Here is an 862,972-nt window from a genome sequence, read left to right on the forward strand (position 1 = left end):
AGGGAGGGAAAACTGAATGGATAGTAATCAGAGAGGGGGACAAACTGTGAAAGACTCCTAACTCTGGGAAAGAAACTGAAGATTGCTGGAGGGGAGATGGGCGGTGGGGATGGGGTAACTGGGTGAGAGGCATTAAGAAGGGTACGTGATGTGATGAGCACTGCATCACCGAACTCTATATCTGAAACTAATGACATACTGTATTCTGGCTAATTGAATTAAAAAAAAAAAAAAGAGGGGCATCTGAGTGGCTCAGTGGTTGAGCGTCTGCCTTTGGCTCAGATTGTGATCTTGGGGTCCTGGGATCAAGTCCCATGTCAGGCTCCCTGCAGGGAACCTCCTGCTCCCTCTGTCTATGTTTCTGCCTCTCTCTGTATGTCTCAAGAATAAATAAATAAAATCTAAAAGTAAATAAATAAAAATGTTTTAGAAAGCATGTCCCTACCCTGGCTCCCACCATCTGTGACCATGGACGTCGTGTTTCAATTCCAGGCAAGGCTCCAACACATTACAATGACTGAGCCCTCAGCCCAGGGGACACTCTGTCATCTGGACTAAGGGGCTCATGTGCAGGTTCTTTGCTCCCTTTTCAAATTGTTCAAACTCCCTCACATCCCTACCTTCCTGTTTTCTCTCTTCGGGGATATGGGGTCACACTTCCTTGGAGCAGTGGATGGAATGATGTCACCCTGTGCCCCGTCATGGACCCCAGACTCCTAGATGACATTCTCTGCCTGCATGAAGGTGCTGTCGCTCTGGGGTACAGTTTACTGAGCTGTGACAACACAGCAGTGTGGTGTGGCCGCCCTCACGGTGCCGTATAGGAGAGTGACATCACCACAAATACAGTCACCTCACACACACCCACCCTCCTCCTTCCTCCACCTGCTGTCAATCACATGCCTGCTTACCACCTCTAGATTCCCCCCTCTTCCAAAATACAGTGAGATTCCAATGATGTGAAATGTAGCCTTAATATATTTTTCTTCCCTATGAAATGTGCATTTAAAACTCATGTATATTTTTGGACTTGAGAGCTTATTTCCTTAAAATTTGACTAATATCCCTCTCTCTAAATATACATCATATTGGAGGATATCTTCTTTACCTAAATTGCCAGTCATTTTATAATAAGCTGGTATAAAAATAAAATAAAATAAAATAAGATAAAATAATAAAAATAAAATAAAATAAAATAAAATAAAATAAAATAAAATAAAATAAAATAAAATAAAATAAAAAGCATGTCCCTGCCATCAACATGTTTGCACTCTGGTTAGAGCACTGGTCAACAGGTACACACATGGCCTTCCTCCCTCCCCTCGGCCTCCTTGCCATGTCCCTTCTCTGGCTCCCTCCTTTCTCTGCTGCCCACCACTCGACTGTGCTAGTCTCCATCCGTGGGACTCTGCCTTTCCCTGACTGATCTCTTCCACCCCTGTGGCAATGGAGCCAATGAGGCTATCGACTTAACTCTGGAACAGGCCCACTAGGTAAGCACACTGGAGTTTCCCCACCATCCAGCTCTACAGCTCTACAGACTTTGGCAAAGAAACACAGCCTTTGGAAACCTGCCTCTTCAGGTGTAAAATGAGAATAATCATTTCCACCTCCTGAAATCTTTAAGACATCTGCATGAGATTAGGCAGTGAAGTGCCTCTACCTGTGTTTGACCCAGGATATGCACTGAAAACCAAATGTTTTTCAATTATCAAACGTCTGCCAATGAGTTCTAGATCTGTGTTTAAGACTCCAACCTTACTCCTGCATTCCATACCCTGTTCCAACAGCCTTTGGGGCATCTCTACCAGGCTCTCTGGCAGACATGTCAAGTGCAGCATATGCAAAACTGAACACATTATCTACCCTAACAGACTTGTTCCTTTTCCTGTATTCCTGGTTTTGGTCAGTGGTTCCACCCTCACCAAAGTCTACCAAGCCTGAAAACTCAGTCACACTCCACTCGTCCCTCTGAATTACCTCACATCCCATCATCTGAGTCCTCTGATTCTATCTCGGACAAATTCTTGAGAGTATTTCTTCTACTCCATAAAAGTACTATTAAAACATAGAGGTGAATACCTATTCAATATTATTGTGGGCAAAGGATTTTTAAGCATTATGCAAAAGGCAGAAATCATAAAAGGAAAAACATCTTAAATGCATATATATTAAAAATTACCAGAGGCAAGATGAATGGTAAATGCAAAGTGAGGAAGAATTTGCAGCTTTTAAGACAGGCAAAAAAGGAATATACTTTACATATACAAAGGTCTTGTAAATTATTTTTAAAACTCCAAATAGGTAAAGGGACAGAGATATAAATAAACCACCACCACACAAGAAAAATGAAAAGCCAGTAGTAATAGAAGTAGGAAAATTGAACAATGAGATACCATTTCCACTTTTCAAATAGACCAGTATGTTTTAATATTAGAAATATCCAATATTGAAGAAGATGCAAAGAAATTGAAATGATCATATGATCGTGGCGGGACTATAATTTGAAAAAAAGCTGTTGGAGGGAAATGTGGTTATATGTACCAAAAACCTTAAAAATGTATGTGTCCTTTGACCAAATGATGCCATTTGTATGAATTTGTGATAATGAAATCATTAGAGGTTTGTACACATTTAATTTCATGGATGCATATTACAGTGTTGTTTATCATAGAACAAAATGGGAACTTCCTAAATATGCATCAGGTTAAATATAATAATGGCATAAATATGTAATGGCACATTATATAGCCTTTATAAATGAGATAAAAGAAAAATACTGAATGACTTGGCAAGGTATTCATAATATTTTTCACAATATTTTAAAATTGGAAAAAAATAAAAACATTTAATATTAAAAATATAAAATATTAAAACACCCCATTTGGCATATCTATCTAATTTCCATTTTACATATATACATAAATACACATACCAGAAAGGTGTCTAAAATTATCTATTTGTTCAGAGATTATCTCTAGATGATGAGGTTACTACTTTGCTGTATTGTATTTTTTCTATTTATATATATTTTTATTTCTTTTTAAAACAAAAACATTATTGATTTCAAAGGAAGAAAAAAATATCTTTAAATGAATGTACACTGTGCAGGTTTTGGGGCAGGATGGCCAACAGCCCCAGTTCCAGGCTTCAGGGGTCATTGTGTAACAGCATTTTCTAGGCCTCTCCACCAGTTGCTTAGAATCAGTGTTTTAGGTTTGTCTTTTTCCAGCCAATCTTTCTCATCCTGATTCCACTGATCTTATCAGTGCTGAGATGTTTGTCCTGCCAAGGGTACCAAAGAACCATTTCACGGGAGGCACAAGCAGGCCCAGGCTCCAGAATGTCAGGCGAGGTCCCCACGCGGTCCTGGAGCCCCCACCACAGAAGCCCAGGCTCAGCTCACGAGGCGCTGATGGAAGCTGTCCCCACAGGCTCCACGTGCCCGAAAGGAAACATCATCTTTCCCCTAAAGAGATGGCCCTCTCAAACCTTGATATCATCTTTGTCTCCTTCCTGCTTGTTGTGTCCTGTTTTTCCACTTGGACACCAATTTGCTGATCCTTCCTTCCAATATCCCTCTGATTCGCCCTGTGCCTTTCATTTCAGCCCCTCTTAGACATCTCATCCAGCGGCCACTTCCTAAGGAAATCTCCCTGCCTCTGTTTCCCCTTCTTAGGCCTGTCTGTTACCACTCTGAGATCAATTTTCTTCAAAATAATTTCTTTCAGTAGGGCACTCCTCTACTCACAACCTCTGAACTTATTTTATGCTTGAGAGGAACAAATTCGGTCTTATTTAGCACTTCTTGAGTTGTTCTCTGTTGTATGCAACCAAACCGAATCCTAAATGATAAAGCTCCTGGAGTCCAACAAGGTCGTCTCCTTCCGTAGCACACCTGTGTAACAGCAGGTTCTATGGATGCCTTTCCCTGCCCTGCGTCCTACCAGAATGACTTTTGTGGATTTCCTCCCAGTCTATCCTACTGATCGTGTACCTTACCAGCACCTGCCACAGTACCTGCCATGTCACACCCATGGACTTAAGACAAGGTCTGTCTTCTTCAGACCAGGCTGCATTTAGTGTCCTGACTTGTGTAGACAGTAAATGTTTTAAAGACAATGGAAAATATAAACCATGTGAGACCATGTCTTATGTTACTGCCAACCACTTCGAGCCCTGGATGCAATAAGCTGCTTGTTTTTCTCTACAAGGGACTTGGGCATTGCTGCTGGCTTCCAGAGAAAGCAAAGGGAAGGGAGGGGGAGAGTCCCATGACTGCTAGACTAGAAGTTTAAGGGCTCTGTTCCATTTTTAACTCTGGCACTAACTCCCAGGGCAGCCCAGTCACTTCGCCCTACACCATCAGACCCCCTTTGAATACCTTCTCTAAATTGATAAGAACTTCTCTAAGACTATCTGGCCCTATACATTATTAAAAGTCTTGAAAACAGGCATGATTATGCAACAAATAGTAGCCTTTTAACTAGTCGTTCCTTTTTTAAGAATCCATCCAAAAATATAATCAGTCTTTCAAAGATTTATGCACAAGATTTTTAGTAGTGACCCAAGTACAATCAATAGAAAATTGGTTAAAACGACAATGCCAGGGGCACCTGGATGGCTCAGTGGCTGACCATCTCCCTTTGGCTCAGGGCATGATCCCCCAGGTCCTGGGATCGAGTCCCACATCGGGGTCCCTATAGGGAGCCTGCTTCTCCCTCTGCCTATGTCTCAGCCTCACTGTGTCTCTCAAATGAATAAATAAAATCTTTAAAAAAAAGACAATGTCATAGCCACAAAATTTAATATTTTGTAGCTATTAAATATCACATTTGTAAAAAATAGTGCCATATAATGTTTAGGATATTATTTGGGAAAAAAAGCAAACTATGAAATTACACTTGAAACACATCCATGTTGGGGATCCCTGGGTGGCGCAGTGGTTTGGCGCCTGCCTTTGGCCCAGAGCGCTATCCTGGAGACCTGGGATCGAATCCCACGTCGGGCTCCCGGTGCATGGAGCCTGCTTCTCCCTCTGCCTGTGTCTCTGCCTCTCTCTCTCTCTCTCTCTGTATGACTATCATAAATAAATTTTAAAAAAATATTAAAAAAAAAGAAACACATCCATGTTATCATTTGTCTATTCACAACACTCCTGGGAGCTTCCCAGGCATAATCTGAAACCAACCCCCATACTTGGAGGGCAGGAAGAGGAATAGAGCCTGCCACTCCAGGTTGGTAGGTGGCAGTTCTAAAAAGCAAAGGGAACTTACATATAAGGCTTGTCTTGAGCAGCAGCAAGACAAATGGATCCCCACAGCCACCCTCCAAATCTTAGAATTTTAAGAAGAGGTTCTAATTAGAGCCCTTCAGGTATACTGTGCAGTTGTTTTCAACACCTTACTAAAACCCTTTTTATTTTATTTACTCTTGGTATTTTGAAATTTTACAGTAATATATCTTTGTTTAAGTGACTATGTGATCTCCTGCCCTTCGTTTTGGCAGCAGCATTCTTGCATTATTTCTTTGATAATTTGGTCTTCTTTTCTGTTTTGCAGTATCTTAAATTGTTTTAATCTAATTTTAAGCCACTATTATTATGGCTTTTTTTTTCTTTTTAGTGTTTTATTCTTTTTATTTCTGTATCTTACTTTCTGGAAGACTTGCTCAACTTGCTTTTCCTTTTCCAAGTATTCCACTGAAAGTTTTTTTATTAGCTACTACTTTTTTAAAATGTGATGGCTTCCAAAAACATAAATACAAACCTTGATCAATAAGCTCTCTCTGCTGATTTTTGCAAAGAATTTCCTAGCAGCTCCCTAAACATTATTAGAGAATTCACCAGCTCTCCCCATCCCTACCCCACTACAGTGGAAGTGTTTAAATAACACTGGAATTGTATGATGCCTACAGATCTACAAGCTCTGACAATCCCTAGCCTCAGCCATAACCTAGGAGTTTTGTGAAGGAGGTAATAGATGGATGGCCACTGGGGAGCAGGAATTCTTCAATTGCCTTGATTGATATTGGAAGACCATTTCATTGAACTCAGCTCACTTTGGGGCAAGGTAGAAGGCAGGGAAAACTGACTAGTTTTTGCTGTTTTTCCTCCCACCTACCAAATGGCCCTCTTTGTTTCAGAAGTTTGAATTAGGAATAATTCAAAGGAAAGAGAAAATGTGGACACAGAGGAAGGATGGGAGTTTGTTTTTGTCATCATTCTAAAAAAATAAATAAACCTCTTAGCTCGAGTCTGTTTAGACTCCAGTATGCCCCTTAAAGGGGTTTGGAAATATGTTGTTGATCAGGGTCTGGATCCCAGATTTTTGTCAGCAGCTGGGTACCCGGGTCAGATTTTTGTCAGCAGCTGCCAGCCTCCCTCGGCCAGTTCCCCTCAGAGAAGAGCTACTTAGCATGACAGCTGGGATCACCTTCCCCAGGAAGACACACTCTTACACAAACTGGCCTATGTTATAAGGAAGAGAGCCAAAAAGAGGACCAGAGGTCTCCCAGACATGTCCGTTGGGCTTCTTGAGCCTGGTAATTCCATGATAAATTTTTTAAAAAGGAAGAAAAGAAAGAAAAAAAAAAAGGCTCAGGTTCCTTAGGTTGTTGGGTACCAGAAGGCAGGAAGATCAGGGCTACAGGCATTTAAAACTCTGGGACCCATGGGCAAAGTAAGGAAGAGGGACTCCGCCACTGAGTTTAAGAGTTTCTGGTGACAGCCATTGCTAAGTGTTTTTGGCTGCTACTTCCTTCATTCAATGAAATAATTCTTCAACCAAGCCTTTACTACTGATTCATTAAAGTCAAGGTACCCTAAGGTAATACAATCCAGGCATTCAACTTGGATGAGCACATCTTCCAACACTCTCAACTGTTCTGGGATAAAATTTGTGCATCTCCAATGAGCATATCTTGGCTGTGCTGACACGGGATCCTTTTGGAGTGCAACAGTTCAGTCAGCTGCATCATTTCTGAGTCGTAGTACCTCATTCTACTCAATGTTACATAGTGTGGTTTTAATAAAAGGTTTTATGGTTTGTTAATTCTCTTCCCCTTATGAAAACTTTACATTGCGAGGAACTTTTCTTGAGCCCTTTTCAAAGCAGTCCCCTTGGAGAATAACCATCAGAAAGCAAGCTCCTGCTGCAGCCCCATCTCCACCCCCGTCAGGGTCATGTCCTCCCCAATCCATGGTCCAGTCTTCCAGCTCCTGGTATGCAAGGCTGGCATTCTTTTCTACTGATACAGACTCCCGAGGCTCAGCCTGGGGGATTAGACAGCCCCTTGCCCTCCAGAGAAAAGGGCCAAATAAATAATAATTGAAGATGAAAGGGATTTTCACAGTTTCAACTAAGGCTAAGAAGATTACATGTATTCTAACCCTAATCACAGTGGTAGCTTTATTGCCACCAGGGTTCACAGTGAGGTCACAAGTCACTGGCAGTAAATAGTGGCCTTGGAAGAGTAAGTTATGTATCAACGTGCATTGTCTGCTCTTTGCTAATTAGCTAGTGCCGCCTGGCATTTATTATACAGAAAAGTTAGCAGAACTAAGAAAAACAAGATTTGGGACACTGGGCTGACAGGCATTACTGAAAAGCCTGTAATTATGGGTCCCAGCAAGAGAAGTGACGGCCATCTTGGCTGAGAGGAGGAAACATCTATAGCAGATCCCTGGTACACACAAGCAGGGAGGCCAGTGGATACTCTTAACTTTTCATTCGTGCCTTTTCAGGTTCCACTGAAAAAGACAAATTATTTGCTCTAGTCTCAGCTCTACAATTCACTTGCAGTTTGACCTTGGGAAGTCCCTGGATCTCTCTCAGCCTCAGATTCTTGAACAGTAAAATGTGATGAATATTATCTGTCTTCCCTCACTGTAAAAACCAAATTGGATAAATGACTGAGCAATTATTTAGGAAATTAAGGAGATTACTATACAAAGGTGAGTTATGATTTCTCAGTACTCCTGTTGCCCACACTATAAAACCAAAGGAACTCTGCTATATGACTAAGTACTAATACTCTACTAAGGCCTTTATTATAAGGCTAAGAGAACTTTATTGCCCAGGCTATAAAACTAAAAAACCAAAAGAATTCAACCTCTTCTAAGAAAGTGTCACTGAACATTGCCGGCTAGAGTGATTCTCTAGCCCCTCTAAAAGTCTGTGACACATGCTACTGATGGATCATCGAGCCAGACCTGAGTTCAAATTGTGGTTTTCCCACTCACTATCTGTATAATCTTGGAGAAGTCACTTAGCCATGGGTCTTGGAGTTTTCATGTCTGTATCCAGTAGGTATCGCAAGCCCCATTCTTTTTTTATAGCTGAATCTTACCATTATCCCCTTTCATTTATGAAGGAACTCAGACTGGGAAGCTATGTTCCTGCTCCAAAGTCACACTACATAGAAATACTTGCATTGGAATTTAAACCTAGAACTGTCCAGGTCTGAGATATTCGCGCTTACTGTCAAGCAATCATGCATAATCAAAAGTTCAGAACACATAGTAGATATTTGGCAAGTGCAAGCATAGTATGCTGGTTAAGAGTGAGGGTCTCTCTGTGCCTCAATCTCTTCCCCTGTAAAATGGAGATAAAAATAGCGCAACTTTGTCAGGTTGTTCTGAGTACTGAGTTAATGCATATAAATGCTTAGAATAAGTACATAAAAAATATGATCATTGCTTGCGGAGCCTGGGTGGCTCAGTCCATTAAGCATCTGACTCTCCATTTCAGCATTTCAGCTCAGGTCTTGATCTCACAGTCCTGGGATCCAGCCTAGAGACCCGCCCCCAGCCCCACCCTTTGTGGAGCCCAGTGTGGGACTCCGCCCTCAGCAGAGTCTGAGGATTCTCTCCCTCTCCCTCCCTCTGTCTCCACTCGCTCAAATAAATAAGTAAATATTTTAAAAACTATATAATCATTGCTTAATAGCAATGATTTCTGAACTTTTTCTCACCAGTCTGTTCTATACATGCATCATTATCTAATTTATGAAGGAGCAAAACGTAGTCAGTAAAAAAGAAATAATTTGTTTTCTTTCTTTTATTCATCACATTGAGACAAACAGATTATGTTTAATTTTTAAAAATTATACATTCATGTAAGCACATTTTCAGGAAGTGTGGCAAATACAGAAAGTACAAAAAATAAATCATTCATAATTTCATTGGCTAATAATCACTGCCAACATTTTACTGCATTGTATTTTATTACTTATTTCTATGTTTATTCCTCTGAAGTGTATATACGCATAGATATGTAAATACAGTTAAAACAATACCATATAGGTATCTTGATTTCTTAAATCTAATTGTTTACATAATGGGGATTTCCTTTGTTTCAAGCATTATGAAATGTATTTTTTCCAAACAGTCATCTTCCATTGTCCCTTAAAAGTGTATTTAAGATAATGCTCAGGCAATTATTAGTTTTGAACCCAAATAGAGCTTTTTAGGTATAACATCACTACAGTTAATGAGTTTTTTCTATTTTTAACCCCATATGTATGAAGTGATATATCACAGGAAATGGCATGTTAAGGAAATATCATTTCCTTTTTCAAAAGATAATAAAACATCTGTGGGGCTTTTTTTCCAAACTGAAATAGGGAGTAATAAAAATAGTCTTCTTGAGCTATATAAATTATCCTTCATATATTTTGGGAGTTCATCCAAAATGCAAATTTCACAAAAAAATCAATGTGGTCTTTGAACACAATTTTTAGCATGTGCAAATTTGCTAAATCTAATTATACTTCGCACTTAGCACTTCTTATCTTAAGAGCATCAAAGCATTTCACACATCTTAATAAAGACTCAAAGTTTTTTTAATTAAAGATTTAATCCAGAGTGATATTCAACAAAGAAAAATCTATAAAAATATCCTTTATATGATGCTACATGTAATATATGGTAAGATTCAATTTATCGAGCACTAAAATAAATGCTCTATTTCAAGATGAATATTATAGCAAATGGAATCAAATAAACCCATTTATTCTCATTTTTACCTATGATAATTATATTAAAATAGATGCAAATAGTAACCTTTTTTTTTTTAAAGATTTACTTATTTATTTATTCATGAGAGTCACACAGAGAGAGGCAGAGACATAGGTAGAAGGAGAAGCAAGCTCTCGCCCAGTCCTGGGAACCCAATACAGGACTTGATCCCAGGACCCCGGCCGGGGTCATGCCCTAAGCCGAAGGCAGAAGCTCAACCACTGAGTTACCTGGGCGTCCCGCAAATAGTAACTTTTTATCAAATATAGTAAATTAGATAACTGAATAGTTTTTAAAATTTTACAAAATTCTCATGCTTTTCTATCTCTCATTTAAAATTAAAATTTGTGCAACCCCTAAGAAAGGTTTACTCCCCAAACCTAACTTCCTGAAAGATAGTGGAGGATAATTAATAGGGAGGCACCTCCCAGGGGAAGAGTCGGGACATGCAAAAAATAAAAGATGAAATGTTTTCAGAAAGTAAAATAAACGTCTAATTGAGGAATCTTCTCCATTTGTTAGGGAAGAGGGCAGGCACAAAGCCTGCCTGCCAGAATGTTCAACATTGCCAAGGACCACACACTGCAGTAGAATCCTACTCTTTTCTTTGAATGGAAGTTTTCATTGCAATTATCTTATCCCTGGTCCAGTACTACTTACTGGGTGAGCATGGAAGAGCAAAAAACTTGCTTTTTGCTTTATATGCTGCAAAATGATTCAAACTTAATGTAGAGGAAAAAAAGCATCACCTGAAGATCATAAATACCCGGATGGTAGTCTCTCTTGACATGAAATAACTGTCTTCTACTATGTGGCAGGAAGAGTTAAATAGGTATGTGATGCCCACAAAGGTGCAAGTAGCAGAAATTGGCCAGCCATTCACCGAAACCATTTCCTGTGTTTCCCTGAGATTATAGCTTGACTACTTCCCACTGAACTTTCAGTCAGATATAACTATGTGACCTATGTCTGGCCAGGGGAATGTCACAGATATGAGCAACAACTTTTAGACTTGACTCATAAAATTACCTATGCATAATCCTTCATGTTCTTTCTCTTTCCACAGCTTGATGGAAAAGAACACAGAGATCTTGCAAGCTGTATGTTGAAAATGAAGATGTCATAGGATCTAAGGAGCTCAGGCACTTCGACTTCTCTGTGGAATGAAGTAAAGGGATCAGATTTTCCTTCCTTCCTGAAACAATTCATAAACTGGACAAAATATTTAAAACAATGATTTACAAGGCAATGAATATCAGGCAGCGAAGGACAGTGATCCCCGAGAGACAGTCAACAAGGTAAGCTCTACAACTGTCTCAAAAGCTTCCAGGACGTGGTTGAGGGAGTGGGAACCCAGAGAGGACCCAGCACACCTGTCTGAACTGAGAAGTCAGAGATGGTAATCTGGGGACACGCAGGCAGCCAGAGTTTACAGGATAGAGTACTCGAAAGGAAACAGCAAGAGAGAACATAAGAGAAATGCAGAGGGTATCCCCTTTAGTGTTCAGCAAAATACTCATCAGCAAATGTGTGTGAGGAAACTACCTAAGGCTGGAAAAAGAATGTTCTAGAGGAAACAGTTCCTGGAGATCACACAGGGCTAGAAACATCTTATCAGCTAAGCTGGAAGACCTCATAGTTTATGAAATACTGGGGAAAGGTTTTAGAAGGGTCTTGTCTCAGTAGTGGGACAAAATTAGCCTAAGACTAAATGCTTCTCTAGTCCTGCCCAACAAATATTAAAAGCAAGTTCTAAAAGGATAAAACTGTTTCTAACTAACATAACGGTATCGCAGAACAAAGTTCAAGAATGTTTATAGGAATACAAAAACCAGCCGCCAACGAGGTAAAATCTACCTTGTCTGACATCCGATCAAAAATTGCTAGGCATGCAAAGAAGCAGGAAGATACTACCCATAATGAAGAAGAAAACCAATCAATCGAAAATCGACCCAGAACTAACACAGATAATAGAATGAACAGACAAAGGCATTAAAACAGTAATTGTACTAGCTATACTTCATATGTTCAGAAATTTATTAAATTAATAAAACCAGCTATAAGATAATATAATATATTATCTTAATATAATATATTATATATTAATTTATAATAATATAATTAATATAATTATTAATTATAATTAATAATATATACATATATATTTATTTTTTATTTATATATAAATAAAAATATATATTTTATATAAAATATATAAATGTAACACTGTATTAGTTTGTATACATTTGTATACATTTACATTTATAAATGTAACACATATATTTATAATATATAAATATATTTTTTATTTATATATATATATATCATACCATTCTGTTGTATACAAACTAATACAGTGTTACATTTCAATTGTATCTCAATAAAACTGGTGGAGAAGAGACTAAAAAGATCAGAGCTTTTAGGTGAAAGTTACAATGGTTGAAATGAAAACCACACTAGATGATATTAACCAAATGCAGGAGACTTATTAGTGAATTTGAGGCCATGGCAACAAAAACTAACCTACATAAACACACAGGGGTAAAAGAATTGAAAAAAAAATAGGTAAAACAGAGCAACTGCTTTGGAAATAGTTTAATAGCTTCTAAAAATGTTGAACATACACCAACCATACGATCCAGCTGCTCCTAGGTCTTTACCCCCGAGAAATGAAAGCATATGCCCATCAAAGACGTGTATGTGGATGTACATTTATATGTAATAGCTCAAAACTGGAAACAATCCAAATGTCCATCAACCACTGAACAGGGGAACTGTGTCATATATCCCTACAGTAGTACATTACCTAACCATAAGAATGAGTTAAGTATGGATACATGCAATAATGTGGATGAATGTCAAAATAATTATGCTGGGTGCAAAAGGCCAGAAAAATTAAGTGTACACATTGTATGATATATATATTTCCCTCACCCCCTTCAAAATACAAACTAATGCATAGTAACCAAAGGCAGAATAGTGGTTGCCTAGGGAGAGGATGAGGATAAGAATGGCTTGTTGGGAAGAATTACAAAGGAGCACAAGGAATCTTCTAGGGTGACAAATATGTTAATTTTCTTGACTCTGGTGATAGTTTTATAAATGTATACATATGTCAAACTTATCTAATTGTATACTTCAAATATATGCAGTTCATCACATGTCAATTATTCCTCCATAAATCTGTTAAGAACAATGTTAAAGATCTTAATCCCTAAAAGTATGGAAAGCAATGAAAAAATTTAGTCTTGATGTAAGTTATAAACAAACCTGTATTGTATTGAGCCATTTCTGCCTGTTTGTATGTTATATACTTACCACTATAGCTTTTTACTAGGGCTTGTCCCAAGATATTAACCTGGTCCCATGATATTAACTTGTAGTAACTAAGACTGTATGCTTTCTAATTCATGTCCAGTTGGACATAGAGTCTTTTTTAGTAGCTTCCATAGGAGAAAGAGCTTTTATTTTCAAAAGCCTCCATGTATGTATCCTCGTATCTTATTAGTCTAAATTGATTTATGCTACAATGTCAGCACCACCATAGATAATTACATAGGCGATGCCTTGAACAAGGGCATCCAACCAAGGGGGAAAAAATGAGGACTCAAACCCAGCATGCGCTCTGCTTACTAAACTTGTACAAATCTGATGCTGGACTGCATTCACCTGCAAGAAAGGTACATCTTTCTCTAATTGCACAGAGTTGACATACAACCTTATGTAGGTCTGGATCCTAGTGGTCAGGCAGATAGACTCTAGTAGGAAAAGGAAAGGAACAGAATGGTAGCTAAGGGTGAAGTGAACCAGAAAATGACCACTACAATGCTCGTGGTGTTACGATTGTTGGTATGGCTATCATGCATTTACTATATTCCTATGTCTTTTCTGATATTCTAGATAAAAGCAATCTCACTTATCTGAAATCTTATACAGTTTTATCTTATAAAAAATCTCTTACAGGGGCACCTGGGTGGCTCAGTGGTGAGCATCTGCCTTTGGATCAGGTCACAATCCCAGGGTCCTGGGATGGAGTCCCACATCAGGCTCCCCTGCAGGGAGCCTACTTCTCCCTCTGCCCATATCTCTGCCTCTCTCTCTCTGTGTCTCTCATGAATAAATAAATAAAATCTTTGAAAACATAAAAAATAAAATAAAATAAATAAATAAATAAATAAATAAATAAATAAATAAATCTCTTAAAGAGGCATCTGGGTGGCTCAGTTGATTGAGCATCCAATTGATTTCGGCTCAGGTGGTGAAATGGAGCCCCACATCCAGCCCTGCTGCACTTAAGACTCACTTAAGATTCTCTCTGCCCCTTCCTTTGTCCCTCCCCCTGCTCACACTCTCACACCCTCTAAGTAAATTTTTTAAAAATATTTTTAAAAATCTCTTACAGTGATTGTAACTTTCTACCTTTAATTATAATTAATTGCATGCATTTAATAAGTTAGGAATACAACCACAGAGACAGCCTAGGATTGGAAGACTGTGAATCAAAATTCCTGTAGGGGGAATCCCTGGGTGGTGCAGCGGTTTGGCGCCTGCCTTTGGCCCAGGGTGCGATCCTGGAGACCCGGGATCAAATCCCACGTCGGGCTCCCGGTGCATGGAGCCTGCTTCTCCCTCTGCCTGTGTCTCTGCCTCTCTCTCTCTCTCTCTCTCTCTGATTATCATGAATAAATAAGTAAATAAATAAAATCTTAAAACAAACAAACAAAATTCCTGTAGGACTTAATGGAGACAGAAATTTTTTGGTCAAGGGACACCTGGGTGGCTCAGTGGTTAAGTGTCTGCCTTTGGCTCAGGGCGTGATCCCGGAGTCCTGGGATCGAGTTCCACATCAGGCTTCCTGCATTGAGCCTGCTTCTCCCTCTGCCTATGTCTCTGCCTTTTTTTCTCTCTCTCTCTCTGCCTCTCATGAAAAAATAAGTAAAATCTTTAAAAAAGTTTTTTTTGGTCAACAAAGGAAAAGCTGGTCTAATTACAAAGAGTTCCACCAATACCTCTATTTTGAGTGGAAAGTACTTAGGTGCCAAATGTAACTATGCCACCTCCCATTTTCTCAAGACAAGAAATGACAGGAATTCTTGAGCATATAGTGTGTTATATCCAACAATGACCAAGAGTGCAAAATGTTTTGATGGATGCAGTACCCAAGAAGGAAAGTTTCCTAGACACTTTCAAGATGTAGCAGTGAATCTGGGAGATCAAACATAGGAGTAAATGAATCATCTAGAGAACCAAATTAAACATCAATTCTGCCACTAATTCCAGTGCCAGGTTTACTTTTGGATTTCTACCAGTTTGGTGCTATGTGATGGCTGAAAGTTGTCAAAACATCATGTTAGTAAGTCATGGTGAACTCATACCGAGCTGGTAGCAGAACAGTCAGTGCAGGTTGCAAGCACATATGCTGGGCGGGTCACTTGTTTGCTCCTACCAATTTTACAAGTTCACTGGCAGTATATACAGCAGTAAATACAAAGTGAAGGAATTTTTATTAAATGATCCTTTAAATTTTTCAATGTTGAATTTTATAATGCACCACTAATCAAATTAGCCTGCCAAAATAATGTTTCGGTAGTGACAAAAATGTTTCTACTAAAAATGACATTAAAATGATAGTGATAGTGAAAAATAACCAAAGAATAGTCTGGGCATCTCAAAAGAACAAATCAAAGTACACAAAATGTAAAATACAGAATAAGCCAATGCTTATTTGTACTATTAAATTCTAAACTGGTATTGAAAAAAATAAAAAAATAAAAAATAAACTGGTATTGAAATTTCAGTGATATATTATAATTTATATACTATGCTAGGTGCTGTGGATGTACAAATGAAAATGATATGATTTATCCCCATGAATAATCACTGTGAGATAGACATAGAAACTATAAAACAGTATGGTAAAAACAGTATGGTAAAAATAAGACAATTATTATAATTTATATATTTATTTTTATATAAAATATGTATTATATATTAAAAAATATATATATATCCAGAAATTGTTTAGATGATGGAATAAGTCACTCAGAATGGTAGCAATAGAGGGAGGAGGGTCAGGGAAACAGGTACAGAGGAGATGTTGGGATTCAGTTTTAAATAAATGGTACAGAGTATGAAGACCATTCTAGGCGGAGGCAGAGTACATGCCCTGGAAACACAAGGGTCAAATTTTTTAAAAGATCTAACTGTATGGAGTGGTGAATTCTGTGACAAAATAAACTACCCAGAAAAGTAATATGCTATGTTTACTCAGACTGAATAGTATATTTGAATTTACCTAGTTGAACATACTATACTTATTTAACTAATTTCTTCCTAAAGCCAAAGAAGATAAAATTATATTTTACAATGTTTGGGGCAGCCCCAGTGGCTTAGTGGTTTAGTGCTGCCTTCAGCCCAGTGTGTGATCCTGGAGTCCCAGGATCGAGTCCCATGTCGGGCTCCCTGCATGGAGCCTGCTTCTCTCTCTCTCTCTCTCTAACAAATAAATAAAATCTTAAAAAAATAAAATGTTTGCATATGGGCTACAAACATTAAGATCTTACACTTCATCTAGCATATTAGTTAGGGTACTCCAGGGAACCAGTAGGAGATAATCAGTTGGACAGACAGATAGAAAGATAGATACACAGGTATTATAGGAATAGGCCACATGATTATGGAGGCTGAGAAGCCCCACAGTCCATTGTCTGCAAGCTGGAGACCCAGGAAAGCTGATTGTAGAATTCAATCTGAGTCTGAAAGCATGAGAACCAGGGAAGCTGATGGTATAAAACACTATTAGTGATTGGATCTAAGCTAACTTTTCAATCATTGAATCATTGAGTGCCCTCGAAATTACTTGGTAAAGCTTTAAACTGACTGCGCTAAAGCTGGGATGACTATTTTAATAGACACCTGGTAAGGAAAAATAGTCTTACTAAAAAGGAATACCTGAGAAATACAGGGTTTTATTCATCATGACAGTCAGTGATATTCTTTCAGCTCTAAAAACTGGAACTGTGAGCTTGAAAATTTGCAAATGTAAGAACTTGTAAGTGATCATCAAAAGAGATCGTGGCTGAAGAAGTGGAGCATGGCTCATTCAGCTTCTTCCAGGAGTTCTTGCCCTCGCTGGGCCTGGCTTCCTACCCTTCTGTGATTTGCGTGTTGCCCTAATGGCTTCCCCACAGAAAGACCCACTCTGTTTGTCTTAGTTCCAATTCTCACTCTTCTCTCTACCCAACTTCACAGCCCCGCTGTGCCATCTGCCTTGAAGCCCTTCAGAACTAATTCCATTGTGTCTTTATTCCTGTTCCAATCAGTCACCTCCCAAAGTTCAGGACTCTTGGATCATTCACTGTCTCCTGCTTGTGGCTCTGAATCCCCTACTGTCATTTCGATTCTTATCTAGGTTCAGCATTTGAAATCATTCCACTGTGTCCTCAGGAACTCATCCATTATGTCATCCACAAAGTCCTCTACTTCAAAACAGTGTCTCTCAACAGTCTCTCCACCTTCTGGAAACTGACTTTTGCTAAGGATCCTGTCTTCCCTGTGGCTGTCTAACATGCCAACGTAGTCATAAGACATTAATATATGGTTAGTAGTTGGAAGAAAAGATTGGTCCACAGGAAGACTTCCAGGATGGTTTCCTTCAACCTCCAGGTAAATGAGCTTCGGTGACCCTAGAATTATCATAGGAGACACTATTTAACTTTCTTATGTATTTTATGCTGCAACTGTAACAGAACAGAACTACAGAGAATCTTTGAGTTATAACCTCATTTCACATTTTTATGTGACTAGGAGTCTAGGTTTGTACTTACTTCCAGGGGTCTGAATGCTGGCCCTTCAGTCTCCTGCTTGTGTGATTCTATGTAAGATTCCTAACCCTTTGCAGCCCGAATTGTCTTATTTTTACAATGTAAAATTTACATGAAAATAGCTGAATAAAAACTGAATGCTCAAAAATGACATTTGTTCTCTTTTGGATTTATATGTCTGAGAAGCCTTTGTTTAGGAGAAGACTGTCTATGACTTTACTTTGGATGTAATATCTCTATAGTGCTTACAAAAATAAATAATATAAAAGGAAATATCCTACTTTTGTTGTTCCACATTATAATAAAAAAAAAACCTTTGTATTTGTATATCCAAAGCCTATTCATACATATTAGTTTCACAACTCTGCAAATATCAACTCATGTTTCCAGATAGAGACTGAATTTCAAAGAAATCCTTTTATATTGCTCCTCAATGAAAATGATCTATTTCAATAAACTGGTGACTGTATCTCTAAATACAAGAAGTTCCCAAAAGCAAGAGAAGATTCATAAAATTAGGATAAACTTAACATAATGAAAGGTAGTCTACCTTCCAAAAATTAATAAAGAAAAGGATCTCTACTTTCAAATGTAGTAGGCTGGGTCACACTTACACTCCCACTGGACTCAAAAAAACTAAGCCTAGAAAAAGTCAGATAAATTACAGAAATCCAATTTTGAAGACATCAAGATGCTGTGGGAACAAGGATTAGATTAAAATTTCTGAAAAGCTTATGTCCTGGGTGAGTGAGCTAATGATCTTCAGTCATTGTTCCCCACGAAGGGCTTTGCTCATTCTGACCCCAGGCTGAGAACTAGGAGTGGCCCAGGCCTAGGACCTCTCCTGGGGAAAGAGAAAAGAGAAATTAAAAGTTGGTCACAACCATATTGGGCTGGTATAAAACGAGTTGGAGATTTGAAGGACCTCAAAGGCTTCAATGATTCTGCTCCCAATTTCCAGTGTGTTGTGGGGGATGGATTTCCACGCCACCATCAATTCTTTATAAAGCCCTAGCTGGGTGGCCTACAATTCAACTCAATTCTGATACTATCTACTGGGGGATAGCATCAGATTCCACAGGGTAAGGGTTCAGTTCTACAAGACTCTTCATCCTGCTGGTTGAAGGCCCCAGTTGTTACCTATGGCTGTGACCAACTGGCTATATAGAGCCTAGAGGTTTCTACCACTCCCTCCATGGATTCAATTAATTTGCTAGAATGGCTCACAGAACTTGGAGAAACATTTTACTTATCAGACCATTGGTTTACTATAAAAGGATGTAACTCAAGAACAGCCAGATAGAACAGATGCACAGGAAAGATACGAGGAAAAGACCTGGCTTCCATGCCCCCTCCAAGCACACCACTCCCTCCACATCTCCATGTGTCTACCAAGGGAACCTCTCCAAACCCCATCCCTTTGGGGTTTTTTTTATGGAGGCTATTTTACATAGGTATGATTAAATCTTTGGCCATTGGTGGTGACTGAATTCAATCTCCAACCCTCCTCCCATCACCAGGAGATTGGGATAGGACTGGACGTTTCAACCCTCAAATCAGAGAACCAGCCCCTCTCTTCCACCCTCATCTTTGGGTGCTTCCTAAGTTGTTTTATTAACATAACAGAATACTTTTATATCTCTGGGCATTTAGGAAAGTCTAAGGATTTTAGGAGTTCTGTGCCTGAAACTGGGCCAAAGACTCAGTACATATATCTTATTATAAATCACAATATCACAAAGTCCTCATAAAATATTTCTTAAATTCTGGGGCACACAGAGACTGAAAGTTAAGCAAAAGATTCTATGAGGGGATGGTAAAACTCCCTTAGTCTCAGGGTGATGAAAATACAAAGACCAGTGGGAGGAAGTTGGATGTAACCACACAGCCAACCTCTCTCTAGAGACATTTTACCAGATTTTGAAGTTGCATGACATAGGAGGCTCAAAAGTTATGTGGAAACCTCTGAAGAACATAGTCGGATCCCCCACGGTTTTTTAATACCAAAGAGACAAAGGTTTGCCAATCTCTCAGTTTAAACCCCAGGATTTAGGATTGTTACGCTTTCTTGGTGAATTGTCCTCTTTGTTGTCATGTGATGGGACTCTTTTCTCTATGGTAATATTTCACCTTCTAAAGTCTACTTTGACATGACTATAGTAACACAAGTTCTTTTGATTAGTTTTAGGTACAAATGTACACATCTCCTTCTCCCACAGCAGTTTCTCTCATATTTTAATAATCTGGTATGGTACCTTCAATTTATTGAGTGATCAGAAAGGCTTCACATTGCATGCCGAATATCCAGCATGGTTATGTTTGCGGGCCACACCATGAAAGGCATGAAGTCGGGTGTGACTCTCACATCCCTTCCACATAATGCTTTCAACATGCACTTTGCAGAGACACATATGAGCAATGAGCTTCCCACACTCAGCAATCTCTTGAGCACACTTAAGATGATGCCCAGAAATTCTCAGCGTGCGAAGTTCTAATTCTTTCTGTTTCTCTCCCAGTCAGAATGCAAAAGAGTGTGACATGACATTTAGTCGATCCATTCTAATTTATTTTTTAAAGTAAATCACAGCTTGGAAGTTTTACTTAATATTAACCTAAAAAGCATGCTAAATTGGTCATTTTCTCAGTACTAGTTGAGGGCAAACCTAAAGCTGAAATCAAACAATGTATGTCAATACCCACTCCCCCAAAATTCCACAAGGATGCTAAACTGCAAGGCAGATTCTTCACAGAATCTGTGGCCTAAAGAGACACCTCCTGAGTTGAGGTTAAAGGATGACAGAAATTTGAGAGGAAAGCAGTTGAAGATGTAATGATACTTTCTCCCCACTACTTGCTCTCAGACAAAAAGTAAAGGCCTATTGAGAAAGGGCGCAAGAAGACCACGTAGACAATTTGATAGACGTCCCTTGGAGTTTTGGAACTAATGCCTGAGAACTCTGAACCTGGTAGGCTGTGACTACTGTCATAGTGCCAGAGAGAAAAGTGGTATCCACGGTGGGGAGCAGCTGAGTTTCCAGTGATGATAGGGAAAGATATATACATCAAAGACCCAACAAGGATTGAATAGTAGGGAGCCAGCATGGAGAAACAGACTTGAAATAGACTGCCCAAGAGTCAGCCTCATTATAAATGTGTTTATTAGATTCATAAAGAAAAGGGTAGAAGTCATGAGTGGACAGCCAACAGGAAGACATTGCCAACATCAAGGGTGTGAAAATCAGATGTTTCCAACTGAGAAATCTCCAAGGAAGCCACAAATGTGCCTCATGATGTGGGGAGGAACCACTGACCATCTAGCATGCCCAGACCAGAGATCACTAGCTCCAGGTCACAAGCATGCAATTAAAGCATGGCATTTCCTGAATCTGATCTCTTTGTTCTTTCCCTACACCAATCCCAGAGAATTCAAGAATCTCATCTGGTGAAAAGAAGCTTGTCATGGGTTCCTACCCCAGAACAGGCTTATCCTAACATGATGTTCATGCAAGTTGAAGAAAAGGAAAATTTCAGTTTCAAAGGGATTTCATAGTCTTCTTTTTTCAGGTTGGACATTTCAATGACTAGACTGAGATTTTTCTTGGACTTGAAGTGATGTTTCATTATCTGGGAGTGACTGGAATTGTCTTAATATATGATCTATTTTTCACAGGTAGCAAAGGAAGAAACGGCTTCATGGTTGTTACATGAATTGGTATTGGTGGTAAGGAGACAGTTGTTTCTTCAGCCTCCTACCACAGACTAACTAGATGCAGATCAATTCCATTTTCTCTTCCAGGGAAACACAAGAAAAGTAATTTCCCAGCTTTCACTGTTGTTGGGTTAAGGTCGTGTGACTGGAATCTGGGCAGTAGCTGCCCAGTAAAAAGTGACTGGGGATGTACTACTATATAGGTCTGGCTACTAACCATCCCAATGATTCTTATCCTAATTTTCTCTAACCTTATGCCTAGAAGGGTGAGGTCTGGGACCACGGATGATGCAAATCATGCTGCATGATGAAAATCAGTATCCCCAAGTCACTGCTTGGAAGCCAGTAATACCCAAAAATCCCCAGCAAATCATCTGACACCTGCAGACTGTAACATAAGCAAAAAATAAACCTCTGTTATTTTTATCTACTGCGATTTGTTTTCCTCAGCAGCTAGAGATAATTATCCCGGCGAACACACAGCCTAGCTCTCTTTCTACAATATTAGCAATTATATGCATCATACTCACAACCGATTGTGATTAATCAGTGAATGGTAATACTAAGTAGAGAGTGATTTCCTTGGAGAACCAAAGGTCTCTTCCTAAAGCCAGATGAGAACACAGAATCACAGAACTCTGTCCTTTAGTGGACAGCCACCAGCACTGCACCGCAAGGCTGCTGTATGGAGAGAAGAGTAGGGTATGTCTATGTGAGGTCCATAGGAAAGGCTGAGGTCTGTTGGGAATTAAACCCTATCCACATTTATTTATTTTTTTTAAAGATTTTATTTATTTATTCATGAGAGACACAGAGAAAGAGAGAGAGAGAGAGAGAGGCAGAGACACAGGCAGGGGGAGAAGTAGGCTCCATGCAGGGAGCCCAATATGGGACTCGATCCCAGGTCTCCAGGATCATGCCTTGAAGGCGGCACTAAACCGCTGAGCCACCCAGGCTGCCCAAACCCTATCCAAATTTCAAACAAGATCAACTCCTGGTTTCTCAGTGGGAAGATGAAATTATGACTTTTGGTTGCATTAGTCAGAGAAAAATTTGGTTAAGCATAAATTTGAGCTTGGCCTGGAGAGGTAGATGGGATACAATCAGACAGAAAAGAACAGAGAGGGTGTCTGTGGAAGGAAGCACAGCACAAAAAGGATGCAGGGTCTCTGGGTGGCTCAGTCGGTTAAGCATCTGACTCTTGATTTCAGCTCAGGTCATGATCTCAGGGTCGTGGGATGAAGCCCTGCATTGGGCTCTGTGTTCAGCAGGGAGTTTGCTTGAGATTCTTTCTCCTCCCCCCTACCCCTCCCCATGCTGTCTCTCTCTCCCTATAAATAAATAAATAAAATATTTTTTAAAAGACTGAAAATAAATAAATAAATAAATAAATAAATAAATAAATAAATAAATGACTGAAAAGATGAAAAGAGACAGAGGAGAATTTTAAATAATGGGTTGATAACATAGCATAACTATTAGATGATTCCCAGGAATGATATATTGAGAGCTTACAATGTGCCAGTTACTGTACTAGGCTTTGTATTTCTTTTTTTTTTTTTTTAAGATTTATTTATTTATTCATGAGAGACACAGAAAGAGAGAGAGAGAGAGAGAGGCAGAGACACAGGCAGAGGGAGAAGCAGGCTCCCTGCAGGGAGCCTGACGTGAGACTCGATCCCAGGAGTCCAGAATCACGCCCTGGGCTGAAGGCAGGCGCTAAGCCGCTGAGCCACCCAGGGATCCCCCTATGCTTTGTATTTCATTTAATTCTTACAATCCAGTGAGATATGTATTTTATAGACCCATTTTATAGATGAGAACAAAGAGGCATAGGAAAATAACTTGACCTCAGATTAAGACTTCTCAAGGAGTCTGACTCTAGTAAATGTTCTTAACCACTATGTTGTATTTTAATAAGACAATGAAGATTGGAGGCAGTGAGGAGAAGCAGAAAGACCTCTAATTTCGGAATAAACTTGACTTGAATCCCCTCTCTGTCATATGAAATCTCGGGCACGTGAAACTTTCTGAGTCTAAATATTTTTTTGAAAGATGAAAATAATACCACCTACCTACATTTATTCATTCATTCATTTATTTTTAGTTAAAGAGATCTCCAGTGTAAGCGGTAACTTGCACATGTACATAGGGCACAGTTAGGTGGCTGAGTACACAGTAGCTCCTATGATAGTGAAACACTGTATGCGGTGGGGAGAAGATTTGGTATTTAAATTTTAGGTATTTTCATTTTGCAATTAGATGATAGAGATTGGCCTGCCTAGAAAATGCCCACGAGATAGTTGGCATTCAAGTGGCACCGCCTGATGACATTTACAGACACAGGACTGGAGCTTGGGGTACATGTGAGCTTTGAAACAATAGCCACATGGATAATGTGCTAATTGAGTTCTTAACAGTGAATGAGATTTGTGAGAAAGAAGTGTAAAGTGGGAACTGTAGCTGTTAGGTTGTGGGAGATGAAATGAATCCAGGAAGGAATGACTAGAGAAATAGTAACGGTTTTGTTTTTTTTTTAGATTTTTACTTATTTATTCATGAGAGACACAGAGAGAAAGAGAGAGAGAGAGAGAGGAAGGGGAAGAAGCAGGTTCCATGCAGGGAGCCCCATGTGGGATTCGATCCTGGGTCTCCAGGATCATGCCCTGGGCCGAAGTTGGCGCTAAACCGCTGAGCCACCAGGGCTGCCCAGTAACTGTTTTGTTAAGCTTAACTAAGAAAGAGCTTGCATGTTTTAAAGGTAATGGGGCTGACTAACAGAATTCTCTCTTACTTGGAATATCTAAATGTCACAGATAAAAAGATTGCTGAAGATGAAGTATTTGTCACAATCCACAATGTGTATTCACATATGGATAGCATTTTTAATTGCATTTTTTTAATTTAAAAAAATGCCTATTTCCCTAAAAATAATTAATGAATTAGTAGTGTTATTATTCTTATATGTTATCATACATGCATCTTAAACTGCTTCTTCTATTTCTACTGGAATATCTTTTTCAAAATAAGAAAAAGAAAAATATTTCTTTCCCACGGAGAGTTTAAGACCTAATCTTTTCAATTCCTAATCTCTACTTCACTTTTTTCAAAGGAATCTTTCTGTTCTTTATCCAACAACCAAACATTTGTGGAGCACCTACCACATGCAGTGCGTTGCACTAGGCTCCCTAGGGCTTACAAAAAATAAATTTTAAAATAGTCAACTGTCTTTAAGGACTGTATATTTCAGAGAGAAAAAAAGATATTTACAGGGAAATGATGTGTAAAAACCACCACAAAACACGGCTTAATGTTCATGCCATGGGGGAAAAAATCTTCCAGAGCTAAGCAGTGCAGAGATACAGGATCAGGGTAAGTAGAAATGAGATATGAGGAAAGAGAATACTTCCTGAAAATTTGAGTAAATATAAAGAATTAAATTTCTAGATTCTATTTTTCTGGCTTATACAAAGCTAATATACAATTTTGATGTGTTGCATTAACAAATATCAAACAACTTACATATTTCCTCTTCCTTTTGACTTGAAACATTTTTTATTTAGCTATTGAGCACTCTTATAGAAAAAATTTAAGACAACTGGCAATTTTCCATAATCCTCTTCCTGTTTAGAATATACCTACTCAGGTGTAATTCTAAAGTTCACGCAAATATGAAAAGGAAATTATCTTTGATCTGCCCAATCTGCCACCTACTCAGAAGGCAGAAAAAGAGTCCTTTTCTGCAACTCTATCGACCACCTGAATCTAACCCAATCAAGATGGAAGAACTAATTTAGTTCCTAGTAGTATATTTATGGTGCTTTCAGGATTGCTATCTATTAAATAAATTAAGATTTCATCAAAAGTCATCAAATGACTTATACACTGCAAAGACAAAACAATCCTCAGAGTTTTAGAGCAAAACATCCTTCTCTTTGAAAAGTGTCATGGGTTTTTAAGAGTTTATTAGGATGGGAATATAGTAGAGGGAAAAATAGCCTGCCACCTAGAATTTGCTAAATCCTACCTGAAATTTCAAAGGTATCAAATTGCCACCATAAGTGTCACTTAAGAGAAAAGGTTAAAGAAATTTATCTCTACCATGTTTTGCATTATCATTCCTACAAAATTTCATAATATGTATTATGAACAAGAAACAATCATTTGTTAGAAAAGAGATGCAGGCTCTACATCATTGGAGGAAAAAGTAGCCTCCTCTTGAAGCTCAGTCATATTTAAACAATAATAATAGAACTTGTGATGCATCAGATACTGAGCTGAATGGTTTATCACCAAATTCAAGCTTGTAGGCATCATGGTGTAATGAAAAGAGCTAATGTTTCAGAGTCAGGTAAGTTTGAGCTCAAAACTGACCCTTAACCATCTGAGCACCTTGAATAAGTTGCATATGCTTTTTGAATCTCATTTCCTTATCTTTAAGAAAGAGACAATAATATCTAACAGATATTACACTATGTAAAACTTCTATAGCACTTGGTACGTAATAGGTGCTCAATAAATTCACAGGCCTCACAGTTCACACAGAAAATTTGTCCACACTTGAAGAGCATTGTCCTGGTGTTTCTTGCCTCATGGTCTTAGTATTTCACCAATAAATCCAATTAGACAGAGGAGCAACTATAGATGATTCTTAGTAACAAAAAGCCAGATTTGGGCACACATTAATGCTGAGTCAAAAGGCTGAAACAACTCTTAAGACAATGTCTTCATTAGAGCAGAAAAATCAAGTCAGGTGACCTATACTTTGTCTTCAGATCCTGATGATCACTTTATACACAGAAATTAATTTATTCCAACAACCCTGTCCATCTTCCTGACCTTTCCCTCATTTGTAGTTTGAAGGTCACTATTAACATTATCTTCTTTATCTCCTCTGATGTCCCAGACATTCACAAGACGTACCACAATGTTTCCTGCCAGACGTGATCAAAGCTTTGAGGTCAATGACACTTTTCATGGAAGTTTGTCAACAGCTGTTCTATGATGAGCAGCTAATAGGTTGTCTTCTTCTTACTGGGGCTCCTGTACAATTAGTGCTAATGGGTTATAGGGTATCTCTGAATATTTGTGCTTTTGATCTGGATTCTGACTGAATGTTTTCAATCTTTCAATCAAATTTTATAGTGTTCTGTGTAGATAGAGACCTTGCACATCATTCATTAGCTATGTAGTTTTTAAATTTTTTCTACTTACTTTTTGCTGATATATAAAAAGGCAAATTGATACTTGTATGCTGAATTTATTATATTCACTTGCTAATTCTCAGAGTTTATCTGGAGACTCTTTGGGATTTTCCACATCTATAAGCATGTTATCCACAAATAATGGCATTTCTTCCGTTCCAAAACTCAGGCCATTTTCTTCTAACTAGGAGCCCCAGTACAATTTACATAGAAAAGATGTAGGTGGGCATCTTACTTTCATTCCCTATCTCATGGTGCAAATTTCAAAGATTTTACCATTAATCAGTGGAGGGTTTGCAGATGTTCTTCATGAGGCTAAAGTAGTTTTTTTCTAGTATGCTAGAATTTTATCATGTGACTTCAGGTTAAGTGGTATCAAATGTTTTCTGCAATGACTGACATAATCATATAATTTTCTGCTTAATTTTCTCATATTGATTTTGAATATTGAAACAATCTGATATAAACCCACTCTGATCTCACTTGATTCTGTTATCAGCCAGTATAATTTGGGATTTTGGCATATGTTTGTGACAGATATTAACCTGTAATATTTCTTTCTTAATATGTCTTTATCAGGTTTTGTTATCAAGATTATACTGGCCTAATAAAATCTGAAGTGTTCCCTCTTTTTCTATTCTGAATTTAGATATGATTGGTGCTATCTTTTTCCTTCAATGTTTGGAATAATTTACCAATAAAGTCATCTGTGCTTGGAGTTTACTTTGTGGGAAGGTTTTTATTTTCTGTCATGTTTCTTTAGTAGATAAAGAACTAGACAATTTTTATAACACATCTTGTGTCTATTTTTAATAAGTTGCATTTTAAAGTAATTTGCTCCTTTTATCAAAATTGTCATTTGATGGCAAATGTTTTTCATTATCTCTATTTTAATTTATTTTTTTTAAGATTTATGTATTTATTCATGAGACACACAGACTGAAAGAGAGAGGCAGAGACACAGGCAGAGGGAGAAGCAGGCTCCTCGCAGGGAGCCTGATGTGGGACTCGACCCCAGATCCTGGGTTCACGACCCGAGCCGAAGGCAGGCACCCAAACACTGAGCCACCCAGGCATCCCTCTATTTTAATGTCTTTAGACTCTCATAAGAATGCCCTCATTTTCATTCCTGATATTATTTGTGCACACACTTACTTTTTTTTTTTTAAATTTTTTTTTAATTTTTATTTATTTATGATAGTCACACAGAGAGAAAGAGAGAGAGGCAGAGACACAGGCAGAGGGAGAAGCAGGCTCCATGCACCGGGAGCCCGACGTGGGATTCGATCCCGGGTCTCCAGGATCACGCCCTGGGCCAAAGGCAGGCGCCAAACCGCTGCGCCACCCAGGGATCCCCCACACTTACTTTTTTAAAAAATTTTATTTATTTATTCATGAGAGACACAGAGAGAGGCAGAAACACAGGCAGAGGGAGAAGCCGGCTCCCTGCGGGGAGCCTGATGCAGGACTGGATCCCAGGACCCCCGGATCACGCCCTGAGCCAAAAGCAGCTGTTCAACCACTGAGTCACCCAGGTGCCCCCCACATTTACTCTTCATAACAACCCTATGGAGTCGCTATTAGAATTTTCTCAGTCTCCAGAGGAGGAGATGAACCTCAAGGAGCTAAGAAGCTGCCCACACTCACTTCTCCAGGAAGCACAGAGCCAGGACTCAAAGCAAGGACTGTCACCTCAAAAGTACCTCAAAGCAAGGTACTTTTCACAACGGCACCATACTCACTTCAAACATAAATGGCAGTCATGGCCATATGCTGAGTCTAGTCCTTTTGGGGCTGGGGGAACATAGGGAGCGGGGCTTTTGTCCAAGAAAAAGAGCAATGCGACTAGGAACAAGATAAATGAACTTCTGCAGGTCTCTAAACACTTCCACACTTGACCGCAGTACTGTGGGGCTCTTGTCCCACTAACCTGTGCCTTTATGTGCTGGGCAGCTTCTCTGAAGAGCTCCTCCTCCTCCCCTTAGAAAACTTTGATCCTGGAGAAAACTACCAGCTTCTGTTCTGTGAAGGCTTCCTTCTATTCTGTTCTTCTAGTCTGCGTCTCCGATCCCAAGAATTCCTAAACTCTCCCAACAAAATAGGCCTCTCTGTTATATTACCACTATAGTTATTTTTTAAACCTCTATTACAGCTCATCTGCTGACATACAGCATTGCGACTGTGTTTATAAACATGTGCTCTCCCACTGAATTATCAGTCTCTTGAGGGTAATAGGAACTGTCTCCTGCATTCTGCGATCCCTTGTGTTGAACATAACCATAAAGGAGGTACAGAGTGAAAACACGGTAAGTATTTTATAGGGCTAATTATTTTTATACAGCCTCTGACCTCCCCTAAGGCCCTTTCCCTCAAGGAATCTATCGCAACCAAACACTGCTTGGCGTATATACCAACTGTGCTGTCTACGTACGGACTTTCTCAAAAGAAAACATAGTCTAAACTATTTTCATCATTTGAAGCTCCAAATGTAATTATTTTAAATAGAAATGCTGACACATAGCTGCAAAAACTGAAGCCTATTTCAAATGTTTACCTTTAACTAGTTAATGCTTAAGTACACAGCCACAGACTTAATTGTCTGGATTATCTCAATGAGACGCAACATCTAAATTTGGTCTAAATTTGAGGCTTTTACTAAATGTGAGACTCAGAATAAATATTTGTCCTGGTCCCCTTCTTCTCCCCACCCCACTCCATTCTCTCTTGTTTACTAATTATGAATGTCGTGGGATGGACAGACCAAAACCCATCCAGGGCCCCACTCAAAGAAGGCCTGGGAAAATCTAGTAGAACTTAGAGCTGCGATATGGGGCAAAGCCACTAGGTGGAACCTCATAAAATCTGTGTTTGCCTCGGGTCTATTATTAATCACTTTAGCCTGAGGAATGCAGAGGCTGAAAAGGGCCAAGGAAAGCAACAAATCAACTCCTTAATTTTCATAGAGGAGGAATGTGAGGGCCAGTTGAAGAAAGGACCAGCCTAGGCCACTCGCTGAATCAGTAGGAGACCCCAAATCAAGAGTCTCCCTGCTGTAGGTCTCTGGATTTGCTACAGTGAGTATTTTGCCTCTAGGGTTATGAAACAGGTAAATAAAAACAGGTGACAGGGATGATCAGTCACCTCTCCAGTGAGACAAAGCAGTATTGGCACAACATTAATTAGCTTGTGTTCTGGAGTAGTTAGCAGAGTTCAGGATCCCCGGAAGAAGAAAGACAAGACACAGCTTTCATGACACAGGACAAATCATTTTAAGCCCCTAGCGATTTTTCCTGATCTGCGTCCTACTTGCCCAAACAGACTTTTTGTAGAACTTCCTAGAAGGTATCAGAATTACAAAGAAATGCAGAAATGTAGTTAAGGATTTTAAGGGAACAAAGGGAATGCAAAACCTAACAGTCTCTAGCAGGCCGGGGAAACAGTCTTGCCCTCTCAGAGACCCTAAGCCAGTGCTAGAAATTCCCAGTGCTGGTGCAAAAGTAAGCAAGACCCTGCCTTTCTGAATCTGAGATCTGGAGCCCAGGATCCCATCCAGTTCACACTCTCTCTGGGAGCCTGCCCAGAGCCTCTCCCCCTCGTCTGACAGTTACCTCTGCTTCCTTAGGATGGTAAAGACGCCACCCCAGGAGGAGCACAGCTTCGTCAACATAACCCAGGATGCGGAGTAGGCTGGTCTTCTAAATGCCTCGGCCACCTTCCGCCCGCCTTCATCGGCGATGACTAAAACTCCCCTTCCTGAATATTCATCCTAATCCTAAATTCCGGGCCCTCACTTACCCCTGCTCAGGGAGTCCTGGCTTGCAAAGTCGTGCCCCGCGGTTTCCTTACTTGCTGCAAAGAACCTTTCCTTTGTGTGACACTCCACCCGGTGTGGTCTCATCGGTGACCCAGCGACAGGTGCTCGCGCTAGCGGGCTGCAGCGCTAGCATACTTGGGCCAGGGGGAAGTGGGCTCCGGGGTGAGGGTGCCACGGGGCATCAGAACCAAAGGATCTAGACCTCTCACTGGAGCAGCTGAGACCTTACACAGCCGGTCTGTTTCGACGGCTGGAAGGGCCTTGCACGGCCGAGGGGAGAGGCCCGAAGGGACGGAGGCCAGCACCAGCGGCTGAGCAATGCGCGCGAGGCGGAGGTGCCAGGACTTGGGGCCTTAGGAGCGACACGTGGCCCGTCTGGCACGAGCGCTGGCGTGTGCACGGCGACGTGCGAAGATGGGTGCGATTTCTAGGCTGCTTCACTCCCCCCAAATATATTTATCTTTAAAGGAAAACTAAAGGGGAGCCTGGGTGCCGCCGTCGGGTACGCATCTGCCTTCAGCTCAGGTCCTGACCTCAGGGCGCTGGGATTGAGCCCCTCCCCCCCAGCTGCCTGCGGGCGGGAGTCCGCTGCTCCCTCTCCTCCTGCCCGTCCCCCACCCTCCCAGCCCCCACTCGTGCTCAGCATCTTGCTCTCAAAATAAATAATAAAATCTTTTTTAAAAAATAAAGGACAACTGGGCAGCCCCGGTGGTGCAGTGGTTTGGTGCCGCCTGCAGCCTGGGGTGTGATCCTGGGGACCCGGGATCGAGTCCCGCATCGGGCTCCCTGCATGGGGCCTGCTTCTCCCTCTGCCTGTGTCTCTGCCTCCCTCTCGCTCTCTCTGAATGAATAAATAAATAAATCTTAAAAAAAAATAAAATAAAGGACAACTAAAGTGAGAATACGTTTTCATCTCTCTAGGTGAAGAGAGCTGGTCTGCTGGACAGCCTTCCTGTCATTGACACATTTATATATAATTGCTAGGAGCCACTCCAAATAGAGATGCTCCATATAGAAGGATTAATTAGGCTTCTGGTCGCTTCACTTTTATTTTATTTATTTTATTTTATTTTATTTTATTTTATTTTATTTTATTTTATTTTATTTTATTTATTTTTACTGAAGGTAAAAAGTAGGGCAGTTAGAAAATATTTTATCCCATAAGATTTACAGAAAGGGTAATATCCAAAGCCGGTCGCCCTCTCACACTTTTTAGTGCCATTCTGTGTTGTTAAACTTCTGTAATCTAGTAAAATTAAGATGTAGGCAATTACAAAGCATTTACTTATTCCAGGCAGTGTTTAAATTGCCATGTATAAAGATTATTTTACCTATTTATTACAATCAGGTCTGTGTGTTAGGTAATATTACCACAGCATTTCAGAAGAAAATGTCAAGAACAACAACAGAACAAACTGTGTCACAGGTAAATGTTGATGTTGAGATTTTGCATGGGGTCTATTTGGCTCTAAGACCTGTGCTCCTAACCATGCATACTTAGGTTCATTATTCATTTTCTTGGACTAAAAGCTGGGAAAATAAACTATGAAAAAAGCTACTTGCATATAGAGGTCTATTTATAATAGTGAAAAACTGGAAGCCAAATAAAGATCATACAATGGAGAACAATGAATGAATTCTAAAACATATATTACATATATGTATATATATGTAATAAATATAAACATGTAAAAGACTTATGGTATAATAACTTTTTAAAATGTGATATAGGAATGCCTATATGGTTAAATGGTTGAGCCTTTGCCTTTGGCTCAGGTCGTGATCCTGGAGTCCTGGGATCAAGTTCCACATCGGGGTCCCCTTGAGAAGCCTGCTTCTCCCCCTGCCTATGTATCTGCATCTCTCATGAATAAATAATTTAAAAATCCTTAATTTAAAAATCCTTAAAAAAATAAAATGTGATATAAATTTATGTTAATTCTCTTTGAAAGCTTTTTAATATATGCATAAAAACTTCCTTTCAGGAGATAAAGGGACAAATGTCAAGTTTTCCATGCATGGTATATACTAGAATAAGGAAAGCAAACCTAACAAGCTCACTGGGGTCAGCAAATTCTAAACATGAGAATGTTCTAGTTCCTAGTGTCACTAAGCTTTGTCTCACCAAACAAGAACAAGCCTTTGAGACAATAACAATTATGTCCCTGGTTTTGCTAAGTAGATTTCAGAAGTAACGAAGCCAGTAAGAACAAAACCTCAGTTTCTGATGTCCTGATCTGGGAACCTTCGTGGAGAAGCACCCCCTTCCTGTGATGCCAACGTGGAAGGTGAGCCCCTAAAATGCAGTGTTGCTTCAGAGCACAGCCTGCTGTTCACAAGGATGCACTGGAAACCAACCCTTTAGCTTCTCTAAGAACACCAAGTAAAGAAGGGAGTTCCTTGTGGTGAAATTACTGACAAAATATTAACTACCACAAATATCGCACCCCTCCCAAGTCATACATCACCGGGCAGTCCTGTGAGAAGACCCGTGCTGGGCGGGAGATCGGACAAATATAGGGATGAGCAGGTGATGCCACAGATTTCTTTTGGGTCCTCTGTACCCTTCCTCTTTCCTTTTTATTTCTTTTAAGAAACAAGGGATAAACTGCTGTCATAATAGATTATGGGGGACTCCTTTCTCTCTCCTTCAATTTTCTATGAAGATATATAAGAACAAGATAGGGGAAAAAAATTTCTTACTGCAACAGTGCATGGGATCAGAGGTTTTATATATATATATATATCTTTCTCTTGTTTTCTACATGTATTTATATTACTTTAAAACTGTCTCTAGAAGAAAAAAAAATAAAAGATCACTAAGAATACTGAAAAGCAACTAATGTAAAACGACCTAAGAATCTTGAAAGAGCCAGCAATTTGTCTTTCAATTTCCGAATAGGTCTGAGACCCTCTTGATTCCCCCTAGATATTCATTCTCAGTGTTCTCAAGCTTTGGCACTACACACGCATGCACACACACACACACACACACACACTGCCACATTCCCTACTTTCTATAAATGATGCACATTTAAACTCTGCACGTCTAGAATCAGCTCTCCTCCTGGCTTCCCTCTTGCTGGGAGATCTGTTCTGGCCCAATACTATTTCTGTCTCCCAACTTCTACACTTCTTTCCTCATACTTTACAAGCCAGTAATTTAGAAGCACATGCGTTTGTCCAAACATATCAGTGTGTTCAGTAACTCGGTGCCTCAGTACAAACCTCATCTTTGCAAAGCCCCTTCTACTTCCTCACCAAAAACTATTCATTCTTCGGGTCACTCTTCCTGCATGGAGCCTTCCCTACATCGCATTCTCCCTCCCTGTTAGTTGCTTGTTCCTTCTTGAAGGTTCGGCAATCCTTCTGCCACTGTTTTAGACTGTCCATTTTATAAGATAATTATTTTCATATATCTATCTCTTCCTTCATAATGGAAGATCCTTAAAAGCACAGAACCAGTCTTATTTGGCTTTATGACTTCATATCTTACCACAGAATCTTCACAAAGCAACTTTCAATATTAGTAGTGATGATGGTAATGATGATGAATGGTTGAATGCGTTGAGAATGAAAGACTATACACTGACAAGAGTCAAGATATCTGACTTGACCAACCCAAACCACATGTGGGGCCCAGTGTGGCTCCTATGCTGGCCCTCTGTCTTGCTATCCTTGGCTGCAGAGTCCATCTGGGGCAGTTGCCCCCACAAGGCCTGAGGCTGGCCTTCTACTGAACTACCAGCCTGCTGGATGTTGCCTAGGGTACAGGAACACCACACAGTGTCACAGAATATGGGAGGGGGGGGGGAGAGGGTGTTTCTCAGAAGGATCCTGCCTTAAATGCTTAATCAGAAATCTGCTTTAAATTAGCCTATAACCTTGGGCAAGCCTGTAGTTTCCCTGGAGATTTTTGCTTCTTGGTCTACACTGTGAATAGAAAGCCTGGTCTCTATTTCTTCCACGTCATGTGGTTGTATTAAGAAGGTGCTCTATTTGAGACTCCTTGTAACCAATGAGGTATGATGCCATTTCAAAGACTGTTACTGGGGTTCCTGGGTGGCTCGGTTAAGCATATACCTTTGGCTCATGATATGATCGCAGGGTCCCAGATCAAGCCCCATGTTGGGCTCCCTGCTCAACATGAACATGAAAGACAACAATCCAATGATAAAGCATATAAATGCCTTGTACAGTGAGGTAGGTACTCAGTAGAGCAGAGCATGGACGAGGGAGGAGATACACACCCAGATCCAACGGGTGAAAACTCCAATTGCCTAAGGTAGATAATAATAATAAAACAATTACTATTATAATTAAAAAACAAATTAACTTTGACTCTGCAGAAAACTGATTGCAATTTACTAAGAAATACAGGAAGTGGGGATCCCTGGGTGGCTCAGCGGTTAAAAGTGCCTGCCTTTGGCCCAGGGTGTGATCCTGGAGACCTGGGATCAAGTTCCATGTCGGGCTTCCTGCATGGAGCCTGCTTCTCCCTCTGCCTGTGTCTCTGCCTCTCTCTCTCTCTCTCTCATGAATAAATAAATAAAATCTTTTAAAAAAATAAAAATAAAAACTAAAGATTTTTTAAAAAAAGAAATACGGGAAGTATCAGTTCTACGGCTTGCATTTGAGAACTGCTTGTTTCCTGACATTCATGCAGCACATCCATAATCTCTATCTGCACTATTATTTTCTTCATTCACTAAGTTGGTTTCTACTTAGCCATATCACCTGTGCAATCACAATTTGATATGCTGGCTAAATTTACTCCAATACATGTGAATATATATATATATATCCCGTCTAAAACACACAATAATAAAGAGCAACCAGCAAACAAGGGAGTGCACCACCTAAATGGTTTAGAGAATTTTGCGCTGCAAGCTTCTTCCTGCAAATGCCTGTGCCTTGAGGCCCTGCTCACAATTCCCTCATTAACTGGATTTAAAATAAGCACAGGGAGTGACAGGACCTTATGGCTTGAAATGTTTTAAATCGGTTTTAAAATCTCTACTACACCAAGAGTTTTTTGCTTGCTTAGAATATCCAAATTCTACTGTATAGTCCGAAGTTGTTTCTAGATCAAGGAAGGACCAGACATAACTCAAATCGATGGGAATCTATTAAAGTAGATGCCTGGAGGACAGAAATGTATCGTATGTAGATGTGTATTTAAAGTTGCAAACACACAAAAAATAAATAAATAAATAAATAAATAAAAATAAAGTCGCAAACACTCTGCATGTTAATTTAATCACGGATTCACCGAAGAGTCCATTGAACCAAAAGTTTCAATTCAGTCTCAGAGGCCAGGTAGCAGGGCGATGCAGAGTAACAGGGGAAGCACGCAGGGGATCCTCCCCACCGGGCAAGGGCACAGCACTGGGTGAGAGAAAGGAGCCTCGTCTCCCCTCCCTAGAACCGACTCTGTCCCCGTTATCTCCATTTCTAGAACCTTAGTTCGGACCTTGAGTAACTCCTAATGGGCTTCCCTGCCTCTCCCTGGTAGCCTCCCAACTTCAACACAGCAGCCACCGTGTCTCCCCTGGATGCACTCAGTAAGAAGAGCCAGGCCCTGTTCTACAGCTCCCAGCCCCTTACGAGCCCCAACCTGGGCTCCTCCCCCAGCCTCCCTGTGACAGTCCACATCCCTTAGCTTGGCACGCAGGGCTCACCTCCTGACCAGTCCTTTTCCAGCATCTCAAACTCCAGCCCTGTGCACTCCTTGATTTTTCCTTGGTACCCTGTGATCACACTCCTCACAGCCTTCGCATGTATGCTTGTCTTCCTTTAGCTGGCTGTCTCCTCCTGGCCTGTCTAAACTCACCCCTTCTGGGAAAGAGAGATTATGAAATAGATGGAATCTCCAAAGGGCATCTACACCGATATTTTTAAAAACAAACAGGGGAGCCCGTGTGGCCCAGTCGGTTAAGTGTCTGCCTTCAGTTCAGGTCATGATCCCCAGGTCCTAGGATTGAGCCCCATGTTGGGCTCCCTGCTCAGTGGGGAGTCTGCTTCTCCCTCTGCTCCTCTCCCCACTCATTTTCTCTCTTTCTCTCTCAAATAAATAAATTTTAAAAGATAAAATACAATAAAACAAACAAAAAATGGTTTCTGTTACACATGCACACATACACAAAAAGGAAAGGCACATTTTCAAGATTGTGGTCATTTCTAAAGAGTGAAACAACGGATTATTTTTTTATCTTCCCATTTTCCTGTATTTTTGAAAACTTTCTCTGATGATCATCTAGTTAATTTCATAGCTGACAAACATTTTTAAATTAGGATGGAGTGGAGGAGTAAAAGGCAGAAGCAAGGAAGACAAAAAGAAAGCTATAGAAGCAAGGAACAAATTTCAGAATATTAGGTAAGTTACCCATCAGCTAACTGAGCTTGTCTTTCTTCTTGGCTAAGAAAAATCACCCACATGGTTCCCATTGATAGCCAGACTTGGTTAATTACAGCATTGTTTGTGGTTGCTTCTGGGCAGGGTCAATACATGTAATTAGATCTTCTACAATCTTTAGAAAGTTATTCCCATTCCCGGTGAAATGTCAATTATCAGACGCAAGGAGACATTGGTGAGCCTCGTGAATGAGTAACATGATCCTAAGGTTGGTGAACTGAAAGACTGAGGCAATTAGAAAGATAACTCAGACATGGTTTCTTGTCTCTGAACAATCAAGAGCAAAAGGTCTCAATTCTGAATTTTCGGAAAGAAGCTTTCTTGTGAGTAAAGACAGTAGCATCTACTTCAAAGATTAGCTGGGGAGGCCAAATGAAATGCAGCCTGGATATGGCAGGTAGTATTAGTAAATGGGCACCGAAGTTTGTCAGCTCTCTTCAACTACATACTAGGGAAATGAGTTTGCCCCTTGGAAATTAAAATTAAGGCTGACATATGCAAAAATCACTGAACAAGTCTGAATAATTTACAGCCTAGCAGAACTGGTTTGTATCTGATTGAATTTATTAACATTTAAAGAAAGAATGCAGAAATCAGGAGAGGTTGGGAATCTCAGAGGCATTCCACATGTAAGCATTTTCTGGAGGATTTTTACATTTAGCCAATAATCTGTAAGTGTTATTCATGAGGGGGTGCACAGTGCAGAATGGTTGGAGGGATTTCCTGCCAAGGATTTTTAGATTCCTGTTTTCATAAGCACCACTGCCCTACTCGCTGGCATGGCTATCAGGGTGTCTGAGTCTAATGCCATTAGACCTCGGGTGCCTCTGGCTTCCCTTGGCCTGATTCCATGCTTTTCATGCAACCTCTGCTGCTTATTTGGAATCGCGTGTACATCAGCCCCTAGCCACAGTACAGACTGGCCACTTAGAGGTCGGGTATTCTATTCCCTGTGGCCTTATTTCCTATGGTAAATTCATAAATTGGTATTTGAGTTTTGTCTCTCAGTTCTGTGAGCTCGCTTGCTATGATCTTGTCCAACAGATGAATCCACTCTATGTGCTGACAGCATCAGCAGGGCCTCAGATCGGCGGGGTGGGGTGGGGTGGGGAGGTGGAATTCGGCAAGGCAATACATGTCCCCTAGTGAGAGAGGGTAACTGGCAGCCTCCTTTCCCAGGATGGCCCAGTATCACTTTATGACTAGGTTAAGTCTTTTTTTTAGTTTCCAACCTAGTCACCTGTAAAATATTCATTACATCTCTTTTCTATCCCAAGGAGGAGTCTTTGGTTAAATGTTACCTGAAGACTTGGGGAGATGATCCTGGGAGGCACCAGTAGAAAAGTGGGAGAAGCAGGGAGGAAATGCAAGAAAGCTAGAAATGTTTAGGGACGCTTGGGTGGCTCAGTGGTTGAGTGTCTGCCTTCGACTCAGGACGTGATCCCGGGGTCCGGGATGGAGTGCACACCAGGCTCCACACGGGGAGCCTGCTTCTCCCTCTGCCTCAGTCTCTGCCTCTCCTCTCTCTGTGTCTCTCATGAATAATTAAATAAATAAAATCTAAAAAAAAAAAAAAAAAAGCCAGAAAAGTTTACAATGTCAAGCAAGCTAATGTTAGGGGCAATTAGGACTCAATCTCAACAGGAACTCAGGGAGGCCATATAGAACATGGCACAGAGTTATTTGCCTCCCCGCCCCATAGGCAAGTAAGATGTACATTTATCTGCTAAATTCCATCTCTTTTTGGTTCAGGGCTATTTCCTGGTGCATCATATCTTGGCACTTCTGGCCTACTAGTGCCTAGGGCCTGGAGGATGCCTTCCTGGGTGAGAATCACAGCAGTCTGCAGAACTATGTAGGCCTGTACTAGAAAGGGAGTGCCAAGGCAGGGGCAGGGCCAATGATGGGGTACCCAATAGCATCTGCTATAGGAGGTAGCTCATGAAAGAATGAAAAGCAATTGATACTCTCAAGTGCTTATAATGACTCGACATCGTACTAAGTGAAAATCCAATTCACTGACAGTGATAAAAACAGTAGAAAATTCTCTGTGTTTCTGGATTTGGCTCCATAAAGGGCACAGAAGGAAGGAAGGCAAATCTGAGATTGATTCCCACTTCTCCACATTCCCTGCGACTGAGGAAGTGATGACGATAGGAACTTATTCCCCCAAGTCAATGCTGAAACAGAATGCTACGGCTTTGCCTTATATTTTCATTCTGTTTCAATGTCTGGCAGAAATCAAAGCTTGGGGTTGTCTGCCAGCTGACCCCAGTTTAACTCAGGTAAGTGCGATGAGATCAGAACATAAGTTCAGAGGTCTCCCTCCTCAGCACTCAAAGTGCAAATAATGTCACATTTTTAAAATTTTCTCAGTTGTAATCAGAATTCACTGAAGACTCTCCTGTCCATCCAACTTTTGCAGAAATCTAATATCAATTATTTGAAGGACTGTGGGATGGGTTCTTTTCTCTCTTCCCTTTTATGACACAAAAACACTGGCAGGACAGGAGGGAGTGGAGGCTTATACAGACCTGAAATGGTGCCCACCAGGCATCAAAACCGTGAGCAGGGGAGAAGTGAGATCAGTGTGCACGTGTCTCTACTGCCCTTTAGGGTTCCTTGTAGTTGTATGGGGGCCTGAAGAGGTAGCGGTCTCCTTAGCTCTCCTGCTCGAAGCTATAGTAAAGTCTCTTGGCCCACCTCTCTGCCTGGGAAGGCAGCTCTTCAGGAGGACTGCAAAACCTCAGAGCTAAACTCAGCTCCTGTTCTTCTTTATACCTTGGTCTTAGGCCAGAACCGCCAGCCCTGACCCGTGTCCCCCCACTGCGCTCTTCTCCAGAACCCTACTGAGGATGGATCCTCCCACAAAACTAAAAATCAAAAGTACTTTCTTATTGCTTGTTCTTGAATAAGAAAGCCTAATCGCTTCACTGGGACTAGAGTCGGCTTTGATTACTTTTGATTACTTTTGATTACTTTCAACTTTTCTTTTTTGGTCTGTAAATTCTAAGGCATATGTAAACACAACTTCAGGAAGAGAGGAGAAATAGAGAAGAGTAACACAGTAATATAGGGGGTGGGGAGTGACACACAGCTCAGAAGTCACTCAACAGGACCCAAAGGAACCAGCAGGCATCAAAGGCATTTCTATCGATAAAAGCAACAAAAATATAATTTCTGGCCTAGAATTCCACCAGAAAATTTCAGGAGTTATAATTGTTTACTCATATGAATTTTTTGATGGAAGTGTCCTTGACTTGACCTTCCCAGCTATCATCCAGCACCTGTTTTCCAGTCCCAGACCACCCTGCACCATTCTCATCAGTGATCTTCACTGATCTTAGTCATGGGATAGAGACACAAAGAAATGACAAAGATTTTTCTTTTAGATGTTATTGCTTTGAAGTAGGTATTGCATTCCCCGAAGTCCTCTGTTAAGCCCACTTTGATGCATCTACAATGCAGTGGATGATACTTTTGTTGATGGTTCTTTTATTTTTTTCAAGATTTTATTTATTTATTCATGAGAGATACAGAGAGAGAGAGGCAGAGACATAGGCAGAGGGAGAAGCAGGCTCCCTGCGGGGCAGGATTTAATCCCAGGACCCCGGGATCATGACCTGCGCCAAAGGCAGATGCTCAACCACTGAGCCACCCAGGTGTCCCTTCTGTTGATGGTTCTAAGATCATTTCAAGAACCTCACTGAAGGCTTTTCGGCTGACGTGTGTGTGTGTGTGTGTGTGTGTGTGTGTGTGTGTGCGTGTGTGTGTGTGTGATGGAAATATTTAATATTTGCTTAGTATAATAATTTTGAAATCTCAGTGAGGAACTGCTAAAGGGATTTGTTAAAAATGCAGATCACTTCCTAAGACTAATTCAATAGGTCTGTGTTTTTAATAATGATTTTCAGATGCAGGGGGTGGAGTGGGGAACAAGTTTGCCAAAACAGGGGGCTCTAGAAAGGCATCCCCTGGTGCCAAGGGGGTCTCCTTTTATGGATAGAAGATGAAATAGACTCTGGAGAAGGGAGGAAAAAAACTACATTTTTGTGACCCTGAGGAACTGGGTAAATCATCACCTAAAATGAGCCCTACTTCTGGACTTGAAGTTTTGCATGTTCCCAGATTCCATAGGTCCACTTGGGTATGGTTCCCTGCTCTTATCTATAAACTCACAGTCCTGCTGTGCAGAGAAAACCACTGTTGACATTATAGGTTCATTCTTCTTGTACATTTTTAAAAAGATGTTATTTGAGAAAGGGAGAGAGAGCACGAGTGGGAATGAGGGGCAGAGGGAGAGGGAGAAGCAGACTCCCGGCTGAGGAGCCTGCTGTGGGGCTCAATCCCAGGACCCTGAGATCATGACCTGAGCTGAAGGCAGATGCTCAACCAACAGTCACCCTCTTTTTATATATTTTAATGCATCTTTTTGATAGAATTAATATTCTTTTTTACTTTTACAAAATTGAGAATATATATATGCACACATACATTCTTCTGAAATATTTCAGTTGATAATACTGTTTACCTTTTTTTTTAATGTCAACCAAATCTATCATTATCCTTTGAAATTACTTCATAATAGTCCATTCTGGAACATGCCATAATTTAACAAATTTCCTACTAAGGAACATTTGCATTTTCTTCATTTTTCATATTATAAATGTGCCATCCTCATACACTATTTCTGTTATTTATCTTGGTCCTAGAATCATGGAGTGATTCAGGTGCCAGATCATAGAGTATTATATACATTCTTAAGGCTTTGATGTATTTTACCAGCTTGTCTGCCAGAGGGAACATATAATTTATATTCCCATCAGCATGGAGATTGGTATGTTTGGTGGTTCAAAGTAGGTGACTAATGGTAAAATGCTGGCTAAAAAGAAAATATTTGTTACTGAACATTTATTGTCTCTTATCTGTATACCACTTTGACAGGTGCTGGGGATATAGTGGTGACCAAGGATTCCTCAACTTGTTTCTTTGTATTCTTTCTTCTACAGTTACTGCAGATTTGAAAAAAGGTCTAGCTTTGTGAATGAATTAACTAACATCACACATCATGATGTTACATAAATGTGTTACATAAATGACATCAGAGAGAGCAGCTTGTAGACAGTGGAGGTGCATTTTGGCAACCACCACATATATGTGACGTCCCTATGGAATAATGTTCACCCACACCTTCCTTCCTTTGCTCTCTCCTATATAAATGTGTCTAGAAGCCTGGCAATTTTATTTCCCAAACTCCCTTGCTAGCAGGGTTGAACAGATTATTTCCATTTTTTTTTTGTTTAAGATGTATTAATAGAGAATTTCCATATTTGCTAAAATAGAAATGTCCTTAATACTAAAATTTATTTTATAATGTAATGTAATTGAAAGACTTTGGGTTTTGCAATCATGTAAATATAATTTGAATCTCTGATCTATCACATACTTATTTAATGACCTTGAGTTTTAACTTCTCTCTCAGCTCCCATTTACTCATCTATAAAATGAGGCTGATAATATTTGTGTTATAGCACTGATGTGATGGTTTGATAAAATAAAGCCTGTAAAGCTTTTAGCAAATTGCCTGACACACAGATGATATCAAATAACTGTTTCACAGAAAGTGGTCCTCTCATCCCCTGCATCTCCCCATACCTCTTGCTTAAGTCCTGGGTTTTGCTGTTAGTGCCAAGTTAGGCTTGTGCCCAGTTCTGAACCATCCCTGTAGTTAGGGAGAGAGGACTGGTTTCAACTAGTCTGGGCTTCTCTCTGGAGCCAAGCCTTAGTTCAGCATCCCTTAGGCGGCTGAGAAGGTAAATACCCCAGTGCGAAGTCAAGGCCCCATTATCGGAAGAGGTGAATGGACTCTGAGAAAGCAACCCACACGTGTGCATGGCAGTGCATAATTACCTGTGCCATGCATTTGACTCAATACACTTATGTACTTTGTAAAAAAATATCTGTCATTTAGTCATAAATCATGTTTAATAATATTAGGTTATGCTGTGATAATACACAATGCCTGGAGAGTAGTGACCTTAAACAGCTCAGATTCCCTTTCACTCCTGTTCCACGCCCATCCTGAGCTGTGCTGGGGATTCTTTTTCATGTTGTCTTCACTCTGGGACATGACTGACAGAGCCACTACCACCTGGAAGGTCTTTGTGGCACCAGAGGAAAAGAAAGCAAAAGGCTATTGGCTCTTCGCTCCCATTTCCTCAGCTGAAACACAGGGCATGACCATGCTTCACAACAGGATGGTAGGGAAGTGCCACTGTGCCCTGTGCTCAGAAGGCAGAAGGCTGGAGATATGTGCGAGCAGCACAAAGGTTCCAGGCAAACTGGAAACAAGTAGACTTGGAGAAAGACAGCCTGGGTCAAAATCTGACTTCACCAGATGCTAACGCTACAGTGTCTTGAGCAGGTATAATAATGCTTACACCATAGGGTTGTAATAAGGCTATATTTGTAATTTCCAACAGTCAGGTGCCTGAAAACATAATAGATGCTGTCACGAAAACTAGTTGAGTGAAAATCACTTCGCTGACTACAGTTACCTATCTACATACCAATGCTGTTTCAGAGTCACAGAGTTGTTATTTTATTTTCACATTTAAATTCAGAGATGGTGTCTAATGAAACCTGGGAAATCACTATGTAGGGAGGATTGAAGGAAGTCAACTCTCAAGGTGAGAAGCTGTCACAGTCTGGGTTCCCCAGTAAACAGATTCTGGGATAAACATTTGTTTGCAGGAACAGTATCTGCAAAGGGATGAGGAAAGTAGGACTGGATAAGAAGAAAAGCTGGCTTGCCAGGTGGTATCACAGAACCAACCTGCCTGGGAGCTCTGGAGCTGGGGTGGCCCTTCTGGGACGTGCTGGATGGTGGCCAGGGAGCCAGGCCTACCCTTGGGCCAGGTGATGCCTGTAGAGGGCAATTTCTGGAGAGGGACTTAGCTGAGAGCCCTAACCAAGCAGCACTCACTGCAGATATGGAAGATGAGGGAGGTACTGAGGGATTCAGATCCAGGCACCAGATCTACTTTAAAAGTAAACCAGGAGGGGCACCTGGCTGCTCAGTTGGTAAAGCATGTGACTCTTGATTTAAGGGTTACAGGTTTGAGCCCCACATTGGGTGTAAGGATTACTTTAAAAAAATAATAAGGGGCAGCCTGTGTGGCTCAGCGGTTTAGCGCCACCTTCAGCCCAGGGCCAGATCCTGGAGACCTGGGATCAAGTCCAATGTCAGGAATGCATGGAGCCTGCTTCTCCCTCTGCCTGTGTCTCTGCCTCTCTCTCTCTCTCTCTCTGTGTGTCTCTCATGAATAAATAAAATATTAAAAAAAATAATAATAAAAATAAAAGTAAACCAGAAAATGGCATACATAAGCTATAATACTGGAAGAACCCAGACTACGACTTGTCATTACTCTCACTGAATTGTACTTCCATTTGAATAGTAAATGAGGTATTTAAGTTTAATATTCTAATATATAAACAGTGACATTCATTTTAAAAATTCAGAGTTGGCATAGAACCTACATTATTTGTCTCTTGCCTCTCTTCAGTCCTCATGTAGGAATAATTGTCCTATGTCAAGTCTAATGCCAAAATGCAACCTATTTTCATGGCAATCATCTCAGAAATAATTCCTGGAAGGCAAAAATCATTATTTGGCTTATTTCTACATTGGCTGAAACACTTTCTAAGCCACCAATTCTTAGGCTGGAGTATGGAATTTCTCCAGGACTCCTTAGGGATGTCTCCATGAAGCACGAAGAGGCCCAAGATAACGGCATGTCTTCTGGAGCACGGATGTGATTAAATGACTTGAAAGGCAGGGAGGAGGGTTTTCAGTGAATGGTAATCAGTTTACTGGTTTTCTTTTTTTTTTTTTTTAATTTTTTTTTAATTTTTTTATTTATTTATGATAGTCACAGAGAGAGAAAGAGAGGCAGAGACACAGGCAGAGAGAAGCAGGCTCCATGCACCGGGAGCCCGACGTGGGAATCGATCCTGGGTCTCCAGGATCGCGCCCTAGGCCAAAGGCAGGCGCCAAACCGCTGCGCCACCCAGGGATCCCAGTTTACTGGTTTTCAATTTAAAAAGCACATATATTAAGGAGTATAAAGCTGCATCATTTTAAAGATACAACTATAATCTTTAAATAAATCTCAGGTTCATTGTAGAGCATTCAAACTTCATGAAGACACAAGTGGGTTCTGCTGTGCCTTTAAGGGGACTTCACTGGAAAAGTCTGCAAAGCCTATTCCAAACAGCGACAGCTTTCTCATTACTGGCTGATCAGAGCTTCTTTCCAATTTCACCATTTTTATACCAAAGAGTCACACTTCCAGCAATTGTTTCCTTGGGAAACAGAACATATAAAGCTCATATTTCTGTTAAGAGTATTAAGGGTGAACATCAGTATATCTTATCCTCCAAAGGGGCTCTATGTTAGCAAGTCAATGACACTCCAAAGAGATATGAAGAAACTACCACTTCAAAGCATCTTTCAAAATAGGTTCACGGTGGAAAAATCAGTGAGAAATAGAACGCGCAATCATGGTTGTTAAACATTTTCCATGGGCCAAAATCTTCTCACAAAGTTTATCTCATATAATCCAGTTTTGGGGAAGTATTTATTATCCTGATTTGGTGAGCGAGGAAAGGGTTTAAACTCAATTTTGTTGGTCTTCAAAAATTATGGCTCCTCTATGTTAACAAGTTGTTGGCCAAAATCCTAAATTATTTTGACTACTATATAGAGAAGCCCTATAGTACAGAGAAAGGAATCTGGCCTTTGGAATCACACAGAACTTTATTTTTTTAAAAGATTTTATTTATTTATTCATGAGAGACACACACAGAGAGAGAGAGAGAGAGAGAGAGGCAGAGACACAGGCAGAGGGAGAAGCAGGCTCCATGAAGGGAGCCTGATGTGGGACTTGATCCCGGGTCTCCAGGATCACGCCCTGGGCTGAAGGCAGGCGCTCAACCGCTGAGCCACCCAGGCATTCCCACACAGAAGTTTAGATACTGATTCTAGGGGCGCCGGGGTGGCTCAGTGGTTTGGTGCCTGCCTTTGGCCCAGAGCATGATCCTGGAGTCCCAGGATCAAGTCCTACATCAAGCTCCCTGCATGGAGCCTGCTTCTCCCTCTGCCTATGTCTCTGCCTCTCTCTCTGTGTGTCTCTCATGAATAAATAAATAAAATCTTTAAAAAAAAAATAGATCCTGGTTCTATCATGTACTAACACTGTGACAATTTATAAAGGACTTAATTTTTTTTTGAGCCTAGGATATTTAATCTGGAAAATGCCAAGACCCAGTGTTGAGTTGTGAGGATAAGAATAATATATAAAAGCACAGCAGAAATTGAAATAAATAATAGTAATTTGTTAGATACTGTATTTAAGATGCATGGAATAACTTTCTAAGAGTTCCAGATCTAGCTTTATATATTATTCATTGAATGTTCAATTCAATGAAAATGACAAGATGAAGGTGCTACTTCTTCCCAGTCTAGTTAGGAATGAAACACTGAGTCACTCAAGAGCCTTGGGCAGAAGAGGAAAATGTTCTGACTCAGGGCCTCCCCTACCTGTATAATTCAGCCCAGCCCTGAATTTCTTGTGCTTCTCTCAGGCAGTTGATGACAATCACATCATTAAATACCCTCCTCCAGTTTTCCCAAAGAAGCCTTGGTAATATTCTCAGTATGCTGTGGCTACTGCTTTTTTTTTTTTTTTTTTTTAACCTTCCTCTTTTACCTGACCCACTTTTGTGTGGGATATTTTCTCCACCATTTGAGCCAGTTTTAATTAAAACTGATAATTCTGGGGTGCTTTCTACATGCTCCCTGATGAGTGTGATATAAATGGACACAATAAACAGACCATCTAATATTGATAGAGTCTACAGCTGCCATCTGCTAATTAGAGCCAGTAAAGGCTTTTGGGGCAAGAGTTCCCATGTGACATTTGTTTAATTAAAGCCTTTGTCTGCCCTGCTCGGAAGGGTGAAAAATATCCCACTTAAAAAGGACTGAAAACAAACATAGCTTTTAGAATGAAGAACATTTCGTAACAGACATTCCTGGGGTTCCAGGAGGAAACTTTTAGTCTAAAGTAATACTTTTTCTTGATAATATTTACAATGTTGTACTTTTAATGGAACCAGATAATTTATTCTATTTCTCAAGCCACCTGTATACATGGAAGTAGGTCTGATATATACGTTTGAAGGGGAGAGTAGGTTCAGAGATAAGTCAGGGAGGATTGGGGCAGGGATCATGGAGCCAACTGGCAGATTGGATCCTTCCTATATTATCCTATGCATGATGAACTTGCTTTAACCAATTCTGTAATGTTTGCCCTCAATCATGAGTTACTTACTGTAGACCTTTAGTTACCTGTTATAACAGAGACAGGAAGTGTGGAGTTCATCCCTAATTTTGCCATGAATTGAGAAAATTATTCTTTAAGTCTCTGTTGCTCTACCTTAAAAAATGGAAGTATGGACATTTAGAAAGGGCTTTCACTTGCTTGATTTCAAGACTCTCCTGCTTTAATTATTCTGATTACACTTTGAGGGGATTTTTCCAAATGTGGTTCATATAAATGACCAACTTCCAAGTAATTAAAACACAAAAGCATATATTAACAAATTGGTAAATTATTCTTTCATGATACATCGTATACAGTTTTTACTTTTTTATTTTCTTTTTTAATTTTTTTTATTGGAGTTCAATTTGCTAACATAATAGCATATCACCCAGTGTTCATCCCGACAAGTGCCCCCCTCAGTGCCCGTCACCCAGTCACCCAAGCCCCCACCCACCTCCCCTTAAAACTACCCCTTGTTCATTTCCCAGAGTTAGGAGTCTCTCATGTCCTGTCATCCTCACTGATATTTTCACTCATTTTCTCTCCTTTCCCTTTATTCCCTTTCACTATTTTTTATATTCCCCAAATGAATGAGACCATATAATGTTTGTCCTTTTCCGACTGACTTACTTCACTCAGCGTAATACCCTCCAGTTCTATCCACATTGAAGCAAATGGTGGGTATTTGTCATTTCTAATGGCTGAGGAATATTCCATTGTATACATAGACCACAGCTTCTTTATCCATTCATCTTTTGATGGGCACCGAGGCTCCTTCCACAGTTTGGCTATCGTGGACGTTGCTGCTGTGAACATTGGGGTGCAGGTGTTCTGGCATTTCACTGCATCTGTATCTTTGGGGTAAATCCCCAGCAGTGCAATTGCTGGGTTGTAGGGTAGTTCTATTTTTAATTCTTTGAGGAACCTCCACAGTTTTCCAGAGTGGCTGCACCACAGTTTTTACTTTTTGATGAAATATGTTGTAAGGTTGCTTTTAATTCACTGTGAAGAATTCCAATTATCAATGAATTATAGATATAGAGAATGAATGGCTAATGAATAGGAAGTATTGACTCTTAGAAACCTAGATAAAATGATGTTTTGTGGCATAAGTGGAGAAATCTGATCTATATGGCTGTCCTTGGTTCATGATTTAGCCTTATGTTTTGCTAAAAATGATAAATAGCACAATGTCTTAATTCTAAGATGCTCTCCCTCTCCATATTTTAATGTTTCTGAAATCAAGATGCTTCTCAAAATCAAAGCCAAAACAGACTAGCCTTAGTTGTAAAATAGCTGTCATTCCTCCAGATATGCAAATTTATGTGTGTGTGTGTGTGTGTGTGTGTGTTAGAGAGACAGAAACAGAGAGACAAAGACAAAGAGAGACAGAGGAGATAATTTTTTATTTGCCACTCCCTAAGTTTAGTCATTTGCACTATACTGGGGGCTAAATTTCAATTCTTGTATTTGGAATCCTAATTGTTACTAAATATGCCTTCAAAAATACTACACTAGGAGGCAGTATTGGAATAAAGCAATTATTATGAATGTTGACACTTTCCTGTCAACCATAGATCAGTAAATAAAAAGATTTCTCAACTCTCTCAGGACAGGTCATAAAATAGAGCTAGGAGATTGACCTGATCAGGTCACCTGTGTGAAAGACTGAATTTCAGTTCCAGAATTCTCTCTTTGTAAACTTCTTTTCCTCTTTCCTTCCTTCCGTTTTTAAATAAGTGACTTTATTCTTGGTATCTTCACATTATTAAAAATTCAATGCAAATATAAGTTCAATGCATAAATAAATTATCTATCAATTGAACAGATTAGAATAGACAAATTTCCTCTGCAAAAGAATTGCAAATAATTTATGCAAATACCTCACCCTCAAAAAAGTGAAGCCTAATTTCTGACTATGTAAGTGTGGGCTGTGTATAGTAATTTTCCTCAAAGAGTAAAGTTTGAAAAATGGTACAAAGAATAACTTGACAGTGGAAATCCAGACAGCCACTACCTCAGCCAGGTAAGGAAATCCAGACAGCACTACCTCAGCCAGGTAAGGTTGACAGTGATGATACATCATGTTGACATTTTGGGCCTTTGATATGATGTGATGGAAATGACACTTTACCTCCAGGATCTTCTTCCCCGAAATCTGTAACTCCATCCTCACCATAAAAATACATCAAATAAATCCCAACTGGGGGACATTCTATGAATACCTGACTTGTATTCATCAAAACTGCCAAGGTCATCAAAAATAAGGAAAGTCTGAGAAATTGTCATGGCCAAGGGGAGCCTTAGGACACATGATCACTAAATGTAATATGATATGCTATAGATGGCATCCTTAGAAATGAAAAAAATAGATAAAAATTAAAGTACTTTAATAAAGGAATTAAACTATGAACTTAGTTTGCATCAATGCATCAATGTTGACAAATGGACCATACTTATGTAAGAGGTTAATAATAGGGAAACTGGCTGTGGAGGTAGATGGGAATTCTCTGTACCATCTTCACTCTTTTTCTGTAAATCTCAAACTATTCTAAAGTAAAAAGTTTATTTTTAAAAAGTAAGTACTGCAGGGGAAGTACTGTATTTTTAAATTCTTTGTATATCACAAGAGCTATCTCCTAGAATATATTTCTATTTACTACATGTGCCTTTAAAGTTGAGATACTAGAGTTATATATTTTAGGTATTTTTTTAACTTCAGAATTTCTGATGACTACCATCTATGAGAGGTAAGAAATTAGTATACTTATATATTATTTCTTCTTTCCTTCTACTGCATTCTTTTGATATATCGTTATATATCATATTGTTATATTTAAAATATACAATTCCTCCAAAAGATGTTTACCTCTATTCCTATATTTAAATAATTGAGTGCTAGCATTTTTAACCCCATTTTTTCTATTGATGAAATTTGTATTTAAAATACATCAGTTAGGGATCCCTGGGTGGCTCAGTGATTTAGTGCCTGCCTTCAGCCCGGGGTGTGATCCTGGAGTCCCAGGATGGAGTCCCATATCAGGCTCCCTGCATGGAGCCTGCTTCTCCCTCTGCCTGTGTCTCTGCCTCTCTCTGTGTGTCTCTCGTGAATAAAGAAATAAAATCTTAAAAAAAAAATACATCAGTTATCCTCTAGATCTCATTATCAAGTAGAATTTTGTTTTACAAAACTAACTCCAAGACTTTATCTTTCCTGAGATGTGGGATACCTGTGAACAACAATACAGTGTTATACTTGAAAGAAATACAACCAGGGAAATACAGCCAATGTTTTCTTAACTGATTCTCCCAGCCTATTGTTCTGTATAATGAAGCAGTCCCCTCTTTTTCAGTATCACAGAGTTTAAGCCAGAGATTTTTCACATTCAGTATTGAAAAATTACATTGAACCAATTTCTTTCATTTGGAGTCTTAGGATATATATGAAACTAGAATAATAGAAGAGAAAATGGGGGACTTGGGAAAAAGGAACAAAACAGTACAGCTTAGTTCTAAGCCACCAATAGTTCTGAAATGGGTATCTGGTTTTACAATAGGATTTTCCATATGGAGTTTAGGCCTTAACTCTTCCGATGTAATGTTTGAAAACATTTTGTATGGGACCGAGCACAGCAAAGGTTTGTAATGGGAACTGGTGTAAGAGGCATGAATATGAGTGTGGCAATACTAACAGCACTCATCTCTGGTTACAATGTCCATCATCCTTGCCAACCACAAGAAAGGCCTTAGTGCCTTGGGGACAATGGGCAAGTTCTAGCATTATTGTGTTTCTCTCTGAGCCTTTGTCAATTCGGAGCTTCTGTCTCACATTTATCTCATTGGCAGCCCGCTACACACCTGCTAGGCATGCGAATTTGTCACAAAGCTCAATGTCCGGGGAGTCAGAAATAAAAATTCATGTCTAGAAGTAGAGGCTGCAGGTCCACTTTGAGCAAATATTCACTATTATGGGTAGAGTTCCCTTCAGTAGCAACTTTGAGATGTGCAAATATAGTGAGACATTTATTGAATTAAGGGAAGGAAGAATAGGATCTCCTGAGGTTCAAAATAGGCTATCTCTTTAATTACCTGCTGGCATACAGAGCTGGCATCTCTTTCTCCTGTGCTTTCTCCAGCAAACCTAATACCTGGTTCAAAGCCTATCTATCATGCCATCTCTGAGACTTTAATCCTCTGTATTCTCCTACACAGTAGCAGTCAGGACTTCTTAATTTTCAAGGAAAAAGTAGCTTTGGCCAAAACAAGGATTTCAATATAAGGATAAAGGGCAAATTCAGAGAAATGTCAGTGCTGCTGTATCTCAAGAAGATACCAATGCCAGGAGGAGAAAATCGAATGACCTGTTTCTTTATCTCTGCTCTTGCTAACATGTCTGTCTGTCTCTCTTTTTCCACATTGATGTACTATGTTTCAATTATTCAAGTCCATATGAAGGGATTCCTTTCTCTATAAAGTTGGAATGATAATACATGATGAAGACAACTGTGATTATGATAATGCTGCTGCTGCTGATAAAATACCTATTTTCTGGGCCTAAATACAAGGGTAATACATATCCAATATGACTGTTGTAAATACTGGACAAAATCGTCTATGGAGAAATTTAGCCAATTTCTGACCCACAGTAATTTAAAAGCCAAGTAAGGGTTTGATCACAGAGGGCTTTGCATCCTGTGTCAACAGTGGCATTAATGAGAATTTGTTAAACACTTACTGTGTGCCAGGCAATTTTTGAATGGCTCTTGGTAAATTATCTTCTTTAATACTTTAATACTCTGCATAACTGTATGAGTTGGGTGCTATCTGTGGGACCCAGGAAATTTAACAAAAATCCCCTACCCCTGGACAAGCAGAGCAGGACTAACTCCATTTTGTGCTGCACCCGCCACCTCCTGTGTGACCCCCACATAACCTGCTTATTGCTTAAGGTGCTCCCTACCCTAGTCAAGCCGCTGGGCACACCCTAATCGGAAATCGGCTCATAACAACGTAACCCTGCCTTGTGCCCACCAAAACTGCGTGCTGATTCTGACCAAAGTAATAGGCCAGCTTAAGTGGATACTATAGGGTACTGTGCAACTTTCTGTGTATCCCATTGGCCACTGGCCCCTATAAAGCTGCTACGCCTCTTAGCCTCGGGGTCCAAGTCCCTGCTCCGTTGTGTGGGGTACACTTGGACCCAAGCTCGAGCATGTAAATAAACCCTCGTGTGTTTGCATCGGTGTCGGCTCCTTGGTGGTTTCTCGGATTCGCAATCTTGTGCACAACACTATCATTATCCTCATTGTCCAGATGAGGAATCAAAAATATAGAGATGTAAGTAGGTAGATAGTAGAATCTGGAACTGAAGCCTATCAGTCTGACTCAAGGGGTTGTATTCTTAACCTCTATGTCACACTGACTCTCAAATGGAATTTGAACCCAAAGATAGTGGTGATCTTTTTTTTTTTAAACCTGAGCAGGGAGCCCAAAATGGGGCTCAATCCCAGGACCCTGAGATCACGACCAGAGCCAAAGGCAGACGCTTAACAGACTGAGCCACCCAGGTGTTCCAACAGTGTGATCTTGGGTGTTTTAACCAATGAAATTTTAGAAACAACTTGAAACAGATTTGGTTTTTATAAAGATCACTTAGATGATAAAATTGAGAATACCTGAGGATACAAAGGTCAGCTCTCAGCATTGCTAGTAAAACTAAGCATAAAAATAATTCTGTGCCAAGAAATTTGAAATATATGTGCCTCAAAATAACCTAGATAAATATATCACAGCCCTGAAACCATTTGATGATTTTAAAGGGTTCAGACCAAGGTTACCCTACATGTTGGTTCTTTAGAAAGCATTAGTTCTCCCTCTTTTCTCCTGTGAGGCAAAATCTAGCTTAATGGCAGGACTAAGGACTTTTGAATTACTGACAGCATGCCAAGCCTTGAGATAAAACATTCTTGGATTCCTGAAGAGATCAGTCAGATATTCAGCATTTCCAGGATCAGATTGAGAGTGAGCTCCAGAGGGATACATGAGGCCTGAGTTTAAATATCTCTGAAGCACAAGCATGCAAAGCAAATGTCTGTGTGCTGCAAATTCTATGTCCTAACAACTGCAACTCAAAGAAAGTCGAATGGACTCAAAATATTTCATCTTCATACCAGGCACAGTCCCAATTTCTATTTGTAAATTGATAAAAACCAGATTTCTCTCAGTACTTGGCCTTCACTTCTCAATTTCTCTTCTTCCTCTCTCTCTCCTACACATACGCCCACATAAACACATGTGTATACATGCATACATACAAAAACACATATACAGGTATATGCCTGCATACTTTAGTGATTAATTTTCCTTCAATAATATTGAATTTAAACTGAACTGGATCTGGACTGGAAATTCAGCTCCAGACAATATGGATATGAAATTGTTCCCTTTCATTAAACTCAGAATATTCTTTGGTTCCTCATACTTTTTAATGATTTATTTTTATGTTTTAGATTCCTTCAAAGTCTGCATAGGGTCTCCCTCTATAAGTAAGTAATAGACTCAGGACAACCAAAAACAGCTTTTTTATTTCTTGTAACCAAGTCTGTTTCATTATAGTTTAGTCTATCTTTGCTTTTATAAGGATGAAGTCTTGCTGTTCTGGTTACAAAAAGAAAGAAGTCCATCTTTTCTCTCCTTGGCAATCAGCCTATTTTTCAGAGGTGAGGCTGTTGACCTAGATACTCTGCGGTGATCTGGTCACTTCCCCTAACTATACTTCAAGATGTTACTAAATGGAATATTACTCCATTATATAACCGCTGGATGATCTCTAAGTATATTCCCATCCTTCACAATTCAGAATGTCTGTGCAGTTATCAGAGATCAACATGATGCTTACATAATGAGTATTCCCCATGGATTCACTCAAGACCCAGAAATAAAGTCTGACGAATAAGGCACTTACGGCATTTTATATAAGTGCATGAGGTAAGGATGGTATGCAAAAGGCAGAGAGGTTTCGAATCCACCACAAAAGAACTACAGAGATACTAGCATTTTTGTTAATAGATTTTGTAATCATATTTAGAATAGGTTATCCCAGAATATTTATAATGATCACAAAGTCTTGCTGAGCAGGTTTCCTCCTTCTTTGCCCTGATTTGCTATTATCCAGCACAAGAGAAGAATTATTTTTCCTCTTTATCTACATATCCACACATGACATGCTGGAGTGATTATTTTAGAGTTTATGTTATTGCTTCTCTCCAAAACAATCTTAGAATTTTAGCAGAGATTAAATCAAACAATTATTTAAAGATATCTAAATAGTAGATGGGGCTATTCGTATCGTTCAACCAACAAATATTTTTTTTTGAGCAGCAATTAGGTATTAGGAATTGTGCTAAGTGTGGAAAATGTATCATCTAAGTTCTACATTTCCTCAGGATAGAGAGAGTCAAAGGACAATGCTGTTTCCACTCTAATAATGAGAATAAGCTGGATACTATACAAAACCATAGAAGTTTTAAAATTTATTAGAGAATGGAGGCCATGAACTGAAATGCACAAGGTGATGAGCCTCTCTGATGAGAGAGCAGACCCACCTTCAACAGAGCGGTGAGAGGGAGAGGGAGCTACCATAAATGTGGATAAAAATAAAGTAGATGGAATTTTAATTAACTTTTAAATGCTGGGGCATGGAGATCTCTGCATCCCCTCACTGACTCTTGCCCTGGGCCTTCACAGAGTGCTCACAAGAAAGGCTGAGGACAGAGAAGAGGAAATAAAAGAGAAGCTCTCAGTGGTGCCATGCAAATGGCTATCTAAGTGAGGGGAGGAGAGGTAGCCTAGAGGGGGGCCTGCTGCATCCCAGGCCCAAGCTGTGGGGAAGGCAGTCATGGCTGGAGGAAGGGCAGGAGTACTGCAAGAGATCACTCCTCCTGAGAGGCAGGCACAGGACCCACCTGGTCTAGAGAACTGCAAGGAGCCTGCCAGTGCTCAGGTCTCTTACCAATTACAACAAAGCATCACTGCTATGGGGAATTTGAGGACTGCCACGCACAGAGGATAACTACATAGGTGGGTACACAGTAGATGGGACAAACAGAAAGTAAACACCAAGATGCCAGACTCAAATCCAGCCATTTCAGTACCTATACTAAGTATAAATGGATTCAACACTCTAGCAAAATTCAAGGATTGCCAGGCAGGATTAAAAAAAAAGATCCACCTATATACTGTTTACAAGTAACACATAAAAACACAAACAAGTTGAGTGACAAATAAATAAAATAATACACTTTTGAACCTTAAATATAAGTAAGATGATGTAACTTGTGATACAAGAAGTTGCCCACGTGATAACACCCTGCCTTTGGAATCAATCAACCTTTCACTTTTAACACATTGATATCCTTAAATACAATGTATCTCCATTTCTCTGCCATACTTTGTCATGCTTTGTCATTTTCACTGCAAAGCATCCATGTATTTTTCCAATTGTTGATCATTAGCCTGATATAAGCAACCGAAATTAAGTGCATCAAATTCATCAAAGTTTACAATCTCATTAGGGAAGCATGATATGGAAACAGATAATGAATGTTCAAAGATTTGGTAAGAGGGACTGTTAAAGGTTTATGGAAAAAAAAAGTCTGATAAGGATGAAGGTGAGGCAGACAATACTTTGAAGAAACCAACAGTCTCCTAATCAATTTCACGATTTCCAGTCATCCCTTCCTCTTAAATTTTCGATAACAACAGATAAAAATATTAGCAAAATAACAATTTTATTATATTATTTCCCTGTACAAAACTGTTCTCCTTGCTGACCTATCTTCACCAGCAGAGGTGTCTGTTTAGTATAGTTAAAATACAATGTATGTGGGGTGAAACTCAGGCCCAAACTGCAGCCTTTCTTCCTCTCCAGAGGCTTCAATACTCACTCTTCTGGACTGTATCCCTCAGAGCCCTGACTCAATTCCCTGGGTCCAGATACCATACTTACCCATTATTCTGCTGGGTCATGACATTATACCTACCTACTTAATCCGGACACTAACTAGAAATCGTTTGCCAAAATTGAGAACCATGTTACTGCCCACATTCGTGCCATGTTCTGTCAATTACAGAAGATGTCCCCTTAGATATCAATGGTGCCTAGATCACATGACCATGTTTCCTTGTAGTCCATATACTGGATTGATGCTTCCCTTTATCCCACACCAACCCACCTTCAAGACCTTAGACTGTTTCCCAAGAATAAGTTTATATAATATCGTTCCATTTGCCTCTTTCTTTGCCTGCTTCTAATCTCCCTTCTTCAAGAAAAAGAACCAGGGATGATGGGAAGCAATATGCACAGAATTGAATTTAGCCAGAATCATCATCAAACTGAAAGACAGTGAGTTAATGCTATAGGCTTTTAACATAGAGGATAAGTATGTCCTCATCTCAATACAAAGAACCCATTTAGAGATCTCAAAGCACTAAATGATATGAGGTCATGGTTTAGAGGGCAGTGAATTAGAGGCAGGAGATCCTGGTTAAAACGAATTTTCTAGAAAAAAGGAATGTGGGTATCAACATATTTATGACACTAAGATATACTTACTTATGGGCATATAGGTAGACACTCAAGTCCACACTTGTTTTAAGATAACAGATCAGTCATGAGTAGGATGATTACCTTCAAAAATAGTTCATGTACTAATGCCAGGAAAGGTATAAATAATTATCCAAGTCATTATTGGCTAAGAGGAGTATATTTTCTATCAAGTACAGTTAAAGGAAGAATTACTACCTCACTGTCCACTACACTGCATTTCAGATAATAAACACTGAAAATAATGTAGCAAAGTGGAGAGAAAATAGGCTCAAATCTAAAGCCCTGGGTTCAAGCACTGATTCTTCCAAATACCCTGAGTCAGGCTTTTGGTCTCAAGGAATCTCAGTTTTTGTATCTGTAGAGTGGGCTGTTAAAATTTGTCCTATCCCATAGGTTGTTTGGAAGAATAACATAAATGTTACACTAACATGCAAAACATAATTAATTTGTTTATTGTTACTGCCATTTGGACAGGCACGGTATCTCATAATGAGGTTAATATAATGTCTTATTTTTAACATGTAAATGACCACTGATGTTTTACATCCTTCCTTAACACAGGAGATTTGAAGACCAGGTTTTGAAGCCAGGGTTTTGGGCAGAGTCCAAGATAATTCAGCTGCCAGCTACAAAACTACAGCAAGTGCCAGAAACACTATTCATTTTTGAGTTGGGAAAGTATCTTTGCCAAAACATGTCTTAAGGGTTTTTATAGTTCTTTTCCACGTGTCACTATGAAAATGTTATTTTTCATATCTCATGTTTGAATGGGGCTGTCAGGATAACAAGTATCAACTCTTTTCCAGGCCTGGGAAATTGATCCAGTTAAACTGAAGCTACGGAGGAGGAGTAGTTTAGGGAATCCAGTGATTTCTTACTTAAGCCATGGGCAATGCAGACTGAAATTAGCACAGGCATCAGGTTTCTAGTTGATAGCTGGTATTCCCAAGTCAGCTTCCTCAAAGGTGGCTCCCAGACAAACATCCCAGAAACTGGCATCAACACTTGGGAAGACACGGCAGTTGGGGAAATGTTTGAAATATGTGACATTAATATTTCAAACATAATTAATTAACATAATTAATCATGTTATAACTACTTAGAAAATGCCATTGTTACTCTCAGCCATCTTCATCTCATGGCCACATGAGAAAAAGGAGATTCGTTCAAAGCAGACCACAACATCTAAATTCTAAATGACTAGAACTGAAGATGGTTTGGGGAGGAATTAGAGCTCTGAACTGATGTGCACAGGCCCCTGTCACTTCCAGGACCTGCACAGCAATGCCTTCCTGACCTTACACTGCCATCCTGTGCATAAGCAGGGACCTTAAAAGGTTGAAATGGTAGAATCAATAGGTCTGAGTTTCTTAGGACTGGTGTGAAACTTTAATAAATGAAAATACCTGGAAAGCTGTAGGACAGGACTGAAACATTTTCAAGGGATTCAATCCTCCAAGATCATATTTTAAAGAACAACTGATAGATATTACTGCAAATACAACTGTTTTGAGTTTACATCCTACATACTTGCATACCACAATAAACCACTTACATCCTATTAAGAACTTTTGATATTAGTCAGATACGAAGCTATGCCCTTCCTAATATTTGTCATTCAAATTTGTGTATCCCTACTGGCCAAGAAGATTTTGCTGAGTTTAAATTTCTGCAGCCTTGCATTCTGAAAACCACAGTTTACTGAAGGTGCATTTTCATACTCTAGCCTTGTCTGCCATTAAATACTCCTGAGCTATGGGAAGTCAGCTGACGACTAAGCAGGGGTGTGGCATAGTCACCACTGCTATGGTAAGGACTGGAAGAGGTAAAGGTGGGAGTAGAAGGGGATTCAGGAGGCTGGAGCAGTGATGCAAGTTATATAACTCATGAGAACATAAGGCCACACATGTGGACAGACAGATATAATCAGTCTTCAGAAGTGAGAACTAGTAGGAAGTCATGACTAATTGAACATTGGGGGTGGGAAAGAAGAAGGAATCAATAACAATATCATTTCTGATTTTGGAACTTGGTGAATGGTGGTGCCCTTCAACAATGGAGAAAAGCTTATTTGTATGATGATGTATTCAGATTTGTGCATTTTACACTTGCTGATGTATCTTTGTACAAGTGGGAAGTGAGATAATCTGGTTTAGAGTTATGTCAGGCATTTTTACGTTGGCCTCAAAGAGCCCCACCTCCTGGCCTCCAGGCTTTCTGTATAACTCACCTTGAGGAATCTGCTTCTGCCAGAAGAATAGGGGAACATTGAGGAGATATCTCTTCCATGATTAGATTACAAAGACTGGCTCCTATCTTGGTCTCTCCATTGCCTTCATAGCTTGCGCACTTAGAGGAAGTCAGCTGCCATACTGGAGAGGCCCATGTAGCAAGGCACTCAGGAGGGTCTCTGGCCAACAACCAGTAAGCAACTGAAGCTTTTAATCCAAAAACATACAAGGAACTGAATACTCCCTACAGTTACTGCATGAGCCTTCCCCAGATGAGTCTTCAGATGAGAATGCAGACCATCAACTAACTCTCTGAGGAGAGCTCTATGAGAAGCCATGAAGCAGAAAACCCAGTGAAACTGAACCCAGATTCCGGCCCCACAGCAATTATAAGACAATAAATGTGTGTCAGTTTCAGCCATTAAGCTTCTGGGTAATTTATTTTACCACAACAGATAACTATACAGGAGGGACACCTGGGTGGCTCAGCGGTTGTGCATCTGCCTTTGGCTCAGGGAGTGATCCCAGAGTCCCAGGACTTTAAAAAAAAAAAAGATTAATTAATTAATGTATTTATTTATTCATTCATTCATTCATTCATTCATTCATGAGAGACACAGAGAGAGGGAGAGAGGTAGAGGCACAGGTACAGGGAGAAAGAAGCAGGCTCCATGCAGGGACCCCAATGCGGGACTCGATCCCAGGACTCCAGGATCATGCCCTGGGCCAAAGGCAGGCGCTAAACCGCTGAGCCACCCAGGGATCCCCAAATAAATAAATAAAATCTTAAAAGAAAGATAAGTATACATGAGCTCTGTAGATGGAGGCTAGATTGGAGACTTATCAGCATATCGATGGTTTATGCTGACAGTGAACAGCTCAACAAAAGATAATGTGTAGTGATGGGGAAAAGGAGATTGTATAAAAGCTGGAGGAATAGCAAATTTTTTAAGATTTTATTTATTTATTTGAGAGAGAGAGTATGTGTAAGAGCAAGAACACAAGCAGAGGGAGTGGCAAGCAGAGGAAGTGGGAGAAGCAAACACCCCACTGAGCAGGGAGCCCAATGTGCTGGCTTCATCCCAGGACACCCCAACCCCTCCCGCCGCATCGTGACCTGAACCAAAGGCAAACACTTAACCAACTGAGCCCCCCAGAGGCCCCTGGAGGAAATGTAAAATTAAGGAAAGACAGGAGACCAGGAACCAAGGAGAACTGCATAGAAAGGGAGATCTGAAAGATGGGAATTGCAAGGTTAGGAAAAGCATGACCCAGTATCAAATGCTGAGATACAGACTGAAAACAGCTTTTAGCAGTCAGGTGTTTTTTGCTTACTTTGATGTGAACAATTTCAAAGAAGTGACCTGGCAGAAGGAAGATTTCAACAGACTGAGGAGAAAACACAAAGTGAGAAGAGAAAAGGACCTTCTTTGAAGAAGCATAGCTGTTAAGAGAAGGAAAGAATAATGTGCTATTTGCAGTAAGATGAAAAATGGGTGGCTTTTTTATGAGGGGAGAAAGACTTGAGCGTGTGAGGGCTTCTTGGTCATGCAAATTTTGATTACATTTTCTGGTATTTATAATTAAGCTGTTAGAACAAAAACGATAAAAAAAAATAACGTTCACTCATAATCTTCCTGCCCTTTTGAAGGTACTTATTGTCCATTTGCATTTTATAGAACAAAACATTGTTTTTGTATATAGTATAAATATTTGTTAATGTTGTGTATCAGCAGCAGTTGTTTTTAATACTGCATAATGTTGTCAAGCCTGCATACTATAAACGATCTGTTTCCTATTTGTTGGACCTCTAGGTTGTTTCCAACTTTTCATGACTGTAAATAACGCTGTGATTAATTGTGCAAAGTTGCTCCAAAACAAAAACAGAGAGGTTCCTCCCAAAAGATGTTTTCTGGATGCCTGCCAAAGCAAGCACTCCTCCAGCTTCACAGGGCTCTGGGCTGAATTCAATAAAAATTCATGCAAAAACTGCAGGGGCTCTTTCTTTTTGCTTCTTTCATTATCCCAAACTTCAGAAGCCCAACAGGTGGCTAGTTCAGATATACAGAAAGAAATCACTGAGGGCCCAGATTGATGTTAAACTTTCAGTGAACCCAGTGTGTTCTCTGAACCCACCTTGAGTTGATGTCTTTCTACCAAAATTTGGAGGTATAGGAAATAGAGCAGAGGGCTTCAACCACCTTTCTTTTTTCACTTTTCTATTTTATATATATATATATATATTTGAAGAAACGCTGCTGCCCTTAATGCCTTTCTTGCCATTGCACTCCCAATAAAATAATCTACTCTCCCTTGGAGGGCCAAGTGTGCTACCAGAAAATATGTCATTCCAGCCTATAGCAATTGTTGCAAATCTGCTAAACATTAGGTTTGCCAAATCCTTTCTAACAATCGCTACCACATTTCTGGCAAGATGCTTTTTGAAAGGAGAAAGCTTTTACTGCTTTTACAGTGGTCAGCTGAAGTTCACCAGGTTTAAAATAGAGTATGTCGTACCTTTTTCCTGTTCATCTCCTGATTAACCTCTCTGTCTCTGAGATCACCCTTCTTTTATTCATCCTGGTTTAAGATGATGAAGGAATCTTCTCATCTCTCAGGGCTAGTGCAACTATGATAGTTACCTACAAAAACATAAGGAAGAAGTAAGTAAGCCCTTTACATACAATGTCTCATTCCATTCCTTGTAAGGACTGTTTTACAGATAAGGAATCAGAGAGGTTACGTACCTTGCCCTAAATCACAGAGCTCCATCTACTTGGGATTATAACCTGGGTCTCTATGTTTTAGAAGCACAGCTTTATACTTCCTCCCTCAAGATGTCCTTCCTCTGTCATCCCCAGTTCCCTTGGGGAACTTCCCTGTTGTTCTGTTGAGCAAAATTTTTGGATCAATAATTGATGGTGTTGGTTTTTCTGGAAATTGTTCCTATTATTCCCCTTATCTTTTTGTTACAGGTCATATCACATCACCTGGCATAAAATAAAGACTTTGATAAATGGTAGCTATTATTATCAATAAAAATAACTAAGTGGATGCAAAAAGTCAAATACATCTGGCAGTTGAAGTTGGTAGAGATAATGGAGAGATGGTGACCACTGGTTGACCTTCAAGCTCGATCTGGACAATCCAAATCTCACCTCCCCCCGCCTCCCTTGGAATGTGCGACCTGCCTGTTCCCACAGTGGGAGCTCTTCCAATGACATAGGCTGGAGTAAGGTGTCGTTGAGACCACCTGGATGGTACACGACTGAATCCAGGTAAGTCTTCTTAAGATGCTGGCAGGCAAGTGTAGTGACCTGCTCATCTTGTGGCTGCCCAAGATAAGCCTTGTAAGTTCTCTTGCTTATGAAATGTTCCACCTAGAGATCCAGAGTGACTTCCTTTCCTCAGTCCCTCCTTGCCCTCTGTGTACATGGGGACCAGTCTGTGAACCATCAAGGTATCTACTAGATGAAACTACTGCAGGGGGCAGGGGGCAGCAGTGCGTTCTAGGGAAGAGGAAGTCATGGTGCTGCTCCTGTGGATGGTACGAGCACAGACATGTGGAATCCTGTGCTGCACAAAATGAAGCATTCTTGAAAGCAGGCAGTGAGGAACAGAAGAGTCTCCCCACTGGTGGAAGGACTGTAGTTGTCAGATGGGGTTTTGCTGCTCTAAGACCACGATTGTAGGAATAAGACTAGCTCCCAACTCCACAGAAACCAAGACAAGCCATGAGGGCTCAGAGAGCAAATGGGGAGCTCGGTGTCCACACAGGATGGGACCAAGAGTGGGGTTATGACTAGAAGTGGAATTATCCACCTGATACAGGCCCTGGGAACCCCACTTGCCAAGCCTTTTAGACAGTTCCTCCCAGCCTATGGCTGAAAGAAAACGGCTAATATCGGCACTGTGGAATGACTACTTGCTGGGAGAAAAAGCACCTACACACACAAAAGTACACTTCACTATGCTGGGACTTGTACATCTCCAAGAGGCTGCTGATATTTTATGCAAAATTTAGAATGAGTGTGTGCTGTTTGAAATGGGAAAGAATCCATCATTTTATCAGTCTCAGAAGAGTCCGTGGTCCATGACCTTGTAAGGGCAAAGGATCAATGCTTTAAAGAAATGCTCTCTTTAAGCACAAATATTACAATCTACCTATTTTCTTGGTCAAAAGTCTGGTGAGTTGGGAACATGTGTTCACCCTCTATGGCAGAATTTTCTCGTACACCTGAGCCTCCAATCATCATTCTATCTTCCCATTTGCTTCCCTCCTGTTACAAAATACGGATTCACCAATTGCTGGCCCACCGATGAGCTCCATTCTTACTACATGGGTATGTGTCTAATAAGTTTAACATCTTTTTCAAATCATATCTGTGGGTTCCAATAGGGTGGAGGCCACTTAAAAGTGGGCTCAGTCTGTGTCCTGAAACTGAGGAGTCCAATCTCATCCCATTACTTCAATCTTCCCCACTGCCTGGGCCTTGCATGTCTTTTTCTCCCCCTCTAGATTCTTCACAGCTCAACTCACATTTCCTAAACTCTCTGGAAGCTTCTGGGATAACATTAACCCCTGGAATTTTCTTTCTCCAAAGTCTATACTACCATTAGGCGCTGGGGAAAACGTATCAGGTGGTGAGCATGCTATAGAGCAGGCTTTCTCCACCATGTCACTACTCACATCTGGGCCTGGATGATTCTTCATTGCTGACTGCAAACATGACTCCAAACATGACAACCCCAACGTCTGCTAACATTGCCAAAAGTCCCCTATGGGATAAAATCATTTCTGGTTGAGAACCATGGTGGAAGCATGATCCTCATGTATCATGTAATGTGTTAGACTCTGTACAGACTTTATTCATGGTCCTACCCTACTTTCCTACCTTTATCTTCCTTTACTTTCATTCACCCATCTAATTTGAACTTATTTTGTACTGTACCTTTACCTTTACAAAGCACTTGAAACTGTTTCCAGGGCAGATAATATATAAACAAACACTTATTGCTTCCTTTAAACTGAGCCACACAGCCCACAGAAGTAAATATTACTATTGCCTTTTAGCAGACAAACACTGAAGACTAGAAATCTCTGTTCAGTAACTAAACTAAGGTCTAAATAACAAATGCTAAAGGAGCAAAGACTCAAAGTCAGGATTGCCTGCTTCCAGGGCCCATGGTATTTTCAGAGCACAATGCTACTTTGTTTACTTTCTCTCCATAGACTCATTCTTCTTACTACTCAACTGTATTTTAGCCTGCAAAACTGAGACCTTGTTTACTATCTCTTGGGAATACTGTGAATTTCTTAAGATGACATAGGAAGAGTTAATTTAGAGGAAAATTTTTAAAGCTCTTTAAAAACCCACAAAAGAGAATGAAGGTATAAAAATCTGATATTAAAAGCATTCATTTTCTATCACTTAAACTATTCAATACTTTTGAAGGACCATAAAATACATTTTAGGAAAAATATAAAACATCTCAATGATTACTTTAAAGCACAAGAATAGCTTCATGGCATTTCCCTCATTTCTGCAGGGGAAGGCTATTTCTCCAGCTTAATTCTTTTTAATTGATTGCTAAGATTTCAATCTCTTCAGACCTTTTGCATAAGAGGAAGGAGCAAATCTGCTTTTCATTTCTCACAACTTGAGGGGTTTGGAGTTTATCATATTCTTTCCACTTTAATGATCTGTTAGAAAGGAATTTCAAAAAATAAACACTCTTTTAGGACAGAAAGCTCAAACTCAATGCTATGGATACGTATCGCATCCTCAAATTTGGAAAAGTAGAGGTTAAATTTCTCACTTCTGCCCACTTTTAAAAAGCATTTGAAGAAAAGCAATCTTGATAAATGGACTTCTGAAAGGAAAAGGGAGGACTCCAGCAAAGGGACGTGTTGCATTTTCTGTCTGAAGGTTGGTATCTCTCCTGAGATTTTGGTAGGCTGTCATCACAAGGACATTGTATGGCACAAGAGGAAGGTCTGCTGAGGTTTCAATTATTTTACAGTCCAGGCGATTTCACAGTTTCAATCACAGCAACGGTTCAATGAGGCCAGTGTTTCACAGCTAATGAAACTAAGGCCCAGTGGCTAACTGACCCACTACCAACATTCAATTTCAAGGCCATGCAATTCCTGTTAGAGCAGAAGTTTGATACATCTAAAGTTTTCTAGTTGCGGTCAGGAAGTTTCCACTTAACTTTAGGCCAAAAATAAATATTTATTACAGTTAAGAAGTAGAAATGTTAATATCACTATATTTCGAGGAGAACTGTTAAATTAAGCCTTCCAAACCACCACACATGGATTGAAGCTTAGCGCACTTGCCCCTGAGAGATAATAGGATTTCTGAAAGCTAGAAAATAACTTAGAAATGATTTTATGGAACAAGTGAGTTTATGTGTCTCACAACATGTAGATTTCTTTATCCTTTTGTAATTGGGAGGCAGCAGGAACGGTAGAAAGTTCTGGATACAGTGGAATCTAGATTTAGCTTTATTAACTAGAGCCCCAGGTATGCTACTTCACTTCTGTAAGCCCATTTTTATTTTTTTAAAGATTTTATTTATTTATTTGAGAGTGTGGGAGTGAGGTGAGAGAGAGAGAGAGCATGAGCAGGGGGGAGGGGTACAGGGAGAAGCAGACTGCCCACAGAGCAGGGAGCCCGATGTGATCTCATTCCCAGGACCCTGAGATCATGACCTGAGCTGAAGACTGATGCTTAACCAACTGAGTGACCCTTGTGCCCCTATTTTTATTTTAATGAGCAGTGAACCAGATGATCTTCCAGCACTCATGTTTTGTGACTCTGTTATGCTTATCTTATTTTTATAGGAAAATTCCAAATAGGAAAATAAATGTATTACAACCTTAGTGTTTTTGGCTTAAAGATTGCAATGATTTTTCTCTCAGTCGAAGCCTTCCAAATTTGATGTCCTCTCACATTATTCCTCTCTCCACAGAGCTGGCAACAGAGGAAATTATATGGTGAAGATGTAGAAACCTCTGTACCAAGGGGTGCCTGGGTGGTGCAGTCAGTTAAGCAACCAACTGTTGGTTTAGGCTCGGTTGCCATCTCAGGGTCATGAGATCCAGTCCCACTGAGCACTGAATCTGCCTGGTTTCTCTCCCCCTATCCTGACCCCCACTACCCCCTGACATATGTACAGACTCTCACTCAAATAAATACATCTTTAAAACAAACAAAAACAACTCGGGGTGCTTGGTGGCTCAGCTGGTTAAGCATCTGCCTTCAGCTCAGGTCATGATCCCAGGGTCCTGGAATCAGAGCCCTGCATTGGGTTCCCTGCTCCATGGGGAGCCTGTTTCTCCCTCTCCTCTCCGTGCTCTCTATCTCTGTGTCTTTCTCTCAAATAAATAAAATCTTAAAAAAAAAAAAAAAGCCAAAAAAACCTTCTGTACCAAAAAAAAATAAAAATTGCCTCCCTCAAGTTTTTGGAGGTTTTTCTGTTTCTTTGTGCCAGTGTTCTTCTGTAGATTCTTTTCTTCCTTAAAAGAAAAATCTCCTAAGCCCCTCCTCAAGTCTCATTGCAGGGCAGAGTTTGCTTATTTTTTTTTTAAAGATTTTATTTATTTATTGATAGAGACAGACAGAGAGAGAGAGAGGCAGAGACACAGGCAGAGGGAGAAGAAGCAGGCTCCACGCAGGGAGCCCGACATGGGACTCGATCCCTGGTCTCTAGGATCACACCCCAGGCTGCAGGCGGTGCCAAACCGCTGTGCCACCGGAGCTGCCCCAGAGTTTGTTTATTAATAGAACATGTCTTAGCTGCCTCCTCCTAGCAAACAACTATTTTACTATTTGAATTCAGAAAAATAAGACTTGAGTAATAACTAATATTTACACACTCCTTTCTAGGTTCCACGCACTGTTTACATGCTCTACATAATAGGGAGGCATTTAACCCTCAGAGAACTCTGTGAAGTAGGTGCATGTATCCCTTACTATTCAAACCTAACCACTTTCTGGCTTCAGTGGTTAGAGGTCAAATGGAGGTCAGTGAGCAAATCTGGGTGGCAGGGAAACTGCATTATCTGAATCTACTTCACTTTCCCTACTGGGGATGGTGAAAGGCCTGAGCTTGAAGAAAGCAAACAATGGTGTCCAAAAGTGCCAATCTATTAGTTCCTTCATTGCAACAATAAGAGTTTAGAGGGAGAGTTCACACAGGGAGGGTTAACTACCCTGTTATCTCTAGTTTACAGTCCAGGAATCTGAAGCACAGGTTGGGTAAGGAAACTGCCTCAGGCTTTCATGAGGCAGAGGCAGAATGAGGCAGAGCCAGAATGCTGACCCAGGCCACAGTCACCCAAGTCAATGCCAACCTTGCACTTGACTACCCAGCTAACCTTTATTTCCTTTTGTGGACAATGGTGTCTCCACACACACACAACTGTTGTTCTTCTGAATACGTCTTCGGGGAGGTTAGCCAGAGTTCCCATCCCATTTTTTGCAGAGCTCAGTCTGTCAACAGACTTTGATTACATGCTCTATTAGCACCAATATAAACAACTTTTAGATTACAAATCTTGTTTTTTTGTACAGCTTAAGAGTTTAATCATGTGTTTTGAGGAACCATGATGTTTACTTAGTCACCGTCTTTGGTGAGTTCGGCCACTAGGGATAAAGTAAAGTAGTGATCAGTCATCTAGAAATGGGAGAAGCAAACTCTCATAGCAGATAAATGCAGGTTGAAGCACAGTGGAACCTGAGTTCTCATTCTGGGCAATCCCTCTTGTAAAGTCAGAAAATTTAGGGCCTCTTCAAACCATTGTTTTCAACTAATCATGCTTATGAGAATTGCTTCCCATTGCCAGTTAGGTTCACACCTATATTTAGTCTTTCAATATTTCCTAAAGTATTTTATGAATGATACCAGCAATGATTCTCCTTTATAGCCCAGCTGGGGCCTCATGGAATTGTGCTAAAGCACAGCTGCCCTACCTCTTCATGACTTATGTGTATGTGTCAGCTGACAGTCATGCAGGTGGAAAACCAGAGAATAAGCTCACATTTCATGTTAAATAATATTTCATCTGTTAAGCTAACAGGTCATATCTCTGTAAGTTTTAGTGAAAAAGAAATTCGTGTTTGATTTCAAAGTCTATTTACACTTTCCCAATAGCAACAAGGCCAGGTTAATAAAGTAAGACTAAGACTGCATTCATACCTCCTTGGAGGTCTTCCACATGACAAGGGCCCTGGCTATGTCTGCTATTCAGAGTGTCTGCTTCTGAGTTACCATGTGGTGAAAAAGTCAAAGGTATGTGGCAGTGGGCCAGGACACCCAAGAAGCCACATCTTAATCATAGGGCATATTCCTTCCATGTCACTTCAGTTCAAGGAGAGAAAAAGACATCACTGTAGTGAACTGCAATACAAAAAAAAAAAAAAAACATGAAGTTTCAGACAAAACTTTAACACTTGAACATGTCAAAGTGTATACCTAGCATCTGGTCGCTTTGGATTTTCTGACGAAAAGTCCTGAGACTCAGTGTCTAAGGCACTCAAGGAGAACTGGACTTAGAAGATCTCAGTTCTAATCTGACCCTGTCATTTACCACCTCTGTCACCTGACATGAGCCACTTGCCCTTCCCTAACCCTGTCACTCTTTCTGTGCAAAGACATGAACAGATCACGTGAGCTCTATAGTCCCTTCTGGCTCCAAGAGGGTTGTGGATTTTGCTTATGTTTTAGAACTCTGATGGCCCAATCTGCCTGATTGTCACATCATTTCTAAGAGAGGCCATCTGTTTACTCAGGATAGAGATTTTGTATCACTGTGAAATATCCCCTGGAGATCTCATAGATCTGTCCAAATCTAAACTGTTAACATCCCACTAATTAAGCTATAAACACTCACCCAATGAAGGTGGACCAATACTTCCAAATGCAAAATACACCAAAAGATACTTTAACCAATATCCAGATCTTTATCAAAACTCATTTCTGTTCTTGGACTCTGGCTCATCAAATATCCAGGGGATAATTTTAGGGTTAACTAGTCATTATTTGAGTATAACCCTTGTAAAGGTTCATAGTTTTTTAAATTGAAATACACTCAATTTCTTTCTGTTTTCAAAGTACTTACATAAGTAATACCTGTAAATCTAACTGAAGGGGTCAGTGGTGAAACCTGTTACAATTATGTATAAATTCTGTAATATATATCACCTGAACACTTACAAAAACATTAAAAAAAATTTAATAATCATTGCCATTTTTTCTTGTGACTTTTATATTTTAAAAATGTCTGTTCTCCCAAAGACTTTAAAAAATATACTATATTTGAATCAAAATAATGAACAGAATCCTGCATTTTATTACTACATAGCTATAAAGTAGGCCAGTGGTTAATGGAAAGGTATATTTAAATCAAAGACAATTTTAATTTTAAAGGCAAAAATCTTCATAGGAATCTATCTGTAATCTGAAATTGCTGCTATAAAAGTTTTCGGTCTGAATAAATTGATCCCCTTTCGTGACTAATGGTGGTCAACAGGAAATGCCAGGACCCATATCCTACAATTTAGGAATTGGTGTGGCTGCCACTGCTATGCTTTCAATTGCACATTCATCCGTTCCTCTGCGGATCCGGAAGTAACCATCTTCACCCCACCTAGAGCCCCAGCTGTTTTTCACAATCCAGTAATCCATCCCAGAGGCTGAGTCAGTACCATAGCCCACCAGCAAAACAGCATGATTAGTCAGTTCAAAGGGGTTGAAAGGGTCTCTCAGGCCAGTGTGGTAATAGATTCCCTTCTGGTAGTGGAAGAAGTCATCATAGACTTCAAAAGCAACTGCCATGGGCCCGTGACGGACCAGCTCAAGCTTCATCAGGGCTTCATTGCAGGCCCCATAGAAACCTCCCACATAGTAGTACTCAGAGGAGTAGTAACGGAAGCAGTCATTTGGTTTGCATGGAGAATCAGAGCCTGCGTAGGGGAAGCAGGCCTCTTCCACCAGCCCAAAATCTTGGGCATATTTTCCTGCGATGAGGTACGGGAAGCCACCTTCACAGCCTGAGGATGAATAACACACACAATTATTACCCCCCTATTAGAAAAGGGGTGGACACAGAAGAAATGGTCCCATTTCCTTTTTTTTTTTTTCTCTCTCTCTCTCTTTCTTCTACTCCAATAGTTCTTTGTTATATACAGGAGTTGTTCTTAGCTGAAATGCTACTTCCTTCATTCATCCATTAGCCATCTAGCTAAGAATCCTCTCCTCCTCATCTAATTAACAGTAGTTATTTGGCACCTGATGTGGAAGGTACCTACAGCATAACGGTTAAGTGGGGAGGCTCTGAAGACTGACCATGTAGGTTCAAATCCAAAATTGTGTAAAGAATTAAACTTCTCTATACCTCTGTTCACTTATTTATAAATTATAGATAGGAATAGGACTTTCCTTACAGGATTAAATTAGTTACTTCCTGTAAAAGCAATAAAAGTTGGCTACTATTGTCATTATTAAATAGACACCATAACATGGCTTTTCCTGAAGAAAGACTTCTCTGACCACCTCCTGCAAAAAAAAAGTCTAAATCAGGTCTATATCACCCTCCTCCAGTCCTTGCTGTATTATACACATCCGTAATCCTGTGGGGGTTTTTTTCTTCATTGTTCTTTTAAATACTTGACCTCTACTTTCCTCACTTAAGTGTGAGCTTCATGAAGGTAAGGACTGTCTTGATACTTAGTTCCACAGGGCCTAGAAGTCACATTGTTGATGTTTAATAAGTATTTCAGAAAGACCAAGAGGCCCAACGACAAAATAATCATTCCTAAGCAGTTTCATTTTCTAGTGGCCAAATCTGGGGTTGACAGCAGAAAACTTTAAAATGAGAATATTTCATTCTAAATCAATTGCAGCTGGGCTTTCTACATCATTACACACTCCCTGTTCTGAAAGCCCAAGCACAGAATTGTAACATTCTCCTAGAGAGAAACCAGGGTTAATGCGGTTTTAATGTGAGTTATGTTTTGAAGTGAAACTTTAGCTGGAACTGAAACTCTAAATATATGGCCTTCAAAATATTATAGAATAACTTCATGTCTGTCCCCTCTATAAATAGGGATATCTACTTCTCAGGGTTTTGAGCATTGTTGGATAATGTACATAAAAGGCTCCAAAGAGCTCATGTTCATTCAGTGTATACTAACTATTGGCATTTTGCTGAATGGTGCAGTGAATTACTTGAGAACCACTCATTAATAAGTGATTAGGCCAGAACTTGCACCTTGGTGCTCTGACTACAGACACTGTGGTCTCTACTACACCATCCTTTTTCCTTTGCCCACAATGGCCAACTACACCCAAGTAAACAGTGCCTGAAATACAGCACTCACCTTGAGCATACTGGCTGCAAGAGACAATCTCCTGAGGACTCAAAATTGGAGTCTGAGTATTGTTGGTTAGTATACGGATTCTTGCTTCCAACATAGCTGTAGACGCAAATGCGTAGCAGCTTCCACAAGATGCTGGTGATGGAAAAGAAAGATATGTAACCTAAGAGAACTTTGAAGCACTTACAAAGAAACACAGAAAAATCTGAGTGGAGAGACACAATAATATATTTATTTGAGTTCCGCTGTTGTTCATAAGGATCAGCCCAATATAGAAGATTCGATCAACAACACAACCTTATAGGCAAACAAGATTTCAGTATTTCCACCAAAAGGCAAATGTTACTATATGGGGCTTTCCTTGAGACTATTTTAGGAGGCAAAACAAAATAAGATGAAACTCAAAACACTCCTCTATTCTGCAAAGCATGTGATAGTATTCTTGATAATGAAAAAATAATATAGGTCTACAGCATGCTGAGCCATTCAGTTGAGAGACAGCTATGGAAAGACACACGTGAGCTGAGCTTTTCAGTATCTCAAGAGCAGCATTTTCTTTTTCTTTCTTTTTAAAAAGATTTATTTATTTGATTAAGAGAGAGGGAGAGAGAGAGAGAGATCGAGCACGAGGGGGAGGGGCAGAAGGAGAGGGAGAGAAAGAATCCCAAGCAGATTCCTCACTGAGCATGGAGCCAGACTTGGGACTCTATCCCAGGACCCTGAGATCACAACCTGAGCTGCAATGGAGAGTCAGATATTCAACCTAGTCACCCAGGTGCCCCTCAGGAGCAGCATTTTCTAAAGTTACTTGTTGGGTGGAACTAAGCCTAAGAGTGGCTCAGGTGTGGATGTATTATAAAAGTTCAATTTGACCATAGTCAAGGAGGCAAAGTACAACACAGTCCAAGAAAGATAAGAGAGTAACTGTAATGATGAATATGGTATCTAAGGTGGCCAATGAGGAAGTAAAGTTAGAAGGCAGATGGAGGTAGTGAAATTGAAAACAACATGGTTCTAAGGGAAAAAGAAGAGCAGCAGAGCCATGGCTCCCAAAACGTGTCACCCAGAGGAAAGAAGAACACAAAAAGTAGCTTGGATAGAGGTCAGAGAAAAAAAGGAAAAAGGAACCGCTTTATTTAATACCTGGATGCTCTGGTGAGGACAAAATATATGTACTTAAGAAGCATATGCTAGAAATATAGTTGCTATTTTAAGAGAAGAAAAATGTGTGTGTGTTTTTTTTTTAATTTATTCATGAAAGACACAGAGAGAGAGAGAGAGACAGAGACACAGACAGAGGGAGAAGCAGGCTCCATGCAGGGAGCCTGACGTGGGACTCGATTCTGGGTCTCCAGGATCACGCCCTGGGTTGAAGGCGGCGCTGAACCGCTGGGCCACTGGGGCTATCCTGGAAAAATGTTTTACTTTGAAGTAATTTATATGAATATTATTTTTCTATGTTTCCTCAAAAGATGTGGGTAAATACATAAATACATTTAAGAAGAAAATATGGGATGTATATAACAAAACTGGGATTTCAACTTGTCATAATTCTAGAAAAAATGAACATAGATTTTAATGTCTATATTACTATAGAGTCTTTTTTACCACTACCACTGATACAAATTGGAGATTTGGAGATATGCTTGTACCAAATCCAAAACATTGATATATAAATATAGTTACATACAAAAGAGGTTATTTAATGTACTAATAAATTATTCACCAAATTATCTGAATGGTGAGCACTCCCTTACACATCATAAGATTATATAATAATAATCATATATAATAAAATTAATGAATAGACATTAAATTCAAAAAATTCATTCTAAAAAAAAAATTCATTCTACATAAAGTGTGTGTCGCCTTTGTTCTCTTTAATAAATCAGAATTTAGTAATTTACTACTTAGAGAGAAGAGTATCCAAAAGAACACTATGCATTAGAATACTATCAGGGTACTACCTTCCCTAGGTAATGTCGATTCATGTTCCTCCCTGAGTGCAAAAGAAAGCCAGACCACTGTTTGCTCAGCCTCCAAAATTCTAAACTCTACCTGAATTACTTATATTGTTTTCCTCAAACTAAACTGTGAATCTCCTTGAGTGTACACAGGAAATGTGCCTTCTTCATATAGGTGCCTGATGCAATGAAGAAACTCAATGTATATTTATAGCAGGAAGACCCAAGTTATGAACAAGTAGACATATATTTACATCCATAAAAAAAAAAAAGGTGACTTTATTGGAAGCCATCAACCTTTACTTGTTTCTAAGCTATAAAGGGGGCCCCCTTATAGTTAGGGCTTCTCACCTGAAGTGAGAGCTCTCTCAAGTGACTCAATACCACTTCAGGTCCTGGACTGAGCCTGTTAGAGCTCAAACCACTCTACCATTTCACGTGTTCCCCAAACTTCTCCCTATAAATATCTCAGATTTATCCATACCATATACTGCTTTTGCTGCCAAGAGATCACCTGAACTATGAAGATTAGGATAAACTCTTGGAAGAAGATCTTGAATTCATTTAGTGTACTACTCACTTGATGATGTGTACATTGAGACTCAGAAAGAAACAATGACCTGTCCAAAGTCACAAAACTAACAGCTGGGAGGCGCTAGCAGCTAGGTGTCTCCCAAGGCAGCTTATAGTCTTTTCAGTGTATAGATCTGTAACTACTTAAATGAGTTTTCAAATTTTCTTCCCTATCATCTAGTTACTAACTAAGCCAAAATTAACTTGCACATCTTGTTTTTGAAACCATCCAAATAACACTATCCCTGGGACCCATCTTTCAAATGACTGAGTGACAAAGAACCAGATCAGAGACAGTTAACAGACAAAGCCAGTGTTCCTTTCATGAGACACCAGAGTCATGAAATAACTAACATCCTGAGAATATGGAAATGGCCCCATTTTGGTCATCCAGCATTCCTGGGCCATGGCAGCAGGGTCAGTAAGCACATTTCCACAATTTCAACTAGGTAACATGATTTTCACAGCTGAACTGTGTTCAGCTGCGCCTTCCCATGGTGGAGAACACTGTGAGCTAAGAATAAGGAATTAGGAATCTTCTCCACCCCTACCCTGTCATTCAGCTGTGTGACCCTGGGCAAATCACTGGAACTTTCTGGCATTTATTTTTATCTTGTACATAAAGTGAACAGCATGGAAGACAATTTAATAAGGTCTCTCTGTTCTAGCTCTAATAGTACAGATGGTATTCAGAACAAGATTTAAACAAACTAGATTTTAGACAGTAGGAAAACACTGCATTTACGATAACTGACGTGACCTGAGAAACACACCCCCTCTCTCTTGAAGATACAATAATAAATAACAACAGTATAGCAGAGAGAAGACAGAAAGTCCAAGTCTTCCAATTGCCTAGCTTCTCTTCCCTCTCACACTTGAATATAAATCTAGCTATATGGCTGGTGCTTAAAGCTGCTTTCAGGTTTAACAGTAAAACCTCATTTTGTCTTCCCAATATTTCTTTTTTCGTTAATCTTCATTTGCTCTCTGAATACAGAGAAGTTGTGAATTCCCTTAACTTGGGTCATTCTGAATTCTGGGTTTTCTAGAATGCGGTGTTCCTAAAGTTAGTGGAAATTTCCAAGGAGCCCAGTTTTCAAGAAGAGAAAATAATTTTTCCCCAACCTAAAGTGAAGAAAACCAAAAGGAAGTCAAAAGAGGAACCTTTAAAAATTGCCCATGTCTGTACAAATCATATTTATAGCACTCAAACAAGATGAAACATCAGAGAACAATAGTTTTTGCCAAGCTACAAGAAAACCAATGTCTGAGAATTTGGTTTTAAAAGGTCTAATTTCCGTCCCCTGGATTATTGTCTCGTCACCAGTCAACTGTATCTTTCGGGAAATGAGTGGAACTAAACTTCTCTTTTGACCTTCTCCCATGCTCCCAATGAATTTAAAAAAAACACTTTCTTAAAGTAGTTACCATACTGTATTTTTATATTTTGCTCGCAGATCTTGCTAAACTGCAAGTCTCTAGGACAAGAGCCATGCCCGCAGTAATCTTTATATCCTCAGTCATCAAAAATCCTAACACATGGTACTCTATAAACACTGTATTACAGAGAAAGCAACCATGTGTCAGGTTCTCAATAATCGACACTTGACAAGCATTATTTACTTAATCTTGTCAGATAGATATAAGGAATCTGATGACAGAGTACATTTTAATCCTCTCTTAACACCAACCCTTTAATTTCACTTCCCATTCATTTCTCAATTACCTTAAAAGTTCTCATAAAAAAATTAAAAAAAAATTGTCTTTAAAAAAAAAAAAAAAAGGATCCCTGGGTGGCGCAGCAGTTTAGCGCCTGCCTTTGGCCCAGGGCGTGATCCTGGAGACCCGGGATCGAATCCTACGTCGGGCTCCGGGTGCATGGAGCCTGCTTCTCCCTCTGCCTGTGTCTCTGCCTCTCTCTCTCTCTCTCTCTATCATAAATAAATAAAAAAATTAAAAAAAAATTGTCTTTAAAAAAAAAAAGTTCTCTCACTTCCTAAGCCTCCTTTCCAAAGAAGCCCTACCCAGGAAAGAAAAGGTAGGGGAGACATTTCAGGATCCACACTTTCTCTAGAGCTGAAGAGTTCCAGAAGAACTTGTAAAAGCAAAGACAAAGAGATGAGATCTCTGATGTCAACTGCAGGACAGAAGCCTTGCCGGCTGGCAGCTATAAAACCTGCTCCAAGCTCTGTACACTCGGAATACTTGGCAAGAATTCAGTAAGCATGGAACTGGAGGGCTGGTGGTGAACACTGAGAAGTGAGAGGAGTTGATTATCACAGAGTTTCTAGGAAAAGGGAAGAACAATTTATCTTTGGGTGTTATTAATTTATAATCCTCAGGAGACACTAATCAGAATGTTTCCAGACAGCAAATACTACACCTATTTTATAGTAACAAATCAGTCATGTGTGCTATAATTATCTTCAAAATGAGTTTAGAAATAATAAACCTGAGTATGGTATAAATGATTCTCCAAGTCATTGTTGGCTAAAATTTAATATAACAAGATAATTTGCTATCAAGTACTATTAGAGGAAGAGTTATTAAATCTACTCATATTGTATGAAATTTCTGAAAATAATGGGTAAAATGCAATTAGAGTGATGCTTTTGGTAAATCTGGGCTCTGCAAGGCCACCACTCAGGAAGCTGGGTTAAATTGTACCATCGTATGTCATGTTCTGACATAAAGTGAATTAAAAAGGTCCTTACACAGCTCAAAAAATCTACCAGAAAAAAAATTTAAGGATCCGTTTTTCTGGGCTCTTATGGTAATTAGAAACTAAATGATGGTGGACAGGGGGAGGTAGAGAGTGGGAGGACAAATAGCATAGAAGGATTCCTCCAAACCACTTGCAGAAGGAAGATCAATTTTAATTCTATGCCATTCTTTGTTTCTACATGAGTCTCTCCTACTGGGGAGGGCAGATGAGTTTCTTCCCATTACTTATTAATTTCATTAGCTAGCTAGAATGTATTTCGAGAAGGATACTCAAAAAATGCTGGGCTCAACGAGAGATTATCTATTATCAAAGTCTGTCATGGATATAAAAGGAAGAACTGTGATCCCTGGGTGGCGCAGCGGTTTAGCGCCTGCCTTTGGCCCAGGGCGCCATCCTGGAGACCAGGGATCGAATCCCACGTCGGGCTTCCGGTGCATGGAGCCTGCTTCTCCCTCTGCCTATGTCTCTGTCTCTCTCTCTCTCTCTCTCTGTGACTATCATAAATAAATAAAAATTAAAAATTAAAAAAAAATAAAAGGAAGAAATGACCACTGGACATATCTATTCCATTTCTTTACTAAAGTGGATCAGGCCTGTTGAATCTCTGTACCCCCAGAATCTACCTGAGAGCTTGACACATAGTAAATGTTCAATAAATATTTCAGAACAAATGCATGAAAAAAATCAGACTTTTTTTTTTACCTTGGTTTCGAACAGGACTAACAAAATTGGTACCACGAACATTTCTCCAGTCCCATGATGTTGGCAAACGTGAAATCTCTTCATGTATTTCAGCAGTCAGTGGTGTGGGTTTAGGCCTAGGATGAAAATATACATTTGACTTCAATATATAGTCTTTCCCTTGAGAACGATTTCCTAATCTTTAATTACATGATTTTAATTACCTGGCTGCCTAGAATCTTGATTCAAGCCCAAAAAGCCCTTGTCCCATCATTGTTTCAAACATACAACATGTCCATTATACAATGTTTCTTTTTTTTTAAGATTTTATTTGCTTACTCATGAGAGACACAGAGAGAGGCAGAGATAGGAGAAGCAGGTTCCATGCAAGGAGCCGGATATAGGACTTGATCCCGGTACTCCAGGATCATGCCCTGAACCGAAAGCAGACGCTCAACTGCTGAGCCATCCAGACATCCCATACACAATGTTTCAATTACACAACTAAGTGTGTCAATGGCTTTCATTATCTGTTTCTTTTTCAGGATCTAGTAAATTTCTTCTATGAAATGACACTGGGTCTGTATATCACTGTATATCTTAGTATGCTTAGATAGCTACATTTTCTTAAACAGATTTTGACCAAGAAAGTAAACACATGGGAATTTAAAATGGCCTATGAAGGACACAAGAGGAAAGAGAGGAACCACCAAGGTTTGACTCAGGAGATGGCTGGTGGTGACAGTGAATTAGTTGTAAAAGAAGTGAAGCAAGCACAGAAATTTGAAGTCTACGTATAAAGTAGACTGACTAGCTCCATAAACAACAGATGAAAATACTTAATCATTATCAAACTGCGTCCTATATGAGATGGTTAGAAAGGAAGACAGGGGGCAGCCCGGGTGGCTCAGTGGTTTAGCACCTGCCTTCAGCTCAGGGCCTGATCCTGGAGACCCGGGATGGAGTCCCATGTCAGGTTCCATGCATAGAGCTTGCTTCTCTCTCTCTGTCTCTCTCTCTCTCTCTCTCTCTCTCTCTGTCTCTCATGAATAAATAAATAAAATCTTAAAAAAAAAAAAAAGAAAGGAAGACAGGAAAAGAAGAGTTGCTTGGAACGATGAATAAGACAGTCTGGAAATGAGAAAATTGTTCTACAAGCTTCTCTGTATTAGCTATTTAAAACAAACAGCATTCCAGCTCTAGACACTAGATTTCTTGGGAGCTTTCCAAGTCTGCTAAATGAATTCAGTGTTCCACGTCTTTGCGCTGCTGCTCCTTTTATCTAACGTGCCTATTGCCCACTGCTTAGAAGAAATTCTTTTAGGAGTTTCTCCCTAACTTCTAATGTAAGGACTGCTCACAGAGCAGCCCTTACCCACCACTCCACAAGGAAAATCTCAGTTCTATGCTCTATCAACTCCTGAGTTATGGCACTACTGTTACACCAGGATAACATGTATCTTTCCGATACTATAACTACTTGAATATCTCATTCAACTTGGCATTGCCAGACTGTACTCTTCAAACTTTTCAGTGATTATCCAGTGCTCTCTACCAGGTTCCAATTTAGTCACTGGCAAAGATAATTTCTGCACTTCTTCACGTCCTCTGCAACTACTCCCAAGGAGTTCCCTATCTCACACACTTCTTTTAGAGGGGATGTAAGTCAATGTTAAGACACAATGGAAGTGAGATAAAATGGAGAGAGAAAAAAAGAATCACTCAATAGCAATCATATCTTGAGAATTATAAAAATAGACACAATTCCTTACAGAAATGTCAATTTTTCATTAAAATATTAGCTAAACCAGGGACATTGCTGGAAGCTGTCTATGACAGAGAGATGAACATGAGGTAGTCTTTGACCATATGAGGTACAGCATTAAGAGACATGAAACGGAGCAATTACAATCACAAATACAAAGAAGTTTAATGTTATACATACAACTTGGATAATGTCCATGGAATAACCAAGGTACTTAAAAAGCTATGCACCATGAAAACTGTGTATATAGGGCAAGAGAGAAAACAAACCAAGCAACAAATCGTGAATATTTTCCTTAAGATTTTTAAGTAAAAATTAGGGTACAAACAATTTTTGGAAGGAAATAAACAGTTTCTGTGATTTCACACTAAGAGGCCAACAGATTTAATCAATCAAATATTAACTAATTGTCCTGTATATACTTAAGAATACATTAAGTAATTTAAAAGATAAAGAATTGAAGTTTGACAGCAAAACGTAATTTAATAGTAGGCTTAGGGTCATACTGACCTCCAACAAATGGTTTCACTACTCACCAGCTATGTGACATTACTCACAGGGCTTAACATCACAAAACTCCAAATGACTCCTATTAAAATGGATAGAATCATACATACCTTAAAAATTATAAAAATTCAATGTAGTGGGGCACCCGGGTGGCTCAGTGGTTGAGCGTCTGCCTTTGGCTTGCATCGTGATCCCGGGGTCCAGGGATCAAGTCCCGTATCAGGCTCCCCACAGGGAGCCTCCTCCTCTCTCTGCCCATGTTTCTGCCTGTCTTTATGTATCTCTCATGAATAAATAAATAAAATATTTGTAAAAAAATCAATGTAGTAAAGATTACTATAGTTCCTGTTTCTGCAAATCCTTAGATTAAGCTCCTATGATGATAACTACCATTATCATCATCATCATCCATGTCATTAAGAGGACTAAATATGTGCAGATACATTTATTTAAGTGATCATCTGGCACACAGCAGGCACTCAAATGTTAACTTCCTTCCCCCTACCATCCTATAAGGCAGGGTATTTGCCTGTCAATGCACAGACAAACCAATCAAACACTGTGACAATCGAAGTTCAATGACGTAAAAATGAAGCTTGAAAGATGAATTTGTAAGATAGAGAACAACCGCAAAGATTACAGGTTCACTACACATTAAAAGCTCTTAATCATTTGGGTCTAGATTATTTCAGAGTCTGGTAAAAGCTCTGAACTTAGGCAGATGACCATAACCAATACATTTTTCTATACTTTTGGCAGTTTCAATGACTCTTTAAACCTCAAGTTAAGAATCTCTGAGGGTGGGTTTCTATTATGTCACTGAATTCTATGAGACCTAATTTATATACAAAAATGCTACTGAAAACTAGGCAGCCAGACCACAATGTCTGTTTTAGTATTTCCTGTTTCATTCAATTTTCTCTCCTATCTTTAACTTCTATGGAGCTTTGCCTTAAAAGCAGCCCTTCATAAAGCCAGCCCTTCTCTAACACAAAGGTGCTTGGGTGGAGGGAAGAAGCGTCAAAAGTAAAAGAATTCCTCAGAAGCATGGCCAATGACACAGGGAAAAGCAACTGTGTCTGAGGCTCAAATCTTTCAGGCAGGAGCTCCAGGACCTTAGGCTCAGATGTTGATATGCCTTCCTCTCATGCTGCTGTGGATTTTTACTTAACAGTTCTCGACTTCCTGTCTCATATACACAGTGTAACTCCCTCACTTTAGCGAACCTGAGAAGGGTTACAACATGTTCCCTTTCCTAACTGCCATTAACCTGGGTCTCACAGACTAGAAATGTCTTAGAATACACTTTGAGAAATACTATACGAGATTCTCTTTAGAATGGGGCAGAATTATGAGAGAGTGCTATTAGATGAGATAGGAAAAATCTCCAGACAGCCTCATAGTTGAAAAAATGTCAGAGTGTTAGGATTATTAGTCTGCAAATGAAAAAATTAGAAATGCATTTTAGTTAATTAACCAATCAGTGGCCCGTTCAAACAAATTTTGAACCAGAAACTCTATAGATATTAAGGAAATAATGTATTCTCTGAAAATTGAGTCTCACTACACTCCCTATTGGTTTCCAGTTCTCTGCCCTTTGGTTATACCAATTTCTCCTGAAACACGGAATCATAGGAATATCTTTGGCCATTTAACAAATGTTAAGGGTCTATATATTTTGAGTGATCCAGCTATAGTTTGGAGGAAATTTTTTAAAAATTGCCAAATTCTTGACTATATAAATTCAAAGTATTTGTGACCCGATCTCCTAAATAAGAAATATGTGATGGGGTGGTATGTAAGCTAATGATGGGAAGTGTCACTTCTGGCTGTAGGTAGTAGAGGTACATTGATAAATATGCAGCAATTTTTTGCTGGATGTTGCAAGAGAGAGGCTTTTAAGATTTTTACAGGTGACAAATTGGACAGTTTTTGTAGACAAGTTGAGGGATATCTGAAGTAAAGGGAGCAGCCTGAATGGAGGTACCTGAAAGTAAAGATTTTGGTGATTATGTGTCATTTTGTTCAAAAATGGGTCATGGTACTAAATTGAAGCATAGTCAAATTTAGATGGCTTTGGTTACCACGTTAATTTATTCATAAGATAATAGGTAGTAGGGACACCTGGGTGGATCAGTGTTTGAGCATCTGCCTTTGGCTCAGGGTGGGATCCTGGAGTCCAGGATTGAGTCCCGCATCAGGCTCCCTGCGAGGAGCCTGCTTCTCCCTCTGCCTAGGTCTGTGCCTCTCTCTGTGTATCTCTCATGAATAAATAAAATATTTTTTAAAAAGATAGGTAGTAACACAACCATATCTGGATACAGGAAGATGAAAGTGGCATTTTAGAGAATGGCTGAGAGGAAAAGAGACCAAAGAGGTAGGACTAGAAGACAGGAGGTGTGAGGCTGACCCACAACGCAGCAGAGAAATGACAAAACCCTACACCAGTGTGTAGAAAATGGCAGGAGAATGATGGAAGTGGCAGATGCTGTGAAAGCAGAACCCATCAATAGGACTCAGAGCACCAGAAGATCCAAGGAAAGGATAGGGAGACGGTCGGGAAAAAAAAAATAACATAAAAAGTTTAGGTTGCAATGGCCAATAAAATTGTGGGCAAACTAGGGAGAGCAGAATAGAAGGGAGTATGACATTCAACACAAATACCTTTATTAGTGATAAAGGGATATGTTTTATTACCTTGGGATTTTCCGGCCACCACCTCTCGTCATCATGTCTCTCAAGGTGAGAGTCTCATATTCTATGTATCTGGTTGCAGTCCAAGACTTCTGAATGGTATTGATCGCTTTCACAAACTCATAGTTGTATTTGTAGAGCCTATTAGAATTGCTGCCAACAAAAATAAGATAGCCTCAGTTATCCTCTTTATTGATGTAATTAGACTCCATTAAAAGAAGCATCCTTATACTGAGCCTAAGTAGAAAGTGGAATAATCTTCTAAGAAGGCAAATTTATTTATTTTTGGCAATACAACTTCAAATATTCAAATCTTCAAAATAATCTTTATTTTACAGTTTAATAAGCTAAGTACACCACAGTGCAGTGTCATATAATACTGAATTTCCATAATAGTCAATGGTATAGTTAAACATTACATGTACAGAACACAAAATTTAGATAAGCTGAAATTATCAGGTAAAATAAAATCCAACTTCAGAAAATAAAAACCAAACTATTAAGGATGCCTGAAGTATTCTTAACCCCAATAAAAGTTCACTGGACTCAAGTCCTTTTATAGTGAGGCATTCAGAGTACAACTCCATTAACTTAGCTCAAAAATTCTTGGGAGCCATGAGTAACTGCATCAGACACTAGTAATAAATGTAATCAATTTTTGATCTGAAAAATCCCCTGGCTCTAAAGTTATCAGGCTTCTGAAATGCATCCTTTTCCTTACTCATCTTATTTTAAACAAACTGATGTTTATAGCAGTTTCTGTTGATATCATTTGCTCAAACAAAGCTCAGTTTTTCTGGCATCAACGCAAATCTGGGTTTGGTTCATACACGAAGAGACAATCTATGAGGAGGGTCCAAAAAGCACCCTTCAGCGCTTTTGGTGGAAGAGATGCACATGTATACTAACAGCCTGGAATTGGTATGTCTCCTATAAAAATAAAAGTTCAAGTTAACTAAGTTGTATATATAAGGATGTTCAATGAAACACTCATAATAGTGATAAACTGTAAACAACCTAAATAAATGTTCTCAGATAAGGGATGATAAAAGTAAATAGTTTATTCAGTAAAAATGTACAGATTATTTAGTGTGTAAATGTTAATTAAGGGAAACCTCACTAAAATGGAGTAAGAAGGTTTGGCGGGGGAGCTCTCATGTCCTATCACTCTTCATCAATTGTAAATCTAGCAGGAAGATAGGGACCTTGCATGTGGATACTATTTCACTATCCCAGCAAGAGGAAGAAGGGCTTACTTTTTTCCCTGGCAACAGCCCAGACAATTAATTGAGAGACAGCCACAACTCAGCCAATGAGAAGCCACTAGACTTTCAACTCCCAGTTTCATCCAACGAACTTTGTTTATAACAGCCCTCCCAGGTCCATCCTTTCCTCTATACAAGAGCATGCTTCTTTTTTGTTCTGTAGCATTGCCTACAGTTTTTGCCTGAACTTGCTTGTCTCAATGACAGCTCTCTGCTATTCCCATATAAAACCAACTTTTGTTGGTAAAATAATCAGCAGTACAGAAGAGTGTTCACACTATATTAAATAAGACAGTCTATCAAAGAAGTTTATACAGAATTAACCAATTTTTGTAAAAATATATTATAAATCCACTTTTTAAATGCCAAAAATGGTTATCTCTGAGTGACAACCCAGGATCACCACTTTTTCCCACCCTCTACAATTTCTACAATGCACTTTTATAACTTTGTAATAATAATAAAAAAGGAGAGAACAGGAGGAACTATATATCACGTGCATATAGCATGGCAAACATTACCACGTGATACAAAAAAATTATTAAACTGGACCTGGGTTTATATCCGTTACTCGAATTCGGTTCTTGAATCCAGTGTTAGCAGCAGCACCTGGAAGCCTTCGAAATATCCAATCCAAATCACCCAAATCAAAATCTGCATTTTTAACAAGATTCCCAGTTGACTCACAATAACATTAACATTTGAGAAGCACTGGTTTCCCTGATAGTAAATGCTTGGATATGGATATAAATAAATCTAACACATAGAGCATGTTTACAAAGCAAAAGGATTGGGGGAGCTGATTAGTCATATAATTCAAACATGTATCAAACCTATGTGCCAGGTGTTAGGAATTATAGAATACACCCTATTATTTCTACTAAAGAAGAGTCTGTCACTTAAGTGTGACTCATTGTCCAAGACTTCCCAATTATGCAAAGCAAGATACACCTAATCTGAGTAGCATCTACACATACTGTAAACTTCTCTTTCTCTTTTTATTTATAATATGTTCATTGAGGAAGTATTTTGATATAGTCAAAAAATCTGAGAGCACTGAAAATAATAAGAAAGATGTGCAGTTATAGTGATTCTATTTACATGGTTTTATCAAAGTTCTTTCCTTCTTGTTGCAAAGTGTGAAACCAGAGAGCTACCTTTACTAGATTTTATAACTGCCTGTATCATATTTCTGATACACTAATATAACAAAAACAAGTGACAGCAGTTTGTCTCTTTAGACAGGAGGGTAAATTTTAAATTGTAAATGTATATTTTGAAGTATTTTCTAGTGATGAGTCACTATTGACTTTTGAGAAGCAGTAACTCAGCCCTACTTCCTTTGCTTTATCATTGACACCTAGTAAACATCACACACTGACATGTGCTTACAGTAACGACAAGGTAGGTCTTAAATACTCACTTTTAGTGTTTAAGATCCAAGGAAATTAAAGTAATGTACTTTACTATGGGATAATAGATCATTAAGAGCTGAAAGGGACCTTGAAGATAATTTAGTCCCCAGTGCTGATTTTATAGATGAAACAACACAGGTTCTGAGCACTCCCATTAATAGCTTCTTCATTAAATAAAGCAATGTCTGACGTATCAAAAACAGCACATTAGTACATAGTACATCCTAAATGGTAAGTGAAAGTAAACAGGTGAACAGGAGATATATTGTTCAAGGATCAAGTCAAGCAAAGCAATTTAAAAGGTAAATTCAAAATGGAAGGGATGTATTAGTTTAGATCTTGGTGAGTACTTTCCCAGACAAGTACAATTTGTCCCCTTTAAACTAATGTCCCCAGTCTCACTACTACAGAATCATTCATTGCCAGCATGGCCTGGTTTGGGGTGATTTATTCATGTGTATTTCCAGTGGATTTCACAAACTAAATGAAACAGAAAAAGTTGCTGTCATTAATATCTATTTATCTTTTCCTTCCGAAGGAATAAAATCTGAAATCTCTTGTTTGTGTGGTTCAGTTACTTAAAGTGGACCTTACTTAACAAAAACACTTAACTGCATGTTATAAGTTGAATGTTGTCCTTCCAAAATCCACAGGTTTAAGTCTTAATTTCCAGAATCTCAGAAAATAACTGCATTTGGAGAGAAGACCTTTCATAGGGTAATTACGGTAAAATGAGATCACATGGGTGGTCCCAACCCTGATAGGACTTGGTGCACTTGTTTGGATAAAAGAAGAATGACATGTAAGGACACAGAGAGAAGGTGGCCATGTCAAGCCAGGGAGAGAGGCTTTACAAGAAACCAAACCTGCTGACACTGATCTTGGGCTACTAGCCTCCAGAATTATGAAAAAATAAATTTCTGTTGCTTAAGCCACTCAGTCTGGGGTACTTAGTTATGGCAGCCCTAGCAAACTAATACACTACATAAATACTGAGAATTTTTATTTCAGTTATTCACTACTTTGTGTAAAATGTATTCAATTAGTATCAACTACATTTGTTGTAACATAAACATGTATCTATGAGTGTCATACATGTTTATTATAGGCAATAATAAAATGATTTTTGTCACTGCAATTCTCTAGTCTTTCATATCAATTTCCTTTAAAGCCATCATTGGGCCATTACTTTTAGAGTGCTGTGAAAAAAAAAAAAAAAAAAAAACAACTTTCTTCTCTCAGTTCCATTAATCAACACAAGTTTTAAAGAATATGGGTTACGTTTCTAGGTCAAATAAATTTTATAGAATCACAATAAAACTTACCAAGAACTAACCCAGACACATATTTCTACATACTATAAAACAAAACTAAATGTATCTTCCTCTTGTGACAACTCACTTTTCCTGGAGCCTCTCAATGTGTTTTGTGTTCACCTTCGCTTTTTCAGAGGTAGTTCCCATCTTGGTTCCAGTGAAACAAGCCCAGTTGCGGCCCAGCACATCGTGCACCCATCCAGTCATGGTCTCGTTGCAGTAACTGGTGACCTTGTGACCCTCTTCTTTATACTGCAACAAAATTGGGGAAGGAAATGTCAAGTGAATCTGTGTTCATCTCTCAGGTCCATTTCCCTGGCTCCCATTCACAGTCAAGATGCTTCTTCTTCATTTCATCTTGGGAATGAGCCTCTGCCAACCAAAATAAAAACTTCACCCTGAGAGGTTACATTCTGAGAATTAGTCTAGAAAAAGATGAGAAATAAACTTTTCTAAGACTACCATCACTGAGTGCCAAACAAAATTTACATAAGAAAACACTTCTGGGAATCAAAAGCAGGAAAAGAAACATTTTTAGAGCATCTGCCACATTCCAGGCATTTTACAAAAGTCCCTCTTTCAGTCCTCACAGAAGCTTATGAGGAAAGAAGCTTCGATAACTCCATTTTACCAGCAAGAGTGGAGGCCCACCCAGCTCTGCGAGGCTACCGAGCTCGTAAGTTAACAGAGCTGTCAAGTGGCACAAACAAAATTCTGCTCAGGCTTGTCAGACTATACTTTTCTACTCTGAGAATATGGACTCCAACAAACTACGAAACAAAGAGGGAAACATTTCCATGCAACCAAACAGAATTCTTTCCTCTGTCAACCTCACAATTTAGTAGGAAATTCTGATTAGGGAAGCGCTAAGAGGGACCTGATTATTAAATATTGTCCTCGTTTAATTTCACTCATATGGCCCTTTGTCTCACTGCAATGTTAATATTGAAAAACACTTATAATGTGATAGATCTGCAATTTCAACTCATACTTTGGCTCCAGAGTTTACAAACCCTCATGTTGTAACATCTCCTCTTGGAGGAGGGACACATAATCCAGAACGACAGCACAGGGTATAGGAGGAAGAAAGGAAAAAAAGTCATGCTAAATTCCAGTGAGGAGGGACTTGGGCTGGTTTCAAGGCATTGACTTAATCTAATGGCACAGAAGCCCAAAAGCAGTCAGATAAAACAGAAACAAATTGGCACCGAAGTGAGCTGTGTTGCAATACTTTCCTTAAATACACAGGTTATTTTTGGTGCATGGGTCATCCTTTGCGAACTTCTAATTAATATGATGGATATTACTTTACCTGTGTGTAGGGGTTAGCAAGCTGTTTTTTTAAAAGCCAGAAAATTAATATTTTAAGGCTTGCCAACTATAAGGCCTCTGTCAAAACCACTCAACTCCATCACTGCATTATGAAAGATGTATAGGGAACACAGACATGAATGAACTAGGCTGTGTGCCAATAAAACTTTATTTATAAAAAACAGTCCTGTGGTTTGCAAACCCTGAGTTTAGAGGAATCTATGGGCAAAACTATACTTAAAGTAAAATTACCTTATTGCATCTGACACTCTCCGAATTTATTTCGGAACGGTGTTAAAAATGTCTGGCTTTAGAATCCCAAAGCAATCTTGGGCTTCACCATCCACTAAGCTACCTAGCACAGGATAAGTTACTATGGAGTACTCATAGATTCTTAAAATTTGCATCAGTATTGGTGGTTCATGATATTGTGAAACTTGTTTATCCACCTCTGGCTAAGAATATCTTCACTTGCATGAGTTCAGCTCACCACTCCTTATGTCCCTGCCAAAGACCCAACTCAGGGTGAGGAACACTGAATAGAAGCCTACGATAAGACTGAGCTGCAACAGTAAAGGATATGTCCTGTGAAAAGGTCAATAAAATGTATATTTATTATGTCAAAACTACACACAACTGCTATTTGTATAGCTCAAAACTGCACTAATAGTGGTAACCTCAAATGATGTAACCTAAACCCCTCAGTACTCTATTTAGCTGCTCTCTGGCACAGGCTCATGATCATGTTCCCTTCTCTGGGGCATGCTTTTCAGACCAGGCCAGGTGGGGTGAAGCTAAGGCTTCCCAACCCCTGCGGTTCTAAAGAGCAATCTGACAGGACTTTCAAGAGTTCTTGAAATGTACCTTATTGAAATTGTCTGATACACATAAATGAAAAAAAGAAGCTAACTGTAGGAAGACACTCATTGCAAGAGAACGGAAAAGTTAAGAACAAAACAGTGTCCTAAATGTTCATGTATAAAAAAAATTAAGTAAATTAAAAATTCACATGGGATTCCACAGCATTTGAGCTCTGTAGGAGAGAGGTGAGCAAAGCAAAGCTAGAGAAGGCTGCCTGCTTTTTTTTTTTTTTTTTTTTTAAGATTTTATCCATTTATTCACAAGAGACACAGAGGGAGAGGCAGAGACATAGGCAGAGGGAGAAGCAGGCTCCCTGCAGGAACCCGACGTGGGACTCGATCTTGGATCCCAGGATCACACCCTGAACAGAAGGCAGACGCTCAATCACTGAGCCACCCAGGTGCCCCAAGGCTGCCTGCTTCTATGAATATAGTTTTACTGAGCACAAGCGGGCCCACTTCTGTCTACATTGTCTAGGCCTACGTTCACGCTACAGTAGCAGGACTGAGCAGTTGCCTCAGAAAACACAAAGGCCCACGAAGCCTGGAACATTTACTATCTGGCCTTACAAGAAAAAAAAATACATCAACCCCTCTTCCAAAACCATAAAAAAGAAAACCCATGTTGAGAAGAAAAAATTACAAAACAGTGCTTAAGTTGAATACAAATATATATATATCATTTTCTGAAATGTGGAAATAAAAGGTGAAATGGCTCTCTGGGTGGAATTTTCTTATTTATAAAATGAAGATTGTTACATAAACTTTGTCAAATCAATCACTTTAAAAAATACCCTTATTTCCTAAGACTCACAGCCTACAAAGTCCTAGAAAAGGACATCCCTGAGGGATGGTCCAGGTGTTGTTAGTGGCTGCTAACTCTCATCTCTTTGGAATTAGGATTGCATTTTCTGAAAAAAAAAAAAAAAAAAAAAAAAGTTATTTATACAACCTATCTTGTATTTTGCTGAGTTCCTTCATTTATTTGTCAAGTATTTATTATCACATTTTCTCCAGGCACCATGCATGTTCTAGGCATGAACACAAATATGTACTAAGGTGGCTCCAGCCCTTAAGAGGCTCACAATTCAATCAAAGAAACAGATGTAAGTAACTCTTACAACATCCTGTGGTTCAACAAGCTAACCATGCTGAAGAAGCCCAGGAAACTTCCCCATCTAGACAGAAATTTAGATCACAGATGAAATAACTTTCCAAACATACCAAAAGAGTTAGGGGCATTCAAATTGGAAGAACTGGGCCCCATGTTTTTCATCAGTGTGGTTTTGCACACCTGGTTGACATAACGGAGTCATAGTTACAAGCACCACATCTAACCCCAAACTTTCCCTGTGATAGAAACGCCAACTTGTTATTTTGAAAGGGGTAAAAAATTCACCAAAGCATGACTAATTTTGCTGCACTCTCTTACCGTATCTGTTTAAGGACTTTAGATTCTTCATCGACAGCACAGCACTATAGCACTTACCTATCAGTTCACACTTTATAAATAATTTATAGGTCACTCATAAATCTTAGAGGTTCAAGGGAACAGAGCGATAATATAGTCTTAGGGAACAAAAAAGAGTCCTAAAAAAAGGTGGTCAAACTAGAATTTATAACCAAGGGCTCCTAGAACCAAGGGTTCTTCCCAATACTACAAACCACATCTTCATACCCTTTGTCTTTGCACGAAGAGCTGGAGAAGTAAACACACTGGTCAATTACCAAAAACAGAGAGGAGATACCTAGAAACCAACAAAGCAAAGGTTTAAATCCCAATTTGCAAAGAGTTTCTGTCGTAACATTTGAGCCTCACAATGATTCCCTGGGATAACAGCCAATACTCTTCTCATGAAAAAAAAAAAAAAAAAAAAGTGGCTTTGCAAAGTAAATGGAAAAGAGAGAATTCAAATATGGGCTCACAGGCTATAGGATCATTGCTCTACCACTGTGTTTCAAAAAAAAAAAAGTTGGAGAAGATTAATGGACTCCCATGAGTCGAGTCCAAATTGTTGTCCACAGCCCTTTAAAAGCACCTATATTCTCCAGCCGCCCTAACGGGTAATGGTCCTTCCTCGCAGTTCAGATATCTATCTTGCCTTGGCTAGTTCAATCTTTTTACTATTTTCTGCCAAGGGTTTTTGATGGGGGTGGGGGGGGTGGACGTCACAGACATGGTCTTCAGGCTGGACTGCCTAGACTGTATCCAGCTCTGCCACTTATTGGCCATGTGATCCTAAGCAGGTTACTTACCCTTTCTGTGTCCCCATCCATAAAATCAAGAAAATTATAATAGACCCTACCTCATAGATTCTGCTTTATATATACTAACCCATTTAATTTTCATAGCAGCTTATTAGGTGGTTCTGTCCTTGAAAAAAGTACTGGAAGAGCATGATTTTTTGTTTATTCAGAACTAGGAAACTGGCAGTAGGAAGCAATTAGTTACAGAATGAGTGAATAAATGAATGAAGACAAAGAACAACAAATGCCAAATCCTATTTAGCAATAATACAGAAATTCAGGAAAGATAATGAAGTTTGTAACAGATGGGCAGTGCTTCTTAGATATCACAGAGACCCTGAAATTACCTTATAAAAGGTAGGCCAGGGTTAATATCACTGTGCAGGACTGAGTAGAAAAGAATTTACCACCTCAGAAGCCAAGTGCTCAGGACCTTACAAACTGAGATGGCCACACACTGTGCCATGGAACGTTCTCATGGTATGTCATTTTTGCTGCTATCATTAAATACTTTTTATGTGATTTCTGACATTATTACCAATTAAGAAGTTGAAGTTCTGGCTACACTATCCAGCTCAGAATGTGCCCAAAAAATTTTTAAGAGTTTTTATTTATTTCATTTATGTAAACATCAGTGTCTGAACAGAGTCTTGCACAGATGGTATAATTTAAGATTCTATTCATTTATGCCAATTTCAACAAACAGATCATTGCATAAAACATAAAGACATTCCACACGCCAGCCCTTAAGCTCAGGAAGCTACTAGGGTTCCATTGCTATCCATTTGCTTCTTCATGATGACCACTGGATTTCCAAACATTCTCAATGCCCTCTTCAAATTTCCACTCATTTTATCCAGTCTCCAATTACATTTACCTAGTAATATCAACTAACTGAAAAACAACAGATTGGGAATTTTAGAAGTGAAGTTATTTATACTGGATCTCTCTTCACCTGCTTTTTGACACTGAGAGGTTTAAAACCAACTTGTTCCATTGTTTCCTTGATCAATAACATACTTGGCAAATATTTGCATATTTGATGCAATGCACCAGCTAGGGGAAAAAAGCAGTTTCCTAAAAAGGACTCTGTATTTTAAAATCTTGTTCTGCCACTTGTAATTTATGTAAACTTGAGCAAGCCAAACTAAGAAGCCCTAATTTCTTCATCCCTGCACTTCACTGGATTCCTTTGAAGGATCAAGAGGACCCTGTAGTATGAAGAATTTAAAAAGTTATGAAATACGCAAAATGCAACAATATAAGTACTACTCTCTGTTACCATGGGGGATACAAAGTTGTCTTCAGACGTCATCTGTATATGGAAGAATTAAACACTTAAGCCCAACCTGTCACCTGAACGGCTGATATGGGTCCCTATCCTGTCAACCAGTGGCTTTCAAACTGAGATGAAAAGATGACCCACTGGAATATTGGGGAAAAATAGAATATCTATTTACATTTGTAAATTTTATATAAATAAAATTGAAAGCCAACTTCCACTGTTATTTAATATACAAAGCAACACTGACACCAACACTCATTTTCAGGGTCTGATGTTCACCTGCCAGGCACAGTATGCTTACCTACGCGATGGTGAGGACACAGCATCTTCCTTTTCACATGTACCTGTCTAAACTAATTTATTTAATTAACCTAATTCTCAAAAAATGAATAAGCAGCTTAAAATACTTGCAGAGAAACCAAAATTTTCAAATAAATATAAGCAGACATTAAAAAAAAAGGGCAAAGCTTACATTTGTCCTATTCCTAATATGAGTGTGGTCAGCCACATAAAAATATTGTTTTTGAAATCAGGTGTTTTGAAATGGTTCCATCACTGCAGTATTCAGCTTTTACTCTTATTTATCAATAAAGCAAATGTTTCCATTAAAATTCATCCAGTCACACTTGTGGTGAGCATAGCCTAACACAGAGTTATTGAATCACTGTATTTTACACTTGATACTAGCATAATGTTGTGTGAACTATACATCAATTTAAAAGATTGTCCATTAAGTTATTATTAACCCTAACACCAAACAGTAATCTTTCTAAACTTTATTAAACCTGTGACACTTTCATACTTTTAATAAAATGCTGAAATCTTTTAAAGATTTTAAGCAGAAAACTGCTTCCAAATGTTGAAAATTTTCAGTAATGAAAATTATAGTTAACATTCTTATGATAATGAAGCATATTTTTATATTACTTTCAAAGGATGTCATCATGAAAAATATTTTGGCAGGACCCATATTTGTGACAGTAAGTGAATCAAATATTTAAACATTTAATATTATACCATGTGTTTGATAGAAACATCAGTACAGTAGTACATGTATATAATTTTTAAAATGTACCTATACACATTGTGGAATACATAATACATCTGGTGAACCAGGTCTCATCCATCAAGATCATTCACCATTTCTGAAAAGAACACCTGAAGTTTAAGGATTTAATGGTAAAGCATGTAAGTAGAGATATTATATTCCAGCAACAGTGAATAACAAAAAATATACTCAAGTTTTGCCCTTTGTTTCCTGTATATGTCTACATAAATGTAGATTAACTGTTTTCATTTGCTGTCAGGTCTGGAGTGTGAGTAAATAAAGCGAAACAAATGAGAACAAGGTACATTTTACTAAATCGATACTTTGCCAAACTTATCCAAGAGTACTACACTTTTCCTCAGAAAGAAACAAACTTCCTTCTGTCAATTTCTAGGATTAAGCTCTAGTTTTCTAACTAGATTTAACCATTTGTTTAAAAAGTTGAATTTCTAAGAATTTTGAAACTGCCAGCAAATCATTATAGTGGTTGCAACCAAATACCTTCCAGCATTTTACTGAAGGAACTGTGGAAATGGAGGGTCATAAATTTACTTATTTCCAGTGCTTAAAAGACATTCCATTTCAACCAAAATATATATCCCAGAACTAGTTAAAACAGCAGTTTAGCTCTTAACAAAGTAGTCAAAATCCTTTGGCTCATTCCTCATTTCCTTGCTCATAAACTGTGAGACTGGAAGCAATCTCAGTTGGCTTAATCTCACCTTTGGCTAGGGTGCTTCTCACTGTCCCCAAAGCAGAGTAAGAAGGACAGAACCTACAGCACTCCAGGGTAGTTCTAGTGGTTGCTTCTCCAGGCTGTGGAAACCCCTGCAATCATAAAGCTCACTCTTTACCCCGAGAGCTAACTCAGTTTTGAGTAATTCTGAAAGTTAGAACTTTATTATTTTTAACTTTGAGCCCCATCTTGGCCTCTACAGTAGTATTAAATACAGTAGTATTAATACTTGGCCTCTATACAAGTATTAAAATGTAAATAAACAAAATTTAAGTCTTGTTTCCTACCATGTAATTCAACACCTATGGTCTGAGGATCTGCGATACTCTGTACATACAGGTAACAATACTCCCAGAAACACATCAATGAAACAACAGGACAACACAACGAGCATTATTCAATTCCTTTCTTCAACAAATATTTATTGAAAGCCTATTTATCATGTATCACACTATACATAGGGAATAAAATGGTTAGTAATACAGAGTTGATCCCTGTGCTCAGAATTTAAAGACCAGAGAAGACAAACAAGCAATTATGACCAAGAATGCTACAGTATTATATATATTATGGCACCTCCTAACACAAATATCCGTAATTCTGTACCCACCAAGTCTTCTTCCCCATAATCCAAAAATTTACATGCAAAGTTGCTCAGAGAAATGGAAAAAAACACTTTGGTAGAGATGACTTTAAATTTCATATGAAATATATTCTTAATACACATTAGCTGCTTTATCAATATTCACATCCTGGAAATTAGGTTGAAAATACACAAGTCTTTTAGAACTTGGGAGGCAGATAATCTGATATTTTTTTAGAACATAGACCCAAAAATATAAATGTATCATCATTCCTGATTTGTGCTTCTAGAATCCTGTAGAACCAATTCTTTGTAAACTGAATACTTGTGAAAATCTTTTGAAGAGATAAGAGAAGTGTGGTAAATTTTCCAAACACTTATAAAGTCCTGTGTAATAGGATTTTGAAGACACACAGGGAGATTACAGATTTTCAGTCTGAAAGAACATCAAAACATGCTATCCAATCACTCCACTACACCAATTAACGTAATACAACCTGAGCAGAGGTGATCATAAAGCACAACATGAACCAAAATAATGGAATTTCTCCCACTAATGGAGAGATCTGGACAGGGTTTCACAGAGGTGGCATCAAGGTCCTGAGTGATGAATTATCATGTCCAGAGGTAGGATGGAAGAAAGTATCCAGGTATAAGTAGTCAGGTATGCATTTAATTCACTTTTATAAGACATAACCTTCCCAGAATAGCAGTGCAGGGCCTTTCGGATTTCATAAAACGTTATCTGAACCAATAAAATCGTGACAAAAATTTGGTATCTAGAAATTCCTCCATTCATGTAAAGATACAGGAGAAAAACCCAGAAAAATAGGGACTAGGTGTAGCCCCACATTTTCAGTTTACCAAGGGTGATATTAATCAATTCTGAACTAAGCAGGAAACTAGTACATTGTTTAGTAGGAACAAGTTAAAAGATAGCGATCAGTGTGAACAATAGTGTAATTGAAAGAAGTTAACTTGGCAAGAGCACTTAATTTGTAATTAATTTGAAGCTTACAAAGCTCTCCTTCCAATTTGGAGGACTACAAAAGAAAGTAAGTTTTCCTCTTGAAAATGAAAGAAGGGATATAGTCTAATTTGGTAAGGAAATGTAAGTTTTAAGCCAATTCTCCTAAAATTTCAAAAGGAGTCAGTGCAATGCAATCATTCCATTAAACTAACATTCGTGATGTTTCTGAACTGGGATTCACCAGAAAATCTACTGAAATGTCACTCTGAGGACCATTACTTCCTTGTGAAATGGCTTTTCTTTTACTCTTAAGCCTTAGGGAGGTCCTTAAGCTTGAGAGACTAAGCCCTTGTCATTTTACAAGTAGACACTGCATGAGCTTAAGCACTGTAAGAGAATAATTTTCTCTACCTATAAAAATAAAGCCAGTAACATCTACTTCATAAGCTTTTTGTAAGATAAGCATGTCAAGACCTTAGTACAAAGCTGTCATCTAATAAAAAAAAAAAAAAGGCAGAAAAAAGTATTAATCACTCCATCTTTCTGGCCAGGGTTATGCAGGCCTAGGAGCTGCAAAGATACCTTTCAGCAGTTTGACTTATCTCAGAAGGCCTGTTTCCCGCACCACCCCCCCCCCCGCCAAAACAAGTCCTCTGTAGAACCATCTTTCCACCAATAATGTATCTGTCCATCTCAAGATATCATGAAGCATTTTCTCCTTATAATAAGTGCTGGGGTTCCTGAAGGTAATTAGAGAAAGAAGGCATACACAAAGATAATTTAACTGGGAATAAAATCTGTACTATGAACAAAACTGAACACAAAATTCAAATCCTAATCGGTTTGGAAAAAATTATTTCAATAGAGTAATATTCAAAGGGGATAAACTTGAGCTGTATATCGTTCCTTTGATTCAAAGGCTGAATGGCGAAGCCTCCTAAGACTTCCAGATTTTTCTTTCCTTTTCCTGTGTAGTCTCTGCTTGTTTCCATTTCAAAATGGCGGTTGCTGCTTTCCAAGGAAATGTTCAGGAGGGCAGCTGCCTTGGAGGTAGGTCACCAGGACTCCTCAGCATTTTACATGCAGAGAAAGACTCCAGAAGGGAATGTAGCTGCCAGAGGCCTCTGCTAGATGTTAGAGTTAGGCAGGTCCACGGCTGCATGCTGCTCTGCCTCTCAGCCCCACAGTCTGTTTTTTGGCTGTTGGTTTAAAAGAGCCCCTCAACAGATGCTCTATTTAACAACTAAAAGACAATAAAAACTAGAGTTACAAGCCAACAAGAATCATACTGTCTCTTAAAAATGTTTAATCATATTAAGTAAAACAAAAAGAATTTTAAAAAGTTATAGTATTTGAAATACTGGTAAATTTTTAATGCTATTTAAGACATTCACAAATTTGCCATTCTCAAAAGCTGAATGCTTAAGCCACATGTATCATGCACACAGCCAACATGCTCAAGAAGCACATGCAGATGCATTTGAAATTAATTATCATTGTATAAATCTAATATAATTTTGAAATGCACTTGGAAGGCTAATCTAGCAACTTTTGATCCTTATTTGCAGGTAAAAGGCTATTTATCCCATTAACAGAGCAAATACTGGAGGATGGGAAGGGCTTATCTTCTAATAGAGGTATCACCCTAATTAGAAGGAAGAGTGAGAGTTTTAAGACAGAATTTTGTAAACTACACTGAGAATACCTTATTTTTTTGTGAGGAAAAAATGGTGAACTTATTTTGGGAAAGTTTCCTATTTTATCTTCTTCCTAAGCTACCACCATCCAATATATTAAAGATTCTGAGAAGTTCTGAAATAAAGGAAATAATTCAACACAATCTATACTTACTCAACTATCAGGAATTCAGAAAAAAAAAGCTTATTAATTTCAGCTCTAATTTCCACTTTAATCTGTCAATAGTGGCCGCCTGGAACCACCTCACAAGATGAGGTGAAGAGAATCGATGAGCAATTCCTACCAGTAGATGTGTGGGCCACTGTCTGTTGGGCCATTAACAGTTTGGAAAATGCTCATATGGGAAAAGCTATGAACTTTCGATACTTGGCTCCGTTCCCTTTTTCACATCTCCCTTCTCTACTTAGGAGCTAGTAAAGGAGGTAAGGAAAGGGGAAGTAATATTGTATTAAAATGCAAGGAATGGTTAAGTCCCTGTCAACTTTACTCTCTAACCACCCTTTTCCCATAAAAATATTAAGACCTTTAACTTCGTGGATCCGGAGACAGCAATGATTTAAACATCTCGTCTAAGTGTGAAGAGAATGTAAAGAGTGAAAAAGATCCTCTTCCTCCTACTCAGTAGTCTATGTTCTGAGCAGGAACCAGTTTGAAAAAGATGGGTGACTCTCCCAGGGATGAGTGGCAGGTATGTCCATTTCTCTGGAAGAGCCACCCTCTCTACTAGAGGACAAACCTAAAATGTCAGAGCCTCACATGGTTCCCTCTTGAGTCCTTTTAGGAAAAAAATTAGCAATGTGAGGAATAGCACAGCTACTTCAAGGAAGTGAAACAATCTTCAGCTGACCTTTTCTTAACTGGGTCTTAACTTATTTGAGTTCAGATCTGCTTAGGTTATGAGCATAAGACTTGGGAGAACCAATTCAATGTGTGCAAATATAATAAAGAGAAAGATCACTTATATAAAATAGTGCAGGCAGGTAAGAATAGCAAATAAGCAGGCTCAAGCAAGAAATGTGTACTAACACCCTAGTCTCTCCAGTATCCATCTCCGTCTCCCAGATCAGTCAACAAACATTGCTGGCCTTTAAGAAGTTAAAAATTTCAACACAGCTCACCCAGTTTGTTCCTCAGATGTCTCAAATCATGTACCCTCACAGTTCCCAGCTGCATGAACAACTGACTGATAAAATCAGTGACATCCTATGAAGAGTTCACAATGGGAAACTAAGTCATTATGTTAAGATTAAGCATCATCATGAAAGAAAACAAAATTAGGCATGGATTATTAACCTTTGGATCCTTTCTCTAAATTGAAACATTCTTAACAGTAAAGCCCAAGTTGTTAAAATTTCAAAAAATACAAAATCTGGATCTCAGTATACCGAATTTATTTTAAAACAAGTAAATTACCCCAAAAAAACAAATATTATAAAAGCTGAACTGTTAGATCTTAAAAATGAACCCAGAAAGCAGAGTGAAAAAAATGTGACAAGATTCCCAAATCTTTACTTGTAGAAACAGGATGGGCATTTCTGGCTGTTGCAACAAGCTTGAAATTTACATGTCACTAGCACACAAAATGTGCTATAAATCCTCTGGTATGGCTTTCCCAACATACAGCTCATTTCCAATACCAACTTGCTTAAGAAACACCCACGGAAACGTTTTTTCAGTTTAGAGTTCTACTAAGACTGGTGGGCCCCAAATAAAAATCAATGAAATCTGCTTGATGGCCATAAAATAAAATTTTTAGCCACGAGTCTGGTTTCCCTTGAACACATCTTCTTTATCCCTTGAGTCGCTTAATCTTTAAAATGAAATCTTGAGTTCCTGCTCTACTGCTTCTTTTTACAGCCTCTGAGAAAATGAAATGAAAAGCGGGAAAAGGCTAGAAAGTCTATTCAACTTGAGGGTGTTCTTTGGGATTTAGTTTCTTTCATGACATCCTTTCCAATTAGACTGGATATGTACAGAGGAGCTTTATACATGTTCATTTTAAAAAATGAATATACATAAAAGCATAAAAAATCATTTATCCACCCAACACCAAGTCAGCCATAATTAAATATTGTTTCATTATGTTCTGTTTTCATTTAAGAGGTTGGCTGCTTTTAATCTGCAGGTGCTCTCAAGGGGTGCCAATCTGTTGGGTTTGCTGATGATAACCAAACAGTAAAGCAATTAAATTTGAGAACTCTAGGAACTAGCATGCAGATAGTACGGTCATTTATTTTGGCCAATACATTATTTTAAAAGAAAACTGAATATGAATGTTTCTAAGAACGTTTCCATTTTGCCATAGATTTCACTACTTCCTTACTCTTTTACATTAAGGTCATTTCAAATGCTTAGGTATGTGGGCCCTAAATGCATCTGAGTTCATAACCCCCTATAAAGGGTTCATATATTGGAATGTATGTGGGAAGTTGAATAGAAAAACATATCTTTAAGAATATATATCTAGTGCTTCCTGTCAAAATCAAACTATCCAAAAACTTTCAGTGTCAAGATTTATCTCCTTCCAAGCTTTTACCTAGCTTGAAGTCCTACACAAAAAAGATTATACCCACTTCACTCTCAATTTCTCAAGCAGGTAAACCTCACACACACATACACACACACATGCACACACACAAAGAGCTTACAAACCTCAAATTATGAAAAATGCCCATTTTCCAGGTAAGGCCTGAGAACTTAATAAAGCAAATTCCTAGCAATGGTAGTGGTGTCACAACTGCTTCAAAGTTGGAATGCAGGGAGAATGATGTGGAAGCTATCTGCTCTGTTGAGCTGCAGAAGAGTCTGGGGAAAAGGTTGACCAGCAGTCTAACAAAATGCCCTGCATGGATTACCTGCTCAGCAAACTCAAGCAGCAACAGTAACAAGCAATGGAATGCAAATATGCCATCTTATGAAAGCATATCTGAAGAAGGCAAAAGGAAACAAGTGGTAGGGTCTGGTATGAGTCAATGGACAGAAGTGGAAATCCAATTGATTTATAGACTAACAACATACAAAATAAAGACAATATACATGGCAAAAATGGCAGATGTTTCTTTGACACTGGTAGGTTGAATAGATTATGGCATAGTTTACAGAAGATATTTTAAATAAATACTGCTTATGCTTTGGCAAATTTTCATTTCTAAAAATAATTTTCATTTAAAAGAGATCTTCTAAGTCTGTAGAAAAAGCCACATGTGCTTTTGCTCATTTAAATAGGTTTGCATTTTTCTTGAATTAGAACCCAGTTGGTCTCCCCAGCACCAATGCAGGAAATGCCCTGAGGTGTGAGGTAAAAGACAGCAAGCCTTTCTGGCCAGCCAGTATCACCAAAACTGCTTGCCTCTCCTATGACCTACAGTTATCCCAGTCTATCGTTTTTCTCAAATTTTTAAAAATTCAGTTCCCCATTACTCTGTCAGTTGGGATTTGCCAAAGGCACATAGATTTTATCACTCTGCAAAACATTTTACCTAGAACTACTTGATTATATTAAGAGAATTTTAAAGCCAAGTATCTTACATATCCTACTCTTTTTTTTTTTTTAAGATTTTATTTATTTATTCATGAGAATACACAGAGAGGAGAGAGAGGCAGAGACACAGGCAGAGGGAGAAGCAGGCTCCATGCAGGGAGCCCGACGTGGGACTCGATCCTGGGTCTCCAGGATCATGCCCCGGGCTGAAGGCAACGCTAAACCACTGAGCCACCCAGGCTGCCCTCTCCTACTCTGCTTATTGAAAGTATGATCCTATCACAAGGTCTGACTATTGATCAGTCAGAGTGATGGATTTCTCAGCACGAGAACAGCCCTGATAATGGTTCTGGTCAAATTAGGCACTTAAAAATATATACTGAAATCAGTTAATGGAAGAACACTCTTCCTATTTTTATTCCTATTCAGTGAATGCCTTCCAGGAGCCTAGGATTAGGTAGGCTTCTATCCTACAACACTATATATATTGATTCTCCCGACATGTGGCTGAATACACTTGTAACCTAATTTGGCTTTACAAAGTGGCTCTCTATTGACCTATGACTTATGTTCTGAAGCTATGGAAAAATACTGAATCTGCTTATACCGTGATTTAAAGAGAAATACAAAGAGGTATTCTGATTCCCCCTTCAGCCACAAGCTGTTCCCGCTGTCCCTACCAGCTTTGGATTCCTATTTAAGCTGAGAGCAGAAAAACTGATGGAAAAGTATTAATATAGGGAAACTGCCAATATCTATTTCTGGTTATGGCTCAGAGAATTAAATGGTGACTTTAGAAGTAGGCCCAACAGTTTTCCCATTCTATAGAAGGGAAGAATGAAAAAATTTTCTAAGCCAAAAGTGTAAAACTATTTTATTTACTCATCTATACTTACATATAACTAACACTTAGTTTTATTTTACTCATCTATACTTATATACACTTAAATAATTTACTCATCTATACTTATAAATAGTCTAATACTTAAGTTTTTATTCAACCTCTTTTTAAACAAATGATCAACTAAGTACCTAGTATGTGTCAAGCAAAAAAGGACAAGGGGGAGGGAAGGTAGAGTACACAGTGAACAACTGTCTTGAATAGCTCTCTGCTTGTACATCAATTCCATAGGCAAGCGGTTCTCAACCTGCAAAGAACTTCTGAAGCGTTATCGTGGAGTACCTACAACAGGTCTGTAGAGTCCTAGGCTCATCGATATACAGACCAACAATTATATTCAGATTGAATTATTCTTATCTACGTATTATGATTAAAAAAATTTGTATAGATATGTTCATGTTTTTTTTTTTAAATAAATAGTATCCTGGGGTGATAGTAAAATGTTTCATAAATGGTTAAGCATGGGCTCCAATTAATAAAATGAATAGCCAGCCCTCAACTGGATCCTCAAAATGGATAGATCAGCTCCCACCAGCTGATTATCAGACCAGCCAATCCAGGCAAGAGGGGATAACTTTTTCCTCTTGTTCTCGCCTTCTTTTTCCTCCATATTAAAGAGGGATTCTCAGGAGAAATAAGCTATTATTCCAAGAAAAATAGTTGGCTTAGATGTTATCACGTAACACCATATCCTAATGATTAGATCATGAGAAATCACAATAAATTTAGAGGTTACTCTCTTGTTGGTGCTTTTTTGGTGCTTTCATCATCTTTAACAGATTTATTCTCCACTTTCCCATGAATCCCTATAATTGGCCAACTCTTACCAGATGTTCCAAAGGCTATAAAACCTTCCTCCATGAAAAAGTCTGTTTGTTTATACTTTATTTATAGTAAGCAACAGTGAGTCTCAGGCTTGTGTCCTCAATCTACTTAAACCAGTGAACACTCTGCTAAGAGGAAAAGTTCCAACTTCAGAAGGATATCTGGGATGGACTGCAATGTGTGTAAACCATTTCATCCTAGAATGTATCTGCAATTGGAAGCATTGTGTTAGAACGGAAGAATGGACAACACTTTGTCCTCCCCAGTGAAAGAAGAAAACAAGCTAGATGGACAGGGCTACCTTTGACTTTAGCCCAAGGAGTAACTCAAGTTCTCCATCTCTTTGTCACAGCTTCATAAAGTGAGTCATTCACATTTATATATCTAGCACACTATAGCACAGATGGTCCCCAATTTTATAACGGTCCAACTTACCATCTTTGACATTACAATGGTATGAAAGCTACACACATTGAGTACAAACCAGACTTTGATTATTGATCTTTTCCCAGGCTAGCACTATGCAGTAGTGATGCTGGGCAGCAGCACCATATCAGCCAGCCCAGTGATCACAAGCCCCACCGCAGGGCTCTAACTCAGGACCCCGAGATCAAGTGGGGACACTTAACTGACTGAGCCAGCCAGGTGCCCGGTGGTGTCACTTCTGGTTATCTTCTTGATCTAAAATCAAAATTCTGAGGGTCTGATCAGAAGCAGCTTCAGATATCAAATCATTGAAAATACAAACACACTTCCAACGAAACTGACCTTAAAAAAGGCAAACCACTTGTAGTCGTTCAACACAATCTCAAAGCCTTGATTGTAAATGATGGTAAAATGGCCCGTATTGCCAAAATTATCATACGCCGTGTCCAACTTCTCAAGATGCACCACTACTTTTTTTTCTGGTGGTCCTAAAAAAAATGCACAACAAAGGAAAATTATTTTGACTTCAAATGGGAGGGGAAATCTCTATAATTTCCATTATTTAAAAATGCTTTCCTTTCATGCTACTGGATTTGGACCAGTCTGGCTTGTGAGGAGATCAGTCTCCACCCTGTTGCCTCCATCTGTACAGTCCCACAGGGGTCTCAGATCTGTGAAGTGAGGGCTCAACAGATACAGATATGGCAAGTAGCCCAGCAGGAAGACAGGCCCCAAAAAAGTACAGCCCCTATCTTCTTAGAGCATCCAAACACTGAAGAAATTTGTCCACTGAGGAAAAGGAGAAATAAGGGATGTTTAAAGTGACAGGCAGAAATGGGTAGAATACAAAATGGTAGTGGAAAAAAAAATGCAAACATAAACTACAAAAGGATCTGCTATCAGATCACAAGGACAAAGGAAACTATCTCTTCAGAGAAGAAAAGAGGTATCTCTCTCTTCAATGGCTCTACATTTCAAAACCTCAGAATCTGAATCCTTCCACAGCATTCAGCAAACTCAGTTTCTATCCTATAAAGCTAATTTGTGCTGACAGAAACTAAGCTTTCAACTTTCAGAATATGGGGGTGTAGATCTGTGTGTTTTTCCACTAGATTAAAGTCCAAGATAGAGGCTCACAGGCAGAGGCTGCCTGAGAGTTCTGCTGTGTCCATCTGGAGATTTCACACTCTGGGCGGGTTTTCCAGGTTTCAGATTAATGCTCTGAAACAGAAGATTGCATGTGACAGAAGAGCACAAATTCTGATCTCCCTTTGCTTTGGATATCCTAATTCAACGTTTAAAACTGAAGATGTTTATAATGCCCAGGATTACGAAATGCCACATAGTCATCTGGAGTGGAATTGGACAGTTGAATAGGTCTGTTTTAGTATCAAATGACCTGGCAATCTTCGTTCTGCTGACAAGGAGACTGCAGCAGGGTGTTTCACTCATTCTGCACATGCCACAGGGTGGTAAGGGTTTGGGCAGAACAAGAGTGCTTCTTTTGACCTGAGGTTGCTTTTTTCTCTTCTCCCTTCACTAAATTATTTGTCCTCAGTGTAGATGTGGTATCTGGGGGCATATGGAATATGCCAGTGGTGTTAGCACTAGATACTTACTGACAGCCTTCCATGAGCCAGATGCTATGCTTGGCTCTGGGCATCCCAAAGTATAATTACTGGTTGAAGAGTCATTTTTAAAAAATAACAATAAAAGAAGGAGAAAGAAAAGGAGGAGCAGAAGGAGGAGGAGGAAAGAGAAGGGAAGAGAAGGGAAGAGAAGAGGAGAAAGCGGGAGACTTTTATATCTCTCTGCAGCACAGGAAACCTTGTGGAGCCATCCCCGAAGTTTTCTTGGACTAGTAGCACACGTGTAAACCAAAAACGCGAGGCATAAGGGCTCTTTTCCCACAAACTAACAAAAGGAAAAGTTTTTCCCGTTATATTCTCCACTGTTTGAGCTCATATTCCATGGGCACAGTTTTTTTTTTTTTAATGCAGACTGGACAGGGAGCTGGGAAGACTGTCCGGTCTCCACTCTCTTCCAAACTAAACCAAAACACTAAAACCCAGGAAAAGAAAAGTTCCTGAAAAAAAAAGTCTTTAGGTACTGTAATAAGCAAACGAGAATCGAGAAGTCCCCAGCTGCTGAACTTTGCCTTCTCGGCCCTGGAGCGGGAAGGGGCGCCCCAAAGGGCCCCAAGGGCCCGGCTTCCCCTGGCAGCGGGCGCCGCGGGGGAGGTCGGCACAGCTCGGAAGGGGTCCGGGGTGGGGGGGGGGCGGCGACTCACCCATCACCGAGCAGTTGACGCTGCGGGACCCCGCGGGGCCCACCTGGAAGACCCACGTGCCCAGCAGCTCCGGGTGGGTGCAGTTGGCAGGCGTGTCGCCGAGCGCGGCGCGGAAGCCGGAGAGCAGCAGGAGCGCGGCGGACAGCAGCGGGCCGGGCCGGGGACCCATGCCGGGAGGTCCGCGGGGGAGCAGAGGCCGAGCGCCAGGCCCGCCGCACCGCGCGAGCCTTGAAATAGCCGGAGCTGCCGGAAACCCGCGGCCCGCGGGGCTGGGGGCGGGGCGGGGCGGGGGCGGAGGGGGCGGGGCCGGGGAGGAGGGGGCGGGGCGGGGGCGGGGCGGGGCGCGGGCCGGCAGGTGAGCTCCGGGAGCCGCTGCTCCGCCCCCGCCTGCGCCCGCCCTGCGCCCGCCCTGCGCCCGCCCTGCGCCCGCACAGCCGCGGCGGCGGCGTCAAGCCGTGGGGCGTCTCCGAGCGCTTTGACTTTGCTCCCTGCAGAGTAACGGGCAGGAGGTGGGGGAGCGTGGGGGGGAAAGAAAGAGGGTGTGGGCTGGGAGGCGACCGAAGACGAGAGGGGGCGGGGCCGCAGCCTCGGGGAGGGAGACTGGCCGAAGAGCCGAGGCGAGGGCGGAGGGGGCACTGGGAGGCGGTGAAAGGGCCCGGAGAGGGAGCCCGACGAGCGCGGTCCTCCCGCCGGCGTTTCTGCCCCACCGAGTCCTCACCCTCCCCTTGCAAGGACCGTACTTGCTGCCCCCGCCGCCCCAGCTGCTTCAGAACTGCGCTTCCTTCCGTTTTCCAAAACCTTCACAGCCTTTTTTTTTTTTTTTTTTTTGCTTGATTTGTTCTGGTTTCCTGTTAATGGTGTTTGCTTATTATCCACAAGAGAATTCAGTCGTAAAAAAAAAAAAAAATTCAGTTGCAATGCAAATTCGCGGGGTTTGTGTGGGGGTTGTTTTTCTTCCCCCTGCAAACTGGACGGGGTTTAGGTAACACCTGTCGGCGCACACACGCACCCTCCTTGTACAGGTGAAAGCGGGAGGCGCAGGGGAAGGAAGTAACGTGCCCAGAGTGAGGAAGGAAGCTGCCGGGAGAAAGTTGGTCTTAGGAGCGGTCCGGCGTGCCAGTCGGCCTGTCGGGAATTACAAGGTAGCACTCTCTCAAGTGCCTCTTCGCTTAGTTTAAATATCGCCCTTTTCTGTGACTGCTCCTCCGACTCGCCTGGCTGTTGGTGTGAAGTTGGGGCTCCTGTCGCGCGCAGAGGAAAAGGAGCGTGTCCGGCCTTGAGTCAGCATCAAGGGCAAGTGATGAACAAAATAGCCTTTTATGTGTCCCTGCGTCGTGGGGCTTGCCCTCATCACGCTGGTTACAAGTCAATAGGCACATTATTCACAATCTTGTTCTCCCCAGCTTCTGACTTAACAGCACTCAGATTGCCCTGGGGTGTTAAAATAAATGCATAAGTGAAGGGGTTCAGACCAAGTCTCCTCAAAATGTGCCACTTACACATGGGGACTATACTGAGCTGAAGGCACTCAAGACTACAGGGCCAAGAGAAATGTTTTGCTTCTCAGCTACCTAGAAGAATCTAAATTAGGGATCTTTCCTGGAATTAAGAGTCATTACCAGAGATACATTTTATCTGACCCATCTGTATGGCAGTGCAAACATTTAATTACCAAATATCTGTTCTTCTTGACTGCCCTGTGAGTCATATCCCTCCCTTTTGAGGCACCAGGCCCCCTATCCCTTCCTTAGCTCAGGTTGGCATATACACCCCGTTTTACCTTTCTGGCTTTGAACTGCTCACATAAGTGGGACTCCTGTATAGACAAAATTACATTGTATTTCCTTCTGTTAATCTGTTTCGTATCAATTTAATTCTTAGCCTAGCCAAGAAGGTAGAAGAAGACTTTTTTCTCCCCTATATAATCTTATCTTGGTTTCTAAGCCTGAAAGCCAATTTGTTTGGCAAGGAGTTACTAAAAAAAAAAAAAAAAAAAAAAAGATTTTATTTATTCATTCATGAGAGACACACACAGAGAGAGAGATAGAGAGAGGCAGAGACACAGGCAGAGGGAGAAGCAGGTTCCATGCAGGGAGCCCGACCTCTTACTGGATCCCAGGTGTCCAGGATCACGCCCTGGGCTGAAGGCCGGGCTAAACCATTGAGCCCCCCCGCCCCCCCCCACACACACACCCAGGCTGCCCAAGGAGTTACTCTTGAAAGCTCAGAAGTGAATATACTCTGTACTGTAGGCACAAACTGCAAAGGCAAGGGTGGGGCCTTTTAGATTTTATAGCCCCATACTTAAGATTAAAAGTTGACATCATAAAAAAAAAAAAGTTGAAATCATGTAATAAACTAACACACTTAGAGATATGCTGGCCGGGTAGTATTGCTTTTTTAAGTCCCTGGGAAAGCATATTATTTGTTGTTAGAACATTAAAACTTTTACTCAGTTGTCAATATTGCAGGGTTGAACAGTCCCGTTAGAAATTTCTTTGATAGGTATAATCAAAGTAGCATACTTAATAGAGAGTTTAAATAGTCTTTTAAACTCTTTTATCATTCTTTAAAGAATGATAACTAAAAAGGTATCTTGGAGAACATTTAGCCTAATGGGTTCATTTTAATATTAGAAAATGTAAATCCAGAGGTTATAGTAACTTGCTCAATGTCACACTGCTAGTTACTGAGATTCAAAAATAAACCTTAAGTACCTTGATTTTAAATTTAGTTTATCTCCAATTATCTACTAATTCCCAAACTATTCCCCCTCAAAACAAAATATTTGTCCTGTCTCCATTAGCAGGGAGGAAAATGAGTGATTCTCAAACTGATCAGTCCCTAAGTTTTATTTTCATAACAAATATTTTATAGAGACCTTTACTATTCTGAAATGAAATGTACATATAAGCTAGTTACATGCTTAATAAAAAAAGAAAAAGAAAATACCAAATTTAATATAAAGAACAAATTAAAAAGATATTTTAAATAAATTTCTAATGCAAAGACATATTTCATCATCTAAAATACCCATGGATCAATGTACTGGAAAACAGAATAAGACATTCAGATACTTTTATGCCTGTATGTAAAATTGTAGAATCAGGATAAAAGTGGCAGGTGCCTTTTCTCTGAAGACAGAAATCATTTCAGTAAGTTAGAACACAAATATAGGGGCGTCTAGCTTAGTCAGTTTATCCCCCGACCCTTGGTTTTGGCTCAGGTCATGACTTCAGGGCTGTGATATCGAGTTTGGCCTTCAGAGTCTGCACTGGATATGGAGCCCGCTTAAGCTTCTTTCTCTCTCTCTCTCCCTCTGCCTACCACTTTCAAAAAGAACACAAATATCAGATGGTCGTTGAACCAATATACCTTGGTGTTGATGCTAGATAACTCTTGGTCATGTGTCAATACTAGATAATCTTGGCCAAGTGCTGATGCTAGATAACTCTTGGTCAAGTTTCAGTGATCAAAGTATAATCCTCTGTTGATTTACCTGGAAGTTCCATTCCTAAAATGATATGAAACAATTTTCTATGCAAACCAAAATTTGGTGCTCAGATCATTATAACAGGTAGGTTTATAAAGAGGCAGTGTTGCTTAGCAGTAATTCCCAAAGCGTGGTCCCAGAACCAACAGGACCAGCAGCAGCCACATCTTGGAATTTGTAAAAGAACAAAGTCCTGACCCCTACCTCATAACTTACTGAATCAGAAAATGTCTGGGTCAGTCCCAACAATCTGTGCTTTAACAATCCCCTTTCTGGAGTTTCTGATATAGTTACAGTTTAAGAATATCTGATTTAAATATTGGCAAGGATTCAATTCACACTGCTTGAGAGGGAAGCCTGGTCTCTGCCTCTCACTAGCTCTTTGATCTTGAATAAGTTATTTTATTTCTTTTTGTGCCTTGGTTTTCTCATCTATAAAATATGCATAGTTGTATTCCCTATCTGCTTCATCTGGTTTTGAGAAGACTAAATGAGTTAATACAGATCTCTTGGGAGATATGACTGTATTTATTATTGTGCTTATTTCTATTAAAAAGCTTATTCCTCTTAATTAACAATAGGTTCCAAATCTTGTTCCCTATTGTAACCTTGGCACCCTGAGCAGTTTCTGACACACAATAAAATCTCAAATATTTGTTGAATGAATTAATAATATGATGGACATGAATATATCTATATCTCATGGTAAAGAGCAAAGAGCATCATGATCTCCAAGTTTGCTGCCTTGAGCATAAGTTTGAGAGCCACTGTTCTAGAATGCATATTAAAACAATGAAAGATCTAGCTTTGCGCAGTAACAGTATCGTAGCCAATGAGGTTTATCCGAGGCGCGATTATTGCTAATTGAAACAATGAAAGATCTAAGAAATGGAGAAAAAAAAGAACTTGACATATCATTATAGCATGTTATTTGGTTTTGTGTACACCTCTGTCATTGGTAGTCATAATAATCATCATAGTAATTTTATTTAGGACTTTACATTATACCGAGATAATTCACCTATATTAGGTCATTTAATTATCACATAATTGTATGAGGAGGATATTATCTATTTTATCGGAAATAAAACTCAGACTCAGAGAACTTATTAGGAACTAATGCCCATTAAAGAGTAAGTGGAGACAGAAGAGGAACAGGAGGGGAAAGCCTCAGATTACAATGTAGTTCTGGCACGTGTGCAAGGAAGGAAGGAAGAAGGGTTGAAGAGAGACTCGGGAATACAACTCTGAGAGTTTCAGCCAGCCTAGCAGAGAACTCTTTTGTCATGACACCCAAAGATGAGCTTGACTTGGGCAGAAATGGCCAGGCCATAGTACCCATGCTGCTTTTAGTCATCCACCTTGACTGGAAAGCCAAGGTGGTTCCTGAAGTCATTCCAGATGGAGGCGATCAGTAAACTGCACCCCTATATAGGTTCTCTCTTAAAGAGAAATGAGAGCAGTGCAGCGCTGTGGGAGCTACAGTGGGGAATTTCTGTTCGGAGGTATGGATGGATCCTCAAGCGTAAAAAGGACTCCAGACCATTTGTTGAGGTCTTGTGATGTTCCAAGTATTGGTTCTTTTTCTGTCCTTCTGATCTCCTAGGCAGATGGCAAAATGCCTTCTTGTGTCACCTCCTGTTCCTCTGTTCATGATTCATTGTCATTATCTACCTGACTGCTTTTTCCACTAGGACCCATGCTCCTTGATGGCAGGACAGTATTATTTTTGTACCTCAGAGTTTTTGGCCAATGTACACTCATTCATCCTCTCCATAATATTTATGAGAGAAAGGGAGGATCCTATGCAGGAAGATAAGCAGGAAGGCAGGCAGAAGAAGTAATTAATTAATTACCTTTCTGTACATGAAAACAAGCTAATTAGAGCTTACCCTGCCCCAAATAACAGGGTTGTTTATTAATGCTGCCCAGGTTGGCTGATTGCATTATACCAGTGTTTCTCAGACTTATTGTTCTTAGGACCCCTTTGCATCCTTAAAGATAATGAAGACCCCAAAGAGCGTTTGTGTATATGGGTTATATCTGCAGTATTTACCCTATTAGAAATTAAAAGTAAAAAGTAAGTATTGACTTATTTAGTAATGACAATAAAGTAAAAGTAACACACTTCTAAAAATATAGATATATTTTCAAAAACAAAAAATAGAAGAGTAATGTTGTTTTACCATTTTGCAAACTGAAATGCCTGGGTTAATGGAAAAGTGCTGTATTATCTGCTGCCACACTGCAAATGTTGTGATATGTCACTTTGGTTGAAGAGTATGAAGAAAACTCAGCATTATACAGATATGTAGTTGAAAAAAGAACTTATGAACTTCTGAACAAGTCCTGTGGGTCCCCATGGGTTCTTGACCACATGCTGAGAACTTCTTCGCTAGAATAATTGTATACCGTGATAGTCTCTCAAAAATGTCTGTCCTTGGTCACAAGGTGAATAGGGGTGAGCAGAAAGTGTGGTTTTCCAACCACAAACAAAACTGCAAGAATAGAAAAATCGCTCAAACCATATTCCCTACTGATTGGGGGTCACTAGTGTCATTTTTGTATATGAGGGGCAGTAATATTCTAGACTTACTCAGTTAAGATATAAAAATAGGAGGAGGACATCCCTGTGTTTGATGCAATATGGGCTGATGAAGTTAGAAAAAGAATTATGCTTTCTATTTGAATAGCTTATCATAACTTGTACAACACACTCACATGTTATGTAAATCTCATAGCAATCTTCTAGATATCATTACTCCTACTTTACAGATAAGGAAAATGGGGCTCTAGAAAACATAAGTCACTTTTCTGTGGTCACACTGCTAGTGAGTATAGGTCTGATAACCAACCGAAGTTTTAGCTAGACTGCTGGAATGCAATTTTAAAAAAAGAAGCTTGGTCTGCTTATTGATTCAGTCAGATATAAAAGAGAAAGAAAGGTTCTACAAGCAAATTGGACAGAAGATGCATGCTGAGGCAGCTGTGGAACTCTAAGTTACGGAGATCCTCTCTACTATTTAATCCTAGTCTCACTTCACTATTTCCTTCTGTGAAATAAAACAAGTTTGGGAAATGAAATTTTTAAGATGCATTATTCTTACTGATAGACCAGACTTATCCTGTAGGTGATACAGAGGCAGAGGCAACAGACATAAGAATGTGTCCACTTTGCTCCCTTTCCACCAACATACTCTGCTCCAATATGCCATCGTTTATTCCTGAACAACTGTGGTTAACTTCTAATTTCATCCACTTTTTTCGTGAATTTAATGTACAAGCCAGGAACCTAAGTGTCATCCTTGACTCTTCCTTTTCCCACACCTTCCATCTGATCAGCCAACGTATCACAATGAGTCTACCCCCAATACTGTGATTTTTAACATTTAAATGTAAATCATATCAAGTTACTCCCAGTATTAGAAAGCTGAATCCTTCCCAATAGGTTACCTTTTTATCATCTTTGAGTAAAATTCTGCAGGAAAGATCTGCATGAACTGCTACCTATTTCTTTGTTCCTCCAATTGCTCACTGTACTGGGAGCTCTCACCTTCTGTTTGATCCTCAGACACTCTAGATTTCTTCTCTCTTCTTTACCTTTGTACTTTGCCATCCTGTCTGAAATCATTTGCGTACTTTTTTCACGTGGCTGCTCATTCTCACTGTTTATGAAATTGTCACTGATAAATATTTCACCTTCTCAGGAAGGCCTCCTCTACCTATGCTATCTGAAGCTGCCTTCTCCAGCTATTTAATTTTATTACTCTGTTTATTTCTATATAACATCTAAAACTACTTATAATTACTGAATTTTCTTGTTTATTATGTTTCTGCCTCACTGGAACATAAGCTCTGTGAGGCCTGGGACTTCTCTGTCTTGTTCACTGTATTTCCAAGACATAGTAGGAGGTTTGGACTTTAAAAAAAATAATAAAACTGCCAGTTATTTTATCAGCAAAAGATGGGCTTATTCGGGAATAGCAGAGAACTGTAATCCAAGATAAGCAAGCTATGGCAGAATCATAACTGAGGCAGCAAAGGAGAGAAATGCTCTTTCATAGAGGAAAGGGGAAGGTTGGAGAGGCTGTTAGAAACACAAAGTCCACTGGGGTAAACTGGGAATTAGAAGTATAGTGGCTTCTCAATGGCTGAATTGTGAATGTCTCTCGTTGGTTGAACTACTGCAGGGTAGAGGGAGACTTTCTTCCTTCTACTGGAGTAGTAAAGTAGTAGCTAAAGCAGTAACCACGTGCAACATCTGTCTTCCTGTTGGATTGGCAACTGATGACTAGTGGTAGGGCATGAGAGACCCTACTGCCAAATCTCTAGACTCCATCTTAGTGATGTTTCCCTTAATTAATTTTCAGTGTTTAATAAATACTTATTAAATGTTGGGGCACCTTGGTGGCTCAGTTGGTTAAGCGACTGCCTTCAGCTCAGGTCATGATCTTGAGGTCCTGGTAGAGAGCCCCACCTGGGACTCCCTGCTCAGCTCTGCAGGGAATCTGCTTCTCCCTTTCCTTCTGCCCCATCCATCCCCTACCCCCACTCCCACCCCTGGCTCCTATGCATGCACTCACCCCCCTCTTTCTCTCAAATAAATAGATATATGAAATCTTTAAGAAAGTACTTATTAAATGTTGATTGAAATTCTTTACTCTCCAGCTTTAAGAATCAGGTTGATTGGAAGCAGAGTTTCATTTATGTCTGTAGCAAATGTTTGTGCCATGAGATGATACATTTTGTATATCTCACTTCATATACTATTCACTTTCAGAGAAATTCAAGTAGTATAAAGGACCAACCTGAAAGCCTCAGCAACATCTGGCATTTTAAATCAATATACCTGTGTGGATTAGTTTGGAAGTTGACCATGGACTGCCCCACAAATGTTTGGCTTGCTATCCTGAAGTGAAGTTATAAACATGTGTTGGGGAATAGGAAGACTAACCCCTATCTCAGCATTTATTTTCAAATTTTTGTATCTTGATTTGCATTCCCATCTTTTTATACGTTATCATTGACAAGGAAACATGATATCAACCAAGGTGAATTCTAAAATAGCAAAACTAGAGTTTTGGCATGAAGAACAAAACCAGACCAGGATGACAGGTTTCAAGGTCAAGACTATCCATTTCTGCAAATAAAGAAAGAATATCACTTTTCCAAGAATCAGATAACTCACCCAACTAATGATATGGGAATATTACAATATTTCATTTTAATAAGTTGAAAATAAATTGACTTATTATTTTTTGTTACTTTTTATTATTTAAGTTGACAAGATTAAGCTGATTTATACATTCCTCTTTTTAAACATTTAATACCCTTAGAATTTAAATATATATGTATATATAAATAATAGATACAGTTAAATATATAAATAACTTTAATGTGGATATAATTAATGTAACAACTCTGAAGAAAAAGGATCTCAAATTTATCATTATTTTTATTTGTTCTGTAGGGGCAGAAAACTTCTCCCTTCTTCCCTTCTATGTTCTTTGGATAGTTTAATAATTAAATTGATATAACACAGATTAACGGGAGAAAAACAGAAGTTTCATAACATGTATCTCTGCTGGATAAATGGGAGAGACCCAGTGAGGCACCTGGTTCCTGGGCCTGCTATGAACACATAAGCAGAATTATAGTTGTAGTAGTTGCATTATTACCTTAGCTCCAGGGGAACCTGGGTGGCTCAATTGTTAGGCGACTGTCTTCAGCTCAGGTCATGATCTCAGGGCCACCGGATCAAGCCCCACATTGGGCTCTCTACCAGCAGGGAGTTTGCTTCTCCCTCTCCCTCTCCTGCTGTGCTCTCTCCCCTCCTCTCTCAAATAAATGACTAAAATCTTTAAAAACAACAACAACAACAAAAAAAAACCCTTAGCTCCACATTTTGTTTTGTTCCCTACTTAATTATGTTTTATGCACCTCTTATCAATCATTAATTTTGCCTTTTCCACTCCTACTCTGTGTTTACCCACTGATTGTAGAAACATGATGGGGATCTGACGGTGACATTTGTTTTGAAATTATGTGATGTACTTGGTGTACCAGGTCCCAAAAGTTACCTCATTGTCTGGAAGAATGTATACCTCCAGATTGTTTCAAGCTCCCCCATTCCTCCTCCAGGTTTCAAGAAACCCCTCACCCTCTTCTCATGTATTCACTTCCTTTGCAAACGTATATAAGCTGTCCCTAGGCTCAACAGGACAGGCAGCTTTGGGAATGAGCCTCTGCCTGCTTCTTGAGCTGCCCCGATAGTAAAGCTTTCTTTGCTTCAAGACTGTTGTCTCAGTAAGCCTACTGCGCAAGCCTACTGTGCAGACAAGTTTGAGTTCCGTAACACCAGGAAAACTGAGTAACTCTCCAAAAATGGTCAAGACATCACTTTAAATACCATCTTCATTCAGCTAAAGACAAAAGATATTCATGGTGGGGAGTCAATGAAATGAGGTTACCAGGAAAAGCATAGTAAATATGAGTAAGGTGGTTATGCGGAGTTAAGTCTATGCCTTCTCCACTGATAACAGTTTTCAGAGATTTAGAGTTATTCTCATCGTGCAGATACAGTGAGGGTGACACCCTGACAAATGGATATTTCCCTTGCTAATGTCTCTTCTGACTTCCAATAGGTTTTCAGAGCTTCACCTGTTGTCTGCTGTTTCTTAAAAATGACTGGCTTAAAATAATCGAGATGCCAAAGAGGCATATTTTGAGGAGGTATATTTTGTTCTCCTTCAGTTAATACTGCTGATTTTTGTCCCTTATACTTAACTATATTTATGCTAGTATATGATGAGACATAAAATTCAATAAATTTTATTTAAACTTATGCCAACTACATTTGCCATTGTGCTACAACGTTTTTTTCCTCCTTCCCACCCCTCTTCCTTTTCCTTCCCATTCTCACCCTGCTAAGCAAGGTAATCTGTGTTCATATCCTGGTGCATATCCTTCCAGATCTTTTACTAAACTTACTAGCCATTTACAAACATGCACATAATGCAGGACACATAATGTATAAGGGCACGGATTCTAGATCGTGGATGCCATGGTTTGAATCCTGGTACCACTTCTAATTATCTGTGTGACTTTCAAGAAGCTATTTATCTTCTCTGATTCAGTTTCCAAATTAGTAAAACTTAGGTAGTAATAGTACCTACATCATAGGGTTGTAGTAAAGTTTTGAGTGAACATGTGAAATGCTTTTAATAATGCTATCACGGAATAAGCACTATAGAAGTACTATGTGAGTATGGATCATTTCTCCTTGATCTAATTTCACTTTTAATAAAATATTTTCATTCTTGAGCCCTTGAGTTGGCCTCAGTGTGCTCACGATCTGTCTCAATTTTTTTTCATTCTTAAAAATAAACTACAGATATCTCTTCACATCAAAAATTTGAATTTGTTTAAGGAAAATAGATGCATGGTACTTAAGGCATTTAACAAATCTATGTAGCTGTTATTTAATGGGCATTTTAGTTGTTTCTAGGTATTTTAACACTATTACTTTTTTGCCAGCCAAAAAAGGTTTTTAAAAAAGATTTTACTTATTTATTCATGAGAGACACAGGGAGAGAGAGGCAGAGACACAGCAGAGGGAGAAGCAGGCTCCACAGAGGGAGCACCATGCGAGACTCAATCCTGGGACTCCAGGCCAAGGGCAGGTGCTAAACTGCTGAGCCACCCGGGCTGCCCGCAATAAGAAGTTTTTGAACATATATCCTTCCTACAGCTGCTAATTGCTAGGTCAAATAGATATTGCAAGATTAAGAGTCCAAAACAGCGCTGCATATAGCACTTCTCCCAGTGTCATCAGTTAGACTCTAAGATCTGAACTTCACTGCCCATCTGCTTGTACACACTGACCCTGTCCCACATTTTTCCTTAAGCTCTTTTTGCAGCTTATCTCTTAACTCAGACAATAAACCTGATAGGCATAGCATCCCATGATGGAAACCAAAACTACCCCTCAAGCAATAATGACCACCCTTATGAAGAGCTCTGGAGGCCCCAACCACCCAGAGCAGTTTGAGTTCAACCCTCAACTTACACCTGCTCAGAAGGACGATGAAGTGACCTATGGCATGCCCAGCAGTTACCTTTACCTCATTATAATACTAAAATATCCACCCAAGGAGGAACACAAGTCTCACTCTCATAACACACAATGTATGTGTAGGCACGTTTCCTTAAGACATATGCAGCACTTTATGCATACCTGTACGTAAGATGACAAGGCTCCTTGTTTTAACTATCCATCCTAATCCTAAGTAAAAGGAACCCATTCATGTGGTGTCATGGTATTGGAAGTTATTCCCTGTGATCTCCTTATTTGCTACAAATAAAGTTTCCTTTGTGTGGCAATCCCACCTGGCTTAGTTTCTGTGACTCCTCAAGGAGCAGACTCATGTTAATTCAGTTGCATCAGCAACATCAGAGAATTCTTCCTCACTTCTGCCTTGCCTGCTTCTTGCAAATCTCCTCTCCTCAATGAGTTATTATAAATCTTTTAAATTGTTTTAAATTTATATATTTTAAGCTGTCTTAAATTGGCTGAAATATTTAAAATCATTATTTAAATTTAACTTTGTATCTCTGAAGCACCTATGTCCATTTTCATTTTTGTATATTGTGTGATACATGGGTTCAATTGTCTTTTCATTCAAGTAATGGTACCAACACCATTTATTAAACCTTATTTCCCTCTAAATTTATTTTTTAAGACTTTATTTATTAATTGAGAGACACAGAGAGAGAGAGAGAGAGAGAAGCAGAGACACAGGTAGAGGGAGAAGCAGGCTCCATGCAGGGAGCCCAATGCAGGACTCCATCCCGGGACTCCAGGACAGGGCTAAACCGCTGAGCTATCCAGGGATCCCATTTCCCTCTAAATTTAAACACCAAGTTTGAATATATTCAATTGCCATAAATATTGGAATCCTTTGTTTTATGTTGTTTTGTCTTACTGATTGACTTTAAAGCAAGTTAGATCCTTATTTTTCTTTTTCATATTTTTCTCAGCTTTCTCGGGTATTTCCCTCCTCCATAATGAATTTTAAGAGCACTCTATTTGTTTTAAAATTTTTTACCACCTTCAAAATTGTATGTTTTGCTTCCCATCACCTTTGGTTTGTTTTCTTAATGAAGCATTCAATGGATATTATTTTATTTTTTAAGTTTTCGTTTTAATTCCAGTTAGCTAACATACAGTATTTTTTTTTAAGATTTTATTTATTTATTCATGAGAGACACACACACAGAGAGAGACAGAGACACAGGCAGAGGGAGAAGCAGGCTCCATGCAGGGAGCCTGACGTGGGACTCAATCCCGGGCCCTGGGCTGAAGGCGGCACTAAACCGCTAAGCCACCCGGGGCTGCCCAAATGGAAGGTTTTTATAAAGGAGGGTGGGTCAAGAAAATTATTAGCAAAAGAAAAAGATTGTTCCAGGCAAGGTTTTTATTTGCTTTTGTTAACCTTCAAAATAAAACTCAGTTACTTTACCAACAAAAGATGAGTTTATTTGGGAATAACAGAGAACTGCAATCTGAGACAAGCAAGCTATGGCAAAACCCAAAGTCAAATCTGCAGAACAAAGGAGAGGTATGCTCTTCTACAGGGAGAAGCAGGAAGTTGAGAAAGCGGTGATAAATAAAAAGTCCACTGGAGTAAACTGGGAACTGGAAGTCTAGTAGATTCTCATTGGCTGAATTGGGGCTGTGTCTCATTGGCTGAGATGTTGCCAGGAGAGTAGGTAAGACTTACTTCTTCCTGCTGCGATAGTAAAGTAGTATCCATGAACAAGGTCCCTATCTTCCTGTTGAATTTACAATTGATGAAGAGTGGCAGGGTGAGAGCTCCTCTGCCAAACCTCCCTACTCTATTTTGATGAGGCTTCCCTGAATTATTTTTCACATTTCCCCCTTTTGATCAAGATCTTCCTTTGAAAGCATTGCTGATTAATAGTTAGGTTCTTATATTTAATGAGTTTGCCCTTCAGTGCCAGGAAGGACCTTTTCTAGTTGTCATGCTCTCTGTGAGAGGGAAAGTGCTTAGTAACTGGAAACCACTTAAGGCCTCATTTGAGTAACCAGAAAGGTTAGGAGGGAGAAACTCTGAAGCACTTCCAATCTAAAGTCTGCATCTTCTCAAGGTTGTAGGTATTGGAGATTATATTGAAGCCTTGATGTAGCCCCACCTTATTACTCCTTCCTTCCTTCCTTCCTTCCTTCCTTCCTTCCTTCCTTCCTTCCTTCCTTCCTCCTTCCTTCCTTCTTTCCTTCCTTCCAAAGGAAGTTCAGAAGTCAACAAAATACAAAACTTACACTCATTATACAAAACAGAAGTAAGATAATTCCAAATGGTATGATGGTTCTAAATCAGCATTCTAGGTCTGCAAGTAGCCAGCTCAAATATCTATTGGCACATATTCAAATTTTGAGGATAAAGTTTCTCCTTATGAAGGCAAATCTGGGGTCTCTTTTTCTGGAAGACTGTTTAAAGCAACCACGAAAGCAGATGAGTGGGTACAGTAGGAGCACACCGAAATAATTAACGTAGTGCATTTGGTAAGATACAGTGTAGATATAAACATAAAGCAGTAGCTGATAAACCTTTCTGCAAAAAAGCAAAACTTCAAAGAATCTTTTTAAACGGTATTGTTATCTCAGGGGTGCCTAGATGGCTCAGTCAATTAAGCATCTGAATCTTGATTTGGGCTCAGGTCATATTCTCAGGGTTGTGAGGTCAAGCCGGGTGTCCAGCTCTGCACAGAATCTGCTTGAGTTCTCTCTTTCCCTCTGCCCCTCCCCACGCTCATGCTCTTATATGCATGTATGCACAGTCTCACTCTAAATAAATAAATCTTTACAAAAAGTCAAATGGTATTGTTTTCTCAGAACAAGGACTATTTGGAACCAAAGGTGTTATTGACAATACAGCATGTAAGGTTGCAAATTCAGAGACCGTGAATTTGGGTAAGAATCCAAAGTCAGTTAATATTTCAGATAAAAGAAGGCTTTTGTGAGTTCTGAACATTTTAACCCTTCATAAAAAGCAAGTAAAAATTTAGCTTATCTCGGGATCATGACTGAGGCTATTTCAAAAGAAGAGGTTTCCCCCTTTCATAAGGGTTTGAGAAACACAGACAAGGGTCTTATCTTTCAAACAAACAGAATCAGTCACGGTGATAAAAAGGTATACAGGCCTGGTATGGACATTTTGGGAAAGCTCTCTCGTCGGATGTCAACTGCTTCAATTCCAGGAAATCTCTACTTTCAGGTCACCAGCTAGTGTGCAGCTCTAGTCAGGGTTTGGTGCTTTCTTTAGATGTGTCACATGAACCCAAGAGTCTATTTCCTGGAGTTTAGAGGCACAAGGGTTGGTTAGCAGTTCCTCAGAAGGGTGTTTTTCAAAGAGGTTGAAGACAATCTTTCTGGAGGTGTCTATTCCAATAGATGATACTTCAGGTTGCCAGGTATGATACTTAAGGACATTGTCTCTTGGCACTGTGAAAAGATTGCTCTACCAAAGCATGGTTATTTTTAATAGAAAGAATGAGGCCTTTGCACTGTTGAAGTGTATCTCCTTTTATCAACTGTGGGCCAAAGGAGGCAGGGGCCAAATGCATTGGATGCCCGGTGACTATCTCAAAGGGTGAGAGTCTATGGGTTCCCAAGGGCATGGATCTGAAATTAAGGACTAATGGCAACACTTTTGGCCAAGGTATCTGGACAGTCTCTACAAATTTTGCCAGTTGAGTCTTAATAGTGTCGTTAATGAGTGCAACCAACTCTAAGGATTAAGGATGTTATGCATGATGGAAGTATTCTAAAAACTGGCCAAATAGCACAGATTTCTTGAAGAACTTGTCTGGTAAAATGAGTTCCCCACTCACTATTCTTTGAGAGGCATTTCTTGGGTGAGAATAATTTTTTCAAACAGAACTTTAGCCACAGGAAGTGTTGATCTGTCTACAGGGGGAAGCTTTGGTCCAGTGAAGAAACATAAACCATACCTAAAACATATTTAAATCCATGATATTGGGAGAGGTGTATGAAATCCATTTACCAAACTTCAAATGATCCATTAATTAATTTAAAATGTCCACAAGTGGTACAGATAGGTTTCCCAAGTTTATATTCTGATTAAGTGGGACAAGCCGGATAGGCACTTTTTGTGGTCTTAATATTTCTCCACCAATATTGATTCATAAGCACTATAATTTTTCAGTAGAACAATGGTTTAATGTATGTACAGTGGAAAGCAGTGTGAATTTTAGAATTCCTGATAGGTCTGGATTGTTATTTGGTCCAAACCCAAATTCCCTCTTTTTATTGAGCCAACAGTCACTAGATTGCCAATACTGTTTCTCTCTCTCTGGGGCCTATTGTTCAATGTCTCTTGTCAATTTTTCCAAATTCTCATTTGGGAAAGATCTATTTGGGCCATGACAGAAGTTTGGCTACTGGTTTCCTTGACAGGAGCATTTTTGGTGAAAATATCAGTGAGATGGATTAGGTCTCCAAGGAAGGCCTGAGAACCTTAATAACTAGAGAAGCCAATAAGAATATGGCATCGAATGTATTTTGGTTATAGAAGCCATTTTGAATTTTATCCTCCTTGGAGGTGAGGGCATCTTGCTGTTTCCCTAATACTCCAATGTCAGGAGCTACCCCAAAGGCATACCAACGACCAGTATAAATGTTTGTTATTTTACCCTTGGATGTATAGTTCAGCTTTTTGGGCTAAAGTGCCAAAGGTAAAGGAGCTACCCCAATGACTTCAAAAGAGTTGCAGTAGCACACTCAGTACAATTTTTACCATTTTTGCTCTTTAAATAAGAAGCATCAGTAAAGCATGAAAAATCTGCATCAGTTAGAGGAGTTTCCCTGTAAATTGTCAAAGGGAGTCAAAAAGTAATGTCTATTAAGCAGTCATGAGGGTTTTTGTCTGGGTCCAAATGTAGTCCTTATTTTGAGTTCAGACACCTTAAGTATCTATGCTGAGTTTGAGCAAACTGTAATTTTTCTTTGGAGACTTTATGTCCCTTTAAGGCCAAACAGTACATGCTGTCTTCCTTGAAGAGGTTTGAAAAAGAGGGGAGGGGAGCAAATCATCTATATATTAAAGCAAGGTAGAGTCTATAGAAAACTATGTATCATCCAAATCAGTTTTTAAGGTTTGTGAAAAGTAAGAAGGACTCTGTCTGTAACCGTAGGCCATTACTTACTGTCCAGGTGTATTTCTGTTCTTCTCAGGTGAAAGCAGAAAGATATCCTTCTCAACTGGAATACTAAAAATGCACTGCCTAGATCAATTACAGTGACAAATCTGCTTTCAGTGGGAATGGATGTTAGTAGGAGGTGGGGGTTAGGAACAACAGGGTGCCTAGGGATAACAGGGTCATTTATTGCTCAGAGGTCCTGCACAAACCTTTATCTTCAGTCATTTGGTTTTTCTCACAGGTAAAATAAGGGTGTTAGACGGGCTAGTGCAAGGGATATTGAGGTCCTGGATCTTATAATCTTCTGTTATGGGCTTGATGCTCTGGAGGGCCTCTTTATTTACATGGTATTGATTAATTATGGAAAGAGATTTTGGAGGATCTATTTGAATATTGATGGGAGGTGCACTGTGCTTTCTGCCAACATCAATCGAAGATTTTGCCCTTAATTGATTATTGTCCTCAGATTCAACTATAGCATCTCAGAGACCGAGCATAGAAAGATGTCAAATGATCATTTAATTTCCCTAGTTGAAAAAAAATAAAAATAATAAAATAAAAAAATAATTAAAAAAATAATTCCCCTCGTTGGCTATTTTGATGACTACTCTCAAATTATATAATTATTTCCCCCTTTTGGGAGAAATTCTGACATGATACTCTTCTAAGAAATCTCACATCAATAAATAGACAGGGGTGGAGGAACTTAGGAGAAAAAGGATGGGTAGCTCTCAAAAGGCCTAGACAAAGGAAATAGATTCAGAGACAAGGGTCTGTTGAAGTTGATTAGATTCCCACTATTTGAACTGTTTTAGTACTCCAAGACAGGGGTCGCATTATAGCTATGGGGTTAAGCACTGACAGTGTAGCTCCAGTGTCAATATGGACAGAGACTCATTCCCAATCTAAGGAGTGGTTTCTCTCCAAGCTCATTAAGAGAGAGAATTGGGAAACGTTTCTCAGTTCCCAGTGGAGTTCCTGAGAGCAGTTCCTCAAAGCCCCACCATTAGAAATTAGGAGAACCCTAGAAAGGCTGGTTAGAAGGTACCTGGAACACTTAAATTTGTAACAATCCTTTTTTCAATGCCCTGCCTCTTTGGAATAATAGCAGAAACTAGAAGATTTGGAGGTTTATTTAGGTGGCTCATCTAGGATTCAAGTAACAGGTTTGCCATATTAAATCTGGAGTGGGCAATTTCCCATTGCATCCTGGTCCTTCTGACTAAGAGGGAACAATTCTAGCTCAGCTCATTAATAAACAGAATTATACACTAGCAGGTAAATTCAATATCCAAAAGAAGATCAGATATTCTTAAAAGACAATTTGAAGTTGACTGTAATAGTCATGAATAAGTTTCACAAGCTTCAGTATGTAAGCCTGAATTTTGTTCCTATCAACAGGTTTAGAAAAACCTGTTGAGGGATCCCTGGGTGGCGCAGCGGTTTGGTGCCTGCCTTTGGCCCAGGGCACAATCCTGGAGACCCGGGATCGAATCCCACGTCAGGCTCCCGGTGCATGGAGCCTGCTTCTCCCTCTGCCTACGTCTCTGCCTCTCTCTCTCTCTCTCTCTGTGTGTGACTATCATAAATAAATAAAAATTAAAAAAAAAAGAGAAATAAAAACCTGTTGATAATAGCTCAGTGGAGATTTCCATTGAGTTTTCCAGCATGTTGCCTTAAACTTAAGAGTTTGTTTCTTTAAACCCCTTTCAGGATGGTCCCTTCTGGATAGTTTCATATAATGTTCAGCTTGATCCTCACCAAAGGGTCTATGCAGACTAACTGATATAAACCAATAGCCAAACTGTGGAAGGAGCCATGATGTCCTTCGATAGATGAATGGATAAAGAAAATGTGGTATATATACAAAGAATATTACTCAACCATCAGAAAGGATGAATACACACCATTTGCTTTGATGTGGTTGGAACTGGAGGATATTATGCTGAGTGAAATAGGCTAATTGGAGAAGGACAATCATCATATGGTTTCACTCCTACGTGAAATATAAGAAAAAGTGAAAAGGATTTTAAGGGAAAGGAAGGAAACTGAGTGGGGAAAAATTAGAGAGGGAGACAAACCATGAGAGACTCCTAACTCTGGGAAACAAACAACGGGTTGGGGAAAGGGAAGTGAGTGAGGGGATGGGGTAACTGAGTGATGGGCACTAAGGAGGGCACTTGGGATGATCACTGGGTTTTATACTATATGTTGACAAATTGAATTTAAACAAAAAATTAAAGATTTTCTCATTAAAAAAATAATTTATATAAATCTGAGAAACTAGATTGGTAAATTTCAATAACTATGCTAAATCCTTCAGCAAACTTATATGAGTTCCCAGTCATTTAAAGGAACTCTAACTGTGATTTGCAATTTAGCTTTAATCTAGGGAACATAAGAAACTTAGGTTTATTTAGATCTTCAGAAGACTTAAAGAGGCAAGTTTCAGTAGATTCAAAAGAGGAATGAGTGGGAGAGATTCAGAAGAAAAGAGAAGTTCAGTGAAGAGAATAGAGAAAAGTGGTGCTGGTTGTGGAGCTTGAGGACAAGATGACTGCCATGTGCCTACAGACAGAGAAGATGGTGGTGGTGGAAAAAGAGGCCCCAGAAATCATTTTGACTTACTCCAATGGTTTGCCTCAGTTAATATACAAATATTATTTTGCAAAGATGCAACTAGAATCCTGAAACCATTGGGAAGTATCAAGGTACCATTTAAAAACAGGCATTCCATTCAGTTGTATTTTCTCCAAGCCTCCCCCCGCCCCACCCCACTCCCCAGGAACCACAGCTTTCTAATTTAATTTTGAATAGAATAAGTTTGGGGAGGTCTAAAGTTCCCCATAATGGCTGCTAAAGTTCTAAATTGCTCTAGGCTAAGTCAGTCCACGTAGTGAGAAATTCACATGAGGAGGGACCATAGTTTTAGACATGAAACCAGCCCATGTCTGAGTTGGGGGGGGCACCCTCAAAGCACTTGGTGACTGGGATCCCATTTTTTAGAAGTTTTTCTGAAGAAAAGACAAAAATTCCTAAATACTAGTTTCAATAGGAACAGCCTGGTTCCAGAAGGAATCAGACCAAATGCCATAACAGTTCCAATAGGAATGAATAGCCCAGTTCCAAAGAAAGTGGACCAAAGACTGGCATAATTCCAACCGAAACAGTCTGGTTCCAAAAAGGAGTCAGACTGAATGCTAGCACAGTTTCAGTAGGAACGGTCTGTTCCCAAACTGAAATTGGACTGGAGGCTAGCACAGTTCCAATAAGCCCAGTCCCGACCAGAAGAGTCTGATCCCAAACAGTGGGAGTGAAGGCTTATACATTTCCCACCTGATAGTTCTATCAGGAACAGTCTGATTCTTAAAACAAGACAGACCAAAGGCCAGCATGGTTCCATCAGGAACAATCTGATTCTGAAAAGGAGTTAGACCAAAGGCCAAACGATTACTCTGAGATAAAAACAGAAACAAAAACCAAGACCTTAAAAATAGACCCAAACAAAGCCTGAAGAGCTCAAACAAAAAGCATGGAGCTCTAAACTCAGGAGAAAACTTACCCTCCAACTCCAAGGTCAGTGAGAAAGCAGTAAGCGCACCGTCACCTGTTTGCTGTCTAGCCTTGGAGTTGTCGGAGGTCTTCTACGGATCCCACTTCGGATCACCAAGTAATATTAACCTTACAAGTAAAACTGCCAGTTATTTTACTGTCAAAAATTGTCATTCTGGGGAATAGCAGCCTGGGTGGCTCAGTGGTTGAGCATCTGCCTTTGGCTCAGGGCATAATCCCCAGGTCCTGGGATTGAGTCCTGCATCAGGCTCCCCATGGGAGCTCTCATGAATATATAAATAAAATATATTTTTTTAAAAAGTAAATTTCACATATGAACTTATTTATCATTAGCCTCTTCTTATAAAATAGGATACAGATACATTACCACAATTTGAATTTTCTAGTTGTTTAGAACCTGAATAAATAAGAATAAATAAGAATTCTTGGGATATGTTTGAATTTCCTTATTGATATATTTTTAAATACTTAAGTTTAGTCAATAGGCCTATTGCATAATTGCAAGAGGTAACGAAGAAATTCATCTGCACATGACTCACATGACATGTCTGAAAGTTAAAACAAAACTATTTAATTTTCTGTACAATATGAAGCTCAACATGGCTCCCTAAAGATTAGAGAAACAACTTCATATCATTTCTGATTCAGTTCAACTGAATCCATTAATAGGAATTAAGTGATTTAGGGGTATTATATCTCTAGAGAGAGAAAATAATATATTTAGAGAATTGCTATAATTATTCCTAATGAAGAAACCAATTTGAATGAATGTTATTTTTAATAATAAAAATAACCAAGGGATCCCTGGGTGGCGCAGTGGTTTAGCGCCTGCCTTTGGCCCAGGGCACGATCCTGGAGACCCGGGATCGAATCCCACGTTGGGCTCCCGGTGCATGGAGCCTGCTTCTCCCTCTGCCTATGTCTCTGCCTCTCTCTCTCTCTGTGTGACTATCATAAATAAATAAAAATTAAAAAAATAAATAAAATAATCAAAATTTTACCAATGCATTGGCTGTATTAAAAAAAAAAAAAAGTATCTTCTAAGGGCCAGGAAAGCTGGGTTATAATTATATCACTGCCACTAACTCACTTGGGGAGTTTGAGGAGATCAATTCAAACTATCCCTGTGATTCTTCCTTTGTCAAATTAGGAACAGCTGCCCTACCAATCTTACTTTGTTGTTATGAATTTTGAAAAATATTTTTAAAAAGATGAATTCATTCAAGTAGTACTTATTGTTTACTGGGTCAAGCTCTGTTCTAGCACCAGAGGTTCAGTGAGGAACATACCAAATGAGATCCCTGCTTTTACAGAGCTTAAATTTAAGCCAGGAATAAAATAATGACACATGAGGATGAGTACCACAAAGGTAAGTATTTAGAGGTAATGGCAATATATGGTAGTTTGGGAAGTCAGGGAAGAATTCTCTGAGGAAAATGAGATTTAAACTGAAGTCTGCAGAGCAAGGGTTTTATATGTTAATAGCATTCTAAGTAGAGGGAAGAACATATGTAAAGGCTGGGGGAATTTGAGGAAGTGCGCAAAGTTCAGAACAGCAAACACAAAGGGGGAGAAAGTGAAAAATAGTAATTATGAAAACACACTGTGACATGACTAGTGAGAACATAAATTGGTTTAACTCTTTAGAAGGCATTTTAGTAATGTGATATAAGAATGTCAAAAAAAATTTCTAGCCTTTGACTCAACAATCTCACATCTGGCTATCTATCTTATTAAAAATCATATGAAATACATAAAAAATAAGGAAAAAGATATTCACTAAAGTAATAGAGAATTTGTAATTAAGAAAAATCATAAATAACTAACTCTAAACTATCTAATGCTAAAGGAATGAGCAAAAGTATGGTGTGTGCATATTAGGAAATATACGTAGCTAAAAAAAGTCTGCTTATGAAGATTTCATAATAATATGAGAAAATATTTGTTATAATTTATTTAATAATACTAAAAGAAGAAGGGGGCAATAAAGGGGTGGGCCCAGATAAATACTGTTCACACCTGGATCTATATCACAGTTGAGGAACTCTCAGAAGAAGTATATAAGTGTTGTCAATATATATAAGGATTGGGTATATAACGGTTCTTATATAAGGGTTACTGTCAAATCAGCCTCATGCCCCTCCTCTCCAGAGAAAGATACTATCTTCATTACTCTAGAATGTCTCTAGGAAGAAGGAAAGGTCTCATCTTTCTTATTCTGATCAGCGAACAGATCTTTCCTTTTACCTGTAGGGAAACCCAATTTCTGACTTCTGAAGCTTTCTGCTATGGGAACAACCTTGCAAAGATAGTCCACAACAAATGCATAGAAATACCATGGAGGGTAGGGGACCTCTGGGTGGCTCAGTGGTTGAGCATCTGCCTTCCGCTCGGGGTGTCATCCCGGGATCCAGGATCGGGTCCCAGTTCAGACTCCCTCTGGAGAACCTGCTTCTCCCTCTGCCTATGTCTCTGCCTCTCTCTCTCTCTCTCTCTCTCTCTCCTGAAAAAATAAATAAAAAAAGAAAAAATACCATGGGGTGGGGTGTCTCACTGGTTCAGTTGGTGGAGCTTGTGACTCTTGATATCCAGTTGTGAGTTTGAGCTCCACGTTTGGTGTAGAAATTATTTTAAAAAAGTAAGAATCTTAGGGTGCCTGGTGGCTCAGTCCTTTAAGTGTGTGCCTTCAGCTCAGGCCATGATCTCAGAATCATGGGATGGAGCCCTGCATTGGGCTCTCCACTCAGCAGGAAGTTGGCTTCTCTCTCTCCACCTCCCCCTCTTCCACCCCATGCAAGTACAAGTTCTCTTTCTCTCAAATAAATAAAATCTTTAAAAAATGAAGAAAGAAATACCATGGAGAACTGTCTCCCCAAACCCCAATTGTTATTATTTTTTATTATTTTACTGCTAATATTTTTTACAATGTTTACTTATTTTATTTAGTAATGTCTATACCCAACTTGTAGTTCCAAGATCAAGAGTTCCATGCTCTTCAGACTGAGCAAGCCTAGCACCCCATTGCTAATAATTCTTTTTTTTTTTTAAGGGGAAGAGGGGCAGAGGGAGATAGACAATCATTTTTCTTTTAAAGATTATTTATGTATTTATTGTGTGAGTGGGGGGCAGGCAGAGGGAGAAGGAGTGGAGAATTTTTTTTTTTAAGATTTTATTTATTCATGAGAGACACACAGAGAAAGGCAGAGTCATAGACAGAGGGAGAAGCAGGCTCCCTGTGGGGATCCTGATGTAGGACTCGATTCCAGGATCCCAGAAGCACATCCTGAGCCAAAGGCAGATGCTCAGCCACTGAGGCACCCAGGTGCCCCAAGAAAGAAAATCTTAAGCAGGCTCCATACCCAGTGTGGAGTCCGATCTGGGGCTTGATCGCACACTGAGATCCTGACCTAAGTCAAAGTCAAGTGTCAAGCACTTAACTGAGCCACCGAGGCACACTGAATAATAATTCTTAATGCTGTTTTAGCAAGAATTATTTTTTTTTCTTTTAATATTTTATTTATTTACGACAGATACAGAGAGAGAGAGGCAGAGACACAGGCAGAGGGAGAAGCAGGCTCCATGCACCGGGAGCCCGACGTGGGATTCGATCCCGTGTCTCCAGGATCACGCCCAGCGGCCAAACCGCTGCGCCACCCAGGGATCCCTAGCAAGAATTATTATAATGAGTATGTGATAGTCATAGTTGTGTGGAAAATGGAAAGTTGGCTATATAAAGACATTCCTTCCATAATTATTAGCCAATCTAGGGAAGTTTCTGCCACTAATTAGCTTTCATAATTTCTCTGGGTTCCATTTTCGATTAAATGATTTTTTAAGACTAGTTGGCCATCTAAATTCTAATCTACTTTAAATTCTATGATTTCATTATTCCATATAGAGGCAAAAGAAAAAAAAACACTCTATACCCTAATGAATGAAAACATATTCAAACAACTTTATTGAAGGAAATTGTCTAGTTATAATCTCAGTAGTATAAAGTCAAGTTAATCAAGACACGTGATCTAGCACACTACCTGTATGCAGAAAGAACCTCTATGAATAGATTTTAAACAAAATTCAAGTAGTTTTTTTCTATGCAGAAATTAACTTCACAAATTATTTCTAGAATAAAACAGAGATATAGTATTGGAGACAGATGTTAACAAGACATGTTAAAGATTAGGAGAAATTTTAAACTATAAGAACAAGAAAGGAAACTAGAGAGTTGAAAATACGCAGCTTATTATTTTCTCCATTTAGACTCAGTACAATTTTCCTCAATCTGTAAGATGCTATATAAAGAATTTGGGCTCATCATTCTATTACAGAAAGAATATTAGTGTTAGAAGACCAAACTTTGGCATCTGCTTACTATTAAACAGTGTATATTATCTTGGGAAATTTCTCTAAGCTTTAGATATACTCATTATAAAACAAAGACGATTTCTACCTTAAAGAGCTGCTATTAGGATCACATGTGATGGTATATGTGACAGTGCTTTGTATATTGTAAGATCTATATAGAATGTAAATAAAGGTTTATTACTATTAAAGTAGGTGGTAATGGTGCTCATACAAAGTTCTCTGATAAGGGAGGTATGCAAAGAGCCTAAAGGGGGGGACCATCAGTTCTCCTAGGGGCAAGGAAGGGACCTGAATCAGAGGAGGTGAGGTTCTAGCTAATCCTTGATGGTGGCAGGCTCTATGTAAGGAAAGACTTAGGGGGAGACTGAGACTCACTGCTTTAAGTAGCATACCTTAAGCAAAAGGAAAACTTAGGTGGACAAAAGAGGCATGAACGTCCTCATTTTGTTGGCAAAATGTTTTGATGTGGCAATAAAATAGAGTTTAACTTGGTAACAATTTCCCATCACTGATGTCTGGAATTTTACTCACGTGATTAATTCTAAGCCCTCTCTATGATACCAACTATATTTAATTACTCCTTCTTCTGCACAACTAACAGCTTTATAATGTAGCTGCTTCTACCACCATGCCAATCACAGGATTCATTTAATTCATTCATTTTTTTTAATTTTTATTTATTTATGATAGTCACAGAGAGAGAGAGAGGCAGAGACACAGGCAGAGGGAGAAGCAGGCTCCATGCACCGGGAGCCCGACGTGGGATTCCATCCAGGGTCTCCAGGATCGCGCCCTGGGCCAAAGGCAGGCGCCAAACCGCTGCGCCACCCAGGGATCCCTTGTCTGTGTTCCTAAGCATTTCCTAGGGGTTGGGCATGGTATGGGGAAGGCTGTAACAGTACTATACAGGCTAGGAATAGGTTTCAATAAAGGGTTATTGAATTGAATTGCCCTAGTTAAGATGTAAACATCTCTGAGAATTATAACAAAATATGCCTAAATCATGGTACCTCCACTAATAAAATTTTAGAACATCACTTCTCACTTCCCAGTGGTTAGGATTATATGTTCTACACAACCTCTTTAGCAATAATAGTAGAAAAAGAGGTAAAAAGAGGATTCACATTTGGATAAAGCCCAGAGAGAACATCACAGCAGAGGGGACCCTCATGTACAGGAGGTTTCCTGAGAGCTAAAGAGAAGGAGAGGGGAAAGCAACATGAACAACACTGGTATTCATATTTTTTCCCAAGAATCTGCCCTACCTGCCTTCAAGAAACTCAAGATTTTTTTGAGAAGAAAACAGTGACCTGAAAAATGACGAAATGAAGAACTGAATACATATAGGAGTCCAAATACAGATCATATGAAGTTGTTTTATGGGTTGTAGGGAGCAAAATGCAACAAAACACATGTAAATGGGCACTAGGTCTCATACCCATGTGCATGGCTCTTTTTCACATGCACGTATTAATAGGTCCTGTTGTTATTAAGCTACAAATTTATGTAAGGTCATTATATAGATATATTTAGTCGAACTGTATAGTAGCAACTAACTCTAAAGGTAGTGCTAGTGAGATGGAGGTGAAATAGAGATTGTCAAGGACATTAAGAAAAATCATTTGAACGGGTTATTTTCATTAGAAACAGTGGAAAGGACTATTACACACCACCTTTGAGAAGCAGCTATTGGTATTCTCTGCACAAAAGGCAGGAAAGTTTTCAGGCCAAACTTAACTATTATCTAGCTGGTGATATTGGGCAAGTCATTCTGCTTCACTGGGTGTGCTTTGGTTTGACTGACTGCTCTGTGTTAATCAAGTGGCCTAGAATAATCAAGATAGATTATTTTATGATCATGAAAGTCTCTGAATTAGATTTAGGAAGATGAATTTTTATAAAGACATCCATTTTATAAAGACATCAAAATTCCATCCATTTGAAACTTGGTTATTTGAATTTTACTAAGAGAGGAGCACCTATTATTTCATATATTTTTCATTAATTTTTAAAAGATACAATCCTCATAAAAATCTGAGATAGGTATAACACTGTGCACATTATCACCTTGTAGACAAACCACAGCTTCTAAGTAGCAATGTCAGCATCTGACCTAAGTCAACGTCCAATCTCTATGTTCTTTCATTATAACACATGCCTTATGTACCCAATTTTTTATCATATAAAAACAAAAGGAAAGTTTGCTAATCTCCATGGCCTGAAAAATCTAACATTACCACAAGCCTCCACTTCTCTCTGCAATTTATCCTTTGAGAAACTATAACAGTTCAAGAAGCATCGATATTAAACAAATACCTCTTTCATTAGAGAAAGCTTCAGAGTCAAAAAGCTAAACAGTTTGGCAGAGGTCACAAAACCACAAGTCAAGATCTCTCACTTTTGGTGTGTAGTGTTGTTTTTAACTTCCTTTATTTTAAAATCAGAGCAACTACCACCCAAATAGATCCTGTAGCTCATCAGGGTCTACTGTGGGATGTGAGAGGAGCTGAGTCACTCTGGAAGTAGTGGAGTAGTGATTCAAAGGAAGAGTAAACAGACACTGGGATGGCCCTAAAAAAGAGAAAATGGTTTCTGTAGCTTCTGATAAAATTCTCACATGCTCAGCCAGAATACATATGACATCAAGGTACCCAGGCTCAGTGGATTAAGCATCTGACTCTTGATTTTGACTCAGGTTATGATCTCAGGGTCATGAGTTCTACATCAGGCTGTGCTTGTGCTTGGCCTGGAGCCTGCCTGCTTAAGATTCTCTCTCCCTCTGCCTCTACCCTTTCCCGGCTCTCTCTCTCTTTCTTAAAACAAAACAAAACAAAACAAAAAAAACAAAAAAAAACAACAAAAAAAAACACGAATATATATGATATCAAAACTCTGTACCAATTTCCCCTTTACTTATATTTGTTCCTTGCTTCATTTTTTATCTTATTCAAAGAAAAGTTTTGAAAGAAAGGCAGTAGAATGTTTTCAATGGAAAAATCTTAAATTTTTTGAGTCTTGCTTTCTTCTGTCTAAAAGTAGAGGATTAGACTAAGTTTATTCTTTTAGTTTTGACATGCTGAAATCACAGTTTTAAAATAAGAAATTTATTTTAGGTGGGAATTTATAAAACATTTTAAAACATTTCACATTTTTAGGGATAGAAATAGGCTTAATTCTTTAAACATGGAAAGCACCAAGGATCTATTCATTTTTCTGACAAGTTAATACAGCTAAATAGATGAATACTGCTATAAGAACTGTCTATTCCTTGAATGCAAACATCAACCTCTCTGGAATGGGGTGAGGAGAGCTAGGGAGGCTTAAGCCACAGGAACTATTTTCAGTTAGCTTTGCTAAATCATTAATAATAAATACTTAATTTGGTAAATGAATAATATGTTGGAGTTTTTCATTGTTATATTTGAAAAATAATAACCCAAATCCATGTTTACCAGCCCTGAATCTTTTGTCCCTCCCCATTCTGACAAGTTTCCCAAAATTTATTAATCTGTATAGTTATCTCTATCCACCTTTGCCCCCCATTCATCCCCCTGTCCTTATTCCTCAGCCTCCACTGAAGAAAAGGAAGAAGAATGAGTTGTTTTTCTCTCCAGGTTTACCATCAGCTCAGTGAAGGCAGTGACCATGTCTATTTTATCCTGCTGTATCCCCATTAGCTAGCAATTACCTGTTGAATGGATGAACTGATAGTCCTTCAAGCTGAAGTCTGTGAAGCACTGGAAGAAGTTTCCTTCCCCAGTGGAAAACTGAGAGCCCGGTCTAATCCTTCACTTCTTGCTTTTGGGCTTCATGAATAGAAAGTTTCCTTTGCTTATGGGGAAGGAATAAGGGCAAAGCTAGCTCTCACTATAACTGTCAAGTCTGAATTCTCATTCTTTCTGCTCCCCTCAGGATTTTTCTTCTCTGCACAGATGTAAATGATTCATTTCTCCCAGGGAAAAGACATAAATTTAACAAGGCTCTTTGGTGATTGCATTTCAATCCTCCTTTTGAACAAATATACATTCTTCATTAATAATGAAAGAAAATCCAATAGAAAGATGAACCAGGGATATGAATTAGCAGTTTAAGTGAAATAAAAATATTTAGATTCTTATCAATTAATTCAAGATGCAAATTAAAATGAGATATTTTTGCCTAGAAGAGTGATAAAATTGAGCAGAGATTGAGCATATTCATTTTGGGTAAAGATGTGAGGAAATAGGTACTTTGCTCTATTATTGATGGGCGAAACAATGGAAATAGCCCTTCTCAAAAGCAATTTGGCAATATCAATAAAATGTAGTGCTTTAACTGCAATTCCATGGGTTATGGGTTCATTATAGCATTGATTATAAATATGAAATCACCATAATAGGAGGGTGGTTAAGTAAATTATGGACAATCCATAGTATGGACTATTTTTGGAACTGTTAAAAAAAGAATAAGATAGAGCTTTAAATACAGGCATGGAAAGATGGCCATACTACATGTTATTAAAACAAGTTATGTGGTAAAAGACTATGTGTATCTTCATGTTTGTATTTATAAAGAAATAAATTGTGTGAGATAATCATAAAATTCTTGGCAATAGTTACTTTGAGGTAGAGAGGTGTGTGTATGGCGAGGGGTGGGGGAGGACTGAGATATGTACTGCAGTGATCCAAATGAGGACTATTTCTAGTATTCTAGGAGGCTATGATTTTTATCACCTAAATTTTTCATTGTAAACTAATAGAGAAAAATCTCAAAGAAAATTTCAACCTTAATTCATTGAAGACAATTGTTTTTATGTTTCTTTGTTCCTTTTTACCTCCCTCCGTACTTGAGTACTTGTGCCATATGCTTTGATGGACAACTCTAGTGAATATGCTAGCACACTTCCCTATACTTACACATATGCATGCATACACACACACACACACACACTCAGGTTCCTGCTCTTACAGAGCTAACAGACTTTATCTGTGTGCATACATGTTTTTCTTCACTGTAGTACAGAGCTTTTATCCACTGTTATTTTGCTTAACATTATATTTTATAGTTATTATTCTGAATGTTCTATCAAAGACAAGCCCTGAAATTTATATAATTACTCCCCTATAGTTAGACATTTAGGAGATATATATATATATATATATATATATATATATATATATACACACACACACACTTTCTCAGTTAAGGGATCTACCATCTAATATGTTGTTAGAACCTACATATAAACTTTTGAGGGTGCTAAGAAGAAAATTACAGATGACGTCCAAGAAATGTTGCCCAGTATTGCTTTTATTGCGCAGGGTGATCCTACAACAGAAACCATTACATTGATGCCTTTTACTTCTTATGTGCCTCCTATAACCCAAGCACTTTCCTATATATCTCATAATTCTCACAATAAGACTATCGTATTAGTATCTTTATTTTACCAATGAGAAAATTGAGTTCAGAGACATTTCATGAAGAAGGTATGATTTACCACTACTTTATTTATTTGTTTATTTTTAAAGATTTATTAATTTATTTGAAAGAGAGAGAGAGAGTGGGGAGGAGGCGCAGAAGGAGAGGGAGAGAGAGCCTGATGGGGGGCTCGATCCCATGACCCTGAGAACATGGCCTGAGTCAAAAATCAACAGCTGGATGCTTAACTGACTGAACCACCCAGGTGCCCCTACCACCACTTTATTTTTTTTTTAAGATTTTATTTATTTATTCATGAGAGACAGAGAGAGAGAGAGAGAGAGAGGCAGAGACACAGGCAGAGAGAGAAGCAGGCTCCACACAGGGAGGCCAATGTGGGACTCGATCCTGGGACTCCAGGATCATGTCCTGGGCAGAAGGGAGGCATTCAACCTACCACCACTTAAAAAAAAAAAAAAAAAAAAACACTTTTTACATTGCTTCTTTCGAATGAGGAACTTGATAAATGCTTACATAATCATGTTTAATCCTCCAAACGCTCCAGCAAAATATGTATCTTTATCTCAAATTTACATTTGAGGAAATCCAGAAAAAATAAAGCCTAGGTTTGGCAGGGACTAAATTAGCACACTGCTAGCAAGGGTGTCAAGCAACACCAGCAAGGGATGGCATCTCACAGTGAGAGTTGTTTCCCCTATTCACACCCCAAGCATGGAGTGGGGGAGGGAGACTCTATCGTAAGTTTTTCTCAATTGTTGTTACCTCAACATGGCTATCTCAGTTCTCCTTAGGTAGACTCAAATTATTATTCCTCCTCAAAATGTCCCCAGGGTTCCCTTTCCATTTTGGTTGAAACCAGCAGGATGAAAAGAAAGCAGGACCAGGCACTGCTGAGGTACTTGTTGCACAGGGAGCAAAGGCAATGGCAAGGTGAATATAATGGAAAGGCTGAAAATAAACTTATCTTTGACATTGCACAGTGATAAGATCACCTCTAAATAAAAGCCTCTGCTATTACTTACACAAAACAGCACATATTCCGCCTCTGAAAAACTCCCTAAATAAAGAATAGGGTTTCTCCCTGCCGGAATCCATAGCCTAGAATGTGTAGTCTTTCTCTTCTTCTGCAGAACCCCTGTGTTTTCCAGTCACCAAAGAGAGTTCAGACTGCTTCTCCGCAGTGTCTGGAATCTGGGCGATCAAACTGCACCTACTCCCTTATTTTTTTTTTTTTAAGATTTTATTTATTTATTCATGAGAGATAGGTAGAGAGAGAGACAGAGACAGAGACATAGGCAGAGGAAGAAGCAGGCTCCACGCAGGGAGCCTGACACGGGACTCAACCCTGGGACTCTAGGATCACGCTCTGGGCCAAAGGCAGGCGCCAAACCACCGAGTCACCCAGGGATTCCCTGCACCTACTCCCTTATTAAGGGATGGTCCTATTAATCATTTCAGTTGTGCCTAAGGATATAGACAGGTCCCTTGGCTATTTTACTCCTCAAGAGCAAGAAAGTAGTGGTTATGAGTATAAAACTTCAAGTTAAAAGATTTTAACTAGAATCACCAATCTCTTCCTGTATAGATTTTGGCTGCTGGTTTTTGTAAAATGACAAAGCCAATATTATGTTTTTCATAAAATTATTGTGGAAAGTAAGTGTGGCTACCTAGCATAGAGGACCAGCATCATCATCACTGTCATCATCGTTACTATCATGATTTTATAGTTCTAAAAACCTTTATGGATTCCATGTTGGGTAATACTGTCCATTCTTTCTGATCCCTAGGCTCAGACTTCTCCCAAACCTTGACTCACTTCTCACCTCTCTGACTTCCTTGGGTGTATGCCGGGTCTCTGGTCTTTTTCTAGCCTTCAGACCACATTGTTTTCTCACTGCCCTTTGACACCTGGATGGCAGTGCCTCTGCTGAGTCCCATCTGGACCAATGAGAACAAGCCTCTGTTTCTTGCACATTGGCCAGGATAAGTTTTCAACTAACCTTTTTCTATTTCCTATGTGCTAAACTTTCAACCTTCTAACTCTATACTTTCAAGCTTCCTCCAAACTTTTAACTGTTGTCTTTAGTAAATTCTGGCTTAGAAGTGATTTATGTGAAAATTCTTTGGAAATAATAAAGTGCTATAGAAATTTTGAAGATGTTATTGTCTTCTGGCCAGCTGTTGGTAATTCTAGCACAAAATTCTAATCATTAAAACTAAAGCAATAAAAATCTCATTCATATTTTGATTTCTCCTATATTTTTACATCTAACGCAGAGATACATTTTTTGCTTACATTTTGAGGAAGAAGATTTTACATCATCTTTAGTGTAGGTTCCTTTTCCAGACATTTGAGGAGTTATGCAATCTTTCAATTCAGTAAAGCCTCCTCAGCTGTGCAGACCTAGGAATAAAGTTGGTCTTATGCAAAATAAACCAGATACACTTAATTCTTTATCAAGAAAATCAGTTTAATTAGTTTCTATTCTTAATTCCAAGCTTATTAGTCAAGTGTTGGCAATCTAGGATCTTTAGAAAATTATTTTGATGAATAAATAATTTATAATTTATTATAGAGTACTATTTTATTTTATTTTATTTTATTTTATTTTATTTTATTTTACTTTCATGACAAGTATACTCTTTAATCCCCAACACCTATTTCATCCATCCCCCACTGGCCTCCCTCCACACCAACCATCAGTATGTTTTCTGTAGTTAAGAGTTTGTTTCTTGGTTGATATCTCTCTTGCTCTTTTATTCTCTTTACTCACTTGTTTTGTTTCTTAAACTCAACATATGAGTGAGATCATATGGTATTTTTCTTTCTCTGACTGACTTATTTCTCTTAGCATTCTACTCTCTAGCTCCAGCCATGTTGTTGCAACTGGCAAAGATTCATTCTTTTTATGGCTAAATAATATTCCTCTGTGTGCGCGCGTGTGTGTGTGTGTGTGTGTACACAACCTCTTTATCCATTCATCTATCAGAGGACACAGGCTGTTTCCATAATTTAGCTATTATAAATAACGTTTCAATAATAATAGGTATGCATGAATCGCTTTGAATTTTACTGTTTTAGTGTTTTTGTATTTGGGGGGTAAATACCAAGTAGTGTGATTATTAGAACATAGGGTAGCTCTATTTTTAACTTTAGGAGGAAACTCCATACTGTTTTCCACAGTGGCTGCATCAGTTTGCATTCCCACCAGCAGGGCAAGTGGGTTCATTTTTCTCAACATCTTTGCCAACACTTATTTCTTGTTGATTTTAGCCATTCTGACGAGTGTGAGGTGATAGCTCATTATGGTTTTGATTTGCATTTCCCAGATTAGTGATGTTGTGCATCTTTTCATATGTCTGTTGGCCATCTGGATGTCTTCTCTGAGATATATCTGTTCATATATTTTTAATTGGATTATTTTTGGGTGTTGAATTGCGTAAGTTCTTTATATAGTTTGGATATTAACCCTTTATTGGATATGTCATTTGCAAGTATCTCCTCCCATTTAGTTTTGCTGATTGCTTCCTTCCCTGAATGGAAACTTACTTTGATGCAGTAGCAATAGCTTATTTCTGCTTTTATTTCTCTTGCTTAGGAGAAATATCTAGAAAAATGTTGCTATGGTAGATGTAAGAGAAATTACTGCCTATTCTTTTCAAGGAATTTTATTACTTCAGGTATCATACTTAAGTCTTTAATACACTTAGAGTTTATTTTTGTGTATGCAGTAAGAAAGTGGTCCAGTTTCATTCTTTTGCATGCTGCTATCCAGTTTCCCCAACACCATTTGTTGAAGAGACTCCTTTTCCTATTGTATATTTATTTCTCCTCTGTCAAAGATAATTGACCAAATAATTGTGGGTTTACTTCTGGGTTTTCTATTCTATTCCATTGATCTGTGTGTCTATTTTTATTCCAGTACCATATTGATTACTACTGCTTTGGAATATAACTTGAAGTCTGGAATTGTAATACCTCCAGTTTTGTTTTCCTTTTTCAAGATTGCCCTGGCTATTCAAAGTCTTTGTGGTTCCACACACATTTTAGGATTGTTTGTTCTAGTTCTGTGAAAAATGCTGTTGGTATTTTGATAGGGATTGCATTAAATATGTACATTGCTTTGGGTAGTATAGATATTTTAACAATATTTGTTCTTCCAACCCATGAGCATGGAATATCCTTCCAGTTCTTTGTGCCATCTTGAATTTCTTTCATCAGTGTTTTATAGTTTTCAGAGTACAGGTCTTTCACCTCTTTGGTTAAGTTTATTCCTACATAATTTATTGTTTCTGGTGCAATTGTAAGTAGGATTATTTTCTTAATTTCACTTCCTGCCGTTTCATTATTAGTGTATAAGAATGCAACTGATTTCTGTACATTGATTTTGTGTCCTGCAACTTTATTGAAGTCAAATTCAGTAAAATTCTATTGAATTCATCAGTTCTAGTAGTTTCTTGGTGGAATCTTTAGGGTTTACTTTATATAGTATCATGTCATCTGTAGATAGAGTTTTACTTCATCCTTATCAATTTGGATGCCTTTTATTTCTTTATGCTGTCTGATTGCTGTAGCTAGGACTTTCAGTACTATGTTGGATGGTATTATAAGTATTTTCTGCAATAAATTACTATTACCAGTTCAAAACGTTTTTTATCCATCAAATAATGTCACCATTATATTATTTAAATTATATTTTGCTCTGCCAGCTCATAGATATAGTAATTTAATAACTACCTCACATATTAATAAAAAAAGTCAAATAATACTATAGAAAATTAAAAGTATAATAAATATCCACTTAACATTAAAAGAAATATAAATAATAATGCTTAGAAAATACTTATAATTTGAATAAAATATAAAAATTAAAATGAGACCTTGAAAAATTATTATGTTAATCAAAACATAAAAGATTCATAATATCCAATGTTGACTGTATTTTGAAGTGGCACTGTCCAGTAGAGTTTTGTGTAATGATAGAAATGTTCTATATCTGTGGTATCCCATATGGTAGGCACTAACCACAAGTAGTTATTGATCACTTAAAATATAGCCAATGTAACTGATAATTGAATTTTTAATTATATTTAATTTAAATTTAAGCAAATATATGTAGGTAGTGGGTTCCTGTATTGAAAAGCACAAATTTGAGAACATGGGCAGTTCATTAAATCTTTTGTGGTAGTATAAATTCATATACCTTTTTTGGTGAATGATTTGGAAAAATCAAAATTTAAAAGGCAGGTACATTTTGAATTAGCAGTACTGACAGTAGTGATTATGAGCACTTTATACTTGAAAATATACAAAAAAATCAAATGATATTTATTGCAGTATAATTTCTAAGAGTTAATAATTAGAAATTCAGTTAAATATACATTAGAGGGCAGCCTGGGTGGCTCAGCGGTTTAGCGCCGCCTTCAGCACGGGTCGTGTGTGATCCTGGAGACCCAGGATCGAGTCCCACATCGGGCTCCCGGCATGAGCCTGCTTCTCCCTCTGTCTGTGTCTCTGCCTCTCTCTCTTTCTCTGTGTCTCTTATGAATAAATAGATGAAATCTTTAAAAAAATATATATCCATTAGAAAAAAATTGCTTAAATAAGTTCTGATAGGTATGCAGTATGCAATTTTATAATTGTTTATAAAAGTATCTGTTAGATTTGAAATATTGACTTGAAAAGCTATCCATGATAGTTTGTTAGATTAAAAAATAATTACATGGATAAAAATATACATAGTATGGCAAGTTCATTTCCCAAAGAAAAAAATGCATGTATATGTTTGTCTATACATATAAAATGCATGATAATACATTAAACCAAGTGCCATTTGTGGTTTTCAATGGAAGATGGGTTCATATAATTATGTGCTACTTAAATATTTTAAAAGCATTCTTTCTTTTTGAAATAAAAAGAAATCCATAGGAAAAAAAAGTCTTCTGATGTACTCAGTAGAATTCAAATTATGTGAAATTTGTATTCTATCTTTTAAGATTTTATAATTCCAGACATGAAAGAAGTGCAATTATTAACAGTTGTGAACACTGGGATGTTGACTACACTAACATACAAAAGGGAGAGCATATATGATGATATATTTATTCTTGATGTGTGCAGTTGTTATTACTGAGGGTAGTTGCAATCTTTGTGCAGAAATGTGGCTGAAAGATCACTGTGGAATCAGCCATGTTTGAATGCCAAAATCATGTGGTATTTGTCCTACATATAAGGTTGCTAACCAAGCCTAGACTTTTGCTGATTGATATCTCTTCTTTTTAGCTTCTGAGTATCACAAAGTCTTGGATCAAAGGGAAGCCTTCTTTTTAAATATAAATTTGATCTCAGTCTGTCACATAAAAATCTTTAGAAGTCTCCACACGTTACAGAATATTTAAGTCCAAACTTCTTAGCATCATATGCCAAGACTTCTACAGTCTCTTCCCAATCTTATTTTTCCTCCTCTATCTTGCACCGCTTGCCCATTCTCTTCCCTTTTGCAACAGACTGCTCATTCATTCTTGAAACGTGCCAACCAAATCTACATGCCCCCTTTCAGGCAGTTTCTCTCAGGAATACTCTTAATTACACCCTTCTGTTCTTATCTACCTACTAAACTCAAGACCCGCTTTAATGTCACCCCTTTGAGTCTCTCCTTGATGCCCCTAAGCAGAACTAATCTCTCTCATGCTCTCTGTTTTCTGAAACTCTCTGTAATTACCTCTATCCTAAATTAGAGATGTTTACATATTAAATTAGAGATAATTATTTGCATTACTCATTACTATTTTCCATGATGAGTTCCTCAGGCTGCTATCACGTCTTATTCATCTCTGTAGGAGTTAACGCATACATAACTTGGCAAAGTGTAAGCCCTTGATATATGGAGCTATTATTTTGTTGTGTATATTCTTAGTGCCTCCACAAATGTATACTACAGATTTCATTTTTAATTGGTTTTGCTTGAACTAGTGAATTCCTCATAGCACATACCTGAATGACTTGTATATCATCCAAACCCTGGCTGAAATAGTAGTGTCACATTGCTTACCTACACTTCTGTGAATCCTAAAAGTTTCTCATCTTCCCTGGTGTTAGATTACCATATTGCTCCTTGTTTTTATATCTTCATTTAATTTGTTCATTCCTTATAGAAACATTTATTGAACACTATTTGAACTATAGAGTTTACTAGGCACTGGGAACATAGAAGTAGATGCAATGAAAATTATTCCTGCTCTCATGAAACTTAAGAATCTAGCAGAAAACAAAAACATTAAACAAAAGGTTATATATTAGAACTTGACACCTGCAATGTAGGAAAACAAGAGGATATCAGGAATGCTTATTTAAAAAAGACTAATTTCATCAGATGAGTTAAGAAATACTTCGTTGAGGAAGTGATATTTAAGTTGATATCCAAAGATAAGAGGAGAATTACATAAAAAAAGGAGATTCAGAAAATGGGGGAGAAAAAAAGAAAGAAAATGGGGGAGAATTTCAGACAAGGAAAACTAAACTCAGAAAAATAGATTCTGAGTGAGAAGAAGACAGTAGGCTTTATAGAACCAAGTTGTTCAATAATAAATATGACTTACATTGCTGGGGCTTTTATGTATATATAATCATGCATGATATTAATGAAACAGTCAAGATGGAGCATTGAAGGTCACAGAGTTTAAAAGCAAAATTATTTCATAAAACTTTTGTTTAGTCAGGAGTTTTTATAGTCATATGTTTTTATCACATTTATCATGCTTAGTTGTGATCTCCCCAAGCAAAGAATCATGAGGAAATCCATCCATTTCCCATGAGCACTCTGAGAGATGAAGAGAATAGATCTTATAGCCTAGTATTTCAGTGTTTCCCTACCACTATGCATACACATCATGATAAAGATGTATCTATCAGCTTTTAAATTTAAATCCTAAAATTGAAAAATAAATAAATAAATAAATAAATAAATAAATAAATAAATAAATCCTAAAATTGAGTGCTAAGTTCTTCCCCACAGAACTGTTTTGTTGAAGGTATAACCACTGTTTTCTGGTATAAAACTCATTTAATTGAACAATAAATAGAGTCTTCTCCTTTTCCAGGCCCAGGGAGGCATGTATGATCCCACCCTGGGTCATGGGACCTACCTATTTCTTCTCAGTCTAAAAGAAAAGAAGTTTTAAAAGAGCTTATTCAATCGTGATCTTCCCTCTTAAAGCATCAGTCAGTACCTTCCCTCCAACCCAATGCTTTATTTTTCTTTGGGCAAATTGAGGCACTCACATCTCTCCTAATTCAGAGCTTGTGAAGACGAAATATGTGATTAATAGGTCTGGGAGGTTAGTGATGATCCTGGTGAGTAAAGACATGATAGTTCCAAGATTTGGTGTCTGCAGAAGTTCTTTTGCTATGCATATAGAGAAATCATTCTGTGGTCACAGAATGAACTGCTAACCTTCATTGGCCACCTTATAAATGTGGACCTATGGTCATAAGATTGCACAACAGAAAAATCATTGATAGTGGATCAAAAGTCTCATCTTTATATGGGGAAGAGGTAAAATATTTAAAACAAGGAAGAGCCCTCTCCAACCTCACTTCCCACTCCCGATAAGAAATTATGTGTCAAGATATTTCCATCTTTCTTTGAATACAGTGCAATCAACAAAGTGAAATGAAAAGAGTGTGGCCAGGGCAGGGATGACTAAAGTAATTCCACTGAACTCATTCAAATTATTCTAACAGCCACTGGGTAAACAGCCCAACTGATTAGTGTTGATTCCTTTGTGATTCAGTTTGCTGAATCACTGGAGTATCCAAAAAAGGATATTGTCTTTTCTAAGAATCATACTTCATATGACCATGAGAACAGTAAATGCATTGGCTCAAGGTACAGATTACATCAAATGGTGTCTACTGAGATCTAAACTGATTCAGAACTACTCAGCTTTGCTCACCTGCCTCCAAATTCTGTCTCTTCCTTGCAGGATTAGGCATAGTTCACTTTTCCAATTCTGCAGCTTTTTCTTGAACCAGAACCAGGGATATCCTATTGCCAGATAAGGGAGATATAATTTCACTGTCACTCTGCCCTATTTTTAAAAAAATGTCCAAGAATTTTACATGTATTAGATATGACTGAAATGTGAGTCTTGCTCATGTTTTACTGGTATTTGTTTAGAGATGGAAACCTGGAAGGACAAGACCGTAGAATACATAGCATTTTGAGAGAACCTCTATTCACTTGTCTGTCTTCATTTTAGCCTGTATGCTTCTCCAGAGCATGATATGTAATCACATTTGCTACTGAATTCCCAATGCCTTCCTTAGTGCCTGCTACAGCAGTGAACATTTCAGGGTGCCTGTGTCGCTCAGTCGGTTAAGTGTCTGCCTTTGTCTCAGGTCATAATCCTGGGGTCCTGGGATTGAGCTCCACATCAGGCTCTCTGCTCCAGGAGGAGCCTGCTTCCCCCTCTCCCTCTGCCTGCCGCTCCCCTTGCTTGTGATCTCTGTCAAATGGATAAAATAAAATCTTAAAAAAAAAACAGTGAATGTTTCTAGAATACATAAGATTTGTAGAATAGGAAGAATAGTTAAAAGACCTAGAGATGTTTTGCAGGACAAGAAAAGACCTAAAGGGGACATAAATCTCAATTAGTTTCTTAAGAGTGGATAACTGGAAGAACAATGTTTTGTTTGTGTTACTATAAATAACAGAGTCCAGAATCAGGACCAAGAGTTTGTTCATGGAAAAATATTTCTGTTCCAAGGGTCTAATGCTTTTTAAAACTGTCATCAGGGCAGCCCGGGTGGCTCAACGGTTTAGTGCAGCCTTCAGTCCAGGGTGTGATCCTGGAGACCCGGAATCGAGTCCCACGTCAGGCTTACTTCATGGAGCCTGCTTCTCCCTCTCTGCCTGTGTCTCTACCTCTGTGTGTGTGTCTCTCATAAGTAAATAAATAAAATATTTTTTAAAAAACTGTCATCAAGATCCATACATCAGCTAATGCAAATAGAGTATTTTGAGAAAATGGAAAGGCAGTCAGCATTAGAATGTGATTATTATCACTCATTTCAAATAGATCAGGCCATGCATCTTATAGCACTGCAGATTCATTTGCCCTGTGTAGCTTTCTTTAACCTCCTTCCCAATTGAGAATAAGTAATCTCTGTGTTATGACAGTACTTTTATATCTCTTGCCATAGCACTACCACACTTACATACACTTCGCTTACAATAATTCCAGACCCTTGTTGGAAGGGGGGATGAAAAGGAAACTAAGGGTTAATTGGAGTTGTTACTGTCAGGCATAATACTAGATTTTATTCTTTTTATAGTCTATACTTTCATTTAATTATTATAATAGCTTAATGACATAGGTATTATGTCTCCCAATTTGCAGATGAAAAACTAAAGAGAGGTTAATAGAACCTGACCAGTGCCACTTATATCGAAAGTGCTATTTCCAAGAATCTCAGATCTTCCTGATGGTAGAGTCCAAGCCCTTTTCCACTGCCACACCCAGAGGAATTGGTTCTACAGTAAGACTGACTGGGGTAGATCCCAACCCTTCCACAAGCTGCGTAACTTTTATTCATCTCCACCACAGTTAACTGAATTGTGAATGAAAATATAATAATGGTACATTCTTCATAGGATTGCTGTGAGGACTGAATAAAATAATACTTATTAATCATTTAGGAGAGTTCCTGGGACATGGTAAAAGTTGAGTGAAGGTTAACTGTTTTGGAGGATGGATAAAAAGTTTTCTTTTTTTTTTAAAGATTGATTGATTCATTCATTCATTCATGCATGCATTAGTGACAGACAGACACAGAGAGAGGCAGAAACATAGGCAGAGGGAGAAGCAGGCCCCATGGAGGGAGCCTGATGCAGGACTGGATCCCAGATCCCGGGATCATGCCCTGAGCAGAAGGCAGATGCTCAACTTCTGAGCCACCCAGGCGTCCCAGTTCTTTTCTTTTCTAACAACAGAACTTAGCATGGTGCCTAAATCCATGCCTACCACTTAGCAAACCCTCAAAAAAAAATGATTGCAGATACTGAGAGCATAAATAGAATTTTCTGGAAGCTATTTCCCTAGTATTCTCTCAAATGTAAGTGGTTTTGTTTTTGTTTTTGTTTTTGTTTTGCTTCATAGTTCATATGGCTCAGGAAATACAATGTGGGTCCCCTACTTCTTGTTATTTGTTGACACTCTCAGTCTTTTCCACCTGTTTGTTTTTTACCATAAGCTTTCGAATGTCAATTAATAAATGTGGAAAGGATGATGAAATTAGAAAAATTTGTGAGCATGATAGTAATAACTATTTCAGGCAAGAATCATCAATAGATTCTACAACTAGTCAATAAGGATTTCCATTTCTGCTTAGGATGTAGAAAGTGGCAAGCAAATGTCACTCTCATAGCAATGAGGAAGGTTAGATAATCTACAAAATCATAAATTTTCTTGAAATCATAAGAGAGCTGAAGTTGCAAGGCAAAATTCTATTCCAATTAATGGCATGCCCCTCTGAGAAGAGATAGTACTAAAGAACTATTTCATTTTTGACAGAACATGAGGAAAATACTGCTGTCAGCAAATCAGGTAAGAGGCAATCAGCTACAAATGTTACACATTCTTAAAGTCAATGAGTAGGATAGCTTATTATTTTAGAGTGATGTGAGAACCTTGACACAAGTAGAATTCACCCTAAACTACAGTTTCTTTTTCACAGGCCTCCAAAGGTGTTCCTACTGAAGACTGGGTACAGGGCTTCAAGCAGCATGGAAACTGCTGGTGACACCCATGTCCAGGTGTTTAGGTAATAATTAGTTACCACTGAAAGGGAACTGCAAATCACCCCTCGCTTCCTCAGATCTATGTCTCATATACAATAAATTCTTAAGCCACTAAGAGAGGGGCAGCAACCCCTCCAACACCTTGAGGCCAGGAAAGGGCCCTCCACTTATGTGAAAGTGATGTAAATGTAACTGTTGCTGAGGAAGGAGAAACCCTCCCATCCCCACAGCCAGAGAAAAATCTACTCCTTCTGGAAGAAAGGTAGAATTAAAAGGTGAAAGAAAGCTCCTAGACTGATGGTCCAGGACTGATACAAAGTAGAGGTCAGCTACTACTGAGAGATGGGCCAGAATGAGTTTCCTGGCCAAGACCTGACATGGATAGCAAAGGACCCATGGGGAAGCAGCGAGCAGGAACACTGAAAAGTTATTTCAAGGCCAGGCATATAGTGCCTGCTTAAGACTGAAACATGAAACTTATTCATAATAGTTAATCATGTAGTGACACTCTAATGCTGTGATCTTTTTTCATATCACTTAATTCACATTGTGACACATTGCCAAGTTTTGAGCCTTCATTCTGACTTTCAAAATTAGACTTACAGAAGTCATACCCAAGGTCTATAATCACACTGACCCACCCTCAATCATCTTATTTACATTGCATTCTATCCCAACCAACTCCAACTCTAACAAGCCTTCTAGATATCCAACATCACATCTTTTGTGATGTCTTTTCTTACCACTCTGGGCTGAATTAGTTTCTCCCTTTACTTTAGAAAATGACAGTGCCTATCACATTGCAGTATGATGTCATTAATTTTGTAAAGCTAAGGCTGATCTCAAGCCTAGGATTCTACAGAATTTAAAAACTATCTCATCATCAAAATCCTCAGAGTTCTTTCTTACTCGTAAATTCTTACCCCCACTGAAGTCATTTAGATCCACAAAGAAACTGGGAAATAAAGTAAAAATATATTTATCTTCTTAGTGTTTTCACTTCAATTTCACATCTGGTTTTCATTACTGCATCCAAACAGAAATGAAATTACTTTGTCCATATAAATAATGCCACCACCTTACAGGAGTATGTACTTTTTATATTGGTTGGCTATTGATATTCTATCCAGAAAACTGCCTACTATAGCATGAAAACAAGATATATGGCTGGAAAGAAGAGTCTAAATGAGTCTAAATAGATTACTTGGAACAAATACACTTGAACAAAAAGCAAAAGTTGTTTGCTCAGACTGCTGGGTATTTTATTTAGACGAATGCTTCACAAACTGTCTCTGTTTTGCAAGCTGATAATAGATTTCCCTTGAAATGAATTATCAATTTCCTGAAATGTGTTGGCAAAATGCTGCACAGTGTGATTTATAACACAAATTAACTAAAGTTTTTCAGAAGCCCTACTGAAAAAAAATCCATTATACTTAAATACCCATTTAAACATACCTCAGATCACTAATAATTTCAGATCTGTCTGGGAAATTCAAATTTTCACAACTCTTCCCAGGTATGTTTTCCCTTTTGTTAATCATTTCTGTCAGTCAGCATTTGCTTGCAGAGTACTAAAGTAGAAAGAAATTTATTGAAGTGTGTTAAATGACCTATAGAATTTGGAGGAAAAATTAAGTAACAAGACATTAGGCTGAATTTCCAACAAAGACGCTGAAGCTACACCACAAAACTGTGTCTCTAAGGGTACCTCTGTTTTTATCATGATAAGGAATACAGCTCCTAAGTCACAAAGCTGCTGCTCCAGAAATCCCATGACCACTCTACTCTGCTGTGATCAATAGCAGCAAAATAAATGCCTCACACCTGGCCTCTTCCCGCCCCCGCCCCCCCCCCCACTTAACATAATTTAATTTAAATTCAGTTTTACACTTGTGCATCTGATTGGTGAAATATAAACATATCCAGAGTCTTAGATTCAAGGATATCTGAAAAATGTGATTTTCAACTTTCCAGACTGTACAATATTTGAAGATGATTAGAAGAGATGTTGAGAGAATCAATCCACAGTATCCTATTCACCATTTCTGTTTTCTCCTAGCATATATTAATTACATTGAAAGGTAATGAGATTTCCAATTATGCAATGATGAAATAATTAAAAATATATAAATAGAACTATTTTTATGAAGATTCATGATGGCAGGAACTACCTACCTCAATGCCTGTAATAGAATAGCAATCCAAAAAAAAAGTGTCATTTTAATGAATGAATAAGATTATAGGATTATTTTGACTAATCTCGTTTTCCTGAGGACAAAACTGAGCTCCAAAGAGGTGAAACAATTAGTTCATGCTCTCCAAAATGGAATCCAACCAAAGTTTTCTAGCATTAGTCTGTGGTTATTTTATAAATAAAGTAATTCACTTTTTTTAAAGGGTTAGAGGGAGGCAGCAATGTGTAATCAAAAGGAAACAAAGAAATTGGATCAACAAATATTACTAAGCTATTAAAATATACATATTTTACTATGCTAGGTACTGCAGGAGAACATAAATAACATAATATCCTGCCCTTCAAAAATATCAACAAAATGAAGTTCTCATGTCAGACTTTCTCTCTGTATATTGTCATACACAGCGGGTTAGAACAAAATTACACATGCAATCCCCAGAGCCACTTTTATACATACTCCAAGCTGGAAGGCCTAGGAATGAAACAAACAGAAATATAGTACATTTAAACCTAAATATATTGATAATTACATTAATTATAAATGGTTCAAACATCTCAACTAAAAGAGATCCCAGTCAGAGATTTTTAGACTTGATAAAGAAAACAAGAATCAATTACATATCATCTATAGGAACTCAAATTTAAATATAAAGATAGAATTAGATTAAATGAACAAGGATGAAAAAATATATACCATGGAAACACTAATCAAGAGAAAACCAGAATGGCTATGTTAATATCAGACAAAGCAGATATTAGAATGAGCAATATTACTAGGGATAAATAGAAACATTTCATAATGAAAAATGGATCAATTCATGAAGATGCATTATAATCCTAATGTGTAAACACATTACAAAGCAAAAACTGATAGAACTGAAAGGAAAAACACGCATATCCATAATTATAATGTAGACTTGAACTCTTAGTGATTGACAGGACAAGTAAACTGAGAATCAGTAAGAGTATAGAAGATTAGAATGACGTTATTGATCAACACAACATAACTGACATTTATAAACAATACACTCCCATAAAGCAAAATATACATTTTTCCCAAGTACACATGAAAGAATCATCAAGCTATAGCATGTGCTAAACCAAAACAAATCTTAGCAAATTTTAAAAGATTCCAATTATTCCTAATGTGTTCTGGGAACACAAAGAATTAAACCAGAATTAACAAAATGTTATCTAGAAAATTCAGAAATATTTGAAAATTAAATAATATACTTCTAAATAATCTATGGGTTAAAGAGGTATTTCCAGAAGGAGATTATGAGATATTTTAAAATAGATTTTAAAAATAACAATATAACATGTCATTGTTAATGTGAAGGTGCTCAAATAGTGCTTCAATGAAAATCTATATCATAAGTGCTTATATTAAGAACAGTTGTCTCATATTAATGGTCTAAATTTCAGCCTTAAAATTTTTTAGACAAGAAGAGCAGATTAAATCCAAAGTGAAGCATGGAAACAAATTACGGGAACAAGTAGAAATCATTATATTGAAATAGAGAAAACAGTAGAGAAAACCAGTGAAACTAACAGCCGCTTCTTGTCAAAGTTTCAATCAATTTGATAAAACTCTAGCCAGACTGTGCAAAAACAAGAAACAGCACAATTTACCAATATCAGAAAGGAAAGAAGAGCCATAACTACAGATTATTGACATTAAAAGATAATAAGGGACTATTTTGAACAGTTTCATGCCATAAATTCAAAAACATAGATTAAATGAACAAATCCCTTGAGAGAAAAAAGTAACAAAGTTAACTCACAAAGAAATAAATAACCTAGATAGTCATATATCTAGTTCAGTCTTTATCTTAAGCCTATTGAATTTTGTCAAATATCTTTTCTGCATTTAATGAAATGACCATATAGCTTTTATTGTTTTAGTCTGTTGAGACTATAAAAATGCATATTGTTTTTGAAATGATGAACCAATCTTGAATTACTAAAGTAAATCCCACTTGGTCATGAAATAGTGTTCTCTTAAAAACTACAATTCTGATTTGATTTGTCAGATTTTTTACATTCTTTTTCTTCTTATGTTTATGATGGATATTAGCATACAGTTTGGGGGAGTTTTAAGTGTATTTCGATTTGCTACCAATGGATAATCCTAGCTTCATAAAATCACTTGGGAAGTGTTATCTTCTGTATTAACTTTGGAATTTCAAGATAAATATGAAGAAAACCCACTGTCACAATTTATAGCTAAATTGCCAAAAAACAAAGAGAAAGGGAAAATCTTGAAGCCAGAGTAAAAAGAAGCATTATACAAATGTGAATAGACTTCTCTTCCAAAACTCTGCCAACCATTAGAGAATGATATGCTTATCTAACATACAGAAAGAAAACAAACCCCACCCAGAATTATGCCCGGTGAAAACATTTTACAAATAGGAAAGCAAGGTACTTTTTCAGACAACAAAAGCTAAATTACTTCCAGCCGATTTGCATGAAAATACATATTAAAGACAGTTCTTTTGATAGAGGAAGTATGATGCCAAGTAGACTTTTGAATCAACACACACACACACACACACACACACACACACACACACATACACACACACCACAAAAGAAGGAGGAAGAGGAGGAAGGAGGAAGAGGCAGCAGCAGCAGCTGGACATGGTAACAATGTGGGTGAATATAACAGACTTTAATTTTTTAATCCCTTTAAAATAAAATAAATTTGACTATATTTATCCTGCTTCATGAGTATCTCTGAGGCTTCTGGAAATGTGACTTATTGTATTTCCTTATATTTGAAAAAGTCTTGGCCCTTAGCTCTTCAAATATTTCTTCTGCTACATTGTTTTTCTTCTTCCTAAAATTCTAATTATGGTATATTAAGCCATGTGGTTTTGTTTTACAACTTAGATGCTTGTTTGCTTTTTGACTCTTTTTACCTCTTTGTGCTTTAGTTTGTATAATTTTTATCGAACTATCTTCAAATTTACTGATTCTTTCCACTGCTGTGTCGCTTCTGCTGAAGCGAAGTTTGAAGTGTTGAATGTTGAAGTAATTTCTAATGTTGAAGTAATTTCTTCCTATATTTTTTCTAACATTTCCATTTGAATCTTTTTGTATTTTACTTATTTATCCTAAAATCCCCCCATCTTTTCATGCATGCTGCCATACTTTTCACTACTAAATTTCTTTAACAGATTAATTGCAGTTATTTTAAGCTCCCTGCCTGAAAGTCAGTATCTGGGCCATCTCCAATTTTGGTTCTATTCATGTTTTTATTTCTTGAAATAGGTCCTTTTCTCTTGTTTGTGTGTCTTATAATGTTTAAATAAATGCCAGACACTCCGAGTGGACTGTCAATTAAAGCTAAGTAAATAAAATTTATGCCTGTCGATGGGCAGGCTTTTCTTCTGTCAGACAATTTGAGGGGAAAAGTTGAGTAAATCTAATCTGTAGCTGAGCTGGGTTTGAGTTTCCTCTAGTGGTGTGGCAGTATTACCTTAAAGTTAACGTAAATTCCAGAGTGCTAGAGTTCTTCCTGTTCCACCCCTGGCTTTCTGTGAGCTTGCACGCCTATGACACGTGGGTGGTTTCTCTCTGTGCTTTTGCCCCCCCACCCCCTTGATAAAAGATTGCTAATGTTGCTACTTATGGTAAGAGCAGTGCTTTTTTGGTTCTCCTGCTTTAACCTCAACCTTAGGTAGACCCACACACAAGGGCCCCAGTGGTACGATTTTTCAGTGCTCATTGCTCTTCCCAAGTGGTTGCCAATCATCACCTTGTGTACGTACAGAACCTATAATATACACAGGGGAATTCTCAAAGTTCTCCTCCACCCATACACCTAGGAAGATCCAGCATGTCTATGCCACTAACAGGTCTCTTTCAGGTCCTGCTCTGTCCCCAGTCTTCCTCATGACTACCTGGTAGATGTACAGAGAAAAGAGCTGATGAGAGAATGGATTTTCTTGCCTGAGACTCCCAGGAATAATAAACTGTCATGGTTGTCCACACCCAGTCTTTAAGAACTTATTAAAGTATCTGTTATATTCTTATACCCACTTTTATTGTAATTATGTTGTCATCTTTTTTTGGGGGGGGAATTCATTATTTCAAAATAATGAAAGCATATGGTTTAACATCTATGAAATGCATTAAACATAACAAAGATACAATCTTATATTGTTTAATTCATGACATTTAAATATCAAGAAAGATGTATTTATACCAATTTTCTAAATGAAGCAGCTGTAAAAAACTGACAAAAATTATCACCATATAACTAACAAATGGTGAATCCAGTTCTCACTATTCAGACTTGCTTTGAACTTTATGTACCTATTGTCACAGAAGGCTTCTTCCCAAATATTTACAGAAAGTGGACATTTGAAAAAATAAAAAAACAAAACCATTAATGCTCATTACATGAGGTGTGGAAGGAGTGAATGATGTCATGTTTCAGAACCTGCCTACTCAAATTATCTAAATAAAGCATAGAGATTATTAGATGATCTTGCATTAGTATCAATGCAACATATGGGCTTCATATGCTGAAGCTCACCCTGGCCACATTTAAGGATATTTTTGAAATAATCAGCAGGAATAAGCTTTGCTTAAGCTTAGCTTAACCTTAACCTTCTATAGAAAGTCTTTTCTAAAACTCCTAGACTGCCCTCTACACCCTTTTCCAGCCTTCACAGTTCTCTCTCCCTTTTATCTTTATACTTATACTGGTAGTGCTTCATTATTTTTGTTGTTGTTGTTTTTTACTATCTCTCCAGATAAAGTATGAATTTCTCTCTTAGAAGTGAACTACTTTTTATTTTTTTCATAGTACTGAACATAAAGAACATGACAAATATTTATTAAATTACTTTAATATCCTTGTGATGTGAAAAGATATGTGTTACTACTATACTTCATCTTCTTAATGGTAAAAAAATAGCAATAGCTATAATATTTGTCATGATTTAGATAATACATCATTTTCTAAACATCAATATTCCTAAAATATCAGGTTCGTTTTAGAAAGAATGAGTTTTTAAAACTTACCCTTTGTATGAAAGAATGAAGCTTATTAAACTATGTACAAAACATAATGAAACAGCATGTGTTACTAGATATAATATTAAAGAGACTGGCAAGTTGGAGTAATTTTTGTTGCACTGAAGAATGCTGATGTTTCTAAGAGAATACTTGAGTATTTCCAGAATTTGCCTTGATTATAGTAAAGGCCAAATGCTATAATTTAGAGAAGCAAAATACTATAATACAAGATGCAGTGAAACGTCGGAACACCTGCACCCCAATGTTTATAGTAGAAATGTCCACAATAGCCAAACTGTGGAAAGCCTCGGTGTCCATCGACAGATGAATGGATAAAGATGCTGTGGTCTATGTATACATGAAATATTACTCAGCCATTAGAAATGACAAATACCCACCATTTGCTCCAATGTGGATGGAACTGGAGGGTATTATGCTGAGTGAAATAAGTCAATCGGAGAAGGACAAGCATTGTATGGTCTCATTCATTTGAGGAATATAAAAAATAGTGAAAGGGAATAAAGGGGAAAGGAGAGAAAATGAGTGGGAAATACCAGTGAAGGTGACAGAACATGAGAAACACCTAACTCTGGGAAATGAAGAAGGGGTACTAGAAAGGGAGGTGACTGGGTGACGGAATGGGGTGACTGGGTGACGGGCACTGAGGAGGGCACTTGATAGGATGAGCACTGGGTGATATGCTATATGTTGGGAAATTGAACTCCAATAAAAGAAAACAAAAAAACAATGCTTTCTCATAATTTTTATTTATTATTATTATTTTTTAAGATTTATTTATTCATGAGAGAGAGAGAGGCAGAGACATAGGCAAAGGGAGAAGCAGACTCCATGCAGGGAGCCTGATGTGGGACTCAATCCCAGGACTCCAGGATCAGCCCTGGTCTGAAGGCAGGAGCTAAACTGCTGAGCCACCCAGGGATCCCCCTCATAATTTTTTTTAAAGATTTTATTTATTTATTTGTTTATTTATTTATTTATTTATTTATTTATTTATTTATTTATGAGACACACACAGAGAGAGAGGCAGAGACAGACACAAGCAGAGGGAGAAGCAGGCTCCATGCAGGGAGCCCGACGTGGGACTCGATCCCGGGTCTCCAAGATCAGGCCCTAGGCAGAAAGGTGGAGCTAAACTGCTGAGCCACCCAGGCTGCCCCCCGCCCCTCATAATTTTTAAACAGAGAAAAGCCTTTTAATGGAATACTACATGGCGGCCAAATACAGAAGACACATTTAGAGTTTTATTCTCCACTGGTTGCAATGGAAGTGGGAGTGATCACTAGGTATTCGATTCCTCTTTTCCACCTACGCACATATATACATAATCCCTCTAAACTTGAGAAAAAAAGCACAGACTTGAAAACACCAGTATACTAGAATGAGCCATTAATACGGCATTAGGAGACCTGGTTAAATAACAGCCTTTTCACCAAGACATTCAGTATCTTAGTTTTTAAAAGTTCTTTAAGTGATTCCAATATTTAGCCAGACATCAGGATCACTAGATATGTACTCTTATGGTCTTTTTGAAATTTATGACTTCATTATTTTTCCTCTAAAACTTAGCTTTTGTCTTTTTTTTCCTTATTAGTTTTTTTACTCTTCATTTGACTTCCTTTCTCTTTTATTTTCTTTTCTATTTCCTTTCTGAATAATTCAGTCCAAAAAACATGAGGTAGTAGGTGTCTGTGATGGGAGGAGGGCCAGTGTGGCAGACTGGGGAGTGTGAACTCAAGAGGGTTAGGAAGGGTGTCTTTTTTATAATGGGGTTACAATGATAGCATCAGAACCCAAGAGTTGGGAGAAATGGCCCTGAACATTGTATAGGAGCCAGATAAGGGTGAAGAAGGCATGTGTATGATGGGGGTTGGAATTAAGAGTTTTCAGAACAATCTGAGAACCCTAGCTCCCCTGCACCCCCTTCCTTGCCAGACAGGTTGTCTAATCCCAATCTCTGTACAATATAGCACAGTCTGAGTCGAATTAGGAGGGCAGTAATCAGGGTGTCCAAATGGGTAGTGGAGGTGGCTTAGGGAGTGTGTCAGAGCCCAAGCAGGGAGAAGAGGGCATCTGTAAAAGGGCAAAGTAGGCATTAGCACTAGAAGATTGTTGACCTTCCTGGGGCATGGATAAATAAGTAGATAAAGGATAATGTAAACCAGGTTTGTTGCTTTTAGAAAAGGAAGTTATTAATATGAAAAGAGAAAACTAGAATGAGCCTGTGGTGTTGGACTGGACTTGGGATATCAGTGTGACCTTATGATATTCAATGAATAGGCAGATATAAATATAGATGCAATTGTGAGTATATATGTATATATCAGATTTATTATTTTGAGAGAGAGAGATTTGGGGGGTGGGGAGAGGCAGAGAGAGAGGGAGAGGGAAAGACTCTCAAGCACATACCCCACTGAGCACAGAGCCAGACATGGGGCTCAATCTCATGATCTTGAAATCATGACTTGAGCCAAAATCAAGAGTTGGATGCTCAGCCGAATGAGGCATCCAGGCACCCCTCTATATCTATAGCTAAATCTTTATATCTACCCCTTTCCAATGAGGGGTCCCGGAGTCAGCAACAACTCAATAGAAGTGAATACATCTAGCACCCAGATTTTATTTTGTCACTATCATTATATTTACAATTTAAAAAACAAAGAACTTTATAGAGAAATAACTGCTTCCAGGTCTGGGGAAGGGAAAATACAAAATGAGTCTGGAATATCCTGTTCTGCCAAAAAGAAAGAGGTGCCCAAGAAATGATGAAGACATGTTAAAATGATACAGAAGCCAGCTAAAATGGGTTCCCACAGGCTTAATGTGGGACAGCATGAGTGTTAGAAAAAAATATCAGTGGATGGGAACTCATTGAATTAAATAGAAATCTATAAGCCTGCACTGACACACATACATATATTCATGCATAAATTAAAAGTTTCATAAGGAATGAGATGCTAAAAGATCCAAAGTATCTCCCCAGAAAATATTAAAATGTATAAATTTACAGTGGAGAAGCTTGACAGACACCACCCTAATCAAGTGATTAAAGTGCACATTAACAATAATGGGACAAATCAAAATTATTTGCCGATTGATAGGATGCACTATTACTGCTATGTTATTCCTGCAAAAAATAAATGTGAATTATTCCTTCAAAATGAATTTGAAGCCAATTATGAGGGAATGTCAGATGAACCCAAATCACTGGAAGTCCTATAGAATAACTAGTCTGAAATTGTCAAAATTATCAAGTTCATGAAAGTCAAGGAAAAACTAGAGAACTATTGGGGATTGAAGAAGACTGAAATGAATACTAAACAGGGAATATAATTATGAGCTGAATATTTTTGCTATTAGAGATAGTATTGGTAAAATTAGTAAAACTTTAATGGGATCTGAAGATTCATTAATGGTGATATTCCAATACTTAGTTTTCTGATTTTAATCATTTTATTATAATTATACAGAACAATGTCTTTGTTTGTAGGAAATACATGAAAAGTATTCAGAGGTTAAAAAAATTTTTTAACAAAAAAATAAAATAAAGTATTCAGAGGTAACGGAGCATCATGTCAACAACTTACTTTCAAAAATCCGGGAAACCAATAAAATCTTAATAAAAAAAAAGCTCTATTGTCACCAATAAAATCTTAATAAACAACAACAACAAAAAAAGCTCTATTGTCACCAATAAAATCTTAATAAACAAAAAAAGCTCTATTGTCACCAATAAAATCTTAATAAACAAAAACAAAAACAAAAACAAAAGCTCTATTGTCACCAATAAAATCTTAATAAAAAAAAATCCGGAAAAAACTATTCCTACCATACTTACAACTTTCCTGTAATTTGAGCTTATTTCAAAATAAAAATGCATAATTAAAATGTATATATTTCTAGATTTTAAGTTCTTAAAATGACAGAAAATGCTTTATTTTCTTTTAATCCCATCCAAGCATCTAGCACAGCTCCAAGAAGTACTTTTTAAAGGTGTTTATCAAACAAATAAATCTAGAGGACTGGATAGAAAGTAATGATAATTAAAGTGATTGCTATTCGCACTTCAGAGAACTCAATGATTGATACTGATTGTGTTCACTAGTGTCTATATACTAAAACAATAACCAATAATATATTTTAAAGGGCTGAAACAAAAATAGTTGTTGATAAATCCTAAAACAAAGAATTAAATTAAACAACCTCCCAGTTCGTTATTTCATTTATTTAAGATTTTACTGCATACAAATAATTCAAAGAATAGCTTTAATGTTATGGATTGTGGATAAGATATGAATATTTAAACACAACTTGCATTTTGGGGATGTAATATATAGTATGGTGACTAAAGTGAACAATACAGTATCACATATTTGACAGTTGCTAAGAGAGTAGGTCTTTTTTTTTTAATTTATTTTTTATTGGTGTTCAATTTACTAACATACAGAATAACCCCCAGTGCCCGTCACCCATTCACTCCCACCCCCCGCCTTCTCCCCTTCCACCACCCCTAGTTCGTTTCCCAGAGTTAGCAGTCTTTACGTCCTGTCTCCCTTTCTGATATTTCCCACACATTTCTTCTCCCTTCCCTTATATTCCCTTTCACTATTATTTATATTCCCCAAATGAATGAGAACATATAATGTTTGTCCTTCACCGACTGACTTACTTCACTCAGCATAATACCCTCCAGTTCCATCCACGTTGAAGCAAATGGTGGGTATTTGTCATTTCTAATAGCTGAGTAATATTCCATTGTATACATAAACCACATCTTCTTTATCCATTCATCTTTCGTTGGACACCGAGGCTCCTTCCACAGTTTGGCTATCGTGGCCATTGCTGCTAGAAACATCGGGGTGCAGGTGTCCCGGCGTTTCATTGCATCTGTATCTTTGGGGTAAATCCCCAACAGTGCAATTGCTGGGTCGTAGGGCAGGTCTATTTTTAACTGTTTGAGGAACCTCCACACAGTGTTCCAGAGTGGCTGCACCAGTTCACATTCCCACCAACAGTGTAAGAGGGTTCCCTTTTCTCCGCATCCTCTCCAACATTTGTTGTTTCCTGCCTTGTTAATTTTCCCCATTCTCACTGGAGTGAGGTGGTATCTCATTGTGGTTTTGATTTGTATTTCCCTGATGGCAAGTGATGCGGAGCATTTTCTCATGTGCATGTTGGCCATGTCTATGTCTTCCTCTGTGAGATTTCTGTTCATGTCTTTTGCCCATTTCATGATTGGATTGTTTGTTTCTTTGGTGTTGAGTTTAATAAGTTCTTTATAGATCTTGGAAACTAGCCCTTTATCTGATATGTCATTTGCAAATATCTTCTCCCATTCTGTAGGTTGTCTTTTAGTTTTGTTGACTGTATCCTTTGCTGTGCAAAAGCTTCTTATCTTGATGAAGTCCCAATAGTTCATTTTTGCTTTTGTTTCTTTTGCCTTCGTGGATGTATCTTGCAAGAAGTTACTATGGCCGAGTTCAAAAAGGGTGTTGAGTAGGTCTTAAAACTTCTCATCACAGGAAAAAAATATAAACACAAGAAGTGATAGATGTGAACTAAATTCCCATAGCAATCATTTCACAATATATACACACATCAAATCATCATGTTGTATCCCTAAAACTAATATCACTATAAATTATATCTTAATAAAATTGGAGAAAAACACAATTTGCAGATATTTTTGACAGAGATAATTATATTCCTATCTCTACATCCATTTTCACTTTCTTCCTTACTAACAGAGCTCTGCTTTTTGAGCTGAGCACACCGCCACCTAGAAGAAACACTGCATTTTCCATCCTCCTTTATAGTTAAGAATAGTTACCAAGTTTGTGGCGATGAGCTGTTAGTGGCTGTTGCCAAGAACTTCAAAAAAGGCTTAGAAAAGCTATACCAACTCTAGACTACCTCCTGCTGGAGTTCTTTACCTAAAAGCATTGGGTTTCCATTGTATTTAGGTTTTGGAATTTTTCTATTAGATGCACCTGAATATACTCCATATGTCTACAAAAATTCTCAGAACTGATCCAAACATCTGTCAAACATGTTGAAGAGCATGGTTCAAATGTTACCTCCATTATTTTCTAGTTCCATAACCTTGAGAAGGATATTTAGTGTCTCTTAGCTTCAGATTCCTCATTTGTAAAAAGGAAATAATAATATCTACCTCATAGTGGTTGAATGAATATTCAGTTAGATAATTGTTACTTTGGAATGTCTGAAACATAATAAAGATGCAATAAATGCTCATAGACCATAACAGCTTTTCTTTTAATACACATTGTTTTCTTCCCATTTTGTAAACTATAAGATTATTAAAGCTTTACGTTCTCATCATGGATTTTATTTCTTCTTAAAAATTTTCACTGTAGGTGTCCATGGGTGGCTCAGTGGTTGAGCATCTGCCTTTGGCTCAGGTTGTGATCATGGGGCCCTGGGGCGAGTCTCGCATCACTCACTGCAGATGCACATCGGCATCTCTCTCTGTCTATGTCTCTGCTTCTTTCTTTGGGTCTCTCATGAATAAATAAAATCTTTAAAAAACTTTTTTCACTGTAGTTCGTAAAATATCTAACTACAAAATTCTAATTTACAAAATCTACAAAATTCAAAAATTCTTTCCCTAAATTCTGATCAGTTTAGTGCTGATTTTCTGTTCTATACTTACCTTTTTCTATCTAAAACCTGAATCATCAATGTACTTTATATGTAAACCATTTGTCTTGAGAAACAGGTGTTACTGAGCTGGAGTCCATTAAATCAAACAAGGTCAGAGCAGAGGTGTGTTTTGGTGTTGGCCAATGCATCAACATAGCTCTTGGGTTATCCCCCCTTCTAAAGACCTTCAGGCTGCATTACCATTCAAGATCTTGATATGGTTTAATTCTATAAACAAAGTTTGTGTGTCTCTATTCCACTAGTGTTCCTGGTACTCAATTATCATTCTTACTTCTCAGTGAGACCTTGGTTTCTATTTCCTTCTCAAACCTAGGTGACACATGCTGGAATCACAAAGAGGATTGAAGACTCCTAACAAATACAGTAGACCGGGTCACATATGTTACATATTATTCTCAAATGGCAAATCCCACTGAAAGTGAGCTGTCGCTCCCACTTTCCTGCTTTCCCTGCTTTCTGAGTAGATCCTGATTTTCTGGGAAGACTCAACCAGAACTCAACTCCTAGGAAGACTACCCCCAAAATCCTGGCAGCAATTTAACTTAATCACAATCAAACCAAGCACACTTTTATTCTATTGTACATAAGGTACTCTGGTAGATTGTAAAGATGAAAAAGACAAGATCTCCTTTCCTTAAAACACTTATAATTGACTGAAGTCCATGGCTGCTGCAACAGAGCCTGGCCAGACTACTAAGGGGAAGCCTTTTAAGCCTCTAGTAATTTAAGATATTGAAAACATTCCATAAGATTCAGTATTATATGGTTCATTAGGATCTGTTGTGGCTAGCCTTCAACATTTTTGGATAACTAGTAGAATTAGAAGATCATGTGATGGAGGTGCCTGGGTGGCTCAGGGTCAAGCATCTGCCTTCATTTTTTTTTTTTTTTTTTTTGTTTAGCATCTGCCTTCAACTAGGGTTATGATCTCAGGGTCCTGGGATGGAGCCCCACAGCTGGCTCCCTGCTCAGTGGGGAGTCTGTTTCTCCCTCTCCCATACCCTCTCCCATTCCCACTCCTGCTCCCCCTGCTTGTACACTCTCTGCCAAATAAATAAATAAAAATCTTTTAAAAAAAAGATCATGTTATGTTGGAGTAGGAGAATTTATCTTGATGACTTTATACCTACAAAGGAACCAGCATCCTAATTTTGCAAAGTAAAGAATCTAGGAAATAAGTGCCAGAGGAGGAATTAAAAATAAGATTCTATATGAAAGTACTTACCTTGATCCTGAAAGAAAACAAACCAGCAACAATAGCAGCAATTGAGCAGAGAATCAAGCATAGAAAGTCCAAATACTACCCACTGGAGTCCATGTGAATAAAGCTGAGGTCAACTACATTAAACATCATATATGCCATAAGGCTTTCAATCAAGTAAATAAAGTATGTGTAAGTTGTAAAAAAACATACAGAAAATCCTTACAATTGGAGATCTTATTCCTTTTTGTATTTTCCATTCCTAGTCTGGTAAATGGCAGGACATTAAGTAAGTGTTTAATTAATTTTTTAAAAAACCCACAAACACATTAAGCTATAGTAAAAGACAGAGCTCTTACTGAAATCTATTCCTTAAGAAATGGGGCTTGGATCGACAGATGATGGATAAAGAACATGTGATATATATATATATATATATATATATATATATATATATATATATAATGGAATACAACTCAGCCACCAACAAAATGAAGTACTGCCATTTGCAACGATGTGGATGGAAATAGAGGGTATTATGCTAAGTGGAATAAATCCATCAGAGAAAGACAATTACCATACAGTCTCACCCAAATGTGGAATTTAAGAAACAAAAAAGGATAATGGGGGAAGGGAAGGGAAAATAAAACAAGACAAAATCAGAGAGGGAGACCATAGAGACTCTTAGCTATAGGAAATAAACTGAGGGTCACTGGAGGGGAGGGGTTGAGGGGATGGGGTAACTGGGTGATGGACCTTAAGAAAGGCATGTGGTGTAATGAGCATTGGGTATTATATAAGACTGATGAATCATTGAACTCTACCTATGAAACTAATAATACACTATATGTTACTTAATTTAATTTAAATTTAAAAATGAGGCTAAGTTATTTACAATTCTTTTTTAAAAGATGGGATAAAAATTCCAAGACACAAAAGAAAAACAAGTTCAAGAAAATGCTTATCAGTGTTCAAATGTCATGTACATTCCTTTAAGTTCTCTGCTAAGAGAAGTTTTATTTTGCACACTCGAGCCATCTAGACATTTGAGCTGGCACATTTCCTTTGGAAAAGGAAAAATTAAAAGTTTGCCTACAAGTCAAAGTCCACAGGCAAGACTGCAGGATGCTTTAAAGTGAAGTATTCAAATCCTTTTTAATCACCTCCCCTAAAGCAGGTATGTTGATATTTAATCCAAACTCTTTTAGATTATTCAGGATGATAAGCAGCATGTCATTCTATATTCTTTAAAGAAATAATTCAAAAGCAACTTAAGACAATTCTTGGCAAGACAAGGTTTCCCCTTAGAATTTTGGAAACACATAAAAATTTTATAAGGGGTGCTGAGAATGGAGATGATTTTCAGGACCATAAAGTGGAGTATGTCACAAAGTGTTCATCATGTCCATTTCACTAGATCTCTAGCTGCTTCCTTTGCTGTTTCCTGAGAGAAATACAAACCTCCCAACTATTTTTCAGATCAGGAAAATTTTCAATTCCTAAATCTTCCTAAATTCTTCTAAATAGGTGTTCAAACTTATGATACTAGAATAACAACTTTACAAAATTTTATATGTCTTCATAAGACTATTCAGTTTCCCATAAGGTATGAGTCAATTTTTATAATGGTAGGTATAATCTTCATGGCTTCTCAGGGAATTTCATTACTATACATTAATTAAGTGGTCTGGGAAGACAGATATATAGAGAAATAGCAAGATACACAAACACACACAGAAAATGGAGTAAGATCAACAGTGAGAGAAAGAGAAATTTGAAAGCAATCTGCTCTACTTACTGAGTGAGCAAGAGGATTTCTGCACCCCGTATATAGTCTCTTTCCATACAGCTAGCATAGGATGATCATCTTAGTAAATTGGTATCATTTCAGGATTTAAAAACTTGTATGTTTTTGATACAGCATGGTCTCAAATGTAAACCAATTATTGCGCTGAATCATATAAAATCATATTTATAGGACAAAAACTCAAATTGTAGAGATTTCCTATTGTTCAACTGTTTATAGCATCTCTTATTCACTCTGTTGGAGAGAGAGGAACCCTCACCCTAAGTAATACAAGATGATCAATCATACGACACTCAGCGCTGGCAAGAAAGATTGCTTGACATGTAAGGCCACAAGGAGTTGTACTTGGGAGCAGAGTGAACAAGCAGGGGCCATAGAAGGTAGGCTTTAGAGTAACATGGTGATGAGGTGTCCTTGGTTCCTACAGGAGAATATAACTGGCTTGTTTGAATAATCCACAGGCTGGCAGGAAACTGAAGCAGCCAGGCTGAGGTACAGTGCAGTGGATCCAGCTGGTAGGAGTCTGAGTGAGTCTGCTGACCTGGAAGCATATCTGATGAAAGGAGAGGAACTCACAGTTAAACAACTCTTGGGACCCTGTGGGGACCCAGGGACCCATGTCAAAGTAGCACATGCAATTTTAGATATTACAGTACATCAACCTAACTTCAACTGATATTCAACTGGAAAAAAAAAGTTAACATGTTCCATTGTTGGAGAAAATTTAGTTGTGTTGTATTTATATTTTCAATATGGAGCCTTCCCAATTGTAATTTTCAGTATATATGATTTCCCAATTAAGTGCTAAGATGCTGCTAGTTGTCTACTCAATATTGGTTCTTTCCTTCTTCCTTACTAACTTCAACTTTATTCAGGCAACAATGTACTTAGTTAAGAAATGTGAGGTCACAGGTTCCATTATATTTGTAGTGGCCATGTGACATAGTTTTGGCCAGGAAGATATCACCAGGAGGCTAATGGATGGGACTTTCAGAAAAGTAATGCTTCCCTGATAAAATGTAACACACTCATCTAGCACACATCTTATGTACATCTTTGTCTTTTCCTTTCTTGTTCCTTCTTATGAGGATGTAATATCTAGAAATGGAGATTATGACCATAAGAAGGATATAACTTCATAAGTATTATGAAGTATAAGGTATAACTGACAAATAGGAAGACAAGTGTTATTAAGGGAGACAAAATGAGACAGTTAAGAAAACTGTGCTTTTTTCCTTCATTGTCAAATTTTCCAAAATAGTTATTCACACTTGTCTCCATTCTGTGCCTTCCCACTCCCTTCACAATCTACTCTCGTCTGTCTTCTTCCATCTCTACTTCATCACTGCCTGGAAATAGCTATTAAAGTCACCAGGGACCTCCATGTCACTAAAAACAATGTATGTCTTTTAGTACCTTGTCTTAATTGTTTTTTCAATGTGGTTTGACACAACTAAATTCTCCTCTTTTCTTGAAACAAACAAAACCCTTACCCTTTAGTTTTTCTACTTACCAGCTCATCTTTTTTCTTCCATTCCATGTGAAAATTCCTCAGAGCTGGACCTGAGGTCTCTTTCTTTTTTCTTTTTATATTCTTGATGATGTTATCCATGCCCATGAGGTCAATTAATGGTTATATGGTACTAATTCCAACTTTATATCTCTAGCCCAGATTTCTCCTTTGAGTTACAAACTCAAATCCTGACACCATTCATTACAACTGCCTGACGATTTGTAGTCAAAATCTGACATTGCTTTTAACTCCCCAGCATCTGATTCCCTTTATCTTATTTGAGAAGATTAAGAGGCATAATCCTTGTTACACAATGGAATTTCAAATTCCAACTCCTTGATTTCCCACAATTCCTTATATTTAGAGCCTGGGGACATGATCTAGAATCCATCAATCATATGTACCTGTCACTGTTAATGGAGAACTAGTGGCATGATGAAGTGAAATTTTTGAGACTTCTCCACAGGTCATGGTGTTTAGGGAAAAGTGATCAAATCCCTGACCAGTACCTGCTGTGCAGCCAGTGAAGGGATTCAGCGTTCAGTGCTCACAGGGTCAGGGGACCAGCTACAGTGTTTACAGCTGGAGTCTCATCGGACTAGTTCTATGGCATAATTTTCAGCATTGTCCTTGAATCTATATTCATGTACCTGGCTCTGTACAGATAATTCTGTGAGCTACTAGATTTTTTTTCTTTTAAACCCTTTCCTGAAATACAACCCTTATACAGAAAAGTGAATAAATCCTAAGTAATCAGACTTAGTGAATGATGGCAAACTGAGACCAGCATGTAATCAGCACCCTCTGTTACCTCCTTTATGCTCACTTCCTACCACAGCTCTCTTACAAAGATAACCATAATGCTGACTTCTAAAACTAATTTTGAACTTTATATAAATGGTTTTATACAATATACACTCCATTGTGTCTAGAAGGCTTCTTTTGCTTAACATTATGCTCTCAGGGCTCATCTACATTTTGCATATAGCAGTAGACTTATTCATTCTTATTGGTTTGTATTTACCACCAGGTGAATACATACAATTTATTAATCCATTCTCTTACATACAAGCATTTGCTCAAATGGGGGGAAAATACTTCCATTATTTGCAATATATTTTTATGAGAACTCTTTTATTTGTCTTTTGGTGAATGTACATATGCAATTCAATTAGATGCATATCTAAGAGTGGAATTGCTGGGGCTTAGGGTTTGTGAATGTTCAATTTTACTGGATACCCTCACACAGTTCTCTAAAGTGTAGCAATTACTCCTCTTGTAAGAATTTATTCTTCTATTACAGGGTATAAAAACCTCAGTTCTTCCATATTCTCATTAATGCTTGGTGTTCTCTGGAATTTTCATTTTAGTCACTTAGGTAAATATGTAGTACAAAACTAGTTATAATTTGCCTTTCTTTGATAAGTAATTGTTCAGGCTGCTATAACAAAAATACCATAGACTGGGTGTCATTTATTTCTCACAGTTCTGGAGGCTGAGAAGTCCAAGATCAAGTGTTTGGGGAGGGTCTGCTACTTGGCTTATGAATAGCCACCTTCTGTCTGTGTTCTGACATAGCTGAGAGAGAGGAAGCATACTCTTTTTTGTCTCTTCTTATATAGGTACTATGATCTTGAGTGCTCTAACCTAAATACCTAATTAACTCCCAAAGGCCCAATATTCAAATATCATCACATTTAGGGTTAGGGTTTCAACATATAAATTTGGGGGGAACATATATAGTCCATTGCAACAATGAAATTGAGCACTTTTCCACGTGTGTATTTTTGATTTTTGATTTGGATAGCTTCTCTGTCTATTCAATCCTGTGGCCATTTATCTTTTGAGATCTCTGGTTTTTTCCCTTAATTTATAGGTCTTCTTCGCATATTCTGGATATACTGCTTTGTTAATACATGTATTACAAATATTTTATATATTCTGAATATGACTCCTTTTTAAAAATAGAATACATTTTATTCATAAATAAGTCTCCATAAATTTAAAAGCAGGGCAACCCCTTTTTGAAAAAGAGGATATAAGAAGGCAACAGAATAAAATAACAAAATAACAGAATCTGTTCTACCCTCAAAAACTAGGTAACTACCTGTATTCTCTGTAAAAGCATGTCAAAGTAGCTATGAAAGCCAGAAATCTAGGAATTATCTCTGATATCTTCTCTTTCACTTACCACATTCAATCTCTTTCCCTATTAATACCACTACTGTATAATACATCAGTAGCTTAAAGCAGTAAAAACTGTTTGTTATCTCTCACATTTTTTTATGGTTCAAAATTTCAGATGTGACTTGGCTGGGCAATCTGACGTGTGGCATCTCTTAAGCAGGAATGTAGTCAGGTGTCAGCTGACACTGCAGTGCTCTGAAAGCTTGACAGAGGCAGGAAGATCTATTTTGTAGCTGGCTCATATACACGGTTGGCAAGTTGGTTCTGATTGTTGGTATAAAGCCTCAATTCTCCTCTACATAGACCTCTCCAAAGGGCTGCTTGAGTATCCTCATGGCATGGCTGCTTGCTTTCCCCAGAATGAGTATCTAAGACACCAAGGCAGAAGTTGCAATGCCTCGTATGATCTAACCTTAGGAGTAATTGTAACATCTGTAAATATTTTATTGGTCACATAGGTCAGTCCAATTCCATGTGGAAGTTGCTTATACAAGAGCATGAATAACAGGAAGTGAGGATCATTGGGTACCATTTTGGAGGCTGGCTACAACAATCACTGGGTTTTGTCCATTTTATATGAGAAATATCTCTCAGCTGTGCCACTGCTGTGGTCTAATGGACAATCATTTATCTCTTGTCCAATATCCCATATCTTTTCTAAACCCCCTCACAAATCTCACCAGGAGCCAGAGAGATTCTTTCAAACGATAAATCTGATCATGTTAGTCTTCTGATTTAAATCCCCAGTAGTAAAAACACTTATAATGTTTAATATTACAAAGATTATAAAATATAAAGATTAAATAATATAATCAGTGTTATAAATACTTCTAATAATTTTAAGAAAATATCTAAAGCCACTGAAAGACATACTGGGTCCCCCATGATTTGCCTCTGCTTCCTTGTACTTCTATTTACTGTACTATTGCCTCATTAGTCCTTTCTATACTCCAAGGTTTATTATTCAACTCTAATGCTTCTTCTTGGAATACTTTTCCCTCTCACCCCATTTCTCATTGGACCAACTCCTAATCATTCTTAGATGCCCATTTAAATACTATTTCCTAACTTATTTTTCTAAGCTCTCAAACTAAATTAGACCTTACTGCTATCTTGGCGCCTGGGTGGTTTGGTCAGTTGAGCATCTGATTCTTGGTTTTGGCTCAGGTCGTGATCTCAGGGTCCAGGGATGGAGCCCCATGTGAGGCACCATGCTCAGTGAAGAATCTGCTTGAGGATTTTTCTCTCTCCCTCTGCCCCTCCCCACTCTCTAAAATAAAATAAATATTTAAAAAAATGCCTTACTGCTATTCTTTATCACATCATATAGTCCTTTCTACTGTAGCTCTTAGTTTAGTATATTTAACAATTTAGGTAACTACTTGATTAGTGTCTATCTCTTCTACTAAAGTTCTGTAGGAATTGGAACCATATCTGCTTTGCATTCCATAAGGAAGTGCCTAACTCAGAGTAAGCCAATGTAGACTCCTGAATAGCTCTGAATAAATGGATGGATAGATACATGGATGAATTGATGGATGAGAGGGACTGAGTACCTAAATGGGTAGCTGAATAGAGAGCTTTAAATCTGGGAACATGATGAAGAAAAACTGGGTCGTAGATTTAGTTTGCCATATCTTTCCCCCAAGATAAATGGTTCCAGAATTTCTTCTATGGGTATGTGTGTCTGGTAAATGGTGAAGGGGTGATGGAACAGGTGGAATCTGTAAAGTAACTTATACTTTATATCATGGTTGTTACTGAAGGAATGCCAGTTGGTACGTGCAAAAAGAGTGACCACTTTGCAAACATATTTTGTCCTGTATATGTTATTATCAGAAGCTATTTTAATTTAATAAAAGAAATGAACAGTTTTGATACTCTTGCACTGCGCTTAAGTACAGAAGTCCCTACAAGAATTCTCTAGAAGACCTCCCTAGAAGTCTTTAAAACTGAAAGGGCTTCTGTCTCTTACGATCTTTATATAATCAGAAGCAACCTAGATTCCATGTTAGTTTAATGCTCTACAGAATAAAATGTCAATGATAGAAGTATTTTCAACTAGGGCCATAACGTTTATTCTTTTAAAAAAAATCAGTTTAGGGCTTCAAACAAACGAGGGCATGAAATATTTTTAGTTGTCTTTATTTTTTATTTTAGCCCCAGTTCTTAATTCCACATACTGTCTCAGTAACTTTGTTTCCTAGAAACACTAAGAAAAGGCAACTCAAAGTTATAAAACAGCTTCCTGAAAAGTAATCTTGGAAACTAGATCTTAATACTAATACAAAGATGAAAATTACATACAATCAATGAGTTTGCTCTATCTTTGTCAGTTTTCGTGTAATAGAAAAAAAATTTGTATTTGAAATACACAGTATGTGTTAAAGACCTCTCCTTTTGCTGCAGACACTCAATTTTTCAACCTTTCATCTAATTTCTCTCCAGTATTATGCATAATTGATCATATGCTGAAGCTTTTCTCTATTTGCTTAAACCAGATATCCATGGGGCCTTCCTGAAGTATTTAGAAAGAAGAGCTGCTACAGAACTGTATTCGGCTCTATCAAGCAATTTCTTGATGGAAAATGACCAATGAGTTTAATTTCTCTCAACAGGGAATCATTCTGCCTTATTTCCTGGGGAAGAAAAGCAATGAAATAAGGAGTTATAAATTGGAGAACACATAAAATTTTAACTTCAATTTCATTCTATTTTGTAATAATCATTTTTTACATTTGTGTAATATGCTACATACAATACTTTCATGTTTACTAAGATACATTTTGTGCTTCCTTATACAAGATTTTTTCTTGTTAATAGTCTGTGTGTTTCTTATACTAACAAATTAGCTTAAATCTTTTCCTTATCTACTTGTTTTGATGAGAATTTCAGCACACATTTATTGGATCTGTGCCATAAGTAAATGTGTTCAGTACTATTAAGAATTCACATATACACACACACGCTTAAGAAAGAATTCAAAATCCAATGACAAGAAGAGGACAAGTGCACAGACAACAATAATACCAGGAAAAATATGGTAATGTGTGAAAGGATTCATAAAATGAAAGTGCCAGAGAGGTTCTGAGTAGAATAGAAATTATCATTAGGATTCTTGAATGCTTATTATACACTAGATACTTTGTACTTTATACACTAGGTTGAAAGTTTACCATTATTCTGTGAGACAACTATTATTTCCATTTTACAGAGGAAAGAAAGAGCTTGTCAAAGTTTTTGAGTTCCCAATCCCAAATCAAAATAAATAAAAGGAAGATCTAGAATCAAAAAGCATGTCACAAGCCTAAGTATTTGGCTATTATGAAAAAGCTTCACATGGAAGTGTCATTTGACTTAAGCCAAGCTTTGAAGAAATCAATAGAATTTGAATAGACAGAGAAAGGGACAGAGAAAACCAACCACCTGAGTGCAAGCATGAATCAGACCCCTGGGAGTTGGAATGGGTATCTGGAGGAATAAGCTCAAGCACAATGCTGAGTTCTCAGCACAGATCTGAGAGTTAACAGAGAAATATGAACTCCAACGTACAACTGAGAATAATGCTAAGAATTAGGTAAAAATGAAGACTGGGCACTAAGTACTAAAGATATTAAGGAGCTGGGGGGCATGAACTAGTTTTCAAAGGGAGAAATGAAAGATGGGAATGTGCAATACATCATGCTACTATATAAAGTAAACTGGAGAAATTCCTATGTCCCGGTTTTTGACCCCATACTGAAAATATGTGGTGTATGATTTTGCCTTGTATGTCAGAGATGGAAAGTGATCACCAGTATCTTCATCTTCCTTATCTTCATCTTCCAGGACAGATGATTTCTTTATCCATTTCCCTAGCAATTAGATAATGACAATGACTAAGTTCTGGTCAGTGACATATGAGTGGAGTGATGAGCAGAACTTCCAGGCTTTGTCTACAAAAGCCCTCCTGCATCCTGTGGATGAATGATGGTGTGGAGTAGATATCATCCACTAACATATATTTCTTTTCAAGTGGGAAACACTTTACCACCACTCTGCCTTTTTTGTGGTAGTAAACCAGTGGAACTATGGGGTTATTTGTATCTGCAGTTATCTCACCCTGATATTCTTTGCTGAGTAATTTGTTGTGATAACTACTATCTCCGACTTGGTCCCTAATTCTCTCCTGCTGGCTATGCCTGAGACTGAATAGTGCTGCAGTAGTTACGTGACTCTACTGGATAGGGCCTCAAGTGGGCTCCCAGTTTTGCTGTGCAATCCTTCTGTGTGCTGCTGGTCATCAACTGGTCTCATTCCTTTCATGGCCTATTTTGAAGATTACTTCTTTCCTTAAGATTCCTCTGCTCTCGGGATCCCTGGGTGGCACAGCGGTTTGGCGCCTGCCTTTGGCGCAGGGCGCGATCCTGGAGACCCGGGATCGAGTCCCACGTCGGGCTCCCGGTGCATGGAGCCTGCTTCTCTCTGCCTGTGTCTCTGCCTCTCTCTCTCTCTCTGTGACTATCATAAATAAATAAAAATTAAAAAAAGAAAGATTCTTCTGCTCTCTCTTTCAGCAGATAAATGAAGCCTTCTCTTTAGTTAAGTGCTTATTCAGGAATTGTGTCCATGTTTTTGTTGTCCTTTTCTTATTGATTTAAGTAGTCCTTTATGTATTATGGATATAAAACCATTATGGGTATAAGATAAAAAATGGCTAAAATTAAAGACTGACTTTTTAGTTGGCACTGATGTGGAAACATTGGAACTCTTGTACACTCTTGATGGAAATGTAAATGGTACAATCACTTTGTAAGACTTTTGGTAGTTTTTTAAAAAGTTAAGCATTTATCTATTATATAATCTAGACAACCTACTCCTAAGTAGTTACCCAAGGGTCACAGAGGAGCCCCTGTAATAGTATGGCTGAGAAGATTTTCTGCACTTTTGTAGCAGGGAGTGAGATGTAAATACTTTTCTTTATTTTCCTTATGAAATCTTCACTAAGGTTTATGCCAGCTTACTCTATGTAAGCTTTTATGAAAAGACTACTGATAATTGGGTTACATAAGCAACAACTATTGATTACTTACCTTGGTCTAAGTACTATGCCATCCACATATATATTATCTTTTTCAAATTTCACAATTACCTTGATGAATGAGAGTCAGAATAGAGAAAAGGTGTTAGTTGAGACAATATTCCATCTAGACTGGGGTAAGGATAGAAAACCATTGAAATTGCCCTAGTAGGGACTGATCATGTCTGTATAACTTGATGTAGCAGACTGAACAGTTTATACTATCAGTTTTTGCTTTTATTATGTCTTATTAGTCACAAAGAGTTCCTGTCACCATCTTTATTCACTGTAGGGGGTATACAGTATAATTTTCAGTTTATATGTCTCTCTTTTTCCTCAGGAGAGATTTTAGGGATGACAAAGAAACAAATTATCTCCAACTTGAGCAAAAACTTAATTACTTTTTGATATATCGTAGAGAAATCTTTCTTTACTAATGGTAGTATATCTGTTTAACGTCCTGATCAGTGAAACTATAATTTAGCCTAAAAAATGAATATATGTGTGATAGTTTTACAAACCTAAAAACTTTAAGCAGTCTTGTGACTAGATCAATAAACTTAAACAGATATCCTTCCTAGCATCTAGACTAACAATCTTATGAAGACAGTGCTTTTTGTGTTTGTGGCATTTTTTCCTATAAAGGCTTCTTGCAGGAGCAAGATTTGAACTAGCTTTCTTTGAAGTTAAGTACCCTTCTGGCAAGTTTGAAATAAACCTAGACCTCTGCTAAAAATCAATACATCTGAGAAACTTCCTGCAACATTCTTTTGTCTCTTGAATTGAACTCCTTGAGAAAGTTTTGTTTATTTTCACTGTAGCTCAATTATCTGGTAAGATGTTTGGTACAAGTAAACATGTTTTTTAAATGTTAGTTGAACAAATGAATATTTGAATGAATTTACCAACTACCGACTTGGCTTAATTTTTACAATGTTTATTTTTTGGAAAGATATCTCTGATAAGGGAAATTCACATACAGAGACCCACAAAATGGAAGCTGCTCCAGTGGCCCAGAAAACACCCCAAATCTAAACCAAAGTTAGCACACACTTAGGGGAAACATTTCACTGTCTAGGAAACATGACTTATACCAATCACAATCCTCCAACTCAGCTTTAGTGAGCTCACCTTACTATAGAAAACAGAACCTCCTAGGCAATCTTGCCTTCTTGTCATACTGCCTAACATTCTATAAAACTTGCTCTTGCCCAAAATCTCTCAGGAAGAGGGCTTCACTATTTGTGAAGCACTATACTCCCCCAGTCCATGGATTCTTTTCCCTTACATAAAGATAAATAAATTTTAATATATAAATATATATAATAATAATTATTATAATTTCTCAGGTGTGTCCTATCTTATCTGGCTTGGAATTTTCTAGGCCCTGGTATTTCCTCACTAATCTGGGACAATTCCCTCTCCCTCCACCCAATTAATTCACATCACATTCAAGGATAGTTTCCTAACCCTCTTCTATGCACAAGGTTTTAATGTTTTTTGTTCTTCTTCTTAAATTTGAAAAGGATGATGGACATTTATTTAGGCAATTTAGAAAATATTTAAAACAAAAGAGAAAAAAATAAAAGAGAAATAGGTGGAAAGTTAAGGAAAGGTCACTATAGTTAGTAAGAAGAGTCTGACTCACTGAAAAAAAAAATAACTGATGAAAAACAAATCAGAAGAAAAATAATGAGAATATTTTGGGTGTCTGGCCAAACCAATTCCAAAACTGCAAGTAATGAGAATGGGAAATTAGTCAGAAAAGACTACAGACACACCTCTGAGATACTGCTGGTTCAGTTCCAGATCACCACAATAAACTGAGTATTGCAGTGAAGTAAGTCATGAATTTTCTGGCTTCCTAGTATATATAAAAGTTATGTTTATACTATACGGTAGTCTAGTAAGTGTATAATAGCATTATATCTAAAAAAATAATGTACATACCTTAATTAAAACATATTTTATTGCAAAGCCTGGGTGGCTCAGCTGTTTAGTATCTGCCTTCAGCCCAGGGTGTGATCCTGGAGACCAGGGATCGAGTCCCACATCAGGCTCACTGCATGGAGTCTGCTTCTCCCTCTGCCTATGTCTCTGCCTCTCTCTTTCTGTGTCTCTCATGAATAAATAAATTTAAAAATAATTTTAAAAAACATATTTTATTGATAAAAAATGCTAACCATCATCTAAGCTTTCAGTGAGCCACTGACCCTTTTTGCTGGTGGAGGATTTTGCCTGGATGGCTTTTGTTGATGGCTACTGACTGACCAAGGTAGTAGTTGCTAAAGGTTAGGGTGGTTTTGGCAATTTCCTAAAATAAGAGAGCAATGAAGTTTGCTGCATCATTCAACTCCTTACATGAATGATTGCTCTGTAATATGCCATGCTGCTTTATAGCATTTTACCCTAGTAGAACTTCTTTCAAAATTGAGTCAATCTGCTCAAACTCTGCCACTGCTTTATCAACTAAATTTATGTATATTCTAAATCCTTTGTTGTCACTTCAACAATTTTTACAGCAACTTTACCAGGAGTAGATTCCAACTCAAGGAACCACTTTCTTGTTTATCCATTAAAAGTAACTCATCTGTTCAAGTTTTATCATGAAGTTGCAGGAATTCAGCTACATCTTCAGGCTCTACTTCTAATTCCAGTTTTCTTGCTGTTTCCACCATATCTGCAGTTACTTCTTCCACTCAAGTCTTGAACCTTCAATTTGTAACAAAACAAAAGAAAAAAAACCCGCAGTATCTGTGTAGTGCAATGAAGTGAAGTGCAATAAAACAAGGTGCGTTTACACTCATGAGGTAAAGAAATTTGCATGGCTCCTGAAGGGAGGTCTGTATGTAGCTTTGCCCTGGCTGGCTATGAGACTTTTCTACCTCCTCATTTTTCTTAGATTTATTTATTCATTTGGGGGAAGGCAGTGGGAGAGGAAGAAAGAGCCTCAAGCAGACTCTGTGCTGAACGTGGAGCTCCATGAGGGCTCCATCTCACAACTCTGAGTTCATGACCTGAGCTGAAACCAAAAGTCAGATGCTTAACCGACTGCACCACCCAGGCATCCCACTGCACCCTCACTTTTCAAAGGAGGAGCTTGGATTAAATGATACACAAGATCCTTTCCAATTCTAATATTTTATAGAGGACTAAATTTTCTAGCAGATTAAATAGATTCTTATGTTTTAAATCATATATTCATATTTAGTCTCATATAATTTGGTCATTATATTTTCTTCATTATTTCAGTCATAATTATTGAGTGGTTGCCTGGTGTTTGAACATTGTGTTAGGCAGTGAACATACAAGATGGGTAAGATAAAATAACTGCCATCTACTGCCTCACAGCTTTATAAACCACAACAGAGCAATTGGAGCAGAGAAGATAGCTGGGGCAGGGAAGCCTGGCTGGAGATAGAGTAAGGATAAGAGCAAGAAAAAGTATTTTGTAATTTCCAAAGGCATAAGTAAGGCCACTGCTTTCAAGTAAAAACTAGTTAGGATTTTCATTTTCATTTTGGTTTTATGAGTATGGTTAGTGCTATATGACTTTAGCCACATAGCAGGTTAACAAGGGATTCACTGGATTTTCCACACCTTCCAAAACAGAGGACAGTTGATTCTTAGTTTTGTTGATCTGGTTACTACCTAGTCTGGCCTTTGGCTTTGTGTTCAATGCACAATAGCTGCTTGGAGATCTAGGAGGTTGTTCATTGGCTCTCACAGAGCTTGATACTAACATGAAAAACTAAATTCCAGATAGAAATCCTGAGAACAGAAAAGCCTAGACCTGGTTGAGAACTTAGCCACCCTCTGAGGCCCTGTAGGTAGAAATAAATGTGTGAAGCAGGTAAGCGCAAAAGAATAGAAAGTGATGGGATTAGCAATTAACCAGAAAGCTACTTCACCTAAAAATCTTCAAGTTCTTCATCCTCTACCTCTCTCCTTTGAACGCAATGCCTGAAAACTGCACAGGCAGTCCCAAGTCTCAGTTTGAGATCTCTGGTGACCAATAAACCTCTCCCCCACATGATGGCTTTCGATCTCAGATGCTTGGTCCAGTGCCTGGCACACCATAGTACTTAACTGGGGAATCTATTTTTGTTATTGCTTCCTTGTTTTTATTGCATCTCATTTGAAAAGGTACTTAAACTGGTCAAATGTTAAATATTACTAGGATGATTATTATAAGCAATGCTGGAGATTAAGAACCAAACATATATAATTAGTTGAGAGGTTTATAAACATTCGTTAAGTTAAAATGGTACATATAGAATACAAAAATACATAAAAGATTATATAGAAAATGCACAAAGATACACAAACTGAGCATGCCTACATCAAGAAACATATCATCATCAGCTTCACGGAAGCACCAAGCCACCTCCTGCTCATTTCTAAGGATGATGCTTAACACCAGTTAACAGTGTCTGTCTTCTAGAATGATCAGTATAGAATCAAATTATTTTACTTTATCTCCTCCACCAGGCTGTGAAAAAACTTTAGTCAGGGACTGAGCCTTTCTTTCCTTTGTACCCACATTATCATTTCCATGGCTTGTAGGGTCATCTTAAAGTACGCAGGACCCCGACATCTATCTAATGAGAAGCCACAGAAAAATCCCATTTCCAGGTCACATCTCGGTTTCTGATTTTATATATCAGATTTAGCTCTTCAGATGTACTTAGAGCTCTCAAAAAAGAGGCATAGTCTAAATATAACCTCTCTGGTTGAACATTAAAAACTGGAGTAGGAGGTGATGATAGCAAAAGGAGTTAATTAGCATTTTGTGTACATTAGCTAACACAGCCACTTCCAGTTCGATGACCAACATTAGATGTTCTCTAGAAATGTGTTTGATGGAAATCCCCACTTACGCTTGCTTAAGTGGGTTGATAAAGCTTAGGTGAACAAGTTGCAACACTGAGGGGAAGAAAGGGAGACAAGTACCAACAAAGAAATCAAACTCAAGAGCTTTCTGGTACACTAAATAGCCATGGGAAAATCAGGGCAGGATTGGAGATTTCTGACAGGCAGCACCTCTATTTATTTTCCTGTCTTCAACTAGATTAAAGCACAAATTTTGTTACATGGCTATTTCCTTTGCAGACCATTGTCTTAGTTTAGGTTTACCTCTAATCAATTCAAATCATCCTCATGCTAGTCTTGTGTTGAAATGAAAGCTCCAACTGAAAGAGACCATACTTTATTACAACTGAAAGCACCAACTGAAAGAGACCATACTTTATTACAAGACAGGGATCAGTCTGGAAACATCTGTGGGAGTAACCAGATGTTTTATTTAGAGGAGAAACACAGGCTGAGTGAATGTCAGAAAAAGTAAGAGTAGATGACTCATCTCTGAGCAGATGAGAACACAAATGCTCACGGATTTTCTCTTTTTTTTTTAAAGCACTGTAGTTGGATTATGTGTCTGAAATCATCCCCCCTCATGCCCTATATTTGAAACTGTTGAATTAAGTTTCTTGATTCATGGCTCTTACTCAAGGATGACCGCCTTTGCATAGCAGATTTCTGATGCCTGGTTTAGAGGAATTAGAGCAAAGCCATCCCTGTTCAGAAGCTGCTGCTGTGAAAAGCCTTCACTCATGTTTCTCTCTCCCTGAAGTTCATAATCCAACCAAAAAGGATTCCTTCTTTCAGCAAAACAGTATCCCAAACTTAGTTTTAAAATGTAAATCCTGATACAAGAATTAACAAGTAAAATTCTATCTGAATCTCTTACAAAGCAAACTAAGGGCTTGGGGAAAAGCTAGAGCAGTGTGTGTATGTGTGTCACTGTTTCTTAAGAATGTAGGCCATCAGGCACCTCTCTGATCCTGGATTTTGAAATTCTAGCAGCAAGTAGATAAAAGAAGGCATTTGAGGAAGAAGCAAAAGGGAAGACAAGGGCTCAGAAAATGAGGAGAGAAGACCATTTATGGGTTTTGAACTGATGATTTCAGTTTTGAGTCTCTATTGTCTCATCTGTGAATGGAACCTATAATATTTTTTCCCAGCTATTTTTGGTCAGTGACCAGAAGAGATTCTCCTTCCTTTGCCAGACTAATTAACTAATTATTTTGTTCTTTCTACACAACAAATACTGCAAGATATGGAATTTAAAGAGATGTATATAATCAAAAGAGTCTTTTCTTGTCTCCTATATCTGTTTCTCAGCCTTTCTCTGGTGAGAATTCTTTATTATTTTCCAAAAGCATACTGGAAGGATAATCTTCCTACTTTAGATTAGAGACTAGGGACTGAAAGAAGTCTGCCCAAGTTCATAGTTCATGAACATTATTCGATCAATGATTTGAAAAGGCAAGATGATTGGTGTTTTTCCTTGTTATTTATCTAAGCAATGTTTTGGAAGGCTTTTTTTTTTTATACTATACTCTAGATTACTCTCACTACTGACAGTTGGCCAAATCCAAGCTTTCTCAGGAATTTGGAAAGATGATTTCATGTCAAATATCCATCCGTTTGGGCCCTACAAGTTTCTAGAGACAGCTCAAGATCACTGCAAATTATCTCTAGGTTGAGAAGGGTAAACATGATACTAAATGTAAAGTACCTAGCAGAGAGCCTACACGCAGTATGTATTCTTAGCAATTTACTACTGACGATTTTGAAAGTAGCTTTCCCGGATTTTTTACAGCCACTCTATTATATGCTACAGAAATGTTTATCCTTTTTCACTGATTAAATAGGCAAAAACACACAAGTTGACAGAAAATCAAATTTTAAGACACATGTTACTTATTTCTATGGGCACCCAGAAGTATTGTTACTACTGAATTATTAGTGCATTGGCTATTAGTGTATTAATGCCCAGGTTACCTGTTTAAAGATTTTATTTATTTTTATGTATTTGACAGAGAGCTTGAGCACAAGCAGGAGAAGTGGCAGGAAGAGAAAGAAGGAGAAGCAGGCTCCCCACTGAGCAGGGAGTCCAACGCCCTGCTTGATCCCAGGTCTGGGATCATGATCTGAATGGAAGTCAGACGCTTAACTGACTGAGCCAGCCAGATGCCCCCAAGTTACCTGTTTAAAACAAAACATTGTTTTGTTTGGCCTCATTGACTGGGGCCTTAGGACACCAGAATTTAGGTTCTAAGTCCTAAATTCTTTCCAGGGACACCTGGGTGGCTCAGCGGTTTGGCACCTACCTTCAGCCCAGGGTGTGATCCTGGAATCCCAAGATCAAGCCCCACATTGGGCTACCTGCAGGGAGCCTGCTTCTCTCTCTGCCTATGTCTCTGCTTCTGTGTGTGTGTGCGTGCGTGTGTGTGTGTGTGTGTGTGTGTGTGTCTCATGAATAAATAAAATCTTTAAAAAAATAAATTCCTTTCATTACTAGTTGGTATGTAATCAATGCCATCACTAATTTAGACTTCTTCTGAAGCAATTTTAAGTCTCTACCACCTCTTAAAGTAATGAGTTTCAGAAGCTTGCTTCAATAATATATGTGATAAGTCTTCTCCTCCAAAGTCTTCCCCCTCTTCCTCCTCCTTTTCTTCTTCTTCCTCTGCTGCCTCTTTGTCCTTTTTCTTCTTCTTGAGGTCAAATTAACTCTCAAGCTTAAAGGAGAGTTTTCTAGCTATGATAGACTAGAATATCCAAAATATGTTTACCCTTGAAAAAAAATCAGATTTAGGGAATATTTTTAACCATTTGGTTGTCAACATCTTCAGACTACTGACAAATATTGTATTTCTTGTCACATAGAAAAATTGTACTGCTCATCTACTTTAATACGAGGCATACTCAATTGATTTATTTTTCCCAATGAAATCTGAATGAAAGTGGCATTTGGCCACTTCTGAGCAGAAGTGTTAAGAGCCATGCTCAACTTGTCCCATCTCTTTCCCTGACAAAATAATTGTTGACAATTAAGCCCTTACCAGCACAGGTCTCTGAGTGACTAGTATAAGCAGTGCTGACCTGCAGTGGAAATGTACAGTGAAGAGATAAATAAATCAGCTGTTAAGCTGCTGAGATTTGGAGGATGGTTGTTACTGTAGCATAATCTAACCTGTTGTAATAAAATACAGTTGCATAATAGATTCTTAGCCTTTATTTTCTCAGACTGAAAAGTTACGTGGTTTTTTTTTTAAGATTTTGTTTATTTTGAGAGAGTGTGTGTGTATGAGCAGGGGGGAGGGGCAGAGGAAGAAAGAATTTCAAACAGACTCTAGGCTGAGTGCCGAGCCCTATGCAGGGCTTGATCTCATCACCCTGAGATCATGACCTTAACCAAAATCAACAGCCAGACACTTAAGCAACTGAACCACCCAGGAGCCCCTGAAAAGTTAATTTCTAATTATAGTCTTCAAGTCAATACAAACACATGTCATATATTAATAAGAAGATCTCCTAATATTCATGGCTGGTGAAATCCTGGCTTAAATCCCTTCACTTGTCGTCATCATCATTATAAGCAGCATTATCACTGATGTACTTAATAGCAAATTACAGACTCTGAAAGTTAAGAAATAAGAGGAGTTATCTTGCTAACTGTCTTATTCCAGAAATGAGAAAGCTCAGATTGCCCAGAGATAAGGGATTTATCTAGGACGATATAGGTAAATTTCTTTTTAATTTTAATTTTCTTTTAATTGTAATGTTCTTCTAGCGGTCATAACAAAGTACCACAAGACTCAGTGGCTTAACAGAAATGTACTCTCTCACGGTTCTGGAAACTGGAAGTCCACAAGGTGTTGGCAGGGTTTCTCAGGTTTCTTCTGTGGTCTCTCTCATCAATGTGAAGATGCTCCTTATTTTGTGTCCTTACTATGATCTTCCCTCTGTGCATATGTACCCCAGGTGTCTCTGTGTCCAAGTTTTCTTTTCTTATTTTTTTTTTCCAAGTTTTCTTTTCTTAAAAGACTATGAGTCAGACTGGATTAAGGCCCAACCTTACAGGCTTATTTTACCTTAATCAGCTATTTAAGGTCCTATTTCCAAATACGCTTACCTTTTGAGGTACTGGGAGTAAGAGATTCAACATACTAATTTGGAGGAGGGGGAACTAGATTCAGGCCCTAACATTACAATGACAAACTGATAGCATTTTATGTTAAAATTAAAACAAAGTTATGGTTGGAATTTTCACTAGCAGTGATATTTACAGAGTTTCAGGTAGAGGAGTTTGACATAAAATATCTGTAAGACTTTAACATTTTTGCCCATGTTACAAAAGGCATACTATCCCAGTGCTGAGACTATTCCCCACTTCGGTGCAACTGATGGCTGAGTCATCTTCAAGCTGTGTAAGATTGACCACACCTCTGAAGGGAAATTCTCCAGACACCAAATGGAAGCAATCTCACTCCCACTAATGAAAGTCATAATACTTCTCTCCTCTCTCTCGTGGTCCCTCCCTTTTCTTTCCCTCTTGCTTGTTTCCCCATATGTACAATGCCAGTTTCAAGAACTATGCTAGGAATCAGGTTTGGATAAACCATAACCCCACCCTCCAGGGGCTCATATCTAGGACATAAGACAAAAAAAATGATCATACAATTACAAATAATGTAACATATGCAATGCTCTAGGCTATATGAAAGCATGGATGATGATTTTCTAAGTCACAATTGAGGAGGTAGGGAAAGAGTCATTCATTTCTACAGCTCTTACTTTTCAGAAGATATTCCTAAGAGATAGAGCATGTAGTATGAGACACATTTGCAAAGCATGGCACTAAATTTCCAACTAATGAACTGGGAAATATGCTACAAAAGAAGCTGGCCTGTTTAAAGCCACTCCCTTGAGAGGTTACTGCATATTTGCAAAGATGCAGCCTTTCCTTAACATATTTGGAATTTATATTTGGTCGGACTGAGAACTCTTAAGAACACAACAAAAATTAATTTATGGTGCATGATTAAAGTATATAAAACAAGTAAATAAATCCAGATACAGTGGAACATTTTTAATATTATGTTTGGTGGATAATACCTGTTCCTGCACGTTTTGGGTTTCTAGAGAGTTAAGACATCCAGAGTAAACAAAATCATGATCAGAGTTCACAGTCAAGCGTGACTCTACTGTAATGGAACTGGATTCCTTTCAAACCAGCTCTGAAGAAAACCAGAACAAAAGTAGGAAGACAAGAAAATAGAGTTCGATGAATAGCAATGTCATCCTCAAATATGAAGAGTGCTAGGTGTGATGGAGGAGACTGCTATATAAAAACATAAATGCTTTCTAAGAAAAGCAGATTGTATTAGAGGTGTAACTTTTTCTGAGAACAAAAGCACCATTCCAGGGTTACGTAAACCCTGGATGATTTTGAATAAACAAGTATCCTAGAGTTGGATTTTTGGATTGGAGCTGGAGAGTGCTGTTAATACAGCATGGTGTAAAAAGAATTTGAAGTTCCTAGAAGCAAGCCAGGGGAAACCCACCAAGAGGAAGAGAGTGGGAAAAAGAGAGAGACACCACCAAGATGAAGAAAGAACAAGTGACACCACTGTGCCTAGGTGGCTAGGGTACAAACATAGATTGGTTCACACGGAGATATGTTTCTTTGATGCTTATAATATTGTTGCCAGCATAAGCACCATACCTGCATGATTTTATTGTTGGTGTTTTTTAAAATCAAAGAAAAGATCTGAAATTCTATACTTGAGTCAAAGTGCTCCAAATCAAAGACACCATGCAGAGAAGATAAAAGAATACACAAAACTGATTTGTGGGAATATGAGTTCAGAGCTGGAAGTGGCAATGGAAACCTAAATCCTCCAGGGAATCACAGAACTCTCAGAAAAGACGTCTTGTGGCATGAGACGTCTGAGAATTGTGGCATGAGAGGTCTGAGAATTCTTAGCTTAATGAAGGAGTAGGGTTACTCCAGCTGGCATGTGGGTTTCATGTAAAAGATAGTGCTAGACAGACCATTTTTAAAAGGAGAATATTTGATTTGAACAAATAGAATGGTATACTCTTCCTTAAGTCCTTCTGTTTATTTTGTACATTTTGTTTTCAAGGATCTGTGGTATAATCTGATCCTGATGAGGGAAGTGATGTCACGTGCAGAAAAAAAATGGGATGAACTAGACATAAAATCTGACCACCTCAATTTGGTTATAGAAAAATGATCCCAAAGTTCTTCCCCTGTCCCCCCAGAAATTTCCTCCTTTTTCTTCCTTTGCTTTAAGAAAAGTTTCCATCCAGCTACTGCCACTGTTACAGAGTTAAACATGTCTGCTGGCATCCTATTGTATTCTCTGGGAATTTCTATTTTAGCACCTGTACAATTTTAGAGCACTTATATCTTTATGTATATGCTTTTCTTGCCCTTCAGAATGTGAGCTACTTGAGGGCAGGGAACATGTCTTATTTATGTTTACCCTGAACCTGTTATTTTTATCAATCATCTAGTAAATGTTTATTGAATAAATGAGTGAACCAAGTGGTTAAATGTATGCATGCATAAATAAATGAGAGTTAGTATTTATATTCCTAGAATTTATAATCTAAATATAGAAAAACATGAATAACAAAGTAGGAATTAGAACCCAAATCAAGTCAAAGCTTTTCAAAAGTCAAAAGGAATTTTGCTTGACCTTCTTCTTAGAGATGGTCTGTTTGCTTATTTTAAACATATTTCATCTCCGGGACACCTGGGTGGCTCAGCGGTTGAGTGTCTGCCTTTGGCTCAGGGTGTGACCCTGGGGTCCTGGGATCAAGTCCCATATCAGGCTCCTTGCATGAAGCCTGCTTCTCCTCCCTCTGCCTATGTCTATGCCTCTTTTTGTTTATCTCATGAATAAATAAAATCTTTAAAAAAATATTTCATCTCCATGTCCTTTCTCCTAGAATTTTTGTAAGCTACCGCTCTCACAAAGCAAATCCTTCTCTGAGAACAAAAGAGGAAATAAGTGAAATTGGTTTGCATGTCTTACTGAATTCTCACAATGAAAGAATAGCCTGGAAACACTTTCTCTTACTCCCAACTGAATATTCTTCAGTCTACACAACCCACTCTCTAATCATAAGCTTGAAATACTGTTAAGAATGGAGCAAAATCCAAAAAAAACAATTACATCCCAATCAGGATTACTGGCAACATGCTCAGCAGCTGGTGAAAACAAAGAGGAAGTGGCTAAACCCGAAGATCTCATCAGCCTGTTGATCACGTGAAGGGAAGCTCATAAGCTTTCTTATTGTTGTTCTCAAAAACACTCTGTATCACCCAAACGGAAACAAGGGACTTTAAAGAGATGACATAGAGCTCATAATAAGAGTGCATTTATAAATATGAACCTTGGGGAGAGATTATTGACAGAAAACTAGAAGCATCAATTTGCCCTGTTCCTGGTCTTCTTCAAAGACCTGTTTTGAAAGCCAGCCAACATGAGCTACTGTTGCTCTGCAGTCAACCAGAACATAGCCTATTGCTGGAGAAAAAGCAGTTCACAACGGCAGGAGCTTGTACTTTTCTGTGGGCGGTAGCTTGTGACTGCACAGCAGAGACCCAGACAAAAGGAAACTAGCTTGCTTCAGTGGGCTTTGTTTTTTGTTTTTTGTTAAGAAGAACTGATTTGAACATACAGAAGTAAGTATCCTCCCTTACGTCCTTCTGCTGATTTTGTACAATGTGCTTCCAAGGATCTATGGTATAATTTGATCCTGGTGAGGGATGTGATGTCATTTGAGCAAAAAAAAAAAAAAAAAAAAAAGAAAAAAGAAAAAAAGAAAGAAAGAAAGAAAAGAAAGGCTTATATTAAAAATTATTTTAAGATTGGGAATAAACATGGGCTAGGAGAAGGAAAGGATGTGGCTTAGTGGCTAGAAGGAAAGAGGGTATGTTATGTGGAGAGTACATAATATGTGAAATCCTAGAAGTTAGAGGATCTAGTGTTTAGGGTGGGCAAGTACCATTTGGGTAGAAAGCAAAGCCAGTAAACCACTGTGGGGGAGAGGGGCAAGTATACCCCTAGACAAGAGATGGTTAGAGTCTCTAAAATCCAAGGTCTGATCCACAGACATTTGTTTCAATTTTGGTTTTGATTATATATTGGGATCAGTTTTAAATGACCAATGCCCTGATATTGTAGGAAGCTCTCTCAGAGATTTTAGTATACCACATGGTAGAAGAAGCACCCTCACTTGGCCCTGGGTCGCTTCTATCTTGCAATACCCCTGACAGAATTTCTTGACTTCTTTTGCTTTAATGACCATCTGTAGTGCAGTCACTTGCTGATGTATCTGCCCCTCTAAACCTGTGGTTTTCAAATTTAAGATGCAGAGGCATTTCCAGGGTATCTTGTAAATTAATTTTTAAAAGACAGATTTTGATTTAGTAAATCTGGGGTGAAGTGAGAGTCTTAACATTCTAACAAGTTCTTTGCCAGCCCTTTGAACACACCGAGTAGCAAGACCTTAAATTACACATACTCACAGCTTTAATTTTGAGAAGCTTTTAAGAGTCTAGGCTTTGGTTTGTGACCACATTGACTTCTACCTTCTACTCGCTGGTCAAGTCTGGACACATTTATTAACCTACTAACCTGGTTTCCTCATCTATGAAATGAGGATAAATGAGGGTTTTGTGAGGATTATCAAAGATTGTTAAAGTAGACTTACATGCATGGCCTAGCACAAAGTTATTGTCTAATATATATTAAATACTGTTATCTTTAACTCCTGTAATATTTTCTCTCATCAGGGCTCCTTTAATTGTTTTTCTCTCCTCTACTTACTTCTACTGAATCTTAGAGAAAATTTCAGTTCACCTACTTGATCTCTAGTCCCCTGATTTCTCCCAACTTCCCTAATCCACTGCTTCTTCCCTGGCCTCTCTTCCCTTTTCACACACATGTGTTCTCTGGTCAATCATGAAGACCACGTCTTCCATCCATTCACTCATTAGTATTTTCTGAGCACCTGTTACGTATCAGCATTGTGGTAAGCTCTAGGAGTATATTCGGTGGCTAATTGGTAAATTTTAATGTACATAAGCATGTATGTGTACATATGCATAGATTTTTTATATTAAACACTGATACAAAGAATGGTAGCACACAATGCTCATACTCTTTATTGTAAATTTCACAGAGCCAATTTATTCCCAAAGAATTTTATTTTTTGGCAAACATTCTTCAGCCAACTTATGGCTGTAACTGATGAACAAACATAGTTCACATAGGAATGTCACTTGATTTTTTTAATATATACTAATAAGATAAAAGGAAAATGTAATTTTATCTGTTTACTAACAACATGCTTCCTTGCTAATCTCAGTTTTTGAATACCAGAAGAATCACATTTCCTAGTTTTTGTGTAACAGCTATAAGCACAGTCCATTTTTAAGCTTAATCTGTGTTATTGACATTTTCACCATTTTTTAAAGTATAGACAAGAAAATAAATGATAAATCAAGTCATAAACTAGTGTTTGTTAATTTCTGTAGTATAGATACTTCTACTACGACTGATTTCAAGTTCCTAATGTGACATCATTGAACAGGTATTTGGGAAGAGATATGCAGTAGCATATCAATAAACAGTGTTTGTACTGTACAGATACAATCAATGAAAATAACCTCAAGAGAATAGATAAGACGATACAGGGTATGATAAATAGGAAGTGATCAGTTCTGATTATTTACTAACTTTTGAAAATATAGTTCAGGGGGCATTTTTGGTGGCAGAGCCAGTTAAGCATCTGACTCTTAGTTTCAGCTCAGGGCAAGATCTCAGGGTTGTGAGATTGAGCCCCCTCTCAGGCTTCATGCTCAGTACAGTGTCTATTTGAGTTTCTATCTCTCTGCTCCTGCACCTCCCAAGTAAACAAATAAATATCTTCACTTTTAAAAAGAAAATACAGTTTGATTATAAATTTAAAATTTGTAATATCTATGTTTAACAGATTGCAAATTTTCTGAATAATTAATCATAGGCACTTGCTAGTTGGTACAAGCTGGCTCCAACACACCACTTGTGAACACTTGTGAAACTGTCTCTTCATTGCTTTCATGAAGCTTGAAGTCTAGAAATGGAGATGGAGGCAGAGAAATAAGTGGGCATGGGTCCTGGAAGGACACCTAAACCAAACTTGGAAAGATCAGTGGATACGAAGAACCCTGACCCCCATTATCTTTGATCTCTGGTGTTATGCCCAGGAACACGTTATGTTACATAAAGAGACTTTGCAGATTTAATTGAGTTTATAAAGTAGTTGGCCTTAGGATAGAGAGGTTATCTTGGATTATCTTAGCATGCCTAATGTAATCATATGAACCCTTAAAATCTAAGAAGGGGGCAGAGGCAGAAATCAGAAAGTTTTAAGTATTAGAAGGCTCTGATGCCCCACTGTTTGCTTGAAGAGGAAGGGAATCATGGAACAAGGAAAAAAGGGATAATGGTCCTAAAATCTTGAAAAATGAATTCTGCCAATGACCATTAAGTTTAGAAAAGAAACCTCAACTCCAGATGAGAACCAGAGCTCTGGCCGATATCTTGATTTTAACCCAGTGATGAGAACCTAAGAAGATAATTGTGTCATACCATGCCAGACAGCTGACCTAAAGAAATGGTGAGGTAACAAGTTTGTGCTGTGTAAATCTGCTCCATAAGTGGTAATTTGTTATATACTGATAGAAAAGTGATACAATCAGTGAAGAAAGTATCAACATAATAGTTTTGGAGGAAGAGCAGAGGAAGAATAAATTATGTTAACAAATAATTCTTGAGAGCCTATTATATACTATCCACTCATCTGAATTTCTCTCATATTCAATATGTGTTTTGCATGCACACACACACACACACACACACACTCATAAATACAATTCCTGTCCTTCATGGAGTTTCCTTTCTGAACATTTAAGTATATATAACAAAGCTCATAATGTATTTTTAAGTGGAAAAGAAAAGTGATTACAAAATATGTTGGATTGGGTAAGCATGTTTGTGTGTATATGTGTGTGGTGTGTGAAAGGAAACAGGTGAGAAAAAATACGAATTTATACATAGAACCAAACATTGGAAAAATATACTTCAAACATTAGATTTTATCTCTAGATGATTTTATTTAACTTTCTTTTCATATTTCCCAAATTTCCTGTAATAAATATATTTATAAGATGAATTTCATTCAAAATTTATAAATACATTTATAAAATTTTTCATTCAGAATGAATTGATTTTGAATTTATAAAATTCAAAAATATCTCCACATATTTTAGTTAGACTATAAAGTGCAAAGTGCTATGAATCACTTATACACAAGATGTTATGGGAATGGATATTTCTTTTTTCTTTTCTTTTTTTGCAGGGGTGGGGGAGGGGAGTAGATATTTCTAAATTAAATGATGCCTGAGTGGAATCTCTATGCTCAGCTTTGAGAGATAAAAAGATTTTTAGGAGAGAACCTAGAGAATGACATTTCAGAAAGAAGACCCAGGGGGAAGAGAGGCTGAGTATGGAGTGCTCAAAGACAATATTACGTGTGTAGTTCTAAAGTGTGCCTTGGGGTAGAGCAGGAAATGGGAATTGAAAGCCATGCTATGGAACTTAGGTTTTATCCTTTAAGGGCTAAGGCACTTAAGCAGAGAATTCACTTATGGTCAGACTTTCACTTTTGGTAGATTATAGTGATAGCAGTATGAAACATGTAGAATAGAAAGGTTAGAGGCAGAGGCAGACAGGAAACATGGAGACTTGTCAGGAAGTTAATGTCCAGGTTTAAAAAAAAAAAAAATGACCGGTCTGGACCAGGGCATATAGTGAGAATGAATGAAGAGAAACATTTTATAGATAATTAAGACATATTTAGGGCTTATATCCTACTCTGCCAACGTCATACTACAGAGCTAAATTAACACCACAACTCATTAAAGACTGCACTTAGTCCCTACATAAAATGCCTACATGATTTTCCAACTGGAAGAAGAATGTCAAAGGGGATGGGAAGGCCAAGACTCAAAGGCTTTAGAAGAGCTCGTTATTTGGCTTAGACCTAACTTCTGAATGCACAAAGGAGATAGGGATAGAAATCGCCATGCTCTGATCCAGGACAAGGCCGTGGAAAGATGGGAAACAGCACTGAGCCTGAGAGACTCCTGAGGAAGACACAATAGGCCTCAACAACAGACAAACACCAGAGGAGCCCCAATCCTGTGGGCTATTGAAGGACAGGCTGTGCAGAGATGGGACTTGGATAGGAAGAGAGGGAGTTTTGTTTTTGAATCATATTCAATTTTTGTGGCAGCATAGATTTCCAATTGGCATAAAGTGAGTCAGGAATTAACAGAGAAAGCAAAGAACTTGAGTATGTCATGAGAACAGGATGTCAGGACATGTTTGCTGGCAGTGAGAAATAACTTGGCTGTCCATGCTAAGGGGGGGCATAAGGCACAAGGAGGAATAAATTCTCAAACTCTCTTTGTCCCATGCTTTCCCTCATTCAAGTTCTGCTCTATGTTTGTGCCATGAGAGCAAGGGTTTCCTAGTATGATTTTGAGGCTTTCTCTTATCATCTCTCCCTGACTATACATTTGGGAAGTCTCTAAAAACCCTCCAATTGGGATCCCTGGGTGGCTCAGCGGTTTAGCGCCTGCCTTTGGCCCAGGGCGCGATCCTGGAGACCAGGGATCGAGTCCCACGTCGGCTTCTGGTGCATGGAGCATGCTTTTCCCTCTGCCTGTGTCTCTGCCTCTCTCTCTCTCTCTCTCTCTCTGTGACTATCATAAATAAATAAAAAATTTAAAAAAAACCCTCCAATTAAGAGACAAATCTTCCTTTTTCATATACGACGAGTGACTGTTGGTACTGAAATCCAAACCAAGTTGTGACTGATCTCTGCCTTCCTGCTGGCAGCCCTTGATGAGTGTGAAGACCAGGATGCTAGAGGGGACAAGAGAAGCCCCCAAACAAGGTCATAATGAGGCTTTGCAGTGGAATGCAAAGAGCCTGAGATCAGAAATCAGTAGCACCTATGACACATGCCTTCTGAAATGATGCCCAGGGCAGCCCGGGTGGCTCAGCAGTTTAGCGCCGCCTTCAGCCCAGGGCCTGATCCTGAAAACCCGGAATCGAGTCCCACATCAGGCTCCCTGCATGGAGCCTGCTTCTCCCTCTGCCTCTGCCTCTGCCTTTCTCTCTCTCTGTGTCTCTCAGGAATAAATAAATAAAATCTTAAAAAAAAAAATGAAATGATGCCCAGAGAGGGCCACAATACCATTTCTCTGAAGAGCCCTCTGAATTCTGCTCTTTGGGGAAGTCAAACCTTTAGTGAGGTCTGAGGGGGTTAGACCATCCCAGATAATCCCTAAGATTCTTTTCTTTCTTTCTTTTTTTATTTTTTTTATTTTTTTATTTTTTTTAATTTTTTATTTATTTATGATAGTCACAGAGATTGAGAGAGAGAGAGGCAGAGACATAGGCAGAGGGAGAAGCAGGCTCCATGCACCAGGAGCCTGATGTGGGATTCGATCCCAGGTCTCCAGGATCACGCCCTGGGCCAAAGGCAGGCGCCAAACCACTGCGCCACCCAGGGATCCCTTTCTTTCTTTTTTTAAAGATTTTATTTATTCATGAGAGACACACAGGGAGTGGCAGAGACACCCGAAGAGGGAGAAGCAGGCTCACTGCAGGGAGTCTGATGTGGGACTTGATCCCAGAACCCTGGGATCATGACCCAAGCCAAAGGCAGATGCTCAACTGCTGAGCCACCCAGGCGCCCCCCACCCTAATATTCATTTCATTTTCACACTTAGATTCCATGGACAAGGAGAATTGAAAATAACATTTGGAGCTTTTGTAGAAAATTAGAGGAATCTACAAAAGTGAGATTTCCACAATAGAATAACAGAGGATTTAAACTGAACCAACATAAAAGGCCACAGGTAAAAATCAGAGGGATGCACTTTTTAGTGAGGCCTATTTTGAGTTTCAAAGGGATGTGCCTCACACTAGGCCCACATTAAAATATATTTGGGATATGGCAGGAGCGGTGTCTGTGTGTGTTTATTTCCTTGTACTCAAGTGAAAATTCTTCCTTCAGCAAAAAGCCCCAAGGTACAGGAAATACAATGAGGAGGCAGTGGGTGATGGGGTGGGGTGGCAGAGAGCTGCTGTGCGCCCCAAAGTCTTCAGATTGGATACCAGGAAATGATCTGTCACATGACCTCCAGGAACCTGAAGGCTTGAGGCACTGCTTTTCTGAGAAGACTAGTCTGGCAAACACCCGCCCACAGCTTCCTCTTGCTAGCTAGTCCGAAAGGAGTTCACTGTTAGCAAGGCAAGAGCAGCTCCCCTGATGCTCCTCTTCCCACCCTCCAGTGTGGCTTGGAGAAGCCTGCACATTTCCTTTACTCCTCAGAGGGCTGCTCTCTCCTGTGGTAAAGTTCTCCCCTGGGAACTTTTTTTTCTGTTTATTACCATGTTCCTAATCATTTACCTTCAACAGATTTTCTTTTTTATATGAAAACTATTGTTAGGGCACTGTTTGGCTCAGTTGGTAGAGCAGATGACTCTTGATCTCAGGATTCTGAGTTCAAGTCTCACCTCGAGGATGGAGCCTACTTAATTAAAAAAAAAAAGAGTCTGTAAAATGCAATTGTTGCCAATGAGATAGAATAAAGCTTACTTCACAATTTTATCACTGGTTAGGCCCATGGAGATGCACAGTAACATTTCTGAGGCCTTTTATTTCTTTCATTTTTTAAAAAAAGGACTTATTTGGGCTACGCTTCCATCAGCTAGGTCTTTTTTTCTGGGACAGGCTGAAATTGTCCACAGAGGGATGTGGGTGAAATAAAGTCAGAAAGGCAGAGAAGGGATGCCTGGATGGCTCCGTGGTTGAGCGCCTTCCTCTGGCTTAAAGCATGATCTCGGGTCTGGGAATCGAGTCCCACATTGGGCTCCCCTCGAGGAGACTGCTTTTCCCTCTGCCTATGTATCTGCCTCTCTTTCTGTGTCTCTCATGAATAAATAAATACAATCAGAAAGAAAAGAAAGAAAAGAAAGAAAGAAAGAAAGAAAGAAAGAAAGAAAGAAAGAAAGAAAGAAAGAAAGAAAAGAAAGAAAGAAAGAAAGAAAGAAAGAAAGAAAGAAAGAAAGAAAGAAAGAAAAGAAAAGAAAGAAAGAAAAAGAAAAAAGAAAGGCAGAGTGGAATTCCTGCATCGAATTACAAGAAAAACCGTACCTGTGTATGTATGATCTTGGTTTGGAAAAGGTTAATTATCATATTTCTAAGAGTAAAAAGCAGAGCAAATGATTCAGTGAACAATTTTAAAACTGAATTTTGATCCTCTGTTTGAAATTTCCCTGGAAGATAAGTTTGTGGTCAGTCCAATTCCTACATTGACTCTAAGGGTCCCAGTCTGTGAAATGTTGAGTGCTAGATGGACTAGAACTCTTCAGATTACCTTCCTTTGCCTTCCTCCCCCAATTGTCTCTTTCCCACTGAATTCTATAGTAAAAGATGATAACGTCCTAACTTTTCTAGGACAGCCAGCTGGCAGAGTGTGCCTTTTCTTGGGTAGAAGGAAATTCTAAGATCTTTCTTTTTGTCTATGTTCATGTATCCTTCAAAACAAGACAACAGGCTTTTCGCGCGCTATTCGTACCCTTGTTGTCCTTGTGACCACTCAGGTCGGCGCTCACTTTCGGTTGTATCTGTATGTGGCGAGGAGTTTCCTTACTTGGGACGCCTGGGTGCTTGAGCGGTGACCGGGTCTCTCAGCAATGAAGAAATAATATCCTTTAGGAAAAAGAATTCCTTTCTTTCAGGGAAAAAAAAAAAAAAAAAAAAAAAAAAGAAAAAAAAAAAAACAAAACAAGACAACAAACTTCCTTCATCATGAAGTCTCCTTTAATTCTTCCAAACCAATAACTAAATAAATTTTGAGAATTATAATAAAAGATTTCCCTCTCGTACACTTTCAAAGAGCACAAAGCAGTGTTTTGTTAATCTATAATTAGAATTTAGGGATTCCAAGTTATGGATTAAGCACCTTACAAGTACTAACATTGTAGACAAATATAACTTTTGTCTCCCTTTTGCAATGAATAATGAGATGAAAAGATGATTAGGTGACTTGCCCAAGGCCACTGGTAAATGGTGGAGCCATTTATTTGAGGTATTGATACACATACTCTTTAACTTTACTGATGTTTATACTACGTATGTCTTATCTTCATTTTTCCTTGCAACAATTAACATTTAACAATTAACATTAACAATTAACATTTCTAAAGGGCTTTACATTTTATCCATTCATGAGCTTATTAACAGCAAGAACACTTGTGATGTGGCTATTATTATCTCCCCCATTTTTGTCAATGAGTAGGGCTCCCCACATTTCATGGGAAGTATGTGGTAGCACCTAAACTGAGTCATGTGCTTTGATTATAAATTCCACTCTTCCTGAGACCACTGAACTCTCTCACCTAGCTTCATTCAAGGTCAGCATGGTGTTTTTAGTGCCTTTGTATGGCCAGGCCTTTCTCTTCATCATAGCCATCTAGCAGTCTAAGTTGTGCAGACAAGGAAGAGGCATTCCCATACTGTGTCAAGGCTCAGAGAAGCCTGTATAATCCCTTTACTCCTAAGAGCTACCTTAGGGAGACAGTATTCAGATCTTTCTAAAGTTGTATTACTTCCAAAGGATTGAGGGGTATCACTTTACATTGGGCCATTATAGGAGGTCATAGAATGTAAGGAGCCAAGTCAATATGACCAGTGGTTTTATATGACCTGGTCAATATATCAAGTAGCTTTCACCAGCCCAAGTCTGGATATTGGTTCATAGAATCGTTCCTTTTCTTCTCTGAGGATAAAGGTCCAGTTCCATTTGGCCAACACACATTAGGAAAAACTAACGTGGAGTATAGTTACTTAAATGAATCCCTAAAATAGTTCAAGGACATGTTATAGTTAATTTATCCTGAGTCACTTTCTTGAGCACTATGTGCCAGATTCTATGTGTATATTAGAGCTTAAACGGGCAAAACAGTGAACAAGAATTTGTCCACACCCTCAAGGATTTCATAACCTTGTGAGAGAGAGATGCAAGACTGTTATGCTGCAGGCTAGTTGCTCACAATGACAAAAGCAGGGTGCTTTGCAATCAGCGAAGAGGATCACTTATACTGCACAGAGATGGGTAAAGCAGAAGGTGGCAATGGAGGGGAGGAGAGTGATTGAAGAAATAAGATACAGGGGAGTGTATTCCTGGCAAATGGAATAGCATGCACACAAGTGAGAGATAAAAGAGGACCCAGCAAAGGGCAGCCCTGGTGGCTCAGCAGTATAGCACCGCCTTCGGCCCCGGAGCCTGATCCTGGAGACCCAGGACTGAGTCCCACATTGGGCTCCCTGCATGGATCCTGCTTCTCCTTCTGCCCGTGTCTCTGCCTCTCTCTCTCTGTCTCTCTCATGAATAAATAAATAAAATCTTAAAAAAAAAAATCACGGCTGGAGTTTAGCACTCCTGGAATGTACTTGTACAGTAGGACTGGAAAGTCTTTTGCCTCTTGGGAGATTAGAGCAACTGCTGGTCTCTGAAAGTTATATTGTTTCACAATTCACTCATCTAATAATGTCATTACACATTAAAAGAATTATCTAGGCTTTTGGACAAAGAAGTTTCAACTGTTAAAAACAACTTATGCTCACAGTGCCTAGTATCTTGCTTCAGAAATAAGTAGATGGAGGATAGCGTTTTCTGGTTACTTTACTGTGTAGTAAACTGTCCCAAATGTAGTGGCTTCAAACAACAAGAATTTTATTATGTTTAGATTGGGTAGGTCAGAAGCTTATAGAGGACCAATGAAGAAACATGTTACACATGTATGGCCTAAGGCTACCTCTTATAATAAAGTATAAGAACACATCTTGTGATGGACCACTGGAACTGTGTAGTATTGGAGGGCAAGCCAGAGCATCTGAGAGGCTTCTTGGAGGCAGACTTCTTCCTCTGGTTTCCTCGGTCCAGCATTCAACCAAGCCTTGAGTGGCTTTCCATGCCTGGACTCCTGCTTAGCACCAGGTGACTTGCGTGGAATCTTTATTCTCATTCTACACAAGATTTTACAAATGTACTTACATGAATGGATGATCTGCTGAGGCCACAACGGCCTCTCGTGACTACCCTTTTATCCTGTTTGGCCTCATCCTTTTTCTCTTTAGTTCAGAACTAAGCTTGAGTTGAGATGTCCAGATTCTCTCAGAAGGACTAGAGTCTATACCCCTGTTAGACTCCTGAGAGTACTCAAACCTCTCAGTTTTGTTTTGTTTCTCTTCTTCCACCCCCAGTATAATTTGAAAAAACTTACGAAGCTAAGAGTAAGAACCATATTTCATTGGTTTCTTTTTAAAATTTTATTTTAAAATGATTTTTTGAATAGGCAATGCATTCACATAGATCAAAATTCTATGATGAATAGATAAATAGATTGCCTTCTACACCATCATGTGCCTCATAAATCTTTCCAATTTTTTTTAGTATAGGACCTCAAAATACTCACTGAATTTTAACAACCAAGTACACACAGTACATGAGATGATTTACTATGAAGCTAATGAGTCTTAAACTTTGAGGCACCTCACTTGCCTAGTCCCTATCCTAGTTTGTTTGGGTTGCTATTTCAAACTACTGTAGACTGGGTGGCTTATACATAACAGAAATTTATTTTTCACAGTTCTGGATGCTAGGCAGTCCAAGATCAAGGTGCCAGCAGATTTGGTGTCTGCTGAGGACCTGCTGCCTAGTTCATAGTTATCTTTTTGCTGTGTCCTCACATAGTCTAGAGGAGCTCTCTGTGGTCTCTTTTGTAAGAGCACTGATCCCACTCATGAAGGCTTCACCCTCATGACCTAAGCACCTCCCAAAGGTCCTACCTCCTAATACCAACAGAATGAGAGTTAGGATTTAATCTAATAATTTGGGGGACACACAGTGTCTATAGCAGGCCCCTTCCAAGTCCCCTTCCAGGAGCACTATCAAATTGCTTTGCAAAATTGGCAATCATAATGTTTTAACCACATTAGTTGAGTCTGTGGACTCTCTTCACTCAAACTCCCCTTGCCAAACTCTCCTTCCTGAAAAGTATTGGGAGAGTACCTGTGGGCAATTTTACGATCTGGCCAAAGAGAAATTGAAGTGGGAATACATTTTGTTTGTGTTTAGGGAGAGATGTTTACGAGCTTTACAGTCTCTTCTGTGAATGGCTAAGATATTGTAAAGCATAGTGTTGATTTTCCATTATATTGCTACTGCTCACTCACCTACTGTCATCATGTGGCAACTCACCTACTGTCATAATGTGAATCTGCAAGGGCAGAGTTATTTGCTATATAAAAATGTGTTTTGGCACCTGGAGTTGGAAGTATGTGTGAGAAAAAAAAAAAGTATTATAGTGCTGGAAGAGACTGTTTATTAAGGAGAATATTGTGTTATTTTTCTAGACTTTGTGATGTTTGTACTCTGTCAGCACTATTATATTTGTAACTTTTCCCCAAGTCTTTTGTCAATTTTAAAACAGGTTTTTACATAATTTTGTGTTACTTTGTGTTCTTTTCTTTAAGTACCCAAAATTGTAAGAACTTTTGACCCCACAGAATATCGATCCTCTCCTAAATAGCCCAGCAGGTGCTTCACTACTTTCTGTTACTTCTTTGCCCATCTGTCTCCCAGGAATGACCCAAACAAACAATAGAAGCATTGGCTGTGTTTCCCACAATACAGTCTTGGTACTTTCTTGGTCCTTGCCAAAGTCACCAGATCATAACTCCATCATTATTGTTCATATTAAAATTCAGTCTTTACAAGTCATCTTGGTTATGCCAATGCCAAGTTAATGAGTTGAGGAAAGGACAAAAAATGAGAAACTTAAAGGCAAACTAAGGTAGAGATGAGAGAGCATCTCCTCTGCTGCCTTTCTCCACAAACTTTCCTAGTTTTATTTCCAATTTGCTCAGCAGTGTGTGCTCACTTTTTCTCTGACCTTGAAAGGGCACCGTTAGATATGCACAAGCGAGGAACATGAAGAATTCCAGATAAACTAGACACTGACACAACACGCAGAGTCTGAGTCATTTGTTTTCTTTGACAGTACTTTACCATGCTGGATGGAAGGAGAAAAGACCATCAGTAAAGCAAATTGCTCAAATGGAGTTATAAATCAAGCTCTGTACTCTTCAGAGGATTTATTCAGTGAAGACATGTCCAATCCAGCCCCTCATAGCTTTATTATTACTATTATTATTTTGCTTATGTAGAGAAATAACAGTTAATACAGTTAACTAACTCAAGGTAGAGGAGTATTATTAAAAAAGAGTACTGTAAAATGTTATTCATTTCTCAAGACATCATCAAATATTTTAAGGTTTGGATTTAATAACATATAATATAATTTCTTTTATGGGATTTTTATGTTTTCCCAATATTTATTACACAGTGCATTTCATATTTCAAAATCCTAATAAGATCAGTTGAATGTGTCCTGATCCAAGTTACAAAAAACCGTGGCTTTTACAGCCACATTGTCGCATTCCCCCAGTTATGTCTTTCTCCGTGACTGAATCTACTTTATATTTATTCATATTTTTCTATTTATTAAATATACAAGTCTAGTATGATATGTTCTGTAAGAGGAAAGACTGGGGTCACAAGGATTTCCCAAGCTGGTTTGGAGAGATGAGTGAGGGAGAGATGAGGAAAACAGAAAGTCTTCTAAACTGAATTTAAAGCTTTTTTTAAAAGAAAGACCACATCTGTTTTGTTCTCCATTCTTTGCCCACTACATATGAGTTCCTGGCATTTGAGAGTTGTTCTGGTACTGGGAAGCGATGTGGGAGAAGAAAAAAGGAGTTGTTTTACATAGAGATAACAGACATTTTCAAAAGAGGAGGGAATAAAGAGATTAACATTAATAATTTATTAGGGCCTAAAATGTGCTAAAATTGCTACGTGGCTATGGTGAAAGATACACTTGAAGAGTGGTGATCATTTAGTAAGTACATCCATACCAGAGAGCCTCACAATTTTCAGCAATATTTAAAAGAGGTCATTTACTTGGAAAGAACCAGGTAGTTGGCAACATAATTGGGCTACAGCTGAAACCATCAAACCTCTGAACCACAATTTGTATGAGGAGATAAATTCTCTTTGTTATTTAAGCCAGTTTCTGTTATTTGCAATTGAAAGTAGCTGAGCTTTATGTCAGATAAGATAAAGGGTAATAGCAGAAAAAGTGATGGTGCTCTCACCAGGCTGCTCTAAATGTGTTCTGTAGAACAATTGCAGTAGTAGCATCACCCTGTGTGGAGGCCGAGAAAAATTAAGGCCATTCCACCTCAAGTTTAGCATTAGCACAAGTACAGCCATCTTAGGTCCCTGGGAATAAGGGCTGAACTTTACAGGAAAATCTGCAGATTGTCCTAGACTGGGAATCCCATATCGGAAAGACAATAAAGCTCAGAACGTCCTCGGCAGAGAATCCCGTGTCAGATCTTAAGAAACTCCCCCACCCTTTCCCCCATATTGGAATGGAAAAAATTCCTCCACCCCTTCGGAAGATCCCCTAGACCAGCCCCATAAAAAACCCAGCTGTAACCCACTTCGGGGTCCAAGTCCCTGCTCCGCTGTATGGAGTACACTTGGACCCAAGCTCGAGCTTGCTAATAAACCCTCGTGTACTTGCATCGGTGTCGGCTCCTTGGTGGTTTCTCGGATTCGCAATCTTGGGCACAACACTGGAACTCAGAAAAGCAAATACTTGGGCCCCACCCCAGACCTTCTGAATCTCTAGGCCAGAGCCAGGGATCCCTTTGAACAAGCTTTCTAGGTGACTTTTATGCTTACTGAAATTTGAAACCCACGGCAGTCCTGAGAGGTCCCACCTAAGTCACAGGCACTGATTACACCACTGAAAGGAAGACCAGCCTTTGAGTGGCACAGTTGCAAAATATTCTTTCCTAAGTGTATGTTGAGGTAAACACTTCATAGTTTCAAGGGATACAAAGATTTGGTTCTTACCAGAGGTATGCCCCAACTAATTATGAATCAATTCTAGCTGGTTTCTTCCCAAAAGGAGAGGTGAAGCAGCTGGAAGAATATTTCTTCTTTATTTCAATATTTCTTCTTTATATAAAGAAAAGTGTATCCTACAGGTTCTTTGGCTGCTAGAAACAGTATAGGTGAAGGGAGAGCAGAAGGCTAGCTGAGGACAAAGCACAAGCTGACACCCCGCAACCATCCCCAGGTGAGATATGTGTGACATTCCTCCGAAACTCCTGGCTTTCCTAAGCATCTTTATCAATAACCAAGTTTCCAGAAGGAAATGTAGATACAATTAAATGTCCTTATAACCTGCACCCCTTTGACAGATACTTGAAGTGGGCAGAGCATAATATTCCTCCAGGAAGTTCCCAACTGTCTTAATGTTAATGCCTTGCTAGAGGGCAAAGGCTTAACTTGACAATGGCAAGGGCTCCAGTATCTCATCGGTCCTATTTAGCATATGAAAGTTCTTTTGGAAAAAAATCTCCCTTTTCCTTATTTCCTCCAGCTCCCAAGTATATAATCAGCTACCCTTCACAACCCAGGGGCAGCAACTCTTTCTGCCCATAGGTCCTGTTCCAGTGCTTTGATAAAACCACTAATATGGGGGATCCCTGGGTGGCTCAGTGGTTTAGCGCCTGCCTTGCCTGCCTTCGGTCCAGGGCATGATCCTGGAGCCCGGGGATGGAGTCCTACGTCAGGCTCCCAGCATGGAGCCTGCTTCTCCCCCTGCCTGTGTCTCTGCCTCTCTCTCTCTCTCTCTCTCTCTCTCTGTGTATATCTCTCATGAGTAAATAAATAAAAAATCTTTAAAAAAAAAAAACCCACCATTTTGCACCAAAGACATCTCAAGAATTTTCTTGATTGTCAGCTCCAGACCTCACCCCACCAAACCTCACCTATATATCAAAACTACATCATAGGTCTCTAATGATTTTATTATTTATTAAAGATTTTATTTTATTCATTGGAGAGAGAGAGAAAGCACGAGCAGTGGGAGAGAAGGGAGAGAGAGAGGCAGACTCCCCGCTGGGCAGGGAGCCCAATGTGGGGCTCTATCCCAGGATTCAGGCATAAGACATGAGCCAAAGGTAGGCACTTAACCAATTAAGCCACCCAGGCACCCCTCTATGATTTTACATAAGGAAAAGATGTTTAGTGGAAGGACTCTGCCTAATTCACAGGAATCAGTGAAGCTTGTAGCAGCAGAAACACGGGATTGTTCTCCTTTGAGGGCTTCACTGGATGAGTCAGTTACAATAATCTTATACTCTTGCATATCTCCACTCAAGTGTGTACATGTGTCATTACCACTATAAAAAGGCAGACTGGCCTACCTTTGGGCCCCATGATCACACATGTGTCCTGTTCATGATTGGCAGACTCATAGACTCACATGGATGGAGCTGGTGAAGTTGCTGTACCCTCAAAGGAAAAGCTGCTGGACATACAAAAACACAGATACCTGTGATGATGCTTCTAATTCAGAAAAATGAAGAAGAAATAAAAGATTGTGAAAAAAGCCGAACATGAGTAATGAGAATGAAGTTATGACAGTTATGAGAATGAAGTTTGAAAAGTTATGACATTGACTTAATGGGATATATATATTTAATAAGCAACAAAAATCATTAAAGAACATATGCTACTTATTGTGCATTCATGACAAGTATGAGCCTTGTTTTATATACAGCAGAGCCTCTCAATATCTGCACAATTTATAATTATTCTTTGTTGGGGTTGGGGATATGTGAACCTGTGCATTGTAAGATGTTTAGCAACGTCCCTGGCTCTACTTACCTAGTTAGTACTGGTAGCTTCTCCCCACCTCACGACAATCACCGATTAACTCCAGACATTGCCAAACGTCCTCTGGGTCAAAACCGCACCTGGTTTAGAACCACTGATTTAGAGGTTTCAGAGCTTCTGGAAAAGACACAACCCAGGAAGGATGATTTTCAAGCACTGTTGGGAAAAGGAAAGCTTGCCATTGATCATAGGAGGCAGGGATAAATTGGCATGGCTGTTGTACTTTCTACTGATTCAATTAGATATGGGTGAATGTAAACATCCCTATCAATCAGAGATGCCTTATTCTTCCAAAGCATCTATCATGTAAGGGAAGGAAAGCTTCAGCAACCATCTCTCACTCCTGCTGACTTCTATCAGGATTAAAGACATTTAAAAATAGGATTCTAAATGTTGAGTAGGAAGTTAAAGTGAAGGGACAACAGATCCCAGGTGGTATTTTTGACATATCTTCCTAACCATGAGACTTTAGAAGAGAAAAATGGTCTCAGAATTGAACATTTGGCTACCCAGATGGTACTGGCAATCATTTGGACTTCTGAACAATAGCCTAAGACACTGGAATGATGGGCTCTTGGATGACATAGTCTATTTCACTAAGGCAGGAACATTTGTTCATTAGGAATAGTGACAGAGGGTGGTCTGCATCAGAGTTATTACCTAGAATACCACTTTCTGGGCCCTAACAAAGACCCACTGAGCTCACTGGGAAAAGGAGATTGGAAGTTAGGGAATTTGCAACTCACAATTAGTGCTATCGGTGTTCCTTATGCACTGTGAGCTTTGAGAATGTATGGTCTACTAGGTAGTTTATCTGTCAATTACACAGCATCAAACCAGGTAAAGAGTGAGTGAAAAATATGTTAAGAAAGTTCAAATGTGAAGAAAGGACCATATATAAAGTATCTGGTAATTCTAAAGACAAAAACAAAACAGAACTAAAAACAGTAATAAAGAGGACAAGAAAATATATACCTACATATTAACTTGTAAAATTGAAATTTTTACCTCAGATAATAAACATTAATCTTATAAGGATAACTGAGACTTGCTGGATTTAAGTGTGAGCCCTATTTAAGAAACAATACATCTCTTTTAGGCTAGAATTTGGAGATCTACTCTATATCAAGAAATATAGAAATCTGCAAATTAGATTTTAGAGTCTATTTTCATGAGGACAGAGGGAGGGAAATAGAGGTAGTATCACAGTGGATATACACAGTGGATATAGAAGCAGCAGAGATCAGTTACAGAAATGAATAATATATCCTAAGAAAGGACACAAAGTCAATCCTGCAATATCTGCCAAAACACTTCTCCGGCTCAAAGAAGAATTTCTGACAAATTCTTTACTATCTTTTGGATAATTTCATTCCTGAGAAGAAGATAAAGTAGCTAGGGTAACTGATATATGGGGCCTAAAGACAGTGAAATGAAAGAGATTTGCCTTCGGGTAGAAAGCTGCCATGTTTGTTAGTTTATATAGCCAGGAAAGGAAAAGACCAAGCATAGTCTGAAGTTAGCTTTGCAAAGCAGATTTCAAATTCTGAGAGAAAAAAAAAGTACAAAACAGCCATGACACAGCATTATGGAACATCTGCAAGGGAAGTTTTACTAGAGAGATTGCAAAACACTAAAAATAAATAAATAAATAAAGCAATTGGCATTGTACAGTTGCAAGTGGCCTTAACAAAGAACAAAAGGACATAATTTAAAGAATCAGTGACATTGTATAGAGAGCCTGAAGTGACCAGATTTTCAAAAAATTACTATGTGTGTGGAAGGATAATATATCAAACTATCAAAACGGTTACTCTTTCTCAGTTCTCATATTAAAAAAAAAAAGATCAGCCTAATTCACTTCCTCATAAATTTTTCTAGAGTGTGAAACAGAAGCTTTTTTGGTCTATGGCTCTTCTTTATTTTTCTGTAAGAGTCCCTTAAGTTTATTACAGAGATTATACTAATGAATGTCCCTGAATGGTAGACACGAGTGTTGTAAAAACACTTCTAAGAGATTTCCTTAGCCTGAGAAAGGGATAGAGGTCAGTGGGTTCTGAAAACAGCTAAGTCTCACATTCAACAAAAGACCACCCTTCAGTAAGTTCCCTAGACCACAGAAAGAATGCCTGTGTAGTACAGCTAAAGACCATGGATAGCAACCACTGTCATTGCACACATTAGAAAAGATGCCTATGCCCTAGAGAATCATCAAGGTGGAGTCCTGTGTTTCAGGAAAAGCAGTGTCTAAGAAGTCATTAACATGAACTGATGAACAAAGACCAGAGAGGCATTCCTAACTCTCTGGTGCCCCATGTGGAATCTTTGCACAAAATTTGATGGAAGAGTAACATTAACTTTCCCAACATGTACTCGCTGTGTGATACTGGGAAACTTACTCAGCCTCTTTGTGCTTCAGCTTCTTCTTCTGTGAAGTAATGATAATATAGCACCAAGTGTAAAGAGTCAATAAGACAATGTAAATACAGTGGCAACACAGTGTCAGAGATGTACTAGGGACTGGGTCAATAATTTCATTGTTCTTTTTTCTTTTCCAAGTTAAGAAATATAAATTTTTTTTGAGATTTCTGACTGGGTTGTCAGTAGCAGAACTATTTGGAAGTCTGCAAAGGAGGGCTCAGTCCACCTAGGTCCTTTCTTGCACCAATGAAGGGCATTGGAGGTATACATTCTTGAAAAATTAAAGCAGAGAGGCTATGGATTTGCGGACACCCAGCAAAGAGGTGAAACTCTGTACTTAAAACAGAGTCATGGGATCCCTGGGTGGCGCAGCGGTTTAGAGCCTGCCTTTGGCCCAGGGCGCGATCCTGGAGACCCGGGATTGAATCCCACGTCGGGCTTCCGGTGCATGGAGCCTGCTTCTCCCTCTGCCTGTGTCTCTGCCTCTCTCTCTCTGTGTGTGACTATCATAAATAAATAAAAATTAAAAAAAAAAACAGAGTCATTGTTGAAAGTCTTATATATTGAAGGTAAGATTTCTCATCCTAGACACCTTTGTCCATCAAGCTACAAAGTGTCAGTAGCTAGGCTTATAGATTCCTGATAGAAGCTTGGAGGATTATTCTCTAGAGTATGCATATCAGTCAAGAAGCCCTGAATATGTACAATATGTACTTCCAATCAGCTCTTTGGGATCCCACTTTTAAATAGGAAAGGGAAAGAAAGTGTAAATATTTTCAGAAATATCTAAAATGAGAGAAAATCGGGGATCCCTGGGTGGCTCAGCAGTTTGGTGCCTGCCTTCAGCCTGAGGCATGATCCTGGAGACCAGGGATCGAGTCCCACATCAGGCTCCCTGTGTGGAGCCTGCCCCTCCCTTTGCCTGTGTCTCTGCCTCTCTCTCTCTCTCTCTCTCTGTCTCTCGTGAATGAATAAATTAAATCTTTTTAAAAAATAAAATAAAATGAGAGAAAATCAAAACAAAAAATATACTTAGAAAAATAACAAAAGAAGAAAATTTGCAAGAGATCAAAAATTAATACCTTAATCATTATTATTAATTATTAATTATTAATCATTTCCTTAACAGAGATAAGGAAAGCTATTTCAGCCATGAGTAGTGAACAGGCAGCTTTAACAAATGAACACTCAGAAAGTAAGAAAGAGTTACCAGAAATTAAAATATGAAATCTAAAGTAAAAGAAAAATATTTGGAAGATACAGTTAACGAAATCATCCACAAAGTACAACAAAAAGGTAGAGATAAAAATGGAAGAAATAAAATTTAGGAAATTAATCTAGAAGGTATTATTTAAACAATAGAAATTTGGGGGAAAAAGAAACAGGAAATGAAGAAAAGAAAATTATCAAAGAAATAATATAAGAAAATTTATTAGGATATGGATTTCTAGTTGAAAAGGCCCCCTAAGAATTCACCAAACACCAACGATAAATAAAATGTTAATTTAAAATTGATCCAGACAGTAAAAGCCGTGTATATAAAGATATTATGTTAAGAATGGTAGTTTGTAGATAATGGACTAATGTCTCCTAAATACTGAGAGGAAATGTTTTTCAACATAGAATCATTAAGTCCAACTCAATATTCAATCAGGTGTGAAGGTAAAGGAAAGGCAGTTTCAGTCATATACTCAATCTGCACGGACTTCTTCTCAAGAAGCTACTGGAAGATGCGTACCACAAAAAAAGGGGGAGTATATCAAGACATAGAACACAGGTTTGTGGGAGTAGGTAACCCAGAGCAGAAGAAAGAGGAGGTAAATTCCTAAAACGGTGATAGAATCTCCAGGACTTCAGCTGTGTGGCAGGACTTACATAGACCAGCCTCCAGAGTGAAATACAGGACAGAGAGTCTCAGGAAAGACTTCAAGGAAAAAATGGAGAAAGAAATGGATTTGGTTGAACGATAGGCTTTATGTGTGCAATATTGTAATACATCTGTTAAAAGGGTAGGAAGAAGGCTTAGACATATATTCATGTAAGCAAATGAAAAAAAAAAGAGGCAGATTTTAACTCAGTAAAATAAGAAACCTGTATATGAGACATTTATTATTATGATGGCATTAATATTACTCCTGAACCAAATAGTCTATCATCATTATTAAACACCTGTATTAAGGTGTTTTTATACCCTAAACACCCAATAATAATGATGGTAACTATAATGGGGATAATGTAGGATAAAGGAGAGGGAGAATGAAAGAAAGCTAATATCTTCATTTTCTGTAATAGGAAGTCAGTTGAGAATGTATAACCATGATAACATAAAGGTAATAGTAAATACATATTTTTTAATGTTTTTGTTTTGGAATAATAAATCCACAGAAAACTGCCCAAATATGTCCAGAGAAGTCTCATGTACTCTTCACCCAGTTTTGTAAGTAATTACCTTACTCATTTTCCAGATCAGCTGTACTGCTTTATATTCCCACCAGCACTGTATGTGATCCAGGTTTTCTGCACCCTGGTCAGCATTTGTTGTGACCATTCTTTTAATTTTAGTCATTCTGACAGGTGTGTGGTAGCAATTCATTGAGGTGGGGTTTTTTAAAGATTTTTTTTTAAGTAATCTCACACCCAACATGAGCCTGGAACCCACAACCCCAAAATCAAGAGTTCATGCTCTACTGACTGAGCCATCCAGGGAACCCTCATTGGTTTTTGTCTTCTTTTAATGGCTAAAGATGTTGACCATCTTTGCATGTGCCTATTCACCATGTGTATATCCTGTTCAGTAAAATGTCTGTTCATGTCCATTGCCTATATTCTAATTGGACTCTGATTTTTTTTAGAGTTTTGAGAGTTCTTTATGCATTCTAGATATTGGTCTTTTATTGGATATGTGGTTTATAGGTATTTTCTCTCAGCCTGCACCTAATTATCTTTTCATCCTTTTAAAAAGGTCTTGCAGAGAAGTTTTTACTTTTAAAGAAATATAATTGAAATATAATTGATCCATTTTCCACTGGAACATGTTCTTCATGTCAAGAACAAAAAGTCTTAACATAGCCGTAGTTCCTGAAGATTTCTTTTCCTATGTTTGCTTTCTTCCTTAAATTGAGAGGTTTACATGTTTGTTTGCCTATATATGTCTGATTGCTCTGGCACTATTTATTGAAAAGACTATCATTCCTCCATTAAATTGACTTTCAGATCTTTGTCAAAGTCGGTTGGCCATACTTGTGTAGGGGTTATTTCTGAATTCTCTGTCTTAATCCATTAAATTGTCTATCCCTTTGCCAATATCATTGTCTTTGTTACTATAGCTATATAATGCTTTAACCTCAAGTTGAGTTATTCCTCCAACCTTATTCTTTTTCAAAATTGTTTTAGCTATTGATAGGTCCTTTAACTTTCATAGAAATTTTGGAATAATATTGTCTATATCTATAAAAAAACTTTTTGGTGGGATTTTGATGGGAATTTTGTTAAACTTATAGATCAATTTGGGGAGAATGGATATCTTCACTCTCTGGAGTCTTCCAGTCAATGAACACATGTGTCTCTTCATTTACCTAGGCCATCTTTGATCTATTTCATTAACATGTTAAGCTTTTGTTAGATTTATACTTAAATATTTTATTTTCTTTAGAAAGATTATAAAAAGTATTGTGTTGTTTTTTAAATTGGGGGTTCATAACATGTTTACTGATAGCATAAAGAAATACAATAGATTTTTCATGTTGATTTTGTATACTACAACCTTACTGAACTTGCTTCTTAGTTCTAGGAGGGTTGATTCTGGTTTTGCTTTTTTTTTTTTTTGTATATTCCTTGGTATTTTCTATGTAGACAATCACGTCATCTGCAAATAGGGACAGTTTTATTTATTCCTTTCCAATCTGTATGCTTTTTCTTTCTTTCGCTAGCCTTATTGTGCTGGCTGAATTTCTAATACTAAATAAGATTGGTGAAGGTTTAGGTACTGTATTTTTCAGTAACTAACTGTAACTTTTGTTTCTTTTTTATATCTTTTATTCATTTGGTAGAATTTCTTTTTCTTAAAATTTTCCAAGAGCCTTTATAAAATTCTTATTTTTTTATTCTGGCTGTTTTAAATCTGTGCCAAGTAATTGCAGTATTTGATTCATCTCAGTGCCTTTTGATTGTCTTCTCTTTCAAGTCGAGATATTTTTCTGTTTTTTGGCATGGCAGGTAATTTTTGGTTAGATTATCAAAATTTGAAATACAGGAGATTCTAAATTCTGTTTTTTTTTATTTTAGGTAATAACCTTTTTAGGCCTAGCCTACAGGTCCTAGTCTACTTTTGTGGGCTGTGTTTCCAATGACAATTGAGTTTTTGGAGCCCATTCAGTGTGATTCTGGTCTGTTTCCTTTACTTGGTGCCGTGGGTCTTTTGTTTCATTTCTACTTCTACCATTTGGCAAGAGGGAGGTGTGCTTCCTGGACCTGCTAACTCCATGTGGGGAGTGGGAGAGATTGGGCCTAGACCTTCAGGCGCCAGCAAAGCCTCTTTCAGTCCCTCCTGGTGTTGCCTCTGTAGTCAGAATGTGCTGCCCTGGCCTCCTTCTGGGACTCTGTTCATGGGGGTGATAGGGGATGCCAGGCCATTGTCTTTTCCTCAAGTCCTGTGGTCTCTAACTGCTCTGCTCTCTTTCCACATTTCAGAATCCTTCTAAAATGACTGCTTCCTCTATTATTTCCAGGTTTCTTAGTTCTGCTTACTGGGGAGGAACAAGGAGAAATGAGTCTATTCCATTTTGCCCCCAGCTAGAAGTGAAACTATCCGTAAATGTATTTTTTTAAAAATATGGAAGCAAATCTTAGAACAAATAGCAAAATAATGGAAAATAGTTGAACTGGAAGAACACATGGCAGAGGAGACAGTCTTTGAGAGAGAATGTAGGACTTCTTTTTTTTTTTTCCATTCTAAGTCTTTTGGCACTACATGACTTTTAAAACTATTTAAACTACTATCCGGCATGGTAGACAGACTACTGGCCTCCAAAGATGTCCTGCCCTAACTCCTGGAAACTGTGAATGGGATGAGATATCCTTCTGTGAATCTATTAGTTTACATGGCAACAGGGACTTTACAGATTTAATTGAAGTTACTAATCAACTGACCTTAAAATGGGGAGTTTATCTTGGATTACCCACATGGGTCCAACATAATCACACAAACCTTTGAAAAGAGAGTTGCTGTAATGCTAACTTAAAAAAAGTCAGTTACCTTGAAAACATGGCCACTTAGCAATGATAACATTCCCTTGAGGCTGTTCCAATGCATAAGGAAATTTAATTTTTGGAGTTTTTTAAAGTTTGATTCACTGAAGCCTTAATAAATTAGCCAATGCCTATCCTTTAAGATGATGCTAATATCAATGACAGTGCTCATGCATGACTACTGAGACAACAAATTCTAATGTAGAATAATAATAAGAGCTACTAATTATTGAATGGCTATTCTGGAACACAGTGTGATATGTATCTTACACATATTAACTCATTTTGTCCTATTAGTCACTATTTTACCTTTTTTACAGATGAGGAAAATGAGGTTTGGAGAAGTTCACTAACTAGCCCAAGTTAATGTATTTTCTAAATGCTAATATGGGATTCAAAGACTCTAAAGTTACTAAACCAAACTTATCTCTCTTATAAAAAAGCAATTGATATTTGGTTTCTAAATATTCTTTCTTGAATTTGGCTAAAAGTATTTTCCTCTTAGGAATATGGGCTTTTTATGAGCTTTTTATATATAAGGAGTAGATTTATAGAAGTCTGTGTTAAGGGCAGTTTGTAAAAATCTCCAAAGGCGTTTGTTTGGTTTCATGAAAATTTCAACTTTGTCTTAGTGCTTCCTAAGAGAAACTGATTATTAAAGGACATTCTTCTCTCTCCCTGGGAAGATGTTGTAAGAATTGATTTTTCAATTCAAACTGCCTAACATGCACTCTTGGCACTACCATTTACTAGTTGTGTGACACTGAGTAATTTTCATTTGCTATCTCAAGTTTCTCATCTGTTGAATGGGAACATTAATTGTATTGCCTATACATGGCGTTTATTAAAATAAAATTAGGAAACATGCAAAAATCTATCACAGTGGCTAAAACACAGATTACAAAATACATATTAGCTAGCTGTTATTTTGGTATAAACTTTCATTCTGCTTAGAGGTACATAAAATGTCAACATAAAAGGAAGTTGAGTCTTTAAGTTTAAAAGCCGTTTTCAGCGAAGTCTTTTATTTTCTACGGCAAGATGGCACTGGCTGCCTATCTAACAGCTATGTTTCTGTCCCTTTTTCTTCGAAAGCACTGTGTGCCTTCTATGACAGAGATTTCACATCCAGACATCCATGTGGCCACCCATGTTTACACACAGCTTAAGGATATATAACCCACAACTAACCAACAGGACCTGATGATCTTTTTGGGGACTTAACCCTAAGTTTTTGTGCTGGAAAAAGAAGTTTTTTTTTTTTTTTTTTCTTAAAAAAGAGGTATACCAGGAGAAATTGTCCTCTTTTCTCTTTTTGATGTGGCAGGATAGGGTGCTTATGACTTTAATAATCATTTTGTGATTATGCAAAGGAATTCCATAAAGAAGAAAGTTGAGGATGGCAGAGCTAAAACAACTTGTAGTAGTTTCCTAGACATGGGCTGCCATGGCAAAGTACCATAAACTGTGATGCTTACAACACAAACCTACTGCCTCACAATTCTAGATACCACAAGTCTGACATCAAGGCATCAGTAGACCAATGCTCTCTCCAAAACTTGTAGGGGAATCCTTCCTTGCCTGTCTCTAGCTTCTGATGATTTGTTGGCAACCTTTAAAGTGAGTCCCTTGGCTTATAGATATATCTCTCCAATCCTCTCTCTTGACATAATGGTATCCTTGTATTTATGTTTACCCTTTCGATACGTCCATCTCTCATCCAAAGTTCCCCTTTATAAGGACATAAGTCATATTGTATTAAGGCCACCTTACTTTAACTGGATTACCTCTATTAAGATCCTATTTCCAGGGCAGTCCGGGTGGCTCAGCGGTTCAGCGCCTGCCTTCGGCCCAGGGCGTGATCCTGGAGTCCCGGGATCGAGTCCCACGTCGGGTTCCCTGCATGGAGCCTGCTTCTTCCTCTGCCTGTGTCTCTGCCCCACCCCACCTATTTATTTATGAATAAATAAATAAAAAATCTTAAAAAAAAGATCTTATTTCCAAATAAGGCCACATTATCAGGCACTGAAGAATAGGGCTTCAACCTATCTTTCGGGATGACACAATTCGACCCACAACACAGTGGAAAAGGCATGGTCCTTACTGATACAAACGGGACATACAGCTCTAACGTAATACTACATTGTCTCTTGATTTCTCTGTTATAGAGACATTTTGTTATCATACGGCTAAAGCCACTTTTAGATGGGTATTCTGTTACTTTAAGTTGGATTCATCTTAACTGAGCCACACACTTTAGTCTTTTAATTTTTTTTAAGATTTTATTTATTTATTCACGAGAGACACACACACACACACAGAGAGAGAGAGAGAGAGAGAGAGAGAGAGAGGCAGAGACACAGGCAGAGGGAGAAGCAGGCTCCATGCAGGGAACCCAACATGGGACTCGATCCCGGGTCTCCAGGATCATGCCCTGGGCCGAAGGCAGGCATTAAACCGCTGAGCCACCCAGGGATCCCCTAGTCTTTTAATTTTTATAGTAACACTAAAATATGTTATGCAGAATAACAGAAAATTCAAGTTGTGAATCCAGTTCTATCTGGCTCCAAAGCTAAAGCATTTAGTTATCCTATATTGCCTTTTGTTTATTCATATATGACTTTATCTTTCCTTTATAATTCCAACTTAGCACAGTAGCTTTTATACCAGTAAACACTTAATAAACAAGGCACCTGGGTGGCTCAGTGGTTGAGCCTCCGCCCTTGGCTCAGGTTGTGATCCTGGGGTCCTGGGATTAAGTTCTGCATCAGGCTCCCTGCAGGAAGCCTGCAAAACTGAATTTTCTTAAATTGAATCCTTCATAGTGAAATGTTCTCCTCAACCCAGAAAAATAAGGGAGAAATAAAAAACAACCATCAACTTAAGACTTTTAATTTTCATGTCTTTTGGGGTGCATTCTTCCCCCAAATCTAGCTTTCTAGATGTGTAGTCTCTCATCCAAAGTGAAGTACTGTTGTGATATAAGCAGTGCTAGATCAAATCCAGCTCCCTTTACTGTTTACAGTTCCCACAAAGCAGGCTAAGTCATCTTTCTCTGGGAGGCAACTTAAACCATTTCTTTAACTCCGTGTGGTACCAGAAGCAAGTTGCTACCTATCCCACATCTCTAGCATTTTGAACTAAAGCTTGCTAATCCTTTTCTTCAATGCAGGTGTCCCTCTTAATGGGTAGGTAAAAAGAACATTTTTGGTATAGCTGTTTTAATCAGAAGAAAACATTTCCAGAGGTTATTTAAAGTAAAACAAAACAAAACTTAATATAGAGCTCTATTTTAGTACTTTGGACTCAACCTATGAGAAAGGAGAGTATCTTTAATGAGTCTTGATCTCTCCCTCAATCTCTTTCTCATAGTATTGAGTAAGTGTACATCCCTAACCTCCCAGGATATCTAGTAAGGCACAACTCTAGCCTCCAGGAACTCACATTCTAGTGTGGAGACAGCCACATTAACAAATAATAATGGTATGTGATATTTCTTAGATACGTATAAGGTCCTATAGAGACACAGAAAAGGAACAATTAACTGCTCTAGGGCCCATAGAAGGGCCCATTCAGTTTTTGACTGATGTTATGCCTCAAAGGTTGAAAAAGAGTGTGTCAGGCAAGAGAAGAGAAAGTCTATTCCAGAGTGGGTACAGTGTGAGCAAAGTCATGTGAAATGACATAGAGTATTTTTCAGTATTCCTTTTCCTGAAAGAGGATAGCATAGTGGAGGGCAAGTCACAGGGGCTGAGGCTGGGAAGGGAGGCAATGTGGAGCCCTTCTCACCAACCTTACATTCTCACTCTGTCTCACCACAGAGCTCTGCTCTCACTTTACACAACCGTCCTCCTAAAGCTTCCTATCAGTTCTATGTTCTGCTTCAGATCTTTCTCATTTGTTTCTGGGCCTCCTACTTTTTTCCTCAATCTTTACTATTTGATGCTAGGCATTTCTGCTAGTTTCTATGCACATCCTGTTTATGTGGCTCCTGTTCTCACTCCCAAGAACATTTCTGAGAGTATATCAGATAAATACAATTCCCAGTCTTTGTAGGCTTTCTCTTTAGAACTGCCACTGGTAACACTCCCTCAAGCCATATGGAAAAAGGCTTTGTGCAACATGATAAAGTGTTTGGATTTTATTTAACAGTGAGCAAATGATGATGTATAAACAGAGGAGTGACACAAGCAGATTTCCATTTGGGGAAACATCTCTCTAGTTGAAATGTAAAAATGAATTGGAAAATGATAAAAATAGAGGCAGGGAAATCCATGGAGAGGATCATAATGATTGAGATATGAATAGTGACAGGCAGCTTATGGAAGAAGACAAGAAGGTGGATTCAACAGTCAGTCAGTAGGTACAATGTCATGTCACTATAATAAACTTAGGTCAATTTTCTTTTATTTCTTAAAAATACCTGTCAATGTCTATGTACTTACTTTTGTTTTATCCCTTAAATCCATCTCTCCAACTAAAATAACAATTATTAATCCATAGAAATAAACTTAGAGCTGACTTTGACATCACCTAAGGCAACTGATGACAGAATGGAGGTACCCACTATAAGAGGCCACATGTAAGGCTGTTCTCCTGCTTTTTTTTTCCCCCCTTTTAAAAAAGATTTTATTTATTTATTCATGAGAGACACAGAGGCAGAGAGAGAGAGAGGCAGAGACACAGGCAGAGGGAGAACAGGCTCCATGCAGGGAGCCTGATGTGGGACTCGATCCCAGGTCTCCAGGATCATGCCCTGGGCTGAAGGCGGCGCTAAACCACTGGGCCACCCAGGCTGTCCTGTTCTCCTGCTTTTTAACCAAATTTTCATGCTGTTACACAAGGACTTTTGTTTTCCGTTCCACTCCTTATTTTCATTCAGTTACATTTTCAATCAAATAGGAGTATATATTGCTTCAATATTCTGCATTCTGTCTCCAGGGAGTATGCAGGGACTTAGAGGGGTGTTGGGAGAGAGCCACAAAATCCATGTGCATGCAGCAATGACACTACTTACCCACTGAACCCCATCCCCAAGTCACTGGGCTAGAGAACTCTGTATTGTTAGGTTCTGCACTATAATCCTGCCTGATTCCAGTCCAGTGGTTATGCCTCCCCTTAGAAAGTTCACATTATCTATTCGGGGGTGACTTTAAATAGAATGTCACCCCAGTGACACCTTTGTGGCTTGCCATCAGCATCTTCCATTAAGGACAGCCATGAGAGTGTCTGATGGACTGTGTGAAAGAGGCAATTTCCCAATTTTAAGGAACTTCAATTGTTTTAATAGCCCCAAGCTCTGTCACATACTTCTAATGAAGGAAGATACTGTTTTTCAGTTTGTCACAGAGTGTGATTCCCTTATATAAAAGCTTTCTGTACCTCAGTGTTTACCTTTAAAAGCCCACCCGCTACTTCATGTCATTGACAGCTACTGTTAAATTTCAAAGTAAAACAATTATTTGGGGGGAAGATTCAGGACTGAAGAGTTTTGTGAATGTCAAATTATTTTGGGGGTTCACTTCAGGAACCATTCATTTCTTTTTATCCACTATCTATAACTAATTCCAGACTATGAAGATGTCTCAAAAATCTGTAATGAATCTATATTGTCTACATTCTTCCATTGTCCTTAATGCACTTTAGCATTTCTTTAATCTCTCCCACAGAGAAGAAATTGCACCCAGTCTTTTTTTTTTTTTTCTTTCTTTCTTTCAGTGGGATCTCTCCTTTGTATGGACTAAGACACTTTTGAAAGGTCTCAGCAAATAGCATTTCTCTTTCACAGTTAAATACATTTACAGCTTGGGAAAAAAGTAAACATTGTCAAATGCAGCACTTTAGTAAACTTTATAATCTGGAATGGACTTTAGAGGTCTTGCCTTCTGATATTTTGTAAACCAAATCATACTACAGACTCAGTGGTAACCGTCTACCAGGTGAAATACAGAATGTGAGAAAGGAAGAAGGATGAATCTGAGCCTCACTCTCAGAGGGGAATGGTGAAAGGAATAGTCACAAAAGGGTAAACAATTTGCCATGCTGATCAGTAAATCAGTGAATAGGAAATACAAATCTAATTTGCAGATGAGGAAAATGGAACATAGAGGGAATAAAGATTTGCTGAAGGTCACACACTAGCCAATGGCTGTTTGAAGATGCACCCCTGAGGCTCTTGACTGTGTTCCTTGCACATTATACCATAGCTGCTATTTGGCCCATTACTTACACTAAGTACATTGTCAGTAAAGAGAGATTTTTCCTTAAGAGAACAGTTATTACAGTCTGAGAGGTTTAAGTTTGAATTCTTCACCACTATATGACTTGGGATAAGTAAGATGTTTTAGCTTTCTAAGCTTCAATTACTTTAACTTTAATATTGTCATACTGATAGTATATATATTATCATTCCAGGTATACATGGACATTAAATGATAAAAGGCAAGGAGGACAGATTCTCTCCTAGAGTATCCAGAAATATGGCTCTGCCAACACCATGATTTTAGTCAGTTGGAAGCTATTTTAGATTCCTTGCCTCCATAGGACATCTCGGTGGCTCAACAAACAGTTAAGCATCTACCTTTGGCTCAGGGAGTGATCCTGTGGTCCTGGGATCGAGTCCCCTCATGGGGCTCTCTGCATGGAACCTGCTTCTCCCTCTGCCTCTGTCTCCTCCTCTCTCTCTCTCTGTGTTTCAAATAAATAAATAAATAAATAAATAAATAAATAAATAAATAAATAAAATCTTAAAAAAAAAATCCCTGGCCTCCAGAACTATACCAGATTTGTATTGCTTTTTTTTTTTTTAAGATTTTATTTATTTATTCATGAAAGACAGAGGGAAAGAGAGGCAGAGGGAGAAGCAGGCTCGATCCCAAGAACCCGGGATCACAACCTGAACTGAAAGCAAACACTCAACTGACTGAGCCCCCCAGTGCCCCAATTTGTATTAAGTCAGTAAGTTTGTATCACTTTGTTATAGCAGCAGTAGGAAACTAATACAAATTTTGGTACCTAGAAGTGGGATGGTGCTATGTGAATATCTAAAATATGGAAGCAGTTTAGGAATTGAGCAATGAGCAGAAGATGAAAGAATTCTGAAGAGCATGACAGAAAAAGTCTAGATGGTATTTAATAGAGTATTAATATAAATGTGGACATTAACAACTCTGCTAGTGAAAACTCAGAATGAAATGAAAATATATGACCAAACATATAACAAAATATATGAAAATGAAGATAATGGAAGATAAAGAACTTGGAAGAAAAACCCAGGAGATTTTATTTGCTAACAATGGGACTTTTGGAAGAGAGAGGAGCTAGCGTAAAAGAGGCAATGGTTAACAAATGACAGAAGAAAATCTTCGTGAATTTAAAAACATTTATACCTTTTAATTTAAAGTCCTCACCATGTTCAGGCAAGATGGAGAAAACAAAGATATAGACATACACATCTCCTGATAAAATACCTGAACAGTAAAGATAAAGACTATTTTTGTCTTTCAGCTAAAGACTTTCAAAGATTAAAACATAAAGATTAAAATTTGAAAGTTTCCTGACAGAAAAAATAAGTTTTTAAAATAAAATGTTAAAGTGAAATCAGACATTTAATTAAAAATAATAGAATCTAGAAGATGAAGAATAACTGCTACTGGTGATGGGGAAAAGGACTACTATATTAGACTCTTTTTATTTTTATTTTTTTAAGATTTTATTTTTAAGTAATCCCTCCACCCAACATGTGGCTCAAACTCACAATCCCGAGATCAAGAGTCACATGTTCTACTGACTGAGCCAAGCCAGGTTCCCCAGAGCTACTGCACCAGACTCTTATATCCAATCAGATATCACTTATCTGTCAAGATAAAAGGAAATAATTTGCAGATATTCAAATATCTAGAGAATATATCTATTTGAGAAAAATATTCCTGAAAGGATTCTAACAAATCAAGAAATGAAACCCATCAGAGAATCAAGGTGGGAGAAAGTGGTTAACAATGACTCAAACTCCTTCTTAATCTCTATGTGCATGTGAGTATAGATGGATAATTATAGTGTGTGAATGTGTACAATTCTAAACAAGAACTCTTGGGACACCTGGGTGGCTCAGCGGTTGAGCGTCTGCCTTTGGCTCAGGGCGTGATCCCAGGATCCAAGATTGAGTCCCACATCAGGCTTTCTGTATGGAGCCTCCTTCTCCCTCTGCCTAGGTCTCTGCCTCTCTTTTTCTGTGTCTCTCATGATAAATAAATCTTAAATATAAATTAACAAGAACTCTTAAACTAATAGAGTCATATTGCAAGGGAAAACTTGATAATCACCTGTGATTAAAGTTTCTAAGTTATCTTAACAAATATAGGTATTCAGGAAGTAGGAGAATAGAGAGAAATCTTAAAACTTTCAAACTTCTTATCCGGAGTAAGCTATGGGTTAAGGAAGTAAAATACACTAAAATGTTTATCATAATACAGTGTAAAATAAACAGATATAGGAAATACAGAGATGGAAAATATATGGTATCTTGTTTTCATATAATACTGAATACATAGATTTATAAATATAGATAGGTATAGGTCTGAGTTTCAGGAAATTAAGAGTAAACATATTGGTTTGGAAGAATACAAATATTCCCTAATAAAAAGGATGAAATGTTGAATGAAACCCAATTAAAATAAAAATAAAATGAAGAAAATGAATAAGAAGAAAAACTAATATGATGAACATGAAAAATGGAAAGAATAAAACCAAGTATATCAGTTGTTACAGCAAATGTGAGATAACATTAAAATAAAAACCAATGGAGAAAAGATATATTCTTCAAAAAAGGCTTTGGCCAGTTGGGTGTTCATAGGGAAATAAATAAAAGTGGATGCTTCCCACACATAGAACAAAAACAAAAGCATTAACTTCAGGTAGTTTGTAGACCAAAAAAAAAAAAAAATACAAGGCTTTCAGAAGATTCCCATAAGAAAATATCATTTAATATTATGGAAAAACTGCTTAGGAAAAAAAATTAGCTATTTGCTAATAGATCAACATTTTAAGGAAAGTGATAAAAAGAAAAATATATCTGTAACACATATACCTAGCAAAGGGATGGCACCAAAATATATAAAGACAACCAAAAAAGCAATAAAAGAGGAAACAAAAAGAATATTGGGCAGATCTGAACTATTACTTAAATGTACAACATCAGGGCTGCCCTGGTGGCGCAGTGGTTTAGCGCCGTCTGCAGCCCGGGGTGTGATCCTGGAGACACAGATCCTGTTGTGATCCGTGCATGGAGCCTGCTTCTCCCTCTGCCTGTGTCTCTGCCTCTCTCTTTCTCTCTCTCTTTCTCTCTCTCCCTGAATGAATAAAAAAATATATTTAAAAAAATGTACAATATCATTAGTAATCAGGAAAAAAAATTAAACCACACCACTATATCCGAGTGGCAGATAGACAAAAAAGTTAAGTCTGACAATACTAAGTGTTATCAAGGATGTCCACCTAAAGATATTCATATTTACTTTTGGTAGTATTGAGATTAATTCAGTTACACTGGAAAATGGTTTGGCATTATCAAGTAAAGGTGAAGATGCACATGATCTATGATGCAGTTGATCTACTCATGATATATATCCTAGAAAATCCATGCATGTGGGCACTAGTATATATGTTCAAGAATATTTAGGGAAGCATTGTTCACAATAGCCAAAACTAGAAAAAAAGTCCCTCAAGGGGAGAATCAATAAATTGTGGTGCATTCATAAAACAGAATCCTATACAGTGATGAAAATGAACTTGAGCAACAACATGGATGAATCTCACAAATATACTGCTGAAAATAGGAGCAAGACATGAAATAATGAATATAGTATAATTCAAATCCAGGTATGACATTTCAAACTTAAGTGGTAGCAGTGCCCTGCCTCAAAATTTTCCTACACCCTGCTCACACATTCAAAGTCTTGTAAACTCTTTAAAATGTATAATTTATGTATGCCATCTCTTTCTGATGGATTCCTATCTGACTCGACTGTCAAAATTACGGAAATTTGGTTTTGAAACACTATTATTATTGATTGTATTTTCCAAAGTCAGCCATAAAATCATTTCCCACCATGCATGCTCTTCCTATTTGACATTCTTTCCATAGACAGGTGAGATTTATGTTCTCTCCTAAAACTGGTTGGGTATGTGTTAGCTAAGTGGTATTGTTTGACCTCTGAAGGTAGGTCTAAAAAGGTGATACAGCTTCCTCCTTATTTTCTTGGGACTCTTACTCCTAGAACTCAGTCACTATGCATGAAAAAACATAATCAGCCATATCTAGTGGTGATTTTTAGGGGTTCATACGTGGGTATGAGGTCCCAGCTGACAGCCAGCAAAATCCACTATGCATGTGAGTGAGCAAACATTCAAATAACTCCAGATCTTAGTTACTACATCATTTCTAGCCATTGAATCTACCCACCTGAGGCCCCAGACACCCAGAAGAGAAACAATCTTAACCCTTATAATATTTATGACTTGCTAACCTACAGAATCCATGAGTATAATAAAACAGTGGTTGCTTTATGCCACTAGGATGGGGTTGTTAGGAATCAGAGGAGTAACCAGAAGAGATTCTGATACCATATGTTGTGTGTTACCATCACAAAAACCTAAAGCAGCTATCACTGACTTTGAGACTATGCAGTGTGTGAAAGCCAGAGGCCCTCAAAAAAGTATTAGTGAAACCAGCAGAATTTTGAAGAGGCCATAAGTAAAGGCTTGAAGAAAATAAGTAACATGTTATTAGTAGTTGGAGCAAAAGGGACCCTTGTTATTTTTAGTAAAAAGTTTGGCAACACTGTCACCTGCAGTGTAGAAAACAAGATACATACCTAAGAAACTTGATGACATAACTTAGATTTCCAGGAAGACTATGGAAAGTGCCACCTGGCTTCCACTCACTGCATAATGTATGTGAGAGGAGAGAGATGAGCTTTAAAAATATTAAATTTAAAAAAACCAGGACTCGTTAGCTTCAAAAATATAACTATCCATTCCCACCTTTTCCAGGTGTCAAATTATTCTGAATTTAAGAAATGAGCTTCAGTCAAAAATCAAAATTAAGGTACAGTTGTCAGATCCTTTGTTAAGACATCAAAAATATGTAAATCAATGTGTATAAGAACCTCTCAGACAGACAAAAATCATCTGGAAGGGGATGCCTTGAAGATCTTCTCCAATAAGTTTTATAGACATTCTGTGATTAAGAATCTTTTCCAGTTTTCATTTTTTGATTGCTTTATTCATGAAATTAATTCATATTCTTTTAAAGAAATTTTCCTCATTAATAATTGCACATATTCTTTATTTGAACCACATATTTTAGACAAAACATAATCACCATTCTCACAGAAATAGTAAATGCTTAGCACTTTCAGTTATTAATGATAAAACGTTGGAGTGTCATTTGTATACAACCTTTATGTTACTAGTAATAATAAGTCACTTGTAAAAAAAATAAGTCATTTGTATTTTTTGTTGAAATAATCAGTTTTACTTTCCTCAAATATTAGCTATTTATTTTGTACTCTCTTTTATATCATCAGACAGGCTAGGCTTTTCAGACTTTTACGCAGTATCAGAAAAATGTCTAGACTATCTAGTTCATTGTTAATGTCATTTTTTCTCCCCTATAGATTCAGAAGAATCAATCTAAACTAAGAGTTATTAGTCACAACATAATTCAAGGATAATGATGAACTAATGCTTCATCTAAAGAACAATATGTTTCATAAATAATCCTTAGAGCAGCCTTGCAACTAATCATGACTTAGACCATCTGGAAAACAGTACTGAGTGTTTTGCAGATGCTACCATGATGAGAATCCAATTTCCCAGTGGTCTCTGTGGCATCCTTTATGCAATCAGCATAAACCAATAAAATTGTAACTTTCTTATTAATTAATATTGCTGCTTACCATAATTACTATGACTATTACAATTACTACCACATGAAAGAATCTCAAGAAAAAAAAAGCAGTGTAGCCATTTTAGTACTAAAATACTAAAATGAATTTTTGAGAACTTAAGAACCAAGATAGTACAAGGGTAAAAGTAGGTAGACTTAGGTGGCTATGTTGAGTCCAGGCAAAAAAGAAAGGAAATACATTCTATGTTAGATGGTGAAAAGTTTTATAGAGAAATAAGGAAGTAGGAGTGCTTCCTGAGACTGAAATTTCTATTTAATATGGAATAGGAAGGAAAGGCTTTCAAAAGTATTGGGGTTCTTGGGTGGCTCAGTCAGTTAAGCATCTGCCTTTGGCTCAGGTCATGGTCCAGGGTTCTGGGATGGAGCCCAGTGGGTTCTGCTCAGTGTGGAGCCTGCTTCTCCCTCTCCCTGGGCTTGCCTCTCCCCCTGCTCATGCTCTCAATCTCTCTCAAATAAATAAAATTAAATATATATATATAATATATATAATTAACAGGCATTCTTCTGTGATAATTTATAGAGCTATAATCTATGCACCTTTCTGCATTTATTATACTTCAAAAATGTTTTTAAAAATTCAGTCATCATCAGCAATGTTTAAACTGCTTCACTTATTTTTAAAATATACTTAAAATGTAAAATTCATAACTTTGAAGTTCTTTTATGGCTTAAGTTGATCCTCTGAACTGAAAGGGACATTATCTAAAATAATATTATTATTTATGGCTGAGAAAAGTGGGGTTCTTGAGAACTTTGAAAACTGCATTAAATCTTTGTGCAGATGGTACAGTGTAATACTAAAGAGACAGACGAGTTTCAGCCAAGATTTTGAATATTTCCAGATGTTTTAATTGGTACTACGTCCAAATAAAAGTATCTCTAAATGATGCAATCATTGGTAAATTATTCTAGTCACCTTTTTTCAATAAACTTTAAATTTGTTTCTAGTCAACACATAAAATATCAAAGAGGATTAAATAATACATCTGAAGATCTAGAAATCAGCGTTTAGAAAAATATATGTATAAGCAAATTGGCAGCAACTTGTTTTCTAGCTGCCAAAGTGGTTTGGAAATTTTGTAAGACCTTGGATATTCACTTTGATGGAAATTATGAAATGAAAGTCACTAAAATTTTTTTAAATAAATTTTAAATTAAACTTGACTTTTCTAAATGACATTTTAACAGACATGCTAGTATTTTCTTTCTCTTACATGAAGGAAATATATTAGTTGTAAAGTTGATAGATTAATTCAATAAACAGGGTGATTGAATGTATAAATCAAAGCAAAGAATGCATGAAAGAGGAGTGAAACTCTAGAGATGAAGAAATATGACATACCATTGGAAATAAAACAAAGCAACAATTGCTAGAGGCTTAAATTGCCTAATAAATTATATGAAAATGTTTGTAAGATGACAAACATGAAGGCATAATAAAATTTTGTATTTCTTTTAATTTATTGAGTCCTGAAAGTTGGTCTAATGATGTCTGCAAAGTTCTATGACTAAGAAATAAAAAGTAATTTAGTGAAATTGGAATAACTAATTAAATATAGTATAATAACCATCCCTTAATATAATAAATTATTTTCTTCACTTTGTCCAAAGTAGAGAGATTAATATTACCTGAGATTTTAATATACCTGAAGGTAGTCAAAAAATCATTTTTTTAAAAGATTTTATTTATTTATTCATGAGAGACACAGAGAGAGAGAGAGAGAGGCAGAGACGCAGGCAGAGGGAGAAGCAGGCTCCATACAGGGAGCCTGACGTGGGACTCAATCGTGGGTCTCCAGGATCACGCCCTGGACTGAAGGCAGCACTAAACCACTGAGCCACAGAGGCTGCCCCAAAAAATAATTTTGAAAGCAACTTGTTCTACTCATCTTGGGTCTAGTGTTATTTTAAATATTATCTTTCCATTCTCTTTTTGATAATTGGTTGATTCAAGTTACAGGTTTTTTTGCTTATTTTTATAACATATTTCTTAGGAAATTATCGATTTTTGAGATTCAAAAAAAATTTTTTTTGCCAAGGAGTTCCACATAATACTCTTATATACATTTTCCTCATTTTCATACCTCTAGATATTTTTTCTTATTTGTAATTTCAACTGTTTTTGCTCTTTCACTGTTTTGCTTAGTTAAATATTATTATCAAATAATAACCCAGGAATTCATTTTTCTAATGTATTTTCTATTTCATTAGTTTTAAAAGTTATTAGTTCTCTTGCTCTATTTACATTTTGCATAATTTTAATTATTTTATCTTCTAAATTAGTGACATAAATATTAAATTTATTTTTGTCTTTTGTTCTCTAATAATAAAGACATTTAAGGTATAGATATACACATATATATTTTTACATATTCACATATCTAACACAAATAGTCATGTACTTGGTTACAAAGTACATCTTCACAGCTTTTCCAAAAGTAAAGATTTTATAAGTATTCTCTGATAATAAGCCAACATATTAAAAATAAATAAAATAATAAAAAAATAAAAATAAAAAAAAATAAAAATAAATAAAATAGGGATTCCCTGGGTGGCGCAGCGGTTTGGCGCCTGCCTTTGGCCCAGGGTGCGATCCTGGAGACCCGGGATCGAATCCCACGTCGGGCTCCCGGTGCATGGAGCCTGCTTCTCCCTCTGCCTGTGTCTCTGCCTCTGTCTCTCTCTCTCTCTGTGACTATCATAAATAAATAAAAATTTTAAAAAAATAAAAAAATAAAAATAAATAAAAATAAAATCACATAAAAACTTATAATTATTTAACATACATTTAGATAACCTTTAGATCATAATCAAAATAAAACCTAAAATTACCTAATTCCTAAAAAAGACAAAATGTGACCACTTCAAACCCAACCTATAAGAAATGAAAATAATTCAGAAAACAATACATATCTTAAATGTCTTCACATATATATTGAGTCAAGTTAAATATATATCAATCACCAAAAAGAGAAAAGAAAGGTAACGTTTATTTTTTTTTTAAGATTTATTTATTTATTCATGAGACACACACACACAGAGAGAGAGAGAGAGAGAGAGAGAGAGAGGCAGAGACACAGGCAGAGGGAGAAGCAGGCTTCCCGCAGGGAGCCCAATGCGGCACTTGATCTCAGATCCTGGGATCATGACCTGAGCCGAAGGCAGGTGCCCAACTGCTGAGCCACCCAGGTGTCCTGAAAGGTAATGTTTAAAAAGACAATAGGCCCAAGGTGAGTAGAAGAAAGAAAATAGTAAAGATCAGAGCAAAATTAAATGACATACATGTAAAATAACAATAGGAAAAAAAGTAATGAAACTAAGAGCTGGTTCTTTAAAAAGATAAACAAAATTGATAAACTCTTAACCAGATTAATAAAAAAAAAGAAAAACTAACTAAATAAAATCAGAAACAAGTTAGAAGTAACAACTGACACCACAGAAATACAAAAGATTATAAGAGAATACTATTAAAAAACTATTTGCTACCAAATTGGGCAAACTAAAAGAAAATAGATAGCTTTCTACACACACACACACACACACAAGGTTTCAAAACTGAACCAGGAAGAAATAGAAAATTTTAGCAGACTGATTATAAATTGTAAAATTGAATTGGTAATCAAAAAGCTAAGAAAAAACAACAGGGCACCTAGTTAGCTCAGTCAGTTAGGTATCCAACTCTTGATTTAGGCTCAGGTCACAATTTTGGGGTCATGAGATCAAGCCCTGTGTCATGTTCCTGTTTAGTGAGAAGTCTGCTTGAGATTGTTTCCCACTGCCCCTCCTTCCACTCATGCTTTCTAAAATAAATAAATCTTTTTTAAAAAAAAAAGCTATGAGAAAAATAAAAGTCTAGGACAGATGGATTCAGAGGTGAATTCTACCAAACATTTGAAGAGTTAATACCTATTCTCCTAAAACCATTCCAAAAAAATAGAAGAGGAAGGAAAGCTTCCAAATACATTCTACAAGGTCAGCATTATCCTGATACAAAAACCAAAGGCACCACAAAAAAAGAAAACTATAGGCCAATCAGTATCCCTGATGAACACAGATACAAAAACCATTAACAAAATATTAGCAAAACAATAATACATTGGAAAGATCAAGTGAGATTTATTGTGGGAATGCAGGATGGTTCAATATTTGTGAACAACCAATGTGATACATCAGATCAACAGAACAATATGAACATCTCAATGGATGCAGAGAAAGCGCTTGACAAAATTCAACAATTCATGATAAAAACTCTCAACAAATTGGGGTTAGAGGGAACATACCTCAACATACCTCTTCCATAGTTCCATATATGAAAAACCCACAGCTAAACAACATATTCAATGGTGAAAAATTGAGAGCATTTACTCCATCAGGAACAAGAGAAAGATGTCTACTTTTACCTCTTTTATTTATCATAATACTGAAAGTTCTAGCCAAGCAACATGACAAGAAAAAGAAATAAGAGGAATCCATATTGGTAAAGAAGAAGTTAAGCTGTTATTTTTTATAGACAACAGGATACTATACATAGAAAATCCTAAAGACTCCACTAAAACACTACGAGAAGTAATAAATGAATTCAGTAAAGTTCTCAGATCCAAAATCAATAGTAGTGAAATTGGTAGTATTTCTATGTATTGATAATGAAGTAGCAGAAAGAGAAACTGAGAAAACAACAGTATTGGGGTGCCTGCATGTCTCGGTTAAGCATCTGATTTTCAATCTCAGCTGAGATCTTGACCTCAGGGCCATGAGTTCAAGCCCTGCATTTGGCTCAATGACAGATGTGTAGCCCACTTAAAAAAAGAAAAAGAAAAAGAAAACAACACTATTTACAATTGCACAAAAGATAATAAAATACCTAGGAATAAACATAACCAAAGAGGTGAAAGACCTATACTCTAAAAACTAAAACGCTGGATGTGGAGAAAGGGGAACCCTCTTGCACTGTTGGTGGGAATGTGAACTGGTGCAGCCACTCTGGAAAACTGTGTGGAGGTTCCTCAAAGAGTTAAAAATAGATCTGCCCTACGACCCAGCAATTGCATGTCTGGGGATTAACCCCAAAGATACAGATGCAGTGAAACGCCGGGACACCTGCACCCCGATGTTTATAGCAGCAATGTCCACAATAGCCACACTGTGGAAGGAGCCTCGGTGTCTGTCGAAAGATGAATGGATAAAGAAGATGTGGTCTATGTATACAATGGAATATTCCTCAGCCATTAGAAATGACAAATACCCACCATTTGCTTTGACATGGATGGAACTGGAGGGTATTATGCTGAGTGAAATAAGTCAATCAGAGAAGGACAAACATTATATGGTCTCATTCATTTGGGGAATATAAAAAATAGTGAAAGGGAATAAAGGGGAAAGGAGAGAAAATGAGTGGGAAATATCAGAGAGGGAAACAGAATATGAGAGACTCATAACTCTGGATTGTGGAAAGGGAGGTGGGCGGGGGGTTGGGGTGACTGGGTGACGGGCACTGAGGGGAGCACTTGATGGGATGAGCACTGGGTGTTATGCTATATGTTGGCAAATTGAACTCCAATAAATAAATAAATAAATAAATAAATAAATAAATACTAAAACGCTGATGAAAGAGATTGAAGATAACACAAATGGAAAGAAGGTCCATGCTCATGGAGTAGAAGAATTAATATTGTTAGAATATCCATGTTACCTAAAGGAATCTATAGATTCAATGTAACCCCTATAAAAATATAAATATAGCATTTTTCATAAAACTAGAACAAATAACCCTAAAATTTGTACAGAACCACAAAAGACCCAGAATAGCCAAAGCAATCTTGAGAGAGATAAATAAAGGTGGAAGCATCACAGTTCTAGATTTCAAGATGTACTACAAAGCTTTAGTATTCAAAACAGTATGGTACTGGCACAAAATAGACACATAGATCAGTGAGACAGAATATAGAGCCCAGAAATAAGTCCATGGATATATGGCCAGTTAATCTATGACAAAGAAGACAAGAATATAAAATGGGAAAAATACAGTTTCTTCAATAAATGGTGCTGGGAAAACTGGACAATTACATGTAAAAGAATGAAACTGGACTATCTTTTAACACCATACATAAGAATAAACTTAAATGGATTAAAGATCTAAGTGTAAAACCTGGAACCATAAAAATCCTAGAAGAGAACACAGGTAGTAATTTCTCTGATGCTGGGTGTTGCAGTATTTTTCTAGATATGTCTCCCAAGGCAAGGAAAACAAAAAGCAAAAATAAATTACTGGGACTACATCAAAATAAAAACTTTTGCACAGTGAAGGAAACCATCAACAATATGAAAAGGCAACCTACTAAATGGGAGAAGATATTTCCAAATGATATATCTGATAAGGGGTTAATATCCAAAATATATAAAGAACTTACACAATTCAACACCAAAACACAAACGATCCAATTTAAAAAATGGGCAAAGGACCTAGATAGCCATTTTTCCAAAGACATAGAGATGTCCAAGAGACACATGAAACATGATCAACATCATTTATCATCAGAAAAATGCAAATCAAAACCACAATGAGATCTCACTGTATATTTGTCCGAATAGCTAAAATAAAAAAACAAGAAATAACAAGTGTTGGTGAAAATGTGGAGGAAAAAGAACCCTCTTGCACTGTTTTGGTGGGAATGCAAACTAGTGCAAGCCACTGTGGAAAACAGTATGGAGGTTCCTTAAAAAACTAAAACTAAAAATACCATATGATATCACTATTGGGTATTTACCCAAAGAAAGTGAAAACATTAACTCAACAAGATATAAGCACCACTATGTTTATTGCATCCTTATTTACAATAGCCAAGATATGGAAGCAACCTTGGTATCCATCAGTAGACAAATGGGTAAGATGTCATAGACACACACACACACACACACACACACAATTTCCCTTCTACACAAATAGAAGCTGAAAATCAGAACAGCTAAGTTATTTGTCCAAAGCTAAATAGGGAAAAGATCAAGGGCAGGATTAGGCTTCTCTGTTCTAAATTCACTAGCTTTTCTTAAAAAGTTTCCAAAGCTGGTTGTATGTCTGAAATCTTTTCTCTAAAGCACAAATGCTTGGGACCTACTCACTTTTGTGATTCAGTGAGTTTGGGAACTACTATTCTACCTTTAATGTTCAACATGGTAGCCACTAGCCACATGTGGCTATTTATATTTAAATTAAATTAAAATAAAATGGAATTTAAATTCAGCCTCTCAGTCACATTCGCTACATTTAACTACATTTGAAGTGCTCAATAGTTACATATGGCTAATGGCTACTGTAGCACACAGATTATTACCATCATTGCAGAAAGCTCTATTGGAAAACACTGTAGTCTACCTCATTCGGCTTCCTATGATTTCATAATCAGTCTCACTGGGTATAAACAAACATTTTTTGCTAAGATATCCTGATGCAAGGGAGAGAGTAGGATGCGGTAGTGATAGAACACAATGAGTTGCTCCTCAAAAAAATTGGAAATAAGGGGATGCCTGGGTGGCTCAGCGGTTGAGCATCTGCCTTTGGCTTATGTCATGTTCCGGAGTCCTGGGATCGAGTCCCACAGTCAGGCTTCCTGCATGGAGCCTGCTTCTCCCTCTGCCTATGTCTCTGCCTCTCTCTCTGTGTGTCTCTCATAAATAAATAAATAAATAAAATATTTAACAGAAAAAAATTGGAAACAAGTGTTCCTTTGAGAAAGAAACCTGTAGAATCAATGCCATCTTGCTCATATCAGAGAAATGAAAGTTCTAGTGGTGATGGTTCACCAGCCAATGGATTTAACTATAACTTGTTTGATTATAGTAACATAGTAAAGATGGACTTTTAGGAAGGTATTTAATCAGTCACTAAATATTAGAAAAAAATAATCATAGAGGTCAGTTTTGGGCCACGACCACGTAAGTACCATCCAAGGAGTAGGAATTTTCATCAAGAAAAGACAAGACCTTCTCTAGATGTTTGTGGCAGGTCAATGTATCATGCTGTATAGTTACATGTCTAATTCTATGTAATTCTTGTTTTTAATTTCATACTTGTAAATGGCATTATTAATATATGTCTCATGAAGGAAAGAGAATATAATGGAATTTCTACTTCATATTCAATTCTCACTGATTACTATAATAAATTAGAATATTGGAGTTGTTTTCTTTCCTGTTTTATTCACTTGTATATATAAGTCTACCACTGAGAAATGGATTTGTCCCCTCTGTGCTGAGCCTACAAGGCTAAGGTCCAGACTTTGACACACAGTAAATTAAACACACCAAAGTGGTGGTGAACTGTGATACAGTTTTTTGGCACTGGGCCCACTTTCTTTGCCACAGACACCAATGACCCACTCTACCTGGTCCCTGCATGTGCTAGCACAACTAATAATCAGACAATGAAATCATCTCTACCTGTGATGTCTCACTTTCATCACAGGATCACAAAAGTTATTGTTAGTGTAATTTGACAAGAAAATTGAGGTTCAAGGAAGTATAATGATTTGACCAGTCATGAAATTAGTTGAAGAGCTCAAACACCTAATTTTTCTAAATCCCAGCTAATTACTTTTTCCCATTATTTCCCTCTCATTTTGTCAGAATGTAACAACTAACCTACAACCATGTCATACCAACGTTCTGTAGCCTTCAAAATCTGTTCTGGAAATTAACTTATAATTGATTTATCAAGTTCATTTACTCATCACAGTGTATTTTTGTTTATTATTTCTCCGATGATTAAGTGCAAAAGAAGTCTCTGATGTGTATGTTTTAACTGCTTTGAGGCTCATTAAGTATAATAGAAATTATACTATAGGCTAGTTGAGTATCAGAAACAATATCATCAAGGTCCTGGAGGTAATAACAGACCATTTTAAGTTGTGTGTCAAAGGAATCCTTGTTAATCTAGACCAATGTTAAAATCATATTCTGCCATGCACATATTAGATACCTCCAACATATATTTATCAGATGGATGCATGCCCTCTATCTCTTTAAGCCTAGAATTTTCACCCAATCATATCCAAATTTCACCCAATCAAATCAAATCCAAAAATCACTCCTGATAATATAGGAAGTTCATGACTCTAAAATTGATACCTCTCCTTGGGTTCCTAAGTACAAGATTGTTTTAAATCTCACACTATATATTTTATATATATACATTAAAATCCACCTAGCATAAATCAGATATGATTTCCCTCTGCAAACCTGCTTGCCACTTATTCCTGAACTCACTTCCCAATATCTTCTCTGTAACCTGAATTAGAAATGTTGGAGTCATCTTTCCTTTATCCTACGGCATCAAATCTTTTCCCCTAAATGTCCAACTAACTCTATTTCTGAAATATCTTTTTCATTCACATCTTTATACAACTTCTGCCCAAAAGGTGGTGCCTCCTATATGCAATATAAATATATACATTTATATACATAGATGTATACATTTAATTCTCATAATATCCCCCATGCAAGTAGTCAATAGCATTATTTTCATTTTTCAGATCAAGACACTGAAACAAAGTTTAACTCCCTGAACTCACATACTTAGTAAACCCTGGAGAAAAGATTGGAACCAGTCAGGTCCTAGAAGCCAGGCTCTTAGAGACTGTCTGCATGGTGCTGTGGCCCTGCTGCCTGCCCATCCCACTACTACTAATAAGATTCAGGTCCTGCAACCTCCCAACTGGTCTTTCTGATCTAGCAAACTCTCCTCTTATGAACCTCTCAAACACAGCAAGAAGACAGAGGTGAGAGAAATCCTTTTGCCCTTATTATCTTCCTCCCACTGAAAGCATTTAAAAACTCTTATCACCTGAGCCTCTCCTTCCCAACCTCACAATTGCCACAAATTTCTTCCATAACATGATCCTAACTCCTTATTATCACTTCCCTCTAAATAGCCTTCTGTCAGTCCCACCTCACTGTTGGCTCCAGCCTACTTCAGTGCTCATATTTATGCCGTTCCTGCTTTTTGAGTACCCTTTCCCACATCGTGTCACATGTTCAGTACTACCAGTTCTTCAAAGTCAAGGTCATCTTTTAAAGCTCTCCTCCAGGGGATCCCTGGGTGGCTCAGCATTTGAGCGTCTGCCTTCGGCCCAGGGTATGATCCTGGAATCCTGGAATCCTGGAATCTTGGGATCGAGTCCCACATCGGGCTCCCTGCATGAAGCCTGCTTCTCCCTCTGCCTGTGTCTCTGCCTTTCTCTCTCTCTCTCACGAATAAATAAAATCTTTGAAAAAAAAAAAGTTCTCCTCCAAAAAACCTCACTCAATTCCCAGATGAAGTAATCTACTCCCCACCCTGCCACTTTTCCCTCTTCCCCTCCATCTCCCTTTCCTTTGTGTGTTCTCGAGGTACCTCATTCTGGGAGGTGAGGAAAGACAGGGACACACAAAACTCGAAAGAACGATTTAAGGTAGGACATTGAAGAAGTATGGAACACCAGTGTTAGGTAAGTCACCTACTTCAAACACCTCATTTTATAAGCAAGAACCTTAATAACTATGGAAGCAAGGGATTTTCCTTTGACAGAAACTGCTGACTTATTTCAGTATGTAATCAGTACTATTAATATACCTCATTAATTCATATGATGAAAATACTAAGCAGCCAATACAAATGAGAATAGAAAACTTGGAAAGATATCCATGGAAACTTGCAAAAAAGATTAATAAAGTGTTACATATGTTTGATTCCATTTGTATAGGATGATGTGTGAATATGTGCCTGCGCATGTGTGCGTGCATGAGAAAGAGACACAGAGGAGCTGTGTGCAGAAGAATGTCCATCAAAGCACAAACAATGTTTATATTTAGATGATGACAGGGATGCCTGGGTGTCTCAGTCAGGCGTCTGCCTTCAGCTCCAGTCATGATCTCAGGGTGCTCGGACAGAGCCCCGAGTTGAGCTCCCTGCTCAGTGGAGAGTCTGCTTCTCCCTCTGCCTATAATTGCCCCTCCCTCTGTGCTCATGAGCTCGCTCTTTCTGTCAAATAAATATTTTTTTAAAAGATGACATTTGTTCTATATAATTTCGATATCACCTGAAGTATTTACAAGAATGCATTACTTTTATGATCAATAAAAACACAAAAGGGCTGAATGAGTCCTCAGAACAGAAAAGGGAATGAGCTCCTCCAAATATTTGCGTGGGAAATAAAACACAGATTTTACTAAAGGATCCCTATCATTTTGTTTCCTTTTACAGTTTCCATTTTGAAATTTTTCCAGAACTTTATAACTAGGTAGTATAGACAAAACCACCTAGTTTTTCTGCTCCTTTGAAATTCAACTTTAGTTAAATTAACAAAGTTGCTGTAGTTCTACTCAATAAAAAAGAAAGGACATCATTTCCCATTAAAATATGTTTTCCCTCCCTGAGGTGTTCTATGACCATATTAGCAGAAAGGGCTGAAAAAATCCTACACGTTTCCTTTAACAAGCATGTAACATTTTTATAAGCAATTTAAGAATACTGCCAAAAGGGGCATTAATGGACTAAAGGGTCATATTTTAAACGAGGCCCACTTAAAGTTCACCCTATACTTACGGATCTTCCTAAGACCAGGCACACTGTAACTTTTAACAGCATTTCTGATTGCCTCACTAATCATATTTCACTGAATCTCTGATTCTCGTTATTACAGGAAAATGAGGATCCTACTTAAACAAAATGTCTTAACATTTTGAGAGCAACAGACTTCTTTTTTCATGAGCACAGTGTCTTTGATTGTTTGTCCTAGTTCCCTTCAGACAGTATGCATACTTCTGCCTAGTTTCAGCATCTGTCCCACCCACTTCACACGGCCTATGCCAGTCTGCCTACCACAACTCCATGTAATGTTAATTTGGGCAGCATCTGTTATTTCACATAGCTGAGGCAGTGCCACGTGGTGCAAAGAGCATGAGCCTTGCAGCCAGGCAGACCTGGGCTTGTGCCTTGGTCCTATTCATTGCCAACTGGCCTTCACTAAGATACTTAATTTCTGTGAATCTCAATTTCCTCATGTGAAAATGTAATTCTAACTCCTGATTTTTGTGAGAGTTTAGTGAGTCAGTGAATGTGTTTGTAAAGTGCTTAGCAGTGACTAGCATATTGTAGATCCTCCACAATGTGTAGCTATTAAGAATCAAATTAAAACCACTCTGTTTTCTCTCCTTAGTGATGCCATAATGCTTTTCCATAGTCTTTTCTATAGTAAAACTAATCATTTGGATTTTAAAAGTATTTTATTTTACAAAGTACCTCTGCATGCAGGATGCTAGTACAACAATCCTATAAGATATAGATATATACAAACAACACAAAATATCCCCATTTAATAGTTAAGAACATTGAGGCTCAAAATGTTAAGTCTTTCTTAGATAGGACAAGGGGAGGGTAGTAATAGAACCCAGGTGTTCAGAAATGAAGGCAAGTTTTCTTTATAGCACATCCATGCTGCTTCCCTGATTTTAATTGACAATTTACAGTAATAGCCACTTGCTTGAGCCACAAGCACAACAATCTACTCATATTTAAAATATATACAAACTTGAGCTGCTACTATTTGTCAAGTATACTACTTGGAATTTTCAGAAACATCATACCACATAATCTGGGTAGTAGATCTGATGAGAGAGCAGAAGCCTAGCTGAGGACAAAGCACAAGCTGACATCTCCCAACCTCCCTCTCCCCCGCCCTCACTCTTAGGTGGGATGTGTGTAACACTCTTCCAGGAAGCTCCCAACTGTCTTAATATTAATGCCTTGTTAGAGGGAAAAATGCCTTGCCTTGTCAACCTTAAATTGACAATGGCAAGGTCTCCCCTACTTTGTATCCTTAGCATATGAAAGTTTTTTTGAAAACCTCCCTTTTCCTTACCGCCCCTCCCCCAACTTCCAAATATATAATCAGTCACCCCTCACAACCTAGGTGCAGCAGCTCTTTCTGCCCATGCGTCCTGTCCCTGTGCTTTTAATAAAATCACTTTTTTGCACCAAAGACATCTCAAGAATTCTTTCTTAAGCATTGGCTCTAGACCTCACCTACATTCAAAACTACACCAGGACTATCTAGGGTAGGAGTAATCTCCACTTTACTCAGTGGAGGTCAGTGGACTTGCCTATGGTCACACAATCACTAAGTGTCAGTTGGATGAACAAATGTTTGAAAAACATTGGATTAGATGGTCTGTAAGTCCTAACTAGCTCTAAACTTTAAAACTTCTCCCTTAAGAGATTCCCTCTTATTTTTAATTTCAGTATTTTTATTCACATGGCAAGGTTGGAAATATTTTAAATGTACTATATAAAAGACTAATCAAGGAATTAATTTGGGTTAATGGAATTAATTGTTAAGAGTAATTTCTCATCAATAGTTTATTGGTACTAGTATAATTCTGATTTAAATGTTTATATTCATTAACACAGAATCAGAGTGCTTCCAAAGCCAAAATAGTAATGGTAAAACAACTATAGGATTAAATATATATCTACTGTTTCTCTAGCACAGAGTAAGCTTTTGATTAATGATCTCTGAACAAGCAAGTGAATAAACTGTAATTTTGTTCATCACTTTTTAACTATAACTCATAATGAAAATGTAAAATATAAGGAAATAATATTCAGCCTTTAAAAAAGGGAAATTCTGACATTTGCAACAATATGGATGAAGTTGGAGGATATTATTCTAAGTGAAATAAGCCAAATACTGTATGATCTCACTTAATATGTGGAATCTAAAAGACTTAAACTTATAAAAGCAAACAGTATATAGTGGTTGCCAGCAGCTGAGGGGAAGGGTAATGGGAGATATTGGTCAAAGAGTACAAAGGTTGAATTATGTGGAATGAATAAGTTCTGGAGATCTAATGTACAGCATGATGACTGCAGTTAATACAGCACTCTACATTTGAAATTTGTTAAAATAATTGATGTTTGCTAAGAAAGTTGATAGTTTGTGTGTTATGTGAGATGATGAATGTTAATTACCTTGATTTTGACAATCATTTTATAACATATATGTATATCAAAACATCATGTTATAGCTTAAATATATATAATTTTTACTTGTCAAGGAAATCTCAATGAAGCTGGAAAAAGGTATAATATTAAAAATTTAAAATATCTATATAATCATATATCAAATACTGCACATTTGATAAGTAAGCATTTCTAATTTTTGGAAGTAAAATATTTTCATAATTTCCAAGAACAGAAAGCTAAGCAATCAAAATTGTGCTAAGCTAATAGCAATAAGAATGATCCATCTACAAGTGCTCGAGCAGGGGCACCTGGGTGGCTCAGTGGGTTAAGTATCTTCCTTAGGCTCAGGTCATGATCTCAGGGATGGAGCCTCAGGAAGGCTCCCCGCTCATCAGGGAACCTGCTTCTCCCTCTCCCTCTGCCCTTCCCTCTTGCTCATTCTTTCTCCTCTCAGATAAACTACATCTTAAAAAAAAAAATTCTAGAAACCTACGTTCCTGACAAAGCTGACGCTCATTAACTTTTTCAAATATGATTAGATGCGTTTTAGTTTGGGGTGCACCTTAAGTTGATCTACCCCAGGGAACAGTAAGAATGAAATCATTTGGGTGCCTGTGGATAGTGATAGGAAAGAGAGGGTCCTGGAACATAAGGAAAAAAGGAGTTGTTGGTGGGGAGTCAGCACAGTGGTGAGGAGGAAAGGGAGGGTACAATCAGCCTCCAAGAGGGCCAGAGAAGAAGGCCCACTGTTGCTAGGCATAGACTAATAAAAGTCAAAGAAGTAGCATCAATGAGAGCTCAAACTCTGCACAAATTGGTAATGAATCTTAGCTGCGATCTCAGGAAAAAGTTACTTTACTTCATTTACCTCTTTTCTCAATTGAGAATAATAAAACCAGCATTGTGATGTTGGGAGGATTAAATGAGATAATTATATAAAGTGCATAGCAGCAGTGCCTCAAGGGTAGCAAATGCTGACTCTTCCCATTCTCCCCATCTGCATACTTTAAATTTCAAAATAAAGATTGAATGTAAACATCTGGAATCAAGAGGCAAGGGTTTCTAGATAACAGAGAGAACGTGAGGATGTACAGAAAGGTGGTGGGACACTGAGGAAGTCAGGTATATGAGGAGAAAAGATTTATTAAGTTGGGATCAGGTTGTGGAAGGTCTCAAGTGGCAAAGTCAGGCCTGCCTGACCTGTCAGGCATAGATGCAGTTAATGGTGCACTGGAGCTAGTTTTGGATGGGGAAAGACCTGAAGGTGGAGATCCACCATAGACAGAGATACTGATTTCACTTTAAAAACGAGGTTGATTTACTGTAAGGATTTACTGTAAAATGAAAAATATAATCATATCTAAAGCTACCTTGAATTTTTGGACCCAAAATCACTGCTTGAGAAAAATCACCCAGAAACTTGACAACAGCAAAATTGAATTTTGCATCTTTCAACCATATTTGAGCGACAGCCACAGCCTGGCTGTTATTGTTTCTCAGTTCTCTTTGGTTTAAAATTATTTGGTTCAAAAGGTAAAATCCTACTAACAGAGAACTACAGAGGGACCTTGACACAAAGCCCTTATTTTCCATAGACACTGCCTCTGGGGCAGATTTTTCTGGGTTAAGCTCTCTGTGAAGATAGTCCACTTACTTCCAGTGGAAAACAAGAGTTTTGCAACAAGAATCAAAAGGAACATGTATTAGTCTTTTGCTTTGGCCAAAGAAAGAGGCTTAAGAGTTGGAAATATTTCTTGGTAGAGAAAGGTAGTGTCTTGGCAGTAAGTAATATACTTTATTTCTTAGAGTAAGTCAGCTAAAATGACCTTCTCTGCTATATTCTAGATATATGTCATTGGTGCTATACTTTCAGAGTACACTTTCTCTGTGGGTGAATAACAAATGTTTCTCTTGGGTGGGGTGAAATGAGGCTGGCATTTATCCTAGGTAACTGGGCATTTGTTCTCCATCACTCTCACCTGCTCAGCCAGGGCCATTAATTCAGTATGCCAGCCTCTGTTGGGAGGAGCCCCAGTTAGTAAATCAATGTACAATAAAAGAATCATGTATTCTAAGGGAAACAGACAACTGTTCCATGCCACACAGGAGCACTTTCAATTTTGAGAAAGTCAAGATTTCACTCACTAAGGATGTGATAAAGCCTGCTGTTAGACCTGTTTATCTATATCCATTGGAAACCAGGTGCCAGGGGAGTTAGAAAAAAATACAAAAGAACAAGAAAAGAAATGCCCTGACCATGTCATTAACAGGGTTATAATCAGGGCTGTAAATTTTCAGTATGTTCTATCATGATATCACATTCAGAAAGTTACTCAAACACCTTTTTCCCTCTCAACCAACAGTTCCTAACCTATCACTTCTACTTATAGTACAAAGACCTCATAAGTATCACTGATTTATCGTCTCTTGTCTTCATCCTTTAGAATATCATTCATGGTAGTCTTTTTCTCTCTATGCCCTACCAACAATCTGGACCTGGTCCTCAATAATTCCCACCTAGTGTGAATTTTCTTCTGGCTGGTATCTCTGTCTCCTGGCTACACTTCTCTGAGGCTCAATTCAACTTCTTTCACTGCCAATTTCGTCATGACATTTGTTTATGCATCTTTAGTAGTTTTCTGTTTCCTAAAAGTCCATTGCCTGGCTTTCGGGCCTATCCATATTATGGTCTCATCTCAATTTTGCCTCTTCTATTGTTCTCTAACACATCTCTCCATCCATCCATCCATCCATCCATCCATCCATCATGAACCTATGCAGTGCCCATTCACACCTGCATGACCAGCATAGGGTCTTCTATATGAGAGAAATTCAATTTCTTTTGGCTACATAAATGAGTCTATGAATCACAGAATCCTTTTTACCCATCCCTATCCAAACCCAGTGATCCTTCCCTGCCCAGGTTGGTCCATAGCTTTCCTAGGAAATTTTTCCTACAACTATGGTCATGTAGCTTTATTTTTCTGAGTTCTCATGGCATCTGCTGCTTTATTGTATCACAAAGTACTCCCTTAGTCCCCAATTTCTTTTAACTCTATTTTATTTGTGGTTTGTTTGTTTTTGTTGGGTTTTTTTTTTTTTTTTGGTAGTCTGATCTTTCAAAAGAAAGGTGAAGTTTTGTAAAAAAAAAAAATATATATATATATATATATATATTTGCCTTGTGTTATTTTGCTTCCCTTTCATAAACACACAATGAATCAGGACTAGTGAATGGTACTCTATAGGTTAGTGTGGTGTGTCTACTCAGATACAATCTCTTCTAACAGAATATTTTTTTGTCCACAGTTTTGACAGAATGAACAATGTATACAACTTGAATATATCCTTGGGAAACAACTTATTAGCCCAGGTGAACACCTGAATCAAATTTTGGCCATCCAAACCACTGCAGAAAGATAAGCTATAGTTTAACTTTGGTTCACATACATTGTTAAACTAAATTAGCTGAAAGCATAAAAGAAAAGAAAATTTGTTGCACAACATAATCACTAAGTCACGTTAATGGAGGGGCTTTCGGTAAAGACTCTCTCTTGCCCTCTAAGACCTCTAGCCCCAGCTTCCAGGCTGCCCAGCTATACCACAGATCCTATACTTCATTATGGACACTCCACCATATCCTGACACCACCTCCCTCCTTTTTCCTCTAAGTTAGATTAGTAATGTTCCTAAGAATAAAAGAGTCTTGATTAGTCTTTTCTGAGAAAACATGCTCCTTTGGGAAGTGACCAAGATTTTCCTCTCCTCCCTGGCTCTCTGCCAGGGTCCTTGGGCTCTTTGTTCCTTGACACAGTCCCTCTCACCATTTTTCTCACGCTTTCCTTTTCTTTTGACTTGGAACCTTACTCTGGAATTAGAACTGATTGAAACTGAGGTCCCAAAGTGGCAATAAATTATAGAACACATTTTATGAGTCATGACAATGAATGGACCCAAACAAAATATGAATTTCTGATGAAGGCATCAAAATATTTGCCACAAAAGCCAAAACAAAATGTTTCCAAAAGACTCATGGAAAAATTTGAGCCAGAATTGAATACATAACTTTCCTACAACTACTGAAGTAAGACACAACTAGAGTTCCAAAATCTGATATAAACAAAGATCCAAATGCTCAATCACATTTCATTTGTTTAATCCTCTGACCCAATACTGTTTTCTGGTATTAAAATGGAGTGCTTAACAGTAATAACAATATCTTATGTTTGAACAGTGCTTTGTAGATTACTGTTTTCAAATCCATGTAGAAGTTGTTGAGAACATGGACTCAAAAGCTGTGTCCCTGATCCACTGGTGATAGCTGTGTGAGCTTGGGCAAGTTTTTCTTATCTTTCCTGTTTTTCAGTTTCTCCATTTGTGAAATAGGAATAAATCAGCATCCTTCTCATAGGGTCAATGAGAGAGTTAATGTCAATAATATGCAAAGCCTTTAAAATAGTGATTATGCATGATAAGCACCTTATTAGTCTTAGCTATACTAGGAAGAAAAGGAAGAGTTATTCTATTTGGTCTCCACAATCCCCCTGCAAGGTAGGCTGAACAAGGATAATTATAGATACTTTATTTTTGAGGAAATCAACACCCTGAAAGAACTAATGACTTGTTAATGGTAGTTGTATAACAGAAATCTAAATTCAGGCCTTTTAAACTTCAAGTCCAAGGATGTTTGATAATAGAAAATATTGGAACTGTCTATATAATTCATAGTGACTGTCAAGGAATGTTTCTTACATACAGAGATGTCCCTCAAGCAGCTGTGTTAGTAGGCACTTGACCCCCATGACTAGGCCAGAGTTGGGTATGTAATAGTTTTGCCAGAATTCCTTTGCTAGGAATTTGGAATCTAGAAGAGAAAAAGTAAAAATAAAAATAACATTGAGAGAGAAAGAGTGAAAGATCTACTGTGGCTTGAGCTCAATCATGTAAATTTGGGAACTATAAGTAGCCATGTTCCTCCAGCATCACCATATTCCCCCAGGTGGCTAATGAAGCAGAGATCAGAGATAAGAGGTGAATACTACTTTATTTGCCAACAGTCTTCCCATTTCTATTTTTAGCCCTTCCTGAGAGCTGGCTATATTCCTTTGGAGAGGGGGAGTATTCTGTGAGACAAAACTTAGTCATGGCAAGGAAATGTTGACCAGTGAGTTAACAGCACAGATTCTGGACTACACTGTTGAACTCAACTCCTACTACTACCACTTACTTGCTATGTGGCCTTGGTTAACAGCTTTGATGTCATCTGTAAAATGGAGATAACAAAAAAAAAATGGAGATAACAATAGTATCTACATCATCAGTATTACTATGATGAAAAAAAATGAGATAACTATAATGCTTTTTAGAATAGTGCCTGGGCCTGTAAATGCTCAATAACTATTAGCTCCTACTCTGCTTATAATAAATTCCCTTTGGGGTTAAGCCAGGTCAAAATAGTTGGCATTATATTGTTTTAGCACATCATTATCTTCCAAGCAATCCAACTTGAAAATTGTAGTCATACGACTTCTTTTTCCTTAATTTTGCAAATTTAATCAGTCACTAAGTTCTATTAAGTCTAGCATTCTGATTCTTTCTGCTGCAGCCCTATTCCTTACATCCTCAGTTTATCTTATTTAGCTTCCTGGATTGCTGATGTGTTTATCTGTCTTTTACATTGATTCCAGTGTAGATGATTGCTGGTACAGAACAGCATTGTAGAATGGGTTTGATTTGCCATATCTGAGTAGCAACTGCTCATTTTAGATATGAAATGTGCTCTCCTATTCCCTTCAATCTCCACTTGGAGAATAGTGTCCAATATCAATAATCTAGAATTCAAAATCCTTTATTATCTGACCCCTATATAGCATTCAGTTCTCAATGTTCAATTCATGCTTGACATCACTTACACTCTATCTTCACTGAACTGATTATTCATTTTACTTAAATTTATGTAGTCCTTCCATATCTTGATAACCTGTTTCCTCTGGAATCTTTCATGCCTATTGAAATTTTCATTCCACAGCCTAAATCAAGGACTTTGTTTTCCAAGAAACCTTTCAGAAGGTCCCAGAATATTGCCCCTCTCTCTTTACTGATTTAACCGAACTTAGAGGTGAGACCTTCTCTTGGTAAACTAGGCTGCTCTTTACCGAGCTGCAATGAACATTTTTAAGTTTCTTAGAGCAGTGGTTCTCAAAGTTCCCTCGAAATCAGTAAAAATTAGATGAGCAAAAAGACTGTGTGTGGGGGAAGTAAAGAGTGTGGAAGGTGATTCTTCATATGCCAGTTTCAGTATTATCCAAAAAGACAATGATATAGGTGGAATATATGAAGAGAAGAATCAGTCCCTAGCATGTTCCATTCTTTTGCTGGTCTTATTTGCTTTTTGGTAGGCTGTCAACTTGTAGACATTAGGTAGGTAGACATCACTCAGGTAGTGTGAACTGACATGTTGCTAAAAGGCTACAACTAAGGGATTTGTGTTTGTTTTTTTTTTTAATCCCAAAACAAATCACAAAAGAAAGCTGCAAAGAGGTAAACACTGGACAGTTTAAACTATGTTATTTTCTACTTAATAAAAGGAGAAGGCCTGTTCATGTTATCTTCAAGTCAAATGCTAGTTGTCTGAAAAGAAATTATAACTCCTACATGTTGAACAAAATAGATTTGAGGGGAAAGTGCTCTTCTCCCTAAGATATGAAGTGTATCATGTGTGAACCATTACCCACATCCCTTCCAAGGATCTGGGTCTCATTCTATTATTTGTGTATGCCTTGGGGATAAACCATTTTCTCTATCTACTCTTTATTTTGTGCCATGCAAACATTCTTTCTGCACTATTAATTCTCACTATAGCCTAGTAAGGAAGGCTTATTATTATTATTCCATTTTGTAGTTGATGAAACTGAATATTAAAGAGGTGAAGTAACTGGCTCAAAATCACAGTTTAAGTAATTTGTCTAAGACACAGTACTATATTAAGTGGAAGATCAAGGATTTAAATGTAGGTCTGTCTGACTCCAAAGGCTATCTCTCATAAAGGTCCACCGCATCTCATCCATCCTTGACTTCTATAGTCTACTTATACTTAATAGTTAGTCATATGGGGAGAGACCACATAATTATCATCTAAACTGGGATATTTTTTGAGACTCAAAGTACATAAAACCAGCACTTATTTGGGACAATAGGCATAAATTGGAACTGCCCCCAAGGAAAACCAGGGTGTGTCATCCTGGTTCTACATCTATTTGAGGAAAGAGCACAGACTTAGGAATGAAATAGTCCTTGGATCAAATTCAATTTTAAAGCCTCAGTTTTCTCATATCTAGGATGACTATAATCAAATCCTTAAATGATATATTTTTAGACTACCTGGCATCATCAAAGTTCATTTTAACTATCGCACAAAGAATGTAGGACCTTTTTACTGTCCCCTTTCCATTCACATATTATTTTCTCAATCTTGCATTTGCATAAATATTCACATCTCCATTTACATGCCCACAGAGTTCAAGGTGCAAACCTTATAAAATCACATTGCCAAAAAGCAATAAAAAATAAAAAGATAAAAAATAAATAAATAAAATCACATTGCCCACTTTCAGAATAAGTAGGAAGCTCACCGGCACTCAATATATACTTGATGATTTGACTACCAGGAAAATAAATTGCGTGTAGATTTTGATAATAATTATCTTTCCTTTTTTGAAAAATGAGTTATATCTAGACTTTCTTGTAAACAAATAGATTCTTCTCTTTTTCTATATACTTTTGAGCATTCATATGGGGGCACTTTTCTGATTTTTTTTTTTTTTTTTTTTTTTTTTTTTTACTTTTCTGATTTGTTATATCATTAGTATCCCTGTAATTTCCTCATTACTAAGGTCAGTTTAAAAAAAGAAACTGAGAAAAATGCAGTAATTCTAAAATGGCCCAAAATGTTCTTTTATACATATTTTGAATAGATGGCATCAAAATCACCTAGGTTCTATAATAAATATAGATTCTTTAAGCTCCACCCCTGAAGATTTTGCTTCCATAGGTGTAATACACAAGATTTCTTTCTTTCTTTAAGCCCCCTAGCTGATTCTAACAAGCAGTCATGGTTGTAAGCCAATTTTTATTTTTCTTTATTTTTTTAAAGATTTTATTATTCATGAGAGACACACAGAGACAGAGGCAGAGACACAGGTGAGGGAGAAGCAGGCTCCATGCAGAAGGCCCGATGTGGGACTGACAATATGATTCTAAGGCCAATGTTCCTGAATCTGTGCTATAAGATCTCAAAAAAAGAAGAAAAAAGTACTTTGCTTTTATATTTGGTATAGACCAGGCAAACTTGAATCTATGAACACTTTTTATATGTCAGGCATTGTGCTAGATATTGTCACATATACTGTATTAGCTCATTAATCCTTTATGCTTGGGTTTTTCTATTTCTAAAACCTAGGTGACTTAAGCAAATTCTGTCTTCCTTCCATCTCTATGAACCAAAACCAAAGACCTTTTCCTATAGTGTAGCAGGAAACACTTGCTAATCTATAGACAGGGGTTGACTGAGGTCTTTTCTGCAAGTCAGGCACCTCCACAGGAGAAAATGATCTCTTCATCTCTGATAAATACTCATACATGAGATTTAAACAAGCAACACTTACCCTTGTCCTTTGCTTCCCTTTCAAAGTCACTGATGTATTGGGGAAACCTTAAGACCCATTAGAAACAGGGTAAAACAAAATAGAAGTAGCTCTCCTGCCAGAGGAAAGAGATGAAAAAAGAGAAAAGCCTATGCCGAAGGTAGACGCTCAACCGCTGAGCCACCCGGGTGTCCCATAAGTCACTTTTCTAAGCTTTCTCATGGCTTTTCTAAACCAGTCATCATAGTAATGCAATTAATAAAGAACTATGTATTAGGCATCTATTATATGGTAGGCACTAGGTACTGATAAAATAGTTATGAATAATATAGATCCTGATTTCATAGCAATTAAAGACAGTATATTCTTTAAAGCCTAAATTTTCAGAGTTCTATCCTGGGAGAAATACTAACTGTAGGAAAGAACCTTATGATTCATAAGGCATGAATTCAGAGATTTTCACAAATTCCCAAAAATTTGGAAAGAGAACAACAAAGCCACAGTGAGGAGGGCTCATTCATTAGTTAAATATCAGAGGCCTTCAAGTACATCATGGAATAGCTGAAATCAAGACTATAAAATTTGTAAATGAAAAGTTTCTATTATATATAAAATTTCAAGAGTTTGTCATCACCTCATTTTTCCCTTGTCTATTTTCTGAGTACCATATAACCTCATTCAAAGCATGTATTTCTACAGTTGCAACTTTCCTATTAGTTTGTGTAATTGTTGATTAATTTATCAACTGGACTAGATGACCCATGAGAGTGGCTACCGATCCATGTTTTCTGTTCACTATTGCATACCTAGTGCCCAGCACTGTGCTTCATATGCAATTGATAATCAAAAGCCATTTCTTTAAAAAAAAATTTCTTGAATAGGTAAGTGAATGAATGCATGAGACTCTTCGCCTTGCCATACTAGAACATTCCTCTTCTAAAGGATTTTTACAGTACTTCAAGGTAGTGTCCTTGGGGAACTTCATGCTTTTCTGGTAAATCTAGCATTACCAAATCTTTCCTGGAAGTCTAGAGAGCCAATCGTGCACTTTGTTAAATAAATATCTCCAGTGGAAATAAATATTCATAATTTAAGAGTAGCTTTTATTTAAAAAAAGAGTCAAAGGTCACACTTGGTAAAATATTTGAAAAAATGACAATACTTGCATATAAATTTTGTTCTGAATTCTTGGGTAAATAGTCATTGCCAAACTTTTCAGAGAAGCTGTATATTTTATCTTCCCACCATCAGTGTACAAAGATGCTTAATTGTTTATCTCCTAGTATTGTTATCATTTCAATATATTGCTAATGTGTTAGAAATAATTATCATTGAAATATGTAATTCTTTCACTTCTCATAAAATTCAACTCCTATTGTCATTTGAATTTTTCTTTTTTTTTTAAATTTTATTTATTTATTCATGACAGACACAGAGAGAGAGAGAGAGGCAGAGACACAGGCAGAGAGAGAAGCAGGCTCCACGCAGGGAGCCCTACGCAGGATTCCATCCGCAGGACTCGATCCCCAGTCTCCAGGATCACACCCTGGGCCCAAGGCAGCGTTAAACTGCTGGGCCACTGGGGCTGCCCGAATTTAATTTTTCTTAATAATCAAATCTATTGATTTTTTACCCTTCAATCTCCATTGTTTCTATGCTTAGAAAATCTTTTTTTTTTAATCCTAAATTTAAGTAATCATTTTTCCTCTGTTTTTAAGACTTCACTTTTTCTTTTTCACACTCAACATTTTTTTTTAAGATTTTATTTATTTATTCATGAGAGACACAGAGAGAGAGAGGCAGAGACATAGGCAGAGGGAGGAGCAGGCTCCATGCAGGAAGCCCAACGCGGGACTTGATTCCGGGTCTCCAGGATCGCGCCCTGGGCTGAAGGCAGACACAACCGCTGAGCCACCCAGGCATCCCCACACTCAACAGTTTAATTGTACTTTAAAATATAGAGTGGTATATGGTGTTTTCCAAATTCTCTAATTTTGGTTTTTACATGCTCTATTTTATGTGGGGAGTGTTGTGTATTTCTTCTTTATTTAAGCTTTATTTAATTATTAAAACACAGAGTTGCCACTTTGTATAACAAGCTTTTCTCTTTTTTCATCTCTTTCCTCTGGCAGGAGAGCTACTTCTATTTTGTTTTACCCTGTTTCTAATGGGTCTTAAGGTTTCCCCAATACATCAGTGACTTTGAAAGGGAAGCAAAGGACAAGGGTAAGTGTTGCTTGTTTAAATCTCATGTATGAGTATTTATCAGAGATGAAGAGATCATTTTCTCCTGTGGAGGTGCCTGACTTGCAGAAAAGACCTCAGTCAACCCCTGTCTATAGATTAGCAAGTGTTTCCTGCTACACTATAGGAAAAGGTCTTTGGTTTTGGTTCATAGAGATGGAAGGAAGACAGAATTTGCTTAAGTCACCTAGGTTTTAGAAATAGAAAAACCCAAGCATAAAGGATTAATGAGCTAATACAGTATATGTGACAATATCTAGCACAATGCCTGACATATAAAAAGTGTTCATAGATTCAAGTTTGCCTGGTCTATACCAAATATAAAAGCAAAGTACTTTTTTCTTCTTTTTTTGAGATCTTATAGCACAGATTCAAGAACATTGGCCTTAGAATCATATTGTCAGGTAAAGAATATCTGCTCACTACTTGGCTGTAAAATCTCAGGTAACTTATTCAATCTCTTTGTACTTGGTTTCCTCAATCTAAAATGAAAATCTGGTTCTGTAATACTTTGGATTATGGTTAGCAGCATATAGTTATAGAATACTTATTATGTTAAAGAATCACAGAAGGAAACCATCCATGGAACATATAGTGCCTTGTAATATCTTCAGAAACCCAGGCCATTTCTATTTGGCATCCTTAACAAGTGGCTTCTATCCTTAGAGTCACTCTAGAGTTCAAGATAGTTGTCAGAACTCTAGTCATTTTGTATATATTATGCATCAAGAACCTGAAATCAAATTGGGGCTCTCTTTACAAGGACAAAGGAAAGAATTACTAACATGTAAGAATTTAGTAGTATCTGCCACATAATAATAACTCTTGCAGGGTCAGTGACATATTAAATAGGGTGAGGTATACCTGTAAAATGTCAAGGACAATGCCTGTGGTATAGGAGTAGAGTATATAAGTGGTTTTTGCTATTGATCAATATTACAAAGGAAATCAGAGTCAAGACCTGTGTCTAGGCCCCTAGCTCTTTCCTATTAAGTATATATTGTATACTATTAAATATATATATAAATATATATTCCTATTAAATATATATGTATTTCCTGTATTAAGTATATATTGATGAGTAAAATGTAATGGGATATTTAGAGGTTTTCACCAGCTACTAATGCATGTGTTTTCAATGGGGTAAACTTCTACTTGGTCCTTTCTTCCATGGCCTAGAAGTCTGCTGATTCAGAAACCTGATTGTTGACATAATGATAATAGATATGTCTTAGAATGGATTCACAGTAAACAAGCCTACATAAACTAATGTATAGTTACAAGGATATCAACTTATTAATTTACACTGAGAAATATAATTTCCAAAGGAAAGGAAACCATAATCTTTGGCCTACATATTCATTCCCTGAAAGTGACCTAAGCCTAAAGCAAAATTTTATTTGAGAATTATTACTGAAAATAATGACAAGACAAAAACAAAATGAGCTTAAATTGGAAAATTGTATCCTCTAGCTAAGGTCACCTTCTTTCTGGTACTATGGTGGGGTCATATTGATGACTTTCCACATTTGCTTTTTTTTCCCCCTATCATCTATATAGTTCCCATATTCTCTTAAGAACTTATTAAAATTAGCCATCTAAATCAGTTATCACCAAACTTTGCTGATTATTTGATGCTAAATCTTATACCTAGGTCCTGGCATAGATCTACTTAACCTGAATTTCTAGGGACTTCAAGAGAAGCAGCCCAGGAATCCGTGTATTTAAAACTGCTTCCAAATCATTCTGCTGAATGACACTCCCTGGCCTGCATCTAGGAATCACTGGTCTAATCTACAACTTTCCTAAAATAGCTCCTAACTGAACAGAGAGGCAGAAGGAGGGAGCTGGGGAAGGGAAAAAACAGACATTTTACCCTGCAGGTAAGTGCAATCTTCTCCCATCCCCATTTAATTCTCACTCTGAAATTCTCAAGGACTTTCTTCCTACCTGCCTTGAGAATTCCATTATAATGAGCCACTGTGACTCATTCTGTTATCAAGGAAGGGACAATCTATCGATACTTAGCAGACATATTTTGTGGATTAAAATGCAGAAAATGATTCACAGGCTAAACTAGGAGAAATTTCCATGGGGCAGAAGAAGGAACAATCACTCTTGACTGGATGGATTAGGTAAGGACCTAGGAAGGCAGTGATATCTAAGTTCAGCCTTGACCGGTGGTTGAGATTTCAACAAGTGACAAATGAGATATCAATCAGTCCAGGCAAAGGGAATATTGTGTGCAGAGGCATAGAGATCTGACACCATAGTATCATCTCTGATACCTCCCTTCACTTACCTGTAAGATAATTCTCCTGAACTTTGGAAAATTCCTGTGGGTCCGTGATGTTGCCCATGTGAAACGATCAGTTTCTAGAGCTTTAAGAGCCTGATCCAGAGCTGTCTTATAAACTAACAGGGAAATAATAACAGAGTAAATCAAGCTAAGCCCTGTGGAAGGTTAAAACTGGAAGTAAATGGTTTCATTGTTGCTTAGGTAGTCTTCAGAGATCAAGAATTGTGCTGACAAAAAAAAAAAAAGAATTGTGCTGACATAGATATTCTGATCCATTAGTAATATATCCTTAAAGGAATGAAAAGACCTTGAAGGCTATTGTGAAGACTTAGCTTTTTTTCTCAGTAATACCAGAGGGTCTTGGAAGGTTTTAAGTAAAGGAGTCAGAATCCAATATATATATATATGTTATATATAAAGATTTTATTTATTTATTCATGAGAGACAGAGACGGAAACAGAGAGAGAGAGAGAAAGAGAGAGAGAGACAGAGGCCTCAGAGGCACAGGCAGAGGGAGAAGCAGGCTCCATGCAGGGAGCCCAACACAGGACTCTATCCTGGGTCCCCAGCACCATGCTCTGGGACGAAGGCTGCGCTAAACCGCTGAGCCACCTGGGCTGCCCTGAATCCAACTTATATTTTAAAGGAATCACTCTGGCTATTGTGTTGAAATATGCTGGGGTGACTGGAAAGGACATAAGGTGTTAGGAGAGACCAGTTAGAAGGCTACTGCTGAAATCTAGGCAAGAGACAATGGTATCTTAAACCAGGTAGATTGCTATTAAGTGTCCCAATTCTCTATATATTTTGAATGTATATCAAATGATAATCTTGAAGGTATGAAAGAGGAAAGAAGAAAGAAAGAAAGAAAGAAAGAAAGAAAGAAAGAAAGAAAGAAAGAAAGAAAGAAAGAAAGAAAGAAAGAAAGAAAGAAAGAAAGAAAAAAGAAAGAAGAAAGAAAGAAAGAAAGAAAGAAAGAAAGAAAGAAAGAAAGAAAGAAAGAAAGAAGAAACAAGTGTGTAGTTTTTGAGCAATGAGAAGAATGGAGTTGACAACAGATTTTGCAGAAACATTTTAGTATTTTAATGCCTAGTATAACAGCACATAGCTAATCATCTTATAGTTCTCTGTAATTACAAGGGAATTTGTAATGTTATGACATTACTTTATCAGCAGAACCACCTCGAGACAGGCTTATCCCTATTTTCAACTCTATTTTACAAAAAATAAAACTATGGCTCAAAGACTCCTCTGGCACCCCCCTGGTGCCAGGTCTTGTGTCTGAACCTTTTCCCCTGCAGCCAGTAGGCAGCTTTTTAACCATCCTGGAGCTCTTTCCCAAAACGTGGACCAAATAGAGGCAATAAAGCTTTTTGCAGCAGAAAACCCACTATGGCTCAAAGAAATAAAATGACTTGGCCTAAAATCTCACAGCTAGTTGGTGATGGGACTAAAATTTTAACCCAGGTCTGGGAGATCCATCTAAGTCACTGTTTATCCAGTATTTTAATTTACTGTTTATCCAGTATTTACTCAGACTGAGAGCTTCTGTTTTAACATTGATTTCTTATACTCCAATCTATATAACCAAAGCAGCTACAGCTTATGCCATTCTCAGGAGATGCAGCCACAAGGGGAAAGGTGGGAGAAATGCTTAACTGTGTAACTAACTGTGCTTCTCTAACAAACAGACACACTTCGCTATGCACACTTGCAACCTGAAATGGCAACTTCTTTTGCAAATTGCTGAGATATAGAAGAGTTCAAATAAAGGGAGGCAACAGGGTGTCACGAAGGGAACCCTTATATCAGAGCCTGACAGAAGACCTAGTTCAAGTTTTAGCATTCCAGAATATTAGCTGTCTGATTATGTCCCTGTCAAAAAGCTAATACAAATCCTATTTAGGATGAAACATTATTATTAAAGCTAATAATAATAATTAGCAACTCATGAATGGCATTGGTCACAAACATTATTTTGCTTTAGCCACCATTAATCCTGCAAAGGAGAATGCCTTACCGATGAGAATTCTGACATTGTTAGTAAACAGAGCTGGGAGTGTTAGTAAACGTAACTGAGGACATGTTAATGCCATTGCTTTTTTTTTTTTTTTTCCAAAGGATTTATTTATTCATGAGAGACACAGAGAGAGAGAGGGGTGCAGAGACACAAGCAGAGAGAGAGAGAGAGAGAGAGAGAAGCGGGCTCTATGCAGGGAGTCTGATGCGGGACTCGATCCTGGGACTCGATCCCAGGACTCCAGGATCATGCCCTGGGTCAAAGGCAGGTGCTAAACTGCTGAACCACCCAGGGATCCCTTCCATTGCTCTTTATAAAAACCTTGCCATTACTGAGTCCTCTGAAACACGTAGGCTAATCCTCTATTTCTTTCATTTGCCAGGAATTTTGTCTTGAATTCATGAACCCTTGATCTAAAACCCTAAATTAAAAATGTTAAAAACTTGCTAAGCTTTCTCCTTAGCTCCTCTTCCTCTCTGCCCATTTGCTATCCAAACACAATTTTTCACTTCAGTCAAGGCCAGATGCATGGCAAAGTGAATTTTTATATTCAGCCTTTTGCCTCAGATAGTTATATGTTTCTTAGCACTCTTAATGTCCCTCTGGATGCTCTCAATGTGCTTCCTGAACAACAGAGGGATGTGTTGGTTAAAAATTAGCTAAAAACAAAGTAATCAAAATGGTTCCTGGTAGGGCAAGAAGGGCTATAGTGGAATAATCTTGAAAGAGGATCACTTCCCTGAGTGTAGAGATGCTATCATATGCAGCCTTGCCCATCTGTTGGCAGAATGGATTTTTAGCATATTGTCCACAGATGGATGATGTTAGAAGTGGCTACAATCCTTTGCCCAGGGCTTCTGAGCCAGAAGTGTGTCAGACTCATCTCTAGAGAATGCTGAGGGAAATGCTGCTATATAACATGTCTCACTCCTTTGCTGCTAGTGTTTTCCAAGTTGGCAACTGCATAAGCATATGATATTTGTTATTTAAAAAAAAAAAGTGAGAAGTCATTTGGGACCTTCCTAAATTATTCTCTCTAGGAAAGAAGCTGGGAGAAAGAAAGATTTTCAAATCTGATTCCAATCTTCCAAATCATTTGAACCCGGGTGTCTTCCTGACCTTGGCCTACCAGCTGCTCTGTTTTGTCTCTCTGAATCCCATCCATTTATGATTTCTGAGCCACCTGTCAGTATGGTAAGCAGGAGAAAGACCACAGCAAGAGGGCAAATTAGATGTGAATGTCTCTGTGGGCTTCTCTGTCATTGGAAGCTAATGCAATTGCATGTTGAACAAGCAGAGGATCCAAACCAAAGAGAAGCTGCATGCTGTAGCAGAAAGCCACTGGAATAGGAGCTAGGAAATGAGTTCTAGTCTAATTCACAAGGGCTTCTGCATGGATTAAATGACATTACATATGTTCTACGGCCAGGTTAGACACATAGCAGATGCTTAATCCCTCTCTTTCCTGGCCTTGACTCTTTCATGAACTAATTGTGGCACTGGACAAATCAGCCATACTCTCTGCAATCTCATCTCTAGTGGAAGAAGAGCTGAGAATGAAGAATGTATATTTAGAGACTATATTGCCAAGAACTGTGCTAGGTGTTTAACATAAATTATTCTCTTTAATCCTCATAACAACCCTATTGGTAGGTATTATCATCATGAGTCAAATGATACCTTCAATAGTCATTGTTTTAATAATTTGCCCAAGGTCATGCAAATTTTAAGTTATTATTTTAATTCCAGTTAACATACAATATTAGTTTGTGGTGTATAATACAGTGATTCAACCAATCTATACATTACCCAAAGCTCCTTTTGATGAGTGTACCCCTTAATCCCATCACCTATTTAAACTGTTCCCCCATAATCATCAGTGTGCTATCATTAAGAGTCTATTTATTGATTTGTCTGCTTTCCCCTTTGCTAGTTTTGTATGTTCAATTCCATGAGTGAAATCATATAGTATTTGTTTTCCTCTGACTTATTTCACTTGGCATCTTACTCTCTAGGTCTATCCTTGTCATTGCAAATGGCAAGATTTTATTTTTTTATGGCTGAATAATATTCCAGTGTGTGTGTACCACCTCTTCTTTATCCATTGTCAATCGATGGACACTTGGGCTGCTTCCATATTTTCTTGGCCATTGTAAGAGGGGGTATAACTCAGTGGTAGAGCATTTGACTGCATATCCGGGCTATTGTAAATAATGTATACATCCTTTTGAATTAGTGTTTTTGTATTCTTTGGGTAAATACCCAAGTGTGATTGCTGGGTGACAGGATAGTTCCATTTTTAACTTTTTGAGGGATTTCCATACTGTTTTCCAGAGTGGCTACATTGGTTTGCATTTCCATCACAGTGCACAAGTGTTCCTCTATCTCCACACATCCTTGCCAACTTCTGTTGTTTCTTGTGTTGTTGGTTTTAACCACTCTTACAGTTATATAAAGTGAAAATATCAGTCTCTAATAGTTGTATCAAAGACTAGAATATTGTAGTTAAAACATGATGATCAGGTCCAGCATGTAGTTCTTGGTGTGATACATATTCACTATGAGAGTTTAAGGCACAAATCTACATCTCCTGTCTCAATCTTTTTTGCAGTGGGGGGAGGCTCTAGTACTACATTTTCAGTGGTTCAGTATTTCTTTCTCTTCCTCATTCTAGTTTTGATTTGCATTTCCCTCATGGTAAGTAATGATGATCTTTTCATATGTTTATTGGCCATCTGTATGTCCTCTTAGAAAAAATGTCTGTTTATGTTTTCTGCCCATTTTTTCCATTGGATTGTTTTTTAGTGTTGTTTTAGCAGTTCTTTATATATTTTGAATACTAACCTCTTATTGGACATTTCATTTGCAAATCCCCCCCCCCCATTCAGTAGGTTACCATTTAGTTTTGTTGATGATTTCCTTTGCAGTGCAGAAGCTTTTTATTTTGATGCAGTTCCAATAGTTTGTTCTTCTTTCCCTTTACTAAAGGGACCTATCTAGAAAAATGTTGCTATGGCCAATGTCAGAGAAGTTACTGCCCACGTTCTTTTCTAGAATTTTTATGGATCCTTACATGTAGGTCTTCAATACATTTTGAATTTATTTTTGTGTATGGTATAAAAAAGTGGCCCCATTTTCCCACCACCATTTGTTGAAGAGACTTTTTCCTGTTGGATATTTTTTCCTGCTTTGTCAAAGGCTAACTGACCATATAGTTGTGGGTTTATTTATGGGTTTTCTATTCTGTTCCACTGATCTATTTTTGTGCCAGTACCACTGTTTTGATCACTACAGCTTTGCCCAAAACTGTGACACTTCCATCCAGCTTTGCTTTTCCTTTTCAAGGGTGTTTTGGCTATTTAGGGTCTTTCGTGGTTCCATACAAATTTTAGAATTGTTTGTTCTAGTTCTATGAAAAATACTGTTGGTACTTTGATAAGGATTGCATTAAATATGTAGATTGTTTTGGGTAGTATAGACATTTTAACAATATTTGTTCTTTTGACCTGTAAGTATGGAATGTCTTTGCATATCTTTGTGTCGTCTTCAATTCCTTTCATCAGTGTGTTATATTTTTCAGTGTATAGGTCTCCCACCTCTTTGATTAGGTTTATTCCTAGGCATCTTATTATTTTGGGTGCCAATGTAAATGGGATTGTTTTCTTAATTTCTCTTTCTGCTGCTTCATTCTTGTATAGAAATGCAGATTTCTGTCAATTGATTCTATATCCTGAGACTTTACTGAATTTTTATTAGTTCCAGAATTTTTTTGGTGGAATATTTCAGGTTTTCTACATATACTATCATGTAATCTGCAAATAGTGAAAGCTTGACTTATTCTGTACTGATTTGAATACCTTTTATTTCTTTTTGTTCTCTGATTGCTGTGGCGAGGACTTCCAGGGCTATGTTAAATAAAAGTGATGAGAATAGATATCCTTGTCTTGTTCCTGACCTTTGGGGATAAGCTCTCAGTTTTTCCCCATTAAGGATGATGTTAGCTGTTTTTCATATAAGGGCCATGCAAACTTTAAATGACATTTTGGGTTTGTGGACTCCAATATCAAGCCCAATGAGAGACTTAGAAGTAATGCTTCTCAAAATTTTCCTTATGGCAGGGAATGTGAACACATGAACTTACTTCACATCTTCTGTTTTATCTTTAAAATTCACATGAGTTTATTTGCATTCTATCCCATAATGCATGTGTGATTGTATTAATACAAAATGAATGCCTTATAATTGTGTTTATTCTCTGGTTCCATGTGTTCCCTTCACAGTGTTAGTTCTTAGAGACATGCACATCCAGAGATGTGGTAATGACCAACTTTAGTAGGTAATCTCTACGGTTTCTTCTAATTTTAATGATTTACAGGTTTAGCTAACTGCCCTAGTATAAGGCAATAGTATAAGTATACTAGGCTGATGCAAGGGACAAGCTATTAGAGTTGACTACTCTCTCCTAAGTTAGGTATATCTTACACAGTCAACTGCCATAGGTGTAGACAGCCCATGTGAGATGTGTAGGCAGCTTTAAAGAAAGGGAATATGCCATTTCTCAGCTCCCAAAGACTATGGTGCCCTCAGGGGGCTGCCTCACACAACTGCAGCTCTTACCCATTCAGGACTCCCTTTCTCCTTAGCCCTTTCCATCCTAAGGGTCATGGCCACTTCCTACTATGGCTAGGTCCTGCCAATACCTAGTTCATGGCCTAACCTTGCTCATACCTTTGCAAATAGTTCCTTCATTAACACCTCTTCAATTACCTTTTTGGGAAGGCCACCTGTTTCCTGCTGAGATTCTACTTCTTTTTTCTGAGTTCTGCCCCCATTATCCACTACTTACTGGACTTGTTAACTATAGTTTTGCAGTCTTCTCAACTCCCAAACAGAACTCATCACAAACCTGCGCCTCCTAAATGTTTCACCTGCCTATGTTTCAGACATCCCAATCCTCTCCATCTTACTACAGCCAGCCAATTGCTAATTTATATCAATTTTCCTTCATGTTTCCTGAATTTACCACTTCCTCACCATCTGCACAGTTTCTGCTATCATTATTTGTCAAGTAGATTGCCTCCTTATGGATCCATCTGCCTCTAGCTTGCCTTCCCCATTCCTTTTCCATTTCCTCTTCTATCACAATCCTATTTTACAAACAAAAATCTGTTCAGGACAATCTACTCTATGATAAGCCCTTTCAATGGTTCCTTATCACCTTAAAGGTAAAGTTTAAACTCCTTAGCAAAGCCTAGAAGCCTTTCTTTCTTTCTTTTTTTTTTAACCTTCTTAGTTACTTTCTTGATACTTCATAAGAACTCTACACTTGAGTACTGTCAAATCCTCTCATGTTTATCACAGATGGCTGAACTTCACACTTGTGTGTTTGTACATGCTATTTTCTTTGCCAAGAATATCCTGCGTGTCATAGACTGACCTCCAACATCACATGCTCTAGAAAACTTTCCCAGATAACCACAACCCTCACAACTGGTTTGGGTATATCTTAAGGGTTCTAATGGTGCCTATCCTTCAGGTGATGGCATGCCCTAGGCAAGGTGCTCTGTTATGCTGGATGAAATACCAGCACTGTATCCTGCTCTCTGCCAAGTGAACACCAGAAGCCTTATGCTTGCTTTTCTCCTTAAGATACTGTCTCTTGACTGGGCCTGGAACTCAAGTGTGGGCTGTTCTGAAGGGAAGCACCTGGGTGAAGTCTCATGAGATAAGATGTGTGAGAATCACTGATAGACCTTTGGAGCTAGAGGTGGTTTTAAATGCCAAGTCTCCTGTTGACCAGCTGCACATCTTTTAAGGAGGAAAATTCCAGAGAGTGTTACACCAATGAATAACATGCTTAATAGTTATGCAAAGGTCTCAAGTTACAGAGGGCAGTTTGAAGCAATAATGTAAGTGAAACTGGCTCATGATTTTGCCTTTGAGTCAGAGCTAGTATTGAAGTATTAATTAGATCCATCTCACTTTATAACACACTAAGGAGTTACCTTTGTTACTTGTAAAATATTAAAGGCTAGAGAAATGTAATTTAAAGTTTCCATCTATATCGTAAAGTTCATTGATTTTTAAGTGAAATAAAACTAATCATAGGAATAATTTAGAAATATACTAGGGAAATACAATATTTTTCAATCTTTGATTTGTAAAGTGATATATAAACTTACAATGCCCCCTAGTAATTAATGAATCAAAATTTTTAGGTAGCAAATAAGGAGTTTTTAATTAAATAATTTATTTTTTCCCTTATATATTATGTAATAATTACATATTACATACAGTTGCCCTGAACAGTGTGGTGGGCATTGACCCCACATAGTCAAAAATCTGTTTATAACTTTTTTTTTTTAAGATGTTATTTTTTTTTATTCATGAGAAACACACACACACAGAGGCAGAGACACAGGCAGAGGGAGAAGCAGGCTCCATGCAGGGAGCCAGATATGGGACTTAATCCCGGGACTCCAGGATCAGGCCCTGAGCCAAAGGCAGACGTTCAACCACTGAGCCACCCAGGTGTCCCTGTTTATAACTTTTGATCTCAAAAAACTTAACTACAAATAGCCTACTACTGACTAGAAGCCTTACCAATAACAGTCAATTAACACATCCTTTGTATGCTATATATTATACACTATTTCTTACAATAAGGTAAGCTACAATGTTATTAAGGAAAACATTAGGAAGAAAAAATATATTTATAGTACTGTAAAAAATCTGTGCATAAGTGGACCTATAGTTCAAACATGTGCTGTTCAAAGGTCAACTGTAATAGGATTTGCCCTTATATTATCTTCTATAATTGGTATGTTTTACAGCTCTAGCCCAGACTTATTCCCTGAGCTCTAAACCCTAATACCAATCTACCTTCCCTAAGAGACATCTCAAATTCAACATGTCCTGATTCTCCTTCCAAAATCTATTCCATCGGCAGTTTTTCCCAACTCAGAGGCTACTCAATTCTGATAAAAAACCCCTGGATCCATTACCATTCTTATTTTTTTTTTAAAGATTTTATTTATTTATTCATGAGACACACAAACACACAGAGGCAGAGACAGAGACACAGGCAGTGGGAGAAGCAAGCCCCATGCAGGGAGCCCAACGTGGGACTCGATCCCAGGTCTCCAGGATCAGGCCCTGGGCTGAAGGTGGCGCTAAACCGTTGAGCCATCTGGGTTGCCCCTCAACCATTCTTTCTTTAGTAGCCCACTTTGAGTCCATCAACAAATCTTGATGAGTCCATCCTAGACGTATATAGAAATTATGACCCCTTCTCGAGATCTCCACTGCTACCCCCACAGTCTACAAGTCACTATCAGTTTCTTGTCTGTCAATTGCAATAGCTTTACAGCCTCTCTGCTTTCTAACTCTGCCTCCTAAAAATTTATTTCAGGGCTTCCAGACCAATCCTCTTAAAATAAACTATATAAGTTATTCTTCTGCTAAAAACCCTAAGAGCAAAAGCCAACCTCCTTATTATGGCATGCAAGGCTCTATAGGAGTTGACTCCAGGCTTACTGACATCAGCAGCTACTCCAGATCAGTCCCTCCACTACATTTGAGTTGCAGTTCCTAAAATTTTCAGACTTGTTCCTTCTGCAGGATCTTTGCATTTATCATTTCTTCTGCCTGTTGTATTCTTCCCCAGATATGTTCTGATTTGCTTCTGAACCTTCAAGTCTTTGCTCAGATATTACCTAGAAGTATAATCTTTCCTGATGAACTTATTTAAAATTACTCCCCTGTCCTGCATTTTTCTCCTTCAATTTTTTTTCTCCACAGCACTTATTACTAATATATGCTAGACTTTGCTTTAAATTTTTTGTCTCTTCCACCAACACACACATTTATATAAATAAGAAAAAGTAAGGCCCGTGTAAACACAACTTGTTTTGTTCATCGCTGGACCTCTCAGAATATAGAAAAGTGCCCTAACACGTAGCAGGCACCCATTAAGTATCTGTTGTTTGAATGAATTACATATATAAAGACAAATTTCAACTCTTTACCATTTATCAAAAACACTTAAAATTTACTCTAAATTATATTTGGAAGATAAATCCATGTTTTGATGACAAAATAGGATGAGACTTCACGTTTAGCTTAGGTATCAAATGTAACATAAAGGTAGGTTGAGGGACGCCTGGGTGGCTCAGCGGTTGGGCAGCCGCCTTCGGCTCAGGTCGTGACCCAGGGATCGAGTCCCACATCGGGCTCCCTGCGTGGAACCTGCTTCTCCCTCTGCCTGTGTCTCTGCCCCTCTCTCTGTATCTCTCAAAAAATAAAGGTAGGTTGAAATACACTACATATTATGACAAAAACAACCTGCTTTTATGACCTGTGTTAAGAAGTATCTGTGGAATTTAAATAATCAAATTGCCGGGGCGCCTGGGTGGCTCAGTCAGTAAGGGTGTGCCTTCAGCTCAGGTGACAATCCCGGGGTTCTGGGATCCAGCCCAATGTCGGGCTCCCTGCTTCTCCCTCTCCCCCCAACTTGTGCGCTCGCGCACTCTCAAATTCAATCTTTTTAAAAATAATCAAATTGCTTACATTTCTCATGTGCATGATTTGTTTCTCAGTTAACCAAACCAGTCATGTTCATACTGAAACCAAAAGCGACTGGATGCCTCGACTTAAGGTCCTATCAGCTGCTCCTCCGCTCCTCGCTTTTCTCAGGGCGCCTGGCGTCTCCGTGACTTCCCCACACCAGGGTAAGGTGCTCTGCCACCGTGCCCGAGGCTCGTGGTGCGCTCTAGAGGTCTCCACCCAGGCAGGGCCGCACAACAGTCCACTAGGCTGCCATCCTCCGCCCAAGGCCAGTCACTCTGCGCGTGACACAAGCGTCCAGGAAAGCCTCGGCGGGCGGCCTGTGTCCTCGCCTGCGCGCTGAGGGCCTCGGCTGAGGGCCGGAGGCCGTGAGGCCGCCCGCCCAGGCCCGCGTTCCGTGCCCTCGGGCGCCGGGCTGGTGGGAACCTGGACCGGGCAACGCCGTCCTCCCCCCTTCCCCTCCTCCCTCCTCCCCGGCGCTGCTCCTTTGCTGTGAAACTGGCAGGAAACACGTGCCGTTTGGAACTGGCTCTGAGGAAATGTGGCAGGAGCGGCGTGAGCAGGGCAGAGGGCCAGAACCACGCGACAGCTCACCACGAATTCCTTTCTAGACATTACACGTCGCTGACCTACCGCTGACCTACCGCACGTGCACCCAGCGTCGCGGACGCCGCCGGCCGCGGGGCAGGGCCTAGGCAACCTGAGGCGGCGGCCGCGGACCCGCCCGAACCGGAAGCGGAAGCGGAAGCGGAGGGCCTGCTGCGGCGCCTGCGCAGAGCGCACCAGGAGGCGCCGCCCGGCACGAGGCCGGGCGCTGAAGACGCGGCGCCTGTGGGGCTACCTGGTCTGCGGTCGTCGTCCTACCGCCCCAGGTGGGCTTCTGCGGGGGCCTGGCCTTCAACCAGGTGGAAAACAAGCCTGGGTTGATTGGCCTCTACCCGGGAGAGTTCATCACCTTCAAGGCTGTGGAGCTCGGCTGGCCCGACATCCCGGCCGCTGACTGCGGGGGCTTTGTAGCCTGTTTGCCAATAAAGGCGCAGACTTCTCTTAAAAGGAAGGAAGAAAAGAGGGGAGGTGGGAAGGAGAAAGCAAGCCTCTAGAAGGGTGTTGGATAACACGGGCTTAAGTATTTAATTTCTTTTTAGTTATTTACAATAGCCAGGATGTGGAAACAACCTAAATGTCAGTCAACAGATGAATGGACAAAGAAAATGTTTATAAATACAGTGGGATGTTATCCAGCGGAAGAAGGAAGGAAATGCTTCCTTGTATAACAAACGGGGTAAACTCTGAGGACCTCCTGCCAATTGAGGTAATCTAGTCACAAATGGACAGACACCGTAAGATTCCACTTATCTGAGGTATCTTAAATAGTCAAACTCAGTAGATTGGTGGTTGCCAGGGGCAGGGATTGGGAGAAGTGAGGCGTTGCTATCCATTGGGTATAAAGTTTTAGTAATGCAAGATGAAAATTTCTAGAGATCTGCTGTACAACATTGTGCCTATAATTAACAAAACCATATGATACACTTAATTTTTTTTTTTTGAGAGGGTGGATCTTGTGTTATTGCTGCGATAAAAAAGGACAGAGAAGTTAAAACGGATGTATCTACTGTGTTAAAGACACGAAGGCCCTTGCATAACCTTAAAAACCTTACAAACATTGATTTAAGACAACTGTTTCAGCTTCCAGGAGAAAAAGAAGGTCTAGGGAAGGGGAATTGTCGTAATGAAGGAAGCTGCAGAACAGGAGGCTCTTGACCCAAGTCATATACAATGTAGTTTGTATTCTTCTAAAGGCTGTCTTTTTTGCCCTCCCCAGTGTTAAATTTTCTTTTTTTTTTTTTTAAGATTTCATTTATTTATTTGAGAGCGAGAGAGAGCGTCCATGTGCAGGAGTTGGAGGGAGGGGCAAAAGGAGAGGGAGAAGCCTACTCCTTGCTGAGCAGGAAGCTCTCCATATGGGGCTCAATCCTAGGACCCTGAGATCCTGACCTGAGACAAAGGCAGGCACCACCAGTTTTGAATATCCTGATTTGAATGCCATGCCTTTGTTACATTTTCTCTCTCTTTTTTTTTTGTTCTTGTTGAATATTTTTTATTTTTATTAGTTACAAACCAAAGGTGATCTACTTTTCATTTAATTTGGTTGTAAATATTTATATCAACTTCTTTCTCACATTTAGTTCTGATATTTGCTATAGTAAATAGTTGTAAGCTTGTGCATGAAAGAGAACCGCGAGTGAGTAGGATCCTTCTGAATTCTGATTGTTTGAATTTATGTACCATCTTACCACCTGTTAGATGCATAAATGCTCAGGAATAAAAGTAACAATATCTAAATTTGCATTGGTGTATTTTTATGTTCCATATTTTATGTAGTACTTTATTAAACCTTAACATCTAACACTACTATCACTATACAACTATAGCTGTTGCAGCAGCTAGCATTAAAGGAGCATACTCTGTGTGCCAAACCCTGTTTACTTCACTTCTCATTTAATTCTCCTAAGGAGTTCTAGTCAAATCAAACTAATGGTGAACACTCCTGAACACATCATGCACTTTCTTGTGTCAATGGATGTGCTCTTTCCCTACATCTTTCCCCTTCCTCTTTGTCAGGAACACTTTACTGTTTTTTTTTTCCCCCACAATTAAAAAGTTGCTGTGTTTATGTCTTTAATTTTCTCTACTAGTTTAGCAGATTTTACAGTGCTTATGAGCAATATGTGATATGAAATTGCTTGCCCCGTCATAAACTCATCACTATTTTTTCCTTTTTTTGTCTTTTCATAATATTACATTTAATATTTTATTCCTCATTTTAGATTCTATAGGTTGATGAATCTTCTAATAGTAGATGTACTTCTTTCTTTAAAGTCTACTTTCTCTTTCTTGATTTAAATTTTATCTAGCACTTCAAGTGTCATATTATTATTATTTTTTTTTAAGATTTTATTCGTGAAAGACAGAGAGAGAGAGAGAGGCAGAGACACAGCCAGAGGGAGAAGCAGGCTCCATGCAGGGAGCCTGATGCGGGACTCGATCCTGGGACTTTCCTGGGACTCCAGGATCACGCCCTGGGCCAAAGGCAGGCACTAAACCGCTGAGCCACCCAGGGATCCCTCAAGTGTCATATTAAATAGTAGTAGGCTAGAGTGAACCTGTTTTGGTTTGCCCAGAACAGTCCAGGTATAAGTAGTTGCCTCAAGTAAAACCACTCGTTTCAATAAAACTAATGCTTACACTTTAATAATAGTCACTTTAGAAATTGTGTATACATTTCTCTTTCCTGATTTAATGGGATTTCTAATATTTTTCTATCAATAGCATGTTTGCTATAGGTTTCTAATAGATTTTTTTCTCATCTGAGGAAATTTCCTTCCAGTTTTAATTGCTACTTTGTTTTATTTTAGTCAGGAATTGGTGTCAACTTATCAAGTGTTTTTATCTTATTTATTTTATAGATTATATTTTTCTCTTAATATGTTAATGTAGTAACTTATGTTAATAGATTTACTAATATTGAACAACACTTAAAATCTTAGGATAAACTATATTTAGGTATGAAGTATTACTAATTTATCAAATTTCACAACTTGATGTATAGTTTATTTGGGATTTTAAAATCTATGTTTGTAAGAATAGCCTATAACTATTTCCTTCTTTGTCTGATTTGTGTTCCAAAGTTATAAAAGCCTCATAAAATGAGTTATAGGTATTTCCATGTTCCATATTTATATTCCATAATAAAATTCACCTGTAAAATATTCAGGTATATGCTTTTTAGGGTTTGATATTTAAAAAATTTCTTTCATGATATTTTATCATTTTTGGTTTATCTGCATTTTCTACTTTTTTTTTTTTTTAAAGATTTTATTTATTTGTTCATAAGGGACACAGAGAGAGAGGCAGAGACAGAAGCAGGCTTCCTTCAGGGAGCCCAATGTGGGATCACATCCTGAGCTGAAGGCATACTGTCAACCACTGAGCCACCCAGGCATCCCTTGTTTTTGTTTCAATCGGATAATTTTATATTTTCATATTTTTAGATTAGTAAAAGGTTTTACCTAGTGTTTTCTTACATATATTCTCTGTACATGTAGCTGTGACTCCTTTCTTATTACTAATATTAATTTGATTTCTCTCTTGATTAAATTTGACATGTGTTCATCATTATATTGGTCTTTTCAAATTAGAAGACCTTGGTTTTAATGATAACTTTTAACTTTCTGTTAGATATTTGTATTCTTCTTTAAAAAAGATGTGTTTATTTAATTGAAAGAGAGAGATGGTGGGAGGAGTGGTTGAGGGAGAGATTCTTTCATGCTGACTCCCCACTGAGTGCAGAGCCAGCTGCAGGGCTCCATCTTATGACCTATCAAGATCAGGACCTGAACCAAAGTCATGGGTTGGACACTCAACCAACTGAGCCACCCAGACACCCCAGATATTTGCATTCTTGTATTAATCTTGATTTAATCAGCATTTGTATTGTCTTTATTGTTTAGTTTTCAATATGTTCAGTAGAATGTGTAATTAATTTATTCTCAGTCTACTTTTTAATGTGCACATTTAGTATAAAACATTTTCTTTGGAGTACTGTTTAATGGTTACACAGATTTTAATTTGCAGAGTTTTCACTAAAGTACATTTCAAAGTAGATTGTAATTTTAGTTTTCTTCATCCTAAAAAAGGTCTTAGAGAAGAGATCCCAAATGAACATCTCTTTTGCATATATATTTTTTAGTTTCAAAATTCATTTTTTTAGCCAGTGAATGTAGACTATATGATTTTTGCTTTTGGAGATTTGTTAAGATTTCCTTTGTGGTCAAATCCAAGGTTAATGTTTATAAATATTTCATGGATGACTAAAAGAATGTCTATTTTTTGTTAACAAGAATAAAGCTCTAAATACATTTGATATATTTTATTGTATTCATGTTACTTGATTCCTCTAAATTCGATTTCTTTTTTTTCTTTTGGCTTCTTGATGTATTTGTGAGTTAAGTATATTAAAAAGGTTCCTTGTGGAATTTTTGTGTGTGTATATTTATATCAGTTTTTGCTTTATGTGTTTGAAGTCATATTGTTAAGCACACATAAGTTCAGGACTGTTCCATTTTCCGAGTAAATTTTTATCAATTCAAAATAAACCTTTTTGCCTTTAAGTTAATTTCATTTTAAATTACTTCTTGTTAGACATTAATATTCCTATACCTACCTTTGTTTATTTAGCATCTGCCTCTATCAGTGTTTTGCATATGTGAAGATTGGATTAACTGATGGTGCTGGTTACCATCATTTAGTAACATAATTGCATTATTTTTCCTTTAATTTATGTGGACTTTTTATCTTTTGGCCTAGTCATCATTACTTGTATTTTCCTTGTGCCCCCCACTCCCACTTTGTCCACTTGGACAGCTCCTTATTTCTTAAGAACTGTGTCTCAGCTCCTTATTTCTTAAGAATTGAATTTGGGGCTCTTTGTTATTATGCAAAGAGCAAGAAAGCATTTCTACTGGCTTTTCTCTTGTGACCAGATAGAACTAACCAGGGTCTTCCCCTAATTTTGCTGCTTGATTTGTCCTAGATTATTGAGGTGGGTACTTGTCTTCCCAGAATAAGAACTTTTCTCTCTAGCCATTTAGAGTTTTTAATACATCCTTGGGAGTGTGGGGTGGTTATACTAGAGTTAATGATGTGATTTGAGCTCTTCAGAAAGAATGTGACAGAGAACCACAACATATAGGGAAGTAAAAGGTGGAAATAATCTTGAATATGTAGGAGTAGAAACACATTATTATGATAAATGTTATAGATATGTCCATGTAACTTCGCTTATTGAGGTAAATTAGAAAAATCTGAAAAAAAGTTCCTAAAATAACTTCTGGATAGCACTCTTATAGTCTTCTACTGCTCCTGGCATACAGTTCACTGGCTACTTAACATCTCCTAATGCTACGGAGTCATATATTACTTCATCCAAAGCTGTTGGAGTTAGGGGAGCCATCCAACCTGTCTGATGAAAACAAAAACAAAAACAAAAACAAAAAAAAAGAAAGAAAGAAAAAGAAAATCCTCAGCTTGACTCCTGAGACTAAAGTTGATGTTCTGGTGGAGCCCTGGGAAATCAGAAAATAGGAGGAAACTGGATAATAAAATTGAGTAAGACTTCCCGTGGCTCATTAAAATGGCTCTGAAGGTGACACTATCCATCTTTGCTCCTTTAAAAGCCTAAGGAGATCATTATGGAAATAGCAATTAATTTTCAAGACTGAAGGAAAAAATGTGTACAAATTATAAATTTTGTATCATAGCATTTTCAAAATTCATTCTATGAAGCTCTACTCAGAGGAGACCACTCATAAAAAATAAAAATAAAAAAAAAACAGATTTCTAGAGTTAATGTGCATTAGCATTTTTAAAGAGTGCCAAGTTCTGAAGCAAAAATCGTCATCTAACTTAGAGTTGTTATATTTTCCAAACTTTTAAAATTCTAATATCTTTTATGAAACATCTGTTACTATTTGGCAGTTCAGAAAGCCATTTACTACATTACATAATTTTCATGGACATATCATTCATATAATTTACTACTTAACATTAGTCCTTTTCTAGAAACACTATAGTTATGTAAAGCTTTCTTTTATGTCAACTGATTAAAATACAAGCTATATATAAATAAGCCAATGTGTCTGATACATATACCACATAACTAGCCTGTTTATATAAATGTTTATAGGGGTCATATACCTCAAGAAGACTCTATGTCACAGCAAAAATAAATACCTTTGTTCTGGACGAAAAGCTAATTTAAAAAATTCATTAAAAAAAATAAATAAAAAATTCATTCATGTGGATAAGTTTTCTTATAATACTTTTTATTCAGGACTCTAAGAATGGCCACAGAGGCTGGGTCTACAGGTTTTCTTCATAGAATTTACTAAAATCCTTTTTAAAAAATAATAGGGTGAAACATAGTAACTGATTCTGAATTTCAAAATACTCTGAGGAAAAAAAAGTAAATACTATACTGTGTTTAAGGAGACAACTTCGTTAATATAATTCTATTTACCTACCTATATATCTTGCTGACTACCATAAGAAAATAAATGTTTGAGACTTGTTTATTTTTAAAAACTGATCCAATTCATGGAGAGTATAACCAAGGAATTGGCCAGTGTTCAGCATAGATTATAACAGAAGAAAAGCATTCTTTCTGTGGTGTTTAAGATCATTTTGCTAAATCATCCTAGATGCACAGTTCCAAGGTTGCATGAGTTCAAAACTGGATAGGCTTTCCCCCAACTCATACCCAGTGATATGTGCTTTAAGTTGGACAAGAATTTGTTATAGTTCTACAAATAATATTCACATATCTAAGCTGATTTTTAATTCTATGTTGCCACAAATAATAGCTATTATCTCCTGAGCATTTGTCATGTACCAGGAGTACAGGAAATGAAAAGAATTCTCACAGGTTCTTGTAATTTATCTCTGCATTTTAAAAAAGAGGAACTGAGTTATAGAGAACTCAAGGTCATTTTTCCAAGGTCACTGGGGTCATGGCAATGGATTTTTTAATTCACTGCTCTTTCTGACTGGCCTACTGTGAGTCTACAGAGTCTTTAGAAAACTTATTTGATCTTTAGAAAATGATTTGTTCTATGTGGTCCAGATATCTCATCTCACACCCTAAGTTTAATATGCCCATTTGTATTACTTCAGAATAGAAGACACTGAAGCAGGAGAGTCTGACAAAGCACACAAAATGGTTTTCTTTTTTAAGATCAAACATATTTTGTATCAATTTCCATATGTATAAGAATATATGTATATACATATTATATGTGTATAAATAATACAATGTAGGGAAGCAGAGAGAAGCTATGTTTTAAAATCTACATTGTTTTTCTCTTCCATACATCATGCTTTTAGGTTTTTAGATAATTTGTGTTTAGGAGTGTAAATTTGCTTAAGAATCCATCAAGGTAGAAAGTGATTTGACAAGTAATTGTTTTTTTCTGGTAAAATTATACAGATATGCCCACACATGCGCACACAAACAAACACACACAGGGACACGTATACAGATGGGCTCAAAAGTAAAATATCTATATAGATGTGTGTATGTATACACATCCAGACATACACAGATATATAAACACACATAATCTATATTATTTTTATGATGTAACCTCTATCAACACAGATAATTGTGGAACTATAATTTGTATTTGTATTTCCAGGCACAAAAAACAAGGTATAATCCCTACATGCTTCATTGTCTAAAAAAAAATACTTATGTCTTAAAAGGTGTTTGTAGTTGTCTTTGAGGACAACATCTCTGGTTGGTTTGTGGTTGGTTTACATTTTTATCTATTGTCCACAGGCTACTTTGTAAATCCCATAATTCAAATGTGTAGATCATTCAGAATTTAAAGATTAATTAATAGTATGGCTCTTTGGGTCTTGGAAAACACTATTAAGACAACATTCTAAACATTTAAGGGGAAGAATCTTAAAGTCATACCATAGTTTCTGTTTTAATATTTTTCAAAAAGTAACTGACTTCACAAACACCAACTATAACATGATTCAGACAACTGAGAAACAGGCAAATGTACTTTCAAATGCTAAAATAAAACACATTTATACAAGTACAAAGCAAAACAATGCTGATAAAAATGTTAAACTTTATGAAAAAAATCATCTGCAATTCACATCAAAATAATTCAACATTCTCTATTGTTTTAATAGTACAAGCTGCAACAACAGAAAAAGAACAGGTACGCGCACACAATCTTAAAACCAAATCAGTTAAAGTGCAGAAAAAAAGTAAGTACAAGCACTTGTAGCCCACACAAATCTTTTAGGATTGGCACCGTCTCTCTAAAACATCTATATTCTATATAGATCTCTAATTACAACACCACCAGCAGCTGCCATTGAATTCTAGAAATGCACACAATATACATAGTATATTTTTTCACATTGGGAAGATCAGTGAAATTCAGCCATCTATTTTATACATGCCTCACTCTTCAACACACAGCAGAGGATCTCTCCCGCCTCAGACCCTCTTGAAAGTGAATTTCCCCTCGTCTTTATGCTTTTCACTGATCTGTATTTTTCACAGTATAAAACCGTAAATGGTTGACTACGAGATTCTGGCAGCTCAAGGGCTAGTAATAAGCTGCGGCTAAACGTGAACTCAGATGATACTTTCCAAGTCTCCAAAACATGTACATCTTGCTGGGAGACTAGCATAGGAAATGTTTGTTTCTTAAAAAGTGTTTGATTCCTGGTTTGGAAGTCACAGGATCGCAGCAGAGCCATGACACAACTCATTCACGGTCAGAAATAGCTCCTAGTCTTCCTGATAACTTGCTGGTTAACAGCCGAAGCCCGGGAAAGACCGTCACTGACAACGATTAGCACATTCGGGGGGATTTACTATTTCTCTTTGCTTCAGTCCAATCTCTAGGACGCTCCTTTGCGTGCTCCCTCTCTGTTCCCCACCCCTCACCCAAAGAGATGCTTCTCCCCAATCCACAGGGTCTTCTTGGGCTGCCCCTCCTCCTCTCCTGCAACAGGAGAGTGAGTAGACTGCCTAGGGGGTCCGCATAACTTGATCAAACCCGGTCTTCTTTTTTCATCTTGGAACCAAACTGTCCTTCAGGGTCACTTTTCTGAATCTTCGCATTTCACTGTACTTTCCCCTTCCTTCTGGTCATGCTGGTCCGACTGAATTATCACTGGGCACCAGGAACAGACTGTTTTCAAGGAAATTCAATGAAAATAGGTACCCCAATGAATTGCAAAGTTCATATCCTAGCCCTAGAATGAATATTCAGTTCTCCTTGTAGATTTATTACTTGGAACCTGGTATTAGAATTGGCAAAGAGACAGAGTTAGCATCATTCCAAAATAAAAGATCCCAAGAATGCATTACTAATAATATTACGTATTATACAATGTACTGAATGAAGTGGCAAAGGGCACAGAAACACAGAGAAAAACACATCTTGTTCTCCTCTAATTGGATAAATTATTTTTCTTATTACAGTTGACTGTACTTTCATATAGAATTATCAGATGGCAATTTGTTTGCATTAAATTTTAATTTCTGATGAATTTTCTCATAACGTAGTGTACTTTTTAAAAGAAATACGCTACTAAAAATTTAGAAGGGGAATTTGATCATTCAAAAGCAGAAAGTTTTTTAAAATGTTTTTTTAATTGGTCAGTATAATGAAACTTATACTTGAGAATAAAATGGAAATCAGCCAAAGGGTTTAAGAAACAAATTTAAAACTTAGTAGAGTATATTTGGAAAGGTTTCAATGTTTAAGATATCCAGATGGTAATCTCCAGGTGAAAGCCATCTTTTTCAAGAGAATTGAGGGGTGTTAATGCTTCAAAATATTTACAATTGTTTTTCACGTAGAGGCAGACATTCAATTTCAATGAAACCATAAAACTTAGCTGAATTCACTGTTTCAAGAGTCTCATTATAACATCTAGGTTCAGGGTGCTCTGAAGACGTTATTTTCAAATCTGGTATGGGAGGCTGATTTTTTGAAAATTTATATTTCAGTAAATTAATGTTAGCGTTTAACATTTTATATTGGGAGATTTGATTTAAAAATTTAATATAAGAACAGTTATCAGGAAAGTCAAACAGTATATTCATTACAACTTTTAAAAGTGGGGAATGAAAAATTATGCCAGTGGATATATTTCCATTTCACAAATTCTTTTTTAAAGTAGGTGTAAAATAAAAAAAAAAATACATGCCAAAGTAAGGATATTGAGCTAGAGAAAATGGTTTCATTCATTTTTCTTTCTGCTAAAAATATACTTCTGCCTCACAGCAAATCTTTTTCATAAGGCTATCTTTAGTATAAGGCTAGATCAACTAAACTCTAAACTTACAGGACACCTCCTCCTTTTATTACTATCCTTATTTAAAATTAAAAACCAAACCAAACCAAACCAAAACAACAACAACAACAACAACAAAAAACATTTGGCACCTCAGGATAGCTGTAATGGGAGGGAGGAAGAAAGAGAGGACAGTGGATGCAGGTCTTGAGCTATGATTTCTACTTATATGAGCCTAATAAAGCACATGTATTTCTATTGTATCTTTAAATCTCTTTTCTGCAGTATTTAAAAAGTGACAGTAGTAAGTGCACAAAATCATATTAATAATTATTTTAAAAAGGAAATAATCGCTTTGCCTCTTTTTGGAATGGCTAAGAAAGACTGTGTGGTTTATATCCATTAAGGTTCCTCTGTTTTAGTATTCTGTATTGCTTTGAAAAATCTACATTTGTCATAGTTCATAGCTGCCCTGTTTAAGCAGCCAAGAAAAGTTAAAATCACTGCTTACTGGCATAGCTAAATCTCTGCTAAGCCAACTTGACACAGTTTAAAATTTCCAGTGTATTAAGATTGTGTTAACTTTTTGAACAACAGTCCCTCCAATCATGACGCTGTCTTCAGAGGGTCTATAGACCATTCTTCCAGTGGTGGGACTTGAAAAGAACAGAGGGGCTCTTTGTGCATCAGGTTCTCAAAGGAAGGGGATGAAGAAGCCCAAATGCGTATTTTAATATTTTAGCTGGCAATGCTAATGGAACAGCATTCATTAGGAGGAGTGGCCACATTTCATGAACGAGATAGCCAAGCTGGAGCTCAGGAATTATTACTACTACTAATTATTATTATTATTATTATTATTATTATAAAGAGAATTTCCAGCTACACAACGTACCCCAGTGAGGGAATTACAAAACAGTATTCCAGAAAATATTTTTTTCTTTTTTTTCTTTTTTTTTTTTCTTTTTTGCTACTCCAGTATTGATTGGCAACATGGTGAAAATAGTCAAGAAATCTTCCACTGGTTTTCTTGGTTAATGGAGGTGAATTGAAATCACTAGGTGGACTCCCGGATGCAGGCTTCTGGAAGAGGATTTCAAACCAAATCGGAGAGGAATGTCTCTGGTAAAAGCCCTACACGCGTCAGGGCAGCGCTCCTTACGCAGCTGTGTGTTATGCAAGGGGCACAGTCACAGCAACGCCTCAAGGTCCTGCTTTGCAAGGTCTTTAAAAGACAGCAAAAAAGAAAGGAAAAAAAAAAAAGAGAGAGAGAGAGAGAGAAATGGTCACGTTTGGTCCCAGATTTTTAGTTTGTTAGAAAATGTACATTCATGTTGGGTGAATCAAAGAATCTTCTGGGAAAAGAAAGTAAACAGAACTTTTTACAGGTGCCCGCTAAGCACGCTCTTCCCCTCCGTTATGCTGTTTCACACTCATTGCTTCCCTAGAGCAAAGCACTTGGTACGGAACTGGTGCCACAGGCTCCTTGTCAGCCCTCGAAAAGATTCGCAGTGTTTCTGCAAAGCCCACGTTTTCTAAGGCCACTAGAAGAAAATCTGCCCAAAGATTCGTGGTTGGCGTCTTGGTGGGTGGATGCCGAACGCGCTCCAGAGCTCGCTTTCCTTCCCGGGGGCGCTTGGCCTCTCCCGCCTCGGGTCCGAGGCAGGCGCCCACGGTCACGTGCTGCGGGAACGCGGGAGGTGTCGGCTCGCGGCGAGCGCGGCGCGGGTTCCGACCACGTTCACAACGACGAGGAGCTCTGAGTGTAATCTCTGAGGATCAGGGCGTCATATTTGGGAGACGACGGGATGCAGAGCGCGGACTCCGACACCGGCGAGTTGGGGGCTGTACTCCCCGAGTCCACCGAGTCTCTAAAGGGGGACGGCGGGGTGAGCGCCACCAGCTCCTCCAGGTCCGCCTTGCCGGCCGCCGCGTCGGGCCCGGGCCCGGCCGCGGCGGGGGACTCCCGGGCAGCGCCCCCTGCCGGCGGGGCCGCCGCCGCCGCCGCCGCCGCCGCCGCCGCCACCCCCGCGGGCTGCGCGCCGCCCGAGACCTCGATGGCCGGCAGCGGCTGGATTTCGGCGAACGTCGTCATGGTCGTGGGCAGCTGGATCTCCTTGGGGATCAGGTAGGACGAGCAGAGCGGGGCGCCCACGCCGGGGCCGGGCGCCGCGGTGGACAGCATCATGGAGTTGAGCTCGCTGATGTTGGCGGTGAAGCGGGTCACCACGCTGCTGATCTGCTCCATGAGCGAGCCCTGCGACGAGCTGCTGCGCGCCGCGGGCTCCGAGTGCAGCGACGGCACGTCGTCGTCCGTGCGGCCGGCCGAGCCCGCGCGCTGGCTCAGCGTGCTGATGGGCGACGGCGAGCGCGGCCGCGCGGGCGCGGGGAAGTGCTCCTCGGCCTCCGCCACGTCGTACAGCGCCTTGGGGCCGGCGTCGGGCGGCTCCGGGCCGCCGCCGCCCCCGCCCGCGGCCCCGCCGCCGCCCCCGCCCGCGCCCGCGCCCGCGCCCGCGCCCCCGCCGCCCCCGCCCGCGCCCGCGCCCCCGCCGCCCGCGCCCCCGCCCGCGCCCAGGCCGCGGCTCTCCGGGCTCTTGGGGAAGGGCTTGATGACCGCCGTCTGGTTGGGGCTCTCCTTCTTGTTGATGTGTATGGACAGCCGCTGCCACAGGTGCTGGCCGCGGCTGCTCTTCTCGTTCTGGGCCCACGTGACGGACTTTCCGTTGGAGCTGCGGAGAGAAGGAGACCACAGGTGACTGGGAGCGCCCCGGGCGGGGTTAGGGGACCCGCGTGGGGACGACTGCGCCCGCCCCTTCAGGAGGGGAGGCGTCAGAGGCCGCCGCGGCGGAGACCTTGGAAGTGGCCGCCTTGTTGGATTGGCCTTTGGTTGATCGGTACCAGGGAGGTGTGTCTGAGGGGACAGTAGTAGGGGTGGAGGAGCCCTTACGGAGACCCCGCGGTAGTTCTGAGCCCCCCGCCCCCCCGCGGTGGCGGTGGCAGTGGCGGTGGCTGGTTATGCCCCCAGCTGGGAGCCGGGCCTCGCGCGGTGCTGACGGTGCTGACGTGCAGAAGGGCCTGGTAGGGGGCAGGGGCCGCCTGCAGCCCGCGGCCTCTGTTAGGAACCCGTACAGCCGGGACCTCAACTCACCGACCCCGTCATCAGAGGGAGGGAAGGGGTACGAGTCAAGGGTTACCAGGCAGTAGGCAGTGGTTCCAGGTCAGTTTTTATTCTGCAAGACAACGCTTGGAGTGTTTGACTAGGGGTTTCTGTCTGAGCTCCTGACTTTGAACATGGTTTTAGTTAGTCAAGCTTGTCTGCTGGAAAATAGAAATTCAGTGAACACGTGTACAGATATCTAGTTAATTAGCGTTTTTCTACTTCTCCCACATTTTCCTCACAAATGTGTTTTGGGGCCTAAAACTCGAATGACACAGTTCCATGAGGAGGCGTATTCCTTTGGCAACCTCGCATATTGCTCTCCAGGTAGAGTCTTGAGTGGTATCCGGCCCACATGACTTTTTAGGATCTTTCTCCCTCTTCCCTTTCCCCAAGCAGTCCATTTTGGTCTCCACCCTGGGGTCAGGAAGCTGCTCTGATGAAGAAGATGCAATTGGTACCTCAGCCTCAGATCCTGACCGGGTCCTCCTCACCATTAAATATGACACAACTTCTGAAACTACAGACGCTCTGTCAGGAACCTCACTAGTGGTCAGAAGACATGGCCTGATCTTCGGGATGTTCTGTGGAGAGACCCGGGGGGGGGGGGGGGCGGATTTCTCATCACAAAGGAATCCAAGGTCTCTGTAACCAGGAGGTCTCTTGTCCAGATAGCCCAGGGGCCTGGATTGTATTTGGCGCCCACCAGCCTTGGGCTGCCTGACTGCAACTGCCAGACCTACTCACGCCTGGGACACCTACGCCTTTCCTTTTTGTGGGCATCTTTTTTCTGCTTCTTCCTCTGTTTAATCTATCCAATATTTTGCAACCTGTGTCCTTCAGAATTCTGGAATGTGATATGTCCCCCACCCCTACCCCTCTTCCTGCAAAGGTTAGATCAATTCTTTCCAGGTTTGGAGGTTGCGATGCGTTCCCAATAGCAGAATGGACCCTGCCAACCTAATTTTCCTTTCCAGGAGAGTATCTGGATTTGTTTCTACATTTTGCATTAACCTGACTTGCCACCTTTTATGTTTTTAGTGCATTACTTTCTTCTTCCCAGGTATCGACTAACTTCTGGGACATGACACAAAAGAAATGGGCCAGACTATTTATGGGATTTGGTTGGGAGGATGGTTGCCAACAACCCAGCCCCTTTTCTCTCCTACCAGCAGAATAAGAAACAGGCATGTTGGGAAGGATGCTCAGTCTTTCAGGTTGCCGAGGCCACTTTTCATACAAAGCATGGGCTAGAAACTAGAAGCATAACTGGATTTACCCTACTAAGCTTTACTGTGGAAAGATTCTTGCTCCCAACATAGGTTTTGATGGAGCATTAACTCTGGATATTAATGGTGACAGTCTTTGGAATCATATGTAGAAGTACCTAAAAACGTGATAGCAGATTGAAAAACCTTTGGATAAATGTGCAAGAAGGAAACTGTTCAACCCAGTCAATCTGCACAAAGCCCTGACATGGTTTCTGGCCATGCCTTTGCTCATAGTGTCTATGGTCATGTGGGGGAGAGAGCCTCAAATATTCTGCATACCAATGGAAATGGACACAGGAGACACTGGAGAAATGGAGTCCAAATTTGATTACTTTTCATTTCTTGGTTCATGAAAAGTTTTTTCCTCCAAAATGGGAACTTTTAATAAACATTTGATGGACAAATAGGATTCTTAAGCTAACAGGACCATTGGGTGGTGTCCTGGAAACTGCAATGGAGAAAGGAGCCTAAAATCTGGGTTCTAATCCTGGATCTGCCAGCCTGGATGCTTGGAAAATAATAGTCTGTAAGCCTTAATAAAAAGTAGAGAGTAAGTATATCATTTGGCAAAGGTTGTGAGGATTCAGTGAGACAGTACAGGTGAAGTGTTCTTGTAAGGAGAAGCTATCTAAGCATGTTAGTTTTTGCATTCTGTATGGATATTGCGTTTCAGAAAATAAAACGATATACTCATGTGGTCTTGAACTCTGGCTGAGAAACAGAATTTAGTGTAAAGTGAAATATGTGGTAAAGCCATAATATATTTTTGGTTGTTCCATCAGGTTTGGTCTGTGGTCTATTTTAATGCTAGATTGTCTCCTTGGTGATCACATCCACTTCCCTAAATTCTACATTATTCCTCTTCCACAGCTTGCTTCTTCTGAAATGCTCTTCTATGGTGCTCCCTCCTCTCTCTCTCTTCCTTCCTTTTTGACTAAACTCTTCCTACCAGTTTTTTTTTTTTTTTTACCTGAATTGCTTTTTCTTGAGGGCAGCTTTTCTGACCCCCTCTTGACTAGGTTGGATTCCCAGAGTCCTGGCATTAGGCACTTAATAACTCTTTGGTGTATGTCTGCCTCATCTGCTGGATGGAGTGTTCTGAGGGTGCAGACAGAAGTGTTCTTTGTTTCCTGTTATAGCATAGTACCCAGTGCATTGTCTAGAACACAGTATGTGCTCAATATCTTTGAACCAGTAACTGAGTGATCAATGCATTTCATTTCAAGAAATTCATACGGAATTGTTTTTGTTAGAATTACATTTTAAAAATAATACAATATTCAAAAAAGTCTATATTAATGAAATTGTTTTTTTATCTTATGGATCTACTTTTTATATAACTTACTGTAAAAAATAAAATAAAAAAATAACTTACTGTAATCTTAAATAAATAAATAAAATAATAATATAAATAAATAACTTACTGAGTTGTGCTCAGTGTATGCAAATAAAGATTTTATTAAGTACAAAAATACAGATCTTCATATCTACTATGAAAATCACAAAGGGAGTATTTGTTCTTTTTTTGTAATTTATATATATGTATATATCTAATATATGTACGTGTGTGTGTGTGTGTGTGTCTGTTCTAGTGAAACTTCTTGGTGATGAAAGTTTATGGAGGCCGTATGGATAGTAGTCCCAAAATGTGGGTGTAAGATTCGACCCTGAGTGATGGTGGGCAAATCACTTAACTCCTTTGTACCTCTTTGTTCTTTGTTAAAAAAAAAAATGGAAGAAATAAACCTCCCATGCTCACCTCACATGACTGCTGGGAGGAACCCAAGTGGTGTAGTACACATAAGAGTACTTTATAAAGCATAGCACCTCTGCAAATCTCACCATCAAGTCTTCCAGCCAATTGGGGTAAAATCATGATTGTTGTTGAGATTTTTTTTTTTAACATCAGGATTATACATTTGTTCTAAGGGACCTGTGGTAAGAAGAGGGAAAGTGAACTCTTCCTCACCTGTCTATAGCACTTGACTCTCCCCACTGGATATTTTAGGCATTAGAAAGGAAGGAAGAGAGAGAAATGGAGAGAGAACAAATGGTGCTACATCTGGAAAGGACAGTTTGGCCCAAAACAACCTTGCAAAACTTCATGCTCTTTCCAGGCACCAATTAACCCTTTGCCAAATATAATTCTACGTAATATAATGTTCTTTCTACTATGACAATTTGTTCTTTCCTGTGAGGGAGAAAAAGCATTTAGATAATGTTATTTGAGGATTGCATTTTTTGTTTGTTTTTTTGTTTGTTTGTTTGTTTACAGTTTGTGTCTGCCAAAATGACACCTTCTACCTTTATGCTCAGAAGTTTATTCTTCCCTTTTGTATTCCATGCGTGACACATAAATAATTTATTCACTTCAAGCAAGCTCTGGATGTCAGCTCAATGACCTCTTCCAGGTTCTCTCTTCATCTGCCAAAACCTGTAGGAATTAGCATTATGCCATGGCTCACCATCATTAGGAGACAAATGTTAAGAAGTATTTTGACTGTCAAAAACGTCTATGGAATTTATAATTTTTGTGTTCATTTTAAATGGCTGTTGAATAAAAATAACAAATTTTAAAAAATAAATAACTGTTGAATGACCTGTGTGTTTTTATCCTGAAAAATTGGGGTTTTATTAAGGCTATATAAACAATTAAAATCCTCAGAATATTTCACTGAATTAAAAAACTATATACCCTTATCCTCTCCTTTGTGACATGGTTTATTAGTACCTTCATGAGTTGTACAGATCTAGGGCATCAAAATAATCAAATATATTCTCTGAAAATTAGCACATTCTTTTCATGAAAAAATTATCTTCATTACTAAACCTCTCCTGTTTATGATTTTGGGTTGAGAGGCAGCCAGGAGGGAGGAAGAGTAAGATTATGAGCTTTCTAATACAAAAAATACTTAAAACAAATTTTTTTTTTAATTTTAAAAAGCTTGTAATGTCACTAGCAACTATGCCTTTAGAATGACTTCAGAAAATACGAGGCTAATAAAAGAATCTCATGAATTAAGAATATTATAAGTAGAAAATTTCCAATTGCAGTTCCATTTTCTTAAACTTTTTATCAATATATTTTGCTTGCAACAATTTGCTTTGAATTACGAAGTGTGGAAATATAGTTTTTAAAAGATAAGAGGAATTTGATATTGTTTATATTCAGACACTCTAAATTAGGTGGAATAATTTCCTTCTGAGCCTTGCCTAAAATCTGACATCTTGATTTTGACGATTACACTGAGAAATACACCATGATATATAAGAAAATGACAGAATCATCTATATAAATTTACCCAATTACAGCATAATTGGATGTAAATAACTATCTTGCTGACAAAAACAAGTTAAATGGCCATGGTGAGGTATGCATTAGAAATGCACGTATAGACAAACTTGAGTAAATGGAAATGAATTACCTCCATGGACACAATAATCGAAGCAATATCACCTTATATTTGCATAGTGCTTTATAAAGTACTTTAGGAACACTGTCAAAGTTAGATGAGATTGATGTCTTAGTCCTTTCAAAAATAAGAAAACTGAGGCTCAGTGAGATAGGTGACTTGCCCAAAGTTAAAGCAGTTAGAAAATAACAGTGTGGAACAAATACCATCTCATGATTTCCAATTCATTTCTCATGACAGTACACCATATTTGTTTTTGAAGTGAGCTGTCCTTATCTAATTGAAGAGAAGCTCTCAGATGTTACCTGGTGATGATATGCATCTTTAAGTCGGTAAGTTAGTCATTTGATTTATATTCTCTTATTACCATGTCTTTGTTCTTCTTAATCATATACTTTGAAGTCTCAAGAGGCACCCTATATCACTCTTTGGTTGTTAATGCAAACAGCACAGATTGATCAAGTACCTATACTTGTCAAGGATAATGATTGGATGCCTTGATGATGAAGGCACTTAGACAACAACTGTATAAAAAAATATCATACAACAATTTTCAGCCCCTCTTTTTCTCCCCCATGCTGTGATCTAGTAAAAGACAGTTGTCCCATGTGTAGCACACTTATTAGAAAATAAGTCTCTCTGACTTATTTTGGAATACCATTAAATGAGAATGGTGTAATATAAAGGATAACTATTTTGCAAATTTTGGCATTTCAAATAATATTGGTAACAAATGAAATATGGTATCTCTGAAAATGATTGTGATTGATCAGTACTGTGGTGGAGAGTTGCTGATATGAAACTTCCCTCAAAGAGGGCAGGAGAGAAGATGCACATAGAAGGCTAGTAATATGAGTTACTCATATTATTTTGATGGAAAGGGTTTTTTCTTTTTCTTTTCTAGGTCCTTGAGAGGAGGAGGCAGATGGGCAGGTGGAAGGGTGCTGAGGACAAGGAAAATGAGAGATTGTGGAGCATGGGAACAAGGAGTCCATTGGGCAACTATAGGGTACAGATCACAAGGGATTTAAAGCTTCACAAGAGGAAAAAACCATTTCTAGCAGGAGGGGAGTGACCAGAGAATGACACTTGCCTGCAGGAGACAGATTGTATCTACTCCTTGAAAAATTAGTAGATTATGGCAAAATCCAAAAATAGCAGTAAGCATTGCCCTCCAGTAAAGATAGCAGTGACATAAGTTCAGGAAACCAGAAAGGATATTCTAAGATAACCAGTAGTCCAATTTGACTGTGTGGGAATGAATAAGAAGTTAAAGCATCAAAAGATAGAATTTGGGCCTTTTTGTCCGCTATAAAAATGCTGTGTGGCCACCTAAGATCTGAAAGGATCTTCTTTCTTTTCCTTTCTTTTGCTATTTTAATAACTCATTAGTAATTAACTTTGGACTTTTTATCAATGTCTGGAATAAACAGGTGGTCAAATATATTTGGCCAGAGAGATGGTCTAATTACATAGATAATCTACATGCTTGAGCAATAAATGAATATATAAAGAAATACTCATGGGTTCTTTTCTGTATTATTCTTCAACTGTAAGAATTCTTTTCTGTTATTTAATATTTAGGTATTCAATAATTCTGGAGCTCAACAAAAACAATTAAATGTAGGAATCATGCCAAAACCTTCTTTAAACCCTTACTGCAGATTAATCCATTGACCTTGTTCCTTGTCTGCCCCAGTCCTGGTCCTCCTTCAGGAATATGTGAAGGCCTAATTAATATCTGTTAAGTTAATTAGTCCTTCAGGCAATAAGGAACCAGAAGATTGATAGAAAAGAATGGTGTCCAGGGAGATTTAGGAAGCTGTTTTCATAGTGCAGGGACATATTGTTAAGATGCTAACAGGTGTGGAAAAAATGGAAATGGAAAGGAATATACTGATCTGAAAACTGTTGTGGAAGAAAAGACAGTCGTCCTTGCCCATTGGTATTAGAGGAATGCAGAGAAAATGTTCACTGGGGAAAAAAGTTTCAAGGAAGGATTTGCAAATAAAGTGGAGATTAACGAGGCCTTAAAGCCTAGGGAATATTAAAATAACACGGATAAACAAAATCCAATTAATATGTGTATTGCATATATGGCAAAGCAGCTAATGCCACATGCTCAATCCCATGAAACCCTTCCAACAACCTTGTGAGGTGGACTTTTGCCTCCCTTTTGAGTAGCCGGGAGCGAGCCGGGAGTGGCTGCCTGCTTCTACGATAATTCCTTCTGCCCCCTAGAACATCTCTTGTTAGGCATTTAGTCCCTAATAAAATCCTTGTAGGATGAGAACCACTTGGCCCTATTTTAACTAGTCTTTGGTTTACAGAATGCCTTTTCAACAGGTCACAATCCATCCAGGGTGGGTTATTAAAATGCCCTGTGGTTCTAGTACAGCTGCTATATCCCCTACGTCCTCATAAGGAGAAAGCATCTAACAAAGGCTATAAAGCAGGAGCATGTGCCAAGCAGAGGCATTCTGTTGGATCATCACAGAGTTTTCTTTCCCAAATTAAGCTATTTTTTGATCCAAAATTCAGTAACCCAGACTCAAGCCTCAAACTAAACTACTCCTCACACTGAGACCTAAGTTCTAGGCTTTTAGTCGAGGTGCTTCAACTAAGATGAGAGGAATTTTTTTCCTAAAATGGAAATTATTTTTTTCAGCAATTACTGCAAAGCCCAGATTATAAGTTCATAAGGAAAGAACAAAAGAAGACACAGCTATTTTGTGCCTGTTGGCTGATACCGCTAAGAAGACTCTGTGGAGGGATCCAGCTTGATTTAAAGCCTGAATAAAACATGGGATTGGCATTGATGACTAAGAAGAGGAGAGTCCTGGAATGATAATAGCTCCCCTTTGAATAGAACTTTACACCTCACAAAGTGTTTTCATCTGTTTTATTATATTTGACCTTCACAACAGCTGTCTAACATAGCACTATTGCATGGTATTATTAATCATCTATATACAAGTCTGTTTCTACACTAAACCTGGAACACTCCAAGGGCAGTGACTATGTGCATTTCCTATGCTTGGGATGGTGCTTGGTGCAGGGTAGTGGACTGGAAGTATTAGGGAAATGAAGCAAATTCTATCACCTTAAATCCCTGATATAAACAGATATTATTAACCTGTACTATAGATGCCAAACCTGAGGCTTATGAAACATGTGTCCAAGTCAAATAAAAGGCAAAAACAGTGCCCCAAATTGGACCTTATCCAGAGTCGTTGCCAACATGTGATACTGTCTGTGTGCTAAGTGCACATAAAAACTAAAGGGCTAACAGGACACATCCTTATGGAGCATCCAGGGAAATGATAATACCCAAGTGTGTACCCATAAAATGACCTGATAATAAATTCCAAAGTAACATTGACCCGAACATTGCAGTGATGAACACTGAGGGACTAGAGAATAAGAGAATGTTCCAGAATTGTTATAATGGTTCTGAAGAAATTATTTCTGCTTAGAAAAAATATTCCATTTGATCTTAAAGCAGCTCAGCTAACATATTTAACTTAACTCAAGAGGTGGGTGGGGGGATGGGGTAACTGGGTGAAGGGCATCAAGCAGAGCACCTGATGAGATGAGCACTGGGTTTTATACACAATTTGGCAAACTGAATTTATAATTTTTTTTTTTTTTTTTTTTTATTTATGATAGAGAGAGAGAGAGAGAGGCAGGCAGAGGGAGAAGCAGGCTCCATGCACCGGGAGCCCGACGTGGGATTCGATCCCGGGTCTCCAGGATCGCGCCCTGGGCCAAAGGCAGGCGCCAAACCGCTGCGCCACCCAGGGATCCCGGCAAACTGAATTTAAATAAAATAAAAAATATTTAACCTAACTCTAATGTGTGAAGAGAACTTTAGTTTTGAGGTTTCAATCTTGGTTGTTGTCTGCCACCAACATACTTGTTATCTACATAAAGCTCCTGATATAAGGTAATTTTTTAAAAGATTTTATTTATTTATTTTTTGAGAGAGAGAGAGAGAGAGAGAGAGAGAATGAGCAGGGGGGAGGGTCAGGAGGAGAAAGAGAAGCAGACTCCTCACTGAGCAGGGAACACCATGCAGGGCTCCATCCCAGGACCCTGGGATCATGACCTGAGCCAAAGGCAGACTCTTAAACTGACTGAGACACCCAGGGGCTTTGCTTAAGGTAATTTTTGATTATTTTTTCTCACTGGATGTAAATGGGTCCATGTCACAGAGGTATTAAGTAAGTTCCTGTCTCATTCCCTTTGCGATGCTTCAGATGCTTAACACACACACACTCTCTCTCTCTCTCTCTCATTGTGGTAAGGACTCTTAACATGAAATCTGCCCTCTTAACAGATTTTTTAAATGTATGATGCAATATGAGCAGTTCACACCTGTTAGGATGGCTATGATGTGGAGAAAAAGGAACCCTTGTGCACTGTTGGTGGGAATTTAGAATGGTGCAGCCACTGTGGAAAACAGTCTGGAAGTCCATCAAGAAATTAAAAATAGATTACCATATGATCCAGCAATTCCATTTCTGTGTATATATCCAAGGGAATTGGGACAGGATCTCAAAGAGGGATTAGCACTACCATGTTAACTGCAGCATTATTTGCAGGAGCAAAGATGTGGAAACAACCTAAATGTCCACTGATGGATGAATAAAGAAAATGTGTACCTTTTGAATGTTTTTTCAAAGAAAACATCTAATGTCCAACACATACATGAAAAGGGACTCATCATCACTAATCATCAGGGCAGTGCAAATCAAAGCCACAAGGAGGTATCGCCCCACACCTGTTAGAATTGCTAGTATCAAAAAGACAGGAAATAACAAGTGTTGGCAAAGATGTGGAAAAAAGAGAATTCTCATGCACTGGTGGTGGGCTTGTAAATTGATACAACCAATTTGGAAAACAATGTGAAGGTTCCTCAAAAAATTAAAAACAGAACTACCATGTGATCCAGCAATTTCACTTCTGGGTAGTTTATCCAAAGGAAATGAAATCACTGTCTTGAAAAGATATCTCAACCCTGTGTTTACTGCAGCATAATTTACAATAAGCAAGACATGGAAACAACCTTAGTGTCTATCAACAGATGAATGGATAAGGAAAATGTGATATATATTTACATACACAAACACAATGGAATATTATTCAGCCATTCCCCAAATAAGGAAACCTATTTGTCACAATATGGATGATGTGGATTAAATCTGAAGGCATTGTAAAATGTAAAATAAAAGAAAGACAAAGACTGTATGATACCATGTATACGTGGAATCTAAAAAACAAAAACAAAAACCTGAACTAATAGATACAGAGAACAGATTGGTGGTTGGATGAGGTAGGAGTAGGAGTGGGTAAAATGGGTGAAGAGAGCCAAACTTCTAGTTTTAAGATAAATATGTTCTGGGGATACCATGTACAGCATGGTGACTATAGTTAATAACACTGTATCGTATATTTGAAAATTGCTAAGAGAATAGATCTTAAAAGTTCTCATTATAAGAAAAAAAACTGTAAATGTGTGATGATGGATGTTAGCTAAATTTATTGTGATTATTTTTCTGTATATATACATATATATGTATATATCTCAAATCATTATGTTGCACACCTAAAACTAATACAACTTCATGTCAGTTATATCTCAATAAAAAAGAAAATATATCCTTTTGATATTAAAACAACTTTTATAAAAGATTATTTATTTGAGAGAGAGAGCACAGAAGAGAGGAGGGCAGAGGGAGAGGGAGAAGCAGAATCCCCCTGAGCCGAGAGCCTAATGTGGGGCTTGATCCTGGGACCCTGAGATCATGACCTGAGCCGATGGCAGACACTTAACTGACTGAGCTACGCAGGTGCCCCTAAAACAACTTTTTATTTCTATCCTATACACTATTATCTGTTGATGTCAATCTTTTTGGTTTCTACAGATGACAGGAATCTTTCTCTGGCTCCTTGAAAATTAATTAGGTAGACGCATACAAAAAATAATAGATGTTTTTGATTCATATTTGCCTTTGTCTTTTGCTTGCAATATACTGCCTTCTCTATGTATACCTAATCTCCTCATTTAAGTTCTTTTACTCCTTTAAAATATCCGTGTATAAAAAAACAAACAAACAAAAATAATAAAAAAAAATCTGTGTATGTTTTCATATACATGCTATTTTTAATTCCTCAAAAAAACGTGAGAAAGTTATCAACATTGTGTTCATTTTATAGACTATAAAGCTGATGCTTAGAGAGGTTCATGGGATTGTGTGCAAACATACTTACTGTGTAAAATCTTGCTGCGTATGACTTTCCATCGGTTACTGACTAGGAGTATGGAAGACAGCGTTATAAAGCAGGGTCTCCACTTTGAAGGCCATGTGAAGTATAATGGCAAAAAATTGTTAGGTACGTAGAAACCCTATTTCATATATCTTTTGAATTTCTGGTATGAAGCATAGGGCCTTATGCATAATAAGTGATGAATTAACATTTTTAAAAATAAATAATCCTTATGCTAAAGAATCAGTTCAAAATGATGCATGAAACAGGGTTAGATGAAATAGTGATTTAAGTTTACAGAGCATTTAGCTCTGCTGAATAGTTTGCCCTTATTTTGGTATTGTCTACCTAATGGGATTATGGCAATAAGATTAGGGCAGACATTACAAGATTTAATCCATATTTTGTGGTGGGAGTAAAAGTAGAGAGTATGCCTCTCGCCTTGACTTCTTCCTCTAGAGTACAAGAATTTGAACTGATAACTCCAAAGCCGCTCCCTTTGTGGCATTTGTTCTATCAGACTCTTCTCATTCCCTTATTCCCTTTTAGGAGAAATTATGAGATATCAATTTTTTTTGTCTCAAAATATGTACAGATCTTTATATTTATACATAACGAATAAATTATTATTTATATGGGCAAGGACAGCAGGCTTACAAATGATTGTGACTAGCTCCTCTCCTTCCCCCACAAAAAAGGATGTTACTGACAGAAATGGAGAAGAGCCAGGGAATCCAAGTAGTCCCATTACTAAATTTTGTATTATGCCACAGGCTGAAAGAAATAGAATAAGTATACTCACAGTAATTAGTGATTCTTCTGGAAAAATAAGTAAAGGAAATTGAGAATCTTGTTTATATTTTCATATTTGTGGCCCTTACTAAAGTTAATCATTTCTGGTCCAATCACAAGACATTAGCTGAACTGTGTTTTTGTCAGACTTATAAACTATTTCCCTAAGAAATTCCTTATAATAATATTCCAAGAATTATTATAGTTACTCAAAATCTGTAACTTTGTTCCTTTGTTTTCTGATCAATGTGTTTTATAAAACTGATTGGCAAACTGTATGGAAAGTAAGGATCACCCTGTAAATGGTTCATGAATAAATGGCTCTAAGGTCAACTAAGTTAAGTAAATTTAAACTGCTTTCTGTGGAACATCTCAATTTCTTTCTTTCTTTCTTTCTTTCTTTCTTTCTTTCTTTCTTTCTTTCTTTTTCTTTCTTTCTTTCTTTCTTTGCATGCATGTGCACCTGAGGGTGGGGGCAGAGGGAGAGGGAGAGAGAAAATCTTAAAACAGGCTCTATGCCCAGCATGGAGCTGACTCGGGGCTCGATATCATGACCTGAGCTGAAATCCAGAGTCAGTCCAAAACCAACTGAGCTACCCAGGCACTCCTCAAGTCTTTGTTTTGTAAGCATTCATAGAAAACCTCCAAGAAGGGCATATAGCATGTAGTGTTGGCTACATTAATTTCATCCATACTGTCACTTTTGCCTCTTCTTTTCTCCTGCTCATGGAATATCTCTTAAACTTGGTCTAACGTTCTATAGGATATAGTTTGTGAAGTTTTCTTCCAGGGATTCTAAAAACCTGAACTTGAAACTGCAGGTCATGTTGCTTTCTCCCTCCCCTATTCATATTTGGGGCTTATTATCTGGATCACTGATTTAATACCTTAATGTACCTGATTGCTCTTGTAGTTTCCATCAGAATGAATTTTATTCCTCTATAAAGATTGTCAGGGAAGTCTGGGTGGTGCAATTAGTGGAGGCATCTGACTCAAGTGGTGATTTCAGGGTTCTGAGATTGAGCCGCGGTAGTGGGCTCTGCCCTCAGCTCAGGGTCTGCTTGAGACTCTCTCCCTCTTCTGTCCATCCCCTCCATGATCTTTCTCTCAAATAAGTAAATAAATCTTTTTTTTTTTTAAAGACTGTCAGTTCTTTAGGGTGGAAATTCATATTTTCTGGAACACCACATGGTCCCTAAAACAGTGCAATCTACATACAAAAAGATTCTCCTTGCACTCTTAGTGATTGATTGATCGAATCAGCAGTCTCAGAGCACTTCTGGATACTGAGGGTGGAAAATTAAACAGGACAAGTTTAGTGGGAAGAGACAGTAACCAGAGAATATGCAATATCAGAGGTAAACTCAAAATACTTTAGAATTATGAGTTTGGGCAGATGTAAAATAGATAGTAGGAAGTTTAGAAAGTTTTCAAAGAGGAATTGCCCTTCGATTTGGGTTTTGAAAACTGAGTAAGAGGCAGAATAGGATTGGGGGTTGGAGAAAATGTATTCAAGGAGCAAGTAGGGGTAATCCAGGTAGAGATATAGTACATGTTAAGGTGTGAAATTGTAGAAAGGAGCCAGTGTGTTTGGAGAATGGTAAAAAAATTAAGGTGCCTGAAGAAGAGAACACATGTGCCAAACAGAGAGGGAATAAATGTTAAAGAATAGAGTTAATGTGTGAAGGTCCTCATATTCTGAGTGCATGGATTTGGAATTAATTCCAGATGGTGGATATCACAATGGTGAGAGCAAGAATTCCAGAATCAGAGTTTGGCTGTATTATGGACTTTATCATTTACCTTTTTAAAGATGAAATAAGAGATCACACAGGGAAAGCACTTAAGCCAGTATCTGGTATATATCTAAACACCCCAGGAGAACTATGGGAAACATGAATTTTAAAGCAGAGAAATTGTCACTGAATTGATTTCATTGATATTATTAGATTTTATTTTATTTACTTTTCCAGGATTGATTGTTGAGAAAACCACCACTGATGGCAAGAGGAGAGTGGAAGAGAAGATCAAAAAAAAAAAAAAAAAAGAAAAAAAAAAAAGGACTTTCTGAGCTTCTAAGCTGAGTAGCCTTGGGTAACTGTAACACTAAATATCTATTGAATGCTTGCTAAATGCTGTACTTGCACGATCTTACTTAATTTTCACAGCATCATATACTAAGGGAAATGCTCTATTATTATGCTCATTTTATAGACCATAGAGATTAAAGAGGTAAAATGGCACCTCAAGGTCACACTGGCTAGTGCTGAAACCAGGTTTTAAGGTCTTTGATTTCAGAATTTTCACTAAATCACTCTACTGTGTAGGTTATTTAATATTCCTGAGCTTCATTTTCCTTATCTGTATCACGGAAAGATAATTCTTAGGAGAATTTAGTGCATAACCAATGGGAAAGGACCGCTACAGTGTTTGATGCATAGTAATAACAGCAATGGCATTAACTGCTACTGTTACCTGCTTTAGAACATCTCTAAATGATCTGAAATTGACTCTAGGGAGAAATGAAGAGGACTACTGCAGAAGTCCTATCACTATGAAACTAGCTGGCTTCATACTGGAAACAGAACATTCTCTCTGTGGCTCTGGATTTTATATACCTCTGTGTGTAGCCTTTTCTGAACACTCAGTTCAGGCTAATGTTTAGTTTATATAACTCTTAATTCTATTTCCACTGGCATGTGCTATACTTTCAGATATCAAATGAGAAGTTAATTCAACACATAAATTTTCCTCTGGGACAGGGGTTTCTGTTGCATTTCAATTATCTGCTTTTCTGACTCTGTTCCTCCATGGACTATGGATTTTCAAGGGCATTAGTCAAGTCTTTGTCATTCATTTAACTCCAGAATCTTGTAAGTGCTTGGCTTGTGGTAGGTGCTTAATAAATGAGCATTGCATGAGGGAAGAAATAATTGAATCAAAGAAAGGCAAAACAATCTTAACACAGACATCACATTGTGGGATTGCTTTTCAAATCTGAGTTCCTCACAATGATGACATCACTGTTACCCGATTCTCTAAAGGCTCTATTAAATATTTATACCCACTAAAATCAGATGCTGCATCTATTAGGTGAAAATCGGTTACTCAAGTGATTGGGATTAATACCTCACCTAATTGATATCATGATATTGCAACAGTAAAAATACCTCATACCACCCTCCTTCCTGCAAGCACTGGAGGGGTACTATAGATCCCTCTATTACATTTGATTAGGGAGTGCTTTTCTAAAGAGTAACCAGACTGGGAGGCTCAGAATGTCTGTGGCTCTCCTTCATGGGGTATGACATGAGCAGTTCAGAATGCAGACTCCTATGAGCACTCCAATGGACTAGCCCTGCTGAGATAGGAGATAATAACATTCATTGTTGAGGTTTTAGCCATCTCTGAGGTGGACCATCTCAGTATGAACTCACATGATAACAGGGTTTAGAGAATTTACAGTTCTTAGAGCACCTCCCTGTTTAGGACTCTCTTTCAATTCTCCTGCAATTAGGAGGTCTCTGCTCTGAAACACACTTAGACTGTCCACTGTGGAAATGTGAAAAGATGACAAGTTATGCTAGATTCCGACAGAAGGGGGGAAAAATCATAGAAAAGGAAAACAACATAATATTTCAGAAAGCTAGATGTTACCAATACATATAATGTTCTTAATTCTTTTCCAAATGTGGGGGTGGCGGGAGAAGGGAGAAGTGAGGGAGGGTCTCTAAGACCCTGTCATTGTTTCAGGTAAGAGAATAGTGTTCAGCTCTAGGGCTACTTGGCATAAAATTCTCTCCCTGACAGGTAATTTGGCTCTGGAAAAATCACCTCAGGCATGAATTCACTGGGTCCTGTCCTTTGCATAGTTTCAACATAGAAAACATAGGCAAATGAGATGCAGGGTGATACTCCTGGTTTCTCTGATTGTTTGAGCTTCCCTTAGCTCCTCCCTGGGCCTGGTGGTGTGGTAATGGCCACAGAACCAAGCCAGATGTTTGCAGGGTAAATATGCTTAACTATGACTCTGGAAGCAAACTTGGGGGAGGAGTGGGAGCTGATAAGAAAGAGGGCCTCAACAGCTGATGCTAAAAGTATCTATAAAAGTTGAATAGGGGGATCCTTGGGTGGCGCAGCGGTTTGGTGCCTGCCTTTGGCCCAGGGCACAATCCTGGAGACCCGGGATCGAATCCCACATCGGGCTCCCAGTGCATGGAGCCTGCTTCTCCCTCTGCCTGTGTCTCTGCGCCTCTCTTTCTCTCTGTGACTATCATAAATAAATAAAAATTTAAAAAAAAAAAGTTGAATAGTTATTCTTTCCCCAGCCCTTCTCTTCAATTCCAGAAGAAGTGCACTAGGGTTAACTACTCTAACCTCTTTTTTTTTTTTTTAAGATTTATTTATTTATTTATTCAGAGAGAGAGAGAGAGAGAGAGGCAGAGACACAGGCAGAGGGAGAAGCAGGCTCCATGCAGGGAGCCTGACATGGGACTCGATCCCAGGTCTCCAGGATCACACCCCAGGCTGCAGGCGGAGCTAAACTGCTGCACCACAGGGGCTGCCCCTACTCTAACCTCTTATTTAGAAATGGGTTACATTGTAGTTGTCTCCTCTCTGATATCTTTTCTCTTAATATTCATTTTCAACTTATTTCTCCTGGATAAATGTCACTATGTGTGTTTGTGTGTGTACTTATATGAACAAATAGAAGTTGGGAAAAAAAAAAAAAAGATTTGATGGTCTTAAGACATTTTGGCCTTTCCTTTTATCTGTCTATAGGCCTTTTCTCCTCCTTAATGGAAAGCTCCTTAGAACACTGAAGGATTCCCTTTCCCTCTCGCGTAATTTTACTCCCTTCTATCAGTTTTTATTTAATGTTAAAGAAATGAGAAGGAAGAAAAACTAGGAAGGGAAGGTGGTCATTCCAACAAAGCTATTATTACTAGTGCATGCAATGGTCCTCTGTGCTTCACCAGGATTTATCAATCTAATAAGCCTTGTCACTAACTTGGCTATATCCAAACACATGAGAAAACAAAAAGTAACTATTATTTTGCTGTTGTAGAGAAGCTTGGACTATTCCCAGTGTAGGTACATTGAATTGCTATCTCTGTAGATCTGGACCTGACCCAGGCGAGCTTGGTCTGGCTGACCTGGAGTCCTGTTACCCTCTGTGTCCCACTATTTCCTGTACATTTCCTCACTCATTTTCAATCAAGACAGTCTTGAGCAAATCTAATTATGGGCTGATTGGATCTGAGATTTCCAAACATTAATTAAACGCTCCCAAGAACAATGTATGACACAATGGAGACCTAATGTTTACCACGAATAGCTCCGTGTCATCTCCTAGATGAATGGATTATTCCACAGTATCAGTTAATAGATATAAATTGGAATGACCTAGGAATCTTGTTATAGTTTAGATTTTTGTCGCAGTGCGTTTCATAGGCAACCAAGTTTGGGAAGTCCAGTTCTAGACAGTTGCTTCAAATCAGAAATCACTCTGGACAGAGCCCCTATAATTCATTTGATACAGTCATTTTCACCTTGTCCAGCCAACTCCAGTGCTGTTTGACTGATTTTCAAGGACATGATTTATGGCACTTTGTCATATCTGAATGGAAGGACACCAGTAGGTCCAATACCAGTCTGTTGAGTTACTCCCACAAAATGATCCATTGAGGCTTATCTTCTGGACACACTGAGATCCAAAGATGGCTGTATAAAGGGATCATGGACATAAGGGCATCAGATATGCTAGTGTGCACACACACATATATGCCTACAAAGGTACACATGCTCTCATCACCTTGTCTCTGGGAGCCAAACTTGGCCAAGCTCTCGGCCAGGGCTGCTTTAAATGATTGGTCAGACTGTAAGCTACACAGTTCTTGGCACCATTTTCACAGACTGCAACATGAATTCCACCACCCCCTTCTGGAAATTGTGTAATACAGTGGTCCTTGGAAAAAGTTAGATATTACTTTGAAAACCAGAAGGAGCCTACTACAGAGGAAGCAAATACAATGTTTGGGGTGAAAGTTCAACAGGATTCAATAGAATTTTCTTCTTTCTATGCAGCTGGATCTCAAGCTCTGCTCTCAGCACATGCACACACATAGGTACACACTATACTTTCTGCACTTCCCCTTTCCTTTCACCCAGGCTGATTTGTAGGAGTTTCCCTTCTACACAGATAGATGGGGAAATGCCACAACCAAGTAGAAGTGGAGAGTTAGTTCATGGTGAGTGATTCCCCAATGGAAGGCTTCTCCAGCATTCTGGAACTGTTTAATGCCAATCTTGACAGTATTTATCTCCAGAGCCCTTTTCTTGAAACACCGTCCCATGCAATAAAGCACGTTCATTTCATGCAACACAGCTAAGTTGATGCTTATAGTTCTTAATAACCCAGGTGACTGGGCACAGCTCAGTTGTAGGTGCCTGATATGAAGGAACATGCACAGCGCAGCGACAGAGGGTGTTTGCCACCAAACACAGAGAAATAAAGGAGCTGCAAAGCTATGGTAGCTAGAGGAGGACTAGCTTTCCTTATTTAGGTTCAGGAAAAGCCTCTTGCCTCTACAGCTCACTTAGTCTGGCTCAGCATTTGCCCTTGGCTGTTACATGATGTTACATTGAAAAGAAGTCAGATTAATTCCCAGGTTTGTCTGGGATCAGGGCTGGAATCTTTCCTCATTGCAGTTCTTCCCTCAGAACCAGTCCTGGGCTTTTGCATTTGTTTTGACAACTGATTAGACAGTCCTGAAATGTGAATTTCCTCCAATCTCTTCCACTTTGCAAACTCCAGAAGCATTTGACCAATAAGTTAAAATCCACGGGAGAACTGAGTGTGAATTAAGGCTTTAGACATGCAAAGCACACAACCCTGGGAACAGCAGCATCTGGGACAGGAGGCTCCCATCACTTCACATGAGGATGGCATGGGTTTTGCAGATCAAACACACACAGAAAACCAGTGGTGGCCCAGGTTGGACACACTGCATGGGGTGCACAGTGGAGTGAGGACCTAGACCAGGGAGCCACCTGTTCCTCTAGCTTGCGTACATTGAGTTCACACCACCTCAGGCCACTCACAGTTTGCTTACCTGCTCATTGTTGCTCTCCCACCATTCCCCACACTCCCTTTGGGGGTGAAACACTCTATTTCCGACTTGTGCTGGGCCAGTCTCCTGTCTTTGTACCTGGTGAGCATGAACAAGGACAGGAGCAAACAGAAAGATATGATTGTGTGCTTAACTGGCCAGGCTGAGGAAGAACTGGGGCTGCAGAGGGTTGTTCCATGATAAAACAAGCTTCTGCTTTTCACTGTAGTGGCTGACCTGTAATATGTATTAGATGCTTGTGATGGCATATGGATCACATTGGGGTTGATTTTGTTACTAATTGTTAAACCACACATGATCTACCCTTCTATATTGCCTATTAATCTGTGATTTCATCACATTTAATGGTCAATGGTAAAAGAAGTGCAATTCTTATCCTCTGAGAAAAAGATTAATATCAATAAATCAGAATTCCTTTAGCATTTACCATATACCAGACATGGTGCTAGGATTTTACATAAATTTAATCCTGGCCACAACCCTGTGGCAGAGGCTCTGTTATTTTTATATCCATTTTGCTGAAGAAAAGAAACCTAAGATTGTAAGGATTAAGTAGATTGATCAAGGATTTTTCAATACAGGGAGTCTAGTTTAGAACCCACACTTTTAGTCATTGTAATGTATTTCCTTCCATTATGTGTGTGTGTGTGTGTGTGTTTTCATTAACAAAGCTTCATTGAATGGTATTATGTTTGAGTATTTTATTGGAGACTGGTGATGCCAAAAAAGAGATGTTTCTTGGATGTAAGAGGTTTATGCAACCATTAAGTTGAGGTTGAACACTGAATATTGGACTGCCTGAATGGTGGAGAGTAGCTCAAACAGCATTTGTATCAGAACCGGCAATTTACCACACCTGGAGGGTACTAGATGTTTCGTCTAAAGTAAGTTATAAGATTCCCAACATTAGCCTGCTACATGGTGAACCAAGATGAGCCTTTATATTTGAATGACAGTTTTCAGAGCCAGCATGCTTTCACAGAAGTAATCTTATTTATCCATCAGTTTAAGACTGTGGGCAATTAAAGAGAGTACAGTTACGCTCATTTGCTGGAAGAGGACACTGAGACTTACTTAACTGACTTGACCAAGGTCACAAGCCTTATTAGTAGAGAATGACCATTAGTAGAGTTTGGGGCCCAAGATTCTTAAGGTTCATTGCCCTTTTCCCTTCTAAAACTGCAGCTTGATATGACACTTCATCCATGTCCCTGATATTCAATAGGCAGTGGTAAAAGTGACTTAGTATCAAAAGACTTGTTTACCCTTGGTATAGTCATTTTCCCCCAAGTTTCTTTTCTTGCTGCCTTAAAATTAATACTAAATAAAATGCACCAAAAGCCATATCATTATTAATTCTGGATGGAGGCCTTTCTCTTAATTTTCTTTTAAGATGTTAAAATTATTTAGTATTTGAATAAAAATGGCTCATTAAATCAAGCCAAGTGGATGGAATGGATTACCTTATTCAATAGACATCAGTTGAGCATCAGTTTATTCTAGACAATGGTCTTTGGCCTGGAGATATAGAGATAAATCATCCACAGGTCCCACCTCACAGAGTTCACAGTGTAGTGGGAAAAGGAAGGGAAGAAGGCAGGATGTTGTTTATGATCATGAGAGAGGGTCTTCTGGAGATTTCTAAGAACAGTTTCTTTTTCTTCTCTTCTCTTCTCTTCTCTTCTCTTCTCTTCTCTTCTCTTCTCTTCTCTTCTCTTCTCTTCTTTTCTCTTGGCAAAGATAACACTGGAAACCATGGTCTCTTTTTGCTCTTGGCAAAGAAAACACTGGAAACCATGGTCTCTTTTTGCTCTTGGCAAAGAAAACACTGGAAACCATGGTCTCTTTTTGCTAGGACAGCTGTCTGGTGTGGTACTTAGTAATGCTACACCCATGTTGCCAGCATGAGAGAAGGTAAGCCAATATTTTAAAAAACAGTGGCATGGAAAATTAGAAGAATGTAGGTCCTAGACAATATCTCTGAGTGACTGAATTAGCCTGTTTCATCTCAGAACTTCTTTTCATGTGAGTCTTATCATGTCAGCCACTTTGAATTAGGTTTTAGATTCTCTAATGCCAAAATCCTTCTAGCTTTTACTTTGCTTTTGTTACTTTCTCTACCATAGCCGAGTCTAAGAATTTCTAAGGCTCTTTATAGCATTAGGTTTGGGTATTTGTAAGTTCTGTGTGTATGTGTGTGTATTTATGAAGACCCTAAAGAAGCAAGTTACTAACAAATGTTTTAGTCTAACCATTTGTCTTCTTTTAAATATTGCTTCTTTTTATACATATTATTGTATATAAAAAAGTGTAAGTCTTCACAGAATTAGATTTTTGTATGGGAAGAAAAAGTGTGAGACAGACTGGGTAAAACAAAGGATTAATTTCTCAATAACTCACATTTAGAGAACACCTAAACAACTGGCCCTTATGACCATGGTACAAACACCACTGTTAATTTCCTGGAAGCCATGCTAACTATAGTCCTAACCCACATAAGATTTATAAGAAAAATATTTTTTTGGTTATTCAGATGACCCAAATATATATGAAAATGTATATATTTCTTTTCATATTTTTTTTCACTGTTCCAGGATCACAGTTCCCAAAACCGTTGGAATTTCCTAAGTGTTGTGAGTCATAAAGATGCCTCATGTTATGTTAATAAGGTGATTCCCCCAAAGCACTTAAGGAGGGGGCAGGTTGCCTGAGGAGCCAGCCCTGTGATAGGAGGGTTGGAACTTCCGGTCCCACTCCATTGTCCTCCAGGGAGGGGAGGTGGCTGGAGACTGAGTTCAGTCACCAGTGGTCAATGATGCAATCAATTATGCCATTGTAATAAAGCCTCCTTAAAGCCCCAAAAGGACAGGTTTGGAAAGTTTCTGGAGTGGTGCACATATGGAAATGCTGGGAGGGTGGCTTGCCCGGAGAGGGCACAGAAGCTCCACATGCCTTGCCCTATGCATCTCTTCCATCTGGATGTTCTGAGTTATATCCTACAATAAACCTGTGCTCTGGTAAGTACAATGTTTCTCTGAGTCCTGTGAGTCTCTCCAGAAAAGTACTCCAACCTGAGAAAGGGGTCATGAGACTCTCTGGTTTATAGCCAGTTGGTCAGAAATATAGGTAGAGCAACTGGCTCAGAAGTCCAAGGAGGGGGTCGTTGGAACCTCCAGTCTACAGCCAGTAGGTCAGAAGCACAGGTGATAGGGGTGGTGGAGGAAGGACAGTCTTTGTAGGACTCAACCCTGAACCTGTAGAATTTTCAAGTTGATAGTGCCAGAACTGAGTTGAATTATAAGACACCCAGCTGCCCAAGAGAATTGCTTGTTGGTGTAGGAAGTGCCCATCCCCACTGCCAACATACACATACCCTGGAAGTGGGTATGTGAGAAACCAAAATAACCAGTTACTACGGGTTTAGTGTTGCATTTTCAAACTGATTAATAAGAACCACTACAGGTCAGAGCCCTTATAAGTACTTCAATAAAGCTTTTGGTCATGTTTGCAGAATTGGCATCAGTCTGCAAGGATTTGCCAAAGATTTTCCTCAGTCACCTTTCCTGTCACTAGACTAAGAAAATATCAAGAAAAACAAAAGAAGGAATATGAAGCTGTGTCCCTATGTGCTCATCCCTTACCTAGTCCAGTTATAGACTGAAGTGGTCTTGGCTCTGATGATTTTGGAATTCTCTTCCAGATGCCATCATGTCTGAGCCTGACTATAGCAACTTTTGCAGCTAGATATTATTTCTTAGTTTTCCCTTTGCCTTCCCGGCTTTGGACAGAATGTTTCAGCCTTTAGTTTTCAGTTATCATTTCCCTTTCCACCTGTACCAGTATGGACCTTCGTTAAAGCTTTGGAAACATTTAACTTTGTTCCCATGTTGGCTTCTCAAACACCAGCCTAACCTCAGACATATTTCAGATCAAACACCTACCGTCGAGTAACATCTTTAGCGATCAGAAACACAATATCTAATTTTAAAATATATGAGGCAGAGTGCGACATTACATTTTATTTTCCAGATTTATTTGCTGTGTCACCTTTAGGGCTATCCTAACTTTGGATCCTGACAGTGATAAAATAAGAGAAGCTATGATATACATTTGAATAGCATTTCCAATATTGTAGAAAACTTTTCTTGTGCCATTTGATTCTCTCAACAAAGTTATTAATATCCTCATCTTTCAGGAGAACCTGTGGCTCAGAAAGCTGCACAGTCTGGCTAAGTCTCCATAATTGCCCATCACAGAAACCACATGCTTTACCTACAGACATCATGCTTTTTATTAGCACCTCGCTTCATAATGTCCTTTTACATGAAAAATAAAGAACTTTTCTGAATAATCTGATAATCCATTTGAGGGACTGAAAATGTCATACATTAAGGGAATAATGTATACTTAAGGCATCTGGGCTTGGAGCACAGTATAAACCTATTTCTTTTCCATAGGTCAAATTTCTACACAATGGCCAAGTAGAACAGAACACCCTCTGTGGCCCCTGCTAATATGGAAATAGACTGCCCTTCCTCTAGCCAGTGTTAACCTCCATGGGAGTACACAAAAATCTGAAGGTCAAAGAGGCATAGCTGAGAACAACTGTCAACCAGTGATGATGTATGAATGGGATACTGCGCGAGAGCAGAACCACACCCAGTGAGATGGTAGACTTTTTCAACAACGCTGAAGTGTTACAAAGAGAACCGAAGGAAATTCCAAGGCAATCTTTCAAGTCAAATTGCTTAGGGGAGAATTCTAGCTGAAGACAGAAGGTAAGTCCTTACAGATCTCACTTGAGAAGGAAAGAGTAAGGGCCAAATCTAGTTCATAATCACAAAGTAATTCCTTATTTCAGTCTCATCCTTCTGCCCTCTGTGTGTCTGAACACAAGTAAGTATATTCAGATGGTTTACTACCTGTTCCGGCAGATCTTGTGGTTTCTGTATCCAGAAAAAAACAACTTTTGTCCTGACTTGCAGTGTCAGGTTGATTCACTCAGAGATTGCAGGTTAAAAAAAGAATAATAATAGGCATGATTAATAGCCTGAGAAAATAATGTCAGAGATGAACATAAGTTGGGAAAGTATTTGAGAAGCTGCCAGAGAAGATACTGTTCTGTCCTCTATAAAATAAAAGGAAGGTAGAAGTTGACAGGTGGGGAAGCAATGCAAATAAGCAATTAAAATGTAAAGAATCAGCTATATTGGCCCAGTAATTCTATAAATAGGAATTTATTCTAAGGAAATAGTTCAACATAAGCTGAAAGCCTTCTGTACAAAGATTTTTCCTTTCAGTGTTGTAGAAAAATAGCAGAAACAAAACAAGAGCAAACCACTGGAGAATGATTTAATAAATTATAGCATAGCAAAATTATGGAAATGTGTTAAAAACAAAAGAAAGAATACAAAACTGTGTCCCTATGTGCTCATTCCTTACTAGTCCAGTTATAGACTAGGTAAAGCCTTTCATTTAGCTTCCAGAAAATTCTCCAAGGAAGTATTTTAATCCCTCTTATGATGAGAACTTGTTTTCAGCTATGAATCATCTGAAGTCATTGCCTTTCACCATGTACTTTCTTTTGACGCTATTTGTTTCACAATCAACAGAAGTCCATGAAGATGCAGATTTTTAAAACTAACTCTAAGGTGCTTTACAAGTTTACACAACAGGAAAAACTTTTCAGGGAGGAGCACAATGTTGATTGACCAGAAGGAGGATCTCCAGAAGAAAAGGATCAGTCTGAAGAAACGTCATGGTAAAGCGTTAATTAAAAGTTGCTGGCTTCTCTTAGGACTGAGGGGTTTTTCAGACAAAATAGTTTATTATTCTTAAAAACTGATGGGTAGTTTTTCCAACAGGAATGTTTCCTAACATTTTTTAGCATGAACAGCTAGAAAAGTTTTGAAGTCAGACCAAGCTTGGTAATGAAAAGAAGAGCCAATATTTACTGGATCCTGGGAATATACAAAACACATTCCGAGTAACCAAACTTACTGATTTGATCACTGCAATAGCTCTACAAATTAGATACTACTTCCTATTTTACAAAGGAGGAAGAGCCAGGATATAGGGAGATGAAGTGATTTACCCAAGGTTATGGGATTGGTTAACTCTGATGCATACTGTTTCTCACTAAAATGCTGGTTACAAACACTAGTAAGGCCATTTCTCGAGCCTGGTTCTGTCTCTGAATGTCTGAAGACACCCCACGAACTGTGCTATTTTTTCAAACCTTTCATCTTTTTTTCTGATCTCCTGGCTTAAGTCCCTGCCTCTGATCTTCCTTTGGCCCTTTTTACACTAGTAGATAGGAAGCCTGATCCCTCTTCCTCTCTCTGGTATTGACCTAGGTTACAGTCTGCACTTAGTAACTTCACTTTCTCCGTCTGGGGTAGGAAGCCCAAACCTCAGTGCTTCTCTGCAGAAGCAGATTTCCTCTGAAAGTACTGGAGAATCAGGGACCCTCACTTAGAGCCCTAGCAAGGCCCTGTTCCTATTTTTGTATTCACATTTTGTTATCTTTCTCTTAATAGAGTTCTTTCCCAAAATTGTATGACCTTAAGTCTCACAAAACTCGAATCTACTGGGGCACCTGGGTGGCTCAGTTGGTTAAGTGTCTGATTCTTGGTTTCAACTCAGGTTATGATCTCATTTGCTGTGAGACTGAGCCCCATGTGGACTTCTGTGCTCAGCAGGGAGTCTGCTTGAGATTCTGTCCCTCTGCCCCTCCTTCCTCCCCATCTGCTTGCTCGCTCTTTCTCTCTAAAATCAATCAATCAATCAGGACACCTGGGTGGTTCAATCTGTTAAGCATCTGCCTTTGGCTCAGGTCATGGTCCCAGGGTCCTGAGATCCAGCCCTGCATAGGGCTCCCTGCCAGGCAGGGAGTCTTCTTTTCCCTCTCCTTCTGTACCCACCCCCCACCACCCGCCACCTCATGCTCTCTCTCTCTCTTTCTCAAATAAATAAATACAATCTTCTAAAAACTTAGAAATAAAAAAAAATAATAAAAACTTAGAAATAAATAAATACAACTTAAAAAAAAAAAAAACCCACACACCCAAAACTTGAATCTACTGCTTCCCAGAGTTTGCCTCCTCTCCCACAAGGAAACCATAAACCATCTGTGTTATATTAGTGGACTTACTAATGTTTCCTGAATTAATGTTTCCCCAATGGAAATTTTGGGGATCAGGTGAGAGATAAAATTCTTAATCTTAACAGGTGCATATTAATGGTACTTGTATACATGTCATTTTTTTTCCGGTTCTAATCACTTCTCTAACTCAGCAGGTTTTCTCCAGACAATTCTGGTATACAATATTTTGTCCTGTTTTTTTTCCACATGTCCCCTAATACTTATGAAGCCATGGGTCCTCCAATGGGACAGGACCTGTATGATCCCCATTACATGTGTGGTTAATGAATCTTTGATTTTTACCACCATCCAGACTGGCTTGCAGGATCTGGGTGCTCCCACATGCCCTAATTCAGGCTGCTGGAATGTAGGCTGCATTTGAAAGTGACATGCAGGTAGAAGAGGTTCCTTTCTTTATCTCAGCCCTCCTCTCCTGTTGGTCTTTAGAAGAGTCCTTCTCTCTTCTTTCAGAACACTTATTTCAAATTCTTTTTTTTTTTAAAGATTTATTTATTTATTCATGAGAGAGAGAGAGAGAGAGAGAGGCAGAGACACAGGAGGAGGGAGAAGCAGGCTCCATGCCGGGAGCCCGACATGGGATTCGATCCCAGGACTCCAGGATCGCACCCTGGGCCAAAGGCAGGCACTAAACCGCTGAGCTACCCAGGGATCCCCTTATTTCAAATTCTAATTAGATATCAGTTTGCCTACTAGCTCACTACTTTATCCCTAAACTGTAAACTTCACCGGAGCAAGGGCATGTGTGTACCTCTTGCAAGCACCTAGCACGGGCAGGGCCTGGCATATAGCAGCAGCCAGCAAACGCTTTTTTGCATGGCTTCAGCTTTTACCATTTACCAGAAATGGTAAAAGTAAGAACGTTTATCAAAGGCAAGGTGATAGTATTGATCCAAACCTAGCTCCATCTAAACTGCCTTTCTCTTCTGTTGTTCACATGCTGCCATTTGCTGAATCTGATCACAACAGTTCTGTTGGGCACCCTTCTTCTTCTGTCCTCTTCCTTCACCTTTGTTGCTCCAGCTGCACGGCCACACAAAAAACCTTTCCTTTTCTCTACTTCTGCTTCTCTTGACTGCTGAGGGACAAATAAGAAGTGTCTCCAAGGATTGCCAAGAATCTTAGTTCCCCTTCCTCTCAGGTTTAAAACTCAGGGTTTTTGACAGAACCAAAACGAGGTAGTGGTGACAGAGGGAAATGGCCATGTTCCTGGTCCCTGCATGTATGTGAAGGCCTGAGAAATGCAGGGAGTTCATGCTTCCTGTGACAGTGACAGCTACCTGAAAGTGGTGATGACCCCCAGAGAGAGGAGAGCCTTTGTGTGAAGTCCTGGGTTGCTGAGTTGTGCCCTGACTCAATGTGAGCTTCACAAAAATCATCTCTCCTCTAGTGCACTGGACAGAATATACTAAAATCACAAGTCTGTGACAAAGGACTGCCTTACCTCCCTTTTAGTCTTTGTTTCATTGTTTTAATAGTATCATTTAAATATATGCAATTATACTTCTATTGATTTTAAGGTAATGTCTCATGGTTTATTATAATCACATATAACTACAGCAGATGGATTTACTAGTTTTGCCATTTCTGGGCAGATTCCACATTGTTCAATATCTGTCACAATAAATAGAAAGTGAGATTTTTCTAATTTCATAATGAGAGATACCTAAAGAAACATTATATGAAGATGTTGCTTCAAAGGTCTTTTCTTTAGTAAATTTACTTGTTTTTTTTTAAGTACTCATTATATACTAAGTATTCAACTAGGAGTTGCATGGTGATCTAGAATTACAGGGGTTTATTATGGCAGAGTGTGATAAACTAGTGTGTGCAGCTATATGGATCATATATACTATATATGTGCATATAAACTCATATATGGATGCATATATGCACACAGAAATGCACACATATCTCTAATCATACAAACACACACACACACATAGGTAGATATACAGTAGTTCTCCAAATTTTTCTAAACAGATTGGGTTTTAGTTTGCTCAAGATAGGCAATAAATCAAGGTAATGAAGTGTACTGGCTTTGGAGTTAGTCAACATGAGTTCGGTTCCTAGCATTACCACTTACTAGCTGTATGATTTTGGGTAACTTATATAACATTTCTTAAATTTTCTCTTTGAATAACAGGAGCAAGGTTACTTGACTCATAGTGTTGATGTTTTACATGAGGATTTTAGCATTTAATTTCACAAAGACATTACGAGGTAGGTTACATCATCGTCCTCATAAAAAGATAAAAGATAAAGAAATTGAGCCACAGAATGGTTAAGTGACTTGCTGAATGTGACACAGTAAAAGGAGGCAAAACCAGGAACATATCTGAGCTGTTGAACTCTAAAGCTTGTACTCTAGAATTCTAGAACCAAAATTAGCAAAGGGATGACTAAAAGGGAAAAGAAAACTCAATTTAGAAAAAAATCAAGGAGAAGCCAAAGATAGGGAGAGAAGGATAAGAGGCAAACATAAGTGCCAGGCACTGTGTTAGGAGTTTTTCTATATTGTCTCAAGCATCTTTACAACACTGGGAAGGGATAATGATGACTTTATGTAAAAGAGAACTGTAGTTCACACAGCTGATGAATGTTGATATTGGAATTCAATAGTAGGGGGTACTTCTTAAAAATAATATACTCAGACACATATGATGTGTCTTATACTCATCATAGTGATTGGTTCTGTAGTTGACATTAAGAAAACACATTTCACAGCCTCTGACCTCAAAGAGTTTATAATCCTGATGGGGATCACAAACATGGACTTTGTAAACAATCAGAGAACACTAAATCCATGGTGATGATAACACCACATGTGGCTGCAGACCGACTGATCATAGAACTAAAATGGCAAATGTCATGATGGAATTCTAATTTAACCTGGTCTGAGAGGCACATTGTGCTGTCATGGGTTGTTGAACACATAGGTGAAAAGACATGATGTTATTTTCTTTTTTTTAGATTTTGTTTATTTATTTTAGAGAGAGAAAGAGAGAGCTAGAGAAGGGACAGAGGGACAGAGATAATCTCCAGCAGACTCCCCTCTGAGTGCAGAGCTGGACATGGGGCTTGATCTAACTACCCTGAGATCATGACCTGAGCTGAAATCAAGAGTCAGATTCTTAACCAACTGAGTCAAAATAATGATGTTATTTTTCTATGACTCTTCTTCTCACATAGGACCTATCAGACTGAATGGCTTAGCTTTCTCTATCCCTGGAGTAAAGGTTCAGAAAGGGCAAGGAAGAGGAAAACCAAAGGGAGCAAGCTCACTGCCTGCCTGTTATTGCCATGTCAGGGCCACATCTGTATCCCTGTGCCCACATCAGTGACTGGAACCTGGGAGGCTTTAATAAAAGAAATGTGTTGACTGAAAGAATAAATGAAGGAGGAAAAAAAAAAAGATTATTTCTGGGAAGATCTAGAGAAATCACAAGGGAAAGAAAAAACACACATACAACCAGGACCCATAGTATCATGTTATCCCACCTTTGAGGCCTTTCCTGTCTGCTCTTAGATAATAACTATGTCCGTTTCTGTGCCCCTGCAGTACCCCTGACAAAGACTTGAAGCACCTACAACTCTCTACTGACATTATCTGCTTACATCTATGGCTCTGCTTTGAGGAAAGGCATTATCTAGGGGAAGGACAGTATTATATTCATCTTTATCATCTCTAGTGCCCAAAATATCATCTAGTTCATAGCAGATGAATAATAGGTTCTCAGCAAACAGTACCTGTTTATTATTACTGTCGGGATAATAAACATGCACTGAGCAGAGAACCTTGCTTTCTTGTGACTGACTTCCGCCCAACTCTATCTAGCCAACTTGTTTTTGTTGTCTGGTATACAACTGAGATCCTCCTACCTCTACTGACTTCAATTCACTAAGTTTAATTTGGATCCCATGCACCATAAAAGTGTGCATTGCCCCCTTGTGTCTCCTTTAGTGAAACACCCCACGAACCCTTCTTGGTATTTCTTCCCCTTGCTGTGAGGCTCTGCTGCCCTCTAGGGGGCCTTGTTCATCTCACACTTCTCAGGACCCAGTTTGATCAGCATCTGACAACCTGGTCCTGAGGTGGGACCACCATGTTCAGGGCTGGGCTGCCAGCTCCCAGGGTTCATCTGCTGGCTCTTGACATCCCCATCTTATAAACTTGTGGCTATATAATGTAATGGGTTTAAGGATATGGTACTTGGGCATCGGTAAGCAAGGAGGATGTCAAGAACTGAAACCCATCACAAGTGGAGGTTTTGAGAAGGCTGCCATGGGGTCTCGGTGTGCTTGGTACCAACAGGATCCTCAGTTATGGGTATTCCACTTGCATCTTGGTAGTTTACATCAAAATTTATTCTATGGAATCCAGTAGCTGACTAATCGAAGTGTTATACCTGATGAATGAACAATGATTTTTGTCTTTGTGTGGGCCTCTGGAGACAAAGAACATCCTCAAAGTGTCTGGGGCCTAAATTTCTTCTTGTGAATGGCCAAACTGTTTGCAGGACATACAGCGCTTAGCCATATCCAGTACTAATGACCCTTAGCTCTGTCTACTTTGACTTCTCTGGAGCTACTGACCACTTCTTCATTTATGAATCATTCTTTTTCCTTTTGTGTTAGCACTTGCACCTAGGTGTCAGGAGGACTTATGTCTGTTCTTTAGGAATTCTTTGTCTAGTCCTTGGACTTGCTTTCTTTATCTAGTCTCTGGTTCTGCCCTTGGCTCTCCCAAATTATACTTCAACACAAAACTCTCTTGATTTTCAGGCCAGTTTTTCCAGCAGCTTCCTGGACTTGTTCACTTAGATGTTTTCTTGGGAATCTTGAATTTAACAATTCCAAAATTAAGTTTGTGTTTTTTTCTTCAAACTTTCTCTCTTTTACTTTATCATCTCTGGTCCCAAATTTCTCATTTCATCCTATTATAATCAAATGTGGATGGTTCCCCCAGTCCTTTTATTTAATCTCTAGCCTGGACTTCTCTAAGCTTATATGACATAGTATGAATGAGTCCAAAACTGAACACTTGATTTTACTCTTCAAAACTCTCTTCCCCAAGTCTGAATTACAACAATCCCAATCCTTCCATTTACACAGGTCAAAAGCCTAGAGCTCATCTTTAAGTCCTGTCATTACACTTTCTATTTGAAATCACTGTATTCTCTTACTTATCCAGTCACAATGGATGTCTAACTGATTTCTTTTTTTCCTTCTCTTCTTTCCACTCTACATTCTATCTATAGAAACGAGACAGATTTCTTTAACATATTAATCTTATTTTTTAATTCTTTGAAACTTCCAAAATTTCCTATCACATTCAGGACAAAAAACAAAATTTGCACCTCACCTAGTCTGATCCTCAAGTGCCTGTCTGCATTTTTCTCTGTTCTCTCCCCTTCTTTTTTTACTCCAACCACAAGACAATATGGTTCCTGCCTCAAGATCTTTTTATCTGCTATTCCCTCTGCCTGAAACACTTAGTCTCCACCTCTCAGATCTTTATGCATCTTATTTTCTCACTTCATTTTGCTCTCTGTTCAGCTTATTCAGAGAGGCTATTCATGTTTTAGATATCTAAAACTATCTAAAATAACTTGCCAAAGCTCACTGTAGTTTCTTACCTCGCTTCACCTTTCTTTATTTTTTTTTATTTTTATTTATTTAGGATAGTCATACACACAGAGAGAGAGAGAGAGTGAGAGGCAGAGACATAGGCAGAGGGAGAAGCAGGCTCCATGCACTGGGAGCCCGACGTGGGATTCGATCCCGGGTCTCCAGGATCACGCCCTGGGCCAAAGGCAGGTGCCAAACCGCTGCGCCACCCAGGGATCCCTTCACCTTTCTTTATAGCAAGTATACCTATCTGGAATTATCTGATGTATTTGTTTAATATCTGGAATTATATATTGTTTATTTTTTGGTGTCATTCTCTTCAAATATAATTGAAATTCTGTGAGGGCTGAAATTTTTGTTCACCACTTTATCCTCAAAGCTTAGAGAAGTTCCTGGTGCACAGCACACTCAATTAATACTTGCTAGATGTACTCGGTTAATAATGTCAGGGCATTGAAATATAATCCTAGTCCTCATATAACTCATCTAACTTTGCTTGATTTTCAATAGGGTGATGTATATAAAATGCATTATGTATTAGTTTGAAAATATTTTAAAAATAGCATCAATTATCTCAATAGCATCCAATATCTGATTAAAAATGTTTAAGTTGAGGATAAGGAAAAATTAAACATGGCTAACATTTTGAGGCTGGGAATTAGCATTTGTTACATCTAACAGAAAGAGATAATGAAACTACTACAGAAGAATTTATTTGATATAAAAGAGTGAGTTTTGGCCGTGTTGAAGTTGAGATGATGCCAGGTATGAAGATAGTACCATCCACTTATCATTTGAAGACTAACAACTAGAGCTTAAGGAAGAACACTTGATAATTGAAAGTGCCATGATGGCTGGGTTCTCCAAAGAAAAGAACACAAGGAGAAAGGAGCCAAGGACCATGGGTCGATCTTAGAGAACATTTGCAGCTAGAAGAGGAAGTGGCCCCAAGTAGCCCTAAACTCTGTACCTTTGTGCCTGCTGTTATCTCATGCTGGAATGTCTTCCCCTACCTAAGCAACTTGAACACTTCTACTTATCTTTCTTTTCAATGCTACCTCCTATGTAAATTTCTTTAGTAAATCCCTGAGAGTTGACATTGATAACTGACCCCCCCCCTTTTCAAACCAACAGGAATATTTTTTTTCAGCTAAAGAGTAATGGAGGATATAATAAGGCACAGTATGAAGAGTATGAGGAGTAGCCTGGCAGTCATGGATTTAAGTCAGCTCAATCATAGGCTAAGTGTACAGGCTTGGAAAAAATTATTTCATCTCTCTGAGTCTCTGTTTCTTCATATATAAAAATTAGTGTATGCTTACTTTCCAAGGTTGTACAACTTAAATGACATATGTAATAGCACAGAGCACACTGAAGGAGCTTGAGAAATATTTGTTCTCTTTCTTGTGTGTGTGTATGTGTTGGGGGAATTTGGGAGGAATGCTAGAATCATCAGTGGCCAAATGGCTCAAGAAAGGTGGAAAAATTATTTTAACCAAGACTAGATAAAAGGATATTCTTATCTTTCCACTGTTTACTTCTTCCTTAACAATTTTATCTTTACCAAGGGAATGGAGTTTGAGGAAAAAGAATCATTAACTCACAGAATTATGCCTAAGGCTTACTTTCTTTTAGTATGAAATGTTATGTGTTGAAAGAGATCTGACTTGCATGTCCCAGATATGGTGTAGCTAGTTCAGTTCCAAGTAGGGCTAATGCAAATAAAAGGAACCTTTCTGAAAATAAAATTTTGAAAATGCTTAGTTTACCCCCAACCCAATTTATATCAATTAATTGAGAATATTTTAATCAAATTCAAGTAGTAACAAATGAAATCACTAACATCACATGCAAATTAAAATTCACTGTAATCACAGCATTCAAGAATATCAATTCATTATACAAAGGGAATGTTTTAGATGCAATTCATCAAAATCATCCAGACATAGTCTTTTATAGTTCCACAAATATACTTTCAATTATTGCAGAGCCAAACCATTTAATTAATCATTTCAAAGCATTTCTCTTCCCCCAAATTAAATACCTGAAACATATCATTCATTACACTACAACCAATCACATCTAAATCTTCTTAGCATTTACCTCTACATCCCAGTGAGAGACAGAAATATATTTAAATAGTATATTAACAAGCAGTGGTAGAGCAAGACTTGACAAGTTGACTTATTCTCTTGGAAAATGAACTACCGTTGAGTACTGATTCACCATTATGGAAGGGACTAGATCTTTGCCAGAAGCTAGAAAAGTGAGTCTTTACTAGTCATTCACTCACATATTTATTGGAGAACCTTTTAACACAGTCACTGTGTTAGTTGCCGATGATAGAGACATAGAAAGCAATGCCTACAAGAAACTTACAGTCTAGGGGCACGTGGGTGGCTCAGTGGTTGAGTGTCTGCCTTTGGCTTGGGTCATGGTCCCTGGGTTCTGGGATCAAGTCCTGAATCAGAGTACTTGCAGGGAGCCTGCTTCTCCCTCTGCTTATGTCTCTGCCTTTCCCTATGTGTCTCTCATGAATAAATAAAATATTTTTTAAAAAGAAAGTTATAGTCTGGCAGAGAAAAACAAATATAATACAATTTGAGGGATTCTACATGAAGGGACTCAGTAGGTCCAATGGAAACGCAATTTATGAAGAGGAATATTATTTGGATTAGGAATTGGAGGGTAAGAAGGTGTTTTCTAGGTAGAAGGAAGATAAATACAGGTATTAGTAGAGGCAAAAAGAATAGAACATACACAAGCTGGGGCATACCAAACAAAGAAATAGCTGAGGCATGGTATGTTTGGGGAACTATATGCAGTTTGGTACTGCTGGGATATGTGGTATGTGTTTGGAGAAGCACTGGTGGAAGGGCCACTGGGGAATTGATGGAGTAGATTGGTGCCTGGACCTCAGGTTGAGAAGGTCAAGTCTTGAAGGGTCAGGTCTTTAAGGGCTTTGTGAGTTTGTAAAAGAGTTTTAGATTTTTATATTTTAAGGCTTATATTCCTACTATTTGAAGGTTGGGTAATGTGATCAAATTCAATGTTTAGGAAGATGGCTCTGGCACTGGTTGGGACAGGTTGGTGTATCAATAATAGAGATTTAGGACCTTGTGTCAGTCGTTCAGACAATAGGTTATGGAGTTCTGATCCATGGCGGTATCAGTGAGAATGCAAAAGATAAGGTAATGTAAGTTGAGAATATGATTGATTGGATGTGAAGCATCAAGGAAAGTGAAGAGTCAAGATTGACACAGGTTTGGGCAATGAGGTTGAAGGTGTAACTTTTATCCAGAGAGAAAATGTAAAAATAGGAAAAGCTTTCAATGATAATGTCTAGAGAAGTGATGATGAGGTAATTTTTAAATTTCTTGGTCAAAATAATATTTTCCTCTGATGTCCTGTCTTGTATGTTATAATTATTCAGGATGTCAAAAACACTGAATTCTAAAAATTGACTTAAATATTTGCATGAAATTGGTGCTTAAAAAATGTTTGGTGGACTTCAACCATACCTGACCACTTAAAAAAAAAAAAAAGACTATTTATTTTAGAGAGAGAGCATGAGCAGGAGGATGGGGAGAAGATAAGCAGAATCTCAAACAGACTCTGTACTGAGTGTGGAGCTCCACACAGGGCTCAATCTCAGGACCCTGAGATGATGACCTGAACTGAACTCAAGAGTCAGAGGTTAACCAACTGAGCCACCCAGGTGCCCAACCTGACCACTTTTAAAAGGTATTTTTCCACCATTTCACATATTTTTAAATTGATAACTTTACAAATAGTCTTCATTTCAAGAAAGGAAATAAAAATAAATCATTAAAAAATCATAACTGGTAAAAATGTAACCATGCACTTAGTCTGATTCTGTTAGGAAACATACCCTATTCCTTGTGCTAATTTAATTTCAGTAAGTGCTATCTGCAGTATGTGGATATTTCAGCCAAAACAACAACAACAACAACAACAACAAACCCCTGGAATGTCTTTCTAGTGCATACTTGCTTTGATGACCAAACTGCACTGACTTTGGACCTTAACTAGATCATAACTCAGCAGAGTACTCTAGACAGTGGCTTTAAGTCTCACAGAAAGAGATAGTACTAAGGGTTAATAAAAGAAAATGGGGCAATGGGTAATAATTTCATTGGGCAAGGGGGTTAAACAGGAGGGTATCCAACCTAAATTAAAATACAGTAAAGATGACACTTTTACGAATGTCTTCTTTCGATCCTGACCTTTAATTGATTCCTACAAATTCTTTGTACCCTTTCAAATATAGTATTAGCATTTACAATTTCTAGTAGCTAAGGTTGTGAACTCTAAAGCCAAGCTCCTGGGATTAGAACCCTTTCTAGGTATCTGTCCTTGGGCAATTTGTTTTGCCTCACTGTGCCTTGATTCTCTCATTCATAAAATGTTACCCACCTCATGGGGTTGTCTTAAGATCTGATGAAAGTTTCTGAGGCACTGATAATAATGCCTGACACAGTATAAATGCTCAGGAACAGTTAGCCGTTAGCATCTACATCAGCATTCTGATCATCCTCATTTCACGTCTTACACTCCACCTTCTCTTCTGTAGTTTCAGCCTGTTTAAACTTTTGGCTGGAGGGTCTAAAAGCTTGATTTTAAATCTAGTAGTAGTGACTGCCTGACCCCATACTCAGTGTCCTTTCTCATCTGCCTCCTTCTGGCAGCCCCGAGCCTCATCTTACTTGCACTGAGCACTCTGGTACAAAATGGTGCAGACTCTGACTCATTAACTTTTATTGAAGTAAAAGGCTACCTACCCCTTCATCATGCTTTGATGCCCTCTGGAAATGGTGTGACCTAGCATGTGACAGGGCAGATTGGCTTCTCAGTCAGAAGGTCCAGTTTTAGAGAGAGCCTTACATTTTAGGGCTAAAGTTTCTTAACTGCAATAGTGGTGTTCAAACCCTGGTTTAGCCCCTTACCACTTTGGGCAAGTGTCTTTGTCTCTCTAATGTTTGGTGTCTTCATTGGGATAATGGGCAAAGGACATATCCACTAAGGGGCTAGTATCCAAAATATATGAAGAATTTATACAACTCAGCACCAGAAAGCCCCTAAATAATCCAATTAAAATGGGCAGAAGCTATGAACAGACATTTCTCCAAAAATGACATATAGATGGCTAGCAGACACATGAAAAGATGCTCAGCACCATTCATCATCAGGGAAATGCAAATCAAAACCACAATGAGATATCACCTCATAACTGTCAGAATGGCTAAAATCAACAACACATTTTCATACAAATGTTGGGTGAATGTGGAGAAAAAGGAACCCTTATGCACTGTTGGTGGGAATGCAAACTGGTACAGCCACTGTGGAAAAAAGTATGGAGGTTCCTCAAAAACTTAAAAATAGAACTACCATATGATCCACTTATTTCACTACTGAGTATTTACTCAAAGAATTCAAAAACAGTAATTCAAAAAGATATATGCACCCACTGTTTATTACAGCACTAAGACAATAGCCAAGATATGGAAGCAACCCAAGTGTCCATGGATAAATGAATGGATAAAGAAGATGTTATCTATCTATCTATCTATCTATCTATCTATCTATCTCATTCATGGTGGAATATTATTCAACCACAAAAAAAATGAAATCTTGCCATTTGCAACAACATGGATGGATCTAGAAGTCTTAATGCTAAGTGAAATATGTCAGAGAAAGGCAAAGACCATATGATTTCATTCACGTGGAATTTAATTAAACAAGTAAACAAAAAGAGACAAACGAACAAACACCCCCCCACCCCCAACTCTTAACTATAGAAAAAAAAAACAGTGATTACCAGATAGGGGGTGGGTGGGGGAATGGGTGAAATAGGTGAAGACGATTAAGAGTATACTTATCTGAGTAATGTACAGAATTGCTGAATCAATATCTTGTACACTTATAACTTACATAGCACTGTATATTAATTATACTAGAATTACAATTTTAAAAAAAGAAATGAATTGGATTAAATAATAGTATGCATGGGCACTTGTTGCATCCCCAATAAATCAAAGATCTTGATAGAAGTTGGTTTAATTCCTGAAGAATAGACAGTGGAAGCATGATCAACTGAATTAAAAAGGCAATTCTGGTGACAAAGTGTGTGGCAGGAGAATATTTAGGTAAGGCTCCTCTACAGCGTATGACAATAGTATGTCTGTTTTTAAAATTTAGCCATCACTATGTAGGAAGTAATGCTGATTTTTTCCTCCAGCTTTTATATGCACCGTCTGTATAGGTATGGAAATGTGTTATCAATGATGAGGGGAAAACCTACAAGTTTGTGTTAGGAATATTCTTCAGTTAGTACATCTGGGAAACTGCACATCTACTGCTCGCACTACTTTCTACAACAGTTTGCCTCCAGCTGCTTGCATCCAGCTGTCTGTACAAGCCCACGGTGACGGTCCCGCATTGTTACCGCGCAAGCTCAGGGAAATGCTCCCCACTTCTCCCCCCACCCCACCCCGCCCCACCTCCCCCAGCTGCCCAGAGAACCCCGCCTGCCACCTAGTGGCCGGAAGAAGGATCAGGCCGCTGCTGCTCGGGGTGGGCATGGAGGGTTGCTGGGGCAAGGAAAGGAAGAAAGGGGAAGGTCCGGAAACAGTTGACACTTAGAGCCCGGTTCTTCACTAGCACCACTGAGGATGGCTAGAAATGCCCTGGAGTGAAAGGCTGTCTGCTCCTTTCAGCTCGCGGCTTGCTCTCTGTCTGGCACTGTCCTCCCTGGAGATGCAGTCACAAAGCAGTGTCTGCACAGTGAATACAATTAAATGAAAGCCTCTGGAAATGTCCAAGGGGAAATTAGATAACATGTGCTTTGATGCAGGGATTTGGAGTTTGAAGGTGAAAAAGACAGGCAAGACATCAGAAGTCTGCATCTGCTTAGCTCCAGTTCAACATATTAGCATTCTGCTAATGTGTCTTTGTAAGTTCTTCTCTGAAGCCAATTTGCTCGGTTTTTCTCAAGTATCATCAGACATTTCCAATATCTTTGAGATTAAAAGGAGTCCTAAAGTTGAACTTCTGTTATGAGTGGATGCTGAGATCAATTTTTTCTTACTTATATTTTTATTAGTTAACCCAACAAACAGGAAAAGTGCTTGCTGGTCCACTTGGGCTAGGATATTTGGTTCTCATTTTGCTGTCCTAGAAGGCACTAAATCTGTGTGTGGCAGAGAAACTTCTGCCCTGGTCCATTTTTCAGCAACGGGCTGCACACTTGGCTGTACCCCATGGCTGGGTAGTCCCTGAGAGCACCAGGCACTGTTCACCCTGAATTCAAATACCCTCTTATTTCCTTCAGATGCTCCTCCTGTGCCTTTTCCCTCAGTATCATAATGTGTGTGCCTGAGTCAGAACATACTCTCTGGAGTGCCTGACTCCCACCAGAGGGTCAAGTGGACCTCGCTGTCTTCAGTTTCTGACCAAGACACTGGTGGAGGCCAGAGTGAAATGAACAGACATGGCATGAAGAATGGTTGAGATGGATGATGTAGAATAATGGGAACCTTTTATCCTTTGAGTAGCGTAAGTAGGAGGGATCAGTATGGCTAGATCTCCTTTTTACCTCCTATATTACCACGATAGCCATTTACTGAGCTCCTACCCAACCTAAGGATAAATAAGAAAATGTTCTTGCTCTCAGCGATTTCTGGTAGGATGTGTGTGCGTGTGCGTGTGATACATATGACCAAAGTAAACCCCCATAGAATGTCATGGAACCTCACCAGAATTTTGCGTGGAGAAGACCGTTATCTCCTCTCTCCCTGCCTAAGCCAAGATATCTTTTAGGGAATGTGATGGTCAGAATACAATCATTTAGTTGAGTTCCAGGTCTTCCAGAGTAACATCTTCAGTCTCTCTCTGACTCTGATACACCTGCCTTCCTCTTATAACAAACCCTGTGATTACCTTGGTTTCCCTCCAATAATTCAGGATAGTCTCTTCTCAAGATCCTTAACATAATCACACCCACAAAGTCGCTTTTGCCATGTAAGGTAACATACTCACAGGTTCCAGGAAATGGAATGTTACCATGTTTGGAGGTCACTACTCTGCCTACCACAGAGGACATACATGTTGATATTAAACTACTCTGTTACCTCCCTTGTTTCACCCATGCCATTTAAAATTGAAGAAAGTGTTTTAGCTGGTTTGATTTTGCTTTTCTTTTTATGGTAATATTATATGGTGACCATACACTGAAATTCTAGCCAATTTACATCCCAACATCTTTCCCATTCCTTAGTTAACCACGACCCCTCCCATTTCACACCAATGCTGTTGTTTGAGAAATGGCAGCTGATCTCCTGATTGGACACTGGCTCCGGTGAGGTAAAAGTGTGTATCTTTCAGTCACATAGGGAGAAAGTGGGAGAACATTTTAGAGTCTTCTCAGAGACTGCTGTGGAATTTATGAACAGAGAGTGGAAAGTATGCTTAATAACCCAACCAATAGCAAGTCTCTGGCAATAGCAGTGTTATTACCTTATGCTCAGGTGGGCAGGTGATGCCCTAGAGTTTGAGTCCACAGAGCAGAAGTCCTAGTATGGGGCAAACAGGAAGGAGGAATAATCACCCACTTAATATATCCTCTTGAAGGCTTGCCAGTCATGTTATTGTGGAAAAAAACATGTGTTTAGACTTGGGTTTGAATCCCAACTGCATCTCTTATGAGCTGTGCAATCTTAGACAAATCACTAAACCTCTCCGCACTTAAGTTTTCTCATCTTTAAAACAGAGAATAATAATAATATCTAATTCATGGGGTGTCTGGGTGGCTTATGATCTCAGGTCATGAGACTGAGGCCCATATCAAGCTCTATGCTCAGTGCAGAGTCTGCTTGTCTCTCTCCCTTTCCCTCTACCCCTCCCCCTTGCATGTGCTCTCTCTTATCTCTCTCAAATAAAATCGTAAAAAATAAAATAAATAATATTGAATTCGCATAGTTGTTGTTAGTTGAGAATATGCAGGTCTATGGTTATCAACATGTGATCCCTATGTCACCAGCATATTCATCAATATGCATCATTATTACCTGGAAGCTTGTTAGAAAGCAAACTCTCTGGCCTCACACCAGATCTACTGCATCAGAAATTCTGGGGTTGGGGAGCTTTATTCTAGAAAACACTAATGTGCAATACACATAGTATATTGTTTCACACATGACTGGCACTTGTTTAACAAATGCTGATTGTAATTATCTTTACCTTTTCTGGGAGCTTCATTAGGATTACCACACTTTGTTTTTCAGTTATTGTTTGTTTAAGAAGAGTAAGCAAGGTCATTGACAAATCTTTGTTTGCCATGTCATGGTCTCTGTCTCCCACTAAAAAAGCCACATGAATTAGAGAAAACAGTGCTATAAGTTTGCATTTTGGCCATGCCATTTTAACTCAGTAGAGGGAGAGTCATGCTTCTACCATCAGCAGTGTGTAGTTGTGAAGCCTGAGAACAAGGCCAGGCAGCAAACTTGTACACAGAAGGGATGCTGTGATTCTTTCCTTTTTTTTCTTTTCTTTTTTTTTTTTTTTTGGCTGAATGTAAGTGAACAATGTGAGCACACACCTTACCAAAGAGTGCTTCATATCATGTTATGGTATAAAATTTACCACAGTGATTATCATTTAGTTTCTAAATATTAAGTAAAATGGATCCATCTGGGCCAAGTTTAGAATCAAAATAGTAAAAATAAAATAAAATAAAATAAAATAAAATAAAATAAAATAAAAAAGTTTTTCTCATGAAGAAATATAAATGCATTGCCAAAACCACAAGGGCAATGGGAAAAGTGGCTAACACCAATTGCCTTTAAACTCTGAAGAAAGTCTGACTTCTGAAAAAACATTGTCACAGAAACTTCAAAACCAACTACCTAAGAATATAATGGGACTTTAGAAGACCATGGGCCCCCAGGACGCAGCAATGATTTACTTTGAATTGAGGCCAGATTCCCAAAGTCAAATATTTCCATTTCAGTACCTTTCCTGAAGAATGATGTCATGAAACCTCATATTATGTCACCAGAACTATATATTGGGGGACGTGAATTGAGATGACCCCATGATTAGGGTACAGGAAACTCACATCTCCTGAACCGAGGACAGTGGAACATACTCTGTATTATGCTCACAACGATCCTGTGAGCATCACACAAAGTATGATGAAAAGTTTCATTCTCATTGTCTAGAAATTCTGAGAATGAAGTGCTTGTATGTCTCAGCTTGTAAGTGGCAGGGCCAGGATTGGAATCCATATCTTTGCTAACCAGGCTCACTTCCTATACCACTCTAGTTCTGCCAGGTTAGAATAAGATTGGCTGACAGGCTACCTTGTTCCATTATGTCACCCCAATTGATTTGCCTGTATACCAAAAAAAAAAAAAAAAAAAAAAAGTTACCGTTAGGGTCATTTCTTTGGGAGTAAAAAAATAGAATCAAAATACTAATTATTTTATTTGGCAGAAATACATTCACAGTGGCTTTGTTTATCAACAGTAAAATGAGATATATATGGTTGAGAAAATGAATCCATCAGAAAGGCAATATTAAAATAAAAAGGGCTGTAAGAACATAAAGACCTGGGTTTGAATTTCAAATTTACTACTTATTAAATATGCACTAAATAAAGCTTGCTTAATCTCTATTTGTCTCAGTTATTTCTTTTCTTATCTGTGGAAGGCATAATACTTTCTATTATAAAATACTGTATAAGATCCAGTGAGATTTTATATATATGTGTGTGTGTGTGTGTGTGTACTTAGCACAGTCTCTGTAATAAAGTAGTTGCTCAAAAGTGTTTACTTTATAAAGGATGGAGCAAGTCACTAAGGATCATTATGATAAGAGCACAAACTAATCTGTCTATTCTCTAGCAGAGAGGAAGGGTGAGAACACCTAAGTTTTGGCTGGGGGTAGGTGGGGAGGCATCCCGCTGGGTTGGGAGGTTGTCAGGAGTATGAGGAATCTGATGGTAAACCGAAAAGGCTATTGAAAGGAAGGTTGCACAGGGGATCCCTGGGTGGCTCAGCGGTTTAGCGCCTGCCTTTGGCCCAGGGTGCGATCCTGGAGTCCTGGGATCTAGTCCCACGTCGGGCTCCCGGCATGGAGCCTGCTTCTCCCTCCTCCTGTGTCTCTGCCTCTCTATCTCTCTATGTCTATCATAAATAAATAAATCTTAAAAAAAAAAAAAAAAGGAAGGAAGGGTGCTGAAAGGTGGGTAGTTGACAACCCCTTGCTCAGGCTTAGCCTCTCCAGTCCATTCCCTTCACCTGCCCACACACATTTTACACACTGCAATTCCCTGCCTGCACTGTGTTGGGTCATACCTCTGGGCTGTTGTTCATATTGTTCCCCCAAACTGAAACTCCCCATGAGTTTCACCTGGTTCATATAATCTTTCATTCTTTGGGATTCAATGCAGGCATCATCACCCTTCCAGGAAACCTCCTGAAACCTCCAGATTGGGCAAAGTGTCCTTTTTAGCCTGACTTCCCTGAGCATTGTCTCCTTTACCACTTCATTCATACACTACAAAAATTAATGATTTGTATGTAATTTGACCTTCCCCACTACTCTGTGAGCTGCTCCTAAGGGCAGGGTTTGTGTCTTATTTTTCTTTATGTTCCTAGAATTCAATGGTGTATTTAGGGTACGGTGATTACTCTAAAAACACTGGTTGGCATTAAACTGGACTGGGTCAAGGTGGGAAATATTAGGATTCCTTGCCTGTTTCATGAAATTTTTATCAGAGATTAGCCATATCAAAAACAAAAAAAATTATATAGGAAATTAGTGTCAATCCTCATAATTCCTAATTATAATAAAATAACAAGTATAAAAATACTATAAATAGTAAAAACAAGTCAGTTTTTTTTCACACAAAATCTATACAGATAGTGAAAAATCACTACTAAATAGAAAAGATTCAGGCAGCCCTTCAAGTTCAAATTTTATCTCAGAGGATTCTGAGATAAAAACACAAGTCAAATCAGGCTCAGGTGAAGGAATGACCCATGGCAAGAGAGTACAGTGCCATAAAGATATAGGGAAACTCCTGGGGGAAAGTCACATTTCACACCCATTCAGTCTCAGTTTTTCTCAGTTCAGACTACAAAATACAAAGAGCTGGACCACTGTTGAATGGTTGGTTACCTGCATGGGGCCTGAAGTCAGCCTATCTTTCTTTATTCGAAGTCTGCCTCTTCTGCTTACACTCTTTATAGATTTGAGCAAGTAAATTACCCTCTGTTTACGTCAGTTGACTTATCTGTAAGATGGGGATTGTTTTGAGAATTAAAAGAGATAATACACATAAGGGGTTTCATGTGGCCGATCACCAAGTGCTCAATGAATATCAGTATTCACTATCTTCCGCCCTTCATTGTATTCACTGTCAAGTGGCAGTGTAGTTCACACTTCATTACTCGTATATCCATCCATCTTTCCATTTATTCAACAAACATTTGTGAGTGCTATGTGCCTGGCACTGTGCTGGGTACCAATGGCACAGAAAAAATGAAGACATGGATCCTGTGCTTAGTAAGTTCACATGATAGTGTGTGATTGGATATGTGTCTGCACACGTGCATGCATATGCATGTACGTGTGTAATTACAACACAGGATGATAAATGTGCTATAGGGATAAGCACATGGCTCATGTGGATCATAAAGAGTGGAACCTAATGCAGTCTCAGACGGTCAGGACAGGAATTCCAGTAGAAGCAGAATCAAAAATGAGTGTGAGTTAGTTGGGTAAGAGCTGAGGGTGGTGGGGCAAGTATATTTTATAACAAAGGAACTGCACTGCTATAGGCCTGAAAGCAAGAATACTGAGTGGGTCAGAATGGAAAGCCCAGCAGGGAGTGACTGGATGCAAGGCCGGCCGTGGGAGGAGTCATACATACCACCAGGGGCCTTTCCTGCCACTAAGTAAGGAAGTCTGGCTCTATCCTATCCTAGCTGGTGAATCTTGAGGATGTCTAAGCAGGGATAAAGTATTTAAATTGTATCTCTTGTTTGAATTGGATCCTCTGGGAGGTTTTTCTAATTCTCCACATGTAGAATTTGCTGCTTCTGCCTCTGGGCCCCTCTTTCCTCGTAGACTCCTATCACAGCACTCTATCACTTCATTGAACTTAACCAATTTCCAGGTCTGTTCTGGGAGACTGAGAGCTCCTCAAAACCTGTTTCTTACTTATCTTTGTATCCCCAGAATCTGTAACAGTGTTGGCACACAGCAGGCATTCAATTGAAGCTTGATTAAAAACAAGAAGTTGGCTTTTAGCAAAAAGAATTTTTTCTTATTTTTTTTGAACAAAGTATCATCAGATAAAAATCTGGGCAATCAAGTCAACAAAATGGTTAGTTTTGCTCCCTGTAATGGCAGTGTGAGCCCTAAGAGCTGCTGCCTACCCAAATCAGAATCTGTTGCTGAGTGCTGCTGTGTGTCAGGCACAATGATAGCCACTGAGGAAGACAGAAATGCTTTTAAGACAGCTTTAGATAGTTGTGAAAATATCACGTCTATACAAAACAATCTTCCAGCCTCTAGGGCCTACCACAGTGCCTGACAATGTTCCGTTCTGTTTGTATAAATAATAAATGAAAAAAGTGTGAGGAATGTGTGCTGAGTGTTCTAAGAGTCCAGATGAGGGAAAATCTGGGAGGCAGTTTAATCTGATAGGGTTTCAGTGGGGGAGCTGGACCCTGGAAGATAAAAACAATCTGGAAAGATAGAAGGAAGAGGAAGCCGATTCGAAAGAGGAAGAGATAACACACACACTGCTTCATACCGACTAATAACTCCTCAATGAAATCGAAGCAGATGGAAATCCTCAAAGCCCTGAGCATAGTTGGGGTGTATTGGCATTCACAGAAGAGAACCAATTTTCCAGACAAATTATAATTTGGACAATGGATGTGAAAGGTCTAGCGGTTGCTTTAGCAGATAGTCTGACTGGGCTCTCCTGACAATGTCAATGAAAGCAAAGTTAATTAGTTAATTAAAACAAAAGCGGCAAAAGATAGTTTCTAAAATTAAGGTGAAGGCTATGCTAATGTTCCTGCCGCCTGAGTAGAATCCCCAGCGAGGCTCTTACCTTCTGAGAAAACGTGTGATTTAGAGCTTCAGGCCTCTGTCATTAATCTAGCCATGAAATGCCCACTATATCCGAGAAATGCAGCCCACCACCCTGAAAATTCTGAATCTTGTAGAACCAGAACTTTAGACTCATCAAATTCAGTGCTTTATTTAGTTCAGAACTGATTTTGTCTTCATTTGTCAATTTGCAGCTGAAGTGAAGGCCTTACACGGAAGCATGGCATTATCTGCTTGACAATGATTTGATGCTGCACCATGTCGTGCTGGAAAATTAGTGTCTAGAACCAAAATGTTAATCACAGGGACCTCTATACATTGATGGCATAAATAGCATGTTTCTATATAAAAAAAATCTATAGTGACTCACTCTCGTTTAAATAAAAATCTCCCTTTGCTATTTCAGTGAATTGAATGATTCTGGGCACTCTTCTTTTTGGTGCTCTAAAGTGAGCCTGTTTCACTTCCCAGAAAACTGCTAGATCTGTTAGAATTAGCTCTAGTTTTCCTGTAGGTGCTCAGAGAACAAAAGTGATTCTCTCTCCATGACCAGAGGTGGAAATTGGCTCTTTCTGTCCCTCTTCTCATTGAAGATATATGAACGACTCTTCAGTCTCCCCAGAAACATGTCTTCTCTTTGGCTCTGACAATATTTTCCATAGTGAGTCCCCTTTGTAGTGTCAGTTCTCCAGATTGTTAAGAGAGTTACTTGAAAATAATAGTCCTGTGTTCAACAAGATCGGGGAAAATGTTGAAAAGAATGAACGAATGAATGGATTCTACACTGCAAAACTTTTCAGTGTTTATCTCTAAACACAGTCACATTATTCTAAAAGAACAGTCAGAGTTCTTTAAGACTTGTTTGACCAAACAATTTTTTTTTTTCATGCAACGATTTGTGAGACTAGCTTTCTAAAGAACACATTCTGGGGAAGGCTCAGCTCTAATATTAATGGGCAAAGGTCTGAGTTAAGAGCTGTGTGTAACTCCTGGTCACAAGATGGTAGGTGAGTGTTTTAACCACACGGGACCTCAAGGTGCCCATTTGAAAAATGGGAGTGATTATTGCTTCTACTTTCAATATTTTGTGACCACTAGGTAATTTTACCACCATTACTACTACTACCAGTACTACTACTAGGTACTGCTGCTTTCCTTGGTAGACACTACTCATGGGCTTATCCAACAAGCACTTGACACTCCCTTCTCCCTTTCAGTTTCCGTTATAGAAGACGCAAAAGCTAAATGAGCACCTTTTTCTACTCTCTTGCAGTTAGGGGTAGCTAAATGAGACAGCTTTGGCCAATGAGACAGAAAGGCAGCTACAGGATCCTCAGAGACCACTGTTTTCCCTAATAAAAGGATGCAACACATGAAGCCATTGTGCATCCATGAGTAAAGACCCAGAGAACAGAGGAGATGTTGGCTCTGGAACCACTGAGCATTGGAGGACCACCAGGAGCTGTCTGTCTACAAGTTTCCTGTAACACAAAGGAAGTAGAACCCATACAAATCATATGAGTTTCTAAAAATCAAGCTTTGTCTTACTTGCAGGTGAATACATTTCTAAAAGATTTATCTACCATTTATTATGTGCTTTCTCTGCGTGAATACTAAACATTTAACATATATCACTTCATTTACTTTCACAACAGGGATCATTATCTATCATTTTACAGTTGAAGAAAGACACGGGCATACCTTGTTCAAATTCACACAACTAGATTTGAATCCAGGCGTGGCTCCGAAGTCAGAACTATACACTAGCTTGCTATATTTACATCTATGTCTCTACATCCATTGCTGCAAGAAAGTGCCCTAACTTTTAGAAACACAGTCACTATAACCTCAGGAGGTATTATTTTTATTCTAAAGTATGCAATTACTGTCATCTTTAAAATGGATCCCTAGCTGTCTGCCATGAGATGTGGAAGGGATATGCATAAGGCCTTTTCAAACATGGCCCAGATCCAGTCTGGATTTATAGTAGCCTGCCTCTCTATGTAACAGATGGAAGAAAGCAGAATCAGGCTGGTCAGAGCATAGAAGCTGCTTCTCCCCCAAAGACCTACAGTCAGAGATTTAAGTTAACTCTTTAAGCCTCCTGTAGATTCCAATTGATGGGCTCATTGGCATATTATAGAATTCAAGCCTGAGAAACCCAACTAATAAAGGTAATTTAGAATAAAATGTGAAAATATTACAAGCATCTAAGTTCAATTTTCCCCCATTGTTTAAGTCCTAGAGATAAATAATGTGATACACACTGGAATTTATAAACTAAAAGGGAAGATAAATCCATACGTAACCAGTTAGATCTTACAATGTGATAAATATCATATCAACACTCTAAACATCTTGATGTTGGATCACAGAAATAGTGTGAGAGCTCTTGGGAGACATAGAAGAAAATAATTTTATTTGAATCTAAATTATCTTATAGGTTAATAGCTAAAAGGGGTAAGGTCTGGTAGGGGATGTGTGTGATGCAAGGATATTACAGCTTCTTCTGGCCTTTCTTCTCCATATCAAAAGCTGGTTCCAGCCTGAATGTGCTAGTTAATGGCAAAAAGAAGTCACTATATAATCAGACTATAGCCTGTCTTGCCAAAGACTATGTACAGAAAACTCAAGAAGTGTCAAAGGTCCCTTCTCACTGTTCGAAATTCTAATATCCAAAGCTACTGACTGCAAAATCTGATCATCAAGGACTACATGGCCCTTTAGGGAAAACAAGTTAAAATATTGCCAAAAATTTCTGTTTTCTATAGGCACTATCAGTAAATTGTGTTATTTCTGTTGCCCCTTATTTACTAAAGTAGAGACAAAATAGTTGAAAATAGTCACCTAATGTTACTAGAGGTATGTTAGAATCATAGCAAAACATGATATTAATGGATGGAATTAATAACCTAATTCTTGAGCAGAAACTGGAAACTGTGGGGGTGCAGGGGATATTTGTAATACAGATCACAGTAGGCTTAATGTTATGAAAGGTAGTAGAACCACTAGGGGATAGTAATATGCACACCTGAACACAAGCAAGAAATAATCACCACATTCCTATTTTCCCAAATTTATTGGATCAATAAATATAACACGGATTATTAAGCATCTTCTGTGTGTCAAGTGCCCTTCTGGATACTTCCAGGCACTGGAGGTAGAGTGATGACAGGGTAGACAAGGCTCCCACTTCTAAGGAGTTTGCCTTGCTTAAATTAGGACAGAGGGTATGCTTTACAATCTGGCAAGGAACTAGACCACGTAAAAATGGAGATGCTCTGGAAAGCTCAGGCTGCGTAATCAATATGTCTATAGACCTATATTGCCTTTTACAATGCTCTTTTTGTTATTAGGATTATCCAGGTTGCATTCCTGACAGAGACTCTCAGGTGTGGAAGAAGACTGATGATCGTTAATGTAGTTAAAAATAATAGTAAACAAACACTTAAGAAGTGCTTACTGCATGGCATATAGTTTACACGTATTTACTCATTTAGTCTCACAATCCTGTGTGAAGGCTGTGTTTCATTATCTCCATTCATCGGAGGAGGAAACCAAGGCCTAGAGAGGTTAATTGATTTGCCTATGGTTCCACAGCTGGTAAGTGATGCTGCCCGTCATTATTCATTCCCAGGGCTGCCTGGCTCTGTACTCTGATATCTTCAGTAAAGCATCTACTGTGTACCTGGCCTTTACACATATATTATTTCTTTCACTCTTTATAATCCTCTGAGGTGGGTGATAGGATTTCAATTTGGCAGATGAAGAAACTCAGGCTCAGAGAGAAGGAATGGCAGGTAGGGCCAGTGTTCAGACCTATAAAGCCAGTGCTCTTCCCCATCGCTCCACGCTGTCTGGGAAACCTGCCCTAAGTGACTTTTTGGGGTGCTTAGGCATAGGCTCACAACTCCATCCCTCTAGTAGCCTGTCTGTTTGACTTATCAAGATGCCTTGGAAAGTTTGATTTGAAGACAGAGTTTAAAGAAATACTGGTAAAATAAAAGTTTGAAAAATAAATTTCCTTAGACAAAAGGCTGATCTTGCAGAATTTCAGAAAAAGAATATTCTAGAGAGGAGTCAGGAAAGCAGATGGAAAATGTTCTGGCATGTCAGATATATGAAAGGTGTTTTGTGGATAGACCATGACATTGCCATGATTTATTAAAGAAGTAGAAGGCACAATCGTTTGCCTCAAGATTTACGATTCAGTTAAATACCTTGCTCAGAGTACATGGAAAGAGATGAGAGGCATATAGGAATTAGAAAAAAAATTAAAAGAGGCTAGGATACAAGATAATAATGCAAATGAATTAAGCTATGTGATTAAGTATCTTGTAAGTGCTTTTCAATCCTCACAAGACATGGTATCTTTACCATCACCATTATTCAGGCTTTGAAGAATTAGGGCTGATAGAAAGGTTGGACTTTCCATGCAGACTAAATTATAAGAGAATCATTCAAGCAATAATATTTAGCTATTTATCTTCCGTTCAAAAAGATGTTTATCTTCCATTTACTTGTCTAGACTTTAGGAAAACTGTACAATCTCTGTAAGTAAGCAGATAATACCCAGACTAGTTCTTCTTATATATACTTCTTAAGTGGAGGGAGTCCTTATTCCCAGTAACAATCTATGTGGCCTTTTTAATACCTCCAAATTTGTTCCCAAGCCACTGATAAGATGATCTCATTGCCTCCATGTTGTGAAGTTATTAGCTGCACTAATTTCACATTGTCCCCTCACAGAGGCCACAGTCTTCCCTTATCCAGAGAAGCAGGGAAGAAAAAAGTGATTACTAGCCAGGCTTACCATGAGCATAAATCTGAGCAGCTCTATGGGATGATAGGTTACACTTAAGGTTCTTAAAGTTTGTCATATTTAAACAGGTTTTAAGGAAACATCTATCTCTGGGATAGCATGGAATATAGCAATCTATGCTACCAGTATTCTCTAGATGTTTATTAAAAATACAGATCTCAGTTGGCTGAAAAAAAAAAAAAAAGATTTCATTACCTTTTGAAGTGCCTTATGAGGCATTTTTCACACAAGGAAGTCCCTCATGGGGGAAGCGGGGAAGCATTAGCTGTTAGTTTCAGAGTCTTTTCAGATGGGAATTGCCCAATAACTACTACCTGGGATGTTGAACTTGAAGTGTGGGATGGGACCGTGGGCAACAGAGAACATGGGAAACTGGCTAGTTGTTTATATGCAAGGTCATTTTGTCGTTTTGCCCTTTTTGAATATTTAAACATTTCCCAAAGTGTTCAAGTTGCCCATTAAGAAGTAAAACAGATTCTGCATTCACGTGTCTCTGTGGGATGGGCAGTCAAGGGCTCTTCTGGGCTTGAAAAAAGTTCAGGCACACAGCACAGTCAGATATGTAAGGCTCATGGCACTCTGTGCTCAGCAAAGTCTTCTGTGTTAACAATAACCTTCTCTACTCTGTCCTGGTAAAGTAGAACTTGGTTCCCGATGGATCTCTGTCCCCTTAGGACCTGGAGGTCCTTGCCTTGGCTTAATGACTTAACTATGCTCTCCCTGCCCTTTAGGACCTCATTTCCTTTTTGCTGAAACTGTTTTTTTTTTTTTTTTTTCTTTATTCCAACTTCTCTGTTTCTGGCTTTGGTGTAAGTAACTGGGTCCACATCCAATTAACCCCGCAAAAACCATTCAGTGAGAATGCCCAACGCCCCTTTCCCAGCACTCTGCCTCCCATAGTTTCATTCAGTCAGGTATTTCCCATTTAAAAGCCCCATGAAAAAACCGAAAAAAAATAAAAAATAAAAAAAAGTAAAAGCCCCATGAAGCAAATGCCATTGCTTCGGTTATTAGGGGCCAGTGCCTCACAATATTCCCCCACAACTTTTACCTTAGGGTTTCCCCAGAGGAGCCCCTTCTCTTCCACAGGTTGACTAGGCTGCTGGATCTGCTGGCTGCTGAGGATGACTTGCCATCCCCCACATGCATGCGCACCACGGTAGATGTGGTGAAGGCGCTGCGCACATTCCTCTCTGGTTTGGCCAGGATGATGTACACCTTCGGCACAAACATGCAGCCCAGCGCCACTGTGGCACTGAGACTGACTGAGAAACACATGGTGATGATTTTGTAGTTGCTGCCAAAGTAGATTGGCACAAAGGCCAGCCATATAATGCAGGTGGTGTACATTGTAAAGGCGATATACTTGGCCTCATTGAAGTTGGCTGGGACATTTCTGGTCTTGAAAGCATAGAAGGTACAGCTCAAAATCAGCAAGCCATTGTATCCAAGAGGAGTGACAACTCCGAGGTTGGTAGTATTACAGATCAGATAGACTTCTCGAATGCTTGGGTAGTCGTGCATTATATCAGGAGGCTCCATTATAAAGAGGGCAACGATGATGCCCAACTGAATGCATATGAGAATGAAAGCAATCACTAGCTGGGCACAGGCACTCATGAATCTGGGCTTTTTGGTACAGATCTTCTTCTTGCTGCCGGCCAGGATCCTTGCAATACGATTGGTCTTGGTTACAAGGGCCGAGTAGCTCATGGCTGGAGAAAGACCAATACCAATTCTCTGAAGGTAGCAATAGATCTGTTTGGGCTTTGCAATGAGGCAGAAGGTACATAAGTAACCCAGGCAGATGCCAGCAAGGATGATGTAGCAGAGTTCCCTGCTGGAGGACTTGACTACAGGTGTATCACGGTAAATGATGAAGACTGCAGTGACAAAGAGGGTGGCCAGCAGGCCGAGGCAGGCAAACACCACAGCTGCAATGGGCTCAGGGTCACCCCAGCGGAGATACTGTACTGGGATCAAGTCACAACCTGCAGAGACAGACACATATCGAAAAAAAGATAGAAACATTTACTTGGGTCACCTAAGAAAACTGCCTAAGTTACAAGCAGCTGCTTATGACCTTTTCACTCTGACTCCAATTTACCTTCCTAATCTCAGTATCCTACACTACTCAGTTCTTCATATATTCATTCATAATATATTTATTTTTATAGTAACACATACTCTGTCATAGGAGCTGTTCTAGGTTCTGAAAACAAAATGGTGAAGAACATATTCCCTGCTCTTCTAAGAAATAACTGGGGAGGGAGTGCTTCTAAATAATTATTAACAACTGGGATGCCTGGGTGGCTCAGTCAGTTAAGCATCTGCCTTCAGCTCAGGTCATGATCCTGGAGTCCTGGGATCGAGCCATCAGGCTCCCTGCTCAGAAGAGAGCCTGCCTCTCCCTCTCCCTCTGCTGTTTTTCTTTTCTCTGCTTGTTCTCTCTCTCTCTCTGTCAAGTAAATAAATAAAATCTTTAAAAAATAATTACTAACTACCATAAGGGCCATTAAGAAGTATAACACGGTTCCTGATATGGTCTGTGGGAGCAATCAAAGCCTCCTTCAAAAAAAAAAAAAAAAAAAAAAAAGAAAGAAAGAAAGAAAAAAAAAAGCCTCCATCAACAGGAATGAACAAATGGAAATATTGGTTTACCTGAGTTTGGGCATCTAGTAGGTTTGGTACATAGAGATTAATTGTAAGGAAAGAGCTAGGAGGCACTGAAGGTATGAAAGGAGCCACCATACAAGTGAGATGTGTGTCCTAGGTAAGACTGGGAAGTAGGCAGGAAGGGATCTTGCAGGAAAGAGAGAACTACACCAATAGGAAATCATTTGTGGGCTCTATATACAGAGAAGAATGACATTGCAGACCAGTTTTAAACATACCTTTGGTTGCTGTGTGGATTTGCGATGAGATAAAGGTGTAGACAGATTTAAAAATTATTTGAAGCAATATAGAGGTGAAATGGATGTGGGGCCACTTGAGACGTCAAGGCATCAAGGATGACCAACATTTGGACCCATCTATGTTGTCCCTGAATCCACTGTGAAGTTAGGATTTTCAGAGAATTGTATGGTTCCAATGTTATAGAAGAGAAGATACTTTAGAAAAAAGATGAATGGATAAAGATGTGGTTTATGTATACAATGGAATATTCCTCAGCCATTAGAAACGACAAATACCCACCATTTGCTTTGACGTGGATGGAACTGGAGGGTATTATGCTGAGTGAAGTAAGTCAATCGGAGAAGGACAAACATTATATGGTCTCATTCATTTGGGGAATATAAATAATAGTGAAAGGGAATAAAGGGGAAAGGAGGAAAAATAAGTGGGAAATATCAGAAAGGGAGACAGAACATGGAAGACTCCTAACTCTGGGAAACGAACTAGGGGTGGTGGAAGGGGAGGTGGGTGGGGGTGGGGGTGACTGGGTGATGGGCACTAAGGTGGGCACTTGACGGGATGAGCACTGGGTGTTATTCTGTCTGTTGGCAAATTGAACACCAATAAAAAATTTTTATTAGTAAAAAAAAGAAAATAAAAGCAAAAGGGGGGCAGTAAAGGAAAACTGACCCTAAAGGCAAACCATTGGCCTGTGTGGGAAATGCCAACACTCCAAAAATTACTCTCAACTCATGGCTTGCAGGTTTTTATATCACTTCATTACACATCAGAAAAAAATGGCAAAACTTGGCATCATTTGGGTTATGTACCTTTTTTTCATATTTCTTTAGGAACAGTGGTTCTCAAACTTGGCTACACATTGGAATCACCCAGAGACATTTTTTTAAAATATTGTGGCCTGAGTCTCACTGTCAGAGTTTCTGATCTAATCGGTCTTGTCATCAGAATTTTTAAAAGACACTGCAAGTGCATCTAAGCATGCAGCCACAGTTGAGAACCACTGCTCTAGAAGGGTCACTTCCCTGTGTGGGTATATGTATAAAGTAGCATTTATTACAGAACAGGAACATAAAGAAACCACACTGAGTGAGTAGGAAAGGAGTTTAACAATTGAGGACTGGACTTTTGAGGAATGTGGCAGAGACAACTAATTGCCTACAAATATCCATTCTCTCCTTTATACTCAGCAACAGATCTCTAATTTCATTTGGGGCTGGTAAAGGGTGCAGCTACAACACTACATATTCCAGCAACATTTGCAATCAGATTTAGGTTTTAGGTTTTAGCCAGAAAGATGTAAGCAGAGATACTCCTTATAGGAAAATGACTCATTTTTGGAGAATAGCTAAAAAGCTATTGCCCTTCCCGGTTTTCTCCTTCTCTTGCCTGGAATATAAACACGGTGGATAGAGTTCCAGGACAGAAAGTGTGTTTTGAGTTCGGAAGAGAATCCTTATTAACCATGGAACCACTGACTAGCTCTAGACTATGGATATCACATTTGCTTTGTTTAAGCTACTTTTCATCCCTGAAATATACCCTTAAAATAAAGTTTAAGCTACTTTTCATCCCTGAAATATCAAATCAAATCCTAATTGATATGGGTATAAGATTTTCCTATTAAATTACTATATTCCATGGTCAAGGGTAGTGTAGTAAGTGGCTTTGAATGCCAAAGGTTACTTGAAGCTAAGGGAGACAGCAAGTAATGATAGCAAAGAAGCATGTGGTTCTTTTCAAAATATGGCTAAATGCAGCTATGGTAAAAAGGAAAGAAAACATTCTCTGTCCCTTATTTCTGCCTTGCCAGTTCCTTTCTTCAAGATCTTGACTTCAAATAGTACCATTATTATTATTATTATTATTATTATTATTATTATTATTATTAAATTCATCATGGGTTTAATGGGATTTGTGAGTTAGCCTAGGATTTTCAGCACACTTTACAGAATTGTTTCAATGGGAAAATGCAGTCTTATTTAAAAAGTCTGTGTATTTAGGTGCCTGGGTGGCCCAGTTGGTTAAGCATCTGACTTTAGATTTTGGACTCAGGTCATGATCTCAGGGTCATGAGATGAAGCCCCTATGTTGGGCTCCAAGCTGGGTTTGGAATCTGCTTAAGATTTTCTCTCTCCCTCACTCCCTGCTCCTTTTTCCTTACTTGCTCTCTCTAACAAAACAAAACAAACAAAAAATCCTATGTATTTATTTTTTTTAAGATTTATTTATTTATTCATGAGAGACACAGAAAGAGAGAGGCAGAGACTCAGGCAGAGCGAGAAGCAGGCTCCATGTAGGGAACCTGATGTGGGACTCGATCCTGGGTCTCCAGGATCACACCCTGGGCTGAAGGCGGCGCCAAACCACTAAGCCACCCGGGCTGTCCTATGTATTTAATATTGAAACAAGATGCTTTTAAGTTAAAAAAATGTGGATGGCCCAGACTAAATATGAGACCTTTATTTCACAAAATGTTATTCATTATAAATAAACACATACCTCATTGCTAATGAGTATACCTGTATCCTTATATTTAGGCATCTGTATTCATATATGCAGTTTATATGTTGGAATTCAATCTTTAAAACTTTAGCATACCATACATAACCATAGCATTTAGCTTCATATTTATGGATTTGTTCCTTGAGAGACTATTTTACAATAGGAAAATAGGGATTAATCTATCATTCCTATCTTTATTTTTCCATAACTGTTTATTTAGAACATTGATGTGACAATGAAATTTATTATCTACTGTAGTTAATTCTAACAGGGCCTGTTTCCCCTCCTAGGTCATAAGCTGCTAACATCCACAGTAACTTACTGACATAGGAAACAGGTATGGGGCAGCCCTGGTGGCTCAGAGGTTTAGCACTGCCTTCAGCCCAGGGTGTGATCCTGGAGACCCAGGATAGAGTCCCACATCGGGCTCCCTGCATGGAGCCTGCTTCTCCCTCTGCCTGTGTCTCTGCCTCTCTGTCTCTGTGTCTCTCATGAATAAATAAATAAAATCTTAAAAAAAAAAAGAAACATGTATGTGGTGCATGAAGCAGGAATCATTAGCTAAAAAGAATTAACTGAAAAAAATGTATAAATATTTACTTTAAGGGCTTTCATTTTACTCCTTCTTTGCTGTTCTGCTAATTCTTAATTGTTTTTATCTAGATGTACTTAGTACCCTAATCCTAAATGTTTTGCATATGACAGCATTCACTACTCTTTTTATATCAAATATATTCTTGAACTCTTCCCATGTAACCCATTAACATCATTTATGAAACTAAAGAAAATCCCATTAGATATATGTGTTGGAAGAAATGTGCATAAGTCGTGGTTCTAATGTGATGTGATTATCTTCACAAATTTACCAGAATTTATAAATTCAAATGTATGTTTTTCATTTAATGTGAACCACCCAGAAGGCTTTATGTTTAGTTCAATGATGCTGCCATTGCACAAAATACTTTTGTAACTATTCTCTTGGAATAGCAAATTGGATTCTGATTAGAGTGTTATAATCACTGAATCTTATAATTGGATAAGTTCTTAGAGATTCCAAAAATGGATATGCATCACAATCACTTGAGGAGGTGTCTACAAAAATACAATTCGAGAGTCCAAAGCAGGAAATTTTGAATCAGTGCATTTTGAATCAGGACAAAGGAATCTTATTTTGAATAAGTAAGCTTAGTGACTGTACAATTGATCCTTGGCTGGCAGCTCAAGCTTAGACTGTCAGACTGACTTCTTATCCAATGGGTGAATGTCTTATGTGATAATTCCCAGGTGTGATCACCCACACTGTGCCTAAGATTTTTCATGAACTATATTGTCTCAAGGCCAAGATTAGTGGTGGGGGAAGACAGATTAGGAAGACAGGAGATCAGGATGGCAAGTGGAGACTATAGGTGAATAAACTAGTCAGAAGGCTATCACAAGAGGATAGTTCTGGGATGATAGGGCAAAAACTAAGTCATTGTACTAAAGAAAACATTGATCTGGGAAAGACATTTTGGAGCTGGAATTGAAAGAAATTACGAGGTAGAGAGAACTGTCAGGAGAGAGGCTTCTAACCAAGTCGATAGCAGAGCTATTAACTAAGATGAAGGCTGTAGGAAGAAAAGGATCACATTTTATGGGGATGATAATTAGTTCCAATTTGGACATGTTGTGTTTGATTGTCTGATGAGTTACTGAGTAAGTGGAAGCAGAGGTTTAGGAAAGATAGCAGGGTGGAAGTTATAGGTTTAGGTATCATCTATTTACAGGTGGAAATAAGAGATTTGTAAATAAATACAATAAATGAGGAAATGCACAGATACAGATTAGAGTAGAGCCCAGAGGTCTGGCATAACATCAATATTAGGGAAGGGCAGAAGGAAAGTATATGTCACAGATGTTAAGGTAACCAGCCAGAAGGAAAGAAGTGTATCAGAAGCTAAAAAGGGAAGTGATCAGTTGGATAGCTCACCATACCCTCCTCCAACAATATCATTATAGTTTTTTTTTTTTTTTTAATCCCTACCTAGAGGGCTGGCACAAAGTTTTGAGCTTCAAATTTGCAGATACCTATCTCTTCTGATGAGATCTCTTTCTCTTATTTATTTCCCCCTTACTACTATTAGATCTATTTCTTTTGAACAATGTGGCTTCCTTCCATTGCTGTATTCCTATCATGGAACATATTCTTCCAAATCTCAGAATAATGCTAATCTTATCATGACATAAATTTAAATACCTCTGCTGTGTGCATTGGTTTACAAATATCTGAATGTCCTGTTATTCTTCCTAGATCTTTCTTTATTTCTTTCTGTGAATTACTGAGCATTTTCTCCATTAATGTTTGTTTTGTAATTCCTGTTTCTTTTTTTTTTTTTTAAGATTTTATTTATTTATTCATGAAAGACAGAGAGAAAGAGAGGCAGAGACACAGGCCGGGAGAGAAGTAGGCTCCATGCAGGGAGACAGATGTGGGACTCAATCCCAGGACAGGATCACACCCTGGTCCTAAGGCAGGGGCTAAACTGCTGAGCCACCCAGGTGTCCCCTAATTCCTGTTTCCTTCTTATTGTTTTATTGTTGTTGTTTGTTTCCTTCTTATTGTAATGATAATTTACTGGAAGTACTCAGTGTACTACTCAAGTACTACATACTGGAAGGGTATATAGACATTAACTAAGAATTTATAGTAGTTTGTAGTTTTAGTATAAATTTACTCAATTTAGTATATGTTCTATTTTAAAGAATCTTGATCATGTCAATGAAGTTCCCTACTAGCAAGCATATTAGAGTTTCACAGAAGATGCACAACATTGTAATTCTTTTTAGAAATGCAGATGATCAGCAGACTAGAAAACCAAGACCTGTTTGATAACATCTATTTAAGTAGTTATCCATTTCTCATTTTCCTCCTTTTTCATGCTTGATCCTTATTGTATTGTTCTCTAGTATAAGTCTATCCTTTCATAACTTGAAGTGATATATTTTGAAAATACAAGAGTTTTTTTTTTAAGGGAAAGTGAACTGCAAAAACTATATTATCCATGTTCATTCTGTGATTCCACTAATGTGCTTTCTACACCTCTAATTAGAGAATGGATGGTCCACTGATTTCCTGGACACCTAAAAACAATATGATGCTTAGTAATAATTGGTACTCATGCTTATTGTTTGGGTATTAGTCTTAAAGGATTAATAGTCTTATAGTTAATTATTCCTAGACTATTACATTTTCAAACCCTGTTCCATTTGTCTGTGTAGGCAGAAGGAATGAGGAGTCAAGATCCTGGGATGGGGGCAGCCCGGGTGGCTCAGTGGTTTAGCATTGCCTTCAGCTCAGGGTGTGATCCTGGAGACCCGGGATCGAGTCCCATGTCAGGCTCCCTGCATGGAGCCTGCTTCTCCCTCTGCCTGTGTCTCTGCCTCTCTCTCAGTGTGCGCCTCTCATGAATAAATAAATAAAATCTTTTTTAAAAAAAATCCTGGGATGGATGTCTGATATTCTATAAGTCAGCTAGACAGGAACTCCTTAACAAGCTTCATATTTTTAGAGGAAGAGAAGTTGCTGAGAATCTCTGAGAATCAGATGCATGTGTCCTCAGCTGTTGGTCAGGCCATTTCAAGTGTGCAAAACTGATATGGGTCTGTTGTAGGACTATCCTTTGACACCTGAGCAATAGATCTGCCCAGAATACAAGGTGTTGACTGGTGACTAACATGCTTGTTTCTAGTCTGTTCCATCCATAGACCATTAGTCTACCTTTACCACTGTGTTTACTTGTCTAGATTTTGATTTCTAGGATGTTGAGCTGAGATACCTGAGGAATGCAGACTCAATTGTTTCTGCATGGTCCATATCCTTGATCCTTTGATATTTTCTCTTCATTTAGCCTGAGCTAAAAAAATTCCCATGGTTCAGAAGAATTGGAAGTGGTGTTTACGTGTGTGTGATATTTAGGTACCTTATTTTTCTTTGTAGCATTTACTATAACATCACCTATTTTGTGTGTAATGTGTGTGTGAGAAAGAGAGAAAGAGACAGAGAGAGAGAGATTTGAGAGACATTATATTACCGTCTATCCTTCCTTGACTATAACACTCGGATGTTAGGGAATTTATTTCTTTTCCTCACAAATGGATCCCTGGTACTGAGTATTGTGCCTAACTCATATTTACATAGCAATTCACAAATTAATATATTTACCACATAATCAAAGTTTATAATTTTCATCCTGATGTATGGATCAAATCATTCTCAGCAAACCATTTTTGTTGCCTTTAAGAAGTTCCAAGTTACAGAATTCTTAGTTACCATTATAGATAGATGTCTGAATTCAGTGCATTATACCTGAATTTTTAAGATTCTGGTAACCAGAGAGAGCAAAACTGAGTATGTACCTCCAAAGCTTACTTTTGCCTAGAGGTGACTTGTTTCACATTAGAAATATTCCTGGTACTAACTTGGCAATGAGGAATTTTTATGATTGACTGAATAATCTAACTCTGAGTAATTCACTGGATCTGGGAAGCATAGGTAGAGAAAAGAGAAAGGCAGTAGACAGAATGACAGAAGTCATTCTATAACACCATCTAACTATAAAATTCAGATTTACTCTTCTCAAGAAGGCTGTTAACTGCAACATGTTTTACTTCAGGTCAGAAAAAAAAGTCCTTAGTGGGGAAGGCTTAATGTTGAGTTGATTGATTTTTACAATTTTTACCATTACATTATCATGAAACAAAACATACCATGATGACTCCCTGAAATAAAAATTTAGTTTCTATCCAAAATGTTGATTAAGTTTTATCTGAACCTGCCTCAATAGGAAGCTACCTCATTCCTGCTTATTCAGGAGGAAAAAAAGGGAGGAAACTAACATTTATTGAGTGCCTACTATATGCTAGGTGTTATTCTAGATATTTTAGTAATCTTCATAATAAACAAGATAAGTATTAAATCTGTTTTACAGAGGAATAGTATAAGGTTTAATATGCTAACTTATTGAGGCTGAGATTAAAACCCTGTGGGATTTTTGATTGATTGATTGATGCCATATAAGGAGAGGCAAACTGATCAAGTGCCCCTTTGAAAGTGGTCTTGAGGCTACTTAGTAGGAAAGAGAATCATGAATAATTAACAGTGTTTGCCCGTGTGTGAGGAGGGGCCAGTGATAGCATACATATTTGACATTTGTTAGCCTAACAAAAGTCCATACCCCCCTCTGAGAATCTCATCAGTTCAAATGCATCAAGCAATGCCCTCATCCTGGCACATATGTCCTGGGTTGCTGGACCAGTGACACTGATTGTTGCTTTTGTGTCCCTAAAGTTTCCTAGTGTCGAAATTTTCTTGAATGGGCACCAGATACCCACAGGACACAAGAACAAGGATTGATTGTAGGACATTTCTAACATTGCCACACAGGGGACTCAACAGCCATCCATTTATCACTAGATCCAGCCTGTATCATGCCCTTCATGGTTTATTAAATATTTTTGTTTTAGATTCCTTAATAAAATTCCTTCAGAGATCTGAAAACTCAGGGCTGTAGCTTTTATTTAGTTTTCATTTTTGTTCTTTTTTATTGGTTACATTTTATAGGGGAGTTTGAATATGTATGCAAAGATTTATTTCATAATTAAAGCATAAAGGATGGTTTAATGGTACTGCAGGGTGCTAAGGGGAAGGATTATCACAGATGCACATTTGTAGGGAACAGCTTTGAAAAATATGACTTCTGGTCATGCTGCAGATGAAGAGCAGAGGAAAAACACAGTGTATGAATTTCAATAGTAAAATGTGTTGACTGGAATACTTTGCTTCATTTTTACTTTTCCCCTAGTCCCCTTCCCTGGCTAACTCTTCCTTACTCTTTCATTCACCAGATCCTCTGAGCATGGCTTTTCTGATCTCCTGAGCCTGAAGGACAGGTTCCTCCAGGATGGTTCGCCTCTAGGCTGGGGCCTATCACAGCACCGGCACAACACTGTTTTGCACATAATAGCACAACCATCATGCTCACAGTGAGTCTGCGTATCAGTCTTACCCGTGGACTGTGAGCAATATGAGAGCAGGAGGCTGTGTCTTTGCTTTTTGTATTGTGCTTGGCATGTAGCAAGGAGTTGAAACAGGCGAATGAATGTGTGGTTACATTAAAGAAGAGGAGGGACAACTGAAGAATCAGACAGACACTTCCATTTCAGCTGGCACACAACTATTTCCTGGGATTATGAGACTTTCCCTCTATTTGTGTCTCAATTTTTTCTACACATGAAACAGAAATAATACAGAATTCCATTCCCTTCTCTTCCTTATAATGAGAGCTTTGATATAGAGAAACCCTTGTAGAAGAATTTGCATATGAGAAAGTAAAGACATTACCTGAAAAGCCTGGGTGAAGCAATTTCTTAGGACTGAGTCTATACAATGCTTAAAAAACTATTTTTGTGTTTTACTATAATAAAACATTACAGTCATCACTTTAAAGCCAATAGACTCCAAAAAAGTGTTACGTAGATATTTTCAGCTCCAGTGAGCATTTTACAATTACTTTATATATCTTTCCATTAAAATTATGGCTTTCCAGGACCTTCTTCTGGTTCTAGTCAGACTCTTAGATTTTCTTTTTCTTTCTTTCTTTCTCTTTCTTTCTTTCTTTCTTTCTTTCTTTCTTTCTTTCTTTCTTTCTTTCTTTCTTTCTTTCTTTTCTTTCTTTCTTTCTTTCTTTCTTTCTTTCTTTCTTTCTTTCTTTCTTTCTTTCTTTCTTTCTTTCTTTCTTTCTTTCTTTTTTTTTTTCCAAATAGTCTGTATACTAAAAGGAGTTTTCCTCCTGTGTGGCTGGTCTTCCATCAGAATGTTCAGAGGCTTTCTGATTTTCTGACTCTGAGTTCTTGCAGGCCCCACAGTATTCTTTCTGTGTTCCCACAGACTATGTCACATGGTCTTGATTTTTTTTTTTTTTGTCTTGGAGACATAAGAGGAATATTCTGAAGCCTGGCCTGGGTTTATATTTCCTTACCTAAGGGGGATTACAAAATCGCATGTATATTCTGCTGTGGATTTTACCTCTCATTTCTCTTTCCAAGCCTACTGATTCCTGAATTTTAACTGTCATAATATTTAGTATTTCTTAATTCAGCCACTGGTATATATTTAATTAACTAAAATGCTCATATTTACTATTACAAGGAAATATAGGAACAAACCTCACCCATACATAAGTGGGTAGGGGGCAAGATTAATGCCTCATCCTACCATTAAAGAGATTAAAAATGTTCCCATCATACAACTAGAGTATGCCACTTATTTCTCAATTGAACACACAGTAGAAAGCACTCACTCCATTCAAAGCACTTGACCCACACCATGATGACATAAAGACAATAATTTATTCACTTAAAATGGTGTCTTGGGCAAGTACTCAGGGTCTTTGATTCTACTTTTCTAGGCACTTATATCTTCTTTAATACCTCAGTCTAGGTAGGCACCATTACTTCATGTATTTTTAATGAAGAGAACTGAGGTAAGATTGGAAGTGGAGAACATGTGAAGTGAAAGGAACCACAAGAGAAAAAGAACAGATATGGAAAACAGAAGAAATGTAAAGAAAAGGGTGAAATGCAGAAGTCAGATGTGCAGAGGCCTATCTATACAGTGTCATAAGGGAGTATTTTTTTTTAAAGATTTTATTTATTTATTCATGAGAATACACAGAGAGGAGAGAGAGAGAGAGACACAGGGACACAGGCAGAGGGAGAAGCAGGCTCCATGCAGAGAGCCTGACGTGGGACTCGATCCCGGGTCTCCAGGATCACGCCTTGGGCTGTAGGCAGTGGTAAACCGCTAAGCCACCCGGGCTGCCCTCATGAGAGAGTTATAATTTTTTTGGCAATTACTACTGAGAGTTCAAATAGGAAGTCAGTAAAAGCTTTAGGAAGAGACATAATAATACCTTCCTTCCTACATTGCAAGGATTAGACTGAGGACCATATAATATAATGTGTGACTTGAAGAGTGGCATGATAATTATGATGAGAAAAGGAGGAAAAAGAGAAGTCTATGCATAAAATAGTAGTGACTCAATATCTGCTAAATTGCCTGTGTGTTTTATTAGATTGTCCTCTGCTCTACTGGGGAAAAGCCAGGCCTATTTCATCTTTCTCGCCTGTTTATATAAATACAGCCTCAAGTAAATGGTATTATATTGTCTTAAATTGTTTGTAAGTACAAGGCAGCACATATGCTCTCTGAATTTTTCACTTGACTTAATGTGATTTTTAGGAGGTGGCAAGTAGGAGACATTTATCTGCTTCATATTGCTCATATAATATACCACTGTTTTATAAAAATTTTCCAAGTGCGTTAGATAATGTAGTGGTAGGCACTGTGTTATAATGTTTTATGTTATTGGGGGAAAATGTGATAATTTATTTTGAGTAGGCTATATTTATCAAAAGCTAAAATCAATGAAACCACATTATTTTCTTCAGTCTGGTTATATCAAAGTGGTTTTTGACCATGGTGACATTGTTTTTAGCCAGACCACAAATTTATCATTGTGAAGAAGAATACAGTGCACATTTTTCATTGCATGGTTTCTGGCAAGATGAAAACTGGCTTATGTTCTCTTTGAGACTTGTTTTGAGAAGTTCCATTGAGAGAGGACCTTTTTGCAATTTTATTTTTCTTGGCACAAATGGTGTTACATTTATAAATATATCATCTTCTTGACTTATCTGGTGGGATAAACAAATTTATCAGTTAATGAAAATTGAGAATTTGGAAGAGTAAGAAGGCAATTTTATAATTTTTGGATGTATGAGCACCAGAATTTCATTAAAAAAAAAACATTGTTCTTTTCAGCATTAACTAAAACAGCTTCATCAAGCTCATTATTTGAAAAAGACCACTGTACAAAATTTTTCATTGCATTTTAGATATCCTTTCAGAAGGAATCCAGTGATTCATGCTTATTTCCATATTGTCTACAGCATCGTATCAAGGAAAAAGCAAGAGTTTTACACAAGAGCTTTTATAGTGAGGCTTGAACCTTATTTCTTTTACTTACTGTGTGACCACAAACACAGATATTTTACATTTTTAATCTCAGTTTTCTGCAAATGAAGATAATGATTCCAATATTTTTGGAGGATAAGGAGGGTTACTTAGCAGAATGCAAAGTTCCTATTACCCAACAGGCACTCAATACTTGGGGATTTATTTCCTTCTATCCTGTAATTTATTTCTTCAACAAATATTTATTGAGTATCTATTATGTTCCAGGACCTTAATATTCAAAAGCGAACAAAACATGCAAGAAAAAAAATCCCCTACTCTACCTTATATTCCAACTAGGGATATTGACATTATGCATATAATCAGTAAAAATAAATTAATACATAAACAACATAATAGAATGAAAGGTTAGATATGAAATGGAGAAGAAAGGAAGGACAATTGGTAGTATTAAACAAGTTGCTCAGGGTAGACATTGAGCAAGGACTTGGAAGAAGGAAGGATAACAGTATGGGTGTCTGGGGTGGAGCATTCCTGGCAAACAGCTAAGGCAATGACCCGAGGATAAAAGCCTTCTCAGTGTTTTAATGGAACTAAAAAAGGACCAATGTGTTAGAGGGAGGGGAAGATGAAGTGAAGGGGAAAGTATCCTGAGACAAAACAAAGGACCAGATTTTATAGAACATGAATTTGTAAGGACTTTGACTTTGAATGAGATCAGAAACCATGGGAGGTTCTTAGACAATGCAGCAACGTGATCTGGCTTACAGAAAGGTGTTTCTGCCTGGGGTATTAAGTGGTTATAGGTAGGGGTAAGGGTACAATCAGGAAGACTACTAAGGTTATTTCAGTAGTAAAGGCAATTAATGATGATTTTACAGTGGAGGTAGGGAAGAGTGGTAGGATTCTGTTTGAAGAGTCAGTGGGATTTCCTGGTCAATTGATTAAAGGATATGAGAGGAATCAAAGGATGATTCCAAAGTTATTGATTTGAGCTACTGAAAGAATGGATTTGCCACCAGGTGAAATATAGAATGCTTGGGGATCAGGAAGATAAAGACCTGGTTTGCATCTTTGGAAATGTAGAATTTGAGATATCTTTTAGATATCCAAGTAAATATGTCAGGTAGGCAGTTGAATATTCAAGTTTGGAGATTAGATGACAAGTCTGGGCTATAGATTCAAATTTAGAAATGTCTTCAATTCATAACTGAGAATAATACCATGAGACTGGGTAAGATCACCAGTGAAGCAAATGTAGATAGAAAAGACTAAGCCCTGGGATACTCCAAAACTTTAGCCTCAGTTTTATTTAAAACATACAGCTGAATATAAATGTAAAAATACTGAGGGAAATAGATGCTAGATCCCTTTGGGGAAGATTAAAAAATATTTTCTTCCCTCTTGTGACTGAGAAAAATAGCAGAAGTAGATAATAATGCCTTCAATGAAATCAGAAAACTTTTGATTACAGAGAGTGATTTTAAAAAAGGAGGGGAGGGCACTTGGAGAGTTTGGTTGGTTGAGCATCCGCTCATGATCTTGGCTCACGTCTTGGTTTCAGGTTCCTGAACTCAAGCCCCAAATGCCTTTTAGTCTTGTTATAGTTCATGACTACTTTTCTGGGGTTTCCAGATCACCATTAACCTGTTAACCTGTCTAACCATTCATTTAGAATCGAAAGAGAATCTGAGTAACCTTAAAAGAAATGCTCACATACAAATTCATTGCCTATTCTGCACCATTCACTGGGCTAGTCATTGATTTAAAGGATCATACTTTCAAATGTGGAAGACATCAACAGAGAAAAGTTAGAACTTCTAGATTTTCTCATTCATTCATCTTCAATTAATCAATCAATCTCTATATTCATTTCTCATCACTATATATTTTTAAAATTTTATTAACACTAGACTGAAATATAATTGAATTGTTAACAGGTACTAAATTACTTGTACACTATTTAATCTCTCCAATAACTCTTTGAACTAATTACTACCATTACCTTAATTTTATGTGAGAAGTTGAAGCTCAGAGAAGGAAATTTATTTATAAAGTCACACAGTGAATCACTGGCAGGGTATAGATTTGAACATGGATATGTCTGACCCCAGAGCCTTTTGATTTAAACCATTATGCTATTGTAAGATAATAAAGATGACGTATTGCAGATATGTTGTGCACACAGCCAAAACTCTCACCTGCATTTTTTAAAACTACGTTTGTCATAAATTCACCTTCCTTAGATTGTATTGGTGTTTATGTAGCAAACTTAAGGAAAATCTAGAAAGTGCTTAGGGCCCTCGGAACTCCATTGTTAAATGAAGTCTCTTTTACACTTGATCACTATTATGATGTTTGATCTTTAGAAAAGGATCGTCCCCATCATATCGGCTTTGTCAGAAAAGTAAATGTAAAATAGTGCTTCACTTGCTCTTGAATAGCTTTGCGATATTGGAAAAATATTTTCAGGCACATAACCTTCCTTACATATGACATGTTGTAACATTCCTCAGTGCTTTCTTTCTGCTCGCAAATTCCTTTTCCTTTTACCTGGTTAACTTCATTTCACATTCACTGATTCCATTTCCTTCCAGAAGGTACCACCAAACTGCCAAGACCTGGTTGATTTTCTCTTCTCAATGTTTCTATAGTAATCACTACTTTCTCTCATCCTAACACTCTCCTTCCTCTTTTGTTCCTTTCCTTTGTTTATTTGTTCATTCTCGTATTTCCTCTTCCTCTTTTAGTCTTTCAGTTGACAAACATTAAATCAATTTTTACTATATGCTGGGTGTATTTAATATATTATATTGAAATTGCCTTTTTTTTAGTATGTCTGTCTGCCCTGGCACTGGAATCCTTGAGGGTAGGGACTATGTCTCCATGATCACTGTGTGTCCAATACCTAGCGCTATGTTTGCACCTAGTTAGAATATTTGCTCATGAGTACCATCCAGTGTGCCTCCAGTGAACCTGGCATATGGTTCATTTGTAGTATATATCATAGGTTATAGTATTTTTTGACATTTTATTCATTTATTTTTGTGTGTGTGTGAGAGAGAGAGAGAGGACGTGAGTGGGGTGAGGGGCAGAGAGAGAAGCAGAAACCCTACTGAGCAGGGAGCCCCATGTGGGGCTCCATCCTGGGACTCTGGGATCATGACCAGATGCTTAACTTACTGAGCCACACAGGTGCCCTATCATAGGTTATACTCTTAATGTAATTCCTGCTTTAAGTCAGCCCTCTTCTGTTATGGACCTTTGATTCTATATAAATGGAAAGTCAGACACCTTCCATTTACATCTCTATCTATAGAACTTAGCACAGAGTTGACAACAGTGTAGAAACTGGATAAAAGAACTTTTGCTGAATGAGTAATAGAATAACCAGCTGGTATAACATATGCTCCTATTCAAATTATTACCTAACCTAGAAGCCAAGAAATTAGAGGTCACCATAATGAAAACCTGTTCTGTTTTTAATATTAACAAGAAGTATTTAATATAATCATAGTGATAAAAATAAACATTTCTCAACTAAAATCACAACAGATCTCCCCTAAAGAATCAGAAACAAATAATATTAAATAAGTGGGAAATATCAGAAAGGGAGACAGAACATGGAAGACTCCTAACTCTGGGAAATGAACTAGGGGAGGTGGAAGGGGAGGAGGGCGGGGGGTGGGGGTGACTGGGTGGCGGGCACTGAGATGGGCACTTGACGGGATGAGCACTGGGTGTTATTCTGTATGTTGGCAAATTGAACACCAATAAAAATAAATTTATTATTAAAAAACAAAAATAAAAAAAATATTTAATACGTGGCAAGGATTTTTTTACCCCTTTCCTCATCCAAGTTGAATTGTAGTAAATAGGCAGCACATTTTAAGGACAATTGAAATGAAAATATCAGAGCAATTTGGAGATAATTAACATGTGACCAGCTTGAACGCTGAATTTTTTTCCTTTCCATGACTTCTGGATAATATGAAACAACAGAATGTGAATGGTGGAAAAAGGAAGGCGGGTAGCATAAAGCAGCGAAATCATAGTACTTGGGCTTGTTTTCCACTGGTTTTGTCAATTAATCCCTAGTTTGAACAGTTTACAGAATCTTCCTGGGTCTTAATTAATTCAATTATAAAATAGTAATATCTACCTCATAGGACCCAAAAAGCTAATGCTTAAGATAGTTACAATGATTGGTAATGAAAATCAATCCTCCCTATGTTTTTAAAATCTACTTATTTATTAAAAGGCAAAAAAAAAAAAGTCCCAAGAAAAGTGGGACAAACTGAGGAATACAAAGTAATTACCTGTAAGAAAAGAGTATCTGAAATGCTAGAGTTATAAAACTTGTGCGTGGTTAGTACCCTTGGAGCTCATCCTCCAATCCCTCCCAGGTTCCCACCAGCTCCCTTTTGTTAGACTCTCTTTTCTTTTTCTCTCTTAATGAAGATACAAAGATTTCAACTTCCAAAGCAATTAGGTAACTGGGGGAACCGAAGGAACTTCCTAGAGAATGTTCCTACTGACATTAAAATGTTGATAGCAAGCACCCTGCCTTCCTTCTATTTTACAGCTCTGCATTTAAAATAAATAAGATACATTTATAAAGTGAAAAGCAGGAAATCATTCTAACTTCCTGTCATAAAGCTTCTCATTGAGTTACTTTTTGGAAAGTCATTTTGTTTTTGCTTTTTCCTTTTCAGTTGGGTTTGTTTGAAGGTTGCCAGAGCTGGCAAGCCCACCTGAAAGGGTTTCCGTGGCTTTGGCTTTAGACAGAGGAACCACGGATCTGCTACTTTTAACCCATCCCAAATTCTTTGAGAGAAACAAATTAAAGATTCCTTCTAGGACAGTTTTTGCATTTATCTGGTGGGGAATGGTGTGTGATGAAAAAGTTGCCTTGGCAGAAGCTTTCAGGGAATTCTTTGAGTGTTGAGCTCTAAATTGTTGCTTTCCACTATTTTTTCCTCTTTCCTTTTTCAAACCAGATTAGATTGTGGTTGCATTGTTCTGTTTGGGAAACAGTTACCTTCTCCTTTCGATTTCAATTCCTAATCAGTTTGCTCCTTTGCTCTTTATTCCCACCACATCATCATAGTCCAAACCACAAATAGATTCACATTGTGATTTGCAAAATTTCATTATTGTGGTTTTCTTTTATCCTCCTTTTAACTTCTCTGTTTTAATCTTTAATTTAAAATGTTATTGTTTAGTATTCAACATTTAAATAGTCCAAAGAATATGAAATATTTTTAAGTTATAAAGATTGTAAACATGCAGGGAATTATAGAATGAACATAAAAAAATCCAGGTTTTTAAAAAAGATTTTATTTATTTATTCATGAGAGACACAGAGAGAGGCAGAGACATAGGCAGAGGGAGAAGCAGGATCCTTAGAAGGAGCCTGATGCAGGACTCCATCCCAGGAGCCCAGGATCATGTCCTGAGCTGAAGGCAGACCCTCAACCACTGAGCCACTCAGGTGTCCCTAAAAAATCCAGATTTAACAAATGGTGATATTTTGTCATAATTGTTTCAAACTACACATACACAGCTTAGAGACAAAATTGAAACCTCTTTTGTAACTCCCATCTGACTCCCTTCCTTCTCTCTCTCTAGATGAAACTAGTATTCTGAAATTAGTATCCTTCCTGTTCATGTTTTTAAATAATATTCACTCTTTACATTGCAACTATTTGAATAATATTTATAAAGCAGTCCACCATGTTTGCATTAACTTTTTTATTCATTTCTTGGACATTCCTGGAGATGATAATTGCCTTGTTCAAAACTATTCTTTCTACTCAAATGTAAACATCGTAAGGGCAGAGAATTTTATGTTTTAGTTATGGAAATATTTTTAGCTCTTAGAACATTGCCTGAGGCAGAGGAATTGCTAGGTATATATTTGTTGAACAAATTACTAAGTAATTCAATAACGATTTTTAATTTCCCTTAGAAGAAACTTAAAAAAAAAAAAAAGAAGAAACTTCAAAATATTTACCATGGCTTACAAAGCCCTTATAGAGATGGCCTCTGCCTCGCTTGCCTGTCTCATTCCCTCCACTCCAAACTCTCTGTTCCTTCTCAGTGGCTGTAGTCTAAGTCCCAAACACTCCTCTCCCATTTTAGTTTGGCCAACTACCACCTTTCCTTCCATTCTTGGATATCTGCTAGTCATCAAAGAGACAAACTTAAAACTCCTCTAACTTGCTTCCACTGATATAGGATCCTATGCTCTTGGGTGCTCTCTGTTATTAACACTCGATATCTTATTCTCTGTTAATATTTAGGATGATCATCTCTTTGAAGTAGGGATCCCATTTATCCTATTCATTGTTAACATAGATATCTGAAAGGTGTTTGACAAAAAATAACTACTTGCTGTCTCAATGAAAATAAGTTGGGTTAGGGACATTGTGTTCTGCCCTCATCCTCCATTTTTTCCTTCTTCTTTCTGATTTTCATCCAGATTCTCTTTCTCTCTCTTCCTAATTCCTGGTTCCAGGTTCCTGCCAATTTATGATAGCTAATAAGAATATGGCTAGCTTAAAATTTACTTTAATGGCCCTACTGATGAAATATAATCACAGGACGCCTGGGTGGCTCAGCAGTTGAGTGTCTGCCTTTGGCTCAAGGTGTGATCCCGGTGTCCCAGGATTGAGTCCCACCCACATCGAGCTCCCTGCATGGAGCCTGCTTCTCCCTCTGCCTATGTCTCTTCCTCTCTCTCTCTCTCATGAATAAATAAATAAAATATTTTAAAAAAGAAATATATTCTCATAGCATAATTCAATATTATATGCATATGTTTACACACTTATATATGTATGCATGTGTGTGTATGAAAAAGTCATCCACAATCCCAGCACTCACAAACATCGTTTCCTAACAGTGAGTAATCTTCATTTCAGCCATCCATCATTTGAATATATACAAATATATGGATAAATATGTAGATAGACATTAATGCCAGTTGACTGCCACCTCCACTTGTTTTTCTTTTCTTTTTTTTTTAAGATTTTATTTATTTATTCATGAGAGACATACAGAGAGAGGGAGGCAGAGAGACACAGGCAGAGGGAGAAGCAGGCTCCATGCAGGAAGCCCGATGTGGGACTTGATCCCAGGTCTCCAGGATCATGCCCTGGGCTGAAGGTGGCACTAAACCACTGAGCCACCCAGGCTGCCCCTCCACTTGTTTTTCTAAACAGTTTTCAATTGTTAGTAGGCTCAGATCTCCTAATCATGCTACCAGTCTTATAGAACTGTGTTGGGATTAGATACATTAACATTTGTAAGATGCTTCAAACAGTTCCTGACACACAGAAAGCATAATGTATATGGTAGTTGCTATCTATTATCACAATGAGGGCACTGGCCCAGTGGTGACCTGAGCTGTCATGTTATAGGCTGAAGTAGTGTAACTATAAGCCAGTTGGGTAGAAGGAAGACTTAAAATATTCCCTGGAGCTAGCCCCAAGCATCTCTGTGGTGGTTTTGGAAGAGCTGAAGCCATCAGAGCAGTCTTCTGTCTAGAGAGCAGCCCCAAGTGATCTATTTGAATCAGAGTCGGTGAGATAGGTTTGTAAACAGCTATAGGCTCCTTGGAAAAATGCCATTGATCTCAATTAAAGGTTAAACTTCACATAATATCAACGCAGAGACCTTTCCAAGTTTGGCATTTATTCCCCCCTTCTTCTTCTCCCCTACTCCCACGTATACACACACTCACATGTATGCATGTAACCAGAGGAAAAGCATTTCATTTTTCTGCTTGAAAGCCTCCACTGGCCCTATACTGTCCATTGGATAAAGTCCAAACTCCTTAGTTAAACCCTGTCTTCACAGGATGGCCCTAATATGTACTTTTGTCTTCATTTGTTACCCTCCCTATAATTTTCCTGCAGGTTGACATACATTCACTGAGTGCCTACTCTGTGCCGGGCATCACGTTAGAATCTGGGAATGAAAATATGATTGAGATATAGTTATGTCCTTGAGAAACTGATGATTCAGTACAAGAGGCAGATAAAGATAAAGGCCATTAAAATCCAATTTGAAAACTGATGTAAAGAGGGAAGTACACCAAAAAAGATTTCATAGAGAAGGTGACATCTGAACAGAGTAAGGAAGGATGAGTAGGAGTTACTCAAGTAAAGAGGAGTAAGTGCCTTCTTAGCAGAGAAGATAACACATATATGGACATGGAGGAACAAAATGTCATTGTGTCAGATAAGTATTATAAACAGCCTTTGGTGCTAGAAGGTAAAATGAGAGTTATAAAAATGGTAGTGACTGAGACTATACTATAAGAGGGCGAGAATGAGAGGGAATTCTGTATGCCATGTTGAAAAACTTGGAGTACATACAGTAGAGATACAAAAACAATGATAAATGCTGGGCAATGAAGTAAAATAGACAAATACGTATTTTGGGTACATTATCCAGCAGCAAGATGAAAAGTGGCATACATTTGATAGTAAGGAAATACACTGGGAAATTACAATGCTCGAATTACAATTGCAATGCTCGAATGTGAGATGATGAGAACCTAGTCAAGGGAAGAGTTGTACAAATGGACAGGAAAGGAGGGAATAAGGATATTTAGTGATTCAAATATCCCAGCTTGATAAGTGACTGGATATGGGTGGCCAGGCATAGAGAAGAGTCTAAGATGGCGGACTTCATTTTGATTAGGGCATCTAGGAGAATGGTGGTATCATTCAAAGCCTTGATGTTGCATACTCTTTCTAATATGAACTTCTTCAATTTTTAAAAAGTGAGCTGAAGATTGCACCTCAAGATGAAACTTACTCAATTTCTCCATGTTAAGCATGCTCTTCTTCATTCTTCCATAATACTTTGTTCATTCCTTATCTACCTGCAGCACTTTAGTACACTGTGTTGTTTACTTTTTATCTCACTAGATTATAAGTTTCTTGAAAACTTTGACTGTATTTGTATTTACAGTTCCCATTACATTTTCTGGCTCAAATTAAGGGGCTTGTTAAATTAATTATTTCATATTTCATTTGTTAAATTAATTAAAGACATGTCAAACTGATCTTGTCTTTTTTTTTTTTTTAAGATTTTATTTATTTTTCCATGAGAGACAGAGAGAGAGAGGCAGAGACACAGGCAGAGGGAGAAGCAGGCTCCAGGTAGGGAGCCTGACATGGGACTCGATCCTGGATCTCCAGGATTAGGCCCTGGGCTGAAGGCTGCAGTGGTAAACCGCTGAGCCACCCGGGCTGCCCAAACTGATCTGTCTAAAACCAAACTATTGATCTTTGTCAAAGAATGTATTTATTTTTCAGTCTTCAAGGGAGAAAATTTGGTACCCTTAATATCCACTGCAGCCAATTCACCAGTATGCCCTGGTGATTCTACTTCAAAAGTATATCTCAAATCTTTCAATGTACTGTTTAGTCCAAGACACTAAGTATTCTTACCTGCAGTAGCAACCTGTAGTAACCACCCAACCTGTGGCCCTCTTCCACTTTCCATTCCTTTCCAAATTATTGTCCTGTATAGCTACCAGAATTGTATTTTTGAAAATATACATATAATCATGTTGTGGTTTTTTTCCTACTATACTCCCTGCAATGGTTTCTCATTATACTTCATACCAAACACTCATCACTCATCCTGAACATGTTCTATAAGGATATATATATATACACAGACCTTATGTATGCCTCAGCCAGAATGCCCTTCTCACTATTCTTAGCTAGCTATTTCTATTTATCATTTAGGCCCCAACTATTTTTCACTTCTTCAAAGAGAACTTTTATAACTACAAATTTAAATTATGTTTTCCTTAATATTTTCATTTTTAAAATTCTTGTTCTTTTACTTCATATTAAACATAATGTGTGTGTGTGTGTGTGTGTGTGTGTGTGCTGTGTAGCTCATCCATTCAACTAAGTTTATTGAAGACATTATGTTCAGCACTGAGTTAGCCCTGGAGATATCAGGATGTATGGGTATCAGAAAGCTCATTGTTTGATGGTGAAAACAGGTCTCAAATGCTATCAGAAGGCACTTAGATGCTTTTTCTCTTTTTTTAAAAGAATTTTCCTTTAGTCACTTGAGAGAGAGCGACAGAGAGAGCACAAACAGGGGGAGAGGCAGAGGGAGAGGAAGAAGCAGTTTCCCTGCTGAGTAGGGAGCACTATGTGGGGCTCCATCGCGGGACCCCAGGATCATCACCTGAGCTGAGAGCAGATGCTTAACCATCTGAGCCACCCACATGCCCCAGCATTTGGATGTTTTCTTAATCTTTTTAAGAAAAGGGAAGTCTTCTCTATAAATACCAATCACAGAAGCAAAGTCTTAATGTGAGCTGGTCTCAAAAGGTCCAGGATCACAGGAGTTTTAGAACCAGGCTTTCGGAATTGTTAATACAACTACCATGGCTAATCTCTCATCCTGTGAGGGATAGAGTCTAACACTGATGATTTTATGATCTTTTAGCCTCTAGGAGTTTTATACTAGATCTATGTTCATTGTAAAACCATATCCCACATGGTGGGCCTTCTGCCTAGACTGTTTTTTCTCTTACTCTTCTTGAAAATGTAGTCTTCTAGGTTCTTTCCTCATATCCCATGTCCACAAATCTCCTCTTTAATATATTGTACTAATATTTTTACCTTTTTTCCTCCCTTATTAACTTCTTTTCCTTAAAGATTGATTTATTTATTTTAGGGGGGGTGGGGAAGAATGAGAGAATACTCAAGTAGACTTCTAGCTGAGTGTGGAGCCCACCTCAGGGTCCCATCCCAGGTCCCTGAAATCACAACCTGAGCCAAAATCAAATGATTTTGATTCTACTCAACCAGTTAAGCAGCTGACTAAGCCACTCAAGCGCCCCCTTATTCTTTAAGATAAATGTTGTATCTTTATTTTTATATCTTTATTTCAATGGTAGGCAATAAGGCATGTGATAAATGTTTACTGAATAAACTGGAAGGAAAGATGAAAGGTATTATATTCTGTGTGTGTGTGTTTTTTTAAAAGATTTTATTTATTTATTCATGATAGACAGAGAGAGAGAGAGAGGCAGAGACACAGGCAGAGGGAGAAGCAGGCTCCATGCAGGGAGCCCGACGTGGGACTCGATCCCGGGTCTCCAGGATCAGGCCCCGGACTGAAGGCGGCGCTAAACCGCTGAGCCACCAGGGCTGCCCTATTCTGTGTTTTTTAAAAAGATTTTATTTATTTATTTATGACAGACAGACAGACACACACACACACAAACACACACACACAGAGAGAGAGAGAGAGGCAGAGACACAGGCAGAGGGAGAAGCAGGCTCCAGCAGGGAACCCCACAGGGGACTTGATCCCGGGTCTACAGGATCACACCCCGGGCTGAAGGTGGCGCTAAACCGCTGGGCCACCGGAGCTGCCCATATTCTGTTTTTATACGTAAAAATTAGAAATAGCTCTGAAATATAATCTTGAGAACAATGACATATTCCTTTACATATATGGGAGAAAAAAAAACCCAAACCAAAATACAAAAGCCAAAGAAACAAAACAACACCAACAGAAACAAAACACCCAGCCAAAATGAGTTTTACCTTATGCCAGCATTATTTGAAAACTCATTATTGAGAGCTTCCTGGCTGAGACTAAGGAAAAGTACTAAGCGTAGTGAAGTTTTAGACAAATTTCTACCCAACTCTGGGAATATCCTGAGAATGGGCTGAAAAATGTCCAGCAGAAAACTTAGGAATTCTCATCTATTTTGGGGGTGAGGGCAGGAATAGTTTCTTTAAGATCTTATTTATTTATTTGGCAGAGAGAGAGAGAGAGAGAACGAGCAGGGGGAGTGGCAGAGGGAGAGGGAGAAGCAGGCCCCCCCCCCCAGCAGAGAGCCTGAAGTGGGGCTCCATCCCAGAACCCTGAGATCATGACCTGAGCTGAAGGCAGATGCTTAACCAACTGAGCCACCCAGCACCTCCCCCCCGCCCCCCCCGAGGGAATATTGACCAATCTCTCCCTGAATCATGAAAATGATTAGCTCAGGCACTGGGAAGGCTTCTGTCCCTAAAGAAATTCTTTGTCACATGAACAAGACCACCAAGATGAGAAATACTTGGAGATGTGACACCCCCTCCACCCATGTCTGCGTCCTTTTGCAGTTGATTTTTGAGGCATGTACCCAAGATGACATTGTGATACATATACCTGTAAGGTCATCAGTGGGCCACGACCCCAGCTGGCACGCCTTGCAGGTGTACTCATCGAAGACATACTCATTCTCTTTACAGGGTGTACAGGTCCAACAACAGCTGACTTCTCCCTTCCGGATCACCTAAGGTAAATATTTAAAATTTCGATTATTTTTTGTATAGATAAAAACTCAGCAATCCATTATTCAAATATGCTGTTTTGCAAAGCAGGAATGGCTTGCTTTCACATAAATTATTTCAAATGCTATCAGATAGGCAGTATAAATATTAATATTCTCATTTTATAATCAAAGAAACTGAAGCTGATTTTGAATGATCAGTCCAACATCATAAAATTAGTTGATGACAGGGTCTAGAATGAAATTAAATGCAAGTCTTTGTATACTTATTCTTAGATATCTATATTTAATTAAGTGCCTGTGTTTGTGCTCATATATAAATACACATTCATTTACATATGTATATTTATAACTGAATTTTCTTCAGAGTCTGTGTCTGTCTTTCCCTAAAATTAAAACTTTTGCTTTTTGAATTTACCTTGGTTTCCCTCCACCAGTTAAATAATTGTTAGCAAAAAACATCATATACCTGCTAAAGTTCAAAAATCTATCCATATTGATTTAAAAATCATTAGGAATTTCTATTGAATTAAGAGGTAGAACATGATTTTTTTTTTCTGGAGTTCATCTCTTTGGTCTCTGTTTCTACTCAAAATCTGGTTCAATAACTCACAGCTCATTCTTTCCTATTCAAGTAGCTTTGATTTGCTTGGGATGATGGTGAATAAGGTCATTGAAGCTATTATACACCCCTTCATCTGTTTGATTTTTTTTACGGCAATGGAAAATAATTGAAATGATTTAACAGTTGAAGGAGTTCCAGATGTTATTCTTTAGAAATAGATGTCTTTTAGTTTTTTCCACCACTGTTGCATGAATAGCCTCTGTGGAATAGAGATAGCATTCATTAAACATTCCTATAAATAATTAAAACTGTGATTAATAACCAGTACTAACCAGAAACAGCAATGATTACACTATATATTTCTCGTCCTCAGTGCTGACTCTATTACTGACCTTCGATAGTAAAATGTCTAGATACCGATAGCTATGTACGATCGTAAACTGGCACCTCTTTCATTATATTTTCTATCCCTTTTGCTGGCTCTTGATACTGCAATCACACAAGGAGAGAATGATGACAAAAAGTTCTGGATCATCCTTTCCTTAAAATAACCAGATAAGTGAGGCAGAGTTGTTAATTAGACCTTCTCAATTTACCTAAAGTATTCTTCGTAATAATACTACTTATTGGCTGTTTTCTGCCTGCCGTATGCTGTTATCTCATTAAAACAAGAAAGTAGTATAAGGTGGTGGGTTTATTTTGTTCTTTTTTTTTTTTTTTTTTTTAAGGGGTTAGGGTTAGGGTTAGAACTGAGCTTACATAACACATATGGGTAAATGAAGGATCATATAACAGCCCTTGGACTTCAGGGCTCATGCTCATAAACGCTGAGCCTTATTGGTCTGTATAAAGGTTGAATTCAGAGGTAGTTGGGGGGATGGGTGAAATAGCTGGTGTGGATTAAGGAGTACACCTATCATGGTGAGTACTGGGTAATGCATGGAAATGCTGAATTTCATACTATATTGCACAGCTGAAACTAACATAACACTGTATGTATAACTAACCGGAATTAAAATAAAACTTAAAAACAATAAAGATAGAGTTCATGATATTTTGAAAGATGTAGTAGAAAGAGTCTTGGCCTTGAGAATCAAGAGGTGCCCCTACTTGTAGCCACTAAAACAACTGTGCAGATTTGAACAGTCCCCCAGCTGATTTTGTTTCTTCAAACCAAGATCAATGCTTTTTAAACAATATCTAGCTTTATAGGATTTCCTGTTGATTAAATAAAATAGCACAGTGATTTGTAAATGGTAGGACACTCTAAAAATGTAACCTGATTTATTAGTAATATGCATATAAATATTTATATAGAGAAATACATTTGATTGTAAGGTAATTTCAACCACATTTGATAAAACTATTGTTGGATAATTACTAGATTTTGTAATGCAAGCAATCACATTTGAAATACTGCAAGATTCTCTTTCTTACTGGGGCGTGGCAAACAAAAGCAGGTACATTTTTCCTTTTAGGAATATGCTTATTTTCTGTGCTTTAGCTTGCATTGGTTTGTAAATTTCACGTTTTTTTTTTAAACCAAAATAAGATCATTTCCTTTTCCAAAAATAATTCCAATATTACAGTCTTTTTCTTTTTTTGAATCAGTGGTGACAGCTCGATATGTCTGCTTCTGATCATTTAGAATTGATTTGTATTACTTTTTACATTTGTTGTATATGTTCTGTTTCACATTCATTTTGAGTTAGAAGAGAAAGTGACAATTCCATTACATAGTGATTCTCATTCTTTTTTAAGACCCTGGAAGTAGTGGTGATTTCTTTATGAATAACAATATGTAACATATTTGAACCTTTGCTAGACCAAGTGTATTTCCATGAGCACTGAATTAACAAATCTAAACAGTGGCACGAGGTGTTGACATCTTTAATGAAATTGCTCAATGACACCCTTAAACCATATTAAGAAAATGTTGTCAATTATTTATTTAATAGAGGGAAAAATGATATATGGTTAGAAAAATAAAATTTGTGATTAAAAAAGGTAATTAAACGTTACAAATAAACTAGTACTAAAAATATGATAATAGAGAGTCATATTCTTCCATCAAGTAAGTTATTCCCAGTAGAATGGGGTAGAAAGGATATATAAAAAAATCTCCCAAATCAGCCATTCAGCATTTTGAAGCTATAGGTTTAAACTGTATTGCTGTGAAAGGTCAAAACAAATAACATCCATGTGATAATTTAAACAACCTAATCTTTCTACAGGAGGAAATGGAAATTCTGAACAATCAATATTCTGAGTGAGTCTAAAAAGAATTTCACATACAGATTCTAATTGTAAGATGACTGGGCAAGATGCAGACTGTCACTGAATATTAAGGGTTAGCAAATTTTATCTGCAAAGGACCAGACAATAAATATTTTTGGTTTTGTGGGCCATATAGTCTTTATGGCAATTCAACTCTTCAACTCTATTTATTATAGTATGAAAGCAGGCATAGACAATACATAAACAAATAAGCATTATACTTCTATAAAGCCTTATTTTTAAAAAGATTTATTTATTTATTTCAGAGACAGAGATAGAGGACACATAGTGAGGGGGCGGGGCAAAGGGAGAGGGAAAGAGAGAGTCTCAAGTAGACTCCCTACCATGCACTGAGCCCAGTGTGGGCCCGATCCCAGGACCCTGAGATCAGACCTGAGCTGAAATCAAGAGTCAGACACTTAACCAATTGAGCCACCTAGATGCCCCTCAATAAAATTTTAGTTACAGAAACAGGTAGCAGATCGGATTTGTCACGTGGACTGTTGTTTCCTAACCCTTGTATATCATAACAAAACATACAGAAATTTTTAGCTACTCTATAAGCTACTGTGCCATTTAGAAGATATTAATACATTTATATTTATCTTTATTTACCTTGGCTTCCTTCTTGTCTTATGCTTACCAAATCTTCAGAACTACCCCTTGAAGATCTTACAATTAATACTGAATTATTTCACTTTCATTTGTAATCACCAATCAATGAACACATCAAATGTTCCAAACAGAGTAAACATGAAGTAGACTGAAAAGATCAAGGCCAACTGCTCCAGGTGTATACACCGCCTGAAATGTGGTACTATCATATTTTAATAACTATTTGATGAATAAATTATTTTGATACCATTTTTCTTCCCCGAGGACATTATACCTCAATAGCTAAACTTCTTTCTATTTTTATTATTTTTTCATTCTTTCTTTCACTGATTTATTTCCTCTAAGTGTGGCCAGAATTTACTTACTCTAAAAGTAACTTTTCAATGTCCTCAAACTAGCAGGACTGCCTCTTACCTGCATGTCACCACACTTCTTATTGCTCAGTTACCATTTTATCCTGTTTAATCTACAAATCCTGCCTCAAGAAGGCCCCCGATGAAAATTGGCTAACCCCAATTTTCCTCTTTCCTTCGGTCCTTGTCTTCCTTAACTTCTCTCTTCCATTGACCACCACCTTACATGACAGTATACTCTCTAGTTATCTATCTTTCCCAGGCCCTGTTGTCCTTCACTCTATCTTTTCTTTTTTCCTTTATGCTTTCAAAGCAGATCTTCAATGTCTATTCTTGATCCACATTTATTTTCTTTGTATACTTTCAGGTTCAGTGACTGATATACTCCAACAGCTCCAACTTAAGCTCTAAATCTGTATCTTCAGCCTTATTTCTCATTGTCATAGACTGATGTTTTCTATTACTGGCTAGATATCTCAAAACTAACAGGCTTCCAAACTAACCCACTGACTTTCTTTAAAAACCATTCCCATTTTTCTATGCTCGACAATGGCACTTTCTAGTTACTAAGATTTAAAATTGCAATTGATTATCATGGGCTTTTCTTCTCCAACTCTACATCCAATTGATAGCCAGGGCTGATTGAGTATACTCTCTATATAATACTTCTCTCAAATATTGCCCCTGCTCCCATTCCATTCTCACTGTTCCTCCATAATCCAGGGTTCTTGTCACCATTATCACAGTGTCCTTCTTACTTTCTCTTCTTTCTCTACTCATGTTTTATAACAACTCATGCATCTTCACCTACTATAGTCCAGTTTATGTCAACATCTTTGCCAAGATTATTCTGACTCCCGGTTAATAAAAATTAAGTCAACCTGCTTAGTATGACATTCAAAACTCTCCACAAATATGGCTTCAAGCTATCATTTCCAATTCTCTCTTTTAAAATAACTATTTAAAGCAAGGAACCCTAGATTATTCACTGTTATTCGGGATACTACTTCTGTATCTTTCTAATTACTGTTCCTTCTACTTACATGATCATTTTTACACATCTCTCTCTGAAATTATACCCATTCTTCATGGTCCAGTGTCTGACATTTTACTCAGAAGAAATGTCTCTTTTTCTTTTCTTTTCTCCTTTTCTTTTATATGAACTTATATAGCTCTGGTTTTTTTCTTTCTTAATGAAGTCATCACATTTTATATAATGTTGCTTATTTGTGCCCAAGATATTTTTCCTCAGTTAGACTATAGATCTTTGGCAATAAATGTGTGTTACTTATTTTTCGCCCCATTGATATAAACTATTACATTAGTAGGAGTTTGATAAATATTTGTTAAGTTAATTAGAAATTAATGTGGTTTCCAGCTGTGAGCTATTTATCCCTAGGAAGCATGTCTTTGAGAGGCTTACATGAGTATAAAGGGTGTGGGTAAACATGACTCATCAACTGGTTCAATTAGTACAACTCCTAAGTCTATTGTGGGTCATACTATCAAAAGGAATTGAGAGAAAAGTTAAAAAAAAAAAAAAAGCAAAACAACCCCCCTCCAAAAACACAAAACACAATTTCTGACATTAGAAGCTTATAATGTAAAAGGTAAGACAAATATCCAAAAGTTTTAGAAATAGCCAATGATGGGCTGCCTGGGTGGCCCAGTTGTTTGAGCATCTAGCGCTTGGTTCAGCTCAGGTCATGATTTCAGTGTCATGAAACTGAATCTCATGTTAGGCTCCACGCTCAGTGCAGAGTATGCCTGGGATTCTTTCCCTTCTCTCCCTCCCATCTGCTCCTTCAACCTCCTCCCCCACTGCATGAGCACACATACATTCTCTGTCTCTCAAATAAATAAATAAATCTTTTTTAAAAAGAAATAGCCAATGATAATGAACACTTTGGAATTTACAACAAAAATTTTAAAAAATGGACTCCACTTTTACCTTTATCTGGCCTTTCTCACATGGCTCGCTGCACACAGATCTGATGATGTTGTGTTTCTTGGACCATACTTCATCATCATCCATTTTTAATTCTCCGTTGTCCCAACTTCCAACATTGATATAATCAAAATAATCCTTTCCCATTTCCTTGAAATTCATTATTTCATACCTTAGGAACAAGAATATAATGATTATTCAGCTAAGAATATGAATATTCAGCTATGAAAAAGCAAAAGATTTCATTTCCCAAAAATGTATCTATTGTCATATTACTGACACTGGAATTTTCCATGACACTATGCTGAGAATAACAAAAAAGCCTGTTGGCTTCAATTTCTCTTAAGAAACCTCTTCTTTTTTTTTTTTTTTTTTTTCATCAAACTTAAACTTGAAATAGAAGATAATCCCATGTGAGAAGGTGACTTGACCTCAGCAAGGATGAAAGACATTTTTTAAATAACTTCAAGAAGTTTAAACAAGTACTACTGTTAGGATTCTAAAAAAGATAGAAAGGGTTGTTTTTTTTATCTCTATTCAAATAAAATGACAAAATTATCCTTTACTAACCAAGTAAGAAATTTTGTAAACCTTTAATCTTATCTTCAGCTTTAGCAAATGTGGGGATAATCTGGATAGGGCCTGATCTTACCTTTCTTTTTTTACCCAGTACCAATGGCTAAACTCATTGTATAAAAGATGCCTTCAGGAATGATGTTTAAAATGTCCAAAAAGAATTTATGAGGTTGGAAGATGACAGCAGAGTAGGAGGATCCTAGGCTTGTCTCGTCCCTCAAATACAACTAGATAACTATCAAATCATCCTAAACACCCTAGAAAGCAACCTGAAGAGTGGGAGAACAAACCCTACAACTAAAGACAGAAAAGAGGCCACACTGAAAAAGGTAGGAAGTACAGAGACTCAGTTTGGGAGAAACAGGTCATGGCTGCTGTGGTGGGGAGTGAGCCACTGTTGTAGAGAAGGGTGAGAGACAGACTCACACACAGGAGAGTGCATGAGGAAAACAAATCCCCATTCCAATTGTCTTAGAAAGCAAGAGGGCCCAAATTTCATGAGTTCTTGTAATCAGTGGGATTTAAAGCCTTGAGTTCTAAAGGTCAGTGGTCTTGGCTCCAGGAGAACCTGGTGAATATTGGGGCTCCTCTTGGATAAAAGTCAAGCAAACAACCTACATACAAGCAACATGGAAACAGTGAGCTGAAGAGTGCCTGGGGTACACAGTAGAGAGGTTATCTGCTCATTTTGGAGTGTGTTCCAGAGAAACAACATTCACAGAGAGACCCCTCCAGGTATGGCAGGCACTATTTCCCTGCACTGCCCCTCAGCATAAACACAGAGGCATCTATAGTAACCAGCCCAGCACTGACAACTTGTTACCTAACTTGTTTACACTAAGCCCTGCACTCCAGTGTAACCATCCTTGTCAGTCATGTTTGCCTAAATTCCAGCATGACGGGGCCCCTCCCCAAGAAGACTGGCTCAAACCCCAGCTCACACCACATCTCCTGACACAGGAATTTGTAAGGCTTTGGTTCTGGAGGCAGTGGTAATAGGTCTCATGAGCAGGTTCGAGGACCCCTAGTCAGAAAGTTGCACATTCAGGCCAGGGACCAAACATTGCCCACAACAGACAGAAAGAACCTCTGAAGATGACTGACCTAAAGGATAAAGTGGCTAGGGAACAACAGCAAAGCACATGCAGAACATATTGGAGCCTCTCTGTGAAGTGCCAGGCCCTGGGGAACAGGTGACACTACACTGCAGAGCACTACAGGACCTCTTCTTCATAAGGCCATTATCCTTAAGAACAGGAGATGTAGCTGACTTTCTTAACACAGTCACAGAGACTTAGACAAAATGAGAAGAAAGAACAATTTGTCCCAAATGAAAGAATAGGACAAGGTCACTACTAGAGATCTAAGTAAAGCTGATATAAATAACATACTTGTTAGAGAATTTAAAGTAATAAACATAAAGATACTTACTAGTTGAGAAAAGAGCAGACAACATGAATGAGACCCTTAACGCAGAGATAAGGGATAACATAGCAGAGATATATGGCTCAGTAAACAAAATGAGCAACACACTTGATGGAATTTACAGCAGGCTAGAAGCAACAGAGGGATGAGTTAATGAGTTATAAGACAGAGCAGTGGAAAGTGATCAAGCTGAATAAAAGAGAGAATAAAGAATTATGCAAAATGAGAATATACTTAGGGAAACCAGTGACTTCATCAAATATAATAGCATTCAGAGTAGAGGGATCCCAGAAGAAGAAGAGAGAAAAGGAGGAAGAAAATTTATTTGAAGAAATAATAGGGGACACCTGGGTGGCTCAGCAGTTGAGCGTCTGCCTTCAGCTCAGGGCGTGATCCCAGAATCTGGGATTGAGTCCCACATCGGGCTCCCTGAGAGGAGCCTGCTTCTCTCTCTGCCTCTCTCATCTCTCTCTCTCTGTGTGTTTCTCATGAATAAATAAATAAAATCTTTTTTTTTTTAAAAGAAATAATAGCTGAAAATTTCCCAAATCTGGGAAAGGAAACAGATATCCAGATCCAGTAGGCACTGAGAACCCCCAACAGAATCAACAAAAGCAGATCCATACCAAAATATATTGTAAATAACATGGGAAAATGTAGTGATAAAGAAAAAAAATTAAAAGAAGCAAGACAAAAGAAGACAGATAAAAGGGAAATCCCATAAGGCTATCAGTGGATTTTTCAGCAGAAACCTTGCAAACCAGAAGAAAGTGGCATGATATATACAAATTATGAATGAGAAAAATCTATAGCCAAGGATACTCTATCCAGCAAGGCTATCATTCAGAATAGAAGGAGAGATAGTTTCCCAGACAAACAAAAACTAAAGAAGTTCATTACCACTAAACCAGAAATATTAAGAGGGACTGCAAGAAATGTTAAAGGGGATTGTTTAAGTGGAAAGCACAGACCAAAAGTCAAAGTATAATGGTAGAAAACACAAAAGCAGTAAAGACAAATATTCCTATAAAAATCATGCAAAGAACTCACAAAATAAAAAGATGTAAAAAAGAACAACATAAACCTAACATGTGGGAAGGAGAAGGAGTAAAGAATGGGTTCAAACTTAAATGACCAACAACCTGTTATTGACTACTATATGTAGAAGAGAAAGAAAGAAGGAAGGAAGGAAGGAAGGAAGGAAGGAAGGAAGGAAGGAAGGAAGGAGAGAAAGAAAGAAAGAAAGAAAGAAAGAAAGAAAGAAAGAAAGAAAGAAAGAAAGAAAAAAAGAAGAAAAAAAGAAAGAAAGAAAGAAAGAAAGAAAGAAAGAAAGAAAGAAAGAAAGAAAGGGATCAGAGAAAAATTTCCAAAACAACCACGAAACAAATAATAAAATGACAATAAGTACATATCTATCAATAATTACTTTAAATGTAAATGTTGTAAATGCTCCCATCAAAAGATACAGACTGACAGAATGGATAAAATAACAAGACCCACCTAAATGCTGCCTACAAGAGACTCTTTTTAGATCTAAAGACACCTGTAGATTGAAAGTGAGGGCACAGTGAAACATTTATCATGCAAGTAGATGCCAAAAGAAAGCTGGGATAGCTTATACTTATATCAGACAAAATAGACTTTAAAACAAAGACTGTAAAAAGAAATCAGGAGGGGGACATATAATAATAAAGGGGATATATAAGAAGATATAACAAATATAAATAATTACATACCCAAATACATAAAACAGTTAATAACAAAGATAAAGAAATAATCTATAATAAAACAATAATATTAGGGGACTTTAATACCCCTAATATCCCTCAATGGACAGATCATCTAAACAGAAAATCAACAAGGAAACAATAGTTTTAAATGACGCACTGTACTGGATGGATTTAACAGATATATTCAGAACATTCCATCCTAAAACAGCAGAATATACATTCTTTTTAAGTCCACCTGAAACATTCTGCAGCATAGACCATATATTAGCCCACAAAACAAGCCTCAACAAAATCAAGATCAAAGTTGTATCATTCCTCTTTTCTGACCACAGCACTATGAAACTAGGTGTCAATCACAAGAAATAATCTGGAAAGACCACAAATATATGGAGGTTAAATAGCATTCTACTAAAAAAAAATGGGTCAACCAGACAAAGAAAAAGAAATAAGAAATACACAGAAACCAATTAAAATGAAAACATAACAGTATAAAACCTTTGGGATGCAGCGGAAGCAGTTCTAAGAGGGAAATTTATAGCAATACAGGCTTTTCTCAAGAAGCAAGAAAAATCTCAAATAAACATTCTTACACTGAAAGGAGCCAGAAAAAGAACAACAAACAAAACCTAAAACCAGCAGAAAGAACAAAATAATAAAGATTAGAGTAGAAGTAAATGATGCAGAAACTAAAAAGAAAACCCAAAAGAACAAATCAATGAAACCAGGACCTGGTTCTTTGAAAACAATCAATAAAATTGACAAACCGCTAGCCAAACTTATCAAGGAAAAAAGAGAAAGGACTCAAATAAGTAAAATGACAACTGAGAGAAGAGAAATAACAACCAACACTACAGAAATAGAAATAATTATAAAAGAATATTATGAAAACTCTATGCCAATAAGCTGGACAACCTAGAAGAAATGGATAAATTCCTAGAAACATATAAACTATGAAAACTGAAACAGGAGGAAATAGAAAATTTGAAGAGATCGATAACCAGCATAGAAAAAGAATCAGAAATCAAAAGCTCCCAACAAAGAAAAGCAGTACCAGATGGCTTCACAGGCAAATTCTACCAAACATTTCCAGAAAACTTAATACTTATTCTTCTCGAACTACTCCAAAAAATAGAAAAGGAAGGAACACTTCCAAATTTATTCTATGAGGTCGCATTACTCTGATACCAAAACCAGATAAAGACACCACTGAAAAAGAAAATTATAGGCCAATATCCCTGATGGACATAGATGCAAAAATTCTCAACAAAACATTAGCAAACCAAATTCAACAATACATTAAGAAAATCATTAACCATGATCAAGTAGGATATATTCCTGGATTGTAAAGGTGATTCAGTATTCTCAAATCAATCAATGTGATACACCACATCAAAAAAGAGAAAGGATAAGAACCATGTAATCATTTCAATAGATGCCAAAAAAGCATTTGTCAAAAGTATAATATCCATTCATGCTAAAAACCCTTAGCAAAATAGGCTTAGAGGGCCATACCTCAGCATGATAAAGGCCATATAAAAAAAACCCACAACTAACATAATCCTTAGTGAGGAAAACTGAGAACTTTTCCCCTAAGATCAGAAACAAGACAAGGAGGGCCACTCTCACCACTTTTAAATTCTTTTGAGGGCGGGGGGATGCCTGGTGACTCAGTTAGTTGAGCACCCGACTCTTGGTTTCAGCCCAGGTCATGATCTTGTGATAGGATTGAGCCCCGACTCTGGCTCTGCACTCAACCAAGTCTTCTGGACGTTCTCTCCCTCTCCCTCCCCTTTGCACCCCCCCGCAATGGCATGCTTTCTAAATACATACATACATACATAAAATCTTTAATTAAAAACTTTATTTATCTAAGCAATCTCTTACCCCCAACATGGGACTCAAATTCATGATCTCAAGGTTAAGAGTCACATGCTCTACTAACCTAGCCAGTCAGGAGCCCCTCATTATTTTTATTTAATATAAAAGTCCTAGCCACTGCAATCAGACAACAACAACAACAAGATTCAAATCAGTAAGGAAGAAGTAAAACTTTCACTATTTGCAGATGACATCATACTATATATAGAAAACCCAAAAGAAAAAAAAAAAAAAAAGAAAACCCAAAAGACTCAACCAAGAAACAGCTAGAACTGATAAGCAAATTCAGTAGGGTCATAGGATACAAAATAAATGTACAGAAATCTACATTTCTATATACCAATAATGAAGCAGCAGAAAGATAAATTAAGAAAACAATCCCATTTACAATGGTACCAACATAATGAGATACCTAGGAATAAACCTAAACAAATAATTGAAAGAACTGTACTCTGAAGAGTAAAAAGCATTGACGAATGAAATTGAGGATGACACAAAGAAACGGAAAGACATTCCATGCTCATGGGTTGGAAGAACAAATATTGTTAAAATGTCTATATTACTGAAAGCAATGTACATATTTAATGCAATCCCTATCAAAATACCAACAGGATTTTTCACAGAACTAGAACAAAAATGCTAAAATTTTTTACCCCAAGTATCCAAAGCAACCTCAAAATAGAAAAGCAAAGCTGGAGGCATCACAATTCTCAACTTCAAGTTCTATGACAAAGCTGTAGTGATCAAAACAGTATGGTACTGGCATAAAAATAGACACAGAGATCAACAGAACAGAATAGAAAACCCAGAAATAAACCCACAACTATATGGTCAATTGATCTTCAACTAAGCAGGAAAGAATATCCAATGGGAAAAAGTCTCTTCAATAACTAGTGCTGGGATAACTGGACAGCAACATGAAAAAGAATGAAACTGGACCACTTTCTTTCACCATACACAAAAATAAACTCAAAATGGGTTAAAGACCTAAACATGAGACCTGAAACCATAAAAATTCTTCAAGGGGGCACAGGCAATAATTTCTTTGACATCAGCCATAGCAACTTTTTTTCTGGATATGTCTCCCAAGTCAAGGGAAAAAAAAGCAAAAATAAACTACTGGGACTTCATCAAAATGGAAAGCTTCCACACAATGAAGGAAACAATCAACAAAACTGAAAGGCAACCTTTGGAATGGGAGAAGATATTTGCAAATGACATATCTGATAAAGGGCTGGCATCTAAAAGATATAAAGAACTTATAAAACTCAACACAAATAATTATTTGGATAAACAAATAATCCAATGAAAAAATGGGCAGAAAACATGAAGAGACATTTCTCCAAAGAAGACATTTAGATAGCTAACAGACATCTGAAAAGATGTTCATCATCACTTACCATCAAAGAAGTATAAATTAAAACGACAACCTCATACTTGTCAGAGTGCCTAGAATCAACAACACAAGAAACAACAGGTGATGGCAAGGATATGGAGAAAGGAGAGCCCTTGAGCACTGTTGGTGGGAAGGGAAACTGGTGTAGTCACTCTGGGAAATAGTATGGGTGTTTCTCAAAAAATTATCAGTATCACTATCCTACAAGCTAGCAATCACACTACTGGGTATTTACCCAAAAAATATAAAAACACTAAATCAGAGGGCTACATGCATGCCCCTATGTTTATAGCAGCATTATTTACAATAGCCAAGATATGGAAGTAGCCCAAGTGTCTATTGATTGATGAATGGGTAAAGGAGAGGTTATATATATATATATATTATATATATTCCAATATATAGTAGAATATCATTCAGTGATAAAAATGAATGAAATCTTGCCATTTGCAATGACATGAATGGAGCTGGAATGTATTATGCTAATCAAAATAAATCAGTCAGAGAAAGACAAATACTACATGATTTCACTCAAATGTGGAATTTAAGAAACAAAACAAACTAGCAAAGGGAAAAAAGGGGAGAGGAGAGATAAATCAAGAAGTAGATTCTTAGTTACAGAGAAAAAACCGATAGTTACTCAAAATTGTTACTGCAAATAAAACACTTTAGGGTAATCCTTAAGCTACTGAACAGCTAACAAAATTTAAGAATCAATTAACATTCTGAAAAAGACACTACCACAAAAAATGAAATTTTGATGTATAGAGAACAAACTGATGGTTAGAGGGGAGGAGGGTGGAGGAATGGGTAAAATAAGTGATGGGGATTAAGGAGGGCACTTGTGATGAGGACCAGGTGATGTACGGAAGTGTTGAATCACTATATTGTACACCTGAAGCTAATATAACATGGTATGTTAACTAACTGGAATTAAAATAAACAAAGCAAGTCTGAAAATAGATGGCTTCTAAAGCACCTCGTGCAATGTAAAAATCCTGGAAGATGCTAATACCTTGTGAGTTCTCAGCCTATATTGCTATTGTTCTCATTTTGAGTATGGGGATAGATGTAAAGAGGGAAAACTAACGTACTTATTTACAAGATTTTTCTTACGTGCAAGAACATTTCCAGAGAAGCATTTTTGAAATAATTTTCCAATGTTAGGACAGTGGATAAACAATACCAGTCACTTTATCAGCTCCTGTAGACATAACTGTGGGTATATCTTAGGTGCACGATGTCTTCACATAGCACCCTATGCTTTTACCTCCTAGGACTTAGACAGTTGGCTCGTGGGTTCTTATAAATACCCCCTCCATCCTTCCATGCTCAGCATAGTTATCTGCAAATTGACATGGATGGACAACTATCTAGCATTTGGGCTCCAGTGACCAGCTTACCATATGCAGACCAATGCTCAGGAAGGAAATGTTAGGAATCAATTTGACCTCAGTCTGTTTCGATTGACACTGTAAAATGATACCATTCTGTTTTTACTCCCAATCACAGTATTTTTATGGTACTGTCTTTTTCAGAATGTTAGTTCATTCTTAAATTTTGTTAGCTGTTCAGTAGCTTAAGGATCATCCCACAGTATTTTATTTGCAGTAAGTAACAATTTTGAGTAATTGCTTAAAGTCCACTTCTAAACCCAAAGTACTAATCTGCAGGATACTGTCACAGCTATCCAATGGCTTCTATGCATACAATGAGTCGAGATACTCGAAAACAGAGCCCTTAAGGCTAAAAAAAAGAAACTCATTTATTATGTCATTGAGTATTTCAAGTATATAAGCTTCGGAGACTTCAAAAAGTATTCTGTGTGAGCAAATAAAGACTCTGAGCAAATAAGCTTTGAACATTCTAGGCTGGGAAAAAGAAAGAATTATAGGTATCAGGAAGTTTTCTTTCTTTGCTGCTGCTGATTTGAAGAGCTATGAGGGTTTCATTGCTCACTCCAAATGAGTCCTCAACCCATTTCTACTCATATTTAACTTTGATAAGGTCTCCATACTGTGAGTTTTACAGATAATGGGACTGCAGTTTGGTGAGGTTATTGAGTAATGGCAGATTGCAGAGTATGCAAGTGGCAGAGCAAACCTAAACTCAGCCTTTAGACTTCCAGTTCACTGTTCTCCATTAGACCGCTCCATATCTATTAGATAGAGCAGAGAATCAACTTTCCTTGCTCCTCGATTGCATTAATCTGCTCTATGTAGGGGAAATGGTAAAACGTGAAGAGATTCAGTTTTTGAAAAATAAATATGAAAATTCTATAGAATGGAAAATGTATTTGGCAGCGAAGTGATTTCAGAAAAAGTTAAACCTTCATTTTTGGTTCAAAACTGTCAACCTGTTTTAACTACGTTAGAGATAATGAATCCTCCTCATGGAATTAGCTTGTAGATTTCTGGTAATTATTTATCTACAAGACAAATGCAGAGATATCATCACTAGTACTGTAGTCGGTGAAAATAGAACATTGCTGTAAAAATCTTTGGTAGCAACACATTAGAAAAAGAGTTAAAAATAATTCTCCATTAAAAAAGAAAAAAAAAGGTTTGGGATGCCTGCGTGGCTCAGTGGTTGGGTGTCTGCCTTCAGCTCACAGCGTGATCCTGGAGTCTGGGGATTGAGTCCCATGTTGGGCTTCCTGCATGGAGCCTGCTTCTGCCTCTGCCTTTGTCTCTGCCTCTCTCCCTCTCTCTCTCTCTCTCCCTCTCTCATGAATAAATAAAGTCTTTTTTTTTTTTAAAGGTTTTCCCCTCGTTTGGCAATTGGTATGAATTCTTTCCATTTTCAGAGATAGGATATAGACTTTATTATCTGTCAAAAGTGAGTGTTTGAAAAGTACTCTTAGTTAGATTTGGGGTAAGAATTAAAACACATAATGGCTTCCTACAATTGTTTTCCGTTTTTAATTCCCTCCCTTTCTCACTGTCTTGCTCTTCTGCTCTCCTTCATCAAGCCTCTTTGTTTCTACATCTTTCTGCTCCTGAAACTTTTTTCTTATTACTGTGTGAGGTATGTATGATCTGTTTTCTGTAATATCTCTCCTTTCTTTCTCCTTTCTCTCTACTTCCCCTCGTCTCTCTTCCTTAATTGGTCATAATTCATAGTTGGAATATACTGAAATTTTTAAAAACTGAATTTCTTTTTTTTAAGATTTTATTTATTTATTCATGAGAGACACATAGAGAGAAAGAGAGGCAGAGACACAGGCAGAGGGAGAAGCAAGCTCCATGCAGGGAGCCTGATGTGGGACTCGACCCTGAGTCTCTAGGATCAGGCCCTGGACTGAAGGTGGGGCTAAATCGCTGAGCCACCCAGTCTGAACCTAAAAATGAATTTCATACTGCATTCAAAAACAAAATAAAATAGATAAAATGTGTTCTAATACAAAGCAAAAAAAGTTCTATTAAAGCACTAGGTAGAACCTAGAGGTAGGCAGGCTTCTGTTTATCAGAACTAAAGAACTTTTTAAGTGGTAGTAACTCTGAAAATTAGAGCAGGCTTCCTTTCTCAGAAGATAGTGAAATTTTCTTTACCCAGGGGGCTGAAGCAATGTTGTCAGGGGAACTGCAACATCTTCAGGTGGAAGGGGCTGTGTAGAATTTTAGATTCAAGTACCAACTAAAATCCTCTCAGTCTATAATTCTTTTTTTTTCAGTCTATAATTCTAATGCTTAGGTGTGTGGTTTTTAAAAGTTTGATTCTTAAATATGTGACAGATTGTCTGCCATCCAAGAAAACAGACATTTTAAGCAGCAATCCATGCAACAGAGCAATTACAATGATCTGTGTCTTGGGGGTTGGATTAAAGACCACAAGGTCCCTTTGACCAAGTCCTTTAATGGTAATTAATAATGAAATCCTTTTCCAGGATACACATAGAACCATTTCATATGTGACATAAAGAAAATGGGGAAAAGAAAAGAAAAAAAAAAAAAAAGAAGAGAAAAGAAAACTAAGTTACATTTTCTTCATTTGAATTTAATCACCATGCCTGGGAATTGCATACCGGCCTTGCTCTGTTACTGACTGTGAGAGTGGGCGCGCCTCTTCCTTTCTTTGTGACTCCACTGTGCCTCCCAAGGAAAGTTGGGAAGTTGAAATAAGTCATCTCTGGTCCTTCTGTGACATATGCAGAGCCACATACGAAGAACCCTTGTGCAAACCTGCTCAGTATCTTCAAATTTCTAGTGTTCTAACCTGATCTTCTATTTGTCACCTCTGTTTCTGCCCACCCACTCTTCTTTTCTTGTCTTTTGGATTAATCAAGATTTTAAAAGTATCCTTCTATTGGTTTTTTAGCTATTCCTTGTATTAAGGGATTAAATATGCATTCTCTAATTATCCTATTCTACCTAATGTTGTGTCACTTAATGTAAATAAGAAACTTACTGTTGTAGAATTCTATATCCCCTTTCTTTATGACACGTTGCCAAATATTTTTCATTTCCATACTTATCAATCCCACAATATAATGTTACAATTCTTGCTTTAAACAGCCAGTTGTACTTAGTCTCATGTTTTGATGTTGGCTCTCCATGTTTCCTCTGCCCAGTTATGGTCAGTCCCAGGCAGTAGTGAGGCCTCTTCAACCCTATTTCTCAACGGACTCTCTGTGAGGGATCAGAAAATTTTTACTGTAGAGGCACATTCAATATTTTGAAGCTTTGTGAGATGGTCTTGGTGAAACTAGTCAACACTGCCAGTGTAGTGTGAAAACAGCCAAAGATAGGACTTAAATGAGTGGGTGTGATTGTGTTCCAATAAAACCTGATTTATGAAAACAGACAGCAGACTCCATTTGGCCTGCAGACCACAGTTTGCTGACCTGTGGTCTATACTATTGGTGGTAAGTAGTCAAGGTCCATATTTCTTATCTGTAATTCTGAAATTCTTAGAGCTCTGAAAATTATATTTTTATAACTCACTTGGCAGAAAACATGACCCAACCTGAACTTATCTGGTGAAAGAACTTGGCCCACACTGTAATGAGGCTATTTATAGTCTATTTATCACACTTTATGTGAATATTTGTATGTTTTACTACAGAAATATTAATATGTTGATTAAAGAGTGCTGCTCCACAGCATGTTGGTGGCATCAGATGACTGTGTTACCTTTTCTAATTTAAAAATTCTGGATTCTGTAATACACTTGGTCCCAAGGATTTTATTAAAGAATTGTGGACTGATAGTTGTCTGATTAGATATGAAGTTTAAAAGAAGTGGTTAAAATGAACTCTCTAACAGTCTACAATTGTGTTTGCTAGAATAAGTTGTTACCTGTCCTTGCTTCCTTGGTTCAGGATCTTCCTCTGGCTTTTTAGGGGACTCCCTAGTCACCCCAGTCTCCTCTGGTGCATTGCCCCATTTGGAATGTCTTTGACTCAGCAGAACCATAACTTTTACTCCACAGAAATAATAATATAATGCCTACTGATAAATTTCTCAAAAAATAGTGGCTTTTTAACTTTTATCCTGGTTGATTAATTGGCAGATCATTGTATAAGGTTAGGAGTGAAGATTGAATTAGAATCTTGAGTTCTCATGTATTAGACTGTATCTTTGGAAAAGTCACTTAGTCTTTGTAAGCCTCAATTTGTGAGCCTTCAGCTGGAGAAAACAATGATAACATTTACCTCATAGGATTAAAATGTAGAGGACTTAGCTAAGTGTTTGGCTCAAAATACCTGTTCAATAAATATTAGTTTAGTTATTTTGTAAATAGAACTGGATTAATTGGAAAAATAAAAAGCTGCAAACCACCTTCCTGAATCTGGTTCATGCCCTTAGAGGCCAATTCACAGTATTTATTAATGGCTTCCTGTAACACCCAACCTTTGTTAATATGTGGAAAGTCTCTGAACAATTGTGAATTCTTGGAAATTGTCTGTAAAATTTTATATATATTGTCCTTTAGAGAATATCTATAAATTTCATCTGAAGTCTTAAAGAGATTTACATTCTAAAAAAGATTAAGAACCAATGTTCTAAATGTACCCATTACAGCATATTTGGAGGATTATGATGAATGAGACAGTGATGTTCTTTCTGATCTATCAAGGTTTCCCATTCGAATAGAGCTGAGAAATTTCTTCACTATCTGTTCTTTGTGGAACTAGCTTGGGTACATGACATGAAAACCCTTTGAATATTCGGAGCTGTAGTCATCAAAGTTTACGAACAAGTCCCAAGCTGATGTCAGTGCTATAGGCATGCTCACAGGAATAATAGATCCATGTGCGGATATCAGGGAGTAAGCCTTGACTTGAGCCTACAAACTGAGCTCATTGGCTGACCTGCCCTATGAAGCTTTATGACAAATGTGAAGCTTTCTGTGGCCCTGATAAAATGTTTGTATTCCCTATACCCCATGGGTATACCGAACAGCCAAAAAAGAAGATAACTATATATGCAAAGTCAGCTTATCTTGGCAATGAGCCTGCTGGGAGCAATATTCAAGTCTCTAGAATAGAATAAATATACAGCTTTCTTCTTGGCTGCATGACTTGGAACTAGCTGTCACTTAGCAGTTCAGCTTGTGACATGGTAACAGCTGCATCAGGGACAAGCTTCAGCTCACCTCAGTAATACGAAAACAAGTTAGAACCAAGGTGGCTGGTGCATGTGTGGGCACATGAGGTGTGAGTCATGGAGAGAGTCATGAGACCTTCTCTTGGCAAGATAGGCTACAGAGTGTAAAGACACCCTCTCCAAGCCTTCATGTCAAGGATAAACTGTTGCTGGAAGAATGCTTCGGGTTTTACAGTGGGAGACCAAAGGACCCTGATTGTGTCCATGTAAGGCAGAGTGAAGAGCCAGCCCCACTACAGCTCAGAATATCATTTTAATGACATTATCCCTCATGGATTAAAAGTCTCCTGTGTAGAGTCACTTAAGAATTTAGAGTATGAGGTAGATGTGAATTCTGATAAGTTCTAGGTACCTAATGACTTCCCTGGAGGCTGATCTATAATTATGAGTAAGTTCATATTTCTCAGGCTCCTCTATCAATAACGAAAGGTGGAGTTTGATAATAAAAGGCAATTTAGTCCTCAAGAAGGGAGAAAGACCTCCAGCTAAAGGATAATAAAATAAAAGGACTTCTAACTTACTATAGATAGAGCAAACAATGTAATAGCACCCCAGCCCTATTTCTGAATTACCAGAAATGGAATAGTTCCCATTTCTGAATAATTCTATGACCCAAGAAGAGATCAGAGTGCAGAGAATAACATGGAAAACATACAGAGAAACCACAGAGCTGGTTTTTGGTTTTTCTATTATAACATGAGGCTCCTGTCTCTGAGTGTAGGTCTCTGAAATGTGATGATTCCGAGTGTATTTTGGAAGCCAGTACACATATGGATGTGTATGTGGCTACAGAAAATGGGGCTCCCTCTATCTTTAATCCCTTTGTGATGTCAGAGCTGGCCAAATATGACCAGTAAGCCTAGATAACCACAAAAGAGAGAAATGGGCACATTGGGATCAATAGATGACTGTCCACCTACTATTGTCTAGAAGAGAATTATAACAGTACCTTCCTGGAGAGTCTCCATTCTCATCAAATAGGATCATATCTCCAGAAACCCCAGTAAAATTGGTTTTCATCAGGGAATCCAAAAGTTTCCGTCCATCAATTGGTTTCATTGCATCACAAAGGCCTGCATAGCCTGGACAGAGGGACATCTGCATGTTGTGGAGCCCATAGGCCATGGAATAGATCGCATTGATCACAAATCCCATTTTGGAATCTTGAACGTGATGTGTTCTCAGAGTCAGTGAACCTGTTGAGAAACAAATTAAGGATTAACTATGAGATTGAATTATACTACAGCTCTATCCATGGATTCTGAATAATTGGAGAATTCACAGCAGCAATTTATCAGAGTTAGAATCAGAGTAAATGCAAAGCTACGAGTGCCAGAATAGAATGGCCTCTGATTGCTTTCTATTTCCAGGCTTTTCTCCCCCTAAAACCTTGAAGAAAAATCTGAATCCCCAACACTACCAAGATTCACTTCCTCTGTTACCAATCTCTAGAGATAGATGCAGGAGAGCACTATATTTCTGTACCAAAGAATTTATCTTAAGGACAGATTAATCTCCTTAGCACTCAACTATGATAATATACTTCCTTGGTTTAGAAATGCACAACAAATCTCCTGTTGCCAAACTAGTAAGTCTTAGCTAAGCAAACTAGATTTTCTACCATCTTGCCTCAACTTACCTGTTAGGATGCACCACTTCCCACCTCAAAGCACATGCTCTCCATAAACTAGCCTACTTGGAAATTCTAAAACATAATCTAACATTTACAGTCTATTAATTAATTAATTAATTGGAGTCTGAGTATACAAAAAGCTGTGTGGTTGATGGTCTAGGGACAAAACAAAGATGAACTGGGCATGGATTTTGCACTTAAGAAGAAATTTGTTCAGTAATAGAAATAAATTATGTAGCTACAGTGAAAGATAGAATGTGATAAACTTGTAACACATATGGAGTTAAAATCTATGGAGGCCCAAGGAGGGAGAGATCTCTTCCAACGGAGGGCTTTTGGGAAAGTTTCATTAAAGAACTAACATTCGGAATGGTTTATTGATTCAACAAATATGGAATGAGTGCCTGTTACTTCTGACTGCTCAGAAGGTGCTGGGAGTGAGGGATCTAATGCTGAATAAGATAAATCTGATTCTTTCCCTAGAGTCTAGAAGGCACAGGAGCATCTAAGCAGATCATTGCAGTGTGGTTTGATAAGTGTGGAGGCAGTACCAAGTCGGGAGGGGCACCAGACCCAGAAGTTCACTGCTGCTGAGAACTATGGCTGAGTGTCAGCTGGATGAGGAGTGGAGGGAAGAGTGTTTAAGGGTTCTTGGTTGAGAGAGAGAGCATGCTCTCTGGGAGCATGCTCTCTGGTCTGGGAAACCTTAAGAAGGTTGGAATGCCCAGACCATGACATGCGAGATGGGGGAATGGGGAGTGCAAAAGGAGCAGAGGAGACAAGGGCTGCATAAGCTACATGAAGATTGCTGCACTTTATCATGAAGATCACTGGGGGCCTTTGCAGTGTTTAACTAGGAAGGGACGTGATCAGAATTCTGTTTCAGAAAGACCAGTCTGGCTATAGTGCAGAGAGAGATTGAAAGGGCTGTGGGAGGGGAGCCAGAAAGACCCATGAAGAGGAGATACAATGATCCCCATGACAGCTGAAAAGGGCTTGGTCTGGGTAGAGGCTATGGTCACGGGCAGAATCCACTGCCAGTGCTGGGGAGTGAAGAATGAGGAGTGAGACATAGAAGGAGAACAGTGGTAAGAAGCTGTAAGGAAAAGCTGAGGTAAAGACAGCTTGTCATTGGGGGAAAAGTTTTCTGTAAGAGAGATAAAAATGGATTTTCCAAAGTAGCATCGTTCTTCATGAGTTCTAAACTATGGAGGCATATTATCCCCTTCTTTTTTTTTTTAAGATTTTATTTATTTTTATTCATGAGAGACACATATAGAGAGAAAGAGAGGCACAGAGACACAGGCAAAGGGAGAAGCAGGCTCCATGCAGGGACTCAATCCCAGGTCTCCAGGATCAGGCCCTGGGCTGAAGGTGGTGCTAAACTGCTGAGCCACACAGGCTGCCCATATTATAACCTTCTTAATTGCCGGCCCAAATGCTGACTCTTTGTTTCCCTGAGCAGAAAGGGAAAGCAGCAGGGCTCATCCTGACATGAGTTTAAGATGGGGAATCCTATTTCCATCTAAGGACTAGACATTGGACCCAGGCTACTTTCCAAACTTTCTTACAACTTTCTTCTCTCCACAGGTTGTCTTTGTACTTCCACATTTTCCCACATGCCACTGGAAACTCTGTACTTCCAGGTACTAAGTCATCTTTTACTTGGGGTCACTTTTTACTCCTCTTCCTTCCTATCTTCTCAACTCTTATTTGATCTATCTTTAAAATATATCTAGAGGGGATCCCTGGGTGGCTCAGCGGTTTGGCTCCTGCCTTTGGTCCAGGGCGCAATCCTGGAGTCCCGGGATCAAGTCCCACATCAGGCTCCTGGCATGGAGCTTGCTTCTCATTCCTCTTGTGTCTCTGCCTCTCTCTCTATCATAAATAAATAAATAAATCTTTAAAAAAAATAAAATACATCTAGAATTAAACTATTTCATACTAATCTACTTCCACCAGGTTTAAGATACATCATCTCTTGTCTGGATTGCAGACATGGTCTTTTGAGTGGTCTTTTTTTTTTTTTAAGATTTTATTTATTTATTCATGAGGGTCACACAGAGAGAGAGAGGTAGAGACATAGCAGAGGGAGAAGCAGGCTTCACGCAGGGAGCCTGACGTGGGACTCAATCCTGGGACTCCAGGACCACGCCCTGGGCTGAAGGCGGCACTAAATCGCTGAGCTACCTGGGCTGCCCTGACTGGTCTTTTTTTAACCTTTGCCCACCACCACCTTCCAGCCAATTTTCAACACAATAGCTAGAAAAAATTCCCTTAAAATGTAAATCAGATGATGACATTCCTCTGATTGAACTTTTCAGTGGCTTCTTTATTACTGAAAGTAAAAGCCACAGTCCTTGCAATGACCTTAAAAGATATACAAGGACTTGACTCATGGTGTTCCATCCCTCATCTTTCTGACTCCATCTCCTTACACTCTGCATTTAAATTATTCCTCTCTAGCCACACCAATCTCCTTCCTAATCTTCAAAATATTCAGGGGGTGCCCCTGCCTCCAGACTTGCTGGTCCTTCTACCCAGACTGCTCTGCCACAGAGATCTGCAGAAACTGCTCCCTCCTAGTGCAAGTCTTTGCTCAAATATCATCCTCTCTGTGAGATCTTCTGGGGCATCCTGACTAAATCTCATCTCCACCCCACCCCCAGACACTCTATCTCCTTTCCCAAAAATATTTTTCTCTTTACCATCTTCTAAAATGCTGTATGGGGATCCCTGGGTGGTGCAGCGGTTTGGCGCCTGCCTTTGGCCCAGGGCGCGATCCTGGAGACCCGGGATCGAGTCCCATATCGGGCTCCCGGTGCATGGAGCCTGCTTCTCCCTCTGCCTGTGTCTCTGCCTCTCTCTCTCTCTCTCTGTGTGACTATAATAAATAAATAAAAGAAAAATTAAAAAAAAATAAAATGCTGTATGTTTGTCTTTTTATTGTCTGTTTCATCTACCCACTAAAATGTAAACTCTGTGAGGCCAGGGTGTTTTTTTTTTTTTTTCCTGTTTTGTTTACTACTCAGTGCCTAGGATAGTACCTAGCACATGTGAGTCCCCAATAACTATCTGGTGAATAAATTAAAGAATTACCCCTGCTAACTAGATAATCCCTTTTATTTTCTTCCCGACCTTACTAACACTAATTATCTCAATTTTTAAAGGTTATCAAGAACCTTTCTTTCATGAAGACCACCATGACTGCAGATACTAAAATTAATCTTGTTCTTCCAAACTCCCCATCACTTTCTCTATACCTCTCTTAGGCACCCTGCACACCATGCTGTAGAAATGTAGGCATACTTAGGGAAGGGAGAATTTGAAACACCTATTCCCCACCCCCCCCCCACCTCCTACCTTCCTCTAATGACTCCCTGAATGGATATGTGTCACTCACACATCACCTCAGCCTCCCAATCCACAATCAGAGGTCAGCAATAGTTGCTTCTAGGGCTACTAGACAGGGTGCTTTGACTTTCATTCTCTTCTTTTTCCTTTTATGAGAAGAGGAGGGTGATGTAGCTGTAAATTCTTGCCTTATGTCTTCCTAGCTCTGTGACTTGGGCAAGTTACTTTAATTCTCCAAGATTCAGTTTCATCATCTGTTAAGTGGTGGTAAGTTATACATACCTTGCACGGCACCTAGCACAAAGTAGATGCTTTGTAAATAGTCACTGTACCAAAATGTAAATCATAACGACCTTTAGCCACCATGTTTTGTGGTCAAGACTTTGGAGAATGAAAGCAAAGCCAAAGGTGTCTCCTGATAGGATGTGCAGTAGAGCTCTCAGGCACTCAGTTTCCTCTTCCCTTCCAGAGGTTTCTTTAGGCCTTGTTGGCAATAGATAGCAACTGGCAAGAAGGCAACATATGAGCCTATTCATGTGTAAATAAAATCACAGGACTTAGGGCATGGTTACTGCCCTGTTTGTTGAATTGAATGGGGGCAAGAATGAAAATTTGCATTTTTCTTTGGCACTTTCAAAATAATTTTTACATATATCAGTGATGTGCATCAGTAGTGTATCACACTGCATATAAACTGAGCTGTAGACAGTCTAGGTAGATTTTCCAAGGTTATGCAGATAACATCAAAAGTAGACAAGAATTTCTAACACCAGATTGGTGCCCTTTTTGCAATACTATATCATTTTCACTAGAAATACTCCCTGCACAATATTACTGTATCACCTTTTAAAAATATTCTAATTAAGAGATAAAGTGAGGGGAAAACAGACTGGTCACAAGATTGGATCTTTCCTGGAAAGTGCTATGTTTCTGTTCCCTCAAATAATGCTCATTAGACTGCCCAAAACCTGGGCCCAGGAATATATTAAGGGGCTAACCAAAAGCAAGAGCTCAAGAACCCAAGGACACACTGGTTGTGCACAGTCTGTTGTATCATTTATTGTTATTGGGCATCTGGAAACAACTGGCCTGTTTGGGCAGCATTAGGTCTTGCAGTTCCTGGTAAATGTTTCCCCTTGTCATTTGAAATACCAAAGGATTGCAAATTCAAAAACAAAGAAACAAGGCCTGCCAGAAGAAAATTAATGTAAATTTAACCTTTGTAATTTCTCCTTAAGTCCTTCTGATGCATGAATTTTTAAAGGAAAACATCTTTTTTTAAAAAAATAACCTATTTTTAAATTTTATTTATTCATGAGAGACAGACTCCATGCAGGGAGCCGGTGCAGGACTTGATCCCGGGACCTTGGGATCATGCTCTGAGCCAAAGGCAGATGCTAAACCACTGAGCCACCCAGGTGTCCTAGAGAGAAACATCTTAATCTGTTTTAGCATTCAGGATGCAACAGAGGGTCAATTAATAGAAATTCAAGTTTAAATTCTGCCGACACCAGTTCATCTAGGTATCAGCCTTTTTCCTCTATTAGAAGCAGCAGCTCAAGGCTGAATTATCACCTTTAGGTAGCTGAGAGAGCGCAGGTGAAATGTGTGACAACAAAATAAATACTTGAAAAGTGCTTTAACTTCATGAAACTCAATGAGCTTTAGGAACTCTTTCTACTACAGATGAAGAAATTAAAGAAATCAAGATGCTTATTGATAGCGGGCAAGCCTAGCTTTTTGTGCATGGGATGATGGTAGCTGTATTTAAAAGCAATTAATGCAAGAGATTCAGTATTTGTATGTGTGTGTATGTATGTATGTATGTGTGTGTGTGTGTGTGTGTGAAATTTAGTTAATTAGGGAATTTTTCTGCCTCTTATCTCTTTAGGCCTAGATCTCTGTCTATATCTACCTGTTCCCTAACTCTACACATATGAGAAGGGGGTGAATCTGCAAGATACCTTCCTTTGTGTTAGAGAGGGCACATGGCTACTCTGAGTAGTGGAGCATAGAGGATTAAGAGCACAGATTCTGGAACCAGGCAGCAGGTTAGGATCACAGCTTTGCCTGTTACTTGCTAGCTGTGTCACTTTGGCCTAGGCCATTAACCTCTCTGAACCTGAAAAAAATGGGTTTAGTCATCATGTCTAATAGATTTATACAAGGATTAACTGGGTTTATATTTATAACACACTTGATAAAATAAAAGGATTTATGTTACTAGTCCCTGATCCAAGTTGTGTTACAAATGATCCGGTTTGTTTCTTCACACTCAAGATATAAAGATCTGGAAGACGTATGTTGCCAAGCAGAGAGGCATTTGCTGGTGCAAATGTGCCTAGCTTTATCTTTGAAGAATGAAAGAAAGGCTGAACAGTGAATAAGGAGAAGACAAGCAGGATATGAGCTAAGGGAGCTAGACAGGAGCTGTACCATATAGGGCTGTGGAGCGTTTCTGTCAGAGAAATATCATGATCTCTGTTTTCTTTTAAAAATTTTACTTTGAGGATGGAAAACTGAACAAGAGTGGGAAAGCCTAGGGAGTATGGAAATAGCTAAGAGACAATGGTGCCTTAGTCTAGGATAGGATTCAAAGTATATTTTGGAAACAGGGAAAAGTGTGTTAGTCCATTGGATGTGAGCTATTAAAGAAAAAAGAAGAATCAAGGATTAGTTCAGGTTTTCATTTTAAGTAACTAGGTGGATTAGGGCACCATTGAGGTGAAAAATAGGTCGGTGGGGGTGGGGAATCCCAAGTGCTGTTCCACAAATTGAGCAGGGATAAATCAGTTAGTGGCCAATGTGACAGACCAGGCAACAGACACTGATGGCTTAGACGAGGGTGACAGCGGAAGAGATGCTGAGCAGTATTCAGATTCAGGACACATTTTAAAAATAGGACTGACATGACCAGCTGGCTGATTGGATGTATCTCATCTATCAGACCCCTTTTTGAATTCCTGGTGCTGCACAATTTTACTACCTGTATAGTGTTTCCTTGCGAGCATATAGTATGATTTTTTATTAGTTCCAGAACTAATGATATATTTAATAATTATATAATTTCTGGCTTGGATTATTATAATAGCCTCCTAACAGGTCTTACTGCTTCCCATCTTTCTCTGCTGGAATCTATATCTCCCAGTGTTGATAATATAAAGAGTGGTCTTTCAAAAGCGCAAAACTGATTTTATTAGTCTCCTTTTAAAACCATTCAGTTAATAACCAAATTATAGCCTAAATACCTTGCCCTGACTTTCAAGGCCTTTCTGTTCTGCCCTTGATTTGCTCCTCAATTCTGATCTGTGATACTGTATACACCAGATATTTGGAACTTCATATAGCCACATAACAAACTCTCTCCCTTGTATCTGGGCCTCTGTGCGTTTCACTCTATATATCCAGAGCATATGTTCCTGCAGATTTTCTACTTATTAATTTGTGTGTGTCTAAGACTCCCCTCCATGCAGAAATTGGTCACGACCCTCCTCTAGTTCAGAGTTAAGGTTTTGCTCTGTTCTCCCATGCACCAATGCTGGCTTTTATCCCACACAGAACACCCTAACACACAAATTGCCTGTTTACTTATATGTCTCTAGTCTATACTTAAGGCTCTGCTTTGTTCTCTTATAGCACTGGTGTGACCTTTGGCCGGTGTCTAGTACACTGTGGACTCCTCAACAACAAAGATTCTGTGTCATTCAAACAGGTAGCTCTTGTGCCAAGCACAGCGCCTGACACATAGTTGACATTATTAATAGATGTTAAGTACATGAATGAGGCCTGATGAATGACAGGATGTCTCATGGGCTATCACCAAATACTAGGTCCGGTCTTCAGAATGTCAGATCCATTTACTAGAGCAATCATTCCTTTGTAGAAAAGCACTAAACAAAACTAATATTGCCAGTTGACAGTAGGATCTGCCAGGCAGACCAGACAATCCCCTTAAGCAATCTCATGGGCTTTCACCACCTAATAAAACTACATGAGAAAAATTCTAGTCTGGAAAAGATGGACCTCGTGTTTCTCTCACTGAATGCAGCTAAAAGCCCTCGGCAGAATGACTGGAGCAGCTTTCAGAGGATTCTGAAAAGTCAATGGTAACAGGTGGATCGGGGAAGGAAGTCAGAATTTATTTATTTATTTAAAAGATTTCATTTATTTATTTGAGAGAGAGAGAGAGAACACAAGTGGAGAGAGGGCCAGAGGGAAAGGGAGAAGCAGACTCCCCACTGAGTAGGAAGCCCCCACATGAGGCTCAATCCCTTGGGATCAGGACCTGAACCGAAGGCAGATGCTTAACGACTAAGCCACCCAGACAACACAGGAAGCCAGAATTTAAAAAAAATCACTGAGACATGCATGAGATTCTTGGATCTTTTCCTGCCAGTAAGTATCTCCAGGCTCAGCAACAAAGGGGGCCCAAAATATGGAACTGTGCACCAGTTTGAACACAGGAAGAAAGAGCTCCAAGAGAAGCCCTCTGTTTCTGGTCTGAAGAGTGGAAAGGGGCACCTTACAAGTCAGAGAGAGTGGAGGAAATTCTATTTTTGTTTTTTATTTGTTTGTTTTCCTGTGCTGGCCTCCAGGCAGTCCTGCAGAGGTGGTGGTGGCAAAGGCAGCAGTGGCTAGGCAAGCTCCTATACCTCTTAGGGTGGGAGCCTTTCTCTATGACCAAAGGAACTGTGTCCCAAAAGGATGAACAAGTGCTCTTTTCCTGTCTCTAGCCTCTCCCCATGTGGCTCCCATGGCAATCCAGCCAAAGGAACAAGAGGTGAAGATAGAGATAGAAACTAAAGCCTAAGATTTCTACTCAAGACAACCAGGACATGATGGGAGAGGCTGGATAGTATCAGGGAGACTGGAGAGAGGGGAGATAATTGGTGTAGAAAGGTCAGTTTACAAAGCCAGACTGAACTGGCTTTGTAAGGAGTTCAAGGGGGGAGTTCAAGACGGTGATCCTACAAAGTTAAATATGAACTCTTGGGCTTCCCTCTGAATTGTGCAGGCTTAGATTTGACCCTAGTAAGCCAACCAAAATTTTGAGAAGACAGGCCACTCAGTGAGGCACACGAGCAATCAACTCTGAAAGGATGTGGAGGCTTTGAAAACTGGGCTGACTGTAGAACCCTAGCCCACAGAAGGTGGGTTTTGACTTGTAGCTTGATGCTAACCAGGCTGATTTCCTGTTTTGTTTTCTTAATCAATATTCTCAGAAGGTAACATTATAAATGAAGTGTCCAGATTCAGAAGATGATACTTGGACTATGGGAATCGTTGGTGATCACTTGGGAGATCTATAAGGGCCTCTTCACCTTTTGCTGATTTACATTTTCAAACTTCCTATTCTCTGTTGGTTGACATAGCCTTTCTTTAGCAGTCTTAATAGAATGGAGAGTTCTATTCAATTCCTTTGTTCTTGCTGCATAGGCCCTAGAGAGAAATTCTGGTTCTTAGTTAATTTATTTGTTGGCTCATTCAGAGATTAATTAAGTTATTGATTAAACAGACACTTCTTGAGTCCATGCTATATGTCAGACCCTGTGATGGATGCCAATGATACAAACATGAGTAATGATATTTTTCTCCCCAGAAACACTAAACATGTAACCTATGAGCTCAGTGATAGAAGTTTATGGAGACCCAAAGAGTTTGACTTTATTTGGAAAATATTGAGGTCTTGAGCATACATAGTATAGCAGCTTATTTTTTTAGACTTCTTTTCGTGTCCACTGAGCAGTAGAGAAGAGAGGGGGCATGTTAATTAGTTGGCATTTTGCTGCATGAAAGAACTGGACTTTATTCAACAGTACTTACTTTGAGGATTATTTTTTAGGGTCTACTATGGGCCAGCTCAATGCAACCATGAAGATTTGAGCCAACCCAAACTTGCCAGCTACTCTCAGGTTGGATCCACCTCATAGCAGCCTGCAGAGAAGAAATGGAAGCAAGGGAAGAAAGGCGGTTCCCTTTTTATTTCTTTTTTCAAAACTGGATCTCAGATTTAGAACACTTAACATTCAATCCTAATTTTACTATTGTTTAATCAAATGAGAAGACTCCAAAAGGATTAGCAGAAATTGAAATCCTCCAATCTATGATTACGATTTAATTCTACAGCATTAAAAACACGTTCTTTAATTCATCTGGGGAATTGGAACATTGAAGCTTAGTAGCTGCTAAACAAAAGGAAATCAGACTGTCTTCACAATGCAGAATCAGAGAAGATTTGACAAAGGACTTTAGAAAGCATCCAGTCTAGAAGGGACAGAGGAACCCCTTGGGCTGAATTGGACTTTAGATATGTTTTGTTTGGCTAAATGCTATTTTGTGGAAATTTTACAGGGGAATCCAGCTTAGCACACTCTCTTGAAAAAAAAAACCCAGAAAATGTCACATGCTGGCTTTACATTCTTACATGGTAACTGCTAACCTGCTATATTGTCTTCTATATTGTCTCTCTGGTTCCTATACTCCTCTGATCTTGGGAACTCCTAATTATGTCCAATAATCTCATTTTATTGATGAAGGAATAGGCCAAGGATGGGAAAAGGAGCTCCTTAAAGTCATAGCTTTGGTTAATGGCAGCTGGGCCCAGACCTCTTGTGTTTAAAATTCTGAACTAGTGCTATTTTCATATGGGAGGCAAAGGAAACCATAATTTATATTTCTTTTCAGCAAACTAACCTATGACCTAGAGTAATGAAAATGGAAACATTTATTTAAAATATTTAAGAAATCTCAAGTCAATTCTTTATGTGCCTTAAACTAGATACTGAAATACTTTTGGATTGTCCTCATTATTTCTTCTTTCCCCAGTAGGGGAAGAATAGTAAAGGGAAGGAAGATATAAGGTAAGGGATTCAAGTATTTTCTATGAAACAGATTATAAATCTGGTAGATGTAACTTGATAACATGTTGTAATATTGCACAGAAAAAGAAACAGCAGGGAAAGAAATTCTCCCTAATGTCCTTTATTTTCTGAATCTACTCATTCCTTATGCATATGGCAAATAGATTCCAGTTATACCCATGGCTGACATAATAACTGTTTTCACTATGACAGAAAGGCAGAGCATCCCCCTAGCCATAAGTAATCTTTTGCCACTACGTTCTCCCACAAAAATGTGTGTGTACCTCCATTACAACACGTAATACTTTCTGCCATGCATTAGAATTACCTATGTTCTCTTCTGTGCCCAACACAGAGTATGAACAACATGAATGCTAAAACTATCTTTTGTACATTGTATGCTCCACAGTTCGTAATGCTGTGACAGAGTTTAGCCATTTGTTCCTTCATTTAACATTTACTAAGCACCTATTTTATGCGAAAGTCTCAAAGCATACCATGAGATTCAGAGATGAGTTCATACTAGGCAAAGAGTTTTATGCAGATCTGGCCCATTGATCTTGCTTTCCAGACCCCAGAACAATGTTCAATGCTGTCAGCAATGGTGGGTCATGTGAATGATGGAGGAATATGAATAGACCTCTTATATGGACCTTCATATATAGTGGGCCAGACAGAGAAATGTATGTTATTATGAAGATGCAGCTAGCTTCTTGGGAGCATAGGATAAGATTAATAAAATAAGGGACGAGTTAAGTGATTGGGGGCTTGGACAGAGATTACTGATATCAGGAAGGAAAGAAATAGTCTATGAAGGGACTGAATTTACTACTGACATCACATAACTCATTCATACTCTTTCCTAACACTCTACTCTCTGCCTTCTCTGTGCCAGGAAGCCTGGTAACACTGGTACCCCAGAGCTGTATCCATACACCTGCAGAGACACCAATTTCCAATATCTGCCGGGGCTCCGATTTATAACTGCGTCTGAAATTCATGCAGTTGACCCCTAAATGTTCATATTGAAATGCAAATGAACGCAGCAGCTGCAGAAAGAAGACATGTCTTCAGGGAGCTACAGAAATTCAACAGGGATTGTACACTTCTATGTGCAGAACACCAAATTTTAAATTTAAATGATTCACCGTGAACAGCCGGTTGGCAGTCCTCTGATGGATGTGTTATTTCAGACAGTGTATCTCTTTCATTCACATTACAGTATTTTGAGGAACTTCCATATGGTGTATAAATGAAGGAAGACTTCCACAGGGATATGAAGGCTGGTGGTTATATTATTTAAAAGAGTACATGGCAAAGAGCCATGGCATTACATTCTCTTTACTATACTAAGACCAAACTCCTAGGTCAGAGCTTTTCACTTGGCCCTACCTATTTGTCCATCTTCGTTGCTACCATTCTCTCCCATTTTAACTATATTTCCTAAAGATGTGGCATTCTCATCTCAATCTAATATAGAAGCTTCCAATCACATTTAAAAACTCATTTTAGTGATCTCTTTACTGTGAAGCCTTGCTAAGAATTTCTCAGTAGAGGTAAATAATTCCTTTTTCCAGGGCTTCCTCATTTGGAAAACAAGAAAAATAATACTTTCTTGCTGAGTTGTGAGAATTAGAGATAGTACATATAGAACTCATAACCTCATAATAGGTACCAAATACCTGGAAGCTCTTGCTGGTGGTGTTGTATATCTAGTATAGTTTATAGACAAGAGGTCACTAGATTATTCAAAGGTATTTATAAAATTAGTGCTCCCCATCTTTGAAAATTTGACAATGATTATACTTTTTAATTTGCAAAATGTTCCAGAGTTTATACTTATGAAAGTAAGTGATGCTAAAAATTTAAGTTTCATTAAAAATTTTATGTCTAGTTAAAAATAACAAACATGCTAAATGGAAACCCCATATCCTATAATAAGCACTATGATTGAAATTAAGTAGAAAATGGAAAAAATGAATACAGTTCAGCATATAAACCTTCTGCATATAAACAAAATGCAGAGTTCACAAATTGTACATGTGGAAGATTAATTATCATGTCTAATACTAGAGATTTGATTAGAATAGAAAATTTGGTAGACATTGCATCATTTTTATGAGAAACTATGAAGCTCCCTCTTCTGAGATTGCCATTTACTGTATCACTATTACTAGCTTCTTCATTATAGATATTGCATTAAAATCACATTAATGCAACCTTCAACTGTGACAATGATTATTTTCTATAAGCCATTTTATTTCAAGATAATTTCAAAGGTAGGCATTAATGGAGAAGAGATGGGAGAAGAAAATATCCCACAGATGCTGGATACCAGGTGCTTTGTCTTCATTTACCTCATTTAACCCTCCCAACGACATATGGGCTAAACATTATTTTCTGCCTTTGTTTAGATGAGACAGTTTGGACTATGCCAATAACAGAGAGCTAAAATGTAGTAAAGTGGAATTTCAGACTCAGTTCAGTCTCAACTAGAGATCGACCTTTCTGCACCAGTGTCTCCTCTAATTTTATGAACATAAGACAGTCACTTTTGTAAATGCCATTTTTCTTCCCTTGAAAATGAGAATCACCATCCCTATTATCTTTGGAGAGTTATGACATGAGAAATGAGAGAATATATGTAAAATGTTTCAATCAATAGTAATGAGTAATATTTATTGGGAAATTCCAGTATTCTAATTTAGCCATTATGAAAGCCCTGTTGAGTAGACATTACTATTAGCCTCACTTTTTATGCAAGGAAACTGAGGTTCATTTATGTTAAACAACTTTTCTAATGACAGATTGAAAACATCAATGTGTATCGTTTGAGAAGGTACAATTCCAGTATGCCAGAAATTAGGAAATTCCTGCCTCAATAATGTGTAATTAGGAAATATCTTTTTTTTAAGATTTTATTTATTTATTCATGAGAAACACAGAGAGACAGAAAGACAGAGAGACAAAGAGAGAGGCAGAGGGAGAAGCAGGCTCCATGCAGGGAGCCTGATGTGGGACTCGATCCCAGGACTCCAGGATCACACCCTGAGCTGAAGGCAGACGCTTAACCACTGAACCACCCAGGCGTCCCTAATTAGGAAATATCTTAACAAGAAATATATTCCAAACTATATTACTATATGCTTAGTCTAAATAACAATAACAGTAATAATGAAATATAAAAGATTAAAATAAAAAAATAAAGCAAATACATGTATTCAAAATTTGGGTTGAGCCTACATATACTATCTAAAAGAGAGGGTAGAGGAGAAAAAAATGGAAGAAAAATACAAAGTTATCAAATGCCTTCATGGATCAGAATTGAGGTTTTTTGTTTTTTTTTAATATACATTGTTGACACTTTCCTCTCTCTTAGAGTACCCATATCCAAGTCCTCTCAACTCATGTCCAACCTCCATTTATGTCTCTACATCTCTAACATCACCAATTTAAATTTTTTTTAATTTTTTTGTTTATTTGAGAAATAGAGAGAGCATGAGTGAGGTTGTAGAGAAGAGAGAGAGGGAGAAGCAGACTCCCACTGTACAGGGAGCCCAACTTGGGGCTCAATCCCAGGACCCCAGGATCACAACCTGAGCCAAAGGCAGATACCTAACCAACTGAGCCACCTGATGCCCCTACCAACACCAATTTAATCCAAACGACCATCAGCCCTCGGCTTTTATTACCATAATTACCTTCCAACCAATTTAGCTTCATCTACACTGGCCACCATTTAATTTACTCTCCGTATGCATAAAGAATAAGTTTTTGAAAAACAAATCTGATCATGTCTCTATATAGTCTTCCTTGATTCTCTTCACTCATAAAAACTTTGAATGCATCCTCATTGTCTTAAAATAAAAATAAATATGTTGCTCATACTCCACCTACCTTTCCAGGCTCATCTAAGGTGACTACCTATGATAAATCACAATATTTATTAGATCCCTATAGTATATAAGATGCAACAACTGTAATTGAAAATAGTTGCCAAGTACCATCACCCATTGTTGGTGGGAATACAGATTGGTGCAGTCACTGTGGGAAACCGTATAGAGGTTCCTTAAAAAAATGAGAATTACCATATGATCCAATAATTCTACCACTGGATATTTACTCAAAGAACACAAAGACTCTAATTTGAAAAGATACATGCATCTCTATGTTTATTGAAACATTATTTATACTAGTCAAATTATGGAAGCAGCTCTCAATAGGGCTATTATTGAAGTGTCCCTCAATAGATGAATTGGTAAAGAAGGTGTGATATGTATATATAGAGAGCTATTACTCAGCCATAAAACGAATGAAATCTTGCCATTTGAAACGATATGGATAGAGCTAGACAGTATGATGCTAAACAAAATAAGCCAGAGAAAGAAAAATACCATATGATTTCACTCATCTGTGGAATTTAAGAAACAAAACAAATGAACAAAGAAAAAAAGAGACAAAACAAAACACAGACTCTTACCTATAGAGAACAAAGTGATGGTTACAGAGGGGAGGTGGGTAGGGGGATGGGTGAAACAGGTGAAGAGGATTAAGAGTACACTTAACTGCGATGAGCACTGAATAATGTATAAGACTGTTGAGTCACTATATTGTACACCTGAAACTAATATAACACTGTCTGTTAACTACACTGGAATTAAAGTTTTTAAAAAAGAGGAACATAACTAAATGGAATAAGCAACTGAAAGTAACCAAAAAATAAAAAAAGAAAACAGCAAATGGTAAAGCATTACTAGTATCTGGACTGAACATTTTTTCAAATACTCCAGCACTGTGTTAACATAGAGAATCATGGAGGGGAGTACTATAAGAAACCAGCCTTTAGAACATTTACTTTTTTTAATCTCCTGGGCTTACTCCTACCTTAACTCTGTGTCATCATGTCACCAGGCAGATAAATATCCTCAGAACACCAGATAGATACAACACACTGTAGGTCCTTTCCAGTGGACTCATACTTAATGCCACATGTTAAGGACAAAACCCAGTAACATAGAAACTATGAAGGTAAATCTTTTTGAGATGACTCAGGAAGGAACTGTTTCTTTCTGCTTTACATCATTCTGCAAAATTCCAAATTTCGTTTAACAGTGGCTTAATGTTATCAGCTGGATAACTACTTACTAGTTATTTGAGTTCTAATTCATCTATTACTTTTACAGTACTGACTGGTTTGGTTCTATCTAATGCTCCATGGGTTGGTTTTGCATTTATAGAAGGCAGTTCAATAGAATAAAAATAATGTAAATTTAAGGCTTCAAATTCAGCTCTCATTTGTCAGTCATATGTCTCTCCTGGGCAAGCCAGTAAGCTTATTTGAGCCTTAATATGCTCATCTGTAAAATAACAGCAATAATAACTTATGAAGATCAAGACAGAGCAAGTGAATGAAAGAGCAAGAGGAAACTTTTATAATTACTATAAATTAATATTATTATTTTATAATCTACAGATGTGAGAGCAGGTTACACCAGTTCTCTAAAGAAATCTGTGATCTGGTTCATTCCAGCATCGTACCTATCTGCAAATAAAAATTGAAACATTATTGTCCTTTAAAAAGAATTCCTGCTTCTTAGGTCTAATTATTATTGGAGGTCAAGGTGGGACCTGCCTTTGGGTATATTAATTGTGGCCCATCTGTAGATGTTTCTGTCCTGTGTCCAAAATACTTCTTTTTCCCTGCTCTGTGTCCAGGGCTGACCCACTAAAAAAATCAGAGTAGAAAGTGATAGAGTTAAAATATTAGGGGATCCCTGAGTGGCTCAGCGGGTTAGTGCCTGCCTTTGGCCCAGGGCGTGATCCTGGGGCCTGGGATCAAGTCCCACATTGGGGTCCCTGCATGGAGCCTGCTTCTCCCTCTGCCTGTCTCTCTCTCTCTCTCTCTCTCTGTGTGTGTTTCTCATGAATAAATAAATAAAATCTTAAAAAAAATTAAATGATTCACAAAGACATTTTAAATTACATTCAATTTCTAGTCTAAAAATAATATTTTCTAAATTCTTACCACGTTTAGAAAGAATAAAGATAAGTTACTGCTTAAATGCACAGTTTATCTAGCCATTGAGAATATGCATTGATTTCATTATAACCTGGACTTTGATCCCTTTAATTCATGGGATCACCAACTCAGCACAAAGCTCAGAGCTTCCCCAATGCTGGAGGGAACTGTGGTCATTTAATAAATAGATAACATACATTCCTTTCTTCATTTAACAAGTATTTCTTGAGCATCAATGATATCTCAGGACTGTTCTAGCCAGGGCTTTCTGCACATATTTATTAAGCACCTACTATATTTGATCATCTATGAAATTGCTTACTGGAAGCAGGGAAGTCAATCCCGTGTATGCACATATGGGTTAGCTTATTTGAAATTGTACAGCTTGAGGTTTGAGAATGCTTTGTCACTTACGAGCTGTGTGATTTTGGGCAAGTCATTTAACTTCATTAAGCATTTTCCCTTCTGTTGGTTTATAAAAGAACTCTAATGTTGGATATCTCACGAGATTGATGGGAGCATAACATGAGATAGTGTTGGGAGATTGTGGGAAAGAATAAAGCCTAGCCAGCAAGTAACTGCTTGTCATGTTAATTATGATAACACTGATGGTAATGAGGCCACTTATAGTATTCCTAATTATTGAATTAATTTGTCATAATCTCTATTATTTGGTCTCAGAATCCAAATCCCCTTCCTGATTTTGATGAACTGTACCTAGGTTATGGTAGGCTTTATACTCCTTTCATTAGGAAAGTTGAAGTAGCCTCATCCCACTGCATTTTCCCGGCTGTGGTTGCCAAGTAATGGGAATGTAACCCAGGCTCAGTAAATTGTAAGCTTCTTCTCAGGAATCTTGAGAAAGCAAAGTAAAGCAAATGGGTGGTGGGTATTTATTCATAATTAAGTGAGCTGGAAAGACCAACTGTAGTTATGCTCTGGCCAAACTACTAAAAGCAGAGCTTCTTGCTTCATGGCCTCAGGAAGCTGGTCCAAGTTTTCAAACAGTAGATCCCGAGAGGCTTCCATAGCCCTCCAAATAATAATATTTATTTATATTTATATTTATTAATTTTACCTTAGAGAGCCAAGCTAACATTGGTTTCCAGTGATTACAACCAAAACCTCTGACATGAGTCAAATTGTTTGCAAAAGCAACCTGTTATCATTGGGACAACTACTCACTAATTATATGAATTCCAATTCTCTGTTAATCTTTATAATAATTACTGGTTTGGCTCTATCCAGTATTCCATGGGTTTATGAGGGTGCCTACAGTCCAACAGAGGCAAATTATTTAATTTTAATACTGAAGTAGAGCAACAGACCAAAAGATTGCCTGAGTTGAATTATTAAACAAAGAGAATGCAGACATCACATTTGGTTCACTACTCCTGCTTTCCCTTGTCAGGGATAGCAGATGCCTTATACTCTGAAAGCTGCTTTCACAAGAAAGAACACTCTCCAATTACCTGTGACTATATGATCCAGCTGATTCAGTTCAGAGAAAGAATCACCAGATCAATTTTTTTTCTGTCTGCCTGTCTCTTTCAGAGTGAGCCTTAATTAAATATTACCTGAAAGCATAAGGGGAAACCCTGGTCCTCGTCTATTTCTTTACCTCCTCTAAAGCCTGAAAAATGTGAGAGAAAGGAGAAATGAAAAACAGAGAAACTGGAAAAAGAAACTGAAAATTTCAGGCATCAAGGGAACCCCTACTACAGAAAACATGCCATGTACTTCTGAGATAGTCAGGTCAAACACCAGTTTTGTTATCCAAATCTCCCACGTGATGACCGACAACAGCTCATTGTCCAGGATTTTTAAAATACCCCCCCACTGCCACTTTTTGAAGCAATTTACTCTATGATAGACAAGGTGTTCTAGAACCATAAAACACCCTTGGATATTGTTTTTATATTTTGCTAGAATTTCCAGATGCAGCATATGCCAATTTGAGCAGAAAATAGAAAACATCTGGACCCGGAACATCCCTTGAAGCAAGAGTTTGCACATCGTTTATAAATGCACAAATGTCTTGCCTTGCTCTCTACTGTGGCCTAAAGTGAGACTTTGAGTTGCATTTTTCATACAATGTAATTTTTGGCTAGACTCTTTCTTAGAATCATATTTTTTCTATTTGTTCTTCCATGTTGGGATTCTTAGGTCTGTGAAACTGCTAGAGAAAAATAGGGTGTGGAAGAAAAAGACTAATAATGATAGGATTTACTGAATTTCAGTAAATGCCAGAGGCTTTGTGCTATGGACTGAATTGCATCCTTTCAAAAGCCCTAACTGCTAATGTGATATTTGGGATAAGGCCTTTGGGAGATGGGCCCTTTGCAGGGTATTTGGGATAGGGCCTATGAGATCATGAGCATGGAGCCCTCATGATGGGATTAAGGTCCTCATAAGAAGAGACTCCAGAGAGCTTGTTCTCTTTCTCTTTGCCATGTGAAGAGTCATTTGTCTGCAAGCAAGGAAGAAGAGGTCCTTACCAGAACCTGATCATACTGGCAACCTGATCTTGGGCTTGCAGCTTCCAGAACTTTGAGAAAATAAATTTCTGCTACTTATACATTCCAATCAATGGCATTTTGTTATGGCAGCCTCAGCTGACTAAGACACCATGTTAAGTGCTTCATAGGTTTGATTCCATCTTCTTCTAAGATCTCTATTAGGTAGATATTTGACATCATCTCAAACTTATATCTGAAGAAAGTGAGGAAGGAGAGTTTAAGCAACTTGTCTAGTATCCCAGAGCTATTAAGTGGCAGAACCAGGATAGAAATCCAGCCTGTCAAATGCCAAAGCTGACCCATAACCACTCTACCATGATGCCTCTGATGTGTACAACTTTTTATGTAAATTTTCCACTCATCAACCAATTTAATAACATTTATCATATTTATTAATATGTGAGTTTACAACATACTTTGTAGAATATTTTTAGGTGGAATAGTCTGTGCTCTTTTTGCAGTTATTGTCTGAATGATGGGCATCAAAGACAGCTGTCAATGGCCTCTAGCCTTGAGTTCTCCATGCTTCCTTCCAGGCTTCTGGTCTTGAATTTACTGTAATTTTACACTAGGACTTCCTCATTACCACTGCATGTCACTAAGACCAGCCCTACTTCTAATCATCTTTATACCTGTGTAACATCAAACATGAAATGTTTTAAGGGAAACTCATTTTCTCTTCATAATCCATTCTCCTTTTCTATTTTTCCTATTTCTCTATTAACAAAATTTTCTCAGTCACCTATAATTGAAACCTTGAAACCGTCCTTGACTCCTCCCTTTCCTTCAGCCCCATAGTGGGTCACCAGGTTTATATCACTCTTCTGTCATCCAATAGTAACTACTGTGACATCCTCAAATTCTCAGTGGATTAAAAGAATAAAAGCTTATTTCAAGCTCACTTCCAATATTAATCCTTTCTTTATTCCATAAACTCCCAAGGATGCTGTCAGCTTAACCTTTTTAAATATGATTTTTGATTATATCATTTTCTTGCTAAAAAAACTTCCAAAAATAACTTAATATGTAGAAGAAAAATCTTCAAATCATGGCCTACTGTGCATAATCCTTAAGAAATATTTCCTCACTTTCATTTTCAGTCTTCATCTGTTACCATATATGACACTTTCAATTCAGTTGAACAAGTTCACCCCCCTATCACCTGAATGGGTCTGGTATTTTCTCAATTTCATTCTTCAGTTTCTCTAGACTTCAGTGCTTAGAATAATCTGCCTCAGACTCTCCCTCTCATAGCCCAACTGAACTTCTGGACTCAACTCAAATGCCAGCTATATCATTAAGCTCTTGTCTCTGCAGATACAAGCCATCTACATCTCTCTAAAGCTCTAAAGGCCTATTTTACTAATTTTCTACTTAACAGGTATAATTTATATTAAAAGTATCCCAGGTGAATTATAAGATACCTGAGGGAAGAGGTTAATCACTAATTTTTGCATCCTCTCATAACTTTTGAACTAGTCCAAGATCTTCATTAAAGTTCAAAAAATGATAACTTGATAAATAAAATATAATAAAAAATTTAATAAATGCCCTGAAGTTGCATCAATACTTTATTTTTTGAAAAGAAATCATGTGCCACTTAGGTCATATTCAGTATCGGCTCTGATAGTCTCAAGGCTTTGAGGTAAGGGGTAATTGGCAAAATATTTTAGAAGCAATGGCTCAGATATTCTAGATATATTTCAAAAATTGAATTGAGAGGGTCAGTGGGAATCAATACAGTAACTCTAATTCTTGCAATCACTTTGGAGTTGAATCATGACAAAAGTCAAGAGCCATTGCCCATCAGCAGCAGTAGGAGGTTATATCAAGTCAGGGTATAACAGGGTATAACAGTACCTTCTGTGACAACCCTTGAATATCTAGTAACTTAATTCAATAAGTTTACTTCTTGCTCACCAGTCTGATATGGATGGTGAAGCTGTCCTGAGTCTTCCCAGTGACTCAGAACCAAGCTCTTTCTACTCCATGAGTGAATTGGAATGCTGTCATCATCCATAAACAAATAGAAGCCCTTTTTGTAATGGACTCCTCTACTTCCAATTCGCTCAAGCTCATCTCTCTGCTTGGCCTCTCCTCTCCACTCAACCACACCAAGCCCAAGCTGTCCCTCCAATGATCCCCGCATACCCTGACTTGCACTGATTTTTCCTATCCATAGACTCCCATGACTCTTGCTAGTTGAGTCACACATTCCAGAACTGCTCTAAACCTGAGAAAACACAATAGTTATCCTACTAATACCCAACAGAATTATATGAAGAATAAGTGATACCCCTGTACTTGAGTCCCCCTTCCACTGTGCCTGGCATATAGAAGAACTCAATAAAGAGGTTCCCTCTGCTTTTCTTCCACCAGTTAAAAATACCCACTGCTTCCACTGCTACTGCCTGGATCCCAGCCATCATCTCTCGTTTTATTACTGCAAGAGCCTTCTAATTATCTCCCTGCTTTCTTTTCTGCCCACACTTACCATCTATTCTTAACACGACAGCCAAAGCGATCTTTAAAAATAACAAAACAAAACAAAAGCCAGTTCAAGTCCTTCCTTTGCCTAAATCCTTTAACAGCTTCATGTTTCAGTTGAGTAAAAGCCAAGGTCAATGCTATGCCAACAAGACCCTACAAGATCTCCCCCTCTGTTACTTCTTTGCCATCCTCTCCTCCTAGGTTCCTCTAGTTAACTGTGCTCCAGCCACACTGGTTTTCCAACTCTTGTCCCTCTCTGGACTTTTTACCTGTGATTTCCCACAGCAGTGATCATCTTCCCTCCCATCCATCTGGTGTAGGGGTGCTGCTGCTGGTGCTGCTGGTGGTGGTGGTGGTGTTACTCCCTCAACTCCCTCATTTCCTCCTGGGATTTGTACAAAGTCACTTTCGTAGTAAGGTCATCTCTGTATCCTCCCTAACATTCCAAATTATGCTTCCCAGCTTTCTTTTCCTCTTAGCAATTATCACCATCTAATATAATACATAATTTATCTATTTTGTTTTAATCTGTTTCCCTCTAATAAGTTTGTAAGCTCCATGAAGGCAGGGAATTTTGTCTGCTTCATTTACTGCTTTGGATCTAGCACCTAAAAAAAATAAAATGAGTGGCATACAATGGGCATTAAGTATTTTCTGAAGAGATAAATACCTTATTTGGTTTTAATAGAATATCTTTTATTCTTTTATGTTGATACCCTAAAGTCAAGTACCAGATCATATGCTTCCCCTGGATTCTACCCCAGTGTTACCCAATGCTGTAAGGGTACATCAAAAATCATTTTCTCAGGGATCATATCTTTGACAGAAGGCTCTCTTGTCACCTCAGTGCCACATCACAGCTGTGGGGGATAGTAGCTTCTTTATTTAGTAGCCATCTGGTCTGGGTGTTAGTTCTCTACAATTTTTAAAGGTTGTGACACTGGCAATTACCGAAATGTCAAAACACTAGGCCAGCCATGGGGGCTGTGGCAACAACCATCCCACACAGTTGCCATGGTGATGTGGGTAAACATATATAGCACCTAACACTGTGACATAAAATTAAAATTAAACTTAGCTCTATATATTGGCTCCAGGAATGGCACCTGTTACAAAGCAGGTACACTAGACTAAAGCACCTATATTAATATGAAGACTAAGGCCATCCAAAGGCAGAGGAAATGTGTGTGTGTGTGTGTGTGTGTGTGTGTGTTTTAATGTCATATGCTAATAATATGCTGTTAGTCATCACTTCTAGCCTGGAGATTATTGGAAAATATATTTACTAATACCATGTGGTGCATTTCATTTTCATTTTCAGAATAATGTAATACAAATATTTTTAAAGCAAAACCCAATTTAATAATTTGGTAAGCACAAAGCTTTAATACAGCATTTCTAGAGATCCTTTGATAGAATTTTTATATATAACATCTTATCTTCATAATGAGTCTAAAATATAAGTATTATCCAAATTGCATAAGTGAAAAGGCAAGGCTAAGGAACTGGCCCAAGGTACAGAGTGTGTGAGCGGTGGAGCTGAACAGAACACAATCCTCTGCCCACTACGGAGCTCTTCCGTCCATGCGCAGCACAGGCTACTGAGGCATCTGAGGAACTAGCATAGAACGCTGCAAAGTGGATGAGCTTAAGGATTAAAAGCAAGAGGAAAAATCCTTCCATAAAATGAATTTCTGGGGATCTCTAGGTGGCTCAGCGGTTTAGCGCCTGCCTTTGGCCCAGGGCGTGATCCTGGAGCCCGGGGATCGAGTCCCACGTTGGGTTCCCGGCATGGAGCCTGCTTCTCCTTCCACCTGTGTCTCTGCCCCCCTCTCTCTCTTTCTATGTCTATCATGAATAAATAAATAAAATCTTAAAAAAATAAAATAAAATGAATTTCTATTTGGTTATAGGCATCAAAATCATAAGAGATAGAAGAGATAAAGGATTTGGTTATTTGCTAGAATTCTTTGAAACCTGAGAGTAAGTCTGGCAGTACATATTTATCTATTTGTATTTAAAAACTTAAAGTATAATTGACATAGATTAGATTAAACTGCATATGTTAAAAGTGGGCAATTTGAGAAGTTTTCATATATGTATACTTCTATGAAACCATTACGACAACCAAGATAACGAATGTATCCATTATCTCCAAGAGTTTCCTCATGGACCTTTTAAATCTCTTCTATCACCAGGCAACCACTGCTCTGCTGTTACTGGATAGTATTTCGCATTTTCTAAAGCTTCATAGAAATTGAATCATGCAGTATGTACTCCCCCCCCCCAACCCGTCCCCAACACTGTTAGGTATACCAATAGTTCATTGCTTTCTGGTAATGAGTAATATGCCCCTGGTCCTACAGTTATCCAAGATTTCCAGTGCCATTTTTAAAAAAGCTTATCCTTTCTTCACTGAACTCCTTGTGTGTCTTTTTCAGAATTGGTTTTCCATATCAGTGGGGTCTGTGTTTGAATTCCCTACTGATCTATGTGCCTGTCTTTATGCTGACACTGCACTTTTGACTACTCTATTTTTAGACTGAGTCTTAAAATCATGTAGAATTTGGGCTCTTTCCATAATTTGGCTATTGTTGATAATGCTGCTATAAACATCGGGGTATATGCGACCCTTTGAATCAGAATTTTTGTATTCTGTGGATAAATACCTAGTAGTACAATTGCTGGGTCATAAGATAGTCCTATTTTCAACTTTTTGAGGAACTTCCATACTGTTTTCCAGAGTCACTGTACCAACAACTTCCACTTCTGCCAACAGTGTAAGAGGGTTCTCCTTTCTCAGCATCCTCACCAACATCTGTTGTTTCCCGTGCTGTTAATTTTAGTCATTCTGACAGGTGTGAGGTGGCATCTTATTGTGGTTTTGACTTGTATTTCCCTGATGATGAGTGATGTTGAGCATCTTTTCGTGCATCTTTTAGCCATCCGGATGTCTTCTTTGGAAAAATATCTATTCAAGTCTTCTGTCCATTTCTTAACTGGATTATTTTTTGGGTGTTGAGTTTGATGAGTTCTTATAGATTTTGGATACTAACCCTTTACCAGATGTGTTATTTGCAAATATCTTCTCCCATTCTGAAGGTTGCCTTTCAGTGTTGTTTTTTCCTTTGCTGTGCAGAAGCATTTCATTTTGATGAAGTCTCAATAGTTTGTTTGCTTTTGTTTCTTTGCCCCAGGAGATATATCTAGAAAAATGTTGTTAGAGCCAGTGTTAAAGAGGTTACTGCCTGTGTTCTGTTTTAGGATTTTTATGGTTTCAGATCTAATCTTTAGGTCTTCAACCCATTTTGAGTTTATTTTTGTGTATAGTGTAAGGAAGTGGTCCAGTTTCGTTCTTCTGCATGTTGCTGTCGAGTTTTCCCAACATCATTTATTTTAGACAATTTTTTTCCTCCATTGGATATTCTTCCCTGCTTTATCAAAGATTTGTTGACCATATAGTTGTGGGTCCAAGAAATACAATAGATTTTTTTGTACATTAATCTTGCATACTACAAACTTAATGAATTCACTGGAACTTTTGAAGATTCCACTGGATTTTCTAGGTAGACAATTATGTCATTTGTTAACAAAGATAGTTTTACTTCATCAATTTCAAATCTGGTGACTTTTTTTCTTTAGTTGCTATAGTCTAGTTTCATTGACTAGAACCCCTGGTGGTAAGAGTCAAACTCCTTATTGCCTGAGCATACAAGGAAATTTTACAAGGTTGAGGAGGTTTCTGTCTATTCCTAGTTTGTTGAGAATTTTATCATAAATTCCTATTAGGTTTTAATATTTAACACTTTTGTAGGTTTTTTAATACAATAAATTATACTGACCTCTTTTTGAATATTAAACGAATCTTACATTTTGGGATCTTACTTTGTCATTATATATTTTTTACATGTAGTTGGATATAGTTTGCTAAAGTTTTGTTTAGAATATTTATACCAATGTTCCTGAAGCATATAGTTCTTTTCTTGTGATATCCTGGTATGGTTTTATAACAGGGTAATGTTGGCCACATTGATTGAATGGGGAAGTATTCTTGCCTTAAGTTTTTGGTGGAGTTTATGTTAGAATTTCTATCAGTTTGTCCTTAAGTTCATAGTAGTGAAATTCAACAGTGAAACCATCTGGCCTGTAGTTTTCTTTGTGGGAGAATTTTTAACTACAAATTTAATTTCTACAATAGATGTAGGACTATTCAGTTTGTCTATTCTTCGGTGATCTTTGGTAGTTTATGCATTTCAAGGAACTTCTCCATTTTATCTAAGCTGACTAATTTATTGGATTAAATTGTTTTTTAAAATGTCTATTTTTGGGCAGCCCCAGTGGCTTAGAGGTTTAGTGCCGCCTTCAGCTCAGGGTATGATCCTGGAGACCCGGGATCGGGTCCCACATCGGGCTCCCTGCATGGATCCTGCTTCTCCCTCTGCCTGTGTCTCTGCCTCTCTCTCTCTCTCTCTTTCTGTCTCTAATAAATAAATAAATAAAATCTTTAAAATAAAATAAAATGTCTATTTTCCTTTTCATATTTGTTGACTCTGGATAATGTTTTATTTCTCTCATTCCCAATATCTACAATTTGTTTTTCTTTATTTTCCTGATAAATCTGTTTTTTTTTTTTTCCCAATTGTATTGATCTTTTAAAAAAAAACAGACTTTAGTTTCATTGATTTTCTCTATTGTATTTCTGGTTTATATTAAACTGATTTTCACTCTGATCTATTACTTCCTTCCTTCTACTTACCTTGTGTTTAATTTGCTCTTCTTTTCCAAATTTCTTAAGGTAACTCTGTGATCATTGACTAGAGATAATTTTTTTTCTGCGATAGCAAGTTAATGCTACAAAATTTCCCCTAAGTGTTGTGTTAGCCCTCTGAACTACAAGTTTTTCTAGTCTGACAGCTGTGGACAGACACTATTCCTTGTCCCATGTGGGTGCCTTCTTTCCCAGGTCTGAAGTATTATCCTCAAATGCACACAGTGATCAATACTCAGTTGGATATTCAAGAAGGAGCCTCTGCTGATCTCCAGAGTTCTCACTTCCTGGACCTCTCTACTCTTTGTTCCTGTGCTCTGAGAACTCTAGCTTCCTAGGTTTCTCTGAACTCACAATTCCATCTTCTTAACTCAGAGGGCTCACCTGTATCATTTCTTATTTATTTTATTTTTTTAAGATTTTATTTTTATTTGACAGAGAGCGCACAAGCGGGAGGAGCTGTAGACAGAGGGAGAGGGAGAAGCAGAGTCCCTGCTGAGCAAGGAGCCCAATGCCGGACTCGATCTCAGGACCCTGGGATCATGACCTGAGCCAGAGGCAGATGCCTACCCGACTGAGCCACTCAGGCACCCTTATTTCCTGTTTCTTAAGAATGACTGTCCTTCATCACTTGATATCCAATGTCTTGAAAACTGTTGTTTTATATATTTTGTCTTGTTTTGTTTATGCTGCTATTTTAAGAAGGAGAGTAAGTCCAGGCTCTTTTACTTCATCTTTGCTCAGAGAAGGCACTTTCCCATCACATCTTTAAGTGTCTTCCCATATATCATCATACTTAAGCCTCACTACAGTCTTCTGTAAATTAGGGATCAGTTTTAAAACTCATCTCATCTCACACATGAGAAAATGAGGGACCCAGAGATGCCTAATAGTGGCTACAGGTTATTTATTTATTTATTTATTTATTTATTTATTTAAGATTTTATTTATTTATTCATGAGAGACACAAAGAGAGGCAGAGACATAGGCAGAGGGAGAAGCAGGTTCCATGCAGAGAACCCAAAGTGGGACTTGATCCCGGGACTCCAGGAGCACACCCTGAGCTGAAGGCAGACACCCAACTGCTGAGCTACCCAGGCGTCCCCGATTGAGTTTTTTAATATAGATCATCTGGATATAAATCTAAGGCTTTTTACAGTGTACCTGTATGCATTAAGTGACTGATTCAGCAAGATTGTCTGGTCTCTAGTTTATTGTAAATATCTTTAATACGTTGTGCATTCCATTTCTAGTGTCTTAAGAATTTGAAAACTCTCTTTGCAGTTTCTAATGCAAGGGTTTTCTTCTGGGGATCTCTGAGTACTTTTTGATAGTAGCCATTCATTATGAAGAATTATATACACTGACACTTACTTGGATGGATAATTACTCTTATTTCTTAAACTCTGGAATTCAAATAAGAAATGTGACAGATTATATTTCTTAAAACTTTGATGTTAATATCTGGGGCCTTGATATGGCTCTATGTTCCATTTCTAAAGTAGAGTCCAAGATAGTGAAATTCTTCCCTTCTGGCAAAGAAAAGTATCAAAATGCAACAAATCCAAGAATCATACTAAGCCAAAACTGACACATCAAATTCTAATTTACTTAATTCTTTGGCTGATATAAAGACAGAAATGGGCTTCTGCTTAGCATACTTTATTACATATACTAGGATAATGTGATCAAATTTCTTTTTCAGTATATGGTTTTTAAATTGTCTTAGTGTTGTCTTTCCCAAAGTATTGTGATATTCAATGTTACATAAGATGAGTTCATAGTAAAACAAAACAACAGAGGAGATGACTAATTAAAGAAAAGTATTTGATTTTTTTTTACAATGGGATTTGTCCTTTTCCAACATGTGGATATACATTATAAATCTCTAGAAAATGGATACAGAATGTAATAACCCAATCTATGCAACCATGGGATCCTCTTTTCATATTGAATTAGTTTTCTTTCCAAATGCTATCTTGGAAATATTAATGTAGCATAAGGATGAGAAATATCTAACCTGGGGGTTAGCCGTGGCATTTCATTTATTTAGCCCTTGTGATGCTTTTACTATATAGTTCAGCTCCTCTTATCTGGACAATTATTTTTTCCTCAATGTACTGTATTGGGTTTTCCAGTCATGTTTTCAGACAGAAGTGCTGAAGTGTTTTGAGAAAGGGCTAAGCCACTAATAGGTGTGTATTTTTTTTAAGATTTATTTATTGGGGCACCTGGGTGGCTCAGTCATTTAAGTTTCTGATTCTTGATTTTGGCTTAGGTCATGATATCAGGGTTGTGAGATGGAGTCTTGTTTCTGGCTCCACACTGTATGGAGCCTGCTTGAGATTCTTTCTCTTCCTTTCCCCCTCCTCTCTCTCTTTCTCTCTCTTCCTCTCTTAAACTATTTATTTATTTATTTATTTATTTATTTATTTATTTATTTATTTATTTATTTAAAAGCTAGAGAAAGAGAGAAGCAGGGAAGGAGCAGAGGGAGAAGGAGACGGTGAGAGAGAATCCATAAGCAGATACTTTGGTGAGTGTAGAACCTAATGCAAGACTGTGACATCATGATCTGAGCCAAAATCACGAGCCAGCCACTTAACTTACCAAGCTACCCAGGCACTCCAAAATCACTAATAAGAGTTTTAAAAGCAAACAATATGGCAGAAAAAAATTTCTGATGCATAGGAAGTATCCTTTAACTAATCCACCTCAGGTACTTATGACACATATTCATCAGAGAAAATGTGGACACCTCTGGCTAGAAACTTGCTCTAACAAAAAGGGAAAAAAGCTACCTCCAAGCCAGTGTAATTAACCTTTCTGAATATAGGTAATGCTTTTAATGTTACAAAATTCCACACACTCCATCAATGCTATTTGTACTGCTAGTATCTTTTATATAGAAAACACATAATGGTAATAAGCTACCATGATTTGAGCAATTTAAATTAATTTGTAATTTGTTAACTGCAACAGCTTGTGCATAAAAATAAGGCACTTGCGTATATAAACACACACATGTTCACACAGGATATGCAAGGCACAGTTCAGTTCACTGATAATGCTGAACTACATAAAAATTCTAGATGTAGGCAACAAACCTACAGTGACCCTGAGACCTGCATCCCACAGAATGGAAGCCACTTTTTTAGGCTCTGTAGACATTATAAGTCTACTTGGGTTCAAGAGAAATGAAATCATATTAATTTAACAATATTTATCACATACTTGCTCTATAAGGCATCATGTTAAAAATTTGGAAAACACAGATGAGTAATACAGTTCTCTTTGAGAAATGTATAATTTAATGGAGACAGATAGACATAAAATGTTTACATACTGGTATAACAATGTGAAAAATCTACTTATATGTTAGTGTAATATAGTAGAAAATATCCTATTGCTGTAGCTGCTTTATATTCTATGAAGATGGCATCATATTTTCTCTGGAGCAAGTGGGTTTCTGTTTGGCAATGTAACTTCAGCAGCAGCTTTGTGCTCAAAAAGTGAGCACTTCCTTCACGAAGGATAGATTTTTGAAGGAGACAAGAAAACAGTGAAATAGCTCAACAGCTCTATCTATAAAATAGAGAGATATTTACTGTGGTATATAAAAATATTAGGAGGGAAGGAGGGAAGGGTTACAGAGAAAGAAAGGGAGAGGACTCGAGCAACATGCAGCAGAAATCTGGTGGGAGTGGGAGGTGTGGGGGAGAGTATTGTGAGCAATTTGAACTGGAAGGAATATTAGACTGGATATAGTAGCTGTAGGACTTTTATTTGGAAGTGGGGTAGTTAAGGTAAACTCATTAAATTAGAACATGAACACAGAAGCGTAAAAATCATAACTATACATTAAGTTTTTTCAAAAGAAACACATCCTAGTGATCATCACCTGATCAAGAAATAAGCACATCACTAGAGCCCCAGAAATGCCCTTCTGACCAAAGGAGTTTTATGTAGGTATGGCACTCTAAAATGGATGAGTGCAATCTGTGAAGTGATTGGAGCACAGACTTATTGGGCTTAAGGAACAGAAGATGAGATTTGAAAAACATATATAGGGAATTTAAAGAGTTTTGGCTTGGGGCAAAGAGATGGGTTTCCTCTTTGTAGACATTGGAGAATCACAGAAGATCACTAAGAATGGTAGTCACCTGATGAGATTCATTCATTTTTTTAATTTTTAAATTTTTTTTCATTCATTTTTTTAAAGATTTTATTTATTTATTTCAGAGAGAGAGAGAAAGCAATCTTGAGCAGGGGGAGGGGCAGAAGAAGAAGTGGACTCTCCACTGAGTAGGGAGCCCATGTAGGGCTTGATCCCAGGACCTTGGGATCATGACCTAGCCAAATGTAGATGCTTAACCCACTGAGTCACCCAGGCACTCTGAGATTCATTCTTTAGATGGATTCTTTGGGGCTAGTTGTCAGCATAAAATGAAAAAGGAGGAAGCTAGTATCAATGAGAAGATTAAATAGGAAGATTATTCTAATATGTGAGGTAAGAGATCATAAAGAACCAAATCACAGCAGTGGTATAATAAAGATTTGAATTCAACCATCAATGAAAAACAGAGAACTGACATGGAAGATGTTCAAACAGTGGAATTAACAGTATTTGTTCACCAGTTGGCTGTGAGGATGATAGAAAGGAATAGGAGAGGACCTATTCCTATATCTTAGGAGACAGAGTGGATGGGTGTATCATTTACTAAAACTGGAGATGCAAAAAGGAGGAACTCAAAGTTTGGGGCTATGGTTACAAAAGTTATAATGAGGTGAGTTTTAGGTATGTAAGTTTGAGGTGCCCTCAGGACATCCAGGTGAGAATGTTTGTGTATTAATGTCATAAATGACATCTCTGGAAGCTACTGGAAGTGACAGGGAGAAATCATAGAAAGGAGACAGCAAATGAATGTCAGTGGGTGACAGTATAACTGTAAAGGAAATGGGTCCTTAAATTGGCTCAAAAACAGAATAGCATACAGTTACTAGAAAATAGTTTTAATTTAATTCTCTATAGCCTTTATTACTGGGTTATTTAAATAATGAAAAAAGTTAAACTATATTCTTCATATTTTTAATTTACTATCACTATTTGTCATTTAATTGGTAAGTCAAGTCAAAAATAATTGTGCAGTTTAAGTAAAACTTACTGAAACTGGGCTCACTGTTAATAGTACATAAACCTAGATTCTGTCAAAACCACACACTCAAAACACCAAAGGGTATAGTTCTCAATCATCACTACCTGTGCAATCTCAATTTGGATATATAAATGAACCCTGCAATTTCTAATGTCCAAAATGCTTATACTTCAGTTAATTTTTGTTTTATTAATTAATTAATTAATTAATTAATTTAAATTTCTGTTTTATTTTTAAGCAAGGTTCATTTAATTCCCTCATGGCTTTGGAGGCTGGAAGTCAGAAATCAAGGTATGTCAACAGGGCTGTGCTTCCTCTGAGACTCCTGGTAAAATCTTTCCTTGCCTCTTCCTAGCCACTGGTGGTGGCCATTGATCTCTGGCATTTCTTGTCCTTGTGTTGCATCACTCAAGTTTCTGTCCTCTGCCACTTTTCTTATGTGTCTCTCTTTGTGTCTCTGTATCACTTCTCCTCTTTTGGGGGGATTAAGAGTGCAACTTTATATTACCTAATTACATCCACAATGAAGCTATTTCTTAATAAAGTCACCTTCTGAGGTGCTGGGAAAGGACATGAAGTATGGTTGGGGGAGGAGGTGTAACTTCACATAGTATATGACACTTTTGGGAAAAAGAGAAGCCAGAAGTACACTTGGATACTGAAATGACCAGGTATCTCAACTTATAAGCTGCAGGAGCCCTAAGTGCATGATAGCCAGTTTCCCTTGTGATTCATTTGCTAATTCTGGGGGCTCCACGGAGGCTCAAGATTAGGAAGAGGAAAACTGAAATTTCCCATTGTTTTATACTATTGGAAAGAAAAGCCTCACCTGAGGAATAGAAACTGCTCAAACTTCATTTAGTCCTTTTCTCATAATGCATGTCAAATTTAGAAAATTATGGCTGGAGAACAAAGATCAAAAACAGTTAAAAGAGTCATTCAGTCTTCAGTTAAAAGAGTGATTCAGTCAGCCAGGGCACAGGATATACTAGCTAGACTTTCAACTGAAATTCCATGTCAACTGTTCCTGCAAGACATTTTTAAACCAGAGATTGACGACTTCTATCTTTTGTTCCAACTTACCTCATTTCAATTTCTTTGAATCTGGAAAAGGCAAAGCATCACTGGAGGAAAAATAATATAAAATTCAATCTGTATGGTATTTTATGCTCAATGTCTAGCATAAAAGAAAACATACACTAGATGTGTCAAGAAGCACAAAATGTGACCAATATGAAAAATAAGTCAACAGAAGAAGACTGAGAGAAGATCCAGATGTTAGAATTAGAAAAAAAGGGACCTTAGAATTGCTATAATCAATATGTTGAAGGAAACAGAATAAATTATTGAAAAAAAATGGATGAGAAAGAATATTTCAACAGAAAATTGAGTACTATAAAAAGGAAAAAAGACATTCTGGGACCATAAAGCACCATATCTGAAATTAAAAATTTCTTATTTTGGTTAACAACTCACTGGACATAGATGGAGACAATGACTGGTGAAATCAAAGGCCAAATAATAGAAAAGAATCAATTTGAAGCACAGTGAGAAAAAAGATAGAAAAGAAAGCTGAGAGAAAAAGTCACCTTTATGACAAAGTCAAATAATCTAATAGGTGTATTTGGGCACAAGAAGGAGCAGAGAGAGAAAAATGGGGCAGAAGGAATGTTTCAGGAAATAATGTCTGGGAAATTTTCAGAACTGTATCAAGTTCTTTAATCCACAGATTAGATGAGTTCTTTTTAAAAAGATTTTATTAATTTATTCATGAGAGAGAGAGAGGCAGAGATACAGGCCTAGGGAGAAGAAGACTCCCTGTGGGGAGCCTGATGTGGGACTGGATCCCAGGATCCCAGGATCCCAGGATCCTGACCTTAGCCAAAGGCAGATGCTCAACCACTGAGCCATCCAGGTGCCCAGGTTTGAGAAGTTTCATTCAATCCAAAGAATGAAATGTATAAGGGAAATCTCACCTAATCTCATCATAAGCAACTAAAAACTTAAGAAAAAACTTAAAAGTCCAGAAAAAGACACATTGCCATCCAGAGAAGAATGTTAAGAATGTTGGCTAAATTCTCAATGAAATCATGGAATTCAGAAACAAATGGAATGTTGTTTTGAAAGAAAAAAATGATTGGAGAAAACCTGGCAATATAGAATGCTATACTTGTGAATATGTTTTTTTCAAAAATAAAGGTGAAATATAGATATTAGGGAAAAAAGCTGATAAAATTTGTTGACAGTAGACCTATATCCCAAGAAATACTAAAAGAAATTCTTTAGGCTGAAAAATATCATGGTTAAAAGCAAAAAAGTACAAGAGGAATGAAGAGCACTGAAGTGGGTAAATATGACCGTTGACCATTTAGAGCAACAATCCTAACAGAGCCTTGTAGGAGGGGGGGATCCCTGGGTGGCTCAGCGGTTTGGCGCCTACCTTTGGCCCAGGGCATGATCCTGGAGTCCCGGGATCGAGTCCCACATCGGGCTTTCTGCATGGAGCCTGCTTCTCCCTCTGCCTGTGTCTCTGCCTCTCTCTCTCTGTCTGTCTCTCTCACGAATAAATAAATAAAATATTTAAAAAAAGAGAATCAAAGAACAAATGAACAAATAGTAAACAAATAACAAATGAAAGAAATAGGAACTAGTAATAAACCACGCTCTAATTGGGCAATTTTCATGATACATGTATCTAACAAAGGACTCATACCACAGTATACAAGGAAGTCTTAAAACAGATGTTAAAAGATAATAAACTCAAAGAAATATGTAAAAAAACCTACACACTTTACAAAATAAGATGCCCAGATTTCCAATATAAGAAGAAATTTAACTTGGTAATATATCATTGAAAGCCAATAAAAATCACAATGTAGTACAAACACACACTGGCAGAATGTTTAAAATTAAAAAAGAATAGTATCAAGTGTTGACAAGAGTGCAGGGCAACTTGAACTCTCATACATGTCAATAAAAAGTAGAAATTAGTCTGATCACTTTGAAAAACTGCTTGGCACTATCTACTAAAGCTAAACATATGTGTAGCCTCTCATGTAGCAATTCTGTTACTAGGTATAGATCTAGCAGTAATTAGGGTATAAGTCTGCCAGAAGATATGTATATGTGTATTCATAAAATCTTCATTTAAAATACCTAAAATTCTAAATAATCCAAAGGTCCATTTATAGGAGAACTGATAGGTAAATTCTGGTAGTGTACCCAAACAAAGGGGCACTATATAGCAATAAAAAATAATAAACTACTAATACATGCAATGATGGGATGAACTCTGCTACATTACTTTGAGGAGAAAAGGGCAGACACAGAAAAGCAAATAATGTAAGATTCTATTTATATGATGTACTAGAGAATAGGCAAAACTAACAGCATTGAAAGGATTCATAGGAATGGGGCATATTCTCTATAAAGCTACTGCTAATTCTGGACTCTGATATTTAGATACTTCTCCTAACTTTTATACTTTGCCTTTCAAGAATCTCCTAAGAAAAATACGGTATCATAATTCAGCTATGAGTATTTCTATTCTTTGGGTTAAGCCATTTTTCTTACTGAACTATCCATTAGATTTAAGGTACTGTACAGTGGGTAAGGTACAGCTTCTCAACTGGCATGAATTATAAACTCTTAACACTTCTTAACACTCCAACTCAAAAGTGGTTGTCTTACGCACATTGCCTGATGAAAGGGTTTAAGTACATTATATTTAGGGAAACACTGGTGATGTTCAGTAGTGTTATAAATATGAGTAAACTATCTGGGGCCTCTTTGAATATGGGGATAAAGACACAAAAGTAAATAAGGAAATACAGTCAAAAGTAGAGAGTAGTGAACATCTGGGTGTCTCATTGCATTCCATAGTCATATGCAAATAATTTTAAGATTTTTCTATTTTGTATCTTTGACCTATATATTAATTATTATATAATGCAAATTTGATGGCAATTTTTAAAAACTGCAATATTCTCTCTCTTTAGTATATCATGTATTTGTTAAAATTTAGAAAAACCTGAGTCCAAATATAAGTTTTGATACTTAATAGTTAAGTGACCTTGAACAAGTTATTTTCTCTCTCTAAATCTTGGTTTTTGTTATTTTTAAATAAGTATAATCATAGTGCTTCTTTTTTTAGAATAAGAGAGGTATTACATATAAGTGTCTACTTTTCTGTACAAAATGACATCTGTTGTCACATAAGATTCTAGTGGAGGGGAGGTGGCTAAAAAGTGCATTCAAGTACTAGAGTAAGGAACCAACTCTGAGCAGAGAAATCATATCTGGGTAGTCATGTGAAAGAGCTATAGCAATAGGTTGGAAGAGAGGCTTTTATAGAACAATTTCCATAGAAATAATGTTCCGTGGAAATCAATTAAGTTTTTCAAGATTATATCTAAATAAGACCTCCAATGGTGGAAAAAAAATAAGAGAAACAACTATTTCAAGTAGAAAGCATTTCAGACAAAAAGGAATAGGAAAAGAACATTGGTACAAAAGAGGTAAAGACCACCTGGAAAAATCCCCTTAGGCACATTGGTTAGGGACTGTCACTAATTACTTGGGAAAAGATCTCATTGAAGACGAGATCAGATATATTGCTCACCCTTTATAACTCCCTTAATATAGTGACATATAGTACTCTGTACACAATCCTAGAACTGGAACAGAAAGAGGCATAATTTCCCAAATCTCAAGAGAGGAAAGAAGTCTGTTTCTATCAGAAAAACTGGATGGATTGGTGAAAAACATGAAATTAGCTATAAAGATTGAAATTGTGTAACAGAAGTCACAATGCTATTTATTCTTATACATTTTTTTCCTCTGAAAATAAAAATAAAAACAAAGGAAATGAACAAGCATTTGGAGATTTTGGACAAACAGCATCTGAAGTGAGAGAGAAATGAATGCAGGCTCACACCATGAGCCTTCTGTGATTTCTGGATTTCAGTGACCAGTGCAATATCCCACGCTCTGACATCTCTCCCCTCCTCACCACCCAAATAGGAACTGACATAAGGTTGCCAAGCTCTTATTTAAGCAAGTACTGACATTTGAAAACAATCACAAATCACCATTTACTCTCTTATTCATTCTACAAAAGAATGAACTGATGCCAAAAAACATAGGATGGATATGAACTGGGAGGGAAAGTGCATTTTGAAAAATTCTCTGTATCATTCCCATTATTCTCATTTTTGTGCTGGTATGTGACAACTTCTCTGTGGACAGGAATTAGGTTGTGGGCCAGGATTTCAAACCCATTGCCCCAGTACACTGCTGTGTTTCAGCATTGAGAATAAAGGCACCTATTACCATCAACCAAAACATTTTATACCTATGCAAATATGTAGGGGTTTTTGTTGTTGTTACACAATGTGGGGGATAAGGCAGTCTCAACAAATCCCTTATCAATTTTAACAAACCTTAATTTTTGCAAGCTTGGACAAATAGATCAATATTGGCCCTACCTGGATTATCAGAGTCAAGATTCCCTTTCAAAGTGCAACAAATAATAGTAACCAAACTCTGTGTTTACCCCTTATATCACTTACAACATTGAATTGCAACACTGGCTGGCATGACTTCCTTCTAGACACTAAACCTCTTGAGGGCAGGAACTACCTTTCCTCACCTTGTTATCCTTACAACCAAAGCAGTAGTTGGGACAAGGTAAGCAAGCCCTTCGAAGAACGAAGAACAGAAGAATGAAAGGCTCTGGGTAGCCCTGGTGGCTCAGCGGTTTAGCGCCACCGTCGGCCCAGGGCCTGATCCTGGAGACCCAGGATCAAGTCCCATATTGGGCTCCCTGCATGGAGCCTGCTTCTCCCTCTGCTTGTGCCTCTGCCTCCCTCTCTCTTTCTATGTCTCTCACAAATCAATCAATCTTAAAAAAAAAAAAAAGAATGAATGGCTCTACTCAGATTATGAAGAATAATAACTATACATAACAAATCCCTGCTACTATGTTATAGTTTATTGGTGCACTAGGAATTGGCTCTGTCCTTTAGTATTCCCTGATTCGTTCTTCAGAATATATGAAACCCTTACTAAGTGTTTAACGCTGTGCTAACCGCTAAAGGTAATCAAAATGAGCAGACTGTAGTTCTTGCTTTTAAGGATGGCAACGGTGGTTCCTCTCTGGATCTCACAATACCCTTTTAGCACAGGACCTATTTCTTGAATGATATAAATAGTAAAATTATTTGAAATCTCCATGGAGTAAAGATTTGCTCTGATATGCTTTTCTTAGTGACAATAAAGTTCATTTATCACTGTAAATAGCCCAATACCCACTCTGTTTGTGTAAGAGTCCTCTCCTCTAACAGGTTACAGCCACCATCCCCATGACACAGTTGACTTAAATTGGAGCCTTCGCCTTATCCTCTATAAATGAAACAAGAAATCTTCTTACTATTGCAAGTCTTGTTGTATTTGCTGTTCTCCTGTGCAAACCCTTCCAGCCTGCACTGAAAACGATGCTGCCAAAATTCTTGAAACCAAGGGTTTCGAAGGTTTGTTTCTGGCCGGAGCTTCAGATAGTAATCATCAAACCACTTGACATCGGGAGATTGCAGCTTGATTGTGATCCCACCAACAGCTTCTCGCTGATATCCATCTGTCACATCATACCTGTCAGCCCAGCCATCACTGTGGGGAGACAAAAACCAGCTCAGCTTAGAACAGATACCTTCTAAGCAAATGATTCCATATTTGCTTTCTTTTTGAACAGATCAGTCCTTACATGGCTACCCAGGCCACACAAGACTACATTATACCGACATGATTCCTGAGATACAAGCTTAGCATAGAGTATACAATACTAAGAGTGCTAAGAAGGCACCAGTTTCAATAATCCCAGACTGTGGAGAATAACCTAATGCTTTTGGCAGGATTTTACTGGTTGTAAAATACAGTACATGCATGGAAATTGCAATGAAATCACCATTCACACTATTTACTGAATGTTTAATAGCTAGGGCAAGTTAACTCTAAATTCATTCTGTTCCTTTACCTTATAATAACTACTATAATGATCATAAGGTAAAAATGAAAATATTTCTAAAACACATCTAATATTAATGTAACCATCCTATGATGTGATATTCACTTTTTTCACCTTTTACGATTAAATTATAGAGAGGTTAAAAAAACTGCTGCTTATGGTCATTCTGTTAAATATAGATTCTTCAGCACTTCAAACTGTAGTCCTATTAGTCCTATATGCTCTTTCCTGTCACAAGGTACTTCTGTATTTAAAATGCACATATGAGATCATGTTTTGCATTGGACAGATTAAGAACTTTTTAAAATAAGCCATCAAGGATAGGTGACAGGGATCATACACCTCAATATTACTATCATTCTATGCACTGATCACTCAAAATAACCTAGGGATTTTAAAAAAATATTTATTTATTTATTATTTATGATAGACATAGAGAGAAAGAGAGAGGCAGAGACACAGAGGGGGGAGAAGCAGGCTCCACGCTAGGAGCCTGACGCGGGACTCGATCCCGGGACTCCAGGATCGCGCCCCGGGCCAAAGGCAGGCTCCAAACCGCTGAGCCACCCAGGGATCCCCTAACCTAGGGATTTTAAAATAAAATAGTTTGAAAGCAGAGAGTTCATGTTACAACAGAGTAAGGGGAAAGTATTCTAAGCTTATTTGGAAAATATGTGACACATAACATGGGAAATAAAGGACATAAAAAGATGTTTATATCAAATTGGGCATACTTCGGGGCATTCAGGACAAAAGATGTCCATCCTCTCTCTCACTGGAAGATGCGCAACTTGTACTAAGTATCTGATGGAACACAGGGGTGTTGTCCTTCCTTTGAAGACATGCAAGTGTTTTTTTAGGAAAGATAAAGAAATTGAAGGGACATTTTAACATTGAGAAAAAGTAGTAAAGAGGGAAGAGAAGGAGTTTGGAGAGAGCTGAGGGGAAGAACAGAAAGGAGTCTCCTGAATGCAAAGTAAAATCTTTTGGAGGTAAGCAGGGGGGTGGGCAGGCACTGGGGGAACGAGGAGGGAAAGGATTTACATTTACAATAATTATCTCTTTCATTCATATTAAATATGTTTATCAGAATGCAAATTTCTTTTTATCTTCCTTTAAATGCTTTTTTGTCTTTATTATTATTTTTTTGTAGGTGGAGAGCATGCTCCAATATTTTGCATATAATATCAGTGCTAAGGCAGGTATTATATAAGTAATTAAAACAAGTATAAAAAATATGTACTTTTTTCAGCATGCTCTGCTATGACAACTATGACTTAAAAACTGATAATGAAAGTTTTCCCAAAGGTCACAGATTACTCATTAAGATATCATAGGGGTTTACCATAACTTCAGATGTTTCCTAAGGCATCAGTGGGTGGAAGAGGAGAAAAAAAATAAACAAATAAACTGAACCATTTCTTCATCTTAGTCGTCTCTGACAAAAGATATTTCATTAAAAATTGTGGTGAAATTTCAAAAACTTTTGTGGCAGATCAGGAAAAAAATAATAAGTCATGCAATATGTTTTGTCCCAGTGTTGAATTTGGTTACTTCACACATTCTCTTCCCTCAAATTCCTCATTTTCAGCTGCAGAAGATTTTATTTAAAGCTGACAAGTTGAAATGATGTGGGCTTGTTTGCTTCATTTTCTCCCTCTGTTGTGGAGGGTTTATTATATCACTGGTATGAGAGTGTGGGTCTCATTGGCGCTGGAGGAGATGCATGGGCGTGCTGCAAATGGGGCAGGAAGCACTGTTTGTCAAGCAGAGCCCCATTCTCAAAGAAGTGGGAATTTAAATTGCTCCTTTTGTTAATGCTAGCTCGCTCTTATGCAACACTATGATTATGAATATTACATAAGAAATGCAAGATTATAATGGGTCCAATTTACCCTTCACAATTCATTCATTGAATTTAATGGGGATTGTAAAAAGCTTGTCTTGATAAACTTTTTTGGAGGTAATATTTCCGTGAAAAAGTATCCATGCCAGAGTGTGATAATTGACTCATTTCTCATCATGTTCTTTAGCTTTTTTTTCAGGTATAAATCTCTACTCCATATTTAAGAATCTAGCAAAATGTGTTTTATTAGTAGTCTATAAGTTAGAGTTGGGAATTTAAAACAATTTAGTTCCAGATGTTTCCATTCAACAGCAAAGTAAAAATTATAATGGAGTTTGTATGTAAACAGAAAATTCCAATATCTTTTTGACAAAAGAGAGTTATTCTATTTAAACTTACTGAGGAATACCTGCTATGTAAGTTTCAAGAAACTTTATTCCATGCTGGCTAAATTAGATGGTGTTGTATTGACTTTAGGTTATTAAATATTAACATTTTCATAAAAATGTGCTTTTAAGATTTGTGTTAAGATGATAGGGTATCTCTAAGTAAGAAATAATAAATCCAAAAGCAAAATGAAATGCCAAAAAAATCTTGAGCTTACTTTTCTATGATCTAATGCTTCACATTACATTGATAGGTCAGACTGTCAAATACTACTTAAACGCTTTTGGGTGACATCTATTTTACCAAATAAGAAAAAAAAGAGTGGGAGGAAGATAAGAAAAGAAACTAAAACTACACCATATTTAAAGTACCTCTCATAGAATTAGGATCTATGTCCATCCATCCATCCATCCATCCATCCATCCATCCATCCATCCATATATCAAATTTCTCTAGCCACTGGTGGGAATTTTACCCATGTCCCCATAATCCATTTCATTATTTTCCTTCCAATTCCTTGATATACCATCAATCCTCATTATTTGCAGATTCTTTTTTTTAAAGATTTTATTTATTTACTCATGAGAGACACAGAGAGCGAGGCAGAGTCATAGGCAGAGGGAGAAGCAGGCACCCTGTGGGGAGCCCGATGCAGGACTCGATCCCAGGATCCTGGGGTCAGGACCTGAGCTGAAGGCAGACACTCAACCACTGAGCCACCCAGGTGCCCCTTATTTGCCAATTCTGTATGTGCAAATTTATATACTTGGTAAAATTTATTTGTATCCCCCAAATTAATACTCATGGCACTTTTATGATCATTTGCACATGTGCAGAGTGGCAAAAATTTTGAGTCTCTTCATGTGCTCATTCCCAGCTGAGGTTGAACAACATGATCCTCTGCATTCTTGTTTTACCTTTCATATTATAAACAAGTATCCTTTTCATGATCTATTTAATATCAGGGTTTTTGCATTTTCATGTTTTTGTTGTTATTGATTTCATTGTTTAAAATAACCCCGAAGCACAGTGCTGATGTGTTATTTAGAGTTCCCAAGTGCAAGAAGGCTGTGATATATCCTACATAGAAAATGCATTTTTAAAAAATCCATTGCATTCATGTATGAGTAAAGAGCACTATTGTGAGTTATACTAATGAATCAACAATAAATATTAAATAAGTTATCTTTATTTATTTTTTAAAGATTTTATTTATTTATTGAAACACAGAGAGAGAGAGACAGAGGCAGAGACACAGGCAGAGGGAGAAGGAGGCTCCACACAGGGACCCTGACGTGGGACTCGATCCCGGGTCTCCAGGATCACACCGCGGGCTGCAGGTAGCGCTAAACCACTGCGCCACCAAGGCTGCCCTAAATAAGTTATCTTTAGACAGGAACACACATAAAGCAAGTTTTGCATTGCCTAGTTTATGGAAAAATTGTGATGAGAGACCCACAGCAATTTAAACCTATACTTCCCCTGGGGACAATGGTCATTATTCACTAATTCTGTGTTTGGTGCATGTTTGTGGAACATAACTACTCTGAATAACAAGAATCAAGTGTACATTTACTATTCTTAATTTGAGCGCTGTTTAGTCAGACCTCTGGTTTTTCTTTGACTACAGAAACTAAGTGACTTGGACATTTGAAACAGGAAAAACATTTTTAGCTTACTTAGGTTGGCTTAACTAACAGTGGAATCTTTAATATGTACTCATTCTCAAAACACCTCTCCAGTAGATAACTTAGATTCTTAAAATTCTCCCTGAAGACATCTTAAGGACATGTGTATCTTGAAAGAATTTATCTTCATTTTCTTTTCAAATTGTATTACCAAAATATATATTCCTATTCTATGATCTACACTTCCTCCTTTCTCCTCTCAGCCCTCAATTCCCACTATTTCTCCTAATTAGCAATTCATGAAAATTCAATTTTTATCTGTTTTCATAAGAAGGTTGTTCTTGAAAAAAAAAAGAAGAAGGTTGTTGTTGAGCAAAATTGACTCTGGAATTTTCCAGCTGTAATTCATCTTCTATATCTCTATAGCCTTCCTTATTTTCATCAACATTTATTGAATATCTACACCTCTTAGACTAAATTATTTTGTGGCATAAGCAGTTCCAATATCTCAGAAGTTTAGAACAAAAGTTTATTCATTGCAGGTGGTCTTTAACTTTGCTCCATGTTGCCTTCATTCTGAGACAGAGTCTGAAAGAACACTTTCCTTCTGGGAGAACACTTTCCTTCTGGGACCTGGCCAATCTTGTAGAAGGAAAAAACATACAATGGTTCTCAAGTAGTCTATTTAGAAGTGGCACAGGTCACTTCTGCTCACATTTCATTGATGAAAGCAAGTCATATGGCCAAGCCTAATCTAAGTGGGATGGGTGTGTGTGATTTTTCCCATCTAGGGGATTAATGAATTTTGTGAAGAGAAATTCACTTTATGACATTTATTATGTATTGAAATTGTATTGAGACTGAGGAAAACATAAGTTACATAGGTTTTAGATACTATAAGAACAACAGTTTAGCACAGGAATGAAAGAGGAGGATAGACATAAAAATAATCACATACAAATAAATACTGTTGGAGGAGTGAAACATGCAATGTGAGAGAACATCAATAAATAATTCACTAGCTCTATATAAGAAGATCATGTTTGTTTGTTTATTTATAAAAGGAAACATTTATTTATTTGAGAGAGAGAAAGTGTCCACAGGGGAGGGGCAGAGGGAGAGGGAAAGAGAGCTTAAGCAGACTCCAATTCCACTGCAGAGCCCAACATGGGGCTCAATCTCATGCTCCTGAGATCATGCTGAGACATAATCAAGAGTCAGACACTTAACCAACTGAGCCACCCAGGTGCCTCCAATTTTATTTTTTAAAATATTTATTTATTAGAGGGGAGAGGGGCAGAGGGTGAGGGAAAGAATCCCAACCAGACTCCCGGCTAAGCTAGGAGCCCCATTTGGCTCCATCTCAGGACCCGAAATCATGACCTGAGCAGAAACTAAGAGATTGGAGCTTAACCAACTGCGCCACCCAGGCACCCTGGAAGATCAGTTTTATTTTTTTTTCCCAAAGATTTCATTTATTCATTCATAAGAGACACAGGGGGAGAGAGAGAGGCAGAGACACAGAGAGGGAGCAGCCTCCATGTAGGGAGCCTGACATGGGACTCCATCCCAGGACTCCAGGATCACACCCTGGGCCAAAGGCAGGTACTAAACCACTGAACCACTCAGGGATCCCCAAAGATCAGTTTTAAACTGAGTTTGATAAATATGGATAATGAGTTGATAACAGTATTTTGCAATGTTATTTTCTAGATAGGGAAAAGGTATTTGGCAATCAGGAAATAGTGATTATGAAGCATTGCAGCTACATAGATCACCTAGGATGGTGAACCAATGAGAAGTAAGCAGAGAAGGACCAGTTTTGAATGGTCTTTTGTGTTATCCCAAGGGTTTGGACTTTTTCATTCAGGCCACAGGGAGCCAGTGGTGGCTTTTAAGGTTGGAAAGGAAATGAGAAGACTGAGAACTGATGAACTTTGGTAGCAGTGTTACAGATCAGAGTGGTGATAGATGTGTGTTTAGGGAATCAAGTTAGAAAATGTGCTGCAAAAAAAAAAAAAAAACAAAAAAACAAAAAGAAAATGTGCTGCAGTGGTCACAGAACTGTTGGAGGACTGAATTTAAAGCAATAGCAGTGGTCATGCTAAGCCTAATTTATAAGGAATTCTAAGAATCCCTAGGAAGAGATGTGTAGAGAAGAGGAGTAAAGGGGGATTTTTACAGCTTATGGGAGACATTAATGATATCGTGACAATATTGCAGCGCCCATCCTAGATGTAAAGTAGAGGAAGAGAACAGGTCTGGGGTGAAAAAGAAAGAAAATGAATGCAAGTTGGGAGTCTGTGATGATCAGATTTCCATTTATATGCTCTCTAGTAGTTCTTTTCTCCTGGATTTCTATCTATTCTCTACATGTACAACTGATTCAAATGTAAAAAAAAAAATAGAAGTTAACAATTTTCTTATCTTTGGTCCAGTAACATATTAACCCACTCTGTTCTATTATGTTTAGTTTTTGTATGCTGAACAACAGCTGTCCACAATCAGAAAATGAGAAATAATGAAAATTATAGAGCTCTAAAGACTTGATACTCTATACTGTTAAGTCCTTATAAATTTTTTAACCTTAGAATTAAGATTTTTATCATTTATTTTAATAAAGCACTGATGTATAAGGCAGATCAATACTTATGGTTAAAAAACAATTACTTCAGGGTTTACAAACAATAGATTTAATATCAAAATATATTTCTGGACTGTGGAAGCCACTGAATGCTACATGCTAACAGGAAAAAAAATCTTGGAAAATTATGAAGAGAAATGGTTTATGAATTATCAAACATTAGAGGTGTTCAGTAATTTAAGAAATTATTTCTCTTATCAGAATCTAAATCTGTATAATGCAGATGATATGATCTTCCTTTCCTCATTTCCTGTTAATGTATTTTAAGTGATTGCTTGGGATAAAAAACTATAGGTAGCACAGAAAATTGCACTGGATGATCCTTTAGTTATAGTCTCCATGTTCTATTCATTCCAGTTCATTAATTCAATAAGCATTTGGAATGCCTCTTCTGTGCATTCAAACTGCACAGACACTGTGGTAGGTTCTAGTACATGCCCTTAAGGAGGCAACAGTCCATTAGGCATGACCTAGCTGAATGGGCAATGCTGACTTACAACCCATTGGAAGTTTCCTCGTTTATCCTTCAGGCTGAACATGGCCCTTCCTTTTTACTCAGTCTATCTGTGAACAGTACCATTCATTAGGTTTCCAGTCACTGCATCACTTACTGAAAATCACATTCCTGTATTGCCTCTCTGAGATTATTCCCCAATCACCTCAATTAGTATTCTGGGTGTTTCCAAACTCTTGGTTCTTAACATTTACAATCTCTTGATTTATTTACATGGAAGGCTAATCACATACAATGGGTATGGATTACATTAGTTGAACTCTGAAATGGCAAGGCAATTATTTAGTGTGACTTCACAGAGTTCTCGAGGAGGCATCTGCCATGAGCAAAACAACATTAAAAAAATCACCTCCACGTCTGTTTCCAAAGGAGCAATACCAGGCTAAAAATGTAGACATTGGAATGATGATTTCTAGAAGTTAGCAGTCATTAAATGAGTGTCAGGAGATGGGAGTGGGGGGCCATGCCAAGCACACAGAGTTATTCTTCAGTCCTGAGTGTCATGTTGATGCTGCAGAGACTAAAGCACACATGTTGTATATCGAGGATATAACACATGGATTCCTTTGTCTCAAATATGTCACATGTTCACACCTACAGCCCTTCAAAACACTATTTCCTCGGGAAAGAGTGCCACCCTTTCAACACCTCACATGTTTTATGATTTGATAAAATCCAATTCATCTGTCAAGCCAGCAGAATGGGGTAGAATGCGACCTAGCAAAACCTTCTTGAGCTCCCATGGGCTGAACAATTTCCTCCTCTCTGCTTTCAAAATACCAGGGCATTTATTCCTTTATGCATTGAACAAGTATTGGGTAACTCTAATATGCTAAATGTGGGAGTACAGTGGTGAACAAGAAGACAAGATTTCTTGTTCTCACAGGGCAATATTATGATGCTTTTAGTTTTGCATGTGTCATTGTATTTATTCCTGTTTTCTCTAAGTAGACTAGAATGTTATGTTTTGGACAATTCCTCATCTTTATGTCTATTATAAAGCCTGACATATCGTCAGCACTCAAGAATTCTTTAATATAAGATTAGAAAATTAGAGTTTAAAAGGCAAACTTCAAATTATCGAGAATTATTTTAAGATAACTGCATATATTCATTTTTAATTGAGGATGCACTACTGTCAGATACCCCTTGTAAAATGACTTTGACAGGCTGAATTGATTCCCCCTACACAATGGTCCTTTCCCTTCTCTACCTGATGCTATTAAGGTTAATGAGTACATTCATTAGGCCGCATCCCAGCATTTTTTTTCAGAATCTGTTCACAACCCACATAATTATTATGGAAACTGCTGTTCTACCCACATGTAATCATCATCCTGCCAAATCTTTTACCAATAGCATTTTCACAGATATTTCAGGATTCTTTTTCTAATAGTGGGAGTCTACTGACTGCTTGGCTGTCTTCATATATTCTTTTTTCTTCTTTTCTAGAGGAGTAGGAGGCCTTAGAATCTCTAAGTAATAGTGAAAAGCAAGGAAGGCTACTGAGCTTTTAGATAAAAGTTCTTATGAATATACAACATTCAATATTAATGAATTATTTAACTCTAAAGAGAAGCACAATGTAAAATTTTCGAGAAAATGGTTAGTTTACTTACAGAGAATCAGCTTATCTCTGGGGTTTATAAATCTGAGTTTTTCCCATTTCCAAGGCTTTATAAAGAATAAGTAGAGGTGGATTGGAGGAGCTATATTTGGCCATTCAAAAAATGGGTAAAAAGTCAGGAACCTAAAGTTTGCTATGTCTGTAGTGTAGATCAGGTTATTTCCATTGTATTACCTTCCCTAATTCTCTGTAGGCCTTGGAGGTGTCTATTTTTAGCCATAGATTTACTGCTTAGGAAACTGAGGCTTTGAGGAATTAAGGAACCTGCTCAAAATCTCACAGCAAAATATAGAGGGGATTTAAACCCAGATATTTCTAGCTGCAAAACTCCAGTGCTTTCCATACTTCATAGAGCCTCCACAGTAATGACGTACAGTGGTGAGAGCATGGAGAAGTGTTTCTTAAGGGGATCATGTTTAAGAGGCATGTAATGGAGGATGGAGAGCAGAGTGTTGTAGGGCTGGGGCTGCATAGGTAGAATTGTAACATGGTATCCAAGATTCCTGTTCTCTGGGGACACAAACCTTCTCCTTCCTTTACAGTCAAACACTAATCTATGTAGGTGCTATTGCAAAGGGATTTTCAAGATGTAAATTGACCTTAAAAAAAAACCAGAGAGATCAACCTCAGTGAATCTGACCTAATCAGGTAATCCCTGAAAAGTGGCTCTTCCTGGAGGAAGAGATTCAAACATGATTGGGATTTGAGATAAGAAAGCTGGAGAAGAAGCTCCAGTGCTGGTTTTAAAGATGAAGGAAGCTCTGTGTAAAGAACACTGGCCTCTGGGAGTTGATAGTGCCACCCAGCTAACAATCAGCAAAGAAACAGGGGCTCAGGCTTATACCCCGAAGGAACTGAATTCAGCCAAAAACTTGAATATGCTTGGAAGCAGATTCTTCCATAAAAACCTCTAGAAAGGAATGCAATTCAACCAACACTCTGATTTCATACTGTTTAACTCTGAATAGAGAACCTCCTTATGCCATGCAAGGACCACTGACTTTCAGAAAGTATGAGATAATAATGAATATTGTTTAAAGCTGCTAAATTTGTAGCAGTTTGCTACACAGTAATAGAAAGTTATTACTCATTTTCCACCTCTCTTCTACGTTTCCTCACTAGGAAGGCCAAAACCTGTTAATATTGGAAGGAATGTAATTACAGGAGGTTTGGCCAAATTCTTGGTTTGGTCACAATAGATAGACTTCCAAAGGCTTGGGATTACCAAAAATTATGGAGAGTATTAAACACACTGGAATAGTTGAAATATTGTACTTGCTTTAATTTAGACTCTAGGATGATAAGCATTCTCCCCTCTGATTTGAAGACTTGTTCCTCAGGGAATGCTTCCTTACCACACACATCCTTCACAGAGAGAATTTGAGAAAAATCTATGTGAATAGATTATTTTGTGAGTTCCACAATCTATTGTTTCTCTTGTCATAGCCATTTGGAGAAATGCAAAAATTGAGCCAATTGTGTGAAATATGCAATATGGTAAGATAATTGATTCAGTTAAATGGAGAAAGTGCATTATGAGTAGGCTATTACCCACAGCTTTCTATAACCTTTTCCATGTTTTCTCGTGAACTTTCCTTACTTAGGATAATCTTCCAGTTTTCAAACTCCCTTTCCACTGACTTGGACTAATTTTCTACTGTTATGCCGATAAACTAATGTAATTTATTGAACATCTATTAAGTTTCAAGTAATAAGGCATATTTCATGATGATACTGGTGAATATACCACCCCCCATACACAAATACCCCAATTTATTTTCTTCCCATTGTATCTTAAAACAGATCATCAGGAACTTTATAATTTCAGATCTCTTATATTTTCTTCATACTTTCCTCAAGCTTCCTGCAGTATTTGACCTACTGTTCCAGTTAGCAGCATATAATGAGCAATATGACATATGCCAAATTCTCTGTAGAGTGCTGCATATGAGGAATAAAGAGAAGAAAAAGTCATTCTTTAGTCACTCTGCAGCATTAGAGACAGGGAAATAAGAACATACAGAATAGATGGTCATCAGATATTTAGGATTTGTTTTCTGCCAGTTTACTGTTCTAAGTACTTTCTATAGGTGCTTCCTCTCTGCCAGGTAGGTATTATTTATATATTCACATTCATTGTATTATATATATATTAAAGAAGGAGGGTAATGGAGGGGCAGGGGATGAGGGAGAGAATCTTATGCAGGCTCCATGCTCAGCACAGAGCCCAGCATGGGGCTCAATCCCATGACGGTGAAATCATGATCTGAGCCGAAATCAAGTGTGGGACCCTTAACTGGACTGAGCCACCCAGGTGCCCCTTGTATGACATTTTATATTTTCACATTTAACATGAAGAAAATTCAGCTGGAAAAATAATAAACTACTCAGGGTTGTTTTTTTTTTAAGATTTTGTTTATTACTTATTTATTCATGAGAGACAGAGAGAGAGAGAGACAGGGAGAGAGAGGCAGAGACACAGGCAGAGGGAGAAGCAGGCTCCACTCAGGGAGCCTCAATCCCAGGTCTCCAGGATCACGCCCTGGACCAAAGGTGGTGCTAAACTGCTGAGCCACCCAGGCTGTCAACTACCCAGGGTTATACAGAATTCAAACTCAGTCTACCTAAATCTGGAAACCAAAACTGAATCTATACAACCTATTAATGTGGCCTTTGATATAAATCTTGTGTCTGAAGTTATCTGGTTTTGTACATGAAAATGTAGAGACAACAGTTATTTTAATTTCTGTTACACACACACACGCACACACACACACACACACACACCTTAGAATTGGTTTCTTTTTTCCTCCCTGCGACTATAAACAAAGAATTGCCTTAAACCACTGCATTCATCTTCTGAAAAAGATGCCTATCTGTGTAGTGTTAGAATACACCGGCACAGTTATTAAGAATCTTTTTACTCAAAAGGAAAAGAGCTATTAGGAGATGCTCAAGAGACCTTGATATCTGTACATAAACGCAGAATGGACTCTCTTCAGTTCACATTTCACTTTGAGGCAACATGTTTTTCCTTGACAAAATATCCCCATGACACCTACTGAAACCAAGTCTGTTGTTAACTTCTCACATCTATCAGATATGGTTTACCGGTGAACTCTTATAAGCTGTAGAAAGCCAGTAAATAATCAAAAATTGTTCTGGGTGTGAGATGAAGGTTCAGAAAGAGTCATTCCTGAGGAAACCAGACAAAAGTCAGAACCTAAAAGTCTGAAAATTTTGATGACTTTAGATGCTACAGGCCTAAAAATTAATCCAAATAGACTGAAAATGTAAGCCACATTAGAAACCTTCAGGCCTTTCAGCTACGACAGATGAGACAAACCTGCCACTGAAGACAATTAGAAAAGCTAGATAAACTTTGAAAAATGTCTACTTATGCTATAAGAAGGCTGTCAAGTCAGCCCGGTCTCAGGGACCAAGATCCTGGAGAGAAAAAAAAAGTGTAGTGAGGTATGATTTTCCCTTTGAATAGTGATAATTCATTGAAAGTCAGGGATGAGTGGGAAAGGGGTTGGAACAAGAGCAGAAGGTGAGGCTCAAAGTTTTTTAAGTTCTGGGTTAACATTACTCCAAAACATGATCAGTAAATATCTGGGAAAGAAGAGAGCACAGATGTGAAAAAGACATTTGGTACTTTCCCTTGAGCCATCTGCTTATTTGTAGGCAGTTGCTGAGAAGCTTAGAAGTTAAGCATAAAGCAATGGCTAAAAGGCTGAAAAGATGGGCAGAGCTTTGCACAGTTACAGTAGATTGAAGAAAAAAAATAACTTGAATTTTGGATCTCCAAAACGAAAAACTCCCAGTATATATACCAGGCTTTCAATGGCAATCCTTAAAGGCTCCATCCTCGTTGTCAGGCCAAACCAGAAAAAGACAAGCCCTAACAAAAATGGGACCCAACTTCAAATCACCTCAATATTAAATGAGATTTAAATGGTTGCTCTCTGTTTTTACTGCTGGAAAGCAGCAAAAGCCAATCTTTGGGGCAGCGTACTGTTAGACATCACTTCAGAAGATCTCTACAACTTTTCATATACATTATCATTCAATTAAAATACATTTAAGCAGTTTTTTTTGGTATGAACAGATTCTAAAATTTGTTTTGAAATATAAAGGACTAAGAATAGTCAGTGTTATATTGATAAAGGGAACAAAGGTAGGGAAATACACCATTAGATATCAAGCCTTATGAAAAAGTTACAACTATAGATAATTTGTAGATATGGATAACAGATCAATGGAACGGAGTCCCATACATATATAGAGATTTGACTTCTGACAAAGGCAACCACCACCACAAAGAAGTACAAATAAATTTTCTATTAAATAAATGATAAATTTATATCTATAAGGAAAGAATCTTCATATTTAATCCATGAAAATTAATTCCAGGCAGATTATAGATCTAGATGTAACTGATAAAACAATAAAGCTTCTAGATTATAATAAAAAACTTCCTGATATAACACAAGGATGATATATTCATCATCTTAGGTTAAGAAAGATATCTCAACAGCACAAAAAGGACTAACCATAAAGTCAGGATTATTACAAGTATTTATAATAAAATTGATATATATTTTCATCAAAAGATATCACTGATTGAGTGAAAAGGAGGCCACATATTAAGAGAAGATCTCTGGAGTGTGTTTGTGTGTGTGTGTGTGTGTGTGTGTGTGTGTGCAGGTAGATATACAGGCAATAGATGGATTAATAGGTAGGTAGACAGATGATAATTTCAAAAGTATTCATCTCTAGGATACATGAAAAATTAATATACTTTAATATAAAAAGAAGTCCTATAGAAAAAAAGGTCAAGAAGTTTGAACACTACACAGAACAGCTTTGAAATGGCCAATAGGTAAAAGAAGTGCTCCACTTTATTCTAAGGGCAATACAAAGTAAAACCACTATGCACAGCATTACACACCAACATAAACAGCTAAAGTTAAAAAAAGATTGACATAGTGCAGGATTATATCTGGAGTAATTTCTATTCTCAAACATTGGCAGTAAAAGTATAGCTTGGTATAAACACTTTGGAAAACTATTAGGCAATTTCTTTCTTTCTTTCTTTCTTTCTTTCTTTCTTTCTTTCTTTCTTTCTTTCTTTCTTTCTTTCTTCTCTCTTTCTCTCTCTTTCCTTCTTTCTAAAATATTTTATTTATTTATTTTAGAGAGAGAGAGAAAGCATGAGCAGAGGAGAGGGGCATGAGGAGAGGAGAGGGGAGGCAGAAACAGACTCCCCACTAAGCAGGGAGCCTGATGCAGAGCTCTGTCCCAGGACCCTGAGATCATAACCTGAGCCAAACGCAGATGCTTAACTGATTGAGCCATCTAGGTACCCCTAGGCAGTGTCTATAACAATTGAATATAAGCATACACTATGACCAAGCAATTCCACTCTTTCGTATGTCCCCAATAGAAATACTATCATATACACACCAAAAGGAATGTAGAAAAATGTTTACACGAGCACTATTTGCAATAGTACTATTATTGAAAACAACAAAAATCTTGATTGGCAGTAAAAAGGATAATAAATTGTGGTTTATTCACAAACTTAGTACAGATAGCAATGAAAATGAATAAGCTACTACTCCATGAAGCAAAACTGTATAATGTAAACATATTGAGTGAAAAAATATACACGAAAGAGAAAAACATATTCCATTCTTATTAAATTAAGACAAAGACAATGCTAACCTACAGTGTTAGAAGTTAAGGTAATAGTTCCTTTTGATGAGTGTGCTCCAGATTTTCTTCTGTTATTGATTTCTTGTTCTATTCTGTTGTGGTAGGAGAAGATATTTTTTTTAGGAGAAGATATTTGACATAATTTCTATCTTCTTGAATTTGTTGAGACTTCTTTTGTGGCCTAATATATGATCTATCTTAGAAAATGTTCTGTGTGCACTTAAGAAAAATATGTATTCTGCTTCTGTAGGAAGAAATGTTCTGTACATGTCTGTTAGGTGCATTTGATCTACAGCGCTGTTCAAATCTTCTGTTTCCTTATTGATTTCCCATGTGGTTGATATATCCATTGTTGAGAGTGGGGTATTAAAGTCCTCAATTATTAATGTTTTGATGTTTATTTCTCCTTTTAGTTCTGTTAGTATTTGATTATATATTTAGAAACTCTGATGTTGGGTGTATAAGTATTTACAACTGTTTTATCTTTTTGATGCCCCTTTATCAGTACATAATAACCTACTTTGTCTTTTTGGGCCATTTTTAACTTAAAGTCTTTTTTGTCTGATACAAGTACAGCTACCCCTGTTTTCTTTTGGTTTCCATTTGCTTAAGATATCTGTTCTATCCCTTCACTCAGTCTACGTGGGCTTAAAGCTCAAGTGAGTCTTTTGTATGCCTACTGTTGGATGCATTTTGTTGGATCTTGTTTTTTTATTCATTCAGGCATTTTATGCATTTTGATTGGATAATTTAATCAGTTTATGTTTAAAGTGATTATAGATTTGTACAGATTTACTATTGCAATTTTGCTGTTTTCTATTTTATTTTTCTGGTTTGACTCCTTGTTCCTGTGTTCTCTTGCAGTATTCATTTGTGGTTTGATGATCTTTTAGAGTATTATGCTTTGACTCCTTTACCATAATCTTTGTGCATCTACTACAAGTTTTTCCTTTGTGGTTATTTGGAGGTTTACAAAAACTCTCTTATAGCATCCTACTCTAAGCTAATAACAAATTAACTTCAATAGCATACAGAAATTTTACTTTTACTTTTCCCCTCCTCACATTTTTGGTTATTGATGTTATAATTTCCATCTTTTTAAATATTATGTATCTAATACCAAATCAACCAAATCATTGTAACTATGTTTTTTTAAAAAATATATTTATCTTTAAATCTTTAATCTAGAATTGTAAGTGAATTATGCACCAGCATTATAATATTCAAATCTAACTTTGATTATCTATTTACCATTACCACTGAGTTTTACACATTCAGGTATTTTTGTGATGTTAATTAGCATCTTTTTTACTTCTCCTTGAAGAACACCCTTTAGCATTTCTTGTAAGGCAAGTCTAGAGGTGATGAACTCCCTTAGCTTTTTGTTTGTTTTGGAAAATTTATCTTTCCTTCATTTCTGAAGGACAATTTGCCTAGTATAGTATTCTCAGTTGCCAGTTCCACCTCTGATCAGGTGAGGCTGTTGACTATGTTCTGTCAGGGCAGTGCCACTGGTTGGACTTCTTGATTGGGCTATGGGCTTGGCTCTTCAGTTGCTCCTGGTTGTGTAAAGTTTCAGGCCATGATCTGTCACTGGATGCTGCTGCTGGCTGGACTCTGTTCAGGTAGGGCTGCAGGCAGAGCTTTGTGGTCAGTCAGGGTTTCAAGCCGTGCTCTACAATCAGGTAGGGACACAGATTATGTCCTGAAGTTGGGTGGGACTACAGGCTGGGCTTCCCAATCAGGTTGGCCAATGGCTCTGTTCTGCTGTTGAGTAGGGTCATTGACCAGGCTATTTGGTTGGGAGGAGTCTTCAGCTATATTCTATAGTTGGGCAGAGCTGGAGACTGTGCTTCACATTTTGGGGGGTTAGGATTACTCTCCAGGATCCTTTGCTGGGGACAGGAGACTCTGGCTATGTTCCATGATTGGGATGGGCCACTCATGAGGCTCCCTGATGGCTGTGTTCAGCAATCAGGCAAAGCCACAGGCTGGGCTCTATTGTGGGGTGGGTCTGTAGGCTGGGCTCCATAATTAAATGGCACTGAAGACTGAGTTCCAAGACTCTCCAGGATCACTGATAGACTTCATAGCTGCCTAGGTTCTCTGGTTAGGCTTCCTGGTTGGGCAGGACTTGAGGCTATATTTAGCCAGCAAGGAGGAGTTCAGATTTCCTTCCCTGCCCAGACAGGGCCATTCAACAGGCTCCAAGGCTAGTGACCTGAAACAGTCAAAACTCTCTCACCAAGTGGCAGGCAGGGCCATAGGCTCAATTCTGTATAATGGCAGAGCCTGAGGCTCAGCTCTTTGCTCAGGTGCCACTGCAAACACAGCTGTAGGAGGTGCTATGGAGTTGCCCAGGATCTCCAGTTAGACTTCTTGGTCAGATGGGTATGGAAGCTATATTCAGCAATAAGCAAGGTTTCCAAATTGGTTCCCTGACTAGGTGGAGCTATAGAACAAGCTCCATAGGCAGCACAGCTCACTAGCTGATGATGCTAAGCAGGCAGAGGCAGAACTGCCCACTGTGCTCCCTGGCCAAACAGGGCAACTGGCTCCACTCTACAGATGGGCAGAGGCACTGGTTTGGATCTCCACTCAGGTGCAGCTTCAAGGAGGAACATGGTCTGCCAAGATCTGAGCGCTAGTTGCTAAAAACCTAACTCCATTCTCTGTTTCTGTCTGATGCTCAATGGTCAAGCCCCATAGATTCCCTAGTGATTCATGGGAAGTGAGAAGCAAATGTACTTCCTAGGAAGCATCCTGCAACATTAGGGGAGCTGGATATCCACCTTGGGTTTTTTTTCTCTCACTGGAGAAAACCTAGGCTTGGGGGTCTCTCTCACTCTGCTGCTGTGCTGGCCTGAGGCAGGGGTGATGGGGACCTCATGTAGCTATTCTTCTTGCCTTTCCATTGGGTGCAGTGCTTCTCAGTCCCTGTGCTCCAGAGGTGCTTCGGCACCATCTTTGGTTCTGGGATTTTCACAACTGTGTCTTGTCTATGTAGAATAGCTAGTTATGAGGGCAACTGAAGTCAGGAATGACCTGTGTCGCTATCTTGACATCACTATGGCCAGCAGCTTGGTTTTCATGGAAGTTTTAAATACAAATGTGACATGGTTCAATTTACAGTTTTGATGGATGACTCTTCTACATGAATGTATTTGAATTTAAAGGAATGCAAGACTTAGTAGAAGGCAAGGACTTATACATCATTTATGGACTGATGAGTGTTTGAGAAAGAGAAGAGGCCATAGGATAGAAGTAAAGGACTCAAATAGGAAATGCTACATTTAGTGGTTCACAGATTTAGGGTCTGTTGATTAATATTCTGTAGAGTGGGAGTAAGGTAAAGGAACCTAGAATGATTCTAAATTTTCTTATTTGTGTGGTTACGTACCATTTAGAAAAAAGAAATGTGTACTGGGGATTTAGTTTTAGATATGTTGACTTTGAAATGTTTGTAAGATACTCAAGTGGATTATGTAAAGAATAAAGTTACACAGAATTCTACCAAATACTATCAGTATTTATACTGATAAATCAGTATTTATAATTGTTATAATTATAGAATTGTTAGCAGGTAATGTGATCACCCAATGAAAGTGTTTTGTGTGGCACAAGCAAGAGAGAAATGTCTAAGTCCACGTGACACCTTCATTTAAGGACTACATAGAGAAGATATACTTTCAGGAATTTGATAAAGAAAAAATAAAGAGAGAAGAGAATAACAATGAGTATGGGAGTACAAACACAAAGCCAGGAAAGGCAAGAGCTTCAAAAAAAAAAAAAAAAAAAAAACAATATAGCCACCAATGGGCTCATCACAAGGCACAGGACTTAAAACTGTCCTTAGAACCTGGCAACATGATCGGGACATTCTAGTGGAGTGGTAAGGACAGAAGCCAGATTTTAGTGAAATGAGACTGAAGGAGAAGAGAGAAAAATAGGGCTGGTGTGGATCATGACAGCATAGAGTTTCATGCTTTTCTCTAGTACTTCTCAACAGTTTAGAAACAGGGCTTCAGAGGTGGATTATAGAATGGATTTTGCCACATGAGTGAAACATAAAGATCAGATTTGCATGACATTTGGGGGTTTGGTTGAGAAACTGGTTTGAATAATCAACTATGGTATGGGATTATTAAGAAACTCAGGCTGACCTGGGAGGAGCTGATATGTTGGGGGGGAAATGGAAAAATCATAAGATAAGGACCTTCTATGAGAGCAAGGGCATATGAAGAGGCATGGGAAACAGGAGATGGCAAAGGCAAAAAGTAGGTGGTAAAAGTGAAATTAAGAGATACTAAAATAAAATAAAAACAGAAAGAGAGGCAAACCATAAGAGACTCTTAAACATAGAGAACAAATTGAGAGTTGATGGAGGGGAGGTAGGTGGGGAATGGGCTAAATGGGTGATAGGAATTAAGGAGGACACTTGTTGGGAAGAGCATGGGGTGTTACATGTAAATGAGGAATCATGAAATTCTACTCCTGAAATTGATACTACACTGTATGTTAACTAACTTGAATTTAAATACAAAAAAAGATATACTTTACTGAGGGAAAAAATTGTATCACAAGGAATAACTAGACATTATGTTGGCTTCAGAAATTATAGTAGTAGGCTATGTTTCAAACAAAGGTGAACTGTATAAAAATGCTCAAATGTTGAACCTAACCCAGGCTATATAAAAACAAGAGAAAATGAATCAGTTATATTTTTATTAGGAAGCATTAGAAGACCCTAATAAATGGATTTTAAATGAAAACAACTAACAAAAAAAGAGATGATAATAGCATGTTTGTTCAGAGAGTAGGATATTGGGATATTGGATTTAGGATTTCTAGGTGATAGAAGAGCTGAAGATGTCCTATTAGCCATGTGCTAGGATAAACTGGACATTTATTTCCCTTATTCCCCATGCAACACTTCTTTTTTCTTTTTTTAACACTTTTCTTTAAAATTAAATTTCACTTCAACCAATTGTGTTTAAGCATCTGTATATTATCACGTTCAATTATAGTAAAGAAATACTACAATAGGGATGCTCTTGAGCAGGTGTTGGAAAAAATATTTTAATAATGAGGAGGTTATTTTGTTTATTATTGTTATTTGTGGGCTTTTTGTTGAGTTGTTTTAATGTAATGTGATGTTAATCTGTTGGACTGAATGTTTTTTATCTAACTGGGTACATGACCTTCCTACCAAAAGACCACTGTTAGTATCTGTTCTCTACAGCAGTTAGGGTTTTACAGACACAGTCAAACTCATGTGCACACATATCAGTACACACACTAACAAATGCAAGCACACATACATGCATGCACAGATACACAGATGCAGATACATTTGCACGGAAAAACAGAACCAGTGTTTAGTGTAAACATCACCTTATCTGAGACATTATTCCTTACAGGATGTTTTGGGAAAGGACAAACAAAAATTCATTTTGTTCCAAAGAACCGAGACAGTATGATGATCTGCTGTTGTGAAATTACTGGCAATGAGTAGTGCAAGATTTTAGTCACAATTCAATACAGAAGAGTCAACCAAAAAAGAATTCTCAGAATGTTAATTTAAGCAGTTCAATTATTCTGCTCTGGACCCATGTCTAGTTATTAGGGTCACCTTGGAGAAGCCTGGCAACTCAAGAATAATTTATTTCTGAGAAGTAGATTCATTTGTTCCTCATCTTACCAAATTCATTTATTATAGATTTTTTTTCAGGGAATAAAATTCACTTTTTTAGTTTGCTATTGCCCCTAAATGGTTTAATACTTGCTCCTCATGCTTGAATGTCCAGTTAGAACAAAAGTTATGTTTGAAAAGTAGAAAGTGAGAAAAAGGTGTTTAGGATGGTGTATTTTATTTTTAGTAGAAAATATGAACCTGGACAATGTGAGAGGAATAGAGAAGGGGCAGATAGGGTCAAATGGTTCATAGTTGAATATCTCTGTCAGGCCAGGAGATACCGCATGATTTAGGGGAAAAAGTATTATTAATAGGCATTCATGTGCTATAGGATGTGGTACTGTGTTGGTAGTGTTTGAAATAAGCAGATGTGAGGGCAAGGCATAGACTTACGGAGAGAAGCACTGATTTTCTTTGTCTTTCTTTGACTTTAAAACTCCTTAACAAAGCACACAGATCTTTCATGATATTGTCGTTGCTCAATATTATCTCTGCTCATTCTCCTGTTCTTTCTGTATGCCTTCATTAAGTTCCCAGAAGATATCATGGTTTCTTACTAATTCTCTCTACTACCGGTTTTAATAGTCACTCATTTTTGCTTAGTCATACTTTTCTTCCCTTCATTTTACTAACTCTACTTGTTTTGTGACCTCTTTTCAGATGCCTTTTCTTCTAAGCCTCTTGAGGTCTTACCAGTCTGAAAGAGATATGCTTTTATACCTTAATTCCAATTTAGTATGTATCACATTGATTTTCTTTTTTTTTTTAAGATTTTATTTATTTATTCATGAAAGATAACACACACACACAGAGGCATAGTTGTAGGCAGAGGGAGAAGTAGGCTCCAGGCAGGGAGCCTGATGTGGGACTCAATCTTGAGACCACGGATCACGCCCTGAGCACGTCGGGGGCAGGTGCTCAACCGCTGAGCCACCCAGGTGTCCCTCACATTGATTTTTATTTGTTTATATGCTTCTCTTCCTCATGAAAGGTGAATTTCTTAGGACAGGTGCTTAGGTTCCATAGCCCCAGCACTTAACTCATTGCTTGTCAATAAAACAGAGACTCCATAATATTGGATGCATGGAGGGAGTATGGCAGTGGTTAAAGAGGAACATTTTTATCAGAACAAAAAGAGATATGCTAGCAGTTTAAATGGATAAGGATTTGGGAGCTATGCTGAGGTTTTAGGCCTGTGGGGCATTTGAGAAGGGAAGTAATATTTTCTGTCTCCAAGAAGATTAAAGTCTTTTTGGTTGACAAACTTTTGGTACACAAAATAATTTAGAATAACCTAAGGCTAACTATAAGCAAAGGTGCTGTGCACCAGAAGAGAAGCACAGCAGTGGGGGATATTTACAGGAATAAGGGCAGGGTTTAAAGAAAAGAAAGGTTTTTTGTTTTTGTTTTTTTTCCAGCAACCCAAACTTTTTATTTTATTTTTTATTTTTTAAATTTTTTTAATAAATTTATTTTTTTATTGGTGTTCAATTTGCCAACATATAGAATAACACCCAGTGCTCATCCCGTCAAGTGCGCACCTCAGTGCCCGTCACCCAGTCACCCCCACCTCCCACCCACCTCCGCTTCTACTACCCCTAGTTCGTTTCCCAGAGTTAGGAGTCTACCATGTTCTCTCTCCCTTTCTGATATTTCCTACTCATTTTTTCTCCTTTCCCCTTTATTCCCTTTAACTATTTTTTATATTCCCCAAATGAATGAGACCATATAATGTTTGTCAGAAAAGAAAGGTTTTGAGCTGAGTTTTGATATACATAGGTTTTGTGTAGGTTGAGAAAAACAGGATTTTTTTTTTTTTAAGATAAAGGGGTTATCAGGCACAGGACTGGAGATTTTCATGCCATGTGTGAATGGTGGTAAGTATTCCATCTTAACTATTGCCTCCTCGAAGATCCAAATGCCCTCCAAGGATTCTGCCCCACAATCATAACTGTTTGGCAGATGTTTCTATCTAGGTGTCACAACCTCATCTGAAACTCTATACTTAAAGGCAAACTCATCTTTTTTTTCCTGCCTAGTCAGTTGACCTCTTTGAGCTTTCTCAAGTCATCCAGACTTCAAAGTTTGGACTCATTAGTTTACATCCTATATACGAAGAGTCAGGTAATGGTCTTGGCATATACTAGGCATTCTATAAATGTTTACCAAATTAACAAAAGGAAAGACTTTGGAGTCCAATGTGACCATGTGAAGGTTAAACACAAGAATGGATGGACGAGGTATGGAAAGGCAGAAAGAAAAAGTAACCATAATTGAGATTCTGGGCATCCTTACCTGTAAAAGAACCAAACATAGTGTTTGGAGAGTTAGAAACATTAGATGCTGGTAACTGCAACTTTGGTTTCATGAACCCTTGGATAAAAGCTTTGGAGTTGATTATAACAAAGAACTTAGCAACAGGGATCATTAGGAAAGTCAACGTATTTTATCTTTTAGGGAAGTTACCAGCATTCCATAAAATTCAACTTACAGTCTTGAACTTTGTTATAATACTCTCATAAAATTTAGTCTACCTAATTCAGTGTTTTATTTCCCTAATTGGTTGGGTTTATAACCATGATTGACTTGAATCCTACTCCCAACCCTTCCAGAGGAATTGAGTGAGCTATAAAATTCTCTAAAGGACATTATTAACTCAGTCTTCAATGAATTATTTGTAAACTTAAAAATGTTCATTAGCCACCTACTATATATCTATGCTATCATTTGAGTTACAACAACAAATAATATGTTCTCTATTCACTCTCATCCCCAACCCACATATTCTTAAGTTCCTTGGGGGCAGGTATTATATCTTTGTTATATTTATTTCCCAGTACCTGGAAAATAGTGAATACTGAATAAATATTTGTTGAATTAGTGGATGACAAACTACACATTGTAAGTGCTATGATTTATATATGCACAGGATGCTATAGGAAGTATAAAAAGAATAATGATTACTTATTGCCTAGAAGAGTTTATTTCAGAGAGATTTTCAATTTTGTTCATAAATTTTGGGACGAATAAGTGAATCAGACATAGTGAATCCTTCAACTCAAGTACTTTAACATTATCAAATTACTAGATAATGAGTCATTTTTTTAAAAAGAAAATTACAGACTTGATAGGTTAGTGAGTCTTTAAAACTAAAGTTAATCCATTCATCTAATCAATGTGTATTTATTTAATACCTACTATGTGCCAGGCACTTCACTTTATGCTTCTGGTCAAATGGTGACCAAGACATGGTCATTTTGTTGAAAGAACTCAGTGATTATTCATCTGAAATTATAAAAAAGCAATTTCCATTTAAAAAAATAATCTTTATGCTTAACCAACTACTTGAAAAAACACTTCAAAGTTGTTGAAATACCGTTAGAGTAATAAGATAATAACAAGTTCTATAAATTAATAACTTTGAATTCTTTTATTGGTGGACTACCTGCTATTTCACTTTTTTATGTTAATATCCAATTATGTTGATCTTACTCTATATACTAGAAGGTATATCTCTATCTCTCCCCTTCTCTATATTATGTATATATATACATATATATATATGTATATATATATATAACAGTTTTTATTCAGTTGTATATTTGCAGCATTATTCAGAAGCCCCAAGCTATCTATAGTGGGTAGGGATTTCCAGTCAATATCACTTTTGTCCTCCTCTATAGTAAGCAAATGTTTTAACTCCAGAGGTATGACCTAATAATTAGTGTCAGTCAATTGGGGTAATCTATGTTATTGCCACAGTTACTGGTTTAGGTTATTCTAGCCAATATAGTTAGAATTAATATTTTTTCTAGCCTAATCAGAACCTTTGCGGGGAATTGTATGACATAGATATTCTCTTTCTCCCTAAAGACAATGTCATATGAAGTGGTAAAGCTGCTAATTGCTATTCTTCAACCATGAGGTTGAATGAATCCAGAGTGAATCCGCTTTGGCTTCATGTTTCATGGAGAGTCACAAGGAAATGGAATCAGAGGTCTGGTCACAACATACCTAAAATTTGATCACTCTGGACTTTTTAGTTACATGAAATAATGTATTCTCTTTAGTGTGAAGTCAGTCTGCATTGCATTGTCTGTTATTTGTCTCAAAAATGAAAACATTAAAAATTATAAGTAGGTGCTAAAGTGAGATGTCTATGAATTAATCATTGATCATAAAGCTGTATCTTTGTGCTTGATTTACTACATTTAACATTTAGAAGAAAAAGACTTATTTCACTGAATATTAAAAATTGGCAAGTTTCTAGATTAATGTTGCAGACCATCAAAATACATGGAATGTTATTATTAATGCCAGATAATCTGTTACTGACAATTAAGATATTGGAATTAATATATAGTATTAATAATGAACTTGTGATCCTTAGCAAATTAAAAAATCACACTATACAGAACAATGTGGACTTAAGATTGTGAACATGATGAATTTTTCATTGGTCTAGCCCATCCTGAACCTCTCCTCACTTGTCCATTATCTGATCCACACCACAGAAATTGTTGCTTCTTAAGTCTGCTGACCATCAGTACCCATTTTCTACCTTTTAACATATTTCAGCAATTGACTTGCTCTTTCTCCTCTATCATCTTCTCATTTATTTATTAACTCATTCATTCAACACATTTATTTAGCAACTTTTACATGCCAGACAATGAACTTAGTTACAAAACACCCATACAACAACAAAAAGATATATATGATGTCATTACAGTGAATAAAAATGTTTATACCAAGACCACATAGCAATTTTAAATTACAAATTGATTACAACAAGGAAAAGAGGTACAATGATGAAAAAATATCGGATGTTGACTTGACATCATCTGGGGGCCAGGAAGACTTCCATGAAGAAGTGAATATTTAATCTGAGCTCAAAAGCTGATGATAATTAACAATGAGAGAAATATGCCAGTAATAATTGAACCAGGTAAAGCAGGATCCTGAGAAGAAGCAACCTATCTGAAGCTCCCATTTGAAGTCCCTAAGACAGATAGGAGCTTGACTCATTTAAGGAAGTGAAAGAAGACCAGAGCAGAGAACGAAAGGGAAGAGTGGTATTATGGGCCAAAAACCACCTCTCTGGAACCTCACAGTCTGATTTAAAGATTTTAGTCTTGCCCTAAGAATGACGTCACTGAAGAATTTTAAGGAAGCAATGGCAGGATCAGATTTGCATTTTATAACCATCACTCTATAAACTAGTTAGAATATGAAACATTACTGGTGAGAGCCAAAAGTAGAAGACACAGTTGCAAATTCAGATGCAATTGCTCAGACTGCATAGATTCAAGAGAAAGGACCCTGTAGCCTGGATCATGGTGGTGGAGATGATAAATAGCCACGAAATTTGAGAGACAATGAGGAATGGATAGTGGGATTTTCAGACTTAATGGCTATATGAAGAAAAATAGAGGATTATGTGATTTTCAAATCTCGTGCTTCAACAATAGGAAGGCTAGTTGCACCATTCATTGAGAGAGGGTACAGAGAGAGTAATTAGTCTTGGGGAAGAAATTATGAACTCTATTTCAAATATGGTGACTTTCTAACATACAATTAGAGATATTGGATATACCAGTTTGGGATTCTAAAAATTTGGCATTGTACATATGAATCTGATAATAAGAAGTCAGGACTCTCAGCTTATAAAAGAAGTAAAATACAAACTAGCGTATGTGTAAATATATGTATGATGTATGTAGCCACATAATTATCTATCCATCCATCCATCATCCATCCATCTGGATTCTATTGCTTTGTATTACGAGAAAGTTCACTCATACAGTTGGCTTCACATATCACTACATCCTGGAGTTCAAATAATTTTATTAGCCTCTTCCATTTAGAAGCTGGAGGGGAAGTTAGGTTAAATTAGTTTAAAAACCATGTGGAAGGCGAATAAGTTGGATATCTCTGTTGATGCCTCTTACCTTGATTTATTTTCTTTAATCAATTAATTTATTTTTAAGTTTAAATTTTAGGTAGTCAACATACAATGCAATATTGGTTTCTGGAGTAGAACTCAGCGATTCATCACTTAGATACAACATCCAATGCCCATGATAAGAAGTACCCTTCTTGATACCCATCACTCATCTAGCCTATCCCCCACTGACGTCCCTCCATCAACCCTCAGTTTGTTCTTTATCCATTAAGAATCTTTTATCACTTGTCATCCTCTCTCCTTTTTTCTTTTCCCTCTTTCCATATGTTCATCTGTTTTCTTTCTTAAATTCCACATATGAATGAAATCATATGGAATTTGTCTTTCTCTGACTTATTTCATCTAGCATAATACACTCTAGCTCCATCCATGTTGTTGTAGATGGTAAGATCTCATTCTTTTTGATGGCTGAGTAATATTTTATATCTATATCTATACCATCTATATCTATCACCTCTTCTTTATCCATTCATCAGTCAATGGACATTGGGCTCTCTGTAGTTTGATTATTGTTGATAATGCTGCTATAAACATTGGGGTATATGTAACCCTTCAAATCAGTATTTTTGTATTCTTTAGGTAAATATCTAGCAGTGCAATTGCTGAATCATAGTATAGCTCTTTTTTTTTTTTTTAATTTTGAGGAACCTCCATACAGTTCTCCAGAGTGCCTGCACCAGTTTGCATTCTTAATAAAACACAAGGTTGGCCACATATTGGACAAATCCTTTTCGAGTGAAACATTTTTCTGCTTTTGAGAATTGAATTTAGCATGCAGTCCCATAACCCTGTTTCATGAAACCTTCCTTACTCTTCATCTTTTTCATCCATTTAATAAGAAACAAAAAACTGAAGCCCCAAAAGTTGCTAAAATTTCAATGACTAAACCACTAACTTACTTACATAAACCGTGTCTAGCACCCTTCTCCTGGCTTCTCCAGAGGCTGGACTGTTATGGACAGTGGCTTCATTGACAATCATCATTAAACCAAAAATTTCACACCTTCTTGACCTTTTTTTCATGTCTATATTTTACTATTATCATATCACCCTCACCATTTTCCTCCTTGGGCCTTTCAGATGGTCTGAAAGCACTCGAAAAGAAGTCTATAAGGAATATAGTGAAGGATAAATGATGGTATCGGTTCCACTCTGGACTGTCCAAGATATAAATTTCCCACTTGAATCTTAGAAGGTCTGTGATGAGGCTACTTATTAATATATAAGATTTATTTTAAAAATCTAGAGCTTGATTGAGAGACCTCTTGAATAAAGAGCCTACATCACTTAACCAGGAGAATATGTTGTAACAAATTTGGGAATCAAAAATTCATTGTGGTATGAAAGAGTATGAGAAAAGTAGTTGAAAATTATAGATAAGAGAAATTTATAAGACTTTTGCAAAATTCTGTCTTTTGTAAGATTTTCATGACTAATTCTAAGTCTCAGATTCAATGCCGTTCATTGTGTCTAGATCTCAGACCCTCCTCTTCAAAACACTTGAGTGGACTTGCTCTCAGAATCCTTGTCAGCATTTCAATTTTTCTCTTTGCATTCTCTCATTTCCTGCATCTTCAAATTTGTACAGGCCTCAAAATTCTTAAAAATAGTCTTAACTTGCTTCTATCTCCTGATAAGTTATGTCACACTTATTCCTTTTTGTTCACTGTCAGACTTGTATTAATGGAGCACACATTTTACACTTTCATTTCTTCATCAATCCCTTCCCTTTTTAAAGTTGTTTTCCCTTCTACCATTCCTACAGAAATTACTTTGTCAAAGTAAATAAGTGCATGGAAACACACACACACACACACACACACCAATTTTTGTCCTTTTCTCCTTTGACCTATCTGGAGCCCTTTCCTGAAACTCTTTCTTTCTTCTTTGGTTTCATGATCAGGGCTATTCAGTTTGGAATTCCTTTTCTGGCTCCTTTTCTTTCTTTCCATCCTTTCATGTCTGGATTTCATTCCCCCTGTTGTCCACAAACTCCAGAGGCTAAGTTATTTTTCATATTACATGCTATTTTTTTTTTGGAAGGGGGAATCTAGCTATTTTCATGGTGATTGCTTGTCTTATTCAGATTGGAGCCACCACGTGTACTGCCACATATTTATATATGGCAAGTCTAGTGTTTACATAGAACAACAAGATTACCAATATTGTTAACACAATTTAAAATGTATGATTCCTGGTTGACTTAAATTCAATGAACTGACTTTTAAGTAAACGTGGACTTATGGCTCCAAATAGGAAACTTATTTCCTTATGTATCAATACACATCTCTGGGGCTACTGGGATGATGGCTGAAGTAAAGAGGCAGAGCCTGGAAGATGCAACTTTATGGTGAATATAAAAATTCAGCAACGATTTATCCTTGGAGAATAATGATTTTAATAAATTACTGTGTTTATTCAAATCAGAAACAAAGTCAACATTGATTATAATCAGGTATTGTGCTGGATGTAATCATGTGTAGCAATAATATACAGGACAATGGACTATCTATATATTTAGCTGTATGTATAACTACCACCAGAATATTAATTATTGACAACTGAAAAATGTTCGTGCACCACTTCTTCTTTTCTCTTTAAATCTTACTCATCCTCCAAGGACATATTCTAGCATTAATTACTTCCTGACACTGTGATCAATCCTCTGGTTTGATTCAATGTCTGGTTCATTATAGCTGCTTCATAGCTCATTGGTGTTTAAACTGAATAGTCTTTTTAATCAACTAACATTTTAAGCAACTGTTTTATATTGAGCATTTTCAATGTTGTCAATTTCATTACTACCTTAAATAGTTAATTTCTCAGCTCTTAAAAGCAAGATACTTTTCTCCCAACTCATATATAATAAAGTTTCTATCCTATTTTTAAAGTACTTTTCCTCATAACAATTTATGACAATGAGTCATAAGCTACAATGCCACCACAGGCAGGTCTCAGGGGATTATTGTCCCCACAAGGAAGTGCATTAATTTCACACTGTGGTTCATTAATGGTATTGTCAATTCCCCCATGAGGTATGGGCATTTGTGAATCCCCGATGTTTCCTGATTACTTGGCTTGAATTTTATTCCTTTACCAAAAAGACCTTCATACTAAGTTGTCACCAGGGAAAACAGTGCTAAAAGGCAACAGTGCACAAACAATGCACAAAATCATCTATTACCATAGCATTTTATACTGTACTTGTTAATCGTATGTATGTATAAATACATATGCATGTATGTACTTACCTATCTCCTGCAAGACTAAAACATGTTAATGATTTCCTGGGTACCATGTGATAAGCAATGCACGGAAGTATCAGAATGGAGGCTGTCAGTTGGCATTGTCCTCAAACTCACTAACCACTCAAAAAGAATCTGAAGTTTTATCATTTAGAAATTAGTTTTCTGAAAAAATTCATATATAGTTGGTAGTGTAAAAAGAATTCTTTATGATCTCATTCAAGATGTAACATTTACTTTGGATAAATTAAAATTGATTATACAGGGCAAAATTCTTTTTTTTTTTTTTAATTTATTTTTTATTATTGGTGTTCAATTTACTAACATACAGAATAACACCCAGTGCCCGTCACCCATTCACTCCCACCCCCCGCCCTCCTCCCCTTCTACCACCCCTAGTTCGTTTCCCAGAGTTAGCAGTCTTTATGTTCTGTCTCCCTTTCTGATATTTCCCACACATTTCTTCTCCCTTCCCTTATTTTCCCTTTCACTATTATTTATATTCCCCAAATGAATGAGAACATATAATGTTTGTCCTTCTCCGACTGACTTACTTCACTCAGCATAATACCCTCCAGTTAGAAAACACTTAATGAACTCTATTTTGTGTCGTGTACTGGTTTAGGCACTGAGAAATTAGTGGTAACAAGAGATAAAAAGAGTGCCTGCTTTTCTGGAGCTTCTTTCAGAGGGATTTCCAGAAAAATTAATAGGCACACAGATACACACACATATGCATTAACTTTAGATAGTGAATGTACTATAATAAAAGAGAGTGAAGTCTAAGAATCAATAATAATTATGGAGAGGATTGTGGTACTTAGCTAGTGCAGTCAGGAAAGAGTATGCTGAGCTGGTGACATTTGAACTGAGACCTAAATAATGAGAAGGAAGAGCTTATAGGGAGGTTTGGGAAGAGAGTATTTTGGGCAGAGAAAGCAGGAAATACAAGGGTTCTGATCATAAATAAGCACTGGTATGTTCTTAGAATGAAGAACAGTGTAGCTAACGCATAATGAACAAAAGGGAGGGTAGTAAGAGATTACTCTGTAGGGAGGGATCTGATCATGCTGTATTTGTAGGCCATTTTATTTTCAATGTGATGTGAAACCTAATATATTAGTCCAGGTAAGGGATAATGATGGCTTGGAATTGAGAGGTACAAATGTCGTTAATACCAATTACTGCACTTGGTATATATTGTGAAGCTTAAACACAGTGCAATTTGCTGTTGGTTGGACATGAAGAGTTACAGAGTAAGAGGGGAGCCCAGAGGTTTTGGCTTGAAGAACGAATGATAGAAATATAATTAAAGTGGAGATATCTGGAGGTGAGCAAGGCACAGATCAAGTTACCTATATGTATTAATATGCTATTTTAAAATGCCTATTAGATATTCTAATTGAGATGTTCATAAGGCAGCTGAATGGATGCATCTGAAGCTCAAGGAGAGAGGTCCAGCCTATTGACAATAAATTTTAGGATGAGTAGCAATGGAGGTGATCTTCAAAACCATAGGAAAAATAAGAATGTGAAACAAAGAGTATAAGACAGTATCGTGCTTTTTGCAAAGACTCTTTCCTCCTTCCTCTCTTCCCTACCATCCACACATCCTCATATCCCATATCCTCCTCCCTGATTGCTCAGCTGAAAGTGATCCTTCTCCAACTTCCCCTCAAATCATGCCTTTCCTATCTCACAGTCCTCATGGCACTGACTAGACTTGGCTTTCTATTACAGTTCCATTTTAGCTTTATCTCTTCTACTAAATCCTCAGATAACTGTCCCACCTGGAAGTTTTCTATTTGGTTTGCCTGGGAATGTTATTTCCTTGCTCTTTCCTAATATTTTATCTGGTCTATACTTATTTACTGGGCAGGACCTTTCCTCTCAAGGCTTTCCTTGCCCCTAGTCTAAATGAGGTTCTGGCACAACTCTAGATTAAGATCTTTTATGGTAAGAAGTAGCCACATCAGAAGTTCATCATTAAAAAATATGCATTCCAGGAGTGTCTGGGTGTCTTAGTTGGTTAAGTGTCCAATTCTTGGTTTCAGTTCAGGTCATGGGTCATGAGATTGAGCCCCGTGTCAGGCTTGGTGCTCAGAAGAGAGTCTGCTTAAAGATTCTATCCCTTTTCCCCTCTCCTGACTCTGCTCACACTCTCCCACCCTCTCTCTCTCAAAAATAAGTTTAAAAAATATGCATTCCATTTCTACCTACACATGATGGTGGAAAATGAATTTTACATTTTTTGCCTCTAAATTTCTATATAGCTTCAGTGAGGAAAATGGGAATTTTTGATTCAATATATATATCTTCATGGTGTTTTATGTTTAGAAAAACCCCTTCACTAACATTATTCAAATAATTCATTAGAGTTCTTATGCTTGTTAACTATTAGTATTACTATATTGTTAGTATTATTGTATATGGGAAAAGTTAGGAAACTTTAAAAACTTTATATAAGTTACAAGATAGTGATAATACTGAGAGTCAAATCCAGAACATTGCCTATCACTGCAGTATTCCTTCCAGTCTAACACAGAACTCTCAAATATTTAATTTAAGCCTTCATTTAAATTTAGCCTCTTCCTCCCATTCACTATATGTATTTACATACCCCCATTCACAGGCATTTGTACATACATACTCACTCATATTTAATGGTCAATTAGACTGTACCATTTATAAAGGTCTTGAATGAGAAATGAAAAGGGCAATGTGACAGGTATGATTATAGACTCATAAAGTGAAGCTCTATAAAGATTTGCCTTCAATACTGGACTTAAATACTAGAGACTTAAACTGTTAGAATCAGATCATGGTATTTAAACAAATTTCCTAAAATGGAAGAAATAGTGGATAAAATAAGTTTATATTTTAACATCTACTTGTTACATAATCTTTCAATTTTCTTTCATTGTTTAATTTTAAATCACTTTATTCCTAATAGCTATAATTAAGGTGCAAGTAGACAAGTTATTCTTTGATGTCCAAGATGTAGGAATCCCAGACAAGAACTAAGAATAATATTCTTCAGGGGCACCGGAGTGGTTCAGTTAGTTCAACATCTGAGTCTTAATTTCAGTTTGGATCGTGGTCTTAGGGTGGTGAGATTGAGCCCAGTGTAGACTCTGCACTCAGCAGAAAGTCGGCCTGGGATTCCCTCTCTCTTCTCCTGTCACTTACTTTCTCTCTTAGTAACGAAAATATTTCTAAAAAGAATAATATTTTCCAAATTTCAGTACAAAATTCAAAAGCATTAATAAAATATTGACCAAAAGTGGGATTTCTTATATTTGGATAAAATCTATTTGATTTTATAAACAGATATAGCCTAATAAAAATAAATTTTTAAGACATATAGAAAGATCCAAACAGAAAACTTTTTACTTATCCCATGACTATTTTTTCAATAATTTTCTAAGGAAACAAAATTGCCCAAATATTTTATTCAGTAATCCAAACCACATCAAGGAGGAACCCAATCAAATAGAAACTAGTATGACCACTGTAGAAAATTGTATGGAGTTAACTCAAGAAAATTATTTTTTAAAATATTTTATTTATTTATTAATGATAGACATGGGGGGGGGGGCAGAGACACAGGCAGAGGAAGAAGCAGGCTCCATGCTGGGAGCCCGACGCGGGACTCAATCCCGGGACTCCAGGACCGCACCCTGGGCCAAAGGCAGGCGCTAAACTGCTGAGCCACCCAGGGATTCCCTCCTCAAGAAAAATAAAAATAGAATTATCATATGATCCAGCAATTCCAGTAAATTCCATTTGCCTAAAGAATATGAAAACACTAATTTGAAAATATATATGTATCCTTATGTTTATTGCAGCATTATTTACAATGGCCAAGATATGGAAGCAACCTATGTCTATCTATAGGTGAATGGATAAGGAAGAGGTGATGTCACACACACACACACACACACACACACACACGCACACGCACACACACTGGAATATTACTCAACCATGAAAAGAATGAAATTTTGCCATTTGCAATAACATGAATGGATCTAGAGGGCATAATGCTAAATGAAATAGGTCAGTCAGAGAAAGACAACTACCCTATGATTTTACTCATATATGGAATTTAAGAAACAAAACAAGTGAACAAAGAAAAAGAGGCAAAAAAAAAAACATACCCTTAACTATAGAGAACAAACCGATGGTTACCAGAGGGGAGCTGGATAGAGGGATAGGTGAAAGAGGTGATTGGGATTAAGGAGTCATGTACATGACCAGCAGTGAGAAATGTACAGAATTGCTGAGTCACTATATTGTATACCTGAAACTAATATAACTTTGCATGTTAATTATAGAGGAATTAAAATAAAAAAGCAGAACCCAATCTCTATCCTTTATTTGCTCACCAAATGAGATAATTATATTAATTATAAGTAAATATTTATAGATAATAGTATAAAAAGAATTGTCTTTGAGTCAGACAGAACTCAGTTTTGATTCAGCCACCCTCTCAGCTTATTAGATTAGACCTTGAGCAGTTAGTGAGCTTCCATGAAACTCAGTTTCATCATCTGCAAAATGTGAGCCAAAGTACCACCTCTACACAGTTATTGTTTTAATTACTGTTAAAATATAAAATGCACTCACACAAAACAGACACTAAATTAAAGGATCACTGCAAAGATAAAAATTCATAATGTAGTGCTCACAGTATTGCGTGCAGTACCTGGTACCTACCAAGCGCATAATAAATATTTGTTGAATGAATGAATGAATACTAGAAATTACTGACATATTGAGATACTGAAAAAACAGTATTTCAATAGTTCTTGTCCATAGGTAAAACAAAATATTCCTCCTTACATTTCATTCAACAAATATTTACCAAATGCCTACTCTGTGTTAGGCACTGTGTTAGGCTTGGGGTATGGTGAATAAGTGTAACTTTGAGACAAGTGAGTAAACCAGGGCAACTTCCATATACTGAGATGAGTTTGGTTGCAAAAAAGAGCAACATGAACTTGCAGGAAGGGTACCCAACTTAGTTTTAAGGAATCTGTTAAGACTTCCCGATGACTGACAGGTAGGAGTCTGCACAAAAATAGTGGAAGAACAGAGAGGATGAAAGCATATTTTAGATGGTGGGCAGGTAGAGGGAAGGGGTGGGTAGCATAAACACTAGAGAAAACCTGGGCCCTTGTGGGCCTGCATGACTACAGTGGGAAACTTGTACCCCTAAAACATGCTTGTTGACTTTCTTCAGTTTCTAATTCACTGACCTCTCTAGATCCTGATACTAGGCAGTCCCTCAGGCATTACTGTTCTCACTTGTATCTGGACTCCCCTTTACCAGGTCACTTTCTGATCCCCAGCTCTGTTTCTCTTCTACCCTCTCAGCTTTGAGGTCATGCTTATTCTTCTTGGTGTCTGACATCAACTCATGACCCTTCCTTGGCTTTTTTCCTCTACACTGCTCCTGGCATGAAGACAGAGGCTTGGCTGTGTGGCATGGTGGTACAGATGACCACTGATACCATCCAAGAGTAAGCAAGGGAGGTCCTTAATTTAAAAAAAAACACTACTTTTTTGTTTTTTTCCTTAATGGAGGAGAAATGTTTGATTTTTTTTTTTTTTTTTTTGCCAGACACCATCATAGAAATTGAGTAATCAAAACAACCTGTCCTTCAAGAGCTCACTATCCAGCTGGGTTGAGTAACATGAAAACAAATGCACAGCACAGCAAGAGAGATGTTGATACAAATTTGTTCAAAGGCTTGACACAGACATGATTCTTACCTAGCAGTCAATTTGTTAATGTAGATAAATAAGAGTATAGTTGAGCATATATAATGCAGACACATATATCAAGCATCACAGTGTTATTTTCTTTTTATTTATGGTAAAACGAACTCTTCTATATTACAGAAATAGTTTTAGAATATGAAAAGCTTTCTTGACCCTGACTTTCAGATATATGATTCAGAATATATTATTATAACTTAATAGCTCACATTTTATTTTTGGAACAGAGCTCAATGGGTTTTTTTTTTTTTTTTTTGGGAGAAGATAAATTCCATCATTGTGGGAAGGCATATTAGAAACCTTGAACAAAGAAAGTAAAACTGTCACTATTTAACAGATGACATGATACTATATTTAGAAAACTCTAAAAACTCCACCCAAAAAGTACTAGAATAAATGAATTCAGTAAAGTCACAAGATTCAGGATTAACACAGACAAATTGGTTGTGTTCTGTACACTAATAATGAGCTATCAGAAGAAGGATTAAGAAAATGATCTTATTTATAATTGTGTCAAAAAAATAAAATACCTAGGAATAACTTTAACCAATGAGGTGAAAAACCTGTACTCTGAAAACTATAAGATATTAATGAAATAAACTGAAGATGGCACAAATAAATAGATATTCCATGCTCATGGGTTAGAAGAATTAATATTGTTAAAGTGTCCACACTACCCAAAGCAAGCTATGGATCCAGTGCATACCCCAAGAAAACACCAAGGGCATTTTTCACAGAACTAGAGAAAATAATCCTAAAATTTGCATGGAATCACAAAAGATCCTGAATAGCGAAAGCAATCTTAAGAACAGAGCCAGTCCCAGGTTTCAAATATACTACAAAGCTATAGTAATCAAAGCAGTCAACTGTTACTGGCACAAAAACAGACATGTAGATTAATGAATAGAAAAGAGCCCAGAAATAAACCCACACATATATGGTTGTTTAATCCACAACAAAAGAAGGCAAGAATATACAATAGGGAAAAAGTCTCTTCAACAAATGGTGTTGGGAACATGGATGGAATTTACATGCGAAAGAATGAAACTAGACCACTTTCTTATACCACAAGTCAAAATAAATTCAAAATGAATTGAAGAATTAAATGCAAAAAAAAAGAATTAAATGTAAGACCTGAGACCATAAAAGTCTTAGAAGAAAACAAGAACAGTAAGCTCTTTGATATCTGTCTTAGCAATATCTGTATTTTTTTAACTAGCCTCCTCAGGCAAGGATACCAAAAGCTAAAATAAAGAAATGGAATTACACCAAACTATGAAGCTTTTTCACAACAAAGGAAACAATCAACAAAATGAAAAGTCAGTGTACTGAATAGGAAATGATATTTGCAAATTATACATATGACAAGGGGCTAATATCCAAAATATATGAAGAACTTACACAACTTAATATAAAAACTACCTGATTAAAAACTGGGTAGAGGTCCTGAATATTTTTTTCCAAAGAAGACAGAGATGGCCAACAGACATAGGAAAAGATGCTTAATGTCACTAATCATCAGGGAAATACAAATCAAAATCACAGTAAGCTATCACCTCATAACTGTCACATTTACTATTATAAAAAAACAAAAAAAAAATAACAAGTGTTGGCAAGGATGTGGAGAAAAAGGAACCTTTGTATACTCAGTCAGAATTAAACTGGTGTAGCCACAGTGGAAAACAGTACAATGGTTCCTCAAAAAGTAAAATTAGAACTACCACATGATCCAGTAACTCTACTTCCGGGGATTTTACTCAAAGAAAACAAAAACACTGATTTAAAGACACATATGCACCTCTATGTTCACTGCAACATTATTTATTATTGCCAAGATATGGAAGCAACCTAAATGTCTATTAGTTGATAAATGGATGAAGAAGGTGAGGTATGCACATGCGTGTGCGCGTGCACACACACACACACAAACACACACTGGAATATTAGTCACTGTAAAAAAGAATGAAATCTTGCCATTTGGGAAAACATGGATGGACCTAAAGGATATCATACTAAATGAAATAAGTCAGCCAGAAATACAAATACCATATGATTTCACTTATAGGTGGAATCTGAAAAACAATACAGATGAGCAAGCAGAACAGAAACAAACTCTTGGGTACCAGAGCAGGAAGGAGTGAGCCAAATAAGTGAAGGAGATTAAGAGCTACAAAATCCCAGTTACAAAATAAATAAATCGGGGGACATAATGTGCAGCATAGGGATTATAATCAATGATACTATAATAACTGTTACGGTAACAGATGGTAACAAGGCTTACTGTGGGGATCATTTCATAATATATAACAACATCAAATCATTAGGATGCACACCTGAAACTCATAGGATATTGTATGTCAATTACACTTCAGTAAAAAATTTTTTAAAAAGGAAAAGTAATTAAAAACAAAGTGATATAATGAAATACATTTATTCATTAAAATAGGGTATTATATGCAATCCCCAATGACATTTTTATGCACAATGCTTTATCTTTTTAGAAATAGGAATTCCAGAGTATCCCTGGGAGGCTCAGTGGTTTAGCTGCCTGCCTTTGGCTCAGGGCAGGATCCTGGAGTCCCAGGATCGAGTCCCACATCGGGCTCCCTGCATGGAGCCTGCTTCTCCCTCTGCCTGTGTCTCTGCCTCTCTCTCCCTCTCTGTGTCTCTCATGAATAAATAAAATATTTTTAAAAAAGATGAATCCCAGAATGAATTACAATTTATTTGAAAGAAATAGCTAATAATTCATATGATTTGTCACTGTTCGGCATTGATAAATACATAACTAAATTCTTGTTTTGGATTTGATGCCATGCTAGGTGCTGAGGCAACTAAAATGAGTGGCATGTTTCCTCTCCTTGAGGAACAGTCACTCTGGTCAGAGATACAAGTGGTTCTGATGTGGTATGTGGTAAAGTGCTCTTCTCAATCAGGCTGGGGCTGGAGAGGAGAGGGGCCATGGAAAGTTTCCAAGTCTAGAGATATAACCTGAATTGAGCCTTGAAAACAAATTATATAATCACTGAATCCACGTTCTATTTTGACCTTACATCTTTATTCATCTCTCTGCTCAGTAACTTGAGTTAGCTTTGCAGCTGAGCTTGCATATGTGGAATCTGGAAGAGAACCAATTTAAAGCCAGCATATAGACAAGTTTACTTAACCCGATGCAAAGGTTTTAACACTAAGAGGACCCCGCCCTTTGGGTTCTTTAAATAAATTGCCACTGGCAGGAAGAGAGGGCTCCAGCTAGAGTGCAGTTCTGCAAATTGCATAGGGTGATGGGGTGGAAAAGGAGAGGGAAGGAAAACCCCAAAAGGTGGTGTAGGAGAAGAGAATACATTTCTAATAAAGTTAAATAGAGGCTTGAGTCGAATGCCTCTTCTACTATGACAACAGTTTTATTTTTTCCTCTATTATATTGTAGGAAGGATCACATTTAACTTATTTTAATGATTTCAATGACCCATGTAGTCATTTTTCTGTATTCTTAAGAGTAATGTGTGGATGTGTCATAATTCTGGTGTTTAGTATTTCAAAAGAATAACAGTTACTTTGCTCAGCCATGTAGGAAGATCCAAGAGTGACCTTCATGTTGGAAGTAAGAAACGTTATCTATGCAGTCAAAGCTATTAGAAATATGGTTACATGTAGAAAAAATTCTATCTACACCCATAATTTTAACCACTATCTCTGTATTGAGGATTTTTTTATGTCTACTGACTATACTCCTCAGTGGCTCTCTACTCTGTCTGCCCACTGCAACCTGGATAATCCACAAACACTCCAATCTCAGCATCCGGATTTATCATTTCTCTCTCCACACTTACTCATCACCTTGTGTTTCCTGGCAATGTTAATAGGTATTACCCTCTACCCAGGTACTTAAGCCAGACTTTAAGGAATTAGCCACAGTTCCCACCTTCTCTTACACTGTCTTTCCTAAGAACACCCAATAAACAGGCATTTAATCAGGATCAAGTTCTGTCATTCTATCATAATTATCCCTCAAACAAGACTCATCTCCAACCCATTGACTCTTCTTAGACAGGAATATTCTGTTCCTGTAATTTCACAATGAACCTTTTATGATGTAATCGATTATGGCATCCTCTTGATTGAGGCAGCTCCCTATGATCGGAAGGATAGAACCCAAATTACTTGCTTAGCATGGCTCTGGCTCTTACTTAGCCCTTACAGAAGAATACTCTGCTCTGGAAATGCTGGAAGCTCTGCACCATTTTCTTTTCTCTGGATTAACTCCTGTGAAATCCCTCAATGTTCAGCTTAAAACTGATCTCCTTTTAGGAAATTCGCCTTGATCTCAGGCTGATTAGAGCTCTCTTTTATCCTCCCATAGCTTCCTTATCTCATTGTGTATGTAATCTAATATTTCCTTTTCTGATCTGTCCTTCTCTGTGGGCCCCTTCAAGGCAGGAGTGATAATCTGTTTATCTCTGCCTCTAACATCTCCTATTGGGTTCTGCATAATTTAAATGTTTTGTAACAGCTCTCAGAATGTATTAAAGCATGGATGTAGATGAAGGAATGAGTAAATGAGTGAACTGGATTATGATTACCTACAAAATAAACTTCAAATAAAAAATAATGTTCAATGAGCAGAGCCCAACTTCCACACAAGGCCCTCATGACATTCAAAAACTGTATCCCTGATGTTCTCCATGACCTCTAATGAGTCACTTCGTTTCTCATCTGTAAAGCTTAATTAGTGTTTCAGCAATAAGTGCAAGCTCTTAAAATATTAGGTGTTAAATTCGCTGGTTTAGAAACAGTGTCAAGCTCATACTCATTTGGAATAAAACTGTAAGATATGCAACAATACTCCATTTTCAATTAAAAATGCTAGGTTCCCTCTTGCCTGAAATAGACTTAAAGGCATCTGGGAGCCAGCTGAAGATGCCTCAGCTTTAAATATGAAAGTGTCATTTCTGAGATGCAAAGTCCCTTCAGTCCAGGGTAACCTCTCATGATGGTGACACCTGCAGGCCTGTGCAGGATGAGTGATCAGAGAGAATGGAAAGAGAGGCAGACAGGCAATTCTCTTAATGGAAGCAGTTGATTGGCTCACTGTCAATCAGAAGGCCAGCAATTTTCCAGTTTTTCCACCAGGCCTGAATCACCTCACTGAGTGGTCTACTGCAGAGGAGAGGAAATGGAATTTGCATCTCCTACAGCTTTTAGCCAACTGGGGAATTAAGGAAAGTGGAAAAAGAAAGTTCAAAGCTACACACAAAGATGACATTACATGAAAGCAATTATATTTAATTTAATTCAACAAACATCTTTTTGGGATCCTACTATTTACAAAATACTGTATTAGGTTCTGTGGAAGATACATTGATAAGTGGATAAGTAACAGTTGCAAGCCTCTACAGTTTCACATGGGTAGCAATAAATGTGTCACTAATAAAAGTGAACCTGTTATAAAAGCTAGTATGGAAGTATAAAAGATTGTGGGGATAAGAAAAGGAAAAGTAATTTGTGATTTGGGTTTGGAAAAAACTTTTTAGAGGAAGTAAAATCTAGGGATCTGGGTAGGCTCCCAAACTATCCCCTCATCTCTACTCCATTCTGAGAAAGTTGAGAAATAAAGAGTAACAGAATAGGGTAAAATATCACCATTAATTACTGTTGACACTAAGCTGGGAGGCAACTCTAATGGAGAAACAAGCGGGCTTCTTAAAATGGATCCCCAGGAGTAGGGTGATTTACCCACCCACCATGGTAGCACTCGCCTGGACATATCTTTCCATATAGACAGGCTGGACACATAAGATTTAGGAACTTAGGACAGTTCTTGCTCTAAAATAAGAATCACTCCCCACAGAAGAAAGGTCAAGATGAGCTGATACTAATTATTCTTCCCACACTTACCTATCAGAGAAGTCACCTTACCTCCTCAGAGAAAAGCCCAGAGCTACACTAATTAAGCTCCCTCTGAGGAAGGAAAAATTAGGATCAGGGAAGAAATGTTCCCAACATCTGATAGGATCTGAGTGGTGAGAGAGAAGGAAGGGCATTTCAGGCAGGAGAACAGCTGAATGTGAACTTGGTAAGCAAGCTCTGAGGAGATGGAACAAAGTGATTATGATTAAGAACACTCTGTGAGTAAAATAAACATGGGTTTAATCCTAATGTTTCTTGAAGTAGATAAATCACCAAGGTTCTCGGACCCTTGGTTTCTTTATCTTTATGGGGACAGGAGTACCCACTTCACAGAACTCAATAAATAGTAGCTATGATAACTTCTACTACCAGAGTGACTGGTCAAGGGGATTTGTTGAATAATCAGACAGCTTCCTTCACAAAGTAATTTTTATTAATCAACTATTTTTCAAATTAATTTTGAGTTTTATTAATCATTCATTTCCTTCTATCAGCTTGGTGAACTAATTTCTTGGGTACTGAGTTTTCTTGAAGTGAATTGGGCCTGTTAAATACATTTAGTCCACTATATTTCTGTGGTGTATTAGCATAGAAGACTCTCATATGGATTTGTGAAGCAGGAGAGAAGCACATGACAGGCAGGTACAAAGAATGGTACAACACAGTAAGTGCAAGGATGGGACACAGTTAAGTGAAGTGGTATAAATATAAATCAAGACTGCCCAAGGTCTTTTCACAAGGGTGAAAAGAGTACCGGAAAAAAAAAAAAAGAGTACCGGGCATCATTTCATTTCCAGTTCCACACTTTTTAGAGCATCTAACTTTTTTGATGGACCAAACTAAAGAGCCTGAACAAGCTTTAAACAGAATCCTGACTGTTTCAGGGCCCTAAATACCTTTATTTATTTTATTTTATTTATTTTTATTTTTTCCCCTAAATAACCTTACTTAAATGCATAATTGAACAATCTGAAGAACATCATAACCATACAGCTGAAGATTATTCAGGAATGCATTTTCTTAATGTTGCTTTTTAGAAAGCAACATTATGGATATTTTTATTAAATAAATATGAGTGTTTATGGCTATGGAGTCATCTTAAGCTGTTGAGTACATGTGACTTAGAGGAAGATGAACTATTTCTCCTGTATATGAATGTGCTAGAATGCTAAAAGACATCCATCACATATGTTTTTTAGAAGACTACATGACAAACTGGGATCTTCAACTGGAAATGTTTTTAAGTTTCCCTATGAAGTAGCTGCTCATAAATGAGCTCTGAATTTAACCATATAAACCTTGGCTTTGTGATAGTTTAATGACTAACTTCAGAGTTATGTATCTGGATCAAAGGTTATAGAATAATTGGGAGGGCTTATTTGCAGCCATCTAGGTGTGACATCTGACAAGGAGAAAGACGACAGCAAAGAGCTTGCATGCCTCTTAATTTTCATCAAGTATATTTTCAGAAAAGAAGCCAAAAGGACTTGTCTGACTGCAATTTAACAACCTCTAGAAGCAATTATGTAACCATGTAGCAAAGAGTTTATCTTTTCAAAATGTGCAGTTCTTAGATGTTGAAAATATCACTGCTTGACCACTTAACTCCATCTTCCAAATATGGACTTCCATTATTTCTAGAGCACAGCCGTCCTACTTGCTTTTAATACCAAATGCTGAGGTTCACTAAGAAGAAATTTTTCACACAAGAGCATATTTCTACTTTGTGTGATCATATTATTGCTTCGAAAGGCCCCAGGTCATTATTATTAGGAAATAACTATGGGAGGGGTATTTTGTTTTGTTTTGTTTTGTTTTGTTTTTGAGGATTTTCTCCAGGTCCCAAGTAAGTCTACGTTTTCCAAAGCATTACCAAAGAAGCATTGATAAGATTCTTAGATTACACTTGCTTTTCATATTTGAATATTTCCTGGTGCGGTTTTCTGTGTCCTCCAATTACAATGGTCGTGAAAGAGTATTTGCAGTTTAATTTTCAAGGGCTCAACACATATTTTTGATAATTGTCTTACTATGAGGATAAGAATGACAGATGACTTGAGGAAAAAAACCCTGACAGAGGATTTGGTTATTAAACTACTCATCATAAGTTACATTTAGGTGGGATGCATGGTTTATGTGAAATGGTCGTTTATAAGATAGCACTTTGGCAGTCCAAGTCAGAGACGCCTGGATATGATTATGGCATTTGGTATTTAACAATGGAGTTCCACTGTGAGACCTATGTGACATTTCTCATCATCAGTTTAGTCCTCAGTAAAAGTGGTTTTATAATGGTGTCTACTTTACAGTATGCTTGTGAAGATTACATGGGAATGATGTATGTAAATTACTGTCACAGTATTTTGCATATTTTGCATGCAGTAAGCTCTTACTATGTATTTAGAGTTATTACCTCAGAATGAGAGAAATAGAAAAAAATCTTTGAACTTCATCAAACTCCTCTCTAAACTCTAGATTATGGTTGAATTTCATGTCAGAGGATTGTATACTTTTAAAAGACCCTCTGGGGAAAGTGATACTGTGTCTCCTTGTATTTGTTTTAATTTTTTTTCCTTCCAAGCCTGCCAGCTAAAATTTAAGCACTTATTCTCTTTTTCATTATTTCTGGATTGGCACAGGAGCTGATATAGCATATAATTTATGTCTCACGTGTATACAGCATGTAGTGTATATAATTGCTATATATAGTATGTTTATAAAATGCTCATCATGGAATCAAATCCTAAATCAGCAATTTTCTTTCAAATGCAGCTGCATCCAAATGATTCTATCCCTTGGGAAGGAACTATATTATTCCCCCCACCACCCCCCAAGGCCACATGAAGCTAGAGGAGCTGAGAGAAGGCAGTTTTTCTCTGAGGGAGAGCTGCTTTTTCCTGATGGCAATGCCAGGGCAACCCTTGTGTTTGGTTCTGTCAGTAAGGGTTGGTGTACTTTTGCATGGCTTCCTAGAAGAGCATTTTATGTTTTGTAATTCCCTGTGAGAATTAGGATAGCACTTTGCAAGGGCCCACTAGATACTCACCTGTTAGCCAACAGTAAAATACAAAATAAATGAATAATTTTAGCGGCTGTGTGAAGTTATGTTCCTTGTCTTCCAACTTTGTGTGGTTCAGTGTGCAAGCAAAATGACAGGGGATACATTAGAGAATAAAGATTTGGTAGAGCTTGTTTTGCCTTAGATCTATAGACCACATACATTCCATGTGAGCTGAAATGAACATGGATGAAATTTACCCACAATATACATGCAAAATCATAAGTTGATGGAAAAGCAACTTTTTTTTTTTTGGTCTGGACAGAAGTTTTATAACTTTAATGAATTTCTTATAGGATCCACAATGCAAAAATCAAGGACCATAGTGAAGACTAAGGCTCTAAATTCATAGAATTCTCTTTGTATGTAAGTAAACTCATAAATATTTAACCATATTCTGCCTGGAAATGTTTACATGTGTCTTTCTTGGCATTCCTTCCATTCAAGGCATCCTAGATATCTTATCTCTCATATGTAATCTAGAATATGGTATTGTCCATACTATTGACTGAATACTTTTCAACTCCATCCACTTTCTCCAACTCCACTAGCTTAGTGTAATTTATGCTATCATCATCTTTCATACAAACACCTGCAATGACCCACTAGCTCTCCATCACCATCCAGTCTTGTCCCCTGCCTATCCATTCTCCACAGGGCAGTTATGGGACCTCTTAAGATGCAAATCTAATTATCTATTATCCTGACTAAAATGATCTAGTGAGCTCTTCAGGATAAAGACAAAACTGTATGGTTTGGCCCTTGCTTACCAGTCCCACTATACTGCACACACCTGTCTGTTTTCTCTACTCCAGCCAGAATAACCTTTTAATACTTCATATGTGCTATGTCTTCTGCCAAAGGGCCTCAGCATATATGGTTCCCTCTGTCTTGCGTACTCCTTCTTATTTTCTTCATCCAGTCAATACTATTAATGTCTGGTATCTCTATGCAGTAGACTGCAAAATCTTCCATGACATCCACAATTAGGTCAATTCCACTTTTATGCACATTCACAGAACCATATTTTTCTATTTCAGGGTACTTATCACAACTGTAAGTTTTTAATTACTTTGTGATTATTGATAAATATGAATTCATCCAATTAGACTAAAGGCTGTATGAAAGCAAATACTCTTAGTTATTGAATTTCCACAGCTTGGCACTGCCTGGTACAGAGGATTTGCTGAATGACTGAATAAAATCTCTTCTAGTGAACTATAAGGTATTTAGAAGTAGAAATGATAGATGTATAATGAATTGAACAAATTGAAGGACTTCTAACCATATTCCTTAAGATCAAATGCCCTCTCCATTCACTTACTGGTTCTATGGTCTTGGGTCCTTCTGAATCTCCATGTTCTAGAAGTGGTTACAAACTATGAGTAGCAACTACAGTTATTTCAAATGTATAGATGCAGAAAACTGAGGCTTACTAAGAACAAATAGGTGAACCACTCCTCCTACGTGGTAGTGTTCCATTCTGACAAATGGAAGAGTTGCATTAGTTATTCTCTAAGGGTCATTGTTAATTATGAGGTCTGAAAGAAACTCTGGGATGGCAGTTTATACAGTTTGAGATGGTCTATTATCTATATTCAACAGGGTATTTGTGAGAGAGACTTAGACATCTAGATAGAAACAGAAGCTCTGGACCTAACTTTTCATTCAAACATTTGTTTTTTTACATATATAATAGAAAACTCATTGTGCAATCAGACCCCCAACCAAGGTTCAGAATCACCTAACCTCCCTCAATTCCTATTCCTTATCTCATTTGGTGTTATCCTTTAAAATATGCTCAGTGGTTGCTGTGGGGATGCCATGAAGACTGCTCTTCAGGACCAAGGCGTTCATTCTCTCAGCTGCCAGAAGTGTTGACTGCTGACAATGCACAACTGAGCCCCTCGCCAAGAAGCTACCTCAGCCAAAAGAGCTAGGAAACTGTCTTATCCTCGGCACTCAACATCCACGGGAGTAGTCTGTTTCTAATGACTGGTAGATGTGGAGGTATCCAAAGGCTGATCCCTTTGCTTCTGGAGGGTGAGGCAGCATTCCATTGTAAGATAAAAAAGTGGTACATTTGGATCAAGAATGAGCAAGGCCAGCAAGAGCTAGTATACCCCATAAATAGATAGTTCAGATCCCATGTCATCACTATTAAATCAGTAATTCTCCCAGAACTAACACCTATGGCTTCATGGGGAATCTCTTACGGCCCAATGATAGAAGAGAAAAAAGCTAAGCCTCATTAGTGGGTGAACTTGTATGTAGGTATAAGGCAAAAAATGGGCTGCTGCTGGGGCACTTGGGTGGCTCGGTTGGTTAAGCATCTGCTGTCGGCTGAGGTTGTGATCCAAAGATCCTGGGATTGAGCCCCGCGTCAGGCTCCCAGCTTAGCAGTGAGTCCGCTTCTTTCTCTCTCTCTGTTCCCTGCTCATGTTTTTTTTTTTTTTTTTTCTCTCTCAAATAAATAAAATCTTTAAAAAAAATAGACTGCTGCTATACCTTCTCAGGGTGGCCCTGAAAAATAATGATAAGAGAAGATCTTCCCAACGGGCAGAACTTTGGTGGATATTCACTTTATGTGAGAATAAAAGTTGCCTGACTTAGTATATATATATGGATTATTGGCTATAAGGAATTAAAAAAAATGGAAATCCATAGTAAGAAGAATATCTGGGGGAAAAGGCATATGTATGAACCTATAGGAGTGGCCAAAATGTTAAGAGCATTGTGTTGTATGTTACAGTTCATCAGAAAGTATCACCACAAAAGAGGGACCAGCCATTCTGTCACTGGCCACCCCATTGTTGGCACAATTGACTCAAGAAGATAGTATTGTCTGTGCATGGGTTTTATAGCACGGGTTTTCATTCTCCAAGACTGATTTAGCTACTGGCACTGTCAAAGTTTTAACTTCTAAGCAACAGAGACCAAGGTCAAGTCCCCAATACAGAATTATTGCTTAAGGAGACTAACCAACTACTTGGGACATGATGTCTGTGTTGCACTTCTTCTACCTTGAAAGGGGAAATAATTTATTTTCAGTGACATCAACACATTGTCCAAGTATGGATTTACCTTTATTGTCCACAGAGCCTCAGTTGGCACCTCTAAATGATGGCTCATAGCATGTTTGATCTACCAAAGTGGGATCTTGCATAATGTTGCACTAGACTAGAGAATACACTGATCAGTCAGAGGTGTGGTAGTGGTCACATATCCATGGGATTCACTGGTCCTATCACATATTGCACCTCCCAGAAGCTGCTTGCCTTACAGAGTAATGGGACAGCATCTTGAAGGCACAACTAAGTTATTAGCTTGGATACAATGGCCTCTAAGGATGGGATGACATTTTTTTTAAGATTCAGTGAACATTTTTAATCAAAGAAGTCATGCTGTGTCTTATGTAGGTAAAGTGAATTGGCTAGGCAACCAAGAGTGGAATTATGAGTTGCCCCACTTATCAGCACTCTATGTGTCTCACTTGGGGTATTTGTGTTTTCCCTCCCCACACACCTAGGTTCTGTGGTTCTAGAGGTCCTGGTTCCCAAAGAGAGATGCTTTCAGCAGGGAACATAGCAGGAATCTCAATAAACTATTAGCTTTAGTTACCACTCAGTTATTTTAGATTTCTTGAATGAAGGAAGCAGAAAGCAAGGAAAGGAACCACCGTCCTGGCCTGGATAAGTGACAAAGTCATCAAGAAGGAAGAGCTGCCAATACACAATGGCCACAATGATAGGGAATAAGATGATTTTCACTTAGGTGAATCACTGGTACGCCCCTGTCCTATCTTGACAGAAAATTAATGAGTATAATAGCCATGGACTATAAAGGACATAGTGACCAGGAGCTCAAACCCCTCAGGGATGAAGCTCTCTGGGTCACAACTAGTAGGTAAGCCATCAAAACAAGCATAAGTAAGGATGTATGCAAAAGTGAGGAAACCTAGAATGTAAATATACAAATCTAGAATGGGTAGTAGCAGAAGGAGAGAATGACAGTAGTATCAGGGAAGATTCAAGGCTAGCTATATTTCCCTAGGAAAAAAGACCAATCAATACCTTGAAGCAGATATTTCTGGTAGAGTAAACTCAGTATATGAAGCCACTAGATCCAAACAGTATAAGAAGTAGACTGCGGAAGATATAGGAAAGCTGTTTTGTCCAAGGTACATCCCATCTACAGGAGTAGTTGTGTGATTCAGGGTTACAAAGAGGGACAATTTGCTTCAAAAGGGGAAAAGCCCTGAAAGGCTATCTAGCTCAAGAATTCTAAAGGATCATAGAAAGTTCTCTGTTGCAACTGTTCTCACAGTTCAGCTTCTCCTTCTGTTCAATCCTGCTTTGTTTTGCCCTTCACAGTTGTTACCAACATCCACTCCAGTAAAGCCCCTACATGCATTTTTCAGATTTGTGGTGTCTGTTTCCTGGAGACCCAGATATTTCTTAAGTATTTGGTATTTACTTGATTTTATGGGGAGGTGATATGTACTTCAGGGTAACTTAAAAGGTGGTTTAGACAATTTTGTAGGGTCAAAACCATGTGATTCATTGAATTAAAGCTCACTGATAAGGTGTCATTGACTGAATTATGTTCTCTAGAAGCTTATATGTTCAGTGTCAACCCCGAGTGCCTAAAGAATGCCAGTAATATTTTTTCTAGATAGAGCATCAGACCTAAGATGGGATCATTATGTATTTTTCTCTCAAAGACATTCAAAGCTGCTTCTGGCAGAAAAAGAAGTCCAGTATTTAAATGGAACTGGACATTTTGAAAATTATTTTCTCATCCCTGAGACTGTTCAGAAATATTTAATGGACCTAAGAGAAAGATCAAATGTGTGACTCTCCCTGACCCTTTTGTTCTTCTTCCATCCCTTCCTTTCTTCCATTTATTTGGTCTTTAGGCATGGAACCATCTGCAAAGTGCTGCCCTTCATACTGGGAATGCAGCAGTGAAGAAGACTGACATAATCCCTTTGTTTTCATGGGATTCGTTTTTCTTATCACTGTGCTTTTTTCTGTCTCTTATAATTACCCTTTTCCAATTACCATAGGAGGAAACCGATTATATATAACTTGGTAAGCCTTATCTACTCTGGGCGGGTGGAATGCATATGTGGTTTTATTTTCTTTTGTTTGCATAAAGTTCTTCCTCTCTTTGTTTTCTTTTTTAGCAATTTTCTTTTTGTATCTTGTTCCCCACCCCTATTTATAGCATCTGCATAAACTTATTACAAAATCAGATTATATATCAAATGCCCAAGGGGTTCCAATGTTGTTATAAGCACATAAGAAACTATGTTTATATATTATAGATAAGACAGGTAACAGAATTATCACCCACATCCTAAGAAAAGCGTCTCTGGGGCTCACCTTCCATCTGTGTCCAGTGTGAGTGTTGGGTGAGGTCAGTGGTGGTTCTCTGTTCTGGCTCTTGGCCAGTATCTGATGATATTCCTCCACAAGAATATCACCTGGGGGGCTTTGAAGACACATCAGTGCTAGAGCTTCACTCCCAGATACCCTTACTTAAGTGATCAAGTGTGGGACCTGGGGATTAGTATTTTGTAGAATCATCCCAAAGAGTCTTAATTGTAGCTAGGGGAAAGAATAACTGGGCTGGATCATTTCTTTAGGTCCCTTCTAACTTTAACTTTTCAGTCACCCCTAACTGTAGCCATTATACAAATACATGCTAAAAGTATTACTGTGTTGAAGGTTCAAATTTCATCTCCACAACCCTGATGTGGTTAATTAGCTTTTGTGGTGAGGATTTCCCACCAGGATGGTGAAGATTTTGACATGGGATTAGGTGATGCTGCCACTTACCATCTACTGAAATAGCTTTTCTCTCTGCCTCCTACTCATCTCCAATCCATCCTCCACATACTTGCCAGAATGATTACTCTTTTAAAAATCTAATCTGATTATTTCATTCCTCTGTGTGCCACTCCCCTTCAATAATTGCTATTTCCCTCCACATCAGGTGCAGACTCCTTGGATCATTCACACAAGAAATTGCCCTCCTCTCTCCACTTAGGATATCCATATTATATGCTCTATGTGTTTCAATTTTATTAAACCAATAATAACCAATCTTTTTAACACTTACTCTGTCACCCACCTTTTAAAGTTTCTGACAAACATTAGCTTTTCAAAGTTTCACAACAACCCTACGATAGACATGGTTGCTCTCCATTTTATTCACCTAGAAACCAAGACTTAGGGAGGCTCAGTAACTTCCTAAGGACACACAGCTAGCCTTCTAGAGATTTTATATTCAAAATCTGACACTTTGATCCCTAATCCTGGTTTCTTGATCACTATGTTATTATCTCCCTCACATATCCCATCAAGGTTCATTTGTTATTCTTCTATGATGACTGCTTCTCTTTCACTAGATCCTTAAATATTGATTAATATCTATGATCTTTTAAGATTCAGCTGAAATGTTTTCTCTCTGAAAAGCAGTCCCTAAGCCCTTACACTGCACTTCACATTGAGTGCCTCTCTTTGTCCAGGCACCTTGTTTCAATAGCTCTATCCTGGCATTTACTACACCTTATTGTAATTTTACTTTTATGTCAAAGTAGGGTGAAATGCAACTTGTGGAATCCTTAAGGGTAGGGATTGTATCTTCTGTGGTTTGTTATCATCCACCACCGTAGATAATGAAGTCTCTCACATGGGACGTTCTCCTATAGAAAGTGGCCACATAATTTATCATCAACCCATGGGTGAAAGAGGCACTATTAACAATTGTCCAGGGATAATAGGTATAAACTTGGATGCATGGTTACCTTATTTTAAAAACTGCTTCCTAAGGTGACGTTCCCCATGTCTTAATGATCAAATTCTGACAATACAGATATTGACTTATCTTTATATAAATTTCTTTATTGTGTAAGAAAGATTATACAACTTCTCCAAGATACGAGTGCTTACAATATCACAACATCTATACTTCTGCTTACAGTTAAGTTTAAATTAAGAATTAACAACTGTATATAGAACTGGTGTTTTATCAAAGGAGATGAGATTTAGTTAGTGGTGACAAATCATTGGCATTGTTAAGAGAAGACTCATGAAATTGGTGATCTTATAGTCAAGTTAATTACTAACTGACAATGTAGACAGATTGCAGTGTGTGAAGACTAATGATGTTTCTCTCTTTCACTTATTCCTGCTTGATGAGGCCCAAGGAATAGTTCTGTATCTCTTTGTGTACCTTGTTTCTGAATCCCTCAAGGGGAAACTAGTGGATAATCTGAACAATCCTAGTCAGATCTATCATTAACAAGATGGTCACTGGTGCTTGGATGTCTAGGGTTAACTCCCAGTTCTGCCACCTGTTATCTGTGTGATCCTGGGTAAATTATTTAATGTGCCTCAATTTTCTCACTTATAAAACATTATAAATCTACCTCACATAGTTGTTATGTTGATTAAGTTAATATGTAGGAGTACTCACATCAATGTCTGGCATTTGGTTATATATAAGCGTATGGTAGATAAAGAAATGAACAATGTTATTTAGATGTAAAGGCCATGCAGACGTGGAAAGCCCTCTTCTCTTGTCTGTCACATGAGCGGGTACTAGTTGGCTGAGCCAACCAGCCTGACCATCCCCAACTCTCATATATTACTTATTATTTCCCTCCACATTTGGAAGAGAGTGTTGCTATTACTTCGGATTTCTATATCACGAGGCCTCTGGTAGGTGCTACAATCCTGATGTTTTGGTTCAAGCTGAGGAAAAAGGAGGATCTTTAGTTCTAAGCTTCAACTATATATCTGGAGTGCTATAGACCATAGCCCAGCTAATAACGTAGGGTACTGTGGTGCCACGGTGGCTTAATTGGTTAAGTGTCCAACTTTTGATTTTACTTCAGGTCATGATCTTATGGTTATGGGATTGAGGCCCACACTGGGTTCCATACTCAGCATGGAGTCTGCTTGAGAATTTCTCTTTCCTTTACCCTCTGTCCCTCCCCCCATTCACATGTGCATGCTTTCTCTCTCTTAAAATAAATAACAAATAAATTCTTTTTAAAAATATTTAATTTATTTATTCATGAGAGATACACAGAGAGAGAGAGAGAGGGGCAGAGACACAGGCAGAGGGAGAAGCAGGCTCCATGCAGGGGGCCTGACGTGGAACTCGATCCCAGGTCTCTAGGATCATGCTCTGGGCTGAAGACGGTGCTAAATCGTCGAGCCACCTGGGCTGCCCACAAATAAATTCTTAAAAAAAAAAAAAAAAAAAAGTAGGGTACTTTTATTCTGTGTGTATATTCTTCAGGATTCTTCAGAGAAGAACATTTTTCCAGTATGGGATTTCGACATTGTTTGTGCCTTTACTCAATCTCCACATAATGTCCTTCACACTGCAATCCTGTAATAGTTGTATATCAACATAGAGGAAGTAGCCTAACTGGATCTGATTGCCTGTCAACATGTTCAGCAAAGTGAGAGAGTAGATATCAGAGACAGCTTCCTAAAGAAGATGCTTGCTTATCTGGAAGGATCAGTGAGTGGACCAAGGAAGGACAGTGACAAGGAAGGGAGTGACATGTGCAAAGACACGATCAGGTAAGTGAATATGGTCAGGACTGCATGAAGCATTGTGAGGCAATAGCATGGGGGAAGGATAATGTAGAGATTGACCGTGAGGCTAAAGGGCTGGTTAGAGGTCAGGTTATGTAGAGTCAGGCTAAGGGATCTGGCCTCTTTCTGATAAGCAAAAAGGAATCTGTTAAGCAGGTTTAACAAGCCTGGATTTACAATACTGATGGATTTCCAAGGACCACTGGCATGGAAGAAAGTGGGCAATGACAGTGAGGAAATGGAATCCAAACCCAGTTGTCTTAAGGTAACCCAAGCAATGCTCTAGAGAGGAGGCTACCTGAGTGTCATCCTAACTGATCACAGTAGAAACCAGCATGAACCCACGGCTCTGGATACTGGGCTGTCTGCCCGAACTCACTCTGAGGCAACAGAGACTGTGTTTCTGTGACAATTCCCAGGCAAGCATGTGCTGCTGGCATCATCCCCATGTGCCCTGGGGGCAAATTTAGCTGGGTTTTGAATGTGTGAATGCTCCATTATATCTGAGTGTCTGAAAATCTCTCTTCACAAACATGCACTGAACAAACGGAATCTGTTCTCAATAGGAAATAACTGTGCCACTGGACTTGGCACTGCGAAATTGGAAAGCAAGCAAGGAACAGCTCTGCTGCCTACCAAACTGCCTCTTCCAGCTTCTTGCTACAGGCCCCTTTGGTTCTCTCTCCTACACAAACCGGAGGGAAAAGGCTGTGCATTCACATTAGCAACTCCAATTGTTTCAAATTAAACTGCCACAGGAGTTGAATTACCTCAACTCAGGTTTCTTAGTATTGTGGCACTCTGCAATCCAGAGGTTTCAAACAAGGTTCCCTAAAGACCGGCATTGTTCCTTCATCTGCTCAAAAATAAAGCACTTGCAATGTTGCAATTGTGTTCCCCGCAGTTTCTTTGGTTCCATAAAACTTGTGGGTGGAAGAACATATTGGCTACAAAATAGAAAAAAAAAAGTCTAGAAAAGAGTAGGTTCCAACACATCCTAAAATAGTTATATTGAAGTTCCTTTTATTCTTAGGACCTGAGAGAAACCTTTGCTAAGCAGGTGACCATGTTGGCCTGGCTTGCTAGCAAGAGCCCGAGAGAGGCAGTAATATAATAGGACATGGATTCCCACCAACCTGAGAGTAAATCAGGGCTCTGTCGCATACTACTTGTGGCAAATTAGATAAGTCACTTAAGTTCCTCAGAGTATTTTCTTCACCCTCATAGAATAAGTGTGGTTGAAAATATAACATGCTATTATAAATCGCTTTGCAAAATATAATGAGCTCCTTCACTTGAAAGGCTCAAAATTATTTAATAAAAATTTGAAGAACATATTTTTCTTTGGCTCCTGGTTCTATTGATTTATTAAAAAATAACTGAAACTTGGGGCGCCTGGGTGGCTCAGTCGGTTAAGCATCTGCCTTCTGCTCGGGTTGATGTAAGAATGAGTTAGGAGCAGATGGGGGTAGGCAGGGAAAGATAAGGGAAAGGTCCTAGAGTCAGGCTCCTAACCATCCCAAGAAAACAGAGATAAGACAGTAAAAACAGAAAAAATAAATCTGACTACCTAGCTCCAAAATGTTAAGGAGTATCCCCCCTTTAATAATCACAGAAACATGTCATTAAGGTGTTATCAATAGTCCCTGCTCAAACCAAGAAGGCATAAGAATCTCAAGGCCATAGGCTCCCTGACTAAGCTCATAGAAATCCCAGATGTAGAGAAATATTATGGAGGAGATATTAACCAGAGAGGGGAACACCTTGTTTGGGCTCATGATATTTACAAAAAAATCTTGTTTGTTATTATGATAGTTACAAGTCCATCATGTTTGTTCTAAATACCCACCCCAATAGTGACAAGAAATTTACCAAGTTCCCTGGTCAGTTTCTTATAAAAGATAGACCCTACAGCCCTCAGTGACAACCCTGTCTGACTCTTCTCACTTGTGAGAGCTTTATCTGCTCTGTTTAATAAACCTCTATCGCTTTGCTTACTCTCTATTGTCCATGAGATTCATTCTTTGATTCTGTGAGACAAGAGCCAAGCTCTCCTGTATGAAGGTCACAATCCTGGAGTTCTTAGATCGAGACCTGTGTCAGGTTCCCTGCTTAGCAGGGTGTCTACTTCTCCTTCTCCCTTTGCCATTCTCCCCACTTGTGCTCTTGCTCTGTCATATAAATAAAATCTTTAAAAAATAAAATAATTGAACATTATACGTGTCAGGTAGGTTTGTAGAAGCATGTGTGTGTGTGTGTGTGTGTGTTTTGGGTCTGTGTGTGTGTGTGTGTGGGGGGGTATTGAGAAGGGGGATTTCAGTTGAAGGAACAGGATATCCAAAGTCCCCATGACAAGAAGTCACCTGTAAGTCTGACAATTTGAAAGGTCCCTGTCACAGAAGCATTGAAAATTGAGGTAGAAAAATTACACTATTAAAGGTAAGTTGGGGCCAGGGGTACTGATTATGTAGTACCTTAAAAGCCCAGTGTATTTGTTTCCACTTCAGGAAGTAACAGATGGGACAGTCTGATTAGGATAATTAGGAAATTTTGAGAAAATAAATAAGATATTTTTGAGAAAGTAAATATGAAGGTATAGGCAGGGTGTGGTGAAATTATTTGGGATAGTGCAGTGATCTGCACTATCTGGGTAATCCTAGTAACAATGGGGACCAGTACCAGCCTTTAAAGAAGCAAAAGGAGGGAGCCATGACTTCACAGAAACCCAGAGATAGAAAGGATTGAGTAAAGATATCTGCTGAAAGGTTACCTTGGGAAAGAAGATAGCCAGTTCAACATACCCCACCCCCCAAGAAAGGGAGCCCACCAGAGGAATAAATAACCCAACCTCATGCCTTCTTCCCTTGAACTCCTTTTTTTTATTACCTTTTTTAATTTAAATTCAATTTGCCAACATACAGTATAACACCCAGTTCTCAACCCATCAAGTACCCTCCTCAGTGCCCGTCACCCCATACCCCTGTCCACCTCCCTTTTTGCAACCTTTTGTTTGTTTTCCCGTTAGGAGTCTCTCATGGTTTGTCTCCCTCTCTAATTTTTCCCACTCAGTTCCCCTCCTTTCCTTTATAAACCTTTTCACTATTTCTTATATTCCCCATATGAGTGAAATCATATGATGATTGTCCTTCTCCAATTGACTTATTTTATTTAATATAATACCCTCCAGTTCCATCCACGTTGAAGCAAATGGTGGGTATTCGTCCTTTCTGATGTCTGAGTAATATTCCATTGTATACATAGACCACAGCTTCTTTATCCATTCATCTGTCGAAGGGCATCATGGCTCCTTCCACAGTTTGGCTATTGTGGCCATTGCTGCTGTGAACATTGCCTCCCTTGAACTCCTTGCACCAGCCTCCTAGTGGCTGAATCTAAAGGCAAAAGAGCCCACTGATGAAACCCACATGTGTTAGCTCCCAGGGCCCTCAATTGGGCTGAGAAGAGATGACTGTGGTCTGTGGTTCCAGAGTGGCAACTGCAAGGCGTGTCCTAAGGTAGTATGTCTTTATTCTAAAGGAAGTGGAAGCTTCCAGCCTGAGAATCCTTTGCCTTATAGCTCCCCTGTTTCTCATGCTGATGTGCAGTTCTCCGATACATGCTTTGGATTCTGAGTCCTAGGGCTCATAACCTGCACCTACGACTTGTTAGCTATATGACAATGAGAAAATTGTTTAATCTCAGTTTCCTCATCTATAAAATGGGAATTATCAGAATAACTTTTGATTAGGACTACTGAAGGGATTAAATGCCATAATTCATTTAAAACATTTAGAACAGTGTCTGGCAATTAGGTGGTATCAGAAAAACACTTACTCTCGTAATTCATATTATTGACATTTCAAAGAATAAAGAATCAAAGTTTAGAGACTTTTCCAAAAAGCCACACAACTAGTCAATGTCAGAACTGAGGGAGAGAGATTCCATTATAACCCATCAACTCTAATAATGGTAATCCACACTTTTCCTCATTGTCCTCCCCTCACCCCTTTACCCCTGTCACTCCCAAAATTATACTTGAGGGCAAGGATTATATCTTAATCATTTTGCATTCAAGAAGCCATCATAGTACACAATTTTTGTTCAATAAATGTTCGATGAATGAATATATAAGGCACTAGTGACAGATACTGAAGTAATTACTGGAGGAGGGAAGAGAGTTTCCCTTGCAAGCCTAAAATTCTTCTCTCTTATCCTATATAAATGGTTCTATTAAAAAATGTAAGTTACCTTCTTCAAGAAGGTACTGAGATTTAGTAATGAATTGTAAGTGACTGAAATATTTTATGACTGCTCTGAGGTCCATCACTTTGGTTGAAATATCTGAGTGACCATTTCTAAAGTCCTCCCCTCCTCTATACCATATATATATATATTGGAAAGACAGATGGTCTATAGCTTCTAGGAACTCATTAGAGCTAGGATTTTTGTTATTTGGTAGAGGAATTGATGTCCTATTCAATACATTACTCAATGAGATGCTGTTAGTGGCCTCATTGGCATTTTATTCATTTCATTTGGAATTGACTACAGGGACAGCCTGGGGCTTCTCTGGGAAAATTGTGACTATAAGTGTGTAACCAGAGTTGTGATCTTAAGGTCTTACTTGCATGAAGGACAAGGTAGGAGTCTTAAATAACTGACATTAACTTAGTCATGTTAGGTTAGAATGGTCTTGGAATGACTCTTGTTCATAGTTTGATGTCAATAAATCCAAAAGGAAAAACAGACTAGGAGTCAGAAGACTTAGGTCATATTTTTGACAGTTGGTCAGGGCAATTTCACTAAATTGTAAAATGAAAATAAAAACTTGCCTTGTCACCATCTCAGGAACATCATTAGAATCAAACGCAATTTTATCCCATACATGTTGTGAATAATATAAAGACCAATACAAAACCCAAAAGTTATTATCTTTCTGTTGGTGAGAAATTGACAATTTTACGTTATTCTTCCTTTTGTTGCCTTTGGTATTCACTGAGGCTTCATTCTTCCATTTGTTCAATGTTTGCCTCTATGCCTGGATATAGAAAGACCCTGCTATAGTAAAAAGGAATGCCTGCCTTCCATTACTTTCTAGATTTGGGGGTATCTTAGCAGATTATAATAACATTTGAAACACTCACAGTTTTCAACTGTATTCCAGAAAGCATAGTGTCACACTGTACCTCTAATTTGCTTTGAGTCAAAATGAATATTTACTAAGCATGTTCTAAGAGCTAGGTTCTGTGTTAGTCAAGTGGTTTCTAAATAAATATTAATAAAAATGTCCTCTTTCCCTAGAGAGTTCATGGTTTATTACAGGAAAGTGAAGGGATTAACAGTAAGAGCTTTGGGTAAGTAACCCGATCCTCTTTCCCCAAGCCTCCATTTTGACATGTGTAAAATAGAGATAATTGCATCTACCACTTAAGGTTGCTGTGAAGATGAAAGAGTCTTGATAATTATAAAGCTTTGAGCACAGTGTCTGTCACATAAGTGTTCAGCTATTGATGGCTGTTTTTATGAGGAAAAACACGTACAGAAACAGATCTTGCTGAGCCATGTGCAGATCTTGCTGAGCCAGTGATAGAACAGAAGTGTCTATACATATCCTTTTAATGTCCAGGAGTACAGACACTTTTTGCTGTATAACCAAATACTAAAATGTCAGAGACATGAATAGGATATTGTAAATGTTCCATGGAAGGAAGAAGAGTAGTCTTTTTCTCTAGTAGAAAGTATGGAACTTCATCTCTGCAGGTATGGGCAACTTGGCTCAGGGACTCTCGGCCTTCTTTGGAGACTAAAATGTATTGTGAGGCCTGAATGTTAAAATGCTATAGGAGAAAAACATTTCCAATTTTTCCTAAAAATTCCCCCAAATTGTTGACAGTTCTCCATGAAAATTAAAAAACTTGTATTTTTTTCTGTTGAAAACAGTACATTTTCAAAGACAATAACAGAAAAAGGATTGGCACTGTGAAATTTTAAGATTTATTAATCTTATGGTCTTTAATTATCAGATACTTTTTTAGATTTCCAATAGGTGGATTTTTTTGTGCAAAGAATATAGATTTCAGTTTTTACCTCTTTCAATCATGGTGGTTAATTTGTTATGGACTTTATTTTGTAGTTTCAGGTAACCACTGAAGGAGTGGCACAGACAATAACTCTTGGAGAAATCTATAAGGTGGAGGAGCTACCATGGGCTACAGGGGGGTTTTGGAGAGTTTTATAAAGGATGCAGGCCATGAACTGGGTTTTAAGGAGGTATTAGAATACTGGTAGGTAGGAGCAGAGGGGTAGGGAGGTTTCTCAGAGAGTAGGTTAGGTGTGCCTAATGTTAGAAATGCATGGAAGTGCTGGGCTGGGAGTGTCAGCTACAAGGTCAGCTTCCAAAAAGGACAACACATGTCTTTGGGAGCACTGTATTCACTTGGGGTAAAAATGGAGGAAAGTTATTTCCATGGAGACATTTTGGGAAACAGTGATAGAAATCTAGATCATGTCTTGCAGCTCACAGGTCTGGCCATATAGAACTGAAGAGCCTGGCAGTTTTACATATCACTATGTTCCCTTCTTCAAGACAGTTGCAGCATGATCAGGTCTAAATGGTAATCACTTAATCTCTGCTGCTTGCAGGTGCATCTTACAGTCACTTCATAAAGTTCTCAAGTAATCTGTGAAATGGAGTTTCATGTGCACAAAAATGAGTCAGATGCATGTTTCCTGCTGATGTTTTATTATATATATTTTTATATTAGAACATCTATAATACAGTTGTGTCTAGAACTCTGTAAAGAATGTGACTCCTGGGGATCCCTGGGTGGCTTAGTGGTTTGGCGCCTGCCTTTGGCCCAGGGCGCGATCCTGGGGTCCCGGGATGGAGTCCCGCGTCGGGCTCCCGGCATGGAGCCTGCTTCTCCCTCTGCCTATGTCTCTGCCTCTCTCTCTCTTTCTCTGTATATCATAAATAAATAAATAAAATCTTTAAAAAAAAATGTGACTCCTAGCTTCTCCCTGGGACCAGTCATGGTGGAAAGTTCCAAATGAGATCATAAATTCCACTAGTTCTGCAGGAAAGAAAGAGCCTAAATAGAGGTTAAGGGACTTCTTTGGATCCCAGCTTCTGCCTGGTTTTTCTTCAGGATTAGGAGTGTTTTTATAAAGGGACATCTGGGAGAATTATTTTCCCAACTATATTTTGGGGTGTGTATATAACTTGAAAAGAATCAAAGATGGGGAAAGAATCAACACTTATGGAATGCCTGTAAATATACACAACCTTTATGCACATTTCACCTTCATTACAATCCTCTGAAAAGGCATAATTATGCCTTATAGAGTAAAAGCATGAGGAGGGCAGTAGTTGTCTGTTTTGTTCCTCCAAGGCTTAATATAGTACCTGTCATATCCTTGGTGCTCAATAAATATTTGTGAAATAAAAATGAATTGAGTTGAATCTTGTCATTGAAGGAATAGCAGTAAAGAGCAGTTAAGTCTATTTCCCAGAACTGCAGAGCTATTATGGGCTAAGCATGGTGCACATAGGAGGATCTGAATACAGTTTGATCTGACTGCAAGGCACAGGATTTGTCAAGTATATTGCAATGCCTCTCCGTGATGACATTAATTATGAAAGAAAAAAAAACTATGCAATTCTCAGTAAGGTGGATGTTACTAATTTAGAGTTGGAATTATCAAGGAAGCAAACATTGGTGCAGATCCTTCCTGGATTATCCTACAATTGAATCATCTCCTGATTCAGAATGGAGAAAGATTTTACATGCATAGATGAGTAAACATAAATACACACACACAAATAATGCTGAGGATACACTGTGGTTTCGTTTTCACTTCAACGGGTATTTACTAAGTGCCAACTCTGGAATTTTGCTTTAGGTATGTAGCATTAGGGATCAAAGACATAGTGGAGAAAGGATATAATTCCTGCCTGAATTAGTGCTCATCTTTATTTTAGGTGAGAAGATGAATCAAATCGGTGTTTTCTAAATGTGGTTGTATATAAGAATAACCCATGGAGCTTGTTAAAAATACAGGATTAAACTCTCTGGGGTTGGGTCTGAGAATTTCTGTTTTATCAACAGCCCCAGATCATTCTGATTCACAACCACATTTAGGAAACACTGAATTAGATGCACACTAAAATCGTTTCCAGCTTCAGAATTCTATGATTTTTCTATTATTTTACAAGTGTCCTACAAAAATAGAAAGAAAAAAAAAAGAGGTACATGTTTCTGCCAGCAGATCATTGTTCTGAGAAGGAATGCTAGGGCAAAAAGGATGATCAGAGCTGTTAGTAAGGAGGAAGTTTGGTCTGGAAAGTCATGGGCAGTGCTGGCCTTAACTCTGAGGGGCTCAAGTCAAAGGTAGATTCTCTAGGCTTTGGTTTGCCTAACTAGGCTCTTCAGGTTTGCCTAACTCGGTGTGACTAATTATGGAAAGCAAGCCAACCTACTTGCTTATATTTTTAATCTTTCCTATTTAGAAAAACAGCAAACCATCATGTATCTCTGTGCCTTACTAGCAAAGCTACACAATGCAACTGCTTCCTTTCTTCAAAGGAAAAAGAAAAAGAAAAAAAAAAAAAACCCAAAACAAAACAAAGGAAAAAGAACTCCACAAAAATGGCCTTCTGTAGACTGAGCCATTTCAATAGGAAGTTCTTTATCACAGAAAACCAGTATTAGTGACTATTGAGGATTATATATTAAAAAAAATCTGTTAGTCTTTGTGTATGTTAAGATTGCCTTATAAACACCAAAACACCAGAAACATAGTTGCCAGTATTTTACTACATACAGTAATAACATCTATTAATATTGTTAATGAGTATATCAGTTAAAATTTATTATTGAGTGTTTAATATTCCCAGGCACTATGTTTTGAAACATTTTCCACAACTGATTCAATATTTGTAACAACTTTATAAATTAGATATCTTTTCAAACTCCATTTTACTGTGAAGAAATTGAGGTTTATAGAGATTGAGTTCCTTGAAACATCCAGTTGACAAGTTCAGGGCAAAGACTCCAGCCTATTTCTGTTTGAATCCTCAGCTATCTTTTTAAATACTACACTAAATTAGCTAACTAAATAAAATGAAATTTTCTGTATCACAAAATATTATTCTCTAGCCATTAAATTGTTTTGAAGGATATTTAAAGGCATGGGAAAATGTTTATGGCATAGTAGTAGATACATATGGCACACACTAAGGAAATATATATACATATTTAGGAAAATGTTTGGAAATACATCAAAATGTTAATATTTTTCTCTAGGTGGTTAAATTACAGATGTCTTTTGGTTCTACCCAATACTTCTCTGTGTTCCATATTATATGTAATAACTATTTATAGTTAGAAGGATAATTATGTTATTAATTAAAATAAAAACCTATTAATGCATTAGAAAGATTATAAGGAAATTCATTAAAATATTGAAAAGGCTCGTATTTAAGCAAAGAGGTATGAACAAACAAAAATACCACTTTTCAAAAATGATTTCTAAAGGCTCCTCATAGAAAACATTTTAAAAATCCAAATGCTTTAGTTACTATACCAGATTTTTATAATCTAGCCCTTGGCTATCTTTCCAGATAAGATTTATCTTTCCCCATGACTTATACTCTTTCAAGACTCAATCCCTAGAATTCTCTGTAAGATATAGTCTCCTTTCTGGCTTTATCAGCCACTTGAAGATCACATGACATATTTCTTCATATGTCACTGCCTGTCCATGTGGTTCCACTTGTCTGGAATTGCTGGACTGTAGCCTTTTTGAGGACAAGGTTCAAATTGTCTTAATTTCTGTATACAGTGTACCTAACAGTGCTTACTACCCAGTAATCCTTCCATACATATTTGTTGAATAAATGGAGTGGGTAGGTCCAGACTATAGAGATAGTGCAGGGGGAGGAGTGGTGTGTAGCTTTTACATCTACTCTATGTATTTGGCTGAAAGTTTTACAGTAAAAATGTAATCACTTACTAGTTATGTAATTTGAAATACAGAGATGAGAAAACATGCTTCATGGAAATTTTCTTGACAGAAAGGATAAGGTTAGCTGTGATTATTAGCCATTATAATCTTTTAATCCTTTCTTCAAATATCGCCTTTCCTAAAGCCTTAGGCTTAGGCTATATATATATATATATATATATATATATATATATTTTTTTTTTTTTTTCCTCTTAAGCTCAGTTCCCTTCTCTATCTTCTTATTTTTCATTCTGCTTTTTATGTCTCTATACCTACATATTTCACTGCACTGGAATAATTTATGACTGTTTTCCTATTACGATGTGAGGAGGAGCAGTCTAATTCACTTTTAACAACTTAACTCATAGTATACATTAATTTAGGACTGAACATGCACAGGACTCCTTTTCTCAAATAACCCACAGACTATGTAAAAGACCTCACTGAGAAGGAAACATTTGACTGAATTCTTCCTCTGCTTCCAGTTGTTACTCCAGTGTCCCTACCCAATGAAGCATACCTAGCCAGCCTGCCTACAGTGGCCTCATCCCATCCCTGTCCAACATGCTCTATTCCACTTCCTCAGATTTTTCTCCTTAGTACTTATTACTACCTAACATGGTGTACACTTTATTTATCCCTTTACTGCTTTTCTCTCCTCACTAGAATGTGGGCTCCACAAAGACAGAGATATGTGTCTGTTTTGTTCACTGCTCTATCCCCAGAGCCTAAAATAGGCCCTGATATACAGGAGGTACCCAACTGACATTTGCTGAATAAATGACTGCCATGTACAGAATTATAGAGGCATGCACAGAAGAAATGTCTCTTCTACACAAAATCTAAGCCTTTTTCCGTGAATACTGATTTGACAACCAATGAGCAGCAATGAACTTAAGATAATACTCCAGAAATTAAGCCAACACGTTGTAAAAGAGTTACAAAGAATGTCAGAGAGGACCTTTCCAGTTAAACTCTCTGGGAAGTATTATGTGCCCTCTCCAAAGACCATTTCTTTGAACCAAGACTCATGCAAAGCTTGTAGGACAGTCGTTACCAGGAGCGTTTGTGTGTGTGGCAGAGGGGGTAGGAACTATCCATGTTCAGTTTATACTACTTAGCCTCAAATCAGATCCATGTTCAGTTTATACTATTTAGCTCCAAATCGGTTCCTATTGACAATGACAAGTATTCAGTAATGTCTACAAACCTCAGATGTTTTCCCACAAGTAGAAACAAATATACAGGGTTAATGCAGGGTAGCTATGATGTAGCATTTTGATGTGTGGGTTCAAATCCAGGAACTGCCACTTTACTACCTGTGTGACCTTAAGCACATTTCTTGACCTTTCGGAAACTTATTTCCCTCAGCTATGAATTTTGTAATAACAGAACCTCAATAGAGGAAGGTTGGTTGAAAAGGTTAAATAGGAGAATACATGTAAAACACTTAGCCTCACACCTTTGAAACAGAAACCTATTCAATAATGGCTATTTATAATAGCGAGTATTTTCATTATTCAAAGAGGGACAAAATAATTTTATTATTCAAAGAGCAACTAGCTTTCCCTCCTTCTAGAAACTGAATATTTTTGATGGGAATATGGGGCTAAGAATGTCCATGGAAGAGGTCACATCTGACCATTACAGTCACCTCAGCAACATTTGGGAATCTGAACATAAGAATGCATTGCTTCATATTTTGATTTTATTACCCAGTAACTACTCAAAAATAGGACCTTTCTTCTGAATTCAGATAAGCATGTTTAATGCATGTTAGTAACACAAACAGACTTTAAAGTTTCTGTTTGTAGCATTCTCTTTCATTGTAAGTGACATTAACCATGCATACTTTATTACTGTTATATATCAGTAATTATTCCAAACACCAATAAACCTCTGCAAAATCATACTGTTGCAAATGCACAGCCACGCCTTGATTTTGTGCCATTTAAGTAACTGACAGTTTGTTGGAAATGAGTGCAGAGCATCTATCTGTGAAGTCTCTCTCTGTAATGAAATTTTTATGCTTCTGAGGTTAATATAGAAAGAATGTCCTATTGTACCAAGATCCTCAAAGATGTGAAAAGAAATTGACAAAGAAAAAGGCAGCTTTTGTTCTCCACAATGCGGGATGCAAATTTGAAAGACTGTTCACTTTTATGAAGACACACCTCATTGCTTCCTAATTTCTTCCCAGAAAAACAGACTAGTGATGTAAGGTGTGACTGAACGACTAGTGATATCTAATTATCACAAGCTGAACACATGCCCTGTCACTGAGTATTGGGTCAATTCACATTTCCAAATTAATTAGCAAAGCAATGAGAAGAAAACATCAAATAACTGAACGTTCTTTTGGTCCACGTTAGGCAAGATTGCATGGCATTGCTGTGAATTGCCAACAATACTTGCACATTTAGTCTGTAACCATACTTGTCATTATGTTTGCACCCATTGCACCAAAGGTTTTGGCCTTTGGGGGCAATGGGGAAGATGGAAGAGCAGAATGGTATTAATGAACCTGTCTTGTAAAACTGTATGAATTTGAGTTGGTATCACTAGAGAGATGCCCTGATGACCTGATGCAATGTAACTCCAGCCATTTGTAGCTTATTGGGAAATCTGCTGAGCTTTCTGATGCAACTCCATCCTACTCCAGCGCCCTTGCTGTGACTGTTGTTTGGACACATCTCTAATCCTGAAGCAAAGGGAAAACCCAGCAACAAGAGGAATCACTTCATGGTAGCTTTTGTATTTCTCAGAGACCATAACATGCAGAACTTTCAGAGCAGCTGCTTCTACTTCCTAAATCTCTCACATTTGTTGAGAGGCAGTGACACAAAAAATTCTCCCTGCACTAAGACAAGGGAGATCCCTTGGCAGAAAGCCAGAGATATTCCCATTGTGTGCTGTGTGACAAAATTGTCTGTTTATTTGGGGCTTTCTAGTAATTCCTGGTTATGGCATGATTTATATATTTTTTAAGTTAAGAGGCTTAATTTTTTTAAAAGATGTTATTTATTTATCCATGAGAGACAGAGAGAGAGAGAGAGAGAGAGAGAGAGAGGCAAGACATATGCAGATGGAGAACTAATGTGGGACTTGATTCCAGGACCCTGGGATCATGACCTGAGCCAAACAAAGGCAGATGCTTAACCATTGAGCCACCCAGGTGCCCCTAGACTTTATTATTTTAGAGCAGTTGTAGGTTTATGGTAAAATTTATCAGAAAGAACAGGTATACCCCATTTTCTTGTACTTGGCTTTACTGTACTTTGCAGACATTGCATTTCTTATAAATTGAAAATTTGTGGCAACCATGCATTGAGCAGGTCCATTGGCACCATTTTTGCAACAGGATTTGCTCACTTCATGTCTCTGTGTCACATTTTGGTAATTCTCATAATATTTCAGACTTTTCATTATTATTATATTTATCATGGTATTCTGTGATCAGTGAGTGACCTTTGATGTCACTACTGTCATTTTGGGGTGCTATAAACTGTACCCATAAAAGACAGCAGATTCAACCAATAAATGTGTTTGTTCTGATTTTTTTCACCAGGTGGCCATTCCTCCATCTCCCTCCCTCTCCTAAGGCCTCCCTATTCCCTGAAACACAATAATCTTGAAATTAAGCCAATTAATAATTCTACAATGGCCTCTAAGTGCTTAAGTGAAAGGAAGAGCCATGCATTCTTCACTTTAAATCGAAAGCTAGAAAAGATTAAGCTTAGTGAGGAAGGTGCATCGAAAGCCAGGACACACTGAACGCTAGGCCTCTTGTGCCATATGGTTCACCAAGTTGTGAATGCAAATGAAAAGTTCTTGAAGGAAATTAAAAACGCTACTCCAGTAAACACACACATAATAAGAAAGGGAAACAGCCTTACTGCTGGTATGGAGAAAGTTTTAGTGCTCTGGAAAGAAGATCAAATCAGCCACAACATTCTCTTAAGCCTAAACCAGAGCAGGGCCCTTCTTCAATTCTATAATGTCTGAGAGAGGTGAAGAAGCTGCAGAAGAAAAGTCTGAAGCTAGCAGAGGTTGGTTCATGAGTTTTCAGGAAAGAAGCCATCTTCATACCATAAAAGTACAAGATGAAGCAGTAAGTGCTGATGTAGAAGATGCAACAAATGATCTGGAGATCTAGTTAAGATCATTAATAAAGGTGGCTACGCTGAACAACAGATTTTCAATGTTGATGAAACAGATTTCTATCGGAAGAAGATGCCATCTAAGACTTTCATAGCTAGACAGGAGAAGTCAGTGCCTGGCTTCAAAGTTTCAAAGGACAGGGTGACGCTCTTGTCAGAGGCTAATGCAGCTGGTGACTTTAAGCTAAACCCAATGCACATTTACCATCCTAAAATTTTAGAGCCCTTAAGAATTATGCTAAATCTATGCTGTCTGTGCTCTATAAGTGGGACAACAAAGCCTGGACAACATCTGTTTACAACATGGTTTACTGAATATTTTCAAGACCTATTGCACAGAAAATGATCTTCCTTTCAGAACAATACTGCTCACTGACAATGCACTAGGTCATCCAAGAACTCTTGATGGAGATATACACAATTGACATTGTTTTCATGCCTGCTAACACAATATCCATCCTGAAGCTTATGGATCAGTAAGTAATTTCAACTTTTAAGTCTTAATATTTAACAAATGTATTTTGTAAGCCACTACCTGCCATAGATAGTGATTCTGCTGATGGATCTGGGTAAAGCCAATTAAAACCTTCTGGAAAGGATTCACCATTATAGATGCCATGAAGAACATTCATGATTCATAGGAAGAGGCCAAAATATCAACACGAAGAGGAGTTTGGAAGAAGTGGATTCCAACTATCATGGATGACTGAGGGGTTCAAGACTTCAGTGGAAGAAGTCACTGCAGTTGCGGTGGAAGCAGCAAGAGAACTAGAACTAGATTACTAGCAAGAGAATAAGTGGACTCTGAAGATGTGACTGAATTGCTTCTATCTCCTCATAAAACTCGAATGGATGAGAAGTTGCTTCATATGGATGAGCAAAGAAAGTGGTTTCTTGAGATGGAATCTACTCCTGGTGAAGATGCTGTGAAGGCTGTTGACCTGACAATGAAAAATTTAGAATATTACATATATTTATCTCATAAATCAGTGGCAGGATTTGAGGGATTGACACTAATTTTGAAAGTTCTACTGTGGGTGAAATGCTATCAAACAGCTTCACATACTATCAAGAAATCATTTATGAAAGGAAGAGTCAATCAGTGCATCAAACTTCATTGTTGTCTTATTTTAACAAATTTCCACAGCCCATCAACTCTCAGCAACCACCACCCTGAGAGAGAGAGAGAGAGAGAGAGAGAGAGAGAGAGAGGCAGAGACATAGGCAGAGGGAGAAGCAGGCTCCATGCAGGGAGCCCGACATGGGACTCGATCCCAGGTCTCCAGGATCACGCCCTGGGCTAAAGGCAGATGCTTAACTGCTGAGCCACCCAGGCTGCCCTGCAGTATTCCTTTTATTGCTGTGGTCTGGAAACAAACCAGAAACATCTTTGAACATTAGTACAGAGTTTTTATCTACCCCCTCAGCTTACACCCAGTGTCCCCTATTATTAACATATTGCATTAGTGCAGTACAGATCTGCATTTGTTACAACTGATGAACTAATATTAATAAATTATTGACTAAAGTCCATATGCTACACTAGACTTCACTCTTTGTATCGTACATTCACTTCGTGTATTTTGACAAATGTGGAACATGTACACTGTGATCATGTGGTACAGAATAGTTTCTCTGCCCTAAAAATCCTGTGCTCTACCCACTCATCTTCATCCCATGCCCCTGGAAGTGCTGGCAGGCACTGATATTTCCATGGTTTCCATAGTTCTATCTTTTCCATAATGTCATGTAGTTGGACTCCTATAGGGTGTAGCCTTTCAGATTCGTTCATTTTGCTAGAAATATGCTTTCAAGGCTTCTCCCTGTCTTTTCATAGTTCATTTGTTTTCATTGCTAAATAATGTTCCATGTGCAGATGTACCTCAGTTTGTTTATCCATTCACCAACTAAAGGGCTTCTTGGTTGCCTCAAAGTTTTGGCAATTATGGTTAAAGCTTCTGTAAACATCTGGGTGCAGGTCTTTGTGTGAACTTAAGTTTTCAATTCATTTGGGTGAATACCAAGGAGTATGATTGGTGGATTATATGGTAAGACATTTTTAGCTTTTTTTTTTAATTTTTATTTATTTATGATAGTCACAGAGAGAGAGAGAGAGAGGCAGAGACACAGGCAGAGGGAGAAGCAGGCTCCATGCACCGGGAGCCCGATGTGGGATTCGATCCCAGGTCTCCAGGATCGCGCCCTGGGCCAAAGGCAGGCGCCAAACCGCTGCGCCACCCAGGGATCCCCCTCATTTTTAGCTTTTTAAGGAACTATTAAAGTGTCTTCCAAAGTGGCTATACCATCCAACACCAGCATGGAGTTGTCCTTGCTTTTTTCTTGCTTGTCTCTCCAATCAAATGGTTGTTACTGTTGAAGGGGTCATTAAGCTACAATGAATTCTAAAAAAGATGTGGGAAATACCTGAAAATTCCAACACTGAGGTAACAAACAACTGATCAGTGTAGAACATTCTTTGCCTGTTATCTTTGACATTCTGAATTGCAGGCACCATGTGTTTAGCATCTCCAGTATTCTCCAGCCTGCAATAGCAACCCTAAGCTTGGCCAACATCAAAGCATTCTACTCTAACCATGTGTCTGATCTTCTAGCACTTATTCTGACTCTTTGTTCACTTGGTGGCCAGAATGAGCTTTTTAAAATGCAAATCCTAACCTAAATACTTTCAGGACACAGTTCAGAAACTTTTTTTTTTTTTTTTTTTAGGGGTCAGGAGGGGCATAGAGAGAAAATCTTAAGCAAACACCACTCCCAGAGCAAAGCCAGACACGGGGCTTGATCTCATGAACTCGAGATCACGACCTGAGCTGAAATCAAGAGTCAGGTGCCCAACCCACTAAGCCATTCAGGTGCCCTAACAGTTCAACTTCTTCATATAACGTAGGAAGCCTTGGGTGTGCTGCTAGCCACCTATCTCTCCCCATCCATCTATGACCATTTTCTTTCTTTCTTTTTTTTTTTAACTGAAGTTCAATTTGCCAACATATAGTATAACATTCAGTGCTCATCCCATCAAGTGCCCTACTCAGTGCCTGTCACCCAGTTACCCCATCCCCCTCCCACCTTCCCTTCTGCAACCCTTTGTTCGCTTCCCAGGGCTAGGTGTTTCTCATGGTTTGTCTCCCTCTCTAATTCTCCCACTCATTTTCCTTCCTTTCCCTCATAATTCCTTTCACTATTTCTTATATTCCCCATATGAGTGAAATCATATGATTGTCCTCCAATTAACTTACTTTACTTAGCATAATACCCTCCAGTTCTATCCACGTCAAAGCAAATGGCAGATATTCGTCCCTTCTAATGGCTGAGTACTATTCCATTGTATACATTTACAACATCTACCTTATCCATTCATTTGTCAAAGGACATCAAGTCTTCTTCCACAGTTTGGCTATTGTGGACATTGCTGCTGCTATAAACATTGAGGTGCAGGTATCCTGCCCTTTCACTGTATCTGTATCTTTGGGGTAAATCCCCAGCAGTGCAATTGCTGGGTCATAGAGTAGCTCTATTTTTAACTCTTTGAGGAACCTCCACACAGTTTTCCAGAGTGGCTGCACCAGTTCACATTCCCACCAACAGTGCAAGAGGGTTCCCACTTTCTCCACATCCTCTCCAACATTTGTTGTTTCCTGTCTTGTTAATTTTCACCATTCTCACTGGTGTGAGGTGGTATCTTATTGTGGTTTTGATTATTTCCCTGATGGCAGGGGATATGGAGCATATTCTCATGTGCTTGTTGGCTGTGTGTATGTCTTCTTTGGTGAAATTTCTGTTCATGTCTTCTGCTCATTCCATGATTGGATTGTTTGTTTCTTTGCTGTTGAGTTTCATAAGTTCTTTATAGATCTTGGATACTAGCCCTTTATCTGATAGATCATTTGCAAATATCTTCTCCCATTCTGTGGGTTGTCATTTAGTTTTGTTGACTGTTTCTTTTGCTGTGCAGAAGCTTTTTATCCTGATTAAGTCCCGATAGTTCATTTTTGCTTTTGTTTCCTTTGCCTTCATAGATGTATCTTGCAAGAAGTTACTGTGGCCAAGTTCAAAAAGGATTTTGAACCTGATTTTGAACTCTAGGATTTTGATCGATTCTTGTCTCACATTTAGATCTTTCATTCATTTTGAGTTTATCTTTGTGTATTGTATAAGCCTAACCAATGAAGGAAAGGATCTATACACTAAAAACTACAGAACACTTCTGAAAGAAATTGAGGAAGACATAATGAGATAGAAAAATATTCCTAACTCATGGTTTGGAAGAATAAATACTATGAAAATGTCTATGCTACCCAGGGTAATTTACACATTCAATGTAGTCCCTATCAAAATACCATGGACTTTCTTCATAGTGTTGGAACAAATAATCTTAAGATTAGTATGGAATCAGAAAAGACTCTGAATAGCCAGGGGGATATTGAAAAAGAAAATCAGAGCTAGGGGCATCATAATGCCAGATTTCAAGCTGTACCAGAAGCTGTGATCATCAAGACCGGCACAAAAACAGACACATAGATCAATGGAACAGAATAGAGAACCCAGAAATGGACCCTCAACTATATGGTCAACTAATATTTGACAAAGCAGGAAAGACTATCCACTGGAAAAAGGACAGTCTCTTCAATAAATGGTGCTGGGAAAATTGGACAGCCACATGCAGAAAAATGAAACTGGACCATTTTCTTGACTGTTCAGTTCTGTGCATCTCTACTGGCTGTCTCCCTCTTTCATAAGAGTACTGAGTTGCTAACTCACCACAAAGTCTAAGCACATGCCATCTCTTTGTGTGGGACATCCATTCTCTCCCACTGCTCTTCACCTGTTAAAGTCATACTGGTCTCCACTGAAATGACCTTTCCTCAAGAGACCTCTGGCATTCTGCTCACATTGGGCTCTAAAGTTACTGGCTTCCCAATACCCTGTACTTTTTCTTCATATGTCTCCAATAATGGTTTATAATTAACTTAATTAATGATTTGATATTTATTTCCTTCTCTAGAGAGTATGTTTTATGAGGGTAGAATTGCATGTATTTTATCCACTTTATTCTCAGAATCTATAATAGTGATTGGGCATTGCAGGAAATCAATGAATACTTAAGTGAGTAAATGGATGGATAACAAACATATATGTTATTCTTCCAGATGGTAATTACTATGAGTTAAAAAGAAAATCTTCATCAATGTACTACTGACAAAAGAAATTTCTAGTATCCAGAAAAAGCTCCAGGTTTTTTTTTTAATGACTCCAGAAAATTGATAGAGTCCTTTATCATACAGGCTTGGCCAGAAGTATAAGATGCTTCAGAACTTCATTTCTGCCTACTTCTCCAGCCTTATCATCTGCCACTTCTCCCTTATATGTGATGTTCTAGTAATGCTGGAATGAACTGTTGCTATTCTCCACAGGTATCATATTGTTTTACAGCCCTGTGACATTGCTTTCTCTTTTTCTACTGCTGGAAATATCCTCATTGTCTGGCAAATCACCTGTGAGTCTTCTTGGTACAAATTACTCGCCGCCTCCTCGAGGAAGCCTTCCTTGAATTCTCAGCCCTAAGTGTATCTGTGTGTTGCCACCTCACTCTATGTAGTCCTAAATCATGGCTCAAATGTTCAACAAATGTTTAATGAGTATCACTTACCAAATTATATTACATGATTGGAATATGTGTTTATTTCCCCATTTTCCCTTGAGTAATGAGACTCTTTGCATTGTCTACCGTTCTACCCACAGTACCTGGCATGGAGTGACCACCTGATCTAAGTTTACTGAAACTAACAGAATGATCAAAACCAAACACTATTAAGTAGGGTCAGATTTGTGCAAGCATCCTTTTTTTGTTCATCCTTGATACCTAAGGGCTTATAAATAATCACAGCACCCTTTTTGTTCATCTTTGATAATCTAAACACTTATAAAAAATACATGAATTTGCTGACTTCCCTAACAGCTGTCAGAATTTATCTCTTTCCGACTATAAAAAAGGTGATTGTGTCTCAGCTATAAATTTCCACAGGACCACTGACTCAAGGCCCCTGTTATTATAGACACCCTGCAAAAATGAAACCAAAAGTAAGATTTGTTCAGGTTTTCTTGGGTCACATTCTAGTTTCTTCTTCAATGACAGAGACAGTAACTCTTCATTAATTTCCTCTTTGAAACATCCCTGCCTATCGCCAAATTTGAGCACTCCCTCCTCTGAGCCCTACCACACTTTGTACATGTCTTCATTAGTACTTTCCAAGTTGTGTTAAATCCATTTATTAAAATGCATGTATCTCATGTTTGATTGCAAGCTCCCTGAGGTGAGACTCTGTTCCAATTAATCTCCAGATTCTAAGAATCTAATCCAGTGGCTAGCCTGGGCACATATCAATCCATGGTTTTTGAATGAATGAACTAATGATGATATATACAATAGGAATAAGGATAGTGTCATAAATAAGTGTTATAAATACCTGAAAACCAAGAATGCCATAAGTTTTGAAAAACACAGTATAATCTTTAACATTGGCTCTTGGGAAAGAACCAATATTTACTGAATGTTTACTGTGTGCTGAACACTGTGCTCAGTTCTAAGCACTTTGTCAATGTGCTTGTTTCATCTTTATAATAACCTGTCAAAGTAAACACAATCAGCTTATTTTTTAGATGAGGAAACTTGAATTTAGAAAATAGGATTATAATAAATGTCTGACATGAAAGTTTCTTTTCCTGCTATCAAGATACTATTATTTAAAGAGAAAAGTATTCAGAATGGGAGTGAATACATAAGGGAAAGATGAAGTGATCTCTGATTAAGGGCCCAAAGTAATCCTCCCCATGCAAAATTTTGTCAGCCTCAGAACAGAGAGTCTTATTGCATCCTTTGGACTGTGTCCCTGCACATCTCTCTGTGTCTGAGCAAAGAGAACTCACTGTGCCCTAGAGACACTGGGAGGCCTGTCACTTTTCCAGGACTGGGTGGCGTCAACAGATGCCTTAAACTGAGACCCTTGTCAAAGGACACTTTCAAAGCTGTGGTTACCTACATGCATTTTCCACTTTTTTTCTGAATTTCCTCAACATTTTAATTTCACTACAATTTATTAGTCTTGGCAAGTAGATTTCATAGGGATAGTCCAATAAAACCATTTAATAGTAACAGATATAATGACAGATGAAAAAATTTTAGTTTTTATAGGTTCAAACAATACTTTGCATTATAGTGTGTTGTTTCTCTGGGTGTTTATACATTTGTTTCACTATAATTTTTTTTGACAGTAGGAACCACATTTTCCTTAGCTGTGTCTCCCCAGCATTAAGAGCAGTATCTTAAATGTAATAACTATAAATTAAAGCCTATCATTGAATATTTAAAGGATATAATATATATCATCTGTTCATGAAGGTTTGGAAAGCCTGAAGATGAGATTCAGTGAAATAAAATCCCTTCTTCAGACCATGCATTTTGAGGGCCAGAATCCAGATTTTCCTACTCAGAATCCTCTCTGTTTGCAATATAACCACCTTGGGGCCTGTGGGATGTCTTGATATGGCATATCTTGAGAGCCCAGCAAATTTCTTACTTCTTTAATTTAGAGAAAATAAGCAATGCTGCCATTTATGCTATGGTAGTTGGAGACACATTAACAAGTGAAAATTGAAAAGCTAGAAATAGAAAAGCTTTTGTGGTTCAATATTAAGATTTCTGAGAGTTGACCCCACAGGACTGCAGATGTTTTCTCCGCTTGTCTATGTTACGTAATAGCAGAGAAATTTCTCAGGAACCTGAGCGGATTTTATTCTGCAAATGTTTATAGTTCCAGAGGAGCTCAAGGGAATTAATAAGCTTTAGTTGAGGCAATCGGCTTGCATAGGAACAAAATGCTGTAGTGGATGAAAAGTGGAGAAAAAGGAGTGTGTGTGGTCCATCCCACCTTTACTGTAACAGTTCCCTGCACATTCTAAATCCCTGAGTCTCCTGATGCCCACTTGCTCTCATTTTTAAGAGAGTGGGTAAGCGGTATTTACCAAAGCATGGTGTGAGGGCCGCTGGGAATCTACAAGATGATTTTAGGTACTTATTGGTGAATAGTTTTATTTCAATACTCATGTATTTATATGGCTACTTTATATTTATTAAAATTACTCTGTTCTTCCATTTTTAGAAGTAAAGCAAATTATCCTTCTAATAAACTAATTTCATTATAGAATTGATTTTATTCAGAAATGACAAAGAAACTAGTAGTATAAGATAGTACATAGATTGAAAAATTATTTCTGAAATATGAACTATTGTGACTGACATTCAAGAAACACTATGTACAGCATAAGTTGATCCAAATAGTCCTATTTTCTAATTTATTTTGTAAAATAAAAGGGTCTAGGAATTTACTTCTCAACATGTTTATTTGTTTTTAATTTCAGAATATCTAGATCATGTTTTTTTTCTGTCACAGATGCAAAAGTTTCACGTTATTTTTTTTTACAAAAGACAATAACTAGTACAAAAGGTACTAAGTAAAGGCGCCAATCATGCATTTTTAAGGCATCTGTTACTGACAATATATATGGCAAATTTGAAATAGATTCCAGAACTGGAATTAACACTATTTAGTAACCAGATGGCTGTCATAGGTGACCAGGGAGAGACCCCTAGATGGGTTCTAGGTTCACTAAAGTAGCATTTAATCAGGTAATAATATATTAAAATAAATGAATTCTATAATCTACTCATACATTGGTCTCACTGAGACTTTACATTTGATATGCACTTTCAAAAATAAACAGTTTAAGCTATCACTGCTTTTATAACACTCGAATCACTCACTCTAAATGAAATCCTCTTATTTTATAACACCAAGAAATACATAAATTTCTTAATTTAATTTTATTTTTTAGTAATCTCTATCCCCAGTGTGGGGCTTGAATTCATAAACCCAAGATTAAGAGTCACATGCTGTTCCTACTGAGCCAGCCAGGTGCCCCATGAAATATATTAATTTTTTAATGTTGATATTTACCACATTCTCACTCTTGTCTCATGGGCTCTTCCTTCATTTCCCTAAAGATAACTGTTGCTTTGACAGTGAAATGAAATCTCCCAGCTTCCCTGGCACTCTGTGGTCAGTAAACTTAGTCTAAAATGTAGCTTCGTCAAGATTTCATTTTGCCAGAAAAATGAAATAAAAGTAGTTCTCAGGATAAACATTTTCTGTGCCCATTAACTTGTTGCTTGGTTTCACACTGGTAAACTGTTTATTTCATTCTGTGTCACTTCCTACCTGTCTCTATTCATCTCTGCCAGCTTTGTTTCCAGACAGCAGTCTGTAATAACAGCCTGGCAAGGAGTGAGCTTAGTCCTCCAGACCCTGAGCCAAGGAAAATGTGGAAGTAGGTTGGGGCCTCTTTACCTCTGAGAAGGAAACAGGGTCTGAAATGTGTGCGCTGCTCCCACACCAGACATCCTGGCTATGGAGGCAGTGCCTGAGTGCACATTGTACTGTAGTTTCACCCCACATGAACACCAGTATATATGTGCTTCTGCCTTTCCACTAGTTTATAACTGGATAACAACTCATCAGTTTTTCACACTCTTCTCAAATCTGCAGTGTCATAATGTCAAATGTCAGAGTATTTGGTGACACTGATTCAGGTAATGCCATTCTCCATACCTAAAGATGGACATAATAACATCTAGCCACAGGCTCTCCTCCACAGTCATGAAGGGGTGTACTCACACAATAGCCTGATGGCCAAATTAAAAAAAATAATTTTTAACTATTTTTATGTCTAGAGTAACCATACGGTCTCATTTCCCTGCGATATCTCCCTCTATGCATTATAATGCTCTTCAGCACTCTCAAAGTTGTACTGATTTAGACAGTCAATGGTGGTCACTCAATTTCTATCCTTTGAGGAGCCTGTTCTCTCTTAGCCTCAAAGGGACTGAACACTAGGATTTCTAAAGATCCTCCAGTTCTAACATTTTGTGAGAAATAAGGTCCACATGAAGTACATAGGAAAAACAAACAATGAATTAAAAACACACACACACACACACAACTACTTCCCTGAAATCTACTCATTCTGAGTAATAATGTGAAATGTATTTTATTTTTGGAATCACAGACTAACTTTTCCAGGGTCTTTGTGTTTTTATGTGCAAATTGATTTTATGCCTATCCAACCCTACACAGGTAAAGAAAGATAAGTTCTGATGACCATGAGGTTTATTTTCTCTGTTTCTTTCTCAGAACCTCTTTGTAAGAAGCGAGATGCACAGAGTGGAGTCAGCTAAAGACAGAATAGGCTGATTCCAGCACCTGAGTTCTGGAGGCCCCATTTCTAACAAGGTCTTCATCAACCAAGAAACCTCTGTTATTACCTAGAGGAGATGGCGTTCCCTGCTTCTCTTTCCAACTTTCTTATAATTATATGAATGTGAGGGGGACAGGGTCATGCCTTACTAGCATTTTCCATGTTGCCTTTAATGGACCTACTCAGGCCCATTTCTCTGCAGGACAAGAATGGATGGGGAAACAGTATAACATGCTGATTCTCTGTTGTTAAATCCCTTTGCATGACAACAGTATAATCCACCATGACAAAATTAGAGTTCTCCTTTCATTGTATCAGTAAGCCATTTCACCAGGGAGGCAAAATTTTATTTATCACCAATATGTGGAGAATGAGGCAATAGGTTTAGTAAAGTCATGGAAAATCTCTGACCCCTGTCCCAGCATTGCTCCCATGCTGCAGCTGTGCATCCATGTCATCTAGTCTCCAAATCTATTTATCCAGGAAATAAATGCATTGAGTATATCAAACTAAATTCTGGACCATGAAGTTACCTAAGCAAATTAATTTTCGAATCCAGGATTGAAAAAAAAAAAAAAAAAAAAAAGGCCCCTAGAGGAAAAAGAGAGAATTTGAATCCCAGATATTAAGCCTGGGTATGAACTTGCAACTTGAAATTCATATTCATGTGGTGAAAAGATTTCATGCTGGTAAAGAGTAGGAAATTCTCATAAAGAGTTGTTTCTTGGGATCCCTGAGTGGTGCAGTGGTTTGGCACCTGCCTTTGGCCCAGGGCGTGATCCTGGAGACCCGGAATTGAATCCCACATCGGGCTCCCGGTGCATGGAGCCTGCTTCTCCCTCTGCCTATGTCTCTGCCTTTCTCTCTCTCTCTCTCTCTCTCTCTCTCTCTCTCTGTGACTATCATAAATAAATAAAAATTAAAAAAGAAAAAGAAAAAGAGTTGTTTCTTATGTCCAGACAGTTTTCGTGGTTGGTGGTTGTTTCAAAAGTTATAATGCCATTACAGTACAGACCTAGGTGTCAACATTGTCAGAGGCAGGGTTGAGAGTTGAAGAGACCCTACGCCTCCAGTCCCCAGAACTAAGCTGAAGTCAGGGACAGTGTCTTTCTCTGGGAAAGTGTCTTTCTCTGGGAAAGTGTCTTTCTCAGGGAAAGTGTCTTTCTCTCTCAGGGTCTTACACATCCAGGAGGTATTCAATAAACACTTAAATGTTGATGACAGTTAATGAAATTAAGGGCATGTAAAATGCATTAAATGTCTTTTTATGAGTTACATTCTTTCACATTTTTTCTTTTTTCACATATAAAACACTAAGACTCAGATGGCTTATAATGCCTGTAAGTGGTAGAACAAGAGTTACTGATTTTCTGTACTGATCAGCTGGCACTGAGGGGATCAACAACTGGGTAGCTAAAAGACACATCTGTACAGAACAACTTGTGGTGTTTTTCTCCCTCAGATCTATGTAAAATAAAAGGTGGGTAGCGGGATCTTGTCACGATTTTAGACTCTAACCTTCATTCACATCTAGCTATGTGACAAGATATATGTTCCTTTTTAACAGATTTTAAAAGACTAGATGAAATTCAAATATTTTGAAATATTGGAAACAAGCCACAAGAGACTCTTAACAATAGAGAACAAACTGGGGGTTGATGGAGGGAGGTGGATGGGGGATAGGCTAGATGGGTGAGGGGTATTAAGGAGGGCCCTTGCTATGAGGAGCACTGGATGGTTTACATAAGTGATAAATCATTGAATTCTACTCCAGAAACCAATATTGCACGGTATGTTAACTACCTAAATTTAAATAATAAAAAAATAAGATGCTATCAGATTACATTTGAGAACTTTATAAATGGGAGCAGTAATTACATAATCCTTAAACTGCATAGTTACTAGGTCCGTGAACCTTTTAAATAAATGGAACTATGTTTATGAACGAGCTATTTTCATGGTAACCTTTCTGGTTTTCTTACATCAATAACAATATAGACCACGATTACAGTCTATACTCTAAAACTGGTGTTGCATAATTAGTGTCTCCACAGTCTTGGTTTGCCCAGGATGGCTGGATTTTAGCTGTTTTCTTGGTGTAATTAATAATAACACTTTTAGAAATGAAAGTGGTAAGGTATGCTCATTGGCTTGTCTTGAGAATACTCATTGTCTCAGCCTTGTGCTAAACATGAGCTAGAGACTTCCAGCATCCATTTATGCATTTTGTCATGCAAACATTACTGTTTTTCTCTATGTGCCATGGCATTAATATGGCTAAGACATCAACTGGGCAATGCAAAGCTAGGCAAAGAAAAACATTCTCCAATTTGAAGAGTGCACAGGAGAAATGTAATGGATTTATTACTTTCCCTGAGAGACTTTAGGGAATTAGAAATCTGTATTTCCAACTTTATTTGGGAAGTTGTAATAATCTGGCCAATACTGCTTGTTTTTCAAAGCAAGTTCATAGATACCGAGAACAGATTGGTGGTTGCCAGAGGTGGGCAGTTTGGAAAAGGATGAAGGGGGTCGAAAGGTATAAACTTTCAGCTATAAAAGAAATAAGTCATGGGCATATAACGTAGGGTATGATTACTATATTTAATGATACTGTACTTCATATTTCAAAGTTGCTAAGAAGCTAGATCTTAAACATTCACATCACAAGGAAAACAAATATTTTTCTAACCATGTACAGTGACAGATATTAACTAGGCTTATTGTGGTGATCATTTCACAATGTATACAGAATTTTTTCTTTTAATATTTTATTTATTTATTCATGAGAGACACAGAGAGAGGCAGAAACATAGGCAGAGGGAGAAGCAGGCTCCCTAAGGGGACCCTGATGTGGGACTAGATCCCTGGACTCCAGGATCACATCCTGAGCCAAAGGCAGATGCTCAACCGCTGAGCCACCCAGGTGTCCCAATGTATACAAATATTGAATCATTATGTTGTACATCTGAAACGAATACCAAATTAAAAGAAAAAAATAATACTGGTTTTTCAATAAAAATAGAAGGGAATTTGGAGTCATGAACTTAGATTTTAATCTTGCCTATGATGTGCCCTTTGGGAATTAATTTGCTTCTTTTAATTCTTATCTTCTTTATCTGTTAATGGGAATATGTTTACTTACATCTCATAAGATTATGAGGATTAAAATCACAGTGGAATCTAATATAAAATACTCAAATAGATATTTATAATTATTATTAAATGGTACTTGGGTATGTCCTTCTCATAGAACCTACTATTATAAAGATAAATGTTCTTGTCCATTTTCTTTTGTAGACTATAACCTTCTTGAGGGCCAAGACTAGGTCTTACTCAGCTTAGAACCCAAGAGACTGAAGTGATGTGGTTCATGTCAGGCACTTGAATATTTTGAAAGGAAGGTTATATAAAAAGTGTGAACCTTAGCTGACTTTCCTATCTTTTGTATGAATTTACTATGTATTTTTGGAAAATTTCCTTTAAATCTCTGGACTTTAGAGTAAACATATTCACTTTCAATAATTTCAACGATATCAACAATTTCAATTGTCAATGATGAATATCCAAAGACAAAATGCCACATATTTTTGATCAGTAAAGCTAACTTTGTTTTAGGAAATAGAATATCACTTTAGAAGTGAATGCTTCTAAATTTTTTTTATTAAAAACAAACTATTTATATGCACGAGTATTTGTTCTAGCATTGTTTATAAAAATTAGTAAAATAACCTAAATTTTCAGTGATGGTAGAATGATTGAGGTAGGTATTTTTAGTCACATGATGCAATATTTTTGTCTCAAATATAAGAAAATTACATGATATGCAGAAAAATGTTAAAGTGATTTTAAAAGGTGGGATATAAAATTGATAATCACAATATTTTTCAAGCATGTATATGAAAATGGATACACCAGAATGAAGAAAGAAGAAAGAAAGTTTTATCTGGGGGATCCCTGGGTGGCTCAGTGGTTTAGCGCCTGCCTTTGGCCCAGGGTGCGATCCTGGAGACCCGGGATCGAGTCCCACGTTGGGCTCCTGGCATGGAGCCTGCTTCTCATTCCTCCTGTGTCTCTGCCCCTCTCTCTATGTCTATCATAAATAAATCTTAAAAAAATAAAGTTTTATCTAGTGAAAGTAGATTTTTAAAAATTCAGTGATTCAGAGAATAGCTTTTAAGCAAAACATTGTGAACTAACATTTGAAATCACAGGGCATTTTTGAAATGTTTAAACTCATGTTTCTGCATTTTATAGTGTTATTTTATTATTTGTACTTTACCATAGTTATAAAATTTCTTCTGAATATAAAACATGACAGAATAGAGTATAAAAATATTTATAATGCTGGTAACCCAAATATTATGCCTCAACATTCGTGCAATAAATGAATATTTAAGAAATGCTATGGAGAAATTAATGGTCAGAACCTCAGTAAAATGATGTCTCCAAATTCCTGAATTGCACTTGACATGCTGCCTTCCTTAAATTTGCTTTAAAATAAAAGATTCATCCATTTCCAAGCCTTTATTTAAAACTGTCCCATCTATTGTTTGGAACAGCTGGTAGCAAATGTCTTAGTGATATAGCTGTTCATATGAGGGCTCGTTTGCTACCATCTGCCTTTGTGAAAGTGAAGATCTCTGAGTTCACAATTATTTATTGGTTTATTTAATCATGAACAACTATTTCATAGTTGAGAAAACAATGCTCAGAGGGATGCCTGGGTGGCTCAGTTGGTTAAGTATCTGCCTGTGCCTCACATCATGATTTCAGGATGGGAGCCCCGCGTTGGGCCCTCTCCCCTGCTTGTGCTCTCCCAAATAAATAAATAAAATCTTTTAAAAAAATAAGAAAACAATACTCATAGATGCAGACTACTTTTTCTTTTCTGAATACTGAGTGTTTTTATAATATAAAGTAGCCAATGGTTTATGCCCTGATCCTCACTTTCATCTCCTCTAACATGGTCACCCTTAATTATACTTCTCTGCTGACTGATCTTGGCATTCATTACCTTGTCCAAAATCCTTCCATGCTTCCTATGACTACTGGATGGAATCAGTACTTTTGTCATTGCATTCAAGACCCTCTTCAATGAAATCTCAACACCCATTTCCAACAACACTCCTGCAAAAATACTCCATGCTCCATAATGAAACTCTCACTGGAATTATCTGCTCTTGGCTCTTTGGTAATGCCATTCCTATACATAGACTTTCCTTCTCTCCCGTACCTTTACATATTCTGATTCCAGATGTCCTTCAAGGTGTGGCTAAAATGCTGCTTGCTCATGAGATATTTTTTTTTATACTTCCCTTTAGAAGGGATTTCTGTATTTCTAACTTTTGCATACTATTAAATATGTCATCGTGTTTAGCACTTTCTACATTGTCATTTTATACCTTTTACTAGATTATAAACTCCTAGAGCATAAACCCCTATGTTTGCTCTATATAACCATCAGAGAAGTAAAACTAGTATTCTTAGCATATGATCAATAGGTTAAGATTTACAAAAATTCTACTAATAGTACAAATAATTCTTGTGTTGCTTTCACTAAGATTCCCTAAACACTAACACAGTACAAAACCAAGTACAGGGATCCCTGGGTGGCGCTGCGGTTTAGCGCCTGCCTTTGGCCCAGGGCGCAATCCTAGAGACCCGGGATCGAATCCCACGTCAAGCTCCCAGTGCATGGAGCCTGTTTTTCCCTCTGCCTATGTCTCTGCCTCTCTCTCTCTCTCTCTCTGTGACTATCATAAATTTAAAAATAAATAAATAAAAAAAATAAAATGCTTAAAAAAAAACAAAAAAAACAAGTATAGCTTTCAAGACCAGGGAATTGACCTCAACTCTAAACTGATAACCAGTCTTCCGAGTTTTTTCATAGTGTGTCCATTTCCTCACTAACATCTTTTCTCTAGATGAGGACCCAATCTGGGATCATTTTGTTCTTATGTCACCTTACATTTTTTTCCAATTTAGGACAGATCTTGAGTCTGCCTTTATTTTTGATGACTTCCTCACTTTTGAAGAATACTGGCCAGTTATTTTGTAGAGTATTGCTCAATTTGGTTTTGTCTATGTTCCTTCCCAATTAAACTTCAATCATGTTTGGGTAAGAATATGACAGAACTTATATTGAGCCCTTTCCAGAAATCATATCAATAGGCACATGATATTGATATGTCTCATTATTACTGGAGTCCATTTTGATCACTTGGTTAAGATGATATTGGTTAGATCTCTTCAATATCCAGTTACTACTTTTCCCTTTGTAATAGCTAAGTGCATTATAGAGAGATTCTTTCAGAATATGAAAACATCCTATTTCTCATCACTTTAACACACTAATTTTAACATCCATGGATGATATTGCCTGAAATGATTGTTGCAATGATGTTTTTTCCCTTTTTTCATCACTCTATGATCACTAATTGAATTCCACCATGAGGAACAGCTTCCTACTCCATCCCTCACTTACTCTATTTAATCATTTACTTCCATTATTTACTTCTGTAATCTATTATTGACTCATTGGTATGTTTTCAGTTAATACTTTTAATATAATTACATAGATCTGGAGCAGCATATATGGTTTTTTGAGAATATCTGAGCAGGATGCAGCTGGGAACTGTTCTGAATGTTATACCTGTTTCAACTCAAGCTTCACAGTGGTTCTTTGAAGCAGGTGGCATTGCCTTACTCTTTTAGAGATGAGGAAATTGAAACATGGAGCTTAGATGACTTGCCCAAGTCATTCCACTAGTAGGTGACAGAGTTAGGATGAGAATCCTAGCAGTTTGTCTCCAGAGTCCAGGTTTTTAAGCAAAATAAAACATTTTATCCAATAAGGTTTGGTGAGAATCAGGAAGAGTTTTTCCTCTCCTGTCCTTGTCTCTAGCCAAGATGAGTAAGTGCCTAAGACATGTTAGGATCTCAGCATCATGGGACCAGAAGGCAGAGCTTGTTTATAAGAGTGAAGTTGATAATCTGGCTGCACAGGCAGGTTCTAGCAAGGATGGTAGAGCAACCAGCAATATGACAGAGGATGCTTTCATCATGTGCCAGATCTGGTTTATCGGTGGTATCTTCCTCTGCACTATCTTAACCATGCTCCTTGCTCTAACTGATTAGGAGTGTACACCATGTGTGCAGCATGGGAGAATGAATATACCTGAGGTAGTTAGTCAAATCTAGAAGGAAGACCAAACATTAGAAAATTAGGCAGCAACCTCTGTTGATGAGGAATTTAATGGTCGGTGACTGAAGTATATTTATGATGAAAAGAATTACTATCTAAGTCTAGAAATAGGGCTAGGCAGGTGACCACCAGATCAGTGGTCTGGCACCCCAGACAGGTACGGACTACAGAGCAGAGAATTGAAGCAAAAAAATTCAGTTCGGCAACTGAGCCAGCACAGGAGAAGAAAAGGGGATGTTGCAGCTTGGACACCTCAAGACCTCTGCTTTTGGTAGGCAGAGTAGCATAATAACTACACAACCGGGTTAGGTCTAGTGATTAGACTTCAGACTAAACTTTTGGTGGGGCTGAGAGTGGTGCCGTTTCTACCGTATCTGCCAGGAAATATCTCAAGAGCTGGATACAGTTGAACCGATGGGATTCTTTCTTTCATTCATTTATTATTATATCCATGCCTCAGCATTCACTCTTTACTGAGTGTCTCCAATGAGCAATGCACAAATACAGGGAATAGATCATGATCAAGACTGTGCTTCCATCATGAATACAGGTTCACATGGGCGTCATCACTCAAACTTGCAGTGGTGTGTCTGGAAGCTGTGCTTCCATCATGAATACTAGGTTCACATGGGAGTGGTCACTCAAACTTGCGGTGGTGTGTCTGGAAAGGAGGGTTAAGAGGTTTCATGGAGGAAATAGATCCAGCTGTGAGGATTAATCAAGGCAGAGAAATTGAAGCAAGTGCCCACAGAAGCACACACCTGTTATAAATGCCAACACATTAAAAGAATATGAAGTGGCTCATCTTAGTAAGAGAACATCATCAAAACTACCCCCACTACCATCTCTGATTAGCATGTTCAGTTATGGTCGAGTGTAAGGAAGGTTAGGCTGTGATGGAGATATTTATAGACTCTTAAATAGCTGTAGAGCGGCCCTGAATGACATTTGTGTGACCCCTTGCCAAATAATAGGAATTAGAGCTGTGCAAAATCTAGACGGTCATGGAGTTCAATCTCTGATTATTTCTAATTCTAGACAAAGTATAATAATCATTTACATTTGCATAATACTTATAAAATACTTTCATAACCATTATTTCATTTGGTCCTCACAATAATATAATGAGATAAGCAGGAAAAATATGATTACAATCCTTATTTCCCAGGAAAAGAAACTAAAAGAGTTAGAAATTGTAATGGCTGCAAAAGATAAATCCAGGAAGCAGAGCCAAATTGGGAATCAACGTTTCAAATTTCTTATCTAGTACTCACTCCTCCAATTTGCCAGTTAATATCAAGGGGCAGTTCATACAGATGGTCCCCTACTTATGATGGTTTGACTTATGATATTTTGACTCTACAATGGTTTGATGGTGATATGCATTCAATAGAAACTGTACTTCTAATTTTGAATTTTGATCTCATCCTAGACGAGTGATATGCAGGACAATCTTGTCTTAATGCTGGGAAGGGGCAGGGAGCTGCAGCTCCCAGTCAGCCACGTGATTGTGAGGGTAAACCAGAGCGTAAACTCTTAAAACCATTCTGCAACCTGTATAACCATTCTGCTTCTCACTTTCAGTATGGTATTCAATACTATACTAGTATTACATGAGATATTCAACACTGTATTATAAAATAGTCCTTCTGTTAGATGATTTTGCCCAACTGTAGGCTCATGTAAGTGTTCTGAGCATGTTTAAGGTAGAGTGGGCTAAATACTGCTGCTATCCAGTAGGTTGGATGCATTTCAGCTTATGATATTTTCAGCTTGTGATGCATTTATTGGGACGTAACCTCATTGCAAGTTGAAGATCTGTACTTTGAAATGGGGAGTATGATACTCTGTTTTAGTGATTCCCTATGAATGCATGTCTCCTTCCTGTGGAAAGGCTATGAGGAGGGGGAGTAATAATGTTATATAAAGTCTTTCAAAGTGTGACCTCTCTGGAATACCCATCTTAACACGTCCTCAGGAGTTTGCAGACCCAACATATTTTACCTTTAGGTCAAATATAAAAACAGGAAGCTTGTTATTCAAACACTGCTTTAAGTCTCCTAGGCTGTCCTTCCAATGAAATTGCTACCCATTAAGCCCTATTTGATATAAACTCCATATCTATCCCTGCATGGGCTATGGATATATCATAAGCAAGGTTTTCAGGGGAAAAGTTGAGGAACCGTCTCACCTTCCCTACAGAACTTCAATAGGTAAGAAAATATGCAAAACTCTGAGGAAAATCCCAATGGAAATAATCACCCAAACTGCCCTATTTGGCACAGAATCTGGGTATACAATAGGCCTCATGATTATGCTTTGCTTTTCAGTGGCACACGATTCTGGGAGTGAGGGAAGAGAAAGTGGTGGGCAGATGATATTTTGATAACCTGAGCATGTTGGATCTTTATTCTTACCTCAGTTTCTAAACATCTGGGACATACACACTTTACTTCCCATGCCATTACCTCTCCACAGTGGATATGTTCAGGATGATTAGAAATGACAGAGCCTGGGCCTTTCCCAAAATGGCCCTCAGTGGTGACCTCTTCGAGGACATTGTCTCTTATTTTGTGGGCTCAAATTGGAGTGGACTCACAGGATTCAGTGACAGTAAAGGGGATATGATTACAAAGCCTCAGGATAGGCCTTGGGCCATTTTGGCAGGATCCAAATTATCAGAGAACCCAACAGCCTGTCTAGAAGAGATGTGAGGCAAATAAAATCACCTTGCATCATATCAGAAACCTAACAACAATTTTCTACAATTAATCACTAACCCAAAATGGCAGATTGTAGCCCCAGAAGCAACAGATACTTCTAATTAGTGCTAGATGATTGACCGCACACACTGATTTGGCCACACGTGCCGGAAGGAATTACAGTTAATTGCCAGTGGTAATGAACCTCATATTGACTAGTTAGGCAAATAGCAAAAACAAAATTCAAAAGCTGTTTCAAGAAAAGATCAAAATGGTACTGAAGGTCAGTGAACAGGGCAGCTGTTTACAGGTTTGTCAAACGAACTTTAATATGAGAAACATGCTAGTAAAATTACAGGAAGGGATAAACACATACTGCCTATTTACTAAGTTCTGAATTTATAAATCTAGGATGATAGATAAATAAATTTGCACCTCAACCTGGTAGAAAGCCAAATGAGAGCAATTTGATTTACATTAAATATCTCCAAGTGAAGAATATTAATGAAAGGCCAGAGGAAAAAAAAGGCAAGACAAGAAAAAATGATAGTGAGGTTTAATAGCAATGCATTACAAACAGACAGGGAGACATTTACAGCCAGACATTCTGTGCAGCAAACCATTATTTATGACAAGGTCACCTTTGCTATAAGTAGATATTCAGCAACCCCTCAGTTATAGGCTGATGGAGACCTTAAACGTTACAAAAATCCATTCCTTTCATTTTACGGTGTCTACAACTAAGACCCAGGAGTAGGGGATGGAAGAGATCATGGAAAAGTGTCTATTTCTATGCTTTTCACAGACACCCCTACTCATTCTATCCTGTTGTAAACTTTGAAAGGCAGATGTCCTTGGTTCCAGGTCAAACAGGAAACTAAAGCTTCAGAGAAGCGGTAGAGCTTGTCTTGCCTCTCCTGCTGCCTTTATGGGAAGGAATCATGACCAGCCCATTTGGTGAGCCAGTGGAAGCTTGGGGACTAGATTCCAGTCTCAAGAGTTTATTCCTGACCCAGGGGATAATAACAATTCTATCATAGGCACTTTTTAGTATCTCAAAAATAATACTTGGAAACCATTTAAAAAAGTGCATTTAACAAACATTGGATTTTAGGACAGAAGAAGGCCTACTTATCCCAGAATAGTCATATATCTTTATACCAATTTAGGAATAAAAATGTTCCATAAAGTACACTGACTAATAATGTTGGCTTCCATTGATTAAAGGACAGCTATATGCTTGGCTTTACAGTAGACAATTTACTTTTATTCATACCTGATATTACTAGACCTTGCAGGTTAAAAAAAAGAAAGAAAGAAAGAAAGAAAAATACAAGAAAAACAATGTATCACAGAGTGGTTAAGTGACTCCCACAGTGTTATGTGGTCAAGAAGTGGCAAAGCCAGATTTTATACCCAGGTCTATGGGCCCCAACACTCCTGTTTTTGCTTCTCTGCCACTTGGATCTCTTGATATTCCCTAACTCTTCACTGGACCCCATAGCATTCTCAGTCTGAACAGTTCATTTAGACCTTGATCTTGGTACATGTCCTGTATTTCTAGTTTCCAAGGTTCTTTCTGTGTTAGTCCTGTCTCCCTAAGAAGATAGCACACTTAGGTATACCTCTCTATCCTCCCCAGCATATTCATACCCCATGAATGATGGTAGCTCACATACCTCACATACTGCTGGCACAGCATATGCCAATAATAATAGCTGTGACAAAGGGCTACTATAGGCAAGCTCTGGGGAGAGGTTCTCCAGCATCCGTCCCTCCAACCCTGGCTTATTGCTGTTATTGTTATTTCCTGTCCTTGGTGAGAACTGCCTGAGGCATTCAAGAGGAAGGTTCAGAGGAGGTGTCCATCACTAAACTGTAAGGGTTTGATAGTATATAGTTAACCTGAGACCCTTCTTTCTATGAACACCCTAATATATCTTTCTTTGTAGGATAGGTGGGAGCTGACTTCATCTGACTAGATCTTCCAAATTATTCTGTTTTAAAAGATTGGTACCCTTTATCTCATTTCCTCTTTCTCTCTTGATCATGTTAACATTTCTTTCAATTGCTTCTCTCCTTCGCAGGTACTCCACATCCCAGAAACCTGGCTAGAAGAAAATCCAGTAACAGTGAGCCCTGGTCCTCAGGGAAGCCAACAGAAATGAAGAAAACACTTCAGAATGTAGAAACAGCAGACGGATCTTCTGCTAAGGAGGCCAAAATGGAAAACCATAAGGAGACGAGTACTTAATGGCAACAATCAGTGGTCCAAGGGTAAGGACTGATAAAACTCTGGAAAAAGAGTTAAATTCAGAATAAAACTGAATTCATTTCAAAAGAAACTTCCTTGAATTAAGTGACTGCAAAGATTATCTTCTCTTTATTTTGGTTTCCCCCTAAGACAAGAAGCAGACTCTTTGAAGGAAATAATATTTTTCAAAATTTTTCCTTTTCCTCTCTAGTCTTACATATAAAAATGCTATATAATTTGATCTCAAATGTATTAAAATATCATAAAAGTATTTGTATTTTGTTTTCTAGTCTTGATAAGAATGGATATTCTTAGTTACAATATTTGATGTGCTTAATGAGCTTTAATACGTGTTAAATAAGACTTCATTTCAAGTTATCTTGCTGAATTGGAGACTGAGTTACCCAATTCAATAATCAATAAACATAAAATCTTGAAATGAATCTTCTCTTTTTAACTTTTTACTGTAGAAAATTTCGAACACATACAAAAAGAGACAGGAATAATATAATGGACCCCCATTTATCTATCATCTGGCTTCATTTCTCTTCAAAATGTTGCCAAATCATCTTGTCCCACCTAAGTTCTTCTTTCTCTCTCTCCCTATCTCTCTCTTCTTGTAAAATTTTAGAGCTAAATCTTGACATTAAGGCATTTCACCTATAAACACATTAGTATTTCTAATAGATATTTAAAATATATATGTATTTCACAATATCATAACCACACCTAATAAATTCTTAAAAATCATTTATTAATATTATTTAATACTTATTTCAACATTGAAATTTAAAAGTTGATGAAATTAGTTTTTACTATAAAATGGAGTCAGAATGTCTCTGCTATGGGAATATGAGGAATTATCAGTGTGGCCAGGGTGAGCAAGATTAGGACTCTTGGCTGAGAAGCTTTTTTGATTTTGATTCTTTTATAGAAAAGAGCTTCCTGCCTATATTTCCTAGCTGACTTAGGATCAGCTACCTTGCCTTATACTGAATTAATTTTCTGAATTAATTCTCCTAAATTCTAATTATTGTTATTTGACTCTCTACTTTGTGACATGCACTCCTATATGAACACTTATTCTAGATTTGATTCTAGCACGTTAATCTTTAATCCCCATCCTCTATGGAGACAGCATGATCCAGTGGTAAGTCCCTGTCATTAAATAGTTTATGTTAAACAAGTTTTTAACATAGCAGTTTTTCCATTTACTACCTGTGTGATTTTGGGCAAATTATTTACCTTTTCTGTGCCTCAGTGCCTTCATCTGCGAAGTGAACATAATAAGAGTACTTATCTCAAAGAGTTGTTTAAGAATTAGAAAAAATAACTCTTTGCTGAGTGCTTGGTATACATAGTAAGCATTCAATAAATGCTGACCATTATGGTACCCCTTGCTTCTAGCCTTTGCTGTGAGTTTGATAATCCTGGGGTTTCCTCTACTCCTATGACCTTTTTAGCATATCAAAACAAATACCTTAACTCAGGTGTCACCACCTTGGGGATAGCCATCCTCATTACTGTCATTCCCACCACCCTGTTTGGATTGATCATATTTTCTTTTGTGCTTTCTCTGATTTCATAGATTTCCATAATGTCTTAAAAATCATAAAAATCCCCATTTTTAATTTATGTTTTCTTATTATTGGGCAATAAACTGCTTAACAACAGGACTAGTATTTAAGGCACCTTTGTTTAGTGTGCTCCTAACATAGCATTTGTCATAAATATTTACTGAATGAATCCCTAGATATATATAAGCACACTTTTCCTTTCTTGCTGTTTCTTTTTTTTCTTTTTTTCTTTTTTCTTTCTTGCTGTTTCTAACACTAATTCTTATCTTGTCTCAGGGACCCAGTGCTTCCAGAATGCTATCCTATCTTCTTCAGTAAACTTCAAAGGTTTTCTGGTATGCTTGGGTGACTCATTTGGTTAAGTGTCTGCCTTTGGCTCAAGTCATGATTTCAGCATCCTGAGATTGAATCTTACATTGGGTTCTCCGTTCAGCTGAGAGTCTAGTCTGCTTCTCCCTTTTACTCTCCCTCTATGCTCTCTGTCTCTCTAGAATAAATAAATAAAATCTTTAAAAAAGGAATGCTATTAAAAAAAAAAAAAAGGGAAACTTCAAAGGTTTTCTATTTTTTACCACATCATGATTAAGCTGTATTTGGACTTCAAAATTCTGTATAATCCTGTCTTATTATATTGATCCAATTTTATTTTACACTACTTGACAATTATAAATCCTCAGCTGGTAGGCAGGATTCTTTCCATCCTACTCATGATGATACAATGTTTATTTCCATTCTTAAGCACTTTTCAAAACAGAACTTTTCTCATTTAAGGTCCCCAAATGAGAAAATGGTATGATTTTTTTTGTTGAAAAAAGATATCTTATTTTGATTTCATGGTATTTTATTGGCCTCTATGACTCTTAATCAAATACTCCATTATATGATGGATTATATGGCTTAGATTCAAATTTTGACTCTTTTGCTTGTTATCTGCATGGACTTGGATTAAGTATTTACCTCATTAAGCCTCAGTTTGCTCACCGGTGAAAGGACAAGGCCATTAATACTCATCTTAGTGGGTTGCTTTGAGGGTTAAATGAGAAAATGGCATGTTGCAAATGCTAAATAAATGCTAACTATGATGATGATAGTGTCAATACAGAACTTACTTTCTTGGGATGAAACTGGATTCAGTTTGCACTCATTGCATTTAGAAACAAAACAAAAAGATAAACCTACATATTTTTTCAATATATAAGTTGATTGACTTTATCTTGCCTTTTCCATGCTAATTGGTTTGAAGGTGATATATTTTCAGAATTCCTGATCTCTTGTTACGGCCAGAGTGTCTACTAATATAGCTAGAATAGCCATTTTCTATATATATACACACACACACATCAAAGCTAAACTGCAAGCAGAAAAAATATACAGCCTGTAATCATTTGAGAATGAAGAAGAATTATGGTTGCAGTTGCTGATATAAAAATTTAAAAACTATAATAATATTAAGAAATGTAGCCATAAAAATGCAAAAGCTCTCAATCATGCACTTTAGAAATTATATTTTTCCTGGAATTTTTAAGAACGGAGATTATCCAATTAAAGTAGAATTCTTAAAAGTTACACTTTTTTTTTTTTTTTTACTTAGAGAGTAAAATGTTTCAGGTAGTAAATGTAACATCAGTATAACACTGTGAATCCAAAAGTAAGAAACCTCCTTTAATATTTTTAATAGGAAAATACCATTTGTATTCATTTTCTATTCCACATTGAACACATAGGCTGCCAACTTGGCTCCTGATAGTGAGAAGCTAAGACTTCCAAATTCTTTCCAAGAGAGTAAATGCATGCTAGAGTACAGTGTCAGATGTTTTCCACACGTATATCCAAGAAGTAGTTTTAGGGAGGTTAAAAAAAAGTATTTTGAACTAAATGAAAATAAAAACAAAATTTACCAAATATTTGTAAGATTCAGGAAAAGCAGAACTTAGAGGGAAATTTATAGGATTGAATTATATACTGGAGTCGAAAAATATCTAAAATTAATAATCTAAGCTTTCATCTCAGAAAACCAAAAAAATAAGAAAATTTTAAATCTAAAAAAACAATTTGAGGAAGAAAAGAAGTAATAAAATTTCTTTTATTACTTTACTACAAGCACACACCAATGAAATTGAAAAGAGGAAATCAATAGAAAAAATAAATTAAACTAAAAGCTGGTTCTTAGAAAAGATAATTTACAATTATAACCCCCTAACTAATCTAACCAAACATAGAGAAGATACAACTTACTAATATCAATAATGAAAGAGGGATAACTCCTGACTCCATAGCTATGAAAACATAATAAGGAAATATGAATAGCTCTATGTCCAAAAATTTGATAACTTAGGTGAACTGTTGACAATTCCTTGAAAAGTGCAAACTATTAAAATTCATACAAGGGGAAGTAAATAATCTGAATAGTTTATGACTACATTACTAAAGAAACTGGATCAAGAATTAATAACCTTCGAAAAAAAATAATTACCCAGACAGATCATTTCCATGTATGCAAGGCTGGTTCAACATTTGAAAATCAAGTGCTATAATCCATCACATCAACAGACTGAGTTAGATAAATCATTCATCATATCAATGGATGCAGAAAAAGTATTTGATAGAAATCATATCCATTTATGTTTCAAAAATATAAAAAGACTGAAAAGAAACCTCTTCAACTTGATAAAGAATATCTATAAAATACCTATAGCTAATATTATATTTAATTATGGGAAACTGAGTACTTTCCACCTAAGATTAGGAACAAGGTAGGGATGCCCCTGTCTCATCACTTCCATTTAACCCCACACTGGAAGTCCTAGCTAGTGTAATAGGAAGAGAAAAGTAGACGTATATGGAAGGAAGAAATAAAACTATCTTTGCTCATAGATTACATGATTGCTTATCTAAAGAATTCCAAAGAATTAGAAAAAAGATCCTATAATCAACAAGCAATTAGAGCAAGGTCACAATATACAAGGTTGTTATGCCAAAGTCAATTGATCTCCTTATTAGCAGCAATGAACACTTGGAATTTTAAGCTAAAACTATAATATCATTTATAAGAAGAATAAAGTGCTTGGGAAATAACTGTAGCAAAATATGTTTTGGATCTGGATGTGGAAATCTATAAAATTATGATGAAAGTGATCAGAGATCTAGATAAGTGGAGAGATGTTCTGCATTCCTGGATTAAAAGAGTCGATGTTGAGGGACACCTGGGTGGCTCAGTGGTTGAGCACCTGCCTTTGTCTCAGAGGGTGATCCCGTGGTCCTGGGATTGAGTCCTACATCGGGCTCCCTGCAAGGAGCCTGCTTCTCTTTCTACCTATGTCTCTGCCTCACTCTCTGTGTCTCTCATGAATAAATAAATAAAATCTTTAAAAAAATTTTTAAAAAAGAGTCAATGTTGGGATGTCAGTTCTTCCCAAGTTGATCCACAGATTCAACTCAACTCCAATCAAAATACTTGGTATGATTTCAGTCTTCTTAAATTTGTTGAGACTTCTTTTATGACCTAATATGTGATTTGTCTTAAAGAATGCTCATATACTCTTGAGAAAGACGTGTGTCATACTGCTGTTGGGTGGAATGTTCTGTATGTGTCAGAACCATTTGCTCTAAGCATTGTTCAAATTTGTGGTTTCCTCATTAATTTTCTGTCTGGATGTTCCTTCCAATGTTGAAAGAGGGGTGTTGAAGTCTCCTGCTATTATTGTATTATTTATTGCTCCCTTTAAGTCTGTCAGTGTTTGCTTTAGATGTTTAGATATGCTGATGTTGGGTGCATGTATAATTATAATTGATTGTTATGTCTTCCTGATGAATTGAGTCTTTTATCATTATACAATGACTTTCATTGTCTACTGTGACAATTTTTGGCTGAAAGTCTATTTTATCCGACTAAGTATAGCTACCCTTGGTCACTTTTGGTTACCATTTGTATGGAATATATTTTTTCTATCCCTTCACTTTCAGCTTCTGTGTACAAGAAATTAGTGTATATTAACAAATTGATTCTAATGTTTATATGGAAAGGCACGAGATCTATAATATCCAACACAATAATGAAGAAAAGAACAAAGTTGGAGGATAGACATTACCCATCTTCAAGACTTCCTATAAAGCTATAGCATACTATGGATGAAAAATCAGACACACAGATTAGAACAGAGAGCTAGAACAGAGAGCTAGAACTAGACCCACAGAAATATATCTAATTTATCTTTGTTAAAGAACAAAGGCAATTCAGGGGAGAGAAGATAATCTTTCCAACAAATGATGCTGGAAGAATTGGACATCTATTTTTAAAAAATAAATATAGACACAGACCTTAACACCCTTCACAGAAATTAACTCAAAATGGGTCATATAAAATGCAAAGGCAAAATGCAAAACTATGTAAATGTAAAATGCAAAACTATAGAACTTTTATAAGATAACATAGGGGAAATTTAAGTAACCTTAGGTTTGGCACTGAGGTTTTAGTTATAACACTAAAAACACAATCCATGGAAACTGCTCACCCCACACTCCAACCAAAAAAGATAAATTCACTTTTATTAAAATGAAAAACTCTACTCTGAGAATAATACTAAGAGAATGAAGAGACAAACTAGGTACCAGGAAAGGAATATTTGAAAAACACAATTTGTGATAAAAGATTTCTATCCAAAATACATAAAGAACTGTAAAAGTCAACAATAAGATAATAAACAATCCAATTAAAAATTGGGCAAAAGATCTGGGCAGACATCTCACCAAAGAAGATATACAGGTGGCAAATAAGCATAAGAAAAGAGACTCAACTTCATTTGTCATCACAGAACTGTAAATTACAATAATGAGATACCAGCATATATTCTATTAGAATGGCTAAAATTTAAAAAACTGACAATACTAACTGCTGATAAGGATTTAGAGTAACGGGAACTCTTACTCATTTCTGATGGGAATGTAAAACAGTACACTTTGGAAAAAGTTTGACCAGTTTCTTACAAAGCTACTGTGTGATCCACCAGTTGTGCTCCTAGGTACACTTCTAATTGAGTTGAAGATCAGCATCCTCATAAGAACCTGCACCCAAATGTTTATAGCAAATTTATTAATAATATCCAAAAATGAGAATGATATTCTTCATTAGGAGAATGGATAAACAAACCATGGTACATCTATATAATGGAATAGTATTCAGTGATAAAAAAGAAATGAGCTATTAAACCATGGAAAGGCATAGAAGAATATTAAATGAATATTGCTAAGAATAAAGCCAGTCTGAAATACTGTGTGACTGCAGTTATATTACATTATCAAAAAGGCAATAATATAGAGACATCCCAAAGTAGAGTGCCAGGGTTTGGGAAACAAGGAGAAATGAATATATGAAGCACAGGGGAATTTTTGGGGCAGTGAAACCATTCTGTGTGATACTCTATTGGTAGACATATACCATTATGCATTTGTCAAAACCTAAACAAATTCATAACGTAAAGAATGGATGTTAATGTATACAAATTAAAAAAAAACATTTAGGATTTTGAGGATGCCAGGAAAGAATGCAGATTGTAACAAGAGTATCTTACCTTATTAAAAATGTATGAAACAACTTCACTGAAGGGGGTGCTAGCTTAAGTATCTCTGGAAATAAATGGAGTCTATAAGGCAAAATAAATTGCATATAAGTACTGTACTATAGTCAATGTTGTTTCACACAGGGATATGGCTTAACTATGATAATACTAACATATAGGTATTCCTCAATTGAATAATTAAATAAACAGATAACAACAGATGGTAGGAGCCATGTTTCTCATTGTTGGAGTGGAATTTCACAGATTAGTAAAGTGAGGAGGCTGGAATAATCCACGTGGTAATAGAATAGAATTGGAGATATCAAGAATGCTCAATTTAACAACAATGAATATTGTTACATATAGAAGTATTTATATACATGTGTATACATGGGTTAGTGTACACAGAGATCTTTCTTTGCTTGTCAGCTGAAAAGGCTCAGGAGTAGTGAGCATGTGTATTATCCAGATCTTGATTTCTATTACCATTCTCCAACAAAAGTAACCAGGACTGCTTGGAGACATGGCTGATTCTAGGTGCAGAAAATAAACAAGATGATCTTGGAGCATCTTATGGTACCGTGGTAAAGTAAGGAAGTGCTCACAAAATAGCAACAAAAAAAGACATTGATGGGGATATGTCAGATGTCCATAAGAACAAACGAATAGAATTCCCAATGGATAAAGTTGGGCAAATCAAGCAACAAAATATTTTATTGAATTATGGTCTTAAAAAAATAAATACCCACAAGACCATACTGATAAAATTAAATAATTGAATAAGTTAATAAAATAGATAAATACATAAATCTCCTCTGTAGAATTTCAAATAAGTTATGTAAGTATTCTACCTTAAAGGAGGGGGAGCAAAACTCTATACTCTTAAAGTGAGAGTCTGTGTAGTGACTTCCTTCCAGAGAGTAAAGAATGGAAGCAGGAGGGGAGAGTAGCTTTATGGTGGGGAAACTGAACGTAAACATTCTTTCAGCCACAAGGTCAACACAACAGTCATAAATCACATTGATAATATGCACCCTTAAAATGATGTGACTAATATCACCTTACCTCTGTGATCTACCTTCCAAAACCCTTTAACTCCAGTGAACCATGAGAGAAAAACATCAGACAAATCTCAAATTGGAGATACTATACAAAATACCTGACCAGTGCTCATTGCACTCCCAAGGTCATGAAAAAGAGAGAAAATATGGAAAAATGTCATAGCCCTGAGGAGCCCAAGAAGACATGATGACAATATGTAATGTTTTCTGGATGGGATCCAAGAATAGGAAAAGGACATCAGATAAAAACTAAGGAAATCTTAATAAATTATGGACTTTACTTAATGATGTATCAACATTTTTCATTAATTTAAACAAATGTACCATATTAATATGTGTAATGTATTATTTAAAATGTTAATAATAGGGAAAATGTTTATGTATGTGTTTGGGAGGTAATAGGGTACTCTGTACTATCTGCTCAAGATTTTTATAAATCTAAAACTTCTAAAAAAAGCCTATTCATAAAAAAATGTATTGAAAAAATTCCTTGCTCTTAATTACTTGATGAAGTACGCATATAGTTTCTGTTTTAATGATGTGGGTCTCAGAAATTGTGTTGGCTTGGTTATACATTTGTTTTATTACTTTGTGATTGATAGTAAGTGTCACTAAAACCAAACAGAATTTTATCACATGAAAGGCGTAACAGGAATATGCTTCCAGCAGAGAATGTATTCTTGACAGAAATTGATAAGGGTTACAACTCTGGGGTATTTAATGATTTAAATCATTTACAGCACATGTATTAGAATTTGGCAGAGTTTAATTTAAACATAATCATTTGATAATGTATTCAGTTCCAAAAAGAATAACAGAGGGACATTTGTCACTTAGCCTCAGAATGGATTCCTGGACAAATATGACCATATTGCCACTCAGCAGTTGCTAAGCAACTTAAATGTCCTTTTCTCACTTTTAACTCCGTTAAATAAGAAATTCATCCCTTACTACATGATGAACCCATGCACTCATGAAAAATAGCATTCAGTAAAAACAGAAAAACAAATGTGGAATTTAAGAAACAAAACACGAACATAGGAGAAAGAGAGACAATGAGGGAGAGAGAGGGTAAACCATAAAGTTGACTCAACTATAGAGAACAAACTGAAGGTTGCTGGAGGGGATTTTGGCAGTGGGGATGGGTTAAATGGGTGATGAATATTAAGGAGGGCACCTTGTGATTAGCACAGGTTGTTGTATGACTCGCCAAATCCTACACATAAAACTAATATTACACTTTATGTTAACTAACTGTAATTTAAATAAAAACAGTGCAATTGCTGGGTCGTAGGAAAGGGAATATAAGGGAAGGGAGAAGAAATGTGTGGGAAATATCAGAAAGGGAGACAGAACGTAAAGACTGCTAACTCTGGGAAACGAACTGGGGGGGTAGAAGGGGATGAGGGCGGGGGGTGGGAGTGAATGGGTGACGGGCACTGGAGGTTATTCTGTATGTTAGTAAATTGAACACCAATAAAAAATAAATTAAAAAAATTTAAATAAAAACTTGGGAGAAGAAAATAAAAGAAAAACAAATGGCTAAATATGTAATCAATACCACAGAATTTTAGATATGGAAAGATCTTCATAGATCATCAAGCTCCAGGCAGTCCAGGATGGTAGCCTCTAGCCCCTGGACATGTGGCTGGTCTGAATTAAGAGGTGCTAAAGTGTAAAACACACTCATGACTTTGAATACTTCACACCGAAAAAGAGAAATCAAAATAACTCAACAATTCTTATATTGGTTACATACTGAAATGGTAACACTTTAAATACATTAGATAAAATACTAAATTTCACCTGCTCCTTTTCACTTTTATAGTATTGCCGTTAGCAAATTTAAAATTATACATGTGACTCACATTCTTTTACATTATATTCTATTGGGCAATGGTGATCTCATCTAATTTGATTTTTGTATAAGGGAATGGTCAAGAGAACTCATTCTAATCAATTCAAGGTCCTGTTCTCAGTTAAGCGGGGTATTCTTAAACAAAAGTGTTTCTTTGTTAAATTAAGGAGAAAAGCTGTTTCAAATTATGTATCAGGATATCTTCACTTAGGTTTCATGAAGTTTAAATTTACTTTACATAATAATTCACTGTTCTCTACTGAAGCAAGATCTTGGCATGCTGCTCTTGTGGGTTAAATAAAATGAGCTACCATTTATTGAGTGCTTACTCTGTCTACACCAGGGCTGCACTTTGTATCATAAATAACTGGTCTCATTCATTAGTTTAATTCTCACTAAAATCCTTTATACATGGAGCATCTGATGCTCACCGAGCAATTTGCTTAGGAAACCAGATTAGTCAGAAAGTAGTAGGCATGGGATTTAAACTGAGATGTTCAATCTAAAGCCTGTGTTATCCACTGTTCTCAACTGTCTCCTGCATACATGAAGTTGTGTCTCACTAAGTGGCTGGTGCTGTAAATAGGAAACCTGTAAGGATAATTTAGCCTTTCACAGTTGTTTGGGAGTAGCAGGCAGTTGACATCCCTTCAATTCTTCATCTGGCTGAATCCAGCCATGGTGGCATTCACTCTAAAGAAAACGAGCATACCATATTTTGTTCTCTGGTATCTTGAATTTATCAGGTTCTGCTGGCTATAAAGAATCACATTGTAATAGAGCCTAAGAAAAAGGAGAACAATGTTTTGAGTTTGGATTGGGGTTCAATTTTTCTGCTATTTAGAAAACCCCCAATTATCTGAAGATCTCAACAACAGGATTTTGTTCTGTGCTTTTTCAGGAGAAAGAGGAAATGACATCAGAGATTTCTAATTTCAGAATTAAAGAAATTAATATCCTTGCACACCCACATTTATGCCCACCCACACATACAGCTCTGAAAGAGGTTCATCACCCTTGAAACTGCTCCTCCTCCTAACTTCTATACTGCAGCTAAATATCTTTCTTATTTGGGTTCTTAGTCACCAAAAAGCAAAAGCCACAGCTCATCTGCTTCAAATCAATCTTTTTTTTTTTTTTTTTTTTTACTTCACACATCAACACTATCACCAATGTCCATTAATGCCAACTCCATGATGTCTCTTGCACTATCTTCCTCTTTAGCATGATAACCAACTAGTCATGATCCTCATCACCTTTTTTGTGGAGTAGTGCTACCTTCCCTCTTGTTATCCATGTCTTAACCACTCTGGCTCCTTTCATTTTCTAGAAAATGAGGGGCCACTCCTTATGCCTGGAATGTTTTCCCACATCTCCTTTCCCAGACAAAGTATAACTCATGCTTCAATTCTCAATTTTCTGCAGAATCTCTTCCTGCAGAAATAACGGAGATGATGAAAATCATCTTTAAAAAGGCTCTTATGGCCTTGTTTGTTTTTTGGTAGCACTTATAATGATAATAATTAATTGTGTAATTATATTTTAATACTAGTCTTCTCTGCTGGATGCTCTTAAATGTTATGCCAGGCTACTTCTCCATTACACTATGCTGTTTTTTTAAATAAATGATTTCCTCCGTTAATTCTATTGAGGAATCTTCAGAAATTTTTAAAATACTAGCAAATGTATTAAGTGTTTTTTATATTTAATTTAAAAGTTTTTAACTTAATTAAAAAAATTTTAAACTACATATGGTTTTGAGCATGGTTTAGACTAGTTATGGTTTGACTCCTTTTTTGGCCTATCCTGTTAAGGTTGACCAAGCTATTTTCTAGTTGTATGATATTGGGAAAATATGTTCTCTGTGAGTCACTTTATTCATCTGGAAAATGAGGATAATCATATTACTAATCTCATAGAGTTTTTAGAGCAAAGAGAGATAATTCAGCCAATGTGTTTGAGGGCACATACATAATAGCCATGAATGCTGTCAAGTATTAGTTTGCATTTTAGAATATCCATATATTAGGAAATATATAGATATATCTCAATGATTTATTAAAGACATAAAAAAAGTGATCAAAACAACCTCTTAGAATTAAACTCCCATTACCACTGGGAGCACCTCTCAAGAGTGAGGCACATTTTTGGCATCCTTTGATCAACTCACATATTTCACTTCTGCAGCGATCAAAACATGGAGTTTCTTTTTTTTTCACTAGGAAGTCTTAAAACTTCTTGAAATCACCTCAGGCTTATTCCAATCTTTCCAAGTAGCTCTATATATCGCATTCAGAGCTGGAGAAACAAATAAATGGGACAGTAGAGAAAGAACCAAGCTACTACATTCTATATTTTCTTTTGATGTAACCTTTTGTGCAAGGCTTATTTTGCAAAGCACACAGCGTCAGGGTGGTTAAGTAAGGAAGCATGGGGCAGGAGAGAAAATCCAACATCTTTAAGATAACATTTCTCGGATTATCATCATTGCTCACATGTGACGCTAAAGAGCATCAGAATGCACTCTGAGCAGCAGCAGCAGCAGCAGCAGCAGCAAACTGAAAACACTACATAAACAGAGATGGACCTCACAAGCTACACACACACACACACATACACACCCTTTATATGTAGGCATGTATCTTTCGTTTGTTTATAGATATATGCAGAACTCAAACCAGTCTATTTTTACCACTCTGTTTCTATACTTCTGTGCATGTGTATTATATCAGATGTACAGTTAAGTTAGGCAAAGGTGTGGTGCAGCCCTTTGCTTGGCATTTCTAAGCAAGTTGGATTTTCCTGGCTGTGATTCTGGCCATCACAACTACATTTTATTCTCACAGATGGTCCCCTGGTTGCTTCCAACTAGGCCCATTTGTCAGGCAAACAGTGAGCTTGTTCTGCTGCTCAGTGACTTTCAGAAGGGTCCCTAGCTTCCTGCTAAGTGTGAACAAAGAGGGAAACCTTCAAAGTGCTGACCACAAAACAACTCAGACACAGAGTTCTGCTAGGAGAACAAGGGTTCTGTGTCTAATCGCCTCTTAGCTCCATGACACCTGTTGAAACTGACAAGCCAACAAACCTGAGATCCCATGCTGAGCCGAGGAATTAGGGACATTCCTAGCTGCCAACAATGTGGCTGCATGACAGCAGGAGACGGAGAATCACATTAACACGGTACTGGATTTATATATTTGTTTCTGAGCCTTTCTTATGTGCTATCTCTCTTGGAATAAAAATGTTGCATTTATACATTAAAAAACCATTGTGATTCACAAAATTATTTTTATCTATTTATATTTTTATAGGTTTAGTCCTTCTATCACATGTTTTTGAAAATGTTTATTATAGTATCCATTTTTTCTAAAACTACTTAAGAAAAGATAAATTTCTAATAAGAAAAATTCATTTATTCTTGTATTCTTAGTAGTAGTAGCAGTGGTAGTAGCAACACTGATGGTTAACTTTTACTAAGTATATATTATCTTGCCAGATACTTACCTGTGACTTTACATGCATTGGCCCATTTAAGATCATCTCTATTAAAAATTAAGCTGTACCTACTTATGCTCTGTATATTGGAAAATGTTAGGTTTCACCATGTTACAAGGGAAAACTTGTCTTTATTAACATAATGCCCAAATAACTAAAATGTCAATTCAAATGGCTGACCATTTGTGGCTCCAACAAGTTCCAGAAGAAATATAAACAGTGATAATGGGTGAAATCACTAATGGACCACTTCCTATGTATGCCAGACAAGGTGGTAAGCCCTATACAGATATTATTGTTGTTTGAGAGATTATGTCATTTGCCTGAGATCATCCTGTTAGACTGTGGCAAAGCCAGGGCTGAAACTAAAGTCTGCCTGAATCCAAAGGCTGGGCTCTAAATTACTATGCTAGCAAGGACCCAAATTAATTATTTTCTAAATATTGAATTTGTTTCCACACTTCCAAAATGGAGTGAAGGCATCGTTACATATAGTTAGAGACATAGATGCTGTTAGAATTAGTAAGGTCTAACCATCCCCCTATAGTAATTTGTAGACACCTTCAAATCTAACTTAATCTGATAGACTTTTATTCAAATAGTGTATTCATTAGAGTCATCCCAGAATCTTAAGAATCCTATAAACAATCCAACATTAAATAGTGGGTCTCCGGGTGCTTGGGTGGCTCAATCTTAAGCATCTGACTCTTGATTTCAGCTCAGGTCATAATTTTGGGGCCATGAGATAGAGGCCCAAGTGAGGCTCCATGCTCAGTAGGGAGCTTGCTTCTGTCCCTCTCCTTGGGCCCCTCCCCCTGCTCACAAGCGATGCACTTTCTCTCTCTCAAATAAATAAATCTTTAATGAGTGGGTCTCTTCATCATTGTCCATCCATAATTATTACTTTATAAGTGAACTTCCCTTATATTATAATAGCTATCACCCCAGATGTTGTCTAACTATTTGAATATCTGAAGGCTCTACAATACTACTTCAATAAGGAAAAAAAAAAGAGAAACAGAGAGACAGAATGTAGGTGCATCTAAGCAGAAATGAGGCTAAAGGGAAACAATGAAGCACAGGTAGTTGTAGCAGCGCATGTGTTCCATTGTTAGGTCTACTACATAATAACCATAACTTTCCAGGAGTCTGATTTTTAATTCTGTTTTTTTCCTTTTCCTCTTTCTGGATAACAAGGACAATTTTACCCATACTCATCTTGGATAGCAGAGCATTCCTATGATTTGAGGCAGCAGATGACATACTATGACAGAAGTGAAGGAACACTTCTATTTCTTACTTCTTTTCTTGTTTGCACTTAGAAAATATCTTACATACCTACTTTACAGGGTTTTTGAAGGATTATATGAGCTAGTGCTTGCAAAGCATCTTACATACCGGCTCCTAGGAAACACTAGTGATTACTTTTACATTCCATCTTTGATCCCACAAATCTGATAGCAGTGAGTCCTTCTCTATACAAAAGAAAAAAATAATTCCCCGCAATCAGTGGAGTGCTAGTGTCAGCCTCATATCAGCTTAAGGAAACCAAGGATGCACTTTTCTTTCTAACTTCTCATAATGCTACAAATCAACCTCTCCCCATGTCACTTCCCCACTTCCTGTTTTTTGTCCTAATATCCAGTTATATATCCACCAGTACAAGACATAATGTACCTTCTATATTATTCCCTCGAGGAAATCTTAGAGTAGTAGGCAGGGAGGAAAGCAACTAATGGAAATAAAGTAAGCAGGAATCTTGTTTGTGTTCACAGCAATCTCATGCTGTGCTCAGGTGTCAAAGATAAGGCAGTGTCTCCTAATCATATACGGATCCATCAGATAGGATACCCAATCACAGTGCAAAAGTCTGCTAGTTTAGAACCACCATAGGAGCCACACTTCCACTCTCCATCCTCATACCCACTGGAGACCTAATTGATCATTACTGTCTTCCCACTGAGCCCACTCTTGATTAAGTGCTAGATATTGTGCTGAGTGCTTTAAATGCAAATCATATTACCTTATGACAGCAATTTAATGTGGTATATATTACCTGCAATGAAATACAGAGGAGGAAAATGAAGTTCAGAAAGATTAAGTGAACAACTCAATGTCAACAAAACTCTAAATGTTTGAGCTCGGCTAGCCAGAATACAGGTGGTCAGACTCCAAAGCCTGTACTCTATCACTGCATCATCTCCTCTCCCATTCTGTTCAATAAAAACTATGTTGCCACTAGATGTGAAGATAACTGAAGCATTAGGAAATGAATATCTTTTAAAAATGATTCCATAAATGCAGAATTTCATTTCTCCTTGCAGAATTATACAAAATACAAGGCAAGTCCATAAACCCGATTAGCAGATAAAAGGCTGTCCATCTTTGGGAATGTTAATCTCTGATCACACATTGCAAATATTTAACTGCTATCTCCATCACATAATCCCTTCTGGTAAATTTATCTTGAAATATTTTTACAGCTTTATGCCACACAATTCACAAGAGAGGACCAACCTACACTAATATTTTGAAACTGTTCTCAAGAGGTCTTGAAATGTAAAATTCTATATTCAATTTATCACACTACGGCAACTAACACACTAAAAAAGCAGAACATTTTGATTACTAGCATTAAACAGAGCTCTTAAAAGATTCCAAATGCACTCTACAGAGGATTGTCAGTGGAGGTGGAGTGCATGGGATTATCTTTCTATCTTAACTTAAATGATTCCACGATAAGCATTTGGTTACTTAGTAACATTAAAATTGCATTTATGTTCCCTTATAATTAACGACTTTCAAATAAATACTTTTGTGAACAAATTACATACTTCACCAGAATTTTATTCTTTCTATCTTGGTAATTATTTCACTCAATTCCTAAATGTAGAGAGCATGATCTTCCTTTATAAATACTTTCGTACATTCTAAAGAAAGGTTGAAATAAAAAAAACTACTAAAAGTGATAAATGAATTCAGTAAATTTGCAGGATACAAAATTGATTCCCAGAAATTGGTAGTATTTCTATGCACCAGTAACAAAGTAGTAGAAAGAAATATTAAGAAAACAACACAATTTACAACTGCATGATAAAGATAAAATGCCTAGGAACAAACTTAACCAAGGAGGTAAAAGAGTTGTATTCTGAAAACTTTAAAACACTGGTGAAAGAAATTTAAGATGACAAACACAAATGGAAAGGTATTCCATGCTCACTGATTGGAAGAACTGGTATTCTTAAAATGTCCTTATTATCCAAAGCAATGTACAGATTCAATGCAATCCCAATCAAATACCACCAGCATTGTTCATAAAACTAGAACTAATAATACAAAAAATTGTATGGGACCACAAAAGACCCCAAAGAGCTAGGGCAACCTTGAGAAAGAATGAAGTTGAACATATCACAATACCAGGTGTCAAGATATACCACAAAGCAGTAGTAATTAAAACAGTACGGTATTGACACAAAAATAGACACACAGATCAATAATGTGAGAACAGAGTTTGGAAATAAACCCAAGCTTATATGATCAATTATTCTATGATAAGCAGGGAAGATTATAAAAGGGGAAATGACAATCTCTTCAATAAATGGGGCTGGGGAAACTAGACAGCTATACGTAAAAAGAATGAAATCGGACTTTTAACATCACACACAAAAATAAATCAAAATGGATTAAAGACCTACATGTGAGACCTGAAACTATAAATATTCTAGAAGAGAACACAGGCAATAATTTCTCTGACATTGGCCATAGCAAATTTTTCTTGATATGTCTCCTAAGGCAAGGAAAATAAAAGCAAAGATAAACTATTGGAACTACATCAAAATGAAAAACTTCTGTACAGTAAAGAAATCATCAACAAAACAACAGGGCAACCTGTTGGATGGGGGAAGATATATGCAAATGATATATCCAATAAAGGGTTAATATCAATAAGGGATTAATATCTAAACTATGTAAAGAACTTATACAAATCAACACCAAAAGAACAAATACTAGGCAGGAAACCTGAATAGACATTTTTCCAAAGAAGATATATAGATAGCCAATAGACACAGGAAAAGATGCTCAACATCCATAATTACTAGGGAAATGCAAATCAAAACCACAATGAGCTATCACCCTACACCTGTTAGAATGGGTAACATAAAAAAGACAGGAAACAACAACTGTTGGTGAGCGTGTGGAGAAAAAGGAACCCTTGTACACAGTTGGTAGGAATATAATTTGGTAGACCCATTTGAAAAATAGTATGGAGTTTCCTCAAAAATTAGAAATACCATATGATCTAAAAATTTGATTATAGGATTATCACCTAAAGAAAACAAAAACACTAATTTGAAATGGTACATGCTACTCCTATGTTTACTGCAGCATTATTTATAGTAACCAAGATATGGAAGCAATTAAGCATCCAACAGCTGACCAATGGATAAGGAAAATATGGTATGTGCACACATATGTGCATGTGTGTGTGTGTGTGTGTGTGTAAAATACATAACAAAATATTACACAGCCATAAAAAGGATGGGATCATGTCATTTGAGGCAAAATGGATAGACCCAAAAGGTATTATGCTAAGTGAAATACATCAGACTAAGAATGACAAATACCACTATTTCACTTATAAATTGAATCTGAAAAAATAAAGAAATCCAAACAAATAGATAAATTAGCAGAATTGAACCTACAAATACAGAGAGCAAACTGATGGTTGGCAGAGGGGAAATGGGAGGTGAGTTGGGCAAAACAGGTGAAGGGAGGTTGGGAGATACAGGTTTCCAGTTATGGAATGAATAAGTCAGAGGAGTAAAAGGCACAGCCTAAGGAATATAGTCAATGATACTGTAATAGAGATATATAAGAACAAATAGTAGCTATATGCGTGGTAAACGTAGCATAATGTATAAACTTGTTGAATCATTATGTTGTACATATGTGTGTCAACAATACTCAAAAAAAGGGAAAGGTTGGCTTATGCTGAAGCTCAATGTGGAAATGAACACATTAAGAGGAGACAGACCAAAGATTCTCAAAGAATTGATAAAGATGTAATGAAGATGTGTACTGTTATATTTCTTATAACTCCAACACAACACATCTAGAGTGAAAACAAAAGAACTAGGCTCTTTCTAGCCAATAAAGGTGGCTGAACAGACACGTCTAAGATATTGTGTGTGTTTGGGAAAAGCTCATGTGATGTCATCTAATCACATACTGACACATTAGATGAGATACCCAATCTCTTAGTTATTAGTCATCTCTTATTTCAGAAGTACCAATAGGAAAAACACATTTCTTCCTTTAAAAGAAAAAGATTTTATTTATTTGAGAAAGAGAGAGAGAGAGGGGGAGAGAAAGCATGAGTGGGGGAAAATGCAGAAAGAGAGGGACAAGCAGACTCCCCACTGAGCAGAACGCCTGATGTGGGACTCAATCCCAGGACCCTGAGAGCATGAGCTGAGCTGAAGGCAAACATTTAACTGACTGAGCCACCCAGGGGCCAAAGAAGCAAATATTTTCTATTTCTACCTTTATGCCATTTGCCCAAGAGACATCAAATATTTGTCATATGCTGTGCCAGGTACTGAATATACAGACATGGATATGACATAGTCTTTTCCAAGAAGCTCATGGCTTAGGAGAGAAACAGATTATAAACATAGAGCATAATGAAATAGGGGTATGCACAAAGTGTAGTGGCAGTGTGATGGAAGGGGCACTTGGGAGGATTCTGAATGATGGGTAGGAGTTTGATAGGTAAACAAGAGTCATCTCAGTTATCATTTCCTTCAAGAAATATTTACTGCCTCTCCCTTTCTTGCACCAACCAGAATGAATTTGAAGTGATAGCCCACAGAATGCTTAATGCATTGCATTGCCATGGTTTGGTATAGACAACACCACACAATCCTCTAAGGGTTTTCCATTATGTCCAAAGTGGTCAAAATTCTTGCATTATTCAGTCAACTCTCTTTGGCTTTTTGTACTCATCTCTTTCAACTCTTCTGATCATTCATGCCATGTCAGTCACCCTGGGTTTCTTGCTGCTTCTGAAATGTATGGAACACCTTCCACTTCCGATTCTTTGTCTTTGTACTGTCCTCAGCCAAGACAGCTCTTTCCATAAATACCAGCATGGCTCCCCATCCCTTCTTTCCTTTAAGTCTTCTCAAATATTTTTACCACCTTTGCATGCACTCTCCAAATCTCCTTTCCCTGACTAATTTCTTACATTCAATGCTTTACTTTTTTATGTTTATTGTCTGTCTCCCCTCCTTCACATTAGTTGGAGTAGTAGAAAGGGTTATTACAAAGAAGTGAACCATATTTTTATACAATAATTCCATTTACTGTAAATTTGAATGTAAGCTCCCTGAAGTCAGGGACTTTTGTTTGTTTTGCTCCTTGCTGTATGCGCTAGACCAAGAAGAGCTCCGGACACAGAAGGGGTCCTCTAAAAATATATGTAGGATGGGACACCTCAGTGGCTCAGTGGTTGAGCATCTGCCTTTGGCGCAGGGCATGATCCAGGCTGGGGTCCTGGGATCGGGTCCCGCATCGGGCTCCTTGCAGGGAGCCTGCTTCTCCCTCTGCCTGTGTCTCTGCCTCTCTATGTGTGTCTCATGAATAAATAAATAAAATCTTTTAAAAAACCCAAAAATATATGTAGGATGAATTAAAACTAAAATAATGTGTCTATTTGTTGAAAATTCTAAGCCCTTACAATGTTTCAGATGTCCATTTGATAGAACCTTCAAATGGAAGAGACAAGTAAATATGAGAGTAAATAAAAACATATTAATTATAGTTTGTTTATAGTATACCATAAAGGAAACAGAGCTTTTTACTTAAAAATATAGTGATTGATTGATTGATTAAGATTTTATTTATTCATTTGAGAGAGAGCGAGAACAAGAGAGTGAGCATGAGCAGGGGCAGAGGAAGGGGGGCGAGGGATAGGGAAAAGCAGACTGACTGACTGACTCCCTTGCTGAACAGGAGTTGGACACAGGGCTCCATCCTAGGACCTTGGTATCATGACCTGAGCCAAAGGCAGATGTTTAACTGACTGAACCATCCAGGTACCCCTATGTATATGTTTTAATTAGGGCAGTCAGGAAAAGATTCTTGGAGAAGATGATGTTTTATTTTTTATTTTATTTTTTAATATAAATTTATTTTTTATTGGTGTTCAATTTTCCAACATACAGAATAACACCCAGTGCTCATCCCATCCCCAAGTGCCCCCCTCAGTGCCCGTCACCCAGTCATCGCCCCCCCCCCGCCAGTTCGTTTCCCAGAGTTAGGAGTCTCTCATGTTCTGTCTCCCTTTCTGATATTTCCCACTCATTTTTCTCCTTTCCCCTTTATTCCCTTTCACTATTTTTTATATTCCCCAAACGAATGAGACCATATAATGTTTGTCCTTCTCCGATTGACTTATTTCACTCAGCATAATACCCTCCAGTTCCATCCATGTCGAAGCAAATGGTGGGTATTTGTATTTCTAATGGCTGAGTAATATTCCATGTATACATAGACCACAGCTTCTTTATCCATTCATCTTTCGATGGACACCGAGGCTCCTTCCACAGTTTGGCTATTGTGGACATTGCTGCTAGAAACATCGGGGTGCAGGTGTCCCGGCGTTTCATTGCATCTGTACCTTTGGGGTAAATCCCCAACAGTGCAATTGCTGGGTCGTAGGGCAGGTCTATTTTTAACTCTTTGAGGAACCAGTTTTCCAGAGTGGCTGCACCAGTTCACATTCCCAGCAACAGTGCAGGAGGGTTCCCCTTTCTCCACATCCTCTCCAACATTTGTGGTTTCCTGCCTTGTTAATTTTCCCCATTCTCACTGGTGTGAGGTGGTATCTCAGTGTGGTTTTGATTTGTATTTCCCTGATGGCCAGTGATGCGGAGCATTTTCTCATGTGCTTGTTGGCCATGTCTATGTCTTCCTCTGTGAGATTTCTGTTCATGTCTTTTGCCCATTTCATGATTGGATTGTTTGTTTCTTTGCTGTAGAGTTCAATAAGTTCTTTATAGATCTTGGAAACTAGCCCTTTATCTGATACGTCATTTGCAAACATCTTCTCCCATTTTGTAGGTTGTCTTTTAGTTTTGCTGACTGCTTCCTTTGCTGTGCAAAAGCTTCTTATCTTGATGAAGTCCCAATAGTTCATGTTTGCTTTTGTTTCTCTTGAAGAAGATGATTTTTTATCTGAGACCTGATGTCTAAGATGGTACACTATTGGTGAGTGAGGTCAGTAGCGTTGGAAGCAGGAATTTGGCAAGCATAAATATCTAGTGCAAGAAAGATCTGGACATTCTTTTAAATGCCAGGACAACTGAAATGGAGAGGTTGTGGAGGATAGTGGAGTGAGTCAGGCTGTTGGTAGAGGCCAAATGATTATTCGTAAGTCTTTCAGTTAACAGTAGGCTATTAGTAATTAAGTTTTGGATGAGTCAAAATTACACATGGATTTTCAATTGTATGGGTAATCAGCAACCCTAACCCCCGAGTTTTTAAGGGTCAACTGTATCTTGCTTCAAATTCTGTCAGTTGCTAGGGAAGATGAAAAAGCGGCTGTTAAATTGTATATGGAAACCTATGTTGCAAAATACATCAAGTAGAAATTTATACAGTTAGATACAACTTTTAAGATCCAATATAATGTGTAATAGCCTAAGGGAATGGTGAAAACCTCCAAATTTGGTATTTTGATGGAGATTCTATGCCACCTTTACCATAAACCATTGGTATTTTTACATAAACCACTGGCATTCATCTTTTTATTGGCCTCTTGGGGAGCTATTGTTTAGGAGGGGGAGTATTTTTAGAGGAAAAGCCAGAGTCTTCTTGGCTCAATAACATAATTAAAGGAAAGAAAACTGAACCAAGAAGTAGAACCAAGTTCTACACTAGGCTCAGCTGTGAACTTAGGAAAAGTTTGTTCCCCTCTCTGGTTCTTAGTTACAACATGTGGATGAAGAAGAATATGGGTCAAATAATTGCTAAAGTTCCTTCTAGTTATAATAATCAAACCTATGATTGAAAGAAGAATGGCAAATCAAGAAGTGGAGGATAATATACTTAATAAAGAAATTGTGGGTAGTGAGATAAATTCTCAGGATTTGTAGGCAAAATTAAATTTAAATTAAATTTAAATAGCATAGATGCAAAAAAGAAATCATCTTCTGTAAGTGAAAGGTTAAAAATTATTTAGGTAAAGCCTATCTATCAGTTGAGATATTTGCTATATGTAATAACTTCATTTTGTGTCATAAATAGAAACAAACTTTATTGTTCAAGTTCACTATATTTAATCAGTTTTAAAGATTTTTTAATAAACAAGAGAATTTGTAAACATTTCGAAAATCTTGTCATGAGTCATTTTTTGGAATGATAGAAACCTCTTAACTACCTCCTTCTGGTACCATGTTAAAAACTCATGGGAAAATTTCAAACTCTTTAAACCATATGCCAATGGCATTTCATAGTGTACAGGATAGCTATTAAGCTAAAAAGTTCACTAGTTCCAGAGATTTTTTTTTCTTCCACTTCTCCCTATAGTAAATTCTGTGTTGTAGCAAGTGCTTGTTGCTTCCCCAAAAGACAATGATCTTTTGTTCCCTGTCTTTGCACATGCAATTCCTCTGGCCTACTACATACTTCCTCTCCTTGTATTTCTACCCAAATCTTGCATAATCTTCAAGGTTAGTTAGTACTACATATCAAATAAAGTCTTCCTTGACTCTATTAAAATCACTAATGTCTACAATTCATCCAACAATTATATGTTGACCGTCTATGATATGCCAGGCAACTTCTAAGTGTTCTTCCAGACTTCCTATGCTGTTTTTACATTATATTTATCTTCCTATGTATATTCATTAATTCACTCATGATATATGATTCATATTATTTGCACATATGCAACAACACAGTGGATTGCACTCGCCAATTTATGTAACAGTTTTTGCTACCAAATTCTGAATTCTTTGAGTGCCTAGACTCTATCTTATCCATCTTTACTGAATAATAAAATAAATTTTAAAAGCTATACATGAAAACATTTATATTTTATTATATAACAGCCACTTTGACTAAAATATTTGCATCATAAAAAATCCTACCATGTGAGATTTATAACACCAGATTAAGCGTAACATTTTTCTCTTCTAAAACATAAAATTATAACTGGGAAATATAGTATAATACACCATTTTAAAAACAAATAGATTAGATTAGATATATGACATACAGGCAGACTCTTGGGATAGTAATTAGAGTACAGTATGCCTAGGATGGAGAAAAGAAAAATCATGAAGTCAAAATGAGGAATAAAGTCAAAGGATAGAGCATTTCAGACAACAGAGGTAATGATTTGGAGGTAGGAAAGAACCTAATGTTCTCTGCAAAGGTGGGGCTGGAGCATTTAACAGCAAGAATGAACACAGCAGAAAATAGATTTGGAAAGGATGGCAAGAGTTAGACTATGGGGATCCCTGGGTGGCGCAGCGGTTTAGCGCCTGCCTTTGGCTCAGGGCATGATCCTTGAGACCCTGGATCGAATCCCACATCGGGCTCCCGGTGCATGGAGCCTGCTTCTCCCTCTGCCTCTCTCTCTCTCTCTCTCTCTCTCTCTCTCTATGTGTGTGTGACTATCATAAATAAATAAAAATTAAAAAAAAAAGAAAAAAAAGAGTTAGACTATGTATGAAGAGCTTGAAATGTAATGATAGATAGTTTGAACTTTATCTTGTAGGCAGTGGGGAGCCTCTGGAAATTAGAGCAGCAGAATTAAATTTTAGAAAGATAACTCTGGCAGGAATGAGGAAGATGAATGGGAAGGATGGTAGAGGGAACGCAGGAAGATCACATAGGAGGCTATTCCAATGGCAAGAGATGATGAAGGTCTGAAAACACTGGCAGCATGAATTCAGAGAAATGGACTGAAGATGTCAGTCATCGATTAGACTTGAGGGTTAAGGTTTCAAAAAAAGATTGTACAATGACTCTCATTTTTCTGGATTGAAACTTCCGAAGAAGGCAGGAAGAACTCTAGGTGGTAAAATGATAACCTGGTTTCATTCTAGCTGAGTTTGAGGTACTATGCAAAATTCACTGAAAATGTCATATGTGGGTGAAGATCTTAGGAAAAAATCGTGGGCTAAAAATTTAGATTTGAAGAAACAAGATGCTTAGGAAGAACAAATTCATCTTATTTTCTCTGTATTTTCAATTTCAAATGTGAAGTCTGGAACCTTCAATGAATGCTCAGCTGTTGCCATTAACATTGAGTTGATTCCAATAACAACCTCCAAGTTCTCTTGATTAGACAGGTAGCAGATGCAAATCTCCTGTTACAAAGTAGAAGCTCAATAAATAGACATTCCACAGACAACATGGACATCTGGGATTTTTTTTTTTTGGTTATTGTTTGTTTACTAAATTGCACGTCTTAAATTTTTTTTTTTAATTTATGATAGTCACAGAGAGAGAGAGAGAGGCAGAGATACAGGCAGAGGGAGAAGCAGGCTCCATGCACCAGGAGCCCGACGTGGGATTCGATCCTGGGTCTCCAGGATCGCGCCCTGGGCCAAAGGCAGGTGCCAAACCGCTGCGCCACCCAGGGATCCCCAAATTGCACGTCTAAGAATTATAAAATATCAATACATATTAAATCAATACATTACAATATATACAGAAGCATATGGGATTCTATTAAATAAAAGGGGTTTAAATTATGTTAAGGCATTATATTAATATTTTAAAAGCTTACAATTTTATGGCATAGTCAGAAATGGAATTGACGCTAATTCATATTTAACCCCTGGCCAGAAGTTTTTGTTGGTTACTTGGTTGGCTTTTATTTGTTTGTTTAATCAGTGTTTACCCTGTGTTCTATAAGCTCTTTTGTTTTTCTCTGGGCTTCTATATCATTTATTTCTTATTCAGTGATTTGTAACATCTTGTTTTAGCTTAACTGAAGAAGAGAAAAATGGATTTGAAGGCATTGATCAGTATACTACCTAGGCTGATGTGCAAGCTAGGCAGAAGGACATCTGTAGAAGTAAAAGAAAGCTGGGAGAGCAAGTCAGATAGAATGTGGAGTTCTGGAAATAAGACTGTCAACATCCAGGCTGATTCATCTTAGCACCCAATTTTATTGCCAATAATCTATTTTTTTATCTTGTAGTAGCATTAAAGGTTGAGTCCTGTGATCAAACCACAAGCACTGTTTACTTAAGGTGGGGGGTCTGACAAATCTCACAGATACTTTTGCTCTAGAAGTAGCTCATTTCATGCTTAGATGAATTAACTTTATGAATCTATTCTGGGCGAGACCACTCATGGGTAACTTAAAATATTTTTTCCATTATTCTAATTTGGTTTATTTACAGGATAGAATTAACACAATAAAGGCCAGTTCTTCAAATAGAAAAGAACTAAACAAATGTGGTGACCAGGGAAACTACTCTTCTATAAGGGGCCATTAACATACTTCATTTAAAAAGTAAAACATATTTAAGAAAGGGTTTCTATGATTTCTGGTACTGAGAAGATGACAGTGACATTGAAAATAAGGAGGATTTCTAGATAGACTAATAAAACTCCAAATTATATCTCTGTTGTAAGAAGGAAATTTTAAAGACAGGAATTTCTATCAATAGCCAATCAGTATTTAGTCAGTACATATTGCCTGGCCTACCCAACATACTTCTTTGGAAGAGGCAAGAAAAATATAATATAGAATTTTGATCATAAAATAATATCATCTAATAGTATTTTCTTGAAAAAATACTATTCCCGTAGAATTAAATTTAATCATAGACTTAAAATATGTGCATGTGTTCTTAAAGATTCCTTAAAAATGGGAATTCCTGTGTGGCTTAGTGGCTTAGCACCTGCCTTTGGACCAGGGTGTGATCCTGGAGTCCTGGGATCGAGTTCCGTGTCAGGCTCCCTGCATGGAGTCTGCTTCTCCCTCTGCCTGTGTCTCTGCCCACCCCCCCTCTTTCTGTGTCTATCATGAATAAATAAATAAAATCTTTTTAAAAAATCCTTAAAAATTACAAAGCAGCCAACAAACAACAAGTGCAATTGACAGATTGAGAAGGACAGAGAAGGAATAAATAATGCGGTATTTGGAAACCTCAACATATCTGGAACATGCTCAGTTTGATGTATTCTCATCTGTACTAGCCTCCTTTAGGCAACCAACCTCTCTTACCACAACTGATGCAACAACCTCCCAAATGGTTCATCTCACCAATATTCAAGCCATCCTTTGTACTGAAATTAAAACAATATTTTTAATAACATGCTATTTTTTCCCCTTCTGTGAATCTCTTTAGGGGGTAATTTTTGCCCTTACTTAGTCAAAATTCTTTACCATGACTTAAAATTCTCTAGCAGATCTGGGATAGTGTAGTGAGTCTGGAAAATTGGGTTGGAGTAGATCACAGACTTCTGAATGAATGACATTTTAATAGGAATAATCTGATAAAACTTTAAATGATGATAAAAGGGACCACACTACAAGCATTGTGACCAGTGAAGAATGTATTGCAACTTAGATATTAAGAACTTGCATCAATGATGTACAGGTGCATCAACAGGAATGGATGTGAGAAACATCATGGAGGTAAACTTTACAGAACTTGAAAACAAATATATACATTTGATACTGAAGAAATTCAAACCTGAACAAGGAAGAGGATGATTATGCTAGTAAGAGTATTAGGATTAAGGGTTTCATTCTACCACTATGGCCACTGTGACTGCCTTGTGAACTTGGATACAGAATTAGGCCCAAAAGTACATTTACATCCTAATGGATATACCTCCTGGATATGTTACATGAAGATCCATACTCTCCATGAGTCTGATGCCCAGTGTGTATGAGAAATGTCTAAGACAACATGGATGTTAAGCCCAGAGAACTCTGATAGGATATAATTACCACCTTCCAAGGTGCATTACATGAGAAAGAATTTTGGCTATGTGGCTCAAATGACCAAAGATCAAAATGAAATGGGTAGAATCTACAAAAATTTCAGATTAAAATAAGCAAGAGTATTTAATAATCAGAGCTAGACCTATGGAAAGATGGTAGGATCCACATTACTAGAATTATGGAAATGTATTGAAAGGCACTGGAACCCCCACCAGTAGAACTTCATAAGAGAGATTACAGCAAGTTGGAACTGAATGAGCTTTAGTTCACAAGAGAAAGCAGTACGCCAGTGAGGAGGAAGTGACTTGGCCAGTTTTGAACAGTTGGTGACATATTCTGATTCCATCTGATTCACAGCCCATGCCCTCCATATTTCATAACAGTGGCTACTCAAGTTCAAGCAGCAGCATTGCGATTCCCTCAAGGATACTATGGACAACACAGCTGAAAAAGGAAGGAAAAGTGAATTGACCATGAACATAGAATAGTCTATTAGGATGGATCATATAATAGGGAAAGGCAAATAAAGAATTATTATTTTACAACATTACTGCTTGAAGACATTTGTGAAATCATTAGAAATAACCAATGGTGGTGGTAGTCGTCATTGTTGTAGTAGTAACAACAGTATTGTCCACTTATTTATGCAAGGCTCTGTGACAGGTTCTTAGCCTAGATACTCTTCTACAGCAACTTATCAATTGGATACTATTATTATTATTTTTATTATTCGTTTTACAAATGAGTAAATGAAAACTTAAATAGGTTATGTTACTAGCCCAAAATAATTTCCCTCATAAATGTGAACAAAGACTTAGAAATCAGTCTATGTCCTGAACTATTTTTTATTGCCAATGTGTTTATCACAGTGGGTCTCTTAGCTTGAGAAAACAAAATATTTCATAGTTACACATGTACATGCTGAATAGAAGGGCCTTAGGGAGACATTTCAGAAGCTTTCTTGGTAAAAAACAAAAACAATTAACCAATATTCTGGATTGTTACTTATTTAATGAAATGTATTAGTAATTTGAAATGGGCTACAATGAATTACTCAGAGAAAATGGGTTCAACTAATTGGTCCAGAAAATCATCTCAAGGATATAATTAAATTGCCTAGTGTACTATTACTGCTAGCATAAACACTATTACAGATCTTCAGGATTGCTTGCTTTTCCAGCATAATTAAAAATAAGTGGTGGGAAGGACAAGATCCATGAACAAAATGTGGTTCAAGAAATCAGTCATGTGGCTAGCTAATGAAAGCAAAGCAAGGTAAGTATTTGAAATGCTTCCAGCATTGGGGTTTGCTACTATTGTAGTCCTTAAGAATCATTCACTTGAAATAACCATCAAACTAGAAGTTGTTTTGCTTTTCATTTCTTGTTTTTTTTTGTTTTGTTTTTGTTTTTGTTTTTTAGGGCAGTTACCATTTTTGCTAAAACCATACTTCTGGGTCACTTGGAATAAAAGACGTTAAATAAATACATGGTGAATAACTGAATTCAATTTTTGTAAAAAGTACCATTTTTTCCCAAATTTTATGGAAGACACAATTTAAAAGACATACATGGCACTCACTGCATTATTTAGTGAATTTAAATTGTTTCATGCTAATGATAGATAATTGGATCAGAAAATCACATATAATAACTTCAATTTTGTTACTTCTGTAGAAATTCATGATGATAAAAATGTCAGGTAACAAATAGGAAAGAGTGTAATTATTTTTAAGTGCCAGGATATTTTTATGACTGATTTCCATTTATGCCCGAGAGGTCATGAAAGAGAGACCAACAACGTCTGCCACAGGTCCTGTATTATATATGTCTGATTCATAGCCTAAAAACTAATTAGACCTTGGTAGATGGAAAACCATATTCTTGAGATCTCAGTATCCTATGTGTTTCTTCTTTGCCACAAGTTACCTTCTATGAGGGCTATGAAGTAATATCGCTCTCCAGGGAAGATGCAGAACAGGTGCCTTGTATTTCTTTTCCTGATGACACAGGTGGGAAGAAAGTGTACACATATATCTTAGGAAAGGGGAGCAATTTTATAACATGCTTAGAATCTGGATTATTTCTTTGTGCATGGTAGACAGCCAAGAAATGTTTGTTATTAAATTAATGAGCTCCAAATTAACTTCCGTGACTGTGTAGGCTTGGGCATCACCTCTGCAGAATTTAGGTATTCAAGACAAGAAGATGAGGGTTTTCATTATCAAGTCAGTTTTATTTTCCAACAAATGCAAATCAAAGAACCAGCTCCTGAGAAATGCTGAATATAATAAGCAAGTCTTAAATGATCTAAGCAATAGCCCAGAAGGTTTTACCATTAAATTCTTCTGAGGTTTGCTTGAGACCATACCCAAAATACTGCAAGCCACCAAAACTAAAACTGAATAAATCAGGCAACATTCATTTCCCAACACTGATAACAGCCTCTTTTAAATAGATTCTAAATTTTCTAGATTCTCTTACCTGTCACAACATAGGAGCCTGTTGTGGTATAAGACGGTTGAGATGGGTGTCAGGACACCTCTATTCATATCTTGATTTTGAAAACATAATTTACTCTATGAACTTAGTTTCAAGAATTGCTGTTGTTAAACATGAGCACTAAGGAGCTCCCTTGCTTCTATTTGCTCGCTTGTTCTCTCCCACCCTCTCTCTGTCTCTCTCTCTGTCTCTAAATTTCATTGGAGAGACAGGACATAAACATAGAAATAATAAACCTTAAAATATTTTGGTGTATGATAAAATACTGTTGTCATTTTTCCTTCTCTGCATTTTAAAGATCCTGTGCTTTTTTTCCTCACCAGTTGGAATCCCATTTCCTTTCTCATCTTCTCTTTCCTCTTTCACTTAGTAAACAACTAACTCCTATTCAGGATTTAAGTCCTCAGGCCAAGTATCAATTTCTGATGGAAATGTTTTCTGATACTAAATGCTTTCCTTCCACTTAAATTAGTGTTAGGTGACATTCAACTCTGCTTTCAATCTTATCATTGAATATGACAACATCATTTAATTAACTTTCTTTCTCTTGTCCTCTCCATTTGTCTGAAAAATCCCTTGAGGTCAGGTACTTGTCTTATTAATTCCTCATCCACTCATTCCAAAAGCTTTTGTTGAATATTTGTTATGTACAAGGCACTGGGTTTGGCACTAGGAATTCCTGACCCTAAGTTCAGTACATTGTATAGAAAACAGCCCTGTGGAATGAATGAATGAACGAATGAATGAATGGTAACTTAATCAAGGAAAATTCAAAATGCAGCTCATTAAAAAAAAAAGTCTAGGGGCACCTGGGTGGCTCAGTCAGTTGAATTTTTGCCTTTAGCTCAGGGCTTGATCCTGAGGTCCTGCGATCGAGTCCCAAATCAGGCTCCCCACAGGGAGACTGCTTCTCCCTCTGCCTATGTCTCTGCCCCCCTTTTTGTCTGTCTCTCATGAATAAATAAATAAAATATTTTTTTAAAAGTCTTAAATGGAAAGTTGTTTATTGTGGGGTGGTTGTTCTGGCAGGGCAGAGTACCACAATCTTCATCTTAGATAACTACACTTATAATTCTCTATTTTTAAAAAGTGAACTTTTAAGTCTTTAGTCTTTAAATGTCAGATCTTTTCTAAAGTTTTAACAATATTGGTAGAGAAAATAAGTGAGAATATAAATATGGAAGATTTTGAAAAGCATGTTATTGCCAAAAGTTATTATGGTTGGAATTACTACTTCACAGATAGGGATATTTGGGAGAGAGCTGAGGTATAAAATCCTGGCTTTTGAGTCAAAGTTATGTCTCTGCACCCTTTATTAAACTTAGAAAAGCATGGAAAAGGTGTAATAGTGGAACAAATTCTCTATGAAAATCAGAGACGATTCAAGAGTCAAACATGCAACTTTGGCACTTGTTCTAATGTAGCTTTTCAGGTATACTAAATGAGAAAGGTATAAAGTTAGAAAAAAATAAGTACTTCTAAAATTAATCACTGTTTAGTATCCAACGTTGAAAACCAGGAGCTCTCAGGTCCTTTTTTGAGGGCAAATTGGTAATATGCATCAATAATTCGAAAAAGTACACGGTCCTTTCATTCAAGATATTTGTTTTCAGGGCACCTGAGTAGCTCAGTGGATGAGCGTCTGCCTTTGGCTCAGGTTGTGATCCCAGGGCCCTGAGATAAAGTTCTGCATCAGACTCCCCACAGGGCCCTGCTTCTCCCTCTGCTTGTGTCTCTGCCTCTCTGTCTCTCATGAATAAATAAATAAAATCTTTAAAAAAAAAGAAAAAGAAATTTATTTTCAGACATTGATCTTAAAGAAAATTACCCACATCTTTTCATATGAGAATTTGCATTGCGTTTCTGTTTATAATAATGATAATCTTGTTCAACCTAAGTTTTTATTATTGATTTTCTAAATAGCTTATAAAGATTAAAAATAAATATTTAAGAGTAATCATGGAAATGTATCAGTGATTAAACTAGGGAATAGGTGCGGAGGGGGCTGCGCGGTTCCAGGAGCAGCTCGGAGGGGCTCGGGCGGCCCGGGAGCGCGAATCCACCAGCGCAGGCTCCGGAGCACAGGACGCCGGGACACAGCCCAGGATCCCGCCTCCCCCGGGACAGGCAGAGGCCGGGAGGGCCCAGGACAGCGAGGACGCTCCTGCCCCAGCTGAGCAGATCAGCGGCCCCGCCCGGAGCCTCCAGGCCCTGCAGACGGAGTTCCTGCCGGAGCTGACTCCAGGTTTCCAGAGCTGCCCCGCCACTGGGGCTGTTCCTCCTGCGGCCTCACGGGGTAAACAACCCCCACCGAGCCCTGCACCAGGCAGGGGCACAGCAGCTCCCCCAAGTGCTAACACCTGAAAATCAGCACAACAGGCCCCTCCCCCAGACACCAGCTAGACGGACAACTTCCAGGAGAAGCCAAGGGACTTAAAGTACACAGAATCAGAAGATACTCCCCGGTGGTTCCTTTTTGTTTGTTTGTTTTTTGTTTTGTTTTGTTTTGTTTTGTTTTGCTTTTTGATTTGTTTCCTTCCCCCACCCCCTTTTTTTCTCCTTTCTTTTTCTTTCTCTTTTTCTTCTTCTTTTTTTTTTTTTTCGTTTTTTTTTTTTCTTTTTCTTCCCTTTTTTTTTCTCTTTCTCTTTTCTTTCCTTCTTTCTCTCCTCTCTTTTTCTCTTTTTCCCAATACAACTTGCTTTTGGCCACTCTGCACTGAGCAAAATGACTAGAAGGAAAACCTCACCTCAAAAGAAAGAATCAGAAACAGTCCTCTCTCCCACAGAGTTACAAAATCTGGATTACAATTCAATGTCAGAAAGCCAATTCAGAAGCACTATTATACAGCTACTGGTGGCTCTAGAAAAAAGTATAAAGGACTCAAGAGACTTCATGACTGCAGAATTTAGAGCTAATCAGGCAGAAATTAAAAACCAATTGAATGAGATGCAATCCAAACTAGAAGTCCTAACGACGAGGGTTAACGAGATGGAAGAACGAGTGAGTGACCTAGAAGACAAGTTGACAGCAAAGAGGGAAACTGAGGAAAAAAGAGACAAACAATTAAAAGACCATGAAGATAGATTAAGGGAAATAAACGACAGCCTGAGGAAGAAAAACCTACGTTTAATTGGGGTTCCCGAGGGCGCCGAAAGGGACAGAGGGCCAGAATATGTATTTGAACAAATTCTAGCTGAAAACTTTCCTAATCTGGGAAGGGAAACAGGCATTCAGATCCAGGAAATAGAGAGATCCCCCCCTAAAATCAATAAAAACCGTTCAACACCTCGACATTTAATTGTGAAGCTTGCAAATTCCAAAGATAAGGAGAAGATCCTTAAAGCAGCAAGAGACAAGAAATCCCTGACTTTTATGGGGAGGAGTATTAGGGTAACAGCAGACCTCTCCACAGAGACCTGGCAGGCCAGAAAGGGCTGGCAGGATATATTCAGGGTCCTAAATGAGAAGAACATGCAACCAAGAATACTTTATCCAGCAAGGCTCTCATTCAAAATGGAAGGAGAGATAAAGAGCTTCCAAGACAGGCAGCAACTAAAAGAATATGTGACCTCCAAACCAGCTCTGCAAGAAATTTTAAGGGGGCCTCTTAAAATTCCCCTTTAAGAAGAAGTTCAGTGGAACAGTCCACAAAAACAAAGACTGAATAGATATCATGATGACACTAAACTCATATCTCTCAATAGTAACTCTGAATGTGAACGGGCTTAATGACCCCATCAAAAGGCGCAGGGTTTCAGACTGGATAAAAAAGCAGGACCCATCTATTTGCTGTCTACAAGAGACTCATTTTAGACAGAAGGACACCTACAGCCTGAAAATAAAAGGTTGGAGAACCATTTACCATTCGAATGGTCCTCAAAAGAAAGCAGGGGTAGCCATCCTTATATCAGATAAACTAAAATTTACCCCAAAGACTGTAGTGAGAGATGAAGAGGGACACTATATCATACTTAAAGGATCTATTCAACAAGAGGACTTAACAATCCTCAATATATATGCTCCAAATGTGGGAGCTGCCAAATATATAAATCAATTATTAACCAAAGTGAAGAAATACTTAGATAATAATACACTTATACTTGGTGACTTCAATCTAGCTCTTTCTATACTCGATAGGTCTTCTAAGCAAAACATCTCCAAAGAAACGAGAGCTTTAAATGATACACTGGACCAGATGGATTTCACAGATATCTACAGAACTTTACATCCAAACTCAACTGAATACACATTCTTCTCAAGCGCACATGGAACTTTCTCCAGAATAGACCACATATTGGGTCACAAATCGGGTCTGAACCGATACCAAAAGATTGGGATTGTCCCCTGCATATTCTCGGACCATAATGCCTTGAAATTAGAACTAAATCACAACAAGAAGTTTGGAAGGACCTCAAACACATGGAGGTTAAGGACCATCCTGCTAAAAGATAAAAGGGTCAACCAGGAAATTAAGGAAGAATTAAAAAGATTCATGGAAACTAATGAGAATGAAGATACAACCGTTCAAAATCTTTGGGATGCAGCAAAAGCAGTCCTAAGGGGGAAATACATCGCAATACAAGCATCCATTCAAAAACTGGAAAGAACTCAAATACAAAAGCTAACCTTACACATAAAGGAGCTAGAGAAAAAACAGCAAATAGATCCTACACCCAAGAGAAGAAGGGAGCTAATAAAGATTCGAGCAGAACTCAACGAAATCGAGACCAGAAGAACTGTGGAACAGATCAACAGAACCAGGAGTTGGTTCTTTGAAAGAATTAATAAGATAGATAAACCATTAGCCAGCCTTATTAAAAAGAAGAGAGAGAAGACTCAAATTAATAAAATCATGAATGAGAAAGGAGATCACTACCAACACCAAGGAAATACACACGATTTTAAAAACATATTATGAACAGCTATACGCCAATAAATTAGGCAATCTAGAAGAAATGGACGCATTCCTGGAAAGCCACAAACTACCAAAACTGGAACAGGAAGAAATAGAAAACCTGAACAGGCCAATAACCAGGGAGGAAATTGAAGCAGTCATCAAAAACCTCCCAAGACACAAGAGTCCAGGGCCAGATGGCTTCCCAGGAGAATTTTATCAAACGTTTAAAGAAGAAATCATACCTATTCTCCTAAAGCTGTTTGGAAAGATAGAAAGAGATGGAGTACTTCCAAATTCGTTCTATGAAGCCAGCATCACCTTAATTCCAAAGCCAGACAAAGACCCCGCCAAAAAGGAGAATTACAGACCAATATCCCTGATGAACATGGATGCAAAAATTCTCAACAAGATACTGGCCAATAGGATCCAACAGTACATTAAGAAAATTATTCACCATGACCAAGTAGGATTTATCCCTGGGACACAAGGCTGGTTCAACACCCGTAAAACAATCAATGTGATTCATCATATCAGCAAGAGAAAAACCAAGAACCATATGATCCTCTCATTGGATGCAGAGAAAGCATTTGACAAAATACAGCATCCATTCCTGATCAAAACTCTTCAGAGTGTAGGGATAGAGGGAACATTCCTCGACATCTTAAAAGCCATCTATGAAAAGCCCACAGCAAATATCATTCTCAATGGGGAAGCACTGGGAGCCTTTCCCCTAAGATCAGGAACAAGACAGGGATGTCCACTCTCACCACTGCTATTCAACATAGTACTGGAAGTCCTAGCCTCAGCAATCAGACAACAAAAAGACATTAAAGGCATTCAAATTGGCAAAGAAGAAGTCAAACTCTCCCTCTTCGCCGATGACATGATACTCTACATAGAAAACCCAAAAGTCTCCACCCCAAGATTGCTAGAACTCATACAGCAATTCGGTAGCGTGGCAGGATACAAAATCAATGCCCAGAAGTCAGTGGCATTTCTATACACTAACAATGAGACTGAAGAAAGAGAAATTAAGGAGTCAATCCCATTTACAATTGCACCCAAAAGCATAAGATACCTAGGAATAAACCTCACCAAAGATGTAAAGGATCTATACCCTCAAAACTATAGAACACTTCTGAAAGAAATTGAGGAAGACACAAAGAGATGGAAAAATATTCCATGCTCATGGATTGGCAGAATTAATATTGTGAAAATGTCAATGTTACCCAGGGCAATATACACGTTTAATGCAATCCCTATCAAAATACCATGGACTTTCTTCAGAGAGTTAGAACAAATTATTTTAAGATTTGTGTGGAATCAGAAAAGACCCCGAATAGCCAGGGGAATTTTAAAAAAGAAAACCATATCTGGGGGCATCACAATGCCAGATTTCAGGTTGTACTACAAAGCTGTGGTCATCAAGACAGTGTGGTACTGGCACAAAAACAGACACATAGATCAGTGGAACAGAATAGAGAATCCAGAAGTGGACCCTGAACTTTATGGGCAACTAATATTCGATAAAGGAGGAAAGACTATCCATTGGAAGAAAGACAGTCTCTTCAATAAATGGTGCTGGGAAAATTGGACATCCACATGCAGAAGAATGAAACTAGACCACTCTCTTTCACCATACACAAAGATAAACTCAAAATGGATGAAAGATCTAAATGTGAGACAAGATTCCATCAAAATCCTAGAGAAGAACACAGGCAACACCCTTTTTGAACTCGGCCATAGTAACTTCTTGCAAGATACATCCACGAAGGCAAAAGAAACAAAAGCAAAAATGAACTATTGGGACTTCATCAAGATAAGAAGCTTTTGCACAGCAAAGGATACAGTCAACAAAACTCAAAGACAACCTACAGAATGGGAGAAGATATTTGCAAATGACATATCAGATAAAGGGCTAGTTTCCAAGATCTATAAAGAACTTATTAAACTCAACACCAAAGAAACAAACAATCCAATCATGAAATGGGCAAAAGACATGAACAGAAATCTCACAGAAGAAGACATAGACATGGCCAACATGCACATGAGAAAATGCTCTGCATCACTTGCCATCAGGGAAATACAAATCAAAACCACAATGAGATACCACCTCACACCAGTGAGAATGGGAAAAATTAACAAGGCAGGAAACAACAAATGTTGGAGAGGATGTGGAGAAAAGGGAACCCTCTTACACTGTTGGTGGGAATGTGAACTGGTGCAGCCACTGTGGAAAACTGTGTGGAGGTTCCTCAAACAGTTAAAAATATACCTGCCCTACGACCCAGCAATTGCACTGTTGGGGATTTACCCCAAAGATACAAATGCAATGAAACGCTGGGACACCTGCACCCCGATGTTTCTAGCAGCAATGGCCACGATAGCCAAACTGTGGAAGGAGCCTCGGTGTCCAACGAAAGATGAATGGATAAAGAAGATGTGGTTTATGTATACAATGGAATATTACTCAGCTATTAGAAATACAAATACCCACCATTTGCTTCAACGTGGATGGAACTGGAGGGTATTATGCTGAGTGAAGTAAGTCAGTCGGAGAAGGACAAACATTATATGTTCTCATTCATTTGGGGAATATAAATAATAGTGAAAGGGAAAATAAGGGAAGGGAGAAGAAATGTGTGGGAAATATCAGAAAGGGAGACAGAACATAAAGACTGCTAACTCTGGGAAACGAACTAGGGGTGGTAGAAGGGGAGGAGGGCGGGGGGTGGGAGTGAATGGGTGACGGGCACTGGGTGTTATTCTGTATGTTAGTAAATTGAACACCAATAAAAAAAAAATAAAAAAAAATAATAATAAAAAAAAAAAATAAAAACAACAAAAAAAAAACAAAATGTAAAAAAAAAAAAAATAAAAAAAAAATAAACTAGGGAATAAAATTTGTATATGAGAGGTTACTTCCTTTTTGTAAAAGTCTATAGAAATGTATATATATTTATTTATTGAAGAACAGTTGACCCAATTACATTAGTTTCAGGTATACAACATAGTGATTCTACATTTCTTATGTTATGTTATGTTCACTACAAGTATGGCTATCATTTGCAAATAAATGTATATTTAAGGAGAATTACATACATATTGTGATATACTATGACATCCATATGTATGTATATGGAAAAGTTTTGAAGCATTATGCATCAAATTATTATTCCTATTTATTTGAGGGCAGTGAGGTTATGGATAATATGGATAAACAGGCAATGACATAAATAATACAAAGAAATAAAAGTATATTCCATAAAGATATTACAAGCTTAAACTACCATACTTAATACCTTTAGTGGGAAGCAGGTATGATTGCAGCCTAAGTTTGCATATGAATCTATATGTCTACCCACTGGGGTGTTTGAAGCACAACTGATTTTCCTGTGTATCTACAGTAATAACAGTTCTATGGTAATAGAGGCCAAAGATCTCTCAATTACTATTTTCTTATCCTTTGCCTACATAAATGAGAATGGTATCAATGGTTTTGAAAGTGCACAGCTCAAACCAAATACTGGGTAATGCACTGAAGCACATATTAGTAATCCCAATTGAAACAGTCTGGGCTTTGGTCCCAAACTTCCTGGCAAACAAGAGACTCTGTAGGCCTATAAACAATGGAAGTTAGAACCAAGTTCTCAGAGAAAATAGAAAGTGACATTATGAATGAATTCCTAACTAGAAAACAAAAATCTTAGCAGCAATTTCTGAAAACAGCACTTTGGGGAATTTATGCACATCTGTAAGAAAAGTAAAAAATAAATAAATAAATAAATAAATAAATAAATAAATAAATAAACAAACAAACCTCAAGGCTGGGAAGGAATTTACCTATCATTTAGCTCAACCCTTTCATTTCACAGAGGAAGAAATTGAGGCCCAGAAGGGGGGAAAATTGCCAAAACCACTCTGTGAATTAGTTCTTTAAAATCAAATCTCCTGATTCCCACTTTAGTGCACTTCTTATTTAGGACGCCCAAGCCAAAACACTAGTGTTTCTGCAGGCTATGTAATTCTCTGGACAGAAGGAGATTATCTTATATCAAATTCTTTTCTGGTCATCTCAGGCAGAGTTATGTAATATTTTGTGGTTATAATACAAAACTCTTTTTAAACATCTCTTAGATTTACCTGCAAAACAGAATCAAGTTGTTTAGTTATTTATCTCCCATAGGAAATTATGTGTTCCTCAAGGACAAGAATCCTCTTTTATTCCCTGAAATCCTCAGTACCGGGATCCCTGGGTGGCGCAGCGGTTTGGCGCCTGCCTTTGGCCCAGGGCGCGATCCTGGAGACCCGGGATCGAATCCCACGTCGGGCTCCCGGTGCATGGAGCCTGCTTCTCCCTCTGCCTGTGTCTCTGCCTCTCTCTCTCTCTGTGTGACTATCATAAATAAATAAAAAAAAAAAAAAAAAAAAAAGAAACCCTTATGATAGGAAAATCAGATTTCTTTCATACAGGTAGATAGTGAATGTAGAGAAATAGAAGGCACATTCGTTTTGGAAGCAGACATTCCTAAGTCTAGATTTAAATGGTCCTGGGGCAGCCCGGGTGGCTCAGCAGTTTAGCGCTGCCTTCAGCCCAGGGTGTGACCCTGGAGACCCGGGATCAAGTCCAATGTCAGGTACCATACATGGAGCCTGCTTCTTCCTTTGCCTGTGTCTCTACCTCTGTGTGTGTGTGTCTCTCATGAATAAATAAATAAAATCTTTTTTAAAAAAATTATGGTCCTGTCATTTACTAGATATACAGTCTCCGTTCCATTTTATAAGCTGTATGAAGAAAAAAACCTTACATATGCCACACTGACAGGAGTCAGAGAATTTGGTATGCTAGACACAGATTAGATCTTTCCCTGGTTGCTCCCATTGCACAATGCAATAAAGCCAGGAATCTTCCCAAGCTGTGGGAAATCTCTTCCCTTGGTTGACTCAACAGGGAGTAGTGTGGGGAAAGGAGACATAGATGAATATTCTAAGATAGTTCTAAGTTTCAGGGAGACAAATTCTCTCCTTTTTCCTGGGTTTCCTTGATTTTACGCCTTTTATTTATTTATTTATTTTGACTCTTGCAATGAACGTGATTAAGAACTCACTCAACTCTGAACTTGAGTTAAGAACTCAAGAGTAAGGACACAGAGGGGGGATAAAAAACAAAAATGGGATTTCTTCTGCATTTGGTTCAGGCTCTAAGACTATGAAACCTAGCTCAGTTCACAAAAAAAGCCCCTGTAATTCCAAATAAAAGTTGATGTCAAAAATCTCAATTGTAATAAATCTGGTGATTTTTGTTTAGTGTCTCCCCCTTTAAACACATGCACTGAACACCTATAATGGGGACTGTTGCAAACATTAGTGGGTAGCTTGTTAAGGAGCTGGGCCTTGAGATTCTACTATATCATATAAGCTTTCACATGTATCAGCTCATGTGTGCTGGCATTTCTCCATACAAATATAGAAAACAGAAAATATTGCTTAAAACACTCAGTGCTGGTTTCCAGAAAAAATAGGGCAGGTTAACCATTTGTAGAACTTTACTAATGTAAAAGAGAAGTTTCAAGGCAAATTGAACATTATTGATCTCTGAATCTTTACTCTTTTAATAAAAAATACTTAAACAAATTTAAGCACCAAAGAGAAAAGCCTAGGCTTCATTAGTTGTATTCTCCCTTTTTCCTGATCTCAGTAATTAGCACATAATACTAATGCTCAAAAATTTTGTTCAATGAAGGAATCCATTAATCTCATTAAAAATATACCTCTCCAACTTACTTTGTTGTAGTTGAGGGATGTTTGATCTTTTTAGAATAATCTCTTTCCTATGCTTTCTTCTATCATTGCCACTGCCATTTTAAATTTCTGGCCAAGCTCCTATTCTGCAAATGGCTTTGACTTGCTAGCTCTTCCTGAGGCTTCTAGAGGTCAAGCCCTTCAGAAGCAGCTTCAGGTACTGTCAAGAGCACTGGAAAGGAAAATAACAACTCAAATCCCATCTTGCCATTCACTAGCTTTATGGCCTTGAACAATGTACTTGATCCCTCTGGATCTCAGTTTCCATTTCTGTGCAAAAAAAAAAAAAAAAAAAAAAAAACCAAAAAAAAAAAAAAAACTTTAACTGCGGTTCTTTCTTTTTTTTGAAGATTTTATTTATTTATTCATGATAGAGAGAGACAGAGACAGAGACAGAGAGACAGAGAGGCAGAGACACAGGCAGAGGGAGATGCAGGCCCCATGCCGGGAGGCCGAGGAGGGACTCGATCTCTGGACTCCAGGATCGTCCCCCCGGCCAAAGGCAGGCGCTAAACCGCTGAGCCACCCAGGGGTCCCCGAACTGCGGTTCTTAATCAGGAATGCACACTGACATCATTTGTGGAACATTACCATATACAAACCCAGGTCCATCCCCAGAGATTCTGATTCAGTAGGTCCGAGGAGAGGGAGACAGCCTAAACATCTGTATTTCTCTGATGGTCCGTGTGTTTCTTTCAAACCAAAGTTTGAAATTTTAGAACTTATGAAATTCTCAATTATTTATTCAAGAATTTACTGAACAGGAATGGAGTACTTTGTATTATTCTAAATCCTCTGGAGGAAATGCACTGGATATTTCAACATTAATCTATCCATTAATTTTAATTATTCTGTTACTCATTAATTTTAATGGTCATTTTAATTATTAACAGATGAATTCTAAATCCTTTGGTCTCTGTTTCTAGCTAATCAAGTTCTGGAGCCAAGGTAGTAATATGCAAACTACACTTTACTTTTCAGTTGATCTACACTGTGAACACAAACTAGCTCCCAGGAATCAACTGATGGTGGAAAGGACACAGCTCTGTGGCTAATATTACTCAGGTCACTTTACATGGAGCTGGATTTATACTTATGAAGTAAGCCACACTCATCAATTCTGATGCCCTTTATTACCTTCAACACCCTTGAACTAAGATTTCACACAGAAATACAATCTTGAGCCGCATTTTTGGTGTGTTGTAGAATCTACCCTAACTTCTTATACTTGGTTTCATGAATGAAGATCCTAATAAATTAACTGGTCCTTGGGGTCACTAATGGCTAATACTATTACCTCATTTCCCTATCCTTTACAACATAAATTTTAAAAGAGAACTTTAAGATATCAATCCTCTTCCTTAAAGACTTGATTCAAATGTTACTTCAGTGGATTATTCCCTGCCCTGTCCAGGCAAATCCAAATCCTACTTCCTCTGAGCTGCTTCTGCATTTTATATGCTGCACTAATTATCTGCTGGCATGGATTTCTCACTAGACCATAGGTCTCTTGATGGAAAAGACATTGCCTTTTTATCTGTGCATCTTCAATGCCAGCCGTAATTCCTAAACATAGTCAGCATCCAAAATTACTGGTTGAACACATGAATGAATGGATAATATAAGAATTTCAGATGAAAACTGTCTTAAAACCTTAGGTACTTTTTGAGGGGGAACTTCTAAAATCTCCTCATAATTGAATTATTGGTGAGTTTGTATTTACCTTTCTTGAAAAAATAATAATTGGCCATCAAATGACTCTACTGTTTAGATTAAGACACAGTATCACACAGTATCATTCTTCATGCCTTTATTCAGGCAGACTATATCTATAGTCTTATTCAAGACAGGTACTGTTACATGCAGAGATGAGTCTAAAATTGACTCTCTTCAAGTGATTTATAATCTATGGGATGGATAAAAAACATCAATAAATAATAGTAATTCAATGGTATAGGTCAGGTACAAAGAAAGTTCTACAAGAATTTAGAGAAAGTGATCAAGGAAGCAATCATAGGAAGAGTCAACTTCAAATTGGATCTGGAGAAAAAACAATATTTGAATAAACAGAATTAGAAAGGCTATTCTAAGCAGACAGAACATGTATATGAAGATAAGGAGGTGAGGAAAAGATGTATGGGGTTCATATTTTCCACTGATGGGGGGAAAAGTTTGAAAAGGTGGGTAGGACTGAGGTAGATCATATATAGCTCTTAGTGTGCACAACAGAGTTTGAAACATGTATTCTTATATCAATAGGGAACCACTGGATTTCTCAGCAGGAACCTGACACTACCAGAAACAGAAAGGCTTCTCACATAAGACAAAGTTAAATTCAGATATCAGCTCTACCATTTATTAGCTGGGGTGACCTGAAGCAAGTTACTTAAATACGTTGACACCCAGTTCACAATCTGCTTTGTTAGTTATCATAATGATCAAATAAATGATCACCTGAAAGTACTGAGCACTGTTCATAGCTCAGAATATTCACCGTATTTTATTTTAGCAAGAATATCTTGTCTCCAATGAGGATGCTATTTTGAAATCTAAAAAGATGGGGAAAAGAAACTATTTAGGAGACTTTTGTTCAAATGGGAGACAACCAAGGCTGGGCCAGTGTCTAAGAAAGCAATAGGACCTAGATGTCATAAGTACTTATTATGTGGGAAGACAATCTTAATACTGCTTCTCTTATGGTTGCCTGAAACATCCCCCTGCTCTGCTAAGGGCCAATGTGACATTTACCATAGATCAGACCTGCAACCAGAGAATACGACCACTTTGTTAAGCACTCACTACTGGACCCTGTGAGTCAGGAGTGATTGATGGTCTGTCATCTTCTTGAGAAACCTAAAAACTGCAAGTAATTATTGCCCATCAGGCTGTTAAGCAAGTCTGTCACCAAAAGAGAGATCTGATATGCAAACCATATTTAATGTTTCTCAAAAACAATTAGACAGTAAGCAGGAAGATTCTCTTCATATAAACTATTATCTTTGAAGGATCCAAAAGTTGGGAAATGCATCTTTCAAATAAGACCTTTTTGCATTATTTGAAAGTACTGTGTTAAGAAATTAAGTTGTACCTACTATTCAGTTAGCAAGCTGTTTCTCACTTGCTGTTGAGTTTTTATAACACTTTAGAATATTTATTTCTCAGGATTTGTTATTCTTTATAGAATGCTAATTTTAATCCAAAAATAGGCACAGTGGACATTTTATAGCATATATTTTGTTAAAATATTCAATTATGAATTTTTAGATTTGAGTTATTTATTTTATAACATGCATGTGCACAAGTAACATTGTATAATATCTATTATTCAATCATATTGTATGTTTCTATATATATACTACATACTGGCAATTATTTATAGTATAAACACATTTTACGCATATATATGTGGAATGCATTTGGATATCTGTAATAAAGACTTGTAACCTCATATTCATTTTCTACTGGAAAATAAATTTGGAGATGACATTATTTCCTAATTCCTAACTAATTATAGCACTAAAAATTTACAAGATGAAAGAAACTGTCCTTAGACACTGCATATAATTTATAGTTATAAGATTTTATTTTTTTAAAGATTTATCTATTTATCTTAGAGAGGAAGGGAAGAGTAGAGGAAGTGAGAGAGAAAATCTTATGCAGACTCCCTGCTGAGTGTGGAGTGGACACTGGGCTCCATCTCACAATCCATGAGATCATAATCTGAGTCAAAACCAAGAGTCAGACGCTTAACAAACTGAGTGACCCCAGTGCCCCATAGTCATAGGATTTTATATGTAATACACAGAGTGTATTTATTTACTATGAAAACTATTTTTCTTGAAAGAACATGCAGGCACACAATAAACAGAAAACATACTAAAAATATTATGCTGCATTTGCATTATTATTTCTAATTTCTCTCCTTTATATAAAAGGGAAAGAAAAGAAGAAAACGGCATGGATCCTTACAGTCAAATAGCACAGAATTGTGGAAAACAGTTTTTGTGAAGCAAAAAATAAAGTTTCACCAGACTTTATTAAGAGGTGACCAATTTCTCAAAACACATTTCAACACAGTGACCATGGAAAATGACACTCCTAGGCGTCAGCATATTATGCTGGAATCTAAAATATCACTGGAGGAGAAGTAATAGTAATAGCATCAGAATTGGCTATTTTAACAGCTCCTCTTTTCAATCTCTCAGTCTTCCTAGATGAACTGCTGGCTTGGCAGAAATGTCTGAATTCTTCTCATTCCATATTCATGAATACTAATCATGTACCTTGAAATATGATCCCTGAACATGAATTCATTCTGCTCCCAGGACATATTTTTATTTTTCACATTTCACAAAGATTTATGAGAGACAGTTCTTTGGCATTTGTTGGGATCAGTGTTTCACTAATTAACATTCTTGTATATCAACAGAGGCGAATGGACAGATTTACAATTCACTTCTTTATCTTTGAATAGCGTGTCTGTTCCTGTGTGGAGACTGTTAATTAGTTTAACCAAGACTCCTTAAAAACATTTTCCTTTTTTTTTTTTTTTTAATTCTCAAGTCACTGAGGAAAAAATCACAGAGCAACTGATCTGATTCAAATGAAGAACATTATCTCATATATTTCTTGTAATCGAGGAACTCATTGGAAAATAGTCTCATCACGAAGCTATGGGAATATCCAAGTGAAGGAAAGAATGTGATGAGTAAGTGTATTTTCTAAGCTTCATATTGAGCTCCCTTTACTCTCTACAGAGCATATTACAGAAAGTCTTAAACTGTAACTAGGTGATTCAAGTTTAAGCCTCCAGCTTCCCCATGCATTGGCTCTGTGATCTTAAGCAAGTTAATTAAGGTGATGACAGAGGAGCATGGGGTTTATACAGGTTCATTCGATCATTTATTTTCTTTTATCTGTCAGTGAATTTGCTTTATGTAGTTTACTCCATTTAATCTTTGTAGCCATTTGTCAAAGATGATTATGTTATATCCTAGAAAATTGAAACCCAGAGATATTAAGCAACCAAGTTAATAAGTGGTAAAGACAGTAACCATCTGACTTCAAGTAATAAATGTGCTTTGAAAACAGTGCAGCATTACAGACATGTAGGTACTGCACCATAAAAGGATAATAAATCAATACTGATTGAGACCAGGTATCATGAAGTTAATATGTCAAAAAAGTTGGGGGGATTCCTCACAGAGTTGCCAGATTTGGCAAATAAGAATACAGAATTACCAGTTAAATTTGAATTTCATAAAAATAATACATACTTCTAGCATGAGTATTTTCTATGTGATATTTGGCATAGTTGATACCAGACAAATGTGTATGTGTGTGTTTGTTTTTGTTTGACATTCAGATTTGACTGGGAGTCTTATATTCTATTTAGCAGCCCTACTCAGGGACATTTACCCATAAAAAGTAAAGGCTAGAAAGGCTATTAATACTAAGGAGAGAAACCACTGGAGGAGCTTATACAATAGGATTTTGTGTTTTGGTTAGACCTCTGATATTACGACCATTATTAGGGATGAGACTCTATGAATGAACCTGATTTAACAGCCAAATAGTGGGGTAAAATTGACACCTGGATCAGCAAGTTTGTGTTAATGGAATATACTGTATGTAGTAGTCTCACTGGGATCCAGGAAAGCCAGTAATTATGAGTTTGGGTAATTGAGACTGGTTTGGTGAGAAGGATTTGGGCAGACTCTTGAAAGAAGACTAGGATTTGAGAATATGAAGAAGAATAAGGGAAGTATAGTCTCTCTTTCTGGTGGCATTAGCAAAAAGAAACACATGAGACTGTTTTATTAAACATCAATTCTGCCCTAGTATTCCCTGGAGCTCTATAAACATGGTAAAAATAAACAGCTAAGATGAGAGTAAATGACAATAAGTTGAGCAAGTTAGAGTGGGACCCTTGGAAACCAGGGATTGAGTTAGGAAAGGAGAAGATACTGAAGATCAATTAGGGGCTATTGAGTTAAGCATGCTGCAGAAGGCATCAACTGGCAGAATGAATCCCCTCCATTACTCCAAAAATGAGACTGAATAGGAAGAAAATAAACCACACTTATAATTAATTTTATATGTTGCCAGATAGAATACTCACAATTAAATTCATCATAAAATAAAGTTTAGAGATGTTCAGTGTCCACCGAGGATCATTGTATAGTTTTTTCCTAATCTATTTATTACCAATCATGGCCAGGAGGAAGCTAATAATGGCAGATGGTCTTGCCCTAAAAGGGTTTTCAAATTCATCTCAGCATTTGAGAGAAACAGAGAGAAGTCAAGAAGCCTGACTATGCTACAAAAAAGTTAACAGAGTTCATTCACCTCTAAAATGGGAATAAGTTGATCTACCTTAGGAAAAGATCATGAATACTGAAATAGATAAGGTTTAGGAAAAAAATATCTTAGCTGTAATATGCAAGGCTCCTGTTTTGAAAAAGCCATTGATCTAGAAATACTTCCAACATCCTTTCTATTTACAAGATATGGAGATTCTATGAGAGATGAGAAGGACAACTTAGAACAACAATTCAATGATTCGGACATGTTTCCAGCAGGATATGCACGAAGCTGGTGTCATTGAAGACAAATCACAAAAGATATTTTCTGAAAAATGTTCCGAATACAATTTATGACAGACTAGCAAAAGGAGAGAGAGAATAAAATGCTTAAAACGAATTCTAAAATACAAAGCAATGAGGACTTTGTTAAGCTGAATAAGTAATCATATACCCAGTTTTGCATATTTTGTAACAACAAAAACCTTTTATAGGGACCCACAGCATTCTCTAGTTTTCTGTACATAGAGAGAAATTCTGACCCTTTGTCTTTCTGGACACCAAGGGAAGAAAGGATTCCTGGAGGCCTCTCCGAGAAGGAAGGAAAAAAATGGTTTTGTCTGATATCAGTTTTGGTGCACTTTTGTAGATTGAATGAACCTATTCTGTCAATCAGTGAAAGTAGAATGGATTTTTTTGAGAATTAGAGAGATTTGGCTCTGTAACTTAGTATCTATAGGTTAGAATACAGGTTTGACAAGATTGGGGAAGTAATGATACAAAGACATATGTACTGTCGTGTGTATGAAATGAGCTACCTTATATAAAGCATACCACAATCACACAATAAATGATGATTTCTTTCCTTCTCCAATCAGATCTACCCCACAAAGCTCAAGGCCTGTCCTTTTTCAAGGGCACAAGATGCCCAAAACCCCAGTGCCCAGCTGTATAAATTTACAACATGTATCAGAGATAATGGCCAGGAACGACATGATACTTTCCCTGAAGAAAGTCTTTTTTTCCAGAGTGTAGAGGGAGAATTAGGTCATTATATAATACATTAAATGAGTACATTCTGGGCCACTTTGGTGATATTGCTAATGTTACTGCCTTCAGTGGTAACAAGAGGAAGGTGAAGTTAATTTCCCTTGCTTCAGAAGCAGTATGCTTTATAAGTCTGAAGGGTACAATATTATAATGATAACCTACATACAATATTAACCATTTTCTGCCAAAAGAAACATTACATTTCAATAGTAATTCCATAAATATCCAAGATAAATGGTCCCAATATCCATATATATTGCAGTTAGCTCAGCAGGAAAAGCCATTTTAGTGATGAGGCTGTGAAGAGCCACCACAAACTTGAGATAATTATATGTGATCCATCAACTACCAAAAGCATATTGGTGAGAGCTGCCCAATTATGTATGAATAAGAATGTTAGAATTATAGAATGCTCTAGTTGAAGAGAATCTTTTCTAATGCATTCATTTAGAGATAAAGAAATGACGACTAGAGGTTATTTGCTTAAACTTGCCCAGTAAGTGGAAGAGATGATTCTGAACCAGCTCTTTTGTCTTAAATGTTTTCCGTTAATAAACTATTATCAATGATATAAATACAGATAATACTTTGACTCTACCTTGAAGGTCTTTATAGGACATACAAAAAAAAAAAAAACCACCCCAAAACCTATGAAACCTTTTCAATAATGAAAGACAAAATGACATTTGTTCCCCAAAACCTAGATTTTAAAACAGAAGTCTTGATTTCTAGGAATTATAATACTCCTTTTGAAGCTAGTATGGCATAATGCACACCTGGTTTTACATGTGGGGAAATGGAAACACTAATATTTTAAATGTTTTAAGCATGGTTTCACAGCTAGAAAATGACTTGAATCCAAGACCTCTGAATCTCAGTCTATGCATTTTCCCCTCATCTTTTATATAATTTCTCACCGAAATGCTGGTAACATTTCTACACCTGAAACTAGTATTACACTATATATTAACTAACGGGAATTTAAATAAAAACTTGGAAAGAAAAAAAAGAAATTAAAGAAAACAGATATGCAAATATGTACATACATATTCTCACATACATCATTCATGTAAAATGTTGGATTATCTAGATAATTCCATGTTTGAGCAAGAATCTACAATACTGAATAAAGTAGCTCAAAAATGTTTAGGAAAGAAATATGCTTTCTTTATTCCATTTCAATCGATTCTACCTCTATATCTTATATAGAATCTTAATAATATTTACTTTCTCATTTAGCTATTAATCCAAAAGATAAAGAAAAGCAGGATTTGGTTTTCTAAATTCAAATTGCTTCTAGGATGTAACAATAATTTCAACTAGTAAATGATTCAGAAATTAGAGCCACTGGACTCTCACTTCTGACCAAGGCATTGTAACAAATATCAGATTTACTTTCCCATTTGAAACAGTAAAAAACTGGAAAAAATATTTAAAGAATATAGTTTTCAAGAAACTGTATATCAGGCAATGGAGAACAGTGATCCATGAGAGATGGGAAATAAGCAAGACAGACTCTATAATTGCCTCCAGCTTACTGCCTTAAGGGAGTTTCCAGGCCATTGTACAAGGAGTTTGGAGAGATGAAGGCTGCTAGACTTTACAAGAGATAGGACTGTTGAAGAAGACCCTAGAGATCTACAGAAGTCTCCCTGAAATATTTATCAGGTTACTGATCAGTACATGTATGTGAGCTAACTATTAGAAGTTGTGTAATATGTCATGTGAAATGATTACATTGCATAGCGCCCAGTGAGTATACAGGGCATGGGATAGTGCCTGTCCCCAAAAGCCAACATGAAAAAAACTCATAATGAATAGGCATTGGAAAAACTCATAATTAGCAGGCTTAGGAGTCCCAATTTAAAACTTTCCAAACAAAACCCACTAACTGCTTAACTGCTGAAGTTTATTATAGTAACTTGAGAATGGTTTACCATGCAAAAATCAAGTAATTTAATACTATATATTAACACACTGAAAAAAAATTAAAATATTATTTAAATAGACACAATGAAGGCATTTGACAAAATTCAGCATCCATTCCTGATAAATGGTCTTGGCAAACTAGCAATAGAAGGGATCTTACTCAACCTGATAAAGGATATCTATAAAAAATTTAAAGCTAATATCCTACTTAGTGGTGAAATACTGAATGTTTTCTCCCTAAGATTAGAAAGAAAAAAAGATGGTCTCCTGTCAACATACCTATTTAACATTATAGTAGAGCTTCTAGACAATGAAATAAAATAAGGAAAAAAAAAAGGGCATATGGATTGGAAAGTCTTTGGGTTAACAGATATGCTCATCTGTGTATTTAAAAATATGCAGGTAATTGTGTGTCGATTATATCTTAATAAAGCTGTTAACAAAATATTACCAGGAAACATACACAGGCACAAAAATAAATTAATGCCTATGAAATATAACAATAAACTCAGTAACTAAATCATCACTTGATTAAGAAGATAAATTTGTCTCTGTAATGCTCTGCAGTTGTGGTTCCTATGGTTGACTGGTCCTAAAATGTCTTCAAATTAGATTGAAAATTTGCAGTAGGAACACAGTTAGGAATTTTTCACAGATAATTTTGGTTATGTTTGCTTAGTTCTACCAGTGCAGTGTAAGTAGTGTTTAAAATGTCTTTTTGATGTAAGAAAGTTTAATATTGGGCATTATTAAGAAATATTTTTCTTCATTTTTATCCATGTTTTTTTCTGTAGACTTATTGCTTCATGGCCTTAAATTTACAGCTTACCCAATTTTCAGCTGTATTTAAGACAATTCTCAAACCCTGAAGAATTAGTTTCCAGTTTGGTGTCATCATAGGACATCAACTCAGAAAAGTGATAATTGTTTACCAAATTTAAAATTTTACATTGAGTTCTAATTTATTTGACTAATGTTATTAAAATTAACATCAACTAATTAAGGATATTTTTATCATTCACAAATCAACAAACAAAAAAATTGCTTTGAATGTGTGAGGAAATAAATCGTAAGTTCTTTGTGAAAGAGATAATACTATTGAGTTATTCATTAAGTTACTGAATGCCTACTTTGTGCTAGGCCTTGTGTTAAGTATGAGATTAATTGATAATCAGCTTTACACATGAGAGAAATGAGACTTAGATAAATAACTTGCCTGACATCTCAACTGGTAATCCACAGAGGTAAGAACTGAAATCAGCTTTGCTCTACTTTGAAATCTTTTTTTTTCTACTTTGAACTTTGTATTTTTAGACACCATCCTACAATATTTCCCTGTCTGCTTCTTTCATTTCTACAGTTTCACCTACAATGGAAACTTAGAAGTTGTAAGGACTCATAGACTACTTATTAAATAATGAGCACATTGCTCAATGACATTTATACTATTTAAGTTGATCAAAACTTTAGTTTCCTTTGCTTTGAAAAATCAGAAAGTTTTTGGAATGTAAACATACAAAACAGTAAATACACCTCCATTATAAAAAGGAAAAAAATGAAAATTAATAGTTTAAGGATCTGTAACAGTCCCATCTTTATGTTGCCTTGGAAGACAGATGGAATTCTACATGTCTTAAGTTAAAGCAGCACATTTGGTTTACCCGCCACCATTGCCAGTGGTTTTATTCAGCAAGAGGCTGTAATCATGATCATGACAGAAAAAGGTCAGCCTTTGAATTCTAATAAATGCCTTTGTTTTGTGCAGAAGTATATGACTAACCTATATTTTGAAAGTGTGTTCATGAATGATGAATATGTATTTCAAAGGTGATTAAGTTATGCTCTTTCAGGTAGGAAAATTAGACTTAGAAGTGTATGGCTGCTTTTATATTCATATAATTTTCTCATTGCTGTTAAATATTCATTACATTGAAATTATTGTTTTGCAAATTGTAAGAGAATAACACTTTTAATTAGTATGTAGGCATTGTTCAACCCTAACACATTTTACATCAACTTCTCAAATTATTCTCCTCAAAGTAGCTATAATCAGTCAGTTGATTTGCAGAACAAAGCTAATATTCATATCATAAGCCTCTAAATCATTGTTTCCTATATAAATTTTCCATAAAATCAGTAGATATCAAAGGCAAATACATGTATCAATTCTATAAAACCAGAAAGGCCATAAAAGGAAAACATTAATTATTTTGTACACTCAAAAAGATTCTTATAGTTTGATAGACTCTCCAAGGTCATTGAATGCATTAATTGAACCTAATTGCCAGAGTTTATATTTATCACTACTAAACTTCAACTTCTAGTTTAAGTTCAACTTTTCAGTTGGGAAGGTTTTTTTTTCCTTCTGATTAGATTCTGTTTTTAGTCACATTAGTTGAAACTTCCAGCTATTTGTGAAGGACAAATTTGATAAGCAATGCTTCCATGACTTCACACAAATCACCAATACAAACGTTTCCAAGAAAGAAAAAAGGCAGTCTAAGTAGAGTGTAAAGAATATAGATCTTGGAATCAAAATAACTAGGTTTGAGCTGGTGACCTTGGGTAAATCATGTAACACTGAGAGTTATAGCTTACTCTTCTAAAGCAGTGAAAATGTGCAGATATGAAAATGCCTTGTCAACTACAAATGTTGTTTATAAATGATATCCATAATGTATAGTAGATATGTTGCTAAAGACATTTTTTGAAGACATCTTTTAAGTTGATATTAATGTATAAGTATTATTTAAGTAATGAGTTCATCTAAATTCATATTTAGCTATCAGCTCACCTACCCTCCCATTTTTATATCATTCTCAAAAATATCTGCACAGATTTTTACCAGATATCTTGGTAAATTCAGTATCCCAACTGTCCTTTTTTGAAAGAAAGAATGAATGAAAAGAATACATAATTTGCCCTTCATTCCGATTAAAGTGGGGGGATCATTCTTAGTGAACTGATATGATTTCCATGGACCATATAATTCCTTTTTTAAGGGCTCCAAACCAAAAAATTTAAAAATAATCCAATATAATCAGCAAAATTAGTGTTCCTATTATTTCTATCCTTCCCTTCCCCAACCACATAGCTTTTGAAAATGAAGTACTTGGGGGTCCCTGGGTGGCTCAGTGGTTTAGCACCTGTCTTTGGCTCAGGCTCAGAGCGTGATCCTGGGGTCCTGGGATCGAGTCCCACATCGGGCTCCCTGCATGGATCCTGCTTCTCCTTCTGCCTGTGTCTCTGCCTCTCTCTCTCTTTCTCTGTTTCTCATGAATACACAAATAAAATCTTAAAAAAAAAAAAAAAAGAAAATCAAGTACTCATGGGCCAACTAATTCATCTGCAGTTAGGTATTAGGAAAAAGAACTTTGGAGTTTGAAAAACTCTGATTTGAACTTAATTCTGACATTTATTAGTCATTCAAGTAGCCTGGCTTCTCTGAGCATTGGCTTGTTCATTGATAGAAGTGCAGAAAATAATTTTTATTTTGCCAGTTTGTTATGAAAATTAAATGAAATAACATGTGCACAATGTTTAGTCAATGTCTGATCCACATCAAATGTTATCCCCATGATATTTTCTTCTCTCATCCCTTTTCCTTTCTGAAACAGAATGAAATATTTTCAGGTTTATCTTTTAGAGGCATACATTCCTAAACATATATTCTAACTAGGAAATAATGTGAACACGTAAGAGAATCGCTTTTCTAAAATTTGCATAAACCAAAAAAGAGCACCAAATTGGCTCCGTCAAAAGCCCTTTCTTTGGAGCACTAGACAATTCAGCCTCGTACAGGAAAAATTTCTCTATATGCAGACATGTAGGATCTCATTTTAGAAATATATACAAACAGAGGGCACTGCTTCCTGCAGATATGCATCACTGAAATCAGGAAATTTGTCAGCAAAGGTAATGATCCGATGGCCTCAGCTGAGTTCCTGAAAGGTCTCTACAACAGTGTTAAAATGGCCATAAATAACAAGATAATTAAGCATCTGTCCTGAAAATCCTTTTGAAAAGAGCTGTTCTAAGTTTCTGAGAGTAAGTCATCAAAAAGAGAAGTGAAAGAGTTTGGGCTTCCTCAATTCACTGGTTTCCTGTTTCTCATTTTTAAAAAAATGCTCGCAAATCTTTTGAGTTGTTTGCACTTTGGCTATTTTCCTGAGGAGAATAAAGCTGGGATAGAAGGGTATGTTTCTAAAATGTCCACCACCAGAGCAGAGAGCCCTTAGTTGCAGGACCAGCTTGACAAGGAGAAGAGAAGTTCATTTTTTCTGCCTTTTTTCTACCTCCCTTCATGTTGTGTAAGTCACGACCCTTAGTTTCTCTGCTCTTTCTCTAGTACTACTTTACTTTAGACCCTTAGCAGCTCCTGAATTATTATAATGATATCGCAGCTGATCTTCCCAGGCGCTAGCCTGGTTTTCCTTTTGACCCACTTCCACTTTATTCCTGGAATGCTCCTTAGGATACCAAATTTGCTCCTGCTGTCTCCCTGGCTTAAAGTGTCCCATAAGTCCATTGTCTTTAGGAGAAAGTCTAAGCTGGGAAAAAAGAAATTGCTTCCAATTTTGAACCTAGTATATGTTCCCAGATTCTTCTCCAGCCACAGGGAATTCAGACTTGAAAAGGCCCTTGAAAAACAGAAAAGTATTATGGAGAAGATTGAGTGTTCCCAGTGAAAACAGTAATGGAAGCAAGAATGAACAATAAAGCCCTGTCTGAGAGACCGTGAGCTTGGCCCAAGAAGATCTAGATGTTCATGCTGGCTTTGAAGGATAGAAGGGACTGGTTTAACAAAGATAATCGGTGAGAAAATTACAGGGCATGAGTGAAGTTCTCTGTAATTCTGTGAAAGAAGCAGGCAGAGAGGTGTGATCTGTATAGCATTGTTATGAAAATTAAATGAAATAACATGTGCACAATGTCCATAGCATTCCTTCCCCTCTATGAACTCTGCTGTTTTCCTTGGACCTGACACATGGCAAGTCTACAACAAATACTTGGTGATAAATAGATCAGTCTATAAAAGATTCCCCTCATCTGCTACACAAACTTTACTATGAAGCAGCGTGTGCCCAGTGCTTTATAGAGAAGCTTATCTTTTGATGCTTGTCTGTTTCATCAGCAATCCTTTCAGTGGAAGTTGTTACTCAAGTACGCTTTGTTATTTCCTTGCTCAGACTGTTGTTGGGATCAAATATTCAAGTGACTTTATATAATATATATTTTGTGAGCAACTACTAAGTGCTGGGCACTGAGAATACAATGGCAAATAAAACACACATAATCTATGCCTCAAGAAATTTATGTCTTAGTTGGAAAGAGAATTATAAAAACGGGTAATTTTGCCACAGGATGACTCTAAATGTGATAGGTGACCAACTATATTCTGGCTACTGTGCCAGGCATAGTAGAGCTTATAATCTTGTAAGAAATGGATGTTATGTAGGTAAAAATGCCAATTCTATATGATTACAAACTACACAAATGCAATCATTTAAAATGCAAGATAATATGAAATCACATAACAGAAGTGAAGTTATTTTAGGTACTAAGAGAAGATTCACTGAGGAAGTGATATGTATGCTGATATTTGATGGATGAGTAGGAATTAGCTGAGCTAAAAACTCTGAGAAGAACATTCAGATTGAAAGAATAGCATGTGCAAACATTCTGAGGCACAGAAAGGCTTGGTATATTTTAAGAACTCAAAAAAGTATAGCTCAGCTGGTATATGGTGACAAAGTACAGCAGGAGACGGGGCTGGAGTACAAACACCATCTTAACAAAATGGACTCTTCCAATCCCTGAGTGTAGCATATCTTTTTATTGATTTCAGTATTTAGAAATACTTATTTCTATTCTTTTTCTTTTTTTTTCTTTCAAGTTTTTATTCAAATTCCAGTTCATCAACATACAGTGTAATATTAGTTTCAGGTGCAGAATTTAGTGATTCATCAATTAGATACAACACCCATGTTAATCACAGTAAGTGCCCTCCTTAATACTCATTATCTATTTAACTCATCCTCCCATTTCCCCTTTGATAACCTTCAGTTTGTTCTCTATAGTTAAGAGTCTGTTTCCTGATTTGCCTCTTTCCTCCCCCGCTCCATGTTCATCTCTTTTCTTTTTTAAATTCCATATGAGTGAAATCATATGGAATCTGTCTTTCTCTATTTCACTTAGCATTATAGCATCTAGCTCCATCTACATCACTGCAAATGGCAAAATTTCATTCTTTTTACTGGCCGAGTAATATTCCATTATGTATGTATACATATACCACCTCTTCTTATCCATTCATCAGTCAATGGACATTTGAGCTCTTTTCATAATCTGGCTATTGTTAATAATGCTTCTATAAACATCATGGTGCATGTATCCCTTCAAATCAGTATTTTTGTATTCTGTGGATAAATACCTAGTAGTGCAATTGCTGGATCTTTGGGTAGTTCTATTTTTAACTTTTTGAGGAACCTCCATACTGTTTTCCACAGTGGCTGCACCAGTTTGCACTTCCACCAACAGTGTAAGAGGGTTCCTCTTTCTCCACATCCTCACCAACATCTGCTATTTCTTATGCTGTTAATTTTAGCCATTCTGACTAGTGTGAGATGATATCTCATTGTAGTTTTGATTTACATTCCCTGATGATGAGTGATAGACATTTTCCCATGTATCTGTTAGCCATCTGGATGCCTTCTTTGGAAAAATGTCCATTTATATCTTCTGTCCATTTCTTAACTGGATTGTATTTGGTGTTGAGTTTTATAAGTTCTTTGTATATTTTAGATACCAACCCTTTATCAAATATGTCATTTGTAAATATCTTCTCTCATTCTGAAGGTTGCCTTTTAGTGTTGTTGATTGTTTTTTTCACTGTGCCAAAGCTTTTTATCTTGATGAAGACACAATAGTTCATTTTTGCTTTTTTTTCCCTTGCCTCTGGAGACATATCTAGTAAGAAGTTGCTATGGTCTAGCTCAAACAGGTTACTGCCTATGTTCTCCTCTAGGAATTTGATTGTTCCCTGGCTCACATTTAGGTCTTTCATTGAATTTGAATTTATTTTTGTGCATGTTGTAAGAAAGTGGTATGTCGTGGTCCAGTTTTCCCAGCACCATTTGTTGAATAGACTGTCTTATTTTTTTTTCTATTGGATATTCTTTCTTGCTCTGTCAAAGACTGGTTGACCATAGAGTTGTAGGTCCATTTCTGAGTTCTATTATATTCCACTGATCTATGTGCCTGTTACTCTAGCTATTGTGAGCAGGGTTATAAAGTCATCTACTATTATAGTATTATTACCAATGAGTCACTTTATGTTTGTTATTAATTGTTTTATATATTTGGGTGTTCACAATTGGAGGCATAAATATTTATAATTGTTAGATCTTCTGGTTGGATAATCCCCTTTATTATGATACAGTGTCCCCCTTCATCTCTTTTTTGCAGTCTTTGATTTAAAATCTAGTTTCTCTGACATAAGTATTGCTACTCTGGCTTTCTTTTCATGTCCATTTGCATGATAAATTTTTCTACATCCCCTCAATTTCAATCTGCAGGTGTCTTTAGGTCTAAAATGAGTCTTTTATAGGCAGCAAATGGATGATTCCTGCTTTTTTTAAAATCCATTCTGATATACTATGTCCTTTATTTGGAGTACTTAGGCCATTTTACATGTGGAATAATTATTGATAGATATGTACTTACTGCCATTTTTTACTTGTTTTGTCTGGAAATTTTCTTCCTTCTTTTTTTAGTCTTTGTCACTTTTGGTCTTTCTTTCCCACTCAAAAAGTCCCCTTTAATATTTCTTGCACGGCTGGTTTTGTAGTCACAAACTATTTTATTTTTTGTTTGCTGGGAAACTCTCTCTCCTTTTATACTGAATGGCCTTACTGGATTGAGTATTCCTGGCTGGAGATTTTTCCCAATTAGTATATTGACTATATCATACCACTCCTTTTGCCTTGCCAAATTTCTTTGAAATCTGTAGCTAGCCTTATGGGTATTCTCTTGTAAATTAGGGACTTCGTCTTTTGTCTTGCTGCATTTAGGATTTTTTCTTTATCTCTATAATTTGCAAATTTAACTACAACATGTGTTGGTTTTGGCCTGCTTTTGTTGACTTTGGTGAGAGTTCCCTGTGCCTCTTGGATTTGGATGTTTGTTTCCTTCCCCAGATTAGGGAAATTTTCAGCTATAATTTTCTCAAATAAACTTTCTTCTCTCTTTTCTCTCTCTTCTTCTGGACTCCTATGATATGAACGTTATAGTTTTAATGCAATCAGAGCTCCCTAATCTACTCTTGAGATCCATCATTTTCTCTCTTTTGTTCAGCTTCATTATTTCCCATAATTCTATCTTCTATATCACTCATTCATTCCTCTGATTGTTCCATCCTTGTGGTCATTATATCCAGTTGGTTTTGAATCTCAGTTATTGCATTTTTCATTTATCCCTGATTGTTTTTTAGCTCTTTTATCCCTGAGGGAAGGTTCTTCTTGATGTCTTCCATGCTTTTCTCAAGCCTAGCAAGTGTCTGTCTGTATGATTGTTGCTTTAAATTCTGTCTATTGTGGATTTCTTACCAGGCAGTCCTTACTGGGCTATTCATTGGGCCATCCCTGAAGTAAGGCTGGTCACATGTCTCAGGGTAGAAGGTACTTCCACTCCTCTGCTTAGAGAGAAAGATCTGGCTGCCTATATGTTAGCATCCCAAATAAGGAAGAGGACTATGGCTGTCAATGTTTGGTGTGTGAACATTTACTTATTTCCCCATAAATACAGTGCTTGTCTCTCAACTGGCTTGGGCCCTTCAATCCAAAGATCCTCTTTTTTGCCCTATACTCTGAATAAATTTGAACTTTTCTGCCAGAATCCAAGTGGGATTCTGGAGATGTTTAAGCTTATGCAAAATTTCAATTACTTCTGCTTTTTTAAAAGCCTAGCTTCCAGAGGTAGCTACTATAACAAATTCCTGAGCTTTGGGAGTGTTCTGTATTATATATTGGCTTGTTTCTTGGCTGAGAATTTGGCTTTCTTTCTAGTTCATTCTTTCTTTCTACCACTTATCCATTTAACGATTTGTGTTTTTATCATGTTTTCTTTCATTTTTTTTGTCTTCATATAATTTAAGGAAAAACCTCACTTTATTCAGTTTGGAGGCATTCAGGAGAAAGTGGAATTAAATGCCAGTGTTCAACATTCATTATTGGAAGTTGTTTGGATTGGCTTTTAAAGCTTCACAACGTGCTGCAGTGGTTTAAGAGAAGAATTGTGGATAATAACCGCCTCCAGGGCTAGATTATATGAAGGAATCCTTCCATCTTTTTGAACCTTTATGTGTTTTGTCCTTCCCCCTACCAACCCATACACAAGTTCTATGGCTTATTTAGAAAGTTCTAAATCATTAAGCAGCTTTTGCATGTGTCTATGCACTTGTGTGTGTGTGTGAGGGGGTGCTATACGTGTATTTGTTAGACTGGATATTCTTAACCATCATCCTTTAGGAAATATATATACTTTGAACATGCAGTGTGTTAAAGGTGAAATAAAGTAGGATGACTGAAAATATCAAAGAAAGCATGTAGTATCACTCACTAAAACCCAAGCCACCTTATCTTCTTTCAGTGTTCCTTCAGAAATAAAAAAACAGGGATAATCTTTCTTATGGCTTAAGCCAGTATTTACCCTAATAAACTTAATTCTAAAACATAATCATTTGAGTTCAGCTTGTCTTTCCTCTTTCATATTTTCTGTAGATCTTACTTATTTATTTGAGTGAGAGACCATGAGCAGGAGGAGGGCAAAGGGAGAGGGAGAAGTAGATTCCCCATTGAGCAGACAGCCCAATGCGGGGCTCATTGTCAGGACCCCGAGATCATGACCTGAGCTGAAGGCAGCTGCTAAACCAACTGAGGCACCCAGGAGCCCCCTCTCTTTCATATTTTGAATGATTTATTCATATTTAAAACACAAAGCAGCCTTTTCAAGTGTATAACATTCATTGCACCCCACTTGTGATTTGTGTTGTCAATCTTATTTTACAGGGATTGTTGAGATATTTTATTTTTTATTTTTTTATTTATTTATTTATTTATTTTGATTGTTGAGATATTATGGGAGAGACCCACAACTGTATGTTAAGTGATATCTACTCCCTTGTCTTGATAAAAGTCGTAGAAAGATTGATTTGCTGATTTAAGACATAACTTATTTCTGAATTAATATAATTAACATGACAGAGTGGTAAATAAAGCAAATAGGACTGCCTCTAGTATTCCTAAATGATTGGGCTAGTGCTAACATAGTGCCTCTGGTAGGAAAAATTGAAGGCAACTAGGCGAAATAGTGAAAATCTTTCTACATTGTTTGGGTGGCATTTGCCTTATTGACTAGCAGAAATGGTGTAAATCAAGGAAGAAAAAATTCAGCAGTAATTGAGTAAAGAACAACCTTAACTTAAACAAAGGATTCAAGATCCAGCTCAGTTGATCTTTAGACCATTAATTGAAATAATGGATGATCATGAAGGTAAATTGAACAGCCAACAGAGAGGTAAAAAGAATTAAAATTTGCAGATGAAAATATAAGGAAAAAACCTAAACACATCAGATGAGGTACTAAGAATTGTGTAGGGCACACAATTATTTTAGACTACACTCACGGTCAGTAGTGGTAGTTTTCATAAGAACTCATGAGTATTGACTTATATGAGCTTACATATCTAAGATTAAAAATATGTTGTTTAGGTTTACACAAATGATTATGTGTGCAGTATTCATGCATATAAAAATGAGCACACTATATATACATATATACATACATATATGTAATATATATTATAAATGTTAACTATATTCTGCACTCTAATTTGAAACTCAAATACAATGTATTTTTTTGGTAGTTACTGGGTTATATAACAAGAAGGAATTATTTTTATATAAAAGAAAAAGACAAGTCTCACTGTAGGTGTCAAATTGGCTTTTAAACTCATCACTACTCCTGGAATAGTGTCTTTAGAAATATAGGCACATCATGGGGAAGTCCTGAATGGTGATCCACAAATACCATTATGATAACAAAATAATTTAAAGTCAGCAGAACATTGCAATTAAATTTTCTATTTTCCAACTTTTAGCAAAACAAATTATCACTAATTATTAAATAATATTTTACTTCCAAAAACAAAAAAAAATGGTTTCTTCACTGCACTTATTAAACTTTGCTTCAACACAGCAAGGAAAACAATCAGATTGAAAAGGCATTCTATGGAATGGCAGGAAATATTTGCAAATCCTTTATCTGATAAGAGGATAATAACCAAAATATATAAAAACTCATATAACTCAACAAAAAAATGGGCAAAAGACTTGAATAGGCATTTCTCCAAGGAATACAAATGGACAACAGATATATGAAAATGTGCCTTATATCACTAATCATCAGGGAAACGCAGGTCAAACCACAATGAAATATCATCTTATCCCTGTTAAGATGGCTCTTATGAAAAAGACAAGAAATAAGTATCAGTGAGGATGTGCAGACATTGTAATCATTATACACTGTTGGTAGGAATGTAGAATGATGCAGCCACAATAGAAACTAGTATGGAGGCTCCTCAAAAAGTTAAAAATGGAAGTCCCATATGATTCAGTAATCTCATTTCTGGATGTATATTCAAAAAAATTGAAATAAAAACTTGAAGAGATATCTGTATCTCCACATTTTATTACAGCTTTATTCACAATAATAAAAATATGGGAACAACCCACCTTTCCGTTGACAAGTAAATAAAGAAAATATGAGGGTCAGTTAAGTGTCTGACATCAGCTTAGGTCATGATCTCAGGGTCCTGGGATCAAGCCCTGCATTGGACTCCCCCACTCAGTAAGGAGTCTGCTTTTCCTTCTGCTCCTGCCTCCTGCTCTCTTTCTCTCAAATAAATAAATAAAATATTTTTTCTAAAAAGAAAATATGGTATATTCATACAAATAAAGTTTTATTCAGCCACAAAAAAGAAGGAAATCCTGACATTTATTACAACATGGATGACCCCGGAGAATCTTATGCTAAGTGAAATAAGCCAGTCACAGGTGGACAAATACTGCATGATTCCACTTGTATGAGTTCTCTAAAAAGTCAAACTCATAGAAGGAAAGAATAAAATGGTGGTTGCTGGCAGCTGGTGGGGAATTGTTTTACAATGGATATAAAGTTTTAGTTATACAAGGTGAATAAGTTCTAGAGATCTGCAGTACCTATAGTTAACAATACAGTATCTTTAGTTAACAATAAAGTTTAAAAGCTTTAAAATATTTTTAAAATATTTTGAGAAGATAGATCTCTCATTAAGTATTCTTACTAAAACACACACAATACATATAAACACAAGAAAATTTCTGGAAATGATAGATATGTTTAGCACCTTGGCTGTGGTAACGGCATCAGAGGTTAGGCATTCACCCAAACTCATCAAAGATGTATTCTTTAAACGTGTGCAATATATTGTGTATCAGCTATAACTCAATAAAGATAAAAACAAAGAATTAAATATTTGATTTGTTATTCATTTAAATCCTCCAGAAGACAAGGTTACATTGGTCACTTTTGCTATCTTATATTAAATGTATAGTGTTGCAATATAATAAATACCAAATAAATACTTAAAGAAATAAATGATTGGAAAATTTATTTTTAAAATAAGAACAGACACCAACTAATACACAGATACAAATGAATAGACATGAACACATAATTTTTTGTTTGCCTAATTTCATTTTGGACCTTTGAAATTTTCATTAAATCTTTCTAAGGACCCATTAGCCTGCATTTGGTGGCTACCAGTTTAGTGCTTATTTGGATGGCTGATGTCCATTTTCAGCCATCTGGACATATTTTCACTGATGACTATCATGCATCTACTGAGCAAGGAGGATTAAATTGCATAATGCACATAAAAGCATTTGTAATCTTTAAAGAAACTACAGAAATATAAGGTATTTGCACTGTTATAGCTATGATATTGCCTCAAAATGTACAGTAGCAAATTCTAAGCCAAAAAAAAATCCTCCTAGTCTACTTAAAAGTCATAAGATTTGCAACATTTTAAAAAATGAAATTTTCCCACAGGAATTTCCACCACTGACTTTTTCAATTGTTTTGCCACATAATCCAGCCTGCTATAAAAACTGCAAAAATGTAAAAATGGAATTGTCAAGCTATAGTAATCTCTTGAGACTACCATATTAAATGTAGTTATATCTTATAAGTTTTTTGGCATATTATCAGAACTAAAATTCTATTGTGGGAGACAAAAGGTTTATTTGTAATGGATTTTTTTTTAATAACGTTTTCTTCTTGGGCTGTGATTTGTACAAATGACATATTTCCTTTTTTTTTGAGATATATGGACATCTGAACACTAAAAACACTGAAACCCTAGTAAATTTGACATTCATGTAAGTAATGATCAGTGAGTGAATGGTGGTACCATTTACTTCTACATTAACTCAGTCACCCTCTCCCAGGGCCACCTCCTGGGCCATGACTTCATTTGGCACTGTTCCCTATCAGCATTTTTGTATTTTAATACCCTAATCTTCAAGCACATCTTATCTTTCTGGGTCTTACATAACTCACCCCCATACACGTCCTCATATTTCACGGAGATCTCTAGAACTCTTAGATTTTAATTTTGTCCAAATATATTAGGCCCCTTTTTCTATCCGCAGCTTTGTTTTGGGACAAAGGAGGAAACAACTGTTCAAAGAGTGTGCAGGTATGATGAGGCTGTTGAGAGCAAGGGAACTAGCTCAGCTGTTCTGATATCATAAAACTTCTTACTTGGTTGGTGATGTGAAACTTCTTTTTTCTCCCAGACCTGCTCTCTCTGATCTCTGATGATTCCAGAGTCCTAACAGGGAAATGAAAAAAAAAAATTCTCTCTGCCAAAATATGAGTTAAGCATTCTCCAGATTTTCTTTTTTATTTTTCAAAAAGATTTGTATTTATTTACTTGAGAGAGAGTGAACGAGAGAGAGAGGGAGAGATAAAGAGAGAGAGAGAGAGAGAGAGACCATGAGCCAACACAGAGGCAGAAGGAGAAGCAGACTCTCCACAAAGTAGAGAGTCCAATGAAGAGCTTGACCCCAGGACCCCAAGATCATGACCTCAGCTGACGACAGACACTTAACAGAATGAGCCCAACTCAGGTGCCCCTCTCCAGCTTCTTAAAGATGATTTTATTAGGCGCTTATTAGGTACCAGGTGGTTTTCCAAAGACAGAGTATAAAGCAATGAACAAAAGGATAAAGATCCCTGCCCTCCTGGAGTTAAACTTCTAGCACAGACTAGAAACCAATAAGCCAAGTGAATAAGAAAATTATGTAGCATAGAATGTACTGGACTTCAGGTAAATTAGCTGGTGATGAGAATATCTGGGAAAAGACTGTTTCAAGGCAAGGGGAACACTAAATATATAGTCCTTGAGGTGGACATGTAAGTTGGATTTTTTTTGAGAAACAGTAGGAAGAACATTGTGGCTGGGCTGGAGTAGAGAGGAGAGAAGCAACAGGACATGGGCTGGGAGATATATATGTGGGAATCTGGTAAAATATCATAAAGGCTGTGGCTTTTACTCTAAATGAAATGGCAGGTCAGTTTCATGGATTTGGAGGCAGGAGGAAGGCTAAACTGGTGTGTTTAGATTGCCCTCTTGAAACAAATCCAAATGTCACTTTAAAAAGTATTCTTTATGATAGAGCACACTGCAAATTTACCACTTAGGCTCCTAATTTCACATCTTATTTTATCTGTTCTAATTTAAGTTTGAGAGTTTGTATGAATGTGTGTTTCTGTGTGTTTATTCTTTAGTCTGTGTATTTGGATCTGAAGATATGAGCACCAATGCTTGCTAAAATGACAATGTAAAAAGAAGAAAATAAGTAAATATGTTAAAGACAATAATATAAAAATTCCATTCTAAGTAGTAAAATAACAAACTAATCTCATCAATATCAAGTACAGGAAAGGATATTTGTTATCATTACTATTTTACACCAGTGTTTTAGAGATTTTAGATTTTAGAGTTTTAGAGTGAATACATTAAGTTGAGAAAATAACCTAATTAGTATAAGTAATGGAGAGAAAGTGATCAATTATTTTGTGTCAAAACTATTGCATATCTAGAAAATCCAAAGCTTTGTAGCTTATGGAAAAAGCTACAAAAATTAAAAAAAGGAATTTGAATTATACAAACATCACATTGCTTTTCGCTAACAAAAACTGCCAGAGTAAAAATTCAATAAAAATACAAAATTTTCATAAAGCAATCTATCTTTGTGAAAAGATATAAAAATCTGACTAAAATCCATCCCCTATTTTTGGATTTGAACATCTAATATCATTAAAATTTCAAGCCTTCAAAAATTAATATTTAGAAACCGAATTTCATATTTAGAAAAATAATCCTAAAGTTTTTAGGGATGAACAATATTTAACAAAAAACTATGGAAATAATAATTAGTATGGCATTGCTTTACTAGTTATTAAAGTTCACTAAAAAGATAATTTAGTAAAAACACTCTGCCACTAGCAAAAAACAAAACAGTGGTAATAAAGAGAAAAATTTTAAATTATATAATAGTTTACAGAAATATTTAATTTTAAAAGTGTAAAATTTAATATATGAAACATTGTTATTTCACTAGGAAAGGATTATTTATTTAATAACCCCTGCAAAGGGGATGCCTCGGTGGCTCAGTGGTTGAGTGTCTGCCTTTGGCTCAGGCCTTGATCCTGGGATCCTGGGATTGAGTTCCCCATTGGGCTCCCTGCATGGGGCTTGCTTCTCCCTCTGCCTATGTCTCTGCCTCTCTCTGAGTCTCTCCTGAATAAATAAATAAAATCTTAAAAAAAAATAACCCCTGAAGGTACACCTGAGAATCTATCTTAAAGAAAATATGATGGATCTCTTACTGCATAGATTTAATTGGAAAAAATTCTGGTTGGTGGCACCTGGGTGATTAGGTTGGTTAAGTGCGTGCCTTCAGCCCAGGTCACGATCCTGGAAAGTCTGGATTGAGCCCCAAATTGAGCTCTCTGCTCAGCAGGGAGTCTGCTTCTCCCTCTGCCCCTCACCCACTCATGCTCTATCTCTTTCACTCTCTCTCTCTCAAATAAATAAATAAAAACTTCAGAAAAAAAGAAAAAAATCAGGTTGGATTAAATGAATAAAGGTAAAACAAACACTGTTGCTTTCAGAGAAAACTTTTTTTCAAGAAAGCTTTTTGATCAAAGAAGAAACTCCAGAATCTATAAAAGAATCGTATTTGATTATGTACATGAAAAAAAAAAATGGCAAAACATTTTCAGAGTAAAAAAAAAGCCAAAATGCCAAAAACAAAAAATAAAGAAAAACTTGGTGTGGTGGGAATGTGTGTATTATAAGAGCAAGACTGCGCGAAGCAATAGGAACTTTTACTCATTCTTGATATAAATATAAAATGATACAGTCACTTTGGAAGGTAGTTTAGCAATTTCTTCCAAAGGTAAATATACTCTTACCTTATAATCCAATAATCATGCTCCTTGCTATTTACCCAAATGAACTGAAAACTTATGCCCACATAAAAACCTGCACATGGATGTTTATAACAGTTTTATTTATAATTGCTGACCTTTGGAAGCAACCAAGATGTCCTTCAGTAGGTAAATGGATAAATAAACTGGTACCCAGACAATGAAATATTATTCCTAAATATTATTTACTAAAAAGAAATGAGCTATCAAGCTATTAAAAGACATGGGTGAAATTTAGTGCATATTACTAAGTGAAAGAAGACAATTTGAAAAGACTACCTACCATATGATTCCAACTATATGACATTCTGGAAAAGTCAAAAATATGGAGATAGTAAGGACATCATTCTTTTCCAAAGGTTAGTGGAGAGAAAGAGAGAGCAATTAACATGCAGAGCAGAGAGGGTTATTTAGGATAGTGCAAATGCTCTGTATAACTATAATGGTGGATACATGTTATTATACATTTCTCCACACTCAGCATGTACACCAAGAGCAAGACATAATGTAGACTATGAACTCTGGATAACAATGGTGTATCAATGTAGGTTCAACAGTTGTAATAAATATATTTTGTGGGTGGGGAATACTGATAATGGGAAGGCTATGCATGTGTGTGGGAGGGAGATTATGGGAAATGTCGGTACCTTCCTCTCAACTTTGCTGTGAACCTAAAGCTGCTCTAAAAACTTGCCTATTAAACAAACAGACACAGCAGATTTAAGGGTCCAAGAATCTTAAATTGAGAGTCTCTACAAACCACCTTGGAAAATAAAGATTTGCATTCATGTCATAACACAATAGAAGACAATAGAACTTTCAAGTGTTCTGAACAAATAACGGAACCATTTCTATTCTACATTCACCATAGCTGGCAAGGCTAATGCATCATGGTCAGAGTACTAAGAAAACTAAACTTGTTTTCTTTCCCTTCACAAGAAGCTAAAACTTTGAAACTTTCCTTTGAAATGGCAGAGACATGTGTCCAAACATGTTCATTCTTTACCTCACCATTTTACTAATCATTTGACTTTTCCCACTGTAAGTGATTGATTAGTTGATTGCATGATACAGCCTCACAGAAAGTGCCTCATTTCTCAGTGATGTGTTTTGTGAGGGCCAGAAGCTCAGGATTCTATACTGAAATCTAAGAAGTATATGTCTCCTGTGAAATCATAGAGAGTATGTCCTAGGAATTACCTCTGCCCTCTGCCACGGGGCTTGTAGTTTGCTTCCTTGCAGAGTGGCCTACATTCACATGATGTTTTCTATTCCCTAAATGCTTGAGAAGCCTGCCTTTTACTTAGGCTGATGGAGTTGAGGAAACTGCCACACTTGATTTTCCTCTATGGACACAGCTATTCTTAAATGTTAATAACATGTTAGGGACTGGATGTTACAGAGACCAATAAACCTTTGCGTACACACCTCAGGGAACTCATATTCCAGTGGAGAAGAGGAAGAGGAAAACAGAAAAATAGAAATGAAAGTCTTAGGGGCTTTAAGGGATCTCTGGAAGTCCTACTAGAATTTAGGAAGTCTTTGAAACTGTTGGGTCACGCTCGCATGACAAACTTGAGTTTCATAGTAAAAGACAGAGATCATTCCAAGGAGAAGACCATGTAGGCAATACTTCAAGCGTATGTTTGGGGAATTATAAGAGTTTTGATATAGGAAAGATAAGGAGTTGGTAGCAGCAAGAGGAATGTAGAAGTATAATAATTTCACTATTCAGGTGGCATGCATTGGCACAGATTTACCCATTGGTTAGGATTCTCATCTGTTCTAGTTGGACCTATGTCTCACTAGTTGTTAAATATTTTAACTCTCACCCCTGAGTATAATAGGAAATTATTGGCAGATTTGGCCATATTTTAAAGGGCCATGTATGCCAAATTAGAAATTTGAATATGAAAGAAAAAGAGAGTCAAGTAAGATTATTATGCAGAAGGATTACATAACTAAATTTTTAAAATAACTCTCAGGAAAATGGGGAAGATTGAAAGAGAAGGGATAAACTTTTAATCTATGTCATCAGTTTGATATAGCAAATGAGAGGAATATAAATAATTTTATTAGAAAGATTAATATTTATAACTAAACACTGAATTATTTATTAAATTTAGCATTTTTTTAACTTTAGATAAAATTAAATCACTCAGGATTGAATAAAGAGGTATTTCAAATGTATCATATGTTTCAATTGCTTTGAACATTATGTTCCAGAATGCTAAAATAAAAATTTAAAGACTCCTTTGTTCTTGGTCTCCTCTCCATGATAAACATAGCACCCAGTTCTGTGCCTCTAACTCTAACCAAAATTCCTAGAACTGTCTGATCCCATGATCCAGCAGGGGCCTTCAAATCTCAAGGAGAATTGAAAAGAATGTGAAATTTATATGCAAACCACGACTATGCTGAATAAATACTCAAGGTTCTAATATGTATGTAAGTAAGCAGAACTACCTCAACAGACGGGAATAAAACCCCTCTAGATCAGGGGTCAGCAAGGTTTTTTTTTGTTTGTTTGTTTTTGTTTGTTTGTTTGTTTTCCTTTTCTTTTTTCTTTTTTTTTTTTTGGTGAAGGTCCATATAATAAATATTTTGGAATTTATAGGACATGTGGTCTTTGTTATACCACTCAGCTCTACCAAGGTAGCACCAAAACAGCCATAGACCTTGTGTAAATGAGTGTGGTGTTTCCAATAAAACTATTTACAAAAACAGGAGGGGGATTTGACCTATGGACCAAAGTTAGCCACCTACTACTTTAGAATGATTTATCACAGTGTCCTCCAACTAATAGAAACATGTACATAAGATAGTCACTGCACCAAATTATATTAGTCTTCCAGAAAACAATGGAAGAATAAATGAACTTCATCTGGTTTCACCACAGAATAATATTCTACATTTGCTTTTGTTTCTTCACAGGTGTTTGATCAGTCCTCCTCCTCCTCCTCCTTCTTTAAGATTTTCTTTAAATTCAAGTTAGTTAACATTTAGTATATTATTATTTTCAGGGGATAAAATTCAAAAGATTGATCAGTTGCATTTAACACCCAGTGTCATTACATTCAGTAATGCTCACCACCTATAATGCTCACCACTCAATTACCCAATCTCCCCACTCACCTCTCCTAAGTTTGTTCCCTATAGTTAAGTGTCTCTTATGGTTTGCCTCCCTCTCTTTTTTATCTTATTTTATTTTTCCTTCCCTTTCCCTATGTTCATCACTTTTGTTTCTTAAATTACACATATGAGTGAAATCATACGGTATTTGTCTTTCTCTGACTTATTTAACTTAGCATTATATACTCCAGTTCTGTCCATGTCATTGCAAATAGTAAGATTTCATTCTTTTCGATGGCTGAGTAATATTCCAATACACCACATCTTCTTTATCTATTCATCAGTCAGTGGACATTTGGGATCTTTCCATATTTTGACCAGTATTGTTATTTTGATTTGTATTTCCCTGATAGTAAGTGATATTGAATATTTTTTTAATGTGTCTATTGGCCATTTGTATGTCTCCTTTGGAAAAATGTCTGTTCATGTCTTTTGCCCATTTATTGGCTGTATTTTTTGGGGTGTTGAGTTTAAGTTCTTCATAGATTGTAGATACCAAATCTTTTTCTAGTCATTTGCAAATATCCTCCCATCCAGTAGGTTGCCTTTTAGTTTTGTTGTTTCCTTTGCTGTTCAGAAGCTTTTTATCCTGATGAAGTCCCAATAGTTCATTGTTGCTTTTGTTTCCCTTGCCTCCAGTGATTTGTCTAGTAAGGAGTTGCTCTGGCCAAGGTCAAAGAGATTGTTACCTGTGTTCTCTTCTGGATTTTGATAGATTCCTGTCTCACATATAGGTCTTTCATCCATTTTGAGTTTATTTTTGTGTATGTTGTAAGAAAGTGGTTCAGTTTTATTCTCCTACACGTTGCTGTCCAGTTTTCCCAACACCATTTATTGAAGAGACTGTCTTTTTGGCTATTCTATTTTGTCCATTGGCTATTCTTTCCTGCTTTGTCAAAAATTAGTTGACCATAGAATTATTTGTCCATTTCTGAGTTCTTGATTCTATTCCACTGGGCTATGTGACTGTTTTATTGCCAGTAACATGCTCTCTTGATGATTATAGCTTTGTAATACAGCTTGAAGTCTGGAATTGTGATGCCTCCAGCTTTGGTTTTCTTCTTCATCACTACTTTGGCTATTTGAGGTCTTTTCTGGTTCCACATAAATTATACGATTATTTGTTCCAGCTCTGTGAAAAATGCTGGTGCTATTTGATAGGGATTGCATTGAATGTGTACATTGCTTTGGGTAATATAGACATTTTAACAACATTTGTTCTCCCAGTCTATGAGCATGGAATGTTTTTCCATTTCTTTGTGTCTTCCTCAATTTCTTTCATACATGTTCTATAGTTATCAGAGTACAGATCTTTTACCTCTTTGGTTAGGTTTATTCCTAGGTATCTTATGGTTTTTGGTATAATTGTAAATGGGATCAATTCCTTGGATTTCTCTTTCTGCTGCTTTATTACTGGTGAATAGAAATGCAACAGATTCCTGTGCATTGATTTTATATCCTACAACTGTGCCGAATTCTTCTATCAGTTCTAGCAACATTTTAATGGAAACTTTTGAGTTTTCTACATAGAGTATCATGTCATCTGCAAAGAGTGAAAGTCTGACCTCTTCCTTGCCAATCTGGGTACTTGATTTTCTTATAAAGTAAACTTAAACTCTTCTATTTGCTGAAAACTAAATTTCATTGGGTTGTTTCCATAGAAAAATGGTAATGCAGACTGAAAAGTCTGCCTAATCATTGAATTCTTCTGGTTTATAGAATGTTGGATTGCTCTAGGTTTTATTTATCTTAAGAAGGAGGAAGTGGAGGGGAGATCTTTCTTTCACAATCCTCTTTAATTCCTATTTTTCTTTATTAAAGATTGTCTATTTTAATAATAGAAAAAATAAAGTAATCTTTATCTTTATGCCATAAGAATCAAGTTTATTACTGAAATTAAGAATTATCAACAATCTAAATAGTTTATCATGGTGGTCAAGGATATAGACTACCTTCTAATGCCCTCTCTGCCACTTACTGCGTGTATGATCTTGAGCAAATTGCTTGCTTCTCTGTGCCTCAGCAATAAAATAAGGTTAATAATAACACTATTCAAATAGGATTGTTATGAAAAGTCAATAAATTAATACAGGAAAACCAACCACTCAGGGCAGTGCTTGTTACACAAAAAGCACCCCACAAAGAGCTATTATTATCATCCAATTATTTTAAATTTTACTTAAACATATTTTGCAAGTGCAATCCATCTTAAAACTACCGGAATCCTCTGAGATGCAGATGCTTGTAAAGCACAAGCCCTAGTACTGGAAGAGGACTTTGTAGTCATTTGTTGTTTTCATTGCTCACACAGGAACTTTTCTCTGTCCAATGCTCACACAGGAACCTTTCTCTGTCCAATAACATCAAGGTCTTTTGTTCTCCTTCTGGGCATTTTCAGTTGCCAGATCCATAGCACCTTACAAAGCAACTGGTTTCATTTAAATTTCAGCTGCACATCTAATAAGCACAGTGATATTAATGAGACAGGTAATGTCTCTGAGCTCAGTGTCTTCATCTGTAAAGTCAAGTTAATATTCTTTATCTACTTCAGAAAGGATGGAGAAAGAAGAATATTTCTCACTCTTTGAATTTCACAAAGTAGCATTCCAGAGAGATTTCCACATTCCAGGAGAGAAAAGAATGGAAAGAAAGCACACAGTTTGTCTTTACCATCTCCCTCCCTTCCCCCTTGGAATGAGTGATTGGCTTGTCTGGTGAGGTGGAAACACCAGGTGTGACTCAGCCTCTTCTTTTTATGGAGCAGTCTGTCCTCTGAATCCAAGAGTCTTCCTTTGGTCATTCTGAAAGCCATCTTCTAAAGCAGGAAACTCTTGCTATTGTCCAGCTCTGCCTGTGACTCTAGGGTTGAGTGGCAGTGTTAGGAGGTTCATTTGGTCACAGATCAAAGACTTGGTCTCTAATTAACTGATATGTATGTTAATCTCCATGACTCATTCCCATTGGCTTTTAATTTGAGAACAGAGCTGTTGTTTAATCAACGTTTAAAACTCCAACAGTGAGAATTCATTACAATCTTTGATGAGAAAGTACATATGCAAATGTTAAATCTGCTGTTATTTTAAGAGTATTTCTCCAGGATAGTATAGCCAGATCATTTTTTCCCTACTGCTTGTCACTGATGGAATAATATAAAATAAAGATAACCTATAAAACCACTTATTAACAGTGTAGTTTTCCTTGTTCTCCAACCTTTACTCATAATCTCTCGAATCACTGCTACTCCCAACTCCACAACACACATACAATTTCTTCTTGCCTCCAAAATTATGAAGAATAGAGGGGTTATCAAGTGACTTTTATATTTTCAAACCTTTAACCATATCAACCTCGTTTTAAAAAAAAAATTATGTCCCACTTCTGGAGTTGACCTTCTCAGCTTGCTTCCTTCCTCCATCTATGCTTCAAATGCCACGCATTCCCACATATTAGGGGTTTTGCACAATTAATTGTTCTCCATCATTTATTAAACTCCCTTATCCTACTTGGATCCTAAAATTAAACCTCTGTGACTGGCCTCTGTATGCAAAATACAAATCCTTGTGAGTCATAAAAGAAAAAGTTTGGCATTGTCCAAAATGTCATAAACAAAGTCAAAAGCAAATAGCAAGAGGGAAAATATTTGCTACATATGTCAATGAACCACTTTCCTTAATCTATAAAGTACTTCTGTATAAATTAATAAGGAGAAATAAACAGAAAAAATTGACTAAGGCATGAAGCTTGGAGAAAATATAAATATATCACTTATTCATACATGAAAGATATAGAAACTCACTCATAACTAAGAAGTACAAATTAAAATATTATAATGCCAGTTTTCCCTTATACAATTAGCAAGTACCAAATAATTTATTAATACTGTGTATAAATACAGATATAAATATGTAAATGCTTTTCACTGTATAGCTTTGTTCATTGTTAACATTTTTTCATGATCATAATTACATTTTGGGGGAAAAAAAACTTGACTATATTAAAAACCTGTCTCATTTTTCCTCAAGAGATAGTCTTATCATTCTCCACTCTCCTTTTTTAAAATTAGTTTAACTTCACAAAACAGCAGCTTATATGTCATGGGTTCATTTTCTCACCTCCTTACATCTTAGCTACTTCATTCAGAATCTAATTTAATCTCTCCATTTGTGCATGTCTTGCTAAATCACCAATTAATAAATATACCTCAATAAATCTAAAGGTCCTTTCAGTATTATTTTCACTTGCTCTAGAATTACTTGACACTGGTGGCCCCTCCTTTAGACATTCTCCTCCACTGGCTGGGATGACAGAACATATTCTGCATTTTCCTCCTCCATCTCTGGATTTGTCTTCTCCCTATCACCTTTTCATAGTTCATCCTTTTTCCAATCATTACATTCTGAGATCCCTTTCAAAGCCACATTCTTAGACTTCCTCCACTTGAATTCTACATACTCATACTTCTGTTCATAAATCTAAACTACTCAGATGATTCACTCATTTTTATTTACAGCCTGTATATCTCTTTTGAGCCACAGACTCATATATTCTGATTTCTTGGCTATATTTATGTTTGAAACATACAACAGGTCATTTTAATAAAAACTGAACTCATGATCTATTCTCTACTTCACACCTGATTCTTTTCCAACTCTCTTCACTTCAGTAAAGTTATCATCATTCATCTTGTTATAAAACACAAGAATCTTACGAGTTACTCTTGACATCTTTCCCATGCTCATCTGCAATATCCAATGTGCCCAATAGCTCCTGTTGATTTTTTTCAACTTATGGAGTTGTACATAATACACAAAAAAATCCATATATTCAATGTATACATGTTGATGAGTTTGGACATATGCATATATCCTGCTACTATCATAACAAAAACATAATAAGCACATTTTAATTAGTAAGTGGCTCAATCTGAGACTTAGTCCATCATCATATCATATTTTTTAAAGATTTTATTTATTTATTCATGAGAGACACAAAGAGAGAGAGAGGCAGAGACACAGGCAGAGGGAGAAGCAGCCTCCACACAGGGAACCTGATGTGGGACTTGATCCTGGGACTCCAGGACCACGCCCTGGGCCAAAGGCAGGTGCTAAACCACTGAGCCACCCAGGGATCCTCATCATCATATCATTTTTGTTAGGGAAACTGGTTCGTCTGTAACTACCCTATATTTTCTAATCCACAACCCATACCCAAGTTATCTTTTGAAATATAACACCTATCATATTCTTATCCTCACAAAAAAAGAGGATTCTCTAATAATGGGATAAAAATCAAAATACCACAAGGCTGAAAACATTGTCTCCTAGGCATCTCTCCAAACTTCTTCACACAAGTTCCTCTTATCCTTTTGCTCAACTCTCATGGTTCAGAGAGTTTTACATATAACCTGAGGCAGATACATCTAGACAATTGCTTGTTTATGGACTGAACATCTTATGGTGTTGCATCATATGCAACTAGTCTGGCCTTTCCAACTCATGTAGATAAACAGAAAACTGCAGGCAAAGTGGAGCATAGTTTGGCTGGCTTTATTTGCACTACAAATTAATCACTATAATTTCAATAACTTTCAAGGCATTTTACTAAGTGTATTTAACCTTCAAAGGGTAACCTAAAACAAAAACAGCAATAAAGCGAAATTAAATGGAGCTTATCCTAAGTGTAGAAAAATTTATGTTGCTAAGACTTCTTTGTGATACTTAGAATGGCCACTAGAATAAGAAACTGGAGTAATCTTGCCCAGTCATTTAACTTCTGAGTCTCAATCCTCTCCCGTACAAAAATGGCATCATTATTACCAAACTCAAAGGTATCTAAAAGTTAACATATTCAGCATTGTTTACAACATTAATCTCTCTCTCTCTCTCGTCCTCCCATCTCCTCTCATAATTTCCTCTCCTTTCCTTCTCCTTCTCTTTCCTTCTCCCCTTGTCTTCTGACACATAACAGCAACTCAATGAAAATAAGTTTTGGTTTTGTTTCTTATTATGATTAAAAGACACTGGCCCATTGGAAGACAAGTATACTTATTTTAAAAGGGGCTTTAATTTAGAATGAATGCTCTGATAATATGCAAGGATGAAGACTAATGTCTACCTCTGAATAATACTTCTATAATAATTTTAGCAGAACAATTGTTTGTAATTCTATCCACAAAGTTATTTCTTAGAATAAGCTCTTGTCCTTTCCATTTCGAAAAATACTGATGAAGAGTAACCTTCTGACAAGAAATACTGGTTATAATTCCCAAACAGTTTTGTAATTTAAGTACATGTCCTCTTGCAGCATGGTAATAATCATCACATTGAAGGACAGAGATTCTTAATTCAAATAGATACACGGTTTTAGTTAATTATAGACAAGATAAAAACAATCTTTAGCTAATTTGCTAAAAGTTGGTCCTTGTTTCCAAGTTCATATTTATGTTTAAACTTGTAAATAATATAACTCAAATGATATTTTCTCAGGCCAAGAACTAGAACACGGTATCCATTCTAGAAAAATTAGCCCCTTTAGAAATGTTATTACTGTTCACATTATTGATCCCATTCTACTGTCAAGGCCAAAGTGTTTAGCAAGACTATTTCAGGGACCTAGACAGGACATTTTTATTGGCAATAAGACAACAGATTATCCTGAGTTCAAATGAGAAGACCCAGTGGCCAGGTCTATATCACTCTAACATTGTTCTGATGTGCAGCACAGATGGTGAGGTATGTTGATGGATGAGGTCATCTCAGCAGCAGAGTTATCTTACTAGTCTCACCATATATTTTAGTTGAATGACCTACTAAACATGGCTGTCCCAAAGCAACTGGACATATTTATAACTATGGCTGTTAAATGGGACCCTCTAGGAAGTTCTGAATATAGATTCCCCTCTCATAGCCTTGACTTCTAATTTCTTTTTTTCCCTTTCCTTTTTTCTTTTACTTTTTCTTTTTTTCTGAGAGAGAGAGAGAGAGAGAGAGAGAGAGAGAGAATGAGAGCAAGCAGGCATGTGTGTGTGAGTAGTGGAAAGAGAGTGAGAGAGAGAATCTTAAGCAGGCTCCACACCCAGCACACAGCCAGATGTGGGGCTCAGTCTCATGAGATCATGACCTGAGCTGAAATCAAGAGTCAGACACTAAACCGACTGAGCCACCAAGGTGCCCCTTGACTTCTAGTTTCTAAGAACCATATTAAGTTGGGCCTGAGTTGGGTAGGGGAAGGAAGGAGCATAAAGGAAGACTGGGAGAATATATGCAAACAAAATAATCTCAAAGTATTAAGAGCACAGCATAGAGAATATAGTCAATGATATTGCAATAGCACTATATGGTGACAGATGGTAGGTATACCTCGAGTGAGCATAATGTAACCCATAGAAATACTAAATCACTAAGTTGTACACCTGAAACTAATGTAACATTGTATGTCAACTATAGGAGTTATAGGGTGATTGAATTTTGTAGAAAGGAGCATTAAAATAAAAATGCTATCTTAAATTTTAATGATCTAGGGTATTTTCTTTATATACTCAATATTTGTGAAGAACTGGGAGTTTGCTATCAGACAACTTCTTTGCTGTTTCTATTTTACAGGAGACAGTCTAGTAGAGAAAAGCACTGGATTAGGTCCACAGTAGTTGGGCTCTTGTCTGACCTTAACCACATTTTCTAAACTTCTGAGGTATCAGTTTCCTCGCTTGTAAAGTGAGAGTGAGTAGATGTGCTAAATTCTCTCTTAAAACTATTATTTTTTGCCTTTCTGCTCACTATCCTAGACTTCCACTCTTATGAATAGGAATGCCTAAAATTTACTGAAAAGTAACAGAACATAGTGCTGAATGCTCAGTCTCTAGAATTACACACTTATATTTGTTTTCAACACATATATCTATATGGCCTTCTAGTTTTCAATATAAATTGAGTCTTAGGGGATCCCTGGGTGGCTCGGTGGTTCAGTGCCTGCCTTTGGCCCAGGGCGTTATCCTGGAGTCCCGGGATCGAGTCCTGCGTCAGGCTCCCGGCATGGAGCCTGCTTCTCCCTCTGCCTGTGTCTCTGCCTCTCTCTCTCTCTCTCTCTCATGAATAAATAAATAAAATCTTTAAAATAAATAAATAAATTGAGTCTTAGAGTCCTTGTCTATAAAATGGAGATGATATTAGTACTCAACATGAAGTTGTTCTTTGATTTTTTTCATATCACTTGCTACCTTCTAATTTACCATCTGTAAGATCCATAAAGGTAGCAAGTATTGTCTGTTTTATTCATTGACGTATCCCAAGTATCTTAACATATAGTAGCTAGTCAATATCTATCAAATGAATACATGAAATAATGTGTATACAGAGCTTAGTGTAGTAACTAGCACAAAGCATTTGATAAATGATCCCATTAATGGTCTTGATAAATGGTTAATATTCATTTCACCATGAACATGTAGAAATGGAAGAGGTAGAAATGTTTCAAAGAGAAGATGAAGGGGACTAATGACCATGCTGTTACCAAATATCTGCAAGACTACCACAAGTTACTTTCAAAGACAAGAATATGAGCCAAGAGGTGGAAACTACAGGGAGATATTTTTTTTCTAATCTGGAGTGAGAAAGATTTTCTAACAAAACTCTTCTAAGATGAAATGAACTGGTGCTCAAGTAAATGTTGAATTATTATTAGCCAATCAAATGAAGGAATTAAGAAATTTAATTAAAGGTTATGTCTACTATTACACGAATCAAAGATGTGGAGAGAACTTCTTATAAATAGCATATACAAAATAAACTTTAAAATATATGAAATAGGGGATCCTGGCTGGTTTAGTCAGTAAAGCGAATGACTTTTGATCTTGAGGTTGTAAGTTTGAAGCCCATGATGGGTATAGAGTTCACTTAAAATCTTAATTTATATATATATAAACATATATATATATATGTTTATATATATATATATATAAAATATTGAATTTTGGCCTTGTGGTGCTGCTGGCAATAAAAATATAGATGGAAAGTAGTAAATATAGTGAATACCTACATATTTCCCTTATATACATGTAATCAAAAAACATTTACTTGTTATCAAACTCCAATAAAAAATATACAAAAACCCCACATTTACTTGTTAACAAATCATATGGTTGAAAAACAAATGCAGCTGATTTGTCTTATTAATGTTGGCAATGCAGCAGACAGGAGCTACAGAATCTCTTATACTCTACTAGAAAAAGAGGACTGTTAAAAGCCGGCTTCTTTCTTTCCTATTCTTTTTATCCCAGTGCTAACACTGCACTTTGGAATTTAATACCAGAGTGGGAGTGCTCCTGGGTTGTATGAAACTAACTGGTGCCTCACTTTTTCTTTCTTTTTTTTTTTTTCACTCTTTCCAACTAGGGATGATTTTAGACAAAATGTATGACATCAGTGAAAAAGGAATCTCACTCAATATCATTTTTATGAAGGATAGTTGGCCTCATACTAAAATAGTCCCATCAATCTACTGCCATCAGGTCAGACAGAAAAGCATTAGGTACATAAAGTGGCTGTCATAAAATGTAGCCAGACAGGAGCCAAGTCTGATCACAGAAGGTCAGTTAGGCATTTAGAAAATAAAGGAAGCATGTTTTCTTTAACGAGCCATCAAAAGTTAATAACAAGTGAGTTAGCTTTCTATTTTGGACAGAAATATTGTGAAAGATGCAGGGGTTCTCAAGGTTTTCTCTATTTTTTCAATTGGCTGCCTACTAAGACAAGATATGCAATAACAAAACTTTTCAAAGTTATAGAATAGTGAACTACATTCTCATGGTCAAACTATGGGGTCATTTTATGAATTGTGACGCTTAATATCATATGATGACTTACTGGACCCTGGGGTGCCCAGATATTTGGCTAGACATTATTCTGAGTATGTCTATGAGGGTGCTTCTGGATGACATTAACATTTGCATCAATACACTAAGTAACGAAGATTGCTTTTCCTAATGTGGGTGGGTCTCATCTAATCTGTTGAAGACCTGAGTAGGACAGAAAAGACTGAGTAAGAGAAAATTCTTCCTACATGAGTGCTTGAGCTGGGACATTGGTCTTTTCTGGCCTTCAGACTTGAACTTAAACATTGGCTCTTTCTAGGCCCCAAGCCTGCCAGTGTTCAGATCAACTATACCATTGGCTCCTCTAGGTGTATCTCTTTCATCTCACTTTCTTTCTCTCTCTCTCTCCCTCTCTTTCCATACACACACACCTATACACACATACACACATATCATTATATTGGTTTCTCTAGAAAACTCTAATATACTGATTCAACAGCATCAGCAGGGAATGAGCTGAGTTGTGCCAATCTAGTGGATTATCCAGATAATTAAAGTCAATCCCCGTAGAATTTAATGTTTTAGGAACTTGTCTGGTAACAGTGTAAAACTCAAAATTCTATGAATCTCTATTACAACACAAATTAGTTTAGCCATTCTCAAAATCAATTTCACAAGCAACAGAAAAAAAAAATCTGAAAAACATTTACCTCCCAAGGAAATTACAAAATGATCCAAGTATCTAAGAACCCATCTCATTTCCTTACAGTCACTTTTTTTTTTTTTAAGACTTAAGTACTCATCTTCATGTGTTGATTCCTGTTATCAGTAATCAGCACATAGCATATCCACTTCTTTTCTATGATTATCTCTAGGCTCTGGTGCTTTATGATATTTAAGTTCTACTTCTACCACACGCATTAAGTTTCCAAAGCATCTGTCCTCATGCACCAGAAGATACCCTTGGTGTTGCCAAATTCCTGGCATTACCTTCATGTGAATTTTCTCATTGTCACTCACCTGCCCAGAAGCAGAAATTCGCCTGCTAGACCCAGGCGCCTCATGGCCATCAGCAGACCTCTCACTGTCATGCCCTCACAGAAGCAGGCCACCACCCGGGCCTTGGGCAAGTGACTCCTAAGCTTCTTCAGCAGCTTATCGAAGCTCTGTTCCCCTGCATTGCTGTAGATTTTGTAAGAGTGAGCGATGCAAATTCCTTCCTTGGCTGACATATCTTTGAAAGCTTCCATCCCACTCTCTCCATAGTTCCCTGTGTAAAAACAGATAAGCAGAGAGGTAGTGAGATGGCAGTGCTGGACACGCTGGGTCCAGTTAGAATGCAGAAGCACTGGGAACACGAAGGTGACTTGGTACTGTTGAACTTGGAGCCTGAAGACCTGAATGAGGTTTGGCTCTTTCAATGACTTGTTCATTTTGGGCAATTTACAACGAAACTACATTATACGTATGCATTGAACTCTAAATTTTGTTTGAGAGAGAGAGAGAGAGAGAGAGAACAGCATAAAAAGCAGAAGCAATTAAGCTCCCCTTTGACTTAAAAAGTTCACACTCTAGTGTGAGATGATGAAAGACATTTGTCTGCTGTACTTTCATTCTGTCTCACTTCCTTTTGCTTCTTATTGTATGACTCTCTTATTCCACTGGCTCAGATTCTTGTATTTAAAGACACAATACATACATTTACATGGTATAGATGTTGTGCAGATAGCATATAGAACATTATATTTTTATAGAATATTATGCATATTATATTCTATTAGCAATCATAAGATTTTGTGACTTTATCCCAACCAAAAATTCCATATCCTTGCTTGAGATTGGAGTCTTGTCAGAGGTAAATGTATAAGCTTATGAAAAACATTTCATAAGTTTCATTCTGTATAAGCATAGGGAGGTTAGTGATTTGGGGGAATAATTCCAAAGCCTTGTGCAAATGTGAAGGGCTAAGGACTGATGGTGGTCCTTTAAATTGATGGAATGTGGTGATCAATACTGACAATCAACTATATGCCAGGCAGTGTACCAAAAACTTTATAGATGTGACCTCACTTAATTCTCACAAGAATATAGTGAGACATTATGACTTTCTTTCTGCAGATAAGAAAACAGATGAGGCAGTTACTTTTACACTTGCCCAATGTTACATACCCAGTAGGTGGAATTTTGTATTACATTCTCAGATCAAAGAGAGTGGATTCTGCTCCCTTCACTTGTCCATGGCTGACTTTTAGAAAACTTAGAAGCCCAATTATATCTACATTTCTTTTTCCAATTTAAAGGTCATGATACTTCAATTTTAGGTATTTTTAGAGCCTTAAAAGGCTCTAAATTATACTAGGCTCAGTGTCTTGAGTTTACAAAAGATTAGCTGGGTAAGGGGGAATGATTCACAGAATACAGGAGCCTATTACAAGACAAGCAAGTGGTCACTGGCTTCACAATCAACTAGACCTAGGAATAGAAATTTCATCAAGAGGAGATCCCAAATGAATAAGGAAGTACAAGGCATTCAATTGCATTAGTTTCACTATATGACTATAATAGAGATCACTTAAAAATAAGTATACCTGTATAACATTTTGATTTTTGAAAAGTCAATTCATATAAATTAGCTCACAGCTCCTTACGCCAACTCTGAGACATGTAATATTATCTTCCACTCACAACTGATAAAACTGAAGTTCACTTTTAGTAAGTGGCATATAACTTATCACTGCTAATCCTGTGTATGTTCCACTATAGCACAGGTACCTTGCTGCATAACGAGATCCTCAGACTTTGAGAGTTGATTTTTATGTAATTTTATCTTTAAGAAAACGGTAATGGGCAAAGCAGAGCAGGATAGCTTAAGTTCTAGCCAAAGAAACTGGTTGGCCAGCTGCATCTTTCCTTTTTCTCCAGAAATAAAATAAGAAGAAGCCTCTATGGTGATGGCAAATGGGCAATGTAGTTATTTTGCAATTAACAAAGTTTAAAGGATCCTCTCTGAAAAATATGCCTAGGGGCCTAAATTACTAGTTTTATACTAATCTGAGTAATCTATTATTCTCTGATTTATTTTTAGCCAACTCTATTTTTCAACAGACTGTCTTGTACTTAATGCTTTCATTAGTGCTGGGGTATTTGCATAAATAATTTGAGATTAGGTACATAGTGATTGTTACGGCAATAATAATAGTTCTCAATATATTCACAGTTAAATAAGAAAAAAATACCTGACAAATTCATAATCTTTAGCATCTCTCCCAACAACTTAAACTTATTTTTGTTTATACAGTAAATTATATAGAAGTAGCTTGTAATAGGGAGAGAATTTTGTTGTTAGAGAGATCTGAGTTCTAATTCAGCTCGGAAAGTCTCTCTAAATCTAGCTTTTTCACCTGAAAATCAGACATAACACTACCTAATATGTATTCTGCATATATGTTAAACATTATATCTAGTTTAACATTATAATAAATGTTTATAATTATTATAATATATTTTATAATTAGTTATATGTAACTAACATTCTATATAACATGTAATAAACATATAATTATAATATACATTATAAAATAATACATATATTAACTATATAAAATATCTGATAGATAGGCTGGACCCAATTAATTGCACTTATTGGTATTATTGAATGTTTTAGGTATAGTTGAGCTGCTCTCTCCTGGAGCATCTAAAATAAATAATGGAGCAAATGACATTAATACTGAACATTGGATTAAAGAATGAACTTAAACTAGTTGGGGAAAATTATTTTCTCAGAGCAAAACCCAAGCAGTACTCTTTAAAATTAAAATACGAAATGGTCTTAATATATGTGTGACATAAAAGTTCTGCAGAATAATTTTGATTTAATAAAAGCCATTATATGTTGGGAATTAAAAATGGGAGCATGTATTCCATATATTTCAATAAAATTGGGAAGCCTGAAGTGTTGAGATTTTCAGTAGTTGATATAAAGACTGTATTCTGGAATTATTTAAAAATAAAGGAGAAGCTATTAAAAAGTTCCTAAGCTTCTCACAGGAAATGAAATAGATTTCAAGCAATGTATAGGATTAGAAAAAGCTGAGGAAAGAAAGATTTATTTTTTTCTGATAGGGAGACAAAAATGATAGAGAATGGAAGATATGGTGTAATATATGAAACTAACTTGTGGCTTTATTTTAAGCAACTGGTAAAACCAGGAAGGAATTCCACCAGACAATCTCTTTTAAATAGCAGAGGGCTGGTGATTTGGGATTATGAGAAGAAAATGTAATCAAGGCTTCACTGGACTCAGCTCACACTACTCTGCAATAATGCAAATGCCAATTACTGATTTTCAACTTTATGAATCCACTTAGGGACAAAGGAAATAACTCATTATGCAACAGAAATAAATCAACCTTTACAAAAAAAAATTAAAGGAAAAGATGATAAGTTGAGAGAAGCAGGGAGAGCTGGGTGTTGAAATCCTTCATGCACAATTTGGAAGTCAAGATACATAAAAAACAAAAGAGAGATGAGTTATTTGAATCTAAAGAAAATAGGTGACAAATCTAAAATAGAATTATACTTAAGGGAAGATATATGAATTAGGAGATGTTTATTGTCTATAAATAAAAAGTAGGCCTTAAAAAAGGCATATATTCCTAAGAAATAAAAACAGTTTCTAAAGTGTACATTTTACCCTTGAGCCCTCTGTAATATCAGATTTTTAAACATATGGAAGTACAAATTTGAATTAAAAAATTTAATAACATACTTAAAAGTAATTGAAATTGGAAAGTAGATTTGGGCAATTTTAAATAGTTGCTTTAACTAGTGCTATTTGACCTATATCATGTCAGTGGAGATCTGGAAGTATCTGCATCCATCTGGGCCTACAACATATACATTGAAAACAAGACCGGCCAAAGAATAACTTTAAATACTTTAAATATTTCTCCTAACCTACGAGAGATCATTTATTTGAACTCTATGATTAAAGGCATTGAACAATCTTCTAGTATATAATATATAATCGAAGGTAATTGCTCTTTCAGATGGCACCAATTCAGTATCAGTAACAACCATGTTACTGTGGCATCAACGTACTTTCAGGTAAAGGTAATAAAGTATAGGAACATAGATAGGATACATATATATATCTAGCAAATGAGAGGTTTTTCTAGTAAAATATACATTCAAGATATGGTTCAAATTTATGAATTTTGTGTGTGTTGGGGAAAACAATCATAAGCAAAATTAAATTAATAGAATTATACTAAACAGGCTCAGATATTTTTTTTTGCTTGACATTTGTTTCTTTTTTTTCTTTTTCCCCATGAGGCCATCATTATTCCTTCCACTGAAGCTTATGTGATCACCTATAACCTCTTACCATCTCCTATCTTTCATTTATTGAAAACCTTACCAAACATTATGTTTGGGGGTCTTATTTCTTACTATGTTCTTCCATAAGTCCCTTGGATGCTTCATGCATTCCCAGTTATTTACTTATATTCATGATGCTCTTTCTACCTGGAATACCCTCTCCCCATGTCTTTTGTTGAAATCTTACCCATTCTTCTGGTCCAACTAAACTGCCCAGACTGTAGACTTATTTAGGATGTAGGCCACATCTCCATAGCACCACCAAGCAAATGGTTGTGGAACTAAACGGACCTACTCCACCATGCTTTTCAAGGATCTTCCTATAAGAAATAGTGTAATCTATTCATTTAATAGATACTTATGAATAAAGTACAGATATAATACTAGGCTTATTGTAGACTCTAGATATTTACATATTTTAGCTATTGACCTATTTTATAATGCTGAAGAGAGTAATTTTTTTTTACTTGTAATTGTTAGAGAAGTTTATAATTGTGTTATGACAAGGCTGATCACACTAATGATTTTTTGATATTGAGAATTTTGTTAAAAATTCAACCTAAGATATTAACATATTTTTTTCCTTAGGAAAATATAGCCCACTTCATGTATGTGTTTTATTATGAGATTTCTTTTTTTTTTAAGATTTTATTTATTTTTTCATGAGAGACACACACAGAGAGACACAGAGAGAGAGGCAGAGACACAGGCAGAGGGAGAAGCTGGCTCCATGCAGGGAGCCTGATGCGAAACTCGATTCAGGGTCCCCAGGACCACACCCTGGGCTGAAGGTGGCGCTAAACTGCTGAGCCACCTGGGCTGCCCTATTATGAGATTTCTAAGGAGGTTTCCTCCAGTCAGATAATGAGTTAAATGAGTTATGGTGCTAATTAGGTATTATAGCATATCAGGCTCAACTTAAAATATATATCCTGTATTCTACATTATGTACATATATTTATATGTTACATGCTGTATACATTTTTGATATTTTATATATCCTACTTTCAAACACTGTAAGCCCCTTGAGGGTAGTAAATTCATTTACAATTCCACCATATAATAAGAACTAAGGTTCTTGAACAGAAAAGGCTAGAACAGAAGATAGATAAAGAGTAAAATTTTAGAAAAGTACATTTATTTGTTTAAATATGACCATCAGGGGATCCCTGGGTGGCTCAACGGTTTAGCACCTGCCTTTGGCCCAGGGCGAGATCTTGGAGGAAATTTTAATTCATTTTAAAGTATTAAGCAAATATTAGAATTATTTTTCCCCTTTTGGCCCAGATGATCATTTGCCAAAAAGGAAATGAATATTCTCAATATAAACAGTAATTTAAAAATACATTCCGGGCAGCCCGGGTGGCTCAGCAGTTTAGAGCTGCCGTCAGCCCAGGGCCTGATCCTGGGGACCCAGGATCAAGTCCCAACTCAGGCTCCCTGCATGGAGCCTGCTTCTCCCTCTCTGCCTGTGTTTCTGCCTCTCTGTCTCTCTCTCTCATAAATAAATAAAGTCTTTAAAAAAAGTCTTCTCATTATATCCATCTATGCAATGAGTATACCAATTTCAAGCTCTATACTGTACTCATTTATGTTTGTTTCCTATTACTACACAGCCAACTTATTCAAAGTAGGTATTTAAATATTCTCAACAAAAACAATGTATGCATATATTTTTGTTCAATGAAAAGAAGGATGGTAACTGTCCCAAAGAATATTCCTAAATAGGCCCATAGAACTGAGATTTAGATATTTGAGATGTTGAAGACATTATTAACGGAAAGGTTTTAAAGCTTAAAGGATTGGAATACATAAAACATTTTTATCATCTACCATGAACCCTCATCATGGTTCCATGAATTATTATAAATGAATGACTTTGTTATGAAAACCTTAGCCAACAAACAGATTTCTAAGTTTGGGCCAATTATTTCAAATTCTACCGTAGAGTCTTTCTATGCCATGACCCATATAGCACAGAGTTCAATTTGAGATAGGACATTATTAGATCTCATCCAGAGTGTTTTATTATTGAAAGTACTAGAAGGATCTTATTTAGAAAAATCACTTTAGGCATTACTCTAGGCATGGATTATGTAAGTAACTTTTAAGCAATACTCCAATAGTGAACTCAGCAGAAAAAAAAAAAAAAAACAGCTAGTGTAACATAACTTAGTAACTTGGATTTTAAACTATACATTTAAAATATTATTTATGGTAATACAAGTGAGGGCTATTGAATTTTGTCAGAAGAGTGTGCACCAAGCAGTTGCTGAGTAGTACACTATATTGGTGAACTTTTCTACTCTCTACCAGGAAAAAATGGCTAGAAAAAGAAGTTTGATCTTAACAGCAAAGATACAAGTTGACCATACAAATTCATACATGGCAGAGGACATGAAATCAAATTAATGAAAGAAAAATACACAGGAGTTATAGCTGTCACACATGTCAAGTACAATAATTCTGAGTACCATCTTTGGTTCTGTACTATAGGTTGCTGGGCCTTAGAATCAAAAGTTATGAGATATACTCCCTCCAGGAACTGTAGTCCATATAACTGGGTTGAGATAACTGAAATAGACAAAACTGAAAGGGAACCAAATTTAGAAAAAAAAACAAGTTTTCAAATTTATTTTTAAATATCTTTGAAATAGCTAAGTAGGAATGCCAAATAGAAAACTGAATAAGGACATTCTGGCTCAGAGAATAGAAGTCTAAATTGGAACTATTTGGGATCATCAGAATATGGACAGCAACAGTAAGAGATAAAATTGTAGGATATGAAGAGAAGAGGCCTCTGATTATATCCTAAAGAATTCAAATATTTATGCATCATTTGAGGAGGAATAGTTGACATAAACATGAAGAAGAAGAAAGCAAGACAATGTATTGTCATGGGAACCAAGATAGCAAAATGCTTTTATTTCCTTTTGTACAGTAACTGTGTGAATAGTAAAGGAAGATGCATGGTGAAAAAATTCACTGATTTTGGCTACATAGAAGACATATAGAAGCAGGTTGTGTGTGAATGAAAGTAAGAGAATGAACACAGTATATTTATATACAACATTTGGAGACAGTTGGCAGTGAAGAAAACAAAGAGGTATGGTGATAATTGGAAGAGAATGTGGAAATCAAAGAAGTTTTATTTTTCGATAGGGGTACCTTAAGTGAAGGCGTTACCCCAAGACATGGGTATAGCAAGCACTCAATATATGATAGTTTTTATCATCATCATCATCATCATCGTCATCGTCATCGTCATCATCCATCTAGATCTTGTGGAATTAACTGGTAAAAGTTTAATAATATTATTACTGATCACTTCAAATACTATTAATAATTTATTAATCATTATTTAAACCAACCAATCCTATCAGGTAGCTAGTATTTCCCACATTATAAATAAGTGTTTATGCTGACAGAATTTGCCCAAATAACTGATAGCTTCATCTGTCAAATTTCAAAGCCTATGCTCTCTTCCTACTGTATATTATGCCCTAAAAGCATTGAGTGAGAATTAGTCATTTAATTCTGTGGTTCTTCCAAAAGCATTTACCTACCACTAAATGTTTCATTTGAAACCAATGCCTGATATTACTGAATAGAATTCATCTCAGCAAACATACATTATCTAACAAGTACGTTTTTTGCCTAATTACTACAATTTAATAGGCATATATAGTTTTAGCATTAAAGGATCCAATCTACATCATTGCTGAGAATTGGTATTTAAATATCAAAGCCTTCCCACAAAATATACAATGTTTAATTATAGCTCTTCTATAGAAAAATGCCTGTAATAAGAGGGAACTTTTGGAAATAGATGTGCCATATCATCTGTCATTTGTTACTTAACTAAATCTTTACTGGAAAGGGAATCCTTGACGGAACTTCAGAGGGACAGAAGGAAGAGAAAAAACTAATTATGCTATCAAAAAGTCTGCAGTGCTTTAATTATTACCTTGTTAACATAGCTTATATTGAGATTTGCAAAATGAAAAAAATCACTATTAATTTTCTCAAAAATAATGGAGCTGTTGACTTCTTTCTTTTTCTGGCTATTCCTCCTAGAGGAAAATAAAAAGTTGAAACATAAGCTGTGACCTAGATTCCTGCCCTAACCTCCAGAATTCAACTTCCTTCTTTCTTTGTAAGCTGTCAACTTCACAGCTAAAGCCTGCAGTGCATGTCTCATTAAGAGTGATTCTATTTCCACAGAAAGGACAAACCTCTATATAGAACTGTGTGTCAATGGGTCGGGTGGGTTGGTGAGTTATTCATTTTGCCTGTTTTAGCTGGCAAGTCACCTCTGATCCTGGATTCTAACTGGATCTAATGACAACCCGGAAATTCCCCCATCTCAGTTAAAGGCGGAAAATCTCTGCAGCACAGCCAAAGCTGTTCAAGCTTGACAGACTTCGCTGAAAAGAAGTAACTTCTCTGACAGCAGCTCCCTGGCCTGCCACTACCTTCTCCAGTTTACATCTGTACTGCCTAGCTTCTCTGGTTGCTGGATTCTCTCTGGAAGGACTGTAACTCCCACAATACAGACAGCAGGGACTCAGTTTGGAAATATCTGCTTGGACCATCATTTACTGCAGGACTGAAAGAATTGGAATGTAGTGCCATGGCTGTGGTGGTGCTGCAAATTGAGCTTCTTTCAGGAGTGGGTCAACCATGCTGGGTTTAAGAAGATGGTCTTGGTGACTGCCTTTGGTCTTGGTGACTACCTGTACTGTCCAATATGGTGGCCACTGGCCACATGTGGCTCCTGAGCATCTGACATATGGCTAATTCAAATTAAGACATTCTGCCCCAATAAAACAAAAGTAGATTTCAAAGACTCACTGTGAAAAACAGAATGTAAAAAAACCCATTAATATTTTATAGTGTTGATTACATATCGAAATGATAAAAGTTTTGTATGTATTGGGTTAAATAAAATATATTTTTAAAATTAATGTTGCTTGTTTCTTTTTACCCTTTCTTAAAATTACTCCCATAGGGATCCCTGGGTGGCGCAGTGGTTTAGCGCCTGCCCAGGGCGCGATCCTGGAGACCCGGGATCGAATCCCACATCGGGCTCCCGGTGCATGGAGCCTGCTTCTCCCTCTGCCTGTGTCTCTGCCTCTCTCTCTCTCTCTCTCTGTATGCCTATCATAAATAAATAAAAATTAAAAAAAATTACTCCCATAAAATTATACATTCATTATAGCTTTATTAGATAGTACTGAATTATACATTCAGAAAAGACTGACATCCTATATATTTCAGGGTAGAATCTAAACCTCATTAGAACGCTTTATGATATCCAGGATTTTTAAATTATCTGGTATCTGATCTTTTTCTCTAGCCACACTACCTATATTTTCTTTATGTATATCGCACATGTTTCAGCCATACCAAAGAATATACAGATCACCAAACAAACCATGCTTTTTCACATCTCTAAATTTCACACAAATTCTTTTTTCCTGAAATACTTTTCTGGGTAGCTAATTGTGGGTAATATTTCAAGACTCAGTGGAAAGCAACAGAACTCTCTAACTCTCTAGTTCTAATAGCTACCTATCTCTTCTGTGTTCTCACTACTCATCTCCATCCCAACATCACAGGATTTTTCATGTTTTATTGTAATTATTTATGTCTGACTCTCTAAAAGACTATGAACTAATCGGCAAAAGAGGTTACATCTTATTTACCCTTTTTTGTCCAGAGCCTAGGTGGCCTAAGTATTTGTTGAATAAATGTATTTTAGGAAATAACTACTGACTCGACCCACCCCCGCCGGGTTTACTGATATATAGTTGATATACAACATTGTGGAAATTTAAGGTGCAAATGTGATGACTTAATATACATATATAGTATTAAATAAATACTACAATAAAGTTAGTTACATAACCATCACCTCACGTAGTTGCTTTTGTTTTTGTGGGGTTTTTTGGTGAGAATATTTAAAATCTATTCTCTTAGCAACCTTCAAGTATACAATATAGTATTGTTAACTTCAGTTAATCTATTGTATATATTAGATCCTCAGAATTTACTCATTTTATACAGCAAGTTTGTACCCTTTGATTAACACCTTCCCATTTCTCTCGACCCCTGGCCCCAGCAACCACCAATTTACTCTTTGTTTTTATGAGTTCAGCTTTTTAAAATAATAAAATATAAGTGAGATCGTGCAGTATTTGTGTTTCTCTGCTTGACTTATTTCCTTTAGCGTAATGCCTTCAAGGTTCATTGATTTCTCATCAAAAAATTATTATTGAGCATCTGCTATAAATAGCTGTGCAAAGCAGCTTTGGTGTTGAAGCTGCTTTGCGTTCACAGTGATCCAGAGAGGTTGAGAAAGTCTATGATAAAGGGCTGCTCAGTTCAGAAACCTATGCCTTGGATAGAAGAAAGGGATAGTGTTTGAAACTTGTTCTTCAACTTATCACCTGCATGGTCTTTGAGAAACCACATAACTTTTTTTTGTGAATCTGTCTGTATATCTATAAAATGATATGCACTTTAAGGATTCTTTGTTTTTGATCTGCCTCTTATGTATTGTTATATTGTGATAATTATAAAGAGAATTTTAACCATTTTTCTCCATGCCTTTTATTTTTTTATCTTTATTTTTTTAAAGATTTTATTTATTTATTCATGAAAGACACACACACACACACAGAGAGAGAGAGAGAGAGAGAGAGAGAGAAAGAAAGAGAGAAAGACTGAGAGACACAGGCAGAGGGAGAAACAGGCTCCATGCAGGGTCTCCAGGATCACACCCTGGGCTGAAGGCAGGTGCTAAACTGCTGAGCCACCCAGGGATTCCCTCTCCATCCCTTTTAAATATGCTCCAAATTCAATTTTCCACTTCTCAATATATGTCTTTTGAGTTTTGTGGATAATTCCTAAGTTAAATTTCCTTTGTAAGTTTAAATGTTTCAAGAGCCAGAACTTCTACTCAATGCAGAGTTATTAGAAAGGTACCTGATAAAACGTCTCTAGTAATATATGAAAAGTAATCTTCATTAAAGTGGGAAATTTTGCAATTTATTTAACTATATTTAATTCAATCATATGTTCTACTTATACTTTCTAGACATCATATCAAGTATTGGTTGGTCTTTTTAGATACCCATTCTTTATAAGATCTAGTCTACTAAAACTTTCTTTTCTTTCCTTCCTCTCTCCATCTCTCTCTTTCTTTCTTTCTTTCTTTCTTTCTTTCTTTCTTTCTTTCTTTCTTTCTTTCTTCTTTCTTTCCTTTCTTCTTTCTTTTCTCCTTAATGTACTCATGTCAATTTGTTAAAAGACTTCAAGAATGCAATAAACTTTCCACCAGACACAAAACATTCATTTTATCTATGTATCGAACCAAAGGAGAATAAAACTCACCAAATATATTTATAAAAGAACTAAAATTGTTTGCTGATCATAATTGCAAACCTATGGGTGAAGATGCATATTTCCTTATAAATAAAATTTGCCAGTGTGTGTGTGGTTGTTGGTGTGTGTACCAAAAATTCCCTAGGAGTGTCTGAGTGTCTGTTCCAAGGCAAGAGCTAACCTCCTAGCCTGGGACCAGAAAAAGCTGTGATATTGGAGCTCATTTAGAAGGAAACCCAATTTCAAGTATTAGTAAGTTGACTCCAGGTTTTTTATACTTAGAAATGCCACTAAAACTCATTATTAATATGAGGGAAAGAAAAGGGTATGTGGAGGAAGGCTTACTCAGCTTTTCAATCTTAGGTAGTTTCCATGAATCCCAGATTCAGTATGTTTAACAGAAATAGGTTCCATTCCACTCAATATGCAAGCATTTGTTGAAATGAGTTAAAAAATAAAAACTATAAAAGGCTAGGGGTATGAGGTGAGTAAATAGTCTGTTAATATTAATTAACATATAGAAGGCTGATATAAGAATGCCATATATATATTGATCAACATTCTTATATATGTATGTATATATGATAGATATTCATATAGATATATGATAAATACACATATATGTGCATATGCATACAAATGCATGTATATACTATAACAGCGGCACAAAGTATTGAACTGGATATAGATAGTAGAGTTGGAAGGACGAAGAGATTTCTTCTAATTGGACACATCAGGTGACTGATATACTATATCCTTTTGCGCTGTTTTCTCCTTCAATTATGTTTGAGTAATTTCTTTTTTATTATTTCAATTTTAATTATTTTTTATTTGAGTATAGTTCACACACAATGCTACATTTGTTTCAGGTATGCAAGAGAGACATTCAACTTCTCCATACTTTATGCTATACTCACCATATTTGACATGGTAAATATTTTAGTTATGCTCTATTTCAAAGGACTAGTTTAGTCACATGAAGTAGATATCATCAAATTTTTCTCCATCTGCCCCACATGATTATAGGAAGTACCTTGGCCTGGGTCCTCCATACTGTAGGGCTGAAGGAAACCATTAGTGAGACAGGGATGGAAAGGTAACCAATATAAGAGTGGATTACTGAGGCTACTGGATGACTCATTTTGTTGGACCATTTTTTAAGAAGTCATGTAAAGACTGTTTCTCAAGTTCATTTGAGGAGGGAGAAGAGTGTCCACAGTCTCCCATTTGCTGACAGTTAAAGGTTACCTCCACAGGGCATTACTTCCTTTACTCTTATTTCTTATCATGAGTTGGCTTAAAGCAGTCTGCCTCAGCAGAGCAAGGGAGCTCTTACATAGAGAGTGAGAGGTATGTGGAGAATATGCAAGGCAAGACACTACTGAGCTTCCCTCATGTGAAATGACTTCAAGTCCATGTAAAGATGATTGTTGTACTGTTGGCTGGAAGTGAAACTAAAAACAAAGTCTTGGAAACATAGGAAACCAAGCAGATTTGAAATGGTATCTTAAGTGATATTTGATACCAGAGAGGTAAACATTGTGGTTATTTCACCTATTTGCAAGTGCCTCTGTTTTTTTCCCTTTTGACAGTGTGTCTGCTTAATTCCCATAATACAAGGGATATTTGGTGGTAAATGTTTAACAACTACCTCGCTGAAGGGAAATGTGTGTGTGTGTGTGTGTGTGTGTGTGTTACAAATGTTACTGATTACAAAATTAATATAGCACACACTTTAGAAATAATAAAATACACAATGTTCGTTATTATAAGTCCCACATAGCCAATTAATTCTCACAAAATGCTTTCACTTATTTTTGCCAAAATCTCGTATCAGTAGTCAGGTATGTTTATAACTGACCAATCAGTGTGCTGATTGAAATTTTAATATATGTGAAGGTCTTTGATGAAAGTGAAGCCAAATAAGTTGTAGTCAGAACTCTGCTTATCAATCAATGATACATGTAACTTCTTCACTGAATCACAAAATAGTTTCAAATGCTAGAATTTTTTTTTAAGATTTTATTTATCTCTTCATGAAAGACAGAAAGAGGCAGAGACACAAGCAGAGGGAGAAGCAGGCTCTATGCAGGGAGCCCGATGTCGGACTTGATCCCAGAACTCCAGCAGATACTCAACCTCTGAGCCACCGAGGCATCCCTAGAATTTTTTTTTCATATATGTGCCATCACAATATGATGGTTATAGACTTGACATACTTTTAAGTTTAATCTGAATTTCTAAGATTTTCTCCAACACATCAGGTCCTGATTTTTAGTGTGCTGATTTCTATGCTTTAAATATTCCCATCATGACGAGTTTTCAAGCTATTAATGTGAAGTCATCAACCATGGAGTTGGAAGGGGATGCACAGTAGCACCCCAATACAATATATTGACCATATACATACTATCACTGTAAATATCTTGAAGAATATAGAAAACTGTAAAAATGTGGTCAAATAATTAGTAATTATCTGTTTTTCATTAGAATTTATTTATATTTTACTTTTAAAATAAGTTATTTAATTATAAATGTATGTAATTTAATTTTTAATAATGGCTCTGCTTAAATAGGCTACTGAAAATTAAACAATTCTCTTGTGCATACCTCTCTGAGCTGTTGCCAGTACACATTGGATATGCCAATAAAATCTTTTAAGGTTCTCCTGGCTGAGACACCTAGGTGGCTGGCTCAGTTGGTTAAGCGCTTGACTCTTGGTTTCAGCTTAGGTCATGATCTCAAGGTTGTGAGACTAAGCACCATGTCATGCTCCACACTCAGTGGGGTGTCTGCTTGAGATTCTCTCTCTCCCTCTACCCCTCCCCCACTTGCTCTCATTCTCTCTCCAATAAATAAATCAATCTTTAAAAAAAAAGACTCTACTGGCCAATAGTCTCTGTATTATCTTTAGTTACCCCAGTACTTTGAAAGTTATAGACCCCCCTTTGTAAAGATCCAATGCAGTAAAAGTAAAAGTTTAATGGTGGAAAAAGAAATATCATATCAGTTCTGATTGGGTTCGAGAAAAGGCCTGTTCATGAAGTAGAATTTAGGTTGGGGGACACCTGGGTAGCTCAGCAGTTGAGCACCTCCCTTTGGCCCAGGGCATGATTCTGGAGTCCCGAGATCGAGTCCTGCATTAAGCTGCTTGCATGAAGCCTGCTTCTCTCTCTCTGCCTGTGTCTCTGCCTCTCTCTCCCTCTCTCTCATGAATAAATAAATAAAATCTTAAAAAAAAAGAATTTAGGTTGGGTCTTGCAGAAGGAATGGATTTGGGCAATTAGGAGGTGGCATTTTAGATTGAGCTAAAAGAACAAGTATAGGTTAAGGTGGATAAGTGTGTGGTGATGATTCAATCTTCCCACCTCAGAGGCAATGAGAAAGGAAGGCCTTGTCCAGACCAGGATCACATTGGGGAGGCCCTAAATTGATAGAACAGAAGGGGTTTGAGAGAGTAGGTGACATTATCTGAATTGCACTTAAAAAAGAATACCCTATTAATAAGGAGAGCCAAGAGAGTAGAGTGGTGGTCCAGAGAGAAAGTATAAAGTACTGTGATTACCAAGTTTAGAAGTAATAAGGGATTGAATTAGGTGGTGATAATGGAAACAAAGGCACGATGGTATACAGGGCCTCTCTGTAATATAACTCAGAGGGGGTTGGCATTCACACAGAATACACAGTGAATGATGGTCTTTGGGATTATGCTATGCGGTCTCTTTTTTTAAAGATTTTTTTTTTTTTTAGTTTACTTGAGAGAGGTCTAGAGAGACAGAGAGAGAGAGCCAGGGGTGGGGGGGAAGGGAGAGGTAGAAGCAGATGCACTGTTGAGCAGGAAGCCTTACATGAGGGCTCAGCCTCAGGACCCCGAGATCATGACCTGAGCCAAAGGTAGATGCTTAACCCACTGAGCCACCCAGGTGCTCCCAACTAGAATTTAAAAAAAAATTGATAGATGATTACTTCATATGAGATTAGAGAGAAAGCTGGAAGCTTAGTTAGGAGGTTAATGAAGTAGTCCAGGTGAGAAATGAGGGTGACTTCAAAGTAGTGGCAATGGACATTATATCCATGGGCCGAACCGTGTGTCCCCAAAATTCTTATGTCAAAATCTTAACCCCCAGTATGTCAGAATATTACTGTATTTGGAGATGAAGTCTTTGAGTAGGTAATCAAGGTAAAATTAGGTCGTGTGGGTGGTCCCAAATCCAATATGACATATCCTTATAAAAAGAAGCGACTGGGCACAAACATGCACAAAGGGAAAATGACTTGAGGACACAGGAAGAAGAGAGTCATCTACAAGCCCAGGTCTTAGGCTGTAAGAAGGAAACAACTCAGCTGACATACTGAACTTAGGCTCCCAGCCTCCAGCAATGTGAGGGAACAAATTTATGTTATTTAAGCCATCCAGTTTATAGTTCTTTGTTACAAATGAATACAGCCAATACCCAAGCAAATGAATACAGCCCTCTGCAGCCATCTTTAGGCAGGATAAAATGTAATATAATTTTGTGGTCAGAGGAATCATAAGTATTTGAAAAGGATGCTGGTGTTTATAATAAGCAGACTGAGTTTAATTCTTGCATTAGCAATTTCTTAAGCACACGAGCCTAGGCAAATTATATAAATGTCTCTGAGCTTTGGTTTCTTATACTACATCAGCTAGGATATGACAGCTACCAGACCGAATTCTGGCACACAACAGATCTGAACAGTTAGTTCCTAGTTCTCTCCTAGTTTTTTCTTCCTAACAGGCAGTCACAAAATAGGCCTTATGGGGCACCTGGGTAGCTCAGTCAGTTAAGCATCTGTCTTTGGCCCAGGGTCCTGGAATGGAGCCCTGTGTCAGGCTCCCTGCTCAGTGGGGAGTCTGCTTCTCCCTGTACCCCACACCCCTGCTCATGTACACTCTCTCTCTCTGTTTCAAATAAATAAATAAAGTCTTAATCAAACAAACCCACAGGCCTTCAAAGAATGGAGCTAAAGTTAGACTACGTTTAAATCTCACTTGAATTAATCAAACTGGTGTTCAAATCCTGGCTCTGTCATTTGCTGGTATTTGGGCAAGTTACTTAAACATTTCCTGAGACATTTGCTGCCTCATCTATAAAATTATCATAAAAGAACTATTAGGATTAAATGTGATCTTGCTTGTGAAAGTCTTAGAACATAAATATTGCTGAGTACACAGAAAGGACACAACAAGTGTGCTACTACTAATCACATGCAATTTTATAAGTTCTTTTTCTGTAAGTTCTTTTTCTTAGACACTGGTATTTGCCATTACTGTCTATGACCAACTCCTCTCAATAGAAATTCTTCCTCTGTGGTTTTCCTCTATTCTCAGTGCTTCAGCTAACACCTACGGCTCCCAATTTATATTTCCAGTTAGCTACCTGGCAAATGTTAATTCAGCTGTTGCCAAGCATTCTTCTCAGAAATTTAAAACTAAAGCTGTTCATTAGATATGGTGGTGTGCTGAGTGGTGCGCTGAGTGTTCAGTAGTGTTGCTACAAGTAATAACATTTTAGTGTTTCTTAAAAACATGATCTCTATCCCTGTTGCCTATGTAGGCACCTCACAAAGCAAATTAAAACAGACATAACCTCTGTCATCAGGGAACTTAATAGCTAAAGCATCTTGATTGGATTCACCCAGTGTTTTAATAAAATCACTCACGGTCCAATTCTCTTGTCCTCATTTTGTTGCTGATGAAATCCCAGGATAGTACCAAAGTGTTGGCTTTTTTCACTCTGTTGCACTAATGTATGCTCTTTTCCCTATACTCTAATCCTTTAATCATACCTTTGGGATACTAGAGTGTAGTAAACCATTTGGGATTATCTCACACACAGGAATAGCAAGTTATTCTCTGAAGCATACGGAGACTGCCAGTGTGGCTTATTTCCTCTCTGTCTCTCAAGATATCTTCCCAGGGCTCCATGGGGCACTTCTGGCTAAGAGAAATCCCTACATTGGAAGTCCTGACTATTCCTAACTTTGCATTTTAAAATCGAGTCAGATTTAGAAATGATCCTAGGATTTGGGACTGTGAGTCATGAACTTGTGGAACTGTAGGACAGCTACAAAAAAAGTAAATTGCTTCCAAGAAGTGTCTCAATGCCATCTCCGTGCATGGTCTCTTTTCCTGGCAACAGACTTCTCTGCCTGTTTACTAGAGATGAATATATATAATCCACTTTACACCTGTAGTTCTTCAGCCCCTCGGTCTCAGTGATTGGCCGAAGGGGGTAAGATGCTACCTAAACTGATCATCAGGTCTTTTGTTTTGATTTTTCAAACTCAATTTCAAAGCTAATATAGGGAATGTCTTTATTGTCTGCAAAATCTCCTCATTCTTTGCAAAAATGCAAGCCAAGAGTATAGCATGGGTCTAGACACATGAAGAAATGAAAAAAGAGAACAATACCCCTATAAAAAAGAGAGGAGAGGAATTAAAAAGCAGAGTGGATCTTTCAGAATTGGGCTCCTTCTTGTACTTCCTAGTTTTCTCCTACTGCACTCCCTTTTCACAATTACATTATAAATAAATCCCCCCCCCCTTTTTTGGCTTAACTAGGTTGGTTTCAGTTTCTGTCATTTGCAAAGACTGTGTACTATTATTTTAATCAAATCAAGAAACAAATACAAGAAAGCAGAAGAAATAATTTCTTAGAGGTATTAGAACTTTAGTTAGGCCATAAGGAAGGGTAGAAAAAAGAGATACTTTAGTAAATGAGACAGAATTCCAGATATGGGATAGAGCTTTATATGCGGTTAAGAGAAGAGATAATGGATATGAAATATATTCGCGGTTGTTATCAGATTTTTCTAAATCCAGGGTCCACGTGTGTTAGCAATGGGAGAAAGCACTAAAACACAGAGGTTTTAAAGCCAGGCAGAGTTTCAACCTAATACAGTAGACAATAAAACCACTTTTATGTTCCAAGCCAGAAAGTTACTGAATGAAAATAGCATTTAAAAAATCTTTTCCTGAAAAAAAAAAAAATCTTTTCCTAGAAGTAATTTGTAGCAAAGACTAGAGACAAGAATACATGAGAGATCTCATGAGAAGTTCCTGAAGCAATCCAATTATGGGATGACACGAGACTGAAATTGGACATGGACACCAGGAATGGAGAAGAAATGGTCAATTGTAAAGGCATTTTTTTTTTTTTAGATTCTATTTACTTATTCATGAGACACACACAGAGAGAGAGAGAGGCAGAGACACAGGTAGAGGGAGAAGCAAGATCCATGCAGGGAACCTGATGTGGGACTCAATCCCAGGTCTCCAGGATCATGCCCTGGGCTGAAGGTGGCACTAAACCGCTGAGCCACCCAGGCTGCCCTGTGAAGGCATTTTTAAGAAGAAAACCGTATTTGGTTTTACAGAGCAGTGAAGCATAGATCACAGTCCAGAATGCAAAGGTAAAATGAGAAGAGGAGGTACAGATAGAGTTTATTGTCTGCAAATTCTAGTACATGGAAGTGAAAAGAAGGATGAAACCAACCTAATTCAGGTAAATCAACATATTAGGGAAGTTTTCGTTCACATGATATTTTCATTCTTCAGAGTAATATAAAATGCTAAGTAATGAAAAATAATTTATAGCTTTTAAACTAATATCTAATGCCTAAGTAACTTCAACTGCATTTTACTGGCAGTTAAATATATTATAATTCCATAAAAACCATGGGAAAATGAATTAGAAATTATTACACCCAATATACAGTTAAAGAAACTGAAGTTCAGAAAACTTCAGTAAGTTGCTGAAGATCACAAAACTAGTAAATATTAGGAATAGAAACTAGGCTTCTGGAATTTATCAAGTTCTCTTTCCATTATATCACGCAGAAACTTACAAATTCAATTATCATTTTGCTATTAGGAAAACCTACATTTTCATTTAGAAGAAAAATGAGGACAGAAAAAAAGAAATTAACACTATTTAGCATTGTCAGGGTATTCCTGGAAATCTCTGTGAGACTAATAAGAGCCCTATGTTCCACAAGATATTATATTATCATATATCCAAAGAATCATGAGAAATAAAATTAATAGCTGAAGAAGAAAAGCAAATCAAGATATCAAGATATAGGAAACAATGCACAATGCAATGTGATAAGATAAATTCAATCATCTAAGAATTCTTATACATAGAAATGATGGGAATCAGGGATAATTTAAATTTCACTGAAGTGAGTCTTCTAAAAGGTAAATTCATAATAAATTAAAGTGAAGCTGCAATTTCTTTCTCCTTCAAGACCTTTATATTTTAAATGAGGGATTTTTTGGGGTCCCTGTGTGGCGCAGCAGTTTGGTGCCTGCCTTTGCCCAGGGCGCGATCCTGGAGACCCAGGATCGAATCCCACGTGGGGCTCCCGGTACATGGAGCCTGCTTCTCCCTCTGCCTATGTCTCTACCTCTCTCTCTCTCTCTCTCTCTCTGTGTGTGACTATCATAAATAAATAAAAAATTTAAAAAATCTTTAAATGAGGGATTTTTTATAATCAAAACAATGTCAGAATATTACTCAGCTATTAGAAATGACAAATACCCACCATTTGCTTCAACGTGGATGGAACTGGAGGGTATTATGCTGAGTGAAGTAAGTCAGTCGGTGAAGGACAAACAGTGTATGTTCTCATTCATTTGGGGAATATAAATAATAGTGAAAGGGAATATAAGGGAAGGGAGAAGAAATGTGTGGGAAATATCAGAAAGGGAGACAGAACGTAAAGACTGCTAACTCTGGGAAATGAACTAGGGGTGGTGGAAGGGGAGAAGGGCGGGGGGTGGGAGTGAATGGGTGACGGGCACTGGGGGTTATTCTGTATGTTAGTAAATTGAACACCAATAAAAAGTAAATTAAAAAAAAAACAATGTCAGATATTAACCATATTCTGAATATTAATGAAGGCAAAATAGACTATGTAAAACACTTTAAGCTAATCAGATCCATCTTTCTAAGGAAAGGTATGTTTTAATCCTAATGACTTTCATTAAGTGATAATAAACTAAAGGATGGACAGAAGAAAAATAAATAGTAAATATAATATTTACTAAGCATTTATATTTGGCATACCTAGGCACCAAAAAGCGAATACAAAAGATTGAGAAAGTCTATGCCTTGAGAGGTCTATACTACAGCAAAAATAAATAAATAAATAAATAAATAAATAAATAAATAAATAAATAAATAAATAAAATAAAGAAAGAAAAAAAAGAAAAAGAAAAAAAGCTTACCTTAAAATGGCAATAACAATTTGATATAATGTATAGTATATAACATAATAAAAGAAAGAAGACTAGAATTTAGATGCAATTCTGTAAGACATGAATTTCAAGAAGGATAGAAGAAGGATAGCATTTCAAGTGAAGAGAGAGACACATGGAGATAAGACAGTGTAAGATCATTAATCAATGGTATATAATCCACTTTGAATTGGAATCCCATAGTATAAGAGAAGGTTGTTGGGCTGAAAACACAACATAAAGGCAAGTTATAGAGGATGGTAAGTATGAGTTGAATAAGTTAGCTCCAAACAATTGATCTGAGCATCTTTTGCTCTGATAGCCAGCCATCTGTCATTTATTTTTATGGAAATCATTCAGAGGAAGAGATGTTTTAATTGCTTTTCTTGGTCTACTCTACATTTATAGGGTTTCTTATCTGGACTCCATGGCTTCAAAGGGTCTGTGGATAGAATTCATAGCATTTATGACATTGATTAGGCAAAAATTAAAAGAAATATACCATAATTTGTGTAATAAGAGTATGCTAGTGTTTAGAAGGAAATTGATCACTTTAGATGCTTAAACTTGAAATTAAAAGAAATCTTAAATCAATAATCTAAGCTTCAGCTTTAATAAACTAGGTAAAGAAAAAGAGCAAATTAAACCCAATGCAGGCAGAAGGGAGGAAAGAGAGAGACAAATATTGATAAAATCTAAAACAGAAAAACAATTGAGAAAATTAATGAAACCAAAAGCTGAACCACTAGCCATAACGACCAAGATTAAATGGGAGTTGGCACAAATTACAAATATCAGGACTGAAATAAGGACATCACTATACAGCATACAGAAATTAAAAATATATTAAAGAAATACTACTAACAGCTCTTTGACCACAAATTGATGCCTTAGATGAAATGAAACAATCCTTTCAAAGGCACATCTACAAATAGTCTCTCAAGAAAAAATGGATTATAGGGATAGTTCTGTATCCAGTAAAAAAAAATTAAGTTAATACTTAAAACTCTTCCAACAAAGAAAGCTCCAGGTTCAGATCATTCCACTACCCAATTCTTCCAAACATTTAAGGAAGATATAATACCAGAGAAAGCAATTCCCAATTAATTTTATAAAGCTACAATTGCTCTAATACAATAGTCTGAAAAAGATATTACAAGAAAACTACAGACAAGAAAAATCCTCAATAAAATGTTAAAAATCAATCTCAGCAATAATAAAAGAGACAATATATTACAATAGAGTGGGCCTTATTCTAAGAATGCAATGCTAGCTCAACATTAAAAAATCAAGCAATATAATTCATCATTGTAACATAATAAAGAAAAAAATATGATCTCACTATTTGCAGGAATAGTTTTAGATAAGATTCAATATTCATACATAATAAAAGCTCTTGGCTAAGTAGAAACAGAATGAAACTTCATTAACATGATAAAGGACATTTAAGGTAGAGCCCCAGTGGCTTAGTGGTTTAGCGCCACCTTCAGCTCAGGGTGTGATCCTGGGGACGCAGGATCAAATCCCACGTTAGGCTTCCTGCATGGAGCCTGCTTCTCACTCTGCCTCTGCCTGTGCCTCTCTCTCTCTCTCTCTCTGTGTCTTTAATGAATAATAAATAAAAATCTTTTTTAAAAAGACATGATAAAGGACATTTACCAAAAATACATGGATAACTTTGCTTCATGTGAAGGACTAAATGCACTGCTTTTAGATCAGGAACAATGAAAGTATACCCCTTCCTATTATTATGATTAACAATATAGTGGAAAGTCCTAACCAATGTAACAAGGCAGGAAAAATAAATAAGATAAATACAGATTGGTAATTAGAAAACAAGACTATCACCTTTCACAAATATCGTTTCCCATAATTATCCAGGCAAAATATCCCAAGAATTACAAAGCAGCTCCTAGATTAATAAATCAGTTTGGCAGCATCACAGAATACAGAATCATTATACAAAATCAATCATATTTTTAAGCATTAGCAATAAATAACTGGAATTCAAAGTTTAAACAATAGTGGCATTTACAATAGCACCCTACATACATTAAATACTTAAAGTATATCAAAACAAGATAACAGGGGATCCCTGGATGGCACAGTGGTTTGGCGCCTGCCTTTGGCCCAGGGCACGATCCTGGAGACCCGGGATCGAATCCCACATCGGGCTCCCGGTGCATGGAGCCTGCTTCTCCCTCTGCCTGTGTCTCTGCCTCTCTCTCTCTCTCTCTCTCTCTCTCTCTGTGACTATCATAAATAAATAAAAATTTTTAAAAAAGATGCAAAACTTTAAAAAAAAAACAAGATAACATAGGATATGCATTCGAAAAACTACATGGATAAAAGAAATTAGTAAGAGCTAAATAATTGGAGAGATATGTATGTTCATGAGTTAGAAAATTCAATATTGTTGAGATGATATTTTCCCCCAACTTTAATCATAGATTTGACAAAATTCCCATCAAAATTCCAAGTGAGAAAAACCTGGGTGGCTCAGTCAGTTAAGCATCTGCCTTTGGCTCAGGTCATGACCCCAGGGCCCTAGATAGAGTTCCATGTCAGGCTCCGTGCTTAGCAGGAAGTCTGCTTCTTCCTCTCCCTCTGCTCCTGCTCATGCTCATGCTCTTACACTCTCTCTTTAGCTCTTTCTCAAATAAATAAATAAAATCTTTAAAAAAATCCCTGCAGGTTAAAAAAAAGAAGAAGAAATAAAAAGTAACTCAGATATAAATGTAAAATGTATATCATAGGTATAAATACAAAAAACTTAAATCATAGATATTAATACAATACCTACATCTTCAGAACACAGGAGAAAAATCTTTGTGAACTTGAGTAGAAAAATAGTTCTTAGATATTACATCGACATGATTTATAAAATTAAAACAACCTTGGTATATTAGACTTTATGAAAACAAAACACCTTTGCTCTGTGAAAGATAGTCTCAGAATTTAAATACAAGGCAGCAGACTGGAAAAAGTATTTGCCAGTTACAAATCGGACAAAGGACTTGTACTGAAATATGGAGAGTACCCTCAAGACTCAACAAGAAGAAAACAAAGAATTCGATTTTAAAAATAAGTGGGGGAGCTTAGGAAGATGGTAGAGTAGAACAATCCTGAGCTCACCTCCTCCTACAGACACTTCAGGCCAGCAACATGTTTGAGATACATACAGGGTAATTTACTCTGAAAATAACATGAAGGCTAGTGGAGCAGCTTTTCTACAGCTAAAGGTATAAAGAACCACATCAAAGGTCAGCAGTGCAGGGATGCAGTAGGGAACCAAACCCCCATATGACAACTCACAAGGAAAAGGGATATCACAGGCATGGAGGCCTTTGCTGAGGGCCAAGAGGTTCAAGTTCTACATCAGGCACCCCTCAACCTAGGGATTTGCACAGAGAAGACAAGCCCTCATAATATCTGGCTTTGAAAATCAGTAGGGCTATACTTTGAGAGCCTTGAAAATCAGTGGGGTTTAACTCTGGAAGAGCTGGAGAGTTACAGTAAACTGTAACGCTTGACCAGCATACTGTATCACTCACTCCGCACCCAGCACAAAGGCAGCAGTTTGAAAAGCACCTGGGCTATATGTAAAGGAGATTTATTGACTAATTTTAGGGTAAGTGCTAGAGAACAGAGATCTGTAGGAACTTTCTTTGGGATTAGAAGTCTTGGCAGGTGCCATTTTTCTTGCCCTGCTTCAGCCAAGCTGACATGAGCCAGTTCTGACACTCTCCATCTACTTTGTTAGCACTGCTTGCCCCACCTCAGCATTGCCCTGTGAACCTGCTTCACCCAACAAACCAGCCCTGGCATGTACCCCTCCAAGGTGACTCTTGCTTTGGAGAGGTATTGGGGGAGGGGAAGCCTTGCCCACTAGTATGCCCACAGCAGCTGCAGCTGGGCCTCTCAGCCAGCTGTGCCAGCTAACTCCACCCACTGGCAAGTCAGCAGCAGCTGCAGCCAGGAGTCTCAGCCAGCCACACTGGAGGCCAGCCCTGCCCACCAGTGCGCCCACTGCAGTCATGTCCCAGTTACAATAGGAGGGCTCATGCAGCCCACACAGGGTCATCCCTAGAGTGCCTGGGTCTGGTGACCAGGAGGATTGCGCTGCTGGGCACCACGGGACACATTCTACATAAGGCCACCACTTTCAAAGCAAAGAGATGTAGCTGTCCCATCTAAAACATAGAAACCAATGCAGAAAGTCAAACAAAATAAGGACAGAGGAATACGTTCCAAATGAAAGAACACACCTGAGAAAAAGAGCCAAAGAAATGGAGATAAGCCATCTACCTGATAAAAAGTTCAAAGTAATGGTTGAAAAGTTGCTCATAAGACTTGAAAGGAGTAGATCAATTCAGTGAGAACTTCAATAAAGAGATATAAAATATTAAAAAAACTAATCAGCTGAAAAAAACAATAACTGAAATGAAAATACTCTAGAAGTTATCAACATCAGATAAGAGAATTCAGAACGGACCAGCAATCTGGAAAACAGGATAGTGGAAATCATCCAAGCTGAATAGCAAAAGGAAAAAAGAATTTAAAAAAAATGAGGATTAAAATAAAATAAAACAAAACAAAATAAAATAAAACAATGAGGATAGGTTAAGAGACCTCTAGGGCAACGTCAAGTATACTAATATTTGCATTATCAGGATCACAAAGGAGAAGAGAGATATTTATATGTGAGAGATATATTATAGTGTAGTCTACATCAGTGAACAGCAAATATTTTTACAGCAAAGACAATTTGTAATGGTTTAGAATGTTGACATTATTATTAATTAAATATTACCACAGATGTCAAGAAACCAATTAATAACTATTCATTGGTTCCTCAGATTTATCTCTGTCCATTTCTGCTTTGAATAATAGGCAGAGCAGCTGGTGGAAAAATAATAATGATAAATAGCAATATTTTATATTCTGTATAGCTCAAAAATATTTTTACAACCCAATTATAATAGTCAACATTTATTATCAGTTGTGAAAGATTCTTTAATGTATTATTTAATCCTCATGGTATAACTGAGAGATACGTATGGTTATTATTCCCTCTTTACAATGAAAGACACAGCCTTATTGACATTAAATGATATGATGCTCAAAATTACAGAAGTACAGATTAGGATTCAAAATTCCAGTCTGTCTGTTGTCGAAGCTCATCACCCCAACAATCTAGCTGAGAAGTAGTTTTCAGAATTACCTCCATTCTACAGATGATGAAAATGTGTCATGGAGTCTGTTATGTAATCCTGTAATACAAATTTCTGCAATCTAAAACCACTGGTGTATACAAAGTACTCAAATCAGTCTTTCTTTTAACTACTTTTTTGAGTTATTTCCTTAGTGTTTCCTATACGGCTTACAATATACATCTTAACTCATCAAAATCTACTTCAGATTTTTACTAACCTAATTCCAGTAAGATACAGAAAGTTTACTCCAGAGTTAACATTGTATACATTTATATACCATTCAAATAAATATCTTACCTAAGTTTTTGTTTGTTGAGGTTTCACAACTCAGATCTTGAGAAATAAAATGCCTCTCACCTCTGTATTTCAGTGGGCATTTGAATTTATTTTCTGCCTGTGAAAGGCAAAATAATGGCCCTCAAATATGTCCATACTCTAATCCTCAGGTTCAGTCAATATATGCTATCTTACTTGGAAAAAGGGACTTTGCAGATGTGATTAAGGTTAAGGACCTTGTGATGGTTATTCAGGTGGTTCCCCTCTAATTACTTGAGTCCTTAAAAGTGAAGAAACTTTTCTGATTGCAGAGAATCAAAGAGATGGCAGAAAGAAAAAAAAAAAGTACGTTCTCATTGGTTATACTGCTATTACAATGACCAAAACAAGCTACAATACATCTGTCACAAGGTCAGAAATGTAATAAAGATTATTCTAAAAGAAAGAGATGTCATTTTTCCATAGAATTGAAAGAATATATAAAGATAAAACTTTAGTGTATTCTCCAAATATTAATGAAAACTCAATAGAATTAAGACATCTTTTTTTATAGTTTAATAAATTAAAATATATTAATTATTATTTTAAAAGAGCAATACTTGCTAGGGAAGTAAGAGTAGAGTTTATAATAAGCTCCTTATTTGTTAATTCATTTCTATGTTAATTAAACATGAATATTGCTAACTATTTGCGTTTAAAGCAAGATTTGATTAAAAATAAATCAAAATACCAAGAGCATATTTGTTATATTTTGCTTTTTATATAAGATATAGTATTACTATGTTTGCAATCCTCGCATAATTGTGCTTAAGTGTTTTTTCAATATCTATTATTGAAATATAACCTTTATGTGATTTTTAAACAGATTCTTAAAGTCTTCGTTCATGTGTGATAAAGTTTCTTTCAGTTTTGAATATAAAACTGTAGAAGCATTTGGCTTTATCCAATTATCACCAGAGATAAGAGGGAATAGATTCTTCTTCCTTTCTTCAGAAGAACAGATCTTATATCTATTTCAGGACATTGAACACAAATGCTCTGTTGATAAAAACTTGCTAGACTACGCACCACACAATCAACATGGGTTTTAGATTTCACTATGTTGGACTCTGAATAGGAAAAAGAAAAATGTTAGTCTGAAAATATTTGAGGAGTGCTAGGTACAATGTGGATAGGAAACCAGATATATCCATTTTTAGAACACTTACAAGGAAGGATGCAGCTGTCAAAATTGTAGCGTTCAGACAATTAAGTACTTGAGTACTGACTCTCAGGCAGCTATCAGAAAATATGTTTTTTAATTTAATTTTTTAAAGATGTTTTTATTTTTTTGAGAGAGACAAGGAGAGAGAGAGAGGAGGGAGAAACAGAGAGAGGGGGAGAGAAGCAGACTCCCCACAGATCAAAGAGACTGACTCGGGGCTCGATATCAGGACCCTGAGATCATGACTTGAGCCAGAATCAAGGGTTAGATGCTTAACTGACTGAGTCACCCAGATGCCCCCAGAAAATATGTTTTTAAGCTTTACCATTTTACATACAAGTCAATGGGATTCCCATTTTCATTCTGAATTTAAAAACAAAAACAAAAGAACTCTAGGAACTATCAGCCATTTTAAGAACTTGTTCAAATTAGACTGAGATCTGCAGGACTCCTTAAGCCAGAACTAATTTAACAGTTGGGTCATTCTTCAGGGCCTGAACTCAAAGAGTCTTCTAGTAAAGGAAGACAGACTTCCTTACTTTTCTACCTTCAACTAATGCTTAAAGATTTGGGTAAAAATCACTTCCTTTGTGTAGGAAGAAACATGTGGGCTTTGGAACCAGAAAAGGATTGTTGTGAGTCACTACTTACTAGCCTCATGTTTTACAAACTTTATTAGTTTCCTAGGCTGCCATAATAAAGCACCACAAACTAGGTAGCTTTATACAACAGAAAGCTATTGTCTCACAGTTCTGGAGGCTGGAAGTCCAAAATACAGGGTCACGATCCACTGAAATCTATATTTGCCTATTTCTAGCTGCCAGGGATTTGACAGCAATTTTTGGCATTCCCTGTCTTATAAATACATCACTCCAATCCTCCACCTTCACTTGGCATTCTCCGTATGTGTCTTCACATTGTCTTCATTATGTGCATATCTGTCTCTGTGCCCAATTTCCTCCTTTCATAAGAATTATTGGTGATATTGAATTAAGGCCAGGCTTACAGTCCACTTTTTAACTCGGTTACCTCGGCAAAAGCCCTATTTCCAAATAAGGTCACATTCTGAGGTACTTGGGGTTAGGACATCAACATAACTTTTGAGATGGACATAATTCAACTGAAATACCATTTACTTAATTTCCCTAAGCTTCTGTTTCTTCATCTGTAAATTCAAATAATCCTGTCTGCAGTATTATTGAGAAAGAGGCTATGGAAAGCCAACTCGCAGAGCAGCTGCTGTACCACAGGTGCTCAAATATATATAAATTTCCCTTTTCATTTACATTTCTCCCAGATATTTATATCTCCTTCATATTCACCCAAAATGTGATGCAATTTTCCTCCCATTTATTATTATTATACTAAAACTGTTTATCTATTTATCTGTCTGGCTTGCTACTATTTTTAAGATAGGAGATTGTTACAGTAATTTGTAAATGTCCAGTGCATACCTTAGTACTTACTAAGATTTACTGATAAAATAGGAGGAATGAACAAATGATGGATAGATGAAGAATGCCTACACTTTACAAAAAATATTCCTTTTAAACTTCGATTTCTCTTAGTGGGTCAGAGTTTCGGGAGTACTAGAAGTAATCTAAGGAATATACATGTTCTGTTTTATTATTTCTTTATGTTCTTGTTCTTGTCATTTAATAGCTTCCTAGTTATTTGATTGTGATCTTGGGATTTTTTCACTACAAGCTTGGATTTTTTTTTTTTTAAGATTGTATTTATTTATTCATGAGAGACACACACACACACAGAGGCAGAGACACAGGCAGAGGGAGAAACAGGCTCCATGCAGGGAGCCCCACGTGGGACTCGATCCCGGGTCTCCAGGATCACGTCCTGGGCCAAAGGCATTGCTAAACTGCTGAGCCACTGGGGCCGCCCCCAAGCTTGGATCTTTTTTTAAATTTTTTTTAAAATTTTTATTTATTTATGATAGTCACACACAGAGAGAGAGAGAGGCAGAGACACAGGCAGAGGGAGAAGCAGGCTCCATGCACCGGGAGCCTGATGTGGGATTCGATCCCGGGTCTCCAGGATTGCGCCCTGGGCCAAAGGCAGGCCCCAAACCGCTGCGCCACCCAGGGATCCCCCCAAGCTTGGATTTTTAAATCCAATGGGGTTCAATGTAGTTTTGCAGAAGTTTCCTTTTAGAATATCTGCCAAAATAATTCATTATTCTCTCCAGTTATTTCATCTTTAGAGGTATCAACATTCTGCCTGGGAGGGGGTTCTGGAGGAGAAATCTCATCAGAAAAGATGCTGGCTATAACCAGACATCTATCAATCACAGTTAAATGTTATCTCACACTCTCTGAGATGGCGGAGATGCGGAACCCATTTATATTTTGCAATAAAAATTCTTTCTTCCCCATCTACTATATTTGGAAGAAAAACCTAGTAGCTTCACTGGTTATTTATGAGGGAAAAAAAAGAGAGAACAATATTCTAATAGAATATTAAAAACACACCCGTATTCTTGAATGCTTCCACCCTCAAGTAATGACAGAAGAAATGGACTGATTTATAACCAAAGATTGCTTTATAATAATGACCTCTAGTTTGAAATCCAGGCTTCATTTAGCAACATGAAACAATTATTCATAATACTAGGATAGTCTGAGATGATCTTTTATGATCCTGAATATAAATCTGAAGTTAAGGGGGTGGGGGGTGGCTACATATTTTCTATGCAAAGGAGTGTAAAACAATCCCAACCTTATATTCCAGAGCAAATCAGAAGAACCAATTTAGCTCCACATTCCTTTGTCCAAATAAGCAAGACAAAGGGATGGCTTGGTGAGCTGATTAAATTTATCAGCACTTTTGGGCAGCCCCGGTGGTGCAGTGGTTTAGCACCACCTGCAGCCCGGGGTGTGATCCTGGAGACCCGGGATCAAGTCCCACGTCGGGCTCCCGGTGCATGGAGCCTACTTCTCTCTCTGCCTGTGTCTCTGCCTCTCTCTCTCAATCTCTCTATGAATAAATAAATAAAATCTTAAAAAAAATTATCAGCACTTTTAACAATATCATTGTTTTCTAGCTCCATAAAGATTCTTTGTCCAGTTCACTGAACTTTGAATCTGATCTACTCACAAAGCTGGTTCTCTCAATTTCTGTTTAATAAACCTAAGAAAACTTTAAAAGATATATTAGGAGAAAAACAAGTTATATATGGAGACTTTCCCCATATTAATTAATTGCTTGTTTTATGGGTATCTACTGAACTTGCAAACAATTCTGCCCAGAATTATTTATGGGCATGTATGTGGTGTAAAGAATGAAATGGAAAGGCAGTTGGGTGGTTCAGTCGATTGTGTCTGACTCTTGATTTCATGTTATAATCTCAGGGTCGTGAGCTCAAGCCCCACATCAGACTCAGCACTCAGTGCAGTCTGCTTGGGATTCTTTCTCTCCTTCTGTCCCTCTGGCTTGTGTGTGCTGCACACACTCTCTCTTTCTCTCTCGAAATAAATAAACAAATAAGTCTAAAAAAAAAAAAAAACTGAAATGGAGCCAGAAAACTAGACTAGCTTCCACCTTAGATAAAACCATGAATGCAGAACTACACAAATAAGAGTGATATCCTGGTGAATGTACAACCACCTGCTCTCTGTAAGATAAAAAGCCCTGGCATTCAGTATCTGTCGACTTTCATGACATAAACACTCCCACTGCTGCCAGTTTCAAGTTTCTAATACAAAGTTGCTGAACATGGAGTTGAGAAAAGATGCACACAATTGGTTCCTGTGAATTGGTGAGAACAAGCTTCAATGCACCGTAGGTTAGATTTGAGTATGTAGAGTGAGGGATTATTCTGCCAGACAGAATGTTAAAGAGTTTATGGGAATTTTTAGCATACAGAATCCTATATGCCCCCAAAATGCCAGTCAAAATTACCATTTTGAATGGCTAAATCTGCAAGCATCCATATAATACAATTAAAACAATTAATTGTATTAATAGCTTTCTCTATGGAATGCATAATCACTGCAACAAAGTACATATTCAATTATATTACATTTCACAGAATACCTACTACATATTATATTAGACCCTTGCTATGAGCAGGTGATTCAGAGATCAGCAGGGCACTGCATCTGCCTTTATATTCTAGAGGGGGCCATTAACTAGCTAATTCCAGTATATAATGGAACAAATGGTAACATAGAGCTAAGAACCTGTACCTGCAGTACAGAGAAGGGGTATTTAGCCCAGTCTCCTTCACAATGGCTTTCTGGAAAATGATGCTGCTAGGGCCACTTTACAAAACACAGGCTCTGTTACTTTAGAGTTATTTTAGTATTGCCAATCACATCTGGCACCATATTTGAGGTGAACTCTGAAGGCTCCACTTAAAGGCGAAGTAGGTCCCTGATTTTATGAGGATGGTAAATAGAGGCTAAAAATCAGATGGTATTTTTAGGTCAGTTATAAGATTTTCAATGGAATCGGGATGCATTTCATAGTGATAGTGAAGTAGAAAGCTCTGATGATAGCTAGTTGATTAGGTAATTAACAAGCTGTGCTTAGTCATTTTCCCTTATTTGTTTTTTTAATAAGTGAAATCAATAGTTTGGCCTGAGTACTAACAAAATAACAGCTATTGTTTATTGTCTGACTTCGAAGCTGTGAGGTCCTTTCACATACATTATGCATCTAATTGTCACAATGAACCTATAAAGTGATATAAAGCTATCTTTCTTTCCTTTTTTATATTCAAATTTTGAGATAATTGTAAACTGCATAAAATCCCAAAGTTAAGAAGGGGCAGGGGTAGGCTTCTAACCTAGTCCTTCCTGACTCTAATCTCTTAGACCTCTCCTGAGGTAGTTCCCAGCCTCATGTTCTTTGATTTCTGAATTATTTTGCAATGTTGCCTTAATTGCTATACTGGCCACACAACAAAGCCTGGGGAAACCAAGGATCTGGGCTATGCTCCTTTCACATTTACACATCCTTGTGAATGAGCTCCGGAAACGACAGGGAATTTTGCTATCAAGTTTTCACATTAATTTTTCAGCAATATTCCCCAGTTTACCAATTAGGAGGGAGGTCTGTCTTCTTGGCCTTTGATAAGTGATCATTTGCTTGATTGCTCTCAACAGAGATCTTCCCATAGCCTCTGATATTTGCTTTCCATCTCTTCTGGGTTGTTTATTTTTAATTACTTAACATTTTTGGAGCCTCCTCCTCTGAATGCATCTCAAACCTAGGGCTAAAAAAGCCAAATGCTTCTATTTTGTTCCCCCACCTTCTACACAAACAGCCAAAAAGAATTTCACAAATGAGCCATGTTTTTTTTTTTTTTTTACAACTCTGGAATTATACAGGCTGTTCTCACTTCTGGGAGTGGTTCCATCCTTTCACCAATTTCTTTACATGATGGATTTCTCATTAGTTATGATTTAGATGATCCTGTGAGAAGCTCCCCAATTCTGTTATAACTTAATGTGGAAGAGCTTGGGGTCTGTAGTTAGGATATCTTGGGTTAAATATTGGCCTCTGCTATTTAATAGCTGTGCAACCTTGAGATAGTTTCTCGATATCTCTTAGCCTCAAATTAATCATTTGTGTTGAGCAGATAATAAGATAACACACCTCAAAAGATTTTTGTCAGGATTAAATGGAAATGGTGCATGTAACTTGTTTGGCACACTTGCTGGTACATACTGAGAATTCAACAAATATTATTATTAGGTGTTCAAATGTTGAATGATAAATAAAGAAATGAATGTATTTATTCATTCAGAAAATATTTACTGAGATTGACTTTATGCTAGGCACATTTGTAAGACCTGGGGAAGCAGCAGTGAGCACATGACAGCCACTTCTTGGTTCTACAGAACTCTCATTTTCTTACAGAGACACAGCCATCAAATGTAAAAATAAATATATGTAAGGAAATAAAGAAGAGTAAGAGAATAGAAAATAAAAAAGGAAATGCTATTTTTCAATAAAGTAGCCAGGGGTGGCCTCCTAATTATGATCAGATTTATTCACATATTTGAATGAAGAGAGGGGTATATCTGTATTCCTCTCTGGGGGAAGAGCAAATGCAAAGACCCTGAGGCTAGAGGATTTCTGACATTTTTCAAAGAAAGGCAAGTCAACTGGCTGGTTTGTAGAAAGGAAGTGATCAAAGGGGAGTTAAGGCGGGGGAGATGTTAGGAGGAGAGGGTGAGCATGATAGTGTGACAGAACTTTAGAGCTTGTTAAGCTAGGTAAGGACTATGGATCTCACTATGAGTGAGATGGAAAGCCATTTCAGAGTTTGGAAGAAGATTACAGCAGGAACTCCTAAGACTTTAGTTGAAAATAAAATAAATGGGAGGAAGGGGCACCTTTACTAAACAGTGAAGGGTCTAGTAACCAACTGATGAAAAGGAGACACTAAAAAGATAAAAATCAGGGAAAGGTGAGGAATTCACAAATGAGATATTAAGAGTAAAACTAAACTGACCTTGTGCAAAACAAAGTGAAGACAAAGGCACTGTGACTAGTATAAGATTGTGAGTGTATATATGCAAGTCTGGGTCTAGTTGTCAAGCCTTCACAACGTAGAGAATCTTTGAGCATTTATTGTATTTTCCTCTTGGAACCCATACTCTGAAACACTTTATTTACCAAAAGTAATTATAATTCACTCCTGCTGCCATATTTTATTCACCGAAGCTGTAAATAACCATCAATCTGAACTTCTGATTGGTGAGAGCAAACCAATGTCATCCTTTCTTAAAGTCACCATTCTAGCTAAAAGCTAATGAACCTCCCATTTTCATCAGCTTGTGCCATCCTACGGCAAGTACCATATGCTATCTCTTGGACTTGTTTAAATACTGAGAATAATTTGTATATTCCCATTACATCTTTGGTGGAATGTTAGGTATCTATGGACTATAAGTTTGAGATAAGATACTCATGTAAACCCACAAATATAAAGTGTGTCTTATGTAATGCATTATGTATATATTAAATCAGACATATGTGTATAGGACATTGTATCTCTAGAATAAATGTACACATTGTGCATAAAATGCTTGTAAATAAGGATATTCACAGGTTCTAGGGGTTAGGACATGGCTCTATCTTCTGGGGGACCACCATTTAATTCACTACATATATATATATATATATATATATATATATATATATATATATATATATGAAAGTTGGATTGGAAAGGAGAGCTCTAATGCTGCATTATCTGTTAAGCATCTAGGAATATTATGTTAATATAAAAAACCTCATTAATGGAAATCCTTGATATCCAGCCAGAGTATACTCATTTTTTATTGGTATATGATTATAAAAATGAATCATGGGTTCCAATGGGAGCATGAATGTATCATATACCTGCATCCAAGCAGAATGATGGGATGGCCTACTGTGTTCATATGTTTCATCTGTTGATCTTTCAAAAACTGCAGGGAAATGTTACTCTTGCAGGTAAATCATTCTTATTGAGGAAAAGATTATGAGGTAGGGAAGAGCAGGGAAATAAAACATGTCTGAATGTCTATTCTCAAAAATAGCTCAGTATTTATTTATGAAGACCCTGAAAGCAGGAGCATCCAGAGAGTGGAGGACAGGCCACTCTCTTAAAAAGATAGGTATCTCTTGGTAGATTGATTCTCCTGAAGGATTGTCTTCCTGATATCTGACTTTGAGCGCAGGACTCCTTCAGGATCTCTCAAACGCTCATTCTAAAAGGCATTAGTCACCTATTAATGCCAGATATAGACATGAGCTAATGGAGGGGGAGGAGCAAGACGGCGGAAGAGTAGGGTCTCCAAATCACCTGTCTCCACCAAACTACCTAGAAAACCTTCAAATTATCCTGAAAATCTATGAATTCGGCCTGAGATTTAAAGAGAGACCAGCTGGAATGCTACAGTGAGAAGAGTTCGCGCTTCTATCAAGGTAGGAAGACGGGGAAAAAGAAATAAAGGAACAAAGGCCTCCGAGGGGGAGGGGCCCCGCGAGGAGCCGGGCTGAGGCCGGGGCGAGTGTCCCCAGGACAGGAGAGCCCCGTCCCGGAGACGCAGGAGCTGCACCGACCTTCCCGGGGGAAAGGGGCTCGCGGGGAGGTGGAGCAGGACCCAGGAGGGCGGGGATGCCCTCGGGCTCCCGGGGACAGTAACAGCAACTGCGCGCCCAAGAGAGTGCGCCGAGCTCCCTAAGGGCTGCAGCGCGCACGGCGGGACCCGGCGGGACCGGAGCAGCTGAAAGGGCTCGGGGGCGGCTCCGCGGAGGGGGCTGCGGGGCCCCGGGAGCAGCTCGGAGGGGCTCGGGCAGAGGAAGAGGCTCCGTGCGGAGGGGGCTGCGCGGTTCCAGGAGCAGCTCGGAGGGGCTCGGGTGGCAGCTCCGCGGAGGGGGCTGCGCGGCCCGGGAGCGCGAATCCACCAGCGCAGGCCCCGGAGCACAGGGCGCCGGGACACAGCCCAGGATCCCGCCTCCCCCGGGACAGGCAGAGGCCGGGAGGGCCCAGGACAGCGAGGACGCTCCTGCCCCAGCTGAGCAGATCAGCGGCCCCGCCCCGGAGCCTCCAGGCCCTGCAGACGGAGTTCCTGCCGGAGCTGAATCCAGGTTTCCAGAGCTGCCCCGCCACTGGGGCTGTTCCTCCTGCGGCCTCACGGGGTAAACAACCCCCACTGAGCCCTGCACCAGGCAGGGGCACAGCAGCTCCCCCAACTGCTAACACCTGAAAATCAGCACAACAGGCCCCTCCCCCAGAAGAACAGCTAGACGGACAAGTTCCAGGGGAAGCCAAGGGACTTAAAGTACACAGAATCAGAAGATACTCCCCGGTGGTTCTTTTTTTGTTTGTTTTTGTTTTTGTTTTTGTTTTTGTTTTGTTTTGCTTTTTGATTTGTTTCCTTCCCCCACCCCCTTTTTTTCTCCTTTCTTTTTCTTTCTCTTTTTCTTCTTCTTTTTTTTTTTTTTTCGTTTTTTTTTCTTTTTCTTCCCTTTTTTTTTTCTCTTTCTCTTTTCTTTCCTTCTTTCTCTCCTCTCTTTTTCTCTTTTTCCCAATACAACTGGCTTTTGGCCACTCTGCACTGAGCAAAATGACTAGAAGGAAAACCTCACCTCAAAAGAAAGAATCAGAAACAGTCCTCTCTCCCACAGAGTTACAAAATCTGGATTACAATTCAATGTCAGAAAGCCAATTCAGAAGCACTATTATACAGCTACTGGTGGCTCTAGAAAAAAGTATAAAGGACTCAAGAGACTTCATGACTGCAGAATTTAGAGCTAATCAGGCAGAAATTAAAAACCAATTGAATGAGATGCAATCCAAACTAGAAGTCCTAACGACGAGGGTTAACGAGGTGGAAGAACGAGTGAGTGACCTAGAAGACAAGTTGACAGCAAAGAGGGAAACTGAGGAAAAAAGAGACAAACAATTAAAAGACCATGAAGATAGATTAAGGGAAATAAACGACAGCCTGAGGAAGAAAAACCTACGTTTAATTGGGGTTCCCGAGGGCGCCGAAAGGGACAGAGGGCCAGAATATGTATTTGAACAAATTCTAGCTGAAAACTTTCCTAATCTGGGAAGGGAAACAGGCATTCAGATCCAGGAAATAGAGAGATCCCCCCCTAAAATCAATAAAAACCGTTCAACACCTCGACATTTAATTGTGAAGCTTGCAAATTCCAAAGATAAGGAGAAGATCCTTAAAGCAGCAAGAGACAAGAAATCCCTGACTTTTATGGGGAGGAGTATTAGGGTAACGGCAGACCTCTCCACAGAGACCTGGCAGGCCAGAAAGGGCTGGCAGGATATATTCAGGGTCCTAAATGAGAAGAACATGCAACCAAGAATACTTTATCCAGCAAGGCTCTCATTCAAAATGGAAGGAGAGATAAAGAGCTTCCAAGACAGGCAGCAACTAAAAGAATATGTGACCTCCAAACCAGCTCTGCAAGAAATTTTAAGGGGGCCTCTTAAAATTCCCCTTTAAGAAGAAGTTCAGTGGAACAGTCCACAAAAACAAAGACTGAATAGATATCATGATGACACTAAACTCATATCTCTCAATAGTAACTCTGAATGTGAACGGGCTTAATGACCCCATCAAAAGGCGCAGGGTTTCAGACTGGATAAAAAAGCAGGACCCATCTATTTGCTGTCTACAAGAGACTCATTTTAGACAGAAGGACACCTACAGCCTGAAAATAAAAGGTTGGAGAACCATTTACCATTCGAATGGTCCTCAAAAGAAAGCAGGGGTAGCCATCGTTATATCAGATAAACTAAAATTTACCCCAAAGACTGTAGTGAGAGATGAAGAGGGACACTATATCATACTTAAAGGATCTATTCAACAAGAGGACTTAACAATCCTCAATATATATGCTCCGAATGTGGGAGCTGCCAAATATATAAATCAATTATTAACCAAAGTGAAGAAATACTTAGATAATAATACACTTATACTTGGTGACTTCAATCTAGCTCTTTCTATACTCGATAGGTCTTCTAAGCAAAACATCTCCAAAGAAACGAGAGCTTTAAATGATACACTGGACCAGATGGATTTCACAGATATCTACAGAACTTTACATCCAAACTCAACTGAATACACATTCTTCTCAAGCGCACATGGAACTTTCTCCAGAATAGACCACATATTGGGTCACAAATCGGGTCTGAACCGATACCAAAAGATTGGGATTGTCCCCTGCATATTCTCGGACCATAATGCCTTGAAATTAGAACTAAATCACAACAAGAAGTTTGGAAGGACCTCAAACACATGGAGGTTAAGGACCATCCTGCTAAAAGATAAAAGGGTCAACCAGGAAATTAAGGAAGAATTAAAAAGATTCATGGAAACTAATGAGAATGAAGATACAACCGTTCAAAATCTTTGGGATGCAGCAAAAGCAGTCCTAAGGGGGAAATACATCGCAATACAAGCATCCATTCAAAAACTGGAAAGAACTCAAATACAAAAGCTAACCTTACACATAAAGGAGCTAGAGAAAAAACAGCAAATAGATCCTACACCCAAGAGAAGAAGGGAGCTAATAAAGATTCGAGCAGAACTCAACGAAATCGAGACCAGAAGAACTGTGGAACAGATCAACAGAACCAGGAGTTGGTTCTTTGAAAGAATTAATAAGATAGATAAACCATTAGCCAGCCTTATTAAAAAGAAGAGAAGACTCAAATTAATAAAATCATGAATGAGAAAGGAGAGATCACTACCAACACCAAGGAAATACAAACGATTTTAAAAACCTATTATGAACAGCTATACGCCAATAAATTAGGCAATCTAGAAGAAATGGACGCATTCCTGGAAAGCCACAAACTACCAAAACTGGAACAGGAAGAAATAGAAAACCTGAACAGGCCAATAACCAGGGAGGAAATTGAAGCAGTCATCAAAAACCTCCCAAGACACAAGAGTCCAGGGCCAGATGGCTTCCCAGGAGAATTTTATCAAACGTTTAAAGAAGAAATCATACCTATTCTCCTAAAGCTGTTTGGAAAGATAGAAAGAGATGGAGTACTTCCAAATTCGTTCTATGAAGCCAGCATCACCTTAATTCCAAAGCCAGACAAAGACCCCGCCAAAAAGGAGAATTACAGACCAATATCCCTGATGAACATGGATGCAAAAATTCTCAACAAGATACTGGCCAATAGGATCCAACAGTACATTAAGAAAATTATTCACCATGACCAAGTAGGATTTATCCCTGGGACACAAGGCTGGTTCAACACCCGTAAAACAATCAATGTGATTCATCATATCAGCAAGAGAAAAACCAAGAACCATATGATCCTCTCATTGGATGCAGAGAAAGCATTTGACAAAATACAGCATCCATTCCTGATCAAAACTCTTCAGAGTGTAGGGATAGAGGGAACATTCCTCGACATCTTAAAAGCCATCTATGAAAAGCCCACAGCAAATATCATTCTCAATGGGGAAGCACTGGGAGCCTTTCCCCTAAGATCAGGAACAAGACAGGGATGTCCACTCTCACCACTGCTGTTCAACATAGTACTGGAAGTCCTAGCCTCAGCAATCAGACAACAAAAAGACATTAAAGGCATTCAAATTGGCAAAGAAGAAGTCAAACTCTCCCTCTTCGCCGATGACATGATACTCTACATAGAAAACCCAAAAGTCTCCACCCCAAGATTGCTAGAACTCATACAGCAATTCGGTAGCGTGGCAGGATACAAAATCAATGCCCAGAAGTCAGTGGCATTTCTATACACTAACAATGAGACTGAAGAAAGAGAAATTAAGGAGTCAATCCCATTTACAATTGCACCCAAAAGCATAAGATACCTAGGAATAAACCTCACCAAAGATGTAAAGGATCTATACCCTCAAAACTATAGAACACTTCTGAAAGAAATTGAGGAAGACACAAAGAGATGGAAAAATATTCCATGCTCATGGATTGGCAGAATTAATATTGTGAAAATGTCAATGTTACCCAGGGCAATATACGCGTTTAATGCAATCCCTATCAAAATACCATGGACTTTCTTCAGAGAGTTAGAACAAATTATTTTAAGATTTGTGTGGAATCAGAAAAGACCCCGAATAGCCAGGGGAATTTTAAAAAAGAAAACCATAGCTGGGGGCATCACAATGCCAGATTTCAGGTTGTACTACAAAGCTGTGGTCATCAAGACAGTGTGGTACTGGCACAAAAACAGACACATAGATCAGTGGAACAGAATAGAGAATCCAGAAGTGGACCCTGAACTTTATGGGCAACTAATATTCGATAAAGGAGGAAAGACTATCCATTGGAAGAAAGACAGTCTCTTCAATAAATGGTGCTGGGAAAATTGGACATCCACATGGAGAAGAATGAAACTAGACCACTCTCTTTCACCATACACAAAGATAAACTCAAAATGGATGAAAGATCTAAATGTGAGACAAGATTCCATCAAAATCCTAGAGAAGAACACAGGCAACACCCTTTTTGAACTCGGCCATAGTAACTTCTTGCAAGATACATCCACGAAGGCAAAAGAAACAAAAGCAAAAATGAACTATTGGGACTTCATCAAGATAAGAAGCTTTTGCACAGCAAAGGATACAGTCAACAAAACTCAAAGACAACCTACAGAATGGGAGAAGATATTTGCAAATGACATATCAGATAAAGGGCTAGTTTCCAAGATCTATAAAGAACTTATTAAACTCAACACCAAAGAAACAAACAATCCAATCATGAAATGGGCAAAAGACATGAACAGAAATCTCACAGAAGAAGACATAGACATGGCCAACATGCACATGAGAAAATGCTCTGCATCACTTGCCATCAGGGAAATACAAATCAAAACCACAATGAGATACCACCTCACACCAGTGAGAATGGGAAAAATTAACAAGGCAGGAAACAACAAATGTTGGAGAGGATGTGGAGAAAAGGGAACCCTCTTACACTGTTGGTGGGAATGTGAACTGGTGCAGCCACTGTGGAAAACTGTGTGGAGGTCCCTCAAACAGTTAAAAATATACCTGCCCTACGACCCAGCAATTGCACTGTTGGGGATTTACCCCAAAGATACAAATGCAATGAAACGCTGGGACACCTGCACCCCGATGTTTCTAGCAGCAATGGCCACGATAGCCAAACTGTGGAAGGAGCCTCGGTGTCCAACGAAAGATGAATGGATAAAGAAGATGTGGTTTATGTATACAATGGAATATTACTCAGCTATTAGAAATGACAAATACCCACCATTTGCTTCAACGTGGATGGAACTGGAGGGTATTATGCTGAGTGAAGTAAGTCAGTCGGAGAAGGACAAACATTATATGTTCTCATTCATTTGGGGAATATAAATAATAGTGAAAGGGAAAATAAGGGAAGGGAGAAGAAATGTGTGGGAAATATCAGAAAGGGAGACAGAACATAAAGACTGCTAACTCTGGGAAACGAACTAGGGGTGGTAGAAGGGGAGGAGGGCGGGGGGTGGGAGTGAATGGGTGACGGGCACTGGGTGTTATTCTGTATGTTAGTAAATTGAACACCAATAAAAAAAAAAAAAGAAAAAAAAAAAACAAAAAAACAAAATTAAAGTCTATAAAAAACATAAAAAAAAAAAAGACATGAGCTAATGAACAAAACAGAATCTCCACCTATAGGAAACATAAAGCCTGGAGGGAAGCAGAGCTGGAAGGGGTGCCGGGGCCTTGGGGGAGAAATAGATGCATTCATTACATTGAAATCTTTCATTTTAATTTTTAAAAATATTTAAAATGTAGAAGACAAAGTGCAAGATCCAAAGACTGCTAAGAAATTTAAAAATACTGTACCTGAAATTCTTGAAGTACCCTTAAATCTACTTACTACAGAGTAGAAAATCAATTATATTGGTTCTCCATGTTTGGTAAGCCTGAATTAAATTTAAAGCATCTTTCTAAGGCAGATAAAAGAACTGGTGTTTACCAACAAGTAAATCAAAAGCATTTACAGTTACTGCTTTGTTAATTTCAGCTAACACTGGAGTGTTTGCAGCATTTATATTGGGCCATTTTGATGAAAGTCTCACAACACACACAGGGAACTGAAAAAAGAGTTTCTCTAAAGTGAATTTTTTAGGATGTGAAACATAACTTATCACTTTATTAGCCATCCAAAAAGTTTGAAAATATTTATACATAGATCCATGAGTTATTTTCAAGAGGTTATCTCAAGATGTCTCCTTAAAGTACAAGTAGCATCACTGGGGTAACACTTTTCATTTGGGATAAAAAAAAATTAATTCTGTACATTATTTTGGTCTATTTTCATTTTAGGCAGAGGCAAACCTATATTCTGAGGAGAAACAGATGTTGGTAAGTTTTTGAAAAACAAATACATGCCAAAATTTTAGAAATTATCTGTGTTAAAAATAACCATAATCATGGTATAATGAATATAATACCTTTCTTGGAATTGGGAAATATGTTATACCTTTGAGCTGTGTCACATATTGGCTACATGATCTTGTGCTAATCACTTAATCCTACACATTATCTTCCTCTGTTAAAATTGTGTGAGCTATCATGTAGCAGTTAGATAGATCAAAACACACTACCACGTTTGAATGAATAAATAAATCTTTTTTTTAAGCGGTAAAGAATCCATATTGGAAAAGATTAAAGTAGGACATAATCAGTCACTGTTATTTTTTAAATATATATTTTAATTGAAGCATAATTAACATACAATGATATATTAATTTCAGGTGTTCAATATAACAATTCAACAATTCTATACATCATTCAATGCTCGTCACTATAAGTGTACTGCTAATCCCCTTCATCTACTTTACCCATCCCCCATCACTTCCCCTCTAGCAACCATCAATTTGTTCTCTGTCTTTAAGAGTCTGATGTTTTCCTTTGTCTTTTTTCTTAGTTTTTTTTGTTTATTAAATTCCATATATGAGGGCAGCCCGGGTGGCTCAGTGGTTTTGCGCTGCCTTCAGCCCAGGGCATGATCCTGGAGACCTGGGATCAAGTCCCACATTGGGCTCCCTGCATGGAGCCTGCTTCTCCCTCTGCCTGTGTCTCTGCCCCTCTCTCTCTCTGTGTCTCTCATGAATAAATAAATAAAATCTTTAAAAAATAAAACCCACATATGAGTAAAGTCATATGGTCTTTTTCTTTAAGTTCACTTAGAATAATATTTTCTAAATCCATCCATGTTGTCACAAACAGCAAGATCTTGTTTCATTTTTATGGCCAAGTAATATTCCAGTGTACATGTGCGGGGAGGGGTGTGGGTATTTATATGTATATCTGATTCCATTTTGGAAACTTACATGTTTCTATGAAATTATCCATTTCTCTTAGGTTGTTCAATTTGTTGGCACTTTTTAATAATATTCTCTTACAATCCTTTGTATTTCTGTGATGTAAGTAGTTGTTTCTCCTCTTTCATTTCTGATTTCATTTATTTGAGTTTTCTTTCTTTTTTTCTTGATGAGTCTGGTGAAACATATCTTGATTTTGTTGATCCTTCCAAAGAACCAGCCCTTGGTTTCATTGATTTGTTCTATTGTGGGTTTTGTTTTCTTGTTTTAGCTTATTTCATTTATTTCTGCTCTAAAACTTATTTCCTCCCTTCTGTTGGCTTTGACCTTTGTTCCTCTTTTCTAGCTACCTTCCATGTAAGGTTAGATTGTTTATTTGAGATTTTTCTTGTTTTTTGAGGTAAGTCTGTATTGCTATAAACTTCCCTCTTATTTTTTAATTTATTTTTATTTTATTTTTTAGAAGATTTTATTTATTCATGGAAGACAGAAACAGAGGCAGAGAAACAGGCTGAGTGAGAAGCAGGCTCCCCCAAGGAGACTGATGCAGGACTTGATCCTGGATCCTGGGACCATGCCCTGAGCCGAAGGCAGAAGTTCAACTGCTGAGCCACCCAAGCGTCCCAAACTTCCCTCTTGGAACAGCTTTTGCTACATACTAAAGATTTTAGACCATTGTGTTTTCATTTCCATTTGTCTCCACATATATTTTTCACTTCCTCTTTGATTTCTTTACTGACCCATTCGTTGTTTAGTAGCATGCTATTTTGCCTTCATGTATTTGTGTTCTTTGCATATTTTTTGTGACTGATTTCTAGTTTTATACTGTTGTGGTTAGAGAAGATGCATGATATGACTTTAATCTTTTTTAATTTATTGAAGCTTGTTTTATGGCATAACATGATCTACTTTGGAAAATGTTCCATTTGTTCTTGAAAAAAAATGGGTATTCTATTTTTGGGTGTAATGTTCTGTACATACCTGTTAGGTCCATCTGGTTTAACATGTCATTCAAAGCCACAGTTTCCTTGTTGATATTCTTTCTGGATGATTTATTCTTTGATGTATGTGGGGTATTGAAGTCTCCTACTATTATTGTATTATGTTAATTTTTTTCCTTTATGTCTATTAATAATTAATTTATGTATTTAGATGGCCCCATGTTGGGTGCATTGATAGTTATAATTGTTATATTCTCTTGTTGAGTGGTTTCTTTTTATCATTATGATATTTATTTATTTATTTGGGAGAAAGGGAGCATGCACATAGGTTGGGGGGCAAAGGGCGAGAATTTTCAGTCAGACTCCCTGCTAAGCATGGAGCCCAATGTGGGGCTTGATCTCACAATCCATGATATCATGACCTAAGCTGAAACCAAGAGTCAGATGCTCAACTAACTGAGCCATTCAGGTGCCCTATGTAGTATCTTTCTTTATCTCTTGTTGTTAATCTTTGTTTTAAAGTCTATTCTGGGGATCCCTGGGTGGCGCAGTGGTTTGGCGCCTGCCTTTGGCCCAGGGCGTGATCCTGGAGACCTGGGATCGAATCCCACGTCGGGCTCCCAGTGCATGGAGCCTGCTTCTCCCTCTGCCTGTGTCTCTGCCTCTCTCTCTCTCTCTCTCTTTCTCTGTGTGAGTATCATAAATAAATTTTAAAAAAAATTAAAAAAAAATAAAGTCTATTCTGTCCAATGTAGGTATCGCTACCCCAATTTTCTTTGTGCTTCCATTTGCATGGTAAACATTCTTTCATCCCTTCACTTTCAATATACACATGTCTCTAGGTCTGAAGTGAGTCTCTTGTAGGAAGGATGTGCATAGGTCTTGCTTTTTTTTTTTTAACTATTTACTCACCCTATGTATTTTTATTGGAACACTAGTATAATTATATTTAAAGCATACTTCTGTTTTGAAGCCTGCTAATGGTAAGAAAGCCTCAGCTGGTCACCTTCCAGCTTCCCACAAAAGCCCCATGGAACCCTCTCTGCTCTTCTGGGCTCCTGCTCTGCCCTGACCTGCTACTAGTGCCATGTATGGACACACAAAGAGACTGGGTGCAACTGAGTGAGAAGACTAAGAAAGAAAAATGGTGTAAATATAATAAAATGCTATTCCATCACAACAGAATGGACTTTAGAAGGCAGAGTGCTGGGCCACAAATCAAGGCCTGGCTTCTTTTTTTTTTTTTTTTTTTATTTATTTATGATAGTCACAGAGAGAGAGAGAGAGAGAGAGAGAGAGAGAGGCAGAGACACAGGCAGAGGGAGAAGCAGGCTCCATGCACCGGGATCCCAACGTGGGATTCGATCCCGGGTCTCCAGGATCGCGCCCTGGGCCAAAGGCAGGCGCTAAACCGCTGCGCCACCCAGGGATCCCAAGGCCTGGCTTCTTATGCTGTATCTTATCCCTAAATATTTGTATGACCTTAAAATGCCACAACTTCTTTGCAGCTGTTCCCATTCATCTGTATATTTGAAATGATCATAGTTGCATGGAACAATTGTATAAGGTTTTACCATTTACAAGGGAGAAGGGCAAAATAACATAATTGTGAAAATGTAGGACTTTGGAATCAAGCAGATATGGATCAAATCCCAGTTCTGCCATTCGTACTTACATAACCTTGGCAATTCACTTAACTTCTCTATTCCCCAGTGTCTTAATTAGAAGAGTAGCAATTAAGAAATGATCCTCATAGAATTATTAACAATTTAAATAAAAATGTATAAACACATATACATGGTTCCAGAATCTCATAGCAGAAAGCTTGGCAGTGGTGGTATTTATAGATAGTAGTTTTAAAAACATCTCATGTGCTCTCTCTGTTGTATGTGATTCGTGCCATTTGCACAGGATCCTACCACAGCTGGAAACAATATTATCTGAAGGGACTAAAGGCAAAATAAGATAATACTGGTAAAAATGTATTATAAAGCAATGCTATCAAAAAACAGAATATGTACTAAAATATTAACCATGGTTGTCAAAATGAGATAAAACTTGGGGCAACGTTTCTTATTTATCCTTTCCCATATTTTATCATTTTTCTATAAACATTGTTTTCAATATTTGATTAAATGACATGTCCAATAAAAATAATTGTGACTACAGTGCCATGTGGACATTGCCTGTCCTGTGCACTACTTGAAGTAGAGGAAACCTGTTGTTCCTGCCTTCTATCTGGTAGTTGCAAGAGAAGGTATCACTCCTGAAAAGCCTAGGATTGCATGATAGGTTTTTTGAAAATGAAAATAATAGTCATGATTCATCCTCTTCTTACACAATAAAAGAGAAAACAAATTATTAGACTATTCTAGCAATATGAATAAAAACCATTGCCTCAGGTCTTAGTCAGTAGTGATAGCATTCTTGCAACCATTCCTGCAGTAGTCTCTTTTCTCTACAATCCATTTTTCACATAGAGCCCCAGTCTAGATGAGGTAACTCTTTCCCTGTGAACTTAAAAATGATTACTCAAAGCATAAAGAGGGTAATTTTTTCCTTTTATCCAAAGTAATATGGCCTTAAGTTTGCTTTTCAGCTTATTATCCTATTATATCTTCATTTACTACTGTATTTTACTTTCTAGGCTTATCAAAGTACAATATCCAAAGCTTTGTTCATTTTTCCCCTCTGACTGGTATGCATTATTATTCTCCTATTATTTGCCTTTGAAAATCCTTTTCAATATCTCAGATTAACTTAAAATACCACCAAAGAGTAGATTTTAAACTGACTGGCCAGATTTCAGGATGCCCACTGATTAATGGGTCACATTAACAGAGATGTCACCCAAATGCAAGTGGCTCTCTCTTCTCTCCACTCCCCAAGGAAACCCATCAACTTGCCTTCCTGACTGCCTTTTATTGGTACTTTTGTGCTCAGGAATTTTCATCACTTTGAACTTCGCAGCCAGCTAACAGTAAGATTTGGACTTTGAGGTAGAAAGTTTTATTTAGGAATATTGAGTCTAATTCACATATTTCAATCCAGCTTTTCCAGAAAGTTTCATTGGCAGTTACAGGCATGAGCCCAACTAAAGGTAATGTGGAACTTAGATTTCTCATTGTCCTTGTTCATTGAGTATATAATTGCCTCTGAAGCCTCAAAGGGAGTAAATGATTTGTAAGACATGGTTCTAGCCATCTTGGGTTGCTCTGGCCAAATACTATTTAACAGTAATCTAAAACTCATCTTACACTTACATTTAACATATTAGCAACGTTGGCACCTTGTTCTTGCACATTTACTTTCTCCCTCAATGTGGCTGGTATGTGAGGTAAACTGGGTCATATTTCGTCTTTTTTTTTTTTTTTTTTTTGCACCTACCACTAACATGTGGCTGAATAGCTAGACTGATCTGCCTTCCCTATTTCCTCTAATTCTGTGTTTATTTTGATTTTTTCTCTTCACTCTAAATCATGTTTCTTTAGAAAAAGGGTCCTCCTCCACCCAACACCATCAGTGCATACATGTACACATGCACACACATATACTATCTCATATCCTTGACTTCTTTCCTTTATGGCATTTATTACAATCTGCATTTTTCTTTTTTTGTGTATCTATTTACTTGGTGTTTCTCAGGCTTTCCCAATGGGTATGTAAACACCACATGGGCTTATTTGCATATCCACAGTCTGCACGGCAGTGCCTCTCAGGGATAAGGAACACAGTAACAATAAATGCATTCTCACCTGATATCAGGTGCCCAAAGCCCCATGGTGGGCAGCCTCAGCTATTTATGTAATAGTAATTTTGGGAACAAATAAGATTTTTCCTACCGTTTGTCTTTATTTTTTTCCTCTAGGAGATGGTATACTTTATTCTTTTTTTCTAAATCATGCTAAAATATGAAATAACAAAAGTTACCATTTTAACCACTTTAAGTATAATATTCAGTGGCATTAATTACATTCACAATGTTGTACAAGCACCATAACTATTTCCAAAACCTTTTTCTCCCAAACAGAAACTCTTTACCCAATAACCTCTCACTCCTCCCTCCCCAGTCCCTCGTAAACTCTAACCTACTGTCTATCTCTGAAAAAATATCTATTCTAGATATTTCATTTAAGTAGAATATTACAACATTTGACTTTTTGTGTGTATGTTATTTTTCTTAGCATAATTTTTTCAAGGTTCACTCATTGTAGCATGGATCAGAACTTTTTTTAATGGGTGAATAATATTCCATTGTAAGGATATACTGCCTTTTGTTTTCTGTGTACACTTGAGTTGTTTACATCTGTTTGGATATTGTAAAATAGCGCTTTTACAGACATCAGTATATAAGTATATTTTTGAGTCACTGTTTTTGATATTTCTGGGTGTGCACCTACAAGTAGAATTTTAAGGCAATGTGGTAACGCTACAGTTAGTTTTTGAGATACCACCAAACGGTTTTCCACAGCAGCTACATCATTTTACATTCCGGTAAGTGTAATTTATATTGGCTTTTACTCTAACTGAGCTTATAAGCAAGGTATGAATTAAACAAAATCTTGAAGCAATTTCTCATAGCTATATCCAAAATTGTCAAACAGTTAGACAAGGAGAATATCTTCACCTATGCCATTTGAATCTGAAGTAGTTATAAGCCAAAACATGACAAATCGGCAGAGGTATTTAAGACCTATTTCAAGCAAGAACCCAGTAGCTGAAATATATGCACATAAACACATAGCCACGTAAGTGGGCTCAACGCTTTAAAAAATAAAATGCAGAGTACATTTTTATTTTGATTTGACATTAAGGTTCTAAAATTCCATGCAAACTGAAATCTAAAAAGCATTTGGAATTCCTGATCTTTGTCCTTTTGGTAGCTAAAGAATTGGGAGGGAAAGAGAAATTCAATATCTTCCTAATTCTTAAGGATTAAATCTTTTACTGGAATGATCATATACCCTAAACTAATAAGTAAACACCTCATGTCATATTTAGAACAAAACGGTTTCTTTATAACTAGGAATGTATTCTTTTCCCTAGGTAGTTGATTTTTCCATGTAACTCACCTGCTCCCAAAGAAATTAAAAAGATTAAAATCCACCATATAGAGTCTAATAACAATAAAAAAGGACTGGTCCCCATTGTGTACACAGCTCAGCTCCAGGTACAGGGATAACTGGCTGGACTCTGGGGAGTCATAAGAAAAGAGATTCATTTTTAACAAGCCTTTCGCCTACACAACACTATAATTGCACAGCTTGTGTGGGTGTCTGTATCTTTCTCTATTTATCTATCCTGTGTTCCCTACTCATTTCCTACTGAAAAAAAGTAATAATAAATTAAGCCAGGTGAAATTAAAACAAACAAATTAGAAAGTATTTAGGTTATTTTGGATTCAAAGGTAAAGCTTTCCCTCCCTGCTGGAATACTCTAAACATTACTAACTGTAGGTTTGGCAGTATGAGTAGCTGATTCCTGTACTAACAGGACTTTAGCGCAGGTCATGTACTATACTCAAAAAAGCACTGAGGTTCACAACCTTGTTCTTCATCCTAGCTCTAATTCTATTAAGCTGTTAATAATCTAATTCTATTGAGTGAGGCATGAAATCTCTCTTAGCAGTGGTTTTTTTTACTTGTAAATTGAGGAGGTTGAATTAGATTGTTGGTTTACACATTGTTATCTCAGAAGTTAAAATTAGATGTGAGGGGTAAATTGGTAGGGCTCTGGGCTCCTTATTCTCACTTCAAACACAGTGGTTTTGCCTTTATTTGTCTCGTGATTTTGGAGGATGTGCACAATTTTGTTGGGGAGAAGAAAAAGTTTTCTTGTTAGAGGTAGTGGTGGGGAACCTAGAAATACGAAACCCTGACTAACAATAAATTCTTTATCCAAGTATGAATTTTACTTAATTCCTTAATATAAGTCAATGAAAATGACATCATCTACCAGTTGGGGGTGCTGGTGAGTAATCTATAAGCAACTGCTGTATAATACTACAAGTGTTGGTGAGGTTCAGAGGAGCATGTATCCACATGATTTCATAAAGGAACCAAAATGAAGAGTAGTAGAGTGCTCAAAAGTCAAGAAGACAGTGGAGTATAAGTCACAATTATATTCTTCAATAGGTTTTTTTTTGCATCAAAATAACACATTGAATTATAAACTTACTTTGGTATAACTAAAATCATGATAATTGTCATTGACAATTTATTATCAAAAAAATTGACGTTTATCATTTTCATAAAGGGTGTGGCTCATACTAAGGAACTTCTTTACTCACTCTTATCTCATGAAAATAACTTCAAGATGGAAATCAAGAGGCTCTGATTCTGGTCTTGGTTCCCTAAATTAACTCTACAGTCAAAGGCTGGCCTGTGCACTCTAAGCATCTGTCCTGTATTTCTGCACAACGTCACATTTTTGCCATAGTATAATTACATAAACATAATTAAAAATTAATAATAATAATAATGTGAAGGCAAATGTCTAAAATTGGGGAATGACAACTGTATAAGAAAAAGACCTATAAGACCTCTCCATAAGAAAAAGACCATTGAAGCACACTTCATTGCTGTTTTATATCTATCTATCTATCTCTATATAATATTTATCGACCTCTCTATATATAGATATAAATATCTATCTCAGGTTAATCTATCTACAATTGAAGATAATATATCAGCTCTTGATGGCACTTTTGTCAAAGAATATGTTATATGTATAATCCTTAGAAACATTCATGTTGCTCATTCTGTCCAACACCTTGCTTAACATGAAATTTTTTCTATACAATCTCTGACAGATTGTAACTAAACTCAGTACAGATAATTCCAGCTATATGAAGGATATCAAACAGATCAACTTGTTTAAAACAACAACAAGCAAACAAAGAACACTTGATAAAATCCTTGAATGTGGATTTTACTATCTTAAGATACAGACTAAGATTTACTCATTGACCTCATCATCCACATGCCAGACCTTTGAATGTGTGATGGAGGCTGACACATTGCCAGGGGTGTCTACATTGGCACACCTGGGAATGTGACTTAAAAAAGGCAACATGCTCGGTTTAATCCTCTGTTGTCACTGTTCTGATAATCTTAACAATTTTAGAACAATGATACCATATCTTGGTTTTATAGTGGGCCTTGTAAATTTTGTAGCTAATTCTGTATGCTTTCTTAAATCATATGTTCCCAAGACTAATAATCTCTGTTCTCTTATTCACAATGGCTTGCATTAAGTGTTTTGGGTTCATGTGTCAATCACCATTTTAGAAGCTGGTGCCCAGAATTAATCACGGTGACCTAGGTATAGGCTGATCAGTGAGGAGATCAGAGAAATAGTTGTGTCCTGTGCTGAAGGACAGGACATCCCTTATGTCTCCATACCCCACTTAATCAAGAACAAATCTCTAAACTTCTTTGCCTTGTTCTATGCCCAAAAGGTTGAAATCCCTTCTTGCTTGGCCTCCAGTGGGGTTGGTTAATGGGAGGCAATAGGAGTGTGGGGTATAGAAGAGAAAGTTCAGGATATTTTCTTCTCTTTTCCTATTTCAGACCTATACCTCTGATAGAAGCTACATCCCTCCTGACTATACTTCCCTCTGGTTGGCCCCTCTTCCACAGCCCCATATCTCACTGGGCTCATAATACTATTTCTCCCCTTATTCCATCAGCTCTAGTGGGTAATAGTGGTTTCCTGTTGTTGCTGGTCCCACAAATCTGTGTGTGGTCTCTTCATTAAAGTATTTTCTTTTGAACCCTATGGGGCAAATTCTGGAAAGACCCAAAATGAATGGCCATACAGCATGTAGATGTCACATGTCCATTAATGCAACCAGTTTACATGTTATTGGAGATTTCTCTAGATGACTCAAGTTGATATTCTTTGCTTCACTCAGTAGCAGATCTGTCTCCTTCCATGTTTTCAATCACCATCTGCAGGCTGATAATACTCAATTTTCTTTTTTTAAAAAGTATGTGTGTATATATGTATGTATGTATGTATTTATTTATTTATTTATTTGAGACAGAGAGAGAGAGAGAGAGAGAGGGGCAGAGTCATAGGCAGAGGGAGAAGTAGGCTCCATGCAGGGAGCCTGATGTGGGAAATCCTGGGACCAGGCCCTGAGCTTAAGGCAGACACTCAACCGCTGAGCCACCCAGGCATCCCAATACTCATTTTTCTGTCTTTATAACAAATTGCTTCCAGAATCCATTCATTCAAACAAATAAAAATAAACAGTTACTATATGTCAAGTAACCTTCCAAGTGTTAGGAACCAAGTGTAGTGACTAAGCACATTAAATTCAATATCCTAATAAAGCTTATATTTTTGTGAGGGGTGACAGATAATAAAACAGAGGACTCTGAGCAACTAAAGGACATGAGTGATATAATTTAAAAGGATCATGCTATCTATGTTGAGAATAGATGGTCAGGAGCCTATAGGGCAGAAGTCTGGAGAACAATTAGAATAATCCAGGTGAAAAGTCATGGCAGTCTGACCAAGGTAGTGTCAGGAGAGATGCGAAAGCTAGTGCTGAGTCTCAGCATATACTCTCCTGCCCCTACTGCCTGTTCCACTGAATCCTAGGTTAGAAGCAATATCCCATTGGCACTTCACTGGCTTACTTCAAAAAGATGTGCATAACTTTATAATGAATTAAATGCCAATAATACCGCAGGACAAAGAAAAGAATTTTCCTATTTCTTAGCAATATTTATTACCTTCTGTTTTCTCAAATATAAAAAAAGAAATAAAGTTATAGCAAGCTACCTAGGGAAAATTAAAAGAACAGTGAAAAATCTTTTAGTGATCATTAAAATTTATCTAAAATGAAATAAGAAGGTGATTATCATCTTTAATTGGTCTTGGTATTCAGTTTAGATAAGAAGATATTCAAATAATCAAGGTTTTCTCAAAAAGATTTTATTTATTTTTATTTTAAGAGCTGGAGCAAGAGCTAGAGTCAGGGGGGACGGGGAGCAGGGGCAAAGGGGGAAGGAGAGGGACAAAGACGGAGAGAAAGGAAAAGGCAAGGAATCTCAAACAGACTCCATGCTGAATGAAGCAGAGCTCAATTTCACAGCCCTGAGATCATGACCCAAGCAGAAACCAAGAGCTTAACCACTTAACCGACTGAGCCACTCAGGCGTCCCTCTCAATACGATTTGTAATGGCTTTTTAAAAATCAACTTTTATGAAAAAAAGTGAATGTCTATGCTTTCCAGAAGATAATGTAATCAATAATTACTATACTTAGAGCACTAGGAATGGCTACCACAACCTACACTTGATAGAACAAAAAAATCTTAATTTCTAATTATATTGAGAACAAAAGAAATTGAGAAAGAGGAAGCAAAGGAAGATAAAGTGGAAGAGGGGGAGAGGGTAATAAAACAGCTATACTCTAAAGCAGTTCTCCAAGCTGCTCTATGAAGCTTTTCTAAAGTAACATATAGTTCTAGTTTTACACATAAATCACAGCACAATTCACTCTTTTAAAGGGCCTTCATCTAGAACTCATCAAAATATAAGTCCCACAAGGCTGCTCCATGCCCTTTTCACTGTTTCTTTTTTTTTTTTTTTATTTAAGACTTTATTTAGGGGTCCCAGGGTGGCTCAGCAGTTTAGCGCCTGTCTTGGGCCAAGGCATGGTCCTGGCGTCCCAGAATCGAGTCCCACATCAGGCTCCCTGCATGGAGCCTGCTTCTCTCTTTGCCTGTCTCTGTCTCTTTCTCTGTGTGTCTTTCATGACTAAATAAATAAAACCTTAAAAAAAAAAGACTTTATTTATTTATTCATGAGAGACACAGAGAGAGGCAGAGACACAGGCAGAGGGACAAGCAGGCTCCCTGCGGGGACCTCGATGTGGGACTCCATCCCAGGACCCCGGGATCATGACCTGAGCTAAAGGCAGATGCTCAACGACTGAGCCACCCAGGTGTCCAAGCTCTGTTCACTATTGATCCTATATTCTCAGAATGACCCTTTGTACATGGTAGCTACTCAGCAAATACTATTCAATGAATAATTGAATCCAGCCCCTCTATTTTATTTATTTATGTATTTATTTATGTATTTATTTATGTATTTATTTTTAAAATATATTTATTTTATTTATTCATAGAGACATAGAGAGAGAGAGAGAGGCAGAGACACAGACAGAGGGAGAAGCAGGCTCCATGCAGGGAGCCTGATGTGGGACTTGATCACGGGTCTCCAGGATCACGACCTGGGCTGAAGGCGGCGCTAAACCACTGAGCCACCAGAACTGCCCTAGCTCCTCTATTTTAAATAGAAAAATCAGTTAAATATTTAGCAATTATACTTCCACTATTTAATATTTAATTAATTATTAATATTTAATTTTTTAATAAATACTCATAATTCAACTATTCACATATTTAAACCATTTATACTAAAATGCTATGATATTGTTTTTCCAGTTCTTGTAGCCTTTCTTTTGGCCTTTTTTTTTTTTTTTTTTCAGAAGGCTGAAACTCAAAGGCATACCATACTTATTCATGGTCAGCTTCATGATGCTTTGCATAAAGAGAGCCCTCTTTTTTCCTCAGTGGTTTGGAATTGCTGAGCTGAGTGCTCCAGGACTGAGGATGTACGGAAAGGAAGGAAGTCAGCACAACCCACAGATGTCCTGGAAGCTCTATCTGCCTACTGGACCTCCCCTAGTTCTGCTAGTACTATTTACACATAGCCAAATACCCCAGGATTGAAAATTAAAGCCTTCAGAATTTTTGGCAGAAAGAATGTATTCTAGAAGTAAGACCTCAGTGTTAGATTGTTTTGACTATCTGGGAGAAGGCATCATTATTTAGAGTTTGTAATGTGAATGCTAACCCCCACCCCCCCAATAAAAGAAGGGGAAAAAACCCTTGATTTGAAAGCTGCACATATTTATCATTATTTAGAAAGAAGATTATATTTCAAAAGGCTTAAATGTTTTCAATGAAAATTTTTCTACCACAAAAGACTTAGCATTTTTTCATAAATTTGGCATTTGTCAGACCACTGAACTTAATTTAAATGGGCCAAACTTTGTCTCTTGGCAACGAGAATCCACAGGAATTGGTAGGCACCGTCTCTGGGGGAAGATCATGCTCCTCAATATTTATGAGCCACATTATTAACTCCTCCACCTTTTCTCTAGTTAAAGGCTGGCATTACTATTGAAAACCCCACAAAGTTAAACTACCAATATAGGCAGGAAGGATTTTCACTCTATTTTCTCTTGTTTTGTTTGTTTTATTTGTATATGTGTTCAATTATGTTTAATGAAATAATGAGATTTAGATTTCTTAAAAATGGTTTTCAAAGACATTACTTAGAGCTCAAATGAAACCTCTAATAAATGCACATTATATCAAATGCTTCCTGCTAAAATCCAGGGAAAAATGTACATAAAAATATGATCCAGAAATTCCCTCAATTATTGGGGCTTCTGATACAGGTTCTGATAGCCCATTCTCACTTCACCTCCCTGACTATTTGGTTTTTAACATAGAAATAAAGATGGTAATCTTGCCAAATGTTATTACCTGGGGTTTGTAAGTAGCCTCTAACAGGACTGGGAGCTCTCTTGGGATTACATGCAGCATTTTATATGGATGCACACACGTACATTTTCCTGGGCTAACAGTCCATCAGATTTTCAAAGGGACCATGAGCAAAACTGATGAGAAAATTTAATGTGGGGAAAAGTATATAAGACTAAAATTTAGCAACTGTGGATTCTGAGTATTGTAGGGTGCTCACAAGTTAAATAATAGTGAATAAATCACTATCTCTCTGGGCCATTGTTACTTCATCTCTGAAATGAGACTAACAGGTAATCCCAACGTTCCACATTGTGCACTGCAATCAACTGCAGCATCAAAAAGAGAAGATATGAGAAGTCTATGAACCCAAAAGTGCATCAAGCTCCAACTATAGAATGACAACAAATCTACAATATGTTTCTAAATAATGGTGACTTTCCTGTGATTAATAAGACAGAAAAGTATTTAAAAGCATCCCTCAATTAATTCTACTTTTTGGTTACTATGTGTTTTCTCAATCAACCAATACTGAAAAAAAAAAAAAAGATAATTAAGTGTGAGCTCTGTCAAAACATACTCGAAGGGCTAGTCCAGATGATTCCTATGGTATGTGCAATTCAGTATATATAAAGTTCAAACATTTAATTAAATATTCCAAATATAGGCCTATAATTTTGTTTTAATTTTGAAGATTCCATTTACATACATCAAGATAATTTTAACATTTAGATTATTTGCTAGTATGTGCCTTTGTAGATGCATAGATTGTAGTAAAAAGATATTAGCAACATGCTTTGCCTTAATGTTATCTAGAGATATCTGCCTACATTATATACATCCAGGTATTTGTTTCTTAGGTACTTTGGCTCCTGAAAATAAGATTTAGTGTCAGACAAACTTAAGTTCATATCTTACCTCTTTCCATAGCCAAATAAATGACGAAGTAAATAAACATTTCCAACTTCAGTTTCATCATGTGAAATAGGGATAATAATAAACAAGCCATGCTACAGGACATACTCAAAAATTAGACTCTACATCCTGCATCTGATAGGTTGTTCTTGATTATTGGTTCAATCTGCACTTCCAAGGATATGTGCACCCAACTAAGATCCAAGAAAGCTCTTATACTGTTTCTTTTTTTTTTAATTTTTAAAGTAGAATTACTTTATATATATATATATATATATATACACACACACATATATACATCTTCTTTATACATTCATTAATCATTTATAATCTTTTAAATTACCTTTAAAATAAAGTTGTAACTACTCATATTAATAAACCCAACAATAAAAACCAGTAATATCGCTTTGTAGAGCAGTATTTAAAGAAAACAAGCACCGTATATAATTTCTTTTAACAGGGGAGGGTGGGGCAAGACGGTGGAAGAGTAGGGTCCCCAAGTCACCTGTCCCCATCAACTCACCTAGATAAGTTTGAAATCATCCTGAAAACCTATGAATTCGGCCTGAGATTTAAAGAGAGAACAGCTGGAATGCTACATAGAGTTGGTGTTTCTATCAAGGTAGGAGGATGGAAACAAATAAATAAATAAATGAAAAAGCATCCAGTTGGGGAGGGGCCCGGGAGGAGCCAGGCTAAAGCCGCTGCCAGAGCCTCGGGGGCCGGAGAGCCCAGCCCGGAGAAGCAGGAACTTTAAAAATCCGCACCGGATTCTTCCCTGAGGGAAAGGCGCTGGCAGGGAGCTCCGGCAGGATCCCAGGAGGGGCAGAGGAGCCCGAGGTTCCCGGGGTCACTGACAGAGGACCTGCACCCCGGGGGAGAGCGCCGCACCCCGCGGGCCGAGCTCCCTAAGGGGCTGCAGCGCGCCCGGCGGGGCCCGGGGGGAGCTCAGGCGGCGGCTCCGCGGAGGGGGCTGCGGGGCCCTGGAGCGCGATTCCAGCGGCGCAGGCCCCGGAGCCCAGGGCGCTGGGGGACACAGCCCAGGATCCTATGCTCCCCCTGGGACAGACAGAGGCCAGGAGGGCACAAGACAGTGAGGAAGCTCCTGCCGCGGGGCGCCCCGAGCTGTGCAGATCGGTGCCCCCACCCCCGGGGCATCCAGGCCAGTGTGGACTGGGAGCAGGAGTTACTGCGGGAGCTGACTCCAGGGCTGGGGAGCTGCCCGCCGCCAGTGGGGTTGTTCCTCCCGGTGTCACCCTGTGCCTAAGACTGAACAGGGCCACCAGGGAACAGAGGCCTCACGGGGTCAACAGCTCCCACTGAGCTGTGCATCCAGTAGGGGGCAGGGCAGTCCCCCAGGTGCACACACCTGAGAATTAGCACAGCAGCCCCTCCCCGAGAAGACAAGCTGGAAGGACAGGGGAAAAGCAAGTTCTTTTCAGAGCAGCGCTGGAAAGCTCCAGGGGAAGTCGAGGGATTAACAGTATATAGAACCAGAGGATACTCCTTGGTTTTTTTTTTGTTTTGTTTTGTTTTTTCTTTTTTTGTTTTTTCTCTTTTCTTTTTCTTCGTTTTTCCAATACAACTCGTTTTTAGCCACTCTGCACTGAGCAAAATGACTAGAAGGAAGAACTACTACAAAAGAAAGAATCAGAAACTGTACTCTCTTCCACAGAGTTACAGAATTTGGATTACAATTCGATGTCAGAAAGTCAATTCAGAAGCACAATTATAAAGCTACTGGTGGCTCTGGAAAAAAAGTATAAAGGATTCAAGAGACTTCATGACTGCAGAACGTAGATCTAATCAGGCCAAAATTAAAAATCAATTAAATGAGATGCAATCCAAACTGGAGGTCCTAACAATGAGGGTTAATGGGGTAGAAGAAAGAGTGAGTGACAAGACAAGTTGATGGCAACAAAGGAAGCTGAGGAAATAAAAGAAGAACAATGAAAAGACCAGGAGGAAAGCTTAAGGGAAATAAATGACAGCCTCAGAAGGGAAAATGAACATTTAATTGTGGTTCCAGAGGGCGCTGAATGGGACAGAGAACCAGAAAATGTATTTGAACAAATCATAGCTGAGAACTTCCCTAATTTAGGGAGAGAAAAGGCATTCAGAACCAGGAGATACAGAGATTCCTCCCCTAAAATCAATAAAAACTATTCAACACCTCAACATTTAATAGTGTTACTTGCAAATTCCAAAGATAAAGAGAAAATCCTTAAAGCAGCAAGAGACAAGGGATTCCTAACTTATATGGAGAGGAATATGAGATTAACAGCAGACCTCTCCACAAAGACCTGGCAGGCCAGAAAGGGCTGGCAGGATATATTCAGGTCCTAAATGAGAAGAATATGCAGCCAAGAATACTTTATGCAGCAAGGCTCTCATTCAGAATAGAAGGAGAGATAAAGAGCTTCCAAGATAGGCAGAAACTGAAAGAATATGTGACCACCAAACCAGCTCTGCAAGAAATATTAAGGGGGACTCTGTAAAAGAAAGAGGAACTCCAAAGAAATAATCCACAAAAACAGGGACTGAATTGGTATTATGATGACACTAAATTCATATCTTTCAATAGTAACTCTGGACATGAATGGGCTTAATGATCCCATCAAAAGGCGCAGGGTTTCAGACTGGACAAAAGAGCAAGACCCATCTATTTGCTGTCTACAAGAGACTCATTTTAGACCTAAGGACACACACAGCCTGAAAATGAAAGATTGGAGAACCATTTACCATTCAAATGGTCCCTTGTGCTCGCTTCAGCAGCACATATACCATTCAAATGGTCCTCAAAGGAAAGCAGGGGTAGCAATCCTCATATCAGATAAACTAAAGTTTATCCCAAAGACTGTAGTAAGAGATGAAGAGGGACACTATATCATACTTAAAGGATCTATCCAACAAGAGGGCCTAACAATCATGAATATTTATGCTCCTAAAGTGGAAGCTGCCAAGTATATCAATTAATAACCAAAGTTAAGACATACTTAGATAATAATACAGTTATACTAGGAGACTTGAACACAGAGCTTTCTACAAATGACAGATCTTCTAAGCACAACATCTCCAAAGAAACAACAGCTTTAAATGATTCACTAGACCAGATGGATTCACAGATAATTACAGAACTTTACATCCAAACGCAACTGAATACACATTCTTCTCAAGTGCACATGGAACTTTCTCCAGAATAGAACACATATCGGGTCACAAATCAGGTCTTAACTGATACCAAAAGATTGGAATTGTCCCCTGCATATTTTCAGACCATAATGCTTTGAAACTAGAACTCAATCAGAAGAAATTTGGAAGTAATTCAAAAACGTGGAGGTTAAAGACTATCCTGCTAAAAGATGAAAGGGTCAACAGGGAATTAGAGAATAATTAAAAAGATTCATGGAAACTAATGAGAATGAAGATACAACCTTTCAAAATCTTTGGGATACAGCAAAAGCAGTCTTGAGAGGGAAATACATCGCAATACAAGCATCCCTCAAAAAACTGAAAGACTCAAATACACAAGCTAACCTTGCACCTAAAGGAACTAGAGAAAGAACAGCAAATAAGACCTACACCCAGCAGAAGAAGAGAGTTAATAAAGATTCAAGCAGAACTCAATGAAATAGAGACCAGAAGAACTGTGGAACAGATCAACAAAACCAGGTTCTTTGAAAGAATTAATAAGATAGGTAAAGCATTAGCCAGCCTTATTAAAAACAAAAGAGAAAATACTCTAATTAATAAAATCACGAATGAAAGAGGAGAGATCACCACCAACACCAAAGAAATACAATGATTTTAAAAACATGATTTTAAAAACATATTATGAGCAGCTATATGCTAATAAATTAGGCAATCTAGAAGAAATGGACACATTCCTGGAAAACCAGAGACTACCAAAACTGGAACAGGAAGAAATAGAAAACCTACACAGGCCAAAACCAGGGAGGAAATTGAAGCAGTCATCAAAAACCTCCCAAGACACAAAGTCCAGGACCAGATGGCTTCCCAGGGGAATTCTATCAAACATTTATAGAAGAAACAATACCTATTCTACTAAAGCTGTTCCAAAAGATAGAAAGAGATGGAATATGTCCAAACTCGTCCCATGAGGCCAGCATCCCCTTATTTCCACAACCCGACAAAGACCCCACCAAGAAGGAGAATTATAGACCAATATCCCTGATGAACACAGATGCAAAAATTCTCAACAAGATACTAGCCAATAGGATACAATAGTACATTAAGAAGTATATTCACCATGACCAAGTGGGATTTATCCCCGGGGTGCAAGGCTGGTTCAACACTCGTAAAGTAATTAATGTGATAGATCATATCAACAAGAGAAAAAACAAGAACCATAGGATCCTCTCAATAGATGCAGAGAAAGCATTTGACAAAATACAGCATCCATTCCTGATCAAAACTCTTCCAAGTGTAGGGATAGAGGGAACATTCCTCAGCATCTTAAAAGCCATCTATGAAAAGCCCACAGCAAATATCATTCTAAATGGGGAAACACTGGGAACCTTTCCCCTAAGATCAGGAACACGACCGGGATGTCCACTCTCACCACTGCTATTCAACATAGTACTAGAAGTCCTAGCCTCAGCAATCAGACAACAAAAAGAAATAGAAGGCATTCAGATTGGCAAAGAAGAAGTCCAACTCTCCCTCTTTGCAGATGACATGATACTCTACATAGAAAACCCAAAAGACTCCACTCCAAGATTGCTAGAACTCATGCAGCAATTCGGCAGTGTGGCAGGATACAAAATCAATGCACAGAAATCAGTGGCATTTCTGTACACTAACAATGAGACTGAAGAAAGAGAAATTAAGGAGTCAATCCCATTTACAATTGCACCCAAAAGCATAAGATACCTAGGAATAAACCTAACCAAAGAGGTAAAGGATCCATACCCTAAAAACTATAGAACACTTCTGAAAGAATTTGAGGAAGACACAAAGAGATGGAAAAATATTCCATGCTCATGGATTGGCAGAATTAATATTGTGAAAATGTCAATGTTACCCAGGGCAATTTACACATTTAATGCAATCCCTATCAAAATACCATGGACTTTCTTCAGAGAGTTAGAACAAATTATTTCAAGATTTGTGTGGAATCAGAAAAGACCCCGAATAGCCAGGGGACTTTTAAAAAAGTAAACCATATCTGGGGGCATCACAATGCCAGATTTCAGGTTGTACTACAAAGCTGTGGTCATCAAGACAGTGTGGTACTGGCACAAAAACAGACACAAAGATTAATGGAACAGAATAGAGAACCCAGAAGTAGACTAATTAGTCATCAACTAATATTCAACAAAGCAGGAAAGACTATCCACTGGAAAAAAGAGAGTCTCTTCAATAAATGGTGCTGTGTAAATTGGACAGCCACATGCAAAGAATGAAACTAGACCATTCTCTTACACCATACACAAAGATAGCCTCAAAATGGATGAAATATCTGAATGTGAGACAAGAATCCATCAGAATCCTAGAGGAGAACACAGGCAACACCCTTTTTGAACTTGGCCACAGCAATTTCTTGCAAGATACATCCATGAAGGCAAAAAAGACAAAAGCAAAAATGAACTATTGGGACTTCATCAAGATAAGAAGCTTTTGCACAGCAAAAGAAACAGTCAACAAAACTACAAGACAACCTACAGAATGGGAGAAGATATTTGCAAATGACATATCAGATAAAGGGCTAGTATCCAAGATCTATAAAGAACTTATGAAGCTCAACACGAAAGAAACAAACAATCCAATCATGAAATGGGCAAAAGACATGAAGAGAAATCTCACAGAGGAAGACATAGACATGGCCAACAAGCACATGAGAAAATGCTCCGCATCATGGCCATCAGGGAAATACAAATCAAAACCACAATGAGATACCACTTCACAACAGTGAGAATGGGGAAAATTAACAAGGTAGGAAACCACAAATGTTGGAGAGGATGTGGAGAAAGGGAAACCCTCTTGCACTGTTGCTGGGAATGTGAACAGGTACAGCCACTCTGGAAAACTGTATGGAGGTTCCTCAAGGAGTTAAAAATAGATCTGCCCTACGACCCAGCAATTGCACTATTGGGGATTTACCCCAAAGATACAGATGCAGTGAAATGCTGGAACTCCTGCACCTCGATGTTTCTAGCAGCAATGTCCACAATAGCCAAACTGTGGAAGGAGCCTCAGTGTCCATCGAAAGATGAGTGGATAAAGAAGATGTGGTCTATGTATACAATGGAATATTCCTCAGCCATTAGAAACGACAAATACCCACCATTTGCTTCGACGTGGATGGAACTGGAGGGTATTATGCTGAGTGAAGTAAGTCAATCGGTGAAGGACAAACATTATATGGTCTCATTCATTTGGGGAATATAAAAATTAGTGAAAGGGAATAAAGGGAAAGGAGAGAAAATGAGTGAAAATATCAGAGAGGGTGACAAAACATGAGAGACTCTAACTCTGGGAAACGAACAAGGAGTGTTGGAAAGGGAGGTGGGCGGGGGGTGGGGGTGACTGGGTGATGGGCACTGAGGTGGGCACTTGCCGGGATGAGCACTGGGTGTTATGCTATATGTTGTCAAATTGAACTCCAATTAAAAAAAAAACAAACAAGTGAAATAATAAAAAAAACTTCACTGTTCTTACTACCTTTCTGATACAACAGTAAAATAATTATATTTCAATGGGATATGTAAATGTTTTGATTCAGGAGTTATGCTTGAAACAATTAACTCCAAAGTAATAATGTAAGATGTATGAAAGATTTTATTATGAAAAAATACCTTTATGTTTACATATATAGCACAGAATATTTGGAAATAACACAAATGCCTAGTGATAGTTATGACACAGTCATATTATGCTATACTGACATGCTATGCAGATATTTGAAATTAAAATGTATATACGTACATTTAGTGACATGGAAATGTTCAAGATGTGTGTAAGGGACACTCAGCATAGTTCATCACATATAGTGAACATGTGATCCTGCTTAGTTATTATTGTTCTTGTCTGTTAGTAATGAAAATGTAATAGAATATAAATAATACAAATATGGTTTTATAATCTCTGTATACAGGATAATCATAAAGAAATAACTATATATGTAACAAAATGTTAGTGTTGTTATATTTAGGACAGGTATTACAGTGATTTAAAAATCATTCTTTGTTAGCAAAAGCAACCTTGAGAAAGAGCAAAGCTGCAGAATTGTGATAATTCTAGATTGTAAGATATACTACAAAGTTCTAGTAATTCAAGCAGTATGGTACTAGAACAAAAACAGACACATAGGTCAGTGGAACAGGATAGAGAACCTAGAAATAAACCCACACTTACATGATCAATTAATCTATGAAAAAGGAGACAAGAATATACCTTTGGGAAAAGATAGTCTCTTCAGTTACTGGGGCTGGGACAACTGGGCAGCTATACGTAAAAGAATGACATTGGACCCCTTCCTACACCATACATAAAAATAAACTATTGGGACTACGCCAAAATAAAAAGTTTTAGCACAATGAAAGAAACCGTCAACAAAACAAAAATGTAACCTACCAAATGGGAGAAGATATTTGAAAATCATTTGTCTCATGAGGGGTTAGTATCTAAAATATATAAAGAACTTCCACAACTCAACACTTAAAAAATCCAAATAAACCAATTTAAAAATGGGCAGAGGACCTGAATAGATATTTTTCCAAAGAACACATACAGATGGCTAACACCACATGAAAAAAATGCTCAATATCACTAATCCTCAGGAAAATGCATATCAAAACCATATGGAGATATGATTTTAAATTTGTCAGAATGGCTAGCATCAAAAAGACAAGAAATAGCAAGATGAGGATGTGGAGAAAAAGGAACATTGTGCATTCCTGGTAAGAATGCAAATTGGTAACACAAAGAGTATTTATAACTCAAAAAAAAAAAAAAACCTGGGAATTCGAGGAAAGTGTATTTGAAATGAGAGACAGGATAACAGAAATATAGAATCATTGTACAAATAAGAAATACTCTTTGTGTTACCAAGTCTCCCACTATTGTTTTTTGACTGAGAAGCCACTTTTCTTGTGATAGCTTTTATTTTCTCTAATTGTTTTGAATGTGTTTTAATTTTGTTGGTATATTTTCATTAACTTATTTTCATGTAAGTTATCTGTCTTAAGCTTAAGTACCTGGGAAAATATTCAATCTACTTGATCATTTCTTGTTTTTACATTAAATAAAAATTTCCTGCCTTTTTATACCTAAAAAAAAAAGAATGTAAATTGGTGCAGCCACTGTAGAAAACAGTTTGGGGTTTCTACAAAACATTAAAAATAGAAATACCATATAGTCCAGTAGTCCTACTACTGATACTTCCCAAAGAAAATGAAATACTAATTTGAAAAGATACATGAACCCCTATTTTACTGCAGTGCTGATTACAACAGCCAACATATGGAAGCAACACAAGTGCTCACTGATAGATGAATTGATAAAAAATATGTGGAATATTACTCAGGCATAAAAAAGGACAAGAGCTTGCCATTTGCAACATAGAGGGATCTAGAGGGTATAATACCAAGTGAATTAAGACAAAGAAAAATACCATGTAATTTCACTTATGTGTGGAATCTAACAAAACAAACAAACAAAAACCAGAAATAGACTCTTAAGTACAAAGAACAAACTGGTGGTTGCCAGAGGGGTGGGGTTTTGGGGATGGGGTAAAATAGGTGAAAGGGATTAAAAGGCACAAAATTCCACTTATAACTTAAGTCACACGGATGAAAATTACAGCATAGGGAATAGTCAATAATACTGTAATATTATATGATGACACATGGTGACTACACTTATTACGGTGAGCACAGTGTAATGTACAGAATTGTCAAGTCACTATGTCATACACCTAAAACTAATGTATATTAGTATATTAATTAATATTTATATTTATGTATATTAACTATACATAATTTAAAGAAAATCACTTTGTTTTACATATACTTAGTACTTTCTAGATATTTTCCGAGGTTACCAATACTTTTAAATCTCACTGCCTCACTTCAAATTGAAATCCACTCTAGACAAAACAGTTTTACATGAAAGTTTCAGTGCCCTGTTGATTAATTAGTTAAAAAGTCTTTAAAACTAGATGTTGTCAAAATGCCAGGTAGGCTTTCATTAAAGACCACCTAAACTGTTAACATTTAATTTGCAATTACTTATCTACTTGCCTTGACCCATATGTCTCTAAATCATGTAGATGACCTTTTTACAGATCAATTTTATTTGGATAAACATACTCTTTGAGATTCTTTTAAGTCGTCTCAGAGACAAGCCTTCTAGATGAGTAATTCAGAAAGGTCACTCATAAGTAATTAACATTTAAACTTTACATTACTTTGTATCTTTTAATAAACTAGAAAACTTGGGAGGTTTTCAGAAAATACTTCAGCTGTAAAGTACAAATGTTTTCAGCAATTCTTTTTTTGCTAAGCACACACTTTGATTTGCCAGTGGAAAAGAAATGTCCCATTTTTTTTCCCCTCGACAAACATCTAACTAAACATGAGGATCAAAAATAAAAAAAAAAAAAATACTAGCAATGAATGTCGAAGTGTAAGTACATGAGCTGGAGTTCTATTTGTGAAGGTCTTTGCTACCTTGGTAGCAACTCTCTCATCTCACTGCTCATTGCTAAATTTCAAATGGATGTACTAGAGATAAATTGCATGCATGTTAATAGCCTTTCAACTGTTCATGCTTTCTCATCTCTCAAAATCCATGGACGTGCTACTCTTCGGATATTTTCCCTTGCTTCTAAAAATTTAAATACTTTCTTTAATATTCTCATTTATCATTCCAAGTCATATATTCCATTCAGTCTCACTTGTTGGATCTGTTTAGTTTGAGTCTTAAATCAATCTACCACCACACAATTGTCTAGGTCAAATTTGACATTTTTTCTAATTCTATCTACTATATATTCATGCATCAGACCCAAATCATGAAAACTCAGAAATCACATTTTTTTTTTTTTTAGAAATCACATTTAAAAGTATTATTAATTCATTCATTTTCTTACATGTTGGCTGCCGAAACTGCTCCAGGGAGATAAGAATAAAGCCCCTTCTAAAATTCTCTTCAGAGATTAAAATCACTCCTTCCTTAAATAAATGGCTTGGAACATTCATTACATATGCTAGGCATTCAATGGAACATAAAAGTGAACCATATCTGGACCTATTAAAATAAAAATGTACCCTGAGATATTAGCAAAAAAAGGCAAGGATTTCCAGGGCTAGGGACCTAAGATTGATTTTTATCTTACTGACATTTTTTCTTATTTTATAAAGAGGTTTTAACATCAATAATGCTTATTACAGCCTGACTAAAACTACCAAAAGCAAGCAAACAAAAATCCTTCATTTCACACTTCTCTAAACTTGCTTCTTCTCTAGTTTTTTTCTTTCTTAATAATGTCATCAAAACATTAGAAGTTTATTTATTTTACTATAAGTAAAACACTAGAAGTTTATTTTTAATAAACTAGAAATTTATTTATTTTACTAGAAGTTTATTTTTTGTTCTCGCATCTTTTTCTATTTGTTTTGGTCATTAAATAAGGGATTTTCAAACAGTGATCTGTTCTTCTTTGACAACAGGGTTCATAATGAAGTCTAAAAATTTGTCAAACTTTGTCAATTGATTTCAAAGATAATCCACCAAAGTTAATAGTTCTTCCTTTCTGAATGATAGTCTAACAGCCCAATACTGTTGCAAATTTCAGTGCCCAAAGCTACATCTGATTTATTTGCCATGTGTTTTTGAGGAACAAAACAGGGGCATAAAGTATATAGGTTATCATTTGCACCAAGTGAAGGTTAAATAATACCAGAACCCATTGTAAAAATGGAGAATTTGGATAACTGAGATATAGAAAAGAGGCAGGAGACTCAGGTTGTCACAGAGCAAAATGAGGCAGCAGAATAAAGTTAAATGCAAAATTATATTCAGTATTACACTCATGTTGTGCACCATGATTTAATTTCAGAAAATAATATCATCAATAATATTAAAATAATAAATGTATTTGAGTTTTATTGGATCTTAATTTCATTTAAATTTTATTCAAATATCTGCTCTACTTAAAATTGTACAGAGGCATTATAAGCATTAGTATTTAATTCATAACAGTACTTTTATATTTTAAATATAATAAAAATAGTGTACGTCAGTGGTAGGATTTCAGGTGAATGCTTTTCCTTTAAAAAGAGTTGACTGGGTGGCGCAGCGGTTTGGCGCCTGCCTTTGGCCCAGGACACGATCCTGGAGACCCGGGATCGAATCCCACGTCGGGCTCCCGGTGCATGGAGCCTGCTTCTCCCTCTGCCTGTGTCTCTGCCTCCCTCCCTCTCTCTCTCTGTGTGACTATCATAAAAAAAAAAAAAAAAAAAAAAAAATTATTCAATAAAAAAAAAAAAGAAAAAAGAAATAAAAAGAGTTGAAAGCTAATTCTGAAATACACTAGGCTACGGAAATAGGTCATCAATGTGCAAGAGGGCTTGCCAAATACTATGATTGAAAGCTCTGGGGAAGGAAAGGGAAGGGGCAAATTAACATCTGTCAGTTGCCTGTTGTGGGCCTACTATGTGCCAGGTACTGTGCTTGCTTTTGTTGTAATTAACAGTTTCATTTAATTTTCATGTCAACACTATAAATCTGTAGCTATTAATATCCCCATATGACAAATGAGAAAATAGGAGCATAGAAACATCAAGTGACTTCATCAAGGTCCCAACCTAGGAAATGACAGAGCTGAGATTCAGACTCTGATTTCATTTTTCTACAACCCCATGTTCTCTTCCAAAGGAACTGTATTGTGTTTTGGCTCTCGACTTTCAAATTAGAGGGTGCCAAAAATAAAGTAAGTGGATAAGATGACAAGGGTAAACTGGAATAGTGAAGAGAGAAGATGACATGGATGATGACAAGAAATAATTTGCATTTTTTTTTTGAAATTACTATTCATCCGATCATTGCTACCTGGAGGTAATGATTTCCCAGTTTGCAAATAAGTGAACAAGGAAGTTGGGTAAGTTACATGGTTCAAAAGATGTAGAGCAGGAATTATCAATCATGTTTGTCCAGCTTCAAAGTGTCTCTGTAGTTATTATGAGCAACCATGCTTCCAAACAAATAAGGAAGGATTCCTGCAAACTATCAATGTGGTTTGGACATTCAGTTCTCCCATTACCAGATGCCTCATAAGAGCTCATAGGTCTCATTTTGAGCCTCACTGGATTAATGGAAGGAGAGATACTGTTGTCAAAGAAGCCAAAGAAAATAGAAATTTTACAGGATGAATAATCACTATATACAAACTATAAATTGTATGTTGTCATATTAATTATATACTTTTTATAAAAAGGGTTTTTTAATATACATTCTATGATTTCTGAAGAGAGTTGGCTGACTAGTATAGAATATGCTTGGGGTAGGGATAATTAAAAATAAAAGTAAATAAACCCCAACTAATCCTGATGTCTTTGGGCAATATTTAGATGACATACAGACTACATCTATTTTAATGGGTTATTTTTTTTACATCTTCTATCAAGTAAGTCCCACATTTCCTTTTTCTGATTATCAGAAGTCAATAGGAATTTCTGATGACTAATGGATGCAGATACCAAGGCTATAGTCAGTTATGAAAATAGTCTCAGAAAGACTAGTGTTCAAATATCACCTCAGCCACCTACCAGCTATATGAATTTTAAGTTATTTAAGTTATGGAAGATTTGAGTTCCTTATCTGAATAATACCTTCCTTGTAGGGTGATTGCACAGATTAAAATGACATAAGTAAATTTGTTAACCAAGTGCCTAGAATTGGCAATAAGTCAATATATAGTGAATATTGTTACTAGTCAGAATATCATTGGTTTAAACATAAGTCAAATCTTAATAAATAAAAGCACTTGTTGAAGGAAACAGAAGCTCAACTATTAAAGCCAATAGCAGTAAGACACATTTGAGTCATGCAGCTCTTCCTCATTATCATTTCTCACACTTTTCTTCTGTTTACTACCATGTCAAAGAAAGAAAGGAAAGTTGTGAAAACATGAAAAACAATATGAAATAAAATGGCACTTAACATACAACGAAGGAAAGTTGACATAACTAGATAAAATATGTGGTAAGAACAAATACTTTAAATACAAGGGATGTAACTATGGATATGAAAATATCACCTCTTATGGATATTAAAGTCAAAATTAAAGATTCCTCCTCATAATATTTTTAACCTACTAATTTTAAACCATTATGAATGCTAATAGAAATATGATTAATGGATTTGTTCACAATTAGCAAGCTATAAGGCACCGAAAGGGTTAATCACTTCACTCAATTAGTTTTATTTAACCAACTGGACTATTAAACCTCTCATTGAGAGAAGAATGTAGCCTGGGCACAATTTATTAAATATTAGTCACTTCGAGCACTAACAGTATACTTGACTGTTCTAGGCTTTGACTTAAACCTCTCATTGAGAGAAGAATGTAGCCTGGGCACAATTTATTAAATATTAACCACTTTGAATGCTAACATCATGCTTGACTGTTCTAGGCTTTGAGGTATAGAGAGTAGGAGATAGAAAAGTTATAAGCAAGATAACTAAAGAAAGAGCAGTTTCAATCTTGGCCATGCCATAAAACTTACAATTTATTATAGAAAGGAATAAGTAAGTGAAATTGGTGAGAGTGGCAAAAAAAAAAAAAAAATCTCAGTCATCTAAAGAAAAGAATGTTTCTTTGGGCCTTCTAAGAAAGAATGTAGGTATTGAACTTAATTGGAGCACAAAGGAGCCAAGTGGCCTCGATCTTAATATGTGAGGGTGTCTTCATGATTTCTCATACCAAACATCCTATCTGTTATATGTGCTTGCCTTCAAAGTGCTTAAAATAAAATAGTAAATGGCATTATTAATAATGTTCTCTGAGTAGAACACGGAAAACATGAAAGTAATTTCGAAAACCTGACAAAACAATATTTAAACTTGCTCTTCTTAACAATTCTCTCCTTTCATCATCTATAATGACCGAAATCTAACTGATGGATTTCTTATTTCCTATACAATGACAGCAGAGCTTTCTTTCTTTCTGATATGAATTTGTATGTCACCATTTATCAGCAAAAGTATAATAAGTGAACCAAATGAAAACAATTATAGTAATGTTTCTTTTATCCAGCATTCATATGTCTCAAACTCTAAACAAAATTTAGTCTCAGTCACTAGAAGGAAAAAAGGGCTTTTGAACAAAATTTTTGCCACAGAATCCTTGGACTTTGCACATATCTTTCAAGAGAGCCTTTCATGCAGTTACATTCAGTATGTGTCTCTTACTTTATAGATAGATTTTAAAGTAAACTCAATCCAACCATACTCCAGAATAGAAGCAGAAAATTAGAAGAGATGGTTTTGACCAAGTCACACTGATATCCATGAGCAAAGGCAACAAAGATGCAGACAAAAATGAGAATAAATGGATAAAACTGAAATAATCAGTGTTATTTACAAAAGGGCAACAGTTGTCATGATCCAAAAACTTCAGAAAACATGGTTGTATTGAAAAAAATGTAATTACAAATGATCACAGTGATGAGCCTTATAGCTAAGAAGATACTAGTTTTGTACCTTTTACTCATGTTAGGAAGACAACACAGTATGGAATATATTATTTTGCTTTTTAAAAAATATATTGTTACTTAACAGGCAAAGAAATTTTTTTAATGTTTTTGTTCTTTGAAGACCTAAACATCCATTATTTTAAAAATTAAGAGAAAAAGCCTGATCTTCAACAAGAAAAAAAAAGGGGGTATCAGTATTGAGCATGTATTATATTTAAAGTCTTGTGCTAATGCTTTTCACATATTTTCCAATGTAATCCATGCAGTAATTTTTTGAGATATTATTACTATTACTATTATTATTATTATTATTATTATTATTATTATTATTATTATTGACAGAGAGAACACGTATGTGTGTGTGCACGTGTGGGGTCGGGGTGAAGAGGGGCAGAGGCGAGAGAATCTTAAGCAGGCTCCATGCTCAGCAGAGAGCCCATGTAGGGCTCAATCTCACAACCCTGAGATCAGGACCTGAACCTAAATCAAGAGCCAGATGCTGAATTGACTGAACCTCCCAGGTGCCCTTGAGGTAATTATTACTATTCCTTCTTTTTAAAAGAATAAACAATGCTGCGGAGAAGTCACGTTACTTGTCTAAAGATGCACATTCAGTAAGTGGTAGAACCAAATTCAGCCTGACTCTCAAGTACATCTGTACAAAACATTCTGTCTTAGGCCTGGGTGGCTTAGCAGTTAAGCATCCGCCTTCAGCTCAGGGCATGATCCTGGGGTCCCAGAATTGAGTCCCGCATTGGGCTCCCTGCATGGAGCCTTCTTCTCCCTCTGCCTGTGTCTCTACCTCTCTCTGTGTGTCTCTCATGAATAAATAAATAAATAATCTTAAAAAAAATTTCTGTCCTGATTTACTGTCTCCTTATCCCACCTGCACCATAATGGTGTTTAAGTAAAGGCAGTTTAACCATTTGAAAGCAACATTAGAATTTTGTTATATTTTTACATCTGCATGTTTTGGTATCAATTATATAAAATTTAAAATTGTTTTTGATTTCCTAAGTTATATTAGTGGTGCATCTTGAAAACAGACCATTTCCATCAACACATTCCAGGATGGATTCTAGTTCATATTCTCTTTTATCCCCATAGCTGTGAATTTGTACTGTTTGTTGCCCTACTGATATTTGCCTAAAAAGTTCTTGATTGCACTATATTTTAAATACACAATTGCTCCATTTTTTATCTTCTGCAATAATTTTCCTTGCATATTCTATATTTTTAGTTGATGACTAATTCATCTGCAGATGACTCAAGAATCCCTTTTTATTCCGGCACATCTGAAATAATTTCTCTTCTCTTGAGATCACCACAACATATATTCCAATTTCATCCCCCAAATGTCACTGCTAAGCCCCAAATTGTTTACTCAATTTTGTTTTGCTTTGTTTTTAATCATAATTTTGGTGCCAGGTGTACCTACTTTAAAATAATATCTTTGCAACACAAAGCAATTAATTTTCAAATCAAATAGCCAAGTTTGCCCACATTAATTGCATTTTCATGAGGCTCAAACAAACAAGATGTACCAGTGTTATCGCAGAGACTAGGGAAAATTATCCTAACAGTAGAGAAAAAATAGGTCAAAATGATCAAAGGACAGTAGAAGCTAATAGCTGTTAAAATGTAGTTTGTGTGCGTATTTTATCTGCACATTCAGGCTACAAAGGATGAGATCATGATCATTCCTCTTTGGTAATTCTCACTTGATCTTCTAACAAGTGTTTATTGGATGCCCCCACATGGCAGGTATTAGGCTGGGCTCTTGAGGCCTGCCCTCAAGGCCTGCCCTCAAGGAGCTTGCCATTTAGAAGACATAAAGCAAACACAAAGCCAGATCTGAATAATTATGAGTATGCCTATGTTTGGTGAAACAATAAGAGCTCACCTGACATTTAGCAGTAGATAATGGATAAATACATATCGAGTGATAGCAATGAAATAAAATACCCAATGTTTAAATAAAGACTGGTATTTAGAAGTAGCAATTTCCAATTGAAAAAATAAGCCAGAGGAGGAGCATCCCCTTTCCAGGGTAAAAAAAAAAAACAGAAATGAGAAGTACAAGCATGTGTGCATGGGACTGTGCACAAGTTGGGGTGGTTGTGGCAGAAAGAGCAAAGAAGATGACACAAAGAGTTGAAATGCAGAAAAGAAGGGGCCAGGCTTGGTCAAATATCAATCAGGTTTAGCAGAGCTAAGTGGCCTAGTTTTAAATTTGGAGCTTCTTAACACAAAATTAGCTAACCCTTTCCAGATACACCAGAATGGCACCTATAGTGGCTGAGGCCTTAGCTGACACATTCCAAAATTCCCCCCAAATAAACCAATTGTAATTTTCTTCCTTCTCTGTGCTTTAGCTTCAATTTGCAACATTATTTAAGTGGCCCTTTTTCTTCTAATCTCAAATCAACCCACATACCTTGATCTCATCTCAGAATTGTATCTTTTTGGAAGAACTTTTAAAAACATTTCAACCTCAATGGACAGTTAACTTTTTTTTTCTTCATTTGCTTGGGACAAAGGGGACTTTTTGATCAAAATAAGGTGGAAAAAAGAGTTCTCTGAGTTTATTATTTTGTATAGTTTTGACTTGAGAAATGGAAATGGCTTAATTATTCAAAAATATAACAAACAGAAAAAAACGAACTCTGAAAGTGAATAAGTGAATAAAAATAGAAATAAATAATTCTGATTCTATGCAAAATTGATAAAATATTCATGCAGGGAAAAAATTTAATCCAAGCAATACTAAACACAGTATTTTGACTGTAAAATTGATATATAACACAATATAAAGAACTGAGAAAAATCTCAAACTTTAGATGATTTCTTTGTAGTGATCTTGGTGGACCGAAAAAGAAACCATTTTGGGCACATTTGGGGATTGAAGAGATGAGTAAATATGGATATTTTGGGGGTGCAAGATAATTCACTGCAGGAAAAGAGTATACAAATACCAGAGAGAGGAAGGTAAGAAAGAACCTCGTAGGGTTGTATTTCAGTGTCAGCCACCAGGATGGATACAATCACATGTGTGCTCATGTGCATGCATACATGTGTACACACACACGCACACACACACATTTTTCCCCTAATTAAATCCCCTGGAAAGGCCAAGAAGCAATGACATACCAGAGGTAATAAAAGAAAAAAAAAAAAACCTCCAGAATTTTTATATCTTTGTTCCTAATCAGCATTTTCCAATAACGAGAACCAGAGCTTCTTGGAGAAATGGCTGATTCCGGTCTGGGGCAGAAAGAGTACAAGGTGAGCCTGGAACATCTCCGCTGTGCCAGAAAATAAGGAGATGCTAAAAGCCTAATGGGGACATGAGAAAAGGACACAGAAGCCACTGTATAAGGTGATCCCACTAACAAAATTGGAACAAACTTGTCAGCAAAAAAGAATAATGTCGATAGTGGAATGTAACACATTTGATTTTTTTAAAAAAAAGAAGGAAGGAAAGAAACCATGTCTACAGAGCAATAAGAGAAGGAGATGGACAAAGGGAGAAAAAGAATAGAGAATAGAAAAGAACAGAGAGAAGAGAGAGAAAGAAGAGGAGAGAAAGAGAAAAGCAGAGAGAGAAGAGGAGAGAAGAGAAGGGAAGAGAAGAGAAGAGAAGAGAAGAGAAGAGAAGAGAAGAGAAGAGAAGAGAAGAGAAGAGAAGAGAAAGAAGAGAGGAGAGGAGAGGAGAGGAGAGGAGAGGAGAGGAGAGGAGAGGAGAGGAGAGGAGAGGAGAGGAGAGGAGAGGAGAGGAGAGGAGGAGAGGAGAGGAGAGGAGAGGAGAGGAGAGGAGAGGAGAGGAGAGGAGAAGAGGAGAAGAGAAGAGAAGAGAAGAGAAGAGAAGAGAAGAGAAGAGAAGAGAAGAGAAGAGAAGAGAAGAGAAGAGAAGAGAAGAAGAGAAGAAAGCTTTTATACAGAAAAATAGCCTCCATAGTAGAACCACTGTGGTAATAATTGATTTAGAGATAATTAAACCATAGACTGAGATGTTATTGGGAAACACAATATCAACTCTAATTTTACAAAGTGGAAAACTACCTGTGCAATGGAGATTATCTCATGCTTTAGTCTTAACCAACCAGCAGCTGCATCATGTGCAGGTGATGTTATGCCATGAGACCTACCCCACCAATGACAGGGTGTTCTTGCCTGAAATGTTCGCCTTAAGTTTACCCAGGAGGAGACGGTTAGACAAATCTAGACTGTGAGATATTTGGAAGAATAATTGACCTGGATCTCAAATAATTCAATGAGATGAAAAACAATGCAAGTGGAAGAAACTGTTGCTTGATCAAGATGAACAGAGGATAAATAATATGAATATATGAATATTGACTGGACATTATATATAAAATATAAAAATAAAAAATAAAACATACAAAAATACAAAAACAAAATAAAATATAGCCATAAAAGACATTTTTTTTCATAAAAGACATTTTTAAAGATGATTGGGTTATCTGTATGAGCTGTGTATTGGATGGTGTCATTGAATTAATATGGACTTTCTTAGGTATTATAAGGATGCTGAGGCAATGCCAGAGAAGTTGCTCATTCTGAAATATGCATACTGAGGTATCTGTGGGTGAAATGTTATGACATCTTACTCTATTTTCAAATGGTTTGGCAAAAGGGAAGTTTAGCATAAGATGTTTATAGATGGTGAATTTAGTGAGAGATATGAGCACACACTGTACCATTCTTTCAACTTGTAGTTTGGTTTTTTAAATTAGTTTTTTTTTTTGAGAGGGAGAGAGAGGGCAGGGGCAGAGGGAGAGAGAGAGAACATTAAGCAGGCTCCATGCCTAGCGTCGAGTTTGACGATGTGGGGCTCCATTTCACAACCCTGAGATCATGACCTGAGCCGAAATCAAGAGTCAGTTTCTTAACCAACTGAGCCATCCAGATACTCCCCAAGTTTGATTTTTTTGTAAAAGAAAAAAAAAATAAACAAGCCAGAGACACTGTTTGAACAATTGCAGTCCATCCTAAATCCCGGATTAATGCATTCATTATTTCCTTCTAAAAAATAAGAACTACATTAGAGGCAGCTGCTCCTCCCCACTGCCACAAATTTCTGATGCCCCTCAAAAGTTCTCCTAGAATTATATGTTCATAAATTAAATTTGAGCATGTCACTCACATATTTAAGACATTTTCAGGGGTTCTGTTGCCCTACAGGATGACTTTGAAGCCTAACACAGTATACAGGATCTTCTATTTGAAGATCTGATGACCTAGATTTCTCATCTTCCTTTAAAATGACAGTGTTGAAATTCAAAAAGAGTGCGACATTGCTGAACTTTGAAATTACTTTGATGTTTTGAGTTTAATTGATTTTTATGATATTGCATTTGCTCTATTAGTACCTCAACAAATAGGTTCCAACATCTGTGATATCCTAGTGCTCTCATTTTCTATTATAATAACTGCAGGATGCAGAGTAGAGGCCCACGCCAAAAAATTTAGAACAATACATGCATCACGCAAGCAACTCCAATTGCTCTATTAATATGGAACCATTTCTTGAATCCCACAACTCCCTAGGAAGCAAGGGGCAAGTGGCCCCATCTGAGCACATTATTGCTGTTGTTAGTAATAACTGTTATTACTCTGAGGTTTAGAGAGATTCACTGATACACTCTAACAGCTTCTCATAGGTGTTGTTAGTAAAGAACTCCTGAACTCTATGACCAATATTGGCCTTTTATCACATATTAGGCAATAAATTTTTATGTCTGTACAGTTCTTAAATTTATAGTGCTCATTTAATCAAAACTAACTTTCATTTGTGAGAATTAGATGCTGTTAAAATTTCTCCAGACAATGAGAAATCATCATAAAATAAACCTGTTTCCCTTCTATGCATTAGCCTCAGAGTTGGCAGCAATTGGATAATCTCAACCATTTCCACCATTTCTTCTCCCATGTAAATACTGTCAATTTTGAAATTTGAAAGTCTCAGAGTGTGCATGGTCGATTTTCTATTGAACCATCTTCATCTCAATATTTTGCTACTACTCGGCATCATTTCAAAATAAAAAGTTTATTTCCTTCCCATGAAAATCTTCTTTCTCCTGTGATTTCCTTATCAACTAATGATACTATACATGGCTTCCAAATGAGAACTTTTGGTGCTCCATGGGACTTCTCCCTCTCACTCTGTCTCACTCATCACAAAAAAAGAGTTTGGTGTAGTAGAAATAGAAGTACTGATAGATCTGGACTTTGGGTAAATAGACATGAATTCAGATTCTGGCTGTATCCTTGAGCATACACTCTTACTTGTTTTGGGCCTTTGATTTCTCTAAAATAGAGATAACAAACCTCACCTCAAGAGATCATTGTGAATCATAACTATGAACAATCAATGTCAAATGTGTGGCATTTTAATAGTGTTGGAACAGAGAACAGACATTCCTAAATTGTTTGACCTGAAGAACAATATGTTTGAGCTCTAATTTAACTTAAAGGTTAAATTGATCACTGCTATAAGCAAATGGAAAGGATTTTTAGGAGGAGGTTGTCCATCTTTACAGCCTTGTCTTGTGATAAGGTGAACAAGAAGTTTACTTTGATAGGGTACAAAAGATGTGGAGACACAGAAGCTAAACCTGAAGCTAGACAGATAGGTAGAGGCCAGATTAGAAAAGATCTTCTATGACAAACTCAAAAAAGATTTTGAATAAAAGAGAACCAGTGAAGGTTTATACATGGGAAAAATATAATCAAGTTGTGTACATCTGTGTGTGTGTGTGTGTGTGTGTGTGTGTTTGTGTCAGATCAGGAAAGTGAAATAACTGTTTAATTATTCCTTTATTTTTTAAAGAAGACAGGTGGGGGTGTCTGGGTGGCTCAGTTGGTTAAGTGCCCAACTCTTGATCTCAGCTCAGGTCTTGATCTCACTCAGGGTTTTGAGTTTAAGCCCCATGTTGGGTTCTATGCGGGGTATGGAGTCTACTTAAAAAAGTAAAATGAAAGAAAGAAGAAAGAAAGAAAGAAAGAAAGAAAGAAAGAAAGAAAGAAAGAAAGAAAGAAAGAAAGAAAGAAAGAAAGAAAGAAAGAAAGAAAGAAAGAAAGAAAGAAAGAAAGAAAGAAAGAAAGAAAGAAAGAAAGAAAGAAAGAAAGAAAGAAAGAAAGAAAGAAAGAAAGAAAGAAAGAAAGAAAGAAAGAAAGAAAGAAAGAAAGAAAGAAAGAAAGAAAGAAAGAAAGAAGGAAGAAGGGAAGAAGGAGAAAAGGAAGGAAGTAATTAAGAAAGGAAGGAAGGAAAGAAGGAAGGAAGGAAGGCAGGCAGACAGGCAGCTATGTCTGGCTTGTAGGTAAATTTCTACCATAATGATTTGATAATTCTTGTTAGCCATTTTGACTCAAATTCCAGCTAGAAAACATACTGAACTGCAGTGAGTTAAAAAAAAAAAAATCTTTAAGTCTTTAATTCATTAGGATGCTTAGTATTTGTAAATTATCACTTAATTAAATGCAAACACTAAATTTATGTACAACAGCTTCTGTAAATTTTGTCATATATTCTTACCTGTCCATGCAAGCAAAATAGTCCATTATTTTAGGGAGCAAAAGGTTATAACTTTTTCAAAAATTATTAGTATTATTGCTTTAACTTAGTTATTCAGCCTGGCTTGCCCACCGGGTTTGGGGAGAAAATGAGAACACAATGGTGTTCGTATCACTGATAGAATGCCTGCCAGTCAATGAAATCACCCAGTTGTCACCGGAGCATTCTTAATCTAACTGCTTTATTGTCTCTTGCTCTTTAATCAGACTGAGAATGTTTACCTACAGGGCAAGTCTGCACAGGTAGACTTACTGAGGAATCTAACAACTTTATCTGTAAAGTGCTCTTTGGCTTTGAATTGAACATATTGGAGGTTTTTTTTTTTTTTTTTTTTTAGAGAAATAGGAAACACACGATCAAGAAAGGTTTTAATAGGATGGCAAAATGAGATTATAGCTAGAAATAGGAAAAACAACTCTCTTTAATTATATCACTTCTAAAACCCCATGTATGACTTCCTGTTCCCATTTTATCCTACTCTCTGCATTAATATTCTGATGTTTTCCTACTAAAGTTGATAGAACTCCCTATTTTCATTTTGGTTTTTTTTTCTGTTGAAAATGTGTGCTGAATTAATCCTGAATTTAAAAACCTTAAACAGCTTTCTCCAAAGTCATATTTCCTTACCACCAACGCTTCCTATACAGAGATCAATGCTAACTCCTCATTAGCACAACAGTTCCTCACACACGTGGCCTCCTGATTCCACCCTAGCCCTTACCAACGCACGCCACGGAGGTTTAGTCATAATGTGTTTTCTCCCCTTTATGCCCTAGCATTGCTATTCCCTTTTCCTAATTTCCCTGCCACACATTGCGTGGTGAACTCATCATCCAAGGCTCTGCTCTAACTTTCAAACATTATCTCTGATTTTTAAGTCTTTTGCTGACTACCCTCTCTGCTGTTGGTATAATTCTGGTTGATTAATAGACTAATATCATCTATCAGTAATGCAGGAAAAGACCTACTTTAATGAGTGGAGGGGGGAATCACCAGGGCTCCCCTCCTCTTACTGAACAACTATGCACAGAGTTAAGGAAAAGGGAGTAAATAAATATTCTATTATATATAAAATACCTCATTCCCATCTTCTTTTCCCAAACCAGCAATAATGATATCAACAGTTTGAATGAATGTGAAGATGTCCCTGGGAGGCAACTGTGATTTTAAGGGCTAAGCTCTGGAGCCAGCACTAGAAAATTAGATTGTGTAGCCATTGGCCTTTAAATGTGATCAGCGTGGTTCCATGGAAATTGGAGGTGACCAGAAGAGTGGAAAGTAGTGGAGAAAGGAGGGGGCTTTGGACAAACTAATTCTACCTTGGCCAGAACAATCTTACTTCTACCTGTTTTATATATTGGCCTTCTGTAGAAGATTCCTTTTCTAAGAATAAAGAAAAGAAGACAACAGTTTTTTTTTTTTTTTGAAAATTACTGGTATAAACATTTGAATTCCCATATTAGTGGTCCAAAGAAGTTTATTCTCCAATTAATGAATCAGGAATTGATATTCAAAACAGTCTGAGTCCAGCGCAGGTTTTCTTTAATTAAGCTTCCAGTGTGGTTCACCAAGGACATATGGCTACAGTTTCAGCGCTTTGGTTAAAGATGACATGGAGCTTCTAGTTTAAACAATTCTTCACTGGCTAGAAACAAAATTTTGCTGATGACAATAAAAAATGAGATCTTAGTAATTCTCTCCTTCTTTTACACATTTGTGAGATTTCCTGACATGGGGAAAGCATTGTTTCTTTGTTAACTTAGGTAGCATCTGGCTGGACACAGAGGCCAAGTCTACAGTATGTGATAAAGTTCCTTGAAGTTTTGAGTCCCTACTACATGCAGGAAACGTGTTTTTCCCCTATGCCCTATCCAGCCAACATGCACCCTTTTATTGATTATCACTGTTCAGAACAGGCTCATTTCCAAAAGATAACATGAATTCAAGAAATAGTTACTGGTCTCCTATTAAGTGCAAAATATCAGATCTCAAACTTAATCATGGAAATCATTCAAAGAGCACATATTTTTTTTAAAAAAAAAGGAAATCAGATTTGGATAAGTAAATAATACAAGGAAGAAAGAAGATAAAGGCATGTGCAAATAAAGTAGAAAGGGAGTTAAAAAGAGAAACAACTGCTTTCAACGAGGGCATGCAATGGGAAATACAACATGGCCACCTTCCCACTTTATATCTGGAATGGCATTACTTTGCTTCCAACAAAACTGCAAGCCCAGAATCAGCTGCTTTGCTCCATCTTTACTGTCTGGATTGATGACTGATGAGCAGATACCTGATTACCTGGCTGTCCCTTGCAGCTACCCTCCTAAGATGTACGAGCAGCTTCTGGCCACTATGGTTAGGATTTACAATAAAAATACAATGAATAAGGCTTAAGGCCCTGTTTTAAAACTGAGTGCCATGTAGAGGGAACCCACCTTATTTCACCCATGAATTGTTTTCCCTTCAGTGTTATGCTTTTCCATCTTTGTGCCCCTTTAGTCCTAAGTTTCTTCCATCAATAAAATCATTACATGGTGTTGTAACTGCTAGTTCACTGGGTCTCTTGCATTACTGTAAACTCCATGAGGGAAATACTTTGCTCTACTGGACTTCCATTACATTCCCAGTGTGTATCCCAGTTTTGAAATATAGTAGATGTTCCAAATAAATATTTGTACGTGTGAACAAATTTTTCCATAAAAGCTACAGTCATGAAATATTACCCTATTTGAAAAATATTTCAAGTAATTGAACAGATAATGATGGAGCCTGACACAATGTAACACGGACAATTTATGGAGTATAAATCAGTTATTACAAGATACCAAATATAAATATAATAAGGCAAATATTTTTATTTTAAAGAAACTGAAAGCTAAACTTAAGGAGACATTTAAAATATATTATTTTAAAATAAAAAGGGCAGGAGAGGTAAACAGGTGGAACGCAAGGCATTTTCAGGGAAGTGAAACTCACCTGTAGGATGGATACTTAGGGTGGCTAAAGACATCATGTTTTTGTCAGAACACACTGAACTGTATAACACAATGAATGAGTCTGCCTATAACTAATGAATCTTAGTGGATAGTAATGTGTCAATACTGATTCACTAATTCGCTAATTCAATACTGATTCGCTAACCACATGAATGCAATGCGTTATCCTGATGTGTAAGAAGACAAAGGGTTACATGGGAACTCTCTGATATTTCCATCCAATTTTTCTTTAAACCTGAAACTGCTCTAAAAAATAAAGTCTAAGTAAAAAGAAAAATCAAATCAAGTCACATCAATATAGGTATATTACAGAGTTATCTATATGGATATTCACTGCAACATTTTTAAGTAGCAAAAAAATACATCTAATAGAGTATGTAATCATCAGAAAAAGTATTTCAGAAACCTAAACTGATGTATTATTACCTATGATTCAATACTTCATCTGCTATCTATTAGACCCTATTAGGAACAACTACTCATTCTCATTCACAATTCTAGAACTGTGTTTAGCAAAATTCCTGGCACATAGTGGTAACTCAGTTGAATCCGTGTGTGAGTGTGTGTGTGTGTGTGTGTGTGTGTGGAAAGAGAGAAGATGTATATGAGAAATACACCTGTGTATATAATATCCATGCACAAAGAGAGAGAGAAACTCAGTAAGAGAGAGACCGAGCAAAATTATCTTTGGGGAATTTTTTTTCAATTTTTTTACTTAGAAATATCTTCTACATTTTCTGCAATAAATACGTTAAATGTAAGGAAGAAATAAAGAACTAGAAAAGGAGTTACAACCTACTGAAAACAATAAAAGTATTTATGAAGTGATATCCTTTGACATGGGGCAGTCTACTGTTAGAATGGCAAGGCAAATAGAAGTGCAAGACTAAAAAATTAGAAAAATACTAAGAAAAGCTATCGGGGATTCCAGCCGGAGAGTACAAAATGCCATTCCCTTGTACTACAAGAAAACTCTTCTTTAGGCATTATTTTCTTTGAGAGGACCAAGCTAAAATGCTATTTTGTAGCAAAACCAATTCTACTGTGATCACTAAACAGTTTTCACCTTGAAAGCCCAACTCACATTAGATTACGAGGTTCATTGTTGGAATCAAAGGAGATGCTCCTTGGAAGAGAGGTTAGAAATGTCTAAGTGTACAAATGCACACATGAATGATACTCTAGTTACTTGATACCACTAGTGTTGGCAAGGAGCAGGGACTGAAACCAAAAAATGTGTTTATTATAGAAAGTCAGTCTAATTCCTGCTTCACAGGTCCTCTTCCTCAAATGGCAGGGGTGCGCATGTATGAGACAGAGAGAGAGAGAGAAAGAGGAAGAGGGAGTTTACATAATGTTTCTAACCAATGAATAGAGATTCATGTCGTTATCTTTTCTGCTTTATATACAAAACTGTTGAATTCAAAACAGAAAGAGAGTAGTTAACACTTTCAGGATCGAATCCATTTCCAGAACAACCTCAGTTTTCAAATGTTTTATTGAAGAACTGTGAGGTAAGAGGAAAACTTGGAATATAAGGAAATTATCTGTGGGCTAATTGGGATATTGAAAAATTAGATTTTAAGAGGCATGGGGAAGTTAAAGGAAAAGAACTTTTCCATTCTGGTGAACATCAGGCCTCCCTAGAAGCAGAATATGCTCAGACTGGTTGACAATGTTTCTTTACATATTGGGAGGTAAGAACTGATTCAATTTGTATTTGCTTTTTCAATCTACTACACTTCAAAAATGGTACATATTCATCCTCTTGGTTAAACAGCAAAGGAGCATAGTGTGGTAGACACAATATAGACATTAAGTGCATAATGTGATGAGCACTGGGTTATATGCAACTGATGAATACTGAACTCTATCTCTAAAATTAATGATGTTCTATATGATGGCTAATTGAATTAAAAAAAAAAAAGAAAATAGCCTGATAAGGACGGAGAACTAAATTATGAATTTTCTGGTTCTTAAAAAAGAGAGAGAGAGGCCTGTGTTGTTTAATAGAGAGGGCCAGGTAACTTGTTTATCTCTTCTGAGCTTCAATTTTGTCTGAATTATAAACAGCAATATCTATACCAGAGAGATTTGCTGAGGATAAGACATTCTATGTGCAACTGTGGACACATGTTAAATGCCCAATAAACAAATGCCATACAATTATTGATGAGTAATTCTGGCCTAGACGGATGCCTGCATGTGTATTTATATGTTATGTATTCATACATCATTGAACAAACTGTATATCCTCTCATCTCCCAAGCATGGGGGCTCATTCAGCGCATTTAGTTTTGATTGCTCGGTACTGACCGGTCCTGTCATTCTTTAGTGTGGGAATGACGGAAGATACTTTTGGTGGAGCGATCTTTCTAAAATGCAATTCTGTTCCTGCCACACCCCTCCTTATGACTCACTGAACTTTCCCCAACTTCCTTTGCATGACTTTTCATGAGGTGGTTTAGGTTGCATGAGGTGGTTGGGCTTTGGAGTCATGCCCTTGCCAACATCAGTGTTAGCACTCAGCAAAATCTCTCTCTCTCCTCTATCACACACACACACACACACACACACACACACACACACACACCATGCTCTCTGCTTTTTGTCTGAGCTCATCAGCACTATCTTCTCTCTCAGGAACACCAACCTCTGTTCCTTCCCTGAAAAATTTCATCTTTTGAGTTTCTTCACTGAAGGCTTTTCTGACCTCCTGGATTCTTTAACACGCACAAATGGATCTCTGTACATCCTGTTGTCACTGTAATGGTGTTGGTCGCAACTAAATTGTAACTTCCTGTTTAATTGTACGTCTCATACATAAGCCTGGAAGCTGCACAAAAGCAGAGATTTTTCTCCCTTTCTCACCATTTTATTGTCAGTGATTTGTACAGTAAATGGTATGTGGTATGCACTCAGTGAATATTGGTAGAATAGTTGCATAAATACATTAATGTTCTAATGCAAAATTCATATTCCAAAATGATCAGAAAAACTTCTACCTTCAACTTAGTCAACCACGTCCTCTACATTTCATAGTAAATTATAAAGGTTCACTGGCAAGAAAGCTCTTTATCACAAGCAGTTCTAATGTGGTAGGTCACAGGGCCTCAGATGTTATCAGAATGTCTACTGTCCTATCATTGTTATGTGTCTAGAGAAAAATCAGATAATGGGGATCTTCTCTAAAAAAATAAATAAGAACAATTTATTAAACTTCAGTCTTGGGCAAGTGTTTCCATTTCTTACATGAGAATAAAAACAGAGGAGTAGGTACCTATTTCCATCTGCTATCCCATGATTGTTTTTATCTACAAAATCTCAAACGAATAGAGAGAAATGGAAAGAAAAATAAAAAATGTATTGGCCCCTATAACTATATATGAGGGTTGGAACTATGGATGATTATTTTCCCCTCCCTTTTCCAAACTGCCTATAACCTTAAAATTGTCTTTATGGTTATGGATAACATGAATAGAGGTTGAAGAAAGCACCCAAGTACCTGAATTACTACTTGTCATGTTGCAAAGATAGTAAAATAAAAACCTTGATGTTACAGATAAAATTCGTGGCAGTCCATTATAGTACCTTACAGTTTGTAAGGGTCCCAGTTTACTGACTGAGGGCCATGAGATGAAAAAAAGAGGAGGGATCAAGACACAAACATCAACACTGTTTTGTTTTTTGTTTTTTGTTTTTTTTTTGAAGATTTTATTTATCCATTCATGAGAGACAAAGAGAGAGAGAGAGAGGCAGAGACACAGGCAGAGGGAGAAGCAGGCTCCCTGCAGCGAGTCTTATGTGGGACTCATCCCTGGTCTCCAGGATCACACCCCAGGCTGAAGGCGGTGCTAAACTGCTGAGCCACCCGGGCTGCCCAACACTCAGGTTTTTAAATGAATGCATTCACTGTGATGTACACACACACACACACACACACACAAGTCTCTGCAAGTAGATCCAAAGCTCCTAGCATAAAACTGGACACAAAATAGGTTCTCAGAATGAGACCTTAAAATTTTTTACAATGCAAAAATCTATTTTATCATATTTTTCTTCATTCAGAGAGTATCTTTAAAGGAGTATAAGAAGGTGTGTTAAACAGAACTATAGTCTGATTATATATGCTCCAATGGTTCCTTAAAGTCACATATCCTGATCCCTTATAAGCCATAGACCATATGAGCTTTCACCTCATTTGCTTCCCTGTCCCTTGCCATGGGCAGTACTGCCAGGCTCTGTGGAGTGTTCTGGACCTGGAATAAATACTAGTCACCCAGCCTGCAGGAGCCAAGCTCACTATCCACAGGATAATTTGATTCTAATATCTATGCTGCTTAATAAATACAACTTGTGGGGAAAAAAAAAAACAAAATGTAATTTTATGGAAAAAGAAGAGTTAATAAGTTAATAATTCACAGTGAGGCAGAAACTCATATAATTAAATGTTTTATGCTGCTAAAACTATTTCAGCAGCCATTTGCGTATGGCCTTTGTAACGTGGCATCCTGCCTTACAAGGTTTCAAGAGAAGCCTTTCACTTAAATGAGCATGTCATGGAACAAAGACTCGTAGAAACATCACTGAAAGAAACACATTCTGTTTTATGTTAATTCAGTCTTTTGGATTATAAATGCTGTAGACAAAGTTACTATTCAAAGAATGGTTATCAATACGCTGCTCAACTTTGAGATTTAACTTCACATTCTGGCCATTTCTGAGCAGTCTTATCCAATGCTAAGTATGAATCCGTAGTCTGAATGCTTTCCCTCCCAATGAAGAGTGAAGAAAGCACAGTAGTAAATTCTGTTGGCACACTCTATATTAACAGTCCCCAAAATGTTCCATTTGAGATGTAATGATGCAGACCTAAAAGAAAATCAGTGCAGGACTCAAAACTTTGCCATCAATATGATAAGACCCTCAAAATGGTATATTAACCCCTGACCCTTTCTGGTAATTTTTACTTAATGTCAAGACAGGTTTTTAGCTGACATTTCTTTGTATCCTCTCTTAGGCAAGTAAAGCGAGTGTTATCACTTTTATCATCATGTTATATAAAGAAATGTTTATATAAATAAAATGTGGCCCAGAGAGAATAGATAATTAATAGAAGGTTATTTAACAACTTAGTATTACAGTCAGCTCTAAAATGAGAGTCCAACACTGAGAGAATCTTCTGCAGTGATGGAAATGTTCTCCAAATCAGAGCTCTCTGATATCTGTAGCTACTGAGTGCTTGAAATGTGGCTAGAACTAAAGAGTTTTCATTTGTTTAATGTTAATTAATTTAAATTTAAATAGCCACATATGGCTAGTAGCTGCTATACTGGATAATGCAGTGCCGGCCAATCCTTCCGTGCTTTCCTGCAATTGCCTGGGAGAGTGTTACCATCGCTGGGAGCTCAGTCCACTTGCCATAAGGGTTCTTCCAGCCTCACCACCAAGTGATGGGCATGATGCAGGAGACACTGGGAATGGATGAATGGAGGAAGACTGCAAGGCAAAGGCTGAAGGATTGAAATTTAACAGGATGAAGCGAAGGAACTCTTTTATCTATTACATTGTCCATAACAATAGAATCCATGGAGATACTTTTGTATTTGCTAAGTTCCTCCAAAAAATGTGATCAAATTTTATAACAATTCATGGCCTCCCTCACATGTTTAGTGTATATTAACAACAATGATGACAACAAAAAAGCCAACAAATAAGCAATCATGTGTTTCTTTTACACAGATATAAATTAAGGTTAAGATAAGGTAACTTGTTCAGTAACACAACTATGAAGATGTGCAATGTTGGGATTCTTAAAGAGGTGACAGGATGGAGAAGATCTTTTACAATGTGCCATACAAAATACTTTGAATGTTACAACTTAACATTTTGTACAACTTAACATTTTGTACATTGATCACCGCGGTGCATTAATGATGATTCAGAAAAATCTTATGCTGAATACTTGGGTTTAACCAAAAGTTATGGATGGTTATGTATGCTTATATTCTATCTTGAAAATCAGTATATTTGGCATATCATGTATACTATTGCTCCATAATACATATAAATAATTGTTATTATAATTTTGTTTAAATCTGCATTTCCCTGGCATGTAAAACATAATCTGCCACATTTCTCCCTCCACCCTCCACTTCTCCATTAGCTTTAATGCCTGATTCTTCCTATCATATTTCTTTACTTTCCACCTATTTTCTAATCATCCCTTGTTCCTCTCCCTGTCCCAATTTCCCTGAACTTTCTTGCCCTTCTGCCAATCTGGAGGCACTCTCTTGGACTACTGTTCCCACCTACCCTGCACCCACTAAGTCTTGCATTTTCAGGATGCAGATCAGCTCCTTTCCACTACAGAAAGTATCTCTCAGGCAGCCCAGGTGGCTCAGCGGTTTAACGTTGCCCTCTTCCCAGGGCCTGATCCTGGATACCCGGGATCGAGTCCCAGGTTGGGCTCCCTGCATGGAGCCTGCTTCTCCCTCTGCCTGTGTCTCTGCCTCTCTCTCTCTCTCTCTCTCTCTCTGTGTCTCTCATGAATAAATAAATAAAATCTTTAAAAAAAAAAAAAAAAGAGTCTCTCTCATCAGAAGTCATCCCTCCCCTCTGAGTGTTTTCTTAGCAATTCTGACCTAGATATCATGTCTTGCACAGTGAATACGTGTCTGAAAGTATTTGATACTAGTTAGTAGTCAAAAGGCACCTTGAGGTGAGGACCATTTGAACCACTCCAAAGTACCTGCTTATGAGTTTGTTTCTTTCTTTTTTTTTTTTTTAATTTTTATTTATTTATGATAGTCACAGAGAGAGAGAGAGAGGCAGAGACACAGGCAGAGGGAGAAGCAGGCTCCATGCACTGGGAGCCCGATGTGGGATTCGATCCCAGGTCTCCAGGATCGCGCCCTGAGCCAAAGGCAGGCGCCAAACCGCTGCGCCACCCAGGGATCCCATGAGTTTGTTTCTTAACACCAGTTTTAATGTTTTTTTTTTTTAAATCAAGATGGGAAAACAACATTTGTTCTTGTCACACTGACTCCAGACCACCAGTTTCACAAAACAGCATCAGAAGGAAATGCAAACTCTACTCCAGCTACTCCTGATACTACTCATAAGTGTGAATGTGAAAGCACAGAGCTTAGAGTAGCAGGTTGGCACAGGATTCCCTCAGCCTGATAATTCTGTCAGAATAAATAATCACCTAACACTTTGCCTTCACAATCTTTGCACATAAAACTAGAGCGCTTGGAAAGTAACTCCCTTAACAAGATTCTAAGTAGTCAGAGAATAAAATAAATCTTAGTGATAGGTGGCATTTATCATAATTGACCTTATTCTAATTAAGTGAATTATTTTCTTGCTCAGTTATTATTCTATAAACATACCTTACCATAACTTGATAAGTATTTATTCATTTATTCAACAAGTATTCATTAAGTGCACATTATATGCTAGGCATTCTGCTAGGCTGGAGATTGATTATAAATATCACATTGTCCCTAGTCTCACGTACTCAGTCCAGTAGGAGAGGTAGAATTGCATAATAGCTTAAAACACAACTTGGAGCACACGGACATCCATTCATTTCCTGACTTGATCAACTGATCATTTAACTTTTGGCAATCCCCTTAGTTTTTCTTGAGCCTGTTCATCTGCAGAATTGGGGACACTAAAAGGACATAATTCACTGGGTTATTGTGAGAATTAAATAACCCAATGTGCAAAAAGACATATAGTACTTAGTCCAATGTTTGGAATTTAATAAGTGCTTTGTAATTAGTAGTAATAATAATAGCAATTCAACATGCAAAGTCCTATAACCAAGGAATACAGAGTCTACTGTGCACATGTCAAAGAACAAGGACCTTATTTTGTCAGAGTGAGCTGGGGACAGCTTCCCAGAGGGAAGAGTGCTGAAAGCAAGACTTGAACAATGAGTAAAGATTTTCCCAAAGACATTACTGAGAAATGGATGATTGTTTTAGATTCAGGACACATCCCTCAGAGAAATATATTCAGAGATCTGTAAGCAGCACAGGATAGCTCGAGCAGAAGGCATAGGGATAAGAACCTAGAGAGCATGGCAAAAGGATCCAAGAAACTTTCAGAAGAGGAGGTCTCTAAGTGGCTTTCCATTTTACAAAGATCAGTATGGCTACAGCTTAAAAAACATATACCTTAGGGAGCTGAGGTTTTTAAATAAGAAAACAAGTTGGGAAGTTACTTCAACTATCCCAGGGCATGGATGACAAGGCTTCGAATTTAGTTATAAATGTCATGGCTAGAGATGAGAGAGAGATGAGGAAGCATCGAAATGCAGTCATTGATCCCATATCTTGGCTACCATAAATAATGCTGTAATAAACAGAGGAGTACACATATCTTTTCAAGTTAGTGTTTTCATTTTCTTTAGGTAAATAACCAGTAGTGGAATTACTGGATCATATGAATAAAGAAGGTGCAGTGTGTGTGTGTGTGTGTGTGTGTGTCTGTGTGTGTGTGTATGTACACACATATACTATGGAATATTATTCAGCTATAAAATGAATGAGATCTTGCCATTTGCAACAACATGAGTGGACCTAGACAGTATAAGGCTAAGTGAAATAAGTCAGTGAGAGAAAGACAAATACCATGTGATTTCATTTATATGTAGAATTTAAGAAACAAAACAAATGAACAAACAAACAAAAAAGAGATAACAAAAAACAGACCTTTAATTACAGAAGACAAATTGGTAGTGGTGAGAGAGGAGGTGGGTGGGGGATGGGTGAAATAGGTGAAGGGGATTAAGAGTACACTTACCTTGATGAGCACTGAGTAATGTATAGAACTGTTGAATCACTATATTGTACACCTGAAACTAATACAACACTCTATGAATTATATACTTCAGTTAAAAAATTTAAATGATGTCATGATTGGAAATAGGGGTTGTAACCTCACTGTCATATCACAGCAAGAGAAGGTATATTCCTCAGAGAGTTATTTCCCGCCCATTGTTATAATAAAAATGTGCATACAAATACTTGAATTGCCATTAACAATAATAAAAATTATATATTAAGCCCTTCAGAAGGTTCCCTATCCTTTCAGTTTTTCACATACAAATTGAAGATAATAATACTGACATGCTTGGATTGTTGAGAAGACAAACTAAAATGCCAACTTAAAGTAACTGGTCTGGTCCAGCTATGTATTAGGTGCTAAATAAATTCTTTTTCACTATCATCCTTAAATAGCTAGAGGGAACACGTATCCCGATTTTTCCCAAACTGTCCTTGTTTATCCTTGTCTTCATATCCCAAGTTTGTTAAAAAATAAAAAATCCAAAAGAAATGCTAATGTATTAATTTTGACTGCATTAAACCACAAGAAAAATATTGTAGAGACCCTTGGACATATTTGTGCATAAAAGTAAAATATTTAACATAATGTGTTTCTGAGGCTTGGCTGGTGGGGCTTCTCCTTCCTTTTGATAATGCAGTTCATATAATTGGTACAGTCTTGGTTTTTAAGTCTGTCGTTGTTTCCTCACAACTTTTCCCGGTTTGTATTTCTCTGTCTTATTCACATTTAAGAGTAGCCAACACTATATATTCTTTCAAATGGAATATAAACAGAAAGACGTGCAGAGCTTTGGTATTGCCTCCTTTTCTTACACTTTCTTCCTTTTCCTTTTCTGCAGGCTCAAATGTGGATGGTGATCCTCAAGCAGCTTCACCCATGCAGTGAAGGCAATGCCCTAAGGGAGTGTAGGGCAGCAAGAGCTGCAACTTTTACCCCCAGTAATCCCATAGGGCAGAGCCATCTCCTTGCTTTGGGTCACCTATATACTTTTGAACCGGTACCTTTCTTACCTGCATAAAAGAATGAACAAAAGATCTTTCTTGTTTGTAAAAAAAGAAAAAAAAGAACACCTCTATTAAGGTAGAGATGGTTTTGATAGATACACCTTTTTATTTCTACCTTTGTCATGATTTCATCTGGTAAAATGTGAAATAATGTGAAGTTAACAATGTTTTCACTTTAACAGATGGTTAAATATGAAAGACAATAGTTTCTTTCCTGCTGACTTTTCATACACAATATAACAATTTTTTTAAGGATAGCATACAGGACCCTGGCTGACAAAACAGAGCATATTTTGGCATGAATGTCTAGGGATAGGTAACTCCTGGTCCATGATGGTTGTAGAGGAAGAGATTAATACTGTTGGTATTTGGTGTAATCACCAGTCAATAGCATCAGGGTTGGAAAAGTGGGAAATGAATGTTTTGGTATACCTGAAATACATTCAGTAAATAGAGGTCAAGGAACCAGTATTTTTTTTTTTTTTTAGGTTTCTTTTCTTTTTAATTTATTCATTTGAGAGAGAGACACAGAGACAGAGAGCACAAGCAGGAAGAGAGGTAGAGGAAGAAGCAGACTCCCAACTGAGCTGGGAGCCCAACTTGGGGCTCGATCCCAGGACCTAAAGATCATGACCTGAGCTGAAGATCAGACACTTAACTATCTGAGCCACCCAGGCACCCCATCAAGCAACCAGTCCTGTCAATGAGTATAGAGTAATTGGAACTTTTTTTTTGCAGTGGTTTGGTCATTTGTGCATGGGATAAATCTACAACTATGCATGTATTTAATTATATTGTAATCTTTACTTTGTAAATGAACTATTTCAGCAGCAATGACCTAAGAAAACAGAGGTGCATGTTTCATGATGTTTACTGAGTTTCCATTTCTAGAAAATTCCATTCATAGAAATTAATGTATAATATAAACTTATCTATACAAACTAGTTTTGAATATTTACTATCCAGTATGACAGTCATATATCTGACATGAACTTGATGACAAAAACCTGAAGAAGTCAAGCATCTGCTTCAAGATTTAGTCATTAGTTTAAGAACACTGCACCTGAGACAATAATGCAACCCACATATCAATACAGAAGGTGCATGATTTTTCATTTAGATCAAATAACGGTGCTCTATATTAATTTTGCCCATTTTCACTCCAAGTTATCCTATGTGGATAAAGGAAATAAAATGGTAGTGCTAGCTAGATTAACTAAAATAGTTTAAGATTCAGGGCATAGAAGAATCATTACATGCTTCTTATTTTTCTCTTCCAGTCCACAGAACAAACTTTTGGAAGTTCTTTCCCCTGAAAGTGAAATAACTAGCAGTACTGTAAATGCTGTCACAAATTCAGTGCTTAAAAAATCAGCACTGAAGATAAAATGACTTCTTTTTATGATGCTAATAAAGGACAAATTTTGATGGAGTACAGTACCATGCAAAAACAATCATCTTACTATACAAAGAAGAGTAAGAAGCAGAAATTTACTTGCAATTTATTGCAGCATAAACATAATTCACAAGAGCATCAAAAAAGCTTCAACATTGTAACAATCCAAGTAGAATTTATAGTTGTCAAAAGCACAAAGATATATTCCAAGGGTAACTAAACTTTTAAATATTTGTGATGTAGCAGATATTGAATAATTAAATACTTTAGCATGCTGAAGTATGTTCTTTGGCTCCTTACTGTCCACCATCAATCAAAATTAGGAGTATGTCACTTTTGAAGAACTAATTAGACATAAATCTCAATCTTCTTCCTCGATAGTGAATGAATTTTGTAAATCAGTTGTATAAATTTTGGTTGGATTTTGTTCAAATTCAGTTCATAATTTGTGATCAAACTATTCAATTACTAGAGTACCAAAAATGTTATCTTTTTAAATTTTTGGTAGAAGTGCATATTAATGACAACAAAGCTTACCAAAAAAAAAAAGTATTTAAATTTTTCCTACTCAAGTAAAAAGGATAGATTAGAAGGCAAGCTCAAACCATGCATGCATAGTGTTCTAATTTTTAAATTCTGTAATTATGCACTATTTCAAACTGTGGAAAGATTTTTTTTTCTTTTTTTGAGAGAGTGCTAGGGCACATTAGGGAGGGAAGGGTAAATGGAGAATGAGGGAATATTAAGCAGGCTCTACTCTCAACGCTGAGCCTTGAAGCAAGGCTGGATCTCACGAGCCTGAGATCATGACCTGAACCAAAATCAAGAGTTGGACATCTAACCTATTGAGCCACCTCAGCACCTCAATGGAAAGAATATTTTTAAGGACTTTAATTTTTTAATTTGAGAAATTTATATTTTATAATACAAAGAATCGAAATTTAGAAAATACAGAACTTTCCAGCATCTAAAACTGTTTAAGTAATTAAAAGAATCATAGAAATAATTTGCTTGATAAATTTTGTCTTCTAAAAATATTTGTCAAAAAAATATTCTTAAGGGGGGAAAGACTGTATCTGTAAAACTATGTATGTTTAAATATTTATACATTTCAATATAAAAATATAACTGAATACATCTTTCATTTAGCAGAATTTGTTCTGATGTCTACTAAGTATATTATCAAGTATCCAGAATGACTTATGTTTTGTGGGTGATATATATTGATATTTACTACATTAGAAATTGAAAAAATATATTACTTTACTTATAATAAGCCCATTATATGTTACTAGAAATACTTTGATAAAAATTGGTATATATTTCAATAGAGAAACTTCCTAGAATAGTGGTTCTGGTTTTTTTTTATTTTTAATTTTTTAAAAGTATCTGATCTATAGAAGGCAGTTGGATTTTCATATTTGTTTCTGCATTCAATCTATTGTGATATCCATGTCAGTAAGCCTATGGAAAACAATCACACACTGATGAGAGAATGAGAGCAAAAAGGTAAATGACAGGCTAGTATTATATAAAAGTGGTTTTAATTTCATGGATGCTGTGAAAGATTTTGAGTCCCCAGAGGTTTTTGGACTACACTTTTGTAATTGTTGTTCTTCAAGAAAAGACCATTGAAGGTATCAACGATTTAAACTTAGTAACTCAAAATGCAAATTTGAAAATGTTTACCATAACTTTATAGAAAAAATGAAAACAGTGATATCATATTGAAATAAATATATTCAGAAAAGTATTGGTGACTATTAGAGACAGGTATGTCTAAGAAGCTGATAAAAGTATGTAAAATTTTACTATTATTTAAATTATATAATTTTAATGTTAAGATATTCAATATAAAATAAGTTTTATATTCAAGGTACATGACTATGTAATTTATAGAACTAGTTTTATTTTTTGCATGCACTTTAAATTTCAAAATTTATTTTTTAGAATATAAAATGCTAGAGTAAACACAGTTTTACAGGTATGAATTGATAAATTATTTATCTCAAAACTATAGTTCTTTTAAATTTTTGAGATCTTATATTTTGAGAACAACTCAAGAAACTATACTCACCCCATACCTGCACACACACAAACACAAACACACACAGTTTCATCTCTGATTTGGGAGACTGCTGAGTTATTGACCTTGGTTGAGTCAGCCAGAGCCAGAGAGAGATCTAAGTTAGAACCATTGCCCAGCCAAGAAGAAGGAAATGTGATAAGAGGCCAGAGCTCTGCTATTAATCGTACTACTGACTTCTATGCTTAGATGAGATGGGGAGGAATAAATCATTAATGTCAATAGTCTTCCTAACAGGAAAAAAGATACAGTTAGACCTTGGAAAGATTTTCTTCTCTTATTTTCCATAAGGAAGAGATTTTCAACTACATTTAAAATACAGTGCTCATAGTGGGTATTTACCCAAAATATAAAAACACTAATTTAAAGGGACACATGCACACCTATGTTTATAACAGCATTATTTACCACAGCTGAGATATGGAAATGCCCATCGATAGATAAGTAGACCAAGATGCCGTATGTACACATATATATACACACATAAATATTTCTTTCTTTTTTATGGTATATTACTCAGCCATGAAAAAGAATGAAATCTTGCCATTTGCAACAATGCTAAGCAAAATTAGTCAGAGAAAGACAAATATCATATGATATTGCTTGTATGTGGAATTTAAGAAACAAAGCAAAATAACACAAAGAGAGAGAGATAAATCAAGAAACAATTTGTTAGACAGCCTGGGTTTAGCCCTGCCTTCAGCCCAGGGGTCCCTGACGTGGGATCGAGTCCCACGTCAGGCTCCCTACATGGAGCCTGCTTCTCCCTCTGCCTGTGTCTCTGCCTCTGTGTGTGTGTGTGTGTGTGTGTCTCTCTCATGAATAAATAAAAATCTTAAAAAAAAAAAAAAGAAACAGTCTGTTAATTACAGAGAACAAAATGGTGGTTACCAGAGGGAGGGGGGGATGGGTGAAACAGGTGGTGAGAATTAAGGAGTGCACTGGTCGTGATGAGCACCAGGTGATGTATGGAAGTACTGAATCACTAAATTGTATACCTGAAACTAATTTTACACTGTATGTTAACTATACCAGAATTAAAGTTAAAACTTAATAAAAAATATAGTGTTCAACAAAGGCTTCACTGATAAGATGATGTTTCAGTGCACCCCTGGATGAGGAAGGGGAGCAAGCCATGCAGACTACTGGAAGAAAGCACATTGTTGGCAGAGGGAACCTCACATGCAAAGGACGGGAGGCTGACTTGTGCTTGAAGTTTTTGAAGAAGAACAAATAGATAATTTGCCCAGAGCAAACTGAGGGAATGGGTAGAGTAAAGGCATGAGGTCAGAGAAGTCATCGGGATTAGAATAATGTGTTGATCAATTTGCAGTTACCAAGACTGAATTTGGGAACTACTGAAAGGTTGTAAGCAGGGCAAAAGCATTAGCCAATAATTAACACTTATAGTGATTATGAAGTGTCAGGCACTATTGTAAATACTTTATATAAGCCTATCTGATTCTCACAACAGTTGAGAATATTGCTACATAACTGCAACTATTTTGCTAAGAGATAGATTTCAGGGAGTCTCATCACAAAGAGGTTACTATGTAAGGAGATATGTTAATTAGCTGAGCTAGAGTAATCATTTTTATATATATAAAATCATATTGTACACCTTAAATATATACAATTTTGATTAAAAAGAGAATACCGCTAAATATTAAAAGGGATTTACGGAGTTCTTAAGATTGATTTTGTAAACCACTCCTTATAGATAATGACAAAGTTTTCTTTTTTTTTTATTGATTTATGATAGTCATACAGAGAGAGAGAGAGAGAGATGACAAAGTTTTCTAATAAGAAACATTCACCACTAACAAGTTGATTTCTGACTAAATGCTTCATGCAACAGAACAGAATTTTTAATGTAAAAGGGTCACACTATATGGTGAGAAAAGACATAGCAGAGCACATGTGGAAGCAGAGAGATTTGGCAAACTTACAATACCCAGGAATTTTGGTATACTCAGGAAAATGAGAGAGATGAAGATGTTTTTAAATGAGAGAGATGAAGATGTTTTGGTTGATTTATCACGGATTCTTTATTACTGCTGGTGACCTAATAAAGGTTAGTTGCATTTGATAGTATGGGACAAAAACAGGAGTAAAGGAGTTCAGTAGAATGAGAGGACAGATCTGAAACCAAATGGACCTTCAGGACTGTGGTTAGTATAAATAATAAGCTTAAAGTGGACTCTGGTAAAGTCACCTGTTATTTCTGATTCCATTTGCTGCATGGAACCAAAATACAAAAACACAACCCTAGACCTATCAGAGTAAATGAGTCAACAGATAACTGGAATTTCTAGGATACTGATAAGGATACTGACAAGGCTCAGAGATTATTACACAATATATACTAAAGGACACCCAGCTAACAGTTGTTAGAGTTTGGATTTGAACCCAATTGTGTTAGACATCAAAGCCTAAAATACTGCTAAATTGTATCCATAGCCTTTTGATTTATAATTGCTCAGGAGCATGTGGATCTCTGGGTGATAATTTCTTCAGGAATAACCTAAATACATAAATCAAGTCGCGTCAGTTGAGGAGGCTTGACCAGAGCCAGGTGGGGTATGAGGAGAATGTTGAGACCAGGCAGCATAGATGAAAATCACTGTTTCAGATTATTGTTCTTAGCATCCAGACAGGCAGATAAACAAATGGGTGCAATGTTCAAGTAGTTCAGCTGTTCCCAGTGATTTGCTTTTTTGCTTAAGTCAAAATAATTCAGCCAGGTTGTCCTCAGAGAAATGTTACAGCATTTTTAAAAGACATTTTGCTTATTTTAAGAATACTGGCAAATCCAAAGAGACACAGTAGCCAAGAACTGAGGCTGCCATTTGCAATTGTGCCAGGGTCAAAGTCACGGTCTGTCCTTGGGCCATTCATTCAGCTGTTTTGAGACTACATTTTCTATTTCACAGTTAAATGGAACTTTTGCTATTTACACATTTTTATTTTTAGATTTTTCAGATAATTTGCAATTTAATAAGACGGATAGACATGATGTTGTCATCTTTTCTCTATTACTTTAATCTTCCTTCTCTTTACTTCCCAAATTTCCAACATAACATTCCAAGATCTGCTTAACTTTTCATAATCTTTCTCTTTTTTTTCAGTTCCTAATAAATCTGTTATCTGGCACTTAATATTCCTTTAATTAGTGATGGTAATCCTTTAGTGCATACGTCATATCTACCCACAGTATCTGGGAGATCCTAGAAGGCAGAGAGCCACAATTACGTTTATATTTCCATATACATCCAAGGATTAGTCAAATGTGCAGGAAATAAGAGTTGGCTGCGTACTTGATGATGATAATGATGACTGTGATAACAATTATTGTCTATGGAGCACATGACTGGTACCAATCACATTATAAAATTCCTTATTTTACCCTTAAAAAATTGCAAGGTATTTGTTATAATTTAATTTTAGAGATGAGGAAATTGAGATGCACAGAGATGAAACGATTTGGGAAAATCAGAGAGAAGGGGCAAAAATGTGATAAAAATCCAGATTTCTCTATCTCCCAAACTGATGCAGTATGGCAGAAGTGTCATTTCAGATATGTATGAGTCCAGAATCCACTCTCCATTTATTCACCAAAACATTTATGTAACCATTTGTCCATTAATTTAATGATTCATCAATTCATCCATTTCCCTTCTATTCATACACTCATACCTATTCATGCATCCACCCTTTGATCCATCCATTCACTAACCATGTCATCCATCCCTTCATTCACTTACCCATTCATTGATCTAACCATTTATGTGAACACTAAGAAATCCATTCATTTGTTGATTTTCTCACCTATCCAATGATTCCCTAACTCATTCATTAATTCCCTCAGCTATTTGTATGTTGATCCCCTAGCATATCTATTTATTCAGTTAGTGACTCATTCATTTAGTAACTTACTCATTCTTAATCCATCTATCCATTCATTCATATATTCATCTCATAATTAAAAATATATTCATTCATTACTTATTAAGCTCCTTCTTTGTAGCATATCCTTGTTAGACACATAGAATGCTAAAATGAATAAGACAGAGTCTCTGCCTTGATTTTAAAGAAATTCAAGAATCTAGAAAAAGTACTGTGTGGCAGAGGAGAAAATAACTGTCACATGGAGAGAGGCGATGGTTCAATAAAAAAATTCTCAGAGTAGGTGATATACAAATGCAGTTTCAAAAGAAACATGAGTTGACAAGTTGGAAAACAAGAGGAACAGTTATTTCAGGCAATGGGAAATGGCAAAGTAAACGCAAATTTGCATTAAATAATGAGATATATATGACAAATTGTTAGTCATTCTCTGATATTCATTATGCCATTCTCTGTGATACTAATAAAACCATTAATTAGTAGCAAGGCAAACAGTTACCCAAAATCAAATTTACATTTTTCAGTCTCTTTTGTAGTTAGATATTGCCATTTACATAAGCTTTGATCATTGAATATGAGCAGGAGAAATGTGTGCATCGTATCATGTTTTAAATTTAAAATAATATCCTTCTCTTTTATATTTCTCTTGGGTGGAATACCATTATACTATTGACCAACTTTGAATCATGCAGATAAAAGCAATGTGCTACATATGGCAGAATAAATAACAGGATAGAAAAATTGAGAGCCCCTGATGATTTTGTGCTTTTGAACACATTCTAACTTGGACTTTTTTTTATATAAATTTATTTTTTATTGGTGTTCAATTTGCCAACATATAGCATAACACCCAGTGCTCATCCCATCAAGTGCCCCTTCATTGCCTGTCACCCAGTCACCCCCACCCCCCACCCACCTCTCTTTCTACCACCCTTAGTTCGTTTCCCAGAGTTAAGAGTCTCTCATGTTCTGTCTCCCTTTCTGGTATTTCCCACTCATTTTTTTCACCTTTCCCCTTTATTCCCTTTCACTATTTTTTACATTCCCCAAATGAATGAGACCATATAATGTTTGTTCTTCTCCGATTGACTTATTTCACTCAGCATAATACCCTCCAGTTCCATCCATGTCGAAGCAAATGGTGGGTATTTGTCGTTTCTAATGGCTGAGGAATATTCCATTGTATACAGAGACCACATCTTCTTTATCCATTCATCTTTCGATGGACACCGAGGCTCCTTCCACAGTTTGGCTATTGTGGACATTGCTGCTAGAAACATCGGGGTGCAGGTGTCCCGGCACTTCACTGCATCTGTATCTTTGGGGTAAATCCCCAACAGTGCAATTGCTGGGTCGTAGGGCAGGTCTATTTTTAACTCTTTGAGGAACCTCCACACAGTTTTCCAGAGTGGCTGTACCAGTTCACATTCCCACCAACAGTGCAAGAGAGTTCCCCATTCTCCACATCCTCTCCAACATTTGTGGTTTCCTGTCTTGTTAATTTTCTCCATTCTCACTGGTGTGAGGTGGTATCTCATTGTGGTTTTGATTTGTATTTCCCTGATGGCCAGTGATGCGGAGCATGTTCTCATTGTTTGTTTCTTTGCTGTTGAGTTTAATAAGTTCTTTATAGATCTTGGATACTAGCCCTTTATCTGATACGTCATTTGCAAATATCTTCTCCCATTCTGTAGGTTGTCTTTTAGTTTTGTTGACTGTTTCTTTTGCTGACTTGGACTTTTACTTTCTATCTTGCTTAAGCCACTTTTAGTTTATTGTCCGCATTTTTAAATAGTATGTGAACCTGTATTTGAACAATTTAGACTTTGGTACCTTAAAATGGGATGTTTGTCTAACAGAATATCAAATATGTGGCATTGTCTTTGAGGTAATAGAGTAGGCTGTGAAGATCCAGATAATACATTCTGGAAAGTTGACAACTGTGGTACATATTTGGTAACACCTGCCACAACACTTAAAATAAGACCACTTGCTGAGAGAGTCTATGCTTAAAAGGAAATGATTGAAAAGATTCAGAATATAGGTATATATTGGGTTCTTCCTTAATATTTTGGTTGGGACTCAGAAGAGATGGAGACCATTGGACTGGAACTAAAGAGTTTGCACAGATTGAACACTATGGAAATAAGCTAAGTAAGGCTCTCTCTATATGCAGCTTGCAATCTAAACTAATAGAGAATCAGTAGTTTGTGGCCTTATAATTTGGAAAAACGAATTGATCTTTTAAGTCTCAGATTGAAACAGAAATATTAGAGATGCCTGGGTGGCTCAGTGGTTGAGCGTCTGCCTTTGGCTAAGGGAGTGATCCTGGAGTTCTGGGATTGAGTCCCACATTGGGCTCCCTGCGGGAAGCCTGCTTCTCCCTCTGCCTATGTCTCTGCCTTTCTATATGTATGTCTCTCATGAAAAAAAGAGGAAAGAAAGAAAGAAAGAAAGAAAGAAAGAAAGAAAGAAAGAAAGAAAGAAAGAAATAGAAACATTAGTAAGCTTAAAAAGAAGCCTCTTAGATGGAGAAAAGAACGTGGCACCAAACCTTTTTAATTAAAAATGTTAGCCAGACACTGGAGCTACTGCAGTAGCAAAAATTAAATTAAGGGTATTATTTTCCCATCTAAACCTGTTGTTTCCAATGACTCAAAGATAGGTGCTATAATTTTAGAAACAGTGGGATAGATGGGATTTATAAAGGATTAAAAAGAAGGCCAGATTTCCAGATTTAATATTATACTAAAACCACATTTTTCTCAGGGATGTAGCTAGACTGTTCACCACTCCCAATCTAACAACAAAAATAAGCCAGAGAAACATCTAGTTCACAAATTTGGTTGACCCCTCCAAAGTGCTGCTGTCACATGACAACCAACTGGCCTCAAATCTACAAATACAGAGATAAACGCAGAGATAAGTGAAGCATAATCATTTTCTAAAATTATTGACAGACAACAAATCACGGATTCAAGAAGCTCAGAACAATTAGCAGGATAAATACCAAAATCATTGGGTCTTGGCACATTATATTCAAACTGCTATAAACCAAAGACAAATATAATTTCTTTGTGGTAGCCAAGGAATGAATTCAAATTATATACAGTGCAATAATACTAAGAATTATAGAAGATTTCTCTTCAGAAATCATGCAAGCTGGAAGATAATGGAGTAACATCTTAAAAGCGCTTTAAGAAAACAAACTGAAAATTTCCTTTAAAAATGCATAATTAGGGATCCCTGGGTGGCGCAGTGGTTTGGCACCTGCCTTTGGCCCAGGGCGTGATCCTGGAGGCCCGGGATCGAGTCCCACGTCGGGCTCCCTATATGGAGCCTGCTTCTCCCTCTGCCTGTGTCTCTGCCTCTGTGTGTGTGTGTGTGTGTGTGTGTGTGTGTGTGACTATCATGAATAAATAAATAAAATCTTTAAAAAAAAAGTGCATAGTTAACCAAAGTAGTCAGAAAAAGAAGAAAAATGAAACAAACAAAAGAAAAACAGAACAAATTACAAAATACCTAGCAGTTTGTAGCGTTTAATCCTACCATATCAATAATAGCATTTAGTGTGAATGTCCTAAACATACCAATTAAAAGATTGTCAAATTGGATAAAAATTTAAGACATATAGTTACATGTTACCTACAAGAACCTCACTTAAAATATAAAACCTTATATATGATAAAGGTAAAACTATGGAAAGAGATGTAATAAATCCTAACCAAAGGAAAGTTGGGGCAGTATTATTGATACCAGATAAAATAGAAATCAGAACAGGAAATATTACCAGAAGTAAAAAGTTACATAACTTTGTGAAGAAGACAAAAAAATCTTAATTGTGTATGCAATGAACCACATAGACTCATAATATGTAAATAAAAAACTGTTAGCACAGAAAAGAGAAATAGACAAACCTAAAATTGTAGTTGAAAGCTTTAGTACTCTACTCACTAATTTAAAGAATAAGTAGGAAAAAAAAGGAATAAGTAGGCAAAAATCAGGATGGTTATAGAATACCTCAAAAATACTAGTAAACAACTTGACATATTGTAGAGCTCTGTAGCCCCAAACAGCAGAATACACACTGTTCTAGAGCTCACATAGAACATTCATCAAGTCAGAGTATATATTGAAAAATTCAATAAACTTTTAATTTTATAAAAATAAAAATGATAAGGTGTATTCTTGTGCCATAGTAAATTTAACTAGAAATAAATAACAGAAAGATATCTGGAAAAATCCTCAAATATTTGAAAACTAAACACACCTTTATTTTTAAAATTTCAAATCTTGTATAATTAACATACAGTGTTGTACTTGTTTTGGGTGTACAATACAGCAATTCAACAATCCCATACATTACTTACTGCTCACCAAGTGTATTTTTAATCCCCCCTATTTCACCCATCCCTCCTCCCTCCTCCCCTCTGGTAACCATCAGTTTGTTCTAATTAGGAGTCTGTTTTTTCCCCCTTCTTTGTTTATTTTGTTTCTTAAGTTCTACATATGAATGACATCATATGGCATTTGTCTTTCTGACTGCCTTATTTTGCTTAGCATTGTACTCCCTAGGTCCATCCATGTTGTTGTAAATGGCAAGATTTCATTCTTTTTTATGGATGATTAATATTCCATTGTGTGTATGTGTGTGTGTATGTATATATATACATACCACAACTCCTTTACCTACTCATCTAGCCATGGACACTTAGGTTGCTTCCATAATTTGGCTATCATAAATAATGCTGCATAAACAACACACTTTTAAATAATGCAAGTGTCAACATGAAACTCTCAAGGAAAAATAAGTTAACTGAATGAATATATAAATTAAGACAACAAAACTTGTAAGATGCACCTGAATAAGTTTTTAGAAAGAAAGTTATAGCATTAAATGCTTATCTAATAAAATAATATATTTTAAATTGGTAGCCTTAGTTCCAACATAAGAAAATAGAGAAAGAAGAGACCGTTAAATGCAAACCAAGTAGAAAGATATAACAAAGCTATGAGCAGAAAGTACTGAAATTGAAAACAGAAAAGCAACAGAAAAAACTAATTTAACAAAAACTACCTATTTGAAATAAATAGATAAAACTCTAGTCAGGTTGGTAACCAAATAAGAGAAAAGATAAATATCTATATCAGGAATGAGATAAGGAACATCATCATATATTCTCACAGGGAAAATTAAGCAATTTAATGACCATAAATTTGACAAGTTGGATGGAAGTTTTACTATGGCTGTACTTTCCTTATTTCGGTGTTGCATTTTGGGTATGTAATGGGTCACTGGATTATCAAGAACCACAGTTAGACCAGATATAGTGAGTACTTATAACCTAGATATCATGGACTTCATGCCAAATACAGTCACTGTATAGGTCTTTGAGATTGTCTCTCAAAATATATATTCTCCATGGAGGAAGAAGTGTATACAAATGTATTTGGGTGGGACAGCTAGATGGCTCAGCAGTTGAGCATCTGCCTTTGGCTTAGGGGGTGATCCCACTCCCAGGATCGAGTCCAACACTGGGCTCCCTGTGGGGAGCCTGCTTCTCCCTCTGCCTATGTCTCTGCATTTCTCTCTGTGTCTCTCATAAATAAATAAATAAAATATTTAAAAACAAACAAACAAATGTATTTGGGTGACCAAGGAGCACACTGACAGATAATGTTGGCTGTTCTTTCATTTTCACTGCTGTCTTCTCTAGTAGAACAAGAACCATGATTTTTTGCTGTGTTCATGGCCATCCAGGACAAAAAATTCTATTTCTTACCATCCTGTAAAGGTAGCTATGATCATGCATCTAGGCCAAAAGCAGTGCCAAACTGGTATGTGGAATTCAAGGTCATGCACTATATCAGGCATAGTTCAGCTTAAAGCAGAAACCAGTCTTTTCAGTCAGAAAGTGTTGTGTTTTTTTTTAGAATTTATTTGTTTGTTTGTTTGTTTGTTTATTTATTTATTTATTTATTTATTTTAGACAGAGTGAAAGAGAGACAGCATATGTGAATGGGGGGCAGGGGGCAGTGGGAGAGTCTCAAGACTATGCTTAGCATGAACCCCACACAGGGCTCAATCTCATGATCCTGAGACTATAATCTGAGCCAAAACCAAGAGTCAGAAGCCTAACCAACTGAGCCATCTAGGTGCCCTTCAGTCAGAAGGTATTTCACGGCGAAGCATTTGCTTCAGCGTGGCTGGAACTGGAGGGTATGATGCTGAGTGAAATAAGTCAATCGGAGAAGGACAAACATTATATGGTCTTATTTATTTGGGGAATAAAAAAAATAGTGAAAGAATAAAGGGGAAAGGAGAAAAAATGAGTGGGAAATATCAGAAAGGGAGACAGAACATGAGAGACTCCTAACTCTGGGAAACAAACAAGGCATGGTGGAAAGGGAGGTGGGCGGGGATGGGGGTGACTGGGTGACGGGCACTGAGGGGGGCACTTGATGGGATGAGCACTGGGTGTTATGCTACACGTTGGCAAATTGAACTCCAATTAAAATATGTAAAAAAAATAAAATTAAAAAAATAAAAAAAGAAGGTATTTCACAGAACAAATTTGTTACACAGTGACAGAGGATCTGAGAAGCCAAACATTGTTAATTCCTCAAAAAAGAAAAGCTCATCAAAGAAGCTACAGATAAACTGAATGATGCTCTATTAAAGATTAACAACAGAAGAACACCACTATAACTCATAAGATAAAGATAACAAGAGTCCAGAAACCTACGCTCTTTGTTGATGGTTGTTTAAAAACTCAGAGACCCAAATTACTGGGGTGTGGACCACTGGTTTGAGGCCATGGGCACAGAGGAAATGCAGTTGCTATGGATGTCAATCAAGGTAGGCAGGAAGGAGGGAAATACCCTACCTGCCAAAGTCATCTACCAGATTACACAGCAGAATAGGTAAAAGGGAGGAATATACTGTAAAGGATCATATGAATGACCAATAAATACAAATGAAAGAGATAGCTGGGCCTTGCTCTTCCTTTGAAGTTGGGATTTGGATGTGATGGGAAGCCATGTGCTGATGGTATAGCAGTAGGATAGATAGGGCCCCTGACAGTTTCATGGAGGCTTTTATTTTTTTATTTATTTATTTTTTTAAAATTTTTATTTATTTATGATAGTCACACAGAGAGAGAGAGAGAGAGAGAGAGAAAGAGAGAGGCGCAGAGACATAGGCAGAGGGAGAAGCAGGCTCCATGCACCAGGAGCCCGATATGGGATTCGATCCCGGGTCTCCAGGATCGCGCCCTGGGCCAAAGGCAGGCGCTAAACCACTGCGCCACCCAGGGATCCCTCATGGAGGCTTTTATATGAAAAAGTTCAGCCCAGACTTTTATGAAAAAAGAAATACAAATGTCTTATTAAAACCACTGTTAATTTTCAATGTCTGATCCAGTAGTTAGTCTTTATTAATACAGTATGTTACAGTTAGAACTGCAATGCTGGAATTAAGGCTATGAGAGATGGAGTTATAAAAGAAAAAGGGTGTAAAAAGCAGCCAAGGACATACATATGGAATCCATTATGTGAAATGCCCAGGATGGACAAGGCTCCAGACACAGAAAGTAGACCAGTGGTTTCTACAGGTAAGGAGGAATCATTGCTCATGGGTTCAAGATTTCTTTTCAGGGTGATAAAAGGGTTATGGAATTACAATAGTGGTAATGTTTACACAAGTTTGTGAATTTACTAAAGACCACTGAATTGTACACTTACAGAATAAAAATTAACTTTTACAAAGTAGGTAAGAGGCACATAATCAAAGGGCTTATATGCTAATGTCCAGAATCTTGGATTCCTTCTCTAGGCTATGGGTAGCAATTGTAGGGTTTTTTTAGAGCTAGTCACAGTGAGATTAGGTTTTTAATAAGAAAACTCCAGCATCATTGTGGAAAATGTTTTGTGGACAGAAGAGGATAATCATAGAGGTGAGATGACAGTTGGTTCACTCAGGTGGGAGACAATGAAGACATGAACTGGAGCAACGACAATGACTATGGAATAAGGTTGGGATGCCTGGGTGGCTCAGCAGTTGAGTATCTGCCTTCGGCTCAGGTTGTGATCCCAGGGTCCTGGGACTGAGTCCTGCATTGGGCTCCCTGCAGGAAGCCTGCTTCTCCCTCTGCCTGTGTCTCTATACCTCTCTCTGTGTCTCTCATGAATAAATAAATAATATCTTAAAAAAAGAATATGGAATAAGGCAAAGGACAGTAGAAGAGAAAATGAAATGGGAGCACAGATGTTTCAGCCATTTAACTCTTGTCCCCATCAACTGTGCATTCTGTGAGACAATCTAAAACATCTCTACCTTTTTTCAAATTTTTATTTAAAGTCTAGTTAGTTTACATATCATGTAATATTAGTTTCAAGAGTAGAAGTTAGTGATTCATCACCTATATAAAACACCCAATGTTGATCTCAACAAGTGCCCTCCTTATGCCCATCACCCATGTAGCACATGTCGCACGCACAGCCCCCCAGAAACTCTCAGGTTGTTCTCTATCATTAACAGTCTCTTATGGTTAGCCTCCCTCTTTTTTCTCTTCCTTCCTCTATGTTCAGTTTCAGACATTTTTTGTTATTCTGTCATTAATTATATATTTTACTTGTTATGAAAACTTAGCTTAGATCACCAACCACGTGAAGTACTACCAATACTTACAGATACCTATATCCACAGCCTAAATTTAATACTATCCAGGTACTTCAAGGGACCAAAATAATTGCCTTTGCTATACATAGTTCATTATGCCAAGATGATTTTTTCAATTACCCTCTAACTAAGATCCAAGTGTCTCTTGTGAAACACAACCAGTCTAACTTTTCCATCAAAAGAATCTTTTCATGACAGTGATTGCTTTACTAAAATCTATCACCCATGTCCTGGAACTCCCATTAAGAAAAGGCTCTTGGGTGCTAATAAAATAGTTGACAGCCAATGAACTGAAATTACTTTTAACTCTTATTTGTCAGAGATGTAATGTGTAGATCTGTTGTTAATAGCTTCATCAAAACTCATGCTTATAGCAGTACTAATTCTGCATGAAAATTTATTTTACATCTCATTCTTTAAACTGTAATGAAAATGGAAGAAAAGAAACTGATATTAAAAAAATAAAACATGATTACTCTTTTCAATGTTCCCCTTGAATGATGAGTTAGGACCATTTGCAGAAGGAAAGTCAGCATAAAATTTATAACCCCATCTGTTTCAATCCTCTGTCTTCATACCTTTTGAGTTAAAGCCATTTCAAGAAACTTGACTTCCCATAAATACAACTTCCATTTTCACTCACCCCTCTAAAACTTTGCATATGCTGTTTTCTCTGATGAATACATTTTCTTAGTTTTTTCTTGCTTAATTTAATACTTATTTTTCAAGATCCAAGTAGGTATTACCTCTTCTGGGAAATCATTTCTGAATCACTTCCATACCCCCATAGGGGTTCAATAACCCATATTTACCTATGCATAACTGTATTCACAAAATATACTATTGTAAGGAAAATATTAATTTAAAAAGCTATATTAGCTTTGGTAATTTGAATTAACTTCTGTAAGTTAATTTGTAACTTTGTAAGTGGAGTGGCTCAAACAAGATGGAAGCTTCTTTCTTGTTATCCATTGGTTCAATGTCAGTGGCTCTGCTTCACATAGTACAATTCAGGTATCTCTGCTTCTTATATCCTGTGGCTGATGCTTTCCTTAACTTTTGACTAGTATGTGCAACTAGCAGACAGAAGAAAAAGGAGGCAAAGGAGGTATAGCTTTCTCTTTAAAATCTTGGTTCAGAGATGCCACACATTACTTCTACATGTATTCCAGTGGTTAAAATTCCATCATTTGGACCCACTTAACTAAAAATGAAGTAAAGCTGAAAAATGAAAACTTACTATTTACATAGGAAGAAGAGATACTGATTTTTGCTGAATAGTTAGTAGCAGCATTAAACTGAAAGTAATTAAGTTAGCAGATTAGTCAAGATTTTGGCTGGTATGCCCTCTGAGGACATTTGACAACATGTCAAGATCCAGCTCTGGGCCAGCATACTGGTATGGTAAGTGCTACATACTTGGAATCAATATTTCTAACTGTTCCATTCTTCTTCCTCCTTTTCCCCCCTTTTTCAGTGTCAAACTTTCACTAGGTGGGTGATGGCATCTAAGGGTCTAGCTATAAGCCAGCATATCCATGCAGGGGGTGGGGTTCTGGGGCTGGCTTTCTAACTGGGCTTTTCTTCTTCATCCTTCTTCCATCATCTTCATTCCCCTCTTCTCTCCCCTTCCTTTGGGTGAACTTTCAGCCAGTATCCAGTGGGAAAGATAGAGTCCAAAATCCAGTTTTTTTGCCGTCATGGTGAGGAGTTTGGCAAAGGGGCAGTATTGAACGCATGAGTAAAACCATTATGGGCTATGGAAGACAAGTTTCTCATTGTTGAAAATGGAAATTATGAATTAGGAAAAGAGGTAATGTTGGAATACAACTGGAAGTATCCATGTGAAAAATGATCCAGTATGATAAAGCTCTAATTAAAATTAAAGTAAAATGTAGAAACAGAGACATATGCGTATACACATATATTACTCGCATACATATATTTCTCATCTCATTCTGTGGAGAAGGCAGGGAAACAAAATATCCTAGTCACAAAGAACATACACAGTGCCCAATGATTTGTTTCTAAATACTTCTTCCTAGAGATATATAGCTGACTCCAGGGCTGAAGAAAAAAAAATACAGTATGACCTGGAAACATAATGTTGCACCAGAAATGAGGGTCATGTCAAAAGAATACAGGAGCCAGCTTGAAGAAGCTCCCACTGGCCAAGTCTGAGACAATCTGAATATCAAATAAATAATGATGACAAATTGTAATTTTTTGAGTAAAATGAATATCCATGAGACTATATTAGTATAAAAATATAATTGGATATATATTTAAATGGGGTGAACAGAATGCTTCTATGCCGACTAATAAATCTAAAATGAATTATTGAATAAGAACATCACAATCTGACAATAATCATAGTGATTATTGATTCTGGAAAATATCATCAATGGATGGGAAATGTATGTGAAAGACTGATGAGAAGCACTGATATTCACATACTCTCCAGGTAACTTCTGTGAATATTTTATTTACAGATTATTAACTCTGTGACTATCGTATTCACATACTCTCAAGGTAACTTCTCATAAAATACATATTGATTATTTATTAGTTAATAAATATCACATCTTATTAATTAACTTTCCAGTGAAGAAATCTGACAGACATTATTAATTAATCAAATAATAATAAATTCTAATTTCATCAATAATGACACAAATCAACATTGTTTGCTTCATGATATGATGCACTGAGAAGAGCCCAGCATCACCTCTGTGATAATCTTGCTCAGAATGCACAAACTCTTTACTCATGACAAACATCAGACAGACTCAAATGGTGGGACATTCTACACAGTAACTGGACTAAACTCTTCAAAAATGTTAGAGTCATGAAAGATAAGGAAAGGTCAATGAACTATTTCAAATTGAAGGACATTATCCATATGTGACAATGAATGGAATAGTTGTTCCTGGAATGGCTCTTGGACTTAAGATATATATATATATATGTGTGTGTGTGTGTGTGTGTGTGTGTGTGTGTGTGTATGAATGTGTATGTTTGGGATAATTATGAAAATCTGAATGGGATCTGTGGACTAAATAATAATATTGGATCAATGTTCACTTTTTTATGTTCATGGATATATTGTGCCTGTGTGGGAAAATGTTCTTTTTTAAAAGTTTTTATTTAAATTCCAGTTAGTTAACATACAGTGTAATATTAGTTTAAGGTTTACAATTTAGTGATTCAACACTTACATACTATAACACCCAGCGCTTATCACAAGTGCACTCCTTAACCCTCATTACCTACCTTCCTATCCACCCACCCATTTCCTCTCTGACAACTATTGCTTTGTTCTCTATAGTTAAGAGTATTTCTTGGTTTGCTTTGCTCTCTCTTCTCTTCCTCTATACTTGTTTGTTTTGTTTATTAAATTCTACATGTGAATAAAATCATATATTATTTGTCTTTCTCAGACTGATTTATTTCATTTAGCATAATACTCTTGGATGGGAAAAATGTTCTTGTACATAGGAAATGGATATTGGAGAATCAAAGGGTATGGTAGGCAGAATAATTATTGCCTATAGGTATCAGGTACTAACACCTATTACCTATAACCTATAAATATCATCTCATAATAAAAAGGGTCTTTGTGGATGTGACTAAAGTAATAATCTTGAGATGGGAAGATTATCTTGGATTATCCAGTGGGCCCTCAAAACTATTAACAAGTGTGTTCTCATCAGAGAGTAGAAAAGGGAGATTTGACAGTGAGAATAGTGAAAGACAATGTGAAGACAGAGGCTTTTATTAGAGTTATGTGGCCACAAATCAAGGAATGCTGGCAGCCCTGAGTAGTTGGAAGAAGCAAAAAAACAGATCTTTCTGAGAGACTCTGGAGGGAGCTCCACCTTGTTGACACCTTGATGTCAACAAAGTAGTGCTAATAGTTCTGGCCTCCAGAATTATGAGAAAATAAATTTCTGTTGTTTTAAGCATCAAGTTTGTAGTCATTTGTTATGGCAGCCACAGGAAACTAATACAAGGGATAATGTTTGGCATCATTTCTGAAATTTCTCAACTTTTTCAGATATGAGAAATATTAACAGGCATATCTGGGTGAATGGTATACAAAAGCTCTGTATATTTTATCAACATTTTTATAAATTTGAAATTACTTCAAAATTGTAAAAAAAAAGAAGCTTAAAAATAAGGTTAAATTGGTAAAGATGAAGAGCTATTACTCAAGCATCAGGAAACTGGAAGAAGCTTTAAAAACTGCAGAGAAACTATAAACCCTAATTTTCTATTTCATCCTTAGAATCTCAACCTTTTATCCTAAATATCTTTACTTCTTGGTTGTAAGTTGGCTATAATATCTATACATATCACATTTGCCTTCAAGATCAGAAGTGTGGTAAAAAAGGATAAATGGTCATGCTAGTTGATTCTATCCTTTTTATCAAGAAAGCAGAAGTTTTCTAGCTGTCCCTAGAAAATCTCTGTAGCTAGAACTTTGGCAGTAAGAGAGTCTGTGGAGGTGAGCAATAACTATCCCAAATTCTTGAGTAGATGTAGCAATAGAGAAAAAGATTGGAAATGTCTGTTAAGTAGACTAATAGTATATCTTACATGTAGTTGCCTACTGCTCCTTTTAAACTGTTAGCTCTTTGACAATATTTATATTTGTATTTAAAGGTCTTAGCAAAATGCTTAAAATATGTACTCAATGCTTGTAGAAATAATTTGTGCATGTGTGAATTAATGTGTGAATTAATGGATTAATGAACCTAATACTCCAAGATCATATTAACCATGTGAATAAATATCTGCCCCATTAGAACATAATTTTCAATGTAGAATCACACTGATACATAAAGAACACTGATATTCCAGAATACTTTGACACCTACGCCATTATCTGCCTTTTGGTATCTAAGTTTTATATCATGATGATTCGTCTATGGATTTCTCTTTTTGTGCCCACTGTTATGGCATCAGATTAAAACCATATCAAACTTTTGCCTGAATTGTTGGAATGTCTCTTATCTCTCATCTCTTCAATGTCTTCCCTCTCACCCCATCAAATGAGACAAGTAACTAGGCACATACAGGAGAGGAAAAATGGGAAAGGCAAAACTCGGTAAACAATTAAATATAAGGAATGATTAATAAGAGTACTTAAATATTGTGAAGACTCTCCCTTAGATAACTAAGTGAATAGGAATACCAAACATAGGGAAAGAGATTAATTGGTAAGAAATAGATTGTATAAAATCTATGAGTGATGTTTTAGACATAGAAATTTGATGTGCTTATGGGATATCATGGTGCAGATGAATAGTCAAGAGTTAGGTATTTGAGTCTTGAACTAAGAGAAATTAGAACATGAGATATAAATCTGCCATTCTTCTATACGTAAGTGATATTGAAGCTTGTGGAGAGACAAGATGAAGAAACCATGTAAAGTGTGAAGAAAACAAACTCAGAAAAACCTTGAATATTCACCCTAATGGCAGGCAGAGAACTGAAAGTGAAATTGTAAGGAAATAATAACAGCTGTCGTTTACTATTGCGTGCAAAGCACCAGGATGCTAGGTTTAGGTAGAGCTTCTCTATGCACTGTGCAAGATTACTAACACTACCTCAAGTTTTACAAGCGAGGAACAAAATAGTTTTGGCTCTTTATCCCTGGGTAGAGACAGAGCCAGCCATTGTTAATTGACCAAAGGAAGAGGTACTGAAACAGAAGCAGGCCATGAATGCCACAAGAAGAAAGAGTTTAGGGTTAGACTGAGTTAGCCAATTACACAGGACAAGGATATTCAACAGGTTAAGCATCAAAAAGAGACCTTGGGTCTGTAATTTGGCAACCTGGGGTAATGTGATAACTGCCAGTGAAATGTCAGGTCAAAATTAACTTTAAAAGAAATTTAAATGATTTTACAATGAAACAGGAGGAGAGAATGTAACAAAAGATCACAGATTTTGTTTTGAAATACATTCATTCCAAAACAAGGGTACCTGATATGCAGGAAAAGCAGAGAGGGAGCCTATTTTGTGAGAGCTCTAATGAGGAGAAGGCGTGGGAAGATAAAAAGCAATACACCAAACTTCAGTAGTTTAGCAGGTATTCTCAAGTCAGTCCATCAGCAGACTAAAAAATCTTCAAATTAAAGGAAACCCATCACTGGAAATGAATATGTAGGCTCTGGTGGGTGTAAATTTTTATTTCTGGGTATCTGGCTATATTATGCTGAAGTATAGCCAAACAAGGCCATGTGAAAGCTGCAGAGTCAGAGTGTAATGCAGGAAAAGCCTTAGTTTCTAAGGTACATTTCCTTCACTATGAGCACTAGGAGAAGTGAGGGTTCTGAAAGTTGGTGTGATGTATGTCCTAGATAAATATTTCAGATAAGAATAGCTAACATTTATTAAGAGCTTTCCATGTGTCCAACTTTGCTAAATCCCTCAAATGCCTCATTTTATATGGCTTTCACAGCGCACTTTGATTCTAGTACTCTTCTTAAACCCATATACAAATGAGGAAACTGATGCTGACAGGTGTATAGTAACTTGCCCATGTTATGTAGCTTGTAAGTGGCAGAGCTTTGGTTCAAATTGTGGTCTGAATGACTTCTGATAATGTACTCTTACCCACTTAACAATGTAACCTGCTATATCCTTTGGTAGAAACTCATCAATAATTCTCAGATGAGAGCAGTAGTCATATATCAAAGTACAGACTTCCCTGGGCATGAGGGAAAAGAGCATAAAAAAGAGACAAAAATGTAGATGTCATGAAATTAGAATTTAGAATTTCAGGGACCTTGAAAATTGTCGATTTTAAAGCTCTTTTCAAAACAGAAACCCCTCTGTAATATACGTTCTCAGGGCACCTAATCTCAGCTTGAACACTTCTAGTGGAGAACAGTCCACTTAATGGGAAAACTCACTTGTTTTTCATTCAGTCATCTCTAGTTTTTGTTTTAGTTACTTTCTGAGCCATAACCTGCCTCCCTCCAACTTGGTCCCAATTTTATATCAGTTTTAAAAAATATATTCATTATCTTTAATCAGCATCTGCATACTCTCAATGTATGTATTTTAAGTTGTAATTACCTAGGACTCAATTTTATTTCTCTCTTCTTGAGGTTCAACTCAATAATCATTAGCTGGAATCATTTCACTTACAGCCTCAGTAAATTTACCAAATTAACTAATCAAATAGGTGGAACCAACATAACAAGCAATTTCACAAACAGCTCTGTGCTGGTTGCAACCTGAATGTTTATATAAAAATGTAAAACCAATGTCAGACCATAGCTCTCTGTTCAAACAGAAGCCAAGCACATTGTATTCATTAACATTATTTCATTCTTACCTTTACCAAGTGAGGATGCTATTATGATCCCCATTTTATCCATGTAGGAATTAAGGCTAGCAGAAACAATTCATTCCTGGATGTCTGGTTTCAAACCTCAATTTTTCATCCCACAGTATGTTGGAATTGAAATGAGATCAACCCTGCCAATTTAACAGATGTGAAAACTGAGGTCCTGATATGATAAGCAATCCCTTCTGGACTGTGATGCTCATCACACTTCTCATGCCCATATGAATCACCTGGAGATCATGTTAAGCTGTTGTTTTAGATTCAGTAGATTTGGCCTAAGATCTGGCCTAAGATCATGGGGTCCATGATTTTACCCTTCTAACAAACTCTCAGGTGATACTGATGTTGCTGGCCCATGGGCTACATTTCGAGGAAGACAGTTAATTAGTCTTGAGGTTTAAAATATTGGTCCTACCCAGCAGTACCTGAGAACTGAAATCTGACAACTTCTTATAAATTCAATCTGTGGCCTCGCTTGAGACCCACCAAATTAGAATGTCTGGGCACGGGACCTGGAAATCCACGTTTTAGCCTTTCAAGGTTTTTGTGTTCACACTAAAGTTCAAGAACCATTAACTTAGATTGCACATTGAATTAATATCAGAATAAGAAAGTATGTCTCCTCACTTTGCTGAGCAGCGTTTTTTCCTATATACCAGACTGGTCCTCTCAGAGTTGGAATTAGTAACACTAAGCGATACTGGTCTACAAATGCTCCTCCCTTAACATAGCCACGTGGCGATTTTAAAATTATGCCAAAAATTGCATAATTTATTGAAGAGATAATTCTCTCTTCAATAAATGGAGCTGAGTTACCCTCTGCTTGAATGTTGGTTGAGCTGACTGCCTTATATCTAATAAACAGATATAGCAGAGGTGATGACACTTGTGTGTAACTTCCATGATTATAATATAAAAAGACTGAGGCTTTTATCTTGGGGACATTATGTCTCCCAGAAACCATTTGACATGTTGGGAGGACATTCAGATAGCCTAAGGAGAGATCCACGTGGTGGGAAACCAAAATCTCCAGTCATTAGTCATTGAGGAAATTATGCCTGCGAACATACACATGAGTTAGCTTTTGAGAGACTGCTCCACCACCCAAGCTTTCCCATGAGACTCATCAGAGATCCTTAGGCCAGAATTACCCAGCTGAGCTGCTCCCAGATTCCTGATCTAGTGAAACTGTTAGAAAATAAAGATTTGTCATTTTCAGTTATTGAAATCTAGGGTTATCTGCTGTATAGCAACGAAAAATAATACAGTCTCAGGCAGCCTGGGTGGCTCAGCGGTTTAGTGCCACCTTCAGCCCAGGGTGTGATCCTGGGGACCCAGGATAGAGTCCCACGTCAGGCTCCCTGCATGGAGCCTGCTTCTCCCTCTGCCTGTGTCTCTGCCTCTCTCTCACTCTCTCTCTCTCTGTCTCTCATGAATAAATAAATAAAATCTTTAAAAAAAAATACAGTTTCTCAGCAATTGTTTCCCCATGAAATGATCAGGGTAACAGGGTAACTGAAAACTTTCTATATCTTGGATGTTTTTTGAAGAAGCAACCTATGACTTTCCCTATCCTACTGCTTTTATTCTTCTTTTTTTTTTTTTTTACATCAATTGCCTCAAAAATCTTTTTTTTTTTTTTTTGAGGTCATGTTTTAAGAGTTACTTATGTCTGGAAATAGCACTACTAAACTTGACATAAAATAGGGGTTCAAGGGGCACCTGGGTGGCTCAGTGGTTGAGCATCTGCCTTTGGCTCAGGTCGGGATCCTGGATACCTGGGATCCAGACCTGCATCAGGCTCCCCGCAGGGAGCCTGCTTCTCTCCCTGCCTATGTCTGTCTCTCTGTTTCTCTCATGAATAAATAAATAAAGTCTTTAAAAAAATAGGGGTTCGAGAAATGCCTGTGACTTACCAAATTACGGTATAAATGAATCAATCACTATTTAAAAAAATACAGCATCCCAGCCTCACATAGCACATTCACTCCACAATGAATATGCAAGTCCTTCCAAGCCTTGAGACATGGAATTTTCCATTTAAGACAGATTTCATGAAATAGGTAATACAAGTGTTCAAATAATTCTAGAACACAAGAGCTATAAATTTAACACTTAAATGAAAATTTTACTTTCAAATACTACTTCTGCAGCATGAATTTGAACTTCTCTGTTTCAGATTCATAAGCCTAAAATAAAGCAGCGACTGAACTGTAGTGGACTCCACAGTCTCACATGGTTGGTTCTAACATACTATTAATTTCCAGTGAAATGGACCTTTGAAATTCATGGTGAGTAATGATTGCAGTAACATTTCAATCTTAGGCCTATTAGTCCCCTAGAGGTATCTTTTGAAACTTGTATCTCCAAGGAATTAGCTAAATAAGGCTAAAACACTTTTTCCTAGTACTAACATTGAAGCAAAGCACTCATTGTGCAAAACGCCCACAAAAGTTAAACAAATCTCTGATACATTAACACATTTATGACACTGAATACACTGACAGGATAATTCAACACATTACCAGGGTATTGATGAGAGAACTGCCTCTGAGCCACCCACTTTGACTTCCTGATGTCTAACAAGGAATAGTCACAGAGAACAGCTGAATTGGGGTAAGAAGGGATGGTAATGCTGGAAACATCATGCTATTTTGGTTTTCTAAAGTTGAAAGGGAATTTTTAGCTTGCCTCATTTTCTATTTTTTCTTTTTTTGGGAGGAGATGATCATTCAGATTCTGCTTAAATACTTCAATGTTATTACATTACAGGCATCTCATTCCATGTTTCATCATCATTACCTCCTCAAAGATGCCCATAATTCTAATTACAGCTTCTCTGAAGATTTCCCAGGATTGGGTAGAAAACACAAAAGATGACCATAGGTTGAGTTAAAGGTAGTCAAAGGACAATCAGTGCCTACTATGATGCCTACTACAAGATTTTCCTATATAATCTGGGGAACTGTTCAGAAGGAGTCAGATGGGAGGCCAGTTAAGGAATATTGTTCTGGCACAGATCCCAAGGATAAGCCTGCAAGAGGTCACATCAGAAAAGGCACCAAAGACCCGGAGGATCTGACTCATTTTAGCTCTAATGGGTTGACAAGGTCCAGAGGTCAAATGAGGTAAAGAAGTTAGAAACAGTGCTAAGGGAAAACTAAAACAGGCTGGTCTTAACTTAGCCTCTATTTGGCTTCACTTGCCTCCTCCCCAAAGACTCCTATATTCCCTGGGGGAACTGTGGGTATAGATAATATTAGGAAAAAGGTGAAAGGTCTGATAGCAGAGTACAGCCATTGCTTGCAGTAGGAGCAGATTACAAGAGTACTTCGATGATCTGTCTCTGAAGAACAATTCATTGAGTCAACGCTGTTGGACCCGAAGATACCACACGTCAAATGGAATCTAGGAGTTTTCAAAAAATTATTAGTGTTCTTTACAAAATGCAAAGTCATAGTCACTGCCTATATAGCATGTATTCACTCTTTTGTTCCAATGATAAATGTATTTTTCTTCTTCTGTAAACTTCACAGCATTAGGTTGTCTTTGTGCCAGCTGAGGCTCTGAAATGATATAAGAGGTTCACCAGGAATTCAAAAAGAATATCTTTTAGTTTAAGCTATAGAAGGGGTTGCTGTGCAAAATTTATATTTTGATGGTTTATTGCTTTCCCCCATAATCTTAAACTGGCAAACACTATAAATAGTTTAATTCTATACATAATTCTGATGTATGTGTATATCTGTATATGTCTCTGTGTGTGTAATCTGGTGTATATAAATGTACATAAATTTCCAAGAGGAAAAGTAACATAAAGAAGGGCCATTCAAAAAAAAATTAAAAAAAAAAAAGAAGGGCCATTCATTCTCATTTATTTATTTTTTCTTTTCTTTTTTTTTTTTTTTCATTCTCCTTTAAGCCAAGTATCTCTAATTCATTCAACCCTGCCTTAATCAGCATAGACTTGAAATCTATTGAAGCACTCATCTCTGAGATATTTACTGGTTTGTTTGGCCCCTTCTTATATGAGAGCCCCTGAGCCCAACTAAGCCTACCAGGGTGCTTAGTTTAAGAATCATCAACACCATCATCATCACCACCACCACCACCATTTACTGTCTCCCATGCACCCAGCTGATAGCAGACAGATTTTTACAGAATACATCTATTACCATTTCTAGAGTTAACAGTTTGGTTATCACAAAAATACCACCATACTATTACTGATTCAGCTTTAATTTACAATAAATTAGTCTATGATTTTTTAAAGATTTTTATTTATTTGGAGGCAGAGGGAGAAGGAGACAGAATCTGAAGCAGACTCTGTGCTGAACATGGAGTTGACACAGGGCTCAGTCTCAGAATCCTGAGATCATGCCCTGAACTGAAATCAAGAGTTGGACACTCAACCTGCTGAGCTACCTAGGTGCCCCTTTTTATGATTGTTTTTAATGAGAGCTTTAGAAAGGAACAAATGCATTATTCTATTCATATTCAAACATAGTATGTTTTAAACTAAAATCAAATTTATTTATCTGTATAAAATGTCACCTAATTAAAGAATGTAACATAAGGGTTTGAGCTTTGGTGCGAGACAGACCTGCCTTTGTATGTCTAGAATGCTACTGTGTGACTGAAGGTCAGATCCTTGCCTCAGATCTTTCATATGTAAATAGACAAAAATAATTGCTACCCAGTCCAGGTTGTTGTAATGGTTATAGATAATATATAAGAAGTACTTGCCTTATAATAGGGGCTCAACAATTGGTATATTATCCTTTCATTGTTATTGTTATCATGATGTCTAACATTTTTAAATGACAAGATCTCAGTGAATTGAATCTTTACAAATTTCATCAGTATTCCATCTCTGCCAGTATCCACATCAATAATGCAAATGTCCAGCAGGACATGAGTGCAATTAAGAGGTCACCGTCTATCACTAGGTAACAACTTCTAGGTTGTTGTAGATTATTTAATCTAAAATAATAGGTTACATTGTGCTGATTCTTAGTAAAATCGAGGACAGATATAATACAGCTATTCAATAAGCTATGAAAATTTTACAAAGAAACTGAGACACAGTAAGGAGTGCAATTATGATTCTGAACACAGAGCCCTAACTCCTAACTCCTGTAGAATCTGCATGTTTTTTTTTAATTTATTTTTTATTGGTGTTCAATTTACTAACATACAGAATAACCCCCAGTGCCTGTCACCCATTCACTCCCACCCCCCGCCCTCTTCCCCTTCTACCACCCCTAGTTCGTTTCCCAGAGTTAGCAGTCTTTACGTTCTGTCTCCCTTTCTGGTATTTCCCACACATTTCTTCCCCCTTCCCTTATATTCCCTTTCACTATTATTTATATTCCCCAAATGAATGAGAACATATAATGTTTGTCCGTCTCCGACTGATTTACTTCACTCAGCATAATACCCTCCAGTTCCATCCACATTAAAGCAAATGGTGGGTATTTGTTGTTTCTAATGGCTGAGTAATATTCCATTGTATACATAGACCACATCTTCTTTATCCATCATCTTTCGTTGGACACCGAGGCTCCTTCCACAGTTTGGCTATCGTGGCCATTGCTGCTAGAAACATCGGGGTGCAGGTGTCCCGGCATTTCATTGCATCTGTATCTTTGGGGTAAATCCCCAACAGTGCAATTGCTGGGTCGTAGGGCAGGTCTATTTTTAACTCTTTGAGGAACCTCCACACAGTTTTCCAGAGTGGCTGCACCAGTTCACATTCCCACCAACAGTGTAAGAGGGTTCCCTTTTCTCCGCATCCTCTCCAACATTCGTGGTTTCCTGTCTTGTTAATTTTCCCCATTCTCACTGGAGTGAGGTGGTATCTCATTGTGGTTTTGATTTGTATTTCCCTGATGGCAAGTGATGCGGAGCATTTTCTCATATGCATGTTGGCCATGTCTATGCATGTTTCTTACCAGTATCAAACAGGTTATGAGTCTGCCTGAACCTTCCATGTCAGTTTGCCATCTGAGATGTGTGAATATTATATCTTATTAAACACCTTGCAAAAATCCAAATACAGTGTGCCTCCAGGGTCCTTTAATTTTGTATTTCTAAATTCCCCATTTGAAGAGGATATAAAGTTTACTTAAACTTTATTATGGTTTTATTTCTGTTTCCTTTTCAGAATTCTCAAAAATACCTTAAATAATAAGCTCTAAACTCTTGATGAAATGTACTTCAGTCTTAGGAGTCTTGTGAATCTCTTTCCCACCTTTCTTAAACTCTTTTATTTATAGGACTTCCAGAGCCTGATTCTTATTTTCCAGAGACTTTGTTTCTTTATCTAATAAGTGGAGATAATAACATCTAATAAATGGCGTTGTTGTAAGGAATACATTTAAAAATCCAAGAGCTGAACACATGGCTTGGCATAAAACTAATCAATAATAGCTATTATTATGTAAATTTCACCCACAATAGATTTGTGAGGAAGTTGATGACGCTGTTTTCCAACACTGTATTCTTTATTATTAGCAGCTCTCTATTATACACAGAAGCAACACTCAATAATTGTTTGCTGAATTAAGCATACAGAGTAAGTTTTTATATTGTACCAGTGCAATTTAGGAGTAAATCTAAACACATAAAACATTTTACTTTTCAGAATAAAAGTGGAATTTTTTAGACTGCTTGTGAAGAATTATCCACACTAAAGTTGTCCTATAAATACAATAAAAATATCTAGGTATGCTGATTTTTCCTCTAGGTTTAATATTATTTCCCCTACATAATCCTGCTGGAGAAGACAGTAAATGAATAATTTCATCTCTAGGTCAATATTGGGACAAAAACAGTCAGTTTGTTTTAATTTTCTTACATATTGATTGAAATACTATTTCTGGGGTGCACAGAATAAGATTCTAGAAAAACTGTATTTTCAAATAATAGATTCACTTGAAAATATTAAGAAGACCCTTACTCAAAATGAAGGAACATTTTAAATAGAGAAATTCATCACAGATACTTTCAACATAAGACACTTTTAAAGGTTTGATAATTATCGATGAAGTCTTTAAAAACTGGATTCAATTTTTAAAAATTAAGTTCTGCTCAGAATATAAAAAATTAAATTTCAAGGGTACTATTTACTTGTTATTAGATAGGAAGGTTTTGATTATCTAAAGCGATGTCATGTGCAAGAGGTTGAGACTTGGTCTGAAATAAGTGACTGTCTCAGGTAAGAAGCACGCTTTCTAGAATGAACAAGATTCAGATTTTAATTTGAGCTATCACATTTTGTCACCTTCAGTGTTTAAGGAAGGGTCATTTGCTATAAAAGGAAATTCTCTAGAGGAATACAGATTTCATAGGATTCCCTCAAAACTCTGAGGCTCTGTATTGGCAATTGAAGGGGGTGCTTTTGATCTCAAAATGCCCTGGTAAATAAAGATGAGTGGAGAGAAGAATTACTTTCTCTTGCACAGCAATGTGACTCTGATCACCAAAGCATCTAATCTCATAGAAATCTTGTACAGAACTTTTTATTTCTCCTGGTATTTATCATTTCTGTTTATAAATCTTTAGGCATATCATCTGCCTTACTTGACACTGTATAGAAAATTCTGCAGGATTTTAGCTAAGTTTTTCTTTCACTTGTAACAAATCAATACTCTTCAAATTAGCCTGCTCTGAGAGGTAGATGCTGGAGAGATGGAAGAGAGCACCTGATCCTCTGAGTGCCTCCTATGGTCAGTTCCTATACAAGGTGTTCCTGTTAGGGCATGTAATCCTCACATTCTCTGCTAGGTACGTATTACCTTCATTTCACTGATAAGAAAACTGAGGCTCAGAGAGAGTAAGCAACTTCTCAGAAGACACCAACCCACTGAGTAGGAAAGCCACGATTTTATGCATGATTCCTAGCTTTAGCTTTTACTGTGTCAGACAAGACATGAGCACAACAGGATGTCTCAATGCTCTTCAGTAAACTCCTGCTTTCTCTAAAATTGTCCTGGTTTCTTAAAAAGTCCATTCCACAAGGATCCAGGATTCATCTTCTTTTCCAGCAATGTAGTTTCATCGCTGATGCTGCTAATAACTCTTAAATAATCTAAACCTAATGAACATGTGGCAAGAGCCACAGGCAGATGAAAGGAGAGCAAGGAGCCCTGGAGTTCTGTGGCAAATGCTTAGCTGACTCTGGAGGCAACCAGCCCGTTAAAGCGACAGACGCCTTTCAAACCATGGAGAGTCAAACTGGTGTTGCCATCCTGCTTTCCAAATTGAAGGAGGATTTATCAGGTGACTGGTTGGTCATTAAAATTACTTTCTTATGTTCATCATGAGATTTTTTACAAATAATCTGCAATAGTTCAAAGAATTTAGTGTCACTGGGATAACAACTTTTTCTATCCTACTTCTTATTTACATAAACAATATTTTATATCCCTTGTATTTATAAAATTGAAACATAGGAAAAAAGTGATATATAAATCTTTTTTTTTGATATATAAATCTTTTGCTAACATCTCAATTTTAACATTAAATAATATTTAGCCACAGGTTTATGAATGAAAAAGTGCTTCTCCCAGCTAATAAAAAGTTGGCATTTCCAATAAATTATTTTATATGTGTAATAATTATATTTCCTAATTTAAGTATTTTATCTTTTGATAAATTCAATATTAAAGTATTTATAAGAAATAATAAGTATTTTATCTTTTGATAAATTCAATACTAAAGTATTTATAAGAATATCTTAATCCAGGATAATTTTGTAATCACAGGAGAGAAAATATGTATACACATGCACAATTTACCTGCATTTCTCTTTGTTTTGGAGACATACAACAGATTAAAAATAACAGCACATTAGGATAAAGTTTTGTAAAGGAAGTAGAATGGAAATACACATTCAAGAGTAATTGGAAATGATATTAATTTTATGACTGTTAATGAAAATTGCTTATATTTTTTAAAAAAAGATTTTATTTATTTATTCATGAGAGACACAGAGAGAGAGAGAGAGAGAGAGGCAGAGACACAGGCAGAGGGAGAAGCAGGCTCCATGCAGGGAGCCTGATGTGGGACTTGATCCCGGGTCTCCGGGATCACACCCTGGACTGAAGGTGGCGCTAAACCGCTGAGCCACCCGGGCTGCCCTGCTTATATTTTTAAATGGCTCAATCCTGAGTATCAAATGGCTACAGTTTTTAGATTTCACTGGTTATATTTAAATCAATGATGTTATGGGTTATTTTTAAATCTAAATTCAAATTCAATGTAACAGAAATCATGTGATTTGTCACTATTCAAAGTTATAATTAAACATTTTATTTTTTTTAATATTTTATTTATTTATTCATGAGAGACACAGAGAGAGAGGCAGAGACACAGACCTGATGTGGGACTTGATCCCGGGTCTCCAGGATCACGCCCTGGACTGAAGGCAGTGCTAAACTGCTGAGCCACTGGGGCTGCCCATAATTAAACATTTTAGATAACAATATAAAAATGTTCAAGTGTGTACCTATTGTGTATTTATGGTCAAGGGGTATGTATATTCTTTTATAGTATGTATCAGCAAAAAAACTCTGAAAACATGAGATAAACCTAGATGAGTGCAGTTAGCTGATTTTTAAGTAGTTGGATTTAAGTATTTAAATTTAAATAATTCTGAGACAACTTGGAAGAGATTCATGATCTAATAGGCGAAGGACCCTGAGGCTAAAGACTGAATTCACCTTATTTTTCTAGGCCCAGTACGTAGTTGGTGCTCATTAAATACATGTTGAATGAATAACTAATTTATAATACAGAAGTCTATGTTAATCCACATTGTTTTAGCTTCAGTTAAAGGACAGAATTCTCCCAGATGCATCTCTGCTGATTTTCTCTTTCCAAAGAACTTAAAACTTAAGCTAACCTTCACAACCATGGTAGATCCTGCTTTTTCAATGTTTCCTTTGCAAGGCATTCACATTTTCATTTTTAAGTGTATGCTATAGTACTAACAGATGAGTCCTTGCAATGTGGGCATAACTTTTGGATTAATTTATTATAAATTTTTCTTCCTCATGGCAATTCTCTTGCTACTTTAAATTCACACACAAATAAAACTCTATTTCCCCCTCGGTTGTTTTCTCAATTTATCTTAATTAGCACCTAAAGCTAGTATGCGCATAGTGACTATATGTATATTATACAACTAATTGCAATATTCTCTTAATTGTAAGAGAGTTCCTTCCCTAATTTTAAACAAATAAGTAAAAAAAAGCAAAACCTCACAAATTAAGTTCACTTTATAGTTGTAAGAGGGAGATATTTTTAATCTAAATTGTTTCAATTCTACCTAATACTCAGTTTATTAAAGATACTGAGAGAAAGGAAGGCTACTATTTGAGTTGTAGTACTGGTGGGGAACCTACAGAGAGTCCTGAGGTACTTTTCTTTTCTTTTTTTTTTTTTTTAATTTTTATTTATTTATGATAGTCACACAGAGAGAGAGAGAAGCAGAGACACAGGCAGAGGGAGAAGCAGGCTCCATGCACCGGGATCCCAACGTGGGATTCGATCCCGGGTCTCCAGGATCACGCCCCGGGCCAAAGACAGGCGCTAAACCGCTGCGCCACCCAGGGATCCCGAGGTACTTTTATTTTCCAAGGCATAGCATCCCAAAGAAATATTCCATTTCATGTTTTCAAATTCTAAGAACACCTGCCTAATAATATTAAGGAAAGGAAATTTTATATCTATATGTAAGATTTTGTTAAATTGTCATTTTAACAATTCATCCATTGTCTTTCTAATTGCATTATTTGTAACTTAAAATCTGGTATTGAGTTTGAGTCCATGCAACTTAAATCATTTACTGAGTGCTTTTACCCCAGACCCATTAAGCACACAGAGTTATAAATGCCATCCACCAGGAAGAGGGCCTGCCACCTGCCACCCTCAAACCTGTCTCCCCATGTTCTTTAATACCTTGTTGCAGTGCTATCATTTTATCTGGGACTCCTTCTCTGACTATGGCCATGCCCACAACTTCAAAAGGTTGGTGTGCCCTATGTCAGGCCACCACAGCTAGACAGTACTCATTCTGTTTATTTATATCTCAGTCTGGCAAATTGTACATACATAATAAACATCCTTTAAATTATTTCACTTCAATAATGATTCGGGGATGGGTAAAACCATAGGTGAATGTTCAAAGTATAAACTAAAGCAATTCTCTAAGACAAGTAAGTAAATTAAAGCTAGAACTCATTCTAACAGGAAAGCTCTGTGGATCTTAGTTACATCCTACACCTCACCTGTCCTTAGATTTTGATCCCATGGAGCCTAATATATACTTGGAACAATGGTTTGATAAATAAAACCTTCTGATATAGAGTAAACTCAAATCCTAATTTAATCAAATCCTAAGAACACCAATAGAGTATTTTATTTTCATAGTATTATTAAGACATTGTCTATCTTTTTCTACTTTATGGACACTTGCACTGATGCTGCAAAAGCAATGGTTAGTAAAACTGCTGAGGCCTTAATATGAATTGACAGCGGTACCAAATATAAAAGTTTGTTGTTGTTACCACCATATACTTGTAATAAAAAAACTAAAAAGAAAATCTAGCTTCATTCATATTAACTTTTTTTTTTTAAGATTTATTTATCTATTTTAGAGAGAGAGAAAAAGAGAGTACAGGAACAGGGGGAGGGGCAGAGGCAGAGGGAGAGAGTCCTCCAGCAGACTCCCCACCGAGTGCAGAGCCCAATTCAGAGCTGTATCCCAGAACCCTGAGATAACAACCTGAGCTGAAATCAAGAGTTTGCTGCTCAACCGAGTCACCCAGGAGCCACTATCATCTCTTTTTGTTCTTCTTTAAAAAAAAAAAATAACAAGGATTTAAAAAAAAAAAAAATAACAAGCTGGAATATAAAGAAGCCAGAAATTACTATATATATATATATATAATGTTTAAATAAACCATGATATATCTATACTATGGAATATTACAGGGCAACAAAAAGAAACTATTGGTACACATAATTTACATAAATCTCCAGATAATTTTGCTGAATGAAAAAAATCAATCTCCCAAGTCATATTTTGTATGGTTCCATTCATGACACTATTAAAAGGATAAGAATATAGAAATGAACAACAGATTTATGGTTGATAGGAGTTAAGGAAGAGAAAATAAGGGAAAAGCGGATGTGGTTATAGAAGGCAACATGAGATTGCAACATGGTAATGAAACTCCATGGAACTTCTGCTTCTTGACTGTACCATGCCAATATCCTGATAGCACCTGCACTATAGTTGTGCATGATATTATCATTGGTGGAAACTGTGTAGAGAGTACAGGATTTTTGTTTTGTATTATTTTTTAATTGCATGTGAATTACATTTATTGCAAAACAGTTTAATTTCTTAAATCTATGAGTAAGTAACACTCTTTAAAAAAAACATGGCAAGGCCATGAAAAACAAGGAAATACTGAAAAACTATCAAAGACAGGAGGTATCAACACTGCTAAATACAACATAATATCCTGAATTGGATCCTGGAACAGAAGATCAATTAGTAGAAAAACTGGTGAGATCCAAATAAAGACTCTAATTTAGTTAATGATATTAAACCAAAGTTAATTTCTTACTCTGAACAAATGTATCAGGAATATGTAAAATGTTAACATTAGAGAAGACTGGGTGAAAAGTATGCAAGAACCATCTGCTTTATCTTTGCAATTTTATTGTAAGCCTAAAATTATTCCCAAATAAGGAATTTAACAAAAACCTATGGTTAAGAACTTTCCTCCACCCATTGTTTCTAGTCAAATACTAAGCATTTGATCTACACTAACAAAGTACTCTGTCATTTAGCTACTGTCTCGCCTCCAAACTTATCTCCAGTTGTTGGCTTGTTGTTCTTGAGCCTTTATCACTACAGAACGCCTTGTTCTCCAAATGTGTTTCCTTGGGTCAACACTTATTCCTTTACACAGACTAGTCCCTGTGCTAAGAGTGACTTTCTGTTCTCCCTGTTCTTTCCACTTGGTAAAACCTAGTCATCATTTAGATATCCAGCTCAGGGAAAATATTTTTCATGAATTATTCCTTGACCATCTTCACAACAGCACCAATGACAATGACTCTTGTTTCTTTACCTTACACAGAAACAATACTCTCATATAACTAATAATGACTTTTTACCATTTTTTTTCTCCATAAAATTTTGATGAAGCAGTAGTGTGGGGAAAAGAGCACAGACTTTGGATTAAAATATACCTAGATTTGAATTTCTCCCTCACTATATTTTAACTCTGTAACCTAAGGCATGACACTTAACTCTATCCTCAATTTTTTCTTCTATTAGAAAATCAGGACTATTATTTTTTTTACTTTATAGATTTGCTGTGAAATTAAGTGAGAGGAAGTAATAATGCAATAACATTGTATGGTGACAGATGGTGACTATACTTATTGTGATGAGCACTGAGTAATGTATAGAATTGTTGAATCAATATGTTATACACTTGAAATTAACATAACATTTTATGTTAATTGTACTTCAACAAAAAAATTTTAAAGCCAAAAAACACTTAAATCATCTAGTAAGGTGCCTGACAAAAAAAACTCAATTATATTATTAATTTTCATTATTACTTTTAAGTTGTTTTCATTATTACATATTATGTTTTTACAATGCCTTAACATTGCTGTGAAAAGAATTTTGACATCATGTATCCTCTGAGAAAGTCTATGGGACCCCCCCCAATATTCACTGCCATTGTTTGAAAAGTACTAAATTAAAACATTATATAAAATAAGAAAACACTCAGTTGTCATCTCTCATATGATCAGAATTTGATTAGAATGAGGATTTGAATTTACTTCATGTAATAAGGTTTTATGTCCCAAGTGTGGGGACATGGATGAAGATCTAAGGACCAGTAAGGTAGGGTTTGACTACATCCCCAGAGCTCTCTGGTTTCAATGAGTTACAACTTAAGTTGTCTTAATTATCCTAGGAAACACTTTACCAATAACTTGCCTCTTATGTTATATTCTGAACACTCATCTATATTTTCATAATCATTATTAAAATAAAATCATTTAAAGGATGTTTATTATGTACATATAATTTGTCAGACTCTAGAGTTACAGAAATGAAAAAAATATGTTCTTTAGGGCTGTGGGGCACCTAACCTTCAAAAATTGTAAGTATGAGGATAGTAAAAAAATTCCAAGAGAAATAATGATACTATAATTAAGATTTTAAAAACATGGAGAAATGTGGGGGTGAGAATAGAATAGCAGGCCTTAAAAAAGAGAGAATATGAAACAATTGGCACCCACATGGGACAAGACATGAAACAGGAGAACCACTAAGAGATAGTTGGACAGAACAAAGTCTGTATGTGTGAACATGTGACTTAAAATAAGGCCAGGGAGGTATATAATGCAAAGTACAGAAGAGGAGTGTTAAAAAAAAAAAAAAAAAAAGAGGAGTGTAGCCTACATATTATGAAAGATATTTAATGCATTAATGATGTGGGACATGGCCCCAGGCAAGGATGATTAGGCTTCATGAAGATGGGCTTGATTAACAACTATGATGGCTGCTGAGCTACTGACATCCCAAGGGTGCAAATCATTTGGCATTTTCTAAATGCAAGTTCTCATTTCTAATAACATGATTGAAAAATAGTATGTAAGTTGTATCAAATATGAGAAGGGCATCCAGCACCCCCAGATCTTGAAATGGCAAATTATAAAATATATACAAATGTATAATTAGTGAGCATAAACTGGAGCTATGGGCATGGAATAGGGAGGAAACCTATGATTGCTTTCTTCTGTATGCTTCATCCAGTAACTTTACAGCAACTGACATCTATCTCAGATATGGTCTTTAAAATCAAAGACAAAAAACCCAAAAATTTAAAAACCCTCACAGAACATAGGGACAATGGTACATAGTTGTTAGTCAAAATAAATATACACTCATGTGAGAGCTTTTAACTTTACATTTTTTAGAGAAATTTTTTTGAGAAATTTTAATTATAACTCAATTTATTAGTTTTACAGTTCAACCCAGCACAAAAAAAAAAAAACCCTGTGGGATGGTTTTACTACATAATGTCCTATTTTCTATGGACAAAAGTTGATTCCAACTATGTCTTTGTCTCTGAAGTTCACGAGAAATTCTCTCCGCATCTATATTAAAATACTTCGTCTTCAAGAACATGAAGAAATACGCTAATGAATTTCCAAAGTACTTCTCTGGATGCCTCTGGAGAGAAGAAAAGGTGGCATTTGGGCTTCATAAACCGTACAAGATAATTTAGGTGGAAACACACACTTAACACACACAGGTACACACAGACACATATGCATGAACACCATGCATGGCTTAATCACTTAACATATTTGAATGGTAATAGAATCAAAATGCCATAAACAGGTGGTAACTCTATTTCCTTCTGCACTTAGAGGCAAAAATAACAAAAGAAACACCTACCTTTTTTTTAAAGAAACTGAATTCTCCTCCTTGTTTTTCTCACTTAATCTACCTTGTACATTTTATGCTACCTGGGGAGTAAGAGTATCTGAGACATGAGAGCTATATCAGAACAGGAGCTATAATGAAATATATGGAATGTCAAAACTAAGAGAATGATAACATGCCATGCAAAGACTTACAGTGCTAGAAGCAGAAAAGAATTCTAGATGGTATCAAACCAAAGGTTTCCAGAGACAGATATTAAAGCTGGGGTCTGAAGCTAAGAGTCAGGGCTGTGTTGAAGGAAACCACTACTATTGAGCTTCCTCCCCATAGGCCAATGGGAGGAAGAATTAGTGATATTGTCTAGTATAACTGTCCAAAAGTTGTTATAAGTCAAATAGTGCATTTATGAATGTATATGTGTATGGCTTAAAGCTATACTTTCAACTTTATTGGCTTATGGTAAGAAACATTTTTCATCATGTCCATTATGTGTGTGTGTGTGTGTATTCAGAACAAAAAAAATCATGGAATATACTTATTTTTACTATATTTAATGTACTCTAACATTTCCACACAGTTGTGCTATATACTTTTTAGTTTATTTAAAATATAATTTTTGTTCACTGAATTGTTTTTCCAACCACTAATGGGTCTCATTTAGCATATGCACTGGCTAAAAGAAATAAGAGCAAATTGGATATTCAAATATGGCAAAGAAATGTGGTCTTCCAGAAGGAAAGAAGTAAATACAGTAGGGGAAAAATACAGTATTTATATATTCTTTTAGAATACTAGATCTAAAATTGGACTTAGGGATTTTCCAGTTAGAGACCTTGTTTTGACAGAAGGGAAAAAGAAGTCACCAATAAAGTTACTTGTCCAATGTCTCACAGTAAGTGGCAGAGCTGTATTTAAAACTCAAATTGACTATCTCCTGAGACTCTTTCCATTGTAGGTATATACACATATTTGCCTAAGAAGTTTTGCAGAGAAGCAAGGGAGGATGCATTGGAACTAGATTTACAAGGCCCCAGAATTCCAAGTTAAAGCATATTACACTTAATCTTGTGGGCCATACCACATTATTAAACCAGCTATTAAAAAAATAAAATAAAATAAAATAAACCAGCTATTATCAGGAAAATCACGTGAAAAAGTTCACGTTTATGAGATACATGTGGCAATTTTATATGGGTAGATTGACAGAAAGAGCGAGCAGAAAGACCAGTTAGGCAATTACAGCATTCCAAGAACAGAGTAAAGACTTGGGGGACAGTGATTGATAGAAGTCAAATGGTACAGGAAAACAAAGATGAGAGAGCATCCTGAAGACAGATTTGGTAAGACTTGGTTGGCAATGAAGTATGAAAGGTGAAGAAGAGAGTAGAATTAAGTATGACTGGTATTTCCAGTCTTGAAGACAGGGATAAGAGTGGTATCTCAGAATTATAGTCAGAATCAGGAAAAGAAAAATGTTGTTTTCAATAAAGAGATGTTTGGTTAAATTTTAGATGTGTAGATTTGGGGGTGATGATACAAATCTAATATATATGTCCTTTTAATGGCTTTCTTAAGGTATAATTGACATACAAATAAACAGCACATATTTAATGTAAATATTTTGATGAATTTGATCATACGCAAAATCTGTGATATCACTACCACAATCAAAGTAATAGAACTGTCAACACTTCCCAGAATTTATGATTCTTTCTTTTTTGGTTTGTTTATTGCAGTAAGAACACAAAATGCTACCTACCTTCTTTACAGATGTTGTACAGCAGATCTCTACAATGTATTCATCTAGCAGAACTCATACTTTAGGTCCATTGAACACAACTCCCCATTTCCTCCACCTCCCTTTGCCCTTATCAACCACTATTACATTCTTTTATTCTATGAGTTTAGCTATTTTTAATACCTCATATAATTTGTCCATTTGTGATTTAACATGCTGTACTCCGATTCATCCACATTGTCATAATATATATCTTACAACTAAAAGCCTAAGACAGGAAAGAAGCTGGCATGGGTAATGAACACTTGGGAAGCATCAAAATGAGTAAGATCTCTTTGAGAACAAATGTTTTAAAAGAAGCCAAACACACAAGTTGAACCAGGGCAGATATCTGCAATCACAGGTCAGAGGCAGGTCCCATCTAAACAGAGAAGAAAGAATTCAGATTATTTAATTACCACCTTTTGAGCAGCTAATATGTTCCAGAGGCTATAGTAGAATCAAAAAAAGAATGACAGATGAAGATATTCACCGTATTCTAATATGATTGCCAAGCTATAATAAGATACCTAATCCCCCTTATTATGGTAAGTGTCAGGGATGAAGGAATAAGATGTAAGGAGCCAGGGTCCTCATTACTGTCAGGCAGTATTAAGAAAGCAACACCCTCATTAGTGAAAATTATGTGAGGAGTTGAATTTCTACTCTCACCTAGCAATAATGAGATACCATTACCCTCCTTGATGCTTTGGCCCTGGAGAGACCTGTTAGACCATCAGAACTTTCACCACTACCCAATGGTAATGAAGATACCGTCTCCTCCCCACCTCCAGTGGTGTAATTGGGAGGCCTTATATGGAGCTTGCACTCCTAATCCTGCTCAGCAGTAATGAAAAGTACTCTTACCTTGGGTGTCCATGGAGACCAAACAGGGAACCTGGAATTCTACCCCACCTGACAGTAACAAGGTGACACCCCATCTTCTCCCACTAGAGCAATGTCAAAGTAAACTAGTTATAACAGAATATTTCAATAAGATCTAAAGTCTCATAACATAATGCCCCAAATATTCAGATTTCAATAGAAAATCACTTAAGCACTCATACGATGAGACAGGAAGATCTCAGATTGAATGAAAAAAGACAATCAATAAATGCCAGGAACAGCATGACTGAGATGTTAACATACATTTTAAAATAGTAATCTTAAAGAAGGCAGAAGGAGGGAAGGTGAGTAAAATGAAGGGGAGTGGGAGATCCAGGCTTCCAGTTATGGAATGAACACATCATGGGAATAAGAGGCACATCATAAGGAATACAGTTAATAATAATGCAATAGTGATAATGGGGACAGATGGTAGCTACACCTGTGGTGGGACACAGCATAACATATAAACTTGCCAATCACTAGGTTGTACATCTGAAACTAATGTAACATTGTGTGTCAATCATATTCAAATAAAACATAATTATAAAAAAGAGTCATATTAAAATATTTCAATAGGAAATTATGAAAATGAGTGAAAAATAATGAAAATTAAAAGTGTGAGCAAAGAAATGAAAGATATAAAGGAGAACTAAATGAAAAATGAAAAATACAGTAGCCAAAAAAGAAAACGGAAACCCCTTAATAGATGGGCTTATCAAGAGAATGGAGGGTATAAAAGAATCAGTGAACAGAGAAACAGAACAGAAGTACTCAATATGAACTAGAGAAAATGGATTAAGAAAGAAGAATGCCTCAGGGATCTGAGACATCACAGCAAAAGATGTAACTATACTATCAATGGGGTCCTGGATAGAGAAGAGAAAGAAGATAAAGCAGAAAAAGTATTAAAATAAATAATGGCTGAATACTTCCCAAATTTGGTAAGAGATATAAGCCTAGAGATTTAAGAAGCTGAGCAAATATCAAACATGATAAACCCAATAAAATCCACACCAAAACACATTATGGTTAAACTTCCGAAAAATAAAGACACTCTTAAAAGCAATTAGACAGAAAAGACACCTTACCTTTGAAGAAAAAAGTAATTTGAATTGGTAGTAGATTTCTTATCAGAAATCAGGGAGGCCAGAGAGAAGTAACAAAATATTTTTCAAAGGTTGCAAGAAAAGACCAGTGAAATTAAAACTTATATTCAATAAAAATGTTCTTCAGAAATGAAGAGACAATAAGACATTTTCAAATGAAGTAAAACTAGGAAAATGTATTGTCAGAAACCTACATCAGAAGACCATCTGGAGTATATTCCTGAATAAAGACAGTAAAAGAAGGAATCTTAGAACATCAGAATGGAAGAAAGAACAATAGAAAAAGTAAAACATGAGTAAATAAATTATACTTCCCTTCTTTCTTTTCAGTGTTCTAAATTATGTATGACAGTTGAAGAAAATTTATAACACTTTCTGATATGGTTCTAAATAAATGTAAGCATAATATTTAGGATAATTATAATTAAGGAGTTGGAAAAGGGTATGAATATGGGTAAATTTTCTACATTTTACTTGAAGAATAATATTATAGGCTGTGATGAACAATATGTAGCTAATGTGATGCCTAGAATAACCACTATAAAAGCTATTCAAACCGATGCATTCAAAAATACTATAAATACATAAAAATGAAATTCCAGAGTATTCAAGTAACCCACAGGAAGGTAGACAAAAAGCTCAGAGAAACCAAACCCAGAAAATCATCAGAAATAAAAAATAATGGGACACCAGGGTAGTGTAGTCAGTTAAGAGTCTATTGGTTTTAGCTCAGGTCATGATATCAGGGTCATGATATCAAGCGCCTCATTGGGTTCCACGCTCAGCATGGAGTCTGCTTAAGACTCTCCCTCTCCCTCTCCCCCCCCCCCAAACATACTCTCTCTAAAATAAATAAATAAGTCTACCAGAGACAGAGCAAGGCATTATATAATGATTAAAAGAGCAACCCAATCCTAAATACAGATGCAACGAACAATAAAGCTGCTAATTATGTGAAGTAAGAACTGATAGAATTGAGAGGGGAAATTAACAAATCCACAATTTCAGTGGAAGACTTCAACACCCTTCTCAACATTTCAAGGAATAATCAGCATAAAAACAGGAAAGATACAGAATTGTTCAACATCAGCAAGTAACAGGATTAATGAACATTCCACCCAACGACAGCATAATAAACTTCTTTTTTCAGTGCCCTTGGAACAGATACCAAGATAGACCTTATTCTTGTCCATAAAATATACCTCAGCAAACATAAAGGACTTTAAATCATAAAAGGTACATCATTTGACTACAATGGAATTAAACTAGAATCAAAAATAGATAACAAGAAACTCTCCAAACACTTTAACATTAAACAATATACTTCTAAATGATCCATGAGTCAAAGATGAAGTCTCTATCCATTCATCTTTCGTTGGACACCGAGGCTCCTTCCACAGTTTGGCTATAGTGGCCATTGCTGCTAGAAACATCGGGGTGCAGGTGTCCCGGCGTTTCATTGCATTTGTATCTTTGGGGTAAATCCCCAACAGTGCAATTGCTGGGTCGTAGGGCGAGATGTGGTTTATGTATACAATGGAATATTACTCAGCTATTAGAAATGACAAATACCCACCATTTGCTTCAACGTGGATGGAACTGGAGGGTATTATGCTGAGTGAAGTAAGTCAGTCGGAGAAGGACAAACATTATATGTTCTCATTCATTTGGGGAATATAAATAATAGTGAAAGGGAAAATAAGGGAAGGGAGAAGAAATGTGTGGGAAATATCAGAAAGGGAGACAGAACGTAAAGACTGCTAACCCTGGGAAACGAACTAGGGGTGGTAGAAGGGGAGGAGGGCGGGGGGTGGGAGTGAATGGGTGACGGGCACTGGGTATTATTCTGTATGTTAGTAAATTGAACACCAATAAAAAAAAAATAAAAAAAAAAGATGAAGTCTCAAGAAAAAATTTAAAAATACATGAAACTGAAATGAATTAAAAACACAACATATCAAAAAACACAGCTGAGAAATTTAAGGCACTTAAACACATGAGAAAAACAGAAATCTCAAATCAATAAAAATAAGAATAAAAATAACTGCACCCCAATGTTTATAGCAGCAATGTCCACAATAGCCAAACTGTGGAAGGAGCCTCGGTGTCCATCGAAAGATGAATGGATAAAGAAGATGTGGTTTATGTATACAATGGAATATTACTTAGCCATCAGAAAGGACGAACACCCACCATTTGCTTCAATGTGGATGGAACTGGAGGGTATTATGCTGAGTGAAGTAAGTCAATCGGAGAAGGACAAACATTATATGGTCTCATTCATTTGGGGAATATAAATAATAGTGAAAGGGAATATAAGGGAAGGGAGAAGAAATGTGTGGGAAATATCAGCAAGGGAGACAGAACATAAAGACTCCTAACTCTGGGAAACGAACTAGGGGTGGTGGAAGGGGAGGAGGGCGGGGGGTGGGGGTGAATGGGTGATGGGCACTGAGGGGGGCACTTGACGGGATGAGCACTGGGTGTTATTCTGTATGTTGGTAAATTGGACACCAATAAAAAATAAATTTATTAAAAAAAATTAAAAAATAAAAATAAATGCAAAGTAAATCCACCTTAAGAATAAAGTGCAAAGTAAATCCAAAGCAAGCAGAAGGAAGAAAATAATAAAGGTAATAATAGAAATCAATGAATCAAGAAAATCAATGCAACAAAGAACTAGTTCTCTTAAAAAAAAAATGGTAAAATTGACCAAACTTTAAGAAGACTGATACAAAAGAGAGATGACACAAGTTATCAATATCACAATGAAATGTGGGATTTCAACACAGACCCTGAAAACATCAAAAGGATAATAAGTGAATACTATGAACAACTTTACAAACAAAAGTTTAACAACTTGGATAAAATGAATCAATTCCTTAAAAAGCACAACCACATCTTACCCAGTAGAAAATGGATAATTTGAATACCTATAACTATTACAGATATTAAACTCATAATTTACAATTCAAAAAAAAAAAAAATCTCCTATTCTGGATGACATCACTGGAGAATTCTACCAAACACTGAAAGAAGAATTAAGACATATTCTGCACAATGTCTTCCAGAAAAGAGAAAAGGAGGAAACATTTCTCAATTTGCTTTATGAAGATAACATATCTATGATACTCAAATCAGAGAAAGTAGTCCACTGATAACAATGCTAGTGCAAAAAGAAAGGAAGGAAGGAAGGAGGGAGGAAGGGAGAAGGGAGGGAGGAAGGGAGGCAGGGAGGAAGGAAGAAAGGAAAAATCATACTAAAGACTAATAGCCTTCATGAATATATGCACAAAATACCTTAACAAAATATCAGCATACAGAAATCAGCAATATATAAAAGGAATTATACACCATGACCAAGTGATGTTTATACCAGGGGTGCAAGACTGGTATGATATTTGAAAATCATCAGTGTAATATACCATATGTATTCATATGATCACATCAATCAATGTAGAAAAACTCAACATCAATTCATTAGAATGAAAAATAACTCCCTGGAATATAGGGGAACTTTATCTTGATGAAGAACAGCTACAAAAACTAACAGCTAATGTCATACTTAATGGTGAAAGAATGAATGCTTTTCTCTAAGTTTGATAAGAAATCAAGGATGTCTTATCCTCCCATTCTCATTCAAAATAGAGCTAGAGGTTCTAATAAGTGCAATAGTCAATAAAAGGTAGAAAACTGAAAAAGAAGGAATAAAACTATCCCAATTTGAGAATGCCATTATTGTCTAAATAGAAAATCCCAAGAAATCTACAAAACAGTTCTTAGTCTAGCAAGTGAGTGTAGCAAGGCTGCAAGATCTGAGATAAACATAAAAATTAATTGTGACTGGGTGACGGGCACTGAGGCGGGCACTTGACAGGATGAGCACTGGGTGTTATTCTATATGTTGGCAAATTGAACACCAATAAAAATAAATATATAAAAAAACAAAAAAATTAATTGTATTTCTATATATGAGCAATAAACATGTGAATACAAAAAAATAAAAATGCTATATCATTTACCATTACTCAAAAAAATGAAGTACTTAGGTCTAAATCTAACAAAACATATATGGATTTTTTTGTAGATACAGATCAAGATAATTCTAAAATGTTTATCCAAAGGTAAAGGAACTAGAATAGCTAAAACAATTTTGGAGGGGAAGAATAAGGTCAGTCTAACTGGTTTCACAATCAGTATATAGTTACAGTAACCGACAATGTCTGGTGCTAGCAGAAGGATAGATGCATAGATCAAGAGAATAGGTCAGAGAACTCAGAAATATACCCACACAAATACGCAAATATGCCAATTGATTTTTGAGAAAGGGGTAAAGCAATTCAATGGAGGAAATAGAGCCTTTTCAACAAATGATGCCTCAGTAAGTTGTCATCCATAGGTCAAAAAAAAAGAATTTCATCTAAACCCCTTAAGTTATATGAAAAAATAGTTCAGAATAGATCGTGGAGTTAAAGAAAAACCTAAAATTATAAAAGTTTTAGGAAAAGATAGAAAGACATGTTCATAATTTAGGGATAGGCAAAGAATTCTAAAATTGACATGGAAAGCAAGATTTATAAAAGGAAACAATGATAAATGGGATTTTGTCAAAAAATTTTTTATTTTTTATTTTTGGATTTTGTCAAAATTAAAAACTATATTCTACACAGGGCCATATTAAGCATGTTAAAACACAATAAAACAAACTACAGACTGGAAGAAAATATTTGTAAACCAAATAGCCAAAAAAGGAATACTGTGTAGACTATATAAAGTAAAAATGAATACATGAATAAATACGTAAATATTCTGATTAGAACACAGGCAAAAGGTCTTGGTCAGACATTTCACTGAAGAGGATATACTGATGACAAGTAAGCATGTGAAAAGGTATTCAACATCAGTAGCCATAAAGGAAATACCAAAGAAACATCACTATACACTTTACAGGGTGCCTAAATTTTTTTAAAGAAATGAAATGACACCACCAATTATTTATACATCAATAGTAGAATACAAAATGATACAACCACTCTGGGAAACAGTTTAGAGGTTTCTTGGGGGGAAAACACTAAATTAAACAAAGCTTTTCACTACATTACAAACTCAACAAATTGCACTCCTGGGTATTTATCTTAGAGAAATGAGAAGTTATGTTCACACACCAAAACTGTACTGGAATGTTTATAGCAGTCATACATTAGTATATTCTATTAGTATATAATAGTCGTATATTAGTCGTAGCCAAAACCAGGAATCAGATCAGATGGCCTTCAAGAATTGGTGAATGGGTAAAGAGACTGTAGTATATCTATACCATGGACACTGCCTATCAATAAACAAGAACAAGCCATTGATACATCCAACAATCTGTATAAATCTCCAGAGGCTTATGCTAAATAAAGCCAATCCCAAAGGGTCACACACCACAGGGTTCCATTTACGTAACAGTTTTGAAATGACAAAATGGTAGAAACTGAGAAAAGATTAGCAGTTGCCAGGGGTGAGGAGTGTGGAAGTGGGAAGGGGGGGGGGATGCTGCTATAAAAAAGGAAGCATGAGGGATCCTTGTGGTGGGGGAGTTGCTTTGTGTCCTGACTGTACTCACGTCACTACCTGGGGGATGATTTGTACGGCAGTTTTGCAAAATCCCATTGGAGGAAACTGTGTAGAATACAGGAGGTCTCTCTGTATGTTTCTCACAATTGCATGTGAATCTGTAATTATCTCAAAATTAAAAGCTTATTTTTAAAAGCCCTAACATCAGCATCCTGCTTTATTAAAAATAAATCATTCAAGAGCTTTAAATAACATCACATTAATCATAATAAAGCCAACAAAAACAAAACATATATTTTAGGCATATTTTCATTACTAAAACAAAAATTCTAAATCCTATTTTTTTCTTAATGCTCTCACTTTGGCGTGATTTTTACTTTTATTAAAATAAGAAGCACCTATATTTCTTGGAACTGTGAGCTGTTTTCTTCCCCAGGAGAGTTCTGGAAATATGGTGATAACAACATTTTAAAAGGCATGTGGGCATAAAGGAAGTGCTTGGAGCACATGTTGTCTTCTAAACCTCTTGGCTTAAATGCATCAGCTTCTATTTCAAATTTATCTATTTTCAGCTTGCTTTCCTAACTGTATTTAGGTTAAGAAAGATGTAAAGTGCCAAAGTTGGAAGACAATTGAGAGTTCCAAAAGATTATACTTTAAATGAAGTCGTAACAAGGAACAGAAGAATTTTATTAAAATGTGTAAGTTATTTGCATCAGGAAAGGAGTTGGTGGATATATTTAGCAAACCGGATATGCATGAACATTCAAGAACATTAGAAAAATCCCATTTGGGAGCCCTCATTTCCTAAAAAATACTAAAAAAGGAGAAGCTGTTAATGCAAATAACTGGATTTGTTGACTCTGGTTCCCAAATAAAGACAGGCTTTTTTTTGCAATGAATCCTGGTAGACTACCATTTATCAAACTGTCATTCAAGTTCATTCATTCCTTTATTCACCAAATATATGATGTGTGCATTGATAAATATATTCTCCAAATACATTCTTTGCAACAAGGGCAATCTTTGTTTGTTTGTTTGTTTGTTTGTTTTTTTGCATATGTCCAACATCAATAAAATACACAGAACCAACAAAAATGAATATTTAATAAAATCAACTGTTATACACTGTACAATCAGCGTACACTCTTGTGTTTTTATGTACTTTAGCATAAATCAGATAATATTGCTATTCTGTTTAAAACTCTGCAAAGCCTTCCCACCTCTGTCAAGTATTCTGCACTTTTTCCCATCTCTTAGAATGCTCTTCCCTAGATAGCCACATACCTCACTACCTAAACTTCTTGATACTGTTTCCCAAAGTCCCCAGTTCCCCCTTGCCCTAGGAAATTTACCTAACATTCAATCTAGCCTATCCCACACTCACATACTTTAGGGTTCATTGATTATTTATTTTCACAGTCTTTCTTCACCAGTAGAATAAAAGCACCAAAAAGGAGTTTTTAACTAGTATCGTTCACGGCTCTGTCCTCAGCACTTTTCTCATGATAAAGCACAGATTACGTGCTTGAACAGTTACGTTAACTAAATGGAAGAACTTATGTGTTTTCTTTCCCCACAAACATTTGCTTAGTATTTATTACAATGATGGCACTGTCCTAGTGCCCGAAACAACTATAGGTTAGACACACCTCTGCTCTCACAGGTTTTGCTGTGGAGGGAAAGGTTGAAGTGGGCTCAGAGGAAGGTACTGAAAACAGACAAGGCAGTGTTTTAAGCCCATTACCCATTATAGTGCCAGCCTTCTTCCTGCTAAAACAAGACTCAAACAAATCACAACAGAGCCTTGAAAATCCTTTCCCTTGGGGAATCTGTCCAGTGAGGGGGTGATATAGAGACAGAAAGACAGGGGTGGGTTGTACAGTGTTGGGTGCATTAGGCTGAATTCAAACAATGGGAATTTCTGGAGCATGGAGGAAGGACTGTCTAGATGGCATGGAAGGCTCTAAGGGCCACACTTGAACTAGATCTTAAAGGATTAATGACTAATTTTTAATTTCCAATCTTTCTGCAAATTGGAAAGCAAGAGTGAACTGCAATGGGAAATACTGAGACACTAGCTTGAACTTTTAAATAAGTGTTTTTTGAAGCACAAGGCTAATGGTGCATTCACACCAAAATGATGTGAAAGCCTCCCTCCTCACCTTCTACTAGATTAGTGCAATACACAGCCTAGGCAGCTGACCCTGTAGCCCTAATTCTGATGAAGGAATACTACTTTTCAAGCAAAAATGTTTTATAATTTAAAAAAATATTAACATTTGTTATCTCATTAAAATCTTATAGATAGTGGATATCGCTGCCTTTTTTTTTTTAAAGACAGGGAAATGTGGTTTGAGATGTATTTTCACCCACTCCCAAAGTTATATAACCAGCTAATGACAGATGTGGAACTTCTGCCCAATTTTTCTGACATCAAGTTACACACAGGTATCGGTTTAATTTTTACCACCATCATTAGCTATTACATTCAGTGAAGAAAGGAGCCACATCCCCAAGACCATAATAATCTTTAGGACTTTAGTTCGTCTATTATAACAGTAGGGAAAGCAAAATGCATAGGGAGAATTTCCGGGGCCTTGGTGGATCTATTGGTAAGAAAATTAAGATCTCTCCTGATTTTTCTCTGTTTTCTCAGTGAAGTAAGAAGGGAGGTCATTATTGAATGTAAAGAGCCAGATAAATTTTACAGATTTCAGAAGAGAGGAGCAGGTGTGAAATAGTAATATAGGGCACTGGGAGGGTGAATAGAACTAACAAAATGTGGCTGTAGGATTGACAGGCAGTAAATTGGGGCCAATAAGGTTTATGATAATAAATTAAAGTAAAAGTAGTCAGTATCATTGTGTGTTTTCTCCAGCTCTATTCAGTGGCTCAGGTGCAGGTATAAAAAGAGAAACTGTGCTCAGCCGAGGCTGCAGTTGTACCAGTCAAATCTGGTGGCAGAACTATGTACAAGGGAAAATAATGCTATGCCAATGAGTGAGTATAAAGTTGAATTTGAAATATAGACTGAATGAAATGGTCATGAGGATTTGAGAAGGAAGATGGAGACTAAAAAGGGAAGTAAAGTCAATGAGTTTTAGGTCTTCGTGGAATCAGAGTTACTGGAGTTGAGGGTACTGGAGGAATGCAATCAGAAAGAGAGAATGTAGTAGAGGTCCTGGCAAATTAATAGGTGCTAAATGCTGTATTTTCTTATGAATGAATATCCCACAATGTTTTCCTAAATGCCAGAGGCTACACCAGATTGTCACTTATCATCCTCTATGTTAAATTCCAAGAGATTTACATTTAGATTTCTAAGGTAAGTTTCTCATTTATTCAGCAAGAAAATATGGCTTCTAATATTTTGACACCATATTATTTACCAAGGATAGATGTTAAATGCAATGAAGCCTGAAAATGTCTCTAATATTCATAGTTTTATTCTGCAACTTAACTTAAAATTAGATTTCTCACATTGTTTTACATTTACACTTTTGATTGTCTCTGTGAAAGACCTTCTACATGTGGTTAGGGGGAAGGGGCAGTCTTTGCTTTTTCCTTTAGTAACCAGGTTGGGGACCATTGGTGAGGACAGAATAAAGACATACCATGTAAGGGAAGCTTATAGGATTTGGGATCTCTAACCTGAAACCAAAAGGAAAAATACAGCACACCTAAGTTAACCAAGGAAAGCATCTGCAGGAAAAGGTCTTAATGTTTAAGAGCTTAGACTCTGGGATCTTTTAGACCTGGGTTTGAAAACCACCTCTGGGATTTGAGCAAGTTACTTTTATCCTTCCACTCAAAATCTTCAATTTTTTTTTTATTTATGATAGTCACACAGAGAGAGAGAGAGGCAGAGACACAGGCAGAGGGAGAAGCAGGCTCCATGCACCGGGAGCCCGACGCGGGATTCGATCCAGGGTCCCCAGGACCGCGCCCTGGGCCAAAGGCAGGCGCCAAACCGCTGCGCCACCCAGGGATCCCAAAATCTTCAATTTTTTGATCCTACATCCAACTGGGTGAAATATTCATCATTTTGAGACTAGAAATCCATTCTCTCTTACAGAAGATACTATCTTTCAACCGCGTCTCTACTTGGTTCCTCAGTCCACTTAGCTATGAAACCCAGAGAGATGATATATAGGTTACATGCAGTTGAGAACTCCATGATTTCACCTCCAAAAGTGGAACACAGTCTGGCAGATCTAGATGTTGCTGGGCTTAGGACATGACTGCCTTCTATGACAAAAGGATTTTACTGGAAGCAGGGCCAACATTTAGCAAAGCTCTTACTTAGGTGAAGTCTATCCTTAGGTTTATGCTGACAAGTAAGTTTCCACAACTAGTTGTTAAAATATTTTACTATGTCTTATAGCTTTTAATGCATTTGTAAAAGGAACAGATTTGAAACAGTTGTTGCCAAAACTTGTTGAAAGATTTCTCATCATTTGAGCAAAAGATGCACACACGTCACTGTATGCTAACTGCAGGCTATACATTCCATCAGTAGAAGGGGCTGGAAAGAGCAGAAGCAACAGAGGCCAAAAAGAACCACCTGTTTCTGTCAGGTTTTGACTTGGGGAAGATATGTAATTTGGAGGCTAGGGTCAGGAAAGTCAAGATGTCATTTCCTACCTCGCATTAGAGAGCTCAAAAAAAGGCCAAACATAACAGGGTGGACAAAATGTAATGTAGGTCAAAGATATTTGAATTCAGAATGATTTAAGTTCGAATTGTGGACCTGATGATCTTAGATAAGTTACTCAGTATTCTCATCTGCAATATGGGCACAATAACACCTATATTTTAAAGACTTTGTGAGCATAAAATAGGATAATGCAGCAAGTGTCTAGTTTAATGGCTGGCACTTAGAAAGTAGTCAGTAATTTACTGTCAAGGGATGTCTTCAGTGATCCTTTGCTATGAATGCTGTATAGAGGCTCTTGGGCATGTTCGAGTTGCTTGATCTAGGTGATTATCCTAAGCATTCCTTTAATATAAATTTTGTTTCTTACCTATTCACATTTGGCATGTTGCTAGGCATCAGGACTATAAAAATAGAAGTCCTACCTCCTGTCTTTAGGAGCTGTTAGTGAAAGAAATAAGGAAACAGCAGGAAAGCACAATGTGCTGTGAAATCATGGAGCACAGACATTGAGAGGGACCAGAGCCTGAAGTGGCAGTGGTTGGGGAAGACTTGTAGGCATTCATTAAACTAAGGGGATTACCAGCTGAGTTAAAAGTAATGGAAAATCATGGCAAAGTGAGACATATAACATGGCAGAACATGGAAGGGAAACAGCACAGCTGAAAGAGTACGATCTAGAATTGGGACGCTTGGTTTCTGTGGTCTCACTATGTCACACATTCCTATGGGACTAAGTCAATTTATGTAACTCCTTCAAGCCTCAACGGACTGATCTGTAAAGTGGACTTTATAAGACCTACTGCATAGCATTGTTGTCAGGCTAAAATGAAATAATATATTCTACTTCCACAATACATGTATTTAAAGGGGGCCCAGGTGGGTTATCCAGTCAAGCGTCTGCCTTCAGCTCAAGTCATGATCCCAGGGTCCTGGGATCAAGCCCTACCTTGGGCACTGCTCAAAGGGGAGCCTACTTCTCCCTCTCCCTCTGCCTGCTGTTCCTTCTGCTTATACTCTTTCTCTGTCAAATAAATAAATAAAAATCTTTAATAAAAAAAAATATATATATGTACTTCTTTTGACACTCATCATTTCCAAACTAGCGTAAATATAAGCAAACATCCTCTCTCACACTCTTCCTTACATTCAATTAAACTAGCGTAAATATAAGCAAACATCCTCTCTCACACTCTTCCTTACATTCAATTGGACCCCTACTTCTAACTTATTCTCCACCATGGAGGCTGAGGAACCTTTTCAAAATACACACCAGGTAAAGTTGTACTTCTGTTTAAAAGCCCCAAATAATTTCCATTGCTTCCTAAACCAAATAATTAATCAAGGGCTAAATGCTCTTGAATAATTTGTCCCCTGACCACCTCATTGATTTGCCCATGACCACCTCATTAAAATCACTTTCAGGACTCACCTTCCCCCCATGCTCTGTGCTGCAGCCACCCTGTCTTTCTTGAAGTTCACACATATCTATGCCCCCTCCTACTCTTTGTATTTTACATACTGTCTCTATCTTATACTCCTGTATCTCCACCTCTTAATTTCTAGTCATTCTCCACCTCTTATCTCAAGTGCACCTTTCCCATCCTTCCTGATTAGGTCACATGCTCCTCTCATACTTGCTCCCTTTACTTTGTAGCTCAACAAAAATGAAACTTTGCATTTGCTTGAGTGAGAATGTGCATTCCTCTCCAATCCGTGATCATGATCACTACCCCAGGAGAGCAGGGAATATATTTGTTTTCCTCTCCACTCTATCACTGCTACTCCAGGAAGGCAGGGAATATATTCATTGTTGCCTGATCTGTATGATCAGTGTTTTTCGCTTGGCAATGGATCTCTCCACTAAGTATAATGTATTTCTTAAATAGATGTATAAGGAAAAACTCCAAATTCAGTGACTGATCACATTGCTGGTAATCAATCATTGGGAATGGTTTTCGTTACTGTTGTTGTTGTTGTTCTCAGTTATTTCATGTTTTAGGGTATTTACAAATAGATTACAGGTCTGAGTCAAAGACGGAGAAGAAATATTGCCTGGGGAAGTAAGAAGGAAAGAGATAATGGAGGGCCTTGCATGCCTTTCTAAGTACTATGGGTTTTATCCAAAAGCAGTAAAGGAGTTAATGCAGAAGAGTATTGTGAACAGGTCAATATTTAAGAAACTTCTGATCTCCAGAGTACAGAACTGATTGGAAGAACAAAGTGGAAGGACAGAGACCAGTTAGAGGGTTTTTTTTTGTTTTTTTTTTTTGTTTTTTGGTTTTTTTTTTTTTTTTTTTATGATAGTCACACACAGAGAGAGAGAGAGGCAGAGACATAGGCAGAGGGAGAAACAGGCTCCATGCACGTGGGATTCGATCCCGGGTCTCCAGGATCGCGCCCTGGGCCAAAGGCAGGCGCCAAACCGCTGCGCCACCCAGGGATCCCCAGTTAGAGGGTTCTTATGTAATCAAGGTTAGAAGTAAAAGAAGGTGCTGTGGGTCCTGAGTGTCTCTGATTCCCTAATCTTCCTCAGTTCACTGCTGTGTCATTAATAACTACACTTGGATGGTTTCAGTGGCAACCGTTTATGCATTATTTGTTACATCTCTCTAAAATTTTAAAGCATCTATAACTTCAAATTTTATTTTTTCAAAGATTTTATTTATTTATTCATGAGAGATACAGAGAGAGAAGGAGCGAGAGAGAGGCAGAGACACAGGCAGAGGAAGAAGCAGGCTCCATGCAGGGAGCTCGACATGAGACTCAATCCCTGATCTCCAGGATCATGCCCTGGGCCGAAGGCGGTGCTAAACTGCTGAGCCACTGGAGCTGCCCTATAACTTCAAATTTTAAGAAAGCAGTCCTGAGAACCACTTAGAAAGCAGAATTTCAAACTTTAGTGTGATTATAATGCACTCAGAAAAATACCTATCTTCACTTTTAGATATAGAATAAAATTAAAATTATATTTTTTCTTTTCGTTGAGTCTCGACTAAAAAGGAGTCTGTAGAATAATAGTATTGCATAAAGGAGAAAAAAAATCTCTAGACCAAAATTTGTTCATTGGGATCCTATGTGAAAAAAAAAAAAAAAAAGCTTTATCCAGTGTGGATACATAAACTGAAGGAACAGAATATTTATTACATAAAATACTGACTTTGCTAACAAAAGAAAGAGTCATGGTTAGCTGAGTAATTAAGCAAATATTCCAAGTAAAATTAAATTTGACTATGTTCAGATCACTATCACAAGTAACATTTCTCTCACACTATTTTTTCCAGTATACATCAATAAACAAGGACTATTTTCTTGTAAAATTGTGTTACTAAATAGTCTGTTTTTACTCACCTAAATGTTATTCTTCATGGCTATGTTTGTATAGAAATCAAGATTGTAAAAGATCTGTCAATAGCATATACTCAAAACTATGGCTAGACTAAATGATAAATAATAATTCACTAATTGCTAATATTTTCACTTATAATTGAACTCACAATACAACAGTTTTGTCACTGTTATTGTTTTCATTGTAGACTGAAGTTCTCTAGTTTCACATGCACAAAATTTCATTTATCTTCTGATATTAAAGAATATAGTTAGGTCTACTCTACTTTCTTGCATTTTCTGGTATAAGTTTAAAGAAATCTCTCATTAACTCTGATTCACACTCCAGGCAAAATTTTGTTTCTTCACAATATACAGTAAGTTATGATTTCTGGGTGGTCATATATAAGTAATGATTTCAGTAAAAGCAATCAATAGAAAGCATGTTTAGAGAATAGAAGGAACAATAACTGCACGGGTTCTTTTAAAATTCCTGCATTTTCATTTGCTTCTGTTATTTCTTTAGAGTTTGTTTCCTAATTAAGGGCATTTGGGCATAATTTTTTTTAAGTAACTGACAATGGATACCACTGTACATATCGCTAATGAACAGTCTAAGCTGCCTTTAGCCTTATCACTTTGAACACCATATAAAAGACACTGTTAGTGTCTAGTCCTTTTTATGCATCTCTTCCTCTTTTACCCCCCTTACAAAAACAAAATACAAACAAAACTAAAATGTAGAGAATTGTCTCAGGGTTTATAAGTTCATCTCGTATATAAAATGAATCAATTTGTTGAAGCAAAGGTAAGTTGACATGTTAGCATTCATGGATGGAATGACACTAAATTGTAAATCATGTAATTTTAATCTTTATTCTTAACTCTTTTCCTTCTTTGGTATTCCTTAAACTTTCAATTTTGAATGAGCTAATTTTAACTGTGGAAAACACTGAAAAGTGAAGAATTAGATCATTATACTCTTCATTTCAATCACTAATTATCCTAAGTTTTCTTGAATGACAACCAGCAGTCCATTGACAAAACTTAGAGAAATGGAGGAATTTACTCAAGATCATCTAATAGATGACAAAACTAGGAGTCTGCCATAGTCATTGTATGTGAGGTGATGGCTGTGTGAATGAACTAGCTGGAAGGAATCCTTTCACAATGTATATGTGTATCAAATCATCAGGAGGTACACTTTAAATCTTCTACAATCTTAACTGTCACCTATTCCTCAGTAAAGCTGGAAAAAACTCACATAGCCATCATGTCCACTACGGAAAACAATAAAATACATATAAAATTGACAGACTATCCAAACTGCTAAAGACCTAAACAAAACAATCCCTGTCTCTAAGCCACAAAAAATGTGAATTCAAAATGTTTACAAATGTAATGAAATAAGAAGAAATGGGTAGGAAATATCAGAAAGGGAGACAGAACATGGAAGACTCCTAACTCTGGGAAACGAACTAGGGGTGGTGGAAGGGGAGGAGGGCGGGGGGTGGGGGTGACTGGTTGGTGGGCACTGGGGGGGGCACTTGACGGGATGAGCACTGGGTGTTATTCTGTATGTTGGCAAATTAAACACCAATAAAAAATAAATTTATTATTAAAAAATGTAATGAAATATCTGCAAATTGAAACATACATCAAGTAATGAGCTCCATTTCTCCATTTACATATGTATATACATAATACACACATAAGTACGTATGTGCTCCTATGCATACACATACTAAGGCAACAGAAAATGAATTTTTAAAACTTAAACCTCATAATTATAAAACATACAAGTAGTTTTACAGTTTTAGTATCAGAAAACTTTTAAATGTAGAATATGAGTGTATTTTAATGTCAATATTACTTTGGGAACAGCAGGTGCACATGTAAGGGTACCTAGGATTCAATTTGTTACGATGGCTTTGACATGTGTGATGAGCCATATATGAGAGCCTGAGAGGCTGCAAGCACACCATATCACAGGCTACATCTCAATCAACACACTGTCTGAAGACTTGGAAGGAGTTGCAAGAGGACTGAGGTTGGAGATGCAAAGTGCTAAGAGGAAGGATGGATGCAGGGTAACGACTGTTAAGATCTTCTAAGATTTGACAGGGAATCAGTTGCATGGGATTGATGTAAATGCCAGGCAAATAGGTTTTATCCATGTTTTTTAAAACCTCAAGACCACATATGATTAGACAGATTTATATACAATGGAAGCATGCCCAAAAAGAACTTCCCTTAAAGTTGCACAGTGAATATATGAAGTAACCAGAATGTGCACTGAGATCTGACTTCAAAGTCCAAGATTTTTCCACTATGTTATCCTACAAAGATGACCCAGAGGAACTATATAACAATGCCCAAATCTCACAGTAAATCCAAAGCTACAGGAAGTACAAAAGGACATGTCCCAGTCTCAGAATTCTTCCCTAGAATCTTTTCACATACGCTTTCCCACCACTCCCTAAATAGTACAAGCTATTTGAGGGAAAAATTTTAAATGTCTAAGGATCACAGAATTATGGAATTATAGTAGCAATCACCCAGAGTAAAGGTCCTTAGCCTAGGTAGGGTCCATACAATTGTAAGAGCATCAAGATAGCACAGAATAATTGAAACTGCATATAGGTTTATTTGAAAAAGATTTCCATATTTCTGGTAAGAAAATTTACAGGTTTCATAGTATTCTCAAAGGCGCTGTGATTAAATATGTTTAGAACTAGTAATATTTAAAAAAAACACGTTTTATAGATGAGAAATTGCAAAGCACAGAGAACTATGGGGGACCACACAGCTAGATAGTGGAAGAATAGTTTGTATAACAAAGGTCTCTTTCTTCCTATCCCAATACCCTTTCCTGTATCAGAGAGCCACTTGGGCCACTTATAATACCCCATACGATGAGAATGCAAAAGGAAAGTTAGTATCTGGGAAGGGTGGCTCATAAATATGAAAAAGTGAGAAGCCTTGATTTTGTTAAGGATCCTGGTAGACCATAAGTTTCTCCCACTTTTGCTTTACAAGAGACAGATAAGAAAATCTGTGTTTAATTTTGTGTGGTTTAGGATGCCTGGGTGGCTCAGTAGTTGAGTGCCTACCTTCATCTCAGGGTGTGATCCTGAAGTCCCAGGATCGAGTCCCACATCGGGCTCCCTGCATGGAGCCTGCTTCTCCCTCTGCCTATGTCTCTGCCTCTCTCTCTGTGTCTCTTATGAATAAAATCTTTACAAAATAATAATAATTTTGTGTGGTTCAATTTGGAGAAAGAAACAATATCTTTGTTTTATAAATTATGGTGCAAAGCTAACTGCGGCCATTTTCTAAGAGAACTCAATGACTTAGGACCTGCTAACCTTAGTAAACAAAACCTTGGTGAGCTGTAATTAATGTTTATAGTACATCTGCTGAATTTTCCTAATGCATTGGTCTCTTTTTTCTCTCCTTTTACAACTCCTATAATCCTTCATAAGCTCTACTTTCAGTAATTTACAGTCAGATGTCTTATCGTATTTTAACATAATAGAGCAACGCTAATTTAGATGTTAGTTTTTGCGGGCAGAGGGATTAAATTTTTTAATATATTCATAAAGGTTTTCAGGCTAATGCGGTTGAGGATTTTATAAAAATAATTTAAAGGAGAGATGAGATCTATATTATCAGTTCAATATGTCTAGCTGTTTTATATATAAATATATATATATATATATATATATATATATATATAATAAAAATATATTGTGGAGAGTCTGTCTGGAGCTGCAAAAGAATTTTTCAGTTTGCTTACATGTAAAAATTAATCCTGATCACTGAAAACCAAAACTTCACAGACAATTGACCTTTCAGTCATAGTGGCACCCCAACACCAATAACTAGAATTTTGCAATGTACTTACAGAAGGAAGTGGATATGGTACACTTGATAAAGCACAATGATGCATCTTTGTTGCTGCCACCACTACCACCACCAACACTACTGTCAAAGTAGCAGTCACAGAATCTTGATCCCTTACTGAGATATCACTAGGAATAAGTCTGCTAAATATATTGGTTCCATTATTGTACCTAATATTCATGACATTGTTATTATGTGGATTATATCACTCCTTTTAACAGATACAAGACACCAATATCATCTTATAGACATTTTCATCAATGAGGAAACTTGCTTTGAAGGAGGTTAAATGACTGGCCCTTTCTTCCATAACTACTAAGGAACCATGTCTGGATTTGACCCCAAATTATTTTGATTCCAAACCTAGTTCTATAAACCACCAAGCTATTTTGTCACCCAAGCTGTTTATTTCACAGCAATAATGCATAGATTAAAGGATATGTTTTCCATACTGATTCAAAAGGAAAGAAAGAGAGAAAGGGATAAAGGGAGAAGAAAGACAGAATCATAAATTAAAATAATAAAGTGGGAAATGTTTGCTCAAAGGAAAATAAATTAAAGATAAAGTAAACAGTAGAATCAGTAGACTTTTGTTGCAACGGAGCTCTGGACAAAAGAAGGCAAAATATACCTGCACATTACACTAGCAAGTAAATATCTGTAGAAAGTATCAGGAATTTAACATGCTGGTTCACATTCCTTAGATGAGAGCATCCAGAATCAATTCAGTGAGCCCTGGCATCAAATTACCATGAGCAGAGTGAGGACCATTTAATTTAGCATGAGGAGAGAGTCAATTTGGTTATCTTGCTTATTGCAAACAGAGGCCTTTTTGGTACAATCCATGTAAGTAGAAAAAAAAAACAATTATCTTATAACTCTACCTTTGGTATATATATATATATATATATATATATATATATATATATATATATATATCCTATATATAGGATAGGATATAGCCTATCCTATATATATATATAATTCTGTCTCTAGGGCCGAGTCTACTAAAAGAAGCAAGAACTACTGCTGCACAGCTTTTGGCAATTCACACTCTAATATGACAAAGAAGGAAGTGCGTTGAAAGAGACATGTATTCAAAGCATGCACAAAATTGAACAAAATTTATACACCACACAGAGACCAAAAAATTTAAAAAAAAATTTTTTAAACCTTCAGCACATCAGCCAGCCCAAAAAGCAAGAAGGCAATGCTCAAGAATGACATTAAGAAATCGTCTCATACTGTTCAAATAATTTCATAAAATTCACTCAGTGCTCTATTATTAGGCAAAGCACTGAGAACTTGTTTGCCATTACAGATGGTAGAGGATTTCTAGTTTGCATAAAATCAACATCCCATGAAGTCCTGAAAAAAAACATATGTTTGCAGATGATTATTCAAAGATAGCACCAGACACCAGAACATTCATTATTCATTAGCTGCATCATTACAAATTTAATATGATCCATTCTCCATATTTCACTGAATCCAAGTCCCTGTGGACCAAGTTGATACATGCAGTTTTATTTCCCTTTTCAGTTTAGATTAGATCAGTCTTTAGGATGATATGTTAGCTTGCCTCATGTGAGAGTTTTATAAATGTGATAAATGACAAATGTTAGAAGTAAAACAGATATGTATTGTTTTTCTAGATTAGCTACTGTAGGAGAAAATAGGCTCTCTGCACTCATATTCCTTCTTTGGCCCACACAGAACTAATGTCTGTGAGCACTTCTGCCTTCTGGGAAATATTAGAAGGAAACTTCTATATTTGTCTCTAATTCCTCTTTTATTGTTTAAAATAGCACCAGAGAGGAAGTGTGGAACCTTCCACATGACACCTGAATAAAGCTGATTTACAGATCTCTTCATTGCACTTTATGGACATCATGTTTTACTCAGGACACTGGTGCAGAAGACAGTGAATAATAAAAATCAGGTGCCAAAATCCTGCCCTAAGCCCCCAACAACTCCATATATTCTGACCTGCTTTCAAATCTTTGCTCTATGAGGTCAGATTTACCCCCAAACTACTTTCAGGCAGAAATCCTTTAGCTTCTGGTTGTGGCAATAGCTATAAACTGTGAAAGCTGCTCATCATCCTATGTCACCATCCTTTTCATAATTAAGGGTTTAGCCAAATGTCATTTCTACTGAGAAATGGTTTTTACATCCCAAGTCTAAACCTAATGTCCCTTCTGTGACCCTTTAGCAAGTTTAACCCTTTTATAGCACTTATCACAGCCTGTCAGATGATTATTGAAATTATATGACTATGTGCTTTGTTCAATGACTAGAAAGTGAATCACTAATAAGTAGAAGTTACGAGATAGTGATACTTATTTGTGTGCTCTCTTAGTCCTTAGAGAGCACATTATGTGTGAAAGGTAAATGGACAGATGTGAATTTATAAAGCTACATATATCTACATATATATCTGTAAAAAATACATGTATATACATACACACATTCTAGTTCAGGAAAGAAAGAGTGGCTAACATCAATAAATCAAGTCTTCTACCAAGAGATTCATGAATATAATCACAAATGACATCCTTAACTACATGCATGTACATGAATGTGTGTGCATGTATCTCACACACATGCATACATATCTATATACATACATGCACAGCACCTCATACATCTTATCTTTCCACATGTGGCTAGTAACTCAACCTCTATTTTTTTAATCAAAAATTTCCTTGCAAGAAAACTGCAAAGGCCATGGGCCATTTTTAAAATGTAGTATCACAAAACATGGTATAGAAAATAAAATGTGTGCTACTGGTCAACAATGTTGGCACACCATAAAACCACAAAGAAAGTTCACTGAGCTGGTCTGAACTTGGCTTAGAACTTGTTGCCTAAATTCACTGTTCCTGCACATGGGGCCCTCCTTCTTCCTTGCATCAGTTACTCTTAGAGGCCTGGTTCTGGATCTGCTGACTTCTTGTGAGCAGAGTGCCCACTGTGAAAGCTCAGGTAACTTGCACCCATTCATCTTTTACCAGGATGATTCACAGGGTGGCCAGTGCGCCTTGTGAAAGACAACAGCTTGCTGCTTACGTCAATCAGTGGAATCACACAAAACACAATATAACATGGTTCACTTGAAAAAGCACAGAACTAGGTGTCAAAAGATCTGAGTTTAACTAACATTGCATTTATATTTATTTGAACTTGGATTGGTCCCTTAGCATGTCTAAACCTCAAATTCATTATTGATAAACTGAGCACAATTCTAAAATTTCAAAAATACAATTTATAAGATTGCTACATTATGTAATCTTGTAAACATTATTATACAAAAGTCAGTGATTCTAGACTATACAATTTAACATTTATATCTCATTACTTTTGTTTCTTCTCAATGTGAGGTACTTCATGATATCACTTTGGTGCCAGTTCTGAGAAAATGTGTTGGCTATTCATTTTATTCTTCTTCTTTCTGCCACTAGTATTCATGACTGAAAAGAGATCAGTAGGTATCTTGGAAGTATTTGGAAAATGTATTCCTTAGGTAATATTTAGAGGTAGTTACTCATGGGCAAACAGAAATGTTTCTTCTAGATATGAGTCTGCCCTCATGTGGATATCTGAGCCTTATTCTTCATCAGGCAATCGTCAGCTCATTTTTTTTCCCTAAAGCTATTAAAGAGCAAACACATACTTTCTTCTGCGCATTTGTGAAGAGCACAGATAGCACCAACTGCCATTTCCCAGTATATGTGTTAAGTACTTTGGAGGGTGTTCATTGAACTTTTCCATTAGAAAAGATTCCTGAGTGGGTGAAAGTTATGATTGAAAATAGCTTCATGAGTTCTCATTAAAACCTTGAGAATGACTACATAGACCAGTTTGGAAGAAGACCAGTCATCACCTGGTTATTCTCACCTTGAGTCTCCCATTATCTAACAGTGTGATTAAAGAATGTGTCATTTAGGGATCCCTGGGTGGCGCAGCGGTTTGGTGCCTGCCTTTGGCCCTGGGCGCGATCCTGGAGACCTGGGGTCGAATCCCACGTCGGGCTCCCGGTGCATGGAGCCTGCTTCTCCCTCTGCCTGTGTCTCTGCCTCTCTCTCTCTCTCTCTCTCTCTCTCTCTGTGACTATTACAAATAAATTTTTTTTAAAAATTAAAGAAAAAAAAGAATGTGTCATTTAACTGTGCTGCTCTCATTTTTTCTCTTGAAATAGGTGACATGATATGTTTGCAGCTGAGGTCTTCATTGCTTCTAAAAGTTATCTAATGAGGTTTACAATGAAAGGAGCAGATTGGTTAAATTGAATAATCAAAATCCAGTCAGAAGGAAAAGGAATTAAAGGTATCAATCATTTAAGGGGAAAAAATACTGTCTTTAGAAATTTATTCTAGCACTGAGCTCCCTAAAAGTTTAGATAAAAAGAAAAAAAAAAAGTCTATCATATGTATATATGTGATATAGATGTATATATATAAAACATGTATATATAATATATAATATAGAACAAATACTTTATTTTGATTATATGTATTTATGCTATACACATATTTATACAATATATGCATGGTAAATATTGGTTTTCCACATATACATATATTTTCATGAAATCCATCCCAATTGGAAATTTTTCATGCTGATATTCCTTCATATAAGGATTTTGAAAAAGATTGATATTGTCTTTAATAATGGTTTTATAGAAAGAAATTAATAATTTTTTTCAATATTTTGAGAATGTGGTATTTTTTGGCCAATGTGTTATCCTTTAAAATAAAACAAGGACTAAAGAAGTTAAGTGATTTCCCAATGACCAATGAGGTGGTATAATACAAAGCCATTATTATTTGCTATTTCTATGCATCTGGACATATTTCAGCAGACATGCTTCTTTTGAGAGGTCAAACCAATGAGGAACATATTGGCTCCTCAGATACGGTACATGGATACCAATTTCTACTTCTTAAGAGATAGAAGGATAAAATAGTCTCGAATATATTCTAAAGTAAATATTGCTTTCATTCATTTTTCTATAGGGAAATGAAACTGGACAATAGCCATTTACTCATAACATTTCTAATAAGATTATAAAATAAGGGTATTTTAAATTGCTGATAGAATATGATTTCATGGGGTACCTGGGTGGCTCAGTTGGTTAAGCACTGGACTCTTAATTTTAGCTCAGGTTGTGATTTTAGGATCCTGAAATGGAGCCCCAGTCTATGCACTGAGCAGGAAGTCTGCTTGAGATTCTCTCCCTCTCCCTTTACCCCTTTCCCTACTTGTGTGCTCTCCTCTCTCTCTCAAATCAATCTTTTTTTAAAAAAAGAATATTATTTAACTTACATGTGGAATCTAAAATAAAATAAATGAACAAACAAAAAAGCAGAATCAAACCTATAAATAGAACAAACTGGTGGTTCCCAGAGAGAAAGGGGAAGGGAGGATAAGCAAAATGGGTGAAGGGGAGTAAAAGATATTGGCTTCTAGTATGGAATGATTAGGTAATGGGGATAAAAGGCACAGAATAGAAAATATAGTCAGTAGTACTGTAATAATGGGTTGTTTTTTTTGTTTTTTTTTTTAATATTTAAATTCAATTAACCAACATACAGTACATATTTAGTTTCAGGTGAGTGTTCAGTAACTTATCAGTTGCATATAACACCCAGTGCTCATCACATCACATGCTCTCTTTAATGCCCATCACTAAATTATGTTTATCGTGACAAATGGTAGCTACACTTGTGGTGAGTGAGCATAGCATAAAATACAAACTTGTCAAAACACTGTGTGTTGTACACCTGAAACTAATGTCATCTTATGTGTCAATGATATTCAAATAAAAATACAAGTAAATAAATAAGTAACTGGTAAAAAGAATAGCTACATATTTCTATTATCAGATACAAGAAGCAAGAATGTCAATATAAATAACACCAAGAAGCCATTCATATTCTCATGAATGACTACCCAGAGGTGGATATAAGGGGAATAAACATGATGAGCCCTCATGTCCTTCCAACTCTAAGAGTCTATCTCTGTAAAACAGACTATATGTAAAAGCAAACCAGTACTTGACTCTATTGCCAATAAGGAATTCATCAGTGCACACTTGTTCTATTTATGACCCTCAGATCATCAAAGTTGAACTACTAGACTTTTCGGCATGACCATGGTTCTAGTCTATAAACAACGCTGAATAGAAGGTAAGTACATATCTGCTAATATCACTTTCTCCCCTACAACATAAGCTCTGTTGAGAATGCTGTTCATGCGCAGGCTCATTCAGTAAGATTAATATTCAAACAAGGCCCACGAAAATATACTGAGAGTGAAAGCTGGCCTTATTAGCACAACCACTCCTCCTCTTCCTACCAGTTACTATGCTTTTCTTATCCCCCTACACGTAAGAAAAATGCTGTTCACCAGTGATCAAATACCTACCATGTGTCCAGTGTTTGACACAAATCACTAATCCTCCCAATTACTTATAAGAGAAGAATGCGAATTTCCACTTACAAAGAGGAAGCTAAAACTGATCTGCCAAGGTTACAAAGCTAATAACTGCAAACCCAGGATTCCAGCCCAAGTCTATCTAATCCTGGCGTAACTCTTTAACAATGTGCTTTCTCTATCAAGCACTAAGTCAGATGTGCAGTTGTTACTAGGTATTTGTTGAGGCTTCACTATAGAATTTCTGTCAAAGAAGGAAATGTAAATGTCCCTATGCCCATCAGTAGGACTCTGTTTCCACTTTCCCCACTTCATCTCTCCCACTCTTCCATTTGTATATTTAGTGTTTGGAGCATAGCAAACTCTTTATATGCAATCTTAGGGAAAGTTATTTAACTTCTCTGCCTCAATTTCCTTATCTGTGAAATAGGACTAATGATATTAATCTACAACAGAAAGTCATTGCTGAATGCAATCAGTCCACAATAGCAGCCAGCACATTATATGACTATATAAATTTATATAGCTAGTATGCCATAGATGCTAGCTATTATTATCATCTTTGTCATTATACATTTGTTAAATGAACTAATGAATGAAACCCATAGGCAGGATACAAGGAGTCACCATAGATGTAATGACTGTGTCTAACATGAGCAGGTGCCCTTGGACCATCTCCAATCCCTAGAATTGATCCTGCCCTTCGAAAATTAACTACCTGCTTGTTTGTGATTATGTTATCAGTGCTGCAACAATATGTGAAATGGGTTGCAGCCAGGACCTCCAGTTACTGCTCTTCTTCAACAGCTTCTCAGCATAATCACCGTTCATGGAATCTGCTGGACATAGTATCCCTCCCTTCAGTTATACGTTCATTTTAAAAATTCATCTATTTATTTTAACAGAGATTTGTCCAATTTTTTCCCACTTATTCTACTACTTTTTTTTTATTCTACTACTTATTGAGCATTATCTATCATGTAGCCCAACACTGTGGAAAGCACCAGAATATGGAGATAAAAGATCAAACACCTGTCCTGTGAAACAAAATACAATGTGAGATAAAATAGGAGATATTAATACAAACCATGGTAGTGGAAGAGAGTGGGGAAATATAATGTTACAGGCTTACAGATGAGGAAGGTTTCTTCAAGGAGCAACTTGAGTCTTGAAGAATAATAACTAATGATGATTTTTAGAATAATTTTACATTTACAGAATTATTGCAAAGATAGTATGGAGAATCTTTACATGTTCTATATCCAGTTTCTCCTCTTGTTAATGTCTTGCTTTAGTGTGGTTCATTTGTCACAAATAATGAACCAATGCAGATACATTATTATTAACTAAAGTCCATACTTTACTCTGCTTCTCTTAGTTTTTACCTAGTTTCATTCTTCTTTGCTAGGATCTCATCCAGTGTACCATATTATACTTACTTCCTAATGTCTCTTTAGACCCCTACAGACTGATTGATTCTCATATTTTTCTTGGCTTCAAATACCTTGACAGTTTTGAGGAGTACTAATCAGGTATTTTGTAGAATTGTCGTTCATCTAATGGTTTTCTCATAATTAGAGTGGGGTGACATATTTTGGGGAGAAAGACCACCAAAGAAAGTGCCATTCTCATCACATCAATATTGTTGATCACTGTTTATTTTAGTCTTGACCAACTGACTGAGGGTGTGTTTACTAGGTTCTCTGCTGTAAAGTTACTCTCTTCTACCCTTTCATACCATGGAGGCTTAATGCAAAGAAAAATGCCATCTTAAAAACATCCCTTTTCATCTCACCTACATCTCAAATTTCTGATGCTGGAAACTGCAGAAATTTTTGTGATACAACATAGGGTGATGAATTGGTGATACTTGATTTAACCATTCATATGATTTAATGGCTGACAGTGCACTGCCTCAAAGAAGTGACATAACTTCTGGAAGCCCCACTTATTACAATTTTCTTTACATACACATTGAGCTCTGTTTTATGTGCTGCAGCTGCAGTAACCTTAGGCCTCATAATCTCCTCTGTGCAAATTTGGGCAGGGAGGGGGTGGTGTGCAGATGTGCATGGTTTGTGGAAGGAGGCAAGCAAAAGCATTAACAATTGTTAATTTCTCACTTTTGAGGTTCTGAATATACAGTATCTAATTTAATTTAACCCACATAATAACCCTGTGAGGTAAGTAAGCATTACAGATCCTATTTTATCGCAGAGTAGTAAAAGTCTCAGATTATGCCAGATGGTAAGTGGTAGGACTAGAATTTAAACCCAGGTGTTCAGAGTTCCAATTCCACGTTTATAGCACCAAAATATATTTTAAGCAAAGATTTAACTTTAAAAATATATTCCATTCTTTTTACCACCATAGAAACTGCAGAGCACGCTCACTTGTAGAAAGTATTCTTAAGCTAGGTTTTCATCTTTCTGGCACATGGAGAAATAATAGAGATCCATACTGAGAATGTGAACCAGTGCAGAATTTAGTGACAAACTACTGGAATTATGAAAGATTAGTGTGTATTAGCAGTTAGAAAAATCTAATTATAGAGCTATTAACTAGAGGAGTAAAACTAAACCACAGTGTGGCCATGATGGTCCTCCTTAAAAACTTCCAGATAATATGGCCTAGACACAGAACTTAGGTAACATCAATTCCAGCCATCAACCCCAACCTAGTTTTTGATAGGTTACTAATCCATTACACCTGGGAGCTGATGTATTATGCTTATGTATCATTATGTATTATCCTATTTAAAATAGTGAGTTCAACAATCATTTATGCAGTATCTACTATGTGCCAACCAAGGTCCTGACAGCCTTCACAATAATTATCTCACAGAATTCTCAAATATCCCTGTTATGTAATCATGATGAATCCCATTTGACAGAAAAAGAAACTGAGGCTGAGGATGAGCTTTCCACAGGGGCACAAATAAGATTCAAGTCCAGGACATTCTTCCTATGAGGCCGAATCTCTTTCCAAATCACAGTGAGAGTCCCCATGAGGAACTGCCTCATTTCACCATCAACGTTCTGGATCATAGTTGTCTTCACATAGCCTCAGTGGTCTATAATAAATTAATTTGTTGGTAGAACAATCTGATACTTAATATTTTAAGGCTAATGACAAAAGGTCAGATTTAAATATGTATACTATAAAAGAAATGAGATGAATGAGATCCAGTATATATTTGGAATCCTGACAAGAAGAAAAATCTTTAAGTTCTTCATGAGCCTTCTGCTTCCCTCAATATTTTAAAGATAGTATTATTATTATTATTATTATTATTAATATTATTCAGACAGGTGGAAAAACTATCACTACCAAGGTCACCCCATTACTGGCACAGGCCTCTTTAAAATCCACCCATAGCCAGGGTTCCTGCTGTCACTTTACTGCAACAGCAATCCAATGGCTAGCTGCTTCCTCAATCTTACCTTTCTGCTTCCTTGATTCTATTCAAGGATGCTTTCCCAAGCTGAGGATCCAGATACCATAACTATTAGGAGAGCTGGTTCTATGCAAGTTTGAGCATGCCCAGGTATTTTAATTCAAAGGAACACTTCATTGCAAAGCTCCCTGCCATTTCGGGCAGACAGTTTTAAAGTGTAGGCAATGTATACAGCTCAAATTCCTGTGTCCTTGAAAAAAAGAGAGAGAGACACTACGGGGGGGTGGGGGGGAATCATGTAGAGATGTCCAGTGCAGCTAAGGAACACATGCTTTAGAACTGGAAACAAGTTAGCCTGAATTCTAGGCTCTCAGTCCATTCATTTAAGTTCTTGGAGGCTTGGTTTCTTCTCTTACAGTCAGAGTTACAATATCTTCCTCATAACCTGGTTTATCCTTTAAGTCATCCATCCATTCAAAATTATTTCATAAGTGAACATTATGTACCACATTCTCTTTTAGACATTGGGGATTTGGAGCAAAGTCTCTGACAAGTTGGAGGAAGAGCAGACAAGAAACAAGAGAATAGCAATGACCAAGAAAAAAAAAAACACATGAGAATCTGAGATAATAAGTGTTCTTAAGAAAATAAGTTATGTTGTAGAGAGTGTCTTCAGGGTTTAGTTTAGATTGGGTGAGGCCTGGCATAGGTGGGACTGCATTGCTTAGATGACATGAGAGATGTAAGCAAAGGTAGACTGCATGTTTCTTTTTTTCTAAGATTTATTAATTTTAGATAAAAAGAAAGAAAAAATAAATAAAAAAATAGAAAGAAAGAGAGAAGGGGAGGGGGGAGAGAGAGAGAATCCTAAAGCAGATTCCTGTAGAATGGGGAACCTGACGTGGGGCTCAATCCCAGGACCCTGAGATCATGACCTGAGCTGGAATCAAGAGTCCGCTGTTCAACCAACTGATCCACACAGGTGCCCCAATACTGTATGTTTTTTAAGGACAGACGCCATATCATATTTTTTCCCAGGATACCACATGAGGCCTGATTTGCAGCAGGTATTCCATATATACTTTAAATGAATATGTGCCTGGCCCATACATACTCATTTCATGGTTTTTCTTTCTGTATCAGTGAAAACTGGTTTTCATGGCCAAAGAATTCAATGTAAACTACATAGACTAAAATTTCAAGCATTCTGATATTGTAGAACCTTGACTCCATAGTTACCATTTGCCAACTATTTAACATGATCTATGACAAGCTACAAGCAAAACTTAAAAAAAAAAAAAAAAAAAAAAAAAAAACAAAACAGTGAGGACAACAAAGACATTGTTCTTATTACTCTGGCCAGGAGGGTAAAATGTGTTCAAGCAGGACTGCAATATAAGACAGTACCTCCTCTGGTTCCTAAGTATGGTGTGAAATGCTTTCAGTATGTCAAGAGCTCACTTATGATGGGGCCCCAGAAGGGCTAATGGCGGCTAGCTTTGAACTGGGAAGATTTAAACATGAAAATGTAGGGGCAACTACTTTTCAGAAATTATGTTTAAAATGAAACCCCCAGAAGCTTGATTCTCAAACATTTGCCTGCATCACAATACCTAAAATACAGATTGCTACCTCTATTCCCAAGTCCCTGATTCAGTCAGTCTGGGGTAGGGTCCAAGAATGTGTATTTCTGACAAGTTCCCAGATGATTCCAGATATTTCTCCCAAACAGTGATATTTAAAAAAAATTAAAACAAACAAACAAACAGTGATATATGATATCATACTCCCTGGATCAATTAGGGATGAATAAAGTAGATGTCAGGCGTGTGTGTGTGTGTGTGTGTGTGTGTGTGTGTGTTTATTGTGTGGGTAGATGCCAAATACTGGAATAAAGCTAGAAAATGGCCTATCCTCCACTATCAAGGAAAAACATTATCCCTTTGTTTCTGCCTTTCCATTTTATACAACGTGGACTGAATCATTCTTCAACTGTCTTCTTCCTTCTACTTCCTAGACTAATGCTACCTATCATAATGTTAAAGAAATAAAATGTTGCCATTAAATTAGAAATAAGAGCCACTGAGTCAATGAGAAATTCTAGTTCCAAGGTGATACAGACTAATTTTTAACTCTAGTCCCAGACGTAGTAGGGTCTTTCCTTGACCAGCCACCATGCTACATCATTTCCTTGATGCTCTTTAGGGTGGGTTTCTTCATAAATTTAAAAATATTAATGTTAACAAATATATCCATGAAATAATACAATTTTGCTTTTCAATTGAAGGGCTTACTAAACACAAAATATCTGCATACACGTTCACTTGTTACCATATCACTTTTTTAGCCAAAAGATCTAAAGGGAAAAAAAATATTTGTATTCTATGCCAGTATATTATGGCCAACAATATTAGAAAAACAATGTGTTCTACTTTGTTCAACTTTTAATAAAATATTTTCAATTGTTGTTTGGAAAGAATAAATCGAATGTCCTGGCCTAAGCTTGAAATTTATGGATCAAGCCTTGTAACCTAATATTGGGCCCTAAAATTGTTTATAAACTATATTCTATATCTTGGTCCAGCCATGAATTATAGTAGATTCCTTAAATAACCAGAACCAGCTATTCTACAAATGATGATCTCAAATGACAAGTAATCAAATCAGTTCCACACCATGATTAGGCAAGTCTTATACCATGAAAGATTAATTTCTCTCTTCTTGCTGTCTTTCCTTAGCCAGAAATCTGTAAGACGCTTGCAGGAGAAACTGAAACCTAAAAACCAAGTGTAGTGAGAATGTAATTCAGAAAATATCATTCATGTCATATTGGCCTCCATTTTCCCTCTATATCTTGTGTGGAGTAGTAGTGGGAAATGAGAAAAAGGATCATGAACACACTTTGCTGCTCAGAAGGGAAAACCTCCATTTATGTCCCTGAGCCAGGAAAAATGTAGTTCTGTTGAAGTGATAACACTTTGTATCTGTATTAGTAGCTGATGATGAATAATGAGCTCAGTATCTGAGATGGACATAAAATTAGGTTTAAAAGTCACTGAGGAGGGCAACAAGAGACACAGCAGAAAGGAAAATGCAGTCAAAATGTTGAAGATTTCATCAACGGTGAAAATATGAGGTAATACAGACATATGGAATGTGGAGTCAAAAAAATTTACAAGGAAGAAGCGTGACAGCACCTAGGAATGACCTGGAAATAATTTATACTCAAAGGATACATCATACTGACTTGAAAAGGTATCCATGCCATATTGTTGTTGTTTCTTTTTAGATTCAGCTACAAAAGAAAGTAAATAGGACTGAATTTTTATTAAAAATATTACTTAACACAATATGGAGAAAGAAGAAGTAAAAGAAATTGGTTTTGAAAACTTATACAGAAAAGGTAGAAAATTACAAAACTGCCAAGAGTAGTTAGTTATCTCCATGAATGGAATTGGAGGGTCATGATTCCATAGGCACACTTTACTTTTCTGTGGTACTGGAATTTAGAACAGAGAAATATAACATGATATAATAGAGTTTTTGGAATCAGAAATGCTTAAAATGAAATTTTGTCTAAGGGATATGATAACCTTATAAGTTTATTTTCTCTATATTTTGGTTTCCTTGGTTCCTATAAAATGACAATGATTATATCTACAAGTAAATAGGAAGATCAAACGAGATCACAAATACGAAAATCTGTACACATAAATGTCATTCAGTGTGTGGGAACCTCTTATTGTTTTTCATATTCTCAGCCCCTGCTGGAAGAAAGGAAGAAGAACACAACAGATTAATCACTCTTTCTTTTCCTATGAATTGAATACAAATTTAGAAAAAAAAAGAGAAATTCATAGGGTGGCATGGAAGGTCATCTGGGAAAATTATTTTTGTGGTTATTTAAAACTTTTTTCTTATAATATTTCATGTATTATTGAAGCCATGTGTTGTAACACAGTTACTTTGTTGTGACAAAGTATAGAAGCAAAGAATGGCCAAGTGCTTTACATGGGACAATCACACATCCTTCCACACACATAGGACACAAAGGGAACAATCCTCACACCCTTTCAGGAGGCAGGGACTACCTTATTCTCACTCCTAACCTTCCACTTTCTGTTTCTTATTGGATAATTGCTCATGAGCCATGCCCAGCAATCCTTAATTGTTCCGTACCTCATCTGGCTACTCACTCAACTATTTCAAAGACTAGTAACAATTAGTAACTAAGCTATAGTGACCAATAGACTACTGAAACAAAGAAAGACAGGAAGAGTCATTTTACTAGATAAAATTAGTTTAGGACAAATTTTCAGATTTTCATACTTCCACATCAAGTAAGAAACCATAAATCCAACGTTGCAATATAGACAAAGATCTCCTGAATCAGTCACCCGTCTAACCTCTAAGACTGACCTCTAGGTCTTAAAAGGAAACACTTCTACATTAACATTTTTGTGTCCTTCTTAGACTATATAGTTATATTTGAATTTAACTTTGAATAAATGTAATTCAACATGTTTACTTGACATCCAGGTACACAGAATTTTGACAAGTACTATGAAAGACATAAACAAATTTGTCATTCTTTATTATAAGTAGCTTCCACTGTATTTAATTATAACTAACGTTTATGTAATGCAGAATTATTACCTAATTTTTAGTAATTCAAATACCAGGATCGAACCACTATTCTCTTTAGCTTATATCTCATATGACCAAAGTGTTTAGTGTCATTACATACACAGCATAGTGTTAGGTGTTAAGAAAAAATAGTGCCTTGATATATCTGCAATGGTACATCTTTTTCTGATCAGAACATAGAATTTATACCAAAAATAACCCTAAGAAATTAGTAAAGGAAGGAAAGCCACAAATTATTTGGTGGAAGCACAATTAAAAATAATTTTTTATTATTCTGTCAGAATAGTATTTTGGAGAAATAATTACATATAACAAAAAACAAACTAAATGTGAAAACAGTAACATCTAAGAAAGGTAAATACATTAGTCCGTCTATATTTAGTGGTACCATTGATAGAAACTTAAGCTTCAGGAACCTGGGTGATTCAGTGGTTAAGCATCTGCCTGTGGCTCAGATCATGATCCTGGGGTTCTGGGATGGAGTCCTGCATCAGAATCCCCGCAGGGATCCTGCTTCTGCCTCTGCCTGTGTCTCTGCTTCTCTCTGTGTGTCTCTCATGAATAAATAAAATCTTTTTAAAAAACTTAAAGTTTCCTTAATAATCACTGCTTTGTTCCTAAGATTCTGAAATAATTTGATAGCAGGTCACTTTAATTTTCAAAGGTAAAAGGTTTTTTTCCTCTTGGAATATGTATTTAAATAGATGCAGAAAATGCATTTGACGAAGTACAACATCCACTCATGATTAAAAAAAAAAAAAACCAACAAAGTAGGTTTTGAAGTAGTACACCTCAACATAATACAGGCCATATAGGAAAAACCTACAGCAAAGTTCATCCTCAATGGGAAAAAAGCTTTTCCTCTATAGTCAGGAGCGAGACAGGGATGTTCTCTCTCACCTCTATTATTTAACATAGCACTGGAAGTCACAGCCACAGCAATCAGACAACAAAAAGCAATAAAAGACATCCAAGTCAGCAAGGAAGAAGTAAAACTTTCACTATTTGCAGATGACATGATACAATATGTAGAAAACTCTAAAGGCTCTACAAAAAAAAAAAAAAAAAACCTATTAGAACTGATAAACGAACTCAGTAAGGCCACAGGATATGAAATCAATGTACAGAAATCTGTTGTGTTTCCATACACCAATAATGAAGCAGCAGAAAGATAAATTAAGGAATGGGGTTAATTTACAATTGCACTAAAAACAGTAAGATACCCAAGAATCTAACCAAAGGGGTGAAAGACCTGTACTCTGAAATCTATAATACACTTATGACAGAAATTGAAGAGGACAGAAAGAAATGGAAAAACATTCCATGCTCATGGAATAAGAACAAATACTGCTAAAATGTCTATATTACCAAAACAATCTATACACTTAATGCAATTGCTATCAAAATACCAACAGTATTTTTCACAAAGCTAGAACAAGCAATCCTAAATTTTATGGACAAACAAAAGACCTCAAATAGCCAAAGCAATCTTGAAAAAGAAAAAGCAAAGCTGGAAGCATTAAAATTCTGGACTTCAAGTTATATTACAAAGCCATATTGGGATCCCTGGGCGGCGCAGCAGTTTGGCACCTGCCTTTGGCAGGGCGCAATCCTGGAGACCCGGGATCGAATTCCACGTCGGGCTCCCGGTGCATGGAGCCTGCTTCTCCCTCTGCCTATGTCTCTGCCTCTCTCTCTCTCTCTCTCTGTGACTATCATAAATAAATAAATAAAATTTTTTTAAAAAGCCATATTGATAAAAAACAGTATGGTACTGGCACTAAAATAAGCACAGAGATCAACAGAACAGAACAGAAAACCCAGAAAGAAACACATAACTATGTGGTCAATTAATCTTCAATAAAGCAGGAAAGAATAGGTAATGGGAAAAAGATAGCCTCTCTTTAACAAATGCTGTTGGGAAAACTGAATAACAACATGCAAAAGAATGAAACTGGACCACTTTCTTACACCACCAACAAAAATAAACTCAAAATTAATGAAACACCTAATTTGAGAAAGGAAACCATCAAATCCTAGATACAAACATAGGCAGTAGCTTCTTTAACTTTGGCCAGAGCAACTTCTTTCAGGTATGTCTCTGGAGGAAAGGGAAACAAAAGCAAAAATGAACTATTGAGACTTCATCAAAATAAAAAAGCTTCTGCACAGCGAAGGAAAGAATCAACAAAAACTAAAAGGACACCTATGGAATGGGAGGAGATATTTGCAAATGACATATCCAATAAAGGTTAGTATCCAAAATATATAAAGAACCTATAAAACTCTTCACTCAAAAAACCCAAATAATCCAATGAAAAAATGGGCAGAAGACACGGATAAGACATTTTTCCAAAGAAGACATACAGATGGACAATAGACTCTTGAAAAGATGCCCAACATCACTGATCATGAGGGAAATGAAAATCAAAAAGCAATGAGATATTATCTCGCACCTGTCAGAATGGCTAATATCAACAATATAAGAAACAATAGGTGCTGGTGAAGATGTGAAGAACAAGGAATCCTTGTGTAATGCGTTGCTGGTGGGAATGTAAACTGGGTCAACCACTGTGGAAAACAGTATGGAGGGACACCTGGGTGGCTCAGTGGTTGAGTGTCTGCCTTCAGCTCAGGGTGTGATCCTGGAGTTCCAAGATTGAGTCCCACATCGGGCTCCCTGTATGGAGCCTGCTTCTCCCTCTGCCTATGTCTCTGCCTCTCTCTGTGTTTCTCATGAATAAATAAACAAATTCTTAAAAAAAAAAAAAAGAAAGAAAAAAGTATGGAGGTTCTCAAAAAGTTAAAAATAGAATTATCACACAATCTAATTCCACTACTAGATATTTACAAAGAATATGAAAACACTAACTTGAAAAGATATATCCAGGTCTATGTTTCTTGCAGCATTGTTTCCACTGGCCAAATTATGGGAACACCGCAGTGTCCAACGACTGATGAGTGTATAAAGAAGTGGTATACACAATGGAATATTACTTAGCCATAAAAAGAAGGAAATCTTGTCATTTGCAACATGGATGGAGCTAGAGGGTATAATACTAAGTGAAATAAGTCAGGGAAAGACAAGTATCATATGATTTCTTTTTTTTAAAGATTTTATTTATTTATTCATGAGAAACACAGAGAGGAAAGAGAGAGAGACGCAGAGACACAGGCAGAGGGAGAAGCAGGCTCCAGGCAGGGAGCCCGACGTCTTAAGATGGGTTATGTGATTTTCCCAAGTTAGATAAATGCTAGAATCTTAGATCCAGATTGTCTGACTCCAATTTTTGTACTCTTATGCCCTGCTACATTTCACGACGCCCATAGGACACAGACATAAAATTGCAAGAATTCTAATCATGTGCATACACTGTTTAGGAGAGAAAATAGAGAAGAATGACACAAGTGAGTTTGATTAAATGGCCCATGGACGAAGCAGGACAAACATGGCTTTAGAGATGAATAAAATGTGGTTACAAAGGAGAAGGTCATTCAACATTGATGTATTTAAAAGAGTTTCACTGGCGTATGCATATGTGCAAACTCATCAAACTGTAAATATCAGACACACGCAGAGTTTTGTATATCAATTGTATCCCAATAAAACTGTTTTTAAAGGAATATCACAAAAGCTGCAATGTAATTTATGTGTATGGTGAAGAGCGGGGCTTACAAAGGAAAATTAAAGGATGATTTACCCTATAGACAAGATCTAACAAAGGTTTAATAATAACTTCATGATTGGTGCATGGTCACTCTATATTTAAGCCTTCAAAATTCTATTCCATAGTACCAAAACTTTATTTTGAAAGCAACTTGGATAGGGTTATCCATGGGCAGGGAGAAATACAATGCTTTGCTTCTTAAGCAAAGTAATCATTAGGTAAATATATTTATATTTACCTGAACTTTCTATGTCAGCAATTATTTATCTAAGTAATTTATAATCTGGATGTTATAAATTTTAAGGGCCTTGAAAATTGTTCACAACCTTTCAAAGTTGTACAGGAATTTAATCTTCTTGCTTTTTGTGTTTGTTCTGTTATTTAGTAAAAAACATTTTTTTAAATAGAGGTAAACACCAGATAAAATATGTTCATTTTTATGCTTTTCAGAATTGAAAACAAATAGAAACAGAATAAGGATCTCCAAATCTGTCATGTAGTAGCAAACAGATATTATATATTCACAGACAGCAATGTTTGTAAAGGGTATGAAAAAACAGGAAAATTCTCTTACAAAAGAAATACAAATTTGTGGATAATTTATTTTTAAATTGGTTACAATTAGTTTTTTAAATTATAGATGAGGATAAAGTAAGATATCAAAATGTTTTTGTTTCCTTGAAATGTTAATGATTTTCAAAATTCTTTTTGAGCTTTTATCTTTTCCAAATGTTAAATAATATCTATGTATGGCCTTTGTATTTGGAAGTAATATAAATGTTTTAAATATAGTATTTTTGCCTCCCTTATTTTCACTTAATAAATGTCACTTAAGTTGTTTTTAGACACTAAAATGACAGGAGATTTATTTATTTATTTATTTATTTATTTATTTATTTATTTATTTATTTTTGAGAGGGAGAGGAGGGGAGAGGGAAGATCTTGAGAAGGCTCCGTGCCCAGTACACAGCCAGATGTGGAGCTTTATCTCATGCCCCTGAGATTGTGATCTGACCTGAGCCAAAACAAGGGTCTGACGTTTAATCAATTGAGTCATTCAAGTGCCCCGACAGAAGAATAATTCAAAGTGCATATAATCCAAAAGTTATATCTGAACTAATAACTAAGCCAAAAAAAGAGGTAATGTAAGAACCAAATTATTATTAACATATGATATTTACTGACTGCCTCCTATGAATGGCACATCATAAATGTTTTATTTATGTTTAAATGCTCATTTAATTTACACAACAAAGATTTGACATAGGTCTATCATTAGTCTCATTTTTTCACTAAGTTTCCTCATCTATAAAACCATATTAACAGTACTCTCTCACAGGATTAATGTGAATATTAAAGGAATTAATATGTGTGCAAGTACTCAGATAAGTGCTGGGACACAGTGAATGTCCTGTAAATGTGTCTCAACAGCAGCGACAGCAGCAGTGTTACCCTCGGCATTGACGATCCCTTATAATTGATGAGGCTGAGATTTAGAGTGATCAAGTAACTTGTTCAAATTCTGGTCTATTAAACCATAGAGTCCAAGCCCTTAAACTCAATGATAACAGGAATAAATGTTTCAATAATAATAAATATATAATTGCTAATGAGATTGAATGTTCTTAAAAATTCTGTGAACATTAATTTACTTTCCAATCAGTATCCTGGCACTGGGAGCTCTGTGACCTTAGATAAATTGCTTAAATTTCATAGGCCTCAATTTCTCGTTTATAAAATGAGAAGTAGCACAAAGTAATAGCAGTCAAGATTTTTTGAACATTTTTGTGTTAGATATTTTACTAAATCAATAATCATGACTATCCAATGAGGCATAAATATTGATAAAGATGCCTTTTCTTTTAAATGATGTAACTGATAGTTATAAAGCTAGCATTACATCCACAGCAAATAGTGATGGGGATTTGAATTCAGGTTTCTCTGAACTCAGTCCGAGCTCCTTTAACCCTGCAGCATTCCCACTGTTAGAACTGCTAGGTCATTTCAGATATGACACTTTATCAGCGTCTGTTACTTATGGGACATGCACATAATGTGGAAAAGAAGCCCCCCCCCCCACCAACCCAACTGCATCTGGCAAGCAAAATTTGGTTTTATTGTGGTAGAGACATCATTAATGCAAAGTCTTTAATTAGCACCTGATCTTCATACTACTGTACTCAGTATTTTATAAAAGCCTAACCCAAGCAAATAGATCTTAGTCCACAGCAAGTGTTCATTTAATATTTAATTAACACACCAGGAAGCTTTAGATTTATAAAGTGCATTAACTGATTATTCAATTGACCATCACAACAAAAAATTAGTACAGAGAGTGCAGATATAACTATCTACCATCTTACAAATGAGGATCTGCATATTCAGAAAGGTTAAATGAACTGCCCAAGGTCATCCCAAAGTGGGAACTCAAACATAGTCTCCGAAGTAATTCCAAGATTAAAACTCTGTCCACTGACCTCAAGACCAAATTCCTTGACACTCTAACTGGACCAGAGGTAAAGTTTTCCAAACTCAAATTCAATCACTTCAGTATGAGTTTTGGCTCTTTATCAGGAATGGTTAAGACTCATGACTCATTTCAGTTGCCTTTGATTAGAAATGGTGTACAAAAAAAAAAAAAAAAAAACTAAAAAAGAAAAAAAAATTAAAAAAAAAAAAAAAACCCAACCACAACAAAAAAGCAATGGTGTACAATTTCTGAAAGTCCACTTGTGGCCACTTTCATATATTATATAATAAAAATTTGAGAACCAGGGTGCCTGAGTGACTCATTTGGTTAAGCGTCTGCCTTGGGATCCCTGGGTGGCACAGCGGTTTAGTGCCTGCCTTTGGCCCAGGGCGTGATCCTGGAGACCCGGGATCGAATCCCACGTCAGGCTCCCCGTGCATGGAGCCTGCTTCTCCCTCTGCCTATGTCTCTGCCTCTCTCTCTCTCTCTGACTATCATAAATAAAAAAAAAAATTAAAAAAAAAAGTGTCTGCCTTTAGCTCAGGTCATGATCCCAGAGTCCTGGGATCAAGTCCCTCTGCTGCTCCTCCTCCTTGTGCTCTCTCTCAAATACACAAATAAAATCTCTTTAAAAATTTTGAGAATTTACTTTTCTTTATTATATCTCTCAATGATATTCGTTCTTCCTATGGACAGCATAAGTTTTATAACTCTCCTCAACCTCTTCAAAACTTAAAATCATATGTACTGTAATTTACCATCTACTGACAGAGTGAAGGTAAAAGCAAAGACATGTAACAAGCTTTAAGGCTAGCAGAGAAATTTCCTGCCAAACAAACCCAAAGAACTATTCTCTATAGTCACGAAACAGTACTGCCTCCTTCAAGGACAATGCTTTTCAAATAAGTGAAACTGGTTCAGTAAAACCATTATTTCTAATGATTACTCAAAGGAATTTGAAAAATATTACAGTTCAAGACTCAGAACTAAGACTCAGGAAGAGAGAAAGTTAGAATTTCAAGGAATAAACAAATAGTAAGAAAGGTCAAATCAGAGATAAGATTGAATTTACGAGTAATTTCACTCAAAGAATGTAAATTTGTATCGGGGAAAAATGTATGATTAAAAGGAATAAAAAAATGTTTACATTTTCTCAGAGTTCAATATAACTGTTAGATATAATTGTTAGAGGTCTAAATTCATAAAAAGAAGTGACCTCAGTTTTGTTAAACAAGCTAGAGAATGTCGTAATTACTAGTGATTATGCATTTTATGGTTTATTGTTCAAGGTTGTCTGCAATATCTGTTAATGAGGGAGATTAAAATCTTATTATTTTACATAAAAATATTATTAATGGTACCTAACTCAGACTATCGTGAATGGAGCAATACTTATCAATTTCATACTAGATCTAGGGACACTGAATAGTATAAACAAAAGAGAATATAACTAGGTGCCCTATGGTTCTTTTTTAAAATTTTTTTTAGTTGAAGTTCAATTTGCCAACATATAACGTAACACCCAGTGCTCATCCCATCAAGTGTCCCTCTCAGTGCCCATCACCCAGTCACCCCAACCCCCTGACCACCTCCCCTTTTACTACCCCTCGTTCATTTCCCAGAGTTAGGAGTCTCTCATGTTTTGTCATCCTCTCTGATATTTTCACTCATTTTCTCTCCTTTCCCTTTATTCCCTTTCACTAATTTTTATATTCCCCAAATGAATGAGACCATATAATGTTTGTCCTTTTCCAATTGACTTATTTCACTCAGCATAATACCCTCTAGTTCCATCCACATTGAAGCAAATGGTGGGTATTTGTCGTTTCTAATGGCTGAGGAATATTCCATTGTATACATAGACCACATCTTCTTTATCCACTCATCTTCCGATGGACACCGAGGCTCCTTCCACAGTTTGGCTATTGTGGCCATTGCTGCTAGAAACATCGGGGTGCTGGTGTCCCGGCGCTTCACTGCATCTGTATCTTTGGGGTAAATCCCCAGCAGTGCAATTGCTGGGTCGTAGGGCAGGTCTATTTTTAACTGTTTGAGGAACCTCCACACAGTTTTCCAGAGTGGCTGCACCAGTTCACATTCCCACCAACAGTGCAAGAGGGTTCCCTTTTCTCCGCATCTTCTCCAACATTTGTGGTTTCCTATCTTGTTAATTTTCCCCATTCTCACTGGTGTGAGGTGGCATCTCATTGTGCCCTAGGGTTCTTTATGTGGCTCCCTTTGATCCCAGAATATTAGGCACTAGGCAAGTATAAGAATCATATTGTATTAAACAAAATAACAACACATTGCTATTTTGCTTTTCTTCCTTTTAAAAAAAATTCTGGCAGAGGATTTACAACCCTATTCATCTTAATCATATAATATTCTGCTTCTATGACTATTTCTCTCACTGGTATTATTTATTGTGACTGTAAAGTGATATTCTTAAAAAAAATCTTCAAACTCTCCATAATTTTCCAAATTATACTTAATAAAAATTTGTTTCCTTTCATCTGGTTTCTAAATATACTCATCCCTGCCACATAAGTGACACATTATAAATCTGTTTATACATAACCATATTCTTTCTATAAAGGTAAATTTTATATTAATATGAGGTCATGACTTGGTATACATGTACGAAAAGTTATGTGCTGGCAAGTGCTTCATCTCACATTTTTCATAGTGTGCACTACAGAGTCTAACACATAATATATATAATCCCAATGTACTAACTTAGTAATGAATAAATTAGTTCATTTCTTGTAGCAGCACATGGACTTTGAGCTCAATTAGGTATTCTTTTATGTAGTATATGCTTGCATTCAAATATATTGTATTTTGTCCAAAATGTATGATATATTCCATGCAAAGTTTTCTCTCAAATAATCAAAAATATTGCTACCAGTTTTTAATTGTTTTTATAACTTTAAACAACTTGGCAAATTAAAGTACCACAAAATTCCCAAATAACTTATATTTTTTGCCTTTAATTATTTATATGAAGGTTACCAATAATACATACACACAAATTCATAACTGTATTGCCAGTTTGACTCTTTAGCATATGCATTTTTTAATAAAACCTGGAGTTTAAACATTAAATGTAATGGAAATTAATGGCTGTTTATAAATTTTTATTTCTTCTACACAAAAAAAAATGAGAACTGATTATATTCATTTAATAAGGGATGAGTGGCCTAATTTAGGAATTGAAAACAACCAAATTAAGTTTGATAATGAATAATAGAGCCAGATAGCTTGCATAATTTTTTTCTGTGTCTTGATATATTTTTTCTCTCCTTTCTCAAATTACTTCAATAAAAAACATATTAATTACTAGATTCATTTGTAATTCAATTTTTTCAAATTCCATGAAATTGATAGTAAACTAACGTGACACTTCAATATGTCTTACTTGTATATTTCTCCAGCTTCTCAAAAAGATAAATATCCATCATACAGCATGCAATAATACTTATATCTGAAAAAATAATGACGTTCTACTCTTATCAAGGAAAGTAAAGGCTTGAAATCATAACCCAAATCTGGTGAAAAGTAGATACATGACTTTTGAAAAAAAGTTACAGAGCCAAAGAAATATCAAGGAGGTTTGTGAAGAAACTGGCAAAAATACAGTATTTTTGCTTTTAGACTCCTTGATAAAAGGAACAAAGACATGCTTTTTACTCTCCATTTTCATTGTAGCTATGGTTAAGACTGATATTCAGATAACAATAATAATAATATGCCAGTAATAGCACCAAAATTTATATTCATAGGTTGTCAAAAACCTGGTAATTTCTGATAACAGTACATGCTTGATAAACAATAGTTACTATTACTGTCACTATTATTATTTGAGCTATAATGATCTGCAAGAGAGTATCAGTTTAGTTTTCTACCTAATATAGCTATTAATCTGTTTTATTTCCTAAGGTCCATATTATCTCTTTTTGGTTTTATCCTCAGCCTCTGGCATGCCTTAACATGCTAACAATTTAGCTTTCATTACCAAAGTTGCAGTTACTGACTAGGTAAGGGGCAAGAACTTGCCCAGTTTGAAATTTACAAAGAAATTATGCATCCATTGTGGGTTTTTTTTTTTTACTACAAAAGATGTTCCTGCTTATTATAAAAGTTATCATAATTCAGTACTTAAAATAGTGTTAACTTTCCATCTTCAACTTCTCTGTTCCCATACCTAATCCCATACACACACACACACAGACACACACACACACACACACACACACACACACAGTGAAGACAACCATGATAACAATCTATCTCTGGGATATTCCAGACTGCTCATTTTTTTACACCATAATACCTCTCAGCAATTGGAGGAGAGTTTGTGGGATCTAGTTATAATTGTGCCAAAGCACTTAACACTCTATGTTGTATTATGTGATTACAAACATAACTTCCAAAAGGAAAATTCGTAAAATCTTAAACTCACTGTATTTACTGGTCACTTTCCTGACTAATTCTCCACCTCATTCTTTAATAATTTTAACTAAGCAAAGCCAAAATGAAAATTTTAGTTAAGGGTTTCTCTTCATATCCAAATAAGGCAAGGTAAGTTTTTGGCAAACTAATTTATTTTTTAAGAGTTATTTATTTTAGAGAGTGAGAGAGAAAACACGGGAACATGCACAAGTGGGGGAAAGAGCAGAGGGAAAGAATCTCCAGCAGAATCCCTGCTGAGCACAGAGGCTGATTTCACAATCCTGAGATCAGGACCTGAGGGGAAATCTAGAGTCCTCTCTTAAGTCACTGACTAGTGAACTAATTTAGAAGACACTTACTGAGCACTTACTATGTGCCAAGGTTGACACTACATGCTTTATAATTTATTACATAGTTGTTTTGATATTATTATCTCAATTTGACAATGAGAAAACTAAATTAAGTGACTTAGTCCAAATTCCCTCCACTAGTAAGAATATTAATCAAGATCTATACTCAAACCTGCCCATGTTCACACTACTACTTAAATAGAATGGTTGCAAAGTATCAGGAAACTTTGATTCCTGAGATGTCTTTGCACCAAACTTTGTGAATTTAAGGTCATGACTCCAACATAGTTTACCCATTTCATGGAACTACTTTTACCTCTAAAAGTGCTCTCTCTCCTTTCCCCTTTATTCCCTTTCACTATTTTTTTATATTCCCCAAATGAATGAGACCATATAATGTTTGTCTTTCTCTGATTGACTAACTTCACTCACATAATACCCTCCAGGTCCATACACGTCGAAGCAAATGGTGGGTATTTGTCATTTCTAACGGCTGAGGAATATTCCATTGTATACATAGACCACAGCTTCTTTATCCATTCATCTTTCGATGGACACCGAGGCTCCTTCCACAGTTTGGCTATTGTGGACATTGCTGCTAGAAACATCGGGGTGCTGGTGACCCAGCATTTCACTGCATCTGTATCTTTGGGGTAAATCCCCAGCAGTGCCATTGCTGGGTCGTAGGGCAGATCTGTTTTTAACTCTTTGAGGAACCTCCACACAGTTTTCCAGAATGGCTGTACCAGTTCACATTCCCACCAACAGTGCAAGAGGGTTCCCCTTTCTCCACATCCTCTCCAACATTTGTGGTTTCCTGCCTCGTTAATTTTCCCCATTCTCACTGGTGTGAGGTGGGATCTCATTGTGGTTTTGATTTGTATTTCCCTGATGGCAAGTGAGGCGGAGCATTTTCTTATGTGCTTGTTGGCCATGTCTATGTCTTCCTCTGTGAGATTTCTGTTCATGTCTTTTGCCCATTTCATGATTGGATTGTTTGTTTCTTTGCTGTTGAGTTTAATAAGTTCTTTATAGATCTTGGATACTAGCCCTTTATCTGATACGTCATTTGGAAATATCTTCTCCCATTCTGTAGGTTGTCTTGTAGTTTTGTTGACTGTTCCTTTTGCTGTTCAGAAGCTTTTTATCTTGATGAAGTCCCAATAGTTCATTTTTGCTTTTGTTTCTCTTGCCTTCATGGATGTATCTTGCAAGAAGTTACTGTGGCCAAGTTCAAAGAGGGTGTTGCCTGTGTTCTCCTCTAGGATTTTGATGGAATCTTGTCTCACATTAGGATCTTTCATCCATTTTGAGTTATTTTTGTGTATGGTGTAAGAGAATGGTCTAGTTTCATTCTTCTGCATGTGGATGTCCAATTTTCCCAGCACCATTTATTGAAGAGACTGTCTTTTTTCCAGTGGATAGTCTTTCCTCCTTTGTCGAATATTAGTTGACCATAAAGTTGAGGGTCCACTTCTGGATTCTCTGTTTTGTTCCATTGATCTATGTGTCTGTTTTTGTGCCAGTACCACACTGTCTTGATGACCACAGCTTTGTAGTACAACCTGAAATCTGGCATTGTGATGCTCCCCGCTATGGTTTTCTTTTTTAGTATTCCCCTGGCTCTTTGGGGTCTTTCTGATCCACACAAATCTTAAGATAATCTGTCCCAACTCTCTGAAGAAAGTCCATGGTATTTTGATAGGGATTGCATTAAACGTGTAAATTTCCCTGGGTAACATTGACATTTTCACAATATTAATTCTTCCAATCCATGATCCTGGACTATTTTTCCATATCAGAAAGGAAGACGGAACATGAGAGACTCCTAACTCTGGGAAACAAACGAGGGGTGATGGAAAGGGAGGTGGGCGGGGGGTGGGGGTGACTGGGTGATGGGCGCTGAGGGGGGCACTTGATGGGATGAGCACTGGGTGTTATGCTATATGTTGGCAAATTGAACTCCAATAAAAAAATAAAAATAAAAAATAAAAGTGCTCTCTCATATCTTATTTCGCTTTATCTTACTAACAATATTTGGCTTGACCTTCACATTCCTATAAGACCTCAAATTTAGAATTAACTACCTATCAAACAAAATAGTACATGAAATCATTAGAAAATGCAGGGAAAACCGAAATAAGACTATCACTTTATATGTTTAGACTTGTGCCTTAATACACATTCCATTACATGTGGTATACCATGATTTTTGTATGCAATAAGGAACCATCTTAGGAATATTATCATTGTATTTTCTGTGTGTGTGTGTGTTGGGGGGAGTAGTATTAATTTGATATATGTACACTTTTAGTGACAAAATTATAATTAATATTTGTATTTATTTTTAATGTACTATATTGGGCTATTAATAAAATAAAATGTTCCCAGGCTTGTCTTGATGGCTGATAAAAACTTGGACTAGTAACTTGCCTCTAACTTCCTGGTGTAGAGTCCTCACCATTGTCCTATGTTGATGCTTATGCCATTTATCAACGACATATTAATTAGTTATGTTTTCTCAAAGTCTTCATTTCCCACCACAAGTGTCTTAGAATTCTTGCTTATTTTTAAGACTTAAAACCCACCCATCCAGGAGGGACAAGCCACATGACATTGTCAGAGAAGAATAAACCCAAGTATGTATATTGCATTTCCCTAGCAAAAAAAAAAAAAAAAAAAACATATATATACTAACAATGTTAAAAAGAAAAGTAGAATAAGTTGCTTTCAAGGTTTTTTTTAGCTGTAATACATAGTAAGAAATACATTTTAAGTGGTAACCCACAGGACACATATGGTTATGTGCAACTAAAATAAAAATGTACAAAACAATACTTACTCTTACTATCATGTAATACTCTGATGTTTATATTCTACTCTATCCTATTTTATACAAATCTATATTAACTGCTGGTATCAACCCAATGAAGAGGTTTTATAAATGACTCATGGGTTGGGCACTTTAAAAAAAACAAAACAAAACAAAATGAAACACTGACTAGGCCATCTCTTTCTCTTGATAGCCTTTGTGTGTGTGTGCGCGTGCGTGCACGTGCATGCGTGTGCGTTTGTGAAAACAGATAAATAAAATGCATCATTGGGGCATAATCATTCATTTCAAAGTCCCCTAAAATGAACATAGCTGACTATCACATCTCTTGCCAAAAAATCTCCTCAACTCAACATTTGGTTAAGTTGAGGAGTCTTTCTGGAATACACGCAAATGTGCCAAAATGAGATTTCATAACTCTTAGTCCTGATGAATTCCAAAGAAGTCTTTCATACATAAGGCTACATCATTTAACAATATGTTCTACTGTTCCTAAAAAATGTGTACCATCCTGCTTCCTCCTATAATTGGCATCTGAAGGACGGAGTGTGGCGTCTGCAATGGAGATGTGAATAAAACAACCAGATACAGTCTGTACTTATCAGAATTATAAAAAGTTCCTCTGTGAGGTTAACTTGTTGCCACAAGCATCCTCCTTAATTCATTTTCTTTTTACTGTAATTAATTCCTTCCATGGGAACAAAGAAAGGTGTTGTTTTCAAAGCTGAATAAAAAGATACAAGAAACATGCTCAAAGATTTTCTCAGTGAGAAAACAAATCATTTTCTTATTTCCTAGGGAGGGAAAAGGAGTCAATAAATGTGCATCCCATTCTTCCTTGAAGCCACCACTATCCCAACATAAAGGAAGTTTGGGTTTATTTAAAAAGAACTGCCCTTGGGTCCAAATCCTTGTTCTGCCACTAACTACCCTGTAGTAATATGGAGGAAATTATTTCCTCTTTCCCTCCCTATTCTCAAACCTATGAAATGATTACTTTATCATATGGAATAAATGAATCAACAAATTAATGAAATATCACAGTATATGTAATCATGTTTTAACTCACAGAATAATAGAATCTCATTTAAATGACATTTGATTGTCAATATCAGTAGTTATCAAAGGGGACAAAGAGTACAACTGCCTCCTTATCCCAAATGAGGCTTAAGTTCATTTTTTCACAGCCCCTCCAAGTGATTATTTCAGGCTGTGCATAGGTCCTTTAAAAAACTGACTCACCACCTTCCAAGAGAGTCAATTCCTTTAGTGAACAGTGGTATTAGTGAATACAAATAACCTTTTTCTTAATTGAACCATAATTTGTTACTCTGGTATTTCAGTAATTAGCTCTCTTCATATTGTTCCTGATCATAAAGAGTAAGTATGGTTTCCTTCCACCTGCATTCTCCAAATACCTAAAGGTAGCAGTCATGTCCCTGCTATGTCTTATCTTTTGTGTGCCAAATTCATTCTCTGAAGACACAGTTTCAAGTCTCATAACCATTTCTGACCACTCTCTTTTGAGCAGATCTTACTTGGTTGCATTTATTTTAATAATGCCCAATGTTTATGAAATCCATTCTAGGCATGGTCTGTGGAAGCATAAAAGCAAGTCACTAAAAGTCAGTCTTGGAACGTACCTCCAAGAACATACTTCCTATCCCCTCTTCATATGACAAATGAAGAAGGAGGTGAAGTGACTTTCTCAGGGTCACATAGTAAACACTCCTAGCTCTGATGCCAGCGATATTTCTTTTGATAAAACTAGTCCTTTTAATTTTATTTTCTCCACCTCCAAAATGTCCTTAATGTAATCTTCAGCTTTCATATATTCATTTTCAAATTAAAGGAATAAAGAGGCTATTATCCTTGACCAGACTTACTGAACAAACTACAAAGTATAAAAACCTTCAGTAACTAAAGAAGAGATGAGAAAACGTGGTAAATGAGACAGAAAAGAAAGAAGGAAGAAAGGGGAAAGAACCTTTGTTTAGATTTCTGTGGATATTTATCCTTGTCTTTTCTTAACTACTTGCTTCATGTGTATTGGGTAGAGTTTGCTGTGTAGAAATTGTTTTAATTGGAACATGAATACCTCCTACCATGCCCTCCTATTCCACAGTATTCTTTACTCAGTATCAACCTTTGTTACTCAGACTAAAATTTATAAACCTAGAGGCTAATAAGGTTCTAATGGCTTAGGAATGGAGTCACAAGACCATCTCTTTAATAAATAGGATGAATGAACTCTCTGAATATTCAAACTAAAGCTCAGAAAATAATGTTATCTCTTTGGGATGTGGAATAAAGCAGACAAAGGAAGAACACACAATGTGGGCAGCTCTCATCCATAAAATGGATAAATGCTAAATATATCTAACAGGCATATATACTAAGAGCTTGTCTTCCTTAAAGGAAACATCTGATTAGTTGTAACTGCACATCCCCCAGGTATTTATTTGTGTGTGTTGAGAGATCAGTGCAGTGATCTCTGAAAACAAGGTCCCTTCTAACATAGTCATCCTAGGCATGGAGTATTTGGGTGGGGGGATCTCTGGTATTTTCAGCAGTGAACAGACAGTAATAGTGCATGAGAAAGTGGAAATAGGGCTGCTAGGTCCATCATGAGTCTTTTAGAGTTAAACCTGGTCTATAGTCCAACCTTTCAGATCTAATCTGTATACAGGGAAGATCTTGTCAACAGCTATATATTTCAGTGGATCCTATTTTTTCCCTGATCAAGGCCATATGCTTGGCTTGACTATAAGAGGCTACCCCTGATAGTCCATATGCTATCCTGTCTGGAAGGGAAGGTGAGAGGCAGCACCTCTGAACACATTTTCCATGGCTACTTGTATTTCTTTCATTACTAACAATGAAGTTTCTGACATTGATGTCTGAATATGCAAAAATTACTTTAATCTTTAAAAATTACTTTAATCACTATTTTTTTAATTTTTATTTATTTATGATAGTCACAGAGAGAGAGAGAGAGAGAGACAGGCAGAGGGAGAAGCAGGCTCCATGCACCGGGAGCCCGATGTGGGATTCGATCCCAGGTCTCCAGGATCACGCCCTGGGCCAAAGGCAGGCGCCAAACCGCTGCGCCACCCAGGGATCCCTACTTTAATCACTATTAAAGTTGCCATTCTATTTCCCAGATTATGGTTATATGATCAAATTAATTTAATGAATAATCCACCTACAAGTCTCTGTATCATCTGCTTTTTATGTGTTGCTACATCGGGGTAATAACCAATATAATTATCCAATCGTTCCATAATCACAACGATTTCTGTGGGGTCCAATTTTTCAGAATTTTTGTGAAGCAAAGGAAAATCACAGTTTCTGCAAATCTGCAATATGACTCAGGCAAAGAAGCAATTCTTTAATTCACAGGTCAAGAGCAAAGGGGTCATGCCATTTCTCAAAGCTAACTTCTACAATAATGAATGCATTTGTAGTCTCTGTTACTACTTCAGATAGGTATTAAAACTTCCAGCAATATTGGTATTATTGAGATGAAGAGAAAAGAATAGACCAAGAAATGGAGAAGTAAATGGGAATGGCAAACAAACAAACAAACAAAAAAATGAGTAATTATCTCTGACAATGATGTGGAAATAGAATTTTGGACAGGAATATTGAGTTCCAAAACCTAACTCTGTAACTAATTATGTACAAGTAAGGCCAAATTACTCGTCCTTATTGTCTCTGTTTCTCCAACTGTAACAGAGGTGTTAAATTACGTGCTCACTTAAGACACTTTTGGTGTTAACATTCTACAAAGCTAACAATAGTTTTTGTCTGAATTATTATCATGATCATCTCAAAAACCATCTCAACTCTGAACACTATTCAACTCCTGGAGAAACAAAATGAAATCCCCTTAAAAAGTACCAGTAAGGACCATAGTGACATTTCTCATATTTCTATACTAAATTGTTGTTTTGATACAACCCCAATAGAAAAAAAAAGATGACAGGAAAGTGAGGTCCCATTTTTTAGAAGTTAAACTAAGCATATAGACTATGAATCATATTGAAGATCTTTCAAGCAAAGCTCTATTGTTATCACATGTTAAAATAATTGATGGAAAACCATGTAACAACTTGAAAATGGTACAACACTGCAATATGCAGGTTAGCCTGAAGACAGTGTTCTTAATGATGTTATTTTACCAGTACAATTTATTGGTACATTTTTCCCCAAGAGCATCACTGACATGTTTTTTGGCTAGAACAAATTAGCATTCCTATATTATTAGATGGAAATAATAAATTCAAGAACAAATGTAAACAATAAAGGAGTAGGGTATGAATAGCATGTTACAATTAATCAAGGGAGGCATCTTGGCACCTCGTTTTTATAAAGAAGCAAATCTGTGAAAAATTACAAGTGCCTGCTATTTATCTACATACTATATATTCATAAATAGTGAGTTAGGTACTATTCCAACACAAATTCATCCATTAAACAAATAGTCTTTGAACACCTATTATGTGGTAGGCACTCTGATAGGTCCTATGCAAAGAGGAGTTTCAAAGTTCGCAAAAATTGTAAAGTCAAAAATCCTGTAAGTCATCCGTAAAGTACAAAATACGTGACTTTGTATATAAAATCCAGTCTGTAGGGATCCCTGGGTGGCGCAGCGGTTTGGCGCCTGCCTTTGGCCCAGGGCGCGATCCTGGAGATCTGGGATCGAATCCCACGTCAGGCTCCCGGTGCATGGAGCCTGCTTCTCCCTCTGCCTGTGTCTCTGCCTCTCTCTCTCTCACTGTGTGCCTATCATGAATAAATAAAAATTAAGAAAAAAAAAGTTTAAAATCCAGTCTGTAACTACTTTTCTCAATGAAAGTGCTCTAGATCAAGGGGAAGTATGTAATGATGGAGTGTATGCAAGTGTCTGATTACTTAAAGCATTGATGCTTTAAGTGAATTATTGAATCTTTAGTTATAGGAGTGGATGGAAGACTAAATTTTCCTTCTTGCCAAAAGCATTTGTTTCACATTTATAAAATAATACATTATATTTTATTTTACACTTAAATAGAAAGAATATTAATTCACTTTAATACATTTATTTTGTTTTGATTTTTTTAAGATTTTATTTATTTATTCATGAGAGACACAAAGAGGGAGGCAGAGACATAGGCAGAGGGAGAAGCATGGGGTGCCCAATGTGAGACTTGATCCCAGGACCCCAGGATCATGACCTGAGCCAAAGGCAGACACTCAACCACTGAACCACCCAGGTGCCTCTGTTTTGATTTTGAAGTATAACATTGTAGTAATATCCAATTGGGGGGTGGAGCAGTTAAAGTCATCGGAATGAGTATGCTTATACTGGACTCTGTCTTCAAGGTATTCATTATTGCTCATAAATTTATGGTTAGCTGAGTAACGTTTATGGCTTTGGCTGAGCTCTCTTGCAATTAGTAATGGGTCAGGAAGGCAACTGTGCTGACCTTCATTGGTGCTCTCAAATAGCTGAGGTCAAGTGGTCTAAGATGGCCTCATCTGAAAAACCTGGGTACTCTCATCCTTAACATGGTGATGATAGTGTTCCACGACAGACAGACAAGGAAGGAAGTCCTCACTTCCACCATATTTTATTAGCCAGAGCAGTCACAAATTTGGTGCTGCATGGTAGTAGAAGGGAACTATCAAGTTACAAAGCAAATAGAGTCATCAAAACAGCCAGTCTTCCACACCTCCAAAAAGGCAAGCACCACTGCTCCTGTGACATAAATGGGCACACACGACAATGTTTGTGCTGAGGAAAAGGACCCCTTAAATTTTCTTAGAGCAGAGAGAATGCTGACTGGATTGACGCCTTTAAAAGGAGTAATATTTTTTCTTCTGAGTCATTGCATATTCCTTTCCTACACATAGTTGAAGAATTACTGTGGCCTGCCTTAAAAAAATATTTTTTTTTCTTTTCTTGCTGTCACACTATGAATCTGTTTGCCTAGGAGGCCTAGGCACAATCTCTGCATGGCACAACAAGCCACAGTAAGTATTAAGTCTTATAGCCTAGAAAACCTATAAATCAAGGAAATAGCAAGTGTATGAGATTAACATTGATGCTAAACCCCAAGTCTCCTTGTGCTCTCTTCTAGAATTCTGTGACAGCAACAATGCTTGAAGGAACATCTTGTGATCACTGTCAACAGTACTGAGTGACCACAGTATTACCACGTCTAAGTATAAAATAAATGAGCAATTTGGAGGGTGGAGGAGATAAAGGATTTTTTTAATGGGACAACATCTTTTTCATAGTCCTTAATACCTCTTGGGAAAGCATTTGGAAAGTTTGATATTCTTTAAAAAAAAGGAATATCAACTGAGCATAGGAGAATAATTATAAGAACATAGGAACAGTCTGAGATCCTGGGGCTGAGAGATCTAGAGCAGAGTTACTCCAATTCAGCCAGCTTAAGAGGCTGAAGGAAGAAATGATATACCATTTCATGGAAAATCACACAGGGGCTTTCTGTATGGCCAGAACACAGAAAACCAGGCATCATCTTGGGGAGTTTCTACAGTACCCAGCAGAGCTGTATCTCATTACAATCAAGGACTTTTTTTCCGATCCCAGATGTGATTTTTACCTTGTGAAACTTCCTACCACACCACTCTTACACTGATAAATTTTAAAATGTGATACCACATAACCTCATTATCCAATACCTGCTTGGGATCAAAGCAACATAAATACTTTTGATTAAACCACATAAAGATATAAGCCAGACAGTATTTCTTCCAGTCTTTGTCCATACTCAGTGTGTTCTCCCCTGAATCCTGGTAGTATTCAAATATTTTGCCAGTATTTGGCAATACAATTTCTCTTGACCCATTTTTGGCAAAATAATTAAATTTGCCTGAATTTGGCAATGGAATTTTCATTGGCTTATTTTTTACCCAGAAATAGATTGTTTCCTTTTAATGGTTGTATTCCAATAGGTGGTTTATGCTTATAATACACAACTTCAAATGTTTGCATATAATTAAAAGCACATTTAGAGACATACATTAAAAGCAAGTCTCTGCCATTCTACATGATCCCCTAACTCTTCTATTTCCTCCTCACAAACAGCAACTGTTACCTGTTTTGTTCTCTGAGAGCAATTCTTTGAATATCAAACAGTTTACATAAACTCCATTTTACACAAATAGCATGCCATTACACAAAACTGCACCTTGCTTTTTTCATGTAAAATGATCTTGGAGTCCATTATTATTATTTCATTACCTAAAGAATGCCTCATTCATTTTAATAGCTATACAATAATACTTATATGGATGAATCATAATTTATTTTATTAGATCAGTATTGGTATACCTAGGTCAAAAAAAATGTAAATTACTAACAGCCAATGCTCATAATGATGAGTTTCATTTAGACTACAATCTTGTATTGGCATGTCCTACATAGAGACCAAGACCTATTCTTCTAAAGCTAGAGGGAAATCCCTAATGAAATTTATGATTTGAGGTGAACCAAAACATAACTTTATCCTTGGCATTTTTTAAACACTTTTTTTACTTTCCCACCTCATATTTCCTCATGCTCTTTTCTAGAAATCCATCCCTTCTTAATTTTCATCAATTGTCAGTATTCTTCCTGTTAAAATCCAACTGTCAAATTCCATTTCCATCTTGAAAATCTCCATCATGGATCTCATCACCACAGAACAGGACTTGATTTTTTTTTCCTCTGTCAATTTACTTTAGAGACATATTTGTAATTTCTTGTCATCTTGAATCATGGTTATATAAGTATTAATGAATGTCTCATGTCCTTTGCCAGATTGCATACCCACTGAGAGTACTGATATATAAAATAGAAGGGCTGTCCTTCACAGGATTATCAGAAGTCCTTACAGGTACTTGTACTTAATAAATATATGTCATATAAATATATCCTCAGGTGTGATTCCATTGGATTCTGTTCAATTATAATAGGACCCTAAGGTAGAAGTCAGTAACTGGGAGTCCTACTCTTAAAACTATTATTAGGTATATATTGGATGGCCATTTTAAACTCTTAAAGCATTTGTATTTTAAAATGAGAACAAAATGTCTGGATTACCTGTACCACTGGATTGTTGTGAGAATAAAATGAAATAGTAATTTTATAATGAAAATCTCAGCATTAGAGGTGCCTGAGTGGCTCAATCAGTTAAGCATCTGCCTTCAGCTCAGGTCATGATCCCAGGGTGCTGGGATCAAGCCCCACTTCAGGTTCCCTGCTCAGTAAAGGAGCCTCCTCTCTCTCTCTCTCTCTCTCTCTCTTTGCCCCTCCCTTCTGCTCGTGCTCTCTTTCTTTTTCAAATAAATAAAATCTTTAAAAAAGAAAGAAGAAAGAAAACCTTAGCATTAGAAAAAAATCCAAGGTCTCCTCATCTGATCATCTGTCCATTGCTCAAAATCTCTATATACCAATACTCTGGAAAGTAAACTACAAACATAAATGTAAAAATCTCCAGAAGCATAAAAATCTCAATTTAGCATAGAAGCTCATTTTACATTTGTGCAGCTCTGAACATTGTCAATGAGTGGACATACAGTGAAATCTATAGTATGCCACTTCATAATGAATAGTTTGTTATATCTGATTGGTGATCGGTTACCAACCTCCAAAGTAGGCTCACTCTGGTCATTTCATAAATTGCTCAATAACTCAGCCCCACAACTTACAACATTGGATTGTTTGGACTACATTGATAATGTAATGTAAGATTCTTTAATCTTAACTGATCCTCACAATGCTTCAATAAAGTATAAAGTATTTTGCACCTTCTGGCTTTAGTATATGCAGTATGTTGTGCTAGAAAGAGTGTTTTGTAATTAGTGAGTCTCACATTTGGATCCCTTAACCTCTGTAGTAAAACAAAACCTATCCCAAACAGCCTTGGTCATGAATTAACAAGTCATGTATACAAAAATATTTTCAAAGTACCATAACCAATTAAAAGGAATAATATTGTTATTAATAGTTATATAATCCCATTATGTTTTGCTTCCTTGTTTTGCTTTCAGTGTAAAGAAGCAACATATTTTAAAGTAAAACTAATTTTGTTTTGTTTTGAATTTTTTTTTAATTTTTTTTATTTATTTATGATAGTCACACAGAGAGAGAGAGAGAGGCAGAGACACAGGCAGAGAGAGAAACAGGCTCCATGCACCGGGAGCCCGACGTGGGATTCGATCCCGGGTCTCCAGGATCGCGCCCTGGGCCAAAGGCAGGCGCCAAACCGCTGCGCCACCCGGGGATCCCTAAAACTAATTTTGAATTGTTAAAACTTACACTCTCTATCTTAGTCAAAGGTAATATTAATTCATACATATCTCTACCCCAGATTTAACTATATTCTCTTTTGAAAAAAAAAATACTTGTAAGACTACACTGTTTAATAATTTTCTAACACAGAATACTTGGGCTAGAATTGGCTCCCTTCAGTTCCTACCTGCATTTATGTGTACCTCTCTTTATCAAAAACAATAGGCCATTGGAGCAACTTTAAATATGAAAATTATGAGGTGTTCGATGATTCTTAGGAAACATAAAAATCTCTAGCATTATTATAGCTGAAGTACAGATAATATAATGCGTAATGTAAAAATTTTTTCATTCCACCAAATGATGACCAGGTAAACACTCATATTAGCTTAAATCTAAGCCTCTCTAAACATCTGCCACTCAGCCCCTTCTTATATTACTAGTATAACTGGGCAACTGAAAAGTTCCCAAATAATCAAGAATATTTTAGTCTTCCAAAACCTGATATTGTAACTGGGAATCTGTTGAGTGCATAATAAGACATGCATCAAAGGATGTAAACAGATGCTTACCTTCTGTGTGCACAGCTGACACATAGGTCCAGTTGTACCTTTTTACTATGTCCACCATGGCCCGTGCCTGCTGGGCATCTGAAGGCACAACCCTCATGAAGTACTTGAACAGAGTCTTGTCACTCAGATCCATGCTTGTTGCCGAGTAAGCAATCTGAGGTATGTTGAAAAGCTGGAGCAAGTTCTGGACCTGAATGGCCACAGAACTGGAGCCAGGCCCAATGACCCCTACTATGGGCTTCTTGGAGCGGAAGGAAGAGGAAGAACCATCCACACAGCGCACCAAACCTTCTTCTTCTTCTGAAGAAATGAGGGAGTCCCTTATAAACTCAATGCTCTGCTCTAGGGCCACAGCTGAATGCCAGCAGGAATCCCTTATTTCACAGCCCAGTGTGATGTTGGGCAAGAGTGTGGGGTCTGAGTTGATCCTTTCCAGAGTATGCAGCATGGCCTCCACTCTCTGAATGCCATACTGTTCACGAACTGCCCCACACTTCCTTTCATGTACCTTGTCCACCGTGGGCTGGTGGTGGACAGAAAAAAGAGCTCCGATAATGATGTCTCCCGGCATGTGAGCCACCACCCTCCTCTCACTGGACTGTGCACTCCCACGGACATCTTCTTTCAAAAGCAGAACTGACAGGATCAACAGAAGGACCATTTTAGGAGAAGAGTTCAAGCTAATAAAGATAGCATGGTGGGGAAAATTTAGGAGAGTTCTGACAGATAGAATCAAACAACGTCCTATGTTGGGTGGCAAACCAAGAAATTAGCCAGTAATTTAGATGTGCTCTCTAAAGGACCACCGTGTCCCCACGTACCATTTAGTTAGATGCATCCATGTGGTCATGATCTTCAAAACCTGGAAAAAAAATAGCATGGATATTTAACAACATAAGTACAAATAGTTTGGGAAGCTCTAATGGTCTATACTAGTACATTTTGATGATGATGTAGATTAGGAATATAATCTTTTTGAAAAAATAATCTAAAAATCTTTAAGACTCTCCTTTGTCTATCTCTTATAATTTTGTAATTTGAGGAAGCAATCCGACAGAGCTTCTTGATCCTACTTTACTTATATCAATTTTTTTTTATTTGTTCATCTGGAGTTCACAAAAGCAAATCTTATGTGTGGTAGGCCAAATAATACTCTTATGTGGAGATGAGAGAAAGTATCCTAAAAACAAAACTATGCCATGAACAGAAAACTTCAGGGAGTATGTAACCCAAAATAACAAGCATTAGTTATCTCTCGGTGATTATACTTTTTGTTTTCGAAATACTTTATACTTCTTTCTGAATTTTCAACATTAAGCATGTATTAACTATGTAATCACAAAAATTAAGTGACTTTTTAATAAAGGCTACATAACCCCTGTTCAAATACAATGTAAGGCAAGCTAAACAATCTTCCCAATTAGTAAGTACTGTGTCTCATTTCTATATAACATAGAACAAAGACATATTGAGGGGAGGTAGGTATTTCCAACCTAAATGAACTACAGAAAAGAAGGAAGAGGGTGGGGGTATGGCAGAGTAAAATATTCCCTAGCTACATTGAAAAATATAGTGGAACAGGTACTGGTTCTGGGGAAAATAATGTTCAGTTCAAATTCCAGTTCTGCTCTTGAGAACTATTACTAAGTTGTTCAACCTCTCAGTACCAGAATTTCCTCATCTGAGAAGTCCCAACATATGTACTCGGCTACCCTATGGGAATCAACATAAGATATAAACTATGCGAATGTTTTGTATATTGAATAAGACTACATATATTCAGGACATGACCTTTTCTGCTATTACATTTCCAAGGGCATTTTGTAGCTAGGTGGTGAGGACAGAAAATTCTCTGGCAACCCACTCAGTCCTCCAGAGTCTTCAGAGTAATTACAGAGTCTTGTAATAAAATTCACAGTAATCAGTCCTCTATCTCTGGTCCAGGAAAAAAAAAATTCCATATCACCAAGACTCCAAGGGCTGGAAGGATGCATGTTAGAACTACCCGTCCAAGTAGAAACTTAGCACAACTTTGAATGTAGTCATCTATTTCAGTTTAAACTCCTGGGAAGAAGGAAATTTGTCCCAAATTGCCTATAGAAAATTCTAGCAGAGTTTGTAAAAGGGAACTGACAAATTAATGATTTGGGTTATTGAAAGAATTGTTTAAGAGATTTATTTTGTACGTTACCCTCTCTGCCAGCCAAGGATCTCAAATTGTTTTCAAGTGACTAACTCCCCAAGCAACACATTTCAAAGACAGGTAATGCTTCTTCAGGAATTTACACACGTATTCTTCTTCAAGTGTACTAATGGTTTTCAAAACTCATCAGATCTGCAAAATATCTAGTCCAGACACTAAGTGAAGATGATTTGAATCTAAGTGAAGATGATTTGAATCACAGTTATAGTCACTCCCCAACCCCCGCCTCACCGTTTCTACCACTGCCTTCTACTGTTTCCTGTGGCAACAGAGAAAGCCTCCCCTGCAGAGTGTCAAACATTAAAATAAAAAACCTCATCAAATAACTAGATGTTCCAGAATAACTAGGTGTTTAGCAATATTTAGGGCAAAAAAAATCAGTTTTGGTATGGAAGTTGGCATTGTAGACAGGGGGCAGGGAAAAAAAGATTAATTTTAATTGATTAAAAATATTACTTTTTTTCATTTGGGAAATTGTCTGAACATTCTCAAGCTTTCCCTCTGCTTGCTTAGATCAAAGACCCAGAGACCAATGCTTATTCTCATGAACATATGAATTCTACCGTAGACCAAAACAAAACAAATAAAACCAAAAATAAGCAAAAAATCCAAGGTAAAAGGAAGCACAATGTCTTATTAAATCCAGAATATTAGTGAACAAACTAACGAAACAGGATTCATTTTTATTACAATAAGAGCATCAACGTGGTATGTGAGACTAGAAGTGGCCTATCAAAATGGTGAAACTAAAATATTCCCATGAATTTTATGTTAGATTTTAAGCAAGCCCTGTATGTTGAGACATAGTAAATATATACACACAAAAAAAACCACTGAAATATTATCTTCCAGTTATAAGCTAAATTAATTTTTAATTCATTCAAGAAATATCTACTAACTATTGAGTGGGAAAAACTAATGTAACAAAGAAGTGCAATGATGTACATTGATAATTGCCATCATTATCTTTCATTGAGCATCCATCACTTGTTCATTGACTCATTTAACAAATATTTATGGCATGCCTATACTATGATTCTGTCCTGGAAATTAAATATTCAAGAGAGAACAGGTGATACATGCTTCCTATAAGGCTTACAGACAGTACTCTAAAACATGACTTAAACTAGAGCCTGGTAAGTGCAAAGAACAATAAAATAGAGTGTCATGTAAAAAGTGTGGCGCATAAAGAATGGGAGTAACCGTGGTACAAGATGAGGTTGCAAAAGTAAGAAAGGGCCAGACCATGTAGAATCACGTAGGCTCTTATAGGAATTTGGATGTTAAGTGCAACAGAAAACCAAGGAGGGGACATAAACAAATGACTGGCACAATTCAATCTTATGAAAGATTGCTCTAGCTGTTCATTGTTCTAAAAATGGTTTTGAGTCTAAGAACTAGCCTATTTTACCATTAAAAGATATGGGATAAACTAGTACAGAAACAAATGGAGACAGAGAAAAACTTGATAATTTTATTTTGAATATGTTAAATTTGAGATATTTTTTAAAGGATTCTATTTATTTATTTGAGAGAAAAAGAGAATAAGCAATGTGAGGAGAAGGAGAAGCTGACTCCCTGCTAAGCAGGATGCCTGATTCAGGGCTCAAGCCCAGGACTCTGGGCTAATGACCTGAGCTGAAGGCAGGCACCCAACAAACTGAGCCACCCAGGCACCGCAAGATACTTTTAAAGCACCTAGGTGCAGGTGCCAAGTAGTAAAGTAGATATATAAAATTGGACCAAGAGGAGTGTTTTGGGTTAGAGATATTAACTGAGGGTCAACAATATATAAAATCTTTGCAATGAATATAGTCACCTGGAGAACAAGTATAAATAAGGAAAAGGTGGAACTGAGAAATAAGCCCCACAAAGAGGTCAGATTGTGGAACAGCCAGCTAAGGAAACAAAGGCAAGTCATAAAATAAGGAGAGAATATAAGAACACGTGATGTAAGAGGAACCGAAGAGAATGTCCTGGGCAATTTATATTTACAGACACACACAGGGCTTTCATGTTGCAAATAATAAAATACATCCTGTTTTCCCAAAGATATTATTTTCTATGTGTATTAAGTATCTGCGTGTAGATGTGTCTGTGTGCAGCATGTATATGCCAATAATCCTTATAATAACCCTGAGATGTAAGTATTATTATATTTATTTTACAAATGATGTAATGGGTTTTTTACAAGTTAAAAATTAGTCACTCACAGTATAACATATAAAGTTGTTGAATCATTGTATTACACCTGAAAGTAATGTTACATTGTGTGTCAACCATACATACATACACACATGCATAAAACTAGCCAATCCCTTAGAAAGTGATGGATCTAGAATTTATGTCTATACTTAGTGACTCCATCACATAGTCTTTTCAGTATCCCGTACTGCCTTACTCCCCCTTCCTTCAAGAAACGTATTTCAAAACATCATTAAAAACTGAGAAGGGGGTGACTGAGTGGCTCAGTTGGTTAAGCATCTGCCTTCAGCTCAGATCATGATCCCAGGGTCCTGGGATCGAGCTCCCCGTCAGGCTCCCTGCTCAGTGGGGAGTCTGCTTCTCCCTCTCCTTCCTGCTTGTGCTCTATCGCTTTCCCTCTCTCTCTCTCTCTCTCTCCTCTCTCACAAATAAATAAATAAATAAAATCTTTTAAAAAAATGAGAAGGGCCACCCAAGCATACTTAGAACATCCCAGGGACATAGAATCCTACAGGAGTTTCCTTCAAAACCACAAGATGAAGAATATTCAAGGAAAAGAGATAACTCAGTGCTTAGAAGGTAGAAATGAGTGAAAATATCAGTGAGGGTGACAAAACATGAGAGACACCTAACTCTGGGAAATGAACAAGTGGTAGTGGAAGGGGGGAAGTGGGCAGGGGGTTGGGGTGACTGGGTGATGGGCCCTGAGGGGGGCACTTGGCAGGATGAGCACTGAGTGTTATCCTATATGTTAGCAAATTGAACTCCAATAAAAAAAATAAAAATAAATTAAAAAAATAAGGTAGAAATGTGTATGATTCAGACAATCATGTTTGTATTGCCCTGGCATTCCCCCGCCCCATGAGATTATGGTCTGCTGAATTATAAAGCAATGACTGCTTCACGATCTGCCTTGGATGCACACAATGGCTATATTTCACCAATATTAGCTATGAGGCTCACATACCTGGAAAGTACATTTTGAAATAAATTATCACTTGGAAACTTGACAGAACTATGCTACAAGTTGGCTTATTATAAGGTTAAACAAGTCATCCCATGTGCTCCCAAAATACAAGAAATGAATAGAACATAAATTCCAAATAGACCAGTCGGGTATACACTAGCTCTAGTGTGCCATCACTCATTTGTCCAATACGTGTTTATCAAATAAATATTATGTATGAGGCTCTGAGGTTTCAGTTATGGACAAAGCAAACATAGTCCATGCCCTCCTAAAGCTTATACTTTAAAGGGGAGTTGTCGGGAGGGAAAAGGAGGGAAAAAATAATAATAAAAAAATAAAGGGGAGTTATCAGATAATAAATAAGATAAGGAGGCAAAATATTTTATGTGCACAGTAATAAGGGTTAAAAATAAGAATAGAAAAAAAATAAGAATAGAGCAGGGAAGGAAGATAGAGTCAGAGATGTGGGAAAATTTTAATAATGTAGCCGAAGAAGTATACACTTTAAAAGTAAAATCTGGGTAAATATCTAAAAGAAGTAAGAGAATGAGTTGTGCAAATATCTAGGGAAAGAACATGCTATGTAAAGGCAGAATCAAATGTAAAGCCCCTGTGGCAGACTTCTTTCTGCTTCTGCTTTGTATGCTGAGGAACAGCAAGGAAGCTAGTGTGACTACAGCTTAGTAAAACTGGGGAGAGAGGAAGTAAAGTCAAGAGATAGGACGATCATGTGGACTCTTTTTGGACTTTAACAGGCTCAGCTGTAACATCATAAGAGAGTGACTTTCTGGAAGAGTTTTCAATAGAAGACAGAACACACAATGACCAACATTTCAACAAGAATTAGGGCAAAGGCCGAACTGAGAGGGCAGTTAGGAAATGTCTGCAAAAATCCTGGTAGGAGAGATGACACTGGCTTGAATCAGGGAGACATAGCCCTATCAGCAGAGAAAACTGGCAGAAGACAGAGTGGAAGAGTTTGCTGTCAGATCTGAGTTGGAATATCAAAGAAAAATACGGATCAATGAAGACACTAAGGTTTTTGGCATGAGCAAATAAAAGATGGTACCACATTGACTGAGGTGGGAAAAGCCATGGAGGAGCAGATTTGGGTGGACCTAACAAAAAGTAGTTTTGATATGTTAATTTTTAGATGCCTTATAGAAATTCAAGATGAAACATTTATTAAGCAGCTGGATATAAGAGGTTAAATTTCTGAGAGAGGTCAGTGTAGGAGATAAAAATGGGGGGAGGCATCACTATACAGATAACTGTTTTTTGTAAACCATGAAACTAAATGAAATCACCTAGGAAGTGCAGAGAGAAAAGAAACTAGTTCTGAGACTGAGCCCCAGGGAATTCCAATGGTTCAGTTCCCAGAGATGAGGAGAAACCAGCAAAGGAGACTGAAAAAAAATTGATATAATTTAAAATATAAATATGATACAAATATAAAATACTGAGTGTGCATGCATGCATGTATAAGATCTGGAAACATACACACTGACCTTTATAGGATGTTCTCTGAGTGGTGGGAAGATGTGTCACTTTTCATTTCTTCTTTGTCTTTGTCTATGTTTTCTAAATTTCTACATTTACTATGAAAATATATTATTTGTTATATTAGTTTAAGTGTGGGACTGAGGGATCTGCCTTCTAAATTTCTGCTCCAGTATTCCTTGTGGCCTTATCTCCCTTGGATCTGCTCTTCCTTGGGAGTCTGCTAGTCAAGCAAATTTGTGTCTCCTCCAGGTATATACACTGCTTTACCCAATGGTTTTGTTCATGCCGCTTCTGATCCCTGACATGCTCTTGCTTCAGTAGCCTTTATGGTAGAGTTTTTAAGAGCATGGTCTTGGAATCAAATGGACCTGGGTTTGAATCCAAATACTGCCATTTGTTGGCTATGTGCCCTTGGTCACCAAGCCTCTCTGAGCCTAATTGGAATGACAATAGTATTACCCTAAAGGGTTTTAATGATGATTGAATGAGATAATATTTTTAAATAGTCCCTTTATAAAATCGTCCCAGATCCTTCACCTTGTGTTTGCTCTATTCCCTGAACTCATATGGCATTTTTATCGATACTTTGTTGTGTCTATTACTAAGCTAATATTATAGCTATTTATACATGTTCTAGCTTCCTATAGACTTTGGATCCCTTAAAATTGGTACTATATATAGTATCTGGTATAATCCTTGCACAAGATAAATGTTCAATAAATCCTGCTGAATGAACAAATAAATAAAGAATTGCCTCCACTGGGCTTTCTGGTCAACCACCTAATTGAGGTTCCAAGATAGTATCTCTTGCCCCACCCTAGAAAATTGAAAAATGTATTCAGGCAACAGAGATCCTCAAAAAGAGAAGCAAGGACTGACAAAGTAGTAGGCAGAAAACTTTAGTGTCGGTGAGGCCATTTCTCCTTAGCTGTCTCCCCATGAGCTATATTCATTTACTTAATAAGGGTCTGGTAGGGGGGAAAAAAAGGAGGGGAAAAAGTAATACTGTATTACTTTTTCAATTTATAGAACCTTTTTCCATTATCAATCCCACTTCAACCTATAACAAAATTACTGCCAAGAACATCTGATTGTCCCATTTCATATATCAGGAAATAGAGTCTCCAAGAGAATAAATTATTTGCTTTAACTTATAACTCTGAGATGGTAGAGGTTATAGATCGGTAGCAAAAAAAAAAAAAAAAGAAAAGAAAAGAAAAGAAAAAGTCAGGTTCTTGTTACAGATCAGGAGGCGGAATTAACTAATACAGTGATTTAAAGAGCTTTCAAAATGCTACAGATCTACAACCTAATATATGGAAAGCTTTAATTCAATCAAAAGCAGGAAATGATAGGAGTTTACATAGTGTAACATATAATAAGTTGGTTGAGGGTCTTATTTTCAGAACCACTAGTCTGCTTTATTCAATAATATATTTCTTGGCTTACAGCATAATAAAATTAATCACTACCCCACTATAGAAAACAGTAGACATATATTTAATATGTATAGAAGTATTTTACCTAGGTAGTCAGCCTCCTACTGTATCCTAAATGAATATGAAGAAAAAATGTTGGTGGGTAGAATTTGCATAAATGGCAATTTACACTGTAACCAGATTCACAGCTCACATTGTCTTTTATTTTCAACAATCTTCTCAAACACTGGCCATCTTTCTGGCACAGATGTCTCTTATATAACTTAATCCCCACACAAGAAAATCACACAGTTCGAGACATCAACACTAAAATGATTCCTTCTGCCTGAGCAATAGCGTCATCCCAAATAGACAGGGGTGTCAATATTGCCTATGCCATGAATGCCTTTGATGTATTTTCCTGAAAACAAGTGCATCCCAGAGATAAGAGACACTATGAGGTATGATACTGAGAGCTTTATAGTCTAGGAAAGCTCCACTGCTGTAGCTATCTCAAGCACACATCTGTGACCTTGTAAACAAGAAAGTCCAGCACCCTCTCTGTTTAGCCCAGATCCAAAAATATGCCATATTTTCAATGAAACCCCCTAAAAACCAGAAAAGGGCTATAAAATAACATTGTATAAAAGTGAAATCTGTAATTTTATGCATTAATTAAAAGATGCTGGCACTAGAATAAAGCTTACTGTAGATCACTGTAAATCATTAAACAACTGGTTTAGTAGTCCATGAAGACCTGAAACAGCCTTCTACAGCAAAGCAATAAAAATGATGTAATCTACTGTTAACTAGTCTCAATTTAATTATCAAGCAGGGATTCCAGGCATCTTCCCATTTTGCAGCCTTCAGCTGCTTTCTTGTTATTTATGGCATACCTCGAAAGACTGTAAAGCATTATTGTGCATATTATATTACTTATCATCAGGTGCTTGAAAATGTGCTTTTGCACTTCTAACTCGATCTCTACTTACTTATTAATAGCTAATATTTATTGGGTGCCTGCTTTGTGCTAAATAATGTTAAAGCATTATTTAATGTAAGTTCTCAAAATAACCCTGTGAGGTAGGTATGATTACTACCTACGTTAAATATCTCTAGAAATTGAGGTTACAAGGTGAAGAATCTTGCCAGAAGTCTCATACTATCATAACTGGCAGAGTCAGGATATGAACCCAACTCTCTCTGGCTCCAAAGCCCACACTCAAACATAATCAGATGATAATGTCTCCCAAAAGACCAAGTGGGTTGGCTGGTTAAACCTTATACATTGTTTGCAAAACATTCTGGAGACTCTCTACTTTCCATTTAAAGTTTATGTATGCCAGTCAACTACATTTAGAAGCCATACAAACCAACTAAATTAACAGATGTAACTCTATTTCCTATAGTTATTTAGATCATAATTTCCCAACCTCAGCACTGTTGACATTTTGTTGTGGAGGTTTACTGTCGTGTGCATTGTAGGATGTTTAACAGCATCTCTCATCTCTGGAGATCCCAGGTTTCCAGATGCCAATAGCAAACATACCTCCTCTAAGTTGTGACAAATAAAAATGTTTCCAGACACTGTCAATGTCCCCTGTAGGTCAAAGTCATCCCCAATCGAAAACTGCTGATTTATATCCTGGCAAGGTTTATATAAGCATCAAAAAAGAATACAACTAAGAGCTAATCATCTGGATTCGTCAGTCCCACAAAACTTTTTCCTGAAACATCCTAATAATTTAAGGAGAGTAGTTTAGAATAGGTTTTTCCTGTTCCTTCTTTACTTTGTAATTTGTTTCTGGCTGTATTATATTGTTTTGAAGCTTGTAATTTCAATTCGAGAAATACAGATTAAACCTTGAGAGTGAAGGATATTGCCTTACTTTAAATAAGCATGATTCTAAGTAGCCATAAGTTGTAATAAATGAATGAGAAGAGTATCCTGTGATACACTGTTATCATTTCAAAGACTATTTTTAGTATGAAATATAAAGTTCATTTTAGTTTTAACAAGATAAAGAACATCTTATACAGTAATTACATGTTGGTTTTTCAAAATGTCGTTTTTATTTTTAAAAGAATAATTATGTTTTTTACCTTCTTGTCTGTCTTTAAAAAGTATGATGACATCATTGAATATTAAGGCAAATTGATTTTTAAGAAATATTTTTCAATTATTCCTCTGTAAAATATAAATGTAAACAGGCTATATTATTATTATTATTATTACTATTATTATTACAGTGCCCACTAGCACCATTATGATTATGATCTTTTAATTTTCCTCAGAACATTTATGTTTAAGAGCATAAAGTTGAAGAGCAAGTTTAAGAGCAATGGCAAATAGCCAGAGTTACTGTGAAAGCTGATCATTAGAAAATTATTCATAGGTCTGATATCTTTTTTAAAGATTTTGTTTATTTATTCATGAGATACATACAGAGGAGAGATGCAGAAACACAGGCAGAGGGAGAAGTAGGCTCCATGCAGGGAGCCCAACATGGGACTAGATCCCGGGTCTCTAGAATCACAGCCTGGGCTGAAGGTGGCGCTAAACCCAGGCTGCCCCAATGGTTTTTAAAACCAACAGAATCATATTTACATAGAATACATTTTTTCACATCTAAATATTTCCTTTAAATTTCTTAACGAGTTTGATGAAAATAAGAGAAGATAAATTTGAAACAGCAATTATGTACCAACCACAGGATTGCTACGAAAATTAAATTCAGTAACATGGGAAAGCTGAATTTGATATTCAAAGGCCTGGATGGGATTAATAGTTATAACTACCATTTCTACACTGTTCATTGTGGGTCTGGAACTTTGCTTATATTTGTACAATTAATTCATTGTGATTATACAATGCGCCTTACAGTGTTACAACCTGTTTCTCCTGGAGCCCAACGTGGGGCTTGAACTTACAATCCTGACATCAAGACCTGAGCTAACACCAAGAGGTGGGCACTTAACTGACTTAACAACCAGGTGCCCCCCCCGTTCATCATTTTAAAATGAGGAAAGCAGAGGCAGAGCAATGTTAAATATCTCACCCTAGGTTACATAGCTAGTAAGCCACAAAGATGGGATTGTGGCTTACAATTCAGGCAATCTTGTGTAGGGGTCTGCCCTCCCAATCATACCACAACTTACTGGAAACCACAGTGAAACAATTCCATGGTGTTTAGCAATACCATAGATTAAGGTTACCTAATGTAATGAAAGAGGGTAAGTTTGATTTCCAAGCAAATGAGATGTGTGCATTTATTTATTTATTTTTCCCATTTCCTCGTTATATGACAGTGGAAGGAAAAAAAACCAACTCCGTTTTCACAATAGGAAACTAAGAGCAAATATTGCCTTGCACAATTGTTATAAGGATTAAATAACACCAATGCTTGGCATGATGCCCACTGTACTCAAGAAAGGGTAGTCGTTGGAGCAAGGATGAGCCTGAACCAAGACTTATGCTTGGTTCCTTCCCCTTCTGATTCAAGGTACATATAACTCAAACAAGCTGAGAACTGGTAAATTCTAGATTTTTTTTGTCTTCCTCTGCGAATTTAAAGGAAATGAAAGCAAGACTATGGCATAATGTTTTTTAGAACTATGTTTTAACTGAGATAAATACCAAGAAGATACTGTCTTTTACAAATAGTTGAAAATTCCAAAAAAATTTTGATTTTATTTTCTTGGGTTATACAAGCAATCACGAACTAAAAAATATTTCTTTTGATGCTCTTCCCTTATGCCCTCCTAAGCTCCACTTATTAATGAAAATAATAACTAAATGATGTTTCAGGACTATCATTAACATTTCTCTGAATTTTTAAAATAACACATATTTATAAACTGTGGGATGTTCCTGCATTGTAGTAATACACCATCAGCATATCCAAACTCCAAACCAACAAACTAGCTTTAGCATATCATATATATATATATATATATATATATATATATATATATCAAAAGATAGTCTTCACTATTTTATAAAGTTAGTTTATACTCTATTTAAATAACATAACAAAGAGTATATGGAAGAATCGTCGAATGCATCTCTCTCTTCACCCCATTAGGACAGAGAGCCTGGGAGAAGATGGTTACAAATAAGTACAAAATTTTTCAAGATTTTAGTGCTATCTCCTATTTTCTACCTGTATTTTTACCTATGCTTTACTGGCATTTATTTTAGTTTCTTATCTAAAATGCTCTGAAAATTCCACAAAAGAAAATATAAGACTATATAAAATCTCTAATATGTTTTGAACAAAAATGAGAACATAAGAATTATTAAAACCCTTCAGTCACACAAGTACTACATATTTTGTGCTGGTTGAACAAAGTTTTCACTTTAGTGTCTGTTACCATGTCCATCACAGACTACGAAATGAAGGCAGAGGCCTGTGTCTCCCTATGGAAGTAAACTGAAGAACTGGGCAAGTACTTTGGGTTCTTCAAATATCACCCTCTCTCCCAAATAATCTCAGTATGTCCTTCAACAAATCAATATTGCAGGATTTGGTTTTTCTCTGGGTACAACCCATGGCCCAAATACTGCCATGTGATAACAGAGATCTAGGTGGTGCGATGAAAATATCCAGATTATACATTTTTGTCAAGCAGAGTATAAATGACTAGGGAAAGCTTTTCTCTTAAAAGAAGCAGTTATGTGGAAAGTATTCTATCCACAATCTTCTAAGAAACCCTGAAGGATCTGTCCGGAGTGCTGAAAAGGTCCCCGCTGGAGAAGGCTGAAGACTGGAATGTGTATCAACCTGATTAGTTCAGGAAGCAGTATTTTCAATTCCCAAACCAAACATCCTTTTAAACAGAAATTTAAATCTATAAAGGACAGAAGTCATTACAACTGATTCTTAAATGTGTAATTCATAGACACAAAAGAGAAATTAAAGAAGAAAATTCCTTGTGCTCTATGACGGTAATGAGGGGCACAAAGCACACCCAGCAAGAGGTAGCATACCCGAACATGCCAAAACTCAAAAGAATGTTTAGAATGTTGTATAACTAAGAGGATTCTACAGAAAATCTTGGCTTAGCCCCACTGGGGGAAGAGGCTGAACATAGTAAAAGGCAATGTTAACTTGGCTGTCTCAAATGGCCAGAAGCCAATGTTAAGAATACAGATTAGCTCTGGCCCAGCCTCAAGGGACTCAGAACAATAAAACAATACGTAGGGAATGAAGAAAGAGGTGGAAAGGAGATGCTGCCTTCCTACCGGCCTGAGTCCATTTCTAAGCGGGAAGTAAAGTGTTGGAGAATCTATCTGCCTGGTTACTCAAGCTTACAGTTCAGCTGAGGCAGCACCAGGATTATGCCTAAATAAGCAAAAGTGCTTGTTAACCTCTCCTCAATTTCCCTTTCCCACAGCACCCGCTCCGCAGGGAAATGAGGGCAGTAGGAAATTCCAGCACCGATCCCAAGAGTCTTCCAGGCAGACTCTTCCCTTTGCGAGGTCCCAAGTCGGGGTTAGGTTCTGGTCACTGGCTAGTTCATGGACCTGACTGGGGTTCTTTCCACAAGCGGCTGTACCCTGAGATCCCTCCTCGGCACACCGCTCATGCTGCCGCTCCTGGGTAACTAGCAGGCTGTGTTTTGGAAGGGAAAGATGCATCCACAGAAGAGGAAAGAGCCGGAGGACGCAGACCGGGGTTCAGGAATAAGCACACTAGCCTGAGTGAAAGAGCTGTGCTTTCAGCACCACCCGCTGTCCCCCCTCTTCCTGCAGCAGGCACCACAGTCGCTGCATCTTACCGATCTAATGGGAAGCGATTCTCCTTCCTTCCCTCTCCACCTTTGCTTCTCTCAATTCCGAGCCCTGGGGTGGTTTGGGGCAGCACAATCTGCATTCTAAGCACGCGCACCTGGCCTTAGGGAGCGGGAACTCGGATCCGAAGGCATGCAGAATCCCTTTCTCAATTCTTGCCGCCATTCCCTCCTTCACCTCATTGCTCTCGCCTTTTCTCCCAACAGGTTTAACTAAGGCCATCAGCAAACGGAGGGGACTTCAACCCCGAGGTCTGGCCAGCCTCGCTCCACGCTCGTCCCACTCCCAAGCCAACTGTGAGCTATCCAGCAAGCTGATAGCTCCTACATCCTTCCCGGGCACAGGGACACTTGGGCACACAGACCCTTAGCAAGCTTACCCCCCTGTTGGCCGCGCAGCTGGCAGTGAGACGTAGTCTAGCTAGCCCCCCATAAAGTTGGGCTGTGCTGATCAGCGGGGCAGAGCCGGCCTCTCCATTCCCAGGCTCCCCACCAAGAAGATCTTAAGCTCATCTCCTGCGCTCAGTGCGCACAGAACAGCAGAGCTGAGGGCGGCGTGTGCAGCAATCTCCCTGCTACTGAGGAAGGGGGGAAGGGGGGGAAGGGGAGCTCGCGGAGGAGGGAGGGGTGGTAGTTTGTATTTATAGAGAACAGAGTTCTCAGCGCAACTTTTTGGTGCCACCAAGTGGCACAGTGAGTTCCTTTAGGAACACAGACTTCGGGTCGAATCTGGATGGGTGAACCAGCTCTGAAGCCAGATGCTCACATGATAAGGGGATCTGGGGCACCCCTACGACTTGAGTTTTCCCATATGCACCTTCATACCTCAGTACCTGGGATGCAATCCCTGAGGTCTAGGAATGTGCCTGCATGGAGGGGAAAAAAAGTACCAGTGCCCTCCTCGGACAAGTGGCAGAGGTGTCAAGGACAATGGGCAGATGCCTAGGAGTCTAGGAACCCTTGTCTCAGGAAGAATATCCATTCTCCTCTCCCTCCTAACCCCTCTGTCCAGATCACAGTATTCTCAGATCTCATTCTAAAACCATCCTGCCATCTGGAGTGCCCAACCTTTAAAGTAAAATGCCATTCATTTTCCTTGTATTACAATCAATTCCAGATTATTTCCCAAACCCTCAGATTCAAAGAATCTCACAGCTTGCCACCAAACCACATCCTTTAATTGCTACCTTAAAAAAGCAAGTGACTTTAGGCTCTGTGGATCTGAATCGCTCCAAACAGTACTCAGAACTCTAGGTTCCCTTGGTTAGAGCCTAAGTGTCTGTTTGTCCTTCTCATCTATTTCCACAGACCTCTCAGCATGCATTACACCAAGTGCACAGCCAGGAGCTTGCAAATGTCTTTGGTACTTTGAGGGAGAATGCCCTGAAGCTTCATTTACCTGGATTTTCTAGGTGCTCTTTCTTCCTTGTATGCAGATCCAAAAACCCATATGATCATCGACAGACACTACTCTATGGAACTTTAGTGTCCTCAAACAAAGAAGAATGTCTACATTTTGCAGAAATGGAGAAACTGAGTACACGAAGGGATTTTTTCAAGGTCACACATTTTCCTCAAGACCAACCCAGGAACTACCCAGGATAGGACTGAATTAACACAGTGCTATGTCAAACCTGACTTCCAGGCTTCCACTCCTTCTATCGCCCCGTTCACTCATTCTCAACTCCCTTTCCTCCCCCAACCCCACCCATCCCTCCCTCTGACCCCATCCTTTGCCGAAGTTCCATAAAGAAATCTAGTGTAAGGATGTTTCCTTATCCCCACTGGCAGAACACGAACCTGAGCTTACAGGTCCGGAGTTACATGGGTACCCCTTAAAAATGGCCCCCTGTTCTAGAAAACCTCTCCCTCCTGTAGTGCAGTCATGGAAGTGTCATTTTAGAAATGGAACATTGGCATTCACACCCAACCAGGTCCCTCTCTTGCTGCCTCCTTTCAAGGTAAAGCATTAGCAAATGCTCTTATTAGCCCTCAAACACCCAAGGGTCTCAAGGATAGATAAGCCCCCCCACACACACACACACACACAATCCCTTGTTATGCACCCTTTTGTGCACATGTATCGGTATGAGAGAGAGAGAGAGAGAGAGAGAGAGAGAGAGAGAGAGAAATCCAAACGCCTCCTTTGGCTCAGATCTCTATTTTCTCCTCTGATTTTTTTTAGTTCGTTTTCTATGGAAACGAGCCCACTTAAGTCCCTCACTTATGCAAATAAAAGCAAAATGATCTTCATAAACCTCTCACTGGAGCGACGCCGCGGCAGTCTGGGCTCCCGACTAGAAATTCGTGTCTGATTCACACAGCACACGTCCTTGCGGGCTGACTTCTCCAAACTTGCAGGACCTCGTGGCGTCCCTGGCCCCACCGGGGCTCCACCTGCCGCCGCCGCCCTCCCGGTGCCGGTCGCCCGCGCTCCCGCCCTCGCCTGCGGGCCGGGCTGTCTGCGCCCGCGCTGGGGGAGGGGCTCCGGCGGCCCCGGCGGCTCCGGCATCGGCGGGGACTCCGGGCTGGAAGAAAGCAGACCGCGCTGTGCTTACCGGTGCGCGCCCGAGCCCGGCAGTCGTCGCGGGCTTCCTGCGCTCGGGTGCCGGCCTCGGCCGCGGCGGGAGCTGGAGCGCGAGCGGCGGCGGCGGGAGCGGGGGCGGCGGCGGGGGCGGGGGCGGGGGGCGGAGCGGCCCCGGGGCCCGCGGCGGTGGCGGTGGCGGCGGTGGCGGCGGCGGCGCTGTCTCTCGGCGAGCTCCGGGGGCACGTGCCGCGCTCGGGCAGACGCCGCTGGCAGCGCCGCGCAGGGCCGCTTCCTACTCCTGCGGCGCGGCGGGGCGGGCGGGGCGGGCGGGGGCGCGACCCCGGCCCCGGCTCGGTGGGTGCGGAGGCTCGTGGCGCCGCGGAGCCTGGGGTGCGGGCGGGAGTTGCCCTGGGCTCCCTGTGCAGGTCCCCGCTTCGCCCCGGGAGCCGCGGGAGGGGGAGAGCGGCGCGTGGAGGCGCGGAGGCGTGGGTGCCGTGGGTGCCGTGGGTGCCGTGGGTGCCGCGCAGCTGGGGGAGCCGCTCCGCGATGAGCTGCTGTCGGGCCGAGGCGCGTAAAGCCCTGACGGCGCCTGGGAGAAGGGGCGCCGCTGCCCGACGGTGCGGAGAGCCGGGGACCCCAGGACGACCCGGAGGGCGAGTGCTAAGAAAGAACAGTCTTCGATGACGGCAGCGCGCGTTTGCACGTCTCGCAAACGATTCTTTCTATATCCATTAAAATTTCTTTCTCCGTAGTGAATATGTTTTACTTACTCGAATGACTTTCCTCTCCGTCCCCCACCGCCCCCATAACTACCAAGACTGTAAAAAAAAAAAAAAAAAAAAAAAAAAAAATGCTGAAGTTATCTTTAAATTCCAAAACCAGACCTCATGTCTGCCTCTGAAGACGAGATTGCTATGAATTAATTGCATGGCTTAATTTAAAGAAAAGAAAGACATTGTAGCAATAGGATTATGACTATTCCCATTATATTTCCCTAAGCTGAAGCTTAGGTGCTTTAGAAGCCAGGTGCTTGCCGCCGTTGGATGAAAGACTAAGAGCTGAGGATACTCCAGTTGAGGGGGCTGGTCCTGATGATCCCCTACTAATGTGCATTTCCCACCAGACCCTTGAAAACAAAGCAAGTTGTTCTTTGATAGCGTCGGTATTCAACGAGAGAAAAGACATGTTATCCGCCACACCTTGTTGATCTTGACAATGGCATCTCTCTTCTCCCCTCTTTCCTGTGTGCTCTCACGGTGGCATTGTTAATTTCTCCGGCTCTTTGATTGCAGTCCAGGAAGCAAGCTTTGGTACTTTGCAGACAGGCCAGCAAAGCCGTGGTTGATCTTCCTGAGTAAAAAAAAAAAAAGATGAGAAAGATGGTACAGATGAGAAAATACAAAAATAGTGAAAGTTCTGAGGAAAATGAAGGGGGAACTAGTGGCTCCCTGATTGTGGAGCTTTGATCAAGTTTGATGTACAGAATGATTTGTTAGCCCAATTGGGGGACTGATGATAAGGATGAGATCATAAATGTAATCATGGCCTGGACCGCTTAGCTTTGAGTGAGCATAGGACCCATTAGGTTTCCTATCCTTCTTGGTCAGTTGGAATTGGCTCAAAGCACATCAGTGAGTGGGCTAAACCTAAGTAAGAGGGGTTCTCACAGTGGCTACTCAGTTACTTAAACTCTTCAATTTCTTACACATATTTTCTGCCCTGCTATCTGCCAGGGTTTGTGGAGAGGATAGGATAAGACATGTCAGAGCATTGTCAGAAATGATAAGGCACCCTATAAATGGAATACATAGTTTATTAAGACATATCCAAAAAAAAAAAAAACATATCCACTTCATATGCTCTAAAAGTTACAATGCAAAGGACATTCCCCATGTTGAACAATAGTGATATTTTCAGCTGAGAAGGAAAACACAATTATATAATCTTGAATTGCTCGGTGACATTTTACAATATAGCTTTACCTCAAAATGGTCAAGTGCTAAATTAGGTTAAATTAAAATTTAAAGGAACAAAGAAACAACGTTTTGAGTCTCCAAAATAACTTTTGATTGTAAAACATTTGAAGGTACGACTTTTGCCTAGGATGAGCTATTAATAATCAATATATTGTAAATCTTATGTAGAATAGTATAAAGGAATGAAAAATTTATTTATACTTATAACTGATTAAGTTTAAAACTCGGAATTTTCATTGATTCCTTTTTTTCTCTCACACATGGCAATTGGTCAGAAAATGACTTTACCTTTGAAATGTATCCAAAATGCTGCCACTTCTAACCATCTTCTGGGAAACAGTGTTGAATCAAACTACTCTCATCTTTTATCAGCAATAGCTTCCAAACTGGTCTTTTTTGCTTCTTCACTTTCTCTGTAGGCTGTATTCAACACGGCAGCCAGAGTGTTTTTTTGTTTTTGTTTTTTTAAAGAAGTTAGCTTAAATCAAAACCCTCTGGTAACTTTCCATTTCACTCAGAGTCAAGACCCAAGTCTTTACCATGACTCTACATAATCTTTCCCTACTCCGTTACCTTTCTGATCTCATTTCCTAGTACTCTTCCCTGTTCTTTGCTCATTCTGCTCCAGCAGCCAGGACTCCCTTGCTATTTCTTAAACATGCCTGACATGCTCCAATCTAATGGTCTTTGCATTAGCTGTTTCTTCTGCTTGGAATACACTGTTCACAGGTAATCATTGGGCTAAATTCTCTCCTTCAAATCTTTCCTCAAATCTTATCCCAAATAAGTATGCCCTAGACTACCCTACTTAATACTACAAACTATTCTCCTTCATGATCTCAGGGTCCCTGATCCCCTTTATTCAGTTTTATTTTCCCTCATAGCTCTTAATACAGTCCAGTATACTATATCATTTACTCATTTGTTATGATGATTGTCTGTCTATTCCCCTCCCTCCCATTAAATGTAAACTCCTCAAGGAAAGGAATCTTTGTTTTATTGATATATTCCAAGCACTCAGAAGAAAATTCTAGCACATAGAAGCAACCTAATATATATGTTTTAATATTTAAATGTATATGTGAATAGAGGTATACATTGTACACACTGTCTTTCATATTCCTAGTTGGTATCACTGATGGTAAGTCATATGAATGTTTGCAGGTCTGCAAGACTACTGAGTGAAAGCACTTGTGCCCAACCTGGACATACTTCCCCATCTCTTACCCTCTTCCGTATTTATATTTGTGCTTCTTAGACTTAGCCAGTTCATGTTCTGTACTCCAAAAGGATTACTGTAATCCTAAATGTTTCATAATTATCTGGTTATCTGAATCCATCAAATATCAGATTATAAGTAGCCTTTTAAAATAATTTCTCAAAGTGAATTTATTTTCATTCCTCTAATGGTAACTCATCAAACATTTTTTTTCCTTGCCTGTTACTATAAAAAGAACTGCAATAGAATGAACAAAATACTGGCTGGACTTAGAAAACCTAATGTTATTAAGTATGTGTATATGAGCATATATGTGTTTATTGATTTGTTCATACTATTTATTTTGTATTTATTAAGCTACCATGCACCAGGCATGGCTAAGTATTGGGGATGAATGGTGAATGAATTAGAATTGGTCTTGGTCTTTAGGAGCTTAAAGTCAAGTAAGGATTGGGTCACACAAACAAATATGTCTTGCAACCTGTGGGAGGGGCAATTCTTCATTAGAATTGAGCAAGGCGAGTTATAAAGAACAGCATGGCATGAAGAAGGACCTGGATATCTTTGCATAGAACATTTTAAAAAGCATAAAACATAAAAAATAACTCTCTCAGAGATAAAAGATCCATAAAAGTCAACTATGCAAAGAATGTTGCACGTTTGTTTGTGTTTGTGTGGTTTGGAGGAGGGAAGGAATGGTTGATCAGAGGAAGAGAAGAAAGGAAGGGATTTATAGGGGTAGAGAACAACAGCTGGAACTTCTGAGGCAGGAGAACACTTGCCACGTTTTAGAAACTGAAAAGACATTGGTGTCAATGAAGGCTTGGAAAACCTTCACTATATCTTGGTTTGCTGAACTGCAAGATGGAGGTTGTTATTTTATTAGATTTTATTTAATGAATTTCAACTGCCTATTTTCGAAATGCGAACAAGGCAATTATATATAAAAGTCCTTAGAAATAGAAAATGAAACTGATGCAGAAAGAGGAGGTGACAAAAACTCCAGTAATTTTACTCAGTGTAGGATCTGTGGTCTAACAGAAAATATTTAGTCATGAGTTCACTAGCAGACAAAAAGAAAAGGGCAGATGTCTTACCTAATTATTATTATCTAAGAAAATGAGTTTGTTCTTCAAAAAATTTTGTTAGTAATAATATTACTATATAGAACCTTATATAAATTGTCCGTAAAGACCCAAGGTTTCAACAAGAATTTTACAACAAAGATACAAGCCTTTTTCATATTGCATGGCCTTATATAAAATTTTAATCTAGGTTCCAGGCAAAAGATGGAAATTTAACTCAAAGAAGTTGTAACTTATGAGTCTAGTGTTACTTATCTCTCTAGTCTCCAAGCAGGCCAGATTTAGAATATGCCCCTGGGAATTTTTTCATTTGTCTGATACTGGGTACAAAATAATAATAATAATAAAAGAGCTTTATTTCCCAGTACTTGAGAAACTACAAGCATTTCACTCAGTGTTTTCTAGGACAAAGTCCTGTTCAACCAGTGTTCTTGACATACATGTGGCAAACACAGAGGAACTGATCTCCATTCTGTGATCATTGGCCCTGCTTAAATCTGTCATCATAATAGACAAAACACTTTCCTGGAAGCCCAGAGCAAGTAAACAGATCTAATTAGACTTTGAGCCCCAACCCAAAGGGTATATCATAGTGCCTACTGGATTTCAAGCCCAACAGATTCACACTTTTAAAACTGGCTCTGGCCTCTTGGGCCAGAGGAGATTGGGCAAGCTACTAAACCTTAAAACCTCATTTCCTAATGTGGTAATGAGAAAATGGGAAATATAATTTTAAAAATACCTTGTTCTCTTGGTTATATATAAAGTTATTTTGCAAACCAAAAAGTATTATAGAGATCTCAAGCAAATAATGGTTCTTTTTTTCTTACATTACTTTACAATCTGGCTTTATTGTTCCAGTACAAAAGTGTGCATAGGCAAGATTTTTGATAATGGTGTTAGATTATTAGGGTCTTAAATAACAAAATAAAATTCCTTTCCGAGTTATCTTTTTATATTGACTAGAATTTCTTATTCCCCTTCTCTAAAATACAGAGAATAGTATCTTTCTAGTCATGTTGCGGCTAAGATAAGCAATATTGGGGTGAAGCAGTTGTATGATCCCTGAAACATAATGAGTACATGGTATTTGGTGAAGATAATGATGCAAATAAGAATTCATTAATTTCAATCTCCAGTTATTTACATCCTGTATATTAGAATGGGCAAAGCAGTAGGCATATAGCTTGGAACTTGAGGCTTACTCTTTTTTTGCCCTAAAATGACCAAGATACACGGAAGATTTTATCCTTCAAAACAGGGTTTGGAATCACTGCTTTATAGAATGCCTGGAAACTTTGCACCAGATACATAAAAGACAATTATGCTCTTAATGGTATGCATACAACTGTTGCAACTATTCCTAATACATTTAAATATAAGAAGTCAGGGCAGCCTGGGTGGCTCAGCGATTTAGCGCTGCCTTCAGCCCAGGGCCTGATCCTGGAGATCCGGGATTGAGTCCCATGTCGGGATCCCTGCATGGAGCCTGCTTCTCCTTCTGTTTGTGTCTCTGCCTCTCTCTCTCTCTCTCTCTCTCTCTCTCTCTCTTTCTCTCTCTCTCTCTCTCTCTCTCTCTGTGTCTCTCATGAATAAATAAATAAAATTTATAAATAAATAAATAAATAAATAAATAAATAAATAAATGGAGTCCTAAACACTTAAAATCTAACATTATATCTAACATTCAGCAGAGTGATTTAGGAGCTTTCTGTTGTTTTCCAATGTTTCATTTTCTTATAAGTAGTTTATTAAGCTGAAGTCAATAATTTAAAGTTATGTAGTAATCAGTGCAATGCCAGAAACTTGAAAATTGATGAAGTGATACCTTCTTTTATTTTACTGAATACTTGGTTTTTACGTCTCTTCAAGATTTAGCAGGGGGGTTGAGCTGTGCTAGGCTTGTGGCTCTATCAAGAGCATTGATGTGCTACAGTGGAGGTTATAAAGCATTCAATTCTCCTCCTTAACTTCCGTATCTGTAAAATGGGTGAAATAGAATTTCCTTAAGTTTGTTGTGAAAACTCAATAAGCTCTGCTTGTAAAATACAGATAGTGGCATATGGCAAGCATTCAACACATTATTAGTTGTTAGTCCTGAAGATGAGAAGCCAGGTAGGTACTCCCTGAGTAAGAGCACAATCTCTGAAGGCAGTCTGCGTGGATTAGACTCTTGCTTGTGTTGCTTATTGCTTGTTATAAATATTTAAACTTTCTGTGCTTTAGTTTCTTTATCTATAATGTAGTCAGAGAGGAATGGTAACTACTTCCTCAGACCACTGTTAGTATTAAAGGAATTAACTACTGTTAAGTTTTTAGAACAGTGCCTTGCACATAGTTACCATGCAATGTTCGCTATTATTGGCATAATTTAGTAAGCATTTTAATCCATAGTAACTCATTTAGGTTCCCACCTCCTCTGATATAATGCAAACATTTGATAGTAGGCATCATATTTTTTGAGTTTCCCAACCTTAGTATTGTGCCTACTATGCAGTGGTTACCAAACATAATTAATGAATAAATTAATGAATACATTGTATCAATCCATCAAGAATCTAATAAACTAGATTCTAAAGCAGCCTAAAATGAGTTCAGATTGATAATCTTTCTAGTTTAGGGGTTCTTAACATGGGCTACATATTAGAATCATTTAGGAGAGCTTTTAAAACCACTGATTTAATTAGTATCATGTGGGGTCCCAGGGAATTAGTTTTTTTAAGAATGTCATAGATGGGGTGACCCACTTCCATCCCTTGCTGCTGTGGACTGTGGGCCGCCGGGGTCGGTGAAGGATCTCAAGATGGCTGGGCGAAAACTTGCTCTAAAAACCATTGACTGGGTAGCTTTTGGGGAGATCATACCCCAAAACCAGAAGGCCATTGCCAACTCCCTGAAATCCTGGAATGATATGCTTACCTCCAGGTTGGCTACTCTTCCTGAGAAACCACCTGCTATCGACTGGGCTTACTATAAGGCCAATGTGGCAAAGGCTGGCTTGGTAGATGACTTTGAGAAGAAGTTTAATGCCCTGAAGGTTCCTGTGCCAGAGGATAAATACACTGTCCAGGTGGATGCTGAGGAAAAAGAAGATGTGAAAAGCTGTGCTGAGTTTTTGTCCCTCTCAAAGGCCAGGATTGAAGAATATGAAAAAGAGCTGGAGAAGATGAAGAACATAATTCCATTTGATCAGATGACCATTGAGGACCTGAATGAAGTCTTCCCAGAAACCAAATTAGACAAGAAGAAGTATCCCTATTGGCCTCACAAGCCAATTGAAAATTTATAAACTTGAGTTGAGGAGAAAGCCCCGGCCCTCATATTATAAACATTGGACATTAAAAATAATGATACGGAAAAAAAAAAAAAAAGAATGTCATAGATGATTCTGATGTGTAGCCAATATTCAGGACAACTACCCAGTCTATTTAAATCCTTTGTGTTCATTAAATTAATATGGCATAAATTATATCATAAAGAAGAGTAATAAGAGTGCAGGTACCATACTTTAAGTAAAGCATAATTTGATTACCGGAAAATAAGTTCTGTGAGATTCATAGCCTGTTAGGCCCTGCTGAGAATGAGAATCTTATCAAATTAACTCCTGCATTTCACATTTATAAAGACTTTAAAGGCATACTTGATATTATAAACACACATATCATATCCAAATATTCTTCATACCAATTGTGGGAAGTAGATGGTAAAACCCAGAGAAGTGAAGTAGCTTGCCCTCATCATACAAACTTAAAATAGCTACTTGAAAAAGTAAAATAACATCCTGAAGCCTAACACTCACTCCTACTACTTACAGAATCTCATGCTCTTATCCCTGCAAACACCATACACTTTGACATATAAATTGTTTAGATTGTGAATATTGACATACTTGATTCATATATTCTGGAACAAAATGTTTTTATTATAAAATCTCAATAAAGAGACTCCTGGGTGGCTTAGTCGGTTATACATCCTACTCTTGATTTCGGCTCAGGTCATGATCTCAGGGTCATGTGATAGAACCCTTCTCAGAGAGATTCTCTCCCTTGGGATTCTCTCTTTCCCTCTCCCTCTGTTACCCCTTCCCCCATACACATGTGCACTCTCTCCCTTTCAAAAAAGAAAGAAAGAGAAAGAAAGGAATCTCAAATAGGTATCACTGCACTTCTAGGAAAATAAAAGAAAGCAAAATAAAAACATTAGCAATTCATTTTATAAAAATACATTCAGGAATAGCTTTGTTCAAAATATTGCAAGATCATTGATTCAATGATCTATGTTAAGACAAAGAAACAAAGAAAAATACTTTTATTGGCCAGTAACTTCAAAATAAAGTAGCTTTATTTGTTTTCACTTTCTGTTCAACTTTTAAAATTTCTATATATATGTGTGTGTGTGTGTGTGCATGTGTTTGTGTGTATGTTTCAATATATCTATAGACTTTCAAGCAAATATTAGTTGAGCAGCTGTTACTTGTCAGAATTTGTACTGTGTGCAAAGGTTACAAACGACAACAACCTTCAAGTTCTGAAAGTCTACTTGTATTTATATTATACCTGAATATAAATTGTATTCTGGTTGTCTTACTTGCAATTTTTCTAAACAATTTCCTGTATTTGTAATTATACTGACTGACGATTATTTTTTCACTACATTCTATTCATATCCATATGCAGTTATATAAGGAAATCTGCAAGAAAGGGTCAAAATTTTAGAAAAACTGTGACTTCACTCCTAACTAGATAGACTATCCTTCTGGGTGTTATACTATGTGTTGGCAAATCAAACTTCAATAAAAATATATATATATATAACAAAATAAATAAATAAATAAACTAGGTAGGATATTCACTTAAAATATTTAAATGATCTATTTTCTAATTACTGCTCTTTTGAGATTTCAATGTTGTATTATTTTTTCCAGTTCTAAGTAATATTTTAAGTGTAGGAAAGCCAAGGGAGTTTTGTCCTACTTTCTTTTTTTCCACATTTCCCATCATAGATCTTCACTCAAAAAATAAGATGAAAAAAAAAGGAGGAAGAGAAGAAAAAAAGTAAAAAGAGTAAAAGAAGAAAGGAAGAAAAAGAGAAAGAATAAGAGTGGGGAGAGAGAGAAAAGGAAGGAATGGAAAGAGAGGAAAAGGAGAAAGAAAAGAAAACAGTACAAGTAGAATTTTACAAAAGTTGTCAAATCCCAAGAGTGTATAATCTAAAATAAATCATATAATTTATAAAGAAGTTATCCTCAAATGAAGGTTAAAATCTATGTCAGCATTCCAAATTTAAGACTCAGAGGCTCAGCTCAAGACCTCTCTTCTTGATCTCTTGATGTTCCATGGACTCATGTCTGGTTTCCATGGAGACCATTTTCTCGAGTCTTTTAAATAATAAGAAAAATTTCTTTTCTCTCATCATTTATTTTCAGAATCTTTGAATTAGAATCTTTCCTCTCTTCCTGGCATCCCAAGGAAGACTATCTTTAACTTAAATGCCTTTAACTTAGATAATAAATTATCATCTCAAGAAAGAAGTGCAAGAAAGAGAAATAAGCATGCATTCAGGCATTACAAATTAAAATTTTAGACATACGGATGATCGACAATAGATGAGTCGACCAGCCTTATCTTTATTTCTCTGATGAAATGCATATAAGCATAGATTTACTTCTTCCATGGAAACATAAGATCTGTAACACCAATAAAGAGCTAGTGAGGAAGTAGAACTATATGGAGGGCATAAGCTATGCTTCAGGGGAATTAAGTTAATAACCTGTAACTGATTTTCAAATTAAAAACATTCTAAATATGACTATTTTGCACCAAATAATATGCAACATACAATTAGGAAAGCTCCCTAGAAACCTTGCCATATTTTACTATAAATATATTCTACCTAAATTTAAGCTCTCAATTTTGTCAGATCCATAATTGTTACTTCAAAATTTTAATCCAATCATTTTTTATTTGATCATATTATGTATCTTATTATGAATTATCAATTTCCAATTGGAAACAGGTAAATAATACATTGAGTAAATATGTAAATAGATATATGGTTTTTATAGTTATATACATATACATATGGTTTTTATTTTTATACATAAATGTAAATATAAAGGAAGAATCTCCAGACAACAGTATTTGATATTAGGATTGATGTAATGTTAACTTCTAAAATTTTCATTGCTAGTGATTAAATTGTATCCTTCAGTTAAATGATATTTAAAGACAGAAATATAGAATCTTCTGGTTATAAGACATCTTTAAAGTGCTGTTATCATACAAAATACAGGAAACCGACTTAAATTTGAATTTCAGATTGATGAATTATTTTTTAATATAAGTATGTGCCAAATATGTCATGGGACATACTTACACTAAAAAACACTGTTTTTGTGTTCCTGAAATTAAAATTTCACTGGGTGCCCTGTATTTTTATTTGCTAAATCTGACAAACTGATTTTTAAGCCATACACTCAAATGGCCCTATGTTCTTGGAATCTCACAGTGGAGTAGGAAATGTGGGGGAGAAAAGTGAGTGCTAGGATAGAGCATTGTACCAGCGGCTACATGAGGGCAGTTTGTAAGCACTTGGAAAGCACCCATGGGACAGAAATTTAAGATCTCAAGATGGAATGTCAGAAAGTCACAGTTATGCACTGTTACATGTTCTAAAAGTCAAATACATGTAACTGGGAAGCAAGAGCAGGATCACAGTGCAAACAGCCCTTGTTTCCTCTGAAAGATGCCTCCTGGGCCTACAGATCATGATATCAAAGAGCTTCCATTCTGTAGTAATTACTTACAGTAGATATCAAAGAGACATCATCAAACAGCAACACCCAGACTAATACAACATAGCCATTGATGATTTTTTTTTAATGTATGAAAGTATCAGTTATGAAGCCTCTGGCAGTTTCTATGAAAATTTGAAAATAATTTTGATAAAAGTTACTCTTGCTTGAGAACAGCAACAGGGCCTTACCTGTCTCAGTATTTCTAACACAGCACAGTACCTGTCAATCAAAAAATATTTTTAGGATAAATAAATTAATACCTCTTCATGCCCCTAATAATTCTGCTTACCTGTTCTGTTTTATCTAACTCTTGGCCTACTTCCTTCCTTATGTTGGTTGGTATTCTTTCAGCCAAGAGGCTAACTCAGAGACTATAGAAAAATGATCGTGTTATAGAGCTTGCCTGAAGGAGTAAATACAACTAGAATTTCCTTCTTCAATGACCAAAGAAGGGTAACAAAGTAATGTAGGGTTTGGGTGGGCATCACTTTTTTTTTTTTAATATTTTATTTACTTATTTATTGAGAGAAAGTGAGAGAGTGAGAGCAAGGGGAGGGCAGATAGAGAGGGATAGAATTTCAAGCAGACTCTGCTGAGCACAGAGCCTGATGAGGGACTTGATCTCATGACTCTGAGATCATGACCTGAGCCGTAATCAAGAGTTGGATGCTTAACTGACTGAGCCACCTAAGCACTCCTGTTTCCTGAGTTTTTTTTCTTTTAAGATTTTATTTATTTATTTATTCATGAGAGACACAGAGAGAGAGAGAGGCAGAGACACAGGCAGAGGGAGGAGCAGGCTCCATGCAGGGAGCCCAATGTGGGACTCGATCCTGGGACTCCAAGGGTAGCAGTTTGATATTTATACAAAAGCACTGAAGTGTCTGATGATCCTTAATGTAAGGTAGATGGAGACAGACTAGTGTCAGGTGACCTACTAGGGCTCTGAAGAAAAGCAAACATCCTGCATGCCTCTACTGAAAATGGTCAATCCAGGGTTTTGCAATTTTCATTATAAGACAGGCAAACTGGGTTTATGGTAAGATCTAACCCTAGCAAGAAACTTCAGCATGGATACTATATAGCTAATATGACTTAAAGGTAGAGGGAAAGAATGTTATCTGGGGAATGAGATCTACTGGATACTATAACAGGTTACTCCAGGATGAATTAAGAGCTAAAGAGGGCCCCAAAGAGAATAAAATGATTGTGGGGCACTGGGTGGCTCATAGGTTGGGTGTCTGCCTTCAGCTCATATGATCTCTGAGTCCTGGGATCGAGCCCCATGTCAGCCTCCCTGCTCAGCGAGGAGCCTGCTTCTCCCTCTCCCTCTGCCTGCTGCTCTCCCAGCTTGTGCTTTTTATCTCTGTCAAATAAACAAATAAAATCTTAAAAAAATAAAATGAGTAAGGTGTACACCCATAAAAAACTCAAAATAAAATCAATAACTCTTCATAAAAACAATACGAAAAGTCCTATAGAGTTCTTACTTATCCTGCCGATAGCTGCCTCAATATTTATTTTCAAATAGCAAGTTTAAAATATAAAATAAATTTTAAAGAAGGATGGATAGTTGCCGTGCCCCTCGATGTTCATGATTAGTTTTCCATTTGAGTAGCATAAGATTGAGTCTAAGATGCAAAATTAATTTTATCTAGTAAGTCCCTTCCTACTGGTGAAGTGAGGCTAGTCAGATGACCCCTTCATTGGCTGGATGTGATTCTGAGACAGGGAATTCCAATCAAAGGGTCAGCAGAGCAGCCACACCGGATATACTCAGTTTGTTGACTCTGGAAGCTTTCAGCTACTATGCTTTATTGCATTTTAAAATGCATGTATTCACTTGGAATATTTTTAAATGCCTATTATATACCATTTAAAAAGTATGATGAGTAAAAGTGATGAATGAAACTAGGTATCCCTCTTATTATATATGTCCTTTCAAATATAGTCTGAAATGCTTGTGTTATTTTTATTTTTACATGAATGGAGTATAATATATTAAGTGCACTGTTTAGCATCTTTTTTTCCTTTATCAGTACAAGTTTTCTTCTTGGATTTTTCATTGCTGCATAGTATTTCTTTGTATAAATGTACCATCATTTTTAACCAGTGCCTATAAATAAACAATTAAGTTGTTTCCAGAATTTTAGTATTGCCAATAGGATCATAAAAAATACTCTTATTGAACGTGACATTTCACATAACTGTGAATATGTATCAAAGATACACCCAAAGAATATTTTCAGTTATAATTTTGACAGATATTCCTAAAACTCACTCCATACAGGTTGCTCTAGTTAATACTTCAGTAGGGTATATATTTTTTTGAAATGCTCTTAATTTTATCCCCTTCTTTTCCTAATGAGTGCATCTTTATCCTTTGAGATAAACTTGTTTCCCAACACATTCACTAGGACAGTTATGTTCATCACATGTATGATCTTGACAAATATGATAGGAGAAAAATGAGATATTAGTATGGTTTGAATTTGCATTTCTCTTATTACAAGTAAGTCAAAATATCATTTTATAACTCATGAGTCAGTTGTAGTTCTATCAGCCATCCCTAGCCTTTGCTTCCTTTTTTGAGCTTATTATGTTTTCCTTATTGATTTATAAAAACTCTTTTCATAACAAGAAAAGTAGATATTTGTGATATGAGTTGCAATTATTTTTCCAGTTTTTCATTTATCTGTTGATTTTGGTTTTTAGTGTGTTGATTGAGAGCTTTCAAAGATTTAAGGAATCAAATTTGTCAAACTTTTCTAATGTCACTTCTGGGTTTGTATCCTATTTAGAAAGATTATTTTTATAAACCAAACTTCTCCCTTATTTTTTTCTAGTACTTTCATAGTTTCTATTTTGTTTCTGTTTTTATTTTATGCTTTGGATTATCAGAATCTATTTTGTTCTAAATTTTTATTTTGTGCTAAATCATGCAGTATACATCCAATTTTGTTTATTCCAGAAAGCTACCCAGTTTTACCAACCACAACACTAAATATTTATATTTTCTTCACTGATTTGAAAGACCACCTTTTTCATATACTAAATAGTCAATTATATTTGGATTTATTTTTATATCAGTAGTTTTCATAGTTTTCAGCTAATAGCAACTTTGTCCCTTGGGGAACATTTGGAAATGTCTGAAGATGTTTTGATTGTCATAACTTGGAAGTGGTGCTGGCATGTGTTGCTTAGAAGCCACATTTATGGCTAAACATCCTACACTGTACCTGACAACAATTGTGTATCCTAAGAGGTCGCTAGCACAGAAATTGAGAAACCCTATTCCTGATGTATATTCTAGTCCACTAACCAGTATGTCCATTAACCTCTACATACAGTACTAACTATCATAGTTTTCTGATATAATATCTGATAAAGTGAATTCCTTTTCAGTATATATCTTTTCTTGGAATTGTACTGGTTATTCCTGATTGTTTATTTTATGGAAAACTGTTTTCCGTTTCTCTAATCTCCCCCTGACACTCAATAAATCTCAAGGCATTTTTATTGGCATTGTGTTAAATTTTAAGGAACATGGGCAGAATTGCTGTCTTTATCTTCTGCTTTCCTTAAAAACCCACTTGATGTCCCTCAATTGTCTCTAAGGTTTTTTTTTTTTCCTTATTGGAAACTTCTCTGTAAGTTTACTTTTTATTTGAAATGGCAGTCTTACTTTCACAATATAAATATATTATATATTTTTGACCTCCTTTGTTTGAAACTAATAGGTTTTTATAAATTAATTTTTAGCTTAATACAATCTCTTAATTTTTGTAAATATTTTTATTTGACTTTAAACAGTTATACAAAATTGATTTGCTTTTACATAAACAATTATATGATCTTCAGAGAATGATAATTTTATATCCTTTCTAATTTGTATACCTCTTTTTTCTTCCTTTCTTCAACTGCACTGCCTAATAATTCACAAATGATGCTACATAATAGTGGTAATAAATGTTAGCTTTGTTTTATTTCTGATTTTAACAAGAAACTGTTTTCCAGCAAACACGATCCATGCCTACCTATTGCTATTCTCTCAAAAAATAGATGTTGAATTCTGACAATTTTTTGTAACATTTTTGGAAATTATTTGTCACTCTTGGTAAAATTAGATAGTGTTACCCAATAAAACATTCTTTTTTTCCTAGAATAAGCTCCATTTGGTAATGGTTTGTTATGCTTTTACTATTTTGCTGAATTCTATTTATTGATCTTTTATTTAGAATCTGCATTAATACTCTTTTGTGTTTGACCAGAGGAAAGTATTGTTTTCATTGTACTATGCAGAAATGTTAGAGCATTAGTGTCATATGTTTTTAGCAGCATAATTTCTTCTTAATGAGATTTGAATTCTAAATTTTCTCATCCAATAAAGCCATTGCTCTGAAAAAGACCAAGAGTCCACAGATGAATTTGTTCATGTAAGTGTAACTAACCCTAGTTCCCATTACAGATAAATCCTTAAACTTCAAAAAGACTTACTGGTTGCTCATGTTAGTCATCAGGGACAGTGGAGCATCTGGGGTTAGGGTTGAGATGCAAGAAATGCTGTCTTTTCTGCTACACACATATTAATTTAGGATCCAGGTGATTTCTATAGTGTGCTCCTGCTATTTTAGATACATAGTTTCCAAATACCTATGGAGTGGGAAAGAAGAAAGATTTTTATGACCCTATATATGGTGTGTATCAATTCCACCCACATTCTGTTGGCCAGAATTAAGTCAAATGGCCCAACTTAATTATGAGGGAGATTGGAAAACATAATCTTCATTTACACCCAGAAGTAAAATGAAATGAGTTGTTGAACACATTGGTAGTGGCAAAAAATTTTATCATCTAATCCACAAGAAAAATGAGGGATGTGAGAGTCAGTAACAAAACCAACAAATAACAACAAAAGCCACCTTAACTTTTTCTATGTCTGTTCATAATATAGTTTTTTAAAATTTTATCTTGTTTAAATATTAAGGCCCCAGATGGTAGAAATATACTACCAAGGGACAGGTTTCGCTTGAGTAGCCAACTAAGTCTATTCCTCTAACTAGCTCCCTATCAGGTTCTCATGCTCCAGACCACTATACACCTGCCCTAATTGTCCCAAGACTAGGTACCAGATAACCAGGGGCATGCTGAAAGCATGCTGAAATTATCCAAAGTAGCTCATCCCAAGTTTGTTTCCCCATGGAAACCACAATAAAGGCACTTTCCCACAGTTCCACAGTTCTCATCTTTCCTTCTGCTTTGTGACCAATCTGGTGTTTCCCCCTGAGAAGGCCTGCTCAGCATGCTGTGTTCTCCCTAGGGAACTGTGAGTAACAAACTGTAAAACTCTTTCAGTTTTCTCTCTCCTGATCTGTGGTTGGGTTTACCATACCTCACCCAAAATGATATGCTTAAAATACTGTTAAAAGGGCATATGGCATGGATGGAGCTAAATAGTAAAATGCTAAGCAAATAAGTCAGAGAAAGATAAATGCCATATGATTTCACTCATATGTGGAATTTAAGAAACAAAACAAATGAGCAAAGGAAAAAAGAGAGAAATCAAGAAAAGCCTCTTAACTGTAGAGAACACACTGATGGTTACCAAAGGAGAGGTGTGTAGGGGAATGGGTGTAATAAGTGATGGGGATTAAGGAGTACATTTGACAAGATAAGCCCTGGGTATGGTATAGAATTGTTGAATCGCTGTATTGTACACCTGATACTACTCTAACACTATATGTTCACTTTACTGGAATTAAAATAAAATAAAATGATTAAAAAACAGCATATAAATGTTCAATCCATTTTAAGGAAAGCATATCTAGTTTCAGAGCCGAATCAAGCGAAATGTCTCAAAGCATCATATTTGTCAATATGGCACTATTAGTCTGGGTCCAAACTAATGAAGGAAACTGAGATATTTACTTCCATTATCCAAGACAGCCCAAAAAGTTCAATCAGTTGAATGCCTCTGTCCAAGCCAGTTCTTAAATGAAAATTCATGCGATGTCATTAGCCTATGGGAGGATGGCATTCAATTCTGAAAAGGATAAAGGAAATATGTTTGTAATTGACAAGAACATTTATGTTTTGGTAGTTTCAAAACTGTATTAGAAAGCTTACCTAAAATTTGTTGTAAGCTATTCCCTCTAAAATATGCGAGCATAACAAACTAAGAAAATCTAACACAAACTAAATGAAATAATAATTGTCTAGTTTATAAAACTAGCCGAAGGTCGGATGCCAGTTCTTTTAATGGCTATTTTTCATTTCTTGTTTCAGTGCATCATTTCCTGAGGTTTTTCTATGTTTGTTTATTTATTTATTAGAGAGAGTGAGGGCATGCAAGCAAAGGGTGGGGGAGGGAGAGAGAGAATCCTAAGCAGGCTGCACACTCAGTGCGAGCCCCACGCAGAGCTCAGCCCCACGACCAGGAGATCATGATCTGAGCTGAAATTAAGAGTCTAATGTCCGACTGAGTCATCCAGGTGCCCCTCCTGAGGTTTATCTTTGATGTGACTTAAGACAGAGGAAGGAAAAAGAACAGGACGTGATTCTTTCCTAGAGTTCTTCTTGAACTTATTCTGTATCAGTTGCTTTTCTGAGGCATCGATATGGTTTCAGGTTTGACATAATAACACTATGAATCACTGTTAAATGTACTTATTGACATAATAACACTCTGAACCCCTGTTAATTGTGTTATTAACCTCTATCTAAAGGTCCCCAGTGATAAAGTTCTACCAAAATAATTTATAACTTGATTTGTGTTCTCCTTTTCACTGAAGCTATCAGATATTATGGATTCCTTACTCTCCTAGATAAGCCATATCTTGGTTTGTCTAGCACATTTTTGTCAAAAATTATTTAGCTACTTTTATATTTATGAGAATGCCATGCCAAGTTCCCTGGGGAAAGAACAAACCAGAGGACCGCTATATTAGTGCGTGGTTAACATCAAGGATCTGACTTGAGTTTAAATTCTAATTCTTAGATTTAAAAAAAAAAATTCTAATTCTTAGATTTAAATAGCTCTTGCAAGTTTGATCTGATCACTTAAAATCTATAAATAAGTTTCATATCTTTAAAATATCAACAATGATATCTTTTTTCTAGCCATGTCAGAATTTAAAGAGTTAATGCCTAAGAAATACTTTATATAAAGTCTTCTAAATAGGAGGCGTTGGATAGTTGAAGGAATTGGGTGAAATTCACCCAGATTGTACATCTCTACATTCTAATGTCAATTTAGGCAATAAAGGAAAGATTTCTCTTTCAATTCCTGACTTGCAATGATGTCGAAGGCCTAAGATTTCTAACTTGTACACAAGGAGGGCCTTGTGTACAAGTTAGAATTTGGTTAGAATATAGTTATCTAATTAATAATGTATGCACACTAAAGCACATGGTTCATGGATTGTTGCTTTAAAAATGAACAAATTAAAATAGTAAATAGTAAATTTTACCACTTAACACACCTTCAAAGGAAAACCGTGCATGTTACATGAAATAGTTGCCTAGGAAACAAATAATTTCATCTTATTTTGGGCATAGAACTGTAGGTGTATAAATGCTCTGAATCAGTCCCCACCACAGCATGAAAGCCGGTACTTACAAAGACAGCAAGACAGTAGGAACTTCTACCTTGTGGTAGATTAGGAAATCCAGAGAGGAAATGAGGTTTAAATTTTGTGTAACAATTCTTTGTGAGATCAACTGGATAATAACATCCCTTCAAGTTACTAGGAGAAGGTAAGAAGGTAAGAGAAGGTAAGAAATACTTAAATGGATATTTCTCCTCGGCAGCCCCAGTGGCCCAGCGGTGTAGCACTGCCTTCAGCCCAGGGTGTGATCCTGGAGACCCAGGAACGAGTCCCACGTCGGGCTTCCTGCATGGAGCCTGCTTCTCCCTCTGCCTGTGTCTCTGAATCTGTCTCTCTCTCTGTGTGTCTCTCATGAATAAATAAATAAAATCTTTTTAAAAAATAAATAAATAGATAGATATTTCTCCAATATCATATAAATGGTCAATAAATATATGAAATGATGCTCAACATCATTAATCATCAGAGAAATGGAAATGCAAACCATAATGAGATATCCCCTTAAGTCCATTAGGATGGTGACTATGAATAATAATAATAAATAATAAATATGGGCGCCTGGATGGCTCAGCAGTTGAGTGCCTGCTTTTGGCTTAGAGCGGGATCCTGGAGTGCTGGGATGGAGTCCCACATCAGGCTCCATGCATGGAGCCTGCTTCTCCCTCTGCCTGTGTCTCTGCCTCTCTCTCTGTGTCTCTCATAATTAAACAAATAGAATCTTTAAAAATAAATCAATTAATAATAATAATAATAATAATAATGTGTTAGTGAAGGTTTAAAGAAATCGAAACTCTTGTGCACTGTTGGTAGGGGTGTAAAATGGTACAGCCACTATGGAAAACAGATGGAGATTTCTCAAAAAATTAAAACTTCCATATTTAGCAATCCCACATCTGGGTATTTACCTAAAAGTATAGAAAAAATCTTAAAGATATATTTGCACATGTCATTCTCGTTGCAGTATTATTCACAGTGTTAAGAAATGGAAGCATCCCAGCTATTCATTGTTGAATGGATGGATAAAGAAAATGTGATATATTCATACAATGGAATATTATTTAGCCTTTAAAAAGATGGAAATCTTGTCATTTACCACAATATAGATAAATCTTGAGAACACTGTATTTAATGAAAGAAACCTGTCAGGAAAAGACAAATATCACATGTTTCTATTTATAGTAAGTATCTAACGTAGTCAAACTCTTGGTAGAATTTTAATTGCCAGATCTGGGGAGAGGTGGAAAAGGGAATAATAAATGAATATAAAGTTTCAGTTTTGCAAGATGAAAAAGTTCTAGAGATCCATTGCATTAACATATGCATATAATTAACATCACTGCACTGTATAGTTAAAGATGACTAATATGGTAAATTTTATGTTTTTTACCAAAATAAAAACATATAAAACAATTTTGACAATTCAGATCCTTTGCCTTTTCATTTAAATTATTGCCTCTTTAATAAGTGTAGTGTGTTTCTTATTCTCAACATTGATAATTTTATTTTTTTCAATCTTTCTAGTGATTTATCAAGTTTAATTATCTTTTCAAAGACCTAGCTTGTGGTTTCATTGAATTTTCCCTATTATTTTTCAGATTTCTATTTCATTGATTTTTACTTCATTGATTTCTTCCCTTACACTTATTATTTCCTTTTCTTCAGTTGTTTTGAGGTTAATTTGGTCTTCTGGAGTTGGAGTCTTAGAACATTAATTTGAGGATTTTCTTTTCTGGTGTTTTTAGAGCTATAAATTTCACTTTAAGCTCGCTCCAACAAATTTTGATATATTGTACTTTCATTTTGACTTGTTTTACAATGTTTTCTAATTTCCCTTGAGTTTTATTCTTTATTCATGTGTTTTTTATAAGTGTGTTCTCTAATTTTTGAACTTGGAAATGTACCCTATTTTTTTTGTTTCATTTTGTTGTGGTTTACATACATACTCTTGTGATATCAATCCTTTTAAATTTGTTGAGACATCTTTTAGGTTCAGAATCTAATCTATCTTGATGTGTTCTGCACACAGTTGAAAAAAATATGTTTTATGTTTTGTTGGTTATAGCATTCCATAAAAAAAAATGGGCCAAGTTTGTTGATAACTCAGTACTGGTCTTACAAATTTTTGTCAACCTCTTTTATCCATTATTATGAGAGAAGCACAGAAGTCTGCAACTGTAATTGTGGATTTGTATATTTCTCCTTTTGGCTCTATTATGTTTTTGCTTTTTTGCATTTTGAATCTCTGTATATGCATACCCATTTCAGATCATTATGTATTCTTGTTGAATTGATCCTTTGTAATCATATCATGCCCATCTTTGTCACTTATTATGATGTCAATTAGTATCAAATTTGGCTAATATTTTCTTGGGATATGATAGCAAATTAAGTCCATCAAAATATTGAAAAGTATAACATATCATGATAAATAGATTTTATCTCATAAATGAAGCATTATATCAAAATTAGAAAATAATTTCAGTATATGAACAAAATATGAAAAGAGGAAAATTTTACAATGGTCTCAATAGACATACTAAATTATTTGACAAAAATTAAACATTAATTTATAGTAAAAACTCTCAACACACTATAAATAAAAAAGAATTTTGTCAATCTCATAAACTACATCTATGAAAAACTTTCCCTAAAAGAACCAAGGATTAAGTGTTTTCCCCCTTTAAAATCAAGAACAAAAAAAAATAAAATAAAATAAAATAAAATAAAATAAAATAAAAAAATAAAATCAAGAACAAGTAAAAAATGTCTTCTGTTACCTAATCTATTGAATATTTTACTGGATATTATTATAGATCTTAACTAAAGCAATATGACAAGAGAAAAACAAATAATGCATATAAATTGAAAAGGAAGAAATTAGTATTTATAGATGACATTATAGTCTACATGGGAAAATCACCAAAAAGCTTCTAGAAATAATAAGTGAGTCAACAAAATTACAGAACATAACTCAATATATAAAATTTAGTTTTATTTTATATACAATTCAGGGGATATTGAGGTGAGGCAAAAGAGTAACCTAGGACGTAAAATTTAAGATGGCATTCATTTTTAGGATTGTGGGACTAGAAATAAACAATATTAAATTCAAATAAGAAAATATTATTTACAGTCGCACCAAAAGTCTAAAATACTTAGTGATGAATCTAATAATATATGTAAGATTTTTATGCTGAGAATTGCAAAACATTGCCAAGAGAAATTAATAAAGATTTAAATAGATGAACAGATAAACAGTGTTTGATTAGAAGACCCAAATTCTTCTCAGATTGGATTACAGATTGAAATCAAGCTACATCAATCTCTCAGCAAACTTTTTAACCCTGGTAGAAATGTATAACCTTAATCTAAAATTTGTTTGGAAAATAAAAGAACTGGAATAGGCAAAACACACACACACATACACACAAAATTGGAGGATTGAGACTCACTATCTTATTTCAATGTTTACTTTAAAGCTACAGCAATCAAGACACAAAAGGTGACATAAAGCATAATTCCATTTATATAAATTCTGGAAAAAGCAAAACTGTAAGGATAGAACCAGATTATCTTTGGCAAGAGCTAGTGGTGGGAGAAAGGAAATAACTGCAAAATGGCATCAGGGAATGTTTCAGATGATGGCAAGTTTCTCTATCTTGATTGTGGAAGGGTTTACACATCTACATGTAATTGGTCACATTTTGTATGTACTACATGTTGATCACTGTGAATAGTGGATAAACCTAGGAGCAGTAGAACCATGGACTGCAGATTCAGGATTTATTTTATTTAAAAAACAGCTCACCTCTTTGTTGCCACTATAACCTCATGGCCTTAAATAGTGGGTGTTTCTCATTTTTTCATCTGTAAAATGATGATGGTAATAATTACCTTTGTGTAAAGCTCTCTTGACACAGTGCCTGGCACATGCACGTAATTTATGTAATTGTACATATATATATTTCCCTTCATTTCTTTCCTCTTATGTTAGTATTTCTCAAAGTTTGACTTTTGAGCTTCGGGCATCAGAATCATTTGTATATTAAATTGAGCAGGTAATCAGGTAATGATGCTCTAACACCCTCAGGCTTAGCTTGTTCCCAGCCTCTGCTACCCTTCTTTTCCACAGGCAAAATCCCCACCTGCAGCATCTTCCTCAATCTCTAAGAATGATTTTAATCTGGAGCCATGAAAGATTTATTTGTTCTCTCAAAGTGTCATCTGAGGACTTCATCTATCAGAATATCTTGAGGTGCTTGTTAAAAATCCAGATTTTTGAACTGCAATCCATACTTGTTGAATTATAATTGCTAGGGATAAGGATTCAGAAATCTACATTTAAACAAGCTTCCCGGGTGAGTCTTATAAACTGTTAAAATTTAAGAACTCTAGCCAAACCCACCAATCACACTGACCCAAAGTGTGACTAATGTTGGGTTCAGTTTGTATAACTCCCTTCATATCTACTGTCTTGTGGCTGGTTCCCACTTCTAAGTGGTAGGGATGGAGGGCTTCACTGAATTTATACTGGGCAGATTCTGGCCCAACCTACCCCCTAATGACCAGATTCTGATTCCTACTGATATTTTTTTATTCTGCAAGTGTTTATTGAGTAGGTGGTCAGGCCCTATCTACCATCAGCAACAAAAAAAAAAAAAAGAAAGAAAGAAAGAAATTTTCCTGAAGATTATTTTCTAATGCATATACATTTAATTAACAACATTAAACAATTAAGCATAGCCTGTTAGATGATTAAACATTATTATGGAGAAAAATGGAGCAAAAATGGAAATGGAAGTGTGAAGATTATAATTTTAAACAGGATGATCAGAAGAGGCCTCCCCAAAAGGTGAGCTCTCCCTGTGTTTCTTAATATGGCCTAATGAAAAATAATCTTTTCGTTACTAATGTCATGCTTACCCTCTTCTAGAAAGCATGCCTAAAAAAGAGGTAGCATAGAGGTAATTGTTACCATCATGGGTCACTGGCCTGTTCAGAACTGCTTGGCTGGCCCGCCATCTAAAGTCTCTTACCACAGTCAAATTCTGGGGTAGGAGTTGGTTACCTAGAGCCTGGAGCTGGGTCTGGCTATAACATCTGCCCCAGGTCATTTTTCCTAATTCTTCCTTTACCAACCATACCTAGAGATGGTAGATTCACCTGGATGTGAAGGACTAATTGCAGTAATAGACTCCCACCAGAAGAGGGTAGCAGAGGGTTGCAGAGTAAGAGCTGCTGCAGGTAAAGGTCTTTCCCCCATAGAGGCTATGTTCAACAAAGCATTAATGTGGTCAAAGTCAAGAGGTGAGTTCACTGGGTACAGCATTGGCCTGAGAAAGACGTCATTTTTGTGAGAGCTGGAACTTATCTGGAATCACACGTGCCCTGGAAGAAAGGGAAAGCGAAATGTGTCAGAGTAACAATTCTAGAGCACTTTTCTAATAAGGTTTCTTACCTGCTAACAAACCTTTGGTTTCTTGCTAGATAAAGTAGATCCCATGACATAAATGCACTGTGGCCCCTATCTATTCAGCTTCCTCTCTTGCCACTCTCACATACTCCACTCCTGTTAAGTTCTACCCCATTAAGAACACAATGGCCTCTACACATGTCTTGAGATCTCAAGACTCAAATTTCCTTTCCTTTTTCTCTGTGGCAAACATTCACTGGAGTTCTTTGCTTAAGCTGATCATATCAAGGACTAAAACTGAAGTCTCAGAGCATTCCCTTATTTGATAATAACATAAAAAGGGATTATGACCACCTATGGTGTTCTTTCTGCAACTCCAGCAACAAGCACAGTGCCTGTACATTATAGACACTTGATATTTTTTTTTATTGTTAGCATTCATCATATTATTACAGAAGGCAATTAATTGAGATGGCAATTTTTTACAGCCCCCCTTTTTTAAGGGGTCAGCAGTATGATGAATTTCATTTCTACCTATGCTCTGCAGAAAGCAGATATAATGCCTCCTTTGTCAGCAGTACCAAGCAGAAAGCCTGTCACCTACTGATCTCTTTGGGTAGTAAGTTGACAATGATATCAAACAGATGAAGCTAAAAAGTATCACTGGAAGGCAGAATGTTCTTCAGACGATCATCCCCATGAGCATTAGTCCAAACAAGGCCAAAGGTCATTACTATCCCCTGTGCTTCTAATGGCCATGACACTGACACTACAGCAGATTTACCAACATCTCTCTCAGGACAGGAGCTAACAGATAATATTCTTGACTCCTAGAGCCAAATATATGAGAAAAGAAAAAGAATGGGGTTCACTGAGCTTGTTCTTTTCAACAATGCTGTGGAAAAAATATTCAAAAACATTATTTTTTTTTAAAAAACCCATCATTTTTCTTAGCTTTCATGACAGATCTGTAAAAGCTATTATTATTTGCCTCATTTTTAGGAGGCAGTGAAGTAAAGGGGAGGATAGAAGGACATGTGTAAGGTTGCTCACCAGTTTTATTGACCTTAGAGTCCATATTTTTTTCCCATTCTGCCATGCTTTGCCAACTCAATTCAATGTAACCCACATATCATGTTTTGCAAATTACAAAATTTACAAATTGATTTTATAATTTGTCCAGCAGGAGCACCATATTGGACAGGTAAAATATTAGTTGTCTCTTTGGATAGATAAGGATACTAAGCCCAGAATGGGGATACATGAATTTTGACTCTAAATCCCATCTTCCTTAAACAAATGGCCTGACCTTGTAAAACAGTTCAGGCTGCTTAAATTATAAACAAGAATGGGCAAAAAATTGCAAGATAAGATCTGTCCTTTTTGTCTTAGATAAGTACTTAATAGCAACTCAACCTATCCACACATAAAGTGATAAAAACCTAAGCAAAATAGCATTTCCCTTACTCAAAACGCTGGGGGGGAAAAAAAACACATCAGAAATTAATGTTGTCATTTTAAACACAAAATAATCATGGTCCTTGCTGCTTTCTTACCTGGGTAAGATGGGTTGGGAGGACAGGGGAAGGTAGCAGTGACATAACTATTATTAGATAAGGAAGAGAGAGACAGAAACCAGGTGGGGTCAGCCCCATTGTTTGGCAGAGTACATTAAGGAGTTTTTTATGATATGGTTATGAAAAAAAACCTGAAATTTAGAGTTGAGTTTGGCAGTAGAGTCTAGGTAAACTTGTTATATGAGAAAATTGGGGAGATGCTTTGTTTTGCTAAAATTACCACAAAACAGCAATAAAGCAAAAATCCTGAAATTAATGCCAAAGAATAATATTTAACAGACATGAAATCCAAAGCAAAACAAGATTATGAGAATAGACCTCCATCAGAATTTCAGGAATGTTGGAGAAGAAATTTGGTATGTAACAGAGGGATTTAAGCCAATCTAATTCAGGTATTAAGCAAGGGGAGCCAAACTGATATCTATATTATATTTGCAATTCACAATATGACTAGCCAATGTATACTGAGCAATTATTATATGCCAGCCTTAATACATTTTTGTAAATGGTTTTATCTAATTCTCCTAAGTCTATTAAGTGAATGTAATAATTAACATCTTACAGATGAACAGTGGGTTTAGAGGCATTATGCAATTTTTCTCAAAATCCCATGGGAAATAGAATCAGGGTAGATTAGATAGGTGTGTTTGATCCCAGTGCCTATGACCTTAAAACCATTCTATGACATAACTTCAAGAACTTGAAAACTATAGTTACAACACAAACTTCTTTAAGTTATTCATTAATTTAGATTCACTTCTGTCACATTGAATTAACAAGATTTCTAAGAAATATGTTAATAGAGCCATTACTTAGGATGCTTCTGTATTATCACCATTTAAAAATATAATCAAAACGAACTACTCTAATGAAACCCTCTCACAGTTTGCAAACGTCTCCTTATTATATCCAGGAAATAAATGTATATGTCAAGGAAAAGCTTCAGTTCCTATATAACTTTTGGAAATCTTAGCCTCTAAGAATAAATTAGTATGATAAAATTATTTAACAAAAAAACTCTTAGGTTTTTTCTTTTCCGTTTATATCATGGAAGTGTGATGCAGCTTTAAATATATGAAGGGATAGTGATAAGGGATGGGGATAAGTTTTATACTTAAAGGTAGTTTGGGAATCCTCGATTCAATAAACTTATTCTCTGCTCTGGACTCTTACTGATTGGGAGGTGGGATGGGGAGTAAAAGAAATAAATTTAGTAAATAGAAGATTTGGGCCCTATCCAGGAGGGACTTTTGCTTCAAATAAGAATACTAGTTCATTACATATTAAATAATTGTTGGGGGGACGCCTGGATGGATCAGCGATTGTGTCTGCCTTGGGCTCAGCGTGTGATTCTAGGGTCTGGGGATGGAGTTCCACATTGGCCTCCCTGCATGGAGCCTGCTTCTCTTCCTGTGTCTCTTCCTCTCTCTGTGTGTCTCTATGAATAAATAAATTAAATCTAAAAAAAAAAAAACAAAACCTGTTGGGGGGTGGTTCAAGAAAATTCACTGGGAAATGATAATACAATGCCAGAATATAGATAGCTACTAATGATGAGTGATTTTTTTATTGTCAGGAACTATGGGAGAACATTTCTATACATGGTTGTGCTCATTCTTCACAATAGCTTTATAAAGTTATTGTTACTTACTTCCATTTTACCAATGAATTGGAGACTCTCATGGGAGTGAAGATAAAGGGAATGGAAGGTAATAGTTTGCAGTCTGAGTCCAGGAGGCTGCTATCCTCTTCCCTACTCCCAATCTGGAATCTAGTGAGCCTTTGAGGTATCATCTTCTGAAACAAATATGGGAATACTGCGAACTATCAAAATCATCATGCCATGTAATGTCGGCTACATCTGGAAAGGCTTTGTGGGGTGGTTAACAGATCAACCAGGAGTATGTCTGGATGCAAGTAAATAAAACTTGTTAAATAGTGACTTAAAATATATGGATACATAGATTATGATTCTCATGTAACAGCAGTCTTGCAATAATGCTGCTGGCATGGTTTAAAGACTCAAAGAGAACAGGATTAGCATCCCTATCATCATATTTTTCTCTTGGCCTTTTCCCATGATCACATGGAGGCTCCCCTAACTTCAGGCATCATGTTGGCATTCATAGCAGTATAAAGTAGTAAAGGGCTAAGGTCACCTTTGTGGGTCTCCAGGTAGCTGTACAAGTAGTAGTAATAATAATAACTATAATAAGAGAAATAATAATAACTTCGATGTATTTGTTGCTGCATATGTGCCAGATTGTATACTATTTTTCCATATATAGTCTTATATAATCCTTATGACAACCTAGACACTATGAGTATTATCTTCATTATATAGATGATAAAATTGAGACTCAGAAAGGTAACACCATATATTCAAGGTCACATAATTAGTAAGAAGGAAAAATAGGATTCAAACAATAACTTAAGATCTTCAATATTGGGGACGCCTGGGTGGCTCAGCGGTTGAGCATCTGCCTTCAGCTCAGGGCGTGATCCCGGAGTCCTGGATTCAAGTCCCAAATCGGGCTCCCTACATGGAGCCTGCTTCTCCCTCTGCTTATGTCTCTGCCTCTCTCTGTGTCTCTCATGAATAAATAAATAAAATATTAGGAAAGAAAAAGGAAGAGGAAGAGGATGAGAAAGAGAAAGAAGGAGAAGGAAAAGGAGTAAGATAACGAGAGAATCTTTTTTTATGACCTGTAGTTTCAAAGTCTTACAACTTCTTCTGTTTTATTCTGTTGGACACATAGAGTGTCCATGGTGTAATATAGGAAAGGAATATATAAGGGCATGAGTACTAGGAGGTGAGGATCAGAAAAGACTATCCTATAAGCTAGTTACCACAATCTGCCCTCTGGATCAAGTGATTCATTTCCCTACTATATGTGAATATACAAAATATACTCAAGCCCTCCTCCAAAGCCTCATCCACTAACAGCATCTGCTTGAAGTCCAGAATCTTGTCATCTAACAAAAGGCCAGTTACTAATAAAGATCCATGGGTTTAGTTTCATAGATTAAAATCCTCAAAGTGCAGTTCCTTTCAATGTGAGGTCTTACGAACTAGAGGAACTAGCTATCTACACCTCATACACCCAACATTAGCATAGACCAACTTCTACATACATTTACATTCTTTCTCAAAAAAGGGGGAAATGAGTGGCACATAAACATCATGTTTCCTAGGAGTTCTGAGATCCAGCTTAGAAAACATTGAAAGTTCTTTGTTACAGCTCAGTCCCCCTCCTGCCCAGGTGTTACTCTCCATAGCTCTTGGCTTTATGGTCTGGGCTCTTATTTACACTGGCCATCCTTCCTCTTTCATGAAAGCTCATGAATCTGCAGGTGAATAGTCTCAACCTATTTCCTGCTAATGGAAGTTTGGAGGTCCAGAGAACTTTCATGGTACTCTCTGTCATTTTTGCTCCAAACTGGCATTATTTCTACTGATGTAATCCTCTTAAAAACTTTTCGGATCTCATGTGAATCTTCTTGGGGTTCACTCCCTCAGACAAGAGCCACAATCACAATTCCCATTGCAATAAACCCATCTCTACTATGAGTCTCTCTGGATAATGCTGAGGAATAATAACTTAATTTTTCTAGAAACCCTATCTTTCTGGAGGGCCTTCTGCCTGACTGAAAGGTATATGGAAACATCACCATCAATGAATCTGAGATCTTATCAAAATGCTTTTCAGTTATAGTATTTGCTGCATCTGGACCTGGTTTTCCTACAAGTGTCCTAGATTTGCTCTTTACTCAGAAGGCATTTCTTACTTTTAGCATCCCTTACTATCTTTAGAGGCCCCAAATTTTCAAAACAATCTAATCTCAATTTTTCATTCCCTTCCTTTTATTTACCACTCTTCTTTCTCACTTACTATAGCAGCAGAGAAAAAAAAAAGGAGGCATTTATAATGTTTTTCCCAGAAAACTCCCTAGCTGGATCATCCAGTTCAATAAGCATATTTTCTGCTTTCTGTTACTGTAGACAAAAATATTCTTCAAATTTCAAATTTCAGCTACCACATAACTAGGATCTTCCTTCCTCTATTTTCCAGTATTATCCTCACATCCCTTTAAGCCATCACAGGAAACAGTCTCAAAATCTCAAAGGAAAAGTCCACCATGTTTGAAAGAGTTTCCTCATTAATACTCTTCCTAATATCATTCTACCTTCTACCCCCTGCCTGGTTCCAAAGCCATTCCCAGGTTTTTAGATGTTTGTTATGACAGTACTCCCACATCCAAGTACTGAAGTCAGTATTAATTATCTAGCCATATAAAAAAATTACTCCAAAATTTGGTGATCAAAAAAAGTAAAATATTTGATAATCCAACACAATTTCTGAAGATCAGGAAACTAGAAGCATTTTTGCCTGGGTGGTTCTAGCTTAAGATCACTCATGAGGTTGTTCTCAAATGTATTCTGAAGATGCAATCATCTAAAAGCACGAGTGGGGCAGGAGGATCCACTTCGAAGTCACTCATGTGGCTGTTGGCAGGAAGCCTTGGTTTCCTGTGACATGACTCTCCCTGTATGATTTCCCAAACAGTTGCAGCTGGCTTTCCCCAGAGTAACTGACTCAAGCAAGAAAGAGAAAAAGTGAGCAAGCCAGAAGCTTCTTTAACTAACTATTGTCTGCATAGTTACAAGCTGTCATTTCTTTATTTCTGCTTTACTCTATTGAGCATAGAGACCAACTCTGATATGTTGTTAAGGTAGGTAAGCAGGATTGTGAGTTCCAGGAGGGAGGATCTTTGGGCTCCATTTGGAGGCTAGCTACTACACATGAACATAGTCACTAATTACCTTTGACATCTTTATATGTGAAGGCAGCCCACTTACATGTGATGTATGAAGCACGGATAAGTAATTCACCACTTTCATTCTGTTTAATTTCTGTGCAGTTTGGGGAGAAAGGTGAAAGCTGTGAGTCTAATCCAACAAAGCATAATGGAAAGTATGTCTTGCTGCTACATTTCTAAGACAAAGATTTTAAAAGAGTGAATTATCCTCCATTCATTACTTCTAAAAATAGTAAGTTACCCTATCAGGTACAGTGTATACTCAAATTATCCTAATTTATTCTTGAGTAAAGAGAATAGATAGAGGACAGAAATGAACATTTGGTAAACCATTGATAAGTAGAGACATTATGCCATGACCACAACATGGCCAATCTCATTTAATTCTCATAGCAACCCAGTAAGGTATCCTTCATTTTACACTTGAAGCCACAATTTGGGGGATAGGTACCAGAGCAAAGAAAGCCACACAGAGTGGAGAAAACTATATAAAAGGCTGGAAAAAATCTACAGAGTGTTTCCCCTTGCATCTTCAGCTAAGTGTGGAGTGCATGAATATGAGGAATTCCTCAGGCATAGGGAAAGGACAGCCATAAAGGAACAGGTGGAAGAATCTGTGGAGCTCACAAATGGCCAGAAGTTGTTTGTCTTCACTAGCTGGAGTAGAAAATGCAATACTTCAGGAGGCATCAGGTAGATGACCCAGAAGGACAATACCTAAATAGTGTTGAAAAACTTGGCCTTGCTCTAGACCAACTTAACAAAAGCTAAAAAGGAAACCTCATAGGTTGAGAGTGATCCTAAGAAGATTAACTGCACCACACAATGAAAGTTAGGAATATTTTTAAAATCCAATTGCTCAACCAGATCAAATACACCATACCTGCTATCTAATAAAAAAAAATAGCAGGTATGAAAGAAGTAGGAAAATATACACTAATAAGGAGAAAAATTGATAAAAACAAAAAAGACATAGATAATAGAATTAGTAAATAAGGACATAACAGGAGTTACAAGTAATCCCATATATTCAAGAGAGTAGACAAAATCATGACTATGTTGAGAAATATACAAAGTTGAATTTCTATATATAAAAATACATTGTTTGAGGTGAAAACTGTACTAGATTTAATTAAGAGCAAAGTGAACATTGTGGGAAAAAATAATAGTAAACTTGATGCACAGCAAAAGAAAGTATCCAAATGAAACAAAATGGTAAAATTTTGGAACAAACTAATTCAGCCTAATATTATGCACAAGCAGAGTCATAGGAAGAGGGAAGCATAAAAATATTTGAAAAAAAATGGTTAAAGCGCCTCAAATTGCACTAACAATAGTAAACAGAAAATTTTCAGAGCAGCTAGGTATTAAAAAAGACATATTGTATACCAAGAAACAGAGAGAAAATTTACAAGGAATGTATTTATTGCCAGAAACAACATGAGCCAGAACATAAAGGAACAACAACCTGAAACTACTATCAGTGAGAATTCTGTGCCCAGTACAAATGTCTATCAAAAATGAAGGTGAAATGACAACTTTTTTAAAAAATAAATTTATTTTTTATTGGTGTTCAATTTGCCAACATACAGAATAACACCCAGTGCTCATCCCATCCAGTGCCCCCCTCAGTGCCCGTCACCCAGTCACCCCCACCCCCTGCCCACCTCCCCTTCCACCACCCCTAGTTCGTTTCCCAGAGTTAGGAGTCTTTACGTTCTGTCTCCCTTTCTGATATTTCCCACACATTTCTTCTCCCTTCCCTTATATTCCCTTTCACTATTATTTATATTTTTTACATATAAACGTTGAAAGAAATCATCCTTAACAGACCTGACTATAACGTACAGGAACAGTAAAGGAAGTTATTCAGACAGAAGAAAAAATAACAGATGGTAAATACATGGGTGAATATAATTTTTCCTTTTATGTATTTGTCTCTAAAGATCTATTTATTTGAGGGAGAAGGGGGGAGGGGAGAGGAAAGGGGAGAGAGAAACTCTGCTGTCTCTGCCATGAGCTCGATCTCGCGACTCTGAGATCATGACCTGAGCAGAAACTGAGAGTCGGAGGCTTAACCGCGTGCTCCATCCAGGCACCCCTACAATTTTGCCTTTTAAAAAATTGTCTTCGAAAAATAATTGACTAACTGAAACAATAATGCATTATAAAATTTATAACACATTTAGAAATGAACTGTATATTAATGACATAAAAAAGGATATGAGAGGAAAAATGGAGTGCTATGGTGTTATCACCTCATATGTAGTATATTACTAAAATAGTTAAGGAAGTTAAAGATGTATAATATCAACTCCAAAAGAACAACGAAATATACAAATAAATAGTTAAAAGTAGGAAGTTAGGAAAGAAGGTAAAATGGTATGATAAATTGAATTAATCCAAAACAAGGCAGAAATTGAGGAAAATTGTGATAAAGTACAAAGAGGACCAATGGAAATAAATAGCAAGATGGGAGATTTAATCTAAACCGTATCAACAAACATTGAATATAAATGATGTAAACATCCAATCGAAGAGCAGAAAAATCATACTGAATTTTATGAAGAGGCCTAGCTCTATGCTGCCTAAAAGAAATTTACTTTATAAGAACACAAATCAGATGAAAGGACAGAAAAAAATATATCATGTTAATGCTAGCAAAAGAAAGGTTAGAATGGCAAATTGATTAAGTATATTTCACAGTAAAGATTATTATCAGGAATAAAAGAATGATGTCATAATGATAAAAGAATTAATTCATAATAATCTGTTATTAAATGAAGAAGATATAACAAGTTTCAATGCTTTTGCACTTAATTACAGAGCTCAGAATACACATGAATCATAGGTTTATACAAATAAAAAGAGAAACAACTCCACAAATATAGTGGAGGATATCTCTCAATATTTTATGGAACAAATACACAGTAAATCGCTAAATATATGGAAGAATTTCACTTCATTATCAACTAACCAGACCTATTAGACATTTATATAACATTCCATTCAACAACATCAAGATACACGTATTTTATAAGTGCACATGAAACATTACTACTTATTCTCTCTCTCTTTCATGGAAGGTCATCTAAAAATCACCAGATATTTGGAAACTTAATACCATAGTTATAAATCATATATAGTTCACAGAAGAAACCAAAATACACATTAAAAAGCATTTTAAACTGAAAGAGAGTGAAAACATGGTATATCAAAATGTGTGGAGGCAGCTAAAGCCATAGAAAGAAATTAGAGCATAAAAGCTGATGTTAGATAAAAAGAAATTCTCAGACAATGGCTTCAACTTCCACCTTAGGACAATTGAAAAATTTGAGCAAATTAAATCAATAATAAGCAGAGGAAAGGGAATACTAAATAACAAAAATTATTGAAATAAAAAAGCAGACAAAACAATAAAGAAACTTGATAAACTTTTTCTAAATGGTTGTATCATTCTGTATTCCTACGAGCAATGTATGAGCGCTCTGGTTGCTCACCAACAGTTGGCATAGCTTGTCTGTAACGCTGCAGGCATTTGAGCATGCCTGGGTGGCTATTAAGTGTCTGCCTTTGGCTCAGGTCATGATCTCAGGGTCCTGGGATTGATCCCCGTGTCCAGCTCCCTGCTCAGTGGGGAGTCTGCTTATCCCTCTCCCCCTCTCTCTCTCTCTGTCTCTCTCTCAAATAAGTAAATAAATAAAATCGTTTCAAAAAATTGTAGGCATTCCAGCAGCTATGTAGTGTTAATTCATTGTGCTTTTAATTTGCATGTTCCTAATGACTGAAATTGAGTTTTTTCACGTATTTATTTTCCATATGCACATCTTCTATGGAGTACCTATTCAAATCTTTTGCCTATTTCAAAATTGGCTGTTTATTATTGATATGCAGTATTCTCTATATATTCTAGATACAAGTTCTTTGTCAAATGCAAGTTTTGCAAATATTTTCTCTCATTCTTGACTTACTTTTTTCCCTTTTATTAATAGTCTTCTAAAGAGTAAAATTTTTAAATTTTTATAAAGCTGAATTGATCCCTTTATATCTCTTCTTTTTTCATGTCCTATTTAAATATCTTTGCTGAGTTAAGATCTATGTTTTCTTTTGGATGCTTGGTAGTTTTTAGTTCTTAAATGTTAGGTCTGTAATCCATTTTGAGTTTTTGCCTATGAAATGAAAGTATCTCTATTACATCCATTGCAAATATTTTCTTTCAGTTTGTTTTATAAAAAAGGTTTTAACTTTGTTTATAATGGCTTTATTGGTAACAAAAAATGTGCTTTTTAATTGTGTACGGCCAAACTTTCAACCCCTTTTTTTTTAATCTGGATTTTCATTTATATCTGGAATGCCTTTATCTGCACCTAGGTTTATTTTATTTTATTTTATTTTATTTTATTTTATTTTATTTACTCATGAGAGACAGAGAGAGATTGAGGCAGAGACATAGGCAGAGGGAGAAGCAGGCTCCTCACCAGGGAGCCCGGTGTAGGACTCGATCCCTGAACCTCCAGGATCACTCCCTGAGCCTAAAGCAGACACTCAATCGCTGAGCCACCCAGGTGTCCCATCTATACCTAAGTTAAAGAGGAATGCATTTTAAGTTTAAAAATTTTTAAATAAAGATGAATAAAATCTTTTAAATGATATATCCTTCCAGTACTTGTATGGCTTACTGTTTACTATTATATTGCTGAACCATATAGAGCTTATTTTTGTGTATAAGGTGAAGGATGGATCAAAATTTATGACTTTTTTCAAATGATTAACCAGTTATTCTGGACATCTTTGAATCAGTGCTTTGAGCTGTCACTCTTATTACATATTAGAGTTCCACATTATTTGGGCTCTATATTTTTTGCTTTTCTTTTTTTTTAAGATTTTATTTATTTATTTATTCATCAGAGACACAGAGAGAGAGAGTGGTAGAGACACAGGCAGAGAGAGAAGCTGGCCCCATGCAGAGAGCCCAAATGCAGGACTTGATCCCAGCACTCCAGGATCATGCCCTAGGCTGAAGGCAGGCACTAAACCGGTGAGCCACCCAGGGATCCTCTATTTTTTACTTTTCTATTCCACAGTCCTCTCTATGTTTGTTTCCAGGACCATATATGCTGTCAATTTACATTAACACATGATTTTATGTCTCATATACGTAAGATTTACATTCTTTCCACCAACCTGCAGGAAAGTCTTCACCAAATTTATGTTGCCTCTTGGATTACTGCCATAAAATTACATCCAAAATTTAACTTTATACCCGTTCTCTGTCCTCATTTGTCATGTGAGTCCACTGATTTTCTCTTAGAGATACTGAAAAATAGCAATCCTGTAACTTCACTACTTTACAGTAAAACCACTTACCACAGAAGGAGTACTTCTCCCAGGTGAGATGCCCTCATCAGTATTTAGTGTCTCCTAGATACCTTTCTCTTCTTAGCATCATTGCAGCACTCCCAATGGTTCAGCTTCTATCCAGCAGATTTCTGGCACAGGAAATTCATGGCTGGTGCTTGATGCGAAGAAATTTGGACTAGTGACCCCACCAATTTGGGGGTGTATAGATGTAAAGGGTCTGAAAATCTGTACACATCACTCAAAATGACTTTTGTCCACTTACTCATTGATAGGTGTTGCAATTGCTTCTTCAGTTGTTAGCAAATAACAGGGGAGTGGCCAATTCAGCCAGATGTTAAGCAGCAGAGAAAATCTCAGATGTGGCATTCTTTTCTGCAGTATTGGTTGGTCTCACAAGTATCTCCAAAGAAGTATAGATTGCTTAAATTAAGATACTAAGTATTTTCTATTTTGTTGTTTGGTGTCTAAGAACCCACGTATTAAATTCTTTTTGATGGGACACCTGGGTGGCTTAGAAGATGAGCGGCTGCCTTTGCTCAGGGTGTGATCCCAGAGTCCTGGGATCAAATCCCACATTGGGTTCCCTGCATGGAGCTTGCTTCTCCCTCTGCCTATGTCTCTGCCTCTCTCTGTCTCTCATGAATAAATAAACAAAATCTTTAAAAACAAGCAACCAAACAAACAAACAAAAACAAAAACATGTTTTTGGGATGCCTGGGTGGCTCAGCGGTTGAGTGCCTGCCTTCAGCCCAGGGCGTGATCCTGGAGTCCCTGGATCAAGTCCCGCATCGGGCTCCCTGCATGGAGCCTGCTTCTCTCTCTGCCTATGTCTCTGCCTCTCTCTCTCTCTCTCTGTGTCTCTCATGAATAAATAAATAAAATCTTTTTAAAAAAATAAAAATAAATAAATAAATAAATAAATAAATAAATAAATAAATAAAATCTTGTTTAAATAAATAAATAAATATTTTTTGAAATTCAGTGTCAGGAAAAACATTTGCTTTTCCCAAGAGATCAAATATATTGTATCTAAATAGATTATTTTCTAAGCTTTATCAAACCTTTATTTTCTCTTTTGCAACAGGGGATATGGAATACAAAAAAACTAACCAAATAAATAAACTGTTCTTATGGTAGTTGGAAATAGGTTAATATTCCCTTGTTTAACATAATCATTGAAAGGAGTACCATGGTAGCAGGACAAGGAGAGAAATCTTCCAAGAGAAAATTAAATGGACCATGAAAGATAAAATCAAGCAAACTGAGTATTCTGACACTACAAAGTCAAACACACCTAAAGGCCAATACTACTAAAAACAAAAACAAAACTTTCTCATAAAACAGAATTGCTCTAGGTTTGAATTCACTGGAAAAGAATTAGTCAAAATGTTAAATGACAAGTATATTAAACTCCTTGTTTATGCTTTTTGCAATGGTAAAAGGCAGATTTTCAAATTATTGAGTACAGTATCAAGATTAGTAAAAACACAAGAAGCAAAATGACTAATTATGCAGACTAGCTACTTTAAGACTAGACGTGTCACTTGATAATTAAGGTGTCAGTGAAATCAAGAAGATTTATAAGTCTTGTGTAATAAAATTCTACCCTGAGAGCTGTTGATTTTCCAGGTAAAATGTGTCTTAAAATGACATGTGCATTTGCCACATAGATTTTATTTAATATATGTTAATATTTACACTATCAATGTTCTAAACTACTTCAGGATCAAATCTTTAGAACAGAGAGGATAAATACTGTAAGAAATGTGATACTATACTGTCAAAAACAGGGGATGAGGGAGCCAAGATTCTACATTTATATTTCTATCCTATGCCCTTTTCTTGGGAAAGCTCATCCAATTAATATTACTTCCATTCAATCTTCAAAATTGATAGATTTTTTATGTGTGAACTGTCAACACTAATTTTAGTTGTCTGAAGGATATCTGCAATAGTGTGCAAAGCAACTCCTGCAAGTTTCACTATAACAAATTCCAATTTCTAGTCTAACATGTACAAATCTTGGAAATCACCCCTCCATCCCTACAACCTATGAGAAGCCGAACAAACTGAAAACTCAAGAACTTCTTTTATATCCATATAAAAGTGAGGTCACAGGGAAAACCATTGTCCATAGAATTAGACAGACAGGCAGACAGAACAGAGAATCACAACTTGCTGGAGCAGAAACCTTTAGAGGAACCAGTACTGGGATAGTAAATCCTAAATTGTAATTGATGAATTGTTGGAGGTCAGTGTGGACGAGTTTGAGAGTCAAAAGCTCTAGAGGCTCAGTCACAGAGGAGGGAAGATGGAGGTTTCCACACTTTTATGAGTTTTACCTCAAGAGCTTGACCAGGTTCTCATAGTGAATAGCAGTGAAAAAAATCCCCCCATTCTTCCTTGTAGCAAAAGGGGGGAAAGTCACTGTTTTGAAATACAACAGAACATTCTGTTTTTCTTAACACCCTCTGTCCTCAGGAGGAACTATTTAACCAGCGTCTAATGTATTGGGGTATTTTTTGTTTGGGGGTGGGGGGGTTTAGAGCCTAACTGACCTGGGAAAAGTGAAATACCCAACTCCAGCTAGCTCTAGCATTCCACATTGAGGGAGAAAAATGTGCACCTCTAGATCTTTCTGGTCTTCTATTTCAAATAACAGAAATACACAACTCCAACCCACTCTAGCCACCTTTTCTGATCTAAGGGCAGGAGGAACTGAGAAGCACTTATAAAGTTCACAGTGCCATGGCACAGACCCGCTAAAAGACCAAGACCTACTCAGAAGATAATAGAATGTCCCTCTCCACCGCACCACATTACTAAAAGCCTATTTACAGGAGTTCCTTAACCCAGTATATCATGTGCAACTACCAAGAAAAAAGTACAAGGTATACAAAAAGGCCAAAAAAACAAAACAAAACAAAACACAAACAAACAACCCCACAGTCTTAAAAGAGCAAGCAATACAACCAGACTCAGATATAGCACTCACGTCAGAATTATCAGACTAAGAAATTAAAACAACAATGATTAATATGTTCATAATGCTAATGGATAAAGTAGACAGGGTTTAAGAATAGATGAAGCAAGATAAGCAGAGAGATGGAATTTCTAAGAAAGAATAAAAAAGACACAGTAGAGATCAATTAAAAAATAAATAAATAATGTCTTTAGGGGAACCTGGGTGGCTTAGTCACTTAAACGTGTAACTCTTGATTTCAGCTCAGGTCATAATCTCAGAGTCCTGAGATTGAGCCCCACATCAGGCTCTGCTCTCAGCAGGGAGTCTGCTTGAGATTCTCTCTCTCTCTCTGCCCTTCCCCCCACACGTGGGCACTCTCTTTCTCTCAAAATAATAAATAAATAAATCTTTAAAAATAAATAATGTCTTAGTTGGTTTCTTAGTAGAGTGGACAGCTGAGGAAAGAATCTCTGAGCTTGAGGATAGCTAAATAGAAACTGTCCAAACTGAAAAGCAAAGAGAAAAAGATTGAAAAAATCAGAATATTCAATAACTATGGGACAACTATAAAGGTGTAACATGCATGTTATGGGAATACCAGAAGGCAAAGAAAGATAGAAAGGAACATAAAAGAATTTGAAGCTGTAATGACTGAGAATTTCCCCCAATTTAATGTCAGGCATCAAATCACAGATCCAGGAAGTAGGAGAACACCAAGCAGGATGAATGCCAAAAATTTTCACCTAAGTATATTATATTTAAACTACAAGGTGCCCAATCCAGTTATGAAATGAGCAGAAGACATGAACAAATATTTGTCCAAAGAAGACCTACACATAGCTGACAAGCACATGAAAAATGCTCCACATGACTTGCCATCAGGGAAACACAAATAAAAACCACAATGAGATACCACCTTACACCAGTGAGAATGGTGAAAATTAACAAGACAGGAAACAACAAATGTTGGTAAGGATGTGGAGAAAGGGGAACCCTCCTGCACTGTTGGTGGGAATGTGAACTGGTACAGCCACTTTGGAAAACTGTGCAGGTTCCTCAAGGAGTTAAAAATAGAGCCACCCTATGACCCAGCAATTGCACTACTGAGGATTTACCCCAAAGATACAGATGTAGTGAAATGATGGGACACTGACACCCCATTGTTCATAGCAGCAATGTCCACAATAGCCAAACTGTGGAAGGAGACTCGAAGTCCTTCGACAGATGAATGGATAAAGAAGATGTGATATATGTATATATAAATTTATGAATATTACTCAGCCATAAGAAAGGATGAATACCTTTTCTGCTTCAATGTGGATGGAACTGGATGATATTATGCTAAATGAAATAAGTCAGTCGGAGAAAGACAGTTATCATATGGTTTCACTCATACATGAAATATAAGAAATTGTGAAAGGGACTATAAGGGAAAGGATGGAAACTGAGTGGGGAAAAATTAGAGAGGAAGACAAACCATGAGAGACTCCTAACTCTGGGAAACAAAGGGTTGCAGAAGGGGAGGTGGTTGGGGGGTTGGGGTAATTGGGTGAAGGGCACTAAGGAGGGCATTTGATGGGATGAGCACTGGGTATTATACTATATGTTGGCAAATTGAATTTAAATAAAGTATTTTTTAAAAGAACAGAAAGAAAGAACAAAATTGTCCCTGTTTACATATGATATACTTGCTTATGTAGAGCATTTTAAGGAATTTACCGAAGCCAGAAATCTGTATTTCATGTCTTACACACACACACACACACACACACACACACACACACACACTATTACAAGGTCCCTAACTGGTTTAGATGGAAGAGCATGAGACACTTGATCTCGGGGTTAAGAGTTCAAGCCCCACAATGGGTATAGAGATTACTTAACTAAATAAGTAAGCAACAACAACAACAACAAAAAACAAAGATAAAGAAAAAAATCCTAAAAGAAGCTAGAGGAAAATAATTACATCCAACTTTTCCTCAGAAACCATACAAACAAGGAGAGTGAAAGGAAATGAGAGATAAAGTGAGAGATTTGATGACAGAAAAAAAACCTACTAATGTAGAATTCTTTGTCCTGCAAAATGATCTTTCAAAGGCAAAAACTGAGAAAATAAAGACTTTTTTGTGTTTTCCAGCATGTTGTGTAAGGTAGAGAATCATGGGAGACCATGCTAGTGAGGTGGACAAAATCCAGATTAAAGCGGGTTAGGCAAGCCATGTAAAAAATCAACTCAATCTCAGGGTGTTTGGGTGGCTCAATCAGTTAAGTGTTTGAGGCTTGGTTTAGGCTCAGGGCATCATCTTGGGGACATGAGATCAAGATTCTTCCTCTCTCCCTTTGCCCCAGCCCACTCATCTCATGCCCTCTCTCTCTAAAAAAATAAAAAATCAATTTAATCCTATAGTCAATGGTACTAGCTGGTACTTATTAAGTGCTTATCATTTTCTAAGTATTGTGGTATTTTTTACATATATAATCTTATTTAAATCCTCACAACTCAAGCAAGAAAATTGAGACATAGAGGAATTAAGCAATTTCTGAACAACAATGCAATGGGGAGTCATTAGAAGTTTTTAAATAAGAAAATCATGTTGCTGTGCACATGTTGTTTGTCCTCTATTATTGACTCCTTAATGGGTTCAGGAAATGTTAAAGCTAAAATGGATCTTAGAGACAATCTAGCTCAACCATTTTAATTTACACAACAAGAAACAAGTCCAGAGAGGCACATTAACTCGGTCAGGCCCTACAGATTCACTGGTAGAGTATGATTAGAATTTAGGATTTCAGACTGACTCTACTTCAGTGTGTTCCTTCCATTAACAGTCTCTGCTTGGACTTTAAAGATCATCAATTCAAACCAGCAACAATGACTGTAACCCTAACTTTTTTTTTAAGATTGATTGATTGATTGATTGATTGATGAGAGAGAGAGAGAGAGAGAGAGAGAGTGTGAGAGAGAGAGGGAGAGAGGCAGAGACATAGGCAGAGGGAGAAGCAGGCTCCATTCAGGGAGCCTAATGTGGGACTCAATCCCGAGACTCCAGGATCATACCCTGAGCCGAAGGTAGACGCTCAACCACTGAGACATCCAGGCGTCCTAGACTGTAACCCTAACTTTAATAACATCTCCTTCTTCCCTTCTTTTTACACATTTACCATATCTGACATGTGATGTAAGACAGAAAATAAGACATTGGTTTTCCACCATGTGAAATTAGAATAGTTGACATTCATTGATGCTTACTCAGTCATTTCAAACAGAATTGATTTCATTTTATTAGAGCTTTTAGGTTAAACTCTTGATAATTGCCTCATTAAATTTTACTCCTCTAACATGCTCCTTGGCAAATTGTGGAGAAGTCGCCTCTGAAATGATGTAGGGAAAAGATTGTGGATTTAGGAGCCAAGATAACAGGGCTCATGATCAAGTTCCATTATTTGTAGGTCAACTGATCTTGCACTAATTACTTAAATATTTTGGTGAATTAGTGGCAGCATTAATAACAATCTTGCCAAATTGTTGTGAAGATTAAAATCTATCATGATAAGTAGGTATATTTTTGATGTTCAAATGTTTTAGAAAAAAACTCAATTTTTCATTTTTTTGTAATCCATTAACTTGTTGAAAGTAAAGTGATAATATAAGCAGATAATGAGAAAATGCAATGCCTTGGTTGCTTATAGTAATCAACACATACCTGAGAATCTGGTAAAGTAAAAATGTTTAAATTTATATTTAAGTGAGAGAATTTGTCATTTTAAAAACAGATTCTCTTCCTACAGCTATTATTTATGCAGCAGATAACTTTAGAGTAAGATAAAATTCAAAATTGTGTGTGGAAATAACACAATAATATATAGATTTTTCAATGTCATGTTTAGGCATGTATCTGAAAGTTCAAAGAGTATTTGAGAAATAAAGACACATAATCTGTAAGAAAAAGAATACAGGAATAAGTTTGCCAAATTAAACACAAAACACAAAAAACTGTATTATTTCCTAGGTGAATGTATATTTGAATTACTATTTACTATTGATTAGGGCCCTGTTCATAGATTCTGCATAGTTGTGAACTTTTTAAACTTTTAGAAAATTTCTGAATTACAAATATTTTTTGGTTCAGAAAAAAATTAAAATAATTCTTGTCCGGTAGAAAAGGTAACTCCAAAAGTTATAGTTTTATTGACATGCGGGTATTAACCATTTTTGTACCTAACACAGCAAATGTACTTACACATTTCTCTTCGAGCTGAATAAATAAATATGTTCTACACATGTTCTTTGTCTTTTGGGGGGTGGGGAATTATGTGTGTCATCTCAATGAATTTTCACAAATTGTACCTACCCAATGTAACTGCACTCAAGTCAGGATGCAGACCATGGCTGCTGTCCTAGAAGCCCCTCCAAACATAGCTGAAACATGTAAGGGTAACCACTATCTGACTTCTAATCATATAGATTAGTTTTGCATTTATATATATATACATATATATGTAATACATATATATGTATTGCATTGAAGTTTATGTAGATATGCAATGCAAAACTTATTTGTTATATATATATATCATCATATACATACTATATTTGATTTTAATAATTATATAATATGTGCTTTTTCCATTCTGACTTCCTTAAAAATCCAACATTAAATTTCTGTCTCATCCAAGTTGATGTGTATAATCATAGTTTGTTTATTCTTATTTCCGTATAGAATTCCATTGTATGAATCTTTTTTAAAACTATAATGATACATAACATAATATTAGTTTCAGATGTACAGTATAATTCAACATTTGTATAATTGCAAAATGATCATCACAATAAATCTTCTTATCATCCATCACCATATGTAGTTACCATTTCTTTATGATGAGGACTTCTAAGATTCACTCTTTTAGCAACTTTCAAATATGCAGTGCAATATTATTAACTATAGTTACCATGTTGAATATTACATTCCCAAAACTTTCGAGTCTTATAATTGGAAGCTTGTACCTTTTGTTTGCCTTCACCCATTTTGTCCACCCCCCTCTTATCATCTCTAGCAAACATCAATCTGTTCTCTATATCTGTGAGATACAATGAATAAATGTTCTTGGAACCAGCTTTACCATCCTGCTGTTCCCTTAAATAATCAAATTTTTGGAAGGTGTTTGACATATATTTATACAAGAATCACCATTTTTTTTTGACATTTAAAAAATTTAATTATGATGGAGTGGACCTTTTTGATGTCAAGGTTTTTCTAGGAAGAATCCCTTGAAAACTCTCTCCAGGTAAGGTCATAAAAGGAAAGGGGGCCTTGTCACTCTAGCAAAAAAGTGGACTGAACCATTACTGGTGAGTTGTTGTGATTAATTAATAATATCTATCCATTTTATATCACTACTAAGGGGGTCAATATATCTACATAGAAGCAAACACCCTCAGAGAGAAAAACATAGGCTAGAACATGTATTCAATCCCTCTCCTTTTGCAGCTCAATTTTATTAAAATCTCTCTGATGCCATGGCTTGAAGTCAACCAGGTGAGGAATCCTGGCAGAAAGAATATCAAGGTCATCCCAGGGATACTCACTTGGAATAGTCAGGACGAGTGAATCAGGCTCACTTCCAGGGCTGAATGACTGTGGAAAAAAGGTAGTGTCACAAGGGAAAAACTGTGAAGATAAGACCAAAAACCTTCTGCCCTCCTGTTGTCGCTCCCCCAATTACTCCACTACAGAAGCAATACTCTAGGAATAGTCACTTAGTATATAAAGCTAAATAAAAAAACAGTAATCCTGGAGACCAAAAGGCAGAACACTTCTGGCTATTCTCCAACTCAGAGTCACTACAGACTGAGGGGATCTACATTCATGGCTTGTGGGGGCAATCAGCTTGACAGCCCAAACTGTCCATATGGCTACCATGGGCAAGCATAATACTTAGACAAAATTCTTTCTTTCTTCCGTTTCCTATAACTTAGAAACTCCTGCCCAACCAGCAGAAGAGCCACTGGAGTAGTGGACAGTGAGAATATCCTAACTATCTGGGGACACCTTACAAGAGTATCACTGTGAAGCCAGTGACAGAATAAATGGCAGCAGGAGAGAAAGGTCATTACTAGACTGATTAAATTCATTAGGTTTCTTGCTCTGAATATTCTCAGGCAGCCCCTCTGGACTGAATAAATTGTGGGATTCTGAAAATATGCAACTCAAGGGATGAAGCCACATTAAAAAAAAGATAGTACATTTTCTACTAATACAGAAAGAGTGAAAGAAGAGTGGATTATTCAAAAGAGATAAGAACTTTATGTATCTGCACCTAAAGTTTTAATGAGACCTATTCTAGTTGTTATGGGTTGAGTTGTGTCCCTGAAAAATTCATATGTTAAAGTCTTAGCCTCTAACATCCCAGAATGTAACTTATTTAGAAATAGAATCTTTACAGAAGCAATCAAGTTAGAATGAGTCATTTGGGTGAAACTTTATCCAATATAGCTGGAGCTATAGAAAGGGGAATTTTGTACATGGACACACATACAGGGAGATTTACATGTGAATATGAAGATGGCTATCTCAACCCAAAGAGAGGGGCTTGGAACAAATCTTTTCCTCACAGCCCTTAAAGCCCTTAAACTAATCCTGACAACACATTGATTTCAGACTTTCAGCCTCAAAACTGTAAGACAAATTTGTTATTTGAGCCACTCAGTTTGTGGTATTTTGTTACAGCAGCCCTAACAAACCAATACATGAGTTTTTATTTGAACAGGTGAATTTCTTCCTGGTATGTTGTCCAATTGTTGACAGTTCTGAAGAATTCTAATAAAAATGTATGTGTTTTTTTTTTTTCTTCCTGGTATGTTGTCCAATTGTTGACAGTTCTGAAGAATTCTAATGAACAGGTGAGTTATCTGGATCTGTAAGAAGACATAGATGCCTATTTCATAAAATAGTAATGTATTGTTATTATATCATAAATGTATCAAACTGTATATGTACAAATGTTATCCACTCAAATTTTCCTTTTATGTGGAGGGAGCTCATTTACACCAATATGTGGCCCTTTAATCAAAACCATCAGAGAACTTAGTGTTATTGTTGGCATTGAATATTCTTCTTTGCTGCTTCTTTGGTCATAGAAAAAGATTCAATCACAAGCACAAATGTGGACATAGGCCCAAGACTGGCCAATGATATCATCCCCTGAACCTAGCCACAACAATCCATCTGATCATGAAATTTATTTAAAAGTAAATGCCTCCAAGGGTCCCTGGGTGGCTCAGTCAGTTAAGGGTCTGACTCTTGATTTTAGCTCAGGTCGTGGTCTCAGGGTCCTGGCTCAAGCCCCACAGTGGGCTCCACAGTTAGTGTGGATACTGCTTGAAATTCTGCCTCTCCCTCTGCCCCCTCTGCTCTCTCTCTCTCTCTCTCTCCCTCTCTCTCTCTCTCTCACACACACACACACAAATGAATACATCTAAATAAAAGTAAATGCTTCCATCACCTTCTAAGAAATCTCTCCCCCACCTATTATTAATTAACTTTAAATTATGTTTCTGTCACAACTGAAATTACAACATTTTACTCAATACATTTTTGGAAATTTCCTTAAGACTAATATTCCCAATGATTAAGTGTAGATTATATATCTTGGATTTTTAGAGGGGAGTCATTTGATTTTGTAGAATTGGACATTTGGATGACCCAACTATGATCATCTCATGGTTGTAAGTGGAATTAGAACAAAAATGTAGGCCTTGTAATATATAACAACAAATTAGTGAGTTTTGGGAGCTAGAAACAGCAATGAAACTTACCTAATCTAATCCTCAGTCTAATACTTGAATGCTCTTGATAATATTTCTAATAAATATCAGATTTGAAAGTGTCATGTTTATTATAACACATTGTTTTTCATAGTGATGGGCAATAAATGGTATTTAATTTGAAGTATACTAAATAAGGGATATAGTAATTCTATTTGATACCAAACATGTAGATGTCTAGAAAGTAATGGATTTGCTTTCCTATGGGACTTGTAAATAGATTTTATGAAGTTCAGAATCTTCAAAGTTGCTCTATTTTCTCAACCGTATAGCTAACTACCAAATAACTCATGTAGATATAATTAACATACATAATGATAATGGTAACAATAATACTTATGTAATAATAGTGATTTCCTACAATAATTTAAAAATTGACATATAGTATCCCAGACCTTTGTTTTGAGATACACAAAGATATATTGAGAAATTATAAAAAAATTATTAAGAACTCTGCCTCTTACATTAAATAGAGCAATGTAAGTGGCATAAGATAATCACTGTAAAATAATTGTTCATTTAGTCCAAATCTAGCATATCTCTTCCCATGCACTAGAGGAAAAGTTAATATTTAAGGCTGAAGTCTCACCCCAGATGGAATGCTTTTCAATGATCATGAACGAAAATTAGCAATCTGTCATTATGTCAACTAGAAAGTCTTTTATTGCATATACCTAGTACTGTGAGAGAAAAAGCTATGAATCCCACACTATTAGATTAGATAATTCTTAACAATGCAGAATTCAAACAAGTTATATATAAAACAAAGAAAACAATGCTACATGTGATAATTTATAATTATTTTATATGCATATACAATATCTGAAAAGTAAAACGGAATATACATTTATATACACATATAAACACACACATACATGCACACATATATATTTAATCACTTAGGTTTGAGTTGAAAGCTATATACAAAGACCTTAAAAAAAGTATAAATTGTATCATGAATCATTTCCAAAAATATAATCTGATGATCTACTCGCAGATCTCTGCAAGTTAGAGATACTACTATGAGAAATTACTTAAAATTTATACCCTAAGCATGATCTACTTAAGGTCATTGTACATAACTCTCAACTCAAATCTAACTGATTAAATGTGTAGCTTTGATTGTATGCATATATATTTTTAAAAATTTATTATTGGTGTTCAATTTGCCAACATATAGCATAACACCCAGTGCTCACCCCATCAAGTGTCCCCCTTAGTGCCTGTCACCCAGTCACCCTCACCCCCCGCCCACCTCCTTTTGTACCACCCCTTTCCCAGAGTTAGGAGTCTCTCATGTTCTGTCTCCCTTTGTGATATTTCCCATTTATTTTTTCTCCTTTCCCCTTTATTCCCTTTCACTATTTTTATATTCCCCAAATGAATGAGACCATATAATGTTTGTCCTTCTCCGACTGACTTATTTCACTCAGCATAATACCCTCCAGTTCCATCCATGTCGAAGCAAATGGTGGGTATTTGTCGTTTCTAATGGCTGAGTAATATTCCATTGTATACATAGACCACAGCTTCTTTATCCATTCATCTTTCGATGGACACCGAGGCTCCTTCCACAGTTTTTCTATTGTGGACATTGCTGTTAGAAACATCGGGGTGCAGGTGTCCCGGCGTTTCACTGCATCTGTATCTTTGGGGTAGATCCCCAACAGTGCAATTGCTGGGTCTTAGGGCAGGTCTATTTTTAAGTCTTTGAGGAACCTCCACACAGTTTTCCAGAGTGGCTGCACCAGTTCACATTCCCACCAACAGTGTAAGAGGGTTCCCTTTTCTCCGCATCCTCTCCAACATTTGTGGTTTCCTGCCTTGTTAATTTTCCCCATTCTCACTGGTGTGAGGTGGTATCTCATTGTGGTTTTGATTTGTATTTCCCTGATGGCCAGTGATGCAGAGCATTTTCTCATGTGCTTGTTGACCATATCTATGTCTTCTTCTGTGAGATTTCTGTTCATGTCTTTTGCCCATTTCATGATTGGATTATTTGTTTCTTTGCTGTTGAGTTTAATAAGTTCTTTATAGATCTTGGATACTAGTCCTTTATCTGATATGTCATTTGTAAATATCTTCTCCCATTCTGTAGGTTGTCTTTTAGTTTTGTTGACTGTTTCTTTCGCTGTGCAGAAGCTTCTTATCTTGATGAAGTCCCAATAGTTCATGTTTGCTTTTGTTTCTCTTGCCTTCATGGATGTATCTTGCAAGAAGTTATTGTGGCCAAGCTCAAATAGGGTGTTGCCTGTGTTCTCCCGTAGGATTTTGATGGAATCTTGTCTCACATTAAGATCTTTCATCCAGGGATCCCTGGGTGGCGCAGCGGTTTGGCGCCTGCCTTTGGCCTAGGGCGCGATCCTGGAGACTCAGGATCGATTCCCACGTCGGGCTCCCGGTGCATGGAGCCTGCTTCTCTCTGCCTGTGTCTCTGCCTCTCTTTCTCTCTCTGTGACTATCATAAATAAATAAAAATTAAAAAAAAATTAAAAAAAAAAGATCTTTCATCCATTTTGAGTTTATCTTTGTGTATGGTGTAAGAGAATGGTCTAGTTTCATTCTTCTGCATGTGGATGTCCAATTTTCCCAGCACCATTTATTGAAGAGACTGTCTTTTTTCCAGTGGATAGTCTTTCCTCCTTTGTCGAATATTAGTTGACCATAAAGTTGAGGGTCCACTTCTGGATTCTCTATTCTGTTCCATTGATCTATGTGTCTGTTTTTGTGCCAGGACCGCACTGTCTTGATGACCACAGCTTTGTAGTCCAACCTGAAATCTGGCATTGTGATGCCTCCAGCTATGGTTTTCTTTTTTTAAAATTGCCCTGGGTATTCGGGGTCTTTTCTGATTCCACACAAATCTTAAGATAATTTGTTCCAACTCTCTGAAGAAAGTCCATGGTATTTTGATAGGGATTGCATTAAATGTATAAATTGCCCTGGGTAACATTGACATTGTCACAATATTAATTCTGCCATTCCATGAGCATGGAATATTTTTCCATCTCTTTGTGTCTTCCTCAATTTCTTTCAGAGGTGTTCTGTAGTTTTTAGGGTATAGATCCTTTACCTCTTTGGTTAGGTTTATTCCTAGGTATCTTATGCTTTTGGGTGCAATTATAAATGAGATTGACTCCTTAATTTCTCTTTCTTCAGTCTCAGTGTTAGTATAGAAATGCCACTGACTTCTGGGCATTGATTTTGTATCCTGCCACACTGCCAAATTGCTGTATGAGTTCTAGCAATCTTGAGATGGAGGCTTTTGGATTTTCTATGTATAGTATCATGTCATCTGCAAAGAGGGAGATTTGGGCTTCTTCTTTGCCAATTTGAATGCCTTTTATTTCTTTTTGTTGTCTGATTGCTGAGGCTAGGACTTCTAGTACTATGTTGAATAGCAGTGGTGAGAGTGGACATCCCTGTGTTCCTGATCTTAGGGGAAAGGCTCCCAGTGTTTCCCCATTGAGAATGCTATTTGCTGTGGGCTTTTTGTAGATGCTTTTTAAGATGCTGAGGAATGTTCCCTCTATCCCTACACTCTGAAGAGTTTTGATCGGGAATGGATGCTGTATTTTGTCAAATGCTTTCTCTTCATCTATTGAGAGGATCATATGGTTCTTGTTTTTTCTCCTGCTGATATGATCAATCACACTGGACCAGATGGATATCACAGATATTTACAGAACTTTACATCCAAACGCAACTGAATACACATTCTTCTCAAATGCACATGGAACGTTCTCCAGAATAGACCACATACTGGGTCACAAATCAGGTCTTAACCAATACCAAAAGATTGGGATTGTCACCTGGGTATTTTCAGACCATAATGCTTTGAAATTAAAACTCAATCACAAGAAGAAGTTTGGAAGGATTTCAAACACGTGGAGGTTAAGGATCATCCTATTAAAAGATGAAAGGGTCAACCAGGAAATTAGAGAAGAATTAGAAAGTTTCATGGAAACTAATGAGAATGAAGATACAACCTTTCAAAATCTTTGGGATACAGCAAAAGCAGTCCTGAGGGTGAAATACATCGCAATACAACCATCCATCCAAAAACTGGAAAGAACTCAAATACAAAAGCTAACCTTGCACCTAAAGGAGCTGGAGAAAAAACAGCAAATAGATCCTACACCCAGCAGAAGAAGAGAGTTAATAAAAAGATTCGAGCAGAACTCAATGAAATAGAGACCAGAAGAACTGTAGAAGAGATCTACAAAACCAGGAGCTGGTTCTTTAAAAGAATTAATAAGATAGGTAAACCATTAGCCAGCCTTATTAAAAACAAAAGAGAAAATACTCTAATTAATAAAATCACGAATGAAAGAGGAGAGGTCACCACCAACACCAAGGAAATACAAACGATTTTAAAAACATATTATGAGCAGCTATACGCCAATAAATTAGGCAATTTAGAAGAAATGGACGCATTTCTGGAAAACCACAAACTACCAAAACTGGAACAGGAAGAAATAGAAAACCTGCAGGCCAATAACCAGGGAGGAAACTGAAGCAGTCATCAAAAACCTCCCAAGACATACAAAAGTCCAGGGCTGAATGGCTTCCCTGGGGAATTCTATCAAATGTTTAAAGAAGAAATCGTACCTATTCTATTAAAGCTGTTCAGAAGGATAGAAATAGATGGAGTACTTCCAAACTCATTCTATGAGGCCAGCATCACCTTAATTCCAAAACCAGACAAAGACCCCACCAAAAAGGAGAATTATAGACCAATATCCCTGATGAACATGGATGCAAAAATTCTCAACAAGATACTAGCCAATAGGATCCAACAATACATTAAGAAGATTATTCACCATGACCAAATGGGATTATCCCTGGGATGCAAGGCTGGTTCAACACTCATAAAACAATCAATGTGATTATATGCATATATAAATTTTTATAAAGTTACGTATGCAACAAAAATTAAGAGAAATGCCACAGGATGAATACAACATTAATAAGTTAACCAAGGCTAGAAACATTCAGACACTAAAATGAATTATTGAATTGTGACTAACGTTTCTACAAACAATTGTCATAAGCAAACTACACCCCCAGCAACAATCTTCAATAGCATTTACTATAGACATCCTTTCACTTGGAGCAAACAGAAAGCAATCAATAATTGCCGTGGAATACTTGGGCAATTCATTCCACCAGACCATGTCAGCCTAGAGTGACACTGATAAGGCCCCTGCAGTGACTGCTGAGCATGTCTAGTATTGCAGAGAACGTACAGGATAAAAAATTTGAGAGAGTTATTCATCAGGGTGAAAAAGAATTATGAGCTTAACAACTTGCAACATATTTTCTCTGAAGGAGTAAGTTATACATTAGAAAACATGTTGTAAAGTCACCAAAGGTTGTGAGTAGACAGTAAATGATAATGTGACAAAAAGACAGAAATGTAAGACTAGAACTAAACAGAAATGTAAGACTAGAGGGTAAGAAAAGAGGAAAAGAGAAAGGAGGGAAAGGCAATGACCACATTGCCATGGCCAATGACTTTTGCACATAGGCATTAATATTTTATTTGGCCTATCCATATCTGATTTTAAGTTATTTGTGTTGTCTCAGAGAGAATCTGAGCAGCTGAAATTCTCATACTTATAATTATCCTCCTTATTGTTCATGAACTTAGCTTGTCAAATCACCTCTCTACATTTGGAGAAAGTTCTTTTCCATAAGGTTCTTCAATGGATCCCTGGTGGGCTAGCTACACTCGCTGTCCAGAAAGATCTAAGGTAATTCTAGATTCTCTAAGAGTAAGCAACATGAAATTCATTCTGGTCTCCCAGTTTGTTTGCTCCCAGTTCCAAAGATGGCCCATGTTTAATTCCTAGAAATTAATCTCAGGGAGATTGAAGAAGTTGTTTTCTTTATTAATCATGCCTCCCTTTAGTACTGGGGAGATAGGGATTCAAATTTAACACTCATAAAGCAATTAGAACATGACAATGTGTACCCAATTCCCTCCTTGGGAAAGCAGGCCAGGGAAATGATGGGAAAAGGATAAATCAAAAGATGAAATGAGTGTATGGTTGTTTGTAACTTTAGATGACATCAACATCAAGAGAGTGAACAGAGATGAAAGTCCATTGGGTGATGGCTTAGGCAAGATTAGTAAAGCAGAGAGGGGAATCTAAATAAGATATCAAAGACAAAGTCAGAGCGGATAAACACAAAGGCAGTATAAATAGAGATCAGAGAATAAATTTATTAACAGACAAGTTAATTCTCAGTCATCCCAAAAGGCAGGATTTCTGGAATACTGGTTAGAAAGTGTGGATTTAAATTGATGTCATAATGAGCCATCTCACTTCCTTCTTAAATCTATAAACTCTAGGGGCATGGCAATGGGGACCAGGGATCTGTAGCATAACTGCTTGGAAGCTGCTCATGTACTAAATGGCCTGTGAAATGGAAAACTCAAGAATGGCAGGGCAAATTTTAAAGAGGAGGTAAAATAGTCAGGAGATGTATATGTCCTTGTCTAATGATATGTTTGTTGCATGGAAGCAATGCATATTTAAGAAGACAAGAGCACATGAGCATCCAATGTGCCTGAGAGCAAATATAGCTCAAGTAAGAGACCATGTATTACATGAGCAGTGAGTTCAAATAAAGAACACCAACTTGTAGAGGAAACATGGCCTACTGAATGACAAATTCTAATCAGTCCAACTATTTGCTCTTATTGTGACAGGAAAAATGAGTGAGTGGAAAGATGGGATAGTAAGACAGAAATTCCTTTATAGAAATTCCAAAGGAACTAAAGTGAGAATATAAGAAAAGAGAGGTTTCTTTTGATGTTCTTCAGATTTTGTTCTTTCATCCCAAAGCAAACCAGGCATATTTATAAGCCCATCAAGGAGAAAGACCAGCAAACAAATTATGCTTGATCTATACTTACCTTCATTACTCTGTCTCCTGATTTCTCTTACCACTGATCCTTTCTGTCCTCCTAGGACAAGATATGGGTAGTTCAGTGTATATGTTCAGACGAATCTAAAATAAGTAAAGAAAGGATATTAAATACATTTTTTCCAATTTAATTTCCCATCTTCTGTTTTCCCTCTCATGCAGTCCAGTGTGTCTCACCAGGGCATGGAGGGCAGTGAGTGCTATGGGGCAACAAAAGATTATTCGAAACAATACACTTTCGTAATATAAAAATCCATGTTTAAATAATATTACTTCTGTTCTCTGTAAGAAAAGTTAAGTCCCCCAAATGAAATCATCCACTCTTTATAGTTTATAGAAATCTAAATCAAAAGTTTTCAGTGACTTAATATCTTAATATGCTCAGTTCCAACTCAAAGAATTTCTCTCAAGTAATAGATTCCCTTGCATAGCTGTGGCTCCTTCAGCATCTTCAGAGTTATATTAATCCTATTCTAAGACTCTCAGAAGCTCCACTTTTATAAAGAATCCAAAATTCAATAGGACCCAGAAGAATATCACATAATCAGCTCTACAACTACATATGCTCTTTCTCTCTAAAAATGCAAAAACAATATAGTACTTTTGCAAATCATGCTAAGCAAAATTGTGTTTCCAGCAACTAGGACTCAGTATAGTTCAGATTGTCATTACAAAGAACACAATAAAGACATCCAGATGGTATTTGGGGAGATGGAAATTAGAGAGGAAGAGCATGTGAAGAATCTTAAATGCTCTTGTAGTCTTTCAAAACCTAAAAATCTGCAAAAATGTCACCTCTAGACACCAGGTCTTTCTGAGGCTGACTTTCTCCCCACTGTCTTCCTACATCAAGCCCAGATGTCTTCCAACACCAATATCTTAGTTTTCTTGATCTCATGCTAAGAGGGTCTTATGTAAGTGAAACTTGCCTTTCTTCGTGATAGGTGCCTTCTGAAAACCCAAGCTTTCTTATTTATTCTGCATTTCTAAAGAATTAGGATCAATATAACCACAGGACAGCTGCTGTCATCCTCTTTCCCAGCACTCCCTGTGATCATCATCCTCTAAAACACCAACATGCTAGAGATCAAGTTGGAGGGTTCTCTACAGGTGCTTTCTAATGGAAAGACTAGAATGAAGAAAATGAAATGAAAGTGAAAAACTTCTAGTCAGTCAAGCAAGAGCCCAATAATTACAAAGTACAAGTCTCTCAAGGTAAAAGTAGATTGAAGAATGTGGCTTAAATTTAAGTCTGATAGAATCCTTTTACAACCCACCCATATTTACAGTCTGGAACACTCACTTAAGGGAGGAGTTGACTTTATCAGCTAAAATAATTCAAGTCTTCGACACTAATCAGTTACTGACAGAGAAAAAAGGGAGGAGGGTCAGAGAGCAACAGAGAACACACACAGTTGGGCAAGGAGAAAGAGAAGACAAAAAGATACACGTGCACGTGCACGTGCGCGTGTACACACAAACACAGAGGAAGGGAGCAGGGGGACCAGATAGAGGGATAAAGAGACAGAGACAGAGAGAGATTGAGGTTACTGTCTCTAGAAGGTGATTTTAGTACCCTGACTTACAGAATCCCACCACATGGAAGCAGGAAACAGAATAATCTTTCCATTGGTCTTCTTACTTATCTATAAGACAGGAAATAAAAGGAATAGTAGAGTGTATTTCTTAATATTTACATGAACGAACCCAACAGCTAAAAGAACAATGTTGTTCATTACATGCCAGTCTTACAAATTAGATTGACTATTTTTTTCTCCTATGAGCAGGGACAAGTAAAGCTGTTCATGGACAATGAAAGCTGCCTTCTCAGCATGATGCCAGAGGACTCAAAGTCTGCAGAAGTGCTTTCCTCAAAGAACCCAAATGGGAACGTGGGAAAGATAAAAAGATTTCTCCTACCATATGCACTGCTCGCTCATTATAATTCCGGGTAGATTGCTGTCACGGATGGTGTGAATCTGAGGCATGAGCATAAAAAATTGACTGGTAGGTAGAAATGTTGGAGAATTTTTTGCAGAGGAGGTGACATTTGTAATATGATTTGAAAGTTAAGTAGGATTTTTATCAGGCAGTCAAGTTGAAAAGGGCATTTCAAGTAATAAGAGCAAAAACTTAGAGATATAAAGTATATAGCTCATTTGGCAGACAGACAGAACTCAGCCAGAAAAGGCTCATGTTATTGGAATTGACAGAGAGAAATGAAGAAATAGCATATGTGAGGGTACAGGTATGTGTGGAAAAAGGCAATTTGCTCACATGTTATGCCTCTTTTTAAACATCACATGAAGGATCTAAATTTTAATCTTTAGCAATAGGAAATAAATAAAGGATTTTTCAGCATGAGAATGACATAACCTGATCCGTGATTTAGGAAAAAATATCTCTGATGGACATGTGGAAGGTGAGGATAGAAGACTAAACTTGATGTAGTCTCAAGGTCCTTCTGGCCCAGGCAATGCCATCTCCATCATTGGTGCAATGCTCCCCAACAGGCATGAAGTTTTGTGATCTTTGCATAGGGCAGGACCTCTCTGACAACTCTGGGCCTCTATGGCTCTTAGAAATGCTCTAAATGACATTTAGGTTTGACAAATTAGGTTTGACAAATCTAAGATATGGCATTAGGAGGTATCAATGTTTTTTTGTTTGTTTGTTTTTTGTTTTTGTTGTTTTTTGTTTGTTTGTTTTTGTTTTGTTTGTTTGTTTGTTTTGTTTTACATAATGGGCCAAAGAGAAAGATGTAGACTAATGTTAACATGGCCCAGAGATTTGCAGTGAAATCCTGACAGGTAAACGTAATCTACCCTAATCTTAGTGCCTAATGACCAGCTACAAGATAGCTCATAACCTGGGGAAGTATTATCCCCCTGAAAGTGCTTGGTAGTTTAGGAGAGTATTTTCAATTACCAAAATCACCAGGAAGTGCTACTTTTAGTGAACAGGGCTCCAGAACTCAAAACTTCCCAAGATGTGTAGGACAGGCTCTTAGTAATAGCTGTCATTAACACCGTACCACACCCAAAATACCAATAGTTCTGTGGGAAGCATTGTTATACCAATATTTATAAAGTATGTTCTGTGGAACGTTTTAATCTGAGGAAATTCTATGAAAAACAAGCCAACTACTCAAAAGACCAAGTACCAGTGTATTGTGATAAGTGAATTCGTTCAATTCTGAATATCATATCTCTCCTTAGAGAAGCATGTCATACATTTGCATGTTAAAAACACTGAATAGTTCTGTTTAACTTTGTGTAATCCAATGTTTGTTAAATACCTTTGTCTGTAACTCCCCACAGACTACTTTCAGAAATAGCTTTAGAAATACAGGATCTCAGGCTACATCCCAGATTTTGCATTTCTAACTAGCTCCAAGAGTGACAGTTACTACTGGTGAGAGGAGCACACTCTGGTAGCAAGGGAGACTGTTGGTTCTCAGCCCTCTCTGTGATTAGAATACACACACACACACACGTGTGTGTGTGTGTGTGTGTGTGTGTTAAAGCCCCACTGTTGGAGAGTCTAGTGAAGCTTATGCATCCACATTTAGAAAAAAACCCAAACAACTCCCTAGGTGGTTTTAATATCCAACCTGGTTGACAATTGAACTGCTTTGAATTATTACTGCTTTTTACTTAATAGGTATCCATTTATCATAACAGATACCAATGGCTTTTATTTTTGTTAATTTACTTATTTAGAAGAGGTCTGAGTTTGAATAAGTATAATCAGCATGATAAGCAAAAAAATAATGGAATCTGTATTACAATCATATTTTCAGATCTCAGAGCAAACTCAGGCTTTGGTCTCTCGAGTTTCACCTTTCTCATTTGAGAAATGACAAAGTAAGCTGGCATTGATTTATCACATAATAATAATGATTATAAAGAGAAACAGGTCTTATATTTAGTGGGGCACACTTCAAAGAGCTATTGCAAAGAGTCTATAGGCAAAAAAATGACATGTTTAGGCCTGTGTTTTGAAGGACTACTCTACCAAAATATCTGTTAGAGAATTGAATGTAGCAAAGAGAAATTGAAGGTGTGGAGAACAGTTAGGAGAGCGTTTCATGTGTCCAGACAAGAGATCATGAAGTTTTAAAGAGAAATGAAGCAGTTTATGCCAGTGGAAGGAAATGAATCAATTAGAAATACGTTGGGGTTAGTCTTGCTTAGATGTTACAGGAAAGGGGATCCCTGGGTGGCGCAGCGGTTTGGCGCCTGCCTTTGGCCTAGGGCGCAATCCTGGAGACCCAGGATCGAATCCCACATCGGGCTCCCAGTGCATGGAGCCTGCTTCTCCCTCTGCCTGTGTCTCTGCCTCTCTCTCTCTCTCTCTCTCTCTCTCTCTCTGTGACTATCATAAATAAATAAATAAAAAAAAAAAAAAAAAAAAGATGTTACAGGAAAGGAAACAATTTTCCCTTTACCCTTCTTGGTTCTTGCCTGAGATCCACTCTGTAGTAAAAAGACAGATTAATAAGAGAAAAAAATTAAAAGTATATATGTATACAAGTGTGAATGTGTATAACTCCTCTTTACATGGGAGAGAAACAGGAAAATTTAGTAACTCTCTGAAATGCATCAAGCTACCACCTTAGATATTATCTTCAGATAAAGATAAAAATGCTATTGGATTGGGGAGCCAGTTAGGAGAGGCTACTGGGAAAAGCTCAATAAACTGAAACCCTTTGAAAGCATAAAGTTGAACAGAAATCAAAATGGCTGCACTCATGCTTTAGTGAAGTTCTATTTTAAACTAAGTAACCCTCTTCCTCTCTTCTGCAAACTTCCTCTTTTCCCTTCTTAACCTTTTGTTTCAAAAACCTGGTACCGGGTTTCAAAAAACCTGAAGATATGACCAATGAGGCTGGCAGTGGTACACAATTCCTGTTGAAACTGGCGAGATCCCATATTTTCCTATAAAACCCTCCAGCCCCATTCTCTGGATGTCTTGAAGTTTTTGAAGGCCATAGTCTGCTTTAGCCTCCTTTGCTCATCAAAGCAATAATGCTACTGTTCCTCTTTATCCTAAATTCTGTCTTCACATTATATTTTGGCTCCCAAGCAAGGAGATTGGTTTTCAACAACAAAACAAGGGTATGGTTATTACATAGCTTTTAGACCTTGCCTTCTTCATTGATAAGAGTTTCTAGACATTTAGTCATTCTCCTCTTCCTGTTACAAGAAAAGGAGATACCATTGCAAATGGACATTTCCCTTATAAATATCAATGTGCCTTACAAAAAGATCATTTCTACTTGATTTTCAGAGATTTTTCTGTATTTCTTGTTTCCCGAAAAGTAATGAGCTCAACGGGCATATTTTAGGGTGGCAATTCTACTCCCCTTCAATGTTTATTGGTCTAAATGGAGAGAAAGAAATAATGGACAGTTTTACAAATAGTTCCCAGACTTTTTTTTTCTTATAAAGCTAAAATATAGAAGGAAAAATAATTTAGAAGATATAGATTTGGAAATATATATGTATATAAATATACATATGTATACATATATAATATAATATAATGTATAATATAATAATATAATATATAACATAATAATATAATATAATAATATAATGTATAATATATAATATATTATATAATAATGTATAATATATAATATTATATATATATATATATATATATACATTTTAAGAATAGGTACTTAAAAAAAATAGGTACTTAAGTGTACTGCCATTACACCCTGAACATGCCTGATCTCCTCTGATCTCAGAAGCTAAGTAGGGTCCAGCCTGGTTAGTATTTGGATGGGAGACTACCTAGGAATTCCAGTTGCTGTTGACTTTCAAAAAAAAAAAGATAAAGGGGATTGCTGGGTGGCTCAGCAGTTTGGCGCCTGCCTTCAGCCCAGGGCATGATCCTGGAGTCCTGGGATCAAGTCTCGAATTGGGCTCCCTGTGTGAAGCCTGCTTCTCACTCTGCCTGTGCCTCTGAGTCTCTTTCTCTCTCTGTGTCTCTCATGAATAAATAAATAAAATCTTGAAAGAAAGAGACAAAGAAAGAAAGAAAGAAAGAAAGAAAGAAAGAAAGAAAGAAAAAAAGAAAGAAAGAAAGAAAGAAAAAGAAAGAAAGAAAGAAAGAAAGAAAGAAAAGTAAAAGTATTAAAGTTAGATGTCCTCCTAGGGAGAAAAAAATAAATTAAAGGAAAAGATTAAGAATTAAACTGACATGTTCACAAATGTTTGATAGTTCCACCCTTAGAAAACTCCCTCACTTGCCATCAGGGAAATACAAATCAAAACCACAATGAGGTACCACCTCACACCAGTGAGAATGGGGAAAATTAACAAGGCAAGAAACCACAAATGTTGGAGAGGATGTGGAGAAAGGGGAACCCTCTTACACTGTTGGTGGGAATGTGAACTGGTGCAGCCACTCTGGAAAACTGTGTGGAGGTTCCTCAAAGACTTAAAAATAGACCTGCCCCCCCCCCAAAATAGACCTGCCCTATGACCCAGCAATTGCACTGTTGGGGATTTACCCCAAAGATATAGATGCAATGAAACGCCGGGACACCTGCACCCCGATGTTTCTAGCAGCAATGCCCACAATAGCCAAACTGTGGAAGGAGCCTCGGTGTCCATCGAAAGATGAATGGATAAAGAAGATGTGGTTTATGTATACAATGGAATATTCCTCAGCCATTAGAAATGACAAATACCCACCATTTGCTTCAACGTGGATGGACCTGGAGGGTATTATGCTGAGTGAAATAAGTCAATCGGAGAAGGACAAACATTATATGGTCTCATTCATTTGGGGAATATAAATAATAGTGAAAGGGAATAGAAGGGAAGGGAGAAGAAATGGGTTGGAAATATCAGAAAGGGAGACAGAATATAAAGACTCCTAACTCTGGGAAACGAACTAGGGGAGGAGGGCGGGGGTTGGGCGTGAATGGGTGACGGGCACTGAGGGGGGCACTTGATGGGATGAGCACTGGGTGTTATTCTGTATGTTGGCAAATTGGACACCAATAAAAAATAAATTTATTATTAAAAAAAAGAAATTAGATAAAATGGATTGTCAAAATGATCATCTAATTATTTACATATTAAGACTCTATTATAAGCAGGAGACAATGATAGGCATTCTGAGGATGCCAATTTGAATAAAAGGTTATTTCTGTCCTCAAGAAGGTTAGGATCCCAAAAGAGAAAATAAACTCAAAACAGAATTAAACTGCTGTTATAAATGCTATAGTACAGTGTGATGGGCCGAACTGTGTCCCCCCACCCTCCAACCCAATTCACAGCTTGAGGTCCAAACCCTTGGAAGGGTAAAGAAATAAACTTCTGTTGTTTAAGCCAAAAAAAAAAAAAAAGAAGAAAGAAAAAGAAAAACTCCCTCAACCTGATGACCTGTCCATGAACCTGTCCTGCAGAAATTTGACTGAACACCATTATGACCAGCTAAGACTGGAACTGAGAAGAACTTCTTGTAAGTGTAAGAAGTGTAAGAAGTAACAGTGTAAGAAGAACTTCTGCACTTGTGCAGAAGGGAATCAAGAGTGAACAAATACAACTTCTTTGATGACAAACCTGATGATTTTCCTGCCTTGGTTATACTTAAAACTGCCATTTTTTGGCATCCTTCCTAAGAAGAGTCATGGTTTCTGAATGTGCATGCTCCAAAAGGGGGTCACCTCTCTTTTTCACTATAGCTAATCACCATATTCAACATCCTGACCCTTTGCCCTTAAATACAATCAACCCTAACCCTTTAAAGAGATAGGTTGGAGAAATCTTCTTCCCTTTTCTTGCTTGCTGCCTTGCAATAAAACCCTTTTCCTCTACTGCAAAAACTGGTGTCAGTGTTTGGCTTACTGATCATTAGGCAATAGGACCATGAGAAACCTTCATGTAAGTGGTGAAAGGTGAGCGAAGATGAGTAAGTAGAATAATTAGAGTAGGAGGAAACCATGAAAAACCAATATGGAAGGATTTTCCAAGGAGGAGGAAGGTAACAGAATCAGTGTGCAGAAAGATGTCAAAGTATGAGAATAAAATTCATTGTTGTAACTACTATGACTCTACACCTGGCCTGTGATACATGTGTTTCCTATCATGAAGGAAACTATAGTCAGATTAAGGGGTGAGAGAAAGTGGGAATCAGGCTATAAAATGAAGGCACGAAAAAGCAGTCCTGAGTCATGAGAAGGTTTTCCCAGGGAGGAAATTTGAGGGCAGAATGAAAGGCTCGTTGGGACGCCTGGATGGTTCAGTGGTTGAGCGTCTGTCTTTGGCTCAGGGCATGATCCTGGGCTTCTGGAATGGAGTCCCATATCGGGGTCCCTGCAGGGAGCCTGCTTCTCCCTTTGCCTGTGTCTCTGCCTCTCTCTGTGTGTGCCTCTAATAAATAAATAAATAAAATCTTAAAAAAAAAAAAAAGAATGAAAGGTTGGTTTTAGGGCATGAGATGGCATTGGGGACAGGGCTAGGGAGGAGATAAAATAGAACAAGTTGCAAGAGAGATCAATGGGAGGAAAAGTAGAAAGTCCCATTGCCCTGTTTTCCAGGAGAGATTTTTTAGCTAAAGATCAGGTCATATTTCAAAAGGAAACAAGTGTGTAAAAATAAATAAACAAAAATAAAATAAAAGATCTGGAGTATCTTTTGTAGGGAAAATGAATAGGAATGCTGAATACTGAAGATGTAGGTGAATTTTAACAAATTTAACTTGTATTTGACCAGAGAGTCACAGGCCTCTGATTTTTTTCCCTAATGGTGTCACTCTGTCTAGGACAGAAATAATATTGATTAATCTAACTGGATTCCCTGCTTATTTTGAGTACAAAAGGATAGGGAGGAAATACTTATGACATTAATAAGAATACAATTTCTCTGTGTATTAAAAGATATATATATTTTTTTTAAATTCCAAATACGGGGCACTGGGCTGGCTCAGTCAGTTAAGCATCTTACATCAGCTTAGGTCATGATTTTAGGGTGCTGGGATCAAGCCCTACATCGTACGCCCTACTCAGCGGGAGTCTGCTTGTCCCTCTCCCTCTGCTCCTCTCCTGCTCATGCTCTCTCTCTCAAATAAATAAATAAAATCTTTTTTAAAAAATTCCAAATCAACCTCTTCAGCATTTCATCCTCTTCATGACCACAAAACAGATGACGAGAACTATTATAGGCATTCGATTAGAATTGGGTCATTAGTTCAGTAACCACTCTACAGTTGGTGTGAGTCATGGAAGCTTTTGTCATCTGAGGGGAATAATAATCCCCGTCATCAACTTGCTGTAAGAGTGATTTTGACGCCTCCTCAAATACTTCAAAAAGAATTTTTAGGTGATTTATTACCTGTCATAACAGATTCAGGCTCAAACTCTGAATATACCTTATTCAGTGTCAATCTAATCTGTAAAAAAAGTTTCATGGACAGGGAGGGAGAAAATCAGGAAAGGGGAAATTAACTATAAATATGGAAAATTTAATTTCTCATTGCTCCAGTGTCTACTCTTATAGAAGGCTTGAATAGAAGTTTAGGAAATATGGTAGCCCAAGAAGAAAGCATTATAGTAAATAAAGAAAACAACATACACAGGATAATTGTAAAATCCTCTATGATAGATTTGGAGTTTATCAGTCTTTAAACTCTCAGACTTCATTCTGAAGTTTTCTAAAGCCTCCATTCCAATTTTTGATTCTTTCACCTGATGAGATTTTACTAAAAATAAGATGAAGAATTAAAGTTGATTTCATAGTAATTATTGATGCTATAGTGTCCATATATGATTATAGAAACAATCACTTGTTTACTCTTCTAACTGGGAATCAGTTATATTTTCATTATAAGTACTCCATCCCTTCTCTTTTTAGTAGTTATAGTCTTTTTGAAGGGAGGAGGTACATCCTGGGGTGGAAAAAAAACATACAGAAATAAATGGAAGCCATTGGCCTTTAGGATCTTCTTGTGATACATGGCCTTGCTTAAATGAAGCCTGAGAAAGAAAAGATTTCACAAAGAGTTGATATGTAAAAATAGCTAAATAATACCATCAGAACCCTCTCATTCCTTCATCTTCCCATCATTATGGCAACTTATATAATACAAAGGACGAAGAGCACAGTTTTCTGGTCCTAACTTCTCCAATTGTCTTCTCTTACCTTCCCAAGACTTACCCCTTTACCAAAAATGTGGGCACTGGGCTTTGAAGAATTAAGTTACTAAATTTTACTTCTTTGAGGGGTTGATCTTATGGAACAGAGAGGGCTAAAAATATGGCAAAGTTTTTCTAAAGCAATTTTTTAGAAAAGCAGAGAATTGTGGAATATTCAGATAAACTATGGTTTCAAAGTAGTATTCACTTCTATCTCTTGGGGAATCATGGAAAACTTGGGGGAAGGCAACTGCCAACATTAATTCAGAACATATTTCTTTAATACTCTAAAATGTATTTGGAAATCATATTATAAAGTGATGCTATGATTCCAACATTTAAATTTTATCTCAATAAAGAAGTTAAAGTCACCCCTTTCAATCCTCTATACCCAGGAGCAAATACAGTTAACAAGCTGGATGCATATTCTCAATTTTTTTCTTGAACTCACAGAGGTATATTTATATTTGTAATATATTTGCACTTGCTAATCCTCCTACAAGATAGAAAGCCCATTTCTCTATTCTCTGGAATCAGAGTTGCCCTGTGACTTTTTTAACCAACTGATTATAAGCAAAATAATGGTATTCTAGTTACAGGCCTGGCCCTTAATTAGATTGGCGGAACCTACTTTGTTTCTCTGGGACGCACTTCAGAACACTCCCTCTTTGAACCTGGTTTCTATGTTGTGAGAAGCACCGACCATGTGGAGAGGTTATGTGTGGGCAGTCTATTCAACAGGTCCAGCTAAGCTTTTATCCAACAGTCAACATTAACTGCCACCCATGTGAATGAGCCATCTGGGACATCCATCCCAGTGATACCTTAAATTATTGTAGTCAAAACTCTCATTTGAATGTAGTTATTTGAGGAAAACCCAAGAAAGGATGGCTCGGTTGAGCCCAGCCCACCCACAGAACCATGAGAACTACCAGTGAATTTTTATATTAAGCCACTATATTTGGGAGTGGATCATTACATAGCAACAGAAAACCGAAGCAGCCTTTTTCATATTTTAACATTTCTACTATTAGAATTATAATGAATGTGGTAATAGAAGGCATTGTTCCATAACTTGTAAAAATAAATTTCTCTCCTAGTTGTATATACACCAATGGTGCTACTGATGATGTATATGATACTCAGTAGTGGTTTGGGTTTAGGGAAATATATTTCTTTGAGATGTCATGAAGTAAAAAAAAAAAAAAAAAGATGCCATAAATGAAAGTTCTAGTAGTTGTGATGGTTAAGATGTGTTGGTGTATGTGAGGAGGATTTAGTAAATAGATCATGCAGATCCTAAATATCTAGGGTCTCAGGATTAAATATGCATCGGGAAAAAGAGGAACACAGAGTAGGGTAGCCAGGAGCATAAAAATAAATCATTTATGCCAAAATATCTAGCTAAGGTTATAGCCAAAGTGTTTGTAAGAAGGTAGGGGAATGTTAAGAATACTGATTTGAGTTTAAAATGTTATATCCCAAAATAATTGCTATGTTAAGGTGTAGTGCCCTACTTATCGATGAAATTTCATAAACTGCGAAAACTTGAGTAAGTCACTTCATCTTCTCAAATTTCAGTTGCTATGTCTGAAAAATGAAACAGTAATATTCCTCCATAAATTTATCTTATGAAATAGTGCTTATGAAGGATTTCAAAGTGTAAATTGATAATGCGAGGAATTTTTATTAATATTATTAATGTATTAATATTAATTATAATAATATTAATATTATTAAAGTGAACAGCAATGACTTAGAATGAATCATATCCCACATTCTGGGCCAGAATTTGGTTCAGAACTCAATCTTCACCTCATTCTAAAACATTTAACCTGCAAGCTCTACTATTATATTTAGATTACAGGGATGCAAAAATTCCTGGGAAAATATAACTATATCAAATACATATATATATAAAATGTAAAATGTGCCATGATCAAGTGGAGTTTATCCTAGAAATAGTTTAACCTAGAAATTATTCAAATTTCAAAAATCAAACATAATTCACCATACACACTGATTTAAGAGGAAAAATTATATGATCATCTCAAGAGATGAAAATAAATTTTGACAATATTCAACATCCGTTCCTGACCACCACTTCCCACCCCGCAAAAAATTGTCGAACACCTAGGGATAAAAGGAAACTTCCACAAACGAATAAAGCATATTTACAAAAATCCTACAGGTAAAATCATATTTTATTTTCCCCTAAGATCAGAAACAGGGGAATGACATCTATTTTCACAATCATCAAGATTGTACTGCATTTGCTAGTCAGTTCAGTACAACAGGTGAAAGAGATAAAAATATAGATTAGAAAGGAAAGCATAAAACTACTTTTTTTCTTGGGGCGCCTGTGTGGCTCAGTCAGTTAAGCTTCCAACTCTTGATTTCAGCCCAGGTCATGATCTTAAGAGTTGTGAGGTGGAGCTCTGCCTCCAGCACAGCAGCTGGGTGTGGAGCCAACCTAAGATTCTCTCTTTCCCTCTCCCTCTGCCCCTTCCCCCTCTAAAAAACCCTGCTTTTCCCCACACAAATTACATTATTGAGTATAAAGAAAATCCCAAGGATGCACAAAAATATTAATTGAATATTTATACAATTTGAAAAATGAAATTAATTAAATGGTACCATTTATAATTCTATCAAAATGAATAAAATCTTTACAGATAAACGTAACAGAATATGTGCAAGAAATATGTGAAATTTGTGTGCCCCAAACTATAAAATACTGATGAGACAAATCAAATCCAATTTCATACTGCTATGAAAGTCATCTGGGAAACTTTTCAAAAATAAGTTTCCTGATTTCTCCCTGAATCTTCTGAATGAGAAATTTTGAAAATGAAGCCTAAAAGTTTATAGTAGCATGTGATTCTCCTGCAGATAAGTCTGCATTCAGATATAAATGTTATTATATCACTGAACTAAAGTATGTTTTTTTTCTATTAGTTTGAAAAGAGGCTTTTATTCCCTTTCTCATCAAGTACCTCTTCAGTATGTTTCTTGCCTCCCCAAGCTTTTATTTTATTATTTTCAAAATTTTATTTATTTACTGAAAGAGGGCAGGGGGGAGGGAGAGAGAGAGAGAGAAGGGGGAAAGGGAGAAGGAGAAAGAGAATCCCAAGCAGACTCCACACTGAGCAAAGAGCCCAACACAGGGCTCAACGGGGGCTCAATCCCACAACCCGGAGATCCTGACCTGAGCCAAAACCAAGAATTGGTCGCCAACCGAATGAACCACTCAAGCACCCCTATATAATATTTATACTGGTCCCCCCAAAAAAATCTGTACTTCAAAATATAGAGTGTTTATACCGAATGAAAGGTACACAAAACTGAGATTTGGGTGAATAGGAAATGAGCCAAGAGTCACTTGGCTCTTGAAAATGGACACCATGACTTAAGAAAATTCTTTTAGCCTGAATAGGCATAAACATTTTTCTGAGAGAGACACAGAAAGACAAAAACAGAGGGGCACTACGACCCAGCAATTGCACTGCTGGGGATTTACCCCAAAGATACAGATGCAATGAAACGCCGGGACACCTGCACCCCGATGTTTCTAGCAGCAATGTCCACAATAGCCAAACTGTGGAAGGAGCCTCGGTGTCCATCGAAAGATGAATGGATAAAGAAGATATGGTCTATGTATACAATGGAATATTCCTCAGCCATTAGAAATACAAATACCCACCATTTGCTTCGACGTGGATGGAACTGGAGGGTATTCTGCTGAGTGAAGTAAGTCAATCGGAGAAGGACAAACATTGTATGGTCTCATTCATTTGGGGAATATAAAAAATAGTGAAAAGGAATAAAGGGGAAAGGAGAAAAAATGAGTGGGAAATATCAGAAAGGGAGACAGAACATGAAGACTCCTAACTCTGGGAAACGAACTGTGGGGAGGGGGTGGAAGGGGAGGTGGGCCGGGGGTGGGGGTGACTGGGTGACGGGCACTGAGGGGGGCATTTGATGGGATGAGCACTGGGTGTTATTCCATATGTTGGCAAATTGGACACCAATAAAAAATAAATTTATATTAAAAAAAAGTAAAAAAAAAAAAACAGAGGGGCATAGCAACACAGTGTCATAGTAGTGACAATCTTTTTTTTTTTTTAAAGATTTTATTTATTTATTCATGAGAGACAGACAGAGAGAGAAAGAGAGAGAGAGGCAGAGACACAGGCAGAGGGAGAAGCAGGCTCCATGCAGGGAGCCCGACATGGGACTCGATTCCGGAACTCCAGGATCAGGCCCTGGGCTGAAGGCTACACTAAACCACTGAGCCACCCGGCCTGCCCTAGTAGTGACAATCTGTCCTGGTTCATGGAGAGAGATACAGTGGAATCTAAATTTTGAAAAGCTTAAAACACTTGTAACAGACAACTAGTCAAGGAGGAAGAATTTGTTGCCTGCAGGACACTGTTTATCCTCTGTATTACATCCCTGTTGGTTCACAACTGACCCCTACACACAGAGAACAAGGAGAGACAGAAGAGACAGACCACTCCAGATTAGTAGGAAGCAGGTGTTGTAAGCAAGGAAATTTATGGGGCACCTTTCCGCAGTCACAGATGAGTAGATCATTGCATCTGAGTACCAGAGCCTTAAAAGTTTATATAGACACCTTGATGAAGTTGAGTCATGTGTACTGTCTGGAGTCTCAAAAACACATTACCCTCTCAAGGCTGCATTTCTCAAATGGCTCTGGCTGTTGGAACTGTGAGCAGAGCACCCCTTCCAAGTGCTGCAGACGGAGGTGAGGTGAAGTCCTGCTGCAGATCAACTGGCAGGCATGTCTTCTAGACGACCTCCCCCAACAATCCCTGTAGTACCTCTCATGGTATGAGGGTGGGAAGGATTGGTGCTCAACAAGTTTAAATGAAGAGACTTTGTTTCCTCTTTTTAGGGAAAGTTGCTATACTCTAGAGTTGTTTGTTTCTTTTCTTTTTTTAATTTCTCTTCAACCTGGAAAAATTTTGAATGATAAAATAATCTGAATCAAAGCCAGTTCCACAGCCTTATATTTTTTCAGATGGGCCTCTGATCTGAGGGACTCGCAGGAAGATTTTGAAAGAATGAGGGAGAATCTGTGTGATATTGTGATTTATAAGAAATATATATTTGGTCTTCTATGGTTCCCGGCTCACAGATCCTAAAACCCCCGGTATTTCTGAAGTGATGAGAATTTAAGGTTGTCTTTTATATTATGGTAATAAGGTGACTTTATGGACCTAGAGACGAGGGCTGGTCACCAGAGGAACTAACCGTGTGATTACAGGGTCAGAAATTTCAGTCCTAATCCCTGACCTCCAAGGAGAAGGAGAGAGGTTGAAGGTGCGATCCTTCCTCAGTGGCCAATGACTAAATCAATTATGCTTACGTAATGAAGCCTCCATAAAAACCCAAAAGGATAAGTTTCAGAGAGCTACTGGGTTGGTGAACACATGGATTTTTAGGGAGAGTGGCATGCCTGGAGAGGGCATGGAAGCTCTGTGCCTTTTCCCCACACCTTGCCCAATGCCTCTCTTCCATCTGGCTATCCTTAAGTTTTATCCTTCCATAATAAACTGGTGATCTAGTAAATATAATGTTTCTCTGAGTTCTAGGAACAGCTCTAGCAAATTAATTGAACTGAGAAGGAGTTTTTAGGAATTTCTGATTTATAGAAAATCAGAAATGGGCATCCCAGGTCGGAAGGGATCTTTGAAGCCTCTAATTTGTAACCAGCCAGTCAGAAGCCAGGTAACAGCTTGGGTTTGCTACTGACATCTGAAGTGACATGGGGGTAACTGGGGCACAGTGGCAGTCTTGCAGTCAATTTGTAGAATCTGATGGTATTTCCAGGCAGATAGTCTCAGAATTGAGCTAAATTCTTGGACACCAGTGAGGTGGTGAAGCCCCTCTAAACACACACATAGGAATTGGATCCAGGCACTTAATTTAGTGTGCCCTTTTGACAATGCAATTCAGATCAACAGGAGTTGGTGGTCATTGTAATCCTAACGTGTTTTACAACTCTCATTCTCACTGTCTCAGAACACAGGTAAATAAGCTTAAGACATGTATCCATGTATCAATACACCATTCCTTCTTATGGCTGAATAGTATTGCAATATAGGGATATACCACATTTTATTTATGCATTCATTTGTTGCTGGACATTTTTTCCCTACTTTTTGGCTATTATTAATGCTGTTGTAAATGCTCCCATACATGATTTTGTGTGAACATCATATGTTTTCATTTCTCCTTCTATATACCTGGGAGTGACATTGTGGGTAACTCTATGTTTCGTGAAAACATTATGCTAAGTGAAAAAACCCAGTCATAAAAAAGCGACTATATAACTCCACCTATTTCGAAGTACAGAATAGGAAAATCTACAGAGACAGAATGTATATTAATGATTGTGTAAGGCTGAGAGTAGAGGAGAGACAAGGGAGAATAATAGCTAAAGGGTAAGGGGTTTCTTTTGGACATGACAAAAATGTTCTAAAATTAACTGTGATGATGCTTGCACATATTTGTAAATATATTAAAAACCAATAGAGTACACTTTAGGTGAATTATATAGTATGTGAGTTGTATCTCAATAAAGCTATTAAAGATGAATTAGAAAACACATTCATATAAAACTCAAAAAAACAATGAATGTGAGAGCATTTTGTCTTACCCAAAACCATCTATCCATGTTTGACCCTGGTTATTCCTTCTAAGCAATCGTAGGTTGGTGTAAGTGAGGCTACTCTGTGCTTGCCATTGTTAGGGCTCCAGATTTATATATTTCATGACTATATTTACATTAGATTGTTATCCCTTTAGGAAGTGAAGTAATATCATACTAATAATTATTTCCCCAGGGCCAGACACAGAGGCTAGAACATAACAGAGAAAAAATAAATCAAAAAACCTTCTTAGTAATGTTTAATGATGTTTCTCATTTTCTCTCTCCTACAAACTCTTTGCAAAATTCTGTTTCTTCCTATAAAGACCAAAAGAACCTTGAATGAATCCTAACAGATAAAATGAGTTATCTGTAAAGAAATAAAAAGGAAGCTGGCCTCGCTCTTCTCTGTAAAAACCCCCTGTCTGAAGTTTAAGGGATACCTATCTTTACATTTTGATGGAGAAAGCTTTAGAAATTAAGAGTTACTGGAAAACAAAATATTGTTTCTATCAAGATCATGGTTACTGTTCCCTCCTTGCTTTTGTCTGTTTCACACTAGAGATTTATTCAGGTATTATGTGATTTGGGCGCATACTTCAACTTGAATAATTAAAAAGCTTATTAGAAAACATCGGTGGGGGGAGGTGGTGGCAGCTTGTAGACTATAGGTTTAAACGTAGGGAGGTCTGAAGAAGATACTTCATTTGGAAACACAGGTTATTTTCTAGGACTGGTCAGATTTCTCAAAGAAAACTTCCAATCTCCTTCCCAAAAGAAAACCACCAAAACAGCTGCTAGAAATCTAGGAACCAAGTTGGAGATGAGACTTGATATTTGGGGTCTCATTTTTCCATATGTAGATGGGCTCTTTCCCAGTCCCTCCATTTCCAATGCGGTACTCCCACCTTCAACCATGGGCTTCATCCCTTAATGCAGAGACTGCAGGGACTCTTCTCAGAGAGTGGTCTGCTCTTCTCTGCAGGCAGGGCAGCAGAGCCCAGAGAAGACATTCTCTCAGAAACGTCTTAGAGCACTTCGAATTAGACCACTTCTTCAAAAGACTTTCGATTAATCATACTGTTTTCCTTTTTCCCTCCTTGTGCGCTTCCAGAGATAAACTGTGTTGCCAGTTACTGAGAATTCCAGAATTTCTGCAGTACACACTGCATGGTTTTGTGGATTTCTGCTCTCTGGTTTAGGATTCAGCTTGGTCCGACTTGGTCAGGCAGTTGCCTTGACCATCCACTCTTCACGTCTCATCTTCCAAGGCATGTTTCTGTCTCCTTTCAGCCATGTCATTGTGAGTTTATTCATTTAAGATTCCTCTTTATCACTTACTTATTTAATCTTAGCAGGATGTAAACTAAGTATGCTCTAACCAAATCTATTAATGAATTTATAATTTTATTTATTTATTTATTATTCTTTTTAAAAGATTGTATTTATTTATTCATGAGAGGCACACAGAGAGAGAGGCAGAGACAGACAGAGGGAGAAGTAGGCTTCTCTCAGGGAGCCTGATGTGGGACTCAATCCCTGGACCCAGGATCATGCCCTGAGCCAAAGGCCAATCCTCAACCACTGAGCCACCCAGGCGTCCCGAATTTATAATTTTGAATTATGGCTAAGATGAATCCTAGTTGGTCATAATTACTTTGCTAATTTTTTAAAAGATCTTATTTATTTATTCATGAGAGAGGCAAAGACATAGGCAGAGGGAGAAGCAGGCTCCCTGAGAGGAGCCCGATGGGGGACTGATCCTAAGACCCCAGGATCATGACCTGAGCTAAAGGCAGATGCTCAACCACTGAGCCACCCAGGTACTCCACTTTGCAAATTTTGTTTGCAGATTGAGATTTTTGCCATTGTATCCACAAGTGATATTCCCCTATTGTTTTACTTTCTCAGATTATCTGTGTTTGGTTTTGAATAGGGTGAATGGGACTCATCAAGTTAGAGCACTGTATCCCGTTTTTATTATCTGCAAGGGATGAATATGGGAATATGTATTCCCAGATGTTTTGAAAAGACAGAACTGTAAACCACCTGGGAATGTTGCCTTTTGCAAATACATAGATGTTTTATTACTGATCAAGTTTCTTTAATAGTTTCAGGGTTTATATAGATTTACTATTTCTTATAAAGTCAGTTTTGTTAATTGTATTTTCCCCTAAAAGCATACATTTCATTTAAGAATTTAAACTTTTTAAAAATATGTATTTTTAAAAAGATTTATTTATTTATTTATTCATGAGAGACACGGAGAGAGAGAGAGGCAGAGACACAGGCAGACGGAGAAGCAGGCTGGTTGCAGGGAAGCCCAATGCGGGACTCAATGGTAGGACCCCGGGATCAAGACCGGAACTGAAGGCAGATGCTAAACCACTAAGCCATCCAGGCGTCCCTAAAAGGATTTATTTATATATTTTATTATTTTTTTATTTTTAAATTATTTTTGGTATGCTATTTATTTATTTATTTATTAAATTTTTTAAATTGGAGTTCAATTTGCCAACATATAGCATAATGCCCAGTGCTCATCCTGCCAAGTGCCCCCCTCAGTGCCTATCACCCAGTCACCCCAGCCCCCCGCCCACCTCCCCTTCTACTACCCCTTGTTCATTTCCCAGAGTTAGGTGTCTCTCCTATTTTGTCACCCTCTCTGATATTTCTTTTTTCCTCTCTGATATTTTCACTCATTTTCTCTCCTTTCCCCTTTATTCCCTTTCACTAATTTTTATATTCCCCAAAATGAATGAGACCATATAATGTTTGTCTTTTTCCGATTGACTTATTTCACTCAGCATTAATACCCTCCAGGTGCCTCCATGTCGAAGCAAATAGTGAGTATTCATCGTTTCTAATGGCTGAGAAATATTCCATTGTATACATAGACCACATCTTCTTTATCCACTCATCTTTCGATGGACACCGAGGCTCCTTCCACAGTTTGGCTATTGTGGACATTGCTGCTATAAACATCAGGGTGCAGGAGCCCCAGCGTTTCACTGCATCTGTATCTTTGGGGTAAATCTCTGGCAGTGCAATTTTTAGGTCTTAGGGCAGATCTATTTTTAACTCTTTGAGGAACCTCCACACAGTTTTCCAGAGTGGCTGCACCAGTTCACATTCCCACCAACAGTGCAAGAGGGTTCCCCTTTCTCCACATCTTCTCCAACATTTGTTGTATCCTGTCTTGTTAATTTTCCCCATTCTCACTGGGGAAAGTCCGCTAACAACTCTTGGCTGAAAAGATTCTAAACCATGAATTAGCATTGTAGACAGGTAGGCTGACTGAGGTAGGGTCTAGGCTGTCAGATTAAAGAAAATCTTCCCTTTCTTCTGTCTTTCCAACAAAGACCTGATGTCTTTAGCTCACCCTTTGTAGAGTATGACCTCCTTTGGGCTTTACATTTAATCATTATTCCTCAATGAATTGAACTGAGTCATATAATTGGCATGAAACTCTATCTGAAAGCTGTCAATGCTCTGTATATTCTTAGTTTATAAAAGAAGGGAAACAGGTTGGTTTTGTAGTCAGGCTATTGGGAAGACACAATTGATTTGAAATTGTGTATAACATGGTGCAGGTAGAAGTTCCTTCTCCTGGGGAACATTAGTAGATTTTTTCAGAGTTCCTCCTTCCCCAGAACTACTTTGTGAAATGAACTGGATGTGAGACATTCGCGTCATCTCCAGCTTCTTTCATTGTAACATAAGGCCAGGCTGCATCAGAGTTGTTTTTCTATGGCATAAAGCATATGTTTTCTCTGTGTTTCAGAGCTTCTGATGATATGATATAAATATGCCTTTGTGTACAACAGCCATTTTCAAAGAGCTTTACAAATATCAGTTCTTTGAGAAGTAAGTGATCAGAAAGAATGAGGTATTCTATGCCTGGGAATTTAGTTACAACTATAAAGTACTCAGAAGATCAGGAAAAAGTTTCTTAATCCCTTAGACTGTCTGATCCTCAAACATATAAAATAGAAATATTAGAATCTTAGTAGCACAGAGATATATTTGTTACTAAGCTTAATTGTTAATAAATTGAGATAAAGTGTGGAAGAGAAATTGATCATCTAAAATTCTGTGTAATTCTTTCATATTCATCATCGAACTTTTTTTAGGACTGCATAATACAAGGAACAACTTCAAACTATATGAGTTCCACTTTTTGAACTTTACCTTTCACCTGGCATGTCCTCCAGGAAAGATTGTGTAAAACATAAAGGGAAGAGTGTGTGGAATTTTTGAAGGGCTGGATAGAAACCTCTTGTTTTACAGATATCTAATTTAATTGTTACAATAATCCCGTTAACTAATTTTATTATCCCTATTTTACATACATACATAAACAAAAATAAAACAAAATAAATTGAAGCTCTAAATGAGGTCAATGGCTGGTATTTTTTTTTTTTTAAAGCAACTTTGGTCTTGAATGATGGACTCTCTCTTTTTTTTAAGATTTTATTTATTTATTCATGAGAGACACAGAGAAAGAGAGAAAGTCAGAGACATAGCAGAGGGAGAAGCAGGATCCCTGAGGGGAGCCCGATGCAGAACTCAATCCCAGGGCCCTGGGATCATGACCTAAGCCAAAGACAGGTGCTCAATCACTGAAGTACCCAGGCACCCTGGACTCCCCTGTTTTAAAGCCTATTTTTGTTTGCTTGCTTGATTTTGCAATGTATCATGACTGACTCTAGATAAAAGGCTATATTACTGGCCACTGGATAAAAGGAAGATGTTTGCAAAAATAATAGAGTTTCTGTCTAAGTGGTGAGGGGACCAAGCTATGGCAAATGTGCTATCACAGAACTTTCAGGCAAAAAGTCTTACTAATTCCCTTATAGACTGGGCATTATTGATTGACTCTTTTTCACATATGCAATATTTATCATTGGCCTAGACTGACAGCCACTGGAATAGCATAAAATCATTATACTGTGTTCATAATAAGGATTACATATTTTATAATGACAAAGCTACAGAATGTTGGCCTAGTCCTTGATGGTGATGAATTGAGGACCAGTGGTGAAGGAACTGGGGTGCAATAATGAGGAAGCATGTTTTCTTTGTCATGACTTTGCTGTATCTCTTTTTCTCTCATTTTCACCTAAAATAATCCTATCCATTTGTTCACGAGCCCTGATATCTCTACACCATGAAGCGTATGGTACTTAGTCTTTAACTCATCCTTATATCATGTCAGTTTTTCACACTGCCTAGTATAGAAATCACATCTTCTCATTAATTCTGTTTTTCAACCATAATCAATTACTTGAAGTCCTAAATGCATCTTGTCATCTCTGTATTTTGCTGCTCCCTTATCTGGGCTATATTTTCTTCCTCTTCATTTGTTTGTTTATACCATTCTTCCTTCAAAGGTCAATCCAAGCATCATATCCCCCTAGGAGGCTGCCTGACAATCTTGTCTCCCCAGGCCCCTTCACAGATGAGATAGTGAGATATGAGATGGAATACAAGTCTCCATCATGTTCGCCTAATTCCCTGTACACACGTAAATCCCAACATAGAGAGATGTGGTGAGAAGAACAGAAGTATCATAACTACACTGCTGTATTCAGACTCTGGATCCATCACTTCTTAGGTACATGCCTTTGGGTAAGTTGTTCAAACTCTCTGAACTTCATTTTCTTTATTGGCAAGATAAGAACAATCATTTTATTCAAGTTTGCTGTAAAGATGAATGACATTATATGAAAGGCACAGAATAGGATTTAGGCTGGATAGCATTCCTTTGGCCTCCCAGGTCCATTCTTTACCTCTCTACCTCATTTTGGGACACAAGAGGCTGACAATGAGAACTGCATTGATGGGCTTCTCGCCCCTCTGTTTTGAGCTTGATTTCACTCACAGAGATGCACAGATACAAAGATCAGAGGGCAGAAGGAAAGTGAAGTCAGGGGTCAAGGTATTTAGTCCCCAAGTCCTTTTTTGCTTTGTAGCCAGAGGTTGCCTGCATCCTTCTATAAGGCCACAGCTCCTGTCAGCTGGCTCAGTCAATACAGTGATCTCTGT

At 37.3% G+C, this 862,972-nt stretch overlaps 2 protein-coding genes, 4 long non-coding RNA genes and 1 pseudogene across 14 annotated transcripts; 4 read left to right on the forward strand and 3 right to left on the reverse strand.

The window, feature by feature from the left end:
* Positions 1 to 9,026: 9,026 nt before the first annotated feature.
* On the reverse strand, positions 9,027 to 59,757 carry LOC144295032 (uncharacterized). The gene is made up of 2 exons (XR_013362376.1): positions 59,209 to 59,757; positions 9,027 to 11,174 (listed from the first exon to the last, which is right to left on the reverse strand). It is a non-coding gene; the product is annotated as an uncharacterized LOC144295032 (long non-coding RNA).
* A 9,789-nt stretch (positions 59,758 to 69,546) lies between these two features.
* CTSC (cathepsin C) lies at positions 69,547 to 105,413 on the reverse strand. Of its 3 annotated transcripts, XM_077867369.1 has the most exons (7): positions 105,162 to 105,395; positions 103,214 to 103,359; positions 86,586 to 86,752; positions 82,508 to 82,657; positions 77,560 to 77,675; positions 71,599 to 71,730; positions 69,547 to 70,269 (listed from the first exon to the last, which is right to left on the reverse strand). In XM_077867369.1, the coding sequence occupies exons 1-7, from the start codon at positions 105,328 to 105,330 to the stop codon at positions 69,770 to 69,772; spliced, it is 1,380 nt and encodes a 459-aa protein (XP_077723495.1). In that variant the 5' UTR covers positions 105,331 to 105,395; the 3' UTR covers positions 69,547 to 69,769. The 3 variants fall into 3 exon arrangements, with proteins under 3 accessions (XP_077723495.1, XP_077723496.1, XP_077723497.1); XM_077867370.1 differs by lacking the exons at positions 69,547 to 70,269; positions 71,599 to 71,730; positions 77,560 to 77,675; positions 82,508 to 82,657; positions 86,586 to 86,752 and adding exons at positions 94,389 to 96,739; positions 98,357 to 98,441 and having other exon boundaries at positions 105,162 to 105,413; XM_077867371.1 differs by lacking the exons at positions 69,547 to 70,269; positions 71,599 to 71,730; positions 77,560 to 77,675; positions 82,508 to 82,657; positions 86,586 to 86,752 and adding exons at positions 94,389 to 96,783; positions 98,357 to 98,441 and having other exon boundaries at positions 105,162 to 105,409.
* Positions 105,414 to 109,457: 4,044 nt separating this feature from the next.
* On the forward strand, positions 109,458 to 109,528 carry LOC144295585 (U4 spliceosomal RNA; annotated as a pseudogene).
* Positions 109,529 to 184,963: 75,435 nt separating this feature from the next.
* On the forward strand, positions 184,964 to 201,420 carry LOC144295033 (uncharacterized). The gene is made up of 3 exons (XR_013362377.1): positions 184,964 to 185,321; positions 199,889 to 199,980; positions 201,161 to 201,420. It is a non-coding gene; the product is annotated as an uncharacterized LOC144295033 (long non-coding RNA).
* A 58,334-nt stretch (positions 201,421 to 259,754) lies between these two features.
* Positions 259,755 to 265,345, forward strand: LOC144295037 (uncharacterized). Of its 3 annotated transcripts, none has more exons than XR_013362380.1 (3): positions 259,755 to 259,858; positions 260,132 to 260,298; positions 262,860 to 265,345. It is a non-coding gene; the product is annotated as an uncharacterized LOC144295037 (long non-coding RNA). The 3 variants fall into 3 exon arrangements; XR_013362379.1 differs by having other exon boundaries at positions 262,882 to 265,345; XR_013362381.1 differs by lacking the exon at positions 262,860 to 265,345 and adding an exon at positions 260,838 to 260,992.
* Positions 265,346 to 267,510: 2,165 nt separating this feature from the next.
* On the reverse strand, positions 267,511 to 786,644 carry GRM5 (glutamate metabotropic receptor 5). 5 transcript variants are annotated; one of them, XM_077867373.1, is made up of 10 exons: positions 786,540 to 786,644; positions 769,893 to 770,754; positions 579,499 to 579,748; positions 409,041 to 409,276; positions 370,761 to 371,007; positions 356,202 to 356,370; positions 350,317 to 350,443; positions 324,727 to 325,666; positions 291,895 to 291,990; positions 267,511 to 272,605 (listed from the first exon to the last, which is right to left on the reverse strand). In XM_077867373.1, exons 2-10 carry the CDS (start codon positions 770,551 to 770,553, stop codon positions 271,618 to 271,620), a joined length of 3,714 nt encoding a protein of 1,237 aa, XP_077723499.1. In that variant the 5' UTR covers positions 770,554 to 770,754; positions 786,540 to 786,644; the 3' UTR covers positions 267,511 to 271,617. The 5 variants fall into 5 exon arrangements, with proteins under 5 accessions (XP_077723499.1, XP_077723501.1, XP_077723498.1 ...); XM_077867375.1 differs by lacking the exon at positions 786,540 to 786,644 and adding an exon at positions 786,240 to 786,381; XM_077867372.1 differs by lacking the exon at positions 786,540 to 786,644 and adding an exon at positions 784,362 to 784,562.
* On the forward strand, positions 272,425 to 279,248 carry LOC144295036 (uncharacterized). Its single transcript, XR_013362378.1, has 3 exons — positions 272,425 to 272,628; positions 277,958 to 278,049; positions 278,622 to 279,248. It is a non-coding gene; the product is annotated as an uncharacterized LOC144295036 (long non-coding RNA).
* Positions 786,645 to 862,972: the final 76,328 nt, after the last annotated feature.

The sequence above is a fragment of the Canis aureus genome, chromosome 23 (assembly GCF_053574225.1).
Source record: "Canis aureus isolate CA01 chromosome 23, VMU_Caureus_v.1.0, whole genome shotgun sequence".
In the NCBI taxonomy this organism is placed as follows: Eukaryota; Metazoa; Chordata; class Mammalia; order Carnivora; family Canidae; genus Canis; species Canis aureus.

Excerpts from the sequence above, each read along its gene's own strand:
- CTSC (XM_077867369.1), bottom strand. The coding sequence starts at position 105,330 with ATGGGTCCCCGGCCCGGCCCGCTGCTGTCCGCCGCGCTCCTGCTGCTC. Across the intron at positions 71,731-77,559 it reads TAGTCCTGTTCGAAACCAAG|CATCTTGTGGAAGCTGCTAC; the intron begins GTAAAAAAAAAA and ends TTCCATCACCAG. Across the intron at positions 70,270-71,598 it reads TTGCAGCCAGTATGCTCAAG|GCTGTGAAGGTGGCTTCCCG; the intron begins GTGAGTGCTGTA and ends ATTCATCCTCAG.
- GRM5 (XM_077867373.1), bottom strand. The coding sequence starts at position 770,553 with ATGGTCCTTCTGTTGATCCTGTCAGTTCTGCTTTTGAAAGAAGATGTC. Across the intron at positions 350,444-356,201 it reads GTGAGAAAGGCCAGATAAAG|GTGATCCGGAAGGGAGAAGT; the intron begins GTAAAAGTGGAG and ends TATTTACCTTAG. Across the intron at positions 291,991-324,726 it reads TCCTCTGGGGAAACCCTAAG|GTACAAAGACAGGAGACTGG; the intron begins GTAAAAGTTGTG and ends CATGCTCACCAG.